The sequence below is a fragment of the Hyperolius riggenbachi genome, chromosome 1, assembly GCF_040937935.1.
Source record: "Hyperolius riggenbachi isolate aHypRig1 chromosome 1, aHypRig1.pri, whole genome shotgun sequence".
Classification (NCBI taxonomy): Eukaryota; Metazoa; Chordata; class Amphibia; order Anura; family Hyperoliidae; genus Hyperolius; species Hyperolius riggenbachi.
The window spans coordinates 521,627,540-522,780,826 of NC_090646.1; the positions used below are offsets into that span (position 1 = coordinate 521,627,540).

Here is a 1,153,287-nt window from a genome sequence, read left to right on the forward strand (position 1 = left end):
CTCCTACATGATATTATTGTCACTTCTTATCAATAAAATGCCTTTAAAAACGCCATCAAGCAAGAAAATACCTTTGTACCTACTTTTGGTACTTTTTCAATTGAAGAGTGGCGAAAAGTTATTTAAAAAAAAAAGAAAGAAGAAAATTACCTCCTAGGGGAAAAAAAAAATTCACGTTTTTTCCCCAGCTATTTAAAATGCACAGCATTCTGCTTATTTCTCCAAGTCTCTTAATAAAATACACTGCGCCGCCACCTGAAAAATTGTGGTCGTTTGTGGAAAATTGCATGTGGGAAACGCGCTTGGAAACAAAACCACTGTAAACATTCACAAAATTGCGCCAAGTGTGGTCCCAGCTTTTTGGTTCACTAAACCAAGTTATTGCTTTGCCTTTTATTAGCATGCATGGTAATAAACACTGTAATATTAATTTGCTTAAAGCAAAACTTGCTTATTTATTTCACAAGAAAGTCTTCATATTACATAATTAGCGTTGGCAAAGTCATCTGGCACAAATATGAACATGTTTACAAATAACTATACCATATTGTGATGAGAGCTCAGAGTCGTTTTTAAGAGTATGCAATAATTAGTTAATGTATGATATTTTTTCATTATATTGCTAAAATTGTCTATACATTTACAGATTTCCACCCAATGTTCCAAAATGATCTAAAAAAAAATTCTGAAAAAAATAAATTCAGAAGGAATCGATTCTTACCACGCACACCACATTCATTTCCAATAAATTCCATCAGGATATCAATCTATTGATAATGGATCAAACCACAGCATTGTGCTGTTTGATGCAGTGCAAAGCTATGGGCCAACCATAGATTGGTCTCACATTTTAGGCAATCAATTCCCAGCAGATGAGTTGAATCTGCAGAGAATCAAATGGGAAAATCGATCAGTGTATGGGCATCTTTATACATACTGTATCTGGAAGCTATACAGGTACAAGGACAAAACATTGTGACTTATCTACGTAAATATTAGATTCTTTTGAACAAATAGAGCAACCCAAAGACCAGGTAAGACTGTGGCGAGCTATGGAACAATTCAAATAATGCAGATTATATAGGTAGAAAAAAAAACAACGTTTTGTAAGAAATAATACCTTTTAATGGCTAACTAATAGAGTTAAATGATGCAAGCTTTTCTGGGATCTAGTCCCCTTCTTCAGGCATATTTCCAGATGTAAGCTGAAGTAACTATTACAAGTTATAAGTTAAGTTATTATATAAGTTATTACTTCAGCTTACATCTGGAAATATGCCTGAAGAAGGGGACTAGATCCCAGAAAGCTTGCATCATTTAACTCTATTAGTTAGCCATTAAAAGGTATTATTTCTTACAAAACGTTGTTTTTTTTCTACCTATATAATTTGTTTGGCTGTCACGGTACATAAACTTTTTTGCTACTAAATAATGCAGATAAAACACTAGGATAACGGTACAGCAACCATCAATATTTAGTTAGTTCATAAATAATGCGATATAACATGATTCAAATGTTGAAATTTGAACAACCTTTATTTTGTGTTACAACTTGATTACAATTCCTTTATAGTTGCCTTACAAATAGCTGTTTTTTACATCTGCTAAAAAATGCTTGTAAGCAAACTAAAAAAAATAATGAAATCTAATTTTTGTAAGTGTACTCCATAGCTTTAAAGGACAACTGTAATGAGAGGGATATGGAGGCTGCCATATTAATTTCCTGAAAGCATTTGAGACAGAGCATCAAAAGGACAGCCAGGCAACATGCATTGTTTAAAGGGAATACATATGGCAGCCTCCACATCCCTTTCACTTCAGTTGTCTTTTTAAAAGTAGGAGGGGATAAAGAACTTCACCTAGATAATGGGGTCTGGAAGAAGGCTAAATCTTGGGGGAGGGGGGTTGGGGTAATAACTTTATTACTACTTATGACTCCCAAGTAGTTAAAGTGTAAGTGAGGTGACTTGTAACATAATGAGATAACTGTGTGTGTACAAATCCCAGTTGTACTTAGGGTGCATACACTTTGAGTGACCAATGACTAGCCAGTTTTAACAACTCTGTGTAGTACAGGGACAGCTACAAAAAAGGTCCAAAAGGGTAAAGCCCTAAACGTACATATAAAACACCATTATTTTTATTAGTTAAAATGATGTACAGACGGATCATGGTGTGAGCTGTGGCCCCAAAAAAAGCACAGTGGATGTGCGTTCAAATCAATCAATCAATCAATCAATCAATCAATCAATCAGTATTTTCAGGGAAGTGACAAAAGGTGGGGGCACTTGTTGATCCCCACCACACCTTTTAGTGATATCGGTGTGGGGTGTAACTATCGCCCTATGTCTCCCGGATATAAGACTGTCCGACCTCTAGCACTGACTCCTCACATACAGTATAAAGGTCTGGTAAATGTCACTAGCCTGGAGAAAAGGCTGCAACTTCTATCTAAGAGGTGCTATATACATATATATACAGTGACAATACACCCACAAACTCTACATGTTTTGTCCCGAGGGCCATCGTCAGGAATGAAATAAATAGGAGCAGTGCTATTTACAACGTATAGTACAATCATCCCCCCCCCACCAATATACATCAATTCCCCAGAATAAAGTAGCCCAAGACAGATCTGTCTACTGCCCAGACATCCGACTCCCCACTAGGCTTTGTCACTTTAATGCGCTATTAGCGAGACTTAAGGTCCGTACACACGCCGGACTGCAGGCAACGACGGGTCTGTCGTCACCTCCCACTGGGCGGGTTTTCAGCAGACAGTCTGGCGTGTGTACAGTCTGTTGGCGGACTGACACGGCTGTTTCTGAGCGATCCGCCGGACCCGTATCAGTCTGCAGACAGACTGTGCACACGCCGGACTGTCGCTGGAACGCCCATCCAGCGGGAGGTGACGACGGACCCGTCGTTGCCTGAAGTCCGGCGTGTGTACAGTCCTATAGGGGGATAGTTACACCCCACACCGATATCACGAAAAGGTGTGGTGGACGGGATCAACAAGAACCCCCCCTCCTTTTATCATTTCCCCCAAATACTGATTGATTACACACACATCCAATTGTTTTTTAGTGCCACGGCTCACACCATGAGACCTGTCTGTACATTATTTTTACTAATAAAACTTACAGTGTTTTATATGTACGTTTAGAGCTTTGCCCTTTAGGACCTTTTTTTGTTAGACTGAATTAGGAAAGATGAAGTTCATTAAGTAGAACACATTTCTTAATTTCTCAGTCCTTCCTAAACACTGGCAGGGATATGAACCTTTAGGACTGGAGTCCGACACAGATGTGGTGTAGTTTGAGTGTTTACCTACACCATCTGTTCATTGTATTCAAAATCTGTTGGCCTTCATACTAAAATTGGCCAGTCATTGGCGAATCAAAATTAGATGCATGTACTCACCCTCAGAACTAGCCTGGGTTACTTTTTTTTCTTACTGTAAAGATTAGGAAACCAAGGCGCTAAATGGCTGCAGCAAATGCAAATGACTGCAAATTCAAGTAAAAAAAAGTCTAATAGTTTAAGATTTGTCTGTGCTCCTGTAATTTTTTTCCCTTTTAAATTGAAAGAGAAAAGAATGACAAAAAGGATATTTTCACGATTTTAACTCTGGTGAAGAGAGAATTTCTAGAGCACTGTCTGACCAAGTCAGTTGGGAGGAAAACATTTTAGCAGCTTGTAAAGTCCTGCTGTTTTTTCCCGTTATTAAGCCAGTGATGGCATATTCCATGCATGGTTCTGCTCTCAATAGAAGGGACAGGGCACTTGACTGAGCTGAGCATGTGTGATTTTAATTCTCTTCAATCTAGCAAGCAGAGCACTCCACCTACTGGACACTTCTGCAAATATCCTGATTTGGAAGAGGCTAGACTCAGCATATGATTCAGTTTCATTACAGGCTCAGGTGTTGGTAAAGCAAATTGCAAATAGCGTTTCACAGAAACTTTGCCATTCCCCAAAGGAATTACAGTCCATGGGCAGGAGACTCTGCTTCTGAGCATTATCAATCCACATGAGGGTGGAAGGACTTTTCTTTTTTTTTTAACATAATTTTTAAGGAAGGACTTTTCTGCACCTCCGGTGGCAGAAGTGATCATGGGCGTCTGCAGAACATTTTCCAGGAGGAAGCAAAAAAAGGGGGTGGGGGGCAAGCCATGCGCACTGAAAAAGAAGATGCGCGCCACACCGAAGAAAGGGCATGGCCATGGACCAGGAGGTGGTCACGGGTGGAGACAAATTTACATAAATTTAGCAATGGTGGGACATCAGACTAGGACTATGGTATGGATTAGAATGTGAATGCCTCTGACACAGTTGCCCCCCAGTTTAGATAGTGACAGGGACCTCCCATGTGTAGTGACAGGGACCCCCCAGCTTAGGTAATGACAGTTTAGGGTAGTGACAGAGACCTCAGTTTGGGTGGTGACAGGTGAACTACCGGATTAGTTAGTGACAGGTGCCCCCCAGTTTAGGTAGTGACAGGTGCACCTCCCCCATGTTTAGTGACAGGGACCCCACTCACCATCAAATGTCCCAGCAGCCAGCGTCAGACCTCAGAATCATCCGACGACCAGTGAGGGCGGGCACACAGTACCCCCGCGTGGACATCGCGCTGCAGTGGATTACAAGATTTACATCAACTCTAATTCAGAGTTTATTCAGCTTTAACAACAAAGTGCACTTAAACAGAGTCCTATTATAGTGGGAAGGTGTTGATGGTATAGAGGGGTACATCGGTCACTTTATATTTTATTTATCTTTATTTTAGTTTAACCCTTTTTGATTATTTGTTTTATCTTTTATTTTGTTTGTTGTTTTGGGGAGCCCAATCTAGAGGGGAGGTATTCTGAGGAGAATGTATTGAGTGCTACAATTACAACCTAAAGAGTATATAAGATCTTGGAGCAAGGTGAATATCCTGATTGGACCAACCAAAGAACTGTGAACTACTCAGTACCCTATTGCGAACTGTCCCGAGTTTCCCCCAAGGTTTTGCTGAGCAATAGAACTTTAACTTAGTTGCGAGAGACTGAAAACTGATCCGATACTGGACTGAATTGCTCAGTAGACCAGTCCTATCCCCAGCCCACGCCCAACATCGGTACTGTGAATTGTATATGCTGTAAAGTGGTTGATTGTTGTACGAGAAGACCTATTGTAGCTCACTATAATTTCTGTGTAACTAACTGTTTCCTTCTGCAGCTTTTACCGGTGCACCGGCAGTGAAGACCAGAAGATTGTGTTATTTGACCTCTGATGTGCAAGTAAAGTGTATTTTGATAATTGATTGATTCCTTTCTACAGTGACCACTGTTCGGTCACAAATAAATCTTTGATTATTTCATCTGAATCAGTGTCTGGTGGATTCCACTTAGCCGAGTGCCTGGTGCTCACGGATCAAGCGGGTTACACCTATATATGCAAGGCAGCATGGAATAACAAGGTGAGAAATTGATGTGCAAATCAGTACTTTGCAGAACTTTTACATACAACTTTACAGTTACAAAATCTGTATTAATAATAAAGTATGATAATAATTCCGTAAACACAGACAATTCTCACTTTCTATTCTATATTTGTATCTGCATAGACAATAAATAATATCGAAGTGGTAATCAACTGCAGGTGATTATGTTAAAGAGGAACTTCAGCCTAAACAAACATGCTGTCATTAAGTTACATTAGTTATGTTAATTAAAATAGATCGGTAATATAATCTCTTACCCACCCTGTTTTAAAAGAACAGGCAAATGTTTGATTTCATAAGGGCAGCCATCTTTTTGGTTGAAAGGAGGTGACAGGGAGCATGAGACACAGTTCCAACTGTCCTGTGTGCTGATCAACCCTCCCAGTTGCTAGGCAACGTGAATAACAACATGCTTTGCACAGCATCAGGGATAAAAAGCCCGGGCAGTTTTCTTTGATGGGGCGGAGCTTTGCTAAAAATGCAGCTAAAAATGATGCTTTGGTAAGAAAAACAAAGTTCTGAGGCCGTGAAACTGTTAAAGAAACACCAAGCCTTTTCAGTTCTGCTGAGTAGATTTATAGTCCTGAGGTTCACTTTAACAATCACAGGTAGTATCTAATCTATATAAGTGAACTCAGAGCCATAACTACAAGTCAAGAGACTTGTGAAGAAATTATTTCATGAGCCTCTTGCCCCTGTAGCAGCCACAATTGTAGTTGTGGCTATTATTGTTGTTCCCCAAGTACTACCGCTCTACAGTGTTAGAGAAACTCCGACGAAGAATTGAACGTTATCCCAATCAGTAGCTGATACCCCCTTTTAAATGAGAAGTCTATTGCTTTTCACAAACAGACCATCAGGGGGTGCTGTATGGCTGATAGTGTGGTGAAACCCATCCCACAAAGAAATTCTGAGTACGTACTCTTGGCAGTTTCCTGTCTGTGAACCATGTTGCATTGTGGGAAATAGCTGTTTACAGCTGTTTCCAACTGCCAAAACAGCAAGCAGCAGCTACATCACTTGCCAGCAGTAAAAATGTCACCATGTGATAAATGTCAGAATATAAATCAGAGATTTAAAATATTTTACAATGGGCAAACACTGACTAAATCATTTATACATAATTATTGTAAAAATTAAGCACCTTTGTATTACATTATTTTCACTGGAGTTCCACTTTAAGCTTGCAGTGGAAAAAATGCATCCTTGCCAATAACTTGCACTTACTTTTTTAATTCAAGTCTTGAAAATAATCTGGGAAAAATACAGGATTAAGTTGTAGACAGTCAGCAGGAGCTTAATAATATAATCAGAGAGAGGAATGTAACCCTTTCACTGCTGTAGCCCTGATGACATCAGCTACCACAGGTACCAGTAAAACATGCAGTACAAACAGAGTCATGCAAAAACAGCTCTGGAAATGTGGACACATCAGGCACCGCGTAATGGGTATTAGGGCTATAGTGGCGCTCAGGCATTTCCTCAAAACAAAAATTCAATATAATTAAAAAATAGCATCCATCATTTTCACATCCTGCAAAATATCTACACACTCACTGAAGCCACAATTTTTATGCAAACTACATAATACCGTATAGAGGTTGAAAGAAACACAATATACACAGCAGAATTTTCTCAGTAAGACATGTCAGCAGTTTTCTATGCAGCTTTATTCAGCAGCTTTCTGTACTTTGCTATTGGATGGCTATAGTTTTGAGAATTATCATTGTGACTGATATATATCTCATGGCATATAGTCTTCCAGTTTCATACAAGGATGTATTTACACAGGGGTCTAGTCCTGAGATAAGAGGTGAGTGGGCCCACCTCAAAAAGCCTTGCACCACGCCGAAAAATGGGCGTGGCCACGCAGCAGCATGTGGGCGTGGTCATGGGTGGGGCCAAATATACATGACCTTGGCAGTGGTGTAAAAGGTCTTCCGGGGAAGTTTGAGCTCTGCCGCAGGGTATCCCCCAAAAATAGATGTAATCTGACAGCATTTCACCAAAAAGACACGTAATCTGGCAGAGGTTCCTCCAAAATACAGATAATATGGCAGTGGTTCCCCCAAAATAGACATAATCTGGCAGCAGCAGTTCCCCCAACATACACATAATCTGGAAGCAGCTCCCCAAAATACGCGTAACCTGGCAGCGGATCACCCAAAATACATGTATCACCCAAAATACATGTAATCTGGCAGCAGTGGTCCCCCAACATACACATTCCGGCAGCAGGTCCCCAAAATACATATAATTTGGCAGCAGCGGTTCCCCAAAAATACAGATCTGACAGCAGTTCCCCCAAAATAGGTACCCCCAGTATAGCTAGCCAGGTCTATAGGTGTCCCCAGTATAAGTAGCCATGTGTATAATTGTCCCCAGAATAGGTATCCAGGTGTATAGTTGTCCCCAGTATTGGTAGCCAGGTCTATAGGTGTCCCCAGTATAAGTAGCTATGTGTATCGTTTTCCCCAGAATAGGTAGCCAGTTGTATAGATGTCGCCACAATAGGTAGCCAGATGTATAGGTGTCCCCAGTATGCCAGGTGTATAGGTGTCCCCAGCATAGCCAGGTGTATAGGTGTCCCAGTATAGCCAGGTGTATAGGTGTCCCCAGCATAGCCAGGTCTATAAGTGTCCCCTGTATAGCCAGGTCTATAGGCATCCCCAGAATAGGTAGCCAGGTGTCCCCCAGCAGGAGGGGAGCAGCACAGAGAAGAGGGAGCGATCATGGGCACAGCGGTGGGGAATGGGGGGACGTCTCTCTCGCTCTCCCCTACAGAACTAAGTCTTGTGTGGCGGCTGGCAGCGGGCAGGACTTACCTCCGTCTCGTTGCAGACGCAGCATGGTCTATCTGCATTTGCCGCTAGTCTGGTCTGGTCTAGACCAGAGCAGCAGCACCAGAACTTCCGGCGCTTGGAACGAGACTGAGGTAAGTTCCGCCCGCTGCCAACCGCCGCACAAGACTTAGTTCTGGAGGGGAGAGCGAGGGAGGAGGAGCCCCAAGATGAGGGAAGCCCCACCGCTGTGCCCAACGTTCCCCCTTCACTGTGCTCTCTCACTCCACATATGCCAGGGTGGACGACGTCCACTCTCTGAAAAAAGTAGGTGGACGTCGTCCACCCGCGTTCACGCCTACTCGACCCCTGTATTTACATTGCACTGGACTTACCACCAAAAAAGACTGGAGGTGTTATATTGATCTTTTTGGTCAGCTTTTTCATTCTCAGTTGATAAAGTGAAATACAGTACCCGTGCGCCCAAACCCACAAGGGGAATTGCTGACAATATAGTTCTTAGGAGCCTTAGTGAATGAGAGATCATAATGCATGTACTCTGAAGTATCTTTAAAATAAAATGTATTTTGGGGGGTAAGTGAGAATGTTGTCCTGGGTATCGAATGCAGAACATAAATATATCAGGAATTAGAAGAGCTGGAGTTGACTTTTCATCCAACCAAACTTTTCCAGTATAGAGATGGTGGTGTTGAAGAATTAGAAGACAAATTAAAGGGACTCCGAGCACCTCTCATGGGTATGCCTAGAGACTCCGACCAGTACTGCAAAGTAGCTTCTGTAGATTGTGCTCCCCCCTTACATTTGATGCCTGAATCGCCGTTCTACACCAATAGTTTTCGTTCGATTTCAATTTAAAATCGCGGCTGCCATCTTGGCTATGTTATAACTTCTGGGTCACCCCTGTCTTATCTGTTAGAGAAGTGCATCACTGAATGAAGCAGGAAGAGGAAGTGACACGCATGGCCATTGCAAGAGGCTCCTCCAGAGGGGTCATAGCACAACTTTGTTGGAAGTCGTCTGGCTTAAGAAGAATCCTTTTATTTTATAAGTATTCCTTCATTTCCACAGGGCTGAGGAGTCGGAATCGAGGAGTCTGAGCAATTCTGGGTACCTGGAGTTGGAGTCGGTGGTTTCATAAACTGAGGAGTCAGAGTCAGATGATTTTTGAATCAATTCCACAGTCCTGGTATTAGACTAAGGAGTCGGAGTGTCGAGGATTCAGAGCCATTTTGGGTACCTAGAGTCGGAGTTGGAGGTTTCTTAAACTCAGGAGTCGGAGTCGGAGTTCGAGTCGGATGATTTTTGTACCAACTCTACAGCCCTGCATTTCCACCAGTCTGGTCATGTAACTCCTTATGGTTAACATCTTGACTTCCCCTAAAGGGGGTTGTAACAACCAAAAATAAAAACAAAGTTGCCTAAAAAAAGTTTGTGCCCCAAATATATACAGTATGTAAACGCTTTTTTTTTTCCTAAAATAAGTCAATATGTGTTTCCTTTTTTTTATACCTAGTCTGTGAGTCTTTGCTGAACTGTGCCAAGCTGTGCAGTGCCAACAGGGTTGTGAGAAGACTTTTTCTTTATCTACAGTAACTTAACTAATCTCAAAATCCAAATAAAAGAAACTTGCCATTTCAGATAAGATAAGCATACTATAACCAGAAGGCAATTAAATCCCCCATCCCTTTGAGGGCCCTTTTCCACTAGCAATCGCTAGCGTTCACGCTGAACGCTAGCGATTGCTGAATCGCAATTAGCGGCGATTCCCCGACGTTCGCAGCCGCGATTTTGCTATGCTATGCACTGCATAGCAAAATCGCGGCAAATATCGCTCCGCCGCGCGTTCGCGTTCCCGACAAAAACGAATCGCGGTAGTGGAAATGACCTACCGCGATTCCTATCTTAAAAAGCAAACCGTAGCGATTGTAAAATCGCTAGCGGTTTGCGTTTTTGCGATTCAGCGCTGGTGGAAAAGGGCCCTGAGGAGTTTATACAGTGATGTAAGCCTGTTATTTAGGTGATGAATGCTGTGTGAGGGACAGTAATCTGTAAAATTTGTAATAAAGTAACACTGAGCTGGGTTAAAAAAAAAGGTCAGGCGTTCTCTCTGTTTATGGTATCCATAGCCACCCTTCCCTCATCATAGGCAAGTATGTAACCTGAAGCGAGTTTCCTCACTTCTGGTTCACTTTAAGCGCCGCTTTTCATTAGAGTGAAACTCACAGCATCCCAACCCCTGCGAATCAGACAAGGAAACACTGCTCATTGAATTAGCTTTCCATCAGAATCGCATGTGGGGACGATTTGGATGGCATGCTGCAGTTTACCACAGCATGCATCTGAATCCCTATAGCCATGCATGGCACAGCTTTATCAATTAATTTGCAGCTTTGCAGAAGCACGGGTGCTGCGTCCCATTCAGAAACAGACACGGCACCCCAGAGGAAACAGGCTCTAAGGTGAAATGCTGAGGAAAAATAAATACCAGGATAGGGTAGTATTCTGCTGAAAGAATGATGTAAGTACTGTTTTAGGGCTCTCCCTGTAATTCTTGATAGTGGTAGAAAAAAATAAAGTGGTCAAAAAATAAATTTGTGAAATTATTGCCACATAAAAAAGTATTTTTATTGCAACTTCCCTTAATTATATTATCCAGAGCAGCACTGTAGAGATACTGGCGCATGAGCAGGCATGTCACAATAGATATGCACTATTCACAGAGCTGAAGCAGTAGTAATGTTTGAAAAGTGATATGGGAGATGGCATTTGAGCTCGCTCATGTTCTCCTTTTGCAATGTGACAGGCAGAAACTGGCTGCTGGCAGGTCACTGAGGGAATATGTATGAGGTAAATCTTTCTCTCTTTCTATGTACTTGTATCTAATCTCTCTGGGCCTTGCTAAGGTATCTCCTGAGAGCTAAAAGCACCTCCAACAAGATAGATCTTAAAGAAAACCTGAACTGAAAATTAAAAGTCAAAATAAGTATACACAAGTCATACTTACCTTCCATGTAGTCTACTCCTCAGTGTCTTTCTCCTGTCCCGCGCCCTGTTTGTTCACTGTGATCAAGGGAATTTTCTGTCCTCCATTTTGAAAATGGCCATTACCCATAACAGCTTTCTGGTCAGCACAGTTAAACTGTAACATCGCCCACTTGAGCCATAGGGAAACATAAACATTACCTGGTACATTAATTTTCCTCTCAGCTATAACTGACAGCAGCAACTGATATTTTACTGACGGCAACTGATATATTTCAGATCTGACAAAATATTGTCAGAACTCGAAGGGATTATTGTCAGAAGAAAATGGTAAGCTTCTGAGAGGAACTGATGGCAAGGTAACTATGTAATGTTCATTTGAAGTTACCTTATGTGTTTATTTTAAATATTTTTACTCAGTACAGGTTCTCTTTAAAGCAGACCTGAACTCAGAATGTCCTCTGCACTAAAAGACACACAACAGCAAAATAACCTTTAAACGAAAACACATTTATTTGTTACAGCTGATACAAATCCTAAAATAAATCTTGTAAAAACAAAACAGAGGACACCAAGAGCCCAATAGTGCAATATTGTCTGGTAAGCTCAATTTATAATGTAATGTCAAAGGTTCTTATACTCACAAAGGTGGGTTACCATCAGGCAACCACTTGACAGGCAGGTGGGGAGTATTAGTACCTGACCCCACTCAGGTATAAAAGTCGCTCTCTGTAGATAGGAAAATGGGGAAAGAACCCCTCCACCAGGGGTGGACTTAATCGTGCTGTAATATGTATGAACAGAGGCGCCAAGCAGAGTAAAACAATGTTCTAAAAATGATAAAAAGAGGGAAGTCGAGGTGGACTTACCTCCCTCTGGTAGTGGACATATACTCAAATGCAGAGTCAAAAATATACAATTTATTCACAGCTCCATAAAATCGCAACGCGTTTCGCGGTCAACAGTCCCGCTTCATCAGGCAGTACAGGAGCATATAAAACTGGTTCAGGTCCATAAAGCGTGTGAGGCGCTTTTTAGAACATTGTTTTACTCTCTTGGCGCCTCTGTTCATACATATTACAATAAAATAAATCTGCACTGTTTCTACTTCCTGCTTTCATGGAAACAGACATATTGTTAAAGGGAACCTGAGACGGTGCCCCCGGAATAAAATATACAAACCTAGGGCTTCCTCCAGCCCCCTCTGGCCTGTTCACTCCCACGGCGTCCACTTCTCCATCTCCGTTTGACCACAATTGGCCCCAGACAGTCCTCCGGTCTGGGGCCAACTGCGCCGCGTTCATGCCGCCTGGAGCATTCTGTGCCTGGGAAGTACTACTGGGTAGGCGCAGAACGCTTTTGGCGATGAGAGTGAGATACGGGAGAGCATCTGGCTCAACTGACAGATTTTCCGGGGCCAGTAGCGGGCACATAGAAGAGGATGGCGTGGTAGCGATCAGGCCAGAGAAAGCCCAAGGTATCTATATTTTATTGCGGGGCTTCCGTCTCAGGTACACTTTAACCTCCTATGCTTTCAAATGAGCTTATCTGTCATCTCTGCCATGGCAGTCAGGTGACACAGGGGCGAGATCAAATTACAACTTATGATTAAACACAAATGAGGAACAATTAAAACAGGCTAAACTCTCTAAATACATAAAGGGTGCATTTCTCTTTGTTTTCCTTCTGTCTTGTGCAAGAGTTCTGGTTCGCTGTAAGTGACCCAGCAAACCTGGACTGAATTTTTACAATTTGTCTGTTATATAGTAAATGTTTCCTGTCCTCACCTGGATACATTGACGTGTCGGTCTGAGACCCATTACAAAGCGTAATCCCTAGCGATTATTGGTTGCGCGTTGCAAGCGATTTTGGGAGCGATTTCCCTGCTTCGTAATTGCAGGACATGGAGCATTTCCATTCTAATGAGTTGTATAAACTCATTAGAATGGAAATGCTCCATGTCCTGCAATTACGATTTGGCTAATCGCAATCGCTACTGTGGAATTTGTCACATCCATTTACATTGGCAGAGTGTTTAGGGAAATCGCTAGTGTTAAAAAAATGAAATCCCTATATGCTCAAAAAAGTGCTCTAGTGGGTTCCAGCCCTTAGTGGAAGTTGCCCGAAAAGTTATAAATTAGCAATTGTGAAGTTCAAGTCTTATGTAAGCACCTCCAGAAGAATTCTGCAATACTTTCTCACTGGCCCGATTTGTTTTTTTAGCTTAACTTTTTAAATTGAACCCAAGCCGAAACCTCGGGTCAAAAAGGAAATACTTACCCTAAGAAGAGAAAGGCCTCTGGATCCTGCAGAGTTCCCCAACCCTGTCCTCAAGGCCCACCAACAGTACTTGTTTTGCAGAAAACCACAAAGATTCACAGGAGAGGTAATTAGTTTCTCAGCAGAGCTGATGAGCTACCTCTGTGGACTTCCAAAAACATGCACTGTTGGTGGGCCTTGAGGACAGGGTTGGGGATAGAGGCTTCCCAGGTCCTCCTAGCTTCCTGTTGTCCCTTTCTGGGATCCTCCAGGATATCCAGGCTGCACCCCTCTTCTAGCACAAGCATGCCTGAGCTGCACCGCGCCAGCACGGCCGCACCTGCATAGTAGCATGGAGCCACAGCTCCGCCTTTGCAGGCACGGCTACCCTTATGCTTGAAGAGGAGCATGGCACTGATCAGATTTCCAAAAATCCCTTGTTGAATATATTTGGGGAGTCTGCAAGTGGCAACTGGAGGCTGCTGTGAGAAGCCTAAACAGGTTCCAGAGGCTTCCCTCTTTTTAGGTTTTTTCTTTTTAGGTTTTTTCTTTTTGACCCGGGCTTCGGCTCGTGTATACTTTGAGTTCAGGGCTATCTCAGCTGGTAATATGGTGTATATGAAGGTGTTCTCCAAATTTACTTAAAGGGTCACTTAAAGATAACCAAAGACAATAAGATAACATATTTATACATACCTGGGGCTTCCTCCAGCCCCATCAGCCTGGATCGCTCTCCGCTGCCTCTGTCCGCTGGTACCGGGTCCCGTCATTTCGGCCAGTCGACGCAAGCGCAGTGCGCTCCCTCCATACTGTGCAGGCGTATGCGTACAGAGCCGGAGGAAGCCCCTGGGCATGCGGAAGACTGGCTGCGTCCGGCGGAAGTGACGGGACCTGGTACCGGCGATAGAGGCAGCGGAGGATGGCGGCGTGGGAGCGATACAAGCTTATGGGGCTGGGGGAAGCCCCAGGTATATATAACATCTTTCTTTCATTTTTAAAATACGTTTGTCTCTGGTTCCCTTTAAGTCTCTTTAAGAAAATTAGTTTTACTCACCTAGGGCTTCCAGCAGCCCCCTGCAGCTGTATCATGCCCACGCCGACTCCATCAGATGCTCCTGGCCCTGCCGGCAGCCACTTCCGGTTTCGGCGACAGCAGCCGACAGGCCGGGAACGCAAATGATTCTTCGCGTTCCCGGCCACAATTGCGCCCTCTATGCTGCTATATGGTATATGCTATATGCTATATCAGCTTAGAGGGCACTATTGTCGCCGGTAACACGAAGAATCACTTGAGTTACCGACCTGTCTGCTCCTGTCGCCGAAACTGGAAGTGGCTGCCGGCGGGGCCAGGAGCATCTGATGAAGCCGGCTTGGGCACGATACAGCTGCAAAGGGCTGCTGGAAGCCCCAGGTGAGTAAAACTCATTTTTTTAAAGAGACTTAAGTGTCCCTTTAAAGGTCTGGCACACCTGCATAGCCAAATGCATTTTCCTCTCTGTTCCACACCTGCCAGAAGCTGTTCTGTGAAGTGTCATGCTGTCCTCCCTCCTCCACTCCTCATAGCAATAGTACAGGTTGCCCGCACATGGACAAGAGAAGAGTCTGTATGAGCTTGTGGCCACAATGGTCACCCTAGGGATCAAGTCCCAATCCCTATGTGCAATGGTTTAGTGCGTATGTATGCATCTATACTGTGGATACTGCATGCCACTGTAATCACACAGCCATTAATTCATCATCCAATCAGCTATGCCCCGACCCAGATGAATGAGGCAAATCCTAACCACCTAATCCAATTCCAAATTCAAAGACACTCAACGCGTCAATGCTAGTGGCAGTCAAATTTTATAAAGCAAATGATGGGATATGTGGGGTGAAAGACAGAAATGTACATACATTTTATTTATTTTCTCCTGGTTGAGCTTGATGGATGGATGCCTTCTTTCAACCAGACTATGTTATGGCTGGTTTACGCTGGTGAATTTAAAAGCTCTTGCTAATGTTATTATTTAAAATAAACACGAGATAGCTGAAAATGAATATTATATACTTACCTCACCGTCAGTTCCTCTCAGAAGCTCACCATTATTTTATTACAGTGATCCCTTCCAGTTATGACAATATTTTGTCAGAAATGAAATATACCAGTTGCCATATCAGCAGCTGTCAGTTACAACTGAATATGCAAGGTAATGTCCATGTATCTTGTAGGGGCGAAAAATGACACAGAGACACCGGGAGCCCAATGTCGTGTGATATCGTCGGATCTATTTGGTAATATATAGAACAAACTATATATACTCACAAAGGAAGGTTGCAAGCGAGGCAACCACTCATGCTGGCATGTGAGGAAGTACTGTCCTCACTCGGACTTTGTCGAAGGATGGTTTGTTGGTCGCAGCTCCAAAACAAAAAAGTGGATCTTTGCACCTCCAAATGAGGTCTAGAACCTATACAATCCTCTAGGAGAGTGTATGTATATAGATTTAGGGAGGGTAGGAGGTGCCCAAGGTGTGATTATTTGCATAAGAAAAATATATAAATAAATATATGTATAGGAAGGAGGTTTTATCTTAGTAATGCCAATTTTTTTATTATAAACATACTTTTTATTGTGCACATCAGACTTGTCTGATGTGCACAATAAAAAGTATGTTTATAATGAAAATCTTGCATCCTTGAAATTGGCATTACTAAGGTAAGACCAACATACCTATATATCTTACACAAATAATCACACCTTGGACGCCTCCTACCCTCCCCAAAGGTAATGTCCATGTTTCCCTATGGCTCAAGTGGGTGATATTACAGTTGTGCTGACCAGGAAGCTGTTATGGGGTAATGGCCATTTTTAAAATGTAGGATGGAGAATTCCATTGATCGCAGTGGACAAATGGGACACAGGAGTGAAGAAAGAGATTGATAAGTAGACTACATGGGAGGTAAGTATGACCTGTGTATGGTTATTTTGATTTTTTATTTTCTGTTCAGGTTCTTTAAAAATATCTGGCAGTGTGTGAACCAGCCCATAACTATGTACATTCCACAGCAGGTGAGGGAGTAAAGTTCCCCATAGAAGCTGCAGTCTACATACCAGCTTTACTAGTGAACACATGAATGTTGCTGAGTGCTGATTTCTGTCAGTTGTAGGCTAGGGACATGCAGCATCAGCCAAGCACTACGATACAGCTCGGAGTTTCCCTCCCATAGGAGCGCTGTGTGCATGCAGGGCTGAGACACGCAGGCACACTCCAGGCTGCAGGGCGGGGTGACACACAGCTGTGGGTGGGAGGGACAATGTGGACGAGATCCATTTCCTGTGTGGGGTCGGGGTGGTGGAAATGTGCGGCCAGGAGATGCAGGGACAATAGGAAGTGCTGGGCTGGCAGGAGGGGCTGCTCAGCTGAGATGCGGCGGGGCAGTCAGAACATGCGCGACACACCTGAGCCCACCTGGCATCTCATACAGCGGGCACTACAGGGTGGGCACCAATGACCTCAGTGTGGGTATGTAACCTGACATTTATAACCCAGTTACTATAATTACCAGAGGCTTATCATAGATGGTATAAATGGAGCCCCAGCTGGTAGGACGGGCACTGCTGAGGATAAACAAGTACTACATGTATTTGTAGCTGAGCAGATTGCACAATTCTTCCCCGTGTGCAGAGAGAGCCCATATGACTGTATGTGAGTGGAAGGGAGCCGTGTACAGTATATTGACTTACCAACTTGCCTTGTTTCCAGGATATACCTTGTTCCTGGAAAGTATATGTGTAATGTTGGCAGTCTGTCTCCTCTGTGTACATTATGCTATAGGAGGTAACAATATGGGTGTGTTTATGTGAGAAGCGTGGTGTTGGATATACAGGGTCAGATCTAATCATCTGTAATTCAGAACTGGTTGTACACCAAGGTATGTAAGATGATGCACAGAATGATGGGTTTGACTTTACATTTACTATTATTGTAGTGGTTACTTTACAATGCTGACTTTAGTGTTGTTCTTCTGTTGTGAATTCTGGAATGTTGGGTCTTTTGTGATAACTTGTCTGTACTCAAAATGTTTAGTTCTGTATATGAATCACTGGTTACTTTTAAATACCTGATTACTACACCCTGCCTATAATGCTTATAATGGAGTTTATTAAATCATTCAGCAACACCATAACGCGTACGTTAAAAAGGGGCGCTGGGAAAAAAGGGCGCGGGGTTTTAAACGATAAGCATGGATAACGTTTAAAAATGTATTGTACTGTATTTCGTTTAAAATTAATGTTTTATAAAGTTATAAATCATTAAATAATGTGCATTAAATCGGCAATTGTAAAAACGTTAATCTTTCGTTTAAATAGTGAAACGTATAATAACGTTTAAAAAAAAAAATTACTAAGTAACCCTCCCTGCACCTACCCCTAACCCCTAGACCCCCCTGTTAGTGCCTAAACCTAAGACCCCCCTGTTGGTGCCTAAACCTAAGACCCCCCCTGTTGGTGCCTAAACCTAAGACCCCCCCTGTTGGTGCCTAAACCTAAGACCCCCCCTGTTGGTGCCTAAACCTAAGACCCCCCCTGTTGGTGCCTAAACCTAAGACCCCCCCCTGTTGGTGCCTAAACCTAAGACCCCCCCTGTTGGTGCCTAAACCTAAGACCCCCCCGTTGGTGCCTAAACCTAAGACCCCCCCTGTTGGTGCCTAAACCTAAGACCCCCCCTGTTGGTGCCTAAACCTAAGACCCCCCCTGTTGGTGCCTAAACCTAAGACCCCCCCTGTTGGTGCCTAAACCTAAGACCCCCCCTGTTGGTGCCTAAACCTAAGACCCCCCCTGTTGGTGCCTAAACCTAAGACCCCCCCTGTTGGTGCCTAAACCTAAGATCCCCCTGTGATAAGCATTAATAACGTTTCAAAAACATATTGTGCGTTTTTTTTCGTTTAAAAATAATGTAAAAAAAAAATTGTACTATTTTTCGTTTAAAAATAATGTTTGAAAAAAAATATTGTACTGTTTTTCGTTTAAAAATAATATTAAAAAATGTATAAATCATTAAATAATGTGTAATCATGAGAAGCAGTAATAAAACATTGAGGCTAGATTCACAGTGGGACGTTGCGTTTTGATGCCACGTTAAAGTCGCACCGCAAGCTTACAACGCAACGCGCCCAAAAAGTGGCAACGCAGCGTTACCGTCGCATACAGCAGATACAGTAAAAAATACAGGCAATGAAAAGTATGCTTCCAAGTCATTACTGAGCATGTGCAAACAGTCCAACGCAGCTAATAACGTGTATAACGCACTGCATGCAGTACTTTTATTTAACGTGCAGCGTTAGACACCAACGCAACGTGTGCACTGTGAACAGGGCATTGATTTTTCATTGCAGTGAGTTATTCTGCGTTAAATGCTGTTTTAACGCGCGACTTTAACGTCCCACTGTGAACTTAGCCTAAGTCTCCGGGCGCCGCTTTTAAAACGTTGTTATTTTTCTCCGGCGCCCTTTTTTCCTATCGGGCGCCCATTAAACGATATTTATTATGGGAGTGAATGGCGGCGCCCGATTTGTCCACTAGCCTCCTGCGCCCTTTTTTACTGTTACCCACCATAACAGTGTGTACAGTATTACCTTATGAAAGTAATCCATATCTCAAGTGCTTCTTGACACATGAACAAGTGAATTGTGTATATGCTGATCTTCTAATGATTGGAGATTCATTTGTAAAACAGATCCTGTATAAAGCTGGGTACACATGGTACAATTTTCCATTAGATCATTTCATCATTATGATCATTGTATACCGATCGATTTTGGGTACTTAATACAAAATTAATTGGAAACAATATGTACGTCTACACACAATGCAATTTCTTATCAGTTCACTGGTCGATCTGGTGGAAAATTGTACTGTGTGTACGAGGCTTTGAGCATAGGATCCATTTACACTTGACACTTAAAGCAAATCTGTTGTAATAAAAAAAAAAGCCTGATACTTATGGGAGAGGGAAGGCTCTGGATCCTATTGAGCCTTCCCTATCCCCTTTCTGTGTTCTTGTTCCGCCACTGTACACCAATGAATTTGCACCGCCTCCGAGATTCCTCGAAAGGCTTTGGGAGCACTTATGTCCCTGAGTGCTCCCGAAGGTTTATTCGACCAGTTGGTCGAATATTTACAACGAGAGTGACAGCACTCGAACGAGGGGACAGGGAAAGCTCAATAGGATCCAGAGCCTTGCCTCTCCATAGGTATAAGTATCAGACCTTTTTTCTTCACTTCAGCTTTACTTTGAAACAGATTGGAGTGTGAGCAGAATGCAAAGTCCTCTTGCGTTTTGTGTCACCTAGTGTGTACTTTATAATTGACTTCTTGAATGGAAGTGTTTATCGGCCCTATTGTGTGTTAGCAAGAAAATGTCCTCTTAATCAATCTCTTCAGGGCCTATCCCCTCTAACGCCTACCATTTGTCAACAAATCTCGAACAAGTTTCCAGTCTGAAGTCTTCCAAAAGTTTGTACATGGCTGAGACTGTATGTTGGACCTATTCTCCCAATGGACACATCTCCTCAAAGTCTGACAAAGCTCTAGTCATACAAGGCCAATTTTTCAATAATTGATTTGCAGATGCTGCCAAGCCAGTATTTGTGGAGTTTGGGGCTTGTCCTTCATTCTACCATTGGCAGTGAACTGGCATACCTTCAGCTCAAGGTTTAGAGAGTCAACTATTAAAAATGCTCTAGTCCGGGACCAAAAATCAGATTATGATTTAAACTAGTCAAGGGGCCATGCACTGTGGATATGTTGTATGTCTTATATGCCTGCTGAAAAAGTGTTTGAGCCCCCCCCCCCCCTCCCCATTTAAAGTGTGCTTGAGCAGGCCCGTGCAGTGTTGGTAGCGGAATGCACATGCTGTGGGGCCACAAGGTACAGGCGCCTGACAGGGATGGATACAGGGCACAGGAGGGCTCCAGTGGACAGGTGCTGCAACATTCTGGCTGCACATGTTTGGGGGGGAGGGGGGTGTTGATCATCCCCAAATACAATAACTATGATCGTTAGATCATAATGATAGAATCTTCCAGGGGGAAATCGACAAATGTATGGGTAGCTTTACAAGGCATAAATATGTTGCAAACATCTTGGTGGCGGACACCACAGGACACTTTCAGGGCTCGGTCACATCTGTGGCATTTTTGGCCTTTTTTCAAGCGCAGACAATTTTCTAAATTGCCCACAAAATGCTTGTGCAATGATTTTCTATGAGATGGTAAAGCGATTTTTGTGAGCGTTTAGCACTCTTCGTATACCTTCCATTAGAGCAAAAATCTCCCCAAAAATGGTCCATGCAGCGCTTTGCGGAGCGCAATACGGACAGCATTGCGCTCCGCAAAGCGCTGCATGGACCATTTTTGGGGAGATTTTTGCTCTAATGGAAGGTATACGAAGAGTGCTAAACGTTCACAAAATCGCTTTATGAATTTTTGAGAATAAATACATTGTGTATATTCTTTTCCGGGTAAGAGTTTACTTCCTGACTGACGGGGAGAAGGGAAGAACGCCCCAAAAAATAAAAAATCGCTGCCATCAGTGATTTCGATTTTAGAAGTGAACAAAGCCTCAGGCCTCTAATAACGTGTATAACGCACAGCATGCAGCACTTCCTAATAACGCTACACATTATACACAAACGCAACGCGTGCACTGTGAATGTTACACAGACTTACTATTGCTGTGCGTTAGTGTGCGTTGAAACATTTTCTAACGTGCGACTTTAACGTCACACTGTGAAATAGGCCTCAATGTTGTACCTAAACGTACTTACTTTCCAAATGTTCTTTATCTTTTCTAGTAGCAGTAGGGTATTGTACCGTGTTAGCCATCAGTAAAAGCAAGACGTTTTAATAAATGGTATCATCCTGATTTAAAACTTCTTGGTTTTATCTTTTCTAATGAGTGAACAGGAAGACTGTGTGCCTCTGCATTTGCCTTCCTCGGTGTATGTGAGAATAGATGTGAGTTCCTGTAAACCATTTCTCTGCTTCCAGCTTAATTTTTTCAGTGCTGATTTGCAACTGAAATATGACTGATGGGATTTTGGAAATGAGCACAAATGTTTCTCACATGAGACCCTGCAGTTTTCTCACCCACGAGGAAAGCTGTTTTGGGCTAATTGAGGTATAATCCTGTCATCAGTATCCCATGACTGAAGAGAATGATAGCTGGCCAATGGGAGCAGAATAGTGAAGCAGAAAGGTGGGGGTGTTATGATTTACTTGCATTCATCAGTGAAAAGCCAATTGAGAGCAAGCAAAAAATACTGTCAGGCATGAAGCGATCATAAGATGGTGAAAAGTGTGATGTTTTCACACGTCTGCTTTGCTTTACAGGAACTGTAACTCTCAATAGAATGCTAATAAATCAGTTGATGCAAATATATGGAGCCAGGAAATGGACTATTGGGACACTTCCAAGTTGCATATATTTACATAAAATTAGCATTACATTTGTAACAACTGGGAATTATTACTATCTCGTGGACTGTCCCTATTTGACACTGATGATCAGTAACAGGGTAGAAGTGATGCCCTGATTGTTTGCAGATGCAGTCAGAACAATGCCTTCTTCACAGGAAGTGCACTCTCTGCTCTGTGCAACGCTAGATGAGTCCCCTGCTGATCAGGCGGGATTATTTGGTCCTAGCTTATAGATACCCAGTTTATCAAAATAAATACTTTGTGCATTATTCTGAAATGTATCTGCTTGAACTGGAAACATAACATGGCTTCACAATGCCGGGCTTGGGATATTATTTCCCAGAGTAGTCATAAGATTGTATTTTTTTTTTTATCCATTTTTATTTGGTTGAACATCATACAAAAATATAAAATGTTAGTGCTTTATTGGTTGTCCAGGGGACAAACTTGGCAAGTGGCTTTTATGATTGCTTTAGACATATTTTGACCTGTAAAATGAAACGGGTTCCTATGTTGTGGTGAAGGTGCACTTGATATCCTGAGGGCTATGTTCTGCTGTGAAGTATTGCTGCCACACCTAACTAAACTTGACCAACTGGCTACAAGTGACATGCAGCCAGCCAGTGATCTCACTGCTGCGATTGCTGCTGATCGCCGGCGATTCGCAATTAGCGTCAATCGCAAAACACTATTTTCCGCGACTCTAGAGCGATCGCGATTAGAATGCTAAAAATCGTGAAAGTGTTCCAGGAATTTTACCACCATAATTACGGTAAAATCACAAGCGCTAGCACTGCGATTACAAGTGAAAACAGACCCATAATGTTATATACCTTAATCTATGTATACATTGTACTTTTTTTCCTTCCTGATCGTTTCAGCTGGAATAAAGTGTGTACAGATGTCACTGGCCACCTCTTTAGCGATCTACTATGCTGGGACCCACTCACTCTTTGTTTCTGCTCCACTCAGAGAACTAGAGTTTGTCAGTGAGATGCTCATAATGTTGGCTTCATGCAAATATGTTAATTTACTGCAAATTTATGCAGCTTGGAATTGGACCAATCAAAATTAGTTACTGCATTTGATTGGTCCAATTCCAAATGGCATAAATTTGCATAAAATTAATATCAGCATTAACTTCAAATTATTAGCATCTAATTGAAGATCTGCGAGCAGAGTGCAGAGTTCATCCAGCAGCCACTAGCAGTGTGTAGAGTGATCATCATGGAACTCAGCTCAGAATAATCCTAGAAAAAGAAGTTTAAAGGGAAACTGAAGTGAGAGGGATATGGAAGCTGCCATCTTTACTTCCTCTTAAACAATACCAGTTGCCTGGCAGCCCTGCTGGTCTATTTGGCTGCTGTAGTGTCTGAATAACACCAGAAACAAGCATGCAGCTTATCTTATCAGATCTGACAATAATGTCAAACACCTGATCTGCTGCATGCTTGTTCACGGTCTATGGCTAAAATAATTAGAGGCAGAGTATCAACAGGACTGCCAGGCAACTGGTATTGCTTATAAGGAAATAAATATGGCAGCCTCCATATCCCTCTAACTTCAGTTGTCCTTTAAAGAAAATCTGAGATGAAACAGGGAAAAAAAATGATACGTACCTGGGGCTCCAGCCCCCTTCGGCCTGATCGCTCCCCCGCCCTCCTCTTCTGCCTCCTGGATCCTCCGTAAGGGCTCCCGGTAACTTTGGGAGTTGGGGCTAACTGCACTTGCGCCGTCTGGCCCCAACTGGCCGAAGTTAGTGGGAGGATTGAGGATGCCGAAGAGGAGTGCAGGGGAGTGATCAGGCTGAAGGGGGCTGGAGGAAGCCCCAGGTATGTATGAATTTTTTTGTTTTTCTATTTCATCATATTAGTGGCTGAATAATGTAATGTTAAGGGCTCTGCCTCTGACACAGTAGACCAGGGTTCAAGTCCTGGCTCTTCCTGTTCAGTAAGCTGCACCTATTCAGTAAGGAAATGTTTGGGCAAGACTCCCTAACACTGCTAAAGCCTACTGAGTGTGCTCTAGTGGCTGCCTCGCAAGCACTTTGAGTCCGACAGGAGAAAATGAAAAAACTGGAACTAGAATCTCGGGAACACATGTAGACAGCCTGGTGTGGGTCACCCCGAGCTGCTTGGTTACTCTGTTGTACTGTCCAAGCCCTATCCCATACAACCATATCAAACCCTGCCATGTACTGATGAGGACTAAAAGTCTGAAACAGGCTGTCTACATGTGGGGTTGATGCGGCTGTGTAAAATGTAAAGCTATAGGCTTGCTATACACCAGCGGCTCTGGATGCTTGCCTGGGTTACAGGGGCCAAAAGAGATAATTTGCTTATTCAGCAGTGGTGTAACCATAAGGCTGGTTTCCAGGGCTGTGGAGTCGGTCCAAAAATCCACCGACTCCGACTCCTCAGTTTAGGATTCCACCGACTCCGACTCCTCTAATTTGCATATTACAATTTTGTTGATTAAAAGTATGTAACATGAAATTCGTCTCTTAACTGCCAACGCTTAGGAATTTTACAAGACAACTGAAGTGAGAAGGATATGTAGACTACTATATTTATTCCCTTTAGACTAAAACTAGTCCTTGGTAAGAGTACTTGTAAAAGGTACAAACCGGAACAAAGAACATCTATCAGGCCCTAGGCAATGTAAGTGTGGGTACATGTAAGAATGATGTGCAGGTACTCTGCAGGGGAATGAGAAGATTCTTCCTCTATTACACATTCTTCATGCACAATCTGAACAAGGTTTATGGGTGACAGACAACACCTCTGTGTTCAATGTGCACAGCATTCTCAGTGGATTCCCTGCAGCTCTGTGGGGAGTGCATATGTACAGTATAGTACTACTGTGTAACAAAGTAAACCTGAGACAGATGAAATTAAAGTTTTATACATACCTGGGGCTTCCTCCAGCCGCCTTCAGGATAATCAGTCCCTCGTTGTCCTCCTCCACCACCTGGATCTTCTGCTATGAGTCCAGGTTCTTGAGCCAGTCGGGCGTAGTGCGCATGCACACACTCCGCCGCCAGGAGCATACTACACCTGTGCAGCACTATTGCGCAGATGCAGAATGTTCCTGGCTGTGGGAGCGGCATGCGGCCGGACAGCGCTGACTGGCTGAATTACCAGGACTCATATCAGAAGATCCGGGTGGTGGAGGACAGCGAGGGACTGATTAGCCTGAAGGGGGCTGGAGGAAGCCCCAGGTATGTATGAAACTTTACTTTTCATCCGTCTCAGGTACCCTTTAATTTGTAGTCACCAAACCAAATTTTAACATATCAAATTATTTGATTTCATCAGCAAAGCAAAATTTCACCAGATTTCATTTACATTTGCATAAATCAGCATCAGTGCAGAATTATTTCCATCTCATTGACCATCTCTATTAGTGACATGGCTACACATCAGGCTTTATTCTTACAGCATAGCTGTTATTTGGTATATATAAGAGATTCCTGTGTACACATCATATATACAGTCACAATCAGATATGTATATCTGACCTTAAAAATACGGGTACTGCTTTATTGAAGCAGCACAAGTAACTAATTTTGATTGGTTTATTTCATTTTTGTGGACTAAGCACAGCTATTACTTTATATATACATTATTTTTAATGACTATTATCTGAGAAATAGAACATTTTATCATATTTTCTATTTTAATTACAGTTACAAATTCATTAGGAGTCGGAGTCAGTGCATTTTTTCCCGACTCCGACTCCAGGCACTCAAAATTGCCCGACTCCACGGCTCCGACTCCACGACTCCGACGCCACAGCCCTGCTGGTTTCACAGTGGGACGTTACAGGCGCACGTTAGAGCAGCCTGTAACGCAGCCCACCGCACAGTAATGAAAAATCAATGGGGCTGTTCACAGTGCGGACGTTGCGTTACATTGTAACGCTGCGTCACAAGACAACGTACTGCATGCAGTACTTTGGACGTTAGACTGCTTGCACATGCTCAGTAATGTTGGGGAGGAGCGGAGAGTGGCCAGGCACATGGCTAATTAATATGCACTGCACGTTATGACGTGCAGTGTTTACTTCCTGGAGCAGCCGCTCTGTGCGGCGATTGGCCGGCGGGACCACGTGATCCCGCATGCGCACAAGAGTGCGCATCACGGCATCACTGACGCCAGAGTGAGCTGCACAACGCGGCTTACTCTGACGTCCAGATCCAGCACCACCAGGCGTTGAGTTAGGGGGACGTTATGCGACCTTAACGCCCCCTCTAACGCAACGTCCTGGTGTGAAATTAGCCTAAATGTTCACTAAGGCCTGGTGCACACCAGAGGAGTTTTTCTGAGCATTTTGAGTTTTTAAATCTGCTGCTAATGTTATCCTATGTGTCTGTGCACACTGGAGCAATGAGGTTTTGTAAAAAAAACCTATAGCATTACATTTGGAAGAGCTTTTGAAACCTCTAAACGCTCTTCCCAATGTAATGCTATGGGGTTTTTTACAAAACCTCATTGCTCCAGTGTGCACAGACACATAGGATAACATTAGCAGCAGATTTAAAAACTCAAAACGCTCAGAAAAACTCCTCTGGTGTGCACCAGGCCTATAATGCTAGCAGATTTTGAAACGCTTTTTCTTCTTTCTGCAGCGTTTCAGCTAGCATTTTGCGGTTTTGTGAAGCGTTTTTGGTGTAGTAGATTTCATGTATTGTTACAGTAAAGCTGTTACTGAACAGCTACTGTAACAAAAACCGCCTGGCAAACCGCTCTGAAGTGCCGTTTTTCAGAGCGGTTTGCGTTTTTCCTATACTTAATATTGAGGCAGAAACGCATCCGCAATCCAAAATCTGCAGCAGCCCGGGAGTATGCGTTTCTGCAAAACGCCTCCCGCTCTGGTGTGCACCAGCCCATTGAAATACATTACCCTAGCGGATCCGCACCCGCAAGCGGATCGCAAAACGCAGCCGAACCGCTCTGGTGTGCACTAGGCATATGAGCTGGTGCACACCAAAAACCGCTAGCAGATCTGCAAAATGCTAGCAGATATTGAAACGCTTTTTCTTCTTTTACTGTAGTGTTTTGCGGTTTTGTGTAGCGGTTTTGGTGTAGTAGATGTCATATATTGTTACAGTAAAGCTGTTAATGAACAGCTTCTGTAACAAAAACGCTGGCAAACCGCTCTGAACAGGCGGTTTGCGGTTTTCCTATACTTAACATTGAGGCAGAACCGCATCCACAATCCAAAAAATGCCTCACCCCGGGAGTATGCGTTTCTGCAAAACGCCTCCCGCTCTGGTGTGAACCACCCCATTCAAATACATTACCCAAGCGTATCCGCAGCCGCAGGCGGATCGCAAAATGCAGCCGAACCGCTCTGGTGTGCACTAGGCCTTATAGCTGAATTATTGCAAGTTTCCTTCTGTTTTAAGAAGGCAAATTACACACAGCTATATACATGCAGCATCAAAAGGGGATACACAGATTGTGGTTTCATAAACTGAGGAGTCGGATGACTAGCAGCCACATACCTCTGATATTGGTACATCTCCAGCGCAGTTATTAGTAATGTTATCTAGTTGAGTTGCTACAAGCTACAGTGCAACTTTACCAGATAACAAAAAAATCTTCAGGGCCTTTTCCACTAGCGCAAAAGGTGGATCAGCGCAACACTAGGCCGCCTCCGAATGGCCTCCAATCAGAGGTGCGCTGAGCCCCCCCAGAAACTACAAACGCACCTTGAACCCAAACAGAAGCTCTGCATATACACCACTAGCAATCGTAATCACAAACGCCAGCGATTGCGATTTTTCATTTATTTTGTTATGTGATTCAGATTTTTCATTTCAATCGTATCACTATAGTGGAAAATACTTCTCATGATTTCCATGATAAAGTAACAACCATAGCGATTTAAAAATCACTAGTGATTTGCGATTCAGCTGTGTAGTGAAAAAAAAAAAGTCAGAAGGCAGCAAATACTTTTTCATTACACTCTATGGCCTCAATTCACTAAACTTATCTCCTGTCTTTAATAACTCTTCTAGAGTTATCACCATGGTGATAAGGCATGTCGTATTCAGGAAACATTTTACCTCAGGCAAACCTAAAGTTAACTCTTCTGTCTTTAAGTTAACTCTTCAATCCTTAAAATAACTCCAGAGTTAAAGACAGGCTGTTTATTAACTGCGTGTGAAAATAACTACAGAGGAGGTAAATTAACTACAGATGAGGTAACTTAAAGAGAATCTGTATTGTTAAAATCGCTCAAAAGTAAACATACCAGTGCGTTAGGGGACATCTCCTATTACCCTCTGTCACAATCTCGCCGCTCCTCGCCGCATTAAAAGTGGTTAAAAACAGTTTTAAAAAGTTTGTTTGTAAACAAACAAAATGGTCACCAAAACAGGAAGTAGGTTGATGTACAGTATGTCCACACATAGAAAATACATCCATACATAAGCAGGCTGTATACAGCATTCCTTTTGAATCTCAAGAGATCATTTGTGTGTTTCTTTCCCCCATGCACTGAAGTTTCAGGCTGCTCTTTTCTTCTTGCATACAGCTTTGCCCTTGTTTGTAATTCCTCAGTATGTGAAAGCCCAGCCAGCTCAGAGGATGATTTATCCAGCTGATTAGAGCAGCTTCTCTCTTATCTAAATAACACACAGGCAGTGTGCATAGAGGGGCCAGAAAGGGTGAGTTCATAGCAGAACCACAACACTGAAGAACTTGGCAGCCTTCCAGACACAGGCCGACAAGTCTGACAGGGGAAAGATACATTGATTTATTACAGAGACTGTCATAGTAGAAAGTGCTGCAGTTAGCCAGAACACATTAGAATAGCTTTTGGAACATACAGGATGCAATTTTTGTTACGGAGTCTCTTTAAGGAATGAAGAGATAAAATAACTCACTGTGTGGAGGTAAGTTATCTCTTGCCTTATTATCTCCAGCATGATCTTAGTGAATTGAGGCCTATGTCTGTCATACCAACAGCAACCTGAAGTGCTGTAGTGTTGTTTTGTAGTTGCAACAGTCTGCTGTACATCTATAGAGCTTGTAGTGTAGTTATTACAGCAGTATACAAAAAAGAAGTTGTGCATGTTGCATTTCTGACTGTTTACTATTGTGTTACCTTTCCCCCACTGGCAGGCCTCAGGCTTTGGTTGACAATCATTTTGATTAATAAAAACATTAAAACATGTCTATGAGTAGCTTTACTGGTGGTTTTTCTTTCCTGTGTATACTCTACGCACAGCCCTATAGTCTCTGATGTTGTGTCATACACACTAAAGGCAGATTCGACCAAGTGACAAATCTCTCTCAAATTGAAGAGAAAGATCTGTCAGCTGCCCATACACCACAGGCCGATTCCCGATCAATTTCATGCTGAAATCGATCAGGAATCGGCCTTGTGACACCGCATCTGGCTGCCTCGATGACCTGGTGCCCAGTGCCTGCTATTCGTTACCTGTCCGCGGCCTCTGCTTGCTCTGGGCTTCCTACAAATGTCCATACCGGCGCGCCCCACATGGTTGCCTAGTAAGGGCTGACCTCACACACGCGCCCATGTTACTAGGCAACCACGAGGCATGTGTGTATGGAGAGCGGAGGGATGGGGGCGTGTGGCAGTGTCGGAGGTTTTGTCGCTCGTCCCAATATCGCTCACAGTTACCTCCGAGCACCCGATCGAGCAAGTCGGCCCTACATCTTGCAGCATATCCGATCAATTAATGTGACCTGGTTCGGCCCAAAATTGGTTGCCTTTTCGGTCAGGCATGCACTTAGCGGGACCGATTTCCATCCGATTACCATTATAATAATCATATCGAACGGTCGATCGGCCTCCAATTCGCCTGATGTATGGTTATCTTTATCGTTTAAATAAGCCAGCAGATCACATTTATGTTATGCTTTCCACTATACAGTGGAGCCACTATAATGGCTGCTATGCTAAAGCATAATCTGAGATCTCTTGTATCAATGGACTTTCTGTAGCTCATTGAAGGGACAAGCAGACTTTAAAGATGGAACAACAGTTTTGTTAACTGGTAATCAGTGTTTTCCATTTTATATATTCTGAAAAGCTAAGTGTAAGCTTTCTGTGTGTAGACTGGAGAAGCACAAATGAACACTGGTGGATACTGACATGGATATGAGGCTGAGCTGACTGTGATGGGAATGAAGCCGCACAGCTGACTGCAGGGCTAGCAGGTGAGTGCCTCTGGTGAGCATGCTGCTGAGTAATGGTGCGAGGGGAACACTCAGGTTATGCTGCACTGCTTGTCCAATGTTTAAGCTGGCTCAAGTAATAAATAATGAGTTTGGCATTCATTAAAATGTATATGTATTCAAGTCATTGAACCTGCAGTCCTTTATTTCCGAAGACATGAAAGAAGAACTTCTTTATTCAGCGATGACATTTGTCATGCAGAAGTGAGCTCAAGATGGATTTCCACCAAGGATGAATATAAAGAAAAGTATTTACCATGGTGCTAGGCTTCAGAAAAGATGTTACAGGTCTAGTACATTTATTATGAGGGTGCCATATACTGTTTTTTTTTTTTTTTTGGGGGGGGGGGGGGGGTATTATTCATCATGTATAGAGTTTAATCCGGCTTTAAAGGACAACTGAAGCGAGAGGGATATGGAGGCTGCCATATTTATTTCCTTTTAACCTCCTGAGCGATAATCCCGAGCTGAGCTCGGGGTATATCGCGCAGGAGGATTTCTCAGGCCCTGGTGGGCCGATTTGCATAATTTTTTTTTTGTTACACGCAGCTAGCACTTTGCTAGCTGCGTGTAACTTCCGCTCGCCGCCGATCCGCCGCCACTCGCCGTGCAGTCCCCCCCCCCCCCCCCGACCCCTTGCGCAGCCTGGCCAATCAGTGCCAGGCAGCGCTGAGGGGTGGATCTGGACTCCCTCCGACGTCACAACGTCCATGACGTCGGTGACGTCATCCCGCCCCGTCGCCATGGCGACCGGGGAAGCCCAGCAGGAAATCCCGTTCTGAACGGGATTTCCTGCTTACTCTGATCGCCGAAGGCGATCGGAGTGGGTGGGGGGATGCCGCTGCGCTGCGGCTATCATGTAGCGAGCCCTGGGCTCGCTACAGGATTTAAATAATAAAAAATTTAAAAAAATAGTGCTGCGCCACCTCCTGGGCGATATAATTGTATCGCCCAGAGGGTTAAGCAATACCGATTGCTTGGCTGTCCTGCTGATCATTTTAGCCACAGACCCTGAACAAGCACGCAGCAGATCAGGTTTTTCTGACATTATTGTCAGATCTGAAAAGACTACCTGCATGCTTGTTTCTGGTGTGATTTAGACACAACTACAGCTAAATAGATCAGCAGGACTGCCAGGAAAATTGTATTGTTTAAAAGTAAATAAATGTGGCAGCCACCATATTCTTCCCACAGAACAGTTGTCCTTTAAGATTGTAGTCACCATATTTCATATGTTTTCAATCTCCAGCAAGCATTTGAAGGGGAATAATCTGTAGATCTGCATAACCCACACATGCCCATGGTCAAACAATATTTAATTTTGTAAGATGTCTTTAGATTTCCTTCTGTTGCATTTGAGGAGCATGAAGCTAAGCAGGGCTGTGGAGTCGGTCCAAAAATCCACCGACTCCGACTCCTCAGTTTAGGATTCCACTGACTCCTCGACTCCGACTCCTCTAATTTGCATATTACAATTTTGTTGATTAACAGTATGTAACGTGAAATTCGTCTCTTAACTGCCAACGCTTAGGAATTTTACAAGAAAACTGAAGTGAGAAGGATATGTAGACTACTATATTTATTCCCTTTAGACTAAAACTAGTCCTTGGTAAGAGTACTTGTAAAAGGTACAGACCGGAACAAAGAACATCTATCAGGCCCTAGGCAATGTAACTCTGGGTACATGTAAGAATGGTGTGCAGGTACTCTGCAGGGAATGAGGAGATTCTTCCTCTATTACACATTCTTCATGCGCAATCTGAACAAGGTTTATGGGTGATAGACAACACCTGTGTTCAATGTGCACAACATTCTCGGTGGATTCCCTGCAGCTCTGTGGGGAGTGCATATGTAGAGTATAGTACGGCTGTGTAACAAAGTAAACCTGAGACAGATGAAATTAAAGTTTTATACATACCTGGGGCTTCCTCCAGCCCCCTTCAGGCTAATCAGTCCCTCGCTGTCCTCCTCCGCCACCTGGATCTTCTGCTATGAGTCCAGGTACTTGAGCCAGTCTGGTGTAGTGCGCATGCGCACACTCCGCCGCCGGGAGCGTACTATACCTGCGCAGCACTATTGTGCAGGTGCAGAACGCTCCTGGCTGTGGAAGCGGCACGTAGCCAGACTGCTCTGACTGGCTGAATTACCTGGACTCATAGCAGAAGATCCAGGTGGCGGAGGAGGACAGCAAGGGACCGAATGGCCTGAAGGGTGCTGGAGGAAGCCCCAGGTATGTATAAAGCTTTTCTTTTAATTCGCCTCAGGTACCCTTTAATTCATATTCACCAAACCAAATTTTAACAACATGTCAATTTATTTGATTTCATGAGCAAAGAGACATTTGCATAAACCAGCATCAATGCAGAATTATTTCTATCTCATTGACCATCTCTATTAGTGACACGACTACACATCAGGCTTTATACTTATACAGCATAGATGTTATTTCGTATATATAAGAGATTCCTGTGTACACATCATGTATACTGTACAGTCACAATCAGATTTGTATATCTATCTGACTTTAAAAATATGGGGACTGCTTTATTGAAGCAGCACAAGTAACTCATTTTTATTGGTTTATTTCATTATTGTGGACTGAACACAGCTATTACTGTATATATACTGTATATATACATTATTTTAATGACTATTATCTGAGAAATAGAACATTTTATCATATTTTCTATTTTAATTACAGTTACAAATTCATTAGGAGTCGGAGTCGGTGCATTTTTTCACGACTCCGACTCCAGGCACCCACAATTACTCAGACTCCACGACTCCGGCTCCACAGCCCTGAAGCTAAGTACACACGTGATTACTGTTGCCTGTGTTTGGTATCAGGAATGTTTCCCTTGGGCCCCAATGCTGTTCTGTTACTATGGAGGGCGGAGGAGGGACTGAGGGGTAGGGAGGGAGAACAATAGACTCCGGCGGCGTTTGACGGGAATGCTCTCCTGTCCCCATCACTGAATCCCAGGTCCCTGGTCTGGTAACTGTACCGGCGGTTCACTTCATTTCCTCCATTGTGCCGCCGTGCACGACTCCATATTGTCATTCGCATACATTGTTTGTTGGTTGTTCATGTTAAGCAGCATCCTTATTCTCCCCTTACCATTTATGGAGCTCTCACAGTGAGTGTTGTCACTAATACAATTGGGTAGACGTGGTGTTGCTGCTCATCATGATCCTTTATTTCCAGCACTCTGGTGGAATAACCGATCCATTCACAGTTCAGGACCAGTTCTCCTCTGAATACAAGCGTGTTGATCAGAGGACTTCATTGTTTAACAACAGGGAGAGTCTTGTGTTGCTGCCTCCACCTTTGGTGATATGCAGACACTGTTTTTATGTTCATGTTTTTACATATTGTACCAGTCCTGATATAATAAAGTATTGGATTTTATTATTCCTATCGGCAGTGCAGCCTCTCTTCAGTATTTCCTGTTCTCTTGCTGCACCCTTGTAGTTGTAGAGCATTGGAATAATGTATGAATGTGCACAGTATATGTCTCTCAGGCAGCTCCTTCTCCATGTATTGTTTATTTTCCTTCACAGTACTTGGAGACTCCCCACTGCTTCCACACATCATAATATGTGATCTCTTTTACCTCTTCACTTAGCAAAGGAAGTCTTTTTTTGTGTTAATCACTTGGCCTTTAGTACAGCAGGGTATATTAGTACAGCAGAGTAGCCTTTAGTACAGCAGGGTATATTAGTACAGCAGAGTAGCCATTAGTACAGCAGGGTATATTAGTACAGCAGAGTAGCCTTTAGTACAGCAGGGTATATTAGTACAGCAGGGTATATTAGTACAGCAGGGTATATTAGTACAGCAGAGTAGCCTTTAGTACAGCAGGGTATATTAGTACAGCAGGGTATATTAGTACAGCAGGGTATATTAGTACAGCAGGGTATATTAGTACAGCAGGGTATATTAGAACAGCAGAGTAGTCTGTAGTACAGCAGGGTATATTAGTACAGCAGAGTAGTCTGTAGTACAGCAGGGTATATTAGTACAGCAGAGTAGTCTGTAGTACAGCAGGGTATATTAGTACAGCAGGGTGGCCTGTAGTACAGCAGGGTGGCCTGTAGTACAGCAGGGTGGCCTGTAGTACAGCAGGGTGGCCTGTAGTACAGCAGGGTGGCCTGTAGTACAGCAGAGTGGCCTGTAGTACAGCAGAGTGGCCTGTAGTACAGCAGAGTGCAAACAAAAACAAGGTACGGGATATCACCCTAATTGGCTTAGTCTCACCCAGAATATATGCATAATAGTAGAAACAAGGTTAGGGGAGCCCTGAGCTGGTGAAAAAAGTATAATTTATTGCAATATCAAAAATTCAATAGGCTACATGACAAACACTGACATACAAACATGTACCCTCCCCATAAAAACACTGAAGGAGATGGCAGGCATCTGGGATACTGGCAAGTGAAATGGAGTGCACTCCTGTGTAGTCACTATGCATGCAAATAGGATTTTTCTTCAGGCCCAGGCAAAGCAACCAGCTCCAAGCAAACAACAGCGGAAGGAAATCAACTGAAAGATGTCAGCCCGTATATGTGAACAGCATTAGCACGCCTCTGCAATAAAGCTTACGCTCTCATTACAGACACAGATTGTGTCTAACCTCAACCCCAAGCACATTGTTTCCAATTTTTGATTGGCACTCACGTGACCTATTCGGGTGGTAAGTGATGGCTCATGGCGGGCGTCTCCCGCTCTGAATGGGCCCGACAAGGCTCTGCTTGGCTTCCGAGTGGCATAAAGACTGTGTGCAGGGGGAGGAAGAGAAGCGGAGGCTCGGGCAAGGATCCCAGGACGAACTTCCGTGTTCAGCAGCGTCTCACGTGACGCGTTTCATCACGACCCACGTGATTTCATCAGACGTGACGTAGTGAGGGTAACGTGGGTTCTTATAAGCAAGGCAACGCCCACCTCTCAGGCTGATCTCAATAGCATAAAACACCATTTAAAAAGGCAGTGTCCATCTTGTGGCCAAAGTTCAGTACTACAGGGACAGCATTAGATTGCCTTAGAGGAATGATTTTAGATTCAAATCTTTGTTAAGTCCCTTCGGATGTAGGCTCTCACACTTATAAATCCACATGGACTCTTTTCTTAAAAGTTGTTTATCATAGTCCCCTCGACGTGGGCTAATATTCAATTTATAGATGCCCATAAATCTCAAGCCAGAAACATCAGAATTGTGGACAGATTTGAAATGTAAAGCCAGAGGATTTAACCTTTTTTTGTCTATAGTGGTACTCCTAATATTGTTTATATGCTCACCTATGCGTACATTTAAGGGTCTATAAGTTTTCCCAATATATACAAGATCACAAGGACATCTGATCTGATACACTACCCGGGTAGTAGTACAGGTAATATGATCATTAATAAAAAACGATTTTGATCTGTCATGATTAAAAAATTGGTTACCTTTTTGTGCATATCTGCACACATCACAATCCAAACATTTTTGCATACCTTTTTTGATCGTATGCCCATGATGGCTGCTCCACCCAAACTCACTTCTGACCAAAAGGTCATTTAAATTGGTGCCTCTTTTTGCGGCCATATGTGGGTACTCCCCCACTATCTTGGCCATAATAGGATCCCTACGTAGCAAATGCCAATGCCTTTGCAGGATCTGTTTAATTTCCATAAAGTGAGCATTGTATGGGGTCACCACCCGTGGGACATTATCACAATATTTGTCTTTTCTAGTCTTACCTATTAAAAGGTCCTTTCTATTTCTCGCTAATGCTCTTTTGTATGCAGTAATAATAATTCTATTGGGGTACCCCCTTGCCCGCAATCTAGACCTCAAATCTCCCGCCTCTCTATTAAAGTCAGCAATGTTGCTGCAGTTCCTGCGTAATCGCAGGAACTGTCCAGTGGGAACAGCCCACTTTTGTGCTGGGAGATGAGAGCTTTCTGCGGACAGGAGGGTATTCCCAGCTGTAGGTTTTCTATATGTACTGGTAACCAACCCAGTACCCTCCTTTTTGATGGTCAGGTCCAAGAAGGAGATTTCTTTTTGATCACACGTGTATGTAAGGAAAATATTTCTATTGTTGGTATTCAATTCGGCGACAAAGGACTTAAGTTCCTGGTTTGTAGTGACTACACAGGAGTGCACTCCATTTCACTTGCCAGTATCCCAGATGCCTGCCATCTCCTTCAGTGTTTTTATGGGGAGGGTACATGTTTGTATGTCAGTGTTTGTCATGTAGCCTATTGAATTTTTGATATTGCAATAAATTATACTTTTTTCACCAGCTCAGGGCTCCCCTAACCTTGTTTCTACTATTATGCATATATTCTGGGTGAGACTAAGCCAATTAGGGTGATATCCCGTACCTTGTTTTTGTTTGCAAATTATCCTTTGTTACGGTTTGATATCCCTGGTGATTATTATTACTGATTGTTTTTCAATTGTTTTTGGTTAGCAATATGGCGTACATACCTAAGTTTGATACATCAGAGGACACAGATGATGCCTTTGAGGGAATAGAAGATGAAGTAGCAAGTGAGGATAAATTATTGTTGGTGCGTTTATTTCGCCAACATAAACGTATTTCCATCAAGTTCATTAAGAAAAAACTGGAGATCATAAGCATGGATAGATACATTGAAAAGAATATTATCCCTAGGGGAATTAGAGAAAGAGTGGCCCCAGCCGAACATCTGCAAACTCTACGCATGCTCCCAGAGTGGGAGAAAGAGTGTAAACAACATGGATTGAAAGTTATGAAAATTTTTGTAAAAGAGGAGAAAATACAATTTACAGATGTTGAGAAGGATTTAGAGATCAGTGCCTTAAAATTGAATGAATATAAAGATAAAGACTCATTCGATGAGTTAAATGAGAGATTGAAAAAGGATATGGAAAAAGAACAGGCAAGAATAAGAGAGATAAAAGATAAGAAATTTGCACGAGATGTAGAGGATTATAAAAATGGAGATATTTTCAACCTAGGTGGTAGAAAGTATGGAAGCAGGCGTGGACAGGGCAGAAGAGTCGGCTGGGGCAGTAACTCAGAGGAATCAGGGGCTGACACCTCAGGACGTGAGGAAGGTTCAGGCTCAGGTAACCCCAGGGGTAAAGGGAAAAATAATAGAAAGCGAAGGAATAATAGTCAAAAGAATAAGGATAGACGCAATGACCCCCGTTTTTTAGGAAAAGGAAAAGGAGGAGAGGAAGAAGAGGTAGAGGAAGAGGATATAGGTATGCAGACGAGACAGAGGCAGAACAAGGGGATGTCCCGTTAGGTGCAGATGAAGGACCCCCTGGGGAGTCTTTGGATGTAGTTAACTTAACCGATGAAGTCCTTTCTGATACCCAAATATCTCTGCTTAAGAGAGGGCTTAGTTTTTGTCCAAAGCGGAGTGGATGTGAATTTGAGGCCTTTAAGGACGTTCAACTTTTCTTACGCAGGGTCCTCTTAAAGCGCATGTACTCCCCTGATGCCCCCAGCACGTCTTCGGCTCGTGGGATTTCCCCTTCCCCTGCAGATGTGGATGACTACGATCTTGATCTCCTCTTTGGGGAGGTTGATCTTATGTCTAATCCAAGTGATTTACATGTAAAGCTGTTCCCCAAATCGAACTTCATGCCCCCCCTTGGCTCAAATAGACATGCATCCATGTTCATGGATTTAGTAGCTGAGGACCTAAAAGGAATTGACTGGGAGAAGAAAGGTAGGGATAATCTCTCCAAAATGGAGAGAGAGGCCCTGAAATCACTGCAGTCAAACCAAAAAATTGTTATTAAAAAGAGTGACAAGGGGGGGAATGTTGTGCTGATGACCAGGGACAGCTATGAAAAAGAAGCTAGACGATTATTAAATGACAAATCCACCTATGAAAGAGTAAATACTAGCCCTTTTAAGGAATTGATGGAGAAAATTAATTTAAAAATGCAGTGGGGTTTTTTGGAGGGGGTTCTGACTGAAAAAGAGCTGAAGTTTTTGTTGGTTTCTGAATATACTATCCCCACTTTTTATTTTTTGCCAAAGACACATAAAAGTTTAACTAGTCCCCCAGGTCGCCCGATAGTTTCGGGTAATAATGGCCCTTTGGAAAAGTTGGCAACGTATGTAGATCTAAAAGTCAAGAATATTGTCACTAATTTACCTTCTTTTGTCATGGATACTGGAGATGTGCTGGCTGGCATCGAGGGGGTGCATGTCGAGGAGGACTGGCTGTTGGTGGGACTCGATGTTGAGTCCCTTTTTACTTCTATCCCCAATGCTAAAGGGCTGGAAGCTTTCGAATACTATTTGAACTGTCATTATAAGGACCACGTGAGTCATGTCGATTTTGTTTTGGACGCTATGAAATTGATCCTAAATAATAATTTTTTTGAGTTCGGTGGCTCCATCTATAGACAGAAAAGGGGGGTGACCATGGGGGCGGCGTGCTCCCCATCCTACGCGTGCCTTCACCTTGGTTACTGGGAGCAGGAGGTGGTGAGGTGCACTCGTGGGTATGCGGAGCACGTCGCCCTCTGGATTCGTTATGTGGATGACATTCTTGTTTTGTGGAAAGGGACAAACCAGGAACTTAAGTCCTTTGTCGCCGAATTGAATACCAACAATAGAAATATTTTCCTTACATACACGTGTGATCAAAAAGAAATCTCCTTCTTGGACCTGACCATCAAAAAGGAGGGTACTGGGTTGGTTACCAGTACATATAGAAAACCTACAGCTGGGAATACCCTCCTGTCCGCAGAAAGCTCTCATCTCCCAGCACAAAAGTGGGCTGTTCCCACTGGACAGTTCCTGCGATTACGCAGGAACTGCAGCAACATTGCTGACTTTAATAGAGAGGCGGGAGATTTGAGGTCTAGATTGCGGGCAAGGGGGTACCCCAATAGAATTATTATTACTGCATACAAAAGAGCATTAGCGAGAAATAGAAAGGACCTTTTAATAGGTAAGACTAGAAAAGACAAATATTGTGATAATGTCCCACGGGTGGTGACCCCATACAATGCTCACTTTATGGAAATTAAACAGATCCTGCAAAGGCATTGGCATTTGCTACGTAGGGATCCTATTATGGCCAAGATAGTGGGGGAGTACCCACATATGGCCGCAAAAAGAGGCACCAATTTAAATGACCTTTTGGTCAGAAGTGAGTTTGGGTGGAGCAGCCATCATGGGCATACGATCAAAAAAGGTATGCAAAAATGTTTGGATTGTGATGTGTGCAGATATGCACAAAAAGGTAACCAATTTTTTAATCATGACAGATCAAAATCGTTTTTTATTAATGATCATATTACCTGTACTACTACCCGGGTAGTGTATCAGATCAGATGTCCTTGTGATCTTGTATATATTGGGAAAACTTATAGACCCTTAAATGTACGCATAGGTGAGCATATAAACAATATTAGGAGTACCACTATAGACAAAAAAAGGTTAAATCCTCTGGCTTTACATTTCAAATCTGTCCACAATTCTGATGTTTCTGGCTTGAGATTTATGGGCATCTATAAATTGAATATTAGCCCACGTCGAGGGGACTATGATAAACAACTTTTAAGAAAAGAGTCCATGTGGATTTATAAGTGTGAGAGCCTACATCCGAAGGGACTTAACAAAGATTTGAATCTAAAATCATTCCTCTAAGGCAATCTAATGCTGTCCCTGTAGTACTGAACTTTGGCCACAAGATGGACACTGCCTTTTTAAATGGTGTTTTATGCTATTGAGATCAGCCTGAGAGGTGGGCGTTGCCTTGCTTATAAGAACCCACGTTACCCTCACTACGTCACGTCTGATGAAATCACGTGGGTCGTGATGAAACGCGTCACGTGAGACGCTGCTGAACACGGAAGTTCGTCCTGGGATCCTTGCCCGAGCCTCCGCTTCTCTTCCTCCCCCTGCACACAGTCTTTATGCCACTCGGAAGCCAAGCAGAGCCTTGTCGGGCCCATTCAGAGCGGGAGACGCCCGCCATGAGCCATCACTTACCACCCGAATAGGTCACGTGAGTGCCAATCAAAAATTGGAAACAATGTGCTTGGGGTTGAGGTTAGACACAATCTGTGTCTGTAATGAGAGCGTAAGCTTTATTGCAGAGGCGTGCTAATGCTGTTCACATATACGGGCTGACATCTTTCAGTTGATCTCCTTCCGCTGTTGTTTGCTTGGAGCTGGTTGCTTTGCCTGGGCCTGAAGAAAAATCCTATTTGCATGCATAGTGACTACACAGGAGTGCACTCCATTTCACTTGCCAGTATCCCAGATGCCTGCCATCTCCTTCAGTGTTTTTATGGGGAGGGTACATGTTTGTATGTCAGTGTTTGTCATGTAGCCTATTGAATTTTTGATATTGCAATAAATTATACTTTTTTCACCAGCTCAGGGCTCCCCTAACCTTGTTTCTACTAGTACAGCAGAGTGGCCTGTAGTACAGCAGCTCCTTCTACTTGTATTGTTTATTTTCCTTCACAGTACTTGGAGACTCCCCACTGCTTCCACACATCATAATATGTGATCTCTTTTACCACTTCACTTAGCAAAGGAAGTCTTTTTTTGTGTTAATCACTTGACCTTTAGTACAGCAGGGTATATTAGTACAGCAGAGTAGCCTTTAGTACAGCAGGGTATATTAGTACAGCAGCGTTTATTAGTACAGCAGGGTATATTAATACAGCAGGGTATATTAGTACAGCAGGGTAGCCTTTAGTACAGCTGGGTATATTAGTACAGCTGGGTATATTAGTACAGCTGGGTATATTAGTACAGCAGGGTATATTAGTACAGCAGGGTAGCCTTTAGTACAGCAGGGTATATTAGTACAGCAGAGTTGACTTTAGTACAGCAGGGTATATTAGTACAGCAGAGTTGACTTTAGTACAGCAGGGTATATTAGTACAGCAGAGTTGACTTTAGTACAGCAGGGTATATTAGTACAGCAGAGTTGACTTTAGTACAGCAGGGTATATTAGTACAGCAGAGTAGCCTTTAGTACAGCAGGGTATATTAGTACAGCAGAGTAGCCTTTAGTACAGCAGGGTATATTAGTACAGCAGAGTAGCCTTTAGTACAGCAGGGTATATTAGTACAGCAGAGTAGCCTTTAGTACAGCAGGGTATATTAGTACAGCAGGGTATATTAGTACAGCAGGGTATATTAGTACAGCAGGGTAGCCTTTAGTACAGCTGGGTATATTAGTACAGCAGAGTAGCCTTTAGTACAGCAGGGTATATTAATACAGCAGAGTAGACAAGACAAATAACATTTATATCACCCTTTTCTCCTGGCAGACTCAAAGCGCCTGTAGTACAGCAGAGTAGCCTGTAGTACAGCAGAGTAGCCTGTAGTACAGCAGAGTAGCCTGTAGTACAGCAGAGTAGCCTGTAGTACAGCAGAGTAGCCTGTAGTACAGCAGAGTAGCCTGTAGTACAGCAGGGTAGCCTGTAGTACAGCAGGGTAGCCTGTAGTACAGCAGGGTAGCCTGTAGTACAGCAGGGTAGCCTGTAGTACAGCAGAGTAGCCTGTAGTACAGCAGAGTAGCCTGTAGTACAGCAGAGTAGCCTGTAGTACAGCAGAGTAGCCTGTAGTACAGCAGAGTAGCCTGTAGTACAGCAGAGTAGCCTGTAGTACAGCAGAGTAGCCTGTAGTACAGCAGAGTAGCCTGTAGTACAGCAGAGTAGACTGTAGTACAGCAGGGTATATTAGTACAGCAGAGTAGTCTGTAGTACAGCAAGGTATATTAGTACAGCAGGGTGGCCTGTAGTACAGCAGGGTGGCCTGTAGTACAGCAGGGTGGCCTGTAGTACAGCAGGGTGGCCTGTAGTACAGCAGCTCCTTCTACTTGTATTGTTTATTTTCCTTCACAGTACTTGGAGACTCCCCACTGCTTCCACACATCATAATATGTGATCTCTTTTACCACTTCACTTAGCAAAGGAAGTCTTTTTTTGTGTTAATCACTTGGCCTTTAGTACAGCAGGGTATATTAGTACAGCAGAGTAGCCTTTAGTACAGCAGGGTATATTAGTACAGCAGGGTATATTAATACAGCAGGGTATATTAATACAGCAGGGTATATTAGTACAGCAGGGTAGCCTTTAGTACAGCTGGGTATATTAGTACAGCTGGGTATATTAGTACAGCAGGGTATATTAGTACAGCAGGGTAGCCTTTAGTACAGCAGGGTATATTAGTACAGCAGGGTAGCCTTTAGTACAGCAGGGTATATTAGTACAGCAGAGTTGACTTTAGTACAGCAGGGTATATTAGTACAGCAGAGTTGACTTTAGTACAGCAGGGTATATTAGTACAGCAGAGTAGCCTTTAGTACAGCAGGGTATATTAGTACAGCAGAGTAGCCTTTAGTACAGCAGGGTATATTAGTACAGCAGAGTAGCCTTTAGTACAGCAGGGTATATTAGTACAGCAGGGTATATTAGTACAGCAGGGTATATTAGTACAGCAGGGTATATTAGTACAGCAGAGTAGCCTTTAGTACAGCAGGGTATATTAGTACAGCAGGGTATATTAGTACAGCAGGGTATATTAGTACAGCAGAGTAGTCTGTAGTACAGCAGGGTATATTAGTACAGCAGAGTAGTCTGTAGTACAGCAGGGTATATTAGTACAGCAGGGTGGCCTGTAGTACAGCAGGGTGGCCTGTAGTACAGCAGGGTGGCCTGTAGTACAGCAGAGTGGCCTGTAGTACAGCAGAGTGGCCTGTAGTACAGCAGAGTGGCCTGTAGTACAGCAGAGTGGCCTGTAGTACAGCAGAGTGGCCTGTAGTACAGCAGAGTGGCCTGTAGTACAGCAGCTCCTTCTACTTGTATTGTTTATTTTCCTTCACAGTACTTGGAGACTCCCCACTGCTTCCACACATCATAATATGTGATCTCTTTTACCACTTCACTTAGCAAAGGAAGTCTTTTTTTGTGTTAATCACTTGACCTTTAGTACAACAGGGTATATTAGTACAGCAGAGTAGCCTTTAGTACAGCAGGGTATATTAGTACAGCAGAGTAGCCTTTAGTACAGCAGGGTATATTAGTACAGCAGCGTTTATTAGTACAGCAGGGTATATTAATACAGCAGGGTATATTAGTACAGCAGGGTAGCCTTTAGTACAGCTGGGTATATTAGTACAGCTGGGTATATTAGTACAGCAGGGTATATTAGTACAGCAGGGTATATTAGTACAGCAGGGTAGCCTTTAGTACAGCAGGGTATATTAGTACAGCAGGGTAGCCTTTAGTACAGCAGGGTATATTAGTACAGCAGAGTTGACTTTAGTACAGCAGGGTATATTAGTACAGCAGAGTTGACTTTAGTACAGCAGGGTATATTAGTACAGCAGAGTTGACTTTAGTACAGCAGGGTATATTAGTACAGCAGAGTAGCCTTTAGTACAGCAGGGTATATTAGTACAGCAGAGTAGCCTTTAGTACAGCAGGGTATATTAGTACAGCAGAGTAGCCTTTAGTACAGCAGAGTAGCCTTTAGTACAGCAGGGTATATTAGTACAGCAGGGTATATTAGTACAGCAGGGTATATTAATACAGCAGGGTATATTAATACAGCAGGGTATATTAGTACAGCAGGGTAGCCTTTAGTACAGCTGGGTATATTAGTACAGCTGGGTATATTAGTACAGCAGGGTAGCCTTTAGTACAGCAGGGTATATTAGTACAGCAGGGTAGCCTTTAGTACAGCAGGGTATATTAGTACAGCAGAGTTGACTTTAGTACAGCAGGGTATATTAGTACAGCAGAGTTGACTTTAGTACAGCAGGGTATATTAGTACAGCAGAGTAGCCTTTAGTACAGCAGGGTATATTAGTACAGCAGAGTAGCCTTTAGTACAGCAGGGTATATTAGTACAGCAGAGTAGCCTTTAGTACAGCAGGGTATATTAGTACAGCAGAGTAGCCTTTAGTACAGCAGGGTATATTAGTACAGCAGGGTATATTAGTACAGCAGGGTATATTAGTACAGCAGGGTATATTAGTACAGCAGAGTAGCCTTTAGTACAGCAGGGTATATTAGTACAGCAGGGTATATTAGTACAGCAGGGTATATTAGTACAGCAGGGTATATTAGTACAGCAGGGTATATTAGTACAGCAGAGTAGTCTGTAGTACAGCAGGGTATATTAGTACAGCAGGGTGGCCTGTAGTACAGCAGGGTGGCCTGTAGTACAGCAGGGTGGCCTGTAGTACAGCAGGGTGGCCTGTAGTACAGCAGGGTGGCCTGTAGTACAGCAGAGTGGCCTGTAGTACAGCAGAGTGGCCTGTAGTACAGCAGAGTGGCCTGTAGTACAGCAGCTCCTTCTACTTGTATTGTTTATTTTCCTTCACAGTACTTGGAGACTCCCCACTGCTTCCACACATCATAATATGTGATCTCTTTTACCACTTCACTTAGCAAAGGAAGTCTTTTTTTGTGTTAATCACTTGACCTTTAGTACAGCAGGGTATATTAGTACAGCAGAGTAGCCTTTAGTACAGCAGGGTATATTAGTACAGCAGAGTAGCCTTTAGTACAGCAGGGTATATTAGTACAGCAGCGTTTATTAGTACAGCAGGGTATATTAATACAGCAGGGTATATTAGTACAGCAGGGTAGCCTTTAGTACAGCTGGGTATATTAGTACAGCTGGGTATATTAGTACAGCAGGGTATATTAGTACAGCAGGGTAGCCTTTAGTACAGCAGGGTATATTAGTACAGCAGGGTAGCCTTTAGTACAGCAGGGTATATTAGTACAGCAGAGTTGACTTTAGTACAGCAGGGTATATTAGTACAGCAGAGTAGCCTTTAGTACAGCAGGGTATATTAGTACAGCAGAGTAGCCTTTAGTACAGCAGGGTATATTAGTACAGCAGAGTAGCCTTTAGTACAGCAGGGTATATTAGTACAGCAGAGTAGCCTTTAGTACAGCAGGGTATATTAGTACAGCAGGGTAGCCTTTAGTACAGCTGGGTATATTAGTACAGCAGAGTAGCCTTTAGTACAGCAGGGTATATTAATACAGCAGAGTAGACAAGACAAATAACATTTATATCACCCTTTTCTCCTGGCAGACTCAAAGCGCCTGTAGTACAGCAGAGTAGCCTGTAGTACAGCAGAGTAGCCTGTAGTACAGCAGAGTAGCCTGTAGTACAGCAGAGTAGCCTGTAGTACAGCAGAGTAGCCTGTAGTACAGCAGAGTAGCCTGTAGTACAGCAGAGTAGCCTGTAGTACAGCAGAGTAGCCTGTAGTACAGCAGGGTAGCCTGTAGTACAGCAGAGTAGACTGTAGTACAGCAGAGTAGACTGTAGTACAGCAGAGTAGACTGTAGTACAGCAGGGTATATTAGTACAGCAGAGTAGACTGTAGTACAGCAGAGTAGACTGTAGTACAGCAGAGTAGACTGTAGTACAGCAGGGTATATTAGTACAGCAGAGTAGTCTGTAGTACAGCAAGGTATATTAGTACAGCAGGGTGGCCTGTAGTACAGCAGGGTGGCCTGTAGTACAGCAGGGTGGCCTGTAGTACAGCAGGGTGGCCTGTAGTACAGCAGGGTGACCTGTAGTACATCAGAGTGGCCTGTAGTACATTAGAGTGGCCTGTAGTACAGCAGGGTATAGTAGTACAGCAGAGTAGCCAGTAGTACTGCAGGGTATAGTAGTACAGCAGAGTAGCCAGTAGTACTGCAGGGTATAGTAGTACAGCAGAGTGGCCAGTAGTACTGCAGGGTATAGTAGTACAGCAGAGTGGCCTGTAGTACAGCAGAGTGGCCTGTAGTACAGCAGCTCCTTCTACTTGTATTGTTTATTTTCCTTCACAGTACTTGGAGACTCCCCACTGCTTCCACACATCATAATATGTGATCTCTTTTACCACTTCACTTAGCAAAGGAAGTCTTTTTTTGTGTTAATCACTTGGCCTTTAGTACAGCAGGGTATATTAGTACAGCAGAGTAGCCTTTAGTACAGCAGGGTATATTAGTACAGCAGAGTAGCCTTTAGTACAGCAGGGTATATTAATACAGCAGGGTATATTAATACAGCAGGGTATATTAGTACAGCAGGGTAGCCTTTAGTACAGCTGGGTATATTAGTACAGCAGGGTAGCCTTTAGTACAGCAGGGTATATTAGTACAGCAGGGTAGCCTTTAGTACAGCAGGGTATATTAGTACAGCAGAGTTGACTTTAGTACAGCAGGGTATATTAGTACAGCAGAGTTGACTTTAGTACAGCAGGGTATATTAGTACAGCAGAGTAGCCTTTAGTACAGCAGGGTATATTAGTACAGCAGAGTAGCCTTTAGTACAGCAGGGTATATTAGTACAGCAGAGTAGCCTTTAGTACAGCAGGGTATATTAGTACAGCAGGGTATATTAGTACAGCAGGGTAGCCTTTAGTACAGCTGGGTATATTAGTACAGCAGAGTAGCCTTTAGTACAGCAGGGTATATTAATACAGCAGAGTAGACAAGACAAATAACATTTATATCACCCTTTTCTCCTGGCAGACTCAAAGCGCCTGTAGTACAGCAGAGTAGCCTGTAGTACAGCAGAGTAGCCTGTAGTACAGCAGAGTAGCCTGTAGTACAGCAGAGTAGCCTGTAGTACAGCAGAGTAGCCTGTAGTACAGCAGAGTAGCCTGTAGTACAGCAGGGTAGCCTGTAGTACAGCAGGGTAGCCTGTAGTACAGCAGGGTAGCCTGTAGTACAGCAGGGTAGCCTTTAGTACAGCAGAGTAGACTGTAGTACAGCAGAGTAGACTGTAGTACAGCAGGGTATATTAGTACAGCAGAGTAGACTGTAGTACAGCAGAGTAGACTGTAGTACAGCAGGGTATATTAGTACAGCAGAGTAGTCTGTAGTACAGCAAGGTATATTAGTACAGCAGGGTGGCCTGTAGTACAGCAGGGTGGCCTGTAGTACAGCAGGGTGGCCTGTAGTACAGCAGGGTGACCTGTAGTACATCAGAGTAGCCTGTAGTACATCAGAGTGGCCTGTAGTACATCAGAGTGGCCTGTAGTACATCAGAGTGGCCTGTAGTACATCAGAGTGGCCTGTAGTACATCAGAGTGGCCTGTAGTACATCAGAGTGGCCTGTAGTACATCAGAGTGGCCTGTAGTACATCAGAGTGGCCTGTAGTACAGCAGGGTATAGTAGTACAGCATGTAGCCAGTAGTACTGCAGGGTATAGTAGTACAGCAGAGTAGCCAGTAGTACTGCAGGGTATAGTAGTACTGCAGAGTGGCCAGTAGTACTGCAGGGTATAGTAGTACAGCAGAGTGGCCTGTAGTACTGCAGGGTATAGTAGTACAGCAGAGTAGCCTGTAGGACAGCAGAGTAGCCTGTAGTACAGCAGGGTATAGTAGGACAGCAGAGTAGCCTGTAGTACAGCAGGGTATAGTAGGACAGCAGAGTAGCCTGTAGTACAGCAGGGTATAGTAGGACAGCAGAGTAGCCTGTAGTACAGCAGAGTAGCCTGTAGTACTGCAGGGTATAGTAGTACAGCAGAGTAGCCTGTAGTACTGCAGGGTATAGTAGTACAGCAGAGTAGCCTGTAGTACTGCAGGGTATAGTAGTACAGCAGAGTAGCCTGTAGTACTGCAGGGTATAGTAGTACAGCAGAGTAGCCTGTAGTACTGCAGGGTATAGTAGTACAGCAGAGTAGCCTGTAGTACTGCAGGGTATAGTAGGACAGCAGAGTAGCCTGTAGTACAGCAGGGTATTGTAGGACAGCAGAGTAGCCTGTAGTACAGCAGGGTATAGTAGGACAGCAGAGTAGCCTGTAGTACAGCAGGGTATAGTAGGACAGCAGAGTAGCCTGTAGTACAGCAGGGTATAGTAGGACAGCAGAGTAGCCTGTAGTACAGCAGGGTATAGTAGGACAGCAGAGTAGCCTGTAGTACAGCAGGGTATAGTAGGACAGCAGAGTAGCCTGTAGGACAGCAGGGTATAGTAGGACAGCAGAGTAGCCTGTAGTAAAGCAGAGTAGCCTGTAGTACAGCAGGGTATAGTAGGATAGCAGAGTAGCCTGTAGTACAGCAGGGTATATTAGACTGTGTTGTTTCAAAATGGAACATCAGAAGAAAGTTCACTATGAGAAACGACATTGCTATACATTAATTAAAATGCAAGCATACTTAAAACAAACTAAACAACCTCAATGTATTTCCTGTGCTGACTAGAGGTGTAGCGAACGGTTCCAGGCGAACTTCGGGGGTTCGCGTTCGCCTGCACCAGGCGAACTTTTGCGGAAGTTCGATTCGCCCCATAATGCACTATGAGGGTTAACTTTGACCCTCTGCATCACAGTCAGCAGGCACATTGTAGCCATTCAGGCTACACTAAGCCCTGGAGCCCCACCCCCCTTATATAAGGCAGCCTCCAGCAGCCATTACAGTCACTCGTCTGCCTGCTATTAGACAGACTAGGGAGAGCTGCTGCAGACCTGTTCTTCTAGGGACAGATTAGTTAGGTTCTTGGCTGCTTAGCTTGCTCCTGGCTGATTGTTATTGCTTTTATAGCACCCAGCAACAGCTCTTGTCAGAGCTCATCCTGTACTTTTTTTTTTTTTTTTTTTTTTTCTGTGTGTCAAACTGACACTTTTGTTGCATGCACAGCATTGCTAATTGATAGTGTGTGTGCCACTGCCAGCAGCCCAGTACATTCAGTGACTACTTGTGTGTGTGTGTGACAGGGAGCTGCACATTGTACTACCCAGTACTGCATATACCCCAGTACCTGTTGTGTATACTTAACCCACCTCATCACTGCATATACCTAGCGTTGTGTTGAGTGAACCCAGCTCACTGCATCTAAATACCTGTTGTGTTGGGTGAGAACCCACCTGGCCACCTCACTGCATCTAACTACCGGTTGTGTTGAGTGAGAACCCACCTCACTGCATATAGCTAGCATCCCCCCGAGATGGACAAAATGGACAAACCAGGTAGAGGAAGAGGCAGGCCCAGAGGAATGCCACCAGGCACCGGCAGGTCTGTGCGAGGTGGTGTTTCTCTGATTTCGTGCGGACCTGCCCCAAAATACAGTGCTCAGAAGAAAGCACGTGCTATCACTTCCCAAAATCGTGAGGAGGTGATTGAGTTTTTAACACAGAACACCTCATCTCCCGCAGCCACCAGCGCTACAACAAGCACCACATCCGCTGCATTTGACACTTCGCAGGAGTTATTTGGTGCATTTGACACTTCGCAGGAGTTATTTGGTGGTGGTGGTGAAATCACAGATTCCCAGCCACTACTGCCACAACAACAAGAAGGCGCAGGTACACCACCACATACGTCTGAGTTAGGTGGCGATAATATGGACATAACGTGTGTGGATGGGGATTATGGTGGACCACCTGAAGTTGGTGCACTTGAGGAGGTGTCTGAAGAAAGCACAGCTGGCCAGGAGGATTATGATGACTATTATACGGATACCACATATGTTCCCGGTAGAGGAGATGACCAGGGGGACAGTTCAGAGGAGGAGTCAGAGAGGAGTAGGAGGAGACGGCTCCATGATAGAAGCAGAGGGAGCTCGTCCTCAGAAACAGCTGGGGGCAGTGTCCGGCGCCATGTATCGCCAGCTATGGCCAGCCAGCACACATGCCCTTCAACGTCAGCTGCTGATGCCACCGTAGCGCCATCAGCCCAGGGGGGCTCAGCGGTTTGGAAATGTTTTCACGTGTGTGTCTCAGATCGGAGCAAAGCCATCTGTTGTCTCTGCCAGCAAAAATTGAGCCGTGGGAAGGCCAACTCTCACGTAGGGACAAGTGCCTTACGAAGGCACCTGGAGAGAAGGCACAAACAGCTATGGCAAGAACACCTGAGGAAAAGCAGCACCCCTCAAAAGACAAGCCACCCTCCTTCTCCTCTTCCTCCTTCAGGTGCATCGTCTTCATCCACTTTCTCCCTTGCACCTTCACAGCCACCCTCCTCCACACCGCCTCTTCCCTTGAGCGGTTCCTTCTCCTCTGCCCACAGCAGTACCCAGCTGTCCGTGAAGGAAGTATTTGAGCGGAAGAAGCAAAGGTCTGCCAGTCACCCTCTTGCCCGGCGTCTGACAGCTGGCGTGGCGGAACTATTAGCTCGCCAGCTATTACCCTACAAGCTGGTGGAGTCGGAGGCTTTCCGTAAGTTTGTGGCCATTGGTACACCGCAGTGGAAGATACCAGGCCGCAATTATTTTTCACAAAAGGCCATACCCAAACTGTACCAAGCAGTTGAGAGGCAAGTGGTGTCATCTCTGGCACACAGCGTTGGGTCAAGGGTCCACCTGACCACGGATGCCTGGTCTGCCAAGCACGGGCAGGGCCACTACATTACATACACAGCCCATTGGGTCAACCTGGTGACCGATGGCAGCAAGCAGGGAGTACGTGGCTGCGCAGCAGACCGACTTGTCACACCTCCACGGCTTGCAGGCAGGCCTCCAGCCACCTCCTCTCCACCTGCTACCACCGCTACGCTGTCGTCATCCTCCTCCTCTTTGGCTGGTGCCACGATCTCCTCTCCAGCTACACAGCCCCAGCACCCCAGGGCCTATGCTGCATGCCAGGTACGACAGTGTCCGGCAGTGTTAGACATGTCTTGCCTGAAAGCGGAGAGTCACACTGGAGCAGCTCTCCTGGCTGCTCTTAACAAACAGGTGGAGCAATGGCTGACCCCGCACAAGCTTGAGATCGGCAACGTGGTGTGTGACAACGGCAGCAATCTGATTGCTGCGTTGAATTTGGGAAAGCTGACACGCATACCCTGCATGGCACATGTGCTGAATCTGGTCGTGCAAAGATTTGTGTCCAAGTACCCAGGCTTAGAGGACGTCCTGAAGCAGGCCAGGAAGTTGTGTGGGCATTCCAGGCGCTCTTACAAGGCCATGGCACGCTTTGCGGAGATTCAGCGTAGAAACAACTTGCCGGTGAGACGCCTGATTTGCGATAGCCCGACTCGCTGGAATTCCACCCTGCTGATGTTCTCTCGCCTGCTAGACCAGGAGAAAGCAGTCACCCACTACCTGTATCATTACAGTACAAGGACACAATCTGGGAGGATGGGGATGTTGTGGCCCAACAACTGGACACTGATGCGAAATGCATGCAGGGTCATGGAGCCCTTTGAGGAGGTGACCAAACTGGTGAGTCGCGATGAGGGCACCATCAGCGACTTGATCCCCCTACGCCTACTTCCTGGAGCGTGCTGTGCGTAGAGTGGTGGATACAGCTGTGGAGGAGCGTGAACGAGAAGAGTTACGGCAGCAGGAGTCGTGGGAGCCATTTACACACGAACCCGATGTTCCCACAATACCTGCGGCAGCACAGAGGGGGGAGGAGGAGGAGGAGGAAGAAGAGGAGTCGTGTGGGGAAGTAGAGGAGTCAGACTCTGATGATGGTGATGATGAGGAAGGTGTTTCTGTGGAGGAGGAAGAGGCGGCGGAAGAAGAACAACCGCGGCAGCCGTCACAGGGGGCTTCTGCTGCTCCACGTTCCCGTGGTATTGTTCGTGGCTGGGGGGAGGAAGAGGAGTTGCGTCCCGTCACTGAGGAAGAGCAAGAGGAGATGGAGAGTACGTCTGCATCCAGCTTTGTGCAGATGTCCTCTTTCATGTTGTCCAGCCTGTTGAGGGACCCCCGTATCAAAAAACTGAAGACGAATGACCTGTACTGGGTGGCCATGCTACTAGACCCTCGGTACAGGCACAAAGTGGCGGACCTCTTAGCAACTCAACAAAAGGCGGAAAGGATGCAGCACTTGCAGAACAAGCTGTCGATGATGCTTTACAATGCATTTAAGGGTGATGTGGCTGCACAACGCAATCAAGGTACCACTGGCAGTAACCCTCCTCCTCCCAAGTCCACGCAGGCAAGAACAGGACGCTCCAGCGATCTCAGGGTGATGTCGGACATGCGGACGTTCTTTAGTCCAACTCCTCGCCATAGTCCTTCCGGATCCACCCTCCACCAACGCCTGGACCGGCAGGTAGCCGACTACCTGGCCTTGAGTGTGGATGTAGACTCTGCGAAAAGCGACGATGAACCCTTGGACTACTGGTTGCGCAGGCTTGACCTGTGGCCAGAGCTGTCCCAATTTGCCATACAACTTCTCTCTTGCCCTGCCGCAAGCGTCCTGTCAGAAAGGACCTTCAGTGCAGCTGGAGGCATAGTTACTGAGAAGAGAAGTCGCCTAAGTCACGACCGTGTTCAGTACCTGACCTTTATCAAGATGAATGAGGAATGGATCCCAGAGGGCTACTGCACGACCGAAGACTAAGTCAGTCCCCACACACAGCATCTCTGCCTGCAGGCCGCTTGACTGTCTTCTCCGCCACCACCAACAGGGTCCAGGACTCTAGGCGGATTCCCTCAATTCTTAAGGCTGCTGCTAGCAGCGGCCGCTACACTAATTTTTCTGGTGCGTGTACATGCCTGCCTAATTTTTCTGGCTGCACTGCGGGCGGCTGCAACAACAAAACAAAAGGCATGTACATGTGCCCATCCCCCTTCATGATCATTACCTTGCCGCGGTGAAGCGGCTTGCGCATCACAATGAAGCAATGACCGCCGGCTATTTGAGTGTCTCGGGTGGGGGTGGCACACAAAAGATAATAGGGTCGTTGCTTCATTGTGGTCAGACCAAATTTGATTAGCTGGACAGTCACTGTTGTTCTATCATTGAGCTACCACAGCCCGGCGACCATATGGGCTTGAAAAACGCCACGGCCTACACTCTGGCCACGGTGCACACCAGTCCAGTACGGCCGTCACTACGCAAACAGCTGTTTGCGCTGCGTTACACAGTGAGTTTGGTGTGTCAGTGTGTAGCAGAACTCTAATTACACTCCCCGATTGATGTATACCCATGCAAGACGTTTTAAAGCACTTTAGGCCTGCAATTTAGCATTAAATGTGATTTCTGCCCTTAAAATGCTGCTTTGCGTCAAATCCAGATTTGTCCCCGGGACTTTGGGCATGTATCCCACTCCGCTATGCCCCCTTCCAGGTGTTAGACCCCTTGAAACCTCTTTTCCATCACTTTTGTGGCCAGCATAATTTTTTCTATTTTTGAAAGTTCGCATCCCCATTGAAGTCTTGCGGTTCGCGAACTTTTTCGCAAACCGAAAATCGGAGGTTCGCAACATCTAGTGCTGACCTGACATGCATCCTGTTTTCTGGTCATAACTGAGAGCTAATGGGTAACTTTGCTCTTTTAATTATTCACTTTCAGATTACAACTATTGCTCTTAGGGCTGGGTTAGACGGACGTTTGTGCAGCGTTTACCGCCAGCGTTTGGAGCTTGGCGTTAAACGCTCCCTTTCAAGTGAATGGGAGCATTTGTACCAAGCTTTTACGCACATTTACACGAACGCGGCGTTCGGGTCCCGGTTTTCCCTGGCGTTCAAGGAGCCCCTGGAAGCTACATGTTAACCGCGACAGGTAATGTTCCTCTACGGGAAGAAAAAACGCGACCACATCCGAACGCAATGCGAACGCTGCTGAAAGCCCGAACGCATTGCCGCCGCTACGCAAACGAACGCGACGCCTCCAAACGTCCGTCTGAACCAGCCCTTATGCATTTTAATAAATACTTTGTCTGAAAGTGCAGGAATTACCCAAACCTGAGAGGTCATGCAGAGTTCCCCTGCTAGAAGGAACATTCCTTTTATGTACAATCACAATGAGCTGCTCCTCCACCTTTGCAGTAAAAACTGAACCCATGAAAAGTTAAATAATGACTGGTATCCTTAGAAAAACTTGTTAGAGTGATCAGCAATTGAGACTGAAGTAACATTCACATGTAACACGCCCACCCCAACTTGTCTAATTATTTTTTAAATGTTGTGGGTGACATCGCTGACCAGAGGTCAGATAGCTTTCATTTAGAATTTAGTAGCTTGTATTGCTTGGGGATTGCAGTTTTGGCATATACCCGTATATACTCGGATACAAGTCGACCCCGTGTATAAGTCGACCCCCAAAATTTGACCCTCACAAGGTGGATTTTTCCAATTATTCAAGTATAAGTCTATAGGTAAGCCAGCCAGGTATCTGCCTCCAGTATAGGTAGCCAGCATAGGTAGGCAGCCAGGTATAGTTGCCCCAGTATAGGAAGGTAGCCAGTATAGTTGCCAGTAGCATAGGTAGGTAGCCAGTATAGTTGCCAGTAGCATAGGTAGGTAGCCAGTATAGTTGCCAGTAGCATAGGTAGGTAGCCAGTATAGTTGCCAGTAGCATCGGTAGGTAGCCAGTATAGTTGCCAGTAGCATAGGTAGGTAGCCAGTATAGTTGCCAGTAGCATAGGTAGGTAGCCAGTATAGTTGCCAGTAGCATAGGTAGGTAGCCAGTATAGTTGCCAGTAGCATCGGTAGGTAGCCAGTATAGTTGCCCCCATGTATAGGCTGCAGCGGTGGGGAGAGCGGGCATGGAGGCAAACATCTCACCTTCTATCCTCCATCTACTTCCTCTCCCAGGCATCCCATGCGTTGATACCAGCGTTTCCTGTGATGACATCATCACAGGAGACGCTGGTATCAGCACAAGGGGATGCGTGGTAAAGGAAAGTAGATGGAGGATAGAGGCTGTGGAAGGTGGGATGTTTGTCTCCATGCCTGCTCTCCCCGCCGCTGCAGCAGTCTCCTCTCACCATCCACCGCTGGGCGCAGTCTCCTCTCTTCTGCCCGCTTCTCCTCCACTCGCGCGGTAACTTCCGCTCCCGACGTCATGTGACATCGGGAGCCGGACCATCTCTTAAGGGGGTAGACGCGCGAGTGAGGGAGAAAAGAGGAAAAGAGAGGACACTGCGCCCAGCGATGGATGGTGAGTACCCCTCCACACACACACCCCACATCCATAACACACACCCTCACCCCACTCAGGCTGTAAGTCGCAAAATTTAGGACTATGCGACTATAAGTCGACCCCCCCCCCCACTTTTGTACTTTGAATCAGTCCTAAATTTTGCGACTTATACCCGAGTATATACGGTAGTTTCCCGTTAAAGTTAGCTAAACTAATAGTTCACTAGCTGTGGTTGTGGTGATTGCAGTTGACTTCCTGGCAGAAAGTGAGTGGAGGTTATGCATGGATTTGGCATAGTTGGTTTTGGTGAAGAGTATCGTCAAAGTAATTGCTAATACTCAGGTGGTTTGGCTATGAAATGCATTGCATGACACCTCTCCTCCTCTTCTGCCAACCCTGCCTCTGCCAAATGATGCCTAACCATAACTGACATCTTTCTTCCTGTTTAGCGCCAAATGCTTTTATTGGGGTCCAAATTCTTCAAAGCTGGTTCATCAGCTATAAGATAGCTGAATACTGGCCAGGATCACCCACCACAACCAAAATCCCTTTGATTATTGGAATTAGGTTGTAGCTAAGCATTGGCACCCAAACCATCTGCACATAACAAACCAATTTCATGATTGACTGCGTTTAGACTAAAATGTACATTTTCCCAGCATTCTCATAATTGTGTATAATGACCTGTGGCATGAGTGAGTCACTGCAGTATATACGGTACGTTTAGGGAATAATGTGTTTTGAACACAAGCCTACGAAATATAGGAACTGAAATTAAAACATGAAATTTAACATCTTCAAGAGGCCTATTTTTATGAAATTATCATACCTTCAATAATTAAGGTGAAGACCCTATGTAGTTAATGCAATGAGTTTGATTGCGGTGTGTTCACATATTGAAAAAGAAATGCAATGCATAAGCGGGAATGCTAACAAAGCCTTCTGTGGAAAAAAGCATGGGTCCTTGCAAAGTGCAGAATGTATGCATTTTCCTAAATGTTACAAATCTGCACAGTGGGGACAGCCCTCCTTACCATGTGTGATGTTGTCATTTGTAGGTGGCTAACTGCATGCATTCTCTGTTCTGGAGCTGTGGATTCAATGTGTAGGCCAAGTGTCCTCTAGTGGCCATGCGCGATAATACATTCTCATTAAGTTACTACACACAGCAAAAGCTTTTCTAGAATTTAACACATTCACTTCAAATCCAGTACTACTTAATTCAGTGCTATCATGTTATAGAAAATATTAAACAAACAAGATGGATTATTGTTATTGGTATGTTTATGATTACAGATAAACTTATCCTGAATAATAATCCTGAATCTGTTTTACATTTTCTTTTTGTAATAAATTGTCCCCTAGCAGTCACATATATTGCAGTCAGAATGTATGAAATGCCTTTCACTTTTGTGTTGCAGCCTGATGCTGAATTCATTTCAGTTCATTTTCCCCCTCATAATGACAGAATAGAAATGTTTAAATTAAAATAAAATGTGGCAGGGGCATAGGATTTGGTGTGGAGGATTTGGTGTGGGGGATTCAGTGCAAGGGCTTGTGGATGGGGGCCTGATTTTTTTTTTGTTTTGTTCTGTTCATTATATTTGCCAACTAATAGGAAAAAAATTGCAAAAATGTCCTGTTCAGATCAGAAATTCTTTATCATCTTTGTGCACGACAGGTTGGGGTTGAGACAATTAGAGCAGAGGATGTGACTGTTAAAGAGAATCTGTACTGTAAAATTTTTACAGCAAAAAGCATACCATTCTATTCATTATGTTCTCCTGGTCTCCTCTGTGCTGTTTCTGCTTCTCCCTGCTGCAATCCTGGCTTGTAATTGCCAGTTTTATGCAGTGTTTACAAACAAAAGACATAGCAAGTGATACGCTGAGAGTAGCTCAGTGTGTGAGTCATACAGAGTGTGCAGGGGGCCTGGAGAGGGTGTGTATAGCTTCTATCCAATCACAATCGGCACAGCACATTCCAGCCTGACTGCCTCAGCCTGACAGAGCCAACAGAGGAGAAAAGATTAGATCATATAACAGAGATAACACAGCCACTGTGCAAGTAGGAAAACCTGCAGTAAGACAGAGCACATTAGAACAGCTATAGAAACATATAGGATAGAAGAAATAAGGCTCAAAATTTTCTTACGGAGTCTCTTTAAGCTGGTCACATGACACCAAAGATGGGCACAGTGTTAGGTTAGATTGGGGGAAATCAGAAATCGCACGTCGCAATCTACGTTACTCCCGCCCTGTGACATGCAACGTGGGATGCATCAGATCAGACGGCTGCATGGGTATGTTAACCCCACCCTCTCCTGTGGTCACAGCTGTCTAATTTTAATTTTGATTCCGAGTAGCTACTGGTATGTGGCTACTTGGTAAAATAAACATTACTACCAACATGGTACAAAGGTAGTGTCAGATCCTGACAATGTATGCATGCACCAATATTATAAGGTCTCCTTAAATCTGATTTGTGGATTTTGGGTGACGAGTCTACTGTCTGTATGTAGCATTAGTATCTCACACAAAGAAGAGTACATGAAATTCCCCTTTAGTATATTGATATATATTGATATTTCAAGTTTACCAAAAAAATGTTAATACATAAAATAACATGTTGATGAAGACTTTGATTTCTTATTTCATGTATGCTTAGGGGCCAAGTCAAGACATGAAGCTCAATGAGAAGAACCTGGTCCATTATGCCACATGCAAATCACCAGTGGATAAGTGCGGGTTCTTGTATAAGAAGGGTGAACGCAATGCTTCTTATCACAAGCGCTGGTTTGTGCTGAAGGGTAATATGCTCTTTTATTATGACAATGAGGAGAGTAAAGAGCCTCTGGGTGTCATCATACTGGAAGGAAGCAGAGTGGAGTTGTGCGAGTCTACTGAGGAATTTGCTTTCGCAATAAAGTTTGACTATGCCAAATCCCGTGCCTATATTCTTGCTGCTGAAAGCCATAATACCATGGAATCCTGGGTAAAGGTTCTTTCCAGGGCAAATTTTGAGTACATAAGACTCGTAGTGAAGGAACTGGAGGAGCAACTCTCAGAAATGCAGAAAAGTCAAAGATGTTCTGGTGGGACCTCAGGCTCCACAAAAGCGAATTCCAGTTTCCACAGTGACTGCACCATTGTGCCTGACCTACAGCATAGGCCTTCTCTAAAAGACAATGGCAGTGTGCCATGGAATAGCACACCTGATAATGTGTCTAATGGCATCATTCCTGTAAATGGACCAAAACATAGCTACACCAAAGGGCATTTAAGACATAATTGTGAGGAAGGCACCCAGGTTCTCACCATGGTATCAGAGCAGGTTATGCAGACTGGTGCTGGTGCAGCTGAAGCATGTGCCACAGGTGAAACAGATGAAGACCTTGTCAGCTTCTCTACACTTCATGATTTATTTGGTGCAGAAATTTTGGAACTGAGAGCACAGTGGGCTGAAAAGTCTTTTGAACAGTCATGAAAAATGTACTGCAGCAATCCTTGTTAAGGAACAGTCCACCTAAAGCTGCTATTTTAGTTTTCGGTGAGTGCTGCTGGGTTGCACCACATAGTGGCTCCTTTTACAGCATTCTATGAAGAGGTCTGCAGCCCCCACTCCATATGCCTCCAGCTATAGGTCCTCGGAAGGTAATCTAGTTATCCCTGTTTGGCCTTTCATATTTTTTTTTACATGCATGTGGATGGTAGCTGGAGCTTTGACATCCCTCTAGCTACAGTAGGATGAGGGAGATTGCTGGAGGCCAAAGCTGGGCATTCTGTCACTGAGATCTCATTGATGGAGTTACTATAAAATAGCACCTATTGAGAGATGCAGGTCATCAGTATCTGTTCCTAGAATAATAATAATTTTGGGTGGTACTGGCCCTCTTGCTGGCTAAAACCGTTACATGTAGCACTAGTATACAACACTGCCACAACTGGCAAGCCACGATTTTAGCCTTTTGTTTTTACTGTAGAATGTTACCGCTCAGTTAATGGTATGAGCACAACACTTGCACTGACACAGCACAGCTGATGAGTAAGTGAGTTTTTATACATGTATAGATTTTTAGCAATATTGTAATATGATAGTCTGAATCCACAAAACTGCATCACGTGTAATGTCAGTTATGGCACTGTCAATGTATACTGACACACTTCTATAATATGCAATATTTTACAAATATAAGTGTAATCCTGGAATTTATGTGAACAATCGCACCTCCCCAATCAATTGTATTTATTTGCACAATTATAACTTTAGGGGTTCTCGGTAGTGACATCTAGGTGTATGTTCTGATCTTGTTTTTTTAAAACACTATTTGTTCTGTGTAATGTTATTTGCTTCTAATTATACCCCCCCCCCCCCCCCCATCCCCCACTCCCTAAAGTCAGATGCTATGGACAGGGAAGGCTTTGGATCCTATAGAGCCTTCCCTGTCTTCTCTTGCTTCCACGTTTCAGCGTTGTCACGTTGTGTGTATTCCACTAACTGGCCAAATACACGTCCGTGAGCTCTTGGGAGACATCTGAAGCACTCAGTATTTCCAAAGTCAGGAAGCTCCCCCACAGTTTCAAGGGGGCCATAGGCCTTTACAACTTTTTTAATATTAAAGCGGAATATAACCCTGCATTTCAACTTTGCTCTAAAACATTATTTACAGTATATTATATGCAACCAGCATTTTTTTTTTTTTTTTTACTAGACCAGCATTGGAAGGGTTACACAGTGCTTTAAAGTTCCTGGAGATTTCTGCAGACGCATCGGAAGCTGACATAGATACATTTTGTTTACATAAATGTATCTAAGTGTTGAATGTGACTCACTCTCTCTGACTGAGAAGGAGCTGGAGGACAGCCAAAGAGTGTGTAACATTTCTCAATAGATACATTTAACTAAATAGAATGTAACAATCTGAACTTCTGCATATCTCTCCACGGAACTTTAAACCTCTGTGTTTAACCCTTCCAATGCTGGTCTAGTATAAAAAAAATGCTTTTTGCATATAATATGCTGTAAATAATGTTTTAGAGCAAAGTTGAAATGCAGAGTTATATTCCGCTTTAAGAATTGTTGTAATCCGTTCCTAGAGTCATGTACTTTACATTCAAGTAGATTCAGTGGTGTCCATCCATGGCTTTCAGATCTTGTGGAATTTGGCTGTACATCCTCTGGCTTACATTTACTGTTAGGTGGCCATACACACATTGATTTTCCTATTCGAATTTGCTGCAGATTTGCTCTAATCAAATTGGATGAGAATCAATTCTTTTGACACTGAAGCGAAAAAAATAAATTATATAATGAATTGTAAGTGTAGTACAGATAATTAATAGAACATTATTTGCAAAGAAAATTCTCATTTTTATAGGTTTTTTTTGTTTTTATAACGATGCATCATTCTGTTATATTTGCAGTTTACAAACAACACTCTGTATTTTAAAGGGAACCTAAACTGAGAAGGATATGGATTTTTCCTTTTTAAAATAATACCAGTTGCCTGACTCTCCTGCTGATCCTGTGTCTCTAATACTTTCAGCCACAGCCCCTGAACAAGCGTGCAGATCAGGTGCTCTGACTGAAGTCAGACTGGATTAGCTGCATGCTTGTTTCAGGTGCATGATCAGTCACTGCTGCAGCCAAAGAGATTAGCAGGGCTGCCAGGCAACTGGTATTGTTTAAAAGGAAACATCCATATCCCTCTGTTTAGGTTCCCTTTAAACTATGGAGCAGAGCTAATGACCCTTTGAACTCCCTGGCAGTAAAATCTTGTCTGAAGCTGTTTTACGGTTTCTTTAATTTTGAAGTGCTTCAAAAAAATAGGATTGTCTCCGACCCAGGTTTGGTCAGAGAGCTCAGAAAACCTCTTTGCATAGATAACTGATGTTTCTTAACTCTTTCTGTACTGGAAACAATGCGACTCTTTCCTCTGCTACTAATATTCTGTTTATTAGCTGTACTACACATACATTTCATTATATTGTAAGTTTATTTTCACTTCAGAATCCCTTTAAATATTTGATTGATTTTGACCAGAAGTATCGATCAGACAGGATGGAAAATCTAGGTTGACTGGGGAAGCTGTTAACAATTGATAGGCCATAGCATTGCCATTGAGCAGTGCAATACTGAGCTTTGATTGATTTTTCAATAGATTCCCTACTGGAATCTATTACAAATCCATGTGCTCAGCTGTGTTTGTGGTAGGAATATTTTTTTTGTATGAATCCAATTCCTTTTTTTTTTTTTTTTTTATGGAAACGATTGTTTTGGAACATTGGGGGGAAATCCCATACATGTATGGCCAGTTTTAGTAAATGTACTTGGTGAGAAAAGGAAATTGATAGCATTATATTGCGACAGTCTTGGTCCAGTTTATGAAAGCGTCTCCAGGGATTCTGAGGACTGCCAGTGGAGAGACTGTGTAATCCAGGGTGGGTTTGTTTTTTCTCAGGCTGTTCACTATTAGGTAATATAAGATAATAATGACACTATTCATTATTAGGTGATATAAGATTGTATTGATCACCAGAGTGGCATAGAGAGGTAGTACGTGTATGGTGCATTACATGCTGCAGATGAGAACATTTTAATGAACCAAAACTGTTTGATATATAAAAAAAAAATCCCTTGTTGTGGATGCTGCATACAATTGCAGTCACATGACTGTTAATTCACATACCATTTAACAAATTATGGGGGTGGCAGATGGTGATTATTATCAGCCCAGGTTTGTTAGAGCATTTATCCCCTCCGATGATCCTCAGTAATCATTGTTGATGTCATATTAAATTGGGCCCATTCTTCTTATGAAAAGCCATGTGAACTGAGCATGTGGTCACAGGACAGTAGCAGTACAGTGACTGTGTAGAGAAAAGGTCCAGCTCATAAATTCAGTTTTCTTCCACTTCTGCATATTGCCAATAGATAACTCCATACACCTTAAAATCAAATCTGACTATACCACCACCCTACAGCAAACAAACTCACCGAGTTGTATTGACCACTGTTAGACTGGTCACCTGCTCTTTTCCGTACAAAAACACTCAAAGGGCTGGTGCACACAAAGAGCACTTCTGAGCACTTTTAAAAACACCATGACTTATTGACAAGCGCTTGGCTAATGTATTTGTATGGGATGGATCACACCAAAGCAATGAGCTTTTTTCCCAAATGCTAACGTCGGTTCTGCAGCATTTTTGCTGATATTCGGCCTCAATGCTAAGTATAGGAAAATGGAAAATCGTTCTGAAAAGCTCTAGATTAGAGCGATTTTCCAAGCGTTTTTGTTACAGTAGCTGTTCAGTTTCAGATGTACTGTAACAAAAAAAAAAAAAAAAACGCACGCTCCAAAAATTGCTAGGCATGCTTAGAAAATTGCTAGGCACATGCCTAGAACTGTTTAGGAAAATCACTTCAAAAAGTTTGCGATTACGGTAGCATTTTTAGGTTTGCACGGGCCCAGAGTTTTACAATGGGCTCTCCCCCATTGCCCCAGCTGGGCTGCGATACCTCTGCTATGGTAGACACTTTGTTCCAGGTCGCTCCTCTCCTCTGAACGCCACTGTCACTCATTTCCTGGTACACCTAGTCTCTGCCCAACATGTTTTGTCACTGTCTCGTGACTCATCAGGAGCACATGGTGGTATCGTCAGATTTGATTTTAAAGTGTATGGCGTAATCTATTGGTAATCTGTAGAAGTGGAAGAAAACTGAATTTATGAGCTGCATATACTACATTTACTGAACTTCTAGAAAGCCATACATTGCTGTATGATGTTGTGTTACATCCTGTAGTAGAACTGATTTGGTCATCTTCTGTAATTTGTTGCAGAGTTAGTACCGTAATTGTAAACCAGTGCAAGTGTTTCACACATGCTGCTCTCTGGCCACCTGCAGCTTGTCCAACCTCTCAAAAAGGCACAACTGGTTCTTATGATGGGTGCCAAAGTCTCACAGATGGTCCCTTCAGCCAATTCAGTGCACACAGGTAAGAGAGGGAATGAACACCTCACACAGGGCAGGTCTGAACTCCATGGCCTGCCTTGTGCTCATTGTTCTCTGGTTTTACTGGAGCGGATAAACTGTAATGTGAGCTGTTCCGTAGTAGGAATGATCAATTAGATACTCATTTTCCAAGGTGTTGCTGATTTTTTTTTTAAACTGCCTGCAATTTTGGAATAAAATTTGCATCAACTCAGAGGATTAGTGTCACATTATAATCCCAATAATTTGTACTGAAGGGACATCATGTCAGTTCTCGAGCGAGAGTATGTAGGCTGTTCATATCACTATGGCTTTAGTTTGTCATTCTTTTGACAACTGTATGATCTCAAACGCCCTGTGCACTGTATCCTTGGAAATACTTAAAATGTTTCATCCTCTGCTGAATAAAACATGTTTTTTTCTTTTTTCTTTTATTAAACATTTTAAAAATAAGTTGAGTATGGTTTTCCAAATCGTGGTTTCTAAATGTTCGCAAGTACAGATGTATTAAGGGAAGTGCTTACATTATTGCAGTAAATGTTGATGTCATTCCTGTTAAACACAATCTCACTCCATGTTAATGAAGACTGCGCCAGTGACCAGGATGGGGCAGATTTTTTTTTTCTCTTTAGATACTTTGTTTTTAAAGTTTGGGAACAAATAGTTGTCTAAAGGGAATCTTAAATTCAGATCTAAAATCAGAAGCTGTAATCCACCAACATACAGTATCTCACAAAAGTAAGTACACTTCTCACATTTTTGGAAATATTTCATTATATCTTTTCATGGGACAATGATGAATATGATATTTGATACAATGTTAAAGGGGCACTATGGCGAAAATTTGTAAAATTTAAAATTGTGCAAACACATACAAATAAGAAGTACATTTCTTTCCAGCGTAAAATGAGCCATAAATTATTTTTCTCCTATGTTGCTGTCACTTACAGTAAGTAGTGGAAATCTGACAGAAGCGACAGGTTTTGGACTGGTCCATCTCTTCATAGGAGATTCTCAGCAAGGCTTTTATTCTTTATAAAGATATTCCCTGAAAAGGGATTTAAGCAAAGATGCTCGCCAGCTTCCCTGCTCACTATACAGTGTTTTGGCAACTGGACAGAGCAACTTCCATTCACTAAGTGCTTTTGAAAATAAAAAAAAATCCCTGAGAATCCCCTACGAAGAGATGGACTAGTCCAAAACCTGTCACTTCTGTCAGATTTCTACTACCTACTGTAAGTGACCGCAACATAGGAGAAAAGTAATTTATGTCTCATTTTACTCTGGAAAAAATGTAATTCTTTATCTATGTTTGCACATATTTTAAATTTTACAATTTTTGCCATAGTGCCCCTTTAAGTAGTCAGTGTAAATTTGCTGTCCCATCAAAATTACTCAACATGCAGCAATTAATGTCTAAACCGTTGGGTACAAAAGTAAAGAATGTCTAAATTATTCCCAATGTGTCAGTGTTTTGTGTGCCCACCATTATTTTCCAGCACTGCCTCTGTAACTCTCTCACACTATCTCTCTTGGGCAGTGTTCACTAGAAGTTCACAGGCTGCCACTGGAATTATTCTTCCACACCTCAGTGATGAAGCTGGTAGATGTTGGTGACCTTGTGCTCCTCCACTTGCTGTTTGAGGACCCCCCCCCCCAGATGCTCAATAGGGTTCGTGTGGAGACATTCTTGGCCAGTCCAGCACCTTTACCCCCCTTTTCTTTAGTAAGGCAGTAGTCATCTTGGAGGTGTGTTTGGAGTCATTTTATGTTGGAATACTGCCCTGTGGGACAGTTACGAAAGGGAGATGTATTATGCTGTGCTTCAATATGTCACAGTATATGTTGGCATGGTTTCCTGTATGAACTGTGTAGTTCCCCAGGACTGGCAGCACTCATGTAGCCCCAAACCATGAAACTCCCACCACCATTGTAGTCAGAGGGTGAAAAGTTGGCACCAAATGCACTCGCAGTGAAACACTGGTAGCTGTAACAGTGGATTGCTCTTTGTGTTCCAGCAGTAGATGGGTCAAAAAAGGAAGAGAAGCAAAGCACCAATCCACCAACTCAGCAATGTAATGTAACCTGTGACAGCACTTCATCCAAACAGTGAGGAGTTAAACAGGCTCCTGACAGCTGTTTTGCAGTCTCAAATGCTGCTTCTGAGACCACAAATAGTAACTAAGTTTAAGGGCGCGTTTCCACTTGAGCGGAAACAGCCATGAATCCGCAGAGTTTCCCCGCAGACGAATAGTGTGCGGAAACTCTGCCATAGGGTGCAATGGTAACGCCGGCCGAATCGCTACCGCTAGCGATTCGGCCGGCTTTTCCATCCGAATCGGCGCGGGAGGCTGCGGATCCCATGGCCGTGCATGGCACTGCTGATGGGATTTGTCTGCTTTCCCCGCAGACCCAGAAGAGCCGGCTCGCGTCTTGCAGACGTGCGCCGCTCAAGTGGAATCGCGCCCTTAGGCTCCTGTTACACTGCTTCAGGTGCGATTGTTATATGATCGCTCTGCAGTGGCCATGACAAATTGGACGCACAATACAGCTCTTGTGCAACCAAATCTGTGAGGCATACTTTCCATTGAAAGTATGTCTCGCTTCCGGGGTTGCCGTGCACAACACACTGCAGCTCTTGAGGTGCCACAACGGGCCCCGCAATAACACGCCACACCATGCTTAATATGTTAGCCCTATAGAGCTATCATTACTTCTGCGACAGGATGTGGATTTTGAGCCCCTGGGGGGATATGGGGCTGCAAACTATGCTAGAAGCTACATGCATCATCTTGGAAAGTTTAATCGGCCCTGGTGCTTGTGCAATCAAAAATAAACTTAAAGAGACTCAGAGATGAGTCTTCCTACTGTTTTTTTTTCTTACCCGGGGCTTCCTTCCAGCCCCATAAGCATGGATGTGTCCCTTGCCATCCTCCCACAGTACTCCATACAGCCGCAATCAACTCCCAGTACGCGGCTCAGTTAGACTCAGTCTGAGTGATGTCAGCCGGGGCTTTCTGCAATTGAGCAGAAGGTCTGTGCATGCACAGAAGGTCCGCCACTGACATCACTGAGCCACTTACCGGGGAAGATTGCGGCTGGACAGAGGAAACCCTGGGTAAGTAAAAAAACAGCAGGAAGACTCGGCTTTGAGTCTCTTTAACCTTAGCGGTATGGACGAGCTCAGCTCGTCCATTACCGCCAGAGGGTGCCGCTCAGGCCCTGCTGGGCCGATTTTTATCAAATAAAAAGCAGCACACGCAGCCGGCACTTTGCCAGCCGCGTGTGCTGCCTGATCGCCGCCGCGAGCAGCGGCGAAAGAGGGTCCCCCCCAGCCGCCTGAGCCCTGCGCAGCCGGAACAAATAGTTCCGACCAGCGCTAAGGGCTGGATCGGAGGCGGCTGACGTCAGGATGTCGGCTGACGTCCATGACGTCACTCCGCTCGTCGCCATGGCGACGAAGTAAGCAAAACACGGAAGGCCGCTCATTGCGGCCTTCCGTGTTACTTCTGGCCGCCGGAGGCGATCGGAAGGATGCCTCCGGAGCGCCCTCTAGTGGGCTTTCATGCAGCCAACTGAAAGTTGGCTGCATGAAATAGTTTTTTTTTTATTAAAAAAAAACCCTCCCGCAGCCGCCCTGGCGATCTTAATAGAACGCCAGGGTGGTTAAACACTGCCATTCATCTCAATGCGGAATGCAGTGCGTCATTTCCGTAAACAGCATTCACGTACACCGGCAGTAGCCCGTTTAAACCCACCTTAGTTTTGTGCCTGTGCAGCCTCTGAAGATGATCTTGTTGTAGCCACATTACAGGGGAGCTTACAAAATGTATACCTCAAAGCTAGGTATAGGGGCAACGCAAAGTATGGGGTACATTACAGTGTATAATGCTGGGTACACACTATTCAATTTCCAGTTTGATCAACAGGTAAATTGACAGGGACTTGTATTGTGTACATATTGAAACCGCTCCCAATCAATAAATGGATTGATTTTCCCCATAAGTTTGGAAAAAATAGATCCCAATTGAATGGGAGGAGATTGGACATCGGAAATGATTGATTCCCATTAATTGGAAGGGAAATTGCACATTGTATATTTACCATTGTGGACTGGAAGCATGGCAGAAGGGGTAGTATGATTCGCAGTGCCCTTTATCTTTGCACAGGAGTTGACAAAATAAGGTCCGTCTCTGGCAGTTTGAAGTGGGAGAGATTAAGAGTTCACATTAGTCCATATTATTCTGCATGTAATGGAATGTGTGCCTCTTTATCCACAGATATACAGATTCGGACTGACACTTGCATTACGTGCTCACTACAGGTTTCCATAGCGCTACATCCACAATACAGCTCACTTCCTTTCTCCTTCCTTTTATGGCATGACCGTTAATTCCTATATTCCTTTTGCTCATTTAAGTTTAAACATTTACATTCCTCAGTAACTCTGACAAATGGAGATGTATACATTCCACATTCCTTCTGTAAACCAAAATGATTTTAAATGACAAAATTACATCCCTGAGTCAACAGATTTCATTTCAACATAATATTGATACAATACTGTTTTATTAGACTTTTTTTTTTAGCTATATTTTGTTACAATACATTCACGTAATCTGTGCCCCCAGTTTTGGCACAACACAATTACGGTATGTGTGCAGTTTGCACAGCAGCTGCACAATGTGTGGTAGTAGCATAGTCCTATTCCTGTGCCAGCCATGATTGCAGTGTTCCAATGCCCTGTACTCCAGGCAACATCATTTACTGAGTAATCCCAGAGTCCCAACCTGATGAAGTGTTCCATTTATCTTTGCAATGTACACATCCAAACAGTTCAGTCAATGTTTGCATGTCTGCACTATGCATGTTACAGGGCCAGAGTTAGGACACCTAAGTTTATCTGGGTACTTCTGCACAGTGTAGGTGACTAAGCAAAATAATGCATTCTTCTGTGAACTAAGACCCCGGCTTTTAACTTAGCTGTAGGGATAACAGTGGTGCACCAATCTTCAATCAAACACGCTCTTTATTGAGCCATATGTTTCCCCAAGAGTTTAGCTGACAATTGTTTCGGGGGCCTCGCAGCGTCCCCCTTTATCGAGGCGTGTGGTTACAACATGTACAGTTAACTAATGCTATGTACTCTCAATCACAAATGCCCCACTCAAAATGTGATGAAACGATGAGGTCCTATCCACTGTCTACAATAGCAGTTATGCATGATATCACTATAAATACACGATCAATAATTTTGATCCACTCATGGTTCCTAACAGTGCCTCCAGCGCTACTGTATGCATAGTTACCTCATTGTCCCAGCGTCCTCCTGTCCCGCTCGTGTCTCTATTGTGGCTAATTGATTCTGCCAATTCAAATCTATACAACCATCCAGCCATTGCTGTCATGAACTGACACACAGCTCCTTTGCTGTATCTCCGTGCATTCTGCAGCGCCCCGTCTCGCTGGGCTCCACCCCCTCCGTCTCAATTGGTAAGCGGAGGATTCGTTCCGTCCTGCCTGATCGTGTATTTATAGTGCATAATTGCTATTGTAAACAGTGGAGATGACATTAGCGTTACATACGGTAGCAAAGTAGAGGGAAGCCTTAGTCCAGAGGCTTCCTGTGTCCTCCTTGCCCCCACTGTTGCTGCACACTGACCCTCTAAACATATCGACAAGAACTTGTCAGATATGTTTGTGGCTGCACCCCCCTCCGTGCACCAGTGCCGCCGTACTTTGCCTGTGCTGCTATGCCTGCGCAGGGAGCTGAAGCCATACTTGTACAGGTGCATTGTGGTTGCGCTGGTGCACAAAGAGGAATGTGGCCATAAACTTTCAGGGTAGGAACACACTAGACAGAAACACTAGCATTGCAGAAAACACAGCAAAAACGCACATAATGCAAACCAATGGGCCACATGAAAAAACACGTTTGCATTCTGCAATGTGCTTTAACCTCTTGAGGACCAACCCTTTACCCCCCCCCCCCCCTTAAGGACCAGCGCTGTTTTAGCTGATCTGTGCTGGGTGGGCTCTACAGCCCCCAGCACAGATCAGGGTGCAGGCAGAGCGACCAGATCGCCCCCTTTTTTCCCCACTAGGGGGATGATGTGCTGGGGGGGTCTGATCGCTCCTGCCTGATGGGTGTTGCGGGGGGGAGGGCACCTCAAAGCCCCCCTCCGCGGTGAGATTCCCCCCCTCCCTCTCCTCCCTGTTCCCCCTGGTGATCTGGGCTGCACAGGACGCTATCCGTCCTGTGCAGCCAGTGACAGGCTGTTCCCTGTCACATGGCGGCGATTACCAGCCGCTGATTGGCCGGGGATCGCCGATCTGCCTTACGGCGCTGCTGCGTAGCAGCGCCGTACAATGTAAACAAAGCGGATTATTTCCGCTTCTGTTTACATTTAGCCTACGAGCCGCGATCGGCGCCCCGCAGGCTATTCACGGAGCCCCCCGCCGCGAATTGACAGGAAGCAGCCGCTTGCGCGAGCTTTCTGATTAATTAGCCTGCAGCCGGCGACGCAGAACTGTGTCGCTGGTCCTGCAGCTGCCACTTTGCCGACGCGCGGTATGAGTGCGCGGTCGGCAAGTGGTTAAAACGCTGGTCTTGCTGCATATTTTTCAAAAACGCACATAAGTCAATTGCGTTTTAGTGCATTTTTAAATGATTTGATGATGTATTTCCGCTACCTGTTGACTTCCTAGTGATTTGCATAAAAAAAAACATACAAAACGCAGATGCAATTTGTATATGCTAACCGCAATCGCATTAAAATGCACGCAAAATGCAAGAAAAACTGAACAAAAATGCAAACGCACAGAAAACGCACAAACGCATTTGCAACAAAACACTACATTGCCCGCACTGCCTAGTGGGTTTTTGCCCTCAGAGGGTCCCAGGCAGTGGCGGTGGTCTTGAGGAGGACGTCAGAAGCCTTTGGGAGGATTCAGATGATTCCCTCTTCTTATGTAAGTATCTTTTTTGCCTTACTGTGGCAGCCTTGAGTTTACTGTAAATAACTGACATTTTAACATCTCCCCACTATGAAATTTCCGCTGACCCAGAAACTGGAAGTTGTGCTAGCAAATAAAAGCCACTCACTGAAACTCATTCAGCCTGCAGCTGTGTTAATAAATCACCTGCTAGGTAACTGCTCCCTGGCTAGTGACTTTTCTTTGATAGCAGAGCTTCCACTTCCCAGGTGAGCAGAGATTTGCATATTAGGGCCTAGTTAGTGATGTTAGTAATCCAGATTGCTGCTGACTCTAGACAGTTGTTTATTTGGGAAGTTTGAAGATCCAATGAGAGCCACTTACACATCCTCTTCTCTCCCATCTCCATAGAACAGCACATGCTGCTTGGCTGTCTATTCAAATATTATTGTGAAAATGCAGCCTAGAACTATCCCTAATGATCGATTTAGGTGACAAAAATACACAGTGCATTTGTGGGATAAATTTCTCACTAACTTAAGATGCCGGGAGCCCTCTTATCCTCCATACCAATAGCACATCAGATTCTTTCAAGCTGAAATGAATGGAAGACAAATATTGTTTGTCAGAAGATTGTAATTAGATTCAACACTAGATCTGCCATGTTGTGGAGTATCTCCAGGCTAGTGAATTTAAATTTATCAGAACTTTGCTTTGCCAATCAAACTTATGTGAGATGTCAGTAGGGTTGGTGAATGTGATGCAAATAATTCTGAGTTGATTGCAGGATTGTGCAATTTTTTTATGCAAATACAATTTAGAAATGGAACATTTTCGAGCTGCATACATTTGCATAAAATTATTCAAATCCTGCACCAGCTCAGAATTATTTGTATATCACTGACTCCCTAGATGTCAGACAGCAAGGTTGGGGAGCCCTTATGGAAGATGGGGAGAGGAGACCAGGACAGCGCATAGGCCAGGGGAGCTACACCACATGGAGGGAGGGGGTGAAGACTGGGAGACCCAGCAGGCAGACAAGCACACATTTTTAAAGATTTCATGCTGAAATCTATTGACAATGTGTGTGGAGGAATTAAAGCAGATAATGATTGGAGGGGGATATAGCTGTTGTCCATATTGACCAGTGTAGGTGCATCTATAGTGGCCTGGCCCATCTATACCCAAAAAGATGAAAGTGTATTCCACTACAGGTCTAGCAGCTTTATGGGTTGCATTTGCAAAAGCATTAGCGGGAACAAGTTGCAAGCCAGCATGCTGGTTCTGCTACATTTCCTACCTGAGGTACTGCAGCATCGACTCATCTCCACTCACTACTGCTGATTCTGGCAAAACCCACTATTTGCAATGGTGTTAAACCTAATCATTTGTTTTACTTCTTTACTCTTAGCATACTTTCCCACTTAATTGCTAATTTTATCTCAGTAGCATGGTGCCATGCATGCACCAGGAAAACAGAAATTGTTTGCTTACCTGACATGAATATTTTCCTTGATGCGTCTCCATGGTGTCATACATGGATTCCAAGATGGACTCAGAGCTCATCCAGTGCTCTCATTTATCAGTGATTAGGAATGAAGCGGTAGGAAGGAGAGGGTATATATTGTGAAAGCAAGAACTTGCTAGGTAACCTAGCAAGTTACATTCAACAGTGGCAAGAATATGGCCTGAAGTTAGAAACCCATTTTCCCCCAAACTGCTACAAATGTGTATAAGTGTTCCACAAGACTTTTTGTAATTCAATATTAAAAAGTATCCTTGTGCAATATACTATTTGAAGTGATAAGTAGCTTGCAGATGCAAGCTACGTCTCACCTTGCCTTTGCATGAGGATTACTAGCAAGTGGTAAATCCTATTGCCAGTTTCCTTCCCGCGATGGCTGATTGTTAGAGAGCGTTACTCAGATGAAAGCCTGAGCAATGCTCCCTTTTACTGAGTGATAGAGAGCGAGGCGTTACACTGTGGTGCTGGCCTTCAGCACCACGGCCTGCTTCCCGGAGATACGCGCACACCCGCCGAACATCGCCGCCATCTTCTGCCGCTGCATCTGGGGGTCTCCTTTTAATAAGAAGACCCCCAAAGCTCCCTGTCAGGCTGCCACAGATAACTGAAGCCCCCCACATAGCTGCGCCGTCACCCATGGCAATTTACATACCGCTGATGAACACCTGCCGCCTCTCGCCTCAAATCCTGTCGTGTAATTACAGTGTATGTGTCATTGTCATTACTGTGAATCGGAGCCCCAGCAAAGCATCTTTGAAGCTCCCACCAGGGCTCCCCATTGGTGTACTGCATGGACCATTTTCATTGGTTCAGGCAGTGGACCTATGGGGAGCCCTGCCGGGATTTTCCAAGGGGCTTTGCCAGGGCTCCAATTCACAGTAATTACAGTGACACATACACTGTAATTACATGAGGGGACTTGTGGCGGGTGTTCAGCGGCTGTATGTAAATTGTTAGGGGTGATGGAGCAGCTGTGTGAGGGAGCTTTGGTTATCTGCAACGACCCAATGGAGAGCTCTGGGGGTCTCCTTATTAGAGGTGACCCCCAAATGCAGTGGCGACGATGTGCGTAAGGGCTCAAACCCACTAGCAGCCTTTTCTAAGCACTAGTGATTTGAAAAAAGCTCTTGCTAATGCAATGCTATGGGGGATTTTTATATATGGGGGATTTGTATAAAGTCACATTGCTCAAGAGGGATCACACCCAGAGCATTAGCAAGAGCTTTTCAAATCACAAAGTGCCCAGAAAAGCGCTCCTAGTGGGTTTCAGGCCTCAGTTTGTTTAGACCTGCTCTTTGCAGGTCTAAGCTAACGCTGAAGTGTGAGACATGGAAAGGGCAATTGGATTGAGTGTAAAGAGCTGGGTGACCAAACGAGTTCTTTTCCAGTGGGGAGAGGGTTAAATTGATTAGGTGATGCTCCCCTTGCTTAAATTAAAAACTCACCAGCGCTTAGCCCCTTGTGTTTAAATTTACAGCCCATAATAGATTTCCATAACTGGCTGAAGCTGAAATTGCTCTTCTTCACAAGCTTGGAATCCATACTCTGTGAGTATGGAGAGCAGAAAAACTGCCCATCTTGCTGTATAAATAATCAGCTGCATAGATTGTTTTGCACAGCTGCTCTAATCCACTGAAAGGCAGCAAACATGCCTGCATTTGTATAACCGTGTCAATATTGAACCCCATTGGTTTACTATTACATGTAAGAAAATTGAAATAAGGATTGTCATTAATGTAATGTCATTATTGCTATGTGTAGAGTTGATGCTGAGGAATTACCCTGTTCTCAATTAGGGCCCATTCACACTTGAGCGAGTTGCCGGCGATTTCTGCAAGTGTAATTAAACTCTATGAGCCCGTTCTTACTTGGGCGATTTGCGCTAACCGCCGCAAATCGGCAAAAATCGCGAAACGCAAAAGCGTCGCCTGCACCATTTTCAGGCGATTTCCCGGCGGTGGCGTTTCAATGCTATAGAAGCGCTAAATGCGATCGCGGAAAAATCGCTGCAGTGTTCAGTGATTTTTCCGCAGAAAAATCACGCAAAACTTTTTGCGTTTCTAAGTGTGAATGGGCCCTAACAGTGGATTCTTTAATGAGTTTTGGTTCTTAAGGGTTGTTTTTGACTAGTCCGAGCATACTTGTCCAAAATAGCTGCAAGATTTACCTTTCAGTGGTTTGTGATTATCAAGTCAAAATGTGATCATTCTGGAGGTTTGCATTTATTTATGTTCAGTAAAGTTGATTTGTAAATAAAATACTATTTTATCATAAAGAACAGACAGGACACAAGACCAGTATCAAGTTCTATATTTAGTGTCTTTTACATTATTTTTGCATTTTTGTTTTTAAACAAAGTACTTTTTAGTTTATTATTATACAAACTGGATACAGTACACGAGCCTATGGTAATTACATGTCCACTTCTTTTAGTCCAGCAGGATCCCTGTAATCATACTATACTAAGTGCTTTATTCCATCCTGTTACATGAACATCCAAAAGTACACACTAAACACTAGAATGTGATGAAAGATTAAAGCTGCAAGTAAAGTGAACCTGTCACCCACTGACAGGGGAGGTCACAGCAATGGCTAAACCGAACTCTGGTGACAGCAGTCTGTCAGAAGATGCCAGCTTCAGTACTGCACCAGACTGCAATCTAGCTGCTTTGAATGTGTCCAGTAAATGACAAGAGATGCTGTGCAGGTAAAAGTAGCACTATACAGACCTCCGTGTGTAAAGTCAGAGTAATAAATACTGAATCTTGTGATCACTGATCACTACAACTGGAAACATAAACCAACGGCACACTTGGGAAACATTCCAAGGAAATGGAAATAAAATGACTAAATGTCTCCAAATGAAATCAAACTGTATGAATACAGCATAACAATAGGAAATTAATGGACACATATGTATGCTGACTACTGTGTCAGCTGTAAAAGAAGCGCAGCAAAGATGAATGCCGACAGGTGAGGACGGGGCCTGAGTAGCTTGTCTATACAGCAACAGATATTTAAAGGGAACCTGAAGTGAGATGGATATGGAGGCTGCCATATTTATTTCCTTTTAAGCAATACCAGTTGCCTGGCTGTCCTGCTGGTCCTCTGCCTCTAAGGCCCAGTGCACACCAAAACCGCTAGCAGATCCACAAAAGGCCCAGTGCACACCGAGCGGATTTGGATGCGATCCGCCGGCTGCATACACCTGTAAATCCGCTTGGCTATTGTATTTCAATGGGCTGGTGCACACCGGCGGTTTGAGGTTTGTAGCAAACAGCAAACGTGCCTCCTGCTGCACGTTTGTGGTTTGCTGCAAACCTCAAACCGCCGGCGGATCGCATCCAAATCCGCTCGGTGTACACTGGGCCTAATACTTTAAGCCATAGACCATGAACAAGCATGCAGATCAGGTGTTTCTGACATTATTTATCAGATCTGACAAGATTAGCTGCATGCTTGTTTCAGGTGTGTGACTCAGACTCTACTGACACGGGACTGTCTGGCAATTAGTATTGTTCAAAAGGAAACAAATATGACCGCTTCATTATACCTCTTGCTTAAGGTTTCCTGTAAGGGCTCATTTTCACTAGGGGCCGGTGGTCTGGATGTGATGCAATGTTCCAAATAATGCTCATGTATGTGTCTGTGATACATGTGTGTCATTTGGCTGCACCATGTTCCTCTATGGAGGTACACATTCATCATTTGGAAAGAAACACACAATTTCCCTAGGTAGGTGGAAACAGCCGAATCATTTTCAATGAGCTGTCACCTGTAATGTGGATTTGACACGGGTTCAGTGTCTAGAAATCAGACACAGTGGAAATGGGGTGTAACAGAACTGCTCATTGTTTCCAGAATTCTCACACCATGGCACAGTGTGGCTCAAAGTACCTTTTGTTACGCTCCAAAGTCTTTCATGTATGTCATGAGAACCCCCGAATCTTGGGCCAGCACAGAAATGGAATCATTTCACAGATTGGGAAGTATTTTGTGAAATATGACATTCTAACAGCTTTTCTTCTGTTGAACTGCTTCAAATTTAAACAAACATATCAAATGCCTCCAATATTCCTAACTACATCCTAATCTTTTCATAAACAGCCGGTCGGTAATTTATCTCCACCTCTGTGCTGGAAATACGGTACAATAACTGCCACTACAAGCTCTCTTTTTTTGTTAACACAATTCCAAGATGGTGGAGATGGAGAAAATGTGATTTGGTGATCCTGTCTACAAAGCAGTGACAGCGCAGGGGGGAGGGGACAGAGCTCAGCAGCAGAGAAAGCAGCACCTGAAGCTTCCTGGGCACACAAGAAAAGATTTGAGGTAAAACAAAGGTTCTTGCAGGCACTTTGTATTTACCCTTGAAGTCAGTGTTAGTTTTTAGTGTCATACTTAAGTGTGTCTAAAATTCATTAAAATGAGGCCATGATCAGTAATACAGTATGCTTTAATTATTTTGCTGTATTGCTAATTTACAAACATACTGTATATACTCGAGTATAAGTCTAGAACTTAAGGTCTGATTCACTTCATAGAAGTATAGGGGTCAACTTATACACGAGTCACGGGCAACACTGAGCACACTGAGTATTGTGTGTACTAATTTACCCAGTGGTAAGTTATACTTTAAGGAAAGGAAATGCCAAGAAAACACAGGTGTGAAAGTCCTGGGCACAACAATTAACAAGAAGGGAAATATTGGGCTGCAGGAAGGGGAGTGAATAATTGCAGCACTTGGGGGCCTGGAGGAGGTACTGGCTGCACTCAAGAGACAGGAGGGTTTAATGGCTGCAATACTGTATGCAGTGCAGTCATTAACCCCTCCTGGGCCCCAAGTGCAGCTATTAACTTTGCTGGGTAGACTTATACTTGAGTCAATACAAAATTCCAGCTTAAAGGAGTTTTCAGGCAATTATAAGGAAAATGAGTGCTACTTACACGGGGCTTCGTCCAGCCCCAAGCTCCCAGCATGTCCCTCGCTGTAGCTTTGCAGTGAGCCGTTCGCCTGTGAAGCTTCCCAGTCCCCGTCGATGATGTCAAGCCGACCTGGAGCCTACGCAGTACGCTCCGGTCCACGTGGTGGTGATTGACAGCACCTCTCGCGCAGGCGCAGTACAGACCGACCTTCAGGTCGGCCTGACGTCATCGCCGGGGACCGGGAAGCTTCACAGGGGAACGGCTCACCGCGGAGCTACAGCGAGGGACATGCTGGGAGCTTGGGGCTGGACGAAGTCCCGGGTAAGTAGCACTTATTTTCCTTATAATGGCCTGATGATTCCTTTAAGAGGGTTGAATATTGGAGTCGACTTGTACACGAGGTCGACGTATTCAAGTATATACAGTATTAATTCCAAGCTGTTAAGACTTAAGTTTCTACTGATAGTAAATAAGCTGCAGTGTGTCTTGATCTCTTATTTAATAATGTGCTTTGAAGCTATCCTCACTGATTTTATAGTTGTAAATTGACTCTCTAAACTCACTAGTAAATCTTTGCTGCTGCTGCCAATAACATTTGCAAAAATGGCATATGTGGATACAGGCTGGAACAAGTTCATTTCTGAATCTAAACACTGGCAGGGATATGCTTGTGCTGTAAAACAGAAGCTACGTTTGTTACAATGTGTACAAGCACATAGCATTACTAAGTCTAATTTTAAGTTATTTTAAGCACATTTAAGCATAACCCTTTAAAGCCCCACAGCAGGCACACATGTTGCTGGATCTGTCAGGCACTCGGCTGCAGAGCTTGCTTATGGTTGTGGACAAGCTCCTTCATTAGTTGTGAAATCAATTACTTTTAAAGGACCATTATCACAAAATATTGTAAAATTTAAGATACATACATATAAATTGTGCATTTCTCCCACAGTAAAATGCACTATACATCACTTTTTCTTATGTTGCTGTCACTTACGGTAGTTAGTAAAACGCTGACAGATATGACAGTCTAGTCCATCTCCTCATGGAGTATTCTCAGAATTACCTTTATTCTTTACCAAAGCATTCCCTGCAAAGGCAAAGATGTCTGCCAGCTTCCCATCTCGTTTGCAACTATTTTGGAAGTTGGACTGATCAACTACAGTTCAGCAAGTGTTTTTGTAATAAATGACTGACAATCCCCTATGAGGATATGGACTAGTCCAAAGCCTGTCAGATTTTCACTACCTATGATAAGTGGTGGCAAGACAGTGTAAAAAAAAGTACCGTATATACTCGCAAGCAAGCCGAATTTTTGACCCCCCAAAAGTGGGCCAAAAGTTGGGGGGTCGGCTTGCTTGCGAGTCATGGGTGGATAGGTGCTGTCCCTCCCCGCTCCCGGCTCCCCCCGCGGCCGCCGCCGCCGCCGCTGCTATTACCTTAGGCGGCGCCGCTTCCTCTATCCCCGTCCTCCTCCGGTAAGTAACTCATTCACAGCAGCGCGCCCCCCGCTGTGATGACGCAGGAAACCATAGAGAGCGGTTCCCATAGTAACGGCATCGCCGCTACAGGAAGCCGCTCTCTATGGTTTCCTCGTCATCACAGCAGCGAGAGGCGCGCTGCTGTGAATGAGTTACCGGAGGAGGACGGGGATAGAGGAAGCGGCGCCGCCTAAGGTAATAGCAGCGGCAGCCGCGGGGGAGCGGGGAGGGACAGCACCTACCCACCCATACTGGGGCACTATGCTAGCTATATGGGGCACTATGCTAGCTATATGGGGCACTATGCTAGCTATATGGGGCACTATACAAGCTATACTGGGGCACTATACAAGCTATAATGGGGCACTATACAAGCTATAATGGGGCACTTCACTAGCTAAACTGGGGCACTTCACTAGCTATACTGAGCACTATACTAGCTATACTGAGCACTATACTGGCTATACTGAGCACTATACTGAGCACTATACTGAGCACTATACTGGCTATACTGAGCACTATACTGGCTATACTGAGCACTATACTGGCTATACTGAGCACTATACTGGCTATACTGAGCACTATACTGAGCACTATACTAGCTATAATGAGCACTATACTAGCTATACTGAGCACTATACTAGCTATACTGAGCACTATACTAGCTATACTGAGCACTATACTAGCTATACTGGGGCATTTTACTAGCTATACTGAGCACTACCTACCTATACTGGGCACTATACTAGCTATACTGGGACATACTGGGGGGATCACGCGGCCAGCGTTTCCTACCCCCGGCTTACATGAGGGTCAATCATTTTTTCCTGTTTTTTGGGGTAAAAGTGGGGGGGTCGGCTTGCATGCGGGTCGGCTTGCTTGCAAGTATATACGGTAATTTATAGTGCACTGTACTCTGGGAGAAATGTACATTTGTATGTATCTTATAATGTTTTGCAATAGTTGTCCTTTAATGTACCTGGTCACGTGCTCACATACCTGCCACTTGCTGCACCACAGACTCTCATAGTTACATACTGCAGTCTCCTCAGAGGAATTCAGTCTGGACTGCAAGATGATGCAGTTCTATGAGTGGCCGCAGCCTAAAACTCCCTCCTTTGTTTCTGGTCATGAAATAAAAATGTTAAAACTTGATTTTTAACTGAAATGACCTCATTCAACAAAAAAAGTAACACTTGAGCACTCAGATTATTAAGCTAGACAATATATTTAGAGCTGTATCTGAAGATGGGCTTTAACTACTTTAAAGTGTACCTTAAGTGTCCCAAAAAATTTTACTCACCTGGGGCTTACCTCAGCCCCCTGCAGCTGATCGGTGCCCACGACGAGTCGCTCTGATGCTCCGGGTCCCGCTGGCGGCCACTTCCGGTTTCGCCGTCAGGACCCGTCAGGCTGGGGAACGCGGCTGATACTACGCGTTCCCAGCCAAAATAGCACCCCTATGCGGCCATATGTCCGCATACGGGTGCCTATGCGGACATATGGCTGCATAGGGGTGCTATTTTGGCTGGGAACGCGTAGTATCAGCCACGTTCCCCAGCCTGACGGGTCCTGACGGCGAAACCGGAAGTGGCTGCCAGCGGGACCCGGAGCATCAGAGCGACTCGTCGTGGGCACCGATCAGCTGCAGGCGGCTGAGGTAAGCCCCAGGTGAGTAAAACTCAATTTTTTTGGGACACTTAAGGTACACTTTAAGACCGCCTCACGCCAATGGGTGTCAAGTCCTGGGGCTGCAGTTTCTCAGGGAACGGCCGCGCGCATGCGCGATCGTTCCCTGCCACTTAATGGAACGGAGTTTTCAGAGTTTCTTGTGGGAGGGGTTTCACCACAATATCAGCCATACAGCGCCCTCTGATGGTCTGTTTGTGAAAAGGAATAGATTTCTCATCTAAAAGGGGGTATCAGCTACTGATTGGGATAAAGTTCAATTCTTGGTCAGAGTTTCTCTTTAACCGCAAATTACCGAATAAGATAATAAAAATAAAAGATGCTGCATTATTCTGCATGGAATTACGTTAACTGGTAAGGGGCAACAGCCAGAGATGGTGAGGCCTCCTTACTTCAGGGGAACTGAACCAGCTGATATTTATGGAACCCCTATTGTGTGCTAGTGGCCTGAATGGCAATAAATGAGAAATGCCTGCAAAGACAACGCTTCAGTTACAGACACAGCTTCTGGTGTTTATGCACTTTTGCTGCTATTGTGTAATATTTTCCCCTGGATGCAGCAGAAATTATACTTAAAATTATTTAGCATTGCAATCTGAGTAATAAAATAGAGGTAAAATACTACTCTAAGTTTTTGGCAAACAGCAACGGGAAGAAACCTCATCATTTGCTGAATCGTGAGAGCACACATGGCATAAAGAGAATATAATCTGGAGTTTTCTGACACTATGGCCCCAATTCACTAAGCAGTTTAGACTAGTCTACTGATGGTTTTAGCCTACTGATGGTTTGGTGTAAATCAGTTGCATCAAAAGGGAATTCACTAATAATTATTAATACTTACCAAATGTTTTAGAACTGTTTTTAGACCTGGTCTAAAACATTCAGTAATTACACAATTCACAAAGGCAAACAAGGAGTAACCACACCCACTTTTTCTGACAGAGATTAGACCAGCTGATTTCTGTCGGTAAAGTACTTCTGTGAGGTATTTTAGACGTGAGGATGGAGCTTTTCGAATTCATTATGCAGGAGTTTAATTGTAGCTTATTAGAGGGGAAGGATGTTAGTTATAGCTACTTGTATTGTAGTGCAAAGAGGTGGCGCCACTAAGGATCAGCTGTACACCTCAATGTCCTTCTCCCAGTTAGAACAGGTAATGTGGGCTTGACACCAGTCTCTCAATATACTGATAGCTTATAACATATCCTATATCAGTCCATTCAGGCTATAAATGGAAATAAAAACAGTTTCTTAAAGTGACTTGATCGCCTATCTTCAGAATCCTTCAATTTTCTCCTCGATGGCAATAGGTATCCTCCACCACACCCTTTGTGCCAAACTCACCGTCCACCTAGACCCTTAGACAGGTCTAGTCACGCCTTGGGACCATTACCAGGTTGTCCCCCACCTCTCTGGCACGGATAATGATGAATCACCCTTGTCCCTCTCTTCACCGATCAGCGTCTTCTTAATATATATTACTGGACTCCCAAAACCTCAATAGAAAGGACCTCTCATAGCGTTATACTGTATAGCATTTATTACTTTAAAACATAGATTGCACTCACGTTTGCACTCACGTTTTCCGCGGAGCCTAACCACGCAAGCAGGAAGCGATTATCGAGCGGCAGGCGTCTCACGTGGAGTGTAGCCGGAGGGGAGCGCGCACCAACGGTGTAGCACACGGAGGGACTACAGCAACCAGCCTGCCTGCGGCCAACAATAGCGGGGGAGAGCCCGCCTCAAGAAAAACTCTGTGCTTTGATTTTAACTTGGAAAACGTGAGTGCAATCTATGTTTTAAAGTAATAAATGCTATACAGTATTACGCTATGAGAGGTCCTTTCTATTGAGGTTTTGGGAGTCCAGTAATATATATTAAGAAGACGCTGATCGGTGAAGAGAGGGACAAGGGTGATTCATCATTATCCGTGCCAGAGAGGTGGGGGACAACCTGGTAATGGTCCCAAGGCGTGACTAGACCTGTCTGAGGGTCTAGGTGGACGGTGAGTTTGGCACAAAGGGTGTGGTGGAGGATACCTATTGCCATCGAGGAGAAAATTAAAGGATTCTGAAGATAGGCGATCAAGTCACTTTAAGAAACTGTTTTTATTTCCATTTATAGCCTGAATAGACTGATATAGGATATGTTATAAGCTATCAGTATATTGAGAGACTGGTGTCAAGCCCACATTACCTGTTCTAACTGGGAGAAGGACATTGAGGTGTACAGCTGATCCTTAGTGGCGCCACCTCTTTGCACTACAATTTTTGTTTGATAAGGGAGGAGGCGAACAGGGGGAGGCTGTGCCAAATAAGGATACAGAGTGGTTAATATTGGTACTGTTCAATCTGCAGGGCACATCTAGTGCCAGCGCGCGTGTTTTGGTATATATAGCTACTTGTATCTTTACGGTAATTAGACCTAATTACTGAATGTTTTAGACCAGGTCTAAAAACAGGTCTAAAACATTCGGTAATTATTAGTGAATTCCCTTTTGATGCGACTGATTGCTGGTTTACACCAAACCATCAGTAGACTAAAACCATCAGTAGACTAGTCTAAACTGCTTAGTGAATTGAGGCCATATATTGGCCACCATAAAGCTCCAAAGATGACATTTCTGGAGTCTATAATTTACCAGGTCTTATTGGGGGTCTCTGTCTTGCTTGTTCCTTCCTCTACCCATTATACTGTGCACACATAACAAAAGGTTATATGCAGAGTGTCTGAAAAAGCACCGAGTTAGCTGGAGAAACAACTGGAAAGTGATCTAAGAGTACATTTATTGAATCTGATCAGTTCTACCTCAGGTCCTCACACTGCCCACATGCTCACCAGTAGCACAGCAATGATATAGCAGCAGTAGCATCTGCCACTGGGAGCATGACCTGAGTGGAAAGGATAAGCAGTGTCACTGACTCAACCATCATTACCCCCTACAACCTAACTGCATAACTGGAATGTCATTATGATAACCTGTGCTCTAATTTGTGATATCATAGAAGTGCCCTGCATTTCTTTAGTTATTTACTTGAGGCCACCTCAGTGATGTATCACACATTCAAGGTGCTACTGTAGTTATTGTTGCTTAGAATAAAACTGATCCCCTCCTGTTATTGTAAACAATATGGCACTTTTTTTCTTTTCACTTTCAAACTGCATTATGCTCTCTAAGCCTAATTATTTCCACAGAATACCATTACTGGCAGCAAAAGCCCAAACATGTATTATAAACCTTTGTAATATCATAAAAATATTTGCGATAAATGTATTTAGTTCCTGTAAAGCATTGGGGGCAAAATGTAGAGCAGATGTCACCATGCCATTCTATACTTAAGTGACCTTAATGTCCTGTTTACCAACTGCAGTACTTTTATTTAAAACTCCACCTTCCTTCCCAAAGAAAAACAAAACAATGATGCTGAGTTAGATATAATTTATAAAAAATCAAATTTAACCAAACATATCTTAACATCTAGCTTTTAGACAATAAATGCTCTGAATCAGTTATTCTATAAGAAAATGTTATTGGTGGAAATGGCACTGCTTAAAGCCCAACTCTGGTAATAACCATAAAGGTCTTCCACTCCCTAATGCCCCTACTCAGAGCAGCTTCAGTACTGGATAGCTAGAGTACGAGGTAGCTTCCCTACATGGAAGCCCAAAGCAGCAATCACAAACACTCACCTACAGCATGTATTTGACCAGGAAACTAAGTACTACATTTAATGCTGAGTATTGTGAGGGTGTCAGTAGAGAGGGACCTGCACAGCACAGTACTGTGGGTGTTGGCGGAACTCAGCTAATCAGTCCCATGATCACTACAATGAGTACTGCATATACATTTAATATTTGACATCAGATGTCTTAATATTTGGGGTTCTTAATTTTTTTCTACGTTAAAATAATCTTACTTGTGTCATTTATTTCTGATTTTTAGTACTAAGAGCAATGCAGAGCTTATCTTCTGTCTAGTGTGGACCAAATCAGAAAGGACACAATGGGCAGATTCTGTTACTTCATTCATAATGTGCTTATAGAGTGTAGATGGTGCAAGCATGCCTCGGAAACCCTAGTGAATATTGTAGGCCATTTCAGACATGGGGCTGAGGTAAGGAGAAAGCAAAGACGAACAACTGACACTGATGGCCATAAACTTATGTAGCCAAAGAGAGCTGGATCAAGTAACTTGCTTCCTTTTCTCTATGTAGCTTTGCAGTTAGGACATTAGTGTCCTAGCCACTGAAAACACCCCCATTTCCCCTGGGGACTGCAGCGAGTATAATCCTGCATTTGTGTATTATGTCCTGAAGAAGTTATATTGACTGAGGACAGCGTAATGGTGTGAGCTACTATAGTAGCCTGCTATGTTCCATCCAAGTGAAACCAATCTGGCCAAGCATGGTGGAACAATGAAGCTGATGTATTGGAGCAACCAAGGTAGCACCTTAAAGCAACTTGTACAACCATGTTGTAGGGCTTCATTTCAGAATATATTAAGGATATAGCAAATTTTGTTGCATTCATAAAACAAATATCAGCCACAAAGACATAGAGAAACATATTCTTCTCTGGCAGGTGATAGAATTGCTGGATAGAGCCTGAATCTCCATCACACATTGACCTCTAACCCTAGAATACAAGCTGGTATACTGACAACAGTAACATTCACAGAAACAGATGCAGAGTTTCAAGATCTTCCTAGTCTGACGTACACCTGAATTAGGGTTTTCATATGTACACACACTGCAAAACTTACTGCACAGGCTGAATTTCCCATTTCCCCCTGACAAGCCTACAATAGCTTATCCATAAACACAGCCTGGGCAGGATTTGTGTGATCTGTAATCTGGCCCATCTCAGGGTGAACACATAATACATACGGAAAGCAGGGGTGTACAGCAGGTACCGAGGGGTTTCTCAGTTTTGGGGGGAAGTGCCCAAAACTCCTTGCGCTTTTCGGATGGTGATGTTACAAATGCTCTGGCATGAAAATTACATTGATTGTATCTTAGTATGTCTGGATATTAAGCACAATATAACAGTAACATGTAAATAAATATGTATTCATACACTTGTGTACCATGACACTCAGCACTGTTCCTCCTGGTCAGACTCATCAGGCATGCGCCTCTCTCAAACACAAGTCAGGGTGACAAGATTCTATTAAGAGGGGACATTTCTATTCCTACGTTCTGCTCTACAACAATCACAGCTAGTTGGAATTGTATGTCACAATACTTTTTTTAAAGTGGACTGTCTGATCTACACACATTTCATGGCAATTCACATTCAATTTAGAGTCTTACAGACTGTATCCGTCTCCTCAGAGGGTAGGAATCACCACTGTCTTGTAGACAGCTGAAGAAACCAAAGCAGCTTCTCATCTGGTCAGCCTCCTAGTGCTTCGTGATGGCTTTAAACAACAGTCTTTAATCTCATCCAGTGGCAAGCTACGGGACGTCACTGTAATCGCGGGTACAACTCTGTGGTTTTAGGTCAATCTCTTTTATCAAAGCAGCTTAGGGTGTTAATAAATTCCAAATATTTAATAAAATATCTAAAATGTTTATAAATATTTTTTTCTAAAAGAGTCACTTTTTTTTATTTAACAGTGAAAATTAAGTTTTTTGTTTTTTAAGTTTTTTTTCTTTTAATTTCAACCTCTGTTATAACTGTCTACTCCACGTAGCAAAAACAAAATATATAGAAAATATCCATTACTGCTTCTCTGCAGTGGCTTTGCTCTCTAAGGTGGAACCACAGAGATTGGTAGAAACGGGACAGTCTTTGTTTTTAAGGTTGTACAGAAAAGTATTTTCAAAATTCCCATTCTAGAGTTTCCTCTTTATTTGCAGCTCTTTCGAGCCTGTGGATAATATTATTGAGGTTTGCCATCTTTTCATTCCTCTTCTGGTTACTGGGACTATGCTTTGCAGAGGGATGTAATGGGGTGGTGTCACTGTTTGGGCTTGAAGAGTGACTCTTAATGGGCATGCTGTTAGAAAAGGATGGAGACATAGGGGCTGAACATGAAGGGACAGGAGAGACAGACATCATGAGGCCTGGTGATGAGGCAGCTGATGGGGAGTTCAGAGAAACTTCCAAGCTACAGCGGGAAGATTCTGCTGTGGACTTAAAGCTGATGGGGTCAGATTGTGGCTGTTCTGTGGTTGCGACCTCTTTATGGGAAAGCACAGACGCACAGTCACGAGTTGTGGGCTGATGAGAGTCCTCATGTGCAGAAGTTCCATTCTGTAAATAGTGTAGTCTCTGAGCACCATCACAATGAGGGGAGGTTGAATGCTTTTCTCTAAGTTCTCTAGAAGATTCAGATTCACAACATACTTCCGATGTTCTTTCTGAGTCACAATTCTCACAAGGATTGGAGGAGTCATCATAACCATCTTCTTCCTCTGTGTTCTCAGTTTTAATGTTCACAGTAGCGCTCTCTTCCTCCTTAGGGTAGTAGTTATTGTGCAGCAGCTCTTTGAGTTCAGTGATTTCTGGTTTCTGGTCTCCTGCATCAGAACCTGGGCTATGAACCATGACTTCTTGGTGTGACGTCATTGCCGACGTGAAGCTATCACAGCTGTTTGGTTCTTGGTCGGTGTCATTATCACGCTGCCCTTCCAGCAATACCTCTCTGCGCATACGAGATCTGCAAATTCATAAAAAAAAAAAAAGTTATGTGTTCTGCTAAACTGTCAGTGATATAAATGGAAGCTACAGAACAGAATAACTCTTAAGATAAATGATGCGCATCCTCCTAGAGTCTGGAAGGACATTACTATGACTATGTAATGTAATTTGCATACAAATAGTTTTTATCAAGTACAAGCACATCTAAAGATGCCCATACTTTTGTGTCTTGGTAACCATTATACATTTTATTCACCATGTTAATTTTATCAATGTCATTACCAATTCGATATTGTATTTTGTATCATTCTTTGTATTTTGTCACTAATTATGTATCTTGTATTTTGGTGTACACCATTGTCTGTATTATTATGTACCCCATGTTTGTTTCTTACTTTGTACAGCGCCACGGAATATGTTGGCGCTTTATAAATCAATAATAATAATAATAATAATAATACACCAGTAGATATTGCAGCCCGATTGTGCTTCTGAATTGATAGTTTTATTGAATCAGAAGAGAATCAGTGCCACAACATAGCTGCTCTATTGATCTTTCTATCAATTTCTATCGAAGGACAAAAGGATTGATCGGACATGCTGTAAAATGTGGGTTGCAAGTGCTCGATCAGGTGCATGGTGGTAACATCGTTTGATATTGCGGTGACCAGTGAAGCCCCGACCAGTGTCCTCCAAATGTTAGTGTCCCCCCTATGCCTGTGTATACTCTCACCTTTCCATGTGGCACCAGGTGCATGTATGACATCACTACACATGACTGGAGCCATACGGAACTGGCCCTTGGACTGGAGCCAAACACCAGAGAAGGTTAGGAGTTGCGCAAGTGGACGGGTAACACTTTACTGAGCACGGGCACAGGGGGAACACCTTGACACTTGGTGGGGCAATGAGGCAGGGAACTGAGACAGTGGCGCTAGGTGTATTTCTGATAGATTTCATGCTGAAATCTAGCGGAAATCTGTCTGCGGTGTATGGGCAGGCAACATATTCTGATCAGAGAGGGATCTGTCTTATGGTCAATCTGCCCATGCATCGATTGATGGCTACCTTAAGATTGGTCCCAATATCAGTAATACTCCATTCAGAAAGAAGGTATTGCTGTAGTTATCATAATACACAAATTTGGATTAAAGGAGACATTTTTTCGGGCAAACTGAGGTTGAGCAGGTAGCTGTAAATTCTGAGGAAATGGGGTTCTACAAATCAGTGCAGTAGGTATTTACCTTCTTTTATTTAAAATAAATCTGAGCAATATAAATTAAAAATATGCTGATAAACTACCTGATCTTAGATTTATTTGGGTAAGAATGTCTGGAGGAAATTCCTCATCTTTGGCCTTTCAAGTCTCCATGTGGGGGTTTATTAAAAAGAGATGGAGTTTATTTATTCATGCAAATGCCAATTAACTGCATCAAAGCCATGTACTATTGTGCTCATAGGTGCTCCTACAGCATTCACTGTCCTTTCCAATGCAACCCTACTAAAGCAGTTTAGCAGATAAACCACAGACAAACAATACATGCACCATTCAAGAATTGCTGTCAATGATAATGGTTAACAAACGACTGTTGAACCATCGATCCAATTATATTTTTGGTAGCTTTCATCAGAACGCATGGGGTGACAGTGGATGGATGGTTTGTACAGTCAGGGAACCACACTGCACAATAACCGTAAACCCACATGAGCAGGACGGTTTCTCAAAAGAGGCCATCAATTAGCACTAACAACAGTTCAATATTTTAGTTCCTTATAAGAGAGGAAGAAGAAAAAAGAAAAGATCTAGCTGTTATCACAGCTGTGTGATCACATTTTTTTTTCTTTTGTTTTTTCAAATTGCCAAATGCATTTTTTTCTTTCACAATCAAGCTTGGAATAGTTTGTAAAAAACAGCTTTCAAATTAAGAACAAAATCCTTTTCTTAATAACATAAAAATCAATTCTAAGTGCTAGCTGCCTTAAAAGTTGGAAAAATTCAAAGGTCTAAGATACACTGATGCCTAATTGACGTGATCCATAAAATGCTTTACTGAGCAGCCTGATGACTGGGACATCCCAAGAGATCTGTCAACCAAAGTCAGACACAGCCTGAAGCTGCCAGACACTTGAAGAATTCAAAAGGTAGACATATCAGGAGAAACGAGGTACATGTGGGATATGGAAATGATGCAAAGTCTTCAAGGCTTAGTATTCGTGCTAACCTATATACAAATCTCCACATATATTTTTCTGAGATCTGCGGAAATTAAGAGCAATGTAATCCGAATAATAATCCGATAATAATCTGAACAATTGTATAGCGCTTTTCTCTTGTTGGACTCAAAGCGCTCAAGAGCTGCAGCCACTGGGACGCGTTCAAGAGGCCACCCTGCAGTGTTAGGGAGTCTTGCCTTGAACTCCTTACTGAATAGGTACTGACCCTAGCCAGAACTCGAACCCTGGTCTCCCATGTCAAAGGCGGTGCCCTTAACCAGGCAAGGTAAGATGTATTATTTATACACTTCTCAAATGACTCAGAAGCAGACTGATGCAGGATGGTTTACCTGTAGTTATGAAACCAGTTTATGACAGTGTTTGTCTTGAGGTTCAGCTGATAAGAAAGCAACTCGATGGTCTGCTGGGATGGGTATGGTTCCACTTCATAGGCCTTTTTTAGGGCTTCCTTCTCTTCTGTTGCCAAGACCACCCTTGGTTTCTTCATCTGTATGATGTTATAGTCTTGGGCCTGGAGATTTGGGCTCATACACTCTGTTCTGGTATTGGATTCACTGTCTGAACCAGCATTTATAAGTCCGTAACGTCGTTTAAGATATGCTAAACAAAAAAACACAATTTTGTTACATTGCTACATCATTATGAAAGTGCAACTTTCTCTGTGCACATCATTAACAGGCAATAACTGTCTGAACTCAGAAAAATAGTAATAGACAAAGGGCAGTACCGCACATAATCTATTCAGAGTCCATGTTAGGGCTTTCCACTTCGCGAATCCGCATGCGTCCAACGCATGCGGATTCGCACATGTAATGCAAGTGGATGGGCCTGTTTCCACTGTAGCGTTGTTGAGGTGCGTTTTTTTCAGCAGTGAAAAAACGCACAAAAGAGCCGTAGAATTCGCCTGCAAGTGGAATGCATGCGAATCGCCGCTAATGTATTTAATAGGGAAATCGCCTGCAGCTTTGGTATGCGAATTTTCATGCGAATTCGCATGGAAATCAATAGAAAAGTACACCGGCACTGCCATGGTTAAATTCGCATACAGCGTCATTCATGCGAATTTTCATGTGAATTCGCACAAAAATTCGCATACCACCGCATGCGAAATTCGCATCCGCATGCAAATTTTTACCGCGGCAATTCGCACCGCACAAGTGGAAACGGGCCCTAAAACAAATCAATACAACAACATTTTTTGTTGTTGCTGTGAGTTACTGCATTTTTATAGTTCATTGGCACAATATGAAATCCTGTTGTCTTTTATAAATTGTACTTCTATCTTCACTGCTCAATCCAGGTGCCTGGCTGAGTCCAAAAGTTGAGATATCATTAAAGTACAATAATTAATTCTTCGTCTTATTTGCATCTCTACATACAAATAAAGTTAAGCCTATGGGTTTGTAGTTTATTCTTAACCTCCTGAGCGATAATCCCGAGCTGAGCTCGGGGTATGTCGTGCAGGAGGAGTTCTCAGGCCCTGGTGGGCCGATCTGCATAATTTTTTTTTTGTTATACGCAGCTAGCACTTTGCTAGCTGCGTGTAACTTCCGATCGCCGCCGATCCCCGCCGTGCCGTGCAGCCCCCCCCCCCCTCCCCGACCCCTTGCGCAGCCTGGCCAATCAGTGCCAGGCAGCGCTGAGGGGTGGATCGGAACTCCCTCTGACGTCACGACGTCCATGACGTCGGCGACGTCATCCCGCCCCGTCGCCATGGCGACCGGGGAAGCCCAGCAGGAAATCCCGTTCTGAACGGGATTTCCTTCTTACTCTGATCGCCGAAGGCGATCGGAGTGGGTGGGAGGATGCCGCTGCGCTGCGGCTATCATGTAGCAAGCCCTGGGCTCGCTACATGATTTAAAAAATAAAAAAAATTTCAAAATAGTGCTGCGCCACCTCCTGGGCGATATAATTGTATCGCCCAGAGGGTTAAATAAGGGGAAAACATCAGCTGTATGTCAGTCATGTGGAACTGGCCCACTTGAAAGGATTAGGAAACATGATAAGGTAACGATTGAGCTGAACACCCTTAAAACCTGTGGATGGATGACATCTGAGCTGGGTATTCTTTTCCTCTCCAGTCCTCCTTCCATGTTGCTTGGGAACCTCCATCCCACAGCAGAGTAGTTCATTTCAGCGTCGATCGCAGAAGCTGGGCGCCGTCATAGAAGTAATGCTATGCTGCACATCCTGTGTAACGGTAATTTGGGGCTCCGGCTGGTGCCAGACCCTGAATTACATCTCCCTCCAAGTTGCGACAACTCGGAGGGGGAATAGTATTTAACGCCGCCGGGGAGTTTACCAGGAGCAGGGAGAGCTGTCATTCGGCTCACCCTCCGCCAAACTGCACCGCGACGGTATCAGATGTACTCATCCCACAATCCATACTTGCTCCATACAGCTGCAACCTTGACCCCTGCACTGGCATGATTGAATTCCCTGCCATGCCTTCCCATTGGTCCATTCATCGGGAAATTCAACTCAGCGAAAATCTTAAAATTTAAAACGCATACAAAAAAAAAGTACATTTCTTCCAGACTAAAATGAGCCATAAATTACTTTTCTCCTATGTTGCTATTACTTACAGTAAGTATTAGAAATCTGAGATTACCGACAGATTTTGGGCTAGTCCATCTCTCTATAGAGGATTCTCAGCATGGCCTTTATTCTTTATAAAGACATTCCCTGATAAAGATTTATACAAAGATGCTGGCCAGCCTCCCTTCTCGCTGCACACTTTTTTTGGCAGTTGGACGGAGCAACTGCCATTCACTAAGTGCTTTTAAAAATAAAGAAAATTCTGAGAACCCCCCTATGAGAAGATGGGCTAGTCCGAAATCTGTCGGTAATGTCTGATTTCTACTACTTACTGTAAGTGACAGCAACCTAGGAGATAAGTAATTTATGGCTCATTTTACTCTGGACGAAACATATTTTTTATTTGCATATGTTTATATATATTTAAAATTTTAGGATTTTCATGACAGAGGTCCTTTAATGCAGTTTATAAGAATTTCCTCAGAGTTCACATTGCTTTGCTGTGCAGTGAGTACAGAAGGTAAGGAAGTGGTCTCCAAGCAAAACAGACAGAAAAAAATATATTTTTTTTACAAACACGGATTATGGTGGTGCATTTTAGACAAATTTTAAGCCCCCTCCCTGCCACCTCAGAAATGCAAAATCAATTTTGTGTGAAGAAACTAAATCACCCATCATAAGTAGTATAGAAAGCATGCATTGGGGCAGCATTTCAATGCTATCATAATACGTGGATATGCTAATCAAGAGCTGCTTATGCTCGGTTTACACGGTAAGATTTTCCATGCAATTTTGCCTCCCGATCTTTTTTTCCGCACAATTCTGCACTAGATTTTCTTATCTTCATTCATTTTTCTTATCTTTTTCCATTCACTGCTATGAGAAATCGAGCGTGGAAACGATCGGGAGCAATATCGGACATGACGGATTTTATCAATCAGATCCATCTATCGCACGGAAAATCGTACCGTGTGTATTAGGTATTACACAGACATATAGGAACAGAACACACAACATATATTATGCACTGAACTTATCAGTTTGCTGCCCTAGCTAAGAATATTTAACTACTAAAAAGGCAAACATTAGGACGTTTCTGGTAAAAGGCTTTTTTCCATGCAAATCAGACTTCCTCTTATAAAGAGGAACCTTCTTTACCCAAACGCTATTAAAAGAAACATTTAAGAAAAATGCTGAGTAAGACATATATATACACACACACAGTAAAGTTTCTTTAAAGCTAGTTATACACCAGGACGTTGCGTTTAGGGGACGTTATAGGGCACATAACGTGCCCCTAACGCAACGCCTGGTGCTCTCTGGTGTGGACGTCGGAGTGAGCCGCGTTGTGCAGCTCACTCTGGCGTCCGTGATGCCGTGATGCGTACTATTGGACGCATGCGGCATCACATGGTCCCACCCGGCCAATCGCCGCACAGAGCGGCCGCTCCAGGAAGTAAACACTGCACGTCACTGAGTGCAGTGAATATTAATTAGCCATGTGCCCGGCCGCTCTCCCCTCCTCCCCAACATGACTGAGCATGTGCAAACAGTCTAACGCGGCTTAGCCGCGGAGAACACACAGCATGCAGCACTTTGCTGCGTTACAATGTAACGCAACGTGGGCAGTGTGAACAGCCCACTTGTGTTACATTGCTGTGCGTTGGGGGAGCGTTACAGACTGCACTAACGTGCGCCTGTAACGTCCCTGTGTGCAAGAAGCCTGAAGCCACCTCTGAGCTGAAGCAATATTCACAGTGAGACTTAGAATCATATCACTGAAGGCCAGATGACTTTGCTTCCCCTGATATTCTCACTCAGCCTACCTAAGAAACCAACGCTGTGCAGATTACAGCTTAACCCTTAGACTGCCAGCTATTTTTTTTACAAAAGCTTGTGAGGTAGTGGTTAGCACTCTTACTTTGCAGCACTGGGTCCCCGCGGTTTTGGATCCCATGGGTGGGATAGGGTGGAGGGTTTAAAGGAGGAAAATTTGGACCCCATTTAGAGGTTATATTGCTATGTACTATGGGCAGCCAAATTGCAAATGGTTTGCTAGATGCTCTAATGCTACCTTGTTGCTTGTTATTATTGCAATGTGGATGTATGGCAGGGCCGTTTCTAGGGCCGTGTGGCCCGTGCCGCTGCCCTGGGCGCAGAGGAAGGGGGGCGCTGTGATAGCGTGGGGAGCCAGAGCCGCAGTGAGGGCAGCCCGACCTCTCCCTCCCTCTCCCCGGGCCACCCTCCATGCTCCCCCCTCGGACTGCAGGCAGCAGAGTTAGCGCGCAGGGAAGCGCTGCTGTACACAGTTGTTACTCACCTCCCTGGATCCGATCGCCGCTCCCGCCCTGCTGGTCTCCTCTCTGCCTAGCCGCTGATACACACGCGGCTGCTTCCTGTGTAAACAGGACGCAGCGACAGCGTGTGTATCAGCGGCTACATTGCAGAGAGGAGACCAGCAGGGCGGGAGCGGCGATCGGATCCAGGGAGGTGAGTAACAACTGTGTACAGCAGCGCTTCCCTGCGCGCTAACTCTGCTGCCTGCAGTCCGAGGGGGGAGCATGGAGGGCGGCCCGGGGAGAGGTCGGGCTGCCCTCCCCGCGGCTCCGGCTCCCCCCTCCGCCATTATGAGGGGGCACCTACCTACTTGACCTATACTGGGCAAGCTACCTATCTATCCTATACTGGGGGGCACCTACCTAATCTAACCTGTACTCGGGGGCAGCTACCTATCTAACCTATACTGGGGGCAGCTACCTATCTATCCTATACTGGGGGGCACCTACCTAATCTAACCTGTACTCGGGGGCAGCTACCTATCGAACCTATACTGGGGGCAGCAACCTATCTATCCTATACTGGGGGGCACCTACCTAATCTAACCTGTATTGGGGGGCAGCTACCTATCTAACCTATACTGGGGGGCATCTACCTATCTAACCTATGCTGGGGGGCAGCTACCTGTCTAACCTATCCTGGGGGGCAGCTACCTGTCTATTCTATGCTAGCTATACCTAGCTAGCCTATACAGGTGGCAACTATACTGGCTACCTATACTGGGGGCACCTACCTAACTAACCTATACTGGGGGTACCTACCTATCTAACCTATGCTGGGGGCAACTATACTGGCTACCTATATTGGAGGCACCTACCTAGCTAACCTGTACTGGGGGCACCTACTTATCTAACTTATACCGGGGGGGGGGGGTGCCTGCCTATCTAACATTTACTGGGGGCAACTATACTGGCTACCTATACTGGAGGCAACTACCTGGCTAACCTATACTGGGGGCAACTTTACTGGCTTGCCTATGCCTGGCCACCTATACTCGGGGGGGGGGGGACCTATAGCTGGCTACCTATACCGGGAGGGGGGGGGGCGCAATTTTTACACCCTCGCCCTGGGTGCATTTTAGCCTAGAAACTGCACTGATGTATGGTACTCTATGTAAGCTGTATGCATCTGTGTTATATATGCAATGTTCTCAACTGTATTGTTCACCTCTTTGATGGACTTCCTCCAATAAAATGTAATTGAAATAAAAAAAAACAAAACAAAAAAAAAACATGTAAACACATACAACTAAGATGTATGTTTCTTCCAGAGTAAAATGAGCTATAAATTACTTTTCTCCTATGTTGCTGTCGCTGACAGTAGATAGTAGAAATCTGACAAAACCGACAGGTTTTTGACTAGTCCATCCCTTTGTGGGGGATTCTCAGTGTTTCATTTATTCTTTACAAAATCACTTCTTAGAAACGATAATACGATACAATAACATTTGTAAAGCGCATTTGTCCCATAGGACTCAAAGCGCATAGATATGTCTCAGATCAATACAGGGTTCCAGGCTGGACTGTGTTACAGAGGAAATAGTCAGGTGTTCAAGATCTATAGAAAGATGCAGGGCACCCCCCATACCTATTTGCACACTATTCCGGTGGTTGAACTGAGCAACTGTCATTCACTAAGTGCGGTTTGAAAGTAAAGAAAACCCTGAGAAGCTCCCATGAGAAGGGCTAGTCCAAAACCTGTCAGTTCTGTCCTATTTCTACTACCTACTGTAAGTGACAGCAACATAGGAGAAAAGTAATATATAGCACATTTTACTCTGGGAGATTTTTTTTTTAATGTGTTCTCATGTATTTTAAATCTCACTATTTTTCATGATAGTGGTCCTTTAATGTTATAAGATTTGAACCTGGAACTCTAGTACTACACCAATATGCTGCTATGCAGGCTGCTATGATTTTTTATTAGAAAATGGCAGCTACGCAGGGCCGGGCAAAGGCACAGACGAGAGAGGCTCCTGCCTCAGGGCGCAGTGTAGGAGGGGGCGCACAACTCACTCGGCTATCATACCCCTATTATGCTTGAAGCATAGAGAAATAAGAAAATGGGATACATGGCAGTGACTGCCAGATACCTAGAGATTAAGGTGTTTGGAGGGGGAGCGGTTGGGGAGCCCTGGGGAGCCTCTTAGTCTAATAGCAATAACAGTGTGACAGCTGCGGTAGGAAGGATGGAGGGTTGTACTTTGGTGTCTCAGCCTTGGGTGCTGGAGGACCTTGTCCCGGCTCTGCAGCTACGTAGCTGTCATGCTGTTTTTTTGGGCTGCAACAGATCCTGAAACAAGTATACAAGCACTGTAGTCACAACTGAACTGCACGCTAGCATGGGATCAATAGAACCACGCAAGCAGCGTCATTTAAACGGAGTTAGCAGGAGCTTTTTCAATATTTCTCTTAGTTCAGACATTTTAAATGAATGTATCTTCCCCTGAAACTTACCCTTCTTCTCCATCTTCTTCATGTCTCTGAGTTTTTCAATGTTGTGTGGATCACTTAGCCAGAGCTGCATGCGGACGAATGGTTCTCTGCCCTTCAGACTGAGCTTATGCCATGGCTTCGGCCTGGACAGGAGGTCTGATACAGATCCCTGAGTCAGACCCAAGATGCTTTCTCCAAACAACCTCTGACCTTTAAAATGAAAACAAAGAATATGCCACTCTGATGTACTTTACTCCTCATTTTGGTAATTAGGGGGAAACTATGCATAAACCAAAATTTCAGTTAAAAGTATGTTGCTTTAAAGGATTTGCATTGCTATAGGTGTTTTTTTTTTACCTCACAGACTGGGGCAATGTAGACATTTCATCTATGTTCTTATTAATCCTTATTACCTTTACCACTACTTATGACACCAGCAAGGAAAAAGTATTAAAATTAGGTTGTCCCAAATTTACATACGTTGGAAATTACTTTTCTTACCTACTTTTTAGTACTCTTTCACTTGCGAGGTGCTGAAAACGTATTGTGTTGACAAGATGAGAAATCATCTGTGAGAAAGCTCAGGAGAAAAGTTAATTGAATCAGAGCCAGTGTCTCTCACAGTGGTTCAGTAGGTTTCTATGGTGACTGCTTCACTCTCTTGGAAATCATTAAGGTAGCCACACACTATACAATTTTTTTAAATATTTTCGTTCAATTTGAGAATTACAATCATTTTTTTTAGATTGGTGGTAACATTTGAAAAATGTATCACATGAATGTGTTCAACTTTTCCCCAATTATGAAAAAAAATATTGAAAACTCAGAAAAAATTACTTGGGTCTATAAAGAAAAAGAATTGATTGAAAATCAAGAAATTTCTGAAAAATGGTCAGAAATATCCACCATTCCCAATTGATTTATATTAATAAAATGATGGGGGTTCCAAGGGTTTGGTTCAGCTTGGGGTCAATTCCTAACGGGTACCCAGATAGCTTTGGATGGTCTCCCCCACAGTATCACCTGGTACTGGCCCTCGTATAGTTGCTCTATTTTTGACAAACAATGTTATTGATGTTCTTGATGTATTATGTTATTATTTCATGTTTGATTGTGTTTGCTGTGTAATTTTTTTGCACCACTTTAAAACTTTTCTTCAACAGATGTATAGAAAAATTAGATTTCTCAGTTGAATAAAAAAAATTATAGTTTTTATCAAAAAATGAGAAAATGTATTTATTGTATCATTTGCAGTCACCTTTATATAGTCAATATTTTGATTTAACATTGCTTGCTGAAATCCAGCCTGGCTTGTCTCAATCAGTTGAATCTAATTCTCAATACACTACCTATGTGGGTGGTTAATGTTTCAGATGTGTGATTAACAACTTCAGGACCGCAGGCTTACACCCCCCCCCCCCCCCCCAGTGACCAGGCCATTTTTCACAAATCAGTGCTGTGCAGCTTTGACAGCTTGCTGCACAACCATACAACTTAAGGACAACAAAGGAGGTGAGACTCATTTGTGTGCTAACAGGACATGCCTACCAGGCATAGGACTGTGGCAGGGATTAGATTGTGCGGCCATCTGAGGGACAAAGATGTGACAAGGCTGTCACCTGTACAGCGCTGCGGGAGATCCGCAGCACTGTTTACTTTGTATCCCCCCCCCCCCCGTAGCTCTGATCGGAAAACCTGCCAGCCACAATTGCGGGCTGGCAGGCTGCTTACCGCTGCGGCCCCCTCTCTCCCCCTGCAGGGTACGGCACTTGAGCAAGTGCTCGTTCCCTGCAAATCTCGCGCATCGCAAGATGACGCAATCCTGCGTTAGGCGATCCTGGGGGAACCACTCTGTGGCTGATATTCTGAGTGAGGCGGTCGCAGAGTGGTTAAAAAAACTTTGTAGGGGCTGGTTCACTCGGGTTTCTACTGGCCGTTTACTGCCGAAATCGACCAACGCCCACACTGGGATTAATGGAAGAGTTCTTCTCAATGTGATTACCGTAGTTTGTGTGAATGTTGCGGTCAATCGAAATTTCTGGAATGCTGCATGTAGCATCCTGCTGTGGTTGGGTTTAACGGTTCTGTGTCCCCTATTTAGGCTCAAAATGTGATGTAACAACACGGACTGATGCCAAGCACCTTTCTGCTCGGTTGCAGAAAAGCGTTTAGCATTGGCTAAATGCGCTGCCTTTATAAGCCCATTATAAGCCCACCTGAACCCAAACCTAAAACTACCAGATCCTACTGTAATATTAGGCAGAGAAGGGGAAGAATGCACTATGAGTTATGCATTGCTTGCTACATTACACTGCTGTCAATCTAACACTGGAAGCTTCATTACAGGAGGGGAGAGCAGAATCATCACTCAGTATGTCACTGCCTCCCACTCCCCAATCAGCTGGATGGAGGGGTGACTTTGCTTAGGCTATGCTGCCCAACAAAAGAGTGGATAAAGGTGTACATTCAGAGATGCTCATGCTGGCAGTGCTAAATGTCAAGGCTAGCAGGTGCAACTTGATATAAATCAAGTAACAGCTTGAAAGTGTTTTTTTCAGGTTCCCTTTTTGTTCAATAGCAAGCTTAATTAAAGATCATGAAACAATTCTGTGTGGAAAATATGTAATAATATTGGAAATCAGGAAGTGTTGTGGGATTCACCATTACTGTTTATGAGATCAGCAATGTACAACAACACGTGATGACCATGTACAACTTGTTCCATGAAGTTCTAAGCTGTGGAAAATTTCAAAGGGAAACGGTTAATGGAACATATACCGGTATATGAAATTGGTGTCATATGGGTTTAAGATCTCAAGTGATTAAATTGGTATTATGCAGTAAACCAGGACTACTCAAAAAGGAAAATTTAAGGTGAAATAACACCAGGTCCATGTATGTTATCCGCAAGTGACATATGTGCGCACATTTACCTAAATTATTGTCTGTTAGCACTTCCTTCACTTTCTTAGTGATGGAGTAGGTGTCCAGCTCTGGTGACATGGCCACTATCTCCTGGATCCCTGCTGTAGCAGCATGGTGGGGGCCTGGCACGGTTCTGCTGTTTACAGAGGACGTGGATCGGATTTCTGGCTGCTGATTTTCTTTAATGCTTTCCAGGCATAATATAAGAGGCTCAGAGGAACTTTTTTCTTGATCTGAAGGACTTGGAGATGGAGATGGTGATGGCTGAGTTTCCAAAGGACTCGCTGTGCCTTCAAAAGAAACACACATTTTATTATTTTTTAAGTTTAAACATGACATGTTTCAAATAAGCCCTTCTACAAAGTCACTGGTAACATAAATGTCCTTGTGCTCTGATAGCTGGGAAGTGCACCTTGCACACAATCTGGTAGGGAAGGGCAGGAATATTTTATAGTCTCACCAGCCAGTCTACCACAATCTGCCTCTACAACTACAATTACCTTGCTTGCCAAAGCTTCACAATACTCTGCAAGCATTGTGTTCAAATCTGTCGTAGGCAAAAAATATAAAAAGTAGATATAAAATGTTTATGAGGGTGCTTCTTAGAAAACTATTATGAGTTTCAGCAATTAAAGGCCCTAGTGGTCCCAGGGATCTAAAGCTTACCGTGTACACCATTGTCTGTATTATTATGTACCCCATGTTCATTTCTTACTTTGTACAGCACCACAGAATATGTTGGAACTTTATAAATCAATAATAATATTGATATTGCAGTATATCATAACATAAGCGGGGGCCGAGCTGGCCGGGAGTGTGCGCGCAGCGGGGGCCGAGCTGGCCGGGAGTGTGCGCGCAGCGGGGGCCGAGCTGGCCGGGAGTGTGCGCGCAGCGGGGGCCGAGCTGGCCGGGAGTGTGCGCGCAGCGGGGGCCGAGCTGGCCGGGAGTGTGCGCGCTGCGGGGGCCGAGCTGGCCGGGAGTGTGCGCGCAGCGGGGGCCGAGCTGGCCGGGAGTGTGCGCGCAGCGGGGGCCGAGCTGGCCGGGAGTGTGCGCGCTGCGGGGGCCGAGCTGGCCGGGAGTGTGCGCGCAGCGGGGGCCGAGCTGGCCGGGAGTGTGCGCGCAGCGGGGGCCGAGCTGGCCGGGAGTGTGCGCGCAGCGGGGGCCGAGCTGGCCGGGAGTGTGCGCGCAGCGGGGGCCGAGCTGGCCGGGAGTGTGCGCGCAGCGGGGGCCGAGCTGGCCGGGAGTGTGCGCGCATCGGGGGCCGAGCTGGCCGGGAGTGTGCACGCTGCGGGGGCCGAGCTGGCCGGGAGTGTGCGCGCTGCGGGGGCCGAGCTGGCCGGGAGTGTGCATGCAGCGGGGGCCGAGCTGGCCGGGAGTGTGCGCGCAGCGGGGGCCGAGCTGGCCGGGAGTGTGCGCGCAGCGGGGGCTGAGCTGGCCGGGAGTGTGCACGCAGCGGGGCCGAGCTGGCCGGGAGTGTGCGCGCAGCGGGGGCACGCACACGTGCGCTGACAGGTGGCGGCAGTGACAGACCTAGAGCCCGGTATTCAATGGGCTAGGATCCCTAGTTAGTTACAATAAGTTATTGTTTAAATAGTTAAAGTAGCTAAGTAGTTAAATAGCTAAAGTGCCCCCAGTCCTTTAATATTTATGGTGGCTGAGGAATGTACCATTTCTGCACCCTTGTAAATAGGCCTCTGCAATTATTGTTCAGATCATATTTAAATCAAGCATCGATTGGGAATTGTTTTGCTTAAAGTAAATGAATATTATTTATTTTACCAACTCACTCTCTTGATGTAGCGTGTAATCACGCTACATGTGATAGGAGATGCTGGGCACTAGGGGGAGCGGTGAGTGGACAGGAGGAAGCACCATACTGGACTCCAAAGGAGAGGTGAGAGCACAGCTCCTGCTGCACCATACTCTGCAATTACACATCTTTTACAATTACACAATTTTTTTTTGGGGGGGGTGGGGGGGGGGGGGAGGGGGGTTGACACAGAACATCTTGTCTGGAGTGCTCAGGCTGAGAGAGAGTGAGCGCACATAGCCTTCTTTCACACAGAGACCTGGAAGTTTAAAGCTAAGTAGTGCATACTAATTGTTGTAAAGTTTTTGCTTTTATGTTTTTTGCTCACTAAAAACCTAGAAGCAGCCAAGCTAGTAGCATGCTCTCCTTGTCAGCCTGAGCAACAGAGATGAGAACATGGTCTCTGCAAGTTTAAATATAAGTAGTGGTGCATACTACTAAAACTTTTTTCCCTGTATCTTTTTGGTGTTTGTAATTGTTCACTTTTAAATACTTCTGTTTGGTGTATTTGTATGCAACAAATACTATATATATATATATATATATATATATATATATTTTTTTTTTTTTTTGGGGGGGGGGGGTGGGGGGGTTAACTAGTATGCTTTTCCTTAGCATTCATAGCAAATAAATAATATTAATTTGCTCAAATCAAAACAGGAATGCATTCGTTTACATTAGATTCACTTCATTAGACTTTATTAGATCCAATGTTTTTGTTAAAATGGCTGACTGAAAATCAAAGTACAGTGTATTGTGCAGGCAAAAGTGAACTCCACCTAAGCTGATAACTGTAATAACAAAGTTTTACAAGCTGTTAAGTCACTTTCCTTCATAACATAGGCATAAAAGGCTAATTTATATTCACAAATAGTGATCTATCGTGTCATTCTGTATACTTGGAGTTGTGCCCAGCTTCTCCACTGAATTGCATAGGCAAGTTGTGCATGTGCATGCACTTTTCCTATTCAAAATTAGCCTTCACACTGCTGATATGGTGGCCCACCTACACATTTATTAAATAAATGTGGAATGACTGTGCAGTGAGATCTCTAGCCATGATATTTCTAACAGCAGTGTGCGTGCGTGTGTGTGTGTGTGTGTGTGTGTGTGTGTGTGTGTGTGTGTGTGTGTGGAAGCAGGGGGGGGGGGGGAGCTTTATAATATTTTGCTAACTGCAGGATGATATTCCTCAGGGAATTTGGTGCTTATGAGCTTGGGGCTCCACCACCTGGGCGAAACCAGACCACTTGGTCTATGAGTAGGAGTACGTCACTCACCGCAAATCATCATCATGCACTATTGCTTAAATGATCAGGAGTGATATATTTGAACTTCCTTCCAGGGTTTCTAGATTCCATAATATCACCATGATTTCTGAGTGAATAAATGCTAGGCTTGCTGATAGAAATGAAGTTTTTGCTAAGAGGTGGGATTCCTGGATTTCTTTTAGGGAACCTGTAGCGACAGGGGTTGGACAATAAAGCCTGCCATTTCCATATGCTTTAATGTGTAGTGGGTGTCACATATTTATTTATTTATTTATTTATTTGTTGTATTTATAAAGCGCCAACATATTACGCAGCGCTGGACATTAATTTAGGTTACAGACAATATTTAGGGGTGACAAACAGCAATATGACAATACAGGAATACAAGAAAACCAGATCACACAGCACAGTATGAGTACAAGGTAATGCTTAGTCAGTCACTGGATGGGAGCATGGAGTTAGGCAAGTTAGGTTCACTCAAATGCATAGCATGGGTGCACAGTAATAGAGGTGCATGATCAGGTAGGACACAAAAGGAGTGAGGACCCTGCCCAAAGGCTTACAATCTAGAGGGAGAGGTAGGGACACGAGAGGTAGGGGACCAGAGTTCGGCTGTGGGTTTAGAGCAATTGTGAGGGGTGGTAGGCAAGAGTGAAAAGGTGAGTTTTGAGGGCCTTCTTGAAGGTGTTAAAGGAGGGGGCTGCCCTAATGGGTGGAGGTAGGGAGTTCCATAGTGTCGGAGCGGCTCTTGAGAAATCTTGGAGGCGTGCATGGGACTGGGTGATGCGGGGGACGGTCAGGCGAAGTTCATTGGAGGAGCGGAGTGAGCGGCTTGGTGTGTATCTCTGAGTAAGATCAGAAATGTAGGTTGGACAGGTTTTGTGGATGGATTTGTAGGTCAGACACAATATCTTGAATCTGATTCTGGACTGGATAGGAAGCCAGTGGAGGGATTCACGGAGGGGAGCCGCCCTGGTGGAGCGATGGGAGGAGTGGATAATTCTGGCAGCCGCATTCATGATGGACTGCAGCAGTGGGGCTATTCGGGTCTTAGGGAGTCCAGACAGAAGGGCATTGCAGTAGTCGAGGCGGGAAATTATGAGGGCATGGATGAGGAGTTTGGTGGTGGCAGGGGTCAGGAAAGGGCGAATCTTACAGATGTTACGAAGGTGGAAGTTGCAGGACTTTGTGAGGTTTTGGATGTGGGGAGTGAAGGAGAGTGCGGAGTCCAGGGTGACACCCATACAGCGGGCTTGAGAGGTAGGGTGAATAGTAGTGTGGTTAACAGTGACCTGCACATCTGGGGGATCCAGGGATGACCGGGGTGGGAAGATCATAAATTCCGTTTTGTCTAGATTTAGTTTTAGGAACCTAGCGGACATCCAGGAGGAGATGGCAGATAGGCAGGAGGAGACCTTGTCCATGGTAGTGGTGGATATGTCAGGGGTGTGGAGATAGATTTGGGTGTCATCTGCATACAGATGATAGTTAAAACCCATGGAGGAGATAACCTTGCCAATGGAGGATGTGTATAGGGAAAACAGTAGGGGGCCAAGGACCGAGCCTTGGGGGACTCCCACTGAGAGGTGGTTGGGGGTGGACAAGGAGGTCGTGAAGGAGCGGTTGGAGAGGTAGGATGAAAGCCAGGTCAGGGCGAGATCGTGAATGCCCATGGATTGGAGGGACTGGAGGAGTAGGGGATGATCTACTGTATCAAAAGCTGCTGAAAGGTCAAGGAGGAGGAGATTGGTGTATTTACCTTCAGCTTTAGCTAAGGCAAGGTCATTGACCACTTTGGTGAGAGCCGTTTCGGTTGAGTGGGCAGGCCGAAATCCAGATTGCAGTGGGTCTAGTAGTGAGTTGGCATTGAGGTACTGGGTCAGGCGTTTGTGAACCAGACGCTCAAGGAGTTTTGAGGCGAAGGGGAGGAGGGAGATCGGGCGGTAGTTGGAGGGTAGCGAGGGGTCGAGGGAGGGTTTCTTGAGCAGAGGCAGTACAGTGGCCTGCTTGAAGTCTGAGGGGAAGGTGCCTGTGGATAGGGAGAGGTTAAACATGGTAGTGAGGACTGGGGCCAGATCCGTGAAGTGAGGCTGAAGTAGATCAGAAGGGATAGGGTCAAGGGGGGAGGTAGTGGTATGGGAAGTCTGCAGTAGGTGGTTGACCTCCTCAGTGGTAGTAGGAGTGAAGGAGGTGAGGGGAGGATAGGGTGGAGAAGGAGTAGGTTGTGAGCAGGTGGGAGGTGAAGATTGAAGATTGGATATTTCCTGACGGATATTGCAATATAATACGTGTTCTGTATATAGTATAGAGACCTTTTAAGTGCCTTAATGATGATAACTGCTGACTTATAATTTTTACAGTTCTTGCAATAAGTTGTACAATCTCTGATACAGTATTTGTATATTAGCCCATGTTTGTGCTCTAAGTGCAAATTTTCAATTGTCAATCTTTATTTCTCTGTATCGGCAATGCTGATTTGTTTGTCACTATGCCATGTAAGGAGCGTGACTTCCCTTAGCTACGGACACTGCTTCCATAGCAACACGTGAAACTTTAATACGGGTGGTCCTGTGAAGTATCACTACCACAATACTTCAATAGCAGCTGGTACTATAACAATTAATGTCATAGTAGCGGTGAGCACTACTATGATAACTGGCGGTGTAGCAATAGCTGAAATGCATGTAGTAAATTTTCAAACAGCCATGGGAGTTGTACAGATGCATGGTGTACAGATGTTTTTTTGGTTAGTAAATGCATGACCAATTTTTCCTCATCAACCATTGACTCCTCTTTAATCCTGGAATATTGCTACATACAAACACTAGACTCCGTCACCCAATACAATCAATTGTAATGGGTTTGAAAGAAAGTTCAGCACAGGTGACCCTTGACAACTGACAAGGTAACCCTGGACAAGATTACCCAATTCAGACCCTACTTGGCCAACTGCTATTGCACAGTCCTAGTTGCAGAAGGCAGTAGGACACCTCACTTCATATTCCCATTCCCATATGGAGAAATGGTCTGATTGGCAGAGATCCCAGCATCTTGTGTGCACTGATCAGAAAAACAAAGCCACTCAGAGTGACCAAGAAAGATAGTTTTGGGAATATTGGTCACCTGTCTTATGTAGTTTTACAGTGAACAATGATTTGTCTAACTTCCTTCACAAAGACTATTGTTTTATACGATGAAGTTTATCTACTGTGCACTTATTTTGGTTCTGTGTTCTCTATGCTTTCTCTATCAAATCATTTGAATGAACATAATTGGTGATAAATGCACCTTGTCCACATTTCTGGATCTGTATAAAGGTTTACCTTGTGACATAGCAGGATACTGTGACATTCCATGCCCGAGCTGATCTGTCAGCCAGAGCTGCATGCGGATGAATGGCTCTCTGCCTTTCTGGGTTAATTTACTCCATGGTTTGGGCCTGGACAGCATGTCACTCACGCTTCCTTGAGATAATCCAAGAACCTGAGGGGCAACAATATACTGTAGTACTTAATTACAAAGGCGATGACTGAAAATCAATAATGATGGAAGACACTGTATTTCTTTAATGTTCAAAAAGTCAATAAGACTACCATATTGATAAAGAATGGTTAATATGACAAAGTTAACAGTTACAGCTGCAATTAGCTTTAGTCTCTTAAATAGTGTTGGTGTTTGAATTCGGCATAGCCGATTCAAAACATCTGAATACTCCTGTCTGCAGCTTTTTAGCACAGAACAAGCAGGCAGGGTCCAGAGGAGTTCACTGGCTTGTGAGTCAAGCTTCACTTCACATGACTCGGACACTTCCTCCTTCCAAACCAGGGGGAGTCAGTACAAGAGTCATGTGAAGCACGATCTGACACACAAGCAAGTGAACTCCTCCGGACCCTGTCTGCCTTTTGGTGCTAAACAGCAGCAGACGGGAGTATTCGGGTGTTTCAAACTGGCTATGCCAAATTCTAACACCTACACTATTCTTAAATACTTAAAAATTTCAGTTGTGTTCATGACCGTGGTCACCACACATACAGTGGGGTGCGAAAGTTTGGGCAACCTCATTAATCATCATGATTTTCCTGTATAAATCGTTGGTTGTTACGATAAAATGTCAGTTAAATATATCATATAGGAGACACACACAGTGATATTTGAGAAGTGAAATGAAGTTTATTAGATTTACAGAAAATGTGCAATAATTGCTTAAATAAAATTAGGCAGGTGCATAAAATGTGTCATTTTATTGATTCCAAAACCTTTAGAACTAATTATTGGAACTCAAATTGGCTTGGTAAGCTCAGTGACCCCTGACCTATATACACAGGTGAATCCAATTATGAGAAAGAGTATTTAAGGGGGTCAATTGTAAGTATTCCCTCCTCTTTTAATTTTGTCTGAAGAATAGCAACAAAGAGGGCCTCAAAACAACTCTCAAATGACCTGAAGACAAAGATTGTTCACCATCATGGTTTAGGGGAAGGATACAGAAAACTGTCTCAGAGATTTCAGCTGTCTGTTTCCACAGTTAGGAGCATATTGAGGAAATGGAAGACCACAGGCTAAGTTCAAGTTAAGGCTCGAAGTGGCAGACCAAGAAAAATCTCGGGTAGACAGAAGCGACGAATGGTGAGAACAGTTAGAATCAACCCACAGACCAGCACCAAAGACCTACAACAATATCTTGCAGCAGATATAGTCACTGTGCATCGTTCAACCATTCGACACACTTTACACAAGGAGATGCTGTATGTGAGAGTGATGCAGAGAAAGCCTATTCTCCGCCCACAGCACAAACAGAGCCGCTTGAGGTATGCTAAAGCACATGTGGACTAGCCAGCTTCATTTTGGAATAAGGTGCTGTGGACTGATGAAACTAAAATTGAGTTATTTGGGCATAACAAGGGGCATTACGCATGGAGGAAAAAGAACACAGCATTCCAAGAAAAACACCTGCTACCTACAGTAAAATATGGTGGTGGTTTCATCATGCTGTGGGGCTGTACAGCCAGTGCATGGATCTTGTCTAAGTTGAGGGGCACAAGGACTCCACTCAGTATCAGCAGTTTCTGGAGAGCAATGTCCAAGAATCAGTGACAAAGCTGAAGCTGCGCTGGGACTGGATCTTTCAACAAGACAACAGCCCTAAACACTGCTCAAAATCCACTAAGGCATTCATGCAGAGGAACAAGTACAAGGTTCTGGAATGGCCATCTCAGTCCCCAGACCTGAATATAATTGAAAATCTGTGCTGTGAGTTAAAGAGAGCTGTCCATGCTCGGAAGCCATCAAACCTGAATGAACTACAGATGTTTTGTAAAGAGGAATGGTCCAAAATACCTTCAACCAGAATCCAGACTCTCATTGGAACCTACAGGAAGCGTTTAGAGGCTCTCATTTCTGCAAAAGGAGGATCTACTAAATATTGATTTCATTTCTTTTTTTGTGGTGCCCACATTTTTGCACCTGCCTAATTTTGTTTAAACAATTATTGCACACTTTCTGTAAATCCAATAAACTTAATTTTACTTCTCAAATATCACTGTGGGTGTCTCCTTATATGATATATTTAAAGAGACACTGAAGCGAAAGAAACATTATGATATAATGAATTGGTTGTGTAGTACAGCTAAGAAATAAAGCATTAGGAGCAGAGACATAATATTTGTTTCCAGTACAGGAAGAGTTAAGTAACTCCAGTTGTTATCTATGCAAATAGCCATTGAGCTCTGCAACTTTGAAAGTCATGGAGAGCTCTGACATCTGATTAGGTTATCTCCACTGTATTGTGTTTTTCTTTTGCAGAGAACAGTTCAGGACAGGTCAAAAGTTCACTGCCTGTTCTGCAAAAACTTTTAGAATGCTTAGTAATGGGTAAACTGCAAATATTAGAAAATGATGCAATGTTATAAAAAAAAAGCTTTATAACTGAAAATAAAAATATGAGAATATTTTTTTTTGCTACCAATGTTCTAGTAATTACCCCTACTACACAACCAATTCATGATATCATATTTTTTTTCGCTTCAGTAACTGACATTTTTTATCGTAACAACCAACGATTCAGGCTTCTTGCACACTGCAAGCGATTCCGATTCAGATTCCGCTTTTTAATCAGTTTTTACATCTGATTCAGATTCCGATTTGCAGTGTGCAGGGAGCAAACTGCAAATCTGAATCGGAATCGGAAGTAAAAACAGATTAAAAAGCGGAATCTGAATCGCTTGCAGTGTGCAAGAGGACTCATACAGGAAAATCATCACGATTAACAAGGTTGCCCAAACTTTTGCATCCCACTGTACGTTAGGGGTCAAAATTCATATCTGCAAAACAAAAAGATCCCTTAACTTTATAATTCTGAATCTTTCCAAGCACAAAGTTATACAATGATGAAAATGACTCACTAACTTCAAAAGATGCACGTGTACAGTATATTGATGAGATGATATTCTGCAAGTAAAAAAATATGCAAACAAGCAACGTCTGAGGACTATACATGGGCGATCCAGAGGTACAGTATATTGCAAGACACTACATCATATAAATGTTGTAAGGCCTGCACAATCAAAAGTGATGCTTATTACTTCTTTTTGGGCCACCATTGGTGAGACCTTCTCACCATAGTGCCCAGCTGTGTTACATAGTTATTTTGGTTGAAAAAGGACATACGTCCATCGAGTTCAACCAGAGAACAAAGTACAACACCAGCCTGCTCCCTCACATATCCCTGTTGATCCAGAGGAAGGCGAAAAAACCCTTACAAGGCATGGTCCAATTAGCCCCAAAAGGGAAAAAATTCCTTCCCGACTCCAGATGGCAATCAGATAAAATCCCTGGATCAACATCATTGGGCATTACCTAGTAATTGTAGCCATGGATGTCTTTCAACGCAAGGAAAGCATCTAAGCCCCCTTTAAATGTAGGTATAGAGTTTGCCATAACGACTGTTGCCATACATCATTGAGTTTTCTCTTGATACAACACCACTTCTCAGCCTTCCTATTCAAATCTACATTATGAAAGCTCATCTCATACTAGTTACATAAAGTGTGTAAATCTGGGAATCTGATGTGTGAGTAGAGATCTTTCGCCTGACTTCTTGAAAGATAAAATGGTGACCAATAATTCTGTGGAATAAGGCAACATCACAGATGGCAATACAAATACCTTTTCTCCAAAAATTCTCTGGCAGATTCCATTTTTTGCTAGTTTTTCCTTGACCTGTCTTGTTAGATCAAGGGTGTCCACCTCCCTGTACATGTACAGCTCATATTGCTCAGGCGTGAGAGGGGGGACAGTAGGCTTGAGGTTTCTGGGAACGTAGGCAGGGTAGTATGAAAGCTGGCTAATGTTCTGATTGTCTAGACTTCCCACTTCTGTCTTGACTTCAATGATCTTATGTGCTTCTTCTCCAGTTGATATATCTTCCTCATTGTGTACATTTTCCCCATTATCTCCTCTCTTCCAACCCTGTCCATTCACCATACTGGAATAACTTGAAGATGATGAAGAGAGTGAAGGAGACACAGAGGTGTATGGGCGGCTCAATGTGTTCTTGTCAGCTGCCCAGTGCTGCTCAAAGTATGAGCCAGCATCGCCTATCTCTGACTTCACTTTACGTATGATGTTTTGTACAAAAGCTGCTGGAGACAGTACACTAAGCGGAGGTTGAGTGGAGCTGGTGCTGGTAGGAAGGGTCCCCTCCTCCTGTTTAATATAGATGTGAGGAGATTTGCGTGTTGTTGGAGTAAGTACTGGCCGCTCAGTTGGTGGTGTTGGAATGGACCTATGATTAGTTCCAGAATCTATGTCCAGCAGTGCCCGCTGCTGTGCCTGCATCTCCCTCCTCGCCTGCTCCAAGATACTCTTTATTGCATCCTCTGAACCGCTGCTGTTGGTACTGTAGGTTGGCGGTAAAGGAACATGTAAACCTTTTGATTCACCTGTAGAAGAAAAAAATGATTAGCTTGAGGAATCATTTCTAGTTCTCAGGCAATTCTCATAAAAGTGTAATAGACAATGTATGCATTTGTAAAAGTATAAGCCAAAGCTTACAGTTTTATAAATGGGATTTGCCCTTACAAGACTCCTTATTCATTTTCATATGAGATTCTGAGAAAGCAGTTTTTCATTTTCCCCTCCATGAATGTTCAAGCAGTTACATCTTATTCATAAATAATGATCCATCCATTACAAGGTAGTAGAAGTGTCACATCTTAATAATGAGCCGGTGGTTTTATAATAGGAAGCTGCAGAGTGTAAACGGGAGTTATTAACTGATGTGATACCTCTGTAAAAAGCCCCAGTATTTTTTTTAAAGGAAACAATACCTTTGCTGTACATTAAAGGTAATGCAATTAGCTTCCATCATGCCTGCACTCAGTACACCTGGGTCAGTGCATAAATGTTACATTTATTACAACACGGGATGTATTACTTACTTAAGGATTTGTCAGCTTATAAGTAGACAGAGATGTTGGCCCTGGCAGTGATCCCTTTGTGGTGCACGTGTCACATGTACAGTATCAGTACAGTGTCCATATTAGGATTTCATCATCATACACCAAAATCATGATGACATCACGCACTAACAGGGGAGGACTGGGACCTTTTGGCCTGGGGGGACAACACAAACTAGAGGCCCATTTCACGGCATCCCCAGCCCAAAGCCATATCTATCTTGTGTGCAAATCTTCAAACTGTGAACGCACACGCACGCGCACGCGCACGCACACGCACACACACACACACACACACACACTTCTCCGCACAATCTACCTGTCTGGTGCCTAACCTTAAAGGAGTTATCAGGCTTTTTTTTTCTATGAAAATAAGTGCTACTTACCCAGGGCTTGTCCATGCCCCTTGCTCCCAGCATGTCCCTCTCCGCAGCTCTGCAGTCAGCTGTTCGCTGCCGCTGCCTCCCAGCCCCCGGCGATGACGTCAGGCCGACTGCGCCTGTGCGAGTGGCGCTGTCAATCACCGCCACATGGACCAGAGCGTACTGTGCAGACGCAGAACTACTGCGCCTGCGCAGTACACTCCGGCCCACGTGGCGGTGATTGACAGTGCTGCTCGCACAGGCGCAGTACAGGCCGACATCCAGGTCGGACTGGTGCCATCGCCGGGGACTGGGAGGCAATGGCAGCGACTGGCTGACTGCAGAGCTGCGGCGAGGGACATGCTGGGAGCGTGGGGCTGGAGGAAGCCCCGGGTAAGTAGCACTTATTTCATTAAAAATGCCTGATAACTCCTTTAAACAACCCCCCCCTCCCCACACACACACACACACACAAACCTACCTACCTGGTGATGCCTAACCCCACTCCTGCCCACCCACCATACAAACTACTTTTCTGACACCTACCCCCCCCCCCCTCCAACTACCTGTTTGACAGTGCCTAGTTGCCTGCCTCCCCCCTCCCCTGCCGCCAATCACACCACAAGAAGAAAAAACGTTCCCCCTCAGGCCAGGGTCAGACTGGGGATGATTATCACACAAAAAAAACTCTGAGGGCACTGGCCTGGGCAGAGAATTGAATTTGACAGCAGTAGCAGGCAGGCAGCAAAGTGTGAGTAACTCAGTGACAAGAAGGGAGAAGAAGTACGGAAACAAAATTTATAAAAACCACCTTCTCCTCTGGCGACCTGGACCCGACCTCCTCTATCCTCCTGTCTCCTCAGTCCTACACCTCCTCCACAGTAGCAAGCAGCTATAGGTGGCATATCCGGCTCTCAGCCCCCCGAGTGTCCGACTCCTCCAGCCAGGCCAACCAGCCACTCGTAGCCACAGCTCCAGGCCCCCAGCCCCCCCAGCACAGAAAGCTGAAGAGTGAGACAGCTCACTCCGATGACACCTCAGGCACAGCAGCACAGGGGAGGACTGTGTCCGACTCCTCCAGCCAGGCCAGCAAGCCACTCGTAGCCACAGCTCCAGGCCCCCAGCCCCCCCAGCACAGAAAGCTGAAGAGTGAGACAGCTCACTCCGATGACACCGCAGGCACAGAAGCACATTGCGGGCAGCAATGGCTCCAGACGGGGTGCGGAGTCAAGCAGGGTCAACCCACCAGGCCGGAGAGGACCTAAGCTATTTGTGTCCTTGTGGCGCTCACATCCACCGCAGGCGCAGCCATGCACAAGGGCACACCACGGCCGGCCGCCTGCCTCAGCCCCTTCTCTGATTGGATACTTCAACTTGCCGGGAAATATCGCGCAAGGTTACGATCCCCTCTGCGAACCTGTCACCTGTGGTATGTCTGCGGCCACTGCATATAGCAGTGGCTGGCCCTAATTACTTAAGATTCGGGCAGCCCGGGGGGCAATTGCCCCCCGTCCCCCTGGGCCAGTCCTCCCCTGCGCACTAAACATCCAGCATCCTACAAAACCTACTCCTACATGCCCCAAAACTTCATCATATATAGAGAGACCTCATCATTCCCGTGACAAAACAAAACATCTTTGTACATGCTTACATATTCAGAACATCATCATTTTTGTGGCTTGCAGGAAAAGATGTTGTAGGATGATGGATGTTTAACCACTTGAGGACCACAGGCTTATACCCACCTAATGACCAGGCTATTTTTACAATTCTGCACACGGCAACTTTAACAGTTTACTGCTCAGCCATACAACTTAGCAACCAAATGAATCATACCTCCTTTTCTGACCACCAACAGAGCTTTCTGTCGGTGGGCTCTGATCGCTGCATTTCCCACCAATCGGCGTTAGGCAGTCCTGTAGCCGCCACCCTCCCACCGCCAATCGGGGTTAGGCGGTCGGGAGGGGGTTAATATGTTGTGTATAATGCTGTTGTAAATGCTATTTATGTTTCATGCTGATGTATGATGATGTTCTAAGATTATTCTATGTGTGATTGTATGAGTGATACTTTGTTTTTATTTAAAAGTCTTCTAAAGTAAAAAAAAAAAAAAAAAACAGCACTAAATGATATAGTGTAAGAATGGATAAAGCCTATTACCCAAACCAGCACAACTGTGGTAAATCTGTAGACAAACATCCAATGTAAGGGCTGGTTCACACGGGCGTCTGCCCCACGTTTACCGCCAGTGTTTGGGACTTGGCGTTAAACGCTCCCCTTCAAGTGAATGGGAGCGTTTGTATCAGGCTTTTACTGGCGTTTACACGAAAACGGCGTTCGGATCCCGATTTTCCCTGGCATTCAAGGCGACCCTAGAGGCTACATGTAGCGTCCTGGGGCGGTTAACCGCCACGGGTAATGTTCCCCTTTGGGAAAGAAAACCACTGACCACATCTGAAAGCCAAGGAAGGCCGCTGAAAGCCCGAACACATTGCCACCGCAACGCCACCAAACACGACGCTGCAGAAATCCTGGCAGGCGCCCATGTGAACCAGCCCTTTAAGCGGGAGTATCGCCATAAAAATCAAATTTCAACAGCAACTGGTCTGAGTGTATTAAGTGATAAAGATGCTAATCCTACATTCAAAACTTTTTCTGTTGTTATGATTTGGAGTTATCACATACTTAAGGAGCACTGGCCCTTTAGTAGTCAGTGCCAAACAGTTGCATGATGGGGGTTCTTTTTATCTATAATACATTCCTCCTCTTTCCTTTATTTCCCTTCCTAGCTGCTTATCTGAAACCTGATCCTATGCTCACTTGTGCTTACAAGCAAGGCTGAGGTGACTCAGTGATTGGAGGAGAAAATAAAAAAAAGTCAAGGGAAGAATGACATCAGTATTTAGCCTCAGCTGTGGGCAAAAGACATGGCCCCCACCAAGAACAGAATTCTCTTCATTTACTATATAAAATTCACTGAAATCAAAATGTGGACAGTACAATACATGTGTTATGCAAGTAGATCAAGTATTTATCTACTTACATATGTGTTTTTTTCCCTGGCATAGTATGGCTAATCCTACTGCTGTAAAGAGTAACTGCAACAATATTAAAGAAACCCAACAACTGAACTGGGTGTAAACAATTAAGTCCACTTCAAGCAGTTGGAAGGAAGACAAATTCCTGTGACAGGTGCTTGGAAGCCAGAGACGCTGCAGTGAGAGTGGTGCAGGTGTGCGTTGAGGATAGTACTATCCAGTGCTGGATTTTATGTTTTTGAATTTAATAGGACTTTAAACCAGTGGGAAAATCTGACACAGGAGCCAATTGCTGCTGGAACTATCCTATCTATTTCTGTTTACAATATCTATAAATATAAACGTGAGTTACCTCATAATATCTCAATGACCTACATATTGTAGGTGTCATTCTAAAAAAAGAAGGCTGTATTTCTCCCCCCCCCCCCCCCCCCCCCCAAGGAAAAAAAATATAATAATCTAAATCTACAGTACTTTCCACTAGGAGAAGAGTGTGAACATGGAAGAGAGCACCAGAGGGCAGTGTCACACTTTCTTGTGCAAAATTCAGAACCTGGGAAAAGACTATAAAACTGAGATGTCTTATTGATAAAAAAGAAAGTATTGAAGGACGTAAGCCGCTTTTGTGGACTTAGATAGGTAGACAGATAGATAGGTAGATAGATAGATAGATAGATAGATAGATATCGCTACCCTTTTCTTAGCATGTCTAAAACACCCCAATAGCATCAACCCCCAAAGCTCGTTGCCTAGGGGTAACTCTGGACTCTGAGCTCTCCTTTAAACCACATATTAACACTTTAACTACCTCCTGCTACTTCCATCTCAAAAACATTTCCAGAATCCGTCCCTTCCTTTCACAAGAAGCAACTAAAATGCTTGTGCATGCCCTAATCATCTCCCGTCTTGACTACTGCAACACCCTACTCTGTGGTCTACCAAAAAGCAGACTGGCACCTCTCCAATCCCTACTAAACTCTGCGGCCCGTCTCATCCACCTCTCTTCTAGATCCTCTGAGGCAGCCCCTCTCTGCCAATTCCTCCACTGGTTACCAGTTGCCCAAAGGATCCAGTTTAAACTTCTCACACTTGCATACAAAGCTCTACACAAGCTGTCGCCTCCATACATTTCCTCTTTAATCTCCAGATACCTCCCCGCTCGGACCCTCCGTTCCTCACAGGAGACCCTTTTGTCCTCCAGCCTAGTCACCTCCTCTCACTCTCGCATCCAAGACTTCTCACGGGCGGTCCCTCTCCTTTGGAACTCTCTCCCTCAGCCGGTTCGTCATGCCACGAGTCTGGAAACCTTCAAACGTACTCTGAAAACACACCTGTTCAGAAAAGCCTATAATTTGCTATAGGCAGCACTGAAGGCACACTGGCTCACCCACTAATCCTGGTGTTTCCTTCCCCTTTGTTTCCTCCCCACTACCCTCTAGATTGTAAGCTCGCAAGGGCAGGGACCTCCTCCTAGTGTTTCTCATACTGCTGTAATTTTAACATATGCATATGTACCAACTACATATCAACTATGTATGTATCTGTATTTATTCTATTCAATGTCATGACTGTACAGTGTCTTGTATTTCTTATGTATATTTGTTCCCCATTATTTGTTTGTACTATGTACAGCGCTACGGAAGATGTTGGCGCTATATAAATAAAAAATAATAATAATAATAATAATAATAATCAGCATAATGCTGTGAAATCATCTGGATGAATTATATTATTGAAAAGCAAGGGCCACTTCCTATGGTGCCAATCCAAATAAAATATAATTTCCTCAAATGAACTACATATTTTTTTTTTTATGTATTTTTAGAGAACAGTTGCACACATGATTTTTCCTCTGGAAGATAAACCTAGTAAGCCATCATGGCAGGTACCATTAGTTATTTTAGCTGTAGGTGCTTGCTGGCCTAACTTTTGCAGATTAAAGCTCCAAGTCTGTTGCAACGTCAGTTAGTCTCCCTCCAGTATGAAAATGCTGGATATCTCTTTCAGCATTTGTAAGAAGAATTGTTCTCAAAATGTTATGGTCTATGGGCAACTAGAACAAGTGACACCCATGCTAATCTAGAAATAAAAAACACATATATAAGTAGATACTAGTTGTTCTTACATAACAGATGTAAGATGTATTGTCCATGTTATAATTCCTGTGAATTTTATAAAGGAAAATCAGAGAATCCTATTCTAGACAGGTTCCATCTTGGCTACATATGAATGAAGCTAATCCTGACATCATTTCCTCCCTCACTCTTTTTTTCTTGCTAATTGTGTATTTGTTACGTGCCCTCCTCCCAGAGTCTTCAGATACTCCCACTGAGATCTACAGTATACTAGGAAGTGCACTGTCTTATGTCATTAGAAGGAGGCAGAAATAAAGGGAAGAGGAGTATTATATTATAGATAAAAAGATCCCCCAGTATGCAACTGTTTGGCAATGGCAATTAAAGGGCCAGTGCTCCTAAGGTATGTGATAACTCCAAACCATAACAGCAGAAAAAGTTTTGAAAGTTTTGAATGCAGGATTAGCATCTTTATCACTTAATACACTCAGACCAGTTGCTGTTGAAATTTGATTTGTATGGTGACAATCACACTTTGTTTATAAACAAAGTTACAAATACCAGAAAAAATCTTCTTCCACTTTATATCCCACATAAAACATCACATTAATGTGCAACTACCCTTGTCTTCTGGAATATTGAGAGGGCAACAGTCTAAGACTAACATGGTACACTTGCTCAGGTATGGGAAATCCACCACATGACTTTATGAGTATCAAAGCACAGGTTCACAATTAACAACAGTGAAACTAATGTTACTTTAATGGCACCTTTCTGCAGCAAAGGACATAGCATGAGTGCCCTATAGGCTACTGTACTTGAAATCACAGTAGAAGTTAGAAGTTATATGAGAAACAAAATTCATACAGCGGTTCAAAACCGCAGACCAGGTGTGAATATAGATTGCAATTGTTTATGCTTGCATGATTTTAATTGAATGAATACATTTCTCTCCCCCTTAAAGAAAATTGTATCTGTTCTGTTTAAACAACCTTGAATCCTGGATTTACAACCCTTTCACGGCAGGTGAGACTATCCAAGGATGTGAGAACTCTGTAAGAGGTTTTATCAGGCTGTCATATATAACTACATAAAATCTCAATGACATTGATCTGTATAAATGAAACAATCTCTGTGCTGCCTTCTGAGGTGCAGTTGTATATTAAGCCTACTACACACAATGCAATTTTTTGTCAGATCGATACCATTTTCCGATCAGATTCCGATTGATGACCCGATCGATTTTGGGGAGTTATCAAAAAGAAAAAAATCCAATCATCGATCGGGAGTAATTTGGACGTCTACACATAATGCAACTTCCTATCAGATCGATCTGACCGATCATGACTTGCATCATGTGTACTTGGATCAAGTTCTGCTTTCAGGATAAGGAGCCATTATATGATGGGTGTCTGAAGAAAACTTTATACCAAAAGCTTGATTCTAAATGTTCTAATTGATAGATAGCAATACAATACTTTGCTCAAGAAAGATTCTGTTTTATATATTACATGTATTCTTTGAATCTACTAACCCCTGGAATGTAATCTGTTTTTGGCAGACTCACCACCCCCTCTTTGAGACTGAATTTCTTTTTTTGCTTGCTCCAAAATATTTTTGATAGCATCATCTGAACCGGTTTCTGGAGTCCGTATCCTCGGTGTAATGCTCCCTGAAGAATAACAAAGTACAATAAGGACAATAATCAAGTATAATCAATTGTGCAACTTCTTCTCTACTTTTTTTTTTTTACCAGACTTCATTCAAATAATTTGAATGCTGACATAATGGGAAATAGGTCATCTACATAGTTCATGGACTGAGAACCCAGCTTGGGGCTCATAGAGGGGGTAAAGCCCAAAAGCCCATCATGGTTAGTCACCAGAACTACAAAAGTGACAGGAGTCCTAAGATGTTGCCCACGTAGTATATAAGTATAAAGCATGGCTCCTGTAAAGATGTTTAAGAGAAACAATATATATTACTTTTAGGTAGGCATTAGAATTAGCCTCCCTGAAGGACAGTTAAGTGACAAGACTATATAACATGTAAAGTGCTGCGGAAGATGTTGGCACTTTATAAATAGTAATATTCAATTTCCCCATGTTTGAGCCTAGAAAATGTTCATCACTATAGCCATACAGGTGGTAAAGTTGTAGTAATTATGGATCTCACATTTGCACAATTTCTCAGAATGATGTGTTGCTGGAAATATGTAAATTGGAGTAGGCCCTAAAATTTTAATAAGGAGTTATTTTGACACATATTTGCTTTACCACCACAGAGCAGGTTAGAGGTGTCACAGCATATATAACTAGTTCTTTCAGACAGCACTCACCTCTTTGCCGCACCTGAATAGTTCTGAGGGCGAGGACATTCTGCTCATCAGACAGAAACTGCTTCATTTTGATAAAAGGCTCTTTCCCCTTCACAGTAAGTTTTCTCCAAGGTTTAGGACGAGCCAGAATCTCACTTACTGATCCCTGGGACAGTCCTAAGACATAGTGACCAAATACACGCTGCCCAATGTTATGTTTCAGCAGTTGTTCCTTAACTTGGATAGCAATTTCAGATGTATCTAGATGCTCATCATCCACTGTGCTGGAACTGGTCCCTTCAGAGTGATCGCTGACTGGGCTAGCATTATGATTTCTGGTTGAATGGTGATTGCTGGAGTATGTATGGGCCTTTATTGGATAATAAGATGATGGGTAGCCAGAGGTGGTGGTGTTTTCAGTCTTGACTAATGGTGAAACAACCTGATTCTTGAGCAATATCTCTGTTGATAGTGGTTCACTGTTGCTGGAGTAAGCAGAGGATGAGCTACAGTTCTTTTGAACTGTATTCGGCTGTGATGTTTCCAACATGGACTGAGCAGGACTGAGTGTTGAGTCCTCATTCCCGATCAGAGGGGAAACTGAGTACAGTCCCTCAACAAGTACAGGATCTTTTGTGTTATCTTCAAGATGGTCTTCTTCTAGAAAACGGCAAAATAACAAAAGACCATTAAGAATGTTATTTGGTGAAAGGACTATTTTAAGGCGATACTGAACCGAATGGGCTAAGTATTGCATACACTTCCCTTGCTAGGATTCTGGCAATCAAAATATACAGTATGCTGAGATTGCTAAATAGCAGCTGCCAAAGCTACCTCACCGTGCTCTATACAGCGGGACAGGTAGTTTTGATGCGCGCTCACAGCCATGTAGCGCCTGCTTTGAGCACTGCCATAGGCATAATGTTATTATTGGATTTTCAATGTAATTCGGGTGTTGGCAATAGCCTAGCCCTGAAATATGTGTCCCTCCGAGTTGACTCAGAGGGCGAATAAGATTTAACGTCATCTGGAATTTCAGCGGCAGCAGGGCGAGCCTCATTCGGCTTACCCTGCACCCAACTGACCAGGCAACAGAATAATACTTCCTCCAATAACTCCTTCTGCAGTGCATTGTCACTTCCTCTAGTCCCAGGAATGGCTGCTTGCCATTTCAATCAGAATACAAATCAATCTTGCATGTAAAGTCATGCATTATAAGGGATAATGTGATTGCAGCAGTACTTTGGCAGTGGTTGTTACCAGGCCCACATAAATTCAAATAATTCATTTAGGGTCCTAGTGAAAATATTATAGAAAACCAGGCTAACTGTATACAGGGTCCTGGAGGAACTTTTGCGCTGCCATTTAGAGGTTACAGTAAAGTAAACTGTAAATTGTACATTTTGAACAAAGCACCTTGGTAGGCTATCTACAGGTATGTATGTACTTCAGAATCACAATGAAAGTCCAAAGAGGTCACAAATAGTTATTGGATTAAAAAAACAACTACTCACTAAGCTGCACATTTCAAATACAGCAACTAATTACAAATCTGAAATCTTTTTTCATTTAGATGAAAGCTGGAAGGTAGGAAGAGCAGCATTTCACAAATATTTTAGTATTGCTTCAGTTATTAACCATTTGTAAAGATATATTGAAAGGACAGCTGAAGTGAGACGGATGTGGAGGCCGTCATATGTATTTCCTTTTAAACAAAGCACGTTGTGGCTGATCTGCTGATCCTCTGCCTCTAATACTTTTAGACATAGGCCCTGAAGAAGCATGCAGCACATCAGATGTGTAACTTAAGTTTGGCTGCATTTGCCACAGGCTTGTTTCTGGTGTGCGATTCAGAAACTACTGCAGCCTAAGTGATCAGCAGGATAGCCTGGCAACTGGTATTGGTTAACAGCAAATAAATAGGCAGCATCCATGTCCCTCTTACTTCAGTTGTCCTTTATCAGTTATCCCTTCCCGCCACACCTCTTCCTCCTGATGGGTCCGCCTTGCAATCCTAAAGGTGGCCATACACTTATAGATTTGGAGTAGATTCGACCATCAGATAGATTTCTGTCAGATGCTTGTCAGGTCAAATCTGACAGGAATCTATCTGATGTGCGCCACACACTAGGAACAGATTTCCAATAGTTTTCAGAATGAAATCTATTGGACATCTATTGGAAATCAATCTAAGTGCATTATTGAACCATTAGATCTAATGCAACTCTATGGGCCATCGATCTGCTGCCTGCAGCAGATTGACCTAGATTTTCCATCCTATCAGATAGATCAAATCGGTCGAAATCGATCAAAATCGGCCACAAACTGATCGATTAATAGAATTGATTTCTATAGAATCAATCGATCAATCAGTGGCTGAAATCGAGTACGGGCCCGTTTAGCATCCTCTTATCAGTACTGCTACTTATACTACTGGTGCAATCAAGGAATTCTTACCTAAATATTCCAAAACTGCTTATCAGTCAGAGTGACAATTGCCTCATTCTGTTACAGGCTTTAATAAAAAATACTGATCACGGAGACATAGGTGTAGAAAATCATATAGAATCATAGCAAGGCTTTGCATGTGTGCTTCTTTTCCAAGCTAGATTGGAACATTGAAAGGAGTCAGTTAGAACAACATTTATTGGGGGGGGGGGAATCAGCAGGGCAAATTTTCTTTGTCTCAATCATCTCTTGAGTCTCAGAGAGAATGTAGCAACCAGGCGTTTAGATGACTGCTGCTATCTACTGGGGTGTCTCAGTTGCTACATTCACGTTTGTATGTGTTTCATATTAAATTCCTGTTTGTTCGTTTTTGTTTTTGTTTTGGTTTTTTTAAGTTAATATCATACAAATAGTTTTTAATTTTAAAAGCATGTTTAGTGCCAATGGAACATTTTACGTCCCTGCCTGAGAAGTACTCTGCATTTGTAATAGGGCTGTGTACAGATGGCGTTCAATTAAAAATAAAGGTTCTTTTCATATGTAAATGCCAGATCTTTCCGATTACATACCTAAGCTGGGCACACCTGTTTTTTCTAACAGGTAGTTCGGAGATGGGTAATATTCTTCTTTTTTAATTTGCAAGTTATCTTCTGTCTTGGAGGACTCCTTAAATGTAAACAACACATACCGTATATAAGTCTTAGTATATTTAGCCTGTTAATACTTAGATTGTAAGCTCGCAAGGGCAGGGCTCTCGTCCCCTTTTGTGCCTTGGAAATCATTATACATTTTATTCATCATGTTACTTTTATCACTGTCATTACCAATTCTATATTTTGTATCATTTTTTGAATTTTGTCACTAATGATGTATCTTGTATATTGGTGTACACCATTGTCTGTATTATTATGTACCCCTTGTTTGATGCTTACTTTGTACAGCGCCACGGAATATGTTGGCGCTTTATAAATCAATAATAATAATAATACTGTATTCGTGTAATGTAATGCAAAGTACTAACCAATGCAAGACCACAACTGGCAGAGGCAGACTTCATAGCTTTCAGTATGCTGTAAAAAAGAAACGTAAAATAAACATTGAAACACATACATTTATGTGCAGGGCTGGATTTACCATAAGGCATTATAGTCTCATGCCTACAGGCGACTGCTGATTGTAAGGTGGCTCACTCCCCTCCCCAAGCGCATCCCTCCCCCCTAAGCAGAGTCCTGATGAGAATGTAAATGAGAGGTTACTCACCCTGCTCTTGGCATTCCACTGCTGAGATCTCCCTTTAGTCAGGGGCACCTCTAGCTGCTTAATAATGAGGTTCCTCTAGCTACCTAATACTTGGGGACATCTCTAGCTACTTAATATAGAGGGTACTTCTGGCTACCTAATAGTAAGGGGCACCTGCAAAGCTATCTACGGGCAAGGGACGTATGGGAGAAGTGACAGCTGGGCCAGCCAGCACACTTGCAGTGCAGTTTGTTGGGGGTTTGTAGGTTCATGGAGGGCGAAGTCTAAGGTGCCAGGACATCTGTACCTATAGACTCCTGTGAGGTGAATCTGGGCCTGTTTATGTGGAAAATTCGGTTTATTCCATTGCACATTTGATAACCTCAGTTTATTCTGTAAAATGCAGGGTCTGTTTTGGGCTGTGATAGTCACTGTGAAGTGGATAATCTAATTCATCATCAAAATTACATTTGTCCGACCTACAGGGTAACTCTACAGTGTCTGTCTCCTGAGCCTGCTGTAAGGTCCCTCAAGACTCCAGACATAATCCAACATGTGTCTAGGCTGACTGTCAAATGCACTGCCCTGTAACCTCCTATGAGTGTGATCTGGAGCCCTGCACTGATTCCAAAAATCCTGTGGGTTCCTTGTAGTTAATAGTCTATGATCAGAGTTTGCCTTGAAATCAATCATACTCTCTTATGGCTCTTAAACCATTTCTATATAGAGTAATAAAGAATATCAGATGACTGCCACACTGTTTGATGGTAAATGCCTGGGAGCCCTATGTGATATTTAAAATAAAGAGCTTAAGAATGATATTTACTTCTCTCACACACATGTAGATACAGCACTGAATATTTTATGTGTATAAAATGTTTGCAGTTATTTCCATTAACTGTGTTGTCATTTTGTTGCAGCCCTGCATTTGTTTTTTTATTCTAATCCAATAAAACTATGGCTTCTGCAGAATGACTAGAAATGGTGCGTATTTTCACTGGTTGTTAGTTAAATGCACAGGAGATTTATATATGGTATTATAAAATAAAAAATGGATATGTATTTTGTTTTTGACACAAGAGTAAATATATAAAGCATTGTAATAGGTATAAACAACCCGTGGTGACACTACAGTGTTATTTACTGCATTATAAAGCTGGGAGCGAGGAGTATTCCCCATGGCACATTATTAATCAGACTGATAGAAAGCCCACTTGCTGGGGACGGGTGAATCTTACCTTAGCTCTGTTTTAATTTCTTCGTAATCTGACTGGCTTTGTAACTTTTCTTCAAGTTTCTGTAAACAAAACAAAGATTTTTCATACATTTGAAAGTTCAGCAGGTGACATTATTATACTATGTTCAGGTCATACATACAATATATGTCTTTTGTCTAAGTCTACTTAAATGTAAAAAGTGGTCATTCTGAGTTTAAACAGCTATGGCTGCTGACACCTAGCATCAACTGCAAGGCAGACAGCTTTGTCACACAGACGACTGAGATGCGGTAACTAGCAGCTGCACTTGTGTATGTAATGATGAAACTGATTGAGGGTTGGATCAGATGGACATCTGAACCAGCCGCCCGCAACATCCTGGCGTCTCGTTGCAAATGCTTTTCTGCAAGCAGGCTTTTTGGTGGTGCTTCCTTGTGTGCAGGGTTTTTTTTGTTCCTGCAAGGGCACACATAAGCGTGGTGGTAAATGATCCTGGAAATAACCAGAATCGGCTAAGCACTGAGCAGACTATGGCAAAAATGGGGATCAATGCGCGGTGTTTGCGCAAACGATGGTAACGTAGCAATCGTACTGACTGCTGTCCATATATCTGAATGAACAACGTTAAACGATGAGCGCATTGGCCGTTGTTTACCATAACAGAATGTATGCATGAACTGAGCATTAATCTTCTTCTTTAACCACTTATGTGGTCAGCAACGGTATATCTACGTCCTGCAGGACCTCAGTTCCTGCCCAGGGGCAAAGATATTTATCAATGGCTATGGATGGCAGCCACTTGCTCCCACACGTGCACCCGCGCAGGAACTCGTCACCACCCGTTAGTGGGGAAATAAATGAATGGAAACACAGTTCCCATTCATTAATCTAAGTCCCCATATCAATGATCCCCGGCATCAATGAGATGCCTGCGTCGTGTGAGGATCCGCGTGGCTGCCTGCGCACGCAGGCAGCCTTTTGACCACTGTTCAGGTCTTCATTCTGCAGGTCTCTGGAAGAGAGACCTTTTGTCAGTTGTGCAGCTTGCTGCTGAGGAATTTGCATATGTTTGTCATGCAGATTGCCTAGCCACATCCCCTGTGGGCTTGCTTTATAAAGAGCTATGTTTCCCACAGGAAGTTGCTGGTCATAAGGATTCTTCCTGTGAAACACTCTGGAGAGTGTCAGCCTTGCTCATTGTTTGAAAGTTTAGCTTAAGAGTAATTGCTGGGACTGTACTCGGCAGGTTCCCTAGTGCAGTTAGGATTGCATATCTGTTTTGTCTGTCTGTGGCGATTGTCCTGTCCCTGCGGTGGTCGACAGGAGGTCGTTCTGATCTTTGTTCTTGGAGTATAGCTGGAGCAGCGGTTGCTACCAGCTATCTCCTCTATCTGTCTTGCCTGGATCGCACTCGCCTAGCGCTAGTGCTGTGGATCCATCTGATCTCCATCTCTCTGTCTCCCTGGATCGCACTGGCCTCTTTTCGCTAGTGCTGTGGATCCTATCTCTCGCTTGTCCCTGTTTTCGTGTGTCTGTCTTGTCAGCTACGAACGTTTGCTGGAGGCTCGGTGAGGTAACCGTTAAGCAAGCGCTCGCGTCCTCTGTTTCATGTTTGTCTGTCAGTGGTTAGTTAGGCGTGCTTGTCTCTATTGTGCTTATCACGTGGAGACCGCGCATGAACGCGTGCACTGTTGCGAATGAGTGCGGGGTTCGCGTTCAGTTAGCGTTTGTTATTTTCCTTATCTCCTCATTGTATGATTTGCTGTGCCTTTGCTACTCCTGTGCTCCGCCTTGCTGTAGCCTTGTGTCACGTCTGGCGATCGCACCTCTCGCGTTCGCGTTCCTACTTCATATCTGCTGTGGGGTGTGCACCGTCGCGGGTTGGCGACTAGTTTGGTGCACACACATACAATCTGTCTCTGTGCTCATTCTCAATCGCCTCTCTTGCTAATGCGTTTCTTCCCTTCGTACAATTCCTGTCTGGCGTGTGTGGTAGGGCAGAGGAGCTGTTCCTCTGCACTCCACAGCTCCACCTGCCGACAGGAATTTCCCTCTACAGGTGCATTTCACCTTCTGCTGGGTTCCCGCAAATTATACGCTTGTGGAGTATTTCTGCAGTGTCAGCGCACATCCTGTGCGCTGATCACGGAGAGAATTCCACAATCGTTACACGTCGTATCTTTTTGAGTAACACGTGAACGCATTACTTCCTGTTTAGCATACTTATAGTACGCTAATAGGAAATAATGCATGAGGACATCTTGTGGCCAAATAGTAAAATTACACCTATATTCATTTTTTTTTTTTTTTTTTATAAAAAGACCCACTATTACATCTAAAATCAACCCCTTACTTTCCATCCTCTCCCATAGTTACCTAAATAAATAATATGCATATTTAAAAAAAAAAAAAACACCTTGGCTGCGAAAGGGTTAAACGAGGATTTTTTGGTTAAGTGCTTCTTATAAATCCTTGTTAATATGAAGGTCCCTTGTGCCAACCGGAGAAAAAATTTACCACACTTACATCCTCTGCCCCAATCCATGCCCCTTGTTGACCCTATTTCTATATTCTCCCTCCTCATCAATTTCCTCAACAATCTTTGTCTATAAACATGAATCATGTCCATTAACCATCCACCCAGATGCCATCTGGTATGGAGACTGCCACCCCTGTCACACTCCCCCCCCCCCCCCCCCAACCTAAACATGTTTCACAACAGCCACAGAGGTCATCCAGCCTTTAATACCCCTCTCCGATTTGTAAATGTTATGACTTTGCATGCCTGATATTTGATATTGCTATACGCAGGCACATAGATGTTTTGTTTATCCATCATCCTGCATTCATTGGTAGTTTACAATCAAGCATGACATATCGCTGTTTTGTCCCCTTTAGGAGGTAGAACATATCTAGTGCTGTCTAATAATGAGGACCTTGTTAGCTCATAGATATTCAGGAAGTATTCACTATAGTCTGCACTGATCTATGTAACAACAGTGCTGGATCAGCGATATAGGCATCCAGTCTATGATTTACATATTGGCAGCGCTTTGATCAGCGCAAGGTTGCCCCCTGTCAGTGTCACAATGGGAATAATCAGTGAAAAGCGCTTCTCCCTGCAGCGCTGTAAACAATAGATATAATCAGAACGGCTGGTTGCTATGGACGCATAGAAACCAGAGGGGAAGTGATGTCACAAGATGTGACATCACGAGAACCAGAACGAGGCTTGAACATCGGCAGTGTAATTGAGAGGATGAGTTTCCTCATACAGGAGACGGGGCCAGTTGGCGTGAGCTGTGTATGAGATCGGGATTTGAACCCTTATAGTGAACATGCATTGGTGACTGGAGGGAGGCATTACCCAAATGTAATACAGCTGAGGGGAGGTCTCGCATGACCTATATATACCAGGTTAGCATATAGCCAACCAGCTCTGACTTGGGCTGATGCTGGGGGAATTTCTGTTGGTTGGTGGGAGGATTTTGTATACCGTATTTTGATTTGTGCAACTCTCTTCTCCTGACGACGCCCCGATAAGGGGTGAAACAGTTGTTGAGCAGCACTCACTGTATATACCTTATGCATCCTCATACTTTCTTTCCTTCATACCCCAGCTATACCTTCTGTGAAGGCTCATACCTGACTGTTTAGCCCCTATGGGGTCATACGCTATTTTTGCAATAGCTAGCACTACTTGCACCTCAGTATTTTCAAATGTCTACAAGTGTAAACTGTGGGAGCTATCTTTATCACACCTATGCAGGTTCCTTTTTGACCTATATGCAAGCTACGAACGGAGTGGAGTGTGGTGGGAGAAGATAGCTACACCCCATTTACCGACCAGTGGGGGGGATCAGCAAAGACCCTCGTCCCCCACAGTCTCACACTACTGTTCAAACAATCATGTGGTAGCATGCACAATGTCATAATATATGAGCCTTCTGTACTGGTCTAGGACATGTGTTCTTAAAAGTGGGGGGAGCAGATCCTAAGCACCCTATCACAAATGAACTTTTAAGTTACATTTGCAACCAGTCTTTTCTTGTACATTGTTGGCCTAAGCCCTTGGGGCAAAGTGTGATATACGTTTATGAAAACCCAAAAATCTAAATCTCAGAAAGTTAGAATGTTGTGCAAAGGTTCAATATTCTAGGCTCAAATCATCAGACTCTAACCAGCTAAATAATCCAAAACACCTGCAAAAGGTTCCTGAGCCTTTAAATGATCTCTCAGTCTGGTTCAGAATTACTGACATAAATTAACTGTTGCATGATATTCTAATTTTTTCGAGTTTCACCTGTACGTTTGATAATACTTTTTTACCTACATTTTAGTACTTTTCCACTGGTTATAGCTGAAAAGTTATTTTTTGATCAGATGAAAAATGATCTCCCGTGAGAAAACTCAGGAGAAAAAGTAATTGGAAAACGGCCTATGGGCCCCGTCCACCTCATCGCCTAAGTTTTCTCCTAAGTGATAGTTTAACATCTTATAAATAAAATGCTTTTTGAGCCACCAGCAAGCAAGAAAGTACAATCAATTTGATAGTACTTTTTAACCTACTATTTTGTATTTTTCAATTGCAGAATGCTGAAAAGTTATTTTAAACAGAAGATGAAAAATGATCTCGTAGGAGAGAACTTAGGAGAAAAAGAGAATTGGATCAGGCCCAATGTGTGAACAAGTCCTAAGGCAAGCCCAAGCATCCCCATAATGTCCCTACATCCCTGGTGTACTCATGCCTACCAGTCTGCACCCCAATGATTTCCCTGGCTTCTTCCCTGAGAAACTGGTAATATGTCATGCCATTATTTCTCCTGTATAACAACTGCAGCCATTGTGTCCCACCTATAATAACAGCTGCTACTATGCCCTCCTTAACACCCCACCCCCATAACAAAAACAGCCATCATGTTACTTCATATAACAAGCATGCCCTAGACATAGCAAATTCAGCCATGCCCCTCCCTGTCCCCCTCCACACACACGAGAACTGCCATTATGTCTCCTCAATAAGAAGGAGAAGCATAACGTTACTCAAGAAGCATAGCCATAACCTCTTTCAATACAGGAAGGAGGTGGGTGGGGCAAGGTGATTTGAAGCAGCAACAACTTTGTGCAGTAAGGAGCTGGAGGATCAAGCCAGGAACCAGCCAGTCAGGTATTTTAGTGATACATTATCTATTGCAAAGGGTAAGTATTGAAAAAATGGGAGACTGAATTAGGGCTTTAAATAAAATTTACAATAGTCAAATGTGTGACACTGAATTACTGATTTATAATACAAAAAGTCCTTTTTGACCCTTGACATATATCTGTAGAGAGCGGCTTTGATTAATGAACATCTGAGTTGCTGTACCCAGCAGCTTCATACCTGAAGGCCAATGCTATTTGTCATGCAACAGTAAATAAAGCACCTGTAAACATAAGACTTTACCGCAATGGCCTCTGTCTTGATAAGGAGTTGCTGCTCTAGCTCAGCTATCTGATTGGATGACGACTCTTCCAACTCTTGTATAGAGTTCTGCAAATGCTGAATGTCTTTCAGGAGTCTTAAAATTTCCCTGTCCTTAACAGCTAAAGCTGCTTCCAGATGTGACTCTGAGCACAGAGAGAAGCCAGTTTTATCCTATAGAAAAAAGAAAACAATGAAAAGCTTGTTACCATGGTTTTGAATAATATAGACAATTAACAGAAACTTCCAGTGTTGTTAGGTACATTAATAATCCAGTTAACTTCCCTGAGGAAATAAAAAGGCACTAAATGCCGGAATTAGCCTACTTTCCTAACTCTGAACATTAGGAGTAATGACATTTTCAGAACACAGAAACACTGAACCAGACAGCAAAATAAAAGAGTATGTCCTATCTAGCACTAGTCTCACACAGTAACTGCGCCCAGACTTCCTAGTTTAGACTTAATATAAATAGCTACATTGAGGACTTTTAGAAGAGTATGGATTAAACTGCCATTAAATTTACACAATGGGTAAAAACAACTTGACATTTCATATTTTAAAGCAATGAGGTGTCATTGGATTGGGTAATAACAATAAAATGTGTAGTTTATAGTTCTTTTTGTAAACTAAATAAAAAAAATCCTATTAAAGGTGCATACACACAGGCCTGAAAGCTGTACTGAAACAGTCGAGAGGCAAGTTCTGGGAGGAGGGACAAGGGCACCAGGGACAAAGGAGTGGCTTCTGTCTACAGGGTAAGTAGGGAAATAATGGATTAATCCACCAATACAGAGAGCAGTCTGGCATTAGTTAGGTTAAAGCCTAGTACACACATACTGTAGCCTTGCAGGAATCAGGACTCCATCCCTTTGGTGCCATCATCCATTCAGACCCCTATTATCTAATCGAGAAAAGGTAACAATTTCTTGTGGGAAAGGGGATATCAGCTACTGATTGGAATGAGGTTCAATCCTTGGTTAAAGTTCCTCCTTAACCACTTAAGCCTATCCGGACGAGTATTCGTCTAGACTGTCACACTGGATGAGTATTCTCGTCCAGTTTGCAAGCAGTGGTGCACACGGGGCCGCAGCCCTGCGCACCCAGGCATTTTTTCATTTCGATGATTGGGGAAGGGAAGCAAAGCTTCCTGGAACCAATTGCAGTGCCTGTAATGAATGGACACGACCCCGATCAGGGGCCATGCCCATTCATAATAAAGTCTGTGAATGAACTACAAAAAAAAAGAAACACGAAACACTTCCTGGTAAGCAAGGGAGTGTTTCTAGCTAGTGGGGAAAAGTTAAATTACACACCAGAGATTTTTTTCATTAAAAGAAATATGATTAACCCCTTCCAAAGCCCCTCCTAACCCTCATCCCTGTTACCAATCAAACAAATAAAGAAAAAAAACTGTAAAAAAAACACCAAAACATAAAAAGTCAGCTTTTTTTTTTAAATGTATGTCACGGGGGTATATTACTGTTATTTTAGTACATAAGGGCTTACAATAGATGAGACCAAAAAAAAAAAAAAAAACAGAAAAAAATACACCTTTATTTCCACATAATATATCGCCATACATTGTACTAGGAGCATAATTTAAATGTTGTGATAGCCGGGACTAATGGGCAAATAAAATGGGTGGGTTTCATTTATAGTAGCATTGCTTATTTTAAAAATATAAGGGATGGAATCAGAGAACGTGTATTTTTTCCTTTTTTTGTGTGTATTTGCCTTTAAAAATGCATAGAAAATAAAGTAATTATGGAAAATAAGTATCACCCACAAAAAGCTTAATTTGTGGCAAAAAAAAACAAGATACAGATGATTTACATGTGATGAGTAGTGATAAAGTTATTGGTGAATGAATGGGAGGAGTGCTAAAAGGGGAAAATTATTTCCGTCCTGATGGAGGTGGTTAAGCTACCAGCCTCAAACAGTTTTAAGATGTCTTCTTGCCAGTTGGTCAACTCACCTATCTAAACGGGGGCTAGCAACGCATTTGTACAGAATCAGGTCTGGAACTGTTGCCTGAGGGATCGATCCTGATCCATTCTGGGCTTTTGGAGTCTATCCATTAAGAGAAGTGGAGAGTGATATGGAGTGTTCATCTAATGCTCCTTTCACACAAAATTTGTAGTGGTGCACATCCACAGAAATAGGATTGTACCGCAATGTACAGTGCAACATACCATACACAGACTTATGTTTGCACAGCACCCTGCACTGCACTTCTTGAATAGAGATGGCAAGAACCTCCAATTTTCAGTTCGTGAATGCAAACTTCCGCAAAAGTTTGATTTGCGCGAACTTCCGCGAACCGCAATAGACTTTAATGGGGGGGCGAACTTTGAAAACTAGAAACATTTATGATGGCCACAAAAGTGATGGAAAAGATGTTTCAAGGAGTCTAACATCTGAGTTTTTGCATGGATGAGTGGGATAGACGCCAAAAGTCCCCGAGAAAAAATCTGGATTTGATGCAAAGGAGCGTTTTAAGGGCAGAAATCCCATTGCATGCTAAATTGGAGGCCTAAAGTGCTTTAAAACATCTTACATGTGTATACATCAATCAGGGAGTGTAATTAGTGTACTGCTTCACACTGACAGACCAAACTCACTGTGTAACGCACCGCAAACAGCTGTTTGTGTAGTGATGGCCGTGCTGGACTGGTGCGCACCATGGCGAGAGTGCAGGCCGTGGCAGTTTTCAAGCCCATATGGTTGGGCTGAGGTAGCTGAATGACAGAACAACAGTGACTGCGTGTCCAGCTGATCGAATTTGGTCTATCCACACTGGAGCAACGACCTTATTATCTTGGGTGTGCCCCCCCCCCCCAAGACACTCATATAGCCGGCGGTCATTGTTTCATTGTGATACGCAAGCCACTTCACCGCGGCAAGGTAATGATCACGAAGGGGAATTGACACATGCACATGCCTTTTGTGTTGTTGTTGCAGCTGCAGTGCAGCCAGAAAAATTAGGCAGGCATGTACACGCACCAGAAAAAATATTATAGCGGCCGCTGCTAGCAGCGGCCTTAAAAATTCAGGAATCCACCTGGAGTCCTGGACCCTGTTGGTGGTGGCGGAGAAGGCAGTCAAGCGGCCTGCAGGCAGAGATGCTGTGTGGGGAGTGACTTAGTCATGGGACAGGCAGTCACACGGCGTGCAGGCAGAGATGCTGTGTGTGGGGACTGACTTGGTCTTCGGGCAGGCAGTAGCCCTCCGGGATCCATGCCTCATTCATTTTGATAAAGGTGAGGTACTGAACACTTTTGTGACTTAGGTGACTTCTCTTTTGAGTGACAATGCCTCCAGCTGCGCTGAAGGTCTTTTCTGACAGGACGCTTGAGGCAGGGCAAGAAAGAAGTTGGATGGCAAATTGTGACAGTTCTGGCCACAGGTCAAGTCTGCGCACCCAGTAGTCCAAGGGTTCATCAAGGCTCACAGTGTCTACATCCACACTTAAGGCCAGGTAGTCGGCTACCTGCCGGTCCAGGCGTTGGTGGAGGGTGGATCCGGAAGGGCTAAGGTGAGGCTTTGGACTAAAGAATGTCCGCATGTCCGACATCACCATGAGATCGCTGGAGCGTCCTGTCCTTGCCTGCGTGGACATGGGAGGAGGATTACTGGCAGTGGTACCTTTATTCCGTTGTGCTGTGACATCACCCTTAAACGCACTGTAAAGCATAGTTGCCAGCTTGTTCTGCATGTGCTGCATCCTTTCTGCCTTAAGGGGAGTTGGTAACATTTCCGCCACTTTGTGCCTATAGCAAGGGTCTAGTAGCGTGGCCACCCAGTACAGCTTATTCCCCTTGAGTTTTTTTATACAGGGGTCCCTTAACAGGCTGGACAGCATGATGCCATCTGCACAAATTTGGTTCCAGACGTACTATCCATCTCCTCTTGCTCTTCCTCAGTTAGGTCAATTAGGCATATGATTTTATTTTAATTATATTAATAAAAGTTATATTTTATAATGTACACACCATAGATAGGAATTATCCTTGTGTTTTCTAAATATTAATCAGGTTATGTGAATTGTCTTCCTCAGTGACGTCAGGTAAGTTCTCCTTCCCGCAGCCACGAACAATACCACGGTAAAGTTGAGCAGCACAAGCCCCCTGCGACGCCTGCTGCGGTTGTTCCTCTGCCGCCTCCTCCTCCAAAAAAAAACAAAAAAACCACCTTCCTCATCATCTGAGTCTGACTCCTCTTCCCCACACACCTCTTCCTCCTCCTCTCCGCTCTGTGCTGCCGCAGGTGTTGAGGAAACATCTGGTTCGGCTGAGAATTGATCCCACAACTCTTCCTCCTGTTCCTGTTCCTCTTCACGCTCCTCCACAGCTTGATCCACCACTCTAGGCACGGCATGCTCCAGGAAAAAAGCATAGGGGATCAAGTCGCTGATGGCGCCTTCACTGTGACTCACCATGTTTGTCACCTCCTCAAATGGTCACATGAGCCTGCAGGCATTTCGCATGAGTGTCCAGTTCTTGGGCCAGAACATCCCCATCTCCCCAGACTGTGTCCTTCTACTGTAGTTGTAGAGATACTGGGTGACGGCTTTCTTCTGTTGTAGCAGGTGGTCAAACATGACCAGGGTCGAATTCCAGCGTGTCGGGCTATCACAAATCAAGCGTCTCACCGGCAAGTTGTTTCTCCGCTGAATGTCCACAAAGCGTGCCATGGCCGTGTAAGACCACCTGAAATGCCCACACAACTTCCTGTCCTGCTTCAGGATGTCCTGTAAGCCTGGGTACTTAGACAAAAATCTCTGAATGATGAAATTCAGCACATGTGCCATGCAGGGAACATGTGTCAACTTTCCCAAATTCAAAGCTGAAATGAGATTGCTGCCATTGTCACACACCACGTTGCAGATGTCCAGTTGGTGTGGGGCCAGCCACTGATCCACCTGTTTGTTAAGAGCAGCCAGGAGAGCTGCTCCAGTGTGACTCTCCGCTTTGAGGCAAGACATATCTAATATGGCGTGACACCGTCCTACCTGGCATGCAGCATAGGCCCTGGGGAGCTGGGGCTGTGTAGCTGGAGAGGAGATCGCAGCACCAGTACAGTCAAACTGCCACTCAGCCAAGGAGGAGGAGGAGGAGGACGACAACAAAGAGGATGTAGCAGGAGGAAAAGGAGGAGAAGGAGAGAAGGTGGCAGCAGGCCTGCCTGCAAGCCGTGGAGGTGTCACTAGGTCCGCTGCACAGCCATGTACTCCCTGTTTGCCAGCGGTCACCAGGTTGACCCAATGGCCTGTGTAAGTAATGTACCTGCCCTGACTGTGCTTGGCAGACCAGGCATCCGTGGTCAGATGGACCCTTGACCCAACGCTGTGTGCCAGAGATGACACCACTTGCCTATCAACTTCATGGTACTGTTTGGGTATCGCCTTTTTTGAGAAATAATTGTGGCCTGGTATCTTCCACTGTGGTGTCCCAATGGCCACACATTTTCGGAAGGCCTCAGAGTCCACCAGCTGGTATGGTAACAGCTGGCGAGCTAACAGTTCCGCCAAGCCAGCTGTCAAATGCCAAGCAAGGGGGTGACTGGCACACATTGGCTTCTTCCGCTCAAAGATTTCCCTCACGGACACCTGGCTGCTGCTGTGGGCAGAGGAGCAGGAACCGCTAAAGGTGAGAGGCGGAGTGGAGGAGGGTGGCTGTGATTGTGAAGGTGCAAGGGAGAAAGCGGCTGAAGATGATTGATGCACCTGAAGGAGGAAGAGGAGAAGGAGGGTGGCTTTTCTTTTGTGTGCTGCTTTTCCTCAGGTGGTCTTCCCATTGCAGTTTGTGCCTTTTCAGCCTTCATAAGGCAGTTGTCCCTACGTGGGTGTTGGACTTTCCACGGCTCAATTTTTGGAGGCAGAGAGAACAGATGGCATTGCTCTGATCTACGGCAGACACACTAAAAAATTTCCAAACTGCTGAGCCCCCCTGGGGTGTGGGCACTATTGTGGCATCAGCAGCTGACGTGGAAGGGCATGTTGGCTGGCTGTCCATAGGTGACGATACATGGCGTCGGACACTGCAACCAGCTGTTTCTGGCGACGAGCTCCCCCTGCTTCTTTCAGCAACTCGTCTCCTCCTACTCTTTGACTCCCCCTCTGAACTGTCCCCCTGTTCAACTCCTCTATTGGGAACCCACGTGGCATCCGTATCATCATAATCATCCTCCCCAGCTTCGCTTGCCTCAGACACCTCATAAACTGCACCAACAGCAGGTACTTCATCATCCTCCTCCTCACACGTTACGTCCAATGTGTCGCCTAACTCAGACATATGAGGTGGTGTAACTTGCTTAGCGCCTTCATCTTGTGGTAACAAGAATGGCTGTGCTTCAGTGATTTCCCCACCAAATAACTCCTGCAAAGTGTCAAATGCAGTGGATGTGGTGCTAGTAGTAGTGCTGGTGGCTGCGGAAGATGCGGTGTTCTGTGTTAAATAGTCAACCACGTCCTGACAATCTTGGGAGTTGATAGGACGTGCCTTCTTTTGAGTACTGTACTTTGGGCCAGGGCCGCACGAAATCATGTCAGCACAACCTCAAACAGACCTGCCAGGTGGCCTGCCTCTGGGTCTGCCCCTGCCTCCGCCTCTACCTGTTTTGTCCATATCGGGGGGATAAAGTTAAAGGTATGCACTGACTTGACTGATACAATGTGCAGTCACACAGGTGCAGTGAAAGGTATGCAGTGACTGGTATTACAATACAATGTGCAGCTGTCACACACAGACAGGTACCGGAGAGGCACAGTGACACTGTGTGCGCTCACGTAGGTAGGTGGGTGCACTGAAGTGAAAAACAGGTAGGAATATGCAGTGATGGGTATTACAATGTGCACCTGTCACACAAAGAAAGGTACCGGACAGGCACAGTGGCACTGCGTGCGCTCACGTAGGTAGGTGGGTGCACTGAACAACAGGTAGGTATATGCAGTGGTGGGTATTACAAAATGTGCACCTGTCACACACAGACAGGTACCGGACAGGCACAGTGACACTGCATGCGCTCACTTAGGTAGGTGGGTGCACTGAAGTGAACAACAAGTAGTAGGTATATGCAGTGATGGGTATTACAATGTGCACCTGTCACACACAGACAAGTACCAGACAGGCACAGTGACACTGTGTGTGCTCACGTAGGTAGGTGGGTGCACTGAAGTGAACAACAGGTAGGAATATGCAGTGATGGGTATTACAATGTGCACCTGACACACACAGACAGGTATCGGACAGGCACAGTGACACTGCATGCGCTCACGTAGGTAGGTGGGTGCACTGAAGTGAACAACAGGTAGGTATATGCAGTGATGGATGGGTATTACAATGTGCACCTGTCACACACAGACAGGTTCCGGACAGGCACAGTGACACTGCGTGCGCTCACGTAGGTGGGTGGGTGCACTGAAGTGAACAACAGGTAGGTATATGCAGTGATGGGTATCACAAATCTGCACTTGGCACAGTAGTAATTACCACCAAGGGGCCAAAGGCCAGCTGCGACTGACTGACAGGGCTGTATATAATGCAAGTGGGCCACACAAAAAAAAAAATAGATCACAAGAACAAGATTAGCTCTCAAAAGAGATGTTGAGGGGTGCTTTTTTAGCAATAAGAATCAGCAAGGAGCAAGCTAACAAGCCTACAAAAGCCTAACTAAGCTTTCCCTATAGATCTCTGCACAGCAGCTCTCCCTTCTCTAATTAATGCAGGCACACGAGAGACTGTAGCCTGATTGGCTACAATGTGCCTGCGGACTGTGATGTAGAGGGTCAAAGTTGACCCTCATGATGCACTATTGGGGCGTATCGAACTTCCGGTAAAGTTCTCGGTTCTCCGCGATCGCGAACCACGGAAGTTCGCCGGTTCCCGTTTGCCGGCGAACCGTTCGGGCCATCTCTATTCTTGAAAAGACTGCAAAGGGGCAGGGACTTAGAGGGGATGGCAACCAGGTCCCTGGAACCCACAAGGCCCTAGGCACTCGCTTAGGTTGCATTGTTGGTGATTTGGCTCTGCTGCCAGGTGAAAGGGCTAGTAACTTTCGACATTATGTACAGTAAGTCTAATTCCAAGCAGTCATTATTCTGTCCCAAAGCACCTTACCCAGGACTGTTTTGACTTTTGCTTCACACAGACACTAAGCATAATTATCACTGTACCACATTGTTACTGTCAGTAAAAATACAAATTTACATTTTCAAAGCAGACAGGAGGATGTATATTTTTTATTGATCGGCAGACAGGAAGACATGGATTCTGTCTTGCTTGTGTTAAACCCACAGATAATTTGGTCAGACACTATACAACTTTCCACCACTGACACAGACTGATACTCTGAACTGCAGCAGGGCCACTTTTTTTGTACTGCAGATCAAAGCCAGTGATCCCTGCTGAATCGATCGATTTGCTGCTGCTCTCATTTGGCTTTGTGACTGATTTGTTGCTCAGAATCAATTGAAAATTATCAATACATTTCAAGGAAATTATTGATTATGAAGGAAATCAATTCAAAAGGATTGTATTGTGTGTGTACACCAAGTCAATATTCAGACTATTGATTCAGAATATCAATAGGTAAGAGTATGCATGTTTCTAGTGTAAAATGTCTCCACCTCAGATGGAACAAAGACTTACGGAAGGACTCAGTGCACTGGCTCCTTGTGGGGAATAACAGGTCAGACCAATGGAATTATTTACAGATGATAATTGCTCCCTGAGACTCTCAACCTCTCTCTGAGCAGCTTCTGCTCTCTGCAAAACAAAATAATCATCAGTACAAGGCAGACACTGCTGGAATAAATCATAGGAAGCATGGCCTGAGTAATGTGCTTTACATATTCCACTGCACAACATGGCCTGAGTAATGTGCTGTACATATTACACTCTGGAACACGGCCTGAGTAATGTGCTTTACATATTCCACTGCACAACATGGCCTGAGTAATGTGCTGTAAATATTACACTACGCAACATGGCCTGAGTAATGTGCTGTACATATTACACTGCAGAACATGGCCTGAGAAATGTGCTATACATATTACACTGCGCAACACGGCCTGAGTAATGTGCTGTACATATTACACTGTGGAACATGGCCTGAGTAATGTGCTGTACATATTACACTGCGTAACACGGCCTGAGTAATGTGCTGTACATAATACACTGCGGAACATGGCCTGAGTAATGTGCTGTACATATTACACTGCGGGACATGGCCTGAGTAATGTGCTGTACATATTACACTGCGGAACACGGCCTGAGTAATGTGCTGTACATATTACACTGCGGAACACGGCCTGTGGAACATGGCCTGAGTAATGTGCTGTACATATTACACTGTGCAACATGGCCTGAGTAATGTGCTGTACATATTACACTGTGAAACATGGCCTGAGTAATGTGCTGTAAATATTACACTGCGTAACACGGCCTGAGTAATGTGCTGTAGTGTACATATTACACTGTGGAATATGGCCTGAGTAATGTGCTGTACATATTACACTGCGGAACATGGCCTGAGTAATGTGCTGTACATATTACACTGTGGAACATGGCCTGAGTAATGTGCTGTACATATCACACTGCGGAACATGGCCTGAGTAATGTGCTGTACATATTACACTGTGGAACATGGCCTGAGTAATGTGCTGTACATATTACACTGCGGAACATGGCCTGAGTAATGTGCTGTAGTGTACAGTACATATTACACTGCGGAATATGGCCTGAGTAATGTGCTGTACATATTACACTGCGGAACATGGCCTGAGTATTGTGCTGTACATATTACACTGTGGAACATGGCCTGAGTAATGTGCTGTACATATCACACTGCGGAACATGGCCTGAGTAATGTGCTGTACATATTACACTGTGGAACATGGCCTGAGTAATGTGCTGTACATATTACACTGCGGAACATGGCCTGAGTAATGTGCTGTAGTGTACATATTACACTGCGGAATATGGCCTGAGTAATGTGTTGTACATATTACACTGGGGAACACGGCCTGAGTAATGTGCTGTACATATTACACTGCGGAACACAGCCTGAGTAATGTGCTGTACATATTACACTGCGGAACACTGCCTGAGTAATGTATTATACATATTACACTGCGAAACACGGCCTGTGGAACATGGCCTGAGTAATGTGAAGTACATATTACACTGCACAACATGGCCTGAGTAATGTGCTGTACATATTACACTGTGGAACATGGCCTGAGTAATGTGCTGTACATATTACACTGCGGAACACGGCCTGAGTAATGTGCTGTACATATTACACTGCGGAACATGGCCTGAGTAATGTGCTGTAGTGTACATATTACACTGCAGAACATGGCCTGAGTAATGTGTTGTACATATTACACTGTGGAACACGGCCTGAGAATTGCGCTTTACATATTACACTGCGGAACGCAGCCTGAGTAATGTGTTGTACATATTACACTGCGGAACACGGCCTGAGTAATGTGATGTACATATTACACTGCGGAACACGGCCGGAGTAATGTGCTATACATATTACACTGCGGAACACGGCCTGTGGAACATGGCCTGAGTAATGTGCTGTACATATTACACTGCGGAACACGTCCTGAGTAATGTGTTGTACATATTACACTGAGGAACATGGCCTGAGTAATGTGCTGTACATACTACACTGCACAACATTGCCTGAGAAATGTGCTGTACATATTACACTGCGTAACACGGCCCGAGTAATGTGCTGTACATATTACACTGTGGAACACGGCCTGAGTAATGTGTTGTACATATTACACTGAGGAACATGGCCTGAGTAATGTGCTGTACATACTACACTGCACAACATTGCCTGAGAAATGTGCTGTACATATTACACTGCGTAACACGGCCCGAGTAATGTGCTGTACATATTACACTGTGGAACACGGCCCGAGTAATGTGCTGTACATATTACACTGCGGAACACGTCCTGAGTAATGTGTTGTACATATTACACTGAGGAACATGGCCTGAGTAATGTGCTGTACATACTACACTGCACAACATTGCCTGAGAAATGTGCTGTACATATTACACTGCGTAACACGGCCCGAGTAATGTGCTGTACATATTACACTGTGGAACACGGCCTGAGTAATGTGTTGTACATATTACACTGAGGAACATGGCCTGAGTAATGTGCTGTACATACTACACTGCACAACATTGCCTGAGAAATGTGCTGTACATATTACACTGCGTAACACGGCCCGAGTAATGTGCTGTACATATTACACTGTGGAACACGGCCCGAGTAATGTGCTGTACATATTACACTGCGGAACACGTCCTGAGTAATGTGTTGTACATATTACACTGAGGAACATGGCCTGAGTAATGTGCTGTACATACTACACTGCACAACATTGCCTGAGAAATGTGCTGTACATATTACACTGCGTAACACGGCCCGAGTAATGTGCTGTACATATTACACTGTGGAACACGGCCTGAGTAATGTGCTGTACATATTACACTGCAGAACATGGCCTGAGTAATGTGCTGTACATATTACACTGCGGAACACGGCCTGAGTAATGTGCTGTACATATTACACTGTGGAACACGGCCTGAGTAATGTGCTGTACATATTACACTGTGGAACAAGGCCTGAGTTATGTGCTGTACATATTACACTGCGGAACACGGCCTGAGTAATGTGCTGTACATATTACACTGTGGAACACGGCCTGAGTTATGTGCTGTACATATTACACTGTGGAACATGGCCTGAGTAATGTGCTGTACATATTACATTGCGGAACACGGCCTGAGTAATGTGCTGTACATATTACACTGTGGAACACGGCCTGAGTAATGTGCTGTACATATTACACTGTGGAACATGGCCTGAGTAATGTGCTGTACATATTACACTGTGGAACACGGCCTGAGTTATGTGCTGTACATATTACACTGTGGAACATGGCCTGAGTAATGTGCTGTACATACGATATTACATATTAAGTATTATTACAATAAAGAACTTTGTACTTTGACTTCATATTGTTTGTGGTTTGGTGCTTTCACAGGGCAACTTTGTCTTTTCTTTTTCTATGTCCACAGTATCAACAATGTTTTGGGTTGTCTTCAATGTGCTTTAAACCACTTTACAGTTTCTACAATACTGTAAAAAATGCAAACAAAACAAAAACAGTACAGTATATTTTGTGCATGAGGAGTCTGAGGACAACCTGTTTGCATGTTTGAGACATCTGTAACTCAAGTTGTAGGCAAATAACGGACTATTGTTTCTAAGTTAGTTGTGAGCCCTTGTTTCCATGTCTATACTGGGGACAAAGCAGGTGGCTGTCGCGATGCATGATGGGGTTGTGATCCCATTAATCTGCAGTGAATACAATTGCACTGCGAATGTGCAGAAATGCATGTAACCATGCATTGTGATTGTGTGGTGAATCGTGACCCATGGATGGGGACATAAGACAGTGCACTCTGCACTTCTGATGTCCCTGCAGGACACATCACTGCTTGTTGCTGAAATCGCACAAGTAAAAATGAGGCCTAAAACCTTGACAAAGTCCCACAGATGACTTGGAATTGCCATAAACCAAGTTCGCATTTACAGTCCTGGAGGCCTCAGAACATAATAATGACGCTAGATTTCTGGGCCACGCTCCGATTATAGTCATTACAGCTGCAGTAATATATGTGGACATGAATAAAAGACATAAAATGTAGTTGTAGTTGTCTTTGGATATTTGGATTTGCGATTATCCTATGGAACATAACAGCAATGCCATTGTGTTTACTTAAAGCAAGGTACAATTATTCACAGAGCCTCCATGCACAAAATTATCAAATGATGGTTAAATATAATGTGTTGGTGTCCCCCACTTCAAAGTCAGTGCGTTTTATACAGTTACAGTCACCCTTTCCCCTTAGTGAAAGTTATGCAAGTACCGCTCTCCATGTGTGTCAATGGCTTGAGGATGTACATGAAGACTTGGCATCCATGTAATCGTACAAAATGAAAAGGCAATAGTGTGCTATGGTACATCCATATAGAAAAAAAACTATGTCAGACTGAAGTATGCACCAGGTTTACAAACCACAAAGGGATCAAAATCAAATATCCCACACATGTTTCATTAAAGCATAAGGACACTTTTAATACAAGTAAGCCAAATTAACCCCTGAGCAGAGAGAGGCCGGACATGCAAGGGAGGCTGAGACTGTGCAGATACCTGAACAAGCAAAAAGGGCACTGGGGAAATTTGGGCACCGGAAATAGCTGCTAGTAAAATATTAGTAAAATAACTAACATTCTACTATTATGCGGTGGTAATTCTGAAAGTAAAATATTCGTAATTTTACCAATATTTTACTAACGCTAATTCTTACCCTATTCTCACGCGAGCCCTCCATTTATTGATGCCTAACCCCAACCGACCCCTGTACCGATGCCTAACACTAACTGACCCCACATCCATGTCTAACCCATTATGCTGGTACGCACCATACAATTTCCGTTCAGATAGATCGGTCGAATTGATTACTTGTAACATGCCCGATCTGATTTCCCATCATTCTTCTGATCAGTTTTCCAATCACTTTCTTACAAAATCGAGCCGAAAAACGATCGAAAATCAAATTGGACTTGACAGAAATAATCTATTTAAGCTGTCTATCTGACGGGAAATTACATGGTGTGTACCAGGCATAACTGCCCCCCTGCCACAAACCTGGCAATATCTGCCCGCCAGAAGGATAAAATATGCTAAAATTGTTAAAAGGAGAGGAGGCAGTGGTGGACTTACCGCCTCCAAGCACGAATCTTGTGTATATTCAAACAACAAAAGATTTATTTATATACTCCAGAAAGTGCAAGTCCAACACGTTTTGCTGGCATCTCTCGCTTCATCAGGCAATACAAAAGGAGCATAAAACTCAAACAGGTCTGGTACAAAGCTCAGTGCCTTTGTGCATATATATATTTGTTGGTGCAGTTTATATAGCGGGTGACCCTGGCACCCACTGCCAAACTTCCCTTTATACCTGCAATTAACATGGGGGCCTATGGGGTGCCTAAACTTCCACAGCACTTCAGGTGCCCAAATGTCCGGTTACCACCTGGTACTCCTGTATAAACTGATAGAGGCCTTGCAGATATGTTATTGAGTTGCCCTGTATAAATAGTTGTGAATAACCTTGTTAGACATAGACCTGAGAAGCAGTGAGGTATTTTCTATGAGAAAGCTGTCAGACCAGCGAACAGACCCACAGAAGTACTGACCTACACATTTTATAATGCCAGACAGAGTACAATACAAATGCAGCATGGAACAGACTACGGTGGGCACTGTACATACACCACATCCGGCATTAGAGCAATCTATATATTATGAACAGCATTTTATTATCAATATTACAGCTAATTATGGTGTTGCATGAGTGTTTTTCTCTCATTGCCCATATTGTGTTTGGCCTTGTTCCCAGTGGTGAGCATAACAGCCAATTTGTGACATGGCTTGCCGCACTGCAATGCACCACCAATAGCGATGTTCTCACAGTGGCGGGTGTGTTGCGGTACAATGGCATGTGGTATGGTTATGCACTGCATGCAGTGCGTTACCGTAAAACATGCACGTTAACAGTTATAGTGAAGCATACTTGTCACTGAATGTATGCTTCACTGTATGCGACGCAGGCGTAACGTGCATTGCATTGTGTTCCTGTTATACAGGGGACACAACTTCCCACTGTGAACATGGCCTTAGCCATAAGACCTTAAAAACTCCTCCTATATTCAAAGAAAATAAATGATAAAAAAAAAAAATATAGAAAGCTACATTGATGAAGAGGTTATAAGCTGAACGCAGTACTTACCCGATGAGCTTTCTCAAGGTTGGTCATGATCATACCCACTTCATCCGCCCTACAGGAAAACAAAAACACAAAGCTATAATGTTCCTGACAAGACTTTCATTTAAATGCTATCTTAGCTGGATAAGCACAGAGTAAGAATGGGTGAAATTACACTTTTAACAGCAGCTTTTATACCTAGATCCATCTTTCAGACGTATTGACAGAATCAATCACATAATCAGTCAGTCAGCCAGCGGGCCGAGGCAAATAATCAATCAAATCACACCATCAATCTACCGAATGAATCAACCAATCAGTTAAATCAATGAAGCAATCTATTTTAATCAGACAGAAAAACAGATCAATATTTTCCATTAGGAAGCAAATCAATCTGTCTGTTTAATACTAAAACTTTGTTCTGAAACTTGATCAGTTCTCAATATTTACCATAGGGAAGCTGAGCAATATTTCCAAAAAATAGCCTAAAGGTCCACTATTGTGAACTGTAAGAATTAAAAAAAAAACATACATTTAAGGGGTACATTTGTCTGTCCCAGAGTAAAATGCACTAAAAACTACTTTTTCCCCTATATCACTGGCACTTACAATGGATAGTAAAAACGTAACAAATCTGACTGGTTTTGGACTAAATCATCTTCTCATGGGGGATTCTCAGGGATTGCTTTATTGTTAAAGGGTAACATGTAGTGAAACCACATCCACTCATAAAACCAACAAAATAATGCAGTGAAAAACAATTCTCATGTTAGTATGAGCCTATTTCCACTAGGAGTGAATTGCACTCAATTGAGATCAATAGGCTGCATCCAAAATACTTCTGAGGGGAAAAAAATTGATGCATGGTGCAGTTTTCCACAGCATGCATCCAAATCCCTATAGCAATGCATGGCACAGCATAGCGATATGTGAATTCCCATCAGCACAGGTGCCGCATCTGATGCCAATTCACTCCCCAGTGGAAATGCAGCCTAATGCCACGGTCACACTTAGCAGAATCCCCATAGCACACAGTGGAGAACACATGCGATTCTGCTGAGTGTGAACCTGGCCTAACTGAACTCAGCACTCCAGGCCACGAGCCCTGTAGCTGTTGCTACACGTGCTATCACAAGCCATTGGTCACAGGCTGCCTCATTAGTCAGGCTTGGAGTCTGATCATTTATTATTAATTAGTATTTATATAGCTCCAACATCTTCAGCAGCGCTGTGCAGAGTATTGTGTCTTGTCACTTAACTGTCCCGCAGAGGGGCACACAATCGAATCCCTACTATATTAATGTGTCTGTGTATGTATAGTGTAGTGTGTGTATTGTAGCAATTTAGGGGTAAGCTAGTTAGCTTATCTGTATGTTTTTGGATGTGGGAGGAAATCGGAGTGCCCGGGGGAATCCACATAGACACGAGGAGAACACACAAACTCCTTGCAGATGACTGGGATTCAAACCAGAGACCCAGCACTGCAAGGCACTATGCCACCGATCCTGATTGAGGCCTACAAAAAAACTATGAAAGTAAAACTGCTTTTCTGGTGGCTTTTCTTACGAAGCAGCGGAACTGCTATTTTCTGTAGCAGCTGACAATCTACTCTAGACTCATATAGCACAAAAATTTCTAGAAATCTCCTTCAAAGACATTATTTACTCCACATCTAGGTAGGAAGAGCCTATTAAATTATCAGTGAACATCTGCTCGGTGTAATAAGATTAAGTGTTCTCTCCATGTTGCGTAATGCAAGGAGGAAATGTATTTCCGTGTGTTCGTTAGACTGGCAAACCACACCAACAGCTGTGAGATTTGGCAGACAGTATTACTGGAGAGATCCAAAGGGGTGCAGGAGCTGTTCCAAACTCATAAAAATGGATGGCACCACACCAATTAAAACAACAACCAGCAAATGTACATTTAATGAAGTCAAGACGCTGTTTTAATACAACCCCCCCAAAGAAACAGCTGTGCTTGCATGATAGAGGCATACTAGGGCACTGTCTCACCTGCACTGCACAGCTGTTACAGGCATGGAAGGTGCCCAAGAAATGGGTCTAATTTCATGCTGATTGGGCCTACAACTGTGACACTCTGAGCCAATAGTCATATAGCAAGCATTTCTGTCTGCAGTTACAGTACTGAGGGAAGGGCTAACATTCATGTACCTCTATCCCACAGGCAGTGCAACCCTATTTACAGAGACAGAGTTTCTACTATACCCATCTGCACATATACTCGATTGTATTACAATTATATGAAAAAGTGCTGCCCCCTTCTAGGGGAATTAATGACCCATTGTTTCCAGCAGGGGGTCTGTTCTATACCCCCTAGCAGGATTTTTAGATGTACACCTGCAACCTATTGTGGCCTCATTTCCACACTGTTTGAAGGATACCAACGATTTGTTATTGAGGCTTGAAGTTATGAATGATATTCCTGATGACTTAATCTTTTGCAGCCTTGATGTACAGAGCCTCTTCACTGCTATACCTCAGGATGAGGCAATAACGGTGATTGAGGACAGATTGCTAGAAACAAACCTCCCAAATGGGATGGTGTATTTTTTGCTGGATATTTTGGAAGTGGTACTGAAGTGGAATTATTTCAAATTTCATGATCATTTTTATATACAACGACAAGGGGCAAGCATGGGTTCACCGGCTGCCCCATCGATAGCCAATGTGTTTGTGGAATCACTGGAAAGGTCTATGTTCCTGAATAATCCCAAATATATGCCACACATCTACCATTATTCCCGGTTTGTTGATGACATATTGCTTTTGTGGAGGGGCCCAGAGGAACTGCTGCTTGAGATGGTCAGTGAAGCTAATCGAACCCACCCGACCATAAAGTTTTCTCTTGAAACATCCAGAGAGAGCATCAGTTTCCTTGATGTATCTCTGAGTGTTGTTGATGGCAGGTTTGTGACGAAGTTATATCGCAAACCGACGGATCGCAACAACTTGTTGCGCCCGGATAGCCATCACCATAGTCATGTCGTGAGTGCCATCCCCAAGGGGCAGTTCCTCAGGGCGAGACGAATATGCACTAGAAAAGAGGATTTTGTAATGGCGAGCAGTGAGTTGACACATAAGTTTGCACAGAAGGGCTACAATTTACAAAAAATTGAAGCAGTTAATAAGGAGGTTTCGGCAATTGATAGGTCCACTTTATTTAATAAGCAAGCGAGGAGTAGGGCCCCCAATAAGATCCCGTTCGTCATGAATTTGGGCAAAAATACACAATTGATTCAGAACACTGTACGTAGGTTCTGGCCGTTATTATGTAACGACAAAGAACTTGGATCCTTTTTCCAGGAGGAACCTATCTTCTCGATCAGAAGGGGTACAACAATCTATGATAGAGTGAGACATACAGATGTATCTTCTGATAAGGGCAATGTTGTCACAGGGAGGGCTGGTACATACCCCTGTTTGAATTGCAACGTATGTAGTGGTATTATTAGGGGTGATAGAATTTGCCACCCTCATACAGGTGAGCGTATCGCCATTAAAGGTAGACATTACTGTTCCACGACATGGGTGGTATACGGGCTAAAGTGCCCGTGTGGGCTCATGTATGTGGGTGAAACCACTAGATCAGTGAGGACCCGAATACAGGAGCACAAACGTGCTATCACGAAATATGCAGAAGGAGAGCGCAAATGTTACGATACCTCTGTGGCAAGACATTTTTTCGAAGGAGGGCACAATGCCGCACAATTACGCTGGTGCGTCTTGGAAGCTGTGACCTTGCCTAATAGGGGGGGTGATGTGGAGAAGAAATTGAAGCAAAAGGAAGCAAAGTGGATTTACTCATTAGATGTTGTGACCCCTAGAGGGATGAATGAGAGGCTGCCACTTAAATGTTTTTTATAACAAATGCTTCCTTCATTACAAATGTTGTTTGTAGCAAATGTGCAATGTGACCAGCGTGTATCTTTTTATTGCAGCATATTATAATATTACGTGTTTTTCTACAGGTGGTCTTATGGTAGTCCGTTCTCGGAAGTACCTGGATTACGGTCAGTCATCAAAGTTTGTTTATTGGTAGCCGTGAAGGAGTGCCATATGACCGATTTTATTAGAGACTTGGGACTTAAGAGTTAACGGCTCCTAGGGTGGAGCCTTGATGGGCGGGGTGTTTGCTTGTTGGATGTATTTATACATGTCTGTACCTGTCATTGCTGTTTAACACCTGATGAAGGATCGTTGGATCCGTAACATGTAGTGTTTGTCCACCCAATACAGCAAAGTTTGCAGCCAGAAGTCCAGCAGTCTGGAGTCAATGAATATCAGCCAATTATGTTAAATAGGGTGCTAAATATTACGGTGCAACACATCAAAGACACTGTGTACAGACAAAATGCAATCATGTTGATGACAAATGTCCTGGCTACTATTTAACAGTGAGGTGTCCAGAGTCCAGCAGGCTGGAGTTAATGAGCTCAGGCTAATTATGTTAAATAAGGTGTCATCAAGCTAGCCACACACTTTAAACCTACTGTCACTATGTTGAAAATATTCATACATTTTTCTCCATTGTTCAGTTTTGTATCTGGCATTCTGTGGCCTGGTTCACAGAAGGGCTACCCCACTGAAGTGTCCTTCTTACTGATTCATTCTTGCGCTCAGTATGCTGTGCACAGTATTAGGTGATGTGCAGAAGATCTGGATCTGGCATGTGACGGTATTGCTGTAGATTTGGTATTTGCATTTGACCTGAGCACAAAATATACGGGCAGGTCTCTTGCAGAAAAAAGTGCATATAATTCCTGGTTTAAAGATTGCACGTCTAATAATCATAATCTGTTTGGCCATCTGAACAAAAGACATGATAGTGATTCCATGACATCAGTCTTCAAGAAATATTGTCCTTAGGGCTTGTTCACACTATGGGCTTGATTCACTAAAGTGTGATAACTGCTATCACAGCATTTATCACGCGATCTGCCGTGCGCAAAGGTCTAAGCGCAAACAGCATTACTTCGCGTGATAAGCGATGGTTTGCGTGCGATCACGTGTGCTTTTCACGTGAAAAGCGCACAAGCCTTCGTTTATCATGCAAAGTAACGTTGTTCGCGTGCAAACCTTTGCGTGCGGCATCTCGCGTGATAACTGCTTGGATAGCAGTTATTACACTTTAGTGAATCAAGCCCCTATGTACGGTGCTGACAGTTATTGTGCGCGAACTACATGATACCATGGAAGTCCACTGACTTTCATGTTACCATTCACAGTACAGGAGTGTATTACTGCAGGTTGCAACGTAACACGCACAGGAACATTTTATCGTACGACACACAATTTCTCATCGGGTAGTATAGCATTGCAGTCGCCGATGTCCGCAATATAATGTACATTGCCATATGTTGGAAAAAGCGTGTTTGCAATATTATCTGCATTCTTCTAAGTGAACAGTATGTTGGATCAGATAGTATACATTTCAGCATGGCCTGTTCTATGGATAGGTGAGGAGGGAGGACAATGACTGCAGGGTAAGTGAGAGGCACTGAAAAATAGAAGTCATTCATGTCAGTTGTTTAGTGATCTGGCATGGCCGATAGCTAAACGATATTGTGGCATACGTGCTGAGGTTAGATTTTCACTTAAAACAGTCATGAACGATCAAGTGATTAAAATCTAACTTTACTTGGTTCCTATATATTAGGCCGACGACCAGTGTCGGCTCTGTATTTCCCCTGCACAGAAAAGTCTAGTGTGAGGTACAAGGCCGGATTTGTACTCTTTACCACCCAAGGCCACTGTCAGCAGCCACCCTCCAATATAGATAGCCAGATGACCCCTCCCTCCAGTATAAGTATCCCAATGACCCTCCCCCCCAATATAGATAGCCAGATGATCCCCCCCCCCCCCCCCTCCAGTTTGGATAGCCTGATGATGTCCCCTTCCCTCCAGTATGGGTATTCTGATGATGTTCCCTTCTATATAGATAGCCTGATGACCAACCACCCTCAACTATAGGTAGCCAGGTGACTCTTCCCTTTCCCCTAGTATAGCCTGCCACCCAGCCGCCCTTGATCCTATGGTACCATAGGCCATGGCCTATGTGGCCTTGGCTTAAATCCGGTCCTGGTGAGGTAGGATAGCAGCTGATTTGCAACAAAATGAACCACATGGATGGCAGCTCAGTGCTGCCTGAGGGTACGGAGACTCAGCGGGAAACACTAGCCGTACCACCAACCAAATAGGTTTAGTAAAGTTGCCTGAGCAGAGGTGGTAGCCTAGGGACTGAATGCCGCAGGCTAGGGTCCTGGTGTAAAGGCAGCCATCTAGCTATTCTGATTCAATCGACAAAGTGTTATTTAGCAATCAACATCAGTATGGTTGATCGAAAGTCAATCTACTAGTAGCCCACAAGCTACAAACGATATCCTTCGCGATTCACCTTCACTAATCGATCTGACTGATGTTGTGTCTCCATGCTCTGAATGCAAAAATCGATTCAGAGTCGATCGAATGGCGTGAACAGTAGCCGATTCCTGTGCAATCGACCAATATCTAGCATCCTGCTCGATCGACTAAGCTGGTCGATTCAACGTGAAATCAGCCACTTTTCATTGATTGGGATTTCTGGAATACACTCGATTCTCTCTCGATTCTATAAAATGATCGAATGAATAGTCGATCGTACAGCCAAATTGCTAGATATATGGCTACCCTTACTGTTTATCTAGAGCACTAAGCTGCTGTGAATAGTTCAGCTGTTTGTTTTGACATGAATCAGCTGCTATCCTATCTGATAGTGGACCTTTCTGTAGGGAAAATACAGAGCAGTCCTTGGTTAACAACCTAATACGTAAGTATCCTTGGCTCCATCCTGTTACTCTCTGTTGATACCATTTTATCTAGTCTCTTTCTTAAGATGGCCATACATCTAGCGATTTTGCTGTATGATCGACTATTTGATTCGATCCTTTTAAAAAATCGAGAGCAAATCGAGTGTGTTACAGAATTCCCAATCGATGAAAAGTGGCTGGTTTCATGTCGAATCGACCAGCTTAGTCAACCAAGTAGGATGCAAGATATCGGTCGATCGCACAGGAATCGGCTACTGTTCACATGCCATTCAATCTACTTTGAATTGATTTTTTAATTCAGAGCATGGAGACACAACATTGGTCAAATCAAATGTGAACGTGAATTGCATAGGATATCTTTTGTAGTGTGCGGGTCACTAGTCGATTGACTTTGGATCAACCACACTGAAGTCGGTTCCCTAATAAAGTCGATTGCATTGTCAATTGAATCAGAATCGCTAGATGTATGGCTACCTTTAGTTTGAATATTTTTTGGGATGTTTTGTGACCTCATGGTTGTTACATCATTTTCTCATTGAAGCTCTCAGCACCCTAAACTCCCTTACATTGTACATATAGAGTTGTGAATGTGAGGCTAATAATACTGGCTTGTTTGCAAACTGTACGCAACTGGAATTAGTACCAAACTCAATATAATTGCCATTATGCCCCATCTACACAATACAATTTTTTGTCCGATTCGATTTGATTCATTGATTTGATTTGATTCAATCTGACATGTTCGATTGGGACTTGATTCAATTTGCCATTGCAACACAATGGCAAATTGAATCGAATCGAATCCTGATCGGACATGTTGGATTGTAACTAATCGAATCGGAAAAAAATTTGTATGGTGTAGATGGAGCTTTAGATCTGTATGTCACTATTACTGACATATTATTTCTACTTGTTGACGCACTGATCTGAGGTTTACATTCAATATAACTAGCTGCAATCAAGCCTAGTTGTGACCAGTCAGCTGACCCAAATCATGAGTTACAATTTGGTCAATCGTTTCTGAGCAAGTAAGGGAGCACATACCTTTTCATACAAGTGGCATGGCTGCTGGGTAACTTTGCTCCTTCAAGGCAATATACAGTGTCCTTATGTTTAGCACTAAAAATACAAATAATAAAGTACATGTTCACTTACGTGTCTGTTTGTCCACTTATACATATTACACAATAGCCAAGTGCCAACAAAGAAACACCTGGTGCCCAAAGTGGGGTACAGCCACTAATTTGCATAAGTTGAATAATGATCCCCAATCAACAGATGCGTTATTCACAGGCTTTGTGTTTTGCTGATCACCCATAAACCATAACCTGACTGTATAATCTACATAAACCTCTAAAGCCTCATACACAGGCTAGATGGATCTAGCCAAGGTTGGAACTGTCTCTACTGAGGGTCCAGCATGTGTACAATGGACCTAATGCTTTGCCAAGAGATTCAATATGCTGGATCATCTCAGCTGATCGTCTCAGCTCAGAGGGGTTGAATCCCACAGACATAATAACAGTAAGCTCAGTTGTGAAATTATTTGAGTTGTAGATGTTCTTAAAAAAACATATTTCTATTCTCTACTGGAGCCTGGAGTTTGCCATTATTCTTCCAAATGTCCTCCACCTTGTGAACCATAGGTCCCCAAATTAGGGAATAACCTCTCCCTTAGGGCCCTTTTACGCTATGTCTGCTGCGTTCCATCGCAACGGGTAATATCATCTCATCAAAATGTGATGCAATGATGTTCCTCTGGGGCTTTCACAATGAGTGTGGTGCGATGCAATGAAAAATGAAAAGAAAAAAACCCATGCATAATAATAAAGAAAGTAATCATTTAAATGTTGTGTTATGAGCCTTTTCGGGGTCAGTGTCCAAATTTACATTTACAGTAGTTTACATATCAGGAATCATTCAGTGTGAAAGGGGCAAATACAATTTTCTAACATCCAAATTCTGATATATAGCATTTAACTGCAATTCAGAAATATAGTAAAATACATTATAAAAGGAGGAAAATTATTCTCTGGTTTTAATGGACCCGTTTCCTCAGTTTATAAAGCAACCTATTGATAATTCATCAATTTTTAGGAAGAATGTACATTTTCCTTTGACATTGGTGGAATTTTTCAGACAAAACAAGAGGAGAAAAAGGGAAAAAAAAAATCTTTTTTTTTTAAATTTGGTACAAAAAGTTGGTTTACCTTATCACTAGAACAGAAAAAGTTGAGCTTCAGCTAATTCCAGCTGTGCCATTAAAAGCACATGACACCAGACAATTTAGGCCCAGACAACTTAGGGTAGATTCACTGTGGTGCAATGCGTTGCAGTGAAATGGCCGCATCGTTACACGGCTTGCTGCACTCCAATGCACCATCTATGGGGCGTTAATGGTGCAGTGGGTGCATTGCGTTATAGTGGCGTGCAGCAATGCACTGCATGAAGTACGTTACAACATACTTTTCATTGACTATGCTTTACTGTATGCAACATGTGAATAACATGCGGCACCACTTTCCTGATCCATTGCCTTCCTGCTGTCACAGGGAACGCAGTGCAACTCCCACTGTGAACCTTGCCTTATGCTTGGAATACACGGGTCGATCCTGGCGCTCGATTCTGCACCCAATCATTTTGCCCGCTCTAACCATCTTATTAGCTCAGAATCGAGCCATGTATTCCCAGCATTACACTTTTTAAAGAGGAGCTGTTAGGTATAAGGTCTCAGAGAAAATAAACACATATATCAGTAGCTAAAGATTGGCTGTACTTACATTACATATGCATTTCACTGTCCACGTTTGGATTTCACAGAATTTGTATATAGTATATGCAGAGATAGATGCTCCTGACAGCTCATGGCAGGCTCCATGTTTTTCTGTCAAATGTGTCGTCATGTCCTGCCTGCTTCCTGATCACAGATAAGCTCCTACTTGAACAACACAGTGTGCAGTGAATATTAATGAGCCATGTGGCTAGGAACAATAGCTGACTCCTGCAGTGTACTCTGCCCGGATATTTATCAGTGCTACGCGCTGGACTGATTAGAAGCTCCTGTACCGTCTCATTAGCAGCCAAGGGGAGGGCCCCAGAATGCTTTGCAGTTTAGTATGCGGCTTGCGTCCTTATGGTTCTATAACAGCCTTTCTGATAAGCACACATCAAAGGTAACTGAGATTTTTATCTTCACTAATTGCTTTATGGCTTCCTTCTAAACTGTTTAACACAGGAGAATAGAGGGTTAAATTAGCTTCTGCAGCCTGACAGTTACTCTTTAAAGCTTTATTAGCCTGATTATCCCCCGAATATTAGTGATTTGCAACACAAGATTATGTAAGAATGTCCTCTCTTCAGGTGTTTGCATTATGTAATTCAGGCATCCTACACGCATTGACAAAAGGCAGTAATATTCTTAATGACATACAACCTCACTCCTGATAACTCTAAGAAATCTTATGCTAAGGGATGTCACCAGAGTACTAGCTGTACCAGGAAAAATTAATAAGTTCTATTTTGGACCCCACCTGCTTTTTCTACACACAAACTTATTTATAAAAACTGAAGTAGGCCACTTAAAATAAGTTGCACCTAGAACTAGGCCAGCCACTTTCATTGTAACAGGATGAGTGTGGCAGGTCTTGCATCAATGGAAACAGTGACATTTTACAGCCCTGAAAACTAGGACCATGGTTCTGTTTTTCTACTTTTAGCATTTAGTAGAGAATGGATTTTTCCCATATTCTTGGAGTAGCACCCTTCAGGTAAGCTAGCTCCCTCAGGTCAACTTGCATGCTTGTTTACTTGTTCCAAAAATTGGCTAATTAGAGAGAGAGAGGTTAGGAGGAGATGTGAGCAGTAGCATAGCTTAGGAGCTCTGGGCCACAGTGTGAGTTGTATGTTGGGCCCCTTTAAGCGCTCTATACCTATTAATTTATATGGCGCACCAAACCCTGCCAAGACCAGCTGCAGTATCAGAGAGGTGTAGGCTGGGGAGGAGAACTGTCTATTAATGGTTACAAGTAATCAAAGCACACATAGACGTGATAATTACCAGCATAGCATCAATAAAGAGCTAATAAAGTGGTTGAAGGAGGGCCTCTGCTGGGCCCCTCTGATCCAGGGGCTCCGGTGCGGTTGTCACTTCTGCATCCATCCCCTATTGCTACGCCACTGGATTTGCGAAAACCTGCATGTGGTGCCCCTGCCGACACGTATTGCAATGTGGAACAAATGACTCTTTTGCAGATATTGAAGAGACAGAATAGTTGATTTTCAGCTACTGGCTAAATGCAGATGTCTCCTGGTTTCAGAGCGCTGACTGTTTCCCTCTCCATGCAATGCTCTATTGTGTCTTTCTTGGAATGTAGCTGCAGGTGGTGTTCTCAGACTGTGGGAGTATTTAGGATGCTGCATGAGCTCATGGCCGGCAGCCAGGAGGCAAAAGTGCACAACAAGTGCACAGTTCAGCCTCTTTTGTGAAGGAGGCCTAAAGCTAGTTACATACTTTAGACATTTGTCACCTAAAGCAACCTTTACAGATTTTATGTGGCAGATTTGGAAGAATCATTGTAAAACAATTAGTGTTGGTGTTCGAATTTAGCATTACGAACTTGGAACACCCGAATACTGCCGAACACCGCTCTTCAGTACCAATTCAGTACTGAACAGAATCAGGAGGAGTTCACTACTTGCCCTTGCAAGGCAGGAGGGAGGAAGTATCAGAGTCATGTGAAGCGCACCATGAAGCGCAAATAGTGAACTCCTTCTGAACCTGCCCGCTTGTTCGGTACTGAAGTGGTACTAAAGTGTGGTGTTTAGTCAATATTCGGTGTTCTGAATTTGTTATGCTGAATTTGAACACCAATACTAACTAGAATGTGGTTTGGCTCCTGGCTGCGCTGTGTGCTCTGCTCCATGAAGAGAGGCAAAGAGAGTACAAGCAGGTGCAAAATACTGGCACTCAGTGGTAAATAACAATTATTCCAGCATGTCCAATTACTAACAAATTCACGGCGGACATTGATACCTGAAAAGCCAACATGAATCATTTGGTAATACTGAACGAGATTATTTACTTTCAGATTGTGCATATGTGCTGATTTAAATAATGATGTTAAATAATGCAAAACTTTTCTCGTGACTTAAAATTGCTTTGAATCATGAGATAAAGTGAAGTAAGAAAACCCACAAGAGAAGCTATTTGCACCAACTCCAACGTGTGATGGTGTTAAAAGCTTACTTGCTTGTCAAAAGCAAGGTACCCAGTCATTTGTAGTCAGCCAAAACCAACAAAAAAGCTCTCCACAGAATGCAGTACAAATAAATCACTGCATATTTAAAACAGCAGGTATTTCCATGCCATTACTTTTAGCATGTCCAAAAACAAGGAATGAATGTCTCATTTCAGGGAAAATCATTCCTCTATAACCCTGTGGCTACCCACTCTGACCGCATTAAAAGGTATCATATGCCAAATTCAACAACAAAGATAGAACAGGGTGTCTGCCTCCCCTAAATCTTTTGCTCATCTCAGATACTTAAAAAAAAACTACAATAAATGACTGAGAGGTCTGGGTCTGCATCTCCTATCAGATATATGAAGCAAAGCAGGCTTGCATTTAAAGGGAACCTTAAGCAAGAATTATACGGAGGCCGCCATATTTATTTCCTTTTAAATCTGGTCTATTTGGCTGCAGTAGTGTCTGAATGACACCAGAAACAAGCATGCAGCTAATCTTCTCAGATCTGACAAGGTCAGAAACACCTGATCTGCTCCATGCTTGTTCAGGGTCTATGGCTAAAAGTAATAGAGGCAAAGCATCAACAGGATAGCCAGGCAACTGGTATTGCTTAAAAGGAAATAAATATGTCAGCCTCCATTCTCTCTCACTTCACGTGTCCTTTAAAGGGACTTGAAGGAAAAAAAACATGCATCTATAGTATGATATACAGGAATAAAATGCTTGTGGTACCTACTTCTGTATCTTATAGTCATGGTCAACATAGTGACAGAGTGATTAGTATGCATGCTTACAGCTCTGGGTTCAAACCCCTCCATGTATCTGTATGGAATTTGTTTGTTATCCTCATATTTCGATCAGTTTCCTCCAGTGCTCCAGTTTACACACCAAACACATACTGGTAAGCTAACTTTCTCCTCTCCAAATTGGCCTTAAAATGTTTTAGGACCATCAAATTGTCAGCCCTTTTGAGGGACAGTGGGTCAGGTTTACCAAAACCAGTTCAAGGAAAACTGGAGCAGAACTGGTACAAAAGAAGAGCAGATGTCCACATCAAGGATTCTGATTAGTTGTCTGCATCTTTTCTGCACCAGATTTGCTCTAATTCTCTCTGCAATGGTCGTCACTATCCCAACACTGAGAATAATAGTAATGGAAAGCTGACACTATTAAGAGTCTTTACTTTCTGGATAAATACACCATCTCTCCTACCTTTTCAGTATAGAACACTGTAGTAGCATTTATTACTGTTTCAGCATCAGTTCTGGGAGCAGTGAGAGTCATGCTGCGTGTAACTGCTGAGGGGACAATCTATCAAACATTATTAGATCTAATGTGGATACATCTGACCCTGGGTCTGGCTCCTTCGGACGGTAAGACAGACTGAATCATTCGCCATGTCACAGAATCCCTTTCAGACAGAAACGGCTGCCAGGTTCCTAAACACAGACACTGGGAGACGTGCCAGCACCACATCACAGCTTGATCTTATAGGATTCCCTGCTTCACAGTCTAATCAACCTAGGGATTGTTTTTGGAAGCAAGTACTCTCCACTTATCTTTTTACACTTGAAACTGAGAGTGTGATTAACATCACTGGGGTTTACTCATCTATTAATATCCAAAGCACAGAAGAGATGAAAGGCTTTGGAAAGGTTTTAAAGGAACATGCAGAACATAGTAAAGGACGGCATGCTTAGAATCATAGTTATGTAGGAGATCCCTTAAAACAAACTAATTAGTCATATTTTCCCCACGACAACAGATTAGCCATACGATTCTAAGAGCAGATTCTTTTTTTTTTTTAAAGAGTTAATAGATTTAGTTTCATTTTCTTCTGCAGCACACATTGAGTTTACCCAGCAGATTCAGTCACTGTGATCGAATTTGCCGGAGATCGATGCCGCAATATGGCTATGTGAATGTAATTTTGATAGATTCCTCTATTACTGCTTCCTGTGTCCTCTCTCCATCCTCACCAGGGTGCCTGTACCCCATGAACAAGCGGCATGTACATTACATGCACTACATACATGCTGCAAGTTCACCGGGGACTATGTGGCCAGCTGGGATGGAGACAGGACACAGGAGGAGCGCCCCGGCGGAGAGGTGAGAGCGCACTCTGCTGCCAACACTCTGCACTGGCCCAGGGCTCACATTTTAGATGGGGAGAGACCTGGGGGCCCTGCACTGCGGCCATGTCTCCAAAGATTTTTCATAGATTTCAAGGTGAAATCTATTAAAAATATATTTGCAGTGTGTGGCAGTAATACGTCCCTCTCTAATCAGATCTTGTTCAAATGTCAAAATTGCATCTCATTGGAAGCTACATCTCCTGGAATGCATCACATGTCCCCAGGCATGCATTGCACGACCGGGAACATAGGGATAGCCAGCGTGAACCTGTTTCTGTGCAGCAGGGGTCAGAGAAGATGGAGGCATCCAAATAGCCCCACTAGGTAAGTAAATGTCTGCTTTATCCAAACAATTCACAAACCTGTTGAAGGAGGTTCGCTTGACAATTTCTGTAAAAATACTGCTAAGATCCCTTACAGATTTTTACACAGACAACAATAAATTTGGTTTTAAAGCAGAATAGATAACTATTACAATCAATTAGGACTAGAGACTGGTTTTAACTATAGAATATACTGTAATCCCATGCTGTAATTACAATTTAAAATAGGTGTCTTCTGTACCAGTACATTTAGCAAATGCATTTGCAAATCTCTTGCAAAGATCTGTATGGCAACATGTTAGTGCTATCTTACCAAGTGAAACAAATACTTTGGTCTAAAGATCCATTTGGCCAGCCACCGGAGACAATTTTCTGTGCAAATGATTACTATTATATATTTACAGGTATATAGCGCTGACATCTTCCCCAGCACTTTATAGTGTGCACAGTCATGTTGCCAATTCTCCCTCACAATCTCATCCCTAAAGGTCAATTTGTTTTCTGTTCTTTTTTTTTCTGTGGGGACCAACTAACTTACCATTATGTTTTGAGAGGAATTTGAAGTGGTCTGAGGCCTAGGAAACCCATGATCAGAGCATATAAACTCCATGCCAATAGTGTCCTGGTTGAGATTCAAACTTTGGGCTCTAGCGCTGTGAGGCGAGTACTCTCCTTAAAGTGGACCTGAACTCTTGCACAGGACAGGAGAACGTAGAGAAATGCACCCTATATCGGTATTTAGAGAGTTTAGCGTGTCTTATTCCCTCTCATGTGTGTCTAATCACTAGCTGTAATTTGATCTCGCCCCTGTGTCACATGACTGCGAAGGCAGATAAGCTCATTTGAAACACAGGTTGTTAACAATATGTCTGCTTCCATGAATCAGGAAGTAGAAACAGTGCAGATTTATTTTAGGATTTGTATCAGCTGTAATAAAAAATATGTTTTTTTGTTTAAAGGATATTATGCTCTTGTGTATCTTTTAGAGCAGAGAGGACGTTCTGAGTTCAGGTCCACTTTATTGGCATAGTGCTATCCATACTGCCCAGTCAATAACTTGTCTCTGCACTCAGCAATCTTCTGTTTCAAACAATTCTTGCTGCACACTGTGCACCAAGCTCAGTGCTCCACTGTGTTTGAGGGCCACGTAATATCAGCCTATGTTTCTTGAGTGACATTTGTAAGAGTTTGCGATCATCTCTCTCAGTGCCGATTCATTTTTATGCACTTCCAGGTAGATAGTACTTAAAGGATACTTGAGGTGTCATGTGACATGATGAGATAGACATGGGTATGTACAGTTCCTAGCACACAAATAACTATGCTGTATTCCTTTTTTTCTTTCTCTGCCTGAAAGAGTTAAATATCAGGTATGTAAGTGGTTGACTCAGTCCTGACTCAGACAGCAGGTGACTACAGTGTGACCCTCACTGATAAGAAATTTCAACTATAAAACACTTTCCTAGCAGAAAGTGGCTTCTGAGAGCAGGAAATAAATAGAGATAAAAAGGGTCAATAGGTCATAGATTTTAGCTCTGGCATACTTCAATGAATGTGTCATTGAGCAAAAAAAAAAAAATAAGTTAAAACTTAAAAAGTAGATTTAAGCATAAAATAAAACTGGAATATCTTAAAAAAGCATTTTTAGGAGAAGGAAGATAGATACAATTGTTTATTTAATTCGTTTATTTTCACCTTGGGTGTCCTTTAACCTCTTGAGGACCAAGGGCTTAAACCCCCCTAAAGACCAGGCTATTTTTGTCAAAAAAGGCCACTGCAGCTTTAAGTCCAAGCTGCAGGGCCGCAAAACACAGCACACAAGTTATTTCCCCCCCCCCCCCTTTTCTCCCCACCAACAGAACTCTCTGTTGGTGGGGTCTGATCGCTCCCCCGTGTTTATTTTATTTTTTTATAATAAATATCACTATATTTGTTTTATTTTCCTTCCCCCACTGCCTGCAGCCGGCCAATCATGGCGATTGGCTGTCATAGGCAGCCAATCGCTCCGCCCACTAACAGGAGATGCACGCGCAACCTGCACGCGATCTCCTGCACTGGAAGCCCCAAGGACCTTACGCCGATCGGTGTTAGGCGGGGCCAGCAAGCAGTTAAAAAGCCTCCAAATGGCCCTTATAATAATGTGCATTAAAATCTGCATTTCGTTTAACTTGTAAAGTAGATCACTGGGCCACAGGATTGCATTGTTTTCATGCAGTGATGTAAGTCAGGCACCTTACTACAATTTCCTGCTGTCTCGGAATATCACCATTATCCTAATTCTGCACTGTTTTCTCTCATTACAAGACCAAGTACATTCTGAGATTTAGTCATTTGCTAGAACCTACCTGAAAGCTTCTCTTTTCCCTCTCCCCAAATTGGTCAACATAAAAAGGACCTTTAGTTATCGTATATACTGGCATACAAGGCGAATTTTTGACCCGCAAAAAGTGGGCCAAAAGTTGGGAGGTCGGCTTGTATGCGAGTCATGTAAAGCGTCGCCGCTCACCTAACCCCCCCCCCCCCATGGCCGCCGCTGCTATTACCTTAGCCAGCATCGTTTCCTCTATTCCCCTCTCCTGCTCGTAGCTAATTCACACAGCAGCTCGCCCCGTGGGGGGGGGGGGATGGGGGGGCGGGGGGCGGAACTACCTACCCATACTGGGGCACTATACTGGGTACTACCTACCTATACTGGGCACTATACTAGCTATACTGGGGCACTATACTGGCTATACTGGTCACTACTTACCCATACTGGGCACTATACTAGCTATACTGGGGCACTACCTACCCATACTGGGCACTATACTAGCTATACTGGGCAATTTACTAGCTATACTGGGGCACTACCTACCCATACTGGGCACTTTACTAGTTATACTGGGCACTATACTAGCTATACTGGGGCACTATACTGGGCACTATACTTGCTATACTGGGACGCTACCTACCCATACTGGGCACTATACTAGCTATACTGGGCACTTTACTAGCTATACTGGGGCACTACCTACCCATACTGGGCACTTTACTAGCTATACTGGGCACTATCCTAGCTATACTGGGCGCACTATCCTAGCTATACTGGGCACTATACTAGCTATACTGGGGTATAAAATGTCATTCCTACCCCTGGCTTACATGGGGGTCAATCATTTTTTCCTGTTTTTTTTTTTTTTCAGGTAAAAGATGAGGGGTCGGCTTATATGCGAGTATATATGGTATCTCATTGAGTCATTTCCGAAAGTTGGTACACTGCTAACTTCATTGGCTGATCCTCCTCTCATCAACATAACTACTTGTATAAGAATTGGACGGGAGCACTTGTGACCTTTCAGCAGAACAGATCCATACCGTATAATGGAGTAAGGTCATTTTAATCACTTATCTACCTCCCTCTCCCTGTCAAATACAGCTCTTTGTGCGAGAGGTGCTGCCTGTTATGCCTCTCGTGAGAGTAAACAGCAGTTAGAAAAACAAAGAAATAGAACACAATACAAAACTTACTTAGATGATGTTTCTTTATCATACTGACACCGCAAATCCAGCAGCTCCCTCTGTGTTGTTTTTAGTGCTGTGCAACAGAAAAAGGCAACGGCTTAAGTGGCTTTTCATCATTTCAAGAAGAATAATACTTATAGAAATCACAAAATGTCATGTCAAAAGCCATTGGATTAAATATAACCAAGTTTATTATTAAAACGCCGCTAGAATAATTTAAAGTACTAAAATGGAAAAATCAGTGATATGAAAACAAATTATTTAAACAACAGTGATATGAAAACAAATATACAATTTAAAATGCAAGTGGTCATTACTGTGTCAGTTTCAGTATAAAATAGTCAACACTGCTCCCATGTAACTGTAGCCTTATAAAGGATCTGTGGTGCAAAGAAAACAGACCAAAGAAGTGTTACCGCCACCCAATGGATAAACCTTTATTCCTTTATAACATAGATAACATGTTTTGGAATGCAACTTGGCCCTTCATCATAACTTAGTACAAATGTGCAAAAACATTCAATTACGTTTAAACAGGGAGGGGGCAACGAAAACAAGCAAGGGAGAAAAAAAAAAAAGGATGTGGATCAAAAACAATTAAAGGGGAGTATCACACATAAAAATAAATATTACACATAAAAATAAAACCTAAATGTAGCCAGAATACCAAAAGGGAAAGGGAAAAAAGGAAATGGGTAAGGAATAACGAAGTTAGGCTACTTGCACACCAAGACGTTGCGTTAGGTGCTACGTTAAGGTCGCATAACGTGCACCTAACGCAAGGCCTGGTGCTCTTCGATGTGGACGTCAGAGTGAGCCGCGTTGTGCAGCTCACTCTGGCGTCCGTGATGCCGTGATGCATACTCTTGGACGCATGCGGCATCACGTGGTCCCGCCGGCCAATCGCCGCACAGAGCGGCCGCACCAGGAAGTAAACATTGCACGTCACAACGTGCAGTGAATATTAATTAGCCATGTGCCTGGCCGCTCTCCGCTCCTCCCCAACAAGACTGAGCATGTGCAAACAGTCTAACGCGGCTTAAGCCGCTGTAACGCCGTACCATGCTGCACTTTCGAAAGAACGTGCAGCGTTACATGTAACGCAACGTGGGCAGTGTGAACAGCCCACTTGTGTTACATTGCTGTGCGTTGGAGGAGCGTTACAGGCTGCACTAACGTGCGCCTGTGACGTCTTAGTGTGTAAGCAGCCTAAGGGAGAAAGGAAAGGAGAAGGAAAGGAAATATTATTAAAAACCACTTGACCTGAGGCAGGTAAGCACAGAGGTATGTTTGAGAATCCACATACCTCTGTACGTTGCTCTCTTCGTTCTCCCTGGTATCCATAATCACTCATTGAAAATGTTGACTTTTGCCTAAAGTCAACTTTTCAGACAGAAATAAGCAGTCTTCCTATGATGTTTCCATCTGTCATCCTCCAAATCCCCTCCTTTTTCCCCTCCCATTCATTCCCCTTAAGAAGAGGGAATAGGAGGGGGATAGGAGGGAACATCGCTGCAAGCCAGCCTCTTCCTGTCTAAAAATGTGACTATAGCCAAAAGCCACATTTTTTTAAATAATAATTAAATGGACTGGGAGGAATGAGGAGAGGAACGGACAAAGCACAGAGGTATCTGGATGCAGCATGAACATACCTCTGTGCTTACCTCAGGTTTTAATGCTCAGTTCACACTGAGCCAGCTGCCAGATCACAAACAGTCCGTTTTAGATCAGACAGTTCAAGGTTTGCTCCAATGGTGCTTTGTGTCTAGCTGGAGTCCGGAGCAGATGTGTTTCTGCCACAGGTTTCTGTAAGAAACTGATCCACAGTCCACAAAAATCGTGCAGGTCAGATATTTGCATTGTGTTTACAAGAACGGATTAATGGATGCATTCTGTACTGACAGTGTGAACAGTTCCTGTTAATAATTTAGGGTTCTGTCGACTCTAAACTTTAATCAGAACCTCTAAATTAATCGCTTATTTTATGTCTTTTACTCATAAATTATTCATGGGTGTGTGTAAGGGGCGTATCCACAGGTGTCCCTCTTCTGTATCTCAGAACGTTGGGAGGTATGGGTAACATGGCTGGATATGTACTGGTTAAGGGCTTTGACATGGGAGACCAGGGTTTGAATCCTGGTACCTATTCATTTAAAAGTCCTTGGGCAATACTTCCCAACACTGCAGAGTGTCCCTTGAGCACATCGCAGTGGCTGCAGCTCTTGAGCGCTTTGAGTCAAACAGGAGAAAAGCGCTATACAAATGTATTAAGATCATTAACATAAATCAATGAACTTTCAGGTTACTATGTAGATCACACATATGCAGTGCTCCATAACTGACAGCACCGCACATAGGGCTTGGCTCACTAAACCGTGATAACTCATATCACGGCAGCGCTAGCGGTTTTTTTTTTCAATCGCCGTTTAGTGAATCAAGCCCATAGTGTGAAAGAACCCTTAACTCAGTGACTATAGCTTGTTCTGTTTTTCAACACACACACACACACACACACACACACACACACACACACACACACACACACACACACACACACACACACACACACACACACACACACACACACACACACACACACACACACCTAACTATAAATCTTTTTTTATTTGTCCTGAACAATCAGGAGAGTATTTTGGCACACAAGAATGTTATCAGCTCTAAATAGCTATCAGGGAGAGATCTCTCCTCAACCGGACTGCAGAGAAACTGTTTAGAGCCCTGATTCTTAACCTGTAGAGTGAGATAAAAAGACCCCGGCCTAGTTCTAAGGCTATTTACCCCACCATAATACATGTCACTTCAGTTACCCTTTAATGCTTGCTTAGCATGGGCTTCTTGCAGTCTCATGCAGGTGTTAAGACTTACAGGTTTACACAAACCTTATATATTAAAACAGCAAGAAAGGCTGAAGCAGTCTACAATAAAATGAAGCCCCAATCACATATTATCCTTCCACTGGGACCTAATAATTTAGTAAAACACAGATAAGCTCACGTGTGGACTCATTTATTTTTATACATTTGGACAAAAAAATGTTCTTGCATAAAATGAATCCCATGTTCTGTTGAAGTGGTTGACATGTTGGAGATTCTCGCGCTACCAACATGGTCACTAGCGGGGAATGGCACTTGAATACAGGTTACATTTGCCAGGATATTACTTCTAACAACAGAGCAACGCACTGCTCGGATGCTAGTGGCTGAATGTCAATAGCATCTTGGCTAATGACAGAGAAACACATCACTCTCTTGGGAGTGAACCTATTCACACAAATGTAAAGTACAATTGGGCAATTACCTGCTAGCAATTGTCTCATTAGCATGAGAATCACCAGGTGTTATAGACCTTACTGCACACAGGAAGGGGATGTGCACTGATTTCCATACTGATGGCTGCTCATTACAAAGAAAACAAAAACTATTTAAAAGTTAAGGGTACAAGTGTCATTTTGTCTAGCACCACTGTGGGATCTGTGTCATAAATTTTAATGTTTATACTTCGGGAATAAGTGGGGAATTTCATCAGAAAGGCCTGAGATGGAAACACTGGTTCTGTATAAAATATATAGATATTGTACTAAGATAATGAGTTATTATTGATCAACAAAAGTTTATTACAGGCCTTGAATTCAGTGTGCTTCTAAAGCCGTAAAAATCTGCTGACACTTGTCAAAAGAATCTATTGTTATGTGTCTGGCAATGGAGCACAAGGAAAATGTATTATCACAAAGTTGGGCAGACACTGATGATGAGGTATATATATATATACACTGTATATATGAGTCTCAGTTGTCCGGCACCATCCGAACATTTGAGCAATTTTATTAATCTGATCAGATTGGTAAAGAGATTTTTGTCCGCTAGTTGTTCCCAAACAATAATTTCCAATCGTTCTTATGAATAATCATTCGTAAATGATAATTCGGCAAATTGTATCATCAGTGGCCACTTTTAGGGTTGAGTGAAGGCCTGGCTTAGGGGTGACAGTTAGGTTTGCAGATGGATGAATTAATGAATGGATTAAGATAAGAAGCAAGAATAAAGCTGTCTGGGAGTAGTGGTCAGACATGGGAGGGGATGCTGTAACTTTGGATAGGCATAAAAAAAGATGATTGAGTTAGGGTTAGGATAAATTGAGGATTTTAAGGCCTCACTTCCTTTAATCATTCTACCTTTGCAGAATGATATCTGGCATTTACTCAACTGACTAATCGGTATGTTTTCTGAAATGTGGGAGAAAGACCCACACAAGCATGGTGGAACATACAAACTCCATGCAGATAGTGTCCAGGCCCAGATTTAAACCTGGGATGCTGGTGCTGCAAGGTAAGAGTGCTATCCACCGTAGCATGTTAATATAGACCAGCAACAACTACAGGTTGAGGTGTCTGAAGAGGATGAATTTATTCTTCATGGGGTAACTATACAGGTATTGCCACTGGATGAGGAGCTCCTGAAGCCACGGGGCCTCTAGGTCACAGGGGACCCATAAACCTCCCAGTGATAGGGTATTGTTGTAGCCACACTTGTTGTAGGTGAGAGGCTACACAGTTTTTGTTCTGTGACTTCTGGCAGATAGGGGTCACTGTGTGTGTGCTGGGGGGTGGGAGGGAGGCAGGGTTAAGGAAGTGTAAACATGAGGGGTATCTGCAATCAGAGTTTTTCTTCGGGCCTCTTAACTTCCCTGGCGGTAACCCTGAGCTACGCTCGGGCTAGCCGCTGGGAGCTCAGTGCAGAGCAATGGAGCGCAGAGGGCGTTTTTACTCACCTCCCGGGGGATAAAGACGCAGGCAGCCATTCTACTTTCTCTCCACAGAGGCTCTGAATCACTCTGGTGAGATTGCCATCAGTGATCTCCGTTCAGAGGACGGAGGGCAAATTGCAGCACTGGAGCCCAGGGAGGTGAGTGAGTGCTGGGGCTGCTATTGGCTTTCTGGCAGCATGATTTTTTCCTGGTTTTAGAGTCTGAAACATTCAGAAAAGATCCTAAAATCAGGAAATAATCATACTGCCAGGGAGGTTTAATTTGTAGCTATGTCGCTTGGTAACTCTTAATCATTTATTCTTCATGTTATAACTATACTACCGGTAATGAGCCCCTAAAATAAGGCCTACAGTTCATGTTAGAAATTCAGAGGCTATAAGTACGAGCCCTGCTATCACCTTATTATTAAATAACAGGTTTGAAGAATATATTAAGTACAGTATGTGCTTCATCAGCTGTGAAGTGTCCGTATATGATCTTACAAAAGTATAATCTTTGATACTATCTCTTTACTAAGTGTAGAAAATTGATTAATGTAATGGTGATTAATTGGCCTCAATTCTGGTGGGGTTATCAAACAAATTACCTCATGAGGTAGTGACATTTAGCAATTCTGGTAGGTTTTAGTCATGTTTTACCTCATGAGGTAAATTTTGAGGTAATAATCACTATTCTCATGGAAATTAGGGGGCATGTTAGCACATAATTTACCGATCAGTTTAAGACCCGCCTGTACCTGGAGGTAAAGTCAATTTGTATGCATTTTGCAGTTTTTAGTGGAGTTCCTTTTGCTGTTTTAGTGTCATACCTATTCAGGCTGTGTAATAGAAAAGAATAGTAGAAATAAAACTCCAAATATACCTTTCATAGGTTGCTACATCATCAAATACACCTTCCCCCTCAAAAAAAACATCTTCCAAAGACTATCCTAACTTATGGAAGAAAGTTAAAGTCTGCTATCTTTTATTTACTGCATGCTTACTGCTGAAACACCTCATGATTTACCTCACTGTATGCATTTACCTCATGTTTTACCTGGAATGGAGAAAAATCTTTCAGAATTGCTAAAAAAAAAGAGGCAAATACCTCATGAGGTATTTTACCTACAAAAAAATATTTACCTCACATAGCTACCAGAATTGAGGCCAATGGCCAGTGGAAGAGTAAAGTCACAAGCAGGTAGTGAACAGCACTACAGTGCTAGGTAACCTCATGCTAGTCACAAGGCCAGTAGACCAGCTCATCAGTATAACACTGTATATAAGGTAATGGCTGAAACTAGCTATCCTATGCAAAATAGTCAGATTCTGTGAACTGTGTAAACCATGGTTTTACTGGTTCCATTGTAAGTAATAATAAGTTAAAACCCTCCTGTACTGAAATCCTAGCAATGAGTGGTAACCACACATTGGCAAGAGTTTGTGAAACAAACATGGCAACAATTTCTGCTGTACTACTTAGTAAAAGACAAGTTCTGACAAAAAAAAAAAAAAAAAACCTGATCATGTGTACATTATAAGGGCAGAATGAGTACATTTGGCATAACACACTATGCTTTTGTGTTGGCTACTAGATAACCAGTGTATTTTCGAATGGAGTAAGATGACACTGGAGCTATGGCAAATGCTGAACACAACAGTAATGACACTTTATGCATGTGGGCATTGGCTGGGACATCCCTGATGACATGTTTGAGAGAGCTTTGCAGTGTGTAGTGTAATATAATGCCAGCTTGCCTGTAGTGAAACATCAGTAACTAATGATGAGCAACTATGTATCCAATGTACATCTCTCCCTGGTGGTTACTTAAAGGGAAGGTTCGGGGAGGGCTGTAAAAAAATAAAAATCAAAATCCACTTACCTGGGGCTTCCTCCAGCCCGTGGCAGGCAGGAGGTGCCCTCGCCGCCGCTCCGCAGGCTCCCGGTGGCCTCCGGTGGCCGACCCGACCTGGCCAGGCCGGCTGCCAGGTCGGGCTCTTTTGCGCTCCAAATGCCGGCACTTCTGCGTCCCACGCGGACGCGCTGACGTCATCGGACGTCCGCCGGGCTGTACTGCGCAGGCGCAGAACTACTGCGCCTGCGCAGTAGAGCCCGGAGGACGTCCGATGACGTCAGCGCGTCCGCGTGGGACGCAGAAGTGCCGGCATTTGGAGCGCAGAAGAGCCCGACCTGGCAGCCGGCCTGGCCAGGTCGGGTCGGCCACCGGGAGCCTGCGGAGCGGCGGCGAGGGCACCTCCTGCCTGCCACGGGCTGGAGGAAGCCCCAGGTAAGTGGATTTTTATTTTTATTTTTTTACAGCCCTCCCCGAACCTTCCCTTTAAAGCGGAATATAACCCTGCATTTCAACTTTGCTCTAAAACATTATTTACAGCATATTATATGCAACCAGCATTTTTTTTACTAGACCAGCATTGGAAGGGTTACACACAGAGCTTTAAAGTTTCGTGGAGAGAACTGCTCCCCGCAGCCGAAGTTTAGATAGATACATTTAAGTAAACAAAATGTAACAAGTGAGGAATGTTACACACTCTTTGGCTGTCCTCTAGCTTCTGCACAGTCAGAGAGAGTGAGTCACATTCCACAGTTGTTACATTTTGTTTTGCTTAAATGTATCTATCTAAACTTCAGCTGCGGGGAGCAGTTCTCTCCAGGAACTTTAAAGCTCTGTGTGTAACCTTTCCAATGCTGGTCTAGTAAAAAAAAATGCTGGTTGCATATAATATGCTGTAAATAATGTTTTAGAGCAAAGTTGAAATGCAGGGTTATATTCCGCTTTAACCAGCTAGCTCTCAGCTGCTGGTTTTGATAGGCTTAATTTCTTTCATGTCTTGGGTCAGTGCAGTTTTGCATGTGAGGAGAATGTTTTCCCTTGTCACTAATAGATACAATGGCCCTTATGCAATTACATTTTTCTCCCAAGTTTTCTCCTAGGTAATATTTTTACATCTTGTCAATGAAATACCTTTTAACCACTTAAGGACCGCGGTGTTAAACCCCCCAACTGACCAGGCCATTTTTTACAAAATAGACCACTGCAGCTTTAAGGGCTCGTAGCAGGGCCGTACAACCCAGCACACAAGTGATTCCCCCTCCCTTTTCTGCCAATCAACAGAGCTTTCTGTTGGTGGGGTTTGATTTATCCCCAGATGTTTGGGTTTTATTTTACAAATATTTACTTTATTAAAATAACAATAAAGTTCTTATTTTTTTATTATTTAATTATCCCTCCCTCCCCCTGCCAGCCAATCAGTGCAATCGGCTGTTATAGGCTTCAGCCTATGATAGCAGATCGCTTCCTTGCATCCCAGGGGGACAGCCGTGTCACACGGCTGTCCTCAGTACAGCGCTGCCATAGATCGCAGCACTGTACAGACTAATTAGATGGTGATTTTGCTGTCTAACAGTCTCCTAGCGGCGATCACCACTGGGAGACTGATGGCGGAGCAGAGCTCCGTCATTCCAGCGGGGATGCACGCACCCCTGCAATCTCTGCTTCTAGCCATTCATGCCAATTGCCATGGAGTGGTCCTGGGGCCGCCGCGCTGCTCACTCCATTCGGCGTGGAGCAGTCGCTAAGAGGTTAAACCCAAAGCAAGCAAGAAAATGCTCAAAATAATTTCGATACCACATTTCACCTAATTATTGGTACTTATTTAACTACAAAGTGCTGACAAATTATTTTAAAGAAAAGATGGGAAATTATATTCTAGGTGAAAACTCAGGAGAAAAAGTTACCGTATATACTCGCATATAAGCAGACCCGTGTATAAGTCGAGGTACCCTCTTTTCCCTAAGAAAACAGGAAAAAGTGATTGACTCACGTATAAGTCCCCTCCCCGATATAGCCCCTTTCTCAGAAGCCAGATGTACCCCCAGTACAAGTCAGCTCCCCTCCCTATAACCAGATGTGCCCCAAGGATCATACAGTGGTGTCTCTAGACGCCACACAGGAAGAATTCTGGTACAGCTGAAAGGTTGCTAACATGCTCTGCTCCACATGTCGGGAGACACAGGTAGTTTTGAACAGCTCACTCTGCATGCCATGTTGCAGGGGATGGGAGGCATGGACACAGCAGGGAGCCAGATGGCAAGAGCAGGATTACTAGTGCACGATCCTTACCCTCCAATGCCAGTAACAAAACCTGCTCCACCATCCATTCTGCTCCACTGACTCGCGTATAAGCCGAGGGGGGTAACTTTTCAGCAATTTTTTGTGCTGAAAAATTAGGCTTATACGTAAATATATACATTAATTGCATATGGGCCCATGTGTTCACAGACAAAATATGCAAATAGCTCAACACATAGATAAAATAAAAGATTTTTTTTTAAAAAGGTTACCCTTTTCAGAACTCCCTACACATGTATGCCAACACCTAAGTTCAGTGTTGGATGCTCACATGAGCTGTCTGTAAAGTGTTGGATTCTCACATGAGCTGTCTGTGAAGTATAAAGAAATGTGCTTTTTACTGACCTGCATGAAGAACTTTGATCTTCTCCTCAGCTTCACTAAGCCTGACAGCCAAAGTGATCTGTGCTTCCTGTAACCCTCTGTGGAAATAGAAGACACATGAGTTATCGCAGAGACAATTCGAGGAAATGAGCAAGATCATTAAAACCACAACTGAACCTGAATGCCACAGTTAAATTGCAAACATCCCAAACAAGTTGCTGTGACTGCCTTTCTCCTAGGACACTGACAACATTTACTGCAACATCTTCTGGGCAGCTAACTATTGTGTGCCATTCCCTTACACTCATATTATCCCGTGCCCTTCCATTGTAAAATAGAGCTTAATCAGAGGAGTAGTTCAATATTTTTATTATATCTAATATACTCATAAATAGTTCCAAGATATGTTGTGTGGTACTGCATTGTTTTGAATAAACTTTTATAAAATCAACACTCCGGTAAAGACAATGAAATACCGGTGGATGGAAAAAAAAATTCAAGTTGAACCCTGTACTTAGAATTTCTGTATGTCTAGGCATTGTGAGCAAATACTGCCCAAGGTACTAAACCACAAATTATTCCAGTCTCATGCTCTTTTGCCCTAGACTCAGTATCCCAGGGTTTAGAAAGAACGTAGATCAGTAGAGAAAATTATTTTTTTTTACTTGTGTTACAACAGATTCGTTCTGAGAAATCCTTGACCAGTAGGATGCATTTCCCCTCTTGCAGCCATTTGTATTGGCCTGAACTTCGTTATGTAACCTTCCTGTCATTTTCCGTAGGCCATGGCCATGGGCCCTAGTACCAAAACTGCAATGCCTCCTTCCAAATACTGCCCTCCAAGATGTCTAACCACTCCCAAGTACTACTGCTAAAAAGTGTTATCAGTAGGCAATGACAGACACCCATGTCACTAGCAGTGTAATCAGCAGCTAATGGGGGCTGGCAGCAGGTTTTGGGACACTCAGCCTGAACCACACAAATGGAAGGTGAGTATCAGAGTTAGGGCCTTTCTCCACTGGCTGCAAAACGATTTAAAAAGAATATCGCAGCTGTTTTTCTAATTGCTAGAGCATCGTGATAACATGTAAATCGCGGTGCTCTTTTTCCACTACAGTGCTTCGATCGTGATTCGTTTTTTGCCGAAACGCGAACGCCGTCCTGCGCGATTCTTGTCGCAATCGCGTTACATTCCCGGCGGCGGTACAGCAGAAGGCCGACAGTGGAAAAAGGAGCCTGCGTGATCGCAAGCGCAGGTGATTTGTGCTTGCAATCGCGCTTGCTAGTGGAAAAGGGCCCTTAGCTGCATTGGTGATACAGCATGGCAGAACGAGAGGTAAGCATTTTGTTAGGGTTAGGCACCAGGAAGGGGTTATTGTCAAAGCGAAGTTAGGGTTAGGCATCAGGAAGGTTTTACATTGGGGGAAGGTTAAGGATCAGGAAGAGGAATGACAATTAGTGGGAGGTATCAGTAATTGTATTGCTGGTCCTAAAGCCAATGTCACAGAAGAAGCAAGACACTTTAAACTGCTGCTACAAATCACATGTTCCATAGGGAGTAACATGGCAAGGTAATTCAGCTTCAAATAACTAGTAACAGAACAATGTGTAGCTGACTCTTATACCCTACAGATAATTTACAACTGTAAATCCTATAGTTCATAGCAGCCATTTATTGCAGGCAGTCTCTTGCTCATATGACAAAGGTGTAAATAAAATACACTTATCTTGCCTATGTCATATCAGCAACAAGCTTGGGCAACCATTTCCAGGACTTGCTCCTGAAAATGTTTTCTGTAGGGAGTAACAGGGAGTATCAATTCCTTTTACTAACAGTGATTTGTAGCTAAATCACCTGGTGACTGTCACTCACTAAAAAAAAGAAGCAAGGAGTTTTGAATCAGGATGATACCATTTATTGGCTAACTAATGCTGGGGATACACGGTACGTTTCTGTACCGTGTATCGGCCAGCTGATCCGGCCAGCTGATAAGATTCAGCTGGCCCGATCAAGCCGCTCGACCTCCGCCCGCTCGATTCCCGCCAGCGGACAATGGCAGGGAATCGAGCACTGATAAGGAAGCGGGGGTGGGGGCAAGCGGTAACCGATCCGTGCGGACGAGCGGGGACGCGGCTGGGGTCGGTCCGGCGGCTAATCGAGCCGCCGGTCGACCTGTGTATGCCCGGCATTAGAGATGAAAAAACAGCGAGCTTTCAGCTTATAAAAAGCTTTCGTCGGACTGGTTCCTGACAAAAACTGAAAAACACAGCTTATATACACTGACATACAGAGGAGAAACATTCTTTAGCAAACATAAATGTAATTAGATGCCTCAAATGTTACTGAGGAGGCTTTCCCAGGCATCCTGGCTAAATTGATAAGATCAACAGTTCCCTCAACATAACATAAAGTAGACTCTGGTGATGGGGAGACATCGTAAATTCAGAGTTCAAATTGTAACTGGGCTGGTTACATGCACCATTAATTCTAAGCTAAAGAGAATTGTGGCATTTAAAACCAGCACATGAAAGCAATTAAAATGAATAGTGACAGTAAACACCATCTAACACAGCATATGGCACAAATATGAATGAAAAGATAGAAAAATTAAAAGAATTGTGGCATTTAAAACCCATCATAGCTGCACAAGAAGTTAGAGTCCTTGTTTAAACCATCTTACCACAATTCTCTTTGACAGACACATAGCTAACCATATACCAGTCCCTACATAGAGAATATAAAATAGCCCCATACCTGGAAAAGTTACACCAGTTAATACCAGTTACAATTTGAACTCTGAATTTACGATGTCTCCCCATCACCAGAGTCTACTTTATGTTATGTTGAGGGAACTGTTGATCTTATAAATTTCGTCAGGATGCCCGGGAAAGCCTCCTGAGTAACAGTTAAGGCATCTAATTACATTTATGTCTGCTAAAGAATGTTTCTCCTCTGTATGACAGTGTATATAAGCTGTGTTTTTTAGTTTTTGTCAGGAACCAGTCCGACGAAGGCTTTTTATAAGCCGAAAGCTCACTGTTTTTTTATCTCTAAGTTAGCCAATAAATGGTATCATCCTGATTCAAAACTCCTTGCTTTTACTGATGGCTAACACTGTACAACACTCTACTGCTTCTGCTAAAAAAAAGGAAAACATTTACAGACACAAATTACTGGAAGTAGCCAATTTTAGCAGTGTATTGCGGACATTGTGATGTTCATGTGACACAGGCCCAATTGGCACCATTGCTTCTATGGCCGTGCCAGCTTCTATTCTGAAGCTTTTGAGACTGTACTACTGCTTAAGGGATGGTTATGTTTACAACCTTGTGTCCCCAAAACCTAAGATTAGGAGGTTTCATGAAAATCAGATCAATAGTCATATAAGTCATAAATGATGAAAGTTGGAAAGAAGCCTGACTTGGGAGTGGTCACAATGTAATGAATGCATGAAAAGCCAGGAAAAAGGCAAGCAGAGTAAACACATTATTGTGTCTGTCAATTATCCACACCTGGCAGGACCCATTCCCAAATATTGATGTGCTTCCAAGAAATAAATCAGGTATGCCTGAACTATTGCATTATAGTGACACTTAACCTTCGCAATTGTACAAGGAACCAGGAAATAATTAAAAATGTTCTAATAAATGGTATAATTATCATAATAGCTCACAAGTGATAATATTTTAATACTGTGTGCCAGTTACAGAGTGGAGGAATTGCATTACTTGCCAAAAACAGCTGCATACCACAGCCTACTCTCTGAAAACTCCATAGTTTATATCTGACTAGCAGCAGCAGTAAAGCCCCTGTCCATAGCACAAGCCATGCAATGTCACTGGCTGCACAAGCTGTTTCCCAGCTCCGAGGACCGGCACCGCAATGCATACAGATCTTCCACAGCTCACTTCTGGGAGTCCTCAGTGTTAATTTACATGCATCTTTGTGGAAAACTAGAAAACATTTTACGTTATTAATATATATACAGTACTTTTGCAGAATGTAATTTGTAATGTAACTCTATAAATTTACATGCTCGGTGTACCATACTTCTAAGATTTTATTTCATTTATAGATTTACAGCTATTCCCTCTTTTGCCATATGATACAATGAGCAATCTTGCTGAACAACTAGTAAGATAAAAGCTATTAGAACACAGAGAATTTTGTGCCCAATAAATCGTTATGGGTAAGACTTGAACAGGTGGAAAAAGAAAAGTTTCTATACAGCTAGGTACACAGACTAGATTGGAGACTTAACACTTGGTTGAGGCAGGACATTGAGAGGGATATGGAGACTTCCATGTTCATTTCCTATTAAACAATACCAGTTGCCTGGTTGTCCTACTAATCCTCTGCCTCTAATACTTTTAGCCATAGACCCTGAACAAGCGTGCAGCAGAACAGGTGTTTCTGACATTATTGTCAAATCTGACAAGATTAGCTGCATGCTTGTTTATAGTGTGATTCAGACACTACTGCAGCCAAATAGATCAGCAGGACTGCCAGGCAACTGGTATTGTTTAGAAGGAAATAAATATGGCAGCCTCCATATACCTCTCACTCCAGTCAAGGAACGTCTTAGGCAAGAATCTAGGGTGTGTGAAGGAGCCCACCAACATCACCTAAAAATTCTCACACGCTGCATTTTTAGTGACAATGACACCTTACTGACCTGCAAACACATTGTTCTGCTCCACATCCTACTCCCTAGGAAGCTGCTCTGTTGTGCACCACCTACCCCCTATATAGCAACAGACACAACAGTAGCCTCTAAGCTACCACCGTGTCTGTACAGAACTGAGTCCCGAACTGTCACCCAAGAGATCGAGTCCTGATCCCTGCAGGCAATAGTAATAGAGTGTGAGTTCCTACCTTTAGGCCTCATTCACACCAAAAATCAAAATTGCAAATGAAAGCATTTTGCGTTTTTGTAAGCTTTTTCCCCCCTCCCGGCGCTCCACTGCGCGCTGTGTTTTTGGTAAAAATGCTTTTCTAAGCCCTTTTCCAGAGCGATTTTGTAATTCACTCCCTGGCACAAGTCAGGAAGTGAACTCTTTGACTCGGAAAAGAATAAATCCAATGTATTTATTCTTAAAAACGGGAATGCAATTGCTGCACTAAGCGATTTTGTGAGCATTTTGCGCTTTTCTTATACCTTCCAAAATGGTACAGGCACCGCTTTTACTGACTGCAAAGTGGGTGCAACTCGCTGATATGAACCTTCTCATAGAGATTCATTGCACAAGCGTTTTATGGGCGATTTTGAAAATTGCCTGCGCTTGAAAGAAGGGCAAAAACGCCCTTAGTGTGAACGAGCCCTTATACAATACTTTTATCTTTCCATGGGTAATTGAGAGCTGTTGGGCACAATGGTCCGGAATGGACAACTATCCAAGTGCTTGCAATGAAGTCTAGAGTTGAGCAGTTTCACATACTGATTTAGTTTGTAAAACAATACCATGCACAAAGAAGGAAGTGGTCTTCAGCTACAGCTTAATTATTATTATTATTATTTATTAGATTTATATAGCGCCAACATATTACGCACCACTGATAATCCAGCTAACTGTTCCATTTCACTAAAAAATCAAGGCTCTGGCCAACATGCTCAGAGAGCCACCACACATATCTGCTCTCCTTAAAGGGACACTGTAGGGGGGTCGGGGGAAAATGAGTTGAACTTACCCCGGGCTTCTAACAGTCCCCCGCAGACATCCTGTGTTGGCGCAGCCACTCACCGATGCTCCGGCCCCGCCTCCGGTTCACTTCTGGAATTTCAGACTTTGAAGTCTGAAAACCACTGCGCCTGCGTTGCCGTGTCCTCGATCCCGCTGATGTCACCAAGAGAGCACAGCGCAGGCCCAGTATGGTCTGTGTCTGCCCAGTACACACCTGGTGACATCAGCGGGAGTGAGGACATGGCAACGCAGGCGCAGTGGTTTTCTGACTTTAAAGTCAGAAATTCCAGAAGTGAACTGGAGGCGGGGCCGGAGCATCGGTGAGTGGCTGCGCCAACACAGGATGTCTGCGGGGGACCATTAGAAGCCCTGGGTACCCCGACCCCCCTACAGTATCCCTTTAAGAATACTGGCTAAATAGGCATGCTATTCTTTCAGCAATTGTACACTTGCTATATAAGGATGTGTGCACTTGTTTACTACTTTTCCCCATTAATTTAAATAATCTGGGAGAGACAGCTAAGGACAGCACCACCAGTATCTGCAGCTAGACTTAAATATAGTTTAACTATAACTATAAAGTCATCAGTGACAGAAACTGCAATAATCACGAGCACTAACAACAGAGGCTAGTGACTGTAATCAGCAACTAATTGTGGTGTAGGGCAGTGCTTCTCAACATTTTATTGGTATGTACCCCTTTTAAAACCCTGAACTCACCAGGTACCCCCTTGCATTGTAAACATTAGCACAAGTACCCCATCACAAATATATATTTAATCGTAATGCATGATAATTGGTTCTAAACCATTTCCAAGAATTTACTATTGCTTTTAATTAGCTAAAATACTAATTTGGTGTTGTTTAAATAAGATTTATCACGTCCTGAAACTCTAAATTTGTTATTCTTGGTTAAGTATATCAAGCCCAAGTACCCCCTGGAACCATCAGAAGTACCCCGTGGGGTACACTTAGCACACGTTGAGAACCTGGGGTTTAGGGAAAGGGGTTTAGAAAATGCATCTGCAACCCTTTCCAGAACAAAATATTTCTACAGATTTTTTTTCTTGTCTATCCCGTGGCTTCTTTTGATAGTAGCAGCGCATTCTTGCAGAAGCATTGTGGTAATGGTCAAAGTAAGGTGTGCATGGGATCAAGCCTGGCTGTGTTTAATCAGGTGAATCTAATTATTAATTCAAGCTGATCAATAGTCGAATAACAAAAATGTTCAATAACAGTGGATCCAGGAAATGTAGGTATATTTAATGCTATTGAAAATCCCCTCTGTCGGTCTGAAGAGCAAGTAAACCAGTCTGAAGCTGAAGATCAACAATAAGTACAGGAAGTGACAGAATAAGCCTAGTGCTAGGTACACATCATACACTTTTCTGGCAGATTTACTTGCCAGATTGATTATTTCCAAAATGTCCAATCTGAATTTTGATCGATTTTAGGATTTTCCAAGCATTTCTTAATCTTTTTTTTATCGATTTTCATAGAACTAAACAAAAATCAGTTGGAAAAAACTATTAAAAAAGTATCAGAAAATTGAAAAAACGATCAAAATTCAGATCGGACATGTTGGAAATAATTGATCTGGCAGCTAAATCTGCCAGAAAATTGTATGGTGTGTACCTAGCATAATGCTGGCCATACACTAGGCCGATTAAAGGCCGATCAACAGCAGATTCGATCACTGGGATCAAATCTGCTGTCAAATCGTTCACGCTAAACGCTACATTTCGATCGATTTCGTCCCAAAATAGATCGGTCCCGTCGATCGCTCCGTGCGGGAAATTACCGTCGATCGCTCGCGGGTAGGGAGCGCATTGCTAGCGGCGTACGATCGGCGCAGGTATACATTCCCCGAAGCTGGCTCCCGGCATCTTCTCCGCATCACCTCCTGGCTCCCGGCTGGCATCTTCTCCGCATCACCTCCCGGCTCCCGGCTGGCATCTTCTCCGCATCACCTTCCGCATCACGGCATCCGTGCATAACTTCCTATGCCACTGCAGCGACAGTGGAAGTACAAATAGAGGGCGCTCTATTTGAACTTCCTGTGCCACTGGAGTAACAGAAAGTTATACGCGGATGCCGTGATGCGGAGAAGATGCCCGGGACCAGGCTTCAGGTAATGTATGTGTGGGGGGGGGGGGTTGGTGACAGTGGCAGCTCAGCAGATGGTGAATCGGTTTCAGGTTGAAATCGATTCACAATCTGTTTGCAGTAAAGGCAGCCATACGATCCCTCTCTGATCAGATTCGATCAGAGAGGGATCTATCTGTTCGTCGAATCTGATGGCAAATCGACCAGTGTATGGCTACCTTAAAGAGAACCCGAGGTGGGTTTGAAGAATATTATCTGCATACAGAGGCTGGATCTGCCTATACAGCCCAGCCTCTGTTGCTATCCCAAACCCCCCTAGAGTCCCCCTGCACTCTGCAATCCCTCATAAATAACAGCCACGCTGCTGACAAACAGCTTGTCAGAGCTGGCTGTGTTTATCTCTATAGTGTCAGTCTGCTGCTCTCCCCGCCTCCTGCAGAACTTCAGTCCCCGCCTGCATCCCTTCCCTCCCTGCTGATTGGAGGGAAGGGACGGAGGCAGGGACCGGAGCTATGCAGGAGGCGGGGGAGCAGCTGAGACTGAAACTACAGATGTAAACACAGCCTCACAGCACGGCTGTGATTTATGAGGCATTGCAGAGTGCAGGAGGACCTTAGGGGGGGTTGGGATAGCAACAGAGGCTGGGCTGTATGGGCAGATCCAGCCTCTGTATGCAGATAACATTCTTTAAACACACCTCGAGTTCTCTTTAAGAGTTTAAAGGGTAGGATACCATGCAAAAAGTCCAAGAACATCCCACATTAATTGCCGCAACATCAGGCTAGACACACAAAATAATCCTATTACCTAGGTCCAAGTTCCAAGTCAAGGCAAGAATATCAGGCCAGACAACCTACGAGATCAGGCTGTTTTACTTAGTCAACTCTTGCTAAACGAGTTCCTCATTTTTAATAAACTCCTATCCTATTAGGTTGCAATCCTGCCTGTCCCCCCACCCATCTCCAAACACACACTTCCTGGTTATTCCTCATTAATCATCCTCAGGTATTTAATTTAAACTGTGTTTGCACTTCTCTTTTAACACACAAACTAACATATAGCAGTTATTCGTTATTCACATGTTAAGAAGCGATTTATTAAACAAGCGTCAGCAAAGATTTGGGGAAATAGTATAAATTGTTTTTATGCAAAAAAATAAAAAAAGCATTTGATTAGCATCTTCCATGAAAGACCACCTGTCAGATTTCTGTTATAGCCACACTGAAACCCTGTCTTCTATATTATTTTTAGTTAACTATGATGATTCAAATAAGCCTGATATGTATGCATTTCAAGAATTAGTGTCAGTTATATGCTAGCTAGAGTTATTCCTTTAACAAGTGCAAATAGCAAAATCTTCATAATATATTTGAAATTAGGCTAAGGGAAATTGTTTTTACTTTTATGGAGGGTTAGATAAAAGTTCAAGACAGTCCAAGGTTGCCATGCCTTTCTTTGTTTTGATAACAATATCTTATTTTGAAATTAGTGACGACAGAAAACATCATGTTATGGTTATGGTAGTTCATTGTGACTTTTATAAAATGTCAGATAGATAAAGCATTTTTAATCATAAGCTTAATACATAATATTACACTGCCATCTGGCGTTTTTTTGTAATCTTTTATAAGTTTATAAAATTAATGATTTCTTCATAAGAAAATTATAGAATGAAATTATTTAGATAGCTGATCAGTATACACAATATTTGATTACTCTTTAAGGATAGTATAGTGTTTAAATAAGTATTAATTTACTGTAAGTCTGAGTACTGTTGGCTACAGGACTATGTATTTTGGTGGGTCAAGATGGCCGACAGCATTTCAGAAAGAAATGGGCATACCTCAGGCCAATTAAGACACAGATGTCATAATAAGCAAACACATCATGGAACATAGATATGGGAGATGTTTTTAATTCTGGAGACCCAGTGTCTCATGACATTTCTCTTATCGAGAGGTCATGATGTAGTCAAGATGTCTACCTGCGTGTGTACCCAATTCATTACGATATCGCCCTCATTAACTAAATGTCAGACTTTGTAAATAAGATACGTTGAATGACGCACAAAACATTCCAAGATATGGAAAATACGTCAGTGGGAAATTCCGATTTTTCAGTCATTTTGAAATTTGGGTATAAAAAGGGAGGTAGAATGGGCAGGTTTTACACATCTCGACAACAGCTACCTTGGGGTGAGACCTTCTACATAATTGAGGAGATGTATGCCTTATTGATATTATATTCTGGTGATTCTTAGCATTCTTAGCATTCAATATTTATCTTAGCCTATTAAGCATTGAAAGTTAGCATTTTTTATTAGTATTATTTTTGAACATTTTTTTCTCAGCAACTACTAGAGATACTCAGAAATAGGCAACATTAACCAACTTTAGATCTACAATTCAATATCTGCAAGATAAAGTTTATTTCATGGAACTGTGAACTTTGAACATCTTGAAGAATTATATTTTTCTGCTGTAAATATATTGATTTTTGAAAAATACAAATTTATATAAAAATCCAAACTGAGTGCTTTGAGATTATTGCAAGAGAAACCATCATCTATAACTTTTACTGTTGTAGAGGGAAGGAACTCCACTATACCCCATATTTTTGATCGCAACGCTGTAAAACGCTGTTATACCTTTTTACTGTTAGTGATTACCAGAGGTAGATACCGTAAGGTTTTCCAACACACCAACCTGAATGTAGGTAAAATATGTGCTGTAAATTAATGGCCAATAAAGATAAAATATTTGTTTATATACAATGTGCATTAAATGGTAAATTAGCACATAAAGTATCTAGTATTTCATTTTCCATGCCCACTGCTGTGATAGCCAGGACACCACCCATTTGCGGTCATGTTAGTTCCAGATATAATGTAAGGCCTGAACGATAGCATTGAGTGAGGGCCTCTTGGGACTTTGTGGCCATACAAAATATATGTATTCAGTTCAGCTTATTCTAGTCATGTATTTGGTCTATGTTTGTGTTTCTGTGGTACTGGTTTTCCCTCCCTTTTCTTTCAGGGTCCTGGGATGTTACTGAGGCTGTCATCTCTGGGCAGAAGTTTGACAGTTAACTGTCCTGATTGGCAGCTGTCAGAGGGAGTGGGGAATCGGCAGCCAATGAGCAGTGACTTTCTCTCATAGCCTGAGTGATGCTGTCAATTTCTCATCACTTTCAGTCAGGACAAGCTGTGATCCAGACGTGCTGACAGTGCTCTCTGTGCCTCAGTTTTCACAGAACCCTAATTTTCATCATTTAATTTATTTATTTTTGTTTCTCTTATTTTATTTCTTTTCTTTGCTATTTATTTAAATTTACCGGGGTTTTCCTGACTAATCCTGAGGATTCTACAATGGATCAAATCTTCACAAGGCTGGCTGCTGTGGCTAGGTCCGAGGGGGGAGAGAAGTAGCTCCGCAGGATGCTGGATTCTTTTTTTCCCAATATCACCCCCTTCAGTTTCCACTGACCTGCCTTTTACTTCGGATGCTTCCAGCCGTCAACTCTCCCCTGGTGCTGTGGACGTGACACCCATGGTCCTTTCGGCCTCTTCTCCATTGGATCAGCCCCCCATTCCATCTGCTGGCAGCTCCAGGAAGGATAGTCATCTGGACCAGCTCTCTGGATCTGCTAGAGCGGGCTCAGGCTGTTTAGAAGCGCCGCCTGCGAAGAGGAGCAAGAAGCCTAGGCGGTCCTATTCCCCTGATATGCAGGGATTGAAATCTAAGTGCACTGCCCACACAGGAAGCGGCCGCTCTGCTAAGGGCGGAAGTGGGCGTGGTCACGTGACTGGCGGGGGCCATCTTGCCAGGGATCCTAGGACTGCCTGCGCTCCAGGATCTGTCTCTGCTGGCACTGCCCGGAACCTGCCTCCTCAGCATCTACCAATGGATTGCCTGCGTCCCTCTGCTCCTGCTACCTGCTCCCCCCTCCTCTTTTCCAGCATCACTAACCCGGCGCTCCCATCCACCTTTGCGGGTACTCCTCCTGGGGCTCCCATCTTCAATCCTCCTCTCATCTCTTCTCCTGCTGTGCTAGATTCTAGCGCTGCCACTGCTGCTGAACCTAGGGCTCCGGATGCAGAATACTCCTTCCACCTTCTATTGCAACAGCTTCAGGGACTTTCTTCTGGGGATCCTCCACGGGCTGCCTGCTTACCATGAGCCCCTTGTTAGGTCCTGGTTAGGTTTCTCTTCAGTCCCTGTTGACCCTCCCACGAAGGAAGAGACGTTACCCAGTAGTGGAGTCTAGGTGACCACGGGTCTTCACCCACACCCCCTTGAGGGGAGTGCAGGACCACAACCCCAGGAGGGGGAAGTGGAACTTAGCTGCCTAGTGCCCTACCAGGTCACTACTGGGATAGCCTCAGCGAGTGGTCAGGAGAACAGGTGACACTAATTGTGGAGTATGCTGGGTCAAACGATGATTGTAAATCCAGGCCAGGCAGAGTGCAGCAGAGGTCGAGGTCACAAGCCAAAGGTCAGGGCAGGCGGGTATCAGCGGTATCGGGTACACAGGCCAAAGGTCGGGGCAGGCGGCAGACAGCGGGAATCCAGGAACAAGCCAGAGGTCAGGGCAGGCAGAGATCAGCGGAAGTCGGGGTCACAGGCCAAGGTCACAACAGGGAATCAAATCAGAATCAGAAATACAGGAACACGGTTCACCAAACAGGCTAGCCAAACTGTCAGAACGAGCAGCACTGCAGTAAAGGGCAGTGCTGCTTATATAGTTGAAATTGGCGCCGAAATTAACGCCCTGCGCATGCGCGGGACGTGCGCAGAGCTCTGCGCATGCGCACGCGTACACGCGCGCAGCGGCACACGCGCATGCGCGCGCAGCGCGCAATACTTTGCGCGCATGCGCACTGCGCGCCGCGCCGCGCGCCGCAGCTGAAGTGAACACAGGACAGCGAATGAGCCCCTGCGCGTGCGCACCAGGGAAGGCATCCCCGAATGTCGTGACCGGCCGCCATGGTGAGTGTGACATTGCCCCCCCCCCCAGGGGCAACCTCCGGGTGCCCCTAGGACCTGGCCTATCAGGGAATCTTAAATGGTACCTTCTCACCAGTCCAGGAGCATGTACATTGTTTGCAGGTTCCCAGGAATTCTCCTCCATTCCATACCCTTTCCATTTAATGAGATATTGAAGGGAATTTCTCACTCTCCTGCTGTCCAGAATCTTTTCTATCTCGAATTCTTCTGAGCCATCAACTAGAACTGGCGGAGGAGGAAGAGAAGACCGGCCCGGAAAGCTATTAGGTACCACCTTCTTCAGGCAGGAAACGTGAAAGACCGGGTGAATTCGTAAGGATGCGGGAAGAGATATCTTGAATGCCACCGGATTAATTTGCTGCAGGATAGGAAACGGACCGATGAATTTTGGTGCTAACTTTTTAGAAGGGCAGTGAAGTTTGAGATTGATAGTCGATAACCAGACTAGATCCCCCGGGAAAAGAGCTGGATTTTCTCTTCTGCGTCTGTCAGCAAATCTTTTTCCGCTCTCTTGTGCTGCTTTCAGAGCTTGGTGAACAATATCAAAGTTCTTTTGGAGCGATGAGAGCCTCTCCTGTACCCCAGGACAGGGTGAGGAAATATCCAACCCAGGCAAGAACGAAGGATGGAAGCCATAGTTGATAAAGAATGGAGACTTATGCGTGGATGCATGTGCGGAATTATTAAAGGCAAATTCAGCCGACGCCAACAGCGGAAACCAATCGTCTTGGGAGGCGGAGGTAAAGCACCTGATGTATTGCTCCAAGGTCTGGTTCGTCCGCTCCGTTTGCCCATTGGACTGAGGATGATACCCAGATGAGAGGGAAAGATTAATTCCCAGGCCCTTGCAGAGTTCTTGCCAAAACTTAGAGGTGAACTGCGACCCACGATCGGAAACAATATCTGACGGCAATCCGTGGAGACGGACAATTTCTCGGATGAACACCTGAGCAGTCTCTGCGGCAGAGGGAATCTGTTTGAAGGGTAAGAAATGGGCCATCTTTGAGAACCGGTCTACGACCACCAGGATAGTGGTAAACCCTTCAGAAGGAGGCAATTCCACCACAAAATCCAAGGCAATGTCCTTCCATGGTCGAGTTGGAACAGGCAAGGGATTCAAAAGGCCCCAGGGTCGAGTACGGGTGCTCTTGGAACGGGCACAGATCTCACATGAAGAAACAAAGGAGTTGCAATCCTTGGAAAGTTCCGGCCACCAGAAATTTCTCTGGAGAAGTTCTCGAGTCCGAGTGACCCCAAAGTGTCCGGCTAGACGGTTGTCGTGACAGGATTGAAGAACAGCCAAACGAGCGTCAGCGGGCACATAGATCTTGTCCTGGAAGTAGTAAAGACCCTCCTTTAGCGGTAACTCTGGAACCGTGCTGAGACAGAAGGAGACTTGTCTGAGATGATCCAGCAAGCTAGACTGCAGGAGAAGAAAATGTTGAGAGGACAAGATGTTCTCAGGAGTGGGATCAGCAGTAGCTTCTGGTTGGTACATTCTGGACAGGGCATCAGGTTTAGAGTTCTTAGCCCCAGGACGATAAGTCAGATGAAAGTTAAATCTGGAGAAGAAGAGGGACCACCGGGCTTGTCGGGGTCTCAACCTCTTCGCAGTCCGGAGATACTCCAGGTTCTTGTGATTGGTGAGTATCAGAATAGGTTGCTCCGCACCCTCCAGGAGATAACGCCATTCCTCGAGAGCTGCTTTAATCGCCAAGAGTTCCCGGTCAGCCACATCATAGTTCTTTTCAGCTGTGCTCAACTTCCTAGAAAAGAAAGCTACTGGATGAAGAACAGCCTTCGGGCCGAAACGCTGGGACAGGATAGCACCCACGGCCACTTCAGAGGCGTCCACCTCCAACACAAAGGCTTTGGAGGGATCAGGGTGTTTCAGTATGGGTGCGGAGGTAAAGCGGGCTTTCAGCTTCTCAAACGCGGATTGAGCTTCAGGAGTCCACCGAAAGGTCTGACGAGTACTGGTCAGCTGAGTGATAGGAGCTACTATCCGTGAGAAGTTCTGGATGAATTTTCTGTAGAAATTGGCAAAGCCAATAAAACGCTGTACAGACCTTCGATCCACGGGGACAGGCCAATCGAGGATAGCTGAGACCTTCTGAGGGTCCATCTCCACTCCTCCCGGGGATATCTTGAGGCCTAGAAACTGAATATTCTCCCTATTAAATTCGCACTTTTCAGGCTTGGCATAGAGTCCGTGCGTGCGAAGACGACTTAAAACTTTCCTCACATGCTTCTGGTGTTCTTCTTGGGATGGAGAAAAGATCAGGATGTCGTCTAAATAGACTACCATGAAATTATCGATATAGTCTCTGAAAATATCGTTCACAAAGTGTTGGAAAGTTGCCGGGGCGTTGCACAGCCCAAAGGGCATCACCAAGTACTCAAAATGCCCAAACCGGGACCGGAAGGCAGTTTTCCACTCATCTCCCTCGCGGATTCGGATCAAGTTGTAGGCTCCTCGCAAGTCCAACTTAGAGAAGATGCAAGCGGAACGGAGTCTCTGAAACAAGTCAGGCATGAGAGGTAGAGGGTACCGGTTCTTGATGGTAATCTTGTTGAGTTCCCGGTAATCTATACACGGTCGAAGGGAGCCATCTTTTTTCTCAACAAAGAAGATTCCAGCCCCAGCAGGAGAAGTAGATGGCCGAATGAATCCCTTCCTAAGATTCTCTTCAATATAGTCTTTAAGTACCAGAGTCTCAGGTTCCGAGAGTGGATATGTTCTTCCGTAAGGAATGGGAGCTCCCGGTTGGAGTTCGACAGGACAATCGTACGGACGATGAGGAGGAAGAGTGTCTGCTTTAGATTTGTCAAAGACATCCAAGAAATCATGGTATGCTGCGGGGATGATGTCTTTCTTAGGAGAGTTCAAACAGAACAGAGTTCCCGCTCGTGGAAAGCAAGAGCGTCGGCAGTAGTCAGAGGGAAAGGATACCTCGTGAGAAACCCAATCGATGGTAGGATTATGGGTCTTTAACCAGGGCATGCCTAGGATCGCAGGAAACAAAGGAGAGGGCAGCAGATCAAAGCTTAGATATTCCTGATGCTCCCCTTGGATGGTGACCAGAAGTGGCAAAGTTTCCATAGTGATAGGGCCGGAGCCGATAGCTGATCCATCTGCCAGCTGGATGGCTAGAGGTAGGCGTTTCCGGCAAGTGGGAAGCATAAGTTGTTGAGCCACTTGACAGTCCAGAAAACAAGAACAGGCTCCTGAGTCCACGATGGCCTTAATCGTAACGGTTCTTCCTTGCGGGCCCTGTAACGAGAGGGTGAGTGGTATATGAGAGGAAATAAGCGGAGGAGAAGGAACACCACTAGCACATATTAGAATCTCAGGCTCACCAGTGGGTCTGACCGGGCAGTTGATGCGGAAGTGACCGGACGCCCCGCAGTATAAGCATAGATTGGACGACCTCCGGCGTTGTCTTTCTTCCTGTGAAATGGCCGGGCGAGCCAGGCCTATCTGCATTGGTTCAGGTTCGTCTTGGACTGTAGGAGTAAAAGGCACAGGGGCAGAAGATACTTTAGGAGCAGGCAGGCTCCAGGCTGGTCTGACAGCTCCTGATCTCTCGGCCCTTCTCTCCCTTAGACGCCTGTCTATCTGGATAGATAACTGGATCAGATCCTTTAACGATTCAGGAACTCCGACCCTGGCAAGCTCATCCTTGAGTGTATCTGAGAGGCCTTGGCGAAACTGGAATCGGAGCGCGGAGTCGTTCCAGGTGGTGTCTGCTTCCCAGCGGCGGAAATCCATAACATACTCTTCCACCGGTCTCCTGCCTTGCTTCAGAGCTTGAAGAGCAGTCTCAGCCGAAGCTGCCCTCCCAGGGTCGTCATAAATCTCCGCCATGGTTTCAAAAAAGGTATTGAGACTGCTGAGAGAAGGATGACGTTGCTCCACCAACCGAAGGGCCCAAGCTTGGGGTTCCAATTGGAGAAGTGAAATGACAGCTCCAACTTTTATCTCCTCATTCGCGTAGGTACGAGGCATCAGTGAGAAGTGGAGACGACAGGCGTTCTGAAACCACCTGAACTTGGAGCGATCTCCCGAGAACCGCTCAGGTAAAGGTAGTCTGGGTTCGGGCAGAAGGACAGCAGCCCCCTCTACTGGGGCTGTCCCATCACCGGCTGGAGGAAGCATCGCAGGAGCAGGGACAGGGGCCGAGGCAGGAGCCGACGCTCCGTCAGCAGCGGGAAGAGTGCCGCGAAGTTGGTCCCGGATCTCCTGATAACCCTTCTGGACTTCATCGATGGAGACACGCAGTTGCGTGACCAGTTCATACAAAATCTCCACAGGAGAACGAGCTCCACTAGTGTCCATCCTAGCTGCTCGTTACTGTTAGGTCCTGGTTAGGTTTCTCTTCAGTCCCTGTTGACCCTCCCACGAAGGAAGAGGCGTTACCCAGTAGTGGAGTCTAGGTGACCACGGGTCTTCACCCACACCCCCTTGAGGGGAGTGCAGGACCACAACCCCAGGAGGGGGAAGTGGAACTTAGCTGCCTAGTGCCCTACCAGGTCACTACTGGGATAGCCTCAGCGAGTGGTCAGGAGAACAGGTGACACTAATTGTGGAGTATGCTGGGTCAAACGATGATTGTAAATCCAGGCCAGGCAGAGTGCAGCAGAGGTCGAGGTCACAAGCCAAAGGTCAGGGCAGGCGGGTATCAGCGGTATCGGGTACACAGGCCAAAGGTCGGGGCAGGCGGCAGACAGCGGGAATCCAGGAACAAGCCAGAGGTCAGGGCAGGCAGAGATCAGCGGAAGTCGGGGTCACAGGCCAAGGTCACAACAGGGAATCAAATCAGAATCAGAAATACAGGAACACGGTTCACCAAACAGGCTAGCCAAACTGTCAGAACGAGCAGCACTGCAGTAAAGGGCAGTGCTGCTTATATAGTTGAAATTGGCGCCGAAATTAACGCCCTGCGCATGCGCGGGACGTGCGCAGAGCTCTGCGCATGCGCATGCGCACGCGTACACGCGCGCAGCGGCACACGCGCATGCGCGCGCAACTTTATGCGCGCGCATGCGCACTGCGCGCCGCGCCGCGCGCCGCAGCTGAAGTGAACACAGGACAGCGAATGAGCCCCTGCGCGTGCGCACCAGGGAAGGCATCCCCGAATGTCGTGACCGGCCGCCATGGTGAGTGTGACACCCCTACTGCCACATACAGCTTGGATCCTGGATTGCTCCAAGGGCCAGCAGCTACACCTGCTGCAGGCAACCAGGACGGACGTCAGCCTGCTTCCACAGCGAATGCCATTGCTGGTGACAGGGATTCCAGGTCCTCTAATGGGGAAGCCGATGCTCCAGTCCAGACTACTTGACACGGTGAGAGCAGGGGTGAAAGCGGGGGTTTGAATGAGAGGTTTAATGTTCTAGTTGATTGTTTGAAGCAGGTGGTTGAAAGACTGCCTGCTTCTGGTTATTCTGCTTCACCTGCTGCAGTCTGGGTTCCTCCAGGCAATCAATGTTCTAATGCGTTTGCTTCTCCTCCTGTCTCTGCACCTTCATTGCAGGTGTTTCCCCCCCAGTTCTTAGATCCGGGTTTCTGAACTATTATATAAAGAGTATTTTCCTTATGTTCTGTCCCCTTTGGGTTTTCATTTGCCCCGGGCTGTGAAGGAGAAGATCTTTTGTCGTTATTGCCTTTTAACAAGGATTACCTTTTGAAAGATAAGAAGGAGGAAGAAGACAGGCGCAGGCCGGTTACAAGATCATTTAATAACTGGTTGCAAGAATTTTTAATTCTTGCTAGTGTTATTGTTGAAAGGTAGCCTGATTTGGCTGCTGGGTTGTTTAAGCATTTGGATGCAATATTCGAGGCCCAACGCCAATTCAGAGGGATGGCTTGGTTTCAGTATGATGACATTTCATCAAAAGCTATCAATCTATCCCTCCATGCGTTGGGGCTCGAAGGATGTCACACTCTGGTTAAGCCTCATGCTACCTCAGCGCTCGCAATCTTCTAAATCGGCTCCTTCGAGCAGTAGTTTGGGTACTGTTACTTTTAAAAAAGGTTTTTGTCATGCGTTTAATGACTCACAATGCAAATTTGCGGCTAATTGCCGCTACAAACATGAATGCGTTAACTGCGGCGGCCTGCTTCCGGTGGCTCGTTGTTACAAAAAAGTCTCTGTGGTTGTTCAGGGCTCCACTAAGGAGTCCTTTCTCAGGAGCTCGGACTCCAGTGAGGGTTCTCGAGCTAATGCCGTGACTAGACCGCTTCCCAAATCTGGAGATCAGTCCATTTCTGGCTAACGGTTTTTCGTCCAGTTTTTATATCCCTCCTTTTATTGGCTCAGGTTGTTCCTGGGTCAACAACCTGAAATCAATTAATTCTTTGTCTCATATTGTTCAAGAAAAGATAGACAAATAGATTGGAGCTGGCAGGGTAGCAGGCCCTTTTGTATCACCGCCATTTCCTGACTTTAGATTGTCACCCTTGGGAATTGTACCAAAAATGGACCCAGGCGAATGGCGCCTAATTCATCAATTATCCTTTCCCAAGGGTGACTCTCTAAATGACTCGATTGATGCTCATCTAAGATCGGTCTCTTATTTGTCTTTCGACCAGGGTGTATCCGTGATCAGAGGTTTTGGTAGAGGTGCTTTGCTTGCGAAAGCTGATATTTAATCAGCTTTTTGTTTGCTTCCGATCTGGCCAGGGGGTTATAACTCCCTTGGTTTTCAATTCAATGGATTATTTTACTATGATATGTGTCTCCCCATGGGCTGTGCTCTCTCGTGCTGCTACTTTGAAATTTTTGCTTCCTTTTTGGAGTAGGTAGTACAACAAGAATGTCGTCTCGGTTCGGCATTGCACTACCTAGATGATTTCCTTTTCATCAGAGCCCCTCGTACGGATGAGGCGTATCAACTGTTCATCACTTTTCGCTGAATTGCTGACAGATTTGGTGTTCCACTGGCTGAAGAAAAATCGGTCTTACCGACGACTAAATTGGTATTCTTGGGGACATTGACACTGTGTCAATGGAGTTCCGTTTGCCTCCAGAAAAAAAAATCTTTGCTCAAATCTTTGCTTAATCGGTTATTAAGCAAATCAAAAGCGACGGTCAAAGAGTTACAAGAGCTCCTTGGCCGTTTGGCTTTTGCGAGTCGGGTTATGGCCATGGGGAGGGTCTCTTCTCGGCGGACAGTTCGTTTATTATCTGGCTTAAAGAATCCATTGTGGGCCTGACCAGGGAGGTGAAAGAAGACTTACTGGTCTGGTATAGTTTCTTGATTAACTATAATGGCAAGTCCATGTGGCAAGAGGACTTTGTCAAGGATGAGCATATGGAACTGTTCCCGGATGCAGCTGGGTCGATTGGTTATGGTGCATATTGGAGTGGTCATTGGAGTGGTCATTGGAATGCTGAGAGATGGCCACTATCTTGGTTTGAGCACGCACTAGATAAGAACATTTTTCAGCTTTAACTGTTTCCTGTATTAGTGGCATTTTCTATTTGGGGAGAGGCATTCGCTAATAAAAGCATCCTGCTTCAATCGGACAATAAGGGCGTTGTCTATGCAGTGAATTGCCTCTCTTCCAAGTCTCTTCCAGTTTTGCAGATCCTTCGTCAGTTAGTCCTGCTATGTCTCAAATTTAATGTGTGGTTGAAGGCCACACATTTACCGGGTAAGTCCAACCTTATTGCTGACGCTTTGTCTCGGCAGAACTTGTCTGTTTTCAAGGTTTTGGCTCCAGCGGCAGACGAAGAGGGGATACCATGCCCGGCCCACTTATGGACATCAATTGGGACTTGGTAACAGCTTCTGTGCGTAGCTCACTCTCTGCTAAAACATTGGCTGATTACTCAGCTGCATGGCAGGAGTGGTGCAATCATTCATGCAGAGTTGTTCCGCAGGTCTCCCTTTGCTGATGAGGTTGAACTGATTGTGTCTTTTATTTGTGCAAAAGTTTCTTTAGGGGTCTCAATCCAATGCTTGCAGAAGAAACTATGTGGTATTTCCTTTTTCAGGAAGCTGCATCATTCGCCTCCTTGCCCTGACTATTGCTTAGTGATGCAAATGATGAAAGGCTTCCGCTCGGGCCTTTCAGTTTCGGATGGCCGTAGACCGATTTTCTTTGAATTATTAGCGGATCTGTTGCAAATACTTCCCTAAATATGCACTTCAGATTATGAAATTCGGCTTTTTCTTGCTGTGTTTTCGTTGGCCTTTTTTGGCGCAATGCAAATCTCAGAAATAATACAATACAATACAATAACATTTATATAGCGCTTTTCTCCCATAGGACTCAAAGCGCTTAGGCTCTCTCAGATTCAGTAATTAGTAGGATGAAGTATTCACACAACAAAAGTTATATTTCTGCAAATGCCAAACTAAACAGGTGGGTTTTCAGTCTGGATTTAAACATGTCCAGGGATGGAGCTGTCCTGATCTGTTGAGGTAAGGAGTTCCAAAACGTAGGGGCAGCATGACAGAAGGCTCTGGGACCAAAAGTTTCCAAGTGGACTCTGGGTATGACTAGATTATTAGAACCTGTTGATCTGAGAATGCGGGGATTGCTACGCAGCTGCAACATATCTTTCATGTATCCAGGGCCTAAATTATTCAGGGATTTAAATGTCAGTAGGCCGATCTTGAATAGGACCCTCCATTCTATAGGTAGCCAGTGAAGGGAGTGCAGGACTGGCGTTATGTGGCAGTGACGGGGTTGGTTGGTTAGCAGTCTGGCAGCAGTATTCTGTATCAGCTGTAGTCGGTACAAGTCCTTTTTTGGAAGGCCAGTGTAGAGAGCATTGCAGTAGTCCAGTCGGGATGTGATGAAGGCGTGGACTAAGGTTGGCAGATCTTCTGGGGGAATGAGGTGCTTGATTTTTGCAATGTTCTTCAGGTGAAAATAGGATGATTTCACCACAGCAGAGATTTGAGTTCTGAAGTTTAAATCCCAATCAATTAGAACTCCCAGGCTACGCACATGATCAGAGCTGCGCAGATCCGTGCCTCCTATTCCCAGTGGTGAAGACTGCAAGTTAACCTCCCTGGCGGTAAGCCCGAGCTGAGCTCGGGCTATGCCGCCGGGAGGCACCGCTCAGGCCCCGCTGGGCCGATTTGCATAATTTTTTTTTTGTTACACGCAGCTAGCACTTTGCTAGCTGCGTGTAACCTCCGATCGCCGCCGCTGCCCGCCGATCCGCCGCTATACCCGTCGCTAAAGCCGCCCCCCCCCCAGACCCCGTGCGCTGCCTGGCCAATCAGTGCCAGGCAGCGCTGTGGGGTGGATCGGATTCCCCTTTGACGTCACGACGTCAATGACGTCGGTGACGTCATCCCGCCCCGTCGCCATGGCGACGGGGGAAGCCCTCCAAGAGATCCCGTTCTTTGAACGGGATCTCTTGATCTCCGTTCGCCGGCGGCGATCGGAGGGGCTGGGGGGATGCCGCTCAGCAGCGGCTATCATGTAGCGAGACATTGTCTCGCTACATGAAAAAAAAAAAAAAAAATTTAAAAAAAGGTATTTGCTGCCCCCTGGCGGATTTTAACAAACCGCCAGGGAGGTTAAGTTGTTTTGTTATCATGCTCTGCCCTCCTATCAGAAGGACTTCAGTTTTGTCTGCATTTAGTTTCAGCCAGTTGTCATTCATCCATTGCTGTATTTCACGTAAGCAGAAATGGTATCGTCTTCTAAATCGAAGCATTCTGGTCTGCGATTTCTAGACGTATCTTGGTCTGAGAAGTCGGTCCAGGTTTATATAAAAAAATTAAAATGGATCAGTTGGGTCGCGGGGTGTGGATTTCTTTGTTTCGTTTAGACGGTTCACTTTCATGTCCGGTTCGCTTGGTTAGCGCATTTTCCGCTGTTTGTTCGGCGTCTCCTCTTTTGTCACATGATGGATCAGCTCTTTCTATTTTTCAGTTCAGAGCTGTTCTCAGCAAATGCATGCATACTTTGGGTTTGCAAAGTTTCAAGTTTTCCAGCCATTCCTTTAGGATTGGAGCTGCGGCCGAGGCTGCTAGGTTAGGTTTATCTGAGTCTGTTATTAGGAAAATAGGTCGCTGGGAGTCCAAAAGGTATCTGCTTTATTTTCCGCCTGCATTGGTTATTTAACTTACCTTATTTCTTTCCTAGGTTTGAAACGAGTGGTGTGGATCATCGGCCACTCCTTCGTCTTTTGGGCTCGGAGGAGGGCTAAGATGAGACCTTATAAAGACAATTTGGACCTGAACCTTGATAGTTTTCAAACCTATTGGAAAGGATGTAGGGGTATGAGGTGGGATGCTCTGATGTCTAAATTAGCTTGTCTTTTGGAGGAATGGCCAGTTCCTGATATTTTAATAGTTCACCTAGGAGGCAATGATTTGGGAAAGGTTAAGATTTTAACTCTCCTGGCCAGGATGCGCAGGGATTTTACCCAGCTGCACGAATCTTTTCCAGATACTATTTTGTTTTTTTCAGAAATAGTCCCTCGTTTCATCTGGTTTGTTTCCCCAAAAAAACGCTTTATTGAGAAAATTAGGAAGCGTGTCAATTGGGCTGTGTGCAAATTTTTACCCGGAGTGGGTGGTTTTTACTTTAGGCACACAGAGTTGGAGGGTGGAGTCCGTGGGTTGTACCGAGGGGATATAGTCTACCTGTCCCCGATTGGCCTGGACATTTTCAATATGGAGCTCCAGGGTATGGTTGAGAAGGCCGTGGGCTGGGGACGACCTTTAAGTTTTATGATGACTTATAATTGATTATTTAATTGATGATATTTTGTTAATAAAGTTTCATTAACATTATTCTGGTTTATTTATGTGAATAATATAAATATTAATTTTATTAAAACCGCAATAAATAACGCCTCCGGCCAATTTTATTCCAAATATGGTTTGTGCGTTTGTTCTTTCAGTTTTGCATTTATTTTGTATATGTGCCACTTAAAGTCCCAAGTTTGCTTTGTAGAGTATATTGCACGTCCTGGCATTCCTCAGTATGATGCCCATACCTCCTTTTGCAGGGAGACTCACCACTACATATGCATAGGCTTTTTTCATACTGGGTGTTGCATTACACATCCTTAAAAAAACAGGACCGCAGCATAATGAAGGTTGCATTGTGCGTTATTCGCATGATGCGACGTATACAGTGAAACATACAGTACATAAAAAGTATGCTTCACTGCAACTAGTACTGTAAACGTGCACATTGTCCGGTACTGTACAGCATTCCTCCTTTTATTCCTAGGGATTCAGCTGCACTGCACTGCTAATGCGTCGATGTGAACCTTCCATTATAATATAAGCGTTTACGAGATGATTATATTGTCCAATGTAACGCAACATAGACCTGCCTATCCTAAGCAAACACAGGAATGCTCTGAAAATGTTGCACAGCAGCACTTGCGTAGCAACAAGGTAAAGAATACAGTAATGTGGCTCACATAAAGGTAATCATACACATGCCAGTACCTGGATCAGGGTAAAGTACAACAACTCAGCACTTTGTTTAAGCTGGACTACTAAGTTACTACACCCTCTGCAGAGGGCCTACAGGATGCATCCTGTGCAGGACAGGTCTGTCTTCACTTGAGTCAGAAAATCTTTATCCTTTGTAAATGGCTATTTGAGCAAACTGCTGGCATATTGAAGGACTTCTTATAGCAGTTGTCCTTCTGTCCACTGGCTGTACCACCCTGTATCTCAATTCCACTTTTAAACATATTTCTGTAGTTAATATGCTATGCGGAGGAGAACTTGTGGGCTTCTAAGTAGAGATGGGCCGAACCTCCGATTTTAGGTTCGCGAACCGGGTTCGCGAACTTCCGCGGAAGGTTCGGTTCGCGTTAAAGTTCGCGAACCGCAATAGACTTCAATAGGGATGCGAACTTTGAAAAAAAAAATAATTATGCTGGCCACAAAAGTGATGGAAAAGATGTTTCAAGGGGTCTAACACCTGGAGGGGGGCATGTCGGAGTGGGATACACGCCAAAAGTCCCCAGGAAAAATCTGGATTTGACGCAAAGCAGCGTTTTAAGGGCAGAAATCATATTGAATGCTAAATGACAGGTCTAAAGTGCTTTAAAACATCTTGCATGTGTATACATCAATCAGGTAGTGTAATTAAGGTACTGCTTCACACTGACACACCAAACTGTTCACTGAACAGAACAGGTATGCAGTGGCGGGTTCACTAAACAGGTATACAGTGGCGGGTCCACTGAACAGAACAGGTATGCAGTGGCGGGTCCACTGAACAGAACAGGTATGCAGTGGTGGGTTCACAGAACAGGTATGCAGTGGTGGGTTCACAGAACAGGTATGCAGTGGCAGGATCACTGAACAGGTATGCAGTGGTGGGTGGGTTCACAGAACAGGTATGCAGTGGTGGGTTCACAGAACAGGTATGCAGTGGCAGGATCACTGAACAGGTATGCAGTGGTGGGTGGGTTCACAGAACAGGTATGCAGTGGCAGGATCACTGAACAGGTATGCAGTGGTGGGTGGGTTCACAGAACAGGTATGCAGTGGCAGGATCACTGAACAGGTATGCAGTGGTGGGTGGGTTCACAGAACAGGTATGCAGTGGCAGGATCGGATCACTGAACAGGTATGCAGTGGTGGGTGGGTTCACAGAACAGGTATGCAGTGGCAGGATCACTGAACAGGTATGCAGCCAGGAAAAGCTAAGCCTAACTTATCTTTCCCTATGAGAGACAGACAGCAGCTCGCCCTACTCTCTCTAATGCAGGCACACGAGTGGCCGTAATGGCCGCCGCTGCCTGCCTTATATAAGGGGGGTGGGGCTCCAGGGGCTAGTGTAGCCTAATTGGCTACACTGGGCCTGCTGACTGTGATGTAGAGGGTCAAAGTTGACCCTCATAGTGCATTGTGGGGCGAACCGAACTTCCGGAAACGTTCGCCTGCGGGAGGCGAACGCGAACCACCGAAGTTCGCCGGGAACCGTTCGCCGGCGAACCGTTCGGCCCATCTCTACTTCTAAGTGACTACCTTGGAAATTAGCGATTTATCCTTCAGACCTAATGGAAGGTGTCTATTTCAAGTGACTAATCAGTTAAACATCACAAGGAAACTGACTGCAGCCTTGATTTTCCACTGGGCTAAAGCTGATATTGTTCAGTGGGCTGTTATCCACCAAAATAATTGATTGTCACAACTGTTGTGCTCTACCATCACCACCTCTATAAAACCCAGGTCTTTATATGAGTTTCCTAAACATCTGATCAGCACAATGTGCAGATGCGCAATCAGCTGAGAGGTGTCCTGTACAGGCCTGTGCTGGACTCCGGTCAGGCAGTGGATGCTAGAATCCTTTCGGCTCATAGAATAGAATTTTCCAGCTGAAGGGAAACAAGGCATCTTAAATGAATGTACGTTTTGAGTGACTACTATGTAGTTTTCCTGAAATATTTGTTAAAGAGGAGCTGTAGATAAATACTTGCTCTACTTACATAACATATGTATTGCACTGTCCACGTTTTGATTTAGTGATTTTTCTAAAGTAAAAAAAGAGAAAATCCTTCTGAGGATTCTCCATTTTAACCACTTGCCGACCGCACGCTTATACCGTGCGTCGGCAAAGTGGCAGCTGCAGGACCAGCGACGCAGTACTGCGTCGCCAGCTGCAGGCTGATTAATCAGGAAGCAGCCGCTCGCGTGAGCGGCTGCTTCCTGTCAATTCACGGCGGGGGGCTCCGTGAATAGCCTGCGGGCCGCCGATGGCGGCTCGCAGGCTAAATGTAAACACAAGCGGAAATAATCCGCTTTGTTTACATTGTACGGCGCTGCTGCGCAGCAGCGCCGTAAGGCAGATCGGCGATCCCCGGCCAATCAGCGGCCGGGGATCGCCGCCATGTGACAGGGGACGTCCTGTCACTGGCTGCACAGGACGGATAGCGTCCTGTGCAGCCCCGATCACCGGGGGGACAGGTAGGAGAGGGAGGGGGGTGAATGTCGCCGCGGAGGGGGGCTTTGAGGTGCCCCCCCCGCAACTAGCCTGCCCACCAGAGCGATCAGACCCCCCCCCTGCACACCATCCCCATAGGGGGGAAAAAGGGGGGCGATCTGATCGCTCTGCATGAAACCTGATCTGTGCTGGGGGCTGCAGAGCCCACCCAGCACAGATCACAAAAAATAACGCTGGTCCTTAAGGGGGGGTAAAGGGTGGGTCCTCAAGTGGTTAACTGTGTTTGTCTTGAAGCCTACCCTGATGTCATTTCCTCCCTTACTCTCCTCTGCCTGATTGTGTATGCATTGCCCGCTCTCCTCCCAGTCTTCAGGCACTCCCACCCAGTTCTGCAATAGAATGTGCATTGTCTCAGCATGGAAAATATTGGCCAATCAGAGAGGAACAAATGTGCGGGAGGGGAAAAAAGGAGGGAAAGGTTCTTCAGCCAATCAGGCTGCATTAGTTAAGTCTGAGGGGAAAGTAAAGAAGCAAAAAAATACAACCCAGCATGTCCTGCAACTTCCTTTGTGCGGCAATGTACCAAATAAAAGTCAGGTAAACTGGGGAATGATCATTTATTATTTAAGTAATAGTGATTTTTAACTTTTGTATTGTCTGGTTAGCATCCTTATTACTTGTTTACCAGATAATAATAAAGAATTGATTTTTGATTTTATGCCCGACAGTTACACTTTAATATGGATTTTACTTTGTTAGTTGCATGTTGTTCCAGTTATTGATGACAACAGTTCTTCAGATGTGTAGGTTATACTCTATTACTCTATAATGACAAATATGCTTATACTCATGTAGCGTACATACATACTATAAAACTATTATACAACTATAAAACTATTATAATAATAGTGTTATTACTATTATAAAACTATTATTAACTAGTAGCCAACTTCAAAATTGACACAGATAAACTACACATACAATTACATGACACAAACTAACGTTATACAGCATACAGTAGGAGGGCATACACTGAAAAAGTGCATGTGGTAATTTGAGTAATTTACAAAAATCTACCCCTTGCATTAACGCTTTCTCCTACCTCCTAACATTAACCTACCCCTACCTATGGCAAACAATTACCCCACCCCCCACCTCACCTACCGCTAACACTATTAGTGCTAAGTGGAGTTTGGCTACAAAATAGCCAAGCCCTGTTCACCCATCACTTACCCATGCCACCACTATCAGTGCCACTGATCTCCTTTCTTTCTGCAGCAATATGTGCTTCTGCTGCTATCTGCGGCATTATTGTTTTTGCTTCACTGCTTCAGTAGAAGCATGTATGAAGTTATGAATGCACATGTCACCTGTCCCCTTATTTGGGTCATTATTTACAAAAAAGGCAGATGTTTCACAAAAACATCTTGACTGTACCTGATGTGATCTTCTCTGTGATTACTAACTTTTGTGGCAGTAGTAGATATGTGACATGTCTTTTGGTCAGATTATATATTTGCCTGAATAAGTTAGTTAGTTTTAATGTTGCATCAAATGGACTGTGTAGCTGTGTTCCAGGGGAAAGCAAAAGATTGTATAAAGTTTTGAATGCACGTGTCAAGAGGAAATGATTAACACGGTCTACAGAAATTCATTTCCTGGGTGGTGATTATGTTCTGGGTACTTTGTGAAGGTTGGCTTAACAATGTATGAAGGGGCTGCATTTTAGAAAGCTTTCAAGGACCATTCCAGTGAAAAAATTAAGCAGAACCAACAGGTTTTGGAGTAGTCCATCTCCTCATGGGGGATTCTCAGTGTTTTCTGTGTTTTCATAAGCATTTCCTGAATGGCAGTTGCTAAGTCTAACTGACAAAATAGTGTGTAAGGGAGTAGGGAGGCTGGCTTGTGATGTACTATTTTGGAAGTTAAACTGCCTTTCAGGAAACCCTGAGACTCCCCCATGAGGAGATGAACTGGTCCAGAACCTGTCGGTTCTTTCAGATTTTAACTGATTTCTGTTTTCCTGATAGTGGTCCTTTAAGTTGAACTAAACTGTGTGATAGGCAGCCAGTGAAAAGAATGAAAGAGGGAAGAGAAGGATGAGGAGCAAGATGAAATGTAGAGGAGTCAAGCAACAGAGATCAAGATGGACTGAAGTGGGGCAGCTGGTTGCATTAAGATGGGCATACACACATAATTTGTGACATCCCTCAGGATTCAAGCTTGAGCAATGTGTACTGTTGCAATGAGGAGGATAGACAATGGTGTGGCGTATGGTGGAGTGGCTTCTGGAAGACTGGGGATCAGAGGGAACAATGTTCTTGGCACGCCAGATCTTCAAGCGATCTTGAGGGACATCTATACTCATACTAGATTCCCTAGATACTTAGCCAAGACGGCCTCAAAAAGCCACCACGGCTGAGTTCCATCTAGCATGAGTACATAGCATTAGTGTTATGCTAGGAATACACGGTACGTTTTGTACCACTGAATCGAGCCGCTGGATCGATTCTGGCGCGTCCCCGAGGGCGCCTGGATCGATTCCCGCTTGTCCCCGCGGGCGCTTCTTATCTTCTGCTCGTTTTCTTCCATTGTCCTGCCCGCGGTATCGAGCGCGGAATCGATCCGGCGGGTGATCGGGCATGTCGGATTCTATCAACCGAGCCATCAGCGGCTCGATTCAGCGGTACAAAACGTACCATGTATTTCTAGTATTATAGTAAACTTTATCTGAAATGATAAGGGAAAGGTTGTAATTATAAAGACATGTACCCTGTAAATAGTTGTGCTTGAGATCAACTTCAAACACACTTAATCATCAAATTACAATGTGATTTTTCTATATTTCATAGATAAACCTCCCCAATACGATGTTGAGCACAGTGGGAATGAAGATAAAGGTTTATTAATATTTTCACCACAATTCTAAGCCTTTACATGCTGCTTATTTTCCAAATTGGGAATATAATAAAACGCCAACCTTTAATCCACCCCGCTGAACTGCTATCCCTAAAAAACTTTCTTCAAAATAAAATGCACCCACAAGCAGTGTAATTGCTCTGCCCAAGGCAATTTAAGCATGTACTGCATTTTTTTAAATCTTTAATTAAATACAGACTTGATATTATTAAACCTTATTGTTATTTGAATAACTAAGATATTTGTTGGAAAGGAATATTGCTAGAGGCTTGAAGACTGTACTGTATGGGTTAGCCTTCAGTGTGTATCACAGAAACAATTACAAAGAATTATCTGCAGAGCTCAGCTATGTTTCTGTTACCACATTTGGTACTTATTTATTAATCTGCCTAGTCCCTTTCCAATCCTATTTCCCAATAACCCACGCCCAACCCCCTCCCCCCCAGCACTGGATGTAGGTGATTGGGATGTGCAGCGACAGGGAACTGGAGGGTCTGTACCTCCTCGCCCTAGAGCGAGTAGGTGACCCGGCATCAGTGGCAGGTGGTAGGGCCAGACCCAGTTCATGTGCTGTAGCTCTGCCCCATTGAACGCGCCAGAGTAATGCTGTTATTTCGGGTGACTGCACTGTGCTGGAGAGGATCAAAGCGTCAGACTTTGTCCGACACTTTGATCCACATAAGGTGAAACTGTTTCGGACTATATTCCTAGTGATCAGCCAAATGTCACAAAGAGAGGAAGGATTTGTGTGGTACTCTATGTTAAAGTGAACCCGAGGTGAGAGTTATATGGAGGCTGCCATTTTTTATTTCCTTTTAAGCAATACCAGTTGCCTGGCTCTCCTGCTGATCCTCTGCCTCTAATACTTTTAGCCATAGACCATGAACAAGCATGTAGAAGATCATGTGTTTCTGACATTATTGTCAGATAGGGTAGCTGCATGATTGTTTCTGGTGTTATTCAAACACTACTGCAGCCAAACAGATCAGCAGGGCTGCCAGGAAACTGGTATTGTTTAAAAGGGAACAAATATGGCAGCCTCCATATCACTCTCTCCTCGGGTTCACTTTAATACACTAATGGTGCATGTCGTCAGCCCAGTCACATTTGAACTTGGGATTTACGATGTCTCCCCATCACCAGAGTCTGTTGTATGTTTTGTTTTAGGAAACTGTTGATCTTATCTATTTAGCCAGGATGCCTGTGAAAGCCTCCAGCAGTGACAATTAAGGCATCTAATTACATTTATTTATGTTTCTCCTCTGTATGTCAGTATATATAAGCTGTGTTTTTTTACATTTTGTCAGTATATATAAGCTGTGTTTTTTTACATTTTGTCAGTATATGCAGGAACCAAGTCCGATGAAGACTTATTATTAGCCGAAAGCTTACTTTTTATTTATCTCTAAGTTAGCCAATAAATGGTATCATCCTGATTCAAAACGTATTATACAATGAAAAAGTAGACTGGTCTCACTATGCTCTGTAGCTTGCTTCAAAATTGCAGAGGAAAAAGGACCAGATATGCGGTCAACCAGAAGGAAGAGGCAGGCACCAACCGTCACTGCAACTGGTGGTTGGCATAAAGGGATATACACAGGTGCACAATGAAAGCACCTATGTTTAAAGGAACGTATCCTGGTAAAGAATGACCTGCATTGATGAGGCAAAAAAACCCCCATCATCATTAACTCTCAAAAAAGAGCTGGCTGTGTTTATCTCTATATTGTCAGTCTGCTGCTCTCCCCGCCTCCTGCAGAACTCCAGTCCCCACCTGCATCCCTTCCCTCCCTGCTGATTGGAGGGAAGGGACGGGGGCAGGGACCGGAGCTATGCAGGAGGCGGGGGAGCAGCTGAGACTGACACTACAGATGTAAACACAGCCTCACAGCACGGCTGTGATTTATGAGGGATTGCAGAGTGCAGGGGGACCTTAGTGGGGTTTGGGATAGCAACAGAGGCTAGGCTGTATAGGCAGATCCAGCCTCTGTATGCAGATAACATTCTTTAAACACACCTCGGGTTCTCTTTAAATCTTTTGTACATTTTTTATTTTCAAGCCAACTTACATGGAGACCTTCCAAAAAGTTGTACTCCGTGTTCATTAATGGTCGCTGCTGATTGAAAAAGACATTATTGCTCTGTAAGGAAGTGTGGAGGGTTTCCATCTCATACTATATGCCAGGGTAAATCTCACTTAATTCCACTCTGTTATTGATGAGAAGGCAAACAGTAATACCAACACTGGTTCTGCAATAAATGTGGCAAAGGGAAGAGAAGTGAACAGAAACTTGAGTTTGTGGTGAGGAGAGTGCTGCTCTGTGCTCATGTTCCTCAGTGTCCCATGTTTACCACGCTTGGCCATTTTTTTTTAATAAAATTGTCCTTATGGTGCCCATACATAATACAATTTTTTTCATCCAATCCTTACCATTTCTATGTAATATAAGGGAACTGCCTACATTATCCCTTCAGTATATTTACTTAATTTACCCTTATACTACATAGAAATGGCAAGATTGGATGAAAAAAATGGTACCATGTATGGGCACCATAAGTCTGATCCTTTTCCTCTCTCCACTTATTTGGGTCATTATTTATAAGAAAGACAGATGTTTCACAGAGCCATTTTCCTGTACCTGCATCTCTTGTAGCACTACGATTATCACCTTACTTCTCTCCTTACAGAGGGAAAAGGGAGGATTATCATACATATTGCTGAAAAACTGCATACATAACATAAAGGAAACCGCACAGTATGAAATGCATCTGACAGTTTTTACCCTTCCAGGAAAACTTCATTCAGTGCAATAATAGGCTGTTCAGAAAATTGATGTTAATAAGCGCTCATAGGCTAAGATAAAGTTCAGTCTCACAAATCACCACTCCAGAAGTCTTCAAAAACCCGCTGTAAAGTAGATCATATATAGATCCAGGACACAAGACCACCTCCGCAGTATCCAGCCAACACGTCATATGAAAAAAGAGATACAGGACATAGCGTAATCCAGTAGTACATTAAATGCCCGTCACCTCTAAAGTGCACACTAACCCAGCACCTGGTGCAGTAACACACTCCCCCTGTGTGTCCGCACTCACCCAGATAGCCTCCAATCGATCCGGAGGTATGGATATACAGGCAATGCGGGGATCAATGAGCCACGTTGTAAATCTAAAACTCAAAGAAGGCTCCAATAGTGTAAAACCATTTAATAAAAAAGTTTAAAATTTCAAGGATACACTCACAAGGATCCGTAGGTTAGGCGCATATAGCAGGTAGCTTGAAGCGGTCCCGGATAGCCGCTGCTGCGTATGCCGCCTTGCCTCCTTGCGTCTCCTCACTACTGCCGGTCACGTGATGCGTAGCTCCGCCCTACGCGTTTCGTCATAGGAATGACTCATCAGGGGCTGACGCATCATTCACATGCCGGCTGCTATATCCCACACCACCTCCCTCCCCTCTTACAACAAGCCCGCCTACTTTTTTTAAACAAAAAAGGATACTCGGCTGCAATACACGTCAGCGCTCATCGCTGGGGGTTATAAAGTGCATATACATCCTCATAAGCCTAAACCTAATTAAAAGTTTTAATTAGGTTTAGGCTTATGAGGATGTATATGCACTTTATAACCCCCAGCGATGAGCGCTGACGTGTTCCTTGTGAGTGTATCCTTGAAATTTTAAACTTTTTTATTAAATGGTTTTACACTATTGGAGCCTTCTTTGAGTTTTAGATTTACAACGTGGCTCATTGATCCCCGCATTGCCTGTATATCCATACCTCCGGATCGATTGGAGGCTATCTGGGTGAGTGCGGACACACAGGGGGAGTGTGTTACGGCACCAGGTGCTGGGTTAGTGTGCACTTTAGAGGTGACGGGCATTTAATGTACTACTGGATTACGCTATGTCCTGTATCTCTTTTTTCATATGACGTGTTGGCTGGATACTGCGGAGGTGGTCTTGTGTCCTGGATCTATATATGATCTACTTTACAGCGGGTTTTTGAAGACTTCTGGAGTGGTGATTTGTGAGACTGAACTTTATCTTAGCCTATGAGCGCTTATTAACATCAATTTTCTGGACAATTTGTGTATATGACAGTACAATAGTTAAAGCGCACCACGTTATTTGAATTGTGTTTTTTTTTCCTTAGCGCAGACTTATTTTTCTTCTTTAATAATAGGCTGTTATTCAATTCACTTTTCTCCAAAGTTTTTTCCTAGGAAATCATTTTTCTTCTTCTGTGTAAAAAAACTCTTAAGGTAGCCATACACTGGTCGATTTGCCATCAGATTCGACCAACTGACAGATCCCTATCTGATCGAATCTGATCAGAGAGGGATCGTATGGCTACCTTTACTGCAAACAGATTGTGAACCGATTTCAGCCTGAAACCGTTCACAATCTTTTGTGGTGGTGGTGGTGCTGCCGCCGCTCCCCCCGCCCGCATGCCTGCATACATTACCTGCTCCGCCGGCGCGACTCCAGTCCCCAGGTCACCGCTGCTCCGTCTCCGCTCTGGTCTCCGGCCCCGGCATGCTTTACTTCTTCCTGCCCGGCAGGAAGTTTAAACAGTAGAGCGCCCTCTACTGTTTAAGCTTCCTGCCGGGCAGGAGGAACTGAAGCATGCCGGAGACCAGCGCGGACACGGAGCAGCGGTGACCGGGGGTAGTCGTGCCGGCGGAGCAGGTAATGTATGCGGCTCTATTGCGTCGGTCGTCGGGTACTCGAACGCCGCTAGGGACACGCTCCCTACCCGCCGGCGATCGATGCTAATTTTCCGCACGGAGCGATCGACGGTATCGGACAAAAAGGATCGAAATTCGGCGTGTAGCGTGAACGATTGGCAGCAGATTCGATCCCAGTGATCGAATCTGCTGTCGAAACGGCGGCGAATCGGGCCAGTGTATGGCCAGCTTTAAGCATGACGCAATTGAAAAGTACCCAAAAGACGGTGAAAAAGTACTGCCATAATTACTCTAATCTAACTGAATAAGGGCCCTAGTATTGAAAAGACACCTGAAGTGAGCGGGATATGAAGGTTGCCATATTTATTCCCTTTTAAAAACAATACCAGTTGCCTGGCTGTCCTGCTGATCCTCTGCCTCTGATACCTTCAGCCATAAACTCTGAACAAGCATATACTGACAAAAATGTCAAGATTAGCTGCATGCTTGTTTCAGGTGTGTGAATCAGACACTAATCCAGCCAAATAGATCAGCAGGACAGCCAGGCAATTGGTATTGTTTAAAAGGAAATAAATATGGCAGCAGCTATATCTCTCTCACTTCAGGTTCCCTTGAAGTAGAACGTATAACTGATCCATGTGGGACCACATCCTAAAGTTTAACTTTACTCTTCATAATTTACTTTACTTTTCAGTTTGCCTCCTGCCTGTATCTTAAATTTCTGCTCAGATACCTAGCACGTTATACTACCTATATTGTTTAAGAGTAAAAGTCGATATTCGGAATAATTTTTAATGTTTTGCTATGAGCCGTTACAGTCCTCTTTAAGTAATTTGACATCTAAGTTATGGTGCCCATTAATGATTCAATTCTCAGGACAATTGATCATCCGATTCAATTGTAATATTGTTCCGAAATGATCGTTCAGGCCTGCTAAAAGAAGGAAAGCTGCTATGCAATTCAAACAGATTAATGGAATCGATCCATTTTTGGTAATCTTTGTCGTAGCAGCAGCACAGTCTTGATCTCTCTTATAAGATTGCAGCCTATAGGACATACAGTCAGGTGCAGTGTCTGGACTTCTGACCAGGTACTTTACAAGTTATTGTAAAGCAAACACTTTTTGAAGTGATTTTTCTAGGTGATTCTAGGCATGTGCCTAGCAATTTTCTAAGCATGCCTAGCGATTATTGGAGCGTTTTGGTGTAGTGCTTTTATATTTTTGTTACAGTACAGCTGTAACTGAACAGCTTCTGTAACAAAAACGCTTGGAAAATCGCTTTCACCTAGTGCTTTTCTGAGCGATTTTCCATTTTCCTATACTTAACATTGAGGCTGAATTGCCTCAGAATTCAGCAAAAATGCTGCAGGACCCAACGTTTGCGTTTCGGAAAAAAGCTAATCGCTCTGGTGTGCTTCATCCCATTGAAATACATTAGCCAAGCGATTTTCAAAGCGCTGGTGTTTTTAAAAGAAAGCGCACAGAAGCGCTCTTGGTGTGCACCAGCCCTTAAAGTTTATGTCCAGTCTCCATTGCAGTTCACACTCATTATAACACCTGTGTTATGCATCTGACCACTGTGAATCCAGCCTGATTCTGAAGCAAGTCTTTACTGCTTGTTTTGTACTCCTACAGACTGGCAGCTGCATCCCTCTCAGGGCGCCGGCTTCCAAGGGGGCACCTAGAGCTGGCTATCGAATGGAGGGAGGGCACTTACTCCTGGCTACAAATACTGAGGGTACCAACACCTGGCTACCTATACTGGAGGAACTGACGCCTGGCTAACTATGAGGGGAGACCTACACCTGACTTCCTATACTGAGGGCACCTATGCTTGGCTACCTATATTTAGGGCATCTACACATGAGATCCTATACTGGCGGCACCTATACCTGGCCACCTACCTATACTGAGTCTGAGGGCGTTTTTTTTTTTTTTTTTAGAGGGGGGGAGGCGCACTGCGGCTATAACACATGGTTAAAAATTGTCGGTGCTGTGCTATCAATTCAAATTTGGGGGGGGGGGGGGGGGGGGCACGTCTGACTGTCCTACTGATTTTATTAATATTCCTGAAAGTTTCTAGCCTTAGTTTTTAAGTGTATTCAGAATAATGCACTCTTTGTATCCATTTTGTGGTTATTAGTATTTTTCTATTATACATATGCGATGTGTCACAGAGATCTGAGCATTTGGTGTGATGTACGACTTCAAAAAGGTTTGGAAACCACTGTCCTAGGAGGTAACTCGGGAGAGAAGGTGAATTGCGTGTGTGTGTGTGTGTGTGTGTGTGTGGGTGTGTGGGTGTGGTGTGCGTGTGTGGTGTGCGTGTGTGTGTGCGTGCATGTATGTATGCGTGCATGTATGTATGCGTGCATGCATGCATGCGTGCGTGTGTGTGTGTGTGTGGTGTGTGGTGTGTGTGTGGTGTGTGGTGTGTGTGTGGTGTGTGGTGTGTGGTGTGTGTGTGTGTGTGCGTGTGCGTGTGTGTGTGTGCGTGTGATGAAGGAGGGGCACCAAAATCAGGTTTTGCTCAGGGTGCTGTGAAACCTAGGGCCGGCCCCGATCGTATGAGAGGTTCTCTACATTATAATAGAGACAATTTCAATGAGCATCCTGACTGGATGTTTCCAGGATTACAGTGTGGAGACCTCCTCATTGGAATTGTCCATATGGATTGCATGTTTTCCCGCACCTGAAAGTATAGAGTAGCGCAATTATACAATCCACTGTCTACATTATAATAGAACTTGCTACAAAATCATTACAGCAAAGATGTCTGCTCTAGGTTTATCTACTTTAACATGCAGGGTGATTTACCAAGGCAGATGTGCAGCGATGAAAAGCAAATTTTCACTGCTACTTTTTCTTTTTTTCTTTTTAAGCTCCGACTCCTAAACTTTACCTTCCTCCCTGCATTTCTCCTCTAATAAATGATGCCATATGGAATATGATGCCTTGCAGCTCCAAAATGCTCGTTAAAGTCAACATCTATCATTGTATTTCATAAAAATCTCCCACAGTCCTTCTTACCTGCTGCTGCACTCTCCACTAATCTGCATATCCCTGACATGGCTTGTCAGCCCAGCTCCATGTGCTGTAAATGGTGACATCAGTGTGGCGTCCAGCAGAGCCTCTGGGAACACTTAACCTTCTCAGAGAGGTTAAATGGGTAGTAACCAGATCAAAGGGCAGTATTCAGATAATGATTAATATTGATAATATGTACTGTAAGCCTTTCAGCAGAGACAGAGATCCCTATAAAACCAATTCAAAACTTTTACATTCCTAAAGACAACAGTTTTCCCTGCACTAAGAAAGTAGGGGAGTGGCTCAAAACACACTAGTTTATGGATTTATATTATTATTATTATTATTGATTTATATAGCACTGATATTTCCATAGCACTTTGTAGAGGGCATGTATATCACTAACTTTCCTTTAGCCAGGGTCACTATATTTTTTTGGAATGTGTGGGGAAAGCAGAGTACTTTAAAGGGAACCCGAGATTAGCATAATATGGAGGCTGCCATAATTATTTCCTTTTAAACAATAACATTTGCCTGGAAGTCCTCCTGGTCCTAAGTATCTAATACTTTTAGCCATAGACCCTGAACAAGCATATGGAGTTCAGGTACTGTGACCAAACTGACTCAGGTTTTAATGGATTAGCCATATGCTTGTTCTAGGGTTGTGACTCAGACACTTTGTAAGCCAGAAGATCAGCAGGGCTGCCAGGCAACTGGCATTGATACAAGGAAATAAATATGCCAGCCTCCATATCACTCTCACCTTGGGTTCCCTTAAAAGAAATACAGGTAAACAAAGGGGAGCATTGTCCTGGAAGGGGGTCTAGCAATGCAAGAAGACAATACTAGCTAGTTTGACACCATGCTGCCCATGGTACAAAGCAATTGGATGCGAGCAATCAGATTATTACGATCTGACTAATGCCCACTTTAAGTAAAGGCAATACTTACACACATGGTGGTATGGGGGTGGTTTAAAGAGAACCTGAACTGAAAATAAAAAGTCAAAATAAACATACACAGGTCATACTTACCTACCATGTAGCCTGCTCATCAATCTCTTTCTCCTCTCCTGCATCCTGATTGTCCAATGTGATCTATGGAATTCTCTGTCCTCCATTTGAAAATGGCCATTACCCCATAACCGCTTCCTGGTCAGCACGCTGTTAAACTGTAATATCACCCACTTGAGCCATAGGGAAACATGGACTTGCACATTCAGTTGTAACTGACATCAGCTGATATATAACTGACAGCAGCTGGTATATTTCAGTTCTGACAAAATCTTGTCAGAACTGGAAGGGATCACTGTAAGAAGAAAATGGTGAGCTTCTGAGAGGAACTGATGGCGAGGTAAGTATTTAAAATTCAGTTGCAGCAACATCATGTGTTTAGTTTAAATAATTTTACTCAGTTCAGGTTCCCTTTAAGTTTAATCCTACTATGCCATGTGGAGCATTTTCTTTTAAAGGGTCAGCACTACATAAGAATAACGGCAAAATGAAGTACAGAGGAACTACAAACACTACACTGGTTGAGCGCTGAAGTGTTTGAACTTTACATAAAAAAACTATAGGAGTGCAAAAAAAATAAAAAATAAATAAATAATGCAGAGCAACCAATTAAATTTCACCCATGAGCTCTCTGCAAAAGTCAGAACAATTAAAGATGGCTGCTGAATGTTTACTGCTACACTTTGCGTTATATACAGAGAGTAGAGCACTGTGCCCAAACTTAGTTGTGCTCAGGTACATCATTTATTCTTTTATTATTTACATTACATAGTATATTGCTTGAGCTGTAACGAGTATATATAGAAGCTATCCCTACCCTCACCCTTATACACACTTTCAGGCCATGGTGCTCAGATGCCAGTACCCCACACCAGTATGTTTTATGCATTGTTGGAGGTGGGTGCAGCAGCCAGCGGAAAGCAATGTGAACATAGCGAGACTTTAGCAAATTCATGCAGACAGAGCCACAAACCTGCAACTGCCCAAGTGCTACTTTGATCAAATAATAAAATGAGTAATAGAGGAAGTGCAAGGGGGAATTCATGGCAACCAGATTTTACTTTATGCTCTGTAGCAAGATTAGTAAATGAAGAATTTGGATTGATGGATTAGAATCATCAAATCCTGCCCTTAGCTATTAATTGAGGCAGATAGTTGTGATGCTCAGCACAAGTGTAATCATTTGTTGCCGCAGATGCCCCAACATTCCTAAAGAGCATCATGCTGAACGTTGCAGGCAGTGCATAATGTTTTACAGAGTGCTACTAATGATTCTGAGTGCAGCCAGGTACAGATGCCAACTCAGTCAATCTTTTCCAGCATTAATATCCAAAATCCATTTAAAGCTCTCTCCGAGAGACGAACAGATATTTACACCTGCAAATAAAAATCACTGGATGAAAACCGGTTACTACTCACGTACTTTTCGCTATCTGCTTCGTTTTTCTGCTGATAGGTGTCCGCCGAGAATAGTTTGCTGCTAATGCTGCTGTGCCAAGCTTCCTCCCTCTGCTGCAGGATCCCAGCTGGAGCAGTTCCCTCTTTCCTCTCTGTGGGTGTAAAAATTCACAGAAGCAGCATGAAAGTCCTGCAAAGAGCAAGTGCCTCTCCTAACAACCTACTACAGTGCCAGGCATGGGTGTAAAACCTTCGATTAGCTTCTAAGGCGTAAGCTAGAGAGTTAATTCAGTCAGCGGGGGAGCCGCAGGTCAATGGTGTTTGAGCGTCACAGCTGGATGTGAAATAGTGAGTTTAGCCTGAAGCCTGTGAAAGTAGCAGCTTCCTGCTTGCATTACAGTTGCTACCAAGCTCCAGCTGAATCATGCCTGGCTCCTAGTGGCTGGAATGCCTGAGAACTGGCTCAGGGACTCCAGTGAACAGGAGGACAATGCACTTTCAACCCTAACTAGCATTCATTAAGTCTGCAATAAACTGTGATCTGCTGACATTTTTGACAGTGATTTTATTAAAGTGACTCTACCTATGATAAAACAAATTACACAGCATTCAGCTAAGTGAGAAGTGGGGAACTGCAAACGAGAAACAACTACTTAGAGAAAATAGTTTTGTACTGTGTTACTTGAGGAGAATACGTAAGTAAAAAATGTTTGAAAAAAATCATACTCTTAAAATAGTTCCATAATGCAAGCTTTCATCGGACATTTGTACACATTATCATAATAAAAATTATTGGATTTGTAGAGCACCAATATTTATGCAGCACTGAATACACAGGGATACACTGGGGGGAGAACGCTGCCACAGACTTACTATTTAAAGGGAGGGGGTTAGGGACACATTAGGTAGGGGCTGTCCTGAAAGTGCTCGGCAGAGAGAGTTAGGGCATCAGTGTGAGGGTAGGCCACAGTAAAGAGGGCTTGTCTGATGAAAGAGGTTATAGAATACAAAGGTACTACTACTAGGGAGCAGTCAGGGTTATGGAACCCAACCGCTAACCATCTAAAAAAATAGCATATCATGCAAAAGTCAATTTATTTCAGAAATTCAACTTAAAGGGTGATACTAATATATGAAGAACTCTTTGCAGGCGTTTTGAATTAATTAGCTGACTAGAGTCTGATACTTTGAGCCTAGAATATTGAACATCACCTCACAATGATCTAATGGTCTGAGAATCATCACAATTATAATAAATAAAGGCATAGAATATCTCGCTTTGCATGTAATGGGTCTATTTCATATATTAGTTTCACCTTTTAAGTTGAATTACTGAAATAAATAGACTTGCATGATATTCTAATTTTTCGAGTTTCACTTGTGTTGGTAGCTCACACACTTGTGTTGGTAGCTCACAGGTCAGGTAAGCAGCACATTGGGTATGTCTAAGAGTTCCAATATTTAGCTTTTGTTTTTTATATATAAATATATCATCTCATTAGGTTAGAGATTATGAGCTGCACTTCATCTTGCCACTTTTTTACAGAGTTATAAAGCATCTAAGAAAAACAGTATTGAACTCGTTACAATGGTAGTATGTTGCTATTGTGGCAACGGCAGTTATAACATAGAAAGAAGAAGTTATGGTAGTTAACAATTATACAAGTTTGCAACAGGAAGTTAATAACAGCAGTATAACCAGTTAAACAGAGTAAGTGCTACAAATGAGGACTTGGTTTACACTATAAAGTATCTTATTTTTAGGTTTAACTGGAAAGAGTTAAGGAGAAGAAATCCCACACTAGTCGTCCTATTATCTTGGCCTCACAGGGCTGGATGGAGAGAGAGGTTTCGGCCACCAGCCAGTACCTGCCTCAAAAAGGTAATGCTTTTAAATCAGGGTTTTAAACCCTGTAGGATATAAAGAGATGTGTTGGAAGTATTACTGGGAGTAAAACATGCCAGTAGGACTCATATTTTGGTGGGCAAGTCAACTTGCAAGTGTCCTAATTAAAGAGTGAGGAATGTGGAGTTACTGAATTTACAAAGTATGTTTGAAGAAATGGGAACCAGACTTTTTTTTTTTTTTAAATACGGTATTGTACTCTTAACTTGTCCCTAAGTTTCTCAAAGAACATTTTGCCACTTTATGATTGCTTTCTCCCCATTAACTATAGGGGAACTTTAATCGGCATGGGCAGAACAGCAGCTTCTATCATGTTTAATCTAATTCATAAAGGCAGTACATTTTTCCTAAGGTTCTGGTTCATCCCATGCTGGTTCCATTTCTTGTGGAGCAAACACTTCATGTAAAGTAAAAATTTAAGCTCATGCCCGTATTTATTATTTCTCTAAGCTTCTCATACATTTTTACTTCTGTTAGTGTTTGGGCTACTACATAGTCTTTAACACTTGAGTGAACAAAAGCACAATGATGGCCCCCCTCTGTGCACTCCCGTCCACTGCAGAGTAAGCGCAGCAAGCCTGGTAGAAACAACTCACCTCCTTCCGGGCATCATGCGACGATCACTTGATGTCGGCTTCTCTGTCTGCAGCTGCTTACTCTGACTACTTTCTGCAAGCTTCTTGCTGCGTTTACTCTGCAGTGGAGGGGGAAGCACGGAGGGGGCCCCCCGAGGAGAGGGAGAGAGAAGTCAGGCCCCCCTCCCTGTGGCTGAGTCCCAGTGTGGCCGTGGCTCCTCCCTCCATCACCTATACTGGAATCACCTATGTCTGGCTACCTATACTGGGGGCACCTATGCTTGGCTACCTATACTGGGGGCACCTATGCCTGGCTACCTATACTGGGGGCACCTATGCCTGGCTATCTATACTGGGGGCCTCTATGCCTGGCTACCAATACTGAGGGCACCTATGCCTAGCTATCTATATTGAGAGCACCTATACTTAGCTACCTATACTGGTGCCACCTATGCCTGGCTACCTATACTGAGGGCACCTATACTTAGCTATTTATACTGGGGCAGTATATACTGGCCGTGGCTCTCCCCTCCATCACCTATATTGGGGGCACCTATGCCTGGCTACCTATACTGGGGGCACCTATATGTAGCTACCTATACTAGGGGCACCTATACTTAGCTACCTATACTGGGGCAGTATATACTGGCCGTGGCTCCCCCCTCCATCACCTATATTGGGGGCACCTATGCCTGGCTACCTATACTGAGGGCACCTATACTTAGCTACCTATACTGGGGCAGTATATACTGGCCGTGGCTCCCCCTCCATCACCTATATTGGGGCACCTATGCCTGGCTACCTATACTGGGGGAACCTATGCCTAGCCACCTATACAGGGGACACCTATGCTGGGCTACCTATACAGGGGGCACCTATACCTGGCTACCTATACTGGGGACACCTATATCTGCACAGTCCTCAAGCTGAACTCCAGGCCCCCCTCCCCCTGCAGATCCACCTTCCTTTTGGAGGGTCAGCACAAATCGACTCCCAGGTAATAGAGAGAGAGAGAGAGAGAGACAAACACTTATATTGCGCTTTTCTCCTGGAGGACTCAAAGCGCCAGGGCTGCAGCCACTAGGACGCGCTCCATAGGCAGTTGCAGTGTTAAGGAGACTTGCCTAAGATCTCCTACTGAATAGGTGCTGGATTACTGAACAAGCAGAGCCAAGATTCGTACCCTGGTCTCCTGCGTCAGAGGCAGAGCCCTTGACCATTACACTATCCGGCCACTGTAAATGCCCACCCTGCACTTCGACAGCATATTTGCCAACTATGAACTCCAAGCAACCCTGTGCAGTCCTGGCCCCACAGCGTTAGCTGTCTTAGGGTCCCATTGCTTGTCCCCTATGGCCTGTACTTTGTTGCTCAGGTCTGTATCAATGTATTTTTTCCATGTACCTATGTCTGTCTCATGTACTACTGCCACTGCCATGTGAACCACAAACAATTCCGGGTACGTCCATTGGCGTACTTGGCGAATAAAGAGGATGCTGATTCTGGTACTAGGGACCACATCATTTGTTAATTGAGTGGCAGCTCTTCAGTCAAACAAGGACACAGATTAAAAAAAAATAGCACAGAGATAAATAATCTGAAAAACAGACATGGATGTGATTTACATGTATCACACGTATCTATGCCAAGGGGCATACAAGAAAACTCATTGTATTTTTCATTACAATATTTCTAGTTCAGTGTTGAACCCTTTGTGTAAATAATTAAAGTTTACCTAAACTCACCCTGCTTACTTGCCTTTGGTAACAAGTAGGAAGGATGTTTATAGGTAAAGAAATATGAACCTTGGAAAGCAATCCATCATACATGACGAATAAAAGCCTGATGTTATCACATGTCTACCTTGCAGGTAAAGTAATATTCATATACAATATGCTTCTCTGCTATACCTAAGAGTTGGGGAAATGCAAAATCTGCTCTAGCCAGGCCCATAACATGTCCAGGGGAAGGTAATGATGCAGGGCTAAAGCCTAGCACACATCTTCAGTATTTGTCCCCCAATACTTGGATGCTTTCATAAAGTTGTCTTGGATGCTTTCCATACCTTAAAGTAAACCCACAGCTTTACAGATCATTTTTGGTGGTGGTTTAGTAACAATAACTATACAGAAATGCTTCCCAGCGCCTGGCCGAGGAGTATGTGCTACTCTATGGAGATGGGAGGAAGGTACGTGTGAGCAGCTCCATGCTGCAGGAACTTCCGTTGAACAACTTGCAGAATAGCAGGTGCTGGGCAAGAGAGAGCTGCCCTGGCCATTTTCTTAAAGGAAACCTAAACTGAGAGGGATATGGATATTTCCTTTTAAACAATACCAGTTGCCTGACTCTCCTGCTGATCAATTTGCTGCAGTAGTATCTGGATCTCACACATGAAACAGGCATGCAGCTAATCCAGTCTGACTTCAGTCAAAGCACCTGATCTGCATGCTTGTTGAGGGGCTGTGGCTAAAAGTATTAGAGACACATGATCAGCAGGAGAGTCAGGCAACTGGTATTAATTTTAATAGGAAAAATCCATATCCTTCTCAGTTTAGGTTCCCTTTAAGCCAGTGACATCTGAAGACTCCTAGCAACAATTTAGAGTTCTAGCCAAAAAAATCAGTAGCCAAGGAAAATCTATAGGATCCAGAGACTTAGGTGAGGTTTTTTTTAGGTGGCTACAGGTATCCTTTAATGGCATCACTGATAGAAACCTGATGCATGTATGGATATATGTTAAAGATTACTGCCTGTACAGGATTTAAAGATAGAAGCTGGAAGAAGTGTTGTCTCTGTGAGAAACAACTAAATAGGCTCAAACTGCGTGTTAGGATATGGAGGCTGCCATATTTATTCCCTTTTAAACAATACCAGTTGTTTGGTAGTGCTGCAAATCTTTCTGGCTTCAGTTGTGTCTGAATCACTCACCTAAAGCATGTGGCTAATCTTGTCATATTTCAGTCAGAACAACTGATCTGCATGCTTGTTCAGGGTTAAAAAATGTCTTAGAGGCAGTAGATCAGCAGGATAGCCGAGAACTTTGCATTGTTTTAAATGCAATAAATATGTCATTCTTCACAACCCTCTCCCTTCAGGTTCCCTAAAGGTGGCCATACATGGTAAAATTTTAAACATTTTTTCGATTAGATAATTTAGTTTAATTATTCCATTAGATCGAATATAAAGATTTTTCCAGCATGACCGATCTGATTTTTCTCAAAAAAACGTGATAATCGTTCGAATTTCTTGATCGAAAAAAAAAAATATTTTCAACTTTCATTCGATTCGATCATTTAGATTGAATAAACAGGATAATCGAACGCTTTTTATTGTACCATGTATGGCCACCATTAGGCCCACTTAGAACCTGTACTGAGTAAAAATATTTAAAATAAACACATGAGGTAACTTCAAATGAGCATTCCATAGTTACCTTGCCATCAGTTCCTCTCAGAAGCTTACCATTTTCTTCTGACAATAATCCCTTCCAGTTCTGACAACATTTTGTCAGATCTGAAATATATCAATTGCTGTCATTAAAATATCAGTTGCTGCTGTCAGTTATAGCTGAGAGGAAAACCGATGTACCAGGTAATGTCCATGTTTCCCTATGGCTCAAGTGGGCGATGTTACAGTTTAACTGTGTGCTGACCAGAAAGCTGTTATGGGTAATGGCCATTTTCAAAATGGAGGACGGAAAATTCCCTTGACCACAGTGAACAAACAGGGCGCGGGACAGGAGAAAGACACTGAGGAGTAGACTATATGGTGTAACGATCGGTGAAGCACAGAGAGGATCTGATTACCGGTGATCTGCAGTATCACTGGGAATACAGATGTATACCAGATTATAAGTGATCTGCAGTATCACCGATAATCTGATATACTAGCTAACCTCTGTTCACCTGAGTAGAGTGTAGTGTTTGGTGTGACAGTAACACTTTGAGGACTAGGCCTCAGTGCAGCAAGGAGTACTGCACAGATTCCGGAGCTAGTCTACTTTAGGGGACCCACCGTAAATCCCCATAGAGAATTGGAGCTGTGCTGAAAACGGAACAAATTTTCCGCTTTCAGCTCTTTTAAACTCCCACAAGTTATACATGTATGGAAAGCTCAGAGTCTGCTCTAACGAATGATGCCACTTTCGGTGAGAAGAAACTGAAAGTCACCGTGAACGAGGCGCCGAAAGGCCGCAATCGCGGCTCCGTCAGCCATCTTACATCTGTGCTGGCTCATATTGTTCTCCCTCCTCATTGGAGGGATTGTTAGCTGGGGGCGTGCCAGAGGGGAAAAAAAAAACCGTCAGTAGCTAGTTCTGCGTTTGTCTTGTCCGGGGAGAAGGGAGAGCAGTTTCTGACACGCCCCCAGCTAACAATCCCTCCAATGAGATGGGAGAAAAATGAGCAGCACAGAAGTAAGATGGCCGACAGAGCCGCGATCGCGGCCGTTCCGGCGCTTCCTACATGGTGAGTTGCACCTTTTGCTCACCGAAAGTAGCATCATCCGTTAGAGCAGATTCTAACCTTTCCAAAGATCTATAGCTTGTGGGGATTTAAAAGAGCTGAAAGCGGAAAATTTGTTCCGTTTTCAGCACAGCTCCAATTCTCTATGGGGATTTACGGTGGGTCCCCTAAAGTAGACTAGCTCCCAGATTCCATCCGCAGACCTGAGCTATCCAAGACGGGAGGAGTCAGACTGACAGTAGGAAGGAAGTCTGAAAGTGACCCTCAGAAGGAAGGGTCGCTAACAGAGCGAGGAACTGCCTCTAACGGTAAGGTCGGTTCTCGAGGTCGGACAAGCCAGGTCGTACACACACAGACAGATACAGTACAGGATCAGAAGACAAAGGCGGAGTCAAAGTACAGGCAGGGTTCGGCAACGGGGTATCAGATATATCGAGGTACAGAATCAGGAGGCTGAGGCGGAGTCTAGGAACGGGCCAAGGTTCGGCAACAGAGTATCAGAAATATTGAGGTACAAGATCAGAGTTCAGGAGGGTAGTCGAGGCAGGCAAAGGTCATAACAGATAATCACAATCAAACTAGTACTTTAGCTGTCAACAGAATCTAGCTAAGTGTAGGATTACAGCTCCAGCTGGTCCCGGCACACTTGCGGATCTGACTACGGATCTGGGTGCTCCCACATATGTGATCGCAACGCCAGACAAAGAGCAAGTAAACAGCCAGCAGTATATATACACAAGGACCTTTCCAGGACCTCCCTGATTGCTGGACCAATGAGAGCAGTGGAAATTGTCAGCTGACCTAGCTGGTCAGCTGACTCCCTTCTGACTGTTATTTAAACTCTGCTTCTGTGCGCGCGCGCGTGTAACTCTGAATCCAGGTGGACTATGAGTCCCAGCCACACCAGTACTGTTTAGCAAAGTCTCGAGTGAAGGAGCCGTCTCCGATGCGGATTCCGCTTTTACCAATGCGGATTCCGCCGTTACCAATGCGGATTCCGCCGCACTGCCTATGCGGCAAGCAGCGTTTTTTCCGCGTTGTGACGCCATGCTGGACGCGGAAACAGCCGCCTCACCTTGAGAGGTAGCGGCTTTTCCGCGTTTCATTACAGTACCCCCCCCCCCCCCCCCCCCGAGGAGTGGACTCCGGACAACTCCTTCCGGGCTTTTCTGGATGTAAAGCATGAAACTCCCTCACCAATTCGTCCACATGCATGCGGCTCCCAGGTACCCATTGTCTCTCTTCAATGCCGTACCCTCTCCAATGTACCAAGTACTGTATAGAATTTTGTACCACCCGGGAATCTAAAATCTTCTCGACTTCATATTCTGGTTGATCATCTATTATTACAGGCGGAGGAGGAGTGGGACCCACATGAACTGCAGGTTTAAGTAAGGATACATGGAAGGACCTCACGCCACGCATGCTAGCAGGAAGATCAACGACATATGTGACATTGTTGATTTTTCTAGCTACCCGGAATGGACCCACAAATCTGGGTCCCAATTTGGCTGAAAGCTGTCTCAAGTTCAAGTGGCGGGTAGACACCCAAACCAAGTCTCCTGGTTGAAATCTCCACTCTAAAGAGCGTCTCTTGTCCGCTTGACCTTTCTGACTCTGAAATGCTTTCACCAGATTATCTTTAATGGTCCACCACATGTCCTTAAATGATCTTTGCCAAGCCTCCAAGGCTGGAAATGGAGTGGACGCAATCGGCAACGGAGAGAATTTGGGTAGCTTCCCGGTTACTATCTGAAATGGACAGAAACCCGAGGAAGAACTCTTTAAGTTGTTGTGCGCAAATTCTGCGTAAGGTAAAAACCTAACCCAATCACTCTGTGCTTCAGCGACGTAACATCTTAAAAATTGCTCTAATGCTTGATTGACCCTCTCAGTCTGGCCAATTGTCTGTGGGTGGTAGCCCGATGAAAATGACAGTCTCATGCCCATTTGGTGACAGAATGCCCTCCAAAATTTAGAAACAAACTGGACTCCCCGATCGGATACTATGTCTTCTGGAATGCCATGCAGTCGGAAGATATGGGTGATAAATAAATCGGCCAGTTCCTGGGACGAGGGGAGTCCCTTCAGGGGCACGAAATGGGCCATTTTACTGAAACGGTCGACTACCACCCAGATGACCGACATACCCTCAGCCTTGGAAGCTCACCCACAAAATCCATGGACAGGTGGGTCCATGGTTCGCTCGGGGTGGGCAAAGGCTGCAGTGTACCTACAGATGCTAGCCGGGAGGGCTTGCTTTTTGCGCACACCGCACATTCCCTGACAAACTCTTTGCAGTCAGCTGCCAGTGAGGGCCACCATGCACACCTAGCCACGAGATCCTGCGTTCTAGAGACTCCGGGATGACCCGCGTTCTTATGAGAGTGGACCATCTCCAAGATCTGGAGATGGAATGGTAACGGGATAAACAAAACCCCCTCTGGTTTCCCTTCCGGGACATCCTGCTGGAAAGGACTCAAAGTCTCTTTCCAGTCCTCCCAAGTCTCGGTAGCGGCTAACACCAATTTTCGTGGAACAATGGTCTCGGGAACAGAGGTCTGTGCTGTCTCCGGCTCGAAACACCTCGAGAGTGCATCCGCCTTCGTATTCTTACTACCTGGAGTATACGTAATCAGGAATGTAAACCTCGAAAAAAATAGAGACCATCGAGCCTGCCGAGGGCTTAACCTTTTAGCCCCCTCGATGTATTCCAGATTCTTGTGGTCAGTATAAACCGTGATAGTGTGCTCTGCTCCTTCTAGCCAATGACGCCATTCTTCGAAGGCCAACTTGATGGCTAGGAGCTCCCTGTTGCCTATATAGTAGTTTCTCTCTGCTGGAGAGAACCTCCGGGAAAAATAGTCACACGGGTGCAATCTACCCTGAAGACCTGAACGCTGAGACAGCACAGCCCCCACCCCGACCTCCGAGGCGTCCACCTCCACAATAAACGGGAAAGAAGTGTCCACGTGTCTCAGTATGGGCGCTGAGCAGAACAACCCCTTTAAGGTAGAAAATGCCTGTAAGGCCTCAGGAGGCCAATGAGCGGTGTCTGCCCCTTTCCTAGTAAGGCTGGTGAGGGGTGCAACCACTGTGGAGTACCCCTTTATAAACCTTCTATAATAGTTCGCAAAACCCAAGAACCGTTGTAGAGATTTTAACCCCAACGGCAGCGGCCACTCCAGGATCGCGGAGACCTTGGCAGGGTCCATAGACAGGCCTGAGGTGGAGACTATATATCCTAGAAAGGCAACCGACGTAACCTCAAAAATACACTTCTCAAGTTTGGCGTATAACATATTCTGCCTCAGTTTGTCTAATACCGATCTGACATGGGTTCTGTGTTCAGAGAGGTTGTTAGAAAAGATAAGAATGTCGTCTAGGTAGACTAAGATGAACTTCCCTAACACCTCCCTAAAGACCTCATTAATAAGTTCCTGGAAGACGGCCGGAGCATTACATAACCCAAAGGGCATCACCCGGTACTCGTAATGCCCGTCCGGTGTATTGAAGGCCGTCTTCCATTCGTCGCCCTTTCTTATACGCACCAGATTGTATGCCCCCCGTAAATCTAGTTTTGAAAATATCCTAGCATCTGTGACCTGTGTGAATAAATCGTCTATCAGTGGCAACGGGTAGCGATTCTTCACGGTGATCTTGTTAAGGCCCCGGTAATCGATACAAGGCCTTAAACCTCCGTCTTTTTTCTTAACAAAAAAGAAGCCTGCCCCAGCGGGTGACCGGGACGGTCGAATGAAGCCCTTGGCCAGGTTTTCACGGATATATTCCTGCATGGCTAGTTTTTCGGGGCCAGATAAATTATACAGATGGCCTCGAGGAGGCATACAACCGGAACGGAGGTCAATGGGGCAGTCAAACGGGCGATGCGGGGGCAATTTATCCGCAGCCTTAGGACAGAACACATCCGCATAGTCCGAGTACTGTTCAGGTACACCTTCCACCTGTACCCTGGTTTGACCTAGCGTCAGCCTCCCTAAACACTGCTGGAAACAATGAGATGACCATGCTGTTAATTGCCCTGTAGCCCAGTCTATCTGCGGTGAATGGATGTGTAGCCAGGGCATGCCTAAGATGATAGTAGAGGTGGACATGTGAAATACAAAAAACTGCAATAGTTCCTCATGCAGTACCCCAATGGTAACCCTCATTACTGGAGTCTGTGACAGAGAATGATTCTGTTGCAAGGGGGAATCGTCCACTGCTGTGACTTGGATGGGAGGTTTCACTGGGGTAAGAGGGATACCCATACTTTTAGCGAATTCAGTACTCATAAAATTAGCCGCTGAACCGGAATCCACAAAAGCTTCAGTGGCTATAGACTTGTTCTCCCATGTAATTGTACAGGGAAGAAGTAATTTTTTCTCCTTAAGGGGTGAAAATTGTGTGCCTAGGGTGTCACCCCCCACTACTCCTAGGCAAACTCGTTTCCTGACTTGTTAGGGCAGTTTTGCACCCTATGCCCTGCTTCTGCACAGTATAGGCACAGTTGTTCCATCATTCTCCGCCTTCGCTCCACCTGGGTCAGTTTTGATCGACCAATCTGCATTGGCTCGGGTGGAGGCAAGGTCGGAGAAGGTGAGACAGATGGAGATGGAGTTACTAGGGGTGCAGCGGAAGGTGCCGCATAAGATGTCACCCTGACACGGTGACTACCCCGAGTCTGCCTCTGATGGCGTAACCGACGGTCGACTCGAATGGCCGATGTGATGGCCTCATCGACTGTCTTGGGCTCGGGTAAGGTCAACATTAGGTCGGAGACCTCCTCCGACAACCCAGACAGAAAGTAATCCATCAGAGCGTAGGTGTCAAATCTGGCGGTAACTGACCACCTACGAAACTCTGCCGCATAATCCTCGACTGAGCCTCTGCCTTGTCGCAACAGTTTGAGCTTCCGCTCAGAGGTTGCCGCCAGGTCAGGGTCATCGTATATCACTGCCATGGCCTTAAAAAAGTCCTCTACCGAGGTCAGAGCTGTATCTGTGGGAGGCAGATTGTATGCCCAGGACTGGGAATCACCAGTTAACAGGGTTTTAATAAAAATGACCCGTTGGGTCTCAGTCCCCGAGGAACGGGGTCTCAACTCGAAGTATGACAGCACTCTACTCTTAAAATTCCGGAAGTCAGACTTGTGGCCGGAACATTTGTCTGGTACGGGCATCCGTATGTCATCACTAGGAGGGGATCGCACCGAATCAACTGACGTCTGAAGGGTTTGCACAGAGCCTTTTAGGGCATCAATTAAAGCTTTGTGCTGGCCCAGTGCTTGATGGATAGTATCCACCGAAGTGGCAAGCACAGTCAGAGGGTCAGCGCGTGCGTCCATCAGTTTATTGGTCTGGCGTTCTGTAACGATCGGTGAAGCACAGAGAGGATCTGATTACCGGTGATCTGCAGTATCACTGGGAATACAGATGTATACCAGATTATAAGTGATCTGCAGTATCACCGATAATCTGATATACTAGCTAACCTCTGTTCACCTGAGTAAAGTGTAGTGTTTGGTGTGACAGTAACACTTTGAGGACTAGGCCTCAGTGCAGCAAGGAGTACTGCACAGATTCCTTCCGCAGACCTGAGCTCTCCAAGACGGGAGGAGTCAGACTGACAGTAGGAAGGAAGTCTGAAAGTGACCCTCAGAAGGAAGGGTCGCTAACAGAGCGAGGAACCGCCTCTAACGGTAAGGTCGGTTCTCGAGGTCGGACAAGCCAGGTCGTACACACACAGACAGATACAGTACAGGATCAGAAGACAAAGGCGGAGTCAAAGTACAGGCAGGGTTCGGCAACGGGGTATCAGATATATCGAGGTGCAGAATCAGGAGGCTGAGGCGGAGTCTAGGAATGAGCCAGGGTTCGGCAACAGAGTATCAGAAATATCGAGGTACAAGATCAGAGTTCAGGAGGGTAGTCGAGGCAGGCAAAGGTCATAACAGATAATCACAATCAAACTAGTACTTTAGCTATCAACAGAATCTAGCTAAGTGTAGGATTACAGCTCCAGCTGGTCCCAGCACACTTGCGGATCTGACTATGGATCTGGGTGCTCCCACATATGTGATCGCAACGCCAGACAAAGAGCAAGTGAACAGCCATTAGTATATATACACAAGGACCTTTCCAGGACCTCCCTGATTGCTGGACCAATGAGAGCAGTGGAAATTGTCAGCTGACCCAGCTGGTCAGCTGACTCCCTTCTGACTGTTATTTAAACTCTGCTTCTGTGCGCGCGCGCGTGTAACTCTGAATCCAGGTGGACTATGAGTCCCAGCCACACCAGTACTGTTTAGCAAAGTCTCGAGTGAAGGAGCCGTCTCCGATGCGGATTCCGCTGTTACCAATGCGGATTCCGCCGTTACCAATGCGGATTCCGCCGCACTACCTATGCGGCAAGCGGCGTTTTTTTCCGCGTTGTGACGCCATGCTGGACGCGGAAACAGCCGCCTCACCTTGAGAGGTAGCGGCTTTTCCGCGTTTCATTACACATGGAAGGTAAGTATGACTTGTGTATGCTTATTTTGACTTTTAATTTTCAGTTCAGGTTTTCTTTAACGCGTTTTAACTGAAATCTTTTTTACAATGCACTGCTATGGAGAAGAACGAATAAAAACGCGTACCAACTGATTAAGTGTAAATGGGGCCTTATGGAGTTTTTGTCAGTGTTTTATTTTATTATACAAGTCATCTGGTATAGGTGTATTTAATATTTTTACAGTACAGGTAAATGGGAAATGGAGATAAGACACTTTTTTATACAATATGTTTAAAACAAAACAAAAAATTCATAAATGCTGTACATGCAATGCAGATTAAGTGCATGGTCAGCAAATTGGCAAGCGCAAACCACAGCATCATATTATAAGCAATGCAGGCATTTTTACTGCGGCTGGTTGCACTTAAAGTGGACCTGAACTCTTTCACAGGACAGAAGGAAAACAGAGAGAAATGCACCCTGTATGTATTTAGAGAGTTTAGCCTGTCTAATTCCCCCTCATTTTTTTTTTATTTTTTTTTAAAGCCTCCGAATAACTCTGGTATTCCCAGTTCCCTTTGCTGTCTTCTGCACGCCACAAAAAAAAAAGCCACTACATAACTCACCCTACTCGAACAGGAGCAGGTGAGTTATGCAGTGGCCTTTTTTTACAGGTTAGGCAATGTACGGCATTGCAAGGGCGTGGTCAGGGGTATTCCTAGCAAGGATAACTGCCATATCTGCCACAAGACAGAGCTGACAGGACTCAAAAACCCTCTCAGTTCAGGGGTACTTTAAGTGATGTGATTCACTTCAACAGAAGTGTTAATTCGCCACACACCCTCTGCAAAGTCATAGTGCATTAATGCATGATCCATGCCTACCGCATGCACTATGCAGTAATGAAAATCTGTGGCAACGCAGTAAGTGTAAATGACTGAGCATGATGCGGCATGCATGCGTGGACTGACAGGAATCTCAATTACATACTTCCTGTCCAGCAATGGGGGGGGGGGGGGGGGCTATGCATATGACCCTGTCAGTGCACTCTGTTGCAGGATCATATGAACTATGGATTTAGCGGTGCGGTGATCCAATGGCAGGCTGGCAAGTCATGAGTAGAGATGGCCCGAACCTCCGATTTTCGGCTTACAAACTTTCGCGAACCGCAATAGACTTCAATGGGGAGGCGAAAACTAGAAACGCTTATGCTGGCCAGAAAAGTGATGGAAAAGATGTTTTAAGGGGTCTAACACTGGAGGGAGGCATGGCAGAGTGGGATAGACACCAAAAGTCCCGGGGGAAAATCTGGATTTGACGCAAAGCAACTTTTTAAGGGCAGAAATCACATTGAATGCTAAATTGCAGGCCTAAAGTGCTTTAAAACATCTTGCATGTGTATACATCAATCGGGGAGTGTAATTAGAGTACTGCTTCGCACTGACACACCAAACTCACTGTGCAACGCACCGCAAACAGCTGTTTGTGTAGTGACGGCTTTGCTGGACTGGTGCGCACCATGGCCAGAGTGCAGGCCGTGGCGGTTTTCAAGCCAAGTGCTTTAAAACATCTTGCACGTGTATACATCAATCAGGGAGTGTAATTAGAGTACTGCTTCACACTGACACACCAAACTCACTGTGTAATGCACCGCAAACAGCTGTTTGTGTAGTGACAGCCGTGCTGGACTTGTGCGCACAATGGCCAGAGGGCAGGCCGTGGCGGTTTTCAAGCCCATATGGTCGTCGGGCTGTGGTAGCTCAATGATAGAACAACAGTGACTGTCCAGCTGATCAAATTTGGTCTGTCCACAATGAAGAAACAACCTTATTATTGTGGGTGAGACAATAATATATAGCCACTTAATAACATATAGCCACGAGACACTTATATAGCCGGCGGTAATTGCTTCATTGTGATACGCAAGCCCCTTCACCGCTGCAAGGTAATGAACACGAAGTGGAATTGGCACATGTATATGCCTTTTGTTTTCTTTTTACAGCTGCAGTGCAGCCAGAAAAATTAGGCAGGCATGTACACGCACCAGAAAAAGTAGCATAGCTAGCAGAGGCCTTAAAAATTCAGGAATCCGCCTGGAGTCCTGGATCCTGTTGGTGGTGGCGGAGAAGGTAGTCAAGCAGCCTGCAGGCAGAGATGCTGTGTGGGGAGCGACTTAGTCATGGGGCAGGCAGTCACACGGCGAGCAGGCAGAGATGCTGTGTGCGGGGACTGACTTAGTCTTCAGGCGGGCAGTAGCCCTCTGGGATCCATGCCTCGTTCATTTTGATAAAGGTGAGGTACTGAATACTTTTGTGACTTAGGCGACTTCTCTTCTCAGGACAATGCCTCCTGCTGCGCTGAAGGTCCTTTCTGACAGGACGCTTGAGGCAGGGCAAGACAGAAGTTGGATGGCAAATTGGGACAGCTCTGGCCACAGGTCAAGCCTGTGCACCCAGTAGTCCAAGGGTGGACTACTCACAGTGCTACATCCACACTTAAGGCCAGGTAGTCGGCTACCTGCCGATCCAGGCGTTGGTGGAGGGTGGATCCGGAAGGGCTATGGCGAGGCATTTGACTAAAGAATGTCTGCATGTCCGACATCACCATGAGATCACTGGAGCGTCCTGTCCTTGCCTGCGTAGACATGGGAGAAGATGAGTTGGTAACATGTCCTCCACTTTGTGCCTATACCGAGGGTCTAGTAGCATGGCCCCCCAGTACAGGTCATTCCCCTTGAGTTTTTTTTATATACGGGGGTCCCTCAACAGGCTGGACAGCATGAAAGACGCCATCTGCACAAAGTTGGATCCAGACGTACTATCCATCTCCTCTTGCTCTTCCTCAGTGACGTCAGGTAAGTTCTCCTCCCCCCCCAGCCACGAACAATACCACGGGAACGTTAAGCGGCACAAGCCCTCTGTGACGCCTGCTGCGGTTGTTCTTCTGCTGCCGCCTACTCCTCCAAAGAAACAGCTTCCTCATCATCCGAGTCTGACTCCTCTTCCACACACAAATCTTCCTCCTCCCCCCCCTCTGTGCTGCTGCAGGTGTTGAGGAAACATCTGGTTCTGATGAGAATTGATCCCACAATGCTTCCTCCCGTAACTGTTCCTGTACACGCTCCTCCACAGCTTGATCCACCACTCTACGCACGGCACACTCCAGGAAGTAAGCGTACGGGATCAAGCCGCTGATGGTGCCTTCACTGCTACTTACCAGGTTGGTCACCTCCAGTTGTTGGGCCAGAACATCCCCATCTCCCCAGACTGTGTCCTTCTACTGTAGTTGTAGAGGTACAGGGTGACGGCTTTCTAATGTTCTAGCAGGCGAGAGAACATAAGGAGGGTCGAATTCCAGTGAGTCGGGCTATCGCAAATCAGGGGTCTCAACGGCAACTTGTTTCTCCGCTGAATGTCTGCAAAGCGTGCCATGGCTGTGTAAGACCACCTGAAATGCCCACACAACTTCCTGCCCTGCTTCAGGACGTCCTCTAAGCCTGGGTACTTTGACACAAATCTTTGAATGACTAGATTCAGCACAGGTGCCATGCAGGGTACATGTGTCAGCTTTCCCAAATTCAAAGCAGAATGGAGATTGCTGCCATTGTCACACACCACATTGCCGATCTCCAGCTGGTGCAGGGTCAGCCACTGATCCACCTGTTTGTTAAGAGCAGCCAGAAGAGCTGCTCCAGTGTGACTCTCCGCTTTGAGGCAAGAGATGTCTAAGATGGCGTGACACCATCGTACCTGGCATGCAGCATAGGCCCTGGGGATCTGGGGCTGTGTAGCTGGAGAGGAGATCGCAGCACCAGTAGAGTTGAACTGCCACTCAGCCAAGGAGGAGGAGGACGACGACAGCGAAGAGGATGTAGCAGGAGGAGAGGAGGTGGCTGGAGGCCTGCCTGTAAGCCGTGGAGGTGTCACAAGTTCGTCCGCTGCACAGCCACATACTCCCTGCTTGACATCGGTCACCAGGTTGACCCAATGGGCTGTGTAAGTAATGTACCTGCCCTGACTGTGCTTGGCAGACCAGGCATCCGTGGTCAGGTGGACCCTTGACGGAACACTGTGTGTCAGAGATGACATCACTTGCCTCTCAACTTCACGGTACAGTTTGGGTATCGCCTTTTTAGAGAAATAATTGCAGCCTGGCATCTTCCACTGCGGTGTCTCAATGGGCACAAATTTATGGAAGGCCTCAGAGTCCACCAGCTGGTATGGTAACAGCTGGTGAGCTAACATTTCCACCAAGCCAGCTGTCAGACACCAGGCAAGGGGGTGACTGGCAGAAATTGGCTTCTTCCGCTCAAAGATTTCCTTCACAGACACCTGGCTGCTGTGGGCAGAGGAGCAGGAACCGCTCAAGGTCAGAGGCGAAGTGGAGGAGGGTGGCTGTGAAGGTGCAAGGGAGAAAGCGCCTGAAGATGCTGCACCTGAAGGAGGAAGAGGAGGAGGGTGGCTTTTCTTTTGTGTGCTGCTTTTCCTCAGATGGTCTTGCCATTGCAGTTTGTGCCTTTTCTACATGTGCCTTCGTAAGGCAGTTGTCCCTACATGGGTGTTGGCCTTTCCACGGCTCAATTTTTGGAGGCAGAGAGAACAGATGGCATTGCTCTGATCTACGGCAGACACACTAAAACATTTCCAAACCGCTGAGCCACCCTGGGGTGTGGGCACCATGGTGGCATCAGCAGCTGACGTTGAAGGGCATGTTGGCTGGCTTGTCCATAGGTGGCGATATATGGTGCCGGACACTGCAACCAGCTGTTTCTGAAGACGAGCTCCCCCTGCTTCTTTCAGGAACTCGTCTCCTCCTACTCCTCTCTGACTCCCCCTCTGAACTGTCCCCCTGTTCATCTCCTCTATTGGGAATATACGTGACATCCGTATCATCGTCATCATCATAATCATCCTGCCCAGCTTTGTTTGCCTCAGACACCTCCAAAACTGCACCAACAGCAGGTACTTCATCCTCCTCCTCCTCACACGTTACATCCATAGTGTCGCCTAACTCAGACATACGAGGTGGTGTAACTTGCTTAGCTTCATCTGCTTTATCTGGTTGTAACAATAATGGCAGTGCATCAGTGATTTCCCCACCAGATAACTTCTGCGAACTGTCAAATGCAGTGGATGTGGTGCTTGTAGTAGCGCTGGTGGCTGCGGAAGATGAGGTGTTCTGTGTTAAATAGTCAACCATGTCCTGACAATCTTGGGAGATGATGGGACGTGCCTGCTTCTGAGCCCTGTACTTTGGTCCAGGGCCGCACGAAATCACATCAGCATGACCTCGCACAGACCTGCCGAGTGGCCTTTCTCTGGGTCTGCCTCTACCTCTGCCTCTACCTGTTTTGTCCATATTGGGGGGGGGGGATGAAGTGGAAGGTATGCACTGACTTGACTAATACAATGTGCAGTCACACAGGTGCAGTTAACAGGTTTGCACGGAGTGGTATATCACACTGCGTGCACTCACGTAGGTAGGTGGGTGCACTGAACACAACAGGTAGGTATATGCAGTCATGGGTATTACAAATGTGCACCTGTCACACAAACATACCATGAACAGGTACAGTGACTGGTGGTATTACATATCACAATGCGTGCGCTCACGTAGGTAGGTGGGTGCACTGTGAACAACAGGTAGGTATATGCATTAATGGGTATAACAATGTGCACCTGTCACACACAGACCGGTACCGGACAGGCACAGTGACACTGCGTGCGCTCACATAGGTAGGTGGGTGCACTGAGAACAACAGGTAGGTATATGCAGTGATGGGTAGAACAATGTGCACCTGTCACACAAAGACAGGTACCGGACAGGCACAGTGACACTGCGTGTGCTCACGTAGGTAGGTGGGTGCACTGTGAACAACAGGTAGGTATATGCACTGATGGATGGGTATTACAATGTGCACCTGTCACACACAGACAGGCACAGTGACACTGGCTGACAGGGCTGTATATAATGCAAGTGGGCCACTCACAAAAAAAATAGATCACAAGAACAAGATTAGCTCTCAAAAGAGCTGTTGAGGGGTGCTTTTTTAGCAATAAGAATCAGCCAGGAGCAAGCTAACAAACCTACAAGAGCCTAACTAAGCTTTCCCTATGAGAGTCTGCAGCAGCTATCCCTTCTGTAATTACTGCAGGCACACAAGTGAGTCCAATGCCTGGCACTACCTGCCTTATATAAGGGGGGGTGGGGCTCCAGGAGGGAGTGTAGCCTAATTGGCTACAATGTGCCTGCTGACTGTGATGTAGAGGGTCAAAGTTGACCCTCATGATGCACTATGGGGGCGAACCGAACTTCCGGGAAAAGTTTGCGGTTCTCCGCTTTCGCGAACCATGGAAGTTCGCCTGGAACCATTCGCGGTCGAACCGTTTAGGCCATGTAACGATTGCACCTGTCACACACAGACAGGCACAGTGACACTGGCTGACAGGGCTGTATATAATGCAAGTGGGCCACTCACAAAAAAAAATAGATCACAAGAACAAGATTAGCTCTCAAAAGAGCTGTTGAGGGGTGCTTTTTTAGCAATAAGAATCAGCCAGGAGCAAGCTAACAAACCTACAAGAGCCTAACTAAGCTTTCCCTATGAGAGTCTGCAGCAGCTATCCCTTCTGTAATTACTGCAGGCACACAAGTGAGTCCAATGCCTGGCGCTGCCTGCCTTATATAAGGGGGGGGGGGAGGTGGGGCTCCAGGAGGGAGTGTAGCCTAATTGGCTACAATGTGCCTGCTGACTGTGATGTAGAGGGTCAAAGTTGACCCTCATGATGCACTATGGGGGCGAACCGAACTTCCGGGAAAAGTTTGCGGTTCTCCGCTTTCGCGAACCATGGAAGTTCGCCTGGAACCATTCGCGGTCGAACCGTTTAGGCCATGTAACGATTGCGGAATCGTCTCCGTGGTCAGCGCACCAGACGTGCGCTGACGCGGGGGATTTCCTCCACAAGCGTATAATTGAGGACACCCAGGCTAGGTGCTATGCACCTGCAGAGGGAAATTCCTGTCGGCAGGTGGAGCTGTGGAGTGTAGAGGAACAGCTCCTCTGCCCTACCACACACGCCAGACAGGAATTGTACGAAGGGAAGAAACGCAATCGCAAGAGAAGCGATTGAAAGTGAGCACAGAGACAGATTGTGTATGTGTGCATAAAACTAGTCGCCAACCCGCGACTGTGCACACACCACAGCAGATAAGAAGCAGGAATGCGATCGCGAGAGGTGCGATCGCCAGACGTGACACAAGGTTACAGCAAGGCGGAGCACGAGAGTAGCAAAGGTACAGCAAATCATACAAAGAGAAGATGCGGAAAATAACAAACGCTAGTTAACCGCGAACACCGCACTCATTCGCAACAGTGCACGCGGTTATGCGCGGTCTCCACGTGATAAGCACAATAGAGACAAGCACGCCTAACTAACCATCGACAGACAAACATTAAACAGGGGACGCGAACGCTTGCTTAACGGTTACCTCACCGAGCCTCCAGCAAGCGGTCGTAGCAGACAAGACAGACACACGAAGACAGGGACAAGCGAGAGATAGGATCCACAGCACTAGCGAAAAGTGGCTAGCGCGATCCAGGTACAGAGTAGCAGAACAGAAGGATCCCCAGCGCTAGCGAAAAGTGGCTAGCGCGATCCCAGAAGACAGAACAGAAGGATCCCCAGCGCTAGCGAAAAGTAGCTAGCGCGATCCCAGAAGACAGAACAGAAGGATCCCCAGCGCTAGCGAAAAGTAGCTAGCGTGATCCCAGGAGACAGAACAGAAGAGATAGCTGGTAGCAACCGCTGCACCAGCTATACTCGAAGAACAGAGATCAGAACCATTTCCTGTCGACCACCGTTGGGACTGGACAATGGCAACAGGCAAGACAAGACAGAACAGGCAATACAGATAATACAACCTGACTGGGCTAGAAGGGGAGCCTAAAGCAACCCCCAGGAATGAACTATACTAGATAGCAATGGCTGACACTCCAGCAGTGTCCATCAGGAACAGACCATGGAAGGGAAATGTCCAGCAAAGCATTCTGGGAGCAGAATGCTTTTATAGTGCCAGTCATCAAAAAAAGGCAGGTAACGGATTTGCATGACTAATGTATGCAAATCCCTCAGCAACACAAGCTGCACAACTGACAGAAGGTCTCCTTTCCAGAGTCCTGCAGCAAGCAAACCTAAACAATGGTCAAAAGGCTGCCTGCCCGCGCAGGCAGCTGAGCGGATTCTCACAGGCCATCTCTGATTGGCAGCAGATATCCCCCCCCCCAAAATGCAATAAGATTGGTTGCAGATTTCCCTACAAAATGCATTCAGATTGGCGGCAGATTTCCCCACAAAATACAATCAGATTGGCGGCAGATACCCCCACAAAATGCAATCATATTGGCAGCAGATAGCCCCACAAAATGCAATCAGATTGGCGGCAGATTTCCCCACAAAATGCAATCAGATTGGCGGCAGATATCCCCACAAAATGCAATCAGATTGGCAGCAGATATCCCCACTAAATGCAATCAGATTGGCAGCAGCCGGCAGATTTCCCAGTTTAAGTAGGCAGGTATTTAGGTGTCCCACTCCCCAGTATAGATATAGCCAGGTCTAGGTGTCCCCAGTTTAGGTAGGCAGGTTACCAGTTAGTGGGGGCCCCCATGCTGGAAGGAGGGAGCAGTGTGCACAGAGCGGTGGGGAGGGGGGGAAGCCTCCCCCTCCCTCACCTGGAGCGCCCCCCCCCCCCCAGTTTAGGTAGGCAGGTCACAGGTGTCCCCAGTTAGGTAGGCAGAGAGCCAGGTCTAAGTTCCTCCCAGCTTGAAAGGGGGGGGGGCAGCGGGCACAGAGCGGCGTGGAGGGGGGGAAGCCTCCCCCCCTCACCTAGGGGCCCCCCCTTCCACGCTCCCCCCCTCCAAAATTGCAGCCAGCAGTGGCAGCGAGCAGGAATCACTTACCGAGAGAAGAGCTCTGCGTGCCGCTGCTGGTCTGGTCTCCTGCACTGCACTGTCCAATCACACTCTTAACGGAAGTACTGCGAGAGCATAATTGAACAGTGTCAGTGCAGAAGACCAGACCAGCGGCACGCAGAGCTATTGCTCTCGGCAAGCCGTTCTGCTGGCTGGCTGCAATTCTGGAGGGGGGTGGGGGGGGGGGAACGCGGAGGGGGGGCCCTAGGTGAGGGAGGGGGGAGGCTTCCCCCCTCTCCGCCACTCTGTGCCCACCTTCCCCCCTTCCTGCGCTGTGCCCCCTCCTTTTCAGCACTGGGGCCCCCAGGAGGTAGGGCGGCCAGGGCCCCCTGATGAAAACATCGGCACTTCGGCGGCTCAGTACGAGCCTGGCTAAGTCTCTTATGTTCACAGGTGTTCTCCAATATTAGTAAGTCAACCTTGATGTCATATAACTGAATGGAAGTTATTACTCTTAAGAGCATTAACCTTATTCCCATTACTGGAAGAACGGTGGCATAGTGGTTAGCGCTCTCGCCTTGCAACGCTGGGTCCCCGGTTCGAATCCCAGCTAGGTCAACATCTGCAAGGAGTTTGTATGTTCTCCCCGTGTCTGCGTGGGTTTCCTCCGGGCACTCCGGTTTCCTCCCAAATGCCAAAAACATACAGATAGGTTAATTGGCTTCCCTCTAAATTGGCCCTAGACTATGATGCATGCACTACATGATACATACATAGACATATGACTATGGTAGGGACTAGATTGTGAGCCCCTCTGAGGGACAGTTAGTGACAAGACAGTATACTCTGTACAGCGCTGCGTAATATGTCGGCGCTATATAAATACTTAAATAAATAAATTACTAAGGAGAAACTTCCATAGATATAACCTTAGGAGCTGAATGCTGGAAAAGCATTTTCATGTAGGTGGAAAAAAAAATTAAAATCCCTCAATAAAGGTTAAGCATTAATTTTCAAAGTTGTAAAATGTATCTGCTTTCTAGTGCACTTGAGATGACATAGCTAAACATAAGCCTAGCGCATTGTGCTTGCTTTTACAATGATAAAATGGATGATAGGGTTACACCACTCACTCACTCTGAGCTGTTAGATGTCAGAAACACAACAGCTTATTGTATCTCTTACTGTGATAAGATCTCTAGGTAGCCCGCTGGAAAGTGAGTGTGAAAAAGTACACTGTACCCAAATAGGTATAAAATATGTATAAAATGTAATAGAGATATTGTTGTACATTTGCTTGTCTGTCTTCTCTAATATTATCCTGCAGAATCTGCATAAAAAAATAAATATAGTCGCACTTCCTGTTTCAGGTCGACAACGGTTACTGTGCATTTACTCCCTCCATGGTATTTTTTAAGCTTTTATAACATTTGTAAATCTAAGGCAGACATTCAAAGGCAAACGACACATCTGATTGGCAATCTCATTAACAGCTGCAGGATGCCCTAACCAACAAAGAGCTTTGCTGTGAATGTGAAGGCCAGTCAGCAGCTTTGTTTATCACCGAGGTTAATGGCAAGGTTTAAAAGTGTATAAAAGAAGCCCAACATGGCAGCTGGATGAAGGGCCTGATGCTGACCTTCCTGATCTTAGTGATCTTCTATGGGAGTTCTGTACTTCACTGAGCGATCACGTCTGAAACAATTGGGGGTCTAGAAGGCTAGGATGGGAACAAGCTTGTACAAAACGCTTACCCACCTAAATTCTAACCTTAGGCTTTGCCACCTGGCAACTAGGCTAAGGGGTTAGAATTTATCTAACTAAGTGTGGAGGTGTGGCTCAGAGTTTCTGAACAGTATCAACAGGGTGGATACCTAAAGGAACAAGGAGAGAGTTTTTCCAGTACAAAATTATTTGAAGGAAAGAATACCATCATGTTTATTTGTTCTCACCTTTCCCTGTAGCAAAGAAATCAGAGTATTTCTTCCAGTGCCGGCTGATTTCCTTAACTGTTTTATTATCAGGATCTACATGCTGAAGCTGCTGCAACCTGTCTTCCAAGCCACGTATTGCCTCCAACAACGGTGCAGGATCTGTAAGGAAGCCAAGAGATACAAATTTAAGACATGAAATGCCTTTGGGGCAGATTTATCAAAATAGATACCCAGAAAACTGGACCAAAAGTGGACAAGTTGGACCAGAGAAGAAGCCAATCAGTTTTCAATTGTGAAAGAAAATAAGGATTCTGGCAAGTTCTTCTGAGCAGCTACTCAACTCTTGATCATGAATGTGTTATTTACCGCAGTGCAATCTTGTGTTCACTCTTAATTCCCTGACAGTTCAATTGAATATATTATAATTCAATAGTAAATAGAAAATACAAATTAATAGTAAATAGAAAAAATAATTGCCAGCAATAATTTGAGTCAGTGAATAATTATTATTTAAAGAATCCTCCGGTCTGATCATGCCATATTAAGTATTGAGATTATTGTCATTGTTAAATTAAAAAAAATTTAGATGCATTTTCCATTCATATTACAGACAAAGTTAAATAATATGTAAAGTATATCTGCCACTTCTTTCATCAAATTAAATACATATTTAGCTGTAATCTGTTGTGTCATTTGTTTAAAGAGTATTAACCAATTACCTTCTGCCTTTAGAAGTAAAGCTTCTGCTCCACCTGTGTCTTAAGTGTTAGCTCCGCTAAGCATGTAATTGGCTTCACAGCTACAGCAATCAACCAATTTTCTTTGCAACAAAGTTTGTGTGAGGTTAGTCTTATGCATACATTGTGGAAGCAGCTAGTGCCCTGTAAGTGGATGAGATGCTATATGTTCATTCATGCTTGTGTTAGAACCATACGGTCTGAAGACAGTCTAAAGACTGAACCGCACATACGCAGGGCACTTAAGGCGACCGGCGTAATGATTTGCTGGGTGTGCACATGGCCTGCGCATGTGCGACTTCAGCCGAAGTCGCCGGATTACTGGAGCTGCCAGCGGGACCTCGGAAGGGGCCCAGAGGACGCTGGCAGACCTCATGGGATACGGGGGTGGGGGTTGGAGCTGGAGGAAGCCCCAGGTAAGTCCAGATTTTAATTTTATGCCACTGCTCAGGGTCCCTTTAATAATCAACTTTTGATCATTTAGCATTTTCATAGAACTGCATTTTCCACTGTAACTTTCACCCCCATTTTCCATCTCTGTAAATCTATCAATATCTCATGTTATCATCATTTGCTGTTTAGAATTACAATTACCACTGAAAACCACATTACTACATACAACTGCATTTACCACACTTTATTGTACTATACTCAATGATTTCTGTACAATACAATTACATATTATGATAATTGTACAGAAAAAAAACAACACAATTCCATAAATATTATTTTCACACTACTTATCATTCATAACACTAACACTAATGAACTTCGCCTGACCGTCCCCCGCATCACCCAGTCCCATGCACGCCTCCAAGACTTCTCAAGAGCCGCTCCGACACTATGGAACTCCCTACCTCCACCCATTAGGGCAGCCCCCTCCTTCAACACCTTCAAGAAGGCCCTCAAAACTCACCTTTTCACTCTTGCCTACCACCCCCACAATTGCTCTAAACCCACAGCCGAACTCTGGTCCCCTACCTCTCATGTCCCTACCTCTCCCTCTAGATTGTAAGCCTTTGGGCAGGGTCCTCACTCCTTGATCATGCACCTCCATTACTGTGCACCCATGTTATGCATTTGAGTGAACCTAACTTGCCTAACTCCATGCTCCCATCCAGTGACTGACTAAGCATTACCTTGTACTCATACTGTGCTGTGTGATCTGGTTTTCTTGTATTCCTGTATTGTCATATTGCTGTTTGTCACCCCTAAATATTGTCTGTAACCTAAATTAATGTCCAGCGCTGCGTAATATGTTGGCGCTTTATAAATACAACAAATAAATAAAATAAATAAATAAATAACACACACACACACATACACGTTCATAATTCCATCCTTTTTGATCTTTATACAAACAATAACATTTGGTATGTACTGAATAGATATATACAAATTATTCTGGTTGGATACAATTTCACATTCTTTCACACTCCATACAATTCTTGGTAAAGTTGGTCTGAATTTTCCAAAACATCCAATCTCAAAAAATCAAAGAAAATGTGAAATTCATTCAGATTTCTCAATCGAAAACCCCAAAAAACTTTATATTTTTTGGTACAACCAATTGTTTTAACAGTAGGGTAAAAAAATTGTAACGTGTCACCATCTTAAGAATGTTTGGGACATTAGACTATGACTATGATTAAGTTGTAAGCTTCTCCAAGGTACAGTTACTGACGTGACTGCATACTCTTTAAAGTGCTGCTGCAGAGGATGCCATCTCTCTCTCTCTCTCTCTCTACGGTATATACAGTGCATATATATATGTATATACAGTGTATATATATATATATATATATATATATATATATATATATATATATATCAGTATACAGTATATACATGTGTGTGCATTCCCAAGAATTAAGTGGTTAAACCGCTGTGACCCAAGTGAGATTTATTTACTGTTAGAACCTCTGATGATTTGAGGACACTTTTCTTAATATGATACCTATAATATTCATTATGGGGGTAGGGTGGCGCTGCATATTTATACCCCACAAGGCTTAGAAATAGTTCAGAACCGATGGTTCATAAGGATAATATAGTACTTCTGTAATATGTGTGCACTGAGCACATAATGTCCATCTCATGAGTATGGCAACCGACTGAGGCTGTTACTGCCATTGTGCTTCTTTTACCCTTTGTTATATACCTAATATATGTTCTAAAATGGACATACGTGAATGCGAGTGTATTTATTGGCTAGTGATCTTTAATGGCAAAGATGTGTGCATGTGTATTAGTAAACATATCACGTGTAGATAGGCTATTGGGCTGCTGGGGACTAATTTACCTTACAGGCATTACAATCTCCGGGGATGTGCTGTACTCTGCTTTTATAAACTGAAATCTAGTATTTGCAGACAGAATGTGACCCCATAGTGTACAGTGCAGACAACATCATTCTGCTCAGTGATTACTTCTGCTCCCCTGTAACAAGGTTACACTTTGAAAGGACAAGAAAAATAAGCAATAACAGGGCAGACAATATGACTCATTTGAGCAGTTTGATAACTACTCCAGGAGCAGCTGACCCTCTTTTTGTCCAAAGAAATGATTTATTAGGGTCTAAATACAAGCAGCAGCATTGGAATGATCTTTACCAAACTCTACATGATTGCTGGACGTAGACATTTACCTCTAATTACAAGTAAATGGTGGTCAGATGGCTGGATGGTCATAAAATCAACCCCTGTAGGGCCAGTTCTGCCCATCCGGCAACAATTAACACCCCTTTTCTGAAAGAGCCGGTTATCCCTGGACCTCACTGCAGATTCATCATCAAGTTAGATTAATGTGGCGCATGCAAACTAGGAGTGAGCAAATGAGCAAGCTGCACTAAAAAGCAAAACACATTCAAGCAGCAATAAACATTATCCTTTATTGTTTGTACAAGTGGAACGCATAATCTCCAGGAATTCTATAATCGTTCATCATATGTTTTACAGCAGGCCTTTTTATTTCTTTTATATCTGGATAGTATATTTTACAGCCTACAACAAAAGTAAATTGTACTATAGACAAAAATATGGTTATATAAAACACAAGGAACAAGTATTTTCTAAATCCTGTTTAACAAAATGTTATTTTGACATTTAAAAACTATTTCCTTCTCTACTGCTATAAACGCCTATGAGGGCTTTAGCATCACATGTAACTACTTCTTAAAAATAGGGACCCTGTGTGCTATGTACCGAGCTCCTGGCTATGTAACTAGATTGCGGCTGGTGACCGGCTTTGACCAGCAGTAACCTTGTGGTGACTGATTGCAATCAAAAACTTCTGATTGGCTGCTGTGCATGCGGCTAGCAATCAGAAATATTTAATTGCTGACAATCACCGCAAAGTTACTGCTGGTCAAAGATTATTATTAGTTGTAACGTCAAAACAGGGAATTCTGAAAAGAGCACACGGAAATTCCCATGTAGCCATATATAAAAAAGTTGTTTACATTTCAAAAAGACAAAACATGTTTTGTAAAGAAGAATGTGGCCTTGCATACTCTGTTTTACCTGAAAATAGTTAATTGAATTTTGCTATAGGTGAGAAAAGATAACATTCCCACTTTAAAGCGACTACACAGCCTGAAAATTTCATTTAAAGTGGTCTGAAACTCTGAAATAAAATTCAATAAAAATATGTTTTCCTACTTTTTATTACTCATGCAGTTATATTTGCTTTTGTGCACACGTAATATTGTCTGTTTACAAAAACAAGTGTAGTTTTTCTTACCCTGAAAGCTGGCATTTCATTTTATTTTCTTATATAACCACTTTTATTATATATTAAAATCTTCTAATGAGCTATTCTGAACACTGTGTGTGCCTGACGCAGAGACAGTTTCTCAGAGTGTTTGTTTACATTCCAGTGTTGATGCATTTGTGTTTAACAAGTAAAAAAGATACTGTTATCTCCAGTTTGGATGCAGATTTGAAACAGAATAGCAGGAGAAAGTGCTTTGTTTAACCATTTCAGTGGTGTCCTGCTAGAATTTTTTTCTGGAATAGTAGTTCAAGTTGTGAGGAATCTGTTAGGGCAAAGTAGAAATGCTGGCTTTCAGACCACTTTAATGTTGTGATCGTAATGCCATTTAACCCCCCCTGCTGGAAAAATGCCAAGGTGTTTTCTCTACTCCAGATAGGAAACACCATGGCATTTTCCAGCAGAGGGCGGGGTTATGTACCAGAAGCTGGCAGCCACGTGGTTCCGGGAGGTTTTGGAAGGAATTCAGCCGGCAGGTAATTATAACTTTCAAATGACACGAAGATCAGACTATTAAATGTAATTTCAGGCTGTATACAGTAGTTGCTTCAATACAATAAAAGGATTGGTGACTTCAGTGCACCAACATCAGGATGGAAAGTTGTATTGGATGCTTGGGCCTATTTAGTAGTCTTTTAATGGACCAAACATATATATAGGTGATAATGCCCCACCTGCAGTTTTTTTTCCCTTTAGGAGATTATAAGAAGTAAAGAGTTCCATGACAACATTGAAGGATAAGACTGAAAAAAGAAAAAAAAAAGGAAAAAGAAAAATCTACTTTCATAAATGACGCAGTAAAGTGTTGTACCGTGTTAGCCATGCCATATGACATATATGACAAATGGTTTATGACAGGCATCCTCACTGACTTTCCTTCAAACTGCAGTATCCTTTACCTCTTGTTTTTCAGACACCTATGTTTTGGTACTCTCTATAGAGGAGCTGCGCCATGAATCTAATATGGGTTCATCTAGTCTACTCTTTTTTCCACCTTAAAGTGAACCTCCAGACTAAAAATCTACTCAGCAGCACTGAAAAGGCTTGGTATTTCTTTAACAGTTTCACAGCATCAGAACTTTGTTTTTCTTACCCAAGCCTCATTTTTAGCTGCACAGAAGAAAACTGCCCGGGCATTTTTTCCCTGATGCTGTGCAAAGCATGATGGGATTTCTGATGTTGTTGTTCTCCTTCTGCTGTTTTGGCACAAATTTGTTTGTTTAAATTTTGAATCTGAGATTTGAAGCCTAGCGCGTGCAGCTAAGAGGGGTGATCAGGTCACAGGACAGTTGGAAGTGTGTCTCATGCTCCCTGCCACCTCCTTTCAACCAAAAAGATGGCTGCCCCCATGAAATCACAAACATTTGCCTGTTTTTTTAAAACAGGGTGGGTAAGAGATTATATTACCTTTCTATTTTAATTAACATAACTAATGTAACTGAATGACAGTGTGTTTTTTTAGGCTGAAGTTCCCCTTTAAATGGTCCACTATTAGCTCCCTAGTTATACAGGAAATGAGGTAGAGTGTGACAGACGGACACAGATACAGGGGTGTAACTGTAAACCCTGCAGGCCTTGCCAGGGCAGGGCTCTCAGGGGTCCATCGGACGGACTGGTGGTGTGGGTAGAGCTGCTTCCTCTCAGTGCCATCAAAATCCGCAGTGCCGCAGGCACCTCCACTCACTTCTTAGCTTCGCCTACAGCAGCCCATACCAGTGTCCTGTGCCTCAGCCTGTACCGTCGTGTTCAGGCTATACAGAGTGCAGAGTATTGGGCAAAAGAGTTCCTTGCTGCTCCTCTAGGCTCCCGTCCTCCTCCCCCTCCTCCTCCTGGACACTGCTTTCCAGGACAGGGCTCTTCATCTGACCTCCTTCGGTAAGCTGACACCTTTGCACAAGGGCTACAAAAAGCTGCACGAGACTCTGTTTTCACTTTCCAGTTCGTAGCGTTCTTTTACACATGGTTTGCTCCTCCTTCTCCCCTCACAACCCTTCTCATCTTTTCATCCCCATGCATGTGGTGTTCTCGTTATGAGGTGACTGGGTTCAGGTTTTTCAAACCATGTCACTTTGGTTTCTGTTTTGTTTCTGCATCAGCACTTGCAGGTTTTTTTTTGTTTTCGTATTTCTGCTATAAAGCACAATTGCACTTTTTGTAAACAACTCTTAAACTCTGATGTACTTTCTAATTTGTTGCTTTAGGATGTCTTGCAAAGCACATGGCACTTTATATAGAATACAGCTGCCTTTGTGCATGGTATAGTATTGTCATTAGTTATGTATGATTCTATTTGGGTACATTAATAAGTTTGGTAATGGCTACTAGTGATGTATTAATAGATTTCACTGGCTCACCTTGGTGCTCGCATGTATAGTTTTATGGTGACAGACCACAGCCCTTTATATTGATTATTTATCTTCTTTGCTGTGATTATTCCTCTCTGTCACACATGACTACACTTTCAATACCCAATTGCATTTTCTATTGGTATTTAGTGCTCATGAATTATAACAAGAGCATTAAATACTTTATACTCTTTATACTATTTGTGGCATCTACAGAGGTAAATGTGTGTGTCAGAAGTGTTAGTTTGCATGTGTACATGTCAGAGGTGTGTGCATAAGAGTGTGTTTATGTGTCAGAGGTGTGTGCATGTCTATGTATTAGCGGTGTTTGTGTCGGCTGCAGCAGAGGGGTGATATAGTGTCAGGGCCGTATTTAAGCCAAGGCCAAATAGGCCATGGCCTAGGGCATCACAAGATCAAAGGCGGGTGGGCAGCTGGCTATACTGGGGTGGGGGGGGGGGAAGGGTCACCTGGCTATACTGGAGGGAGGGTAGTCATCAGGCTATCTATATGGAAGGGGGAGGGTCATCTGGCTTCTTATATGACAGGGAAGTGGGGAAAGGTCACAAACTACCTATACTGGAGGGAAGGGGGGGGGGGGGTCACCAGGCTATCTAAACTGGAGGCAAGAAGGGTTATCAGGCTACCTATACTGGAGGGAAGGGTCATCTGGCTACCTATACCGTAGGTGGGTGCTGCTAACAGTGACCTTGGGCGGTAAAGAGTACAAATCCCGTGCAGGCTGCAGCAGAGGGTGGGGGTGCAGGCTGCAGCAGAAGGGTGATATAGTAAAATAATGTGTGGGGGTATATATCAAAGATACTTAGCAAAAATTCCTTGAGTGTCTGGTGCACAATCGCCTGACCCAGTACCTCAATGCCAACTCCCTGCTAGACCCACTGCAATCTGGATTTCGGCCTTCCCACTCAACCGAAACGGCTCTCACCAAAGTGGTCAATGACCTTTCCTTAGTTAAAGCTGAAGGCAATTGCTCCATTCTCCTCCTCCTTGACCTTTCAGCAGCTATTGACACAGTGGACCAAGCCCTACTCCTCCAGTCCCTCCAGTCCATGGGCATTCATGACCTTGCCCTGGCCTGGCTCTCATCCTACCTCTCCAACCGCTTCTTCATGACCTCCGGAAATGAGTCCTCATTCACCCCCAAACCACCTCTCGATGGGTGTCCCCCAAGGCTCGGTCCTTGACCCCCTACTGTTCTCCCTATACACATCCTCCGTTGGCAAGGTTATCTCCTCCATGGGTTTTAACTATCATCTGTATGCAGATGACACCCAGATCTACCTCCACACCCATGACCTATCCAGCACTACCGTGGACAAGGTTTCCTCCTGCCTATCAGCCATCTCCTCCTGGATGTCCGCTAGGTTCCTGAAACTAAATCTGGACAAAATTAAAATTTTGATCTTCCCACCCCGGACATCCCTGAACCTCCCAGATGCAGGGCTGTGGAGTACAAAAATCCACCGACTCCGACTCCTCAGTTTAGGATTCCAACGACTCAGACTTCGCGACTCCGACTCCTCTAATTTGCATATTAAAATCTTGTTGATTGAAAGTATGTAACATGAAATTTGTCTCTTAACTGCCAACGCTTAGGAATTTTAAAAGACAACTGAAGTGAGAAGGATATGGAGACTGCCATATTTATTCCCTTTAGTCATAGACTAAAACTAGCCCTTGGTAAGAGTACTTGTAAAAGGTACAGACCGGAACAAAGAACATCTATCAGGCCCTAGGCAATGTAACTGTGGGTACATGTAAGAGTGATGTGCAGGTACTCTGCAGGGGAATAAGGAGATTCTTCCTCTATTACACATTCTTCATGACCAATCTGAACCAGGTTTATGGGTGATAGACAACACCTCTATGTTCAATGTGCACAACATTCTCAGTGGATTCCCTGCAGCTCTGTGGAGAGTGCATATGTAGAGTATAGTACTACTGTGTAACAAAGTAAACCTGAGACAGATGAAATTAAAGTTTTATACATACCTGGGGCTTCCTCCAGCCCCCATCAGGCTAATCAGTCCCTCGCTGTCCTCCTCCGTCACCTGGATCTTCTGCTGAGTCCAGGTACTTGAGCCAGTCTGGCGTAGTGCGCATGCACACACTCCGCCGCCGGGAGCGTACTACACCTGCGCAGCACTATTGCGCAGGTGCAGAACGCTCCTGGCTGTGGAAGCGGCAGGCGGCCGGACTGCGCTGACTGGCATAATTACCAGGACTCATAGCAGAAGATCCAGGTGGTGGAGGTGGACAGCGAGGGACTGATTAGCCTGAAGGGGGCTGGAAGACGCCCCAGGTATGAATAAAACTTTTCTTTTTATCCTTCTCAGGTACCATTTAATTCGTAGTCACCAAACCAAGTTTTCACAACATATCAAATTATTTGATTTCATTAGCAATCAAATCAACTGTACTGCCGCAGTTGATTTATGTACATTTGCATAAATCAGAATCAACGCAGAATTATTTCCATCTCATTGACCATCTCTATTAGTGACACAGCTACACATCAGGCTTTATACTTACAGCATAGACGTTATTTAGTATATATAAGTGATTCCTGTGTACACATCATATATACAGTCACAATCAGATGTGTATATCTGACTTTAAAAATACGGGGACTGCTTTATTGAAGCAGCACAAGTAACTAATTTTGATTGGTTTATTCCATTTTTGTGGACTAAGCACAGCTATTACTGTATGTATAAATTATTTATAATGACTATTATCTGAGAAATAGAACATTTTATCATATTTTCTATTTTAATTACAGTTTAAATTCATTAGGAGCCGAAGTCGGTGCATTTTTTTCCCGACTCCAACTCCGGGCACCCAAAATTGCCCCGACTCCACGACTCCGACTCCACAGCCCTGCCCAGATGTGCATGACACTGTTAACCACACTACCATTCGCCCTACCTCTCAATGCAAGCTGTCTGGGTGTCACCCTGGACTCCGCACTCTCCTTTACCCCCCATATCCAAAACCTCACAAAGTCCTGAAACTTCCACCTCCGTAACATCTGCAAGATCCGCCCTTTCCTGACCTCTGCGACCACCAAACTCCTCATCCATGCCCTCATAATTTCCCGCCTTAACTACTGCAATGCCCTTCTGTCTGGTCTCCCTATAACCCAAATAGCCCCGCTGCAGTCCATCATGAATGCAGCAGCCAGAATTATCCACTCCTCCCATTGTTCCACCATAGCGGCTCCCCTCTGTGAATTCCTCCACTGGCTTCCTATCCAGTCCAGGATCAGATTCAAGATACTGTGACTGACCGACAAATATGTCTACAAAACCTGTCCAACCTACATTTCCGATCTTACTCAGAGGTACACACCTAGCTGCTCACTCCACTCCTCCAATGAACTTCAACTGACCGCCCCCCCACCCCCCACCCCTCTGCATCACCCAGTCCCATGCACGCCTCCAGGACTTCTCAAGAGCTGCTCCAACATTATGGAACTTCCTACCTCCACCCATTAGGGCAGCCCCCTCCAACATCCTCAAGAAGGCCCTCAAAACTCACCTTTTCACTCTGGCCTACCCACCCTCACCGGTGCTCTAAACCTGCAGCTGAACTCTGGTCCCCTACCTTCCGTGTCCCTACCTCTCCCTTTAGATTGTAAGCCTCCTTCTTCTGTGTCCTACCTGATCATTCACCTCCATTACTGTGCACCCATGCTATGCATTTGAGTGGACTCAACTTGCCTAATCCCCATGCTCCCATCCATTGACTGACTAAGCATTACCTTGTACTCATACTGTGCTGCGTGATCTGGTCTTTCTTGTATTCCTGTATTGTATTATTGCTGTATGTCACCCCTAAATATTGTCTGCAACTTTAACTAATGTCCAGTGCTGCGTAATATGTTGACGCTTTATGAATAAATGAATAAAAATAAACTGCAGCCAATAGACAAAGCATGCAGAAAAGCATTTAGATGGGATGCCCATCTGAACCAGGTCTAAAGCATCTATTGTTTGGTAAAACAAACAGTCTCGCCTACTACAAGCCAAGAAGTCTGCTCCCTGGAGAATTGAGTCCAACAATGAGGGCTGGTTCACACTACAAGAGCTTTTTTAAGCCACTTTGCGTCCCTGGTCATTTTCACAGTTCAGCTCAGTTCTGATTACTTTGGCAATAACTTTATCAATAACTATCACAACTAATTGATCTATATAGTTTTTTTTTTCAGGACAAATTAGGCTTTTTGTGGCTTATAGTTGTTGCAGTAATGAACTTATTTTCTATGCATTTTAAAATGAAAATTGGGAAAAAAATACTTTCCTGTTTACTTTCCTGTTTATTTAACCACTTTAGGATCCTTGGTACGCATATCCACGCCCCTTTAAACTTCACGATCGGATCAGGGGCGTAGATATGCGTACTGCTGCCTTACCATCGCATTCACGATCCCTGCGCTGTTTTCCGCCGATCCACCGTCACAGCCCCCTCCATCTGTGATCAGGATGTGAGAATCTTTTGATTCTCAATCCCGATCACTGTTCCGGTGTCTTCGCAGAGCTCGTTAACGTCGCATAAGCTGAGACCCGACACTTCCGTGTTCGGCTGTGTTCTATTAATAGAAACACGGTCTCAATAGCACCATCTTGTGGCCAAAAAGTAAAATACACCTATTTATGCCACTATACTGTTTTCCATAGCAAGTTTATTATTATTTTTATTTTATTTTATTACTTTTAACCCCTTCCATCCCTGCCCCACAGTTACAGAAATAAAACACTTGTTAAAAAAAAAATTAAAAAAATTACATCATCTAATTTTTTTTTACAGAAATTTGTAATACGGATGTCATGCGTATATTTTTTCAAAAAAAGTTTTTGTAATAAGTGAAAAAGTATTAAAAATCCCTAAATGGAAAAATGCTTCTTCATTTCCATTTAAAATATTTTCACCATACATTGTACTAGGGACACAATTTAAACGTTGTAATAAACCGGACAAATGGGCAAATAAGATGTGTGGGTTTTATGTACCAAAGCACGTTTTATTTTAAAACTATAATGGCTGAAAACTGAGAAATAATAATTTTTTTTCTTTTTTCCTTATCATTCCCTTTACAATGCATATAAAATAAAATAATTCAGAGCAAAAACTACCACCCAAAGAAAGCATAATTTGTGGTGAAAAAACAATATATAGATCATTTCAGTGTGATAAGTAACAATAAAGTTATCGCTGAATGAATGGGAGGAGCGCTGAAATGTGAAAGTTGTTTTGGTTTTTAAGGGGAAAAACCTGTTATCCTGAAGTGGTTAAACAGTTCTTTTGTTTTGATAATGTAGTAGTAACATATTGTATACACTACCTAATTGTTACATTTGTCTGTTCCTAAAATGTTTAATTTTTCACTTGTTAATTCATTAGGCTTGCCATTGAATTCCCTAGAGGAAGGAGAGTGCTTTGCTTTCATTCTGTTACAACTGTATAGCGTTTTTTTTCAGCTCAGAGATAACTAAACAGTGTTATCTAGGATTTTGTAGGGTACAGAGACTTATTTTAATGCCACGAAGCTTCAACTGGTTAAAAGCTCTTGCTAATGTTATCCTATGTGAGTGTTCACACTTGAGTGATGTGATTTTGTAAAAAATCCCCCATAGCATTGCATTAGCAAGAGCTTTTTAAATCACTGGCGCTTAAAAAGCTCTTGTAGTGTGAACCAGCCCCGTGGTGTCGAATTGATGTCATTGCCCCTCTGGGAGAATATATCAGACACTGTTTTAGGGTTGTCACCCTGAATGGTAGACGCGGGCCGCACTGTCCGAATGGGGATAGAGGGGTTGCTGGAGAGTGGAGGGGGCCCCATAAAAGGTTTTGCAGGGGGGCCAAGCGACTTCTTATGCTCCTGCACAGATATTGATAGATACAAATTGTTATTAGTGAACAGTGATAATTACAGAGCAATACATTCCAGTTCTCTGCTGTATGATGATTCATGACTAGCTTGTAATTTCAGACCACTGTTTTTTTTAGCAAAAGGATAATTAAAAGTAAGAGGGTTCAAAGTAGGTGGAGCTCACAACAGCGACAGTAGGAAATTAATGCACTGGATCTCTTATTCTTCTAAAAACTGCAATTTACATTTCATAGTGTCAATTGGCCCCTCATACACAAGGCATACCACATATATAATAGTAAGGACAACATCAATAATCTACTGCTGTGTATACTACAAACCAAAAAGTCTTAATAAACATTAGTGACAGTCATCCTCATAGCTTGAACAGACATGTAGTGTGTTTGCAGCACGGCCACTGTCCATGGTACTGATAAATAGACATATGTACCAGGTAATCTATTGACTTGAGTGAAATTTATTGTGCTTAACTCTTATTAACCTCCCTGGCATTATGATTATTTCCAGATTTACCAAAAGCCGTGAAATTTTTTCACAAGCTTTTAGACCAGGGGTCTCAAACTCGCGGCCCGCGGGCCATTTGCGACCCTCAATACAATATTTTGTGGCCCTCGACGGCAAAAGCTTACTTATAGTTCACTTCAGTGCTCCCAAGTAATCCACCGCATCCCCGCCGCTAAACGAGGGCTGCAGAGCCCCCAAGTCGCCCGGGGGGCAATCCGCCGGAATTTCCTGGAAGGGGCAGAGCTTTCAGCTTCAGCTCTGCCCCTCCTGACGTTAATCGCGGCGCATCGCCGACTCTGCCCGCCCCTCTCTGTGAAGGAAGAATGAGAGGGGCGGGCAGCCCTCGTTTTGCGGCGGGGACGCGGCGGATTAATTGTAATGGGAGCACTGAAGCAAACTATAAGTTAAAAAAGGCAAAATAGTTCGCTTCAGTGTGAATTTGATTTTGAAATAAAAATCAATGCACGGGACGGGAGGGGGTGAGTGTTGCGCGGGAGCTGCTGATTGATTGATTCCCTTATGCGGCCCAGTCTCATCCTGACTTTGCCTCCTGCGGCCCCCAGGTAAATTGAGTTTGAGACCCCTGTTTTAGACCTTAAAACCAACAAAAACAAAACATAGCACAGAGATCTGCAGCAGTTCCTGCATATAACTCACTCAGGCACGGGATTATAGCTCTGAGCTGCGGATTTCCATTCCGAGCCTGAATTGGGATTACCGCTAAGGGGGTTAAGGAGATCTTCTCAATGAACGTTAGAATTAAATTATAAAGTGATTCCTGACAGGATCGCTTCTTCTCCACTATACAGTCTCTGACCTGTTCTGAGTGTAATAAATATTTGTTGGTTGCTATGGGCAACAACACTACACCTTCGTTCGGCACCATATCACAGGAAGTGTGATAACTCGACTCTCATCACAGCAGCAGCATAGGAGATAGAACTTGTTAGACGTCGTCAAAGTTTCAGGAGTTTATTCATTAAACAGATATCCAGATGCTTATCTCTACATGTTCGGTACACCTCAGCAAAGCAATTAGTCTGTAGTAAGTCTTCTTTGCGTCACAGGCTCTTGGTCCATTCCTATTGAATGGCAACCAGGCTTTCTCTTATGTTACATCTATACTACGTTGCACTTAGGCCTATATACAGCATACAGTTAGATAAAATGACAAGACAAGTGGAAGTCATCAGCCAGAAGTCAGAAGCAGCCCCCCCCCCCCCCCCCCCGCCGGGAGCTCGTTAGCTCTTCTTATACTAAACTCTAAAGAGGTAAATGCGACATCATCTGAGCAGGGACGGATCACTAACTCATCGCCTGCCATTGGCTGATAAGGAGCCCTGATATCATGACAAGCACAGTCTTTACTGCGCATGGCCTGGAAAATTCCATGTTCCAGGGACCTGACTCTTAATCTAAAAAGAACATTGTTTACCTTTAGGAAATATGAAAACACTCAATGTTTACAGAACAAGACTGCCTCTCTGACACCCGGACACCGGGAGCCCGCTCTGGTGTGATATCGCCTGAGTGGTTTCTCTCAATAGAATATTCTAATCAATATATACTCACAAAAATGGGTTGCTTCAAGGAGGCAACCACTCTTGTCTGCAGGTGAAGAAATACCGTCTCCACTCGGCCTTTTCTTTGGAGGTCTTGGTCGCAACTCCTAGATGAAAATATATTTGATGCGCCTAATCATGAGGCGTCGAACACCCTATGAGATAGGGTATATTAAGTAAATTTGGAAGGTAGGAGGCGCCCGATTGGTAAGGGTAAAGATACTAGATAAATATTTGGGTAACCAAATCAGATAATAAATATCAAATGTCAAAGATTTGAAATATAATTTCATTTATTGGTAGCAAAAGCACAGAGCACATGGCAAAAGCTCTTACTATTTCAGGACTAAATGGTGGAATTATCCGCACTCATTTGACCTGAGGAAGCGGCTTACGCCGAGAAACGCGTTGTCATTTACTGTGCTTTTGCTACCAATAAATGAAATTATATTTCAAATCTTTGACATTTGATATTTATTATCTGATTTGGTTACCCAAATATTTATCTAGTATCTTTACCCTTACCAATCGGGCGCCTCCTACCTTCCAAATTTGCCTCTCTGTCTGTACATCATAGCCTTGTGCAATCCGAATCACACTGTTCTTCAGTGCTTCTAGAAATGCTCCTTAAAGGGAAGGTTCAGGGAAACCTGTAAAAAAATAAAAATCCCTATCCACTTACCTGGGGCTTCCTCCAGCCCGTGGCAGGCAGGAGGTGCCCTCGCCGCCGCTCCAGAGGCTTCCGGTCGTCTTCGGTGGCCGACCCGACCTGGCCAGGCCGGCTGCCAGGTCGGGCTCTTCTGCGCTCCAAGGACGGGCTCTTCTGCGTCCCAAGCGGGCGCGCTGACGTCATCGGACGTCCTCCGGGCTGTACTGCGCAGGCGCAGTAGTTCTGCGCATGCGCAGTACAGCCCGGAGGACGTCCAATGATGTCAGCGCGCCCGCGTGGGACGCAGAAGAGCCCGTCCTTGGAGCGCAGAAGAGCCAGACCTGGCAGCCGGCCTGGCCAGGTCGGGTCGGCCACCGAAGACGACCGGAAGCCTCTGGAGCGGCGGCGAGGGCACCTCCTGCCTGCCACGGGCTGCAGGAAGCCCCAGATAAGTGGATAGGGATTTTTATTTTTTTACAGGTTTCCCTGAACCTTCCCTTTAAATATATACTCTGCAAATCAAGTCTTTTAACTAAACTCAGTTAAAGTAACTGAGGCCTACAAATTCATATAATACTTAAATTCTAACACTGTTTGGCTTTCATGTTGCTGGCTTTGTGGTCTTATAGACTCAACAGCCTTTCAGAATAGGTCTATTATGTGACTCTTTAATTGCACACAGGTGGACCCTAATCAACTACCTGACATATGAACTTTATTAATTGGACCAGATCTTATGCAAGGGCATGAATACACACATTCTCACAATTTCCATTTTTCCTTTTTTACTTACCTTATTATGTATATATAGAAGTTATTTTGTTATTCAGGCTACTGTATATTATTAAGTCCATTACATAAAACCAAATTAAAATCAAATTAAAATCAATTGAATTCCTGGCTTTCTAAGCTATGAGTATCACCTACATATAGCCAAATCTGTGTAATATCGTGCAAGGATTTATTTGCCAGTGTGAGTGTGGAGCTAAGCTCTGTTTAATCTGGTAAATATGTTTGTCTACACAATGACTGTGTATATTTCACACATACTCTCCACCACACTGTCTACTTTGCTCTGGAATACCTCAAACGCTGTGTGCTGCGACAGATTTTGCTCTCCTCTCTTATACCCACTTTCTGGCCTTTTCCATACTCTACAGACAGCAGATTGCTATATATTTATACAAAGAGAGAAAGGGAGTTTTATTCAAAAAAAGCTTTCATAACAGAAATTCCATAACAAACCAGGGTTACTAAAGTAGTTTTCTCATGCTTTGTTTGTTAAAATACTGTACTTTTACTGTCTGTACAATGCATTAAATCATTCTATGCAGAGCACATTACTGATCTTAATGGAGCATTCTTTGACATTTGTCTGCAGTTCAGCTGTAATGGACACATTTGCAATATGCTTACTACTAGCAGCAGATAGACAAGTACACCTAAAAAGTGTATACCCTGGTCAGGGAAGGATATACAAGTTGATGAAATGGATGGATACAGGAGATATCTCTGCCTGCACACTAAAGCCGGTAGAAGCTGCCATGTGAATATGTTTACACACTCTATGGCATTAGAATGAGGGTAGTCAGATTATCCAAGTATATCTAACTGTCATCTAAAATCCTTGGAAACTTTAAAGCGGATCTCCGGCGTAAAAATATGACCCATGCTATCAGCACAGGCAGCATAAGTTATAACAGTGTAGCAGGAAAATATGTCTAAAAACTGATCACTTGTCCCATAAAGTCCAGGTTTTGTTGGTTAGCTACACCCCATTTCTGGAAAACTGCCATGGCAGTGTTCTGCCTTAGTAAAGACTGCAGAGAAACTGAGTAATTTGTGGGTGGGAAGTGCCTCAAAGTGTGGTATTAGGGATACTCTGCTTCTACCTGTGTTGAGTTGTGCATCAACCAACATGATCACAAATGATCATTTCAGATGCTGAACATTAGTGTCTGTATGGAGCTTTGGCCAAACATCCTAGCTGTGAAGACAAGAAAAATAACATTTATATTGCGCTTTTCCCCTGGCGGACTCAAAGCTCTTGAGCTGCAGCCACTAGGACGATACACTATCCAGTCACTGAAGGGAGGATAGAAACAGCTATACAGTGACTGTATTTCAAGAAAAAAAATCATCCCATGATAAATGCACTTTCTGTATCTATTCTCAGTATCTACACAGATAGGAGCTTACCATGTCAGATGTTTTTATAATTCAAATAAGACCACTGTTCAATGTAATCATTCCAGTAATCAGTCAGTGTAGGGATGCCATTAAATTATGAGCTAACTCTACAGAACCCAAGCCCTGCCAGTCCAATTAGCACATAAAATGAGTTTCAGACGCTGCGCTGTTATCTCTTCTTCTCCCAGGCATTCCAAGCATGTCTCAGGCTTACTCTGTGTCAGACTTTAATCTGTTTAAAACAAATATCACAAAGTAATTGTTGTTCACGTTTTTCTGATATTTATTTGTGCTTCACAGCTGAGTAATAAATGTCAATGAAAAGCATTAACATATTAAACTGGTAAGCTACAGATCCATCTGCACAGATGGATGGAATATTTATGGTTGCGCTTTCCAGCTAATCTGAGTGTGACGCTGCTAAACTACTGGCAAGGGCCCTACATCAAAATACAAAGATGCTTTCAAGTTCAGTGTATTGCAAAAGATTATGCCATTCAGATATCTGTGCAGGACCAGATGGAAGGGAATGGACTGAATGCTCCCTCTAGACAAAACTTGAACCCAAGCAAATAAATTACCTTCTTGTACTGCAAACAGTCTAAACTGCTATATCTGGACCTGACTCACAACTACTATGCTGAAAATGTTTTTATTTTATTTTCATGTGTTTATACAATGCCTGAGTCAAATAACTATTTCATTGTTATACAGTAGTAGTACAGCTTAAGTTGTAATACATCTCTTTATATAATATCCCTATGTATCTACGTCCGCTACGTCCCTGCGTCAGTGCTTTTTTGCACTGTGCATGTGCAGGGAGGGACGCAAAGACACTGAGGAGAGCTGAGGGAGGACGGGGCCAGAAGGGGCGGGCGTGCATGATGGGCGTGCGCGTGTGGCGGGCATGCACGCGGCGGAGTGGTGACAGACCTAGCCCATTTTTAAACTGGCTAAGGTCACTAGTTACTTCCAATAGTAAAAAGGAGAGAAACCACAGGCACCTTAGAGGTGTTACCTGGGTTAAGGCTGGTGTACAAGGAATGTTTTCTGTCTCAAAGCACTACTAGAATTTCACCATCCTCAAAACTGTAGAACAAAAGGGGCAATAGTTACCACAATAGCTCTCCCCCAACAAGCAAATACATGTTTTGGCTGTGTCACTGCATGTGAACTCACTGGCCTCAATTCACTAAGCTTTATCGAACACTTTATCGAACGTTTCATAATTTACCTCTTAAAGAGAATCTGTATTGTTAAAATCGCACAAAAGTAAACATACCAGTGTGTTAGGGGACATCTCCTATTACCCTCTGTCACAATTTCGCCGCTCCCCGCCGCATTAAAGTAGTCAAAAACAGTTTTAAAAAGTTTGTTTATACAAAAACAAAATGGCCACCAAAACAGGAAGTAGATTGATGTACAATATGTCCACACATAGAAAATACATCCATACACAAGCAGGCTGTATACAGCTTTCCTTTTGAATCTCAAAAGATCATTTGTGTGTTTACCTTCTGCCCCCCTCTTCTCTCATGCACTGAGCATTACAGGCTTCCTGCAGACAGCTCTGCCTGTGCCTGTGTTTGTAATCCCTCAGTATGTGTCAGCCAGCTACTTTCACAGCCTAACAGAGGAGGGTTTTTATCCAGCTCTCTTCTATCACTGATAAGATAGCAGAGAAGCTGCTGGCTTATGTAAATAAAACACACACTGGAGTGTGCATAGAGGAACAGACCAGCACGGAAGAGTTGGCAGCCTTCCAGACACAGGCCGACAAGTCTGACAGGGGAAAGATACATTGATTTATTACAGAGACCTTGATAGTACAAAGTGCTGCAGTGAGCCAGAACAGATTAGAATAGGTTTAGGAACTTGTAGGATGGTAGAAAAAAACGTTGTAATTTTTGTTACAGAGTCACTTTAAGCAAAATCTAATTTTGAATTCACTAAAGTGCTATAGAAGAATTGAATGTTTTATCCACAAAACGTTCAATAAAGCTATAACACATTAGCAGCGGTTCCCAAACTTTTTTGGGTAAGGGCACCCTTGATGGCTTTGAAATTTTTTCAAGGCACCCGCTCGGCAAAAACAACTACCGAAATGCCGTTATGACCCTTGTTAGGTGACACCCCACTCCAAGTAGCTAGTGATGCTTATTAGGCACCCTGATTCCTCTGATGTTCAACTTCAACCATGGTTGCAGGGACTAAAGGTTAACCAGCAGGTAAGGCAGCCACATTATATATGTGCATTACCTGATAGTATTGCACTAAGGATGGGGATGCATGCCGCGGCACCCAGTTTTAGAACCCTTGCATTAGTGAATTTAAAATTAGATTTTACTTATGAGGTAAATTATCAAATGTTTGATAAAGTGTTTGATAAAACTTAGTGAATTGAGGCCACTGTGTGTTTCTGGATTGTAATGATCTGCTCAGCTGCCTGTGCAGGCAGGCAGCTTTTTGACCATTGTTTAGGTTTGCATGCTGGAGAGCTTCTGTCAGTTTTGCAGCTTGTGCTTGCTGAGGAATTTGCATACGTTGTCATGCAAATTGCCTGGCCACATTCATTGGAGACGTGTACTATAAGTACTATGTGTTTCCCGCAATGCTTGGCTGGTCATAAGGATTTAGTCCTGTGTAACACTCCTGGAGGAGTGTCAGCCTTGCTCTTTGTTTGAAGATCAGCTTAGAGTAATCCCTGGAAACTGCACTAGGCATGTTTCCTTAGTGCAGTTAGGATTGCTTATCTGTTTTGTTTGTATGTTGCGAATGTCCTGTCCCAGCGGTGGTCGACAGGAAATCGTTCTGTGTGTCTGGGTGCTAACCGGAACAGCGGTTGTTACTGGTAGCCCTTTCTGATCTGTACCTGGATCGCACTAGCATCCTGCGCTAGTGCTGTGGATCCTTCTGTTCTGTCTCCTTGGATCGCGCTAGCCCCTTTTCGCTAGTGCTGTGGATCCTTCTGTTCTGCCTTCCTGGATCGCACTCGCCTTGCGCTAGTGCTGTGGATCCTTCTGGTCTGCTACTCTGTTCTGTCTGCCTGGATCGCACTCGCTTCACGCTAGTGCTGTGGATCCTTCTGTTCTGTCTACCTGGATCGCACTGGCATCCTGCGCTAGTGCTGTGGATCCTTCTGTTCTGTCTTCCTGGATCGCGCTAGCCACTTTCGCTAGTGCTGTGGATCCAATCTCTCGCTTGTCCCTGTTTTCGTGTGTCTGTCTTGTCTGCTACGAACGCTTGCTGGAGGCTCGGTGAGGTAACCGTTAAGCAAGCGTTCGCGTCCTCTGTTTCATGTTTGTCTGTCGATGGTTAGTTAGGCGTGCTTGTCTCTATTGTGCTTATCACGTGGAGACCGCGCATAACCGCGTGCACTGTTGCGAATGAGTGCGGTGTTCGCGGTTAGCTAGCGTTTGTTATTTTCCGTATCTCCTCATTGTATGATTTGCTGTGCCTTTGCTACTCTCGTGCTCCGCCTTGCTGAAGCCTTGTGTCACGTCTGGCGATCGCACCTCTCGCGATCGCGTTCCTACTTCTTATCTGCTGTGGTGTGTGCACCGTCGCGGGTTGACGACTAGTTTGGTGCACACACATACAACCTGTCCCTTTGCTCGTTCTCATTCGCAATCGCTTCTCTTGCGATTGCGTTCTGCGCTTCGTACAATTCCTGTCTGGCATTTGTGGAGGTATAGAGGATTGGTTCCTCTGCACTCCACAACGCCATCTGCCGACAGGAATTTCCCTCTACGGGTGCGCAGCACCTTTTGCTGGGTTCCTGCAATTATATGCTTGTGGAGGATTTCCGCCGTATCAGCGCACGCGTTGTGCGCTGATCACGGAGGAAGTTCCACAATCGTTACATGGATAAGGTGGAATAAATCACATATTCTGATACACAGGTTTATGCTATGAAAATATTGTGTGTGTTCTACCACGCACAGCATGCATTACATTATGTGCAAATGTTACATAACATACATATGCCCATATGCAATTCACTTTTTTACCTGAATTTTTTACTAGGTGATAATTTCACAACTCGTAAATAAAATGCCTTTCAAACTACCAGTAAGCAAGAAAATACTCAAAATAAATTTAACAGTACTTTTTTACCTACTCATTGGTACTTTTTCCACTGCAACAGACTAAAAAATTATTTTAAATGGTAGATGAAAAATGATCTCCTAGGAGAAAACTCAGGAGAAAAAGCGAATTGTATATGGCCCATAGTATGAACTTAGCTTTAAACAAAACCAGGGATTTCAAAGGAGACTTGGTGCTATGTAAGGCCATGTTCACAGTGTTGCGTTGCGATGTGGTGTAACGGCCACTTTGAAAAGCGGAATACGGCACTGAAATGCATCACCTTTGTGATGTTCACAGTGCAGTGGGTGCACTGCAGTATAATGGGTTGCGGCATGGTAATGCTGTAAACACTCGCGTTACCAGTAGCAGTAAAGCATACTTTTTATTGACTGTATATTTTACTGTACCCAACACAACATGCCCGTAATGTGCTGTACTACTTTTTTGTTCTGTTATTATACAGAGATTGCAACCCAATGGCCCCCTGTGAATGTGGGCTCAAATATAACATTCGTGCAGTATCTGTAATTTTCCTGCAATAAGATGACAAATATTTTGTGCGGTGTTCTTGAATTACACTGTGGTATTAGGCCTTGAAAAATCTGTTGGCATATGGCTGGGATTGCAGCACGGTGAAAGTCAGCCTCCATTGCAAGTGCCTTGATATAAGGGTCATATGTGTATATAGGTGTTGTTCGAAAAATAGGAGTAGTATTTTAGATATTTAAAAAAAATATATATATTTTTATATCGTACCCAGCATCTATCATTTAATTCTTACAGGTGCGTGTAAGCAACCCTAGTTCCATCAGACCCTTATATGGTCTGTGATAACATATTCTCAAAGATCTAAAGCAGCCTTTTTCAACCTTTTTACCTTGGAGGAACCCTGTAAATAACTTTTGGATCTCAAGGAACCCCTGCAAACAATTTTTTGGTCTCAAGGAACCCCTACATTTATTTTTCAGGAGGCATGGTCTTTAAAGGGAACCAGAGAGGAACTTGCCCCATACGCATGGATCGCTCCCACGCCGCCGTCCTCCGCTTCCTGTATCGGCGGTACCGGGTCCCATCACTTCCGGCGAACGCGGCCAGTTGTCCGCATGAGCAGGGGCTCCCTCCATACCCTTACGCGTGCGGCTGCTCAGTATGCAGCTGCACGCGTAAGTGTACGCCGGGAGCCCCTGTGATGCGGACAATTGGCCGTGTCCTGCCGCCGACTGGCCAAAACTACGGGACCCGGTACCGCCGGATACAGGAAGCTGAGGAAGGCGGCGTGGGGCGATCCGTGCGTATGGGGCTGGAGGAAGCCACAAGGTATGTATAAAACCTTTTTTCTGGGGCCTCTGGTTCCCTTTAACCTTCCTGGCGGTAAGCCCGAGCTGAGCTCGGGCTATGCCGCCGGAAGGCACCGCTCAGGCCCCGCTGGGCCGATTTGCATAATTTTTTTTTTGCTGCACGCAGCTAGCACTTTGCTAGCTGCGTGCAGTGCCCGATCGCCGCCGCTACCCGCCGATCCGCCGCTATTTGTCGCGCCGCAGCCGCCCCCCCCTCAGACCCCGTGCGCTGCCTGGCCAATCAGTGCCAGGCAGCTCTATGGGGTGGATAGGAATCCCCTTTGACGTCACGACGTCGATGACGTCGGTGACGTCATCCCGCCCCGTCGCCATGGCGATGGGGGAAGCCCTCCAGGAGATCCCGTTCTTTGAACGGGATCTCCTGATCGCCGATCGCTGGCGGCGATCGGAGGGGCTGGGGGGATGCCGCTGAGCAGCGGCTATCATGTAGCGAGACTTTGTCTCGCTACATGAAAAAAAAAAAAATTTAAAAAAAAAGATTTGCTGCCCCCTGGCGATTTTTTAGCAAACCGCCAGGAGGGTTAAGTAGGTTAGGCTGCTAATTTCACTATTTCCTATTACACTGCCACTTATTATACTGTCTCCTGACCCCCCAATTTAGACAATTTAGTGCTTCTTGTTACAGTACCACCTATTATAGTGTGCTCTATTATACTTCCTCCACGATGGGGTAAAATGCCAAGGAACTCCTGCAGAGTCCTCAAGGAACCCTGGGGTTCCAGGGAACCCTGGTTGAGAAAGCCTGATCTAAAGAATGCTTTGTATATACCATCCCTACCTCTACTATTGTACACTTAATAGCAGTTCTCAGTGAGCTTTAATACACTGCCCAAGCCAGGATCAATGTTCTTGTTTACAGACTAATGCATGCTGCACAGAAGCTAGGCTGCATGTCATTTTGCCAAGCACTTCTGGTATTTCTGAAGCCTTCTATTTTACCTTTTGTAGGAATGGAAACCTGTATAGAATGAACTCCCATGACATTAGTCATTCACATCTTGCAATAAAATCCTATGTATTTTTCTGGAGCGATTATATGAATTGCTATGAAAAAAATAAAATTAAAAATAAAAACATTTCCCTGTGCTGCCCATGTTGTAGCTTTAGAGCTGCCTCACACAAGCCCATAATTAGTGCTGGTATTTGAATTTGGAACATAGTTCTGCATTCACTCAAACACCGCTCTCCAGCACCATTCAGCACTGAACCTGCGGACAGGGTCAGGGAGTTCACTTATTTGTGCCCCTGGCGTGTTTCATGTGACTTTATACTTCCTCCTTCCAAAGGTGAATTATCGGAGTCATGTAAAATGCACCGTGAAATGTAAGCAAGTGAACTCCCCCAACCCTATCTGCAGGTTCAGTGCTGAATAGTGCTGAAGTGGTGGTTCAGTGAATTTGAAATTGCGTTCCGCATTTGAACACCAACACTACTCAAAATCACTCCTTACTGATTATTATTATTTTGGATTTACTGATGTGCAAGGAACTGCCCATGTTTCCCTATGGCTCAGTTCACATTATATGCGTTTTAACGGAAAGCTTTTTCACCATTAACTGCTAAGGAAGGTTAAAATGCTTCAGTTTTCCAGCGTTTTTTTTTTTTAACCAAAATGAGTTTATTTGAAAAAGCAGTAGAAAAGTGTACACAGGCACTACATTGAGCAAAACAGCATGAATAGGATAACATGTCAGGGTTTACAAAGCAACTGTACAGTGCAATAAATAGCTAAGTAAACATATTAATCTTTGTAAGTAAATATGAGAGACATTTAACATTAGTGTCAGAGATCCTTCACATAATATACAGGAGTAAATATTGGTGGGGTATTTAACACAAATATAGAGTGTGCCTCCATTATTAATTACGTGGTCTGGTATTCAACAATTAAGAATATTAAGAAGGGGGCACAGAAGTATAGAGAGACCAGTGCAGAACGCACCAAAGAACAGTGCGCTCAGCAACCGGCACATTATCGATCAATCCATTTATCCCACACTAAATGGAATTGTTGTAACCGTTCCCTGTGAGTGTAGATAAGTTTCTTAAAGGCGATACCATTGTCAAGGCGTTTGATCCAGCAAGCAAGTTGGGGTGAGTTTGGCGATAGCCAGTGCAGGGCAATTTCCTGCCTGGCAGCAAATAACGTCTCTCTAATAAAGGTTTTGGTGGCAGCTCTTAAATCCTCATCTCGTATTACTCCAAGTACACATAGTACTGGGTCAGAGGTTACAGGACAACCCATTTTGTCATGGAGGAAACTGATGACTTGCTTCCAAAAGGAATCAACCTGTGGACAGCTCCAAATAAGGTGAAGAAAGGAGGGGGAGGGTATAGCACATTTAGGGCATACATCTTGAGCAGTTTTCCAGCGTTTAGTGTTAAAGAGGCCTAGCAGATGAACCCCAACTGAACAGGTCAGCAATAAATAATACAGGTGGAAAATATGTAACACTTTACACAGCAGTAACAACACATAAGAGGAAAGACTCTTAAATGATTAAAATGACTAGATTATTTGCTTACCAGAAGTGATTTCTCTTACAGACCGATTGGGAATCACTGATAAATGATAGTTTTATTGGTCATTCAGCAATCAGATGTGCTCTGTACATGTGTAAATGACCAGCTGATGTTTTTTCGGAACCTGTGGATGATTGCTTGTTGCAAAGAAACAGCCCGAAGAGCCATCACCCATGTATGTTGGGGCCCTTTTACATTTAATGTGTTGGTATGCATTGTGTTGGTATGCATTGCGTGTTTTTTTTCTTCACATCAGTGCACTGTGAAAAAGCTTTCATTTTCAGCGTAAAGTGTGAAAGAGGCCATTGGGAAACATGAACAGTGGACTGCACATAAGTTGTCCTTTCAGTTACAACTGACAGCAACTGATTAAAGAAAACCTGAACTGAAAATTAAAAGTCAAAATAAGCATACACAAGTCATACTTACCTTAAATGTAGTCTACTCCTCAGTGTCTTTCTCCTGTCCCGCGCCCTGTTTGTTCACTGTGATCAAGGGAATTTTCCGTTCTCCATTTTGAAAATGGCCATTACCCATAACAGCTTAACATCAGCACACAGTTAAACTGTAACATCGCCCACTTGAGCCATAGGGAAACATGGACATTACCTGGTACATCGGTTTACTCTCAGCTATAACTGACAGCAACTGATATTTTACTGACAGCAACTGATATATTTCAGATCTGACAAAATATTGTCAGAACTGGAAGGGCTTATTGTCAGAAGAAAATGGTGAGCTTCTGAGAGGAACTGATGGCAAGGTAACTATGTAATGTTCATTTGAAGTTACCTCATGTGTTTATATTAAATATTTTTAATCAGTACAGGTTCTCTTTAAGTGTAAACGGACCCTAAAAGGGCTAGTGCACACCAAGAGAAGTTCTAAGCGTAATGTTACCCTATGAGGGTGTTCCCACAGCAGCGTTGTGATATTTTCAAAATCGCAAACGCGATGCACGTAGCATTTTTTGGAGCGATTCAGCTTGACTTAATGAGCAAAAACGCTCATTCATTCAAAAATCACTCTCTGAAAATCGCTTTGCAAAATTACAAATCATTAAGCACTAGCGATTGCTATTGCGATTTTGGTGTGCACTAGCCTTAAGCTGTTTTCTCACCTCAGGCTGATTTTTTAGAACAGGAAATAATCAGTTACCCAAAAAGTTGCCTGCAAGTCATCCCATGTTTACCAGCCGATTACTTCACTGCTCTTTTACCTGGACATTACAAGTTCAGCCAGGGATACAAGTGATAGAAAGAACAGCTATTCCTTTTAAACCTAAAGACATGACATTTAATGATTTTTATCACCTAATGATTTTATAAAAATTGGGTTTAAGCATTGCCTATCTTGAAAGTGCTATGCCTGGTGCCATCTCTTCATTACATTACTATAAAATAAAGGGCTAGAATAATAAAACCGCAGGAGGGAGGCGCTCAGGGCTGCTCACATACATCTGGCACCTCTCTAATGCCTAAACTACAGTATTTGTATACACCAGTTTTGAGTAATGTCTGTGTATTTAAGCAAAAGAGGAAATGCGGGCACAAGCAGTTTGTGCCGAGGTAAGCAGGTGCATGCAGAACAGTATGTCTTCTCCCTGTCAGCATTACACCATCATTAGCTAGTGTCTGCTCAGCAGGGTGTGTCATTATGTCTCCCAGGGCTGGTGTAATTATACATTGACATAATTAACCCAGCGAGCCCATTAGGCAGCCCGGCAAAAAATTCATCTATAATTATTTGTTGTGTGCATGCTAATGAGTCCATCTGTACCGCCATTGTACAACATGAACAAATTAATTTACAAGTCTGGATTTTTTAATAAGTTCACTAGAAGTATTTGCTATTTTGGCAAGTTATAAAAATATACATTGTGAGTGGATGGCCAGGTAATGGCTGAGAGGAAGTCAGGACATAGCCGAGCTTTCAGCAATGTGGAGACAGCTGCTCATCTGCATGAGACTCCAGTAACAGCCATTGATTAGAAGTTAATGTTCTTTAAGAAAAGACATCAGATACACATTGAATGAAATGCCAGGTTGGAACGGAAGCCTTTTGGGTCACTCTTCTGATGGCAGGAAGCTTTATGAAGCTATACACTAAAAAAAGATAAATACTGATGATGGAAGCCAACAACATTAACACTGCAGATATTTCTTACTGTTCATAAAGCATTTTGTGTACAGATTTACAAAGTTCCAGTCGTGCATATGAAACACTTATCTTCAGAAGTAGAGGAATAGGCTCCTCCCATACAGAATCAACCTTAGAAGCTGCCAGTCAGATTACTTCAAGATCTGTATGTAATACACTATACAGTAATAATAGGTACCTGAATTTATGTCTGGCTTGATAAGATAAACATGTGTATGTTCAGTCAGAATTGTAGCCCAAAGGATTGTTTCCTGATCCAGGATAGGCGACAAATATTATATGTATGTGCTTAGCTTTAGAACTAGATGGATTCTTTTCTTCTTTTAACTGTAAGGGTTAAGAATCTGGGTTATTACAGGGGCACTATGGCAAAAAAAAAAAAAAAATTAAAATATGTGCAAACATACAAATAAGAAGTATGTTTTTTCCAGAGTAAAATGAGCCATACATTACTTTTCTCCTATGTTGCTTTCACTTACAGTAGGCAGTAGAAATCTGACAGAAATGACAGTTTTTGGACTAGTCCATCTCTTCATGGGGGATGCTCAGGGATATATTTTCAAAAGCACTTGGTGAATGGCAGCTGCCAAAAAACTGTGTAGCGAGCAGGGAAGCTGGCCAGCATCATTGTTTAAAGAGAAACATTCGACCAAGAATTGAACTTTATCCCAATTAGTAGCTGATACCCTCTTTTACATGATAAATCTATTCCTTTTCACAAACAGACCATCAGGGGGCGCTGTATGACTGATATTGTGGTGAAACCCCTCCCACAAGAAACTCTGAGTACGTACTCCTGGCAGTTTCCTGTCTGTGAATCTTGCTGCATTGTGGGAAATAGCTGTTTACAGCTGTTTCCAACTGCCCAAAAAGCATGCAGCAGCTACATCACCTGCCAACAGTAAAAATGTCACCGTGTAATAAATGTCAGAATGTAAATCAGGGATTTAAAAGATTTTACAATGGGCAAACACTGACTAAATCATTTATACATAATTATTGTAAAAATGAAGCACTTTTTTATTACATTATTTTCACTGGAGTTCCTCTTTAAATCCTTTTTAGGGAATAACTTTATAAAGAATAAAAGCCTCGCTGAGAATCCCCTATGAAGAGATGGACCAGTCCAAAACCTGTCGCTTCTGTCAGATTTCTACTACCTACTATAAGTGACAGCAACATAGGAGAAAAGTAATGTATGGCTCATTTTACTCTGGAAAAAACATACTTCTTATTTGTATATGTTTGCACATATTTTACATTTTACAATTTTTTGCCATAGTGCCCCTTTAATGACAGTTTATTTGCAGTGAGACTGAAATCGAACAACTACGTAACTCTAAGTGATAACTAATAAAGGTTGTAGAACTCTGTGTGGCTGAATCTGTTTAACCACTTGCCGACCGCACGCTTATACCGTGCGTCGGCAAAGTGGCAGCTGCAGGACCAGCGACGCAGTACTGCGTCGCCAGCTGCAGGCTGATTAATCAGGAAGCAGCCGCTCGCGCGAGCGGCTGCTTCCTGCCAAATCACGGCGGGGGGCTCCGTGAATAGCCTGCGGGCCGCCGATGGCGGCTCGCAGGCTAAATGTAAACACAAGCGGAAATAATCCGCTTTGTTTACATTGTACGGCGCTGCTGCGCAGCAGCGCCGTAAGGCAGATCGGCGATCCCCGGCCAATCAGCGGCCGGGGATCGCCGCCATGTGACAGGGGACGTCCTGTCACAGGCTGCACAGGACGGATAGCGTCCTGTGCAGCCCCGATCACCGGGGGGACAGGTAGGAGAGGGAGGGGGGTGAATGTCGCCGCGGAGGGGGGCTTTGAGGTGCCCCCCCCGCCAGCCACACGCAGGCAGGAGAGATCGGACCCCCCCAGCACATCATCCCCCTAGTGGGGAAAAAGGGGGGGGGGGTGATCTGATCTCTCTGCCTGCACCCTGATCTGTGCTGGGGGCTGTAGAGCCCACCCAGCACAGATCACATAATACAATGCTGGTCCTTAAGGGGGGGTAAAGGGTGGGTCCTCAAGTGGTTAAGGGCTGAGAATCACACTTACTTACATTTCTACCACACGGAGAAATGATGAGCTATTGATGTTGAGATATTTATAGTTTGTTTTACCAGATATTTTAGATTAGATATAAATATGTCCATGTAGATAGTAGATATACATATACATTTCTTTAAAAAAAACTCTGAGCAGAAGCAAATTCCTTTAGGAAAGAACTACGAGTGGAAAGGGTTAAAGGAGTTATCAGGGAAAAAAAAATTTGAGTTTCACTTACCTGGAGCTTCTACCAGCCCCATGCAGCCATCCTGTGTCCTCGTAGTCACTAACTGCTGCTCTGGTCCCCCTCCGTCAGCTAGTTTAATTTTTGCCGACCTCGCGGTCGGCGGGCCGCATTGCGTACATTTTTATGCATTCCCGCTGGTGCAGGAACATTAACACATACATATTTACGCGTTAGTGGTACAAGGTTAAAAAAGTACTAGCAAATTTATTTTGAGTATTTTCTTGCTTGCTGGTGGTCTAAAAGGCATTTTATACATACGTTTGAAAATATCAACTTGGAGAAAACTTAGGTGAAAAAGTGAATTGCATATGGGCTTCTATCTCAGTAGTTTGGTAGATGAGAGAACATTGTAATGATGCAGCAACTGGTTCCATGTAGAGTACAGGAAGATGCAGTACACCAGCCCACGGTTGCATGATTATTCAACTCACAAGTAACTGTTACTTCAACCTTATATACACATGGAAACAGCTATTTATTAGGTTTGGGGATGGATTATAAAACCAACTTTTATAAATTCTTATATCTTAGTTTAATTTTAGTAGATATAAAAGAAATATAAAATAAAATATTTTCAACCCACTAAAAACAATGAAGCAAATTTACAGAGATCCTATATAACTAAATAAATGTGACATTATTGCCGTGGATACAGTTGGGTATACTAAAACTGTGAATGTTAAATTATAACCTTTTCCTAATTAGCTTGATTAGCTTGCAATTATCTGTGGGACACTTATGCGCATACCCTTCACTGTCAGCATAGCTTTAATTTAAAAATGAATACATTAGCCCTCTAAGTGTTTCCAGCGTCACAATAAAACACTTGTGCGTTTAACACACAATACATAATGGCCATGATTTGTTTTTAAAAAAACAAAGTTTGTTTTTTATGTGCTTTAGCTTAGGAGAGATGTTTTCTGCCAAGCCTGGTTTTCTTACGGCTTTGCTCACTGTAGCCTGACCAGGAGCTAGAAGGGACCACTCAAATAGCTGCCTTGACAGGTCTCTGAACAGAGCTGCAAGTTGACAGTTTGAAAGTGAACCTTTAGTGTCAAATGATGACAGCTGCCATTACAGATTGCATGCTAATGGCCCATACACACACCTGACTTAAAGAGCAACTGTCGGGAATAAAATAAAAAATCAATTCTTTATTTTTATCTGGTAAACAAGTAATAAGGATGCTAATCAGGCAATCCAAAAGTTAAAATCACTATTACTTTTCTTGTTGATAAATTATCATTCCCCAGTTTACATGACTCTTATTTAGTACACAGAACATTTAGTACACAAAAGAGAAGTTGCAAGGCATGCTGGGTTGTCTTTTTTTCTTCTCTACTTCCCCTCAGACTTAACTAATGCAGCCTGATTGGCTAAAGCCTCCTTCCCTCCTGTTTTAGCCTCCCACACCTCTGTTCCTCTCTGATTGGCCATTTTCTCATGCTGAGACAATGCACTTTCTATAGTGAAGGGCGGGCAAATCAGGCAGAGACTAAGGGCGGATATTACATCACGACTGGCTTCAAAATATCCACAGTAAATATGGAAACTGTCTAGAATAGGATTCGCTACTTTTCCTTTATAAAATTCACAGGAATCATAACGTGGACAGTGCAATACATATGTTATGTAAGTAGAGCAAGCATTTATCTACTTAGATATTTGTTTTTTTTTCCTGAGATAGTATAGCTGACAGCTCCACTTTAAGTCAGCTGAGGCAGCCGATAACTATCACCTTGCTGATAATCAGGCATGAGTGCGCCAGGCCCCCAGTGACAGTGGGACTATAGGGATTTCTGAGATCTTTTATTATTGTTTTTAATAGCAAGTATTTTTGCATTGTTTGAATCAATAACATTGAATATTTTTTGTATATTTGGACATGCAGTTTGCTGATATCTTTTCACTTTTCTCTTTTTCTTGTATCACACAGAAAAAACAAACGCACCCAAAAATAATCTTCTTGGATTAGGTCATGGCAGGAACAAAAAACACTGACATGCATCAGGCACAACTACCCTTTAGTCATAGTCTGATATAGAATGGACAAACAAAGATAAATATACCCTTAACTCCACCAAGAATTCATGAACAGAGGATAGGGGGGAAGGAAAACTGGAAAAAATAAATAGAAATTGAAAATGCAAAATAGGTTTTCTCCTAAGAGATCTTCTCTATACAATAACTTTTCAGCACTTTGCAATTGAAAAATATTCTAAAAAGTACTAATATTTTCTTACTTGCTCATGTTTAAAAGGCAATTTATTAATCCGTTCTGAAAATATTACCTGGGGAAAACGCAGGAGAAAAAGATAATTGCATATGGGCATTTTTCTCATGAGTTTTCTCCTAGGGGATATTTTCAGAATGTATCACTAAAACACCTTTTAAACCATGAGCAAAAAAGAAGATATTCAAAATAACTTTGATAGTACTTGTTCAATTACGTTTTAGCACTTTATCAATTGCAAAGCTATTTTAAAGAGGAGAGGTAAAATTAAGAAACAAGTACATTTAATAAGGGCCTATGCTCTACAATATGAGTCTTAAGGCGACGAGTAGTGCACCCAACATCAAGTAGTTTGAAAATGTTGTAGATGACCACATGAAACAAAAGTGCCCACCCCCACACACACAATTCCCTGGTGTAAGTATAAGCAATGCTTTAGTTTGTTGTTGTTGTACTAGTAATTTGTTTTAACTACTTTAAACAGTTTATATGCCATATCCCCACACATAAGCCCTACCTCGAAAATAAGCCCTAGCTGTAATTTCGAATATTTTTGGAGCAACAATTAATAAAAGATACTGTCTTATTTTGGGGGAAACATAGTACTACTGTAACATGAAGCAACTAAAAAAATGTAATTACAAAAACAAAGTATATTTTGTTCATGAAGACAACTTTATTTGTATATATGAAACATTGTAACTTAAGTTGCTTGTAAATAGGGGACTGTCTGTACATCAATAAGTTTTACATAAGGGCAAAGGATGCTTAGCAGATGAGAACCCCTTTTTGTAAGGAGTTGCTAACTACATTCTGGAGAAAGCATAGCTTGTGCCGTTTCCGGTTTTGTTTACAGTGATGATTAATAGTCTGACACAAATGTACATTGATTTGCTGTTCTGTCAAAATATAACTACAGTTGGAAACTACTATTATGTAAACAATCTGTTAATTCATAAATTAAGCTCATGAATGCTGTGCTACAGTTCCCATATAGAGTAATTTTTTCAAATAACACAGCCATGTGCAAAGTGGTTTAATACAAAACATTGCAAGTATGTCAAGTAAACAAGATGCACAAGATAAGTTTAGGTATTCTTTTTCTAACAAATGCTGCAGAGAGCCAAGAAACCTGTCCTGTCCTGGAGAAGAGAAGGGAGAGGATGAACAAGAGGCATCCGGCTGCAAGCTGACTGACAACAGCAGTCAGCCAATGTTTATCCATTTTGATGAATAATGGAAAAGGAACAACAACAGGGAACAAGTGTAGGAAAGCTATGTCACATGAGACAATTGTGTTTGTTTTTTGGCAATGAAAATTGAGCGAGTTTATACAGCTTTATTAAACTACCTTCCATCTAAAGGTACATATGGTACATACAACAGATTTTAGTGTCATCTACGATCATTGCAGATAACAGTCTGACAATGTAAAAAGTGTTCATTTTCTGGTGAGAAATTAGATCAAATCCAAAACCTTAAATAAAACCTGTAGAAATGTGCATAATTTTATCTATAATGTGTTTCAAACATACATCTTATAACCATAAAGGACAGAGTGCTAAAACCAACATAAATGCATATGGGTATGCCTTCAAAGATCCCAAGTTGCTAAGTTCCCTATGGTGTAACACAGGCATGTAAGAAACAGCAAGAACTCACTGACTGACACTACACAAATATTGTTAGTAGTTTCCTGAGCTCAGCTATTTCTCTGTATAAATACAAAATGGCTAAAGCATAGCTCTAATAAGCTACTACTCAGTTTGTTGTATCCCATTGTTAGATGTATCTGACCTGTGCAATCAGTGTTAAAAAAAGGAAAAAAAAACACATACAAGTAGCACCAAGGACTCTTAACAACTGAGATGGTACATTAAAGAAGCTATGATTAAGGAGCCATTTTATGCTCCGATACGCGTGAGCTTTTTATTGCTACACTGATGATGGATTAACAGATCAAATAAAGGATTTTCTATTTCACCCAACCAACTGGTGCAGCGGGATTTTTCTGGTTGCTCGTGGACTTTGGCATTTGATTTCCCTGCTCCCTTTTGGCTATACACGTGAGTGCAGCGGTCTCTCCCTTCTTTTCCCTAGTACATTAAAGAACTATCAAATAAACCATTTTCTGTTAACCCCACATTCCTATAGAGATTTTGGCCAGCAACACTAGTAAACTTTTCAGAGGTCTCTCGGTACAGCCTGTGTGAAAAAATGCCTTGTTTACCAGCTGTTTGTAACAATTTGTGTTGGTGTTCATGCTAGAGATATACCATGTACAGTAGATAGATTCCACTTCTCTGTCACTATTCACAGAGGAATGATTTGCTGTTTGTTTCTGCCCTGCCCACACACACACTGCTTTTTCACAGATCATAAGAGAACAGGTGAGCGATTTTTCAGCTACAGAGAAAGGATCTGAAGAGAAAGACCTGTATTTGCATGTTCCCCCTCCCCCATTCACAATGAGCTGTTCCTGGCTGTAAACAGTGTTTACTTTAGACTGTGTGAGCAGAAGGCGAGAGAGAGAGAGAGAGAGAGAGAGAGAGAGAGAGAGAGAGAGAGAGAGAGAGAGAGAGAGAGAGAGAGAGGCACACAGCTGCAGCTGATGAGTTATTTCCACAATATTTGAAGGTATATTTCTGATTCCTATTATACTTAACACATTTTACTAACAGTATTACTGCTGTTGAGGACTGTTTCTGTATGCTGGATGTCCTAGACACAGCCCTCAATATTAATGCTCACAATGAGAACTCTTCTCTGTTATTTGTATTGCTATTTGCTAGTAATTACTGGAAATATGTGTGGCATTTAGATGTGTGTGTGGTATGTGGAGGCTGCCATATTTATTTCCTTCTAAACAATACCAGTTGCCTGGCTGTCCTGCTGATCCTCTGCCTCTAATACTTTTAGCCACAGCCCCTGAACAAGCATGCAGCAGATCAGATGTTTCTGACAGATGTTTTTTTGTAGAATATAATCATAGAAAAGTACATTGGAGGTAGACCAGGCACTGCCTCTTTAACTTGCTTTTAATTCCGTTTTTAGCCAAAGAAAGTACAAGCACATTTTCAGTGTCATTACAGATAAAAGACAAACCTTATGTCAGTTGCGATGCAGGACTGGGTGGGGGGAGGGTGACCAGGGGATGGATGGACAGCACGACAGCCGTTTCACGCTAGTCCAGCGCTTGTTCACGTGTAATGTCTAGGGTCATTACACGTGAACAAGCGCTGGACTAGTGTGAAACGGCTGTCGTGCCATCCCCTGGTCACCCTACCCGCACCCAGTCAATACAGATAAAGGGCAACTGACATAAGGTTTGCCTTTTATCTGTATTGACACTGAAAATGTGTTTGTACTTACTTTGGCTAAAAACGGAATTTAAAGCAAGTTAAAGAGACAGTGCCTGGTCTACCTCCAATGTACTTTTCTAAAATCTAATCTGTGACTATCTAAAGTCTGTTTTAAACCTGATACACATATTGGACTTGCAGGTATGAAGCGGTACTTCTAGACATTTGCTTGTGGACAGTTCACATTGTTAGTGCCAATATTAAACATTTCAAAATGAACAAAAGGAAGATGAGCAATGGGCCTGATATGCTCCAGCACTGATGGCCATCAGAAAGCACTGACAATATTGCAGACTTGTTTATAGCACCTATTTTTCTCACTCGGGGTATAAGGTTCGGGTGTAATGTCTAAATTGGTTTAGCGTCCATTCAGCAACAATTCTGAAATAGTTTTTTCCTACAAAAAACATTCTATTCAAACTGTCTGCTTTAAGTTTATAAGAGATTGCAGCCCTGGCCTGGGTCATATTAGATCATAAAAAACTTTAGCTCCACCAGCACATTCTGTACTCCGTTATAAACATTAAGGCCTCTTTCACAGTGCAACGTTAAAGTCGCACATTAGAAAATGTTTCAACGCAGACTAACGCACAACAACACTAAGTCTGTGCGACATTCACAGTGCACATGTTGCGTTTGTGTGTAACGTGTAGCGTTATTAGAAAGTGATATAAGAGTGAACAGAGGCGCCAGCAGGATAAAAGGTACCAAAAAGTTTAAAATTCCTCAGGAGGTGGTGGTGGACTCGCCTCCTTGAAGTAGACAAGATACTGTCAGCTTTTTAACAACAACAGGTTTATTTATATACTCCAGACAATCATGCAACGCGTTTCGCAGGTATATTCCTGCTTCCTCAGGCAACAACAAATAGGAGTACGCGCAGTACAGTCTGAAGGTCACGATAAGCGCCTTATCGTGACCAGAGACGCTTATCGTGACCTTGAGACTGTACTGCGTGTACTCCTATTTGTTATTGCCTGAGGAAGCAGGAATATACCTGTGAAACGCGTTGTATGGTTGTCTGGAGTATATAAATAAACCTGTTAAAAATTTGACAGTATCTTGTCTACTTCAAGGAGGCGAGTCCACCACCACCTCCTGAGGAATTTTAAACTTTTTAGTACCTTTCACCCTGCTGGCGCCTCTGTTCACTCTTATATTACCAATATCTACCCCTGGTGGAAGGGTCGATCCCCATCTCTTTTTTCCTGATCTACAGAGAGCGACTTTTAATCCTGAGTGAGGACAGGTCTAATCTCCTCACCTGCCTGTACAGTGGTTACCTAGGAGGTAACCCACTTTTGTGAGTATATACACTATATACTTTTCAATTCCAACCTATTGTTTTGCTTACTACACTATATTGGGCTCTCGGTGTCCCCACTTTCATTTATCGTTATTAGAAAGTGCTGCAGGCTGTACGTTTAGCAATAAATCTGCTCCATTATTTGTGTTGCACATGCTCAGTAATGTTTAAAAAAAAAATTAACGCATGCGCCGTTTTCGTTCAGCACTGTGCGACAAAAACAGCGCACCAAGAGACGCATAAAGAAAACATCCAGGATAAAGTCTATATGCGTTGCATTAGGGCCGCGTTGTGCGACCTTAACGTCACACTGAAACGCAACGTCCTACTGTGAAAGAGGCCTTAATCAGCAAACAGCCATATTATTCCAGACCAAACTAATGGGTGTGACAGCTCCACAATGTTTTGGTTCGGTTGATCTTTGTCAAGCAAGATGTGGTGATCAGCAATGGTGTAATCTTTTGTTGATCTTCCATGTTATACTTTTGAAGTTAATGTTAGATCATAGCAAACATTGCTGAGAGGTTAGTGACTTATCTGTTCAGTGGAAGTCATGTGCAAAAACCCAGTTTTTAAAAAAATATATAAATCCAATTAATTTCAAAAAATTCCAAAATTATACCATTAACCATTAATTCTCTTAGCTTACAGCAGTCTGTACTATAGTACGTTATAACCCAGATAAGAGTTTTTTTTTCATAAATTCAGGCCAAGTTAGCAGGATCATCTGCCCTACATGTCTTTAGAATATCAAAACTGAGGTATTCAAAAATGAATGCCAACACGCAAATTACACGCCTAATATACTTTAAATTTTATTTTATGAACTTTGCATTTAGCTCAGAATTCACCTTTCAGGGTGCAAAAGCTTATAATTGTATGCAGAAAATTAGTGCCTATTAGTGGATATTATCCATATTGACCAATAATTCGGATCTTTCATATTTAATCTACTTTAATAGATTATATATGCAGGCTTTCCCTCCTGTTGTATTGTGTTATAGCTATTTATTTTTGTCGCTGTACAACTATATGTACTTTTCACAGGCACATTCATCTTTATCTGTAGTATCGCTATTACTCACCCATATAGTATTTGCTTCTTACTTTGTACAGCACTAATCTTACTTCGTACAGCACAATAGGAGATTAAGATGACAATGATAATTATAAATAATAATAATCTTCTTCAGAGATTCAACATAAAAAGATGCTGTTTCCCCAACAGCCACTAGCTGATGCTGTTGTACACACTGTGATGTTATCTTTACAGTTTTCCCTGATAAACAACCTTAACGTTGCATTACACTCCTGCTAGCTTTACTTTATTCACTATGATAGTCATATGTATAATAACACTCAATAGTCACATAAGCAATATTCACCTATCCTGTTAGGTTAAATGTATACTTAAAATGTACATACTTTGTTGTTTAATCTGTTATTTTATAAATTGTAAATTATATATGTGCATAATATATTACAAAAGGCAGTAGACAATGACATATAATATTTTCTATCCAGCTCTACTATAATTTTGAATCCTTAGGTTTTCGTGTTCATTTTTTCCACTGCTAATATTTAGTTATGCTATTATCTACTTACAGAGAAGAGGACAAATGTGTTGGTACTACAAATCATTGAAGAATTGCTTATGCCTCCTGTAAAGTGGTGAAATAAAATGCAACTGTCCCGTGTATACCTGCAAGCTGATAATCTGTCAGTGAGTGAAGCAAAGTTGGCAGGAAAAGGGATAAAAATACAGTATTGTGTACTCTACAAAGGTGTTGTAGAAAAAAACCCAGACACTCTTGTTGGTACCTCAGAGATGATGTCAACATTAATGTGATTTTTTTTTTAAACTTGCCGACCACTCCACACCGATTGCCGTGAACACCGCATTCACGGCAATCGGCGTGGAGTGGTCGGCAAGTGGTTAACACGCCCCCCAGGACTTCACGCCAATTGGCGTTGAGCGGTCCTGGGGGGTTGCCGCGACCCCCAGGACTGCCCAACGCCAATTGGCGTGAAGTCCTGGGGGGTGTGTTTTCGTAGGAGATCGCGCGTACATCTCCGCTTGAATGACGGAGCTCGGCTCCGTCATCAGTCTCCCTGCGGCGATAGCCACTAGGAGACTGTTAGACACCATCTATTTACATTATACAGCACTGCGATCTACAGCAGCGCTGTACTGGGGACAGCAGTGTGACACGCCTGTCCCCTGGGAGGCTAAAGAGCGATCGGCTGTCATAGGCTGATGTCTATGACAGCCGATCACTGTCATTGGCTGCCGAAGGGAGGGAGGGAGGGTGGGGAAAACAAACCAACAAATAAATAGTCACATTTATTAAAAAAAAAGCATATAAACAAATAAACAAACAAACAAACAAACATTGCAGGAGAGAGCAGAGCCCACCAACAGAAAGCACTGTTGGTGGGCAGAAGAGAGGGGGGGGGTCACTTGTGTGCTGAGTTGTACGGCCCTGCAGCGAGGCCTTAAAGCTACAGTGGCCTGAAGAGTAAAAAATAGCCTGGTCACTAGGGGGGTATAAAGCCTACAGTCCTGAACTGGTTAAACATGGAAAAACAATGATGGGCACTAATTACTTTAGTAACCCATCAGCTAAATAAATTAAAATACTAAAATTACTGAAATGCACTTGAAAGTAATATGACAATTACAGAAAGTATATGAATATATTAATGGATGAATTATGAACAGCACATTTTCAAAAAACTTTGAGCAAACCAGAACTCCAATGTTTTCTAAAATACATTTTTCCATCAGGTATAAAATACAACTGCTTCTAAACTTGTCTCTTTTTGATTAAATCCATCTTGCCCTTTCAATGTACACTTCAGAAGGGATTAACAATCAGTTAAATAGTAATGTTAGGGCAATTTTAATCAGAAAGGTAAGGAGAAGCGTGAAGTCTGTAATTTGTACCATTTCAAGAGGTAATACACTTAGAACAGAATGCATTGTCTCAGTTATTCCAACAGACGTCTGAAGCTGACAACTTTTCATATTTTTCACAATAACAAAAAGATGAACTATCGGTAATATCTAATACATTCTTGGAATGCAGATACTGGGTCTATAGAGTGATGGAAAGCTGGGCGTATGTAATCTGCTGTAGAGTTAGGAGACTTCATTCATGGCTAACTCAATCTACAATGTAGATTGTAGAGTAGTGTACCGTGTTAGCGTGTCACTGCCCAGAAGGGTGGCTTCAAATCATCCAAAGAAAGATAAATAGCAGAGCCAAAATTTATAAATGGGTTCAAAGCTGGTGGACAAAGGCTTGCATAAGGACAAAAAGTCTCTCGCTGCCTCTCTCTGTGAAGGAAGATCGAGAGGGGCGGGGAAAGTCGGAGATCCGCTGCGATTGACATCAGTAGAGGCAGAGCTACTGCAGAAAGCTCTGTCTCTTTCAGGAAGCGCTGCCCGGATTGTCCCCCGGGGATTTGGGGGGGGTCTAAAATGTATGCATGCAAATAAAAGAAACTATGTATCCCCTTTTGATATTGCATGTATGTTCTAACAGCTTGTAAGCACACAGGATTGAAGTCTAACGAAGGCTGCACAACTGAAAGCTTACTCTTATTCTTTTAAGTTCCCACAGGGGTCTGTACTGGGTCCAGTGCTCTTCAATTTATTTATTAATGACCTAGTGGATGCAGTAGTGAGCAATGTTGCTATTTTTGCAGATGATACAAAATTGTGCAGAATCATCAACTCTCAGGAAGATAGTGTCATATTGCAACAGGATCTGGATAGGATGGCTATATGGGCACATAAATGGCAGATGAAATTCAATGTTGAAAAATGTAAAGTCATGCATTTTGGTCGTACCAATGGTCTAGCACCATACAAAATAAATGGGAGACAGTTGGGGACATCAAACTTGGAGAAGGACTTAGGAGTACTCATCGACAACAAGTTAAATAATCGTACTCAATGCCAAGCCGCTGCAGCTAAAGCTAACAAAATTTTGGGATGCATTAAAAGGGAAATAAAAACTCGAGATGCGAGCATAATCTTGCCCCTGTTTAACTCTCTAGTAAGGCCACATCTGGAATATGGAATTCAGTTCTGGGCACCACATTACAAAAAAGATATTGCAGTTTTAGAGCAGGTGCAGAGACGAGCAACAAAATTGATACGTGGGATGGAAGGTCTCACTTACCAAGAAAGGTTAGATAAACTGGGTTTATTTAGTCTAGAGAAAAGACGCCTTAGAGGAGATCTAATTAGCATGTATAAATACATCAGAGGGCAATATAATAGCTTGGCGGATGAGCTTTTTGTCCCTAGGCCTTCTCAAAGGACTAGAGGACATGATCTGCGCATGGAGGAAAAACGTTTTAGCCACTTATTTAGGAAAGGGTTCTTTACAGTAAGAGTGATTAAGATGTGGAATGCATTGCCACAGGAAGTCGTTATGGCAAACTCTATACCTGCATTTAAAGGGGGCTTAGATGCTTTCCTTGGGTTGAATGACATCCATGGCTACAATTACTAGGTAAGGCCTAATGATGTTGATCCAGGGATTTTATCTGATTGCCATCTGGAGTCGGGAAGGAATTTTTCCCTTTTGGGGCCAATTGGACCATGCCTTGTAAGGGTTTTTTCGCCTTCCTCTGGATCAACAGGGATATGTGAGGGAGCAGGCTGGAGTTGTACTTTGTACTGGTTGAACTCGATGGACGTATGTCTTTTTTTCAACCAAAATAACTATGTAACTAAGTTAGCCAATAAATAGTATAATCCTGATTCAAAACGTCTTGCTTTCAATCTACTATGGCGAAACAGCACTGCCTAATAAGTTAGTGCTTCCTCTATTATCCTATTCAGTAAAGAATCCTTGGGCAAGACTCCCTAACAATCCAGGGTGGCCTACTGATTGCGCCCTTAGTGGCTACAGCTCTCAAGCTTTCTAACAGTCCGACAGGAGAAAAGCACTATACAAGAATATGTTAAAATTATTATTATAAAGTTTAATGGCTTCTTTTATGTTTTAGATTCTATATTGGTCTTTACTTAATATCTATGTGTGTATACCTAAAAAAAACAAACCATAGGACTGAATTTAGCAAATTCCTATACTGGTACTGTCTGTCTGTATTCTTTAGCAGCTTCCTACCTGGATTCCGTCAGGGTACTTGCTGACAGCAGAGCTAACAAATGCCAAAGGGTTCTTCTCTGTCAGCTGTGATTATACTAAATGCCAAGGATTGCCTGGTGAAACTTGCGGGCAGAATCACAATTTCAATTTGTAGTAACATCATATTCTTTGATAATTCCGGTTAGATTATATCTTAGGAAGAGGTAGAACTAAAACTTCATGGTAAGCAGTAGTTGACTCTTTTACAAACTTGAACGCAGTTTACGATCATTTCGGCTTCCGTGATTTTAAGGTGTAATATTAATAGGAATGAGAAAGCTGCAAAGATCTTAAAATGAGTATCACTTTCTATAAATCCTCTGCAATCCACCGCAATTGACGATGAAGTCACAACCAGTCAATCAACTTGTCTCTAAGAGATGTAAGCACCATTAGGGAACATTGTGTTTCCAGTAAGCACCATAATCTCCTAAAACACTAAATGGTTTTGACAAAGCAGATGTGGGACTGCTAATCAAAAGCAATGTGCTTCAAATATAAAGAAGCTTTAAGCGCTTCAGCCCACATTTCTCGGCATACGCCACAACTTGGCAAATACAGCAAAGGCTGTTAGTCTTTTTCAGTCAACCATCTGTACAGTGAAACTTGTCAGATGTTATTGCTGTTTAAAGTTAGTCATTTTGCTTTTTAAAGATATATATCATATACATAACAACTGACCTCAGTTATATAGTTTCTACACAACAATGAACTTGTTACAATATACAGTAGCAAGAAAAAGTATGTGAACCCTTTGGAATTATATGGATTTCTGTACAAATTGGTCATGAAATGTGATCTGATCTTCATCTAAGTCACAATAGACAATCACAATCTGCTTAAACTAATACCACACAAATAATTAAATGTTACCATGTTTTTATTGACACACATTTTTTGGACACACGCACGTGAACAAGCGCCAGTCGGCGTGAAACGGCTGTAGTGCCGTCCACATATCCCCTGGTCACCTCTTCCCCTCTCACCCCGGCACCCTCATCGATCCAGGTTTGACAATTCTGTTTTTCCATGTCATATATGCTGGCTGTTGGCTGAAAGATGGAATAAAAACATGCAGGAGGAAGGTGCACAGCGTCCTTTCTGTGTGCTACATGTCAAAGTTTGTGCTCTGCACTGTCAAAAAGCTTGCTGCACTTCTCTCTGCTTGGACTGTGAGCCAACTATTAGGTGCTAATATATGGGTGAAGCTTTCCGCAGATTTATTGGAGCTAGCTCTACCCCCTGTTTAATCAGCTGTGTGCCAAGTGATTGTTTTCTACTAAAGTGTACTACAGAAGAAAATATGCCTTCTAGATTGGCCCAGTCAGAGTCCTAACCTCCACCTAAATTGAGATGCTGTGGCATGACCTCAAGAAAGGGATTTACACCAGACATCCCAGGAATATTGCTGAACTGAAACAGTTCTGTAAAGAGGAATGGTTAAGAATTACTCTTCACCGTTGTGCACGTCTGGTCTGCAACTACAGGAACCGTTTGGTTTAAGTTATTGCTGCCAAAGGAGGTTCAACCAGCTATTAAATCCAAGGGTTCACATACTTTTTTCACCTACACTGTGTTCGTTTACATGGAGTGTTCAATAAAAACATGGAAACATTTAATTATTTGTGTGGTATTAGTTAAGCAGACTGTGATTGGCTATTGTTGTGACTTGGATAAAGATCAGATCACATTTTATAACCAATTTGTGCAGAAATCCATATAAATTCAAAGGGTTTACATACTTTTTCTTGCTACTGTAGCTATAACCATAATATCCCTGTGATTCATGAGATAAACATGGTGGGTCATGCAGCCCCTAGATGTTTAACACCAAGAGTGCTTTTGAAGACCTTTTTTGATTGCACGTTCCAGTGTTTTTTAATGCATGTGGACAATGAAATCCAATGGGTTATTTCACACCAAAACGCTATAAAATCCCCCAAAACGCTAGCATTTTTTTGGTGTGAAACAGCCCTAAATCTTTACCCCAACCCACTAATTTCACTTTGATTGTTGTTTACTGTATATTTACCATGAGCGCAAGGTCTGAGATTCAAAGTTTGTTAGCTAGCTACCTGGCTGACCTAATTGTCCAATCGCTGGATGAGGGCATTGTTCTTTTACTTACCATCACTTATTTAAGCACCAATCTACTGATTCTGTAATTAAGAAAAAATCTAAAAAAAAACACAAAAAAACTCTACTTATTAAAACAGGGCATGTACGCAACCTGCAGTGGCATATTGGTAATTCATCAGTTGAGCATCGGAGCTCGAAAAGGCTGGATCGTGCTGGCAGTGTCCCTTCAATCAACACAGAAGCGCCAGCTGCAATCAACAGGACAAAATTCTTCAAGGTTAATAAGGATTTTTTTTTGTTAATTAAGAGCAACAAAATATTAATGCCATACTTATTTAAACTTGCAGGGTTGTTGTATAAACATTATGTTAGAGAACATTTTTATAATACATTTCTGTATATTTTAGCATGTCAAAATTACAGCTTCACTAGCGTTAAGCTAATAATAAATGCAGCCACTGCCAGAATCATGAAAAAGCCCGGAATCACATAGTAAACTTCCCCTCCATTGCTTTCATATTTTTACAGGCAACGCAATGCAGCTTCTACTGTGAACATAGCCTAAAAATATTTTTTCACAATTGTAGACTTAGAAAATCATGCTAAGGCCTAGTTCAAACAATACTTAAGATTGCAGTACCAACTGCTAAACAGTGCTACAAAAATCACCAATGAAAATATTTTAATGTGCAAAAAAGCAAATACACACCTCAGATGAAACTGACAGCTACTTCAAGCTGTGAAATATCAGCGGTGATTGATACTTATGAGTGAACCATTAGGTCTAGATGCCAATATCCTTCAATTCACTAATTTCAATGCAGCATTCAAAAAGTCCCAAATTGGTTACCAACCATGCTACACTCTTAGAACGAGTTTAAGGCCTAGCTCAAACTACAAATCACAAGTGCAATCGCAAGCACTTTTGTGAGCAATTTTTTAAGTGATTCCTGGCATTTTTAAAGTGTTTTTTTCCAAGCGATTTTGTATGCAATTTTGTTCCACAATTTTTGCAATTTTTTTCGTGTCAGACAAACAGGAAGTGCACTCTGACCCGGAACTGATTGTATTTTAACCATTTCAGCCCGCGGGTTCTTTTCCCCTTAAAGGGAACCTTAACTGAGAGTGATATGGATGTTTCCTGTTAAACAATACCAGTTGCCTGGCAGTCCAGCAGATCTCTGTGGCTGCAATAGTGGCTGAATCACACCCTGAAACAAGCATGCAGCTAATCCAGTCTGACTTCAGTCAGAGCACCTAATCTGCATGCTTGTTCAGGGGCTGTGGCTAAAAGTATTAGAAACACAGGATCAGCAGGCGATTCAGGCAACTGGTATTATTTTAAAAGGAAAAATCCATATCTTTCTCAGTTTAGGTTCCCTTTAAGGACATGAGGAATTTTTACATTTCAGCGCTTCTCCCATTCATTCCCCGATATTTTTATCACTACTTATCCCAACAAAATGATCTATATCTTGTTTTTTTCACCACCAATTAGGCTTTCTTTGAGTGGTACATTATGCTAGGTATTTTATTTTAAATGCATTTTAATGGGAATAATAAGAAAAAAAATTGAAAAAATGTATTATTTCTCAGTTTGCAGCCATTATAGTTTTAAAATAAAATGTAAAACTGTGGATAAAAGCCACATATTATATTTGCTCATTTACCCTGGTTATTGCAACATTTAAATTATATCCCAAGTACGATGTACGGTGACAATATTTTATTTGGAAATAAAGGTGCATTTTTTCAGTTTTACATCCATCACTAATTACAAGCCCATAATTTAATTATAATATACCCTTCTTGACATATTAAAAAAATGTTTAGTCCCTAAAGTCTGTAGGGGTAATTTTACTATTTGGCCACAGGATGTCTTCGCACATTATTCTGTATTGCATACAATAAGTACACTAAATAGGAAGTAATGCATGCCTGTGTTACTTCGGAAGTGATGCAGGCATCTCATTGATGCCGGCGAATCGGCGATCACATGGACCTAGAAGGGAGATTAATGAATGGGAACTTTGTTCCCATTCATACATCTAACAATCAGCGACGGGAGCGACGGAAACGAGCAAGCAGAAGGGAGCGTGGCGGCACCATTTGAGAATGAACACTGTTTTTGAACAAAAACAGTAATCATTCTCGCCAAGTACGGATGGGCTCAGGGGACTTCTGTCCCCTGCCACCAGTCCCCCTGTCACCAGAACCATTGCAATTGCGCGCACAGCCCCGCAGACTGCATGGACGATAGTCTCATGTCCATGCAGCTACAGCAGCGCCAGCCGCAGACATGAGACTCACGTCTGTGTGGCAGTAATGGTTAAAGCAAATTTGTTTGAAAAATGCTAACAAAATCACTGCTCAACCCACTTTTACAGCAATTTGCAATTTTTCCTATGCTTTGCATTGAAGTGCAATCGCCCAGAAGATGGTGCAGGACCCACGATTGGAAAAAACACTCACACAGGATTTCATTACACAAGTGCTTTTACAGCACTTTTAGAAGTGCTAGCGATTACAAAGAACAAACTCAAAACACTCATTGTGAGAACCAGCCCTAATATGTTAATTGGGGTTTGATGAGATTGTGGTGCCTAAGTGAGCAATGGCTTTAGAATTCCACTATTGTTGGAAGACCCGAGACATGCAGATTTTAATGCTTTGAGGGAGAGAGGTGTAATGAAGTTTAATGCCTTGCACTTAAAGAGGAACCAAACTTAAAAAAAAACCAAAAAAAAACTTTTCTCCCACAACATTCACATATTGTTTCTAGCATTTTTTCAAGCAAATTTGCTTTAACCATCACTGCCGCACGGGCGTGAGTCTCACATCTGCAGCTGATGCATCCGACCTTTTCTCACTCAGGACACTACTACATGTTAGTACATGCTCTCATTATATCTCATTGTTTACATTCCATTTACATATATCTTTGTTTACATTCATTCCAGTGTTAATACATTAGTGTGTAACAAGTAAAAAACACTCTGAGAAGCTGTCTCTGCTTCAGGCACACACACAGTTCAGAACAGCTCATTAGAAGATTTTAATATATAATAAAAAGCAGTTGGAATAAAATGCAATGGCAGCTTTCAGGACAAAATAAACTACACTTCAGAAACCTGTAATTTGTAGACAGACAATATTACTGATGCACAAAAGCAAATATGATAACTGTATGAGTAATAATAAGTAAGTAGGAAAACACATTTTTATTGAATGCTATGTCAAAGTTTCAGACCACTTTAAAGGTTCTTCCCTTTAACTTAAAGCCTCCTAAATCTTAATGTTCTTCTATCTTCCAGATATTATATCACTGATCGCAATATGACTAGGACAACTAGTGCACTAAAGAGGCAACAAGCCTGGCAACATTTGTTTTTCTTCCTCATAAGAGAGTTTCTTATAGCCCCAATGCCTAGGCCTTCCAACATTTGCAGCATCACCACTACATAGATGGGCGCCTACTCCAGCTATTAACTGTAGCAGTCATATACAGAGCTGCCAATTTTGTGCTGGTCACACTAAAGTCTTTCCATAACTTCGCCAATTTGTTCTGGGTGAACATGGAATTGTCATTTTCTATCAGTTTTGTGTTCCTCCCTTCTAGATCTCTAACATGAGCTTCCAGAAAGAACAACATGCTCATTTCTGCCCCAGAGTTTTTCATCCTGAAGCTCTCACTCAAATTATGCATACATGAGAGATTGCACATTTTCAACTTTGTTTCTACTCATCACCATTTACAGCTAGTCAAATTTAGGATGCAGTTTGCTTAGATTAGATATTGTGATCACTCCTGTTTCAAAATTCCTCATCTTTTTCACTCCTGATTTTTTTAATTCCACACAAATCACATCCACTTGAATTCACCAAGCTGCAGAATGAGCCTAGCACAATGAATGAGCCCGCTACTCAAATTTATACCATACAAAAACACTCTCCCCACTGATTAGCAGTGTAGAGAACACAGAGGAAAATGTATTTTTAAACATGACAGAATAAAACGTGGTTAAGGAAAATCTTTTTTTTTTTTTTTTTAAATACAGTGGAGAGGAATCCAAACAGTAAAAATATAAAACTAAAACATGAAAAAATACACAGCCGTCCCATACTAAAAAAATAGGTTGAACACAATCAACTGATTTCACTAAGTCACTTGCTGAACCAATGTCACATGGTTCCTATGCAACCCTCTGTACCTTTGAGGCACTCAAAAATATTAGATGACAGTCACCTGATAGTGTTGTTTCAGCAAGATGCGGCAGCAATTTAAAGTCTCGGGGTGCAGCCGATGACTGGTGTCATCTCTCAAAGGGAGTGCCCAGGATCACATATTGAATATTCTGTCCGCACTGCTGCTGTCCTCTACTTTGTACACGAAAACATTCATTGCCCATCCACTGCTCCTCTAATTCCCTACAGGGCTGTGGAGTTGGTACAAAAATCATTTGACTTTAACTCCTCAGTTTACGAAACCAATAACTCTGACTGCTGGTACCCAAAATTGCTCCAACTTCGACTCATCGACTCCACAGCCCTGCTACCTATTCTGTTTCCATAGGGGCAAATAGTCAATGGAGCCGAGGGTACATGTTTTTGAGGGTGCCCATTGGACAAAATATTCTGAAGGTGTTTGGACTGAAGCGGTTATAAACCACTGTGATTGGCAGCAAATTGAAGAGAAAAAGTGAATTTCCCATGACTATTACTGATTTACAGGTTTTTGCTGGTACATTATCTGTCAAGACAGATATAAATAATTTGTACATTTTAAGCATACAGTTAAACAAAAAGACAGACTGTGGCATCAAAAGCACAGATTTGCAAGAAAATTTAAATGAAACCATCTACTATAACACTGACATTAATTACACATTTTAACACATTCTGTGGCCCTTTTTTTCCATCCCCTTCACATCACATCTGTGTGAACAATATCAAAAAGATTTACAGTTTTCTCTCTCGTCTAATTGCAGGCGTTGTAAGGAGGCAGATCAACATTCTCGCTGAGCAATCACACTAGCCAGGCTTGATCTACAAAAGCTTTGTGTAGGCAAACTTGTGGAAATCCAAAAGGGACAGAAAAGCCCGTGTATGGGAAAAGAATAGTAACATTTTAATATGTAACTGTTGTCTTATGAAAAAATAAAATACATTGCTATTGTCATTAGAATATACATTTCCCGGTACATTATCATTGTGTGTCAGTTTATTTAGGTATACTGGGGAAAAAATACCAAATGAAAAAAAAGCCACGCAAAGATGATATAAAGTTATAAAAATGGATAAAACATTGGTAAGTGCTAGCTTACCTCTAAATACAATCAAAAAAAATGTATTATATAAATAATATATGCCCATGCCTGTAAAAGATGTGGCATTTACAATGTGCTAGCAGGCAGTGGGCTAAGTGCTCCTTTTCACCTAAAGCATGGAACAACGTGCACCCTGCAACTTACACCTGACAGGTACCTTTGTTTGTTGTTGTCTGGCACTGAGGTACATGATTTGACCTCACACTACAGATTGTTAGACAAATACTTCACTATACATTTTATTTGACCATTGAAATATGTCAGGCAATAGACAAGAGTTTGCCTGCAATTCTGTTTTATACTGAATGAATGTGCATTGTATTGGATCACAAGTAATATGCTAGGCATTCTGTATTTCCCTGTATTGCTTGATTAATAGGTATTTCATTTTAGCTGATTGTTATACCTCTACTTGGAGAACTGCAGATACAGCAAAAAAGCCCTACATCTTTTCTGTTTTGTGGGCATACTATGTTGGATGCTGATGGCAGTATTTGTGGGGGCACTGAAATACTACTTATCATCATATGTATTGTGTAAATTGAGATTCATAATTACATTTATATACACGACAACATTTATCTGCTTGCTGCCAGACAACTTCCAAATATTAAAAGGAACTCTTGCCTACAATGTTCCCACACCAACACTTTTGCCACTGACACCTAGTACGCTGCACTGTTTGTATGAAAGGCTACATTACCCCATATGGAAACAGACCGTGGGGTGAGGCTCTCAAGATCGTGGCTCAACATAACAGTGACACACTTTATATATGTAAGAGCAGTTATGCTTTACTGTGATACATTTACAAAACTTTCCTATGAAAATGTTATATTGCAAATAATACATTTCAGGGCTCATCTATGATACTAAGTTTGAAGCAGATTCTAATATAAGAATCCAGCAATACCTGCTTATCTTGAAGGGCACCATTTTCAGAATATAAGACACGCTTTTTCTTCCCTAAAACTTTTTTTTCACCAAAACAATTTTTGGGGGGAAAAATTGAGTGTGTCTTATATTCCAAATGTACAGTAAAAAGTCATGCAGAGCGCGCAGGGAAGCACTTGCGCATCCAGCCGCCGCTTCACCATGTGCATTGGGGCCACCCCTCCTCCATTAAGTCCGTCTCCCTCTTGATGCCGCTCATTGGCCATCTGCCCAGCCCTTGTCCTGCATCAAGTCTGTCTCCCTCTTGATGCCGCTCATTGGCCATCTGCCCCGGGCGTCTCCTCTTGGATAAAGTCCGTCTCCATCTTGCCGCGCTTCCCGCCGGCATGCTTCAGTGTCACTCAGTGACAGAGAGCATGGCCCAATTGCAGTGGCTGCCATATACAGGAAGTGATGTCACTAACATATACTGTTATTTCCTGTATACTGTGGCCGCCGCAATTGGGCCATGCTCGCTGTCACTGCGCGTCACTGAAGCATGCCGCCGGGAAGCGCGGTGAGTTGGAGATGGACTTTATCCAAGAGGGAATGCCCAGCGACAATGGTAAACGAGCGGCAGCTCGGGAGCGAGGGGGGTTTAACTATGGGGAGGCAAAGGCTACCTATGACGGGGGGGGGGGGGGAGCAAAGGCTACCTGTGGTGGAGGAAAGCAAAGGCTACCTATCCTAGCGGCTACCTATGCTATGCACAGGCTATCTATGCTGGGGCAAAGGCTACCTATATTAGGGGCAAAGGCTTCCTATGCTGGGGCAAAGGCTACCTATACAGTACCGTACCTTTAGTGATTCTGGCCGGCTTAGGTAGCTTGTGTGAGAGGTGTGTGAGAACAGGATGGTCTGAGTGTATACAGTGGCCACTGTACTCTGATATAGCAGCCATTATTCTATTGACAGCTATGATAGGCTGAGGCTTTTTAATAATATTTTATTGTATTTTTGTACTTTTTGCATGCTAAGAAACTACCTTTATCTCATCAATTTTTCCAATTAATAAAGTGATTGATTATCCACAGTGCTTTAAACCAGTTAATTTCCTTTTCTCTACAATTATGCTCTAGTACGGTTGCACTGTCCCCTAATTTAAGGGCTTTAGCTTGGTCAATTCTTAACTAGAATTGGAGGAATTTGGAGGTTTGTTTAATTTTTTTGTCCTTGTATACAGTGGGGGGGGCAAAGGCTACCTATATTAGGGACAAAGGCTTCCTATGCTAGGGGCAAAGGCTACCTATACAGTGGGGGGTAAGCAAAAGCTACCTATAAAGAGGAAATGCTACCTATACTGGGGCTAATGCTACCTATACTAGAGGAGGGGCAAAAGCTACCTTAGTGTAGTGTAACTGCGGGCAGTATGAATTAATGTAGTGTACCTTTTAGACAGGGGAAAAGGTTCATAAGACGCTCCTGGACCATGGACACAACAGGTTTTAGCTTTTTGTTTTTTCCCCTGATTTTTGTCCGTCTTATATTCCAAACAATATGGTATACAGTACATCAGAGAAAAAGATACAGTATAGAAAAACCAGAAATGTACACGTAGGTTACTTTGTTAGAAGATAAGAAAGTGCGGTACTTTTCCGTTAGCCAGGCGCAATTGTAATAGGGTGAAGTAATGTGTTCCGTGAGCCACTGGCTTCGGCTCTGCCTCCTCTCCTCCCCCTTGCCTCTCTCCTATAAAACACTGGCAGCCGGGGGACCCACGTGTCCCCGAGAGTAGTTTGTCGCAAGAAACAAGCATAGCGGGGAGGCTGCAGACATTGCTTCTGCCAGCACCAGCTCTGCAAGAACGAACGGCAGGATTCCCTGCCATGACGAACGACTCGGTGGGACACGCGTGTCCCCGGGCTGCCAGTGTTCTATAGGAGAGAGGCAGGGAAAGGAGAGAGAGCCGAAGCCGGCGGCTTCATCTGTTACATTGCCCTATTAAAGTTGCGGGTGGCTAATGGGCTCACAGAACACATTACACTTGCGCCCGGATAACTGAAAAGTACCGAAAGTGCTGTGGTTAGTGCCAGTGTAAGTTTGAAGTGAATGTAACCCGATTTCCCTCCACTTCTAGGTTATCATTCAAACAGCTGCTGTTGCACGAGCTTATTAAAGCTGTTAATCTAACCTGGAGCTCTCCAGCTACTGACTATAAGTGCTATATTGTATCACTAAGCATAACAAAATAAAAAAAGATCATAAAAAGTACCTCCCACCAACAAATATACACATACACATACACACACACACACACACACACACATCACCTGGTGCTTCAATTAGTTGCTTGTACACGCTCAGGAAGGCTGACTCTGCTTCTTTGCTTCTTTTACTAAGTGCAACAACCTAAGGGACAACAGACACAGATGTTATCACAGAAAACAAGTACACATTAAAAGTTATTGCAATGAATAAGCTGTTATTGATGTTATATGTTAGGCGTTGTTCAGGTCCATCATGATTGCTTGAAAAATGAACAACAAATCCGGACAGAAGCACCACCACACAATATACATGTGTTGCATCAGGTATAGTGAAGCATACAACCAATGAAAAGCATGCCTTACTTTTACTGGTAATGTATGTGTCCGATATACCAAACGCACCCGCCGCACTGTGAATGTCACATAGGAGGTGCATTGCAGTGCGGTAAGCTGCCTTATGCCGCAAAACAACACACCACTGTGGACAGGGCCTAATGGGGAACTCCAGCAAAGATAGACTTTTAGCACTGCAAAATAAGTTTTGTCTGCTTTTAATGTGATTATGCCTTGAGAAAATATTGTCTTCTTAATTTCACTACTGCCTTAAATGCAGCTGCCAAAACATAGCTGATTATTGTGTGCAAAACGCAAGTATAAAGGCTGATTTACATATGTGTATTCCACTGTGTCTCTAGCACTGCCCACCACTGGATATGTGCCATTCATTACTTCCACTGTCATGGCAAATGTGCACTGCTGTGTTGTGGTGCAGTGGAGACATTTGCAATGGACATATGAATGGTGCTATGTGAAAGTGTAGATTCGCTGTACTGCTCATTGAGTTTCTGCTGCAGTACAAATCAGCTGTCATATTTACCCATTCATGCTCCTGACCTGGCATGATCTGATAGCTGCCTCTCCTGACCTCGGCTTGTGACCTTGACTACATCTGCCTTCTTTGCCCATGGCCTTTGACTACAACTACATAGCAAAGAAATGAACAGCGCTACTTAAGAACAGATAAGTGCCTACCTGCAAGAGAGTGCAAGCCCCACTTGTGGGATAAAATACACACCTAGCATACACATAACCTGTCTACCACTGGAGGATGTTGGTTTCCTGTAACAGCTTGCATGCAACTTGTTAAGTACTCGTCCCTCCCACTGCGGAGAAGTCATCCCCCTATGGGAGGGGACCTAACACTAACTAAATCTTAACCTATGCATATGCACAGCCTGGGTGCGCTACCAAGTAAAATTGAAAATTGAAAACTGCACTGATCCACCTTTTGCGCACTTTGACTACAACTGCCTTCTCTGTCCTTGGCCTGTAACTTTGACTACATTTGCCTGCTCTGATCTTGGCCTGTGACTTTGACTACATACAGTGGAGGAAATAATTATTTGACCCCTCACTGATTTTGTAAGTTTGTCCAATGACAAAGATATGAAAAGTCTCAGAACAGTATCATTTCAATGGTAGGTTTATTTTAACAGTGGCAGATAGCACATCAAAAGGAAAATCGAAAAAATAACCTTAAATAAAAGATAGCAACTGAAGTTTTTGAACCCTCTAACAATAAAAGACTTAATACTTAGTGGAAAAACCCTTGTTTGCAAGCACAGAGGTCAAATGTTTCTTGTAATTGATGACCAAGTTTGCACACATTTTAGGAGCAATGTTGGTCCACTCCTCTTTGCAGATCATCTCTAAATCCCTAAGGTTTCGAGGCAGTCTTTGTGCAACTCTGAGCTTGAGCTCCCTCCATAGGTTTTCTATTGGATTAAGGTCCGGAGACTGACTAGGCCACTCCATGACCTTAATGTGCTTCTTCTTGAGCCACTCCTTTGTTGCCTTTGCTGTATGTTTTGGGTCATTGTCGTGCTGGAACACCCATCCACAACCCATTTTCAGTTTCCTGGCAGAGGGAAGGAGGTTGTCGTTCAGGATTTCGCGATACATGGCTCCGTCCATTTTCCCGTTAATGCGATTAAGTTGTCCTGTGCCCTTAGCAGAAAAAAAACCCCAAAGCAAAATGTTTCCACCCCCATGCTTGACGGTGGGGACGGTGTTTTGGGGGTCATAGGCAGCATTTTTCTTCCTCCAAACACAGCGAGTTGAGTTAATGCCAAAGAGCTCTATTTTGGTCTCATCAGACCACAGCACCTTCTCCCAGTCACTCACAGAATCATTCAGGTGTTCATTGGCAAACTTCAGACGGGCCTGCACATGTGCCTTCTTGAGCAGGGGGACCTTGCGAGCCCTGCAGGATTTTAATCCATTGCGGTGTAATGTGTTTCCAATGGTTTTCTTGGTGACTGTGGTCCCTGCTAATTTGAGGTCATTCACTAACTCCTCCCGTGTAGTTCTAGGATGCTTTTTTACCTTTCTCAGAACCATTGACACCCCACGAGGTGAGATCTTGCGTGGAGCCCCAGAGCAAGGTCGATTGATGGTCATTTTGTGCTCCTTCCATTTTCGAACAATCGCACCAACAGTTGTCACCTTCTCTCCCAGCTTCTTGCTAATGGTTTTGTAGCCCATTCCAGCCTTGTGCAGGTCTACAATTTTGTCTCTGACATCCTTGGACAGTTCTTTGGTCTTTCCCATGTTGGAGAGTTTGGAGTCTGCTTGATTGATTGATTCTGTGGACAGGTGTCTTTTATACAGGTGACTAGTTAAGACAGGTGTCCTTAATGAGGGTGACTAATTGAGTAGAAGTGTCTAACCACTCTGTGGGAGCCAGAACTCTTAATGGTTAGTAGGGGTTCAAAAACCTATTTCACTCAATGAAATGCAAATCAGTTGCTATCTCTTATTTAAGGTTATTTTTTCGATTTTCCTTTTGATGTGCTATCTGCCACTGTTAAAATAAACCTACCATTGAAATGATACTGTTCTGAGACTTTTCATTTCTTTGTCATTGGACAAACTTACAAAATCAGTGAGGGGTCAAATAATTATTTCCTCCACTGTATGCATGCTCTGCCCATCTGCCTGCTCTGCCCTTGGTCTGTGACCTTGACTATATCTGTTTGCTCTGCCCTTGGCCTGTGGCCTTGATTATGACTTTCTGCTTCCTGCCCTGACTTTGACTTATATAGCATAGGTTAATATGTAGACTGGTAGAAAAATCATGTGTTTTTCTGCTAAAAGCACTGATCCCCGCTGTAATAAAAACAGATTGCCTGTTTATAAAAATGGTGATGTTAAAGAGGCGATCTGATTTTTCAAACAAACAAATAAAGGTGGCAATCTGTTAGGAGGAGATCACCACTTCTCTATAAACAGGCCCCTAAGACAACTGATAAAACAGTACATCTGAAACACAAACTTAGAAGTATAATTAACTGATCACAAATGTATTTTTTTTTCCTTTTTCTTATCTTTTTTTTCATCTTTACATATTGTAAATCTTTGGGAAAACCTGCGCAGGATGATATGGCTATAAAGGGCTTCGGTGCTGCAGTTAAATGGACCTGAACTCAGAACATCCTGTCTGCTTTATAAGATAAACAAACGAATAATAACCTATAAACAAAAAACATTTCTTTGTTACAGCTGATACAAATCCTAAAATTAATCTGCAACGTTTCTACTTCCCGCTTTCACGGAAGCAGACATATTGTTAACATCCAGTGGTTTTAAATGAGCTTATCTGCCGAGCATTGTGTACTCCTCCATGTAGCAGGGATGAGGGATGTAATGCATGATGGAGGTTTCCAGCAAGATTAGGAAAAAGGGGAAAATTGTGTTCTGTTGCTGTCATTTCGGTGTGCCCAATTTTAAACAATGGGAGGCAGCTGTATACATGCTAGATTTCTCAGGCGAGACAGCAACGAACCATTGCCTTAGCCAAGTTCCCTCTAGTGTGTGTAAAGGTGGCCACTAATGGTCCAATTTCTAGCAAAAAATCGTTTGAGCGATCAGAAATTCTTATCGGAAGAAAAATCGTCCACTACATTATCAACGAACCAATCTTTGCTTCCTATCACAACCAATCAAGAAAATCCAAATTTTCGTTTGACAAAAATCCAATCGGACGATTATTTTTATAATTGTTTATAATGGATTGTGCCCATCAACTGAGATTATTTTCAACCAATCCGATCAGAATTTCTGATCGCTTGAACGATTTTTTGCTAGAAATTGGACAGTTAGTGGCCACCTTAAGAGGCTTAAGAGGTGATCTAATAAATGCACATTAATGTACACAGAATGGTATAAAAATTACATTTGTCAGGTCTTAAGGACAGTGCAAAAGAAAAGTTGCCCTTATCTGGAGTTGCATACAGTTTTACCATTGGTAATAAGAATGATTTCATGTCTTGCTGTAAAAGGTGATAGATAACAAAAGCTAAATTACAGAATGAAAACACATTTTGATAACAACTAATAATATGCATTGCGCAAAAGGTGGATCAGCGCATCACCAGGCCGCCTCCGAATGGCCTACAATCAGATTCGGAGGCGGCCTGGTGATGCGCTGATCCACCTTTTGCGCAATTTTCAATTTTCGATTTTACTTGGTAGCGCACCCAGGCTATGCATATGCATAGGTTAGGATTTAGTTAGTGTTAGGTCCCCTCCGATAGGGGGATGACTTCTCCGCAGTGGGAGGAATGAGTACTTAACAAGTTGCATGCAAGCTGTTACAGGAAACCAACATCCTCCAGTGGTAGACAGGTTATGTGTATGCTAGGTGTGTATTTTATCCCACAAGTGGGGCTTGCACTCTCTTGCAGGTAGGCACTTATCTGTTTTTAAGTAGCGCTGTTCATTTCTTTGCTATGTAATAATATGCATTGTTATAAATTATGAAAGGACTGTATGGAAGCACTTGGGTAAAAAAGCTGGGGCTTTCATGAAACGGTGGTTAATAGATACGTGACCTTTTTCTTAAGCTGTGTAAAGAAAAGAAAAACATGCGCAGACAAAGGGCTTGATTCATCAAGCATCGCTGCTAAAGCAGTGTGGCTTAATGAGCCGTAGTGCACCCTATGCAAACCTTACATAGCAGTGCGCGCTGCCATGTAAGGAATTTGCCTTCCTTAGTTACGCGCATTGCAATGCGTGAAGCAATGTGCGTAACATTACCTGCGGGTGGCCCTGCTTCTGTGACGTGTTGCTACCGCGGCCTGCGGCCACTACTGTATTAATTTACATAGCAAGGGAAATTAATACAGAAGAGGCCGCGAGTGAAGTATCGCGATACTTCACAGAAGCAGGGCCACCCGCAGTTAATGTTACACGCATTGTTTTGTGCATTAGAATGCACGGAACTAAGGAAGGCACACTCCTTACATGGAGCGCGCACTGCTATGTAAGGTGTGCATAGGGAGCACTACGGGTGCTTGATGAATCAAGCCCATAGAGTGCAAACTGGTTACTAGAGGTCATTATAAGAGTCTCAATGTCTCGGAAGGCAAGCAGAAGATTTTGGAGCCGAAGGCTCACTCCTTACAGCTGCTTGCATAGCCGACAGCCCTGGCATCTGCTATTTTAATGGGTGGCACCCCAATTTCCTGCAGTAGCCGATATTACTATGGACGTCTATGGTGACACCCAGACTTCTGTAGTGACTGATATTATTCGTTTTTTGCAGGGGGCAGGTGGGTGAAGTTATGGTTAGGCATTGAAGGGTTTTTTTTAAGCTTAGGTGTTGCTGGGTTTTGAGGTCTTTTAAGGTTAGGTATTAGTTGGGGATGGCTTAGGCATCGAAGAGTAGGGTGGATAGGACTAGGCATCTGTGTGGGAGTGGGGGTGATTAGGGTTAGGCATCAGTAGAGGGAGGGTTCTGTGTGAAAATATGGTTAGGTTTAGCTGCAGTGAGATATCAGTATCATTTACCGATAGTTTACTATCAGAATTTGCACAGCAAGATCGGACGCGTACGTTAAAAAGGGGCGCTGGGAAAAAAAAGGGCGCGGGGTTTTAAACGATAAGCATGGATACCGTTTAAAAATGAATTGTACTGTATTTCGTTTAAAATTAATGTTTTATAAAGTTATAAATCATTAAATAATGTGCATGAAATCGGCAATTGTAAAAACGTCAATCTTCCGTTTAAATAGTGAAACGTATAATAACGTTTAAAAAAAAATTACTAAGTAACCCTCCCTGTACCTACACCTAACCCCTAGACCCCCCTGTTGGTGCCTAAACCTAAGACCCTCCTGTTGGTGCCTAAACCTAAGACCCCCCTGTTGGTGCCTAAACCTAAGACCCCCCTGTCGGTGCCTAAACCTAAGACCCCCCCTGTTGGTTCCTAAACCTAAGACCCCCCCTGTTGGTTCCTAAACCTAAGACCCCCCTGTTGGTGCCTAAACCTAAGACCCCCCTGTTGGTGCCTAAACCTAAGACCCCCCTGTTGGTCCCTAAACCTAAGACCCCCCCTGTTGGTGCCTAAACCTAAGACCCTCCCTGTTGGTGCCTAAACCTAAGACCCCCCTGATGGTGCCTAAACCTAAGACCCCCCCTGTTGGTGCCTAAACCTAAGACCCTCCTTAGAGATCACTGTATTGTGTGTAGAATAATGTTTTAAAAACAGTAAGGGATAATATATAGTACAATTTACGTTACGTACTGATCGCTTTGTTTCGTGAATAATAATGTTTTACAAACACTAAGGGATAACTTTTAAAATAATGTTTTATAGAAATAGGAAACGTAAATCATCACAAGCAGTTATAAAACATGAAAAATCTTCGGGCGCCGTTGGTAAACGTTATTATTCTCGGGCGCCCTTTTTTCCTGTTCGGCGCCCAGTAAACGATAATTATTATGGAAGTGAATGGCGGCGCCCGATTTGTCCACTAGCCACCTGCGCCCTTTTTTACTGTTTCCAGATCGAATATTGGTACATTTGGTACATTTCTTCCTAAATTCTTTTTACAAGTACACCTCAGAAGAAACGATGGTGCAATATATTGTATGTACTATAAACACTGCATTCATTACTCCCAATCCTGAGAAGTTTATTTGGATTACAATAATCACAGTATACTTCTAACTGGCTGAAAATTACATAGACTAAAACTCACAACTTATGTCGCCCTAATAGTCATTTCATAAATTGACTTTAATATGCTCATAACAAGCAGACAATGCTCAGTTATTTGTGTCTGTGTGGGAAGAGAACATATATCCATTATACTTAGGCTAAGTGTATTAGGTTAATTTGAAATGATTTCTAGCAGAAAGATTTTTCATGGGGAATATAAACACAGCACTTATGATCAGCTTTCCTGTTTTCTTAAGTCTTAAAATGATGGCTGACTTCAGCACTATTGATTGTATAGCATGTTGATAAGCAGTCTGCCCCGACTCCCGTGCTAATCTACCCACTCCCCCTGTCTATTTATGCTCTGAGGCAGAGCTTCCATCTGGGAGGAAAAGCAGCCCATATAATCATAAAGAATTTAATTAATCTGTTAGTGTACAGATCTGGCATAGGATTTCCAAGAAAGAGGAGATGTGTGGAGAGGCACCCTCACTACTGAAAACAGCCAGAGTGGGAGGTTAGATCGCTGGAGGATCAGACTAATAGACGCCATAGACAGGGAGGAAAGGTCCCTGAAGCTAGAAGGAAATAAAGGAGTTCTGACTGCAAATTTGATAATGTAACCATTTTCTCACAAATATTTCTTCCAAAATTCCACTGCAATGTTTGTCATATTAGTACATGGATTAAGAAAAAAAACAAAAAAAACAAAACAATCACGTAATTAGATACAATGAATGTATGATGGCACATATGTAGGACTTTTGTAAAAGTATGTTTAGGGGGGAATGGAGATGCTGATAACATTTTTGAAATTTGTAACATAAAATATCGCAGTAACGTCCACTGTAAAGATCCAGGAAAGTCACCTACTAGACTCAGATCTCTATCTACAGCTAACGCTATCTATAGTTAACGCTATTAATCAGCTCCACGGAAATGACCATAAGACCGCATTGTGATCCAGAGCCCATCTTTCCAAATCATCAGGATAAAGGCAAATCAATCATCTAACAGCACTTTGCTATTTAGTTCAAGGTAGGCAGAAAAGTTATTAATGACGTGTAATTAGACCCTCGCTTACTCCTAGGATACCTAGGATACAGTGCTAACACGGAAATTAATGGTGTTTGCCAAATCCTCCATATTCGCGCCCATTACTGCTGAAACTTGTAGTCTCATTTACTAGTGGCCAACAGGAGGGCAGCATATGCATTTTAATGATCATATTCCTAATATGTATTTATTGGGTGTGTTATAATGAGTATTTCTATTACATATACAATATTAACCTCCCTGGCGTTATGATTATTTCCAGATTCAGGGTGTAAAAGCTGTGCAATTTTTTCACAAACTTTTAGACCCGAAAAACAAGGGAAAAAACATACCACAGTGAGATCTGCAGCATCTCCTGAATTACTTACTCAGGCACGCGATTACTGCTCTGAGCTGTGGATTTCAGTCCCGAGCCTGACTCAGGATTATCGCTAAGGAGGTTAATACATTACCATAGGTCTAGCAATTGTGAACGAGTAATAAGTAAGTAATGCAGGATAAAATGCCCTACAAAAAGTTTCAAACTACAAAACTTTCAAAAGCGCTGAGCCTAGATACAAGGCTACAAAATGCAAATGCTTACCCCTGCACTTTCAGCTGACCTATGAACAATACCACCATGGTGAGTGTGTTGTCTCGGTTGTGTTATGCAAAAGTGCCCTCACATTAACAGGTCTTTGGATGCAGCATCCACTAAATTTCACTGATTTTGCCATATGTCACATTCCAGTATCACCTCATCTTAGAATGGACTGATGGCCCAATACCACATCCATGGCTTATATGACAAGTCCACAGTGTCATCATGGACCAATGCAAATGAAAGAAAAAATGTGTAAAAAAAAAAAAATCACATGGATTTTACTCTTTTCAGCTACGGTATTTAAGAAAATAGATTTTTTTCTGGCATTTATTGTATATAGTTTATTACCACAGAAAGAAAATAATGTTGATTGGGGAAGCACAAAAGTTAATCCTAAAACCTCCACATCCTAAAAGTATTTTCATAGGATTTAACCCCTGTCGACATTCTGCCAGGGCACAAGTTCTAAATTCACTGGTCTTCTCGCAGGGGTAAATAGGCCGCTACCCCTGGTGGGCAACAGTCTAACTTGATGCTGGTTAATACCAGGTCGTGACCCCTGTGATTGCTCTACCAACACCAAGTAATGTACTCTGAAGCTACAGGAATCACAGCATTATCCTGCTGCAAGGAGGTGCTTTTTATATATTCTGATGAATGTTCCTGCACACTGCCCACATGCCTGCAGATCGAAGTGCATGCTAAAATGCCAAGCATGCCCCACGTAATGGTTAAAAGGCCTAAAGGGCAGTGTCACACATACATACATTTTAGCAACCTTGCCCAAAAATTCTCTTTGATGTGTGTATTGTGGGTCTGAGGAAACAGCAATGGAATAGTGTGTAAGGATAAGAATTTGTTTCAAACATCTATCCATTTAAATGCAACAGCACATTGTAACAATTAACAAAAAGTGTTTCATACCAAGAATTTGAAGAGTTCTGTCCCACAACAACAGTCGGAGGGGAGCGAGCCAGTCTATAAACACTGCTTATTATATGCTTTTTAAATTTTTCACAGAAATAGCCTATTCTGTTAGCAATTCCCATATCATCACAGCTCACAGGTATGTATGCATGTCAGTATCCACTAGGCTTGAGTGAAGTGATTGTTTATCAGCCCCCTTCAATAATAATACCAACATGGATACCCTTCAGTTAAAGATATCTACCAAGACACTGAAAAAAGTTACCATGCTCTTCAGTATCACTATTGTCCTAATTGCCATATGTATTGCCAGACTAAGTGAATAAAGAAATGCGGATACCATCCATCTATACATACGGTACATCATGCCATTGCTAAAAAAACAGACATGGCAAAGGGCAATACTGATTATTCGGTCCAGATGTGCAGCAATACCAGATTAAGGAACATTCTTGTAAACTTGCCCGGAAACCTTTTGAACTAAGACCGCATGGACCGACAGAGAGAACTTTAATGCAGTGAAAGGGACATGGTGGCTGCCATATTTATTTCCTTTTAAACAATACCAGTTGCCTGGCATCCTGCTGATCTTTCTGACATCAGTAGTGTCTAAATCACACGCCTGAAACATGCATGCAGCAAATCCAGTCAGACTTCAGTCAGAAATATCTGATCAGCATGCTTGTTCAGGGTCTATGGCTAAAAGTATTAGAGGCAGAGGACCAGCAGGACAGCCAGGCAATGTGCACTGTATAAAAGGAAATAAATATGGCAACCTCCATATACCTCAGGTGTGCTTTAAGGTTCCTTACCAGAGCAGAAGAGGGTTTAAAAAAATACAACACAGGTCTAGCAAATCCTAAAACCCTAAACTATTAACAACACAGTCAGTGCCAAAATAATCCCATTCCCTGGAACAAGAAGTTTTCTTTATAATCTATGCTTCTCTGTATCTGAGAAAAGGAACTAACTGCCTAATACAAGATAGCAAAAAAGAGCATATGCCAGTCATTGACATATAGACATTTTCTGTTTTCTTAAAATGTACATAGTACAGACTGGTGTAAGGAAATGGTGTCGTTTAATTATGACTGATTATTCAGCAAATATCAGTGAATTATCAGTGAATAAAATGCTTTAGAATCCTTTGAAATATCTACTACAGCAATACATAAACATTTCAAAAGCTGTAAAAAAAAAGCACACTGCTATATAGGAGATTAAACAGCAACATAAAATGTGAAAAGAGAAGGCATTAAAAAGCATTAAGAAACACAAAACGAGCTCTAGCGCAGCATTGTGCAATTTATAGATGAATGATTAGGGTATAAAATACACTGTCAGCATTCATGTAGAAAATTCCAAGGATTTTAATGATGAAGAAATGCGTGAGTTTTAATACACTCATTTCCTATTGCTCAGAGATGTATCCGTTGTGCCAGTCTAGATGTGACAGATATTCTGCTGAGGATTTCAGTGTCATCCTGGCCTTACCCTTCTGGCTGATACATTGTGCCCATTATGATCTTTTAATACTGGAGTAAGCAAGAAATGATTGCTTCAGTAAAGTGGGTGCAAGGAAATGATCTCTGTAATGCAGATTTTTAGACACGTAATAATAGATTGCCTCTGCACAGTGGGGTATTAAGGAAGACCTTGCCCCTTTGCCAGGAATATCTAAATGAAATACTTTTAAACCACAAGAGATATGCAAAAACATAGACTATATTATAGATTATAGATAGTCAGCACCATCAGCTACAGTTAATTGGGTCCTTATTCCTCAACTTCTGAAGAACACTGACCCTGGCTTTGAAAATGTATTCTTAGACAGATGGAGTACTATAGCTTTAGGTTATATTAAAAAGAGTGTTAAATCGCATAGAGAGATAAGGGCAAAAATGGTACATTGATGATTCTAGTAGAGTCTACCATCTGCAGACTTAAAGAGAACCCGAGGTGGGTTTGACGAATATTATCTGCATACAGAGGCTGGATCTGCCTATACAGCCCAGCCTTGTTGCTATCCCAAACCCCCCTAAAGTCCCCCTGCACTCTGCAATCCCTCATAAATCACAGCCACGCTGCTGACAAACAGCTTGTCAGAGCTGGCTGTGTTTATCTCTATAGTGTCAGTCTGCTGCTCTCCCCGCCTCCTGCAGAACTCCAGTCCCCGCCTGCATCCCTTCCCTCCCTGCTGATTGGAGGGAAGGGACGGGGGCAGGGACCGGAGCTATGCAGGAGGCGGGGGAGCAGCTGAGACTGACACTACAGATGTAAACACAGCCTCACAGCATTTATGAGGGATTGCAGAGTGCAGGGGGACCTTAGTGGGGTTTGGGATAGCAACAGAGGCTGGGCTGTATAGGCAGATCCAGCCTCTGTATGGAGATAACATTCTTTAAACACACCTCGGGTTCTCTTTAAGCTGCAAGTTTATGGCTGCCATTAGGCTAAGTTTATTAAAAAAGTAGTAAACGTAAGTGACCATATCTGAGGACAGATTGGAGTTAATGATGGATTACGAGTTAGGCTAGGGTTAAGCCCCATTTTCAGGGTGGAGTTTAAGGTTAGCAGTAGGGGAAGGGAGGCATGAGACAATTCAGCATTAGGCACAGCCAGTGGATGGAGGGGAAGGTGGTGATTTGGTTATGCCATGGGTGGCGGAAGTAAGCTAGGCTAGAGGTCTCACTGAACTCCATCAATCAGATAACCAAGCAGACTACACAAAACTGACACAAAACCATCATGCATGCTAAGAGTTCAGCTCAATTGCTCCCTATATTGCCTAAAGAAGCGGGCTAATTGCCTGCAAAACGTCTTACATTAAATTGTGGAGTTTTCAATAATATCGTTGCCTGAATCAAGAGAATTTGTTTCTTAAACGGGGTGGTAAGTTCACCACTATCACCTATTTTAAAACAGTTTTCAGTGTATTTTATGCTTTTTGGCACCTCTGTTTGCTCTACTTTTATACATTGAGACTACTCCACATCCACAATTTGGGTGCTGGGGCTTTTGCTCCAACCACTTCATAGTAACTGCCCTTACCAAAGTTGATTATGATTTCCTAACATCTGGCTAGAAAGTGAAACACGTAGATTCAGCACAAATATTTAGTACTGGACTCACAAATATACTGACTATGGGTGCCTACTTATCAGGAGGTGTTTACATCATTGCTAAGTGCTTGTCGAGGAATATTCTCATGTAAGTAGGACATTTTTAATCAGTTTATCAGGTTCACTGCCTTATGCTGGGAATACACAGTTTGTTTCTGCCCCAGATAGATGGCTCGATAGATAATTTCAGACATGTCCGATCTCCCGTTCGATCATTTCACCGCTCGATTTCTCATAGAAGTGAATAGAAAAAGATAAGAAAAATGAGCGGAAGATAAGAGAATCGACTGCAGAATCAAGTGGCAAAAACGATCGAGCGCAGAATCGAGCGGCAGAAACGAACTGTGTATTCCCAGCATTATACACTAATCCCTGTGTCTCCTTCCCTAATGTCTCCAAACCACTACCCTCTTGATTGTAAGCTCACAAGGTCCTTCTCCTAGTATTGCTTATTCTGCTGTAAATTAGGATATACTCGTGTACCAGTATTGGTGATGATGTCTCAAACCACACATCAACTATGTATGTACTTGTACTGCTGGATGTTCTGATTGTATTGAGTTTTGAACTTCTCATGTATCTATGCTTCACAGTATATGTTTTGTACTATGTACAGCACTATGGAAGACGTTGGTGCTATATAAATAAAAATAATAATAAGAAAATTGAATGCATTTGCTATCTTTAAAGGGATACTGTAGGGGGGTCGGGGGAAAATGAGTTGAACTTACCCGGGGCTTCTAATGGTCCCCCGCAGACATCCTGTGTTGGCGCAGCCACTCACCGATGCTCCGGCCCCACCTCCGGTTCACTTCTGGAATTTCTGACTTTAAAGTCTGAAGACCACTGCGCCTGCGTTGCCGTGTCCTCGCTCCCGCTGATGTCACCAGGAGTGTACTGCGCAGACACAGACCATACTGGGCCTGCGCTGTGCGCTCTTGATGACATCAGCGAGATCGAGGACACGGCAACGCAGGCGCAGTGGTTTTCAGACTTTAAAGTTTGAAATTCCAGAAGTGAACCGGAGGTGGGGCCGGAGCATCGGTGAGTGGCTGCGCCAACACAGGATGTCTGCGGGGGACCGTTAGAAGCCCCGGGTAAGTTCAACTCATTTTCCCCTGACCCCCCTATAGTATCCCTTTAAAGAAAAGAGATTTCTCCCACTCATTATTATAAATGTATAGATCAGTATCAGCAAGTCCACACTCAGTAAGGAGTATGGGATAGCTGTAAGACATAGCTGTAAACAATGAGAATGATGTGCCAACAGTGCCCTAGCGAAGGACCTTTGGGCCATAGTGCAAGTTTTATATTGGGCCCCCAACCACTCTATACATAATTCATAAGGTGCACCGAAACCTGTCGAGGTCATCCATAGTATTGGAGGTACAAGCAAGAGATGGGGAAACGTTTGTTAATGATTACCAATTTAAAAGTATCTGTAAAAGGGATCATTACAAGCACAGGACCAATAAAGAGCTAATACTGCTATTGGGGAAGGGCCCCTCAGGCCCAAGGGCCCCAGTGTGGTTGCAACCTTTGCATCTTACGTTTTTATCATTTTTTACATGTATGATTATCATTCCTCTCCTTATTTACTGTTTCTTATATTGCATACAGATAGACCACCTCCAGGTAAAAACACCCTTGTTCTGCCTGCAAATGTGAGCAACTTTCTTCCATCTTTCCCTATGTGATTTCCTCTTATCCCTAGATACACAAAGAAAGGTGATATTTGGGAGCAACTCAGGTCAAGAAAAGTACTTTTTAAAATCAAAATAAAATTGTGCTGCATTTGATCTTACTAATTCATGTGTAGAGTGATGTTAATGATAGTTGTGCTCTAAAACCTCCTGCATATTTATAACGTTCTGGGGCAAACGAACTAAGGGCCATGAACTATCACTAAACTTAAAATGAAGTTTCATAGTAAACAGCAGGTATCTGATCTCTCAAAATTTAAGGCCGATTTACAAGGGAAATTTTTTACCTCTTCAGAAGTTCAGCACAGCTGCCAGATACTGTATCATGAATATTTACTCAGCAGCCATAGCTACTTTGATGTACAGCCAGCTATGTTCCTTTGGATAAATAACCAGTAACGTTCTTGTAACCCTCTATAAAGGCTAATCTCTTCAAGAGGTTGTGGGAAACAGGCTGATTCACATATATTTGCAAGGCAGCCTCAAATGCACTAAGAATTAGAAAAATATAGACATTTAATTTAATAACATACTGCAATTAGCAACACAATATTGTGTAAGCCACTGCAAGCCTTGTAATGAACCCTTCCCGGGTTTCATGAAGAGCACAATAGAGACATTCAGAATAACACTTAATAATAAGACATTACAGAGTGCAGGTACGTGCAGTGCTGTTTATTATCCGCAAGTGCTAAGATCAGAGTGATTGGTTTTTTTGCTAATGCAACTTAATAATGCCTTAAAATAAGCTTGTCTTAATTCCCCAGAATCACTGATATGACTGTACATGGAAGGATATCCCAGGAATTTCTAACTCTTTAAAGCAATGTTCCTCAACCCTGTCCTCAAGGCCCACCAACGCCGCATGTTTTGTGGAAAACCACAGAGGTGGTTAATCAGCACTGCTAAAGCATTTACCTCACCTGTGCATGTTTGTGGTTTCCTGCAAAACATGTACTGTTGGTGGGCTTTGAGGTACAGGGTTGGGGGAATTCTGCTTTAAAGGACAACTGTTATGAGAGGGATATGGAGGCTGCCATATTCATTTCCTTTTAAACAATACCAGTTGCCTGGCAGCCCTGCTGATCTATTCTGCTGCAGTTGTGTTTGAATCACACCAGAAACAAGCATGCAGCTAATGTCAGATCTAACAATAATGTCAGAAACACCTGATCTGCATATGCTTGTTCAGGGTCTATGGCTAAACGTATTACAGGCAGGGGATCATCAGGAAAACCATGCAACTGGTATTTTTTAAAAGGAAATAAATATGGCAGTAAAAAAAGGTAGGGGAGCCATGGCCTATATCCAAAATTAGAATGAAATCCCTCTCACTACAGGTGGCTTTTAAGGCACTGGTATATGGCAAAACTGGACATGCTTCTCCATACAAGTTAGCCCTATCCCTTCCTTTGTTCACCTCTCTCTAATCCTTCCTTCAAGTCCTCCAAGTCCAAATGGTGATCTCGCCCGAGGGATCGAGAGCCTCCAAGGACCGGAAGATGGTGGGCAGCGAACGTCCAGATCTGGGGGGAGGGGGGGGGGGGTTAGCTATACATGCCACTCAGCTGCATGCTCTGCATATAGCTCTCGGCGGTTACTTTGACCCATGCTCTGAATTTCCACTACCAGCATCTTTTCTTCACCCCGAGCCTGGGTCGGGAGTACCACCAAGGAACTTTAAAAAGGAACTTTAATGCAAAATTGAACGTCATCACAATCAGTAGTCGATACCCTATCTCTTAGGAGAAATCTCTACCTTTTCTTGAATCAGGGATGTCTGTGTGACTGATAGTGAGGTGAAACCACTCCCACAGTGTGATGTCATTGCCATGGCCACGACAGTTTCTTCTCTGTGAACCTTGTTGCTTTAGGTGTAGTGATTCCTGCGCTGCTGAGCACTAAATGGAGGAAGATGATGCTCCCAGGTGCTGCTCCAAACGCTGGGTGGTGCCAGCAATCTGTGCAATAAGAGAGAAGAAACAGGAGGGCCTCTCTGGTGCATTAACGTTTTTAATAAAAATTCAAGCGCATTAGACGAAGGTCCTGACGAAGGCGTGGTCAACGCCGAAACGCGTCGTGACGTCAGACGGCAACAGCGTAGCGAGGCCCCGCCCACCAGACCCTGTTCCGCATCGCAAACATCGCGCTTCTCGCTCTGGCCAAGCGAGAGAGCCAGGAGGGGAACGGACGGCAGGCTTTGAAACACGCTTGATTCCACCTTACACATTGTAAGTGTAATTTTAATGCGCTTGAATTTTTATTAAAAACGTTAATGCACCAGAGAGGCGCTCCTGTTTCTTCTCTCTCAACCTTGTTGCTTTGTGGGAGATAATGGCTGTTGCCAACTGCCAAGCAAGCAGTATCTCTCTCTGTGCATTCACTCTTGCCTTGCAGCGCTGGGATCCTAGTTTGAATTCTGGCCAGGGCAGTATTTGCAAGCAGTTTGTATGTTCTCTCTGTGTTTGTGTAGGTTTCCTCCGGCACTCCAGTTTCCTCCCACGTTTTCTTCCTCAGTGACAAGACTATACTCTGTAAAGCATTGCAGAAGATGTTGGCATTAAATAAATCCTATATAATAATCTGCCTGTGTCCCTGCTTCCTCCCGTATCCCTGTGTTTGTGCGTTAAGGCCAGCACGCATGTGCGGCACGTGGGCGGACTTTAGACAGTACAGGAGGATGGGTGCATTGTGGCATGTGTGCGCATCGCGGCCCTAGTGTGGGCGTGTATGTGTAGCAGCCATGTACGCGTAGCGGCCATGCGCATGCACGCTGACCGTGCGAGCGATGTTGCTGCAACGTTGGCAGAGGCAACGGGGGGGGAGGGGGTTGTGAGGGGCATAGTGACCAAGGCCTAGCGCCCATTATTGTAATGGGCCTAAGGTCTAAATAATAATATAACAATCCTTTAGCCTATAACATTGTAAGTGGGTGTGTTTATAGATAAAGGCTGATGGTGCTATCTGTTGTTTTCCCCATGCCTGCTAGAAGTAAAAATGGTGACTTGCAGGATCACAGAGGATTGAGCAACATGAACGAATTACATGGTGAGTATGAATCATTTCTTGATCGATCTTCACTTTTTTTACTTCTCACTTGCCCATAAGGTCCATGACTCTACAAAACAGGGAAGCAATCATTTCCTCCTTCTTGCAAAACACTCTTTTCCATATTAAGTACAACCACCAGTGCCTAGGAGGAGATGAGGGTAAGTACTGGTCTACTGTGTTGGGCAGCTTCACCACTGAATTATGAGGTCCAGGAGGCAAGAAAGGAAGAAGTCAACTCATGTAGACACAGTCTTGGAATTGTGGTGAATTCTGTGTTCATGCATCTCTAGGTGATACAAGGCTTACTTTAAATCATATAAGTAGTGGATACACAATGCAAAAATATAAACAAGGGTGATTTTGTTTTTAGGAAAAATCAATTCCAGATAATAGATCACACTTTTGACTGAAACAGCAAAATCTACTGTATTTGGTAACCTCAGTTTAAACATTTTTTTAAGCTTTTCAAAAAACTCAGTTCTCTTCATTAGCCAGAATTATTAACAAGGAAACAAACAAGAGCCCCGATTGGCCAGAGGTCCTGGCCAATTATAAAATCACAAAATGTAGTTTATTTATCACAAGATACAGTTTAACCAACCAAAAAGGTTCTTTATTTTGAAAAAGCTCCTTCGCAATAAGTTACTAAAGTACATTAAACTGCATTCAGCAACCTCAACTTCTAAGTACAGAATGGCTAGAGAGATAGTATGGCCCCTTCAGAGACATGATATCAATATAATAGCATCTGTCTGGGGTTACCTAGACCAGGGCTGTCAAACTCAATCATGTAAGGGGCCAAAATCTAAAAATATAGTCTAAGTCGTGGGCCAAGTTGTTTATTAACATCTAACATTTATTGATCAGTTTGAATACTTAGTTACCGTGGGGTGCCTGCTCCTCCCCCTTCTGCAGAGTAGCACAGTGGAGCAGTTTAATATTTTCTTGCTCCAGTGCTGCTTTGGGTCTCCGTTGATCTTACTGACAGCCACATGCTCTATGCTGCATACCTACAGGTTCCTGAGGCATGTCACGTGATCAGGAGAAGGAAGTATGGAAGCATACAGTGTGCGGCTGCTGGGAAGAAAAGAAGAGACATTACACATCGCTGCTGCAGGTAAATATTACACTGCTCTGCAAGCTACTCTGCTATGTGGGAGGGACGTTCTCCTCTAAATGGAAAGGTAGTGCAATGTTGTTCTTTTATTGCTTACGTTTGAAGCTCTAAGGGGCCACATTAAATGGCATGGAGGGCCGTATTTGGCCCACGGTCATTAAGTTTGACACCTGTGACCTAGACAAAGAGAAGCAAGTGACACAGCATAAATCCATAGGTTAGTTCCAACTGCATTTTTTACCTAAGTGTGAACATTAGCCTCAGGACAGGGCTGCTTTCTGCCCCTCTGTTCTGTTTTGGTGATCGTTCATTTCCAATTAGTAATCTACGTCCATATAATTAAATGTAGTGCGCTATACATATAATGATCATAATAACATAATAAACAATAAGGTGAATTCAATGCGTCAAAATGTACTAAAAATTTTTTTTTTTTTTATTTCAAATGTATTTTGTAAATATCCGGTACTTGCACATCCGGTGAATGAGTACAGCATCATACAGACACAACAGACAGTACTTATCCTGTCCCAGAACATTTATGCTGAGATTTCACACATTGATTATTACTCAGAGATATGGGAATCCCATGCCCCAGAGAGACAGGATAGTTTCCCAGGACATTCGTAGTTTAGCTTCACCTATAAAAGCATTCCATAAATAAAAACTGCAGTGTACACAGGAGAGACATCTTGCCATCCTCAGGTAGAAACAACAGCTTGCTATTAATAATCCACATCCTACTATGGATGCATAGACCATTGCTTACACAATCAGTGTTGAACTTGGAACAGAATTAAAAGCATCTAAGGATGTCTCCAGGATCCATACAACACAACAGAACAAAAAAGCAATTCTCTGGCAGAATATCCTTTTGAAGTCTGCTGAGGGCTGAATTTAAATTGCATGTCACTCAAACCAAATGCAATATAGGCCTTGGTAATTCTCAGGTCTCCTGAGCAGAGCGGATTCTTCTCCCCTCTCTCAATAGGCGATGGAGCATATCCATTTTATTTTTACCTTAATATTGTTAAATAATCACATTTTTGGGGCTTTAACTCTTTTAAAGATGCATTATAGCCGCAATATCTACAATTATTTATATATTTTAAGTGAGACACTACATTTAAATGATAATTTATGCTACTCCTCTTAAAAGCATTTTATTGTAAGATTCCACAGCACAGCTGATTAGGAGATATTACAATCACATTTTCCCTACTGGCTGGTGGAATGTTTCAGGAAAGGAGGAAGAAGGATGAGGTTAACACACAGCTTGGGAAATAGTGCAGAAGACCATTATGCCTTAAAAAGTTAGGCTCCGATTCATTAAGGCAAGGAATTGCATATTGAAGTCCCTTGCCTGTCTGCTGCTGCAATTGCTAAAGCTGTAGGTAAGCAGCAGTAGAAGCTGAATAGAGAGCAAGTCATGACCAGCAGCTACTGCAGCCACACACGGCTCCACTGAGAGGAAACACTGCTCACGCACACACATTCTCCTATACATTACTGGCCAGATAGCAACCAGCTTGCACATTTATCAATTAAATGTGAGATGGCTTAACATTGCACTGGCTAGTGATGTCACGTTTTCACTTTAGACAGACCTGTGCGCATGTATATCTGCAAGCATGTGCAGTATGTAAATAGTGAGAGTCGGAAAAAGTATATATATATATTTTCTTCTAAATGAAATGAAAGTAAAAAGCATGCCCCTCCCCCAATATTGCAGAGCCCCATTATCCACCTCTCTCTCATACTCACTGGTATTCCTCAATGAATTCATCCCCTGAGCACTTAGTACACGACATGGCACAATGCACAACAGAGGGGTGACAAAACTTCCCCCACCTCCATTTCAGGGTACCGTTATCCAGGGTTATGGACAAGATTCTCATCTCCATTTCATTACCCCATGCTAAAGGAGGTAAGCATAACTTCCCCCACAAGCCCAATTTGTAGCCATGGCCAATGAAATGCTATTGATTCTAAAAATGTGTGCAGCTTGGAAATACACTAATAAAATTCAGCAGCTGCTACATTAGATGCCCGGATTTGCAAAATAGTAGCGTAATGTCATGATTGGTGTCAGCACGCAGAGAGAATCTGATTATTGGCGATCTGCAGTATCACCAAGAATGCAGATATATACCCGATTATTGATGATCTGCATTGTCACCGATAATCCGATATATCGCTAACCTCTGGACACCAGCAAAAAAACACAATAAAGACAGTAAAATATCAGATGGTGTGGAAATGTCCACCACACAGTAATTCCTCAGAGCTGTGGTTACCTCTGAATGGAAACCCCGTGAGTGAGATCCTCTAACCAGGCTGAGTGAGGAATCTCGACCCCCAGCAGTAATCGTCTGCTTGGGGCAGGCGTCTCGGAGAGGCAAGCCTCAGAGATAACCCTCCAGTGGGAGACGTTCCACTGAAGGGAGAAAGGTCAGACAGGCAAGGGTTCGGCAACAGAGATGACGGCGGCAGTACAGGAGCGGAAGGCAGAAGAGTAATCGTTAGACAGGCAGAGGTCGGCAACAAGGATCACACAGGCAAAGGTACAAGATCAGCAAGAGATAGAGTAGTCAGGGATAGCCAGAGTCAAAAACACAGATCAATATACAAATAATTCCTAAGCTAAGGTGTGAAATCCTTAGTATCAACACCAGGCACTGTAGTAAGGTCTGAGCGCTAGCACATCAAGTGTATTCACAACAGCAGACAAGGAGCAACTGATAGAGAGCTCCTTTTATGCTGGGGAACGCTCTAGCAGTGTCCCCCAGCCGCCCAGCCAATCCCTGGCCCTGCTGGAGTCAGCTGACCAGCCTGGTCAGCTGATTCCTCTTTGGGAACGATAAAGTTCCTGTCTCCTCGTGCGCGCGTCAAGCGCTGGGTGAGTGCCGGCGACGGAGACCCCCTGGGAGGCAGCTGCGCGGCGGAGTCCACCGAGCATACGGACTCCGCCGACCGCACCGCCCCGCCCGGCGGCACGCCGGCGGTGGAAGTCTGGGAAGCGGAGCCCGCTGCCTCATGCCTGCTGGCAGCGGGTCCGCTATCCCTCACACAAAGTTTGAATCAGCTCAGAAGTATTAATTGCAAAAAGTTGAATTGGGCAACAACCATCTGATGCTCCCATTTATCCTGTAATTTGATGAGGTGCACGGTGACCACTTCTGAAGTTAAAACTTCTCTTCCTGTAATTTGATGAGGTGCACGGTGACCACTTCTGAAGTTAAAACTTCTCTCTAGCCAACAATCATATGACCCAAACTTTACATGGATTTTAAGGTACTTGCTATGATATACTGTACATTGCTTAAACACATTCTCAGGAAATACTTTTATCCAATCCACATTATACAGTCATCCAGAAAACAGCTAAAATATAATATGTATCAATGACTGTAGTTCTCAAGCACCAGAAAATTAAGCAAGATATGCAGTATTCAGTGTAACGCTTGGTACACATGATGCAATTTCCTGTCAGATCGACGGGTAATCTGGCAGGAAGCTGCCTTGTGTATATATGTGCAAACCACACAGGTATTGATAACAGGATCGAACAGCAATAGCTGCGCGCTCCTCACTATAACTATCACTAAAAGGGTATTAAAATTTCTAAAATTATAAAAAACCTAAAAAATTATATTTAAATGTTCCACCAGATGGATCACCGTCTGTTATATCCTGTGTGTGCTTCACAGTGAATTAATCTTAAATAGAAAAAACATATACGGCGCTCAACATCCTCACTAATGCAAGAGGTATATCGTGGCTGCGGTTGTGGCACACCTTACCCCAAAGTGTGGGTGCATAGCCTAGATGATGCTAAGCCCAAGCATCACAAAGGTCAATGGTTCAATCAAGTTCAGGCTAGCACACCTACTTCAAAGTGCAATAGTTCTCCTTTTTATTGCTCCATCAACACAATGATGAGAATTGTTTCGGAGCCACGGCGGGTCTCCTTCCTCAGAATGTGCAGACAAAAGCAAGAGGTAAATACTTGGTTGAATACTATAGTGTGAACCGAGTACTTACGTCTTGCATTAGTGAGGATGTTGAGCGCCGTATATGTTTTTTCTATCTACGATAATAGGATTGATTTTCTGATTATAACTTCCCCAAACCGATCCCGTTATTCAGTGTTCTCCAACCGTGTCCTCAAGGCCCACCAACATTGCATGTTTTGTATAAATCCACAGAGGCAGTTAATCAGCTCTGCTGCAACACTAATTTCTCCACCTGTGCATGTTTGTGGTTTCCTGCAAAACATGTACTGTTGGTGGGCCTTGAGGACAGGGTTGGGGAACTATGCCGTTATTGATCAGGAGCCAATCGAACATGTCGCAATTAATCAGTGCGATCCAGTCAACTGCACAGAGAGTTGCATCGGGTGTACCTAGCTATATATATATATATATATATATATATATATATATATATATATATATATATATATATAAAACATTATACTATATATATATATTATATATATGCCCCTCTCAAAGGGCTTTCATCATTGTACAGTTTTGAATTTGCATTGTGACTACATATAATGAGGTACTAATTAATTTTCTATGATAAAAAACAACAACAACAACCACACAGTGCAGTTTCCCACATAGGCCAGTGTCTGTAGCTTGCTTTCCCATGGCCATTATAGCCCTAGTTGTAGTGTCATTGTCAGTTCTCTGTCTCTATCTCTGCACCTCCTCAATGCCTGCAGGCAGGTTCATACAGGAGGGAATGTCTGTGGCAGCATAAATGCTTCTGGGTGTTGTACAGCTCACCTTGCTTTGAGTGTCACCCTAAAGGCTGTATCATCATTTACCATAACATAATGCATTAGGATCTGAGTCAGGGACTCCATCTTGCAGAAATGGTAATTCACACACTTTGTTCTAAGTGGTCTCCAATCACATGACCCCTGCGATCACATTTTGGCTTGTATAACACATTTCCAGTTGCCATTTACATTTCCATGCACACGCAGCAGGAATGGGTTAAACAAGAGGAAGGAATACCGCCAGCTGGCTTAGAGTTGCAGGTCATTCGACCATGTTTAATTGTGCATCTAATTGTATTTACTTATAGAAAGATCAGTACTTCTATTCTGCAACTAATTTTTGTTAAGAACAGTAATGATCATTTCAAGTAGTGCCATGAATGTGAGCACACTTTCATTACCATTTGTTACTGGAACCTTAACTGTAATGACTTCAGTCCCCTTCTACGTCCCAAGAGGCAATGCCCTATCTGCTTTACTTGCTTTTACTTGCTGTTTAACCAATACTGCTTAATGTACTCTTGCCTGTCTTTTATTACATTGTATACTTCCCTGTTAACAAATCAAAATAAATACGCCAAAGTGAGAATTCACTTTTCTTGAAATAAAGGCAAAGCTTTTCGGGCAAGTCTTAAACATTGGAAGGATTTTAGTAAACAAGTTTCTTTCCTATACTGACATGATATGCACATAATAAAGTAGGTTACAGCACGTTGTTCCTAATAGGAAATGCTAAATATTATTGCCACTCCCCTTGAATCAATTGTGCAGTTCCGGGTTTATGACAAAGAGAGACAACGTCCTGCTGTGGACAGCTCATTAATCATGGTGGACATGAGAATCAGGGGAGCCTCTCTAGGCATAGGCAGTACAGGCCATTGCATGGAGTGCCATTGGTCAAGGGGGCGCCATGTTGCTAGATTAAGACACACACCCTGGATGAAGCCACGCCCCCTGGATGAAGCCCCACCCCACGGGTGTTCTATTACTTGCTTCTAATGCATTTGCTTAGCGTAAGTTGCAGTCAGCTGCCACTGTGTCCCTCTGTGCCTTGTACATCCTCCCCCCCCTTTGTGCCTCATTCAGTTCCCCTGTGCCACCTCTGCCTCCTTCTGTCCCCCTGTGCTTTCTTAAGTCCCCCTGTGCCTTTCTTTGTCCCCTGTGCTACCTCTGGCCCCTCCTTCAGTCCCACTCTGCCTCCTTCTGTCCTCATGTGCCTCCTTCTGTCTCCCTTTGTGCCTCATTCTGTCTCCATGTGCCTCTTCAGTCCCCATGTGCCACCTCTGTCCCCTGCGCCTTCCTCTGTACCTCATTCTGTGCCCCCTTGTGTCTTCTGTCTCCCTATGGCTCTGTCTGTCCCCCCCCCCCCCCTGCCTCCTGTCTCCCTGTGCCTCCTTACATCCCCCTTTGCCTTCTTCTGTCACCTGCATTGTGTATTTTCTGGTGAAACGCTGCTGTATTGTGTTTTCTGGTGAAACGCTGCTGTATTGTGTTTTCTGGTGAAATGCTGTCTGCATTGTGTATTTTCTGGTGAAACGCTGCTGCATTGTGTATTTTCTGGTGAAACGCTGCCAGCATTGTGTATTTTCTGGTGACACGCTGCCACAATGAGTGTAATTTCTGGTGAAACGCTGCCGCATCACGATTATTTTCATGGGGGGGGGACCACAGGTTTTCTCGCCTAGAGTGACAAAATGGCTAGAGGCGCCCCTGATGAGAATTCATAAGCATTCTGCACACCAAATGGAGCTGTACAGTGCGCTGTTGCTGTGATTGCCACAAAAGAAGATTTTAACTTCCTGGTCATTTTAATTGTCCAGTATTGCAAAAAATGGTAAAAAGTTAAAATACATGTGTACACTTACAGTGAAGAAAGAAGTATTTGATTCCCTGCTGATTTTGCCTTCAAAGCAATAAATGATTAGTCTACATTTATAATGGTAGGTTCACTGTAGCTGCAAGAAATAGACTAACAACAAAAGAACCCTCAAAAATCCAGTGTCCCAAAGTCAGAGCGTAATGTGCATTGTAATGAATGAAATAAGTATTTGATCCACTATCAACCAGCAAGATTTCAGGGTCCCAGGTAAGCTGGCACTATAGAGACAAGAAAACAATTGGTAACACACATTGCTGTGAAGGATTTAAATCTTGCAGAGCTCACAAGGTCCCCCTGCTCAAGACAGTACATGTGCAGGCCTGTCTGCAATTTGCAAATGCACCTCGGAATGATCCAGATGAGAACTGGGTGTAAGTGTTGTGTCAAATGAGACCAAAGGTTCACTCTTTGGCATCACCTCAACTCGTCATGTAATGATGCTAATGACCCCAACAACACTATCCTCGCTGTCAAACATGAAGGTGGACACATTATGCTTTGGGGGTGTTTTTTTGCTAACAAGACTTCACCGCATCAAAGAAACAATGTACTGGGCCATGTCCCATTAAACCTTGGGCAAGCACCTCCTTCCCTCAGCCAGAGCATTGACAATGGATCGTAGATGGGTATTCCAGCATGACAATCACCCAAAACGCACGGCTACAAAGGAGTGGCCTAGCTAGTCTCCTGACCTTAATCCAGTAGAAAATCTGTTGAGGGATCTAAAGGTTCAAGTTGCAAAAAAATAGCCTTAAAAATGTATTGATTTGGAGAGGATCTGCAAAGAGAAGTTGTCCAAGATCCCTCTTGAAATGTGTCTAAACCTACACCACCTGCAAGAAACGTCTGACCTGCCAGGGTAATTGCCACCTAGTACTTTTGATAGAGGATCCAGTACTTATTTCACTAATTATAATGCACATGCACATCAAGCTCTGATTTGAACACAAAGTTTTTGAGAATTCTTTTGTTCTTTTCTGTCTTTCACCACTATAATAAACCAACCATTACAATTATAGACTGGCCATTTCTTGGGCAGTGAGCAAATGAGCTAAAATGAGCTAAAATGTCCCTCACTGTACATATCAGTACAACCTTGGATTGCAAGTAACTTGGTTTTCAAGCACTTTGCAAAATGAGCAAACTTTTGTATTACTATTATTAATTTATAAAGCGCCAACATATTCCGTGGCGCTGACATATTCCGTGGCAAGCACAGTATGTATATGCCTGTCAAGTCATCACAACTGGGCCAATAGTTTTTCTCTCTTTGACACTGCGGGATTGTAATCTGTGCGTAGGGACTGTACAATGTCACACTTCTGTGAAATCCTGTAAAGTAGGCAAAACCGACTGACATTAATTAAGTTCTTTGTTAAAGATGCATAAAAAGGAAAAGATTAGGGTGAGCCAGCAGATAGTAATGATTCTGGCAGTTATAATGAAAGTTTCTTTTATTTTGAAAAACACTCCCTAGACAGCAGTAGCACAGTCCAGTTGCCAGAAGAGTGCAGCAAGATGACAGGCTTGTCGCATTCTTTGTATATGTCCTTTCCAGGGAGTATTTTTCTTTTTTTCATGAGGAGATCTGCTACTCTAAAGCCTTTTCTCTTAAACAGCCTTTCCATTGTGTTGTAATAGTGCTATATTTGTGTCTGAAATGTGTTTGGTTCCACCACCCACTGAATCCAATTCAATGAGCAAAGCACTTCATACACAGCTAAAAGACAGGTTATTGTAATTAAGCATTATTAACTCAACTAAAACCCCAGCTGTACACTGCTGGGTGGGGCTACTTCTGGCTACCTAGGTGGGGGGAGGGGGTTCATCTTTGGCTACCTGTACTGGGGGCTACCTATACAGGAGGGTGGTACTTCTGGCTACCCATAACGATGGGGGAGCCTCTGGCTACCTACTGTATACTGGGAACTACCTGGGAATATCTCATACTGAGGAGTACCTATGGCTACTATTACTGGAGGGATATTGCGCTTAGTATTGGGAAGGATGGGATGACAACTGCACTTGTTAAAATGGGGTTAAGGAACAGATTTGATGGCATGATTTGCATAGTTGGGAGTAAGATGAAAGTTACCTGGGGGGCCTAATCAAGTATTGCACATGTGTGGAAGAACACAAAAGTAACATGAACAGTAAGTGGTTTTGGAGAAAACAGAGTTATCAGATTGTAAGCTCGCAAGGGCAGGGACCTCCTACTATTGTATTTTGTTGTAATTTATCATAGGAGTACCAATTCTAGTGAGATCTCAATCCACACATTAACTATGTATGTATGTGTACTTGTATTGCTGGATTGTCATGATCGTACAGTGGCTTGTACTTCTCATATATACGTGTTCCCCAATATTTGTTCTGCACTATGAACAGCACTACAGAAGAGGTTGACACTTTATAAATAATAAAAAAAAAAAAAAAAAACTTCTAGGCCTCATAGCAGCTGCTATGGTAATTGTTGCACTCCTGCCAATAATTTCGAAATAAAGTATGATAGTTCATTTTTTTTTAAAGGAAACCTGTACTGAAAGGGAAGCTGCTATATTTACTTTCTTGTAAAATACTACTGGCTGGTTGTCCTCCTAACACTCTGCCTATAATGCTTTGAGTCACTAGCTTTAAGTGAACATGACGTGAGAGGAATACATAGGCTGCCATCTTTATTCCTTAATAAACAATACCGGTTGCCTGGCTGTCATGCTGAGCTTTTGGCTTTAGTTGTTTCTGAGTCACTCACCTGCAACAAGCATGCAGCCAGGGGAGTCACAGCATCTGATGTGCATGCTCCTTCTGGGCCAGTGACTGATAGTATCAGAAGGAGAGCATCAGCACAGAGCTTAGGCAACTGCCATTGTTTAAAAGGGAGTGAAGTTGGCAGCCTCCATATTACTCCCTCTCCAGGTTCCCTTTAAAATCAGCATTTAGAACGTGTACTCTGACTAAAGTCTGACTTCATTGGCTGCTTAATTGTCCCAGCTGTATGACAGTATGACTCTAGTGAACCTTTGCTGAAGTCAATAGATCAGCAAAGCAGCTAGGGAATATGGCAGGCATTTCAAAACAGTGTAAAGATGGCTCCATCCGCATTCCAGTTTCATCAGGTTTACTTTAAAGAGAAACCGTAACCAAGCATTGAACTTCATCCCAGTCAGTAGCTGATATCCCCTTTCCCACGAGAAATCTTTTCATTTTCTCAAAAGGATCATCATGGAGCCCTGTATGGCTAATATTGTGGTGAAACCCCTCCCATAGTGTGATGTCAGCACCAGGGTGCTGACATCACACTGTGGGAGCCTTGTTATATTGTGGGAAGTAACAGTTGTTTCCAACTGCCAAAAAAAGCAGCATCTCCTCTCACAGACATCATCTGCCAGAAGTAAAGATGGCGCCATGTGATAAATGTCAGAATGTAAATCAAGGAGGCGAGGAAAGATTTTACAATGGGCAAACATTGACTAAATAATTTATAAATTACTAGTGACCTTAGCCCGAGGTGACAGGGAGCATGAGACACAGTTTCAACTGTCCTATGTCCCGATCACCCCTCCCAGCTGCGCGTGCTAGGCTTCAAATCTCAAATTCAAAATAAAAAAAAAACAAATTTGCACCAAAACAGCAGCAATCTCATCATGCATTGCACAACATCAGGGGAAAAATGCCCTCAGCAGATTTTATGGGGCGGTGCTTAGCTTCTGTGCGGCTAAAAATGAGGCTTGGGTAAGAAAAACAAAGTTCTGATGCTGTGAAACTGTTAAAGAAACACCAAGCCTTTTCAGTACTGCTGAGCAGATTTTTAGTCTGGAGATTCACTTTTATGCTGCTTTTTTTAATCTAGGTAACCAGTGAGAAAATACCTGGAAGGCAATATTCCAGAATAAACTGCAACATTGTTAAAATACGATAGACTTTACTGTGTTAATGGCTCCCTGTGACCCTACGCATGTCATAATAGCACGAGATCCTGATGACTCCTGCCTGTACAGCACTCATATTCCCTGAATGATTCACTGCTTCATGTGGCATAAAGCTGAAGAATATCCTTATACTATATTATTTTACAAGGGCTCAATTTTAAAAAGCATGTTTAATTGTTTACTTCTTAAGAGGAAACACTTGCTCTAATTACAGCCATCTCTTCTTAGAGATATTCTCTCAGTGTGATTAAAGTGAGTATCGCCTAGCAATTTTACTGGTCAACTGGGATAATACTTCACAAAGAAATGGTTGAAAAGCAAGCTTTACAAGAAGGTATGATCATTGCAGAGAGGCTGTCCTGACAATAGTAATTAATTAGGCTATTATGCATTCAGCTGTGATAATTGCTTTGCTGGAAATTCACCAGCCATGAAAAAGATCCGGCACATAAATGTAATTTATCAATCTGAATTGCTAAGGCTAAGTTGCATTTTCTCACCTTGAGTCTATGAACAGTATTGTGTGAACGATGAAAAATAAAAAGGAAATGATCCATGCATCTTATAAATATATAATTTGCAATTCTCTATCATGCACATCTCATCGCTAAGCCACTTTTTCATAGTCTCATTATTCCGGAATAAAAATCTTTCAGACAACTTTCCAGGAAATTTGTTGGATGTTGGAAGATTTTTATCTTTGTTCTTGAAAATGCAAATATCATGAGTTAGTCGTGTGTTTTCCATTAATGTTTTCTTTCCCGATAAATATTATATTAAATTCAGTGTATATCTACCGAAAGAGTTTAGGTTTCAAGCTTTCATTAAAGTGAGGTAAAAATAAACTGCTGAGATAAACAATTTTATTTACGCTCCTACTCCTAAAAAGGACTTTTTTTTTAGGTATCCCATGGTTTTATTTTATATTTAAACATTTACATACTAGATTGAATGTTTTGTTGCATCTGCTCAGTGCCAGCCTAATAAGTGTCCCAGAGTTAGAAAAAGGTCAATAGTTGTCAATGTATTTTATTTCTCTCTGCTCTAAGAAGTTGTATTCTGCCAGGAAAACTTGTATGGCTGTAATTTGCTTATCAGTGATGAGTACTATATTACCGACAAGGTACTGACAACACAGAAACGTTCGCCTCGAAGCCTAGAAATTAACTCTTTCAGGCAGCAAAATAAACAAGTAGAACAGCCTGGTTATTAATATGTTTTGCACTCTACATATACATGTTTATCTCATCATGTCACATGTTGCCTCGGGTACACTTTAATGAGTCTGGAAGTCCCCAGGTTATCTTCTACCCCTAACCTCACCACAGCCCAGAAGACAGGGGTCTCTGCACATTATTTGGGTTTGATGCTGATCGTGATTACTGGGATCATGATGCCAGGCGACATGTTCGGAAGAAAATAAGCAGTAATAGTGAAGGAAGTGGATCTGTTACCTAGAAATACTTGAAATACTGTAAGAGTAAATGTGCATAAGCTTCTGATCGGGGGGGGGGGGGGGGGACTTGTAATACATAGCTTTAACATTCTCCCTACTTTAAAAAACAACGGCCCATATGCAATTCACTTTTTCTTCTGACTTTTCACCTAGGTGATATTTTTACAACTTGTCATAAAATGCCTTTTAAGCAACCAGTAAGCAAGAAAATACTCGAAATAAATTTGATAGTACTTTTTCACCAACTTTTGGGACTTCTTCAAACGTAACATGCTGAAAATTTAGTTTACAGAGAACAGCAAAATTAACTTCTAGGAGATAATGCATGTGAAAAAATGAATTGCATATGTGTCAACATATCTGCACTAGGATACAGTGATTTGCTGAACTTCAAGGTAAGAAAGTCTGGCTCTCCCACCACTGGCACCAGCCCCTACCCAACCTGCATTGGTACAGAGGCAAGTGCACCATGGGGAGGGGAGATAATAAATAATAGTAAAGCAGACTGTGGACCAAACTAAAAACAAGATAGCCTGCACTTGCACCAATCACACAAGGTATCAGCTAAAGAGCTAGGTGCTGCATAAAAACAAGTACTCTGCATAAAATCAGGGAATTGGGAAATGGTGTGATCACGTTATTTTGACTTCAGTTTGTATCTTGCAGGTGGATGACCAGGCCTGAGCTAGCAGCGCTACACTAACCTTTCAACATACACTATAGTGAAATTAATAGTTCTCTCTGAGCATGGCAAATTGGACAAATGTGTAGGCACTTTTCCAGCCAGGGTAGGACTCTCAGAAAAGGGATTATGTTGTCCAAGCCGGTGACTTTATGCAGTTACTTCAGTAAATGTGACTAACAATTGCTGGTTTTGAACAGAGGTGTTTAGGCAGTCCCTGTTTCTCTATTGTCCCTGTTATTATGCCAAGCCTAGCCCTTCTACCAATAAATTTTGTTTTTGAGCAGAGGAGTCAGACGTTTAGTCCCTATTTTGAAGCAGAGCCAGATGTCAGCTAAAACATATCCATTTAACCCATATCCAAATTCTGCTTCTTGTACGCAAATCATACACTTAAAGGAGAACTGTAGTGAGAGGGATATGAAGGCTGCCATATTTATTTCCTTTTAAGCAATACCAGTTGCCTGGCAGCCCTGATGGTCTATTTGCCTAAAGAAGTGTCTGAATCACACCAGAAACAAGCATGCAGCTAATCTTGTCATATATGTCTAAATTTGTCAGAAACACCTGATCTGCTGCATGCTTGTTCAGGGCCTATGGCTGAAAGTATTAGAGGCAGAGGATTAGCTGAATAGCCAGGCAACTGGTATTGCTTAAAAGGAAATAAATATGGCAGCCTCCATATACCTCTCACTACAGTTCTCCTTTAAGACAGCCCATTCTTACTTTGTGTCTTTGACCACATTGGCAGTGTGAGACTTGCTTATGTGCTAGTCCAGGCCCTAACACAACTGTACCAGTAATTGCCTCTGAGCACAATTAGCTTGCTCTCAGGTGTCGCCTCTGTGGGTGACCAATTAAGGAAATATAAAGGAAGGATTAGCATTTGGAACATTTTGCAGCACACAGGTTTTATTTTTTAGGAAAGATGTGTAATTGTTTAAAACAAGGTGAACATTTTAAAAATAGAGGTCGTAAACATGCTTCAATGAAATTATTATTTCCCTGCCTTCAGAGTTATACCTGATTATTTTGTAAAAGGTTTTAGGATCTGTTGTATTATATATAGCGCAGTTAAGTAAAAGGGGTTGAAATCCATAAACCAGCGTTTAATAACATATCATTTCTAACATTGTGACCGAAAAGGAGGGTTTTGATATGTGTTTTAAAATCACTTGCCAAAAATCACTCCAAAATCACTAATCGCAAAATACTTGTGAAACATCCCTAATGAGGACAGACATAAAAAGGGTAAAAAAGCATTACACACAAATGTAGCTAAAACCAGTCATATTTAGTATAGAAGTAAAAACTCCATATAAGAGTTTTCAACCATTACCACCCGCTTGGGGTTATGACTGAAACCCTCATTTTAAAGGGCTGTTTCTAATAGGGGCTGGTGAGGCCAAATGTGGTTTGGCGTTCTGGACGACATTTGCATATTTCTCTGAGATACACGTGTGTGGTGGGGGGTGGAACTATGTTTGTCTAATCAGAATCATCCAGAAAAAATCTGCAGGCAGCACATTTTTTTTTCAAGGACACTAACACATTTCAAAACTCGCATCTAGTACCAACAGTTTACTGATTTTCAGCGGGCTGTCAGATGCGGATTTTATGTGCTTTAAGGCCCGTACCCTCTATGCAAATTTTTAAACGATTTTTCTGATGACCAATACATTTTTGAGCGATAAGCAATCATTTCAACAATCTTGCGACGTGGGTAGAGGTGGGCAATTAGGTAAACGACGTTTGGTGATGCGCGGCACCTGTGACAACAGCCCTTACATCGGATCTTTAAGATCCTCCGTGCAAAGTACCGCGATCGTTTGAACACTCATTTGCACCCGTCATTTGCCATTGCATGACATCACATGTACCCGCCGGCAGGAAGAAGGATCAGGGAACGTTGCTGTGATCCATCTTCTTGAATCGTTAGGTGAGTATTCAGCTTTAGTGTCTGAAATTTGGAAACAGGGCCTAAAAGTCAGTATTACTTTCACATATAAACTATATACATATAATTATACATAGAAGCAGGGACGTAGCATTCAGTATAGCAACCATAGCGTTGCTATGGGGCCCGTGGTAGCCCTACGCCACAGGGGGCCCGGGGCCCCTGCCAGATTCAGAGTACATTTTTTTTAAATTATATAATACAATGAGTACATTTTTTTTAAATTATATAATACAATGAGGATGATGCCGGTCCGGGCCTCCCGCCCCCCCCCTTCATAATTTTAGAAGAGCGGGCCCTCCCCCAGCCCCCCTCCTCTGATAAAGTGGCTGGTGAGGGGGGGGACTACGTGGCGGCGCATTGATCCTCCCTGGTGGCCGGGCCCGACACTTACTCTATAGTTCCGGCTTCCAGGCCGGCCAGCCAGGGAGGAGGAAGGAGGACGCAGTCTCGGAGAGGGGTGACGACCGACGTGCAGCAACCAGGAGGGAGCGGACCGGCTGCACAGTCACAGTGCCTCACTGCCTATCCTCAGCTCAGCCGCAGTGTGCTGTGCAGGAGTGCGATCGTCTGGACGGAGTGGAGGAGGCGGAGCTTCCCTGGAGGCTGGAGCGTCACTCGAGGATGAGGAGGAGAGCGGAGCACCGACCTGACCCGACCCCACGAAAGCTGCAGGCAGCATTGTAAGTATGTTGTGCCTCAGTGCCTGGTGCGGGAGGGTGGAAATTGGGGCCAGCTTTCTGGCTGCTGCCGACCACCACCCATACCTGGCCAGCGGCCATGATGCGCCCTGGTGCTGGGTACTGGCTGCTGGGGGAGGGGGTCTGTCAGCGCACATAACGATTATTGTCTGGTGAATGCTCCCAATAACGATAATTGTCTGGTGAATGCTCCCCATAACTATTATTGTCTGGTGAATGCTCCCCATAACGATTATTTTCTAGTGAATGCTCCCCATAACGATTATTGTCTGGTGAATGCTCCCCATAACGATTATTGTCTGGTGAATGCTCCCTATAATGATTATTGTCTGGTGAATGCTCCCCATAGCGATTATTGTCTGGTGAATGCTCCCCATAACGATTATTGTCTGGTGAATGCTCCCATATAACGATTATTGTCTGGTGAATGCTCCCCATAACGATTATTGTCTGGTGAATGCTCCCACATAACGATTATTGTCTGGTGAATGCTCCCACATAACGATTATTGTCTGGTGAATGCTCCCACATAACGATTGTCTGGTGAATGCTCCCCGTAACGATTATTGTCTGGTGAATGCTCCCCGTAACGATTATTGTCTGGTGAATGCTCCCCATAACGATTATTGTCTGGTGAATGCTCCCACATAACGATTATTGTCTGGTGAATGCTCCCACATACCCACATAACGATTGTCTGGTGAATGCTCCCACATAACGATTGTCTGGTGAATGCTCCCCATAATGATTATTGTCTGGTGAATGCTCCCCATAACGATTATTGTCTGGTGAATGCTCCCCCCACATAACGATTATTGTCTGGTGAATGCTCCCCCCACATAACGATTATTGTCTGGTGAATGCTCCCCCCACATAACGATTATTGTCTGGTGAATGCTCCCCCCACATAACGATTATTGTCTGGTGAATGCTCCCCCCACATAACGATTATTATCTGGTGAATGCTCTCCCCACATAACGATTATTGTCTGGTGAATGCTTTCCCCACATAACGATTATTGTCTGGTGAATGCTCCCCCCACATAACGATTATTGTCTGGTGAACGCTCCCCCCACATAATGATTATTGTCTGGTGAATTCTCCCCCCACATAACGATTATTGTCTGGTGAATGCTCCCCCCCCACATAATGATTATTGTCAGGTGAATTCTCCCCCACACATAACGATTATTGTCTGGTGAATGCTCCCCCCCCCACATAACGATTATTGTCTGGTGAATGCTCCCCCCACATAATGATTATTGTCAGGTGAATGCTCCCCCCACATAACGATTATTGTCTGGTGAATTCTCCCCATAACGATTGTCTAGTGAATGCTCCCCATAACGATTATTGTCTGGTGAATGCTCCCCATAACGATTATTGTCTGGTGAATGCTCCCCATAACGATTATTGTCTGGTGAATGCTCCCACATAACGATTATTGTCTGGTGAATGCTCCCACATAACAATTATTATCTGGTGAATGCTCCCCATAACGATTATTGTCTGGTGAATGCTCCCCATAACGATTATTGTCTGGTGAATGCTCCCACATAACGATTATTGTCTGGTGAATGCTCCCACATAACGATTATTGTCTGGAGTATGCTCCCACATAACGATTGTCTGGTGAATGCTCCCACATAACGATTGTCTGGTGAATGCTCCCACATAACGATTGTCTGGTGAATGCTCCCCATAACGATTATTGTCTGGTGAATGCTCCCATAACGATTATTGTCTGGTGAATGCTCCTCCCACATAACGATTATTGTCTGGTGAATGCTCCCCCCACATAATGATTATTGTCTGGTGAATGCTCCCCCCACATAACGATTATTGTCTGGTGAATGCTCCCCCACATAACGATTATTGTCTGGTGAATGCTCCCACATAACGATTGTCTGGTGAATGCTCCCACATAACAATTGTCTGGTGAATGCTCCCCATAACGATTATTGTCTGGTGAATGCTCCCCATAACGATTATTGTCTGGTGAATGCTCTCCATAACGATTATTGTCTGGTGAATGCTCCCACATAACGATTGTCTGGTGAATGCTCCCCATAATGATTATTGTCTGGTGAATGCTCCCCATAACGATTATTGTCTGGTGAATGCTCCCCCCACATAACGATTATTGTCTGGTGAATGCTCCCCCCACATAACGATTATTGTCTGGTGAATGCTCCCCCCACATAACGATTATTGTCTGGTGAATGCTCCCCCCACATAACGATTATTGTCTGGTGAATGCTCCCCCCACATAACGATTATTATCTGGTGAATGCTCTCCCCACATAACGATTATTGTCTGGTGAATGCTTTCCCCACATAACGATTATTGTCTGGTGAATGCTCCCCCCACATAACGATTATTGTCTGGTGAACGCTCCCCCCACATAATGATTATTGTCTGGTGAATTCTCCCCCCACATAACGATTATTGTCTGGTGAATGCTCCCCCCCCACATAATGATTATTGTCAGGTGAATTCTCCCCCACACATAACGATTATTGTCTGGTGAATGCTCCCCCCCCCACATAACGATTATTGTCTGGTGAATGCTCCCCCCACATAATGATTATTGTCAGGTGAATGCTCCCCCCACATAACGATTATTGTCTGGTGAATTCTCCCCATAACGATTGTCTAGTGAATGCTCCCCATAACGATTATTGTCTGGTGAATGCTCCCCATAACGATTATTGTCTGGTGAATGCTCCCCATAACGATTATTGTCTGGTGAATGCTCCCACATAACGATTATTGTCTGGTGAATGCTCCCACATAACAATTATTATCTGGTGAATGCTCCCCATAACGATTATTGTCTGGTGAATGCTCCCCATAACGATTATTGTCTGGTGAATGCTCCCACATAACGATTATTGTCTGGTGAATGCTCCCACATAACGATTATTGTCTGGAGTATGCTCCCACATAACGATTGTCTGGTGAATGCTCCCACATAACGATTGTCTGGTGAATGCTCCCACATAACGATTGTCTGGTGAATGCTCCCCATAACGATTATTGTCTGGTGAATGCTCCCATAACGATTATTGTCTGGTGAATGCTCCTCCCACATAACGATTATTGTCTGGTGAATGCTCCCCCCACATAATGATTATTGTCTGGTGAATGCTCCCCCCACATAACGATTATTGTCTGGTGAATGCTCCCCCACATAACGATTATTGTCTGGTGAATGCTCCCCCCACATAACGATTTTTGTCTGGTGAATGCTCTCCCCACATAACGATTATTGTCTGGTGAATGCTCTCCCCACATAACGATTATTGTCTGGTGAATGCTCCCCCCACATAACGATTATTGTCTGGTGAATGCTCCCCCCACATAACGATTATTGTCTGGTGAATTCTCCCCCACATAACGATTATTGTCTGGTGAATGCTCCCCATAACGATTATTGTCTGGTGAATGCTCCCCCCTCCCCCCACATAATGATTATTGTCTGGTGAATGCTCCCCCCCCACATAACGATAATTGTCTGGTGAATTCTCCCCCCACATAACGATTATTGTCTGGTGAATGCTCCCCATAACGATTATTGTCTGGTGAATGCTCCCCCACATAACGATAATTGTCTGGTGAATGCTCCCCATAACGATTATTGTCTGGTGAATGCTCCCACATAACGATTATTGTCTGGTGAATGCTCCCACATAACGATTATTGTCTGGTGAATTCTCCCCATAACGATTGTCTGGTAAATGCTACCCATAACGATTATTGTCTGGTGAATGCTCCACCCACATAATGATTATTGTCTGGTGAATGCTCCCCCCACATAACGATTATTGTCTGGTGAATGCTCCCCCCACATAACTATTATTTTCTGGTAAATGCTGCGAACAATCTGCTGCCAATAAGATTGCATTTGTGGGGAAATCTGTTGCCAATCTGAATCCATTTGTGGGGAAATCTGTTGCCAATCTCATTGCATTTAGTGGGTAAATCTTATGATCTTCTGCAAATCTGATTGCATTTTGTGGTCGGTCGGCCGGCCCTCCACCATGTGGTGTGGAAAAAGAAAACGGCCCTCCATGCCCGCGAAGTTGGACTGCACACTGCTAAGGTCCTGTATATTTGGCCCCACCCATGACCACGCCCACATGCTGTTGTGATTGTCCTTTTTTGGAAATCAAAATATGGTCACCCTAGCCAACCACCACCCATACCTGGTCCTGGGGGGGGACATTACAAAAAATGTTCTATGGGGCCCAGTCATTTCTAGCTACGCCCCTGCATAGAAGTATCAAATAAAAGTGTATTCAGTCAATTTACCCTCCTTTTATATTTAGTAAGATTGTTAAATCAAGGTTGTGTTGTCCATGGACACATTTAGTCAATTAGGTTAAAAAACATTACATTGCAATGTTGAAATGTATCGTAATTCTTACATTTAAACTTTGTATAATTGTTCCCAGTATTTCAATAGTATAATTCCATCATCTTAAAGTGGAATTTAACAATTACTAGCATTGTTACTAACATATTGAAGCTAACTACTATTTAAAAACTTTAGTTTCATTTCCCTAAGCACTTTAATTTGTTCTTCCTTTTTGAATAAAACTTCACTATAGGGACAAAAACATTCATCACAGAATTGCAGTCAGTAAGTAAATTAATCATTGCTGTGTCTACCTATTTTTAATGTTTTTGTGTTTTATTCTAGTTCCTCTGCAGACCAGCAGGCATATAACCAGCAGCAGTATTTTTTCTGTCTTCGATCATGCGAGCACTGCAGGTACCGACAGGCTTGACTGTGAAAAATTGCTTCAGATCCTTCAGCCACCAGAGCTTGCACTTTTGCTGACCGATTGACTGTCTAATTTAGAAAAAATGAAGAAATAGTTGCAACCCTATTTCCAAACTGTTGTGATGTAGTGTAGATAGAAATAAACGCAGAATGCAAGGATTTCTAAATCAAGTAAACCCTATATTTAATTGCAAATGGTGCAACCAAAACAAATGTTGAAACTGAGAAAAGTAGTTTTATGTAAAGCACAGTATATGCTCAATTTAAATTTGATTCCAGCAACATGTTTGAAAAAGATGAATGGGGGTAAGTATCGTACATTGCAGACTGCTCTGTAAATATCTGGGAACTAAGGAGACTAACTGCTATAGTTTTGAAAGTGAGATGGCGTCTCATTCTTCCCTGATATGGGATTTAAGTTGCTACACAGCTTGGGGAATACTTTGTTGAAGACTCTGGTAGAGAACAGATTGTGAGCTCCTCTGAGGGACATTTATTGACATGCCTTTAAACTTTGTGTGCTATAGAAGATGTCACCACTATATAAAAAAATGAAACTATTATAATGATAATAACCTCAGGCAGAAGGTGTACAGTATAGTGCATCTTATGGACCTGCTGGTCTTTTATGAGGAGAAGGACAATTGTTAAGGCCACAGGGAAGTTTTTCATTTAAAGACAGGCTCAAACAGGCCCACCGGGAGCTTGGTAATTTTCCAGATGGGCCTCTTGCCCCCGGGGGCCCCAGTGCTGAAAAGGATGGGGGCACAGCGTAGGAAGGGGGAAGTGGGCACAGAGCAGCGGGGAGGGGGGAAGCCCCCCCTTCCCTTTTCTAGGGCCCCCCCTTCCGCACTCCCCCGTCCAGAATTGCAGCCAGCCAGCGGGAACGAATGGCTTACCGAGAGCGATAGCTCTGCGTGCTGCTGGTTTTCTACACTGACACTGTCCAATCACGCTTTCACAGTACTTCCTGTGAGAGCGTGATTGGACAGTGCAGTGCAGAAGACCAGACCAGCAGCAGCACGCCGAGCTCTCTGACTCTTGGTAAGTGATTCCCGCTCGCTGCCACTGCTGGCTGCAATTTTGGAGAGGGGAGCATGGAAGGGGAGGTTCCAGGTGAGGGAGGGGTGAAGCCTCCCCCCCACTCCCCACCGCTCTGTGCCCACTGCCCCCCCCCCCCTTCCAGGCTGGGGGAACTTCTAGACCTGCCTACCTAAACTAGGGACACATATACCTGCCTACCTATACTGGGGACACCTATAGACCTGGCTACCTAAACTGGGGACACCTATAGACCTGCCTACCTAACTTGGGACACCTATAGACCTAGGGCTATCTATACTGGGGACACCTATAGACCTGCCTACCTAAACTGAGGACACCTATAGACCTGCCTACCTAACTGGGGACACCTATACACCTGGCTACCTATGCTGGGGACACATATAGACCTGCCTACCTAAACTGGGGACACCTACAGACCTGCCTACCTAAACTAGGGACACCTATAGAATTGGCTACCTTTACTGGGGAGGGACACCTATAGACCTGGCTACCTATGCTGGGGGCACCAATAGACCTGGCTACCTATACTAAGGGCACCTATAGAACTGGCTTCCTATACTGGGGACACCTTTAGTTAACTACCTATACTGGGAACATCTATAACTTGCTGTCTATACCGGGGACACAGAGTTGACTACCTATACTAGGGACATCTATAACTTGCTATTTATACTAGAGACACCTATAACTTGCTACCTATACTGGGGGTGCCTATAGCTAACTACCTATAATGGGGACACCTATAACATTTTGTGGGGAATCTGCTGCCAATCTGATTGCATTTTGTGGGGAAATCTGCTGCCAATCTGATTGCATTTTGTGGTGAAATCAGGCCAAAGCTTTCCTGGTGGGCCCTTAGTGTCCCTGTCTGACCCTGTTTAGAGAGATTATAAAGTCAAAACTAAAGATGTTATTGCATGCTGTTCTTCTAAAAAGTTATACTAACTTCAGCGGTGTATGAAGTGTGCCACAGAATGCCGCAGCACTTGGTTGCAAGGGGGCGGGACTAAGCGCCGGAAGTGGCCGCACAGGGGACTGGGCCAGTCAGCGCAGGTGCTGTCTGCCCGCGCATGCACCCCCATCTTGCTCCCAAGGCTGGAAGCATTCTGCACCAATAGTACACTTCCTTAACCACTTAAGGACCAGTGGTCTCTGGGCACTTAAGGACCAGAGACCTCTGGTCCAATCCCGGCAGAATCCCGACGAATCGTCGCACATACCCGCCGCAACCGCCGTCATTGCCACTCGCCGGGACCCCCAGGACATAGACTCTGCCGTCTCAATGACGGCAGAGTCATGGGAGCCAGTCAGGAGCCGCTTTCATTGGCTCCTGACCCTGTTTTTCAATGTAAGCCAATGGGAAACGGCTTGCATTGAAAGACAGGGCCAGGAGCTAATGAAATCGGCTCCTGACCGGCTCACATGACTCTGCCGTCATAGAGACAGGCAGAGCCTGTGAGATGCGGCGAGAATCGTCGGGTTTGAGTGGCGCGATCGGCGGGGAGTGGCGGATGCGTGCTGCGGACAGTGATTGAGATCTACGCCCTGCCAGCCAGGAGCCCACCAAAACAGGGCGCAGATCTCAATCACTGCGCTCCTTAATGAGTTAAATGTTCAGTAGCGCCTATTCAATTAACTTGTTGTCTGACTTTTTGACCAGAAGATAATTTTTTATCTCATTTACAAAATAACCTTTCAACATCTAACAATTGAAAAGAACGAAAAAGCTTTAAATATTAAATATTTAAAATTAAGCAAGAACTCCAAGCTCAGCCTAAAGTGCGATGTACATTGAACATGTATGCTTATTTCGTGGTGATTATGGACGATGGTATGACCTGACATGTTGACTGAGCCAATTCCAATGGACGTACTATTATTTGAAAATTGATCATTTGTGATAACATTTTTGTTCATGCTTTCTAAAAATATGGAGGTGGGTGCTTTGGATTACATTTAGACAAGACACACAACATTTATATTGCACTTTTCTCCTGACAGACTCAAAGTGCTTGACCTTTGAGCCTATTGCGCTCTGTAGGCACTAGCAGTGTTAGGGAGTCTTACCCAAGGAATCCTTACTTAATAGGTGCTGGCTTACTGAACAGGAAGACTGAGATTGAGCCCTGGTTTCTTGTGTCAGAGGCAGAGCCCTTAACCAGTACACTATCCAGCTACTGCTGGACACTGTTAAATAAAATGTATGGACTATACCTGCTATTTCAATAGGGGTGATTTTTAGTGAGTTTTGACCTAACTCTTAATTAAATACCATTTGCATTCAGAGTGTAAAGGGTAATGAGTTCTGCCCAATGCTCACTGCTTTGATTCCTTTTCCACCTCACTGGTTTAGAAAACGGAACCAAAGAGCCAAATAACAGGCCAAAGTGAATGGGCACAGGTGAATGAGCACATCATTCACTACTTGCCTATACTCACCCATATGCTATAGATTTATGCAACATCACAAATTATCAGAAAAATAACCAAACAAACATCAGGGTTCTATTCCAAAGAGATAGATCGGAGTATGACTTTACACTTGTCAGGCATAGACTGGCACTTGGAATTTAAAGAGGAGCTGTTAGGTATAGGGTCTCAGAGAAAAAAAACACATATCAGTAGCTAAAGATTGGCTGTACTTACATTACATATGCATTTCACTGTCCACGTTTGGATTTCACAGAATTTTTATATAGGATTTGCAGAGAATGATGCTCCTGACAGCTCATGGCAGGTTCAATGTTTGTCTGTCTCCTATGAAGCCAAATGTGTCGTCATGTCCTCCCTGCTTCCTGATGATTCCACTCAGAAAAAAGACAACACTACTGTGCAGTGAATATTAATTAGCCATGTGGCTAGGAACAATAGCGGACTCATGCAGAATACTGTGCCCTGAGATTTTTCAGTGCTTTGAGTTACACGCTGTTGTAACATGAGCCTGTAACTTCTCACTAGCAGCCGAGGGGAGGACCCAAGGTGGGGAGAAGCAGCCCCAGAATGCTTTGCAGTGTGGTATGTGGCCTCTCGTCCTTTTAAGAGCTTGGGTCTAACAGCCTTGCTGTTCAGCACACATCAAAAGTAAGAGAGATTTTTAACTTCAGTATTGCCTTTTTGGCATCCTTCTAAACTGTTTAACACAGGAGAATAGAGCTTTAAATTAGCTTTTGCAGCCTGACAGTTACTCTTTAGCCATTTTGTTTTACAAGAACTTTCAGATTGAAAAATGCGCGAAATGTTTTCCTTAGCAACAGTAAACAAACATTGAAACTTGGCAATCAATGCCTTTATTGCCAGAATACTATACATTTTAATAAGCAATGTGATCACAACAAGGAAATGAAAGATTCTGCCTTTTGTTTGCCTGAGATCCTATATACTATATATTGAAAGTCAGGTAGTTAAAATACTCTTATCATCCATGATACAAGTATGAAACTGAAGCTAAACTAAAGGCAAAGATCATTATATAAATATATGACTGGTCTGTGCTTGGTTTGAGTGCTGCTTGGATAGGTAATAGTCAAGCACCGGCTATAAGAATGCAGGTTCCTATTAATATACTACAACCAATAGCCGGTGATCACTGGAATGTGATTATCAGTTAGGGTTAGAGGGATGAGTTAGGCATTATTTTAAAAGAGATATGGTTAAAGAATTAAATAGGATGAACTTAGATATAACATTTAAAGGCTTGGAGTTTAGAGTTGGGTATTTTGAAAACTCTAGGTTAGGAGTTAGGCATCAAGAAGAGGTTTACACTGGGGTAGGGGGAGAAACAGAACAGGGTTAGGCATTATGAAGGTATCAACATTAAGGGGAGGTTAGGCATTGGGAAGAAGAATGAGAATTTAGGGATAGCTGGTTGTTGGAGAACATTTCTGAAAACACTAACTGAAATACAGTTGCAAAGTTTGTAGTAGAAAAATGTACTTCGTAACAGTACATTGCTGATATTCTAAATGACAAATTACCTCATACAAATCAAAAGTATGTCCCATCCATGCCTTCAATGTACTTGGTCAAGCTCCACAGTCCATCCGGCTATACGCATCAGAATATGCTCATAATCCATTGGCTATGCCTGCACCACTACACACAAACCACCCAGTTTGTTCATCTTAAAAATGGACTAATTGAATGCCACCGTGTTTGGTCCATTTTAAGCTGCATACATTTGTGTGAAAATTTTACATAATCCTGCATCAACTCAGAATTATTTGCATCTCATTGACCATCCCTACTCATGATCCCTCCCCCTTATCACTTTTTGTAAGCCTCCACAATGTCCCATGACCTACTCAGCTATTGATGGATAACACTAGCTGCCCAGACTGGCTGCCTTGACTGCCCACTGCTCCTCCTCCCCCCACCTTTGACCTGGCTAACTCCACCTATAATACTACATGGCTGCTTGTGGTCATGAGAAATGTAGCTCTACAGAGGTCATTACTTAACGTGTATTGGCTTCAAAGTGTACCTGAAACTAAAAAAAAGGAAATCATTTATATGTACCTGGGGCTCCCTCGCTGTTTTCTCAGGCCACTTCTATCCTCCGCTGGCCATCCTAGTAAATCCTCCAGTAACCCTCAGTTGGTGTGTGCTGCGTATTTGTGGCCCGGCTGTATGTGCCCCCTTTGTGCTACTGGTACTGGGAGTGTTCTGCACGTGCTTCAGAAGGGGTATGGAGAAAGCCCCAAGTACGTATTAATGCTTTCCTTTTATTAGTCTAAGGTTTCCTTTAAGTCACCCATATAATTATTTAAAACTAGGCCATTCATTACCGCATTGTAGATGTACACAAATGTTCATTTGACATAGGTGACCTCCATGTTTTTAAATACATAAATAGCACAGTATGTTAAGTGAACAGCAGTGTGCAGAGGGTAAAAGTCAATGGAGCCAAGTATCCCAAGACACTGACGATATTAAAAATGTGCTTCAATTTTTTAATTGAGGAGTACGAAAGGCTCCAAAGGTGAAGTCAAACAAGCACATTTTATTTTTAAAGTAATTAAACATTTTATTTCCAGGAGGAGATGGAAAAATGCATATTACACTAAGCCCATGAGTTCTGGGGATGTCTCAGCTTCAGTTGGCAGACTTCCAATTGCCGTTCCACAAATTTATTTTTAATTTTCAATATCTCATCACATTCGTTTAACAATAAGCCTCTATCAATGCTGTCAGTGCTTTCAAACACCGTAAAACAATTCTTACAGTGCAGTATTAAGCTACGTTACCACTACAATGGATGCACAACAATGAGTTCACGGAGTGTCCTGAGCAGATAGTGATCAGTAACTCATTCTTTGGGTTTCAGGAGAGTGCCAATGCTCAGGTTTTACCCTCATGGTTGTCCTGAGAAAAAAAATCTGAACAGACCCGCTTTATATTTTTAGCCCAAATCAATGATAATCAAGCAACTTGGAAGATGAAAGTTATATTAGATCATGTCACTTCCATTATTAAATCAGAATTTCCAAATACAGTACAAATGTATTTCCATCATATGTGTGGCTTTGTATCCCTGGCTCGGTTTCATCTGCAGCATTTTGCAGACACAGATGGGAATATTCTGTGCAACTGTGTTGGGAATCTGTGACAATGGACCTAGGTGATATTTTCACACCTTGTCAATAGAATGCATCTTAAAGCACCAGCAAGTGAGAAAATACTAAGTATAATTTTGATGGTACGTTTTCACCTACTTTTTATTACTTTTTCAATTGCAAATTGCTAAAAGTTACTTTAAAAAGAAGTTGAAACATTTCCTCCTAGGAGAAAACTCAGGAGAAGTCAACTGCAATGAGCCCATGAGTCAGAATGATAAAAGTATTTGTTGCTGCTGTAATTGAGGCGCAGTGCATTAAAGAAAACGCCTTTTGTTTACTGCCGTCTGAGACAGAACATTTCGTCCCCTTTCCGATCGCAGCAGGTATGTCAAGGTAGCAGGGGTAAATTATTAAAACAGAAGAGAATACTGATCAGAAATTACTTTTGAAATCTCTTTTTGTATGTACAGTTCCTCAAAGGCAGTATGTTGACTGAGAATATATTGTAATTTATTCTACTGCCTGTAATATGCCACAAACTGATACTATTTACAAGTGCCAAGCTAGTATTTCCGAGAATGTATTGAATGATTTAATTGGACATGGGCCTCTGTGTCTGCAAACCTAACAGCCTCATATGCAAGTCAGGATTTCCCATGACATGGGTAAATATATAAGATGAAAATGTATCTTAGCTTAGAGGTCCATCCCATTCAACAACAAGGGGAAGGGATAAAGAATATGAGAGATTCATGTGTTAGCTGTCCTTTTTTGTGGAACAGACCATGTATAGGGGGGCTCTCTATTTCCAAGTAGTTCTACTAACATATGAGGATCTGTAAGGTGTTGATAAGTTGTTAGGCTTATTTTCCTGAACAGAAAGCTGACAAACTGCCAGGAACTATTAAGAGATTAGAGACTTTAGGTAATGGTCATGCAGTCCAATATGATATTATGGTTTCAAAATGCCTTTCTGGGAGGGGGGAACAATGTGCTGAATGTATATGCTATGGGGGGAGTAGCCTAAAGAAGTGGTGACACCCTTCCAAATGATAAGTTGAGGGTATCTGATAGTTGACTGGTATCATCTGTATAAATGATCCTGACAGCATCTTTCATACTAAGACAACATTTATACCCGCATAACATTTTTTATGGCTCAGTGTGGTGGTAAAATACAAGCCGGTAAAGACAATTCAGCTACTACTGGCTCTTCACTAGTAACATATATAATCAGGAACATGCCACAAGCAGTTAAATGGAAATATGCCTCGGCTTGCGCTCAATTCAAAGTACCAGATTTTACAGAGTCTGTCTTGCCTGAGGGAAGCGGGATGGAGATATGACGAGGTGCTGATAGCAATGGTCAGGCTTTCTTCACCAGAAAATCCTCATGTCAGAAAAATGGAATATTTAATCTTGAAGCAGGCAACAAAATCAGTGGTTTCCGACTCCCAGGAAGATTCACTTGGCAGTCACAAGTTAATCGGACATCTATGGCAAAAAAACTAGTAACTGAAGTTGACTTTCTGAGCTTAATAGTATAAATATCTTCCAGTGCCAAAATGCATTGCGAATATCAGAGGTCAGGTAGAGTCAACCTCAGATTTATCGAGTAGCTGCGATAAGCCTTAACTGGGATTTAAAGTGAACCTGTCAGCATACAGACTTTATTTATGGTCCATGGAAAACATCATATTCGTGATGTCTGACTTTTATAAGAACCCTTTTCCACTGGTAGCATTTTATAGTCCAATTCCAATCACTTGAAAAATCACAAAATGCTAGCTACTTAAAAGCCAATGGAATCGTGGTAGAAAGAAGCAATTGCAATAGCGCTTCTTAGTGGAAAAGACCAGTCATTAGTGTGTAACTGCTGAAAGTTTTTCCTAAGCCCACTGCCCATTTTCAAACACAGTTTGAAATATACACAACTAATAGCTTAGTTAGCATAGTGCCCTAATGTTATTTTGTGGACAAGGGAGACATTCTTGTTTGGAGTTGGGTTTTGTTGTCTTGCTGTAGTTATCTTCATAAAGTATAACAGATTGAGTAGTAGCCTAATACAAAAATATCTGCAACATAACTATATGGGACTAAATTGGCAAAATGAGCAAAAACAAACATCTCCACAGACCCTGAGACATAATTCAATTCAAATCACTCAAAGCCTGTAGATGGTGCCTAATTAACCAGCTGACAGCAGGTTGCATGTTAGGAAAAATGTTTGTAATCGAAGCTTAGCTCTGAAAAATGTAATGCATGACAGGAAAAGAGGAGGTATTTCTCAGAAATGCTAAATTTGTGTATACAATCAATGTATGGATTTCCATTTACTAGAAATAGGTTAAAGTGTAACTCTGCATAGGCCTTGCGGTCTGTGACAGTTAGGATTTAGTTAGTGTTAGGCCCCTCCCATGGAGGATTGACTTCTTCGCAGTGGGAGGGACGAGTACTTAATAGGTTGCATGCAAGCTGTTACAGGAAACCAACATCTTCCAGTGGTAGACAGGTCATGTGTATGCTCGGTGTGTATTTGACCCCACAAGTGGGGCTTGCACTCTTTTGCAGGTAGGCACTAGTCTGTTTTTAAGTAGCGCTGCTCATTTCCTTGCTATGTACTAATTTAATTCATTTTTGGTCAGCTGCTCCCACTAAACAGCCATGCTTTTGGTGTATATGCAGAGCTTCTGTTTGGGTTCAAGGTGCGTTTGTAGTTCCTGGGGGGGCTCAGCACATCTCTGATTGGAGGCCATTCGGAGGTGGCCTGGTGTTGCGCTGATCCGCCGTTTGCGCAATTTTCGATTTTTCAATTTTACTTGGTAGCGCACCCAGGCTATGCATATACATAGGTTAGGATTTAGTTAGTGTTAGGCCCCTCCCATGGAGGATTGACTTCTTCGCAGTGGGAGGGACGAGTACTTAATAGGTTGTATGCAAGCTGTTACAGGAAACCAACATTATCTAGTGGTAGACAGGTCATGTGTATGCTCGGTGTGTATTCGACCCCACAAGTGGGGCTTGCACTCTTTTGCAGGTAGGCACTAGTCTGTTTTTAAGTAGCACTGCTCATTTCCTTGCTATGTACTAATTTAATTCATTTTTGGTCAGCTGCTCCCACTTAACAGCCATGCTTTTGGTGTATATGCAGAGCTTCTGTTTGGGTTCAAGGTGCATTTGTAGTTCCTGGGGGGGCTCAGCGCATCTCTGATTGGAGGCCATTCGGAGGCGGCCTGGTGTTGCGGTGATCCACCTTTTGCGCATACATAAAATGATGTAGAAGTCTTTGCAGGCCAGACAGTGAAGCATTTCAATGGTTACCTTGGATTTCAGTCAAGCCACCTGGATAAGGCAGCACTAGCCGGTGCACTTCTCACTGCAGGTACACCACTCCTGCTGACTAACAATCTTCAATCATGTAGAAAAAGGCACTCCACAGGCTTCAAACTTCCGTTTGTTTAATGAGCATGGACACATACATGTTACGGGTCACCTGACCCTTCCTCATGTAGAAAAAGGAAGGGTCAGGTGACCCGTAACATGTATGTGTCCATGCTCATTAAACAAACGGAAGTTTGAAGCCTGTGGAGTGCCTTTTTCTACATGATTGCAGACAGTGAAGCATTCCCAGGTGACAACCTGCAGTCCAATTGGACAACAGTGTCCTGATGTCGAATTTGATTGTAAGCCAGGGATTTACTGCTTTCTGGCTTCATTCTATATGCGGACCACCAATATTTAAAGATGTAGCTGACAGCATCTATAATACATTTTGTGTGTGGGAGACTGGTAAAAAAAGCCTCAGGGGGCCACATTTGGCCTGCGGGCCTTAGTTTGAGGACCACTATGCTAGACTGTCAATCAAAATGATCACAAACATTTGTATCAGGTGATGAAAATCTAGCTTATGAATATAGCTTTGGGCTCTTTCACACTACAATGTGCATGTGTCTTCACACATTTGGTGTGCATCCATGTTTACGTTTTTACCTTCTATCAGTAACATTAAAATACATTCCATTAAAACATGAAGCATGATAGATCGGTAAAAATGTAATGCAACAAGAAAAGTGCAAGTCTGAAAGCTACTTTAGTTTTTCTATGTGTGTGTGCAAAACTGTGTGCAAACGCAAATAGTGTGAAAGGGTCCTTAAAGAAATGTAGGCAATTCCCCTGGACTCCTCAGGACCCCGTAACATTATATGTAATTTACAGTGGGATGCGAAAGTTTGGGCAACCTTGTTAATCGCCATGATTTTCTTGTATAAATCGTTGGTTGTTATGACAAAAAATGTCAGTTAAATATATAATATAGGAGACACACACAGTGATATTTGAGAAGTGAAATGAAGTTTATTGGATTTGCAGAAAGTGTGCAATAATTGTTTAACCATCTTAGCGGTATGGACGAGCTCAGCTCGTCCATCACCGCCGATGGCTGCCGCTCAGGCCCTGCTGGGCCGATTTTGCTCAAATAAAGAGCAGCACACGCAGCCGGCACTTTGCCAGCCGCGTGTGCTGCCCGATCGCCGCCGCTCTGCGGCGATCCGCCGCGAGCAGCGGCGAAAGAGGGTCCCCCCAGCCGCCTGAGCCCTGCGCAGCCGGAACAAATAGTTCCGGCCAGCGCTAAGGGCTGGATCGGAGGCGGCTGACGTCAGGACGTCGGCTGACGTCCATGACGTCACTCCGCTCGTCGCCATGGCGACAGGAGAAGCCAAACACGGAAGGCTGCTCATTGCGGCCTTCCGTGTTACGGCTGCCGGAAGCGATCGGGAGAACGCCTCCGGAGCGCCATCTAGTGGGCTTTCATGCAGCCAACTTTCAGTTGGCTGCATGAAATAGTTTTTTTTTTATTTAAAAAAAACCCTCCCGCAGCCGCCCTGGCGATCTTAATAGAACGCCAGGGTGGTTAAACAAAATTAGGCAGGTGCATAAATTTGGGCACCACAAAAAATACATGAAATCAATATTTAGTAGATCCTCCATTTGCAGAAATTACAGCCTCTAAATGCTTCCTGTAGGTTCCAATGAGAGTCTGGATTCTGGTTGAAGGTATTTTGGACCATTTCTCTTTACAAAACATCCCTAGTTCATTCAGGTTTGATGGCTTCTGAGCATTAACTTACACCACAGATTTTCAATTATATTCAGGTCTGGGGACTGAGATGGTCATTCCAGAAGGTTGTACTTGTTCCACTGCATTAGTGCCTTAGTGGATTTTAAGCAGTGTTTAGGGCCATTGTCTTGTTGAAAGATCCAGCCCATTGGTGCAGCTTCAGCTTTGTCACTGATTCCTGGACATTGGTCTCCAGAATCTGCTGATACTGAGTGGAATCCATGCGTTTCTCAACTTTGACAAGATTCCCAGTCCCTGCACTGGCCACACAGCCCCACAGCTTGATGGAACCACCACCATATTTTACTGTAGATAGCAGGGGTTTTCTTGGAATGCCATGTTCTTTTTCCTCCATGCATAACACCTCTTGTTATGCCCAAATAATTCAATTTTAGTTTCATCAGTCCACAGCACCTTATTCCAAAATGAAGCTGACTTGTCCAAATGTGTTTTAGAATACCTCAATACCCTGTTTGTGCTGTGGGCGGAGAAAAGGCTTCCTCTGCATCACTCTTGCATACAGCATCTCCTTGTGTAAAGTGCGCCGAATGGTTGAACGATGCACAGTGACTCCATCTGCAGCAAGATGATGTTGTAGGTCTTTGGTGCTGGTCTGTGGGTTGACTCTGACTGTTCTCACCACTCGTCATTTCAGTTTATCCGAGATTTTTCTTGGTCTGCCACTTTGAGCCTTACTTGAACTGAGCCTATGGTCTTCCATTTCCTCAATATGTTCCTAACTGTGGAAACAGACAGCTGAAATCTCTTAGACAGCTTTCTATATCCCTTCCCTACACCATGCTGGTGAACTATCTTTGTCTACAGGTCATTTGAGAGTTTTTTTGAGACCCCCATGTTGCTAAATTAAAAGAGGAGGGAAACTTACAATTGACCCCCTTAAATACTCTTTCCCATAATTGGATTCGCCTGTGTATGTAGGTCAGGGGTCACTGAGCTTACCAAGTCAATTTGAGTTCCAATAATTAGTTCTAAAGGTTTTTGAATCAATAAAATGACAACAGTGTCCAAATTTATGCACCTGCCTAATTTTATTTAAACAATTATTGCGCACTTTCTGTAAATCCAATAAACTTAATTTCACTTCTCAAATATCACTGCGTGTGTCTCCTATACGATATATTTAACTGACATTTTTTATCGTAACAACCAACAATTTATACAGGAAAATCATGATGATTAACAAGGTTGCCCAAACTTTCACATCCCACTGTACATCTATGGAGAGCTCAGAGGCTGATTGATGGAGGATGGAGGAGGAAACTGTCACACAAAAAACAATAAAATAAGCTGCAAAGGTCATATAACAGACCTCCTGCTATGATTATGGCTCCTGCTCAGACTTTAAATCAAGCTTTGGTCAATCAATTAATTCCTACAACTGCCTAAAGGTGACTTCACAGATAGTAATGCAGGAGCCAGCTGAATTGCCAGGAGTTCTTCTTCAAAAGCCCAGAACATATGCTTAAAGCAGACCTGAACTCAGAACTTCCTCTCTGCTCGAAAAGATAAGCAACAGCATAATAACTTTTAAAGAAAACATTTATTTGTTACAGCTGATACTTCCTGTTTTCGTGAAAGCAGACATATTGTTAACAGCCTGTGCTTTCAAATTAGCTTATCTACTTATTTGCCGTAGCAGTCATGTGACAGGGGAGAGATCAAATTACTATTGTGATTACTATTTGTGATTAGACACAGATGAGGGTGAATTAGATAGGCTAAACTCTGTAAATACATACAGGGTGCGTTTCTCTCTGTTTTCCTTCTGTCCTGTGCAAGAGTTCAGGTCCACTTTAAAGAGGAACTTTACCAAAAGATATTAGTAGGTGGAAAAATAAATCAATACATTGTAAAATGAATTATTAAAAAATATAAGATAGACTAAGAAATTATTGTAATTCATATATGTTGTTTGATCCACAATGAGCCTTCACGTCATTATCTTTACTACTAGCAGACAAGAAAAGAAAAACAAACAGCACCAACTGCCATTATCTATAAACACACCAACTAACAATGTGATAGGCTACATTTTTTTTAAATATATGTATGTATGCACAGTGCGAGGTACTGCTTGCTTAACAGTTGGAAAAAGGCATTATTTCCCACAATGCAACAAGGATTACAGACAGGAAACTGTCAGGACCATGGTCAAGAGACATCATGCTGTGGGAGGGGTTTACCACATCAGCCGCACAGACCCCCCTTGATGATCTATTTGAGAAAAGGTACAGATTTCTCATGGGAAAGGGGGTATTAGCTACTGATTAAGGTGAAATTCAATCCAAGGATAAAATTCCTCTTTAAATAGGTGCAGTTCTTTAGAGCGGGTGGTGTCTTTCCTCCAGTCACACTCATGGTTCTGTTATGGGGGCAGTTTACAAGCAATGACTGCTTAGCTGCTGTTTTAAACAATGAACATTTTGCTACTATGCCTTTAAATTAAAAACCCTCACTTGCAAGTGAAAACTGTTGGTTTAAAAAAAAAAAAAGTGAAAATCAAAACACTAAATACAGTCATATCAATTCCTTGGTACTTGTGGCAAAGGTTCTCAGTTAACCAACTCCTGTTTCTAAAATATGTTTCTTTATTTGTGTTACAGCCCGGAAGACATTTTATCAGTTTTACTACCAGAAGCTTTTTCAGTTCATCTGAGGGATATTTATCTCTATTGATGGCAGGCAAGAAAGACTCCAAACTAATAGAGACTCATTATGCAGATGTTACTTGTGCATGTTATACAGCAAGGTGTGAACACAGCATTGTGTGCTTATGTTCAGTTCGCCTCATATGAACTAAGGAGTCAACTGAAGTAAAAAAAATGCCTTGTACACATGACAGAAAAAAAATGATCGAAGGCTTGGACCACAGTTGTACCCACCCACGACAATGGATGATTTTGTTTGGTAGGTGGTGCCACGTGCCTTTTTGCTAATGCTCTCTGTGTCTTTTATACTTTCTCTCTCTTTCTCTCTTTCTTGCTCCCTCCCCCTGCCATTTTGCATGCTCCCTCTCTCCACCACGTTTCCTGTTCCCTTCTGAAGACAAACTGCTTAGAATTGCCTGGACCAGAGGTGTATTTCTGACTCAGGAAAAGCAGTAAAGTGTTGTACCGTGTTAGCCATGAGTAAAAGCAAGAAGTTTTGAATCAGGATGATACCATTTATTGGCTAACTTAGAGATGGATAAACAGTGAGCTTTCGACTTATAAAAAGCCTTCGTCGGACTGGTTCCTGACCAAAACTGAAAAACACAGCTTATATACACTGACATACAGGGGAGAAACATTCTTTAGCAAACATAAATGTAATTAGATGCCTTAAAGGGAAGGTTCAGGGAGGGGATTCAAAAAATAAAAATAAATTTCCACTTACCTGGGGCTTCCTCCAGCCCGTGGCAGGCAGGAGGTGCCCTCGCCGCCGCTCCGCAGGCTCCCGGTGGTCTCCGGTGCCCGACCCGACCTGGCCAGGCCGGCTGCCAGGTCGGGCTCCTCTGCGCTCCATTTCCTGGGACTTCTGCGTCCCACGACGGCGCGATGACGTCATCGGACGTCCGCCGGGCTGTACTGCGCATGCGCAGTAGTTCTGCGCATGCGCAGTACAGCCCGGCGACTGCAGGTGGAAAAGGGCCCTTACTGAGGAGGCTTTCCCAGGCATCCTATCTAAATTGATAAGATCAATAGGATCCTCAACATGACATAAAGCAGACTCTAGTGATGAAGAGACATCGTAAATTCCGAATTCAAATGGTAACTGGCCTGGTTACATGCACCAGTAATTCTAAGCTTAAGAGAATTGTGGCATTTAAAGCCAGCACCTGAAAGCAAATAAAATGAATAGTGACAGTGAATTCCATCTTACACCGCATATGGCACAAAAATGAATGAAAAGATAGAAAAATTTAAATTAAAAGAATTGTGGCATTTAAAACCCATCGTACCAACACAAGAAGTTAGAGTCCTTGTTTAAACCATCTTCTACAGTTTTGAACCAATGTATAAACTTAGTTTCTTGTGTTAGTCTCATGTTTCCCGATTTGAAGCCACCCATTAATACAGTGACGCGAAAATCGCTTAAACTGTGTCCAGGTAATCTGCTTGTACTCCAGGAGCTGAGTCCTAGGGATGTTGTTAGCTTTCTTGATTTGGGTCTCAGCCATTAGAGGATTGTATCCCTGTTTTATGAAATTCTTCTTCAGGTAATCCAGGTGTTTGTCTTTGTCATCCTTGTCAGAACAGATCCGATTGCATCTTACTCAGGAAAACAAAGATAATGTTTAAATCTCCATTAGTGAAAAAGCAGATTTTCTGATGGCCAAGCTACAGGTAAACACAAATTATAACATGACACAAAGTGGCCATACATGGATACAAGTTTCGTGGACATTTGTTTACTTTGACAAAATCTGGCAGCAGTTTATTGATCTCTGCCTAGTACATACCTGTAAGGCTTGGTGGTGTATTCTCCACAGTCAGCATGCAACGCATGAGCTGACGTAAAGGAGGTACACACACTAGCACAAGGAAACAGGCTATCCCTAGTATAGTGGAGGGGAGGACTGACTCCAATAGGAGATTGTGGCGCACAGAGCCGGTGCAGATCCGACAGCCACAAACAATACTTTCGCTATAACGTCTCAGCGCAAAGTAGCGCTGAGCGCATAAACCAGAACTGAGGAGATCAGGACAGGTAGACAGAATGAACGCTTGCTAGCTAGCTGCTACTTAGTGACAGCAAGCGTCCACAACAAGACAGACTGGAATGAGGCAGCCAATGCGTTGCAGTGATGGCGTGCCTCACAAATACAGGACAGGATAGTCAGGAAATAGCAGGATCAAGATAGATGAACGTAACACAGACAAATATACAATAAGTATGTTTTCCTAGCGTATTACAATTACAGCTATCAATGAAACTATTTGTAACGTCTGACTAACATATGTATATATCGGCAATGAACCGATATATGACAAAAGCAGGAACACTGACTAGGACTGGAGCAATACAGGGAACAGGACTCAGAAGGATTCGCTATCTCTTCGCAGAGATGAACGCAATCCACAAACGGAAACAGAACAGGATTCAGAAGGATTCGTTATATCTTCGCAGAGATGAACGCAATCCACAAACGGTAACAGAACAGGGTTCAGAAGGATTCGTTATCTCTTCGCAGAGATGAACGCAATCCACAAACAGAACCAGGAGCAGGAAAACTAACTCAGCACGGGTGATCACGATACGCGCAACCTACCAAAACGTGCTGGAAAGCTGACTAACTGAACACAGGATATAAACAGTTCGTGTACGTATACATCAGCGACACTGATGTATCAACGTAACATGAATACAAGGAAAATAATAAACGTGCTGGTATGCATATATATTGGCAATTAACCAATATATGATGCAAGACCAGCAAAGTATCTTTAGAACAAGAAACACGCTCTGGGGCTGAAGCAACAGCAAGACAAGCTTAAACTGAAGCTATGATAACCCGAGGAGTCCTGCAGGAAGCAGATCTTTATACTGAGGTCATCCAATGGGAGCAGACATGCAGATTCCCACACAGGTGAATGATAATCAGTCACAAGCTGACAGCAGGGAAAGGCAGACAAAGCTATGCAGCTTGCATGGAAAGAGATCAGAACTGCCTGAGCTGCAGCACTACTACTTCCAGCAATACCTGCTGCAGCAGCGATCATGACAGTACCCCCGCCCTTAAAGGCGGATACCAGACGCCTCTTAAAACTGACATTCCCAAGGAGACAACCTAACTGATAATTCATGATGACCGGGACAGCCCGGCAAGACCAAATTCCAGAATCACTCATCACAAGACTGGACCCATCAGAACCAGAACCTACAGAACCATGCCCATCAGTATTACAAGTCTCAGTGTGACACCCATCAGAACCATGATTTCCAGAAGAAAGCCCCCCGAAGCTCTCTGAGCGATACCCACTGCCTTCCAGGGACCGTCCAAAAAAGCCAAAGCCTTTGCAATGCCCACCGGAACTGTCTTTACCAACACAAAACCCACTGTTGAACCAGTCCAAGGTACCAGGACAAGCTTCCTCAGAGATCTCCCAGAACACTTTAAAGCTCCAAAGAGATCCCAAAAGGTCAGAACGCCCTTTAGGCTCACATGGAGAACTATCAAGAACCCCCATGGAACCTATGGCAATTCCCGAGTCAGGGTTACAAGGACCAACATCAAGATCAGGGCTTTCAGGGACCAGAACCATCTCTGGGCATGCAGGCAGACTGGCAACATCAGAACATGTCTCCCCTAAGGAAGCATCCGAGTATGCTAACACCTTAGACACACTTGGGCATTCTGGCACACAAAGCACATCTGGGCACACTGGCACAAGATAAACCTCTGGGCATGTCAAGGAACTGTGAGCCTCAGGGTCAGCCAAGATAGGACCAAAACCAGGACTGGCCAAAAAAAATCCATCATGACTAGACTTCGCAACTACTGGACTCTCACAAAAGAATGCAGGATCAGACTTAGATGTCGCTGATTCCAGCAAGGTTATTAACAAATCAGGTTCAGGGGCACTAATAAGACAGGACAACTCTTCTGATGTACGCACTGAACTAGATAGGGACTCCACAACTTCCTCTGGACTGGACAGAGACTCATCTAATACACTGGATTGGAGCTCATGAGGAGCTGCAGAACAAGTCAGTATTGCAGAAACCCCCACTGGACTAGGCAAATCTGAGGAATTCCCTGGACAGGAAGGGAACTCCGGAATCTCTGCCACACCGGCCAGAGAATCAGAATTTTCCAAGATACCAGGCGGGTTTTCAGGAACACTTACTAAATCAGACTGAAATTCTGAGACTTCTGTTATTTTGACCAGAGAATCAGAATTATCCATGTTACAGGGCAAGACTTCTGAAACATTCAGAGGACAGGGATGGAGTTCCTCGGCTGTTACAACACTGGAGAGGGACTCAACAACATTGGTTAAATCAGACTGTGTACAGGGCAAGGTATCTAAAACACTTGCTGACGAGGACAATATTTCAATGACTTCTGCTTCATTAGACAAAGATTCATCAAGTTTATTTAGAGTGGACTTTAATTCTAAGACAGCTGCTAAACAAGTGAATATTGCTGCAACACCCACTGAGGTAAGCAGTGCCTCAGAGTCTTCTGCTAGAGGGTTTGAAGTATCCAAAGTACTGGGTGAAGCATAGGACTCTGCGACTCCAGCTTCACTGGACAGGATCACTGAACAGTCCATATTGCAGGGCAAAACCATGGAAGCACCTGCTGGACAGCATAAGGATTCTGTGACCTGAGCTTCATAGGAGAGATCTACTGCACAATTCATGGTACAGGGCAAATTTACTGGAACATTTTCTGAACAAGGTACTAATTCTGCGATTTCAGGTTCACATAGCAGATGCTCTGAGCTATTAACGATACAGGGCAAATTTACTGGAACATTTTCTGAACAAGGTAATAATTCTGCGATTTCAGGTTCACATAGCAGATGCTCTGAGCTATTCACGAAACTAGAGCGAGGTGTAGAAACAGGAAGATCAAGACACAATGTCTGCGCATCTGAATCACCACTCAATTGTAAAATTGAAAAATTCAGATGCTGGGGTTCTGAGGTTTCTAGACAGGATTGCTGGGACTCGGAAACTGATGTAGTGCATCTATTGGCATCTGTTGGATCAGACAGGAGTTGAACTTTATTAACACAGGTAATTTCTGCAGAAGTGTTTGCAGAGGCAGGCAAGATTTTTCTGGTGTCTGTTTCACTGAGCAAAGACTCATGGGTACTGGCTAGGCTGGACTCAGAAGTCAGCAGGACCTCTGGATTCTCTGCTGAAAAATTTGTGCAGGGCAAGGTTAGGAAAGTATCAGTGGCTTCTGTTTTACTGGGAAGTAACACTGAGTTATCCATGGTACAGGGTGGAATTGCAGGAACTTCAATTTCACACAAAAAGAGCTCCGAATCACCTGCTGAATCAGCCAAAGGTGCTGAAGCAGGTGGGTCAGAACTCCAAATTTGCGAATTCGGAGTCACATAAAAATCATCCAAAATCAGTTCCCACACATCAATCAATGGAGCCACAAAGTCATACCTACACACACCAATCTCTATTAGGTTATAGGCCGACTTAATACATGCATTCAATACGAATTCACTTTTTGCACTGTAAAATTGACAAAATGAACTTGAATCATTCTTCCATTCACAGACCAGGGCTTCCATCTCTCCCTTCTCGAATGGGGGATCCCATGCATACTTAGCTGAACATTCAGGCTGATCACAGTTTGCAGATATGATTGTGGCAGGGACATGTATTGGGTTAATTAGCAGGTGATTGGCAGATTCCTTATTCTTAAGAATCTCCAATACCTGTAGCAAGCAGAGTCGGGACAAGGTCCTCCAGCACCCAAGGCTGAGACACCAAAGTGCGCCCCTCCATCCCTCCCACCCCAGCTGTCACACACTGATTGCTATTAGACTAAGAGGGCCACAGGGCCCACAACCTCCCCAACACCTTAATATCTAGTTATCTGGCTTGCAGTCACTGCTATGTATCCCCTTTTCTTATTTCTTTCTGCTTCATACACAATTAGGAATGACAGCTGAATGAATTGTGCGCCCCCTCCTACACTGCGCCCTGAGGCTGGAGCCTCTCCAGCCTATGCCTCGGCCCGGCCCTGATAGCAAGTGTTGAACTGTAGTGTATGCAAACTTCCCTTGCTTCACAAATAGGTTGATTTGTTCAATACTCTGTAATATCTCCTCATAATCATACTCAGATAATTCTTTTAAACAAAAATCTTTATTTTCCCTAGCCAGTGATGAAAGTTCATTAGTAGTTTCATAAGTCCATTTAACTCCCCTGAAAGACAATTGCATTTCATTATCTGTTAATGGCAGAATCTCATTATAGGTCTCAGTCGCTAAGGATAACGACTCTGCAGATCGGACACGTTTCTTAGAACGTTTGCGTTTTGCCTTAGACCCTGCTGCCTTTGGTGATTTATTCAAAGCTGCAGGAAAATTATCAGGAACACTCTCTGCTCGCTGATCATTTTTGCAAGCAATTGAAGGAGCAGCTGATTGGCCTGCTGCCAGGAGTTCATTAAAAGGGTAAGGCAAATTAGTTTTGCGCAGCCAGTTATGGATCACAAACGCTAGAAATTCCAGCGGTCTCTCTTTCAAATTGGTATGATCGAGGACATCAAATGCCCACTGAAACAATTCCCCTTTAAACAAAATATAACGTAGCTGGAGTGCCCAGGTTGAAACAGGAGTCGCTTGGAGTTCGGGATTGGCCAGGAACCTGGCACATTCAGAGAAAAACTCATTTTCTGTTTCAGAGTTAAGTTCTTCAAATTTCTTAAAGGAACAGGAACCATAATTAACAGTGTCATACTTTCTGGGAATCCCCCGCCCCCCCCCCCCCCAATGGGGATTGGTAATGGAGTTATCATAATGTAAGGCTTGGTGGTGTATTCTCCACAGTCAGCATGCAACGCATGAGCTGACGTGAAGGAGGTACACACACTAGCACAAGGAAAAAGGCTATCCCTAGTATAGTGGAGGGGAGGACTGACTCCAATAGGAGATTGTGGCGCACAGAGCCGGTGCAGATCCGACAGCCACAAACAATACTTAAGCTATAACGTCTCAGCGCAAAGTAGCGCTGAGCGCATAAACCAGAACTGAGGAGATCAGGACAGGTAGACAGAATGAACGCTTGCTAGCTAGCCGCTACTTAGTGACAGCAAGCGTCCACAACAAGACAGACTGGAATGAGGCAGCCAATGCGTTGCAGCGATGGCGTGCCTCACAAATACAGGACAGGATAGTCAGGAAATAGCAGGATCAAGATAGATGAACGTAACAAATATACAATAAGTATGTTTTCCTAGCGTATTACAATTACAGCTATCAATGAAACTATTTGTAACGTCTGACTAACATATGTATATATCAGCAATGAACCGATATATGACATAAGCAGGAACACTGACTAGGACTGGAGCAATACAGGGAACAGGACTCAGAAGGATTCGCTATCTCTTCGCAGAGATGAACGCAATCCACAAACGGTAACAGAACAGGGTTCAGAAGGATTCGTTATCTCTTCGCAGAGATGAACGCAATCCACAAACAGAACCAGGAGCAGGAAAACTAACTCAGCACGGGTGATCACGATACGCGCAACCTACCAAAACGTGCTGGAAAGCTGACTAACTGAACACAGGATATAAACAGTTCGTGTACGTATACATCAGCGACACTGATGTATCAACGTAACACGAATACAAGGAAAATAATAAACGTGCTGGTATGCATATATATTGGCAATGAACCAATATATGATGCAAGACCAGCAAAGTATCTTTAGAACAAGAAACACGCTCTGGGGCTGAAGCAACAGCAAGACAAGCTTAAACTGAAGCTATGATAACCCGAGGAGTCCTGCAGGAAGCAGATCTTTATACTGAGGTCATCCAATGGGAGCAGACATGCAGATTCCCACACAGGTGAATGATAATCAGTCACAAGCTGACAGCAGGGAAAGGCAGACAAAGCTATGCAGCTTGCATGGAAAGAGATCAGAACTGCCTGAGCTGCAGCACTACTACTTCCAGCAATACCTGCTGCAGCAGCGATCATGACAATACCATACCATTTTCTGTTACATTTTTCTGTTAGATTATTTTCTGTAAAGTACTGGTAGAGACTGGTCATTCTCTCTGGTGCATTGTCTTCTGGTTAACTCCTGCTGAGTAGAACAATGCCTAATTGCTAGGCAGATAGATGGTTAGATAGATCATTTCCAACAGGTTGGAAATGATCTATCTGGCAGGTAAATCTAATGCTAGGTACACACCATACAATTTTCTGTTAGATTTACCTGCCAGATAGATCATTTCCAACATGTTGGAAATGATCTATCTAACCATCTATCTGCCTAGCAATTAGGCATTGTTCTACTCAGCAGGAGATAGCCAGAAGACAATACAACAGAGATAATGACCAGACTCTACCAGTACTTTACAGAAAATAATCTAATGCTGGGGATACACGGTACGACCTGGCGGCTCGATTAGCCGCCGGATCGACTCCCGCCGCGTCCCCGCGGGTGCTTCCTTATCTTCCGCTTGACTCCCCGCTATTGTCCGCCCACGGGGATCGAGCAGGTGGGGATCGAGCGGGGTCATTGGACCTGTCGGAAATTATCAATCGAGCCATCAGCGGTTCAAATGATAAGGGGGAAAATGTACCGAGTATCCCCAGCATAATGCAGGGCATACACGAGTCGACCCAGCGGCTCAATTAGCCACCGGATCGACTCCCGCCGCGTCCCCGCCGCCGTCCGGATCGATTCCTGCTCATCCCCGCGGGCACTCCTTATCTTCTGCTCGATTCCCCGCTATTGCCCGCCCGAGGGGATCCATCCTGCGGGTCATCGGACCTGTCGGAAATTATCAATCGAGCCATCAGCAGCTCGATTGATAAGAAAGAATCCTACCGTGTATGCCCAGCATAACAGAAAATGTAAAAGAAAATCTAATGCTGGGAATACACGTTACGTTTTTTGTGAAGAATCATTCCGATAGATGCCTTCGATGATAAATTCCGGCACGTCCGATTTTCCGCACGATTCTGACCGCTCGATTTCTCATACAAGTAAATGGACAAAAGGTAAGAAAAACGAGTGGAAGATAAGAGAATCGAGTGGAAGATAAGAGAATCGAGCAGAAAATCGAATGGCTAATAGTTCGCGCGCAGAATTGAACGCGAAAAACAATGTGTATTCCCAGCATAACAGAAAAATCTAACAGAAAATTGTATGGTGTGTCCTAGGCATAATGCTGGGAATACCCGGCTCGATTTTCCGCTCGATTCTCCCGCTCGATCGTTTCACCGTTCGATTTCCGCAGGCGATTCTCTTATCTTCCGCTCCTTTTTCTTATCTTTTTCCATTTTCTTCTATGTGCAATTGAGCGGCAAAATGATCGGGCCGGAGATCAGACATGTCGGAAATTATCAATCGAGTCATCTTAATGGCTCAAAATTGAGCCGTGTATTCCCAGCATTATAGAAAATTTAACAGAAAATTGTATGGTGTGTACCTAGCATAAGCCTGTTTGGTTACAGCCAGTTTATTGATTGAATGCATCATGAGACATATTAGTAATTTTCACTGAGTGGGCAAGGGAATCAGTAGAAGGGGATCGGATGCTACATAGCTTTGGATGGCATCGAGCAGAACAAAACTACAGGGCAATGATTTAGGCATGTCAGAATAAGCTTTTTTTCTGAAATCTGTGTGAGATTGAGTGCCACAGGGCGGTAAATCGATCGCTACTTCCTGACTGATTTCAAAGCAGACAGTAGTTGACTGCTTACCAGACTTGGCCATTATTGACTCATGTATAGATAGCTTTATTTAAACTGCAGCCTACAGACAAGGCTTCCTGGAGTTTTGTTATGAGAAAATACCCAAAAGCTCATATCAGTATCACACAACACGCCCTGAGTGTATCTCTAAGGCTTTATTTCCAAATAAAGGCAACAAATATATCCACCTGAGTCTTCACCCTTGAAATGTGGAAGTCACAGTTATAACTTACGTCTATAATTTACGTGGCAATGGAAACTTTCATAATTTATAACTGCCGTCCTCCAGGTGCAACCAAGCTCTACAGACACCAGGCTGGAATTATTTTCACAAGGACAGAAAGCAATACACATCAACCAAATCAATATTATTAAAATAAAGGACGTGAGCTCTAGTTAAAATGAAATGCAATATAAGTATGCCTTCCACGTTCATTATTTGATGATGTATAAGAAAAAAAAAATCAATAGATTTTTTTAGATCGAGTTATTTCAAATAAATACAACAGCAGCGGTGCAAATATGAAATGAACAGAGAGAAACACATTCATAATTCATTGCATACATACAAAATTGTGTATATGAAAACCAAATCCTAAAATTCCAACTTGAATAAATACTTCTACCCACACAGCAAAATAATACACTGCTAAAAGAATTGCAGATAGCCAATGGGATGCGTGCTACCAATTTACATGCCAAATCAAAGCAATGTGCACAATTTTGCATGAGGTTTATTATGAACAATAATAGTAGTCGTTAAAATGTAATGATCTTAACCCATCTTTTTGAAGCCTATTCATAAAGGAAACAATGGCATTTCTCAGAAAGGTATATTTTTTAAAATGGCAATCATGAAAAGATCACCACTTTTCAGCCTGATCGCCACGTTTATAGGATTGCCACGCTACCATTATTTGGTGATATTTTAGTGTCAATAACTGTATTTATAAAGTGTCAATTAGCAGTGTTTTCAAACACCCTGCCTGCCACTTTTGGCAAATGTCACCAGTTTACGAAGCATGCTCGTTTTACTTCACAACTAAGGGCTTTTTCCCTTATGGACCATAGCAATTTTCACATTTCAGTGCTCTTCCCATTCATTTGCCAATAACTTTATCACTACTTTTCACAACCAAATCATCTATACATTGTTGTTGTTTTTCACCGCTAATTTGCCTTTTTTTGGGTTGTACTTTTTGCTAAGAATAACATATCTTAGAAAGTCTGACTTGGCATGAAAAGGAATGTAAATTGAAGTTTAAGTTGATACAACATTACTTAAGGGGAAGAGACGTGCTAATTAAGTTCTACCTAGTGGCTGGCTGGAAAGTGTACTGGTTAAGGGCTCTGCCTCTGACACAAGAGAGTAGGGTTCAAATCCTGGCTCTTCCTGTTCAGTAAGCCAGCAATTATACAGTGAGGAAACCGTGGTCAAGACTTACTGGTTGTCTATATAGTGCGCCCTAGTGGCTGCAGCTCTGGCGCTTTGATTCTGCCAGGAGAAAAGCACAATGTAAATGATCTGCATCTTGTCTATCAAACTCAAACAAGCATAAACAATTGTGATTTTTATTTAATACCTCAACTTCTGTTTTGCACCTCTGGATATATTTTTTTTCTCACCACCCCCAGTTTCTCTCTATAATTTGAATGCGTAGGTCACTCAAACTATGCCCCTAGACGCATGTGCTGCTACAGGAACATTAGTTTGCTTCTTGTTAATAGTAAACCCTTTACATGTACCTACAGTGATACAGTGTATGCCGTTTTCCCAACATGAAGTCCTGTGTGGTATTTTGCACACATGCTCAGATATAGATGTTAATTGATCCATAGGAAAAGGTGCTTTGCATGTGGTACTCATGAGGTAAGCTAAGTATTGCTATCTTCTCAGTGGATGAAGATTGGAGAAAGGATGGTGAAGCTTAATCAAAGTTTTGAGTTACAAAATAAATGGTATAACCCTGTTTCTAAACTTTCTGTCTTAACTGATGACTAATACCATACAGTACTCTACTAAATCTAAGAAAGCCAGTGAGCACGTAAAATGCTTGCAAAGGCAGATGAAATGCCTTAGATTATAATCTCCTACTAAAACCCTCTGAAACTTTTACATGTGCCATAAGCAAGCAAGTACTTGTGTTTAATGTGTCTTGTAGTTTAAGCAGTTAATCCTTTTTGAAAGCCCATTTATATATATATTGAGGTTTTAGGTACCGAGACAGATCAATCACTCACTTGATCTCATAGATTAAGCTTCCAGAGTCTGATATACTGAGCAACATTAATTTGACACAAATTAGAAAGGAATATGCATTTCTTGACTTGTGACAATGTTGCTTCAGCATATAAGCAAAAGCAGTGCACTTTGGAACCAGTTTCCTCTGACTATTAAATGTATTAAGTAGAGTAGCTCTCTAATGGAAATGCACTCTCCCAGCGCCATTACTCACTCTTACTTCCAATAAACAAGAAGGGTCTGAGGGAAAACAAACAGCTGTCAGTCAATCAATAAGGTTTCGTTTGCAACAGAAATCTTATACAGACATACACACTTTTCACCAAGTTATCTCGTTTCATCATAAGCGCTCTACTGAATATAGGTCACATTAAAAAAAAATACTACAGTTTGTTGTTCACATGTCAAGCCAAAATTATTAGCCCCACAGGAATTATGGAACATCCTAAACTTCTTCCCAATTGATGAAACTTGATATAATTAAACATTCTCCAGTGCTATTTAGTAGCTTTTGGTACATTTGTAACATAAAATAAGTTTTTAGTCTTACTTTATATCAAATATAGTAAAAATGGGGTGGTAAAAAACATTAGCCCTGTGCAAATGTTTGATTTCATAACACCTACAGTAATTAACCAATCAGCTTTGAAACCACACCTGTGCAGTCATTGGCTTCCCAACAACATTCAATCAGCATAAAAAGACTCCAAGAAACTGGGCACTTGAACACATTAGAGGGAGGCTACACTGCCATTTCCAAGCAATTCACAGTGTCTAGAACTGTTGCACATTGCATCATTGCCAAGTACGAGGGGACAAATTCTGTTTGAAACAAACCTGGCCATGGCCGTAAGCACAGAATTTCTGGAACTCTGGAGAGGAAAATAGAGATGTCAACAAGGAGCCCCGGACATCTGCCAAGATGATTGTGGCTGACCTGGCCATTTCTGGAGTTGATGTTTCAAGGAACACAGTTGTGAGGACTGTTCATCATGGTGGGCTTATGTCGTAGAAGAAACCCTTTATTCAAAGAGTGGCACCATCGCAGCCCAACTGAGGTTTGCCCGTGAACATTTGAAAGGTAAACACGAGTTTTGAAAGTCTGTGCTTTGGTCTGATGAGATTACACTGGAATTGTTTGGCCACATGGATGTTGCTTATGTTTGTCAAAGAAAGGGAGATGTCTTCAACTGTAGGAACAGAGTTTCCACAATTAAACATGGATTGGAACCCCGTGTTCAACGCGGAACTTGGCTGCTCTCGAAAGTGTGCTCCAGTCCAGAGCCCCCCTGCATTATCAGATATTGCAAGGCCTAAAATAGAGTGCTCCAGCATGTATAATCGCTCCTTTACAAAGAGAACAAGTTTCAGAGTTGGTCGCAGGCAGAGCCTCCCGATAAATTCAAAACGACAGTAAGTGTAGGGATCTTTACATCATCAGATACAGCGAAGCCCAGAACCAAGTATCACATGCTCAGCATGCATGACTGCTAAGTAGCCATTGCTAAAACAAAGAGCTAAATTCAAAGAGTGGCACCATCGCAGCCCAACTGAGGTTTGCCCTTGAACATTTGAAAGGTAAACACGAGCTTTGAAAGTCTGTGCTTTGGTCTGATGAGGTTAAACTGGAATTGTTTGGCCACATGGATGTTGCTTATGTTTGTCAAAGAAAGGGAGATGTCTTCAACTGTAGGAACAGAGTTTCCACAATTAAACATGGAGATGGGAGCATCATTCTGTAGAAATGTTTGCAGCCCAGGCACAGGGAGCCTTGTTCGAGTGCATGGCGTCATAAAAAGAAAAAAAATTATGCTGACATTTTGACGGGGGAATATGCAGAAATCAGCTTGTAGTCTAGGATTAGGTCATCGCTGGGTCTTCCAACAAGACAATGACCAAAAGCATACATTAAGTCCAACGGTTCCTCAAGGCTACCAAAACAAAGATCCTGGAGTGTCCCACACAGAGCCTGGACCTCAATCGTTTTTGAGAATCTGTGGCAGGTGCTCAAAGTGAATGTCCATGCTTGAAAACCATACAATTTGGACCAGCTAGAACAGTTTGCAATAAAAGAATGGGCCAAAATCCCTCAGGAGACTTGTGCTAATCTATTAAAGAACTACTCTAAAGGCCCATACACACGCCGAATTTCCGCGAACGACGGGTCGTTTGGACGTCCAAACGACCGGTCGTTCTGACGTCAAATCAGGCGTGTGTACAGTCTGTCGCTCGGCTGATAAGAGCGGACTTCCGCTTCGTCCGCTCTTATTAGCCGAACGACAGACTGTACACACGCCTGATTTGACATCCAAACGACCCGTCGTTCAATGAAATATGGAGTGTGTATGGGCCTGGTTCAGAAAAGGTACACTATAGACTATTATTGGCCAGGGGGTTAAAAATTTTGGATGTCACATTTTTGCCCTTTCTTGTTTCAACTCGGTGTATCAATAAAATATCCTAATTAAACTTAGTGGACATTTTTTTTATAGTGTATAGTGTCCAAAATAACAAATACTTGTTATTAATGGTCATTTTCATGGACATATCAAGAGTGTTGTCAGGGTTCTTGCAAACCTTTGGGGTTCTCTTGATCCCATCACTGCAGCCCCATGGCCTGGGGTCTAAGCAGGCACGGGTCTTATCCAGCGCACCCTGCATGGGATGATGGGCCATCACCCCAAGTGGGTGGCGGACTACTTTGTTGCCTGGTGCTATCCAGGTAACGACCCTCAGGACTACAGCACCAGTGACGGGAAGAACAGAGGGTACCTGATGGAATAGGAGGGGGCTTCGAGCTGAGTAGACCATTGAGCAATTGGGCCAGGACAGGCTAGCAGGGCAGGAAGGCCTAACCCATTGGGATCCACGGTAGGATACGGACAGGAGGAGTTCCCAGGAGGGGAAAGGACAGAAAGGATAATCCTGGGAAGGGAGCTGACTGAGGGGCACCCATGAGGACAGCGGGAATCCTGGATAAGTAGGGGGAATCCCGGATAAGGAGCTAAAAGCTAGGATCCCAGGATGGGTACTGACTGGCAGGGTAAGTCCCGGAGAAGCTGATAGTCAAGGGAAACCCTGATAAGAGACAGACAGACAGACTAGAAACCCGGGAGGGGAACGGAAGGGCTGGAGGAATCCCCAGGTCTCTGCAGATGACTGGAGAGTTCCCGGAGGGGAAATGGCAGCATGAAGGAAACCCCGGGATGCTGCTGGCTGACAGGAGGAGTTTGCGGAGAGGAACTGGAAGGCACATGCGTGTCTAGCATCAGAGGACACCAGAACCCGGAAACACGTTGGGCCTGTGTCCTCCACCATGCGGACAAAGAGGAGCGAGAAGCTGCATGGAACGTGGTTGACTAGGTAAAATTAGTAAATAATAACCATGAATATTGCAAACTATCATTTGATAGTGAAAGCTTTCTTGTGATGAGGTCTTATTTGGGGTCCCTGGACAGAGTCTTTGTTTATATCAATATCCAGTGGAACAACCAGTTATTTGCAGTGATTGACAGCTGAAAGTTTTTAACGTAAACATGCATGCAACCAGTTCTGAAGCTCCTCATTGTCCAAACACGAGATGCCATAGCTTAATTAAGAAAGGGTCTCTTGATGCTGTAAAAAAAAAAAATCTGAAGCGAGAGGTATATGGAGGCTGCCATATTTCCTTTTAACAATACCAGTTGCCCGGCAATCCTGCTGGTCATTCAGCACCAGTGGTGTCTAAATTGCACACCTGAAACAAGCTTGCAGCTAATCTTGAAATTTTTGTCAGAAACATCTGATCTGCATACTTGTTCAGGGTCTATGGCTCAAGGTATGAGAGGCAATAGATCAGCAGGACAGCCAGGCAACTGGTATTGTTTGAAAGTGAATAAATATGGCAGCCTTCATATCCCTCATGTCAGGTGTACTATAACATATCTAGTGGCTGGATAGTGTAATGGTTAAGGGCTCTGCCTCTGACACAGGAGACCTGGGTTTGAATCTCGGCTCTGCCTGTTCAGTAAGCTGCACCTATTCAGTAAGTAGTGGCTGCCTCGCGAGCGCTTTGAGTCCAACAGGAGAAAAGCGCTATACAAAAAAAGGAATTATTATTATTATTATTATAACTTGGGTTTCTAAAAAAAAATGTTGTTCTTCTAAAGTTAGAGTTGGCAATTTGTACGTTGATTGGTCATGATTATGTGACCATATCTACCTGTTGGTTTCTGTGTAGACTGTGGCCAGAATTATGTCAACTATGTAATAAATTGATCCGTAAATTCTCCTTGCAGAATAAATTTTCTTAGTAAAACTGATTATCTCTATACCTCACCTGCTAATATTAAAGCCTAAGTAACCCAAATTTGAAGATGGTAAATTCTGAAAGTACACAATGTCTAGGGTGAATAAGTATTAGGGTTGACACTGTATTTTCTAATTTAGAAAACGGTATTATAATGTTACTAGTCTGCAGCTCTACACTTGTTCAGACAGTTCCAGACCTCACCACTTGGCCTCCTTCTCTAGTGCATAAAATTCCTGCTCAGGGTTGGATTTTTGGGCATGCAAAATGTGGGGCTGGACAAAGGTCTGGGGTGTGCATAAGTAACATAGTAGCCCCCAGTTCCCGATATATTTAGACACTATTTGCTCAAGTGGCTGCAGGGATGGCATTGGGAGAAATAGGTGTTCGAATATACAGTAGGCACTTTCATTCCATGCCATGGGGCCTTGAGCTCCAGCAAACCTCCACTTGACCTGAGGCCCTATTCTACACACTTCTTTCCCGAAGCTCATTATGTCCGTGGCCGGGGAGGCTACCGTTTTTGCTCCCAGACTGGCCTATATGTCTTGCAATCATTTGTCCTAGTGTTGATGCAATCTCCCCTGGTTGACAGTATCCATCTTTTGTGATGCATGGCATCTCCTGGTCTCCACCCCCCATCATCAGTGATTGGGCAACAGTGAAAGCAGCATCACAGGGACACGTCAATGTAGCAACCTCCCACCTCAAGCCCTCAGCCATGAAGACAGTGAGCTGGGGGTGAAGAAGCATGTAGCTTATGTAAGCCCCAAGCTGAGTGGTTAACTAATCAAAATATAAGCATCAATAGGTGTCTAGCACAGTTTATCACGTAAGAACTCAACTTCAATCATATGTGGGGATCACAAGTAGATCCTAATAGTATCCATGTCTATACAAACAAACTCTCAATAAGACAAAGAGACATGCTTGTCATTTAGGGCACATGCTGCCTAATTATGTTAGTCATGAGCTCTTTAATGCAGCATGGCTAATGTGTATTTTTATACCAGCTGATTTTTATACATTTCCTACATGTTGCCACTGACCAGTCTGAACTTTATCCTTTCAAAACCATTCCTTAGCGCCAATCAAGATCTTATATTCAGCATACAGTGATTTAATTGAAACTTGGATTTACTTAAAGCTATTAAAAGAGCAGATTTAATGGCATTATGCAATTACACAGTGAATAAAAAGCAACGCATTCATGCTGTGAAAACTGCCCTTTTTATATTATGTCTGGGCATTTTTCTGCAAGTTTCTTCTGTGAATTAACATAACAAAACCTATAATTCTGATGTTTTCAATCATGAATTGAGCATAAAAAAAATTATGTTTAAAATAATGATTATAATAAATAGAGGTAATTAATTGTACTTTTTTTCCTTTTACAGTCTAGTCAGCCTAATTTTACCTTTTCAGCTAATAATGAGAAAATAATTTTTGTGCTCTGGGGGTTAATGATATGTAACTGCTAGAGCCACTAATTGCATGTTGCAAACCATTCATCAAAATTCCCATCTGTGCTACTTGATTATGTTTGCTAAATTATTGCTTTGAATTATCTTTTGTAAAGCAACTTTTGTAATTAGCCAGGCTCGCGTCTTTCTCTGGTTTTTCTGTGGAAGGATATTCAAAGTTTGTCCATTTTCAAGCAGCCTTCATTTATGCTGTCAATTATACAGTCACAGAGTGTTCCTTTCTTCGATGCCAGAAAAATACACCCTTGTCATTTATTGTGGCAACTGGCAAAGTGAGACTTGGTGTGCCTGTATGTTAGCCCAAACACTGGTTTCTGTGTGTTAATGGCCCTAGAGATCCAAAGACTCTTATTAGCACCACGCTGAGAATCCAGCATTTGCTACTTAGCGTCCTTCAGTCAAACTAATGTTATTTGACTTGCTGGCTGGTTAGATTCTAATAAATCCTTAGTAACAAAAAGTATTTCAAAAGTTATATTGGCAATGCAGTGCCAATGAATGCTATGAAAGCCCAATGTCCATAAAAAATGTACACACTGAGATTATAAAAAGTAGTCACCCCCCCCCCCCCCCCTTGAATTTTTCATATTGTATTCTATTACAACATTGACATTAAGTTAAGTTTTCCTTTTTCCCCCTTTAACTGATTAAAAGAAATATATAAAATGAAAACTGAGCTCTACCAAGATTTAAATTAATGATAAGGAAAAACATAAAATAACTGACTGCTTAAAGTGGATCCGAGATGAACTTTTACTCATTGCATAATTGTGTCCCTTTCCTATTGTATATAGGGCATTCCTCAAGCCAAATACTTTTTTGTTTTTGTTTCAATACTTTAATTCCCTATAAACTAAACAAGCCTCGCCCACAGCCCTCAGAGTGCCAAGGCACTTTCAGACAATAGCAAGGGCTTACAGGAGCTCAGTCTGGGCAGGAGGAAGGGGAGGTGTTACTAGCCATTGATTTCAAAGGCAGAGGGGAGGAGGGAGGAGGAGAGGGGGCTGAATTTACACACAAGATAGCTGATACCATCTCCAGCTCTTAGCCTGTGACAATATGACAAAGAGAACATGGCTGCCCCCATTGTATCACAGGAATGAATAATCATACACTTTTTAAACTTTTGCAGCTAGATATGCTGTGTAAACTATCTAAACTTTAGATAAGATATATAGACAAGTTACTTGTTATAATTAGTGTTTCATCTCGGATCCGCTTTAAGTATCCACCTACTTTAAGTCAGTACTGAGAAGCTGCTTCTTTGGAAGCAATTACAGCCTTGAGTCTCTGTGAAAAGGTCTCTAACAACTTTGCACATTGGGATGACACCAGTTTTTACCCATTCTTCTTTGAAAAACTGTTCAAGCTCCATTAGATAACACAGGGATTGTGAGTGAACAGCTTACTTGACATGTAGTTTCTCCACGACAATAAAGTTGTTTTACGTGATTGCTAATTGCTTTAGCTATGTACTTGGTTGCATTGTCTTAATGCTTTATCTAAAGGCTTAGGTTTCTTGCACACACTGCGTCAGGTATTCTTCCAAGAGCTCCCTGTATTTTGTTGCAGTCATACATAAAAAGCACCTCACCTCCAACACTGATTCGCCTTTAGATTCATAATGCCTCCAAGGCCTGCTTTAGAGAAACAGGTCAGTGGCATGATGCCCCATCACCATGCTCCATGGTTAGGATGGTGCATTCTGTGATATGCAGTACTTGACTAATGCCAAACAGTGTATTTAATCTGATGGGCAAAATGCTCGATTTTGAATAGCAATATTTTTTTTCTAGTTCAAGTTAATTGGTTATTTGTATAATGACAAATCACCAGAAACAATCCACATCTGAGAACATGTATTTTAGCTGTGTTGTTTAAAAGTCTACATAGTTTTATTTTTCCTACCTGGGAAAGAACCAGGTCAAAATTTAACATAGTCTCTCGAAAGAGTCACTACGGTCTGTAACTTACTCAGAGTTGTCACAGTTGAAAGCCTTCTACACAAGCCTTCTTATTGCTCACTAACCTTTTGTTCCTAGCCTGTTATTGACAGAATTATGGCTGTTCCACATGCTTTCTGGTTCTTAATATTTTTATAGCCATCCCCTGACTTTGTGTCTTTCAATCATGTTTTTAAAGCAAGAGGATTAGCCATACTATGCCAGGGGAAAAAAAACTGGATCAGTTCATTTCGGTGCGCAGCTCTGAGAGCCGAGCGCCGAAGCTGGGCACCGTCATAGCAGCAATGATATGATGCGCCCCCTGTGTAGCAGTAATTCGGGGCTCTGGCGGCTGCCAGACCCTGAATTACATCTCCCTCCGAGTTGTGACAACTCGGAGTGGGAATAGTATTTAACGCCGCCTGTGAATTTAACAGCAGCAGAGAGAGCCGTCATTCGTCTCTCCCCGTGCCGAACTGAGTGGCTCCAAAGTAATATGTACTCAAAAAAACACATCTAAGTTGATAAATACTTGATCTACTTACATAACACATGTATTGTACTGTCCACGTTTTGATTTCAGTGAATATTATATAGTAAATTAAGAGAATTGTGTTCCTGGTGGGAACCATGTGTTTTACCCACAGTTTGAGGCTAAATACTGATGTCATTTCTTCCCTTAACTTTTTTTTATCTTTTCTCCTCCAATCGCTGAGTCACCTCAGCCTTGCTTGTAAACACAAGTGATCATGTTTCAGCTAGGAAGCTAGGCAGGGAAATAAAGGGAAGAGGAGGAATATATTATAGATGAAAAGAACCCCCAGCGTGCAACTGAATGGCAATGGCTATTAAAGTGCCAGTGCTCCTAAGGTATGTGATAACTCCAAACCATAACAGTAGAAAAAGTTTTGGATGCATGATTAGCATCTTTATCACTTAATACACTCAGACCAGTTGATTTTTATGGTGACAATCCTGCTTTAAATAGTTGCTTAGAGTGTTCTGTTATCTTCATGTTGAAGGTTCAGGCACTTCTGAAGTTAGACCTTTGAGATATTCATAGTACAATGATAGTGGTACTGATGATTGCTTAGCTGGGGGGATGGTTTCTTTATAATAAAGTGAAATTATTCAGCAAAAATCTGTTTAACTTCAACTCGAGAGAGCCTATTTCTATTGTTTTCAGGGTTAACAAAAACTGATTAATTCCATGTTTTAGACATACATAGATACTGTGATTTTAGCATGCTATTTTATGGGGATTTGTGCACTGACTTCCATTGCAACACAGAAAAAAAAATGCAGCAAAGCAAGCATTTGACTTAAAGGGGCACTTAAGTCAAACAAAAAAAATGAGTTTTACTCACCTAGGGCTTCCAATAGCCCCCTGCAGCTGTCCGGTGCCCTCGCCGTCTCCCTCCGATCCTCCTGGCCCCGCCGGCAGCCACTTCCTGTTTCGGTGACAGGAGCTGACAGGCTGGGGACGCGAGTGATTCTTCGCGTTCCTGGCCACAATAGCGCCATCTATGCTACTATAGCATATATCATATACCATATAGCAGCATAGAGGGTGCTAATGTGTCTGGGAGCGCGAAGAATCACTCGCGTCCGCAGCCTGTCAGCTCCTGTCACCGAAACAGGAAGTGGCTGCCGGCGGGGCCAGGAGGATCGGAGGGAGACGGCGAAGGGCACCGGACAGCTGCAGGGGGCTATTGGAAGCCCTAGGTGAGTAAAACTCATTTTTTTTTGTTTGACTTAAGTGTCCCTTTAATGGACAATTATGTACATATTCAGTGTGAACACGTCTGTGATTTCCATTAAAAAGGTTCTAACCTTGCAATCGTCAAAAAGTCAGCATTCCAGCAAACCACATCGGTCCGTGAGCATGGAGGTGTATTGTATGCTGTGCTAACTTACAGCTGCTTTGCTTTGCACTCCACACTGCTGAATCCTCTGCTTGAATAACCCTGGCTATGCTTATAGCTCCTTGTGTTGCAGCTATTTGGAACTTTGGTTCCCTTGATGTTGCAGTGCGGAACTATTCTTGAAACTTTATGCGGCTCAGACTAAGCTGTACTATCTCTAGGAGAGTACCATTACCCCAAGTGGCACAGAGCTCTGTTAGTAACTATGGGCCCACATGCTTTATTGATTGGCTGACATATGTATTGGCAGATGAGTGAGATGGTGTGGAGGATTCAACAGCATTGTTCGTTTAATTGTAGCTTGACCTATGCATGCAATGGTTTTACCTTTTGCTAATTTCTGCAAAGCATATTTCACTGACCAATAAAAAAACCTTTTGCTACACTGGAGGCTGGTGAAACATTTTTGTTGAATGTTTAGAGACAAAGGTGTGCTAGCAGGGCCAAGGTGCATAGCCTTGCCCTTTATACAAAAACATTAGCACAACTAAAGCAGTTACTAAATGATGACTTACAGTACTGCTTCCAACAATGGAAAATTCATGTTCTGACGCCGTATAGCTAGAGGAGGATGTATGTTGAAGGATATAACAATCAAGCTGTACAATCATAATTTTAAACCACATATGTGTAACCAGTCTCACTATTTAATAGTCAGCCCTCATATATACAAATTAAATAATCACTTTTACATCATACATGTGATCATATATAATTAACTATAAATAGCAGCATTCAGCAGTTTCAGGATAGATGAAATCCGCACACCCGCAGGTAAAGTCCAAGGGTTTTTATTGAATCCAACTCACAAAGGCAGTAAAGTGGCTGACATGTTTCGGATCATATCCTTACTCATAGCCTAAACATACTGACATCTTGTTGGACCATATATACTCCCCCAGCCCTGCCCCTAAGGGTGTACACTCCTGGGACCAAAAGAGCTTAAAGGTGCAGGACTGAAAACCTGCAGGGGTGTATATATAGAGAACCACCATCACAATATTTCTATGTACAAAATAATACAGAATACAATAGCTAAAATGCAAAAATACAAAGATACAAAAATACAAAACTACAAAATGCAAAGTTATCAAAAATTAAGACGATATCAATATATAAAATTAATATCCCACCTAGCATTTAGACCATTTGGTTCCCTGGTGCCCATCTGTAAAATCCAATATGCCTCCCTTGTTCGTAATTTCTTGTATAGGTCACCCCGTCTAAAAGAAGCAGTGACCCTCTCAATCCCCTGGAATGAAAAACCCCCCATGTCCCCGCCGTGTTTCTCCCTGTAGTGTCTTGCCACATTGCTAATATTTTCTGTCTTCCAGAAGGCCCCATTAAAATGCTCAGAGATCCTTTGTCTCAAGCAACGTGTAGTGCAGCCCACATATTGTAGGCGGCAGATTGTACAAGTGACCACATAGATGACAGATTTTGTATTACAATTAATGAATTGTCGTATAGAGAAGGGTTTTTGATTAGCAACCGAGGAGACACTGCGTGAGGAGTGATGGTGGACGCAATAGTTACAGGAGGAAAATCCACATCTATGCGACCCCACAAAGGACAACCATGTAGAACGCTGGGGTGCAGTAGTGGACTGGAACAAACTGAGAGAGAGAGTAGATGACAAGGATGGAGCCCTTTTATAGGCAAATCTACATCCCGGCTCAAGTACTTGTTGTAACTTGTCATCTGCATACAACACAGGGATATATTTCTTGACCACCCCTATAACCTGATTATATTGTTGGCTATAGGTGGTTATAAAATGTAAGGGGGCAGCATTGGACTTCTGTATCAATGCAGTGTCAGGGCTATTTTTTAAAAGCTTATCCCTGTCCCTGGAAATAGCGATTCTCTGGGCCCTATCCAAATCAGAGTCCGAATAGCCTCTAGACCTAAAACGTGATCTGAGGACAGAAAATTCCTGTGATGTAGATTCGTCCGTGGAACAGTTCCTCCTAGCCCTAATATACTCTCCAACGGGGACCCCTCTAAGAGTGTGTCTCAGGTGGCAGCTGGTAGCTTGCAATAAGGAGTTCCCAGCACAAGGCTTCCTATAGGTCCTAGTCTCTATCCTACCGAATTCCCCAGAACCAAGAAGGGTGATATCAAGGAAATCTATTTGCGTATCATTGGACGTGCATGTAAAAGAAGGATTGAAGTTATTGGAATTGAGATATGACAAAAACTGTCGCAAAGTTTCCTCCGTACCTTGCCATATTAACAAAAGGTCGTCAATAAAACGACCATACCAAATAATAGAGTCCAAAAAGGGGTTCGACTCTCCAAAAATGCGGAGCTCCTCCCACCACCCCATGTAGAGGTTTGCGAGGGAGGGCGAGAATTTCGCCCCCATAGAAGCTCTGTACTTCTGGAGGTAGAACCCCCCATCAAAAGAAAAATAATTATGTGAAAGAAGAAACTCCGTCACTACCAAAATGTAGGCCTGGAGTGAGGCTGGAAAAGAACTATATCTGGACAGATGGAACTCTAGGGCCACACCTGCTAAATCATGTGGAATAGAGGAGTACAAAGCCCTTACATCAAGGGTCACCCATTTATATTGTGATCTCCATTGCACATCCTCTAAACTAGCCAGGACATGTTTAGTATCTTTAATGAGGCCAGGTAGTCTCAAAACCAATGGCTGTAGGTGGGAATCAAGCCATTCCCCCAATCTCTCCCCAAGGGACCCAATCCCAGAAACAATGGGCCTACCCTCCGGTGGGGTGGCGGGCTTGTGCACCTTGGGGAGGTGGTGAAAGATGGGGACGACAGGACTCCGAACCCTGAGGAACTCAGCCATGTTCTTTTTTAGTAACCCTATGGATTTAACCATAGAAAATTTCTACTGGTGAGGATCTACAGTAAACTGGGTAGTAGTCACGGTTGAGAGGGACTGGTAACGTTACGTCTTCTATATTAATGAGACCAACATTCTCCGATGCTAACTGTTGTGCCGTAGCAAAAGTGCATGTATCTTGGAACAAAGATATAGGGGGTAATGGGACAGGAGTGCGATGGGGCAGTGCATTAGAAGTGGTTTGTGTGAGAAAGTACTGCTTCCAACAATGGAAAATTCATGTTCTGACGGCGTATAGCTAGAGGAGGATGTATGTTGAAGGATATAACAATCAAGCTGTACAATCATAATTTTAAACCACATATGTGTAACCAGTCTCACTATTTAATAGTCAGCCCTCATATATACAAATTAAATAATCACTTTTACATCATACATGTGATCATATATAATTAACTATAAATAGCAGCATTCAGCAGTTTCAGCAGTAGAATGATTAATTGTAGAGTAATCGGAAGAATGATAAAGTATTACTATGGCAGCCATTAATGGGGTTGGTTAAATATCTTCATCTCTTTAATGATAAATTGCTGGCTGCTTCATTTAGTTTTTACTTTATTCCAGATGTTAGGTTCTCTACACACAGTGTAGCCAAGGTGCCAGTGGCATAGCAATCGGGGATGCAGAGGTTGTGACCGCACAGGGGCCCCTGGCCCAGGTGGGCCCTCCTTTATTCATCTTATTAGCTTTGCATTGGTGCTATGCTGGTAATAAAAAACTCTATATATGCATATATAGATTACACCTCTCTGGCAGTGCAGCTGTCCTTGGAAGTTGTTGTGGCTCCATATCAATACAGTGCTTGGGGCCCCATGTAAAACTCGCACTAGAGCCCCAAGCTCCTTAGTTATGCCACTGCCAGGTCCTGCTTCTGTTTAGTTCTCGGGTGTTTAACCACTTCGGTACCAGCCGCCTCTGCCCCCTTAACCACTTTACCCCCATGCGTACGAATTTCTCCGTCCCTTTTTCCATCCTTTCACCCCCAGGGACGGAGAAATCCGTACTTTCCGCGCTCCCGCCGCTGCCCGTGCTCCCGCTCGCTCTAGCGCGCACTCCCACTCGTAAACACGCCGCCCGCTGCTCGCCCGGAGATCAATGAACAGGAAAATCCATTCCCGTTCGTTGATCTAAGCTCCGCAATGATCCGCTGCTTCTCCGCTAAGCAGCGCGATCATTGTGAGAAAAAAAAACCTTTCTCAGCCTCCTAGTACTTCCTGCAAGCGTCCAGAAGGACGCTTGCAGGTTGCATTAAAGGAGAACTGTAGTGAGAGGGATATGGAGGCTGCCATATTTATTTCCTTTTAAGCAATACCAGTTGCCTGGCAGCCCTGATGGTCTATTTGCCTAAAGAAGTGTCTGAATCACACCAGAAACAAGCATGCAGCTAATCTTGTCATATCTGTCTAAATTTGTCAGAAACACCTGATCTGCTGCATGCTTGTTCAGGGCCTATGGCTGAAAGTATTAGAGGCAGAGGATTAGCTGAATAGCCAGGCAACTGGTATTGCTTAAAAGGAAGTAAATATGGCAGCCTCCATATACCTCTCACTACAGTTCTCCTTTAAGCAAAAAGTTACTGTTGCCATCTTGTGGCCAAATTGTAAAACTACACCCTAAAGCATTTTTTACATACAAATAAATTAGTTTTACACAAAAAATTAACTTCTTACCTCCCACACTCCTCAATTTTTATTTTTTTTTGTAATTAAAAAAAAAAAAATTACAATAAAAAAAAATACATAAATAGTTACCTTAGGGACTGAACTTTTTTAAAAATTTATGTCAAGAGGATATAACACTGTTACTTTATAATCTATGGGCTTGTAATTAGTGATGGATGCAAAACTGAAAAAAAAATTGCACCTTTATTTCCGATTACAATATTGGCTCCAAACATTGTGATAGGGACATAATTTAAACGGTTTTATAACCGGGAGAAATGGGCAAATACATTTCATGGGTTTTAATTACAGTAGCATGCATTATTTGAAAACTATAAAGGCCGAACGCTAAAAAATAATACATTTTTTCCCACATTTTTTCCTATTTTCCCATTAAAACACATTTAGAATAAAATAATTCTTGGCATAATGTCCCACCTAAAGAAAGCCTAATTGGTGGTGAAAAAAACAAGATATAGTTCATTTCATTTTGATAAGTAATGATAAAGTTATAGACGAATGAATGGAAGGAGCGCTGAAAGGTGAAAATTGCTCTGGTGGTCAAGGGGTAAAACCCCTCAGTTGGGAAGTGGTTAAGGACCAGAGCCTGCTGGTACAGTAAGACGCTGCAAAAATCCGAATCGCCACAAAAATCCGCCGCTCCTACCGTTCCCGCCATTCTGTCTCCGCCGCAGGCTGCTCTCTCTGCCGTCTCTATGATGGCAGAGCGCTGTGCGCCAGTCAGGAGCCGCTTTCATTGGCTCCAGACCCTGTCAATGAATGTAAGCCAATGGGATTGGCGTACAGTGATGACAGGGCCAGGAGCCAATAAAAATGGCTCCTGACCGGCTCACAGTACTCTGCCATCATAGAGATGGCAGGGCGAGCGAATTGTGGCGGGGTTAAAGCGTCGAGATCGGCGGTAACGGCAGCGACGCGTGATTAACGGGACGTTGAATTTACGGCCAGTCAGGGCCACAGCGCCACCTGCTGGATGTAGATTCAACCTACGTCACTCCGGAATCGGTTAAAGCTGGCGATATATTGTAGCAAGTTTTAAAACAAAACAAATGAGAAATAATATATAAGGTAACCTAAATAAGTAACGTTAGCATTGATACATAAGCTATGTGGTACTTCTAAGAAATATATTGTATATGTGCCAAGGGGTACTTGAGGTTATGCTGCTCATAGCAGGCATAGTACTTTTAACAAATATATAATGTTTCATGGGGTATTTGAGATTGTTATTCACAGCACGGACCATAGGTAAAAGCTGTCTTCCATAAAGGGATACTGTAGTGTTATATCGCTTGCTTTTTGTGGTGTTGATTTCTGTGTGTCACTGGGTGACAACTGACACAATTTGAACACGGTTTTGAAACCATGTTATTTTCATGTAATCTTTGAATGTCCCTCATTACTTTGTGACATAAAGTCATGTCATATGTGCTGCTGGTAGATCTGGCTGAGTAGCAGAGGAGAAGGATAAACCAGTTTAGTCAGTGAAAGGCACAGTGATTTTCAAAGATATGTATTGTTTACTGATTGCTTATTGCTTATTCTTTAGCATAATTCTGTACATTTTATTTGTTTAGTAAACCTACCTAGCTTTTAAACCAAGTGTTTTTTTTTCTCCATTAACAATTACTGTATACATTTTTATTATTTTTCAAAGCTGAACAGATACTTGCTGCAATAATGTTGAGAACAACTGTTCTAGATTAACAGAATTAAACTGAGTTTAAATGATAATGACCTTTATGAACATTATTTTGCCTTCACGTATAAATATACAATAACCTGCATTATTAACTAGAGGTTTCTTTCCCTGACTACTATTCTGACATAAATTCAATTTATGGGAAGGAAAAACTCAACACTAGACAGACTTCATCACATAAGTATGTACTGATCCACCTCAAATTATACTAGTAAAGAGTTTTTCAAAATGTAATGGAGTGAATGGGATACTTTTCCAGAGATCTTAGCTTGATGATGGGTCATCAAATATATATACCACTGAAGCAGCAGAATTGTCCAACTGTTAACTTTTGTGTTGCCAGTAAGGCCAATGGGTTGTATTGCTCATCTATTTTCCACGGGCTGCCTCTCTGCTACAGTACATAAATTAGGCACTGGGATATGGAAATCCAAATGCTGTTACAACAGCCATTACCTGAGCCTAGTTGATGTACAATGGCTGATAAGCAATGTTTGGCTATACTTTATTATACATAATTATATCGAAATTACAGATGACCACAAAGATAACTCAGAGTGAGTATTGTTTATGGTTGGACACTAATTTAGTGTCGCAATTAACTTTTTCTCCTAGTAGATAATTTTTCAACTTCTTTTAAAAATAACTTTTCAGCACTTTGCAATTAAAAAAGTACCAAAAGAAGGTGAAAAAGTACTATGAAAATCCAAACTCGGGATAAAAAGTGAATTGTATATGGGCCTTAGTGTTAAGCTACAGGGTAGGGAAGATTAAAGGGACACTTAAGCCAGGAATAAAAAAATCTGATTTACTTTTCTGGCGTGTCTACCAGCCCCCTCTAGCCATCCCGTGTCCTCGCAGTCACTCACGGAGCCTCCAGTCCCTCGCTGTCATCTAGTTTCATTTTCCCTGACAAGCCTGACCACGCATATTTTTGGCGTGGCCAGGCCTGTGCAGGCGCAGAAAGTCCACCGACTCCCTGTCAGGGCCTGTCATTGAAAACAAAACTAGCTGGCGGTGGCTCCATGAGTGACTGCAAGGGTACAGGACGGCTGCAGGAGGCTGGTAGAAGCCCCAGGCAAGTAAAACTGATTTTTTGTATTCCTGCTTTAAGTGTCCCTTTAAATTTAACAACAGGAGTTAGATGGTTAAGGTTAGGTGGCCATAATGACTTTGTGTGAGTAGGGAGGGGACAGGCATCAGGAAGGAGTTTAGGATGAAGAGGAAGTTAGGGCTCAGTATCAGGAATGACAAAAGAGGGGGTTATGCATCCGGAAGGGTTTACTTTGGAAGTGAGGTTAGGGTTAGGTGTTAGGCTTAGTGCTAGATATTAACCTCTTGAGGACCACAGGTTTATACCCCCCTAGTGACCAGGCAATGTTTTTACAATTCAGCACTGCACAGCTTTAACGATTTTTTTGCTCAGCCATACAACTTACCACCAAAATAAATTTTACCTCCTTTTCTTGCCACTATTTGAGGAATTTTTTGGCAGTCTCTGATTGCTGCTGCAATTTTTAAAAAAAAAATCATTTTCAAAGCTATTTTTTTTTTAAACAAAAAATATTTTTTTCCACTCTCCCTCCCTCCCCCCTAAGTTGGCCCTAGACTGTGCTCCGTAAACTGAATCCCCCTCTCATAGACATCTGCCAATCAGAGGGACACTAAGTGACAGGGCTGTCCCATGTACAGCGCTGCACTAGATCGCAGTGCTGTACAAGTTTTTATTTGCTTTTTTTTTTACATTGCAGCCTGCCAGCTCCAATAGTGGCTGACAGGCTTCTAACGGATCCTAGCTCTGTTTACTTGCAGGATACGGACGCGCATGCTCATTCCCTGCTAATCCCCGGCCCACCGCTCTTGACGCCAATAGTTGATTAACCACTTGAGGACCACAGTCTTTTCGCCCCTTAAGGACCAGAGCCTTTTTCTCCAATCAGACCACTGCAGCTTTCATGGTTTATTGCTCGGTCATACAACCTACCACCTAAATTAATTTTCTCTCCTTCTCTTGTCAGTAATACAGCTTGATTCTGGTGCTATTTGATTGCTGCTGCGAGTTTTAGTTTTTATTATATTCATCAAAAAAGACATGAATTTTGACAAAAAAATGACTTTTTTAACTTTCTGTGCTGACATTTTTCAAATAAAGTAAAATTTCCTATACATTTAAGCACGAAAGTTATTCTGCTACATGTCTTTGATAAAAAAAAACATTCAGTGTATATTTATTGGATTGGGTAAAAGTTATAGCGTTTACAAACTATGGTGCCAAAAGTGAATTTTCCCATTTTGAAGCATCTCTGATTTTTCTGAACACCTGTCATATTCCATGAGGTGCTAAAATTCCAGGATAGTATAACCACTTGAGGACCCCCCTTTACCCCCCCTTAAGGACCAGCGTTGTTTTAGCGGATCTGTGTTGGGTGAGCTGTGCAGCCCCCAGCACAGATCAGGGTGCAGGCAGAGCGACCAGATCGCCCCCCTTTTTTCCCCACTAGGGGGATGATGTGCTGGGGGGGGGGGGTCTGATCGCTCCTGCCTGCCTGGGTGTTGCGGGGGGGGGCACCTCAAAGCCCCCCTCCGCGGCGAAATTCCCCCCTCCCTGTCATCCCTGTCCCCCCTGGCAATCTGGGCTGCACAGGACGCTATCCGTCCTGTGCAGCCAGTGACAGGCTGTCCCATGTCACATGGCGGCGATCCCGGCTGCTGATTGGCCGGGGATCGCCGATCTGCCTTACGGCGCTGCTGCGCAGCAGTGCCGTACAATGTAAACAAAGCGGATTATTTCCGCTTGTGTTTACATTTAGCCTGCGAGCCGCGATCGGCGGCCCGCAGGCTATTCACGGAGCCCCCCACCGGTCCTGCAGCTGCCACTTTGCCGACGCGCGGTATGAGTGCGCGGTCGGCAAGTGGATAAATACCCCCCAAATGACCCCATTTTGGAAAGAAGACATCCCAAAGTATTCAGTGAGAGGCATGGTGAGTTCATAGAAAATTTTATTTTTTGTCACAAGTTAGCGGAAAATGACACTTTGTGACAAAAAAAAAAGTTTCCATTGTTCTAACTTGCGCCAAAAAAAAATGAAATCTGCCACGGACTCACTATGCTTCTCTCTGAATACCTTGAAGTGTCTACTTTCCAAAATGGGGTCATTTGTGGGGTGTGTTCACTGTCCTGGCATTTTGGGGGGTGCCTAATTGTAAGCACCCCTGTAAAGCCTAAAGATGCTCATTGGACTTTGGGCCCCTTAGCGCAGTTAGGCTGCAAAAAAGTGCCACACATGTGGTATTGCCGTACTCAGGAGAAGTAGTATAATGTGTTTTGGGGTGTATTTTTACACATACCCATGCTGGGTGGTAGAAATATCTCCGTAAATGACAATTTTTTTTTTTACACACAATTGTCTATTTACAGAGATATTTCTCCCACTCAGCATGGGTATGTGTAAAAATACACCCCAAAACACATTATACTACTTCTCCTGAGTACGGCGATACCACATGTGTGGCACTTTTTTGCACCCTAACTGCGCTAAGGGGCCCAAAGTCCAATGAGTGTACCTTCAGGATTTCACAGGTCATTTTGCGACATTTGGTTTCAAGACTACTCCTCACGGTTTAGGGCCCCTAAAATACCAGGGCAGTATAGGAACCCCACAAATGACCCCATTTTAGAAAGAAGACACCCCAAGGTATTCCGTTAGGAGTGTGGTGAGTTCATAGAAGATTTTTTTTTGGTCACAAGTTAGCGGAAATTGATTTTAATTGTTTTTTTTTTTCACAAAGTGTCATTTTCCGCTAACTTGTGACAAAAATAAAATCTTCTATGAACTCACCATACTCCTAACGGAATACCTTTGGGTGTCTTCTTTCTAAAATGGGGTCATTTGTGGGGTTCCTATACTGCCCTGGCATTTTAGGGGCCCTAAACCGTAAGGAGTAGTCTTGTAACCAAATGTCGCAAAATGGAGTTTGAGGCCCTTAGCGCACTTAGGGTGCAAAAAAGTGCCACACATGTAGTACCGCCGTACTCAGGAGAAGTAGTATAATGTGTTTTGGGGTGTATTTTTACACATACCCATGCTGGGTGGGAGAAATATCTCTGTAAATGACAATTGTTTGATTTTTTTTTACACACAATTGTCCATTTACAGAGAGATTTCTCCCACCCAGCATGGGTATGTGTAAAAATACACCCCAAAACACATTATACTACTTCTTCTGAGTACGGCGATACCACATGTGTGACACTTTTTTGCAACCTAGGTGCGCTAAGGGGCCTAACGTCCTATTCACAGGTCATTTTGAGGCATTTGGATTCTAGACTACTCATCACGGTTTAGGGCCCCTAAAATTCCAGGGCAGTATAGGAACCCCACAAGTGATCCCATTTTAGAAAGAAGACACCCCAAGGTATTCTGTTAGGGGTATGGTGAGTTCATAGAAGATTTTTTTTTTGTCACAAGTTAGCGGAAAATGACACTTTGTGAAAAAAAACCCCAATACAAATCAATTTCCGCTAACTTGTGACAAAAAAAAAAAATCTTCTATGAACTCATCATACACCTAACAGAATACCTTGGGGTGTCTTCTTTCTAAAATGGGGTCACTTGTGGGGTTCCTATACTGCCCTGGAATTTTAGGGGCCCTAAACCGTGAGGCGTAGTCTTGAACCCAAATGTCTCAAAATGACCTGTGAAATCCTAAAGTTACTGATTGGACTTTGGGCCCTTTAGCACAGTTAGGCTGCAAAAAAGTGTCACACATGTGGTATCGCCGTACTCAGGAGTAGTATAATGTGTTTTGTGGTGTATTTTTACATATAACCATGCTGGGTGGGAGAAATATCTCTGAAAATGACACATTTTTGCACAATTGTCCATTTACAGAGAGATTTCTCCCACCCAGCATGGGTATGTGTAAAAATACACCCCAAAACACATTATACTACTTCTCCTGAGTACGGCGATACCACATGTGTGACACTTTTTTACAGCCTAGGTGCGCTAAGGGGCCCAACGTCCTATTCACAGGTCATTTTAAGGCATTTGTTTTCTAGACTACGCCTCACGGTTTAGGGCCCCTAAAATGCCAGGGCAGTATAGGAACCCCACAAGTGACCCCATTTTAGAAAGAAGCAACCCCAAGGTATTCCGTAAGGTGTATGGTGAGTTCATAGAAGATTTTATTTTTTGTCACAAGTTAGTGGAAAATGACACTTTATGAAAAAAAAATAATAATCAATTTCCGCTAACTTTTGACAAAAAATAAAATCTTCTATGAACTCGTCATACACCTAACAGAATACCTTGGAGTGTCTTTTTTCTAAAATGAGGTCACTTGTGGGGTTCCTATACTGCCCTGGCATTTTACGGGCCCAAAACCGTGAGTAGTCTGGAAACCAAATTTCTCAAAATGACTGTTCAGGGGTATAAGCATCTCCAAATTTTGATGACAGGTGGTCTATGAGGGGGCAAAGTTTGTGGAACCGGTCATAAGCAGGGTGGCCTCTTAGATGAAAGGTTGTATTGGGCCTGATCTGATGGATAGGAGTGCTAGGGGGGTGACAGGAGGTGATTGATGGGTGTCTCAGGGGGTGGTTAGAGGGGAAAATAGATGCAATCAATGTACGGGGAGGTGATCGGAAGGGGGTCTGAGGGTTTGGCCGAGTGATCAGGAGCCTACACGGGGCAAATTATGGCCTGATCTGATGGGTAGGTGTGCTAGGGGGTGACAGGTGGTGACAGGAGGTGATTGATGGGTGTCTCAAGGTGTGATTAGAGGGGGGAAATAGATGCAAGCAATGCACTGGCGAGGTGATCAGGGCTGGGGTCTGAGGGCGTTCTGAGGGTGTGGGCGGGTGATTGGGTGCCCTAGGGGCAGATAGGGGTCTAATCTGATGGGTATCAGTGACAGGGGCTGATTGATGGGTGATTGATGGGTGATCTGTGGGTGATTAGATGGCAGAACAGATGTAAACAATGCACTTTGGAGGTGATCTGAGGGTAGGTCTGGGGCAATCTGATGGTGTGGGTGGGTGATCAGATTGCCCGCAAGGGGAAGGTTAGGGGCTGATTGATGGGTGGCAGTGACAGGGGGTGATTGATGGGTGATTGCTAGGTGATTGAAAGGTGATCAGTGGGTTATTACAGGGAAGAACAGATGTAAATAATGCACTGGTGAATTGATAAGGGGGGATCTGAGGGCAATCTGAGTGTGTGGGTGGGTGATTGGGTGCCCGCAAGGGGCAGATTAGGGTCTAATCTGATGGGTAACAGTGACAGGTGGTGATAGGGGGTGATTGATGGGTAATTAGTGGGTGCTTAGAGGAGAGAACAGATGTAAACACTGCACTTGGGAGGTGATCTGATGTCGGATCTGCGGGCGATCTATTAGTGTGGGTGGGTGATCAGATTGCCCGCAAGGGGCCGGTTAGGGTCTAATCTGATGGGTAACAGTGACAGGTGGTGATAGGGGGTGATTGATGGGTAATTAGTGGGTGTTTAGAGGAGAGAACAGATGTAAACACTGCACTTGGGAGGTGATCTGATGTCGGATCTGCGGGCGATCTATTGGTGTGGGTGGGTGATCAGATTGCCCGCAAGGGGCAGGTTAGGGGCTGATTGATGGGTGGCAGTGACAGGGGGTGATTGATGGGTGATTGACAGGTGATCAGTGGGTTATTACAGGGGGGATAGAGGCATACAGTACACGGGGGGGGGGGGGTCTGGAGAGAATCTGAGGGGTGGGGGGTAATCAGGAGGGAGCAGGGGGCAGTTTAGGGTTAAAAAAATAGCGTTGACAGATAGTGACAGGGAGTGATTGATGGGTGATTAGGGGGGTGATTGAGTGTAAACAGTGCTCTGGGGGGTGGGCAGGGGGTCTGAGGGGTGCTGTGGGCGATCAGGGGGGAGGGAGATTAGTGTGCTTGGGTGCGACATAGGGTGGCTGCAGCCTGCCCTGGTGGTCCCTCGGACACTGGGACCACCAGGGCAGGAGGCAGCCTGTATAATAGGCTTTGTATACATTAGGGCTGCACGGTTTTTCGGTTTAAAACCGAAACCGCGGTTCGTGGCAAGACGATCTGCTGATCGTCAGTACCATCGTTTTTTTCGGTCTTTTGTTTAATACTTTGCTTCTGGCCCCGCTGTGCGCGGATTGGCCAGAAGCAGTGAATATGTATGAGTGTTAATGAGCGGGGGGCGGATCCACTAGAGCGAGCGGCCAGGCACATCATACAGCATTACCTATCACTGGCTAGCGATGGAATGACGGCAGTGGTAGGCGGAGCTGTACAGAGCATACAGCTCCGCCTACCGCTGCCGTCATTTAATCGCTAGCCAGTGATTGGTAATGCTGCATGTGCCCGGCCGCTTGCTGGAGTGGATCCGCCCCCCCTTCCCCGCTCATTAACTCTCATACATATTCACTGCTTCTGGCCAATCCGCGCACAGCGGGGCTAGAAGCAAAGTATTGCGGACAGGACCGGGCAGTGCGGACCAACCTCTTCCCCCCCCCCCCCCCCCCCAGCATTTGAAAAAAAAAATCGGGGAAAAATCGAAATTGCAATTTCTGAGAGAAAAATCGCAATTTCGATTTTTCCCTAAAATCGTGCAGCCCTAGTATACATTACAAAGCCTAATATACATAATACATGCGGCGATCCGGGTGCTATTAACACGCCGGCGCTTCTGAACGGCCGGCGGGTTACAGCGCGAGGGGGGCGGAGCCTGTCGCCAGCGGCTGATCGCGTCACGAATGACGCGATCGACGCATAACCACGCCCGCCTGCCGCCACCGCCAATGGGCGTATTGCCATCGTTTGGGCCCAGCCCTTGCTGCCGCCCATCGGCTTAAGGCGGTCGGCAAGTGGTTAATGGAGATAAGTGCCAAAAACTGATGAAAGCACCACCACAGTTCTGAAGGCAGAAAATCAGTAACCAACTTTATCAATATTCTATCAACCTCATCTGGCACTGCATAAAAACCTAATGAACCCCTCTGAAATCGTATAAACCTGTAATTGTAGCCAATATACCATTCATACATATTAAAGAGCATATGACGGTAGGCTGTAAGCACAGCACAGTGCAAAATATCCAGTGTGAAAATAGAAAGATGAACAGGATTACCAAAATGACCAAAGACTTGTATGAACTGGACTCCTCATAGTCTAACAATGTCTATGTACACTACTTTATTTTGTTTTATTATAAGCTATACCGTAACATATTATTGGTCGTTTAGTAGGTTTAAGCCCCCATGATTATCCCATTACGACTCAGCATTGAAGAGTGGAGCAATGCAGGCTACATTTTATAACAGCGATTTGGCTGTAACTTTGATGAGCTTTGGTGCTGGAGAAGAGTTAATTTCTAAAACAGTACTGGCAAAAGCTGAATCCTGAGCACCTAGAAATGTTGTCAACATCTTTTAAAACTTTATCTATCCATGTATAGCTTTATATTTTTAATTTGACTGGACTGGTGGGATTGTCTGACAGGACTGGTGGGACGGGCGTTTGCTGGGAATTAGTTTTACTGAACTAATTGTGTTTTGCCTTGCCAAGGTCAAGTTGGGATGCAGTGAATAGCGCACTGGGTGCTGCCTTTAATGTTGGATTCAAGCCTTTGACCAGGGTTTGAACCCCAGCTCGAGCCAGTAAGTAAAACTGTAAGGCATCTTTGGAAAAAGCACCCTTATGCCTGTGGAGCATTTGGGTCAGCCAAGTGAAGTGGTTTAAGTCCACCATGAGAAAAGCGTGATTAAAATATTACGATATATATATCTTGTCTTTACAGGTCTAAGGTGTTCTACTGTACCATACAATCTCACACATTAAGAATAACATGAAAATTATTGATTACAGTCAATGAACAGATGAATAGAGACATACATGCTGGAGACTACAAACTGTTCTGGCTTAAAGGACAAACTTGAGTTTGAAGAAGGAAAGGCCGTGTGTCGTATGTGCTTATTAAAACAAACGCAAGTTTAAAGCCTTTGTTGTGCCTTCTTATACCTTATTGCTATAAAGTGCATCATCCTCTCCATTTTCAATTTTTTGAGCAATTATGTCAAAAGTAAATAAATTCTTACCTCTGCTTGAAAGCTTTTTAAAACTGGAGCCACAACTTCTCTGACTTCCTAAAAATTAGATGAAGACATTACTCAGACACTGATCTGTTGAAAACTTTCTGTAAGACAAACTGGTATTACATACTATAAAGTCAACAATAGTATAACCATAAACCAACATGCATGACTACACCAAATGTGCTTATATTGTGAAAACTTGGCAAATGTCTTACTTATAACACATAAATGGCTTATTACAATATTTTATCATGATGTGTAATGACTGCTTTAGCTTTACTTTGACTTTTCTTGTACCAATGAAGGTACTTAGCAAAATTATTATAACCAGTATTATTGTGAATCCATAAAATAAAATTTCACTTAAGAGTTAAGGTAATTTGGTCCCAATGTAAGTATAATGCAGAAATGCAGGGAACAGTGACAGAGGCAGGCCTTCTGCGTAAACAGCCCACATGGATAGACCCAGTCTACATACAAGTAGCGAATGGCAATGACCCCAAGGTGCCCTAAATAGTTTATTTGAGAACCAATCCCATTAACAGTCCCTATTAACCAGTCCCAGGGATGACCAAATACATATCAGATCCTTAGATAAACTGCCATAGGTTAACATAAGTAGCTTTGGGGATGCAAGCACAGCAAGCATATGTAATAAGTAAGTATAGCATCAATACGGTGACAGCAGCCAAACCAATTAGTTTATTATTTATGAGCTGAGGTTCAGGGTAAAGGTCACCATAAACCTCTCCAAGTAGATAAGATAAGGATATACTGTAATGTGATTCACTATAGCACAGGTGTCGAACTCCAGTCCTCAAGGGCCAGATCCATGCCATTCTTTAGGACGGATAGAAAAAAGTGTTCTGCTTGAGGAACCACACCTTTCCTGATTTAGTCCCCTTAATGAATTTGAGCTGAGCCAAAAATGTGTGAGAACCTCGGACTTTGAGGACTGGAGTTTGACATCCATACACTATAGTATAGGTTCCAATGGTAGATCCTGAACTGATTATTCCATAGATTCATCTACTTTCAAGCCTTTTCTAATTATAATTAATTTGATTGTAATTAGTCAGAAAAACATAATAACAAAGCAGATAATATTAAATAAAACCATTCAGGAGCAACACAGAGCAATAAAATAAATGTTGTATGTAAAATAAGCATCTGCACAAGTATTTTAAATAATACATTTGGTCAGATGTTTAAAGCAATAACAGTTGATTCTGACAAAAACCAATCCAAAGAATGCAAGGTGGCATTACTGGTTTGGCCATGCAATTTTAAACTGTTTTGAGGTCGCAGAAAGTCTGGTTGAAGAATAATGACCCCTGCTGGTCATAAGGGAAACAAGCAGAAGGGGTACCAATTTGTTTGGGTGAAGCGTAAAATCCATTTATGTTGAGGGCTGTGTTCTCCCAGCCCTTTTTTGCAGGTTTCTTTACCTGGCTGGTTTCTCTGGTCACCCGGCTGTCACAATGTAGAATCCCAATATGTCAGCATTTACAGGTGATCGTAAGGCCTGAACCCACCTTGTGATTTTTCTGATGAGTTTCCAGAAGAGTGACGAGCGATTGTTTCCGCGATCTTGCAATGTGAGTATAAGGGCACAATCACATGAACGACGTTTAGTAATGCATGGTGATATCGACCATCACAGCGGATCGGAGATCCCTGAAGACTCCGCACAAAGAACTTGGATCGCTTGACTTCCCGTTTACGCTTGTTGTGTAACGTTGCACATACCCGCAGGCCACAAGATGGATCGCGGGACACTCGTCATCACGGAGATGTTGCTGGATCCACCTTCCTCTGTTGAGTGGTAAGTATTTAGCTCACTAGTCACCACAACTAGTTTTTGACCACCCAGCTAAGTCATCACCCCAGCCAGCTAAAATACATTTCTGCAAAGAGCACTGGAATGCTTAGAATTTCAACATATTAGGGTAATTCTTTTAAATGTTTATTTTGAAACATAAACCTACACTACTTTACATAACAAGAACCACAACAGGCCCAATATTAATGTCATATTTGTGACTGCATTTCCCTATCCCACCCTTCACCAGCTGTGAACTGGCTTACAAACGCAAGTATCTCTAATGAGAAGTGACTCTCGATGCATTATCCCACATGAACAACAATTTACCTTCTCTTATTATTCCTGTATAAAGGCAACATAAAACACTAACAGTACAACAGGTTTGGAAACATAACTGTAGCATAAGGAGGCAACCTCCCAGCCTTAATTTTAATTGTGTCTTAAATTTTAGTGCTACAAGATAAAAGGTCTTAAATGTTTTCTACCTGAAAACAAATTGAATCAGCGATCAGCAGGTTAAGCAGGACTTGTAGTGTAATATACTGTACCTCGGGGACATTCTTCTTGAACTCCCGGCTGAGTTCAATAAGACGCTTGTGGGAATGTTCGCTCTCTTCCTGCCGCGCAGCCAGCTCCGATGCGAGAGAGTTCAGCTCTTTCTGCAACAAGAAAGGGAAGGGGGGTGTTGATTTTTAATATCATACATAACCCATCTCATGTCCAAGTTTGCAAACTTCCAATTCTGAGAGCAAGCCGCAGTATCGACTACAAGCATGAATTATTTAGGGAAGAAAAGTATGTATTCAATGCAAAATCAGGGCAGCTTTTAGATAATGAGAAGCTGCTATAATCAATATCCCTCAGTGAAGTTTCTTTCAAAGGGTTTTCACTGGCCTTAGTTCACTGGTAACTTTTCTGAAGCATTGCGGGATGCAATAACCGTCTTCTTAGGGATTTAATGTAAAGAAAGCTTGGCTGCCAGCTGACATATATCAACGGGGAGGGAATGGATCCAGACTAGACTTACTTACCCTTAAGTGTTCATAAATAAGACTTTTAAACATACATATGGCTTTTTAATTTAAGTACAATATGAGAAAATGAATGTGCCCACATACAGCCGACTGACCTCTGAGCCCTGCAGATTTATTCATAAGCAGTTCATTGGAAGTGCAGGCTCCATGATATCAGGATATTTTCATCTACTCTGTCTTTCTCATATTAATCAGGCCAAACTTAAATAGTGGGATTTGGAAGGACTGTAATAAGTACCTTTTTATCATAAAGTAACGCTATGGTCTGTTTAATGTTTGTAGACAGATTTGTAAAAACATTCAGCTTAACATAAATAATCTAAGGAAAAGCATGTTGATATTAAAAATAAAATGTTCCTAGGTATGGCATGGAATCCGTTGTGTTTATAGGGGTAGCTACAATGCTCATTACATACAATGCAATCAAAGACTGACCCTGAATCAGACCCCAGTTCAGGTCAATCAGAGTGTGGATTTTACAGTCAGCTATTTAATATAAATATTTGCTCTATGCAATAGACACCAAGAAATCTAAAAAAACCTCTCTGCATACTAGCCATGCTTCACCACGCAGAATCCAGCACTACTTCTATAAGACGCCCATTTTATTAAATATCTTTAAAACTGGATCTTAATTAGACAGAGCATAGCTACGGTGTAGCTACGGCCCATTGTTTCGGGACCTCTCCCTTGTTCACGCCAAGCAGCCTGGATATTTCATAAAGTGGACGTTTTATAGAAGTATTGCTGGATTCTGCTTGGTGGAGATTTCGAGGACTTGAGGATAGCTATCCTTTGCACACTTCAACCCAGTTATTTGAGTGTGACTTCAACCTGATTTGGTACCTACTAGCCAAGCTAGCTTTTATTGTGTGTGTGATCCCCTTCATTATTCTACAACACTGAATAGACCTATGGCAAAAAATAATGAACGCTGCCACTGATGTCCCAAAGTGCTACTTACCTAGCTGTTATGTCAATCCTCTGCCAATGGCTGACTTTATAATCTCTCACAATAGGTCTACCTCTAAGCAGACGTTAAAGGGCCAATTATCCTCTATTCTACACTTTTTAAAACGGATTGTTTCTGATTACACAGAAAAAAAGAGGAGAAACCTATTAGGTGGGACTTTAAAGAGGCGAATGTCAAACTTTTGAGTATAACATATGTGAACGCATGCAAAGAAACCCAACAGAAAACATACATTTACCAATCTTTATTGATTACACTAAAGACAATAACAAACTTCTAAATGTCATAATCAACAAAAAGATGACACTATGTATAATGCAAAGTATACCACTATTCAAACATATCTCCAAAGGAACCAAATACAGGGCGACAGGGCTTCCAAATGGGTCCTCAAATCCATATCCCACTTAGGGCAATATAGCTCCTTTATGTTACAAGTGCTAATCCTCAGCTTATTTCATACACTAAATCCACTTCCTCCAGACAATGCATTCTCCAGTAACTTGAAATGCAAATATAACACTTATCAATTCATGAGTTAAGAGACTTCTAAATAATAGATCATCTCCAATTCACAAAATGAGTAATATTCTTATGATCAATCTAAAATAACAGGGGCCACATGCAATTCACTTTTTCCCCTGAGTTTTCTCCTAGGTGATATTTTTACATTTTTCAATAAAATGCCTTTTAAGCCACCAGCAAGCAAAAAAATACTTAAAATAATTTTGATTGTACTTTTGCACTTACTTCTCAGTACTTTTTTAGTTGAAAAGTGCTGGAAAATTATTTAAAACCGAAGATGAAAAATGATCTCCTAGGAGAAAAGGTAGGAGAAAACTGGGATTGCATATGGGCCCAGGTTTCATCTTTATCAAAGCTCAAAATAAAGGTTAAAGAGAAATCCCTCATATAAACAAGACATTTTTAAACAAAGTCAGTCTGTTAGGGCATCTATGAGGGTATCCACAAGCTTAGCAGAGACACAAAAAAGGAAAAGGTATATGGCTTTTGTAGGTGTCCAGTGCCCACAAACTATAAGACATATACACAAACAGTAGCACACATATACAGCTAGAAACTGTATTTATTTGTCAATTACTAGTTAAAGCCTCAAGTCTGAAATTCTGTTCTAGTTTACAGATCGGACCTCTGTAAACTAGAACAGAATTTCAGACTTGAGGCTTTAACTAGTAATTGACAAATAAATACAGTTTCTAGCTGTATATGTGTGTTACTGTTTGTGTATATGTCTTAAGCCCCGTCTACACGGGGAGATGTTGGGGAGATGTTGTGGCGATCGGCGGCCTCTTGCGCGTCCCCGCGCGTGCCCGCCGCGTCCCCGCTCGCCGCGCGTGCGCCGCATTCGATTCCCCGCTCGTCCCCGCCGGCGCCGCTTATCTCCCGCACGATTCCCTGCCATTGTCCCCTCGCGGGAATCGAGCAGGGAATCGGCGGTGTGGAGATCCGTCCTGTCGGATCTTATCAATCGAGCCGCATCAGCGGCTCGAATGATAAGGAGCATCGCGGCCGCATCTACTCGCGTAGATGCGGCTTTATAGTTTGTGGGCACTGGACACCTACAGAAGCCATATACCTTTTCCTTTTTTGTGTCTCTAAGCTATATTCCTTTGCTACAAGTCTGGGCAGAAGACAGACAAAAGCACAAATACGTAAGGGCATCAAGTCCCCAGTACAGTACTTATTGTATAAAGCTGGTGATTTTATCAGTTTCTCATAAAAAATAAAAAATCTGCAGTTATAGTCTACAAAGCTGTAAGCACAAAACACACACAACTTACAGTCTGAGTTGCTGACATCCTAAATGCAACGCAGCCACGTTATCACTAACTACAGAGGTACTGGCAATGCACTATTGAACCTGTAACCACATCAGTGAGAACAACATCTACATCTCCCAGCATGCATCATGTAGTTGCGCGGCTGGGGACATACAGTATAAGAAGATCCAGCAGTAACCTTCAGCTTCAGCGAGAGAAGAGAAGAGGCATATATATATATATATATATATATATATATATATATATATATATATATATAGGAACGGGGGGCTACGGCACAGCCCTCCTAGGTAAGTAAATCAGCAAAAACTCGGTATACAGAGGCGCCAGAGTAGAGTAAAACGTTTTAAAAACCGCTTAAAAGGAGAGGGGGATGTTAAGGTGGGCTCACCTCCCTCTTACAAAAAAAGAAAACTCACTTGAGTCTCAATAAAACAGAATTGTCACAGAGGCGCTCAAACCTATTGCTTGACTCACTGAGTTGTGCTCCCATTTTTGCCTGAGGAAGCGGGGTCACGCCCGCGAAACGCGTTGCATTTGTGGAGTTGAATAAATTATTTGACAATTCTGTTTTATCGAGACTCAAGTGAGTTTTCTTTTTTTGTAAGAGGGAGGTGAGTCCACCTTAACATCCCCCTCTCCTTTTAAGCGGTTTTTAAAACGTTTTACTCTACTCTGGCGCCTCTGTATACCGAGCTTTGGCTGATCTTCTAGTCCACCCTGGGTGGAGGGGTGCATCCCCATCTACTATCTACAGAGAGCGACTTCTTAACCTGTGTGGGGTCAGGTCCTAATGCTCCCCACCTGCATTTAAAGTGGTTGCCTATGGGTAACCCGTGTTTGTGAGTATATATATATATATATATATATATATATATATATATATATATATATACATAAAATTGTATTGAACTCTTCATTTTACCTGACAATACTGCACCATATTGGGCTCTCGATTCTCTTCTTGTTTTTAAGCATAAGTAAGTAAATGCTTGTTTTTTTCCCACCACAGCATGCACAGTTTACAAATCTCCCTTAGGAGGAAATTTCCGTAGGAGGAAAAGCATTTACCATATTTTTCAGAATAGAAGACCAACTTTTTCTTCCCCAAAACTGTGTGTGTCTGTGTGTGTGGGGGGGGAGGGGGGGAGTGGCTGCATCTTATATTCAGAAGATACAGTAAAAAGAAGTGCAGAGTGTGCTCCTTTTCCCCTCGCTCCGGTCCTGTGGATGCCGATACGCTCCTCTTCTCATGGTAGGCATCTGCTGTCTCTCAATATATTGCCTGGTCCAGGATGAGAGGAGGAGCGCATCGGTATCCACAGGACCGAAGCGAGTGGGAGAGGAATGCGGCCAGCAGGATCAGGTGCAGTATGATAGTGTAAGTGTTAGTGCAGTGCAGTGTAGTGTTATTACAATACAGTGTTGTGTTAGTGTAGTGTAGTATGTAGTTTAGAGCAGCTTAGCTGGTAGGGCAGCAGGGATTAGAGTAGTTTAGATTGTCAGTGTAGCTTAGATTGAGTAGCTTAGAGACATTGTTTGTTTGGGGGGGGGGGGAGGGGTTGATGGGGCAAAAGGTCCATAAGATGCCACTGTACTATAGACGCACATAGGTTTAGTATTTTTCTTTTTTTTTCCCTCTGATTTTTGCCCTCTAAGCCTAGGTGCATATTTTAGCCGTATGGTACCTGCTGCAGTAAATAACATCCTCATCTCCTCACTACCAACACTAATACCACCTTACAGACTGACAATCTAGTTCCCCTGATGTAGACTGCATGACTGCAGCTGAGGTCCCTCACAGGAGGCAGAAGAATATTCTATTTAATAAGATTAGTAATAAATGCATTAATAAAGGAAAGAGAACAAGCTGAGGCCTGCAAGGAAGTGGAAATTAGTAACATGTATTCAGAAAACGAAGACCTAACATACCAGATACTGTATATCTATGTGCTTCTGTAAGGTAGGTTGTTCATTTAAAGGACATCCAAGGTGAAAATAAACTGATAAGAAAAACAATTGTATTCATCCTCTTTCTCCTAAAAATGACCTTTTTAGATATCCCACAGTTTTATCCTATATTTCTAGTTTTTAAGTGTTTACTGTGTCATTGTCTCTGCTCAATGACACCTTCACTGAAGCTTGCTAGAGCTCAAATCTATGAATTATTGACCCTTTTTATCTCTTTCCTACTCTCCAACGCCATTTACTGAGAGGAAAGTGTCTTATGATTGTAATTACTTATCAGTGAGAGCTTTGCTTTAGTCTGACCCAGTCCGACTTGGACAGAAACTGCCACTTGCATGCTTGATTTTTAACGCTTTCAGAAAGAAAAAAAAAAGAACACAGCCTAGTTATTTGTGTGCTCGGCACTGTACATACACATGTCTATCTTATCATGTCACATGTCACCTCGGTTGTCCTTTAAAGTCTAGCAGTTTTGTTTGCCATCACCTGCATACAGAAGTTAAAAAGCATCAAACAACAAAAGAAACCTAACAGCACACAAGAAATATACAAACTGTTACTGAGCTACCATAGTTATAAGAAGAACGCACCAGAAAAAGCCGTGCTGCCATACAAAGCCCAGATTACAGAAAGCATTTTAAGGAGGCATCTGGGCAGTTCCGGTGATTTCTTGAGTAAAACAGCAGAGACGCTGGTTTATTATGACCGACCATTAGCCTGCTCACCACGGCCTGCACACATCTGTCTGCTGTTTAATGTAACCTAATTGGGACATTAGCAATTAGTGGTGAAGATCAAAGCAAATCACGTGCATACACTTTGTATCACTCTTAGGATTATGATGCCTGTTGTAAGAAGGCTCAAACAAGAACCAATATTCCAGATATAATTGGTTGCATTAGACTACTGATGTAAGATGACCCCGGGGAGGGAATGGAGAGACAAGTCGGCAGCCTTTCATACCAAATAAATGGAAGGAGTAGAAGGAGAGAGAAAATGCTGCCCAACAACTCCACACACAATTATCAGCGTTCATTAATAACTCGCTCTCCAGAGGCACTATCGCCTAATTGACACGTATGAAACACAAGTAAATGAGATCATACATGCATTGACCATGCAGCACGGCTGCAGGGAGAGGCTGGAGATGTCTGGAAAGGGTCAGACGGTCTTCCTTGAAGTGGATGGATCTTATAAGGCAATCCCACAGAGGACTTTCACTAGAATGATGCTAAATATAAGCCAAGTGTAAACCAGTACAAGCACCTGACAATGTAAAAGACACACTTCAGACATATCTGGATAAAAATATTGTTACAATACTGGACAGAGGACCAGTGGATGAACATAGTTTGAAGCAAACAATGAGACTATTGTGCAATAATATTTTTTTAGCAAGCACTCTATATAACATGCATGCAAAGAAACCAAATACAATGAGAATTTTGGGTGCACACAAAATCCCAGTGAACCTAACTAACTAATCAAACAAACATATACACAGCTAATATACACAAATGTACAACCAGGTGCAGTACAGAAAGCAGCAGGCAAGGAGCAAGGTTAACCACTTCAGGTTCTGGGCTTTTTACCCCATAAGACTACTTACAATTTTGGCATTTCTGTTGTGTTGCTATTGACAGAGCAATAACTTTTATAATATGTATGCCATCAACGTGATATGTATATTATATTTTTTTCTGGGGATAGCATAGGCTTTGAATAATATATTTTTTTTCCAAGCATTGTTAAATTTCATAGTCATTCTACACCTAATGCAGAAAATACACCGTTCTATGCCACAGTTATAAAACAGCTCAAAATAGATTCTACACCTAAGGAGGCAATTGCTATCCCGCACAATTTTGGGACCCCAGAGCTGTACAGGTGCATCACTGGGCAACAGCACAGTGCTCCATCTATACAGCGTTGGGTCCTGAACTGTCTCCCTAGTGATTGCATCCAATCGGTATGGGTGGCAGTCACTTCAGGCGTCAAAAGATTTTAAGGCCAAGTATAAGTGTTACAAAGGGTTAATTGGCTGAGTGGGGGTTAAAACTTCAATACAGAAAAATAATGTTTTTTAATATGGCACGGTCACTTAAATAAACTTAAAAATAAAAACCTTTTAAAACTTGACTGTGTGAATGTGTGCACTGGCACGTGCACAAGTGCGTGCGACGGAGGTGGCAATTAGTGCACAGATGTGAGTTTGATGTCCAAGAAGCTACAGGTGCATTAAACTGGATGTGAAAACTCGCGTTCAAAAACCACAAATGGTTAAAGAGAGAATGCAAGGTTCAGCAACAAGAGCTACAGTGAACAGATCAGGAGCAGGACCAGAGATGTCCAAGGCATTTTGAGGCCACACCTGCTGCATGATTATACCCAAGAGTCACTGCAGTACACCATCTGCAGATAGGCCAGGAAAATACAAGGCCATCTCCAGAAAGGTTAAAGCCACCTGCTGGTGGACAGTGGAGTCAATGCTGCCATCAGCAGGCAGATAAGTGGTTGGACATGGTTCCTAACAAATATGAAAATTACAAATATTCAGTATAAAAGCACAAAGAGAAAGTGGAAGTATTATGCACTTTGGAAGGAGAACAATATACTTAAATTGTACTTGAAATCATACTAAAATCAAGTGGTGGGAAGGCTGCATTCTATGGAACCTTCCTACCCCAAGCAAGAAAACTATAAAAATAATTTTGATAGTACTTTTTCAACTACTTTTTGGTACTTTTTCAATCACAAAGTGCTGAGAAGTTATTTTAAATAGGAAATTAACAATTATCTTCTAGATCAGTGTTTCTCAAACCTGTCCTTGTGACTCCCCAACGGTGCATGTTTTGCAGGCAACCTCACCAATGCACATGTGAGATAATTAGTGTCTCAGCTAGGTGGATTCCATGTAGCTGAGACACTACTTACTCCACCTGTGCATAAGTGAGGTTACCTGCAAAACATGCACTGTTGGCGAGCCACAACGACAGGTATGAGAAACACTGTCCTAGGAGAAAACTCAGGAGAAAAAGTGAACTGCACATGGGCCAAAGGATCCAAATATCACATTGCAGCACAAACAGGGCATCCTAACTTATAGTACAAGGTCTGAATATAGTAACCTAAGGATGTGAAGGCCCCAGTCACCCATATGCCAACCATTCCTCCTAGATAGCATAAAACTGATCCATATTTTCAATGCAGGAATAGTATGTAGTTGGAAAAAACAAAGCTTTGTAAAAGGAATACCTTTTAATACTGGCATAGAAAAACCAATCAGCCATCTTCAAACCCAGTCTATTCTTAACCAGTTGAAAATCAAGGCCAGCAGTTTTCAACTTAAAAGCAATATACCAGTGAGCCAATACCAATGTATAATTATACATAGTACGAAAGTCACCCAGCATAGAGTCATTAGAGAGGTACAGGGCCTGGGAAGCAGTGAGATAGACTGGCACCTTTACAATTGTAAAATAAGGCACACCATTCTGTCCAGAAGGCAGCGGGAACAGGGCAATTCAAAACGTATGGGCTAAGGAGCCTAAGGCATCCAGCCTCTACAAGAATTTATGTAATCTAACTGGAGTATAATGCTAGTGGAATAGCAATTTAATAGGGAAATCTTTAAGAATGTTAGATTTAACTACCAAAGAGACGGCCTTCCAGCAGGAACTCCACAGCCGTGTGGTAGGTGTTGCATTTTTATTCGTTATGAATCTATTGCATAGTGCTGTATGATATGTTGGGCTGGTGCTTAATAAATAAAGGATAGTATTGCAATAACTCCATGCTAAGTAATGAGTCACTAAAGACAAGACGTTATGGTCTAAGAAATACTACAGATGCTGGAACATTTCTGCATGATCAATTTACAAAGCACAGCTTTCAGGAGGAGACCTATTCAAATACAGAATATAGTGCTTCTGGGATCATAAAAAGCAAGAGCTCCCACATCAGTCCTCAGAACTGATAAATGATCTGTCATTGTATGGTCAGCTTACAAAGAAAGCACAGACAGATAGCTCAGTTATAAAAGCAAGAACTGATGAAATGTATAAATGATTTATCAATTATAATACGGAAATTTGCATTTCATTAAATACTACACATTACTGTATTTAACCAGAAAAAAAGACCCTTAAAATCTTATTGGCTGGTAAAGTGTCTCAGTCGCCTTTCTTTTGACTCCCATACATCAGACTTCATCTTCATCAACATCCACAATTCATAGATCTGCCGTGAAAACAGTTACTTACGCATACAAAAATAAGAGGGACATCCAGAAAGTAGCTACCATTTGTCTTTATCTGCCATGCAAGGTGATCATTCTGTGTAATGTAACTTGCAACTGTCAGGTTACTATTTTCTTACCCTGCACTGCCTGCTACATGACTGCAGAATGCCAGTTACTATTTGTTCAGCAGCATTCACATGAAGCTCCCTCTTCCCAAATTCATCCACCCTTAGGCGAGGAGTGTGATTGAAAATCTTGTAAAAAAAATAAAGATATGACAATTGCTTAAATAAAGTTGATCATGTGGAAAAATAAACAGATGATGCCGTGTGTCCACCAAAAATTGTTACCTTAATTAATTGAATGAAAACTAATGTTATTTTCCAGGTAACCCTCTGACTCCATCAATATTTCAACAACTTTGATGTATTAAACTCATTAAAAAATCCTTTGCTAAGAAGGAGCCTATTAACAATACAATCTTGATTGTACAATCTAACCATTTCTATTTAATTATTATTATTTTGTATTAATATAGCACTGACATCTTCCCCAGCACCTTTTACAATCTAATCCCTACCACCGTCACATGTCCATCATAGTCCAGGGTCAATTTAAGGGGGAAGCTAATTAACTTATCTGTATGTTTTTGGGATGTAATATGGGACCACCTAAAGAATCCACTTAAAGTATATTCACTCAGTTTACCCTTCTACTACATAGATTGGGTAAGATTGTACCATTGATGGGCACCTTAAAGCTTGTTACAGACATAACAGGGCAGTCAGATCTGCAAGAACAAACCAACCACCCTTGAAGGGCTGAAGCCAGGAATTCATCCATGGATCAGGACAATGAGCTCAATAAGCTATACCAGTTCAATGCAATAAAAGAAGTAAGGGAGAAAGAAGCAGGGATGCCCAGGTTGGCATAAAAATCCATCACTTTTTTCCCCAAGTGCAGTCAGATCTTGGGAAGAGCCTTAATAGACTGATTTCAGATAGCTGTGCAATCTGAGGAGACATGAAAAGGGTTGGGCAAGTGTAGATTAAAGGGGCACTATAGCAAAATGCAAGTCAGCCATCTGCAGGTCAAGTTTCTGCAGAGCTTTGAGTCCTCCAGGAGAAAAGTGTGCACGTAGCTTGAAGGGAACCCAAAGTGAGAGACATATGGAGGCTAACATTTATTTTTAAACAATGCACATTGCCTGGCTGTCCTGCTGATTTTCTACCTCTATAACTGTAAAGGCCTGACTGATGTCACCTGTCTGGAATTGAGACCGGATTCCTCGGGTGACATCGCTGGGCCAACACTGACAGACTCGAGGTCAGCTGTGTAACTGACGACACGTACTGTTGCTATGCGGAGGGGAAGAGGGATGAATCCACTAGATTGTAAGCTCGCAAGGGCAGGGTCCTCCTCCTAATGTTTACTGTTTTTGTCACAATATTTGTGCTGCTTGGAACTCTGTTTTACAATTTGTTAGTATATCTATGTTCCCCTTGACATCTTATTGTGCTTTGTAAAGCGCTGCGGAATATGTTGGCGCTATATAAATTAAAAAAATAATAATAATAATAATGAGTGGCGCCGTACACGACTTGACACGGTGGGCGGGGGAGCATGAGGACAATGGAGTTGGCCGCCACTCAAGCAAGTTAATCCGCAGGGGGATAGCTTACGGAGCGTCGCTCAGGGGTGCTGTACACAAGCATGACTATCGGCTGATGTGGTCGTTATCAGCCGCATCAAATTACTTTGATCATGCGTGTGTACGAGCCTTTAGCCATAGTTTCTGACTAAATATGTCAGCCTTCATATCCAAACTATTTTGAACAGTGGTGATCATTTAAACCCTGTTCCTTATCCTCTTTGCTCTGACAAAAACTGATTTTAGTGGACTGTATATGAGTATTATACATATAGCGCCTGAGGGGGCCCAGTGTAAAATTTGCCCATGGCACTCTAGCTATGCGACTGCGCACAAAATGAAATGGGTAGTTTTAATAAAAACAAGGAACACCAAGAGCCCCAATAGTGTAATATGTACTGGTAAATGGTTACTAGATAGAGTAAATATTAATACTCACAAACCAGGGTTACCATTAGGCAACCACTGTAAAGGCAGGTGGGGAGATTTTCCTGACCCCACTCAGGAATAAGAAGTCGCTCTCTGTAGATGAGAAAAAGGGGTTCAACCCTCCACCCAGGGTGGACTCAATATTATGCAGGAGAACAGAGGTGCCAAAAGGATAAAAGGAAGCTAAATGAGCTTAAAAACCAAATTCTTGGTAAATAGAGGAGGTAGTGGTGGACTTACCTCCTCCAAGTAGACACACAACGACTGTAGTAAACACAGTCAATATATTTTATTTATGAACTCCAAATATGCAACGCGTTTCGCAGGTTTGATCCCGCTTCATCAGGCAATAACAACGGAGCAATAGCATATGTGGTCAGTAGAAGAGCCAGAGGTGCCTGGCTTTTCTACTGACCACATATGCTATTGCTCCGTTGTTATTGCCTGATGAAGCGGGATCAAACCTGCGAAACGCGTTGCATATTTGGAGTTCATAAATAAAATATATTGACTGTGTTTACTACAGTCGTTGTGTGTCTACTTGGAGGAGGTAAGTCCACCACTACCTCCTCTATTTACCAAGAATTTGGTTTTTAAGCTCATTTAGCTTCCTTTTATCCTTTTGGCGCCTCTGTTCTCCTGCATAATATTGGGTAGTTTTAATGTTCTGGCTGATCAGTGTATGTTCACTTTACACTGGTGTATCTAATAAGTGTGTGTTTGGACTTATTTGATAAAAAAAAAAAAAAAGTCTGTTTTACCCAAAAGCCTGTGGGGAATAAAGCTCACCAGTAAATAAATCAGTGTTTACATACAGGACTGTGCTGTAAGTACACATCTACTAGGAAGTACATGTGAATTACTATCAGACTAGCGGCTAGCCCATATTCCATTTACCAACATTTCATAAAGCCCTGTACATTTGTTTGTGTTTATGGAGAATAACAAAACATTCAATTACAGTAAAAACCTGTAGCAAACGCTCAATAGTCAGAACATCGTTCCCTATAAAACATACATCCTGTTAATAACAATTATGTGAACGCAAAATAGAGCCAGGAGTGATTGATTCAGTGTCACTACATAAAACACTCTGTAGATGCAGAAGCTGCTACTAGATGCTCAGAGAAAAGCAGCAAGATGTGTTTTTAAAAAGGTTTAAAATAATAGTATGGATGCAGATGGTTTTATATTTTTTGTTTTGCATCTAATTGCAATCAACAGCAGACATCTGACACATTGACAGCATCAGCAAAATTGCTGCTGAGAGCACAGAATCTTTGTCTAAAAATAATCAGCCATTCTGTGCGCCACTGTTTGTTATAATGGTAATCGATGCTGGAGGCTTTGAATTCCATCAATGTATAGATCTGTTCTGTTCTGCCTGGTGATTGTGTTCAGCACACACATACTCTCCCCGCTGAAGACAGAGCAGACGCACTGTGTGATTAAGATAAGCTCAGATTCTTTTCATACATTCCTTATCGGTTCTAATTCTCCACCAGCCAGAGATGTTTCACAGCGGTTAAAGATTAGTTCAGCTTCTCAGACGCCAAATCTGAGGGGTATTGATCAATAAATCAAATCAGGGGCAATCAATGGTCCAATAAGGAGAGTCTAGCCAATGCATTATTAGTGGCGCCCACAGAACAGGAGCTTTCATCAAAACATTGCTTTCCTGGCTCCTTTCCAGAGGCTGGTCTGGCTAATAGACTCCCACAGCAGTGGAGCTTCATCCCAGCAGAAGAGCAATAAATTTCTCATCAAACAGCCGATAGAGAAACAAGATGAACATCTGTTTTGCTGCAATGAAACCCTGTGCTCTCCAGAATAAAATGCTACCTGCAAACCAAGTCTGACAGACCACCCCAAAGGCAGATTCCATTTGCGCTGAGTGTGGCTCTTTTCGCAAGCCGGTTATTTCAATCCGTTAATTTAAGGTGACTTTGTATTCTTCACAGCTGCCCGTACGGCTTTATCAAAACATATTCCGACTAGGTCGATATTAAGAACCATCCAGGGAACCTGCACTATGAAGGCAATTTTATGATACCCATTATGTGGCAATGCAACTTCATTAAAAGCTGTTTATTCCCTCTAAGTATTGTATCGTACTATCCCTCAGCCATGAAGGATAGTCCTCCCGAAGACCTGAGACTGAGAGAGACTTTTTTTTTTAAGAGAATTTCTTTGCAATATGTCTTGTGCTGCACGACATGAAATCGCTGTGCTTTATTTAACAAGTAAGCGCCGGGCGATTTTTACAGTCATCAGACGGATGGTTATGGCTCTAGTCTCAGTAACCTTTAAAGCACCACAAATCTGTGTCTTTTGTTCGACACCTCAGAATTAGGAGGAGATGACAGATAAAGAATATAAATCTGCTGCACGGCACAATGAAGAACCAAGCTATAAAAGGGTCATGTAATTTGATTAATATGGTTAATTGTAGCGTTCAATTTGAAAAGCAGCGAGCTGAGCAGTCTGGCTGGCCTAAGTGTAAGCATTGCATTTCAAGCACAGCAGTAAACCCAACTAAAAATAATTGGCTAGTAGTAACATGTGCAGAAACATAACTATGCAATACCCTCTCAGCAGCTATTTTAACCACTTAAAGGGACTCCGAGCAGTACAGAAACTATGGAAAGATGCATATCATTTTAAAGCTCTCTTTCTTCTCTTTCCAATGAAATATAAATCACCGCCCTACGCCTTTTAGTTTTCGCTATTTTCGCGATTGAAATTGCCGCGGCCACAATTTCAATCGCGAAAAAAAAGAAAACTAAAAGGCATAGAGCGACGATTTAGGTGTCGCCAGAAAGAGGAGAAAGAGAGCTTTAAAATGATATCCATATTTCCATAGTTACTTGTATTACACAGGACGACACTTTCCCCAGTGTCAGCAGCTCCATTCAGCAGAAAAAGTCGCCCTGTGTAATACAATGCAACTATGGAAAGATGGATATCATTTTAAAGCTCTCTTTCTCCTCTTTCTGGCGACACCTAAATGCCCTACGCCTTTTAGTTTTCTTTATTTTCGCGATTGAAATCGCGGCCGCGGCAATTTCAATCGCAAAAATAGCGAAAACTAAAAGGCGTAGGGCAGCGGTTTATATATCATCGGAAAGAGGAGAAAGAGAGCTTTAAAATGATATGCATCTTTCCATAGTTTCTGCACTGCTCGGAGTCCCTTTAAGCCCTCAGTCGTTTTCACTTTATGCATCTAAGCAATGTTCACCTCCCATTCATTAGTCTATAACTTTATCACTACTTATCACAATGAACTGATCTATATCTTGTTTTTTCCACCACCAATTAGGCTTTCTTTGGGTGGTACATTTTGCTAAGAGCTACCTTACTGTAAATGCATTTTCACAGTAAGAATAAGAAAAAAAACTGAAAACATTCATTATTTCTCAGTTTTCGGCCATTATAGTTTTAAAATAATACATGCCTCCATAACTAAAACCCATGTATTGTATTTGCCCATTTGTCCCGGTTATTTCACCGTTTAAATTATGTCCCTATCACGATGTATGGCGACAATATTTTATTTGGAAATAAGAGCATTTTTTCTGTTTTGCATCCATCACTATATACAAGCTTATAAAAAAATAGAAATATTTCATCTTTACATAGATATTTAAAAAGTTTAGACCCTTAGGTAAGTATTTATGTGTGTTTTTTTTATTGTAATTTTTTTATTATTAAACATTTTATGTGGGTATTTTTGGGAGGGTGGGATGTAAATAGTATTTGCATGCAAACCATATTGGAAGCTAAAGTTCCTCCTAGTTTAACTACTTTGGCCTCCTGTACGTACTAGCTATGCCCAGGAGGCCATGTGCGCGTCCGCGTGCTCCCGCGGCCGATCGCGTGCGTGCACACGCTCTCCCGGCCGCGGTTCATTAGCCTGGCAATCAGTGAATCGGGCTATGGTGCCCGATCACTGATTCCTCTCCCCCGCTGAAAAAGCGACAGCTTCTCTCGGAAGCTTCGCTTTTTCTGGCTTTTACCCCATGCGTCGCTCTAAGCGTGTGTTACGCTTAGAGTGACGTCATGTAAACAAACTCATGGCCGCCATCTTGTGGCCAAAAAGCAAAACTACAACTGAAGGTAAAAAAAATAAAACTCAAGACACATTTACATTATAAAACTATGGTTTACATCCCACCCTCCCAAAAATACCCAAATAAAATGTTTAATACAAAAAAAACAAAAAACATAAAAAAAAAACCATGTAAATATTTACCTAAGGGTCTAAACTTTTTAAATATCAATGTAAAGATGAAATATTTCTATTTTTTTTTTTATTTTAAACTTGTAAATAGTGATAGATGCAAAACGGAAAAAATGCACCTTTATTTCCAAATAAAATATTGTCGCCATACATTGTGATAGGGACATAATTTTAACGGTGTAATAACCGGGACATATGGGCAAATACAATACGTGAGTTTTAATTATGGAGGAATGTAGTATTTTAAAACTATAATGGCTGAAAACTGAGAAATAATGATTTTTTTCTTATTCTTCCTGTTAAAATGCATTTACAGTAAAGTGGCTCTTAGCAAAATGTACCCCCCCAAAGAAAGCCTAATTGGTGGCGGAAAAAACAAGATATAGATCAGTTCATTGTGATAAGTAGTGATAAAGTTATAGGCTAATGAATGGGAGGTGAAAATTGCTCAGATGCATAAAGTGAAAACGACTGAAGGCTGAAGTGGTTAATAAATGTCAGCACTTGTCTTGGATGCAGGGCATGCATTTTTCAGTCTGGCAGAGGCGGTGTATGCCTGTGCGATTAACCAGTCAATTGCAACATGTGTTTAGGGATGCGCAGCCTTTCCCCCCACCTTTCCTTAACTTTGTAACTATGTAGCTGTCAGGTTAGCTGCTCCCAGCCCCTCCTCCTGAGTTTCCTGTTTGCATGATAAGTAGTAGCAGATTTGCATATGATTTGCATCTGAATTGAATGCGAAGTGTGCAGAAAATCTATTTAGATGCTGCACACTGAGCTGGTGGTCATTTCAGATGCAGCCTTCGTGGTATGTGCTGGCGTTCTCCTCGCTGTTCAACCAAATGTAAGTTACACTTTTTTTTTTGCTTAGCTGCTCCCAAGGTTTTAAATTTAGGTTAGGTCACTTGCCCGGAGGTTTGCCTCACCGTGGCGCAAGTGTCTAGTATAATATATTTTGCATGCAAACCATATTGGAAGCTAAAGTTCCTCCTAGTTTAATAAATGTTAGCACTTGTCTTAGATGCAGGGCATGCATTTTTCAGTCTGGCAGAGGCGGTGTATGCCTGTGCGATTAACCATTCAATTGCAACATGTGTTTAGGGATGCGCATCCTTTCCCCCACCTTTCCTCAACCTTGAGTTTGTTTACATGACGTCACTCTAAGCGTAACATGTACGCTTAAAGGGACATAGGAGGCAGAAAAAGCAAAGCTTCCGAGAGATGCTGTTGCTTTTTCTGCGGGGGAGAGGAATCAGTGATCGGGCACCATGGCCCGATTCATTGATTCCTGGGCTAATGATCTGCGGCCGGGAGCACGCGTGCACGTAGAACTACGTCAAGGAGGACAACGTGGTTAAAGGATACCCGAGGTGACGTGACATGATGAGATAGACATGTGTATATACAGGGCCTGTAGTTAGTGTATTTGGGAGAAGCAAAACATACAAAAAAAATCCCTGCAGGTGCACCACAAACACCAAGCTCAAAGTCTAAATAATTAATCAGGGATATACCAAAGACACGGAAGATCAAAAATTGAAAAATACTTTTTCTTTTTTATTTGCAAAAAGGTGCAGAAATATGTACACAAAATCTTTAATCACGTAAAAAGTGCTTATAATTGATTGAAAAAAGGCAACAACATCGATTTGTTGCGGGTTAGTAACCCTTCTTCAGGCCTTTAAATATAGTGAACATCTACAAAATATAAAAACGCCACAATTAAAACTGTAATACAATCAAAAGAACTGTAGTACAATCTAAAAGGACAATTCCCCTTAAGAGTAAGAGAAAGGGGGACACTTCCCCTTTAAGAACAGGTGTGAAAAATAGAGTAACTCATAGTAGCATACAGCGGACAAAAGAACACCAATGATATTGTTATCTTTCTTTCTTCCAGCTTTTTTCTGGCTCTTTTCTGGCTTTTTTCTAGCTTTTTTCTAGCTTTTTTCTGGCTTTTTTCTGGCTTTTCTCTGGCTTTTTTTTTTTTAGCTTCCTCTCTGGCTTTTTTTCTAGCTTTTTTCTAGCTTTTTCTCTGGCCTTTTTTCTAGCTTTTTCTCTGGCTTTTTTTCTAGCTTTTTCTCTGGCTTTTCTCTGGCTTTTTTCTAGCTTTTCTCTGGCTTTTTCTAGCTTTTCTCTGGCTTTTTCTCTGGCTTTTTTTTAACTTTTCTTCTAGCTTCTCTAGCTAATTGGTGTGAAAGTTTTTCTATCACCTTTTGGTAAGGAGTACTGGAGATGGGTGTTCTACTTTTTTACCTGATATTTTTTCATAACATTATTGGCAGTTACTATGCGCATACTATTTCTGCGTTAGATGTGGACGTTATTATTTATGTCCCTTTAGTATCCCTATATAGCCTTCTGTATTGGGTATAGAGGTTACGGATTTCTGTCAGGATTAGGTCAGACGTATGTTAATAGATACTTTCCGCGCTGTTGCAGAGTTTTAACTGTTTTGTTGTTTTTGCTCAATGACACATTCATTGAAGTATGCCAGAGTTAAAATCTATGAACTATTGGCCCTTTTTATCTCTTTCCTGCTCTCAGAAGCCATTTTCTGCTAGGAAAGTGTTTTATAGTTTGAATTTCTTATCAGTGAGGGTCACACTGTAGTCACTTCCTGTCTGAGTCAGGACTGAGTCAACCACTTACATACCTGATATTTAACTCTTTCAGGCAGAGAAAGAAAAAAAGGAACACAGCATAGTTATTTGTGTGCTAGGCCCTGTATATAAATAATTAATCAGGGATATACCAAAGACACGGAAGATCAAAAATTGAAAAATACTTTTTCTTTTTTATTTGCAAAAAGGTGCAGAAATATGTACACAAAATGTTTAATCACGTAAAAAGTGCTTATAATTGATTGAAAAAAAGGCAACAACATCAATTTGTTTCGGGTTAGTAATTCTTCTTCAGGCCTTTAAATATAGTGAACATCTACAAAATATAAAAACACCACAATTAAAAACTGTAATACAATCAAAAGAACTGTAGTACAATCTAAAAGGACAATTCCCCTTAAGAGTAAGAGAAAGGGGGACACTTCCCCTTTAAGAACAAGTGTGAAAAATAGAGTAACTCATAGTAGCATACAGTGGACAAAAGAACACCAATGATATTGTTATCTTTCTTTCTTCCAGCTTTTTTCTGGCTCTTTTCTGGCTCTTTTCTAGCTTTTTTCTGGCTTTTCTCTGGCTTTTTTTTTTAGCTTTTTCTCTGGCTTTTTTTCTAGCTTTTTTCTAGCTTTTTCTCTGGCTTTTTTTTCTAGCTTTTTCTCTGGCTTTTTTTTCTAGCTTTTTCTCTGGCTTTTTTTCTAGCTTTTTTCTAGCTTTTTCTCTGGCTTTTTCTCTGGCTTTTTTCTAGCTTTTCTCTGGCTTTTTTCTAGCTTTTCTCTGGCTTTTTTAACGTTTCTTCTAGCTTCTCTAGCTAATTGGTGTGAAAGTTTTTCTATCACCTTTTGGTAAGGAGTACTGGAGATGGGTGTTCTACTTTTTTACCTGATATTTTTTCATAACATTATTGGCAGTTACTATGCGCATACTATTTCTGCGTTAGATGTGGACGTTATTATTTATGTCCCTTTAGTATCCCTATATAGCCTTCTGTATTGGGTATAGAGGTTACGGATTTCTGTCAGTATTAGGTCAGACGTATGTTAATAGATACTTTCCGCGCTGTTGCAGAGTTTACGCATGTCCAATGATGCATGTGTTGCAGCATTGACCTGTTTCTATAATACATGCTCATTGGATGGTGTGTTAGTTACATCATGTCCCCTTCTCTGCATTAGTTCAGATTAAGTTCAGGTGTGCTCTCTATGGAGCATGCCCAGTTCCAGCTTTGCAGGTATTTAAGCCCCATTCATTTGTTGAATAGTCACCACCCTGTTTGGATGTCTGGTCTCCATGCGGTTCTTTGTTTGATCGTGTGGTAATTATCAAATATCTATTTACTGGTGTCTTTTAAGGAGATAAATTGACTTTGACTGCTTAGGTTATTTAGTTAGCGTTTCGTTGTTAATGGATTTATTTTTGCTTATTTGGATCCTGCCCTGGCTTTATATTTGACCAGATGAGTTTCTACCTTGTATTCCAACTGTACAGGTATAGGTTATTTCTTGTAATATTGTATTGTTCTTTACTTCATCTTCTTAAACAATTTTTTCTTGAAGTGCACTTTCATCTTCATCATGTTTCACTCCCTCACTTTTTCACGTCAATTGGTGTTCTTTTGTCCGCTGTATGCTACTATGAGTTACTCTATTTTTCACACTTGTTCTTAAAGGGGAAGTGTCCCCCTTTCTCTTACTCTTAAGGGGAATTGTCCTTTTAGATTGTACTACAGTTCTTTTGATTGTATTACAGTTTTTAATTGTGGTGTTTTTATATTTTGTAGATGTTCACTATATTTAAAGGCCTGAAGAATGGTTACTAACCCGAAACAAATCGATGTTGTTGCCTTTTTTTCAATCAATTATAAGCACTTTTTACGTGATTAAACATTTTGTGTACATATTTCTGCACCTTTTTGCAAATAAAAAAGAAAAAGTATTTTTTAATTTTTGATCTTCCGTGTCTTTGGTATATCCCTGATTAATTATTTATATACAGGGCCTAGCACACAAATAACTATGCGGTGTTCCTTTTTTTCTTTCTCTGCCTGAAAGAGTTAAATATCAGGTATGTAAGTGGTTGACTCAGACAGGAAGTGACTACAGTGTGACCCTCACTGATAAGAAATTCAAACTATAAAGCAGGCCATACACTGGCCCAATTTGCGCCCGTTTCGACAGCAGATTCAATCACTGGGATCGAATCTGCTGCCAATCGTTCACGCTACATGCCGAATTTCGATCCATTTCGTCCGATCCCGTCGATCGTGCCGTGCGGAAAATAACCGTCGATCGCCCGCGGGTAAAGAGCGCATCGCTAGCGGCGTTCGAGTGCCCGACGACCGACGCAATAGAGCCCGCATACATTACCTGCTCTGCCGGCGCGACTGCAGTCTCCCGGTCACCGCTGCTCTGTCTGTGCTCTAGTCTCCGGCCCCGGCATGCCTCACTTCTTCTCGCCCGGCAGGAAGTTTAAACAGTAGAGCGCCCTCTACTGTTTAAACTTCCTGCCGGGCTAGAAGAAGTGCCGGGGCCGGAGACCAGAGCGCAGACAGAGCAGCGGTGACCGGGAGACTGCAGTCGCGCCGGCGGAGCAGGTAATGTATCGGGCGGGCGGGGGCAGCAGCAGCAGTACCACCACAACAGATTGTGAACGGTTTCAGGCTGAAATCGGTTCACAATCTGTTTGCTGTAAAGGTAGCCATACGATCCCTCTCTGATCAGATTCGATCAGAGAGGGATCTATCTGTTGGTCGAATCTGATGGCAAATCGACCAGTGTATGGCCACCTTAAAACACTTTCCTAGCAGAAAATGGCTTCTGAGAGCAGGAAAGAGATAAAAAGGGCCAATAGTTCATAGATTTTAACTCTGGCATACTTCAATGAATGTGTCATTGAGCAAAAACAACAAAACAGTTAAAACTTTAAAAGTACATTTTAACATAAAATAAAACTGGAGTATCTTAAAAAGTCATTTTTAGGAGAATGAAGATAGATACAATAGTTAATTTCATTAGTTTATTTTCGCCTCGGGTGTCCTTTAACCACTTGATGACCCACCCTTTACCCCCCCTTAAGGACCAGCGTGGTTTTTAGTGATCTGTGCTGGGTGGGCTCTACAGCCCCCAGCACAGATCAGGGTGCAGGCAGAGAGATAAGATTGCCCCCCTTTTTCCCCCCCCTATGGGGATGATGTGCTGGGGGGGTCTGATCTCTTCTGCCTGCGTGTGGCTGGCGGGGGGGGGGCACCTCAAAGCCCCCCTCCGCGGTGAAATTCCCCCCTCCCTCTCCTACCTGTTCCCCCCCCCCCCCCCCCCCCCCCCAGTGATCGAGGCTGCACAGGACGCTATCCGTCCTGTGCAGCCAGTGACAGGACGTCCCCTGTCACATGGCGGCGATCCCCGGCCGCTGATTGGCCGGGGATCGCCGATCTGCCTTACGGCAGCAGCGCCGTACAAATGTAAACAAAGCGGATTATTTCCGCTTATGTTTACATTTAGCCTGCGAGCTGCCATCGGCGGCCCACAGGCTATTCACGGAGCCCCCCGCCGTGTTTTGACAGGCTCGCGCGGCTGCTTCCTGATTAATCAGCCTGCAGCTGGCGACGCAGTACTGCGTCGCTGGTCCTGCAGCTGCCACTTTGCCGACGCACGGTATAAGCGTGCAGTCGGCAAGTGGTTAAAGGGTTTTAGTTTCTGTTTGTTACAGCTTTTTTTTTTTTTTTTTTTTTTGTATTCATAACCTAAGAGAGGTGGTAAGATATTCTATGACAATGTAGTCATTTATAAAGTGGTACAGTTGTGTTCACCTTCCAGTTTGACAATTAAGATGTAAAAAAATAAATAACAATGGATCCATTTTATTGTGCTCAAAGAGAACCCGAACCAGGGTCTCAGAAACACATAGTTACCTAATGCTGAATACACATGGTGCGTTCGCGCCCTCGATTTCCCGCTCGATTCGCTTATTTCCAACATGTCCGATTTGGATTTCGATGGATCGTTAGGTTGATTAGCATGCAAAGTATGCCAAATCCACTTAACGATCCATCGAAATCCAAATCGGACATGTTGGAAATAAATGAATCGAGCGTGCGAACGCACCGTGTGTATCCAGCATTAGGAGAAGAAAGCCTCTGGATCCTAATGAGGCTTCCCTCTCTGTCCTCTATTCCCCCGTTGCTGCTCCCCCATGTTACTCTTCTAGCACAGGTGCAGAGGTGTGAGCTAGAGATGTAGCGAACGGTTCCAGGCGAGCTTTGGGAGTTCGCGTTCGCCTGGACCAAGCGAACTTTTGCGGAAGTTCGATTCGCCCCATAATGCACTATGAAAGTCAACTTTGACCCTCTGCATCACAGTCAGCAGGCACATTGTAGCCATTCAGGCTACACTAAGCCCTGGAGCCCCACCCCCCCCCTTATATAAGGCAGGTTTGCCAGCCATTACACTCACTCATGTGCCTGCTAGAGACAGACTAGGGACAGCTGCTGCAGACTTGTTCTCCTAGGGAAAGATTAGTTAGGCTCTTGGCTTGCTCCTGGCTGATTGTTATTGCTAAAATAGCGCTAAAATAGCACCCCTCAACAGCTCTTTTGAGAGATAATGGGCTTGATTCACAAAGCGGTGCTAACCTACTTAGCACGTCTAAAGTCTTTAGACGTGCTAACCAGGGTGCTAAGTAGGTTAGCACCGGATTTCTCAATTGAGAAAACCGGTGCTAACCTACTTAGCACCCTGGTTAGCGCGCCTTAAAGGATACCCCAACTGAAATGTGACATAATGAGATAGACATGTGTATGTACAGTGCCTAGCACACTGATAACTATGTTGTGTTCCTTTTTTTCTGAAAGAGTTAAATATCAGGTATGTAAGTGGCTGACTCAGTCCTGACTCAGACAGGAAGTGACTACAGCGTGACCCTCACTGATAAGAAATTCCCTTTTTTTTAACCTCTTTCTTGCTCTCAGAAGCCATTTTCTGCTAGGAAAGTGTTTTATAGTTGGAATTTCTTATCAGTGAGGGTCACACTGTAGTCACTTCCTGTCTGAGTCAGGACTGAGTCAGCCACTTGCATACCTTATATTTAACTCTTTCAGGCAGAAAAATAAAAAAAGGAATGCAGCATAGTTATCTGTGTGCTAGGCACTGTACATACACATGTCTATCTCATTATGTCACATTTCAGTTGGGGTATCCTTTAAGACTTTAGACGTGCTAAGTAGGTTAGCACCGCTTTGTGAATCAAGCCCAATGTTTTCCTGATGTGTTTTTTTTTTTTGTGTGTGTGTGTTGCTCACTGACATTATACAGCCCTATCTGTTGCAGCTGGACCTTGGTAATTGTTATTACTGTGCCAGCCAGGCCCTGCTTAACTATCTATACTGGGACACCTACCTAACTACTGGGGCACCTACTTACCTATACGGGGACATCTACCTACCTATACTAGGGTACCTACCTATGCCTACTTACCTATACTGGGTCTCCTACCTATGCCTAGCTAACTACTGGGTCTCCTACCTATGTCTAGCTAACTACTGAGGCACCTACCTATGCCTACCTTCCTATACTGGGACTCCTACCTATGCCTACCTACCTATACTGGGACTCCTACCTATGCCTAGCTAACTACTGGGACACCTACCTATGCCTACCTACCTATACTGGGACTCCTACCTATGCCTAGCTAACTACTGGGACACCTACCTATGCCTACCTACCTATACTGGGACTCCTACCTATGCCTACCTACCTATATTGGGACTCCTACCTATGCCTAGCTAACTACTGGGACACCTACCTATGCCTACCTTACAAGAAGATAATAAGGTCGTTGCTTCATTGTGGACAGACCAAATTTGATCAGCGGGACAGTCACTTTTGTTCTGTCATTGAGCTACCACAGCCCGGCGACCATATGAGCTTGAAAACCGCCACGGCCTACACTCTGGCCATGGTGCGCACCAGTCCAGCACGGCCGTCACTACGCAAACAGCTGTTTGCGGTGCGTTACACAGTGAGTTTGTTGCGTCAGTGTGAAACAGAACTCTAATTACACTCCCTGATTGATGTATACACATGCAAGATGTTTGAAAGCACTTTAGGCCTGCAATTTAGCATTCAATGTCATTTCTGCCCTTAAAACACTGCTTTGCGTCACATCCAGATTTTTCCCCGGGTCTTTGGGCATGTATCCCACTCCGCCATGCCCCCCTCCAGGTGTTAGACCCCTTGAAACATCTTTTCCATCACTTTTGTGGCCAGTATAAATGTTTCTATTTTTCAAAGTTCGCATCCCCATTGAAGTCTATTGCAGTTCGCGAACTTTTCCGCGAACTGAACCTTCCGCGAAGGTTCGCGAACCGAAAATTGGAGCTTCGCGACATCACTAGTGTGAGCATGGTCGCGTCTGCACAGCAGCACGGTGCAGCTCTTCCACGAGCAGCTACAGCTTTGTGCTCGTGTAAGCCCCGATCAGATTGCCGACAAGCCCTTGTCAGTAATCTTCAGAGGGTCCGGGTACAACAACTGAGGTGAGGGGGTACAACAACTGAGAGGGAAGACTCAGGCTTCCCTCTTCTTAGGTAAGTATGTGATTTTGTACCTGAGCTTTGGCTAGGGTACACTTTAACCAGTTCCCTGAACTTCCCTTCAGGATTAGGGTCATATGTATGCACACTTCCTTGCTTTCCTGCACCCCCCCATCGCTATCCTGACTAGCACTCACTGGTGTATGGGAACATGTGTTCCCAAAGCGGGGCATGAAAATTGCTCTGGTTTTTAAGGGGAAATGACCTGTGGTAGGTTATTGGTTAAGCAACGCTGGGCAAAACACGGCCTTCAGCCAGGTGGCCGGATTCCTCTCCTCCCTCCCTGCAGAGTCATGAGCGAAATGAAAACTGAGTAATAACACTCATCTAATTGCCGCTTTCTGCATAGGATCTCCATGTCCACCGGGCATCCCGTGACACACCATCATGACATGACAGCACTGGCACATCCTGGCAGCGTGTCACGTCACACCCTGTGGCCATGGAGGCCCATCGCGATTAGGTGAGTGTTAACCCTCTGTTTCCTTCCGCTCGTGACTCTGCAGGGAGAGATTGAGTAGGGAAGGTATTTTAGGAATGCGACCTTAAGTCTGCAGCATGCGGCTTGGGCCGTGCAAAGTCTGCACAGGCCTTAGTTAAAGCATCTCGTTAATGTTAGCTTGACCAAGTGATATAAGGAGAAGCAAAGTGTTTGGTCACCTTTTAGCATCTCTGCCTTGGGTGCTGGAGGACCTTGTCCCAGCCCTGGCTTTGATGGTGCTTTTTTAGGTGCCCATATAACCTGATTTTTTTATTTGTATAAATGTATTTAACTGTTGTAAAATAAATCACTTGGTGAACCATTTGGTGAGGTTTTTACTGATCAGCAGCCTGTTCCTTCTTCACACTACAGAAGTGTAGGGAGAAATCTTCAACAACATCTGTTCTTCTCCTGCATGCATGATGCCTATGATGCTTAAGAACTTACTGGACAGCGCTTCACAGTGCAGATGGACAATGACCCAAAGCATACAGCAAGAGCAACCAAAGACATTTTGAAGGGAAAGAAGTGGAATGCAGGGGCATAGCAATAGGGGGTGCAGAGGTTTCAACTGCATCGGGGCACTTGGGCCAGAGGGGCCCCTCCGGGCCCTGCCTCAACTGCAATATTAGTTCTCTATTGGTCCTGTGCACATAATAATCACTTCTATAGATACTTTGAACAGTGATAATCATTAGCAAACTGTTCCTTATCCCCTTCTTGCACCTCTGACACTGTAGTTGCCATTTGCAGGTTTTGGTGCGCCATATCAATTGTTATGCATAGAGTGCTTGGGGGGCCCCTATGTAAAACTTGGGGGGGGGGGGGGCACAGCTCCTTAGCTACACCATTGGTGGAATGGTATGCAATGGCCAAGTCAATCACCTGACTGAGCATGCATTTCACTTGCTGAAGACAAAACTGAAGGGAAAATGCCGCAAGAACAAGCTGGAACTGAAGACAGTTGCAGTAGAGGCCTGGCAGAGCATCACCAGGGATGAAACCCAGCATCTGATGATGTCTATGTGTTCCACACTTCCGGCTGTTAGTGACTGCAAAGGATTAAAAAGTGAAAGTTTTATTTATGAATATTCTGTCCTATTACTTCTGCTCCCTTAACAAGTGGGAGGCACATATGCAACTGTTGTAATTTCTACACTGTTGAACTGATTTGGATGTAAATATCCTCAAATTAAAGTTGACAATCTGCTGTTAAAGCACACTGTGTTTAATTTCAAATCCATTGTGGTTGTGAATAGAGCAAAAATGTTAGAATTGTGTTGATGTCCCAATATTTATGGACCTGACTGTATGCACAGTTTTAATACAGGACTGTGGAAGATAGCAAACATTCACCATATTACAATTGTGCATAGTAGCAATGGAGTTAAAGTTTCATAGGTACTGCGCCTGATCAGAATAACACTTATGCTGTGAGAAAGACAGGACACACACAGAAATAGTAGCTCACACAACACGGGGTGGTTCGTAGGACTTCTTCTGCTTAGCAGACCTCAGCTAATCATTCTAAGTTGAGAAGTTAATGGGATGGCTTGGATATTCTGATACCCCAAAATAGAGCTGCTGACGGGGGATGTTTGCTAGATGCACAGAAAAGTAAAATGTGAATAGAATAGGTTTCTGGCATACTAATCAGTATCATCTAGCCCACTCATTTCCAAATTCTCTTTTTGTCAGGCACGCTGTCATACAAACATCTGTTATTTGCGTGGCAACATTCTTGAACAAGAAAACTTTGGATCTTAATTACAAAAGAGCAATAAAAGAATCTCTTAATGCAAAATTCTTGCCACTGCTAATTTATACTTTAGAATGGCAAACTTAAAGGACAACTGAAGTGAGAGAAATATGAAGGCTCCTATATTTATTTCCTTTTAAACAATGCCAAATGCCAGGCAGCCCCGCTGGTCTATTTGGAGGCAGTAGCGTCTAAATAGCACCAGAAACAAGCGTGCAGCTAATCTTGTCCGACCTGACAATAATGTCACAAACACCTGATCTGCTGCATGATTGTTCAGGGTCTATGGCTAAAAGTATGGAGGCAGAGGATCAGCAGGACAGCCAGGCAACTGGTATTGTTTAAAAGGAAATAAATATGGGCAGCCTCCATATCCCTCTCCCTACAGTTGTCCTTTAAAGCAGCCCATTTATAGAGTATGATATCTGAATTCAGATTGCTACTTCTTTGTTCTCCAATTTAAAAATATGATCATCACTTTTATAATGCCATGTTTATAGATGAGTGATCATATTTGAATAACTGGTGATAAGTGCTTGTTCACCCGTGCTGTGAGGCTAGGGCCCAACTAAAGCAATTTTCTAGGAATCTAGAAAGCTCTTTGCTACTGAAAGGATATGGCAGTGAGCCTAGAGCGGGGTTGGAATCATGGGCCAATCACAAAACTGCCGTACTGCAGCATCTTTGTGATAGATCTGGAGCGCTTGCATTAAGACCAATAAGGGCCAAAAATACAATCTTCTATGAACTCATCATACACCTAACGGAATACCTTGGGGTGTCTTCTTTCTAAAATGGGGTCACTTGTGGGGTTCCTATACCGCCCTGGCATTTTAGGGGCCCCAAACCGTGAGGAGCAGTCTGGAAACCAAATGCCTCAAAATGACTGTTCAGGGGTATAAGCATCTGCAAATTTTGATGACAGGTGGTCTATGAGGGGCCGAATTTTGTGGAACCGGTCATAAGCAGGGTGGCCTCTTAGATGACAGGTTGTATTGGCACTGAAGTGCAGGAAGCGCAGGATGTTCTAAAATCGTGACCTGGACACGGCAGCAGAGAACATGGGCATGTGATGTATTGGATGCGTAGACCAATAAGACCGCAATACATTATTTTTGACTAGACCCATGTTAAGGAGAAGGCCCAAAAAATGTTAAGTTTGGAAACTTGGAGTGGTTGCCACCGAAAAGGCTGGGCATGGTAGCTTCTCGGATTGGTGGTTGCGCATTGTGTGGCATAACGGTTGGTCTCAGCCACAATTAAGTTGTAGAGATCCACGGTGCAGAACAGATGAAAATAGTCTAGGGCCAATCCTAGATTATCTGTCTCCTCCTGGACTCCAGACTGGGCGGTAAAAGGGGGCAGTACAGGTGCGGCGGAACCATGGGATTGCCAATTGGGATTTGCCAGCACATCTGGGAGACTATGGGTAATACGGGCCCGTTTTGCTGGTGGCTGCGACTCGGGTCTTAATGCACACGCCACCGAACCAGTTTCTACTACCATGCTGGTGCTCGCCACTTCACCAGGGTCTACGGTAGTACTGGTGCTAGGTCCAGGAGATGCTACGCTGCTGGTGCATGCCTCACCAAGAAAACTCGGATCAGCGCTAGCACCACTCTGCTGCTCTTGAGTCTGATCCTGCGGTCCAGTGACATGGGGTGTGGTACGCCTGGCTCTAGCCGGGACCTCAACCTCATCATTGCTATCGGTCAGAGAGCCACTGCTGTTCACCGGTTTATATTCTGACACCGATGATTCGTCGAATGAGGCTTCCCAATCGCACTCACCCCACTGGGCCAGAATCTCGGCAGCTTCTTCAGCAGAATACCCCTTTTTTGCCATGGTGGACTGCTAAATTTAGGGGGTATTCCTCTGAGACTACCCAGGAAAAAGAGCACCTACCTAGCAAAAGGGAGTACTTGTGAAGTAGAAAGCTGTGGTCACTGAGTTTTGATAAAAAAAAAACCAACTGATCTTTACAGTTATTGTACAGTGTTTTTTGCAGTGATCAGAAAAAAAAAATTCTGTCACTGCGGTGGGGCGGGTGAGGGTTTGGCCGGGTGATCAGAAGCCCGCAGGGAGCAGATTAGGGCCTGATCTGATGGGTATGGGTGCTAGGGGGTGACAGGAGGTGATTGATGGGTGTCTCAGGGGGTGATTAGAGGGGGGAATAGATGCAAGCAATGCACTGGGGAGGTGATCGTAAGGGGGTCTGAGGGGGATCTGAGGGTTTGGCCGAGTGATCAGGAGCCCACACGGGGCAAATTAGGGCCTGATCTGATGGGTAGGTGTGCTAGGGGGTGACAGGTAGTGACAGGAGATGATTGATGGGTGTCTCAGGGTGTGATTAGAGGGGGGAATAGATGCAAGCAATGCACTGGGGAGGTGATCAGGGGGGGTCTGAGGGCCCTCTGAGGGTGTGGGCGGGTAATTGGGTGCCCGCAAGGGGCAGATTAGGGTCTGATCTGATGGGTAGCAGTGACAGGTGGTGATTGATGGGTGATCAGTGGGTGGTTAGAGGTGAGAACAGATGTAAGTAATGCACTGGGGAGGTGATCAGGGGGAGTCTGAGGGCGATCTGAGGGTGTGGGCGGGTGTTTGGGTGCCTGTAAGGGGCAGATGAGGGTCTGATCTGATGGGTAGCAGTGACAGGTGGTGACAGGGGGTGATTGATGGGTGAGTAGAGGGGAGAACAGATGTAAATAATGCACTGGGGAGGTGATAAGGGGGGGTCTGAGGGCGATCTGAGGGTGTGGGCCGGTGTTTGGGTGCCTGCAAGGGGCAGATTAGGGTCTGATCTGATGGGTAGCAGTGACAGGTGGTGACAGGGAGTGATTGATAGGTGATCAGGGTGTGATTAGAGGGGAGAATAGATGCAAGCAATGCACTGGCGAGTTGATCAGGGGGGGTCTGAGGGCGATCTGAGGGTGTGGGCGGGTAATTGGGTGCCTGCAAGGGGCAGATTAGGATCTGATCTGATGGGTAGCAGTGACAGGTGGTGACAGGGGGTGATTGATGGGTGATCAGCGGGTGATTAGAGGGGAGAACAGATGTAAACAATGCACTTGGGAGGTGATCTGAGGGCGGGTCTGCGGGTGATTTGAGGGTGTGGGCGGGTGATCAGGTACCCGCAAGGGGCTGGTTAGGGTCTGATCTGATAGGTGGCAGTGACAGGTGGTGATTGATGGGTGACTGACAGATGATTGACAGGTGATCAGTGGGTGATTAAAGGGGAGAATAGATGTATACAGTACACAGTGTGTGTGGGGGGGGTGTCTGGGGAGGATCTGAGGGTGTGGGGGGGGGGTGATCAGGAGCCCCCAGGGGCAGTTTAGGACCTAATCTAAAATATAGCATTGACAGATAGTGACGGGGTGATTAGGGGGGTGATTGGGTGCAAACAGTGGTCTGAGGGGGTGATCAGGGAGGGGTCTGAGGGGTGTTGTGGGCGATCAGGGGGCAGGGGGGGGCAGGATCAGTGTGCTTGGGTGTTAACATGCACAGCTGCCTCCTCCCCTGGTGGTCCCTCGATCAATGGGACCATCAGGGTAGGAGGCAGCCTGTATAATACCCTTTGTATACATTACAAAGTGTATTATACACTTTGTATGAGGCAGATAAGGGGTTAACAACCCACCAGCCCCTTCTAATTGGCCGCCGAGTTGACGTCGCGAGTGGGCAGAGCCTAATTCCAGCGGATGCACGCGCATCTATGCGCGCTATCCCCGGCTGATCAGTCCCCCAGGTGCCGCCGCCGATAGGCGTTACGCGGCCCTGGGGGTGCCACTTTGCCGCCGCCTATTGGTAGTGGGCAGTCGGCAAGTGGTTAAAGAGTTTAGCATGTGTCATTCCCCCTCATTTGTGTCTAATCACTAGTTGTAATTTGATCCCTCCCCTGTGTCACATGACTGCCTATGGCAGATAAGCCCATTTGAAAGCACAGTCTGTAAACAATATGTCTGCTTCCATGAATCAGGAAGTAGAAACTGTGAAGATTTATTTTAGGATTTGTATCAGCTGCAACAAAGAAATGTTTTTAGGTTGCTATGTTGTTGTTTATCTTTTAGAGCAGATAGGAGTTCTGAGTTCAGGTCCACTTTAAAGATTCTATAGAATTACATTACATAATGGTAAAGTACGGTAAGAAAAGTCTGTTAAATAAACTGAATTCAAAGTCTTTGTGTAATAATTTTAAGACCCTGGAAATCTGTGGATCTCTACCATTGCACAAACCCACAAGCTTTCATCATTCCTTAGATGTCTAGTCCCCTTGCTTTAAGAGCAAGTGCTAATTATCAATATTGACAGCGACTTGTGACTGCAGCTGGAGCTTCAAATGGGACTCTGCAAATCCCTGCTGCTTGTGACGCCCCATGGTTTGCCAGTGTGTGAATCATCTGTTAAATAAAAGCCCAGCTCACATGTATTTTACGCCATCACAGGCAGACCACATGCAGAGCTATTACACTGAAGAAGGCACAGATCTTCCAATGAATTACCTTCTGAATTTCTTTAGGAACAGAATATTGTCTTATTTCACTTACATTGTTTATTTTTCCTCTTTTTGGAAAATTCCAATAAAGAGAATATGGACAAGGTGTGGGGGTGGGGGCCGGTAAGGATACTGCTGGTCACTGGAATTCTCCTTTGTACTATGAAAAAAAAGGTAGTATTATAACTGCATAGACAGGCTTTAGGTCCATTTGGAAGAGTATTTATGGATTCAGCACTGGCTCCTGTTTTTTGGGTTTTGTAGTGGCATTTTACATGGTGTTCCTGTACAACTACCCCATCTGTCACCTAACCCTGATTCTCCTAATGCCTAACCCTAATCTCCCTCCAACATTAGCCACTTCCTGATGCCTAACCCTAAACTTCCCATCTGATGATAACCTTTTTCCAGGCACCTAACCCTTCCTCCACTATGTGAACTCATTCCTGATACCTAATGCTAACCTCCTAGTCAATAAACTAACCTTCCCCTACCAATAACTGTACAGTGAATTATTTCACCCCATAATGATATATTTGGCCATATAGCATCTAAGGTTATGGGGATTGTATGCCAAGTCCACTTGCTTCTTATTCTCAGAACTGGTTGACAGGGTATTCCTGCTGTTCAAAGACCCCTCCCACCTCTACCAAGCCATTATCTATGCAAATTAGATGGTTTGTATTGCAGTGCGTCCCTTTCAATATACAGAACCTTGATATCCAGATCCTTTTTTTATGCATCATATTTCTCTCAGTATGAAAACGAGCATTAATTAAAGGGAGGCACTGAACAGAGACTGGGAGGATGCAGTGTGCACCACACCACTTTATGTGTCAATGGTCCCCAACAGCAAAGGTTCCCATCTTTTACAATGTCCATGTATATTAGCATCTGAACCAGAACTTAAGTGGAGTAAACAAAGTGGATCAGTATACAGTAAAGTTGCAGTGATATTTGCAGGAACACAGGGGGAGTTGAGTGAGGGATTCTCATCATGATTTACCCCTGCAGTTAACTACATACCACAAGGTTTGTTACCACTGGGTCATTGGGTAATGCCAGGTCAGTTCATGCTTGATGCTGGCTCTGGAGATTGCTTCATATCAATAGTTATGTAGAACCAACAACATCAGGTTTATTAGAGGTGGTTATGTATGTCTGCTAGCTTCATGTAAGGTTAGCTGGGTTCATTTATCTTTTGTAGTGTGAATGATTGCCTTACCCTGAGAGCTACTCCAGTGTAGATTATTAGCTTGATTGAGTGAAGCATCATTTTGTTTATTTTCTGTTGAACTGGCGTATGCAGGGACACAGGAGATATGCATGGTGGTTCTCTTCACTGTGCTAATTGCTATATGTGTATCTGATCACCTTCTATAAGCTGAACTGGGGAGGTTTACTAGTTTTCTGGGATGAAAAGTCTTTAAGGCTCACCATGCATCTAGCGATATTGAGATATTGAGTCCCAATCGACCATCCGATTATTTTAGTAAATTGGATGAAAATCAGTACCGTAACAAGCATGCCCTTTCAACGATTTGACTGATTTTGGGCCGAAATTGTCAAATGGAACAATCACACAAGCTGGAAAATCTCGGTCTGACATGGCCGATAGAATGAGTGGTGGTAGCTGCATATGATATTGCAATGACTGACGAATATGATGGGCACCAGCAGCTGTATCCCCAAATGTCAATGTGCTCCCCCCCCAGTAACCATGCATTGTAAATCTCACCTGCTCCAATTGAAGCGATTCCTGGTCTTATCCGCTGTCTCCCCCAAGCACAGTGACCACATGACAACTCTGTGTAACAGCGGCGTTAAGGGAAGAAAGCAGAGGAGTCCAAGAGTCACCGCAGCTGGGGTAGATGAGATTACAATGCATGGGCACTCGGGGGGGCATTAACATTTGAGGGAACTGCGGTGGAGGCGACCAGATGGCAAATGCAGCATCACAAGGCCAATTCCCGAGATATTTCATGCTTAAATCGATTGGGAATTGGTCTGTGGTGTATGAGGAGCCAACAGATCTCTCTCCGATCAGAGAGGGATCTGTCTCTTAGTCGATCTGCCCATTCATCACTAGATGTATGGACACCTTTATCTTTGAAAATAACTTAATGCAGTAGATTTTGTCCATTAGTGTTGAGGGACATGCAGTCACTGTACAAGCACTGAATGACTTTTCTTTGCTGTGGCAAACCACCAGCCTTAAACCACCCCTTCCCTATTCCATTACAGGTTTCATTTACAAGTGCTCAACATGTAAGGGGGTCCCATGTAAAGAATTTCTGCTACAAATTCTTGATTGGAATGTTTTTCCACAGAATGTCTGAGCAGAGCATTAACTTTCTGAACTTAATTTGTAAAGTTCATTTCTGCTTTAAATGCAGCTCTAGGAAATGGAACAGTTACATACAATAATAATATACAATAACATTTCTATAGCGCTTTTCTCCCATAGGACTCAAAGCGCTTAGGCTCTCTCAGATTCAGTAATTAGTAGGATGAAGTATTCACACAACAAAAGTTACATTTCTGCAAATGCCAGACTGAACAGGTGGGTTTTCAGTCTGGATTTAAACACGTCCAGGGATGGGGCTGTCCTGATCTGTTGAGGTAAAGAGTTCCAAAACGTAGGGGCAGCATGGCAGAAGGCTCTGGGACCAAAAGTTTCTAAGTGGACTCTGGGTATGACTAGATTATTAGAACCTGTGGATCTGAGAATGCGGGGATTGCTACGCAGCTGTAACATATCTTTCATGTATCCAGGGCCTAGATTATTCAGGGATTTAAAGGTCAGTAGTCTGATCTTGAATAGGACCCTCCATTCTATAGGTAGCCAGTGAAGGGAATGCAGGACTGGCGTTATGTGGCAGTGACGGGGTTGGTTGGTTAGCAGTCTGGCAGCAGTATTCTGTATCAGCTGTAGGCGGTACAAGGCCTTTTTTGGAAGGCCAGTGTAGAGAGCATTGCAGTAGTCCAGTCGGGATGTGATGAAGGCGTGGACTAAGGTTGGCAGATCTTCTGGGGGGATGAGGTGCTTGATTTTTGCAATGTTCTTCAGGTGAAAATAGGATGATTTCACCACAGCAGAGATTTGAGTTCTGAAGTTTAAATCCCCATGAATTAGAACTCCCAGGCTACGCACATGATCAGAGCTGCGTAGATCCGTGCCTCCTAATCCCAGTGGTGAAGACTGCAAGTTAAGTTGTTTTGTTATCATGCTCTGCCCTCCAATCAGAAGGACTTCAGTTTTGTCTGCATTTAGTTTCAGCCAGTTGTCATTCATCCATTGCTGTAGTTCACGTAAGCAGGTGTTTATAGTTAGAGTTGGGTCTGTCACACCAGGCTTGAAGGAAATGCATATACATTGTCCATGAAGCAAGAGTAAAGTGCAGTGCTCTACTTTCTTCAACAATCCAGCATACAATTAGAATTAGAAAAGCAAAAGTGAAAAGTGCAGGGACCCATTTGGATAGAAATTGATTTACAATAAAAAGCCAGTGACAAATGAAATTTGTTTCATTGACTTTATACTCATTATCTTAATTTGCGGAAATAGCTTGCAACACTACACTTGCAGACTGTAATTTACAGAGATCCTTATATTTAGCAGACTCCCCTAAAGAACAGGGCTGTTAGCCTAAGTAGTTTTTTTTAAAGGAAAATAAAGCACTTTTAATATTTTTCATTTATGAACTTTAGAACTAAAAATAGATATTTTTTATATGTTTATAGTTTTAAATAGGGTAATTATGAACTGTTATGCAGGAATATTTCATACTTATCATGGGATGTGAATGAAAAAACCCTTCTGTTCTGGAATTAGAATATACAGGCTGATGAGTGACTAGCCCAGATCTTTCGTAGGTACAATAAACATAATTTAAAATATGTCCACCCACCCAAATTTTTGTATATACCAGATTGAGCCAGCTCTTATTGCCAGGAAGGAGGAAGTTGCTGAGCAGGCTGAAGTTCTCAGCCCCTCCTCCTCCCTGGTAATGACCATGGAGATGCATCACTAGGAGGCCAGGCAGAAAACGTATGCCTGTATATACTCAAGCACAAGTGCGCTGACACTTGGACGTGATATGATCTTAATACACCACCCTGGTTCGCCTCCTCTCTCCATAACAACACTACAGTACACAGACATAGCGCCACTCAAGGACAGAACAGTTCTCAAAATTCCAAATATTATGAAAAGTCCACATCTATTCATAAGATTGACACAGTCTTTCATCAAAGTATGGACAGTCTCCCAGTGCAATATTCACTGATATCTTCATTGTGCAAGACAGTTGTCTTTCTTCAAACAGAACAGCCTCCACCACACCCTTTGTCCTATTTATTTTGTAAAATAAATTTGTCTATTTTATTATTTTTTTCCCAGCCCTCCCTCCCTCCTCTGCCAACCAATGACAGCGATCGGCTGCCATAGGCATCATCCTATGAGAGCCGATTGCTCTTGTGCCTCTTCAGGAGACAGCTGAATAACATGGCTGTCCCCAGTACAGCGCTGCCTTAGATCACAGTGCTGTACAGTGTAAATAGATGGCGGTTTCGGCATCTAACAGTCTCCAAGCACGCGTGATCCCCTGCAATCTCCACCCCCAGGACTTTACGCAAATCGGCGTTAGGCGGTCCTGAGGGAGGCAACAGGTTAAATTGCGTAGGTACCAGTAAAATTGTCATGCACATAGCGATTTCACCATTAGTTAGCAAATATGCCCCACAGAAAAAGCAAAGAACTGCTCCAGTAAAGCTACCTAAAATCTTTGCATTGTTTTAGATTGTCCTAAAGGATTCCATGCAACACAAAAGTAGAGTTACATTTTAAGCAGAAAGGAGCCAGCTAACACTTTCATAACAATTTGGTTTGCTTCCATTTGTGCTTGTTAATTTGCAGAGTTGGAAGTCAAATTCACAACATTTTCAAGTCCTAAGTGCTAATTGTATGCATTTTCCTCTATGCAAAGAATGCAGTTCAAACTTTTAGCTTTTATCTACAAAGCTTTCCCCAGCCTGGCTCCTCCGCACACCTGCACTCTGCTAATGATCATTTCTCATCCGCCAGAGTCATCTCTTCCTGCTCCGGCATACACAATCTCTCATTAACCTTTCTCTCTTTCTGGAACTCCCCCCAAAAAGCTGATCAGCGGTCACCAACCCTAGAAAGCTTAAAGATACTCCGTAACAAAAATTGCATCCTGTTTTTTATCATCCTACATGTTCCAAAAGCTATTCTAATGTATTCTGGCTAACTGCAGCACTTTCTACTATGACAGTCTCTGTAATAAATCAATGTATCTTTCCCCTGTCAGACTTGTCGGCCTGTGTCTGGAAGGCTGCCAAGTTCTTCAGTGTTGTGGTTCTGCTATGAACTCACCCTTTCTAGCCCCTCTATGCACACTGCCTGTGTGTTATTTAGATAAGAGAGAAGAGAGAAGCTGCTCTAATCAGCTGGATAAATCGTCCTCTGAGCTGGCTGGGCTTTCACATACTGAGGAATTACAAACAAGGGCAAAGCTGTTTGCAAGAAGAAAAGAGCAGCCTGAAACTTCAGTGCATGGGGGAAAGAAACACACAAATGATCTCTTGAGATTCAAAAGGAATGCTGTATACAGCCTGCTTATGTATGTATTTTCTATGTGTGGACATACTGTACATCAACCTACTTCCTGTTTTGGTGGCCATTTTGTTTGTTTACAAACAAACTTTTTAAAACTGTTTTTAACCACTTTTAATGCGGCTAGGAGCGGCGAAATTGTGACAGAGGGTAATAGGAGATGTCCCCTAACGCACTGGTATGTTTACTTTTGAGCGATTTTAACAATACAGATTCTCTTTAAAGTGAACCTCCAGACTAAAAATCTACTCAGCAGCACTGAGAAGGCTTGGTGTTTCTTTAAAAGTTTCACAACATCAGTATTTTGCTTTCCTTAACCAAGCCTCATTTTTAGCTGCGCAGAAGAAAACTGCATTTTCCCCCTGATGCTGTGAAAAGCATGATGGGATTTCGGATGTTGTTGTTCACGTTTTGCCGCAAACGTACTTTTTTAAATTTTGAATTTGAGAGTTGAAACCTAGCACACGCAGCTGGGAGGGGTGATCAGGACACAGGGCAGTTGGAACTGTGTCTCTTGCTCCTTGTCACCTCCTTTCAACCAAAAAGATGGCTGCCCCCATGAAAAAGATGGCTGCCCCCATGAAGTCACAAACATTTGCCTGTTCTTTAAAAACAGGGTGGGTAAGAGATTATATTACCTATCGGTTGCAAGGCCGAAAGCTTGTTCATTCTTATTCATTTGTAGTTAGCCAATAAATGGTATCATCCTGATTTAAAACTTCTTGCTATCTATTTAATTAATATAACTAATGTAACTTAATGACAGTATGTTTGTTTAGGCTGAAGTTCCTCTTTGACATGTCATGTAAAAATTCCACTCCCCAAGCAAGTATGCAATCATAGGGGCCTAGTAAATAGCACTTTCGTCTGCCAATGCTAAGGTTACAGGCTCAATATCTGCATGGAGTTTGTATGTTCTCCCTTGTTAATTGGTTCCCCACAAAACATTGGCTTTAGACTATGAGAAGAACATGTGACTAGGAAAGAGATTAGATTGTGAGCTCCTCTGACAGTTATTGACATGACTACAGACTCTGTAAAGCACTGCGGAAGATGTCACCGCTATATAAATTCACAATTCAAATAATAATCTGGCCTTGAACATTTTAGCCCATTACTGACTCACTATTGCTTCCTCCTAAATGATGCAGTAAAGCACACATTTCCAGTTACACTTCTAACCTCCAACCATTATCCCATTAGATGCACATTTGTATGTGCAGGGCTCTGGTTCCCATTGGAAACGCTGGATCAATTTTGTTGCCTCATCTATATGTATATTACACAAGGTATGCTGTATGACCCTTGTCTGTACAAGCAAATTGTTTGTACTTCATATTACGAGGACGGTACAGAAAGTAATGTGTCTTTACTGTTTCTCAGAAACTAATAACCCAAATGGAATGTTTTTACAACAACCGATAATGTAATTCTGCACAACACAACTTCTGTATTACTAGATGTGCCAGAACCATGAGCAGAAACAAAGTGCGGTGACCAGATTCTTGACCAAAAATTGCTGTTTTGGTTTTCTCTGTGACAGCTGTCAGTGAGCTTCCACTGTGCAGTTTCATCTCCTTTAACGCTTCATAGAGAATATAGTGATTGCTGACCAATCAGTCCGGATGGAAAGTTCCTGCTTGAAAGGGCGCATGGGCACGTGGTATGTAATTGCCTGGGAGGCACTATAGCTTGGTCTCCTACCAGCTATAGAGCTCCCCTGGGGGCCCCTGCAAAGTATTAGTGGCAGTGGCCGATGCACTCCCTCCAATATGTGTGCCTTCATCTCCCTAATGCCTCTTCACTGTAATGGAAAATAGACATCAGAGAAATGAAGGCGGAGGGTAGCAAGAGAGAGAGCGACAACTGGACAGGTGAGTGGTGAACATACCACGCTCAACTGCTGCTAATACTTTGCAGATGCACTGGGGGGGTCCTATAGCTTGGGGAGACCTGAGTGGACCATCACTAGCTCTGGGGCCCCCAGGGCAGAAGCAGTGGGAGCAGCTGTCCTATAGGTTTTTCATTGATTTCATGCTAAAATCTGTTTGTTGTGTTTGGTGGTATTTCAGATTTTGATCAGAGAGGGATTTATCTTTTGGCTAAATCAAGTGGCTATCAAGTAATGTATGACCCCCTTAACTGTCCCTCAGAGGGGTTCAAAATTGAATCGCTACCATAGTTATATGTCAATCATAGTCTACAGCCAATTTAGGGGGAAGCCAGTAAACTTTTCTGTATGTTTTTGGAATGTGGGATAAAACCAGAGTGCCCAAAAGAAATCCATGCAGAGACTGGGAGAACTCCATGATCAAGCGCTGCAAGGTGAGAGTACTCGACACTTCACCACCATGCTGCCTACTGTAAGCAGTACATGTTTCTTTGGTCAAGAACACAGTGACTTCTGTTTGTTGTTGCTTCATATTCATGGTTCAACAAAACCTATAAATACATAAATGATGTCACTCATGTGAGAGGCTCTATATCTGATGGAGTAAAAGAATGTAACTTGATTAACAGTTTAAAAGAAAATGACAAACAGGCATTACTTTTTGTACACTACCATAAAAGATGTTTGTGGAATATAAATCAATAATAATAATAAAGACACAATGGAAATCAGTCATGGTTGCCTCAAGAAATACATACTATCAAATACATAATTTACTAAATAAGTGTAAATACGTGTGTGTGCGCATCCAACAAAAATTAAATTGTGAAAATCCATGTGATACAATCGAGCAGCACCAGTAACATCAATATTGCAGAATCCATTCAAAAAGACATGATGGGCAACTCCCCTACATTTTAATTGGATCATATTGACCATAGTATCCTTGCATCCACACACATAGTTTTATTCTATGCATACTTGCTACACTCTCACAGCTTAATTATGTATTCTAATGATCCACCAATGAACGCCTCCCTGTATACTCCCATCCATAACTGGTGTAATTAAGAACATTCAGATCTGAACAACATTCATTACACTAATACAAATACAATCCTACAATAAGGGTCTCTAAAATGATGTACACTCTTCAAGCCACAGAAGAGCAGAGAGGCACATCATTCCATTTGTTGAGAAAATCTTAATACTTCTAGTTCAGCTCTATAAATTATCGGGTTTAATGACAATTTCTGCTTACTTACTTTGTTTTTTTTAAGTGTAAAAATAACAAGGTCATTCCATAGTGCTTCTTACATAAACTGGTAGACAGGAGAGTCAAATGCCACCACCAGTCACTAGATTAGTGCAGGTGTTGAAAATAAGTAACAAAGTCACTGCAGCGTAATGTTAATTACTAATATGGAAATGTGAGGATTTCTAAATGATTGTTTAGGAGCAGTACTCTTAAGGTGGCCATACACTGGTCGATTTGCCATCAGATCGACCAACAGATAGATCCCTCTTTGATCGAATCTGATCAAAGAGGGATCGTATGGCTGCCTTTACTGCAAACAGATTGTGAATCGATTTTAGCATGAAACCGATCACAATCTGTGGAGCTGCCACCGCCGCCTGCCTGCCAGCTATACATTACCTGTTCCGGCCGTCGCGACTCCCCCGGTATCTGCCGACTTCTTCTCTGCGCTGGGTTCCGGACCAGCTGGCTTCACTGAACTTCCTGTCCAGGGGAAGTTTAAACAGTAGAGGGCGCTCTACTGTTTAAACTTCCTGCCGGGACAGGAAGTTCAGTGAAGCTGCAGCCCTGGAGCCCGGAGCGGAAAAGACGGCAGCGGATACCGGGGGAGTCGCGCCGGCAGGAACAGGTAATGTACTGCCGCTGTATTGCGTCGGTTGCCGGGCATTAGAACGCCGCTATCGACGCACTTCTGACCCGTCGGCGATCGCGAAAAATCTTCCGCACAGACGGAACGACGGGAATCGACGGAAACGATTGATTTCAGACGGAAATCGACCGTTCTTTCAACGTTTGCGTGACGATTTCAAAGCAGATTCGATCACAGTGATTTAATCTGCTGTATATCGGTGGGAAAATCGTTAGGTGTATGGGCCCCTTTATATTAGTAATTTGAGCTTTTTGTCATATAATAGTCCTTCAAAACTCATCCATCCCGGATCAATCTGCTGGCCGATTGGACGCAGCCCAACTTACCTATATCTTTTACTAACAAAGACATTTCTATCATCTTCTTGGACTTTCCAAATGGACATGACAATTCCATAGACTTCTCAGATTTTATTCAGATTTTCTATATTCATTTACAATAATTTACTATATCAAATCTCATTCTATTCTTAGATCATTTTTGACAATTTTCTGTATTCATTTTTATCTACTTTTTTGTATAAAATATCCGATTAAAAATAATGTATCTAAGGGCTTGCTCTAAATATCCTCTGAAAAGAATCCTGCCTTTTAGAGAGAATGTTACTATAACTGTTTTATTAATATATATTGTTATATCTAGTGAGGTCAAAATAACCCTTTTTCCTACAGGACTAGCTAGAAAGTTAGCATAGCATCTTCTCACTCTCAAATGGGGAGTGGTGGCAGTTTACCTGATCTCTGAATGAGATTGCAGATTGTATAGATTGTACATACACTCAAAATTGTATTGTGTGGACTCACAAACCAAACCAAATGATAACTTTGGCCCCAGTGTTGAATCCATTCAGTAAACCCTCAGTGTCTGAGGGCTGAATGGTAATGTGTGACAAAGGGAACAGGAATTGGACGGAGATGCCATGGAATATGTTGGCACTTTATAAATCAATAATAATAATAAGTTTGGGGACATTTTAGTTGTCTGCAGACTAAGATGGAAATAGTATTTTTAATCATTCACAACTTAAAGAGACACTGAAGCGAGACTAAATCTCGCTTCAGGTCTTATATATAGCAGGGGCACGTGTGCCCCTGCTAAAACGCCGCTATCCCGCGGCTTAACGGGGGTCCCTTCACCCCCAACCCACCCCCCGCAAACCTGGGTCGGAAAAAGGTCGCTGGAGCTGATCTTCCTGGAGGCAGGGCTAACGGCTGCAGCCCTGCCTCCAGTCGCGTCTATCAGACGCGCATCGCCGCCTCTCCCCCGCCCCTCTCAGTGAAGGAAGACTGAGAGGGGCGGGGGAGAGGCGGAGGTACGCGTCTGACAGACGCGCATGGGGCAGGGCTGCGGCGGTTAGCCCTGCCCCAACCAGGAAGCGCTCCCCTGCTGCTCGGAGGGGGTTTGGGGGGACAGGGACCCCCGTTAAGCCGCGCTATAGCGGCGTTTTAGCAGGGGCACGCATGCCCCTGCTAGCTATGAGGTCTGAAGCGAGATCTATTCTCGCTTCAGACTCTCTTTAAACAGAGCCCATCTATCCATTATTGTTTTACAACTATATATATTTTTTTGTTCTTCCTTAACTGAAGGACCGCCAATCCACCATCTGCTCTTGCTAAATCTCTGCTGCCAACTGACCACAAGCCTTAGCATCAGCATATTTGAATTACGCACCAATACTTCCCATTTGCTCAAATGAATGGAGCAATAGATGTGCGCAATGTGACTGTGAAGTGTGCCTGTAATTAGTATTTGAACACACTTTGTATACATTTGACATCCCCGTTGCTGCTCAGATTTGTTATGCTACGAATGTGATCCTGACTTTGACTTGTGTTGCTAACAATGAAACCCTATTTTGGGTAATGGTAGGTACAATTTTATCCAGATGTACCAAATGGCAGACCACTGCGTAATACAAAAAGGGGGGGGGAGGGGTTAAAGAATGATTTGCACATTCATTCATTGCCTTAACTTGATCTATTATAAGGATAACTTCTTACTCATTTAAAGCGGAATACTTTGAAATAATTTCTGCTTTAAGAAGGCAAAATTGTTCTTGGTATAGTTTTTCCATTAGATTAACTCTTTGGTACTTTTTTTTGGCACGACTATAAAAAGATTAGTGGTTTTAGCTCTCCATGACTTAAATGGATAAAACTGCTACTTTGCAAGTGCTATAATTCAGTGTTTTTGAATGTATATTCAACCCTTCAGGTATTGCAGGATCCAGGGCACTCCTCTAAACCTATAGCAAAACAAAATGAATTTCAACTCCTTCTCAAAGCCTACCTTGGAGGGACTGTGATTAGTAGATCCTTTCCATTGAGAAGAGCCAAATGCTCATTTTATGTGGTGGTTTATGCACTACTGCTCATTTCAAGGAATGGGAAATGACCCTTTAAGCCATACCATGCATATACATTTTCCTATGTTCAGGACCTCGATTTATGTACTAGCAGGCTAAGAACAGTGTCATGAGCAGTGTTTTACATTTAACTCCTTTTCTAGATTTGTGTCAGCATCTGCCATGCTCCTGGCAGAATTACACTTTGTTCTGCAGGTTGGTGGCCTCTGAGCTTTATCATACTGCTGCATTGCCACATTATTTGACCTGAAGAAGAGGGTTTTGGCCATACAAAGCATAGTCCTTTGTGCTGTTACTTGACTGAGAAAATACATTTATGAAAATGATCAGTTTATCTACTTGAAGGTAAGCCAACACTTGTCTTCTTTTAAAACAGCTTTTAAATATTTTGTACAGTTTTTTGGGGCACCTCAGTTTGATGTTCTTCTTATGCATACTCACCTCTGTTGGGGAGGAGGTTACATTTTATGCTGTTCTCATAAAGTTCAGTTGTTGGGAGTCACAATCACATCTTCAACATCAAAGCAAAGTGGGGACAGCTCTTTCCCACATGCTTTATTGGTGGTTGCTTAAGCATCCCGGATTTGTAAGTATTCACTTATCCATAATTAGTCCCCCGTTTATACCAACATACTGCAACAGATTGGACACCCAGTGTTCCTGTTCTTTTGTTTTCTTTGCCTAGACATGCTGTCCTGGCTGTCTTACCTCTCTGAACATTTATTTTCCATTGTGCAGTTGAATGTGGCCTTCTCCTCTCTTGGCAGGTTCCACTACTCAGACTGCAACTGATAGAGGTGCATCTGCAAGAACGCTAAAATCACATAGATTTGCCAGAATTCAGCTGTGGAGCACTTATTCTTTGCCTCAGCTATATACAGGAACAGGCACTTCCTGTCCCGTACTTTTTCAAGCAAGATAAGGAAAAGTTAAGCCTTTGTTTATTTACCTATCTTGCAATTTAACAAAGCTAAATATGAGAATCTTGTGGACAGGTCTGCTTTATAGCATCCTGCTCTGAAGTCAGTAGTGATACTAGATTTGCTTTTCAATTGTGTTATGTATAACATTTCTAGACACAGACTTACAGTGAATACCGGCAATGCATGGGCACTTGGCAAACTGTAAGGAGATGTCTAATGATGAGTAAATGTGACAGTTTTACATGAGCAAATGAGTCTTTATTGAGGATTTTACTGACTCTCCTTGGAGGAAACTAAGTGCACATTTGCCTTCTGGGGTTTCCTGAGGAATAAAAATAAAATGCGATTTGAGACAACTACAACAAATAAAAGCTGTGCCATAAAGATACGTTAAGGCAATGCTGCCGTCTCATAAGGGATGAGCAAAATTCTCATATCTGAGATGTGCTGCAGCCTCCAGCTACCACTCTGTCTGTCTGAGATACAAAAGCTCCTTGTAGCAAAAAGCTCTCGTGTTTTACTGAAAACAAGATTCTTAAGTAGAAATATACTTTGCATGTAAAAGAAAGCCTTTCAACTATAATGTACACACAGAGATGCATGCAATTATTTACAAGTCGATCAACATATTGAAAGATAAACTATAGGCGATGAGAACACAGCTCAAATGTATACATCTTTTCATTTACTTGGTAAAATATTTGTAATGCCATTTCTACAGGTTTTCACATTCACCCATCCTTGCCATACTGCATAACCAGATTGGTTACTATACCATTTTGTAGATATTGAGCTTTCTAGTAATTTTGGTGCACCAACTGTAGGAAATATTGGGAGAGCTACTTTCTCTCCCTAAATACCACCACCTCCAGCTTTCAGTAGTTGCAAGCTTGATAGGTTGACAGCACTTTGCAATGAAACCCAGATTGGCTGTCCCAATGCACCCACTCTATGCCTTCGCCAATCTTTTCCTATAAATGGATTGCCCCTGCTTACATCTCAAAACTGTTGTTGCAGTGCTTTCTGTTGTGGACTTACTATAATAGAGATGTTGGGCCTGATTACAAGCCATAGGTGTCTTAACCCCCTGGGGACCACCAAGCGTAAATCTTGCGCCACACTTGTGGCTGCCTAAACCTGATGCGGCACAGGATTTACTCCACCTGCTTTTAGCGGTCCCACATGAGATTGCACACACCTGAAAAGGGGAGATTAAGTTTACTACAGGGAACGAGCGCTCGAGCTAGCGCTCGTTCCCTGCAAATCCCACTCCTCGCAAGATCACGCAATATGGCGTGATCGAGGAATGAGAGAGCCACTCTGCGGCTGCCATCCTGCGTTAGGAGGTCGCAAAGAGGTTAACCACACCATCGAGTTTTTTCCCCCAAGAGGAGGTCATTTTATCTTGACTGCCTTTATTTTTAAACTGTTTTTAATCATTTTATTTTACTTTGGTGCCTCTGAACCACGTACGTTCCCTGTGGGAGGTGTACTTGGTAATGAGGTCTAGGCTAGTGCAATCATTTTTTTCCGGCACAACTTAGGTAAGGAGGTCCTTAGTGTTCAAGGAGCGATGATTCAAATTGCACTTTAGTTTAAATGCACACTTACCTTTACATCCAATGTAAGCACACTTATACTTTTTAATGTACATTTTTATTAGTATATAACTGGACATAAAATACTTTTCTATATTGACATGGAGTATTTTACTTATATTCCTGTGACGTCTTTAATTATTAGACTGAAATCTTTCTTTATGTTTGCCTTCAGCTATACTTTAATAAAGCTGTAACCTGAAATAAATGAAATGCCATCTCTGAACTGTCCAAACTCATCCACTCTTGGGCCAACTTTGCCAGCCAGTCATCCCTTCTTGCTTGATAATGCATAACCTGTAGCTCACAGATTACATTGCTTACAATGATAATTCAAGCCTACTACAAAAAATAAAAGCTACCTTCTCTTCACATTCGTATGACATTAGCATGCAAATGTCCCTTTTTTTTCAATGCCATACAGAATTTATAAATCTATGTATGAAAGCTCTGCCATTAGCAAAGTCATTGCTGTAATGCTGGAGAAAAGCCTCTGCTCCGATCACTGCAAGCACAAACTGAGATATAATTGCACTGTTGCTGCATCATCTGTAATCGATAGCATCCGGGCCTGCCACCTCTCGTAGCGTCCACATTGGATTCTGAGCCAGGAAACAGCAGGTTGTTAAAAAGTCCAATAGCTCTTTCTCGCTAATGGGTGGCCTGTTCCCTCGACCCCGCTGTTTTTTTAAATAAACCTAAATTCCAATAATTGTTTAATGTTTATTTCTGTTTTGTTCTGGTTCAAATCACTTGCCTCTGTATGACAGAAATTGATATTTTGCGAAGGTTGTAAATCAGGAAATGGTTTATTTTATCTCAAAGCAGTTGGAATATGTTTATTATCAAGTCATTTATAACACAAAATCTACTGAACGCCATGAGGTTCACCTTTAATCCTAGCTTAAATTGCACAGTGGGAGTCGACTTTATGGAGTTTATTTAAAGTATAAATACCTTATCAAACACTAATCCACCAGGAAACTGGTTAACAAATCTACATTTGCCACTTTGCCTCAGAATCATTCTTGTGAAGTCAGACAGAAATTATAATAAAGCTGACACAAGCAGACATATGAAGTTTGACTTATGGACAATTCCCTTTTATTTAAAGTGAAGGTGTGGCATTTTGTACAACACAATATACAATACAATATCATTTGTAAAGCGCTTTTCTCCCATAGGACTTAAAGCACATAGATATGTCCATAATCAATACAAGGTTAAGAAGAAGCAGCATTGCCATCATGTCTGTCCAAGGAAAGGGCGGGAAGGGACTCGAGAAAGGAAATGCCAAACGGCACAGGAAGGTGCTCCGGCATAACATCCAGGGCATCACTAAGCCCACCATCCACTGCTTGGCCCATAGAAGGGGTATCAAACGCATCTCCTGCCTCATCTGCAGTTTTCCCAGAGAATATCATCTGGGACGCCGTCACCTACACCAAGCACGCCTAGAGGAAGGTGGTCAACGCCATGAATGTGGTGTACGCCCTCAAGTGCCTGGGAGGTACCCTCTATGGCTTTGGTGGATAAACCAGTCATTTCCCTTCTTAAATCTACAGTGTTGACCATAATTATTCATACCCTGGCAAATTTTGACTTAAAGTTACCTTTATTCAACCAGTAAGTTATTTTTTGCCGGGAAATGACAAAGGTGTCTCCCAAAAGATAATAAGACGATGTACAAGAGGCATTATTGTGAAAAAAAGAATTCTCAGCTTTTATTTAAATGTGCGCAAAAAGTGTGCAGTCCAAAATGATGCATACCCTATTCAATAATCAATAGAAAAGCCTTTATTGGCTATTACAGCAATCAAACGCTTCCTATAATTGCAGACCAGCTTTTTGCATGTCTCCACGGGTATTTTTGCCCATTCATCTTTAGCAATGAGCTCCAAATCTTTCAGGTTGGAGGGTCTTTTTGCCAGCTCCCTTCACAGATTCTCAATTGGATTCAAGTTAGGACTCTGGCTGGGACACTACAAAACGTTAATGTTGTCTGCTAAGCATTTCTTTACCACTTTTGCTTTGTGTTTTGGGCCATTGTCATGCTGAAATGTCCACTGGTGCCCAAGGTCAAGTTTCTCTGCAGACTGCCTGATTTTGTTGTTGAGAATCATGTATTGCTCTTATTTCATGGTGCTGTTTACTGTGATTAGGTTCCCTGGTCCATTGGCTGAAAAACACCTCCAAAGCATTAGGTTCCCACCACCGTGTTTGACAGTGGGGATGGTGTTCTTTGGTTTTACTCCTAATGAAGGAAACATCATTGTGACCAAACAATTCAAGTTTTGTTTCATCTGACCATAACACAGAAGACCATAAGTCTTCTTCTTTGTCCAGATAAGCATTTGCAAAGGCCAAGTGAGCTTTTATGTGCCTTATCTAGAGAAGTAGCGTCTTCCTTGGTCTGCATCCGTGGAACCCAGCAGTGTGCAGTGCCCGTTGGATTGTCTGCCTTTAGACATTGCCACAAACAGAGCCCAGATTCACCAGCCTTGGTGGTGATCCTTGGATTCTATTTCACCTCTCTCTCTATCCTCCTGGCCAACAGAGGTGTCACTTTTGGATTCCGACCACATCCTCTGAGATTTTACACAGTGCGGAACATCTTGTGTTTTTTAATAATACTGTGCACTGTAGCCACTGGAACGTGAAAACATTTAGGAATGGCCTTGTAGTCCTTTCCTGACTTGTGAGCAGCCACAATGCGCAGCTGCAGGTAGTGACTGAGCTCCTTTGTCTTAGCCATGACTGTCCACAAACCAACTGCAGAGAACTGCTGTCTGTCACCTGTTGATTTGATTAAAACAGCTGTTCCCAATTAATCAGGATAATTAGGATGCTTTAGAACAGCTTGGACTATTTGTAATAGTATAGAAGTTTGGATTTTCCCACAGACTATGACAGTTTGTGAAGGGTATGAATAATTTTGGACTGGACACTTTTTGCTCAAATGTAAATAAAAGCTGAGAAATGTTTGTTCGTTTTTCTTCCCCCACAATAATGCCCCTTGTACATCATCTTCTCTTTTGGGAGACACCTGTCATTTCCCGTCAAAAAATTACTGTACTTGCTGGTTGAATAAAAGTAACTTTGAGTCAAAATTTTCCAGGGGTATGAATAATTATGGGCAGCACTGTACGAGTCAGGCATCCAATTGGGCACACACTCACAGCCCTAAACACACACTCAAAAGAAAATAAACTGCACACAAAAAGAACAACACTGCTCTGGTTAAATAAATACTGTACATCACTGTGTTTGCCCAGTACATAAAAAGACACCTACAAACAGCATTTGGAAAAAAAAAAACTCTGAGGAGACAGAAAATGCGTGGAAAGAATCCAAACTGAAAGCAACATTGGCAGGACAGTCTAGCATAACTACAACATAAAGCACATCAATATACATGCAGGCAGTAATACAAAGACAAAAAAAGAAACTACAGAATACCATTTCACTGCAGCAGCATTGTGTAAATGCCAGTATGTATGTAATGTAATGTAATGTAATGTAATGTAATGTATGTATGTATGTATGTATGTATGTATGTATGTATGTATGTATGTATGTATGTATATATATATATATATATATATATATATATATATATATATATATATATTTATATATATTTAACTGAAAGACCCTAATAAGCCTATCTAAGGTGATGATTCAGGGCTTTTTTTCCCTTGACTTTCCTCTTCAGATTGTATGACATTTGTAAAAACTGTCTTGAGCTTTCTTTCAAGCATTACTCCAACATCTATAGACATGATACTTTGACATGTGCTATTCAAAATGTCTCAATGAACACTGATGTTGATTCAAAAATCGTTATAAACGATAACCATGGAATATGTTGTCTTCATTTGATATCTAAATTCAAAAAGATTTAACAATAAGCAAACATTTTACCTATGTGCATAAATTAACACATATGCATAATTTGGATTACTGGGTAAATTGTAAACAATATCACGTGTTGCTTAACTGGTTCCGGACCGTCACAGTTTGAATCTACGTCAAGCAGGTGGTGCTGCCGCTCTGACTGGATGTAGATTCAACATCCCTGCCGTTACCGCCGGTCTCGAAGCTCTGAACCCACCACAATTCGCCCGCTCTGCTGTCTATAAGATGGTAGAGCTCTGTAAGTAAGTCAGGAGCCGCTTTCATTGGCTCCTGACTGCGTGATCATGAAGAGCCAACCGTATTGGCTCCCATTGATAGACAGCGTCAGGGGCCAATGAAAGTGGCACCTGACCGGCTGTCAGTACTCTGCCTTCATAGAGATGGCAGAGAGAGGAGCCTGCGGCGATGGGACAGCGTTGTGACCGGTGAGAGAGGCGGGTATGTGCGGCGATTCTTTGGGAAACGGCATTTAACCGTACCAGCAATCTTTGGTTCATAAGGGGGCAGAGACTGCTGGTAAGGAAGTGGTTAATTATTTCATGTTAAGGTGTTTACTGAACTGCACAGCACTGATTTAGGTGTCTATACATACATTGATTTTTCCCATTGAATTGGATGGGAATAGATTCCCTTAAAATTACCGATCAACCAAATTTTGGAATATTTGACCAAATATCAATCAAAAGTATCAATCGGACATATTGGAAAATCTATGCCAATTGGGGGTGGGGCACTAGTGGTGGTAGACCAATGGCCCATAGTATGGCATTGCATTGAACAATTCAACTCTGTGGTTTGAGCAATTTTCCCTGCTAGATTAATCAATAGTTTTGGGACATTGGGTCAAACTAACTCTATATGTGTATAGGGGCCCATACACTCAGCCGATTTCTGGCCGATCGACCGATCAAAATTGATTGATCGATTGCAAATAGATTGAACAATCGACCGATTTGCGGCATATTTCGATCGATTTCAATCGATCTGGCAGGCTGGAAAATCTAGGTCAATCTGTTGGGATTGCTTATCATTTTGCATTGGCCCTAATGGAAATCTGATGACAAAAAAATGCCATCAGATCGATTTTCAATAGATTTCAAACTGAAATCTATTGGAAATCTGTTCCTAGTAAAAAAATGTTCCTAAACACATCAGATAGATCAGAAATCTATCTGATGATCTATCTGCTGCTAATCTAACCAGTGTATGGCCACCTTTAGGCAAGCTTTATACTAATGTTTATGTTGAAAAGTCGACTCATCTGCCATTCTGAACTGAATTCTAGTCACTACTCACTGCCACACCTTCAGTCATAGTCAGGCCTCAGCAGACACAGGATCAATAGGTCGGTTTCGGAAGACAATGCCTTGTTTATGCAGAAAATGTGTAGGTGTAGGCTGGCCTATCATCTGCAGACTAAAGTGTCAAATCAAGCTTTGTCTTATCACCACTTAGCCAAGTCGGGAGATAAGACACTCACTCCGATGTGCCTCTGCTCACAGGAATAATAAAACAAATGAAGAACTTCCGAGGTGGCTTTTAATCCTGGTGCAAACATTGCACTTCTAATGATAGAAAACATTTGAGATGAAGGAAAATATGGTGATGCCATTCCCAGCCTACAAGGTTATCTTTTTTTTCAGAACCACTCAAGCTCACATATCAGGAAAATCATATATAATCCATATCTATAAACAAGGCCCCTTCCAGTAGCTCTCTCAAACATAACACTGCAGAGAAATTAGAACCTAGGAAGTGAAGAAATATTTGTATAAATCAATCACTAGTCAACTTTGAACCCTAGCAATAAAAGTTTCTGACTAATGATTCAATGGAAGACTACGTTTTATCATTCTAGCATTTCTTACATATGTATAAAAATAAGTACCTATAAACATTTGCTATGTGACAGAACACACCATGCTGTCACCTCTGGTGCACTAGCTACATCATACACAGTATATATCAAACATGGCCTCTGACACCATTGTCTAGCGTACTCTACATTTGTCACTGCCTCCCATACCTGCATTCTGGACTTCTCATGAGATTTTCTTCTCTTGTGTACCTATCTTCCAGAATTCATTTAGCACTCCCTGTTCCTCAAAAATTTAGCTGTAACCTTAAAACTCCCCTCTATGGAGCAAAAATACAATCTGACCATGGACAGATTACCTAGTTGCTGATCCAACCCAGTCTAATTTTGTACATCACTTAGCACAGTGTTTCCCAACCCGTGTGTCGCAAAACATTCATGTGTCACGCCAGCCTCGGGTATGTGTCACCTCCCTGCTCTCTCCCTCCACCACTCTCTGCCTCCGCTGGGTGTAATTAGAGCAGGGCTACAAGAAAATGACCACTGATGTGCACAAATGCGGCCGTCGGTGGCCATTTTGTTGTAGCCCTGCTCTAATTATACACGGAGTGGAGACAGAGCGGGGCACTGAAGAGACGTCATAGCTGGAATCCTCGGGGCTGGATGGGTGAGCCGTGGCTGACACCTGCTCATGCTACTTTGGGGGGCACCGGGCAACTATGCTTGGCTACCTACACCTGACTTCCTAAACTGGGGGCGTCTATGCTTGGCTACCTATGGCATCTTACATACCTATACTGAGGGCACCTACATACCTATACTGTGGGCACCTACATACCTATACTGAGGGCACCTACATCAGACTTCCTATACTGGGGTCACCTATGCTTGGCTACCTATATTGAGGGCACCTACACCTGACTTCCTTTACTGGGGGCACCTATACTTGGCTAACTAACTACTTATACTGAGTCTGAAGGATTTTTTTTTTTGGGGGGGGGGGGCACACCATGGCTAAAAATGCTCAGTGCAAATTGTCGGCGCTGTGCAAACATTCCAAATCGGTTGGGGGTGATGTGTCATGGAGATCTGAGCATTTGGTTCAAAAAGGTCTTAGCCCCACAGCATACTGACTCCCCTACTGACTCCCCGCACCTCATGTTTTATCCCCATGATCTTAGAATGAAAGCTAGATTGACTAGTGTTATCTCTCCAAATGGACCTCACTGTTCCTGTATATTGCCTTTCAGTTTCTACTATGTACTTGCCATCTAGGCTGTGCAGTATGTGTTTTAGCCATTTGCATCGTGTAACTGCATATACACTCACCTAAAGGAATATTAGGAACACCTCTTCAACTTCTCATTAATGCTGTTATCTAATCAACCAATCACATGGCAGTTGCTTTAATGCATTTAAGGGTGTGGTCCTGGTCAAGACAATCTCCTGAACTCCAAACTGAATGTCAGAATGGGAAAGAAAGGTGATTTAAGCACTTTTGAGCGTGGCATGGTTGTTGGTGCCAGACGGGCCGGTATGAGTATTTCACAATCTGCTCAGTTACTGGAATTTTCACACACAACCATTTCTAGGGTTTACAAATAATGGTGTGAAAAGGGGAAAGTATCCAGTATGCGGAAGTCCTGTGGGCGAAAATGCCTTGTTGATGCTAGAGGTCAGCGGAGAATGGGCCGACTGATTCAAGCTGATAGAAGAGCAACGCTGACTGAAATAACCACTCATTACAACCAAGGTATGCAGTAAAGCATGTGTGAAGCCACAACATGCACAACCTTGAGGCGGATGGGCTGCAACAGCAAAAGACCCCATCGGGTACCTCCACTACAAATAGGAAAAAAAGGCACCAAAATTGGACAGTTGAAGACTGGAAAAATTTTGCCTGTTCTGAATCTCGATAGAGTCAGAGTTTGGCATAAACAGAATGAGAACATAGGTCCATCATGCCTTGTTACCACTGTGCAGGCTGGTGGTGGTGGTGTGTAATGGTGTGGGGGATGTTTTCTTGGCACACTTTAGGCCCCTTAGTGCCAATTGGGCATCGTTTAAATGCCACGGGCTACCTGAGCATTGTTTCTGACCATGTCCATCCCTTCACGACCACCACGTACCCATCCTCTGATGGCTACTTCCAGCAGGATAATAAACCATGTCACAAAGCTCCAATAATTTCAAATTGGTTTCTTGAACATGACAATGAGTTCACTGTACTAAAATGGCCCCCACAGTCACCAGATCTCAACCCAATAGAGCATCTTTGGGATGTGATGGAACAGGAGCTTCATGCCCTGGATGTGTGTCATAGGGTCCCTAGTGGCCGGATCGCACAATGCCTTCTAATCGGTTTCAGCACACAGACCATGCAATCTGTAGTCGCAATCGGTGCGCAGAAACTGCTGGGATTTTGGCAGCAGACCGACTAGAAGGGAGCCTGTGAGTTACGGTAATACAAATTACACACTATTCCAGGGCATAATTGCCACCACCTCTGTTCCCATGGGACAGAGGAACCCACTGACTGGCTGACTCTAGACCTGCAAATAGAAAAAACGGTTAAACACACTCTATTTTATCTAGCTATCAACAATAGTAGCAACTCTTCAGAAACCAGGGTTCAGTTGTGTGTTGTTGAATAATAGGTGTAGCCGAACAAATAAATGACGTTAGCGTCGTTTATTAAAAATGCAACATAAATAATTAATATATACAGAAAATCGTTAAAATCAACAATTATAGAGACAAATAATAGCACAGTATGAAATAAAAATGGAAGGAAGTACGGATAGTTAAGTTCGTGGAAATATGTCCTTTCTGGGAAAATCTGAACACATGGAAAATGTCCTTTGTTTCAGTTCAGGAAAATGGCCGCCAGCCACATGATCCTCTTGCTGGCTTGATCAGGTGATGGTACACAGGGGAGGACTGAGGTCCGCCTGCTGGCAATGTGCTTTTGATGAAGCTGGTTTGGGGTGTGGCAACGCCTGCCCCCTCTGAATTACAAACCAATCACAGTTCATTCCCTCTGAGAGAGATTTAGGTTTAAACTTGTAAAATGCTGTAATTCAAAACCGATAAATGCCACATTTGTGCTGATAACAGATTAATACACAGTGGGTTCGGGGAATCATACAGAGACCAAGAATCCTGAGTCTAACCCAAGTGGTTGCACCAAAATTAATAACTCTGCTTAGGAATGGGCTACAAACTCCCACAACCTCTTAAAACGTGCACAATTTCAACTGCGTCTAAATGTGTTATTTCAGTAGGGATGGTCAGTGGCATTCTGCTACAATCTTACCAAAAAATGACTGGCTATATTTTCACTTTGGGCTGTCCATATGACAATATCCTGCTGTGTTGTTGCCATTCTGTCTGTGGGACTGCAGTTTTTGAATAGGCCCCCTGCTTCGGCTTTTCCTGACTATTCCTGTGTATGCTGTCATTCACAGGTAACAGTCATGAGGTTAATTACCTGGTCAAAGTTGTGACAGGTACGTGTGAACTGTCTTCTCTTGATCAAGTTAATTTATACCAACATGTCTTCGCTGGTCAGCAAACAGACTTCAGGAAAAGAAAAAATGTCATTCTGATCCCTGCAATGACTGCGCAAATCTAACCGGGAAGCGATCAGAAAATGGACTGCGCGAATATTCCCGATTCGCCGGCGTTTCTCACGGCTGTTCCGTGACAATGTGCATTCCACAAATCTCCATCAACTGCAAGATGCTATCCTATCAATATGGGCCAACATTTCTAAAGAATGCTTTCAGCACCTTGTTGAATTAATGTCATGTAGAATTAAGGCAGTCCTGAAGGCAAAAGGCGGTCAAACACTGTATTAGTATGGTGTTCCTAATAATCCTTTAGGTGAGTGTATAGTTTGTCTGTGAAACTTTAATTGTAAAATGCAACAAAATGCTTGTGCTATATATCTATATTAACAGTAGTAATTACAATATATCTATATTAGCAGTAGTAATTACAATTGCAGTTTTTGGTACAGTGTCTTCCATCAATCTATACTTATATATTTAAATATCCATCAGTCTATAGACAGTGTATATTTCACCTTGCTTAACTCTTTGCAGACTGCAGGGCTCTGGCCCCTTTATGACCAGAGCCTTTTTTTTCCTGCAGCCATTCAGTGATCACCATGATTGGCTTACAGTGATCACCAGGTAAGGAGCCAATGAAACTGATTCTTACCCATAGGAGGAAGCCCGGCTGTCTTTCAAAAGCCAAGTATGCGGCCATAGCGATCAGTGATTGGCTCGGGACTGTGGAGGGCCGGGGGAGAGAATTTACGCCGCATCAGAGATAGAGAGCAGCAGATAGGGTCTCACTTCCACGATCCCAAGCTTGTTAAGAAAATAATAAACACTCACTTTAGATCCTTTTGCTAATTGCTATTGTGCTCCCCAATCATGGGAGACGTCTTTTTGTCTTTCTCTCACGGTCACCTCTCCGTAGTTAATAATGGGAGCGTATTTGTGTCTTTCTCTTCCCTCTCCGTAGTTCAGTACATGGAGTTCATTATTGCTGAGCAGGCATGTCTATACTAGGATCACTGTGCAGAATGAAGTCAGATCCTGCCCAGCTATTATCGCATGTCTGCAGACAGCTTTATGCCAGCTAAACAGCGGGGGTTTGATGCTCATTTCTGACAGGTGTAATTAAAGTACTGAATTTAAATAACTCACAAATTTCAGGCCTTCAGCAGTTGTACTTATTGGTTGCATAGCAGACAAACTGAATCATTTACCTGTGGCCAATCACTGTAAAGTTAGTGCCAGCCAATGCCAGGTACTGGCCACGTCTTAGACAAGTAGTCCAATGCTCTGTACATAGATTACAAGATTCCACATTTTTGAGATGCAACTATATGAACAGATAAATATCTCACAGCAATTGCTATAGCTGAGAAAGATTCCAGCTCCAGAATCCGTCCCTTCCTTTCACAAGAAGCAACTAAAATGCTTGTGCATGCCCTAATCATCTCCCGTCTTGACTACTGCAACACCCTACTCTGTGGCCTATCAAAAAGCAGACTGGCACCTCTCCAATCCCTACTAAACTCTGCGGCCCGTCTCATCCACCTTTCTTCTAGATCCTCTGAGGCAGCCCCTCTCTGCCAATCCCTCCATTGGCTACCAGTTGCCCAAAGGATCCACTTTAAACTTCTCACACTTGCATACAAAGCTCTACACAAGCTATCGCCTCCATACATTTCCTCTTTAATCTCCAGATACCTCCCCGCCCGGACCCTCCGTTCCTCACAGGAGACCCCTTTGTCCTCCAGCCTAGTCACATCCTCTCACTCTCGCATCCAAGACTTCTCACGGGCTGTCCCTCTCCTTTGGAACTCCCTCCCTCAGCCGGTTCGTCATGCCACGAGTCTGGAAACCTTCAAACGTACTCTGAAAACACACTTGTTCAGACAAGCCTATAATTTGCTATAGGCAGCACTGAAGGCACACTGGCTCACCCACTAATCCTTGTGTTTCCTTCCCTTTTGTTTCCTCCCCACTACCCTCTAGATTGTAAGCCCGCAAGGGCAGGGACCTCCTCCTAGTGTTTCTCATACTGCTGTTATTTTAACATATGTACATGTACCAACTACATATCAACTATGTATGTATCTATATTTATTCTATTCAATGTCATGACTGTACAGTGTCTTGTATTTCTTATGTATATTTGTTCCCCATTATTTGTTTGTATTATGTACAGCGCTACGGAAGATGCTGGCGCTATATAAATTAAAAAAAATAAATAATAATAATAATAATAATAGCACCAGTCCAATGCATTGGGCTATTTCAAACCATTTGTTTTCTAAAGATGTTTGCAGTGTAGAGCAACTAAAACTACAAAGCTGTGGGAAACAGAGTACAGAGTTATAGCAGAGAGTTCATTGTAAGTCTATGGCCCCTATTCACTTACAGTATCTTTTCTTCTAAATTTTCTCACAGGAGATGTTTTTACATCTCATTGATAAAACATCATTTCAGCCTCCAGCAAGCAAGAAAATACTGCAAATACGTTTGGCATTACTTATTTACCTACTTCTTAGTACTTTTTCAATTGCCAGGTGCTGAAAAATTATTTTTTCAGATAAGACAAACAGTTCTAATTGCATTTTTAGAATATTATCCTGACTGTGACCTTTACAAATTCCATGTATTGATCATTTGGAGTCTATATTGGTCCACACACATTTACATACTTATCTATTTATTCCCCGTTACATTAGAGTTTAGCATTAGAGTTAAAAGCCACTAAATCAACAAACGTAGGAAAGGCCCTTTCTCTATATACTATATACTTACTAATACACGAGTTTCTTCTTTTTTTATATGTATATTTTTATGTGCTAATGTGCTAATAACTCAGCTCCCCATTTTTATGTTATAATCTGAACTTTTATAGACTATATATTGGTTGTTTTATTACTACACTTTCATTTTCTAAGATGTACATGATATTTATTTTATTAGTTTAGCAATAAGGATAGCACTTGTGACATTAGACGAATGTACGTAATTTCTATTTATTTATGTGGAGTGTCAGTCCCATACCTACACAGTGCAAGTGCTTTATTTATTTATTCATATACTGATTTTACGCCATATATTTAACTGTTCTAATATAATGTCTGGGATCTGAGTAATATCCCTTTAACCCTCCTTTTTTGATGAAATGTGATACCCATGCCCAATAGCCCATATGAGTATATGAATTTTAATGTATTTAGTCCTGCATGGCAGTATATCCATATGGACTTCTATGCCTTATTTTACATGTCTGTGTATTTGTATTCTTAATGTTATACAGTATATATTTTAATTATGCATTGATTACCGTATTTTGCGGAATATAAGACGCTCCGGCATATAAGACGCACCTAGATTTAGAAGGCAAAAATCAGGAACAAAAAAAAAAACTAAACCTAGGTGCGTCTATGTTGCAGGGGTGTCTTATGGACCTTTAAACCCCCCAAAACTGTCTCTATCTAAGCTGAACTGCTCATCTACACTAAATCCTGCTACACTACACTTCACTTACCCCTGCTGCCCCCACCAACTACACTACACTACACTACACTACACGAACTAACCCCTGCAGCCAACCCAAACTACACTACACTTCACTAAGTAACCCCTGTAGAAACCCAAACTACACTACACTACTACACTACACTTCACTAACTAACCCCTGCAGCCAACCCAAACTACACTACACTACACTAACTAAATCCTGCACCCAACACAAACTACACTACACTTTGCCCCTGCAGCATCTCACCTGATCCTGCTGCCGCGATCCTGTCCTCCTCCGCCTAACTGCCGACTTCCAAGGGTCATCTGAGGGTCCCAACTGTGGTCATCTGAGGGTCCCAGCCATCCCATCCAGAATCCCGGCTCTTCAGTGTCCCAGTCGCCAGATCGTCTTCACTGCAGACAGCAGCCATGCGGTAATCTGCTGCTGCCTCGCCGACATCCTCCATGGTAACGGCGTCCTCTTCCTAGTTACGGTGCCCCCTTCTGTGTGACGAGCAGCGCATGTGCGCCTGACGTCATGCATGACCCCGGCGCACGTGCGCCTGAAGTCATGCGTGACCCGGCGCACATGCGCCGCTCGTCACACAGAAGGGGGCACCGTAACTAGGAAGAGGACGCCGTTACCATGGAGGATGTCGGCGAGGCAGCAGCGCGTGATTACCGCATGACTGCTGTCTGCAGTGAAGACGATCTGGCGACTGGGACACTGAAGAGCCGGGATTCTGGATGGGATGGGATGACCCTTGGATGGCGGCAGTCAGACGGAGGAGGACAGGATCGCGGCTGCAGGAACCGGTAAGTATGTTTTGGGGCCCAAATACCGTACCTTTAGAATATAAGACGCACCCACTTTTTCCCCCTAGTTTTGGGGAAGAAAAAGTGCGTCTTATATTCCGAAAAATACGGTAATTAGAGTGCACTTTGTTTCAGACCAGATGAAGCAGGTTAATCCTGTGAAATGCATAGTCCTGTGTATCTGAATAAACATTTACAATACTTGCTTGTGAACCTTCGAGAAGGGAAGTGACCACCCTGCTCCATTTGAAACAGTTTTTAAGTGGTTTATACTTCATATATTCATACTTACACCTTTGCTGGATGTGGCCCATTGGGGTTCAGGATCTGATCCCCTTGCGTGACATCACTGGGCCGGGCTGCACAGACACGAGTCAGCTGTGTAGCTGACGATGCACTGTGTTGGTATGTGCGGGGGGGGGAAGATGTGTGTTCATGTGTTCATGATGTCACGTGGTGGGTGGAGGAGTGGCGTGAACAATAGGATCGGCCATTGTGGGGGTGGGGGTGAGTTGATCCGCTGGGTGGATTGCTTGTTGGTTGGGAGTAACGAGCCTGATTAAAGCCTGATGCAGTTATTATCACACGCCTAAGTTGACATTAGTCAAGTGTGTGTAGAAGCCTTTAGACTGACTACACAAGAGGCTTTTGGTTTCTCCTTTTTGTCTTTGAGCTAACTTAGAGATTTAGAGACAAAAAGGACAGATAGCAGGTTGGAAATGCACTGCACAGTGGTTTTATTATTATTATTATTAAAATGACACAGCCACCTGCAGCCAAGGCACTGCAATACTCTGCGATAAATAGAAATATGTGCAGGTAAATGTTCTCTGCTGGCAAGAAGAGTTACTGTGGAATGATTGGTTGTTGTGTGTTCCAAAGTAAGCAGAATCAACAGCTGGTCTTCTGGAGTGCAGTGGAAGGAGGAATCTGGATAACTAAAGAGCCTAAGCGAAACATCACTGAGAGGGCCGGGTTACATACCAATATTTCCGTAGCAGTAATGTTATACTGCGCGGGGCGTGTAAGGGTAGTTCGGGGTTCTGGCAATCGCCAGAGCCGAATTACATCCGCCGGGGTTTGAGCGGCAGCAGGGTAAGCCATCGTTCGGCTCACCCTGCGCCCAGCTAACCGGCTGTGTACATAATACACATATGCATACATACATATAGAAAATATTTCTGATGCTGAAGCCAGGATAATACATGTAAAATTGGGTATCCTGAATACTGTATTACATTTTGCTTTAATGTTGTTGCTGTGCCTTTATTAAATAGTCACACCACGGCATTAGTTCCTCAGCAGTGTACACCAATGGAGGCACAGCAAGCAGCAATTTTGTTTCAGAACGTACTGAACGGCCTAAAAGCTTTAGATCACTTTTTATGACAAACAGGGATCTTAGTCTTTGATATGAATCAGAATTTATATTAATATCTTAATAAATATTATTATAGTTTAAGAAACAAAACAATTTACATGGTATGCTATAAGGATATGTTTGCTGAATGTGCCAGGAAGCTTCTACTATAGCTGCATCCAGTTACAAAACAAAAAAAACCACTTATGTGATTTTGAATACCGACATAAAATGTTTTTTCCAAACCCACTCATATCCATCACATTAGATTAGTAAGTGCTGCGGCATACAGTACATTTGCCATAACATCCTATTATTACTTGTTTTCACTAATACAAAGTTACAACCATTCCCAATGAGTAACTTTCTCATTGCATTACTGCAAATGTAAAAGCATTAGACTAGTGACAAGCCATGATAACGAATTGTTAATGTGACAGGGTGAGGAGAATGCAGTTTTTCTGCCAGTTGAGGATCAGTGTAAATCCCTGCAAACACTATCTAGCGACAGGGGACAATAAAAACTCAGCGCAATTTGTTTTAGGGGAAATATGCCCGATTAGCGATAAACTTCTTCAGCTTGTCACCAGGAAAGCATCAGGGAACATTATTTTTGCATTTGGAATCTCTCTAACTGCACAAAGACATTTAAGCAATGAGCCCTCCGGGGAGGCATATGTAACAATTTTGTTAAATGAGAGTCTGTGTTTTATGCATAAAAGCAAGAATAAAGACCAATGATTCCTTCCAAACTGAACTCCAGGGGAAAAAGCCAAATGTGAAGTACAGTGCATGTACAGGCCTTGCATCGCAAAAGATTTGTAATTGTGTCCAGCCAGTCCTATGAGTTAAATGGGTCTAGGCAGCCTACACAGATAGCACAAGCAGCTCCCTCTGACATTTCTGCTGGGCCGGCTTCTTCAGCAATTGTGACCGGCTCGGGTGATTTGCCAATTCCCAACGTTTTGTGATTTTTTTTTTACAAATTTTGCTTAAATATAAATTTCTGCACAAATGTATTAAAGTAAATAGGAAAGATTCATTTTCAGTGAACTAAAGTGATTTAAAGGACTAGATTGTTAGGGAAGCTTCAATGAATGTTCTTTAACCTGTACATTTTCTTAACCTCAGTTCCCCTAGCCCAAATTTTGCTCACCCCAGCTCTAATTCTCCTATGGTTTCTTTCACATAGGAGGGTAAAGGCAGCGAATTCACCACCTGTCATCCGCTGCCGTGCATCGGTCGGACGCTTGCCAGCGCTCGGTTCCATCGGTGAAGAGGCGGCCTCCCAATGGAGTCACATCTCAGCATGGTTTATGTATATTATTATTTATTGTATTCATAAAGCACCAACATATTACACAGTTCTGGACAAAATATACAATGGTGCAAATGATGGCAGATGTAAAGTAACAAGGTTATACAATAGGACAAAGTTATACAAGGCAAACAGGGTACAAGATGCATGATCATGCGATTTGGGGCTGGTTAGGTAGGCCAATTAATTCAAGTATGAGGTGGTCATAGGAAAGGAGCACAATGAGGGGGCACATGATCATGTACAATACACCGTGGAAGGGAGGACAATGCCAAAGGCTTTCAATCTAAGGAGAGGGGGGACATGTATTTGTCAATCTGTTAGCTTCAGTCACTCGCTGGCCCAATAGTTTTCATCTGATTTTTGTTTGGGAGTACATATCTTCTAGCATATACACAGCCTAATTTTCTCAACCCTAATTCTTATAACCGGAACCCTCCTGTCCCTAATTCTCATATCCCAGTCCCTAATTCTAATTCTGCTACTAACTCTGTTGGCTCTTACCGCAATTTTCATATCCCCAATTCTACTAGTCTTAGTTTTCCTATTGAAGAAAATGAAGGTAAAGTTCAAACAGCAATAAGGTCAGACGAGATCCTGTTGTACATGTTTCTGCATTGAAGGATGTAATAAAACATAAAAATCTTGTTATACACAATTTTAGGGAACTTTTACTGGTCCATTACAAACCTACTGTGATTAGGCACTAACTGAAACTTGCATGTCTATTCTTGGTGATTATTCTAACATCTAGAATTAAGGAGCAGTGACTAGATGCAGCTTCTAGCAACTAGATGTCTGTATGACATGGCCGTAACACATTGTTAATTGCATCTCCCTGTTTTTGCCACCTTCAGGATATTTGTCAGGAGGAGGTTCATAAACGTGACAGAGGCTGAAGGCAGGCATACATATATGTTTAATAGGACAGATGTTAGAACCATATCAACATTAAAAACAATTTAAATTATTAAAAAGAGAACATCTTGATTCAGCAGTTATGAATAAAGGTGTGCCTATCGTCTTAGCATCAAGTTACTGAACTCTACCTCCTGTCTGGAAGGCCATATGCTGCAAGAGTCCCTTTTTATAAAGAGTAGTCATCTGAAAACCAATGCCCACATTTTATTTTCTACTTTTTTAATCTTCTTTAATCTTACCACCACTTTACTAATGCTGACTTTATAATAGGTCAATCAGATTTTCCTCCCTGGCAATCAGTGTTTTGTTTGCCATATCATAATTAATCTAAAGTGACAATGCACAGACCATTAATTCACACCAGAAATAGAAACACTACGTGGGCCTCTGATTTGCTCTGCAGCTGTTTACTGCTAATTTTCAATGTGGCATAGTAACCTATGCAATGCAAAGACAAGGCCCGCAACCACCTAAAGGACACATGCAAAAGTGAACCCTCCCCTATTTAAATAGGCAGTTGGCTACATATGCTGTACAATCACAGTATTGACACACATAAACATGCGCACTATATGCACACTAGAGAGGGACATATACAGACACAACCACACAGTACACAGTACAGGCACACACATTTCAGCTTTAAAGCACCCTTGTTACAAAACTTGGGCATCGACCATACGTATAGTAAACAGAGTGACTCACTATTATCTTATGCATCAATGCTGTTCTAAAATGTGGTTGTAAGATCTGCTGAAGCCCAGCGGAAGGAGATAAGAGCAGTTTCTGTTTGTGAGACTGCTGCTTGATCATGTTGCCATTCATGCTACATGGGGTTAGTATTAATTGTACAATCTTACCACTTCTATGTAATATGATGACTAACCTAAAGTATCCATTCAAGGTGTAGTCATTCAGTTTTCCCTTGCACTACATAGCTTTGGTAAAATTGTACAAATCAAGATTGTATCATTAATTGGCATCTTTAAAGAAAACCTGTAACGAGAAAAAGTCCCCCTGGGGGGTACTCCCCTCAGGTGGGGGAAGCCTCTGGAGCCTATTGAGGCTTCCTCCGTCCTCCTGTGTCCCACGGCGGTCTCGCTGTGCTCTTCCAAACAGCGGGGATCTAAATATTTACCTTCCCAACTCCAGAGCAGGCGCAGTATCAGCTCTCCGCTTGGAGATAGCCGTTCGCTGTCGGGTCGCTCAACTTCACAGGCGCAAGTCTCCTGCTCCTGCGTAGTGGAGTGGACCCGACAGAGAGGCTATCCGTCTATTACCGTGCTGAGAGCCGCAACTGCGCCACCCGCTGGAGCCAGGGAAGGTAAATAAATCTAGCTTGTCAGGCTTGTCAAGCCAGTATTGCGGGAGACTTCGGGGGGTAGCCAGCGCTGGACTGCCTGCAGCTACAGGGGAGGGGGAAGCCTCATTGAGACCCTAAGGCTTCCCCCTCCCGAGGTAAGTACCCCCAGGGGATGTTTTCAGTACAGACTCTCTTTAAGTTGGCCACATACCATATCATTTTTCAATATATTTTTTCAATCTAAGTATTACGATCGATTTTTCTGTTTGATTGTAAGTTTTGAAACATCTGAACAATATATCAAACATGAATTAGATTTTTCCCCAATTATGTTAAAAATAATTGGAAACCCTGAAAAAAAATTGTTTAGGTCTGTAAATCAAGAAATTGACAATATATCCCACACCATTCAACTTTCTGAACATTTGATCAGAATTTTCCACCACTCCTGATCTATTGGACAGCCACGTAATTTATTTCTTTTGAATGTTTATTTGCATTTTTAACATCTGCGACAATAGCTTTAATGCTCTACTAAATGTCTTTCTAATAAATGTTATGACTACTTCTAAAGAAAATAACCAGGTCTTAAATTATTGGTTAACACCTTTGGACAAAACGGAATGGACGGCATTTATAACAATAACAATAACAATAATATTTATATAGCGCTTTTCTCCCTGGGGACTCAAAGCGCTGTGACCCTGCATTATGCAGTCTCAAAGGCTAGGGAAAAGAGGTGAGTTTTTAGCCTTTTTTTAAAGCTGTCCAGAGAAGGAGCCTCTCGTACTGATTGTGGAAGTGAGTTCCATAGAGTAGGGGCTGCATAGGAAAAGGCCCGAGCACCAAATGTTAAGTGTATCCTGGGAATAACCAGCTTCATCTTGTTGGCAGAGCGGAGGGTGCGTGGAGGGGCATAAAGTTCCAATAGATCCGCTATGTATTTGGGTCCCATGTGGTGTAGAGCCTTGAATGTCAGCAGGCAGATCTTAAAATTGATTCTCCATTTTACTGGCAACCAGTGAAGAGTTTGCAGTACTGGGGTGATGTGTGAGCTGCGGGGGGCATTGGCTAGGAGTCTGGCTGCAGCATTCTGTACTAGCTGTAAGGGGCGCAGAACCTTATCTGTAGATCCGATTAACAGGGCGTTGCAGTAGTCTAGGCGGGAGGATACAAATGCGTGAACCAGGGCAGGTAGGTCTTCAGCTGGGATAAGGTGTTTTATTTTCGCTATATTTCTTAGATGGAAGAAGGAAGACTTGACGACAGCTGATACCTGCTGTCTGAGTTTTAGATTTCCATCGCTGGAAGCTTCAGTCCCTAAAATATCCACATTGTGCATGGAAGAAGGTCTTTATAATTGCAGAGAAGGAGTAAACATGGCCATACATAGTTCTGTGGAACTGGACTCTTTTAAGCAGTAGAATAGCACAGCCTGGTTCTCAGACAAGTAAATTATGATTCATTCACACATACCAAAAATATATTTTTTTTAAGGATATGACATACTGGGCTTGATTCCCTAACCGGCGCTAAGTGTTAGCGCCAGTGTTAAAAGCCCTTTTTTGCCGCTAGTGCGCACAAAGCTACTTTGCGCGCAGTCCCGCTCACTGCGCGCGCAGTGCGGGTGCGACTATATTAGTGGATCACGTCGCACCCGCTGCCTCTTAAACGTTGCATCTGATGCGACGATAACGGCACATCGGGTGCCCCTGAAACGGCGCACCCACGCTGTGCGTGCAGTGAGCGGGACTTAGTGCCGTAGTTTGCGCCCACTAAGTGATAAGGCTTAGCGCCGGTTAGTGAATCAAGCCCACTGTAATTTAAAGGCTGTACATTACAAATTGTTTTCAATGTCCAATTTAAATACATTTCATATAATTCCTCCTAAGACTCACTGACAAAATTTATGTTGATCTCATTTGCATGTGTATTTGAAGTTGGCCACGTAGAATGTTATTTTTCTAATGATCGATTCAAAGATTCAATTCGAAACTCTAAAAGTTTAATTCTTCTTGGTGACATATGTGATCTGAAACAAAATGTCATTCTATTCAACAGAACAGAAAAATACCCACCACTGGCATGAACGTGCGCTAGATGTACTGTATGTGCTGCACGCTACATACTTCATTCTATTGTACTCACTTGTTCCTATACTATTTTTTTGTAAAGAAAACTAATCAACGAAAAGTTTGTAGTTATTGATACAAATATTTGAATTGTATGTTAAGCTAATTTACTATTGCCAAATTCTACTAGACAGCTAGACTGCATTTTGTCTACCACTTTTAAAGGGAAGGTCCAAGCAAAATAAAAAAATGAGTTTCACTTACCTGGGGCTTCTACCAGCCCCATGCAGCCATCCTGTGCCCTCGTAGTCACTCACTGCTGCTCCAGTCCCCCGCTGGCAGCTTGCCGACCTCGGAGGTCGGCGGGACGCATTGCGTACGTTTTTACGCATTCCCGCTAGTGCAAGAACATTAACACATACATTTTTACGCGTTACTGGTTCAATGCGTACATTTTTACGCATACTGGGGTAGTTCAGTGCCACATAACTGATCAATACGCACTAAATTGTTACAGGCAGACCATCCAGATGTGGGCTCATCAGTCCTGTTTGAATTATGGTAATGACAGTGGAGCAGGAAAGTATAGCCTAATTCAAAAAGATAAACAGTTGAAGCAAACTTGTTTTCATGACAAAGATTTATTATATTGTATTTGTAAAGAGATCAAGAATTTGTAGAGATTTCAAATGAGTAGCTTTAAACCATCGCGCATGGTGCAAAGTCTCAACAGAGACCACTTTGTTTTTGATTAAAGAGGAATATATTTTGAGTTTCAGTCAGCCCTTAGGCTGCTAACTTGACAAACAAACTCAGGAAGCACATAAAATTCAGTAGTAAATATGCAAGCTGAAAACTTGTTCATCTGTGTTTCAATTCAGTTAAGCATTTGTACGGTGAATAATGCTTTAGAAGTGGTGGACCCGCAGCAGCACAACATCCTGTTGCTGAAGGCTTCATATAATTGAGGCCATCATGCACAATGCACTGGGGCATGTAAAAGGAGAAATGTCATAGGTGACAAGCAAATCCAACAGATCTCCCCTTAATATAGAAACACTAGTCTAAAGCCCAGAGTTCCCCTTTAGATGAATTTAGAAAAAAGAAACAATTTTCAGTCATAAGAACAGAAGTAATCCATTGCCATAAATAACAGAGATCCGTGAGCATCAAAGACTTCCTATAAGTGTTTGAATGAACTATGCATCTTGGCAAGCCTGTATTTAGGAAGTGAATGTAAAAACACAGTGAATCCAGCGCAGGAGACTTGGGCGCACAGGGAGTAACTTCAGCGCTGTCAGAGGACGGAGCTGAAGTTACTTTTAAAACACAATAATTCAGCTTCCAGCAAGTGCTGGAAGCTGAGTTATTTCATTCCCCACCATCCATGGCGGCCTGGAGGGGGAATAGTATTTAATACGGCCGGGACTTGTGAAGCAGCAGGATCAGCCATATACGGCTGTATACTGTGCCCAAGTCTCCTGCACCGATTCCTCTCATACGCATGAAGGTAATCTCTGCAAAACTTCTTTAGCAATGAGCTAAAAAATAAATAAAACATATCTGTCATAACTTCACAACTGGAAGGTATCTGAATGCACAGTTGTTCTACATGAATCTCTTTTGACATCTTGAGTTCTCTATGGTATTGTATATCTGAAAACTTCAAGATAATTTTCTTAGGAATGCCACATACCAAACTAATCATGTATACTATTTCCATTGATGGTTCAATTAGTAGAGTGTAATGGTGCCTTTCATTTGCCAGTATTAGTCACCCGAAGAAACATGATGCAAAATGTACTTAGGAAATAACTTCCTCAACAACAGCAGATTGCCCTCACTCCAGCATATTGGTTGTTGCAGCAACTATAACTGTAATTCTAAGGACTGGATCAATAGAAATAGGAACTTTACTGATCATAACTTCATTAATAACATTTATTTCACACAGTGTTTATTTATAAATTCAGTTTGCCCCTTATCAAAGCTTACCTCACCCCGATTTACATTCTTAAATTTATCAGCGGTGCCGGCATCTTGCCTAGGCTAAACATCACTGAGAGATTCAGCTACATACCAATATACAGCAATATGTAGTTATAAGAAGCATTTATGATGCTGAAACCAGGATAATTAACATAAAAATGAATATCGGTATGTTCTGCTATGAGTCATTACAGGTGCTCTTTAACCTCCCTGGCGGTATATTATAAACCGCCAGGGGGCAGCGCTGCCGTTTTTTTGCTATATTTTTTTTTTTAAATCATGTAGCGAGCCGAGGGCTCGCTACATGATAGCCGCTGCTCAGCGGCATCCCCCAGCCCCTCCGATCGCCTCCGGCGATCAGGAAATCCCGTTCAAAGAACGGGATTTCCTAAGGGGGTTCCCCCGTCACCATGGCGACGGGGCGGGATGACGTCACCGACGTCATGACGTCTAAGGGAGTCCCGATCCACCCCTTAGCGCTGCCTGGCGCTGATAGGCCAGGCAGCGCAGGGGTCTAGGGAGGGGGGGGGGCTGTACGGCGGCGCGGATAGCGGCGATCGAGCGCGGGGCGGCGGCGATCGGTGTGCTGGTGCAGCTAGCAAAGTGCTAGCTGCGTCCAGCAAATAAAAAATTACGCAAATCGGCCCAGCAGGGCCTGAGTAAACCTCCTGCGCGGCTTACCCCGAACTACGTTCGGGGTTACCGCCAAGGAGGTTAAAGTAAACCAGAGATGAATCGAGATCAGTTTGGGTCTATTGTGCATGCGCGGACCTCCCGCACATGCGCAGTAGACCTGGACTGATGCGACTGAGACTATTACCGGGGCTGATCGCGGCTAAACGGCAGACCACGGGAGGACAGCATGGGACTTAGCTTAGCTTATGGGGTTGGAGGAAGCCCCGGGTAAGAATCAAATCTTTACAGTTTAACATCTCTGGTTTACTTTATGTACTCTTTTCTTCATTAATTATTTTTAATTTACTGTGGGCTATATTGTTTGCCAGTGCTTATTTTCTTCCTGTGATGATTAGATTCATGTTTCATTTCTTTACCAAATGGTATGAAATAATTTAGGCTATCCCTGTGCTCTGAGTATTTTCAATATTCTGAAATAAGCGATATGACTTATCACCTGGGTAAAGCTCAGCTTATCCTCATTTTTCCCAGGACGTACAGCTTCCCTACATCAGACACCTCAAATTGCATAGGGAGAAAAGAACATGTGGGGAGAAAAAAATCATCCAAAAGAATTATTTTCCACACTGCCGAGCAAGCAATATTCACCTGGCAGCGCTCTAACAACTGAATCAGGCTATTTGAAAACCACCGGATATCACCACCAGTATTTAATGCAGGCAAGCTCGGTAACTGCACAGGCCCTTCAGAGGAAAATTGGTTATATTGGAGCAGGGACATGGCCCAGTGGCCTAGAGTGAAAGGTACAATTAAGCAATGCACAGGTCAGTGTGGGCATTATTAGTATAAGAAAAAGATAAGAGGTTGGAGGCTGTGCAGAATGTAAAAATCTTTATGTGGCACTAAAGTCAAGATGTTCCCTCTGCTCAAAAAGAACACACATTTCCAAGAATAAACTCTTTTTTTAAAAAATGTCTGACAGGACGTTACATAAGCGATTCCTAGATGACCTGTTGTACAAGTAACATAAGCATTGCATGTATAACGCAAGTTACGCTATTTGTGTAACCCGCTACATAGGTTGCATACAGCCCAGTTCTACACATGTAAATTTGTCTGAGGTTTTGTGACAACACCTCTAGATTTATTTTTACAGTTGTGCTAATATATAATGAATTTACTGTATGATAATGAATGGATGTATTAAAAAAATGTTTTCTTTTTTTTTATTGTATGACAACTTTATTGATGGGTCACAACTTACATTACATTTTATTATATCACATTACACTACTTTAAATTATATATGATTAAAACAACATCTTATATCTGTGACACTGTTATCCACTTTATTTTGAGAAGAATTGTTGTATTACTACAGCTGTGTACACAGTCAGCATCATCTAATTGGTGGTAATCTTCATTGTTTTTGAAGTTTTTATTCTCTAACCGATTCCAGACGACAGTGATTGAAATCTATGCCCTGTTTGGGAGCTGTAATTCCTGCCAAGGCATAAATTTCTGTCACTCCCACCGTGCAGTGCGCTCGCTCCCGCTGCTCTGCCATCGCTGCACCCATCTGCTCTCCTATCACGCACACAGCAAAACTTCTTATCTTGGTCAGGACCCCGTGGTCACTGTTAGCCAATCACAGAGATCACAACTCATATTTTGAAAAAAAATCTCTGATCCTAAGGGGCCAGAGATGCAAGGTAAGGAAGTGGTTAAAGTAGTATTCCACATTAATAAACATTGCCAGTTTATTGCTAATATCAATCGATGTATCTGCTGCAGCTTTCTTTGGGATAAACTTTGTGCTTATTTATGGATTAGCAGTTTGTATATCTTGCTATCAACAGATAAAGTAGTGCAGATAACATAGAATACTAGATGCATAGAATAAGATATGCATATGATCCTGCTAGTCCTCTCTTCCCACACTTTATCTGCTGCCTCCTATGCTGAACCCTTGACTTCAAACTTTTAACTCTAACCTACAAAGCTCTCCACAATACTTCTCTTCTTTACATCTCCTCACTAGTCTTCAAGTAACATCCTAACCATTCTGTGTATGACCTTCTGCCCTCCTACTCTGTAATCACCTCCTCCCACTCATGTATGCAGGACTTCTCACAAGCCTATCCCTGCCTCTGGAATTCACTTCCAAAACACATCTGTCTCTTTCCAAACCTCTCAACCTTCAAGCTGACCCTTAAACACACCTTTTCAGACTAGCATACACTCTAACCTAGGAGATTCCACGTTCACCCTCTGAACGAGTAAAGCTCCCTCTGAATAAAGTTTACAGAAACAGCGATCCTGTGAGTAACCCTTCTGTATTTCCCCATCTCTTGTTTCCTCCATATTCCTTTAGATTGTAAGCTCACAATGGCAGGGTTCTCTCCAGTTTGTGTTTTGTAAAATGATGTCTGTTTCGTTATCACCATACAATTGTCACTGTAACTTACATCTACACGCACCTAAAGGATTATTAAGAACACCTACTAATACGTTGTTTGACCCCCTTTCGCCTTCAGAACTGCCTTAATTCTACTTGGCATTGATTCAACAAGGTGCTGAAAGCATTCTTTAGAAATGTTGGCCCATATTGATAGGATAGCATCTTGCATTTGATGACGATTTGTGGGATGCACATCAAGGGCATGAAGCTCCTGTTCCATCACATTCCAAAGATGCTCTATTGGGTTGAGATCTGGTGAGTGTGGGGGCCATTTGAGTACAGTGTCATGTTTAAGAAACCAATTTGAAATTATTCGAGCTTTGTGACATAGTGCATTATCCTGCTGGAAGTAGCCATTAGAGGATGGGCACATGGTGGTCATGAAGGGATGGACATGGTCAGAAACAATGCTCAGGTAGCCAGTGGCATTTAAACGATGCCCAATTGGCACTAAGGGGCCTAAAGTGTGCCAAGAAAACATTCCCCACACCATTACACCACCACCACCAGCCTGCACAGTGGTAACAAGGCATGATGGATCCATGTTCTCATTCTGTTTAAGCCAAATTCTGACTCTAGCGAGACTCCTCAGACTGAGCAGATTGTGAAATACTCGGACCGGCTCGTCTGGCACCAACAACCATGACACGCTCAGAATTGCGTAAATCACCTTTCTTTCCCATTCTGACATTCATTTTGGAGTTCAGGAGATTGTCTTGACCAGGACCACACCCCTAAATGCATTGATGCAACTGCCATGTGATTGGTTGATTAGATAATTGCATTAATGAGATATTGAACAGGTGTTCCTAATAATCTTTTAGGTGAGTGTATGTTACGCACCAATGTCTGTATTGTCATGTATACCAATGTTTAAATATTATAAACCCATGTTTGTTTCTTCCATTGTACAGCACCACTGAAGCTAATAGCACTGCATAAATCAGTAATAATACCGGTAATAATAATACAAATCCTGGCTCAGTGGAGAAACATTATGGTTCACTTTAGGCTCACATTCGCTGTGCAGGCAGAGAAGGAAATTAAAATCTAAACAAGAAGGAAAGCATACACAGATCCTAACTTCTTTTGTGCTGCATTTATTCAAAAGAGTATTGGAAGGTTTACTGCATAAATGCAAATCTGGAGTTGGTGGTCACATGACCGCCTAGATACATCCTTTCTGATTCCCATACGTGTATTGCAGGTATTTACCAGTTATTTCTATGAGAAAGAAAAAGCTGAAATTTCCCCAAATCAGGCTACAAAGAAGAGGTCATGTGACAACCCAGATCCCTCCTCCGCTGTAAGCTGCCTTGCCCTGCACTGTGCTGAGCATATAGCTGTACTGTGTCATTAACACATGAGGCAGTGCCAGGCCGAAGGCAGAAGGAAGGTAACTGATTGTGGGCCCAGGAGTGCAGAGCATATTTTATTTACGTCTTGGTGCATCTTTTAGCCTATCACAAATAATACGCTGTGTGTTTTTTTTTTTTTTTTTTTTTTTTTTTTTTTTTTTACAGCACTTCAGCTGGGTTTGATGAAATGCGTTAGGTTAAATATTTTTTTCTCTTGAGGAGAATTTTGTCATATTGGAACCTCAGGAAGCTTAAATGTATTAATTACAAGCACCATTATTAGATGGAACTGTGCCCTGCTAATCCATGAGCAAATAGACATTTCCTCCTAGAATAAACCATGCTCTGCACACATTCAGAATATAAGGATATAGTACTGTGGAGCAGTACTTGGGACATCCACTATTCAGACATGCTGCAAGAGTATCCTGCCAATTTCCTCCTGGCAAGCACCGCCACTGCCTGTCCAATGCTACCAAATGTTTTGCAACAGAAGAGTGATTTGGCGGGAAACCTGCATTCTCAGGCTCCCTATAGCAAGCCCAAATTATTGAGCTGCTGTTTACCAAATTATAGTTAATCATAAAGATTTGCAAACCAGTGAACAGCAAATGGGTGATGTGAAACAATTTTGTCCAGTCAGCCTGAGCACAGCTCCGTTTTGGCACTCATACAGGAGTTCATTGCATTGCAAATATTAGTTGAGAGAAAAACACCAAACTGTCATTAGGGGGAAAACAACATATGTAAACACAAAAGCAGAAAAACTGTCATAATTGTAGCATGGGACCTTAAATGATAAAACAAAAATTGAATGCATCAGTAGTATATCAACCAACTAAGGAATCACAAAGAATGGCTGTTTGAGGTAGCTCGATCTTGCTCGCTGCTCAGGTCCCACTGCTTCTATAATACAGGAATTAGTAAGTGACACCTGGCCACTTATCAGGTCGCAGAGAAATAATGTTTATACACGTAAAAGCAAGGGCAGTTTGTTGATTGAAATTGTGCCACTATCCCTACACTTTTCTTAGCATTACTAGCAAGAGACAAATAGTAGGTCAAAGCTTATAGAAGTTTGAAACTGAGGACTAGGGTTGGGAGGAATAAAGAGTAACTGCACAACATACAACATTATAGACTACAACCCCACTTCCAAAAAAGGTGGGGCGCTGTGTAATGTATAAATAAAAAACTGTGATACATTTTAAATCATATAACCCTATATTTCAATAAAATAGTACAAAGACAATATAGCAAATGTTGTCAGAAATATGTTTTTAAAGTCAGAAATATGTTATGGGTTTTTTTTTTTTTTTGTAAAATATAGGCTGATTTTGAATTTATTTCAAAAATATTGGGTACCGAACATAGTTACTACTGTGTTGCATCACCTCTTCTTTACACACCAAATATTTGGGAACTGAGGAGATCAAACGTTTTTAAAGTGCTCTACCATTCTTGTCTGATAAAGGACTTCAGTTGCTCAATGGATTGGGGTTGTGCCCAGCTAAAGTAAACCTGAGGCAGTTTAAAAAAAAAAATTTAGATACTTACCTAGGTAGAGGAAAGCCTTTGGATAGTCCAGAGGCCTCCCGTGTCCTTGTTGCCCTACTGTTGCCACACATGGACCCTCTGAACATGTCCAATAAAAGCTTAACTGCACTCCCCACCATGTATAAGTCCACCATGTACAAATCCACAAGTGACCTCGTACTACTGCGCAGGCACGGCCGTATTCATGCAGGCACAGTATGGCTGTGCTCATGGCATGAAGAGGAGTGTGCCCGCAAACCATCAGAGGGTGTTGAGGTTTGTCTCAAGAAGGATCCTCTTCTTAAGTTAGTGCTCAACTTTTTATTGTAAAACCACCTTGGGTTAGCTTTAAGGGTATTATGTACTGCAAATAAGAAAATCTCCATTTTCTTTGCAATTTTATGCAGAGAAATGTTATACTTATACTTTAGCACTACTGGTCTAACAAAGTTTCATAGCGTGTTGTACTGCTTCCCCATCTTTTCTTGTGATAGACTCTGTAGAAAAGGCGTTTTGAATCTCAGATAGGGTTGGTGTCCCTTTAGCCTCTGCAAAGCTGGAGTAAGGCCGGCGCCCCAAACCTCCACAGCACTGCAATCTTACAGCTTCAGTATATAAAAAGGTTGTGTCAGTTTTGATTAAGTGTTACATTAAAAACCTCTCATCTTCAAACCAAGGGTCATCTTTGTATCTGAGAACATTAGATGTGAGTTCTTTTGTGGTGGCTATTTAAAGAACTACCTAAATAGATGATCAATCTGAATAATCAATTAAAAATCGAACTGGCACAAATCAAATGAAGCAGAATGGCAATTTTGATTTAAAATTATTGATTTGAAGCATCCGAACAATCTTTTTATTGATCGCCACGGCAGAAAGATGATATTGAATCTGTGGTGATCAATGGATAGGCCTGCTGCTATTACTTCGATCTGTGCTGATTAACTCTATTTTCTACAGAATTCATTAAGTGTTACATGAAAACTTTTCATATTGAAAACAAGGGGCATCTTCGTATTTTAGAACAGTAGATGTGAGTTATTTTACTGCTTTACAGCCCAGGTTCAATTATTTGCCAGTCTTCTGTTGGCCTGGGAATTGGACTACAGGAATCCAACAATACAGTTCCTTTAAATTACTAATATGTAATTAGGATTAAAGACTGAGAAAGATATTCCCTGAACCTCCCCTCCTGGCATATCGACTGGCAACCAATTTAAAACAGATGATTGTCAGGAGTCCTTTGAATAGGCCACAACAGAACATCGCCCTTCCAACAAAAAAAAAAAAGTGTGAGACCTGCAGACACATCTACTCCACTGACAGGTTAACAATACCAGGTACACAACAGTACAGAGTACAAGGCACATTTTTCTGTGATGCCCTTAATCTGGTATATCTAATCATGTGTGCAAAATGCCCCAAAGGAACTTAAATGGGAGACACTGGACAAACTATGCATAAACGTATGAACAGACACAGGTACACTATTAACAATACCAAATCTTAACTCCCAGTCTCCATACACTTTTGGTCCCATGGGCACAGCTTAAATGATCTTTGTGTTACTGCCTGGAAGATGGCTTTACATTACAAAACAAGAGACTAATAGCAGAGACAACATTTATACATTGGTTCAAATATGTAGATAAAATATTGAATGAGGATACCAATTTCTTAAATTGGTATGATGTTCATGATGGTATTAAATGTCATAATTATTTTTCAGCCTAAACTAACTGCATCCATTCTGCTTGCAGCTAACTCTTGAACTTAGAATGTGTTAGGCCTGTGAGCCAAGCAAAGTCTCAGTTATGTAAGATTGAGTAAACAAAGGGTCTTATCTGTTTGTCATAAATCAGCTTAAATCCTCTCAAGACCATATTTGGATGTTTTGTTTCAATTAAAGCATTGTAATAACACGTATTTATGTTTCCACAAAAATCCATGTATCCCCTTCTGATGTTGCATGTATAAAGCTGTCTATTCTAATATCTTATAAGCATACAGGAGTCAGCCGGATAAAGCCACAATAGCCAAAGGGTTACTCTTGTATTTTTTAAGTTAGCCAATAAATGGTATCATTTTGATTCAAAACTTCTTGCTAATATGGATTTGTAATGGATGAGACATCCAAAGGACCTCCCTGCCAATTAAAAAAGGCAGGAGTGGAAACATGACAGCCTCCTGTCTTTACATTACCTATCCATCTCTATGGGGACCGGTACAAGAAGAAGCACCTTGCACCACCTGGCTTTGTGCATGGGAGCTATGTTACATTTCCAATGTGCATTTGTGACCAAAAATATATTCTTCTCCAAACACCTGCATATTTGTGTGCATTGTTTGTGCGATATTGTGGTTAAATGTAGCCATTTGCAACTCTGCATAGTGGGAAAGAGCCCTTAGTTGGCTGATAAGGACTCCCTCTACTTTGCTTTCCTCCAAATTTTTACATGAAACTGCATTTTATAGCCATGCAAATGGTGTGTGCATTAAATACAGCCACTAGTCAAGCACCAGGCTCTCTTACAAGTCATCTTAAGTGAGAGCATATTGCAAATGCATGTTCTAATATGATACAAAAGTCATTTATACATTTAGCTCTCTTTTCACAGCATATTCTAGGGATTGAATACTAATCTAATATAAGTCACTAATTTACAGGAACAGCAGCAAAATAGGAATACGTACATATCTTGCTTATACACATAGTTGTACTGTTACAATGTGAAAAAGAGTGGCTATTTATTCTGGTGTGCTCAGAAAGTTTAATGCAAGTGGAAGTAAAAAAATCTTAAGTAATGGTGGCTATATACAGAACTACCTAAATGAATGATCAATCTAAATGATCAGTTAACAATCAAACTGGCACAAATCAAATGAAGCAGCATGGCAATTTGGACTTAAAATGATTGATTTGAAGCATCTGAACGATCTTTTTATTGATCGTCATGCCAGAAAGATTATATTGAATCTGTGGTGATCAATGGGAGAGGACTGCCGCTATTACTTCAATCTGTGCTGATTCAATCTATTTTCTACAGCATTCATTTAGGTTGTGCTGTGCATGACCAATATAAGAGTGTGAACCTATCAGCAGGCGTTCCTACTTACTTGTCCTGGCTACAGAGCATTGTGTTCAGCATGTCATTCTTACTCTGCTAGAAACCCTTTCCTCCCAGCACAATCTGTGAATGATGTTAACTTAAGGGTCCCTTACACCTAACGATTTTCCCACCGATATACAGCTGATTCGATCACTGTGATCAAATCGGCTGTAAGATCGTCGCGCACACGCTGACTGAACAATCGATTTCAATCTGAAATCGATCGTTCCCGACTATTCCCGTAGATCCGTCCATGCAGAAGATTTTCCTCGATTGCCGGTGGGTCGGGAGTGCGTCGATAGCGGCGTTCGAATGCCCGACGACCGACGCTAGTGGCAATACATTACCTGCTCCGGCCGGCGCGAGTCCCCGCTCTCTCCGCTGTCACTTCTCCGTACTCGGCTCCTCCAGCTTCACTGAACTTCCTGTCCCGGCAGGAAGTTTCAACAGTAGAGCGTCCTCTACTGTTTAAACTTCCCCGGCAGAAAGTTCAGTGAAGCTGCAGCCCTGGAGTGGAGAAGAAGAGAGCGGAGACCGGGGGACTTGCGCCGGCCGGAGCAGGTAATGTATGCAGGGGTGGGGGGGGGGGGGGGGGCGGCGGCGGCAGCAGTAGCTCCACAGATTGTGATCGGTTTCATGCTGAAATCGATTCACAATCTGTTTGCAGGAAAGGCAGCCATACGATCCCTCTCTGATCAGATTCGATCAGAGAGGGATCTATCTGTTGGTCGATCTGATGGCAAATCGACCAGTGTATGGCTACCTTTAGGCTAATTTGGATTGCATACTCATACTGAGTTTCATTTATCAAAGTGTCTTTGAGGATAACAGCACTTTTATAAAAATCTACAGTCCTGAAACAGTTTCAGCCAACAGTGGCAACATATAAATATTGACCCAGGGAAGGTGATTTACTAAATAAATGTAAAAGTATGATCACCAAAAACTGGTGATTGCACATTTGCAAAGCAAAAAATAGACAGCATGCCTGCAACAAGGCCAATGACTACTGGCAATGGGGCTGCCTTTGACATTTTTTCAGTTTGCATGGATATATTTTTAACACTTGTTTAAAAAAAAAAAAAAAACACAGGACAATATGTACAAACAGGAATGCTCAGCAGTAAATTGAAAACTGAATTCTCCATAAGGGACTTATCAAGATAGGTTGAAGGGACACTTAAGTCTGGATGCAATAGCAGTATAGAGGGCGCGATTGCAGCCAGGAACACAAAGAATCACTCACATTCCCAGGCCTGTCGGGCCTGTCACCATAAACGGAAGTAGCTGCCGGCCAGTGGCGTAACTAAGGAACTATGGGCCCCAGTGCAAGTTTAGCATTGGGCCCCCCAAGCACTCTATACATAACAATTGATACGGCGCACCAAAACCTGCCAAGGACAACCACAATGTCAGAGTTGCAAGAAGGGGATGGGGAACAGTGTGTTAAGGATTACTACTATTCAAAGCATCTATAGAAGTGATTATTACCAGCACAGGACCAATAGAGAGCTAATACTGTAAAAGAGGGTGGACCCTTCGGGGCCCCTCTGGCCCAAGGGCCCCGATGCGGTCGCTACCTCTGCACCCCCTATTGCTACGCCCCTGCTGCCGGCGGGGCCAGGAGGATCCGAGAGAGACTGCGTGGGCACGGACAGCTGCAGGGGGCTGTTAGAAGCCCCAGGTGAGTAAAATCATTTTTTTATAGCCTTAAGTGTCCCTTTAAACTAAGGGGTTATATTAAAGTAAACAATGTATTGGGGTAACAATAGGAGTGAGTACCTGTAATTCTACTCCTTTCTAGTCACACTAGCAGAACTACAAACGGACTTAAAGGGAACCTGAAGCAAGAAGTATATGGAGGCTTTCATATTTATTTCCCTTTAACAAATACCAGTACCTAACAGCCTGACTGATCTATTTGGCTGCACTGCAGTAGTGTCTGAATCACACACCTGAATCAAGTATGCTGCTAATCTTGTCAGATTTAACAGGAATGTCAGAAACACCTGATCTGCTGCATGCTTGTTCAGGGTCTATGGCTAAAAGTATTAGAGGCAGAGGATGAGCAAGACAGCCAGGCAACTGGTATTGTGTAAAAGTAAATACATATGGCTGCCTCCACATCCCTCTCACTTCAGGTTCCCTTTAAGGCAGGGATCCCACTTGAGTCCACAGAAAATGGCAGCAATTTCCTCATATAATAGTTTGCGTTTTCCGCACTCTTCAGCCGACAGCCAGATGAAAGCTGCTAGGAATCACACGCGGTGTATGGAAAAATCAACAAAGACGGTACAGTGGAACCTTGGTTTGTGAACAGAATTAGTTACGGAAACATGCTTGTAATCTAAAGCACTCTTATATCAAAGTTTTCCGATAAGGATTACAATTTCTCCATAAGGATTCATGGAAACCCAGTTGATTCGGTCCACAATCCAAAAACAGTTATAGTAAAATAGTATTAAATAAAAATGTAAACAAGACTTTCACTATACCAGAATCATTGCCATCTGCTCACGCTAACAGTGTGTGTGTGCGTGCGTGTGTGCATGCGGCTTTAACAAGGAACTTCTCCAATGGCAGCTGCTTTTGAGGATTTCATGGAAATGTGACTTTGCACAGTCTTTACACTCAGATTTAGTACAATCCTGCTGCACCAAAGGGAGAAGAACTATCAGCTCACTTGTGAAGACGTGACACATGTATACTTTTTTTGTTTGTATATCAAGACGTTGCTTATATATCAAGTCAAAATTTCACAAAACTGTTTATTTGTATTGCAAAGCGCTCTTAAAACAAATTACTCTCAATCCAAGGTTTTACTGTATTTATTACTTGCACGAGGAATAACGCACATTGTAACAGTTGACCACAAATGTCCAAAGGAAAGCATTATGCGCATTTTCACATGCGATTCCACCTCTCTGCAAAATGCATGCGTTTCCCCCACGTGTGATCCCTGCGTAAGCCATTGGTAATCAGCATTGCCAGCTGAGAGTTACCAACTAACAGTCACTGCTAGGAGTCATACCAAGTGTTCAGCTATAACCTACTCCAGGCAGTATCAACATCTCTCTAATGCTTGGACAGTGAACTGAAGATAAAATACTGATGATAGCAGGATATCCACAGCTATGGTATTTAACGATTTAAAGGTTTCTACATTATTTTGCATGTTTAAAGTCAATCTAATCAGAGGAGGGTAAGGGTGCATACACACCTGATTTGATGCCCAATTGTCCTTTAAACAGGATGTTTGAACGACTTGTCATTCAAACAAAAAATCGTTCAGACTCCTTGTACACACAGACGGCAAAACATTTGAAATGCTAATTACAGCTAATTTACATGTGGTTTGATTGGTCAATGGACTTGATAGAACAATGGACTAGTTTAAATGACTGGTCAAATGACTTGTTGTTTGAAAGTCTATTAGTATGAAACTAGTTGTTTGTACACTTGTACAGACTTAACTGTAGTTTGAACGACAATTAGTCCACGGATCCGCCAAGCGGATCAGTCAAAACTACTTCTATCAGTCTAACGACTGTTCGTACAAATGCCAAACTGTCGTTCAAACACCCAGTTTGAACGACAAGTCATTCAGAAATATCAGATGTGTGTACGCACCTTAAGGGATGTGTATAAGAGATTTTTTTAATTGCACTTTGATGTGTTCCCAATACATAATAATCAGGTTTTAAATGCAAGTTTTTCAGTGCAACACAGGACTGAAAATTAAAGGAAGCATCTCATTGTTTTCCTATCACTGGCGTAACAATAGGCACTGCAGCCCCTGCTCCCGTGGGGGGCCCGGGCTCCCCCCTGGGGCCCGCTCGTGGCCGTTTTGTGGGGGCTGGAGGGGTGGCAGCATGAGGGGAAAGCCTTGGCCACAGTCGGCAGGGAGAGGGGAAGTCCCCCCCCCCCCTCTCCCTCACCTCGGGGCTCTCCCCTCTGCGCTCCCCTCCAGCTAGTTACAGTGTGGACAGCGGTGGGCAGATACATACCTTCCATGCGTTCCACCGCATACTCCTCGCTCTAGCGGCTGACGTCACTTCAGGAAGTGACGTCAGCCGCTGGAGCGAGGAGTATGCGGTGGAACGCACGGAAGAAGGTTTGTATCTGCCCGCCGCTGCCCACACTACAACTAGCTGGAGGGGAGAGCCCCGAGGTAAGGGAGAGGGGGACGGGACTTCCCCTCTCCCCGCTGTTTGTGGCCAAGGCTTTCCCCTCATGCTGCCACCCCTCCAGCCCCCACAAAACGGCCACGAGCGGGCCCGGGGGGGCTCTGAAATTCTGCAGGGGGCCCGGTGGGGCCTAGTTACGCCCCTGTTTCCTATACTGTATTATAGAACTCTTAACAATCTGTGTTTTGAGATACTGGTATACTTCGGTATGAACACCTATAACACACATACTGATATGAATAGAGGCAGTCCTAAAACATCCCCTTTGTCTTCATATTTTTAGGGTTAGGATGTAAATGACTGGATATTCTCTGGTCAATGCCTGTTTTTGGTCCAAGTCTCTCTATAATTTCTGTCATGCCCCCAAAAATATAGTAGTTATTGTGAATGTTTTAGTGACATGAACCAGCAACATTTATATTGGTATTTCATGAATAAGTAAAACTGTGATAAAATCAGAGACTTAAAATGTAACAAAACAAAATGGATAAAGTGAGAGCAGAGACCAGATACAAACATTCAGGAAACTAACAATGCATAAGGTAAGGGAAGAATGTTTGATGAACGTTGGCTGCTCTTTATGTGTGAGGCTGCTGTCTGCTCAATCACCTACCTGCTCTCATCATTCTATTCACTCCCTGTCTGACAAGGACATGGCAGCACAAGCGATGTGAATATAATGGCTCTGGCTGCCAAATGCTCCCAGCCTCTATGAGAAGTTGAATAAAGCTGTACTTGTAACAAGCAGTAGCAAAATGAAATGATCATCCTTGAGTATGAGGATTTGAGTTGTTGAAAATCTAATGAAACCTGCCGCTTGATATTTCCCTTTGTAGTACAAAATCATCTACATCCTCAACTACTTAATAAACAAAAGCTTCCAATCACAATTCTGCCCTCAAAATTGACAAAAAAAAATCTCAAAGATGTAAGTAAACCAAAATCAGATTTTATTTCCCCAGTTCAGATCAGAACGGGATACAGATTAGACAGGGCCCCAGGGAAAGTGACCAATGTAGGCCGCCAATGCATATATGCACATTTTGTTGGTGTATTGGGTTATATAGTAAAAGTAAGAACAGACATCAATTTCCCGTCATCCAAAACAGTCTCATCATAGCGTTGGCTAATTACATTGTGCTAGTAAAACCTAGATATGCTTGATTGTCTCTGTGCTAAACAGCATGCACTACATAGAGAAAGAAAAGATGCTTGGGAGTTTCTCCTGTGGCTTCTACCTGAAAGCACACACTAATAACCCTGTTAGGACGAGGTAAATTTGCTTAACCACTTGAGGACCTAGGGCTTTCTACCCCTTAAGGACCGGCCACTTTTTTTCCATTCAGACCACTGCAGCTTTCACGGTTTATTGCTCGCTCATACAACCTACCACCTAAATGAATTTTGGCTCCTTTTCTTGTCACTAATAAAGCTTTCTTTTGGTGCTATTTGATTGCTCCTGCGATTTTTACTTTTTATTATATTCAGCAAAAAAGACATGAATTTTGGCAAAAAAATGATTTTTTTAACTTTCTGTGCTGACAGTTTTTTAAATAAAGTAAAATTTCTGTATACATGCAGCGCGAAAAATGTGGACAAACATGTTTTTGATAAAAAAAAAACCCATTCAGCGTATATTTATTGGTTTCGGTAAAAGTTATAGCGTTTACAAACTATGGTGCAAAAAGTGAATTTTCCCATTTTCAAGCATCTATGACTTTTCTGACCCCCTGTCATGTTTCATGAGGGGCTAGAATTCCAGGATAGTATAAATACCCCCCAAATGACCCCATTTTGGTAAGAAGACATCCCAAAGTATTCACTGAGAGGCATAGTGAGTTCATAGAAGATATTATTTTTTGTCACAAGTAAGCGGAAAATGACACTTTGTAACAAAAAAAAAACAAAACAAAAAAAAAGTTTCCATTTCTTCTAACTTGCGACAAAAAAAAATGAAATCTGCCACGGACTCACCATACCCCTCTCTGAATACCTTGAAGGGTCTACTTTCCAAAATGGGGTCATTTGTGGGGTGTGTTTACTGTCCTGACATTTTGGGGGGTGCTAAATTGTAAGCACCCCTGTAAAGCCTAAAGGTGCTCATTGGACTTTGGACCCCTTACCACAGTTAGGCTGCAAAAAAGTGCCACACATGTGGTATTGCCGTACTCAGGAGAAGTAGTATAATGTGTTTTGGGGTGTATTTTTACACATACCCATGCTGGGTGGGAGAAATATCTCTGTAAATGACAATTTTTTAATTATTTTTACACACAATTGTCCATTTACAGCGTTATTTCTCCCACCCAGCATGGGTATGTGTAAAAATACACCCCAAAACACATTATACTACTTCTCCCGAGTACGGCGATACCACATGTGTGGCACTTTTTTGCACCCTAACTGCGCTAAAGGGCCCAAAGTCCAATGAGTACCTTTAGGATTTCACAGGTCATTTTGCGGAATTTGATTTCCAGACTACTCCTCGCTGTTTAGGGCCCCTAAAATGCCAGGGCAGTATAGGAACCCCACAAATGACCCCATTTTAGAAAGAAGACACCCCAAGGTATTTCGTTAGGAGTATGGTGAGTTCATAGAAGATTTTATTTTTTGTCAAAAGTTAGCGGAAAATTGTTTTTTATTGTTTTTTTCACAAAGTGTCATTTTCCACTAACTTGTGACAAAAAATAAAATCTTCTATGAACTCACCATACTCCTAACGGAATACCTTGGGGTGTCTTCTTTCTAAAATGGGGTCATTTGTGGGGTTCCTATACTGCCCTGGCATTTTAGGGGCCCTAAACCGTGAGGAGTAGTCTGGAAATCAAATTCCGCAAAATGACCTGTGAAATCCTAAAGGTACTCATTGGACTTTGGGCCCTTTAGCGCAGTTAGGGTGCAAAAAAGTGCCACACATGTGGTATTGCCGTACTCGGGAGAAGTAGTACAATGTGTTTTGGGGTGTATTTTTACACATACCCATGCTGGGTGGGAGAAATACCTCTGTAAATGACAATCTTTTGATTTTTTTTACACACAATTGTCCATTTACAGAGTTATTTCTCCCACCCAGCATGGGTATGTGTAAAAATACACCCCAAAACACATTGTACTACTTCTCTAGAGTACGGCGATACCACATGTGTGGCACTTGTTTGCACCCTAACTGCGCTAAAGGGCCCAAAGTCCAATGAGTACCTTTAGGATTTCACAGGTCATTTTGCGGAATTTGATTTCCAGACTACTCCTCACGGTTTAGGGCCCCTAAAATGCCAGGGCAGTATAGGAACCCCACAAATGACCCCATTTTAGAAAGAAGACACCCCAAGGTATTCCGTTAGGAGTATGGTGAGTTCATAGAAGATTTTATTTTTTGTCACAAGTTAGTGGAAAATGACACTTTGTGAAAAAAACAATAAAAATCAATTTTCCGCTAACTTTTGACAAAAAAAATCTTCTATGAACTTACCATACTCCTAACGAAATACCTTGAGGTGTCTTCTTTCTAAAATGGGGTCATTTGTGGGGTTCTTATACTGCCCTGGCATTTTAGGGGCCCTAAACTGCGAGGAGTAGTCTGGAAATCAAATTCCGCAAAATGACCTGTGAAATCCTAAAGGTACTCATTGGACTTTGGGCCCTTTAGCGCAGTTAGGGTGCAAAAAAGTGCCACACATGTGGTATCGCCGTACTCGGGAGAAGTAGTACAATGTGTTTTGGGGTGTATTTTTACACATACCCATGCTGGGTGGGAGAAATAACTCTGTAAATGGACAATTGTGTGTAAAAAAATCAAAAGATTGTCATTTACAGAGGTATTTCTCCCACCCAGCATGGGTATGTGTAAAAATACACCCCAAAACACATTATACTGCTTCTCCCGAGTACGGCGATACCACATGTGTGGCACTTTTTTGCACCCTAACTGCGCTAAGGGGCCCAGAGTCCAATGAGTACCTTTAGGCTTTACAGGGGTGCTCACAATTTAGCACCCCGCCCACTTGCCAGGACAGTTAACAAACCCCACAAATTACCCCATTTTGGAAAGAATACACAACAAGGTATTCCATGAGGGTAATGGTGAGGTCATTGAAAATTTTATTTTTTGACACAAGTAAACGGAAAATGACACTTTGTTAAAAAAAAAAAAATAAAAAAAAAAATGTCTGCTAACTTGTGACAAAAACTAAAATCTTTTATGAACTCACCGTGCACCTCACATAATACTTTAGGGTGTCCTCTTTCCAAAATGGGGTCATTTGTGGAGTCTGTCCTGGCATTTTAGGGTCTCTGCAATCATTACATGTATGGCCAGTATTAGGAGTTTCTGCTATACTCCTTATATTGGGTATACAAGTAATGCACTCTGGGCTGAAAGGAAAAATGAACGGCAAACATACCTTGCTCCACATCAATGGCAGATCTTCCTCCACATCAATGGCAGTGATAACCTTAGGAGAGAGACACCCCGTGCCACCCTGCACTCAGGGTGAGCCACCAACTTATGTGACTGGGCCTCAGAACTTTAGTATACACAGGGCCGGATTTGTACTTTTTACCGCCCAAGGCCAACTATACTGTCTGTATGGTTGTTATCTCTGTGTGCCCCAATGAGCATTTTACTTACTTTCCATCATTGGATGTCACAGACAATAAGTATTTTAGTAATATGCGTATATATTATAAGTTGTGTTTTCCTTAAAGCGGAATATAACCCTGCATTTCAACTTTGCTCTAAAACATTATTTACAGCATATTATATGCAAAAAGCATTTTTTTTTTACTAGACCAGCATTGGAAGGGTTAAACACAGAGGTTTTAAGTTCCGTGCAGACATTCAGATGGTTACATTCTATTTAGTTAGTGTGTATCTGTTTATCAATAGATACATCTCTTTGGCTGTCCTCCAAGCTCCTTCTCAGTGAGAGAGATGAGTCATAATAAACACATATTTGTAAACAAAAAGTATCTAACTCAAGTTCGGATTCGGTTGCAGAAATCTCTAGGGACTTTAAAGCCCTGTGTAACCCTTCCAATGCTGATCTAGTAAAAAAAAAAAATGCTGGTTGCATATAATATACTGTAAATAATGTTTTAGAGCAAAGTTGAAATGCAGGGTTATATTCCGCTTTAAGAACGCGCAAAATATGGGAAAAGGGCAGCCACACAAAAAAGCCAAACCTATAAATGAATACCATGGGATATAAAAAGTTGCTACACAATGTTTCATGCATGCACCATGCCAACAAAATACTAAATATGGGTACACAAGGAAAACGATTGGCCCTTGGGTGCATGCAAAAAACTACAAATTTTATTATTATTGCTTATTAATCAAGAGACATTTACAAAAAATCAAATACAAAAAACCACACCCATTAAAAGAATCTATCTAGCTCTTAACCCCCCCTACCAGCAGCCTCCATAGGGTGTACGGGGGCTTTTTTAGGGGGGGTTTCAGAGCTAGATAGATTCTTTTAATGGGTGTGTTTTTTTGTATTTGATATTTGTAGTATTTGTATAACACATATGTGTATTTTTTGTAAATGTCTCTTGATTAATAAGCAATAATAATAAAATTTGTAGTTTTTTGCGTGCACCCAAGAGCCAATCGTTTTCCTTATGTACCCATATTTTCCTTAAGAACTTTATGTTATGTTTGCCATTTTGTTAATGATGGACCCACTGTGTCACCATGAGAATTAGGCTGATGTGTACCTGCAGGGATAGAGCTTACAGGTCTTGCAGGGACGACGCAAGTACAGGACACAGAGTACGAAGGGTTAAAGCTGTCCTTGTAGATAGGGATGGCTGCACAGAACAGCTTTACTGCCCCTCACTGAGCCGCCCCTAAATTTCTGGTGCCCTAGGCCATGGCCTATGTGGCCTTGCCAGAAATCCGGCCCTGAGTATACAGCATTATGCCTGTAGGATACAGCAATATGCCTGCCAATAGAGATGACTCTGTGTGGCATTAAAGCATCATCATAGGCCCAAATCACATATAAACCGGGGGTGTCCACACTCAAGGGAAATTCAAACATGCCGTCTTATATCGCCAACCCAGGACAGATCAGCAATATCAAGCATGGAAACCGATCCTTCTTCCCACTTTTATGCTTACCCGTTTTTTTGGTTTTCAAGCTCACCTCTCCTCCACGTGGGACAATGTGCGAAAGACCACTGAGTGTGTGCCTACTCCTATGTCTGGAGTTCCCTAGGTTCTAATAGTGTACCTGCTCGTGGTACCTCTCAAAACACTCCCCTATGCATAGGCCAGGCTGGTCAGGACAGCGGGGACAATAAAAAGTGGTGTCATTCCTTCTCCCAGTCCTGCTGCAGACACGACAATGTTTTCTTCGGATGCGTTGACCTGGGGTACCTGGAATCTGATAGGTGTAATGCCTACCATGCAGTCGGCTAGTTGCATCTGGGGGGGGGGGGGGGGGCCCTGGCACCTCCTGGATACAGGATGTCCAGAATGATCTGTTCCTGAAATTGGAGGAAAGATCCAGTTCTCCCAGCCTTACTGTAGAGAACAAAGCTGTTGTAAACTGCCAATTGAATCAGATAAAAAGACACTTTCTTATACCAGCGTCTTGTTTTCCGGGTAATTAAATAGGGCGCTAACCTCTGGTCATTGAAGTCCACCCCTCCCATGTTGACATTATATTCGTGGACGACAAGGGGCTTTTCAATGACCTTAGTTGCCCGTTGAATTTGGACTGTCGTGTCTGTGTGAATGGTGGACAGAAAGTAAACGTCCCTCTTGTCCTTCCATTTCACCGCGAGCAGGTCTTCAGTACGCAAGGCGGCCCTCTGCCCCCGTTGAAGTCTGGTGGTAACGAGCCGTTGGGGGAAGCCCTGGCGACTAGGCCGCGCAGTGCCACAGCATCGGATTCCTTCTAACTTTAAGTGCTGAAAGAGGGCCACACTTGTGTAATAATTGTCCACAAAAAGATGGTACCCCTTCTGGAACAAGGGTGACACCAAGTCCCACACAACCTTTCCACTGCTCCCCAAGTAGTCAGGGCATCCGACCGGCTCCAATTTTGAGTCTTTTCCCTCATAGACCCTAAAACGACATGTATAGCTTGTGGCCCTTTCACAGAGCTTATACAGTTTCACCCCATACCGGGCGCGCTTGCTTGGGATGTACTGTTTGATGCCAAGGCGCCCGGTAAAGCGTAAGAGGGACTCATCTACGCAGATGTTCTGTTCAGGGATATAAGCATCTGCAAATGTTGAGGACAGGTGGTCTATGAGGGGCCGAATTTTGTGGAGCCGGTCATAAGCAGGGTCTCCCCTTTCATGACAGGTTTTGTCGTCGTTGAAGTGCAGGAAGCGCAGGATGGACTCAAATCGTGTCCTGGACATGGCAGCAGGGTACAAGGGAACATGATGTACTGGGTTCGTAGACCAATACGCCCGCAATACATTTTGTTTCATTAGTCCCAAGTGAAGGATAAGGGCCAAAAAGATTTTAATGTCGGAAACTTGGACTGGTTTCCACCCGAAAGGCTGGGCATACATGCTCTCCGGGTGCTCGGTGATGAATTGTGTGGCTTTACGGTTGGTCTCAACCACAATTAAGTCCAAGAGAACCTGGGTGATGAACAGCTGCAAAAAGTCTAGGGCCGTGCCTAGATGAGCTGTCGCCACCTGGACTCCAGACTGGGCGGTGAAAGGGGGCACTACGGGTGCGGCGGAATCAGGGGATTGCCAATCTGGTTGTGCCAGCACCTCTGGGAGTCTATGGGTACTACGGGCCCGTCTTCTTCTTGGTGGCTGCGACGGGGGTACTACTGCACTTGCCACCGTACCAGTTTCAACTTCCATGCTGACGCTCACCACTTCGCCAGGGTCTACAGAAGTACTGGTACCAAGTCCAGGAGATGCTGCGCTGCTGGTGCCTGCCTCACCAAGAAAACTATCAACAGCGCTAGCACCACCCTGCTGCCCTTGAGGCGGATCCTGCACCACCTGCGGTCTAACGACTTGGGGTCTGGTACGCCTGGCTCTAGCCGGGACCATAGCCTCGTCATCACTTTCGGTCAGAGAACCACTGCTTTCTACAGGTTCAAATTCGGACCCGGAAGATTCGACGGATGATTCTTCCCAAAAGAACTCATCCGACTGGTCCATGTACCTGTATACTTCGTCATCGGAAAGCCCCCTTCTTGCCATTTTGGATTGCTAAATTTATGGGGTTTTCCTCCGAGACTACCCAGAAAAAAGAGCACCTACCTAGCAAAAAGGGAGTATTTGAGAGGTATTGGGGTTGGTGGGAAGTGGGGTCTCAGAGGCAATCAAACAATCACGGGACAATCAAATACAATTACAGCACAATCGACTCCAATCACAGCACAATCAAATCTGATGCACTCGGAAGGTGATGGGGGGGAGGGTGGGATTGGGTGTGGCGGGAAGTGGGGTCTCAGGCAATCAAACAATCACGGGGCAATCGAAGCCGAACACGGGACAATCAAATACAATTACAGCACAATCGAATCCAATCACAGCCCAATCAAATCTGATGCACTCGGAAGGTGATGGGGGGAGGGTGGGATTGGGTGTGGCGGGAAGTGGGGTCTCAGGCAATCAAACAATCACGGGGCAATCGAAGTCGATCACGGGACAATCAAATACAATTACAGCACAAGCAAATCTGATGCACTCGGAAGGTGGTGGTTGGAGGTGGTGGGGGGGGAGGGTGGGGTTGGGTGTGGTGGGGGGGGGGCGGGGAGGGTGGGGTTGGGTGTGGTGGGAAGTGGGGTCTCAGGCAATCAAACAATCACGGGACAATCGAAGCAGATCACGGGACAATCAAATACAATCGCAGCACAATCAAATACAAGCGCAGCACAATCGAATACAAGCGCAGCACAGTCAAATACAATGCACTTGGACGGTGATTAGGGGGGGGTCTGAGGGCGATTTGAGGGGGTGGGGGGTTGATCAGGAGCCTGCACGGGGCAGACTGAGTCCTGATCTGATGAGAGGCAGACACAGGGGGTTACTGATCAAAGATCAGTTAGTGATTGCTGGGGAGGACAGATGTAAACAAAGAGCAGGGGATGTAATCAGAAGGGGGGTATGAGGGCAATCGAGGGCCTGGGCAGGTGATAGGTTACCCCCGCGGGGCAGTTAGGGTCTGCTCTGATGGGTGGGGGTGCTGAGGGGTGATGGACAGGTGATAGACAGGTGATCAGAGGGGGATCAGAGGGGGATCAGGGGGTAAGGTAGCTGTATACAGATGTATACAGTATACAGGGGGGTAGTCTGGGATGGGGTCTGGGGGTGATCTAAAGGTAGGAGGGGGGGGATCAGGGGTGACTAGGAGGCAGTTAGGGACCTAAACTAAGGGGCAGCGTCGCTAGTTAGTGGCAGGTGGGGGGGGGGGGGTTTGCAGGGGTGCAAGGGTGCTAGGCAGGGGTCTGCTGGGGTGATCAGGGGGGGTATGAGGCCTGGGGTGGGTGATCAGGGGGGCTGTTAGGCAAAAAAACGCTGTGTGTGCTCTACTTACAAAGTGGTTCCTCCTCGCTGGTGGTCTCTGCAACAATGAGACCACGAGGCGAGGAGGAAGCACGTATAAGGCACTTTGTTTACCTAACAAAGTGCCTTATACATCCTGATTGGCTGATCAGGAGGATTCCTCCGCTCGCCGGCTCTGCTAAGTGGCCGGCGAGCAGAGGCAAAATGCCGGGCTTCCGACTCCCGGCGGAGGATCGCGTCACGGATGACGCGATCGCTCCGCCCATGCCCCTACAAGGACCGCCGCCATTTGTCAATACGGCGGTCCTTGCGGGGTCCACTTCCCGGCCGCCAATTGTATATACGGCGGTCGGGAAGTGGTTAAAGAGAATCTGTACTCTAATATTCTTACAATAAAAAGCATACCATTCTATTCATTATTTTCTCCTGTGCCCCTCTGTGCTGTTTCTGCCACTCTCTGCTGCAATCCTGGCTTGTAATTAACAGTTTTAGGCAGTGTTTACAAACAAACTAACCAGCTTCTAATAGGCTCAGCTAAGCATAGTGTGTGAGGCATTCAGAGTGTGCAGGGGGCCTGCAGAGGGTGTGTATCGCTTCTACCAATCACAAGCAGCCCTGCACATTCCACACAATCAAGCTTTAGCCCGACAAACAGGACAGAGGAAAGATACATTGATTTATTACAGAGACAGTGCAGTTAGGAAAGACTGCAGTAAGCCAGAGCAGATTAGAACAGGCATAGGAACTTATAGGATAGAAGAACTAAGGCTGAAAAATTTGTTACAGAGTCTCTTTAAACAGAACTGATATTTGGTGTCTTAAAGTGTACCAGAGACAACTAATAATAATAATAATGTATGCGCAGTGCACCCCGAATTGCCAAACTTACGGGGGCTGATAATGGGAGGAGAAGGTGGAGAAAGATGGTGTGGGAGTGATTGGTGCAGAGGCGACTGGAGGAAGCCCCAGATGTGTATAAATCTTTTATTATTAGTCGTCTCAGGGTCACTTTAAACAGCAGTGGGTAGGAGGTTTTTTTTTTTGAGAGAGTAAATCCAACTTAAAACAGAGAAAACGCCTAACCGCACACTGCTGTAAGTAAAGATTGCAGCCACTCCACACAACCCTACATGTTTTACCCCCTCAGAATGGGGGGCTTCCCCAGGGGAACATAGTGCCCAGTGCAAGAGCGCTGCTGCTAACGTGCAAAGATTACATCACATATAAATTTCAATAACATTATATACTCACAGTCTATCTGCTCTGTTAATGTATATCTAATAATATTTAAATGTATATGTGATGTAACTTTTGTACTTCGCAAACCTCTTTCCTTGACACCTAACCTTAATTGCCCTCCTTCCTGGCGCAAGCCCCCTTCCTAACGCCTAACCTTAACCAACAAAACACACCACAAAAAAAAGGTAAATATGGGAAGCCGTTATAGACAATCATGGAAATAAATAGTGAAATAAAGAAGTGCCCAATAAATAGCTTGATGGACACTGCTGCTACAAGTAGCAGGTTTCCATCTTTCACTAATATTTCTATGGGAACCTATGGCTCCCTGGCACCCACATTTCATGTTGGCGTGCATAATACCTGGCCTGCTTCTGCAATATCTGTTCCTTCCTCTCTGTCAGGTGTTTCTTGCCATTACCATCCTCTATGCTTATGTGTGTCCTTCCCAGTGGCAGTCTGAAAACTGATGTGAGCAGACTGTCGATTTGTATTTGTACATTTAAACCCACACCTGAACAAGGTCAGATTCCTGGAAAATGCTTGACCAACAGAACGCCGATTTCTTATGGAAATAGAAAATATCTTTAAGAAACTGTCAGGTTTTGACCAGCACTTGCATTACTCATACCTCCTTTTTGTCCGATTTTGCTGCACATTACCTACAGGATATTGATATTTCCAGCTATTCACCTCTACAAGCTGTATCATTTAAATATGTTATAGTTAATTAATATTACATATAGCTCAACTTAAAAGTATGATTTTGAAGAGCTATTCCAAAGTTAATTGAGCTTTTTGTATAATGCATTTCCGTTTATAATTTAATGCAATAGTCTCCAAAATTCCATTAGTTTTTAAATGACCATCAAATATCCTTTAAAATAATCGCATACTGAGGTACTCTGGGCCAAGTGGCATTATGAATTTTCCTGAAATGATGATCTGTAGGAATTATCATCCACTTCAGTAATACTGTCTTTAGGGCACTAAAACAAAGCTTAACCAATGTACAGCTCTATCAGGTTACAATGCTCCCAAAAGGTCAAAAATATGTTTTCATACATTATAAGTGTGGCTGCATGCTCAGACTACCTGAAGTTTGCGTTAGAAAAGCCAAAGACACAACCAGCAACAACTACTTTCTCTTTCTTATGGCTGTCACTTACGGATACGGCTATTTAGCCGCACAATAAAATGGACGCGTGTGTTGTCTAACGGCAAACCTCAATGTTTCATAGCCGGTTGATAGCCGTATATTTTACTTTTTAATATATGGCTATCAACCGGCTATGAAACTTTGAAGGTTGCCGTTAGACATGAGATTTGCGGGCGGCAACACACGCGTCCTCTATCATCTGTTACAATGTTTCCTCTCTGGCTCCGGTCTCTCCCCCTCCTCTGATGTGAGATGTTTCCCCTGAGCCGATACATAACAGCTTGTGCTGTGTAAGCTGCAGCACTGGCGTCACTAGCGGGGGTGCGATCCGCACCCCACTTGACTCTATGAAAGGGCCGGAGGGGTGACACTTGCCAATGCCAACCTGTACATGCCTTGTAGCTCTATGTCTCTATGCCGCAGTTGCAACTTTCAACAGCGCACAGCTTGTTACAGGCAGAGGATCTCCGACGCTGGCTCCTGCAGAAGTTAACATTTCCCCTTCTCTCCCGCCCTCCAATCAGTAAAGTCCTTTACTATGCTGGTGCCTCTCTCCAACCAATGAAACAGAGGCAGCCAGCTGAGAGCCCGCCCACACAATCCCTGGCCAGACCAGCAGCAGCGTGAGTGTGAGAGAAGCGATCCTCCTCAGATTCTTGTGTTCCTTTTCCTGCAGCCAGGTTCATATAAGCTGTCCTGTCCAGGCATAATCTGCGTCCTGTTGTGATCTTATCTTCATTATTCACTCTCTGCACTTTCTGGACGCTGTTTGCCTCCTCCCCTTTTTGTTTAGCTCAGGCATGCTGTCTTTCTCAATGGGACAGCTTATTTTAATTTAAACAGCAATTGATTATATTTGGAAATACTGTATTATTAATAGTGCATGAATTATTTTTTATTTCATGTATTGTTTGTCAAATAACTGCAATAGATTAACTCTTAAATAGAACCAGAGATGATCTAAAAAAGATTTTATACATACCTGGGGCTTCCTCCAGCCCCATCCGCACGGATCGCTCCCACGCCGCCGTCCTCCGTTGCCCGCAACTACGATAACCGGCTCCCCACTCTGTCGTCAGTCGGAGCCGGGCTACGCAGGAGAAGTGCGCTCTTTGCGTATCTCTGCAGCAGCCGCTGGAGAGATACGTAGAGGGCGCACTTCTCCTGCATAGCCCGGCTCCGATGACGTCAATGACGGGAGCCTGTTCTCGTAGTTGCGGGCAGCGGAGGAGGACGGCGGCGTGGGAGCGATCCGTGCGGATGGGGCTGGAGGAAGCCCCAGGTATGTATAAAATCTTTTCTTTAGATGATCTCTGGTTCCCTTTAAGGTGGCCATACATCAGGCGACTTGGCAACTGATTGACCATCTAATTATTATAATCGAAAGTGGATGAAAATTGGTGCCGCCAAGTGCATGCGCGACTGACAATGCAACCAATTTCAGGACGAAATTGGTTGCATTAGGCAATCGGACATGCTGCAAGATGTAAGGCCAACCTGCTTGATAGGGTAACAGCAAACGATATGGGGAGGTGCAACGAAACCCCCGGTACTGTTCCCGCAATATGTGTGTGTAATGTGTAAATGTGCTGTAATGTGCGTTTATACATTACCTGTCCTGTGTCTCGGTGGCTGCCTGTCTTCCACCTCTCTTCAATTACCCGCATACATGCTGCTGGCGCATAGCATGCCGGTGCGTAACAGCAAACGATATGGGGAGGTGCAACGAAACCCCCGGTACTGTTCCCGCAATATGTGTGTGTAATGTGTAAATGTGCTGTAATGTGCGTTTATACATTACCTGTCCTGTGTCTCGGTGGCTGCCTGTCTTCCACCTCTCTTCAATTACCCGCATACATGCTGCTGGCGCATAGCATGCCGGTGCGTGATGTCACACATGCGCCACACCGGCAGCGTGTATGCAGATAATTGAAGAGAGGCGGAAGACGGACGGCCAACGCAACACAGGACAGGTAATGTGTAAATGCACATTACAGCACATATACATTACACACATATATACATACATACACAGCGGCCAGGCAGAGGATGTGCTGTCCGATTCCCAAGAGATTTCAGCATGAAATTGATTGGGAATTGGACTGTGGTGTATGGGCAGCTGAAAGATCACTCTCCTATCAGATTCGATCACAGAGAGATTTGTCTCATGGTCGAATCTGCCCATCAGAAGTGTATGGCTATCTCAAGGTGCCCATATATCTAGTGATGTACGGGCAGATCCACCAAGAAACAAATCTCTCTCTGGCCGAATCTGATTAGATAGAGATCTGTTGGTTGCCCATACACAGCAGGCCTATTCCCAATCAATTTCAGCTTGAAAGCGCTCGGGAATCGGCCGCCTCCGTCGCTGCCCCCTAATGTATATGTGCCCCCCGGCCTGTGCATTTATACTGTCCACTGTTGCCTGCCACAGTGCCAGTCCCTCTTCTGCATTTCCACCCTATGTGGCTACTGTCATATAGTGCTAGGGGCCGTGTGTGTGATGTCATGTGCTATACGCCGGCAACGAGTGAGATACGGAAATGGATGGGCACCACAACAGGCAACAGCAGACAGGTGAAGCATAACTGCACGGGGGCACATTTGCATTAGGGGGGACAGAATGAGGGGTTCCGTCTTGCTTGTCACGATATCCCATGCCATTACTGCCATGGACCCAATTTACTACGACAGTCCGGGATTTCCCAGCATGTCCGATTGATACATTCAACCAATTTGTTGAATCGTTAAACGGGCATGCTTAGTGTGGCACCAATTTGCATCAGATTTGATCATTATTGAATCGGATGGTTGCTGGGCCGCTGAGTCGTCTCATGTATGGCCACCTTTAATTTTCCCTAGTATTGACTTTATTTAGTATTAATATAGCGCCAACATCTTACGCAGCACTGTACAGAGTATTATCTTGTCACTGTCCCTCAGAGGAGCTCACAATCTAATCCCTCTCATAGTCATGTGTCTATGTATGTATCGTGTAGTGTATGTATCGCTGTCTTGGGCCATTTTAGGGAGACGCCAATTCACTTATCTGTATGTTTTTGGGATGTAAGAGGAAACTGGAGTGTCTGGAGGAAACCCACACAGACACTGGGAAAACATACAAACTCTGCGTAAAAAGTGCCCTGACTGTGATGTGAAACGAGGACTCAGTGCTGCAAGTCGAGCGTGCTAACCACTATGCCACCATTAGGAGAATTGATATTTTGCACTGGCCACTTTGAGTTACACTGCTACATTACAGTTGGCTCAGCACACACTCTGCCACAGCTATTTTCGTTGTGGTGTGCCCCGCGCGTTGTACTCATCCCTTTTTTTCCAAACTTCAGCCGCAACACAGCATGCCACCCCCCCATGGCACACACACACCACATAAAAAAATTGACAGAGGGCGGGGGGGGGGGGGGGGGGGGGCGGGGTTGTCTATGAATAGTCCGCACCAGGTGTCAAACACCCTAGCTACGCCACTGCAGCCACCCCACATCCTCTATACAGAGCTGTAGTGTCGCACCCATCTACTCGCTGCAGGGAGACCAGAGGAACTGTAGCTGGAGTTGTCCCATGCCTAGTATAAGCATATAGAACGTGTGCAGGGCTGGTTCTCTCATGAAGCAAGGTGAAACATTTGCTTCAGTTGCAGCATTTTTGTACTGTGTACCTTCCTGGGATGGAGTGGCTGACGGAGAGCAGTTTGTTTGTGACAGACTTATGCTATTGAGCTGCAGCACGCCATGTGAGAACATTGCATGAAGCAAATTGGATGTGTGCGATCTTTCCAAAGTGTGTGTGTGGGGTCTCTGTATTCAGCAGTTGAGAGTGGCGGGATGGCGGCACAGCTGTGCAAAGAGCTGCATGCTACATCCTAGTTGCACTCTGTTCCCCCAGCTCCGGCCTACTCAGCAGCGCTTCCCTGACACCGTCACTAATTATCTCGGGGCTCCGGTGTATATGTTCTTCTCTCAACTAATACATTTTAATGATCTTTCTGAATGTAGCTGCTGCCTGTTATAAGGATGATAGAGAAACGTGCATTTCCGGGGACATGGAGAGCTGAGTGCAATTAATAACCCCCGAGATGCTAGAAATGAGCAGTTGCCAGGTCCCCCGACTCCACATCTACATGGGTGGGCATCTGCATACAGAAAGGGAACCAGATCACCTGCTGGGGTCTGTACTCTGACATTCTCTATCCAGGGACAAACTAGCAGCCCTTCAGAGAAAGGTGGGTAGCTCCGAATAGTCACTGTGTTGGGGATGGGTCGACAGCTCCAGCTATACTCGGGTACCTCGGGTATACTCGGGTACCTCTAATTGCCGGAAGCTATTTATAGGACTATTATACTCTGAAGATCAGAACCAGCACGAGTCCACTGTACGGTTCCTGTATGGGTACTAAGCATCACCTAAATGTATGTAGAGGCCAGTGCTCTGTCATGCGTTTCTATATGCCGTGCACCCTCATCTATTCTACATTAGAGCTTATTCCTCTTTCATGATGTGTATATTTTGTATTGTACAGATGTAGTCTTGTCACTTAACTCCCTCAGAGTGGCCACAATCTAATCCTTACCATAGCCATGTCTATGTATGTATGTGAAGTGTATGTATCCTGGTCTAGAGCCAATTAAGGGGGATGCCAACTAACTTATATGTATGCTTTCCGGATGTGGGAGGACAACAGAATGCCCGGAGGAAACCCACAGAAACGGGAAAAACATACATACATACATACACCGAGCCGGGGGTCCCAGCGCTGCTAACCTACCCACGCCATCCTGATCGTGCTGCCCCCAACGTAGGTTAAATATCTTCGTTATTCATAAGTGGGCTTCCTGAAACACTAGTGAGAAAGAATAATAAATCATTTCATTGTGCGGCTAAATAGCCGTATCCGCCCACCTATGAATAACGAAGATATTTAACCTACGTTGGGGGCAGCACGATCAGGATGGCGTGGGTAGGTTAGCAGCGCTGGGACCCCCGGCTCGGTGTATGTATGTATGTATGTTTTTCCCGTTTCTGTGGGTTTCCTCCGGGCATTCTGTTGTCCTCCCACATCCGGAAAGCATACATATAAGTTAGTTGGCATCCCCCTTAATTGGCTCTAGACCAGGATACATACACTTCACATACATACATAGACATGGCTATGGTAAGGATTAGATTGTGGCCACTCTGAGGGAGTTAAAGTGAACCTCCAGACTAAAAATTGACTCAGCAGCACTGAAAAGGCTTGGTGTTTCTTTAACAGTTTCACAGCATCAGAACTTTGTTTCTCTTATACAAGCCTCATTTTTAGCTGCACAGAAGAAAACTGCCCGGGCATTTTTCCCCTGATGCTGTGCAAAGCATGATGGGAATTCTGATGTTGTTGTTCTCGTTCTGCTGTTTTGGTGCAATTTTTTTTTTTACATTTTGAATTTGACATTTGAAGCCAAGAACGTGCAGCTGGGAGGGGTTATCAGGACACAGGACAGTTGGAACTGTGCCTTATGCTCCCTGTCACCTCCTTTCAACCAAAAAGATGGCTGCTTCCATGACAAAGATGGCAGCCCCCATGAATCACAAACATTTGCCTGTTCTTTTAAAACGGTGGGTAAAAAAATTATATTACCTATCTATTCTAATTAACATAACTAATGTAACTTAATTACAGTATGTTTGTTTAGGCTGAAGTTCCCCTTTAAGTGACAAGACTACATCTGTACAATACAAAATATACACATCATGAAAGAGGAATAAGCTCTAATGTAGAATAGATGAGGGTGCACGGCATATAGAAACGCATGACAGAGCACTGGCCTCTACATACATTTAGGTGATGCTTAGTACCCATACAGGAACCGTACAGTGGACTCGTGCTGGTTCTGATCTTCAGAGTATAATAGTCCTATAAATAGCTTCCGGCAATTAGAGGTACCCGAGTATACCCGAGGTACCCGAGTATAGCTGGAGCTGTCGACCCATCCCCAACACAGTGACTATTCGGAGCTACCCACCTTTCTCTGAAGGGCTGCTAGTTTGTCCCTGGATAGAGAATGTCAGAGTACAGACCCCAGCAGGTGATCTGGTTCCCTTTCTGTATGCAGATGCCCACCCATGTAGATGTGGAGTCGGGGGACCTGGCAACTGCTCATTTCTAGCATCTCGGGGGTTATTAATTGCACTCAGCTCTCCATGTCCCCGGAAATGCACGTTTCTCTATCATCCTTATAACAGGCAGCAGCTACATTCAGAAAGATCATTAAAATGTATTAGTTGAGAGAAGAACATATACACCGGAGCCCCGAGATAATTAGTGATGGTGTCAGGGAAGCGCTGCTGAGTAGGCCAGAGCTGGGGGAACAGAGTGCAACTAGGATGTAGCATGCAGCTCTTTGCACAGCTGTGCCGCCATCCCGCCACTCTCAACTGCTGAATACAGAGACCCCACACACACACTTTGGAAAGATCGCACACATCCAATTTGCTTCATGCAATGTTCTCACATGGCGTGCTGCAGCTCAATAGCATAAGTCTGTCACAAACAAACTGCTCTCCGTCAGCCACTCCATCCCAGGAAGGTACACAGTACAAAAATGCTGCAACTGAAGCAAATGTTTCACCTTGCTTCATGAGAGAACCAGCCCTGCACACGTTCTATATGCTTATACTAGGCATGGGACAACTCCAGCTACAGTTCCTCTGGTCTCCCTGCAGCGAGTAGATGGGTGCGACACTACAGCTCTGTATAGAGGATGTGGGGTGGCTGCAGTGGCGTAGCTAGGGTGTTTGACACCTGGTGCGGACTATTCATAGACAACCCCGCCCCCCCCCCCCCCGCCCTCTGTCAATTTTTTTATGTGGTGTGTGTGTGCCATGGGGGGGTGGCATGCTGTGTTGCGGCTGAAGTTTGGAAAAAAAGGGATGAGTACAACGCGCGGGGCACACCACAACGAAAATAGCTGTGGCAGAGTGTGTGCTGAGCCAACTGTAATGTAGCAGTGTAACTCAAAGTGGCCAGTGCAAAATATCAATTCTCCTAATGGTGGCATAGTGGTTAGCACGCTCGACTTGCAGCACTGAGTCCTCGTTTCACATCACAGTCAGGGCACTTTTTACGCAGAGTTTGTATGTTTTCCCAGTGTCTGTGTGGGTTTCCTCCAGACACTCCAGTTTCCTCTTACATCCCAAAAACATACAGATAAGTGAATTGGCGTCTCCCTAAAATGGCCCAAGACAGCGATACATACACTACACGATACATACATAGACACATGACTATGAGAGGGATTAGATTGTGAGCTCCTCTGAGGGACAGTGACAAGATAATACTCTGTACAGTGCTGCGTAAGATGTTGGCGCTATATTAATACTAAATAAAGTCAATACTAGGAAAAATTAAAGGTGGCCATACATGAGACGACTCAGCGGCCCAGCAACCATCCGATTCAATAATGATCAAATCTGATGCAAATTGGTGCCACACTAAGCATGCCCGTTTAACGATTCAACAAATTGGTTGAATGTATCAATCGGACATGCTGGGAAATCCCGGACTGTCGTAGTAAATTGGGTCCATGGCAGTAATGGCATGGGATATCGTGACAAGCAAGACGGAACCCCTCATTCTGTCCCCCCTAATGCAAATGTGCCCCCGTGCAGTTATGCTTCACCTGTCTGCTGTTGCCTGTTGTGGTGCCCATCCATTTCCGTATCTCACTCGTTGCCGGCGTATAGCACATGACATCACACACACGGCCCCTAGCACTATATGACAGTAGCCACATAGGGTGGAAATGCAGAAGAGGGACTGGCACTGTGGCAGGCAACAGTGGACAGTATAAATGCACAGGCCGGGGGGCACATATACATTAGGGGGCAGCGACGGAGGCGGCCGATTCCCGAGCGCTTTCAAGCTGAAATTGATTGGGAATAGGCCTGCTGTGTATGGGCAACCAACAGATCTCTATCTAATCAGATTCGGCCAGAGAGAGATTTGTTTCTTGGTGGATCTGCCCGTACATCACTAGATATATGGGCACCTTGAGATAGCCATACACTTCTGATGGGCAGATTCGACCATGAGACAAATCTCTCTGTGATCGAATCTGATAGGAGAGTGATCTTTCAGCTGCCCATACACCACAGTCCAATTCCCAATCAATTTCATGCTGAAATCTCTTGGGAATCGGACAGCACATCCTCTGCCTGGCCGCTGTGTATGTATGTATATATGTGTGTAATGTATATGTGCTGTAATGTGCATTTACACATTACCTGTCCTGTGTTGCGTTGGCCGTCCGTCTTCCGCCTCTCTTCAATTATCTGCATACACGCTGCCGGTGTGGCGCATGTGTGACATCACGCACCGGCATGCTATGCGCCAGCAGCATGTATGCGGGTAATTGAAGAGAGGTGGAAGACAGGCAGCCACCGAGACACAGGACAGGTAATGTATAAACGCACATTACAGCACATTTACACATTACACACACATATTGCGGGAACAGTACCGGGGGTTTCGTTGCACCTCCCCATATCGTTTGCTGTTACCCTATCAAGCAGGTTGGCCTTACATCTTGCAGCATGTCCGATTGCCTAATGCAACCAATTTCGTCCTGAAATTGGTTGCATTGTCAGTCGCGCATGCACTTGGCGGCACCAATTTTCATCCACTTTCGATTATAATAATTAGATGGTCAATCAGTTGCCAAGTCGCCTGATGTATGGCCACCTTAAAGGGAACCAGAGATCATCTAAAGAAAAGATTTTATACATACCTGGGGCTTCCTCCAGCCCCATCCGCACGGATCGCTCCCACGCCGCCGTCCTCCTCCGCTGCCCGCAACTACGAGAACAGGCTCCCGTCATTGACGTCATCGGAGCCGGGCTATGCAGGAGAAGTGCGCCCTCTACGTATCTCTCCAGCGGCTGCTGCAGAGATACGCAAAGAGCGCACTTCTCCTGCGTAGCCCGGCTCCGACTGACGACAGAGTGGGGAGCCGGTTATCGTAGTTGCGGGCAACGGAGGACGGCGGCGTGGGAGCGATCCGTGCGGATGGGGCTGGAGGAAGCCCCAGGTATGTATAAAATCTTTTTTAGATCATCTCTGGTTCTATTTAAGAGTTAATCTATTGCAGTTATTTGACAAACAATACATGAAATAAAAAATAATTCATGCACTATTAATAATACAGTATTTCCAAATATAATCAATTGCTGTTTAAATTAAAATAAGCTGTCCCATTGAGAAAGACAGCATGCCTGAGCTAAACAAAAAGGGGAGGAGGCAAACAGCGTCCAGAAAGTGCAGAGAGTGAATAATGAAGATAAGATCACAACAGGACGCAGATTATGCCTGGACAGGACAGCTTATATGAACCTGGCTGCAGGAAAAGGAACACAAGAATCTGAGGAGGATCGCTTCTCTCACACTCACGCTGCTGCTGGTCTGGCCAGGGATTGTGTGGGCGGGCTCTCAGCTGGCTGCCTCTGTTTCATTGGTTGGAGAGAGGCACCAGCATAGTAAAGGACTTTACTGATTGGAGGGCGGGAGAGAAGGGGAAATGTTAACTTCTGCAGGAGCCAGCGTCGGAGATCCTCTGCCTGTAACAAGCTGTGCGCTGTTGAAAGTTGCAACTGCGGCATAGAGACATAGAGCTACAAGGCATGTACAGGTTGGCATTGGCAAGTGTCACCCCTCCGGCCCTTTCATAGAGTCAAGTGGGGTGCGGATCGCACCCCCGCTAGTGACGCCAGTGCTGCAGCTTACACAGCACAAGCTGTTATGTATCGGCTCAGGGGAAACATCTCACATCAGAGGAGGGGGAGAGACCGGAGCCAGAGAGGAAACATTGTAACAGATGATAGAGGACGCGTGTGTTGCCGCCCGCAAATCTCATGTCTAACGGCAACCTTCAAAGTTTCATAGCCGGTTGATAGCCGTATATTAAAAAGTAAAATATACGGCTATCAACCGGCTATGAAACATTGAAGTTTGCCGATAGACATGAGCTTTGCGGCAACACACGCGTCCATTTCTAATCGCGGCCAATATTCTCGTACCGGTCACTTATGGGTTGATTTAGAAACCATCCCTCAAACAATTAGAAATGAGTGCTTTCAATTCAAGTCCTATAAAAAACGCAGTACAAATATCATCAGATTTGTATGCTGATCTGATCAGAATTTATCAAATAGTGTATGCAACCTTGCATCCTTTTCTAATACTCAATCACTTCCGTGGAATATAGCATGGCCACCTTTAACCACTTAACGACCGCCTAACGCCAATAGGCATCGGCAGGTCGAAGTGGTGTTACCATGGAAACGTTCCATGTCAGTTCACGGAGGATGTCTCCGTGAACAGCCTGCGAGCCTCAGATCGTGGCTCGCAGGCTAAATGTAAACATGCGGGGAAGAAATCCCAGCTGTTTACATCATATGGCGCTGCTGCGGAGAAAAGGAAAAGGAGATTGGCGATCCTCGGCCTCTGATTGGCCGGGGATCGCCGGCATCTGATAGGCTGAAGCCTATCAGAGGCGGCGCAGGACAGATCGCCGTCCTGTGCCGCCCATAGGAAGGAGGGGAGGGAGGAAAGGGGAAGGAGGCGGAAACACGCGGAGGGGGGCTTTGAGGAGCCCCCTCCCCCCGCTGAACAAAAATAGCCGGCGGCGATCAGACCCCCCCAGCAGGACATCCCCCTAGTGGGGAAAAAAAGGGGGGGGGGGGGGGGGGAGTCTGGTCGCTCTGGCTGCCTGCTGATCTGTGCTGTGGGCTGGAGAGCCCACGCAGCACAGATCTGCGCAAACAAGCCCGGTCCTTAAGTGGTTAATGTTGGCCTTTCCTGCTTAAAGCGGACCTGAACTCAGAACTTCCTCTCTGCTCTAAAAGATACGCAACAGCATAATAACCTCTAAAGGAAAACATTTCTTGGTTACAGTTGATACAAATCCCGAAATAAATCTGCACTGTTACATCACTGTTACTTCCTGCTTTCATGGAAGCAGACATATTGTTTACATCCTGTGCTTTCTAATCAGCTTATCTGCCTTATTTGCCATGGCAGTCTGGTGAAAAGGGGAGAGAGCAAATTACAATTTGTCATTAGACACAGATGAGGGGGAATTAGGCAGACTAAACTCTCTAGATACATACAGGATGCATTTCTCTCTGTTTTCCTTCTGTCCTGTGCAAGACTTCAGATCCACCTTAACCCCCTTGCCGGTCTAATTCCTGCCGGCAAGGGGACAGCACAGCACTTTTTTTTACTTTTTTTTTTTTTTAATCATGTAGCGAGCCCAGGGCCTTCGGGCCCCAGAGCCTTCGGCGATCAGAGTAAGCAGGAAATCCCGTTAAGAACTGGATTTCCTGCTGGGCTTCCCCGCCTCCATGGCGACGGGGCGGGATGACGTCACCGACGTCATGGACGTCAGAGCGTATCCCGATCCACCCCTCAGCGCTGCCTGGCACTGATTGGCCAGGCTGCGCAAGGGGTCTGGAGGGGGGGGGGGGGGGCGGCGCGGCGGATAGCGGCGGATCGGCAGCAGCGATCGGATGTTACAAGCAGCTAGCAATGTGCTAGCTGCATGTAACAAAAAACAATTATGCAAATCAGCCCAGCGGGGCCTGAGAAATCCTCCTGCGCAGGTTACCCCAAGCTGAGCTCGGGATAACCGGCAAGGAGGTTAAAGCAGACCCAAACTCTTGCGCAGTGTACAATAAAAACACATATAGTTGCTAGGAAATTCACTGTGTGTATGTTTAGACAGACCGGTCTGTCTAAAAGGCGCGTACACACGCCATACTGTAGCCAACGACGAGTCCATCAGACCCTCCCACTGGGCGGAATTTCTGACGACACTAGCACGTGTGTGCACGCTGTCGGCAGACTGATAAGACTGTTTCTGACAGATCCGCTCAGAGGATGTTGGCAGAACGCCCGCCCAGCGGGAGGGTCTGACGGACCCGTCGTTAGCTACAGTATGACGTGTGTACGCACCTTAATGAGCCCTCATCAGCAATTTACTAACAAGTGTAAATAAGGACTGTGAGCTGTGCATTGCTTCATGTTCATGATGTCATCACACCTTCTAAACTAGGCCGAAAAATAGAAGCCATACACTTGGCAGAGATGTGGGGTCACCAACTCGTAATCAGGAAATCCAACCATTTTTAAAATAATTTCAAAATGTAGAACTACTTTGCAGAAAGAAGATAATTGTATACCTGCATATAGGTTCAAATGGACAATATATGTTTACAGCATTTTAAGGACAGTTTTAAGTCCTACAAAAATAAAAAATAAAAAGCTAATGTTGTCTAATTTAGCACTTTCCTGCGGTTCCCAATTTTGTTAATGTTCCCCACTATTGTGCCATTCACTGACTGTAACTGTGATTGGTATGACCACTGTGCCCTGCCCATTCCTGTTTAGATTTTTTTTTATTTTTTTTTTTTTGTACAGAAGGATTAGAATATATGTAAGATTTACTGCTACCCAAGTTCTGTCTAGCAAGATATATCCTTACTTTCAAAGGAAGCAATAAAAACCATGGCTGATTGTAACTGTTTCCATAATAAGGCCTCTATTTTCACATATATGCTAACAAAATCCCCTTTCAAGTAAGATAAAAACCAAAGCAATAGCATATATTTTCAGTCCACTTACATATGATTTTCAGAGCATACATTTGCTCATAAGCTTATATGTGAAATGAGCATATATGGCAGAATAAGAACAATCACAGACAAGACATTGCCTGGTGGGAGGTGAAAGGAGTAAAGGAGGCAGACAACTGGAAGTCATCTAGACAAACTAATCAGTGGTAAAATGTAACTAATCAATTAACTGTCTCTTGGGGCTGGAGCATAATGTAAACAAACCTGTAACTGAAGTGTGGTAAAGAAAACAGCTTTAAATGTCTATTAAGACAAGAAACAATCAGCAAACAACAGTTATGGCTCATACACACGGGTTACAACTGTCGCCGCAACCACGTGGCACGAGCGTGTTGTGGCGACAGGTCCCCCGTGTGTATTAACACGCGCGCCACGAACCGTCGCCAGTCAGAGCTGTCGCCAAGCGATTGACGTGGCCAATTGGCGGCAACAGCTGTCGCTGCAACTTCGCTGCAACTGTCGCTAGTCCGCCACGTGTACTGCGTGTGTATGCGGACTAGCGACAGCAGCCCATAGACGATGGACGAGCTTCCGGTAGGCGGGGGGGGGGAACCTTCGGCGACAGCTTCCGCCGCATCTCTATCCCTCTGTGTGCCGTGTGTACAGCTGCTGCATAGAGGGACCTGGAAACAAGCTGTCGCCAAACTGTCGCGCACACGTCCCCGGTGTGCTGGCGACAAGTTACAGCGGTACCCCGTATGTACCCAGCATTAGGGCCTGTTTCCACTACACGCAGAATGGATGCAGAAAAACGGACTCCAATGAATGCCTATGGGCCTGTTTCCACTAAACGCGATTTTTCTGATGCAGATTTTCCCATAGGCATTCATTGGAGTCAGGTTTTCTGCATCCATTCTGCATCTAATCTGCGTGTAGTGGAAACAGGCCCTAACTTATGCTGGGAAACGCCAAGAGTTTTTTTGGGCAGACAGACTGCTCGATAGATAATTTCTGACAGTTCCGATCTGATTTCGATTGTTTTTCTGATCGATTGTCTCATAGAAGTTAATGGAAATCAATCAGAAAATCGATCAGAAAATAAATCGATTGGCCAGTAGATCTGCCCCCCAAAAAACTCATCATATATTCCCAACATTACAGAAGGTAACCGGAATTTATAGCCCACCTGTCTGTCTTCATCCTAGAATCTAAATACATCTATTGACTTGGTGGTCATTCAACCATCCAATTTGATAGTTTTCATCGAATCGGGTGAAAGTTGGTGCTGCCAAGTGCATTCCCGATCAACGATGCAACCAATTTCGGGCCGAATATATTGATCGGACATGCTGCAGGCTGCCATTGTGGTTGATTGGGTGTTGTCTCCCCTAATGTCCAATGTGCCCCTGTGCTCAGTGCGGTATACATTACCTGTCCATGTCCGCTGCTGGCTCAGGGCTTTGTCCTCTGTCCATACACGCGCCCCACGTGGAGCGGGCTCATACACATTAGTCAGTGAGTTGAAATGCATGAAAATGCATGAATAAAAATGCATGAATGGGTTTGTGAATTGTTGAGCATTTTCATGAGTTTTAAAGGGGCACTACAGCGAAAAACTGTAAAAATGTAAAATATGTGCAAATAGACAAATAAGAAGTACATTTTTTTCCAGAGTAAAATGAGCCATAAATTACTTTACTCCTATGTTGCTGTCACTTACAGTAAGTAGTAGAAATCTGACAGAAGCGACAGGTTTTGGACTAGTCCATCTCTTCATAGGGGATTCTCAGCAAGGCTTTTATTCTTTATAAAGATATTCCCTAAATAGGATTTAAACAATGATGCTGGCCAGCTTCCCTGCTCCCTACACAGTTTTTTTGGCAGTTGAACAGAGCAACTGCCATTCACTGAGTGCTTTTGAAAATAAATATATCCCTGAGAATCCCATATAAAGAGATGGATTAGTCCAAAACCTGTCGCTTCTGTCATATTTCTACTACCTACCGTAAGTGACAGCAACATAGGAGAAAAGTAATCTATGGCTCATTTTACTCTGGAAAAAATGTACTTCTTATTTGTATATGTTTGCACATATTTTAAATTTTACAATTTTTGCTGTAGTGCCCCTTTAACTCTGGACGAGTTGAAATGCACTGCACAGCAACTCACTGTTGTAGTTTGAAGTAAAAAAAATAAAGTCTATGGACTTTCATGTTCCCTGTGTGAATGAGCCCTAAATGTTATCACAGTGAAACCTCAATACCCTGCACTGTACCTACATGTATGTTTATTGGAGAGATAGCTGCCAATGTACAGTAGCATATACCTGTTGCAGACCAGCCAAATTTAATGCAAATCCCAGTCTAGGCAAACTGATCAACACTCCTTAGGACGGTCTGTGCAATAATAATATGTAAAAATGTTTCTCCAAATGTCCTGAGCATGTGGAAAAACCAACCTTGTACTTCCCAAACATCCCATATTTTAAGTGCAATTTCCAAGCATCCTCAACCCTCCTGCTCTTTAATGCTACCCAAAAACCCATTAGTTTTGTATTACGGGAAGTCAGCTCTTGTTTATTAATAAAACTGTTCTTTACAACCTTCCTTCGTGGGTCAATGATTAATTACGCATCCAGCTCATGGCAGTGTTTAATAAGAATATGCAGAGTGTCTGCAATCTGGATTTGCTTTTCTTCTGCTCTGAACTTGCAGGTCTTGTTGGGTATACCATATATTAATCCTAAATGAAATGTAGCATATGGTTTATTTCCAATAATTCTGAGGCAGGAGGAAAATTGTGGATTATTGCTTGCAGCATAAATATTAATACATGTAGATTGTAGAAGTGTTTGTGATGGTATATGTGCTGCTACAACTGCCCCGGCTTTATGACTTGTGAGGCAGTGCTGGGCCGAAATTACGCATTAGCGTAATTACGCATCGTAATTCACTACAAATGCACCGTAAGCGTTACGTGTAAGGTTACGGTATTACGCGTAATTAATTACGCGTAGACCGTGGGTTACGTTTTACGCGTAACAAATTACGCGTAAGACAGTAAACTCCCATTGAAATTACACAGTCTGCCGTAATCGCGTAATATTACGCTCCCGTATAATATAAAAAGCCGCCGACTTTAAGGGTTAATAGCAAAGCCCCCTTAAGTGCTAAGAGCCTCAAATTTGGAGAATATATTAAGGAGATCAGAAGGAATAAGAGGAAAAAAAATTTTTTCAAAAAGACTTTATAGTTTTTGAGAAAATCGATGTTAAAGTTTCAAAGGAAAAATAGATACATTTAAAAACCCGCCGACTTTAACGGTTAATAGCAAAGCCTGCTTAAAATTTTAGAAACCAGATGCCACCATGAACCTCCCCCCCAGGAAATCGCGGCCTCCACCTCCACCGCCCATCGGAGGTGGAGAAGAGCCCCTTGTCCTTGGATTGGACAAGGGCTCGGAGGGGGAGGGGAAAGCTTGGCTGCCCCTCCCCTTCCGAGACCCCCCAATCCATGGACCATGCGGGCTGGTATAGTCAGGGTGCGGAGCCCCACGCGGCCGGTGCTCCGCATTCTGGCTATCCCAGTCTGCATGGGGGACAAGGGGTTAAAGAGGTCTGGGAGGGGGGACCCCACGTCGTTTTTTTTTTAATATTTCCCACACTCAGAACGAAGTAAGTAAAACTCTTCCCACTTGGGGGAATCTATGAAAATAAAACACTATTGTTACCTGTGCAAAAAAAACTGACATTTAAAAGACATTTTTGCCCTTGAAACTTAAAAATCGATTTTCTCAAAAACTATAAGGTCTTTTTGAAAAAAATTTTTTTCCTCTTATTCCCACTGATCCCCTTAATATACCCTGTAAATTTGGTGTTTCTAAATTTTAAGCAGGCTTTGCTATTAACCGTTAAAGTCGGCGGGTTTTTAAATGTATCTATTTTTCCTTTGAAACTTTAACATCGATTTTCTCAAAAACTATAAGGTCTTTTTGAAAAAAAATGTTTCCCTCTTATTCCTTCTGATCTCCTTAATATATTCTCCAAATTTGAGGCTCTTAGCACTTAAGGGGGCTTTGCTATTAACCCTTAAAGTCGGCGGCTACCTAACATTGATCCATGCGTCAACTTTTCCGCTTGGCAGCATGACCTTACGCATTAATTGCTAGTAGGAATTTACGCGTAAGCCTATAACGTAACAACTTGAATTACGGTATTCTTACGCGTAATTGCGTAAGGGCAATGCGTAATTACAGACATGTACCGAAATTGAATGTCTATGCCGTAAGCGTAATTTCGTAATACGTAATAGCGTAAAATTACGCGTAATGATCCGTAAGCGTAGCTTTTTCCATTACGATCAGCACTGTTGTGAGGAAAATTTGGAAATAAAAGATAAACAGGCTGGCTGAAAACACAAAGTAAGAATTTTGGACAGTTTTACAATACTCATTTATAAATTATTTAGGTGAATCTTATAGATATAAGCGAGATAAACAGAGGAACACCAAGAGCCCCAATAGTATAGTATGTATTGACAAAGGGGATAATGACAAAGAGTAATAGTTGTTATACTCACAAGCATGGGTCACCAATAGGCAACCACTGTAAAGGCAGGTGGGGAGATTATCCTGACCCCACTCAGGAATAAGAAGTTGCTCTCTGTAGATAGTAGAAAAGGGTCGTAACCCTCCACCCAGGGTGGATACAATATTATATAGGAGAGAACAGAGGCGCCAAAAGGATAAAAGGGGTTTTAAATGAGCTTAAAAGCCAAAAATTTGGTAATTAGAGGAGGCAGTGGTGGACTTACCTCCTCCATGCAGACACAACACGACTGTACATTCAGTCTATTTATTAACGAACTCCAGATAAAACAAAGCAACGCGTTTCACGGGTCAGTGCCCGCTTCCTCAGGCAATAGAAAAAGGAGTTACAGCATCTAGCAAAACAAACAACACTCGGCACCTCTGTTAAGGGGTGATGGGGGCCGCTGTAAACACTCTAGATTCTCGGCAGAGGTCTACTTACAAAAATACAGAATCTTTGAAGTTGGGGCACAGACTTCAGACTCGCTTTAAGATTAATACGTAAGTAGATGTTTATCTGAGTAATTGGTAGGCACTGGTAGAGGATTTGGGTTATTGCTTAGGTATTTAGTGAGGGTGTGGATTACTGTCAGGCATTGGGTGATGGTTTAGGCTATTGTTGAACATTTACTTAAGGTATGGATTATTGTTAAACATTTAGGCCTCTTTCACAGTGCAATGTTGAAGTCGCAGGTTATAAAATATTATAACACAGACTAACGCACAGTAATGCAAAGTCTGTGTGACATTAACAGTGCACATGTTGCGTTTGTGTGTAATGTGTAGCGTTATTACAAGGTGCTGCATGCTGTGCATTATACACGTTATTAGCTGCGTTAGACTGTTTGCACATGCTCAGTAATGACTTGGAGACATACATTTCATTGCCTGTATTTTCTACTGTATATACTGTATGCGTTGGTAACGCTGCGTTGTGACTTGTTGGCCGCATTGCGTTGTTAATTTGCGGTGCGACTTTAACGTCGCATCAAACTGCAACGTCCCACTGTGAAAGTAGCCTTAGTGAGAGTTTAGGGAATCATTAGGCACTTGGTAAAGGTTTGGGTAATTGTTAGGCATTGGGTTAGGGTAAATGTCAGGCATTGGTGATTGTAAGAGTGATTGTAAGGGTGTCAGGTTGAATCTGACAGGAATCTATCTGATGTGTGCCACACACTAGGAACAGATTTCCAATAGATTTCAGAATGAATCGATCAGACGATCGATCACGCTTCCTGCTGCATCGATTTCTAGCAGTCAATCGATGGCTGAAATCGACCAGTGTATGGGCCCCTTTTTTATGCGCCTTACTTACATAGCAACGTGCATAACTTTAAACCGTGATAATTCACTAGCGGCCGGTACAATGTCAATTAACATGTTGATTAACATAGTAGCAGCCGCTAGTAAAGTATCGCAATAGTGATACTTCACAGGATTTCCCGCCTTTAAAGTTATGCGCGGTGCTATGTAAGCAAGGTGAGTAACTGAGGTAGGCATGCTCCTTATATAACAGCGAGCGCTGCTATGTAGAGCATGCATTAGCGGTGCTCCTTAACATTAAGCTCCGCTTTTTTAGCAGGACAGCTTAATGAATCAAGCCAATGAATCTTAAAAAACATGAGTATACTGCACAGAACATCAGCATGATGATAAACACACTGTGCTAAGGAAAAAAAGTTAAAGGGGACCTGAAGCAAGAGGTATATGGAGGCTGCCACCATATGTGGTGTTCATACTTCTGGCTTGTAGATAGCACTGTATGCCTGTTTAATGCATAGGATTATCTAGACTGTGATTGTTGGGTCCTGTTTTCTGCTGGCTGGAGACATGAAGTGAAGATGCTGCTTATGTAGAGAATTGGTGAATCCTGTAAATAAACTTAGTTTCAGTTACCCTGCCTCCGTGACTACTGAACACAACACCATACTTATTTTTCTTTTGAAAAATACCAGTTGCATCATTCTGGCATCAGCAGTGTCTGAATCCCAAACTTTAAACAAGCATGCAGCTAATCTTGTCAGATTTTTGGCAGAAACTTCTAATCTGAATGCTTGCTCAGGGTCTATTATTATTATTATTGATTTATAAAGCACCAACATATTCCGTGGCGCTGTACAAAGTAAGAAACAAACATGGGGTACATAATACAGACAATGGTGTACACCAATATACAAGATACAGTACATAATTAGTGACAAAATACAAAAAATAATACGAAATACACAATACAAAATACAGAAGTGGTAATGACAGTGATAAAAGTAACATGATGAATAAAATGTATAATGATTTCCAAGACACAAAAGGGGGAGAGAGCCCTGCCCTTGCAAGCTTACAATCTAAAGGGAATGGGGGGAAACAAGAGGAGGGGTAGTATATGATAAAATATATAGAGGCAGTGTGTTTTAGGATACCTAGTAGGAGTGCAATTTGGACAAAGGGAAGTGGCCTAGGGTAGCGCATATGCTTGTCGGAACAAATTAGTTTATGGCTAAATGTATTAGAGGCAGAGGATCAGCAGGACTGCCAGGCAACTGGTATTGTATAAAAGGAAATAAATATGGCAGCCTCCCTATCACTCTCGTTTCAGGTTCCCTTTAACCCTAACAATATGGTGGTACATATAGGAAAGCTGGGTTGCTAGACTATAGCATAATCAGCTCATAAAGCACAGTAAAGTAACTGATCCCCAAACATGTATACACATACACAGCAAATGTGTAGGTGGATGGAGATTTCCACAGTCACATTAGACATTAAGATAACATCAGTCTGTGGAAAGAGGTTACCTTACCCCTGGAGGATTGTCTGCATAAAGCAGCGTGTATTCACAGACCTAATGCCTAAAATATCTCCTGTATTTATAGCACAGCGTGCGCCGGTTTAGCCATGCTGAGCCGCTGACAATTTGCCCTGTGCTGCTAAGTAATAATTTTGCTGAACCGACTGAATAGAAAATAAAGCTTCCTCTTTATTGCTAACAAACTTGTAAAGTCAAAGGGAAAAAAAAGCATTTATGTGCTTACACATTACAGAGTGCCTTTAATTTAAATTAAGAAGAAATAGAGGATGTAAAATATTAAAACAGACAACTATGTTCCTGCTGTTCATTGCCGTCTCCAGCAAGGATAATGATCCCACATGAGGATGTGAATTATTTTAACTCCTTCAGGCTGCAGTGGCCCCCGGCGGGGCCTGGAAGGGTTAATGTGAGGCGGCTCAGACTGACAATTGCACATTTGCATTGTCAGTGCTGTATATCACTGTGAGCTATAGACCATATTAGCAAAAAGAACTGAATTATATTGCATTCATGATGCAATTAAACACTTCACTAGGAATCAATGTAAAACTGATGAGGCCTGAAAGTAGTGCATATGGCTCAGAACATTATAAAACATTACCTTCACTCAAATCCTTTTCAGTAGCAATTTAAATCTTCATACAGTTACTGCTGCCAATGGTAAACCATCTCCTGATTCATAACAATGCCGGCTAACAAATGGCCTTTTTTTTGTTAACTTAAATGTATTCAACTACTAAATTACCCATGAAACTGGAATAGCTGACAAGAGTAATCGGAATTATTATTAGCTCGGCAAGTATTCTGCATTAGCCAATTTAAAAAGCACGGCTCACAGGCAGAGACCAGTTAGGAGAAGGCAGGGTGTTAAATGACTGCAATAGTTCTTCATTTTACTGCTGCTCAAGTTAAAGGTCGAGAGATAGAAATTACATATGACTGCAAACACAGGGAAGATATTTGTCTTTCCCTGCAAATCAGGTCAGCCGTAAGCATGAAAACATTTGGAATTCAATCTGATGGTATGTCATATCACAATGGATAGTATTTACGCCGCCCTGCTCCCTGCACAATGCCAACCTTTCCTTTCATTTATATTGTGTGCATTTGTCTTTTGCGCCTAGTGTCTTGCTGCGGTTTTCCATTTTTATTTTTTGGGGTTTTTTTTGCTGCAGTAATTTTATTTTTATGTTTGTTTGTTTTTTTACAGTATGATCTACACAATATATTTGAAAATAGAGTATGTGCAAATATTTCTTTTTGGCGAGTTAAAAGTACACAATTGCCTGTTAATGCTAACAGGTACCATCAGTATATTCCATTAATTTAATGGCAACTGGCTGAAAATGAATACTCAATGCTTATATGTGACCATTGACACAAGGGGCCTGATTCACAAAGTGGTGCTAACTGTTAGCACGCTGGTGAAAAGCCCTTTATCACGCCTAAACTCAGTTTAGGCATGATAAGTTTAGGTGTGATAAGTTTAGGTCTGATAAGTTTAGACATGATAAGTTTAGGTGTGATAAGTTTAGGCATGATAAGTTTAGGTGTGATAAGTTTAGACATGATAAGTTTAGGTGTGATAAGTTTAGGCATGATACGTTTAAGCGCCAACTGGGTTAGCACCGCAGTGCACAGCTGATCAAAAGTTTTGCGCTAGCAAAGTCTGGTGCACTTCGCATCGAGTTTAATGGCGCTGCTTTGCGTGCGGGACTTTGCGCGCGATCTAAACTTATCATGCCTAAACTTATCATGCCTAAACTTATCACGCCTAAACTTATCACGCCTAAACTTATCACGCCTAAACTTGCTTTTCACCAGTGTGGTGCAATGGTTATCATGCCTAAAGTCTCTAACTGGGTTAGCACTTCTTTTTGTGAATCGAGCCCTAGGACTTCCAGATTCAAAGATGTTCTTACTCCAATTGGCAGATATAATTCATTCATCACTTTCTACATCTATTTTTGTTGCCTTTTTCAGGATTATATGATTTAAACATCTTATGTAAAGCATCTCAATAAGCTTCAATAAAAGCCTAACTGACTGCATGTGGCAGAGCCTCAAGAAGGCAGAGCTATACCAGAACTTCTCATCCTATCATGTACTGTAGACCCAACAACCCTGCCGAGGATGTTGACTTCTCCCACTTGCAGTCAATCTTCATAGGCTACTTCCCGTTTCTTACAGAAGTTTATGTAAATACCATTACAGAGTTTGCACAGTGATGACAGCTGCCACCATACAGAGCCGGATTAAAGGAAAGGCAACACAGGCACTTGCCTGGGGCCCTGGTGAGAAACAGGGCCCTACAAAAAAGACTAGTAGAGGGCTCTAATGACTTGCTAAATGGAAAGGAGAGCAGGACCAGGGTGTTAAGAAGTATGCAGCCGATTACATAAGAGCTTTAGCTCTCATGCAGATTCTTCAAATGTAATGGAACATACCTGCACTCTGCTGCCCAGACAGAGCTTCAGAGCACACCAGCGATGAAGCATCAGAGAATAGCTAATCAAAGTTCAGGAAGTGATTTTCTGCAGGAGGATGCTGATGGGATACACTGGTGTCCCCACAGCTCTCTAGTTCTGGACATTGGAAGCTAACTGAGATCTGTCTGTCAGGGCAGATGTGCAGCAGCCTGGGGACTGCAGTTTGTAATCTAATGTAAACATAGAGTGAAGATGGTAAACTTGTGACACCTGTACCAGATCTTATTTCACTGTCCTGTCCTGGTCTCTGCTGGTAATGACAGCTTTAGATGCTAAGGTGATATGCTGTGTCAGCTGCCTGAAGAAGGGGAATGTACATCCCCTTGTGTTTGAATGCAGCAGCTTCAAGGCCAAAATCTGATGACAGGGAACAAGCTAGAATCAAACACCAAAAAAAAAAACAAGCAAGCATAATTTCGCAAACAGTGTTGCTTCTAAGAAAATTGTATATCAGGGGGAGTAGGTCATCGACCAAATTCAAACACTAGCACACAATTTCTGGTGTTTTTGTATAGCACATCCCTGATTGTATATTGTATTCAATTATTTGCACTAATATATATATATATATATATATATATATATATATATATATATATATATATATATATATATATATATATATATATATATATATATATGTTATGGCCAGAACCCGAAGTCTGGCCACTACGGGTTCTGGCCGGTCAAATCTAGAAGTGGCCGGCTGATGTGCTAATGTACAAAATACACTTTTCCTGCAGACTTTGGCCGGCCAGAACACGTTCTGGCTAAGTGTGGCCGGCCAAGTCCCGAAGTGTCGCTCACCTCTCCTCCACCGCTGCCGCTAGTCAGACCTCACATCAGGGCGGCACAAACCGGAGAGACAGAAGCAGAGCAGCGCACACACGACCCCCAGGATGCATACACTTCCATGCTGAAGTGACGTCATTTTTCACTTCGGCATGTGAAGTATCTGGGTCCGGGCGGGTAGCGGGTGTGCTGCTCTGCTTCTCTCCGCCGCTCTGATCACTCTGATCTAAGGTCTGCAAATAGCGCAGGCTGCCCCCCAGCCACGCAGAGCGCACAGCAAATCCCCCCAGACATGCAAAGCACCCAGAAAAGCCTCCCCCCCCCCAGCCATTAAAAGCGCCTAGCAAAACTACCCCAGCCAAGCAAAGTGCCCAGCAAAGCCCCCCAGACATGCAAAGTGCCCAGTATATCCCCCACAGCCATGCAAAGTGCACAGCAAATTCCCCCAGCCATGCAAAGCACCCAGAAAAGCGCCCCCCCCCCCCCCCCCCCAGCCATGCAAAGCGCCCAGCGAAAACTACCCCAGTAGTGCAAAGTGACTAGCAAAGTCCCTCAGACATGCAAAGCACCCAGCATACCCCCCCCCCCCCCCCAGCCATGCAAAGCGTCCAGCACATCCCCCCTCCAGCCATGCAAAGCATCCAGCACGTCCCCCCTCCAGCCATGCAAAGCACCCAGCAAATCCCCCCCCAGCCATGCAAAACGCCCAGCAAATCCCCCCGCCCAGCAAAGCACACCCCAGCCATGCATCCCCCCTCATCTGCGACTAATCACCACTGTAATTTGATCTCTCCCCTGTGTCACCTGACTGCCACGGCAGAGCAGCTCATTTTAAAGCACAGGATGTTAATAAATAGGTCTGCTTCTATGAAATCAGGAAGTAGACACTGCTGATTTGTTGCAGGATTTGTATTAGCTGTAACAAAGAGTTTTTTCTGTAAACGTTATTATGCTGTTGTGTATCTTTCAGAGCAGAGAGGAAGTTCCGAGTGCCATTCGCGGTGCTTGACAGGATACGCAATGTCTTGGGATTTGTGCATTTTGGACTTTGGCCGACTGACTTTGGCCATTTTGCAAACTGGCAGGCCAATGACAGAAATCCCCAGCATTTCGGCCGGCCAATTCTGGTTTTGGCCATAATATTATATATATATATATATATATATATATATATATATATATATATATAGCAAAAGTATTCGGCCCCCTTGAAGTTTTCCACATTTTGTCATATTACTGCCACAAGCATGAATCAATTTTATTGGAATTCCACGTGAAAGACCAATACAAAGTGGTGTACATGTGAGAAGTGGAACGAAAATCATACATGATTCCAAACATTTTTTACAAATCAATAACTGCAAAGTGGGGTGTGCGTAACTATTCAGCCCCCTTTGGTCTGAGTGCAGTCAGTTGCCCATAGACATTGCCTGATGAGTGCTAATGACTAAATAGAGTGCACCTGTGTGTAATCTAATGTCAGTACAAATACAGCTGCTCTGTGACGGCCTCAGAGGTTGTCTAAGAGAATATTGGGAGCAACAACACCATGAAGTCCAAAGAACACACCAGACAGGTCAGGAATAAAGTTATTGAGAAAATTAAAGCAGGCTTGGGCTACAAAAAGATTTTCAAAGCCTTGAACATCCCACGGAGCACTGTTCAAGTGATCATTTAGAAATGGAAGGAGTATGGCACAACTGTAAACCTACCAAGACAAGGCTGTCCACATAAACTCACAGGCAGAACAAGTAGAGCACTGATCAGAAATGCAGCCAAGAGACAGATGGTGACTCTGGAGGAGCTGCAGAGATCTACAGCTCAGGCGGGGTTTTCTGTCCATAGGACAACTATTAGTCATGCACTGCACAAAGTTGGCCTTTATGGAAGAGTGGCAAGAAGAAAGCCATTGTTAACAGAAAAGCATAAAAAGTCCCGTTTGCAGTTTGCCACAAGCCATGTGGGGGACACAGCAACCATGTTGAAGAAGGTGCTCTGGTCAGATGAGACCAAAGTGGAACTTTTTGGCCAAAATGCATAACGCTATGTGTGGCGGAAAACTAACACTGCGCATCACTCTGAACACACCAGCCCCACTGTCAAATATGGTGGTGGCAGCATCATGCTTTGGGGGTGCATCTCTTCAGCAGGGACAGGGAAGCTGGTCAGAGTTGATGGGAAGATGGATGGAGCCAAATACAGGGCAAACTTGGAAGAAAACCTCTTGGGAGTCTGCAAAATACTTGAGACTGGGCGGAGGTTCACCTTCCAGCAGGACAATGACCCTAAACATAAAGCCAGGGCGACAATGGAAAGGTTTAAAACAAAACATATTCATGTGTTAGAATGGCCCAGTAAAAGTACAGATCTAAATCCAATCAAGAATATGTGGCAAGATCTGAAAACTGCTGTTCACAAACGCTGTCCATCTAATCTGACTGAGCTGGCGCTCTTTTGCAAAGAATAATGGGCAAGGATTTCAGTCTCTAGATGTGCAAAGCTGGTAAAGACATACCCTAAAAGACTGGCAGCTGTAATTGCAGCAAAAGGTGGTTCTACCAAATATCGACTCAGGGGGCCGAATAATTACGCACACCCCACTTTGCAGTTATTGATTTGTAAAAAATGTTTGGAATCATGTATGATTTTCGTTCCACTTCTCACGTGTACACCACTTTGTATTGGTCTTTCACGTGGAATTCCAACTTCCAATAAAATTGATTCATGTTTGTGGCAGTAATATGACAAAATGTGGAAAACTTCAAGGGGGAAGAATACTTTTGCAAGCCACTGTATGTATGTGTGTGTGTATATATATATATATTTTGCATCTGTGAATCTTCAAATTGAAGAGCCTTTTTGGCACTAGCACTTTACATGTAGTGGCTTCGTGTTTTGGGCTGAATCATATAAATATCCTTGTTTTTAGACGTATATGCATATATATGCTTCTCTCGGATTGTTTGTGGCTCAGCGTCAATATATTAGAATTTGTTATTTATCTATGCTGTGACACTGTTGACATTTCCACAACTCCCTGAGTGAACTTTATATAATATTTTTGACTACAGTGGATATTATTATTGTATGTATTATTCTGTGATATAATATATTTTTTCGCTGCTCTCACCTAGCTATTGTTTGTTACCAGGGGCCCTTGTAGGCTTGTCTACGGCTTACTTTGTTTTAATTGCTTTTAACCTCTTGTTAGTTGGCTACAAATAAACTTCTATACAAGACCTCATTTATGGCCTTTGCCTCAACTTATTGCTCCTTTACATGCATTTATATAGGGGTTGTTCTTTTTCTCTTTATTGTGTGCTAAGGAACAAGCTAGAATTCCAGGAAACTGAAATGTACAGCAGCCAGACTGTTTGCTTTAAGGTATAGTGGGCATTGTTGGGGGTTTGTTTCAATAAGTGCTGTCAATTTTACACAGTGGCACGATTACAAATCATGGAGGGGTGTGGGATTTCCATTTCATTCTTCCCTGTCTCACCCTATGGTGACTCCAACAGCTAAAGAACACCACTGTCAAAGGTTCTATAATCAGTGCATACATTTGTAAAATGAGCGCAAGATGTTCCTGATAGCAGAATATTCTTTCCACTATTCATCTACTGATAATAGGCAGGAATGTCCTAGAAAGACATTAAAAAGCCACTCATAGTGCTCAGTACTGTCTACAAACAGTCACAGATTACGCCAGATACAGCACTCCAGCGGGATGTGCTAGCATCATATAGGGAAGCCAAATGGTAATGGTCCCCCCTCGTGAGTACACTCACCACCTAACTGCTTGTATGTAGGGTTGCAATGGTGTGAAATTCCACGGTATGATAACCATCAAAAAAATACCACGGTATTACGATTACGGTATACAGTATTAAACAATTATTTGGACCTGGCCCCCCCCCCCCCTTACATTAAATAATACGTCGCTCCGCTCCCCAGTAGCCATGCCCCCGAAAACCGGTAAAACGAGAATGTGCATGGTATGATTACCATGTACAATCAAACCACGGTATATCGTCATACCGGTATACTGTGGCAACCCTACTTGTATGATGGCGTATAATAAAGCTCCTGAAGTCCTCGTTATGTTGAAAGTTGATTTTAATCCAAACACTATTAACCAATCACTTAGTCCGGCTACCGGGCCACGGATACAGGGCGGCACGTCTCCAGTGGTTGACCAATCAATATTCCACTATCCACCTCTGTAACCTAAACCTCACACTATCACACCCCTACCTATGCCTAACACTGACCTCCCCCCTATCTGCACCAAACACTAACCTCCCCCCACTTATATGCAATACTAACCTCCCCCACCTATGCCTTATACTAACCTCCCCCCATCTAAGCCCAACATTCACCTCTCACTATCTACCCCTAACGCTAACCTTCCCTCTACTTACCCCTATGACTTACCTTCCATGTACACCTAACACTAAGTACTACTCCCCCCCAAACTCTCCCCACCGACAATCTGAATGCAAGCAAAGGATAAGCAAGATAGGTGGGAAAAGACTGGCTATAGCGTGTCCAAATACAGGTTAACATGTATGAGTCCACTTCAGCATCTTGATGCCTGCCATTATCTGCTGTAGCTGTCAATAACCGATTACATGCCATAAGTGTTTTTTCAGCCAATCATCTGTGGATAAAAACGTACACTTATGTCTTAACATGGGAGTATGTTTTTGATGGGGGGGTTCAAAGCTGCTATATTGCCTAGGGCACCATTTGGCCTTAATATGGCACTATCACTGCAATTTCCTTTTATCAGATTAATCAAAAAATGCCAAAATGCTAAAACAACAGTGACTGGGTATGACCAGTGAACTTGATCGGTTATATCACTGTAAGTTCAAGGTAGTACTGTGTGAATGGGATTTTTCTTCAACTTCCTATAGCACAATGAATGTATGAGAACGGACTGAAAGTGTAGTAGTCTGTAGGTATGTAAACATCTTATTACATTTAAATATGTCAACTATTAGTATGATAAATCAAGAGTCAGGAATGCAAATTTGCATTATTTCCCCACAGCTATTAATCAGCTCTTATCTCACAGGAAAGTTATGAGAATGTAGAATATAACACTATTTCAGAATTCCAACGCTTTGATAAATCATGCTCTATTTGTCATTGATCTATAAAGTACAGGTCAGACCGCCACAGACCTACATGATTTAACTGTATTTTACTTTAAACTCTGCATGTCTGAATAGTGTAACATCTAAGAACTGCAAGATATCTGCTTAGAGCAATCTCGTGGGTGTTCACTAGTCTAGTTTGTGGGTAACAGCTAAGCCTGATATACTGGCACCTAAGGAGAGAAAAAGAAGCAACTAGGCTTTTAATCAGATTCTGCACTTAAAAAGGCACTACATATCCAGCTTCAGAGAGCAGCTTCTAAATAAAAAGAAATTCAGCTATGAAATTTTGATTATTAATTTTCCAGAAGCTGAGCTAAAATATAGATGAATCAGAAAAAGTGCATCTTTGATAATACAAGGTTTCAAAAATAAAAACCCTCCACAAACATAAGTGCTTGAAGAGAAATATCTACAAATCAAGACCTGAGATTGGTCATAATGGGAACTTTACAAAAAACATTTATGGTGCCATTAATGGCTGTTTTTAGTCCTATTTTGCTACATTTACTTTAGCCTTGCTGCCTTTACTATAAGCATATATTTGGATTAGACAACCATAAGCTATATTTGCATTAATTTAATGTCTAGTTTTGTTCATTAATGAATGGTTTTGTGTAATCTGCACACAGTTGGGGTTACCCTACATAGTGACAAATGATAACTTGGATAATGTAAATTTAAATAGAAATTTTAGCAGCCATAAGTACGTACACACATTCCTGAGAAACAAGACGTTTGATACATCATGTCACAGTCATAGAAAATCACAATGATTCTAACAAACCTTACGCAGCCCTGACTTAAAGAGAATCTGTATTGTTAAAATCGCTCAAAAGTAAACATACCAGTGCGTTAGGGGACATCTATTACCCTCTGTCACAATTTCGCCGCTCCTCGCCGCATTAAAAGTGGTTAAAACCAGTTTTTAAAAGTTTGTTTGTAAACAAACAAAATGGCCACCAAAACAGGAAGTAGGTTGATGTACAGTATGTCCACACATAGAAAATACATCCATACACAAGCAGGCTGTATACAGCCTTCCTTTTGAATCTCAAGAGATCATTTGTGTGTTTCTTTCCCCCATGCACTGAAGTTTCACGCTGCTCTTTTCTTCCTGCAAACAGCTTTGCCCTTGTTTGTAATTCCTCAGTATGTGAAAGCCCAGCCAGCTCAGAGGAGGATTTATCCAGCTTGTAAAAGATAAGAGAGAGAAGAGAGAAGCTGCTCTAATCCTAAATAACACACAGGCAGTGTGCATAAAGGGGAGTTCATAGCAGAACCACAACACTGAAGAACTTGGCAGTCTTCCAGACACAGGCCGACAAGTCTGACAGGGGAAAGATACATTGATTTATTACAGAGACGGTGTTAGTAGAAAGTGCTGCAGTTAGCCAGAACACATTAGAATAGCTTTTGGAACTTGTAGGATGATAAAAAACAGGATGCAATTTTTGTTACGGAGTCTCTTTAAGGGCAGAAGAAAGAATAAAAGGTAGAAGAAGAGTTTGCTGAGCCTAATACCTATTCAACTCCCCCTGTACCTGTGCACCTTGGGTATAATGGATTGCTGCACTAACAATTTGTTGCTAAGTGATGCGTATGTTGTATCATTTTAACCGTGGTGAGCTGTAGGATACATGTTGGTGTGTTTTAAATCTTGGACTAATATCACAAAAAACATAGGTAGGGACAAATTCAATTCAACATAAAAAAAATTCATTTTCAAAGTCGTGGTCAAATTTCAGCAAAACCGCATATTGCCAAACAAAATAGCAATATCTGAGTAGGCCTGGGTCACTAGTTTTCAGAATGTTGACATTCATGACTTTTAATGAATGTTCTGATGCTCCAGGGGTTTTCATAAGAAAGAATGACAATTAAATTTGGTTAAAAAAAATGGTCTTGAAAAAGCCATTGGTGCTACTCGTGGTTAACAGTCTGCTGTGTGCCCAAAAAGCTATCTGAGTATGTATATGGAGTATCATTTTAACCATGACAAGTGAACAGAATTTGGGGTCACAGACTTAATCAAAAGCAATAAAATTGTCACTTTCCTGTACTCTGTACCAAAATTAAAAAAAAAAAAACAACAAAAGTGACAGAATTAAAAAAGAATACATAAATTGATACCTTAGGGACTCATCTTTTTAAATATGTATGCCATGAGGGTACTACAGTTATTTTTGGAAATAAGGACTTGTAATCATTGATAGGGTACAAGGAGAAAACGAAGAACAAAAGATGCACCTTTATTTTCAAAATAATATATTGTCGCCACACATTGTACTAGGCACATCATTTAAATGTTGTGATAGCCAGAACAAATAAGCAGATAAAATGTGTGGGTTTTATCTACAATACCATTGTTTATTTAAAAAATATAGTGAATGGTGTTGGAGAAATACTGTAGTGTATTTTTTTCATCTCTGGTACACTTTAATACTTTATCCATTGATTCAGAATAAGAATGCAGATCACATGCTCTGACTTAAGTTTCACCACACCATCTGCATGATGTTCAAGGTTTGTGACACTACTGAAGCCAATAATGTCAACAACCAGTATATTGGCATGTTGAAAACGAAATACATAGGTCATTATAGGGTCTCTTTAAAGAGGAACTGTAACCAAAGATTGAACTTCACCCCAATCAGTAGCTGATACCCTTTTTCCCACAAGAAATCTTTACCTTTTCTCGAATAGATCATAAGTGGGTCTGTGTGGCTGATATTGTGGTGAAACCCCTCCCACAGTGTGATGTCAGGACCTAGGTCCTGACAGTTTCCTGTCTGTGAGCCTTGTTGCATTGTGGGAAATAACTATTTTTTTTGCATTGTTGTATTGTGGGAAATAACTTTGTTTCATGTCTGCCAGTAGTAAAGATGATTACATTCATGCTGATTGTGGATCAAACAATATGAACAAATTACATGGCAAATATCAATCATTTATTGATATCTCTTCAATTTTTTAACGTCTCAGTTTGCAATGTATTGAATTATCTTTTTTCCCCTTTTTTGGTAAACGTTAATCTTGAAGACCAATTTACTTCATCTTTTTTTACAACATAAATACACCAACAGCAGCAGTATAGGTGTGGTGGTCACAACCCTTTAACTGCTACAGAACAAATGCAACAATAAACAGTGAAAGCCATGATTCCATGGAGGAACTGCATATTCTGACATCTACCACAAGAGTTATCTAACTGAAGATAGCATTACGTAAAAAAGCAAGAATATAATAAAAAAGGAGACAGCTGCTCCTGAATATTCTGTCCTGAGCTTTGGTCTCCGTGGCGTTCTTACAAATCTAGGCCTACAAATACACAAATCAGGCCACGGTATCCATTGCCATACTACCTGTCATGTTTGTGGGCACCACTGTTCAGATCTAAGTCCTGTAAAGGTGTTTGCTAAACCTATTTAGAATTGTGTCAAACAGGAAGGTAAAAAAAATGATGCTATGTAACATCCTCTGGCAGAGGAAAATAAACAACACTCCTTTAGTATGCAATAGTACATCATCTTTTCCTTTCCTATTTTCAGTTTTATTAGCAAAGCAGTGCAATGTTTATACTAGTGGGTATAACATTTGCCAGAACAATTACAGTATGACAAATGGAACATCAGTGTAATCCATCAATTTAGCCAAGACAGGAATCCTTTACACAGGACGGCCATTAATTCCAGGCTCCAATCTCTGGGGCCCCAATGCCTTAGTATCCATGACAACATGGAAGACGCCTCGCAAGAATGCCATCTCTCTGTGAAAGATGTGCACGTTTATTCATAGCTTTGCAGGTCACCTTTGACATTTGCATATTATTCTTGTTTAAAGGGAAATCAAAGGTTGGCTTGTACATACAATATCCAGCTAACAGTTGGCTTCCCTTAATGTGCTACAAGACCTGATATCAATGTGAAAATGTAGATTGAAGTGAATGACCTTGAAATACTGTAACAGTTTTCTGCCAGACCCACTAATGTGCCAGTATGTCTAGTCTCCTTAAAGATGGAACAATGTCCAATCTATACATACTTCTTTATACTCCTCAAAAGGATTGCTTACTTTTGGAAAATAGATATCAAGGATTGTCTTTGGTCATCTGACACTATGAAAGAGATTATAGTACAGGTATAGGTGTAAAGACTTCTGAGTGTCATGGCAAAGCCTGCAGTAACACTTAAAGGCCAGTTCACTTTATTGAGTTTGGGACACCATTACTTAATGCTTACAAGTTACACTGCTTAGATTGGAACAGCTGCTATGGTGAACATGGAAAGGCATTCGACATGCAGTATTAGTAGGCCCTTCATGGAGATACACAATGACTGCAGCACCTGACTAAATAGCTGCATATCTTCATGGGTCAAATACAGGCCAGGATATTAGGAAGAGACATGACAATTGTGCTTACCAAACAAATCCTTACTTAATAAGTTTTAATGAAAACTATTGGACAATAGCACTGAAGAACGATGTGTGACATTCTGGATTTAAACTACCCTTGCCCAGTGAAAAATTAATCATAAAGATGCAGTAAATAGAAGTTTTTAGAATTTCAGTATACAGGTGTTTTGTTTTGTGTACAATTGTATGAGTGGGCTGATATTTGTTATGAAACCAATATGTATTTCTACTACCCTGCTGTTAGCCACGATAAGTCTCTAATAACCCCAACTCCTAAAGCCCCGTATCTAGGTGCTGATATTTCAGCTTTAAGCTTTACATTACATTGTTAACTACTTCCTGCTACTTCATTCTCAAACATACAACCAAATATGCCCCTACCTCACAGCATTATTACTAAAATGCATGTTTGTGCCCCAATCATATTCTTTCTCTGCAACTGCAGCAACATGTCTGTGTTCCATGTGGTATCCAGGAAAAGGCCTGCAAGATGGGTCTTTCTGTTCCGCTACCACAATGGACATGTTCAAAATGTGTATATGAAGTCTGTAGAAAGCCTCATTAGGATTCAGAAGCTTCCCCCTCCCAAAGTAAGTAACCCCTAGGGGAAGTTTTCAGACTGTTCATCCTACAGTGTTGAAAATTGTATGCATCCGAGCAACGTTCACCTCCCATTCATTCGCCAATAACTTTATCGCTACTTATCATAATTAATTGATCCATATCTTGTTTTTTCCACCACTAATTAGGCTTTCTTTGGGTAGTACATTTTGCTAAGAATTATTTTTTTCTAAATCCATTTTAACAGGAAGATTAAGAAAGAAATGGAAAAAAAATCATTATTTCTCAGTTTTTGGCCATTATAGTTTAAAATTAATACATGCTACTGTAATTAAAACTCATGTATTTTATTTGCCCATTTGTCCCGGTTATTACACCATTTAAATTATTTCCCTATCACAATTTATGGCGCCAATATTTTATTTAGAAATAAAGGTGCATTTTTCAATTTGCGTCCATCACTATTTACAAGCTTATAATTTTAAAAAATATAATAAGATGCTCTCTTGACATGTATATTTCAAAAATTCAGACCCTTAGGTACAGTGGCTTGCAAAAGTATTCTGCCCCCTTGAAGTTTTCCACATTTTGTCGTATTACTGCCACAAACATGAATCAATTTTATTGGTTTTCCACGTGAAAGACCAATACAAAGTGGTGTACACATGAGAAGTGGAACCAAAATCATACATGATTCCAAACATTTTTTACAAATAAATAACTGCAAAGTGGGGTGTGCATAATTATTCAGCCCCCTTTGGTCTAAGTGTAGTCAGTTGCACATAGACATTGCCTGATGAGTGCTAATGACTAAATAGAGTGCACCTGTGTGTAATCTGATCAGGGCCGGCCTTAGGTTTCACAGCGCCCTGAGCGAAACCTGATTTTTGTGCCCCCCTTCATCCTCTTCACGCATGCGCGCACACACAGGCCCATATGCAATTCACCTCTTCTCCTGAGATATCTCCTAGGAGTCGGACAGTGGTTCCCAACCTTTTTGACGTTGTGACACATCACGCCAAATGCTCAGAATTCTGTGACACGTCACATATGTATAATAGGAAAAATACTATTAATAACCACGAATGGATGGAAAGAGTGCATTATCCTGAATACACTTAAAAATGAAGGCTAGAACCTATCAGGAATATTAATAAAAACAATCAGTGGGACAGTTAACCCCCCCATTTAGAATGATAGCACAGCACCGACAATTTGCACCACGCGTTATAGCCGCAGTGCGCCCCCCCCCCCCCCACAAAAATGCCCCCCAATCTCATGTGTAGGTGCCCTCAATATACTGTAAGTTGCCAAGCATAGGTGCCCCCAGTATAGGAAGTCAGTTGAAGGTCTCCATCGCCCCCATAGGTAGCCAGGCGTAGATGCCTCCAGTATAGGTACCCATGTGTTGGTGCCCTCAGTAAAGGTAGCCAGCTATAGTTGCCCCCAGTATAGAAAATCAGGTGTAGGTGCCCTCAGCATAGGTAACCAGGTATTAGGCGCCCCCTTGGAAGCCGGCGCCCTGAGCGACCGCTCTGGTCGCACAGGTCAAAGGCCGGCTATGAATCTGATGTCAGTACAAATACAGCTGCTCTGTGACGGCCTCAGAGGTTGTCTAAGAAAATATTGGGAGCAACAACACCATGAAGTCCAAAGAACACACCAGAGAGGTCAGGGACAAAGCCTTGAACATCCCACGGAGCACTGTTCAAGTGATCATTCAGAAATGGAAGGAGTATGGCACAACTGTAAACCTACCAAGACAAGGCTGTCCACATAAACTCACAGGCCGAACAAGGAGAGCACTGATCAGAAATGCAGTCAAGAGGCCCATGGTGACTCTGGACGAGCTGCAGAGATCTACAGCTCAGGTGGGGGAATCTGTCCATAGGACAACTATTAGTCGTGCACTGCACAAAGTTGGCCTTTATGGAAGAGTGGGAAGAAGAAAGCCATTGTTAACAGAAAAGCATAAGAAGTCCAGTTTGCAGTTTGCCACAAGCCATGTGGGGGACACAGCAAACATGTGGAACAAGGTGCTCTGATCAGATGAGCCCAAAATGGAACTTTTTGGTCAAAATGCATAACGCTATGTGTGGCGGAAAACTAACACTGCACATCACTCGGGGATGGTTCCCCACTGTCAAATATTGTGGTGGCAGCATCATGCTCTGGGGGTGCTTCTTCTCAGCAGGGACAAGGAAGCTGGTCAGAGTTGATGGGAAGATGGATGGAGCCAAATACAGGGAAATCTTGGAAGAAAACCTCTTATAGTCTGCAAAAGACTTGAGACTGGGGCGGAGGTTTACCTTCCAGCAGGGCAATGACCCTAAACATAAAGCCAGGGCAACAATGGAATGGTTTAAAAAAAATATATCCATGTGTTAGAATGGCCCAGTCAAAGTCCAGATCTAAATCCAATCGAGAATCTGTGGCAAGATCTGAAAACTGCTGTTCACAAACGCTGTCCATCTAATCTGACTGAGCTGGAGCTGTTTTGCAAAGAAGAATGGGCAAGGATTTCAGTCTCTAGATGTACAAAGCTGGTAGAGAAATACCCTAAAAGACTGGCAGCTGTAATTGCAGCAAAAAGTGGTTCTACAAAGTATTGACTCGGGGCTGAATAATTACGCACACCCCACTTTGCAGTTATTTGTTTGTAAAAAAATGTTTGGAATCATGTATGATTTTTGTTCCACTTCTCACATGTACACCATTTTGTATTGGTCTTTCACGTGGAATTCCAATAAAATTGATTCAGGTTTGTGGCAGTAATGTGACAAAATGTGGAAAACTTCAAGGGGGCTGAATACTTTTGCAAGCCACTAACTTTTTATTTATTTTTTATTTTAATTTATTTATTTTTTTTATTAAAAAATGTATTTGGGTAATTTTTGGTGTGGAAGGGAAACAGATCATTTTAAATGTAAAATAATGAATAATGTAATGTAATGTAAAAAATGTATGTGGGTGTAGTTTACTATTTGGCCACAAGATAGCCACAGTCAAAAAAGTCCTGGCGCGTATAATCACGCTACCAAGAACTACAAGGAGGCTGTGAAACTTTTTTTTTGCAGAAAGACTGTGGTCTCTGATTAGGGAGCGTCGGCTTTTCTGCGGGGGACTTAGATCGGTGAATGGGAATTATATTCCCATTCAATGATCGGGGGTGGGTAACGGCAGGCAGCGGTAGCGCGCGCGATCGAGCACCTCAGGCAGCGGAAGCTGCACAGTCTATCTGGACGAATATATCCGTCCAGATAGACTTCAGTGGTTAATACCAATGGTATTTGTGATAATTTAGCTTCAAGCGAGCAACTATGGTTGTCCATGTTGCACCACCCCTGAATATGCAAACTGGAAGCAAGGTTGTACATCCTGAACTGCTGGTGTATATCCAGGAGTGATGCATCATGGCAAACCCCAGTTGATCGCTTAAAGGGGAATGATTGCAAATACCTTGTGTTTTAAGAAGACACAATTACATATAATTGACCTAAGTCAGACATATGTAACTTAAACCAAGGTGCCATGTGGTAAAAAGTAGACGCTGGTCGGAGTCTCACGTGACCAACAGATGCATCTTTGGCCTAAGAAACATTTTTCATCTCTTATGAAAGCATGTTGCCTTGGTCTTAAAACACATTATTGATATGATGGCATAAATTATCTTTAACTTTTTACAGCAGGAAATAAACAGCCATGATGTATCTGCTATTACGCAGAGTGACATATCAATGTCAGTTTACTGACTGCAGCCTGTAAACTATGACCACATAGCAAACAGGCACAGTCAACATAAAAACATCAGCAACAAAACAAGATAGAAGCCAGCAGAAAGAAGTAATTATAGAAGAAAGAGAAATAGGATATATTTCCAGCAAACTAAGTATGATTTCACAGAAGCACATATAAGAGAAGAAGCCTACTTCCATTTTATCCACAACACATCTGGCCAGGCTATGCAAAATTCTCCAGTTGCCAATACAGTGGTATTTTTAAACACAAGATTCTGTTACTCTGTAATTAAAATAATATATCCACTTAAAGAAAACCTATACTGAAAATTAAAAGTCAAAATAAACATACACAAGTCATATTTACCTCCTGTGTAGTCTACTCCTCAATCTATTTTTCCTCTCCTGCGTCCTGTTTGTCCACTGTGATCAATAGAATTCTCCATCCTCCATTTTGAAAATGGCTATTACCCCATAACAGCTTCCTGGTCAGCACACTGTTAAACTGTAACATCGCCCACTTGAGCCATAGGGAAACATGGACATATCAGTTATCCTCTCAGCTGTAACTGACAGCAACTGATATATCACTGGCAGCAACTGATATATTTCAGTTCTGACAAAATGTTGTCAGAACTGGAAGGGATCACTGTAAGAAGAAAATAGTGGGCTTTTGAGAGGAACTGATGGCAAGGTAACTATGTAATGTTCATTTGAAGTTACCTCATGTGTTTATTTTAAATAATTTTACTCAGTACAGGTTCTCTTTAAGGACCAGGGCTTTCTGCAGTGATCGGTGCTGCGTGGGCTCTCCAGTCCGCAGCACCGATCAGGATTGAGCCTTGGCGATCAGACTTCCCCCCCTTTTTTCCCCACTAGGGGGATGTCCTGCTGGGGGGGTCTGATCGCCGCCGGCTGTTTGTGATCTGCGGGGGGGCTCTTCAAAGCCTCTCTCCGCAGCATTTTCTGCGCTCCCTGCCTTCCCGTCCCTCCCTCTCCCTCCATGGGCTGCGCAGGACGGATATCATTGAAGGATAGGCTTTAGCCTATCATATGCCGGCGATCCCCGGCCAATCAGAGGCCGGGGATCGCCGATCTACGTCACGGCGCTGCCGTGCAGCAGCGCCGTATGATGTAAACAACGGGGATTTCTTCCCCGCGTGTTTACATTTTGCCGTCGAGCCGCGATCGGCGGCTCTCCGGCTGTTCGAGCCGCGATCGGCGGCTCTCCGGCTGTTCACGGAGACACCCTCCGTGAACTGACATGGATGGTAACCCACTTAAGACCTGCTGACGCCTATGGGCGTTAGCTGGTCCTTAAGGGGTTTCCAACAGGACCACTAATAATATATATGCCCATAACTGACAACTTAGACATAAGATATCCACCACCCTACAGCACTACCACTGAGATTAGGAATCTGGAACTGTGGTTAAATGACAACTGGATGATTTCCAGTTATATCAACAGTGCTAACATGGTATTAGGGTAACAAAATACAAACAAGATTGGGACAGAAACTCAATAACTAGAACTTTATATCTAAGATCTCCATCAATTTCAAGCCAAGAGAATAAAGACATCATTGCCATCAATACTAAAACCACTGCGCTTCCGCACCTCCACTTGCAATCCAAGTAAAAGTCACCCTGAATAAATATCAAAAGTCGCATATAGTGATTAATACTGTACAAGCTGGTTCACGTATAGCACCTCGTGCTGCACTCCTGCGGGTAGTGCCACCACCTTGGAAGGGATAGATAAGTGTCCCCCCGCCCCCCTCAGTGATTCCACTCACCAAAAGCGCGTCTTACGTTATAGCATGTAGTAAGGTAGTCAGCCAAGAAGGTCCTCACTCCAGCAGCAATCTTCTAAAAGACCTTATTAAAACAACAGGTGACCGACAAGCCCGGCATACACACTGGTCGATTGACCGAGTTCAGCACGTCCGCTTCATCTCACCTTCCTGTGACGTCAGTGCGCACCTCTGGCTCCGCCCTATGCGTTTTGTCACGCTCGTGACTCATTCAGGGGCACAGGAAGGGAGAGCAGAAGCTTTTAGAAGATTGCTGCTGGAGTGAGGACCTTCTTTGCTGACTACCTTACTACATGCTATAACGTAAGACACGCTTTTGGTGAGTGGAATCACGGAGGGGGATGGGGACATTTATCTATCCCTTCCAAGGTGGTGGCACTACCCGCAGGAGTGCAGCACGAGGTGCTATACGTGAAACAGGTTGTACAGTACTTATCACTATGTGTGACTTTTAATAATTTTTCAGGGTGACTTTTACTTGGATTGCAAGTGAAGGTGCGGAAGCGCAGTGGTTTTATTGTTGTCTGTGTCCCAGGGTGAAGTGGCCCGTTTATTACTGCGATCCCCTGATTAACTATACTGATCAATACCATTGGAGGCACAGTATTTGATCACTAATTGGTAAGATTGCCACCAATACTGCTCTTGGCTTACTGCCATACTCCAAACAGACCTTACCGTGGATGGTTACCCTGACTTACTCCTCCCCAATGCTCTCTTCCTTAAAAGTGAACCTTTGTGCAATGGCTTATGGCCTGAGACTGAAGCCTAAATTGTAAACTGTGCTTGCCCATTTCTGCTTCACTAAGCTGCCCCTACTAGCTAACTGTCACTATCTCTAGTTATGTCATATTGGTGAAAGGATCTGTGAGCACTGTTCTACTAACAGTTAGCCAATGAAGCAGCATATTGAGGGAGAAAGTGGCAGGCACAATTTACAACTCAGGCCTGACTCTCTCTACTTTAACAGCTGGAACCTGCTTGATTTTAAAACAATGCTTTCTACACCAAGCAATAGGGATGCCTATTAATCACTGGACTGTGTGTATAAATGCACTGCTATTTTGGGTTTGCAAAGAAATTTCATTGCATCTAGCCCACTGATTGCCTTATCTTGACCAATCTGAAAATATGAAATCTCCCGCCCGTATGCCCAACCCTAAACTTTACACCCCAGCATTAACTCCTTCCTGATGCCTAACCATAGCCTCACTCCCCTCAAAAGGCCTTCCTTAGACCCAAGCCAAACCACTCTCTTACTGTTAAACCCTCCGACACCTACGCCTAATCTTTTTAACTCTAGTAACAAATGCTATCCTCCCCCTAACGCTAACCGTTCTAATCCCCACTAATGCTCACTTTCCATTGCCTGCTTTGGCTTCGGCATCCTCAGTTTCTGAATGTCTCAGAAACTAGTTTCCATGACACAGGCACCTGCTGATAACTTAGTTATCTGTTGCCCAAATCTAGCACTGGATACTGATAACTGTGGGTGCAAAATAACCATATTTATTTGGTGGATGTGCCAAATTGACCTGTTTCACCACACCTTGACTGCTGAAATGTTTTACATACAGAGTACATATCATGTATATGGTATACACATAAATCATACCAACAATGGCAGCCATGTGAAATTGTGGCAAACGATCTGCATACACCATTATAAACTGTAGTTCATATTGCAAAATATATATATTTAAAAAGCCGAAATAAAAACATTTTAATGGATGAAATCATTTATGTGCAACAATACAAGCACATGTCTCTGTGACAAATCAATTTAACCCTGCTTCAAGGATTCAGGCAGAGAGAATGAGATACCTTACTTGTTTTATTACAAGATTCATTGTTTTCCCATTTATTATGTTCAATGCGCTGTCTGTAGGTTTTTCTAAACTATAAACTATATATACATTGGATAGAAAGGATGCAGACATTACAATTGCTTGACATGTTTTAATAATGCTGCTAAATAAATATAAATGCCTCACTTGGGTGTACAGTGTGGATTCATCCAGAGACAACATCCCAAACTAAGCAACCAAAGGGGCAGAATCACTAACCATACTGTCCGCAGAGTAAAGTTACTGGAATTTAGTATGTAATGGGTGTTACACAAATAGTACACCTTTATGTACTGTATGTAACATACATGATACTTGCATATCTGCATTTTTAGACTTCTATTTTATATTGGTAAAACACCTATCCAGTATGTACAGTATATGCTGTGATTATGTGCCTACAAGGAGAGTCAACTAGCTAAAACGTTTGCTGATCAGTTAGAAAAAAAAAATGTCAACTTCAAACTCAAAAAGGTTTCACTAGCTTGTGAAGTGTTATTCTTCACAAGACAGAATGAAGCGTTCCACCGCTCGCCACGTCACTTCCTGCAATGTCGCCCTCTGTACTTCAGTGGGTAGCATTGCAGGAAGTCACGCGGCGAGCAGTGGACAAGGAAGTGAGTGAGTTCCCCGCTCACTATAGGCTTGATTTTAAGGAAACTAGATGGAGAGGGAGCACGGAAGGGGGGACCCAGGTGAGGGAGAAGGGGTCCGACCCCCCTCCCCGCTGCTGTGCCTGCTGCCCCCCTTCTTGGCTGCTACCCCCTCCAGCATGGAGGCCCTCTCCCCACCCACGGCAGATACGTTTTTAAAAATGTAAACAGACTAGAAACGTGCTGCAAAAGGGCAGCACAGATCCGTTTTTGATCCGTTTACGTGCCTTTCTTTGAAAACTGGAGCCCGGACTGCGGATTGCATTCTGCAACCGCACTAGTGTGCACCGAGCCGTACTCCTAATGATTATTTTCAAACAAAACAAGAATTTGAAACCTTCACATGGGTGGTGGAACGAGGACTTGCAGAGTAATCAGTCAATCTGAATGTACAATATAAAGGGAAATACCACCTATTCACAAAATGATGTTTACATTATTTATTACAGTGTAAGCTTAGCTAAGGGTTCTTTTCCTTATTGTTTCTTGTAATTGTTGTATGTTTTGTTGTTTTTAAATTTTGATACCACCACTATTCTACACTTATAGGTATACCTCACTGGGTAGAACATCACAGAAGACAGTGATAATACTACTAGAATAGTAATATTATTATTAATGCAATATCTGTTCAGAAGTGCAATAGTATGCAGGAGAACAGAGGCGCCAAAAGGATAAAAGGAAGCTAAATGAGCTTAAAAACCAAATTCTTGGTAAATAGAGGAGGCAGTGGTGGACTTACCTCCTCCAAGCAGACACACAACGACTGTAGTAAACACAGTCAATATATTTTATTTATGAACTCCAAATATGCAACGCGTTTCGCAGGTTTGATCCCGCTTCATCAGGCAATAACAACGGAGCAATAGCATATGTGGTCAGTAGAAAAGCCAGGCACCTCTTGTTTTTATCTCGTTGCAAGAAGTGCAATAGTATATGACTACACACTGGTGTCAGCTTCAGTTTGAGAAAAACAAGTTTAGCATTGCTGCTATTTTAATCTGTACACTTCTCTCCACACTTGATGAAGGGTTAAACAAGACAACTACTTGTTCATCTTTCACGTTCCCAGGAGCCAACAAGAGGTCAGATGGAGTTGACACGTCTGTAAGAACTTCCTTGTCACATACAGTGAATAAAATTTGATACACGATTTCTGTGGGCTAGAAAAACAAGCAGAGTAATCCTTCACTGTTCTGTAGTCATGCAGCAGCTTCAAGGATATAAAGCAGTGAATCACCTGCTGTATTTAATATCCTTACATACTGTAAACAGAAATTACAGCCTTCATTTAAAGATAGAAAAGGGATTTCCTTGTCAGGCAGATCAAAAGAGAGCTCTGTGGGATTTCTGGTAGTTCTTTTTTTAATCCAATGACCCACTGCCACCAACCAGATAGCTTTATTATGGCTACATTCACATGGGTGGTTAAAAGAGACCCTTAGTGTGCGTTTTGTGTGCGTTTCTGCTGCTCACTGACTGCCCTGTGCTAAACAGTGTACTAAGTGGAATTGTTCAGTTACACAGTTTTGGTGGTTAACTAGTGACATGGCATGGATGCAGCCTTTGGGCGGTGGCTACACTGCTGCTACTGTAGTGTACAATACAGGGCTCCTTCTGCCAGAACATCATCAGCTGCCATGAAAGTTGTGCACCCATTGCTAATGAGAATGGGTCCTTGGAGTCTACAGATTCACAACACATCACTGTAAGCATAGCAAGGCTCATGTACAGAGACAAGTGCAAACAAAGCTAAAGCAAAGCACTTTTTCAAAGCAACCAATCAGGGTTAACCTGCTAAAGCTAGACATACACCTATTCAGGGATGTAGGACTGCAGTTCTCAAGAGCCGTGGGGCACGTTTTGGTACAGCTCAAATTAATTGATGTGACCAAATCAGGAAAGGTGTGGGTCATCAAGTAGAACACATTTCTCTATTTTTCAGTCCATCCTAAACACCGGCATGGATATGGCCCTCGAGGACTGGAGTTTGACATCCCTGCACTAGATAGATGTTGTAAATAATATCTACCCAACACTGACTGTTTATCACCTTACCCCATTAGACATTACATCAGATCTCAGCAATCAAATATCCTGTTCCACATCACAGTCATGAGATTTGTACTACTTGCTGCAGTACAAAGCTATGCAGGCTCACATTCATGCTGCTCCTATTAACAGCCCTCCATGCACCATGTTTGTTGTATTTCCTGACAAACAGCCTTTACTGATCAATGCTCATACTACAAAATGGTCAAGTATCAATTGAGGGAGCCCAGTCTAGAGAAAACGTTTGAGGGTGCCTCCTGTTTTAATAGATTTTCATCCTCAATTCAATGTCAGCATTGAATTAAACTGTAACCAAAATAACATAATACATAAAAATGTCATTTTTTTAAAAAATATTCAATTAAAAACGATTTAGTCAGTATTTGCCTATTTTTCCTCTCCCTGATTTACTTACTGAAATAAATCACAGGTGGCAATATCTTTAGTACTGTCAGATGATCTCTGCGGAATGTTCTAAAACCAGCCTAGCATAAGCCGCAGTGGGAGGGCAGGGCTACCCACCAATATACAGAAATACATAACTATAGGAAGTGTTTCTGATGCTGAAACTAGGATATTTAACGTAAATGTGGGTAATCTGAATAATTTACTGCATTCTACTATATGTTGTTGGAGTTCCTCTTTAAAGAATCCTAGCAGATATAGGTTGTGTTGTAACTGACAATTTAAATAGGTCAGTGGCTACAAATCCTCCTTTATAATTATGAAAGAACTCTTCTGTTTTGCAGCTGTTTCTGTCTAAAAAGAATTTGTTGCCACCTGACACCTTCACACAGTATTGGAGACTGGCAAAGTAACATTGGATTAAACAACGTTTTATCTGCGATATTTGTGGCTCTTTTGAATTAGCTATTCCTCAATGGACAACGCTTTTGATTTTCCTGACTATTTTCTTTTATGAGTGATCCAGTCTGAGGGGCTAGCCTGAGAGACGCCAATGGAAAAGTCTTCTTTCAACAACATTAATTATCTCTAGCTTTCCATAACACAAAATCTTGACCCTCATGCCTGCCAATATTTAAGAAGTTTGCAAATGAAGCTCTTTTATCTCTGTATCACATAGCAGATCAGTGTTTGATCTGCATTTTTTAAGATCCTCTAGTTTATAGACAGATTAATTCTTCCCATGAACTTTTTACAAAGTGCTGTGATTTCAGCTGACTTCCTTGTAAGAGGAAAAGCCTTCAGAAGAAACTGAAACAGCGGCATCGTATCTCTAGCCTTCCTTTAATAATAAAAGGACTGCAAGTGGAAACGATTTCTTCGTTTTTATATTAAAAGTTGAGGATTAAAGGCTTTTTATGGTTATTGTAGACAGTTTTCTAAATCCTGAGTGATCAGTGAATAATCTTCATGTAAGAGGCTAACTTTGAACCAAGAGTCTGTCTGACCTCTGACATCAATACTTTTCTTAATACTGTAATTTTTATAGAAGCAGCACAGGAAATGTATAAAACATGCTGCTTATGTGATGGCAGCCCAGTTTCCAGCATAGCTACTGTATTTAATCAGTCCTGTTTTTTATGAGGATGAGTGGGAACAGTGGCATAGTTCCCTAAATGCTAAAATAGATTATTGTAATCAAATAAAAGATCCTTTCATGAGCATGCACACTGGGATCAGTATGCCTACTGTAAGGAGACAACTCCAGCTCTGTGTATCCAGGCCAAAAGCAAAACAGTCAGTAGGCAGAATCCAATCCAGCTAAAGCAGGGGTACCCAAACTTTTTCGGTCAAGGGCCGGGTCAACATACTTCAGACTGCTGGGGGGCTGGAGTATACATGAAATGTAGAAAACATTACATTGAGCTTAGATAGTGTAAACTATTACCTGTTAACCACTTAATGACCGCCTAACTGTCGGCAGGTCGAAGTGGTGTTTCCATGGAGCGGCCGTTCCAAGTCAGTTCACGGAGGGTGTCTCCGTGAAAAGCCTGCGAGCCTCCGATCGCAGCTCGCAGGCTAATTGCAAACACGCGGTGAAGAAATCCCCTGTGTTTACATCATACGGCGCTGCTGTTGCAGCAGCGCCGTAAAGGAGATCAGCGATCCCCGGCCTCTGATTGGCCGGGGATCGCCGCCGTCTGATAGGCTAAAGCCTATTAGAGGCGTTACAGGACGGATCGCTGTCCTGTACTGCCCAGAGCCAGAGCGAGAGGGAGGGAAGGAGAGGGAGGGAGGAATATCGCTGCGGAGGGGGGCCTTGAGGAGCCCCCCCCCCACTTGGCCACATAGAGCGGCGGCGATCAGACCCCCCCCAGCAGGACATCCCTCTAGTGGGGAAAAAAAGGGGGGGGGGGGGAGTCTGATCGCCCTGCAGCAATCACGATCTGTGCTGCAGGCTGGAGAGCCCACGCAGCACAGATCAGACAGAAATCCCCTGGCCCTTAAGTGGTTAACATGTGCAGCCCTTATGGCTCCCATTTAACCAAATCCGTTAGTATGCCCCTCCCCTCCAACACAGCACGTGCAGATAGTATGTCCTGCAACATAGAGGAGAACTCCTCCGGAGGAGGAGAAGCAGCCATTCATGTGGCGCCCGAAGAACCTCTTTGCTGCAGACAGTGAAGCATGCCCAGGTGACAACCTGCAGTCCAATTGGACCCATCTGGATGGGTGGTGCCAGCACTGCTATTCTATATGTGGGTCTCATATTTAAAGATGAAGTGGACCGCATCTATAAGTAATAGATTTTGAGAGTGTGTGTGTGGGGGGGGGGGGGGGCAGTGAAAAAGCCTCAGGGGGCCTGCATTCGGCCTGCGGGCCTTAGTTTGAGGATCACTGAGCTAAAGGATTCTACCCGTTCCTGTAAATAACAGGGGAACCATGATTAGCATTGTAATCGCGGTGCACCTTTTCCAACGTGGCGATTCAGTGCGTTGTGATTCCTACCAAAGTACAATTGCACTGCCTGCTACTGGGAGCATCCAAAAATCACATAGTGTGATACTATGCGATTTATGTGCAATTCTCTATGCCGCACCCCCATGTCTACCAAAAATCGCAATAGCGCCGCACACAACTCCAATTGTGTGAAAAGTTGCAATGCAATACACAGGAAATCCCTTTATCAAGCAAATTGTGATCAGAATAGAGTTCACGATCGCAACTGGCATTGGAAAAGGGCTCTCTGCATGACCAATCACAATTCCTATATGTGGACATTCCCTACTTTTACAATAGCTTGTTCCAGTTTTCCTGCTTTGGATTTGATAAATTCATCCCACTGCTTTTTCAGAAAGATTTGGAAACCATTTTGCAATAACTGAGCAGCCTGATGTGCAAAATAAGTCATTTTGATCTCACTGACGGTTGCCTATACCAACCGAATCAAACTTTCCGTTTTCATTTCAAGGTACAACATGGGACTGTCAAAAACAACCTAAATATTGGTAGTAAATAATAAAAAAAACTTCATAATTAGCATCTACAGTAAAACCTAATTTTGACCAACTGGAAAATTGCAATCAGTGTTCATTACTGATTTTTTTCTCCTAAAAGACATATAAAAGCAGAACTCAAGATACTACAGACTGTCTTCTCCTCATCTCCATCTACTTGTCATAACACTATACTAATCCTATGATCACAGTGGGGAGTTGCGTTACATTCCCTGTAAAAACAGAAATGCAAAGCAATGCAGGGCAAAGGTCATGGTATGCCTGTGGTGTGATGCATAGAGTGAAGCATACAGTACATAGAATAGTTACTGCAAGATGAAATATAGTAGCTGGATGCCTTTTAATAACATACAGTTATAAAATTGCTTATGTCTAGAAGGCATATTTATTGTTTGTAGCAGTGGGGACCCTGATGAGTCAGACCTCTGACAAAACGCGCAGGGCGGAGCTACGCTAGACGCTGTCGGCAAACATGGAATCGTCTACGCGATTTGAGACGCGGAGATTTGAGGCGGCTATTGGCAGAGTGGTCACCCGGGGACCTAACATTGTTACAGCGCTTTTTCCAAGTCAACAAATTGTGAGTGAAATCCGTTTTTTAAACTTTTTACAATAAATGGTTTTACACTATTGAGAATTTTTCAGTCCCGCAGTTCTTTAACTGGAAGGTGAACATTGGATTCTGTCTACTAATCCCCCATATACTATTAATCCTGCCTCCAGAGACTAAAGGAGGATTGTTGGGTGAGTGCAGACATGGTGGGGGTGTGTCGAGGTGCTTACTCGTGATGTGATAGAATTTAAAGAGCTCACATTTGTTCTGCTAAGGGAGAAGGTGGTGGTGAATATTAATTCCCATAACGGAGTTACACTTATCTTTCTTTTTTGATATGACGTGTTGACCTCGAGTGCAGTCTTAACAAGAGTAAATCTGGAGATCCATTGTGGTGTAAACATAAGGACTCAGACGTTTTCTATGTGGACATTTATCAGGTTTGACTCCTAGCTAGACAGGTCTGGAGCGCTGCTTTGGTTGGCAATATTACCTTGTGACTATCTTATATCAGACGGTATTAAGCACACACCATGCATATAGATAGTGTATGATCTTTTTGTATAATTCCATAAGCGCAATTGTTTTGATTGTTCTATCAAGTGGTCTTTCTTGGAAGCTTCAGTAGAAAAAAACAGATCCAAAGGATGTGACACATGCTGGCCATATAGAAAAGTAACATGAGAACTTGAAGTTGTCCGTAAACCTCTTGCCTGACTGGTCCTTGAGTCAGGGTCAATTTCAGTGACCTGTAGAGTGACCAATCCTTGCTTTAATTTTAGCCTGTACAACCATGTGAGAGACTTATTGATCTGTTTAGTAGTAATGAGTAGTTACGGTAAATCAATGAAAGCTGTGGGTGTTGTGTCTCATTATTCCTAATCTCAATTAGCTTAGGAATGCACATCTAAATAGAAATCGTCACAAATAAAAAATACAGACCCCAACACAGGCTTCCCTGCACACCGGGTCATCAGGTACAAAGCTGTGCATCCTAAGAATTGTTATGTTTATGCTGACTCCTCTATGGCACTCTGCAATGTCCTGAGACATTGTTCATTTTTATGTATACTTAACCACTTAAGGACCAGGGGATCTGTGGATGATCGGTGCTGCGCGGGCTCTCCAGCCCACAGCACCGATCGTGTGCAAGGAAGGGCGATCAGACTTCCCCCCCTTTTTTCCCCACTAGGGGGATGACCTGCTGGGGGGGTCTGATCACCGCCGCTTCGTGTGGCCGAGCGGGGGGCTCCTCCAAGCCCCCCTCCGCAGCGTTTTCTGCGCTCCCTTCCTCTCCCGCCTTCTCCCTTTCCCTATGGGCTGCGCAGGACGGTAATCTTCAGCCTATCAAATGACGGCGATCCCCGGCCAATCAGAGGCCGGTGATCGCCGATCTTTCCCTTACAGCGCTGCTGCACAGCAGCGTCATATTGATGTAAACAGCGGGGATTTCTTCCCCGCGTGTGTACAATTAGCCTGCGAGCCGCGATCGGCGGCTCGCAGACTGTTCACGGAGGCACCCACCCGTGAACACCACTTCGACCTGCCGACGCCTATCGGCGTTAGGCGGTCATTAAGTGGTTAAAGAGTATAACAATAAGCTATACTGCACAATATTTAACTATATGTGTATTGGTAACATATGAAAAATGAAAATGAGTGCTACAGTATAGTAGGGCATTTTGGTATCTACATCAGAGTTCTCCAACCCTGTTTTCAAGGCCCACCAACAGTACATGTTTTGCAGAAAACAACACAAAATTACAGGTGGAGTTATTAGTGTTGTAGCAGAGCTGATTAACTACCTTTGTGGATTTATACAAAACATGCAGTGTTGGTAGGCCTTGAGGACAGGGCTGGGGAACACTGATCTACATGATGTATAATTAAAGAAGCAAATTATAAGATTTTTTTTTTTTCATGCAGGAATATACAGTGTGACTGCTGCATGCATAATGTTACAGAATGAGCCAATGTCTGCACAGACAGTATTTAAGTAAAGACATTTTACAAGGACTTTCTCATAGTTGTATAGCATGCTGTGTGTCATGGAATGGCGTGGACCCACTGTGCCTCTAATGCTAGGCCTGGTTTCCACAAGGCATGTGGTTTATCTAGCATCAGAGGTCTTTATGGGAGGGTCTGAATTTCTCTGTGTGACTGTTTAAAGTTACAGCTCTTAGATTTGTGCCACTTACAGCAGATGATGAACTGACATGATCACAAAGCAAAGAACTGAAATTTCAGACTAGAGTTTATTCTTTACAGATGAGCTCAATGTGTAATAATACCTATAACTCCCTACCTCCCTATTCATTTGGATGCCCAATCCTTGAAATAATTTGAGATATTAGCAAGTGCAATGCTGAGAAATCTTGATAGCCTGGGTAATTAGCTTAGTGTCTGAGTCAGTTAGGGTGGCCATACTGAGATGGGAAAGAACCATACAATGAAAGAGATTAAGCATTGGCTAAGCAATGGGAAATAGGGATATTCTTAGGTTCCTCATTCAGCTCTAGCACAACGGTGCTGTCATAAAGCTTCACAGCTTTCAACAGAAGGCCAGCCTTCCATTTCCATTTGATGTTGTCCATCTCTTACAACCACAGCATGCTGGAGGTGTAGTATGATGACCCAGTACAGGTCAACTGAAAACCCCTGTCTTGTCTGCTTTCTCCCAGTTAAATAGCTGCAAGTTTGCATAAGCGATAAACAGGCTACCTCTACTTTCTACATAACCCCCCTAAGCATTCTGGGAGACCAGGAACATTTTTATACTGGCTTCAGAGCCCTCAGTAAATTAACATTTTGCAGAGATTATCTGACAATAACAAAGATGTCACCAACTGTGATACATTTCAGAATGTAAATCAGGGAGAGGAGATTTTACAATGGGCAAACACTGACTAAATCATTCATAAATGCATATTTTAACAAAATAAGCAATTTTATTCATTACGTTATTTTCACTACAGTTCCTTTTTAATCTCTATTTTCAGTAGAAAAATGCTGCAATGTGTGTCAGAATCTTTCCTCTTATTCGTTGCTCATAAAATAAAGCACAGCCATTTGCACATGTGTATTTATTATCTTTCTACAATGAAAAGAACATGAGGAAGCATGCCTAAATCTTAATGTTAACCTATCCGGGGTTAATATATGGATAGCACTTGAGCCCAGGACAGGCTATTTCAAGTCTGCAATTATCAAAGGCCAAGTGAAAGAGCAGGGCAGAATGAATAGTTATGAAGAATTAATAACCTCCTTTCCATGATATAAATCAGCTGGAGAATAACCATTTACCTACCATTCAGGTGCAAGCAGTCAATGCCAGCAGCTCAGGTCTATTCAACATGACAATCAAAATACTATATGCAAATCTGGATTCATTCTCAGCCAACTGATACAATCTAATAATAATAGCTCTAGAAGATACATTAATTGAAAATGAACTTGAAATTTAAATTGAAACCCTTCAGCAGGCAGCCAAAACCACAAGTTTCTGGTACTGACTTACACCACTTATTCTGCATATTCCCATCATAGTGTGAACAACTTTATAGTGGGGTAAGGGGTTCACAGAGTGAGTCACTAAAACCCATATAAAATACATACTGCAAAAGACTGCTTCTTGAAGTGCCCTAACCTAACTGTAACCCCCTACACCTAGCCTAACCCTTAACACAGCCTTTTGGCTATGGCTCGTCCTAATCTCAAACTCTAAATTGCTGTAACCTCCCACTAGCCCACTAACTGCTGCCCCGCCCCCTCAACAGCCTTATCTCCAACTTTTTACCTATCTATAATCCTTACACTATTAAATGAATGACAATAACCCCAAATTTTACCTAGAGTCTTGTACACACGCTAGATGTTTCTCAGCTAAGGCAGCCAGTTGGGGCCCTAACTGCAAAGAATCTTGCCTGGTAAGGGAAGCTTTAATGTGTTGCTGAAAGAGAATGACAATAGTCTCAGCAAAATCCAGGTGGAACCCATTGTTCCCCTACTCATCCCACCCACTCAAAGCTGCTTCATTATGCCTCCTCCCCATCTATAACAAGCTGTAGGCTTGTATGTTAAATTAGCATCTATGCTCATCAAACACCATCCGATAATTGCAGCTAAGATAATTTTTACTTGCCACTACTTAGGTATTACTTAGCATGTCTGGTATCCTGTCCTTTTCAAATGTTACTGGATGAAAGCCATCCAAGTGGTAGTCTACTTGCTTTTGCATTGCTTCTAATACCATCATTCCATTACGCCCACTTGTATGCAATTAAAAAATGTCTACACTTGGTAAAGGTGACCAAATACTACTTGGATGCGTATAAGGAAGACTCATACATTTTGGATTATGAAAGTTTTGACAACTATAGTATTGCAAAAAAAAATTACTTGACCAAAACGTCATCCTTCACCACACTACCAGTATAAGGTAAGAGAGGCTAGGTTATTTCTGGCCTTACTGAAGTTCTCAGATGCTTTTCATCCACTGTCTCCTCTAAACGATAATGCATGTAAATAAAAATATTTAGAGGTAATAAATAATAAATGACACATGATATTTGGGGTAATGTCAGTGTTATAGCAGCTTCCAGAGTAAAGGCCAGGATCATTTCCTATACATCACACAATCTCTGCACATTCTTCATTTTCCTATTAATTTTTCAGCGCGCTTCACCTCCCTCATCCACCTTGTCAGGCTTCTTCACTCTGCTGTGCCCATCTGACCTCACCATGTTTTTCACAATATACTGTTTAGAGTGAAGAACAGATAAGTAATGCCAGCCTCCTGAGACTGCCAATTATAACTGAAATGACATTATACTTTGTCCATTTAGATATGACTGGTGTATTATTTATTTAAAGGACAACTATCGTTAAATATGTCAAAGACACACTAAAAAAAGATAACAGACAAAGCAGCAAAATACATGCAAATATACGGCTTCTACAGCTGCTTTTCTTTTGTTTCCTGTGCCAGTCACTACTGCTGCTTCTTGAAGCATTGGAATGCACCACTGTATGTTCCCCTCTCTCCCACCTCTTGGTGTGGCTCCTTCCTCATATAATGCAGCAAACACACCACTCCCCTAAGCTAGCTAGACATCCATGTCATTGGTATTAATTCACAATAATGCTAGCTAGACATACATGTCACAGTAAATTATGTACTATACTTATTACTCCTTAATTATTAACTCACAATTTATCACTCCTTATCTGTCTTATCTCCATTTAAAAATAAGAAGTTAACAGTTACATTAATTAAAAACAAATAAACAACTGCATCTACCCACTGTTACATTTCATTTTTATTTTGAACAGCCCAATACTTATTTGAAGGCACTTCAGTTTGATAGAGCCATACTGTATATGCAGTTGTCAGAGGAGAGCTCCTTCATAATACTTTCCTGACTGCAGTTCTTCTGCTCACCACTAGAGAAGTACAGTCTGTACCATTAGTTCTTCTAGAGAACGATTTGTACAGTAAACATGGCATTGCATGGCCTATTAATCCCACTAAGCGTGTGTGTGTGTGTGTGTGTGTGTGTGTGTGTGTGTGTGTGTGTGTGTGTGTGTGTGTGTGTGTGTGTGTGTAAGATGTAACAGGGAGGAGGAGCCAAGCTGGGAGGGGAGAGAAGTGAAATTTGAGATGGTACAGTCACACTCTGTCAGTATGCTTGAGAACCTGACTGGCACAAGATAAAAAGGGCACTTAATATAAAATACGGTAGCAGTAAGAGTGTGTGTTACTATGGAGGTGGGTAGAGGGACTACGCTTGATGCATGATGGTGTGGCCTCCTGTGAGCATTGTGATTGGGATTGAATAGAGAGGAATGCCACATCTTTCAGTGATGTTGGGTGGCTGCTGTATACACTCTGGAAGAATGTTAGACGTTTGACCAAGACCCAGACGAGTTTCATCTAGCATGTGTACATAGCTTGAGACTCTTGTCTCATTTTGGCAGTGATGTTTCATTTCATGTAATTTGTAAGTGACACAAATATTTCTCCTTCAATATGTGAATGGTTGGATCAACTAAACAATGTAAATGATGTCAGTGCATTAGCACTGCTCCACTCCACAAAAACTGAAAAGTGATAGTGATACAAGTTGAGATTTTATATTTTTGAATACACAAACCACTAAAGTTATGTGTTAATGAGATAATTCCCTGCACCAAACATGATGATCTTATCAATATACGTGAAGAATCTGCACCATTTCCATGCAGGCCAGAGCTTTAACTTTCACTCCCTACTAGAAGCAGCTTGCCAGGTCCAACAATGACAGAAGGGAGAGCGAGGGAATGAGAGCGCAGGGGAGAGAGAACCAACTTCTAGCTTTTCAACAGAGGTTAATAAGTACTGACAGTATTAAGTCTATTCTGATTAAGTATGCTGAAAGATATTATTGCTGTTTGTAACATAGAATCATTATTAGGTTAAGCGCAGCGTAGAAAATGAAAAGTGAGTTTTAAGCTGAGAGTTTCGGGTAGATTGCTTTGGTTAAAACATCTCAAGTAAAACAAGAATTCCTGTATTTGCTTACTGGTATAATATAGTACACAGCTGTCATTACATAAACATGTTAAAAAAAAATAAAAAAAAATATTCTTACACATTTAGATGAATTTTGTAAGCCAAGTATTTGTAACCAGTATTTAACCACTTTACCACTAAGAGTTTTCCCATTAAACACCACTTTATCACTTCTTATCACACTGAAATAATCTATATATTTTTTGCCACAAATTAGGCTTTCTCTGGGTGGTACTTTTTTGCTAAGAATTATTTTCTATGCATTTTAAACTGAATGTAAATTTAAAAAAAAATTATTATTTCTCAGTTTTCAGCTAATATAATTTTAACATAAAACATGCTCAATTAAATAAAACCCCACAATTTTTATTTGCCCATTTGTCCCGGTTATTACACCATTACAATTATGTCCTTAGTACAAAGTATGGTGACAATATTCTTTTTGGAAATAAGGTGTATTTTTTCCATTATGTGATTTTGGGTATTTTAACAATAATGTAAGCCCTTATTTGCAAAAAAACAAACAAAAAAACAACAACAACACAGTAATACACCCTCATAGCATACATATTTTAAAAGGTAAGTCACTAACGTAACAATTTATGTACTGTCTTTTAAATGCCGTCACTTTTTTTTACAAGTGTGTTATATGGGGACAGGAGGGAGCATAATTAATTAATGAGCTTGTTATTGGCATAGGAAATGTATATTTAATTTTTTTTTTATTGTAATATTACACATTTTTTCTCTCGGGGTAGAGTACAGCTTAAGCTGCATTCCAGCCAACAGTAAATTACATTAGGTTTAGGAACATATGTTCCTATTCCTCAATTTGTGCAGTACCACTGAGGGTGGAGGATGATGGTGTTGGGGGGAGGGGGGTCATGCACACGCGTGAAGGGTACACACAGAGAGGGATGAGGATCTATGTCCCTGGGAACTCCAGTGAGATTTTCAAGGATGTAGATACTTGTCCCCCAGGAGGGGAAGTGGTTAAATTAATAACATAATAAAACATTTGAAGTCTAGATTGGGGTGAATTACTCTTAAAGTCTATAATACGGTTTCCCACAGCTGCAGTAGCCCCAATTAGAAGAAGCCTATCATATTACAAGCTAACACTGCTTCATATAGATTAGCACACACTAACCGAGAGGTTATACCAGGGAATAGAACAGCAAACACTTAGTCCCTAAGGACAGGCCCTATAGGTACATATAAATACAGGTGTATAACCTGCACACAATATTAATACTTTTATTTATTTAAAAACAGGCACATGGGTACACGATACTTGTAGTAGGGTGTTGGCAAATACAACAATGACCGCTAATAATGTGGAGGTCCTCGCTTATCCCCCACAAACTGAATGTCTATCTAGAATGTGGTGTAGCTATTCCACACAGCGGTCACATAAGTACCCTACCAGCTGAGCAGGCCATGCTAAGACGCGTACCAATGAGGATAAATAAACCTCGTTTGGAGCTGTGGGGGATAAGCGAGGACCTCCACATTATTAGTGGTCATTGTTGTATTTGCCAACACCCTACTACAAGTATCGTCTACCCATGTGCCTGTTTTTAAATAAATAAAAGTATTAATATTGTGTGCAGGTTATACACCTGTATTTATGTGTACCTATAGGGCCTGTCCTTAGGGACTAAGTGTTTGTTGCTCATATAGATTAGCAACAGTCTGCATTAATGAACATTTCACAAGTATGTTATTGCACCCAATAGCCTCTTCATCTTCAGCTTTAGAACTCCTGGCTAACCTCCAAGTATAGCCACCATTTGAGCTCTGTAATTTACACCACTACATATTAACCAATTCTCCCAGTTTACATGGTAACTGAAATAGTTTTACAAGTTTATGTACCTTTTATGTAACAGAAAACCAGAAGAATATATCATAGTAAATGAATCCCCCCAACAACAAAAAAAATAGGCTTGTAAATGGCCATTTCTTTCTATATCTAACATAACAATAGACAAAACTTGGCCGATATGGCTGTTGTCTCAGCAGAAAATCTAGCATGTGTATAGATTACACCCCCCCCTCCCCCCCCCCAGATATTATTTAAGGAGCTGACACAGGAACTGTCTTTTTGAACAACTGCAATAAATAGGCACATTATTCCCCTCCTTTCCCCAATCATCAAAAGCCCCTATATTGTGTCCCAATACCATCAGTCTTCTCCACTCTCCGTTGTCAGTCAGTATGACGGTTTGCTCATTTTTGTTTATATTTACGCTTTTATTGATTTTTAGCCTGTGCAATTAGAGCATTGTGCCTTGACAAAGAGACTCGGTGTGGTCTTGAAACATTGTTTTCTGGTTTATTGTTTGAAATACAAATAGGATATAAGATAAGTGCCAATCCTTATTTGAGTTGTATAATGCTGGTGCCTGAAACTGTCCTAGCTATCCTAGCTATCAGAAGTGTATATCCAACTTGAAGATTTATGTTTAAACTTAAGGTAACCATACACTGGTCGATTTGCCATCAGATTCGACCAACAGACAGATCCCTATCTGATCGAATCTGATCAGAGAGGGATCGTATGGCTACCTTTACTGCAAACAGATTGTGAACCGATTTCAGCCTGAAACCGTTCACAATCTGTGGTGGTGGTGGTGCTGCCGCCGCTTCCCCCCAACCCGCATACATTACCTGCTCCGCCGCCGTGACTCCCGGGTCTCCGCTCTTCTTCTCCGCTCTGGTCTGGTCTCCGGCATGCATCCCTTCTTCCTGTCTGGGGGAAGTTTAAACAGTAGAGCGCCCTCTACTGTTTAAACTTCCTGCCGGGACAGGAAAAAGGGAAGCATGCCGGAGACCAGACCAGAGCGGAGAAAAAGAGCGGAGACCCGGGAGTCGCGCCGGCGGAGCAGGTAATGTATTGCGGCTTTATTGCGTCGGTCGTCGGGCACTCGAACGCCGCTAGCGATGCGCTCTTTACCCGCGGGCGATCAACGGTTATTTTCCTCAAGGCGCGATCAACGGGATTGGACGGAATGGATCGAAATTCGGCCTGTAGCACGAACGATTGGCAGCAGATTCGATCCCAGTGATCGAATCTGCTGTCGAAACGGCGGCAAATCAGGCCAGTGTATGGCCAGCTTTACTGTAATTATGATAGGAAACCAACATAGAAGACTTTTGTTTTGACACTGAGGGTAGCTCTGCACACAAGAGGACTTTGGTGCATACTAAACTGACAGGTTAATGTGTTCCACATACATATTTCTCAGAAACGACCTTGTTATTTTCCTAATCCTTTAACAACACAGCTTATGGCAGGCAAAGCAGGGAACAGAATGGTTGGTAGTAATTGTGCACACATACTTCTTCCTGTAGAGATCAAGGAGATTCTCTGCACAATAAGGCAATCCAAAATTTTGCACTTTGAATAGTGAAAATGATAATGTTTAAATCGCCCCCCCCCCCCCCCCCCCCCAAATCTACATTTCAAGGCCACAGGACTTTTTTGTCAAGGCAGTGAATAAACTGATAACATGCACTTTAGGGAACAATACATGTTAAAAACTTTCCTCAATCACCTATTTTTTTTTTTTACTTTTAAAGGCGTACGGTAACTTTAAGAAAAAAAATGGAGTTCAACTTACCTGTGGCTTCTACTGCCCCCCCTCGCAGATGTCCTACGCCCACGCCGGTACTCTACGATCCTCTGGTGCCCGCCACAGTGCGCTTCCGTTTTTTACGACTTTAATGTCGCAAACAATTGTGCCTTCATAGCCCAGGGCCCATAGGGCACATACATTATGGCCATATGGAGTAAATTAGTTGAGCCTGTTTTAGTACTTACTGGAATTTTTCAAATTTCATGGCTAAACATTTATGAGACTAGCTAAAGCTTTGCAAGGATGGATAAAGATTCACTTTTACAGGGGAAAAAATGTATTCAAGTTGGGAAGTTTTAAAATGTCAATATGCATGAAAGCAGTGTTAAACACTAACACATGCAGATATGCCTCGTTAAAATGTTGTTTGTTTAACAAAAAATAATAGTAAAATGTTCCACTTGTTTAATTACTTTTCAGACTATTTTAGCAAGTAAATACTAATAAGCAACTTCACAATTGAATGCAGACATAAAGTGCTACCTTTCTGAGAGATCCAGTTTTAGGCTGCTTTCACAGTGAGACGTTACAAGCGCATGTTAGTGCAGCCTGTAACGCAGCCCACCGCACAGTAATTAAAAATCAATGGGCTGTTCACAGTGCTCACGTTGCATTACATTGTAACGCAGCACGTACGTTGAATGTGCTGCATGCTACAGCGTTATGCACGGCTAAGCCGCGTTAGATTGTGCGCACATGCTCAGTTGTGTTGGAGAAGGAGGTCTTCCCTCCTCCTCCTCGGCCAGCCACATGGCTAATTAATATTCACTGCATGGTGTGACGTGCAGTGTTTACTTCCTGGAGCGCCGCTCTGTGCGGCGATTGGCTGGCGGGACCACGTGATGCCGCATGCGTCCAAGAGTACGCATTGCGGCATCACGGACGCCAGAGTGAGCTGCACAACATGGCTCACTCTGACGTCCACATCTAAGAGCACCAGGCGTTGCGTTAGGCGCACGTTATGCGACCATAACGTCCCCTAAAACGCAACGTCTTGGTGTGTAAGTAGCCTTAGTCTTCCCAACTATCAGCATGGGTGTGGCTCACTTAGCAAACTAGATAGCAGTAAAGTGAACTTTTCTTCTTTTTAATTTGTTAAAAAAAACTGTGTAAAGTTTGTTTTTTGCATAAAAGTGGACCGCTAAGGTCTATAATACCACTGCAAGGGTCCACCTACAATACAGCCTGTAACAGCGGAAACACCATGTAAAAAAAAAAGAAAAAAACTTAAAGTGTAACTGTCGGGCATAAAATCAAAAATCAATTCTTTATTTTTATCTGGTAAACAAGTAGTAAGGATACTTACCAGGCAATCCAAAAGTTAACATTTCTATTACTTTTCTTGTTTATAAATGATCATTCCCCAGTTTACCTGACTCTTATTTGGTACGTTGCCGCAAAAAGGAAGTTGCAGGGCATGCTGGGTTGTCTTTTTTGCTTCTTTATTTCCCCTCAGACTTAACTAATGTACAGGGACAAAAAAGGACAACCCAGCATGCCCTGAAACCTCCTTTGTGCGGCAACGTACCAAATAGGAGTCAGGTAAACTGGGGAATGATCATTTATAAACAAGAAAAGTAAAAGAGATTTTAACTTTTGGATTGCCTGGCTAGCATCCTTATTACTTGTTTACCAGATAAAAATGAAGAATTGATTTTTGATTGTATGCCCGACAGTTACACTTTAAGGGCTGGGACCCACTAGAGCCTTTTTTTTTTTAGGGATCACTTTCAATCGCTAGCGATCTACCTAAATGCTCTGCCAATATAAATGGATGGGACAGATTCCACTAGAGCTATTAGGAAAATCGCAATCGCAGGACATGCAGCATTTTGGGAGCGTTTCCATTCTAATGTATTGTATAGGAGCAGGGAAATTGCTGCTAAAATCGCTTGCAAAGCGCTACTACAAATCGGTAGTGATTGTGATAGCGCTTTGTAGTGGGTCCCAGGTCTAAGAGGCCTGGAACCAATACTTATGCATAACTGTGCAGAATGAATGCACTAATTCCCATCTTTTCCAGTGTAAAAAACTGCACATGTCATTGATAGTCAAACTATCTTCTAATATAATGTAATTAAAATTACCTTTCAACAAGTTTCTTTTGTTACAGTGTCTTTTTATCTTTAAATACAAAGGGCCATATGCAATTCACTTTTTTCCTAAGTTTTCTCCTAGGTGATATTTTCACACCTTATTAATAAAATGCATTTTAAGCCCCCAGCGAGCAAGAAAATAAAAGTTATTTTAAAGAGAATATAAAAATGATCTCCTAGGCCATAACTCAGGAGAAAAAGTTATTTGCGTATGGACCAAAATGTTCTATCACATTAGTTTTACTTAGTTCAGCTATAAAATTAGGAATATTTAATGAATTGTTCTCAATTACTTATGTAGAATACATGATGCTACATTAATTCAGTATAAATGTACAGGTAGACCCTGACTTACGCATGACCCACGGGTATAAAAGGCCCAAAAATTGGAACAAGTCAAAAACATTTTCAAAAAGATCTAGTAGATTGAGAAAATGGATTTTAAAAAATTCAAATAAAAAAATATTTTTAAAGTTGGTAAAATGAAATTTTACTGAGGTACATTATACAATATAGCGAGTTCCGAGTTCTGCATACACAATTTATAGCAAAACTGTGATTCAGCGCTGGGTCCCTTTGGAAGTTTGCATGGATTATGTGAAATTCATTCAATTTCAAAATCATAAATTGCATATAATAGTAATTGCAAACTTACTTGAAATTTTGAGCAAGCAAATTTAGCACATTTATGATCATCGCTAGGACAGAAGGAAGCAAAAAGGGGGACTGAAGGAGGCACAAAGAGGGACAGTGGGGGCAGAGGTGGTACAAAGGGACACAATGGAGGCACAGGTGGCATAGAGGAGGACACTGAGGGCACAGAGGACAGAGAGGGCACAGTAGGGGGAGCGGAGATGGCACAGAGGGGGACACTAAAGGCACAGAGAAACAGAGGTGGCACAGAGGGGGACATTGGAGACACAGAGGGCAGATATAGTATTCCGACTCTGAACAGATTCAGGTTAAAAATCTCATTTGTTAACCGGGGACTACCTGTATATATTTACAATAGATTGTTTTGATTTCGTATTACTTAATAAAATCTAATAAAAAAAAATACCTTACAACTGCATGCAGCAGTAAGAAATGGAAGTAACAGATCCCTATCTTCTTTTTTTGTATCCTCGGTTCCTTCTGTGATTGTTCCATTCATGCAGGTAGGACTAGTCATATAGTCATATCTACAGCCCATTTTGACATTAGCCAGCTCATTACATATCCATTTTAATGGAGAACTGTAGTGAGAGGTATATGGAGGCTGCCATATTGATTTCCTTTTAAGCAATACCAGTTGCCTGGCAGCCCTGCTGAACGATTAGCCTGCAGTAGTGTGAATCACACCAGAAATGGGCATGCAGCTAATCTTGTCAGATCTGACAAAAAATGTCAGAAACCCCTGATTGGCTGCATGCTTGTGCAGGGTCTATGGCTAATACTATTAGAGACAGAGGATCAGCAGAACAGCCAGACAACTGGTATTGCTTAAAAGGAAATAAATATGGCTGCCATCATATCCCTCTCACTACAGTATCCTTTAAAAATGGTCTACAAAGCATTGTTTTTCAACTTTACAAAGATCTATTTTTTGTATTGTCTAATGGACAGAATAGTTACTTAGTTCTTATAAAATAATGATTTGTACAAATATAATATACACTCTTCTGAGAAAACAAAGACAATAATTCCAGCATATTTTGCAGCATTCTTGCATTAGGCAATGACGTCTATGTTGCTGGTGCATTTCTACAGTCAATGGGGATTACTGGAGAAGAGGAGCCATTTCTGCATTAGGCTCAAGCATGGTGTAGCTCCTCTCCCTCAGCTGAAATCCAATGTTACAGATTTACAGTTAACATCTTTCATTTTAGATATGTTTTGTATTGATTCTTCAGATCTGCTCCTTCGACAAGTACACAGAGCAGTCCTAAGTATAATAACAATTATGATTCTAATGGATTTATCTCTCTGGAGAAAACTGCATTCCCCCCATCTCTGACCAATAAAAGCACTTTTCAGAAGACTATTCGGTCTGTAGCACAAAGGAGCAACTTTCTAACATATTAAATTAACCATTTGATTGTAAAAAAAGAAGAATGAAGCTATTTTCTTGAGAAGTATTGATTAATTAATGGCTCACATCGTAGGGTGTTAGAATACGGTAAACTGGGATTCTGAGCTTACAAGAGCCACAGCTGAATTTCATAGTAATTCATTGCTTTAAAGAGAACCTGCCTTGAAAATGGGAACTGATCAGAGTCTCTAAAAGCAAGAACAACTAGGTTGATGAGTATACCTTAGTCCTAATGAAAACTTCTGTCTGCCCCAACATCCCTCAAACACAGCCTGCACAGCACACACTTATATTTATGGATCATCTGCCCAAGGTACACCTGAATGATAATAGGACTACGCCACACAGTAAGGCACAAGGACTGCCCCATAACCTGCGGACACAGTGTAAGGCTGATAGCATGCACGTTATAACTGAAAGGGTTAATAGATAAAGGATATTGGAAATAAGAAAATCAGGAAAACAGAGGGTTAAAAGTGCCATCAGGATAAAGAGCAGCATGAGGGCAAAAAGAGAATAATTTACAGCATAATTTTCATTTTTTTTTATAAAGTGTAATCCAGCAGACCCCCAGTAAATAGTTACATACATAGTACATACCATAGTATATGTTTGTGACTTGCATTACCAATCATAAAAAATAGATGACAACACTTTGTGTATTTCTGCTTTGCAGTCTTGTAAGCCTGCCCATCATAAGACAACCACTGTGTGTTAGCATGGAAAAGAAATATTGTGTATAGAGCTCGCATGGCACAAATGGAAAGTACACAGCTGCATTCAGAAATTGTGCACTACATATACCAGACTATGTTGTGTGGCAAAGTTATGGGAATCACAAGGCTAATCAGAAGATATATGGAAAACTGTTCAAATACACATATTTCAATAGCATAACTAGTCTGAGGTTTTGAGAAGACAGAGGAACACTACTGACTACATATGTATTGTACACCACAGCAGCAGAGCAGCCTTCAGACGACGTCTTGTAGAGATGGCACAGACCCATCCCTCCAGAACTGGACGATGGCCATGGATTTCTGAAAGTAAAGGTCAACAAACTGTCCACTCATTCTGGCAGGCCGGAACAAGACACAGCTTTAAAGTAATGTGGAAAACCGCAGACTCATTTACCACAGTTATCAATGTGGTTATCAATCACATCCAAACATTAAACTATCTATTGTGGGCATAGTAAATCAGGTTACTGTAATTGGCTATTTCCTATCACAGCTCCAAGAGAAATTTACAAATCATAGGGAAGAAGCCTTTCAGCTTGGATGTTGCCCAGAATATATTTTTTTTTTCCTTACTTGAAATTGCAAGGCTTTGAAACTGTATAAATAATGCACTATGCTCAGACGATTACTCTGTGTATGCAGGTAAAGAAGAGTCATTACTTTCCATGTTAGTGAGGTATTATCCTACATAGAAGACTAATGAAAGGATGATAATGATTGATAATGACTATAAATAAAAACATGAACCGTAGGATGGTAAAAACTTGAGTAGTGTATGGTTATTTTATCAATTTGAACACTTTTTTTTCCTGCAAAACCTTCTCTAGGCCAAAGTTTAAATCTTAGGGCATTCCATTTATTTGCTGTTAATGCAAAGCAGGGGAAAAGCAAGGGCAATGCTTACTGGGTGAGAAACAGCAGCAGCAGCAGCAGTGAGAAAAACCTTTCTGACATGACTACCCCTGGCAGCAAAAGGGCAGCCATATTTACATTGTACCAACAAGTACAGGTAAAGGTGTCACAAGATCAAGTGCAAAAAAGCTAAATTGTACAACTGTTATATGATGTTTATGGAGACCTTAACCACTTCAGGATCACAGGTTTTTCCCCTTAAAAACCAAAACAACTTTCACATTTCAGCGCTCCTCCCATTTATTCAGCGATAATTTTTTTGTTACTTATCACACTGAAATGATCTATATATTTTTTTTTCGCCACAAATTATGCTTTCTTTGGGTGGTAGTTTTGCTCTGAATTATTTTATTTTATATGCATTGTAAAGGGAATAATAAGGAAAAAAAGAAAAAAAAATATTATTTCTCAGTTTTCAGCCATTATAGTTTTAAAATAAAATGTGCTTTGGTACATAAAACCCACACCTCTTATTTGCCCATTTGTCCGGTTTGTTACAACGTTTAAATTGTGTCCCTAGTACAATGTATGGTGATAATATTTTAACTGGAAATGAAGGAGCATTTTTCCTTTTAGGGATTTTTAATACTTTTTCACTTATTACAAGAACTTTTTTTGAAAAAATATACTCTCATGACATCCGTATTACAAAAGTCCCTAAGGTAACTATTTATGTAAAAAAAAATAACTAATTTTTTTTTTTTTAACAAGTGTTTTATTTCTGTAACTGTGGGGCAGGGATGGAAGGGGTTAAAAGTAATAATAAAAAAATAATAATAAACTTTCTATGGAAAATAGTAGTGGCATAAATAGGTGTATTTTACTTTTTGGCCACAAGATGGTGCTATTGAGACCGTGTTTCTATTAATAGAACACAGCCGAAAACGGAAGTGTCGGGTCTGAGAGCTTATGGGACGTTATTAAGCTCTCTGAAGACACTGAACCGGTGATCGGGATTGAGAATCAAAAGATTCTCACATCCTGATCACAGACGGAGGGGGCTGCGACGGTGGATGGGCGGAAAACAGCGCGGGGATCGTGAACGCGACGGTAAGGCAGCAGTACGCATATCTACACCCCTGATCCGCACGTGAAGTTTAAAGGGGCGTAGATATGCGTACCAAGGATCCTAAAGTGGTTAAATTGATGCTGTAACGTTCAACAAATGATGAAGTGAGTTTACATTTCAAAAACAATGTAGTTTTCAGTTTTACTGCTGATCCAATGTCAAAACACTCTCTTATTGTTTAGATAGAGACATGCTAGCTGCATTTATTTATTGCACATCAGCTTTCCTATTATGATTAATATGAAAATTCTGGCAGGGGTTTGGACTGATCCTACCCATCATGAGTATTCTCAGGAATTTATTTTCAAAAGCAATCCCTGGATGGCAGTGGCACGGTCCAACAGCTTGAATAGTGCGCAAGAGAGCAGACAAGTTGGCCTGCATATTTGCATAGGTCCTGTTAAAGGAGGACTTGTAAAAGGAATAAAGGAAACTTTGATAACACCCCATGAGGAGATGGGCTGGTCCATAACTTGTCTGAATTGTCAGATTAATAATACATACTGTAAGTGACAGCAACATAAGGAAAAAGTAATTTATAGTGCATATTACTCGGGGACAAATGTAAATCATATACGTACGTATGTATTGTAAATAGGCCTGAACGATTTTAGGAAAATATTGAATTGCACGATTTCTGACAGAAATTGCGATTTCGATTCAATTCCCGATTTGCAATATACAAGGATGGATCAGAACATCGATGGTGAGTATGAGTTCTCCCAGTATAGTTAGCCATGTATAGGTGCCCCCAGTATAGTTTAGGCAGCTATAGGTGCCCCAGTAAAGGTAAGCCAGCTATAGGTGTTGCAGTACAGGCAAGCCTGTTTAGGTACCGCAGTACAGGTTAGCCAGTGTATAGGTGCCGCAGTATAGGTTAGCCAGTGTATAGGTGCCGCAGTACAGGTTAGCTAGTGTATAGTTGCCGCAGTACAGGTTAGCTAGTGTATAGGTGCCGCAGTACAGGTTAGCTAGTGTATAGGTGCCGCAGTACAGCTTAGCTAGTGTATAGGTGCCGCAGTAAAGGTTAGCCAGTGTATAGGTGCCTCAGTACAGGTTAGCCAGTGTATAGGTGCCGCAGTATAGGTTAGCTAGTGTATAGGTGCCGCAGTATAGGTTAGCTAGTGTATAGGTGCCGCAGTACAGGTTAGCTAGTGTATAGGTGCCGCAGTACAGGTTAGCTAGTGTATAGGTGCCGCAGTACAGGTTATCCAGTGTATACGTGCCGCAGTACAGGTTAGCCATCCTGATCCCCTTTAGTGTATTTAACCAGACCCCCCCCCACACACACACACACACACCTTTAGTGTATATAGGCAGATCCCCCTTTAGTGTATATTGCCAGATAACCACATTAGTGTATATAGACAGTCCCCCCCCCCTTAGTGTATATAGTCAGATTCCTCCCCCTCCCTTTAGTGTATATAACCAGATCCCCCCTTTAGTGTATATAGGCAGTCTCCCCCCTTAATGTATATAGCCAGATCCCCCCCCCTCTTTAGTATAGCCAGATCCCCCCTTTAGTATAGGCAGATACACTTCCTCCCCTTCCATTTAGTGTATATTGGCAGATCCCCCTCACAGATGGTATTTGCTCCTCTCCCGGCCCCCTCCTCCTCTCATAGCCCCCCAGCCATTAGATTGCTACGCGGTGAGCCGCAATGAACAGGCAACGAGTGTTGTCTGGTAACGGTGGCCCAGCAGAAACCGAAGCGTAGATTAACATTTCAAAGTACAGTACATCCTTTAAAGAGAAAAAATATGTAAGAGTAGAGAGAAGGAGGAGTACACTCCAATCAAACAATTACTTTGTTATATTATAAAAATATAAATTTTATTGATATACTCCATTTCATAAAAGGTGTACACCCATGAGGTAGTCGGACGACCCTACACTATACAGCACCCTCATCACTCATACACACACACATACAGAAACAAAGTTCATTTGTGGCGATTGCCAATCCGTCCATAATGCATAAACGGATATAACAGCACTGTTTATCATATAATGGACTGTACACAGCAGAATGTTAATTCAAGCAGGAACACAGTATGCACTAGAAAGAAGCACTTGCAGTATGCCGAAGCCAGTTCACAAGTTGCAAGCCATAGAAGCAGCACAAACAGCATAGAGCACATCAGCACATTGGTCAAAATTCTGTCTGCATACTCTACCAACTTCACGAAGGTGCAAGGTTCCAGATGTCCTGTTACAGGGTAGCTGTGTACGTCACAGATGGAACGGTGTAGTTCCCATCATTTGTAATCCACAAGGAAAGTTTCACAGCTAGTGTATTGATTCCACAAGGTGTTGGTAGCCGTGAGAGAACGCTTGAGTCCATCTAGCAAGGAGCAGGAACTGGAGCAGAGTGCACACTGTGAAAGGCATTGGTATCCAGGCAGGCAGACTGGGGGTGGTGGAGGGTGGGCACACTCCACGTGGGTCACACAAACACTCTGTGTGTACCCGACATGTTTCGCCGGCTCACTTCCGACTTTCTCGAAACATACGTCACCATGCACTTACTTCCTATAAATGTATATTCTCGGCCAATGAGCGGCAAATCATCCACACTCGCCTCCACGTCACTGGAACGCAAACCGCAGCCAGAGACAGGAATGGGGAGGAGGCGAGAGCGCATAGCGGTCATTAATCAAGATTAGACACTTTATTTAATTTCTCATAATGTTGTGGATACGTGGCATGCAAAATCCAAATATTGGTTACTAGTGAAAATAGAAAGGCTACAGGACTAGAAAAGTTCAGGCCATATAAGTGGGACCTCCCACGTAATATCGAAGTCTTATTAGAAGACAAAAAGCCACATGATGCATAGCCAGGCTGCAATGCCCAACCGGGACCAGAACTCACGGCCACACAGGTCCAGAGGAAAATGTCCAATGGCAGCACCCAAATTGATAGGTGCTCCAAAAGACACATGACGCCAGGGAGTGAACAGGCTACAGAGGTAGGATGGAGGCATAGCTCTGAGAATCATTAAGACCCGGGGGAGCAGTAGCTTTTAATTCATAAATCCAGTGTGCCTCTCGTTGGAGAGCCAATCTATCAAAATTGCCACCGCAGATGTTGGTGTGAATGTGGTCAAGACCAATGACCCTCAGATTTTTTAACTCCCCCCATGGGCAATTTTAAAGTGGCGAACCACCGGTGACAGAACTTCTGGATTATTGTTCTTTATCTTAGTTATGTGTTCATTAGTCTACTAAGCTCTCTCTTGGTCTTCCCCACGCAGAAAGCCCCACACGGGCAGACCAAAAGGTAAATCACCAAAACAGTGCCACAGTTGACAAAGTGAGCAAGGGTCCAGGTTCTGCCATCCGGCAACTCAACCACTCTTCCCACCTGCATAAACCGTCAGACCGTACACCCGCCACACCTGTAGATTCCAGTGACCTTACAGTGTCTGGGGGTGTAAGCTGTCCCCGGGAAACGACTATTTACTAACAGATCTCTTAACGAAGGTGCTCTGCTAAAAGAGACATTTGGGGACTCTGGAACAATAGCACAAAGTTTAGGATTGTTCCGTAAAATGTACCAGTGGTGTTTAAAGGGAAGGTTCAAGAAAAATAAAAAAATGAGTTTCACTTACCTGGGGTTTCTACCAGCCCCATGCAGCCATCCTGTGCCCTCGTAGTCACTCACTGCTGCTCCAGTCCCTCGCTGGTAAAAATTTATTAAAAATGTACGCATTGAACCAGTAATGCATAAAAATGTATGTGTTAATGTTTCTGCACTAGCGGAAATGCATAAAAATGTACGCAATGCGGCCCGCCGACCTCCGAGGTCGGCAAGCTGCCAGTGAGGGACTGGAGCAGCAGTGAGTGACTACGAGGGCACAGGATGGCTGCATGGGGCTGGCAGAAGCCCCAGGTAAGTGAAACTCATTTTTTTATTTTGCTTGAAGCTTCCCTTTAAGGACATCCATAATCAAGCCATGCTGGACACAGAATCTCGTGCAAAAAAGCACATCATTTTGTGTGTGTGCGGAGTGATGCTGCACCCCTATTAGCGCTTTGCAGTTGGCATGTGTCGCACGTTGATATGCACGTCTAAGGTGGACATCACGGTAGCCCCTCTCTCTAAACCTGTTACCTCTTTCTAAACCTTTAAAGAGAACCTGAACTGAAAATTAAAAGTCAAAATAACCAAACACAGGTCATACTTACCTCCTGTGTAGTCTACTACTCAATCCCTTTCTCCTCTACTGTGTCCCATTTGTCCACTGTGATCAATGGAATTCTCCGTCCTCTATTTTAAAAATGGCCATTACCCCCTAACAGCTTCCTGGTCAGCACACTTTTAAACTGTAATATCCCCCACTTGAGCCATGGGGAAACATGGACATTACCTTGCACATTCAGTTGTAACTGACAGCTGCTGATATATAACTGACAGCAACTGGTATATTTCAGTTCTGACAAAATATTGTCAGAACTGAAAGGGTTCACTGTAAGAAGAAAATGGTTAGCTTATGAGAGGAACTGACGGTGAGGTTAGTATTTTATATTCATTTGCAGCTACATCATGTGTTTATTTTAAATAATTTTACTCACTTCTGGTTCCCTTTTAAGAGAAACTCCAGTGAAAATAATGTAATAAAAAAAGTGCTTCATTTTTACAATAAATAATGTATAAATGATTTAGCAGTGTTTGCCCAGTGTAAAATATTTTAAATCCCTGATTTATATTCTGACATTTATCACATGGTGACATTTGTACTGCTGGCAAGTGATGTAGATGCTGCTTGCTGTTTTGGCAGTTGGAAACAGCTGTAAACAGCTATTTCCCACAATGCAACAGGGTTCACAGACAGGAAACTGCCAAGAGTACGTACTCAAAATTTCTTTGTGGGAGTGGTTTCACCACAATATCAGTCCTACAGCAACCCCTGATGGTCTGTTTGTGAAAAGGAATATAATTCTCATGTAAAATGGGGTATCAGCTACAGATTGGGATAAAGTTCAATTCTTGGTCGGAGTTTCTCTTTAAACATTTATTGTGGATTTTGAAAACTGATGATTAATGGGAAGGTCAGTCACTTAAATGGTCCCTGGTTAATTTACGCAGTTAATATCTAATTTATCAGTAGCTAGTGTCTTTCATGTGCAAACTCTGTTTTCACTTCCTGTGTGAGTGGAGATTCTTTGTTTAGCACTGTACATGAAAAGATTAAGCCTGTTAGTAGGCCATTGATTTTCCTTCTCAGTGGCTTGCCAGTGCCTTTATGTGAATGACTTCTAAGATGATAGTTAACAGAACTACTGAAAATAGCAGTGCTTTCTCTTGATCATGATGACTCTAAAAAAAAAATAGTATTATAAATGATCATGTCCCCCATCACCCGCAGGAAAACATATAATACCTGTGTCTGCCAAGTCTTCAATCTCCAATCCTTATGTTGTGTCCTTCCTGGTCTTATTGATTCTGGACGTGTAACTGCTCATATTATTTTGTCTTGTCTCAAATACCCAGCAATCATGCACTTGTCAACTATAAGGTTATGAACCAATCTCCAAAACACAGGGAAAAGGGATTAAGTCTACTTACAGGTAATAATATATAAGTTGCAGTCACGCTGCTCCTTGTCCATGAACCTCTACTATTAGACACTTATTTATAAGCCCTCATGGCTCCCAGGGAAAGTGCACATTGGTATTTTGTTTCTTCTGATGAGTGCTGTTATAGATAAACATCGGCATGGTCCTCCTTGAAAAAAACGGAGCCCTAGTAATAAAATAAAGGCTACATTTTATAGCAGGGTTTCCTGAGCCTGAAATGTAGGCTGTATATCAATATCCTCCAGTCTGTGCCTCTCTTCACGTCGAGGAATGTTATACTGATTTTCGGTACAAAAGGTGGCTGTAATGGCTAAAACCATTATTGAAAACCGCTGCTGAGACCACCTCAGGGGAAGGCTCAATAATTGTTTCAAGCAGACGGTGTTTTTCTTCCTTTAACTGTAACAGCAGCGGAACAGACAGTACGTAATGGAATGGCTGGGAAGGAATCTCTCATTGACAATAATGCAGGTGGTATATAATATGGATGCTTCTTCCCTTTAGTGCTCCACAGTCCACACACATACACTGATACATACACTGCCGAGAAATCCAACTGCAAAGCTATGCTTGTGCTGAATACATTAGAAAACGCATGCACAACCCCCTAAGGCCATAGAAGAGCACATCAGTAGCGGACTAGTTTATATATATATATATATATATATATATATATATATATATATATATATATATATATATATATATATATATATATATATATATATATATATATATATAAATAAGACTAGCATACGGTCAATGCATATTATCTACAATTTATGATTCCTCCATACACAGAGGAACATTTGTGTGTCGGTGCTGTTTTTGCATAGCCACGTTTTGGATATCGGCTACAATAGCCAAAACATTACAGCTTGCAACAAAGATAAAAGGAAGACGGTATTGGCTAGTGTTAGGTGTTAAAGAGAACCTTAACTGTAAAAAAAAAAAAAAAGAGTTTTACTTACCTGGGTCATCTACCAGCCCCCTGCAGCCATCCTGTGCCCTCGCAGTCACTCATGGCTCCTCTGGTCCCCCGCTGCCAGCTAGTTTCGTTTTTGCCGACTGGGAGTCGGCCGGCCGCCACGCGTACGTTTTTTACGCATTCCTGCTGATGCAGCAAGCTATTGCAGACATCAACAAGTACATTTTTACGAGTTACGGGTGTAATGCATAAAATGTTACGCGTAAAAATGTACCCGGTGTCTGCAATAGCTTGCTGCATCACCAGGAATGCGTAAAAATGTACGCATGGCGGCCGGCCGACTCCCAGTCGGCAAAAACGAAACTAGCTGGCAGCGGGGGACCAGAGGAGACATGAATGACTGCAAGGGCACAGGATGGCTGCAGGGGGCTGGTAGATGCCCCAGGTAAGTAAAACTCATTTTTTTTTTTACAGTTAAGGTTCCCTTTAAGATTATTACTAAAACATTGAGATTCCACTGGTTAAAGGATAAAAAGGTTTGTATTAAACTTCCTATTAATGCCATTAACTGCTCAATGGGGAATTAAAAATACATTGTTAACAGTGTTCTCCCTAGAATTTTTTTCCAGTCAGGTGGCATAAAAAAGTAGCCGGATGAGGTGCGATGGAGGAATGCAGGGCCGGTGCAACTGAGGAGGAGATCCAATGACAGCCGGGTGCTCACCAATAATAGTTGGATGGAGCATCTGGCTAAAAGAGCCTGGAAGAACACTGAACAATACTAGTATATTTCCATAATATTGTGTTGGTGCTGCAGGTAATTGATGCTTATATTATCTAGTTTCAGCTTCCTTTTTCAGCACTGTTGCTGCTTTGGAAGCAGGATGTCCCACCATCTCCTCTCCTGTGGGGACTGGATTGGTGGAGAGGATGTTACAGTAGTGTTGGGACACCTTGATATAACTGACAGTGGAGTTGGGATGTGTAAGACAAGGAAGGGACCAGGAGTGCAACCAGTAGGTGACAGCGGATCACTTTTTCTCCTCCCAGTGTGTGATCCGCTGATCCGCCATGTCATACGGCTGTCCCCGGTACAGTGCTGCCTTAGATCACAGCACTGTACAATGTTAATAGACGCCGTCTAACAGTCCCCAGCGGCTCCGCTCCGTCATTCAAGCGGGGATGCGCGTGCATCAGCGCGTGATTCCCTGAAATCTCCGCCCGCAGCCATTCACGCCAATCGACGTGGATTGGTCCTGGGGCTGCAGCGCTGCTCACGCCAATCGACATGGAGCAGTCGCATAGAGGTTAAACAGTGATAAGGAAATGTAAAATATTGTGTGTGTGGTTTGTTGAATAAGGTTGTCTTTATTATCATTACTGAGACATCAGAAAGCTTCATAACCAATAGTCTGTAAAAATCATATGTCCAAAAGTTTTCTGAATTATAGTAAGGCTATAAATTAATAAATTCAGAAGCATTCTTCATGTTCTGTAATGGTCCTGGGAACAGGGTTTGCTTCAATAACAATTCTTTCAGTGTTACACTTTGTGAACTCTTCCTCATCAATACTATGTCATAAATTCACTGCATAAAATATTTAGATCAGCAGACAAACAAACCACTTGCAGACACTAACTTTACTTTTACTGGTAACTGTAAAGTCTGAGACCAAGAACATTAGTGCGGGAAAAGCAAGTACAATTACACTGAAGCTACAAAATCACATGCACATTTTACCATCTTCCAGACGTGAACAAATCGCATTTCAATCACTGGGTTTTCTCTCTCATTTCATTTTGTGACTCATAGAAGTATAACACACAGTACTTAGCTGTAGTTGGCCTCTTAAAGAGACTCTGTAACAACAAAAACCTCCCCTGGGGGGTACTCACCTCGGGTGGGGGAAGCCTCCGGATCCTAATGAGGCTTCCCACGCCGTCCTCTGTCCCACGGGGGTCTCGCCGCAGCCCTCCGAACAGCCGGCGACTGTGCCGACTGTCAGTTCAATATTTACCTTTGCTGGCTCCAGCGGGGGCGCTGTGGCGACTTTCTGCACGGAAATAGACGGAAATACCCGATCTCCGTCGGCTCCGCTCTACTGCGCAGGCGCCGGAAACTTGCGCCTGCGCAGTAGAGCAGACCCGACGGCGATCGGGTATTTCCGCCTACTTCGGCGCCGAGAGGCATCAGAGCGCCTGCGCAGGAGCCAGGAAGGTAAATATTGCGTCACGGCTGTACGGAGGGCTACAGCGAGACCCCCGAGGGACGCAGGACGGCGTGGGAAGCCTCATTAGGATCCTGAGGCTTCCCCCACCCGAGGTGAGTACCCCCCAGGGGCCGTTTTGTCGTTACATTTCCTCTTTAAAGCAATTCTGTAGTAAACTACTCGATCCTTAAAGGGAACTTGAAGTGAGTAACATTATTTAAAATAAACACGTAATGTACCTGCAAATGAATATCACATACTAACCTCACCGTCAGTTCCTCTCAGAAGCTCACCATTTTCTTCTTACAGTGACCCCTCCCAGTTCTGACAATATTTTGTCAGAACTGAAATATACCAGTTGCTGTCAGTTATATATCAGCAGCTGTCAGTTACAACTGAATGTGCAAGGTAATGTCCCTGTTTCCCTATGGCTCAAGTGGGTGATATTACAGTTTACAGTTTTACAAATAAGTGTACTTCGATTGTAAGCTATGTAGCAGGCATGGCTTGTAGTGTTGTGTAATATGATGGGTGTAGTGTAAGTGTAACATGTTTTGAGCCTTTAGGCTTTTAAAATATGAATCCAGCCTTGAGTTAGGCTGCAATATACACAACTATCACTCCTCAGCAGCACTTCTCTTAACAGGGCTGTACAGAGCATTGGCAGGTCCCAAATTCTAATTAAAATTTGACTTCACGCCATTCTACTTGGCCCTTACCCCCACCCAATGAGACCATTGGCTAACCTATGCATCTGGTAAATGGCAAACTGTGACGTGGAAGGAGAGAGACAGGCTGGTGTATAGGAGAAGCAGGAGGGACAGGACAGGGTGTAGCATGGCTTTGGAGGGAGCATTGTTGGAATTTAGGGGTTGCTGAGGTTTAGAGCAGCCATGTTTAGTGGTTGAAGGCAATGCTTACTGTTCAGAAATGTTATACAGGATCACTTTAAAAAGTGAACCAAGCTCCATTTGTAGCACCCAGGGCATCTCAATAGCACAGTAAAAATGAATGCCAACAATGTGTCTCATTGTTTAAAAGTTTAGCACAGGTTTTATTATCCTTCATCAGCCGGCCTGCCCGACCGCAGAGGTTTAAGGCTGCAAAGGACTAATTTAATTGTTTTATTGAACACATTAGCAAGAAGTAAACAACATCTTTCATCAACAGAGGGGTAATAAGGACAACTGCTTCAAAGAGTTTATCCAGAGGGAAGGTGTGAAGATAGCATCTGTGACTTCTATAAATAAATTCAGATAGAAGGGGAGGGGGGGGGGGGGGAATATGGCAGCTCCTGAAGCTATTAGAAAGCAGGATAAATTCCAGGGGGAAAAATGGTGTTTGGTCCCCTTTAAGCGAACCCTTATTTTTTACTCTGGTAAAAGTCTGTGGCAGAAACACACATTGCAAAAAAAATAAATAAATACAAAAAGTCCCTTTAAGCCTGACTTCAGCAAACTATTATGCTCCCACCTTGGCACCAACAAGGGGATGAAGTCAGAAGAATGGCAGTGTCCCATCACTGCTCATTTACATTTTCAGAAACGTTATTTGTAATCATCTATTTTCTCAGAAAAGGTATTTGCAATTCTTTTTGCCAAACCGCATTATAACAACTCAGTTCTCAGCCTCGGGAACCCAGCGAGTAACGTTTACACCACGCACAGGGTGAATAGAGTTTCCAAAGAAGGTGGGGTGGTGATAGCTGGGCTTTTAATGTTTTCTCCACACAAAGCTTTGCGTGTAGCTCCTGATCAATAATGCTAATGATGCAAATATACAGCACTATGGATTTTCCTCATACTATTGATTTGGTCCTATATTGCAATATTGATTTTGCTCCTATATTACATTATTGATCCTGCACCTCTTATTGATTCTGTTCCTATATTGTACCATTGATTTTGCATTCTGCTTACACTGAACCACATCTGCACTGAATGTCTGTAGCCTCAGCAATTACGTAGGTTCGTCAGAAAGTATCTTTAGCCAGCCTGCAATTGTCAGACATTTGTTTGCTTAAACAGTGCTTGGTAGCCTTGTTTTATCAGAGCATATTCAGGTAGAGTAGGTGAGACTGATGCTGTGAATAAATAAACTGTATTTAGTATCCATACATACAAATAATAGCTCAATGAGCATGCACAAAATCCAACCTAAAGGATACGGTTTTAGGCAAACAGTGATCATTATCAGCTACTACGGCAATCATGTAGGCTGCAGAGGGATATGGTCGATTAGAGTCTTATGCCTATGGACACTTTTACTCTGCATGCTAGTTGTGATCACTTCTAGAGACAGTCTGATGTCTGTAATATGTAAAATATTGTTTAATGGGGTAATTTTAGAATCAATAGTTTATTAAAACAATATTATTATTATTATTATTGATTTATAAAGCTCTAACATATTCCTTACAGCTGTACAGAGTAAGAAACAATATGGGGTACATAATATAAACAATAGCAAACACAAAATATCAACATTAGTACATAATACAGTACATACTACATAATTAGTAACATAGTAATAACAGTGACAAATGTAACGTGATAACCCAAATGGATAGCAAATTCCAAGACACCAAAGGGCTAGAGAGCCCTGCCTTTGCAAGCTTACAATGTAATGGGAGGTGGGTAGGGATGCTTCTGAGTGCTCAATCCAAGTTTCAACTGAAATGGATACTGTAAACCTGTGGGCCGTGGCAGGGGGTTTAACTCACCCTTGATGCCGCCTCTGGCTGTTCCATTGTGTTACTCTGCTAGTTCCTCCTTCAAAGCAGGAAGGAGGAAGCATTGGTGTGATGTGCAATGCAACAGCCAGAGCATACCCAACCTGGCTACCATTTGTAGCTTGAAGTATCTTTTTAAGCTTCTATTTAGGTATGGGTAGTGACCCCCACTAGGCTAAGTGTAAATAGGAGGTGCTGACACCATAGCTCCTATTATCCTGTGTCCACATGGCAAGGGGTAGCATCCTACAAAAACAATATTGCAAGTGGAACTTAAAAACATTAGTGACATAAATTCTACAAGTACAGTTTAGAAACATTTGTGAACACCTAAATGATATATGCGTATATGCTGTACATATGGTCTAGCATGCGTTCTGTGACACAAGAGGGTATATTCATTAATGATCGGTAAGGTTTATGTGCACAGACAGCGTTGTGTCAGTCATTGCTGTAATGCTTTATGACCCAAGTTTGCAATAGAAAGGGAATATATTCCTATTTTGGTCGAAGCTGGGTGCATTTTTGTGGTCTGTTCATGTACCGTTGGGGGTGGGATGGATAGTTCTATGACATCTGGAGGATCCCACTGAAATCTTATTAAGATACTGTTGTGAGCCTGCAGACATTTGTATATACTGTCAGGATGATGGACACTGTCATCTAAAATAATAGTAAAATAATAAATAAAAATTAATTTTGACCAGTAAAGATGTAAAAACATCTCCAGGTGTGTGAGCGCTTTTACACACAATTTTGTAGGAGGAACGTGAGGCGTGACTGTGGATCACCAAGTTAGGTTCTGTGTGTGCTTGCACAGAATCTAAGAAAGAGGTGCATGTGCAAATATTTGCACGCCCCGTTGCCTCACTCCTGCCTATTTCAGACCCCTTTTTAAGTTGTCAGCTCTGATCAGCTGCAGACTTTTGCTTTGCAATAAGTACTGACACAGTTATCTTCCTGATCTTCCTATCTTTCCTATTGCCAGCTAAAGGTCCATACCCATGGCGCCACTTTTGCAACTTTTTTTACACGACAGATGATTTTTGTTGCAACATTATTCTTTTACCGACTTCGCAATCATGGGTACGTTTTCGTGATTATGCAATCATATTTAGTGACACTCAGTTGTTTGGATCCCTATAATTATCGTGATTGTGGAAACAAATGTTGCCTCGATCATTCATTCTATAGCCACAAACGAGGCCCTAACATCAGACCAGATGGATCAGGGAATGATTATTTTGTTGGTGGAGATCCCCCGATCCATCTGCCCATGGATTTAGTCTGTGCTTTGTCGATGGCTTTTGAAAGCTTCCTGCTTCAGGTTCTGCCTGAATGATTGACTTCTTTTGTTTGCCATCAGCCCTCATCTGTTTACCTTCACACCAATTATGTCTGTCAGCAGCCTGACCAGACTCCTGGGCCTTCTCCAACTTCATCTTCTAAGCTACAAACTTTGACTCCCGTCCCATCTGCCTTCAATCCCATCCCTCAAGAACTTCTCTGTACTCGCCAAGTCTGGTGGGGCAATTACAGGTTGGGTAATACATATATACATACTTCTATAGTACAATTTCTCCTTTTTTTCTAACAGATAATGATAAGGAAAATAAATACCTACATGGTTCCCACTCAGTACAATTAGAACATCCAGCAGCACAAATACAAAGTACATACTGTATATAATTTCTGCATGGCATGAAACCTCCTTGCAGTAAAGGTACAGTACTTCTTGACAGAATAAGCAATGCAATACAAAGGAACACTGAAAGGGATTGTGGCTTTGCAAACTTACAATGTAGAAGATACATATACAGTATCTCACAAAAGTGAGTACACCTCTTACATTTTAATAAAAATGTATTATTAAAGTAAACCTGAGGCGAGAGTGATATGGGGCTGCCACATTTATTTCCTCTTAAACAATATCAGTTACCCGGCAGCCCTGCTGATCAATGTGGCTGCAGTAGTGGCTGACTAACACCAGAAATAAGCAGCTATAGAGGAAGAGGATCTACAGGACAGCCAGGCCACTGGTATCGCTTCAAATGAAATATATATGGTAGCCCCCATATCACGCTCACCACGGGTTCACTTTAAATATTTTCATGGGACAATATTGAAGATATGACACTTTGATACAATGTGAAGTACTCAGTTTACAGCTTGTATCTGTGCAAATTTGCTGTCCCATCAAACAAACTGCAGCAAAAGTGAGTACACCCTTAAAGTGGACCCAAATTAAAAATTCAAGATTTCAGAAATAAAATCCATTTTCTAACTTATAATAAATAGCAGCCTTTTTTTCAGCTGCATGATGACAAATATAAAATATTTTACATTTATTGGAGAAACCCCTCCCTTCTTTTCATATTGCTGGGACAAAATCCGGCAGACTGGTGGAGGAGATAAAAAACAAAAACAAAACACAGGCTGCTACTGATGACGTCACAGTGGAGGTGATCTGAGCTTGTGTGAGATTTCACATAGCTGATGCCCCTGTGAGGGAGGGTAGCTGATGACAAACACACCCATGATCTAAAACCTCCTACTAAGCTCAGAAGTAATGGCTGCTACCTGTATAACCCTAGTTATGAAAAGAGAAGGGTGAAAAGCATGCACTTTAAAGCTCATAGGATTGAATGAGTGTTTACTTATCTTTGTATGTGTCAGAGTGGTGCAACTAAATATTTTGAATTAAAAAATGTTTGGTTTGGGTCCACTTAGAGGGAAGAATGTTAAAATTGTCCCTAAAGTGTCAATATTTTGTGTGCCCACCATTAATTTCCAGAACTGCCTTAACTCTCTTGGGCAGAGTTCACTAGAGGTTCACAGGTTGCCACTGGAATCCTCCCAGTTTTCTCCCCAGGCTGTTTTAGCCGGGTGCTCCACCTGGCTAGTTTTGGCGAGCACCCGGCTGTCATGGGCTTACCGTCTCCTATGCTATAAGCATAGTTGGTCACAGAAGCACTGGTCCTGCATTCTCTCATCTCGCCCCACCCGGCTACTTTTTCATGCCACCTGGCTACTATTTCATGCTACCCGGCTGGAAAAAAATTACTGACGAGAACACTGCCTCCCCAACTCCTCCATGACAACATCACAAAGCTGTTGGAGACATTGTGCTCCTTGACCTTGCATATGAGGAAGGATGCCCCATAGATGCTCAATAGGGTTTAGGTCTGGATACATGACTGGCCAGTCCAACACCTTTACCCCAGTATTTTCAGCAAGGCAATGGTCACCTTGTAGGTGTGTTTGGGGTTGTTATGAAGTTGGAATACTGCCATGCAGCTCAGTTTCTGAAGGGAAAGATTTATGCTCTGCTTCAGTACATCCCAGTACATATTATCAGTCATGATTCCCTCAATGAACTGTAGCTCCGGGTGCTGGCAGCACTCACGCAGCCCCAAACCATGACACTCCGGCCACCGTGCTTGACTGTAGGCAAGACACACTGGTCTTTGTACTCTTTACCTTACTGCCGCCACACACGCTTGGTCTCATCGGACAACAGGTCATGGTTACAGTAATCCATGTTCTTAAATATTGACACTTTGGACACAATTTTAGACATTATTGGCTGTGTGTTGAGTTACTTTGATGGGACAGCAAATTTACACTGTTACACAATCTGTACACTGGCTACATTGCATTGTGCCAAATAGATTGATTCACTAACCATAATGCACTTGAACAGCGTGAGTTACATCCCCTTGCGTGCGCTAATAAACTAGCACGACTTAATGACACCACTGTGCACGCTACGCGCGCTAGTGGCAGCATAGCATGTGTAACTAAACTACGGCTGATGGTTACAATGGCCACGCAGTTGTGATGTATCGCTACCGCAATACTTCACTATCACGGCCACTGCTATGTTAGTTAGCATAGTAGCGGCTGCGCTACTTTGAAACATTGCGCTAGCCATACTTCACTGCTGCGCAGTTATTGTAAACATCCGCCGTAGCTTCGTTACACATGCTACGCTGCCACTAGCACACCTTGAGTGCACAGTAATTTTGCGCCAATTTACTAGTGCGCCCAAGGGGATATAACTCGGGCTGTTCCAGTGCATTAAGGTTAGTGAATTAACCCCAAAGTGTCATATCTTCAGTGTGGTCCAATGAAAAGATATAATAAATGAATTACAAAAATGTAAGCAGTATACTCACTTCTGTGAGATACTGTAACTGCACACAACCAGTGTCCTAATATGGCACACACAAATGTAAGCGGTATACTCACTTCTGTGAGATACTGTCACTGCACACAACCTGTGTCCTAATATGGCACACACAAATTTAAGCGGTATACTCACTTCTGTGAGATACTGTAACTGCACACAACCTGTGTCCCAATATGGCACACACAAATGTAAGCGGTATACTCACTTCTTTGAGATACTGTAACTGCACACAACCCGTGTCCCAATATGGCACACACAAATGTAAGCGGTACACTCACTTCTGTGAGATACTGTAACTGCACACAACCAGTGTCCTAATATGGCACACACAAATGTAAGCGGTATACTCACTTCTGTGAGATACTGTACCTGCACACAACCAGTGTCCTAATATGGCACACACAAATGTAAGCGGTATACTCACTTCTGTGAGATACTGTAACTGCACACAACCAGTGTCCTAATATGGCACACACAAATGTAAGCTGTATACTCACTTCTGTGAGATACTATAACTGCACACAACTAGTGTCCTAATATGGCACACACAAATGTAAGCGGTATACTCACTTCTGTGAAATACTGTAACTGCACACAACCAGTGTCCTAATATGTCACACACAAATGTAAGCGATATACTCACTTCTGTGAAATACTGTAACTGCACACAACCAGTGTCCTAATATGGCACACACAAATGTAAGCAGTATACTCACTTCTGTGAGATACTGTAACTGCACACAACCTGTGTCCTAATACGGCACGCATGAAATTGCTAAAAAATAAATAAATAAAAACATTCTTTGTGCTACAGACTGGCTCAATATTTTCCATGTCCTTCCTTGCGAAATGTGAAGCCTACCCAGACTGGAAATTATTTCTCCTTTAAGTGAATAAATAAAATGGCCATGGTCATTTTTTTCCATCATTATAATAAACTTAATTTAAAAGTCATGAACTGATGACATACATTAATTTCCAGACAATAAAATGTCCAAATTGAAAGAAAATTGATGATTCACCTTACCGCGGTAGTAAAATGAACCCTGTCAGGCTCACAATATATACATGGTTCAGAGGCAGAGCTTGGTAATGCCGGCTATAAGTGCTTATTAGCCTCAGCAAAGATATGCCCTCATTAAATAAATGCTTGGTTTATACAGCCTTAGGTTGATATTTCTCCTTGTGACCATGCAGCAGCTAAAGTCTATCAAAAATGCATTGTGAATTCACTGCTCTGCTAACGAAGTTTGATTCATTTTACGGCCTCTATTCAGAGAGGATATATAACCTTTATGTACTCCGAATATACACGATAAGTGCACCCGTCCTCTAAAATATATGGCTTTGTCTATGCACCTGCCATACACTATTAATGTCCTCCTCCTCCACAGCTGAATTATCATGTACAGTACAGTGCATCAATGAATAGACTTGCCAGGCCTCCAAAGTAAGCAATTTCTTACTACAACATCCCCTGCCTATTTCTAGCTCTGCACACCCCAGCTGAAGAAAGTGCAAGGCTGACTGTCCCACTACAAGTGCAAATATTTTCCTAGCTTTATTCAGAGGCACTTAGCGACAAACAGAGATTGGGGTTTTTGTGTGTGTATAGGCTCCTTGAAGTCAAATAAATCATAAAAACATGATCAGGAGCCCAAACAGTGACGACTTCCTGCACCAAAGACTGTGATGGTTATAGGTTGCAATATTCTCAGAGAGATGCAGCCTGCGCCTTTCCCCTTTAGTGTGAAAAGCATCATGATGTAATAAAAGTGGAAACAGCCTCACTCACAGTGTTTGAGACACACAGCTGCTTCTGGTCATTCCAATTTTGAGACAGGCTTTTTAGTTGCGGAAACCTCAGATCTTACAAAAGGGTACAATTTTTTGCTCTTTGTTGATTAAACTATTGGAATGTGTTTTTAAATCTGTACACAGAAATGGGCAAAGCGAGAATATTAAAAAATGTGTAAAAGCATCCTGTGGCAAGATATTAGCAGCAGATCCATTAATTCCTTTAAAGGCAACCAGAGGTGAGAGTAATATGGTGGCTGCCATATTTATTTCCTTGCAAAAAATGCCAGTTGACTGGAAGTCCTGTTGATCTTCTAGCATAAGTAGTGTCTTAGTCAAAACCCTGGAGCAAGCATATGGCTAATCCACTAAAACCTGAGTCAGCTGAGTCAGAGTACATGATCTGCATACGGTTGTTCAGGGTCTGTGGCTAAAAGTATTAGAGACACGGGATCAAGAGGACTGCCAGGCAACTGGTATTGTTTAAAAATAAATAAAGAAAGAAATATGGCAGCCTCCATATCACTTTCACCTCGGGTGTTTTTAAAGTTGGGAGGTGAGACCCCCATGACTTGTTTTTCCAGCATACAGATACTTGATTGGATTGAGATCTGATGAATTTTGAAGAAAATGTGACTTATTCAACCAGGCCACCTTCTTCCATTGTTTCATGGACCAGTTTTGCCACTCATGTGCATGCTTATGCTTTATGCTTATGCCTTATGCTTTGTTCATATCTAAAATCGAAATCGCTGACGGCAGCAATTTTCGATTTTGTGGGCGATTTTTTACAACCTCCCGGCACTCGGGTGGGCGCTGTGGATTTTTTAAAGCCCTTTTTTAAGCGCTTTTGCACAGCGATCCGGCTTTTTCCACTTCCTGACGCAAGTCAGGAAGTGAACTCTGATCTGGAAATGAATAAATACTATGTATTTATTCATCAAAGAGCTGGGAAAATGGCTATACAAAGCGCTTTTTTAAGCGCTTTACGATTTCCCTATACCTTCTATTGAGCAAAAATGCTCAGAAAATGGTATAGGAAGCGCTTTGTTGTGTGGATCGGAAGCAAACTGCTCAGATGTGAACACTCTCATAGAGAATCATTGCACAAGCTTTTTAGGGCAATTTTAAAAATTGCCGGCGCTTGAAAAAAGGGCAAAAACGCCCTAGGTGTGAACAAACACTAAGGGTACTTCAAAAGAAAAAGGGTGAGGGGAGAAGATGGTATTGGTAAATTTAAATCATATGGTATTATAAATGGAGTGATTACCGTATTTTTCAGACTATAAGACGCTCCTGGCCATAAGATGCACCTAGGTTTAGAGGACAAACACCAGGGGACAAAATATATACTACTATATACCTGGTGCATCCATGGTGAAGGGGCTTCTTGTGGATTATGCCCCCTTTGTACCTCATGCCCCCTTGTACCTCGTGTCTCCCTGTGTCCTCCTCTGTCCCCCTTGCGTCCTCCTGTGTCCCTTTGTGTCCTCCTTGTGTCGTCTTTTATGCCCCTTTGTGTCCCCGTGTCCTCCTCTGCATGGGCACAGTACAGGGAGTCCCTGACAATGCGGTGGGTTTAAGGTTCGTATTGGCAGACGTTCACAAGTCAGGAACTCCCTACATTTGGACTATAAGACGCAGTGACTTTTTCCCCCCACTTTTAGGGGAGAAAAAGTGAGTCTTATAGTCCAAAAAATACAGAGTTTAGGCCTCTTTCACAGTGGGACGTTGCGTTTCATGTGATGTTAAAGTCGCACAGCGCGCCCCTAACACACCGCATGTAGGTTATGTAATTGGACGTTATTTTGCACTGCGTTGTGTCTCTTGGTGCGCTGTTTTCGTTGCATACTGATGGAACAAAAATGGCTCATGCATTACATTAAAAAAAAAACCTTACTGAGCATGTGCAACACACATAACGCAGCAAATGTATTGCTAAATGCACAGCATGCAGCACCTTCTAAATATTGCTACACGTTACACACAACGCAACGTGTGCACTGTGAATGTTGCACAGACTTTGTATTGCTGTGCGTTAGTCTGCGTTATAATTTTTTATAACGTGCGACTTTAACGTCCCACTGTGAAAGAGGTCTAAAGGTTGAAATAACAGTGCTATTAGAGTAATAATAATATTCTAAAGGGGTGCAGCAAACTCTAGATCAAAGAAGGAAAGTATAGTTTGTAAAGGTTTCAGAGTGAAATCCAGATTGTTGACATTTCTGCATGTGTGTGGACTTGCATTTTTCAGGACAAGTAGAAAGGGATGAAATGAGGTTGAAGTAGCTACTTTCTCATCTCACGTTCTGTTTATATGACCCGGGATTGCTGCAGGGTAGCTTTTAGTATTTTTAGACTCCGGGCTCATATACACAGGCACTGAAAAGGCAGGGAACATCTTCCAAATTCCAGGCATTTGGGATGGAAATAGAAAAACAGCTCCATTCACTTCTGAACCATTTTTGGTTATTCAGTTCAGACCAACCCAGCAAAAGCATTGCATTACTATCTATAATCATTAGGGCTGGTTCACACGCATTCAAGTGAATGGGCAGCAATTGTACTGCAGATTACCGCCGTTTCCATGAATACCACATTCCGATACCGATTTTCCCTGTCGTTTCAGCCAACCCTGGATGCAACATGCTGCTTCCAGGGTTACCGCCACTACTCCATGTTCTCCTGCAGGGATGAAAACTGCCAGAAGCTGTCGAAAGCTTCCAAAAGACGTCAAATGCTTTTCTGCACGCTTGCAGAAAAGCATTTGACTGAAAATCCGCCAGACCGCCCATGTGAACCAGCCCTTACTTAGCTCTCAGGTGGAAAAAATATACACTAGGCAAGATAAAAAGTTGTGCATACAAACTAAAGCATATGTTGTCCTCGTAGGAATCTGCTGGGTAGAAAACTTACTGCAGGTCAAAGAGAAAGACTTTTGTATCTGAGAGCTCACTAATTAAGTCCCTTTTTAAATCAAAAACGGCTGTTAAAACAAAAATTGCATCTGTAGTATAAATATGTAAATAGACTATGTAATGCAGACCTTAGTTTACTTTCATAAAAAATAATGGTAGGCTTGCTGTAAGTAACAAGCACATGTTTTATACATAAACTAACTCCACCGTATGTAAATCTAGCAATGAAAAACCACCTACCAGCAATAAACTGCACACAACATGTTCTGATTAGATAGGTTTACAAGACAATTACATGTAATAAATTATTATGATATAATAATTACACAGCTTAAGGGCATAAATAGTGATACAGAAAAACTGTTAAAAAGCTACAGAATAATTAATTGTTCATTAGACTGACAGGTAATCCAGGAAGTGGTTAATCATTACAGAAGTATTAACATGGAAAAGCATTTCATATTTCTTAACAACTGGTCTCTCTTAATTCTAAACTTGGTGCGCCTCTCCTAACTAGCCACCATGTGTAAGTTATGGTTAGATATATATTTAAACAAATTATTAAATGTGCATTGCGTTTTCAAAGGGCACCTACCATTTCTCTCATCTTAGGCTAGAAACCCACTAGGAGAGCTTTTCTGAGCGCTTTGTGATTTGAAAAGCTCTAGCTAATGAAATGCTATGGGTGTGATCCCACTTGAGTGATGTGATTTTATAAAAATCCCCCATAGCATTGCATTAGCAAGAGCTTTTTCAAATCACTCACGCTTACAAAGCGCTCCCAGTGGGTTTCTGGCCTTAGACTCTATTTACCATTTTTGTTTATGTAGATGCTTGTTCCATTTTTTCAAATATTTGAGATATAGGCCATGGTAAGAGGGCTAAATTGGTATGTAGGCGAAAAACAACCAAAGTCATTAAAGAAGTAATGTAACAGTTCCTCTTTCACGGAGTACTGTAACGCCCAAAAGAAAAAAAAAAAAAACAGAGTAACTTACTTGGGGCTTCTACAGGCCACCCGCAAGCATCCTGTGCCTGCGCCGGTACAAGACGATGCTACGGTCCCCCGCCGCAGTTCACTTCTGGTATTTGCGACTTTAATGCTGCAAGCCACTGCGGGAGCCTGGTCGTGCACATCCTCGCTCCCGCTGACAGGACGTCTGCTGGGGAGGTGGGGGGGTTTGCAGTAGAAGCCACAGGTATGTTAAACTGTTTATTTTCTTTTGGGCATTACAGTACTCCTTTAACCTTCTTGCCGGTCTAAGGTTTTTTTTGCATTTTTTTTTTATCATGTAGCTAGCCTAGCGCTAGCTACATGATGCCCCCCTCCCTGCGGCGTCCCTTCCACCCCTCCGATCGCCACCGGCGCACTCGCCCATAAGGAAATCCCATTCTGAACGATCGCGATGACGTCACAGACGTAGTGACATCAGCGGGAGTCCCAATCCACCCCTCTGCGCTGCCTGGCACTGATTAGCCAGGCTGCGCACGGGGTCTCGGCGGGGGGCCCTCTAACGCGGTGGGTAGCGGCGAATCAGCAGTGATCGCAGGTAACACGCAGCAAGCAAAGTGCTTGCTGCGTGATTTTAAAAAAAATTTATGTAAATCGGAGCATCCTCCGCGGCGGGTTACCCCGAGCTCAGCTCGGGATAACCGGCAAGGAGGTTAAAGAGGAACTGTAGTGAAAAAAATGTAATTAATAAATTTGCTTATTTTGCTTATTTTTTTACAATATTAATTTATAAATGATTTACTCAGTGTTTGCCCTCTGCAAAATCTTTCCTCTCCCCGTTTTACATTCTGAAATATATCACTGTTGGTGACACTTTAGTTCTGCCAGGTGATCTGTATGGAATGTTCGTTACTGAGTGTTCTATGCACAGAGGGAAATTCTGCTTGCTTGGCCATTGGGAGCCGCTGTTATTTCCCACAATGTAGCAAGATTTACAGACAGGACACCGGTTTCACCCACAATCACAGAACACCTTTTAAACTCCTTATAATTACTGAACCACATCTCTGAAGGTGTGTGCACACAGTTTCAGGATTCGATCCCTCTGGCAACAGTTTGGGGCCGAGTTTTGTACGGATGTGTCGCTAGCCTACAGGCTAGCAAGGAATTTGGCTGCTAAGGAGAGGGGGTGCAATGACATCATGCAGTGTGCGACAGAACAGCATATAGCGGAAAAAGTGAGACATGGGATCCACAGACTCAGCCAGCGCTCAGATGATATGGTTCAAAAATTGTTGCGAACGCATATGCCCAGGCTCAGAGCAATCACATGGCCTATGACAGCTAATGGTCTTTTTAGCTATCACTATTTGTGACCTGCATATTATTACAGCACTGAAAGAAGTGACTACAGACCACAAAAACCTGCTTAGTCAAATCAATCAGAAAGTATGTTTTGCAGCTATCCACTTTACCAATAATTAGAAAGAACTCTAGCTTAATTTTCTTTTATTTAACATTACATTTGTCATTTCAGTTGATATTAATGCACATTAGTGAATAAGATCATTAGCATTTAGTTTGCATCTCATTATCCAGAAGGTCTGTTTATATTAACGCCACATAATGTTATTTTAACACATTTTTGCATAATATTAGAGGAGCTGCGTGAAGCATTGGCATAAAGATGAGGTTAATAGATGCTGGCGACTACTTTGCATGAATCACTGTTAGCAATTTGAAGGAAAAGCTAGATGAAGTGACATGACAGATCAGTCCTGTTACACTGTCACACTGTTTGGACAGTGAATGCTCTCTTGCTGGGGAATACAAAGGCCTATGTGCACACCATGTGACCAACTCATGGTTCATGGTCATTAACACATTAGATGATATGCAAATGCTGAATGGAAAATGACAACCAATAAGTCCTTGGAGAGCTGCCAAAATCACTGCCCGTGAAGGCAAGGCGACCATGCCATAGATCTTTCATTCAGTCACAAAAACCTGAAATGTTTTCATTATTTGGCGGACTATACACCTATAGTAAAATAAAGCACTACTCTTTGCTGTTGTGTATAATAGTTTGTGTACAACAATTATAAGTTTGCAGATACATTCTGTAACACTATGAGGGTGATAGACATCTAGCATTGCCTAGGTGGTAATATGGGCACTGCTGGTGCCCTATAATTAGAGGGATTAGGTGGCCAGCACCCAATAAATGGTGGCAAAGATTACAAGGGGGGGTCGGTTAGTGTTTGGCATCAGTAAAGGGAGGGTTAGTGTGAGAAGAGTGTTAGGTTAAGTGTTAGTAAAATATCAGTAAAAATTACCAATATTTTACTATTGGAATTAGCAACTGGCGATAGCAAAATATCAGTCATTTTACCTGTATTTTACTAGCGAGTTGTGCTATTTGAGCAATGTACATTAGGTACTTTGCATAATGACCAGGAAAGCTTAAGGTATGTAGACACGCAGGAGCAAAGTTGTCTGAGGCGCCCGATAACCGCCTCAACCGATAATCATGCGTGTGAATCCGATCCCCGACTGCCGCTCCACAAGCGATCTGCCGGCAGATCAACTTGGCCAAGTGATGGCCAACTCCACTGTTTGCATTGCTCCGTTGTTCCTCTGCCTCCATGCATAGCAATGGAACGTGTCGTCAGCTGTACAGCTGACTTCGCATCTGTTCAGCCCAACGCAGCAATGTCGCTTAAAGGATCAGGCACTGATCCTCAATGGGTGACATCAGTCAAAAGAGTGTGTACACTCTTTTGACTGATGTCACCCATTGAGGATCACTGCCTGATCCTTTAAGCGACATTGCTGTGTGACAAAACGGGTGTGGTAAAGCAAGAGAGGTAAAGCAAGTTAAAGGTAAGAGGGCTATGGAGGCTGCCATATGTATTTCCTTTTAAACAATACTAGTTGCCTGCTGTCTTGATGATCTTTTTTGGCGTCAGTAGCGTCTGAATCACACACCTGAAACAAGCATATGGCAAATGCAGTCAAACTTCTGATCTGCATGATTGTTCGGGGTCTATGACTAAAATTATTAGAGGCTGAGTATTAGCAGGACAGCCAGGCAATTTGTATTGTTTAACCTCCTGAGCGGTATGGACGAGCTGAGCTCGTTCATTACCGCCGGAGGGTGCCGCTCAGGCCCTGCTGGGCCGATTTTCGCAAAATAAAAAGCAGCACACGCAGCCCAGTGTTCTCCCCAGAGCCTATTACCCGGGCGCAGCGCCCGGCTGGTCTCAGCTTCCCGCCCACCTGTGGTTACAGCGTGCATCAGATTTTCTTCCTCCACATTCAATGCAGTGAGCAGCGGCTGTGTTATTGGAGCCAGACGCTGTCACTTACACTATCTCCGCCCTCCTCTCAGCTCCTGCATAGCCGTGATGTAGAGGGGCGGGGAGAGTCTGGTAACTGAAGTTACACAGGCAGCGCGGGAACTTCAAAGGAGCTGTTGCTAGTGAATCCCGATCTGCGTGACTAGTGCAGACCACAGGCTCTCCTCCTCCAGCCAGTCTTCATTGAAGCAAAGTTCCCAGCATGTGTTCCAGCCTCACAGGTCAGAAGTCAGAGCACAGGGAAGTGTGGAGCAGCGCTCGCTCATGCCGGGAGACAGCATTGCAGGGCAGATGGTTATCTGTTAATCCCTGGTAAGGTGGTGACTGATGGCCATTAGCTGCCTCTGCGTGCTGTGCCTGGTGTAGCGTCACCTCTATGGCATGCCCCCCTTTCAGATGCACTTTGCTGGGAGGAGAGGAGACAGACATTTTTACAACTACTATATTGCTGTCCTTCCCCCAACTGTTCTGCTCCGAGATGTTACATTGATGTAAACCTGTCTGCAGACTTCCTGCAGTGTGCTGCATTCTTACTTGTATTACATTCATATTTAGATGGTAGTGCTGCAATCCTCTCCTCTCTGACCCACACATTGTTTTTTTTTGTTATTGCCCCCCCCCCCCCCCTTCCTTTTCCACACTGGTATACATATTTTTTCTTCTACCTTTAGTCTGACTCTCCCTCTCACACATTTCCTTTTGTCTCTCGCACACTTTCCTCCTTGTTTTTTCTTTCCCAGTCCTTTGTCCCCCCCCCTCTGTAGTACATGCTGTTTAGCACATAGACAAGCAACAAGCTTGTGTGCATGCAAAATCATCCAGTGTAACTCCCCATCAGTAGTTCCCAGTGTGATTCCTCCTTACCCACTTCCTCATTCGAAAGCACCCAGCATGATCCACCTACACTCGTCCCTATCAAGTAGCACCCAACACGATCCACCCTGCCCCTCCCTACCTAGTAGCGGCACCCAGCATCACCCTCCAACTCCACCCAACGTGACCTTACTTCCCCACCCGGCTACTTTTTCATGCCACCCGGCTGGTTAGAAATTCTGGGGAGGACACTGCAGCCGGCACTTTGCCAGCCTCGTGTGCTACCTGATCGCCGCCGCTCCGCAGCAATCTGCCGCGAGCGGCGGCGAAAGAGGGTCCCCCCAGCCGCCCGAGCCCTGCGCAGCCGGACCAATCAGTTCCGGCCAGCGCTAAGGGCTGGATCGGAGGCGGCTGACGTCAGGACGCCGGCTGACGTCCATGACGTCACTCCGCTCGTCGCCATGGCGACGAGAAAAGCAAAACAAGGAGGGCCGCTCATCGCGGCCCTTCTTGCTACTTCTGATCGCCGGAGGCGATCAGAAATATGCGGCAGGAGCGCCCTCCAGTGGGCTTTCATGCAGCCAACTTTCAGTTGGCTGCATGAAATAGATTTTTTTTTATAAAAAAAAACCCTCCCGCAGCCACCCTGGCGATCTCAATAGAACGCCGGGGAGGTTAAAAGGAAATAAATATGGCAGCCTTTACATCCCTGTTACTTCTGGTGTCCTCTACAACAGAGCTCCTCAACCCTGTCCTCAAGGCCCACCAACAGTACATGTTTTGCAGGAAACCACAAACATGCACAGTTGGGGTAATTAGTGTCTCAGCGGAGCTGATTAACTGCCTCTGTGAATTTCCACAAAACATGCACTGTTGGAGGGCCTTGAGGACAGGGTTGCGGAACACTGCTTACAACATCGTTCACTTATTCCCAACATTTCCATTACTGGCTAGCAAATTGGGGCCCTACCTATTCCCCAGGCCCTCAAAAGGACATATCTATGATCAATGAGGAGTTCTTGACTGTTCATCTTGTTGTTTATTATTACAGCAGAATCATCTCAGAGAGCCATAAACTCTATACAACAAAGCTGGATTTTAATACCAGGTAACTGGGAGTGTTGAAATGTTTGGATCAAGGTGTAAGAAATCTACATATTTTCCTCATTTAATCTTTTTTACATTATACTGTGGACTATTCTGATTCCTTGTTAAGGTTTTATTTTTGTTCCATAAATATTCCTTTTTGTATATATGTTAATACGTTATTTAAAAATGCATTCAGGCAATGACCTTTAAGTCCAGAGACTTTTTGCATCTTTTTACACCCCTGTCTTCCAGCACAGAGTTCCTCTTCATCTTCTTGCCACATTACCTTCCGTTAAGGAGCAGATCCTGACTTACGCATATCCAGTCAGGATATGCTCATCCATGGCCAGAAGATGAGAAGGCACTCTGCGCTGAAACCGTGGTGGTGGTGTAAAGGTCTGTACCTATGATGCACTTTTTACATCAATTTTTCCAACAACCCGTGATATTTTGAGTGATGTGCGATTGTTTTTGCAATCTCGCAAGGTGGGTACATGAGTATGATTGCCCAAATGACTTTTGCTTCGCGTGGTGATAAGATCCCCCACGCAAAGTACCGTAATTGCTTGATCTTCCATTTTTGCCCGGCGTTTGCCATCGGGTGTTCTAGTGGGTAGGAAGATGGATTAGGGAACCTCGTTCACCATGAGGTGTCGCTATGAGGTTACCCGATCCATGTTCAGGTGAGTACTCAGCTTTAGAAGATGCGAGAAGCCTCTGGACTATCCAGAGGTTTCCTACTGCTTTCCTATTTAACTTTTTTTTATTATAGAACACTTCAGGTGTGCTTTGAAGACTGAACTTCATCTGCATGTAAAGAAATAAAAACAACAATGTCTGGAAGTTTTCTTCTTCCTAAACCTTTGTTGACTAGTTTTGAGTCACATGAATATTTAAACACCTTCTCACCTAGCTAACTAATGGCAAAACAGGAGAATATTCATCCCCGTCACCTTTGATTACATTTTGTAACATATCTCCTTACCTGCCCCCAATCCCAGTTATCTGCTTCCACTATATGGCATGGTATTTGGGGGTCATACACAATATAGTTTTCTAGAGAGTATTTCCACAGCTATATTACCCTACTATGTGTAGGTAGCAAATGTAGATCACTTTGTTTTAATCCCTCAAGTGAAAGCAACTTCTGTGGACTACTAGAGGAATATCAGTCTTTTATTTAGTGAATGTATTCTAGTTATCTCTACCAACAGGGCTGGATTTACCCTAAGGCACTGTAGACACATGCCTACAGGTGCCTGATGATGGAAAGGCGGCTCACTCTCCTCCATGAGTGCCTCCCTCCGTTCCTATGCAGAGTCCCAAACTGAGTGTAAATAAGACATTACCCACCCAGCTGTCGACATTCCACTGACGATATCTGCCTTCAGTTAAGGGTACCTCTAGTTACTTAAAGGTACAGACTAACCAGCAAGCTCATGGTGACCCGGAACTCATTGGAGTGTGTAAGGGACTACAATGGTCCTAAAAGCCCCCTTACTAAGATGTTAAGAAAAACAAAAGTTTGCTTTCTTAAAACAGAAAGAATTTGCGATAATTCAGGTTGGAGTGAGCTTGAGATGTCTCCCAGTGCATCACTGCTGAATATATGCAAATGAACAACATTGCATTCCAGCAGTTCTGGAGGTGTGTTTAGCTTCTAAGGGTACAATGATTAATTTGTATATATTCAGCAGTGATGCACTGGGAGACATCTCAAGCTCACTCCGACCTGAATTATCGCAAATTCTTTCTGTTTTAAGAAAACAAACTTTTTTTTCCCCTAACATCTTAGTAAGGGGGCTTTTAGGACCATTGTAGTCCCTTACACACTCCAATGAGTTCTGGGTCACCATAAGCTTGCTGGGTAGCATGTCCCTCTCGGTGTTACAAGCCCTACTGCATAGAGCCAAATTAATCCATGCCATGCACTGATGAGGATCAAACAATCCGAAACAGTCTGTATGCATGTTGGATTATTATGGCTCTGTACAAATTAACAAACTGACACGTCATTGCATTCCAGCAGTTCTGGAGGTGCGTTTAGCTTCTTAGGGTACAATGGTTAATTTGCATATATTCAGCAGTGATGCACTGGCAGACATCTCAAGCTCACTCCAACCTGAATTTTTGCAAATTCTTTCTGTTTTAACCTCCTGGGGGATACAATTATATCGCCCAGGAAGTGGCGTAGCACTATTTTTTACATTTTTTTATTTTTTAAATCATGTAGCGAGCCCAGGGCTCGCTACATGATAGCCGCTGTGCAGCGGCATCCCCCCACCCCCTCCGATCGCCTCCAGCAATCAAAGCAAACAGGAAATCCCGTTCAGAACGGGATTTCCTGTTTGGCTTCCCCCGTCGCCATGGCAACGATCGGGATGACGTCAACGGCGTCGTGACGTCAGAGGGAGTCCCGATCCACCCCTCAGCGCTGCCTGGCACTGATTGGCCAGGCTGCGCACGGGGTCTTGAGGGGGGGGGAGCGGCGCGGCACGGCGAATCAGCGTGGAGCGGCGGCGATCGGTATATACACGCAGCTAGCAAAGTGCTAGCTGCGTGCAACAACAAAAAAATTATGCAAATCGGCCCAACAGGGCCTGAGAAATCCTCTGTGGCAGCTTACCCCGAGCTCAGCTCGGGATTATCCCCCAGAGGGTTAAGAAAGCAAACTTTTGTTTTTCTAGTTACTTAATACTGAGTGTACTTGACTACCTAATACTAAGGGATACCTGTAGCTACCTGAGGGGCAAGGGAAGTAAGGGAGTAGAGACAGCTGGGCCAGCCTGCACACTTGCAATGCGGTTTGGCAGGGGTTGGGGGGTTTGTGGAGGGCAAAGTCCAGGGTGCCAGGACATCCGAGCCTATGGGCTCCTGTTATATATAACAGGACATCCGAGCCTGCCTCTCAATCTAAACATATACTGTACATCCTTAAATGCCTTTTGTTCAGTTTTAAAGTGTACTGGAGGCTGAAACTCGGGTCAAAAGTTAAATACTTGCCTAAGGAGAGGGAAGCCTCTGGATCCTTTAGAGGCTTCTTACTCTGTCCTCCAGTCCACCGTTACCAAGCATGGACCCCCCAAGGGAATCAGAGAAGCTCTTCAAGCACAATCGTGGCCTTACTTGGACTGTGGAACCTGATTGGCTACTGTTTGAAACATATTTTCTATAGGTAAACAAGGTCTAGAAGTTGCTGAATGACCAGTAACCTGGCATCTATAAATACAGCATGCTAGAGAACAAGTGTATGTATAAAAATAGTACTATAAACATGCTAATCAACCCATATTGCTCATGAGTAGCAGTAGAGTATTACAGGATTCGAGTCTGATGAAGGTGGAATAGCCAAAAGCTTTCTCTTATAGTATAGTATAGTATAGTATAGTATAGTATAGTATAGTATAGTATAGTATAGTTTAGGGATAGTTAAGTGACACTTCATGATTTGATGTGTCTGCAGTAGTATGAAGAGAAAAAGCAGAGCCAATAAGAAAACAATGCATGCTCTATTCCACTTTAAGCACAAAGGGAATCAGGACAGAATCTGTTTGAAGAAGCAGAAAACTAAAGCTAGCAGACAGCATTATTAGAAAGCCAATATGCAGAGAAATATGATCAGCAATTAAAATTCAGAACCATGGATGATCTTCTTTTCACAAGACATGAACAACAGCTGATCAGTTCAGAACATTTCTCCTAAATATTAGACAATGACTGATAATGTTAGATTGTCTCTAGTCACGTATGAATTATCATCAGTGATTAACTCAGTATCAGGGACAAAAAAAAAATCGATATCAGAGAAAAAAATCCAACAATGTAGTCCCCTGCTGTCCACCAATGTAATCATTTGTGGTCCATGCACAAAGAGATCATCGCATTAAAATGTTCATATTATGCAAATCTTTAGTGTAATGCAAGGCTGGCTTTGCTATCAATGTGCTGTTTTCAGTGCAGAGTACTGGACTATTGTGCAGCTCTGTCTTGGTGAACATACTGAGGGGACGGATCAACCCTCCCCCTGTAATTCATCCCCAAGGCAATGGCTACAGATATATACTGCAGCCCCAGACGAGGTCAAGGAGGTGTCACATAATCCATCATGTGCTGACATTCTATGGTTTTCCACCCCCTCCTCAAGCCTACATCATGACGTCAAATCAGATACAAAACACACTCACATACTACAAAAAAATACACACTTTCATATAATGTAGACAATATAAAAGGAACACAAATGACCTGCATTCTCCTGTGGTATTTGGCTTAATAGTCATTGCTGCGCAGTGACATTCTCTGCTTAACGCAAGTATGGTATAAGCTCTAGTGTAAGTGGTGAACATTGTATTTAATAGTGGTGCTTCTTTTAGATATACAGTAGATATCCACATGAGTATAGCTTGACCTGCAATGAATGGGAAAGCAGCTAGCAGATAAAAGTGACCACAAGAGATGAGCTGACATTTCGCGCAAAATCAATTTTACAGCGAAACGCTGTTTCGACAGGAGCAAGGTAAAAACGAAATGTTGCCAATTTTGCTTTGATTTTGCTTCAGTCTGTATACATGCTTTAAGACCCCTTTCCTAACATATAGAGGCACTCCAGTTACCCAGAGGCAAGATCATGCACAAAACAAAGTGAGATATTGACATCACCAGACGTGCTCTTGCTAAGGGAAGAGGCTGCGGTGTTGCTGCTTTATACATCAGGACACACAGTTTAGCATGAAGCTGGGACTCAGTTGTGAAGTCTTCTGGTTCAAAAAAAACTGGAGGTTGTGGGTCACTAATGAGATCTCAATCCCTTTAGCAGCTCACTGTTTTACGTTGTATGGCATAATAAAATTCCCCCCTTTTGTGTGAAAAAAAAATGTAATTTGTTTTTGCTTACCGCTAGTAACCAATCATGACTACATGTCAAACCATAGTAAAATTATATATACAGTAGGCAGCGTAGAGTTTTTAGGTGCAGGCTGTAGAACCAGAATTTTGCCTGCAATAATTAGGGACATATAATATAACAAGACACAAGCGTCATATCACTCATCACGACAGAAAAAAACATTCTCAACGGTCCGTCATTTTGGTGAGAGCCCTAATATCCATAAACAAACTAAGGCCTGGTGCACACCAGAGGAGTTTTTCTGAGCATTTTGAGTTTTTAAATCTGCTGCTAATGTTATCCTATGTGTCTGTGCACACTGGAGCAATGAGGTTTTGTAAAAAAAAAACCATAGCATTACATTGGGAGGAGCTTTCAGAGGTTTCAAAAGCTCTTCCCAATGTAATGCTATGGGTTTTTTTTTACAAAACCTCATTGTTCCACTGTGCACAGACACATAGGATAACATTAGCAGCAGATTTAAAAACTCAAAACGCTCAGAAAAACTCCTCTGGTGTGCACCAGGCCTTATAGAACTTAATGCAATCTTCTTAACCACTTTACCGCCAGCGGTACGAATTTCTCCAGGGACGGAGAAATCCGTACCTTCCGCGCTACCGCCGCTGTCCGCGCTCCCGCCGCTCGTGCGCACGCACCCGCCGCTCGTGCACGCCGCCGCCCGCTCGCCCGGAGATCAATGAACGGGAAAATCCATTCCCGTTCGTTGATCTAGCCCCCGCAATGATCTGCTGCTTCTTTCAGAAACAGCAAGATCATTGTGAGTCTCACAGCCTCCTACTGCTTCCTGTAAGCGTCCGGTCGCATGTAAACAAACACTCTGTGGCCATCTTGTGGCCAAATAGTAAACTACACCCTAAAAGCATTTTACATATACAAAGATTACATTTGCACAATAAATTAACTCATTACCTCCCACACTCCCCAATTTTTATTTTTTTTTTGTAATTAAAAAAAAAAAAAATACAATAATAAAAAAAAAAATAGTTACCTTAGGGACTGAACTTTTTAAATATTTATGTCAAGAGGGTATAACACTGTTACTTTATAAACTGCGGGCTTGTAATTAGGGATGGATGCAAAACTGAAAAAAATGCACCTTTATTTCCAAATAAAATATTGTCGCCAAACATTGTGATAGGGACATAATTTAAATGGTTTTATAACCGGGACAAATGGGTTAATACATTTCATGGGTTTTAATTACAGTAGCATGCTTTATTTAAAAAACTATAATGGCCGAAAACTGAAAAATTATAATTTTTTCCCACATTTTTTCCTATTTCCCCATTAAAACACATTTAGAATAAAATAATTCTTGGCATAATGTCCCACCTAAAGAAAGCCTAATTGGTGGCGAAAAAAACAAGATATAGTTCATTTCATTGGGATAAGTAATAATAAAGTTATAGACGAATGAATGGAAGGAGCGCTGAAAGGTGAAAATTGCTCTGGTGGTCAGGGGGTAAAACCCCTCAGTGGTGAAGTGGTTAAATCTCAAACTATCAATGCAAAGCAAAAAGTAAAAACAATGTAAAAAGATTGTCTCAATGCTTTAAAATCGGTCAATTTGATTAAATGCAATCAAACATTTTCAGCTCTCCTGTTCAATAAAATGCTTCAATTTGGCTGAAAACCATTGCAATTAACTGATCACTCTTAATTGTCAGTTTGATTTTACAGAGATGCAATCAATTTATTTAATCAAAAGTTATATTGAAGGATCTCAATTGATACGTGTATAGTTAGCCTAAGACTTACAGAGGAACTTTAGTGAAAAGGGAAAAAAATAAAATCAATACATTGTAAAGTGATACAAGTGATCAAGAAATGATTGATATTTGCCATGTAATTTGTTTATGTTGTTTGATCCACAATCAGCCTGCACATCATCATCTTTACTACCGGCAGACATGAAAAAAAAAACAGACAGCACCAACTGCCATTAACCATAACCACACCCCCTTGGCAGTTGGAAACCGCTGTTATTTCCCACAATGCAACAAGGCTCACAGACAGGAAACTGGCAGAACCTAGGTCCTGACATCACACTGTGGGTAGGGTTTCACCACAATATCAGCCATACAGATCCTCCTGATGATCTATTCAATGAAATGTAAAGATTTCTCACGGGAAAAGGGGATTCAGCTACTGATTGGGATGAAGTTCAAACCTTTGTTATAGTTCCTCTTTAAAGTGAACCTCCAGACTAAAAATCGACTCAACAGCACTGAAAAGGCTTGGTGTTTCTTTAACAGTTTCACAGCATCAGAACTTTGTTTCTCTTATACAAGCCTCATTTTTAGCTGCACAGAAGAAAACTGCCTGGGCATTTTTCCCCTGATGCTGTGCAAAGCATGATGGGATTTCTGATGTTGTTGTTCTTTTTCTGCTGTTTTGGTGCAATTTGTTTTTTTTTTACATTTTTAATTTGCCATTTGAAACCTAGCGCATGCAGCTGGGAGGGGTTACCAGGACACAGGACAGTTGGAACTGTGTCTTATGCTCCCTGTCACCTCCTTTCAACCAAAACGATGGCTGCCCCCATGACAAAGATGGCAGCCCCCATGAATCACAAACATTTGACTGTTCTTTTAAAACAGGGTGGGTAAAAAATTATATTACCTATCTATTCTAATTAACATAACTAATGTAACTTAATGACAGTATGTTTGTTTAGGCTGAAGTTCCCCTTTAAGCAGCCGATACATTTCTACTATTCAGCAATACGCCATAGAGAATGCATTGCATTTACCAAATAATGTCAAAATGTATTGCATACTACAAAGGTTTGAACCAACTAGAGTTGAAATGATCTGAAAGTGCAGAAGCCTATGCATCACAGCTGTGTGACTACTAATAACAAGAAATGTTTCATATTACTGGATGCTTCCAAAAAAAAGATGTATATACCGTTACTTAGCCAGCAAATGCAATTTTAACAAATCTATTTGGAACAAGTTTTAAGACATAATAAACTTTTTATAAGGAAGAAATCCAGGCATTGGATGCAGTGTGATAGGGTTAGGCCCCGTTTACACTTAATCAGTTGCTCTTAGTTATAACTGAAAGGTCAACTGATTTTCAAAATAAGTCCCATGTTTTCCTATGGCACCTTTCACACTTAACGCGTTTTAAATGAAATCTTTTTCACAATGCACTGCTATGGAGAAGAAAAAAAACGCGTACCAACTGATTAAGTGTAATCGGGGCCTTAGACAATAGTGAAACCCACGCAGATTTTCTGTGTCCTCCACTCTTCCTGTGGCGTTTCCAGTAGAAAGAAGAGAAAGAACATCTTTAGCTCTTTTGGGTGCTCCAAGTTTTATACAAAAAACAAAAATAGCTCCTTTATAAATTCCCTAAATTCCTAGGGTCAAATTTAGCAGACTATCATTGGGAGCAATAGAAAAACAGTTAGGTTGGCTAACTGACCGAACTGAAGATTCATACTCTCCTAAGTAGTCCAAAACTATGCATTGCAGTAGGTACATTTGATTCTAATTGCATTTCTACAAAATAAAAAAAAATATATTGAGCAGAATCAAGTGTAGAGTGCTGTGAATCAAGGGCTACTCCCTAATCTATATTTCCCCTGGGGAGTATTGATTAAGAATAGGGTCAGGCTAACATCATCACATTTGTGGCAGGCTTAAGGTTCCATTATAAACATCAGCTCCTGGGCTGCCTCAGTTATATGCGGCTTTTAGAAGCACAAGCAAATACCCCTAGCACTGGCTCAGAGAAGGTCACAGTGACTGAGAAAGGGTTTCCAACATGTCCAATTACTTACTGGTCATGCCTGCAGCTACTCACAGACACAAAACAGTAACTGGATCTTGTATCAGCCATCTGTCATATAACATTCATGGGTGCTTGAAGAAGAAGCCTCTTTACCTGCATGTCCAACTGATATTTGTTAGCTGATCACTCTAACCACAGTAACATAACACATAAAAATCAAAAGACATGCACAGCATAAGACACCTATGAGATATTAGTCTTAAAGAGTGTATCTCCTCCTCCTCACTCATGAATAATAATCCTGCATTCTAAAATGGAAAATACCCACTGTGATGTTAATACATACAATGGTCTTTTTAGAAAAGCCTTGACACATGTCATTTCATTTGACCATGGTTTTGACTGTCAATCAGAAAACAAAAGAAATGTAGGAGGATTAGGCACTCACATTTTGCATTAGGGACAGAAAGCGGAAGGGTCATTTGTATATTACAATAGACAAACAACCTGCTAAATAAACCTTGACTCGTTCCCCACAATGCTCATCTCATTGAGCGAGTCAGATGTTCTGCTGATTAAAAATTGATCCATTTCAAAATCTAATCAACGGGATAGTATTCTTTCATATGTTATCAAGTCAGCTGCTGACATCAGAAACTAAAACCTTTTATTAACCTATGAACCCCTGTGACCTGCACCAGACTGGTCTCTCCCAAATGTAAATTATTCAGAAGCCTAAGAGCAATATCGTAAGTCTGATGAATTTACACACTGGCTGCGGTGTGTGTAGGTTAAAGCCAATAACACTAGCCCATTGGACCCCAGGGATTGAGGTTCACAACAAGCCTGTTTGCCATGACTGTGAATACATTAGCAGTATCTGTGAAATCCTTCCTTTCCCACGTCTATCCTGATTGCAAAATGCTCAGAGAACAGGGATTATTCAAAAGCATCAGAACAGCAATGACACGCATGCATTCTGCCAGTGAAAAGAAGGACAAGCACTGATTTCACGAGACAGTGGGATCTTATTCCTGCTGCAAACACAAGCCTACTTCATAAAAAAATACACAAGAGCCACAATTGGTTGCCTTACGTGTGCCATGTTGTCTTTTGTTTATCATTTTTTCATATAGAAATGCTTATGAGTATAAAAAACAAACATAAATAGATACAAGCAATGTGCATTATCCCAATATCAGGTATTAACCTTAGCTAGGTAATTAAGTATTGATTGCATTACGAATAATTGATATGCCAATTGATTAACTTCTGACCTTCAATTTTCTCTTAATTAGGGTCAAGTTCAGGCTTATTTTGAAGGATAATACTTCTAGGTGCTTTTCTACCCAGACCATATCCAAGCCCAAAATAGAACAATGATGGCACAGTAACACATGTTTAAGCTGAACATCTGAAGCTCTACAACACAGGGGACATGCTGGATCCTGATGGCATTAACACACGTCATTTAATCTTTTTTTTCCGAATTTACTATAGGCTAAAATCCCCCAAACTCACCTTTAAATTAGATTTCAAACAAGTGATAGACTACTGCACAGACTGTAAGTTACAGACTGTGCAACCTAAAACCAAAGCTGCTGACATGGATTCTTTTAAACAGCAGCTTTACATTTGCATTAGGAGGGATCATTTTACAAGCAATATTTTAAACATATATTTGCATTTGGCTTCAGTTTTCCAACACTGATTTATTGAGGTGTTAGCTGAGGATGCCCCATAGGTTAATTCCTGCTGGTCCTCTGTGACTTCTGCCCCACCCTTCCTCTCTTCTGCCTAACAGTAACTGTAAGCCTGCAATTCAACATTTTTGGATATGGGGTTGTACTAAGGTTTTAAAGGCTACCTGAGGTGTGTAAATAAAAGTCACTTTCTCTTTTTCCCCCATCCACTTCAGGGTGTTTTGAGTTTTGGGAGGTTCATGCAAACATACATGCAGATAGCGTCCTAGGAACTGGATCTCTAGCCCTGCAAAGCAGGAATGATAACCATGACGCATTTTTCACAACTATTTTTCAGTGCCTGGACTTCTGTCCACCATGTACTATAAACAATAGTTGGAGGGGCCTTGTCATTTCAGTAAGGTTGGGTATTGATGAGGGAACTCTGTATAACTATAGAGAGATTTCAGATATTTTGTTCTTCTCAGAAAAGTGCCTTCTATGCAAGACCAAATGCATATGCTAATCATTTATTCAAACACACAGAGACACTAACAATATTAAAGTCAACTCAAAAAGGTTAATTATTTTCAGGGCATGAAATTAGAATCGGGAAAATTGTTTCTTTTTCGATAAAACACAGCTTTTTCCCCTATAAAATTGGAGCTTTAACTTTTACTCTCTTCATTATAGTGAGTACAGCAGCATATATTATGACAAATGATGTTGAATTGCCAAATCTAATACCAGCTACTGTCAAAGCGCATTAGCTGGAATGAGATGCATAAACAGCCATTATATGATTTTTCTCAATATTCCTCTAGCAGATAGATTTGTTTCATATTGCTAAGAGAACCAATAAAAAAAAGCCAAACAGTTTTCTGGAACACAAATATCACAGTTATGAGAAGCAAGAAATGGTAAGGGAGCTCAACAATCAGACATTTTTTTTTTAAGATGAAGAGCGTTAAACTATTCCCTACAGAGATCACTAATCTAACATCCAAATCCTTCATAACCAGCCAATCCCTATAGAGCAATTAAATTCTTCTCCCTTTAAAGCACTTGGTTCTCTGTCAGGGGACCAAACCGGAAAAAAGGGAAAAAAAAAATCAAAATTCATTTGATAAATTAAACAGGGGCGAGAGAGAATCAAGCTTTGTTCTAGGTTTTTTTTAATTACGGAATGCACAATAGCTGCATAATGTTTAATAAGCGCTATGAAAATTCCTAACAGTATTACAGCAGAACACAAAAGAAATAACCTGGTTACCATGAAAAATTGCATATTTAATTAAGAACAGAGACTCCGAAACCACCTAGAGGATTTCAAAGTGCGCTAGCCTAAGGGTCTGAATTACACGCTTAGAGGACTGCTAACGGAGTGACTGCTCACAGCCATTACTTTTGCCTTCCCATTAAGTGACATGCCCACATGACATCAGGATTCATCCTTGAAGGAGCCTGGCAACACAGGCAGCCGCTTGGGTAGTTAAAAAGAGCCCACTTCTATCCTGCTGCTACAAATCATCTCCCACATTGCTAAAACTAATAATTAAAGAATATTGCTAATTAGCTGCTTTTATCTGAAGAGAAGTAGCTGGAGATTTTCCAAGTCCTACTTCAATACCTTTTTGGTTCTAAGCTACGTGACTACATCTTAGATTAAAAGCCTTCCTTTGAGTTTCTCATCTTTATTAGTAGACATGCCGGGCTGCTGCATTTAGAGCTGTATTTACACTTTACAAAGGTGAAAGTCAACTGAAGGTGTTGATTAAATGTGTATACATTAGGATGAGATTATGTGTTCTTGTGCAAAAACAATCACTGGACACTCTTTATCCACAAACTGGAACATACACAGAGGTTTATAGGGTATGACTCCGCACATACCTGCACTTAGCAGCCAGCTTTATCTTATGCCTGGTACACACTATGAGATTTTTAGGCAGATTTCCTCTCAGATCGATTATTTCCAACATGTCCTATCTGATTTCCGATCAAATTTCCGATCGATTTTCCATAGAAGTGAATGGAAAATTTATTAGAAATTGATCGGAAATGTTGGAAATAATTGATCTGGCAGGAAATCTGCCAGAAAATCTCATGGTGGGTACCTAGCATTAGGGTAGTAGTAATAATCTATTACTATCACAGCTCCAACCCAGAACCTACCATAGACACTAGATTTTCATTGTTAGAGGTGGCTTGTATGCTATCTTCTTTGCGTGAAAATCTAGCATTATTATGATCAATAAATATGCCAAATAAAATGAGCCCCATTGTTTGGTATCCCCTGTCACCCCTTGCCAATTGTACCCTCTCACCTCTTTATAGAACGGAACAAGCTGCTTGTCTACAGCTGAGTGTGTCTGTATTGCATGCACTTTAAAAACTGTCATCCTCAAAATCACGTGAACAGCCTGCGAGCCTCCGATCGCGGATCGCAGGCTAAATGTAAACAGCTGCGCCGTAAACTGTAACAGCAGCGCCGTAAAGGAGATCGGCGACCCCCGGCCTCTGATTGGCCGGGGATCACCGTCCTGTACCACTCATAGTGAGGAGGAGAGGGAGGGAAGGAGAGGGAGGGCGGAATATCGCTGCGGAGGGGGGCTTTGAGGAGCCCCCCCACAAGGCACAAGGCAGCGGTGGCAATCAGACCCCCCCCCCCAGCAGGACATCCCCTGGTGGGGAAAAAAAGGGGGGGGGGGGGGAAGTCTGATCACCCTGCCTAAAACCTGATCTGTGCTGCGGGCTGAAGAGCCCACGCAGCACAGATCAATCAAAAAGGGGCCGGTGCTTAAAGAGAACTTGTACTGAGTAAAAATATTTAAAATAAACGCATGAGGTAACTTCAAATGAACATTGCATAGTTACCTTGCCATCCGTTCCTCTCAGAAGCTCACCATTTTCTTCTGACAATAATCCCTTCCAGTTCTGACAACATTTTGTCAGATCTGAAATATATCAGTTGCTGTCAGTAAACTATCAGTTGCTGTCAGTTATAGCTGAGAGGAAAACTGATGTACCAGGTAATGTCCATGTTTCCCTATGGCTCAAGTGGGCGACGTTACAGTTTAACTGTGTGCTGACCAGAAAGTTGTTATGAGTAATGGCCATTTTCAAAATGGAGGACGGAAAATTCCCTTGATCACAGTGAACAAACAGGACGCGGGACAGGAGAAAGACACTGAGGAGTAGACTACATGGAAGGTAAGTATGACTTGTGTATGCTTATTTTGACTTTGATTTTCAGTTTAGGTTTTCTTTAAGTGGTTAAGACCTGTCCCCACTCAGGATTAAGATATCGCTATCTGTAGATCGCAAGATATAGGGTATAGCACCCTATAGTATAGTAACAGAGGCGCCTAGAGTTACCACGCGACTATACTGTATACTATTCCTCCCTGTTATTGCCTGAGGAAGCAGGATTATACCTGCGAAACGCATTGCATTGTATTCTGGAGTATGTGAATAAATTTGTATGTATTTGAAAATCGACAGTTTTATGTCTGCTTCAGGGAAGTCCACCACTACCTCCCTAGAAATTTTAAAGTTTTTAACATTTTTTATCCTGTTGGCGCCTTTGTTTACCTTATCTACGATTCTTGTATAGATTCTTCATCAGCCTAAAGGTAAGTGACGCATTGTTTCTATAAAAGGGGCTGGCGGACTGGCACGGAGCAGGTGGGGTGAGTTGCATGCTTGCTAACCATCCCAGTTTTACCAGGACTGTCCCACTTTATAAAGCTTTCTCCTTTATCCTAACCACACAAAAAGCTACATAATTATTGTGTGGGGGATATTTTTGCTTAAATGTAATCTAAGAAGCATTTTTTTTGTGGGAAATAGCTATCTGGTAATATCTGTTTGTATGGTATAGGACCAGAGGGGGCACGCCACTGGTAAATGTATGTACATCTGGCAGGAGGTGTGGCAGGGGCATGTGTAAGGGCTCGTTTCAAATACAGGCGATTCATAGCAATTCTTCACATTCAAATCCGGACAGAAAATCATAGCCTATTGAAATATATAGGCTGCTTTTGAATATGCGTGCAGAGAACAAAAAACGGTTGATCGGTGGCATTTTTTAGCATCACATATGTGAACCCCCATAGCATGGCTGGAGAGATTCGTATACAAACTCGCACCGGCGCAAGTGGAAACGGATGCTTAGTATCTCGCTTTCCTGACTACAAAAGTTGTGAAGGCATGGAGTAGGAGAACAATACCTTTGGCCTGTGGTGATCCAAAGGGTTGACCGCTCACCTATGCATCAAAGGGGATGGGGGCCACCATACACAAGCTAGATTCTCAGCAGAGGAGGCGATCTCAGCCCAGAACCATCTAGCATGTGTACAATGCTTACCTGAACAGTGATCAGCAGAAGTGACAAATTTTCCCTACAAAAATATCACAGCACATGTTCCTGATAATAAGACATACTGTATAGCTATAGTAAGTACTAAGTATACACTGTGCAGCATTCACCTATATTTATTTTGTTGAAGGAAGTGACAGGTGTACTTAAAGCTACAAAAAAGAACGTAATAGAATTTAGAAGCAGAGCATTAGAAAGAAATCTAGCGACATTTGCACAGTCCACAGTCAGACAGACAATGTCTTTTGTGTGCAATACATGTAGAAGAGAACAGACTATCATTTCAGGTAATGATGTATCATTATGACAAATCCAGAAATTCAGACTTCTGCAGAGAAGCTCCAGCTAGTTGAACTGATGGCTTATTTACTGCTGTCATCTACATAAAGAGAAATTTTGACATACTGCTAAATGATAACACATTTAGATAAGTCAAGCTGTCATATCATTTAATGGATGCTGCCGCGGTTACATCGCAGATTTGTAAAATGTATTCAATTCAAAGCATTGCAAGGTTATATTTTAATCACGCCGCAGAGATTTCATAGGCCATAACACAAAATACTATTTGCCAAGACAAGGAGAGAGAAACAGGTCATTATTCAGCTAAAAGCCACAAAAAAATCATGCAGTTATCAATGATAAAAAAACCTTCAGAAGTGTCATGGTGGCACTCAGTAGGGCCGTATGCTAGGCAAGCAACTAGTGACTTGTTGAGTACTATGCAGTGTATGTTTTAGAACTAATAGTTCAGACACATTTTTTTCAGAATTCCATAGCAGCAACTGAAAATGCTTATATCATATATTAGTGAATGCTTGTGAAGTTATACACAAGCACATAAAATAAATTACAATATTTAGATAAATATACTGTTCATATATGCCGCATATACTTGCAGAAAGGCTGACGTGCATATGCCCACCCCCCACATTTGGCCTAAAAAATGGTCTAAATCCAGTGACTCACCGAAAACTCAACCCCCCAATGAGTGGTCTCAGCCCCATGCAAATGCGCATTGGAAAGGACACTACCTATATGGAGTTTGTATGCGTTCACCTTGTTTGTGTGGGTTTCCTCTAGGCACTTGTTTATTGCCATATCTGAAAACATAGTGGGCGTGTCCACCCCACCTCCCAAAGCTGGCCTTAAATTATGTTAGGGACATCAAACTGAGGCTATGCTAAGAATCATATCACGTGCTCCTCTGGGCGATATTACGCCTTGTGTGTATGGCAGCCCCCAATCGCACCCAATACATCGACGAGAGATTTGTACTACTGGATCACCTTGTCTGAATGCCAGTCAAGTCTACATTTGTTCCTCTGTACCACTATACAGCAACACAATACGTGGCTAGACTGCCTACTTGGATCATGGGGCTATGAAGGCTTCAAAGCAGTGAAGGAGAAAGAGAAGCTGCCCCTAGGTGTTTCATTGAGGTGTATGCAATAAACTGCATGTAGCAGAATTAAATGCGTTAAGTCTTACTGCACAATGACTAGAGCTTAATGCATTGCATGTAATGTATTACAGTCTGCTCTACTCATGTGGTAAGACTTTACACACATAATTCTGCTTCACGCAGTTTATTCCTTACACCCCATTGTTCCTGCTTGCATGATTTTCCTAAGTTAACATAGACTGAAATCATGCCTTTATTAACATAGACTGAAATCCACCAATGAAATATTTAAAATACAGTATTTAGTATATATAGTAAGATCAACAGTTATTCCAGAACAGTAAGCTGAAGACTATCCTGGCTGAGAGTTTTGTGTGTTGGCTTCCATCATCAAACCAAGTGTGTGACTCAAGTAGGGTGGCAGACAACTCTGGGCTGATCTCAACTCCACAACATCTGTACATCAATTCTAATGCAAAACCCCCCATAAGCAAGCTAGAGGGTTCTCAGTAGAGGTGGCCAGTTGGGGATATCTCTGTCGACAATCTAGAATGTGTACAGCCATTCTGATGCAATGCTGAGATGTTCAGAGTACTGGATCATTTTGGGCCAAGCTCATTGTTCTCAAGATCACCCTCTGAGTAGTTACATAGTTATTGGATTTGAAAAATGCATACGTCCATCAGGGTAACTTTTGCTGTCAAAGTTAATTCATTATTACCATCTTTAAGTTATAGAAAAATCATAATTCATACATAATACAAACTTAGTAAGTATACGTAGATATTGGAAAGCTTCAGGAAATGTTTGTACAATGTATGTGTCAAGAAGTATAATGTAATCCACACCTAGTGGTACCTCACTTTTAGAAAGAGGTATACATTTTAGTTGTGAAACTTTACAATGCATTCATAAAACACAATCCAAACAAATCAGAATAAAAAAATACAACATTTTTAAAACTGCAGTGCACAAACACAGCTCAAGTGTGGTTAAAGTGGACCTCAACTCTTGCACAGGACAGAAGGAAAACGTAGAGAAATCCACCCTAAATGTGTTTAGAGAGTTTAGCCTGTTTAATTTCCCCTCATTTGTGTATAATCACAAGATGTAATCTGATCTCACTTCTGTGTCACATGGCTGCCTATGGCAGATAAGCAGATAAACCCATTTGAAAACACAGGCTGCTTCCATGAATCAGGAACTAGAAACTGTGCAAATTTATTTTAGGATTTGTATCAGCTGTAACAAAATTTTTTTTTGTTTAAAGGTTATTATGCTGTTGTGTATCTTTTAGAGCGAGGAGGTCTGAGTTCAGGTCCACTTTAAACTTCCCTGTACACAAGTACTAAGTTTGTATTCTTCGATTTCAAGTGCCCTTTAAAATCAAGGGTATCAAACTCAATCATGTAAGGTGCCAAAATCTAAAACAGTCTAAATTGCGGGCCAATTTGTTTATTAATATTTAAAATGTATTAAACAGTCTCAACTAAAGTGGTGGAACTATAAAGACCGTTGGGGGAGGGCATGGATCCCCACTTCTCCTCCTTCGGCAGAGTAATGCAGTGGAGCAGTTTAACATTTATCTGCTCCATTGCTGCTTCAGGTCTCTTCTGTGTCAGGTCATATGATCAGAAGCTGGAGGTATGAAGTATAGAGCGGGAAGGCGCCGGCAAAAAGAAACGCGATGCAGCACTAGAGTAGGTAAATATTACACTGCTCCACTACTCAGCAATGTGAGGAGAGGGTACCGGGGGGAAAGATGTGTAGGTGTGTGTTTTATCTGCCACACGGGGGGGGGGGGGGGGGGGGGGGGATTTGGAACTAAGGAGGGGGCCCCATGCTAATTTCACAGGAGGGTCCTGAAGTTTCCTGCTTCACCCAGGCTCAAAATGACAATGTTTCAACCAGAAACACTGTCATCCTCTGAATGGGAATGCATCATTACATTACATTACAATGATGCACATTTGAAGCAGTTGAGGGCCATATAACATGGCAAAAAGGGCCACATTCGGCCTGCAGGCCCTGAGTTTGACACCTTTGCTTTAAATCATGCTCACATTAGCATATCAGCTAACAGAATACTAAGAAGTACAGCTAAAATTATTAACATGTGCAGTAAAAATACACAAATGGATTTTCCTTTAAGGTTTCGACACTTAAACATAAATATTTGTGCTGGTTACCAGCAGATTGGTTTATATTTATTAGCTTTTCAAATGTTTTATATGGTGCACCTCAAGGATCAATATGCATTTTTAGGATACTAATTGTCAAGGACACCTGAATTTGTGGTTCTGTGTTTGTAATCAAAACAATTACTGGGGTACTTTCACTCTGAATTCCAGAACACCTAGAAGACCACTTATCCGAATTTATGGAGACATTACTGGACACTGGTAAATGCTTTTTCCACTCAAAATGCTGTTTCAGGGGTGTATATAGAAATCATGGGACCCCATTGCAAGATTTTTGTTGTTGCCCCCATAAAATATGTTTTTTTTTTTTTTGGGGGGGGGGGGGGGGTTGCTCACCCAGGCAAGTAAAACCTTTTATTTGTCCATTAAAGAGACACTGAAGCGAAAAAAAAATATGATATAGTGAATTGGTTGTGTACTATGAATAATTACTAGTAATGGTATAAAGAGGAGGCACACCTTCTTGATAAGCTGTGTGACGTGCCACGGCAATCCGGTGACCATCCGGAATAGTCAGTAGAGAAGAGAAGCCGGCACCGACGGTGCCGGCTTCTCTTCTCTAATGAATAATTACTAGAAGATTAGCAGCAAAGAAAATATTCTCATACTTTTATTTTCAGGTATATAGTGTTTTTTCTAACATTGCATCATTCTATAATATGTGCAGATTACACAACACTCAGCATTCAAAATGATTCTTTCAGAGCAGTCTGTGAAGTAATGACCTCTCCTCTAGCAGAGGAAAAGTAAATAGTCCAGGAACAGTTGAGATAATAAAAGTCAGATAACAGCCCTCTCCACAACTAACTTAGTCGGAGAGCTTAATGGCTTGTTTGCATAGAGATAACAACTGGAGTTTCTCAACTCTTCAGGCCCATACACACGTCGGATTTTTCTGAACGACGGGTCGTTTGAACGTTCCGTCGTTCAGTCGTTCGCACGTCAAATCCGACGTGTGTACAGACTATCGTTCGGGTGATAAGACTGGTTGGAAACCAGTCTTATCACGCGAACGATAGTCCGTACACACGTCTGATTCCGCGTGCGAACGACTGAACGACGGGACGTTCAAACGACCCGTCGTTCAGAAAAATCTGACGTGTGTATGGGCCTTTCCTGTACTGGAAACAATTACACTGATGTATCTGATCTTAATGTTTTATTTCTTAGCTGTGCTACACATACAAATCATATCATCATTTTTTTTCGCTTCAGTGTCTCTTTAAGCATTCTTATATCCATTCTATGTTTCAATGTAGTATTCAGTACAAGAATAAAAATGACTATCAGGTTCATTTCTCAGAGAGAAAATATAAAATGCATACCTTACTTCATCTTCAAAGTTCTGGCTATTTTATTGCGCTTAGTATGCCCAGCAAAGCATGAGAATTAAGAGCTTATTGTATCGTTGTTGTGCAATAAATATGGTAATCCAGATTCTTCGGGAATTAAGATGCATCATGTTTTATTCCATCTATGCTGGTATCACTCGGTGATCATTCATTATTACCAGTAAGACACAGGATGCACGCGTGACCTATCAGAACTAGGCATGAAAACCTTTATTTGCTTTTCAGTTTCTACAATAAATTTTCCAGGTAAAACAAGGCATCGCTGTAAACCACTAAAACTTGGGCTTCCATATATGATCAGCAAGGGCCCAATCACACCTATACTTAAAAAATTAATATGTGAATGGTTTATTGTCAATAAATGTTACTGCTGTAGATTTGCATGGTTGTATTTGTTTCTTCTTCAAAGAAAAAATGTTGGGAACAAAAATGAAGACGCAACTTGGGTGAATCTTACTTGCATTTTAGACACATTTTTTATGTACTTCAGATGTGCTTTACGTCGAAAACAATAATTAGTTAGATATTATGTACAATTTGTTACAGAGAATACGTCTAGAAAGTACCGGTAAAGCTTGGAAGCATGATTGACCTGTTATTCTGTAAATTTATCTATCCTCAGCCACCATACAGGCCAGATGGTGGCCCACCTGCATGTTTATCAAATAAATGGCATCATCCTGACAGTGCAATGGCCAATGATGCCACTTCTGACACCACTGTGCAGATGCCAGTTTCTGAGCATGCATAGTGTGTCCAAAGTGGGACTAAAAGAAAAAAGTTATGTTTTTATTTTGTAATTAAAATACATTTAAAAGGGCAAAAAAGAAACAAAAATGTGTGGTCTCTTTCCCAAGCTCCACTAACCCCAAACCAGCCCACATGGGAGGCCACTCTGGTAAAGGAGGGGGGGGGGGGCAAGAAGGCCTCTCCCACTCGCCTTTACAGAGTCTCCTTGTTTAATGTTATTGAGTAGACAAGTGACTCATCTCTATTCTATGCACAAGAAGGTGGTAGTAACTACCAGCAAATGTGGGGTAAATCCTGGGAGGGACTTACTGTGGGATTTGGATGTCCTGTTTAATAATAAGAGGATCTTAAAATGTCCATCCCCTTCCTATATAAAGGGTTACATTTCAGTTATTTTAATTAACGGTATACAAGAAAAACAAAACAAATATTCTGTTAATGTAAAGAAAAAAAAAAGTTTCCTCTTTTTTATCTGACTCTTATTTTCTCCTGTGTCCTTTCTTGACATCTATAGCCATCTCTTTTCTGTAAACCTCTTTCTGATGCCATTTTTTCTGTACCTGTCATCCTAGCAAGTTAACAGAGTAACAGAAGAACAAAGATAAACACACATGTATACAGACTAACACATTAGTAAAGAAAAGTATACACGAGAAGAAAGTAGAATACAGAAGTGAATATCAAAGTATACTGATAAAGAAAGGATTTTCTAAAATATTTTTTTAATACTTATTTGGGTCTTATTTCAAATAAATCTGAAACTTAAACCTTTGGTTATAAACAGGGATAAAAATTACACCTGTTCAGGGAGCAGCGTATAAGTAATACAAGGGGCTGTGATGAGGATTATTTTAATTTTTTCGCCACTGCTCATACCTGAAACTATTTTGTTATATAGTGAATTCCTGTATTGCCATTATGGGGTGTGGCGGTCGTTCTTCAGAAAATATATAATTTTTTTGGCAGACCTCCGTATATTCTGGCATATAAGATGACCGGGCGTTTAAGACGACCCCCAACTTTTCCAGTTAAAATATAGAGTTTGGGATATACTCGCCGTATAAGACTACCCCTCTTCCAACACACACCAAATAAAAATGTAAAACAATCGTATTCTGGTGCTATGTATAAACAGATACTGGTGTTGTTCTGTATGTGGTACCCAACCTGGATTGACTGGTTGGATTGGTCAACTCTCCCTCTCCCTAAGCGGATTGGTCAGCACTCCCTGTCTACCTGTTTATCAGAGCGGTATGGAAGAATAGATCCCGCTGTGCCCATAAAACATGCCTCTTTCACCCTTCTGGCCCGCCCTTGTATATTATTTACCTCCTTCTCTGCCTCTCAGATCTCGCACATGTGCGCCTGCGCCGCTTCACTACAGTGCTCAGCAGCGAGATCTGAGAGCCGGTAACAGGATAGGGCTCATCACCCAGCATCAATGACACCCGGGGTATACGGCGACCCCTGACTTTTCCGAAGATTTTCACGGGTTGAAAAGTAGTCTTATAATATATAATCAGAATATACAGTATTCTAAAGCCATGTTCTCTATTCAGATGTAGATAATTCCAAAGCAGTTCTTTAAAATGCACCTGTAGAGATTCTTTTCCGGTTCAGATAAATGGCTGGCGGTATATATAGCCGATGCTAAACGCTTTTCTGCTACTGGGCAGAAAAGCGTTTGGCATCAGTTCCCATTGTTCCATCATTGCACCGCATATTGAGCCCTTAGGGGGACAAGATGAGACGATGGGATCTACCGTGGCATTTACATTACCCCCCCCCCCAGCTGCTGTCACTGACATTTAAAAATGCTTCCATTCATTTGAATGCAATAATGGTAGATCCTGCTAAATAACACTTGTAGCATTTACTGCCCGTGTGAACCAGCACTTGATCTTAAAGGTGCCACAATCCACTTACAGAACACAAAAATCATTAGGTGCTGCTGGCGACGACAGGTACTCACCCTCTCCACTCCCAACAACCCATTTCTCAGTCCCAATCAAACTCCTGAAAGCTAAGGGGTTGAGGCTTGAGGACCTTCTTTCTCTCTCCAAATGATTGGGACCAGAAAAACCCAAGATTTGGATGTGAGTAGTGATCACAGCTGACACCAGGGTAGGAGCAATTTACACATTTCTCATCAGGTTTACTTTACAAAAAGTGCAATCGTACTTTATGAGCTGTTGCTGCACTGATCAGTGTTGTGAGGGTTAAACAATCCAGAGAGTAGAATTACATTGAAACTTGACTTTTCCAGCATGCACATTTTTTGAACAGTGAGTGCTCCTTGGCCCTTACAGGTCATTATCACAGCCCAATAATCTTTTGTTATTTCAGACACAGTTATTGTAAACAGAGTCTTGCCTGAAGTGCAGTTTGACTAAAAAGAATCTCAGCTGTGAGATAAGAAGCTAGTAGAGAAGGATGGATAGGGGCTCTGCCCTTTTACCTTTCCAGGAGGGTTCCTCCATGTAAAGAACGTTGATATTTACAGATTGCACAAAGACATGGCTAGAAGAAATACTTACGTGAAAAAAGGTACAGAAAGTGGTCAAAATATAAAAAAAACTAAACAAAAACCTAACACTGCATATAAGATGCCTATGCACTCACAAAGGAAATATGTCCAGGGTAGTAGTACTAGCAGAAAATGTTTTTCTTTATCTAACGAAATTCACAAAGGCTCTGGGGGGACTTCACTGCTGCGCAGCCCATATGTGAGAACACCAGACAGTGCAGTCTATGCATTTCTGATGTCCTTTTTTATTACACACTATACGCATTGCTAGAATGCTCACAGCAATGTGTATGTGTATAGTATTAACGAGGCCTTACGCTGTGCCTATACTGGCAATAGACTAGGTACATCGTAATCTGCTTGAAATCTGGGCCTCTAAACTTTTCCTTCCTGTTTGTAGTTTTCAGTCCCCACTACTTATTCTTCTGTGGCTCTTATCAATACTTCAGCACACACCTAGTCTGGAAGAGTGGGACTAAAGGTGCGCCATGTTCTGTACAAATGAGTTACTAATGTACAGGTAGATATTCAAAGCTAGACTGAGATAACATTACTATTTTGTTATGCAAACTGTGGAAAACAGTAGACTTTGCACAAACAAAAATAACTGAGGCAATGAGTCAAAAAGACTGAAAAAGTGAGGTTCCCATGGTGCAGCATGTCTGGCAGGCCTTTACTGCATGTTGATGTGATGGTATCATCAGGGCCGGATTTCTGGAAAGGCCAGAAAGGCCACGGCCTAGGGCGATAAAATTAGATAAGATAAGAAGGGCGGCATGACTTGGAGAGAGAAGAGGTCATATGTCAAAGTAAATCATCTCTTCTGGTCCCGCAGCGCAGCCATCCAGCGCCCTGCTCTGCACTAATAGCTGAATTCCAGAGTTCCCCAATCCCTGCATCTCTCTCTCACTTCCTGATGTGTTAAAACAATCAGGATCAATCATAACTGTCACCTGATAATCCATTCCTTTCTTTGTATGATAGACTTACAGATCGATGTGATAAATACCAGAGATTTACATTACAAAGCAGATAGAACTTATGGCCCATACTCACGGGCAACTTTTTTGGCCTGTCGCCAGCACACGTGAGCGTGCGCGCGACAGGCCGACGACAGCTCGTCGCCAGGTCCCTCCGCATACAAACGGCGGAAGGACCTGGCAACTGATGCGGCGGAAGCTGTCGCTGTTGCTCCTCCCCCCGCCGGAAGCCCAATGTATTCCTTTCTTGTTGCTATCGCTAGTCCGCGTACTCACGCGGACTAGCGACAGTTGCGGCGGAGTGGCGATTGAGCGGTTCAATCGCCTGGCGACATCAGCGACGTGCGACAGTTCGGGGTGCGCGCCCGTGCAACGCCGCATACTCACGGGCGACCTGTCGCCGCAACACGCGCACGCCGCGTGTTGCAGCGACAATCGTAGCCTGTGAGTATGGGCCATAAGCTCCGCTGAGTTTTAATGCAGGCATTCCCAAACATCAGAGAGCTCTGCAGTTTCTTCACCTCTTTTACAGCTTTGACACTGACCCCAGCAGTTGTTAATTTATCCCATCCTAATTTATGACGGTCTTTGTTTTTTTTTCCTAGTAACAGTGGTCGCTTCTCTTCCTTAGTTAACTCTTTCCTGACTCATTTTCTGTCCTCCAGCTCCTACCATCAATGAGACTGCAGGATAAAAAATGCTGTTTTCTTCCCTTTCGTTGCTAAACTGTCATTTTAAATACACCTGCGCAGTGGTGCTCATCCAATATTTGGGTATCCGAACTACCCAGATAATCTGAACTTTTTCCACTATCCGAACTTTGAATAGCAATTCGGATATTTTTTAAAATCTGAATATCACTATCCGAGCAAACTCGGATTTCCCATCTGAGAGAGAGAGAGAGAGGGATTTTAAGTCCCCACATCATTAAAAAAAACATGATGCTACATGCCTCATTTACCCTAAAAAAATGTTTTAAAGGCAATTTAAATCAGCCTTCTTCAGACTTTGTTCCCGTATACTGCCAATATGTTAGAGCACACCACCATATGTACATTCAGCATTCAAAAGAGATGCATAGATTTTTCAGCAAATATAAACAAATGTCATTCAGATGCTTTAAAGTGGAGCTGAACTCTTGCACAGGACAGAAGGATAACAGAGATATGTACCCTGTATGTATTTAGACAGCCTGTCTAATTCCCTCTCCTCTGTGTCACAAGTTGTAATTTGATCTCTACACTGTGTCACCCGACTGCCACAACAGCTAAGCTCATTTGAAAGCACAGGATGTTAAAAATATGTCTGCTTCCATAAAAGCAGGAAGTAGACACACTGCAGATTTATTGCAGGATTTGTATCAGCTGTAACAAAAATGTTTTTATTGAAAGGTTATGTTGTTGCGTATCTTTTAGAGCAGAGAGAAAGTTCTGAGTTCAGGTCCACTGTAATTACAACAGAACATCCAAAGTGGGTCTTGACAGGATGTTTGCTACTTACCTGTTCTCTGTTTTGGATGGGCTTCTCTCCATTGCACTGCCCTGCCAGTTGCCACCTGTTTGTGGCTCCGACTGCAGACAGTCGCACAGAGGACAAAGAAGCAGCGCATGCTCTGGCCACTCGCGCTCCCTGTAATTTCTCGCTCCTGCCCAGATGTGCACAGTCACACTATCGGCTGCTGTGCACATTCGGGCAGGAGCGCAAATTACAGGAATTATTTGTTGAATGGGAGGCAGAGCAGCACAACTGAGATGAGCCCATTCAAACCAATGATCGCTAGTCAGGGTGTTGGACAATTTCTTTGTGTGTGTGTGTGTGTGTGTGTGTGTGTGTGGGGGGGGGGGGGGCGCTTGGTGACAGCAGGCCTAGGGCACTGGAAAGTACAAATCCGGCCCTGGGTATCATGACTTGTCCTATTTCAATACACCTAAACCTGTTGAGAGGGAACACCACTTATAAAGGATTTCTACACTAAACCTTGCACTCCATTGCGCTAAATGGCAGCGACCATGAGTCATGTTACATAACACAGGATACATTTGTAGAATACAGGAGCTGGCCACATTTGAAATTTAAAAAAAAAATAGCATTTAGTCATTGGCCTTTTAGACCAGAGGAATAAGTTACTATTTTTTTATATTTGCTGGAAAGCTCGCCTTCAGCAAAGCCACAGATGGATCAATTGAAAGCTATAATTTGTGGTATTATAATTATTATATTACTGTATTATAAATGTATTTATTACTATGACTAAGGTATCCATGGAAACAAATAAAAAAAAAAGCAAGAGTAAACACAAAGCAAAGCATTCAGTTCTCAGTTTTTGTGTCAAAGTTCTGTTGGTTCCTTTATTATGATTTGCTGAAACCACTCTAAAATAACATCCCACTATAGGCACCTATATACATGAGATGATGATCGTACAATAATGCAAATTATTATTGATTTATAAAGCGCCAACATATTCAGTGGCACTGTACAAAGTAAGAAACGAATGGGTATATAATCTGGGTTTCAGCTGAGTGCTGCACTGCTACCTGGGGAATATCAACCAAGCAGATTGAAAAAACCTGTCCAATAGCTGATGGCATTAAACTAGTTGGGGATACCTATGAGCTGCCTAGGGCCCGGTTCACATTAGCGTTCGCTGTCCTGATTCGCCGGGCCGGATCTGGACTGTATACTGTACAAATGGAATGGATGTTCGGCATAGCAATGTAAAGTCTATGCAACCGTACACACGCGTCCGTTCCGTACGGACCGGAGCCGAACCGAATCCGGACCAGACACTTTTCCAACATGCGCTATTTTTTAAGGTCCGGATCATCCGGCCGACGCACCCGGACCGGAGCCTGACTGCACCGTCCAGCAATAGAAACCAATGGGAAACGGAAAGCACAGAACACACTGGCTATAAAAAACGGACGTTCTACCCCACTTCCTATGCGTTTTCTAGCGACAATTTTGGATGGGGACACATGGGCACAGCATTTCTGGAGTGGAGCAGCAGTGACTTTGTGCTGGAGCTGTTTGGCAGTATGTCGGAGGTGGAGGTGAGGCCCTACCTCCCAGACCCCAGGAATTTATATAGTGTGTTATCTCTTAAAAAAAACAGATCCGGATCGCAGCCGTATTCATACCTGATTGAAAACGTATGCAAACGGACCGGATCCGGATAGGAACCGTACGGGTCCGGTACGGTCTGGACATCCGGTCCGTTTTTCCCAAAAACGCAAGTGTGAACGGGGCCTTAGATGGCATTTAATATGTAATCATCTAATTAGAAGGATTCTGACCTCTTTCCTACACAAAGGATGGGGCTGTAAGTTCAGAGATGTGGGCAGTGTTTCATTATTTTATGATAATCAGATAGTAACTTCCATCGCTATTGAAATCTATTAGGTGTTTCCAATAAGTGGTCTAATGCATAAAGAACAGACATGATGGACACATTTTAGCAACTAGGGCTCAACAATTGTGTGAGCTTTCTGCAAAGTGAATGATGGAAATTGTCCATTACAGAGAGAGGATCAGCATTTCTGAAGTTAGCTATAACAAGCAAATTTGAGTTTTTAACATAAGTATCGAGGGTCTCTAAGATGTGTATACTGCCTTTAGAGACGATAAGAGAGATCAGGAGCCCAATGGTGCAGTACCGTTAGGAACAGGAGTATGGTGCAATGCATAGCAATATAGTCACAAAGGTAGGTTGCAATCCTTACAACCACCGTATGCACTTGCGGAAGAAATAACTGTCCTAGTTTGGTTGTTACAGGATGGTCGCTCTCCTGGAAAACTTTATAGTGGAAGGGCTATAAAGTAAAAACACCTCCTCCGGAGATCTAAGACTACTGTGGTGGAGGCGCCCAGTGTATAAAGTGGACTGAGACCTATTACAGGCATATACAGCATGTAGCTCTAGGTCCACTTTAAACAATGGGCGCCTCCACCACAGTTTGTGTAAATTTGAGTTTTTGTTTGATATCTAACCAACAAAATGATAAAGAACTACTGTTTAGTCATTTTAGTACATACACAACAACCTTATCATAGTGATTTCATGTTTAAAAACTTGTTTCTAAGTATAATTTGTAGTTAAACCTGTGCGTATACAAGTGTACTTATACAACAGAGTCTACTTCCCAGCTGTTATCTGTTTGACAACAGTGTTCTTGCCTTTTAAAGCTTCCTCCATGACCTTATGTTCATGCATGCAGAAAAAGAAGACACTTAGGGGGAACATTTTTACTTTACTTTATGCCCCTTCACGCACCCTCCGCTCTGCCAACAAGATGAAGCTGATTATACCCAGGATACACTTAACATTTGGTGCTCGGGCCTTTTCCTACGCAGCCCCTACTCTATGGAACTCACTTCCACAATCAGTACGAGAGGCTCCTTCTCTGGACAGCTTTAAAAAAAGGCTAAAAACTCACCTCTTTTCCCGAGCCTTTGAGACTGCATAATGCAGGGTCACAGCGCTTTGAGTCCCCAGGGAGAAAAGCGCTATATAAATATTATTGTTATTGTTATTGTTACTGGTGACAAGAAAGGTATACGTGATGATGACATACCTCCCACTGATTCACAAGGGCAGCAGACATGTTCTGAATACTCTCACTGCAAGCTAGCAGTCAGCTGAGCCATGAATAAGCATGCTTGGTTTGCCTGATGAAGCATATCTATTAGTATGGGAGGAAAGGGTCAGAAGCAGTCCCGGGCAGGGCGATATTATCACTGTAAAGCATCAATGATCCACTGAGAATATCTAACCTGGTCAATAAATTTTCCAAAGGACAATCAGCACAGGAATGCAGGGGATGACAACAGAACATTGTCTAATCTAAGTGAAACTGCACTGGAAAATGGGCAACAGTTTTCCATTGCCAGAATATAATTGAATTAAAAATATGGAGTTAAATCTTAAGTTGGCCAGCTAATACCCAGCTATCTATCTCTCACATGTCTATTGCAGAGCCAACTCACTACTTTCAGGCATCTAGCTAGCAGCCAGGACATAGAAGGAACCTTAACCACTTGAGGACCACAGTCTTTCTACCCCTTAACCTTCTTGGCGGTAACCCCGAACGTAGTTCGGGGTAAGCCGCCGGAGGGTGCCGCTCAGGCCCTGCTGGGCCGATTTGTTTAATTTTTTTTTTGCTGGACGCAGCTAGCACTTTGCTAGCTGCGCCAGCACCCCGATCGCCGCCGCCGCGCGCCCGATCGCCGCTATACGGTGCGGCGCGCGGCCCCCCCCCCCAGACCCCGTGCGCTGCCTGGCCAATTAGTGCCAGGCAGCGCCGAGGGGTGGCCCGGGACTCCCAATGACGACCCGACGTCAGTGACGTCATCCCACCCGTCGCCATGGCGACGGGGGAAGCCCTCCAGGAAATCCCGTTCTTTGAACGGGATTTCCTGATCGAAGAGGGCGGGGGGATGCCGCTGAGCAGCGGCTATCATGTAGCGAGCCCTGGGCTCGCTACATGATATAGAAAAAAAAATTTAAAAAAAAAAACTGCCGCGCTGCCTCCTGGCGTATTTTTTTATACCGCCAGGAGGGTTAAGGACCAGCCACTTTTTTTCCATTCAGACCACTGCAGCTTTCACGGTTTATTGCTCGCTCATACAACCTACCACCTAAATGAATTTTGGCTCCTTTTCTTGTCACTAATAAAGCTTTCTTTTGGTGCTATTTGATTGCTCCTGCGATTTTTACTTTTTATTATATTCATCAAAAAAGACATGAATTTTGGCAAAAAAATGATTTTTTTAACTTTCTGTGCTGACAATTTTCAAATAAAGTAAAATTTCTGTATACATGCAGCGCGAAAAATGTGGACAAACATGTTTTTGATAAAAAAAAAAAACATTCAGTGTATATTTATTGGTTTGGGTAAAAGTTATAGCGTTTACAAACTATGGTGCAAAAAGTGAATTTTGCCATTTTCAACCATCTATGACTTTTCTGACCCCCTGTCATGTTTCATGAGGGGCTAGAATTCCAGGATAGTATAAATACCCCCCAAATGACCCCATTTTGGAAAGAAGACATCCCAAAGTATTCACTGAGAGGCATAGTGAGTTCATAGAAGATATTATTTTTTGTCACAAGTAAGCGGAAAATGACACTTTGTGACAAAAAAAAAGAAAAAAAAAAAGAATCCATTTCTTCTAACTTGCGACAAAAAAAAAATGAAATCTGCCACGGACTCACCATGACCCTCTCTGAATACCTTGAAGTGTCTACTTTCCAAAATGGGGTCATTTGTGGGGTGTGTTTACTGTCCTCGCATTTTGGGGGGTGCTAATTTGTAAGCACCCCTGTAAAGCCTAAAGGTGCTCATTGGACTTTGGGCCCCTTAGCGCAGTTAGGCTGCAAAAAAGTGCCACACATGTGGTATTGCCGTACTCAAGAGAAGTAGTAGAATGTGTTTTGGGGTGTATTTTTACACATACCCATGCTGGGTGGGAGAAATATCTCTGTAAATGACAATTTTTTCATTTTTTTTTTTACACACAATTGTCCATTTACAGAGTTATTTCTCCCACCCAGCATGGGTATGTGTAAAAATACACCCCAAAACACATTGTACTACTTCTCCCGAGTATGGCAATACCACATGTGTGGCACTTTTTTGCACCCTAACTGCGCTAAAGGGCCCAAAGTCCAATGAGCACCTTTAGGATTTCACAGGTCATTTTGCGAAATGTGATTTCCAGACTACTCCTCACGGTTTAGGGCCCCTAAAATGCCAGTTCAGTATAGGAACCCCACAAATGACCCCATTTTAGAAAGAAGACACCCCAAGGTATTCCGTTAGGAGTATGGTGAGTTCATAGAAGATTTTATTTTTTGTCACAAGTTAGTGGAAAATGACACTTTGTGAAAAAAACAATAAAAATCAATTTTCCGCTAACTTTTGACAAAAAATAAAATCTTCTATGAACTCACCATACTCCTAACGGAATACCTTTGGGTGTCTTCTTTCTAAAATGGGGTCATTTGTGGGGTTACTATACTGCCCTGGCATTTTAGGGGCCCTAAACCGTGAGGAGTAGTCTTGAAACCAAATGTCGCAAAATGACCTGTGAAATCCTAAAGGTACTCATTGGACTTTGGGTTCCTTAGCGTACTTAGGGTGTAAAAAAGTGCCACACATGTGGTACCGCCGTACTCAGGAGAAGTAGTATAATGTGTTTTGGGGTGTATTTTTACACATACCCATGCTAAGTGGGAGAAATATCTCTGTAAATGACAATTGTTTGATTTGTTTTACACACAATTGACCATTTACATAGAAATTTCTCCCACCCAGCATGGGTATGTGTAAAAATACACCCCAAAACACATTATACTACTTTTCCTGAGTACGGCGGTACCACATGTGTGACACTTTTTTGCAGCCTAGGTGCGCTAAGGGGCCCAACGTCCTATTCACGGGTCATTTTGAGGCATTTGTTTTCTAGACTACTCCTCGCGGTTTAGGGCCCCTAAAATGCCAGGGCAGTATAGGAACCCCACAAGTGACCCCATTTTAGAAAGAAGACACCCCAAGGTATTCCGTTAGGTGTATGGCGAGTTCATAGAAGATTTTATTTTTTGTCACAAGTTAGTGAAAAATGACACTTTGTGAAAAAAAACCAATAAAAATCAATTTCCGCTAACTTTTGACAAAAAATAAAATCTTCTATGAACTCGTCATACACCTAACAGAATACCTTGGGGTGTCTTTTTTTCTAAAATGGGGTCACTTGTGGGGTTCCTATACCGCCCTGGCATTTTACGGGCCCAAAACCGTGAGTAGTCTGGAAACCAAATGTCTCAAAATGACTGTTCAGGGGTATAAGCATCTGCAAATTTTGATGACAGGTGGTCTATGAGGGGGCGAATTTTGTGGAACCGGTCATAAGCAGGGTTGCCTTTTAGATGACAGGTTGTATTGGGCCTGATCTGATGGATAGGAGTGCTAGGGGGGTGACAGGAGGTGATTGATGGGTGTCTCAGGGGGTGGTTAGAGGGGAAAATAGATGCAATCAATGCACTGGGGAGGTGATCGGAAGGGGGTCTGAGGGGGATCTGAGGGTTTGGCCGAGTGATCAGGAGCCCACACGGGGCAAATTAGGGCCTGATCTGATGGGTAGGTGTGCTAGGGGGTGACAGGAGGTGATTGATGGGTGTCTCAAGGTGTGATTAGAGGGGGGAATAGATGCAAGCAATGCACTGGCGAGGTGATCAGGGCTGGGGTCTGAGGGCATTCTGAGGGTGTGGGCGGGTGATTGAGTGCCCTAGGGGCAGATAGGGGTCTAATCTGATAGGTAGCAGTGACAGGGGGTGATTGATGGGTAATTAGTGGGTGTTTAGGGTAGAGAACAGATGTGAACACTGCACTTGGGAGGTGATCGGACGTCGGATCTGCGGGCGATCTATTGGTGTGGGTGGGTGATCAGATTGCCCGCAAGGGGCAGGTTAGGGGCTGATTGATGGGTGGCAGTGACAGCGGGTGATTGATGGGTGGCAGTGACAGGGGGTGATTGATAGGTGATTGACAGGTGATCAGTGGGTTATTACAGGGAAGGACAGATGTAAATAATGCCCTGGCGAATTGATAAGGGGGGTCTGAGGGCAATCTGAGCGTGTAGGCGGGTGATTGGGTGCCCGCAAGGGGCAGATTAGGGTCTGATCTGATGGGTAACAGTGACAGGTGGTGATAGGGGGTGATTGATGGGTAATTAGTGGGTGTTTAGAGGAGAGAATAGATGGAAACACTGCGCTTGGGTGGTGATCTGATGTCGGATCTGCGGGCGATCTATTGGTGTGGGTGGGTGATCAGTTTGCCCGCAAGGGGCAGGTTAGGGGCTGATTGATGGGTGGCAGTGACAGGGGTGATTGATGGGTGGCAGGGACAGGGGGTGATTGATGGGTGATTGACAGGTGATTGACAGGTGATCAGTGGGTTATTACAGGGAAGGACAGATGTAAATAATGCCCTGGCGAATTGATAAGGGGGGGTCTGAGGGCAATCTGAGCGTGTAGGCGGGTGATTGGGTGCCCGCAAGGGGCAGATTAAGGTCTGATCTGATGGGTAACAGTGACAGGTGGTGATAGGGGGTGATTGATGGGTGATTGATGGGTAATTAGTGAGTGTTTAGAGGAGAGAATAGATGGAAACACTGCGCTTGGGTGGTGATCTGATGTCGGATCTGCGGGCGATCTATTGGTGTGGGTGGGTGATCAGTTTGCCCGCAAGGGGCAGGTTAGGGGCTGATTGTTGGGTGGCAGTGACAGGGGGTGATTGATGGGTGATAGGTGATTGGCAGGTGATTGACAGGTGATCAGTGGGTTATTACAGGGAAGGACAGATGTAATTAATGCACTGGTGAATTGATAAGGGGGGGGTCTGAGGGCAATCTGAGCGTGTGGGCGGGTGATTGGGTGCCCGCAAGGGGCAGCTTAGGGTCTGATCTGATAGGTAACAGTGACAGGTGGTGATAGGGGGTGATTGATGGGTGATTGATGGGTAATTAGTGGGTGTTTAGAGAAGATAACAGATGTAAACAATACATTTGGGAGGTAATCTGACGGCGGGTTTGCGGGCGATCTAATGGTGTGGGTGGGTGATCAGATTGCCCGCAAGGGGCAGGTTAGGGGCTGATTGATGGGTGGCAGTGACAGGGGGTGACGGGGTGATTGATGGGTGATAGGTGATTGGCAGGTGATTGACAGGTGATCAGTGGGTTATTACAGGGAAGAACAGATGTAATTAATGCACTGGCGAATTGATAAGGGGGGGTCAGAGGGCAATCTGAGCGTGTTGGCAGGTGATTGGGTGCCCGCAAGGGGCAGATTAGGGTCTGATCTGATAGGTAAAAGTGACAGGTGGTGATAGGGGGTGATTGATGGGTGATTGATGGGTAATTAGTGGGTGTTTAGAGGAGAGAATAGATGTAAACAATGGATTTGGGAGGTGATCTGATGTCGGATCTGTGGGCGATCTATTGGTGTGGGTGGGTGATCAGATTGCCCGCAAGGGGCAGGTTAGGGGCTGATTGTTGGGTGGCAGTGACAGGGGGTGATTGATGGGTGATTGATGGGTGATTGACGGGTGATTGACAGGTTATCAGGGAAGATAGATGCATTCAGTACACAGGGGGGGTGGGGTCTGGGGGGGAATCTGGGGAGAATCTGAGGGGTGGGGGGGTGATCAGGAGGGGGCAGGGGGGGGGAATAAAAAAAAAAATAGCGTTGACAGATAGTGACAGGGAGTGATTGATGGGTTATTAGGGGGGTGATTGGGTGCAAACAGGGGTCTGGGGGGTGGGCAGGGGGGGGTCTGAGGGGTGCTGTGGGCGATCAGTGGGCGGGGGGGGGGCAGATCAGTGTGTTTGGGTGCAGACTAGGGTGGCTGCAGCCTGCCCTGGTGGTCCCTCGGACACTGGGACCACCAGGGCAGGAGGCAGCCTGTATAATACACTTTGTATACATTACAAAGTGTATTATACACTTTGTAGCGGCGATCGCGGGGTTAACATCCCGCCGGCGCTTCCGTATGGCCGGCGGGATGTTACGGCGGGTGGGCGGAGCCAGTTGCCGGGGGAAGCGCGCGTCATCAATGACGCGATCGCTCCCCCGGCATGCCTAAAGGACGCGCCGCCTGAAGGCGTATTGCGGTCCTTTAGGCATCCACTTTGCCGCCGCCCATGGGCTGTGGGCGGTCGGCAAGTGGTTAAGTGAGAGGGATGTGGAGGCTGCCATATTTATTTCCTTTTAAAACAATACCAGCTTCCTGGCCTGGCCGTCCTGCTGATCTCTTTTGCTGCAGTAGTGTCTGAATCACACACCTCAAACAAGCATGCAGCTAATCCAGCCAGACCACCTGATCTACATGCTTGTTCAGAGTCTATGACTAAAAGTATTAGAGGCAGAGGATCAGCAGGACAGCCAGGCAATTTGCATTGTTTGAAAGGAAAAAGTATGTCAGCCTCCATAGTCCTCTCACTTTGGGTGTGCTTTAAATGGGATACAATAGCTAAGTTATTTAAAGCCATATTGCTCATAAAGACACAGGCAACAATGGGGAAGATTTTACAAAATCCGTGGAATAAAAATTGGAGCAGGACCAGAACAGTTGCTCATCTGTTTATCCCTACATTTACTCTGCATCAGTTGTACTGCAATTTTCTTTGGACTGATCTTGGCAAACCTTCCCTATTTTTCCATAGGATCTCTCCTACTTTATGGGACCTAAATACAAAAGGGGAGACTAAAATCTTGTCAGAATGTTCCTTTCTTTTTTATAGTTTAAAAATTATTTAAACTCTACTTGGGCAGCATGGTGGCGTAGTGGTTAGCGCTTTCGCCTTGCAGTGCTGGGTCCCCGGTTCAAATCCCAGCCAGGGCACTATTTGCATGGAGTTTGTATATTTTCCCCATGTATGAGTGGGTTTCCTCCGGGTATTGTTTTCCTCCCACATCCAAAAAACATACAGATAAGTTAACTTGCTTTCCCCTAAATTGGCCCTAGACTACCATACATACACCACATGATACATACATAGACATATGACTACGGCAGGGATTAGATTATGAGCCCCTCTGAGGTACATTTAAGTGACAATATACTCTGTATAGTGCTGCGGAAGATGTCGGCACTATAAATAATAATAATACTGCTATTTATTTATATTCTTTCACACAACATGTTTATACGTAGGTGAGAAAGTTTCACCTGCTTCCTTATTTCATAATGCTTTTAATCAGGTGTTCTCCATTGTTCTCAATGGATGTAAGCACTGCTTTTGCTGAAAGGAATGAAAAAAAAAATGAGGTGGCTCTCTGCCAAGAAATTCCATCCTGCCTGTGAGAGACTGGGCCTTCCTCCATGCTGAGTATACCAGTCTGTATGCCCTTCAACAATGGGCAAGTACTTCACGAGGTGGGCCCCACACTCAAAACAACTGCTTGGTTCTGGCAGACACTTGGCTCTCTTGTTCTTCCATAAGGAGGTGTGCACTTTGAGGGAGGTTTTGTGCACATGGGGGGGGGGGGGGGGGGATTAGGAAAATTATATTAAGGAGAACTATTACTGTAAATCTAAGAATAACAGTGATGAACTTGACCTAGAATAAGCCTGCTGACAAACTTGGCCTATGCTAGGTGACAATAAACGAACATTTGAACACAAAGCTTCAGTTTTACAGCATGTCATTTTGCTGCTTTAAACGCATGTAAAAATGACTGGCAATATGCAACAAATGACTAATGATGATCAACAAACCAAAAAGCAGTAATGTTTCCAGATCTCATAAGTACCGTAGGCCCTTTATTCTATATTTACATCTTTCAGTAAAGATCCAAGGCAATCATCACTAACGTTTCTTCTTCTTCACATTGTTTACTCACTGGTTTTACTGCCCATCACCCCCAGAATATTATCTTTTACACCACAGAAATGAACACTTAGAAATTGAAATGCACTGGAAACATCCAAATCATGAAAATGAGAGGATTACTGAGAGTAGTAAAATAATACTGCATTAGTAATATAGGATGTAAAGCAATCCAGCACGTTCAGGAAAGAGGCTACATAATAATATTTACCTATTTGCATAATAATCAGCCAGGCAATGTATCCTTCAGGTATGAATTCATGCAATAATGGAAAGGAAAGCTGTTTCATATTTAGCAATTATTGCTATACCTCTACACGAAGAAACTGACCACACAGAAGTAAACAAACATTTTACAGAAAAATACCGTTGCTCCTTTCCTACTGCCTAAACTCCAGATTTCATACTCTGGTCAGATTGTCAAACATTTGCCTCACATTCACTATCTATTCTGCCCAATAAATGATAATTTTCAACTGAGAACTCAATCCACTAGATTTTGGTGTGCAAGCAGCAGGTTAGCATTTCATATATAGGGTATCTCCAACCTGTGCTGATTCACAATTTAACTGCTGAATGCTCACTTTGTCTGCTGAAATGGTTCCACTGAGTCCAGCATCTGTACACATTAGTCTGAAACATTTCCTTTGCAATTGGCAGGCCAGACGAAGGTGCGGCGCTAGGCTGTCATCGGCAGACGTACAGCATCCACTACTAGGGTAGGTTCATTTGTGCCAATAATGTAAAAACTTGAAGCCTGATTCCTGGAAAATGATTAGTTTACTTTTGGAAAGTGTGGTAAGGGGAAGTCTATTTTGTATTCTTATTGCTGTCCCGTGTCTCCAATTGAAAGAATGTAAATCACTTCTCAAACAGGACAGGAGAAAATCTTTTCAAGAAAGACAGAGATAGCAACATATAAAACATGTCTGTGGAGTGGGGAAGATGGGATCCCAAACTATTTTTTCTTTTGATTGCTAGCTTTCATGTCTTGCGTCTGAGGCTAACAGTTTCATATTTAAGGCACTAACTTCCCAAAAAATCCTAGAATGAATCACGAATCAAAGCAATAAAAAAAAGCTACTATCTCCTGTCCACACTATTTGGAACTAGCAAAGTTGAAAAAAAAAATATTTCCATGGAATTGAGATTCAAAAATATTTTCTACTTTCATTGATAACTGAAATATTCTTAATAGGCGAGTACATTTCTACAAGCTGTAAGAAATGTCCCTCTCAAGTCATTGTCAGTCTTTTCAGAATAGTGTGGGGTTTAAGCTGCTTTGGCCTGACTAGTTCTTTGACAAGCTAGGAGTTACTTCCCATTCTGGCCAGCTAGTGTTTTATTTTTGTAGCATCAATAAGGCACAAGTCATATGGGATACTGCGCTGCTGCAAGTAGTCCTCCCATTTAATATACCTGTATATCCTTTATAGATGTGCGTGCTTCTGCCATCCCTTTATGGTTAGTAGTGCCATTGGGGAAACACAATGATGGTGACCCTAGAAGCCTTCATGAAACCCCATGCCACTATTTGGACTTAATGTGCTCATGTAGGTGCTGCAACCACATGTTAAAAAGAAGCGGGGAAAGAGGTCACTGTGTGTGTGGCATAAGGTACCACTGATAAAAAGGCAGTGCTTTTATGGTAAGGCTGCCTACTGCAGATCAGCATAAAATGGAACAACTAAGAGGATAAGTTAGTCAAGGGGGGGGGGGGGGGGCAACATAAAGGCATTAAGGAATTAAAGGAATTATCTGTAATTCCTTCAATTTATTTGTTTAACATATGTACATTTTCTTTTTTCAGTGAACAGGTAACTGAAGGCGTCAATGTTTATGAGGAGCAACAGTCTCACTGGTGACAATAAGTCCTAAAGCAAATTTGTTACTATCTGGCTGCTAATCACAGTGTTTAGAGGCTGACCTATCTCTGACAAAGCCCAAACTACCCTTATTTGATCATAATGGTTCAGGTTTTTTTCCCACTGAAAAGTCTCATTTTACAGTTTGCGCTATTTAGGCAGCCTAGCTCGAATGAATGGGGAGCTAGGATCACTGCAAAAAAACACTATCCTAGAAAAGAGGGAAGATGGTCACTTGGAAATGGGGAGGGGGGAACTTACTTGCTTTTATTTTAAGACATTAGTTAGGCTTTAACTCCAAAGTGTTGAACTCCAGTTCTCAAGGGCTGATGTCCTCACACATTTTTGGCACAGCTCACATTAATTGGTGTAAATATGAAGGAGGCACTCAATTGGCTTCAAACTTGCATTTTACCAAATCCCAGTAATAGTGTATTACTGGGTTTTGATAAAACACAAGTTTGAAGCCAATTGAGTGCCTCCTTCATATTTACTTCATTGAGTGGTGGAGTGGTGACCCACAGAGGGATTGTGCACCGGCTACATAGACCTAACTAGTTCTATTCCACAGGGACTCGCTGCAGTTTGCTTGTTGCACATTAATTAGTGTGACTGAATCAGGAAAGGTGTGGTACATCAAGTAGAACACATTTCTTTATTTCTCAGTCCATCTTAAACACTGACATGGATATGGTCCTCGAGGACTGGAGTTTGACACCTGTGCTTTAACTGGTCGATACATGATGTCTGAGACAGTTTTTCCTGCCACTAATTGTGTGTGTCTAAATAAAATACTGATCCAATTCAGGCACATTTTTTTTGGTTCCCAAATACTGTATTTTCCAGCGTATAAGATGTCTGTGCGTATACGACGACCCCCCAACATTTCCAGTTAAAATACAGAGTTTGGGATATACTCGCCGTATAAGACTACCCCTCTTCCAACGCACAACAAATACAAATAAAAAAAAACATATACTGGTGCCATGTATGAACAGATACTGGTGCTGCACTGTGGTACCCAGTATATAACAGTATACAGGTGATTGACTGGTTGAATTGGTCACTTTTCCCTCTTTCTGAGCGGATTGGTCAGTTCTCTGTTTCCCTGTTTATCAGAGCGGTGTGGTTAGCTCCCCCCAGCATATGCAGCGACGCTGAATCTCCAGCACCGGTAATTAAACATCAGCATTTTGCGCATCACATATCAGCATCGCGTAAACATCAGCATGTCGCGTATGCGCATCACGTATCACTCGGTATCAATGACTACCGGCGTATAAGATGACCCCCTAACTTTACAGAAGAATTTCAAGGGTTAAAAAGTAGCCTTATACGCCAGAATATACAGTAATGTACATTGTTCAAGTGATCTGGACTGATACTTAACATTAGTTGGCTGTGATCCACCATGGTAGGTTGTGTCCAAAACTGTTTGCCCTTCACTGCCTAAATTGCAGTAATTTATGTTGCAGTTCAGTAGAATTTAATCAAAACTGAAGGGGGAAAGAGGTGCCCAAAAATGGATAAAACTGTATTAAAAACAGCTAAAATAGAAAAAGGTGAGGTGGCTTACCTCAATGACAAAAACATTTGTATATGAAATAATTTCTCTGTACATAATACTGGGCCCTGGATACCTTGTTGGACTTGTTGCAACTGCATCACCCCCCCCCCCACCCCCAATCCAATCTTAGATCAGAAGGATCTAATAACTTGGTCACCCCCAGAGTCCACTTCAAAACCTTTGGAGACAGAACCTTCTGTCATGCTGCCTCTACACTTTGGAACTCCCTGCCACACCCAATCAGGACATCTCCATCCCTGTAAGCATTTAAGTCCAAAATGAAAAGCCAGCTGTTTAGCATGGGAGTTATGAAAACCGGACTATTTTCTCTGTAACACAGTGCAGCCGGCAACCCTGTATTGATCTGAAACATATCTATGCGCTTTAAGTCCTACAAGAGAAAAGAGCTGTACAAATGTTATTGTATTGTATTATTAGGTAGTTGGACCCCTGGTGTGGCTATAGCTGCACATTCTATGGCCATCTAACTTGCATGGGTAGGGTAAAGTGACCAGCTGTATGCAGTAAACATAGGTAGAAGCTACCTTAGAATAGAGAGTGTAGTGTGTGGCTATGCACACAACCAAAATGATTTATTTACCTGTTTTCCATAAAAAGTAGGTGTATGCAAAACATCATTTTCATAAAATAAGCAATACTGTAGAGTGTGTAAATAATAACTACAAGCAATAAGGCAGTGCACAGAACTGGAATAAAGTGAAAGGAGATTTCTGTTTACTTACACTGCTGCAGGATGAATTCTGATTGGTTAATGTTGATTACAGCCTGCTGCCACAGGAAACCATATGGCAGATGTTTAGCAAGTCAGGATGAGCCTACCAATATAAATGTCTGGAGCCAGTCATGCCAATTTAGGAATCAGTAGGCAGTAATGCCAGAAATAATGAATCAGCAGCACCTTTAAATGATTTAATTGGCCATGGTCAGTGAAATTATGCATGGAAGCTATAGATAGACAGAAGTCTCTTTAAATATCTGCCCGTTTCCCGTCTATGATCCACATACAATTTTAAAATCAGCTCAAGTCGAGACCCTAAAACGATCATCATTCAAAAGTGGTGATTTGTGCTTTTTATGGCTTAGTAAAAACACAATCCTTTTCTAATAAACAGCCAAGCAGCCAGCACATCAGCCATCAGCAGAACGTTATCCATTTGTACTCATGAACCTCAGCAGTTTTGTGTTGGGATATTAAAAAAAAAAAAAAGTCATTTTCCTAAAAGCCTTAAAGTGTTATTGCTGGATATAGAACACTCTTTGTTCAATAAAAGGAACTTATGTGTGTTTTGTCCCTCTCCGACGCATTTGTATGTTGTGATTTCCTTGAGGGATAAGCTTGTTTAATATCCATGTAAATGAGCCGCTACACAGCAGTTTGAGATTAAACAATGCAAGTCATTTTCCCTCTAGTATATGTGCAGAGCCACCAGAAAACAATAAGGGGTGATGGTATACTATATGCATTACGCAAATACACACCAAGGCTTTGCCATCAGGTCAGCTCTTTTTATACATTAGAACAAAAGCCTTATTGGTAATTTCACAGACCAATACCGCTACAGCTGCATTCAGAATTAGGTGACCCAAAGAGGACTGAAAGGGGTCATTTTAATCTAATAAAATGTATAGCTCCAGCAAGCTTAAAAACAGAGGCAGCCAATCGCGGCACTAAAAGCCTGCAGAGTAAAGGTTAGAGCACTGAATATTAGTTGCTTAATGAAAATGTTGTTAACTGACATTCAGGGATGAATGAATCCAAATACCAGGGCAAGTTGAAATCCTCCAGACCTGAATAACAATAGGAGGATCGCAGCCAGCCCAGAGCACATCTGAACCTGCTCCTGCTTTCTCACATATCTGCTTGCCATGCTCTTGTCATTCCTCATGTTACAGAACATCAATCATATATAAAGAGACCCTGCCCTGAGAATGCCCAGGTCTGATTTACAAACATTAGCAGGGAATACAGCTACTGTTTCCCATATCTGCCAGCAAGTGCAAAGCAGACATTCATAAACAAGAGCCTCCTCTGCAAGTATTACATTTCACCTATAGGTTATACACACACACACACACACACACACACACACACACACACACACACACACACACACACACACACACACACACACACACACACACACACACACACACACACACACACACACACACACACACACACACGTACACACACACACACACACACACACACACACACACACACACACACACACACACACACACACACCTTTCCAATTAAGTTGCTTCAGCTAGTTCTCTGCTCACAGATGAATTAAAGTGGAGTAATATTATACACATCAGACTGTATATATATTAATGTACAACATAGAGAGTTGTATGGCTAATTGGCTATGCATAACTTTATTAAAAGCATTGCCTACACAGCTGTCATCAGAAATACTGGTTTCCTGTGTGGTTTATGTTTCTTTTAAGTAAAGCTAAACGGGTTAATTAGATCCATAGGACAAATTATATATTGTATGGTTCTTATGACTGTTAAACAGTTTGTAACTAGATGGCAGATGCAACATCAAACATAGAGCAGTATAAAGTGCAGCAAGCAAAGCATATTAAGTTAATGCAAGCTGAAAAGCAGAGTAGTCCAAGAGATATAGCTCTGTAGTGAACATCAATCATCCGGCTCACTCTCCCATCAATACATGAACTTCAGCATTCCTAGGTAACACAACTTCTTCAGCAGCGCATGGCAAAAGGCTGTGGACAGCCAGGCAAGGAAAGAGTTAAAGCCATGTTCCTCTGACATGAAAACAAGCCTGAGTTCAGGACCTGGGATAAGAGTAGTGATACCCATTCACATGCTAAGATGTTTGCAGCTGGAAACAAAAGGGCAGATTTAACCAATTCAAGTACAGGAGTAAAAAGTGGTGCAAGTCAGGAGGAAAAGTGAAGTAGCTGTTCAGAATGATCGCTCAGAATTCTTGCTCTGAGCATCTGCTCCACTTTTGCTCCAGTTTTTCTCCAATCTTCCTTTGACTGGTCTCAATGTCTGCCCCAATGGGCGGTAAACTTACAGTCTTGTACCGGATGATATGTTGAGGTTTTTGAAGAACAGTGTTTTCACGTGATGTGTATTTTTGGCAATAAATTATAGCAAGGCTTCTGCAACTTTAAAGAGATCACATGTGCAATATTAGATGGATGGCAGTGAATGATTAACCTGCAGCTCCACATTTAGCCAAATGTAATGCTACAGATCCTTCTTTCAAAATCTAGGCTTTTACTCAGCCAAATACTTAGGGTCTGTCATAAATTCAAGTTTTATCATAGACACTAAGGCAAGTATCATAACAAAATATCCCACAATTCTTCTCTTCAGAGTGACTGTGTACCATCTGCATGAAACACACTGAAGTGTAGGATGCCCAGAACTGTATTTTAAAATTAAATCAGAATATGCCTCAGAGAAACGATTCCCACTCACATGATCCCAGAAACATAAGTGTCCTCCTGTATCTTGGTTAAGTTACAACATGAGCTAGCAGAATTAAGAGACAATGAGGGTCAAGGAGCTCTTTAAAATTGAGTCTGCAGCTCCAGACACAGCTGTAGTTCACTAGAGCATCTGTCACCGGTGTACCAGGCAGGCACAGGAAAAGCACTCCTTAAGACTGGGCATGCCAAACCCTCATGTACTGAATCACCACTTCATTGCCAAGGGGTCTGTGAAACTCTTGTGCTTCCCAGTATCTGCTATTTGGCTGCCCAGCTCAGTCAGACACACACACAGCTCCATGGCTGCACACTGTTCTCTACAGCTGCTGCTGAATCAATGACTGAACTGAACAAAGGCAAAGAGAAGATCAATTCCTAATACGTTATCAATCCACCAGTTTCCCTCCTCCCACTCCACCACCGCCCCTGCAACCCGGTCCCCTACGTCTATGTACCCCACAACCCCAAAGACAGCATCCCCTGCACCTACCTGCAGCCGTCGCAGATCAAACCTCTTCCAATATTGGAACATTGATCCCACATTAGTAGCCATCTTGGGGGATATTGAAGCGATATTGTCTGTGTAGGGTTTTTTTTTCCTCTCCCACCTCACACAGGCTGGACTCAATCTCCGGGGTGGACCAGTCTCTCCTCTCCCCCTCGTCACTTAATCCTGTTTCGCTGATTCAAAGCCACCCATTCAGAAGAGTGCATTGTTTGTAATCCCCAAAGTGCAGCAGCCTTTTCCTCAAGTCTCCGGGTCACCCCGGGACTGATTTGCAAGAACTTGATTTTTTTTTCCGCAAAACTTATCAATAGTGACGTCACGTGTGGATCGATTCAGCCTAGGAGAGAGGGAGGGAATGTGCAATTCAATTAACATGTGTGGTTTGAGATGCTGTGGGATAATAAATTCTCCCCTCCCTCCTCAGCTGTCTGCTGGTATAGGCTGCATATACTGAGGGCAGGGCAGTCTGTGCAGGGGGTGTGCACAGTCCCTCGCTGTCTTGTGATATACCATGCATATATTGAGAAGGGCAGCCTGTGCAAAGGGGTGTGCACAGTTACTGGCTGTCTGGTGGTATATGCTGCATATATTAAGAGTGGCAGCCTGTGCAGGGGGGTTGTACACTCAGCCTGCCTCTCTGCTGCTATATACTGCATATACTGAGCAGAACAGCTTGTGCTGGGCTGTACAATGGCCCTTGCTGCCTGGAGTATTTACTAAATAATATACCGGTACTAATTCCTGCTCTGCCTGGGCCAGTTTCTAGAAAGGATATTTTGACAAATAAAACAAAGATATACAAAATAATTACTGATGACTGATTAAGTTAAACAAGAATCAAAACCTTTCTATGACTTATTGGAATATTTTTTTGCAAAACGACATTCTAGGGCCCTTATTTGCTTGTAGAAATATGCAATTGTAAACATTTAAATAACAAATATTCATCGTTTACACTGAAGCAGTATGGCTAAACTGTATCTGAAAACAGCATATTTATTATTCTGGAGCCCATTCATCATATCTATGTGTTACCAGTGTATTTTCAGTATATATATATATATATATATATATATATATATATATATATATATATATATGCTATTTAGTATTTAGGTTCAGTTCCCTAAATGCCTTGAAAGACACACACAGCGCTTGTGTTTCAGTTACTTATGCAAGTGTTTTTTTGTGTTTAACATTAGCATCAGAAGCATGCAGCAAATATTCTCAGAATATACTCAGTAGGCACTGCTGATGTTTTTGAACATTTGCATCCAATTCGCACATTTGTATTTAAACTCATTTGTGTTTAAACCAGGTGCAAATGCTGCAGGTCAAAACACCATATTCACAAGATTCACAAAAGCCACATACAGATGTATGGCAGTTCTGCTTGAAGAGGAACTGCAGTGAAAAAAGTAATGAAAAAGTGCTTAATTTTTACAACAATTATTTCTAAATTATTTAGTCCATGTTTGCCCATTCTAAAATCTTTCCTCTCCCCGATTTACATTTTGACATTTATCACATTGGTGAGTGGAAAACAGCTGTTATTTCCCACAATGCAACAAGGCTCCCACAGTGTGATGTCAGCACAGTGTGATGTCAGTACCTAGGTGCTGACATTACACTGTGGGAGGGGTTTCACCACAATATCAGCCATACAGAGCCCCCTGGTGATCCATTTAAGAAAAGGTAAAGATATATTTTGGGAAAAGGGGTATCAGTTACTGATTGGGATGACGTTCAATTCTTGGTTGCAGTTCCTCTTTAAAGCAGAACTGTAGATTCAAATTAAACACATTGTTTCACTTACCTGGGGCTTCTGCAAGCCCCCAGCAGCTGTCCTGTCCCACGCCGAGTCTCCGTTCCCCCGCCGCCGCTCCGTTCTGTACCTCGACTTGTAAGTCGATGCCAGCACAGCCCTGCCAAGCGTATCCTTTCTTCGCGTTCCCCTCTGCAATAGCAGGGAACGCGAAGAAAGGATGCGCGTGGCCAGAGCCACGCAGTCGCAGTGGCCCGGCGGCGAAACTGAAAGTAGCTGGCGGCGGGAGAACGGAGGCTTGTCGAGGAGCGGCGCGGGACAGGACGGCTGCTGGGGGCTTGGGGAAGCTCCAGGTAAGTGAAACAATGTGTTTAATAGGAATCTACAGTTCCGCTTTAAAGAGAGCCTGAAGTGGGCTCATGAAATGAAAAAAAAAAAAAATAGGCTACCTGATCCGGGGGGCTGAGCGGATCAGGTAGCCTCCAAAACCACCGCTCCTGTGGGCCGCAATGGCCCACTTTCACTTTCGTGACCTCTGGGTCGTGACGCTGGAATGAGAGATTCATTCTATTATTCACAGTGTGCAGGGAGGTGGTGGAGTGGCAGGGGGTGCGGTCACGGAGAGCTGCCCAATGGCAGCTCTGGAAACCCTGCAGGAATGCCCCTGGTCGGTGTTTTGAACAGGGAATCTCCCACGTTTACCTCCGAGATAGCAACAAATATTGTTGCTAATCTCCGGGGGCTATAGCGCGGCAGTGGGGGGGCAGAGAGTGGCAGTGTGGAGACCCAGAGGCATGTCATGAGGCAGAGAACATCTGCTTTCCATAAAACCACCTCGGGTTCTCTTTAACCACTTAAGGGTCCTAGGCCTTAAACCCCCCTAAACACCAGGCCCTTTTTGCTGCACTGGGCTGTGCAGGCTTTTCAGCCTCCTGCACAGCCCAGCTTGGGAGCCCAGCGATCGGACTCACCTCTTATTTTTGTCCCTAAGGGGACATGCCGCCAGAGGTGTCCGATCGCTGCTGCACTTTTTTTTTGGGGGGGGGGGGCTCATAGAGGCTCTCTCTTGCTCTGTCCCCCTCCCTCTCCTTCCTCCCTTTCCTCCGCCTGCAGGATTGAACAGGACGGCCATCCGTCCTGATCTCCGCCTCTCATAGGCATCAGCCTATGAGAGGGTAGGGGGGAGACAGAGAGCGCTCCGATGGTGCATTAACCAAGTATTACTTTGCACACTTTAAAATAATTAGACTTACAATGTCTTAGTAGCTGTATGGCGTTTCTCGCTCAAATCGTCCGGTGGTTGTTCTCAGCCTAATCCAGCCTGGCCAGGGCTGGCGGTGTAGATGGTAACACTAGGGAACGACCGTCCGGGGAGAGCAGCGCCTAGCTTCTGCCACCTTACGTCACTACCGGTTTCGGCGAAAAACCACGCCTTCCTCAGGTGACCTTTGCAGCAGGCGGCTGGGTCTATATAGACGCGCCCTCATGGCAACTGTTGCCAGTGGGCGGCAATTAAAATTCAACCAACTTTATTATAACAACTTTAAAAAGCATTTTTACGTGAACCATTACTAACTTAAAAACTGACAGCTCCTAGATATTAAAGGAACAACATCCAAATATAAACATCCTATAGCTAGATGGCACTCTGCATCCCTGCCAACTGTCACAGGACTATACATATATATATATACACATACATATCTTTGGGGTACTTCTTATCACTATGCACATTCATCGCTATCTCGTCGCCACAGCAATGTCTTTTCAGACCTTACTGAGGACTAGAAAAAAAGGAAACTCATAAAAATATATAAAAAATATATATATAAAAAATGTGTAAAAAAATATATGTAGAAACATGTATTTGTGCGAGGTTCAAGGTGATCACACAGGTCATTCACGTGCTTTCTATTCCTTGATTTACACTGATTTGCAGGTACAGGGAGAGGTTTTAACCCTTTTTTGCAAGAGAACCCCCACCAGATACATCTAGGTATATTAAAATATTTCTGCTCAATAAAAAACTTAAAAAGTACATAAGAACAGGTCCTGCATTAGGGCTCAGACAATATTTAAACACTACCCTGGACCGTATAATAAATCCTAAATAATATTGTTAATCCTTGATTCTTCAATTCTCGGAAGGAAAGGTTAAGACCTTACTGCAGGTAATATTCTATATATTCAGCAATCACCTTCCAACCCAATCTACCTTCAACATTTAGCTGATCCCAACAGGACTGGACACTAAAAAACTTAACTCTAGAAAACTATCAACCAGCAGACAACACTTGCTACTGGTATATCGTACATGGATGGAAAACATTGCGGATTATCATAAGCTATCAGGTATATTCCACTATTAATAATCGGTATACTAATGTATTTAGGTGATCACACATGGTACAAGGCTATTGTATTGTGAATAAAGCACTAACTCCAGCATTCATATCAGACTCTACTGCGGTCAAAAATGGTCATATGTGCTCCATCAGGAGGAATTGTAGTCAGGACACAGACTATGAAAAACAGTCAAACATCTTAAAAACCAAATTTAAAGAGAAAGGCTATAAGGAGGACTCTATCCATGCAGCCATCTCGGAATATCACAGCACTAATGACGATAAAAAAGAAGAAGAATCTGACCTAACCAATGTTTTCCATCCATGTACGATATACCAGTAGCAAGTGTTGTCTGCTGGTTGATAGTTTTCTAGAGTTAAGTTTTTTAGTGTCCAGTCCTGTTGGGATCAGCTAAATGTTGAAGGTAGATTGGGTTGGAAGGTGATTGCTGAATATATAGAATATTACCTGCAGTAAGGTCTTAACCTTTCCTTCCGAGAATTGAAGAATCAGGGATTAACAATATTATTTAGGATTTATTATACGGTCCAGGGTAGTGTTTAAATATTGTCTGAGCCCTAATGCAGGACCTGTTCTTATGTACTTTTTAAGTTTTTTATTGAGCAGAAATATTTTAATATACCTAGATGTATCTGGTGGGGGTTCTCTTGCAAAAAAGGGTTAAAACCTCTCCCTGTACCTGCAAATCAGTGTAAATCAAGGAATAGAAAGCACGTGAATGACCTGTGTGATCACCTTGAACCTCGCACAAATACATGTTTCTACATATATTTTTTTACACATTTTTTATATATATATTTTTTATATATTTTTATGAGTTTCCTTTTTTTCTAGTCCTCAGTAAGGTCTGAAAAGACATTGCTGTGGCGACGAGATAGCGATGAATGTGCATAGTGATAAGAAGTACCCCAAAGATATGTATGTGTATATATATATGTATAGTCCTGTGACAGTTGGCAGGGATGCAGAGTGCCATCTAGCTATAGGATGTTTATATTTGGATGTTGTTCCTTTAATATCTAGGAGCTGTCAGTTTTTAAGTTAGTAATGGTTCACGTAAAAATGCTTTTTAAAGTTGTTATAATAAAGTTGGTTGAATTTTAATTGCCGCCCACTGGCAACAGTTGCCATGAGGGCGCGTCTATATAGACCCAGCCGCCTGCTGCAAAGGTCACCTGAGGAAGGCGTGGTTTTTCGCCGAAACCGGTAGTGACGTAAGGTGGCAGAAGCTAGGCGCTGCTCTCCCCGGACGGTCGTTCCCTAGTGTTACCATCTACACCGCCAGCCCTGGCCAGGCTGGATTAGGCTGAGAACAACCACCGGACGATTTGAGCGAGAAACGCCATACAGCTACTAAGACATTGTAAGTCTAATTATTTTAAAGTGTGCAAAGTAATACTTGGTTAATGCACCATCGGAGCGCTCTCTGTCTCCCCCCTACCCTCTTGTTTCTACAGTAACTGGCTCCATCCAGTACAAGAGAGCCGCACCGGGTGCATTAAAAAGGGCCATAACTGATCTGTTGAGCGCAAGTAATAACACTGTTTTTTATCAGCCTATGAGAGGATGGGGAACCCCGGCCAATCAGAGGCCGGGGATCGCCTATCTCGTACAGCGCTGCTGGAGACCGCAGTGCTGTACGGATGTAAACAAAGGGGATTTCTTTCCCCTTTAGTTTACAAACAGCCTGTTAGCCGTGATTGGCGGCCAGCAGGCTGATCACGGAGTGGAGCTCCGTGAAACCTGGAGGGAACGATCGCACATGCGCGCGACCGTTCCCTGGGATACCACACCTCCAGGACTTAACAACAATTGGCGTTTGAGCTGCCGCCGCGGTCATGCCCATTGGCGTGACGCGGTCATTAGGTAAAGAGAATCTGTAAGAAAAAAAGTGCCCCTATAAGGTACTTAGGGGAAAGCCTCTGGATCCTAATGAAGCTTCCCCTAACGTCCTAAGTCCCTTCGTTTCAGCGCTGTCAGCCACAGAAAAGCTTGTCAGCGGTGCTGGGCTTCAGGATCACAACAATCTAGTGTGAGCCTCCCGTGCAGGCGCAGTAGTGGTTTTCCTTCTGCTCTGGCAGAAATAGTCCATCCTGATCGGATCCACTCTATTGCGCAGGCGTGCGGTGTTTGTGCATGCGCAGTAAAGCGCATCTGTTCGGACTGAGCTATTTCCGCCTGAGCCTGAAAGAAAACCGCTACTGCACCTGCGCGGGAGGCTCACACAAGATTGTTATGATCCTGGAACCCCAGCAGATCTTCGGCGGCCGGCAGCACTGGAACGGAGGAGGACGGGGGAAGCCTCATTAGGATCCAGAGGCCTACCCCTCCTGAAGTAAGTACCCCATAGGGCAATTTTGTTTCTAACAAATTCTCTTTAAGGGCTGGTTCACACTGGCATTGAAACGGCACAAATCGTTAATTCAAATGAATGAACAGCTCTTTTTAAATGCTGGTACTGGCTTTTCCCATCGTCCCTGCAAAACGGCATGCTCCACCCCATCATTTCGTTTGGCCTGATCTAATCAGCACTTCTGTGTTCCCCTGTAGGGGTCAAAACGTGATGCGCTTACTGAATAATAGGAACTGATACCTGATGTTTGCAGGGAAACATTTAGTGAAATGCGCTGCCACTGAAAGCCTGTGTGAACCAGGCCTGAGATTACTGATGTGCAAACATGTTTACAAAAGCAAAGACAGACCCTTACTGTATGTGTGCTTCTAAAGTAGCTGAAATTTATTAAAAGGAAATAATGTGCATTTTTAACTATTTGAAAGCATGTTTAGGAAACTAGCGTTTCTTATAGAAAATGTGAGCATGTGTGCACAGTTTGGGCTGTATGAATGCAAGTAAAACACGTGTACTGATGTAAATACATGGATGTGAGAGGCCCAAAGAAATATTTTACCAGCACAATCATTTTTAGAGTACAGTGTGTTTACTATCTATAACATACATATCTGTTCTTGTTACTTTACACAAAAATGTCGCAAATTAGTCAAAATTAGTCACCTAAAATTCCAGGAGTGTCACAAATATTGAAAGAGGTCTATTCTTATTTATGTTCAAATAATTATAAAAAGGTGTCTGCTCAAACTTCCAAATAAATAGCCTGTGTATAGCCAGCCATAAGGCTACAGGCTATGCAAGGCCTAGTACCCACTGTTGGAGCCTTGCGACAGATTGCAAAGCACCAGCAATATACAAAATCATGCAATTTTACAGCTATAGCCAGAGTGATCACAAATTTGGCCCTGCAGAACGCTCTGGAATCGCTCCAAAAATGCTGCAGCTCAATCGCCAAACACAAGCGTTGCAGTGGAACCAACCTCGTAGGGTTCCACTGCCATAGCGCTTTGCCCATTGTCGGTGATCAGCAAACGCTTCTAAAGAACTGCTAGGGGGCCCCAGGCCATATATCGCTTCTGTCCATATGGTGCTACAGCATATATTACTTATATAGTGCAGGGCAGCCTACAAATGGGGAATGTTGACTACTGCTGTCTACATACATATAAGAGTAGCATCAGCAGAGGGTGCACCCAAATCCCAGTTGTGAGGTGCAGCATATACTGAGAATCCAGGAAGTCAGCACTGTCCATGAGTGCTTCTAGCAGGTTATTTTAAAGAGGAACTTTAACCCAGGATTGAACTTCACCCCAATCAGTAGCTGATACCCCCTTTCCCAGGAGAAATCTTTTCCTTTTCTAGAACAGATTGTCAGGGACATCTGTATGGCTGACATTGTGGTGAACCCCCTCCCACAGTATACATATAAAAAACAACATCCAAGCTTATCACATGGTTAGTAGGTGTGTTTATAGATAATGGCAGTTGGTGCTGTCATGTTTTTCATGTCTGTCCGTAGTAAGGAAAATGACCCACAGCCTTTTGGTGGATCAATACACAGAATATATCAATCTTTTCTTGATCTATTTTCTAATTTCTAATTTTGCAATGTATTGATTTGCTCCTAACCAGACATAATTCAGCTGCCAGCTATTGCTGCCAGTGGAATTACGCTGTTTTTAAAGTAATTTGGGCTCTATCTTTTGAAGGCACCCAAATTACTGTCTGAGTGCCACTATAGTCATAATTCACATTACGACCTTTGGCAGCGCATGGTGCGCCCAAATTTCCTTGCGCCATTTTGAGCTGTTCAATCTTATGAACCTCTTCTTGATGCACAAACATTTCTCAAAATGGTAACTTCATCCCTAAGCATAGCTGCTGATCATTAAAGAGAAACCATAACCAAGAACTGAACTTCACCCGATCAGTAGCTGATACCCCCTTTCCCATGAGAAATCTATTGCTTTTCTCAAATGGATCATCAGGGGGCTCTGTATGGCTGATTTTGGGGTGAAACCCCTCCCACAGTGTGATGTCAGCACCTCACAGCTCTGAGATCCTGACATCACACTGTGGGAGCCTTGTTGCATTGTAGGAAATAGCTGTTTCTGACAGCATCTCCTTTCAGTGACATCACCTGCCAGCAGTAAAAATGTCACCATGTGATAAATGTCTGAATGTAAATCAGAGTGATGAAAGATTTTACAACGAGCAATCACTGACTAAACCATTTATACATAGTTATTGTAAAAATTAAGCACTTTATTACATTATTTTCACTGGAGTTCCTCTTTAAATCAGTGTCTATGTTATCTTGGTAGACTCCAGCATTTAAACCAGAGGAGCCCGCACTTTTTCAGCTTATGAGCTGCTTCGAAAATTATGAATTGAAAATGATCTACCTGGTAGAATCTACCTACATATACCGCATATTAACAAGGTGTAAAAATATAACCTAGGAGAAAACTCAGGAAAAAATGTTAATTACATATGGGCCAATGTTTCTAAATGTATTACTCCCTTCCTTGCAACATCATAATCCTCTACACTGCTGTGGAACACCTCAGGACAGCATATCGTGCTAACCTCATCCAAGTCAGAGAGAGCATGACCTGTATGTCACTCAGATGGGCAGTGTGGAATCTACCCGAAACTCCTTTGTGATCTACCAGTAAATCACGATCTACCTAATGGGAACCCCTAATTTAAACCCTATTTATATTTCATAGTGTGCCACTGGTCATTCTGTACTGTCCACACCAAAGTAAACCGTGATGATGAGAGAGTTGTGGCAGCTGAGAGACAGTATAGCAAGGGAATGGTGGTACATAGAGAACGTTGGTCAATAGAGAGTGGTCAGTGAGGGAGGGGCCGGGGACAGAGAGCAGGGTCCAACAAACAGTAGGAGAGAGCATTGGTGGACAGACAGTTTGTGAAAGTGGATGGTTATCAGAGAGGGATAGAGCAGTTGTCTTGTCTTACAGGCTCTGCTGATCCAGTGTTTGAAGGCTACTCCTAAGGGTGTAACTAGATATCCAGCAGTCCTACTGTAAACTTTACATTATGCCACCCCTCCCCAACCTCACAACGCTTGCCCAGGCCACAAGCCCCTTCTTCCAGTGTTAGCCCCCATGCTAATCTCTTACCATCACCTCTACTCCCCTCTCACAACTCAGTATTGCCTCGATGCCACCGTCATTCACTACAGCATAGCCTCTTTCCACTACATTACACAAAAGACCTTAAGATGTCATTGATGTTAAAGGGGGCAATACATAGTATTAAGAACTTGGGTATGTAAACTTTTTATCAGGGTCATTTGGGCAGTTTGTGTAGTGATTATGATTTAAAAAGAGTAAACACATTTCTTTGACAATAAATGGCAATTAATGCACTGTAAATTCATATGAACTTTTTCTTTCCTCCACTAAGAACCACCACAACACCTCTAGTGATCGAGGTTACAAGCTGTGAGTAACTGAACGGAACAGAGACACTGAAGGGAATGGAGCAGCTGATTTGTGATGTATCAGCTTCTCAAGGAACACATTACACTTTTTTACAGTATGTTTAACCTTCCCAGCGTTCAATTTCCCCAGGATTTCTGTGCAAACAGTGATAAAATTTATTTTTAAAACTTTTTTTTCCCTGTAACTTGCCAAAATGTGTCAAACAAGGGTCTAGTATACAGTGCAGGAGAGTATTGATGTGTATGCATGTTTATACTGTTCACAGCATGTTTTTTTGAACGGACATTTCTGTCCATACCGCTAGGGAGGTTAAAGTACCCCTGAACCATTTTTTAAATTATACTTTAATGCTGCTTTAGTTGTGGTGCTGGGACAATATGTCACAACACCATCCTCCCTCTCAAGCACCCCCCCCCCCCCCCGTGTTTCCTGCTCTGCTAGCCGTGGATAATGGGTAGGGAGGAAATGTCAGTTCTTCCTCCTCTCTACCCGTCTTTAGTCCCACCCCCTCCACTCACCACTATTTGTTCCTGTGTTCTATTACTGCACACAGCATGGAGAAGATGCGCTGTGTGTGGTCTTGTGGTAATTAAGGTCAGAACGATGTACTAATACAGCTACTAGTACACTATCGTTCTGACCTTAATTACCACAAGACCACACTCAGCGCAGCTCCCCAGCACACTTTGTACTGCAACACAACATAGTAACCATTAGCAGCAAGTGGAGGGGGCAGGACTAAGGACAGGCAGACAGGAGGAAGTACTGACACTTCCTCTCCGCCCATCATTGACGTTTTGCTCAAGTTGAATATTTCATCTGAGCAGAGTGCGGGGGGGGGGGGGGGGTGTTGGGTGTTTGGAGGGCACAGGGGGTGCTGGAGCGGGAGGAATATGCTGTGCATATGTCACAGCATCACAAGTGAAAGAAGCATTAAGTATGTAGTTTAATAAACGGTTCAGGGGTACTTTAACAGCCAAGCCGTTCTGCTGGATGACTTAATACGTAAGTACCTTAAATGCATACAGTGGGCATGATTCACTAAGACAAATAGCTTGCCATATCCGAGTTAACACGCCTTATCAGAGATAACACGACTTATCCAAGTTAACACTCCTTATCAGAGATAACACTCCTTATCAAAGTTAACATGCCTTATCAGAGTAGCACAGCTACCGCTACAAACCTGCAGGGGCTCAGGGCAGGACGAGTGGAGATCTCATCATTGCCAATTAGCAGGCATAAGTTTGCAGTGCTTGCTATGCTACTCTGATAAGGCATGTTAACTTTGATAAGGAGTGTTATATCTGATAAAAGAGTGTTAATTTGGGTAAGGCGTGTTATCTCTGATAAGGTGTGTTAACTGGGATAAGGCATGCTATTTGTCTTAGTGAATCAAGCCCAATGTGAGCTGAGTCATAGGAAAGTCTGAACATTAAAGAGGAACTCCAGTCTAAACAAACATACTGCCATTAAGTTACATTAGTTATGTTAATTAAAACAGATAGGTAATATAATCTCTTACCCACACTGTTTTAAAAGAACAGGCAAATGTTTGATTTCATGATAGCAGCCATCTTTTTGGTTGAAAGGAGGTGACAGGGAGCATGAGTCACAGTTCCAACTGTCCTGTGTCCTGAGCACCTCTCCCAGTTCCTAGGCAACGTGAATAACAACATAGAAAATCCCATCATGCTCTGCACAGCATCAGGGGAAAAAAGCCTGGGCTTTTTTTCTTTGATGGGTGGAGCTTAGCTAAAAATGCAGCTAAAATGATGCTTTGGTAAGAAAAACAAAGTTCTGATGCTGTGAAACTGTTAAGGAAACACCAAGCCCTTTCAGTTCTGCTGAGTAGATTTTTAGTCCGGAGGTTCACTTTAACTTCAACTGAGCTGCACACCATTTGTCCTTTCAGTTATAACTGAAAGCAATGAACTTAGGGTAAAAGAAGCCTCAAGGTCCTTTGAGGGCCCGTTTCCACTCTCGCGGAAACGGCCGCGAATCCGCAGAGTTTCCCCGCAGGCAAATCGCGCGGGGAAACTCTGCCATAGGGGACAACGGCGCTGCCGGCCGAATCGCTTGCAGTAGCGATTCGGCCGGAAACCCCCACAGAATTCGCGGCGGAGGCTGCGATTCCCATAGCCGTGCATGGCACGGCTGATGGGAATCGCCTGCGATCCCGCCCACCCGCTCAGTGCCGGCGTGCGTCTACGAGACGCACGCCGCACTAGTGGAAACGAGCCCTTACACTGAATCAGTTGCTTTCAGTTATAACTCTTTCACACTGTACATTGAAAAACTGAAGCTTTTTCCAAATGCACTGATATGGATCAGTTAAAACACATCAGGTTTGTTTTTTTTCAGCCTACAGTTTAAAAGAGGCCTTAACTACTTGAGGACCACATCACGTCGATGGGTGTGATCACGGCGACAGCCCCAGGACCACCTAACGCAGATCGGTGTGCAATCCTGGGGGCGTTTTGCAGGAGATCGCACACCGATGCGCGCGCATCTCTGCTTGGATGACCGAGCTCCGCTCCACCATCAGTCTCCAAGCGGCGATCGCCGATAGGAGTCTGTTAGACTGCCGTTTATTTAGTCTGTACAGCGCTGCAATCTACGGCAATGCTGTACTGTCATAAGCTGACGCCTATCACAGCCGATCGCACTGATTGGCTGGCGGGGGCTGGGAGGGATAAAAAAATAAAGCAAAAATAGGTATATTTATTAGAAAATTAAAGAAATAAATATTAATAAAAAAGTAAATAAATAAAAATCCTGGGAGCGATCCTCGCCCACCAACAGAAAGCTCTGTTGCTGGGCAGAAAAAGGGGGGGGGGGGGAATCACATGTGTGCTGAGTTGTACAGCCCTGCAACGAGGCCTTAAAGCTGCAGTGGTCTGATAAGTAAAAAATGGCCTGGTCACTAGGGGGGTTTAAAGAGAACCAGAGATGAACTTTTCACACAATATAAACATATTAGTCAATAGCTTGTAAAGAATAAATGCTCTACCTCATAATTTCGCCACTCTGGTGTGCCCTTTTTGAGTGTTTTTTATCCATTATCGCTCCAGGAAAAATCCAATATGGCCACCGGCTCATATCCCTTCTGCTTCCGGGTTATGAGTTTTTCTGGATGTGCTGTCTAGGCTCTATGAAACTATAGACAAGTAGGGCTGCTGCTGCAGCCTTTCATCTGTGTGCTTTTAACTTTATTATTCTGGTATGTTGTGTGGCTGTCTGTAGGAAGTGTTTCTCATAGGAATGAAACTGCACAGATAATAATGATGACTGCACAGTGCACACAGATCACACAGCAGCCACACTTGTCTGTTATTCAGAGCTTCTTTCTCAGCAGAGCAGCCCCTCCTATGTCATCAGAGCTCTGAGTATGCAAAGCAGGAAAGCTGAGCCAGGAGGGGCGGGCTTGAAAAGACTTCACAGAAGACTGACTCAGCTATAATGATTCCAGGTCAAACCTAGACTGAATGCTCAGTCGAGGATTCTTATTAAAGCTGATAACAGGCAGATTGAGCAGAGAAGGATAAAACTAAAAGCAGGGTAAGTGTTTACTGCCATGTCTCACTGATAAATGTACAGTAGTAAAATACATGAGGGTGCTTCGTCTCTGTTTTTTTTTAAGTCTGTGGTCCTTAACCCTCCTGGCGGTCAATTAAAACCGCCAGGGGGCAGCGCAGCACTATTTTTTTTTTATCATGTAGCTAGCCTAGCGCTAGCTACATGACAGCCGCTGAGCTGCGGCATCCCCCCACCTCTCCGATCGCCTCCAGCGATCAGGCCCATCAGGAAATCCCGATTTCCATTAGGGCTTCCCCGTCGCCATGGCGACGGGGCAGGATGACGTCATCTACGTCGTGACGTCAAAGGGAGTCCCGATCCACCCCTCAGCGCTGCCTGGCACTGATTGGCCAGGCTGCGCATGGGGTCTGGGGGGCGGCATTGCGCGGCGGGTAGCGGCAAATCGGCGCGGAGTGGCGGCGATCGGGCACTGCACGCAGCTAGCAGAGTGCTAGCTGCGTGTAATAAAAAAAAATTGTGCAAATCGGCCCAGCAGGGCCTGAAAAACCATCTTGCGCGGCATAGCCCGAGCTGAGCTCGGCCTTATCACCTGGAGGGTTAAGTGGTTAAAGGACCACTATCGCGAAAATTGTTAAAATACATGTAAACATATACAAATAAGTACATTTCTTCCAGAGTAACCTCTCTCTCCTATGTTGCTGTCATTTACAGCAGGTAGTAGGAATCTGACAGAACCGACAGGTTTTGAACTAGTCCATCTCTTCATGGGGGATTCTCAAAGTGGCCTTTATCCTATCTAATAAAGTACAAGTGTCCCTGCATCCCATGTCCGTATGTCAGTGCTTTTGCGCTACTGCGCATGTCCTGCACTGAAAAAAGTCGTTGGGACAGGAAGCAGGGGCCAGGAGGCCGAGTGGGTGGGCGTGAGTGCGCGTGTGGGGGCACGCGTGCGTGCAGAGGGCAGGTGCACGCACGCGCGGCGACAGACCTGGAGCCGTTTTTAAACGGGCTTAGGTCACTATGAAAATGATTTATACAATGATGCTGGCCAGCCTCTGTTCTCGCTGCACACTTTTTTTGGCAGTTGGACAGAGCAACCGCCATTCCCAAAGTGCTTTTGAAACTAAATAAAACCATGCCAATCCCCATGAGGAGATGGGGTAGTCCAAAACCTGTCGGTTCTGTCAGATTTCTACTACCTGCTGTAAGTGACAGCAACATGGGAGAAAAGTAATTTATGGCTCATTTTACTCTGGAAGAAATGTACTTCATATTTGCATGGGTTTAACTATTTTCGCCTTTTGGGTTTGACTTTTCCACGCACGATCGTGCATGCGCTGGCGCGCTCCCGTGCAGTCCCCGGTAGAAAATCTGACGGCTTCTTTTCAGAGGCCGCAGTCTTTCTGAAAAAAAAAAACAACAAATTACATCCTCCTTGTAGTTCCTGTGAGCGAGCGTGCTCGCTCACAGGATAGAAAAACAAAAACTCACTGTTGCCATCTTGTGGCCAAATAATAAAACTTCATGCACATACATTTTTAATACAAAAACACACAATAAATTACATTTAAAATTAACTGTTTACCTCTCACCCCCAAAAAATGCCCAAATAAATTTGTTAACTAAAAAATAGATAAAAAAATTACAATTTAAAAAATATATATTTATAAATAGTTACCTAAGGGTCTAAACTTTTTTAATATGCATGTGAGGATACACAACATTTTTTTTTTAAATTATAAGTTTGTAAATAGTGATGGATGCAAAACTAAAAAAATGCACCTTTATTTCCAAATAAAATATTGGCGCCATATATTGTGATAGAGACATAATTTAAATGGTGTAATAACCGGGACAAATGGGCAAATAAAATACGTGGGTTTTAATTATGGTAGCATGTATTATTTTAAAGCTATAATGTCAGAAAACTGAGAAAAATATTTTTTTCTCCATTTTTTTCTTAATATTCCTGTTAAAATGCATTTACAAAAAAATAATTCTTAGCAAATGTACCACCCAAAGAAAGCCTAATTGGTGGCGGAAAAAACAAGATATAGATCAATTCATTGTGATAAGTAGTGATAAAGTTATTGGCAAATGAATAGGAGGTGAAAATTGCTCGGCTGCATAAGTAGAAAAACGACTGAGGGCTGAAGTGGTTAAATGCATTTTAAATATTACAATTTTCATGATAGTGGTCCTTTAAAAATAAAAAATGACAGGCAACAGTATTAACCCATTCAGGTTCCGTCGTTTTCACGTGAGAAATGTTCACCTCCCATTCATTAGCCTATAACTTTATCACAACTTATCACAATGCACTGATCTATATCTTGTTTTTTCCCCCACCAATTAGGCTTTCTTTGGGGGGTACATTTTGCTAAGAGCCACTTTACTGTAAATGCATTTTAACAGGAAGAATAAGAAAAAAATGGAAAAATTCATTATTTCTCAGTTTTCAGCCATTATAGTTTTAAAATAATACATGCCTCCATAATTAAAACTCGCGTATTGTATTTGTCCATATGTCCCGGTTATTACACCGTTAAAATTATGTCCCTATCACAATGTATGGCGACAATATTTTATTTGGAAATAAAGGTGCATTTTTTCCATTTTGCATCTATCACTATTTACAAGTTTAAAATAAAAAAAATATAGAAATATTTCATCTTTACATTGATATTTAAAAAGTTTAGACCCTTAGGTAAATATTTACATGTTTTTTTTATTGTAATGGTTTTTTTTTTTTAATAGTAAACATTTTATTTGGGTAGTTTTGGGAGGGTGGGAGGTAAACAATAGATTTATAATGTAAATGTGTGTTAATTTTAATTTTTTTTTTTTACAGGTGTAGTATTACTTTTTGGCCACAAGATGGCGGCCATGAGTTTGTTTACATGACGTCACTCTAAGCGTAGCACACGCTTAGAGTGACGCATCGGGAAGGAGACGGCCAGAAAAAGCTCAGCTTCCTAGAGAAGCTGTCGCTTTTTCAGCGGGGGAGAGGAATCAATGATCGGGCTCCATAGCCCGATACATTGATTCCTTGACTACCGAATCCGTGGCCGGGAGTGCGCGTGCACGATCGGCCGCGGGGGCGCGTGGTAGCGCGCATGGTTTCTGGACGTAGAAACTAAGTCCAGGAACCAAAATAGGTTAAGCTTAAATATTAGTTTCATTATCATGAGAAGAAAGCCAGCATTCTAGCACAATGCAAAAGCATATTTTCTTCAGTCTTAGCTGCATTTAAATGGACAGTTAGACACAATGGGCTTGATTCATCAAGCTGTGCTTCTTTAGTGACAGGCAGTCTATTGGACCAATCAAAGCACTGGCATCACGTTCTAGAAATCCACTGGACCCGCCGAGGCTCATGACGGAATGAGTGGAGTGGCCGTTAGTTACAAGGAGCGTGCGTAAGTTATCAGCACACGGTACGCTGCACTACCGCAGCATAGTGTGCGATGAGCTTGCGCTCCTCTCAATAAACTGCGCTGCTTTAGCATGGATTAAGCCTACTGATCCCTTTTGATGTATGCTTCAGGGGATGTCAGTATGCAGAGTTCTGTTGTACATGTATTGTACCTGTATTGTAGTATACACACAGTGGCTTAGTGGATAGAATCCTCACCTCATGGTACTAGAGCCCTCAGTTCAATATTCAGGATGGATACTGTCTGCATAAATTCTGCATGTCATCCATGTGTAGTTTCCTATATTACACACACACACAAAAAAAATGATATATTAACTGGGTTCCACTAAACATCGTACAAACTAACCCTAGGCCATAGTATGAGTAGGAGATTATGATTGGAACTAGGGACGAGCTTCAGAATTCTGTGGATTTTAACTCGGAAATCGGCTTTCCGCAACGGAAATCAGTATGTGGAAATCCACAGAATTTTGCAGCAGAAATCAGATTACCGTGGAAATTTTACACCAATCAGAAGACTCAGAAGTATTAAGCCAATCAGAGACTGCAGAAGTTTACCACGGTTGCCGATAGGGAATGCATTTTCGGATTATTTCTGGTTTCCAAAAATTGCCATTCTGTGGAAATCAAAAATTCCAATTTTGGCTAAATTCTGTTGAAATTTCAGAAATATGTCGGAATTGGAAATCAGCATTTACAACCATCCCCAATTGGAACACACATTCCCAGTATGCTATAACCAGGGTAGCTATAACCAGGGTCGTCTACTAAGCACACTGTAGGTAGTGGATGCTGCTCTTCTTAGCTGCCCTTGTGTTTTGAACCTTACAAAAGAAAAGCGCTTTAATGCAAATGTTAGCTCATAGCTGTGAAAAGGCTATTCTGTGGGCATATATGCCATTTTTTACAGGGGGATTACTGCTCCCTTTGTAATATTCCCATCAGTATTACATTCAAAGCCAGGAAAGCCATGACAAAGTGGCTTGTAAATCAAGGTAGACAATGGTAAATCCCATGCAACCTTATAACAGAAACCTTTACTTCAGCATTTCTTTTCTTCTATATTGGATCTGCAAATAGGGACAACCAATGGCATCTGTGTTCTTGCTTATATTATATAGACCACCAAACCCCAAGTAACTTTATTATAATGAAACCCAGACATAAAGAACTTAATCATTTGTTGCCAGAAATTAAACAGTATTTCCGGTTTTCTCAAAAAGGCTGTAAATCTAGCTTGTCCCACCTATAGCCTGTGATACATGGCATGGCACCAACCAATCCCTGTGTGGTTCTCCCCGTCTCGCTTGGATTAGCAGCAGAAACGATCATTTCTGCATCGTCTTCTCCTTGATAAAGGGATGTATAATTGTCTCAAAATACAACATATGGAATAACACTTCCCTGGGGTAGGTCTTGCTGTTACACATTATTGAAGTCCTGTAGTCCTGAAATGTGTTCTGAGTGTACACCGAATGCTTCAACAGAAAAGCAACTGAACTGTTTACATATATGCAAAAACTTTTCAGTCTGTAACCTAAACTTACCTCAGCATACACCTACACTTACACCTGTGCCCTGTCACACCTTCTGCCTCATATACTGTATGCTAATTATGAAAATTGCGTGTTCCAGAATTAACATATATACCGTCCGCTTTTCCACAGAGTAACCAAAACTGTACCCAGTACTTGGTCCATCATTGTTCTGGGGGCCAGAAGGCAACAGCTGTGACAATGGTGGGGGATATTAAGATATACTGCAGTTTTTGGTGCTAGTCTAGTTGAGGGCACCCAGCAAATTGGCTGTGTCCACTAATTTGTAAGAAATATGTGACCCAGGGGAAACACCAATGTTAAAATTGTACACCAGGTACCTCAACTGTGTCATTCACCCCTAATTCACCCAAACCTAATTTGGTTGGTGGAGTGGATAGCGTTCCCTGGTGTGCCCCCTATATCTACAAATGAGTGCTCATGACCATGTTGCCGCAAGCAGGAAACGGCCATAGGTCCCCTCCACTAGACCAATTACTGGCCTGTGGAAAAGTTAGCATACAGGCATGCTTAACATAAGGGGTGTCAGACTCATATGCAAAGTGGGCTGATATTTAACACTGGGACCAAGTTGCAGGCCAACCTGAATATCTAGTGGCCTCCTCCCTCCCTTATAAATTTCCCTAGTGTCTACTAGTCCCCCTCCCTGATGGTGTCTAATGGACCCCTCCCTCCCCTATACATATTCATGGTGTCTAGTGTCCCGCCTCCCTCCCCTATACAGTTCCCTGGTGCCTCGAGCCCCTCCTCCCTCCCCTATACAGTTTCCTAATGTCTAGTAGCCCCTCTATGCAGTTTCCTGGAGTCTTGTGGCCCTCCTCCACTCCCCTATATAGTTCCCTGGTATCTAGTGGCCCTCCTTCCTCCGCTATACAGTTCTGCGGTGTCTAGTGCCTCCTTGCTCCCCTATCCCTGGTGTTTAGTGCCCCCTCCCTACTCTATACAGTTATTTGGTGTCTAATGCCTCCTTCCTCCCCTATACAGTTCCCTGGTACTTAGTGGTCCTCCTTCCTTCCATACATAGTTCCTTGGTGCTAGTGGCCCTCCTCTATATTGGCTTCAATTCACTAAGCTTTATCGAACACTTTATCGAACGTTTGATAATTTACCTCATGAGTAAAATCTAACTTTGAATTCACTAAGGTGTTATAGATTTATCAAATGTTTTATCGATATAATGTTCAATAAATCTATAAAACCTTAGTGAATTCAAAATTAAATGTTACCCATGAGGTAAATTATCAAACGTTTAATAGTGTTTAATAAAGCTTAGTGAATTAAGGGCCATTGTGTTTTGGTGTCTAAAGCCTCCTCCTTCACCTATCGAGTTCCCTGATCATAGCTCCCAACTGTCCCTCTTTTGGAGGGACAGTCCCTTTTTGGGAGCCCTGTCCCTCTTCCCTCTTCATTTGTCCCTCTTTCAGGACTTTGTCCCTCTTTCTATGTCAATATATATTTCTCTACTAAAAAATGTGTTTGACTGACTCTAAACTTTATTCCCATCCTTTAAATTAATACGGTGTTTCCCCGAATTTAAGACATCCCCTTAAAATAAGCCCTAGCCCATATTCCGAGTATACTCGAAATATAAGACATCGTCCTAAAATAAGCCCTAGTTACAGTTGGCGCTAGAGTCCTGCTCCGTCCAGCACCCCCCCCCCCGCCCATAGTCGCCCGTCCGCCTGCCTTACCTCTTCTGCTCCTGTCCCCCTCCGGATCCCCCTGCGGTTAATGCTGGGCATAATTCAAACTGTATCAGCGGTGACGTCAGCTCATGTAGCCCAGTTACAGCGCTGCCCTGTACAGGAAGTAAACAGAGATCACTTCCTCTATACGGCAGCGCTTACTGGACTACATTAGCTGCCTTCGCCGCTAATCTGCAGTTTGCATTATGCTTGGCATAAACCGCAAGGGGATCCAACTTTCTTAAGGAGGGGGACAGGAGCCGGCACAAAGGAGGTAAAGCAAGCTGGAGGGGGGGGGGGGGGATCTGCCTATATACACTTAGTGGAATCTGCCTTGGGGGAATCTGCCTATATACACTTGGGGGAATCTGCCTATATACACAGGGGGAATCTGCCTATATACACAAGGGGGAATCTGCCTATATACACAAGGGGGAATCTGCCTATATACTCAGGGTGGATATGCCTATATACACGGGGGGATCTGCCTATATACACAGGGTGGATATGCCTATATACATAGGGTGGATATGCCTATATACATAGGGTGGATATGCCTATATACATAGGGTGGATATGCCTATATACATAGGGTGGATATGCCTATATACATAGGGTGGATATGCCTATATACATAGGGTGGATATGCCTATATACATAGGGTGGATATGCCTATATACATAGGGTGGATATGCCTATATACACAGGGGGGATCTGCCTATATACACAGGGTGGATATGCCTATATACATAGGGTGGATATGCCTATATACATAGGGTGGATATGCCTATATACACAGGGGGGATCTGCCTATATACACAGGGTGGATATGCCTATATACACGGAGATCTGCCGATATACACAGGGGGAATCTGGCTAAATACTAAAGGGGGATCTGGCTAACCCCACAAAATATAAGACATCCCTGAAAACAAGCCCTAGTACATATTTTGGAAGGAAAATTAATATAAGCCAGTGTCTTATTTTCAAGGAAACACAGTATTACTAGTTTTAAAATGTTAATCTGAAGGAAAATGAATCAGGATAGAAAGGACCAGTGTGGTTTGAATTATAAAACAACATATTTTTCTTATGAAATCCTTGTGGTAGGCGTGAGCAGGGGTGTGGCTTAAGTGTTCCTCTTTCTCATCTCAAAAATTTGGGAGGTATGCCTGATGTCTAGTGGTCCTCCCTCCCCTATAAAGTTCCCTGGCGTCTAGAAGACCCCTCCCCGCTCATATGGCTTCCATACTTCCATGGTGATTTAGACCTTCACCTCCAATATAGCTTCCCTGGTGGTCTATAAAGGGCCAAAAATAATGCAAAGTGGGGAAACCATTTGGAGGCCAAATCCCGCCAGCCGGAGTTTGACATATACACGGCCGGCCGGCCTTTGACCTGAGCGACCAGAGCGGTCGCTCAGGGCGCCAGCTTCCAGGGGGGCGCTCCTGCCGTTCTGGGGAATATGTACTTGTCTGCGGGCTCTGGCAGGGCCATCTTCCGTGGTAGCTCCGCCCAAGTTCGTACTCAGTGTTAGTCAATACTGAGCTACTATTTAGCAGTAGGACCAGTGCCCCGCCTACCCCTCCTCCTGCTTCCTCCCCCCTTGATGTATCTTCAGCTGCGTGATGCGTGTCAGCGTTCAGCAGCTACTGTGGCGCGAAATTTGAGGAGCAGTGGAGGGAGACGAGCACTGGGAGCTGTACCAGGATGAGAGAGGAAGATCAGAGACTCAGGCAGACCCAGCCAGCAGCTGTACACGGAGGGGAGATCGGAGACAGATAACAACTAGATACTAGCCTGCAAGCCGTACATGGAGGTGGGAGCAGAGACACAGCCAAACTGAGGGACACTCAGCCAGGGAGGAGGAGGTGATATATTCTGGCTTCTTATTTCTGCCATTTGATCTCTAGTCTTGTGTCCATCTCTGTCTCTATCCTGTGTTCACCCTCTCTCCCTGTGCATCTCTCTGTGTGACTACTCTCCTGGCATCCTACTGTGCCCACCTTCCTTGCATGCTGCGCTGTGCTCACCTTCCTTACGCCTCCTGTGCCCACCTTCCTTGCATGCTGTGCTCACCTTCTCCATGCAGCCCCCCAGTGCCCACCTTCCATGCATCCCCCCTGTGCCCACCTTCCATGCATCCCCCCTGTGCCCACCTTCCATGCATCCCCCCCTGTGCCCACCTTCCATGTATTCCCCCTGTGCCCACCTTCCATGCAGCCCCCCTGTGCCCACCTTCCTTGCATGCTGTGCTGTGCCCACCTTCCTTGCATGCTGTGCTGTGCCCACCTTCTCCATGCATCCCCTGTGCCCACCTTCTCATGCATCCCCTGTGCCCACCTTCTCCATGCAGCCCCCCTGTGCCCACCTTCCCTGCAGCCCCCCTGTGCCCACCTTCCATGCAGCCCCCCTGTGCCCACCTTCCATGCGTCCCCTGTGCCCACCTTCCATGTATTCCCCCTGTGCCCACCTTCCATGCAGCCCCCCTGTGCCCACCTTCCATGCATCCCCCCTGTGCCCACCTTCTCATGCATCCCCTGTGCCCACCTTCCATGCAGCCCCCCTGTGCCCACCTTCCATGCAGCCCCCCTGTGCCCACCTTCCATGCAGCCCCCTGTGCCCACCTTCCATGTATTCCCCCTGTGCCCACCTTCCATGCGTTCCCCCCCCCCGTGCCCACCTTCCATGCGTCCCCCCTGTGCCCACCTTCCATGCTCCCCCCCCCCCCCCCATCCACCTTCTTTGCCTAAGTCTATGTGCATCCCTATAATGTCCTACCATATTATTATAATTATCATTAATTTATATAACACTGACATGATCTTCTGCAGCACTTTACAGAGTACATAGTCATGTCACTGACTGTCCTCTGAGGAGCTCACAGTCTAATCCTACCATAGTCATAGTCTAATGTCCTCCCATATTATTATGATGTATTTATATAGCACTGACATCTTCTGCAGCACTTTATAGAGTACATAGTCATGTCACGGACTGTCTTCAGAGGAGCCCACAGTCTAATCCTACCATTTTTTTTATTATAAATTTTATTTAGTGCTGACATTTTCGGCAGCACTGTACAGAGTACATAGTCTTGTCACTAACTCCCTCAGAGGAGCTCACAATCTAATCCCTACCATACTCCGACTATGTCTATGTATGTATCAGTGTAGTGTATGTATTCCTGTCTATGGCCAATTAAGGGGAAAGCTAATTAACTTATCTGTATGTTTTTTGGGATGCAGGAGGAATCCAGAGTGCCCAGAGGAAACCCACGCAGACGGGGGGGCATACAAACTCCATGCAGATGTTGGCCTGACTGGGATTTGAATCAGGGACCCAGCGCTGCAAGGCGAGAGTGCTAACCACTACGCGGCCGTGCTGTTCTAACATAGTCATAGCCCAATGTGCTACCATTTATCATTTATTTACACAGCACTGGCATCTTCTGCAGCACTTTACAGAGTACATAGTCATGTCACTGTCCTCAGAGGAGCTCACATTCTAATCCTACCATAGTCATAGTCTACTGTCCTACCATATTATTATTATGTATTTCTATAGCACTGACCTCTCCTGCAGCACTTTACATAGTACATAGTCATGTCACTGACTGTCCTCAGAGGAGCTCACAATCTAATCCCCACCATGGTCATAGTCTAATGTCCTACCATATTGTTATTATGCATTTATATAGCACTGACCTCTTCTGCAGCACATTACAGAGTACATAGTCATGTCACTGACTGTCCTCAGCGAAACTCACAAGCTAATCCTACCATAGTCATAGTCTTGGATCTGCCTGTATAAAGGGGGGAACCTGCCTTTATATAATAAAGGGGGGGATCTGCCTACGTGTGTGTGCGCGCGTGAAGAGAATGAATGGGGGGGCACCAAAATCAGGTTTCGCTCAGGGCGCTGTGAAACCTAAGGCCGGCCCTGGACATATATACTTTACATGCTGCCCTGACCTTGTAGCATTGTCTTTGCAGAGCATTTGTGTGTTTTGTTACTTTGTTGCTGAACTCTTGAACCTAACTACAAACAAATACATTACGAAACAAAGTTGCACAAAACATAACTACAGCGACACAAGAACACCAAACATCACATAGGGATCCTACAGATACTAATATCACTCCTATCACACAGCCATGAAGACGCCTGTTACCGCTAGCAGAGACATCAGTAATACAGACCACTCACTCATAGGTCACACCACTGCCAGGTTAGCCCGTGAGGAGAGCAGGCAGGGAAGAGAGAGGATAGGAAAGCGCTGCGACACACCCAGAGAACGTGACGGTGGGCGGGGCTAGCTGCAGCGTGGATGTAGAGCTTCCTGATCGTGTGATCCGGGCACTACTTCAGCCGCCCGCTAGTCACTGCAGGCTGCGGGCTGACAGACGTCCGTGGAGGCAAATGAGGGCTCAGGACCTCCCATAATTTAATGACCTGCTACCCTTCTCTCCAGAGGAAGCCCCGCCCCCGCTTGGAATACACTGAAGTCCGCAGTGACTGGACACAGGAATCTTGCCTGAATAAGAGAGGCGTGGCTTGCTCAGGAAAGCCCCGCCCAATGTCCACAGGAAGGCCCGCCCCCGTTTGGTCCTCCCACGTAGAGACTAAAGAGAAAAAGGTAGTTGCTGATGGATACCTGGAGATTGAAGTGTGGCTGGCCTCAGGATTTGTGCCATGCCTGGAAAAAGCCTGGAAGCCAGTAAGATAATTTTTTATGGTGCCTACTCACTCCCCTCAGCATCACCTACAGTGACCTCTACCCATCCACACAGTGACCTAACCCTCATCCCAGTGACAATACCCCCCCATCTCCCACAATGACCTCTAACCATCTAGCAACACCAATAGTGACTTCCCTCATAAAACCATCAACCCCCATCAAGACCAAGAGCGATTTCTCCCACCCATCCCCCCTCAAGCACAGGCACAGACTGGCGGTGGGGAGGGGGAGGTTTCCTCATCACCAGCTTAGTCCCATCTCCCTTGGTGTGGCCTCTTAGGTAAGCTTTGGCTCTTTGCCTACCACCTAGTACCAATGTTGCTACAGGTCAATTATGCAGCAGAGAGGCATAAAGATGCAGGAGTAGGTGGCTCTTTCCACCCCCCCCCCCCCCCCCCAAAATAAATAAATAAATCATACTGCTGTTGGTTGAGAGAGGAGAGGCAGGAAGGTGGACAATGGAAGAGATCCTGCCCCCCACTGCTCTCCTTTGCCACTAGGCACCAGATACTTTGATCCACTAGCACCAGGGAAATTAGGAGACACCCAGCATTCCTCACAGTTCTACCCACACGCACTCTGTAACATCTTTATACTTGCATCTATATGGCACCCAGTACCACCAGTAGACCCACCCAAAGCCTGCATCCAGCAAGCACCCACAAGGAAACCAGCACACACATAACCTCACCCAGCACCACATGGTACAAACATAGCCCACACCCATTTCCCACATGAAAGCCTGTGCTCTCATAGGCTTTACCCAGCACTCACATATCCCACACCCAGCACTCAGTACCCCCCTAATTTACACCCAGCACCCAAATGGCACCCTGCACCTACATTGCCCACACCCAGCAGCCACAGGACACCCAGCATCCATATAGCTCACATTCATCACCCACATGGTACCCAGTACACCCCACACCCTTCACTTTCCACCCAAATGGCATCCAGAAACTTCATGGCCCACACCCAGCAACCCAGCAACCACATGGTACCCAGTACCTGCAAAAGACTGCACCCATATTTATTCTAGTGACCACATACCAAGCCCCACATGGCACCCATTACCCTCATAGCCTTTACCCACATGGCACCCAGCACTGTTTAGCCTTGCCTGCAACTTGGCAACCAAAGCTACTTAGCACTCAGTACTACTTAGCACCCACTGCGACTTGCCACAAACTGGACGTTGACACCTTAATACCCACTGGACCTTAGCATCCACCACTGTACCTTAACACTCACTGCATTTTAGCACCCATTCTAGCTTACCATAATCAGGAGGAGCGTGGCACCTTAGAACTGCCTGGACTGTTGTGTAACTGTGGTACTGTAGGACACATACTACAGAAATGTTATTTGGGTGGTGTGCTGCTTAATTGCATTATCCAGGATTTAGATATCAGTGTTAAATTAGAGATACACAATAATAAGTATTATGTTTATGTCTGATTGTATGGTAGTTAGGACCTTTTCTTGTGTCTTTTTCTCATTTACCACCCCCTTCCCTCCCAAGGGAAGGAGTCCCATCTAAGGCTTTGTTTGGGGACCCACTGATTCTTAGCTACTCCCTGGCAAGGATGTGGCCACCATTTTACTCCACCTACAATCTGTTGTGACAATGAAGTATATTACTTAAACAGCGCTGCTGCTATGCGCCGTCTTGCTTGTTTATATAGTAACGAATGCTCCTTTAACTACCGGTTGTTGTGAAATATCACGACTGCAATACTTCACTAACGTGCCTGCTACTATGGTAATTAACCCTACTCTCACACAGAACCCTCCCCCACCCAATGCCTAACCCTAAGTAGGGTGGTGTCTAACCTTAAGACCCCCCTGGTGGTACTTAACCCTAAGGGCTTAGCCCCCCCCCTCTGTGGTGCCTAGCCCTAAGACCCCCATCCCTGGTTGATACCTAACCCTAAACACCCTCCGGTGGTGCCTAAATTTAACCCCGCACCCGCTATGCAATGCTGCAGTGTAATTATCCACAAGCCATTTTTTTCCGCATGCCTGTGCTTGCCCTCTTGACGCTAATCGGGTGCCTTCAGGCGCTTACATTTACGTACATAGCCGCATATCCCGGCTTGGCGGAAGCCGTGATTTGCGGTAAAATTTTTTAAAATTGGGCACCCTGAGGTAAACACTGACGGGCACCGGCAAGCGCCCAGGTTTCCCCCTAATGCCGCTAAATGCAGCTTTTATCATAGGCGTCTATGTCGGCACCGTTTTTTTCTGTTTTTTCTAAGTACATTCTACTAACGAAAATGTGCTACAGACATTGAAAGTCTGCTCTTTTGCTGGCAGGCTCTGTATGTTATGGTTGGTAAAGGATGCTAGATGTTTTTTTCTATTGGTAAAGTATATCTAGCCTGGCTGGCTCACAGAACACAGGTTTTCAAACAGAGGTGTGCATGGGGATGACTGTAAAACCATGGTTTATAGTTGAAATAATTAGTGTTGGAGTCACTCTGGTCTATGCTACTGAGGTAGCAGTTGAAGATGGTAGGAGGGGCTAGGGATTACACTGTGAACCGCTCTATTGATGTCATCACTATATACTTGGTAATGTACTGTATAAATACACAGTAATAATAGTGAAAAAAGACTATATACTCTGTAAAGTGCCGCGGAAGATGCAGAGGCCTTAACCAGTATCCAACTGCGTAATAAAACATTTAACCCTTCCACTTCTGCCCCGGTGTGTTTATAACAGCCTTGTGTACCTCTTTTTACCATTTTTTGCCTGGAATAAGAAGCCATATTCCATGTTTAACTTTTGTTATAATTGATTTGGGGAGAATGTGGGAAGGGTAAAAGCTTTCTGATCTGGAAGTAACTAGATGGGAATTGATAACAAGCTTGAAGGAGACAAAAGGAAACCCGAGAGCCCAATATAGTGTAGTATCTCAGTGACAATTAGTCAGGTGTACAGCAAAGTATTGGTTATACTCCCAAGCGTGGGTCGCCACAAAGGCAACCACTGGATAAGCGGGCGGGGAGAATTATAACATTACCCCGCTCTCTGTAGACAGGAAGGAATCGGGATACATCCCTCCACCAAGGGTGGACTAGACAATTTGTAAAGCAGTAACACATAGGTGCCGCCGCCAAGTAGAGTAAAATCGATTAAAAACTGTTTAAAAGGGGGAAGTTGGTGGACTCACCTCCCTCGTAGAAAGAAAGACCGAATAATGGGACGTTACTCACAGTATAAAGTAACTTTTTATTAAAAGCTCTAAAGTTGCAACGCGTTTCACGGGTCATAGTCCCGCTTCATCAGGCAAAAATTTTTGGAGGGTACAAAATCGGGTCAATGGCCTGGCTGAGCGCCTCTGCCACTGACCCGATTTTGTACCCTCCAAACATTTTTGCCTGATGAAGCGGGATTGTGACCCGTGAAATGCGTTGCAACTTTAGAGCTTTTAATAAATTGTTACTTTATACTGTAAGTAACATCCCATTATCCGGTCTTTCTTTCTACGAGGGAGGTGAGTCCACCAACTTCCCCTTTTAAACAGTTTTTAATCGATTTTACTCTACTTGGCGGCGGCGCCTCTGTGTTACTGCTTTACAAATTGTCTAGTCAATGCCTGTTCTGAATGGAACATGTGTTATATGGTCTTGCCTACTTTGCTGCAGCTTATTTTCAAGTGTGTTGGCAATCTTCTTATAGGCCATGTTTATGAATAGCAACAATTATTTTGTTAAATCCTCAGGGAGATCTCTGCCATGAGGTGCCATGTTGAACTTCCATTGACCAGTATGAGAGAGTGTAACACCAAATTTAACACACCTGCTTCCTATTCACACAGATCTTGTAACACTAACGAGTCACATGACTCCAGGGAGGGAAAATGTCTAATTGGGCAGAATGTTGACATTTTTTACTCAGAGGTGTATTCAATTTTGTTGTCAGCGGGTTTAGACATTAACCACTTGAGGACTGCAGTGCTAAACCCCCCTAAAGACCAGGTCATTTTTTATAATTCAGACCACTGCAGCTATAACGGTTTATTGCTCGGTCATACAACTTACCACCCAAATGAATTTTACCTCATTTTCTTCTCACTAACACAGCTTTCTTTTGGTGCTATTTGATTGCTGCTGCAATTTTTAGTTTTTATTATATTCATAAAAAAGTCAGGAATTTTGTCAAAAAAATGATATTTTCAACTTTCTGTGGTAAAATTTTTCAAATAAAGTAACATTTATATACAAGTTTTTGTCCAAATGTATTGTGCTACATGTCTTTGATAAGAAAAAATCCAATAAGTGCATATTTATTGGTTTGGGTGAAAGTTATAGCGTTTACAAACTATGGTACAAAAAAGTGAATTTGCACAGTTTGAAGCAGCTCTGGCTTTTCTGAGCATCTGTCATGTTTCTTGAGATGCTAGAATGCTAGGATAGTATAAATACACCCCCCCAAATGACCCAATTTCGGAAAGAAGACACACCAATGTATTTGCTGAGGGGCATGGTGAGTTCATAACAGATTTTATTTTTTGTCACAAGAAGTGTTTCCATTTCTGCTAACTTGTGACAAAAAAAGTAAAATCTGCCACGGACTCACCATGCCCCTCAGTGAATACCTTGGGGTGTCTACTTTCCAAAATTGTGTCGCTTGTGGGGTACTTGTACTGCCCTGGCATTTTGTGGAGGGCTAAATTGTGAGCACCCCTGTAAAGCCTAAAGGTGCTCATTAGACTTTGGACCCCTTTGCACAGCTAGGCAGAAAGAAAGTCACATGTGGTATTGCCGTTGCAGAAGTAGTGTAATGTGTTTTGGGGTGTCTTTTCACACATACCTATACTGAGTGGGAAAAATATCTCTGTAAAGGACAACTTTTTCCATTTTTTTACACTAAACTGTACATTTACAGAGATATTTCTCCCACCCAGCATGGGTATGTGCGAAAAGACACCCAAAACACATTAAACTACTTCTCCTGAGTACGGCACTTTTTAGCAGCCTAGCTGTGCAAAGGGGCCCAAAGTCCAATGAGTACCTCTAGGATTTCACAGGTCAATTTTACTCATTTGTTTTCCAGACTACTCCTTGCGGTTTAGGGCCCCTAAAATGCCAGGGAAGTATAGGAACCCCACAAGTGACCCCATTTTGGAAAGAAGACACCCCAAGGTATTCCGTGAGGGGTATGGTGAGTTCATAGAAGATTTAATTTTTTGCCACAAGTTAGTGGAAATGGATTTTTTTAGTTTTTTCTCACAAAGTGTCATTTTCCACTAACTTGTGACAAAAAAAAAAAAATCTTCTATGAACTCACCATACCCCTTACAGAATACCTTTGGGTGTCGTCTTTCCAAAATGGGGTCACTTGTGGGGTTCCCACAACCGCGAGGAGTAGTCTGAAAAGCAAATGTGTAAAAATTACCTGTCAAATCCTAAAAGGTACACATTAGACTTTGGGCCCCTTTGCACAGCTAGGCTGAAAAAAGTGTCACACATGTGGTATCTCTTTACCCAGGGGAAGTAGTACAATGTGTTTTGGGGTGTATTTTTACACATACCCATGCTGGGTGGGAGAAATATATCTGTAAAGGACAATTTTTTTACACTAAATTGTCCATTTACAGAGATATTTCTCCCACCCAGCATGGGTATGTGTAAAAATACACCCCAAAACACATTGTACTACTTCTCCCGAGTACGGCGATACCACATGTGTGACCCTTTTTTGCAGCCTAACTGCGCTAAGGGGCCCAAAGTCCAACGAGTACCTTTAGGATTTCACAGGTCAATTTTACTCACTTGCTTTCCAGACTACTCCTCACGATTTAGGGCCCCTAAAATGCCAGGGCAGTATAGGAACTCCACACGTGACCCCATTTTGGAAAGTAGACACCCCAAGGTATTCCGTATTCTACGTTAGTACATGTTATTCCCTGTCTAGCATTCGGCCAAGTAATCTTTGCGTCGCCGTCCGGACGACGCATATTGCCGCAGGAGCCGCACAGTAGCGTTAAGTCACACGCTTCCGGGCGTAGTGGGGACCGCAAAGTGGGACTTTCGCAAGGCAATTTGCCGCAACGCATCGCGCCAGTGTGAATGAGCCTTGAGAGACCTTTGTGTGCCTACTCTGTGTCTTGCGTTCCCTACTCTAATAGCGTACCTGCTGATGGTAGTTCTTGAAACACTCCCCTACACATAGGGCAGGCTGGTCAGGACAGTAGGGACAATAAAAAGTGATGTCACACCTCATTCCAGCCCTGCTGCAGACACGACAGTGTTTTCTTGGGGAATGGTGAGATGTGGTACTTGGAAAGACATACGGGTGGTGTCTTTCATGTAGCTGGCTAACTTCCTTTTGGGGTTGGGCCATGGCTCCTCCTGGATACAGGAGTCCCGAAACGATCTCTTCCTGAAATTGAAGGAAGGGTCCTTTAGTTCTTCCAGCCTTACTGTAGAGAACACAACTGTTGTAAATTGCCATCTGAATCAAATAAACAGACACTTTCTTATACCAGCGTCTGGTTCTGCGGGAAACCAAATAGGGTGCCAACATCTGGTCGTTGAAGTCCACCCCTCCCATGTTAAGGTTATATTTGTGGACGGTGAGGGGTTTTTCAACAACCTCAGTTGCTCGTTGAATTTGGACTGTCGTGTCTGCGTCAGTGGTGGACAGAAGGTAAACGTCCCTCTTGTCTTTCCATTTCACCGCGAGCAGGTTTTCATTACACAAGGCAACCCTCTTCCCCCATGCAAGTCGGAGGATATTAGTGAGTCATTGGAGGAAGCCCAGGTGACTAGGCCGCACAGTTCCACAGCAGTGAATTCTGAGTAGCTGTAAATGCTGATAGAGGGCCACGCTTGTGTAGTAATTGTCCACATAAAGATGGTACCCCTTCTGGAACAAGGGTGACACCAAATCCCAAACAATCTTGCCACTGCTCCCAAGGTAGTCAGGGCATCCGACCGGCTCCAATCTTGTGTCTTTTCCCTCATAGACCCTAAAACGATATGTATAGCCTGTGGCCCTGTCACAGAGCTTATGCAGCTTGAACCCATACCGGGTGTGCTTGCTTGGGATGTACTGCTTAATGCCTAGGTGCCCGATAAAATGTACGAGGGACTCGTCTATGCAGATGTTCTGTTCAGGGGTGTAAGCATCTGGAAATTTGGATGACAGGTGGTCTATGAGGGGCCGAATTTGTGGAGCCGGTCATAGTCAGGGTGGTCTTTTTTATGACAGGTTGTATTGTCATTGAAGTGCAGGAAGTGCAGGATGTCTTTAAAACGTGCCCTGTTCATGGCAGCAGAGTACATGGGCATGTGATGTATTGGGTGCGTAGACCAATAGGACCGCAATACATTTTTTTTAAGTTAGACGCATGTTGAGGAGAAGGCCCAAAAAGATTTTAAATTTGGAAACTGAAACCTTTTTCCACCGAAAAGGCTGGGCATGGAAGCTGTTCGGATTGGCGGTAATAAATTGTGTAGCGTTATGGTTGGTCTCTGTTACAACTAAGTCTTAGAGATCCTCGGTGAAGATCAGATGAAAATCGTCTAGGGCCGATCCTAGATGATCTGTCTCCACCTGGACTCCAGACTGGGTGGTGAAAGGGGGCACTATGGGTGCGGCGGAAGCAGGGGGTTGCCAATCCGCCCGGCGGATCGTTTTGAAACAGCCTTATCAGTCTGCGGACAGTGCGTACACACGCGCTACTGTCGCCTGAAAGTCCGCCCAGCAGTAGGGTCTGACGGAAGGCACGCTCCTATCTAAGGAAGGCAAGCACCTAAGGAAGGCATGCTACTTACATAGCTGGGAGCGCTGCTATGTAAGGCATGCATTAGCAGCTGCTCCTTCACATTAAGGTACCCTGCTTTAGCACTGCAGCCTAAAGAGAACCTGAACTGAAAATAAAAATTCAAAATAACCATACACAGGCCATACTTACCTCCTATGTAGTCTACTCCTCAACCCAGCTCTCCACTCCTATGTCCCATTTGTCCTCTGTGATCAATGGAATTATCCGTCCTCCATTTTAAAAATGGCCATTACCCCATAACAGCTTCCTGGTCAGCACATTGTTAAACTGTAACATCACCCACTTGAGCCATAGGCAAACATGGACATTACCTTGCACATTCAGTTGTAACTGGCAGCTGCTGATATATAACTGATGGCAACTGGTATATATTAGTTCTGACAAAATATTGTCAGAACTGGAAGATATCACTGTAAGAAGAAAATGGAGACCTTCAGAGAGGAACTGACGGTGAGGTAAGTATGTAATATTCATTTGCAGCTACGTCATGTGTTTATTTTAAATAATTTTACCCGCTTCAGGTTCCCTTTATTGAATTAAGCCCATTGTTATTCAAGCTGTACACTGGCTACTTTACATTGTATCACAGTGTCATATCACAAATGTTTGCCTTCTCAAAACAGAAGGTATTTGCAATAATTCAGGTTGGAGTGAGCATATGGTGTCTCCCACAATGCATCACTGCTGAATACGGTGTCATATCTTCAGTTAGAGTACAGAATATCCTTCACTGAGTAAGGACTGTGAGTTGAATCCCAGGTTGTATGAATCATGACTCTCATCATTAATTCCCATCATTACTACAATCGAATAGATGGCGCCTTAGTAGGGAGCCACATCAAACAGGGCTCCGGTCCTTTTGACTTTTTTTTCCTCTCTCGCCTTCTTCCATCCATCCATAGAGAGAGGAGATTTTCCCCCGCCCTGTGGACCTGAGGCATACCTGTGCTCCATCCACCAGAGCTTCTAACGTTGGGAAGGCATCACTGGCCGGGTCATCTGCAACTTTCACTCGGGAAGGGACCTCAGCCACAAGTGTCTGGAACTCCATCCCCAGCGAGGGAACTCCATCGCCAAAGAGTAATGCCCACCTCCTCATGCTACCATCCACTGGGCTGGAGGATTCGGGGCTCAGGAATCAGCTGTGGCCACCAACCACATGGTCCAGACCTACAGCTATGCACCACCAAGGGATTTGCCACCTCCCCCTGCCGCCGCTTATCGCCCTCCACACAGGCAAGTTTACTGCCGCTAGCCTGGGTAGGCACAGTGCCGGTGTAACGCTGGCTATGATACAAACTAACCAATTACACAGAAAATACGAAAAATCGAGGTCAGATATTTAACTGAAGTTATACACGTGAAGTTTGAGATTTGCGGTACAAAGGGGCTAAGACAGACCAATGTCAATTACAGGCTAGGATTTTACACATAAATCAGATGTCTGAGGTACAGTTAAGGATGAGACAGAGACGAGGTCGATAGGCTAGCCGAGGTCAATATCAGGTATTAGATGACTGTAGTACAGAGGGATAAGACTTTAATCAATAGTGGAGGGCTTGCCGGGTCATACACAGAAAAACAAATACAATATACAATACCAACTAAGGATAGATATATATCGCAAACACTGCATATATATCCATCTCAGCAGAACTCTAACTAGATTCAGAAGCAGAGCAAAGTCCAGCGCTCAGTAATCTGATTGCTTAATGGACAGCGTGGAACTGAGAGAGCAAGACTTAAATACACAGGGAAAGTGCAGTACACCCCTGAACTGCCAGCCAATCAGAATCCTGCTCCAAGTCAGCTGACTGCTGTGTCAGCTGACCGGCCTCACACCCGTCTTCTCAGCCTATAAAGGCTGCCACGGGTTGTGCGCGTTCGCCCAGGGTCTTGGGAGGATGCGTGGTGACGGCTCACGTCTACAGGGGAGCCAGGGATGCCAACATGCTGACTCGCGTCTACAGGGGAGCCGGGGTTGCGACCGACCAAAGAGGAAGCTCTCTCCATCAGAGCAGCCTGCAGAGACCACACCAGGTACGTTTGTTACAGCCGGACTACCTTGAGAGAGTCGCAGGTCCCTTAGGCTGCCCGCAGCCAAAGGGAGCCACGCAACCCATGCTCCCCATCTCACACAGCTGACTGCTATCCCTGACACATGGGTTCAGACTTTCATGCCGACCACCTGCACCAGACCATGTTTCAAACCTCCATGCCGCCACCTGTACCTGACCATGCAGCAAGCTTGGAGCTAGATTGTTGCTGGCATGGCCACAGGGGCATAATGCATGGTAAGGACTGCAGTTTCCACCACCTGCACTGGACAAGGCCATAAACCTGGAGCTAAATTGTTGCTAGCACTACCACGGGGTATGAATGCTCAGCCAGGACTGTTGATTTCCACCATCTGTACTGGGCTAGGCTGAAAGCCCGGAGCTAAATTTTTGAAAGCATGGCCACTGGGGTATGACGCATGGCTAGGACTGCCGTCTTTCCACTAATGGGTTCAGTCGGACTCTCTGTCTCTCTCCTGTCACTCCTTCTTTTTCTCTCATTCTTTGAAGTCCCTTTCTGGTTTCCTGTGCAGTAAGTTTTAAAAAACGAGTTCTGTTTCCTATGCAAGTCAAACAGAAAGTTGAATTTAGCCATGCGCTGTCGGCGCCCTCTCCCGCAGCGTCAAATGTTTGACATTTTTTTGTGGTGTGATATGGCAGGAACATCACACCCCTACCGCAACACAACAAAATAGGTATAAAACTGTCCTAAGTGCTGAACAGTTCAAAGGGTCATTACTTCTGTTTGTTTTGCAGCTGAATTAAGCATATTTTACATTGGACATGACTGTCATGTTTGTGGTTTAGAATCCATTCTTAAAAATGAAGCCCTTGAAGGGAGTCTGAAGTGAAAATAAAAATAAAAAACAGATACTTGCCCAAGGAGAGGGAAGGCTCTGGGTCCTATAGAGCCTTCCTGGTCTCCTCACAGTCCCCGAATTCCGCCGTTAGCAGTCTATGACTGATTGGTTGTAGACTTCTCTTTTCCATGTTGGGTGAAGTTCGGTAGTCTTCGGTAGCACTCGGGCTTCTGAAGACAAGTCGCTCTATACGCGTGCGCCAGCGCCCTCTCTCCGGCACTCACACGTGCACAGTACAGAGCCACCCGTGGTGCTCTTGGTGTCTCCCGCAGCGGGGGATTTGAATGGAGAAGCCTGCCTGGGAACAAGGGGACCAGGAGGAGACCAGAAGGCTCATTAGGACCCAGAGCCTTCCCTCTCCTTAGGTAACTATCTGTTTTTTATATTTATTTGCACGACAAATTCATTTTAAACTGGTAATCAATTATTACCTCTTTTTTATGTTACCAGTGTTCTGTTTACGATTAGTACTACACAATACAATTAATTATCTGTCAAGGTCTGCTGTAAGTCAAGCTTATCCCTTATTTCAATATGTTTGCCTTTTTTTCTTGTTTTAAAAAATATATTTTTTTCTTTATAAATATTAGCATTTTTTCCCCGTTAAAAAGAACATACAGCTTTCATTCTGTTTTCATCCTGCTGACTTCTGATCTTCTGCATTGCTGACAATGGGAAGCAAACAGAAAAGGCACAGTCTGTTTTCATTCTGTTTTGAATGTGTTCTCAGACTGTCTTTTCTAGTTCTGTACACTGAGCAGAAAAAAGAGCCGCTAGAAAATGAAGCACTAACAACAGATGAACACTGAATAAGACTGCAAGTTGTTTAACGGAAGGATTAAAAACTGTCTAAAGACTGAGCAAAGAAGAGTAAAAAATATCAGAAAAATAACCAGTGTTTACTTTAGAAAGGTCATGCAAATATTGCCAACACACAAATGTAAAGGGAAAGGATTTTTTTTTCAGTAAGTAGGGAACAGAATCAGCAGTGTAAGCTGCTTTTTATTGCATAGGTTTTGTAAGGTTTATATTTGCCATGGGGTGTCTCATATGTGCTTTGGCAGGCAGGGGTGCTCTTACAAGTCCTAGCCCCATTTCCCTCCAGCAGGCTGGCATAACCCAGGGAATGTGTGTGGACCTGTAGGAATGCTGTGTTGTAAATACTAACTAAATACTAAATATTATGTTTGCTTTAGTGAGTCAGTCCTAAATTTCTTGCGTTATGGCCTAGGATATATGGTAAGTTCATGTTGGAATGGCAGAATAGATTGAATAGACACATCTCAGAGGCTGAGTGGACTAAATGTCTTCTTTTGCACACAAATGTTCAATTTCTGTAAGGGCTCAGGAAAATGTGCATAAGGTTATGGCACATATGTAACTTTTTCTCCTGAGTTATCTCCTAGGAGATAATTTTCATCTTTTGTTTAAAATAACTTCACCATTTTACAATTGAAAATGGACCAAAAAGTCAGTGAAAAAGTACTGTCAAGTTTATTTTGAGTATCGTTTTACTTACTGGTGTTTTAAAAGGCATTTTATGACAAGGTGTGAAAATATCACCAAGGAGAAAACTCAGGGGAAAAAGTGAATTGCATATGGCCCTATATCTTATTGGTATAGAACTCCAGAGAGGCTCCATAGATTCAGTCCTTCTATTTCAAATCTCTGTTGGCCTTGCCACATGGAGGTAGTTGATATGTTGCACATTTGGCATTGCTGCTCCAAAATCAAGCCCTTCTGTGATGCAATTTGCTAAAATTATCGATGCCTTGAGCAATATTAACATTTCTAATGATCCTCTTCCCCCTCCTTTTTCTTCTTCTTTGGCTTAAAATAGATTGTCCCATCAAAACATACAAAAAAAAATCACTGGTGCACCATATCCTCACTGCTGCAAAGCTAACCATACCCAGGTTCTGGCCATGTAGTCAAGCGCCAACAATCCAAGACTGTCTGAAAGAGCAACACTCACTACAACAAGTTATCCACATGGCCTACCATAGGTAGGAGAAGTTTGACCAGACATGAATGCGATGGGAGGTTTTTACTCTTTCTAATGAGGGGATAACTCTTGTTGCCTTAGCTTTATTTGTGCTCCTGGTTAGTCACACACTTAAATGGATATTCTGTGGGGTTCAGGGCGTGAAGGATGGGGGGGAGGGGAGATAGACCACTGGTTGGATCTAGTGGCCCTCATCTTTTCTTTCTTCCTTTTTCTTTTTTGGTTCACCTTCTTTTCTTTTTTTCTTCAACATTTTGTATCATTTCTAAGGTACAATGAAAGTAATTTCAGCCTAGACCGTCTAGCCTTCACAGTCTGTCACCTAACTGGGATTGTTACCTCTGACCCTTCTAAAACAATGGCTTATAGAGTCCTTGTTGTTGTATGTCTATTTCTACTCTTGATATTTTGGACTGCTGTTAAGGTTGTCTTTGAAAATTGCTGATAAACATGTAAAATATATTAAAAAAAATGTGTGATTGAGTAAGATGGCATAATCCCTTCTTGAGCTTTACTAACAATTAAAAATCCATCAAGGTGAGCTAGGGCTTTAAGATTAAGCACATGTACATAACTAAACATTTCTACCCGATGAGTTACCCAAAAATCCATCAAGGTGAGCTAGGGGCTTTAAGATCAAGCAAGTGTACATAATTAAACATTTCTACCTGATGAGTTACCCTCCAAAAATAATAAAAATGGTATAGTCCAAAGTTGTATGTGCTGTTTTTATGTGCTGAAAGATTAACATGTATCCGGTTGCCATGGTGATTGTAGTGTTCATTCACTATAAGGGGTTGTGCAAGCAGTTTGGGACCAGGAAAGAAACCGTGGCCCATATGCAATTCACCTTTTCTCTTAAAGGGATACTTAAGTCTGGGCAAAAAAATGAGTTTAACTCACCTGGGGCGTCCCTCAGCCCCCTGCAGCTGATCGGTGCCCTCGCAGCTCTGCTCCGATGCTCCTGGACCCGCCGGCGACGACTTCCGGTTTCGCCGTCACCGGCCGACAGCGACGGCGACATTGTTCGCGTTCCCAGCCACAATAGCACCCCCTATGCGACTATTGCGGCCTTCTTGCCTTGCCTTCTTGCCGCAATAGTCGCATAGGGGGTGCTATTGTGGCTGGGAACGCGAACAATCACTCGCGTTCCCATGCCTGTCGGCCGGTGACGGCGAAGCCGGAAGTCGTCGCCGGCGGGTCCAGGAGCATCGGAGGGGAGCTGCGAGGGCACCGATCAGCTGCAGGGGGCTGAGGGACGCCCCAGGTGAGTTAAACTCATTTTTTTGCCCAGACTTAAGTATCCCTTTAAGTTTTCTCCTAGGTGATTCAGCATTTTGCAATGAAAAAAGCACTGGAAAGTACATGAAAAGGTACTACCAAAATTATATTGAGCATTTTCTTGCTTGCTGGTAGTTTAAACAGTGTCTTACTGATAAGGTAAGAAAATATCACCTAGGCGAAAACTTTGGAAGAAAAGTCAATTACATATGGTTCCAGGTTTTCTGCATAGGTACTTTTTACCACAATAAAGTTTTTAGACTGTATACAGCAATCTGTCTATATACCATGTGCCTAAGGTAAATTATTTACATGCTACATTTCCAGAAAGGGATGCACTTTCTTTTATCTTTCTTCTATCCTCAGTACACACAGACTTCATAATACTTCTTTTATTTCATCTTTTACTTGAATTTTATGTCTACAAATGGAACATTGGCTATTAATCTTGCCCTATCTCTATAAATGATGATATGGAAATTGATATGAAAGTAATAATTAAATAAGGTAATCTCAAAGGAATCTTTGGCTTAGTATACATCTTTTTCTCTGCACATACCCCTCTATAAATTACCTTTCCTGGAATATGTGGATTTAGTGTGTGAAGTACATACAGATAATACTATACATAGTAAGTACCCTGTGAAAACAAAAAAATTAATTAACCCTTAGGCTTCTGCAGACATATAGGTGTTCTGTGTTTTCACATCCATACATCACGGACGTGTAAAGGCATTTTAGTACAAAACTGCTTCTGCCTAAAGCGGACGTCTATAGGCGGTAATTTTTCCCCATATTTATTTGCCCACTAATGTCTAAAAGGAATTTGTGTATAGTTTTGGCTCAGTGTCAACTTTCTACTCTAATTGAAATATGCAAATATTTCTAAGATTATGCAGAATTATGCAAATGTTCCTGCAAATCTATGTAGCTTGAAAATTAACAAATCAAGTGCTTTCACTGCAAAATTTGATTAGTCCATTTTACAATAGATATTCATAGTAATTAGAATACATATGTATAATAATAATTACTGTATATTCCTGCGTATAAGACTACCTTTTAACCCTTGAAAATCTTCTGAAAAGTTGGGGGTCGTCTTATACGCCGGGTGTCATTGTTTCCGAGTGATACGCCCTATCCCGTTACCGCCTCTTGGATCTCCCTGCTGAGGGAGCGCAATCTATTCTTTCGTACCGCTCTGATAAACAGGTAGACAAGGAGAGCTGACCAGTATACTTAAGGAGAGTTGACCAATGTAACAAGTCAATTGACTATATACTGTTATATACTGGGTAACACATACAGTACAGCACCAGTATCTGTTCATACACAGCACCAGTACATGATTTTTTATTTTTATTTGGTGTGCATTGGAAGAGGGGTAGTCTTATACTGCGAGTATATCCCAAACTCTATATTTTAACTGGAAAAGTTGGGGGGTCGTCTTATACGCCCAGTCTTCTTATAGGCCGGAATATATGGTAGCATAATTCTTAATCATATCAAATTTATTTGCACCTTAAGTGTTCTTGCCAAGCCCTTTTAGGTTGGTGCTCGGTTTAATTCTGGTGACTGCCCAACTGTCAGGGCTCCCCTATAGGCAGCACAAACAGAGGAGGCAGGGCCAGCCGGCAGAGCAGTGAATACTAATGAAGAGGGGTGGGACACTCACTTGCAGCTCTCCAGTCCTGTGAGTCAGCATCAGTGTGAAAAGGTTTGTCTGCTTTTCCACTGTACAGCATTTCTGCCCCCTAGAGTTTACTGCTTGAATTACTTGATTCAGGTTTTTGTCATAGAAATTCAGGCAGCAAACTCTAGAGGGCAGCAGCGATGTACACTGGAAAAGCAGATAATCTTTCTCACACTCTCCCTCTTTTGCTGCCTCTGCTGCTGGATGGGAGAGCTGCAAGTGTGTGTCCCGCCCCCTTCATTAGCATTCACTGCACACTTGGCTGTCTCTGCCAGTCCTGACACTGGTATATGACAGGAGAAGATCCAGCACCTTACCTCAGCTGCTGGATCTTCTCCTGTCATACACCAGTGTCATGGATGGTGATCAGGGCGCAGTAGGGGTCCTGGGGTTTGCGGGAATTCATGCTTCAGCTATTCGACAGCTTGAAGTGTCTCTGGGATGGTGAGAGAGGATCCAAGGAGGCTTCAGTAATTCTCCAAAAGTTTCATCAGCAGGAGCTGAGCAGGGAGGGGGAGATGGGTGGTTGGGAGGGATAGGGAGAAGGAGGTTCTCTGACTGGCTGCATTCAAGGAGACGCCGCACTGTGAGAGCGCCATAGGCTTGCTGCAGTCCACAATTGCTCAGTAGGGCCGAGCTGGTCCCTGAAACATGTCCCAGCAACATGTCCGACTAGTTCAGGGCAACTAAACTGCCACTGCCATGACCGAACCAGTCAAGAGATCATCAGAGAGTGTCCTTACTGCACCCTGGGCTGAAGAGTTTACATTCCATCTGCTCCCTCCAGGGATGCCCAGGCACCGCAATTGGGGGGAGACTTGGGGGCCTGACAGCTGGCCTAGAGGCCTGGGTTTGCCCAGTTTGTCTCTTTGGAAGTGCTTTCCCTGTATTCCCTTGTTCCACCCCACCCGGCTAATTTTTCATGCTACCCAGTTGGGAAAAAATTCTGGGGAGAACACTAGCCTTAATGACATCCTTATTGATTACTATGGACTACTAAGACCTGTGGATTTGAGCAAGACATTTAATAAACATGATTCAAACATAGCTGGCCCTGGCGTGTAGCTTTCTAAACAAAAAAAAAGCTGGCAGTCTAAGGGTTAATATTTAGCAGTCATCAACGAACTTAGGGAATAGTAAGGCCCGGTTTACATCTGCGTTTTTTTCCACAGCCGGCCGTACGGATCCGGCCATCTGAATCCGTGAAAACGGTCTGTTTTTACAGCCAGTGTGCTGTGAAACGTCAGTTTTCCATAGGATCCTATTGTGCTGCAAAACCTTCCGTTTCTATTCCACTGAGCAAAACGGTCCGGAAAATTGGGTCCTGCTGCATTTTTTTGTCCATTCAGTGGAACGGACCACGGAACCGTACAGCCAGTTGCATTGGCAAATGCTAATGTACACCAAGCCTAATTTCACTGTTAATACCCCTGTCTGTCTGTGGCAGATGTAACAGATCACTATTTTTAAGTTCAAACAATGTCTTCTCAGAGGCATCATGGACTGTAAGGATTTTCTTCCAGATGATTTTAATGTATACTAGGGATGAGTGTATGTAGCGAAACCAGATTACTCATCTTCGTGAAGTTTCACAAATCTATAGGTGAATGCATGGCAGCTGGCAGATTTCTTCATGAAAATAAATGCATGTGAAACATTTTATTTATAATTTTGACTAATGCAAAACTACATAGAAATGTGAACACTAGTAAACTTTATAATAAGAGGAATAATGCACAATCATGTTGAAATGTGCACAATAATAACATTTACTATAAGTGCAATAACACACAAAGGGAAATGTGAACAATATTACATTTTACTGTAACTGGATTAATGCATAGTCAAGTGGAAATGTGCACAGTATTACATGTTACTGTAACTGGAATAATGTACAGTCAAGTGTTAATGTGCACAATATTACATGTTACTGTAGCTGGAATAATGTCACATGGAAATGTGCACAATACTACATTTTACTGTAACAACGCATAATTACCTGGAAATAGGTACAGTATTAAATTTTATGGTAAGTGGAATACTGCACAATCATGTTGAAATGTGCACAATATGAAATTCTGCATTACCTGGAACAACACAGACATGGAAATGTGTACAATATAAAATTTTACTAAAACTGAAATAACGCACGGTCATGTGGAAATGTGCACTATATACAATTTTTCTGTAACTGGAATAATGCAGTCATGTGAAAATGTACACACTATTACATTTTACTGTAACTGGAATAATACACAGTCACGTGGAAAAGTGCACAATATCACCTTTTAACCACTTCAGTACCTTTGCTACACATATCTATGCCCCTGTATACTTCACTTGTGGCTCAGGGGCGTAGATATGCGTATTGTTTACTTACCGTCGCCATTCGCGATTGTCACGTCACTCCCGTTCCCCTTAGCCACAATGATTTAATTCCGTGATCGGGGTATTATTATTGATTTATAAAGCGCCAACGTATTCCGTGGCGCTGTACAAAGTAAGAAACAAACATGGGGTACATAATACAGACAATGGTGTACACTAATATACAAGATACATAATTAGTGACAAAATACAAAGAATGATACAAAATACAAATTATCGAATTGGTAATGACAGTGATAAAATTAACATGATGAATAAAATGTATAATGGTTACCAAGACACAAAAGGGGGAGAGAGCCCTGCCCTTGCGAGCTTACAATCTAAAGGGAATGGGGGTGGGGGGGGGGGAACAGGAGGAGGGGTAGCATGCAGCAAATATATAGAGGCTTTGTGTTTTAGGATACCTAGTAGGAGTGCAATTTGGTCTTAGTACAAAGTGAAGTGGCCTAAGGTAGAGCATATGCTTGTCGGAACAAGTGTGTTTTTAGAGAGCGTTTAAAGGTAACAAAGGTTGGCGAGTGATGGATGTGTTGTGGGAGGGCATTCCAGAGGAGGGGTGAAGCGCGTGTGAAGTCTTGTAAACGTGAATGTGAGTTGATTCTAGAGGAGGACAACAGAAGATCATGTGCCGATCTGAGATTGCGATTGGGTTTGTATCTGGAGATTAGTGAGGATATGTACCGGGGAGAGAGATTGTGGAGAGCTTTGTAGGTTAGGGTTAGGAGTTTGAACTGAATCCTCTGGTTAATTTGCAGCCAGTGAAGAGCTTGACAAAGAGGGTCGGCAGAGAAAGATCGAGAAGAAAGATGAATGAGACGAGAAGCTGAGTTCAGTACCGACTGGAGCGGGGCCAGTTTGTTAGACGGTAGTCCACAAAGTAGTACGTTGCAGTAGTCCAGACGAGAAATTATGAGAGCATGTATTAACATGGACGGATGCGAGATATGTTTTTGAGTTGGAGATGGCAGGAGCTGGTTATGGAGTGAACATGAGGAGTAAAAGAGAGAGATGAGTCGAATATCACCCCCAAGCACCGAGCTTTGGGAACTGAAGTTATGGGAGTGTTATTAACATTTATTGTAACTTCAGGCAGGGAGGTGGACAGAGACGGTGGAAAAATTATTAGTTCTGTTTTACTCATATTAAGTTTTAGGAAGCGAGAGGACATGAAGGAGGATATAGCAGACAAGCAGTCAGGAACACGTTTAAGGAGGGAGTTGAGGTCTGGGGCAGAGAGGTACAGTTGTGTATCGTCTGCATAGAGGTGGTATTAAAACCCGAATGAGTTGATTAAATCGCCAAGACCATGCATGTAGATGGAAAAGAGGAGGGAACCAAGGACAGAGCCTTGGGGAACCCCGACAGACAAAGCATGAAGAGAAGAGATCTGATCTGAGTAAGAGACTGTGAAGGACCTTCCAGAAAGGTAGGAAGATAACCATGTGAGAGCAAGGCTCTTTATTCCGACATTTGAAAGTATTTGTAGGAGTAAGGTGTGGTCGACAGTATCAAATGCTGATGACAGGTCAAGAAGGATGAGTATGGAAAATTGACCTTTGGATTTGGCTGTAAGAAGGTTATTGGCCACTTTGGTAAGGGCTGTTTCCGTGGAGTGGTTAGAGCGAAAGCCAGACTGGAACTGATCAAGTAGGGAGTTAGCAGATAAATAATGGCTTAATTCTGCATGTATATATCAAGTAGTTTGGATGTAAATGGGAGAAGTGACACTGTATGGGAAACAGCTATTCCCCCCAAAAAATGGTATCGTAAATAGTATGTATCATCTAAGTCAAATGTTTTTGGTTGTAAATAATGACGAAACAATGCAATACTAGAGGCCTTGTTCCAAAACTAGCATGAGAAAATGAAAAAAGTTCAAAAACCTGTAATTGCAAAAGTATAAATCCATTTATTACTAAATAATCTATAAAAGACTATGCGGTGTATGTCTTTTTATGGGGGGGTTGCACTTTGGGGCATACACCACATTGTCTTTTATAGATTATTTAGTAATAAATGGATTTATACTTTTGCAATTACGGGTTTTTGAACTTTTTTCATTAGTGTTATAGTGTGCCTAGCACACAATTGTATGTGAATTTTTGATAGCATGAGAAAATGTTTGTGCAAAATCTGCCTTGTGCCAGAAAATGAGTGGCAGCCCAGAACAATAAGTGGCAGCACAGCTACTCCCCCATCCCCCCCCCACACACACACACACACTCACTCACTCACTCACTCACTCACTCACTCACACTCACTCACTCACTCATACACTACTAGAAGGCAAATGGATTGATGAAATATCCCTGATCATGAGGGGCAGGAGATGAACCTTGCTGCAGTGTGAGCGATCAGCACATAAGTTTATAAGTTTAACATAAGTTTATAATCGCAATTGGTTTCCTAAGTATGATTACTTTGTGGAAAAATCATTATATAATCAGATCTTTTATCCCATGGTTACCAATGCAGTTATTCCGTGCCTGTCACTGCAAACAAATGCAGTTTTCCTTTTCTTACTGGGTGGAAATAATAAGGCTCCCATTCTGCCCTCACTAACAATGAAGATTGGCAGGCTGAAAAAATAAAACCCCAAATACCTGGAAGGAACTTATCTGTTGATGGTGAAAGTTGCTCCAAAGCCCGGCTGAGAATGCTACTTCCTGGTCTCGGTGCTTGTTCCCCGCTGATGACACGCAGGCTGGGACACAGGCCGCACTTCCTGATAGTTCTCAGTATGCCCTCCACAAAGGTAAACAGAGGTCAGCTGACTGACTTTACAGCTGACACTTAGGCAGGATTTACTGCTGTCTGATTGGATGTGCGGAGTGTGGCCGGCCACTGATTGGATGAGAGTTGTATTTAAATGTACTGAGTGCTCCCAGTCATTGCCCGTGATAGCATAGCAGTGGCTAGTTGCTGGGTGCACACTTACTAATGTTGTTATCTGGAATTGACCCTTGGCTTGTTTTTGACCATTCTTGTCGGCTTCCTAAACCAACCTTTGCTTCTTACCTGTATACTCTAGCCTTCTGCCTGGACCAACCTTGCTTGTTAACTGCATACTCTTGCCTGCTGCCTGGACCGACCTTTGCTTGTTACCTGGACACTCTTGTTTACTACCTGGACCCACCATTGCCTGTCACTTGGATCCACTGACTGCCTGTCACCATTGTGGGCCTCATCATCAAGGTATTATTACAGTTTGACACTTGTGAACTCTTGAACTCTGTTGATACTTGCTTCAGTGGGGCTCTGTGGGGTTATTGTCCACTCTACTTCAGTCTATATGCCTTGCACATTAAGACCTGGGGGTAACCGTAGTCAGGAGACAAATAAAAGTGTCCTGTTCATGCGGGGGCTTGTCTATAGGTGAAGACCATGGGCCGGGCTCAGAGTCACAGCACTAGATTGGGGCATAGAGACTGATTGTGGACATAACCTGTCAAGCCTTACAATACCTTTACTTTAGCCCCTGATGAAACTATGTTAGTGAAACCGGTCTGACGTGGCTGACATTTGGCTGGACGGCGTCCTGGTTTATTGATCACGCTTGTTATCTTTCTGGGTCCCTGTCACAAGGGCCCTTATGTAAGTGCCTTTCATCAAGTGTTTTTAAGCTTGTTAGCTATTAAAGTTGCAAACAGATACGCTTAGATGTGCTTTTATTATTATTTTTTTGTATACACTGCGAGTTTTTGGTGGCTACGACTGTCCTAATATGAGTGAACACCAGCGTTTAAAACGAAGGCCGGCAGGGAAGACACCAGCCGCTGGTCTTATAATGCGTCAATTTAGACCCTGTAATTAAGGTCTAAACATCTTCTGGTAAGCGCATCTCATTTATGGGTGTTACTGGTGATGGAATTTAGAAAATAGTGTTGAAGATTTTATTGTTGTGCTTTGGAAGACGCTTCACTGGAGTGTTGGACTTTAGCAGCTTATTTCATTTGGGACTTTTCACTGAATTTATTTTATGGTTGCTCTGATATAATATATTAATAATACCTTTATGTACTGTATTCCTTGAGAAAACGGGCTATTTGGTCCATTTGGATGGCTTTTCACTGTGGTTGTCATTTAGCAGGGATCATGTTTGCCATTGTCAAAGCCGCACTATCTATGTCTGCATCACTTTACTTGAATGCAGTGCTGCAATGCAGGCTCCTCCTAGGCCTGAGCAGGAAATTCTGCTAACATGCAAATAAAAGAAATCCACACAATTAAAACAGATGATAGCTGGCAGCTAAATAATCAGCAACTAAAGGCTTTGGTTGGCCAATTTCTTTCCCTTCTTGGGTCAGTGAAGAATTACACATTAGCAGAATTTTCTTTTCAATGCCGGTCCCTGCTTACCTGGAAGAGGCATGAAGAATGAAGATGAGACAAGACAGGTGAGTTTTTTTCCCTCTTTATGCAGCCTGTCACTCTGCAATAGAGAGCAATCAAGGGCCTGCAGTTGTTTTTTTCTGTCTCCCCATACTTTATTACACTTAAGTGTAACGCCGATGTGTTATGTGGACTAAGCCTGTGATACAGAAATGTAGGTTACATTCCATTCAAAATGCATAGAATTAGCACAGTATACTTAATAGAGCTATAAATAATCTGTATAACTTATGGCTCTTCCTTATTTATAGTGAAATATAGAAACCATTGCTTAATTTTAGTTCTCACATTCTAGGGTTGTATATTAAAAGAAAAGTGACTGCTTTACTACTGTCTATAAGTTCCGAGTTTCGTGGTTTTATTGCGATTACTGTACATAATTTATGTAGAGTTGAAACATTAATCTTGTCTTAAAAATGTTAATTTTTCTTTCAAAGTACATTCTACATTGAAGTTGGTATTTTATCTGTTGTTCTTGAGCTTAGGAACCTGCAGGCAATGCTCGAGGCTCTTTGTGCCTTTGGGCCATAGTTGCAGTAGTCATTGGGTGGAGAGAATTATCCAATCAGACTATCACTAACCACCTGCAGAATACGCAGTGATGGGTCTTGATTCCCAGGGTTGTTAAGACTGGCTTGATTCATTTCCTTTCTGTGATTAATTTTCTCACCTCTCTTGAGAAATTGATTACATAGAAAGGTTAAATATCCATTAACATTTTGACCTTTGGATTATCGTTAAAAATAAATTGGACTTTTGGCACAAGTCAAATTTTCAGACAGGAAAAGGCAGGCTTGATGACCATTTCCTTCTCTTAGTGGGAGTGAATGGGGCGGGGAAGAGGATGGAATGAGAGGGTGATAGGAGGGAAAATTGCATCAAATCTGCCTCTTCCTGTATAAAAATTTGACTTTAGCCAAAAGTCTAATTTTTCAACAAGTGATTATGGGGATGAGTAGAAATTAGGATATGAATAGAAAACACACGGAGGTATGTAGATCCAGCATGAACATACTTCTGCGTGTACCCTAAGTAACTTTTCCTCAGGTCAGGTGTGCATTAAGGAATGCACAATCAAAGCACATCTACTATGAGACTTCTCTCAAAATAACACAATCATTAAAGCAAACCTGTGAGGAGAAAAAAGATAAAGTTATTACCAGAGGCTTCCTATGTCTTCCCTGGCCCTGCTGATGCTGTCCGGTATTCCTTTTTTTTGCAGCCATCCATGTATTAACATGGCCGTACTGTGCATGCATGAGTACGATTCACACGTGCTTAGTACCATGAGAAGCTTTGTGCTTTTGGGCAGGCATGGACCACACTCAAGCATGTGCAGTATGCCGGGAAATGCTTGGCAGATATGATTAGCAGGTTCCAGCACTGGATTGGTGGGCACAAGGAGGATGGAAGAAGTCTCTGGACTATCCAGAGAGGCTTCCCTCTACTTAGGTGAGTATCTAACTTTTACTTTTTTCCCCACTTCAGGTTCAGTTTAAAGAACACATAACAAGTAAATACTGAGATGGTTCCTGTTGAAAAGTTTACATACTGTTAGTTGGCAACAAGCCTCCAGTTCCTGTAAATCATTGAATCGTTATCATGGTGGAGACTCCCAAGTGCATCCCATGGGCAGCCTCCGGGCTGATGAGTACAAATTGTCTTCCAGTATTCTCTGATAGCATGCTGCATTCATCTTGCCATTAACTCTGACCAAATTCCCTTTGCCACTGTAACTCACACCCTACCAAAAATTAGAGATCTGCCTCCATGCTTCACAGTAGTACGCATTGTTCGAACATAGCATCTATGGTTGTGACCATAAAGTTTAATTTTGGTCTCAACAGGTGACTTTCCAGAAGTTACTTGTCTAGGTGCTGGTTTACATACTTTTCTGTAAAGAAAGCAAGAGTTCAGCACCACAGAATATGTTAGCGCTTTATAAACTAATAATAATGTCAGTTGAAGTTATTTGTGGCTTTTTCTTTTCATGACAATTCTCCTGACAGTTCTGACTGAAATGTTTTTTGCCAATCTGACCGTGGCTCTGTGTCAACAGAACTCCTCAATTTCCACTTCTTCAGTAAGGGATCTTTGAACACTGCTGATGGTCATTCTTAAGGCTCCGTTTCCACTATCGCGATTACGCATAGTTTCCCCGCACATGAATCGCACGGGGAAACTCTGCCATAGGGGAGAATGGCGCCGCTGGCCGAATCACTTGCGGTAGCGATTCGGACGGAACCCCCCACAGAATTCGCGGCGGAGGCTGCGATTCCCATAGCCGTGCTCATGGGATTCGCCTGCGATCCCGCCCACCCGCTCAGTGTCGGCGTGCGTCTCGTAGACGCACTCCGCACAAGTGGAAATGAGGCCTAACTCTTTGGATATCTTTGTACTTCCTTTTTCTGTTTTATAAAGTTGCACAACCTCCTCTCTTAGGTCTTTTGACAGTTCTTTTTCTCTCCGCATGGCTGAAATGTGCAAGTAACTGTCAAGAGCCCAGAATCTCAGATTTTTTTATACACAGACCAATGTAATTACAAGCACACAAGTCACAGGTATAGACAATTACCCTTATTTCAAGGGTAGGTAAACTTTTGATCAAGGCCATTTAGGTGCTTATACTTGTCATTATTGTAAAAAATGTGTGATAATAAATAGCTTCACCCAATGAATAACTATGAATGAAAGAGAACATTTTGGGTGTGGCCAATCATATTTTCTGTTTAAAATTCTGCCAGGGTATGTAAACTTATGAGCACAACTGTACTCTCAAAACATATCCCCACTTCCTATTGAGAATACCTCCTCTCCTTACTGACTTAGGGTCACTGATGATGCTGTTAGTGCTGTTCCCATGTATTCAAAGGAACATAAACTTTTTGACAGTTTGATTATGTTTTGATTGTCTGAAAACTCAAACAGAATATGTACTTTCAGCATGCGTTGTAAAGCAAATATTGACATTGGGTAGTGTATACAATCTTATAGAATGAAATATTGGTGTGAAATGCTCTGCAGCTGTTATGTATTACATTGATTGTTTCTTGTCCACTTTGACTGTGATGGAACATCTGATGTGAAGGTGGTTGAAGGTTGGTGGAATCATTCATTTTTGGTACGTTTTTTTTTTGCTAGAATTATTTTCATATTAGCCCATCTAATATATCGTGAGGTGTGTCACCACTACAAACGGTGACTTTGTGACAGCAGAATTGCTTGATAGTGAAGAATCATTTATGCTGTTATATCATCGCTGGGCAACTCACTGCAGTGTGATGCCTTGAAGTAGCTTTTGTTGTATGCCTCTCTGTTAGAATCCCTTCAGGTGTTCGTCCCCATCTTGTGTGGATGATTTTGGGGGGACTAAGAAAAGGAGAGCCAATTCACATCTTCTTTCTGCTGGAAGAAATTCCTGCATTCTGCATTTTTGGCACATTGCCAGCATCTTCTCACTCTGTGACTTCAATGCAAAAACGTGAATGTGTTTTTCAATATATATCTCTACAGGGGGGTGTTGACTGGATGGCATGAGATCAGCCCAATTCAGCTGTAATCACAGTCAATGGTAGTTTAAATGCTTCTCCAGTAACACATGCCAATTGTAACGGTCGGTGTCAGCACACAGAGAGAATCTGATTATTGTTGATCTGCAGTATCACCAAGAATACAGATGTATACCTGATTATTGATGATCTGCAGAATCACCAATAATACAAGTATAACTAACCTCTGGACACCTAGTAATGTGTAAGTGTTTTGGTGCAACAGTAGGCTATCTCCCGAGGGGCGGGAGACGCAGAAACTATGAGCATGGACCACCTGAGGAGCAGGTGGCCTATGGCTGTGTGTGAACTATCTCCTAGGATAGGGGATAGAGATAACCCGGGAGCCAATGATTCCCTGCTATACTGGGAATCAGACTATACTGCAGCCAGAGGACTCCTAAGGGGTAGAGCCCTTGGAAGTACTGCATAGAGGACTCTCTGAGGAGCGGAAGTCCTGGTTGCAGCCGACACCTGGTGGAATGGTGTTACTGCTAGTACAGTTAGACTGAGCACTCAGGGAGAGTGACAGCTAGAGTGGTCGGGCAGGCCAGGTCGGCAACACACGAGCAGATCAGGTACAGAGAGAGAGAGAGAGACTGATTCGGTAACCGGGTACAGGCAGGGTCTGGCAACAGGTAGGCAGATATGCAGAGCTACCGAATCAGAAAGCAAGAGAAAGGTCGACAGAGCAAATGGTCATAACATATAAGTAAACAAAGTCCTAGACTGGGGTGTGAGTTCCTTGGTCTCGACACCCTGGAACTAGTCTAGAGTATAACACAGCAATGACACAGTATCCCTAAGCTTGAGCGTGTGGTCCTTGGTCACAACGTTTTGGAACTGGTCTAAAGTATAACACAGCAATGACACAGTATCCCTAAGCTTGGGTGTGAGGTCCGTGGTCACAACACCCTGGAACTTGTCTAACATATAACACAAACGCAATCTGGCTAAGTGTGAATTCCCATGTCCTCCTGGTTCTAACACACTGTGGGATCTGACTGGTCTGAGTGCTCACACGTTAGTATTCGCAACGGCAGACAACCAGCAACTGACAGGCAAGAAGTATATATAGTGCAGCGCTCCTCAGCGCCGCCCAGTCCCACTCAGCCAATCACCCACTGCGCTGGGATCAGCTGATCGTCCTGATCAGCTGATCCCTCTCCTATTGGCATAAAGTTCCTGCCTCCTAGCGCGTAGCTCTCCATCTGTGTGCACTACTAGGCTCAGACAAACCAGACGCATGCTGCTGTGCGGACACCGCCGGTCTGAACGCGGAAACTGCCGCCACGCTGTCAGACCGCGCGGCGGTGTTTCCGCAATCCATTACAGCACCCCCCCTGAGGAGTGGACTCTGGACACTTCACACCAGGCTTCCCAGGATGTGAGTCATGAAATTCTTTCTTTAATTCCTCCGCATGCATACGACAATCTGGCACTCAAGATCTTTCCTTCACACCATATCCTTTCCAGTGGACCAGATACTGTACGGAATTCTGCACCGAGCGAGAGTCCAGGATCTTTTCAAACTCATACTCTGGTTGGTCATCAACCAACACAGGGGGGGGGGGGAGGAATCCACGTGCACTGCTGGCTTCAATAGAGACACATGGAATGATCTCACACCTCTCATACTGGCTGGGAGATCAATCGCGTAAGTGACATTATTAATTTTCTTAGACACTGGGAATGGTCCTATAAATCTAGGACCCAGTTTGGGTGACAGCTGCTTCAAGGCCAAATGCCGAGTGGATACCCACACCAAATCTCCTGGGGAGAACTTCCACTCTACGGACCGCCTTTTATCTGCCTGTCTTTTCTGGGTTTGGAAAGCTTTCCTCAGGTTCCTCTTAACTATTCCCCAAATCTCCTTTAAAGCCCTCTGCCAATCCTCCAGAGCCGGGAATGGTGTAGATGCCACCGGCAATGGAGCAAACTTAGGTGATCTTCCCGAGACTACCTGGAATGGGGAAAATCCTGAAGAGGAGCTTTTCAGGTTGTTGTGCGCAAATTCTGCGAACGGCAAAAATTTTACCCAATCGGATTGCGCGTCTGCAACATAACATCTCAGAAACTGTTCTAGGGATTGGTTAACTCTCTCTGTCTGGCCATTGGTCTGTGGGTGGTAGCCTGATGAGAATGCAAGGTCCATATCCAGCTGATGGCAAAAGGCTCTCCAAAACTTAGAAACAAATTGGACTCCCCGATCTGACACTACATTTTCCGGAATACCATGCAGCCGGAAAATGTGCTGGATGAAGAGATCAGCCAATTCCTGGGCCGAGGGGAGTCCTTTCAAAGGAACAAAATGAGCCATCTTACTGAATCTGTCCTCTACCACCCAAATGACCGTCTTGCCCTCAGACCTGGGGAGTTCGCCCACAAAATCCATGGACACATGGGTCCATGGTTCACTTGGGACTGGCAAGGGTTGTAAGGTACCAACAGGGGCCTGACGAGAGGGTTTACTCCTAGCACATACTGCACACTCTCTTACAAACTCCTTACAATCTGTTGCCAATGTAGGCCACCAAGCAAATCTGGCCAGTAAATCCTGAGTTCTGGTGGCCCCGGGATGACCAGCATTCTTGTTCTTGTGGGAATGAAACAGTTGCAAGAGTTGTAGACGGAAAGGCAGTGGCACAAACATGACCCCATCAGGCTTCCCCTCTGGAACATCCTGTTGGTAAGGACTCAGAGTGACTGTCCAATCCTTCCAGGTCTCAGTGGCTGCCAGAACTACCTTCTGAGGTAGAATGGTCTCGGGCTGAGGGCTGTACTGTCTCAGGTTCGAAACACCTGGACAAGGCGTCGGCCTTGATGTTTCTACTACCAGGGGTATACGTGATTACAAATCTGAATCTTGCAAAGAACAGGGACCACCGGGCCTGATGGGGGCTGAGTCTCTTGGCACCCTCTATGTACTCCAGATTCTTATGATCTGTATAAACTGTGATAGTGTGTTCTGCACCTTCTAGCCAGTGTCGCCATTCCTCAAAAGCTAATTTGATGGCCAAAAGCTCCCGGTTGCCTATGTCGTAGTTTTTCTCTGTGGGTGAAAACCTTCAAGAAAAGTAGGCACATGGATGGAGTTTGCCCTGCAAGCCTGATCTCTGAGACAATACAGCTCCCACTCCCACCTCTGAAGCATCAACCTCCACGATAAAGGGGAAGGTGACATCAACATGTCTCAATATAGGAACAGAACAGTTTTTTCAATGTAGAAAAGGCAGCATGAGCCTCTGCTGACCAGTGGTGAGTATCAGCCCCTTTCTTGGTGAGACTGGTGAGGGGCGAGACTATTGTAGAGTACCCCTTTATAAACCTCCTGTAGTAGTTGGCAAAGCCCAGAAATCTCTGGAGTGCCTTCAGTCCTACAGGCTGAGGCCACTCCAGGACAGCAGAAACCTTCCCTGGATCCATTGAGAGGCCAGATGTAGAGATAATGTACCCCAAGAAGGCAACCGAGGTCACTTCGAAGAGGCATTTCTCCAGTTTGGCATAAAGCAGATTCTGTCTTAACTTCTCCAGAACCAACTTAACATGCTTGCGGTGTTCCGAGAGATTGGACGAAAAGATCAGTATATCGTCCAGATAGACCAGGACGAACTTCCCCAACACCTCCCTGAATACCCCATTAATCAATTCCTGGAAGACGGCCCGCGCGTTACACAACCTGAAGGGCATCACCAGATACTCGTAATGCCCATCGGGGCGTGTTAAAGACCGTCTTCCATTCGTTACCATCCCTAATGCGAACTAGGTTGTATGCACCTCTCAGATCTAGCTTCGAGAAAATCTTGGCGTTGGTAACCTGAGTGAACAAATCGTCAATCAAGGGTAAAGGATAACGATTTTTCACTGTTATCTTGTTTAAGCCTCGATAATCAATGCAAGGATGAAGGCCTAGGACGAAGGCCTCCATCCTTTTTTTTTTACAAAAAAGAATCCTGCCCCTGCTGGTGAACGGGAGGGACGGATAAACCCCTTAGCCAAGTTTTCCCCGATGTACTCCTGCATAGCTAGTTTCTCAGGCCCAGACAGATTATAGAGGTGACCCCTAGGAGGCATACAACCAGATCTCAAATCGATGGGACAGTCGAAGGTACGGTGAGGGGGAAGTTTATCTGCTGTTTTGGGACAGAACACGTCAGCAAATTCTGCGTATTGTTTTGGCACACCTTTAATCTGAATCTTGGTGTTACCCACGGTTACTTTCGCTAAACAATGATGATAACAATGGGTAGTCCAGCTCGTTAGCTGACCTGAAACCCAATCTATCTGAGGGGAGTGAAGTTGTAACCACGGCATGCCAAGAATGACGGTGGAGGTTGCCATACGCAGAACCAGAAATTGCAGATTCTCCTTATGTAGCACCCCAACACTGAACCTCAAGTTCAGAGTTCAGAGGATGTCTACTTTGCAGAGGAGAGTCATCTACAGCAGTGACAAAAACCTGTTGGTCTAATGGGAGTATAGGAATCCCCAAATTTTTTGCAAACTCGTAATCTATAAAGTTAGCCGCTGAACCAGAGTCTACGAAAGCTTCAGAGGTAACAGTCTGGCCCTCCCATGTGACAGAACAGGGAAGGAGCAAACGATTGTTGTTTAGAGGTAAAGACTGCGCGCCTAGGGTATTACCTCTGACTACACCTAGGCGGCAGCGTTTCCCGACTTTTTGGGACAATTCTGCACTTTATGAACCTCCTCTGCACAGTATAAACAGAGCTGTTCTGTTTTCCTGCGATTCCTCTCCACCCGTGTCAATTTGGACTGTCCAATTTGCATTGGCTCTGGTGGAGGTGAGACGGGTGGAGGAGAGGCGTAGGAGACATATCTTATAGTGTTCTTACCACGGGTTTGTTTCTGATACCTTAAACGGCGAACAACCCGTACTGCTAAAGCGATTGCCTCATCGATAGTTTTTGGTTCAGGGTGTCCCAACATCAAATCCGAGACTGTGTCTGACAACCCTGATAAAAAACAGTCTAACAGTGCAAATGACCCCCACCTAGCTGACACAGACCACTTCCTGAATTCAGCTGCATAGACTTCTACCGGATCCTTGCCTTGACGCAAGGTCTTAAGCTTCCGCTCAGCAGTGGAGGCAATGTCCGGATCATTATAAATTATGGCCATGGCCTTAAAAAAATTCCTCGACTGACCTCAAAGCCTCATGCCCTACCTAAAAGCTATATGCCCATGTTTGAGAATTCCCTGACAGCAGGGTCTTAATAAATGTAATTCTCTGTGCCTCAGTTCCTGACAAGTTGGGTCTCAACTCAAAATACGACATTACTCGATTTTTAAAATTCTGAAAGTCAGATCTATGACCAGAAAACCTTTCGGGTACAGACATACGTAAGTCTGTAACTGGAGGGGATCGCACTGAATTCACAGCCTTCTGAAGTACCTGTATGGACCCAGACAAGACAGTGATCTGGGTCTGATAACCATCCAGCACTCTGATGAAATTCTCCACCGAAGTGGTGAGTGCATCAAGACGGCTGTGGAGTGCGTCCATTTTGTTTTTCAGGTCTGCCGTTCTGTAACGATCGGTGTCAGCACACAGAGAGAATCTGATTATTGGTGATCTGCAGTATCACCAAGAATACAGATGTATACCTGGTTATTGATGATCTGTAGAATCACCAATAATACAAGTATGACTAACCTCTGGACACCTAGTAATGTGTAAGTGTTTTGGTGCAACAGTAGGCTATCTCCCAAGGGGCAGGAGATGCAGAAACAAAGTTGGCTGTGTGCGCAGGTGCATTGTCCTGCAAACAAAGGATCCCTCTGGTCAACTGTCTACAGCAATTTGTCTTAATTGCCTTCTTCAGCTGGTTCAGGAGGGTATCATAATTCTGTCCAGAATACTAAAACCCTGAGGTAGGAAGTCCCCCAATCGAATACTGTCTTTGTCCCAGAAAATGGATGCCATTCTATGGCAGCCGGGACCCACTGTGGCGCCATTCTTTTGACTGTTCCTTGTCCTTGGTTTCAGGATTATACAGTACATATGGAGCCAGGATTCATGCTCAGTCACTAATCTTGCCAAAAAGCTTTGTGCTGCTTCAAAATAGGCCAAAATGGCTTTGGATGCTTCAACTTCTTTCTTCTTCTGATCACTGTTCAAACATTTCGGCACCTACTTCACTGATGGCTTGTCTAAGATAATGGTGATAATAAACCCAACATACTCCAGTGAGATATCCAGCTATCTTTTTTGCAGATATTCATCAGTCTTTAATAATAAGCTCATGGACAGCATCACATGTTGCCAGGTCAGTTGAGGTTGGGGGGTACCCACTGCGGGGATCATCTTCATCGGGCGATATACAGGTTTTGACAGTGATGTAGAAAGGACACTTCTCCCCCAGTGTTTGTGACATCTCAGTGTGCATATCCTTTACTGACTTTCCCTGGAGAAAAAAAAACTTAATGAAGGCCAACAACATGAAACTTGCCTCTGCCATCACAGCTTCTCACTAAATGAATACAGTTTTAACCACTTCACCACTGAGTGGTTTTACCCCCTGAGCACCAGAGCAATTTTCACCTTTCAGCGCTCCTTCCATTCATTCGTCTATAACTTTATCATTACTTATCACAATGAAATGAACTATATCTTGTTTTTTCCGCCACCAATTAGGCTTTCTTTAGGTGGGACATTATGTCAAGAATTATTTTTTTCTAAATGTGTTTTAATGGGAAAATAGGAAAAATGTGGGGGAAAAAATATTTTTTTTTCAGTTTTCGGCCATTATAGTTTTTAAATAATGCATGCTACTGTAATTAAAACCCATGAAATTTATTTGCCCTTTTGTCCCGGTTATAAAACCATTTAAATTATGTCCCTATCACAATGTTTGGCGCCAATATTTTATTTGGAAATAAAGGTGCATTTTTTTCAGTTTTGCGTCCATCCCTAATTACAAGCCCATAGTTTATAAAGTAACAGTGTTATACCCTCTTGACATAAATATTTAAAAAGTTCAGTCCCTAAGGTAACTATTTATGTATTTTTTTTTATTGTAAATTTTTGAATTTTTTTTAATTACAAAAAAAAAAAAAAAATGGGGAGTGTGGGAGGTAATGAGTTAATTTTTTGTGTAAAAATCATTTATTTGTATGTGAAAAATTGTGTAGGGTGTAGTTTACTATTTGGCCACAAGATGGCCACAGTAACTTTTTGTTTTAATGCGACCTCCAAGCTTCCTTCCGGAAGCTTGGAGGAAGTATAAGCAGGCTGGACACGTGAGTTTTTTCTCACAATGATCGCGCTGCCCATAGGAGAGCAGCGGATCATTGTGGGGCTTAGATCAACGAACGGGAATGGATTTTCCCGTTCATTGATCTCCGGGCGAGCGGGCGACGGCGTGTTTACTAGCGGCGGGCGGCGTGTTTACGAGCGGGAGCGCGGACAGCGTCGGGAACGCGGAAAGTACGGATTTCTCCGTCCCTGGGGGTTAAAGGATGGAAAAAGGGACGGAGAAATTCGTACGGGCGGGGGTAAAGTGGTTAATAAACACAAACACATGATATTTGCATTGTTACATACTAAGATATTAGGCTGCCATATGCCCCCACACTTGTTTTTCTATTTCAACTGGAAGAGGGCAAAGCCAGGAACCTCATCAGCAACCCCTCGTGCACTCCTTACTTTTTCCTTTGCACATTTTAAATCGATATATGTTTGTGATGAAAACCAGTCTCACAATCACAATCGTTACTTATGATAATTAGCAAATCTCTTGAAATAGTCTTCAGTTTGGTTGGGCAAAATGACATTTCTACACATGACATTCAATCAAAGTTTAATGACATATTGGGCAATAAATTATTAATACAAAATATAAATATGAGCTAATGTAAACACTGGGGGATAGACAACATTCATTTCTAGCCTTGACTTGTGATTATAAAATAATGCTAAGAGCATCATTAGGAAAATACATATTTTATTAATGTATATTTGATTTTCTTTCACGGAGGGAGGGAGGTCTCTGGAGTAGTTAATGGTTATGATTATGATAATTCTCTGGTTCAGTCATTGTCAGGCACAATCACTGTTCAAGCCTGAATAAACAAATCAGTCATATTAACCATTTGAAAAAAATGCACCCACACATGCACACGCAACACGCCACTGACAATCTCTCTTCTCCTTTAGTTTAAGAACGTTCATTTTTTTCAAAACTTTTAAGTATAGTGGAGCTGGCTTCAAGGTCCATTTGATCTCCTGCATACACTTAGCAATCACTAAGATGGCAATTATGAAAGTTAATGGCTGCAGTGTTAAATGTATCCGGAGGCCATATTCTTAGTGATAACACTATGTGCTTGGATAGCAGTCCTATTTACCTTCAGGGCTAGGTTCACGCTACAGGGAAAATTGGACTGGTTTCCACAATGGCCGAACAGACATGTCTACAGATCCTATGTTATCTATAGGATCCGTTCACACATATCCGTTATGTCCATTGTGGTAGGGGAACGCAAAATCCCATCTTGCACGTCTTTTCTGAATACTGCATGGAACATGGACATGTCATAGCATAGTATTTATCTTTTCTTCCATGCAAACAGCAGCAGCTGTCATAGCTTAGTACCAACTGAGAAAACTAGCTTTATCAGCCCGCTCTTAGCATTGGGAAGCAGTGTGCATCATGGTTTGCATCTCTACCACCCCATAACCTTCATAACATAAGTGTTCTCAGAGCTAAAGAGAGACGCATACAGGTGAACCTTAAAAAAATTAGAATATCATGCAAAAGTCAATTTATTCCAGTAATTCAACTTAAAGGGACCCTAAAGTGAGGTTTCCATATTTATTTCCTTTTAAGCAAAGCAAGTTACCTGGCTATCCTGCTGATCTCTTTGGCTGCAATAGTGTCTGAATCACACGCCTGAAACAAGCATGCAGCTAATCCAGTCAGATTTCACCACCATCAGAAATACATTACCATTCCATAATAGTAAGTATTATATGATCATTTATTATGTGTTCTTCTTATTATGTTCTTAAAGAGGAGCTGTTAGGTATAGAGTCTCAGAGAAAAAAAAACACATATATCAGTAGCTAAATATTGGCTGTACTTACATTACATATGCATTTCACTGTCCACGTTTGGATTTCACAGAATTTTTATATAGTATTTGCAGAGATTGATGCTCCTGACAGCTCATGGCAGGTTCCATGTTTGTCTGTCTTGTATGAAGCTAATTGTGATGTCATATCCTCCCTTACCTTGCTTCCTGATGATTCGACTCACAAAAAAAGATCAGGATCAAAGATCCTAATGGTTCATGATCCGGACAACATTACAGTTCAGTGAATATTAATTGGCCATGTGGCTAGGAACAAATACGAACCTGTGCAGTATACTCTAACGGAACATGTGCCCTGTGAACAGCACATTGATTTTTCAGTCTTGTGAGCTGAGCTGCTGTTACAAGCTGCTGTAACATGAGCCTGTTACTTCTCACCGTGAAAGCAGCCTTAGGGCGGGATAGGGAAATGAAGGGGAGGACCAAGGGAGTGCAGTGGGGAGAAGAACCAGCCCCAGAATGCTTTGCAGTATCTGTTATGCAGCCTGCCGGCCTCCTTAGGAGCTTGGAAATATAGAGGCTTGCTGTTCAGCAAACATCAAAGTAAGAGAGATTAACTTCAGTATTGCCTTTTTGGCTTCCTTCTAAACGCTTTAACACAGGAGAATAGAGGTTTAAATTAGCTTTTGCAGCCAGACAGTTACTCTTTAAGCAAATTCAAGCCAATTTAATGAAACAGGACATCAGGACCTGGTTTGTGCTGTAGTTTCGTTATTGAGCAGCATGATACATGGTGATAACATTTTGCTTTCATTTTTAGAAAGAAGAAAAAATATATAGCACTGTGCAAATATCATATGCACATGTAACAAAATGTTATTAGGCGATTTTAAATATTATTTGCTAAAATGCTTGGCTGTTATACCTAACCAGGTTACTGAGCATCTTTATCTCTATTTTATTGGTTTTATGTGTACGGTATCTCCTTGTACTATTCTTCATTTACTTTCATTATTGTACGTTTATTGCTGTCTTACTGACTAATATTGGTATGTTTTATTAGTATAGCCCCTGCATGGGTTATTTCTTTGGAATGTTGGCCATTTTGTGCTAAAATACACAAATAAAACCTAAATATAATGCATGTATAGTTTTCTTAATTAAGAGAAGACTATGCAAATAAATAATCAGTATTTGGTGTGACCAGTTTTTAGCTTTAACACAGCAGCAGTTCCCTTTGTTAAACTCGCATGGAGGTTCTGAAGGTACTTGCATGGTAGGTTGGTTGTTTCAAGCATTTTTAAAACTTTTCACAGTTCCACAGCAGAGTTTAGGGCCCTGATTCATTAACCTTTTCCCTTGAGATTTCTCACAGGAGATGTTTTCACACTTGTTGAAAAGAGATGCTTATGTTGGCAAGATAGATCTGCAAGACTCTGACTTGCTGTGATCAATTCTGGCTTTAGCACATGATCTTGTCCAACCTGACAAATATGTCACCTGATAACATGCTTCATAAGTTCTTATAGACATGAGCACCACCACTGTTCAATAAAATACCTTTTGGGACTCCAGCAAGCAAAAAAGTTGCTACAGTGGGTTGCAAAAGTATTCGGCCCCCTTGAAGTTTTCCACATTTTGTCACATTACTGCCACAAACATGCATCAATTTTATTGGAATTCCACGTGAAAGACCAATACAAAGTGGTGTACACGTGAGAAGTGGAACAAAAATCATACATGATTCCAAACATTTTTTACAAATAAATAACTGCAAAGTGGGGTGTGCGTAATTATTCAGCCCCCTGAGTCAATATTTTGTAGAACCACCTTTTGCTGCAATTACAGCTGCCAGTCTTTTAGGGTATGTCTCTACCAGCTTTGCACATCTGGAGACTGAAATCCTTGCCCATTCTTCTTTGCAAAACAGCTCCAGCTCAGTCAGATTAGATGGACAGTGTTTGTGAACAGCAGTTTTCAGATCTTGCCACAGATTCTCAATTGGATTTAGATCTAGACTTTGACTGGGCCATTCTAACACATAGATATGTTTTGTTTTAAACATTACATTGTTGCCTTGGCTTTATGTTTATGGTCATTGTCCTGCTGGAAGGTGAACCTCCACCCCAGTCTCAAGTCTTTTGCAGTCTCCAAGAGGTTTTCTTCCAAGTTTGCCCTGTATTTGGCTCCATCCATCTTCCCATCAACTCTGACCAGCTTCCCTGTCCCTGCTGAAGAGATGCACCCCCCGAGCATGATGCTGCCACCACCATATTTGACAGTGGGGATGGTGTATTCAGAGTGATGTGCAGTGTTAATTTTCTGCCACACATAGCGTTTTACATTTTGGCCAAAAAGTTCCATTTTGGTCTCATCTGAACAGAGCACCTTCTTCCACATGGTTGCGGTGTACCCCACATGGCTTGTGGCAAACTGCAAACAAGACTTCTTATGCTTTCTGTTAACAATGCTTTTCTTCTTGCCACTCTTCCATAAAGGCCAACTTTGTACAGTGCATGACTAATAGTTGTCCTATGGACACAGTCTCCCACCAGAGCTGTAGATTTCTGCAGCTCGTCCAGAGTCACCATGGGCCTCTTTGATTGCATTTCTGATCAGTGCTCTCCTTGTTCGGCCTGTGAGTTTAGGTGGATGGCCTTGTCTTGGTAGGTTTACAGTTGTGCCATACTCCTTCCATTTCTGAATGATCGCTTGAACAGTGCTCCGTGGGATGTTCAAGGCTTTGGAAATCTTTTTGTAGCCTAAGCCTGCTTTAAATTTCTCAATAACTTGATCCCTGACCTGTCTTGTGTGTTCTTTGGACTTCACGGTGTTGTTGCACCCAATATTCTCTTAGACAACCTCTGAGGCCTTCACAGAGCAGCTGTATTTGTACTGACATTAGATTGCACACAGGTGCACTGTATTTAGTCATTAGCACTCATCAGGCAACGTCTATAGCCAACTGACTGCACTCAGATCAAAGGGGGCTGAATAATTATGCACACACCACTTTGCAGTTATTTATTTGTAAAAAATGTTTGAAATCATGTATGATTTTCTTTCCACTTCTCATGTGTACACCACTTTGTATTGGTCTTTCATGTGGAATTCCAATAAAATTGATTCATGTTTGTGGCAGTAATATGACAAAATGTGGAAAACTTCAAGGGGGCCGAATACTTTTGCAACCCACTGTAAGTGCTGAAAATGTACCGTACTTTGTGGATGTTATGTTCATTATCAATCAGCACAAGATGAGGGCTTGCCCAGGACGTGGGTCTTCACCAGCACACTACACAAGTAATGATGGAATGATGGGCTGCAACTCCTAATAAGTCTAAGAACAGAACAAAAGAGCTCAAGAAGCAAGTTACCAGGGGAAGCAGTAGTTGGCAACTTGGCAGGATCAAGGCCGGTATCAATCAGTAAGGACTATAGTTAATGCTGAATTGAAGGCAGACAGTGATCAGGCAAGGTCAACGTACAGGAAAAGGTGAGGAACAGGGTTAGTAGGAGTAAACAAAGTCAAGCAATCTGTGTCTGCAACAATAAACATTGGTACATCCCCATTCCATAATAATGGTGATAATGAAAATAGGGAAGAATGTAATGGAGTGGAAAACCATAAAATAGTGGAATAAATTGCAAATGGTCAAACAAAACATTACTTCAGTACAAAGTCAAGGCAGATTCCAAAATTTTATATATAGACACTGCTCATTAAGGAGGAGCAGATATGCCAACATCAAACCAACAAATGTTGATTCGAGTAATATCTTTAATAACTAACTGTACTTGGTTTATTGTAAGCTTTTTAAAGTTGCTTCTTCAGGCGTTATTTAGAACTGGATCAGGACTGTACCGTAACGTTTCAAAAGCTTTCAATAAACCATGTACAGTTAAGGTAGCAATACATCTAGCGATGATGGGCAGATTCGACCAAGAGACTAATCTGTCTCTAATCGAATTTGATCTGCTGGCTGCCCATACACCGCAGGCCGATTCCCGATTAATTTCATAGTAAAATTCATCAGAAATTGGCATGGTAATGCCACATCCAACCGCCTCGGCACCCAAACCTACCCCCCTAATGTTAAATGTGCCTGCCCCCCCCCCCCCCCCGATGCCCATAGCAAGTTATACACCTGTCTGTGGCCTCCGCTTGTCCCCGCTGGCTCCGGGTGCACTCTGTTCTTCATTCACGCACGCCATGTGGTTGCCTAGTAACGTGGCTGCATGTATGACAACTGACGTCATATGCGTTCCCTTACTAGGCAACCACATAGGGTGTGCGTGTATGGAGAGCGGAGTGCACCAGGAACCAGCAGAGGACAAATGGAGGTCGTAGACAGGTAATGTGGAACTTGCACTGGGCACCGGGGGGGGGGGGGGGGGGCGACATTTAACATTGGGGGACATAGCTGGGGGTTTTGTCATGTTTGTTAATCGGCCCAAAATTGCACGCTGTTGCCGCCACGCACCGAATCGAGCAAGTCAGCTCAACACATCTTGCAACATGTTTGATCAAATTATGCAACCAATTTCATCCTGAAATAGGTCGCATTGTCGGCCGGGCATGTACTTGGCGTCACCGATTTCCCTCCGATTCAATTGTATTAATTGAATCGGATGGTTGATCGGCTGCCAAGTTGCCTGATGTATGGCCACATCTAGTCATTAAAGGTGTTACTTGAATCAAAGTTTGTTAGTTTGATGTCAGCATATCTTTATCCAGATCAAAGTGTCTAATTAGTTCTTATCAGCAGCTGTGAACATACAAAAGTAAACACTGAGGCTTAGTGAGAGATATATGGAGGCTGCCATATTTATTTCCTTTTAAATAATACCAGTTGCCTGTCAGCCCTGCTGATCTGTTTGGCTGCAGTAGTGTTTGAATAACACCAGAAACAAGTTCCACTTTAATGTGGCCTTTCTTGAGAAGTGTTTTTTTCCTTGCTAACCTCTTATATAAGCCATATTTCTGGACCACTTGTGATATTGTCATATGCATACAATCTTTACCATAAATTCCTGTAACTGCTTCAAAGCTGCCATAGGCCTCTTGATAAACCTTCTAACTAGCCACTCTTCTATCCAGTTTGGAGGGATGGCCTGATCCAGAAAGGATAGTACTAGTGGCAAAAACCTTCCACTTATTTATAGATTTTACTGTCCTCCTAAGGATTGGTAAAACATTTCATTTGTTTTGAATCCATCTCCTGACTTGTGCCTCTCCACAACTTTATTGTCTGAGACCTTGAGACAGTTTCCTGCTACCCAGTGTTGTCTGTGTTCATCACAGATCTACCAAGGACTGGAATGCTTCAGGAAAGATAAACTAATGAAATTAGTACAAATGATCACTGGCTGAAGTTAGTTATGCTGGGAATACACGATGCGTTTTTGCGTTCGTTTTTGCCGTCGTTTTCGCTTTCGATCGATTCTACTCTCGATTCACTGCTCGATTCCCCTCTCGATTCCTTATCTTTTCTTATCAATTACATTCACTTGAATGAGGAGAATCGAAACGAAAGTAGAATCGACCAGATCCAACAGGTTGGAATTTATCTATCGAACCCATCTATCTAAAGTAAAAACTTAACGTGTATTCCCAGCATAAGTTTGGTGTGCAATGGAGAAGGAAATTAGTTACACCTGACTGGGCTTACAAGTATATTGTTTAGCAGGGGTTGATCGTCTATCCTGAGAAATTTAGATTTTTTAATTATTTTTTTCTGAACTCTTGCTATTTTATCTTTCTTTTGGCTGTTGCATTGAGTAAATACAGCTGGAAATATTATTTTTATGTGTGCCATTTCAGGCTGCTAATCAACAAAATGTGAATCATTCTTTTCTATAGCTGCTGTATATTCAGTTAAATGTTTAATTCTTCCTGAGCAATTATAGATCTGGATTTATGTGTATACAGAACATAAGTCTTAAATGTTCTTGTTGTTAACAAGAATAACATATTGTTATTTAAAAACTACAATTATCAATCGGCAAAATGCACTGCACAGACCTAAACAAACTCAAACTTCACAAAACAAGCCATTCTATAATGGTAAATATACTAGTTGTGTTGTCGGGGTCCCTAATACTAAATACTGTCAAGGGTATAGACAAGTGTTGCCACAGTCAATAAAAACAAATCTAAAATAATTTCAAGCTAATTTGTAGATTAGCAGCAAATGCCAGTATATTGTGATAAGCAAGATTGCTCCTGGTGGCGTTAAAGGGACTCTGAGCACCTCTCATGGGCATGCCTTTAAGACTCCGACCAGTACTGCAAAGTACTTAAAGATGCATACCTTTCTGTAGCTTGTGCTCTCCTCTTTCATTTGATGCCTGAATCGCCATTCTACACCAAATAGTTTTTGTTCGATTTCAATTTAAAAATCACGGCTGCCATCTTGGCTATGTTATAACTGCCGGGTCACCCCTGTCTTCTCAGTTAGAGAAGTGCATCACTGAATGAAGCAGGAAGAGGAAGTGACATGCATGGCCATTGCAAGAGGCTCCTCCAGAGGGGTCTTAGCACGACTTTGTTGGAAGTCGTCTGTCTTAAAGGAATGCCCATGAGAGGTGCTCGGAGTCCCTTTAACCACTTTATGAAAAGTTGCCTTATTAAAACATCCTGTTTGAACTTGTTAACGGCTCAAGGACATTTTAATAAGTCGCTCACTCCCGCCACCTCTCTGCACTCGCCCCCCTCCTCCCGCCTCTGTTAACCGTCAGGACACCGCGACCTGTGATTGGGTCCTCTACCCAAACGCAATGCCTGGAATGAATGGACGTGACCCCGATCAGTGGCCATGTCTCTATTAATAAAACAGGAAACAAAACAGGAGAGTGTTCAGCCATCTAGTGGCCAAAAAGTAAAATTACACATACAGGCACATACATACAGATACACTTATTAAATATTAATAACAGAGGCGTAACAATAGACCCTGCAAGGGATGCATCCGCAAGGGGGCCCAGAAGCCACAGGGGGCCCCATCCTGAGAGACTGACAAGTGAGGGAAAGGAGAGAAAAAAATGTCTGCTCTTTGCACAATTGTTCTAATGACTGCATCTGCTCAGCCACTGTTAATTAATCATACAAAGTTTTGTAGACAAAGATTTGTAGCCAGTCCCTATTCAGTGTGCAGGGGGGGGGGGGGGGGCATCCAAAGTTTTGCAGGGGGGCCCAGTGATTTTTAGTTACGCCCCTGATTAATAAAATCAATATCTTACACTTCCAACGCCCCCTCCCTCCCCCCCCCCCCCCCAAAAAAAAAACACTTGTAAATAAAAATCAGTTAAAAAAACAACAAATAGTTGCCTTAGGGGCTGAGATTTTTAAATCTATATTTTATGAGGTTATATTACTATTACTTTAATACATAGGGGCTTGTAATTATTGACCGGACTAAAAAAAAAAAAAAAAAAAAATGAAAAATAACACCTAGATTTCCAAATACAATATTGTCACCATACATTGTGATAGGGACATACAGTGGAGGAAATAATTATTTGACCCCTCACTGATTTTGTAAGTTTGTCCAATGACAAAGAAATGAAAAGTCTCAGAACAGTATCATTTCAATGGTAGGTTTATTTTAACAGTGGCAGATAGCACATCAAAAGGAAAATCGAAAAAATAACCTTAAATAAAAGATAGCAACTGATTTGCATTTCATTGAGTGAAATAAGTTTTTGAACCCTCTAACAATAAAAGACTTAATACTTAGTGGAAAAACCCTTGTTTGCAAGCACAGAGGTCAAACGTTTCTTGTAATTGATGACCAAGTTTGCACACATTTTAGGAGGAATGTTGGTCCACTCCTCTTTGCAGATCATCTCTAAATCCCTAAGGTTTTGAGGCTGTCTCTGTGCAACTCTGAGCTTGAGCTCCCTCCATAGGTTTTCTATTGGATTAAGGTCCGGAGACTGACTCCACTCCATGACCTTAATGTGCTTCTTCTTGAGCCACTCCTTTGTTGCCTTTGCTGTATGTTTTGGGTCATTGTCGTGCTGGAACACCCATCCACGACCCATTTTCAGTTTCCTGGCAGAGGGAAGGAGGTTGTCGTTCAGGATTTCACGATACATGGCTACGTCCATTTTCCCGTTAATGCGATTGAGTTGTCCTGTGCCCTTAGCAGAACACCCCCAAAGCAAAATGTTTCCACCCCCATGTTTGACGGTGGGGACGGTGTTTTGGGGGTCATAGGCAGCATTTTTCTTCCTCTAAACACAGCGAGTTGAGTTAATGCCAAAGAGCTCTATTTTGGTCTCATCAGACCACAGCACCTTCTCCCAGTCACTCACAGAATCATTCAGGTGTTCATTGGCAAACTTCAGACGGGCCTGCACATGTGCCTTCTTGAGCAGGGGGACCTTGTGAGGCCTGCAGGATTTTAATCCATTGCGGTGTAATGTCTTTCCAATGGTTTTCTTGGTCACTGTGGTCCCTGCTAATTTGAGGTCATTCACTAACTCCTCCCGTGTAGTTCTAGGATGCTTTTTCACCTTTCTCAGAACCATTGACACCCCACGAGGTGAGATCTTGCGTGGAGCCCCAGAGCGAGGTCGATTGATGGTCATTTTGTGCTCCTTCCATTTTCGAACAATCACACCAACAGTTGTCACCTTCTCTCCCAGCTTCTTGCTAATGGTTTTGTAGCCCATTCCAGCCTTGTGCAGGTCTACAATTTTGTCTCTGACATCCTTGGACAGCTCTTTGGTCTTTCCCATGTTGGAGAGTTTGGAGTCTGCTTGATTGATTGATTCTGTGGACAGGTGTCTTTTATACAGGTGACTAGTTAAGACAGGTGTCCTTAATGAGGGTGACTAATTGAGTAGAAGTGTCTAACCACTCTGTGGGAGCCAGAACTCTTAATGGTTGGTAGGGGTTCAAAAACTTATCTCACTCAATGAAATGCAAATCAGTTGCTATGTTTTATTTAAGGTTATTTTTTCGATTTTCCTTTTGATGTGCTATCTGCCACTGTTAAAATAAACCTACCATTGAAATGATACTGTTCTGAGACTTTTCATTTCTTTGTCATTGGACAAACTTACAAAATCAGTGAGGGGTCAAATAATTATTTCCTCCACTGTAATTTAAATGGTTTAATAATCGGGACAACTGGGCAAATAAAATGTGTGAGTTTTATCCACAGGGGAATGTTTTATTTTAAAACTATAATGGCTGAAGGCTGAGAAACTGATTTTTTTCCCCATTTTTTTCTTATTTTTTACGTTAAAATGCATTTAGAATAAGAAAAATTCTTAGCAAAATGTAATACCCACAGAAATCCTAATTGGTGGTGAAAAAAATAAGGTATAGATCATTTTGTTGTGATAAGTAGTAATAAAGTTATTGGTGAATAAAAGGGAGGGGCAGTGACAGGAGAAAATTGCTCTTGTCCATTAGGGTAAAAAACCCCTATGGGGTGAAGTGGTTAAACTACCATTCGATTTCTCACTTTCTGTAACTACCGATTTATTAGAATGGTTCAGTGGTGCTCCCTTTAGTAGTTGGCACCCTAGAGTGGTTCAGTGATGTTTCTTTTAGCTGTTGACACCCTAGGCACTGGCATAGCTTGCCTCTACCTACAAATTAGTCCTGGGCCTGTCTATATTAGCATTAAGTTAGATAAGGTTAGTATAGGTGTTTCTCTTCTCTGACAAATCATGTCTTTAGCACATGCTTAAAGGAGGACGGCATGGGACATTACTGCTACATGGGGCAGATAGGAGCCCCAGGTAAGTGGCGTTTTTATCCTCAGCTTCCCCAACAGAACACCTTTAAAAGTGTCCCTGAGATGGGGCATCAGCAAAAAATATACATACCTGGGGCTTCCTCCAGCCCCCTCCAGCCTGATCGCTCCCACGCCGTCCACTTCTGACTCCCCATACTAGCAACTAGCCCCGGAAAGTCCTCCAGTCTGGGGTTCACTGCGTGGCCAGGCCACGTGCGCGCTCCTGCCATGTTCACGTTGTTGGGAGCACTCTGTGCCTGCGCAGGACTACTGCAGTGGGAGCAAGACGGGGATTGTGCATGGCTGGACTGCGCCTGCGCTGACTGGTCCCTACTGGAGGATTTTCCGGGGCCAGTTGTGGGGAACCGGGAGTCAGAGGAGGAAGTTGTGGGAGCAATCAGGCTGGAGGAAGCCCCAGGTATGTATATTTTTTTGCTGTGACCCCATCTCAGGTACACTTTAAAGAGGATCTTTGTCAAAAGATATCAGTAGAAGAAACTACCATTCTATTTCTCACTTTATGTAACTACCGATTAGTTAGAATGGTTCAGTGGTGGTCCCTTTAGCAGTTGGCACCCTAGGCACTGGCTTGCCTCTACCTACAATCAGGGCTATGGAGTCGGAGTCGTGGAGTCGGAGTCGTGGAGTCGGGCAATTTTGAGTGCCTGGAGTCGGAGTCGGGGAAAAATGCACCGACTCCGACTCCTAATGAATTTGTAACGGTAATTAAAACAGAAAATATGATAAAATTTTCTATTTCTCAGATAATAGTCATTAAAAATAATGTATATATACAGTATATATACAGTAATAGCTGTGCTTAGTCCACAAAAATGAAATAAACCAATCAAAATTAGTTACTTGTGCTGCTTCAATAAAGCAGTCCCCGTATTTTTAAGGTCAGATATACATATCTGATTGTGACTGTATATATGGTGTGTACACAGGAATCTCTTATATATACTAAATAACATCTATGCTGTAAGAATAAAGCCTGATGTGTAGCTGTGTCACTAATAGAGATGGTCAACGAGATGGAAATAATTCTGCATTGATGCTGATTTATGCAAATGTATGCACTCCCTTTGCTGATGAAATCAAATAATTTGATATGTTGTTAAAATTTGGTTTGGTGACTACAAATTAAAGGGTAACTGAGATGGATGAAAAGTAAAGTTTTATACATACCTGGGGCTTCCTCCAGCCCCCTTCAGGCTAATCAGTCCCTCGCTGTCCTCCACCACCCGGATCTTCTGCTATGAGTCCTGGTAATTCACCTAGTCAGCGCTGTCTGGCCGCATGCCGCTCCCACAGACAGGAACATTCTGCACCTGCGCAACAGTGCTGCACAGGTGTAGTATGCTCCTGGCGGCGGAGTGTGTGCATGCGCACTACGCCCGACTGGCTCAAGTACCTGGACTCATAGCAGAAGATACAGGTGGTGGAGGAGGACAACGAGGGACTAATTATCCTGAAGGCGGCTGGAGGAAGCCCCAGGTATGTATAAAACTTTAATTTCATCTGTCTCAGGTTTACTTTGTTACACAGTAGTACTATACTCTACATATGCACTCCCCACAGAGCTGCAGGGAATCCACTGAGAATGCTGTGCACATTGAATACAGAGGTGTTGTCTGTTTACAATCTCCTCATTCCCCTGCAGAGTACCTGCACATCATTCTTACATGTACTCACACTTACATTGCCTAGGGCCTGATAGATGTTCTTTGTTCCGGTTTGTACCTTTTACAAGTACTCTTACCAAGGACTAGTTTTAGTCTAAAGGGAATAAATATAAAAATCTACATATCCTTCTCACTTCAGTTGTCTTGTAAAATTCCTAAGCGTTGGCAGTTAAGAGACGAATTTCATGTTACATACTTTTAATCAACAAAATTGTAATATGCAAATTAGAGGAGTCGGAGTCGAGGAGTCGGAGTCGGTGGAATCCTAAACTGAGGAGTCGGAGTCGGTGGATTTTTGGACCGACTCCACAGCCCTGCCTACAATACAAATTAGTCCTGGGCCTGTCTTTAAGGTGGCCACACACGTTACAATAAAATGATCCGATTTTACGGCAATTCGCTAAAAACTATAGGATCACCCAAAAAAATCTAAAGCTTTTTTTTTCATTCGACTGAAAAATCCGATCGGATTTCCCGTTTTCTTCGATTTTTATCGATCCGGAATGCCAGATATTTTTCTTTCATCTTTCTAAAGACTGTATGGTGTGTGTTAGATTGTCAATTTATTAATATACACACCCTAGCAATTTTGTCAGAGTTTCCAATCATTTTTATCATAATTGGGGAAAAATTTAACATATGCCTGTGGTACATTGGTCATATTTTTGAAATGTTACAATCAGTCAGAAAAATTGATTGAAATTCTTAATTGAACAGATATTTAAAAAAATGTATGGTGTGTGGCCACCTTTAGTGCCAACTTAGTTGAAGTGAGCATAGGAGTGTCTCTTCTCTGAAAGGTCATGTCTTTAGCACAGAGATCTGCTTTAACCACCCTGGCGTTCTGATTAAATCGCCAGGGTGGCTGCGGGAGGGTTTTTTTTAAATAAAAAAAAAACTATTTCATGCAGCCAACTGAAAGTTGGCTGCATGAAAGCCCACTAGAGGGCGCTCCGGAGGCGATCTTCCGATCGCCTCCGGCGCCCAGAATAAACAAGGAAGGCCGCAATGAGCGGCCTTCCTTGTTTTGCTTATATCGTCGCCATAGCGACGAGCGGAGTGACGTCATCGACGTCAGCCGACGTCCTGACGTCAGCCGCCTCCGATCCAGCCCTTAGCGCTGGCCGGAACTTTTTGTTCCGGCTACGCTGGGCTCAGGCGGCTGGGGGGACCCTCTTTCGCCGCTGCTCGCGGCGGATCGCCGCAGAGCGGCGGCGATCAGGCAGCACACGCGGCTGGCAAAGTGCCGGCTGCGTGTGCTGCTTTTTATTTGATGAAAATCGGCCCAGCAGGGCCTGAGCGGCGACCTCCGGCGGTGTTGGACGAGCTGAGCTCGTCCAGACCGCTCAGGTGGTTAAAGAGGATCTTTGCCAAAAGATAGCAGTAGGGGAAACAATTGTTTTTGTTTATATTGTTTAATTCTCTGTAGACAAACTGTCAAGGCCATGACAATGACATCACACTGTGGGAGGCGTTTCACCTCAATATCAGTCACAGACGTCCCTGATTATTCTATTTAAGAAAAGGTAAAGATTTCTCGTAGGAAAGGAGGTATCAACTACGGATTGGGATGAAGTTCAATTTTGCATTGAAGTTCCTCTTTAAATTCTCATCTTTCAGACATCTGCATTAAACCTGGGCTGTGAGTAGGGGTGCTAAAAAGACAACAGGCAAAGCAGAGTTAAAAACATATCTGGTTTTATTTCTAGTACCAAAAGGTACAACGTATATTTTCTACCATTTTGTTTGTAGAGCTTTGATTACAAGGGGTCATTTCATTACTATATAATGATAAAAGGGTTACATGCCCTCCACATATTATACAGGATCTATTAATTTTAAGTGCTTCTGCTTCAACTTGTTCAAATTTAAAATAAAAAGGTCATTTTATAATGATTAGTGGGTATTCAGGTGTTGTATTATGTTCAAGGGCAAAGCAATAGACCACAAGCTATCAGTAGTCACCAGAGATTCCTGTTATTATGACTATCCAAGAGGCAGCTCCTTTCTGACAGGGAATACTTGTGATGATGCTGTTCCTGTATCATAGCACCACCTAGTGGAGATGGCATAATATGCACCAGTAACAATTTCAGAGAAACAAACATGAACTAGAATAATAAGATGTTTCCAAAACTTGTGCAGATAGAAAACAAGACAGTTCATTGCTTCATTAAAATACACACATTTGCATAAGTAAAATACACAAGTTACTTGCCTCACAACCATAAGAGCTAATTCTAGCAGATGGCTGAAAGGGTCTTTCCTGCTACTCACAGAGTGCCCCCTAACTTGAGAAATGATCCTGGGTGCAGGAGAACAAAAAAGACAAAGGAACGATGAAAGCCCAAACTAGTGTAGTATGATCAGTTGATATTGGCTGAAGATATAAACTCAATAGATTGTATACTCAAAAGTCTGGGTTGCTGTACCTAGCAACCGCTGCTCAGTACCACTACCATGCCCACCCGGCCTTGTGAGTTATAGGTGGTCGCTGTTCCAAAACAAATATTATGATAAACCATAAGGGTAACTAAAACTCAGATGAAAGGATACTGGAGGCACCCAAAGTATATAAAATAATTATAAATAGTCTAAAAATGAATACAAGTATAGGCGTACCTCCATGAGCCTTTGTCGCAAATGCACTCCGAGATCCATTCATCTGCTTTGTAGGAACTATATTGACCCGAAGAATCGCCTCCAGGCCACAAAGTGCATTGTCCTATGTGCTTGTCCTACATGCTTGAATCAGCACTATTGAAATCAGTGAAGAGTTGAAGTTCAAAAGATATACTTGCCTTCATTTTTATATATACTTGGGCACATCCAGTGTCCTTTCATCCGAGTGTAGAAATGATTGAACAGAATGGCTCCATGCATACTCCACCATCTGATGCTGATGGGCTATATGGCCTCTCTGACCATCACAGGTTAGGTTCAGACAGTGGCTAGACTTTAACCTTCATTGTCTCTCACCTTAAACTTTGAACTCATAGGTCTTCCACAGACCTTACGTTATTGTGTATACATATATGTAGAGTTTGAAAAAGGCTTATTTGGCTTAATCCTTTTCAAGTTAAGTTAACCAATAAATGGTATCATCCTGATTCCACAGTTATCCTTAGAGTTGCCCTACTTACAATCACCTGTCTCTGTACAACTAACAATGAATGCAGCCATCTTGCATGTTTCTTTAATATCCAACTCCACCAAAGAGCTGTACAAGAGGACAAATGACAGAATGCTGCGTACAGTCAGTGTACATGTCAAACTGAATTTTTTTTGCTTCCCAGTTTTTGAAGAAAACGATTATCTTCTTGCCTTGGGGGTTAATATCCTGGCAGCTAGGCGAGCTGAAGGAGCAACTTCTGCTTGGCATAATAAGGCTTCAGAGTAAATTCAAGTATTCTTATTAACACTTTCAAGTATACAAGAAGTATATAAGGGTGGCCTACAGATGCAAAACAAGAGGCATACAAACATTGCTGGGGAGAACTTAGCTTAATCACTTGAGGACCAGAGGTTTATACCCCCTAGTGACCAGGCCATTTTATACAATTCAGCACAATTTTAATGGTTTATAGCTCGGTCATACAACGTACCACCCAAACTAATTGTACCCCTGTTTCTTCTTAGAATAGAGCTTTCTTTTGGTGCTATTTGATTGCTGCTGTGATTTCTAGTTTTTTATATTACAAAGTGCCTAAATTTTAAATTACAGTTTGCTTTAAACCTAATAAGTTGCCAAGATATATATAATCACATATGATAAAGTGCGATTTACTCACCCACAGAGTCTGCATTCCACATATAGGGCCATATCCTATTCAAGGTGATAAGTAGCTTGCAGATGCGAGCTACTTATCACCTTGCCATCGCGCGAGGATTACCGGCAAATCCTATTGCCCATATCCTTCGCGCGATGGCCGATTGTTAGGGAGCATTACTCGGGCGAAAGCCTGAGCGATGCTCCCTGTTACCGAGCGATGGGGAGTGAGGTTTACGCTGTGGTGCTGTCCATCAGCACCACGGCCTCACTCCCCACACATGCGCACTCGTCCGCCGAACATCGCCGACATCTTCCGCCGCAGCATCTGGGGGTCTCCTTTAATAAGGAGACCCCCAGAGCTCCCCGTCGGGTCGCCGCACAGTTTAGAAGCCAGCGCGCAGCTCTGCCAGGCTCCTCTGTCATACGTACCGCCGCCGATCACCCGCCGCCTCTCGCCGCAAAATCCGTCACGTAATTACAGTGTATCTAACACTGTAATTACTGTGCGCATAGAAGGAGCCCGGGCAAAGCATCTTTGAATCTGCAGCCGGGCTCCCCATTGGTCTGCTGTGTGAGCCATTTTATTGGTTCAGACAGCAGACCAATGGGGAGCCCGGCTGCAGATTCAAAGATGCTTTGCCCGGGCTCCTTCTATGCGCACAGTAATTACAGTGTTAGATACACTGTAATTACGTGACGGATTTTGCGGCGAGAGGCGGCGGGTGATCGGCGGCGGTACGTATGACAGAGGAGCCCGGCAGAGCTGCGCGCTGGCTTCTAAACTGTGCGACGACCCGACGGGGAGCTCTGGGGGTCTCCTTATTAAAGGAGACCCCCAGATGCTGCGGCGACGACGTGCGTTAGCTAGTTTAGACCTGCTTTTTGCAGGTCTAAGCTAACGCTCATGTCTGCCAGGAAGCATCGCTTCCCGGAGACATGATAAGGGTAATTGGATTCCGTGTTAAGAACTCGCTGGGCGATTATATCGCCCAAGCGAGTTCTTTTCCGCCTGGGGGGGGTCTAAAGTTTAATTAGATTAGGCGATGCCCCCATCGCCTAAGTTAAGAACTCGCCAGTGCTTAGCGCTGGCGAGTTCAGCAATAGAATATGGCCCATAGTCTTAAAGAGACTCTGTAACAAAAATTTCATCCTGTTTTCTACCATCCTACAAGTTCCTAAACCTATTCTAATGTGCTCTGGCTTACTGCAGCACTTTCTACTATCACCGTCTCTGTAATAAATCAATGTATCTTTCCCCTGTCAGACTTGTCTCCCTGTGTCTGGAAGGCTGCCAACTCTTCAGTGTTGATCTGCTATGCACACCCCTCTCCAGGCCCCTCTATGCACACTCCCGTGTGTGTGTGTGTGTGTTATTTACATTAGCCAGCTTTTCTCTGCTCTCTTATCTTTTACAAGCTGGATAAATCCTCTGTTGTGAAAGGAGTCACATGCTGAGGAATTACAGACAGGAGCAGAGCTGTCTGCAGGAAGAAACAATCAACCTGTAACTCTTCAGTGGGTGAGAGTTGCAGGGGGAAAGAAACACACAAATGATCTCTTGAGATTCAAAAGGAAAGCTGTATACAGCCTGCTTGAGTATGGATGTATTGTCTATGTGTGGACATCAACCTACTTCCTGTTTTGTTGGCCATTTTGTTTGTTTATAAACAAACTTTTTAAAACTGTTTTGACTACTTTTAATGCGGTGGGGAGCGGAGAAATTGTGACAGAGGGGAATAGGAGATGTCCCCTAACGCACTGGTATGTCTACTTTTGTGCGATTTTAACAATACAGATTATCTTTAAAATCCCTGCCCCCAGTGTGAAATTGAGCTCTGTCATTTTTTTTTCTTTACGAACCATAGGTGCAAAGGATGCTGGGGGGATAGATGTCATAACTCCACCCCTCAAGTCCATGTGATCTAATCTAGGCAGACAGACAGACATCTTAAATAAGAATTATAGCAAAACAGACATGCTAAGATGGATGCAGCAGTTCTCCTGTGTCTCCTCTCTATTACACACTGTGAAAAGAGAAGTAATTTGATTCAGGCAGGCATAGAGCATGGGAGGGAGGGGCAGGGGAGTTAACCAGTCTGGAGGGGAGGGCACAAAGCTTCAGCATTAGGATAAATAAGGAAGTGCTGCTACAGATATAAATGTGAGTCTGTTCTATCCACTATGATGTACCAGATGTAAACTTTATATGTTCATCTAACTCTACACAGTGCATAGACTACATATATGTATTGCCATTCAGACCTTTTTTTGGCTGGAGGTGATCTTTAATAAAAAAAAAAGAGCAACATTTTATTTTAAAAATCCACATATCGGTAAGTTAATTGGCTTCGCCTTTCATTGTCTCTAGACTAAGATGCATACATTACACTACACATACAAAGCCATGTGACTATGGCAGGGATTCGATTGTGAGCCCCTCCAAGGGACAGTTAAGTGACTACACTGTGTACAGCGCTGCGTATGATGGTGGCACTATGTACAGAATTGCAAAAAAACACAGCCTGCCAGCACTGATCAGCTGCTGGCAGGCCGATCGCTGGGGCCGGCTGTTTACAGTGACGAGAGCTTGCCTTCGTGCGAGCGCGAGCTCCTGTCTAATTTCGCTCCTTGCAAGATGAGGAACAATGGAGCCACTCTGCGGCCGACAATCTGCGTTAGGCAGTCGCAGAGAGTTACCTGAACTGTGAATATGACATGATGAGATAAACATGGGTACATGTAGTAACAAGTCTTCTAACTTGCATTTTGTTTTTGCATTGATGGTGTTAATAGAGCAGTGTTATCTGTATGTAAACAAAGCAGTCTAACAGCAAGTTCAATGCAGTTGTGGCTGTCCTTAAGAGTAAACAGAAGCAAATAAGTTTTATTTGGGTGAACAAACACTGCTGATAATAAAAGAGCTGAAAAGTTTAAATGATCATTACTTTTCTTTTGTTGACAGCTGAATGGACCAGATGATATGCCACGATGAAATGGCTGCTGGCTCCTTAACTGGCTCGGGACCACCGGTAGTTCTAACCTATGCCAGTGTTTTCCGAGTACGGGACATAATAGTGCGTCCCCGCCGCCATGGATCTCCACTGTCTAAAGAAAGTGGAGTAGCGTGCATTGGCTGGTAGCCATTTTCATTGGCTCCTGACTGTCTGATCACTGTGAGCCAATCAAAGTGATCAGAAATTGAAAAAAGAAAAAAAAAAACACTAGTTTTAAAAGGGACCAGAGGCTTTGGTCTGAAAGAGGTTAAATTGAAAATAGGAATATAAAACTGCCGGGAGGCACAATATACTTTTGTGTCTACACATACAATTAATGATCTCATAAGTTTATTTAAAGTGGTATGAAACTCAGCATTTCCTCTTTGATCGAAAATATTATTTACAGTATAAAATCTATTACCACAACATTTTTCTATAGTAGAACGGCATTCAAACAGTTAAGCACAGCACTTTGTTGTTCAGTGGAAAGATCCTTGCTTCAGTGGGCAGCTTCTAGCCGCATTGGAAGAGGTGATAACATTATCTTTTGTTCACTAAATGTAAATGTGTCTGACAAAGGAATGCAATCATTAGCTAACTGCTGATAGCTGTACTGAGCTGAGAAGTAGAAAGAACTGAGAAGTGATCACTAGATAGAATTTAAAATGTAAATACAGCAACTATGCAATAAAATGCAATGGCAGCTTTCAGAACAGATAAACTGTACTTTGGAAATTTGTAGACATATAATATTACTTGTGCACAAAAGCAAATATGATAACTGTATGAGTAATAAAAAGTAGGAAAACACATTTTTATTGAGTGCTATTTCAGAGTTTTATCCCACTTTAAGTCTAGGTTTGCTTTAAAGGGACTCCGAGCAGTGCAAAAACTATGGAAAGATACATATCATTTTAAAGCTCTCTTTCTCCTCTTTCCAATGATATATAAATCACTGCCCTATGCCTTTTAGTTTTCGCTATTTTCGCGATTGAAATTGCCGCGGCTGCGATTTCGATCGCGAAAATAGAGAAAACTAAAAGGCATAGGGCAGTGATTTATATATCATTGGAAAGAGGAGAAAGAAAGCTTTAAAATGATATCCATCTTTCCATAGTTACATTGTATTACACAGGACGACACTTTCCTCAGTGTCAGCAGCTCCATTCAGCAGAATGTAGCTGCTGACTTTGAGAAAAAGTCGCCCTGTGTAATACAATGTAACTATGGAAAGATGGATATCATTTTAAAGCTCTCTTTCTCCTCTTTCTGACGACCCCTAAATCGTCGCCCTACGCTTTTTAGTTTTCTCTATTTTCGCGATCGAAATCGCAGCCGCGGAAATTTCAATCGTGAAAATAGCGAAAACTAAAAGGCGTAGGGCAGCGATTTATATATCATTGGAAAGAGGAGAAAGAGAACTTTAAAATGATATGCATATTTCCATAGTTTTTGCACTGCTCGGAGTCCCTTTAATGTGAAGCAATAGGTGGTATTAAATACTGTATGTGTCTGGTGGCAGAATACAAACCCTAACACCTAATAATCAGCAACAGCTAAACAAATAGTATTTTCATAAAAGAGACATAGCCTAGCTCCTCCCATATTCTTTTCACTTCAGGATACCTTCAAATAAAAAGTTCACAATATGTTTAAAAATTAATGTTCAAATAAAGTTGTCTTCGCTTATTTTGTAACCTGCACGTTTGTACAACTCTTTTTTTCACAGCATTAGACAGCGGCTATCCATAGCAATATCCATGAATATTAGATATGTTTACATATTTTAGTTCTTCAGGGAGCACAAATAGTAGGGACTGGTCTAGCAATTTACACAGGGCTACTCAGATTCAGGAGCTAGTGATTAAGTAACTGACTGCTTGAATAAAGCTGTTTTATATGCATATTACTAAAGATTACATATGTCAGTGATGAGGTCTTCTCCCCTTTGAGCTGTAGTGGAACTTTCCATATATATTGATCAGGAACCCACACATACATATTTGCCTCTCCCTCCCAAGCATGTCACCAGTGGTCTGAGAAAAGGAGACACTCCAATGTCCACACTTCCCACACTGCTGTTCTGTAGCTCCGCCCTTAAATTTTAGTACAAGTGTCCAGCAGCCCAAAGGAGAGGGGACAGAAACATGAAAAGGATAGATAATAAGTTATGGATAAACTGGGCCCTGCTGCCACTATGCCCCATAGTAGCCGATACCTCTGACATAGTTATAGTTACATCCTGCTAATAGGGTATGTGCTGGGAAGAAATCACACTCTCCATCTCTCCAGGATAAATGTATCTTTAATTGTGCACTCTCTGTTGCCTAGCAACACATCTCTCTCCTGATCAATAATAATCAAATCAAATCTATGTCTCCTCATTGTCATTCTCTAGCTCACATCTGGGTTTTTTTTCTGTTCCAATACATGTCAGTAAAATGGACTCCATTTTTTAACATTTATCACAATCCAGATGCAGATTTCTATCTCGTGGAGTAGTACTTACAATTTCATTGCCAAACATTTCATTACAGAACAGCCTACATATTTGATTTGAAATAGGCAAAACCAGGAAAATATCAAAATAGGATAAAACACAGCAAAAAGATGTAACAGCCTTGTGCATGAACAAGCCAGGTCTTTTATACATAAGGTACATTCATTATTTTACTATAGCAGGTTATTGCACACACCAATACATTTATAAAGTGTCTTTTGGAGGTTTACAAGTCAGTAGTTCTGTGCGCCTTCCATCTTCTGGAATGGGAAGTAAAGTTTATGTGTACACAAACTGTCATCAGCCTCCTTCATGGTTCTCCTTCCTCCTCAACAAGGGTGAAGACACGCCCAGGATGGGATAAAACTTATTTAAAAGAGAATTAAAAAAAACAGTGGAGGTGGCTTACCTCTCAAGACAACACAATCAATTGAAAAAAGGTAAATTTTACTTGCACAGGCAACATGTTTCATAGGGTCAAGCCCACTTCATCAGGCCAATAACAGTGCCGCATTTTATAAAGCCGTAAAGCTTGAAGCACCTATCTTTGAGGCAGGGAACACACTTGACAGTTTTCGTATTCGTTTTCTGCACAGAACAACTCATGTTAATCAGTGGGCTAGTTCACACTTAATGTGTTTTTCGTGTGCAGAAAAAAAAATGACATTCTGCATCATGATTCTGCACATTTTGTCAGTTTTCTGTATCAATTATTTTAGCTGCTGTGAAAAAAACGCGCGTGTTTCTGCATAGAAACACACTTGGTGTGCAGAAAACGTACGCAGAAAATGCATGCAGAAAACTGAAAGAAAAGTGTGTTCCCTGCCTCAGTCAGGCTCTTCGAGCTTTGAGGCTTTATAAACTGCGGCACGGTTATTGGCCTGATGAAGTGGATGTGTACCCACAAAATGTGTTGCCTGTGCAAATAAAATGTACTTTTTTCAATTGATTGTGTCGTCTTGAGAGGGCAGCCACCTACACCTTTTTCTATTTTATTTGCTTTAACTAAGTTTTATCCTATCCTGGGCTGCTCTTCACACTTGTTGTGCTAGTTCCACCTCCCCTTCCTTCTAGAAAGGGGAGGGAGTTAAAGTCTACTATGGCTTCGCCACTGACAGTACTACTTCCTCTTTTCAGGAGTGCAACCACACTGCATCCAGCCATTCCTGGAGGTTTCCTCCTTAGCGCTTCCTCTCTCCTCTCAACCCTGTCATATTAAAGCTGTGATGGGCTCATCCCCAGGTCAAATATGCAGGAGGTGATGTATGAATTGTCACTCATGCAGGTGTGACTATTCTATCCTTGGTCACGGGTGCACAAAGACAGAAGTTACACATTTAAAATGTGTGCCCTTAGCGCTTAGTTTAGATATGTTCTCAGTAATGGACTATTTAAATAGACTCTGTAACAAAATGTTCAGCCTTATTTCTTCTATCCTATAAGTTCCTATACCTGTTCTAATGTGGTCTGGCTTACTGCAGCCTTTTCTAGTTGCACGGTCTCTGTAGTATATCTAATCGTCTTTTCTTTGTCAAGCTTTGTCGACCCAGGGAGGAATGGGCTGCCTCTGTTGTAATTGGGACAACTTATGCATGCCCCCTGCACGCCCCCTCCAGGCTCTGCATGCATTGTTTATTTTTCACAGCCAGCTTCCCTGCTCTCAGTTTCAGCTTGTGAGGCTGAGGGGGGAGGGAGATGCCTGTCACATGCTGAGAAACTGTGACTAATCCCAGGCTGGAGTGCAGAAACTTGTAGTATACTGTAATATGATATATATATATATATATATATATATATATACATATATATATATATATATATATATATATATATTTACACATACATCACTTCCTGGTTAGTTGCCATGTTTTTTGTTTGTAAACACTGCCTAAAACTGGCGATTAAAAGCCAGGATCGCGGCAGGGGGCGGTGGAAATGGCACAGAGGGACCCAGGAGATCACAGTGACTCAATTGGTATGTTTTTTATTGTATAAATCGGACAGTACAGATTCTCTTTAACCTCCTTGGCGGTAACCCCGTAGCCGCCGCGGAGGATCACATGGCCCCATGACGATTTTTTTTTCTTTAAATGGTGCCATACGCTTTAGCTAGCAGGTCGCTAGCTAAGCATATACTCAAAGTTGCTCCGGTCCCCCGCGATTGCCCGCAATAGCTTCCGGTATACGTACCCTCCAGCGTTCCCATGCCGGCACAGCTGCCCAATCGGCTCCAGGCTTCACGATGACGGCGATCGGGATTGCGGATGATGTCAAGACGTCCTCTCCGATCGTCGCCATAGCAACGCCGGAAGCTGATCGGGAAACTGCGCTTTTCGTGGGATCGTGGCGAGGTACGTATAGCCAGTGGCGACCGCCGGGCATGGGGGGATCGGAGCAACTTTGGACATACGCTTAGCTAGTGAAAAGAGGTCAAAAAACCCTTTTATGAAAAAGCAACGCTGAATATAATTTAGCCGGCAAAAAACAGACGGTATTTGCGATAATTCAGCTGTAAGTGACTGTGGTTTGTAAGTGACTGACTGTGGTTGATGTATATAGGGCCCCAGTGTCCACAGTACACAAAAGTATATTCTCAGGGGATTTTCCTTTGCATGTAATTTAGATAGAAAATCGTTGGTGTCCTTTAGGTAGGCTGGTAATTCCCTAACCTGGGGTTGAGGGATATAGTCAATAAGCTGTGCCGGTGGTTGTGTTACAGACTCAGTTCCTGATACAATTGGCCAGAACCTGAGAGGATTAGTGCCCTTGTGCACTTCTGAAAGCCCGTAAATAACAGGACTCTGGCCGTACTCAATGTCCATGTGTTTTCTGTAATCCATCCATTGTTTAACCACAATTTTAATAGTTCACTGAACCCATCCTAATGCTGTTTGTAGGATCCCTGGCTATGGGTCTATAGGTGAAGGAATTTCCCAACATGCTGAGCATCCCCTCACAGTATTTATTTAAGTATTTTATATAGTGCTGACATATTACACAGTCGTATGTCTATGTATCATATATATCGTGTAGTGCATGTATCATAGTCTAGGGCCAATTTAGGAGGAAACCAATTAACTTCTCTATATGTTTTTGGGATGTGGGAGGAAACTGGAGTGTCCGGAAGAAACCCACACAGACATGGGGAGAAAATACAAACTCCTTGCAGATGTTGACATGGGTGGGATTCGAACCGGGGACCCAGCACTGCAAGGCGAGAGAGCTAACCACTACGCCACTGTGTTGCCCAGTATTAGGGGTACCCCATGATAACAATTGTACCCCCATTATCTGCCACTTTTATAATTATACTATTACCCTCTCTCAAGTTTTTAATAGCTTCTTTTTCTGCCAAACTGACCGGCCAACAGTATAATATGTGCTGCTTAAACCATCTCTTTTTTAAGGTGAACACAATCATGTGAAAAAGCACTTTGTCCATCAATATTGGGACAAAATAAGGGGGCAGTGTGCGTATTTGATTCAGAGCCGGCCTGAGAATACGCAGGGCCTGGGGCAAGTGTCAGATGCGGGGCCTAGAGGCATAAGTGAAGGCCATGTACCGTACCACCACAGTCACGGGCTTGTCCACCTCTAAAACAGTATGCCTTATTATTGTTTAAAAACTTGTTAACCCCCTTGGCGGTATGAAAAATACCGCCAGGGGGCAGCGCAGCAGTTTTTTTTAATTTTTTTTTTTTTTGAATCATGTAGCGAGCCCAGGGCTCGCTACATGATAGCCGCTGCTCAGCGGCATCCCCCCAGCCCCGCCGATCGCCTCCGGCGATAGGCGATCAGGAAATCCCGTTCAAAGAACGGGATTTCCTGGAGGGCTTCCCCCGTCGCCATGGCGACGGGGCGGGATGACGTCATTGGGAGACCCGATCCACCCCTTGGCGCTGCCTGGCACTGATTGGCCAGGCAGCGCAGGGGTTTGGGGGGGGGCGCGCGCCGCACCAGATAGCGGCGATCGGGCACGCGGCGGCGGCGATCGGGGTGCTGGCGCAGCTAGCAAAGTGCTAGCTGCGTCCAGTAAAAAAAAAATTATTTAAATCGGCCCAGCAGGGCCTTTGCGGCACCCTCCGGCGGCTTACCCCGTGTCACACACGGGGTTACCGCTAAGGAGGTTAAAGGCCCCTAAGCCAACCAATACAGGGACAATTACAATACGTAAAGTAATCAAACTGTACCTATCCCTAGCTCCCCAGCCAGCCTCTACCTATCCCTAGCTCCCCATGAAACCTAGCACCAATCCCCAGCCAGTCTAGAAGCTCCAGCCTGAGCCCCCTCTAGCTCCAGTCCATGCTTGACTGACTTAAATGCCCCTGGGGCCCTCAGACTGATGCTCTTTTACGTTACCTTAATCTGACATTTGGCAAGCTTCATGTCAGTGCAGAAATTCATTTCAAAAATGCAAATGGCATAGTACAGTAAAGCATGTTGAAGACGAAAACCTAAGCAATAAAAGGGGGGGGGGGGGTGCAAAATATAAGGTGTGTAAAACAAAATAGGAAAATCTGAGTATTTGTAAATGACACACTGCTCAGAACACTAACAGCTAGACTTCTGTAGACCTGTCCTTCACCACCACCAAAATGAGCATGGTATGGCGGGCATGACATGCGGGGCCCTCTTCATGTGCGGGGCCTGGGGCGATCGCCCCACTTGCCACCCCCAAAGGCCGCCTCTGATTTGATTTTACGGAGCTTGCACCATGTGGGGTTTTTTGGGTAGGGCCTACACAATTTCTAGCTTCTCCTCTTGGCCATCTAACCAGCTTAGCCAGATAAAGGGCATATAACTATTTTGGGGCTACTTTTTCCACCATGTGCCAGCACACATCTGAAAAGAAAATTGTTTGTCAGACATGGTGCTGCTTTGCTGTAGCACATTTGTAAAATGGAAAACATGGACTGGAAGGCTGCTGAAGATGCAGCTTATTGCTCAGTGATGAATAGGGAAATGTGAACACGTGCACAAATCTCTCTTCAACCACTGGAGCCAATCAAGACTCCTGATATCCAGAGAGCCTAGTTGCAAATCAAGCACAGTGACTTTAAATTTTTTTTCTGATACAAGGTTAAAGTGTACCTGAAACAGATTTAATACTTACCCAGGGTTTCCTCTAGCATCGCTGCTCATGGGGCTGGAGGAAGCCCCAGACACGTATCAAATCTTGCACTTCTCAAGTTTTCTTTAAACAAGTTGGCAGCTCCTGTATTTTTGTCTGCAACCACTAGGTGTCACTGTGATATCACAATTTCTTGGCATGTTCACTGACCAAAATATATCTTTTCATGAGCATGGGGCAGACTGCCACTCCAAGTGGCACACTGACAAAGGTGCACTGTTGACATTGGAATCAGAGAGCAGGTGCTGTTAGTAACTTTGACAAAGAGCTGTAAGCGGCAAAACAGCTATAAGGGCCCATTCACACTAGAAATCGCTAAATGCAAGCGCTGAACTATTTTCTGGCGTTATTTCCTAGTGATTTCCCAGCGATTTTTCACTGTATAGAAAGTGTTTTTCCATCGTTTTTTCAGCAATTAGCGTTTTGCAATTTCTAGTTCAATAATAAGCCTGCAGAATCGCTCCAGAATCGCTCCGAAAATGCTGCAGGCAACGAGTTTGCGTTTCAGCAAATCGCAAATCACTTAGATGAGAATACTTCCATATATTTTCATTGTACAAGCGTTTTTCAAACTGCTAGCGATTTTCAGCGATGCTGAAATCGTTCTGAAAACGCACAAGTGTGAATGGACCCTCATGCTAGACCCTTCATTCATTGCACTTTTCCTCAAATGCTGGCTACACTAGATATGTTTGTATAAAGCTCAGTAAAATTATTCAAAAGTATCCAATGACAATAACAACACCTTCATTATGGGCTAGCTTTAAAAGGTTTGAAGTGTATGCTTTTGGGCTAGTGGCCTTCCTTATGCTGGGCATACATGGCTCGATTTTGATGCTCGATTCTCCCGCTCGATTGATTCCGCGCTCGATTCCGCCGGCGATTCTCTTATCTTCCGCTCGTTTTTTTCTTATCTTTTTCCATTGTGTTCTATAAGGAATCGAGCGGCGAAACGATCGGGTGGGAGATCGGACATGTCGGAAATTATCTATCGAGCCATCTAAATGACTCAGAATCGAGCCATGTATTCCCAGCATTAGACAATGTACATCCTTATGCAGGGCCGGTTCAAGTTAAATTAGCCTAGGGGCCCCCCAACAGACACCCCCGACCAAAAAGCGCTATCAGAGGCCCTTTGTTGCAGCCAGATTTCCCTCCTGGGCCCCTGAGCTGGCTGCTGACCCTCCCCAATCACTTTTCAACTTAACAAACTCTGCAGAGTCCCTGGGGAGCAACAGTTAAGATGGGGGAGGGATATCTTGGGAGCCCCTACAGGTTCTGGGGCCCTGGGGCAATTGCCCATTTTTTCCTATGGTAGCTCCGGCCCTGTCCTTATGTTGTGGTATTTGTGGGGCGTACGAGAGATAACGGCGCTGGAGACTTGGGCGCAGGACACAGCCGGTATATGGCTGATCCTGCTGCCGCACAAGTCCGGGCCGTGTTAATTACTATTCCTTCTCCAGGCCGCCATGGATAGTGGGGAATGAAATATTTCGGCTTCCAGCTATTGCTAGAAGCCGAATTATTGTTTTAAAAGCAACTTCAGCTCCGTCTTCTGACGGCGCTGAAGTTACTCCCTGTGCCTGCTATGGCTGTAGTTCCTATTACGGCCTATGGTGGCGTCGGCTGCGCCCAAGTCTCCTGCGCTGCTGCTCCCAAGTCTCCAGCGCTGGATTCGCTATGTTCGTTTGTGGGACTTCACTGCTGTTGCATTTGAATTTGAGTGACGTCTATACTGAGTATTGAACTGGGCCTGTGATATAGTGTTTATAATTGTAGTGCCCACAATTATAGTGCACCGTTTTGTAGTGCTCCACTGCACTGGTCTCCCGATACTACTACTCCCTGTTAAAGTGGCCCTCCTTATACTGTCTCCCTATTCTACTGCTTATTAATGCTATGCTCCTTATTGTATTGACTCCCAGTTTATTGCTTCTTTTTATACCACCTTATTAACCTCTTGAGTACCACAGGCTTACACCCACCAGTGACCGGGCCATTTTTACAGTATAGGCCACTGCAGCTTTAAGGCCTCGCTGCAGGGCAGTACAACTCAGCCCACAAGTGACCCCAGCCCCCTTTTCTGCCCACCAACAGCAACAAAATCTGTTGGTGGTCTGTGATCGTTACCAGGATGTTTGTTTATTTTTTTCAAAATATGTATTTGTTTTATTTTTTTATACATTTCTGATTTTCTTTGTTATTTTTACTACCCTCCCTCCCTCCACCTGCCAGGCAATTAGCTGTCATAGCCATCAGCCTATGACAGATGAATAAATTCCAGGTAACCCCTGCAGAGTCCCTACCAATCCTTGGGGTTCTATAAAACCCTGGCTGAGAAAGTCTATGCTAGCAGACCGCTTCAGCATTAGTTGCCCATTCATGCCAGTGTGAGCAAAGCAGGCAAAGAAGCATTACTGGCACTGGAACAAGTGCCGGCATGTGATTTGGAGATGCATGACACAAGTGGAAACGTAGCCATAATGTTGGACCTGCTTATATTTTACAGCAATGCTATAGGGCCACAGTGTTTTGATCTTCTGCAGCAAATAAAGCTGTGAAATGAAGACTTGCACCCCTGCCACACTCAGCTTTCACTCATCACACATTCAAACGAATCCCTTTGTCTCCTAATTTACAACCTCTGTCTATTTAAATCTTGAAAAGTATTGCCAAAATATCCTAAATATTCTCACTTGCTCTAGTGACAGATGTAAAAGGCATTCTAATCTTCTAATCTCACTTGTGTCTCCAAGGCCAACTGAGCCTGCCAGCTATGTTTGCCTTTCATTCCTAATGCCCGTCTTGCTGTTCTAGTTAAAAAAAAAAAAAAAAGCTCTGAACTGCTACAGAGCACTCCGCATTTTCATAATTCAGCATGTCATGCTGTTGCATGACTAAAGCATTTCATAGGCAGTAGGGTTGAAGTCTGGTTTATCCATTTAGTTTGCGTAGTGGTATGCTATTGTCGTGGCTATGATGCATGACCTTATCGACATTAAAAGGAACCTGAGGTGAGAGACAGATGGAGGCTGCCATATTTATTTCATTTTAAACAATACCAGCTGCCTGACAGTCCTGCTTTTCTTTCTGGTTAGTAGTGTCTGACTCACACACTTGAAACAAGCATGTAACTAATCCAGTCAGACTTCAGTTATAGCACCTGATCTGCATGTATGTTCAGGGTCTATGGCTAAAAGTAATAGAAGCAGAGGACCAGCAAAACACATACATGCAAAATAGGCGCTGGGAAAATGTGAGTACTAGAAATAGCTGCAATGTAGAATGTCTGTAAAGTTATTGATATGCTACTATTGTACAGTGGTAATTCCGATAGTAAAATACCCGTACATTTTAACAATATTTTACTATTGCTAAACCTAACCATATTCTCACACAGAGCCCTTCATGTACCAATGCCTAATCCTACCTGATCCCCACCCCCACGATGCCTAACCATAATGAATCCCCCCACTTATGTCCAACCCTAACCAACTCCTCTAATCCGCCCCCCACCATCCCTAACTGATCTATTTACCGATGCCTATATCTAACCTACCCCTCTCACTAACCACCCCCTCCCGCCACCTTTGTCGCTGTACTTGAAAAGTAGTGGGTGCAGCAGAAGTTAACATGTTAGTATTTGGTATGCAGGAGAACAGAGGCGCCAAAAGGATAAAAGGAAGCTAAATGAGCTTAAAGAGAACCCGGGGTGGGGTTCTGACAATGCTAGCTGCACACAGAGGCTGGGTCTGCCTATACAGCCCAGCCTCTGTTTCTATCCCAAACCCCCCTAAGCCCCCCTGCGCTCTGCTATCCCCCATAAATCACAGCTGCGCTGTCCACACGCAGCATGTCACAGCGGGCTGTGTTTACCTCTATAGTGTCAGTCTGCTGCTCCCTCCGCCTCCTACATAGCTCCGGTACCCACCCGCGACTGACAGTACAAATGTAAACACAGCCCGCACAGCGCGGCTGTGATTTATGGAGGATAGCAGAGCGCAGGGGGAGCTTAGGAGGGATCTGGACAGCAACAGAGGCTGGGTTGTATAGGCAGACCCAGCCTCTGTGTGTAGATAGCATTGTCGGAACCCCACCTCGGGTTCTCTTTATAAACCAAATTCTTGGTAAATAGAGGAGGCAGTGGTGGACTTACCTCCTCCTAGTAGACACACAACAACTGTAGTAAAGACAGTCAATATATTTTATTTATGAACTCCAAATATGCAACGCGTTTTGCAGGTTTGATCCCGCTTCATCAGGCAATAACAAAGGAGCAATAGCATATGTGGTCAGTAGAAGAGCCAGGCTCCTCTGTGTGATTGAGGGAAGTTTGGGTTAGTATTGGTGATTGAGGGAAGTTTGGGTTCCCACAATTTGTAGCCCTAGTTTGCATAGCGGGCGACCCCGGTACTTGCTATCTTATCAGGCACCTTGGGCGGCTATATATTTCCCTCATTCATCGATATTAACATTGGCACCTATGGGGCTCGCAAACTTCTGAAGCGCCTCCGGCACCTAAAATTCCTGTCAAGCAGATATAGGCATCAGCAGGACAGCCAGGCAATGTGAATTTTAAAAGGAAATAAATATACATAGTTACATAGTTAGTTTGGCTGAAAAAAGACAACCGTCCATCAAGTCCAATCAGAAAATAAATAAACAAAAATAAATTAACAAACAATCACCATCCTGAACCTGCACGGATCCCAGTTGATCTAGGGGAAGGCAAAAAACATTACAAAGCCTCAGCCAACTAGCCTTAAAAGGGAAAAGTTCCTTCCTGACTCCAGATGGCACTCAGCTAAATCCCTGGATCAACTCTCCCGGAAATTACCTAATAGTTATAGTCGTGAATGCCCTTCAATGCAAGGAAAGCATCCAAGCCCTCTTTAAATGCAAATATAGCGTTTACCATAACTACTTCCTGAGGTAAGATATTCCATATTTTAACCATTCTCACTGTAAAGGACCCCTTCCTAAATAGATGGCAAAACCTTTTTCCTCCATACGCAGATCAGCCACCATATGTCTCTCACCTTTGGGTCCCTTTAAATTCCATCTGCCAAATGCCTGCCCATATAACAATGCTGTCAAGATCTTTCTGTGTTATTTTTCTATGCTGAACGTCACCCAAGGAACAAAAGTAATCCCCACACTCATAAGTGATCACTGGGTGTAAATCACTAGTTGGATATTGCTTCACAATTCAATCGTGTCTGCATGTTCAAGAGGAAACCAGATCAATAATCTTCCACATCGGCAAAACAACACATGGGCACTGTGTTGTAGCAAAAGGATTTAATCCACTTGTGATAAAAGAATTCCAGTAGCAGCAATACAGTTCACATAGAAAAACATGTGATACTTCACCAGTCTGATAGCCCACGGATGATCCAACAACTGTTTCACACCTCACTGGTGCTTGTTCAAGGATACTGTGGCTTTCATGGCGTGAAAATATGCACACATTGTGCCCTCCTCTTTCATTGGTCCAAGCGTTGGAAGGGGCGCCCCTCCTTCCCAGTGACGCGGTGCGCTGCCTCAGCGCACACAGCGTCACTACGGAAAGTTGCTGAAACCCGGAAGCCCTAAAGTGGAGTAAACTCCGCTTGCAGCGTTGCCTAGGTAATGGGCAAAAACTGCAGATTTAGTGTGGATGCCGCACCCCTGCCACAATGTGCATCAGGATGTAATACCCCACACCATCCATAGGAGCAAACAGCCTCCTCCCGCAGCAAGACCAATGAACAAACGGGCCAAACGAACCATACTCAAGGTACTTAAAGAGACACTGAAGCGGAAAAAAAATATGATATAATGAATTGGTTGTGTACTATGAATAATTACTAGAAGTTTAGCAGCAAAGAAAATATTCTCATATTTTTATTTTCAGGTATATAGTGTTTTTTCTAACATTGCATCATTCTATAATATGTGCAGATTACACAACACTCAGCATTCAAAATGATTCAGAGCAGTCTGTGAACTAATGACCTCTCTCTCTAGCAGAGAGAAAGACATTTGTTTACTTACAGTTGAGATAATAAAAGTCAGATAACAGCCCTCTCCACGACTTTGAAAGTCATAGAGCTTAAATTGCTTTTTTGCATAGAGATAACAACTGGAGTTTCTTAACTCTTCCTGTACTGGAAACAATTAGACTGATGTATCTGATCTTAATGTTTTATTTCTTAGCTGTACTACACATACAAATCATAATATCATAATTTTTTTTCCACTTCAGTGTCTCTTTAAAGGGCTAAGCATCTTAAATACATACAGAAGTATATGATATGTCAAGGCAAAAGCAATGAAATACCTGATCCAGACTACTTAACCTTACAGTGATTATAATCACCCTGTGATTAACCCCAAACCCACCCCACTAAGAATTTATCTCTCACATACTTTATTTCTCCAAAAATACACTTAACTCATTTTTGTCATTAAACTCAAAAGGACCTGTTGCCTCAGGTCTCGATATCCAGTAAGACTCCCTCTGGGACAGGAGTTTGTCCCAGTCACCTTCCCTCCTGGGGGTCACTACAGCAATCAGGCCCACCATTTTCAGATGGGACAGATTGCTGCCATGACTTTCCCAAAAATATCGAACCAATCTGGGGACACCTCCCTCCCCTTTACTGATTGCTCTGACATGTTCCACTAAATGTTCCCCCATGGGGCGGGTGGTTTTTCCAATGTAAAAATATGCACAGGGACACAGGAGAGCATAGACCACAAACTCGGTCCTACACGTGATAAAGTTTTTAATTTGAAATTGGACTGATCCTAACCTCACACTGTTAGTTCGTATCACGTGAATAGATGTTGGACAGTGTCCACATTGAAAACAACCATTAGGTTTCCAACCATCCAGACATGTCTGGGAATGCATTCCCATGAACTCACTTCTAGTTAGCATGGAACCCAAGGTATTTACTCAGCGAAAAAACATGATGGGGGACTGTAGCACCCTCGGACCTAATCTTTCATCTTGTTCCAATAGGTACCAGTTCTTACGAATAATTTCACGGATCTTGCCTGACATTGGGGAGAAATCTGTAATGATCTGCTCAGCTGCCTGTGCAGGCAGGCAGCTTTTTGACCATTGTTTAGGTTTGCATGCTGCAGGACTCTGGAAAGGAGAGCTTCTGTCAGTTTTGCAGCTTGTGCTTGCTGAGGAATTTGCATACGTTGTCATGCAAATTGCCTGGCCACATTTATTGGAGGCGTGTACTATAAGTACTATGTGTTTCCCACAATGCTGGGCTGGTCATAAGGATTCCTTCCTGTGAAACACTCCTGGAGGAGTGTCAGCCTTACTCTCTGTTTGAAGATCAGCTTAGAGTAATTTCTGAAACTGCACTAGGCAGGTTCCCCTAGTGCAGTTAGGATTGCTTATCTGTTTTGTTTGTTCTGTTGCGATTGTCCTGTCCCAGCGGTGGTCGACAGGAAATCGTTCTGATCTCTGTTCTTGGAGTATAGCTGGTGCAGCGGTTGCTACCAGCTATCTCTTCTGATCTGTCTCACTTGGATCGCACTAGCATCTTGCGCTAGCGCTGTGGATCCTTCTGTTCTGTCTCCTTGGATCGCGCTAGCCACTTTCCGCTAGTGCTGTGGATCCTTCTGTTCTGCCTTCCTGGATCGCAATAGCATCCTGCGCTAGTGCTGTGGATCCTTCTGTTCTGCTACTCTGTCTGCCTGGATCGCACTCGCCTAGCGCTAGTGCTGTGGATCCTTCTGTTCTGCTACTCTGTACCTGGATCGCACTAGCATCCTGCGCTAGTACTGTGGATCCTTCTGTTCTGTCTTCCTGGATCGCGCTAGCCACTTTCGCTAGTGCTGTGGATCCTATCTCTCGCTTGTCCCTGTTTTCGTGTGTCTGTCTTGTCTGCTACGAACGCTTGCTGGAGGCTCGGTGAGGTAACCGTTAAGCAAGCGCTCGCGTCCTCTGTTACATGTTTGTCTGTCGATGGTTAGTTAGGTGTGCTTGTCTCTATTGTGCTTATCACGTGGAGACCGCGCATGAATGCGTGCACTGTTGCGAATGAGTGCGGTGTTCGTGTTCAGTTAGCGTTTGTTATTTTCCGTATCTCCTCATTGTATGATTTGCTGTGCCTTTGCTATCCTCGTATTCTGTTCTGATCTGCCTTGTGTCACTTTTGGCAATCGCCTTTCTTGCGGTTGCGTTTCTGTTTCGTATCTGCTGTTGTGTGTGCGCTGTCGCGGGGTGGCGACTAGATTGGCGCACACACATACAACCTGTCCCTTTGCTCGTTCTCATTCGCAATCGCTTCTCTTGCGATTGCGTTCTGTGCTTCGTACAATTCCTGTCTGGCATTTGTGGAGGTACAGAGGATTGGTTCCTCTGCACTCCTCAGCGCCATCTGCCGACAGGAATTTTCCTCTACGGGTGCGTAGTACCTTTTGCTGGGTTCCTGCAATTATACGCTTGTGGAGGATTTCCGCCGTATCAGCGCACGCGTTGTGCGCTGATCACGGAGAAAGTTCCACAATCGTTACAAAATCAAAGACAAATGTAAAATTGTCATCCCGCTGTCTCTGACTACCCTTTAGGATCTCAGTTCTACTAGTACCCCAAACTTTCTCCAATGCCTGATCTAACTCCAAAGCATTGAATCCCCTCTCTAGGAAGCGGCCATACATCTCACCTGCCTGAATTTCAAAGTCATCCCCTCTGGAATTGTTCCTTTTTAACCTAAGAAACTGACTGTATGGGACAGAGGTTTTAACGTGATCTGGATGATAACTGGAACAATGCAGAACTGAATTTGTGGCCGTGCTCTTCCTATGTCCCTTAGTAATTAGGATACCCCCGAACCTCAATGCTTAAGTCGAGAAAAACAACCTGTTAGCCACCGCATTTACCTGTAAATTATCATCAGTGCCCATGTGTTGTTTTGCTCATGTGGAAGATTTTTCTATGCTGCTGGGTGTTGATAATTCAACATAATTTTGTATTACCTAAAATGGTGGGAACATTACTTTGCATTCCACCTACTAGAATGTTAAATGGCATATCATAGAATATAGTACATTATTCAGGACATCCAATTTACATGAACTATCCTGGTTTCAGCATTAGAAACACTCCTAATATGTATATATTACTGTATATTGCTATGTAACCCGGCCCTCCAGGGCATGTCAGTACCCCATAATCTGTAAAACACGATAGAGGCAGTGTGATGACTTGGGCATGCATGGCTGCCACTAGTTTTTATTGATAATGTGACACAGGACAGAAGCAACCAAATAAATTCTGAGGTGTTCAGAGACATACTGTCTGCTCAAATCCAGCTAAATGCAGTCAAATTGAGTGGGCAGCGTTTCATGATACAGATGGAAAATTACCAAAAACCTACAGCCAAAGCAACCCAGGAGTTTATTAAAGCAAAGAAGTGAAACATTCTTCAATGGCCAGGTCAGTCACCGGATCTTAACCCAGTTGGGCATGCATTTTACTTGTTGAAGACTAAACATCGGGCAGAAAGGTCCACAAACAAATAGCAACTGAAAGTAGCCACAGTAAAGACCTGGCAGAGCATTGAAAAGGATTAAAAAGGAAGAAATTCAGCATCTGCTGCTGTCCATGAGTTCAAGACTTCAGGCTGTCAATGTCAGCAAAGGGTTTTCAACCAAAAAATACAAATGAACATTATATTTTCAATTATTTAATTAATCCAATTACTTTTGAGCCCCTGAAATGAAGGTATTGGGCTTGATTCACAAAGCGGTGCTAACAGTTAGCATGCTGGTGAAAAGCCCTTTATCACTTATCACGCCTAAACTCAGTTTAGGTGTGATAAGTTTAGGCGTGATAAGTTTAGGCATGATAACTATAGCACCAACTGGGTTAGCACCGCAGTGCACAGCTGATCAAAAGTTTTGTGCTAGCAAAGTCTGGTGCACTTTGCATGGAGTTTAATGGCGCTGCTTTGTGTGCGGGACTTTGCGCGCGATCTAAACCTATCTAAACTTATCACGTCTAAACTTATCACGCCTAAACTGGCTTTTCACCAGCATGGTGCAATGGTTATCACGCCATGTTTTTTTTTTTTTTTGAACATCAGTGGTAACAAAAACAGCCACTAAATGGCATCACCACTTGTAAAGATTAAAAAGCTCTATACACAAGCCTTTCTCACATTTCCTATGTATAGGAAAAGGAAAAAATAGGCCTGAACAGACTACAGGTACCTGAGGATTGGGAGTGCCAAAGATCAAATACAATCTAGCATATTTAGCAAGACATGTAAGAGACTGGGGGCCATAAGCAATTAACTTTTTCTCCTGAGTTTTCTCCTAGGAGATAATTTTTCATCTCATATTTAAAATAACTTTTCAGCACTTTGTAATTGAAAATCTACCAAAAAGTAGGTGAAACGGTACTATCAATATTATTTTGAGAATGTTCTTGCTGACTGGTGGTTTAAAACACATTTTATTGACAAGTTTGAAAATATCACCTAGGAGAAAAGTCAGGAGAAAAAGGGAATTACATATGGGCCTGCCTGAGTGTCTGACACTAACCATTTCTCAAATGTAGCCCTGGAGAAGGCGGTGGTAGAACCCTGGTCCCTGAGAGGAATTTTGCACACCCCATAGGCCTTACAACCATTGAGAATACACCAAAGTCAACTGATTAGGGATACAGTGATTGCATAGAAAGAGCTGAGGACACTATTTTATTTACCATGGAGAGTGTCAAAGTATGCCCTTCTGGGGTCTCCCAGGGTTTGTCCCTGGATGATGTACCTGCAGTAGGAGAGATGTACCTGCAGTAGGAGGGAAAGGGTGTAGATAAGCTCAGCAATATGATGGATCTTCATGAGCATAAATGAGCTTTTATTTAAAATCGATCAGAAAAACTATTGGAAGTCAGATCGGATGTGTCGGAAATAATCTATCTGATGGGAAATTGCATGGTGTGTATCAGGCGTAGATGTTCACTTGGTGAGCATTCAAAATCTGTGAGAAGATATGGCTTCCACTTGTCCTGATCTATTGTTATGTTTCTAAGAAGGTCAGAGCTTTATTTAGTTTGTAACACTGAAACCAAAGAACAGGTTCAGCTATAACAATACCCTGACAGGCAACCACAAGAACAGCTGTTGTGAATGTTTCCATTCAGAAAGAACAGACTGCTGAAACAGCGGAGATTATTGGCATTGTTACAGCATGATTGTACTCTGCTGGATCTTTGTATACCAATCTTTTTTTGTGCACAAAATAAATGAAAGGCATAAAGAAATAATATATTTTATAAGAATGCTTGCTACAAAAATTTTTACTAATTATCAAGGACCAATTTATGAGTTCATATGGGGCACAGTTTGTAACACAAATTACTCAGTGTACTCTCTAGAGTGGAAAATATCAACACTATGTCAATGCTTAAAACTGATATTTATAATAAAGTGTACCAAACAGATTATTATTAGTAAGAAATATTTTAGCAAATCCCAGCTGAGTAAAATTAAAATCAAATAGCGAGGAATATTAAATCTAACCCAAAGAAGTTTTACAAGTACATCAACACTAAAAAAAGAAAGGTTGACTGAATTGGACTCCTAAAGGATGAGGGTGGGAACTCAATGGTGGATGACCAAGGTTAAGGCAGAGTTATTAACCTCCCTGGCGGTAAGCCCGAGCTGAGCTCGGGCTATGCCGCCGGGAGGCACCTCTCAGGCCCCGCTGGGCCGATTTGCATAATTTTTTTTTCGTTACACGCAGCTAGCACTTTGCTAGCTGCGTGTAACCTCCGATCGCCGCCGCTACCCGCCGATCCGCCGCTATACCCGTCGCCGCAGCCGCCCACCCAGACCCCGTGCGCTGCCTGGCCAATCAGTGCCAGGCAGCGCTGTGGGGTGGATCGGATTCCCCTTTGACGTCACGACGTCGGTGAAGTCATCCCGCCCCGTCGCCATGGCGACGGGGGAAGCCCTCCAAGAGATCCTGTTCTTTGAACGGGATCTCTTGATCTCCGTTTGCCGAAGGCGATCGGAGGGGCTGGGGGGATGCCGCTCAGCAGCGGCTATCATGTAGCGAGACATTGTCTCGCTACATGAAAAAAAAAAAAAGGTATTTGCTGCCCCCTGGCGGATTTTAACAAACCGCCAGGGAGGTTAAATGCTTTCTTTGCTTCTGTCTTCACAAGGGAAACATCACTGTTGCAAATTACAGATGCAGAAGAGTCTCAATCTTCCAACTGTAATATTAAATACAATACAATAACATTTGTAAAGCGCTTTTCTCCCATAGGACTCAAAGTGCATTGCTGTGTCTCAGATTAATACAGGGTTGCAGGTAGGGATGGTCGGAATGCCAATTTCCGATTCCGCTGTAAATCCGCATTCCACCATGGCCAATTACCGATTCCGCTTTCCGCTACCAATTTCCGCATTCCAAATACTTAACGCAGGAAGAAGTGAAAGCAAGACTAAATAAATTAAAAATAGACAAGGCACCTGGCCCGGATGGCATGCATCCTCGGGTCCTAAGAGAATTAAGTTCAGTTATAGATAAACCCCTTTATCTTATCTTTTGTGACTCTCTTTCAACTGGCAGAGTCCCAGTGGATTGGCGTACAGCCCACGTTTTTCCATTATTTAAGAAGGGCAAAAAATCCGATCCAGGAAATTATAGACATGTAAGCTTAACATCAGTTGTATGCAAACTATTTGAGGGGTTACTAAGAGATACTATATAAGACTTCATAGTAGAAAATAATCTTATTTCTCAGCATCAACATGGGTTTACTAAAGACAGGTCCTGTTTGACTAACATGCTCAGCTTTTATGAGGTAGTGAACGCTAATGTGGATATTGGGAATGCTGTAGATGTGATACACTTGGACTTTGCAAAGGCATTCGGCACTGTTCCCCACAAAAGTCTGGTGCAAAAGTTGAGGATACAAGGACTGGGGAAGAGTCTGTGTGCATGGATAGGGAACTGGCTAATGGACAGAAAACAAAGAGTTGTGGTCAATGGATCATACTCAAAATATGTGACTGTTAGCAGTGGGGTCCCACATTGGTCAGTACTGGGTCCAGTGCTCTTCAATTTATTTATTAATGACCTAGTAGATGCAGTACAAAGCAATGTTGCTATTTTTGCAGATGATACAAAATTGTGCAGAATCATCAACTCTCAGGAAGGTAGGGACATATTGCAACAGGATCTGGATGGCTATATGGGCACATAGAGAGTTTTAGGATAGAAATGGGTCCAAAGCGCTGCATACAGTTCACATATAATTGATCGAACTTAAATTGTCCATATCAGGTGCTAAAGCTGAGAGAGGGGTAATTGCCTGGGACACAGAATCACTTTCATGTAATCACAGCTAGGGATTAGATTCCCTCCTTCATGTCCCCACTCACCTTATGTAGCGGCTGGATTGGGCCCATTATTGCGTTTGAGGTATTGGCCACCTCACAGCCTCTCGACCAGGTTACCGTCACTCTTCAATCAGCAGGTTCAGTCACCAGCAGTCGTTAGCAGTATCCGCCCGAAAAATACAAAACGCTCACATCGCGTAAAAATATCTAGTTTATTGGTTAAAAATACACCGCATGCCACGCGTTATGCAATATGCATAAAATAGAAGTAAAAAATTAATTAACGTACGGTGGTTATTTAAATACGTCCAATGCTGGGCTAGAAGCGGACATAAGCGCTGATAGTACCACAGACACTGCCCTATATATAGTACCGGGCTTACGCTACCACCGCCAGCCACACCGCTGTGAAAAAAAACACTCCAATGTTCAAAGGATCGCGTATGAGAGACGTACCGTGTCCGGTGTCGTCACACGCTACCACGTTGCTCCGTAGCTCCGCCCAACGCGTTTCTTGCTAAGCAACTCATCAGGGGCCATACATGGGTACATAAATGGCAGATGAAATTCAATGTTGAAAAATGTAAAGTCAAGCATTTTGGTCGTACCAATGGTCTAACACAGGGGTAGGGAACCTATGGCTCAGGAGCCAGATATGGCTCTTTTGATGGCTACATCTGGCTCACAAACAAATAAGTAGGGGTTGATTCACTAAGCTACACTGCTCAAGCAGTGCAGATTACTGTGGCAGCGCAAGTAACATTTTCAAAGTAGGCACACTACTGCTGTAGCGTGCACTACTAACTTACTCGCGCTACCCCAAAACTAACAGCTGCTTCAATTGTCCCACTCTGGACCCTGTCAGGTCTGGTGACTTTGTAGAACGAGATCCCCACACTGATTGGCCCAATAGGCTGCCTGCCACTTGACAGGCAGCCTATTGGGCTAAAGTGCGGGGATCTCAACCCCAAAGTCCGCTAGCTAATTGTACAAGCTGTTAGGCTTTGTTCACATATAAAATCTAAATCGCTGACGGACACATTTTGCAATTTCGTGAGTGATTTTTTTCCCCCTCCCGGCGCTTACCTTCACACACGATTTTGTGTAAAGCGCTTTTCAAAGCGCTTTTGCAGAGCATTTTTTTTTTACCCAGAAAATAATAAATACAATGTATGTATTCTTAAAAGCGTGAAAGCAATCACCGCACAAAGCGATTTTGTGAGCGTTTTGTGTTTTTTTCCTATACCTTCCATTGTAGCAAAATCGCCCTAAAAATGGTGCAGCGTTATGCTGAGCGGAAAGCAGACGAAACGCGCTGATAAGAATTATCCCATAAGGATTTATTGCACGAGATTTTAGGGCATTTTTTTAAATCGCCGGCGCTCAAAAAAAAATGCAAAATGCCCTAGGTGTGAACGAGCCCTTAGTCTGTATTTCTACTGTCTGGCTCTTGGGGAAATTGCTGATTCAGTTGCTGAAACCCAAGAGAAGCTGAAGACGTGTTTGACATGTACGCTGCATGGTGGATCAACTGTATACACATCACCATGGCAACAGGAACGTGAGCCCTCTGCTGCACATGCGCACTGTCCCAGTTTGAAACATATTGTATGATTCTCAGGGAAATACATTTTAAAATATGTGGCGTTTATGGCTCTTTCAGCCAAAAAGGTTCCAGACCCCTGGTCTAGCACCATACAAAATAAACGGGATACAGTTGGGGACATCAAACTTGGAGGAGTAGTCATCGACAACAAGTTAAATAATCATACTCAATGCCAACCCGCTGCAGCTAAAGCTAATAAAATTTTGGGATGCATTAAAAGGGAAATAAAAACTCAAGACACTAGCATAATATTGCCCCTGTTTAACTCTCTAGTAAGGCCACATCTAGAATATGGAATTCAGTTCTGGGCACCACATTACAGGAAAGATACAGCAGTTTTAGAGCAGGTGCAGAGATGGGCAACAAAATTGATATGAGGGATGGAAGGTCTCACCTACCAAGAATGGTTAGATAAACTGGGTTTATTTAGTCTAGAGAAAAGAGACCTTAATGGAGATCTAATTAACATATGTAAATACATCAGAGGGCAATATAATAGCTTGGCGGATGAGCTTTTTGTCCCTAGGCCTTCACAAAGGACTAGAGGGCATGATCTGCGCATGGAGGAAAAACGTTTTAGCCATTTATTTAGGAAAGGGTTCTTTACAGTAAGAGTGATTAAGATGTGGAATGCATTGTCACAGGAAGTAGTTATGGCAAATTCTATATCTGCATTTAAAGGAGACTTAGATGCTTTCCTTGTGATAAAAGACATCCATGGCTATAATTACTAGGTAATGCACAGTGGTGTTGATCCAGGGATTTTATCTGATTGCCATCTGGAGTCGGGAATTAATTTTTTCCCTTTTGGGGCTTATTGGACCATGCCTTGTTAAGGTTTTTTGCCTTCCTCTGGGTCACCAGGGATATGTGAGGGAGCAGGCTGGTGTTGTACTTTGTTTTCTGGTTGAACTCGATGGACGTATGTCTTATTTCAATCAAAATAACTATGTAACTATGTAAAGCAAGGATAGCCTCAGCTCTCAGCCCGCATAACTTTGGTTATCCTAAATAACAGTGACTTATGCCTGGTACATATGATGAATTTTTTTCTCGCAGATTTACTGCCAGATCGATTATTTCCAACATGTCTGATCAGATTTCCCATCGATTTTCCATAAAAAGTTTTAGAAAATTGATCGGAAAATTGATTGGAAATAAGATTGGACATCGGACATGTTGGAAATAATCGATCTGGCAGTAAATCTGCCAAAAAATCTCATTGTGTGTACAAGACATAAGAAGGGATGAATGAAATTGATTGTTTCCACCTTGCAAAAAGTTTTCACATTTCCAACTAACTCTGCCTAATTCATCTTTGGAACACACTGAAGGCTCTATTTACGCGGGAGACAGCTGTGCACACTAGAGATCTAAAGTGTGCTAACAAACAGCAGCTCATCCCTACTATTGTCTACATTTTTAGGGTGCACATTAATTCGGCGCCGCTCAGTTCGGTGCAGCGAGAGCCGAATGACGGCTCTCACCGCTGCCGCTAAACTCCGAGGTGGCGTTGAATACTATTCTCCCTCCGAGTTTTTGCCACTTGGAGGGAAATGTAATTCGGGGTCAGGCAGCCGCCAGAGACCCGAATTACCGATACGCGCCCCGCGCAGCTTAGCATTGCTGCTATGGGGCGTCCAGCTTCCGCGCTCGGCTCTCAGAGCCGCGTGCCGAAATCAGCTGATTCGACATTTTTATAACCTCCCCTACACCGCATACACCATAAGCTCTTTGAAACACCCCGCTTGCAAATTTATAATGTGGCAAGGCTGTGCTTTTTAGAGAGATCCTTAAAGGAAACCAGAGACGGCTCCATGAGCACGGATGCGTCCCTCACGGTCCTCCAGTTAGCAGCAATTAGCCCCGGTATCTGGCTCAGACGCGTCAATCGAACTAGCACAACTGAGCCAGATAACCGGGACCTATTGCCACTAAACAGAGGACTGCAGAAGGATGGCGAGGGATGCTTCCATGCTTATGAGGCTGGAGGATGCCCCTGGTAAGTAAAACATCTGTGTGAGGGTACACTTTAAAGTACCATAATTACAAACATAAAGAAAACCTACTTACATAAGTAGGGGGAAGCCTCTGGATGCTCCAGAGGCTTTCCTGGCCCTCCATGATCCCTCCGCTGCTAGGCAGGACCCTCTTTATCTTTGCAACCACGCTCCCCTACATGTATGAGCACGGTTTGCGCAGTGGCATGGAGCTGCTTGTGCACAAGCAGTTCCATGCTACTGAGCAGGCGTGAGCCATACTTTGCACCTGTGCAGTGCTGCCACACTCATACATGGAGGGGAGTGTGGCTACAATCTTTCACTTCAGTGTTTAGGTTGTTGGAGGGGTTCTGGTGCAGAGCAAGAGGGGCATAGGGAGATCGAGGAAGTCCCTGGACCATCCAGAGGCTTGCCCCTCCTTCAGTGGGATATGCAAATATACTACAGAGGTTTCTAGTAATTTGTGGCAAAGATTACTATTAGAGGTGACCACCCCCTACCCTACTACTTAACCCTAGCCTTTCTAAATCACACCTAACCTTATTCACTAGACAGATACTTATTCCAGTCTCTGAAAGACCCCATACGGCCCTGCTGTGACAGAGACCCAGGACTGGATTTCTGGAAAGGCCACAAAGACCCAGGCCTTGGGCGGCGGCAACCCAGCTGCAAGGGGCATCTGGAGGTATATTACATATGAAAAGGGAGGCTGAAAATAAGGAGGAACACATGAAAAAGGGAAACTGATGCTCAAGGGAGCTGTTAATAAAAGAAAGGAAGTGATGCACATGGATGTTAGGCCTAGAATTATTATTAGTATTTACATAGCGAGAACATCTTCTGCAGCGCTGTACAGAGTATATTGTCTTGTCACTAACTGTCCCTCAGAGGGGCTCATAATCTAGTCCCTACTATAGTCCTATGTCTATGTTTGTATTGTGTAGTGTATGTATAGTAGTCTAGGGCCAATTTATGGGGAAGCCAATTAACTTATCTGTACGTTTTGGGGATGTGGGAGGAAACTGGAGTACCCGGAGGAATCCCACACAGACACAGGGAGAACATATAAACTCCTAGCAGATGTTGACCTGGCTGGGATTCAAACTGAGGACCCAGCATTGCAAAGTGAGAGCACTAACCACTACGCCACCGTGCTGCCCCTACGCCACCGTGCTGCTAGGACCCACTAGCAGCACTTTTCTAAGCACTTGTAATTTGTAAAGTGCTTGCTAATGTAATGCTATGGGAGATTGTTTAAAAATCACATTGCTCAAGTGGGATCAAACGAATAGCATTACAATAGCAAGAGTTTTTCAAATCTCAAGCACTTACAAGGCTTACAAAAGCGCTGCTAGAGGGCCCCAGGGCTTACACGTAGAAGAGGCGGCTGCACATAGAATGGCATGGGCAATGCTGCACAAGAAAGAGCAACCACAACCTACTTGGCCTTGGGGCACAAAAAGTATAAATCTGGCCTTGCAGGGTCCTGAACCTCTTAACATCTATGAGATATTTAATTTGTCTGAAATTGAGGGTTTTTTGAAAATGTACTTACAAGCTGGGCTATATTATGAAAAGAGTCTCAAAATCAAAGGATAGCTACCGTCAGTGTTGATCAGATACCTCATTATCCTATTCGAGTTTGGTCGAATTCGGATAGTAAACTACCCGAATTCACTCGAAGTTCGATATTCGAGTTAATCGAATATTCGATTCGACCTCGGATATCCTACGTCACTATCCGAGTCTGTATTCGAGTAAAATATTCGAGCTGGCCTTAAATAGCTTTTAAAACTTGTATTGGAGGTCAATGATGCATGAAACCACCTTTTTTATGAAGAAAAACATCAAGTGATTATGTGGTGATGTAGTAGTTATAAAAAAGGTATCAAAAATAGTACATTAACTTCATGAAAAGTGTTTGCATGAGAAGGTGTATCCAAAATGGTTGTAAGTTGGAAGTCTTCATTTACGTCGTCTTCATCTTCTTCTTCTATATCTTCTTCTTCTATATCTTCTTCTTTTTCTTCTTCTTCTATATCTTCTTCTACTCGAATCTTCTTCATCTTCTACTTCTTGTATCTTCTTCAATTATCTTTTTCTTCTTCTATATCTTCTTCTTCTTCTATATCTTCTTCTTCTTCTATATCTTCTTCTTCTTCTGTATCTTCTTCTTCTTCTATATCTTTTTCTTCTTCTTCTTCTTCTTCTATATCTTCTTCTTCTTCTTCTTCTTCTTCTATATCTTCTTCTTCTATATCTTCTTCTTCTTCTATATCTTCTTCATCTTCTTCTTCTATATCTTCTTCTTCTATATCTTCTTCATTATCTTCTTCTATATCTTCTTCATCTTCTATATCTTCTTCTTCTATATCTTCTTCTTCTTCTACATCTTCTATATCTTCTTCTTCTATATCTTCTTCTTCCTCTTCTTCCTCTTCTTCTCTATCATTATATTATGTGTCTTGGTTTTCCTTTCTTTTGTAATATTTTTTGTTACTTCATTTGTGGAAATATTTTATTTTAATAACACCATAGTTATATTTGTGTTGATGGCATAATAGGTAGTGGCACATTGCAAGCCACAGTGCCTTTTTCTGTGTACCCTGGCGGTGGTAAAACACAGACATCACCACAATGGGGAAATTAGAATGCTCTACCAGGTAAAGAATGGCTGAAATAGAGTATCCGATGAAAAGGGGGTTTTGAAAACACAGGAAAAAGAGGGAATGATACAGAAGGATAAACAGCCCATCACAGAAGGGGTGTCCGTCACTGCCTATCCACAAATGTTAATAGGGGAAATGTTGGGGAGGGAAAGGGGGGGGGGGGGGGGGGAAGGAAATAAAAAAGGGAAAAAGAAGGATGGTTTAAGAACACTAAGTGCCAATTGTTAAATTTCAGGAAGAAAGTAAGCGCTGTTTTGAAAATTTGAAATGTGGAATAATATGTAAAAATGATGTTTCCTTCTTGGCATAGTAAGATGAAGCTTTCATTGTAATGTTGTTATCCTTTAATAAAAGTTGGTTTAAAAAAAAAAAAACACAGACATCATCAGGAGGAGGAAGTAGTTGCAGCTATTTTAGTGTGGTAATAGCTGGTAGGAGAGTGGGTGGCAGCAGAAAATAGTTCTTCTTCTGTTCTCCCTGGCAGTGGTAGCAGCACACAGACAGCAGAAGCTCAATGCAGCTACAGGATGAGGATTAGTGTGTGTCAGGCAGTGTGATGTGACTGACATAATAGGCCCTGGGTCCTAGCGGTGGTACCAGGGCCGTAAATAAACACCATGAGGTTCCAGACAGCGGTCGTGAAGCCCACATTGTGTCCAATACACAATTGGGACAGCACAGTTTTCAACCTGGACACCTCTAAAATAATAAAAAAAAAAATCAAAAAAATGCAGCTATTTTTGAGCATAAATAGCTGGTGGCGCATGGGCAGCAGCACCTTGTAATGTGTTCCCTGGCAGTGGAGACACAGACAGCTAGAGGAAATACAACAGCAGGCAGCGTGAGGATGAGTGTGTGGCAGACTGGCAGCAGGCAGCAGGAGGGCAGGCAGCGAGACATAATAGGCCCTGGTTCCTAGCGGTGGTACCAGGGCCGTAAATGAACACCATGAGGTTCCAGACAGCGGTCGTGAAGCCCACATTGTGTCCAATACACAATTGGGACAGCGCAGTTTTCAACCCGGACACCTCTAAAATAATTTAATTTTTTTTTTCAAAATAATGCAGCTATTTTTGAGCGTAAATAGCTGGTGGCGCATGGGCAGCAGCACCTTGTAATGTGTTCCCTGGCAGTGGAGACACAAACAGCAGGAGTAAATACAACAGCAGGCAGCGTGAGGAGGATGAGTGTGTGGCAGACTGGCAGTGGCAGCAGGCAGGCAGCGAGACATAGCTGGTGGCACATGGGCAGCAGCACTAGTGTTGGGCGAACAGTGTTCGCCACTGTTCGGGTTCTGCAGAACATCACCCTGTTCGGGTGATGTTCGAGTTCGGCCGAACATCTGATGGTCCCCGAACGTTCGGCTAGCGCTGTGATTGGCCGAACGGGTCACGTGTAGTGTTGGGCGACACATCTAGATGTTCGGGTTCGGGCCGAACATGGTCGCGATGTTCGGGTGTTCGAGCCGAACTCCGAACATAATGGAAGTCAATGGGGACCCGAACTTTCGTGCTTTGTAAAGCCTCCTTACATGCTACATACCCCAAATTTACAGGGTATGTGCACCTTGGGAGTGGGTACAAGAGGGGGAAAAAATTTAGCAAAAAGAGCTTATAGTTTTTGAGAAAATCGATTTTAAAGTTTCAAAGGGAAAACTGTCTTTTAAATGCGGGAAATGTCTGTTTTCTTTGCACAGGTAACATGCTTTTTGTCGGCGTGCAGTCATAAATGTAATACAGATAAGAGGTTCCAGGAAAAGGGACCGGTAACGCTAACCCAGCAGCAGCACACGTGATGGAACAGGAGACGGGCGGCGCAGGAGGAGAAGGCCACGCTTTGAGACACAACAACCCAGGCCTTGCATGAGGACAAGAAGCGTGCGGATAGCAATTTGCATTTTGTCGCCATGCAGTCATAAATGTAATACAGATGAGAGGTTCAATAAACAATAAACAGTAATTGGTGTTGTCCAGAATGCGCACAATGTGTGGGTCGCGTTCAATGCAGTCCTAGGCCGAAGAGGTCATAGCCTAGGGTCACAAAAACCTGTTTATTTGGGCAATTTCAATGGTGGCGAGTCTGACGTACATAAATCGCAGCAATGGCCGTTAGCAACGTCTGAATCTCACGAAATGTCTCATGCAGGTAGAAGACATATTGTTAGACTTGGGCTCCAAAGATGGGTTCCCTACATCTCTGCAAACTAGAGTTACAGGACTCCAAATTTGGTAAAATCCCCCATAGGCTTTTATTGGGCCTCCTATTTACAGTTCCAAAATCTCACATCTTTTCAAAGGGCAATTGCTCAGCAGTGGCAAATTTTCTAGCATTGTAGGGACCCTTAGGGGGAACATGACTGGTGAGTTTCGGGCCCCTAGGCCAAAGAGGTCATAGCCTAGGGTCACAAAAACCTGTTTATTTGGGCTATTTCAATGGTAGTGATGCTGACGTACATAAATCTCAGCCATGGCCGTTAGCAACGTCTGAATTTCACGAAATGTCTCATGCAGGTAGAAGACATATTGTTAGACTTGGATTCCAAAGATGGGGTCCCTACATCTCTGCAAACCAGAGTTACAGGGGTCCAAAATTGGTAAAATCCCCCATAGGCTTTCATTGCCTCCCTATTTCACTTTCCAAAATCTCACATCTTTTCAAAGGGCAATTGCTCAGCAGTGGCAAATTTTCTAGCATTGTAGGGACCCTTAGGGGGAACATGACTGGTGAGTTTCGGGCCCCTAGGCCAAAGAGGTCATAACCTAGGGTCACAAAAACCTGTTTATTTGGGCTATTTCAATGGTAGTGATGCTGACGTACATAAATCTCAGCCATGGCCGTTAGCAACGTCTGAATTTCAGGAAATGTCTCATGCAGGTAGAAGACATATTGTTAGACTTGGATTCCAAAGATGGGGTCCCTACATCTCTGCAAACCAGAGTTACAGGGGTGCAAAATTGGTAAAATCCCCCATAGGCTTTCATTGCCTCCCTATTTCACTTTCCAAAATCTCACATCTTTTCAAAGGGCAATGGCTCAGCAGTACCAAATTTTCTAGCATTGTAGGGACTCTTAGGGGGATCATGACTGGTGAGTTTTGCCACTGCTGAGCCATTGCCCTTTGAAATGGTGTGAGATTTTGGAACGGTAAATAGTAGGCCCAATGAAAGCCTATGGGGGATTTTACCAATTTTGGAGCCCTGTAACTCTGGTTTGCAGAGATGTAGAGACCCCATCTTTGGAATCCAAGTCTAACAATATGTCTTCTACCTGCATGAGACATTTCGTGAGATTCAGACGTTGCTAATGGCCATTGCTGCGATTTATGTACGTCAGACTCGCCACCATTGAAATAGCCCAAATAAACAGGTTTTTGTGACACTAGGCTATGACCTCTTTGGCCTAGGGGCCCGAAACTCACCAGTCATGTTCCCCCTAAGGGTCCCTACAATGCTAGAAAATTTGCCACTGCTGAGCAATTGCCCTTTGAAAAGATGTGAGATTTTGGAAAGTGAAATAGGGAGGCAATGAAAGCCTATGGGGGATTTTACCAATTTTGGACCCCTGTAACTCTGGTTTGCAGAGATGTAGGGACCCCATCTTTGGAATCCAAGTCTAACAATATGTCTTCTACCTGCATGAGACATTTCGTGAAATTCAGACGTTGCTAACGGCCATGGCTGAGATTTATGTACGTCAGCATCACTACCATTGAAATAGCCTAAATAAACAGGTTTTTGTGACACTAGGCTATGACCTCTTTGGCCTAGGGGCCCGAAACTCACCAGTCATGTTCCCCCTAAGGGTCCCTACAATGCTAGAAAATTTGCCACTGCTGAGCAATTGCCCTTTGAAAAGATGTGAGATTTTGGAAAGTGAAATAGGGAGGCAATGAAAGCCTATGGGGGATTTTACCAATTTTGGACCCCTGTAACTCTGGTTTGCAGAGATGTAGGGACCCCATCTTTGGAATCCAAGTCTAACAATATGTCTTCTACCTGCATGAGACATTTCGTGAAATTCAGACGTTGCTAACGGCCATGGCTGAGATTTATGTACGTCAGCATCACTACCATTGAAATAGCCCAAATAAACAGGTTTTTGTGACCCTAGGCTATGACCTCTTTGGCCTAGGGGCCTGAAACTCACCAGTCATGTTCCCCCTAAGGGTCCCTACAATGCTAGAAAATTTGCCACTGCTGAGCAATTGCCCTTTGAAAAGATGTGAGATTTTGGAACTGTAAATAGGAGGCCCAATGAAAGCCTATGGGGGATTTTACCAAATTTGGAGCCCTGTAACTCTGGTTTGCAGAGATGTAGGGAACCCATCTTTGGAGCCCAAGTCTAACAATATGTCTTCTACCTGCATGAGACATTTCGTGAGATTCAGACGTTGCTAACGGCCATTGCTGCGATTTATGTACGTCAGACTCGCCACCATTGAAATTGCCCAAATAAACAGGTTTTTGTGACCCTAGGCTATGACCTCTTCGGCCTAGGACTGCATTGAACGCGACCCACGCATTGTGCGCATTCTGGACAACACCAATTACTGTTTATTGTTTATTGAACCTCTCATCTGTATTACATTTATGACTGCATGGCGACAAAATGCAAATTGCTATCCGCACGCTTCTTGTCCTCATGCAAGGCCTGGGTTGTTGTGTCTCAAAGCGTGGCCTTCTCCTCCTGCGCCGCCCTCCTCCTGTTCCATCACGTGTGCTGCTGCTGGGTTAGCGTTACCGGTCCCTTTTCCTGGAACCTCTTATCTGTATTACATTTATGACTGCATGCTGACAAAAAGCATGTTACCTGTGCAAAGAAAACAGACATTTCCCGCATTTAAAAGACAGTTTTCCCTTTGAAACTTTAAAATCGATTTTCTCAAAAACTATAAGCTCTTTTTGCTAAAAAAAATTTTCCTCTTGTACCCACTCCCAAGGTGCACATACCCTGTAAATTTGGGGTATGTAGCATGTAAGGAGGCTTTACAAAGCACGAAAGTTCGGGTCCCCATTGACTTCCATTATGTTCGGAGTTCGGCTCGAACACCCGAACATCGCGGCCATGTTCGGCCTGTTCGGCCCGAACATCTAGATGTTCGCCCAACACTAAGCAGCACCTTGTAATGTGTTCCCTGGCAGTGGAGACACAGACAGCAGGAGTATATACAACAGCAGGCAGCGTGAGGAGGATGAGTGTGTGGCAGACTGGCAGTGGCAGCAGGCAGCGAGACATAGCTGGTGGCACATGGGCAGCAGCACCTTGTAATGTGTTCCCTGGCAGTGGAGACACAGACAGCAGGAGGAAATACAACAACAGGCAGCGTGAGGAGGATGAGTGTGTGGCAGACTGGCAGCAGGAGGGCAGGCAGCCAGACATAATAGGCCCTGGTTCCTAGCGGTGGTACCAGGGCCGTAAATGAACAACATGAGGTTCCAGACAGCGGTCGTGAAGCCCACATTGTGTCCAATACACAATTGGGACAGCACAGTTTTCAACCCAGACAACTCTAAAATAATTAAAAAATTATTTTTTTTTTCAAAAAAATGCAGCTATTTTTGAGCGTAAATAGCTGGTGGCGCATGGGCAGCAGCACCTTGTAATGTGTTCCCTGGCAGTGGAGACACAGACAGCAAGAGTAAATACAACAGCAGGCACCGTGAGGAGGATGAGTGTGTGGCAGACTGGCAGCAGGAGGGCAGGCAGCCAGACATAATAGGCCCTGGTTCCTAGCGGTGGTACCAGGGCCATAAATGAACACCATGAGGTTCCAGACAGCGGTCGTGAAGCCCACATTGTGTCCAATACACAATTGGGACAGCACAGTTTTCAACCCGGACACTTCTAAAATAATAACACAAAAATGTTACATTTTTTTTAGAAATGCAGCTATTTTTGAGCGTAAATAGCTGGTGGCGCATGGGCAGCAGCACCTTGTAATGTGTTCCCTGGCAGTGGAAACATACAGACAGCAGGAGGAAATACAGCAGCAGGCAGCGTGAGGAGGATGAGTGTGTGGCACAGTGGCAGCAGGCAGGAGGGCAGGCAGCGAGACATAATAGGCCCTGGTTCCTAGCGGTGGTACCAGGGCCGTATATACACCATGAGGTTCCAGACAGCGGTCGTGAAGCCCACATTGTGTCCAATACACAATTGGGACAGCACAGTTTTCAACCCAGACACCTCTAAAATAATAACACAAAATTATTACTTTTTTTTTCAGAAATGCAGCTATTTTTGAGCGTAAATAGCTGGTGGCGCATGGGCAGCAGCACCTTTTAATGTGTTCCCTGGCAGTGGAGACACAGACAGCAGGAAGAAATACAGCAGCAGCAGGTGTAATGTGTGTGTGCCACTTCATGTCCCCCTCTCGCCGACAACAGGGGCCAGGAATTCGCCTTCCACCCAAGCCTGGTTCATTTTGAGAAACGTCAGTATGTCCACAGACTTGTGAGACAGACGAGATCGCTTCTCAGTGATGACTCCACCGGCTGCACTGACAGTACGCTGGAAGGGGGGCAGGAGAGCACTTCCAGGGCGTACTGCGCAAGCTCGCTCCAGATCGGCAGGTGCTTGACCCAATACTCCATGGAATCAACAGGGGCCACACTGTCAAGCCCGCTGAAGGACCCCATGTAGTCAGCCACCATGCGGGTCAAGCGCTGTCTGTGACTGGAGAAGGATGCTGCTGCAGGCACCTCCTCTCTAGTCCCTGGCAGCTCTACACTCATGTAGAGCTCGTTGGTCAGAGACAGCAGGTCTGTGGTGCGCGTGCGCTTGCTGCTGGTGGATGCAGGCACCTGCTGCTGCCTCTGTGCTGGCTGGACAGTGGGGGTGGATGTCTGAGGGAAGGCTTCCTCCAAGCGCTCAACAAGGGACAGCTGCAAATCCCTCATTTGTTCCGCACGGTCTCCTCCTGCAGGCTGGAACTGGCTGAGCTTCCCCTTCAGATGTGGGTCCAGCATCATGCAGATCCAGATGTCCTCCCTCTGCTTCATCTGGATGACCCTTGGGTCCTTGCGCAGGCACCTCAGCATGTGCGCTGCCATTGGGAAGAGTCTGGCCACGTCTGCTGGCACATCATCGGCAGCCCCACAGCCGACAGTGCTGTCCTCCTCCTCTGCCTCCTCCACCTCATCCTCTCTCCACCCCCGCACCAGTCCAGCTGCGCTCTGCTGCTCCCCCTCATCAGCAGCAAGGTCAGGGACCTCCACCAACTCCAAGCCCTCCTCCTCAGAGGTGGCCTGTGAACTGCTGCCTGCAGCTCCTGGTGGTCCAAGGCTGCCGCTCCCTCTTCCAGCAGTGCATACAGGGCCCTGTCCAGCACACACACCATGGGGACCCACTCGCACACCATTGCATGGTCCCTGCTTACCATGGTGGCCTGCAGGAAGGGTGCCAGCACTGAGCACACCTGCTGCATGTTCCCCCAGTCCTCCGTGAAGATGATAGATGGGAGGTTGGTGGCGGCACGCCCAGTTGCAGTGATGGCGGCAACTGTTGCTCGTGCAACGTACTGGCTGACAGCCTGCCTCTGTTCAACCAGACGCTCCAACATCGCCAGGGTGGAGTTCCAGCGAGTTGGAACATCGATCATGAGCCGGTGCTGTGGCAGGTGCAGCTCCTTCTGCACCTCTTCCAGGCTCACTACGGCTGCAGGCGAGTGCCAGAAATGACGCACAACCTTCCTTGCCACCTCAAGGAGTCGGTTCATCCCCTGGTAGGTCCGCAGGAACTTTTGGACTACCAGGTTCAGGACGTGCGCCAGGCAGGGGATGTGGGTCAGGTCTCCCCTGCTGATTGCAGCAACCAGGTTTTCCCCATTGTCGGACACCACCTCTCCGACTCTGAGGCCTCTGGGGGTCAGCCAATTCCTCTCCTGCTCTCGGAGTTTGGCCAGGACATGGTTCGCCGTCAGTTTTGTCTTCCCCAGGCTGACCAATTCCAGCAGCGCTTGGCAGTGGCGGGCCTTTACGCTGCTGCTGAGGCGGGGGGTTTGGGCTGGTGTGCCGGAGGATAGAAGCGGATCAGAGGAACCTGCTGCAATTCTGCTGACCCTGCATGGTGGCACCACCCACTGCGTTGTTGCTGCTGCTGATGCTCTGACAGTGCCCGATGCTGCTCCCCCCTCCTCACCCCCTTCCACCAAGCTGACCCAATGCGCGGTAAAGGACAGATAGCGGCCTGTCCCAAACCGGCTGCTCCACGAGTCCATGGTGACGTGGACCCGTTGACCCACCGTGTGATCCAGCCCTCTCCTGACATTGGCCATCACAGATCGGTGAAGTGCCGGGATGGCCATGCGTGCGAAAAAATGTCGGCTGGGGATTGGCCAATCGGGGGCTGCACACATCAGGAGCGCACGCATGTTGCTCCCCTCCTGTACAAGGGAATAAGGCAGGAGTTGGGAGCACATGGCCCGTGCCAGCAAGCCGTTCAGCTGACGCACGCAACGGCTGCTGGGAGGCAGAACCCTGACCACCCCCTGGAAGGTGTCGCTGAGCAGGGTCTGGCGACGCCTTTTGCTGGCACGGGAATCACTGGAGGGAGCAGAGGAGGCCACTGAGGACTGGCTGCCAGAACAGGCCTCAGTGTCGGCGGCAGGAGCTGCAGAGGGAGGAGGAGCAGTGCGTTTCTGATGCACTCCTGCTGGTGCTGCTGGAGGAGGTGGAGGAGGGCGGGTGGCTGCTGCCGACGGCTTCGCAGTGGTGGCGGGTCTGCCACTGCCAGCTTCTTTCAACTTCATGAACTCCTCATGCTCATGGAAGTGTTTCCCTGCCAGATGGTTCACCAGAGAGGTGGTGCCGTATGCAGAGGGCTCCTTCCCTCTGCTGAGCTGCTGGCGGCACTGGTTGCAGGTGGCATACTTGCACTTCACATATGGCAGGGTGAAAAAACTCCAAATTGGGGAGGTGAAGTTGCCCCTTCGGCTGGAAGGTGCTGCTGCCGCTGGTCTCCCTGTGGTGGTTGGGGGGGGGGGGGGTCTTGGTGCGGCTGGTGGCACTGGCAGAACTCTCCGCCTCCGGATCAGCACCCTGTGTGGCCTGCATACCACGCCCACTTCTGATCCTGCCTATGCCTGCGATGCTGATCCTTCTAGCAAGGCCCACAGACGCACCCTCCTCCTCAGAGCTGATGACATCCCCAGGATCTGCCACCCAGTCTCTGTCCTTCACCCTGTCATCATCATCCTCCCCCTCCGCAAACATGTCCTGCTGGAATGACCCCACAAACTCCCCTTCTGCATGCATGGGCTGAGGGACAGTCACCATTGTCTGACTGTCCAAAGCATCATCCCCCAAAGTGCCCATCAGCATTTCTTCCTCTTCCAATTCTGCCGCAACAGCTCTCCATAGCCCCGCTGTGCTTGGGGATAAGAAGAAGGTGCTGCTGAGTGACAGGGTGCTGGTGTTGCCCGCTGGGGCTGGAGAACTGCACTCCTCCTCCTCCTCCCCAGGCAGTGCTGGGCGGCTGCTGCTGCTGCTCTTGCAAACAGGAGTGGTGGCAGGGGTGGAGGACTCGGTTCCAGAGCTAATGGTGCCCTGCTCATCCACCATCAGTTCCACCACAGAGTCTGCGTCCTTCTCCTCAATAGGACGGCTACGACCTAGCGGTCTCTGCAGCGTGACTCCCAGCTGTTGGGCGGCCAAGGCGTCCACGGCCAGTGGCTAATGGCGGAATAGCCACTGGTGCAGACGCAGAACTGCGCATGGTGGTGGTGGTGGCTGGGCTGCCACGACCTCCTCTCTTGCCGATGCCCTTGCTTCCCCTGCCCAAACCGCGGCTGCCAGTGCCAGACATCGTATATTTTTTATTATACAAATGAAAAAAAAAAAAAAGTTAGGTATGTAAAGGCGGGTGGGACAAGTGGGGTACTTTAATGGGGTGGGACTGGTGGTGGTGGGTGTGTGAGGTGACGGACAGTTGTACTCTACAGCAGAGATCAGTGTAGCGCTAACGAGAGAGTGCGCAGTGCGCACACAAAGACCCTAGCTGACGCTGACTGACGGTGTCCCTATACACAGACTACAGTACAGTACAATTCAGCGAATACACAATACAAGTAATATAAGCAATAGGACGGGTGTAGCACTAACGAGAGGGTGCAGACAGCGCAGACGTGCACTGCGCACACAAAGACCCTAGGTAACGGATGGTCCCTATACACAGACTAAAGTACACTACAGTACTAACTAAACAATAGAAGAATCTAGCTAAACAATAGAACAGGTGTGACTAGATTACAGAGAGCAGATACAGGACAGGTATAGCAGTAAAGCTGGGCCTTGCTAACTACAAAATAGTACAATAATCTATCTAACACAGAAGTAGTACAGAAGAGTAGGACAGCTGAGAGCACAGGTAACTAGAGACTAGAGCACAGAGCAGGGCAGGCTGCCTTGCCTAGGCACAGGGTCTAGGTGCTGCAGCTGCAGCAGCACCAGTGACAGTCTCCCTCCCTAGTCCATAATCACACAAACTAAACTGCCTAAAATACAATCTATCTACAATACAAAGCAATACAGGTGAATATCAAGTGTTGGAGTGTAAAAACGCTAGGTGTATTGAACAATAAATGCACTTGCACAGACAAAAAGCACTGGAGCAATCTCTCAGTACAGTCAGTCAGTAAGTCGCAAGCAGGACGAGTGAGGCAACATGGCGCCCGCTATTTATAGAGGGGGGCTTGGCCAGGCTCCCCCTCTGTGATTGGCTGCAGTCAGAGGGCTGGGAGCCCTCTGATTCGCTTGTGAGGACTCGAGGTGACGACGTGACGCTATCCGAGCGGATGACGCTATCTGAGCTCGGATAGCTAGGATATCTCCGGATAGCTGATTGCTATACGAGTGCGCTCGGATAGCACAGCCTCGGATAGCACAGCCCGGATAGCTAATACTATTCGAGCTTGGTAGCCTAGCTCGGATGAGCATCACTGGCTACCGTATATACTCGCAAGCAAGCCGAATTTTTGACCCCCAAAAAGTGGGTCAAACCAACCCCCCCCCGCGGCCACTGCTGCTATTACCTTAGCTCGGCGCCGCTTCTATTCCCCTGTCCTGCTCGTAATCCACAGCAGTGCACCCCACGGCGGCTGCTTTGATGAGGGAGGGAGACGTAGAGAGAGAGCGGTTCCCATAGTAACAGCGATACACATCGCAGCTACAGGAAGCTGCTTTCTCTACGGCTTCCTCCCTCATCACAGCAGCCGCCGTGGGGTGCGTTGCTGTGGTTTATACGAGCAGGACATGGGAATAGAAGCGGCGCCGAGCTAAGGTAATAGCAGCGGCGGCCGTGGGGGGAGCGGGGGTGCACTATACTACCTACACTGAGCACTATACTAGCTATACTGGGCACTATACTAGCTATACTGGGGCACTACCTACCCATACTGGGCACTATACTGGGCACAATACTAGCTATACTGGGCACTATACTAGCCCATACTGGGCACTATACTAGCTATACTGGCCACTTTACTAGCTATACTGAGGCACCACCTACCCATACTGGGCACTATACTAGCTATATCGGGACACACTGGGGGGAATCACACGGACAGCATTTCCTACCCCCGGCTTATATGAGGGTCAATCATTTTTTCCTGGTTTTTCAGGTAAAAGTTGGGGGGTTGGCTTATATGCGGGTCGGCTTGCTTGCGAGTATATACGGTATCTTAAACAGTGATAAAGCTCAGTAATCTTTCCACCGTGACAGAGCAATACGTGTGCCTGTCAGCAGTCATATGGATATTCTTTGTGAATGCAAATTGATTCAGGAAGCAGGTGCAAATACCAAATCTAATCCAAGAGCATGCATGAATTAACCTGAGTTAAGGATAACGGAAATGTCTTCGGTGGTATGGCAGTATGGATAGCCGCATGGCATTAATTCTTCTGTCCACACTGTTTGCACACAGTCTAAGAGGTTAGAGATGAGGGTTTCAGGGTATTTCAACCTTTCCTGTATCAGGCTGTTGGAAAACAGAAAAGGCAAGCTATAACGGAAAGCTGGAAATGGAGGCCAAGCTAAGATACTTGAAGATGTATATTGTTATATGTCTTAAATAAATCAGTAATTCCTTATTGCTTCATTTCTTCATTCTTACTTATATAAGAAAAAAGCAGGATAATATAAAGTAACAAGGAACAGTTTGCTTTACCACTGAACTGTTTCTGCCCTATGATGTCTCCTCATGCGTTAGCTGGTCCGTCAGGAAAACAGTCACCTGTGCTGCCTTTGTTTCTCACTGAAGAAATCAGTTCTATAAATAAATGATATAGCAAACTCCCCATTATCTGGAACTTAGGCAACCAGAAGTTTCAACTTACCGGCATTCCTAAAGGTGGCCACACACCATACAATAAAATGATCCGATTTTACAGTAATTCGATAAAAATGATCGTATCTCTCGAAAAAATCAAAAGCTTTTTTTTCATTCAACTGTCTTTTTCTTCGAAATTGATCCGGAATGCCAGATATTTCTCTTCAATTTCTACTAAATATTGTATGGTGTGTGTTGGATTGTTAATTTATTAATATACACACCCTAGCAATTTTCTCTGAGTTTCCAATCATTTTTACCATAATTGAGGAAAAAATTGAACATAGGTGTGTGGTACATTGCTCATATTTTTGAAATGTTGCAATCAGTCAGAAAAATTGATTGCAATTCTTAAATTGAACAGATATTTAAAAAAATGTATGGTGTGTGGCCACCTTTAGGGGATACTGGGGACTGTTTTTTGGGTGGTCTTGGAGGGGGGATAAAATGCTCACCAAGCCTCTCACAAGGTCCTGTAGCTCCTAGCAAATCCCGGTGTCAGTTCATGGCTTCCGGAGTGTCATGTGACCCAACGAAGGTCAGGTGACATACCAGGAGCCATGCATAGAGGACGTTGGAATGCCGCCAGGAGCCGCTATGAGCTATAGGGCTTTGCTTGAGGCTCAGTGAGTATTCTATTCTGCACGTTAAAGTAAACCTCCGGACTAAAAATCGACTCAGCAGCACTGAAAAGGTTTTGTGTTTCTTTAACAGTTTCACAGCATCAGAACTTTGTTTCTCTTATATAAGCCTCATTTTTAGCTGCACAGAAGAAAACTGCCCGGGCTTTTTTCCCCTGATGCTGTGCAAAGCATGATGGCATTTCTGATGTTGTTGCTCTCGTTCTGCTGTTTTGGTGCAATTTTTTTTTTTTTACATTTTGAATTTGACATTTGAAGCCTAGCGTGTGCAGCTGGGAGGTGTGATCAGGACACAGGACAGTTGGAACTGTCTCATGCTCCTTGTTACCTCCTTTCAACCAAAAAGATGGCTGCCCCCATGACAAAGATGGCAGCCCCCATGAATCACAAACATTGGCCTGTTCTTTTAAAACAGGGTGAGTAAAAAATTATATTACCCATCTATTCTAATTAACATAACTAATGTAACTTAATGACAGTATGTTTGTTTAGGCTGAAGTTCCCCTTTAAGCACATGTATCCAGCATCAGGTGAACCCCGTCGATGCCAGATACTAAGGGCTGTCATTTGTCAGTGTGATATCTCTGTGATCTTGGCAATTCTTACTTCGATGAGTAGTAGCATTGTCAGCATCTGCATGTTTACTACACTTACCTTCTGCTTTGCATTAATGCATGTTTAATGTGACATAAATTGTATGCTTGTGATGTTATGGTAGTTGAACCAGTGAAATTTATATAATTAGCTCAATGGATCAGTTAACAGGAGGTTAGAAAATGAAGGATGCCTGTCCCAGCATGCTCACATTAAAATACCTGAGATGCTATGCACTTGATACAGAGAGTAGGCCGCTCTCCCAAGTAATATTCCTGCTTCCCATCTCCGCTGTGAACTTGAGCACTCTATGTGAGCCTGTGAATGTCAGACAGGAATACAACAATGGTCAGCACACCGTTATCATATCATTTATTCTAATTTATGTGATTCTAAAGCGTGACGTTTTTATTTAGGGTACATCATTGAAGTGAGGTAGTGGCCAAAACGTTTTCCTTTTTTTCTTTAGTTTCTGTTAATGTGGCGAAATGTTAGATTGTTCTCAGGACATTGGAGTAAATCTGCTCCACTGATGACTATCACCTGTATCAAAAATGGAAAGGATTAGAAAGGACACTAGTCCATCAAGTTGTCCCAATTCATAGCTTAGCAAACTCAAGGTAAATGTCTGTAGATAGCTTGACATTGAATCTAAAGCAAAAAACAAAAACCCACAAAACAGTTTAACTTACCTGAGTCTTCTACCTGCAGCTGTGCTGTGCCCACGCCATCACTGTGCAATGCTCCAGTCCCCTGCAAAAGGGAAGCAGGAGATTTGGGCGCATGAGACAAGTGGACAAAAAGGGCGCCCCATTCACTCCCATTATAAATATCGTTTAATGGGCACCGAACAGGGAAAAAAGGGCTCCGGAGATTATTAACGTTTTACAAACGGCGCCTGGAGATTTTTAATGTTTTATAACTGTGCTTGTGATGATTTACGTTTACAAAATGAGCCCGTGACGAATAACGTTTATAAAAATACTAAACATATTTATCCTATTTAATTAAAACATTATTTAACATTTTAACCCTTACTGTTTGTAAAACATTATTATTCACAAAATAAAGCGATCAGTACCTAACGTAAATTGCAATATATTTTTTACAATCACTATTTGTAAAACATTTCTAAAACATTATTATCCACCCAAAAAAATGATTTACATTTTTTTAGTTACATTTTTTATTTATTAATGTTTGTAAAACATTATTATCCATAGGGGGTCTTAGGTTTAGGCACCACCAGGGGGGTCTTAGGTTTAGGCACCCCCTGAGGGGTCTTAGGTTTAGGCACCCCCAGGGGGGTCTTAGGTTTAGGCACCACCAGGGGGGTCTTAGGTTTAGGCACCCCCAGGGGGGTCTTAGGTTTAGGCACCACCAGGGGGGTCTTAGGTTTAGGCACCACCAGGGGGGTCTTAGGTTTAGGCACCACCAGGGGGTCTAGGGGTTAGGGATAGGTATAGGGAGGGTACTGTGTGAGAGTAGGGTTAGGTATAGTTTTAGTACAATTTTAATAATACTAATCAACAGTTATTATGAATGTACTTATATTAATATCATTGTTATAAACGATATTTTCACATTTTATTATAATAATAAACGATAAATCAAGATTATTCATAACCATATATAATTATAATGTTTAAACTAATATTACTGTTTTTTTAACAAACGTAATTATAAGTTTCAGTTTAGAAACAGGGAAGATTAACGTTTTAAGAATTGCCAATTTCATAAACATTATTTAATGATTTAAAAATTGTTAAAACACTATTTATAAACGAAATTCTACACAATATTTTTATAAACGATAATACTGCTTATCGTTTACACCACGCGCCCTTTTTTCCTGATGCCCTTTTTTGATGTACGCCTGCAAAAGCCCTCTTTATGCTGGGAGAGTCGATGGCCACTGTGCAGCTCCGGCTGTGTGCATCCTCACTCGCGTTCCCTTTTGGCAAAAGCACTCTGCGCATGTGCAGTAGAGCCTTACTGCCTTCCCTTACTGCGCATGTCCACAGAAGCGTGATCAGGAGCCGTGCCGACAGGGCCGTGCATCCAGTTGAAAGAGGGGCGCTGCGGGTTATAGGAACATCGCAAAGTGATGATGGGGGCACAGGACGGCTGCGAGAGGTTGATAGAAGCCCCAGGAAAGTGAAACTGTTTTTTTTTGGGTTTTTTTTGCTTCAGGCTTTCTTTAACCGGTTCAGCACCACAGTGTCGAAAACCTCATGCATCCGAGCAACGTTTACCTCCCATTCATTTGCCAATAACTTTATTGCTACTTATCACAATTAATTGATCTGTATCTTGTTTTTTTCCACCACTAATTAGGCTTTCTTTGGGTAGTACATTTTGTAATTCCTGCTAGGTATGGTACAGCAGGCAAAGGGTGTATGACAGTGCACCTGCTTGGCTGACTAGCGTCTGCTGGCCAGATAGAGGCAGGATATTGCTCTGACTGGAAGTTAGCAATTGTGTTTGTTGCAGTTGGCATTCAGTTTAGAGGTGGTGGGGTGAGTTCCCTGGAGGTGAGAGGTCCAGGGCTTGCCCGCACTTCCCTCTAGGTGTCGCATGGTGGTTTGGGGGCCCCAGTGAGTGAGAGAGACCTGGGGCCCCTGGGCTGTCATGTGGACCAGTGTTTGTGGTAGTACACTTTGCTAAGAATTATTTTTTTCTAAATCCATTTTAAAAGGAAGATTAAGAAAGAAATGAAAAAAATTAATTATTTCTCAGTTTTTGGCGATTATAGTTTGAAATTAATATAGGCTACCGTAATTAAAACTCATGTATTTTATTTGCCCATCTGTCCTGGTTATTGCACCATTTAAATCAGGGGTCTCAAACTCGCGGCCCGCGGGCCATTTGCGGCCCTCGATACAATATTTTGTGGACCCAGGGCCCCAGAGCTTGTAGGGGCCTCCAGTGGCTACAAGAGGAAAAAAAAATTTCAAATCGGCCTTACAGTTTTTGAGAAAATCGATTTTAAAGTTGCAAAGGAAAAAAATACACATTTAAAAACCCGCCGACTTTAATGGTCAATAGCAAATCCACCTTAAATGCTAGAAACCCTAAATTTGCAGGATATGTTAAGGAGATCATTAGGAATAAGAGGAAAAAACAATTTTTCAAAAAGACCTTATAGTTTTTGAGAAAATCGATTTTAAAGTTTCGAAGGAAAATAGTATACTTTTAAATGCGGTAAATGTCAATTTTAGTAGCAAGCCTAACGGTAGTGTAATTTTACATGTATCAAAAGAAAGAGCAATACATTTCCTGACGGGGTTTCCAGGGGGTCCATACGCAGCCGCAGCGCTTTGGCCAGGGATCGCTATACAGCCGCAATATGGCTGTATGAAGATTCCTGGCATTTTTTCCTATTTTGCCAATTTTTTTTTTATGTTTAGAGTGTGGGAATTTTTTTTTCTTAAATTATGTGGGGTCCCCCCTCCTGAAACTTTTTAACCCCTTGTCCCCCATGCAGGCTGGGGTAGCCAGAATGTGGAGCTCCGACCGATTGGGGCTTCACACCCTGACAATACCAGCTGCAAAAAAGGTCCCTTAATGCCGATTTTTGTTCCAGGGTATCTGTTGGGGGGGGGGGGGGGGGGGGAGGCAGGTTTATTTTGCTCTGGGGCCCTATTGTTGCTTAAACCGGCCCTGCCTGCCGGCAAAAGCAAAGGAGACATGGAAGCGAACTATATTTGCCCATTTTACCTTATAGTTCGCTTCAGTGCTCCCAAGTAATCCGCCGCATCCCGCCGCTAAACAAGGGCTGCAGATCCCCAAATCCCCCGCGCAAACATCCATGACTGCGCTGAGGGGCAGAGCTTCCAGCTGTAGCTCTGCCCCTCCTGACGTCAATCGCCGAATGGATCGCCGCCTCTCCCCCGCCCCTCTCTGTGAAGGAAGAGTGAGAGGGGCGGGCAGAGGCGGCGATCCGCCGCGATTGACGTCAGGAGGGGCAGAGCTGATGCTGAAAGCTCTGCCCCTTCCAGGAAATGCCGGCGGATTGCCCCCTGGGGCGATTTTGCGCCCGGGACACGTGAACTCCCTTATGCGGCCCAGCCTCATCCTGACTTTGCCTCCTGCGGCCCCCGGGTAAATTGAGTTTGCGACCCCTGATTTAAATGATGTCCCTATCACAATTTATGGCGCCGATATTTTATTTAGAAGTAAAGGTGCATTTTTTCAATTTGCATCCATCACTATTTATAAGCTTGTAATTTAAAATAATATAATATACTCTCTTGACATGCATATTTAAAAATTTCAGACCCTTGGGTAACTATTTATGTTTTTGTTTTTTTTAATTGTATTTTTTTTTTTAAATAAAAAAATGTATTTGGGTAATTTTTGGTGTGGGAGGGAAACAGCTAATTTTACATGTTAAATAATATAATTGTTTCATAAAAAATGTATGTAGGTGCAGTTTACTATTTGGCCACAAGATGGCCACAGTCAAAAAAGTCCTGGATACGAACGATCTCGCATCCAGGAACTAAAAAGAAGAAGGTGACGTTTCCTGGGGGCAGAAATACCGCGCTCTCTGAATAGAAAGCGTCGGTATTTCTTCGGGGGCAGCAGCAGAGCCTATCTGGACGAGTAAGTTCGTCCAGATAGGCCGAACAGGTTAAATAGGAATTTTAAATCCAAGATTGAACGTCAAGATAAGCAGTAGTCGATACCCCCTTTCCCATGAGAAATCTTTATCTTTTCTCGAATACAATATCAGGGACATCTATATGTCTGAATCAAAGGTGAAACCCCTCCTACAGAGGGATGTCAGGGCACAGTCTTGCATTGTGGGAAATAATGTCTGTTTCCAACTGACAAGGGGCTTGATTCACAAACCCGTGCTAATTGTTAGCATGGGCATGCTAAACAGTTAGCACGTGAAGTGCCGCCCGCATATTTGCGCACGATAACGCAAACTCTTGTGCGTAGTGGGCGGGGGGCGCAAAAGTCCACGAGCGGCACTTCACGTGCTAACTGTTTGTGCTAGCAGTTAGCACAGGTTTGAGAATCAAGCCCAAGCAAATAGCATCTCCCTCTGTGCACAGAATTCTTAGTTAACAAACATTCCGCAAAGTACAACTCACAGGACTAAACATGTGGCTATCTGTGATAAATTTCATAATATAAATCGGGGTGAGGAAAGTTTTTCAATGGACTATTGTAAAATATAAGAAATTTTATACATGACGTTATTTTTCCTACAGTTCAAAGGACCTCTGTTGCGGAAATCTTAAAATTTAAAATATATGTAAACATATACAATTAACCACTTGAGGACCGCAGTCTTAAACCCCCTAGTGACCTGGCTATTTCTTACAATTAAGGCCACTGCAACTTTAAGGTCTTGCTGCAGGGCTGCACAACTCAGCACTCAAGTGATCCCCCCCTCCCCCCTTTCTGCCCACCAACAGAGATATCTGTTGGTGGGCTATGATTGCTCCCAGGATGTTTATTTTTTTATATAAATATTTATTTCTTTACTTTTATAATAAATTTGCATTTTTTTTCTTTTTATCCCTCCCTCCCCTCGCCAGCCAATCAGCGTGATCGGCTGTCATAGGCTTCACTTCAGCCTATGACAGCGGATCACTTCCCTGCCGCTCAGGTTTACTTGGAGGTCTGGCCTGTGTTCAGGGATGGAGTTTAGGGCACCAGAATGCCTGTGCCTACAAGCCTTTGATTTGTAAATCCAGCCCTGGTAGGTAGTAGAAAACTGACAGAACCGACAGGTTTTGGACTAGCCTATCTCCTCATGGGGGGTTCAAAGGGATTTCTTTATTTTCAAAATGCATTCACTAAATGGCAGTTGCTCCGTCCAACTGCCAAAAAAGTGTACTGTGAGCAGGGAGGCTGGTCAGCATCTTTGTATAAATCTTTTTCAGATAGTATCTTTATAAAGAATAAAGGCCATTATTCGGAAGCCCGAGTGCTTCCACAGACTGCCAAAGGCAGCCCAACCCGGAACAGAACAGTCTACAACCAATGGGTCAAGCGGGGGAGCCTGCAGGGGATGCAGGTGCTGGGAGGAGAACGGGAGGTCTCTATAGGACCCAGAGCCTTCCCTCTCCTTAGGTGAGTATCTGTTTTTTTTATTTTAAAGAGAATCTGTATTGTTAAAATTGCACAAAAGTAAACATGCCAGTGCGTTAGGGGACATCTCCTATTACCCTCTGTCACAATTTTGCCGCTCCTCGCCGCATTAAAAGTGGTTAAAAACTGTTTTAAAAAGTTTGTTTATAAACAAACAAAATGGCCACCAAAACAGGAAGTAGGTTGATGTACAGTATGTCCACACTTAGAAAATACATCCATACACAAGCAGGCTGTATACAGCCTTCCTTTTGAATCTCAAGAGATCATTTGTGTGTTTCTTTCCCCCTGCAGTTCTCATGCACTGAAGTTTCAGGCTGCTCTTTTCTTCCTGCAAACAGCTTTGCCCTTGCCTGTAATTCCTCAGTATGTGAAAGCCCAGCCAGCTCAGAGGACGATTTATCCAGCTTGTAAAAGATAAGAGAGAAGAGAGAAGCTGCTCTAATCTAAATAATACACAGGCAGTGTGCATAGAGGGGCCTGGAAGGGGGAGTTCATAGCAGAACCACAACACTGAAGAACTTGGCAGCCTTCCAGACACAGGCTGACAAGTCTGACAGGGGAAAGATACATTGATTTATTACAGAGACTGTGATAGTAGAAAGTGCTGCAGTAAGCCAGAACACATTAGAATAGCTTTTGGAACTTGTAGGATGATAAAAAACAGGATGCAATTTTTGTTACGGAGTCTCTTTAAATGTCACTTCAGACTCTTTTTAAACAATAACATTTCTAAGTTTCAACATCTAATGTTATCTTTGTACTATTTTCCTACTTTCACTTAAATAGATCAGGTTTAAATGATTATCAGATCATCACAATCTTTTTTTTATTTACATTTTACACAACTCCCCACTGTTTTTATAAACAGGGTTGTACAAGTAAATATATGTTCCAAAACTAAGTGTTGACTTTCTGCCACTGCTACAACCGCAGTAGCTATTGCCATGAGGATCACTGTCAGCTGCAGATGGCGGAGAGCATTGTTTCTTTAAATAAGATCACATGTGGGACAGAGCTGTGGAAGCATTGGGTTTCTATAACCTTCAGATCCTCTTTTGTCTATATAACATCAGACTGTGTAACAATGTGTCAAGACAGGAGACAAGCAAAAGGATTGTCTGAGGATGGGGCTAACTTACTCCACACTGCCTAAACTGGTCATGAGTTTATTTATAACTAGTTTGAGGGGATATTTATTGTCTCACTGAAAAGGGTCCGGAGATCTGGCCTTGGAAATTTACAAGCAGCAGCACCTGAGAAAGCTCAACAATGGTGAGTAAAAGTTACAGATGTACAATAAAGCTATCCATAGATAATAATGGGCTGATATTAAGTCAAGGGCAAGCAAAAGTGGAAAGAATTAAGGTGACCATACACTTAAGGTGTCGAATACACTGGTCGATTTTTTACTTTCGATCCTTTATTATAACCGATAAATGAATCGAATGGATCAAAAACTGAGTTGTCATTTTGATGTAGAATCGATTCTTATCGACCGTTATTCAATCGAATTCTTAAAATGAATCGATAGAGTATGTTGGGTTATTTAAATCGATGGAACAAGAAGCGAGAGCTTTTCATTATGTTTTTGATCGACCTTTACTTATTCTGATTCATCAGGGTGCTGATTTTGTGATCGAAAATAGTCTTCGATCGATTAGGTGGAAAAATGGAACAAAAATTGACCCTACTTTATGGGCAAAAAAACGATTAATGTTCGATCGATTCATTTATTTTGAATCGATTGTAAGTATCGATAGGTCAGTGGATTGTCCTTTAATCGATAGGTGTATGGAGAGCATTATTGATTTTCTCATTTGATTCCTTGAAGATTTTGTTTCATATGCTAGGAATCGATTCCCTTGATTTTTGATCGATTTTGACAAAAAATTGATTGAATGTTTTGATCTGATGGAATGGAAAATTTAAACAATCGTGTGGGGCAAGAGCATTGGCAGATTGATGGCCTATAGCTTTGCACTGCACCGAATAGTGTAGCACTGCAGTTCGATTGATTTTCAATAGTTTCTGTGCTGGAGTCTATTGGAAATTGATGTGCCGAGTATTATAGGAGTAGATCTTTTCAGAAAGGAATCAATCATTTTGGAACATTGGGTGGAAATCTATAAGTATATGGCCAGCTTTAGCCAATAAAGTTACAGTTGTTGATTGAATGAAGGTGTATAAAAGTGGCCATACAGCAGGCAACTTGGCAGCCGATCGACCCTCTAATTACGATTATTATAACAGGATCCGTAGAAAATCGGTGCCGCCAAGTGTGTGCCCGATCGACAATGCGACCAATTTCGGTCTAAAATTGGTCGCATTAATTGGTCAGACATGCTGCAAAATGTCGGTCCAATACAAGATTTTCGATCTACTATTTAATTTGTTTAATTTCCAGGGCTAAAGTGACAATGAAGCAAAAAAAAGAAAAAAGAAAAAAATGATATAATGAATTGTATGTGTAGTACAGATAATTAATAGTAAAATCGTATCTGAAGTTGTCTTTCACTGTTTCTTTGATGTAAAAGTGCTTTAGGAAATTACATTGCTCTCTGACTAAATTAGTCGGAGAGCTCAGAGAAGCTCATTTGCATAGATAACAAGTGAAGTTTCTTAACTCTTCCTGTACTGGAAACAATATGAGACTCATATCTGGGCTACTAATGTTCTATTTCTTAGCTGTACTACACATACAAATCATTATATCATAAGTTTATTTTTACTTCAGATTCCCTTTAATGATAACACTGTTGTTTCATTAAACAACCAACCAAACAACCTGTTTCCCTTCTTACCTCTGAAGGTGTCTATCAATGATACATTTTAATTCTACAATTTCACCAAATCAATTCAGTAGAAGGGTAGCCATAATAAATATAGCTTGAATTAATACTTTGGGTAGTCCTTCATTTTACATAGATGTGATAAGATTGTACAGTCAAGACTGTACAATCTGTCATTTGGGTACAGAAAGAGTATAAGGTATGTTCAAGCTTTTGCAGCTGATAACTTTTGAAAGGCAAAAATTGTAAACGTTATACATTAAAAATAGTATTCCTATTAATTGCTTAATTTAATGGCATTTCATGGACTTCTACCTTATGCACACTTATAGCTACCATGTTATAATGCATAATGATTTGCTTGTGTAACTTTCTCGGCTACATGCTATAGCGTTGTGTACAATTATATGTTTGAATTGTTTTTATCAGCTTATTGAATTTAGTCAATTTCCTGAAAAGTAAATAAATGCCAAAGAAATGAGAGATAGCTTCTGATCAGGTTTTAGTGCTGGAAAGTTCAAAGGGCTCTGTTTGTTTTTCTATTCAGCAAGGCAGATTTGTCACAACTGCTGTTTAGAATAAAGTTTTAAAATGGAGCTCTGAACTGAATATAAACTTCGAGACTCAGTTCTATATTTTATTGTCCTTTAGTAAAGTACATACAATTAATCATCTCATAAGATTATTTTCACTTAAGTTTTGCTTTAAAAAATAAGAGAAAGTGTCCATTTCAAATTTAAATATGTTATAATGTATGGTATTAACTCTGTTAATCTGTAGTTAACTGAACTAAGGAAAGGATAGATTCAGATGTATTTAGTAATCCATTACAAAGATCAAGATATATCCTGTCATTTTAAAAACTGATAAATCAAGAATTTATAGCCTAAACGCCAGCCAAACTTTCATTTTACGTTTGTATCTATTGCCATTGCGGATGCGTATCTTTTGCGGATGCGTTTGTATCTATTGCCATTGCGGATGCGTAAAAGCTGTTGTATTAAATAATCACCTATTCTACTGGGGTTTTTTTTGGTCCACTTCTTATCACTAGTAGGATTATATAATCAACTTTTTGCCATGATTTATCTCAACAGGTCTGTAACAACCTACAAATGAAAATAAAAAATCTCAAGCAATTTCTATTGTTAAAAAAATACAAATATATTTTAGAAAATAGTTTTGTTTATAAAAAAACAATATTTATATATACTGTATATGATACATTAATAAAAATGATAATTTAAAAATAAATGTGAATAATCAAATACTTGTAAAATTATCTATTATGGCATTAGGCATTAAATTTACAGTTACTATGTAAATTTATAGCTAAACGCATAATCAGTTGCGTAACCGCAACACACACACACAATAAAACACGTCTTGCATTAAAGCCACAGGAATCAGGCATTAAAATTGGTGTAGAAATCTGTGTGTAAATTCAAAAATTACAGCATAACGCTGGTTACTGCATCAACCTCATTATCTGCTATTTGGTGTCAAAGATCTGCAACCTTTGTCTGGGTTATAACAGACCATAATGTGGCTTTTTAAAACTCTGGTGAGATAGCAGTGATGAAATTGCTGCCACATGCAAACACTTGAAGTTAGAACAAATTCATACATTTCTCGTGCAAGTGTGTGCACATGACCACAATTTCATGACCAATATTCCACTGTTCATTTAGCAGTACTCCCTGTGGTATACTGAGACCCAAGCAAGAGTGGCAAATTTTAATATATACTAGCTGACCCTTTTTTTAAAGGGAACCTTAGGGGATATAAATATGAAGGCTGACATATGTATTTCCTTTTAAACAATATCAGTTGCCTGGCAATCCTTCTGATCACTTTAGATGCAGTAGTGCCTGAATCACACACCTGAAACGACCATGCAGCTAATGTAGTCAGACTTCAGTCAGAAAATTTGAACTACATGCTTGTTCAGGGTCTATGGTTAAAAGTATAAGGGCCCTTTTTCATTAGGGCTATTTTTGCCTGATTTCAGGCACACAAATGCGGATCCAGAATCTCAGTCTATTGAAATCAATAGGCTGCTTTCAAATTTGTGCATGTGAAAATATTGTAAAGAACTGCTTCAGAATTCTGGACAACATGTCCAAACCCCCATAGCAGTGCAATAGCTACAGGTATTCGGATGCTTAATCTGCATGCACAAGTGTCGGCGTCCGTCTCAAAGAAGCCCCGAAATCAATGAATGGGAATATAGTTCCCATTATTATTATTATTATTTGTTGTATTTATAAAGCGCCAACATATTACGCAGCGCTGGACATTAATTTAGGTTACAGACAATATTTAGGGGTGACAAACAGCAATATGACAATACAGGAATACAAGAAAACCAGATCACACAGCACAGTATGAGTACAAGGTAATGCTTAGTCAGTCACTGGATGGGAGCATGGAGTTAGGCAAGTTAGGTTCACTCAAATGCATAGCATGGGTGCACAGTAATAGAGGTGCATGATCAGGTAGGACACAAAAGGAGTGAGGACCCTGCCCAAAGGCTTACAATCTAGAGGGAGAGGTAGGGACACGAGAGGTAGGGGACCAGAGTTCGGCTGTGGGTTTAGAGCAATTGTGAGGGGTGGTAGGCAAGAGTGAAAAGGTGAGTTTTGAGGGCCTTCTTGAAGGTGTTGAAGGAGGGGGCTGCCCTAATGGGTGGAGGTAGGGAGTTCCATAGTGTCGGAGCGGCTCTTGAGAAGTCTTGGAGGCGTGCATGGGACTGGGTGATGCGGGGGACGGTCAGGCGAAGTTCATTGGAGGAGCGGAGTGAGCGGCTTGGTGTGTATCTTTGAGTAAGATCAGAAATGTAGGTTGGACAGGTTTTGTGGATGGATTTGTAGGTCAGACACAATATCTTGAATATGATTCTAGACTGGATAGGAAGCCAGTGGAGGGATTCACGGAGGGGAGCCGCCCTGGTGGAGCGATGGGAGGAGTGGATAATTCTGGCAGCCGCATTCATGATGGACTGCAGTGGGGCTATTCGGGTCTTAGGGAGTCCAGACAGAAGGGCATTGCAGTAGTCGAGGCGGGAAATTATGAGGGCATGGATGAGGAGTTTGGTGGTGGCAGGGGTCAGGAAAGGGCGAATCTTACAGATGTTACGAAGGTGGAAGTTGCAGGACTTTGTGAGGTTTTGGATGTGGGGAGTGAAGGAGAGTGCGGAGTCCAGGGTGACACCCAGACAGCGGGCTTGAGAGGTAGGGTGAATAGTAGTGTGGTTAACAGTGACCTGCACATCTGGGAGGTCCAGGGATGACCGGGGTGGGAAGATCATAAATTCCGTTTTGTCTAGATTTAGTTTTAGGAACCTAGCGGACATCCAGGAGGAGATGGCAGATAGGCAGGAGGAGACCTTGTCCATGGTAGTGGTGGATATGTCAGGGGTGTGGAGATAGATTTGGGTGTCATCTGCATACAGATGATAGTTAAAACCCATGGAGGAGATAACCTTGCCAATGGAGGATGTGTATAGGGAGAACAGTAGGGGGCCAAGGACCGAGCCTTGGGGGACTCCCACTGAGAGGTGGTTGGGGGTGGACGAGGACTCATTGAAGGAGGTCGTGAAGGAGCAGTTGGAGAGGTAGGATGAAAGCCAGGTCAGGGCGAGATCGTGAATGCCCATGGATTGGAGGGACTGGAGGAGTAGGGGATGATCTACTGTATCAAAAGCTGCTGAAAGGTCAAGGAGGAGGAGAATGGTGTATTTACCTTCAGCTTTAGCTAAGGCAAGGTCATTGACCACTTTGGTGAGAGCCGTTTCGGTTGAGTGGGCAGGCCGAAATCCAGATTGCAGTGGGTCTAGTAGTGAGTTGGCATTGAGGTACTGGGTCAGGCGTTTGTGAACTAGACGCTCAAGGAGTTTTGAGGCGAAGGGGAGGAGGGAGATCGGGCGGTAGTTGGAAGGTAGCGAGGGGTCGAGGGAGGGTTTCTTGAGCAGAGGCAGTACAGTGGCCTGCTTGAAGTCTGAGGGGAAGGTGCCTGTGGATAGGATGAGGTTAAACATGGTAGTGAGGACTGGGGCCAGATCCGTGAAGTGAGGCTGAAGTAGATCAGAAGGGATAGGGTCAAGGGGGGAGGTAGTGGTATGGGAAGTCTGCAGTAGGTGGTTGACCTCCTCAGTGGTAGTAGGAGTGAAGGAGGTGAGGGGAGGATAGGGTGGAGAAGGAGTAGGTTGTGAGCAGGTGGGAGGTGAAGATTGAAGATTGGATATTTCCTGACGGATGGAGACTATTTTGTTGGTGAAGTGGGTGGCTAAATCTGTGGCAGAGAGGGAGGAAACAGAAGGTGGGGGGGTGGGTTTAAGCAGGGAGTTGAAGGTGCTAAAAAGACGCCGGGAATTGGAAGCTTGTGCTCCGATGAGCTTGGTAAAGTATTCCTGCTTCGCATGAGCAAGGGCAGTGTGGAACTGCTGCAGGTTAGTCTTGTACTGTAGGAAATCCTGGTTTAGTTGAGTTTTCCGCCATTTTCGTTCAGTGGCGCGTGTTTCCCTCTGGAGGTTGCGAGTATGGGTAGTGCGCCAGGGCTGGGGGTTAGGGGGTCCCATACATTGATCTATGTCCCCGGCAGAAAAACCGACAACCTCTTATCAGAGGCCGCAGTCTTTCTGCAGAAGAAAACGTTTCCCGTCCTCCTAATGCTTCCTGGAAGCGAGATCGATCGCTTCCAGGACTTTTTGACTGTGGCCATCTTGTGACCAAATAGTAAAACTACACCCACATACATTTTTTTTATAAATAAATGCATTATATTACATTTAAAGTTAACTGTTTACCTCCCACACCAAAAATTACCCAAATTAAATTTTTAATAAAAAAAATAAATTAAAAAATTACAATGTAAAAAACACCAACATAAATAGTTACCTAAGGGTCTGAACTTTTTGAATATGCATGTCAAGAGAGTATATTACTATATTTTTTTAAATTATAAGCTTGTAAATAGTGATGGATGCAAATTGAAAAAATGCACCTTTATTTCCAAATAAAATATCGGCGCCATAAATTGTCATAGGGACATCATTTAAATGGTGTAAAAACCAGGACAAATGGGCAAATAAAATACATGGGTTTTAATTACTGTAGCATGTATTAATTTCAAACTATAATGGACAAAAAATTAGAAATAATGATTTTTTTCCATTTCTTTCTTAATCTTCCTGTTAAAATTAATTTAGGATAAAATAATTCTTAGTAAAATGTACCAGCCAAAGAAAGCCTAAATGGTGGTGGAAAAAATAAGATATAGATCATTTCAGTGTGATAAGTAGTGATAAAGTTATTGGCAAATGAATAGGAGGTGAAAGTTGCTCGGATGCATAAGGTGAACAACACTGTAGCCTGCAGGGGTTAAAAGGAAGGGAAATGTCAGTTAATCCTCTCACTTCAGGTTTCCTTTAACAAATGCAAGACAGCTTAGAAGTATCATGGAGGTTTATCAGTGCTTTTTAGACCTGCAAAGCTGTGACTATAAAGCTGCCCTTGAACAGAGGTGTTACAAGACTGCGCCTACAATGAACCACTCTTCCTTTTCGATTAGTCCTTGTAAGTATCACATTTAGCTAATATACAACTTAAAACAGTTAATTTTGAATAATTTGCCAAGTGCTGGTGTTATCTGTTAATATAAGGAAAATGTGAGCAGGCATTAAACTGTCCATCTGTAGAGAAGTGTGTGTCTGTTCTGCACATTTTGTTTTTACATTTTTACCTTACTGTTTTAAGTCTCCCAAGAAAGCAAAGAAGAGAGCTGAAGGAGCAAACTCCAATGTATTCTCCATGTTTGAACAAACACAGATTCAGGAATTTAAGGAGGTACGTAACACAGTCACGTATGCTGTGATAAACAAAAGAACAGACTGATTTCATTTACTAATCTTTTAAAATGAAACACTTTTTAAGAGGTGCCAAGAGAGTATAGTGCACTCCATGAACACCACAGTCCTGGACATCAGTTAGCGCCTCGGATGATGCTGATTAAATAATCAACATCTATATATACCTGGCAGTGGGCATTTAAGGGGGCACAAAGTCACCTGTTGGCCAGTGTGTATGTAAATAGAGGATGCTGCCAATTTACAGATCCCCATTAATCCATCTTGCAGACAGATTACCACTGCTCCAGTTTCCCCTTGAGTTTCGTTTTTAGCATTAAAAAAACAACGTCCGTGACCCTGGGGTCAAGACACTGCAGATCAGCTCTGTACTCCCCTTTGGGAGCACAGAACACTGAGCAGATGGAAAGGGGGTGGGGGGGAGTCAGTTAGATGGTTTGAGAAGTGAGGAAGGGGCATTACACAGAAGTTCCTCTCCTGCTAAGGACATCCCAACTGACAACCGTAGCCAATAAAGAGGATTGGGAGGGAGAAGAAGGGTGAGCAGTATAAGTAGTAGTGTGGGAAGGTCCCACAGTAACCAGGAAGCCGCCACCAAAGGAAATGAAAAGTGTGACTAGAAAAAGTACAGAGCAGAGCAATGCCGCTGAAGTGTAGGAGAGACAGTGGAGCTCTGATACTCATTCTGGTCACACTTTCTATTCCCCTTGTGCACTCCATTGCATAGTTCTTGGTTTAAATGTTTTAGTGATTTTCTTTACTCAATAAAATAGCTTTTATTATCATTTTATGGCCAGGTCTTTTTCCTTGTTATTGGTCTGCACGGTTACTGGTGGCTTCTGCACATCCCATAATACTACTCGGCTACTATATTTATTTATTCATTTAAAGGGACAGTGCTTGTCCACATGTTTGTGTGATGTATGGCTACCTAGTGGAACAAGATTACCTGACCACTTACGAGGAGCTATTTAGTGGAATCTTACAAGAACCCTCCATGAGGCTATCATAAATTTATAGGGGTTCAGAAAATGTTTTCTAAGAGAACCCCTGACAAATGGATGTAAAACAAAATAACAACTATTTTACTTGATATCATTTATGACAATACAGATATTAAAATTCTCTGAACCAGAACTGGCTAATATTACTGTGTTCTTTTGTACATGAAGGCGTTCACCATCATGGATCAGAACAGAGATGGCTTCATTGACAAGGAAGACCTTAGAGACACCTTTGCTGCTTTAGGTATGAGTCCGAATTCCTTGAAGTAAAGCAAATCTGATAAAACTTTACAGCATTCCATATTATGACTGCCTTTTTCATGTTTGTTTAAAGTGAGAATTGGGCCCATGTTATATATTGTACCTGCCCCTTTCTGCCTCCCATTGGCCAGTATTTACTATGTCTAGTCATGTGACATCACTAATGAGATGTCACCGGTCTTCAATTAACAGCATAGTGCTTGTTGTCCATAGCACTCATATTTCATGTTTCATTTGCAAACCCACACTGTAAAATGACAGATGAAACCGGTACAAAGGGAACCAACAATTGTTGTCACATACAATGAGGCAGGAAAACCTATGACATAACATATATCAGAAACTTAATGGACCTCAAATATGAAAACAAGTATCTAGCAATTCCTATTATCACGCATTAGATCTGTACTTGTATTCAATTTATAAAGCACATTTTTGACAGTGATTTTTTTTAATATAAGGTTGACTAAGAAGAAAAAAAAACCTCTGCATGACAGGATCACTAAACACAGGACTTGTCAAACCTATAAACATTATAATGGCCATGATACAGTGACTAAGCGACATGCACTATTACCTTGCAGCGGTAGAATCCCAGGTTTGAATTTCATCCTGAGTGCTACTTACATGACAGTTTTTGTTCCATCCCCAAAACATACAAATAAGTGAATTGCATTTCCTCCTCCCCTGCACCATCCTACACCCTTAACCAGTTCACCACTAAGGGTTTTTTTCCCCCCTTATGGACTAGAGCAATTTTCACACTCCAGCGCTCCTCCCTTTTATTTGCCAATAATATATCTATATCTTGTTTTTTTTCGCCACCAATTAGGCTTTCTTTGGTACATTTTGCCAATTATTTTATTCTAAATGCATTTTAACAGAAATAATAAGAAAATGGAAAAAAATCATTATTTCTCAGTTTTCGGCCATTATGGTTTTAAAATAAAACATGCTGCTATGGATAAAAGCTACAGATTTTATTATTGTATTTGCAAATTTGTCCCGGTTATTACATCGTTTAAAATATGTCTCTGGTACAATGTATGGTGACAATATTTTATCTGGAAATAAAGGTATATTTTTTCAGTTTTTATCCGGCACTAATTGCAATCACTTATGTGCAAAAATAATAGTAATATGCCATTATATACATATTAAAAACGTTAAGTAAGTTAGTTTTTTTAATATAATACAAATATTTTATTTTGGTAACTATGGAAGAGTGGGGGGAGTAAGTGGTTAATTTTGATTACACACACACACACACACTAACACACACACCACACACACTATACACACACACACACGCGCACACACACTATACACACACACACGCGCACACACACTATACACACACACGCGCACACACACTATACACACACACACGCGTACACACACTATACACACACACACAGTACACACATACTATACACGCGCACACACACCACACAACACACACTATACACACACACACAGTACACACATACACTATAGACACGCACAGTACACACGCACACACACTATACACACGCACACACTATACACGCACACTACACACTACACTATACACACACTCTATACACACGCACACCATACACAGCACACTATACACAGCACACAGTAGACATACACTATACACACACGCACACACACTATGCTGCTACCAGGGGAGGACTGGGACCTTTTGGCCTGGGGGGAAACACAGACTAGAGGCCCGTTATCATGGCAGCCTCAGCCCAAATTATGTCACACATTCACCCCATGTCGTATATGCCAGTAATCACGTGAAGTGCCAATGCGGAAATACAGCAAAGACACTCTGTGAACAGTGTGACAGGTAAAGTACAGGCATCAGGGGGGCACAATACATTTTGAGGGACAACTGCCGGGGTTTCCGTCTTGTCTATAATTCGTGGTTATCGCACGCCATGATTATCGCACCTGACAACCACATTGGCCTGAGATTTCCCAACATCTCAGATTGATACATTCAACCAATTTCCACCCAAAATTTTGTATCCGATTCGCTAATATCAAAAAGGTTGGTCGATCGGCTGTCAAATCAACAGAAGTATGGCCACTGTAATTCCCTCAAGGCCAATCCCCCCCCCCCCACACACACACATACACACCTACCTATGTCCTCCCCTTCACCACCATCTATACTAATCCCTGTTTTCACTACCTTATAGTGTGTCTGAGCCCTTATGCAGAGAAACAATGAGGAGAGAAAAGCTGAAAGAGAGGGAAGAAGATATTTGCCTCACCAGGATTGCACTTTTATTTAGCTTTCCTGTAGGACAAGAAGACACAAACACCCAGCACTAGGGAAAGAGGGAAACAAAGGTGAATGAAGGAGGCTGGTGCACACCAAGAGTGCTTCTGAGCGCTTTTCAAATTTACAGCGATTTGAAAAGCGCTGGGCTAATGTTACCCTATGATGGTGTTCCCACAGCAGCATTGTGATTTTTTCAAAATCGCAAACATGCTGCAGGTAGCATTTATTGGAGCGATTCTTTCAAAAATCGCTTCACAAAGTCGCATTCGCAAATTTCTAGCGATTGCTATTGCGATTTTGTCGTGCACCAGCCCAGAGAGAGGAGGAGTGGAGTGAGACTGAGACTAGCCGGAGATGGAGCAGAGAGCTAATCTGTATTGCAGTCCCACATTACACAGAGGCTAGTTGCCGGTAATAGGACTGTTGTCCCTGCCAGTCTCTCACACAAGTCAGAAAGCAGCCTCCTGTAGTCTAGGGACTGTCAAAACTTTTCATCCTGTTTAACACCTTATCTGCACATGCAGTCATTTTAACAATGGGTGAGACCAGACAGATTTTTTCCCACGGACCCTCCTCTGCATCATGCTGTGTATATTTACCAGCTTGCCTGCCCTCTAATTGCACTTTTATCAGCTAGCCTAGCTTTTCACATTGCCTTACAACAACAAACCTGAATACACCAGACACAGGTCCAGCCCTAAATCACTGAATAAAAGGCGGCCTGGGGAGCAGTCTATGCCTGGCTGCTACACTCAGTCTCTACATCCACGCAGTTACCAGTAGCAGAGAGAGAGGAACTGAATGAATCAGTGAATCAGTTAAGAGTGAAGAGTCAGGACTCAGGAGCTGATGCTGTACTCGGATGGATCCCTGAGTGAGCTGGAACTGAGTGAGCTAGGAGGAGTGACTTCTCTCACTGACTCATTTATTACTGTGGTTCTTTGAATCATTGAGCTGAAGGAACTGAATGAATCAGTGAATCAGTTATGAGTCCAGTCAGCCGCTGCTGCTGTAAGCTTATACCTGAGTGAGCTGAGAGGCATTTCTTCTCTCACTACTCAGTGCAGCAGCGCCCTTCCCTCCTCCTGCCGCTCTAGGCAAGAATCTGTACCTGCCTGGTGGTTGAGACGGCTGTGATTTACCTACTTCAGCGCACAGGTCTCTTCCATGCATCACAGCCGCATACTCTCTGCTGCCATTCTCTGGCTCCTGATCACATGAACAATGCAGGTCACATGATCGGGGGGCCAGTGAATGGTAGCAGAGTGTGTGGGACTGTGACACATGAAAGATACCTGCAGAGCTGGAGCAGGTAAATATTACTCCGCTCCCTGTACTCCTCTGTAATGGTGTCTGCCAAAGTGTGTGCGTAGTGAAGATCCAATACGGTGAGGAGGAGTTTGGAACCTAGGGGGCCCCATGAAAGTTTCGCAGGAGGGCTCCTGGGTTGTTATTACACCCCTGATGCACTTTGAAGCACTGCTATAAACAGTATTAAGCTTAATTTGTTCATTTGTTCTCATTAGATACTTGAAATGTCTTTATTTAGAGCAGGGGTGTCAAACTCAAATACAAAGTGGGCCAAAATTGAGCTCTGGGACCAAGTCACGGGCCAACCTCAATTGCTAGTGGCCCCTTCCCTCCTTTGTAAAGTTCCCTGTGTTTAGTGGTGCTCCCTCCCCTATACAGTTCCCTGATGTTTTGTGGTCCTTCCTCCTCTATAGAGTTTCCTGGTGTCTAGTGATCCCCTCCTTCCCCTATACAGTTCCCTGGTGTCTAGTGCCCCCCCCCCCTCCGTCTACTATAGAGTGGGCAAAACATAATGCAAAGTGGGGAAACCACCTAAGGGCCAAATCTGATGTCTCCGAGGGCCATATTTGGCCCACGGGCTGGAGTTTGACATGTATGATCTAGAGGGAGCAGCATTTGTTCTGTCATTGGACAATAACTAACATTCCCAAAAATGATGAGCAAAATAGTATTGATATACATTTTCTTTTATTCCACTAGGTCGACTGAATGTAAAAAATGAAGAACTAGATGAGATGTTACAAGAAGCTTCAGGACCAATTAACTTTACCGTCTTTTTAACAATGTTTGGCGAGAAGCTGAAAGGTGTGTATCTGCCTATGAAGAGCTGTGGCAACCTTCCAGCATCCAAGCATTTAGGTTTTATTGTATTTACATAGGAAAACAGGGGTCAAACCAGCTCTCCCATGGGCTGTCTTATAGGTGACCATACACGTTTAACCCCTTTGATTGACTCTGCAAGAAAAGTACTCAGTGCCTGATTTATACGCTTCTTCTGACTGATTTCAGACAGTCTATTGACTGGTTGTAGAAATATAACTGCTGATTGGCAGGTGCATGGTTTCGTACTGCACTGAGGACCACAAGGCTAGCAAGCAGTGATATGACTGAATCTTGATCAGATTTCAAATACTGCACGGTGGTGCATTGATCTCTTCTTCCAAATTTATGTTCAGTCGAGAAATAATCAATCATTTGTATAATCAAGCTGCCATCAACCTGTATATGGCCACCCTAAATGCACCTATCAAGCTGTCTGGTCATGACCAATTCTACAGAAAGGTTACTTACTTGGTTTGGAGGCTAATACAATACCCGGTGTCTGTAAGAAATTAAAGGAAGACTATACTGTAGTTAAAACATAGATAAAGTGTACTTGAAGTGATATGTAACATGATGAGATAAACATGTCTATGCACAGTCCTAAAGATAACTAGACTGTGTTCATTTTTCTTACTGTAATAGTTAAACGGGAACTGTATATATGAATACAATTGCATATTTGTTTATATATTACTTTATAAATTATTTAGACTGTGTTTGCCCATTGTAAAATATTTCCTCACGCTAATTTACATTCTGACATTTATCACAAGTGGCTATATCTTTAGTCCTGTCAGGTGCATCTCTGCTGAATGTTTGTTTACTGAGAGTTCTGAATCCATTACAAATAATACCTGGTCTCCGAGAATGGCGAATGAATTGAGGCCATTATGTGAAAGGGTTACCAATATTATATTCAACTAAACATGACCTCCCAAAGTCTGTAGCTGAAATGTTTTTCACCCCTAGGGCCCGTTCAGACTGCACGTGTTTCAAGGCCGCGTTTTGGAAACGTGTGCAGGAGGCCGACACGCACGACATCAGACAGTGCATAGAGTGCACTGTCTGATGTTCACACTGCATGCGTTCCAGACCTGTGAGGTCCGGGAACGCATGCTGCACGCAGATTTTGTAAAAACGCACTGCTGTCCCATTCACTTTTCAGTGATGGGATCAGCCATGCAACGCACACAAACGCGGATGGCGTGCGTTCGTACGCGTTGCGTTCCGCACGCATGGCCATCCGCATTTGTGATCTGAACGGGGCCTTACTGTGTTTTTTTTTTGTTGTTTGTAAAAACTCCCCAAAACTGTTCATATTACTTCATTAGCCATGTCATTACAGTTAGAATGTCACCCACCCAGATCCGCAAGCTGTAAAGCAGGTCTCTGGATGTTATTTCCAGATTGCCCCCCATCTCATAGTGTCCCCTCCCTCCACATGCAAGCTATGAATGCAGACAATTCTGTTTCATAGCCAACAGTCTATGATTGGTTGACTGCAGTACTGCTCTACATTGGCCACACACACAGAACAGGTCCCAACCAATTACAGGCTGATTTCATACATTTTGAATCTGCCTGAACTCTAGTGCTTCTTCCCAAAACTGATGATGTTTTGTTGTTGCACTGATCACCTCAGAACCATACCTACTGGAGAGCAAGTTCTGCTGAAATCTGGCTAGAACTAGACACCCTTACTCTGTGATGACTAATGAAAAGTAGTTGTGCAAAGATTCAGCCTGTGATCTGGCTGTGCAAAGCCAGTTTGAGTTTTACATTTTGGAGGATAGAGAGATTTATGTCTGGAATTAGGTCAGATGTTTAAACTATCCTGGCCTGTATCACTTAACATACCTAAATACTGCAGGGCTCACATTCAAGTCCTGTCATAAGTCTCTTGGGAAGTCCTTAGCTAAGATCCTGGAGTTAGGGGGGGTGATAGTTGGTTTGAATGGAGTAAGGTAGGATGAGGCAAGTGTGCTAACATGAATTAATTTTATGCTGCTGACGCATAGTGCACCAGTCTATTCTATGCCAACATCTATTCCCCTCTGCCAGATTTTTCAGCTGTCTCATCACACTCCCTGGCCGGAGTTTCACATTGACGGCTTATCACAACATTTTGTTACCTTACTTCTCCAATGATCTAGGCTGATTCCCAAGCTTTCTCAGCTTCCTGGAACCTGGACTTTCAAAGCTTACAGTAAATGCAAGTTCATAAATAAAGAAGGCATTACATGCTTGATGTATATTTGTTTTTATCTTCCAGGGGCTGACCCTGAAGAAACTATTTTAAGTGCATTCAAAGTATTTGATCCCGAGGGCAGTGGACTTCTAAAATCAGATTAGTAAGTTCACAAGCTTGTGCTATTGATGCAGTGGATCCTTCTTTCTGGGAGCCGTTTGATCTAATTTTTGTGTTTTTATTTATTAGCATTCGAGAAATGCTGATGACCCAGGCTGAGAGGTTCACAAGTGAAGAGGTACAGTACATGAAAGAATGCCAAACGACTTAGGTGGCTACTTCTGATGTTATGTGTTTCACAACAAAACTGTGGATAAACACATTTAAAATCAAGTAACTGGTAGTTTGGAATACCAACCCAGATGGTTGTCAACACTGGGGAAAATGTTTCTACAATGGGGTGGGGGGAGGGATACCTGCACTGTTTACATCAACTCACCCTTAGTGTCAGAAAAAATAGCTTTCCCTATGGATCCCATTATGGAATGTCATTTTTTACACTATTTTTACAGTTGTACATAAACTCTGCAGATTCATGGAGACCACTGTTCAGATAATCCTTGGTCTGACCTGAGCAGAGTTGTGGGTGCCAGACTGAAGACTGTGTACAGACCACAATACACTAAGTATAGAATAAAAGAATCTGCACACCAATCTTCCACACACCGATCTTCTATGTGTTTTAGTTGCAGCACAGGATGGTTATGGACATGCCTGTCTCTCAACATGTTTCTTTCCTTTTAGCACTTATGCATGGGAAGCTAATTGAAGATCATTATGCCAACTTTTTTTCTTTACTTTGTTCTTTTCTTCTGAGCTGTTAAATGAGCATGTCAAAGAAACATCTCCCTGGTGTTATCTTATTTAATTGTGGGTAAGCAAAATCCCCATGTGATCAAGGATGAGCTTGTTTCACCTCCCGACTTTATCAGCAGCCTCCACATGAATTCACTAGCACAGTAACAGGGGAAAATGTTTACATCAATGATGAGAGGTTAGTGGAGAGTTGAGGTGGAGAAGAGTCTCATCCTGCAGTGTCACTGTGTGTACAAGCACATACTTCCTAGAACTTAAGACTGGTTGAGAAAACTTGAGGGCAGGTTATGTGACAACTATCTGAGGGTTTAAGAACAAAAAAAAATATAGAGGCAAATTTTATAGTATTGACCATGTTAGGGGAAGGGGAACAGATGTACTGAATAAATGTGAGCATTATCTGTATATATTAAGTTTATTGATCATAGTGGTGGTTAAATAATATCACATTCAGGGTGCTAGTCCTGGGTGACATGGGGCATAGTGTATAGCACTCTCTTTTTGCAGAGAGGGACAGAGGAAGAGAGAGTCCCTGGGTCAAAATCTGGGCCTGAACATTATATGCATGGAATTTGTATGTTCTCCCCCGGTTTGTGTGGGTTGTCACCTACATCCTAAAAAACATACAGATAAGTTAATTGGTGTTTTCTCAAAAATTGGCCTTAGACTATCATAGGAACATTAGACAATGACTGACTTTGGTAGAGATTTAATTGTGAGCACCTCTGAGGCACAGCTAGTGACATGACGATATACACTAAGGAAAGCTCCTTGCAAGATGTCAGCGATATATACATATATACAGTATATTACTAGTTCATTACCACTTTGTTTCTTTCATGTAGGTTGATCAGATGTTCACCGCTTTCCCACCTGATGTCACTGGAAATCTAAACTACAAGACTCTTGTCCACATAATTACACATGGTGAAGAAAAAGAGGAATAAAACAGAATGGACCTTTGCTCTTCAGTGTCAGTCGGATGTTTCTATCCAGTTAGTTGTTGGCTCAGGCGTTTGTATTGGTTAGGTTACCCCATACAACAAATGAAAAGCAAATGACATATACTGGTTTTGTTTGGTAAGCCTGTGACATGCTTCTTAAAAGACATTTTACTCATTTACCTTTTCAAACCATTAATGATAACATCTGCATATGTCATAATAAAGTATATTTCTGTATCAGAAAACTATTTTATGGTTCCTGCATTCTACTGGAAATAGTCAAACTTGGTATTAAAAAAAATGTTCATTATGCAGCATTTTGGAGCAATATCCAGAACTGGTCTTATACTAGCTTGCTTATAACCAGTACTTAAAGTCACACCCAGGAAAGGTAAAGTCACACCCAGGAAAGGTAAAGTCACACCCATAAAAGGATACTACTCGTCATATACACGAAAAAAAGGTAAATCCCACCAGGCCTCAAAAGCACGTCTCCAGTAATCATTTTGTCATGCTCAAAATATGACTGTACATTTTTCTTTGGTCTCTGCAGCTCACCACAAGGCAGGGCTTGTGTAATGTCTGAAGGTGAATAGCAGCTTCCTAATAAGAATCTGTGATCTTGTTTTGGGATGCTAAAACCATGGGCTACACAGCTGATTTGATATAACTCACATGGCTTATCATGCATTTGCCAACAGTAATTCTGCTTGATACCAGTGACTGCTTTTAACAAGAAATTATGTATTAATTATCCTCAGGCAGCTTCTTTTGCTTGGTGATAGTATTTAGTCCAGCCAGAGGAAGTAGTGTAACAAGATGACAATTATAGATCATCAGGGCCGTTTGTATGGCTGATATTGTGGTGAAACCACACCCCCCACACACAATTAAGTGGTACTGTCTGATGATGACCCGTAGGCTCACAGTGGCGCAAAAAACATGAACAAATCACAGGGTTTATATTAATCCTTTCTTGATCTATTTTCCAGTTTTTAACTTCTCACTTTGCAATGTATCGATTTAGTTTTTCCCCTTAAAATCTTTCCATAAAGTTTATCTTAAGAGTCAGGATGAATGCCTGTCAAGATCTCTACAACTGAATAAGCCATGTACATAAACAGGTTTAACTAGTTAATGTTTTTGGGCATCGATTCTCCTCCCAAAAAAGTCCCCTGCTGTGTTTCTGGACATAGAATCTACGTCCACTGATTAAAGGGACTCCGAGCAGTGCAGAAACTATGGAAAGATGCATATCATTTTAAAGCTCTCTTTCTCCTCTTTCCAATGATATATAAACCGCCACCCTACGCCTTTTAGTTTTCGCTATTTTCGCGATTGAAATTGCCGCGGCCGCGATTTCGATCGCGAAAATAGAGAAAACTAAAAGGTGTAGGGCAACGATTTAGGTGTCGTCAGAAAGAGGAGAAAGAGAGCTTTAAAATGATATCCATCAAGCCATAGTTATATTGTATTACACAGGGCGACTTTTTGTCAAAGTCAGCAGCTGCATTCAGCAGAATGGAGCTGCTGACACTGGAGAAAGTGTCGTCCTGTGTAATACAATATAACTATGGCTTGATGGATATCATTTTAAAGCTCTCTTTCTCCTCTTTCTGACGACACCTAAATCGTTGCCCTACGCCTTTTAGTTTTCTATATTTTCGCGATCGAAATCGCGGTCGCGGCAATTTCAATCGCGAAAATAGCGAAATCTAAAAGACATAGGGTGGTGGTTTATATATCATTGGAAAGAGGAGAAAGAGAGCTTTAAAATGATATGCATCTTTCCATAGTTTCTGCACTGCTCGGAGTCCCTTTAACCTCCTTGCCGGTTTTCCCGACCTGAGCTCGGGGTAGAAAAAAGCAGCTGCTATCGGTGATCCCGAGCTCAGGTCGGGGTAGGCATTGCAGAGCTTTACTTGAATTTGTGGAGTCCCGCGCACGATCTCGCTGCGCAGCGGGACTCCAGCCTCTCTCCCCGGCAGTGTGGGGTCTTTCCCTGGCCGCCGGGATCCCCCATGTCCCCGCTATTCTTCCGGGGACCCGGCAGCCAGTTGGAGCAGCGCAGCCGTGGTGGTGGCAGCAGAGCGGTAGTGACAGCGTGACGTCATCGGGGGCGGGGCTAACATTGAAAACGAACTTCTCTATATTAGAGAAATATAGAGAAGTTCGTTTATATGTATATTAGCGCCATCTTGTGGGCAAAGAGAAAACTGCAGCCCAGGAGCCCAGGAAGGTAATTTTTTTTTTTATTTTGCTGCAGATCTCCCTGCCAGAATGATTTTTTTTCAGGTTTTAGGGTCTGAAAGAGTGAAAAAAAATTGCACCGCTTTTAGACCCTAAAATCTGGAAAGAATCAGACCGCCAAGGAGGTTGTGAATTATAGATGCCATTGCAAACAGCAGCATTTATTCAATAAAGTTAATGAATTTACATAACACTCTCTGTGATGTAGCGAATATCAGTCATGTGGTACAGAGGTTTTATGGAGGTGGATGATGCCACCTTGCCTTGTTGAACTAATAAGCAAATAAATAACCGACACTCTCTTTAAAGAGAACCTGTAAGAAAAAAGTGGCCCTATGGGGTACTTAAAGTGAACCTCCAGACTAAAAATCGACTCAGCAGCACTGAAAAGGCCTGGTGTTTCTTTAACAGTTTCACAGCATCAGAACTTTGTTTCTCTTATACAAGCCTCATTTTTAGCTGCACAGAAGAAAACTGCCCGGGCAGTTTTCTCCTTATGCTGTGCAAAGCATTATGGGATTTCTGATTTTGTTGTTCTCGTTCTGCTGTTTTGGTGCAATTTTTTTTTTTTTACATTTTGAATTTGACATTTGAAGCCTAGTGTGTGCAGCTAGGAGGGGTTATCAGGACACAGGACAGTTGGAACTGTGTCTCATGCTCCCTGTCACCTCCTTTCAACCAAAAAGATGGCTGCCCCCATGACAAAGATGGCAGCCCCCATGAATCACAAACATTTGCCTGTTCTTTTAAAACAGGGTGGGTAAAAGTTTATATTACCCATCTATTCTAATTAACATAACTAATGTAACTTAATGACAGTATGTTTGTTTAGGCTGAAGTTCCCCTTTAACTTAGGAGGGGGAAGCCTCTGGATCCTAATGAGGCTTCCCCGTCCTCCTGTGTAGTCCCGAAAATCTGCAGACAAGCTTGTCGGCAAATGCGCACAGGTGCAATTGGGCCCGCTTGAAAATGTTCTAAAAAAATTTAACAATTTTAGTCTTACAATAAACCAATTTATTTTTGTACATATTTTGTGTCAGGTGAAATGTAAATTTGGATGTAAAAATTACTTGGAAAAAATTGGAGCTCATTCCTATTTGTTATCACTAAAATTGCTATTTTATGATCCCACTGAAACCCAGCACAACTGTGAATGTTCCAGTTCTCTATAGCGGTTTATAAAGGTTTGTCAAACCTTATTTATACTGTGGAATTATCAGACACAGGTGATTAGAAGTCAAGAAAACAGTTTAGACTAGAGATAACACTCAGATGTAAATCTAGAAATTTCTTGCAATAACTTCCTGTACATGAAACATAAAATTAGGGCCAGGCAAGCCTTTTCTTACGGTAACAGTTATTGGCCTCAATTCACTAAGCTTATCTCCTGTCTTTAATAATATTTCTAGAGTTATCACCATGGTGATGAGGCATGTCGTATTCAGTAAACATTTTACCTCAGGCAAACCTAAAGTTAACTCTTCTGTCTTTAAGTTAACTCTTCAATCCTTAAAATAACGTCAGAGTTAAAGACAGGCTGTTTCTTAACTGTGTGTGAAAATAACTACAGAGGTGGTAAATTAACTACAGAGGAGGTAGATTAACTACAGATAAGGTAAATTAAGAAATGAAGAGATAACTCTCTCACTGTGTGGAGGTAAGTTTACTCTTGCCTTATTATCTCCAGCATGATCTTAGTGAATTGAGGCCAATGTCTACCTCTATTTTTTTCTTAGATAAAAATGCTTACATTAGAAGGTGATGGGGCAGAGTTCATGTTCAGACGCTTATCTACTTCTATTAATACGTCAACAGGCACGAAATGAAAATATCTGAAGAAATGGTATTCACAGAGACCTAGTAAAGACATATAGCCAATCATGTTTCAGGACAGGAGCACACAAGGTTGTGCAACAAACCAAGCATTTTCTGCAGTTTGCACTTCTACATTTTTCATGCGTTATTGGTGCATTTACATGTCGCACATTTTCAATAGTTTCCCTATTTCAATGAAGTAAAATATAATATCAGATTTTCTAATAAAAAAAATGCATCAAAAACGTATGTAAAAATGCAGTCCTCTGTCTCGAATGAGATACATTATGTGCATTTTAGAGAGTTATGCATTTTGAAAAATGCACATTGTAAAATGCAGATATTTCGGGGGTTTTTATGCAACTTTCATTAGGGCTCTTCCACAGTTATAGGGTGGGATACGCAAGCTAATATGAAAGTATAAAGTGTTCCTGCGCGTTACAATGTAATGCTTCCAGGAACATTTCATCACACGATGCAAGCAATTTTCCCTCTATTTAGAACTAGCGCCGCTGATTCCTGCTGATACGCATCTCCCTGCCGTCATGCGTGAATGAAAATGGGTTTGTGCATGCGTTAGCTAGTAAGAAAGGGCTCTTATGGGCAAAAATGCATGCAGATGTGACAAGGCTTGCTTTAGCACCAGCACCAAATACTGGCAGAGCAATTGCTAATACTCAGGTAGTTTGGGTATGTGGTGCATTTTCTGCAGACTTATTATTTTTTCTCTCCTGTTGGTGAACTACATGGCAATCTACTACCTAATTCCTAACCCTAGACTCCACCTAATGATAACCTCTTCTAACACCTACCCCTAACCTCATTTTAACCCCTGCCAGTTGTTTAAAACACACACACACACACGCACGCACGCACGCACGCACGCACGCACGCACACACACACACACACACACACACACACACAGAGGCATCATTATGAGAAAAAAACTTTCAGCAACATTCTTTGATATATTTTAAAATCCTGAACTGAGTGTTTGGATAGCTTACAAACTCACACACACTGTACACAAGCAATGTACTAAATCAATATAGACAATTACATAAGTAATATATCTGCCTTTAAAGATATTAGTAACCATTTATCATTACTGGCCATTTTTCCCTGAAGCTGGCTAGTGTAATCAGTGCTGAGAATTGTTATCAAGAGTTCCGATCATTTCTAGTAAGTGATCCTAAAATGTTGAGGTCAGGCAGCTGTGTGCACTGATACAATAAGAATAATTATTATCAACTAGTAAAAGGCCTGTCCATTAAAAATGGGTGATAGGCCACAGTCGCGCCGCCCCCCTCCCCCCAAGGAGTGCATGGTTGTTGAAAAAAAACAAAACACAAATATATGCAGAGTATGACATCATACAACCGAGGAACTGTGGTGGAGTAAGCACATGCTGTTAGTTAAATATTTTTGTAATAAAAACATCTCTTAAAAACATGTAAGATCTGCAAACTTTTTGTACAGCTCTAAAGAGGAACTGTCGCGAAAATCTTAAAATTTAAAACACATACACATAAGAAGTACATTTCTCCCAGAGTAAAATGAGCCATAAATTACTTCTCTCCTATGTTGCTGTCAGTTATAGTAGGTAGTAGAAATCTGACATTATGGACAGGTTTTGGGCTAGTCCATCTCTCCATAGGGGATTCTCAGCATGGCCTTTATTCTTTATAAAGACATTCCCTGAAAAAGATTTATACAAAGATGCTGGCCAGCCTCCCTGCTTGCTGTACCCCTGAGAACCCCCCTATCAGAAGATGGGCTAGTCCAAAATCTGTCGGTAATTACAGATTTCTACTTCTTACTGTAAGTGACAGGAACATAGGAGAAAAGTAATTTATGGCTCATTTTACTCTGGGAGAAATGTACTTCTTATTTGTATGTGTTTTAAATTTTAAGATTTTCGCGACAGTTCCTCTTAAACAAGACACCTTTACATTTTTGTTGTTTATATACCAAAACTGTAGTTACACATTAAAGCAGGATGGGATTATATCAATATATTTAAGTTTCTGTTTTTGCTCTCTCTCTTATTTTTGAAGTTCACATTGGCAACAATGAAATGAGATAGAACACCACTTTTATATGTACTAAATTATTGGAGTACATTTACGGTATTTATTTTATTTTGAATAAAAATTTAAAACAAAAAGGCAGCTATCATCCCCAACAACAAGAGCGCAGTGATGAAGCCTGTTTGTTTGACTTATGCTGATTGTTTGCTGGAAAAAAAAATAATTTGCTAGGAAGTACATTTAATATACTTAAAACAAAAACAAACAAAAAAAACGTTTTTACATTTGGAAGAATAGAAAACTGTTAGACTTGGGTTAGACAGGCAGTCTTTATTTTGACCACTGGGTGGCACTACCCTATTTGTAACTCTGATGCTACTTCCAATACTGCAGATGTAGGGGCACTGCAACGCCTTGGAACAAAATAACAAATGCAAACATAGCAAAACATGACTGTATTAAGGCAGCCATACATCTAGCGATTCTGATTCAATCGACAAAGCGATCAACTTTATTAAAGAATCGACTTCAGTATGGTTGATTGAAAGTTGATCGACTAGTGACCCACACACTAAAAAAGATATTCTATGCGATTCACATTCGATCTGACCGATGTTGTGTCTCCATGCTTTGAATGCAAAAATCCATTCAGAGTTGATCGAATGATAAGTAAACAGTAGCAGATTCCTGTGCGATCGGCCAATATCTAGCATCCTGCTCGATCGAGTACGCTGGTCGATTCGATGTGAAATCAGCCACTTTTCCTCGATTGGGAAATCTGAAACACACTGGATTCTCTCTTAATTCTATAAAATGATTGAATCCAATAGTTGATCGTACAGCCAAATCCCTTGATGTATGGCTACCTTTACAGTTTATGTGACAACCTACAGTATATTTGAATCAACAAACCATACAGGGCACTAATAATTACAATGGATGCATGACCAAGTTAGTCAGGTTTCATCTTTCATTTGGAAAAGGAAACAAAGCGTGTGATTACTATGGTAAAGATCTCAACTTTTTTTTTTTTTTAAACAAAAAATGATTTTATTGAAGCACTTTTAAAGCACATACCTCTCCATAAAAAGCAGTAGATAACAACGCTATGTAGAAACAATGAAGTAGAAATTATTAACACAATATTGCATACAGTAAATGCATCAAGAACAACATTTAGGATGGTCGTGATTATTTAGGATCTGCTTACAAAGAAGACGAAAATAGACATGTCATCTGTAGTACTGTTATCAGAGGGAAAACACAGTGCATGATGTAATAAGCCTCACTCTGGGGCTAATGCTGGGTGCCAGCTATTGTTACACATATATGGCTTAACCTATATGCATCTGTCTCAGTGAACTAATATTTGCAACAAGATACCTTGCTTAGTTCACACCTAAATTAATCTGTCATGCTACTTATCCCACACTCTATGGAATTTAGTGGGTGCCCTCCAGTGAGCATATACCAATTTCTTGTAGGGTAGGCCTCTGTCAACCCTTTTAATCCACTCCGCTTTTGATGGCACATCTGAACTAAGCCACTTCAATGCAATTTCCTGTCTTGCTGCAAATAAAGTTTCCGTAAGCAATTTTTTGGTCTCTGCCTGAATACTCTCATCAGCGAACACACCAAGAATGCATTGAGTAATGTCAACAGATGCTGGGCAACCCATCTTATCATGAAGGAATTTAGCAACCTGCCGCCAACATTCGCTAATGGGCAGGATTTCCCATAACAGGTGGATAAATGAGGGGGTCAAGGCTTGGCTTTTTTCGGCATGAATCAGGTAGAGTTTTGTTAAATTTATGAACTTTGGAGGGGGTGAGGTACGTCTGATGCAAAATATACAATTGTGTTAATCGTTAGCGTAGATTTGTAGAAACATATTTCGGTATTGAAAGAGCCTGTCACGGAACAGCCGTGAGAAACGAGAACGCAATCGGTTTATTGCGCCGATTGCCCGTGAGTGTAGTCGGGCCAGCAATTAGAGACTGACATTCCTGTTTTTTTAAATAGGCAGTTTTTTTTCATCTGTTAGCAGCTGGCAGGAAGACTGGCCCTGTGACTTGCTGATTAAGCCAGAGGGGTAACATTTAGATGTTAATTAGCCAGCAAAGAGCTCACTCTGACCTTTTGGGAAAAGACAGGATGAGCTCACAGCAGGTGGCTATTCAAAAATCTGCTCTGCCCAGACCGGCCGGAGCCATATAAGACACAATAAGAAAGCATGGAGTTTAGGATTTTGAGCATGTTTAAGCAATACCGTTCAGGTGAGAAATGTGAAACTTATATCATTCTGTTGGTCCGGATCTTGTGAGTATTTTGATATTAAATTTGGGCCACTGGCATAACCAGAACTCTGGGAATTCCACCGTTTTTTAACCCGGCATGCAAACATGCCCAAGTTTGATATCATATTAATCGGTAGGTTCTAGGGATCGAGAATATGGAATTATTATTTGTGTGCCGGCCGCGTAGGTCTGTCTAGAGAAGTGTCAGGGTTATGAGGTTGCTGAAGCCCCTGCCCCAGATGTGATTACCATAGTCCGGCCCGGGGGCCGACTCTGGAAGCCCGCCTCTGAACTCAGCTCCATTAAAAGTGAATGAGCTGCCTGGGCAAAGGATTCCTCCATTTTAACATCTTCATGAACACACGGCCACTGTGAGGAACAAGTGGTGGCCATCTTGCCGGAGCTGAAACAAAGGACATCCTCCATTTTGTTTGGATTTTAAACCTTGCTGAACTTTGAATCTATCTCTGGAACAAAGAACTTTAAGAACTTGAAACCGTTTGCTTGGACTTGATGATTTTCCCACAAAAGGACATATTTCCACAAACCCTAAGTATTTTCTCCCTTTTTATTTCATACTGGCTATTACTGTTTTAATAATTGTTGATTTTAATAATTGTCTGTATATATTAATTATTTATATTGCTGTGAATAAAAGACTTCCTCCAAGTCATTCACTGTTCCGCTACCCTGCTTTTCAGCCGTACACAGGAACTGATCCCAAGTCTCTGGAGAGACGCTACTATTGGTTGTTTTTGGCTAGACAGAATACAGCGTGTTTTAACCGTTTTTATTCGCAGGATCAGTCAGGCAGTCGGGTCCAGGGGCCCCTACCCGTGGTGGTGGCAGTTATACCCTGAATCGTGTGTGAGTTGTAATTAGCCATATCTCACAGGCTCCCTTCTGGTTTGTCTGCGGTTTGTCCCAACGGTTCCTGCGCATTGACTGCGACCAGAGTTCGCACGATCCGTGCGCTGGCACCGTTTGGAGGGCCATTTGTGGTCTGACCACCAGGGCTCCTGTGACAGAGCCTCTTCCCAATCTTCGTCGTCCAGGTCAGCAATCAGCGCCATTTCAACTTGGACTGAGTAGTGCGATCAAGTGCGGTATGCTCAGCCAATACTTTGTATATATATCTCCAATAAGGTGTTTAGGTGGGCCATTTTGTATGAGTTCAAGTGCAGGTGATGTACAGAGAACAACTGGGGGCACCACCGAACTGGGCTCGAAGAGCATGCAGGAGCTGCAGGTATCTGAACCTCTGGGTAGGTGGAATTTCAAACCAAGCGAATAAGTCTTCTGGAGGAAGCAATTTGCCTGCTTGTATAATATGCCCAAGAAAGATTTCAACTTTAATTCCACTCCTATTCATGCCCTCTGGTGTTTAGCTGAACAGATACCCATAACTGATGCCTAGCCCTAAGATCTCCCCTCGCTGATTCCTTTCAGTAAGGACCCCCCACCACTGGTACCTAACCTACCTTCTACCAATGCCTGAACCCTGCGCTGATGCCTAATCCTATCTTCCAATAATTTGGGCGTCGTCACTGTAAGGGCCTATATTAATAGCAGCACCCAAATTACCTGCTATGGGGAAAAAAAACATTGGTCTTGGGGGTTGTCTGTATATGTACATCAAATACTGTTTTGTTTTGGGGGTTTTATGTTCTCCTCTGTTAGTGTGGAGTTTTGCTGACTGCTCCAGCTTCCTTTCACATCCATATTTGTAGGTTAATTGATTTTTCCACCCAAAAAATGGGCTATACTGTTCTGGTCTTGAATTTCAGCTATTTTTGACAGAAAAGTGGGATGGAAGAAAGACAATAGAATATGGCCATACGTTTTACATTGCCAACATGTCCAGTCCCTACTAGGGGTCCGATAGATTCAATTCCAACTATTTCTCACATTAAAGGTGGGCATACACGATTCCATTTTTTATTTCTTTTCTTTTCTGTCAGAAAAATCAGATCCATTATTCCGCTTAATCAAATACAGTGGTGTGAAAAACTATTTGCCCCCTTCCTGATTTCTTATTCTTTTGCATGTTTGTCACACTTAAATGTTTCTGCTCATCAAAAACCATTAACTATTAGTCAAAGATAACATAATTGAACACAAAATGCAGTTTTAAATGATGTTTTTTATTATTTAGTGAGAAAAAAACCTCCACACCTACATGGCCCTGTGTGAAAAAGAAATTGCCCCCTGAACTTAATAACTGGTTAGGCCACCCTTAGCAGCAATAACTGCAATCAAGCATTTGCGATAACTTGCAACGAGTCTTTTACAGCGCTCTGGAGGAATTTTGGCCCATTCATCTTTGCAGAATTGTTGTAATTCAGCTTTATTTGAGGGTTTTCTAGCATGAACAGCCTTTTTAAGGTCATGCCACAACATCTCAATAGGATTCAGGTCAGGACTTTGACTAGACCTCTCAAAAGTCTTCATTTTGTTTTTCTTCAGCCATTCAGAGGTGAATTTGCTGGTGTGTTTTGGGTCATTGTCCTGCTGCAGCACCCAAGATCGCTTCAGCTTGAGTTGACGAACAGATGGCCGGACATTCTCCTTCAGGATTTTTTGGCAGACAGTAGAATTCATGGTTCCATCTATCACAGCATGCCTTCCAGGTCCTGAAGCAGCAAAACAACCCCAGACCATCACACTACCACCACCATATTTTACTGTTGGTATGATGTTCTTCTGCTGAAATGCTGTGTTACTTCTACACCAGATGTAACGGGACACGCACCTTCCAAAAAGTTCAACTTTTGTCTCGTCGGTCCACAAGGTATCTTCCCAAAAGTCTTGGCAATCATTGAGATGTTTTTTTCAGCAAAATTGAGACGAGCCTTAACCACCCTGGCGTTCTGATTAAATCGCCAGGGTGGCTGCGGGAGGGTTTTTTTTAGATAAAAAAAAAACTATTTCATGCAGCCAACTGAAAGTTGGCTGCATGAAAGCCCACTAGAGGGCGCTCCGGAGGCGATCTTCCGATCGCCTCCGGCGGCAAGAGATAACACGGAAGGCCGCAATGAGCGGCCCTCCGTGTTTCGCTTCCCTCGTCGCCATGGCGACGAGCGGAGTGACGTCATTGACGTCAGCCGACGTCTTGACGTCAGCCGCCTCCGATCCAGCCCTTAGCGCTGGCCGGAACTGTTTGTTCCGGCTACGCTGGGCTCGGGCGGCTGGGGGGACCCTCTTTCGCCGCTCGATCAGGCAGCACACGCGGCTGGCAAAGTGCCGGCTGCGTGTGCTGCTTTTTATTTGGTGCAAATCGGCCCAGCAGGGCCTGAGCTGCAGCCTCTGGCGGTGTTGGACGAGCTGAGCTCGTCCAGACCGCTCAGCTGGTTAATGTTATTTTTGCTTAAAAGTGGTTTGCGCCTTGGATATCTTCCATGCAGGCCGTTTTTGCCCAGTCTCTTTCTTATGGTGGAGTCGTGAACACTGACCTTAATTGAGGCAAGTGAGGCCTGCAGTTCTTTAGATGTTGTCATGGGGTCTTTTGTGGCCTCTCGGATGAGTTTTCTCTGCGCTCTTGGGGTAATTTTGGTCGGCCGGCCACTCCTGGGAAGGTTCATCACTGTTCCATGTGTTTACCATTTGTGGATAATGGCTCTCACTGTGGTTTGCTGGAGTCCCAAAGCTTTAGAAATGGCTTTATAACCTTTACCAGACTGATAGATTTCAAATTACAGTACTTTTGTTCTCATTTGTTCCTGAATTTCTTTGGATCTTGGCATGATGTCTAGCTTTTGAGGTGCTTTTAGTCTACTTCTCTGTGTCAGATAGCTCCTATTTAAGCGATTTCTTGATTGAAACAGGTGTGGCAGTAATCAGGCCTGGGGCTGACTACAGAAATTGAACTCAGGTGTAATAAACCACCTTTAAGTTATTTTTTAACAAGGGGGGGCAATCACTTTTTCACACAGGGCCATGTAGATATGGAGTTTTTTTTTCTCACTAAATAATAAAAATCGTCATTTAAAACTGCATTTTGTGTTCAATTATGTTATCTTTGACTAATAGTTAACGGTTTTTGATGAGCAGAAACATTTAAGTGTGAAAAACATGCAAAAGAATAAGAAATCAGGAAGGGGGCAAATAGTTTTTCACACCACTGTAAATCTAAAAATCGGGCCAAGATACTACACGCAAAAGATCTTTTTTTCTGAAAATCTATAAAAAAAATTCTACAGTAACACGTTTTACAGTAGCAATGCTCGCATTACTCAAGTACCGTGGGTCGCACAAATAGCGTAACTCACGATACATTGCTGTGCTAGTACCAGTAATTTTGCTATGCATGGCAATATTACTGCTAGTTAGGCCTGAGACACACTGTGGGTGATTTCTGAGCACTTTTCTGACCATCAGTGCTGTCTGCCGGTTTTTAAAAAACCACTCCTAATCACGGCAAAATCGCAGCACAACAAATTTTCAAAAAATCATAACGGTTTTACCGTAATTTTAATGCAGTCAATGGGAGTGGATTTTTTCAAAATGCTCAGACAACGCTTATGGTCAGAAAAGTGCTCACAGTGTCTCAGGCCTTAGTGCATAACATCTGCTGCAAAGTTTTACAGAGTACATAGTCATGTCACTAACTGCCCTTCCAAGAAGTTCACAATCCACTCCTACCATAGTAATTGTCTAATATCTATAGCACAGTTTAAGGTCAATTTAAGGGAAGCCAATTAAAGCGGACCCAAACCAAACATTTTTTTAATTCAAAATATTTAGTTGCACCACTCTGACACATACAAAGATAAATAAACACTCCTTCAAACCTATGAGCATTTCAGTGCATGCTTTTCACCCTTCTCTTTTCAAAACTAGGGTTATACAGGTGGCAGCCATTAGCAATTCCTCCTTTGCTGGACACCACCTACTCCACCTGTCTGACGGATTCTGTCCCGGCAATATGAAAGGAAGGGAGGGGTTCCTCCAATAAATGTAAAATATTTTATATTTGTCATCATGCAGCTGAAAAAAAGGCTGCTATTTATTATTATAATTTAGAAAATAGATTTTATTTCTGAAATCTTGTATTTTTAATTTGGGTCCACTTTAACTTATCATGCTTTAGGATGTATGAGGAAAGCATAGTAGCTAAAGAAAACGCACATAAATACAGGGGAAACATACAAACGCCACTCAGTGCCCATGCTAAGCATGTGCTTGCCTGAAGACCATTTAAATTGAATTTCCACACTAGCACTTGCATCACAATGGACACTTTTTGCACTGTAGCACAGTGCAATTCAAGGTCTATGAACAGTTCACACCCTATCAGTTCAGTGGAAGTGCTAATCAACAATTGTTAAAATGCAGAAGATGCAGTGCATGTGAAGTGCACACTGTTAGTCAGTGGAGGTGCACACTGACCAGTTCCTTCTTTGCGTGCATTGCATGCCACCACAAATGTTTTTGATTGTGGAATCTGTTGGTATAATAGTGGACCAATCCATGGACTGTATAGAAAAGACTCAAGGCTGCTACCACTTATTTTTCAGGTTTGAACTTCTATTTCTATTGCAGGTTTGAACACCAGGTAGCCCCTGAAAGGTACTCATTGCTCTCTGCCCCAACCCCCCCCCCCCCCGCACCTCCAATGGGAATGATCCAAGCCCGCCCCCTCTGGCAGTGTACGAGGTTGATGTTCTGCGCCACTTGTCAATGCTGAATGTTAGGAAAGCTTCGGGCTCACACAGTGTGGGCAGCCTGCCTGAAAACCTGCTCATGGCAGCTGGCTTCTGTCCTCTCCTCCATCTACACCAAGTCCCTATGTGAAGGCAAGGACCCCACATGCTTCAAGAAGTTCACCATCATCCCTGTCCCTAAAAAGCAAGAAGTCTTCAACCTCAACAATTTCAGGCCCGTAGCCCTTACATCTGTCATCATGAAGACCTTAGAAAGGGTCCTGTCTTTTCTCAAGCACTCTACATCAGCTCTACTGGACCCATGTCATTTCACGTATAGAGCAAACAGGTCCACTGACAACACCATCAACATTTGCCTGGAGCTCATCACCGATCACCTGGATTAATGTGACTCATACAATAGGATTCTCCTTGTAGACTTTATCACAGCTTTCAATACCAGCTCTCCCTGCATACTACACAACAACCTTACGGACACGGCCGGCCTTTGACCTGAGCGACCTGAGCGATCGCTCAGGGCGCCGGGCCGCCGGCTTCCAGGGGGGCGCCGCGCTCCTGCCGCATATTCTTAATTTGTGCTTACTGCTGCGGTGCCGGCGGCTGCGGGCTCCGGCTTGGTTGCATGGTCTGAGTCTGGTAGCCAAGTGGGGGTCTGCCTAGATATATATATATATATATATATACACACTAAAGGGGGGATCTGCATACAAGACTAGTAGCCTATATACACTAAGGGGGGGGGGTCTGCCTATAATAGGCACATTCCCCCTTTAGTGTATATAGGCTACTAGTCTTGTATATGTAGGCAGATCTCCCTTTAGTGTATATATAGGCAGACCCCCCCTTAGTGTATATATTATATATATACTAAGGGGGGGATCTGCCTAATATATATACACTAAAGGGGGGATCTGTCTACAAGACTAGTAGCCTATATACACTAAGGGGGGGGGGGATCTGCCTATAATAATAGGCAGCTCCCCCCCCCCTTAGTGTATATAGGCTTGGTTAAAACACCCGTCAAACAATTAAATTGCAATAATTTAGTGTATACAGTAGTCGCCCGCCCAGTACTTATTGCACAGTATTCTGTATGCTTTATAGATCTTCCATTTTTGGGGAACTAATCTCCTCCTCTACTGATTTTTCTTCTGTCCTTGTCAGAAAATTTAGACTAAGAAAAAAGAATATACGGTCCTGTTAAAGGTAACCTAAAGTGAGGCTTCCATGTTTATTTCCTTTTAAGCAATACCAGTTGCATGGCAGTCCTGCTCTCTTTGGCTGCAATAATATCTGAATCACACACCTGAAACAAGCATGCAGCTATGCAGCTATTCCAGGCACACTTTAGTCAGAGCGCCTGACCTGCATGCTTGTTCAGGGTCTACAGCTAAAAGTATTAAATGCAGAGGATTAGCAGGACAGCCAGGCAATGTGCATGGTTTGAAAGGAAATACATATGGCAGCCTCTATGTCTCTCTTGCTTTAGGTTACCTTTAAGCTTAGCCCAATATATTACTGTGTGTGTCAACTATTGTGGCAAGTGCAATTTGCCTTCTTAAAATAGAAGGTATTTGCAATAATTCATCTTAAAGTGAGCAACTGTAGTTTCCCTCGATGCATCACTACTGAATATGCAAATTATCTCTTTATGCCTCTGAAGCCAGGCTTACATCCAGAATGGCTGGTGTATAGCAAGCTCATAGCTTATACATGTTACAGAGCCACATCAACCCAACATGCAGAGTAAATGGCCTGGTCTCTTTTAGTGCACTACTGTATACTTTCTTAGTGGTTCTGCGTCACCCCGAACTGCTTTGGTACTCTATTGTGGCCAGAAACTCAATGCCAACACTTGAAGATGGAAGATCTATTAGTCTGGACATGATTACTCAACCATATATTATACTGCTAATGGGGCTTCACTTTGCTTTATTTGTTTTAGGGAGCAATATACAGTAGAGCAACATGGGCCATACAAGTTATCTGGTGCTCAAAACAGAAAGCAAAAAGCTCTTTTAGATGAAGACAAAAAGTATGCAGGGACTTTGAAAAGATTTTTAGAGAATCCATCTGAGTGTAGCATCCAGATGCCAAATAATGCACCAGAAAACAATGAGTCGTCAAAATTAGGGCACTCATTGCAGGAATGCTGCTCTGAATATGTTGAGGACGCAGAGATAGCTAAAAAGTCAGATGAATATCCAACATCATGTATTCCTACACAGTCTACAACAACAGCAGAAGGCACTGATTACAATGACTTTTCAGTGCAGCTTCCAGTCTACTGAATCCATCACCAGAGAAAAATGGCAGCACTAATTTTCAAGTTGTAGTAACAAGTAAAAACAATTGTGTACCAACTACTATTGAATCAGATCCTGCTCTGTGGCCTAAGTTAACATCAGCAACTATAGATTTGATTTTATCAGCAGGACCTGTACAGTCAAAAAATATAAATTTCAAGAAAGATGAAAAAATAGACATTTTTCAGAAGAATTTTACATTAGATCTTTGGATAATGGGGAAAAGCAAGACAGAAGGTGGTTGGTGTATTCTAAAACTGTGAATAAAGTTTTCTGTTTTCGCTGTAAACTTTTTGATAATAACCCCCGAACATCCTTGGCCCTGGAAGGATCACAAGACTGGACTCACATGTCTGTGATTTTAAAATCACATGAAACTTCTGCTAGTCATTTCATTGCTGTAAAAAAATGGATGGAGGCTCAGCTTCGATTGACCACTAAAACCACTATTGACCAGCATATGCAGAACTCTTTAACCCAGGAAAGAAGGCATTGGAGAGATGTCTTAGAAAGACTTCTACGGATTGCGCAACTGTAGGCTGAGCGCAATTTGGCTTTTAGAGGATCCTCAGATCGACTATTTACACCCAACAATGGCAATTTCCTTGCTAATGTTGAACTCTTGGGGCGATATGATGTAGTCCTGTCAGAGCACCTTCGTCGTGTAGTGTCTAAAGAAACCTCTGACCACTATTGTGGGAAAACAATACACAATGAAATTCTTAATTTGATGGCCAAACAAGTTCTCAATAAAATAACCAAGCAATGTAAAAATGCTAGGTATTACTAATACTTGACTGTACTACAGACATAAGTCATTGCGAGCAAATGCCATTCACCCTTCGTTTTCTTGAGAAAACGTTAGGTAACTACCTAGTAAAAGAGCATTTCCTTGGCTTCAAGAATGTATATGACACAACAGGGAAAGGATTGACGGAAGTCATTCTTGCTTTTGTGGCAGAAAAAGACATATTGATGACTGTCGTGGACAAGGGTATGACAATGGTGCCAATATGGCAGGGAAAAAAATGGTGTTCAAGCAAATGTACTGCAAGAAAATTCCAGAGCTGTTTTTGTACCTTGTGGATGTCATAGCCTCAACCTAATTGTGGCAAATGCAGCAGGTTCAAACCAACAGTCCAAAGATGTGTTTGGAATTATTCAGTGTATTTACAATGTATTTTCCAGTTCAGCTAAAGGATGGAAGATTCTGTCTGATCATGTATCGGGCTTCACAGTAAAACCTCTATGTACCACTAGATGGGAATGTCGTATAAACTGTCTTAAGCCTCTTACACATAACATGGGAGAAATCCAAGAAGCTTTATTTGCTCTTTCTGAAGTTCTAGGAACAGACCCAAAGATCAGTCATGAAGCTCTTACACTCTCACAGCAAATTGTAGAATTTAAGTTTATTATGTCAGTGACCGTGTAGTATGACATTTTATACCAAATTAATATTGTCAGCAAGGCTACGCAAAAAGAAAGCTCTGACCTTTTTATAGCTACTGATTTGATTAACAAAACACGTACATTTTTAAAAACTTTCAGAGAAACAGGTTTTGAGAGCTCTTTTGAGACGGCAAAGAAGCTGGCAGAGGACATAGGTGTGGAGCCTGTTTTCAAGAGCATGTCCCGTGTTCGAATCAAAAAGTCCTTCTTTAATTATGGAGGAAATGACCAGCCTATAACAGACCCAACACAAGAATTCAAGGCCAACTTCTTCTATGTTGTTGTGGACACAGCTATTATCTCTTTAGAGGAACGTTTTGGTCAGCTGGAACATCACAATCAAATTTGGGGATTTCTATACAATATAAAAAACCTTCCACCAAGAAATGAGCTGGAAGAATGCTGCTTACAGTTGCAAAGATCTTTGACATGTGGGAGCAAATCTGACATAAATGGTGCTGAACTATCTGATGAACTCAGGCACATTCAAACTGTCCTTAGTGAAGAAACAAAAACACCAAAGCAGGTTCTCAATTTTGTTGCCGGCAATCACCTCACGCACATGTTTTCAAACACATGGATAGCCCTGCAAATCCTGCTAACCATTCCCATTTCAGTAGTTCTGGAGACTGCAGCTTTTCTAAGCTAAAACTGATTAAGTCCTACTTGCAGTCCACAATGTCTCAGGAAAGATTGTCTTCACTTGCAGTTTTATCCATTGAAAATGATATATTACATTCATTGGATTTCAATAATGCAATTGATGAATTTGCAAGCATAAAAGCACGAAAAGTTTTGTTTTAATTAAACCTAATTTAGCACACTTTGTTGACTTTTAAGGCATTTCTCACAAAGTGTATTGTTTTTGTAAAGCAGACCTCAGTCCTGTGTTTATTATTATCAGTAGTCATCTTTTCTGCAGATCTTGTGCTGTTTTTTGAAAAATAACCATTTCATGTAGAAATTCTATCATTTTCAAATTCCAATTCCAAGTTTTGTAAACTGTTACAATGATGTTAGAGCATGTTTCCATAAACATGTAAGACTGTTTTTTGGTTGTTGCTGTTACTCTTTATTTGTGCTAAAACAAAAGTTAGTGGCCCCGATGCAATTCACTTTTTCTCCTGAGTTTTCTCGTAGGTGATATTTTTACACCTTGTCATAAAATGCATTTTAAACCACAAGTATGCAAGAAAATACAATAATTTTGATAGCACTTTTTCAACAACTTTTAAGTACTTTTTCAAACGTAAAATACCTAAAAAGTTATTTTAAAGTGAAGATGAAAATTATCTCGTACAAGATAACTCAGGATAAAAGGTGAATTGCATATGGGCCTGTGTGTGTGTGTGTGCGCGTGCGAAGAGGATGAATAGGGGGGGGCACCAAAGTCTGGTTACGCTCGGGGCGCTGTGAAACCTAAGGCTGGCCCTGCTTACAGAACTCTTAAAACAGAAGGTATTTGCGGTTATTCAGGTCGGAGTGAGCTCGGAGGTGTCCCACAGTGCATCACTACTAAACAACAAAGAGATGATTTGCATATTCAGCAGTGATGCACTGTGGGACACCTCAGAGCTCACTCACAACCTGAATAAGTGCAAATACCTTATGTTCTAAGAAGGCATGTTTCTGTTTTGCATACCATTTTAGTAAGAGGGTTTTTTTGGTCTCTTTCAGTCCCTTACACACTCCTAGGAGTTCTGGTTCACCAAAAGCTTGCTGGGCAATCTGTAACTGGGTGTTTCAAGTCCTACCTCATAGAGCCATATTAATCCTTGCCATGCACTGAGGATGAACCAATCCAAAACAGCATGTTCTGCCTTTTGGCTAAGATCAAGTAGTAGTATCTGTTTTTATCAGTTTCAGGGGCGGGACGGGCCCGAAGTAAGCTCCGACAACCTTAAAGGATACCACAGCCCAAAGGCTGTGGTAAAATCAAAGTTGCAATGTGGAGGGAAAGAAAGATACATACTTACCGCTTCCCTCGTTCCCTGCCGACGGGTCCCGCTCATCTGTTACAGCTCCCGGTACCGACCCGACTCTCCTGACCCTTCACCCGGACATACTGTGCTGCGCATGCGCAGTATGTCACTATACTCTTCGCTTCTGCCGTCGCATCGTGACGGCAGAAGTACGGACACTCCCCCGCCTCCTCCTCTCCCAGCGTGTGCGCTCCAATCTAAAGCTAGCGTGACATGCTGGCTGGAGTTCGCACTGGGATAATCGATGTGGAGAGAGCGGAGGGGGAGTAAGTTAAAAAAAAAGACACTGCCGGCTGGAGGGAGGGAGCGAGTGAGTGGGCGGGCGAGTGGGCGGGCAGGCAGCGAGTGGGCGGCGAGCAGGCAGCGGCAGTACAGCCCAACCATTCTGTACATAGATGCAATGACATCTATGGTACAGCGAGAAAATTATCCCCACATTTATCTCTGCATATGTGTGTACATGTATATATACACATGTATATACATGCACATATGCAGAGATAAATGTGGGGACAATTTTCTCGCTGTACCATAGATGTCATTGCATCTATGTACAGAATGGTTGGGCTGTACTGCCGCTGCCTGCTCGCCGCCCACTCGCTGCCTGCCCGCCCACTCGCCCGCCCACTCACTCGCTCCCTCCCTCCAGCAGGCAGTGTCTTTTTTTTAACTTACTCCCCCTCCGCTCTCTCCACATCGATTATCCCAGTGCGAACTCCAGCCAGCATGTCACGCTAGCTTTAGATTGGAGCGCACACGCTGGGAGAGGAGGAGGCGGGGGAGTGTCCGTACTTCTGCCGTCACGATGCGACGGCAGAAGCGAAGAGTATAGTGACATACTGCGCATGCGCAGCACAGTATGTCCGGGTGAAGGGTCAGGAGAGTCGGGTCGGTACCGGGAGCTGTAACAGATGAGCGGGACCCGTCGGCAGGGAACGAGGGAAGCGGTAAGTATGTATCTTTCTTTCCCTCCACATTGCAACTTTGATTTTACCACAGCCTTTGGGCTGTGGTATCCTTTAAAAGGGGGGGGGGGGGGTTAGGGGCACCTCAAACGAGTAAGGAGGGGGAGGGACGCCCCCAAATCCTCTAGTACGGGTGTCCACTGTTGCTCTTACGTTCCCTTGATCCTGTCTGCACGAACGGATCTACCATGGTCGAGGCAAAGGCTTTGCTTAGGTGTACTGCCCCTGGAAGTGGCGATCCAGGAGTGCCTGAAAAACCCAGAGCCTGGGAAACCCCGTGGCAGAGTAAGGCACTATGGTCTGTACTACCTGTATGCTTAGCCAACTAATGCAGCTCCTCGGCCTTTTGGCAAGTGAGAGAGCGGAATAATAATAAAACGCGTGCACAAGCACGCACCCGCCGCACACGTGCACAAGCACGCACTCGCTGCCTGACACTGCGCATGCGCGCACCCGCCGCACACGTGCACAAGCACGCACCCGCTACCTGACACTGCGCATGCACGCACCCGCCACACACGTGCACAAGCACGCACCCGCTGCCTGACACTGCGCATGCACGCACCCGCCGCACACGTGCACAAGCACGCACCCGCCGCACACGTGCACAAGCACGCACCCGCTGCCTGACACTGCGCATGCGCGCACCCGCCGCACACGTGCACAAGCACGCACCCGACGCACACGTGCACAAGCACGCACCCGCTGCCTGACACTGCGCATGCGCGCACCCGCCGCACACGTGCACAAGCACACACCCGCCGCACACGTGCACAAGCACACACCCCCCGCAAGGTCGGGGCCAGCTTGCTGGCACTGGGGACTCCGGTCCCCGACTTGAGGCTACCTCTCGGGGGAGCCGACCCTGGCCAGTGGGAAACCACGTGGCACATTGGGGTCCTCCAATCCTTCGGGTGTCGGAGGACCCCAAAGCCCCCTGCGCTGAAGGCAAAGGGGGAGGTTCCCCTCCGGGGGAACACCGGAAAGGATTTTGTATTAATTTGGTTCTATATTAATAGCAAGCTGACTAATGATTCCATTCCAGAGGTTCGGAAGGTGTGTTTAGCTATCAGGGACACCAGAGATGGTTTGCATATTCAGCAGTGATGCACTGTGGGACACCTCAGAGCTCACTCCAACCTGAATAATTGCAAATACTTTGTTTTAAGAAGGCAAAATGTTGTTTTTTTATATATGCTGTTTGTATATTCCCTGTTTGTGCCAAAACCGATCCCTGGTACTAACCAATCATGCTTAGCGAATAAAGCTGATTCTGAATGTTACAATGAGCACATGTACAGATGCAGTGAAGCATATCTTTCATGAACTGTATGCTTTACTGTATGCGTTGCATTGCCCGCCTAACAAACAAACGCAACTCCCCAGTGCAAACCTAACTTTAGAGAAGGAATTCCAAAGAAAGAAGAATGTATTAGCAGAAATAGGTGACTAGGGTGAATAAGAGATCATTAACAGAACAAAGGTTGTGTTTTGGACAGGTATCTTGGTTTCTGGATATACATAGTGATGCTTATATTTAGGAGAACTTAGGTGATTTGATTGAGCAGCTGATAGATTTGTAAAGCTCTGATTTGCTGTGATCACATCCTGCTTTAGCACATAATGATCCAGCAAATAAAAGACTTACATATTTATCACCTGACCGAACTGTTCATTATAATTTACCGTTGCAGAACTGTACACCTTAACCAAGCCGAAGATGTAGGTTTATAACAACTAGAGGCTTCTTAGAAGCATTTGTTTTACATTCTATAATTCAGGGATTGGCAGCAGACAATGATACTCCCATTTTAAAGGGACCCGAGCAGTAAAAATAAACAAAATTGGTACTTACCTGGGGCTTTCTCCAGCCCACCGTAGATCGGGAGGTCCTCCGGCGTCCTCCTGGCTCCTTTTCCGGTCCCTCCACCACATACCGCACCGGTGACACCTGAGCCGGGTGTCGGGCTCCCACTTCCTTAACAGTGACGCTCTTCGTCATCACGGCGGCCGGCGTGCCAGTACTGCGCATGCGCGATTAAACCCCACATGCGCAGTACTGTCACGCCGGCTGCCGTGATGACGAAGAGCGTCTCTGTTAAGGAAGTGGGAGCCCGACACCCGACCCGGGTGTTGCCGGTGCGGTATGCGGTGGTGGGACCGGGAGAGGAGCCAGGAGGACGCCGGGGGACCTCCCGACCTACGGTGGGCTAGGGAAAGCTCCAGGTAAGTACCAATTTCATTTCTTTTTACTGCTCGGGGTCCCTTTAAGATACACAATACACGCACAAAAAAAATAAGGGGAGAAATGTAAACTAATGGAGACAATAATTGTCACTTTCATAGTTATGTAAAAATGTTCACCTTTACTGTATATGGTTCCTGTATTATATTATAAAATGTTTACGTTTACATTGTCTGCATTATTGTTTCATATTTTTGTACACCTGATTAAGCCAGGAGTCGTGAGAAATTATTCATGTTTTTTTTAAATAAACATGCTTTATATACCTATCTTTGATCGGCGATCTACGACTAAATGAAGCATACTCCCTCTTTTATGAATAAACATTCCTTACTTTTTATATTTTAGTTCTAACTTTATAACACTGGCATTCTGAAATAAGCAAGAAGTTTTATATCAGGATGATACTATTTATTGGCTAACTAAAAGGAATAAGAATAAGCAAGCTTTTGGCTTTGCAGCCTTTGTCGGGCTTAAATCCTGTTTCTGCTGCTTTTACTGATGGCTAACACAGTACAATACCCTCCTGCTACTAATTTCTGAAATAACGTTCTCATTTTTCCTTGCAGGGTACAGAAATGAATGGAATTTTCCTGTTAAAACCATGATAGCAGTACGCATTAGAATTCCACAAAGCTATCCCTTTTGCTAATTGCTTGAGAAAATGACATCTTTCTTTCTAATCCAGCAGCCAAACATTCGTCTACTTCCTCATAAGTGTGCGTCCTTTAGCAAAGGAGGACCCTTAAAACCTCCCCTCACTATGGAGCTAAGAAGCTGGCCTTCCTCATATGTGGCGCGCAAAGGCATCTAAGCAAAATGCCTTTCTACTTTTATCTCCTAATCGGCGAGTAACATACAAGCGGACTCGCTTTCAGGTTTACTACATGGCGTAGTACGCGACTTGGAGCTGCGAACTCTGCAGTCTGGCGAGAGTTACAGCATTGTATATGTGAAAACGACACCGGCATTGCTATGGTCGCGCAGATAGGGAGGTGAAGTGGTAAGAGGAGGCCTTTTTGCAGCTCCGGTGTCTTCTCCGGTTCCTCCGCCTCCTGTCCCCTCCCCCTCACTGCAGTGACGTATGGGGGACCCAAACGTCGGCCTCATGTATTGTTCCAGGCTGTGAGGAGATCTTTTCCTTTGTCCCCCCCAGGTGATGTCGCAGCGTCACACAATGGACAGAACAATAAAGGTAGGTAAGGGACGGTGCCACGGGGCTTTGTGTTGCTGTATGGCGAGCTGACTGGCTTCGCCTGTACTAGTCACAGGGTGAGCTGCCTCTCTACATATTATACACAAGAACCTCCTGCCAGCTCGTGGCAGGAGGTTCTTGTGTATAATATGTATAGAGGCAGTGTCAGGACAGGTGACAGCAGCTCTCCATATATCTGTACATACTGTGACATTGCTATACATTGCAGGGGCAGGATTTGGAGCGCCCCCTACGCTGTGCTTAGAGAGGGGGGGGGGGGGATCTCGCACAGTAACTGCCTGGACAGAGAGGCAATAAAAATAGTGCATCTGCTAATAATTTGTGTATTGCCTGCTGTGTTCATGAGAAAGGGTGGTGGACAGAAAAGTGGTGATTTCTTGTCCCTTTCTTTGTCATATGAGTTATAATTGAGAGAATACAGGAATACTTACTTTTTAATCTGACTTGCTATAAATGAACTCATGCTGATGAATAGACGAGAGTTGTTTGTTTCATGAAGCGGTGCAGATTCTGAGGTTCACAGTATCCAATGTTTCTGAATATTATTATTTACTATCTATTTGGTGCTGACATTTTCTGCAGCATTTTTACAGAACATATATTTATGCCACTAACTGTCCCTCAGAGGGTCTTGTTCATAGAGAACAACAAGCATTCTAACTGGCTGAACAGTTGGCTCATTATTACTACAACCCACTTGAAAGCCAGAGCGTGCTGTCCACCCCTGATGGTAGAAGTATTTCCCTGTGGACTTTCTTGCTGGTTCACCTAAACCATCTCCATCATATGTACATCATAGTCGTACCTTTTAATGGTCCTCATAAAAAGTACACTGAGTGAAACTTCAGTAAATGATTGTTTGAGTCTTTCCCTTATTTGTTAGCTCTAGGGTGGATAACAAGCATTTATAGTCATCGTTCATTGTTGGCCAGAAGAATCTTAACTAGTTTGAACATTTTTGCTATTGTCTGTTACTGTGTCTGTTGTCTGTTGTCATTAAACATTTGCCATTGTCTGTTATCTATGCATGTTTGGCTTATTGTTGTCCACGTACAGTGTTTAGCTGTCTCAAGGTGTGTGCACACCTGGTACATGCCATGCAATTTCTCGCCAGATAGATGGTCCAATAGCTAAGGCCCGATCGACAGGTCCGATCTGATTTCCGATTGCTTTTCTGATCGCTTTTGTATAAGAGTGATCGGAAAATTGATTAGAGAAGTGATCAGAAATCAGATCGGACCTGTCAGAAATTTGGACCATCTATCTGGTGAGAAAATGTATGGTGTGTACCAGGCATTACAACTGATGTCACCTTTGCCTTCCGGGTGGTGAGTGATGTCATGCGGCGGGCGTGGGAGCGGAGTCTTCAAAGAAGTTGGCCACCGCTCGGCCAAGTTGATCTGCTGGGCGGATCACATGATGAGCGGCCATCACTGGTCGGGGTCCTCTGTGCACATGCCTGACTACTGGCTGAGGGGTATGTATGAGGCTTTAAAGCTACCTGAAAATATTGATACTCAAAATGATTGTTGAGGAGTGTTCAGTGCAATACTTTAGGAATAAACACTGTACAGACACGCTGCTCCTCTCCTGGCCGAGCAGCATGTTCTGTTCCATGGAGTAGCTTAGAGTGGGATGTGACGGACCAAGCCTCATACACAGGCTAGACTGGTCAGGGCCATCTTGGCTGAGAATCTAGCATGCATACAGGAGTCTGCTTAGGTAGCTTAAGGTGGCCACTAAAGGTCCAATTTCTAGCGAAAAATCATTTGAGCGATCAGAAATTCTGATCGCACTGGTTGTAAATAATCTCCATTGATGGGCACAATCGATTACGAATAGTCGTCCGATTGGATTTGGATTTTCTTTTAGGTTGTGATAGATAAGAAACAAAGATTGGTTCATTAATGTTGTAGTGAACGATTTCACTTCCAATCAGAATTAACTGATTGCTCAAATGATTTTTGGCTAGAAATTGGATCGCTAGTGGCCACCTTTAATTATCCAGCATGCAGGAACTTTAGGCAGTAATCAGCAGACGATCCCCTCCATATCTCTCCCAGTCGAAGATACTCCGTGCACCGCACGTTGTCCCTCCTCATAGCAACAGATATGATGCTTTGCTAAAGCAGAGTGAGGTGTTTGTACAGCACTCGGCTCTCAACAATCGGATCAGGATTTCAAGAAAGACTGGAAACTGTTTATAACAATACACCGCTGGATTTTAGTTTCTGACCAATTTTGACGTTCACAGATACAATTTAACCACTTTACCCCCGCGCGTACGTATTTCTCCGCCCCTTTTTCCATCCTTTAAAAACCAGGGACGGAGAAACACGTACTTTCCGCGTTCCCGACGCTGTCCGCGCTCCCGCTCGTAAACACGCCGCCCGCCGCTAGTAAAACCGCCGCCGCCCGCTCGCCCGGAGATCAATGAACGGGAAAATCCATTCCCGTTCGTTGATCTAAGCCCCACAATGACCCGCTGCTCTCCTATGGGCAGCGCGATCATTGTGAGAAGAAACTCACGTGTCCAGCCTCCTTATTCTTCCTCCAAGCTTCCGGAAGGAGGCTTGGAGGTCGCAATAAAGCAAAAAGTTACTGTGGCCATCTTGTGGCCAAATAGTAAACTACACCCTACACATTTTTCACATACAAATAAATGACTTTTACACACAAAATTAACTCATTACCTCCCACACTCCCCATTTTTTTTTTTTTTGTAATTAAAAAAAAATTCAAAAATTTACAATTAAAAAAAATACATAATTAGTTACCTTAGGGACTGAACTTTTTAAATATTTAAGTCAAGAGGGTATAACACTGTTACTTTATAAACTATGGGCTTGTAATTAGGGATGGACGCAAAACTGAAAAAAATGCACCTTTATTTCCAAATGAAATATTGGCGCCAAACATTGTGATAGGGACATAATTTAAACGGTTTTATAACCGGGACAAAAGGGCACATAAATTTCATGGGTTTTAATTACAGTAGCATGCATTATTTAAAAACTATAATGGCCGAAAACTGAAAAATAATTTTTTTTTCCCCACATTTTTCCTATTTTCCCATTAAAACACATTTAGAAAAAAATAATTCTTGGCATAATGTCCCACCTAAAGAAAGCCTAATTGGTGGCGGAAAAAACAAGATATAGTTCATTTCATTGCGATAAGTAATGATAAAGTTATAGACGAATGAATGGAAGGAGCGCTGAAAGGTGAAAATTGCTCTGGTGGTCAGGGGGTAAAACCCCTCAGTGGTGAAGTGGTTAAACCTCATCTTTGATTATATAACTTTTGTAATATTTAATGATTGTACATGGGTTGCCATGTGTTCTATGCAGCTAACATTGCCGAGGATTATAGTAAAGGGCAACATCATAGATGGGCAAATTAATAAGGAAATCAGAAACTAGTAAGAAATAATTGTAATCTTCATTTATAACTTAAAACGGAATATAACCCAGAATTTCAACTTTGCTCTAAAGCATTATTTACAGCATATTATATGCAACCAGCATTTTTTTTTTTTTTACTAGACCAGCATTGGAAGGGTTACACACAGAGCTTTAAAGTTAACCTCTGGACTAAAAATAGACTCAGCAGCACTGAAAAGGCCTGGTGTTTCTTTAACAGTTTCACAGCATCAGAACTTTGTTTATCTTATACAAGCCTCATTTTTAGCTGCACAGAAGAAAACTGCCTGGGCTTTTTTCCCCTGATGCTGTGCAAAGCATGATGGGATTTCTGATTTTGTTGTTCTCGTTCTGCTGTTTTGGTGCATTTTTTTTTTTTTCTTACAATTTGAGCTGGGAGGGGTAATCAGGACACAGGACAGTTGGAACTGTGTCTCCTTCTCCTTGTCACCTCCTTTCAACCAAAAAGATGGCTGCCCCCATGACAAAGATGGCAGCCCCCATGAATAACAAACATTTGCCTGTTCTTTTAAAACAGGTTGGGTAAGAGATTATATTACCTATCCTAATTAACATAACTAATGTAACTTGATGACAGTATGTTTGTGTAGGCTGAAGTTCCCCTTTAAAGTTCTGTGGAGAGAAATGCAGATGCATCCGAAGTTTAGATAGATACATTTAAGTAAACACAATGTAACAAGTGTGGAATGTGACTCACTCTCTGGCTGTCCTCCAGCTCCTGCACAGTCAGAGTGTGTTTCACATTCCACACTTGTTACATTGTGTTTACTTAAATGTATCTATATAAACTTCGGATGCGTCTGCATTTCTCTCCACAGAACTTTAAAGCTCTGTGTGTAACCCTTCCAATGCTGGTCTAGTAAAAAAAAATTGCTGGTTGCATATAATATGCTGTAAATAATGTTTTAGCGCAAAGTTGAAATGCTGGGTTATATTCCGCTTTAAGGAGAAAAAAAAATCACACGTTGAGAAACAGCTGCAGATTTTAATGAGCCTTTGCTGCCTTTCTTCTGGTATTTCTCCAACCCTGTGCTACATATGTATTCTTTTTTTTTTCGTTTGTTCCAGGGCTGTGGAGTCGGTCCAAAAATCCACCGACTCCGACTCCTCAGTTTAGGATTCCACCGACTCAGACTCCTCTAATTTGCATATTACAATTTTGTTGATTAAAAGTATGTAACATGAAATTCGTCACTTAACTGCCAACGCTTAGGAATTTTACAAGACAACTGAAGTGAGAAGGATATGTAGACTACTATATTTATTCCATTTAGACTAAAACTAGTCCTTGGTAAGAGTACTTGTAAAAGGTACAAACCGGAACAAAGAACATCTATCAGGCCCTAGGCAATGTAAGTGTGGGTACATGTAAGAATGATGTGCAGGTACTCTGCAGGGGAATGAGGAGATTCTTCCTCTATTACACATTCTTCATGCACAATCTGAACAAGGTTTATGGGTGACAGACAACACCTCTGTGTTCAATGTGCACAGCATTCTCAGTGGATTCCCTGCAGCTCTGTGGGGAGTGCAAATGTAGAGTATAGTACTACTGTGTAACAAAGTAAACCTGAGACAGATGAAATTAAAGTTTTATACATACCTGGGGCTTCCTCCAGCTGCCTTCAGGATAATCAGTCCCTTGCTGTCCTCCTCCACCACCTGGATCTTCTGCTATAAGTCCAGGTACTTGAGCCAGTCGGGCGTAGTGCGCATGCACACACTCCGCCGCCAGGAGCATACTACACCTGTGCAGCACTATTGCGCAGGTGCAGAATGTTCCTGGCTGTGGGAGCGGCATGCGGCCGGACATCGCTGACTGGCTGAATTACCAGGACTCGTAGCAGAAGATCCAGGTGGTGGAGGACAGCGAGGGACTGATTAGCCTGAAGGGGGCTGGAGGAAGCCCCAGGTATGTATAAAACTTTACTTTTCATCCGTCTCAGGTACCCTTTAATTTGTAGTCCCCAAACCAAATTTTAACAACATTTCAAATTATTTGATTTCATCAGCAAAGGGAGTGCATACATTTGCATAAATCAGCATCAGTGCAGAATTATTTCCATCTCATTGACCATCTCTATTAGTGACACAGCTACACATCAGGCTTTATTCTTACAGCATAGATGTTATTTAGTGTATATATAAGAGATTCCTGTGTACACATCATATATACAGTCACAATCAGATATGTACCTTAAAAATACGGTGACTGCTTTATTGAAGCAGCACAAGTAACTAATTTTGATTGGTTTATTTCATTTTTGTGGACTAAGCACAGCTATTACTGTATATATACATTATTTTTAATGACTATTATCTGAGAAATAGAACATTTTATCATATTTTCTATTTTAATTACAGTAACAAATTCATTAGGAGTCGGAGTCGGTGCATTTTTTCCCGACTCCAACTCCAGGCACCCAAAATTGCCCGACTCCGACTCCACAAGCTGGTTTGTTCGTTAGTATTGTATCTTCCTGCCACCTGAGCTGTACTCCTATTTCCACTTAATAAAACACTTTATGCTGCTTGCATGTCTTCATGGGGATTGTTGGGTACTCTCTTCTCTCCTGGGGCCATATGCAATTCTCTTTTTCACCTGAGTTTTCTCCTAGGTGATATTTTTACAATTTGTTATAAAATGCCTTTTAAGTCGCTAGCAAGCAAGAAAATACTCAAAATAAATGTGATAGTACATTTTCAGCAACGTTTGGGTACATTTTCAAATGTAAACTGTTGGAAATTTAGTGTACAGAAAAGATGAAAATTGTCTCCTAGGAGATAACTCAGGTGAAAAAATCAATTGCATATGGGCCCTGGTGTCACTTCAAACATGACTGCAGAACCCTCGTAAGGGCAGGTTCACACTGCAAGAGCTTTTTCTGAGCACTTGTGATTTGAAAAACTCTTGCTAATGTTATCCTATGTGTGTGTTCTCACTGGAGTGATGTGATTTTATAAAAATCCCCCATAGCAATGCATTAGAGCTTTTCAAATTGCTAGTGCTCAAAAAGCTCCTGCAGTGTGAACCAGACCTGTTTGTTCAGCAGCATTAACATGAAGTCCCCATCCCCAATTCCTACCGATGCTGCTACAACAAAGGGATGAGATGATTGAAAACCTTTTAAAAAAACAAAAATATGATAAATGCTTAAATAAAGGGTGATTATGTGGAGAAATAATCAAAAGGTAGTGTCTAAAATAAAATAAAAATATTTATTGATTACATGAAAATGGCTGTTACTGGATGACCACCATAAACATTTTCCTGAGTTTCTATATTGCTTTAGCAACTGCTGCTTAGTTTCAGCAAGGCTTAAGCCCCATCTACACCATATACATTTTTGTTCGATTCATTGATTCGATTCAATCAGACATGTCCGATCGGGATTCGATTCAGTTTGCCATTGTGATTGGACATGTCGGATTGAATCAAATCAATGAATGGAATCGAATCGGACAAAAACATTGTATGGTGTAGATGGGGCTTAAGAGGATCTTAACTTAAGGCCCATAAACACGTCTTTTTTTTTTTGCGAACGACAGGTCGTTTGAACGACCCGTCGTTCGCCCGCTAAATCGGGCGTGTGTACAGACTGTCGTTCGCGTGATAAGAGTGAGTTTGCGTCTGAGCGATCCGCCCGATTTAGCGGGCGAACAACTGAACGACGGGTCGTTTAAACGACCCGTCGTTCGCAAAAAAACGGACGTGTGTATGGGCTATGGGCCTTAACCACCCTGGCGTTCTATTAAGATCGCCAGGGCGGCTGCGGGAGGGTTTTTATTTTAATTAAAAAAAAAACTATTTCATGCAGCCAACTGAAAGTTGGCTGCATAAAGGCCCACTAGAGGGCGCTCCGGAGGCGTTCTTCTGATCGCCTCCGGCGGCCAGAAGTAACACGGAAGGCCGCAATGAGCGGCCTTCCGTGTTTCGCTTACCTCGTTGCCATGGCGACGAGCGGAGTGACGTCATGGACGTCAGCCGACGTCCTGACGTCAGCCGCCTCCGATCCAGCCCTTAGCGCTGGCCGGAACTTTTTGTTCCGGCTACGCTGGGCTCAGGCGGCTGGGGGGACCCTCTTTCGCCGCTGCACGCGGCGGATCGCCGCGCTGCGGCGGCGATCAGGCAGCACACGCGGCTGGCAAAGTGCCGGCTGCGTGTGCTGCTTTTTATTTGATGAAAATCGGCCCAGCAGGGCCTGAGCGGCAGCCTCCGGCGGTGATGGAGGAGCTGAGCTCGTCCATACCGCCCGGCTGGTTAATGCATAGGAATTAAGATAAACACAGAAAAACTAACCCTGTTTGTATTTGGAGATAACAGGCTGTCTAATTCTCTCTTATCTGGAAGTAATAAATCACTGTAATATGAGCTGACACCTCTCTGTGATCTGTGCCACACTGCCCAGTTCAGAGGCTATATGTAACCACAGGAGGTAATCCTGTATGTGCTCCCTGCAAACCAGGGAGTAAAGGTGCCCATACATCAGGTGATTTTGGGCAGCCAATCAACCAACCAATTCGATTATTATCGATTTGGTTGAAAATCGATGGAACCAAGTGCAGGACCATTCGACGGTACAACTCATTTTGGGCTGAAATTGGTCGTGTTAGTTGATTACGCCTGGTGCAAGATGATGGGCTGAAGTTGGTTATTCGGTGGTACGGCGGCCGATTTCAGAACAAACGACGAAACCCCCTATTGCGTGGACGGGGGCAGAGAGCGGCGGTTGGGGGACACAGAGGCATGCCATTAGGCAGAGAACATGGCTCTGTCCCATCTGCCCCCTGAAGATCCACATCGGGTTCTCTTTAAGATTTCATGCTGAAATCTGATGGGAAACAGCTTGCAGTACAGTGGCTTGCAAAAGTATTCGGCCCCCTTAAAGTTTTCCACATTTTGTCACATTACTGCCACAAACAGTCCAGATCTAAATCCAATCGAGAATCTGTGGCAAGATCTGAAAGCTGCTGTTAAACACTGTCCATCTAATCTGACTGAGCTGAAGCTGTTTTGCAAAGAAGAATGGGCAAGGATTTCAGTCTCTAGATGTGCAAAGCTGCTAGAGACATACCCCAAAAGACTGGCAGCTGTAATTGCAGCAAAAGGGGGTTCTACAAAGTATTGGCTCGGGGGGCCAAATAATTATGCACACCCCACTTTGCAGTTATTTATTTGTAAAAAAAAAAAATGTTTGGAATCATCATGTATGATTTTCGTTCTACTTCTCACATGTACACCACTTTGTGTTGGTCTTTCACGTGGAATTCCAATAAAATTGATTCAAGTTTGTGGCTGTAATGTGACAAAATACGGAAAACTTAAAGGGGGCCGAATACTTTTGCAAGCCACTGTATATGGGCAGCTTCGACGAACAGACAAATTTATCTCTAATCAGATTCGATTAGAGATAAATTTGTCTCTTTGCCGAATTTGCCCATAATCTCCTGATGTATGGGCACCTTAACCGTTCTGCACCATCTCTGACGATATCTGTAAACCGTAACAAAGAAATGTTTTTTGTTTGTAAAGGTTTTTATGCTGTTGCTTTTCTTTTAGAGTAGAGATTAAGTCCTGGGTTTAGGTCCACTTTAACCAAAATTAATATACAGTAGTTAGAATGGCAAGATCAGTATACTAGATCAGTAATGGGATTCTGCTTACGAACCTGCAGGGTTTCTTCACTTGCGAGCTGCAGGGGAAACGCTGCACATCTCTTCTGGAGGCTTGCCATCCAGATCAGACTTCGGTGCAAATCTGGATGGCATGCTGCAGATTTCTGCGGCACACAGCCAAATCTTAGCAATTCAGGCTGTGGCTATACAATAAAACAGGAGCCAAGGCCAAACCAGAAATGGCAGTGGATCCCAGTATAAATAAACCCCAAAGGACAACTATCAGTATAGGGGAAATAAAAAAATACTATGCTTCTAAATTATGTAGACATTCATGTGTTCATTTGTCACATTTTGTTTCCATCGCACCCTCTCATATCAATGGCCTCAATTCACTAAGATCATGCTGGAGATAATAAGGCAAGAGAAAACTTGCCACGGCACAGTGAGAGAGTTATCTTATCTCCTCATTACTTAAGTTACCTCCTCTAGTTATTTTCACACGCAGTTAATTAACAGCCTGTTAGAATTCTGGAGTTATTTTAAAGGGAACCTTAACTGAATGGGGGGGTAAAGAGTTTCACTTACCTGGGGCTATTAACAGCCCCCTGCAGCAGTCCTGTGCCCTCGGAGCCGCTCTGGAATCCTCCGGCCCCCTGCTGTCACTTAGTTTCGTTTTTGACAACTCACCAGTCGGCCGTCCGCCATGCGTATTATTGGACACATTCCCTACTGCAATTAGCGCTGTTGCGGACCGCAACGCGTACAAAAATACAAAATCTACACGTGCGGAATGCGGCAACACGTATTTTTGTACGTGTTGCGGTCCGCAACAGCGCTAATTGCAGTAGGGAATGCGCCCAATAATACGCATGGCAGACGGCCGACTGGTGAGTCGTCAAAAACAAAACTAAGTGACAGCAGGGGGCCGGAGGATTCCAAAGCGGCTCTGAGGGCACAGGACTGCTGCAGGGGGCTGGTAATAGCCCCAGGTAAGTGAAACTCTTTACCCCCCATTCAGTTAAGGTTCCCTTTAAGGTTTGAAGAATTGACTTTATGCTAGGCATACACGGTGAGATTATGCGCCGGTATCGAGCCAGCACGTCATCGCTCGTCTGCGCGCGAATCGATTCCCGCTCGTCCCTGCGGGCATTCTTTATCAGTCGCTCGATTCCCCGCTATTGTCCGCCTGCGGGGATCGAGAGGGGAATCTATCCGGCAGGTCATCGGACCTGTCGGATATTATCAATCAAGCCATCAGCGGCTCGATTGATAAGCAAGAAACGCTATGTTTTGTCGCTTGTCTGTTAGTATGTTACCTGTGACATTTCTCTGACTCCTGTTTGCGTGAAGACGCATGGGCAGCATTTAAAGCCATACTGTGTAATTACTACAAGTTGTAAATATCTGTGCTGCGCTGTCACTTCACTGCATTGTTTTATTTGTATATCTGAGTGACAGCAGTAGCACAGCTGCTTACAACTAGTGGTTTATCTTGTCAGTCAGGAGCTCCCAACAGTGTTCCCGCTTCTTCAGCATGTTCACCCTGTTATAGAACCCCTTTTGGTATATAGTGTCCCCAGTTCACATCCTGTACATTACAACACCTTGTAATGTCTTTCATTGTTAAGCCTTCTCCATATCCTAGTGTGATCCATATTATAGTGCCCCTGAGGGTGCTCTTATAGCACCTTTGTTATTGTAGTGCTCTTCATAGTGCTTCTATCAGCACTACCCTTGCTGCAGTTTACCTACAATCCTTACTTTTAAGAGTAGTGCTTGTAGGGTGCCAGATGGTTGTACCCAACATGTCCATGCAATCTCATAGCAGTTTACCAGCTGTGTGCCATACTGTACCCTTGTAGTTGTGTTACAGTGCACTAGAGTACTGTTCCAGTTAGTTTGAGATCCAGTGGATTATGCCATTGTGCCCTTCACCAGTAAAATAAGGGCTAGTATTGCCATAGTGCAAAGCCCAACTCCACCTGAAGTTTTTATCTGCAGTTTGAATACAACAACTAAGGCTAAAGGCCTGTACTAACACTCAATCAATGTCGCCTGATGAGGATCTGGAGCAGATCCCTCGGGCGACATTGCTGGGCAGAGGCTGTGCTGAGACATTGCTTGCTTGAAGGGTGACCAATGTGTTCTGTTCTTTGCAGAGCGGTACAGGAAAACCGTTGCACAGCCAGCGGGGTAACTGTGGAGAACCATGTTATCTGCTGTCGCTTGGCCGAAGTGATCCACCAGGGCGGATCACTGGCCAAGAGGTTAGGGAGCATCGCGGGCTGCCATATACATGCTGGATTTTCATCAGAAACGGTTATCTGCCACCATGGCCAAGTTTCATCTGGCGTCTGTACAGGCAACTGAAGCGAGAAGGATATGGAGACTGCCATATGTATTTATTTTTTAAGCTTTGCCAGTTGACTGGATGTCCTGCTGATCCTCTGCCTCTGTTACTTTTAGCCATACACCCTAAACAAGCACATGCATATTAGGTATTTCTCACATTATTGTTAAATCTGACAAGATTAGCTGTATGCTTGTTTCTGGTGGTATTCAGACACTACTGCAGTCAAACAGATCAGCAGGGCTGCTAGGCAACTGGTATTATTTAAAAGGAAATAAGTATGGTAGTCTCCATATTCTTCTCACTACAGTTGTTCTGCTGCCTGAGCCTTAATTGGGAGAATTTCAGTCATGTTTTTTTTTATGCCTTAAAAAAAAATGTCCTTCAAAAGTTATTACTCTACCTATTTCAGTGTGTCATAAGATAAAGCAGAGAAACAGATTATTTTCATTACAGCTTCAAGGACAATGTTACCTATAGGCGCTTTACTGTGACCAGCAGAAGGTGCTTATTGTTGATACAGTAGGGCATGTTTTAAAAGGCTTCTGAAGGTATGTTTAAACACACTTTATGATATACTAAGTTTTTGAAGGACACTTGAAGTGAGAGGGTCATGGATGCTGCCATATATGCTATACCGGTATTTATTTTTAAACAAAACCAGTTGCCTGACATCCTGCTGCTCTTTCAGGTATCAGTTCTGTTTGAATCGCATGCCTCAAACAAGCATGCGGATAATCAGACTTCAATCAAAAACATATAATCTTCATGCTTGTTCAGGGTCTATTGCTAACTGTATTGGAGGCAGATGATCAGTAGGACAGCCAGGCAATGTGCATTGTTTAAATGGTAATTATAGCAGCTTCCATATTCCTCTCTCTTCAGGCGTGTTTTAATGTGAACCTGAACTCTGGGTATCTTCTATCTATGTTCTTAGCTGAACTAGGGTTTTAGAACTATCATGCTTGTAATGTTCAGTCCTGAGATATCCTTCCTTCACGTCACGAGTTGACGCCATATAGCGGCACGGAGGAACAACAGAACCTCTCTGCCACCACCTATCTGCGTTAGGTGGTAGGCAAGAGTTTAAGCAATACCAGTTTCCTGGCTATCCTGCTGATCCTCTGCCTCTAATACTTTTAGCCATAGACACAGAACAAGCATATGCCGATCAGGTGTTTCTGACATTGTCAGATCTGACAAGATTAGCTGCATGCTTGTTTCTGGTGTTATTTAGACACTACTGCAGCCAAGTAGATTGGCAAGGACTGCCAGGCAACTGGTATTGTTTAAAAGCAAATAAATCTGATAGCCTCCATATTCTTCTTACTTCAGTTGTCCGTTAACCTCCCTGGCGGTATTGATGGTTATACACGTCATTACAAAACATGCAGTGAACAGTATTGATGTCCATACATGTTGATACTCCCATGCACTGTATACTAGACCCTTGCAATTTGGAAAGTTATACAAAAAAAAAGTTATGAAAATGAATTGGATCACTTTTTGCACAAAAATCCTGGGGAAATTGAACGCCAGGGAGGTTAAAAGGTATCCAAGGTAAGATAAAGTTAAGCTTTAATTACCTGGTGCTTCTTCCAGCCCCTAGAAGTTTATCCAGTCCAGTGCTGAAGTTCTGCTGTCCTCCAGGCTGCTGTTGTCCCCGTCGTAAGATCGCCAACCCCAGCTGACTGTTGGGCTTCTGCACATGTGTGCTCCCATGGCCAGGAGCATTCTACACTTCCTGATAACGAGAGCATGATTGTGAGAGGCATGCACAGAAGCAAACAACCCATTCGGGGTCGGCAATCATACGGAGGGGACAGCGGCAGCCTGGAGGACAGCCAAACTTCAGCACTGAATCCGATAAACTTCTAGGGGATGGAAGAAGCCCCCAGGTAAGTAAAGCTTCTGTTCATTATTTTACCTCGAATAACCTTTAAACCAGTTGGGTTGGAATTGTTGGGAAAATAAATCATGTTTATGCAGAAATATACTAAAGTCAAAAGTGTCAACACACTTGATGCATCATTTTACCTGGGGATTTGATTCACCTTCTTCTGTTTGCATGGGAAGACATGACTTCACATCTTACAGTAGTGATGTACAAAGGGTCAATGGGTTGACCATCACCTGCTATTTGCAGCCTTGTCCTATGCCTCGCATGCATATAAAGAGTATTATGTAAGCTAGTGGTTGAACGGTAATACAGTAGAATCTTGTTATAGTAATCTTCCTGTAGTAGTTCACTATATCAGAAATTTACTATATCAGTATGACCAATTCTGATATAATAAACTACTTGACTGTGTCCTCTGGAGTTTACTAGTTTACTATAAAGGGATTCTACTGCAGTGTTCTCCTCAGAATTTTTTTCCTGCTGGGTGGCATGAAAAAGTAGTCGGGTGGGGCGCGACAAGAGAATGCAGGGTCAGTGCAACTCTACTTAAAGAATAGTGAGGAGGTGAGCTGATGACAGCCGGGTGCTCACAAAAATTAGCCAGGAGGAGCACCCGGCTAAAAGAGCCTGGGTAGAACGCTGCTCCTGCATACGAAGACATGGTGCATTTCTGGAGAAATTATGCACTGCGAAATAAACTTTGTTTTCATTGATCAAATGATTGTAGCATTGCTGGTTTATTTTTTTTCTTAGGAAGTACTCTGACTCAAATGTACCGGTTTTCCCTCAAATTGACATCCAGCCATATGACTAAAATCTGTCTTTTGTATAGCTATGTACAAATGTACATTTCTTAATTTGCATTTGAATGTTAGCAGACTATAAGTATGAATACAAACAGAACAGTTTTGGATCATTCACACTGCATGTCATAAAATACTGTCAGTCTGTTATGATTTATGTCCCAGATGGCTATGTCATTTCCTCCTTTCTGAGCAGTATTGCTAATTTCCTTTTAGAAATGCAGGATGGAGTAGTATTTAACTGATGTATTAAGTCAGTGTATCCAACCACGCCTTATTTTTAGCAGTTTATTAATGGATTCACTATTATTTTTTCCATTGCCTGAGTTACCTTGTCCAAGAGTTGGCCTGAGCAGCAGGCCCAGGACTCATGTCATTTTTATGCAGTACTCCCTCTTCCTTGTTCAGTCTTTCCACTCCCAATACTGCTTGTAATTTCAGCACACACGGAACCTCTGCTATTGTTATGTACTACCTGTGATTCCGGGCTGTCATGCTTACAGGGACTCCTAGGTTCAATGTGGAGACCGATCCCAGCCAGAGGGAACTACAGATTGCCAGTAGGCTGGCTCTCCTCATTCACACAGCTAAATCTCACCAATGCCTGAAGGATCCTTAGCTGTGTTGCTAGGCCAGCAATGGGATAAAAAAGAAAAGGCTAATAGGAGCTTGTTTTTTGTGCAAAAGTGTTATAAGTAGCTAGTATAATTACGTGTTCCTATTCCATCTGCTACTGTCTATTTAATAAAATGTCAAGAGATGCAGTTTTATTCAATCTAGTCTTAGGGCCGGTTCATACTTTTTGTAAAAACGTATCCGTGAATCCTTTTTTTTTTTGGGGGGGGGGGGGGGGGCCTGTACAAAAGCTGGGAACACTGATACCAATGTTAAAAATAGCAGCTGTCTTCACCCAATTAAAAAAACGGATCCGGGGGATCTGTTTTGAAAAACTGAACGTAGAGTCCGTACTTGTCAGGACATCACGGACCCCGGATGAGATTTCACGTAGCACGGCTACACGGAGGGGTAGTGAAAGGCTACACAAAAACGGATCTCCCTACACAGAGAACTTTTGCACACAAAACGGAGGCAACAAGGGCTTGCCTACTGCCTGCTCCTCCCCTCAACATAATCTCTTATCCAATAGAAACACACATGAAGAAAGGACATACGTTTTAAACGGACTGGAAACGTATACAAAAGGAGAACATTTTATAAAACTGATCAGTTTTGCATCAGTTTTTAGAAAATCTGATCCATTTGAAATGGATCCGATCTGCAACTGGACAAGTATAGACCGAGCCTTAATTTAGCTTACTGTCGGTTGCTTACCTGCCCCAAAGGCCACTGTACTTTATTAGAAGTCTTAATAGATCAGGTAAACTAGTGATGTATTATAGGTATCTATCATTTACCTGCATGTCGTTATGTACTCATTATTACATCATATGTCAATTGACTTCTGGTGGAGGATGGGTCTGGCCACTTCCATTGCTAGCTTTATGCTGCTTAGTCAGTACAAGCTATGGGAAGAAACAGTTGGGCTCTAATTCCACCAGTAGCCCACCAATGTCGATCTTAAAAAGCAATTCCTAAACAGTGTTTGATCGATTGTTTAAAACACACAAAAAAACTCAAACAAGGGCCTGATTCATCACTGGATTTTTGTAAATAGTGAACTCCTGCACAGCCTATAGTCAGTACTTGTTAACTATTTAAAATATTACTAGGTACCTGATGTCAGGATAGCAGTTGCCACAAACTGCTGGTCCATGATGCAGTGAGTCAAAGTTAGGGAAGGGGGAAGTTTATTGCTAATATTGTGTTGAAATCCCCCCCCCCCCCTCCTTTCCTTGTACTGCACCTCCGCCTCAGGAGAGCATCAAGAGCCACACTTCAAGTTTAAAGAATAGAGGGAGGAATTACCGTAACCAGATTGTTATCTGATGTGCCCCAGCGTTCACAAAAAATGGAACCAGGGATCAGTTGACTTGTGCCATAAGATGCATAATAATATAGTTACAAGGAAGTCTAACTTGGATTTTCTGCAGTCATCACATGGGACAGCTGAATAGGAGAGTCAAGCAAGTGATAATGGAGATCTCCTATAGGTAGACCACTGCCTGGATTAACTTCTTGCTAAATGCCTTCTTGCTGGCAGAAGAAGTCCACCCAGTAGTATATTGTAAACCTGAGTGGGCTTATCCATTTACTTGCATGACCTATCTAATGTACATATGCTATGGCTCTCTCTCCCCAGGAGGTAGATGAGAATCTAGTAGAAGGGGTTCTGGCCATCTTTCCATGTCCAAAATGTCTTGTCCATACTCCTTATTCACAGAAAGGGTGTGCCAATGAGGCCCCCTTAGTATGAGAGACAAATCCTGTAAAGGAAGAATCTTACAATGATTTAGAGGGTTACCCAAAAATATGTCTAGAGCAGAACACTGAAAGAATTCAAGGACTAAGGGAAATAATTCATTTGACTAATTGGTACTCTGGCACTAGGATGTGTAAATCGTCCATACCATCCCATTAATCTTGTGAAACAGGTTGACATTTTAGGATGGTACTTATGACTCTCTGTAAACATTCCTTAGCTCTTAATATCTCCCACTCAGGATCCAGGCACTCAGGTAAAAGAAAGTTTAAATGAACTAGAGGAAGATGTTGTCTCCAAGATTCCTGCTGTGGTAACTAAAGGAGTACAGTGAACCAGGCCCTCCTCTTTTGCCACTAAGAGGCTAAGATCTCCCCGTGCACCTTTCTCAACACAAAGGATAATAGTCTAAACACACATGCTAGTCTAAATTCATCCTGCCGGGTCTTTCAAAAGTTGCAAAAAATGGAAAATGGTCATTTGTTGTATTTTCAGAATTACGAAGTCATATTTACTGGAATCAAAAGCTACTTAAATTTAAAAAAAAATTACACATTACCATAGCACCCCTTATTTATAGCACATTCACAATTCTTGCGGCCATTGAGCTTGTCCTTTTTTAGAAGAGTTTCTGCTTGAATTTCTTTACATGAATGGATGTCAGAATTGCTGCTGTTTGGATGTAAACTACCGTTAGATCATCGGGGGCAAATGGGCCCCACCAAATTTATGAATTCTGGAAGTAGCAGAGACTTTTATCGACCATTCTTCCATTCTTGGACATAGGCTTCTCCCTAGTTCTTGCTGTGCCAGCCCCACTTATGCCATTTCTTGGAACAAGGTGCCAGCGAGGGATCAAAAACAGAGACTGGACCACAGAGACCACTGTAGTGGGGATCGTCCACACCAAACTAGTCTTGTCCTATTGTAGTAACCTGAGGGGGGGGCTGAATCTTGGCCGAATAACCAACTGCAAAATCAAAAAAGCAAAGATGAAGCAAAAACACCGGCCCATGTCTTCAGAAAGCAAAGACAGATAAAATGGCAGGGAGCAGTGTGGGCACAAATTTGTTTGCCCATGTCCTGAGGGTGTAAAAAGAGCAGTTGCCAGTACTTATTTGTGTGCTACCATGTGTAATTCAGGAAATTGCATTACTTCTGACAGAGGATCCTGTCATCATTCCATAGGCTCCACATCTAACACTGCTGTGCTGCTCAATTTTAAGTGCAGGTTGCTGGCTGCTACAGGGAGCAGGATGGAGTCAAACTTAGGCCCCACTGTGGTCCCAGGACCCAAACTGCTATGGTTACTATAAAACACAACTCAAGAGGTAGCGCTCACGGTTTGGAATAAAATATATATAGGATAAAAATGATGTACCAGCAATATATCCACTCTATACTAGAGGTGCATAAGCAATAAGATACAAATTAAAAGTCCCCTATCATAGTCCATAAAATATGATTCATTTCAATCCAATATGGCTTCTGCTCCTGCTGGGGTCATTAGAGGCCTACAGCTCTTCACACAGGGATGGACCACCACCAACACCCTTTGTGTGCCGCTCACTGCAATCAATGACCAATCAATGGTCTTTATGAGCCTTGGGACCGTTCCTGGGTCGTCCCCCACCTCTCAGGCCAAACCAGTATCAAGATTCTTCCTCCAAGAGCCTCTTCTACTTCTGCTATATTTTTATCACCGTACCTCAATAAAAAAAACTCCATATAGTATAATACCGCTAAAAAAGTTTATTGATGAAACCCAATTGCACTCACATGTGGGTTTCATAAGCGCATATAGTAATTTCTACGATGGGCTCTCCCCCGTAATGGTGGCCAGGCTGGCAGGCTCCAATTCCGGTGTTGGCTCAACTACACCTCTGCCGCGCGCTCGATGGTGATGGATGCCGTCTCGTGCCTTGCCTCACCGCCGCCACTCCGCTCAGTACGCTAGTCCCGCTTCCGCATCAGCCTGATGCGGAAGCGGGACTAGCGTACTGAGCGGAGGGGTGGCAGCTACTGTCAGGTGGCACATGCAGCAGCTGATGGGCATGAACCTGGTGTGTATGTGTGTTTAATGCCACCTTAAATAGGAACTTTGCCGAAAATTATTAGTAAGTCCTAAAATATATCAATACATTGCAAATTGAGACGTTAAAACATAGAAGAGAGATCAAGAAATAATTGATATTTGCCATGGAATTTATTAATGTTTGATCAACAATGAGCCTACACGTAATCCTCTTTACTACTACAATAAAAGAAACCAGACAGCACCAACTGCCATTATCTATAACCACACCCACTAATAGTGCGGTAGGCAAAAAGGTGTTTTTTTTTTTTTTGTTTTTTTTTTTTATCGATCTACCGTATTTTTTGGACCATACGACGCACCTAGATTTAGAGAACAAAAAAAACAGGGAAAAAAAATATACTAAACCTGGTGAATCCATGATGCAGGGGCATCTTGTGGATCTTCTCACCCCAATTTTTATGTCCCCTTGTACCTCATGTCCCCCTAGTACCTTTTGTGTCCCCCGTGTACTGCTCTGTATCCTCCTCTGTCCCTCTGTGTCTCATTCTGTCCCTCTGTCCTTTTTATGTCCCTGTGTGTCCTCCTCCATTCCTTTGTGTCCACAGACATGCAGAAGTCGCATACCTGTAAAGGTCTTCTGCCACCAGTCACTGCTATTGTGATTTGGTAGCTTACCAGGCATTGGACAGGCTGCAGATTGGCGGGAGCTGACCAGGCTGCGGGGAATCGGACAGACCTTGGAGTTAATCTACGTGCTGCATAAATCTGCAGCATGCCATCCAGACTACGCTCCGCAGTCACTTGTTAGGCAGTGTTTCCCAGCAGCCCCCACTCATATGCGGGGAAACGCTGCAGATTTGACCTGGACTCAGGTGTACTGGAAATAGGCCCTTAAAGAGACACTGAAGCGAAAAAAAAAAGATGATTTTTATGTCTAGTACAGCTAAGAAATAAAACATTAGGAGCAAAGACATAAGTCTAATGATGGGTACACACGGTAAGATTTTCCGTGCAATTTTTCCGACCCGATCGTTTTTTCCACACGATTCTGCGCTCGATTCTCTTTTGTATCTTCATTCGTTTTTCTTATCTTTTTTTACGTTCACTGCTATGAGAAATCGAGCACCGAAACGATCAGGAGCAATATCGGATATGACTGATTTTATCAATCGGATCAATCTGTCACACAGAAAATTGTACCGTGTGTATTAGGCATAATACAATACATTTCCCACAATGCAACAAGGTTCACAGACTGGAAACTGCCAAGTGTACGTACTCAGAATTTCTTTGTGGGAGGGGTTTCACCACAATATCAGCCATATAGCGCCCCCTGATGATTCGTTTGGGAAAAGGAATAGATTTCTCATGTAAAAGGGGGTATCAGCTACTGATTGGGATAAAGTTCAATTCTTGGTCAGAGTTTCTCTTTAAGAAACTCCATTTGTTATATATGCAAAAGATGTAATCTTTAGGTGCCATGCACTCCACTGTGCGCTTCTCCAAAATAGAAGAACCTATAAGAACAACCTCACATAGCGTAATACTGATAAGTTAATCATACATCACACTCCACAACACAGGTGTGGGTGATCAACTGTGCTCACACGTGATGCCCACCACCCTAAGGCTCAAAAAAGGCTCACCAGATGTACACCACCATGATACAGGTGGCAATCTCGCATAAGCATATATGTATCACTCAGAACATCAGTGATCATATCCAATTCAGATCATAAAATGGCCTTTAATAAAAAGATAAAAATTCATCGCGCAATATGTCAGCTCCAAATAAAACAAACTGCGCCTCTCGCGCACTCCAGCAACTTACAAGATCCCACCGGGATGAATTAGCGTGTCAGCGGCAAGTCTCACGGGTCCACATGCGCTGGGTCTCCAACAGCCGTTCGCGGTGTCCCTCTCTCCCAGCTCCCGCACTTCCCCGACTTCCACATACCGATCACGTGACCTGCGTCAGGCGTACTGGCTCCGCCCTACGCGTTTCATCACCAGGACTCATCAGGGGCTAGCGTTGCCAGTAGGCTAGCGACACACATATACCCTCTCCTTCCGCTCAGTCCCCGCCTATTAATACCAGTTCCGCCCTCAGCCTTGCCATTATCACTCGCCTTACAATGTGACATTATAGCAGGTATTACTGCCCATATAAATTACATATCATCCTATATTAAACCAATGTGAACATCCTTATCTTATATTGCACATAATAAATCTACTTATCACCACGTTGCATTAGGGCAGTAACTACACCTACACTAGTGCCATCTTGTGGCCAAATACCTAACTTCTATTCCTACATGTCTCATTTTCAATAATTTACATTAAAACACTTTAGATCAAATTCAATCTTCAATCCAGTAGGTGCAAAAGACCCCAAATTATAAATCCATCTACCCTCGGCCCTCGAGATATTCCTGTTTACTTGAACCACTCCATTTAGGTACCGATTTTTAATACCCATAAACTTTAATAAAGACGGGTTGCATCCATGAAATTTTTTTTGAAGTGATTAGATACACTGTGATTCAAAACCCCTAGAAATGTTGTACAAGTGCTCACCAATCCTCTTGTGTAAAGCCCTAGTGGTGCGGCCCACATATTCCAGGCCACACGGGCACCAGAGAATGTAGACCACACCAGAGGACGAACATGTAATGCATTGCCTCAGCCTATACACATAACCTGAGTTCCTTCCCACAAATTGATCACCCCTAACTGGGCAGGCCTCACAGCATCCCCTGCATTTCCTGCAGGGAAAGAAACCCTTTTGACCTAGTAAATCAGTCCCTGATGGTCTTGGTGGCGGATCTGTATAGCTTGTAACCACCTAGGACCTCAGATTGGGGGCTTTTCTATAAATGAAGGTTTGTTTGGCAGATACTTACCTAGTACTCCATCTAATTTGACTATGTTCGAGTGCTTGACTATGTTCGAGTGCTTATTAACTACCCGCTCCACCTGCCTATACTGCTGATTGAACCCCAATTGAAGGGCATACTCATGTTGGTTAGATACGGGCCTCTGGGTCTCCTTAATCAAAGCACCCCTTCAAACCCCCCACCTCAGTGGCCACCTGTTCCACCATCCCCCTGTTATAACTTTTTTCCACAATAGTATTTCAATTGTGACAGCACCATAGGAACTTGATGTGCAGTGATCAACCCTGGAGTGCACAGGGTACTTTATCAAATAGGATGTTAGGATCCGCATCATCTAAAATCAGAAAATGTATTCAAATTTCTTAAAATCCATAACAGGCATTAGCAAGTGTGAGCCGGGTCACCATGACGCACGGCGTTTCTGAGTATAGCTCTTTCTTCAGATGGTAAAGGCAACACACAACAGTGTTTACCATCTGAAGAAAGAGCTATACTCAGGCTCACACTTGCTAATGCCTGTTATGGATTTTAAGAAATTTGAATACATTTTCTGATTTTAGATGGTGCGGATCCTAACATCCTACTTAATAAAATAACCCTTTTCCACAAACCGTTCGACTAGGATTTTACTCTGACTGTCCTAATCTTGTTGGAAAGTACAGTTCCTTTTTAACCGGGTAAATTGCCCTTTAGGGATATTTTTCAACCACCTAGTATGATGACAACTGGACATTGGGATATACCCATTCCTATCAGTGGGTTTGAAATTGGTTTTAGTAACCAATCTCCCATCCCCTTTCCATAATTCTAAATTAATACAAAAATTGCAACTTATTTTGACTAACTGTGAAAGTAAGCTCTATTTCTTCCCAAAGTAGGTTTATCTCACCACAGAACATGTCCAATTCCTCTCTGGGACCCCTCCAGATAAATATCAAGTCATCTAAAAAATGGGACCAATGTATTATTCTTTGTTGTGAATCCCTCACCAGGACTATCTCTTCCCACTGCCCCATATATAAATTTGCTACGCTGGGGGCAAATTTAGCCCCCATAGCACAGCCTTACTTTTGCACAAAGTATTCCCCATCGTAATGCCGTAATGCAACGTGGTGATAGGTAGATTTATTATGTGCAATATAAGATAAGAATGTTCACATTGGTTTAATATAGGATGATATGTAATTATATGGGCAGTTATACCTGTTATAATGTCACATTGTAAGGCGAGTGATAATGGCAAGGCTGAGGGCGGAACTGGTATTAATAGGCGGGGACTGAGCGGAAGGAGAGCGTATATGTGTGGCTGGTGTACTGGCAACGCTAGCCCCTGAGTCCTGGTGATGAAACTCGTAGGGAGCTCAGTGATCATATCCAATTCAGATCATAAAATGGCCTTTAATAAAAAGATTAAAATTCATCGCGCAATATGTCAGCTCCAAATAAAAACAAACTGCGTCTCTCGCGCACTCCAGCAACTTACAAGATCACACTGGCATACTGGCTCCCAGTTGTTGTGGCCGCAATAGCAGCATAGGGGGCGATATACAGGCTGGGAACGCGAAGAATCACTCGCGTTCCCATGCCTGTCGGCCGGTGACGGCCAAACCGGAAGTGTTCGCCGGCGGGTCCTGGACCATTGGAGCGGAGCTGCGAGGGCACCGATCGGCTGCAGGGGGCTGAGGGAAGCCCCAAGTGAGTAAATCTCATTTTTTTCACTTGACTTTAGGTTCACTTTAAACAAGGTGTGTATGAGATCTGCAGATATTATAGATTATGAATGCATTTTACAGGAACGGATCTTTTGCAGATACTGATCTGTTGCATGTGTACAGCATCCTTGTTTTCAGCATCTTGCAAAGATTTCTATCTGATGGGGAGTTCAGCTCAATAGAATAGACTGTGTAGGTATGGCTCTCATACTACATGAATGGGGGTAAAATTGGTCTGTGATCTTTCATTTTCCAAAGACTTTTATCTAATGTGTGTACGCACCTTAAGTGTTTGCTTGTTTTTCCCCTGGTACAACCTTCTCGGTTAGTGTTTGCCCTAGTGCGTAAACTGCAAATATTAGAGAATGATACGTTTATAACGTTTTCTGCTTCAGTGTCTCTTTAACCCTTTCTGGACCAGCACCCTCTGCCCCCTTAAGGACCAGAGGGTGCTGGTCCCGTAAATCGCCGCTTCCCGACGAATCGCCGCAATGATCCGCCGCTCCCGACGAACACGCCGCTCTGTCCCCGCCGCAGGCTGCTCTCTCTGCCGTCGCTATGACGGCAGAGCGCTGTGCGCCGGTCAGGAGCCGCTTTCATTGGCTCCTGACCCTGTCACTCCATGTAAGCCAATGAGAGCGGCTTACATGAATGACAGGGCCAGGAGCCAATGAAAACGGCTCCTGCCCGGCTCACAGTGCTCTGCTGTCATAGAGGCGGCAGGGCAGCAACGAGCGGCGGGGGCAGAGCGGACCGAGCGGCGGAGATGGGCGGGGGCGTGCGGTCAATGGGACGTAGAGTTTACGTCCTGTCAGGACCGCAGCGCCCCCTGCCCGACGTAGATTCGCACTCGCTCGGTCCGAAAGTAGTTAAAGAGGAACTGTAGTAAAAATAACATTGAATAAAATTGCTTATTTTTTTAAAAAAATTATTAAATTATAGATTAGTAGCGTTTGTTCATTGCAAAATCTTTCCTCTCCCTGATTTACATTCTGAAATTTTTTACAAGTGTTGATATCTTTAGTTTCTGCCTGGTGATCTGTACGGAATGTTTGTTTCTGATAGTTCTATGCATAGAGGGAGCTATTGCTTTCTTGGCAGTTGGAAAAATCTGTTATTTCCCACAATGCAACAAGGTTCACAGACAGCAAACAGATGCCCCTGATAATCTATTTGAGAAAAGGTAAAGATTTCCTGTGGGAAAGGGGGTATCAGCCACTGATTGGAATGAAGTTCAATCCTGGGTTACAGTTCCTCTTTAAAGGGGCAGTATTGCGAAAATAGTCCTTTTTACTTCATTACATATAAGTTATGTACAAGTGGAGTAATACTTTAAACATGTTTAGTGGCTGAACAAATGTAATTAGTACACTGGCATTACCTATTTGAAGCAAGGGAGCCACGTCAGAAGAAACATTTACTGACGCCGATTTTAGACAATACCATTATGCTGTAAGAGGCAGCTAAATCAGCTGTTTGGGGTGGCATTATATTTCCCCCTTGAGACGTTAGAAATAGGATCCTCCACCTTGTAACTGCACTCTCGTGCAGTTCCCCCAGCTCATGTGAGCCGCGTGACGTCACCGCACTTCACAGATCCTAATGCTGCCTGCCGAGGCCCCTTCACCGCTGCTGGCAAGGACACGGACACCTATTGCTGTCCGTTGCTGTGGTTACCAGCTTTCAGCTCTGCGCAGCATTATGGCAGCAGCACGGAGCAGACAGGAGTTGTAGCTGTGTCCTACTAGCATCTAACATTACAATTAAAGTTGTTGTTCTATTCACTAGGCAAGCATTCTTAGAAGGAAAGCAGTAAAAATGTAACTCTTTCCTTCTAAGAATGCTTGCCTCGTGAATAAAACAACAACTTTAATCGTAATGTTAAATGCTAGCAGGACACAGCTACAACTCCTGGCTGCTCCGTGCTGCTGCCACAATGCTGCGCAGAGCTGAAAGCTGGTAACCACAGCAATGGACTGCAATAGGTGTCCGTGTCCTTGCCCGCATCGGTGAACGGGCCTCGGCAGGCAGCATTAGGATCTGTGAAGTGCGGTGACGTCACGCGGCTCACATGAGCTGGGGGAACTGCACGAGAGTGGAGGATCCTATTTCTAACGTCTCAAGGGGGAAATATAATGCCACCCCAAACAGCTGACTTAGCTGCCTCCTACAGCATAATGGTATTGTCTAAATCGGCGTCAGTAAATGTTTCTTCTGACGTGGCTCCCTTGCTTCAAATAGGTAATGCCAGTGTACTAATTAAATTTGTTCAGCCACTAAACGTGTTTAAAGTATTACTCCACTTGTACATAACTTATATGTAATGAAGTAAAAAGGACTATTTTTGCAATACTGCCCCTTTAAGTGTATGTATTCATGTATGTATGTTTGTATGTATGTACAGTATGTATATAATACTTTGGTTGCCATGGCATGGTTGTTCTTGTCAATGGTTTCTAGTGACTGGTACAGACATGATGGGTACTTAAAAGGGTTCTCTTGGGGGGGTTTTCAAAATAAAATCTGACACTTACCTGGGCCTTCTATCAGCCACCTGTAGCTGTCGTGTCCCGCGCCGTCCTCCTCCGATCACCTGTTCCCTGCCGCCGGCACCGGGCAAATATTCGTCTAAAATGACAAATAATGCACGCTCCCGTTCGCGTCATCGGGAGCTTACTGCGCAGTACGAAGTTTTCTTGTAGTGCATCTGCGCAGTAAGCTTCCAATGACGTGCACGGGAGCGTGCACACGCATGGCCACAGTTGAATGGGATGCCGCGTTAGACCAGGTGCCGGCGGCAGGAACGGCGGATCGTTGGAGGACGGCGTGGGACATTACAGCTACAGGGGGTTGATAGAAGCCCCAGGTAAGTGTCTGTTTTTATTCAAACTCCCCCCCCCCCCCCGAGAACCCTTTCAAGTACACATCATGGCTGTATCCGTCCATGCTAGTCAAAGACTTAATGGTAAAGTATATTCATGAGACACTAATGTCATTACGATCCAGTGATTGGAAGGTATCTTTCACTGAAGCACAGTAAATTTGTTGCTGCCAGTACAGTACACACTGTAATTAACAAAAGAGGGACACCGAGAGCCCAATATAGTGTAGTATGCACTGGTAAATGAAGGTGTGTGGAAAGAGTATGTGCAGTATACTCACTAGTCAGGGTTACCACATAAGCAACCACTGTAAAAGCAGGTGGGGAGATTAGACCTGTCCCCTTTCAGGATTAAGAAGTCACTCTCTGTAGATCAAGGAAACAAGGGGTAACACCTTACACCTAGGGTGGATATGTATAATGTAGTATGGATACAGGCGCCAGAAGGATAAAAAGATCTAAAACGTTTAAAGTGAGGAGGTAGTGGTGGACTTACCTCCTCCGGGCAGACAAAGAAAATGCAGATCAATTTTCAGCAAAATTTTACATACTCCAGTAAAATACAACAGGTTTTGTGGGAGTGGCAATAAGATGGAGCGTGTACAAAAGCAGGTCTGGTACTATGCCAAAGAACAGAGGCGCTTGGCATAGTACCAGACCTGTTTTTGTATATGCTCCATCTTATTGCCCGAGGAAGCGGGTCACTACTGTAAAACGCGTTGTATTTTACTGATGTATGTAAATTGTTTTGCTGAAAATTGATCCACATTTTCTTGTCTGCCAGGAGGCGGTAAGTCCACCACTACCTCCTCATTTTAAACGTTTTAGATCTTTTTATCCTCCTGGCGCCACTGTATCCATACTACACTACTCTCTGTGATTAGTTACTGTGAGCAGTACAGTTAACTGAGCTGCTTTACAAGATGATAGAGGCTGTGGAATAACAGTTACTAATGTAAGTAAGGTACCGTATTTTATATATGTTACGACCAGAACCCGAAGTGTGGCCACTTCGGATTCTGGACGGCCAATGAGCGAAGTGGCCGCAGCGCATCGGCAAATGTTAGAAATGTAATGATTACGCTAAACTCAATGTATTTTACGTCCGTCTCGCTGCGGCCAAATGTATTACAACTTGGTTAATTTAATTAAATATAGCCGGGGGCAATGTAATAGATGCCTCCTATCCTCCTCCCCCCCCTGCCTCACTCCTCTCCCTGCCTTCTATACAATACGGAGCAGCCGAGGAAATGCGTGTCACCGAGAGTCACTCGTCGCGGCGGGGGAATCCTGCCGTTCCTGCAGAGGGGGTGCTGGCAGAAGCAATGTCTGCATCCTCCCTGTTCTGCTTCCCCCGCCGCGACGAACGACTCTCGCTGACACGCGTGTCCCCGGCTGCTCCGTATTGTATAGAAGGCAGGGAGAGGAGAGAGGTGGGAGGAGGAGGAGGCAGTGCGAAAGCTGGCGGCTTCATCTATTACATTGCTGCCGGCTATATTTAATTAAATTAACCAAGTTGTAATACATTTGGCCGCAGCGAGATGGCCGTAAAATACAATGAAGTTAGTGTAATCATTACATTTCTAACATTGGCCGCTGCGCTGTGGCCACTTCGCACATTGGCTGGACAGAACCCGAAGTGGCTGGCCAGAATGCGAAGTGGCCGTAACATATACAATAAACTGTCTGTTGGCACATGGCCTAATTAGATCCTGTTGACTGTAGTGCTGCGAGGTTTACCACCATATGTCAGCCTCCGTGTGTCTCTCACCTCCACTTCCCTTTAAGCATATAGGGCTAATAATGTCAAGTGGTGTATCTAATCCTGTCAGGTTTTTGTCATCTGATCTGCATACTTGTTTGGGGTCTATGGCTAAAAGTATTAGAGGCAATTAGCATTGTTTACAAGGAAATAAACATGGCAGCCTCCATATACCTCTTACTTCCCGTGTGCTTTAAATATCAAATCTACTAAAAATCTGTTAACTTTGGCTTTTATAATAAATATCGCAGTTGAAATATCAGCCAAATGTTAAATGGATGTGCTTGTTCGATGGCACCAGGATAGTGTGTGGGGGGGGGGGGGGGGGGGGGAATGTGGGTGGCAATGCACAATTGAGTTTCACATAACTGTGTACTGCATTGGACAATGAAAGGCTAGCAGACCCTGCACTGAAATAAATATATGAAATCCTGTTTGGCATCTACTCGTGCAAAGTGGGAGACTAGGTAAAAAATCAATTCAGTATGTGAAAGACATTGATCATTTACCTGGCCTACCACAAATTGTATAATGTATGCCTAACATTAGCCAGATCTTTGCGGTTAATTGATTTGAATCTCACGTGGAACAAGCATGTAGCCAGTAGGTTCACGCTCTTGTTAAAACAGCTAATCTGTATACTCATTCCATATCAATTACTCAATCTGAGGCACAGGATCATTACAACAGTCTGGCATATAGCATTTTTTTAATAGAAACACAATTGGCAGCTAAGTTACTGTTAGTGCATTCAGATTTTGTTCTGTAATGCCTTTTAACCTTTTGTCTTTATGTTTACATGTAGGAAACCTCAATACTGGAAGAATACAACATCAACTGGACACAGAAACTTGGTGCTGGAATAAGTGGCCCAGTAAGGTACGGTCACCTTTATATTCTTGTAGTGGCTGATTGTTGCATGCCATAATCTTCAGTATGTCCTGTAACATCATAGTGTATTAAGCATGAAGGCGTAGGAAAAGCTGTAAATATTTGCCAGAATAGCATTCTATAGCATTATAAAAAAGAAAACTATACTTTGTTTTTTTTTTTAAAGAGAACCCGAGGTGGGTTTGAAGAATATTATCTGCATACAGAGGCTGGATCTGCCTATACAGCCCAGCCTCTGTTGCTATCCCAAACCCCCCTAAGCTCCCCCTGCACTCTGCAATCCCTCATAAATCACAGCCACGCTGCTGACAAACAGCTTGTCAGAGCTGGCTGTGTTTATCTCTATAGTGTCAGTCTGCTGCTCTCCCCCGCCTCCTGCAGAACTCCAGTCCCCGCCTGCATCCCTTCCCTCCCTGCTGATTGGAGGGAAGGGACAGGGGCAGGGACCGGAGCTATGCAGGAGGCGGGGGAGCAGCTGAGACTGACACTACAGATGTAAACACAGCCTCACAGCACGGCTGTGATTTATGAGGGATTGCAGAGTGCAGGGGGACCTTAGTGGGGTTTGGGATAGCAACAGAGGCTGGGCTATATAGGCAGATCCAGCCTCTGTATGCAGATAACATTCTTTAAACACACCTCGGGTTCTCTTTAAGGCTTTATTTTTAATTTTTAAATCTTGTGCCGAGTGTGTTTAATACTTGAAAGTGGCTGCTGTGATATTATTAACTGTACCTGCAGCAAAAAAGTACCCCCTAGGGCATACATGACAAACTCCAGACCCGCGGTCCAAATCTGGCCCTCTGAGTCATCAAATTTGGCCCTCAAGTGGTTTCCCCATTTATTCCCCGTTATTTGAATTATGTTTCTCTCTAGACCACCAGGGAAGCTATATTGAAGATGAAGCCCTAGATCATCAGGGAAGCCATATGGGAGAGAAAGGGTGAAAGCACTAGACCTCAGGCAACTGTATAGGGGAGGGAGGGAGATTGTAGACAACAGGGAGCTGCATAGGGGAGTAGAGGAGGGCCACTAGACACCAGGGAATTGTATAGGGGAGTGAGGGGGCTATTAGACACCAGAGAAATTTATAAGGGAGGCGGGAGGCCATTAGACATCTTTTTCATGAAAGGTAAATAGAAGCCAAATGTGTTATCTGCCTGAGAAAAGGCTTGTGAGGAGGTTTTAAAGAGAACCTGAGGTGGAATATTTAAATCTTAATGGGACCCTGAGGCATGTCATGTGCACAATGACATGCCTCTCTGTCTCTCTTTTGCTGCTGCTAGTCCAAAACATTTTAAATAGTATTTTTTTTTTTTACGTAGAAAAGGGGAGCAGACTCATTTGGCTGCTATGTAGTATGGCCAGGCAGCATACTGTTGCTATGTAGTATGGCCAGGCAGCATACGGTTAAAGCTGCTGTGTGTTGAATTGTAAAAAATAGCCTGGTCACTAGGGGGTGTAAACCTGTGTTCCTTAAAGAGAAACTGTGACCAAGAATTGAACTTCATCCCAATCAGTAGCTGATACCCCCTTTTACATGAGAAAACTATTCCTTTTCACAAACTGATCTTCAGTGGGCACCTGGCAGTTTCCGGTCTGTGAACCTTGTTGCATTGTGGGAAATAGCTGTTTCCAACTGCCAAAACAGCATGCAGCAGCTACATCACCTGCCAACAGTAAAAATGTCACCATGTAATACATGTCAGAATGTAAATCAGGGATTTAAAAGATTTTACAATGGGCAAACACTGACAAAATCATTTATACATAATTATTGTAAAAATGAAGCACTTTTTTTTTTTTTTTACATTATTTTCACTGGAGTTCCTCTTTGAGGCCTAGTGCACACCAGAGCGGTTTGGCTGCGGTTTGCGATCTGCTTGCGAGTGCGGATCCGCTAGGGTAATGTATTTCAATGGGCTGGTGCACACCAGAGGGGGAGGCGTTTTGCAGAAACGCATACTACCGGGCTGCTGCAGATTTCGGATTGCGGATGCGTTTCTGCCTCAATGTTAAGTATAGGAAAAACGCAAACCGCTCTTAAAACCGGCACTTCAGAGCGGTTTGCCAGGCGTTTTTTGTTACAGTAGCTGTTCAGTAACAGCTTACACTGTAACAATATATGAAATCTACTACACCAAAAACGCTTTCCAAAACCGCAAAATGCTAGCTGAAACACTACAGAAAAATAAGAAAAAGCGTTTCAAAATCTGCTAGCATTTTGCGGATCTGCTAGCGGTTTTTGCTGTGCACCAGGCCTAAGTGCTTAAAGGATACCAGAGCTCAAAAAGTTTGGAGAAACGGGGGAAGCAGGCATATACTACCACCTGTCCTTATGCTCACCGCACCCCCCCCCCCCCCCACTCTCCTCTTTGCCCAGCCCCCCTCCCCCCCCCCCCCCCGTAGCTCACCTAAAAGCCCCCCCGGGATCCTCTTCCGGTTGGCCGAGTCAGGCCTTACTGCTCAGGCTCTGGCCGGGCTACCACACGTCCTACAGCGCACACCTGTGGCCGGGAGCACATGGAATGACATCACTGCTTCATGCGCATGATGTCATACGTATGCGCAAAAATCCCTGAGTACATACAACGTTGGGCTGGATTGGGCAATGGTCCTGTGTGCAAGTGAGAGGCCCATTGTCCAATCCAGAGCTGCCAGTATGCTAGTACCGTGCTGCTATTGGGGCCGAAGATGGTTCAAAGCCCCTACATTGTATGCGCAACGTGACAGGCAGCATTTTGGGCCAATAAAAATACATTAAAGGTACTTCACATCACACGCTTGAAGGATCGGACAGTACTTTGAAGGGAGCGCACATAACGTAGGAGTGCATGCTACGCCGCACTACCGCACGTAGGGTGCGCTCGGGGATTTTTAACTTGCGCTGCTCATTTGCTCAAAATGGCGCTGTTAATTGGCACCCTTTAACACCTACAAATGTTTGAGGCGAAGCCTGATAAAAACTGACAATTATAATCCACTAGTAATTTGTGTTATGAGGTCCGTGCGCAGTTTTATTAAATAGTGCTTTTGTTGTACATTTCTTTCCACTCCATATACGATAAAATGTTACTAGCAATAACATTATAAAAAGAACATGGTTTATCTGCGGTTATCCGTACTACCAGCTTACCGTAATTTTGCTAAATGACAGAAATGATTATATTTTTGATATTAAATGGCTATCCATGTAGTTTCATATAGTGTGCAGTTACACATACAGCAACAGTAATGTGGCCTTCATCTATTTATACCAGGGGACAGAATTGCTTCCTTTTCAGGCCAGTCCTGCCATCTGACACATGTATCAGTCTGCTTAGGCAGTGAAACCCTTTCTAATGCATGTTGACCATGCATACCAGCTCTGCAATTGTTTCATAGCTATGTGTCCCAGTGAACGTCACATATCTGTCATTCTAGTGCCAAGTGTCTTGTGATTCTTCCTCCATTTGTTTATGAATTGCTACTGATATCACTCTTTAGCTTTGCTTTTTAAAGAGAATGCACCTGAAAATATGTAATATTTGGCTACTATGGCTTCACAGCACAAAACTGGTTTTCATCAGGCCCTGTTCAACTGTAATCAGTTGCTCTCAGTTATAACTGAAAGAACTGATTTTTCAAAGTAATGCTCATGTTTTCCTATGCACCTTTCACACTTTAAGGGAACCTGAAGTCAGGAATATTATTTAAAATAAACACATTACGTAGCTGCAAATGGATATTACATACTTACCTCACCGTCCGTTCCTCTCAGAAGCTCATCATTTTCTTCTTACAGTGATCTCATCCAGTTCTGACAATATTTTGGCAGAACTGAAATATACCAGTTGCTGTCAGTTATATATCAGCAGCTAAAAACAAGGAACACCAAGAGCCCCAATAGTGTAATATGTACTGGTAAATGGTTACTAGATAGAGTAAATATTAATACTCACAAACCAGGGTTACCATTAGGCAACCACTGTAAAGGCAGGTGGGGAGATTTTCCTGACCCCACTCAAGAATAAGAAGTCGCTCTCTGTAGATGAGAAAAAGGGGTTCAACCCTCCACCCAGGGTGGACTCAATATTATGCAGGAGAACAGAGGCGCCAAAAGGATAAAAGGAAGCTAAATGAGCTTAAAAACCAAATTCTTGGTAAATAGAGGAGGTAGTGGTGGACTTACCTCCTCCAAGTAGACACACAACGACTGTAGTAAACACAGTCAATATATTTTATTTATGAACTCCAAATATGCAACGCGTTTTGCAGGTTTGATCCCGCTTCATCAGGCAATAACAACGGAGCAATAGCATATGTGGTCAGTAGAAGAGCCAGGCAGTAGAAGAGCTCTGTTGCCTGGCTCTTCTACTGACCACATATGCTATTGCTCCGTTGTTATTGCCTGATGAAGCGGGATCAAACCTGCGAAACGCGTTGCATATTTGGAGTTCATAAATAAAATATATTGACTGTGTTTACTACAGTCGTTGTGTGTCTACTTGGAGGAGGTAAGTCCACCACTACCTCCTCTATTTACCAAGAATTTGGTTTTTAAGCTCATTTAGCTTCCTTTTATCCTTTTGGCGCCTCTGTTCTCCTGCATAATATATCAGCAGCTGTCAGTTACAACGGAATGTGCAAGGTAATGTCCATGTTTCCCTATGGCTCAAGTGGGGTATATTACAGTTAAACAGTGCGCTGACCAGGAAGCTGTTATGGGGTAATGGCCATTTTCAAAATGGAAGACCTAGAAATCCATTGATCACACTGAACAAACAGGATGCAGGAGAGGAGAAAGAGATTGAGTAGTAGACTACATGGGAGGTAAGTATGACCTGTGTATGGTTATTTTGACTTTTTTTCAGTTCAGGTTCTCTTTAACACGTTTAAACTGAAATCCTTTTTACAATGCACTGCTATGGAGAAGAAAACAAAAGCGTACCAACTGATTAAGGGCCCGTTTCCACTAGGAGCGGTGCGATGTGGCTACATAGCCGCATCGCACCGCAGGTGCCCTGAAACACATGCACAGCAATGGAAGAGTTTCCACCGCGTGCATGTTGTGTGGAGCAGTGCAGAGCGATCCGTGAATCTGCAGCATGCTGCAGATTCTCGCACGGCCGCAGCTGCGTCCCATCTACACCATTGCAGTGTTCTCCCCAGGATCAATCAGCCGGGCGGAGCGCCCGGGTAAGTTTAATTTCCGCCCGGCTGGTGATTTGCGTGCCCAAGTAAAATAAATTACTGCCCGCGGCTGATGACGCTGTGTCCCTGTCACCGCGAGCCACTCTCGTCGCTGACAAGTGCCCGCCCGGCAGTCAGGATGCGCTGCTTCTCCGCACACGAGATCTCGCGCTTTCCGGCGAGCTCGTGCTTTGATTGGCTCAGCGAATAAGAGGCGTGACCATCAGCGCTGGCCGCCGACTGCAAAGCAGTGTTTCTGAGCTGTGTGTGCAGAGTAGACAGAGACGTCTATTGAGACAGAGGTATGCGCATAGTTCATTCACTGACGGCTGAAGCTGACTCAGTTTCTATATGCAGGCTGTGATTATATATGTATATAGAAGAACATCACAGCCTGCAGATTTTGCGTGCGTAAATCATATCCATGGTCAGCCAGTGAACATCAAAGCCTGCAGATTGTGTGTACAATAATAATAATGTATAATATAGTCTCTCTCTCAATGTTCACTGGCTGACCATGGATATGATTTGATGTGCACGATATCGCGAGGGGGTGGGGGGTGCTGGGGGGGGGGGTAAATGGGGGTGTTGTGTAATATTACAGATAGTGTGGAAGGGCCAAGTATGCAGATTATATTATATTAAAGGAAATGTCCTAGGAGTTAAAGAAACAAAGGTTTACTTCCTCCAGTCGCTGGCAGCCCTCCTGTGCCCTCGCCAGAGCTCTGGTGTCCCAGGCCCCTCCGTTGGCGATGCCGACCTCGCCGGGTCGGCATCTACTGCGCCCTGGTGTCTGCGCTCACACGGTCTGGAGCGTTCTGCGCAAGCGCAGTACTGCCAGACAGGCGAGGTCGCCATCTGAAACGGAGGAAATCCCGGGATACCGGAGCTGCGGCAAGAGCATAGAACGGCTGCCAGGGCCTGGAGAAAGCCCCCGGTAAGTAGATCTTTGTTTTTTAACTCCTTGGACATTTCTTTTAATAAATGATTGTATGTGGCCCCTGCACACTATCTTCAATACCCCACGACCAATGCAACAGGAAACTAAACAGTAAAAGTGGACAGCAATAGAGAGACGAGCACACGCTATGCTGCGGTAGGGCAGCATAGCGTTCTCAGTTAACTTGCGCAGGCCACTAAATTTCCCCGTGCCGACCCACCCGGCTACTTTTTCATACCACCCGGCTGGAAAAAAATTCTGGGGAGAACACTGCATTGACTTCCACATCGTGAGATGCGGAAGTGATGCAGCTAGGTAGCCACATTCACATCATTTAGTAGTGGAAACCGGCCCTAAGTGTAAATGGGAACTTAGCATTTTAAACATTTTACAGTTAGCCTGTGGAAAACTTGACAGTAAACAAGTTTTTTTTCTTAAGCATGGGCTACAGTATTTTACCTGTTTTTTTTGTTGTGTTTGTAGAAAGTAGAACCCTGTAGCATACATATGTGTTTGCATCATTTTTAAAGGGTAATAGAAGGCTGAAAAAAAAGCTGAAGACTTTCATCATACTTAAAGAGAACCTGAGGTGGGTTCTAAGAATCCAGTTAGCACACAGAGACTGGGTCTGCATATAATGCCCAGCCTCTTTTTCTATACTGTTTCCCCCCCCACCAGTCTCCCCCCTGCGCTTTGCTGTGCCCCCATAAATCAAACGCCAAGCTAGCGACACACAGCGTGATTGGAGGGAAGGGACGCAGGCGGGGAGCGGCACTATGGAGGAGGCGGGGGAGCAGCGAGAGTGTCACTTCAGAGGTAAACAGCCTGCTGCTGACACGCTGCATGTCGCTAGCAAGGCGTTTGATTTATGGGGGCACAGCAGAGCGCAGGGGGGAGACTGGGGGGAAACAGTAGAGCAACAGAGGCTGGGTATTATATGCAGACCCAGTCTCTGTGTGCTAATTGGTTTCTTAGAATCCACCTCGGGTTTTCTTTAAGGCGCGCACTTTTGCAAACAACTGGTCCGTCAGAAGAAAAAACAGGTAGGAAGGAAAGGAAACGGTGAATGGTACACACCAATGAATAGAATTACTCAAAAATCTTTTTTATAAAAAGCATATAAATCTTTATTGTATCAAAAATAAAAACTGGTCCGTCAGACCCTCCCATGGGGCAGTCGTTCTGCCGACAGTTGCACGTGAGTACAAGCTGTCGGCAGACTAATAAGACTGCTTTTGACTGATCCGCTCGGCAGGTGGATTGGCAAAGCATTCTTCGTCAGGTAGACGTCACTGGATTCATCTTCCTGCATGGCAAGGTGAGTCCTTGGCTTAATCAAATCTGATTAGAGAGAGATCTGCTGGCTGCCTATACCCCGCAGGCCAATTCCCAATTGATTTCATGTCAAAATTGATCAGGAATATACATTGTGACACTGCATCCGCTGTCCGGACACTGACCCTCTAATATCACATTTTTCCCATGACTTAGGGGTACATTAACAGACGAGAACTGAAATACTCGCCCTTTTCATTGAATGATCATTGATTTTATAGTGCAAAATGATTTTTATCCGCTATGAAATGTACTGCATAATGGTTGTTTAACACCATATTTCTTAGTATTTCTTTAACTTCACCCCAAGAAGCAACATTGCCTGTCTAGACTAAGTGATTCTACATTTTATTGTCTCAGGGTATGTGTGAAAAAATCAACTCAAGAGCGTTTTGCGCTGAAGATTCTTATAGATCGTCCAAAAGCAAGAAATGAGGTGAGTTTTAGTGTGTCTGGGATTTGGAAAGCCTATAAGTGTTTCTCTTCTGCCTCACAAAATTGCTGTTAAAGGAACACTGCAGGTGGTCGGGGGAAAAAAGAGTTGAACTTACCCGGGGCTTCTAATGGTCCCCCGCAGACATGCTGTGCCCGCGCAGCCACTCACCGATGCTCCGGCCCCGCCTCCGGTTCACTTCCGGAATTTCAGACTTTAAAACCACTGCGCCCGCATTGCCGTGTCCTCGCTCCCGCTGATGTCACCAGGAGCATACTGCGCAAGCCCAGTATGGTCTGTGCATGTACGCGCACTGGTGACATCAGCGGGAGCGAGGACACAGCCACGCAGGTGCAGTGGTTTTCAGACTTCAAAGTCTAAAATTCCAGAAGTGAACCGGAGGCGGGGCCAGAGCATCGGTAAGTGGCTGCGCAGGCACAGGATGTCTGCCGGGGACCATTAGAAGCCCAGGGTAAGTTCAACTCCTTTTCCCCCGACCCCTCCACTACAGTGTTCCTTTAATGCTTTGGGAACTAGGTGTAGGATGCATGCAGTATGGGGATTGGAGAACGTTACATTTCTGTGTTCATACACTTTATGCACTGCACTTTTATAGAAGTATACCTTTCCGTGTTCACTCCATCCATAAGGGAGGTCCCTGACACACCAAACAGCATTTTGCGGGTTGTTTTCATTCTTTAAAAAACGCCCCCATTGACTTACATTAAAATCACAGTAAAATCATGGGTTTTACAGCGATCTTTAAAAAAAATTCGTCCGTGGCAAAATCGCTGCAGTTTTACAGCGATTTTAAAGCGGGTACAAGATGAAAAACTAACTACAACAAGTAACTTATCTATATATCTTATCTAAAGTTTAGATAGTTTACACAGCATATCTAGCTGCAAACAGTTTGGTTATTTATTCCTGTGATACAATGAGGGCAGCCATGTCGTGATTGTCACAGGCTAAGAGCTGGAGATCAGCTTGCCTGTGTGTAAATTCAGTCCCCTCTCCTCCTCCTCCCCTCTGCCTCTGAAATCAATGGCTAGTAACACCTCCCCCTCCTCCTGCCCAGACTGATCTCCTGTAAGCCCTTGCTACTGTCTGAAAATGCCAAGGCACCGTGAAAAGCTGTGGGTGAGGCTTGTTTAGTTTATAGGGAATTAGAGTATTAAAACATAACAAAAAAAAGTATTTAGCTTGAGGAATGCCCTATAAACTATATGAAAGGAACACAATTATGCAATGAGTAAAAGTTTATCTCTGATCCACTTTAATTTAAGTCAATGGAGGCAGTTTAAAAAAAAAAAAATGAAAACGACCAGCAAAACGCTGTTTGGTGTGTCAGGGCCTGGAGAGAAGCAGTGGGAATCATCCCTTAGGTGTTCCTAGGCCTTAATGTTCCATCAAAATTTTGCTATCATGCTCTGTTATTTGCTGACCCTGCAGACCTGACCTAAATTTATAACACTAGTGATTATTTGTTAAAGAAAAGTGATTGCAGTTAGGTGGTAAGAGTTTGTATAACTTGCCTGGGTTGTACCAGACCACAGCTAGTACCGCTAGAAAGTGAGTAAAATTATTGTAGCATGTATTCACCTGTAGAGAAAACTTTTTGTAATAAAATTTAGGACTAACTATATTTATTAGGGAACATAAGATGCAGTGGCGTAGCAATAGGGGTTGCAGAGATGGCAACCTCATCGGGCCCTTGGATCAGAGAGGTTCCCGGGAGTAATCTCTCAAGCACAGTGTTGGTTCTCTATTGGCCCTGTGTTGGTAATAATCACTTCGATAGATGCTTTAAATAGTAGTAATCATTAACAAACTGTTTCCCATCCCCTACTTGCACCTCTGACACTGTTGTTGTCCTTTGCAGGTTGTGGTGCGCCATATCAATTGTTGTGTATAGAGTGCTTGAGAGGTCCCAATTAAACTTACACTGGGGCCCATAGCTCCTTAGCTACGCCACTGATGAGACTGGATTTTTGGCAAGAATTGTGCACTGCAGGTCTTACACAGGTCTGTAATTATAAAGCTGATGATTTGTTAACCTCTCAGCAATCCTTACTTTAGTCTGCAATGACCCAGACAAGGGTTGCAGCCATTTGCCACCTAATGACAAACTATTATTAATAAATCTAGACCATGTTTTAGGCAGGAAGCATACTTATTTGAATTGCAGGTGTCACCTTTAAAGGGAAGGTTCGCGCATAATAGAAAAAACAAACTGCACTTACCTGGGGCTTCTTCCAGCTCCTGGTAGTCGATCGGTGCCCTCGCCGCAGCTCCTCTCCCTCCCGGCGTCCAGCGGTGAAGAAGCCGACCTCGCCAGGTCGGCTTCGGGGTCGGCTTCCATGCGCTCCATGGCAGGGGGTCACGTGGTGTAGGGATGTCATCGGATCTCTACTGCGCTGGCGCAGAACTACTGCGCCTGCGCAGTAGAGACCTGATGACGTCACTTACACCACATGACCCGCGCCGTGGAGTGCACATGACGCCGACCTGGCGAGGTCAGCTTCTTCACCGCTGGACGCCGCGAGGGAGAGGAGCTGCGGCGAGGGCTCTGATCGATTACCAGGAGCTGGAAGAAGCCCCAGGTAATTGCAGTTTGTTTTTTCTATTATGGGCGGATCTTCCCTTTAACCATGGAACCTTTTATCTCTGAAGTACACTTCTATAGATGTAAAGCCTTCTACACACTCTTGACTGCAATCACCCATAATGAACAAGGAAGGATAGGTTGGCAGAGTATTCTGGGGAAAAAAATTATGATTCAAAATGACTCAAAAAGACAATTATCATCATCCATGTAGACCGATCCATCTTGGTGGATCCGTTCGGACAATAATCAGTGTTAATTGTTTGAAAATTGTTTGTATCGGATGGTGATTAACGATTACTTAATTTAAAAACCTTGCATGTGGCTAGTAGCATACCTCCAGGCAGGGGCGTAGCAATACTTGATGTGTGCACAATTAACTTTTGTTTCTCCACCTCTCACTTTGTCTCAGTGGTCTTGAACATATACACAGTGTTCATTGCATGGAAATGGAAATTGCCCAGTCAACTTATATCCATAGGGTAGGTCGGGGGCCATTGTTCAAGAATTTCTAGATCTGCTTCCAGGTCCTTAATTCTGAGCTTCTGTTAACAATCAGTTTGGTAGAGCATCGTTGTGCCGTTGCTGTCGGACGTCATTTGTCACATTTGCCAGGGATCTTCTTTTTTTTTTTTTTTTTTTTTTTTTGTCAAGATTGGTCAGATTGTGGTCAAGTATGTGTATGAAGCCTGAGGTTTAGTTTGTGGTTCTTAATAGAACATAGGATGTAGGACGGGTTTGATGCTGAATAGAGTACTGGTTAAGGGCACTGCCTTTGACAGTGGAGACCAGGGTTCGAACCCTGGCTAGGGTCAGTACCTATTCAGTAAGGAGTTCAAGGCAAGACTCCCTAACACTGTAGGGTGGCCTCCGGAGCGCGTCCCAGTGGCTGCAGCTCTTGAGCGCTTTGAGTCCGACAGGAGAAAAGCGCTATATAAATGTTCGGATTATTATTATTAATCACCCGACCACATTAAGAAATTAGTACAAAAGCACAAACTGCATTATCCTAGGATGAAGTGAGGGTCCGCTGTTGTTCTGAAGGGCACATTATAATCCAGATCATTCCTTGGTCTAAACAAGTGCCTGAAATGGGTATCTGTCATGTTTATGATTAGCTTTAAAAGGTTACAATTTTCCTCTGCATATTATTATAATTTAATATTTATCCTATCCATTTCAACACCATCCATTTTCACGTAAAAAAAAAAATCCCTTTTCTTTGTAGACCATATTAATTTGTATCAAATGTATCAAATCTTGTACTTAAAACAGACCTGAGCCCTGTATGTATATTTTCTTTTACTTAGGAAATAATTAAAGTGGATCCGAGATAAACTTTTACACATTGCATAATTGTGTTCCTTTCCTATAGTTTATAGGGCATTCCTCAAGCCAAATACTTTTTTTTTGTTTTGTTATAATACTCTAATTCCCTATAAACTTAACAAGCCTCGCCCACAGCTTTTCAGAGAGCCTTGGCACTCAGTCCCAGGTAGCAAGGGCTTATGGGAGCTCAGTCTGGGCAGGAGGAGCAGAGGCAGAGGGGAGGAGGGAGGAGTGAAATTTTCCACAGGCTTAGGGCTGGAGATGCTACCAACTTGCCTCAGTGTTGTGTGGCAAACTGAACATGGCTGCCCTCATTGTATCACAGCAATAAATGATCATAAACTTTTGAAGCATTTTTGCAGCTAGATTTGCTGTGTAAACTATCTAAACTTTAGATAAGATATATAGACAAGTTACTTGTTCTAGTTACTTGTTCATCTCGGATCCGCTTTAATTCTAAAATGTCTGCCATTCCCTCCTCTGCTGTGGCCAAAAAGCATCACTTTCTCATATCTATATGGATGGAGCCACATTTTCCTCCACAGGTTCTCTGGGTAGCTGCAGATGTGTAATCTTCAATAAGAGAGACTGGAAACCCTAGCACCTGGCAGCTAATGTTGCGTTAATTTAGTCATGGCTTTAGTCGCACGCGGGGTGGTGAGGACCTGTCTCGAGCTGCATGTTTGTAAACCTTAATCAAAAACTACTTTTTATTTTGGCACAACTGAATTGTTACATACATTTTATTTGAAGCCGCGGAAAAATATTTCTTCTACTCCTCTAGTAACTTGTGCACATCCAGTAAAAGGAGTATGCAGATATGCTGTCCCTATAACATGGAATAAAGCATCCTTATGCTTCAGAGTTAAACTGTCTTATGCCAGTTCCAAAAGACAAGTTTACAAGGTATGGCTGGATTCACAGTGGTCAGTTGCATAACACATGCTTTATGAGTGTGAACTCAGGACATAGACGTTAATCGCCGGTGTTCAGCGAGTTAGAATAATGCGATCAGTTACATTACAGAAATGTGAACAGGCCCATAGAATTGTATAGACATTGGGTTGGCATGCAGAATTATTCTGCAATGCAACTGATCACTGTGAACTAGCCCTTAAGGACCACTTTTGTGAAAAAATGCAAAGTTTAAAATACACGTGCATACATAAAAAAATGTACCGTACTTTTGTCCCTGTGTAAATTGCTCTATCAATTACTTTTTCCTATGTCACTATTACTTACAATTTGTTGTAAAAATCTGGTTTTGGACTAGTCTATCTCCTTAGCGAAGGTCCTCCGTATCCTTCTACAAAACCACTCAATGGATCTATATGAAGAAGCTAGCACATACATGTCAAACATGGCAACATGGTGTTGAGAGTGCACTGCTCAGGACTACCAGTGTGTCCTGGCTTGTGGAGCGGAGCGTTCAAGCAGCGTGTCAGGGGTGCAATGATCTGAGTGTTCTTTCTGTGTGGCAATCACTGTCTGTCTGACACCATCTAGTGACATCTTGAGACACACCTGCACCATCCTTGGGGCCCATCTGACTAAGTGGAGGTGGGCTGACTTGTACTGGGGGAACATCTGGCTACTGTGGAGAGAACTATGCTAGGGAGGGGGCTTATACGTGAGTCAATCACTTTTTCTTGGTTACTGGGGGAAAAGTGGGTACCTACTGTGACAGCAATCTAGAAAAAGTAATGTATAGTGTGTACTTTACTTATTGTAACACAAATGTACGTTTGATATATATGTATGTATGTATACACATGTATGTTGTTTTTTCTTTTTTGTTTGTGATAGGGGTCCTTAAAGTGGTCTGAACACGTAATATTGCTGTTTACAAATTACAAGTTTCCAAAGTGTATATTTTCTTACTCTGAAAGCCAGCATTGCATTTTATTATTTTTCTATTATAACGATCTTAACTTTTAACCACTTTACCACCAGGGGCTTAGAAACACGTACCGCCCCTGGTGGTACTGCCGCTGTCCGCGCTCCTGCACGCTCATGCACGCCGCCGCCCGCTCGCTTGGAGATCAATGAAAGGGAAAAAACATTCCCGTTCATTGATCTCAGCCCCCCAGCAATGATCGGCTGCTTCTATGAGAAGCAAGCGCGATCATTGTGCTTTTCCCAGCCTTATTGTGCTTCCTGTAAGCGTACTTCCGGGTGCTTCCTGTAAGCGTACTTCCGGACGCTTACAGGTCGCATGAACAAACAATTACTGTGGCCATCTTGTGGCCAAATAGTAAAACTACGTCTAAAAACATTTTTCATAAATACCTAGTTCTATATTATAAATTAACTCATTACCTCCCAAAAATACATAAATTGTTACCTTAGGGACTGAACTCTTTAAGTATTTATGTTAAGAGGGTATAACACTGTTACTTTATAAACTATGGGCTTGTAATTAGGGATGGACGCAAAACTGAAAAAAAATGCACCTTTATTTCCAAATAAAATATTGACGCCAAACATTGTTACATAGTTACATAGTTATTTTGGTTGAAAAAAGACATACGTCCATCGAGTTCAACCAGTACAAAGTACAACTCCAGGGACAGGGTGATAGGGACATAATTTAAACAGTGTAATAACCGGGACAAATGGGCAAATACAATACGTGGGTTTTAATTATGGAGGCATGTATTATTTTGAAACTATAATGGCAGAAAACGGAGACATTTTTTCTGTTTTTTTTCTTATTCTTCCTGTTAAAATGCATTTACGGTAAAGTAGCTCTTAGCAAAATGTACTAAACACTTGACCACCATGCGGGATATCACCATAGAATCAGGTCCTGTCTCACCTATATATAATATTTAAACACCCAAAAATTCATAGGGAGCCTGGACTACCAATATATAAACTTTTATTTACCAATTTTACAAAAGACCACGGAAAATTCCCTAATTTTCCGTGGTCTTTTGTATAATTGGTAAATAAAAGTTTATATATTGGTAGTCCAGGCTCCCTATGAATTTTTTGGTCTTAGCAAAATGTACCACCCAAAGAAAGCCTAATTGGTGGCAGAAAAAACAAAATATAGATCAGTTCATTGTGATAAAGTTATAGACACATGAATGGAAGGAGCGCTGAAAGGTGCAAATTGCTCTGGTGGTTAAGGAGCTATTCTGAGCTCTGTGTGTGCCTGAAGCAGAGACAGTTTCTCAGAGAGTGTTTGTTTACGTTCCAGTGTTTTTACATTTGTGTTTAACAAGTAAAAAAGACAATGTTATCTACAGTTTGGATGCAGATTTGAAGCTGAAAAGCAGGAGAAAATGCTTTGTTTAACCATTTCAGTGATTTTTTTTCTGGGATAGTAGCTTTCAAGCTGTGAGGAATCTTTTATAACAAAGTAGAAATGCTGGCTTTCAGACCACTTTAACCACCCTGGCGTTCTGATAAGATCGCCAGGGAGGCTGCGGGAGGATTTTTAAAAAAAAAAAAAAAAAACTATTCCATGCAGCCAACTGAAAGTTGGCTGCATGAAAGCCCACTAGAGGGCGCTCCGGAGGCGTTCTTCGGATCGCCTCCGGCGCCCAGAATAAACAAGGAAGGCCGCAATGAGCGGCCTTCCTTGTTTTGCTTAGATCGTCGCCATAGCGACGAGCGGAGTGACGTCATCGACGTCAGCCGACGTCCTGACGTCAGCCGCCTCCGATCCAGCCCTTAGCGCTGGCTGGAACTTTTTGTTCCGGCTACGCTGGGCTCAGGCGGCTGGTGGGACCCTCTTTCGCCGCTGCTCGCGGCGGATCGCCGCAGAGCGGCGGCGATCGGGCAGCACACGCGGCTGGCAAAGTGCCGGCTGCGTGTGCTGCACTTTATTTGAAGAAAATCGGCCCAGCAGGGCCTGAGCGGCAGCCTCCGGCGGTGATGGACGAGCTGAGCTCGTCCATACCGCCCGGCTGGTTAAATACGACTGCTACATTCATAGTTTACAAATTTTCAAACTTGAAAGGATTCTGGTATATTAGCAGGATAACTAATTGATGCAAGTTTTGACATGAAATAATAAATTAAGTTGCCATCCCATAATACAAAAGCACTAGTGCTGATTTATAAAATCCTTTTTTTTTTTTTAAACAAATTGTTAAAAACAGAACATCTTTCAGAAGTGCTGTAATGTGATGAGGCTATAGTTGAAACTTGAATTTGACCAATAACATTAATGTTTTTGTTTTTTCTCAAAGGTACGACTACATATGCTGTGTGCTGCACATTCAAACATTGTACAAATCAGCGACGTTTATGCAAACAGCGTCCAGTTTCCCCATGAATCTAGTCCCAGGTAAGACCAGACAGGTTCACATTGGTGGCAGTCATTTCAGCCACTGTGACTTTTGTGTATGTGATTCCTTCTTTTTGATTATGTTTACTTTTATTCTTTTGCAGAAGGGTGAGAACCAATTATTTATCCTGTAGCTGAATGTAAGATAATGTTAGTAGGATGACCTAGTTAACAATTCATTATCCTTCTATTCTATTGTATTTCTGTATTACATGACATTGCATATTGCTACAATTCTTCCTTTTTTTTCTTTAAATCTAAATGGCATTTTGAAATCCACTTGTGTTTGCCTCTCAGATAAGGTTAAGTAAAGTCTATTTCCCTTTGCTGGACAAGTACTTCTGGTGTTTGATGCTAGCAATACCTTCTCATACAACCATTATTATGAAAGAAACCATTATCTTACTTGGCACTATACAGAACAAGATTTAAATAGAAAAGTGACCACTGATACATGCACAGTACATACATAATACAGATGACTACATGAATAAATGGCAAATGCGTACTTTGAGGCAGAACATGTAAAACTGTGACAACAAACAGAGGCGCCCTGCCCTAATGCGCTAGCAATCTAGCATGTTACGGATTATGTAAAAAATATATATTTTTAAAATCTTAAGCTAGCCTTGGACATCAGATAGCAGTTGGATGCCCAAGCTTGCTCTTATTGTTGTAAGTTCTTTCTTATGAATGATATTTACATGAGCTTAAACACAGCTTGTAAACTGGGATTGCCTTGGGATATTGATATTTCCTTTTAAAATAATACCAGTTGTCTGACTCCCCTGCTGATCCTGTGTCTCCATTACTTTTAGCCACAGCCCCTCAACAAGCATGCAGATCAGGTGCTCTGACTGAAGTCAAACTGGATTAGCTGCATGCTTGTTTCAGGTGTGTGACTCAGCCAAAGAGATCAGCAGCGCTGACAAGCAGCTGGTATTGTTTAAAAGAAAACATCCATATCCCTCTCAGTTAAAGAGAAACTCCGACCAAGAATTGAACTTTATCCCAATCAGTAGCTGATACCCACTTTTACATGAAAAATATAATGATTTTCACAAACAGACCATCAGGGGGCGCTGTATGACTGATTTTGTGCTGAAACCCCTCCCACAAGAGGCTCTGGTACCGTACGGTACTCTGGGCAAACTGCCACAATGTAACAATGACACACACAGGAAATGGCTGTTTATAGCTGTCTGTTAAAGCCAGAACAGCTACATAATCTGCCCACAGTAACAATGTCACCATGTAATACATGTCAGAATGTGAATCTGGGAGAGGAAAGATTTTACAATGAGCAAACTCTGACTAAATCATGTATACATAATTATTGTAAAAATTAAGCACCTTTTTATATTAAATTATTTTCACTGGAGTTCCTCTTTAAGGTTCCCTTTAAAGGGACTCCGAGCAGTGCAGAAACTATGGAAAGATGCATATCATTTTAAAGCTCTCTTTCTCCTCTTTCCAATGATATATAAACCACCGCCCTACGCCTTTTAGTTTTCACTATTTTCGCGATTGAAATTGCCGCGGCCGCGATTTCAATCACGAAAATAGAGAAAACTAAAAGGCGTAGGGCGATGATTTAGGTGTCGCCAGAAAGAGGAGAAAGAGAGCTTTAAAATGATATGCATCTTTCCATAGTTTCTGCACTGCTCGGAGTCCCTTTAAGGTTACAAAGGTGTGTCATACAGCAAATGTCTGGTGAATTAAAAAAAAAAAAATCTTAAGCCCCGTACACATGCTCGATTAAAGTCGTCTTAGGCGGCCGATAATGACCGCCTCTGCCAGGCGGATCACCTTAGCTGAGCGACGACTGGTACCTTTTTTGTCACCGTTTGCCCTGCCCACCATGTGACATCATATCAACGCCACTCTGTTGGCCCTCCGCTCCTCACATAGCAACGGAACGCTTAGTCAGCTGTACAGCTGACACCGCATCTCTACAGCTCAGGCCTAGCGATTGATGCCCAAGGGATCGGGCGACATGAATCAAGAGTGTGTACGGGCCTTTAGGCTCCTTTCACACTATAAATATTACGTTGCGATGCAATTGTATTTTAGTCCGATTGCAACATACCCGAAAAGTCGCATTGCACATTAACAGCGGTTCCATCCAGTGAGGTGTACAGTACAACGAAGGTATGCCTCACTGCCACTGTAAACGCGCATATTACCCTGTAAACACACAGCATGAAGTGCGGGCTCGCCACATTGCGTTGTTTTGATAGCCCCATATTGGGATGCAATGATATTTTCTGTTGCGACGGGCTGCAACATAGTGTGAAAGAAATCTGAGTTACGAATGTTCACAGTGTGGTCATAAGTGGCCTTTTAGAAAAACCAGTAGCTTTTCTATTCTGGGCACCGTACTAAACATAAATCCTTAACATCTAGACCTTGCCTATGCTTTTAATGACTGTCTCTTTATAGAATCTCTTTCCAAATATCCTAACATAGTTTCCAATTGAGCGAGGTGAAAATGCAGCTGCTATGGACCACTTCTGCCTTTGCAGAGGAGTACCAATCTGCTAACCTCTTCAGAGCTAGAGAAGCTATTTTCTATCTCCAGTTTGGAACTGTTATATAATAAGGTATTGAGATTGAAGGGAATGCCAGTAACAGGCGTCCTACTTTTTACCCTAAATTAAGTCATGTACGGTAAATATTTTGCCGCGTGACTGTCATTTTAAGCATGGCTTAAGCATGGCTGGGGAGGTTTTTAATCTTCTTGTTTTCTGATGTGTATGGAGCTGTGTTTTATAAGATATTTTAGCTGACCAGTGAGGAGAGGAAAAAGCAGGGGTTGTTTCCTGGACATACTAAGGAGGAGCTGTGCGCTAGTTGGTTGCTCAGCCCTTTACACAGTAGATGGGAACTTACAAATCAATGTGTGAAGTAAAGTGGAAAACATTGCCACGGGTACCTCAAATGTCATTAGGAATTAACCTGTCCATTACTTTCCTATGTTCAGTGTTTCTTTTTAATTTTGACTGAACAAGGATGATTCTCAAATTCATTTTCAGAATAGTCGCCTTTCAACGAGAAAATCCTCTGGAGCTTTAAAATCCACTGGGGATTTTTCTATATTAAAATAAACCTGAGATTGAGAAAAGAAGTTGACTTTTACTTACCTGGGGCTTTTTTCCAGCACCCTGTAATCTTTGAGTCACCTAGGTAGTTATTTATTTATTTTTTGTATGTTAAATACCTATGTTTATTATAAATATCGCAGTAGCCCCCTAGTATTCAAATCTAGAAACGTGAAAGGGGGTATTGTTGTGTTTTCGTTTTTGTTTTTTTTATTGTCAGTATGATATATTCAGCCTCACAGTTTTTTCAACTCCTCAGCAAAAAGGGAAAAAAAATCAAAAATGAAATCTCAGTATATTCTAAAAGGTGACTTATTCAGTATTGTCAGGTGAGGGTTTATGCAGTTTTAGTGTAGAACCTACAACATAATGGAGGTGGCCATTTTTACCTGGAATTAACAGGTTGTTAATTCATAAATGGACTTGTGATATTTCTGAGCCATAAAAGTGTTGTCTATGTCCCTGCTAAATCACCAACAATGCATAGAACATCCGTTTATTGCCCTAAAATCTTTTTGCGCAGATCATTCGAGTGTAATCGTCGTTGGAGCCCTTCTCCTTTGTTCCAAATACCTTTAGTCACGACTTTACAAATGGTTGCCTCCAATGTTTGTAGATTGCCACGTGTAACCAGCAGTACCAGCCTGCTTTCACACACACTGCATTGAACACAATTAGAATGTAAGACATTTTAAGGAGGGTTGATTCTAGTACTGCTGGAAGAGAAGTGCCAGTGCTGTCAATCTGGGGTGCAACCTTTACCAAAACCAATTATCCACGCAATAAATGGGGATGGCAATAAGGCAAGGTTGCGCCTACCGTTGACCAGCATCAGCATTGACTGCATACTCACTGATAATTGACCCACTCTTTAAATTAACACTTTTGAACAGGGCACGGCTCCTAATTGTTATGGAGATGATGGAGGGGGGCGAGCTGTTTCACAGAATCAGCCAGCACCGGCACTTCACTGAGAAGCAAGCCAGCCAAGTAACAAAGCAGGCAAGTTCCAGAAGCTTCCACCAGCGGTCTTGCAACAAACAACTAAGATTTAAAGGCTTAATAGGGGGACCTATGATCTTACTTGACCTTATTGCCTGCTTTGTTATGAGAATATGCAATGCACGCTACCACTTGGCATAACTGTTTTGTTTCAGGCATAACATTGACTTGTACTCTGCTTTAAGGGCATGCAATGGATTGCAGGCCATGTGGACAGATAAAGGCGGGCATTTATGAATTTGTACTCTCTTGACTTGCAGCTGCTGATATGCACGTGTTCATTTTATAGGTGAAAAAAATGGAATATTCTATTGCATTCAGTGCAGAGTACAGCCCATCATGCTTCTTCAGTGCATATGTACAGTATTAGGGTTAATGAGTTCCTACGTGTTCTTAAATTGGCTTCTGCATGAAGTCTTACCATATGTCAATAGTTCTTTATTCATCATAGATCTGGGATAAAATCATGCATTGGTGTCTCCTGCTTTGGTGATTTTATTGGCCCATAGAGCCAAAGGGTTGTGTGGGACTTCTATTTCTGTGCAGTGTATATTAAAGGGAATCCATAATATTTCAGACATATGTTTTGAAAGTAAGAATCTTGATATATTGTAATAGTTTCCCTTTAATGAACAAAGTGCAGGCAGTCCATCGAGTATTAAATTATGTTTCTGATAGAAACCCTTATACACTCTACTTCTCTTGCAAAACCTGTAGGGAGAAATTGCTCCACGTCCTGACTTGATTTTTCTTTTTACAGATTGCTTTGGCCCTACAGCATTGTCACTCATTAAACATTGCACACAGAGATCTGAAACCCGAGAATTTACTCTTTAAGGATAACTCTTTGGTAAGACTGTTATAATCCTTTCTTGTCTAATGGATGGTTTGCTTGCACTTATCAGAGATAAAAATTTGTTTGAAGATTGTTTGTTTGTAAACAGGCTCTGGAAGTACTCTTGAACTCCTGCCCGTGCTGCCAGCCTGCTTTCTAATGCTCTTATGTTTTGGTAACTTTACTAATCTTGACTGGTAAGGTACTAAGTGCCCGCTGTACTCTCTCCATGGTCTTTCACATTTTTTGTTTCAGGAGGCGCCAGTCAAACTGTGTGATTTTGGGTTCGCAAAAGTGGACCAAGGAGACCTAATGACTCCACAGTTTACCCCTTACTACGTAGCACCTCAGGTAATTTTAATATATGTTTAGATACATGGAATGTTAACATGAGTTATTATAAATCCTATTACAAAATGCAAACCCTCATATATAATGTGTGAGTGTGATTATGCTTTGTACTGGGTGGTTCACGGTATTTAATTTATCTGTTTTTTTATGGTATTATTGACTGAAACAAAGGTTGTCATACTCTAGAGTAACCAGAGAAGGATATCCTGCTACACCAGATGGTTAGGAAAACGCTTTTACTTGTGTACCAAGATGTCGGAATAAAGATTTTGCAGTTTCCTAACCATCTGCTGTAGCGGAATATCCTTCTCTGGTTACTACTTGGACTTGCATTTGACTTTCCAGCTCCCATATGGCAACAGAACATGTGTAGCAGCCCCCTTCTGTTTCCTGTCCTAATCTATATTTCAAAGTTAGGATTTATACACCATCATTTATACTTTATCCTACTACCAACTACTGAATCTGAGAGAGCCTAAGCGCTTTGAGTCCTATGGGAGAAAAGCACTATAGAAATGTTCTTGTCATACACATTGGGCCTGATCCAATTCATTCTTTTCTCCCAAATTTTCTCCTAGGTGATATTCCACATTTTATCAATAAAATGCTTTTTAAACCTCCAGCAAACAAGAAAATACTCAATCATTTTGCCAGTATTTTTCACCTACAATTTGGTACTTTTTCAATTGCAGAGTGCTGAACGGTTATTTTTAAGTGAACCCAAGGTGAGCAGGATATGAAGGCTGCCATATATTTATTTTTTTCTTCCCAATACTAGCTGCCTGGCATTCCTGCTGGTCTATTTGGCTGCAGTAGTGTTCGAAGTACGCCAAAAACAAGCATGCAGTTAATATTGTCAGTTCTGACAATAATGTCAGAAACCCCTAAACTACATGCTTATTCAGGTTCTATGGCTAAAAGTATTAGAGGCAGAGGATCAGCAGGACATCCAGGCAACTGGTATTGTTTAGTAGGAAATAAATATGGCAGCTTCCATATAACTCACTTTATAGGGTTCACTTTAAAGGGACTCAGAGGAGTTCCCAAATTGAAAAGAATACACTTCCCTGGGGCTTCTTCCAGCTCACCGTAGGTGGCCAGATCCCGCGGCGTCCTCCTGGGTCTCCTCGTTCAGCCTCCGCCGGCCCCCAGTTATCCGCGTCAGCCGGGGCGACACCTCCAGTTATGCGCGTCAGCTGGCGACACCTGGGTCTGGTGTCGGCTGGCTCTCCCTGGTTGACGCAATGCGGCATCACGCCGGCCGCCTCGCGTCATCAAGCCGACCGGCGTGACAGGTCTGCGCATGTGCGGAAAATCCGCGCATGCGCAAGCCTGTCACGCCGGCCACTGTTATGACACGAGGCGGCCCGCGTGATGACGCATTGCGTCAATAACCAGGAAGAGCCGGCCGATACCAGTTCCAGGTGTCGCCGGCTGACTCGGATAACCGGGGGCCGGCGGAGGCTGAAGGAGAAGACCCAGGAGGACGCCGCGGGACCTCGCCGCCTACGGTGAGCTGGAAGAAGCCCCAAGTAAGTGTATTCTTTTAAACTCTGGTACTTCTCGGAGTCCCTTTAAACAGCAGATAAAAATTATTTCCTGGTAGAATACTTAGGAGAAAAGATTAATGATTTCAGCTGCCCGGATGTGATCCTCACATCCAGGAGGCTGCTCTGCTGCAGAGGTGTGCACGATCGCAGGCGTGTCCCCGTACTGTCCCCCGGTAGCCCTGGAATCCGTGAACGGGAACATGGTTCCCGTTCACAGATCTAAGTTGTTAGCAGAAAAACCAATCAGAGACCGCAGTTTTTCTTAAAAAAAAAAATTCCCCGTCCCCCTTGTGCTTCCGGTAAGCGAGAAGCACAAGGAAAAAAAAAGCTCAAGGTGGCCAAATAGTAAAACTACATCTACATACATTTTTCATGCCAATTTACACATATTATAACATTAATAATTAACGGTTTATTTCCCAACACCAAAAAAACTACCCAAATTTTTTTATGAAAAACAAATTACAATAATAAAACATAAATAGTTACCTAAGGGTCTGAAATTTTTAAATATGCATGTGAAGGGGGTATACTACGAACATTTTTTAAATTATAAGCTTGGATGCAAAACTGAAAAAATGCACCTTTTTATTTCCAAATAAAATATTGGCACCATACATTGTGATAGGGACAAAATTTAAATGGTGTAATAACCGAGACAAACGGGCAAATAAAATTACATAGGTTTTAATTATGGTAGCATGTATTATTTTAAAGCTATAATGGCTGAAAACTGAGAAATTATTTTTTCCCCCATTTTTTTCTTAATATTCCTGTTAAAATGCATTTATAAAGAAATAATTCTTAGCAAAATGTACCACCCAAAGAAAGCCTAATTAGTGGCGGAAAAAACAAGATATAGATCAATAAATTGTGATAAGTAGTAATAGGGCCCGTTTCCACTCTCGCGGAAACGGCCGCGAATCCGCAGAGTTTCCCCGCAGGCAAATCGCGCGGGGAAACTCTGCCATAGGGGACAACGGCGCCGCCGGCCGAATCGCTTGCAGTAGCGATTCGGCCGGAAACCCCCACAGAATTCGCGGCGGAGGCTGCGATTCCCATAGCCGTGCATGGCACGGCTGATGGGAATCGCCTGCGATCCCGCCCACCCGCTCAGTGCCGGCGTGCGTCTACGAGACGCACGCCGCACTAGTGGAAACGAGCCCATAAAGTTATTAGCGAATGAATGGGAGGTGAAAATTGCTTTGATGCATAAGGTGAAAAATCCCCGCAGGCTGAAATGGTTAATTGGATCGGCCCCTTGACTGGCATTCTGTTAACCTCCCCAGCGGTATGGACAGAAATGTCCATCCATAAAAACATGATGTGAACAGTATAAAAAACGTGCATACACATCAATACTCTCCTGCACTGTATACTAGACCCTTGCTTGACACATTTTGGCAAGTTACAGGAAAAAAAAAGTTTTAAAAATAAATTGTATCACTTTTTGCAAAGAAATCCTGGGAAAATTGAACGCCGGGGAGGTTAATAAAGCTCAAGTAGCCTACAAGCAATGCCAGCGTGTTTCCTGGTGCCAAGGAATAAGTGCACTGAAATGTAAAATTACATATGAAGGTATTTACATTGATTTCCTTTTAAAAATGAATGCTTACTAGCTGTATTGCTTATTTTCGGTTACTGTGATTTCAGAGTGGTTCAGGGCATGTTGAATGCAAAGGACCAACACAATAACCAGGCAATTTACATTTTTAAAAGGGAGTCTGCAGTACTCCTTCTGTATTCCTCTCAGTTCACGTTTCCATTGCTGTGATTCCGGGGCGATTCCCCGCCCACAAATTCGGATGGATTTTAGCAGCCTATAGAAGTCTATGTAAAGCATCCGAATTCGCGGCCGAGGAAAAATCTGAGGCCCTGCAGCATAATTCTGTGCGTGACTGTCCGAATCCCATAGCCGTGCATAGCGCGGCTAGAGGGATTCGGCTGCGAGAGACGAGCAGCTGTGCCGGCATTGCGTCTCGCATGCCGCGCACAAGTGGAAACGAGCCCTAAATCTGTGTCTTCAAGAGCAGTGAGAATTGCAAGCTACTGTCATATTCACGTCATTTAGGGGCTTGTTTGTAAAGTGTATGGAAGAGGCAGATGGTATATTTTGCATGTTGTACATGACCCAAAATGTACAGTGGACACTGAAACACAATGATACATCTAAATGTACGTTTTTTTTTAAAGACTTTCAAGGATTATGTCAATTTACAGTTTTATACTGTCTTTGGTACATTTTTATGTTTTGAAAGATGATACAACGTTTTGGCTGCTTGTGAAATTGTTCCTTTTTTTACATCATCATGCGGTGTGAGAGAATAAAGAAAACAAAATGTAACTTTGTCTTTGTCATTTAGACATCTGAAGTAATCAGAAGTAAAGTTGCCATAGGTGATGTAATCGGGGCTTTTGTTCTTACAAAACAATGAAGGCAGTGAATGTAAAGAAATTGCAACTCGTATAATTAATTTCAGGGATCAAATGCAGCTAAAGCTGACCCAACATGCCAAACTGATCGATCCCTATCTGACTGGAATTACATTGCATATTGATTTCCTTCCCCACACTGCATGCTCTGTCTCAGTAGATATCAGCAGAATTCTTTCTTGAATCAATGGATCCCGTAACCATCTCGCACAGAAATGTTCCAACGTCTCATAAGACTTTCAATCGATCAACTGCAGATTAAAAGGAAACCAATTTGATATTTTAGGGTAAAAGCTGACTGGCATATTTGATCAAAGTGATCAAATCAGACAGGCTTCTAATGGAAAAAATCAATATATGTAGATAGTCTTTATTATTCAATGACAGCTGTAGCAACCTTCTAGGCTCTCCATTCCACAGATAAAGAAAAGATGAGCATGAGTTCTGATGAATGAGCGGTCAGTCTGGAGGTACTATGGGGAAATCTACCTGATGGAAGACTAAGGCCCCGTTCACACTTGCGTTTTGCCATGCAAACGGACCGGATCCTGATCGGATCCGGTCCGTTTGCATCAGGCATGTATCAGGCTGCCATCCGGATCCGTGGGCAAAAAATAGCGAAATTAAAGAAAAAAATGTTGGGGTTAGCAGAAGGTGCACCTGTAGAATCAGGTTCCTCCGCTGTAGGCCTCACCTCCACCTCCGACATTCTGCCAAACAGCTCCAGCACGTCTGTCACTGCTGCTCCACTCCAGACATGCTTGGCCCATGTGTCCCCATCCGAAATGGCCGCTTGGATACGCATAGGAAGTGGAGTAGAACGTCCGGTATTTGTAGGCAGTGTGTTCTGTGCCTTCCGTTTCCCATTGGTTTCTGTGTTCCGGATGGTGCTGTCAGGCTCAGGTCCGGGTGCGTGGGCCAGAGATCCGGACCCAAAAAATAGCGCATGTTGGAAAAGTGTCCGGAGACCGGATCCGGTCCGGCTTCGTACTGTACGGAACGTACGTATGTGAACGTCCGCATAGCCTTTGCATTGCTATGCGGAACGTACGTTCCGTTTGTACAGTATACGGTCCGGATCCGATCAGGCGGATCCGGACAGGGAACGCTAATGTGAACCGGGCCTAAGCCTTGCACCTCTTTACCGAAATCCTGAAAATCCGTTTTGGATAAAGTGCATCCAATGTCTACTGTCTGCTTTTATCACACATCACATTGATTGCATATCATCAAAATGAAAATATAACTAAGCCTCTCTTACAGGCTCATTAATAAATGGCATCTTTGTTAAAATCATGAAGGAATATATTTAGGACCTAAGACCGCTGGTACGGAAAACAGGTTCCAACGATGTCACGATACACTGATTTGCCGCTACCGCCAATCTCCCAATGAAATTTGCTCCTGACTGGTTTGTGGAGATCTGCCGGCTTACCGACACTAGGGCGAGTGAGCTGTAGCAGCGGGAGTGTGCGGAAGGGATGTCAAAATCTACATCATAGCAGGGAAAACTGCTCACAAGCAGGGAGTACATTTCAACTAGCATGGTCCGGAAGTGGTTAAAAGATAGAACTGCTAAATGATTTGCATGACATAGTGAAAGAAAGAACAAGGAATTTTACATGTCATATAGCTTCCCATAGAACCCTGATCTCAGCATAGTCGTCATTGTTCTCACCTTATGTGATGTGGTCTACTTGACCTTGGATCTTGGTCTTCTTGATTACCATAACCTATTTGCACTAGATTCAGATACCATGACCAATAAAAGGCAGCCTCTTCGTAGAGATTTCAAGACTGCTTCTCATACAGCCCTTATATCTATCCTTTATCATTTATGACAGGTTCTAGAGGCACAAAGAAGACACCAGAAAGAGAAATCTGGGATTATTCCTACCTCACCAACACCATACACCTATAACAAAGTAAGTATACATGTCTATGCTTTAAACTGTGCCAGAGGTGACATTATGACATATATGTGTGTGTATATACAGTGCCAAGCATGCACATAACTGGGCTGTGTTTCTTTTTCTGCCTGAAAGGGTTAACCATTCTGGTGTGCAAGTGACAGTTTTTCTCCAGTCGGGACCTAGTCAGACTATAGCATAACCCTCACTGATGAGGAATTACGTCCATGAAGCTATTGCCTAGAAGAGAACAGCTTCTGAGTGCAGGGGATAGATAAAAAAAGTAAATAGTTCATATTGTTTAGCTCTTGGACACATGAAAGACTGTATCATTCATATGAAACAAAACATTAAATCTACAGTACTTTTAGCTTTTAAAAATAAAACTAAGTGTTTGGTAGGAATTTCCTTACAAATATATGTTTGCTGTCCAATGGTTCTCAAACTTAGTAGCATATTTTGATGGACACCCAGGCCCTGAGTCAATACATCTTTCTTCTGAGTTTTCTCATGGAAGATACTTTCGCAGCTCCTCAAAAGATCTTTTTTTTAAAAAAAACGTTAACTTGATATTTTTTGCTTACTTTTTCAGATTTTTTTCACTTACAATATGCTGTAAACTTGTGTTGTAGATAATATGAAAAAATACTTCCTGTCTGAAAACTACAGTACATTGAGTTGGGATTGTCATAGTATGTAAGAGCAACCAGCGTTTTTTTACAAACCCCTGCTGTCTATATACCTGTAGAAGTCCTTGGAACTGCAAATAGTGTTAATCATACACCAGAACCTCTTCAAGTAACTGGTTTACTTACCACAGCTTTCAGGGCACTAAGTGACATTACTACTACGAAAACCTAATGTAAAAATATTAAAATGAATTAGAGTCTTACCTCCATGTAAATGTGAAAGATCTGCCTTAGTCCCTGGATCGATTCAACAATAAAAGCATTTTACATTTCCAAAGAGGCAAGACTATGTGATTACAAATCATATATAATATTTTGTAAGCTTGCAAAAGAAAAAGTGTGTAAGCAAAGGGAGATGTGCACCTATGCAAAAAAAAAAAAAAAATTGTCCCAAGACCCAACTGTCCTTATGTACCTTTCGGGCAGTAGGCCAGTAAGTAGAAAGTTAGGTCGGCACCTCGATGTAATAGACTTGATTTACTCTTTAGTAAAACCTAGATCTTTATTTAAAGGGACTCCGAGCAGTGCCTGTGGGTATCCCTTTAAGCATACCCACAACTAATTAATTATATCCTCACACCTACCGGCATGATGTTTGTAATTATATCCCCCTGGGTTACTTGTATTTAACTGCATTGCACTGAATGGAGCTGCCAACACTGGGGAAAGTGTCGTCCTGCATAGTACAATGCTGAATAAGGAATCCAAGATGGCGGCCGCAAAAACTAAAAGGCGTAGGGTGGCGGTTTATATATCATTGGAAAGAGGAGAAAGAGAGCTTCAAAATGGTATGCATCTTTCCATAGTTACTGCACTGCTCGGAGTCCCTTTAAACATCTTAAAAATGGGTTTAAGAAGACAGAAGGGGCTGTGTTTCAGCCTTTCCTCCATTCTTAAGATGTTTAAATGAAGAGCTGGAGGTGCCGACCGAACTCTCTACTTCCTGCAAGAAATCTATGTACAGTTAGTGCTGGTTCACCTGGGCGGTAAACTGAACGTTTTTGGCAATCTACCGCTGTTCTGCTCAAGTGAGTGGCATCAAGTGAAGCAGTTTTTAAACTATGGTGACAGCCGTTGGTTTCGTTCATGTAAACGCCATAGTAAATCCTCTCATCTCATCTTGGGCACTACGTCCAAGAAGGCTGCATTCGCACGGTTCCATGTCCCCTTGGGGCTCAAAACACGACTAGGAAATGACAGGAACCAATGCTGGGTACAGAAAAGCACTCAGCATCAGCAAAACGACCCGTGCCAGCCACCCATGTGAACCAGCCCTTAGTCATCTAAAAGGTCAACTTTTGTTGATTTGATGTCGGCAGATAAGCATCTGCGAGAGATATAAACCTCTTTAGTGTTTTTGTGGTGTTGTGGATAAACTTCTACCAAAGATATGCCTTGTGTACATACGGGGACCTTGTCACTGTTATGTAAATGTGTTTACTCTGTGGTTGTCTTTGTCTCTCCTAGAGCTGTGACTTGTGGTCCTTAGGTGTTATAATCTATGTGATGCTGTGCGGCTACCCTCCCTTTTACTCCAAGCACCATAGTCGGACAATCCCTAAGGATATGAGGAAGAAAATCATGACAGGGAGCTTTGAGTTCCCAGAGGAAGAATGGAGTCAGATCTCCGAAATGGCAAAAGACATAGTTAGAAAGTAAGTTATCTTACTTGAATTGTTTTGGTATTTAATCAGGCTTTGTGTAATTTCAGTTTACCTGCACAAACAAGCCATGAGAAGTTGTACTTTTAACCCCTCTAGGAATGACTTCCTGACAGTTTTGTATTGTGGCACATTAATGTATGTTGTATTGATGCAAATGACCATAGGAGGCAGGTTTCAAAGATGGCTGTTTACCCACAGTCTTAAGATGACCATAAATCTAGCGATTTAGCTGTATGATTGACCATTCGATTCAATATATTTATAGAATCGAGAGAGAATCGAGTGTGTTCCAGAATTCCCAATCAATGAAAAGTTGCTGATTTCATGTCGAATCGACCAGCTTAGTCGATCGAGCAGGATGCAAGATATTAGTCGATCGCACAGGAATTGGCTACTGTTCACGTCATTCGATCTACTCTGAATCTATTTTTGCATTCAGAGCATGGAGACACAATTTCGGTAAGATCGAATGTGAAGGTAATTCGCATAGGATATAGTTTATAGTGTGTGGGTCACTAGTCTATAGACTTTCGATCAACCACAGTCGATCACTTTGTTGATTGAATCAGAATCTCTAGATGTATGGCTACCTTTAAGCTGTCCATACACTGGCCCGATTTGCCGCCGATTCGACAGCAGATTCGATCACTGGGATCGAATCTGCTGCCAATCGTTCGCGCTAAACTAACCCGCCGATCCGATTTCCTCCCGAAATCGGATCGGTCCGTCGATCGCGCCGTGCGGGTTACTTCCGTCGATCGCCCGCGGGTAGGGAGCGCGTCGCTAGCTGCGGCCGATCCGATACAGTTATACATTACCTGACGCTGGCTCCCGGGCATCTTCTCTGCATCTTTTCCACGCTGCACCGCTCTTGCTTCCATCCCAGCGTACATTAACTTCCTGTGTCACACCAGTGACCAGGAAGTTCAAATAGAGGGCGCTCTATTTGAACTTTCTGGTCACGGAGTGACACAGTGTATGCTGGGATGCGGTGCAGTGCAGCGCGGAGAAGAGGACCCGGAGCCAGCTTCAGGTAATGTATGCAAGGGGGGGGGGGGAAAAGGCGGCAGCGGCGGCTCCACAGATTGTGATCGGTTTCAGGCTGAAATCGATTCACAATCTGTTTGCAGTAAAGGCAGCCATACGATCCCTCTCTGATCAGATTCGATCAGATAGGGATCTGTCAGCTGGTCGATCTAATGGCAAATCGACCAGTGTATGGCTACCTTTTAGATTTTGTATGCAAAGCTCAATTAAACTGTACTGCTCTTGTTTATCTGCCTTGCTTCTTGAAGGTCACATCTATTTTTCACATTGCATTACCATGCAATTCTATCTCTTCTCCAGGCTGCTGAAGGTTAAACCAGAGGAACGGCTCACTATTGAAGGTGTATTGGACCACCCTTGGCTCAACTCCACTGAAGCTCTGGATAACATTTTGCCATCTGCACAGATGATGATGGATAAGGTTGCAATGAGATTTTTCTCCCTACATTACTCACGCAACTGATTATTTCTTTCTTCCTTGTAAATTAAAGTGGATTGATATTGTTGGCATTCCTACTTGCATAGCACAATAATCATACTTTTTTATCCTGGTGGGGACAAATTAAGAGAAATGTGGGGTAGTAGTATTCATCTTGATCAGTTTTGTTTTTGTTTTTTATTGGCTACTGTACTTTACGAAAAACCTGCATTTTTGGAGAGGAAAAAAATAATAGAAACTTAACATATGTGCTCCATTCATTCTCTAAAGGATGCATTCAGGCAGTAAAAAAACAAAACAAAATCCACTTACCTGGGGCTTCTCCCAGCCCTTGGCAGCTGTCCCGTGCCCTCGCTGCAGCTCCACTCTCAGCCGGTCTTCTCCGCTGCAGAAGCCGACCTCGCCAGGTCGGCTTCCAGTCCGGCTTCTTGTGCGATCCACCGCGCGGTTCACATGGTCTGGCCGACGTCATCAGAACGTAACTGCGCAGGCGCAGAACTACTGCGCCTGCGCAGTACAGACCCGATGACGTCGGGCAGACCACGTGACCCGCGCGGTGGAATGCACAGGAAGCCGACCTGGCGAGGTCGGCTTTTGCAGCGGAGGACAGCGAGAGCCACCGGAGCTGCAGCAAGGGCACAGGGCGGCTGTAAGTGGATTTTGTTTTGTTTTTCTGGTAAGTGGATTTTGTTTTGTTTTTTTTCTGCCTGGACCTTCCCTTTAAAGGTCCAGTGTATGTCTGATTTGGTGATAATAAGGCCATGAAAACTATTTGGTTTCATTTCAGTGCGCTGGAAACTACTTCTGACTTTGAGAACGCTGCGCGTATGGGCATTAGTATACTGGGATATGGTAATGTCCAAGTGCAAGAGTGAATATAGTATAGGGTGTAATAGTCTTTTATACCTGAGATGACAGATCTTTTAGGTTTGTTTAATTGACTTTCTACAAATCTAGACATTTCCATTTGTACGAAATACAGTATAAGATTTACTCATCAGGCCATTTTCAGATTGCTCAATTGTGGATGAAGCTTTTGGGCATTGCCCACCATGTGGTGCAACTTGGATTCACAGTGTTTGGCATTTTGTGTTTCACAAGATCACCAAAGAGCGCTTTCTGTTGTATGCGCAGCTTTCTCCTATTTATAAAGGTTTGATCAACAGAAGAACATTTTATTGATACTCCCGTTATTTGTAAAGTTTAACCTATAGTAGCCTATAGTCCTCCTCCTTTGTTGCCTTGCTACCCTAAAGTTAGCCATACACTGGTTGATGTGTCTGATAAATCCCTCTCAAATCATTATCTGATCACAGATGGAGCTATCTGATCAAATCTGTCTACACACAGATTTTCAATAGATTTCAGCATTTTGTTTCAAAGCCAGCAGTAATAATACCTGGTCTCCCAGAATGCTCCGGGAGAATTTCACATCTTTAAACAGCCTAGGCTAAATATGACTAGGAGGGTGGGACTTGCATACTAATACACAGCAATATATATGTATATATGGCAGATCTAGTGTTTCTGATGCTAAAACCATGATGGCCAGAATGTAAATCAAGGTTAGGAAAGGAAGAGAAAAATGTGTTTACAATGGGCAAACCCTGACTTAATAATTTATACATGAATATTGTAAAAAAAAAAAAAAAAAAATGATTCATTGTTTTTATTCAGTCTTCTTTGAATTGCACTGGAACTAATTAGATTGTGTACCATTTTCCATTTCAGGCAGTGGTTGCTGGGATACAACAAGCCCATGCTGAGCAACTCGCCAACATGAGAATACAAGATCTCAAAGTCAACTTGAAACCTTTAAATATTGTCAATAATCCTATCCTGCGGAAGAGAAAGCTGCTGGGGTAACTGTTAAAATGGCCACTTTTTTTTTTTTTTTGCAATATGATAAAGCATGTAACAAGACCTGTATCCATTACAATTACTTGTTTGATACTACAGTTTTTTGTTACGTTTTGTTTTTTTCCTTTTTGCTTTAGTTTCCTTACCCAGCCTTGATAAATCATAGTTACATAGTTATTTTGGTTGAAAAAAGACATACATCCATCGAGTTCAACCAGTACAAAGTACAACACCTGCCTGCTCCCTCACATATCCCTGTTCATCCAGAGGAAGGCGAAAAAATCCTTACAAGGCATGGTCCAATTAGCCCCAAAAGGGAAAAATTCCTTCCCGACTCCAGATGGCAATCAGATAACATCCCTGGATCAACATCATTAGGCATTATCTAGTAATTGTAGCCATGGAAGTCTTTCAACACAAGGAAAGCATCTAAGCCCCCTTTCAATGCAGGTATAGAGTTTGCCATAACTACTTCCTGTGGCAATGCATTCCACATCTTAATTACTCTTACTGTAAAGAACCCTTTCCTAAATAAATGGCTAAATTTATTTAGGAAAGGGTGGCACGGTGGCGTAGTGGTTAGCTCTCTCGCCTTGCAGCGCTGGGTCCCTGGTTCGAATCCCAGCCAGGGCACTATCTGCAAAGAGTTTGTATGTTCTCTCCGTGTCTGCGTGGGTTTCCTCCGGGCACTCCGGTTTCCTCCCACATTCCAAAAACATACGGATAAGTTAATTGGTTCCCCCTAAAAAAATTGGCCCTAGACTACAGTACTTACACTACATAATATAGACATATGGCAATGGTAGGGATTAGATTGTGAGCTCCTTTGAGGGACAGTTAGTGACAAGATATATATATATATATATATATATATATACACTGTACAGCGCTGCGTAATATGTCGGCGCTATATAAATACATAATAATAATAATAAAACGTTTTTCCTCCATGCGCAGATCATGTCCTCTAGTCCTTTGAGAAGGCCGAGGGACAAAAAGCTCATCCGCCAAGCTATTATATTTCCCTCTGATGTATTTATACATGTTAATTCGATCCCCTCCAAGGTGTCTTTTCTCTAGACTAAATAAACCCAGTTTATCTAACCTTTCTTGGTAAGTGAGAACTTCCATCCCACGTATCAATTTTGTTGCTCGTCTCTGCACCTGCTCTAAAACTGCAATATCTTTTTTGTAATGTGGTGCCCAGAACTGAATTCCAGATGTGACCTTACTAGAGAGTTAAACGGGCAATATTATGCTAGCATCTCGAGTTTTTATTTCCCTTTTAATGCATCCCAAAATTTTGTTAGCTTTAGCTGCAGCGGCTTGGCATTGAGTACAATTATTTAACTTGTTGTCGATGAGTACTCCTAAGTCCTTCAAGTTTGATGTCCCCAACTGTATCCCGTTTATTTTGTATGGTGCTAGACCATTGGTACGACCAAAATGCATGACTTTACATTTTTCAACATTGAATTTCATCTGCCATGTATGTGCCCATATAGCCATCCTATCCAGATCCTGTTGCAATATGACATTATCTTCCTGAGAGTTGATGATTCTGCACAATTTTGTATCATCTGCTGTGATGATTCATTTATTATGTTTTTGCTTGCAGGACAAAGCCGAAGGAACATGTTTATATCCAAGATTCAGAGAATGGAATTGAAGATTCTAATGTTGCTTTGGAAAAGCTTAGGGATATAATTGCACAATGTATCTTACCACAAGAAGGTAAATTTACATTTGCTTACCAGTAGAAGCTAAACAACAAAAACCTAAACTGTGCAAATGCATTTAGCATAGCATTTTATATATTTTCATTGTCAGAGAGATTCTTCATTATGCCATACATACTATTTGTAGATTTCTTGTATGGAACCTTACATTTTTATAGACGCTAACTGATCCTCTTTTAACCTAGAGTACGTTAAAGGGAAGATGATAGCATGGATGTACTCACCGTACATTTTATATTCATGATCTATTCTAAGCCGTACATTTTATATTCATGACCGAAAGTAAGCTGAGGCAGATGTAACCACGCACAAGTGAAAACCTGCTGATCAGAGTCCAGGGCGCCCAAACTCTTAACAAGCAACTTTGATTCTCTTATGTTGCCACTGGAAGAGTACATCACCTTCATTCTGGAAGTTAGGGGAAGAGTGACTCCTGGCGACAAAAGTACTGTCAGAAGACCATTTACAAATATGCTCATGCAGAGCCATGCCCTTTTCCTGCTGTGCATCACACCTTGTGCTAAGTATGTTGGAGCTGGTGCTGAAAACCTCAGCACCAGTTCACACCTCTAATACGTATATTGTAAGAATGGTGGATCAGCATGAGCAACATTTCATGCATGTCCCAGGAAGTATATGCTTGTTCCTTTACTCAAGGTCAGTAAAGTACATAGTACAGAATCACAAACTGATATTTTAGATTTGCTAATATATCCATGTTATATTACAGTCTAATTTCTTGTACAATATATCTCCAAAACTCTTGATGGCCCCAAGTTTCCAGGTCCTCTTGCCATTCGCCAATCACTGAATTTCCCTGTGGATTTGTTTTACATCCCAGATAATATCAAAGGACATGTTGGGCATCTTCAGATGCATCCAGCTTATATGAAGGTGGGATCAATACACTCAAGTAGAAATGTCTTCATGCTGGAGTGCTTGAGGGAAATGAAGACCCCCAGCTTATTTCCAACCTGAATTGTATGATTTATGTGGCCTGACTCTTTCATTTTTTCTTTGAAGAAAACTCCCTTGGTTTCTTTATGAAAACCACATAGCACAGTTCAAAGCAGGGTGAAAGCATCTGTCGGGAAACACAAGAAGACAACCTGCTTTCCACCCGTCTTGCAGAAGTTTACTTCCCATAAACTATCATCAAGATGAATATATATCCTTACAACTAGAAATGGGAGCTGAACCACTGCAATCCAGGCGTAAACGTCTGCTCTTAGTTTAGAGATCCTGCTGTCTTTCCTGCCAATCGGCCAGCCACTTCCACCCTGCTATGAACTGTTAGCAGGCAGGACCTGCATAAAATAGGCATCCAGGTTGGAAAAAAGGCATGCAACCATCAACCTATTTGGCCTCACTGCACCTCAATCCAGAGGAAAAGAAAGCCATAAGGGCAGAAATCTCCCTGACTGTGTCAAGGTATTCCTGTCGCTCACCTAGCAATCAATTTGCCTAAATAACCAAAACTGCTGGGGGGAAAGAATACATTCAGATTTAATAGTTCACACCATGCTTTCCTAGCCTAATAAGTGGCAATTAATAATGTGAATATAGACACATGTCTCTTATTGTTAATTTCTTATTGACAGGAGAAAATGAGGATGAAAAATTAAATGAAGTTGTACAAGAAGCCTGGGAATACAACAGAGACTGTAAACTGTTGAGAGACACCTTGCAAAGTTTCAGTTGGAATGGTAAAGGCAGAGCAAGTTAACTAAGCTTTGTATTGAAGTGATTCTCTCTCTTGAAAAAGTGGACAGCCCAAGCACCTTCTGGGTCCCATGAGCCTGTGCCTTGGTTGGTCCCTACAAGGCGTTAGCCTTAGAAATTTGTGGAGTAATATCGAAAACTAGAAAAGAGTACAGGCCACTGGTCCAGGAAATTACCCAATCAGCTTGGTCAGATTGTGGAATAGAGAATTGCAGACTCAGCTTCAGTTCACTTTATGTATTACAATGGACTTCATAGGGAGAAACACAGATAAACTGGGTTAAATAGCCAAATTGCATATTTGTAAACCTGATCTGCTGAGTGCAGCTTGACACATGCTTTAACAGTTTGTTATAATAAACACTGGAAGAGCTTTGCTTGTTGTCTGCTAGCCCTCATAAAGTAAACCTTTGCTAAATCCCTAGTCCACCCTGCTGGATTTTTTCATCTTTTGTAAGTGTGATTAGGGGGCTGTCATTATTACATTTTCCACAGCGCTGTACAGAATATAGTCATATCATGAACTGTCCTCAGAGGAGCTCACAATCTAATCGTTACCATAGTCTAATGTCCCTACCATAATCTAAGGGGAGGGTGGGGTACAATTAAATTGTGTTTTTATGTATCGTGACAGGTCCCTACACTATTGCAACACATTTTTTTTTTTTTAGCTAGCAACATGCTTTACAATGTAATAACAGCAAGTCTGACTTTTTTAAACAAATTCTGCAACTATTAGTTGCTGATTTGTGGAGCCTAGGACCAGATAAAAGTTAACACACTGACAAAAAAAACACTTATTGTTGACAACATTTCATATTTTAAATTTCGTTCCTACCTAGACTTGGGGTCAAAACGATATGGTCAAGAAAAACTGTCTGGACTCCACATGGACTGATCATAAACTATAGAAAAGCTCTCTCCATCCCATGATATACTTTATATTTTTGTCACAAATTTTGCACAGGTAATACTGCTGGCAATTTTCACAAATGCAGCTCTCAAATCCAGGACGGTAAAAGTCTTTACAGGTAGTTCCCGGTTAAACGACATAGGGACTGTAGGTTCATTCTTAACCTGAATCTGCTGTTCTCAAGTCAGAACACTTTGCCATCTCTGTCCCCTGTACCTTTTCTGTGCCCCCTGTGCCACCAGTATCCCCCTATGTGTCACCTCTGCCCTCTGTACATGCTTATACAAGTTTAAAGGCCATTTTTTCTTAGAATGTTTATAAATCCATTTTCTCAAAACTACAAGTCCAGTTTGAAAATTTTTTTTTTACTTGTTCCCATGGAAACACAGAATCCATGCCGTTCGCATCGGCGGGTTGTTCGTAAGTCGGGGACTATCTGTACCTCTCTTTTCTGTGAATATCTTAGAGGAATTACTATTTGTCCCCTTTCCTTTCATAAAGCAAAAAAGTTTATCATTACTACTTTGTGCTTCTTAACCCCTTCCCAACCGCCTAGCGCCGGTAGGCATTGGGAAGGTGGCAGCCCCAGGACCGCCTAACGCTGAAAGGCGTCCAGTCCTGGGGCGGGGTTTTGCAGGTGATCGCATGCGTTTTGCAGGTGATCGCGCATCTGTTGTCAGTCTACCAGTCTAAATTGTAAAATGTGTTTTTCTTAGAATTAAGAATATGGTACTGTTTAAGAGGCGTTGTTCACATTTTAAATTGTGCATATATGGTCACAGTAAGGTGGGTCAGGTGTCGTCAGGATAGAAATAAACAATATTTTTCCTACTTGTGATTAGAGATGTGGCGAACGGTTCCCGAACCGTTCGCCGGCGAACATCTCCAAATCCCTGGGGCTCTTACTACTTCCGGGTCGCACTGACCCGGAGTAGTACGCCTGCGCTGCCCGGCGGAGCGCGTTCTAGATCGCGCTCCTGTTGCCGGGCACTTTCTGCGCGTGTGCGTGACGTCATGAATGACGTCACGCTCATGCGCAGAGAGTGCCCGGCAACAGGAGCGCGATCTAGGACGCGCTCAGCTGGGCAGCGCAGGCGTACTACTCCGGGTCAGTGCGACCCGGAAGTAGTAAGAGCTCCAGAGATGTTCGCCACATCTCTACTTGTGATACAGGCACACATAAAATGACACTTATAGCTTGGAAAGGTTAGAATCTTCCAGTTTTTTGCCATGTATTCGTGGAAAGAATAATTCCACCTCCCTGACTGTATTTACTGCTACAGACACCCTCCCTTTGTGCATATAAAATGTTTTTTTATTAACCACTTCACCCCCAAGGGTTTTTACCCTAACGGACCAGAGCAATTTTCACCTGTCAATGCTATTCCCTTTCATTTTCCAATAACTTTTTCAATACGTATCACAACAAAATGATCTATACGTTGTTTTTTTCCCCACATATTAGGCTTTTTGGGGGTGATATGTGTGTTCTGTAATTACTTTACTTTTTATGCATTTTAACCACTTGCCGACCAGTGGATTTTGGTCTGATCTGTGCTGCGTAGGCTCTACAGCCCGCAGCACAAATCAGGTTTTAGCCAGGGCGATCAGACTTACCCCCTTTTTTCCCCACTAGGGGGATGTCCTGCTGGGGGGGTCTGATCGCCGCCGGCTCTCTGCGCTTTGCGGGGGGGGGGGGGGCTCTTCAAAGCCCCCCTCCGCAGTGTTTTCGGCGCTCCGTCCCCCTCCCTCCCTCTCTGAGCTGCGCAGGACGGATTTCCGTCCTGCGCATTGTAGGATAGGCTTCAGCCTATCAAATGACGGCGATCCCCGGCCAATCAGAGGCCGGGGATCGCCGATCTGCCTTACGGCGCTGCTGCGCAGCAGCGCCGTATGATGTAAACAGCGGGGATTTCTTCCCCGCGTGTTTACATTTTGCCAGCGAGCCGCAATCGGCGGCCCTCCGGCTGTTCATGGAGACAGCCTCCGTGAACGGACATGGAAAGGCCGCTCGAACGAGCGGCCGTTTCCATGGAAACCCGCAGACGACCAGTTTACGCCAATCGGCGTTAGCTGGTCCTCAAGAGGTTAAAGGGAAAAACAAGGGGAAAAAATGAAAAAAATAATACATTTCTCCAATTCCATCCCCTATAGTTTTAAAATCAACAATGCTACCATACATAAAACCCACACATTTTATCTGCCTATGTTAAGTAGAACATTGGGAACAAGGTGCAAATTTTTTTTTTCAAAAAGACCTTATAGTTTTTGAGAAAATCGATTTTAAGTTTCAAATGAAAAAAGTATTCATGTTTTTAAAAAAACCGTCAAAACCCATCGACTTTAGAGTTTAATAACATATCCTGAAAATTTGGGGTTTATATCATGTAAGGTGGCTTTGCTAAGTAGAATATTGAGAACAAGGTGCAAACATTTTTTCAAAAAGACCTTACAGTTTTTGAGGAAATCTATTTTAAAAACTGGACTTTTAAAACGTCCAATGGTCCATTAACAGGGATAAATTGGACGTTTTAATACTACTGGTGGTCTTGAAGTGGTTAAAAGAGCAATTATGGTATAATTGTTTTTTTTATTGCAGACAGTGCAGAGTGCTGAGAAAGCAATATACAGTGAGTACACCTCTTACATTTTTGTAAATATCTTTTCATGGGACAACACTAAAGGTACAACAATTTGTTACAATGTAAAGTCGCCAGTGTACACCTTGTATAACAGTGAAAATTTGCCATCCCATCAAAATAATTCAACACAGCTATGAATATCTAAACCGCTGGCAACAGGGAGTGCACTCCTATGTGAAGAATGTCAAAAGTATGGCCAAAGTGTCAGTATTTTGTGTGCCCACCACTATTTTTCAGCACTGCCTTAACTCTCTTGGGCATGGAGTTCACTCAAGCTTTGAAGGTTGCCACTAAAGTCCGCTTCCACTCATGACAAAGCTGGTGGATAATTGAGATCTTGCGCTGCTCCACCTTCCGTTTGAAGATGTCATATGTTCAGTGATGTCCCATGAAAGGATATAAAATACAAAAATGTGAGAAGTGTACTTGCTTTTATGAGATAGTGTACATGACTTTTAATCTGGATAGTAAGATTTGGTTAAAGAGTACTGAAATTATAAATTAGTTTGCTTTAAACCTAATAAGTTGCCAAGATATATAAAATCGCACATAATAAAGTGTGATTTTCTCACCCCCAGGGTCCGTATTCCACGTGTGGTCTTGAAATCCCCACCCTCAGTGTGAAATTGGGCCCTGGGCCTTTTTGTTTTCTCGGCGCAAAGGATACTAAAGGAATTGATGTTATAACTCCACCCCTTATGTCCATGGTGTGGCTGGATAGTGTAATGGTTAAAGGCTCTGCCTCTGACATGGGAGACCTGGGTTCGAATCTCGGCTCTGCCTGTTCAGTAAGCCAGCACCTATTCAGTAGGAGACCTTAGGCAAGTCTCCCTAACACTGCAACTGCCTATAGAGCGTGCCCTAGTGGCTGCAGCTCTGGCGCTTTGAGTCCGCCAGGAGAAAAGCGCTATATAAGTGTTTGTCTTTGTCTTTTTGTCTTTTTGATCTAATCTAGGCAGAAAAACAGACGTCTGTACTACAGTTTGTGAAAAGAGAAGTAATTTGATCTTGGCAGGCAGACAGCAGGGAAGGAAGGGGCAGGGGAGTTAACCAGGCTTAAGAGGTGGGCACAAAGCTTTATGCTGGGCATACACGCTTCGTTTTTGCGCCGGTATCGAGCCGCGGATTGATTCCCGCTCGTCCCCGCGGGCGCTTCTTATCAGCGCTTAGTTTCTTTCTATTGTCCGCCCGTGGGGATCGAGTGTGGTATTGATCCGCCGCGTTGATCGGACAGGTTGGATCTTATGAATCGAGCCATCAGCGGCTCAATTGATGAGAACTATCTAACCGTGTATGCCCAGCATCAGAAAGGCTTCAGGAGGAATAAGGAAGTGCTACTTACAGATATAAATGTGTGTCCTATGCAATATGATGTTCCAGATGTAAGCTTCATATGTTCATCTAACTGTACACCGTGCCTATACTACATATATGTATTGCCATTCAGACTTTTTTTGGGCTGGAGGTGGTCTTTAAGCTTTAACTGGTCACACAGAGCCATTCTTTCTGCAACAAAGGTAGGTGAACAGGATCAGTTGTCTCTGTGTTGGCTAGTAAGTTGTATTCATATGTGGGTGTATGAAGAACTGCTGCCTCTTGCCCAGACACATGCATGCAGATATAAACACAAGTTTCTAAACTCTATCTCACATCATGCCTACGAATAAACCACCTACCAGCCAGATAGACACGCCCACCTAAGACATCACTAAGCTTGGGAAGCAAAACTTCTGACAGCTGCCTGTTTTCTAAAGGGATCTCTAAAAAAAAAAAAAAAACTGTGAGTAACTGAAAAGTTAGAGTTGCATAACATGATGTGCTTTTTTTTTCTAGGGTTTTGCATTCTTACCATTCCAGTAGTTATAAGAAGTTATACTCGAGTATTTTTTCACTCCTACACAGCAGCATAGTATCAGTATATGTTGAGTGGCACAGTGACACAGCGAATAGCACTGTTGCAGTGCAGTGCTAGAGTCCCAGATTGAAATCTTGGCTTAGGCACTCTCTCCATAGAATTTATATGTTCTGTCAGTGTGTTTTTTGGTTTCACTGGGCACTCCAGTATCTTCCCATATTCTGAAAATGTTTGTCTTACCTGTCTTTACCTTAAACTGGATCTGGCCAAATACCAAGAAAATTATAGAATTTGAAAAATGTAATTTTAAACTGCAGCAGTGTTTCATAAAATGTTCCCTTGCAAAAAGCCATGTTGCCAAACAGCAGTGTTACTTGCTGGAGTTATGCACAACCATCTCCTGCTGCATAAAGGTCTGTAGCTATGATCAGGCATTATTTTCTTTCAAAAATACTGACTATGGGGGGGGGGGGGGGGGGGGGGGGTGTTTTAGGTCATTGCTGCCCAGCTTAAACACAGTGAAGCACACTTCGCCTCTTTCACACTGGAGACTGAACTACGTATTTGGCTTTCAGTTCAGCCAGTAAGCAATGTCCGGCTGCATTGCAATGCAGCCAAATGGCAGCATTTGAAAGCTCGCAACCTTGTGTGTGTCAGCATATAACACACATGTAATTTCCAGGCAGCAAAGAACCATCTGCTATAGCGTGAAAGTACAGTTGGGAATGCGCTCATGTGTGCCTCCATTTCCACCTCTTCATTGCTTGTGAAGTGCTGGCTTGTGCACAGTAGCAGCAGGCAGGCAGTGAATGCACTGCCTGTGTGAAGGAGGCCTTACATATAATTCACCATCTGGGAGTCTGGTGTGAGCAGCTTAGCTTATTATGTTACTGTATTGTAATTTTGGAACATTCTGTAGTCGCCATACCTTTCTTTGGCTATGAACCATCAGTTATGGTATGGCAGGGTCTTTCTCACTCTACCTTTTCTCAGTACAAATCTGTGATTAATGCAACATGCATGTTTTTATGATCACTTTCTTTATAATAATCTATACTTTTTTGTTTTCTTTCAGGCCAAGGATTTACAGACAAAGTTGATCGTCTCAAACTTGCAGAAATTGTAAAGCAAATTATTGAAGAACAAACAAACTCTCAAGAAGATTCTCCATAGCTAAAGTGTTTTTATTTTTATTTTATTTTTTTATTTTTTTTATTTTTATGGAAAAATACTTGCGTCTTACGTAACTGTAAAATAGTTTTATGTAAATGATATCACTGAATTTCCACACTGCTTGAACATACGGTATAAATGTAGATAGAGGTATAAAGAAAAACTGATCATTGGTACTGTAATTTGTTTAGGAAAAAAATGATTTAAATATTATTTTCACACTACTGTACTGTTAATAGGTACAAGACTAGCAGGGAATCCATCACCGTTTATGGATTTGTAGTGCTATGTAAAGGTATGAGCCCTTTCCATTTTTACCCTAGATAGTCAGCAGGCTGCTATGTGTACAAGCTGCTTTATTCCCAATAGAGATGGCCAGTGAAATGCTAATTTCTCAATCTTGCATGCACATTTTATGCAATAGTGCTTGGAATTGGAACACTCAAATTCAAAGCTGCATATAATTTTCATGCAAGTCAGAAAACGTAGCATTTCCTTGAGTATCTTTCTAAAGAGATGATCATTAATAATATAGTAATTTTGAGTTGAAGAAAGTTTTGCATAAAACGTACCTTGGGTAAAAAAAAATACATACTTGCCTAAGAAGAGAAAAGCCACTGGATCCTGTAGAAGCTTCCCACACTGTTCTCTGATCCCACGTCAGTGAGTGTGGACCCCCCTGAAGTATTCTTACAAGGGTTTGTTGAAAAGTTGATTGTGGCTGTGCTCCACTTCAGGCACGAGCAGCTCCGTGCTACTGTGCAGGTGTGGCTATGCTCGCACGGGTACAGCGCAGCTCCCTTTCAGGCACAAGCCGCTCCGTGCTACTGTGCAGGTGTGGCTATGCTCGCACGGGTACAGCGCAGCTCCCCTTCAGGCACAAGCAGCTCCGTGCTACTGTGCAGGCGTGGCCATGCTCGAGCGGGTGCAGCACAGCTGCCCTTCAGGCACGAGCGGCTCTGCTACTGCGCAGGCGTGGCCATGCTCGAGCGGGTGCAGCACAGCTGCCCTTCAGGCATGAGCGGCTCTGCTACTGCGCAGGCGTTGCTATGCTCGTGCGGGTACAGTACAGCTCCCCTTCAGGCACAAGCGGCTCTGTGCTACTGCGCAGGCGTGGCCATGCTCGTGCGGGTACAGCACAGTTCCCCTTCAGGCACAAGCGGCTCCGTGCTACTGCGCAGGCGTGGCCATGCTCGCACGGGTACAGCACAGCTCCCCTTCAGGCACGAGCGGCTCTGTGCTACTGCGCAGGCATGGCTATGCTCGTGCGGGTGCAGCACAGCTCCCCTTCAGGCACGAGCGGCTCTGTGCTACTGAGCAGGCATGGAATATGCTTGTGCGGTTACAGCACAGCTCCCCTTCAGGCACGAGCGGCTCCGTGCTACTGTGCAGGCGTGGCCATGCTCGCGCAGGTGCAGCAAAGCTGCCCTTCAGGCAGAACCGGCTCCGTGCTACTGTGCAGGAGTTGCCATGCTCGCGTAGGTGCAGTACAGCTCCCCTTCAGGCACGAGCAGCTCTTTGCTACTGCGCAGGCGTGGCTGTGCGGGTGCAGCACAGCTCCCCTTCAGGCACGAGCGGCTCTGTGCTACTGCGCAGGCGTGGCTGTGCGGGTGCAGCACAGCTCCCCTTCAGGCACGAGCAGCTCCATGCTACTGTGCAGGCGTGGCCATGCTCACGCGGGTGCAGCAAAGCTGCCCTTCAGGCACGAACGGTTCCGTGCTACTATGCAGGCGTTGCCATGCTCGTGTGGGTGCAGCACAGACCCCCTTCAGGCACAAGTGGCTCTGTGCTACTGCGCAGGCATTGCCATGCTCGCATGGGTGCAGCACAGCTACTCTTCAGGCAAGAGTGACTCCGTGCTACTGCTCAGGCGTTGCCATGCTTGCACGGGTGCAGCACAGCTTCTCTTCAGGCATGAGCGGCTCTGTGCTGCTTCTCAGGCATTGCCATGCTCGGTCGGGTGCAGCACATCTCTTCAGGCACGACCGGCTCCATGCTACTGTTTAGGCGTTGTCATGTTCGCGCGGGTGCAGCACAGCTCCTCTTCGGGCATGCGCGGCTCCATGCTACTGCACAGGCGTTGCTATGCTTGTGCCGGTACAGCACAGCTCCCCTTCAGGCAGGAGGAGCTCCGTGCTACTGCGCAGGCGTGGCCATTCTGTCGCGGGTGCAGCACATCCTCTCTTCAGGCACGAACGGCTCCATGCTACTGCACAGGCGTGGCCATGCTCGAGCGGGTGCAGCACAGCTGCCCTTTAGGCACGAGCGGCTCTGCTACTGCGCAGGCGTGGCCATGCTCGAGCGGGTGCAGCACAGCTGCCCTTCAGGCATGAGCGGCTCTGCTACTGCGCAGGCGTGGCTATGCTCGTGCGGGTACAGCACAGCTCCCCTTCAGGCACAAGCGGCTCTGTGCTACTGCGCAGGCGTGGCTATGCTCGTGCGGGTACAGCACAGTTCCCCTTCAGGCACGAGCGGCTCCGTGCTACTGCGCAGGCGTGGCCATGCTCGCACGGGTACAGCACAGCTCCCCTTCAGGCACGAGCGGCTCTGTGCTACTTCTCAGGCATTGCCATGCTCGGTCGGGTGCAGCACATCTCTTCAGGCACGACCGGCTCCATGCTACTGTTTAGGCGTTGTCATGTTCGAGCGGGTGCAGCACAGCTCCTCTTCGGGCATGCGCGGCTCCGTGCTACTGCACAGGCGTTGCTATGCTTGTGCCGGTACAGCACAGCTCCCCTTCAGGCACGAGGAGCTCCGTGCTACTGCGCAGGCGTGGCCATTCTGTTGCGGGTGCAGCACATCCTCTCTTCAGGCACGAGCGGCTCCATGCTACTGCACAGGCGTGGCCATGCTCGAGCGGGTGCAGCACAGCTGCCCTTCAGGCACGAGCGGCTCTGCTACTGCGCAGGCGTGGCCATGCTGGTGGGTGCAGCACAGCTCTTCAGGCTCGAGTGTGGCTTGGATCTTCTGGACAGTACAGTGAGCAGTGGCAATGGAGAGAATGACAGGAAGCCTCTACAGCATCCAGAGGCTTCCCTTTGGAAAGTATTTTTTTTTTTTTTTTACCTTGGGTTCCCTTTCACACCATGCACATTTAGGCCGTTTGAAATTGGACCACTAAAGCATACTAGCTGATTATTTTTATTTTATTTATTTTTTTGGTCTGATTCAAGCAGTATACATTTGCATAAAACTAGTAACCGCTCAAACTTTTCAGCATCTTATTGACCATCTCTGTCCCTGGCCTATCAGAGGAGCCGTGATCCTGCTCTGAGCAATGTGTTTCAGCTGCTAGGCAACATACTTGAAAATGGCTGTATGTGGAATATAACTGGCTTGTTACACTGGCTAGCAGTATCCTCAGGAATAATTGGATAGAGCACACGCCTTTTGAACTGTTCACCAGCTGCTCTGTATATGTGCCAGTAAATTCAGAAAGGAGCAAAACTTTCAGTCACTATTTGTGCTCTAGATAATCTCTGTAAAGTTAACAGAATGCTCATACAAAATTTCCAGAAGTAAGCATTTTGTTGTGAGCAAGTTTTCGCACTAGGCGGTGCTGTTGCATATCTCTAGCAAGACACCTACCACATTTGTATTGCAGCCTTGTTAGAAAAACAAAAAACAAACTGTGTGTGTATATATATATATATATATATATATATATATATATATATATATATATATATTGTTCTGTGGGGTGCACAGTTGTTGTTTTTTTCCCCCCTTTTTAATGCACAGTTCTGAGCTTTAATAGAATTCTTTTTAAATAACCTAGTTTTCTATTTAAACTTTTTTTCTTTTAATATGAAATATGCATATGTGGCATAAACGTGGCGTGCCTGAACATGCAGTGTACGAGCTGCAAACTAAAGTGCCAATTGCGGAGCTTTGTAGAAACAAAATGTACTTATCAGTGACGGCACTGGCATGTTGCTATTCAATCTCTCTGGCCCGGCACTCTCTGCCAAAGTGTATACTACCAGCTCCACCCTAGCAGAGAACCCGGCTGAATGTACACTTGCGTGAACTTTCAAATTTCTTCTGTAAATTATAAGTGTTGACTGCTTTTAGGTTTGTGTGTGTGTTTTAATGGATTGTTACTGTGTCGACACAGCCTCTTGTTTTCTGTCTGTGGTGGCAGAAGTCCATTATATGGTGCAAATAGCTCCATTATATGGTGTAGACAACTACGGTTTGATGACTTCCAGAGATCCCCATAGCCACTCTATGGCTGCATGTGTAACTGCAGTGTGGCTTTCTGATAGTGATAGCTCATGTTTAAACTTTTTATACTATTCCAGGTGTGGCATCTGAATTTTCTAAAATGTTTGCATGAACGATAGCTTTTTGGTGAGTGTGTGAGACAGTTTTTATGTATTTTTACTTTCATGATTACTGTTTTTCTTATACATTTTTGTCCCTGACATCTGGAGTCAGCCTAAGTAGGGAAAAAACATTTGTGGTTTCTCTTAGCTTAGAAACAAATGCTTATAAGAACCTTTGCGATCACATCTATTAGAACAGCTCAGAGAGATGAAATGAAAAATGCTTTAACATATATCAGCCAATCACATTTCAGTGATGGAACTTTCCACCTAGGATTTTTTTTCTAGTCTTGTATATTCAAGTGACAGTGTATTTAAACTTGAATGTTTCTAATGTCTTCAAATGAGGCTCTGATCATTAATGCAATACACTTAGTACTTTTATTGCAGATTTTAGTTCTACTTTAAATACTGGCATGCGACTTCTCTAAGCTTGTCAGAGCTGTGTGTGCTGAAGTGTTGAAAAGGGCTGCACAGAGGTGATGACCAGTGCAGGCAAACACAATTGATAGGAAGACTTTAGAAGCTATAGGACATTTCTGTGGGATTAGCAAAAATTCGAACTAGTGTTTATTTGTATAGACACAAGGTAAGAGCTTGCACTGTACATACCGAAGGTGACCTACCAGAATTATACAATGGTGATTGTATAAAAAGGTCCACTGTCGCAAAAAATTGCAAAATTTAAAAATGCATATGTATAAAATGTACATTTCTTCCAGGGTTAAAAGCACTATACATTACTTTTTTCCTATGTTTGCCATCAATTACAGTAGTAAGACTTTGGACTAATCCATGTCCTCGTGGGAGAATCTCAGTATTACCTTTTGTTTACAAAAGTACAGAACAAGAGAAAGGATGTAACATACAAATTAAAAAAAAACAACTGGAATTTCCCCCATGAGGAGATAGACTAGTCCAAAACCTGACAGATCTGTCTGAGTTTTATCACCTGCAGTGTCAGTGATATAGGAAAAAAAAATAATTTATAGTGCACTTTGCTCTGGGAGAAATGTACATTTTTTTTTTAATGTATGCATTTAAAATTTTAATTTTTTTTGCAATACTTGTCCTTTAAAAATAAAATGTTATTGCATAAAATAAGTTTATTGAACAGGGCTCATTTTAAGACATTTCAAGCACACTAAAGTATAATTAACCATAATACTCAAACCTGTAGGGCTTTCCTTTGAAACCTGGGATAAGCTGGTGCTTTCTTGGTTGTCCATTTAATTTCTTACAGCTGGTCTCTATATACCTATAAACTATTTTTTACATTTTTGACGCATTTGTTATAAAAATGCCAGCCAAAACATTGTTGTTTTTGGATAGGGAATGCAGGCTTAGATGTCAGGTTGTTACAGTTATAGCCTCACTGAGAAGAGAGAGGTTGGTAGAACGTCACACACTTGGCAGTGTGAGCTAAGGGGTAGGTGGCACTGCCCAGTATGTTCCAAGTATAAAGTTCTAGCCAGCAGTCCAAATAAATTAAGCATACTTTATTTCTGTACATCCAACATTTTGTAGTCCTGTGAATATTTTTCTCACTATATGAGTATATATATAGGAATGTAGAAGAACATAGACAACCGATGCTATTAAACATTCAGCCAAAACGCCAGGGAAGTCCTTATGTGATGATCTGGTGAATATATTGTACTTTAGAGTCCTGATGATAGACATCATATGATAGAATAGACAGCGTTGTGTTTTCTCCTAGCAAATTCTGTTTCTTTGCTAGTATTACTCACATTAGAGCCCTTGGCTAGTGTTTTGGTGACTTTTGTCTATGTTCTTACATGTGATGGGAACAGAGAACCTTCCAGAACATTACAAAAACAAAATATTGAGCCATTTGTAGTTTCGTGTTTTGGCATTCCCATCCGATTGTCAACCAAGAAATCATTTGGAATGATCAATTGACCAAAAGGTTGGCCAGAGATCTGCACGTGTATATCAACCTTTCCTAGATCATCCACAAGGTACAGAGGTTTGATTTTGTATAAATTAGGAAAATTCTTCAGACAGGCTGCAAAAATATATAGTTACTAAATGTTACTTTTTTTCTGCTCCATTCAACACTTAGGCGCAGGGTTCACACTTGTCAGTGCAAAAACTGCAAACGGTTTTTCACATGCGAATCTACTGGTAACCATGCACATTTTTTCATGCGTGTTTTTGCTGAGTAGCTACTGAAAGTCAGTTAGAATTTGCATGCGGTGTGCAAAATTATGCTGCTAGATGTAAGGTTTTTCTTTTTCACGCAAACAAAACTTGCAAATGCAATTTCACAATTTTCAAACAGAACTGCAAATTTCCATTGAACTTATGGTATATGTGGCAAACTTGTATTTGCAACCGATTTTTGGTAAGTGTGAATCTTGCCTGAGAAAAACATTTTGGTCGGAGGAAGGCTTTAAATGTTTTAGGTAGGGACAGTCTAAGCAGTTAGGCTGTTGTTCCACTTATCCCACATAAAATGTAAATCCAGTAGAGTCAGAGGCCAAGTCCTGTATGCTGTTTGCCTTTGCTTTGTGGGCTTACTTGTAGGGAAAAGGAAGGAAATTCACTACTTATGTTGGGCATAATGGTGCTCCTTCATTGCCCAGTTATCTTGTATGATAAGGCATAACTATGCTTTATTGCTGAAGGCTGTGGGAAAAAGGCCCTGATTTTTGCAAACATATATAATACACACACACCCACATGCTACTAGGGTATTCCCAGTATCCTAAATTTCACTGTAGTGCCCCTTTAAATGGTCTTGTTTTGGAGTGATTTGTATATGTTCAATTAAAGATGAGTTACTCTTTAAGGTCTTCTATTACAGCTCAGTTTTTCTCACAAATCAAGTGAAAACTTGATTGAGTGCAGTAGCATCTTATTGTTTCTGTAGGTTTCTAATGTTTTGCAGTGGATACTGTAGTTATTGAGACATTTCTTCACCACACGTTTGCAGCATGTTCTGATTCCATAAGAGTACAGTGAGCACCACACAATCTATAGAAGAATTTCGGCAATCTCTGTAGCTTGCTAGAAATATTGTCCTGGATTTTGGTACTGCTAATCTCATGGCATCCAGTAGAGCATTCCAGTTCATGTTTAGGAGTCATGATGCACATTACAGGTAACTGCTCCTTTATAACACTAAGCTGTGTGCATGTTTCATACTGTGACCTCAGAGTTTTTAGTGTTCATCACATGACCTCAGATCAGTTTACACAGGAGCGATCAGTTAACGCCATAGATACTTTCTTGCTTTGCTTTGGTGATGATCCAGGAAGTAGTTTGTGCCATTTCATCACTATCACAGATGTGCATTAACATTCTTTCATATCCATTGTTCTGAAGCAATCGACAACAGTGCTATATAATTTATTGATGGATGTATGAGTTTGTGCCTGTTTTCTATATCTTATTGCAAGTATGAAGATTATTCATTTACATCCCAGAATTGTTAAATGTTGCACAAGTTTAAATACTTTATAATTTGAATGATACTCAAGCGGTAATATAGGATTGGAATTGCATTTCAGACTTGTGTAAATTTGTAGGTTCCTTTTCATTTGTAAATGCTGCATTTGATCTGTTAACGACCTTAAAAATGATAATGTGATGGTAAAGCTGCATACTTTGCACCATTACCACCTTGCCTTCTCCTTTTACTTTGTAAGGCCCCGTTCACACTTGCGGTTGTCAGCCAAACGGACCGGATGGCCTGACCGGATCCGGACCGGATCCGGATCGGAACCGTACGGTTCTGATCCGGATCCGATCCGGATCCGGTCAGGTTGCATCAGGTGTTCATCCGGATGCGATCCGGATCCGTTTGGCAAAAGTATCGTAAAAAAAAAAAAAAATGTTGGGGTCTGGGAGGTCAGCAGAAGGGGGACCTGTGGAATCAGGCCCTCTGCTGTTTAGCACTCACCTCCACCTCCAACATGCTGCCAACATCTCCAGCTCGTGCTGCTCCACTCCAAAATGCTTGCTCATGTGTCCCCGATCCAATATCGCCGCAACAATCCTCATAGGAAGTGGGGTAGAACATCCGGATTTTTTGCCAGTGTGTTGTGCGCTCTCCGGTTCTCATTGGTTTCCATTGGCCGGATGGTGCAGTCCGGCTCCGCCCCGGATACGGCTGCCGGAGGAGCCGGACCCAAAAATAGCGCATGTTGGAACGGACACCGGAGTCCGGATCCGGTCCGGCTCCGGTCCGGACGAAACGGACGCATGTGAACCGTGGCATAGACTTACATTGCTATGCCGTGCGTCCGTTTCGTCCGGCCAGCATGCGGTGCGGCTCCGGCACGGCTATTCCGGATAGCCACCGCTAATGTGAACCGGGCCTTAAATGGGACTCTTGAGGCCCCAAACTTTGCTGGAACCTTATTTAGAGCTGACTGCTGTCCTGCTCTATCCCCAAATATTTCCAGCTTTTGAAATGGTAGATGCTGATGTAGGACACGCTGTTGGAGTACCTGGTCTTCCTTACTTAAAAGCCCAGGCCAACTTGGGATCTGCATGTGCTCAATAGCACCTCATTGCACTACAGATGTGTTTTAAAGGAAACATCAGGCAATGTAACAATAATGAGATCTACTTACCTGGGGCTTTCTCCAGCCCCTGGAAGGCTATGTCCCTCACCGCAGCTCTTCTCCAGGCTGGTCTCCCAGGGTCCCCTCCATAGGAGCAGCTGACCTGGCGAGGTTGGCGGCCTCTGCACATGCACAAGCTCACGTAGCTGGGAGCATTCTGTGCAGGTGCAGAAGTACTGCATCTGGGCACAAAGCTTCTGGACATATGTGATCGGCGCAGCTGTACGGTCTTGCATTCACAGAGGCCAGCTGCTATGGAGTGGACCATGGGAGACCCACCTGGAGCGGAGCTGTGACAAGGGACACCTAACCTCCCAAGGGCCGGAGGAAGCACCAGGTAAGTAGATCTCATTTTTGTTACATTGCCTGATGTTTCCTTTTTAACATTGGTAAAACATACTCCACAGACATTGAATCGAGCTTCCTTTCAAGTCATCTAATGACTGCAGTTTATTCTCCCTTATTTTGATCATTTTTTTAAAAAAATTGTTGTCTTGTAGTTTGTGGAATATAGATTAAACTGGATTCATGCAGTGAAGTTTTAACTGTAGGATCTTCTCACTGGGATAGACCAACCTAAGAAGCATAGTGGAACGATTTTATTTTAAATCTGCCTTAACAAATTCATGGTTTGAGAGGGATGTTATCTGCATCTGAGCCAAAACTTGTATTTATTTCCAATGTTTGTTTTTGAAACAAGTATTTGATTGAACTTCCTGAAATATTCCTAATATACGGAACAGCAAGTATTATCAGTATTAATAATATTATTCCAATAAAATGGGATTCCAGCCAAAAAAATGTATCCAAGTCTGAACTGTGCACAACATCATTTCAAATGTTCACTGGTTATATCATTCACCATCTGTTTCCCAATCACTCGGTAACCAAATTGGCAACACTTTGCTATTGTTGTGATGAGCCTACATGACAAAATGACTTCAGCAGATCCAACTACAGTTAGCAATGCAGTGTATTGTCAGCAGAAGCCTACACACATAAAATACTGTTCACTCTCCTTTACGATAAACTCCCATAATATAAAATAATAATTCCCATTCCATGTGCCTGTTAATTCTCTATTTGCTTTACATAACCCCCCTCCCCATATCAAAATGTGTTTCCTCGTCTATGCCCTACCAGTTACCCCCATAACTATTCCACACCCAATAAAAAGTCCACCTCTGTCTTGGCTTTAATCTTTTTCCCAGCACCTACTGATAAGTTTCCCAGGCATAAAAATAATTCAGTCCAGTGGTGAAATGTGCACCCCTGAGAATAGATTGACTGCAGTGTGAGTTTTGCACTTGCAGCTTCGGGGGGAGTAGGGAGGTTCATTGCTGGCACTTTGGTAAGGTAGGTTAGGTATGGCTGTCTTTGTCACAACCAGATTCTACTGCCAGGTTACCCACCTTTTTTCATCGCTGTACAAAAAAATGCTGCACTCACCATGGTGTCTAACTTACAGAACAGTAAGAGGTGTGACCAAAATGTGGTTACCTCCACTTAGATAATGTAGATCCTTACACTCAAGTTGTCATCCAGAGTCGATTTAGTCACCATTCATATGCTGGTGATTAGGTTGTTGCCATATTGCTGGCAAATAATTTCATTGTGGAGTACAGCATCCATGTGTGCGAACCTAGATTTATTAACGCATCACTGTACATTTGGCCACCTCTCTGCTGTCCATGCTGAGCGCTAGCAGGCACCTGGCAAGTGCACCGGAGCAGCTGTCACAACTGAATGCATCACCGGCAGCTACTCTAGTGAAAAGGGCCTTAGTGTGATCGCTTGTTTCCAAAATATGCAGATCCCTCTGTATATGACAAGCTTTAACTCTTTAACCATCAGTTCTGTGTGACCAGCAGTCCACAGAAAATGATGCTGTGCATGATGCAGATTTATCATTTAACACACATATTTCCTCTTTCCTATGCATCTGGATTCTTTCCCGGGTTGAAGTTTAGTCTAGGACGTTTTGTTGGGACATGAAAGTTTTATTATGAGGCTTTGTAAAGTTGATACATGTGTACAGTGTATATGTTTAGTCTTGTGAATGTTTAGATTGTTCCTGTTCCAATGGAAGAACACCCGGTCATGCTTAGAGGAAAAGTCCAATTCATTCTTTACACTTTTATGGATAAATATTTATTTTGACCTTTTAAGTGGAAGCGTAGTCACTGTTTAAAATGGTCCCTGAGCTGCTGTGTTCACTCATTTTGTCTACATTTTAAGAATGCTTCTTCACAGGTGCCCTAATCTAAATGACTAGTTTTGAATGGAAATACTTCTGTTAATGTATATCTACAGCTGGCTTACAGCCAAATAATTCTTTGCATTACATTCTGCCAGAGAACAATGTTGGCAGACTGTATGTAACAACAAATCACTAGGATGGAGTGGGTACATGTGACCTAGCTTCCAGGAGTCCCCTCCCCAAGTACCATGGTAGCAGCATGAAGAGGTGCACTGGAGCTTTTGTCACTGGCTATCTGCAGTTCATTTCACATACATGCACAAAGTTTAGTCCACAGAGATTGCTCCTTATTTCTCTGGACCAGAACTGCTTGATGTAAGCATATTCTTCCTGCCCTGACATTGGCCTGGTTTAGAAAAGTTTAATCCCTGAATCTTATGATGGTAACACTCTGTATGTTCTTAATGGTATGGACATTTCAAGTCCCCTTGCAGGGAATTAAAGTCTACATTTGTTATACTCTTTCCATGCGGTCTCTTCTTTAAAGCAAGCTCTTATGCTGAGGAATGTGGTTAGAGGATGGTCTCCATGGGCTAGATAGATTGTCAGACCACATGCATGCTGTAGGACAAAATCAGGAGAGAATTGCACCATGTTAGGAACATGAATTTTTGCACCTTGGTAAATTCATCATTCATCATTCCTTTTAGGAATGAGCCAGTTGGGTTGTAAATTCCTTTTAGTGGATCCGTTTCATCTGCAGGTTCAGCAGTAACAAATTGTACTGCTGTAACAGCGTTGCACAATTTGTTCTAAATAGTTAATTTGTATGCTTGAGGGGGACATTTGTAGCATGAAAACCATAGCATTTTTATTTTTTTCAGATACAAAAATGTTAAAAGCATCTAAAAAAAATAAAAAAATGAAGGTATCCCATTCAAAATCTAATTTGAAAAGTAACCAGTCACCCACCAATATTTGTTTGAACGATGCCAGTGGGAGCATGGGGTACTCATGGGGGCTGAAGGTGGGAGCAGTATGCGATCAACATCTGCATTGCTTTGTACTGCTCTGAGAAGTTTAACTTTACATAGCAAGAAATATTGGGCAAGACTAATGCTGACAGCTTGCAAATATCAATTGAATACCTGAACTACCGCTAATCTAATAGTGTGTGCCTAGCGATCATCTTTTACACCATTATGGCATGTAAGTGTCCCGGTGCTGAGACCTGAAATGTCCTGATTCAGTATGCTACTTCTGAACTTTCTATTCCATATGAAGTTTACTGGCTGGAAACATTTCAGATGCCAAGGTGCCTAAAATATTGCCAGTGGACCTAACTGAACTCTTTTGTCTTCTCAATTTTATGTGTTTTAATTTCAAAACTCAATATCATTTGGATAAATATAACTTGTATGTGAATGTTTCATAAGTACCAAGTATAGCCAGCTGGGGGAGTCTTCCCTGCCAAATCAACCTTTATGGTTTGCTGTGTTTACAACAGGCATAAGGGCTGGTTTACACTGAGGGTGATTGGCAATCACCAGAGATTGGCAGAGAGTTAGTGCAGTGTCACCCTATGAGGGTGTTCTCACAGCAGCGTTTTCATTTTTAGAAAACTGAAATCTTGCTGCTTGTACAATTTTTCAGAGCAATTTAGCTTTTCAGAATGTGCTTAAAAAGCACATTCCTTTGAAAGTCGCATTGCAAAATTGCAATCACTATGCGCTTAGTGGTTGCGTTTTGCAGTGTTACCTAAGCCAGTGGATTGGCTACTTAACTGGACTAAGAAAGAAGGAAAGTGGAGAGTCATTAGTGTAAGAGTATTAATCCTATTACCTTATACTGATAATTCTTTAGGGCTTTTAATCCATATTTCAGTGTGGATTTTTTGGAACTCTCTCTCTGCTGGATAAATCTGGTGCATATGAAATATGAAAGCATGTTTTGTACCTTCCTATCAAAATATTTTACTGCTGCATATTCCAAATTGTTTGAACACATCATACATTCCCTTATAAGTGGCTATTGGCTACACTAGAAATGACTAACTGATACATATTATCACATTTATTTATCCACCACAGGCCTTGAGGATTCCACATACTGTGGGGTCTTTTGACAGCGATCTCTTATATGGCCAACTTACATGCACTATTATGTGATGAATAGTGACTCTGAAGCATAAGCACTTTACCGGTATGCAATAGATTTTTTTCATTTTACGAGAAAAACTCTACAACTGATCTATTAAGTAACAATACAGTTTTTATTTGAATAATCTCAGACAAGCCATATCACCCAGTCCTATTCAAAACTACACTGGAAAATGAGATCAGGCATATCAGTTTGTATCTGGTCGCTATTATTTGCCTGAGACTATTGTTCCTTCAGACACTGAACATATCTAAGCTTTCAACACCACCAATTTTGCAAGCTTTTCTGTCTGTTGACATTGTCTTTAATGATATTGCTATTGGCAGAAGTTGGAATTCTATAAACAAACACTATGGCATCCACAAAATAGAACCAATACTTTACTTTTCTGATGTTTTCTAGAAGAACAAGCAGTGAAACATCATGGCCACCTTTTGCATGTCATGATTAACAAGCAACATTAACTTTAGTTGCCTTGATTGCGTTCATTGCAGAAAATGAAATCTCCATTTGCTCAACTCTGATTATTTTTTGTTTCATCTTAATGAACGTAATGGATATAGTGCATTTCTGTCAAATTCAAGAATTGGGGAGGGGGCATAAAATGTATGAATATCTGATCTTTGTCTGAACTGTTTGTTTTTCACCATTCTTAATCAGTCTTGTATTAGTCATATTTAATTTATCTTGAAATGTTTATTGTATAATGTCATGGCAGATTTTTCAGACCAGTATTAAAATGTAAATATGTGTTTAATGTATATAAAATAATTTTACTGAAACACATCTATGTCTTGGGTTTTTTTTTTTTTTTGTTTGTTTGTTTTTAATTATTATTTGTAGACATTATTTAGAATCTTCAGTGAAAATGTAGACTTGTATGTAGATTACACATTAGCAATAACTGTCATTCTAAGGACTTTGTAACATAATGGACAGTAATAACCTGAGAACATTTCTAACTCCTTTCCAGTGAAACACTGCCACTCAGGAGATTGCCCACTCAGCAATAGGATCACCATTGGGTTGTCACCTGAAAGTGGACCTGAACTCTTGAGTCTTGCACAGGAGGGAAGGAAAACAGAAAGAAATGCACCTTGTATATATTTAGAGAGTGTAGCCTGTCTAATTCCCCCTCATTTGTGTCTAATCACAAGTTGTAATTTGATCTCTCCTCTGTGTCAGCTGACTGCCACGACAGATAAGCTCATTTGAAAGCACAGGATGTTAACAATATGTCTGCTTTCATGAAAACAGGAAGTAGAAACACTGCAAATGTATTGTAGGATTTGTATCAGCTGTAACAATGAAATGTTTTTCTTTAAAGGTTATTATGCTGTTGCATCTCTTTTAGAGCAGAGAGGAAGTTCTAAATTCAGGTCCGCTTCAGGTCCACAGTGCCACCAACAATGGAATGATAGGCTGCTCCATCAATACTATGTTAAGGGTTCCAAGACTAACCTCAGATTACATCATGTGGTGTAAAACAACCAGTAGGGTAAACGGCTGTGTCGCTTTCAGCATGCAGCGCTTAGAATATATATATATATATATATATATATATATATATATATATATATATATATATATATATATATATATACAGTAAATAAATATATTTTCTAAGACACTCCTTTTTACAAGAAATATATTGAAAGTCCCTGCCTGGAAGCATCCAGTAGTAAATTATTGCTACCAGAATGGGAATTCACTCCCCAGTGCACAGCAGACCACATGACCCATACCGCCTCCTCCCACTGCATCACTTCAGCTCTGCAGTTCCTCCCTGTCCAGTGTATACGGTAACATGTACAGTAACTCTTCTCTCAAACCTCCCAGTGTGTTTATCTCTCATCGCCCTGCCTGCAATACACCTGAAACAAACATGCAACTAATCCAGTCAGAAACATCCGATCTCGATCTGCATGCTTGTTCAGGGTCTATGGCTAAAAGTATTAGAGGCAGATGATCAGCCGGACAGTCGGGCAATGGGCATTGTTTAAAAGGAAATGTCAACCTCCATAATCCTCTCACTTTAGTTAACTACCTGAAGACTGCTCCACGCCCATGGGCGTGGCAGCCCCAGGACCACCTAACGCCGATTGGCATCAGGTCCTTGAGCCGGCTACTGAAGGAGATCGCGCGCATGTCCTCGGGGGGCAGAGCTCCGCCCCGGCTATTGCCGCTCGGGAGACTGTTATTTACATAGTACAGCGCTGCGATCAGCAGCAGCGCTGTACTGGGGACAGCCGGTCACACGGCTGTCCTCCTGGGGGACAAGAGAGCGATCAGTTCTCATAGGCAGAAGCCTATGACAGCCGATCGAGTGTTTGGCTGGCTGGGGGCAGGGAGGGGATTTCTTTAAAAACCCAACACACAAAATTAGTAAAAAAAAAAAAAAAAAAATGAACATAAATATTTATTTAAAAAAAATAAATAAACACAAGGGGGGCGATCAGACCCCACCAACAGAGAGCTCTGTTGGTGGGGAGAAAAGGGGGGGGGGGCACTCGTGTGCTGTGTTGTGTGGCCCTGCAGCTTGGCCTTAAAGCTGCAGTGGCCAATTATGAAAACAGCAGCCTGGTCTTTAGGGGGGTTTACCACTGTGGGCCTCAAGTGGTTAAGTAAAGTGGCATTTTAGGGATGTCAACAGAGGGGTTTTTTTTTTTCAAATTCTCTTTTTAATTTATCTATCTCTATAGTTTTTTTTTTAACAATTAATTTTATTGAGTTTTAAGAAAACACGCACAACAAGTACACGCAGGTACCCAAAAGGACAGTAATTAGATGAGCTACAGTTGTATACATTATGAAATTACATGGGAAGTAAAACATAAAGGAAAGAAAGCTGTGAGCATCTTATGCAGTATATACATATATTTAATACAGTATGAACAAAACCGGATTACATATTAGGGTCTTTGAGACATATGCAAGGATATCCAGCATTATTACATCTCCTGAGTTGGTCAGAGTTGCTTAAGCTATGCCAACTGTAGAGAAAGTGAGAGGAATTAGGGAGAGAAAGAGGAGAAAAAGAGGGGGGGGGGGGGGGGGGGAAGAATTAAGACAGAAAGTGAAGATAGTAGCAGACTTAAGTTTTAAGTTTCCAGTGCTTGCCTCTGTAACCAGGACTAGTAGACACTAAGTTCGACCCAGTTCCCTAATTTGAACAAGAAGAATGCTAATTTGCTAGTGAGGTCATTCCTCTGGGCCAGAGGGGAGGGCTTCCACATTATTGTACCAGGGGGCCCAGATTTTGTCAAATCTACCGGAGCAGTTGCGGCTTTTATACGTTAAACGATATAAAGGCAGGGCCTTCATGATAGTACATTTCCAGTAGTTGAAGGAGGGAGGTTTATCAGATTTCCAGGTGCGGAGAATTTCCCTACGACCATAGAAACATAGGATTCTAATTAAGTATTGGGGGTGTTTACCCGGTGGGGTATCGTCTAACAGTCCCAGCAGAAATGCCCGGGGAGAGAGTATTAGTTGTGTTTGCAGAATTTCATTAATTAGGTCATTAATTTTAGACCAAAATGAATATATATGAGGGCAGTCCCAAAACATATGGAAGAAAGTTCCAGGATCGACGTTGCACCTAGGACAATTGGGAGTATTGGAAGTAGAGATTTTGTGCATACGTACAGGAGTAAGATAAGTGCGATGGAGAAATTTAAATTGTATTAATCTGTCTCTAGCAGATATCGGTACTTTGACAAAGTTTTCTAAGATTTCCTCCCAGTCCTTGTCATCCAATCCCGGAACTTCCTCGTTCCATCTGGACTGACATCTTGAAAGACTATGAGTATTATTATTCATAAGACCAAAATATATTACCGAAAGAGGTTTGTCCAGGTCCTCTACCATTAGTGTTTGCTCTATATCGCAGGAGACCAAAAGTGGCCCACTGTCCTTAAATTGAGTATTATAAGCGTGGCGAAGTTGTAGGTATCTGAAGAACATTTTATTAGGTAGATCAAAGGCACTTTTAAGGGAATTAAAAGGTAAAAGTCCGTCATTCCCCATTATATGTTGAATGGCTTTTATACCCTGGCGGGCCCACAAACCTGGATCTGGTATTTGTGAAAAATGAAGCAGAGAGGGGTTGTCCCAGAGTGGTGTGTGGGGAGAGAGTTTACCCGCGTTACCTGTATAGGCGAGCATGTCTTTCCATATTTTGGTTGTGGTGGACATAGGAATCGTGCATCTTGGATCTCCCCTGGTGCCCCTGAACGCCAGCAGGGTTAGCCTCTCGTAAGAGCCCAACCTTGCTGCCTCCACCGCAACTGCGGCGTTGTATTTGTCTTGAGAAAACCACCATCTTATGGTGACCAAAACAGCAGCACAATAATAGAGGTACATATTTGGAAGTGCTAGACCTCCCTGATCTGCTGGTAGCTGCAGAGTGGCAAGACCAATCCTCGGCACACAGCCTCCCCAGATAAAACTTGAAATCAGTGAATGTAATTTCTTAAAAAATGCCTTAGGTATAAGTATTGGCGTTTGGCGAAAAATATAAAGAAATTTAGGCAAAAATATCATTTTAAATATATTAATTTTACCAATTAGAGAAAGGGGGAGAGTCTTCCATATTAAGGCTTTTTGTTGAAATTTATCAACTGTTGGCTGTATATTTAGTTTGTGAAAGTCAGATAATTGCGTAGTTACTTGGATCCCCAGGTATTTGAATTGTTTGACCCATTGTAACGGGCTAGGATAGCAATTGGTATCAAAGTTGTCTAATGGCATCAAAACTGATTTTCCCCAGTTGACTCTGAGGCCCGAGAACCTCCCAAAACAGTCAATAATATGAAGTGCTGTTTGTAGAGAAGCTTCCGGGTCTCCCAAGTATAACAAAGTGTCGTCTGCATACAAGGAGACTTTCTCATTAAGGGAGCCAACCTGTATGCCCTCAACCTCGGCTGATTCCCTCAACAAAATTGCCAGTGGTTCAATGGCTAACGCAAAAAGATAGGGCGACAGTGGGCATCCCTGACGCGTACCCCGAGACAGTGGAAAAGGAGGAGAGATGGTGCTGCCGGTTTTTATCCTAGCTATTGGAGAGTGATATAGGGCTTTAACCCATGATATAAAATTAGTTCCAATCCCGTATAAGTTTAGTAATTGCCATAGGTATGACCATTCTACGGAGTCAAAAGCTTTTTCTGTATCCAAGGAGGCAACAGTGCGTCTACCTTTGTCCTGTACTGGCATGGAAATATTAGTGAAAAGTCTACGTATGTTAATGTCAGTGCTGCGCCCTGGCATAAAACCAGTCTGGTCGCAGTGTATCACATCACTGATGACCTTTTTTAATCTATTAGCTAAAATTTTTGCAAGTATTTTTGCGTCTGAGTTAAGTAATGATATAGGTCTATAAGAACCGCACTGGTTAGGATCCTTGTTGGGTTTTAAAAGTACTATAATGATTGCTTCGTTAAATGTATTTGGCAAAGTACTACCTTCCAGAACCTCATTAAATATTGTACATAGCTTCTCTACTAGTAGAGTGGAATGGGATTGATAAAATTCAGCGGGGAGTCCGTCGGGGCCCGGGGACTTGTTTGGTTTTAGTTCAAAAATAGCCTGTTGGATCTCTTCTACAGAAATAGCCTTATCTAGCTCAGCGGTAGTCTCCTCTGAGAAATTTGGAATATTAATATTGTGTAAATAATCAAGAAGATCATTACTAGAGTAGGTAGCTTTAGAGGCATATAGTTGTGTATAAAAGGAGACAAATGTTTGGTTGATTGTCACGGGGTCCACTAGTAATTCCCCAGAGTCATTCATTATAGATGCTATAGCTGGAGAGCCGTTGCCTTCCTTAGATAACCAAGCCAGTAATTTACTATTTTTCTCTCCAAATTCAAAAATTCTTTGCGATTGGTGGAGTAATGTGTTTTTAGTCTCATCCACCAGAGCCAATTTCCACTGTCTAAGGGCCGCCTGCCATGAGCGCCATGTTTCTATTGTGCGAGTTTGGTTAAAAATATGTTCAGTCTCTATAGTTTTTTGTTCCAAATCAGCAATGTGTTTACGAAGACTGGCCTTACACTCCTTGACAGCTGACATATAGCATCCCCTGACGACTGCCTTGCCCGCATCCCATACTATACTAGACGAAGAGGAATTTAGATTTAACTCCCAGTAATCTATAATGTGACTTGTTATTTTAGCATGAATTTGAGGTTCCTGTATATAGAACCTAGAGATGCGCCACAATCGATCCTTTGGAGCTAGATGAGCCGTAAGTGTCAGAAGTATAGGTGCATGATCGGAAATACCCAAGGGGAGTGTCTCCACATTCTGTATCATTGGGAGTAGCGCTGGGGACCCAAAGGCCATATCAATTCTAGACATTGATTTATGAGCCGCTGAGTAGCATGTGAAACTAGTAACCGCCTGATACTTCCATCGCCATAAGTCCTGTAGTTGGTAGCAGTCAGCCCAAATAGCAAGATCCCTACCCTCTCTGGTAGAAGTATTGGTTCGGTCCACCAGTGGATTCATTGTCATGTTAAAGTCGCCCATTAGGATTAGTTTGTCACATTGCCATTGGGCTAATTTGTTAAGAATTTGATAGAGTATTTGCTTGTCAGCAGGGGGGGGAAGGTATAGGCCCGCCAGGGCATAATCAGTGCCATATAGCTGGAAATGAAGTAGTACATACCTGCCCCTGTCGTCACAAAAATTGTGCAAAATTGTGATTGGGAGGGACTTATGGATGAGGACTGAGACACCTCTGGAGTATGTAGAGAATGTAGCATGGAAGTGATGAGCTACCCAAGGGCGTTTTAATGCCATAACCTTGTTCCCAGTTAAGTGAGTTTCTAGTAAAACGCAAATATGTGGGGTGTGTTTTTTAAGATAATTGAATACCAATGTTCTTTTAATTTTAGACCCTAGACCCCTCACATTCCAAGAGATGCATTTAAGTGTCGACATAAGTAAGGTAGCAATAATATTTACCAAATGAGGTCCGTATAGCTTTTGGCTGGAGGCAAGCACTGGAAGAGAGGTTTGTAAAGAAGGAATAAAAGAGAGAAGAGAACAGAAGACAGAGAGAGAAGGTATATTGATCCGGCATTAGAGGGTCCTGCAGGAGCTGTGGAGTACCTGTAAAAGAAAAGTTAACCACCAACGAGAAAAAAACAAACATCCCAACCCCCCACCCTACACCATACATCATGAGGATGCTTAAGGTGTCTGCACCCTAACAATCTAAGAAACAGAGACCCCAAACAACAAACTGAATTAACTGTTGTCTCTGTAAGGGACGTACGCCAGGAGCTTAGCCCGCTACCCGGCTGCACCCATCAAGATGGGGGTAAGTACCATCTTAATAAACGTTACTAAAAGTTTGAAACCTGTGATGTACAAAACAATAGTAATGATAGTGGAGCTGAACATAAACTAACTCTGATTGATCACAGGGGCATATAGCCCATAGAACCCTTGTTGCAGTGTGCTTCCCCTGAATTTATTATTATAGAATGACTGTCAGGAAGGTAAAGAGATAGGGAAAATCAGGGGGTGGGAAGGGGGAAAGATTAAGGGGGGGGGGGTAAAGGAGAGTATGTGAGCCACCAACATCCCTCCAGTATCACGACTAAAGAAGATATCCGCTAAAGAATTTGACCCAGCCTCGTGGACGAATAATTAAAATAGGATAGTGTATGAGTGAACAGTACACCGCCCAATATGGGGTAATAGGAATAAATATACATAGTATATGATGTATAGGGGTGGGAAATCTTAATGGCGCGGGAGGCTTGATTGGTATCTCCAGACTCGACTCAGAACCGACTGGTATGTGATTAGTACACATCCAACTATGGGATCATGTTAATAAAGGCTTTGACTACATACACCTGTGAAAAGACAAAATTGCTAAGTTGTGTCCCAAAACTCTATAAACAGGCTTAAAGTATGGACAAGATTTAGTAAATGACTATATTGCATGCATTAATCGGGGAAGACCTACAGCATTATATAGATTTAACCTGCTATGGACTGGATAAGCATTGCAATTGTATTTAACTGTATTCTAATTAGTAGCTATAGAAGACCATGAATGGATCCCTGCTGGTGGTCTATTACATTTGAACTACAGGATTAATGCCCTTATCAGGCGGGATAATACATGTAGACAATGCAAAACAGTATTCCATTAACTTATACTAGGGCTTACCCTTGTCCCTCTGTTCTAGTCACCCCTCAGCCAAACAAGGTGTATTGCAGGATCTTATACATTGTATATATAAATATATATGATACATTTCAATATGAAACAAAAATCAGTCAGGAGGAATAGTCATCTTCATATCCACCATTTCTCGTACTACACACCCAGATTATGATCATCTCATACTAATGACTGCCAGAGTTGTTTGTAAGTAATCTGCCAACCTGCTTGCCTGCAGTGTCCATGTTGATCGTTTGTTAGGGGCTAGCGCCATCTGGTGGGTGTATCCCACATGCATTCTCATCACACACTTGAACGGAGTTACAGAAGTACATTTATAGTGGCAGAGAAATGCGGGCTAAGCCCTGCTGTTTGGTCAGAGATTTGTGAGGGAGAGAACATCATTTAGCAAATAATGTGCAGTAACACTGCAAGATTCCAGCATTACGGTATCCATGGACTGATTCAGGCACATACCCATCTTATAGCATACTATTGTGATATGCTCAGTGAGAGCGGGTTTACATCGCTGTATGATTATATCATAGCTTAGTGGAAGCTGGCTGTGTTTAATAACTATAGCAGAGCGCTAGTAGGCGCACAGACATAGGTGATAGCCAATTGACTATAAAATTGTCGTAACTAGATGGGCATTACACTGAAAGAGACCATAGAAATGCTCCGTTAGTATATCGTTAGTGGCCCCAGATCTAACCCATCGCACCACTACAACGTGGCTAAGCAAGATATATTATATAACTTATACACAGTATATAGGATGTGATATGATTGAAAATGAAAATAGGTCAGGGGATATAAGGAGAGTGCTCTCCACTCCCCAGACCGCGCTCCCCCATTTATGCAGTGCAGTGCTGACGTAGCAATACAGAATAGAGCCCCATGCAGAAGTGACCGCATGTTGCAGAATTACTTGTAGGAACACCACTAATAGAGCCCAAATGCATGTTTAGAATAAAATCTGCTTGGGAGCAACGCGGTCCGGTGGGCGGGAGCACCCATGCCGTATCTATCTCTATAGTTGAGGGGCTTATCTAAGAAAGTGGCGTAAAAATCTGGATGCGGTCATGGAAATAACAGGAAAAAAAATCTCAGTGATGGATCCGATGCTTAAATATGCTGAACATCCAAAGTTGACACAGGAACCAGCGCTCTACTACTCAGGATTATTCCATTTATGGTCAGGGCTGGTTCTAGACTTTTTGCCGCCTGAGACAAACTTGTGAGGATGCTGCCCCCCCAATAGATAGGGAGCAGCCGGCGCAGCGGTGGGGAGGGGGGTCAGACCTACCTCCCTCACCTGGGGCTCCCCCTCCAGCTATTTGCGCAGCATTTAATTTGTCAAGCAGTAGGAGAAGCAATGACTCGCCTACCTCCGTGATTCAGCGCTGGGTTCCACCGTTCGCGTCACTTCCTGCAATGCCACCCACTGTACTGCGGAAGTATAGTAGGCGGCATTGCAGGAAGTGACGTGAGGGGTGAAATGAAAGTAGGTGAATCATTGCTTCCCCTTGCCTGACAGAAATTAAATGTGCAAATAGCTGGAGGAAGAGGGCGGATGGGGGAGCCCCAGATGAGGTAGGGGGGGTCTTTCCCCCTCTCCACTGCTGTGCCCCCTTCCTGGCCGCTACCCCCTCCAGCGTGATCAAGGACAGGCGCAGTGGCCGGCAACTGGCTCTGTCACCGAAATCGATACATAGACACTGCGGGGGACCGGAGAATCGTTCCGTGATGGTGCAGACACGGTGGCTGCAGGGGGCTGGTAGAAGCCTCCAGCTAAGTGAAACCTTTTTTTTTTTTTTTTTTTTTGGTTCACTTTCCCTTTAAGTTCTTTCTAGCAGCAGATAGAAAGCTGATGGCTAAAAATTGGAAATCAACCTTTATTCCTAGAATATACGACTTGGTCACCACCCTAAACAAATTTATAAGGTTGAAAGAACATATATTAACCGCACAAGATATAATAGAAAAATGTAATCAACATTGGCCGATTAGTTTGGTTCACAAAGAGAGCGGAAGCAAGATTGAAGCTTGTAATAAATGTTAGCATTGGTTTGGATGCAGAGCATGCATTTTTCAGTCTAATAGAGGCAGTGTATGCCTATGCAATTAACCATTCAATTGCGACATGTGTTTAGAGATGTGCAGCCTTCCCCCCACTTTTTTCTTAACTCCTAAAGTATATAACTATCAGGTTAGCTGCTCCCAGCCCCTCCTCCTGAGTTTCCTGTTTGCATGATAAGTAGTAGCAGATTTGCATATGATTTGCATCTGAATTGAATGTGAAGTGTGCAGAAAGCCTATTTAGGTGCTGCACACAGGAGCTGGTTGTCATTTCAGATGCAGCCTAGTGGTATGCGCTGGCGTTCTCCTCGCTGTCCAAAAAAATGTAAGTTACACTTTTTTTTTTTTTTTTTTGCTTGGCTGCTCCCAAGGTTTTAAATTTAGGTTAGGTCACTTGCCCGGAGGTTTGCCTCACCGTGGTGCAAGTGTCTAGTACTTTATACTTTGCATGCAAACCATATTGGAAGCTAAAGTTCCTCGAAGTGTAATAAATGTTAGCATAGTTTTGGATTCAGGGCATGCATTTTTCAGTCTAATAGAGGCAGTTTATGCCTATGCGATTAACCATTCAATTGCAACATGTGTTTAGGGATGCGCAGCCTTCCCCCCACTTTTTTTTAACCACTTGCCGACCGCGCACTCATACTGCGCGTCGGCAAAGTGGCAGCTGCAGGACCAGCGACGCAGTATTGTCGCCAGCTGCAGGCTGATTAATCAGGAAGCAGCCGCTCGCGCGAGCGGCTGCTTCCTGTCAATTCACGGCAGGGGGCTCCGTGAATAGCCTGCGGCTCGCAGGCTAAATGTAAACACAAGCGGAAATAATCCGCTTTGTTTACATTGTACGGCGCTACGCAGCAGCGCCGTAAGGCAGATCGGCGATCCCCGGCCAATCAGCGGCCGGGGATCGCCGCCATGTGACAGGGGACAGCCTGTCACTGGCTGCACAGGACGGATAGCGTCCTGTGCAGCCCCGATCACAGGGGATGAGCAGATAGGAGAGGGAGGGGGGAATTTCGCCGCGGAGGGGGGCTTTGAGGTGCCCCCCCCTGCAACATGCCAGACAGGAGGAGCGATCAGACCCCCCCCCAGCACATCATCCCCATAGGGGAGAAAAAAGGGGGGCGATCTGATCGCTCTGTGTGCCAGCTGATCTGTGCTGGGGGCTGCAGAGCCTACCCAGCACAGATCACAAAAAATAACGCTGGTCCTTAAGGGGGGGGGGGGTAAAGGGTGGGTCCTCAAGTGGTTAAGATTGAAGCTTAGACGATTCATTACTGGAGGTCTTGCCACTAAGAATTAGCTACTGGACTGGAAAAAGAGGGGGGAAGGATTTAAAGTTAAATGGGCTAACAAGTGTTTAATATTTGTGAAGGTTCCTTCTCGACAAGTATACAGTGTATTAATTGTTTGTATACTGAATGTTCTAACATTAGATGATGTTGATCATAACAGTTTATTATATAATTTGTTATAACCTCTTGACGACCAGCTAACGCCGATTGGCGTAAACTGGTCGTCTGCGGGTTACCATGGAAATGGCCGCTCGATCGAGCGGCCTTTCCATGTCAGTTCACGGAGGGTGTCTCCGTGAACAGCCGGAGAGCCGCCGATCGCAGCTCTCCGGCAAAATGTAAACAGGCGGGGAAGAAATCCCCGCTGTTTACATCATACAGCGCTGCTGCGCAGCAGCGCCGTCAGGCAGATCGGCGATCCCCGGCCTCTGATTGGCCGGGGATCGCCGGCATATGATAGGCTGAAGCCTATCCTTAAAATGCGCAGGACGGAACTCCGTCCTGCGCATTACGGAGAGAGGGAGGGAGGGAGGTAAGGAGCGGGAGGGCAGAAATGGCTGCGGAGGGGGGCTTTGAGAAGCCCCCCCCGCAAAACGCAGATGGCCGGCGGCGATCAGACCCCCCCAGCAGGACATCCCCCTAGTGGGGAAAAAAGGGGGGTAGTCTGATCGCCCTGCTGGACTCCTGATCGGTGCTGCGGGCTGTAGAGCCCACGCAGCACCGATCAGTGTAAAATCCACTGGTCGGCAAGTGGTTAAAGAGACTCTGTAACGAAAAAAAATCCCCTGAGGAGTACCTCACCTTGGGAGGGGGAAGCCTTAGGGTCCCAATGAGAATTCCACCTCCCCTGTAGCCTGACAAGCTCTGATTTATTTACCTTCCCTGGCTCCAGCGAGGACGCTGTTGTGGCTCTTAGCATGGAGATAGGCGGAAATAGCCGATCTCCATCGGGTCCGCTCTACTAAGCAGGCACAGGAGACTTGCGCCTGCGCAGTAGAGCGGACCGACAGTGAACGGCTATCTCCGCCTATCTCCGAGCGGAGAGCCAATGCTGCGCCTGTGCTGGGGCTGGGAAGGTAAATATTTACATATCACTGCACAGAGAATTAAATGTGTGCTTTAAACACCAAGTGAACACCTGACATAACTGGCTGAGCAAATTTGGCCTGATTGGCTATTCATGAGGCAATGCAGTGTGTGAGCCAGCCCTGAGCTCCAAAGCTCGGTGCGACCCATGCCTCATTCCTTTTCAAATGTGTTGCACCCAAGCTATGCTCAGCAGCAGAACGCAATGGCGTTAAGGTAGGTGCCTGTTTTTAAATATTGGGAGGTGAAAGGTGCGGATGGCTCTCCCCGGCGCTGGCCACCTTTGGGGGGGTCGCCTGCGCCGCCCGGCCTCCCCCTCCGGGGTGCTGCTGTGGTTCCCAGGCAGTGAGAGTGCCTGGGACCCCGCGGTCCCTCGGCTGTATCGGGGCATTGGGAAGCCTCCTCGTGGCGCTCCTGGATAGTGCTATTGAAGCATGAACTAATTCCCGCAGGGCAACCGCTTTGCGGCATTGGTTCAATGGACCCTGCATTAGTTGGCATGCGAAAGCAAATGCATATTTGCATGAGCATTGCCTCATGAATAGCCAATCAGGCCAAATTTGCTCAGCCAGTTATGTCAGGTGTTCACTTGGTGTTTAATGCACACATTTAATTCTCTGTGCAGTGATTTGTAAATATTTACATCCCCGCTATTCAGAGGGGCACAGCGAGACCGCCGTGGATCATAGGAGGATGGGGGAAGCCTCGATCGGATCCGGAGGCTTCCCCCACCCAAGGGGAGTACCATACTTATGATGATTAGACACAGTCATTGTTTATATATTTTTACAGTCAATAAAAACTTTTGATTAACCACTTGCAGACCGCGCACTCATACCGCGCGTCGGCAAAGTGGCAGCTGCAGGACCAGCGACGCAGTTCTGCGTCACCGGCTGCAGGCTAATTAATCAGAATCCTGTCAATTCACGGCGGGGGGCTCCGTGAATAGCCTGCGGGCCGCCGATCGTGGCTCGCAGGCTAAATGTAAACACAAGCGGAAATAATCCGCTTTGTTTACATTGTACGGCGCAGCAGCGCCGTAAGGCAGATCGGCGATCCCTGGCCAATCAGCAGCCGGGGATTGCCGCCATGTGACAGGAGACGTCCTGTCACTGGCTGCACAGGACGGATAGCGTCCTGTGCAGCCCGGATCACCGGGGGGGCCAGGTAGGAGAGGGAGGGGGGGGAATTTTGCCGCGGAGGGGGGCTTTGAGGTGCCCCCCCCTGCAACACCCAGGCAGGCAGGAGCGATCAGACCCCCCTTGCACATCATCCCCCTAGTGGGGAAAAAAGGGGGGTGATCTGGTCGCTCTGCCTGCACCCTGATCTGTGCTGGGGGCTGCACAGCCCACCCAGCACAGATCAGCTAAAACAGCGCTGGTCCTTAAGGGGGGGTAAAGGGTGGGTCCTCAAGTGGTTAAAGTGTACTTGAGATGAACGGGACAAAAGTATTTTTACTTACTTGTGTCTTCTTCCATCCCCCTTTAGCCTGTCCACTCCCTCGATATGTCTTCAGTCTCCTCTGTTGTACTGCTGTCAGCTCTGGTAAAGTCAACGACCCTCCCAATTGCACACTCGCACCGTCCATTGACCGTGTAATAACACTTGGCCATAACGCTTCTGGCCACAGGGGGGCAGCATGGCTGGGATTGCACATGCGCAGAAATGTAAAACAAAATAACATACATGAGGCTCTAATCAACAATTACTATTTTTATTGTTGGTCTTTATATGAGCACCCATGTATTTATTTTCCGAGATGATTGTATGATCACATCTCTTGTTGAGATGTAGACCTAAGGAAGAAATGCTCATTTTGGACAAAGTTTGGTTGATATCACATTTATATTTAAGCTCTAGATAATTTGCATATTCAGCAGAGGTGCATTGTGGGTAACCACATTTACATAGTTACAGCTGATTTATTGCAAATACCTTCTGTTTTAAGTAGGCAAACAACACTAAGCATTGCTTTTTATTAGTAGGGGTTTTCAGTCTCTTTTAGTCCCCCTATATTTTCCTAGTGGTTTTGGGTCACTTCAAACTGCTTAGGTACATCATAAGTCTCAAGACCGGGAGAATATTTGATCCTGGTAGGACCAGTAATGCAAAAACCAACAACCACCAGGAAAGCTAACAAAGCTGATGTTCTCGTTGTACGTAAGATAACCAAATACCTCATCATGTTGGGCACTTTAGACTGGAGCAGAGTGAAACTGATCCCTCTTTTGGATCAATAAGAAGTGCCTGCTGCTGTAATTCAAAGCAATGTAGCAAGTATTTACACACCTTCTGATGCAGGAATGATGCACTAGAAGCTGGAGTGGCTTGTGGTTAAAGTACTCCAGGCAGGTATGAATGGTGCTTGTGTTTATTCTGTGTACTGAATAAGAAGTGGCTCAGAACATCGTCATCCTCAACGTCACATCCCACCATTTGCCACTTGTAATCACTTGGATCATGCAAGTGCTAAAAAGAACAGCCAGGCATCTACACAATTACATCCCTGAGATGGAAGCTGGCTATGTAGACATGATGGAAACATGGACTGATCATCTCACTCTCAAAAAGTTTTCGATTGGTGCGTTGTTGTTTTGTCATACTATGCAGGCTCATGCAGTGTTTCTGCCAGTCTTAGGAGAAAAGTCCTAGTTTAGCCTTCAGTTTCTTATAATGTATATTATAATCACAAAGTTGTGTGCATTGCACATCTGTGCCTTTGTTAAATATGTCATGGAAGTACTTGGCTGGCTGAGTCTTGTAGCTCCTTTTACTGTTGACAAAAAAAAAGTGTAGTATAACTAGGAAAAGCTGCAAACAGTTCTTAACACTATAAATCTTTTATTCAGATTACAATAAATTACACAGGAATAATAAATATGTAAGAAAATCATTCTAGAGTGCCAATGGTATGTGATATGCATATAGTCCTAATAACCAAAATGCGCAGAGTGCATACAGACATTGACATTTTAAACCACTAGATTACTGCTGAGGGCATAACACCAATAAAATGGTGGGTACTGGCAAACATTACAGGTGTGGGACCTCACATAAAATTAATTATTGGAGCAAATGAGGGTAAATATCACCCAGTCTATAGTTGTCATATATTTCTTAAGAGGATCCAGTTCCTAGATACCAGAATATGCCCTTGCCCCAAATGTTCTGTAGCCTTGCTGATACCTCCACAGGGGCTGTCTGGAGAGATTCACAAAGAGCTCAATTCTCAGCAGCAGAGGGGAGTGGGGGGTGGAGTCAAATGAGGGCTTTGTATTGGAGAATTCTATTCACTAGCTGAGAAATGCCCCCTTTTCTGGCAGCTGCATTTTTCCGAATGGAATTTCTTATTTACAGCTGCACCAATTATGAAGATTGTGTAGTAGCATAGTCCCCTATTCATCTTAACCATTACAAATCTGAGAGCGTGGACTAGGGCTTGAGAATCGTGCAGGAATATCCAACCAAGTCTCTGAAACCACCTTCCTTCGCCTATCCCAACAAACCATGTTCTTGGTTTGTCCTCTGTGATTTTAAGATCTCTACATGGTCAGAACCTATATTTTCCTGGATAGACTTTTATCCATTATTATGTTTACTTGGAAGCACATGAATTAGCTTGTGTTATGATCTTTTCAATGCCAAAACCTCTGTCTTTCTCATTCATCATTTAAATACTGTAAACTGAATAGCACATATGTTCATATAACTCTACACAACCATCACTATGATCTGATATCACCCGGGTGAGGGTCATAATGGTTGCCAAGTAATAACAAAAAATCTTGACAACTTTTCGAAACCTCAATGAATGTAACATCATCATGTTTAATCGAGCAGAAATCAGGAGCAATAGAAACAAAACACCAAGAGTTCTGTGCGCACTCAATGCAAGGAACTTAGACACAAGCAATTTTGAAACCCCCCGGAAAGAAACATTATCCATCTGTCTAACCCCTTGTCCCCTCTCCTGACCCTCACCTATTCATATCTTACCTACTCTACCTCCCTAAACCACTGTGTCCAAGTCCAACCCAATGTCACCTTGCCTGACCCTAGCCTTCCCACCCCCCATCTAATGTATAATCTGAGCCACTGTGTCCAACCCCATATCACCTCTCCTGACCTTCACCTATTCATACCTCACATACTCTACATCCCTAAGCCACTGTGTCAAACCCAATGTCCCCTCTCCTGACCCTCACCTATTCATATCTAGCCTACTCTACATCCCTAAGCCACTGTGTCCAACCCAATGTCACCTCTCCTGACGCTCACCTATTCATACCTCACCTACTCTACATCTCTAAGCCACTGTGTCCAACCCAATGTCCCCTCTCCTGACCCTCACCTATTCATATCTCACCTACTCTACCTCCCTAAGCCACTGTGTCCAACCCAATGTCACCTCGCCTGACGCTCACCTACTCTACATCCCTAAGCCACTGTGTCCAACCCAATGTCCCCTCTCCTGACCCTCACCTATTCATATCTCACCTACTCTACATCCCTAAGCCACTGTGTCCAACCCAATGTCACCTCTCCTGACCCTCACTTATTTATATCTCACCTACTCTACATCCCTAAGCCACTGTGTCCAACCCCATATCACCTCTCCTGATCTTCACCTATTCATACCTCACCTACTCTACATCCCTAAGCCACTGTGTCCAACCCAATGTCACCTCTCCTGACCCTCACCTATTCATATCTAGCCTACTCTACATCCCTAAGCCACTGTGTCCAACCCCATATCACCTCTCCTGACCCTCACCTATTCATATCTCACCTACTCTACATCCCTAAGCCACTGTGTCCAACCCAATGTCCCCTCTCCTGACCCTCACCTATTCATATCTCACCTACTCTACATCCCTAAGCCACTGTGTCCAACCCAATGTCCCCTCTCCTGACCCTCACCTATTCATATCTTACCTACTCTACATCCCTAAGCCACTGTGTCCAACCCAATGTCACCTCTCCTGACCCTCACCTATTCACTTCTCACCTACTGTATATCCCTGAGTATATCCCTGATCTGATATAGCCACTAAAACACTTAAATACTATTTCCCTGTAGCAGCTTGGAGGGAGCACGGACTACAGCATTCCTGCTATAGCTGGGCCGGCATGTGGCGCTAAGCAGTCAGCGTTTTGCACCCAGATTACTTGCTTCAATAAAGATAGCTTGTTCCTTTTTCTTCATTTCATATAAACTACGCCCATCCGTATTGCACATCTGTCGGTATACTGTAATTACACCATCATAATGTTTCTTTAGGCCGGTTTCAGACTACCGGCTGGCTTTACCGGTGCGGCGCAGTTCGGGGACCACACCACATAGCAAAAACATGCCTTCGGGGTTTAACGCATTAGTACGCGGTAATCCCCTTCTGGCTCACAACCAAACAGGAAGTGATGCACGCTTGCACTCACTTCCTGTTTGGGAAATATGTGCACAGAAGTGTATTGTAAAAATACTGTACACTTCCACACATACGCACCGCAAGGCCACTGCGTGAACTCTTGAAACTCCCTGCATAGGCATAGACTTACATAACTTTCGTTCGCAGCAGGTCATTGCAGAGGTCGCGCGGCAACGCAGGTATGCATTCACGGTAGATCGGCGACTTTCAGCGCACCGCATGCTGTATGAAAGCACCCATAGGCTTTCATTGTCATAGCGGAAAAGTGCGGTAAAATGACTGACTGCACCGCACCAGTGTGAAATGCCCCTAACGGTGTTAATTAGGTCAGAGAGGTTCGTGCCAAAATGAATGAAATCCTGCAGGGAGGGGGTATAAACGTAAGGGGGAAAAAAACTGCACATAGTATGATGCAATTTTATTTATCGTGTTGGGAAAGTTGCCATTATATTGTCGCATCCAAGCGGCATGGTTATGTGCACATCCACATCGCAATGTTAATGTGCAAAAAAAACAACAGCAGCCCCTGCAAACCATCTAGTGCGTGAATAAGTCTGTAGGCTACATTCACAGTGCGGCATTGCAGTGTGATGTAATCGAGGCAATTTAATGTACAGTAATGCACTGCAATTGTAAGTCTATGCGATGTTTAGAGTGCATCCAGTGCACTTCTATTCAATGCACTCTGTTATCCCAAAGCAGTGCTTTACCACATAACGTGAGTGTTAACAGTGCCAGTGACACATACTTTTCATAAACTGTATGTTTCACTGTATGCAATATAATGCTCACATGATGTGCAATTAGACTTTTCACACCCCACTGTGAACTTAAGCCTGGTACACACTTTTAATTGTGGTTGGCCAATCACTGACTAATTTTACCACCTCCCTGTAGTTTGAGGGTCAACAGATTTTGAATACTATGAGCAGATTGTGTTGGCAAACCCTCATATCAAGAGCTGCTCCAACACTATGGAACTCCCTACCTCCACCCATTAGGGCAGCCCCCTCCTTCAACATCTTCAAGAAGGCCCTCAAAACTCACCTTTTCACTCTGGCCTACTACCCCTCACAAGCAGGGCTGGATTTGTAGGCAGGCCGAATAGGCACGGGACTAGGGCGGAGCTTGAGCTGGGGCGGTGTTGCAGCTGACAGGAGATCAGTTGTTCCATAATCACCTTGTGCAGGGAGTCTCTCCAATGCACGCTGTGTGCGCTGACCCATCCCGCCCCTCCCCTCTGACACTGGGTGGAGAAGCAGAGTGCCGAGCAGCAGAGCGGGAGTTTTGATGATCAGGGCCGGATCCCGACAAGCTCAGACACTCAGCCATTGCCCCCCAGCTGCCTGCTGCTCTCTGTCACCTCAGAGATAATCCTTCTCCCCACCTCAGAAAACGACGAGTCACTACGCAGATAGACCTGGTAGTGTAGTGTTGCCTGGCTGGCTGCAGCTTAGCTCACAATCTCCTGACATGCCCCGCCCACCTCCTCTACTTCCCGACTGTTTCCATGATGTTTTCTGACTGCAGTGCCTGGAGATTTTAAGCTGGCCATACACTGGCCCGTTCGCGCTAAACGCACCCGCCGATCCGATTTCCTCCCGAAATCGGATCGGCCCGTTGATCGCGCCGTGCGGGAAATTACAGTCGATCGCCCGTGGGTAGGGAGCGCATCGCTAGCGGCGGCCGATCCGATACAGGTATACATTACCTGACGCTGGCTCCCGGGCATCTTCTCCGCGCTGCACCGCTCTGTTCCTGCTCCATCCCAGCGTACATTAACTTCCTGTGTCACTCCAGTGACCAGGAAGTTCAAATTTCAAATAGAGGGCGCTCTATTTGAACTTCCTGGTCACGGAGTGACACAGTGTACGCTGGGATGCGGTGCGGTGCGGAGAAGAGGACCCGGAGCCATGTTCCCTGTCTTTCCTCTCTCCCATCCCATGTTCCCTGTCTTTCCTCTCTCCCATCCCATGTTCCCTGTCTTTCCTCTCTCCCATCCCATGTTCCCTGTCTTTCCTCTCTCCCATCCCATGTTTCCTGTCTTTCCTCTCTCCCATCCCATGTTCCCTGTCTTTCCTCTCTCCCATCCCATGTTCCCTGTCTTTCCTCTCTCCCATCCCATGTTCCCTGTCTTTTCCACTTCCCCCTCTCCTATCCTGTGTTCCCTGTTTTTTCCTCTTTCCCCTCCCGTGTTCCCTGTCTTTCCTCTCTCCCTTCCCATGTTCCCTGTCTTTCCTCTCTCCCTTCCCATGTTCCCTGTCTTTTCCTCTCTCCCATCCCATGTTCCCTGTCTTTTCCTCTCTCCCATCCCATGTTCCCTGTCTTTTCCACTTCCCCCTCTCCTATCCTGTGTTCCCTGTTTTTTCCTCTTTCCCTTCCCGTGTTTCCTGTCTTTCCTCTCTCCCTTCCCATGTTCCCTGTCTTTCCTCTCTCTCTTCCCATGTTCCCTGTCTTTTCCTCTCTCCCATCCCATGTTCCCTCTCTTTTCCTCTCTGTCTCCCTTGTTCCTTGTCTTTTCCACTTCCCCCTCTCATATCCTGTATTCCATGTATTTTCCTCACCCCCACTCCCATTCCGTGCCCCCTGTATTTTCTTCTATAAATACAATAAATAAATAAATAATGTAATGCTGGCTATCATATGTACACAGTTTTTTTTAATCTTAATAAGTCCACTGCTCAGGAAATCCAACTCCATTCTGTACAAGTCTAAGGGCCCTTTTCCATGAGCAGTTGATAGGCAGTGAAAAGACTCTTGAACTCTCACAACCGCTTGCTGCTGCCTGGTAACTGCTCACTGCTGCCTAGTAACTGCTCACTGCTGCCTGGCAACTTCTTTCTGCTGCCTAGTAACTGTTCGCTGCTGCCTGGTAACTGCTCGCTGCTTCTTGGTAACTACTCTCTGAGTGCACAGTTCAACTGCTCGTAGAAAAGGGCCCTTCTTGTTTTCACTGAAGGCAGATGCACAGCAGAATAATGTTAACAATAAGAACAGACCACTGAGGACTTTATACTGTGTATAATCAGGAAGGATTTTTTTTTACTACCGTAATACAAGACACTAGGATATTAAAATAAATAAAAAATATAAAATTTTATTCCTTTTCCATTAACATGTACACAATCATTAGTACTAACTCCTAACATAAAAAATGGCAATAGTGTTTCCTGGTATCACATTCATATTGCAGTACATTTCTTGCAAAAGCTCTCTTACTAGCAGGCTATATTTCAGGAGTACACAATATAAGTTTCAATAAATAATTACTTGTGTCAATCTGCTTGCATGTCTGTGAGTTTATGCCATTGAGGAGAATGTCAGATTGACACTTGTTGATGCTGCCTCAATGCATTATGAATTAAATACGTCAGAGAAGGCATAGTAGTGCAGATACACAGAGAAGCACCCGTAAAAGCTAGGCCTAGTGTACTGAACCAAAGAAAGAGGAGTATAGGTAGGTGCACAGAAGATATTAGTTGCCAGTATCTGACAACCACTGGTAGTGTTTCGAGGGAATAGAACCATTCCGATCACTCCCCCCCCCCCTCCCACACATGGTACGATCCATGTAGAACTTGACACTCTCAGGAGGATCCCTATGTAGAGCACATAAACTGCTCCTCTAGTGAGAGGGTAGTGAGGGGGATAAAGAACTTGAAAACCCCTTGGTATGGTAATTTTACAGAAGGGAAACCAGAGCTGGAGGCATAGAAGGAAATAAAAGACACAGATTGGCTACCTCCTTACAAATGACATATAAATCTCTAGTGAAAACCTAGGTTGACTAGGTAGACCTTTATCCACAGCTCGTTTCGCTGGTTACAGCCGCCTTCATTAGGTTTAAAAAGTCAATATATGTCTACCTATCTTTGCACTAGAGACGTTGTCACCTGTAAGGAGAAAAGCCTACCTTCATTTTCCACTTTTAATTATTTTATTCTCTTGGGTGCCACGCGTACGTTAAAAAGGGGCGCTGGGAAAAAAGGGCGCCGGGTTTTTAACGATAAGCATGGATAACGCTTAAAAATGTATTGTACTGTATTTCGTTTAAAATTAATGTTAAGACCCCCCCTGTTGGTGCCTAAGTAACCCTCCCTGTACCTACCCCTAACCCCTAGACCCCCCTGTTAGTGCCTAAACCTAAGACCCCCCTGTTGGTGCCTAAACCTAAAAAAAAAAAAAAATGTACTGTTTTTCGTTTAAAAATAATGTTTGAAAAAAATATTGTACTGTTTTTCGTTTAAAAATAATATTTAAAAATGTATAAATCATTAAATAATGTGTAATCATGAGAAGCAGTAATAAAACATTAAGTCTCCGGGCGCCGCTTTTAAAACGTTATTTTTCTCCGGCGCCCTTTTTTCCTATCGGGCGCCCATTAAACGATATTTATTATAGGAGTGAATGGCGGCGCCCGATTTGTCCACTAGCCTCAGGCGCCCGAATTTACTGTTACCGGGTGCCACTTGCGCTTTTTCCCCTCCTACAATAGAACAGAATTGCTTTACGTCACTTCCTGATCCTTGGCGGACATTTATAATACATTATAATAAGTGCAAGAGCAATAATCATCATGGCAGCCCAAATAAGTAAACGGCAGCAGACCACAGTCCTGCAATAGACACTGCTCTGAAGCATGAAATATGACTTATCCTCTGCCATCCTCAGGGCAATCTCTCTGCTGGCTAAACAGAACAGAAGATACTGCTGGTAAAACTTATTTTGGAGAAAACAATAGTATGCAGGTATGGTACCCTGACAAGCTGTTGTTTGCTTTCCCCTTCCCTGACAAGCTGATCACAAAGACAGTGACTATCACTTAATGTCTGTGGGTAGCAGAGCTATGATATTCAGAAGCTTCAACATCTGTTCAATTGTCCATTTTTTTTGTAAACCCCACAAAGCAGACAAACAAATGCTGACATTTGATTGGTTGGTTATGGCACCAGTGCCACCTGAACCACAGAGTGTTCACCTCATCCAGTTCATCTATCTTACGCCCTTCCATTTTCCAACTTAGTCCATGTCCAAGAAGCACCAATTAGCTAGCATTAAATAAAGGCCAATGTATTGTCCCAAGTAATTATTACCCATAGATTGTCTAAGTCTTCCATGGTATCATACCAATGAAGAAAGTTCACAATGTGTTATAAACAGTCTATTCAATGACTTGATGGTAAGCTCTCATTGTAGCCCATAGTAATGTGCATATCGGCAATTCGTGGGTCCTTTGTAACTTATATCTAAGTCTCTATTTTAGTGCCTGAAATGCCAGCGACAGAAAGCTATAGACTTGATGTGATCTTTCTTGGCACCTCAGAGACTCCCCTTATTATGCGTCATCACCACCTACAAGTTCCAGACCAGTCCTCATAATGCAGAAGCTCCTTGTGGCCAAAGGTTGCAGGTAGAGACCTGCGTGCTGGCATACTGCTTCTTCTGTGAGCGTAGGAGAGGGGTTTGTGTGTCTACATCCCGCCAACCTCTTTGTTTCAACCGATTAAGCATCTGTTGTGTCCATCCATATGCCAAACAGTTGATGAATCCCTGTGAAACGGCTGTAAAGGCCTTAAAAAAAAAGCAAAACTTTAACACTAGGAAACAATTACTTTAATAATATCAAGAAATGTCCTCGCATGAAACGGCGTAAGAGAACAATTGTTGGCAAAACAGCCACAAGTAACTGCCAAGTATTTGCTAACTGTGCAAAGCTCCTCTGACAAGAAGTGGAAAGAAATGAATAGAAGAGAAAAGAAAAGCAAGATATTGACCACTTATATTCCGTGAAATATTAATATAGACAAAAAGTATCGGAGTATAGTATTGTCCCTGTATAAAATGTAATCTCCCATAGTAAATACTGGGCATTTGATATGGCTTTAGGCACCAGTCACAACAATAACACAGGGGACAGGAAACTCAGAACTCATAAAAAGTAGGATGGGATGTTTTTCTTACAGATAAAATGTAGGCACAACTGGGCACTAGTTTTTACATGAGAAGACTTGAAGGCATTTTCATTTATTTGTACTAATGTATATACAATATCTATGATTAGTTATCCCAAGGACAGTATAAAGGGCATGGGGACACCAGATGTGTATATCAGATATGGAAGATGGGGTCACTAATATAGGATGCCCTACTGTATTGTGTCCTATGCAGGAATTGGCTAAAGTCATTTTTTATGTATTTTTACAGCTAAATTAACTGTTGCTAATCCTAAATTTGAGAGCCCTACGGAAGACTTTCATAAATCACCAACAACAAACAAACTGACCATGAATCTGATTGTGCTGGTCAACATCAGTGAGAAGCTTATTTCAGGTGTCCAGTTTTTTACAGCGATGATCTGATCAGCTCCAGGTTTGCTAGGGGGTCCTTCAGACCCCTTCATCAGTGTTTCAAAAATATTTGATATTTTACTGCATTAATCGGTATATGGGTTTTTAACCACTTCACCACTGAGGGGTTTTACCCCCTGAGCACCAGAGCAATTTTCACCTTTCAGCGCTCCTTCCATTCATTCGTCTATAACTTTATCATTACTTATCGCAATGAAATGAACTATATCTTGTTTTTTCCGCCACCAATTAGGCTTTCTTTAGGTGGGACATTATGCCAAGAATTATTTTTTTCTAAATGTGTTTTAATGGGAAAATAGGAAAAATGTGGGGAAAAAAATAATTATTTTTCAGTTTTCGGCCATTATAGTTTTTAAATAATGCATGCTACTGTAATTAAAACCCATGAAACGTATTTGCCCTTTTGTCCCGGTTATAAAACCATTTAAATTATGTCCCTATCACAATGTTTGGCGCCAATATTTTATTTGGAAATAAAGGTGCATTTTTTTCATTTTTGCGTCCATCCCTAATTACAAGCCCATAGTTTATAAAGTAACAGTGTTATACCCTCTTGACATAAATATTTAATAAGTTCAGTCCCTAAGGTAACTATTTATGTATTTTTTTTAATTGTAAATTTTTAAAAAAAAATTTAATTACAAAAAAAAAAAAATGGGGAGTGTGGGAGGTAATGAGTTAATTTTATGTGTAAAAGTCATTTATTTGTATGTGAAAAATGTGTAGGGTGTAGTTTACTATTTTTTTTTTTTTTTTTTAAAGAGATTTTTTATTGAAAAATTTTCATAATTATACACAGCATACAATTTTCCCTTTCCTCCCAACCCCCCATCCCCTATATAACATAAGAATTACAATATTCATATACCTTTAAAGCATGTCCCTCTTTTGCTACATCCACCTCATTACATAATAGACAACTTATATATGGAATGCTATACATCTTAGAAAAGTCCAGTTATATTTACCTCATTATAACGCATGTCCCTGTGGGATGTTAGAAGGTAACGCATTTACTATAAATATGTATCTGATACACTGGTTGTAATATCAAGATTAGGAATTACTGTGGTGCTATCATCTACCCATCTGCCCCATACTTTTTCAAATTTCTCTGGATGACCTCTCGCCTGGTACGTAAGACTATATAGAGGCAAATTTTGATTAATAAGTGTTTTCATATCTGCAATTGTTGGAGGTTGAGACAGTTTCCACTTTAATAACACATTTTTCCGTGCATAGAAGAATACCAGTCTAAGAAATAATTTATGGTATTTATTGCAAGTGGTATTGTCTATAATGCCCAAAAGGGACCCCTTATAAGAAAGAGTAATAGGTCTGTCCATCATTTTTTCCAAAAGCCTTATGACGGACGTCCAATAGCGTTGAAGTTCCACGCACTCCCAAACACAATGCATGAAATCTGCTTTTGGCGACCCACATTTAAAACAATTAGAACCAATGCCCTTCCCCATTTTGGCCAGCTTATCCGGAGTGTAATAGACCTGGTAGAGCCATTTTGTCTGTATTAGCTTGTCCGCTGAACTAATCACTGAAGTCATATAAGAAGATTCAAATTCATCCCATTCTGTTGCAGAAATTTCACATTGATTCGTTTGCCATTTTGTTTTAATTTTCTCATATCTATAATATCCCTTCCTATCGGAAATCAGTGAGTAGAGGCGAGAAATCAGTTTAGTTTTGTCTTGACTTAACAATATATTTTCTAGCTCTGAGAAGGCCAACAAGACTCCCGATAGGCCTATTTGGGCTTTAATTGCATCTCTGATTTGAAAGTACCGGAATAGGGAGTAGCGTGGAAGTCCAAATTCATCTTTAAGGATATTGAACGTTTTAAATTTGCCATCGCAAAATAATTGGTTTATATATTTTATTCCAAACCTTACCCAGAATTGAGAGTCTTCCATCTTAAGAAGTTCTGGAAATTTTGGATTTACCCATAAAGGAGTATTTGGAGAAATAGAGCCCGGTGGCCCAGAGATCAGTTTGGAGGCAGCTGCAAAGACTTTAATTGAGGTATAAATGAGGGAAGTTCCCTCTTTTCGAGGAGGGATACTCCTATATATAGAACTAGCCAAGGCTTCGTATGAGGAAGCGATATCGGCCTCCAGAGTCAGTGAGGCATCAAATCTATCCCGATTCATCCAGCCATGAGTATGCGTCAGTTGTGCCGCTAAATAATAGATATAAAAATTGGGAACCCCTAGCCCCCCATATTTCGTCGGTAGTTTTAAAGTATCCAATGCCAAACGATGTGTAGAATTACCCCAGATAAAGTTAGCAACCATAGAGTCTATTACTTTAAAGGTACGTTTAGGTATCTGTACTGGAGCCATTTGAAAAATATATAAAAATTTGGGAGCTATAACCATTTTAATGGCAGTAGCTTTACCAGGTATATTCAGGGGCAATTTACTCCATAATTTAAACCTATTATTAAGGCCATCAATTAGAGGGGTTAAGTTAACCTGAATATACTCCTTAATATTTCTGGTAATGGTAACTCCTAGATATTTAAAAGAGTCAGTCACAACTAATTTAGAAGATGGATGAATATATTTGACAGCTTCAGAGTCAAGAGGAAACAGAATGGACTTAGACCAATTTACCTGGAGCCCAGAAACCTCCTGAAAGGAGTCATAAATTTGAAATACCTTAACTAAAGAAGGGCCTGGATTTGCTAAGTACAAAAGCACGTCGTCCGCGTATAATGATATACGTTCCTCCAACTTATGGACTTTAAGTCCCTGAATATCTGGAGATGTCCTAATTAGCTCCGCTAATGGTTCCATTGCTAATGCGAATAGTAAAGGAGATAGGGGACATCCTTGTCTGGTGCCCCTGTAGATATAAATCGGATCTGATATATATGAATTTACCCTGATTCTTGCACGTGGTTTGGCATATAGAATATTAAACCATTTCCTAAATATTTCTCCAAAACCCATTTTCTTTAACACTGCCCCCATATAAATCCACTCTATTGAATCAAAGGCTTTGTGCGTATCAAGCGATAGTATAACCCTGGAGCCTGCATTTTCATGAGGAAACTGTATATTTGAATACAACCTTCGAATATTCAGTTTGGTGGATCTACCAGGCATGAAGCCTGTTTGGTCTTCATGAACAAGGGTGGTAATAAATTGATTCAGTCTATTAGCCAAAACTTTAGCCAATATTTTGGCATCTGTATTAATTAAAGAGATAGGTCGGTAAGACTCACATAAATCCAGATTTTTATTAGGTTTAGGAAGGAGTACTATATATGCTTCGTATAATGTATCTGGAAGAATGCCTTTTGTCAAAGATTCTGCAAACATTTGCGAAAGTCTAGGGGTATTAATGGCGGAGCTTTTTAAATACCATTCTATTGGCAGACCGTCAGGTCCGGGGGTTTTTCCTTTTTTAAAAGAAGCAAGAGCTTTAACGATTTCAGCTTCTGTAATAGGGGCATCTAAAACAGCTTTTGCCTCGTCACTTAATTGCGGGAGATCAATAGAATCCAGAAATTTCACCAAACTGGTGCTATCTGATTTAGCCTTACTAGTATATAGTTCCGTGTAGAAATCAAAAAACTCCTTGGCAATATCTGCCGAGGTAGTACTATATGTCCCAGAACCATTCAGAATCCTAGGAATAGCCGTAGGTTCTCTACATGACCTCAGCAGGTATGCCAAAATTGTGCCACTCTTATTTCCAAATTCAAAGTTTTTTTGTTGGAAAATTATCTCTTTACGCTTAGCTCTAGTATATAACGCCAGTTCATGAATTCTTCTAGCTGCGGCCCAATTATTATATGAGCAGGTATCATTGCTCAGCATTAATGACCTGTACGTTTCCTTAACTTTATTTTCTGTGTACTCATGCATAGCTTTATCATTTGCTCTGATAGTTGATAAGGACGCCCTAAATGCCCCACGTAGCACCGCCTTGCTTGCATCCCAACAAACATTTCCTTCTGCAGTCCCCTGATTTTCTATCCAAAATTGTTTAGCTGCCTCCAAACATGAAATACTGACCGTTTGGTCCTCGAGCCACCACGGCCCCATTCTCCACATATTACCTTGTTGTTTCTGCATATACCGCACATCACATACTAAGGGGGAATGGTCAGATATACCATGTGGAAGATATTTAACGGTTTCAATAAACTGCAAAATATCTTGTGTACCCAAGCACATATCTATACGTGACATAGAATGATGGTGATCTGAATAACATGAGAAGTCCATTTGATCTGGATTTCTCCATCTCCATATGTCTGTCAAGCCTAGCCTACTCATCCATGTGAGCAAATAGGGGTAAGATCTTTGACTTTTATTTTGTAATTTATCCTTCTGCGGATCTAACACCGCATTAAAGTCGCCACTAATAATTATTGGGTGTTGCAGACAACTGCTTAGTTTGGCGGTCAGCGCGTCCAGGACCGTACCAGTAAAAGGTGGGGGAACATATAGTGACACGATAGTAAGGGGTTTCCCTTCTATGTTGATTGTAACAATCACAAATCGGCATGCAGTATCTACCTTTACTCCCATTACAGTTCCAGTGAAGGACTTGGATATTAACACTGCTGTTCCCCTTGAATAAGAGGAGAAGTGAGAAACGTGATAGGTTGCTATCCACGGTTTCTTAAGAGTTAAAACTTTACTACCCGTTAAATGAGTCTCCTGTAAGCATATTATGTGTGGTGTCAATTTTTTTAAATGGTCAAACACCAGCCTTCGTTTTATGTGGTTATTCAGACCTCGAACATTCCACGTGACAATTCTTAAATCAGCCATTATCCTTTGTATAGAACCAAAAGACAGCTATCCATTCTTTTCTTGCTTCTGAGGGGATATACATACATTCAAGAATAAAAAGATTAAAGACATACTTATCTATTAACCCATGTGTGCCCATACAACTCCCTAACCCACCCCACTCCCTGCTGACAACCACAGGAAGTTTCATACCCAAACTTACTGTTTGTGGGGGAAAAGACAAACTTCGGCCGCTACTTCCGGCCTGGCTATAAACATTACACCCGTTACCCCATTTAGCTCAGCTCTGCAACCCCTTAATATTTTCCCTGCTTTTCCTATTGTTATACCATTTTAGCCTATTTTCCCATATATACTTAACTTTAGAGCTTAAAGTCCCCCTTTTTATAATTCACACATGTTAAATAACAGAGCAAATTGTGTTCTCTATAGGATTACTTATTCAAAGGCATTTTTCATACTACATACAGTGTGTTAACATAGGGATATATATATTTTGTGCATTCCTCATAACTACCACCAGAGAGCACCAAACCCCTTCTTATTCTTCTTACCATTAACTTTTAGTGGTAAAGAAAGTGTCCTTAAATACTATAGCCTGTTCTCATCCTATCCTACCCCCCAAGGATATTCCAACATATCTATTCATTAATTTTTTAGAGCGAAAGTACTCTAATGCAAATATATAATAGTTTTAACATTTTGGGAATATATTCATATATTTGGAGTAAGACTCTATAAACATAATAACCGAACTTTCTTATCTGAGGACACTGTCTCTTCATAGGACATATGACACGGAGCGTATAGGATTCACAAATATAGAGAAATATAACAAGCTAAATTCTTATAAGGGCCCAACATAAGCACTGTTTACATCCGCTACGAAAGCCTCATTTCTTTTTCTTAGGTGGAATATTAGGAATAGGCAAGCCTTTGCTTTCCATCCATGTCACAGCTTCCTCAGGTGACGTAAAAAAGATAGTTTTATCCTGGTATTGAATGCGAAGTTTCGCTGGAAACATCATACTGTACTCTATTTGTTGAATCTTGAGACCTGCTTTAACAGCATAATATGATGCACGTTGTCTTTGAACCTCCGCTGAAAAGTCTTGGTATAATGATACTTTGGACCCATTATATTCCAAACTCGATGTTAGTCTGGCCTTGCGCATAATCTCCACTCTGTCACGATAGTTTAATAATTTCGCCACCATAGGCCTTGGTAAATTGCCAGGTTTTGGCGGACCTCCTGGCACCCTATGTGCCCTTTCAATAGAGAAGGCTGCAGATAGATGTAACTCAGGGATGGATTTCTTAAGCCATTCCTCAAGAAAAGTTTCAGGATGGATGCCTTCGACCTTTTCAGGGAGGCCGATAATACGTATATTGGACCTCCGCGATCTGTTTTCTAACTCGTCCAGTTTCAAGGCCTGAGAGTGGGCAGCTTTAGTATTTTCTGCTTGACTGCTCCTTATGGGCCGCAAATCGTCCTCAATACAGCTAATGCGCGTTTCCATTTCTACTGCTTTTTCACGCATTTTCCTTAAGTCATCCTTCACTAGTGTAAGATCAGACTGAATATATTCAAATTTTGTGTTAATGTTAAGCTGCAGGGCTCTAATCGCTTCTAACAGCTCTGCTCGAGTGGGTTCTCCGTCTCCCTCTTCATCCCCTGTATTTTCCTCCCCTGAGGCCTGTGAGTTGGATCGGGGCCTCTTTTCCTTCCTACCCCCGGAGCTATCACGCGGCTGTTTAGGCTCTCCGTCCCTACTTACTGCTTCCGCGGGGACTTGAGTTTCTTGCGCCGTCTCCATGTGCTCTGACGGTGGGGAGACATGATCTGCCGGCGCTGCTGAAGAATCCGGAGAGCGGGCGGCGCCATCTTGGGTCGCATCATGCGCGTACTTGGCGAGTTTCGCCGCCGCATCAGTGCCCTTCCCTTTCGCCGACATTTGGGATCCAGGCAGGAGCTTCTCCTAAGTGTGACTAGGCGAGGTCGCAGTGCTGGAGTCACTGGGGAACAAGGATTCTGCAGGATTCTATGCCCGGTCAGAGGAGCTGTGGAAAACACGTCCTCACGCTCCCATAGCTGGCCACGCCCCCCGTAGTTTACTATTTGGCCACAAGATGGCCACAGTAACTTTTTGTTTTAATGCGACCTCCAAGCTTCTTTCCGGAAGCTTGGAGGAAGTATAAGGAGGCTGGACACGTGAGTTTTTTCTCACAATGATCGCGCTGCCCATAGGAGAGCAGCTGATCATTGCGGGGCTTAGATCAACGAACGGGAATGGATTTTCCCGTTCATTGATCTCTGGGCGAGCGGGCGGCGGCGTGTTTACTAGCGGCGGGCGGCGTGTTTACGAGCAGGAGCGCGGGCAGCGTCGGGAACGCGGAAAGTACGTGTTTCTCCGTCCCTGGCAATAGAAAGTGAAGTCCGCACGATGTCGGTATGGTCAAACCGGCTTTATTGTATCAAACACATGGGCTAAAAACAACACCAAATGCTAGCATTTGGTGTTGTTTTTAGCCCATGTGTTTGATACAATAAAGCCGGTTTGACCATACCGACATCGTGCGGACTTCACTTTCTATTGCCTTGGATTTTGGGTCGGAGCGGCCTGTTGCCCTGCACTGTCGGTGGTTGGAGGTTTGAGCGGAGTTCCACAACCTTCATTTCTCCGTCCCTGGTTGTTAAAGGATGGAAAAAGGGGCGGAGAAATACGTACGCGCGGGGGTAAAGTGGTTAAGATCCTTTACTAAAATGGCAGTAATGTTCTGCCCTTTCCTGTATTTGCTGAAGCCAGTGATCAATTCTATCAGTGGCATTTACTTATATAGAAATATATGTTCTAATCATTTTTCATACACTAGCACCACATAATTGTGATAGAAAGTGGAATGGCTTAGATTGCCAAACACTTATTTGTATATGTTACGTCCAGAACCCGAAGTTTGGCCACTTCTAGTTCTGGCAGGCCACTTCGGGTTCTGGCCGGCCAATGTGCGAAGTGGCCGCTGCGCTGCGGCCAATGTGAGGAATGGAATGATTCATGTAAAATGAATGTATCTTCCGGCCGCAGCGCAGCGGCTAAATGTATCGCAACCTAGTTAATTTAATGACATTAAGCCGGCGGCAATGAAACAGATGAAGCCGCCGGCTTTTGCTCTGCCTCTCTCTCCTCCCCCCCGCCTCTCTCTCCTTCTCTTATGGCCAGCCGGCGGGGACACGCATGTCCGAGAGTCGTTCGTCGCGCCAGGGAAAGCAGAGCGGAGAGGCTGCAGACATTGCTTCTGCCAGCACCCGCTCTGCAAGAACGGCAGGCTTCCCTGCCGCGACGAACGACTCCAGAGGGGACACGCGTGTCCCCAACCGGCTGCCAATAGTAAGAGAAGGAGAGAGAGGCAGAGCAAAAGCCGGCGGCTTCATCTGTTTCATTGCCGCCGGCTTAATGTCATTAAATTAACTAGGTTGCGATACATTTGGCCGCTGCGCTGCGGCCAGAAGATACATTCATGTTACATGAATCATTCCATTCCTCACATTGGCCGCAGCGCAGCGGCCACTTCGCACATTGGCCGGCCAGAACCCGAAGTGGCCGGCCAGAACTAGAAGTGGCCAAACTTCGGGTTCTGGTCGTAACATATACAAGAAACTTTAAATGGAGGAAAGCACACAGTACCAGTTCACACAGAATATCAGGGCATTGCTGTATCGCTCACATAGTAGTCCATATAGTAAAAAAGTAAAATTAGTAAAAAAAAGTAAAATATATATATATATATATATATATATATATATATATATATATATATATATATATATATATATAGATATATATAAATGAGCAGAGCTCAGAGTTAAGTCAGTAACTATAAGAAGTTGAGGTGTTTTTAATTTCCTTTTCCCCATTTAGTTGACCCTAGGGTTTTTGGCATAGTTCCCACTAGAACGCTAATAAAAACTAGCATTTTTGCCTCGTTAGAGTAGGACTCACCAGATTGGGGACACTTTGGCGCAGTTGGTGAGCTTAAACGCTTTAAAGCGTAACCAAGAGCCCCTGTCACTGCTATCCTGTTGTGTGCTACAGCCCCTCTGTATTTATATATTTTTTATAGAGACTGGGGATCTCCAGTGCTGCGTGCATGCTTTGCATAGTATTGCATATAATTTGTTTTGTGCTGCTCATCCCTTGGCTTATATTATTTTTCCCTGTGAGCGTACATAACCATGCCCACCTCTAGCACAGTTAAAGGGAACCAGAGATGAAGCTACAAAAAAAATAAATAGGAAAAGATTCCCCTAGCCCCATAAGCCTGGATCGCTCCCACGCCGCCGTCCTCCGCTGCCTGCCTCCATCACCTGTACCGGGTCCCGTCACTTCAAATTGTACACAAGCGCAGGGACTCCATCCGTATCTTTACACATGCGCCTACGCAGTACGGAGGGAGCGCACTGCGCTTGCGTCGACTGGCCGAAATGACGGGACCTGGTACCGGCAGATAGAGGCAGCGGAGGATGGCAGCGTGGAAGTAATCCAGGCTGATGGGGCTGGAGGAAGCCCCAGGTATGTATAAAACTGTTAGTTCGTCTCTGGGTCTCTTTAAAGAGACTCTGAAGCGAGAATAAATCTCGCTTCAGAGCTCATAGTTAGCAGGGGCATGTGTGCCCCTGCTAAACCGCCGCTAAACGGGAGTCCCTTCACCCCCAAACCCCCCACTGCAACACTTGGTCGCAGACTTGGTCGCTCCTGGAATCAGGGCTAACGGCTGCAGCCCTGCCTCCAGTCGCGTCTATCAGCGGCGCATCGCCGCCGCTCCCCCGCCCCTCTCAGTGAAGGAAGACTGAGAGGGGCGGGGGAGAGGCGGAGATACGCGCTGACAGACGCGCGTGGGGCAGGGCTGCGGCAGGAACCAACCAGGAAGCGGTCCTCCGCTGCACGGAGGAGGATTTGGGGGTGAAGGGACTCCCGTTTAGCGGCGGGATAGTGGCGGTTTAGCAGGGGCACACATGCCCCTGCTATCTATGAGGTCTGAAGCGAGATTTATTCTCGCTTCAGACTCTCTTTAAGCATATAAATGAGCGGAGCTCATAGTTCAGTTAGTAGCTAGTAGAAGGTGAGGTGTTTTTATTTCCTTTTTCCCATTTAGTAGACCCTTAGGCTTTTGGCATGGTTCCCACTAGAACGCTAATAAAACCTAGCATTTTTGCCTAGTTAGAGTAGGACTCACCAGACTAGGGACACTTTGGCGCAGTTGGTGAGCTTAAACGCATTAAAGCGTAACCAAGAGCCCCTGTCACTGCTTTCCTGTTGTGTGCTGCAGCCCCTCTGTATATATATAGATAGATAGATAGATAGATAGATAGATAGATAGATATAGTATATATATTACACAGAGGCCTAGAAGTCAAAGCCAGCAGATCAGGCGTTTGAGCTGCAGCTGTGTTCCTTCCCTTGACAGGTTTTAGAATTATAATGTGAACTCAGACGCTCTCTGGGTCTGTGAAGCAATCATTCTGTAGTGCATGATAGAAGTCTCACCACAACAGGCGGGGCATGACTCACTTGCTCCATCATGGTAATGAAATGAACATTTAACAGAAAACATCTTTCTTTGGCATCAGGAATATAACATTCTGTTTTGCTTTTAGGCTTAGAGTTTGTTGGGGTTTTGTTTTTGAAAATTCGCCAGAAACCAGTTAAAGACATGATGGAAAAAATGCTTCTAGATGCTTCTAGATGTGGAAAATAGCAGTTTGTGTACACATAATTCTCATTCCTTAAATCCACTGAAATAATGTTTACCTTGGTAAGTAAAATAAAAGACAATTCACTCTAAATATATTATTTGGCAACTTACAGTTGTGGTGTTTCTTCACTGGTGTGGTGCAGACAAATGCTTGTATACCCGTCTTTCCCCGAAAATAAGACAGTGTCTTATATTAATTTTTGCTCTAAAAGATGTGCTAGGGCTTATTTTCAGGGGATGTCTTATATTTCTATTAGGAAGTGTCTCTCAGCAGAACATTTCCTGTTCCTTTGTACTGTGATGTTCATGGATTTGAAAGTATGCTACTGTACTGATCAGGCACCTGCCCTGTCTTCCCTGCACACAGCTGATAACCTTGCTGTGTGCTGGGATGACAGGATCAGTACACTACGCCACTGTGTCCCAACTTACTGGATGCCTCTTCATCCTCTTTAACCACTTGAGGACCGCCACCAGCCGATGGGCGGCGGCAAAGTCCGGGCCCAAACGACCGCAATACGCCCATCGGCGGGGGCGGCTACGGGAGTGGCTATGCGGCGATCGCGTCATTCGTGACGCGATCAGCCGCCGGGGACTGGCTCCGCCCACCGCTCGTAGTAACCCGCCGGCCGTTCGGAAGCGCCGGCGGGTTACTAGCACCAGGATCGCCGCTGCACATATGTATAATAGGCTTCGTAATGTATACAAAGCCTATTATACTGGCTGCCTCCTGCCCTGGTGGTCCCAGTGTCCGAGGGACCACCAGGGCAGGCTGCAGCCACCCTAGTCTGCACCCAAGCACACTGATTTCCCCCCCCCTGCCCCCTGATCGCCCACAGCACCCCTCAGACCCCCCCCTGCCCACCCCCCAGACCACTGTTTGCACCCAGTCACCCCCCTAATCACCCATCAATCACTCCCTGTCACTATCTGTCAACGCTATTTTTTTTGTATCCCCCCCCCTGCCCACTGCCCCCTCCTGATCACCCCCCACCCCTCAGATTCTCCCCAGACCCCCCCCCCAGACCCCCCCCCCCCGTGTACTATATGCATCTATCCCCCCTGATCACCTGTCAATCACCTGTCAATCACCTGTCAATCACCCGTCAATCACCCGTCAATCACCCCCTGTCACTGCCACCCATCAATCAGCCCCTAACCTGCCCCTTGCGGGCAATCTGATCACCCCCCCACACCAATAGATCGCCCGCAGATCCGACATCAGATCACCTCCCAAATCCATTGTTTACATCTATTCTCTCCTCTAAACACCCACTAATTACCCATCAATCACCCATCAATCACCCCCTATCACCACCTGTCACTGTTACCCATCAGATTAGACCTTAATCTACCCCTTGCGGGCACCCAATCACCCGCCCACACGCTCAGATTGCCCTCAGACCCCCCCTTATCAATTCGCCAGTGCAATATTTACATCTGTTATTCCCTGTAATAACCCACTGATCACCTGTCAATCACCTATCAATCACCCCCTGTCACTGCCACCCATCAATCACCCCCTGTCACTGCCACCCATCAATCAGCCCCTAACCTGCCCCTTGCGGGCAATCTGATCACCCACCCACACCAATAGATCGCCCGCAGATCCGACATCAGATCACCTCCCAAGTGCAGTGTATACATCTCTTCTCTCCTCTAAACACCCACTAATTACCCATCAATCACCCCCTATCACCACCTGTCACTGTTACCCATCAGATTAGACCCTAATCTGCCCCTTGCGGGCACCCAATCACCCGCCCACACGCTCAGATTGCCCTCAGACCCCCCCCCCCTTATCAATTCGCCAGTGCAATATTTACATCTGTTATTCCCTGTAATAACCCACTGATCACCTGTCAATCACCTATCAATCACCCCCTGTCACTGCCACCCATCAATCACCCCCTGTCACTGCCACCCATCAATCACCCCCTGTCACTGCCACCCATCAATCAGCCCCTAACCTGCCCCTTGCGGGCAATCTGATCACCCACCCACACCAATAGATCGCCCGCAGATCCGACATCAGATCACCTCCCAAGTGCAGTGTTTACCTCTCTTCTCTCCTCTAAACACCCACTAATTACCCATCAATCACCCCCTATCACCACCTGTCACTGTTACCCATCAGATTAGACCCTAATCTGCCCCTTGCGGGCACCCAATCACCCGCCCACACGCTCAGATTGCCCTCAGACCCCCCCTTATCAATTCGCCAGTGCAATATTTACATCTGTTATTCCCTGTAATAACCCACTGATCACCTGTCAATCACCTATCAATCACCCCCTGTCACTGCCACCCATCAATCACCCCCTGTCACTGCCACCCATCAATCACCCCCTGTCACTGCCACCCATCAATCAGCCCCTAACCTGCCCCTTGCGGGCAATCTGATCACCCACCCACACCAATAGATCGCCCGCAGATCCGACATCAGATCACCTCCCAAGTGCAGTGTTTACATCTCTTCTCTCCTCTAAACACCCACTAATTACCCATCAATCACCCCCTATCACCACCTGTCACGGTTACCCATCAGATTAGACCCTAATCTGCCCCTTGCGGGCACCCAATCACCCGCCCACACCTCAGAACGTCCTCAGACCCCAGCCCTGATCACCTCGCTAGTGCATTGCTTGCATCTATTTCCCCCCTCTAATCACACCTTGAGACACCCATCAATCACCTCCTGTCACCCCCTAGCACACTTACCCATCAGATCAGGCCCTAATTTGCCCTGTGTGGGCTCCTGATCACTCGGCCAAACCCTCAGATCCCCCTCAGACCCCCTTCCGATCACCTCCCCAGTGCATTGATTGCATCTATTTTCCCCTCTAACCGCCCCCTGAGACACCCATCAATCACCTCCTGTCACCCCCCTAGCACTCCTATCCATCAGATCAGGCCCAAAACATCCTGTCATCTAAGAGGCCACCCTGCTTATGAAAGGTTCCACAAAATTTGCCCCCTCATAGACCACCTGTCATCAAAATTTGCAGATGCTTATACCCCTGAACAGTCATTTTGAGAAATTTGGTTTCCAGACTACTCACAGTTTTGGGCCCGTAAAATGCCAGGGCAGTATAGGAACCCCACAAGTGACCCCATTTTAGAAAGAAGACACCCCAAGGTATTCTGTTAGGTGTATGATGAGTTCATAGAAGATTTTATTTTTTGTCAAAAGTTAGCGGAAATTGGATTTTTATTGTTTTTTTCACAAAGTGTCATTTTTCACTAACTTGTGACAAAAAATAAAATCTTCTATGAACTCACCATACCCCTAACGGAATACCTTGGGGTGTCTTCTTTCTAAAATGGGGTCACTTGTGGGGTTCCTATACTGCCCTGGCATTTTAGGGGCCCTAAACCGTGAGGAGTAGTCTAGAAAACAAATGCCTCAAAATGACCTGTGAATAGGACGTTGGGCCCCTTAGCGCACCTAGGCTGCAAAAAAGTGTCACACATGTGATATCGCCATACTCAGGAGAAGTAGTATAATGTGTTTTGTGGTGTATTTTTACACATACCCATGCTGGGTGGGAGAAATCTCTCTGTAAATGGACAATTGTGTGTAAAAAAAATCAAAAATGTGTCATTTACAGAGATATTTCTCCCACCCAGCATGGTTATATGTAAAAATACACCACAAAACACATTATACTACTTCTTCTGAGTACGGCGATACCACATGTGTGACACTTTTTTGCAGCCTAACTGTGCTAAGGGGCCCAAAGTCCAATGAGTACCTTTAGGATTTCACAGGTCATTTTGAGACATTTGGGTTCAAGACTACTCCTCACGGTTTAGGGCCCCTAAAATGCCAGGGCAGTATAGGAACCCCACAAGTGACCCCATTTTAGAAAGAAGACACCCAAGGTATTCTGTTAGGTGTATGATGAGTTCATAGAAGATTTTATTTTTTGTCACAAGTTAGCGGAAATTGATATGTATTGTTTTTTTTTTCACAAAGTGTCATTTTCCGCTAACTTGTGACAAAAAAAAAAATCTTCTATGAACTCACCATACTCCTAACAGAATACCTTGGGGTGTCTTCTTTCTAAAATGGGGTCACTTGTGGGGTTCCTATACTGCCCTGGCATTTTAGGGGCCCTAAACCGTGAGCAGTAGTCTAGAATCCAAATGCCTCAAAATGACCTGTGAATAGGACGTTAGGCCCCTTAGCGCACCTAGGTTGCAAACAAGTGTCACACATGTGGTATCGCCGTACTCAGAAGAAGTAGTATATTGTGTTTTGGGGTGTATTTTTACACATACCCATGCTGGGTGGGAGAAATCTCTCTGTAAATGGACAATTGTGTGTAAAAAAAATCAAACAATTGTCATTTACAGAGATATTTCTCCCACCCAGCATGGGTATGTGTAAAAATACACCCCAAAACACATTATACTACTTCTCCTGAGTACGGCGGTACCACATGTGTGGCACTTTTTTGCACCCTAAGTGCGCTAAGAGGCCCAAAGTCCAATGAGTACCTTTAGGATTTCACAGGTCATTTTGCGACATTTGGTTTCAAGACTACTCCTCACGGTTTAGGGCCCCTAAAATGCCAGGGCAGTATAGGAACCCCACAAATGACCCCATTTTAGAAAGAAGACACCCCAAGGTATTCCGTTAGGAGTATGGTGAGTTCATAGAAGATTTTATTTTTTGTCACAAGTCAGCGGAAAATGACACTTTGTGAAAAAAAACAATTAAAATCAATTTCCGCTAACTTGTGACAAAAAAAAAAAAATCTTCTATGAACTCACCATCCTCCTAACGGAATACCTTGGGGTGTCTTCTTTCTAAAATGGGGTAATTTGTGGGGTTCCTATACTGTCCTGGCATTTTAGGGGCCCTAAACCGTGAGGAGTAGTCTTGAAACGAAATTTCTCAAAATGACCTGTGAAATCCTAAAGGTACTCATTGAACTTTGGGCCCCTTAGTGCAGTTAGGGTGCAAAAAAGTGCCACACATGTGGTATCGCCGTACTCAGGAGAAGTAGTATAATGTGTTTTGGGGTGTATTTTTACACATACCCATGCTGAGTGGGAGAAATATCTCTATAAATAGACAATTGTGTGTAAAAAAAATTAAACAATTGTCATTTACGGAGATATTTCTCCCACCCAGCATGGGTATGTGTAAAAATACACCCCAAAACACATTATACTACTTCTCCTGAGTACGGCAATACCACATGTGTGGCACTTTTTTGCAGCCTAACTGCGCTAAGGGGCCAAAAGTCCAATGAGCATCTTTAGGCTTTACAGGGGTGCTTACAATTAGGCACCCCCCAAAATGCCAGGACAGTGAACACACCCCACAAATGACCCCATTTTGGAAAGTAGACACTTCAAGGTATTCAGAGAGGAGCATAGTGAGTCTGTGGCAGATTTCATTTTTTTTTGTCGCAAGTTAGAAGAAATGGAAACTACTTTTTTTTTTTCTTTTTTTTGTCAGAAAGTGTCATTTTCCGCTAACTTGTGACAAAAAAAATAAAATCTTCTATGAACTCACCATGCCTCTCACTGAATACTTTGGGATGTCTTCTTTCCAAAATGGGGTCATTTGGGGGGTATTTGTACTATCCTGGAATTTTAGCCCCTCATGAAACCTGACAGGTGCGCAGAAAAGTCAGAGATGCTTGAAAATGGGAAAATTCACTTTTGGCACCATAGTTTGTAAACGCTATAACTTTTACCCAATCCAATAAATATACACTGAATGGTTTTTTTTTTTATCAAAGACATGTAGCAGAATAACTTTCGCGCTCAAATGTATAGGAAATTTTACTTTATTTGAAAAATGTCAGCACAGCAAGTTAAAAAAGTCATTTTTTTGCCAAAATTCATGTCTTTTTTGATGAATATAATAAAAACTAAAACTCGCAGCAGCAATCAAATAGCAGCAAAAGAAAGCTGTATTAGTGACAAGAAAAGGAGGTAAAATTCATTTAGGTGGTAGGTTGTATGACCGAGCAATAAACCGTGAAAGCTGCAGTGGTCTGAATGGAGAAAAAGGCTCTGGTCCTTAAGGGGCGAAAAGACTGTGGTCCTGAAGTGGTTAACTTCCGCTAGGGCTTATTTTTGGGGTAGGGCTTATATTTCAAGCATGCTTAAAATTCCAGCTAGGGCTTATTTTCAGGGTAGGTCTTATTTTCAGGGAAAGAGGGTATGTGTTCTGTGCTCATAGTGCAGATCTTGTCCTGCTAAGAGTGCTGACCTCTGTGCTGCCCATACCCTGGAGGCCCATATCCTCACAGAAGGAATGATGGGAATTTGCACTGTAATTTGGTATGCATTTAATCCAATCCTATATAAAACTGAATGACTGCCAAGCACTGGTAAAGCTGCATACCATAGAGTTTTGCCACCTCAGCAGCACAGACTGCTATTACTTACTAGGCTCTATTAACATCAACGAGTCCTGAAGTTTGGTTGGACTTCCTGGTTTGCTCCAGCCCTTCTCCCTTACAATCACACCACACCCCCTCTCACTCCATGCCGTGCCGCTGCCTGCACCTCCCATGCTCCTCCTGTTCTACCTGGTGATGTCATAACCTGACCTCAGTACCTATTTCTAGACCAGGAAGTGGTTCATACATTTAAAATGGCTACGGACAAATTTTGGCACAGGGTGAAGCCGAAAGACGGCTCACCCTGCGCCTGCTGAAAGTCTGAAGTGGTGTTAATGCTATTCCACCTCCAAGTTCTTGCAACTCGGGGAGGTGGTGGGAGGGGACATGTAACTCGGGCACCGGCTGTTGCCTGTGGTTGAATCACCTCTTTTTGTTTAAATTTGAGCTCCGGCAATCACCGGTGCCCAAATTAGTCCTTGAGAACCACTATAGCTGTGATTCTTATTACAGCCTTTGGTGGTGCCCAAATCATTGGCGCAGCTCTGCCCCGAAATTAGCTGTCTCAGAAGCTGTCCAGTTGGGAAACGTGTAGAGCATTAGTAGACAAATTAACAGTTGGCTTCTCATCTGACTTTGGGCACCCATTTGTGCTCAGTAGGGCCCTGTTGACAGTAACCAGGGCAATAAGGCTTTTGACTCAGAAGTTATGAGTATGCAGCTTTAATGCTAGATAGGTAAACAATGACATTGATTCTCCCCAGGGTTACCTTGAAGACTTGACATTAATTTTATACAGACATAGCTACTAAGTGGAGGCTGTGTCTTTTTTAATGTCTTACTCTCTGTGTATTTATACTAGTATTCTAGACATTAGCTTGCTTGAAATAAGAAGAGTGGTCACGTCTAACACAACTAAAGACTACCATTGACCTCACCCACGCTTCATGCAGCACAAGCAAGTAAGCAAAAGATGGAAAGATGCAGAGGCAGAAAAACCAAGAAGTTTTGAATCAGGATGATACCATGTATTGTCTAAGTTAAAAGGAAAAGAGTAAGCTTTCAGCTAATCAGCCTTCTTCAGACTTGAATCCTGTATGGTGACAAGATGTTAGAACAGACAGCTATATACAGTACATGCAACATCAAAAGGAGATACACAGAATGTCTTGCAGACATAAATAAATGCAGTTGACTTAATTACAACAGAACATCCAAATTGGGTAAAGGGATGTTAGCTAATTTATGACAAAGAGATAAGACCCCCTTTGTTTACTCGATCCCAGTAGCGTAGCAATAGGGTATTCAGAGGTTGTGACCGCCCCAAGGCCAACCATAGGGCCAACCACAATATTGGCTCTCTACTGTGCTGGTAATGATCACTTCTATAGATGCTTTGAATAGTAGTAATCATTAACAAACTGTTCCCCATCCCCTCCTTGCCTCTCTCATACTGTGGCGGTCCTTGGCAGGTTTTGGTGCGCCATATAAATTGTTATGTATAGAGAGCTGGTGGTTAAGGGAGGGGGGCAGTGTAAAACTTGCACTGGGGCCCACAGCTCCTTAGCTACGCCCTGGTACAGAGGGATCACAAATTCCCAGTTCAAAAGTTACTTTACAAGTAGAATGGAAGCAGTGGCATAGCTAAGGAGCTATGGACCCTGGTGAAAGTGTTACATGGGACCCCCCCAAGCACTCTATACATAACAATTACGGCGCACCAAAACCTGCCAAGGATTTCAACAGTGTCAGAGGTGCAAGAAGGGGATGGGGAACAGCTTGTTAATGATTACAATTATTTAAAGCATTTATAGAAGTGATTGTTACCAGCACAGGACCAACAGAGAGCTAATATTGTGTTTGAGGGAGGGCCCCCGGGGCCCCTCTGGCCCAAGGGCCCCGATGCAGTTGCAAAATCTGCACCCCCTATTGCTACGCCACTGAATGGATGGAATATTTGCCTAGGGTGAAAAGAAATGTGTCATTAAATACCATCAACCTAAAACCAGTATAAGAATTTGATATCCTTTTTCAAACCTCAGTTTGTGATCTAACATCCCTTCAAGACCCTGCGGTATGTCCATTCTGCTCCCCTGTGGCCGCGTCAAATGATGTCACAGAACGGAAGCTCGCTCCCTCCACATCTCCAATCTGCGCTCACACTGGGACGCAGGAGAGAGCGCACTGCTGTCCTGTGAGGTCACTACACTGCCACAGGAGAGCATAGCGGACATACTGCGCCGTGCATTGGAGTCACGGAAGTCGTCCAGGACAACGGGACAGACCAGAGCAGAGCAGCAGGGGACGGAGGGGAACGGGAGGAGCGGTGAGTATTTGATTATGCCCCCCTACCCAGTACAGCTTCAGTTTATACCAGATGCTTTCGCATCTGGTATCCTTTAATGCATCTTATTAATTTATGTTTGCAAATCTGTGTATCTCCTGTTGCTGTAGCATGTATATAGCTGTCTGTTCTAACAACTTGTCAGCATACAGGAACAGAGTCTGAAGAAGGCTGATTAGCTGACAGCTTACTCTTTTTCTTTTAAGTAAGCCAATTGTATCCATCTGAAAATGGCGCCTGCGAATAATGGCGCACGGTGTTGCCGCTAATCTGTTTGCCGCTTATCGCTATTTAACGTTAAAGCCTTATTGTTCTTTAACCACTTGCCGACCGCACGCTTATACCGTGCGTCGGCAAAGTGGCAGCTGCAGGACCAGCGACGCAGTACTGCGTCTCCAGCTGCAGGCTGATTAATCAAGAAGCAGCCGCTCGCGCGAGCGGCTGCTTCCTGTCAAATCACGGCGGGGGGCTCCGTGAATAGTCTGCGGGCCGCCGATGGCGGCTCGCAGGCTAAATGTAAACACAAGCGGAAATAATCCGCTTCGTTTACATGTTACGGCGCTGCTGCGCAGCAGCGCCGTAACGCAGATCGGCGATCCCCGGCCAATCAGCGGCCGGGGATCGCCGCCATGTGACAGGGGACGTCCTGTCACAGGCTGCACAGGACGGATAGCGTCCTGTGCAGCCCCGATCACCAGGGGGCAAGGTAGGAGAGGGGGGAAGCGGAATTTCGCCGCGGAGGGGGGCTTTGAGGTGCCGCCAGCCACACGCAGGCAGGAGAGATCGGACCCCCCCAGCACATCATCCCCCTAGTGGGGAAAAAAGGGGGGTGATCTGATCTCTCTGCCTGGTGTTTGATCTGTGCTGGGGGCTGTAGAGCCCACCCAGCACAGATCACATAATTCAATGCTGGTCCTTAAGGGGGGGTAAAGGGTGGGTCCTCAAGTGGTTAACGTTAAAGCCTTATTGTTATTTAGCGTTAACACACAGAAGCCTCTCTGTACCTATCCCTAACCGCCCCCCCCCCCCCCCCACGGTGGTGCCTAACCCTAACCACCCCCCTGGTGGTGCCTAACCCTAACCACCACCCTGGTGGTGCTTAACCCTAAGACCCCCCTGGTGGTGCCTAATCCTAAGACCCCCCTGGTGGTGCCTAACCCTAACCACCCCCCTGGTGGTGCCTAACCCTAACCACCCCCCTGGTGGTGCCTAACCCTAAGACTCCCCCCCCCCCCCCCCAGTGGTGCCTAACCCCAACCTTGACAGTGTTACATTAAATCCATTCACCGTTTTGCTGTTAAATAACTTCTGCAGTTTGGCTTATGTAGGGCGCTATTGATAAATAACGTTACTGTGGGCAAAAACGTCTGCTGTTTGGCAAATAACGGCACTATTGATAAATAACGTTAGTGTGTGCCGTTTTTCTTCTTTTTTCCCTGTGCGCCATTATTATGCAGTACTAACGATAAATAGCGATAAGCGTATCTTTTTAATGCGGCGCCATTTGTATGCATAGGCACTGTGCGCCATTATTCACTGATCCGAAGCCAATTAGTGAAATCATCCAACACTTCTTGCTTTTACTGGTGTCTAACCTAGTACAATACTCTACTGCTACTTCTAGGCAGGAAAACAGCAATGAAAAGAATAAGGCCAGTCAACAGGCAAACTTGTCTGAGAGGTGTTTGGTGTGCCTGTCACAGTGATGGACCCAGACCAAAAATGGACTAAAAACAGTATTCACTTGCAGAGAAAGCTGAAGGATAGCCTTAACTCACCTGGGGCATCTACCAGCCCCCTGCAGCCATCCTGTGCCCTCGCAGTCACTCATGGCTCCTCCGGTCCCCCTCCGCCAGATAGTTTCGTTTTTGCCGACTCAAAGTTGGCAAAAACGCATTCCCGCTGGTGCAGGAAGCTATCGCTAACATTAACATGTACTTTTTGCGTGCAAAGGAATGCGGGAATGCATGCAAAGGTACGTGTGGTGGCCAGCCCATTCCAAGTCGGAAAAAACTAAACTAGTTGGCGGTGGGGGACCGGAGGAGCCGTGAGTGACTGCGAGGGCACAGGATGACTGCTGGTAGATGCCCCAGGTAAGTGAAACTACTTTTTTTTTAGAGTTAGGGTTCCCTTGAAGGCAGCACCATATAGCTTTCAACCTTCCACCAACAGTTTCTTAGTAAGTCATTCATTTTAGCTTTTTTAGCTTACATAGGACTGACAGCAAGTGCTCTCAAGCAAGAGGGAATGCAAGCATGACATAAAGCATGGCAGAAATACTGTGGACTTAAATTCTCACAACTTACTTGAATGTAATAAAAACATCTGTAGAAGTTACTTGTCCCTTTATTACCACTGAGTTTTAAAACCGTCAGGATGACAGCTATTAGAAAAAAAAAAGAGAGAGAAGGTTAAATATACGTACACAGGTGTCACAATAATTACAAAGTATATAAGCCAACCAGTACATAGATAGATGCTCAGCAGGAAATCTGTCACTCATTTCAAGGGTCTGTCCATTTAGCTTTTTATTCATGAAAAATGGGAGTGGCTCATGGGGCCATATGCAATTAACTTTTTCTCCTGAGTTTTCTACTAGGTGGTATTTTAAAACTTGCCAATAAAATGCCTGTTAACCTCCCTGGCGGTTAATTTTTTTTGCCAAATTGGCAAAAATCCTTTTTTTAAAAAATTTTTTTTTTTCATGTAAAGCTACCAGAGTGGTAGCTACATGAAACACCACTAGAGGGCGCATGTGTCCCTCTAGTGCGATTGTCGCCGGCACTAATAGCAAACAGGGGAGCGCGTATATAACGCGTTCCCCTGTTTGGCTTCTCCTGTCGCCATGGCGACGATCGGGATGACGTCATGGACGTCAGCCGACGTCCTGACGTCAGGCGCACCCGATCCAGCCCATAGCGCTGCCCGGAACTCATTGGTCCGGGCAGCGCAGGGCTCTGGCGGGGGGGGGGGCCCTCTTTCGCCGCCGCGTGCGGCCGAATGCCGCAGAGCGGCGGCGATCAAGCTGTGCGCGCGGCTAGCAAAGTGCTGGCTGCGCGCACAGCACTTTGAATGGGGCGAATCACCCCAGTAGAGCCGGAGAAATCCTCCTGCGCGGCATAGCCCGAGCTCAGCTCGGGCTTTCCGCCAGGGAGGTTAAGCCACCAGCAAGCAAGAAATTACTCAAAATAATCTTATTAGTACTTTTTCACCTACTTTTTGGTACTTTTTTTTATTACAAAATGCTGAAAATCTATTTTAAAAAGACTTGGAAAAATTATCTCCTAGGAGAAAACTCAGGTGAAAAAGTGAATTGCATATGGGACATGGTATTTCTCAGGGCCATCTACAGGGTAATCCCTGCATGTGAGGCACACATGAATTATACAAGTCATGTAACTAGTTAGATGCACTTTAGGCACTGATTATGTGTAAGTTCCAGAACCCGCATAAATTAGATGTGTTAGTATTTAAACGGTTGATTTGGCATCCCTGTTGTAGAGATGGCAGCAAGAAGAGAGTCCATGGGTGAACACAAAGCCTGGTTCTCAGCAGGGAAATGCTGGTGACCTTAAAGTGATTCTGAAGCGAGAATGAAAATAAAAAACAGATACTCACCTAAGGAGAGGGAAGGCTCTGGGTCCTATAGAGCTCTGCGTTTCCTTGCAGGTCGTAGACTGCTCTCTTCGGGGTTGGGCTGACTTCAGCAGTCTTCAGAGGCACTCGGGCTCCCGAAGAAGGGCTGCTCCTTACTGCACACGTGCAAGCATCCTCTCACGCAGTACAGAGCCGCCAGTCTTCAGGAGCCTGAGTGCTTCCGAAGACTTCCGAAGTCTCCTGCGGCGGGAGATTCAAACGGAGGAGCTTGCGTGGGTACGAGGACACCGGGAGAAGAACAGGAAGGCTCTATAGGACCCAGAACCTTTCCTCTCCTTAGGTATCTGTTTTTTATTTTAATTATCACTTCAGACCTGCTTTAACCCCCCTGGCGGTATAAAAAATTCCACCAGGATGGAGCGCAGCAGTTTTTTTTTTTTTCTCATATCATGTAGCGAGCCCAGGGCTCGCTACATGATAGCCGCTGCTCAGCAGCATCCCCCCGCCCGCTTCGATCGCCTTCGGCGATCTCCGATCAGGAAATCCCGTTCAAAGAATTGGGAGTCCAGAACCAGTCCTCAGCACTGCCTGGCACTGATTGGCCAGGCAGCGCACGGGGCCTGGGGGGGGGGGGGGGCGCGCGGTGCAACGGATAGCGGCGATCGAGCGCGGGGCGGCGGCGATCGGTGTGCTGACGCAGCTAGCAAAGTGCTGGCTGCGTGCAGCAAAAAAAATTAAACAAATCGGCCCAGCAGGGCCGGAGAAAACCTCCTGCGCGGCTTACCGCCAAGGAGGTTAAAGGTGGCCACACACCATACAATATTTTACATTTCTTTTCAATTCAAAAATGTTACAATGAACCAAAGGTGTGTTAAATTTTTCCCCAATTAGGGGAAAAAAAAAGACTGAAAACTCTAAAAAAATTGTTTGCGTCTCTACATTACAAAATTGTCAATAGACTACCAGACACCATACAATCTTGCAAAAATTGATCAGAAATCTCCGCCTCCGCAATAGAGAAAAATAAAAATAAAAAAACGGGAAATCAGGCATTTTCACTAGAATAAAAAAAAAAAACTTTCGATTTTTCTGTAGAAACAATCATTTTTATCGAATTGCTTTCAAATTAGATCATTTTATTGTATCGTGTGTGGTAACATTTAGAGGTCTAAGAACCTGGTTTATTCATCCAGACTTCACCTAATCATCTATAACAGAAATATTAAGCACGTTTCATACAAATATTTCTCAAATTTACAACTACTGGCAGGGCCGGATTTAGGCCAAGGCCCCCTAGGCCATGGCCTAGGGCACCACAGGAGCTAGGGCACCAAAGCAGCAGGCTAAACTGTTGCAGCATTGGCAAGCTTGCAAATGCTGCAATGCAGGGAGATCAGACGAGCTCCTGACCGTGGTACTCTACTGCCAGCCGCCTGTGCAGCAGCCACCTTGCTCTCTGTGCTCGTTTGCATTGTGGCCGGTGGCTGTGGACTTGGGCAGCATTGGAGACAGAGGGGAAGAGGAAATTTCTGCACTGGAGATGAGTGGAGAAATGAGTGACACTGATGGCTGCTGTGGTGTGATAGCAGGCTGGCTACCTATACCGAAAGAGGGGGAGTCATCAGGCTACCTGTACTAGAGGGAAGGGGGGAGGGGTCATCTGACTACCTATAATGGTGGGAGAGGTCATCTGGCTATCAGGGGCATAACTAGAAGTCCCCAGACCCCCTGCAAGAATTTGATCGCCCCCCCCCCCCCAGGGGGGGGGGGCAGGAGGGGTGCAACATGTGAAGAGCTTTGCACATCAGCGGGGAGGGGGGACAGTCCATCACCTCCCTCACCTCGGACTCTCCCCTCTGCGCTCCCCCACCTGCATCTAGGTGTCAGGAGCGGCAGCAGCAGCTATAAATTCCTCCATTCACCACCGGAGGTCTCAGATCTGCAAGGGCTTCAGCGATTTGCAAGGGCTTCACATTACTTCCTGTTAAAACAGGAAGTAATGTGAAGCCCTTGCAGATCGGAGACCTCCGGTGGTGAATGGAGGTATTTATAGCTGCTGCTGCCGCCGCTGCTGACACTTCGATGCATCGATGATACTTCCTGTTTTAACTTGAAGTAATGCAAAGCCTTTGTAGATCGGAGAAGCCCTTGCAGATCGGAGACCCCCGTGGTGAATGGAGGTAATTATAGCTGCCTCCGCTGCTGACGCTTAGATAGATGCAGGAAGGGGAGCGCAGAGGGGAGAGCCCGAGGTGAGGGAGGGGGAGACTGTCCCCCCTCTCCGCTGATGTGCAAAGCTCTCCCCTCATGTTGCATCCCTCCTGCCCCCCCCCAAAACTACCATGAGCGGGCCCCAGAGGGGGCAGGGGCTGCTTCCCCTATTGTTACGCCAGTGCTGGCTACCTATACTGGAGGGAAGAGCGGAGGGGTTAACTCGCTACCTATAATGAAGGGGGGCAGCTAGTGACCTTGGGAGGTAAAGAGTACAAATCCGTCCCTGACTACTGGTATAGCCAAAAAGTCATAACTTGCATTAGCTCAGCATAAAAACAAACATATTGTTTTTGCAAAATTAGTTGTTAAAGGTCCGGGTTTTTTTTTTTTTACTTATAATAAACAAAAAAATTCATAACTATACAGTACAATAAATAATTTATAGTTTGGCTCATATTTTTCTACTCTGGGTTTTAATCCTCCAAATATGTTTAGGCCAATTAAGTTAACGTTGGAAACTGGATAGGGTGCTGGTTAAGGGCTCTGCCTTTAATATGGGAGACCAGGGTTTGAATCCTGGCTAGGGTCAGTGTCTATTCAGTAAGGAGTTCAAGGCAAGACTCCCTAACACTGCAGAATGGCCCCTTGAGCGCGCTGGCTGCAGCTCTTGAGTGCTTTGAGAAATGCACTAAACAAATGTTAGGATTATTATTAGAAAGAAAATTAAATACAGAATGCAGTTCTAAACACGTGTGGAAACTAAGCTGGAGTCTTATTTAAGTCAGCTTAAATCAGAACTGTAGATACAGTTTAAACACACTGTTTCACTTACCTGGGGCTTCTGTAAGCCCCCAGCAGCCATCCTGTCCCGCGCCGGTCCTCCACAAGCCTCCATTCCCCCGCCGCCAACTACTTTCGGTTTCGCCGCTGGGCCACTGCGCTCTGGTCACACGTAACCTTTCTTCACGTTCTAGTCTGCAATAGCGCTATTGCAGTGGGAAACGCAAAGAAAAGATGCACGTGGCAGGGCTGTGCTGGCCTCAAGTCACGGAACGGAACGGTGGCGAGGGAACGGAGGCTCGTGGAGGACCGGCGCGGGACAGGACGGCTGCTGGGGGCTTACAGAAGCTCCAGGTAAGTAAAACAGTGTGTTCAAACTGTATCTACATTTCTGCTTTAAATTAGTATTATCATCATGCCTCAGTATAGTGCTGACACATTTTCCACAGCCTTTTTGTTCATCGCTCAATTCATTTCACAAATCAAGGCTCACAATCTAATGTCCCGACCAAAGATTAGGTTCAGTTTTTCGGGGGGAAGCCAATTAGCCAGTCAATATGTTTTTGGTATGTGGCAGGAAACTGTATCACCCAGAATCCCACTCAAACACAGAGAAAACATATAAACGCCATGCACATAGTAGCCAGGCCAAGATTAAAACCTTGGGGTCCACAAGATAAAGGTAACCATAATCTAGCGATTTTGCGTCAATCGACTAAGCGATCGATTTTATTTGCCGATCGATTTCAGTGTGGTTGATGGAGAGTTGATCAACTAGTGGCCCCCACACTACAAGCGATATCTTATTTGATTGTCATTCACTAACTGATTGTGCCTCCATGCTCAATGGAAAGATCATTTCAGTGTCGATCGAATGATATTCTAACAGTAGCTAATTCCTGTGCGATCAACTGATATCTTCCATCCACCTGCTTGATCGACGAAGTTGGTCAATTCAACATGATATTGGCCACTTTTCAACGATCGGGGCACACTGGAATACACTAAATTCTATCTTGATTCAATAAAATGGTCGATAGTCCAGCCAAGTTGCTAGATGTATAGCCACCTTTAGAGCCCTAGCAATGTCCACCATTTTCAACAATGTGAGTTACACTGAGTCGAAGGAAATGCCTAAAGCAATTAATAAATACATTCATCCCAACATTAGGAAACCGCTCTATTACAACTTAACTAGCTATAAAAAAAGAAGTTGTAGGCTTGCCACCTTACCTGGCAAACTGCAGCAGAAGAAGATCAAGGGGAAGATGGTCAGGCTCCAGCTAGTTAGTTTGATTAAAGCCCACTGCTGGTCTTGGAGTAGCCCTGATGTCCTTAGATGATTTTGTAGAAAACTCTTTGAATGACCCATTATGACCTACAAATAGAAAATAAAATAAATATAAAAAAAGGAATCAGGAAAGGAATTTTAGAAAAAAAAACAATGGAATGAGAATGGATAATTGCCTATCCAAATTAAAAGAAAGAACAGTAAAAGCCAGTAACCTATTACAAACCTGGGTCCAATAAAAAAGCAGCCTTTGGCTTTATATTGTACTAGTTAAGGGCACCGCCTCTAACATAGGAGACCAGTGTTCAAATCTCAGCACTTCCTAGCCAGCACCTATTCAGTAAGTAGTCCTTAGGCAAGATTTCCTAGCACTGCAGGGTGGCCTACTCAGCGTGCAGCTGTCTCACACACACAGGTACCGTGAACAGGTAGTCACTGAATGTGCTGGGCCTGGCAGTGGCACAGTAGGAATTACCAAGGGGCCAAAGACCAGCTGCGACTGGCTGACAGGGCTGTATATGCAACAAGTGTCTGTGGGACACACACACACACACACAAAAAATAGATCACAAAAACAACATTAGCTCTCAAAAGCTGTTGAGGGGTGGTTTTTAGCAATAAGTATCAGCAAGGAGCAAGCTAAGAAGCCTAACAAGAGGCTAACTAAGCTTTCCCTATGTCTCTCTGCAGCAAGCCCTCCCTTCTCTAATTACTGCAGCCACACGAGTGAGTGAAATGGCCGACGCTGCCTGCCTTTTATAAGGGGGAGGGGGGGCTCCAGTAGGGAGTGTAGCCTGATTGGCTACCATGTGTCTGCTGACTGTGATGTAGAGGGTTAAAGAGAACCCGAGGTGGGTTTTAAGAATATTATCTGCATACAGAGGCTGGATCTGCCTATACAGCCCAGCCTCTGTTGCTATCCCAAACCCCCCTAAGGTCCCCCTGCACTCTGCAATCCCTCATAAATCACAGCCACGCTGCTGACAAACAGCTTGTCAGAGCTGGCTGTGTTTATCTCTATAGTGTCAGTCTGCTGCTCTCCCCGCCTCCTGCAGACCTCCAGTCCCCGCCTGCATCCCTTCCCTCTCTGCTGATTGGAGGGAAGGGATGGGGGCAGGGACCGGAGCTATGCAGGAGGCGGGGGAGCAGCTGAGACTGACACTACAGATGTAAACACAGCCTCACAGCACGGCTGTGATTTATGAGGGATTGCAGAGTGCAGGGGGACCTTAGTGGGGTTTGGGATAGCAACAGAGGCTTGGCTGTATAGGCAGATCCAGCCTCTGTATGCAGATAACATTCTTTAAACACACCTCGGGTTCTCTTTAAAGTTGAGCCTAATGATGTAGTATAGGGGGCAGGTCGAACTCATACAGTATATAGTTCACGGTTCACCGCGAACAACCGAAGTTCGTGCAAATCGATTCGCCGGCGAACCGTTCGGGCCATCTCTATTCTGAACCTGAGTGAGGTCAGGTCTAATCTCCCCACCTGCCTACAAAGTGGTTGCCTAATTGGTAACCCTGCTTTAGAAGTATATTTCATTTGTTTTCACATAACCCCCCATTTAACATCTCAACATACCACACTATATAGGCTCTCGGTGTCCCCTTTTGTGATTCTTGATAAATTATCCTTCTTAATTCTAATTGTAGTTCAAAGACAGCAAAGGCATTCCATGCATGGAATCAGCAGTATAGATCACATAAGTAAATCATCCTTCCCAATGTGTTCGCACATGAGCTGTGACTGACACTAGAATAACTGTCTGCCACTCAATGAGAAATGGTTATTTCAAACTGGATTACAAATGACAGCTAGTGCTTATCTATAGCTTGACTTGGTATAACATACCAGAATGGGAATGGCTGTGAGGCAGAATGTAGCCAGGAGAATAACTGTGCGATAGATGTGCAAACCTGTGCATACGCCACTGAAAGATCTGCTCGGGTCTGTTGTTATTTCTGATCCAACATTCAACACCAGGCAGCTGTAACAGCAACACAGCAAGTCAGTGGCAGAGCATATATTTATCCTTAATTGCTTTTATTTACACACACACTACACTAAACAATGAGAGAGAAGATCTAGTGACCTAGACAAGCAGAAAGGTGAATTTACAATACTTAAAATGAGGCCCAGTGCACACCAAAAACCTCTAGCAGATCTGCAAAACGCTAAAGGTTTTTGAAGCAGATTTCAGAGCGATTCTAGGCATGTTTTCTAAACATGCCCAGCATTTTTTTGAGCGTTTTTGTGTAGCACATTTCAAATATTGTTACAGTAAAGTTGTTACTGAACAGCTCCTGTAACAAAAACGTCTGGAAAACTGCTCTGATCTAGAGTTTTTCAGAGCGGTTTTCCACTTTCCTATACTTTAACATTGAGGCAGAAATGCCTCAGAAATCTCAAAAATGCTGCAGCCCCCAAGTTTGCGTTTGTGGAAAAAACGACCCGCTCTGGTGTGCACCATCCCATTTACTTTCTTTAGCAAAGCGGTTTTCCCCCTGCAAGCGTTTTAAAAAACGCTCCAGAACCGCTCTGGTGTGCACCAGCCCTCACTATATATATTCAAGTCAAGTGCATGTCACAGGCTCACAGGATCTCCCATCTATGGCTCCCTCTAGTGGCATCTCTCATTACATGCGTCACTAGAGGGAGACAAGAGAAGATGATGAGATCCTGTGACTTGGCTGAAGATTCACGCACAACGAGGAGAGTAGCACTTCTACATCTCCGCTCTCAACTCTGTATGTTAGGGGGATGCCTAATACTGGGGGGTACATCTAGCCGTATATTCCGGCGAATAAGACGACTGGGCGTATAAGACGACCCCCCAAATTTTCCAGTTATAATATAGAGATTGGGATATACTCGCCGTATAAGACTACCCCTCTTTCAACGCACACAAAATTAAAATAAAATTTTTTAAAAAATCATATACTGGTGCTGTGTATGAACAGATATTGGTGCTGTACTGTATGTGGTACCCAGTATATAACAGTATATAGTCAATTGACTTGTTGCATTGGTCAACTCTTCTTAAAGGGGAACTTCAGCCTAAACAAACATACTGTTATTAAGTTACATTAGTTATGTTAATTAGAATAGATAGGTAATATAATCTTTTACCCACCCTATTTTAAAATAACAGGCAAATGTTTGTGATTCATGGGGGCTGCCATCTTTGTCATGGGGGCAGCCATCTTTTTGGTTGAAAGGAGGTGACAGGGAGCATGAGACACAGTTCCAACTGTCCTGTGTCCTGATAACCCCTCCCAGCTGCACACACTAGGCTTCAAATGTCAAATTCAAAATGTAAAAAAAATAAAACTGCACCAAAACAGCAGAACGAGAACAACAACATCAGAAATCCCATCATGCTTTGCACAGCATAAGGGGAAAACTGCCCGGGCAGTTTTCTTCTGTGCAGCTAAAAATGAGGCTTGTATAAGAGAAATAAAGTTTTGATGCTGTGAAACTGTTAAAGAAACACCAGGCCTTGTCAGTGCTGCTGAGTCGATTTTTAGTCTGGAGGTTCACTTTAAGTAGACTGGTCAGCTCTCCTTGACTACCTGTTTATCAGAGTGGTATGGAAGAATATTTTGCTCTCCCTCAGCAGGGAGATCTGAGAGGCGGTAACAGGATAGGGCGTATCACCCCACATCAATGACACCCGGCGTATAAGACGACCCCCAACTTTTCAGAAGGTTTTCAAGGGTTAAAAAGTAGTCTTATACGCAGGAATATACAGTACCTAACTTAAGAAGGGGGGCTGTCTAATACTGGGGGTTCATCTGGCTATCTATCCTGGAGAGAAAGGCTGCCTAATACTGGGGGTACATCTACCTATCTAACTTGGGGAGGTAGGATGCCTAATACTGGGGGTACATCTAGCTATCTAACTTGGGAAGGTAGGATGCCTAATGCTGGGGGTACATCTAGCTATCTAACTTGGGGAGAGGGGCTGCATAATACTTGGGGTTTATCTGGCTACCTACACTGGAAGGGTACCTATCTAATACTGGGGAGCACATCTTCCTACCTACACTAGGAGGGTACCTACCTAATACTGGGGAGCACATCTGGCTACCTACACTAGGAGGGTACCTATCTAATACTGGGGGTTAATCTGGATACCTATACTGGGTGGAAGTCTGCCTAACATTGGGGGGTTCATCTGGCTAGCTACCTTGGGGAGGGGGCTTCCTAATACTGGGGGCACATCTGGCTACTTACAGTGGGAGAGTACCTACTTAATACTGGGGCACATCTGGCTACCTTTACTGTGGGGCCACCAACTTCATATTAGGGCCACATCTGTTACTTATACTGTGGTGGGCACAATCCCGGGGGGAGGGGGGGATGTGCGCTTTGGAATCTCTGCCTCTAGTGCTGGAGAACCTTGTCCCAACCCCAAGTATAGCCAAAATCCCTTAATTAATATAGCAATTTCTTTACCCCAACAAGTATAGCCCTGTTTTCCTATAACAAGTAAAGCCATACTATACTCAATCTCACAATCACAGCCATTACCTCTTCATAAAAAGTATAGTCCCGTCCCTCCCCTAAGTATAGCAATACCCCTTCTATAACAAGTATAGATAGTAATAATATTAAAGCAAAGGCAAACCGGTGTTGAAACCTCCAATATAAAAGGATAAATGTGGTATAAGCAGACTTATAAATGAAAAACCATAACTGCCACCAATGAATTAGTCACAGTTTTCTGCACTAACACATACGCTATACTTACCTATGAGTGCTGTTTTCATAGCATTTCTTAGCGTTCCCAATAGACAGGACGGGAATGGTGAATAAAACCGGTAAAACACTGCAATACACAATATATTATTATAAAAAATTAAGCCCAGATAAAATATATCAAAATATCCTTGATTAGGTTTTGTTTTGTTGTCATAACTTTCCACACAACAAGAAATGTCAACAATGTACAGACGAAAAGGCAGAATATGTAATAAATGAATAAATCAAGTCAAGAGGAATGAGAAAGTAAGTGTCACACTTGATTTAGGCAAAAGCCATGTGCTGGCTTCATTTATAAACCAATAAAAGCCCACATAGGTTTTACATCACATGAAACTCTCTTTATCATTAAATATGGATGGAAATCCCTCTCATTATACATGAGCTGTCACTTATAGTGATCTCCACTTGCGACTCAAGATCACTTGTGTTTTGAGGCAGCACTTTGCCAGATGCCTGAAGAGCAGAGCAGTTTATTATTATTATTATTATTATTATTGCTTTATAAAGCGCTGATATATTCTGTGGCGCTATACAAAGAAAGAAACAAATATGGGGTTCAAAGCAATACTAACAATGATGTATACCAATATACAAAATACAGAATTTGTACAAAATACAGAATTGATAATTACAGCGACAAAAGTAACAAGAAGATTAAAATTATGCAGGAGAACAGAGGCGCCAAAAGGATAAAAGGAAGTTAAATGAGATTAAAAACCAAATTCTTGGTAAATAGAGGAGGTAGTGGTGGACTTACCTCCTCCAAGTAGACACACAATGACTGTAGTAAAGACAGTTAATATATTTTATTTATGAACTCCAAATATGCAACGCGTTTCGCAGGTTTGATCCCGCTTCATCAGGCAATAACAATGGAGCAATAGCATATGTGGTCAGTAGAAGAGCCAGAGGTGCCTGCCTTAGCAAGCTTACAATCTTAAGGAATGGGGGGAGGGGGGACAAGACACATCAGGCAAAAACGGCATTGGAAATTTAACGGCTATTGCGGCACTCAGTCAATATGATAAAAACATCGTAATTCGGACGTCAGCAGTAGCTGAAAGCCAAATTACGTTCAATATCCATGCAGTGTGTTTGTAGGTTATCTAGTAAGGAGGAGTACAACTTGGCAAAGTTTTACGGAAAAAAAGGTAATGGCCTAAGTTAGAGCATATGCTTTTCGGAAAAACTGACTTTTGAGGGAGCGTTTAAAGATTTCAAAGGTTGGAGAGTGATGGATGTGTTGTGGCAGGGGATTCCAGAGGAGGGGTGAAGCAAGTGAGAAATCTTGTATACATAAATGCAAGGAGGTGATTGTAGAGGAGGACAAAAGAAGGCCATTTATTGATATTGCCTGATATTGCGGATGGGTTGGTATCTTGAAACTAGTGAAGAGGTTTACAGGGGAGAGAGATTGTGGAGAGCTTTGTAGGTTAGGGTTAAGAGTTTGAAATGTATCCTGTTGTTAATTGGCAGCCAATGAAGAGCTTGGCAGAGAGGAGCAGCAGAGGAATAGTAAAAAAGAAAAATGAATGACTCGTGCAGCTAAGTTCAGTACAGATTGAAGATCCAACAGATACACAAAGCAGTATGTTACAATAGTAATGTACTAACATTTTAGTAGTGCCCTAAGTGAGAAAAGGTTAGATGTCAGATAGCAGCTGCTATGGGACCCTGGAGAAGAGGCGGTAGTTGATGTATTCACTATTAACCACTTGCCGACCAGGGGTGATTTGCCTGATCTGTGCTGCGTGGGCTCTCCAGCCCGCAGCACAGATCAGTATTATGCCAGGGCGATCAGACTTCCCCCCTTTTTTCCCCACTAGGGGGATGTCCTGCCGGGGTCTGATCGCCGCTGGCCATCTGCGTTTTGCGGGGGGGGGGGCTCCTCAAAGCCCCCCTCCGCAGCCATTTCCGCCCTCTGCCTCCTTACCTCCCTCCCTTCCTCTCTCCGTAATGCGCAGGACGGAGTTCCGTCCTGCGCATTGAAGGATAGGCTTCCGCCTATCAGATGCCGGCGATCCCCGGCCAATCAGAGGCCGGGGATCGCCGATCTGCCCTACGGCGCTGCTTCCCCACGTGTTTACATTTTGCCGGCGAGCCGCGATCGGCAACTCTCCGGCTGTTCACGGAGACACCCTCCGTGAACTGACATGGAAAGGCCGCTTCCATGGTAACCCGCAGACGACCAGTTTACGCCGATCGGCGTTAGCTGGTCGTCAAGAGGTTAACTTTCTTGTGTTCCTCCACCCTCTGACTTTGTCTCAGTTCCCATGAACTGTATGCAGTGTAGATTGTATGAGAATGTAAATTTCTATGTTAACTCTTATCCGTAGGGTAGGGGCAGGTGGCATTGCTCAACAGTGCCTACTTCTGATGGTCCTATGAATGTTTTGTTAATGGGCCTCATAATCTCTAGCTACGTCACTGGGAGTTATTGTGAAGAACAACAGAGAGAGGGGAGTCAAATATTACCACTAAGCACCGTGCTTAGGCTTAGGGTTGAAGGGTTGGGAAGCTGCAAATTTGTGGGGATTTTTGAGGAAAAGGAGCCATCAGGATGTGGACGGAGCTAACCGTTATAATACTCTGTACTTTATACAGTGCTGCAGAAGATGTCAGTGCTATATAAATACACAATAATAATATGGTAGGACATTAAACTATGACAATGGTATGATTAGATTGTGAGCTCCTCTGAGAACAGTCAGAAAAGGGGAATATACGAAAGGGAAATGCATAGGAGGAGGGGGGGAGATAAAGAGGTAGAGGCACAAGACAGAGAGCCTGGTGCGAGAGGAGAAATGTCAGGAAGACCTCTCACCAGGACTGCAGATATCACCAGTGCTGTTAGGCAGGAACATACTGTTTAAAGAAGCCACTAAAATCCGAAAAGAGGAAAGGGTCATAGGGGAAGACAACAGGGTGGGAGGGAGAGCTGGGAAAATAGATAAGATTACCTGCAGTCAAGCTCATCTAAATTGCCTGGAGCTTGCTTCTCTGCTCACTGCAGTATCAGCTGTCAGAACCTGTATCACTGGCTTCTGCAACAGCAGACTGCCATGCATTAATAACTCTGATCAGGATAAATAATAGTCTAGGGCACTCTGGTATTACAACAGCCAGTGCACATGGCTACTAATAACAGGCAACTTCTTAAAGGGGCACAATGGCGAAAAATTTTAACATTTAAATTATGTGCAAACATAGACAAATAAGAAGTATGTTTTTTTCCAAAGTAAAATGAGCCATAAATTACTTTTCTCCTATGTTACTGTCACGTACAGTAGGTAGTAGAAATCTGACATAAGCGACAGGTTTTGGACTAGTCCATCTCTCCATAGGGGATTCTCAGCAAGGCTTTTATTCTTTATAAAGATATTGACTGAAAAGGATTTAAACAATGATGTAAAAGGATATAAAAGGATTTAAACAGCTTAACTGCTCGCTACACAGTTTTTTAGCAGTTGGACAAAGCAACTGCCATTCACTAAGTGCTCTTGAAAATGAATAAATCTCTGAGAATCCCCTGTGAAGAGATGGACTAGTCCAAAACCTGTCGCTTCTGTCATATTTCTACTACCTACAGTAAGTGACAGCAACATAGAAGAAAAGTAATTTATGGCTCAATTTACTCTGAAAAAAATTTACTTATTTGTTTATGTTTGCACATATTTTAAATTTAAAAAATGTTCGCCATAGTGACCCTTTAAGCACTAAACACATCCTGCCACCTCTCCCTGCTAATATCCCAGCTGCAGCACAGCAATCATTCTCTCCACTCAGCCTGCTGTTCTGCATATTCACTCACTGCAGGCTGTGTGTACAGAGCAAGGAGACACGTTGCCCACGGGACAGGAAGAGGAGGGATGCTACATCTAGTGCAGGAAGTAGTACAGTCCCCTGCGCTGCCTGCTGCTATTTCCCCGAATGTTGCCTAAACTATGAAAAAAGGTCCCAGGTGGAAGAACACAATGGCTGAGCACCACAGCGGCACCCCTAGCCATGGTACGCCACTGTCTCAAACAATACCAGTTGCTGGGCTGTCTTGTTGATCTTTTTGGCTTAAAGAGGAGCTGTTAGGTATAGGGTCTCAGAGAAAAAAAACACATATATCAGTAGCTAAATATTGGCTCTACTTACACTACATATGCATTTCTCTGTCCATGTTTGGATTTCACAGAATTTTTATATAGTATTTGCAGAGAATGATGCTCCTGACAGCTCATGGCAGGTTCCATGTTTGTCTGCCTCCTATGAAGCCAATTGTGATGTCATATCCTCCCTGCTTCCTGATGATTCCACTCACAAAAAAGATCGTATTGGAAACACTACTGTGCAGTGAATATTAATTAGCCATGTGGCTAGGAACAATAGCGGACTCATGCACTATACTCTAACAGAACATATGCCCTGTGATTTTTCAGTGCTGTCTGCTGTTACAAGCTGCTGTAACATGAGCCTGTAACGTCTCACTGAGAAAGCAGCCTAGGCGTGATAGGGAAATGAAGGGGGATGACCCAAGGTACTGCAGTGGGGAGAAGAGGCAGCCCCAGAATGCTTTGCAGTATCTGTTATTCGCCCTGCGTCCTCCTTAGGAGCTTGGGAATAAAGTGCCTTGCTGTTCAGCACACATCATAGTAAGAGAGATTTTTAACTTCAGTATTGCCTTTTTGGCTTCCTTCTAAAATGTTTAACACAGGAGAATAGAGGTTTAAATTATCTTTTGCAGCCTGACAGTTACTCTTTAAAACAAGCATGCATCTGGCATAGTCAAAACTAAGTCAAAGCACCTAATGCATACTTGCTCTGTGTCATATCCCTTGTCTATCAGATTTCTTTCACAACACCTGGCATCTCTGCTACAGTACACATCTAATAGGATTTATTTATCTCATTTACAATTACTATATTCATTAAAAAAGTATTTTTTTTTTCATCTTACCTGGATAGTACTGTTGCTAGTCTTCCAATTTGGCACTGTGTGTGTGAAATCTAAAAGGGACAAAACAAAAAGGGTTGTTTTTTTAGAAGTTTGCAACTACATGGCACTGAGAGTTGGCAGCAGTGTTGCCAATCGTCAGTAAACTTACTGACAGTCAGTAAAAAAAGTCAACAAATCTGGGCTGTCAGTGAAGTCCATGAAAAACTTTGTGGTGTCAGTAAAAAAACCTCTCTCTTTCCCAGAAGATCACAGCACTTACTGCTTATCAGTTCACGTATCACTGTGGAATGTACACTGGTGGCCATACATCTGGAGACTTGGCGGCCGATCGACCATCAGATAAGACAATTATTATTGATATTATAAAAAATCGGTGCCACAAAGAACATGCCTTATTGACAATCAAACCAATTTCGAGTCGAAGTTGGTTGCATGTATCGATCGCATGTATCAATCGGACTTGCTGGAAAATCTCCCATTGGAATGCTCAATTGGGTGTGCAGCGGCAAGGGCTGCGAAAATCGAGAACAAACGTGACGGAAACTACCTGGTTGGATACCCCAAATATAAATGTATCAAAGTGTCGTCTCCCCCAGATGCCATGCATTAATACTACACCTGTCCGGTATCCGCCACTGCACTCTTCTTCCTCATTCACACCCCACGTGGTTGCCCAGTGTATTGCACGTGGGGCGCATGTGTGATATCTTTCATTTAATTTCAGTAATATTAGATGTCAGTAAAAAAAAGTGTTCTGTCACTACATTTTTTTGTGCTTTGTAAGTAAAAATGTATTTCCGAGGTTGGCAACACTGGTTGGCAAGTAGGTGGTATGACTAGTCAGTCTTTCATTGGTTTATATGTCAAGACTATAAATCCTTGCTCTAACCATGACAGCTGCAGATGGTCTCCAAGCAGCTCACACTATCTGGAATCCAGGCAGGGGCGTAGAAATCACTATAGCAACCATAGCGGTTGCTATGGGGCCCGGGACAGCCCTACGTCACAGGGGGCCTGTAGCTCAGAGGACTTTTTTTTTTAAATTATTATAATGCTGCCCCCCAATAATTATAAAAGAGCGCCCCCCCCCCATCTCTTAAAGTGGCTGGTGACTAACTGGTGTGAGGAGGGGGACTACTTCCGGCTGGCGCGCATTGATACTCCCTGGCAGCGGGCCTGACGTTTACTCTATAGTTCCGGGCTTCCGGCCAGCCAGGGAGGAAGAAGGAGGAGTGACGTCGCGACGGAGAGGGTGCGGACCGCGGATTGGCTGCCTCAGACTGTTCTGCGAGTGTGACTGGAGCCGGAGTGGAGGAGTGTGCCCTGGAGCCAAAGGCCTGGATTGGACCCATCACCCGTGCGTCACCCGAGGAGGAGTGGAGCGACCCGACCCGTCACCCGACCCCACGCCAGGCAAGCTGCAGGACTGTGTAAGTATGGCTTCTGTCTGTGGACGGAGGTGCGAGGGGGTCAATGGGGGGGGGGGGGGGATGGAGGGAAATCTGCTGCCAATAAGATTGCATTTTGTGGGGAAATCTGCTGCCAATAAGATTGCATTTTGTGGGGGAATCTGCTGCCAATAAGATTGCATTTTTGGGGGAAATCTGCTGCCAATAAGATTGCATTTTGTGGTCAGCCGGCCCTCCACCATGTGGTCTGGAAAAAAAAAACGGCCCTCCATGCCCGCGAAGTTGGACAGCACACTGCTAAGGTTTTGGATATTTGGCCCCACCCATGACCACGCCCACATGCTGTTGTGATCGTCCTCTTTTTTGGAAATCAAAATATGGTCACCCTAGGCTAACCTATATGCTGGGGGGCAGTGGCACCCATACCCATGTCTGGCTAACCTATATGCTGGGGGAGGGGCAGTGGCACCCATGTCTGGCTAACCTATATGCTTCATGGGGTTGGAAGGTCAGTCGGGGGGGGGGGGGCATAAAAATGTTTTGCTATGGGGCCCAGTCATTTCTAGCTACGCCCCTGATCCAGGTCACCAACAAATGCTTTGTATCAGTTGTTATTCATTTAGGGTAAACAAGACTGTGATCTATTGTGAGCTTTGACTTGTCACCTGCACTACAATTAGTGTCAACAATGAAGCAGAGTCAATACCTCCAGGGGAAATGTCACATGACAAGGCAGTTATGTAACGGCAGACAGAACAGTGAGAGATTACAGTGGCTGAAACTGAGAAGTATATTTTCAGTTTGATTTTCTACCCCACCCAACATTAGTGCTGTAGGTCAAGTGCAATTCTCAATAAGTACAGATAAGTATTGTTACATGGCAAACAGAGCGGCTCATCTCTAGTTAAAGCTTCCTGGAAAATGTGTCATTGTTTACATCTCGGATTTGGTCATGAGATCGTACCCTTGTAACCATTTACACCATATAACTTCAATGTTTAGTTATTTCCAGTTAAATTTTCACCTTCTCATTGCAGTAAAAATGTATAGAGCGAATGCATTTGGCGCTGCACACACTTTAAATGCCTCTCTTAAGGTTTATGCCAACTAGAAGATTTTCATTTTTTCAACATCAAGCAAGATTGTTTAATGACAATGAATTAAACGATGTTTAATGATGTCCAATTACCCACAACAAACATTCGTTCTGCATGACCACCATGATGGATTGTATCGCAGATGATCATTAAGATTCAACAGACAGGCAAAAATGTAAATGATTGTTTGGATCCCGTCGTTCGCATTCCGTAATTTGTCGGCGCAGATTCCCTGATCGATCTTTCAGTGGGTACTTAGCTTTATGCTGGGTACACACGATGCTTTTCTTCCGTCTGATTGACGAGGATTGGATGATTATTTCCGTCATGTCCGATCTGCTCCTGTTTGATAATGGGATCGTTTTTCCGAAGTTATCACGGGAAAATCAACCACTTTATCGATCGGGAGCAGTTTGGACATGTACACACGATGCAACTTCCTGTCAGATTACCTGTAGATCGGACGGGAAATTGCATCGTGTGTACCCAGCATTAGAAAGCCCTGGGAGCCCTCAATATGTCCTCTTCAGAACATCACTACTGATCAGTTCACTCATTGACATAGTGGGGCAATGTGTAGGCTGAGATTGACCCAATCTTACTTTAATTCCAGAATAATCAGAGCTACATATTAAAGTACACCGGAAATGAGAGGGATATGGAGGCTGCCATATGTATTTCCTTTCAAACAATACCAGTTGACTGGCAGTCCTGCTGATCCCTTTCGCTGCAGCAGTGTCTGAATCACACACCTGAAACATGCATGCAGCTAATCCAGTCAGACTTCAGTCATAAAACATCTGATCTACATGCTTGTTCAGGGTCTGTGGGCAAAAGTATCATAGGAAGGGGATCAGTAGGGCAGCCAGGTAATGTGCATTGTTTAAAAGGAAAGAAATACGGCAGCCTTCAGATCTCCCTCAGTTCAGATGTGCTGTAAATAGGAGTCATGCAGGGGTAAGAGTCAATGAGAGCACCACCAGCATTTGCAGGTACCGCTAAGTACCTCTAGGAGGCAGCACTTCTTTCAGCATTACAATGAAAGGTGATGAGTTAATTGTAACATTCAGCAAAAAAAGAGTTGTATGGAGGCCTGAAATACCAGCCATCTGCACAATGTCTGCACATTCCTCATTTATCATCTCTTTAACACTTTTTAGTACAAACAGCTCTAGACATAAGTGCTGACTGAGGTATGCTGTCATAGAAGCCATGACCTATAAGCAAGTTATCAACCAAATTACAGTATTAAAACACAAGGTCACGTACAAGTTTCATTTTTATTTTTAGTAATTAGTCTTTTATGTATAATGAATGTGCACTGCCTGAAGAGGGGCTCATGACAGACATTTCCTAGTTAACTGTCAATGGTATAAACCTCCAGCCTGTACATCATGCAATCAGTTATGCAAACCTGCACTCCATTGTGATGGTCAGGTGATCAGCTGTTGCTGAAGCAACTATGAATTATTGTTTTTCAATAGCGGCATTGTGGACCACAGAATGTCTATTGATCCTTCAAGGAGGTTTCTCACTTAGAACGTGCAGGAATTCTGAAAGTAATTTTCCTGCATGCACTGCCCACTTATCTGTGTTAAAACGCATGCGGTTAAACATCCTGAGGGCTCAAACCCGCTAGAGCGATTTCTGAGCGTTTAGGGAGCGATTCAAACCGCTAGCGATTTCCCTAAACGCTCAGCTGATGTTAATGAATGGGCTAAATTCCACTGGAGCAATTGCGATTACCAAATCGCAAAACACAGGACATGCAGCATTTTTTGCGTTTAGCGTTAGCAATTAGTGTTAGTGTTTCTGCAATGTAAAGTATATAAATGCTGGAATAATCGCTCATCAAAAAAAGCGATTTTGGTAGCGTTTTGAAGTTACTGCACACTGAAACACAATAGAAATTAATTGAAAGGACCAATTAGAATTAAAACTGCTAATCGCTAATCGCTACACAACCGCTGGCAAATTGAATACACTGAAAACGCTTGCAAACCAAACCGCTCATACAAAACGCTAGCGATTACGATTAGCGATAGCGTTTTGTTGTGGGTTCCAGGCCTCAGACATGATTGTCAAGGAGAAATGCGTGTGGTGTGTGGCAAAGTGGTGTGTGTGTACATTACACATGGGGGAATCCTGGCCGGGGTCCATTGGTCATCGGGAAAAGCATCCCAGTGCACCCAACTCTTACTACAAACCTGGCCTTGATGCATTAAAAAGGGGACTAAAGTGTGCAAAGCTGTCCTGGCTGACAGCTGGAAAGCCAGCAAACGTCAGTGCCTGTATAACTGGAGTTCTGTGTAACCTGCTGCATCAAGAATGTTCTATAAACAATGCTAAGGCAAGACACAGAAATTGCTGCCATATAATAGAGGAGATTTTTTTTATTATAAACTCAAAGCAATTTTTTCCAGCTCACCCATATGAGCACAACATTGCTGCTCTCTGTATAGTGTTTCTCTATGTATGTATCCTTTAATTAGTAACTGACCTGATGTAATTCTGGTTTCAGTCTCCTCTTCAAGCTGTTGGAGGTCTGCCAAGTGTAGTTCAATGTGTACAAAAATGTGGAAATATAAAACATCTGAAAGGAAAAAGAGAGGAACATTAATATAAACAGGATTCCATTTTTGCATCAAGACTGATATATAAGATATCTATCTATCTATCTATCTATCTATCTATCTATCTATCTATCTATCTATCTATGTGGATAGATGTTAACAAATACCTATTATGTAGATAGATATTAGCAAAGACCAGTAACTTATTTTGACCCAAGTGGTTCTAATATTGAGATTTGTACACTAGACGTTGCATGTTTTACTGCTTACCAATATCTATCACTCTCAAGGTCTGCTTTACTGTGCCAAATAATATCAAAGTGCAACCCTTTGGCTTATTACACGGTGGCAAACAACATCAACAGGTGGGACTTGGTCGAGTCCTGCCCAGTTTGTGATGCCATTTGTAATGTTAAGGTGTACCTGAGGGGTCATGTAACATGATGAGATAAACATGTGTATGTACTGTGCCAAACAGGTTAATAACTAGACTGTTTCTTTTTTTTCCTTTGCTGCCTGAAAGTGTTAACTTTCAGGCATGCAACTGACAGCGCCTCTCTTTCAATACCTTGTCGATTACAAGATAGTAGCGTAACCCTCACCGATAAGGAATTACAGCCATAAAAAAATGTCAATAGATTGTTTATTTTAACTTTAGGACACATAATAGACAACCATTGAGCAGAGACAATAAAACATTAAGGGTACGTTTCCACTAGAGGCATAAAAATCTGTGTCAGAAAATGCGTACATGAATTGGCATCCGTACGTGAATTTGCATGTGTATACGCCCATTTTCTTGCAAATTTGTTTTTCAATTTTTGTTTTCTGCTACCATTGATATTAATAGAAAACACACCCGAAAATGTGCAAAAAAATGCACACTTACAACACACATGAATTTACAAGTACATTCCATTTGTGTTACCCTGCATGCAGTGGGCTAAAACTGACAATACAGCTGTGTAGATTTTTTTCTGCATACAGAGTCTGGATACAATGGAAATAATACTGTGGTTGAGGGTGGGCCCCTCTGACCCAAGGGTCCCGGTCACAACCTCTGCACCCCCTATAGCTATGCCACTGGCCATTAACACTTTATCCAACCACGCATGTTTGGTGGTCAGAAAGGAGGTTCTACTAAGCAGGGTTATAGTACTGTGTAATCTGTTGTCAGTAGTTGAAAACAAACAATGTCAAGATCTAGAGCCTGTACTTTGAACCGGAAGTATTAGCGGAGACTCGGGAGTTGGGAGATCGAGATCTGTCCGTACACACTGGCGTAACCGTTATATCAAGAGGACCTGGAAGTCACACCGGAGCGGTTTTCTCACAAATCGATCCTTGGCAGTGGAAGCGGTATTAGTGAGTAGGCATTTGGTTGCCCATATTGTTGAAGTAACCGGCTGCTGTACCGGTGATTTGTAGTATTGTTGTGTACTGAGACCTCCCTATATATATAGTTAACAAGCTACACTGGAGCCATAATAACTGTTGTTTAAAGCGGACCCAAACCAAACATTTTTTTTAATTAAAAATATTTAGTTGCACCACTCTGACACATACAAAGATAAATAAACACTCCTTCAAACCTATGAGCATGTCAGTGCATGCTTTTCAAACTTCTCTTTTAATAACTAGGGTTATACTGGGGGCAGCTATTAGCAATTCCTCCATTGCTGGACACCACCTACTCCACCAGTTTGCCGGATTTTGCCCCGGCAATTTGAAAGGAAGGGAGGGGTTCAGCCAATAAATGTAAAATATTTTATATTTGTCATCATGCAGCTGAAAAAAAGGCTGCTATTTATTATTATAATTTAGAAAATAGATTTTATTTCTGAAATCTTGTATTTTTAATTTGGGTCCCCTCTTGACGACCAGCTAACGCCGATTGGCGTAAACTGGTCGTCTGCGGGTTACCATGGAAACGGCCGCTCGATCGAGCGGTCTTTCCATGTCAGTTCACGGAGGGTGTCTCCGTGAACAGCCGGAGAGCCGCCGATAGCGGCTCGCCGGCAAAATGTAAACAGGCGGGGAAGAAATCCCCGCTGTTTACATCATACGGCGCTGCTGCGCAGCAGCGCCGTAAGTCAGATCGGCGATCCCCGGCCTCTGATTGGCCGGGGATCGCCGCCATATGATAGGCTGAAGCCTATCCCACAATGCGCAGGACGGTTATCCGTCCTGCGCAGCCCAGCAAGGGAGAGGGAGGTAAGGGGAGGGAGCGCACAAAACGCTGCGGAGGGGGGCTTTGAGGAGCCCCCCCCCCGCTACCCACTAATGGCCGGCGGCGATCAGACCCCCCAGCAGGACATCCCCCTAGTGGGGAAAAATGGGGGGTAGTCTGATCGCCCTGCTGCACTGCTGATCGGTGCTGCGGGCTGTAGAGCCCACGCAGCACCGATCAGTGAAAATTCCCCTGGTCGGCAAGTGGTTAAGATCAACAACCGGACATATTAGGGGGGCTTACACACGATACGAAAATCCGTGGTAAGGACAATCAGAGACTTATCAAGTCCCTCCATATAGGAGGTAATCCTAAGGAACTGTGGATACAGCCATAGAATATATTATTTTTTTATATTTTTTAATATCTTTATTCTTAGAAATAACCCTATTACAATGTTTATGTACTTCTTTTTCAATTTTTAATTTTTATAACTGAAAGCTCATCAGCATACTCTTAGTGTGGATGCAGAAGGATGCCGGGTAACAGTGTGTATGTAAGTGTTATATAGAATGCTGAATATACTAATTTGTTAATACAATTGTCAATTTATCAATAAAAGGTGGTTCTTTTAATGGTAACCTCTGGTGCTTTTCACACATTTTTTTATGCAAGATCCAGAGTTCTCCAAAAGTCACTTATCCTTCATCCACATTTCACTGACTCAACTAACAAACAAATTCAACTTACAAACAACCTCCTGGAATGGAACCTGTTTGTAAGGGATCACCTGTATTTAAAAAAATGAATCTGTCTTAAATGAGGTGTATGACCCTTTTTATATGCCGACTGTATACCAGTTCCAGAAAGTAACATAGCAAAGAAAACATCCCTCATTACTTGGTAATAAGCACCATTTCCCAGGATGACCGGCTCTTATCTGACCTGTTCACACCCCACTGTGCTGTGCTTATCTTTATTACTGTCTGTGCAAGTGTGGCTTTATGAGTGAAGGAGTGTTCAGTATACTCTATAACCTGTGCATGTTTTCTATGAGGCATGTGTCTTATTTTTCTTCATGCATTTCATTTTATCGTTGCCATATTAAAAATGTTCATTTATATTGTATTATATGACTTTTGACTTCACAATATTTCTGATAGAAAATTGAGGCAGTCATCCAGCTTTAGTCTCACTGGATTTTTTCCTTGATAATAACTCATTCCACATTGGAATGTTATAGTTTCGGATACAGGATTCTCATGTGTCTATGTACTTTTTGGTGAGTGTAAGTTGAAAAGCCAGGAACTGTGCCAGATAATAAATGGACTTCATGATTTCCACATCTCCAGGCAGGATAAAACTCCACAGATGAATGTTAACACATTATAGCAAGCTTTCTCAACCAGGGTTCCCTGGAATTCCAGGGTTCCTTGGGTACTCTACAGGGGTTCCTTGGCATTATTCCCCATCATGGCAGTGGGGAGACATATGATAGTGAGCACACTATAATAGGGGGTACTGTAAAAAAAGAAGCACTAAATTGGGGGTCAGAAAAATAATTAGCACATTAATAAAAAGGACTAGGGTAAGGAGACATTATGAGGGTCACTGTAATAGGGGGTAATAAAATAACAGCCACACCAACTTTTAAAGACAATGCCTCCTGCAAAATAAATTCATGGGTTCCTTGAGATCCAAAAAGTATTTGCAGGGTTCCTCCAGGGTAAAAAGGTTGAGAAAGGCTGCATTGTAGCCTCTATTCAATTCCCCTTTTCTCTTAAAGGACTTCCAAGGTCGCACAATAAATGTAGTTTTACTTACCTGGGGCTTCTTCAAGCCCCTAGAAGTCATTTGGGTCCCTCAGCGCAGCGCCAGTCCTCTCCGGGGTCCCGCTGAACAATACCAAAAGAAAGGACACAGCACTCAGAAGGCTGTATAAAGCAACAAGCTGTATTGGAGCTAAGTAGCCACACACTACATATTTCAGGCGGAGCCCTTCCTTGCTGACCCCCCATCAGCTGCCAGTGGGACTCTGGAGAGGACTGGAGCTGCGGTGAGGAACCATTACGTGAGGAACCATTACGTGGAAGAAGCCTCAGGTAAGTTTTAGGTGATGTTAAGTTTAGGTGATATGTTTACACCTTATGAATAAAATAATAAAATAATTTTGAAATTGTTTTCACCAATTTTTTGGGTACTTTTTCAGTTGTAGAGTGCTGATAAAGTTATTTTAAAGAGAAGGTGAAAATGTTTAGGTGACATCTTAGCAATGTGTTGTAGTAATGTATGTAATGTATGTCAATTCATGTTGGAAACATGCCATACTCCAACACTCCCAACACATGGATATGGGACAGCACTAGGGGCAACCAACTGTCTGTTTTAAGACTGGACCTGGATCTTACAGGTTTGTGGTTAGGGAATAATAGGTGTAGATAATTACAGATATGTAGATAGTTCTCAAACCTCTATTCAGGCCTTAGCAGCTATATCTGTTATACAGATGTCTCATTTAATTCAATCAGTGACTGTCTTGCCGGGAGAAATTCTGAAAATATGGTGCTTTAAGCTCAAATGTTAGAGAAACACTGCCCTAGACAAAACATATGTTTTTAATTTTAGTGCAGCAGAGATTTTAAATTGTTACTCCACATACCCTGGCAAACAAACAATTCTCACCCATACCTCCCAACTTTTTGAAATAAGAAAAAGGAATACTTTTAAGACACACCCCCGTGACACCTCTTATCATGTCCCCATCACACCCCTGGCAATGCTTACCACAAAAAAATTATAAGCAAAAGGCATAGACTTATAATTCAAACCACACTGTGCAATTCCATCATGATTCGTTTCCTTCAAATTAACATTTAAAAATAAGATAACAAATCAATTTAAAGGATGGGAATAAGATTTAGAATCAATTAAACGTATTTTTCAGTAGAAAAAAAAAAAACCTCATCGGCTTTCGGTTGCAAAGCGACTGGATTGTTAAAGTGATGCTGAAGATTTAAAGAGCCAGTGGAGTTATTAAAAAACATGCTAGATCCACCTGAATCTGAGGTGGCCATCATCTGCTGAGCGTATTACCTACAGGAAAACACTTGTGGTGTTGGCTGGCGCAGCCTGGTGTTTGATCAATAGCCAGACAGTATGCTGGTTAAAGACACCACTTTTGACACAGGAGACCAGAGTTCAAATTCTGGCTGCAGCCAATAGCCAATCAGTAAGGAGTTCTTTGGCAAGACTTCTTAGCGCTTTAGGGTGGCCTACTGAGTGAGCACGCCCTTAGCGGCTGCAGCTCTCTAGTGCTATACAAATGCTAACATTATTATTACTACTACAGGCTAATGAACTTATGAAACACAGGGATTCTACATCTAATATCCACCCACCACAAATCAGTAAGATGCCAATGTTCATACCTCTGCCATGTGCATACCATTGTCCAGGGTCAGTGTGATGGAAATTAATTTGCCTGCCAGTAGGTTTTTGTGGAGTTAACCCAATTTAAAAATAGACTGTGTATCAGGTCTTGCACTCTGCCTATTTAAAAATGTGCTTGCCTCCACACTGACGCATGGCGTAGCACTGATCAAACACTACTAGAATACTTCAATGGCTCTTTGGTCAAGTATGACAGCTTTTAATCTGGTGGGTAATGAAAATAATTTGTTGTGAATTCTCCATTATGGGAAGGCTCTGGCTGTGAGCAAAATCAGCTCTTATTCACTAAGCAAATACTGAAGCACATTCCTTTATCCTCCCAAACACTTGTCCAATCCAACACTTCATAGTAGACTTTATGTGAATAGCACATTTATAATTCTATTTATTTTAACTCCATTGTGTTCATTTCCTGCACCTCCATGTGAAGCTTCCCCTCCTATTATGGTAATGTGAGCACACAAGATGTTCAGTGTTTTCATATACCGGTACACATTTCTAGGGATAAAAAAGCTAAATATCACATTGCTTTGTGCATTCTTATTTCTGCTTTTATAATGGCATCTCCTGAAGAGAAATCACTATGTTCTGTAATGTCTTCTGCAGCTAACAACCTGTTAACCACTTGCATACCAGCAGTCTCTGGCCCCTTAAAGACCAGAGACTGCTTTTACCAAAAAGCGGGAGCTTACCGACGACTCGCCGCACAGACCTGGCCCTACCGCTGATCGCGCCGTTTTCACTCGCTCCGACAGCAGAGCTCTGTGTGCCGGACAGAAGCCGATTTCATTGGCTCCTGACTGGCTCATGGAGCTCTGCTGATATAGCGACGGAACAGCAAGTGGCCTGCAGCGTCATGAGAACGGCATGATCAGTGTAGCAGCTGGAGAATGTGGTGGGCTAATTGAAATCTAGGCCCTGACAGAAATAACAGGTGCCAAACAGGGCGTAGATTTCAATTATTGCAGTCCGGAAGCAGTTAAGCTCTGTAGATGCTAGAAGAAAACTCGGCTGATAACAACGGCTTCTGCCAAGAATCCAGCATGTGTACAGCAGCCCCCAACCCCTCTCAACCGCTTGGCCAGCGACAGCCGAGAATATTGTTTTCCCAACTTACACCACCGTCGCATGGCGTCTCTCCCACACTGCTCCGCCCCCAGCCCCCTTGCATTGCAACAGAACAGCCTACGTCTGTCAGCCTAGCCCTGCAATATTTTGCTGGGGACATGCATCTGGCTTGTGTAGGGTCCTATACTCTCATTGTATTGCCTATCACTGTCACTCTTTTAAATGTAGAACAGCTTAAGCAGTAACCAACAACAAAACTACACAGTAACGTGACATGCAGCAACTAAGAACAAAAAGAAATCATCTTCAAAGGAAGGCTCAATGACAATTGAATAAAGTGGAATAGTATGAATTCTTAAATTACTACCTCACTACCTAGGTGATCATAGGGCTTTAAAATGAATAAGAGGATTCCTTGTTTTAAGTCCGGTAGACTATAGTCACTACTCTGCCCTTTTAGCTCAAACTATCTGTCAACCTTCCACAGTCCCAAGACCCTGGCTGTCTGAGCCACTCCCCCTCCTATAGGACTTTACGTAAGGGGGAGAAGCGTGGCAGTATCAGCCACAATACCTCCTAGGCTCCCATAAACCACCTCATCTTCATCAACAAATGTGAGCTTGTTTCCTGGAAAGTGGTCAAAGAACTAACTAGACCAGGCATGGGCAAACTTGGCCCTCCAGCTGTTGAGGAACTACAAGTCCCGCAATGCATTGCAGGAGTCTGACAGCCACAGTCATGACTCATAAAGGCAAATGCATTGTGGGATTTGTAGTTCCTTAACAGCTGGAGGGCCAAGTTTGCCATGCCTGGACTAGACAAACAACTTCTCCCTTTTCAGTCATCTAGTCAAGTCTGACTTTTTCGTGACCTCCTGCATTTTAACATGACAGGCCTGTCTATCACAACTTAAACAGGCAGATGCACAGCTTCATGAATGCTGTCTCTTCATCTTAAGCTTTTACAGTTTCTCCCGAAGTTATGGTTTTCATCAGTAAATTTAGGTTTGTCCTAGTGGCCTATGTAAAATTGTGGTTTTGGGTTACCACAACTAATCAGGGTTGGCATCAGAATCCTTATATAAAATAGTCTGTCTATACAAGTTATTCATCACAGCACTTCTTGCCCCCCCCCCCCTCCCTCCCCATACAAAGTAACATTTTGGAAATGCTACCTCAGTACCACACAGCAGGAGTACCGGTTGTCCCTGGTCAACTAACGAGATAGGGACAGTAGGTTTATTCTTAACCTCGATCCTTAAGTCAGAACACTGTGCCATCTCTGTTACCTGTAGCTTCTCTATGCCCCCCTGTGCCTTCAGTGCCCCCCTCTGTGTCATCTCTGTTCACTGTTCCCTTCTCTGTGCCTCCAGTGTCCCCCTGTGTCACCTCTGTTCCCCTGTGCCTTCAGTGCCCCCCTCTGTGTCATCTCTGTTCCCTGTACTTTCTCTGTGCCTCCATTGTCCCCCTGTGTCACCTCTGATCCCCTGTACCTTCTCTGTGCCTCCAGTGTCCCCCTGTGTCACCTCTGATCCCCTGTGCCTTCTCTGTGCCTCCAGTGTCCCCCTGTGTCACCTCTGTTCCCCTGTGCCTTCAGTGTTTCCCTCTGTGTCACCACTGCCTCCCTGTTCCCTCATCAGCCCCTCTGTGCCACCTCTGTCCACCTTTGTGCCGACTTCTCTCCCCCTTTATGCCCCCTCCTTTCCTAGTGATGACCGTAATAATGTGCTAATTTTGCTTACGATAAAATATATGTACATAATTACAATTTTGAAATCGAATTTATTTCACGTAATCCACACAAACTTCCAGAGGGTCCCAGCGCTGCTGCATCACAGGTGTACTTTAAAATGTGTATGCAGAACTCACTATAATATACACTATAGTATCGTGTACCACAGCAAAATGTCATTATAAAATGGGTCATGTGATTCCACATATGTCACTTCCCTCCATGCTTCCCTATTACGCTCCATTAATTTACTTCACTTCTCATTTTCTTTATATCTGCTATGTAGGTCTCATTGTCGCTGTTCTGCTTCTGGTGATATGCAACATTCTGGTGATGCCTTTGTTTGTTATGTTTTTTTTTCAAACTGGTAAAGCAACATGGAAAGCTCACACCTCACTGTTACCAGTGCAGAAAATGTTTGAAAAGACATGGAAATCTTGGACTACTTTCCTCTCTTTATAGAGCCCTTAACAGTGGGATCCTTGGGTGGGTGTGGCATGTTTAAGGGGGTGGGCCAGTAGGAGACCTTATTTCTTGTTTTTTTTTCTTCCTTCCAGTCTTTGCCTATGTGGAGAGGGTAAACCAGCTGGGAAATTTTAGCGTTATCCAGACCGGTCAGGTTTATTGAACCATTGTTGTTTATGCCACACTGCACTTTATCTAATGGGGTTTACTCCTTCTTTTTCTTGGTACAGTACAGAATTGTCTGTTAATCTGTGTTGTTATTCTGGGCACAGTAACAAGAGTATTGTAAAACTGCTGATAAATGATGATCATATTGTCCTGTAATCTTACACATTTTCTCTAATAAAATCTTTGAAATATAAAGCCACTATGGAAATGTCAATAAAATCTCCCTGAAATATCTCTATAAATACTGTACATATGTTTCTGGTCAGCACGGGTTTAACACTCATTTACCCAGAAAAATGCAGTTCACCCCATCTACAGTGGAGACCACATCATTGCCTGGCCCTGAAGCATGGCTTTCATCGTTCTACAGCACTCGAGGGTTCTGCTGCATTTAAGCACAGTGACAGCTTATATTATATGACTACAGTATAGCTAAGTGCAGAAACCGGATTGCCTAGATCCTTGACAGAAAACAGAATCCACAAACACATCAGCCTGAGTAACCTGTGACAGCTCACAGCCAGCAGGGCACTATAGCCACACACTAGATCAGTGAAGAGCTCAGGCAGCATACAGATTCATAAATGACACAATAGTCACTTGTACTCTGCAACCAAAATGGACCAAGGTAATAGATTTGGAGCCTCCTTGTAATCCTTTTGATAATCTGAATTGGAGAGAGGTCAAAGAAGGTGGCAGGTGCGCCCCTTGACACCCACTAGGCCCCAAGCACTTGCCTAGTTTGCCTAGTGGATGATCCTGCTCTGCCTGCAACTATACACAAACAAGTATGTTTCTGTACCTGTCATGTACAGATTTATAGAGAAGCGGCTAAACATTTCACTATTAATAAATGAGTTCAATTTTTGTGATATTCAAAATAGAATTTTTCTGCACTGCACAAAGGAAAAATTCTGAAGGTGGCCACACACCATACAATTTTTAAAATATATTTTCTATTCAAGAATTGCAATCAATTTTTCTGCCTGATTGTAACATTTAAAAAATCTGACCAATGTACCACACACATGTCAATTTTTACCCGATTATGAAAAAAATGATTGAAAACTCTGAGAAAATTGGAAGTATATATAAGGAAATTTACAATCTACCACACACCATTCAATTTTCATAAAAATTGATCAGAAAAATCCAGCACTCCTGATAGACTTTTATCGAATAAAAAGGGGAAATCCGATCAGATTTCTTGCTCTAATAAAAAAAAGCTTCCAATTTTTCGGAAAATATGATCATTTATATCGAATTGGCGTAAAATCTGATCATTTTATTGTATCGTGTGTGGCCACCTTTAATCTGACAAACAAACAAGTAGGCACAAATTTACAGCACAATTCCAGCAATGTCTCCTTCCTGGATCATGGTCAGTGTTCTCCCCAGAATTTTTTTCCAGCCGGGTGGCATGAAATAGTAGCCGGGTGGGGCGAGATGAGAGAATGCTGGACCGGTACTTCTCTGCACAATTCTGCTTAAGGCATGGGATTAGGTGAGCCGATGACAGCCGGGTGCTCACCAAAACTAGCCTGGTGGAGCACCCGACTAAAAGAGCCTGGGGAGAACACTGATGGTAATGACTGCATTGATGTAAATTACCCATAATTCTATGCCTCCAGACTAGAGGTCTTCAGCTTTACATTTCTATCTTGGCACAATACCCGGCACTTACTCAAAAACTACTTGTCTACAGACTATAGGGATGTGAAGCTGAAGACCTTTGGATTTGGGCAGGTAGGTGTCATTACAGTCACTTCTGATCCAAAGACTGTTCCTAAACCATCCTGTAGTTCTCCATAACAAATGATGTAATGGGTGAGCTAAAGTTCCATTTGACTTTTACCAATATACAACTGAGCTCTGAGACTTCTTCAGCACTAGTACATAAGCTGACTGGCAAGCCTCCCTGCAGCAGAACAGTTGCAAGAGGAATGACGGTAGTGCAGCTAAAGGTATCATCATCAGCTTGCCCATGGCAACATGAAAACTCCCAAAACCAGGAAAAGGTTCATGAGACCCAACAATGAAGTATGAGTAGGCCTACCAAACCCAGTAACCCTCACAACAGGAAGGAAAGCACAAGCACACATAGCAGCTATTGTCAGTGGAGGTCTAGAGCATCTTTATTGGCAATGAGAGCAATGGCATGTGCCAATTAACAGCATTTCCTGAAGAATTTCTATGGATGCTACTGAGAGTAAATGAGACTGTAGCAAAGATATCACCATAAGTGTGAGGTTGAGTGTTGCCTCCAGTGTGCACCTGTCTGTGAAACTGAAGGAGCAGTCAATAACATACGCCTATGATCAGTGGTGACTACTCTGGTCTCCAGTGATCCTCCACCCAGGGCAATGAGTCCTTTTTGGGCTGTCCTTGGAAAATTGCCTGGGATGCGGTTTTGTTTAACCCAAAATGATTGCAGGTACCAATACCAGTACAATGGCTGGAACAGGTGTGGCAGGTCGGCAGTTATCTCGGGGCTTCAGATTAGACAAAGAATAGTAGTGAAGCTGAAGTTTACTACAAACACCATCAATGTGAACTGTTGTTTTAACCCAGCCTGTAATCTAAACTGGAAATATACTGTTTTGCAGTGTTCATTCTGTAAATAGTAGACACAATCAAAATGCTTTCTTGATCTTTGTACCTTAAGGGTTCTTTTACACTTGGTGTGGTGTGATTTCGAACAATCGCACACCAATGGAACTGAAAAGTCTCACCGCACCTTATTGCCACAGTGCGACACGAAAAAGAAAATTTAAAAATAACACGGCACTTCTGGGATTATCACGGAAGTTGCACGGTAGCACACTACAGCTTCTGCATTACCCTGAGCTCTTCCCACACAATGCAGGCAATAAGTCTTGTTCCATTGACTGTAATGGCCATTGTGGAGAGAAAAGCATAACAACGTGGTAAGTGTAAAAGGGCCCAAGGTGGGAGAGTCTCTTACATAGTTACATAGTTATTTGGGTTGAAAAAAGACATATGTCCATTGAGTTCAACCAGAGAACAAAGTACACCGCGTCTAGTTAAAAATGGCGCCGGCCAAAAAATGGCGCCCCCTTCTGCCCGATATATGTTTAAAACGATATTTATCGTTTTAAAGGTTAAAATAGTGCAGACCTTTTGAACGAAATTTATCGTTTTAAAACTTTTTTTTTTTTTGTCCTGCCTGAACGATATTTATCGTTTTAACCCCTGCTTTGCTGCCGTTTGGAAAATATCTGCCCGCCGGCTTTAATGTTTAATAGCAAAGCCCCCTTAAAAGCTAAAAACACCAAATTTGCAGGGAATGTTAAGAAGAAAATTGTGAACAAGAGGAAAAAAAATCTTTCAAAAAGACCTTATAGTTTTTGAGAAAATCGATTTTGAATATTCTTCTTCTGACCGTGGGAAAATTAAACGCCCGCCGACTTTAGCGGTTATTAGCAAAGCCCCTTTAAATGCCATAAACACCAAATGTGTAGGGAATGTTAAGAAAAATAGTGGGAACACGAAGAAAAAAAAATTGTTCAAAAAGACCTTATAGTTTTTGAGAAAATCGATTTTAAATCTTCAAAGGAAATGTATCTATTTAAATCGCGTACTGACATTTCCGTGGAAACTTTTTCCGCCGACTTTAGCAGTTAATAGCAAAGTCCCCTTAAATCCTAGCAACACCAAATTTGCAGGATATGTTAAAAAGATACTGGGAAACAATATTTTAAAAAAAAAATTGAAAAATTTTATTAATTTTTTTTTTTAATTAATTTTTTTGGGTTATGTTCAGAGTGTGGGAAAAGTTTTGAAAAAAATGACGTGGGGTCCCCCCTCCCGAGCCTCTGTAACCCCTTGTCTCCCATGCAGGCTGGGATAGCCAGAATGCGGAGCCCCGGCCGACTGGGGCTTCGCACCCTGAGCTATACCAACCCGCATGGTCCATGGTATGGGGGGGCTTCGGGGGGAGGGGTGGCCAAGCCTTCCCCTCCCCCCCGGAGCCCTTGTCCAATCAATGGACAAGGGGCTCTTCCCCACCTCCGGTGCCCCAGGAGGAGGTGGGGGCGACGACTCCCTGGGGGGGGGGGGGTTCATGGTGGCATCTGGGAGTCCCCTTTAAGAAGGGGAACCCAGATGCCTGCCCCCCTCCCAGGAGAAATGAGTATAGGGGTGCAGGAGTACCCCTTACCCATTTCCATAAAGGGTTAAATGAAATAAAAACACAACCACAAGAAAAGTCCTTTAATGTTCTAAATTAACCAGAAATACTTACCTGTACCTTTAAGAAAAAAATCCCACGTCAATTAGGTCCCACGACAGTATCCTCTATCTTGCGACCTTCAGTTACATGTTGATTGAAGATCTCCGCCGCCCCGACGCCACACACGCCGCCTCCGCCGCACTGCTCTTAGCTATACTTAGTATAGCTAAGAGCAAAAAGCATCTTTAAATTTTAGCTCCAATGGTCCCCATTGGTTCCTTAACAGACCAATGGGGATCAGGAGGATCCCCATTGGTCGATAAGGAACCAATGGGGAGCCTTGGAGCCAAAATTTAAAGATGCTTTTTGTTCTCAGCTATACTTAGTATAGCTGAGAGTTGCGTCTATGCATCTATATAGACGCATTAGCGCTAGCTGCCGCTGCCCTCATGGGTGCATTGGGTGCCAGCATGGGTGAGGGTGACAGGTGGGGGGAGGCAGGGAGGGCAGCGGCAGCTAGCGCTAATGCGTCTATATAGACGCATAGACGCAACTCTCAGCTATAGCTCAGGGTGCGAAGCAACTCTAGTATAGCTGAGAGCAGTGCGGCGGAGGCGGCGTGTGTGGCGTCGGGGCGGCGCAGATCTTCAATCAACATGTAACTGAAGATCGCAAGATAGAGGATACTGTCGTGGGACCTGATTGGCGTGGGATTTTTTTCTTAAAGGTACAGGTAAGTATTTCTGGTTAATTTAGAACATTAAAGGACTTTTCTCGTGGTTGTGTTTTTATTTCATTTAACCCTTTATGGAAATGGGTAAGGGGTACTCCTGCACCCCTATACTCATTTCCCCTGGGAGGGGGGTGGGCATCTGGGGGTCCCCTTCTTAAAGGGGACTCCCAGATGCCACCATGAACCCCCCCCCCCCCCAGGGAGTCGTCACCCCGCCTCCACCTGGGGCAAGGGCTATCCCAGCCTGCATGGGGGACAAGGGGCTACAGAGGCTCGGGAGGGGGTCCCCACGTCATTTTTTTTTTGAATTTGCTATCAGTTTTTTTTTTTTTAATGTTCAGAGTGGGGGAAATAAATTTTAAAAAAAAACGACATGGGGTCCCCCCTCCCGAGCCTCTGTAACCCCTTGTCTCCCATGCAGGCTGGGATAGCCAGAATGCGGAGCCCCGGCCGACTGGGGCTTCGCACCCTGAGCTATACCAACCCGCATGGTCCATGGTATGGGGGGGCTTCGGGGGGGAGGGGCGGCCAAGCCTTCCCCTCCCCCCCCGGAGCCTTTGTCCAATCTATGGACAAGGGGCTCTTCTCCACCTCCGATGGGCGGTGGAGGTGGAGGCCGCGATTTCCTGGGGGGGGGGGGGGGGGTTCATGGTGGCATCTGGGAGTCCCCTTTAAAAAGGGGTCCCCCAGATGCCCACCCCCCCCTCCCAGGAGAAATGAGTATAGGGGTACTTGTACCCCTTACCCATTTCCTTTAAGAGTTAAAAGTAAATAAACACACAAACACTTAGAAAAAGTATTTTAATTGAACAAAAAACATAACCACGAAAAAAGTCCTTTAATATTCCTAATTAACCATTAATACTTACCTGTCCCTTTAAATAAATGATCCCTCGCAATAGCCTCGGAAATGTTCTATCAGTTACAATGTAACAAAGTTATTACAATGTAACAACTTTGTTACATTGTAACTATGCCGCACCCGACGTCACTCGCCGCCTCCGCCGCCGCATACCCGTCTGCGCTGCACGGACCCGACAGAGCTCTGAGCTATATAGCTCAGAGCTCTCTAAGCATCTTTGTATTTGGGCTCCAAGGAGCCCCATTGGTCCTTAGCAGAGCAATGGGGTTCCTTTAAATCAGAAGGAACCCCATTGGTCTGCTAAGGACCAATGGGGCTCCTTGAAGCCCAAATTCAAAGATGCTTAGAGAGCTCTGAGCTATATAGCTCAGAGCTCTGTCGGGTCCGTGCAGCGCAGACGGGTATGCGGCGGCGGAGGCGGCGAGTGACGTCGGGTGCGGCATAGTTACAATGTAACAAAGTTGTTACATTGTAATAACTTTGTTACATTGTAACTGATAGAACATTTCCGAGGCTATTGCGAGGGATCATTTATTTAAAGGGACAGGTAAGTATTAATGGTTAATTAAGATTATTAAAGGACTTTTTTCGTGGTTATGTTTTTTGTTCAATTAAAATACTTTTTCTAAGTGTTTGTGTGTTTATTTACTTTTAACTCTTAAAGGAAATGGGTAAGGGGTACAAGTACCCCTATACTCATTTCTCCTGGGAGGGGGGGTGAGCATCTGGGGGACCCCTTTTTAAAGGGGACTCCCAGATGCCACCATGAACCCCCCACCCAGGAAATCGCGGCCTCCACCTCCACCGCCCATCGGAGGTGGAGAAGAGCCCCTTGTCCATGGATTGGACAAGGGCTCCAGGGGGGGGGAGGGGAAGGCTTGGCGGCCCCTCCCCCCGAAGCCCCCCCATACCATGGACCATGCGGGTTGGTATAGCTCAGGGTGCGAAGCCCCAGTCGGCCGGGGCTCCGCATTCTGGCTATCCCAGCCTGCATGGGAGACAAGGGGTTACAGAGGCTCGGGAGGGGGGACCCCACGTCGTTTTTTTTTAAATTTATTTCCCTTACTCTGAACATTAAAAAAAAAATTGATAGCAAATTCAAAAAAAAATGACGTGGGGTCCCCCCTCCCGAGCCTCTGTAGCCCCTTGTCCCCCATGCAGGCTGGGATAGCCAGAATGCGGAGCCCCGACGGACTGGGGCTTCGCACCCTGAGCTATACCAGCCCGCATGGTCCATGGTATGGGGGGCTCCGGGGGGGAGGGGCGGCCAAGCCTCCCCCTCCCCCCCGGAGCCCCTTGTCTAATCCATGGACAAGGGGCTCTTCCCCGCCTCCCTTGCCCCAGGTGGAGGCGGGGGCGACGACTCCCGGGGGGGGGGGTTCATGGTGGCATCTGGGAGTCCCCTTTAAGAAGGGGACCCCCAGATGCCCACCCCCCTCCCAGGAGAAATGAGTATAGGGGTGCAGGAGTACCCCTTACCCATTTCCATAAAGGGTTAAATGAAATAAAAACACAACCACGAGAAAAGTCCTTTAATGTTCTAAATTAACCAGAAATACTTACCTGTACCTTTAAGAAAAAAATCCCACGCCAATCAGGTCCCACGACAGTATCCTCTATCTTGCGATCTTCTGATACATGTTGATTGAAGAACTCCGCCGCCCCGACGCCACACACGCCGCCTCCGCCGCACTGCTCTCAGCTATACTAAGTATAGCTGAGAGTTGCGTCTATGCGTCTATATAGACGCATTAGCGCTAGCTGCCGCTGCCCTCCCTGCCTCCCCCCACCTGTTACCCTCACCCATGCTGGCACCCAATGCACCCATGGGTGCCAGCATGGGTGAGGGTGACAGGTGGGGGGAGGCAGGGAGGGCAGCGGCAGCTAGCGCTAATGCGTCTATATAGGTGCATAGACGCAACTCTCAGCTATACTAAGTATAGCTGAGAACAAAAAGCATGTTTAAATTTTGGCTCCAAGGCTCCCCATTGGTTCCTTATCGACCAATGGGGATCCTCCTGATCCCCATTGGTCTGTTAAGGCAGTGTTTCTCAACATTATATTGGTATGTACCCCTTTTGAAATCCTGTACTCACTAAGTACCCCCTGGCATAGTAACCATTATAACAAGTACCCCTTGATAAATTTATATTAATCGTAGCACAAGATAATTGGTTCTAAACAATTTCCAAGCTTTTACTATTACTTTTAAATAGCCAATATACTAATTTGGGATTGTTTAAATAAGATTTATCATTTTCTTAAACGCTAAATTTGTTATTCTTGGTTAAGTATATCAAGCCCGAGTACCCCCTCGAACCATCAGAAGTACCCCCTGGGGTACGCGTACCACATGTTGAGAACCTAGGTGTTAAGGAACCAATGGGGACCATTGGAGCTAAAATTTAAAGATGCTTTTTGCTCTTAGCTATACTAAGTATAGCTAAGAGCAGTGCGGCGGAGGCGGCGTGTGTGGCGTCGGGGCGGCGGAGATCTTCAATCAAGATGTAACAGAAGGTCGCAAGATAGAGGATACTGTCGTGGGATCTAATTGACGTGGGATTTTTTTCTTAAAGGTACAGGTAAGTATTTCTGGTTAATTTAGAACATTAAAGGACTTTTCTTGTGGTTGTGTTTTTATTTCATTTAACCCTTTATGGAAATGGGTAAGGGGTACTCCTGCACCCCTATACTCATTTCTCCTGGGAGGGGGGCAGGCATCTGGGTTCCCCTTCTTAAAGGGGACTCCCAGATGCCACCATGAACCCCCCCCCCAGGGAGTCGTCGCCCCCACCTCCTCCTGGGGCACCGGAGGTGGGGAAGAGCCCCTTGTCCATGGATTGGACAAGGGCTCCGGGGGGGAGGGGAAGGCTTGGCCGCCCCTCCCCCCCCGAAGCCCCCCCATACCATGGACCATGCGGGCTGGTATAGCTCAGGGTGCGAAGCCCCAGTCGGCCGGGGCTCCGCATTCTGGCTATCCCAGCCTGCATGGGAGACAAGGGGTTGCAGAGGCTCGGGAGGGGGAACCCCACGTCATTTTTTTCAAAACTTTTCCCACACTCTGAACATAACCCAAAAAATTTAATTTAAAAAAAAAATAAATACAATTTTTCAATTTTTTTAAAAAATATTGTTTCCCAGTATCTTTTTAACATATCCTGCAAATTTGGTGTTGCTAGGATTTAAGGGGACTTTGCTATTAACTGCTAAAGTCGGCGGAAAAAGTTTCCACGGAAATGTCAGTACGCGATTTAAATAGATACATTTCCTTTGAAGATTTAAAATCGATTTTCTCAAAAACTATAAGGTCTTTTTGAACAATTTTTTTTCTTCGTGTTCCCACTGTTTTCCTTAACATTCCCTACACATTTGGTGTTTATGGCATTTAAAGGGGCTTTGCTATTAACCGCTAAAGTCGGCGGGCGTTTAATTTTCCCACGGTCAGAAGAAGAATATTCAAAATCGATTTTCTCAAAAACTATAAGGTCTTTTTGAAAGATTTTTTTTTCCTCTTGTTCACAATTTTCTTCTTAACATTCCCTGCAAATTTGGTGTTTTTAGCTTTTAAGGGGGCTTTGCTATTAAACATTAAAGCCGGCGGGCAGATATTTTCCAAACGGCAACAAAGCAGGGGTTAAAACGATAAATATCGTTTGGGAGCAATACAAATATAAATATAAACGATAAATATCGTTTTTAAAGCTGGCGCCATTTTTTAGCTGTCAAAAACGAAAAATAACTAGTGATAATGGTTCTCTATGGGGCGCCGTTTTTTAACTACGATAACTGGCGCCATTTTTAACGGACCCCAAGTACACCAGCCTGCTCCCTCACATATCCCTGTTGATCCAGAGGAAGGTAAAAAACTCTTACAAGGCATGGTCCAATTAGCCCCAAAAGGGAAAAAAATCCTTCCCGACTCCAGATGGCAATCAAATAAAATCCTTGGATCAATATCACTGGGCATTACCTAGTAATTGTAGCCATGGATGTCTTTCAATGCAAGGACATCCATGGCTACAATCTCTAATACTTTGAACCCTGCACGTTGAACAAGCTTGCAGATCAGATGCTCTGACTGAAGTCTGACTACATTAGCCACATGCTTGTTTCAGGGCTGTGACTCGGATACTACTGATGTCAGAAGATCAACAGGACTGCCAGGTGACTGGTATTGTTTAAAAGGAAATAAACATGACAGTCTCCATATCCCTCTCACCTCGAGTTCACTTACCTATAGTTTCCAACAGTGATACTTTCACTGCCTTCAATCAGGTGGTCTATCTGTTAACTTATTTGTAAGAGGTCAAAACAGCAGACAGAAGCTTCGACTTGCACCACTTTCACCGCATTACTGTAATAATGAGGCTCAGCACTCCTTTTTAGTGCTATTATGTACAGGACCTTAGGATGAAGCTATGTCAAGTGTATTGCCAGCAGAATTTATGTCCCATGACCTGTGGCTGCCTCAGGCTGTATCTTTCTGTGATAATCTGTTAGTTTGACTTTCATAAACAGGGCTATTTCTTTAATTTTTTTAAGTAAAAGTATGAATATCTCCTTGTTTTAAACTCTGGAGAGGATACATTTCCCCTCCAAAATGATGGCAGTGCTCCCATTGGTTGCCCCGCAGCCTACAGGGAGGCCATATAATGGCAGCTCTCCTGGGCACTAACCAGCTAGAAAGAATGCCTGTGCGGCCTGTCTTAAGAGGAGCCTGTACAGTCCAGTGTCTATTTTCTTGGAGTGCTATGCCTACACTATGTTATTTATGAAAACAATCATTGATATACATCACATTTAAAAGTAAACCTTCCTCATCGTGACTCATGGCGTGCATATTTTTTTAAACAATGGAGTTCCTGTCAGAAGCCTTAAGATAAGCTCCAGACGTATGCTTTTCTTCCTGTATTATCCAGAGACACTTCAAATACCATTTCCAGGTCATCCTAGTTAAACTGGGGACAGGGTTCTTTAAGGTGAAACAGGAGGCATCAATTTATCTCACTTTTACCTTAATCCTTACTGCAATTAACTGTTTCAGGATGTACTGCAAACTTCCTGACAGCAGCTTTTCCCAGACTCAGTACAACACGATCCATAGACTTCCATGAAGCACATGATGCTGGTTTGGCACACAGCTGCTGCCGCAATGTTTACAATACATCCCGAAACAGCTGATAGTAGCCATAAGTCAAGGGGATGATTTAAGCCTCTTCTTTTATTCTAAAGAGCTCTGTCACTAGTTCAACTAGGTTAAACTGCTAACAAGGTGACTTAAAGGACCACTATTGTGAAAAATTATAACATTTAAAATCTATATACAGTATATGCATACAGTGGTGTGAAAAACTATTTGCCCCCTTCCTGATTTCTTATTCTTTTGCATGTTTGTCACACTTAAATCTTTCTGCTCATCAAAAACCGTTAACTATTAGTCAAAGATAACATAATTGAACACAAAATGCAGTTTTAAATGATGGTTTTTATGATTTAGTGAGAAAATTAAACTCCAAATCTACATGGCCCTGTGTGAAAAAGTGATTGCCCCCCTTGTTAAAAAAATAACTTAACTGTGGTTTATCACACCTGAGTTCAATTTCTGTAGTCACCCCCAGGCCTGATTACTGCCATGCCTGTTTAAATCAAGAAATCACTTAAATAGGAGCTATCTGACACAGAGAAGTAGACCAAAAGCATCTCAAAAGCTAGACATCATGCCAAGATCCAAAGAAATTCAGGAACAAATGAGAACAAAGTACTGTAATTGAGATCTATCAGTCTGGTAAAGGTTCTAAAGCCATGTCTAAAGCTTTGGGACTCCAGCGAACCACAGTGAGAGCCATTATCCACAAATGCCAAAAACATGGAACAGTGATGAACCTTCCCAGGAGTGGCTGGCCAACCAAAATTACCCCAAGAGCGCAGAGAAAACTCATCCGAGAGGCCACAAAAGACCTCAAGACAACATCTAAAGAACTGCAGGCCTCACTTGCCTCAATTAAGGTCATTGTTCATGACTCCACCATAAGAAAGAGACTGGGCAAAAATGGTCTGCATGGCAGATATCCAAGGCGCAAACCACTTTTAAGCAAAAAGAACATTAAGGCTCGTCTCAATTTTGCTAAAAAAACATCTCAATGATTGGCAAGACTTTTGGGAAAATACCTTGTGGACCGACAAGACAAAAGTTGAACTTTTTGGAAGGTGCGTGTCCCGTTACATCTGGCGTAGAAGTAACACAGCATTTCAGCAAAAGAACATCATACCAACAGTAAAATATGGTGGTGGTGGTGTAGTGTGATGGTCTGGGGTTGTTTTGCTGCTTCAGGACCTGGAAGGCTTGCTGTGATAGATGGAACCATGAATTCTACTGTCTACCAAAAAATCCTGAAGGAGAATGTCCGACCATCTGTTTGTCAACTCAAGCTGAAGCGATCTTGGGTGCTGCAGCAGGACAATGACCCAAAACACACCAGCAAATCCACCTCTGAATGGCTGAAGAAAAACAAAATGAAGACTTTGGAGTGGCCTAGTCCAAGTCCTGACCTGAATCCTATTGAGATGTTGTGGCATGACCTTAAAAAGGCGGTTCATGCTAGAAAACCCTCAAATAAAGCTGAATTACAACAATTCTGCAAAGATGAGTGGGCCAAAATTCCTCCAGAGCGCTGTAAAAGACTCGTTGCAAGTTATCGCAAACGCTTGATTGCAGTTTGTGCTGCTAAGGGTGGCCCAACCAGTTATTAGGTTCAGGGGGCAATTTCTTTTTCACACAGGGCCATGTAGGTTTTGAGTTATTTTTCTCACTAAATAATAAAAACCATCATTTAAAACTGCATTTTGTGTTCAATTATGTTATCTTTGACTAATAGTTAACGTTTTTTGATGAGCAGAAACATTTAAGTGTCACAAACATGCAAAAGAATAAGAAATCAGGAAGGGGGCAAATAGTTTTTCACACCACTGTATGTAGGGGGTAACTAGACTTTATAGCCCCCCTCCCCCGCAAACATGATAGCCCACGTGGTCCCCAAAAACCATGAGGTTCAAGTGTATGGGAGTCTGTGAATGGCAGCAGAGAGTGTTTTGCTGTGAAGCAGCGTCTGGAAGCAGGAAACAATTACAGACGCTCCCGTTACTCTGCAGGAGGTGGCAGGGACAGTTTCTGTGAGCGAACATGGAGTTTTTTGCTAATTGGCTGCACTTGCGTTTGGGGAGAGGAAGGAGAAGGAGCCCTCAAAGCCTCTGGGCCCCCCTGCGATGGTAGGGGTCGCAGGGGTGATTGCTACGCCCATGTGCATACATATAAAATTTACATTTGTTCCACAGACAATTGCACTATCAATTACTTTTTTCCTATCTCGCTGTCACTTACAGTAGGCATTAACAGGTTTTGGTCTAGGCCAACTCCACATGGGGCAGTTGCTCAGTCCAAATGCCAAAATAGCGTACAAGCAAAGGAGACTGACTGGCATCCTTCTATAGATCCTTTCCTTTGTAAAGCAAACAATGAAAATCCCAGTGAGGGGATGGAGTAGTCCAAAACCTGCCAGATCTGACAGATTTGTACTGGCTAGTGAAAGTAACAGTAACATAGGAGAAAGAGAATTTATAGCGCATTTTACTCTGAGGAAAAATGTACTTCTTATAGATGTGTATTTTTAAATTGTACAATTTTATCGCAATAGTGGTCTTTTAAGACCTTCATATATAGCAGTATACAGTATGTTACATGTAAACAATATGGCACGAGTGAGATACACGGAAAATACCGTAATACTGATTAGCATGGTTGCTATTCTAAATTGTTTTGTCTTACTATTACATATTTCCAATTGCAAACCAGTAAAGTTATGGGAAAATGGACTTCACAAATGGTAGATACACAATAGTATTCCACACCAAAACCATAAAATACACAGCTCTATAAATCAAAATAATCACCCTGCACATGTGAAAAATAAACACAAGTCAGTCGCCTCAAGTAATGATTAATCCATTCTGTAACACACAATAGCCTAAGGCATAATATTTGAGTAAACATTAATTCCCAGTAACATAGATTATATCATTTTTGCATGAGACAGAAGGAATACTATATTGATTCACATGAACTAACACAGAGCAGTTGCTAATAGCAACTGTTTGTCGTTCTAATTCCTGTTGCTCTGGGCAATTGCACCCCTTTTGCTCCTACTTTCTTTGTACCTGTTCTGATCATTTTCTCCAAGTATTTGAAGTTTGGAGACGGAAACCTACTAATTATTTTTATTAGTTTGGCAATTTTTTCATAGTCAACCAATACAGTCCTGTACTTGTTGCAACCTCTAGCAGCTCCCTTATGCATGAGATTATTATTTTTTTATCTTTGAATAATACACTTTTTAGGATTTGCCACACTGAAGCAGAAGACCTAACACTTTTGAGCGGACATTGCATCAGGGAGAGAATATGGAATGGGAGGAATGCAAAGAGTATGGAAATTAAGCAGCTACACCATAAAAGAGGTCTCCAGCTCTCCTTCTACCATGTCAGCAAGTGTATTTGTGATAGTGACTAAAACAATGATGTGAGCTGTACTTATCTCTGCAATTACATTTTTTGAAAGCCTACCATCAGCATTTTGCTGTAACTCACAGTCCTACTTTAACAGTGCCGTACCAGATTAGGACATACCTTATATACTCGCGTATAAGCCTAATTTTTGAGAACGAAAAATACACTGAAAATGTACCCCCTCGGCTTATATGCGAGTCAGTGGAGCAGAACAGATGATGGAGCAGGTTTTGTTACTGTGAGAGGAGTATAAGGATCGTGCACTAGTGATCCTGCTTATGCCAGCTGGCTCCCTGCTGTGTCTGTGCACCCCAACCCCTGCAACATGGTGTGCAGAGTGCGCTGCTCAAGACTACCTGTGTCCCCTGGCTTGTGGAGCGGAGCATGCAGCTGCACATCAGCTCTGCAATGATCAGGGATTCTTCCTGTGTGGCAATTGCTGTGCCTCATATCTATGACGCCATCTGGTGGTGTCTTGAAACACAGCTGTATCATCCTTGAGGCACATCTGACTTTGAGGAGAAAGAATAACTTGTACCGAGTCTACATCTGGCTACAGTGGAGAAGGCTATACTGGAGAGGGGGCTTATACGCGAGTCAATCACTTTTCCCTGGTTTCTGAGGGAAAAGTGGGACCCCACCTCAGATTATACACGGGTGGGCTTATATGCGAGTATATACGGTATATAATAATATGAAGAAATAGATGAGCTGAGAACTGACTGACTTGGAGACTACTTTATACCAATCACTCTGAGCAGCAGTAACATTGGAATACTGGGACTCTATTTCCACTCACTGAAGGCAGAGCTGGATTGCTGCAATTGCCACATTAGTTCTAGCTTAGAGTTGAGACATTAAGAGTAGGAAAGATGAAACAGACTAGGAAAGTTGTACATGGTGTGAAATTAACATGGCAGATGGGACTATACAAATATTCGACGAGGAGCTGCTGCACATGGAATATTAAAGTGAACCAGAGACAAAGCACCCTCATGTATTTTACCATATATATCAGTGGGAACATTAGAGAAAACACCTACCCTGCTCTCTGCTTCATCCTTCACTGCACCGCCTGCTTATTATCAGCCCTGATAAAATCCTCGACTGAGCATTCAGACTGGCTTTGCTCAGAAATCATTTATAGCCAAGTCTGTCTTCTCTGATGTCTTTTAAGCCCAAGCCTGCCCCCTTCTGGCTCTGCTATAATGACTCAGCTATAATGATTCCTGAGCAAAGCCAGACTGAATGCTCAGCAGTGAAGGATAAAACAGAGAGCAGGGTAGGTGTTTTCTCTAATGTTCCCACTGATATATATGGTAAAATACATGAGAGTGCTTCGTCTCTGGATCACTTAAAGCATGGACTGTGGGCATTGTTAATTGTTGTATCATTTATATTGTATTGTTATACCATGTATTCTGCTGTACGGCGCCACATAAGATGCTATATAAGTCAATAATAATAATAATTTCAGCATATGGTGGGCTTTAGATGGAAGAAGGCGGTTACTGTTGGTTGAAAAGTGAGCTGCTATACTTGGAAGTTGTGCATTGAATGGTTGGGTCAAGACCAATAAAACGTTACTCAGTTACCACATTTTTCCACACCTGTGTTTTGCAACTAGTTTATTATGGCGTATATGTGTATGATACTAAGAAAAACTGCTACAAATCTTGGTTTCTCAGTATTCAGCAGTTGTTATACTGCCACACTAGACCGTGATTCTGTATTTTACCACCCAAGTTAGCCACTCACCCATTTTAGTGACACACACCACAGACCACAGTTACACATTGTTGGCAGTTAACTTTTATTTCTAAGAATCGGGGAATATTGCTTTGTGCTTTTCTCCTGTGAAATAGGGCAAGTTCCTCTTCTGCTGTACATTTATTTATTTTTATGTACAGCTCTTGTCTTAAAGGACAAATATCCTTAAACACATACTATAAAATGCACATTTCTCCCATAGTAAAATGCACTATTTAATTACCTTTTTGCTATATTGCTGTCACTTACAGTAGGTAGTAAAAAGCTGGAAAGATTAGGCCAAATACTCATAGGATATTCTTAATATTGCCTTTATTCTTTACAAAAGCACTGCCTAAAAAGGATCTATACTAAGATGCAGATTTGCACACTATTGAGGCAGCTGGACTAAGCATAGGCCGTTCAATAAGTGCTTTTGTAAATAAAGGAAAAGCTGAGAATTCCCCCACAAGGAGATGGACTACTCCAAAACCTGTCAGATTTACACTACCTACTTTAAGTAACAGCTTTATAGGGAAAAAAAGTAATTCATACTTTCATAGCATATTTTAGTCTGGAAGAAACTTACATTTTATATGTATGCTTTTTACATTTTTAAAATTGTTGTAATAGCTGTCCTTTAATTGTAATAGACACAGTGGTGCATCGTGCAGAGCATTAAGCTCAGTTTCCGCTAGGGAACTCTACATGTACATGAATAATGTATGTTGCGTTGATATCTGCATATGGTTTCTCAGTCAGTAATGTTTTGTGTACAATGGAAAAACAAAACTAGTACTAATACTGTGTCTGTCTTCTGTTTTTAGTATTTGTGACTGTGACAAAGACATTCACCTATAATTTCCTCTGGGGCAAAAAAACGCAGGGACTTTCAATATCCACAATAAAATGCTCAATGTCTCCTTTAATAGTTCTTCATAAACACTTCAATTTGTGCAGCAAATAGCTAATAAAATCCATACTTTAAAATAATAAAAATAGCGTTTAAGAAAACTGAATACTAATATGAGAAACAGACGATGTTTTACCACTGAGCATAGTTTATAAACTCCTTCCATATTCCTAAGTGCCCAACAATATTGTGCTTGGGATATATTTGCCATAGGTATTTATTCATTGCAGCTTTATTTTATTGGATAGAAGGCTAGATGCTTTCACTGTCACTAAAGCCAGATGTTGCTCTTTTATGTCCTAGCCTGTCCTTAATACCAGCCTTGGGCAGAAATGAATGGCCGGTGATGCCTTCAGAAACCCAGCTGACAAAACACCATGCTTGCTAGAGGGACCGATGCAAAAGTGATGAGAGTTCACGAAGGAACATCTAAACAGTATAAAAATCCAGCCTAGCAAGCCTAGCAAATCAAGCCTAGCTTATCCGTCAATTAAGTCTTGTCAGTGTCATCAGACCTGCATAAATATCTGACAATTGTGCAAGAACCAAGGTGATTATCAACTCGAAAATAAGTCATGAAATGTCTGTGTGCAGATTCACTGCAGGCAATACATGAAAAGATCAGTGAAATCTATTGGTGCAATCCACAAATATGGGGTATGCCCAAAAGGAGACACATATTCATTTTATTTCTGCTGTACATTTATTTATTTTTATGTACAGCTGTTGTCTTAAAGGACAATTATCATTAAACACATACTATACAATGCTCATTTCTCCCATAGTAAAATGCACTATTTAATTCCTTTTTTTACTATATTGTTGTCACTTACAGTACAGTTAAAAAGCGGACAGATTTTAGACTAAGCCAACCACTCATAGGATATTCTTAGTATTGCCTTTATTCTTTACAAACACACTGCCTGAAAAGGATCTATACAAAGATGCAGATGTGCACACTATTGTGGCAGCTGGACTAAGCATAGGCCGTTCAATACAGTAAGTACTGTCATGTGTACCAGTCTTTAATGTGGCTTATTTGTGGTTTGTATAGAACAGCAGATGCTGAAGCTCCACAGAGGGTGTCCAATACAAACAAGGCTCCAAATACAAACAAAGTGGACAGACAGCCTACTGCTGAAGTACAATCATAGCTGCAAAATCAGGAGTATTAACCAGGGGTTACTTTTCAACATTAAAAAGAAAGTTTTACATATTTACTTATTCTTTAAATATTCCAACATAAGTAAACAATTTTGTGCTGGGAAAAATAGTTATAGGCAACATTTTTAACAAATGTTATTTCCTGAAACAAAAAAAAAGGAGATTAAGGCTTCAACTCATCAAGCATCACCGCATTCGGTAATGCTGAAAACAGCTGATTTTTCGGAGCATTTAGGAAAGTGTCAATTCATCAAGGCTGTTACCGCATGAAAAGCTGACATTCCCGAGCAGTGAGGTAAATTACCGACTTGTGCAGTAAATACCTCAACACATATCAGTAAATCTCAATTCATCTAGATTACAACATGCAATAAAGCCAAGTAACCTACTCGATAATTACCGGCAGCTCTCCTCTGTCGGAAACAGTGTGGAGGAGCCATGCGCACACAAGCAGGGAGGGATAAGCTATGATTGACAGGGGCCCCTGTCTCCTGCAAGTCCCGCTGATCTGACATTGTTAAGTTGCGAAGGCTTCTAGGGAGGGTCCAGCTTTTCTAACCCCTGCCTCCCTTCAGACATTTAACGTTTTTAGGTTCCTGTTTGAAGATGCAGAGGAGCTAGCAGGGCTGTGGAGTCGGTACAAAAATCCACCGACTCCGACTCCTCAGTTTAGGATTCCACCGACTCCGACTCCTCGACTCCGATTCCTCTAATTTGCATATTACAATCTTGTTGATTGAAAGTATGTAACGTGAAATTCGTCTCTTAACTGCCAACGCTTAGGAATTTTAAAAGACAACTGAAGTTAGAGGGATATGGAGACTGCCATATTTATTCCCTTTAGTCATAGACTAAAACTAGTCTTTGGTAAGAGTGCTTGTAAAAGGTATAGACCGGAACAAAGAACACCTATCAGGCCCTAGGCAATGTGACTGTGGGTACATGTAAGAGTGATGTGCAGGTACTCTGCAGGAAAATGAGGGGATTCTTCCTCTATTACACATTCTTCATGCACAATCTGAACCAGGTTTGTGGGTGATAGCCAACACCTCTGTGTTCAATGTGCACAACATTCTCAGCGGATTCCCTGCAGCTCTGTGGGGAGTGCAGATGTATAGTACTATTGTGTAACAAAGTAAACCTGAGACAGATGAAATTAAAGTTTTATACATACCTGGGGCTTCCTCCAGCCCCCTTCAGGCTAATCAGTGCCTCGCTGTCCTCCTCTGCCAACTGGATCTTCTGTTATGAGTCTAGGTACTTAAGCCAGTCTGGCGTAGTGCGCATGCACACACTCTGCTGCCGGGAGCTTATTACATCTGCGCAGCACTATTGCGCAGGTGCAGAATGCTCCTGGCTGTAGGAGCGGCACGTGGACGTGGCTGAATTACCGGGACTCATGGCAGAAGATCCAGACGGTGGTGGAGGACAGCGAGGGACTGATTGGCCTGAAGGGGGCTGGAGAAAGCCCCTGGCAGGGGCGCCTTTACTTACTGACCACCCAGGCAGCGGCTTGGAGCGGCTTTGATGGGGAAGGCGCAATAAATTACTGTCAGTCCAAGGGGAAATAAAAATTCCTGTCCTGAAAGACCGTTGTAAGAGACTGGAGAGAAAAAGATTTCCTTCTGTTTTAAGAAGGCAAATTACACCAAGCTTTGCTTTTTTAGTAGGAGGGCATTTGGTTCCTTTTATCCCCCTATACATTCCTAGTAGCTTGGGTCACCCTGAGCTGCTTGGTTACTCTGCTCTTTTCACAAATAGCCTTCTGCTAAGTCACTAAAGAATCATTCAGAGTTCAGAATTATAGATACTCCCTAAGAAGAAGGTGTCTGGCTTATAGCTGTTCTCTGCCCCGCCACAGAGGAGACAGCGACAGCGCCCTACCCCCAAATGTTACTGAGTCTGCAGAGGGAGTGAGACAAACAAACAGTAAACTAGAATGTCTGCATGTCTAGATGTCAGGAGGATCGCCATGACTAGCTATGCACTTCTCCATGAATTCAACAGGACAGTGTTTGAAGTGTGTAATGGACACAGTGGGGGTTGCAGGTTTTGTCTTTCATTGTGAGAGAGTGAATAGGAGGGCAGCATCTAAAGCTCAAACAATGATAATGGACATGTAAGCAATGTGTGTAATTACATCCATCACTACTTATAATTGAAGATGGCATAATAATGTATTTCCATTAATGCTGTCTGTTTGCCCTCTCTCTAATGCTATGTACCACCTCACGATTTTTCCAACGATTTTCCCGATGTTCATCAATTTTTTTTTTGAGCGACAAGTAGTCATTTACACGATGTCATGACATCGCTTAGCGTTGTGTGGTGAAAAGTGACCGTCACTGAGGATCAAGTAAAGTACTGAGGTCGCTTGACTTCTCGTTCGCGCCCGTCCTGTAATGTCACGTGACATCTCACATACCCGCTGGCAGGAAGATGAATCGCTGGACGCTTGTCATGAGGGACACCTCGCTGGATCCATCTTCCTGTGTTGTTGCAGTCACTGTGGTGAGTGTGGAGCTTAACTTTGCTTGCCCTCACCCTCTGCTCATGCTCCCTCTCCCACTGTCTCCCTGACCAAACAACTGCTACTTGGGGAACAATGTGCACAACTATGTACACTAGTCTGAGCACTCTTCAGGGGAGCCAGTAGCATTTGGAACTATTATTGTGTATTTATGTAGCACTGACATCTTCAGCACTTTACAGAGTACATAGTCATGTCACTGACTGCTCACTGGAGCTTACAATTTCATCCCTATCATAGTCAAACTGTAATGTCCGACCATATTATTATCATGTATTTATATAGCACTGACATCTTCTGCAGCACTTTACAGAGTACATAGTCATGTCACTGACTGTCCTCAGAGGAGCTCACAATCTAATCCTACCATAGTCATAGTCTAATGTCCTACCATATTATTATTATGTATTTATACAGCACTGACATCTTCTGCAGCACTTTACAGAGTACATAGTCATGTCACTGACTGTCCCCAGAGGAGCTCACAATCTAATCCTACCATAGTCATAGTCTAATGTCCTACCATATTATTATGTATTTATATAGCACTGACATCTTCTGCAGCACTGTAGAGAGTACATAGTGATGTCACTGACTGTCCTCAGAGGAGCTCACAATCTAACCCTACCATAGTCATAGTCTAATGTCCTACCATATTATTATTATTTATTTATTTAGCACTGACATCTCCTGAAGCACTTTACAGAGTACATAGTCATGTCACTGACTGTCCTCAGAGGAGCTCACAATCTAACCCTACCATAGTCATAGTATAATGTCCTACCATATTATTATTGTTTATTTATATAGCACTGACATCTCCTGAAGCACTTTACAGAGTACATAGTCATGTCACTGACTGTCCTCAGAGGAGCTCACAGTCTAATCCCTACCATAGTTATAGTCTAATATTTTCAATATAGGATTGTTTTGGGGTAAACCAGTTGACTTATTAGTATGTTTTTTAGGATGCAGGAAATGTCTGAAGTGTCTGAAGACAGAAACTCCATGCAGATTTTGCCCTGGCCAATGTTCAAGCCTAGGACTCAGCACTAAAATGCAGTAGTGGTACCCACTGAGCCTCTATTCTACTCATAGATATCTGCTCATCCATGTCATCAATTCTGACCCTCTACTACCCTTCCTCCCTCCATTCTACTTCTCTTCTCTTGTATCACTTACACTACATCTCCAGAATGGATTATGAATCAAACTGTTAGGCCCAGTGAACACCAAAACCGCTAGCAGATCCTCAAAACGCTAGCGGTTTTTGGAGCAGATTTCAGAGCGATTCTAGGCATGTTTAGAGACATTTTCTAAACATGCCGAGCGTTTTTGTGAAGCAGATTACAAATACTGTTACAGTAAAAGCTGTTACTGAACAGCTTCTATAACAAATACGCCTGGAAAACTGCTCTGATCTAGCGTTTTTCAGAGCGGTTTGCATTTTTCCTATACTTTACATTGAGGCAGAATCGCTTCTGCAAACCGCAAATGTGCAGCAGGAGGCACATTTGCAGTTTGCTAAAAACCTCAAACCGCTGGTGTGCACCATCCCATGGAAATACATTAGCCAAGCGTTTTCACAGACAAATGCGGTTGGCGGATCGCTGCTAAAACCGCTCGGTGTGCACTGGGCCTTAAACGACCTTACCATATCAGCCCTTCAATGTCATGATATACCCACTCTAGTCCTACCCTAACAGGTGGTAACATATTTGCATATCTCATAATGTTTGTGAAAAATTATTTTGAAAGTAAGAATGTCTTGCTTGATAATCCAATCTTGCAATGTGACTGCCATTGGAACTTGTAGTGTGGATGCTGTATTTGAGGTGCATACTGGCAGCATGTGCTGTATGGCATACAATGCTGATCATCCACAAGGCAAACTTAGGCAGCTGCCTAGGGTCTAGAGAGAGTTTAGGGGCCTGGTGGTTGCTAGCCCCCACCAAATCTAACTAAATAAGCCAGGTGACCATCAGTGGAGGGCAAAGTGTTATCTTGCCTAGGGCCCCGTTTCATAGTTATCCTTCTCTGATGGCTTATATCATGTGTGAAGTGTTCTATAATGTATATGATTTTTGTTTTATTTTTTATGGGGGGGGGGGGGGGGGGGGGCGCCACAGGATTTCTTGCCTGGAGTGACAAGAAGGCTAGAGGCGCCCCTGGCCCCTGGTATGTATAAAACTTTTCTTTTCATCCGACTAAGGTACCCTTTAATTCGTAGTCACCAAACCAAATTTTAACAACATATCAAATTTGATTTCATGAGCAAAGGGAGTGCATACATTTGCATAAATCAGCATCAACGCAGAATTATTTTATCTCATTGACCATCTCTATTAGTGACACGGCTACACATCAGGCTTTATTCTTACAGCATAGATGTTATTTAGTATATATAAGAGGTTTCTGTGTACAGATCATACACTGTACAGCCACAATCAGATATGTATATCTGACTTTAAAAATACGGGGACTGCATTATTGAAGCAGCACAAGTAACTAATTTTGATTGGTTTATTTCAATTTGTGGACTAACCACAGCTAGTACTGTATATATAAATTATTTATGGTGACTATTATTTGAGAAATAGAACATTTGATCATATTTTCTATTTTAATTACAGTTTAAATTCATTAGGAGTCGGTGCATTTTTTCCCGACTCCGACTTCAGCCACCTAAAATTGCCCCGACTCCACAGCCCTGGGAGCTAGTGGGGAAATAACCTAAGCATGGCATGTGTAAAGTCTCCTGGACGTTCAGCTAAGCTGTGGCAATTAAATAAGATGTTAAGAAAGACTAATGGACAGATTCAGAGCAAGCAGAGACGGTATAACAAAACATGTACATTCTAAAGGGATGTGGGGATGCCTCTTACTATTGTAATGCCTTCACTGCAAGGAAAAGCTTGTAACAACACAGGGACACTCCACACTGCTCTTCTGTTACCAAACAGGTTTTTGTGAATTGAAGCATAGCATTTTGGTAAATTACTGAACTTCTACCTGTGAAAATGATGAATGCGAAAAAAAAATTTATTTTATCTAACAGCCTTTGATGAATCGAAGCATAAGTGTGCATTCAAAACCCCAGCACAATGTGCTCCATAGACTATACTGTACTTGCAAGACATCCTCAATCCTTGTAATGAGGCTATACACACTGTTTCAAATCAGTTTTCTCAAAAACGACAGTCTTTTTTTTTTTTAATTGACTTGTTCCCACTATTCTGATTAACATACCAGGCAAATTTGATCCCGATAGGCAGGACTTTACAATTAGCCGCTAAAGTCGGCAGTATTGACTTCAATGTAAATTACAAACTTCCGCATTCCGCTATTGATTCAGAGTGCTGAATTCCGATGCAAAACTCAAAAGTCGGAATTCCAAGGAACTCGATTGCTCATCCCAACTATTGTTATAGTCATAGACATGGGTCAGAAAAGATGGATAACATTCTTCTACCTTCTTTAATGTATATGCTTAAATGATTGACAACAATTCAGAACCATGAGATAAAATCTTAAACGAGTATTTCTTGCTATATCACTATGGACAGAAATCAAAGCAACATTGCTAGGAAGCTTGCACATTCCCAAAAAGGCCTTACTTTCGACTGGGGAGGGATAATGACAAGGGTACTCTAATACTGTATATAAAAAAAAAAAAAGTTACCCTGTTTTTGCATTTAGTATGTATATAGTGACAGAATATATGTGAGCATCAAGCAACAATGAGCAATACTAACGAGCAATAATAACGAGCAATAACGAGAGTCACAGCACTCACCTGGCCCATTGCTTGGAGGCTGTAGCAGGAAAGAGAATGAGGACATGACTTCGTATGCAAGATGGCTCCTATAAGCCAACAGAGAGCCAGAAACAAGTCAGAAACGCTGAGGTAGAAAAGAGGCCGGACCTAAGAGTGACATTAACAACACATTATTGCCTGCAGTATGTCTCAGGGAGTCTGCAGAACTGAAGTAGACAATACAAAAGGAAAATGTGAATATGGTATTCAATATATAACAATAGAAGTTTAAAAAAAAAAAAAAAAACACCTGACAGTCTGACGCAACCCTGGCAACTACAACTATGTGCCGCCATGACACGTGGCTCTGCAACCAAGATGATGGAAAATGTCAAACAAGCCCAGAAGACTAGAGTGTGCTACTCTTCAAGCAAGCTAACAGGATTCTGTGGGTTCTGGGAAAAGACACCCAGAAGAATACAGTTACAAAACATTCAGTGTAGGGTGGGTGGATGCCCTTATGGCATCCTAAAAGAGCCAACGAATATCCAAAAGGCATCCAAAGGAGGGCTGGAGGAATATCCAAATGTTCTGTGCCCATCGGCAATGTGAGGTAGTTGGCGTTCTCAGAGGCATTCCCCTCCAATACTGACAGGCACAGATTACATTAAGAAAGTAGATCTCCACACACTCTAGGCCTCTTTCTGCTTATTACTAACCCCCTTGATCAATTTAAATAGTGCCCAGGCAGTTACGGTATACATGTAAAAAACGAAAAAAGTACATGTATACCGTAGCCAGAACCTAAACAGTAATAAAAAAACTGTACAGTTCTAACCCTACATATCAGGTGTCAAACTCAAGGCCCGCGGGCAAAATCTGGCACTTCTCACCATTTTATGTGGTCCTCGAGATCTTTAAATGTGCATCCTTGTAAGCAGTAAAACAATGACCACACACAGCCTTCCCATCCAAAGGAGCACACCGGTGACAGTGTTTCTGGTTGAAACATTGTCAGGTTGAGCTGAGGCGGGACCCTCCAGTAAAATTAGCATGGTGCCCCCTTCTTGGATCCACCCCCCCCCACCCACCGCCTGTGCAGCTGGGTAAACTCACACACACCTTTGCCCCCCAGCACCCTCTCCCCACATGCATAGTAGTGCCAGATGCAGTGTAACATTTAATTGCTCCAGTGCTGCATTAAGTCTCTTCAGTTCTTCCTGGCAGCTGCACTCTTTGTGCTGCACACCTCCAGCTCCTGATCACTAGACATGTGCTGCATACTGTACCTCCAGCTCCAGATCCTGTGACATGAATTCAGAGCCAGAGGTATACTGCATAGAGCATGTGTCTGTCAGGAAGAACAGACTCCTGAAGCAGCACTGGAGCAGGTATATATTAAACTGCTCCACTGCGATACTCTGTAGAATTTGGGAAAAGTAGGCCCCCATATCCCCTAAGGCCACCTTATGGTCATTATAGTTACGCCACTTAGTTGAAAACTGTACAATAAATGTAAAATCTTAATAAACAATTTGGCCCATGATTTAGATTATGTTTTAGATTTTGGCCCCTAATGTGATTGAGTTTGACAACCCTGCCCAAAATTATAAAACAGGTTTTGGCTTAATTAAGATTTAGCTGTAAAAAATTGATTTATATTTAAGAAACAATTCTTACCTCTGGTGACTTCACTACATTTTGAAAAACCGCATAGCCAATGATTAAGCAAGAACCTACAATACTACAAAGAAAAAGTGTCAGTTTATTCAATTTCCTCAAAATTAGACACATTTCTGTGTAAGTTAAGTAAGATTTACATCACGAGAACCTGTAGGCACATGACCTATGCTGCACTGAGATTGACTATTGTCTAGCCTTGTCCAAGGTTACCAATCCCATTAGCTGACTCAGTTACCTAGTTTAATGCAAGCTTTAGATAAAATATTTCAAAGGGAAAATGGATAATAAAGTGTTGTGTCCAATTGATCTATAAGAACTGTGAAGGAAATACATTAGTAGGCAAGCATTATTTCAGTCCATCAGCTAAGTGGCAGGTTGCATCCAGATGGGTTTTTTTTTGCCTATTGTTTCTATCTGTGGCCAGCCGGAACACTTCCCTGTATGCCTGAATGGGCTTAGAATACTGTAGCAACAGTGCTATGAACACACAAGCTCAGTACAGCCGAGTGTGTACGATAAGAGCTAAGAACAAGACAGGAGGAGGAAAGGAAAAAAGGCAATTTCAGATTAAATCAAAATAGCACTGAAGCCAGCCATGGAGTAATCATAAGACAGCAACCAGTACATGCAATTTGCAGCCGACAGCTTCAAAGCTTAGTACTGTGTGTGGCAGCGGGGTGACCAGATTCCTACTAGAATCCAATCCAATATCACATGGTGCAAATTGGTTAGCAGGTAAATGATTGATCCAAGGGGGGCGTGGCCAGCACGAGCATGTGAGAGGGCGTGTTCCACTTCAGCTCCGCTCTCTGGCTTCAATTATCCTGTTTCATCCTGCCTTCTACGCCCACTTAACCTGCACTAAACAAGCTGCCGCGTGCTCTGGACCGTACTGACTGCTATCATGGGTCCCAAAGCTCAAAGGGACAAAGATAAAGACAAGGAGAAGGTCCAAGATGGCGTCTCCTCAGAGCCTAACACACCGCCCTCTCCAGATCCTGAAGCTCTAAAAAGAAGCTACGAAATCGCGGCCTACAATATGCTATGATATTTCCCGCCCGCCTGTGAATTGTGACAGAGGAGAAAACACATTTTTTTTACCACTGCTTTGGGGGCCACATCTTGGCTAGAAAAGCTACCAGCAGCCTCACAGCGGCAAGCTACCTGAATAACTTGATTCAACCTGGGCCTTGCAAGTATTTCTTCAATGACTATATTGTTTTTTATTATAGTGCGCCGTCTTACTAATCCACTTCGAATTCTGATGGCTTTTCAAGCCTGGATAACATGTTAATAACTTATTAAGATCAGCTTCCTCACAAAACGTGCCCTATATAAATGTTTACATGTATGGTTTGATTATGCAAGTTTCTAGGTCTACTTTCAATATCATGTTGGTATATTAGGCCCATAGTTAATTACTACTAAGACAGGATGTTCCATCTATTCTGCTTTATTCAGCCGGATTGAGCCAGCATGTTCCTTGCTGATTGTGCTGTGCTAATATATAACCCCCCCTGGGACAGATGGCACCCTACTATATAAAGAGCAGAGCTTTTCACAGGATTCTTTTACCTGAGATACTGCCGTGGAACTGCTGTCCCAGCGAATGTTTAACATTGGGTTTAATGCTCCGGCCTTGTTCTACTGGCAAGGAGCTGGGTTTTTGTTTTATTTTTAGTTTTGTCTTTATTCTGCCCACTGCACTAATAAGCCTCGATCTGCTTTTGTTCCCTATATTTCTATGATTCATCTACTTATAGATTGTATATGGCTACCAAGGCTACCAATGGCTACCTCCGTTCCAATATGACATAATTAAACGAGCATTGTCCTTTGTATCAAGCTATCCACACTTACCTTCAATTTGGCTTGGAGATCTGAACTATGTCCTTTTTCCAGCACTAGACAAATATCCTAATCTGAGCAACACCTCTACTTCTACAAAACTACTGCAAATGCTTCAGATAGTCTCAATATCTGATTCCTGGCATGCTAAATACCCTGCTACTCCAATGTATTCCTGCCATTCCGCTACCCATCATACTAGATCACGCCTTGACTATGTACTAGTCCAGGCATGGGCAAACTTGGCCCTCCAGTTGTTACGGAACTACAAGTCTAGTCAGTGACTCCTTACTACCTAATTGCACTGCAGTGGAATAGTTACCAGCAGTTCTTTTCAGATCATTCCCCCTGCAAGGCTATTTTCTCTTGGTCTTTTCCGTCAAGATTCGATTTATGGAAACTTAACCCTTTCTGGTTAACCAAACTATCACCAACTATTCAATTGGAACCTAAGTTGCAGGAGTACATTGAGAGCCAGGGTACTGATATTTCCTTTACTTCAATTTGGAGTGTTACTAAAACCTATATTACGTCCCTCTTTTGTAAAGAGATACATTTATGTAAGAAAACCTCTGCCTGCCAGGAACAAGCAGCTAAAACTGCATTATCTGAGGCTGAGAAAGCATTTACTATCTCTCCCAATACTCTGACTGAGCAAGAATATAAGCATAAATTAGCACTATATGAGCAACTGCTGGCAGATAAAGCACAGCATAAACTGTTGTTTCTAAACAAGACTGGTATGCGTTTGGGGATCAATGTGGTGCCCTGCTTCCTAAAATTTCCAGGCAGAGAGAATCACCCCAGGTAATTACCTGTGTAAATGATGCGAATGGCAACCTGCTAACTAGTCCAGATACGATGCTTGACAGGTTTGAGGCCTATTACAAAACACTATATACCAAATAGACCTCTAAATAGCCTTCTGAAATTCATGACTACTTAGAATCATTTTCACTGCCCACTCTTACTATTGACCAGGCGCAGAAACTAGAAAGGCCTATTACCATTGCTGAAATCTGCGATGCTATAGCTGATCTCCCCTCTTCCAAATCCCCTGATTCAGACGGTCTACCAGCCGAATGGTATATACTCGCATATAAGCCGACCCGCATATAAGCCGACCCCCCAACTTTTCCCTGAAAAACCAGGGAAAAATGATTGACCCCCATATAAGCCGGGGGTAGGAAATGCTGGCCGCCTTATTCCCCGAGTGTGTCCCAGTATAGCTATTAAAGTGTCCAGTATGGGTAGGTAGTGCCCCAGTATAGCTAGTATAGTGCCCAGTATAGCTAGTATAGTGCTCAGTATAGCTAGTATAGTGCTCAGTATAGCTAGTATAGTACTCAGTATAGCTAGTAAAGTGCCCCAGTTTAGCTAGTATAGTGCCCAGTACAGCTTGTATAGTGCTCAGTATAGCTAGTAAAGTGCCCCAGTTTAGCTAGTATAGTGCTCAGTATAGTGCTCAGTATAGCTAGTATAGTGCTCAGTATAGCTAGTATAGTGCTCAGTATAGCTAGTATAGTGCTCAGTATAGCTAGTATAGTGCCCCAGTTTAGCTAGTATAGTGCTCAGTATAGTGCTCAGTATAGCTAGTATAGTGCTCAGTATAGCTAGTATAGTGCCCCAGTTTAGCTAGTATAGTGCTCAGTATAGCTAGTATAGTGCTCAGTATAGCTAGTAAAGTGCCCCAGTATAGCTAGTATAGTGCTCAGTATAGCTAGTATAGTGCCCCAGTTTAGCTAGTATAGTGCTCAGTATAGTGCTCAGTATAGCTAGTATAGTGCTCAGTATAGCTAGTATAGTGCCCCAGTTTAGCTAGTATAGTGCTCAGTATAGCTAGTATAGTGCTCAGCATAGCTAGTAAAGTGCCCCAGTATAGCTAGTATAGTGCTCAGTATAGCTAGTATAGTGCCCCAGTATAGCTAGTATAGTGCTCAGTATAGCTAGTATAGTGCCCCAGTTTAGCTAGTATAGTGCTCAGTATAGCTAGTATAGTGCTCAGTATAGCTAGTATAGTGCTCAGTATAGCTAGTATAGTGCCCCAGTTTAGCTAGTATAGTGCTCAGTATAGCTAGGATAGAGCCCCAGTTTAGCTAGTATAGTGCTCAGTATAGCTAGTATAGTGCCCCAGTTTAGCTAGTATAGTGCTCAGTATAGCTAGTAAAGTGCCCCAGTTTAGCTAGTATAGTGCTCAGTATAGCTAGTATAGTGCTCAGTATAGCTAGTATAGTGCCCCAGTTTAGCTAGTATAGTGCCCCAGTTTAGCTAGTATAGTGCTCAGTATAGCGCTCAGTATAGCTAGTATAGCGCCCCAGTTTAGCTAGTATAGCGCTCAGTAAAGCTAGTAGAGTCAGTTTAGCCAGTACAGTCCCCGCTCCCCCCATGGCCGCCGCCGCTATTACCTGTCCGCATCTTCTATTTCAGTCTCCGTGCTTGTAAACATTCAGAGCAGCGCGCCCGGCGCTGCTACTGTGACGAGCGGCGAGCCAAGAGCGGTTCCCATAGTAACAGGAAGCCGCGCTCTTTCCTGCCTCGTCACAGTAGCAGCGCCGGGCGCGCCGCTCTGAATGTATACAAGCACGCAGACTGAAATAGAAGATGCGGACAGGTAATAGCAGCGGCGGCGGCCATGGGGGGAGCGGGGGACCAGCGGAGGGGGGGACCCGCGGACCAGCGGAGGGGGGGACCCGCGGACCACCATGACTCGCATACAAGCCGAACCCCCAACTTTTGGCCCCCTTTTTGGGGTTCAAAAATTCGGCTTGTATGCGAGTATATACGGTATATAAAAGATATACCCCTCTTTTTGCACCCTTACTTCTCAAACTATTCACTGCTGCCAATGAACAAGGGATACTACCCCATTCCATGCGCGAAGCAATCATTACTCTTATCTTAAAAACAGGAAAAAATCCACAAGAGTGTAGTGCCTATCGCCCAATCTCCTTACTGCAAACTGATATTAAAATATTAGCTAAAATGTTTTCTAACAGACTAAATTTGATCATATCTACCCTGGTACACAGAGATCAAACTGAGTTTATTCCCAATAGATCTACAGCTCTGAATCTACGACGCTTTTTTATTAACCTACAAGCTAAACACTCTAATATCGGTACTCGTGTCCTTATTTCACTAGATGCTGAAAAAAATTTGACACGGTAGAGTGGGATGTTCTACTTGCTGTGCTTTCTAAGTTTGGATTTGGCGATAGGTTCTCCTCATGGGTAAAACTGCTTTATAATAGCCCAATAGCAAGAGTAAAACTTAAAGAGACTCTGAAGCGATAATAAATCTCGCTTTAGAGCTCAAAGTATCAACCGCCGCTATCGCGCCGCTAAACGGGGGTCCCTTCACCCCCAAATCCCCCCCGCACGACTTGGTCGTACATTTGGTCGCTTCTGGAGGCAGGGCTAACCGCCGCAGCCCTGCCTCCAGTCGCGTCTATCAGCGGCGCATTGCCGCCTCTCCCCCGCCCCTCTCAGTGAAGGAAGACTGAGAGGGGCGGGGGAGAGGCGGAGATACGCGCTGACAGACGCGCGTGGGGCAGGGCTGCGGCGGTTAGCCCTGCCCCAACCAGGAAGCGCTTCCCCGCTGCACCGAGGGGATTTGGGGGATCAGGGACCCCCGTTAAGCCGCGGGATAGTGGCGTTTTAGCAGGGGCACACATGCCCCTGCTATTTATGAGGTCTTCAGACTCTCTTTAATGGTTGGCTTTCTTCTCCCTTTATGCTTCAACGTGGCACCCGACAGGGCTGTGCCCTATCCCCACTCCTATTTGATTTAGCGCTGAAACCTCTGGCAGAACAGATACGAAATACTATTTCTATTTGGTATTGGGAAATGGGGGGTATATCTGAAAAAATAAGTCTCTATGCAGATGAAATGCTTCTGTATCTGGCTGAACCAGATGAATCCCTGCAAACTGCCCTATCAACTATTGAAACTTCTGGCTTATTCTCTGGCTTGCGCATAAACTGTTCTAAGTCCTATATCCTACCAGTAGATCATTTTGCTCCCTCCCCTGATCAACTTACAACACCTCTTAAATGGGTTAGTGAATTTAGTTAAAACAATCAAAAAAAGGAGGAGCGCGCCATAGCGCATTAATCATAAAAGATGGTTTATTAAAATAGAAAGTTTATACTCACAAACATATGAGTGTACGCGCTTGTCAGCGGGCAGCCAACCGCTTCAACAGGGGAGGATGTCGCGCCGTGGCCAGCAGCGCGAGTCCCGATCGTCTGGGCTCCGTCCAGCTGTGAGGTGGGTATGGCTGAATCAGCGGGCGTGTGACGTCATGACGCGTTTCGGCGCTCTGCGCCTTCGTCAGATGGCGTCACACGCATACAGGCATTCACTTATAGTGTTGCGCTGTGTTGTTGCCATAGTGATAGACATTCACAAAACTTTATTGAACTCACCAATATGTGCCACCCAAACGGACGCGGAAGTTGCATGCGTCCCAGGCGGCATATTGGTAAACAAAGTTACGGAAGCATGGAAGAGAAGCTGTGTTATACAACCTCCCACCCTCTGTATCAAACTTAAAAAATATATGAATTAAAATCATTTTTATTCCGTTAGTGAATGGATTTTGAACCAATCGGCTTATAAAAATTAAAAGTGATATAAATTTGGATGGTGGGAAATGCAACAGGGGGGGGGAGGGGGGGCATAGGGCAGTTCGCGTCATGGAGCTAGAAAAACCATGATACGCAATTTTTGTGCTAGACCGCTCAACGCGTCATCCTCCACCTTTGAAACTACAAACATAAGTAATGCAAACTTATACATATGTCTCAACTGATGGTTGCTAATAAATAAATAAAAACCATAAGTGACATTTATCACTCTACACACTCTATACTTCAGGTTATACACACTCCTAAAAGCTTCCTTCCTTATATATATATATATCTCTTTTCAGGAAGGGGCATTTCCCATTGTTAAAAGACAGCAGACATGGGAAACACATATACATTGTGGATTATAAATCACTGGGCGTTTTGGTTGTTAAAACCAACTGACATGGGGGATGAATGATGGTTAATTAGATCAATATTGCTGGCATCAGACTAATAATTGCCCATATGAAAAACTGTAGGGTGTGGATCACTGGGGAAAATGGGGAAAAGGGGAAGGGAAGGGGAAGGGGAAGGGGGGGAAAAAGAAAAAAAGGGGGGGGGGAAAGGGGGGAAAGGGAACTCAGGGATTTGGGCTTCTACGTAGGGGGCAGGGCAACGACCTACTATGGACAGGACCTATTATGGAGCATACTCCCTGCCCTCATCTAGTGTTAAGAACTGCTACTAGGGGGATGCTGGAGGGAAAAGAAGAAAAGGAGAATCAAATCAATAGCTCGAACCTCATATTTGGCATAACTTAAACCTCTACACAACAATCAACAGGTCACAAATATGTGGATATCTCTAGTCCTTCATTGAGGCCCTTCGGACTCAGGGCATCCAATTTAAATATCCAAAAGGTCTCCCTTTCACATAGTCTCCTGATTCTCTGTCCCTGCAGTAGATTTTTTGGGATCATTTCAAGGCCCACAATTTGAAGAGAGTCCACACTGCTATTATGAAATTCTTTAAAGTGGCGAGGAACACTGTGTTTTTCCACCCCATCTAATATGTTTCTCTTGTGTTCTCCTAGTCTTTGTCTCAATGGTCTAGTGGTTCTGCCCACATAGAATTTTGGACACTCGCAGGTCAACAGATATACAACATAATCACTACCACAGTTTATAAAGTCCTTTAGTTCATGGGTTTGATGATTCATATCGGTTACCTCCCTGGCTCTATGTTTAATAAAAGGACAGCAACCACATCTTTTTATGTTACACCTATAGGTGCCTTTCAGTGAAGGAAACATAGTGCCTGATCCTACTTTTTTCTTTTTAACATTACTCGGGGCTATGGTGTTCTTGATAGACCTGGCCTTCTTAAAGATGATGGATGGGCGCTCTGGGATAATGTCCTTTAGAAGCGGGTCCTGTTTCAAAATGGGCCAGTTCTGGATTATTATATTTCTAATAGAATTAGAGGCTTCAGTGTAGGTGGTTATGAAGGGAAGGTCAGTATGGGATCTTTCATTGGTTTCAGCTTTTTCTTTAGGCTTAGGCCCTATTTTATATTCATTTAGTGTCTTTTTTATATAATCGGGCTTATAACCTTTCTCCATAAATTTATTGGACAATATTTCCCCCTGTTCCAAGTAGTCATTGTCTGAGGTGCAGTTTCGTCTCAACCGACAGAATTGACTTCTAGGGATATTTTGTATCCACCTTCGGTTGTGACAACTGGAAGCATGTAAGTAGGAGTTTCCTGCCGTTGGTTTAAAATGGGTTCTAGAACATATCTGACCCCCATTGTCAGCAAACAGTTCCAGATCCAGAAACACTAGGCTCTCATTTGAAATCACATGGGTAAAGGACAGACCTAAGGAGTTATTGTTACAATAGATCAAAAATTCACCAAAAGTTCTGGCATCCCCATCCCATATTAACAAGATATCATCAATGTACCTAGTGTAGAACACCAGGTGCTTGCTGAAGGGGTTACACGACCAAATATGTTGATTTTCCCAATATGCCATGTACAAATTGGCAAAGCTGGGAGCAAATCCCGCCCCCATCGAAGTGCCACAGGTTTGTAGATAAAGTTTATCCATAAAGGTAAAGTAATTGTGTGATAAAGCAAATTTAAGAAGATCCATAATGAACTGACTCTGTAACATGGGGAGGGAACCATCTAAAGTAAGAAAATATTGCACTGCCTCTAGGCCTTTTTCATGAGGGATACTAGTATAAAGGGATGAAACGTCCAGAGAGGCCCAAAGAAACCCTTTATCCCACCTATATTTCTGTAACATTTCCATTACGTGTAGGGAGTCTCTTGTATAAGCTTGGGAATCAAGAACCAAGGGCTGTAGAAAATAATCCACGTAAGAAGAAATGTTTGCCACTAATCCCTCCATCCCTGCTACTATGGGTCTACCCGGAGGGTTTGTGGGATTCTTGTGAATTTTAGGGATGTGGTAAAAATAAGGGATGGTTGGGTGACTAGGAACTAAAAATCTCTTCTCATGATCATTGACAATCTTATGAAAGTGCGCATCATTCACTAAGCTTTGCAATTCTTCTTTAAAAGCGACGGTGGGATCTATACTTAGCAATTGATAAGTGCATGTGTCAGACAATAATCTCAGACCTTCATTCGCGTAGTCATCAAAATTCATCACCACAATACCTCCTCCTTTGTCTGCCTGTCTAATTACGATCTCTTTGTTTTCTGCAAGCTCTTTCAATGCTTTCTTTTCTACTGGATTCAGATTGTGGTGTCGATCAGATGCTTTTTCTTTGCAAACCTTTTTAAACTGGTCTAACACTACCTGATAATAGGTATTGACAAACTGACCTTTGGACTGAGTGGGATAAAACACCGATTTTGGTCTGAACTGGGTATGCTGGATATTCGTGTCTGGCACATATTGTAGGACTAGAGATATCCACATATTTGTGACCTGTTGATTGTTGTGTAGAGGTTTAAGTTATGCCAAATATGAGGTTCGAGCTATTGATTTGATTCTCCTTTTCTTCTTTTCCCTCCAGCATCCCCCTAGTAGCAGTTCTTAACACTAGATGAGGGCGGTGAGTATGCTCCATAATAGGTCCTGTCCATAGTAGGTCGTTGCCCTGCCCCTACGTAGAAGCCCAAATCCCTGAGCTCCCTTTCCCCCCTTTCCCCCCCCCTTTTTTTCTTTTTCCCCCCCTTCCCCTTCCCCTTCCCTTCCCCTTTTTTCCCATTTTCCCCAGTGATCCACACCCTACAGTTTTTCATATGGGCAATTATTAGTCTGATGCCAGCAATATTGATCTAATTAACCATCATTCATCCCCCATGTCAGTTGGTTTTAACAACCAAAACGCCCAGTGATTTATTATCCACAATGTATATGTGTTTCCCATGTCTGCTGTCTTTTAACAATGGGAAATGCCCCTTCCTGAAAAGAGATATATATATATATATATAAGGAAGGAAGCTTTTAGGAGTGTGTATAACCTGAAGTATAGAGTGTGTAGAGTGATAAATGTCACTTATGGTTTTTATTTATTTATTAGCAACCATCAGTTGAGACATATGTATAAGTTTGCATTACTTATGTTTGTAGTTTCAAAGGTGGAGGATGACGCGTTGAGCGGTCTAGCACAAAAATTGCGTATCATGGTTTTTCTAGCTCCATGACGCGAACTGCCCTATGCCCCCCCCTCCCCCCCCCCCCCCCGTTGCATTTCCCACCATCCAAATTTATATCACTTTTAATTTTTATAAGCCGATTGGTTCAAAATCCATTCACTAACGGAATAAAAATGATTTTAATCCATATATTTTTTAAGTTTGATACGGAGGGTGGGAGGTTGTATAACACAGCTTCTCTTCCATGCTTCCGTAACTTTGTTTACCAATATGCCGCCTGGGACACATGCAACTTCCGCGTCCGTTTGGGTGGCACATATTGGTGAGTTCAATAAAGTTTTGTGAATGTCTATCACTATGGCAACAACACAGCGCAACACTATAAGTGAATGCCTGTATGCGTGTGACGCCATCTGACGAAGGCGCAGAGCGCCGAAACGCGTCATGACGTCACACGCCCGCTGATTCAGCCATACCCACCTCACAGCCGGACGGAGCCCAGACGATCGGGACTCGCGCTGCTGGCCACGGCGCGACATCCTCCCCTGTTGAAGCGGTTGGCTGCCCGCTGACAAGCGCGTACACTCATATGTTTGTGAGTATAAACTTTCTATTTTAATAAACCATCTTTTATGATTAATGCGCTATGGCGCGCTCCTCCTTTTTTTGATTGTTTTGCTCAAGTTACCCTGCCACGGAGCGTCGCAGCGCATGACATCTTAAGAGGAACACATCTCTAAAGTGGTCACCGAGGAACAGGAGCGCAAGAGTCCTCTTTTTGTGTTAGTGAATTTAGTTACCTAGGCATCAATATCTCTCGCCTCTTGGATAATTTAATCCCTTTGAATCTCACCCCTCTGTTGCATTCCATGATTGCTAAACTTCGTGCATGAGAAAAATTACCACTAACTACGCTAGACCGTGCAAATATGTTTAAAATGATTATTCTCCCTAAGATCTTGTATATAGTATGGCACTCACCAGTATATCTTCCACCTATTACTTTTTCTAAGCTAAATGCACATCTGACGCAATTTATCTGGTCCCACCAAAGACATAGGCTGTCCCTCTCTGTTCTACAACACCCTAAGGATTTAGGGGGTATTGCACTGCCGGATTGTTATTCCTATTACCTGGCTGCACATCTATCACTTCTTTACGCTGGGTTTAGGGAGGACAGGCAGGCATTGCAAATCCTCTTATTTGATGAGCTGTCCGTTAATTATACTGATCCTGTATATAATGTCCTAAAAGATAAACAATGTATAACTAATTTCCAATCTTTGACACCAACCCTAAAACAAAAACTGACTGTATGGGACAAAGCACATGCAAAACTACTTCATAATTATGTAATACGACATCTCTGAAACCTTACCGTCCGAACTTAAGGACTCATGTATCTTGAATGTGATCAATGTTCTTACCCCCAAGCAATTCATCTCTGCCTTGTACGATGCAATTATCTCTCCTACTGCTAGTGTACGTGCTAGTTCTCGTAAAGTTATTTGGGAAATGGATCTGGGACCACTGGAAGAACAAGATTGGAAGGATACCCTTGACAGAGTGCTTCTAGTATCTCATGCCCCTGATCGTTTGATTTATTTGTATATAGTGCATAGAGCTTTTTTAACACCTGTAAGACTTTCCAAATTTAAAGCTGATATTTCACCTAACTGTCCCAAATGTATAACAGACAGGGGAACCTTTTTCCACATGATCTGGGCTTGCCCTGATGTAAACCTCTACTGGGCTCAAGTTATTAAATTCTTAAACGATTATATGGGCTGCCCGATCACCTGTGACCCTGAAATATGTCTCTTATACATTTTTCCTGATTCTCTCACAGATAAATACACCTGCCAATTTATAATTGAAGTGTTACATATTGCCCGAAAACTTCTTACTAGATATTGGATACAGGCTAAAGTCCCTACTCATAGAGAATAGATAACCTCGGTGAATGGTATTCTTCCTTTACGAAAAGCAATATATAAAAAAAGAGGTGCATTACATACATTTAATAGAATCTGGAAGAACTGGTTAGATTCACATCATACTAAGTCTTAGGCCTCTTAGTGGTCCTATATAATCCCTCAATAACCCTGGTGGCTGTAGTGTAATATATCTTCTAGTGTTACTTATATTTAGGGAACTGGAAGTATCTCTGGTCTCCTTATTTTTTTCCTTGTTTTAGTGCAGTGGGCAGCACAGCAGTACTTTTGATTTCTCTTTCTGGGTTCTGTTTTGTTACGTGTGTTATTTTAAAACAGTTGTTAGATGGTTATCTGAAAACACTTCAAGTGGAATTCCTATTTCTGATTGCTTAAAGGAGTTATCCGGGCATTATAAAGAAAATAAAGGCTACTTACCGGGGGCTTCCTTCAGCCCCAAGCTCCCAGGACCTCCCTCGCGCGCAGCCGTTCACCGGAGCTCCGTCCCGGTCCCCGACGATGACGTCAGAGCGACCTCCAGGAACTACTGCGCCTGCGCAGTCTGCTCCGGCCCACGTGGCCTGGAGGTCGCTCTGACGTCATTGCCGGGGACCGGGACGGAGCTCCGGCGAACAGCTGCGCGCAGAGGTGCGGCGAGGGAGGTCCTGGGAGCTTGGGGCTGGAGGAAGCCACCGGTAAGTAGCCTTTATTTTCTTTTTCCCTGGTGCTTCCATGGCAGCATACTATACTATGGGTTCCGGCCCCGCCCCCTAACCCCATTGGACACCATAACTATAAGTTTTTCATTAGAACATGTACCCACCATTCTTTTTCCTTTGTCCTCCCCTCCTCTTGGACACTATTTTTTGCTATCCCTTTTTTCCTTTTTAAATTCCTGCAGGGTTTATCCCTTTCCCTGCAGAAGTCTCAAATAGGTGCTAAATGCCCCTCGTGAGATCCCGGTTAATAGTCCCGGTGGTTTTGTTAGCCTGTTAAATACAGGGTTTTTTTTTGTATGCTGCATCTGCCTTACTTACTGTCTTCCTCCTCTAAAAACTGTATCTTTATACCTTTAACAGCATAGCGACTTGCGCTATGCTGTAGTTGCAGGGAGGTTTGAGATGGTCCGGGGTTGCCCTGGCTCCCTGGGGCGGCATGGCGTCTCGGCTGGCGGTGCACGCTGTGGCGAGAGGGAAGCAATGGCTTGCCTGATCGGCCGGGTCCTTGTTCTCGCGCGGCCACGCGAGACTAGGTGTGTTTTTCTTTCCTTCCGGGGATCCGCCTTCGCTCTGCCCCTGTTCCGCCCTCAGAATCAGCGGCGGCCATCTTGGTTTGGGGCAAATGCGTCCTGAGCATGCCCACACTCTCCCACAGTTATTTAAACAGCGCTTCCAGAGCGAGAGGCTGCTTTTCACCAAGCTCTGCAGCCTGGAAAGCCTGGAAGCGCTGAAGTAGTCATTACCTTCTGTCGGAAGGTATGTTTTAAAAAAAAAAAAAAACACTGTTTATTAGAAACAATTCTTTTATATATATATATATATATATATATATATATATATAAAAAAATATTTATATATATATATATATATATATATATATATATATATATATATATATATATATATATATATATATTAAAAAAAAAAAAGTTTTAGGGGACTGTATGTGGGGGTATATGTATGTATATACATATACATGGGTATGTATGTATATACATATATATATATATATATATATATATATATATATATATGTATACATATTTCAAAATAGTTTTTCTATCTTAACCACTTGCCGACCAGGGGAATTTTCACTGATCGTTGCTGCGTGGGCTCTACAGCCCGCAGCACCGATCAGCAGTGCAGCAGGGCGATCAGACTACCCCCTTTTTTTCCCCACTATGGGGATGTCCTGCTGGGGGGGTCTGATCGCCGCCGGCCATTAGTGGGTAGCGGGGGGGGCTCCTCAAAGCCCCCCTCCGCAGCGTTTTGTGCGCTCCCTCCCTCCCCTTACCTCCCTCTCCCTTCCTGGGCTGCGCAGGACGGATATCCGTCCTGCGCATTGTGGGATAGGCTTCAGCCTATCATATGCCGGCGATCCCCGGCCAATCAGAGGCCGGGGATCGCCGATCTGACTTACGGCGCTGCTGCGCAGCAGCGCCGTATCATGTAAACAGCGGGGATTTCTTCCCCGCCTGTTTACATTTTGCCGGTGAGCCGCTATCGGCGGCTCTCCGGCTGTTCACGGAGACACCCTCCGTGAACTGACATGGAAAGGCCGCTCGATCAAGCGGCCGTTTCCATGGTAACCCGCAGACGACCAGTTTACGCCAATCGGCGTTAGCTGGTCGTCAAGAGGTTAATTCTATCTTTCTGCTTGCAGCTCGACTATTCTTCTATTATGGGTCGTAATTCAGGCCAAGCGAAAGCTCGCAGGTAAAGTGTGAGCATTTAAAAAAAAAAAAAAAAAAGGAGGGTCTTGTGGCTTTGTGGATACTAATTAGTATTCCCCTTTAGCCCTTCTAGACCTAAACACAAGGAAGATTGGCGATCTTCACAGCACCGTTCGTCAAGAAAGAGTAGAAGTAAATCAAGAAGACGGGATGAAAGATCACCATCATACAGATCCTACTACAGATCTAGATCTCGATCAAGAAGAAGTCCTTCTCCTCGCTATCGAAATCCTTCACCACCAGGACCTAAGAACGGATATTGCTGGATGTGTGGAAGGAAATCCCTGCCAAATAAAATCGTTTGTGAACGATGTTTTGAAGAGAAATCATCATCCAAAGCTGAAGACTCTTCTAAAGTCTTGGATCTAATTAAACAAGCCGTAAGAGAAGAGCTAGCCTCACAACTTCCTGTTGTACCTTCTTCTTCTAATCAAGATGATACACTCCGTCCTGTGGAGCATGTGCTGGAGGATTCTTCTGTTCAGCAAAATCCTTCGGGGGATTCAGCCTCTGATTCTGAGGAACCAATTAATTTTCAGTTTTCATTAGTAGAGCCCTTGGTAACTGCAATTAAGGAAGCCTTGCAATGGTCAGATCCCGAAGAATCCATTAAGGAAGTGGGAAAGTATTATCCTCATCTTACAAAATCGGGTCCCTCTTTTCCATTAATGAAAGAAATTAAAGGAATTATTGATGAAGAGTGGAATAAAACTGAAAACAAGTCTTCCTTCACCAATAGATGGGCAAAGCTCTATCCGTTTAAAGAAGCTGATTCAGAATCCCTTCAGACAGCTCCCTTAGTTGATGCCTCTATAGCCAGTTTAGCAAAGCACGTTACACTCCCTATGGAAAACTCAGTGTCATTCCAGGATGTTCTGGACCGTAAAATGGAAAGCGAATTGAAGAAGACGTATTTATTCTCGGGAGCAGCATGCAAAACGTCAATTGCATTAACTTCTCTTTCAAGGGCAATGAGAATTTGGACAAACAATATAGTAGAGGCAGTAAAATCAGGAGCAGAAATAGATCAAGTGGTTTCCGCTTTAGAAGATCTGAAAATAGCTTCGGATTTCGTTGGCGAGGCAGCCATCGATGGAGTCAGGGCATCATCAAGAGCCATGTTGTCCTCTATTACTACCAGAAGAGCTCTCTGGTTGAAACCTTGGAAGGCCGATAATTTATCAAAACAAAATTGGGTAAAAATTCCTTTTAATGGGAAATTTCTTTTTGGAGAAAAACTTGATAATGCTATTTCCAAAACGACAGGAGGAAAATCTGGTCAGATTCCTCAGGACAGACAGTTTAGGAAACAAAGATATGCCCAAAAACCGCAGATGCAGTTTCAGAAGTTTAAAGGGGTACGCTCTTATAAACCTGGTAAAGAATACCAAAGGAAGTGGCAATCAGCTCAGGCAGGCTTAGCCAAAACGGTCAAAACCGCTTCTGCTGCTCGTCCGGCTCAGGGTAAGTCCTTTTGAGCCCCTGTCCACCCACACTCTTTCGGTTGAAGCAAGGCTTACGGCCTTCGCTCGAGTGTGGGCGGACAGGGTTTCAAATCCTTGGGTCGTGGCGACCATCAGCAAGGGACATCGATGGAGATTCAAGACTCCTCCAGGAAATATATATCTACCTACTCGTCTTCCATCTGCAAAACAAAAAAGAAAGTGTTTAATAGACTACATAAAACTACTAGTCTGCCAGAATGCAGTACAGGAAGTACCTCTCTCTCAAAAAGGCAAAGGTGTCTACTCGCCTCTCTTTTTAGTAGCCAAGAAAACGGCCGATTGGCGACCAGTAATAGATCTGAAGAAATTGAACAAGCACATTCTGCTTCCGAGATTCAAAATGGAGTCCCTGCAGTCCATCATTCTGTCTGTGCAGCCGAACGATTATATGACGTCAATCGACTTGAAAGACGCCTACTTCCACATTCCCATACATCCCCGCTATCAGGCTTACCTCAGGTTTGTTCTTCAAGATATACATCTGCGATTCAGAGCTCTTCCATTCGGGCTTTCAACTTCACCCAGAACATTTTCCAAAGTTCTTCAAGCGACCATAGCAATACTCAGAGAAAAGGAAATCAGAATTTTTTATTATCTGGACGACATATTAATCCTGTCGAACTCTTCTCGGACCCTATCTCAACAAACCCAAACTGCCTTACAAATATTGGAAGAAATGGGTTGGATTATCAATCATCAGAAGAGCCAATTAGTTCCGTGCAGACAGATGGTGTATCTAGGAGCATACTTCAACACACTGAACACACTGAACAAGTTGCTTACAACTTCTAGGTACATTGGCAGCGACAATTCCGATGATCAGGTGGGCGCATTGCCACATGAGGGGTTTCCAATTACCATTCCTACTCCAATGGAACAAACAAGACTTGCAGCAGAGAATTGTAATATCCCGATCGATGAAGGAGTCTCTACTCTGGTGGTCGGAAGAAAGACATCTTCTGACAGGTTTCTCCTTACTTCCAATACAGTGGGAATTCGTGACAACAGATGCCAGCCTTTTCGGTTGGGGCGCATGGTACCAAAATCAAGTGGTACAAGCCCGTTGGCCATCTCAGCCTGCCTCAAAGAGTTCCAATCTCTTAGAATTACGAGCAGTCCGACTAGCCTTGCAAGCCTTCGCTCATTTTCTGAAGGGGAAAGCCGTGTGTGTGAAGTCGGACAACACGACGACAGTGGCTTATATTCAGAACCAGGGAGGAACGCACAGCAGGATTCTAGCCCAAGAAGTAGTGTCTCTTCTTGCCTGGACGGAGGAGAATCTTTTATATCTCAGAGCAGTCTATGTGCCGGGGCATCTCAACGTGAAGGCAGATTATCTATCAAGAAATACACTAAACACCAACGAGTGGTCTTTGAACCAGAAAGTCTTCCTTCAATTGACACGCAAGTTGGGGAATCCAACATTGGACTTGTTTGCCTCAACTCAGAATCACAAGCTCCCTCTCTTCTTCTCACGGAACCCATGTCCTACAGCGTTGGCAGTAGATGCTCTTCTCCAGCCGTGGCCGTCTCATCTCCTGTATGCTTTTCCTCCAGTCCCGTTGATTTTCCGGTTTCTGCGCAGATTGATGGGAGAGAGGGCTACAGTATTGGCAGTACTCCCTTATTGGCCGAACAGGGTTTGGTTTCCCCTGCTGTTACAACTGGCACAGACAAAACCAATATTTCTTCAGAGTTCATCAACCCTCTTGTCTCAGGGAACAATTTTCCATCCTGCTCCGCACAAGTTACACTTGGCTGCGTGGATATTGAAGGGGAAAGGCTCTCGAGACTAGGGTGTTCAAATGCTGTGGTACAGACTCTACTTAAGTCAAGAAAAACATCTACAAACACTGCATATAAGAAAGTGTGGTTAAAGTTTACGGACTTTGCTACAAAATGCATGTTTGATCCTTTGACACCTTCAGTAACCAATATACTGGACTTTCTCCAAGCAGGTTTGGATAGGGGATTATCCTATAACACGCTTAAAGGTCATGTGACGGCCCTGTCATCTTTGTCAGGACAAAAATGGGCGTTTAATCCTTTGATACAACAGTTTCTGAAGGCCACCTTGAAAATTAATCCACCAAAAAAGAATATTTATCCTAAGTGGGACTTGCCGATAGTATTGGAATACCTAAGTGCTTCCCCTTTTTGCCCTTTAGACTCTTGTTCAACTACTAACCTAACTTACAAGTTGGATTTTCTGTTAGCCATAACGTCAGCAAGAAGGGTGTCAGAACTTCATGCTCTGGGGTACAAAGATCCTTACCTTGTGTTCTATCAAGATCGAGTAACATTAAGACCTATAGCCAAATTTTTGCCCAAAGTTGTAACGGTTTTTCACCTTGACAATGAGTGGACTCTTCCTGCCTTTCTAGACAAAGACAATCCTGCAAGTGAACATCCTCTGGATTTAGTGTCTTTGTTAAAGAAGTATATCTCTATTTCAGAAACCTTTAGAAAGTCAGAGCATTTACTACTTGTTCCTTCAGGCGGCAGGAAGGGTAAAGAAGCCTCAGCAAGGACCATTGCTTCATGGATCCGGACTGTAATTTCCAAAGCATATAAGGCAAAAGGACTCACTCTGCCCGCTCAACCTTCTGCCCACTCTACCAGAAGCATGGCTTCTTCATGGGCATCTTATGCTGGAGTATCGATGTCAACCATTTGCAAAGCTGCAGGATGGTCTTCATCTAATACCTTCATTGAGCATTATAGAATTGATCCATCCTTGCTTACTTCTTCTGTTGTTGGTCGTTCTATTATTAATGCTGCTTCTACTGTTTAAATAAATAGTGTTATGCATTCCCTCCCTGCCTTGTTCTTGTCTAGTTAAATCCCATAGTATAGTATGCTGCCATGGAAGCACCAGGGAAATAGGAAAATTAATACTTACCTATCGGAAATTTTCCTTTCCTGGTGCAATTCCATGGCAGCATACGGTCCCACCCAGTTGTCGGGGAGGACTATAGTTATTAGAATGGTGGGTACATGTTCTAACGAAAAACTTACAGTTATGGTGTCCAATGGGGTTAGGGGGCGGGCCGGAACCCATAGTATAGTATGCTGCCATGGAATTGCACCAGGAAAGGAAAATTTCCTATATAATGCCCGGATAACTCCTTTAAGAGTTGGATAATGTATACTATACCTATTGGGGATAGTGGGGATTGTCAGTGATTCACCAGATCTACAGTGTATGGCCACCATTAGGTCCCAGATGAACAGTTAAGTTATTTTTCTTTCTTTTCCCCTTCCCCTACTTTTCCCCTTTTTGCCTAATTAAAGAGCACACAAAGTAAGGGCAGTTCCTACCTAAATTGTGGTGACATCTGTAAGATGTACTCCAACATTCTCACTTGTATTGTGCAGATCCCTGTCAAACTCTGCAGCCATATGCCCCATTGAAAAAAGTTCCTTGCCTCTTTTTCAGCTGAGCTCATAAGCAGTTGCAGGAGAGGTAATGTTACCACCACTCCTCCTACAGCCTAGGTGCATCAATCAGATCCTGCAGCCATTATAGGGAGTGGTTTTTACATGACATACCTGCTCAGATACAATGACCATACGTCCCGCTTTACCCGGGACAGGTCCCGGATTCGGGGTCCCCTGTCCCAGGCTGCGCTAGGTCCCAGGAAACGTCCCGCTTTTAGCCTCGGGCCGACTCTGGCCACCGTACGATTGCATGAACTGGCGGCAGCGTCTAATAGACGCCGCGGCCAGTTCATAGCCCGCAGTCCCGCTCCAGCCTGCATAGTCTTCCGGCAGGCAGAGCAGGGCTACGGGAAGATGGCATCCAAAGCCCTGTACTGGAGACTATTTGTGTGTGCTTCGGGCGCCATCTTCCCGTAGACCTGCTATTCAATTCAGCGCAGGAGACTGCAGGAGGAAGATGGTCCAGGGAGCTGACCGCCAAAGGCTGGCCGGGAGAGGAGACTTCTGTCAGGTGAGTAAATTCCTTTTTTTGCAGGTGAAATGTTGCCCACATTGCGTTATTTTCTGCTGAAATGTTGCCCACTGCGTTATTTTCTGCTGAAATGCTGCCCACACTGCGTTATTTTGTGCTGAAATGCTGCCCACATTGCGTTATTTTCTGTTTAAATGCTGCCCACATTGCGTTTATTTTCTGGTGAAATGTTGCCCAAATTGCATTTGTTTTCTGCTGAAATTGTGCCCACATTGCGTTATTTTCTGCGAAATGTTGCCCACATTGCGTTTGTTTTCTGCTGGAATGTTGCCCAAATTGCATTTATTTTCTGCTGAAATGTTGCCCACATTGCATTTATTTTCTGGTGTCTGGGGTAACTGTTGCTGCATTTATTATTTAATGGTCATAGTTGGTTTTATTTGCTGCTTTGGGGTTACGGTTACGCTCTGCCCATACAATGTCACATCCACGCCCATTTTTCGGCGAGGCGCGCTAAGCTATGGTAGGACATCATGCTGGGTACACATAATGCAATTTCCTGTCCGACTGACAGGATCTGACAATTATTTCCTAAATGTCCGATCTGCTACCGATCGACAATAGAACAAATTTGGATACAGATAATACTGAGGACAGCCAACATTGCTAATGAAGGGGAAAGTGAAGCATTCACACAGCACGGCACAGGGCTGTGCTCATACCTGACTCTGTTAAGTTCCCCAGAAGTGCTCCATGCTCTGTACACACACTGCTGCTCCATGCTCTGTGCACACTCTGCTGCTCCATGCTCTGTACACACACTGCTGCTCCATGCTCTGTACACACACTGCTGCTCCATGCTCTGTACACACACTGCTGCTGCATCCAAAGTCAACTGTAGCCGGGAAAGAAAGGGGGCGGGGCTGTGAGCTGCAGGATGCCTGCAAATATTCTGGCGTCTCAACTTGTGCCTGTCCCCAGACAATGCACCAGCCCCAGTCTGAGGGGGGATTCTGGGCAGCTGTAATCCCCCCCCCCCCCTGCTGCGTTTGCCTATTAGCGCTGTGTAATATGTTGGCGCTTTATAAATACAATAAATAAATAAATGAGATAGGTTTATTTTACACTGTTATTAAAAATGATCATTACTGTTTACAGGTATAGTAGGTACAATTAAAGCAAATAACCCAAGGTAATATTTAAGGTCCTTTTGTATGGACCCTTTTTTTAGTCTTAATTGTACTGTTCCTAAGCTGGAACTCAGCTGCCTGTGTGACGTCACCCTTAGCCATACATTAGATGATAATTTTTATTAAAAAATAATGTAACAAAATTACGGTATATAAAGAAAAGGTCCATTCATATTGGAGTATATTAATCAAGGTCCATTCATTTTTCAATTGAAAATTCATTGGGAAAATGTGTGCTTATCATAGTCACAGCAGGAGTGTTTGATTTATGGCTGCATAGCATAGCACTTTGTCCTGTCAGATTGCTAAACAAGCATCCACCAATAAATGATATTATTCAGCATCCCACTGACCACTTGACTATCGCTCCTCAATTCCTCCTGTCTGCATAGCACAGAACAGGCTATAATACAGAACAGGTCGCTCGGCTGTAGCAAAAGTGTCACCCTTAAGGTGGCCACACACCATACAATTGTTTTTATTTTGATTCAATTCCAGCATTCCAATCCGATTGATTGAAAGTTTCGATCAGAATCTTCAAGGCAATACACACTTATTTTCAAGATTGCCGCAATTTAGGGATAAAAAATCACAAACTGACACAAAAATTGGTTGATTAGTAAAATATAGAGAAACCGAGAGCCCAATATAGTGTAGTATGTTAAGCATAAATGAAGTAAAGGTTATCGTGAGAAAATTATACTCACAAACATGAGTTACCACACAGGCAACCACTGTATAGGCAGGTGAGGAGATTAGACCTGCCCTCACTCAGGGATAAGAAGTCGCTCTCTGTAGATGCGAAAGGGGGTAGATCACCCTCCACCAGGGGTGGACACGGTATAGCAGTAGGAGAACAGAGGCGCCAGCAGGATAAAAGTGGATAAAAACTTTAAAATTTGCTGGGAGGAAGCGGTGGACTTACCTCCATAAAGCAGACACGAAAGACTGTCTGAATAGTAGTCACATTTATTACTTAGTACCCCAAAACAGTGCAACGCGTTTTGCAGGCCCAGCCCGCTTCATCAGGCAATAAAAATGGGGACAAGACAGAATTTCAGCAATCGCAGGTGTAGCGCCTCAGGCACTGTTTTGGGGTACTAAGTAATAAATGTGACTACTATTCAGACAGTCTTTCGTGTCTGCTTTATGGAGGTAAGTCCACCGCTTCCTCCCAGCAAATTTTAAAGTTTTTATCCACTTTTATCCTGCTGGCGCCTCTGTTCTCCTACTGGTTGATTAGTAAAATCGAAATAAAAATGTACTGAATAGTTATATAAAAAAAATTCTGGTCGAATACAATTTCACAATCCATCACACACCAATTCTTGATAAAATTGATCAGAAAAATAAAATAAAAATGGGAAATTCGATCAGAATTCTTGAACAAATGAAAAAAAAAAGCTTTTCGATTTTTTGTGACAACCGATCGTAATTATCAAATTGGTGTAAAATTGGATATTTTAATTGTATGGGGTGTGGCCACCTTAATGTTCACTGAACAGTTCCTTCAGGGGGCAAAAAATTGTATAGAGTAGCTTAATGGCAATGCTCAAATACTGTAGATGTGAAGTTACCTAAAGACGGACCTGTTTATGAGAAATAGTGTAATCACATGATCCAGTATCACTTTTAATGGTGCTATATTTAGAAGTCACAGAAAGTATTTAGGAATCATGTGGTCTGACATTTTCTGTATTTTCCCCCGCCCTGCTGTCATATGACCTATAAGTGGATTCATGCAAGTCATGCAGAATGACAAGCAAACATAAGCAAGCAGTGCATTAGTTGACAAGAGTGAACAGAATACACACAGTGACTGATCAGTCTTTTGGCTGATAATTCCCAATCTCAGTAAACTGAGTTAGGAGTACCTGACCCTGATTCAATAAGCTTTTCTCATGTATTTTCTCTCAATAGATATTTTCTCATCTTATCTATTTTCAGCAGCTAACAAGCACATGAAAACTGCAGAATGCCTAAAAAAACTCATTTTGAACTTCAGATAACCTGGAACAACTTATTTTGAGTACATTTCTTTATGCTGGGGCACAAAACATCAAGTGAAAAAAATCAGGTTAGTAATGGTGAGAGTGACATGTCTGTTGGTTCCATAATTCATGGGTTCTACTAGTCTGCAAGAGGGACAAGGGGTTAAACGGGCTTTGTGGAAAAGTGCAATGCACTTTTTTGCGGTTTTTTTTGTTGTTTGTTTGGTATTTAAAAAAATGCAGGCAACATACAGTGCATTTTTTATAAGCAAATAATGGCAGCCTTTTGCCAAGCCTAAGGTCAATATGATCTCTTATAATTACTAATACACACAGCAATCTGACTTAAAAATATTAATATTTATGCTATTATACCAATATCTATGTAGTAATGAGGGCTTTTTCACTTATTCTCTTCAAATCAGATAAAAATTAGCTGGATTCACCAATACACAAAGCCCTATAAACACGTCAGACTGTTCTCAGATGAGGTAGCTGGCTGCAGGGCTGGCGCTACCATAGAGGCAAAGGGGTCAATTGCCCTATGGCCCCAGAGCCTGTAGGGGACCCCCAAAGTGTCTGCCCCCTTCTTTCCAGCTCTGGTGAACAGCTGCAGGGAACGAGGAAGAAAGGCACTGGTGGGGAAAAGAAGTCCAAAGCTGCCTTCTGCGTCCTTAATTATGTAAGACTCCACTGTGGGTACACTCTGCATCTGTAAGGTAAAGGAGGAGGGGAATAATGAGGATCCCCAACAATGCAATGGGGACATATGATGGACACCAATAATATTGTGACTGTGGGTGGGGGGGGGGGGGAGAAATGGGGTCTGGCAGCCGATTTGCGGGCCCTGGATGGTAAATGTTCTGCCGGGGTGGTGCTGGGGGGGGGGGGGGGGTCTCAGGTTACTTTTGCCCCAGGGCCCCATTGTAGCTAGAACCGTCCCTGGCCGGCTGGTGTCATGTTGGCTGAGAATCTAAAATGAGGCTCGCTCAAGTTAAAGCTACTGGTTTGTGTTGGGTGCATGGACCAGCTGAAAGGAACTCCAGGAGATCAAGTCCATTAATGAGAAGTAAAGTATGAAGGTCCATACACAACTACGAATTAGGTCACCTAAAACAGTCCAATTTTTAAAGTGTTTATAAGTGGGCCCTAATGTCCGCCAACAGTTCAGTAGTGACTAAGGAAGCTTGAAAACCTTGTCCTATTCACTACTGCTGTAGGCGCCGGCCCCAGCTTGTCTTCATTCCCTAATACTGGAACGGATGGTAGGTATTGCAGCACTTTTATGTGAACAATACTGGTTTAGGGATTTATGCTGGACACAAATATGCAAGAAAGTTCTGGTATGCAGGCGTGATTCAGACATCTTTTAGGTATTCTGGAAAATGACAGCTCCACAAAAAGGGACACTCAACATGCCTGAGATATGCCTGTTTATTCTGTGGAGGAGGATGGGGAAATTGCAAAAAAAGAAAATGCTGTCGCCAGAAAAAAAGAACCAAACATCTGACAGGATTTTCCAACCCACCTGCTCACTTTCCACGTGGCATCACTATACCAACAGAGTCCACCTGGGAGCCCTCATAAATGAGGCTACCGTCTGATCTCAGCACCTTACTAATCCGCCTTTAAGGCATATGGTAATGGTTCTTAGAAAGATGCATATGAGTAAATGTTTAACCAATACCCTCTTTGTAGCTGAAAACAGAAAAAAGTCTTCTAATATTTAAAAGAAAATTAACAAGATCATCTGTACAGCCCATGACTGTAATTCCTAAGCTGACTGGAGATCATCAGGATTGGACTTGTACCCTTTGCTCTAGTATGTCAAAAGCTTTAAACTGTTCACTCCTTTCTACAGAAGAATAATTCAATATGGTTTACGTTGAACATAGTAGAAACCACTGCACAACTAAGGACCAAACAGACCAAAGACAGTTCCACTGACCACATACTATGGGGTGGCCCAAGAGTTCTAGGACTCAGTGATTAGACTAAAACTCAAAGTGATATTCATATTCCTACATGCCTAATAATCAATGTTATGACACAGGGTAAGCCACAAACACAAAGATTGGTAAACAACTACTTTAGGACTGCTAGGTGCAGCCAGAAACTGGAACTTGATGTCTTCAATAAAGTCTGGTCCTCAACTGAATTAACAGGAATGGTTAGAACTTACTGAAGTAGAAGAAACTGGTACTCCTTTAATCTGAGTATTGAAGTACAGCGATCTGAATTAAGTTTCTGGGGAAACACCTGTCAAGGGTGAATGATCATTTTCTCTTTTCCTGTCATCTGACAATTTTTAAGTCATGTGACAATTATGCTTTAATGCTAGCCACGTGTGCAAATCCCAATACTAAGACAAACACGAAAGACCAACAAGACATTTTTATATATAAAACATCATCTATGGAAAACAACTATAGTGTTACTTAAACTTTCATTGCTTTTCTTTGGAGAGGAATCTCTTGAAATGTCAGCCGACTGTGTAATAGATGTGTCCCTAGCACAGAGTGACGTGTGCCTACAGGGTTCAGTGATGACAATCTACAGTATAAAGAAGAAGTTTGTCTTGTACCTTAGTATGGCTGTAATCACTTGTATCCATCTGACACCAATGAACACCTGAGAAAAAAACAAACTCACAATCATAACAGGGACCTTTTAATAATAATAATAAAGAAAATAATTCAAACGCATCCTACATTTACAATACTACTGGGTACATATTAATATGTCTTAGTTTATAAATGTGATACATTTTTATAAAACATAGAAGGAAAAGAGATCATCCCTGTGAGATTCTGTATTATGTTGTAACATATGGATTTACACAAGTTATTTTGTCAGTTAATGTTCATACATGTAGGTAAAGGTGCTTACATTTAAAGGGATACTGTAGGGGGGTCGGGGGAAAATGAGCTGAACTTACCCGGGGCTTCTAATGGTCCCCCGAAGACATCCTGTGTTGGCGCAGCCACTCCCCAATGCTCCGGCCCCGCCTCCGGTTCACTTCTGGAATTTCTGACTTTAAAGTCAGAAAACCACTGCGCCTGCGTTGCCATGTCCTCGCTCCCGCTGATGTCACCAGGAGTGTACTGCGCAGACACAGACCATACTGGGCCTGCGCTGTGCGCTCTTGATGACATCAGCGGGATTGAGGACACGGCAACGCAGGCGCAGTGGTTTTCTGACTTTAAAGTCAGAAATTCCAGCAGTGAACCGGAGGCGGGGCCGGAGCATTGGTGAGCGGCTGCGCGGGCACAGGATGTCTGCGGGGGACCATTAGAAGCCCCGGGTAAGTTCCGCTCATTTTCCCCCGACCCCCCTACAGTATCCCTTTAAAAAGAATGCTGCAGTAATCTGGGTGCCGGTGAAAGCGGCTTGTGGAATATCGGTAAAAGGGAACCTGAAGTGAGCAGTATATGAAGGCTGCCATATTTATTTCCTTTTAAGCAATACCAGTTGCCTGGCAGCCCTGTTGGTCTATTTGGCTGCAGTTGTGTCTACCAGAAACAAGCATGCAGCTAATCTTGTCAGATCTGACAATAATGTCAGAAACATCTGATCTGTATGCTTGTTCAGGGTCTATGGCTAAAAGTATTAGAGGCAGAGGGTCAGCAGGGCTGCCAGGCAACTGATATTACTTATAAGGAAATAAATATGGCAGCCTCCATATCACTCTCACCTCAGGTTCACTTTAAAACCACTTAACGACCGCCTAACGCCGATAGGCGTCGGCGGGTCATTAGTGGTATAGCATGGAAACGGCCGCTCGATCGAGCGGCCTTTCCATGCTAGTTCACGAAGACTGTCTCCGTGAACAGTGTGCGAGCCGCCGATCGCGGCTCGCACGCATAATGTAAACATCCGGGGAAGAAATCCCCGCTGTTTACATCACACGGCGCTGCTGCGCAGCAGCGCCGTGACGTAGATCGGCGATCCCCGGCCTCTGATTGGCCGGGGATCGCCGTCATCTGATAGGCAGAAGCCTATCCTATCAGGCGCAGGACGGAATTCCGTCCTGCGCCGCTCAGAAAAAAAAGGTAGAGGGAGGGAAAGCCGGGGAGCCCAGAAAACGCTGCGGAGGGGGGCTTTGAGGAGCCCCCCCCGCAAATCAGTAGACCCCCCCTGCAGGACATCCCCCTAGTGGGGAAAAAAGGGGGGATGTCTGATCGCCCTGCCACATTCCTGATCGGTGCTGCGGGCTGTAGAGCCCACGCAGCACCGATCAGTGCAAAATCCCCTGGTCCTTAATGCATTGTCCTTCCTTCTTCAGGGTGTACCCCTTTCTCTCTCCACAGAACAGGACAAGCTGCTCAACTGTAGCCCAGCAGTATGTCTGTACAGAGCTGTTTGTACTTTTCTAGCCAAAATGTTTATTTAACAATCATTTCAGAATGACTGCGAGCGAATACGAGGCTTAATTTTGTGTCCTACTCAGCATTTATGTTCTACTCTGCAACAACTGTGTTATGTTGGGAATACACGGTTAGATTTTGAGCCATTTAGATGGCTAAATAGATCATTTCCGACATGTCCGATCTCGCGCCTGATCGTTTCCGCGCTCGATTTTGCATGGGGAACAATGGGAAAAGATAAGAAAAATGAATGGAAGATAAGAGAATCAGGCTCGCAATCGAGCGGGAAATCAAGCCTCGAAAACGTACCGTGTATTCCCAGCATTAGTGTATAAGGTAAACAGGGCCAAGCAGGCTGGGCAATCACAACTAGCTGTGTGTTACAAACTATACGTTGATTATTGTTAGGTCAGTCAGGTATGTCTTTACTGTTAATACTTTAACAAACCTCTACTTATACATCCTCTAAACATGTAAAAACCAGTTAGACCAGTGTTGTCAAGCTGCTCACTGTTAAAATTGATGTATGTTTTTCTCAAGAGTACAAAGTGCAAAGCAGATCATAACTTGTGCCCCATCCTGTATGACTTGGAGACTGTAGCTGTAATACAGAGCCAATACTGTGGGACACCTGCCTAAAATATCAGGTTCATTGGTTTTCTGACTAGAAGTGTGAAAAAATTACATAGGTTCTTTATACAGCAAAGTCCCAATTATCCGGAACTCAGTCAACCGGAAGTCTCAACTAACCGGGATGCCTGAGGGAAAACAGGGACTTTGTTTTGGGTGGGTTTTGAGGCTTTTAAAATACTTACCGAGCCTCCAGCGACATCTAGCAGCCTTTCTGCAGCATTTAGCGGGCTCCTAGCGGTGAAGCCGCTTGGAGCCCGCTAGGTGATGCAGGAAGGCTGCTGGACATCGCTGGAGGCTCGGAAAGTATTTAGGGGTGGAGATTTGTGCTTTTTAGGCTGGTTGCTCAAGCAACTGGCAAGCACATGCATCTGGCATCAGGTGATCCCCCAGCGCTGGATACCAAGGACTCTGCTGTATAAGGTCTGGTGGGAGGTCTTTCCCCCAATTTGGGCAGTCAGTAAGTTATGAGCCTGTCATGGTACAAGATACCATACTGAATCAGAGCCCTTGTCTGTGTATTCTCATGTAGCCAGTGGTGACCAGCCTGGCTCCATGCATGTAGCATAGAGAGCTAGATGGTGGGCTGGATGGAACTGCTGATCCTGCTCTCTCTGCTCCCTCAGTGGTAGCATGAGCAGTTGGCTGATGGTGTAATGGTTAAGGGCTCTGCCTCTGACACAGGAGACCAGGGTTCGAATCTCGGCTCTGCCTGTTCAGTAAGCCAGCACTAATTCAGTAGGAGACCTTTGGCAAGTCTCCCTTACACTGCTACTGCCAATAGAGCGCACCCTAGTGGCTGCTGCTCTGCTCTGGCACTTTGAGTCCGCAAGGAGAAAAGCGCAATATAAATGTTATTTGTCTTGTCTTGTCTTGGTAACCAGCCCAACTCCGTGCATGTAGCATAGAGAGCTAGATGGTGGGCTGGATTGGACTTCTCATCCAGCTCTCTGTGCTCTTTTAGTGGGGGACCAGCCCGGCTCCGCGCATGTAGCATAGAGAGCTAGATGGATGGGCTGTATGGGACTTCTCATCCTGCTCTATATGCTCCCCCCAGTGGGTGACCAGCCCAGCTCCATGCATGTAGCATAGAGAGCTAGATGGATGGGCTGTATGGGACTTTTTATCCTGCTCTCTATGCTCCCCCCAGTGGTGACCAGCCCGGCTCCGTGCATGTAGCATACAGAGCTAGATGGATGGGCTGGATGGGACTGCTCATCCTGCTCTCTATGCTCTCCCAGTGGTGACCAGCCCAGTGTAGTGTCAGAATGGGCAGCCAAGCAGATTGGGCAGCCCCGCATGCGCAGTAGGAGCCTGTGTCCCATTAAATTACGCAGCCACGTAAAACGTCCTAAATATCTCCGCTTTCACACCATGTACACTCCCGAAATTTTCAGGGGAGGGAGGGGACCCCCAGATCTAGCTCTGTGCCGAATTGCAGCCCCCGAGCCCCGCTGGTTCCCGAGACTGATTGCAGCAAACCTATCTCGGGAACTAGCAGGGCTCGGGGGCTGCAATTCGGCACAGAGCTAGATCTGGGGGTCCCCTCCCTACCCTGAAAATTTCGAGAGTGTACGTGGTGCGGAAGCGGAGATATTTCAGGTAAATAATGTCTAACTTCCCACTGAGCATGCGCGATACTCAGTGAGGAAGGCTGCTTCTGGGCTGCCCATTCTGACATTACCCCGGCTCCGTGCATGTAGCATAGAGAGCTAGATGGGTGGGCTGGATGGGACTGCTCATCCTGCTCTCTATGCTCCCCCTAGTGGTGACCAGCCCAGCTCCGTGCATGAAGCATAGAGAGCTAGATGGATGGGCTGTATGGGACTTCTCATCCTGCTCTCTATGCTCCCCTCAGTGGTGACCAGCGTTGCTCCATGCATGTAGCATAGAGAGCTAGATGGTGGGCTGGATGGGACTGCTTATCCTGCTCTCTATGCTCCCCCCCAGTGGTGACCAGCGAGGCTCCGTGCATGTAGCATAGAGAGCTAGATGGTGGGCTGGATGGGACTGCTTATCCTGCTCTCTATGCTCTCCCAGTGGTGACCAGCCCGGCTCCATGCATGTAGCATAGAGATCTAGATGGTGGGCTGGTTGAGACTGCTCTCTATGCTCTCCCAGTGGTGACCAGCCTGGTTCCGTACATGTAGCATAGAGAGCTAGATGGTGGGCTGGATGGGACTGCTCATCCTGCTCTCTATGCTCCCCAGTGGTGACCAGCCTTGCTCCATGCCTGTGTAGCATAGAGAGCTAGATGGGTGAATGGGTCTGCTCATCCTGCTCTGTATACTCCAGGTGCATTGTTTTCCTGCTCTGTTGTGCACTGTGCATCATCCATGTTCCCCTCGTCATAGCAACAGGTGTGTTGCTAACTTTTAGCCTAGTAACTCACCTGTACAATACTCGGCCCCAAACAGTTTAATTTGTAAACAGAGCTCTTCAAACAGGCAAACAATCAATGGGATGCTGGAGGAAGGGGGCCCGCGCGCATGCTGACAGGTGGCAGCGGTGACAGACCTAGAGCCCATTATTAAACAGGCTAAGGTTCCTAGTCTGTAATATATTTATTTTGATAAGTGCTAACGTACAATTCAGAACACAATGTGCCCCAAAAAATGGGAGGCTGAACTTGGGTCTTTGATTCCATGTGCCTGTTCATAGCAGGGTAGCAGGGCTAGAAGAGGGAAGCACAGCACTATGCTTGGTGAATAGGCTGTACTGCACAGCATGGCAGGTGAGACATGTGGCAATGCAAGGTGAGCAGAGTGTACAAGTGACTGATGAAACTAATAGTCTCATCTACAGCAACTAACTAAACTCTGACATTCTTTCTTCCATATAATAAAAGAAGCCAGAATCTGAAGCTTGACATTGGTATGGCTTCTATGGGCAAATTAAAGTGGACCTGAACTCTTGCATAAGACAAAAGGAAAATAGTTTAGCCATTTTAATTCCCCCTCATTTGTGTCTAATCACAAGTAGTAATTTGATCTCTCCCCTGTGTCACATGACTGTCATGGCAGAGGTGGCAGATACGCTCATTTGAAAGCACAGAATGTTAACAATACAGTATGTCTGCTTGCATGAACCAGGAAGTAGAAATAGTGCAGATTTATATTAATTTTTATCAGCTGTAACAAAAATGTTTTGTTTAAAGGTTATTATGCTGTTGTGTATCTTTTAGAGCAGAGAGGACGTTCTGAGTTCAGGTTCTTTTCCCTTGCATGCATTAAACAAGGTGTTAGTCACTGTTATTAGTTACGGTGACACCTGCATGACCTGCAAGGGACTTGCTCAAAGAAAAAACTATCCTGAGGCTACTAAAAAAAATGTAATGCTTTGTAAGGATTAGTAGTTTGCCATCAGACAGGTAACTGGAAACAGGGAGGCCTGACTTTATCCTGACTTTTCTCCTAGGAGATCATTTGTTTGTTCTCTTTAAAATAACTTTTTAGCATTTTGCTATTGAAAAATAACCAAAAAGCAGGTAAAAAGGGCTATCAACATTAGTATAAGGGCCGTTTCTACTTGTGCGGCGCGAACTAGTCGCGGAAAAAGCAAAAACGAATTTGCACGTGGATGCGAATTTTACCGCGATTTCGTGGGCGTTTTCGCATATGTTAATGAGTATGCAAATTCAACCGTGTCAGTGCCTGTGTGCTTTTACATTGATTTGATGCGAAAACGCTGGCAAATTTGCGGTAAGGTTTGCATGAGAATTTTCTATTAAATACATTGTATGCGAATCTGAGGGCTCTGCCTTGCAGATTGTTTCTGCACAGAAAAACACTCAGAAATCCTGACAAGTGGAAACAGTCCCATCCACTTGTATTGTCTATGCGAATCTGCATGCAGATTCGCTCTAGTAGAAACGGGCCCTAAGTATTTTCTTGCCTACTCATGGTGCAAAGGGCCTTTTATTGACAAGGGGCCATTTGCAATTCACTTTTTCTCCTGTGTTTTCTCCTAAGTGATGTTTTTAAATTTGTCTATAAAATGCATTTTAAGCCACCAGAAAGCAAGAAAATACTCAAAACTATTTTGATAGTACTTTTTTGTTTACTTTTGGTAGTTTTTCTGATTTGAAAAGTGCTGAAACGTTATTTTAAATAGAAGATGAAAAAAAAATTATCTGCTAGGAGAAAAGTCAGGAGAAAAAGTGAATTGCATATGGCCCAAGGTGTGAAAATATTACCTTGGAGTAAAGTCAGGCGAAAAAGTGAATTGCATATGGTCCAGGGAATATAAGGGCAAAGGCAGCAATACAGGCCATTTGGAGCTCAGCCACACCAAACACACTTGCCTACTTACTGCAAATATGTGCTTTTACCAGATTCATGCCACATACAGTTTTCCCCAGGGAACACGATGCTCTCATCGCCTAATTTAAGAACTCGCCAGCGCTTATTGTTGTTGAGTTTGTTAATTGGATATGAGCCATAGTGTGCAAGCAGCTTACAGAATGCAGAGAGACACACTACGCATGGTTTTGATCAACCACCTGCAATGGCTCATTAGTCTTTGCTGGTCAGCAACCACAACCCATGGAAGACAGACTAGTTCCCCATCACGTCACTTTAGACTTCCGATTGACTTACTTGAAAATAATATAGATATAGAACTTCCTCCACCATTATCTTCTGCCCAGTTTTGGCAGACCTGAATGTGGAAGACTGGCCATAACAATTGCTCTTTACCAAGATAATGTGCGTCTGCAAAGTGACTTTGCAGTATCCAGTATGTTCTATATCTAATGTACGTTTTTTCTTGCACGTTGTATTGTGTAATGGTGGGGAAAATACATTCTAATAAGGCAGGGATTAGATTTCCTTTCCTATTTATTGCTATCTTGGCACTGATCTCAAAGGGGTCTCTGATAAGCAAAGCTAAATAACTGATTCTGCACACCTCATGTACTGTATGTTCATACTGACTGCTGTCACAGGCTCTTTCTATAGGAACTGCCTGCTTCCTCCTTCTACTTCCGCTCTTGGCACACTATCTCGGGTACACATGCTTATGCAAAGCCTGGCTACAATACGTCAATCTGAAACAGATTTCTCAGGTAACACATTAATTAAAGCACAATTTAAAGTATATCTGAATTCAGGAACTTTGTTGCATAAAAAAGCTACCGGTATATCTTAGCTGAGCGCTGTTAAAGAGAACCAGAGAGGAACATAAGAAAAAAAAAAAGAAAAAGCTTTTATACATACCTGGGGTTTCTTCCAGCACCATAAGCCTGGATCGCTCTCACGCCGCCATCCTCCGCTTCCTGGATCGGCGGTACCGGGACCAGTCACTTCCGGCGGACGCGGCCAATTGTTCGCATCACAGGGGCTCCCTCCATACCCGTACGCATGTGGCTGCGCAGTAAGCAGCCTCACGCGTACGTCTATGGAGGGAGCCCCGTGTGATGCGGACAATTGGCTGCGTCTGCCAGCCGACTGGCGGCCATGACGGGACTCTGTACTGGCGGATCCAGGCAGTAAAGGACGGCGGCGTGGGAGCGATCCAGACGTATGGGGCTGGAGGAAGCCCCAGGTATGTATAGAATATTTTACCTGGGGCCTCTGGTTCCCTTTAAAACAGAATACAAAAAAACACATCTGAATTGGAAATCAAAACATTCAAAAATACCCTAATAGAAAAGTATTAAAATTTAACTTTTAATCAAATTTGCATTAAAAACGATCACGTTTGCTGACCATTTGGTAGAAATGCGATAAGTGAGACTGGAGGAGGGAGTCAGAGCTCAATAGACCAACCTCCAAGTTCACACTAAGAATTATTAAACCCTACACCAATAACTCAACATGTTTCATTTCCTCAATTGGAAACTTCGTCAGGAGTGATTATTAACTAGTGATAAGGTGGCTAAGTGATCAACATAATAAATACATTCATAGATCACATATTTACAAAAGGTAGCAAAAAAGACTAGCAGAGTAACGGCGACTGCAGGGCAGCCTGCTCCTGCAGTGGCCGTTACTCTGATAGTTAATAATCACTCCTGACGAAGTTTCCAATTGAGGAAATGAAACATGTTGAGTTATTGGTGTAGGGTTTAATAATTCTTAGTGTGAACTTGGAGGTTGGTCTATTGACCTCTGACTCTCTCCTCCAGTCTCACTTATCGCATTTCTACCAAATGGTCAGCAAACGTGATCATTTTTAATGCAAATTTGATTAAAAGTTACATTTTAATACTTTTCTATTAGGGTATTTTTGAATGTTCCCTTTGAAACAGTGCAGGAGATTTGGGCGCAGCAGGCGCCACTATAGGCCATAATAGGAATTACGGCTATAGCTGCGCTCACTAAGTAACTTGGGCGCCATCAAAAAGACGGAGCTCAAGTTGCTTTTTAAATACTGTTTTTTGTCCGCCAGATGGAAGCCGTATTACATCATTCCCCACTATCCATGGCGGCCTGGAGGGGGAACAGTAATGAACGCTTCCGGGACTTGTGCAGGATCAGCCATATACCGGTTTTATTGTGTGCCCAAATCTCATGGCGGCAGATGCATAGGTATGCATCTTAGCACTTCTCACAAACCTAGTTCCAAACTAGATATTCATCTATTTCTCTCTGTCAGCTTCTCCCTGAGCTTCTGTGAAGTTAAGACGTCCCTGCATGAAAGTTTGACATTGATGATTTCAGAGTGTACACATTGAACATTTTTAATCAAAATAATTTGAGCGAGTCACTAGTTTTCTTAGGCAATTATTGCTTCAATTAGTGCTTCCAATAGTGACACCTGCAAACAAGAGCCTACAACAGTGCAGCACCTCCAGGCAAGAGCCTACAATAGTGACACCTCTAGGCAAGAGCCTCCAATAGTGACACCTCCAGGCAAGAGCCTCCAATAGTGACACCTCCATGCAAGAGCCTCCAATAGTGACACCTCCAGGCAAGAGCCTCCAATAGTGACACCTCCATGCAAGAACCTCTAATAGTGACACCTCCATGCAAGAGCCTCCAATAGTGACACCTCCAGGCAAGAGTCTCCAATAGTGAAACCTCCAGGCAATAGCCTCCAATAGTGACACCTCCATGCAAGAGCCTCCAATAGTGACACCTCCATGCAAGAGCCTCCAATAGTGACACCTCCATGCAAGAGCCTCCAATAGTGACACCTCCATGCAAGAGCCTCCAATAGTGACACCTCCAGGCAATAGCCTCCAATAGTGACACCTCCATGCAAGAGCCTCCAATAGTGACACCTCCAGGCAATAGCCTCCAATAGTGACACCTCCAGGCAAGAGCCTCCAATAGTGACACCTCCAGGCAAGAGCCTCCAATAGTGACACCTCCAGGCAAGAGCCTCCAATAGTGACACCTCCAGGCAAGAGCCTCCAATAGTGACACCTCCAGGCAAGAGCCTCCAATAGTGACACCTCCATGCAAAAGCCTCCAATAGTGACACCTCCATGCAAGAACCTCTAATAGTGACACCTCCATGCAAGAGCCTCCAATAGTGACACCTTCAGGCGAGAGCCTCCAATAGTGACACCTCCATGCAAAAGCCTCCAATAGTGACACCTCCAGGCAAGAGCCTCCAATAGTGACACCTCCAGGCAAGAGCCTCCAATAGTGACACCTCCATGCAAAAGCCTCCAATAGTGACACCTCCAGGCAAGAGCCTCCAATAGTGACACCTCCATGCAAGAGCCTCCAATAGTGACACCTCCAGGCAAGAGCCTCCAATAGTGACACCTCCAGGCAAGAGCCTCCAATAGTGACACCTCCATGCAAGAACCTCTAATAGTGACACCTCCATGCAAGAGCCTCCAATAGTGACACCTCCAGGCAAGATCCTCCAATAGTGACACCTCCATGCAAGAGCCCCCAATAGTGACACCTCCAGGCAAGAGCCTCCAATAGTGACACCTCCAGGCAAGAGCCTCCAATAGTGACACCTCCAGGCAATAGCCTCCAATAGTGACACCTCCAGGCAAGAGCCTCCAATAGTGACACCTCCATGCAAGAACCTCCAATAGTGACACCTCCATGCAAGAGCCCCCAATAGTGACACCTCCATGCAAGAACCTCCAATAGTGACACCTCCATGCAAGAGCCCCCAATAGTGACACCTCCAGGCAAGAGCCTCCAATAGTGACACCTCCAGGTAATAGCCTCCAATAGTGACACCTCCAGGCAATAGCCTCCAATAGTGACACCTCCAGGCAAGAGCCTCCAATAGTGACACCTCCAGGAAAGAGCTTCCAATAGTGACACCTCCAGGCAAGAGCCCCCAATAGTGACACCTCCAGGCAAGAGCCTCCAATAGTGACACCTCCAGGCAAGAGCCCCCAATAGTGACACCTCCAGGCAAGAGCCTCCAATAGTGACACCTCCAGGCAAGAGCCTCCAATAGTGACACCTCCATGCAAAAGCCTCCAATAGTGACACCTCCATGCAAGAACCTCTAATAGTGACACCTCCATGCAAGAGCCTCCAATAGTGACACCTCCAGGCAAGAGCCTCCAATAGTGACACCTCCATGCAAAAGCCTCCAATAGTGACACCTCCAGGCAAGAGCCTCCAATAGTGACACCTCCATGCAAGAGCCTCCAATAGTGACACCTCCAGGCAAGAGCCTCCAATAGTGACACCTCCAGGCAAGAGCCTCCAATAGTGACACCTCCAGGCAAGAACCTCCAATAGTGACACCTCCAGGCAATAGCCTCCAATAGTGACACCTCCATGCAAGAACCTCCAATAGTGACACATCCATGCAAGAGCCTCCAATAGTGACACCTCCAGGCAAGAGCCTCCAATAGTGACACCTCCATGCAAGAGCCTCCAATAGTGACACCTCCATGCAAGAGCCTCCAATAGTGACACCTCCATGCAAGAGCCTCCAATAGTGACACCTCCAGGCAAGAACCTCCAATAGTGACACCTCCAGGCAAGAGCTTGCAATAGTGACACCTCCAGGCAAGAGCCTCCAATAGTGACCAGCTGGTCACTGAAAAAAAAGTTAAAGAATGAATTGCAAATAAATCACATTTTGTTAGCTTAAAGGGAACACATGTAGTGTTCCCTTTAAGCTAACAAAATGTGATTTATTTGCAACTGCTTTTCAATCACATTTTCAAATGAGAGAGCTTGATAATTGCAGTAAGATTGTCCTGTATTGATTGTTTCATTGTTTGCAACACAGACAAATTCATTCTTTAACTTTTTTTCGCAACATTTTAAAGGAAATATCCAGGGACTATGGGGCCAAAATAAAAAATCCAAATCCACTTACTTGGGGCTTCCTCCAGCCCGTGGCAGGCAGGAGGTGCCCTCGCCGCCGCTCCGCAGGCTCCCGGTCTCCTCCGGTGGCCGACCCGACCTGGCCCGGCCGGCTTCCTGATCGGGCCTCTTCTGCGCTTCAATGACATCTCCTCTGCACTCCACGCGGGCATGCTGACGTCATCCGGGCTGTACTGTGCAGACGCAGAACTACTGCGCCTGCGCAGTAAAGCCCGGAGGACGTCCGATGACGTCAGCGCGCCCGCGTGGAGTGCACAAGAAACCATTAGTGAAGAGCAGAAGAGCCCGACCTGGCAGCCGACCTGGCCAGGTCGGGTCGGCCACCGGAGAAGAGCGGCGGCGAGGGCACTTCCTGCCTGCCACGGGCTGGAGGAAGCCCCAGGAAAGTGGATTTGGATTTTTTATTTTGCCTGAACCTTCCCTTTAAGACCTTGTAAAATGCCTAGAAAAGTGCACACATTGTTTGCAGGAGTCTGTCCAGGCATTTTCATACACTTATTTATTTAACCTGCTGGGCGGTCTGGACGAGCTCAGCTCGTCCAGTACCGCCGGAGCCTGCCGCTCAGTCCCTGCTGGGCTGATTTGGCTCAAATAAAAAGCAGCACACGCAGCCGGCACTTTGCCAGCCGCGTGTGCTGCCTGATCGCCGCCGCTCTTCGGCGATCCGCCGCGAGCAGCGGCGAAAGAGGGTCCCCCCAGCCGCCTGAGCCCAGCGTAGCCGGAACAAAATGTTCCGGCCAGCGCTAAGGGCTGGATCGGAGGCGGCTGACGTCAGGACGTCGGCTGACGTCGATGACGTCACTCCGCTCGTCGCTATGGCGACGATGTAAGCAAAACAAGGAAGGCCGCTCATTGCGGCCTTCCTTGTTTATTCTGGGCGCCGGAGGCGATCGGAAGAACGCCTCCGGAGCGCCCTCTAGTGGGCTTTCATGCAGCCAACTTTCAGTTGGCTGCATGAAATAGTTTTTTTTTTATTAAAAAAAACCCCTCCCGCAGCCTGCCTGGCGATCTTAATAGAACGCCAGGCAGGTTAAGTATTTATATGGCGCCGACATATTAGGCAGCGCTCTACAGAGTATATTGTCTTGTCACTAATTGTCCTTTAGAGGGGCTCACAATCTAGTCCCTACCATAGTCATAGGTCTATGTATGTATCATGTAGTGCATGTATCATAGTCTCGGGCCAATTTAGAGTTAAGCCAATTAACTTCAATGTGTGTTTTGGGGATGTGGGAGAAAACCAAAGTACCCGGTGGGTGGAGGAAACCCACTCATACATGGGGAGAACATACAAACTCCTTGCAGATGTTGACCTGGGTAGGATTTGAACCGGGGAACCAGCGCTGCAAGGCGAGAGCGCTAACCACTACGCCACCGTGCTGCATGGTGCCACTTGTGATATGAAATTTACAGGCATCTAACACAGGCATTTTAAATCTAAAATGTAAAATGATCTGTATAAAATCTATACATTTATGATCAGCATGAGACATTGATTTCCAATGGCATCCCTGGGTGTGGTAAATAGAGAAAGCCACATAAATTGGCCATAAACACCATATCATCCTCCTTCAATGTAAATCTTTATTGCACAATCTACACCAAGTCACAGGTATACTCCTTTAAGTAACCAAAACACAGATAGTATTAAAAAAAAACGTTTCTGCGCAGAACCCAGTATAAAATGTAAAAACCAAGGAGCCATCCCCCATACCCCGTGAACTATCAATCTAGGCTTGTGTGCATGGAGTCTGTCAAAAGGACTCTCATGCTCCATGCATGCAAGCCCAGTCCGCCTAGCTGTCACACATCAGCATACAGCCATATGCACAGCAGCTGCCTCCCCCTAATGGGGATAAGTCCTCTGTTGTTATAACAAAAAGCTGCAACAGCAATCGCTGGCTGGCTTTACACTGACACAGTTCTACACTTCTAGACTTTCCAGGGAGGGCCTTGCCTTTGCCCAAAACATCATCCCTTCTTTTGTCATGCAATAGTTCAATAAATCAGTATACTTGCGTTTGGCCCATTAGTACAGCATTCTCTGGCATCAGACTGTGTGCACTTTCACCGCCGCGTGTCCCACTCAGCATGTTTTGTCCCCAGCAGTACTCTCCACTCCTCCCACTGTTACTTAGCTGGTGTTCGGCTACACTCGGTGTACATGCACGTCTTGTGACCTCACAGGTGTCCGCTCACCAGGGGGGGGCACCTTGGCTGGCATCAGTCACGCCTTGCCTGTTACTAACAGCAGGCAGTCAGCAAGTGTTTGCACTATGCCGGCTAGCTGGGTCGGCTTCAGGCAGCGGGGTCGGCTGGGTAGCGTGATGCGACGATAGGCTCCTCCCACCTACGCGTTTCGCGTCACCCAGGGTGTGGTATGATGAGAGATTTGGATAGAAAAGCAGGTTTGTCTGACTTTTTATTGTGATCACCACAAACCTCTAATCTGCTGCAATAGACATGATTGGTGCCCTTAATTCATACAAAACTGCATGTCATGCTGCATTAAGAGACACTTCAGCTGCCACCTCAGACAGGAGAGTAGAAGGCACACCCTGGATGCTTATCTCTGTGCAACGGCCAACAGACGGTAAATATTTGTGACATGAGTTGCTGTGCCGAGAAAAACATGTTTTCTTAAAACAGTGGATAAAAAAAGCTCAAGTAAGTGAAACTGAAAGAACTCTATTATTAGTTCTGATATGCCAACTACATATGGCCCCTTTCAGACGGGTGGCTGAACTGCGTACACCAGCGCCATTTGGGTGCAATTAAAATGCAAGGTGAATGGCAGTGTTTGTAACACCACACATGTCATGGTGGTGGTATTACATGGCAGAGGACCGCGACATGTCGTGCCTGAGCAGGGCTGTGGCAGCGCTAAGATGGGATTCCATGTGGGGGCTGCCTGTCCACTAGGGATGATCAATGAGTTCTGAGTTCATGGATTATGTACATTTTTATGAAAATATATGCAGCATGAAAATAGCCCAATCAATTTAAAAACCCGGGTGGGACTTGTTTTGTCCATTTTCAAGCTGCATATATTTGCATAAAATGTACATAACCCTGCATGAACTCGGAAATACTTGCATCTCATTGATCATCCCTGCTGTCCACCACTGGCACCGAGTGCTAACAAGCACCTGGCTGGTGCCTTCAGCCGCTCATATGAAAGAGGCCTAAATGTATTCCAATCATTATACTATTGTTTTGGAGCTATAGTGCATCTTTTCTTGGATGCACCTAAGGGTGTGCTTAGGACTGAGGCCTCTATAGTTGTGTGTACGGTTTATAATACACTTATAAACTTTTATTACCTATGACCCATGATGCCTACAGGTGCCTAATGTGGGAGAGGCGGCCCCTATCCTCAGATCACTGACCTTAGGAGTTTACATGCTAATCCTTGTCTCATGTCACTAAGGATAACTTGAGCCAGTGATTAGAGTGTAAGATTCTAAGGACAGTTAGTGACATAAGGCAGGAATTAGAGTTTGGAATATTTTTATATGGGGAAGTGGTCTGTGTTCAGGGGCGGAGCTTAGGCCGCCAGAACACCTGTGCCTACAGGCCTCTGAGTTATAAATCTGACCCTGTCTGTCTTTGCAATGCTGGTATGTGAAAACAAACTTAGGCCTGAAACACACCAGAGGAGTTTTACTGAGCGTTTTGAGTTTTTAAATCTGCTGCTAAGGTTATCCTATGTGTCTGTGCACAGTGGAGCGATGAGGTTTTGTAAAAAAAACCCCATAGCATTACATTGGGAAGAGGTTTTGAAACCTCTAAAAGCTCTTCCCAATGTAATGCTATGGGGTTTTTTACAAAACCTCATTGCTCCAGTGTGCACAGACACATAGGATAACATTAGCAGCAGATTTAAAAACTCAAAACGCTCAGTAAAACTCCTCTGGTGTGTTTCAGGCCAAACAATGAAATGCAAACCATGGGCATGTTTCCTATACCTGTGCAGGTAGTCTATGTATAAATGTTTTGATTTTCTGAACTTCTGAATGTTGCAGTCTTCTAAGACTCCATTCATATTTGAGTTTCTCTTTTTTGTCTGTGTGTGTGTTTTGCGGGTTTTTTTTTTTTGCTTTTTTTGTGTGTACATTTTTGTTTTTGTTTCTGTTTTGTTTTTGGGCATTTTGTATATCTCCTCACCAATTTCCAGATACCAATCCAATCGCAATCTCAGATCTGCACATGATCTTCTGTTGTCCTCTGTATTTTGTATTCTGTATTTTGTATCGTTTTTGTATTTTGTCACTAATTATGTATCTTGTATATTGGTGTACAGCATTGTCTGTTGTATTATGTACCCCATGTTTGTTTCTTACTTTGTACAGCGCCACGGAATATGTTGGCGCTTTATAAATCAATAATGATAATAAAATAATAATTTTTACTCTGTAGTGTTGCTTTTTTTGTGTTTCTGTGTGCGATGTGCAATTTGCATTTTATGCAAGTCAATGGAAATGCAAAAAGCTCCCATTTGTTTTACAAAAATTGCATTTCATTTTGAAGTTGATTACAAACATGCATGAAAAAAAATCAAAGCACAAAACACACCCACAAAAAAATTTGCAAAATGCAGAATCACACATAAGGAAAAAGGCGGAGAAACGCACGCAAAATTTGCATGAATAAGTGTGAACTCTGCCTAATGGTACATACACACTTGCCATAACAATCGTTTACAAGGAACGATAGTTACCAGACGAACAATATTGGAACGATTGGAATGCAACGATGGGATGCAGCAATCATCATACACATTTTAACAATCGTTCTCGCAGAAAAGAACGATCAGAGGGAAATGTTGCGTACTTATTTATATAAAATAAAAAAAAACAATCAAACATGGGGTTACAATAGATACAAATATATGATAGTTAACTTGCAAACAAAGTTTATTTGAAATGTATAATGTAACAATCGTTACAGGCCGCACTACACAGGAAGTATGGAAGCTGGCCAAAATCCAACGCAGGCACATTGGCCCTTGTAACGATCGTGCTCGGCAGATAACTGTACACACTATAGTTTTGTAAGATTGTCGTTCAGTATGATCCGTCCTGTTGGATTTTCTCATTGTGCCGATATCGTTCGTTCGTCGTTGTACTTAATGATCGTTTGGTAAAAGTTCTTTACCCGATTGTCGGCAGACTAATCGTTAAGCTGCTGTTTCAAACGACCATCGCAAGTGTGTACATACCATTAAGCACCTTTCACCCATAACAAAATATGCAAGCGATTTGCATTTTTGCAAATTTACATTTGCCTGGCATCAAATTTTCTGCAGAGAAAAAGGCCTTTTATGCACTGAACATGCGATTCCCATACAATGGGAATGTAAAGTTAATTACATACAATTTCAAGTAAATTAACTGTATTGGTATGCACAGAAAAATCGCAATGGGAAAAATTCACATAAAAACACAGACACAAAAACGAAGATTCGGAAACTAAAAAATGCAAAATGTAGACTCACACATGCAAAAAAAAAAAAAAAGGGAAAACGCAGCCAGAAAGCAGGGATAACTGTGAAAGCTGCATTAGACAGCTCTGGGTGGGACCACCCCTTCTCCTGCTTGCAGAATGATGTCAGCCATGAAGCAGAAATAAAACTCCCCACAGAGCCTGCTGTGAGCTCTATCAGCTGTGCTGCTTCGTCACACACAAACATTTGTTTTATAAACAGAAGTTCAATTTGGCAGAACAAAAAAAACAATTTATCTGGACACTGCTTGCCAAGCTGTCAGACTGTTTATCTAGAGCTGTGTCTGGGGTTAAGCTTTATTGAAAATGAAAAGAAACACTGATGTCAGGAAAAGCCCTGTAATTACCATTTTGGTTAGTTTACGGTTCTGGCACATATCAAATGTATCGATCCAATGAGATTAAGTTTAAAGGAGTAACTATTAATTACATGAACCACAGAAGAGAAAATCACAAACTCAACAAAAGTGACCTTATAATAAATAGCTAAATAAAGATAAAACAATGTAAACAAGACTGCTACTGAGCAACAAGGAAGCATTACTGGATAGAGTGTAAAAAGGTATTCAGAAACTAGCTGTAAACATTAAACACAATGTTAGTAACATATAACGTCTTGAAAGCTGACACAAACACACCTCAACTAACAAGATCTAATAATAGGGGTAGTCTGTGAAAGTGAGATAAGGAGAAAGGCCAAGTTCACAGTGGTGCGTTGTGATGTGAGGTAATAGGCGCTTTTTTTGTTGTTGTTGTTTGTTTAAACAAAAATAACTTTATTTAAACACAGCACTGGTACATTTACAGTAAGATACGCATAAAAGAAGTTTCCATTCATAGTGCCTCTAGTTTAAAACAAATGTGCAGTCATAAAAATGAGCTTTTTATAGGGAAGCTAAGTATGTGTATTATCCCTTTATCACGTGAAGGTGTGCTATAGGCAAGCCATTTTAGGGCAATTTAGGGCAAATAACGTTTCAGTTGTGAACGCTTTAGCTCCTTTCACATTGGCCCATTTTCTTTGTGGCGTGTTACCCTTTTTTACCACAGGCAGGGGCGTAGCAATAGGGGTTGCAGAGGTAGCGACCGTATCGGGGCCCATGGGGCCCTTCCTCAACCAAAGTATTAGCTCTTTATTGGTCCTGTGCTGGTAATAATCACTTCTATAGATGCTTTGAATAGTCGTAATCATTAGCCAACTGTTCCCCATCCCCTTCTTGCACCTCTGACACTGTAGATGACCTTGGCAGGTTTTGTTGCGCCATATCAAGTGTTAAATATAGAGTGCTTGAGGGGGGCCCCATGCAAAACTCCCACCGGGGCCCATAGCTCCATAGCTACGCCACTGACCACAGGGTAACGCTATGGCAATGAAAACCTATGAGGCCTTTCATACCTACTGCGGTGCAAAGTGGTGCACCGGAAGTATCACATTTCACGTGACGACAGCGCTTTATCAGTGAACACCCAAGGCGATGTCATGTAAGTCTATGGAGATGCAGAAATTTTAAAATGTTTGGCGTTCACATTGCGGTGCGCACTACAATACACTTCTGCGCAATTCTAATTTCAGTCACAGAAAGTGAATGCCAGAGCTTCACTTCCTCCTTGGCTTGCAGCCAGAAAGGAGATTACTGCGCATTAACATTGCGGTGCAATGCAATCACCGCACTGCAGCCCACCTATAACGCCGGTTATGTGTGAAACCGGCCTGAGGGTAGGAACATACTAGGCAGAAACACTAGCATTGCGGAAAACACACATAATACAAAGCAATGGGCCGCATATGTTTGTGTTCTGCAAAGTGCATTTTTTAAAACGCAGGACTTGCAGCATATTTTTCCAAAACTCATCTAAAACGCACATAATAAATGCCAATCGTGAGCCAGAGGTATTGCTTTTTAATGCATTTTTTGCAGGGCTGTGGAGTCAGAGTCAAGGAGTCGGAGTCGGGGCAATTTTTGGGTGCCTGGAGTCAGAGTCAGGAGAAAATACACAGACTCCGACTCCTAATGAATTTAAACTGTAATTAAAATAGAAAATATGATAAAATGTTCTATTTCTCAGATAACAGTCATCATAAATAATTTATATATACAGTAAAGTCATCATAAATAATTTATACATACAGTAATAGCTGTGCTTAGGCCACAAAAATTAAACAAACCAATCAAAAATTAGTTACTTGTGCTGCTTCAATAAAGCATTCCCCGTATTTTTAAAGTCAGATAATATATCAGATTGTGACTGTACAGTATATATGATGTGTACACAGGAATCTCTTATATATACTAAATAACATCTATGCTGTAAGAATAAAGCCTGATGTGTAGCCGTGTCACTAATAGAGATGGTCAATGAGATGGAAATAATTCTGCATTGATGCTGATTTATGCAAATGTACGCACTCTCTTTGCTGATGAAATCAAATAATTTGATTTGTTGTTAAAATTTGGTTTGGTGACTACGAATTAAAGGGTACCTGAGACGGATGAAAAGAAACGTTTTATACATACCTAGGGCTTCCTCCAGCCCCCTTCAGGCTAATCAGTCCCTTGCTGTCCTCCTCCGCCACCTGGATCTTCTGCTATGAGTCCTGGTAATTCAGCCAGTCAGCGCAGTCCGGCCACGTGACGCTCTCACAGCCAGGAGCGTTCTGCACCTGTGCAATAGTGCTGCGCAGGTGTAGTATGCTCCCGGCGGTGGAGTGTGTGCATGCTCACTACGCCCCACTGGCTCAAGTACTTGGCTCAAGTCCACCCGGAGGACGAAGGGAGAACTGCAGCGCTGGATCCCAGGAAGGTGAGTGAGTGAGTGCTGGGGCTGCTGCAGATCTCTGTGTGATTTTTTTTTTCCAGGCTTTAGGGTCTAAAAAGCATGCTAAACATTTTTTACCGCTTTTAGACCCTAAAATCCAGAAAAAATTATTTACATACCATTCTCTACGAGTCGCTATTTATATTTACTTTCAATATTTAAATAGTGCTGATGCATTCTATGCAGTGGTGGATAGAGAACAGCGATTGCATTATATCTGAAGTAACATTTGACATTAGATTAACGTGTGTGTGTGTGTGTGTGTGTGTGTGTGTGTGTGTGTGTGTGTGTGTGTGTGTGTGTGTGTGTGTGTGTGTGTGTGTGTGTGTGTGTGTGTGTGTGTGTGTGTGTGTGTGTGTGTGTGTGTGTGTGTGTGTGTGTGTGTGTGTGTGTGTGTGTACAGTCACAATCCTGCTTGCAGTATATACAGACTCAATCCTACTTAGAACTTGCCCATGTTCCCTTTTTTCTTCTTCTTATTATTATTATTATTGATTTATATAGTGCCAGCATCTTCCGCTGCGCTGCACAATAGCATACAGGGTATAACAAAACAAAGTATACAATACAGACAGTTGATACAAGACAAGAGGGTATAACAGCTAAAGCAGTGAACAAATTAACAACATATTTTACACAGAGGTGGGAGGTATGTACACCCATTACACAGCATTGTGAGACGAAAGGGAAGAGGGCCCTGGCCAAAAGGCCTTACAGTCTAAACATTTAAGGTATAGGACAGTAGGTAAAGGGAGGCTGTGTATGGGGTGGTAGAAATGGTGGTTAGTGGGCAGTGTCCTAGGTAGGACAGTATGCTTGCCTGAAGAGGTGAGTTTTCAGATTGCGCCTAAAAATAGTAAGTGTGGGTGAGTGGCGGATGTGTTGAGGGAGAGTGTTCCAGAGGAGGGGAGAGGATCGAGAGAAGTCTTGCAAGCGAGAGTGAGAAGAGGTGATCAGGGAAGAAGACAGAAGGATATCGTTCGCAGAGCGGAGATTGCGTGTAGGATGGTATCTGGAAATAAGTTGATTAAGATAGGAAGGAGCTATGTTGTGGAGAGCCTTGTAGGCAAGAGTAAGGATTTTAAATTGTATCCTTTGTGTAACTGGCAGCCAGTGAAGGGACTGACAGAGGGAGCTTGGGCTTGAGAAGCGTGAGGAGAGGTCATGCAGCAGAGTTCATAACAGACTCTAGCGGGGCTAAACGGTTGGCAGGGAGACCGCAGAGCAGAGAGTTGCAATAGTCTAGTCGGGAAAGGATAAGGGCATGCACAGAAGTTTGGTAGTGTCTTGTGTTAGAAAAGGGAGGATGCGGGAGATGTTTTTTAGGTGGAGGCGACAAGAGGAGGAGAGTTTGTCAATGTGTGGTTTGAATGTGAGACTTGAGTCCAAAATTACACCTAGACAGATAAGAAGGTTAAGTTCACACTATATACATTGCGTAATGCCTGTGCTACAACGCAGGACACACAGTACACATTTATTTACAATATCATGAAAAATGCAGCATGTGCATTTTCACACATCACACACTGTAGAAAATGTGCCTGCATAATGAGGTATTTTTCAAGATGGGAACATGCTCATACAATTCTATGGGCAGCCCGTTTATATTGGGCAATGCAGGGCGAAGCACCACAGTTGATTCACTATTCTACGGTAAAAATGTTACTGGCACTAACACCCCTAGAGTGGCACGCATTGCACAATCAGCACTATATGGACAATGTTCACAATGCTATGGTAACACGCGTTATATTACTTGCGTAACATGGATTGCCATAGCAACTCAAATGATAACCATGTACCGTGGGTTGCGCTAACTGCGCAACACGTACTACTCTTGTGGCATTACTTTTAGTAACATTGCAGTTCACTATCTGTACATGGCAGTTTCAAGGAAGGATAGAGAACCAACTCCATAGTGTGAACTCCACGCCTAAGTTTTAAGACTCTAGGCCCTAAATGACAGTTCCTCTGCATTCAGACTGCAGTCAAACTGTAAATTCTTGCTGATAACTAACCAGAGTTGTGAAACTGCTTGGCTGAGCAAAAAGCTAATCTAAGTGCAGGGAACAGATAACAAGTTCAGTAGTTCCGATAGAATAGACAGACAAGTTTAGATTTTAGCCTTCAAATACAAAACAAGACTATGAGATTCCAGAAAAGCCCTATTTAGGAGTAGAACTATCTATACCATTGTGTATCTCATCAGTTCATTTTCACTTTGGGTTTACTGGAAGCTGGGTGCAGTCACTAGATTTTCCTCAGCAGGGACAACCAGTTATGACCATCTTTGCTGAAAATCTAGTGTCAGTACAGGTGTCCCACAATGTTGTTTATTGATCCACCACAGAGCAGAATTAATCGCCAGGCACCTAGGCAGGTGTTTAGGACGTGATGGCTGTCAAGGGGCCCACCTGTCACCTTCTTCGACTTCTCTCCACTACAGCTTACCAGAAGGACCACAAGGGGCCCCACATCTACTACCTTGCCTAGGACTCCATTACATCGTAATCCATCTCTCGCCTGCCATGCCAGATCACTACAGACAAATGATGAATGAGGAGTATGGTTCATCTCAGCCCACTCATTGGCCGTGATCATCCTCACTTCTCCATTTCACTGTGGAAACACTGTGGCTGGTCAATACACAATTTAGGAATCCCAGTATTGCTTTTTACGGGTTTTCTTTCCAACAGGGAAGTCCTCATGAGATTGTGCTTCCAAAGACGGAGACTCCGTACTGAGCATGCACACTGCTCATGCACTCGCGCATGCGCAATACGAAGTCACCCATCTTCGGAAGCACTTGGGGACAAAAGTGCTTCCGAAGTCCCTAGGCGGTAAATTAAATGGGGTTGATGGCACTGAAACGAGGGGTACAAGAGAGGACAGGGAAAACTCTATAGGATCCAGAGCCTTCCCTGTCCATAGGTAAGTATCTAACTTTATTATTTTTTTTCACATTTACATTTATAGCTGGGTGCAGTCACTAGATTTTCCTCAGCAGGGACAACCAGTTATGACCATCTTTGCTGAAAATCTAGTGTCAGTACAGGTGTCCCACAATGTTGTTTATTGATCCACCACAGAGCAGAATTAATCGCCAGGCACCTAGGCAGGTGTTTAGGACGTGATGGCTGTCAAGGGGCCCACCTGCCACCTTCTTCGACTTCTCTCCACTACAGCTTACCAGAAGGACCACAAGGGGCCCCACATCTACTACCTTGCCTAGGACTCCATTACATCGTAATCCATCTCTCGCCTGCCATGCCAGATCACTACAGACAAATGATGAATGAGGAGTATGGTTCATCTCAGCCCACTCATTGGCCGTGATCATCCTCACTTCTCCATTTCACTGTGGAAACACTGTGGCTGGTCAATACACAATTTAGGAATCCCAGTATTGCTTTTTACGGGTTTTCTTTCCAACAGGGAAGTCCTCATGAGATTGTGCTTCCAAAGACGGAGACTCCGTACTGAGCATGCACACTGCTCATGCACTCGCGCATGCGCAATACGAAGTCACCCATCTTCGGAAGCACTTGGGGACAAAAGTGCTTCCGAAGTCCCTAGGCGGTAAATTAAATGGGGTTGATGGCACTGAAACGAGGGGTACAAGAGAGGACAGGGAAAACTCTATAGGATCCAGAGCCTTCCCTGTCCATAGGTAAGTATCTAACTTTATTATTTTTTTTCACATTTACATTTACTTTAAGGGCTGGGACTCCCTATTGCATCAGTGGCTACAGTAGCCAAATCCTGATTGCTCTGGGAAATCATGGCACTTCTGAGATTTGCTAATTCAAAGTGCTTTGCTATTGCCACAAATGCGGGATCGCTCCAAAACTGCTAGAGGCAGCATCACGCTAATGGGACCACCCCCACAGGTGATACACTGGAGTATCGCTTTGCCAGTCGCAAAAGTGCTTCTAGTGGATGCCAACTCTAGTCTTGATAAATCGGCTTAGCACCCCCTAAAGCATTGAATGTAGTCATTTTTATTCAACTAAACATTTGATTCAATCAAAAATATTAAGTTGAATGATACTGGGTGAAAAACTTGAGACTCTACTTCAATCAAATATTGATCTAATGTTAATCAGAAAGGGCTGCTCTTTTTGTTGACCACATGGGGGCAGGCATGGCGGGTCCACATAGCTTGTAGTGCATCAATGTGTACAAGACTAGCGGTGGCAACACTCCAAACAGTTTTCATACAGATGGCTGAGATATCGGTTCTAAATCAAATGAGGCAGGGTGTTAAAGAGGATTGATACTTTTTGATTAATTTCTAATCTGGGAAATACCAACTGTAGAGATTACTGGGTGACCTGAAACTGCATACACACAGCCAGACACAATTGTGTGAACCAACTGACGATGAACGATCATTCCACAATCAATAACAGCAAATATTAAACAATGTGTTGTCACAGACAGCAAAAGTTCACACACAAAATGTAAAACGACTGTCAACCAATAGAATAGTTAAACGTTGCAGAATATAGGCAAAGTGCTACAGACTTTGCGGACACATGGTTTAATAATCGTTCCTAGTTCTGTACACACTAATTATGAACGATTATCTGCTGATCGTTTGAAGCCCAATCACTGTTGCAGATTGTTCGTTTAGGCAGTCATCTTTAAATATCAGATGATTTCTGACCGATTGGTCGTTCATTGTTTATTTTCAACAATTCTTTCTCCCTGTGTGTACTATCCTTAAAGAGAACCTGTACTAAGTAAAATTATTTAAAATACACACATGAGGTAACTTAAAATGAACATTACGGGCTTGATTCACAAAGCGGTGCTAACCTACTTAGCATGTCTAAAGTCTTTAGACGCGCTAACCAGGGTGCTAAGTAGGTTAGCACCGGATTTCTCAATCAGATCGCGCGGTAACTTTGCGCGAGCAAAGTTTTACGCGCGCAAAGTTTTATGCGCGCTAAGTCCCATAGGCTTTAATGGGCACTTCGCGCGGTGCGCCCTGCGCTCTGTGCAGTATGCGCGTAAAGTTTTACGCGCATAAAGTTTTGCGCGCGTAAAGTTTTATGCGCGAAAAGCTTGTTTAGACGTGCTAAGGGGGTTTTCACAGGCGTGCTAACAGTTAGCACCGCTTTGTAAATCAAGCCCTACATAGTTACCTTGCCATCAGTTCCTCTCAGAAGCTTACGATTTTCTTCTTAAGCTGGCCACTAACGGTTGAATTTCTAGCGAAAAATTGTTCGAGCGATCAGAAATTCTGATCAGATTGGTTGTAAATAATCTCCATTGCTGGACACAATCGATTATGGACGAGCGAAAGAAATGTCGCCCGAATGAATTTTCGTCGAACGAAAATTTGGATTTTCTTGGTGGTCGTGATCGATAGGAAGCAAAGATTGGTTAGTTGATGGTGTAGTGAACGATTTTTCGTCCGATCAGAATTTCTGATTGCTCAAACGATTTTTCGCTAGAAATTGGACAGTTAGTGGCCACCTTTACAGTGTTCCCTTCCAGTTCTGACAACATTTTGTCAGAACTGAAATATATCAGTTGCTGTCAGTTATAGATCAGTTGCTGTCAGTTACAGCTGAGAGGATAACTGATCTGTCCATGTTTCCCTATGGCTCAAGTGGGTGATGTTACAGTTTAACAGTGTGCTGACCAGGAAGCGGTTATAGGATAATGGCCATTTTCAAAATGGAGGACGGTGAATTCCATTCATCACAGTGGACAAACAGGACGCAGGAGAGGAAAAATAGATTGAAGAGTAGACTACACAGGAGGTAAGTATGACTTGTGTATGTTTATTTTGAGTTTTAATTTTCAGCTCAGGTTTTCTTTAAAGAGAAACTGTAGTGAAAATAACATAATGAATATAATTGCTTCTTTTTTACAATATTAATTTATAGATTATTTAGGCAGTGTTTGCCCATTGTAAAATCTTTCCTCTTCCCAATTTACATTCTAAAATGTATTACTGGTGTTGTTGACATCTTTAGTTCTGCCAGGTGATCTGCACAGAATGTTTGTTACTGAGAGTTCTATGCACAGAGGGAGATACTGCTTGCTTGGCAATTGGAAAGGGCTGTTATTTCCCACAATGCAACAAGGTTCACAGACAGCCAACTGTTTCACCACAATATCAGCCATACAGATGTCCCTGATGATCTATTCAAGAAAAGGTAAAGATTTCTCATGGGGATGGGGGTATCAGCTACTGATTGCGATGTTCAATCCTTAGTTAAAGTTCCTCTAGAGATACTTTAGTATAAATCAGGCTTATTCTGCCAGTAGTACTTGAGACACAGAGGACCTGGCAGTAACACATTTGTCTAGTACGGTAGTAAAGCTGTCTTCATAATGTGAATATTGTCCTGAGTCTCTTTGTCTCTTTATATAGATCATTGTAATAACAGCCATGGCAAGAAATACCTCCTGAATACAGCGTCATGCTCCAGATACAAGCATCAGGGCTACTCAAAACATGGGCACTGGAGTAACCAGAATACTAACATCTTCCATGTCCCTGAGACACCTTTCGCTATAAAAAGTTACAGACTTAAGCCTCATCTACACGGTACAATTTTCCCGTCAGATCGGATCTATTAGATAATTTCCAACCAGTCCATTTGGATTGTGTTAGATTTTGCAATAGATTTTGGGTACTTATCAAAGCAAAATGTATCGCAAAATTGATCTGAAACAATTGGGACATCTACACACGATGCAATTTCTTATTAGATCTATCTAATAGATCTGTCAATCTGATGAAAAATTGTACCGTGTAGATGAGGCAACAAGTGATTTTAATGGGAAAAAACAGTACACAGTAAATGCATTGTTCATTTATACCAGTTCAGTTATAAAAAAGCAAATGTTTTATTATTACTGTATCAAATGACAATACCTGATATTGGTTATTACTAAAATAATTGACAGATTTTAGTTTTTCAACATTATTTTACATCTGAAGCTCAGTCCACACTAGGGCAAGATCGGAAACGGGCAACCAGAGCGGACATAGCAAGATCCACTTCAGTGGTCCATTAGGATATGTTCAGGGTCTGCAGCAGATGCGTTTCCACCATAGGCTTCTATAGGAAATCCATCCGCTTATCTGGAAATATCGCACAGGTCGGGACTTTGCCTTGTGGTAAGCGGATCAGAACAGACGGATCCAAAGTAATCGAATGTAAAGGGTTCCTATTATTAAACCCCCTCTACACCATTCAATTCCAGGCGCGATTGATCAAATTTGATTGGATCGAATTCTATTAGATCAATTATTTCCAACATGTCCGATCGGGATTCAATTGATCGTGTGATCGATTTTGGCTAGTTTTTAATGCAAATCGATCACACGATTAATCGAATCCTGATCGGACGTGTTGGATTTAATCAATCAAAATTGATTGTTCGCGCCTGGAATTGAATGGTGTAGAGAGGGCTTTACATAAGATCCATTTACACCTCCTTCCTCCACTGATCTAATCCGAAAGCGCTGCGTTCTGCGTGTGGACCAAGCCTACATAAAGCACTACAGGGATATAACTTTTTTTTAGGCAGAATCGCATATGCGTTTTCCACTATGTGCTATGGAAAACGCAATAGCGATTAATGTTTATCAGAGATGAGTGATGGAGTGAGACACAAGCACTGCTAGCAGACAAATAACTGAGATCTGATCATGTATGTACTCACCCCATGTAAATCCTCTGCTATAGTAGTATTGGACGGCATATAATATTCTAGCCTCATACTGCAATCTATCAGTGCACTCTGATGCAGAATCTTCATACAAATGAAATAATGCTCTCAATAGTCCCTTCTGCTTGTGGGGATCTTTCCTCTGTACATGCGATGCTGAGAGTGTAGTGTTAGTCCACGCCTGAAGAGCTGGCAGCAAGTACTGCTGAAAGATGAAGCCGCAGCAGCTTTTGTTGTGATGTGATGGGAGTGGCTGAGGGATGGGGAAAGCTGGTGACTCAGGTCACTGAGGGAAGAAAAAGTTTGTAGTTGTCTGAGAGAAGTGACAGGTCTTTCAGGAATAAGGATACGGACAGAATAAGGCACGTGCTGCTTCTTCTCGTCACCTATAAAGCTCTGCCTTGACCCTGACCTGACAGTGAACTAGGGGATGCCTTGTGTCTCCATTCCCTGTTCAGTGCAATGCTTCAATTACTGACTGACTTATTGTTCAGACTACCGACTTACTTTTGTAGGGCACTTTCTAGAGGAAAAGCACATATTTCTACTTTCTTAAGGGGCCCATACACCTAAAGATTTTCCCGCCAGTATACAGCAGATTCGATCACTGTGATCTAATCTGCTGTGAAATCGTTGCGTAAATGCAAACGATTGATTTCTGTCTGGAATCAATCGATCCCGTCGAGCAGTCCGTGTGGATGATTTTGCTTGATCGCCGGTGGGTCGCGAGTGCGTCGATAGCGGCGTTTGAATGCCCGACGACCCACGCAATACAGCGGCAATACAATCCGCTGGATTCCGGGTTCCGGCTGGCTACTTCCTGTCCCGGCAGGAGGTTTAAACAGCAGAGCGCCCCCTACTGTTTAAACTTCCCCGGACAGAAAGAAGTAAAGCCAGCCGGTCCGGAACCCAGCGGAGAAGAAGACAGTGGGGACTCGCGCCGGCCGAAGCAGGTAATGTATGCGGGGGTGGCGGGGGGCAGCCGCAGCACTACCACAAATTGTGATCGGTTTCATGCTGAAATCGATTCACAATCTGTTTGCAGAAAAGGCAGCCATACGATCCCTCTCTGATCAGATTCGATCAGAGAGGGATCTATCTGTTGGTCGAATTTGAGGGCAAATCGACCAGTGTATGGCCACCTTTAGAACACATCCATGCATACACCCTGGCGACCAGAGAAATTATTAAGACAAATTAAAAATGGTTCTGGGTGGGACGTTGTGACGCAACGTTAAAGTCACAGCACAGCATTACAACGCAAAAAAAGGCGGTAACGCCGATTAATGCTGCATTATCGTTGCATACAGTGGGTAGAGTAAGGCCTCTTTCACAGTGCGACGTTAAAGTCGCACGTTAAAAAAATGTTTTAACGTGGACTAACGCACAGCAATACTAAAGTCTGTGCAACATTCACAGTGCACACATTGCGTTTGTGTGTAACGTGTAGCGTTATTAGAAGGTGCTGCATGCTGTGCGTTATACACGTTATTAAAGAGTAACTGTCAGGCTGCAGAAGCTAATTTAAACCTCTATTCTCCTGTGTTAAACAGTTTAGAAGGAAGCCCAAAAGCAATTAGTGAAGATAAAAATCTCAGTTACCTTTGATGTGTGCTTATCAGCAAGTCTGTTATTCTTAAGAAGACGCAAGCCGCATATTACTGCAAAGCATTCTGGGGCTCTCCCCTCGGCTGCTAATGAGACCTTACAGCAGCTTGTAATCGCGTAGCACTGATAAATCTCGGGGCAGAGTACTCTGCAGGAGTCAGCTATTGTTCCTAGCCACATGGCTCATTAATATTCACTGCACACTGTGTTATTTAGTACAAGCTTATCTGTGATCAGGAAGCAGGCAGGACATGACGACACATTTGACAGAAAAACATGGAGCCTGCCATGAGCTGTCAGGAGCATCTATCTCTGCATATACTATATACAAATTCTGTGAAATCCAAACGTGGACAGTGAAATGCATATGTAATGTAAGTACAGCCAATCTTTAGCTACTGATATATGTGTTTATTTTCTCTGAGACCTTATACCTAACAGCTCCTCTTTAACCTCCTGGGCAATAATCCCGAGCTGAGCTCGGGGTATGTCGCGCAGGAGTGGTTCTCAGGCCCTGGTGGGCCGATTTGCATAATTTTTTTTTTGTTACACGCAGCTAGTACTTTGCTAGCTGCGTGTAACTTCCGATCGCCGCCGATCCCCGCCGTGCCGCGCAGCCCCCCCCCCCCTCCCCGACCCCTTGCGCAGCCTGGCCAATCAGTTCCAGGCAGCGCTGAGGGGTGGATCGGAACTCCCTCTGACGTCACAGGAAATCCCGTTCTGAACGGGATTTCCTGCTTACTCTGATCGCCGAAGGCGATCGGAGTGGGTGGGGGGATTCCGCTGCGCTGCGGCTATCATGTAGCGAGCCCAGGGCTTGCTACATGATTTAAAAAATAAAAAATTAAAAAAAATAGTGCTGCGCCCCCTCCTGGGCGATATAATTGTATCGCCCAGAGGGTTAACTGCGTTGGACTGTTTGCACATGCTCAGTAATGACCTGGAAGCATACTTTTCATTACCTGTATGCCTACTATATGTGACGATAGCAGGGCATAGAGTTGCGTTGTGACAGTTTTGGAACGCTGCGTTGTTAGTTTGCGTTGTGACTTTAACGTTGCATCAAAACGCAACGTCCCCATGTGAAAGTAGCCTAAAGCCCACAGGCATCCAAATGGTGCACTGCTGGTGTATATAGCTATTCAGCTATGAAGCTTTATGCTCTTTATAGCTCTATTGTTTTTGTGTATTGCTGTTGGCAAAAACTGAACACTGTTTGTTTTAAGATATTGACACATGGGTGTCAATTCACCAAATGCTGTTCAATAAGAAAAAAAATAGTCGTGAAAATACCACATTAGGTATTTTAGACTTTTGTGTGCTAATTCACCAATATTTTCTCTGGTGTGGTAGAAGTTCAGTAATATACCGAAGCCCAGTTGTCGGTATCTGTGTTGTTACATGCTGTTCTGTGCAGAGACAGCATTACAATAATAAGAGGCATCCTAACATCACTTTAGATGTACATGTTTTGTTATACTGCCTCCGCTTGCTCAGAATCTAGTCTCCAGTAGTCTTTCTTAACATTTTATTTATTTGCCACAGCTTAGATGAACTCCAAGAAACTTTACACATGCCCTTCTTTATTTCCCCACTACCTCCTTATTTCACCCACTAGCTCCTCTGAATTTTCAAACAGGAACTTAAGAGGTTAAAGGAATACTATCAATACCCAAGTGTTCTAAAATGACAATGTGCAAATAATGTCTAAGAAGCTGTGTAAACATTTTCCTACTTTTTATGTTAAATATCAGAGGCAAAAGCTGTAATTTATTGAGGGTAAGATTTAGCTATTTTGGGACAAATCAATTGCAGAAGGGGTGTCTGCTTCAATGCACAGCCAGAGTTGCATATCAGACTACAGAAAGCAAATATCAAACATATAAAACTCTGAAAGCAAAAACAGTATGAAAAGCTGTGACAATTAGTTACATTTCCTCTGCTCTCTTCAGACACTTCAGTCAGAAACACAGGGCACAGAAGCTGCAGCTGTTGGGAGCTTTCTCTCTGTCACACACAGAGTTACACATAGGGCTTGATTCACAAAGCGGTGCTAACTGTTAGCATGCCTGTGAAAACCCCCTTAGCACGTCTAAACAAGCTTTTCGCGCATTAAACTTTATGCGCGCAAAACTTTATGCGCGTAAAACTTTACACGCACACTGCACAGAGCGCAGGGCGCACCGCGCGAAGTGCCCATTAAAGCCAATGGGACTTAGCGCGCGATCTGATTGAGAAATCCGGTGCTAACCTACTTAGCACCCTGGTTAGCGCGTCTAAAGACTTTAGACGTGCTAAGTAGGTTAGCACCGCTTTGTGAATCAAGCCCATAGAGTTAACTGATCAAGTGTGAGGGGAATTTCCCCTCATGGCTCAATCTGCCATCAGTTTTGGCGTCAGTAAAGTTTGAAATTTTGATAACAGTAAACAAAGAAGTTGCTACTAAAATGTATACACCAGTACTTAGCAGCACTTACCAAACAATTCCTGTGTCAAATGAAAAAAATATGTAAATCGATAGTATTCTTTGGCAGGGGAAGCTTTTTTATGGTCCGTAATCTCTCTGCTGGCTGCTCTGCTTCTGTGAGTTCTGTGAGTCTCGCACTGATACTGACAGAAGAGAACTGTCAGTAATGTAACTGTGTTTTACCACATGCTGTAACCTTGGTGAATTGATACAGTGGGATGCGAAAGTTTGGGCAACCACGTTAAGCGTTGTGATTTTCCTGTATAAATCGTTGTTTGTTACAATAAAAAATGTCAGTTAAATATATCATATAGGAGACACACACAGTGGTATTTGAGAAGTGAAATGAAGTTTATTGAATGTACAGAAAGTGTGCAATAATTGTTTAAACAAAATTAGGCAGGTGTCATTTTATTGATTTCAAAACCTTTAGAACTAATTATTGGAACTCAAATTGGCTTGGTAAGCTCAGTGACCCCTAACCTATATACATAGGTGAATCCAATTATGAGAAAGAGTATGTAAGGGGGTCAATTGTAAGTTTCCCTCCTCTTTTAATTTTCTTTGAAGAGTAGCAACATGGGGGTCTAAAAACAACTCGCAAGTAACCTGAAGACAAAGATTTTTCGCCATCATGGTTTAGGGGAAGGATACAGAAAGCTGTCTCAGAGATTTCAGCTGTCTGTTTCCACAGCTAGGAACATATTGAGGAAATGGAAGACCACAGGCTTAGTTCAAGTTAAAGCTTGAAGTGGCAGACCAAGAAAAATCTCGGATAGACAGAAGCGACGAATGGTGAGAACAGTCAGAGTCAACCCACAGACTAGCACCAAAGACTTACAACATCATCTGGCTGCAGATGGAGTCACAGTGCATCCTTCAACCATTTGGTGCACTTAAAGGGGAACTGAAGTAAGAGGTATACGGAGGCTGCCATATTTATTTCCTTTTAATCAGTTGCCTGGCAGCCCTGCTGGTCTATTTCTCTGCAGTAGTATCTGAATAACACTAGAAACAAGCATGCAGCTAGTCTTGTCAGCTCTGACTTTAAAGTCTGAAACACCTGATCTGCTGCATGCTTGTTCAGGGGCTATGGCTAATAGTATTAGAGGCAGAGGATCAGCAGGGCTGCCAGGCAACTGGTATTGCTTAAAAGGAAATAAACATGGCAGCCTCCATATACCTCTCTCTTCAGTTCCCCCGTTAACACAAGGAAATGCTGTATGTGAGAGTGATGCAGAGGAAGCCCAAAGCACAAACAGAGCCACTTGAGGTATGCTAAAGCACATTTGGACAAGCCAGCTTAATTTTGGAATAAGGTGCTGTAGACTGATGAGTTATTTGGGCATAACAAGGGGCGCTATGCATGGAGGAAAAACAACACAGCATTCCAAGAAAAATACCTGCTACCTACAGTAAAATATGGTGGTGTTTCCATTAATGCTGTGGGGCTGTGTGGCCAGTGCAGGGACTGGGAATATTGTCAATGTTGAGGGACGCATGGTTTCCACTCAGTATCAGCAGATTCTGGAGACCAATGCCAGGAATTAGTGACAAAGCTTAAGCTGTGCCAGGCCTGGATCTTTCAACAAGACAATGACCCTAAATACTGCTTAAAATTCACTAAGGCATTCATGTAGAGGAACAAGTACAACATTCTGGAATGGCCATGTCAGTCCCCAGACCTGAATATAATTAAAAATCTGTGGTGTGAGTTAAAGGGAAGGTTCAGGGAAACCTTTAAAAAAATAAAAATCCATATCCACTTACCTGGGGCTTCCTCCAGCCCGTGGCAGGCAGGAGGTGCCCTCGCCGCCGCTCCAGAGGCTTCCGGTCGTCTTCGGTGGCCGACCCGACCTGGCCAGGCCGGCTGCCAGGTCGGGCTCTTCTGCGCTCCAAGAACGGGCTCTTCTGCGTCCCACGCGGGCGCGCTGACCTGCGCAGTACAGCCCAGGGGACGTCCGATGACATCAGCGCGCCCACGTGGGACGCAGAAGAGCCCGTCCTTGGAGCGCAGAAGAGCCCGACCTGGCAGCCGGCCTGGCCAGGTCGGGTCGGCCACCGAAGACGACTGGAAGCCTCTGTAGCGGCGGCGAGGGCACCTCCTGCCTGCCACGGGCTGGAGGAAGCCCCAGGTAAGTGGATATGGATTTTTATTTTTTTAAAGGTTTTCCTGAACCTTCCCTTTAAAGAGATGCTCAAGCCATCAAACCTGAATGAACTAGAGATGTTTTGTAAAGAGGAATGGTCCAAAATACCTTCAACCAGAATCCAGACTCTCATTGGAACCTACAGGAAGCGTTTAGAGGCTGTAATTTCTGCAAAAAGAGGATCTACTAAATATTGATTTCATTTCTTTTTTGTGGTGCCCACATTTTTGCACCTGCCTAATTTTGTTTAAACAATTATTGCACACTTTCTGTAAATCATATAAACTTCATTTAACTTCTTAGATATCACTGTGTGTGTCTCCTATATGATATATTTAACTGACATTTATTATTGTAACAACTAACGATTTATACAGGAAAATCACGACGATTAACAAGGTTGCCCAAACTTTCGCATCCCACTGTATTTACTGACATGCGCAGTAGTTCTGCGCCTGCGCAGTAGAGCCCGGAGGACGTCCGATGACGTCAGAGCGCCGGCGTGGGACGCAGAAGTTCCGGGCCTTGGAGCGCAGAAGAGCCCGACCTGGCAGCCGGCCTGGCCAGGTCGGGTCGGCCACCGGAGACCACCGGGAGCCTGCGGAGCGGCGGCGAGGGCACCTCCTGCCTGCCACGGGCTGGAGGAAGCCCCAGGTAAGTGGAAATTGATTTTTATTTTTTACCCACCCTCCCTGAACCTTCCCTTTAACAAACTGCTCCCCATCTACTTGCACCTCTGACACTGTAGTTGCCATTGGCAGGTTTTGGTGCGCCGTATCCATTGTTATGTATAGAGTGCTTGGGGACCCCAGTGTAAAACTTGCATCGGGGCCCACAGCTCCTTAGCTACGCCACTCGCCGCCTCTTCCTGCACGCAACATACACGACGTTACACGATGGGCTTGAATGGGAAGTCAAGCGATTGCGATACTTTGTGCGGAGTAATCTGGGATCTTAAAGATCAGATCTACTGTGTCGGTCATTATTGCCGTGCGACGCTAAGTGACGTTTGCGTGATCGCGTGCCTGTACCCACATCGCGATGTCACGTAAATAACCACTCGTTGCTCTAAAAAAAAATCGCTGGTCGTTGGCAAAATTGTCGGGAAAAACAAGATCTACTTACCTGTTGCTTCCTCCAGTCCCTGGCAGCCTATTTGTCCCTCGCCGCAGCTCTGTCCCAGAGCCATCGATCGATCAGAAATCGATGGCCGATCAATCGGCCAATCGATCAATTTGCAGCCGATTTCGAACGATATTGATCGATTTGATCAATCTGACAGGATGGAAAATCTAGGTCGATCTGCTGCTGCCAGCAGATCGATGGCCCATAGAGTTGCATTGGATGGAATGGTGCAATAATGCATTTAAATCGATTTTCAATAGAAATCTATTGGAAATCTGTTCCCCGTGTGTGGCACACAGCAAATAGATTCCTGTCAGATTCGATCTGACAGGCATCTGACAGAAATACTGTATATTTGATGGTCGAATCTGCTGCAAATCTATCAGTGTATGGCCACCTTAAAAGTAGTTTATATGTTTCAGATTGAACTTACAGGAAGCATATCTGTCTTGGTGTACCTGGATATACAACACCATAATATAATGGATGCTGAGTTATTGATTTGTGCACATATTATAGTTATCACAGAGCAATAAGCACGCACATCAATCAGAAGTTGTTTACACAGTTCAGCGCATTCTCACACAAAAGAACTGTGTTATGAATTAGAGCAGAAGCAATGTCCACATATGATTCTCAGTGAGACAGAGGGGCAGGCAGCCAAAACCTGTTAATTATCAATTCAGATACGTCTTATCGTCCAGAGGTGTTTTTACTGTGAAATGTGCCTCCAATCCAAGCAGGAAATAGACTGGGTTCAAAGAGTGTAACTTGGCATTAGGAAGGTAAGTACAGCAGGACACATTATTTGTCACCCACATTGATACTTTGTGACAATATACCCCCATTGCTGCATACATGTTGAGCAGCTTGTTCTGTCCTATGGAGAGGGGAGGATAAGCTGGAGGGGGGTTGTTGCAAGCCATAATGTGGAAACATAACTGCATTCAGACAAGGATATTCCAACTCAATAGGTTGCTGATGACAAGACTTCTGACCAGGGGCGTAGCTAGAAATGACTGGGCCCCATAGCAAAATATTTTATGGGCCCCCACCCCCTTCCAACCCCACGGACCTCCCACCCAAACATTCCTCCAGGACCCTCCACCCCAACATTCCCACACCCCTCTAAGTACAGTATAAGTAGCCAGGTCTATAGGCGTCCCCAGTTTAGGTAGTAGTCAGGGGCTTAACTAGAAATCACTGGGCCCCCTTGTGGCAACAGCAATTTAAACTAAATGCTGTACAAACGTTTTAACTCATACATGAACATTATGGAAAATCCAAGTTGAAAATAAACTGTGAAGATAAACAATTTCATCCATCCTACTCCTGAAAAATAAATTCATTTTTTTTAGAACCTCCCAGTTTTATTTTCTGTTTTAAAAACCTAAAAAAGTAGGTTTAATGCTATTGTCTCATATGATGATGATTTAGCTTTTCCCATAGTCTTGCAGTTAGCAATCATGTGACCCCCAACAAGACAAATTCAGCAATCATGAGGCCCCGAACAAGACAAATTCAGCAATCATGAGGCCCCAAACAAGACAAATTCAGCAATCATGAGGCCCCCAACAAATCATGAGGCCCCAAACAAGACAAATTCAGCAATCATGAGGCCCCAAACAAGACAAATTCAGCAGTCATGAGGCTCATAAATAGACAGCATTTCACATAAATAGGCAGAATGCCCCCTTAATATGGTAGACACCTCTCACCTGGCTTCTGAATTCTCATGTACTGGCTGCTGTGCCTGGCAATACTGTTTTTGGCTGGATTGGGGATGATGTGTGGGCTGAAAGGCCTGGCAGTGATGCTGTGGCCGGGTTGGCTGGCGGTGATGCTGTGGCCGATGCTGTGGCTGGGTTGGTGGTGATGCTGTGGCTGGGTTGGCTGGCGGTGATGCTTTGGCCGGGCTGGCTGGCGGTGATGCTGTGCTGTGCTTGGCTGGTTGAAGTAAATGCTGGCCTGAATGGTGGTGATGCTGTGGCCTTTTGACAGTGATTCTGGGCTGGTTGGCTGATGGTGATGCTGGGCTGGCTGGCCTGGATATTTTAGGTAGTGACAGGTGCCCCCTAGTTAAGGTAGCGCCAGGAGTCCCCCAGTTTAGGTAGTGAGTGTGACAGGAGCCCCCCAGTTCAGGTAGTGACAGGAGCCCCCCAGTTCAGGCAGTGACAGGAGCCCTCCAGTTCAGTGAGCGACAGCCGACCGCCAGGTTAGGTAGTGAGTGACAGGCGCCCCCCAGGTTAGGTTGTGAGTGACAGGCACCCCCCAAGTTAGGTTATGAGTGACAGGGACCCCCAGTTAGGTAGTGAGTGACAGGGACCCCCAGGTTAAGTAGTGATGACAGGGACCCCCAGTTAGGTAGTGAGTGACATGGACCCTCCCTCACCTCGGGCTCTCCCCTCTGCGCTCCCCTCCAGCATTGACTAGAGCGCATATGCAGCGGGGGCAGATACATACCTTCCGTGCGCTCCACGGATGCTTCTCTCTCTAGCTTCTGACGAAGTCGCGTCAGACACTAGCGGGAGAACCATCCACGCTGGAGCGCACGGAAGGTATGTATCTGCCGCTGCCAGCCGCCTGCATATGCGCTCTGTTCAATGCTGGAGGGGAGCGCAGAGAGGAGAGCCCGAGATGAGGGAGGGGAGGCCTGTCCCCCCTCCCCACCGACGTGCCACCAAGCTCTCCCATCATGCTGCGACCCCTCCAGCTCCTAGCGGGCATCCTGCTGCGGGCCCCCTGTGACAGTAGGGCTCGGGCGGGCCCCATAGCAACACTATGGTTGCTATGGGGATTGCTACGCCCCTGCTTCTGACATTAGGGGCACTTCTACACACTGCAAACTGTCACCAGAAATGATCAGGAAATAAATTACTATTTCAGGTGACAAACATCTACGATGTGTATATAGCTTTAGAGACCTGTTTAAAAAAAGTTGATAGAGGTGGAAAATACTTAATGGTTCCGTGTGGTATCAATGAAATTGGTAAGACACAACTGGCACTTTCCAACAAATTGCGGTAACATGTTAGCCATCTGACACAGTGGTTTATTTTTGATTAACATGAGCCACTATGTAGGAGCTTGCTTGCAACTTCAACCTGACATCTATACACTCTGTTACTTGGAACATGTGATACAAGTTATTATTATTATTGATGTGTGCATCACCAATATCATCTATAATCCTGTACAAATGAATATCATATAATACAAAGAAATTAGGTGGACAAAGAGGAGCAATACAGATAATACACAGTTGTATAACACACACTGTACAATGTGCATAGAGATGGGACAGCCATGTAGATGCTGCAATACCAAGATACAGTAGGAGAGAGAACCCTGCCCAAACAGCTTACAGACTAAAGCAGCAGTAAGGTCAATAATAGTAATGTGTTAAAAGAAAAAACAAACACAGAAAAAGCCAATGAAACTGTATAAATGAACCCCAGCTTTTCAAGGATACACCTGATAAGCAGCGTTCCTCCTCCTCCTAACTAAAGCCTCTCACCAGATCTTGTTGCTAACCCAGTACAGATCAGCAAAACAGCGCTTGTCATAAATGTCACGTCCACTTCTTCCAGTTGCCCAGTTCCTATGACTCAAACACGCTTAACATAGTGTGAATCCGTCTTTATTAAAAAAGTTTTTAAAAAATTACAAATTTTCAAATTCTATGCGCATATAGGTAAAATCTCTCCCAGGCTCAACGCAATGAAGGCATCAATAAAAACACTCTACAAAAAAAAGTTAGATTTTTTTTATTGTTTTCTGTCACTCATGCAGACAATCTGCTATTTCCTGCCTGCAAAGGATGTGAGATACATTCTCAAAGATGTGGATACAGGCCAGGAGAATATACCATAAAGGTGGCCATACATCACTTAAATTATGGTACATTTTTTTCTTTACATCTTTTATCATCAGCTTTCTTGGTTGATTGTATTGTTTAAAAAAAGAAATCAAACCAATCCACCATACACTAGATATCCATAAAATGGATAAGAATTTCCAGAAGAGGCGAAGGGCCAATAGATCAAATAATCAAAGTTTGGGAAATGCAATAGTCTTGATTAAAAAAAAAGAAATTTTGATCTGTCTACACAGACAACCATTTTTATTGGAAAATGGTAAGTTTGAACATTTTACTTTACTATTCAAAATTACAATATTTTTTCTCAGCAGTTTGGCTTCACAGAAAAGTAAATTCTGTTTTTGTGTAAACTATGTAATGGTAAAGTTAGGGCTATTGGGGAAGGTGATCACTGATGAGTACTTGATGTCAGCCAAGTGCTTATGGCCAAATCCCTGGAGGCTGTAGGAAAAAGTAATTAATCATGTTAAACTTTTGGTCCCAGAGCCTTCTGTCATGCTGCCCCTACGTTTTGGAACTCCTTACCTCAACAGATCAGGACAGCTCCATCCCTGGACGTGTTTTAATCCAGACTGAAAAACCCACCTGTTCAGTTTGGCATTTGCATAAATATAACTTTTGTTGTGTGTGAATACTTCATCCTACTACCAATTACTGAATCTGAGAGAGCCTAAGCGCTTTGAGTCCTACGGGAGAAAAGCGCTATAGAAATGTTATTGTATTGTATTGTTAAATTTTCTCTACAGTTTGCTATTGTTCTGTCTGATAATGCCTTGTACCAGGTACCCCTGCCTGCCTCTGGCAATAGTAACAAATATGCAGATTCACCTTAGTCAATTTTGTTAGTGGTAGATGTGTAGTTAGTTACTTTCATGAGCAAAAATAAAATATGTCACATGGTTTAACTCTTTGGGCTTGATTCACAAAAGAGTGCTAACTGTTAGCACGGCTGTTTTCGCGCGAATTTTTGCATTGCGCGCGATCGTGAATTTTCGCGCAAAACGATAACGTTTTCGTGCGCAGACGCAAATTTTACCGCGAAATCGATATCGTTTTCACGCGAAAATTCGCGTTTGCGCGTGAAAACGTTATCGTTTAGCGTGAAAATTCGCGCGAAAACGGCCGTGCTAACAGTTAGCACTCTTTTGTGAATCAAGCCCTTTATATGTTATATGTTATCATCATTTGTTTATGTGATATTTTGCCCTCTGTACAAATATATATCATAATTTTGATACTTTTCTGGTAACTGTGTTACAGTAAAGAAATGTTCACACTTGTCCATGTGAATACCGCATGTTTTTCCATACATGTTTTTCTGGAGATTATAGATTTGTATGCATTTTAATTTACGTGCATTCCTTCCTTCAGAGTAGCATAATAAAAGTCAATGAGAATTTGCATGCGATGTGCAAACATATGCTGCAAGAAGTAAGCTTTTTTTGCGCATGCGAAAACACAAATGCAAATTCGCAATTTTTAAACCCAAGTGTGATTCTCCATTGACTTTCATGGTATGTGCAGCATTTTTGCACACAATTTGTAATAAGGACAAAAGAAATACCGAGAGCCCAATATAGTGTAGTATGCAAAACAAGGGGTTGGAAATGAAAAGTATAATGTATATACTTACAAACGTGGGTTACCGCCTAAGCAACCACTGTATAGGCAGGTGAGGAGATTATACCTGTCCTCACTCAGGATTAAAAGTCGCTCTCTGTAGATAAGGAAATACGGGGCAACACCCCTCCACCAGGGGTGCATATTGATAATGTAAGAGTGAACAGAGGCGCCAGCAGGATAAAAGGTTCTAAAAGGTTTAAATTCCCTCAGGAGGTGGTGGCGGACTCGCCTCCCCGAAGCAGACAAGATACCATCAGTTTTATGACAACAGGTTTATTAAGATACTCCAAAACAACGCGTGCAACGCGTTTCACGGGTATGTTCCCGCTTCCTCAGGCAATTAACAGATATGAGTACACTGTAAAGAGAGACAGATAGCGTGTCCTTAGATCAATGTATATGTGTGCTGATGATTTTTGGTGTATAGTTATGTTAACGTGAATAAAGGGTAAACAATGCTGTGGTTAGAGGTATATTGGGAGAGGGGGTGAGGGGCTGTACAGGGATTGTTATAAGAGTAAAATCGTAGTGGAGGGGGGGGGGGGGGGATGAGAATGGGGCGGGGAAATGGGGGGAGGGGACTATAAGGGGGGGGTTAAGGAGAAAATAATGGTGGCAAAACACAATGCAATCAAATGTAGTAAAATGCAGTAAAACAGGCTCACCAGTATAGTCTCAAAGTCACGAATAGCGCCTCTGTATCGGTGAATCTGGAGATCAAGGTTCCAGGTCGCTCTGACGTCATCGCCGGGGACCGGGTCGGAGCTCCGGCGAACGGCTGCGGGCAGAGCTGCGGCGAGGGAGGTCCTGGGAGCTTGGGGCTGGAGGAAGCCCCCGGTAAGTACCACTCATTTTACTATATTTGCCCTGATGACTCCTTTAAGTGAATAGTTTCTACTCTGCCAAAGTCCTCCTAGTGTTCAGAACTTGCCTTGCCCTCTCCATGGTGCAGTACATGCAACTGAGCCTCCATGTCTGATTTGAGATCACTGGGCAGCCTAAAGATTGCACCCAACTAATATCAAAAGTCTAAACACAGCCTAAGGGCCCTTTTCCACGCGACTGCGACTTTTCATTAATTTTGTTATGCAATTGCAAAATCAGGCACAATTGCACCATGTCACGTCCAATCAATCATTTCCTTGCCAATGATCAGCCAGCAGTCACCTACTACATCCACAGGTACCAACTAATCCACTGATCTAAAACCGGAGCGCGAGGCATAGGCTATAGAGGGGGGATATCTGGCTTCCTATACTGAGGCAATGGACATCAGGCATCTATTCTGAGGAGGAAGGGGGTCATCAGGCTACCTATATGGGGGGAGGAGTGGATTTGGCTGCCTATACTGAGGGGGAAGGAGGACATCAGGCTACCTATACTAAGGGAGGGGTCTGGCTACCTATACTGTGTGTGGGGGGACGAGTGGAGGACATCAGGAAACCTATACTGAAGGGGGATCTGGCTGCCTATACTGAGGCGATGGACAACAGGCGATGGACAACAGGCTATGGACAACAGGCTATGGACAACAGGCTATGGACAACAGGCAGCACAGTGGCGTAGTGGTTAGCGCTCTCGCCTTGCAGCGCTGGGTCCCTGGTTCGAATCCCAGCCTGGTCAACATCTGCAAGGAGTTTGTATGTTCTCCCCGTGTCTGTGTGGGTTTCCTCCAGGCACTTCGGTTTTCTACCACATACCAAAAACATACAGGTAAGTTAATTGGCTTCCCCCTAAATTGGCCCTAGACTACAATACATACAGACATAGGACTATGGTAGGGATTAGATTGTGAGCTCCTCTGAGGGACAGTTAGTGACAAGACAATATATACTCTGTACCGCGCTGCGGAAGATGTCGGCGCTATATAAATACTAAATAATAATAATAATAATAATAATCTATACTGAGGGGGAAAGGGGTAATGATTCTACCTATACTGGGGTGGGGGGATCTAGATGCCTATATTGAGGGAGGGGGGCATTGATATTTGCCTGCAGACAACCCCTTCCTTGAACACACATAGCTCTCTTGTCCCAGCTGTCTGGGTGGTGACAAAGAGAGTTTACAACACAATGCTCTATAATACATGGTGTACAAATACAGTAATAACACAATCTCCTTTGTATGAGATAGGAGAGTGCGTTTCCTGCTAGCCCAACAAAAAAAAGGTTTTCTCAGATAACCCCACCTGACTGGTGCAAATAGTTGCTTTCCTGGCTAGTGGATGAGGAAATACAGGTAAAATGTATTCTACTTATTTTATTTAAAACACATTTCCTGCTAGCTGGAAACTCCAAACAGAAATAATATTTCATACTTATTGTTAGTCTGCCGTACAGGTAGTTGCCAACTGGCTCGTGATCACTCACAGAAGACATGAATGTGTTCTGAAGTCATGTGGTTTACTGTAACCAGTGTTACATGCCCTGCAGGCACACGTACCATGTATAGCACTCTATGACGTCTCAGTACAGCGGCACAACTAAATGCAAATCCAACCAAACCCAGATTTGAGAAGGTAAATCTTAATAGGAGTCAGATTAAAGTGGACCTGAACTCTTTCACAGGACAGAAGGAAAACAGAGAGAGATGCACCCTGTTTGTATTTAGATAGCTTCGCCTGTCTAATTCCCCCTCATCTGTGTCTAATCACAGTCAATTAGATCTCTCCCTGTGTCACCTGACTGCCATGGCAGGTAAGCTCATTTGAAAGCACAGGATGTTAACAATATGTCTGTTTCCCTGAAAGCAGGAAGTAGAAACACTGCAGATTTATTGCAGAATTTGTATCATCTGTAACAAAGAAATGTTTTCCTTTAAAGGTTATTATGCTGTTGCGTATATTTTAGAGCAGAGAGGAAGTTCTGAGTTCAGTTCTGCTTTAAGAGCTCTTTTACACTACACACAATTTTGCTGTGATTTCATTGCAATGCGATTTTAAAAAGCTCTGCACGCTGTGTTTTCTCCTTGTCTTTCGAGCATTGTGATTTGCAGTGTAAAACAAGCCTAAAAACTGAGTGTACAGAAGCAGCATGGCGGACAGAATGCCTGTTCCATGGAGCAGACTGAGGCTGTTTTCAGTTCCCCTCTGGCACACTCCTGTGTGGGCAGATGAGTCAGGTGCATCCGACCACTTAACATCCAAAACAGGAAGAACGATTTGGAAACTTTTGTCAGCTAACCTACTTTTCTTTTCTGCCCAGACAACAGAAGTAAGACATAAAGGTGGGTACACACATCAGATAAAAGTCTTTGGAAAATGAAAGATCACAGACCAATTTTACCCCCTTCCATGTAGTATGAGAGCCATACCTATACAGACAGTTTATTCTATTGAGCTGAACTCCACATCAGATAAAAATCTTTGCAAGATGCTGCACACAAAGATGCTGCACACATGCAACAGATCAGTATCTGCAAAAGATCACTTCCTGCAAAATACATTCATAGTCTATGATATCTGCAGATCTCATACACACCTTGTTTAGGACAATCATCTGCAGATCAGATCCACTAGGATGGATCTTCGGATCTGCAGAGGATTGTCTGATCTGCAGATAAATGTCCTTTAAATAAGGTGTGTATGAGGATCTGCAGATATCATAGACTAGGAATGCATTTTGAAGAAACTGATTTGTTGCAGGAACTGATCTTTTGCAGATTCTGATCTGTTGCATGTGTACAGCATCTTTGTGTGCAGCATCTTGCCAAGATTTTTAGCTGACGGGGAGTTCAGCTCCATAGAATAGACTGTGCAGAGTATGCTTTCACACTACATATGGGGGTAAAATTGGTCTGTGATCTTTCATTTTCCAAAGACTTTTATCTGATGTGTTACCCACCTTATGACTGTGGATACTGATATAAGTTCCATTTGCAAGCAAGTAGGATTGGCGTCTTCATCTTTGTGTGAATTTCAAGCAGAAAATTATGCTGAAATAATTTTTTGATGATAAAGCACTACTGTATGGCTGTGTCCTGCTTTACAGTCTAACAAAGCTGAGTGAATCGTGTACAAATTACCTCACTAGCATTTTATAGTGACGTAGCTAAGGAGCTGTGGGCCCTGATGCAAGTTTTACAATGGGGCCCCCCAAGCACTCTATACATAACAATGGATACGGCGCACCAAAACCTGCCAATGGCAACTACAGTGTCAGAGCTGCAAGAAGGGGATGGGGAACAGTGTGTTAATGATTATCACTATTCAAAGCATCTATAGAAGTGATTATTATGAGCACAGGACCAATAGAGAGGTAATACTGTAGTTGAGGGAGGGCCGCCCCTCTGGCCCGAGGGCCCCGATGCGGTCGCAACCTCTGCAACCCCTATTGCTACGCCTAGGGGTCTAGTCCTGGGAAAAGAAGTGAGTGGACTCACCTCGAAAAACACTGCGCCGCGCGTAGCGCCCAAAAATGGGCATGACCAAGCATAATGTGGGCGTGGTCACGGGTGGGGCCAAATATACATGACCTTAGCAGCGATGTAAAAGGTCTGCCGGGGAAGTTTGAGCTCTGCCGTAGTGTATCCCCCCAAAATAAATGCAATCTGACAGCATTTCACCAAAAAGACACATAATCTGGTAGAAGTTCCTCCAAAATACAGATAATATGGCAGTGGTTCCCCCAAAATAGACAATGTGGCAGCAGCAGTTCCCCCAACATACACATAATTTGGAAGCAGTTCCCCAAAATAAGCGAAACCTGGCAGCGGATCACCCAAAATACACGTAACACCCAACATACATATAATCTGGCAGCAGTGGTCCCCCAAACATACACAATCTGGCAGCAGTTCCCCCAAAATACGCGTAATCTGGCAGCAGACGTTCCCCTAACATACACATAATCTGGCAGCTGTTCCCCCCAATACATAACAGCGGTTCCGCAAAAATGCAGATAATCTGACAGCAGTTCCCACAAAATAGGTACCCCCAGCATAGGTAGCCAGGTCTATAGGTGTCCCCAGTATAAGTAGCCATGAGTATAGTAGTCCCAGTATATGTAGCCAGAAGTATATGTGCCTAGTATATGTAGCCAGAGGTATATGCCCCCTACATAGCCAGAGGTATACGTGCTCAGTATATGTAGCCAGGGGTATATGTGCCAGTATATGTAGTCAGGGGTATATGTGCCCAGTATATGTAGCCAGGGGTATGTGTCCCCAGTATATGTAGCCAGGGATGTATGTGTCCCCAGTATATGTAACCAGGGGTGTATGTGCCCCAGTATATGTAGCCAGGGGTATATGTGCCCCAGTATATGTAGGCAGGTGTATATGTGCCCAGTATATGTTGTCAGGGGGTATATGTGCCCAGTATATGTAGTCAGGGGTATATGTGCCCAGTATATGTAGTCAGGGGTATATTTGCCCAGTATATGTAGGCAGGGAAGGTGTATATGTCCCCAGTATATGTAGGCAGGGGTATATGTGCCCAGTATATGTAGTCAGGGGTATATGTGCCCAGTATATGTAGTCAGGGGTATATGTGCCCAGTATATGTAGTCAGGGGTATATGTGCCCAGTATATGTAGCCAGGGGTATATGTGCCCAGTATATGTAGTCAGGGGGTATATGTGCCCAGTATATGTAGCCAGGGGGTATATGTGCCCAGTATATGTAGCCAGGGGGTATATGTGCCCAGTATATGTAGCCAGGGGGTATATGTGCCCAGTATATGTAGCCAGGGGGTATATGTGCCCAGTATATGTAGCCAGGGGGTATATGTGCCCAGTATTTGTAGTCAGGCGGTATATGTGCCCAGTATATGTAGTCAGGGGGTATATGTGCCCAGTATATGTAGCCAGGGGTATATGTGCCCAGTATATGTAGCCAGGGAGTATATGTGCCCAGTATATGTAGAAAACACAAAAATAATTCCTATCTGGAGTGTGTACATTATAAAATATAACTTTTATTAATATAATTAAAATGAGTTAATATGCCTAATTGACCTAACTGAGGTAGGTTACAAAATCAATGACCAGATATTAATCATTTGTAAACATACATCTGATCAACCTATTCCTCACTAAGATTGCTAAAGTGCTATAAAGAAACCCCCCACCACCAATCCGACATGTTTCAGCTCCCCATTTGGAGCCGTCGTCAGGGAATAAAGTGCTAAGGTGCAAGGTGCATATCTTATAAATTAACAATCACAACATATAGAAAACAATAAATGAGAGCTGTGCTCTCTAGCTCAGTCAGGCATCAAGTGAGCTCCAGCTGAAGGCTGTCTTATATACTCTCCCCTGTGGGAGTGTCATGCAAATTTAATCCTTCCCCACAGAGGTTAGCCACAATTGGCCCAAACGTCCATCAATCATTATACTCTGTAAATGATTGGCTGTCATATCCAATTCAATGATATCAAAAAACATCACTTACAGGTAAATATAACCTTCCAAACTCGCTGTATGGGGTATATATAAATCCCTCAGTTCAAACCACTTTGATTTACATCTCTATATCCTCTGAAAATAGCAAAAAACCAGAGATCATTTTCTCCACCATAGAGATGCATTGGGCGAATCCCATTGGTGGCTTGTATCTTTCCCCACCTACTTTCCTCCAATCCTCAGTGCTCATTCGTGAGAGGCAGTATTCACCTCTCATTGGAACATATCTGTTCCAATAGCCAATCAGCACTCATCTCCATCGAGTGCTGTGCTGTCAATTCGTGCTTAGGTGCAGGGCGGATCAGAGTCCCCTTTTCTAACCAATAATATGATCATATGTTAGGACAGGGCGGGAGTGGGGCGGCGAGTTCTTGCTGTTCAGCCAATCTGCGTGTATCAGCAGCCGGGTAAACGTTCCGTTGCTATGGAAACCCTTTCTGTTTACTGTCATTTTTAGCAGAGGCAGCTTTTATTCGTACAGATATCCGCATACTATTAAAAACCTATCTACGTATATCCATCCCGTTACTATGGAGACCCTTTCTGTTTACTGTCAGTCTTGGCAGAGGCAGTTTTATTCATACAAATATCCACATACTATCAAAGCGCGGATTATGTATTATCAGTTAGCCAGAGGTATATGTCCCCAGTATATGTAGTCAGGGGGTATATGTGCCCAGTATATGTAGCCAGGGGTATATGTGCCCAGTATATGTAGTCAGGGGTATATGTGCCCAGCATATGTAGCCAGAGGTATATGTGCCCAGTATATGTAGCCAGGGGGTATATGTGCCCAGTATATGTAGGCAGGGGTATATGTGCCCAGTATATGTAGTCAGGGGGTATATGTGCCCAGTATATCTATCTAGCCAGGGGGTATATGTGCCCAGTATATGTAGTCAGGGGGTATATGTGCCCAGTATATGTAGTCAGGGGTATATGTCCCCAGAATAAGTAGTCATGTGTCCCCCCAGCATGAGGTCAGCAGCGGAGAGGAAGGAGAGCTGTGAGCAGCGGTGGAGGAGGCCGTCCACCCTCGGGAAATAGTAAGTGGACGCCGCCCCCCCGCGTCCACGCCCCACCCGACCCCTGGCTACGCCCCAGCTAGCATTCATTTCCCCATCCCTGTCCTCAAGGCCCACCATGTTTTGCAGGAAACCACAAACATGCACAGGTGGTGTAATTAGTGTTGCAGCAGAGCTGATTAACTACCTGTGTGGATTTCCACAAAACATGCACTGTTGGTGGACCTTGAGGACAGGGTTGGGGAACAAATAACTAAATGCATCAGTCAACCCAATAGGCTAGCTGCGGGTACATCTAAAAATGGCACGTATGAAAAATGGCGCACGGTGATGCCACTAATTTTTTGGCCGATTATCGTTATTTAACAATTAGCTATAAAACGTTAAATACCATTTTGATATCCTTTTATATCTTCACTTTACAGTTATTTTCATTTGCCATACTAAATCTGATTTGTAATGTCTGATGGAATGTTCACTACTTTTTAGTTTTTTAAATGTTTTATTTCTTTAACTATGATTTATGCTACTTAATTATGTTACACTGTTTGACTATACCCCTGTAAAACTTTAAATACAGTTTTTATCGAAATTAATAAATCTACCGAGATTTACTTAATAATGTAGGGCTAGAAGAGGTAAAAAGCACAGGGACACCGGGAGCCCAATATCGTGTATTACCGTCGTGTGAGTTGAACAGTTAAAAGATAACAATTATACTCACAATTCTGGGTTGCTGTTTAGGCAACCACCATCCGAACATGTGGAGAAGTACCGTCTCCACTCGGCCTTGCTTGGTCGCTGCTCCCAAAAAAACTACTATAATAAATTACAGTAGATAAGCCCCCACGTAGTGGGGTATTGAGGTATCAAAACACTGTAGGAGGCGCCCTTGTATCTTGTTATAACATACAATCAATAAATCAATAAGCGTAGTGTGTCTCACCTGTTATGAAGGTAGGTACACACGTGAATCATAAAATTGGGTTTATTATAGCACAATGGACTGGACAACGCGTTTCGCGACCGCAAGTCGCTTCCTCAGGTCAAATACAGTGCTTAAAAAGAAAGAACAATGATGGCGCTCAGACTAACATACTTCACTTCATAATTAAAACAACAAAAATACTGATATATATAAAAAAGATTCTTTAACATATGCACACATATATAAAATAATTCCTTCCTCCTACATCCTTTCCTACAATTAGACACATATAAATAAAATAATTAATCCTCCTACAACATTTCCAATAGCTAAAAGCCATAGGTGGATAATAATACAAAAATCTATCCATAAAATCTATCCACAAATTCCCAAAATACGCTCTATTCTATCCTGACAGTGATTCATATCCCCATATATTAGATAGAGGCTTCCTAATGGGACGTCAAATTTAGATACCAAGGGCGGTGCAGTGCACATTTGTAACAACATAGCAGAATGCTAATTGCCAATTGCTTTTTGAATAGAGCGTATTTTGGGAATTTGTAGATAGATTTTATGGATAGATTTTTGTATTATTATCCACCTATGGCTTTTAGCTATTGGAAATGTTGTAGGAGGATTAATTATTTTATTTATATGTGTCTAATTGTAGGAAAGGATGTAGGAGGAAGGAATTATTTTATATATGTGTGCATATGTTAAAGAATCTTTTTTATATATATCAGTATTTTTGTTGTTTTAATTATGAAGTGAAGTATGTTAGTCTGAGCGCCATCATTGTTCTTTCTTTTTAAGCACTGTATTTGACCTGAGGAAGCGACTTGCGGTCGCGAAACGCGTTGTCCAGTCCATTGTGCTATAATAAACCCAATTTTATGATTCACGTGTGTACGTACCTTCATAACAGGTGAGACACACTACGCTTATCGATTTATTGATTGTATGTTATAACAAGATACAAGGGCGCCTCCTACAGTGTTTTGATACTTAATAATGTGCTCAAAGTTATTTTTAGTTTCTGTACTATTTGTAATGCTTGATGTAGAGGCCAGCAGCGGGTCGGGTACCCGCAGGTACCGACGGGCTACCCGAAATGCGGGTCGGTGCGGGTACCCGAATTGCAGGTACAGCGGGTGCTGGTCAGGTCGCAGGTAGAAAGTTGCGGTTGCGGGTCGGGTGCGGGTCTGGTCACGCGTAGTCAAAACAAGCATAAAATAATTCTGTATCTTTTGCCTTCCCAAAATCTGTGATGAATGCTGACACCAGACAGGGACGGATCTAGGGGGGGGGGGGGGGGGGGGGGCGAGCGGGTATCTTGCCCCAGGCGCAGTTTGTTGAACTCTTAAAAAGGCGGCAAAATGAATGGCAGTTTAGGCGCCAAAACCTGACCTTTAGGCGCCAAAACCTGACCTTGCCCCAAGCGCAACTTGGTCTTGCTCCGTCCCTGACACCAGAATACTTTCTTGCTGACTTTTTTTTACTGCTTCTCATCTTTAATGCCGGCAGACTCCTTCCTGCTCTCAAGTTGAGACCTCCCCTCCCCCCATAATAGTGCATATAACTGGGAACATGCCAGTGTGAGATTGAAGATGTGTTTTTCATTGATGGCCAGAAATCACTGGGCATGCTCTGTTAGAGGAAAAGGTGTGATAGGAAAGCTCTGCCTGTTAGTGACTGGGGATGTTTGAAAGGACAGGAGCTAGAGAATGTTCTGGCATGTTCTCTAAAGCTGGAGGGAGGAGGCAGAGAAGCACATGGCAGGTAGAGAAGCACATGCCTCATGTGACAAGTTCTACAGACAGTGTAGCTGCATCCACAGCCATCTAACACACACAGGTATGTTTTTGCTGTAAATGACAAGAATAATGAAATACAGGATTGTATCAGACAGATACAAGACAATGAGGCAGATTTATCAAAACAAGTGGCATGCAAAATGGAGGGAAATCTATTGCAAAAGTGAAACAATTGATGTGTGCTGGTTTTTATTTTCTTTTGGTTGTGATAAATCTGCTCCAGTTAACTTTGATTCTGATTGGTAAGTCCTGAGTAGGTGCACATATATATTATATTTGTTCTTCCTGCTTAAAAGCCTTGTTGTACTCTTATGCAATCCTGATTTTCTTAATGAATTACCGTTTATTTTACTGTTGAGCTACTGTAATAAAGAAATGATAATTTAGGGTGTATATACACAGGGTCGAACTGGGACACTAAGGGCCCACCAAGGAAGTTTCAGCCTGGGGCCGACCAGATACATTTTAGATAAAATAATCAAGTAGTTACATGCCTCATGATAATTCATAAAGTAGTCAAATGGCAGCAGATTTTTCGACAAAATGCAATCAGATTGGCGGCAGATTCCCCTCAAAATGCAAATAGATTGGCGGCAGATATCCCCACAAAATGCAATTAAATTGGCAGCAGATTTCCCAACAAAATACAATCAGATTGGTGGCAGATATCCCCACAAAATGCAATTAGATTGGCAGCAGATATCCCCACAAAATACAATTAGATTGGCGGCAGATATCCCCACAAAGGCAGGTCCCCAGTTAGTGGGGTCCCCCATTCTGGAAGGGGGTGCAGTGGGCACAGAGCGGCGGGGAGGGGGGAAGGCTCCCCCCTCCCTCACCTGGAGCCCCCCCCAGTTTAGGTAGGCAGGTCACAGGTGTCCCCAGTTAGGTAGGCAGCCAGGTCTAAGTCCCCCCCAGCTTGGTAGGGGGGGCAGTGGGCACACAGAGCGGCGGGGAGGGGGGGATGCTTCCCCCCCTCCCTCACCTAGGGGCCCCCCCTTCCGCACTCCCCCTCCCTCCAAAATTGCAGCTAGCGGCAGCCAGCGGGGAATAGCTTACCGGCATGATGACATCAGAGGAGATCCATAGCTCTGCGTGCCCCTGGCTGGTCTCCGTCTCCTGCAATGCACTGACCAATCACGCTCTCGCAGTACTTCCTGTGAGAGCGTGATTGGTCATTGCCGGTGAAGCTATTCCCCGCTCGCTGCCGCTGGCTGCAATTTTGGAGGGAGGGGGAGTGCGGAAGGGGGAGCGCAGAAGGGGGGGCCCCTAGGTGAGGGAGGGGGGAAGCTTCCCCCCCTCCCCGCCACTCTGTGTGCCCAATTTCCCCCCTTCCTGCGCTGTGCCCGCTCTGGGGCCCCCAGGAGGCGGGGCCCACCGATGTTTCCATCGGCAGTTCGGTGGGTCAGTATGAGCCTGTATATACACATTTAATTTGGATTGGCCAATTGTCCTTTAATTTTACATCTCCCATGTAGTATGAGAGATTAACTACTCAATTTGCTCATAGTCGTTACAGCCGCACGACGCAAAGCAAACACACATACTCATATCCACGTTGACAAGTTAATTTTGGCACATGACAATATTTCTTCGCAAGCCTACACGTTTTTGCACAGGTAGATCTGCCAAGCACCTTCATTCAGCAGTAGCTCATCATTAACAAATAACGTTTCTAACAGAAGTAATTGCACTTTGGGTGCACATACACACACACAATTTTGATTGGCCCTCATACTACATGAAAGATCAAGATTGTGTGTGTATATGCACTCTTAAATCTGAAAATTATTTATATGAACCTGGACTCAGTGTCTATTCCTTGCAACTCATAGCTGCAGTGGTGAAAGTGTCACCCTGGCCACCGGATGCGTGTCGGGTGCGGGTATTAAATTCAGCTATAATCGGCTTGCGGGTCGCGTGCGGGTATCGGTTCTGCGGGTTGGTTGCGGGTATGAAAAATTGTACCCACGCAGGCCTCTAGCTTGATGGATCATAACTGTCCTGTTCCTTATTAAAGTTATTTTACCTTAACTATAAGTAATACTATTTTAATTATGCTGTCTCATATATTTTTCTTATTTACATATCATTTGATTTCTTCAATTATCCAACTGTTTGTGTCATGCAGGGTAAAAGTTTATTTAATGTTAATGGCATGTATGTCGCATAACAGTCACAGTGTTTTAAGTTTTAGGGTTAATTAGAGTTTACAGCGCTGTGTATTAGTTAGGGATAATTTACATTAAGGAATCCGATACCCTCTGCGACATTATTTAACCTTTCAATTACTTTTTCTTCCATGCGCCCTAATTAAACATTGATAACGTTAAATAACGTTAAGGCTATGTTTTCTACCCCAGAAGTTGCACAGTAAGGCACTGAAGCTTTCGCATTACCCGGACGCATCGCACAGCAAGCAGTGTATCATGTTCCATGTTGCCTGTAATGGCCACTGCAAGGAGCTGTAGCAGGGAAGAGAATATATTATTATAGAAAAGACCACTAGTTTGAATTATGAAAGTATGTCTCTTGCACATGAATTATTTATTGTATTTGTGAATGTGATTAGGGATGTCACATGGACATGTCACAAGGACGTGTTACAGAGGCGTGAGTGCGTTGTGGCAGTGTCCCTCTTTCCCATCTGAAAAAGTAGGAAGGTATGCACATGTGGGAATGTGAAAGTAAATAGCGACAGTGACTGTTTTTGTTTCAATCACAATTTGTTGTTTGTAATGGCTAAAACTGAGAAATAATGATTTTTAGCAATGTTTTTCTTTGTCTTCCCTTTAAAATGCATATAAAATAACACAATTTCTTAGCAAAAAGTGTCACCAAAAGAAAGCCTAATTTTTTGCGGGAAAAAAAAATATAGATCATTTTGGTGTGATAAGTAGCAATAAAGATATTGGTGAATGAAAGGGAGGACAGTTGCTGTGGTTTTTAAGGGGAAATAACCTGTGGTAGGGAAGTGGTTAAACAATGTATGAAAATCTTCTAGTGTATTTAATCAGAACAACAATAATTAATCCACAACAAATTGCTGTTATAATCTGAGGGCGAAGTCTGATCTCAGGTTACTGTGGATTAACACACCTTGCACATTATTGTTTTGCAATCTAAATATTGGATGTTTGTAAAAGAGCCAGACACTTTAGTTACTGTGGAAGTAGAAGAAATGTTTTCAAATTTGCATGTGGCGAAAGATCCTGCTTTAGACCAAACCGCACCCCTTCCAAGTGTTCATTTATTGATTTATGTTTATTGACTTACTATTGTAAAACATTCATAGTTGCAAAATTATACTGGAAATTCCCTAGTTAATACAGACGGTTTAGCAGACTTGTGTTCGGACAGCATAATTCTAGAATGTCTTGTATGACCAGTGGCGTAGCTAAGGAACTGTGGGCCCCGGTGCACGTTTTACAATGGGGCCCCCCAAGCATTCTATACATTACAATTGGTACGGCGCACCAAAACCTGCCAATGGCAACTACAGTGTCAGAGGTGCAAGTAGGGGATGGGGAGTAGCTTGTTAATGATTTCCACTATTCAAAGTATCTATAGAAGTGATTATTATGAGCACAGGACCAATAGAGAGCTAATACTGTAGTTAAGGGAGGGCCCTCCGGGGCCCCTCTGGCCCAAGGGCCCCGATGCGGTCGCAACCTCTGCAACCCCTATTGCTACGCCCCTGTGTATGACCACAGTTCATGCTGGCAAGAATGGTTTAAAGCAGTGTTCCCCAACTCTGTCCTCAAGGCCCACCAACAGTGCATGTTTTGTAGAAATCCACAGAGGTAGTTAATAAGCTCTGCTGAGACACTAATTACCCCAGCTGTGAATGTTTGTGGTTTCCTGCAAAACATGTACTGTTGGTGGGCCTTGAGGACAGGGTTGGGGAACTCTGGACTTAAAGGACACCTGAACTGAGAGGGATATGTAGGCTACCATATTGATTTTTCTTTTAACAGTACCAGTCGCCTGACTGTCCTGCTGATCCTCTGCCTTTAGTAATAGAACCTGAACAAGCATACAGATCAGATGTTTTTGACTGAAGTCAGACTTAATCTAGTCAGACTTCAGTTGCAAGCGGCATGCTTGTTTCAGGTGTGTGATCCAGATACTATTACAGCCAAGGAGATCAGCAGTGCTGCTGGGCAACTGGTATGGTTTAAAAGAAAAGAAAATTGCAGCCTCCATATCCCTCTCAGTTTAGGTGTCCTTGAAGTTGTAATGTGGTCCTGAACAAAGATAACCATGGAGCCCTCTACATGATACTCGCTGATAACATGGTGGCCTTTGTGCTCCTCCCCATTCCCCAGATAGAAGGATTAAGTGACCTTTATGCGTCCTCCATACTGAGGTAACAGGTGACCTTTATCCCCCCCAGTGTTAGATGGCCTTTGCCCCTGCCCCACCAATAATACAGAGCAAGCACTGCGGAGTGTAATATCTCACTTTCCTGTGTCCCCTTCTTCCTTTCTCACTGCACTCTGGCCTCTAGTATCTCCCCACTAGTGCCTCATTTCTGTTCCCTACAGCTGTGGTAACATCTCAATGTGTCATGGTCAGGGGAGCCTCTAGGCATAGGCAGTACAGGCCATTGCCTGGAGTGCCATTGGTCTAGTGGGCACCTTGTTGCTGGTTTAAGCCATGCCCCTGGACTAAGACATGCCCCTGACTAAGCCCCGCCCCCACGGGTGTTCTATTACTTGCTTCTAATGCATCTGCTTAGTGTAAGTTGCAGGCAGCTGCCCCTGTGTCCATCTGTGCCTCGTACATCCTCCCCCCTCTTCTTTGTGCCTCCTTCTGTCCCTTTTGTGCCTACTTCTGTCTCCTTCTGCCTCCTTCAGTCCCTTGTGCCATGTCTGACCCCCTTTGTCATTCTGTCTCCCTTTATGCCTCCTGTCTCCCTTTGTGCCTCCTTCTGTCTCCATGTGCCTCCTTAAGTCCCCCTGTGCCAACTCTTCCTCCATCTGTCCCCCTGTGCCTCCTTATATCCTCTTGTGCCTTTCTTTGTCCCCCTGTGCTACCTCTGCCCCCCTATTCCTCCTTTAGTCCCACTCTGCCTCCTTCTGTCCTCAAGTGCCTCCTTCTGTCTCCCTTTGTGCCTCACTCTGTCTCCATGTGCTTCTTCAGTCCCCATGTGCCACCTCTGTCCCCTGCGCCTTCCTCTGTCCCCCTGTGCCTCCTTCTGTGTCCTTTGTGCCTTCTTCTGTCTCCCTGTGGCTCTGTCTGCCTCCTTCTGTCTCCCTGTGCCTCCTTACATCCCCCTCTGCCTTCTTCCGCCACCCTTTTGTGGCTCCTTCTGTCCCCCTTTGTGCATCCTTCTGTTCCCCTCTGTGCCTCCTACTGCCCCTTTGTGCTTTTTTCTGTCCCCCACCGTGCCTCCTCCTGCCCCCTTTGTGCCTCCTCCTGTCCCCTGTGTGCCTCCTTCAGTCCCCTTATGCCTCCTTCTTTCCTACTGTGCCTCAATCTGCCCCACTTTGTGCCTCCTTCAGTCCCCCTGTGTGCCTCCTTCAGTCCACCTGTGTCACTGTCATTTATTGCAGGGCTGTGGAGTCAGTACAAAAATCCACCGACTCCGACTCCCAACTCCTCAGTTTAGGATTCCACACCGACTCCAACTCCGACTCCTCGACTTGTTGATTGATAGTATGTAACATAAAATGCATATCTTAACTGCCAACGTTCAGGAATTTTAAATAAGGACTGAAGTGAGAGGGATATGGAGGCTGCCATATTTATTCCCTTTTAAACAACACCAGTTTCCTGGCTATTTGGCTGATCTTCTGCCTCTAATACTTTTAGTCATAGACTAAAACTAGTCCTTGGTAAGAATACTTGTAGAAGGTACAGACCGGAACAAAGAACATCTATCAGGCCCTAGGCAATGTAACTGTGGGTACATGTAAGAGTGATGTGCAGGTACTCTGCAGGTGAATGAGGGGATTTTTCCTATATTACACATTCTTCAGATATAATCTGAACCAGGTGATAGACAACACCTCTGTGTTCAATGTGCACAACATTCTCAGTGGATTCCCTGCAGCTCTGTGGGGAGTGCATATGTAGAGTATAGCACTACTGTTTAACTTAAAGTAGACCTAAGAGCTGAGACAGATGAAAGCTTTATACATACCTGGGGCTTCCTCCAGCCCCCTTCAGGCTAATCAGTTCCTCGCTGTCCTCCTCGACCACCTGGATCTTCTGCTATGAGTTCAGGTACTTGAGTCAGTCTGGCGTAGTGCGCATGCACACACTCCGCCACCGGGAGCGTACTACACCTACGCAGCACTATTGCGCAGGTGCAGAATGCTCCTGGCTGTGGAAGCGGCACGTGGCCAGACTGCGCTGACTGGCTGAATTACCAGGACTCATAGCAGAAGATCCAGGTGGTGGAGGACAGCGAGGGACTGATTAGCCTGAAGGGGGCTGTAGGAAGCCCCAGGTATGTATAAAACTTTTCTTTTAGGCCGTCTCAGGTACCTTTAATTCGTGGTGACCAAACCAAATTTTAACAACATATCAAATTATTTGATTTCGTGAGCAAAGAGAGTGCATACATTTGCATAAACCAGCATCAATGCAGAATTATTTCCATCTCATTGACCATCTCTATTAGTGACACAGCTACACATCAGGCTTTATTCTTACAGCATAGATGTTATTTAGTATATATGTTACGGCCAGAACCCGAAGTTTGGCCACTTCTAGTTCTGGCCGGCCACTTCGGGTTCTGGCCGGCCAATGCGCGAAGTGGCCGCTGCGCTGCGGCCAATGTTAGAAATGGAATGATTCCTCTGACATTAATGTATCTTCTGGCCGCAGCGCAGCGGCCAAACGTAGAACAACTTAGTTCATTTAATGCAATTCAGCCGGCGGCAATGTAACAATTCAAGCCGCCGGCTTTTTCTCTGCCTCTCTCTCCTCCTCTTATGGGCAGCAGGCGGGGGACACGCGTGTCCCCGGGAGTCGTTCGTCGCACCAGGAAAGCAGAGCGGGGAGGCTGCAGACATCGCTTCTGCCAGCACCCGCTCTGCAAGAAAGGCAGGATTCCCCTGCCGCGACGAACGACTCCGGGGGGACACTCGTGTCCCCGCCCGGCTGCCCATAGGAGAGAGCGAGAGAGCCGGGGGGGGGGGGGGGGGGGGGAGAGAAGGAGAGAGAGAGGCAAAGGAGGAGAGAGAGGCAGAGAAAGAGGCGGCTTGAATTGTTACATTGCCGCCGGCTGAATTGCATTAAATGAACTAAGTTGTTCTACGTTTGCCCGCTGCGCTGCGGCCAGAAGATACATTAATGTCACAGGAATCATTCCATTTCTAACATTGGCCGCAGCGCAGCGGCCACTTCGCGCATTGGCCGGCCAGAACCCGAAGTGGCTGGCCAGAACTAGAAGTGGCCAAACTTCGGGTTCTGGCCGTAACATATATAAGAGATTCCTGTGTACACATCATATACTGTACAGTCACAATCAGATATGTATGTCTGACTTTAAAAATACGGGGACTGCTTTATTGAAGCAACACAAGTAACTAATTTTGATTGGTTTATTCATTCATTTTTGTGGACTAAGCACAGCTATTACTGTATAGATAAAGGATTTATGATGACTGTTATCTGAGAAATAAAACATTTTATCATATTGTCTATTTTAATTACAGTTTAAATTCATTAGGAGTCGGTGCATTTTTTCCCGACTCCGACTCCAGGTGCCCAAAATTGCTCCGACTCCACGACTCCGACTTCACAGCCCTGCTTTTTTGTGCCTTCTTCTGTCTCCCAAAAAACTGTATCACTCAGTCTCATATAAACACATTTAATTTATTTAATGTCTGCATACAAAGTCCCCCATTACCCCCATAAAACCGAGCCTTTGAGTGTATTTAAACCTGGCATACATAGCCGGCCATGTCACTCACACTGCACTCAATCATCCCACACACTCAGAAGGTACACTCCCGGGAGTTGTTTCAATTGCAACTGCAATGTTCATTAGATGTGTGTGGGCTGTAGTTTCAGATCCAACTTGCGTGGTTAATGCTATAAGGCAATTAGTGAATAGTCCCCGTTTCCTCCAGGTTGATGATTCACACTTTCCAACATAAAGAAGCCCTCAAATAGCAATTGAGTTCCAAGGACGAGCTCAGGGGGAGTGGAGTTAGGCATGCAGTAAGGTTAATCCATGCATAGGGGGCCCCCCAGGTGTTAGTCCGTTAATGTTTCCCACAGCAAGCAAAAGCCTATGTGATTGTACAGGGCAGCGTTCAACATACTTTGCAAACTCTTCAGCCCAGATCTCATACACATTTGATCACATTGCCCGGAGGGCTCTCACCACCTCCTTGGGACAGTCATGTATTCCTGTGGACTCCTCAGGATTCCTCCGGTCACTGCTCGCCACTCCTCTCAACCCCTTCTCACAAGAGCTCCCCATCCACGCTACTCCGGATCCATGCGCTAACAAGACGCGCAGCGGGTGACGTCACTCCTGGCTCGTTTCCGTGACTAGTATCGCCCGCCCATCGGGCTTCCTCAGACGGTCATGTGATCGGCACCGTCATGTTACTTTTAAAAGGCAGTCTTCCCTGTCGCATCTACATATCCCCGCCTCCACTCTCTATCCATTGGTTAAGCCTCCTCTCCAAAACAAATAATCGAGCAGTTCTTTCAATAGCTTGAAACTCGTAATGTCAGTTATTGCTCCGAAAGTATTGGGCACATATCAGGATTGGCAAGCTCCACACTTTACTCACAGCGTCCAATACTAACAACAAGAGACATACATCCTTTTATCTTGGACGCTAAATTAAGGGGAACTCCAACAATATGAGTATCAATAAAGAATCCCACAACTCAGTGTCAGCTCATCAATCACACGCACACAAAACAAAAATGGAGCAAAAAAACCGATATTGAAGAGAAATCAACCACCAAGGGAAGCCAAATCCCAACAGAAGGCACAGTAGGGGGCGATGAGGGTGCGACTCAAGAGTCTGTTGCTGTGCACGACAGTTTGAATATTGTGAACCTCTCGTCTTACGAGATTAAGGATTCACATAAATCTTTATTAAATCGAGGTCTTTCTTTTTGCCTGATACGCCATGGCGATCATTTCGAGGTATACAAAGATATAAGGTTGTTTTTAAGGAGAGTCCTGTTTAAAGTCATGTGGGCTGGAAAGAATACAAGCAGTAATGATTGGGCAGAGTCTGAACAATCTGAAACCGAAATGACCTTAGCAGATAGGAGATCTTTGATAATGCTGGAATCGCTCTCAGACCTTAATATAACTGATGCTGATGAGATGAATAATGGAACCCTATCCTTTACAAATTTGAGACCAAGATCTAAATACTTCCCTCCTCTATCATTAAATCCGCATTTGAAAACATTTGCTGAGGCTGTAGAACGTGACCTCAAATATCTAAATTGGCGACCGGTAAGGAAAGATAATTTGTCACCTGATGAACATGAGGCACTGCAGGAATTGAAGTCCTCTGAAGAAGTCATTGTGAGATCTAGTGACAAGGGGAGTAACGTAGTGCTTTGGGGAAAGGAATTATATCTTGAAGAAGTCAAGAGACAATTAGGAGATAGTGAGGTATACAAGAAATTGTCCTCTGATCCGTTCCCTGATATTGTAAAAAAGTTAAACAATCGACTAGATCAAGCCCTTTCAGAGAATGTCATTAGTAGTGATGAGTGGCGCTTTATGAAAGTAGATAAATATCGCACGCCCGTGTTGTACCTATTGCCGAAGTTGCATAAAAATGCTGAGAAACCACCGGGCCGTCCGATAGTTTCGGTGGTCCTTTTGAGAAGGTGTCCACATTTTTGGATACGAACCTAAAAGGTTTTGTTGAACATTTACCGTCATATGCACGGGATACAAGTCATGTATTGTATCTTTTGGATGACCTTCGGATACAAACAGATGATCTTCTTGTCGGCATTGATGTTGAGGGATTATACACGTCCATCCCACATGAGGTGGGTATGGGCGCGGTGGAATTTTTCTTGAAAAACGTTGGTGGGGTACAACTAGGGCGATGCCAGCTCATCATGGATCTACTACAGATGGTACTTACCCTTAACTGTTTTAGGTTTGATAGGACCTTTTACCGCCAGATCAGGGGGACTTCGATGGGCGCGGCGTGCGCCCCGGCCTACGCGTGCCTCCATCTCGGTCTGTGGGAGCGACAGGAGGTTTACGCGAGTTTGGAGTTTGGGGTGCACGTCGCGGCCTGGATTCGTTTTATCGACGACGTCCTCTTGGTCTGGCGTGGTACTATGGAAGAACTGGGTGTTTTCCTAGATCATCTAAATATGAATAATAGAAATATCGTACTGACTCATGTCATTGACAGACATGAGATCAGTTTTCTAGATTTGCGTATCAGTAAAGATGGTGACAAAATTAGAACTGAAACTTATCGAAAACCGACCGCTGGTAATACACTCCTGCATGCCTCCAGTTTCCATCCTCCTTCCCTGCTGCAAGGTATTCCTGTGGGACAATTGTTACGTGTCCGCAGGAATTGCAGTAGGGATGAAGAATATGAGAGAGAGGCGGAGGAGATGTGTGGTCGATTTAAACGTCGTGGTTACAATAGAGAAGTATTAGAGAGGGCTAGGTCACGTAGCAATGAGACACGAAGGGAAACACTCCTGATGCAAGATAAGAGGAAGAAAGAACCAAAGGGTGAAGTAATACGGTTAGTTACACAGTATGGAACCCATTGGAATCAGTTGCGAAGATTACTGGCCAAGCATTGGCACTTATTGCAACTTGATCCCAAAATTATTCAGGTGGTTGGCGATTATCCACATATGGCGGCGAAAAGGGCACCCAACCTGCGTGATATGTTGGTGAGATCTGAGTTTAGGTCCACCACAGTGCATTCATCACGCATGTGGTTGGGCCCCTCAACACGTCCCCAGGGTATGTTCTCATGTGGAAAATGCTCGGTGTGCCATTTGGTTGACCGTATAAGTACTTTTTCAGACTCTCAATCAAGGAAAACCTATGATATACGGTCTTTTATAAATTGCGAGAGCAAATTTGTTGTGTACATGATTGAATGTCCTTGTGGACTTAAGTACATTGGAAAAACGACACGTATGTTAAAACAACGCATACAGCAACATGTGGGGAACATTAAAGAAGGGGATGAGACTAGCCCTTTGGGGTTACATTTCAGATTATTCCATCATATGGATCCTGATTCCCTAAGATTCAAGGGAATCATTAAGATGCCCATTCCATCAAGGGGGGGGAATCTTGACAGACAGCTATGTCAGATAGAGTCAACTTGGATCTTTAGATTAGCTACTGTGATCCCTAGAGGGCTGAATTCCGAACTCCCTCTAGCTCCCTTTTTACCCATTTAATTATGTGAGTGAGATTGGATAGATGAGGGGTGTCTGTGAATGTGTGGACATTTGCCCCCTTCCCCCTTTTTTGCTCCATTTTTGTTTTGTGTGCGTGTGATTGATGAGCTGACACTGAGTTGTGGGATTCTTTATTGATACTCATATTGTTGGAGTTCCCCTTAATTTAGCGTCCAAGATAAAAGGATGTATGTCTCTTGTTGTTAGTATTGGACGCTGTGAGTAAAGTGTGGAGCTTGCCAATCCTGATATGTGCCCAATACTTTCGGAGCAATAACTGACATTACGAGTTTCAAGCTATTGAAAGAACTGCTCGATTATTTGTTTTGGAGAGGAGGCTTAACCAATGGATAGAGAGTGGAGGCGGGGATATGTAGATGCGACAGGGAAGACTGCCTTTTAAAAGTAACATGACGGTGCCGATCACATGACCGTCTGAGGAAGCCCGATGGGCGGGCGATACTAGTCACGGAAACGAGCCAGGAGTGACGTCACCCGCTGCGCGTCTTGTTAGCGCATGGATCCGGAGTAGCGTGGATGGGGAGCTCTTGTGAGAAGGGGTTGAGAGGAGTGGCGAGCAGTGACCGGAGGAATCCTGAGGAGTCCACAGGAATACATGACTGTCCCAAGGAGGTGGTGAGAGCCCTCCGGGCAATGTGATCAAATGTGTATGAGATCTGGGCTGAAGAGTTTGCAAAGTATGTTGAACGCTGCCCTGTACAATCACATAGGCTTTTGCTTGCTGTGGGAAACATTAACGGACTAACACCTGGGGGGCCCCCTATGCATGGATTAACCTTACTGCATGCCTAACTCCACTCCCCCTGAGCTCGTCCTTGGAACTCAATTGCTATTTGAGGGCTTCTTTATGTTGGAAAGTGTGAATCATCAACCTGGAGGAAACGGGGACTATTCACTAATTGCCTTATAGCATTAACCACGCAAGTTGGATCTGAAACTACAGCCCACACACATCTAATGAACATTGCAGTTGCAATTGAAACAACTCCCGGGAGTGTACCTTCTGAGTGTGTGGGATGATTGAGTGCAGTGTGAGTGACATGGCCGGCTATGTATGCCAGGTTTAAATACACTCAAAGGCTCGGTTTTATGGGGGTAATGGGGGACTTTGTATGCAGACATTAAATAAATTAAATGTGTTTATATGAGACTGAGTGATACAGTTTTTTGGTTCTAGACATTTAATCACTCACTAGGCTCCCCCAATTGGGGTTTAACACTAACTATATACAGTGAGCGCTGGATAATATTGTTGTTGCTATTCTTCTGTCTCCCAGTACCGCCCACTGCCCCTCTGTGGACCTCCTTCTGTCCTCCCGTGCCTCCTTATGTCCTCCTTTGTGTCTCATTCTGTCCCCCATTGTGCCTCCTTGTGTCCCCCTGTGTGCCTCCTTGTGTCTCCCTGTGTGCCTCCTTCTGTCCTCCTTTGTGTCTCATTCTGATTATTTCCGGGGGGGGGACGCCGCAGGTTTTCTCGCCTGGAGTGATAAAATGGCTAGAGGCGCCCGTGGTCATGGTGGCAGAGATGCTGCTGCAGTGAGCCATGTAAACTGGAAGACCAGCTGAGGAAGGGAGGAGGAGGAGCATGCCTGCCAGACAGGTGAGATATTAAGCTATGCCACACTAAAGGTAGCCATACACTGGTCGATTTGCCATCAGATTCGACCAACAGATAGATCCCTCTCTGATCGAATCTGATCAGAGAGGGATCGTATGGCTACCTTTACTGCAAACAGATTGTGAACCGATTTCAGCCTGAAACCGTTCACAATCTGTGGTGGTGGTGCTGCCGCCGCTCCCGCCCGCCCGCATACATTACCTGCTCCGCCGGCGCGAGTCCTCCTGGTCACCGCTGCTTCGTCTCCGCTCTGGTCTGGTCTCCGGCATGCTTCACTTATTCCTGGTGTGTACACACCATTACTCTGTATTAACCCCTGGAGGCGACACCCATTGTGGAAGCCAGTTCAGGAATGAAGCTAGGCTTTTTGTTAACTAGGGCAGAGGCCCAGCTTTGCATCCTCCGTTACCTTCCATGTTTGGAAACACTTTGGCCTAGTGCACACCAGAGCGGTTCGGCAGCGTTTTTCGATCCGTTTGCGGATGTGGAAACGCTTGGGTAATGTATTTCAATGGGCTGGTGCACACCAGAGCGGGAGGCGTTTTGCAGAAACGCATACTCCCGGGCTGCTGCAGATTTTGGATTGCGGAGGCGTTTCTGCCTCCAATGTTAAGTATAGAAAAAACGCAAACTGCTCTGAAAAACTGCAGTTCAGAGCGGTTTTGCAGGCGTTTTTGTTACAGAAGCTGTTCAGTAACAGCTTTACTGTAACAATATATGAAATCTACTACACCAAAAACGCTTCCCGAAACCGCAAAATGCTAGCTGAAACGCTACAGAAAAATAAGAAAAAGCGTTTCAAAATTTGCTAGCATTTTGCGGATCTGCTAGCGGTTTTTGGTGTGCACCAGGACTATGTGAGGGAAGGAAATACTACTAGGGAAGAGGAGCATGAAGCATTACTGTGATAAACAGTGTATGGGGGAGCACTACTGGAGGATTACAACATGGGAGAACTTACTTATGGTTTTTTTTGGCGGAGGCTAGCCTTGCCTTCTTAATTATGTTACTTAGAGAACTTGCTAGTTTAAGTTATCTGGGAAGCCATCTTGCCTAAGTACATTATTTGGGGTCATGCCTGCTTAATTATGTTATTTGGGGACACACATAAATAATTTGTTATTTGGAGTGTATTTCCTTCAGAGTTGCGACAATTGTATTTAATAGTAAAGGGAATAGTATTTAATGGTGCTGGGGAGTTTAGCGGCAGCAGGGAGAACCGTCATTCTGCTCTCCCGGCACCCAACTCTCCAGCAACACGTACATACATACACAAATGGATAACCAAATATGTTTTTTTTTTACCTACCACTACCTGCCTGTCACTACCTATTGTCCATACCTCCCATTACTAGCTGCCTATTTTTGTTGATAAGATGTTGATAACTTCTGTCTATCATTTTTGTCTTTGCTGATATCTGCATGTCATTGATATCTGGCTGTGGCTAGTAATATCTGCACATCATTGGAGTTTGCCTGTCATGCTTGCTAAGTAAATTGTGACTTTTCTGTGTTTGTTTAAGTTCTTCACCTTTTTATTTAGGGATCATTCACACACTATACATGTGTGCTCTATTATAAAATCCAAATTTCAGGGATCTGTCTATGTCCATACACTTGCATGTTACGCTCATACACTTGCATGCTAACGTTCACAATACAGTGTGCATTCCCTTGTGTTGCAATGTAACGGACAACAAACGCGATCCTTATTGAATTGCATTGTTTTGAGGCCACGTTATAGCATAAACCACCGTGCATAGCGATCGCGCAGTGTGAATGATGCCTAAATCTGAATTCAACACTAAGCTAAAGCTGAAAATCTCTAAATGTAGCTGAGGCAGGAAAGAGGTTGTAACCCTTTACCATATTATCCAGTATTAAAACGTAGAGTTCCTATAACAGCTCTGTAGTAGGACACCTTTTGAATTCTGTCAAAATAGTTATAGTGCGAAACTGGGTAACACCTGGTTTAAGAGACCTGTTTTATGAGCTGGATCATGTACAAGAATGGGAAAATGTGGTATTGTCTATGCAGGGTCCTTCTGAAAAATTCTAAAAAATTTGGATAATTAGGACCATGCATAGAGAATCTGTTGATTTTAAGAGGTTGTGGAACAATAGTACTAATCCCCTAGTAAACAAATATCCTTAGTATTGATGTATTCATAGAACAGCAAATGTCTATAATGTGTAAAAGGCACAATCTCTCCAGCCCCAATAATTGTTTTGATTATTGTTTGGTTTGTGTTTACTGTCTGTATCTGCTACGGTGTAAGGTTGAGGTGTCCATGATAACTAACATATATGGGTCTATAGACCACTATTTTAAAAGGAACTGTAACCAAGGACTGAACGTCATTCCAATCAGTAGCTGAAACCTCCTTGTCCATGACAAATTGTTATCTTTTCTCAAATAGATCATCGTAGGGGTCTGTCTTGCTGATATTGTGGTGAAACCCCTCCCACAGCGTGTTGTCATGACCAAGGTCCTGACGGTTTGCTGTCTGTGAACCTCGTTGCATTGTGGGAAATAACGGCTTTTTCCAACTGCCAAACAACTAGTATCTCCCTCTGTGCATAGAACTCCCAGTAACAAATATTCTGTACAGATCACCTGGCAGAAATAAAGGTGCAACCACCAGTGATACATTTCAGAATGTAAATCAGGGGGAGGAAAGATTTTACAATGAACAAAACACTGACTAAATAATCTATAAATGCAGAATATTGTAATAAATATGTAATTATGTTTTTTCACTACAGTTCCTCTTTAAGGCCTGTAATGTCTGTTGTTTGCATTATAGTATGAGATATAACCAGTTGTGGGCCTGTATTTCATTTTGCATAATTTACCATTTCATTATGTCTCATGTTACTTTGCTGACAAGAATTACCAAAAGCTAGTACTTAAAGAGAGCCCGAGGTGGGCTCATAAAATTAAAAAAAATGTAGGCTACCTGATCCGAGGGACTGAGTGGATCAGGTATCCGGCACTCCCCACCGCTCCTGTGGGCCACAATGGCCTACTTTCACTTTATGACCTCTGGGTCATGATGTTGAATGAGTGTCTCTCATTCACAGCGTGCAGGGAGGCAGGGGAGCGGCAGGGGGCGCGGCCGGGGAGAGAAAGGTGCCCAATGGCAGCTCAGGAAACCCTGCAGGGACGTCCCTGGCAGGCAATTTAAACAGGGAATCCCTTTTTCCTATGTTTACAAATATTGTCGCTAATTTTGGGGAGGTCATAGCACGGCAGTGGGGAGGGGGGGGGGGGCAGAGAGCAGCAGTGTGGGGCAGGGCTGGGCCGAGGCATAGGCTGGAGAGGCTCCAGCCTCAGGGCGCAGTGTAGGAGGGGGCACACAATTCATTCAGCTGTCATTCTTAATTGTGTTTGAAGCAGAGAGAAATAAGAAAAGGAGATACATGGAAGTGACTGAAAGGCAGATAACTAGAGATTAAGGTGTTGGGGGCCCTGGGGTGCCTCTTAGTCTAATAGCAATCAGTGTGTGACAGCTGGGGTGGCAGGGATGGAGGGGCGCACTTTGGTGTCTCAGCCTTGGGTGCTGGAGGACCTTGTCCCGGCTCTGGTGTGGGGACACAGAGGCATTTCATGAGGCAGAGAACATGCCTCTGTGTCCCATCTGCTCCCTTCGTGGAAACACCTTGGGTTCTATTTAATTCATGGATGTTGTATGATGACATTTTATTAATGCTTTATTTGTATTTGCATTGTTCAAAAAAAACATTTTCAATAAAAAAGTACCAGTATATGAAAAAAAAAAGATATAGTCATGCTGAACAATTACTGGCTAACATTAGGTATTTGCGATAATTCAGCTTTAACAGAGCAACTGTGGCTCTGAGTGTTGCTTTTTAGTAGGAGGGCTTTTTAGTCTCTTTTAGTTCCCTATACTTTCCCTGTGGTTCTGGGTCACTCTGAGCTTCTTGGGTACATGTACGGCGCTACGCTGGGGAATGCTGGGGAATGCTGGGGAATGCTGGGGACCCCCCCCCCCCTTTCCTGCTTAGTAACATACAGTCAGGGCCGGGCCGAGGCATAGGCTGGAGAGGCTCCAGCCTCAGGGCGCAGTGTAGGAGGGGGCGCACAATTCATTCAGCTGTCATTCCTAATTGTGTATGAAGCAGAAAGAAATAAGAAAAGGGGATACATAGCAGTGACTGCAAGCCAGATAACTAGATATTAAGGTGTTGGGGAGGTTGTGGGCCCTGTGGCCCTTTTAGTCTAATAGCAATCAGTGTGTGATGGCTGGGGTGGGAGGGATGGAGGGGCGCACTTTGGTGTTTCAGCCTTGGGTGCTGGAGGACCTTGTCCCTGCTCTGCATACAGTTAACAGTTCACAGGCTCCAACAGCATGCACTGAACAGGATAAAGTCTGCAAAAAACTCTCTGTGTCAGCCCGAGTCTAAGTAGGCGTTAAATAAACGAAGGATCCTATTTGCCATAAATACCTCACAATCCTTGCAAGATCCCTTGTAATTAATGTATTTGGATCAAACTTATATTTGCAAAATAAATCTCTCTACCTCCTTCTGATTGTATGTTCTAACATTAGACAACAGGAATAGAGTCTAAAGAAGGCTTACAAGCTGAAAGCTTATGGTTTTTCTTTTAAATTAGCCAATATACTAGAGCTTAGTCTCCTGCAAATCTTAGCTACTAACATAAGTAATTACACACAGAGTGTTTCCCTCCCTCCTGCCTCTTCCCCCTACCCTTGCTTGCAGAGTTGTGAAACAAAGGCCAGGGGCTGGAATGATTTGTCTGTGATCTGTCCACATAGGAGCAGGTTGCTAGCAAGTAAAGATTAAAACATGCCAGCAATAGCTAGCCAAGTAGCCAATTTTATCACCGGAGTTAGGCAAAAAAAATATAGAAAGGAAACCAGAGATCTTAAAAAAATAAAGAATCAATACTTACCCGAGGCTTCCTCCAGCCCCATAAGCTCGTCTGAGTCCCACGCCGTCCTCCCGCAGTCTGATGTTCAGCCGCGATCAGTCCCGGTAATTGCTTCAGTCGCGTCAGTCTGGGTCTTATGCACATGCGCGGGAGGTCCATGCATGCGCAGAAGACCCAGACTGAACCGGATTGAAGCAATTACCTGGGCTGATCGTGGCTGAATGGTAGAGCGCAGGAGGACGGCGAGGGACTCACACGCGTTTGTGGGGTGGGAGGAAGCCCCGGGTAAGTATTGATTCTTTGTGTTTTAAGATCTCTGGTACACTCTAAAGCTCGCCATACAAACATCGATTTTGCCCCCCAAAAAATTCAAAGTGGAGCAGCCTCTGCTTGGGAATTCTGTTGTTCTGGCTAACATTAGGTATATGTAAATATGTAATGTGCTACTATTCATGCTACAGTGTATACTGTTTGTTTGACCCCTGGCTCTCTATACTCTTTAATTTACTATTTGCTCATAATCTTAATGTTGTTTAATGACACATAAATGTGAACAGAAATGCATCAAAAACTGTCGCTTTCAAATGTAAGGACTTGTATTCTGTGACTTTGCTGTATTCTACGTAAGCACGCTGCACATAAAAAAAGTCTCTGATTGCCACACCAGTGTGGACTTTCCATCACATATCCACATTTCATAAATTCTGGATTGTATTTAAAGCAGTCATTATATGAGCCCAGCCCTACATAAAAAGTACAGTGGCGGTTTCACTGGTGGCTAACTGCACTGTCTTCTGACTGAGTGTTGAGGAATGCAACATACAAGGTCTTGGGCATTTCCAGCGACAATACATCATATTATAAATGGCAAAATTCTGTCGCACATTATTTTGTTGCTATAAGCCCTAGGGCTGGATTACACTGAAAGTGCATCAAAATGTGATACATGTGATCAGTTGTTCTGAGCTTTCGCTTTCATTTGCTTTGCATTTCATGAGCTTTTGTATTTCAGTCCACAACTTACAATAAAATGCATGTAGCAGTGTGCTAAAACGCATAGATATATGCTTGGAGAGCATTAGACAATGATTATTTATTTCACTCATGGACAGCAAATACCTTCTATATATTCATATATATATATACTGTATATATTCCAACTCTCACAACAAGCTTAGATCAGTTACTAAAGCTATGTACATAGCTGCCCCCAGCACTGCTGACCTCTTCTCCAGTGAGACAGATAAGTCTTGCCTAACCACTTTTGTTCTTCCTCGAACTCCTTTTGAAGTTGCTGTAGCAAGGTGCTGTTAGTTCATCCTACCATCCTGACTCCATCAGGTAGAACACATTACTTTGCAGAGGGCCAAGGAGTACATCTGTAGAGCGCCGGTTCCAAACTTCCTAAATCATGAGGAACAATTCTTTTAGGTTTCAATTCTCTAAAGCATTGGTCCCCAAACTACAGCCCACTGGTCTTGCAAGGCTTTTGAAGTAGCCCACTGAAGCTCTGTAAACAAGCAATTGGATATAGCCTGCAGGCCGTTGCTTCATTGGTGTATGCAGCTCCTCAGTTGGGGTGATGTGCCCATTGTATAAATATGTTCCTGGGCGCTTCACTTAATGGCCAATTAAAGCAGTGAGCCATGTCAGAGGACTGATATAGCCTGGTGCATTGATATGTTCCTCACCCCATCACCCTGGTCTTCAGAGTCTGATGAGGCACGCAATGTGGAACATGGTCTGCTCCTACTGTAGAGTATGGCTCCTTTTTTCTGCACAACTGAACTCGAATGTTTGGGTGGAGGGCTGGGGTCATTGTGCTTAATCATAGGTTGGTATTGTTAAGTCTGACCAGCTCAACAATTCTGGCAATGCAAGCCGCAATGTGGGACAAGGAGTTAAAATGGGTCATGGGTGGGTGACAGTGCAATATTACTGGTATTAAAGCCAGCAGAATTCCACGCATTGTGCAATTAGCACAGCCCATGGTACATGGATAACGTAAGAAGTGCTATGGTAATATAATGCACATTATCATAGCAATGTTCATGTTTCCCAGTTATCGTTGTTTGCACTAATTGCGCAACATGTGGTACTCTGCTGGTGTCAGTACTAGTAACTGCTGTGCACAGCCAACCTGTGTACATGGGTAACATGAGCAATGCTATGTTTTGTGAAAGTAATGCAACATGGTACTCTGCTGGTGTTAGTACTGGTAATATTACCGTGTGCTAACTGCGTGCAGCAGCTAAATGAATCAGGCCCAAAGCCTCTTGCTGTCTGCAACTAATTACCCTGGCTGCAGATTAAAATGGAAAAATACGTTTTAAGGGACCATCTTAATTGAGGATCTAGCGTGTGTACACAAGCCTCCCGCCATTGTCTAAAAATACAGCATACCAGATCTTTGGCAACACTGATGTCCAACCTACCCCTGAGTACACTGTTTTCCTCCTCACCCTGGCCAATGGAGGCCATTTTGTCATGCATCACACATAGTACTTCTGGTGACCATACTCGTAATGTGTGTATGGTGCTTCAGCTTACTTATCTCTCCTCCATGGCATGTGATGTCTTTCTGAAGCTGGATGTCACAGACAAATCCATTGTGCTGTCACTATTGTTTAGAGATTTGATTGTGAAAATACCGGGAGCTGCATCTAGGAGAGGAGAGATCCTATGGCCTGTTTCATTGTGAAGTCACTAGGATATTTCACTTTTGACATACTTTTCTTCTTAGCATGTGCCAGTGTTTTCATACATGTGAATCTATCATAAATATACGATACCACAAGCTTCTTGTGTTTGGTCAAAGAGATTGTATATAAGCTATGGACAAATGCCTGTCATTTTTCTGTAAATAACTTACCATGCAATGCTGTCTGTGCTGTTGAGCATCTCTGGAGAATATTCCAGTAGTTAGTTAAACATCTGTAGCGAGACAGACTGGATCGCTAATGAATGTAACAGGGCCTCTTAGTGGATACCGCCTCCAGTGGCACCCTGCCTCCTAGAATCATGCAGACACCAGTATCAATGCAATATATTTATTCCCCACAGACCAACGTGATCTAATGGGGTGAAGTAAGCAATAGAAAATATAGCACTAATCAAACACTTGTTAACTCAGCAAGATCATAACAGTAACAGTAATACGCTTCACACATTCAAAGTGCATAGAAAGTGTATGTCCAAAGTAGCCACCTCATGCGCCCCTTCAGTGTCACTCTATACAAGTGTACACTAGACTGGCGCAGAACGCACCGCAGCAAAGGGACACGCTTAATAAACTGCAATCAGCACACGGTAATAACCTCTTGCGCCCCTCCAGTGTCACTTTTAAGAAGTGCACACTACACTGGCGAAAGACGCACAACCATAGCAAAGAAACAAACTTAAGACAATGCAATCAGTAACACAATCTTATTTAATGCCCGACTGGCCAGTGGGCTATAATGCAGTTACACTCGGGGTACCCCTTTAAGGAATGTTATGTGCACAGTTGGGCGCCTTGTGAAGAAGCTGCAGCAGCAAGAAGACTTCTGATGCACTCAGCAACAACAGCAGAGATGCCAGTGATGGGAGAGGGGACAGGTTAGCCATGCTACAGTTCAGAATGGCAGGCTATGGCAAACAGTCCTGACATACACTGTCCACAGTTTGTTGTAAGAGGAGTGGTATGACTCCCAAACCTCTCAGCCAGGTTAATGCCCGTCTATCACTGCAAAGATAGTTCCTACCATGAGGTGCAGGGCCAGTCCCTGATAATGGTCACTCAGCAGGTGCAGAACTCTCAGGCAGAAGTTTTGAGGAGACAGATTCACAAACTTTGTAATCCAGCTAAAATGGTTCCTTCTGAAGTCCACACGGCTCGTACAATCCAGACTCCACCAACCTCACAGGTTCACACAGTTCTGGTCTGGCAGCTGTATCCTTCCAGCAGCAAGATTCAGCACAGGGTGCAGCAATCTGTGACACAGGATCCCTTCTTCACACTCAGAAAACAAATGGAAGCCAGTCTGATGGATTTAGGCCTGAAGATCCAGTCCCAGTCACTCCAGACCTCACTCCCAGGCTTTAGGCACACCAGCCACACCTCAGCTCCCAGCAGCCTCTGCTCACTCCAGCCTCTCTTCCAGAATTTTCTGCAGTCTTAAAGGAACTATGCCCTCCAAAGGCAGCAGTATATAACATCACAATAACAGCACATTATATGGTGTTACATTCTCCCCCCACTTGAAAAGCTTGGGTCCTCCCAAGTACGGAAAGTTACACAACTTTTCTTTAATTCACAGACATAGACATACCTAAACGGTCTGAATATACTGGCCAAAACTAAAGGGAACCCACCAACTAGCACTAGGTATTTTAGCTCCACAGGGAGACAGGGTGCCACCTGAAAGACCTGAGTTCATGGTTTTGGGAACATGGGCGTTGATCTCTCGGTGTGAAGCACATACTCTCTCTTCACTGCAGTTCCCCAAAGAGTCATAAGTTAATCTTTTAGGAGCTCTAATTTGTCGAGACTCCCTACTTTCCAATGGACTTTCTTGGAAATTTTCTTCCTGAACTTCTTGTTCTATTATTGTATGACTTTCTGGTTCTTTATCCTTCAAAATATCTACTGGTTGCAATTCTTCTTCAACTTTGTCTGAAAGAGGAGTACCATCTGTATCACTTTCAGTCACCAGGTCCTCTAGATTGCATGAAGCATTTTGCTCCAGACTGCTCGACGGGACTAGTGTTGGGCGAACATCTAGATGTTCGGGTTCGGGCCGAACAGGCCGAACATGGCCGCGATGTTCGGGTGTTCGACCCGAACTCCGAACATAATGGAAGTCAATGGGGACCCGAACTTTTGTGCTTTGTAAAGCCTCCTTACATGCTACATACCCCAAATTTACAGGGTATGTGCACCTTGGGAGTGGGTACAAGAGGAAAAAAAAAATTTAGCAAAAAGAGCTTATAGTTTTTGAGAAAATTGATTGTAAAGTTTCAAAGGAAAAATTGTCTTTTAAATGCTGAAAATGTCATGTTTCTTTGCACAGGTAACATGGTTTTTACCGCCAGGCAGTCATAAATGTAATAAAGATAAGAGGTTCAATAAACAGGGACCGGTAACGCTAACCCAGCAGCAGCAGCAGCAGCACACGTGATGGAACAGGAGGAGGCGCAGGAGGAGAAGGCCACGCTTTTTGAGACACAACAACCCAGGCCTTGCATGAGGACAAGAAGCGTGCGGATAGCATGCTTTTTACCGCCATGCAGTCATAAATGTAATAAAGATAAGAGGTTCAATAAACAGGGACCGGTAACGCTAACCCAGCAGCAGCAGCAGCACACGTGATGGAACAGGAGGAGGCGCAGGAGGAGAAGGCCACGCTTTTTGAGACACAACAACCCAGGCCTTGCATGAGGACAAGAAGCGTGCGGATATAGCAGCAATGCTTTTTACCGCCATGCAGTCATAAATGTAATAAAGAGAAGAGGTTCCATAAACAGGGACCGGTAACGCTAACCCAGCAGCAGCACAGAGCACACGTGATGGAACAGGAGGAGGCGCAGGAGGAGAAGGCCACGCTTTGAGACACAACAACCCAGGCCTTGCATGAGGACAAAAAGCGTGCGGATATAGCAATGCTTTTTGCCGCCATGCAGTCATAAATGTAATACAGATGAGAGGTTCAATAAACAGAGACTGGAAACGCTAACCCAGCAGCAGCACACATGATGGAACAGGAGGAGGCGCAGGAGGAGAAGGCCACGCTTTTTGAGACGCAACCCAGGCCTTGCATGAGGACAAAAAGCGTGCGGATATAGCAATGCTTTTTGCCGCCATGCAGTCATAAGTGTAATACAGATGAGAGGTTCAATAAACAGGGACCGGAAACGCTAAACCATCCCAGATGTTCATTGGTCATGTTACTTGGTTGGGGTCCTGGAGTGTTGCGTAGTCGTTTCCAATCCAGGATTGATTCATTTTAATTTGAGTCAGACGGTCTGCATTTTCTGTGGAGAATGCTGTATAGTGTGGCTGAACGAGCGGTGTACTACTGTTCCCAGCAGACACAGAACAGTACACAGAATGCTATATAGTGTGGCTGAACGAGCGGTGTACTACTGTTCCCAGCAGACACAGAACAGTACACAGAATGCTATATAGTGTGGCTGAACGAGAGTTGTACCACTATTCCCAGCAGACACAGAACAGTACACAGAATGCTATATAGTGTGGCTGAACGAGCGGTGTACTACTGTTCCCAGCAGACACAGAACAGTACACAGAATGCTATATAGTGTGGCTGAACGAGCGGTGTACTACTGTTCCCAGCAGACACAGAACAGTACACAGAATGCTATATAGTGTGGCTGAACGAGCGGTGTACCACTATTCCCAGCAGACACAGAACAGTACACAGAATGCTATATAGTGTGGCTGAACGAGCGGTGTACTACTGTTCCCAGCAGACACAGAACAGTACACAGAATGCTATATAGTGTGGCTGAACGAGCGGTGTACTACTGTTCCCAGCAGACACAGAACAGTACACAGAATGCTATATAGTGTGGCTGAACGAGCGGTGTACCACTATTCCCAGCAGACACAGAACAGTACACAGAATGCTATATAGTGTGGCTGAACGAGCGGTGTACTACTGTTCCCAGCAGACACAGAACAGTACACAGAATGCTATATAGTGTGGCTGAACGAGCGGTGTACCACTATTCCCAGCAGACACAGAACAGTACACAGAATGCTATATAGTGTGGCTGAACGAGCGGTGTACTACTGTTCCCAGCTGTGACACACAATGACTGGGGGGGACCCTGGCTAGCGTGGCTGGAGCGCGAACTACCCTGCCTGCCTACCCAAAGCTAAACCCACAGACAAATGGCGGAGATATGACGTGGTTCGGGTATTTATTTACCCGAACCACGTGACCGTTCGGCCAATCAGAGCGCGTTCGGGTCCGAACCACGTGACCCGTTCGGCCAATCACAGCGCTAGCCGAACGTTCGGGGAACGTTCGGCCATGCGCTCTTAGTTCGGCCATGTGGCCGAACGGTTTGGCCGAGCACCGTCAGGTGTTCGGCCGAACTCGAACATCACCCGAACAGGGTGATGTTCTGCAGAACCCGAACAGTGGCGAACACTGTTCGCCCAACACTAGACGGGACAAACTCCGGAGCTTCTACTCTGAGTTGGCTCTCCTCAGCATCTCTCTCCACTACGTCTGGGCTAGTCTGTGGCACACTCACATCTTCGGGCCTCAGATCTAGGCCATTCTCACGAGGACCCCAAACAAATCTTCCTACTGGGGGTGTGTCCCATCCCCATTCTTCATCATATTCTTCAGTGTTGTGGTCACACTCAGGTGATACTATGATGCTTTTCTTCTGTGTGGCTAACCGCTGTGACCTCCTCAACTGACGGCCTTGATCATGCTCATCTGCCACAGGAGCAGGCATTCTCACTGCTTGTCCCAGTGGTAACAGGTTATTTCGGTGCCATGACTTCACAGGCCCACTTTGACCTTCAGGCCGAATCCGATATACAGGAATACCTGACAGTTGAGAACACACCTCATACACCTGCGAACTCCAGCGATCAGCAAGCTTGTGTTTCCCAGGGATCCCCAGATTTCTTAACAACACACGATCACCTGGCTTTAAATTATGGATCCGGATTCTCTGGTCGTACCTTGCCTTATTCTGCTGCCCCCGCCTTTCTGCGGCCTCTTGAGCTTTTTCATAAGCAGTCTTCAGGCTCTTTTTGAGGCGTTCCACATACCCCTGGTAAGAGACAGTTGTTGTATCATCACAAGAAGTCCCAAAAACAGTGTCAACTGGCAACCGGGCCTCCCGCCCAAACATAAGAAAGTATGGAGAGAATCCAGTGGCATCATTTTCAGTACTATTGTAGGCGTGGACAACAGCAGCAATATGTTTGCTCCATTGAGCCTTCTTCTCACTGGGTAAGGTCCCCAACATATTTAACAATGTTCTGTTGAATCTCTCTGGTTGTGGATCTCCCTGAGGATGATAAGGTGTAGTTCTGGTCTTCTTTACGCCCAACAAACTCAGCAACTCACTTATCAACTTGCTTTCAAAATCTCGACCCTGATCCGAGTGAATGCGTTGTGGGAGGCCATAATGTACAAAGTATCTCTCCACCAGTACCTTCGCTTCTGTTATAGCCTTCTGGTCCCTAGTAGGGAAGGCCTGGGCATACCTGGTATAATGGTCGGTGACCACCAAGACATTGGCAAACCCACCCTCATCAGGCTCTACACATAAGAAGTCAATGCACACTAAGTCCATTGGTCCTTGGCTTTGTAGATGTCCCAATGGTGCAGCTCGCACTGGCTGTGTCTTCCGTTGTATGCACCTGGAGCAAGACCAGCAGTAATTTTCCACATCCTGTCTCATGCCTGGCCAGTAAAAGCGATCTTGCAACAACTTCAGGGTGCGATCAATACCCAAATGCCCATGATCATCATGAAGGGAGGAACAGACCATGTCCCTGTATTTTTCAGGTAGCAGTAACTGCCATTTCTCTGTGTTTTCAGCAGCTGGTGCTAACCGGTACACCAAACCATTCTTCATTTTCAGATGACTCCACTCTCTAAGCAATAATCCAGCCAGTGGATGGTTGATATCTTTTAGGTGGTTTTGGTTATTCTCATGTAGAGCCTTTTTGACACCCCGGCACAGTGTATCTTCAGCTTGATCGTGACGCAGATCTGACAAACTCAGTGCAGGTAATGAAGTGCTTTTCAATGTCACCATATTGCAGTACCTCTGAGGAATTGCTTCATGTGGTAGTCCTAGCTTTTCAGCAGCACAGATCGTCCGAATCTCACATTGTAGACCTTGGCACATGGCTCTCACACCTGGGGCTGGAACCTCTAGCCACTCATCTTCAGGCTGCAACACATCATGAGGTCTTCTAGAAAGCCCATCTGCATCCCGATTGGCCATGCCTGGACGGTACTTAAGACTAAATCTGTAATTAGCAAGGGCCGCCAACCATCGATGTCCTGTAGCATCTAATTTAGCTGTGGTCAACACATAGGTGAGAGGGTTGTTATCAGTCTGTACTTCAAACTCAGCTCCATATAGATACTCATGAAGCTTATCTACCACAGTCCACTTCAGTGCCAGGAACTCAAGCTTGTGTGCTGGGTAATTCCGCTCTGTTGGTGACAGACTCCTGCTCACAAAGGCTATCGGCTTCAGTCTACTCTCCTGCTCCTGGTACAAAACACCCCCTAGTCCATCTCTGCTGGCATCAATGTGTAAGACATACGGCTTCTGAGGGTCTGCATAAGCTAAAACAGGTGTGCTGGTTAGACAACTTTTAAGCTTCTCAAAGGCAGAGTCACACTCCTCTGTCCATTGCTCAATGACAGACTCTTTTCCTGCACGTTGCAGAACGTTATTCTTCTGATCTTGTTTAGACCCTGGAGCCTGCACCTTTTCCTTCACTTGGAGCAAATCATTGAGGGGTCTTGCGATCTGTGCAAAGCCTTTGACAAACCTTCGATAGTAAGAACAGAAACCCAAGTATGAACGGAGCTCAGAAACTGTTTTAGGTTTTGGCCAAGTTGTTAGTGCTTCAACCTTTGAAGGATCCGTTGCCACACCATCAGCTGACACTACATGTCCCAGGTAAGTTACAGATGGAAGGCAGAATTGGCACTTTTCCAGCGACAACTTTAACCCTTCCTTCCTCAACCGGTCCAGCACCTTGATTAGCCGAGTCTCATGCTCTTCCAGGTCTCTTCCAAACACAATGACATCATCCAAATACACAAGCACCTCCAGCAGGTTCATATCTCCCACTGTATTTTCCATTCACCTCTGAAAGGTGGCTGGGGCACCCATGAGTCCTGGGGGCATCCTGTTGAATTCGAAGAATCCTAAAGGACAAATGAAGGCAGTTCGCTCCTTGTCTTCAGGATGCATTGGAATCTGATGATATCCACTTTTAAGATCCAGCACACTAAACCACTTAGCTCCAGCCAAGCATTGCAATACATCTTCCACTCGTGGTGTGGTATACTGATCTGGAATAGTACGTTGATTCAAAGTTCTATAGTCCACACACATTCGAATAATACCATTCTTCTTCCGCACCACTACAATTGGTGAAGCATAGGGACTTCGAGACTCTCTAATGATTCCAGTTCTTTTGAGTTCTTCCAGCTGTTTCCGTAAATCTTCAATGTCTCCAATGACTAGCCGCCTTGACCTTTCCCGGAATGGCCTGTCATCTTAAAGGCGAATACGGTGCTGTGTACTTTTTGCACATCCGACATCATATTCGTGTTGTGCAAAGATTTCACTTCCTCCTCGCAGAATATTGAGCAATCGTTGTCTCCACTCTGAAGGCAAAAGGGAGTTTTGAGAAACTGAGGTCTCCAATTTCTTCTCCAGCTCTTCTGGCTCTCCCCCCACTTGAAAAGGGGTCGTCACTCGGCTTGCTACAAACACCGTTCCCAGTTTTGCCCGAGGTCTTAACATGACTGGTTGTGGTAAGGTGTTTCTGATTCCTACCAGCACTCTGCCATTCTTGCGTTGCAAATCCTCTGCAGAGATAGTCTCAGGGATAATTTCCACCCCTAGCGGCAATCCAGATCCTTCCTCCCCTTCGATCAACAGCAACGGGACTGACTCCTTCCATGTCGTTCTCACTTCAGCTTTCAGACATACCACTTGTCCAGGCATCAACTGACAGTCTTCTCGCTTAGATAACCACACACTTCCTACCCCATGGGATGGGGCCTCTCGCTCCACCAACAACTGTTCCCATGCGGCTTGCAGCAAAGGGTGTAATGGACTAGGTGGCTGCCCATAACGGTCCATGATGGGCTCCAATACTCGTCTAATCAGGTGAGTATTAGTTCCAAGGATCACTGAGTACCGTGAGGACCCTGGCGGTCGGGGGCAGACTACTGCTAGTGTATCCAGGACTTCTTGAGTTCCTGCCACCTTATATCCCAGCTGAATCTGAAGGTTCACATATCCATCATATGGTAGCTGTTTCTCGCTGATTCCCCAGATCTCCAGCTTATCCAGTGCCTGTAAAGGACAATGAGCTAAATGCTTTTCATAAAAGTCTCTGTACAACAATGTCACTTGAGCGCCTGTGTCCAGTAATGCATGAGTAAATACTCCTTCTATCTGTACTGGCACCACTGGTGATGGTCCCAAAAGATCTTTAGGTAACATGGTAGCTCCGGCTGCTTCAGAAGCAGATTTGGCCAAAGCTTGTGGCCTCTTCTCTCGTTTCCTCATTTGTTGGCATTGGGTATATGTAAAGCCTGATGAGAGGGCAGCCCCCAATGACTCTTTTGGCATTACTTTCTCTTCATTGTTGGCACAGTTCTTGGAGCTTATATTTTCAGACAGGCGCCCAGGTCGCTCCCCCACTGAGGCCTCTAATAGTTTTCCGCTGGCTCACTGTTCTTCTGCTTCCCTCTCATCCTGCTAGCATTTGGTTGCCATCTACACTCCCGTCTTAAATGACCCGGTTCACCACAACGGTAACAGATCCTTTCTGATGGTCCTCCCCTCGGCTGCACTACTGCTTTTAAAAGGGGTCTGGATGGGCCATCAGAGAACTCACTGGTATTCTGTGCTGTCAGAGCCTGTAAAACTTGTAACTGTGTCTTCTGCATTTCACTTTGTGTCTGTACTACTTGGGTCAACACCTTCCACAGACTCGGCAATGAACCCTCCTCAGTTGAAACACCCTGAGACACTTGTCCTGCCTCCACTGTGCAGACTTGAGATGGCTTCCCTGGCTTTGTACTAGTATAGCCAGACTTGATATCCTGTAATGCCTCCTCTTCTCGAATTCTCTTGATCAACTGAGGATAAGTGGGCACTTCCTCTTGGTCCCCCAAATGCAGCTTTAACACAACAGGGTCCAGAGCCTGTGAGCCTTCTTGGATTTGATGAATTCGGGCCTGATCTACCTTCTTTGGGTCCATTCCTTTACTCAGTACCAACTGAGGTAGGTATGTTCAAATTGGTATAGTAAATCAGTAGGTTTCTCCATTCTCCCAAACACACTGTACAAAGCATCAAGATAATCCTGTGCAGTGCAATCAGATTGGCTCATCTTCAAGTTTCGAACAGTGTCAGCTGCTGGACCTCTCAAGCTTTCTATAATCCTCTGCTTCTTACTCATTTCTGGAACATCCCATTCTTCCAGTACCTGAGTGGCTTGGTCCATCCATGCCTCAAAGTCCTCTTCACCAGGGGGGGTGGGTACTTTACCAGAGAACAACCGCAACTTCCTGTACCCCCAGCTTGCTTGCAAATTATCTGGAGATTTACACTTTGTCAGTAAGTTTCCTAACGCTTTAAGGACTTCTGGCCCAATACTGTTCTTCCCTTGATCATTGGCAGGCTCAGATAATGGCCCCATAACTTCTGCTGCACCTTTTGGAATGGTTACTTGAACTAACTGACCCCCTGGAGTTGTGAGGGTCGTAGGCATCTTGTCATGGGGGACATGGGTCTTCCACTCCAGCAGGGCAAATTGAGTTGGTCCACTTGAGTCTGTTGTACTATCTAACAGGAACCCCCGACCAGATATTGGTAGTTTCTCAGCCACTTCCCTGATCTGTGCATCAGTCCAGTCAGACCCTGGTAACTCTAGGACCAGACAGTGTCCTACAGCAGCTTGGTGGTTCTCACACCATCTTCCTGCAGCTCTTGACTCCATACTGTTTCTGATTTCAATGGATAAGGGGTGTAGACGTCACTGGGCGGAGCCAAAGAGAGCCCCACGTTGGGCGCCAAATGTAGCGAGACAGACTGGATCGCTAATGAATGTAACAGGGCCTCTTAGTGGATACCACCTCCAGTGGCACCCTGCCTCCTAGAATCATGCAGACACCAGTATCAATGCAATATATTTATTCCCCACAGACCAACGTGATCTAATGGGGTGAAGTAAGCAATAGAAAATATAGCACTAATCAAACACTTGTTAACTCAGCAAGATCATAACAGTAACAGTAATACGCTTCACACATTCAAAGTGCATAGAAAGTGTATGTCCAAAGTAGCCACCTCCTGCGCCCCTCCAGTGTCACTCTATACAAGTGTACACTAGACTGGCGCAGAACGCACCGCAGCAAAGGGACACGCTTAATAAACTGCAATCAGCACACGGTAATAACCTCTTGCGCCCCCCCAGTGTCACTTTAAAGAAGTGCACACTACACTGGCGGAAGACGCACAACCATAGCAAAGAAACAAACGTAAGACAATGCAATCAGTAACACAATCTTATTTAATGCCCGACTGGCCAGTGGGCTATAATGCAGTTACACTCGGGGTACCCCTTTAAGGAATGTTATATGCACAGTTGGGCGCCTTGTGAAGAAGCTGCAGCAGCAAGAAGACTCCTGATGCACTCAGCAACAACAGCAGAGATGCCAGTGATGGGAGAGGGGACAGGTTAGCCAGGCTACAGTTCAGAATGGCAGGCTATGGCAAACAGTCCTGACATACACTGTCCACAGTTTGTTGTAAGAGGAGTGGTATGACTCCCAGACCTCTCAGCCAGGTTAATGCCCGTCTATCACTGCAAAGATAGTTCCTACCATGAGGTGCAGGGCCAGTCCCTGATAATGGTCACTCAACAGGTGCAGAACTCTCAGGCAGAAGTTTTGAGGAGACAGATTCACAAACTTTGTAATCCAGCTAAAATGGTTCCTTCTGAAGTCCACACGGCTTGTACAATCCAGACTCCACCAACCTCACAGGTTCACACAGTTCTGGTCTGGCAGCTGTATCCTTCCAGCAGCAAGATTCAGCACAGGGTGCAGCAATCTGTGACACAGGATCCCTTCTTCACACTCAGAAAACAAATGGAAGCCAGTCTGATGGATTTAGGCCTGAAGATCCAGTCCCAATCACTCCAGACCTCACTCCCAGGCTTTAGGCACACCAGCCACACCTAGGGTTGCCAGGTGTCCGGTTTTAGACCGGACAGTCCGGTTTTTGGCCGCTGTGTCCGGTGCAAAAAGGCATGCTAAACCGGACAATTAAGATGTCCGGTTTTATGCCTTTTCCGGCGGCTGTCAGTATTGACAGCCGCCTGTAGCAGGAGGAGAGCAGCGCAGTGGAGGGAAAGCGGTGGGCAGCGGCGGAGAAGGGGGCCATCTCCCCCCCTTCTCTCACCTTAGATGCTTTCCGTCCCTCGCTGTCTCCTCCGATCTGTGTGTGGCTGACTGGCGGTGGCGCTTGGCAGCGGGTGGGACTTACCTTCCGTGTCGCTCCATGCGCCGGCCGGAAGTTCTGGTGCCGCAGCCGCTGCTCTGGTCTGCATCAGACCAGAGTAGTGGCAACTCATCCCGCGCGGCGCCTGCGACGAGACCAGTCACCAGACGGAGGAGACACGGAAGGTAAGTTCCGCCCCTCTGCCAGCCACCGCACACACCGATCGGAGGAGACAGCGAGGGAGGGAGAGGACCCTAAGGTGAGCGAAGGGGGGGAGATGGCACCCTTCTTTACCGCTCTCCCTCTTCTCTGCGCTGACTGCTTCCCTCCTGGGGGGGGGGGACACACACCTGCCTACATATACTGGGCCCATATACACCCTGGCTACATATACTGGGCCCATATACACCCTGGCTACATATACTGGGCCCATATACACCCTGGCTACATATACTGGGCCCATATACACCCTAGCTACATATACTGGGCCCATATACACCCTGGCTACATATACTGGGCCCATATACACCCTGGCTAAATATACTGGGCCCATATACACCCTGGCTACATATACTGGGCCCATATACACCCTGGCTACATATAATGGGCATATATACCCCCTGACTACATATACTGGGCCCATATACACCCTGGCTACATATACTGGGCCCATATACACCCTGGCTACATATACTGGGCCCATATACACCCTGGCTAAATATACTGGGCCCATATACACCCTGGCTACATATACTGGGCCCATATACACCCTGGCTACATATACTGGGCCCATATACACCCTGGCTACATATACTGAGCCCATATACCGCTGGCTATATATACTGGGGACATATTCCCCTGCCTACATATACTGGGGACATATACCTCTGGCTACATATACTGGGCACATATATCCCTGGCTACATATACTGGGGACAACTGGCTGTTTGTCATTATGTGCAGTTACTGGTGAAAAGCTGTCTCTTATTATGTGCATTTACTGGTGAAAAGCTGTCTCTTATGTGCATTTACTGGTGAAAAGCTGTCTCTTATGTGCATTTACTGGTGAAAAGCTGTCTCTTATGTGCATTTACTGGTGAAAAGCTGTCTCTTATGTGCATTTAGTGGTGAAAAGATGTCTCTTATGTGCATTTAGTGGTGAAAAGATGTCTCTTATGTGCATTTAGTGGTGAAAAGATGTCTCTTATGTGCATTTAGTGGTGAAAAGATGTCTCTTATGTGCATTTAGTGGTGAAAAGCTGTCTCTTATGTGCATTTACTGGTGAAAAGCTGTCTCTTATGTGCATTTACTGGTGAAAAGCGGTCTCTTATTATGTGCATTTACTGGTGAAAAGTGGTCTCTTATGTGCATGTACTGGTGAGGACAGTTAGTGACATGGCTATGTACTCTGTAATGTGCTGCAGAAGATGTCAGTGCGATATAAATACTGTAAAAAACATTTTTTAAAAAGCCCATTGCTTAGCCCCACTCTACATAAAAGTGCGCTTCTGACTCCGCCCCTAACTCCACCCCCTGTCCGGTTTTCTCCATCAGCCGACCTGGCAACCCTAGCCACACCTCAGCTCCCAGCAGCCTCTGCTCACTCCAGCCTCTCTTCCAGAATTTTCTGCAGTCTTAAAGGAACTATGCCCTCCAAAGGCAGCAGTATATAACATCACAATAACAGCACATTATATGGTGTTACACATCTATATAAAACACTGATTTACTTATACTGCATAAAGTAGATATCATTTAAGCCCTCCTGAAGCTAGCTGAAAACAGCAGGCATTGGGGGAGACCCTTGAAGCAACAGGACATAAGCCAGACTGCAATCAATAAAGAAAAGAAAAGCTTGCAATCAACAAGAAAGGAAGCAGGCTGCAATCAATGCAGTGTGTAAAGTCTCACAGAAAAACCCCAAAGACTTCTGGCAAGTTACAGATAATAAAATGCTACCACAAACCGTGTACATTTACACACTTCTGGACCAATGCATAAGGGGTCGCAGAAAACTATTGTACTCATTAAACAGAACAGGAGTACTGATCTGATTGCTCCAGTTTTAGGATGATTTAATAGAACCATTAGGTGTGCTCCTATTACTGGTCCCCCCACTTGACCAAGAGGGTTCACAAAGAGCTCCCATGATCCCCAGCAGTGAGTGCAGTGTTTGGGGGGAAAGCAGCTTTGTCACCTTTTCTTCCCCTCACCCTCGATGTTGACAGTTGTGGAGTGTTGGTTTATAAAATGAGAGAACTCCCATACATTGTGCGATTTGTCACTGGTTATCATTCTAACATTCTTTTAGCTTTCTGCAGAAATGAACATATCCAGTACCTTGAAAAGCTGCAGTAACTAAGCACATATGCCCAGTAAATAATGAGCGGTAATCCACATGCTGTTTTGTTGATTTAGGCATGCAGAAAGCAGGACCTACAGCTACTGAATCAACCCCAATATCCGATCCTCCCATGCCTATTTGGGAATAGTTTGTACTGCACATAATCCTGTTCCAGTCAATGGTCAGGTCCTGCTCAGTAGGCAGTTATTGCAGGTTAATTTTCCCAGATAGCCTCAAGATAAATTGACAATAGACTTGGTGTTGCGTGCCTGGCAGCTGGACAAAACTTGACCCGCTTTAGTCAGTTCATTCAAACTGTCATTCTTTGTTACGGTGAGTGCACATTTACAGCTTACTAGCTCTTGTGACTAATTGTTTTTGACATGTCATTTATTTGCCTTTGTTTTCCTGTCACATCTGCAAAATCTAAAGACTGAGCAATGCAACTGTACCAGTGTGAAAAAAACACATACAATAAATAGTGAGCTTTATGCTCACAGCTATTCACACGTATATGCTGAACAGTCAGTCATAGGTTTTCAGAGGTTTTAATAAATAGAATGGGGTTTAAATTAGCTTCAGTCAAGAATGTATGAATTATTGGAAGTGTTTTATAACCAGTAACCAATGGAACATTTTAAACCTTTTATACTGTATTAACAAGCGCATTTAATTTAAGGCTGGTTTCACACTGCAAACCAGTGTTGGCGATGCAGTGCGTCCCGCCCGACACACCGCATTGCGCTGTCAAAAAACAGGACTTCAGGGAACACCATGCTATTGCGCGGTGTTTCCTGTCCGGCCCCCGGCCAAGCAGGAAGTTATGCGCATTTTCTGTCACTTCCTGCTTCGGGGATGCGGAAGCGTATTGTTAAAATATGATTCTGCTATGTTGAGTTGGTTATTTTTTTCTAATTCCTGCATCGCCATAAACTAACATGAGTTCTGACACATCGCCGCAGCATTAACGTAGCTTTGGACCTGCTTTGGGGATGCGGCAGAAACGTCATTTCCGTTGCGTCGCGCCATACCACGGAAGTATAAAAGCCTCCATAGACTTTCATAGCCCGGTGGTGGAGTGCGGTAAAAATACCGCACTGCACCGCCCCGGTGTGAAACGGCCCTAAAGGAAAGCTGAAATGAAGGCAATGTACCCTGCCTGGCATTTGTAGTGATTACCTGCATTTACCATGCTCTAACCTGCTACCTGTCTATGGAGAAAACAACTTTTTATGAACTAACTTGAAACTTAGACCTCTTTCAGAAGGATGACTGAACTGTGCGCTTGCCAAGCAGTTCATCATCCGTCTGTGCAATTAGGGTGCAATTTAAATGCAGGCAAATTGCTGCAGTAACAATACCACCATAATTGCTGACACGTGGCGGTGTTACCCAGCAGCAGATGCGACTCTATGTGGGGATGCCTGTCTAGCGTTAGTACCGAGTGCTAACAAGCGCCTAGCCAGTGCAGGACAGCAGCTGACAGGACTAACTAAAATACCTGGCTCACATGGTTGGTTGTTCCGTGTGGAAGAAATATCAGATTTTGGCTTGGTGTTGATTCAACAGAATATTTCAAATAATAACACAAAGATGGCACAGACAAGAGTGAAGCTTATCTCACTACTGTATTTCATTACACAATCTTTAAAAGCGATCAGTGCAAACATATTATTCCTGTAAGCTCCCAAATTTATGTCACAAAACTTTGTATTACTAGAATTAGCTCTCCTTATCTGTATTTTACCTAATCTATATAAAAACGTTTTAGGCACCAATGATAATACAGCAGGTAATTAAAGTGGACCTGAACTCTTGCACAAGACAGAAGGAAAACAGAGAAATTAACCCTGTATGCATTTAGAGAGTTTAGCCTGTCTAATTCCCCCTCATTTGTAATTAATCACAACTGTAACTTGATCTTTCAGCTGTGCCAGCTGTAACAAAAAATGTTTTTCTTTAAAAGTTATTATGCTGTTCCTTATCTTTTAGAGCAGAGAGGAAGCTCTAAATGATTAAGAATGTAGCAGTTAAAGGACAACTGTAACGAGAGGAATATGGAGGCTGCCATATTTCCTTTTAAACAATACCAGTTGCCTGGCTGTCCTGCTGATCCTCTGCTTCTAATACGTTCAGCCACAGACCCTGAACAAGCTACAGCAGATCAGGTGTTTCTGACATTATTGTCAGATCTGAAAAGATTACCTGCATGCTCGTTTCTGGTGTGATTCAGACATTACTGCAGCCCAATAGATCAGGAAGGCTGCCAGGCAGCTAGTATTGTTTAAAAGGAAGTAAATATGGCAGCCTCCATGTTCATCTCACATCAGTTGTCTTTTAAATTAACCCTAGTTCTACCTACTTACAACTACTAAATCTACCTATGACTGCCAATAAGGTACATATCTGATCTCTGCTGCACTAAAACAAATTACTTTGCCCAAAGAGTACAAGTTATACATTTTTTTTCCCAAAGCGTAAAGTCTATCTATAACTCATTGAAACATTCAACCCAATAGTTAGGGCTAGTTTACAGTGCTCAGTTGTATTGCAAAATAATTCTGCATGTCAACTCAATGCCCATACATTTCTATGGGCCTGTTCACATCTCTGCGTTGAAACAAATCGCACGCTGGCTCTGAATTAATATCTATGTCCAGTCTCTATTGGAGTTCACACACATTTTATGACATTTCTGACTCTTAGGCCTCTTTCACAGTGGGACGTTGCGTTTTGATGCAACGTTAAAGTCTCAACGCAAACTTACAACGCAACGCTCCAAAAAAAGGCGCACCGCAACTTAATGCCCCGTTATCGTCGCATACAGTAGAGCATTCAGGCAATGAAAAGTATGCTTCCTTGACATATTAATGGAATTCTCAGCTCTTTCAGGATTAAAGATAAACAAAGATAAAAGCGAGCTAATGCCCCTTTCAAAACAGGCAGACACCAGACAATGGCCTACTCTAGGTCTGAAAGTAATACACTCCCACATAAAATATCTGGGAATAAAAATCCCAAGAGATCCAACACAGCTATATTCATTAAACTACACTCCCCTGTTCCACCAACTTAAAAATCAGCTGGAAAGATGGGACAAATTGCCACTGGGTATAGCAGGAAGAGCAGCCCTTATAAAAATGACAACAATGGGAAGGCTGCTGTACCCCATGCAGACAATCCCACTCCTTATCCAACACAGGGACAAACAGACACTGGAAGCTGCCTTCAATAAGTTTCTGTGGAAAGGTAAAAAAACCCGTATAGCTCTTAAAAAGCTCCAAATGAGCAAACAATTAGGGGGGATAAATCTTCCAAATATAAGACGATACAACCTAGCAGCACTTCTTAGACATGTCCAGGACTGGATTAAAGAAACAAGTAAATACTCAAACTTAGCTCTAGAAGCAGAAATCGCGAAACCCTGGTCGCTCCTTGGCCTCCTGCATTCTAAACTAACAGAACTCCCAGTAAGACTTAGGCAAAATGTCATTTTCAGAGATACGGTGATGACCTGGAGAGCAGTCAGGAAACTTTTAGGTGTGCATTGCCTGGTATCCAAATATATGCCCATATGGGAGAACCCCCACTTTCCAATAAGTATCACTCAGAAATTCTTCTCTGGGTGGAACCAGACAGGAATTACAAAATTGGGAAACCTTCTACACTTAGACACTGGCACGTGGTTGTCCTTCGCTGACCTACGTAATAAGTACTCGATAACGGCAGCAGATTTTTTTACCTATCTCCAGATACAATCTTTTGTAAAATCGCATGTGGCAAATGTGTCATCCATAGCGCTTCCCAACACCTTTGATAAACTGATAAACCCGGGTCCCATAAAATCTCTATCGGAGCTAGTAGCCTGCTTGGTAGAAATAGAAAAACCAAAACTGACACAGGGGAGTTTTAAAGCGTGGAATAAAGATTTCCAAACTGAAAATATGGGAGAATGTATTATCCAGGGATTAACTACATATAGATCTTATATAGTGAATGAGCAGCATAGAACGTCCCACTTACTTTTTCTGCATAGAGCTAAATATGCATTCAATATCAAGTATATACACCCACCACCACACTATAAACCAGAATGCCCAAAATGTTTAGCACTAAACGCAAATTTAAAACATTGTATATGGGAATGTCAAGAGATAGAACACTTTTGGGAAAAGGTAATCGAATATGCAAACAAGTTATGTAAGAAAAAAGTCTTATTTATTATGTTTATTTCATCATCATGCAATACAAAGTGAGAACAACTATGAAAATTCATCTGAACTCTTCCATATTATAGTAGCGACAGCTAAGCGTGTCATCTTTCAAGTTTGGATTCAACCATCCTCGCCCACGCTGAAAAGGTTCCAAAAGGAACTTCTATCACTCTTCAGCTTGGAAAAATTGCAGGTTTCTCAAAGCCTAGAAAAGAGGTCAAAGAAGTTCTTCAAAGTGTGGAAAAATTACATCATAGACACTTTCACGGCTTCAGAGATAAATATGTTTATGAAAGACTTTGTACTAACTACCTGGTACTGTATTGAAGACCTAGGTGACTCTTTAGGAGCACTTAAGTATCATCCTACCATTGAATGACTAAAAAAGAATCGCACTAAGGTGATATCTATAATATAGTTGATTGCATACATTCCACAAATTTTGCTGAGAGACAGGGAAGGGGGGAAAGGGGAGGAATAGGGACACTTTTCTGGACCAAGATTTCCTTCTACATACATAATTTTATGGTTTTTAGCTATAACTGTCAATTGCACATGTCAGACTATACTGTAATCTTGATCCATGATGTGGTTGAAAACGAAAATGCCAATAAAACATGTTTAAAAAAAAAAAAAAAAAGTATGCTTCCAAGTCATTACTGAGCATGTGCAAACAGTGAAACGCAGCTAATAACGTGTATAACGCACAGCATGCAGCACTTTCTAATAACACTACACGTTGCACACAAACGCAACGTGTGCACTGTGAATGTCGTACAGACTTAGTATTGCTGTGAGTTAGTCTGCGTTTAAACATTTTATAACGTGCGACTTTAACGTTGCACTGTGAAAGAGGCCTAAAAGGGTATCTTAAGTGAAAAACTTTGCACAGTTTAAAGGGAACTGGAGACAAATAACTATACAAGATTTATACAGTACATACCTGGGGCTTCCTCCAACCCCATCGGCACGGATCGCTCCCACGCTACTGTCCTCAGCCTTCCCCGTCTTCTGTACCAGGTCCCGAAACTTCTGTAGGACCATGGCGCTGACATCACACTGTGGGAGCCTTATTGCATTAAGGATTTCAAAGGTGGGAGAGTGGCGGATGTGCTGTGGAAGGGCATTCCAGAGGATAAAATGCAGTAAACATGTAAAATGCGGCAAATGGTACCTCTGACACATGTGAGATGCATATACATTTCCCCACATATATGAAATGTAGCAAATGTTACCTCAGACGTAAATGCATCAGTGACACTAGATCGGGAGGGTGACATTGAGTGGGCAGGAAGGTGCCACTGGGTGGGGAAGAGGGTCACACTGGGTGGCGACTGTATTGCCTCCCTCCTGTGTCTGTTTGCAGTGCTGGTGAGTAATATGAGGATGCAGGGAGGGGGGCTGACATTATTCCTTTCTTCCTCTCCATGGGCCCCCCCTCCTGTGTCCCCTTGCAGGGTACTGGTGCAGCAGTGCTTTTATCTCTCACCTGCTCCATGCATTCCAGGGTACTGGCGCAGTGGTGTGTTTATCTCTCACCTGCTCCTCTCTACTTCTACTACTGCTGCCCCAATACTGTGCAAGGGGACACAGCAGGGGGCCAATGGAGAGGGAGGGAGGAATAATGTCGGCCCGCCTCTCTGCATCCCCAGAACACTCACCAGCCGCATTAGCGCAGGTCTCACCTGTGATCCAAAAACGTCAGAACAGGTAATCACCCCCCCCCCCAATCCTGACTTTAATTCTTTCCTCAGGTACTCTTTAATTATATACAACTTCACGTCAATTAACTTCATTGGTATGCACAAAAAAACGAATTCCAAAAATGTTCATGAAAGACACACACACACACACACACACACTCACACTCACACACTCACACACTCACACACACACACAAGGATGATTTGCAACCAAAAAAAGCAGAATTGCAAATAAGTAAAATGTGGAAAAATGCAGCCAAAGATCGCTGGGATAAGGCCTCATTCACATTGGATGCGTTGAGAAACGTGTAAAAGTGCATGATAAAAACTGCATGCGTTTGTGCGCGTTTTAGTTGGCATTTCAGTGCATTGCGGTGCGCTTTTTTTAAGCATGTTTTGCTTATTGTAGCAGTAGCAGTTGTCAAAGCATTGTTTTCATATGAAAATGTATTCTTTTTTTCAATTGGGGTAAAAAAAAATGCATGCGCTTCTATGGGCGCCTTACAGCTCAACGCACGGATATCCGTCCTGCGCAGCTCACAGGGGGAGGGAGAAGGAGGGAGAGGGACGGAGCGCCGAAAACGCTGCGGAGGGGGGCTTTGAAGAGCCTCCGCAAAGCGCAGCAAGCCGGCGGCGATCAGACCCCCCCAGAAGGACATCCCCCTGGTGGGGAAAAAAGGGGGTAAGTCTGATCGTCCTGGCTATTTCCTGATCGGTGCTGCGGGCTGAAGAGTCCACGCAGCACCGATCAGAAGAAAATCCCCTGGTCCTTAAGTCATTCTAGGCAGTGTACTCATGTTAACATTTGCAAACAATTTTAAAAATAAGTATTTATACTTACACCCGGTCTCCGTATGTGGCCTGAGAAACTCCATAATATCTGTGAATTTGTACTTTCGTCGGTTGTTGGCACCGGCACCACTTCGTGACTCATTTTTTTGCTTCTCAAGTTCTTTGTTGTAATTATCACACTGATTTCCATCTTCTTTTCAGTTGTTCAGCTGCAAAAAAACAATACATAAAAGATGTTTTGTGGTTTTTTTTTCAGATTTCTGGCAACAGGACAAACATAAGCTGCTTTGCATTTTGAATTCCGCCTGGGCAAGTCAACTATTCATAAAATTGTCCTGGATACCTGTTGTAGCATCTGGAGTGAGCTTCAGCAGGAATATATTCCATGTGCTGATTAAGCTAAATGGGAAAGAAACATTTCCTTATTTTGGGAACTTCACAATTTCCCAAATTGCCTTGGTGCTGTGGACGGGAAGCATGTGAGGATGGTGATGCCTGCCTTTTCGGGAACACAGTACTTTAACTATAGAAAGTTCAAGTTTGACTACATTGATGTGGGGGCCTACGGCATCAGTAGTGACTCTGCTGTGTTTAGGCACAGTTGCTTTGGAATGAGACTGCAGCTGGGCCAACTAAACATTCCTGGACCACGGCCATGGCTCAACACTACCTCACTGCCTTATCCCTGCACCTTCATTGGTGATGAGGCCTTTGCCCTTTCACCAGGGCCGGATTTAGGGAAAGGCCACCTAGGCCATGGCCTAGGACACCACAGGAGCAAGGGCACCAAAGCATCAGATAAACTGGTGCAAGCTTACAAATGCTGCAATGCAGGGACATCAGGCGAGCGCCTGACCGTGGTACTCTGCTTCCTGCGGCCTGTGCAGCAGCCACCTTGCTCTCTGTGCACGTTTGCATTGTGGCCAGTGTCTATGGACTTGGGCAGCATTGGAGACGGAAAGGAAGAGGAAGCTTCTGCACTGGAGACGGGGAGAGAAATGAGTGACACTGATTGCTGCTGTGGTGTGAAGGCGAGCTGGCTACCTATACTGAAGGGGGATGGGAAAAGGAGGGATTAAGGGAGTTATCTGGCTACCTATAGTGGGGGAGGGGGTCATCTCGCTACCTATACCGAAGGGGGGGCGGGCTGGTGACAGTGGCCTTGGGCGGTAAGGAGTACAAATCCGGCCCTGCCTTTAACCACATGTTATGAGGACTTTCTCAAGACGAAGCACTGTACGAGAGAGGAAAGTGCAGCCAGGAAGGTTGTGGAGTGTGCCTTCGGCATTCTAGCCAATAAGTGATGCATATACCACACAGCAATGCAAATGCTGCCAGGAAATGCAGTCACGGTAGTGAAGGCCACATGCATACTTCACAATTATGTGAGAAGCCTGGAAGGACATATTGTGGAGGATGATGTAATCCCACCCACTTTTCAATCTTTGCCAGGGTGTATGCTGAGGGGCACAAACACTGCTCTGACCATGAGAGAACAAATGGCTCTTTACTTCATGAGGCCAGAGGGTACTAACTAACTCTGCATTTATATTGAATGTTCTGTACATGCTCTGCTATGTTCTTTTGCTTTAACTTTCAAAAATAAATTGTTTTTGTAAATACTAAATACCTTTATCTTTACACTGTTTAAAAAAAAAAAAAAAAAAAAAAAAAAAAAAAGCATAATATTCAGATAGCATTGCTAAGATATTCACATTGCATTGCTAACACCTGCTATCTCAACGTATAGATATACACAACACACCAATGCATTCTAAACAGTGTACTGTCAGCATTACATGCTACTTACAATTCTCAGCCTTTGCTCCGTCAGATTAAGGTGGCCATACACTTATAGATTTGCAGCAGATTCGACCATCAGATAGATTTCTGGCAGATGCCTGTCAAGTCTAATCTGACAGGAATCTATCTGATGTGTGCCACACACTAGGAACAGATTTCCAATAGATTTCAGAATTAAATCTATTGGAAATCGATCTAAATGCATTATTGGACCATTAGATCCAATGCAACTCTATGGGCCATCGATCTGCTGCCAGCAGACGATCGACCTAGATCTTCCATCCTGTCAGATAAATCAAATTGATCAAAATCGATAAAAAACGGCCACAAATCGATCGAATGGGAAATTTGATAGAATCGATTTCCGATCGATTGATTCTATGGCTGAAATCGACCAGTGTATGGGCCCCTTTAAGGTGCCCATACACTCGTCAGATTGGCAGCAGATAGATAAGAAATGCATCTGATGGTCTATCTGATGCGTTTTTAGAACATTTTTTACCAGGATAGAATTCCAACAGATTTCAGTTTGAAATCTATTGAAATTCGATCTGATGGCATTTTTTTGCCATCAGATTTCCATTAAGGCCAATGCAAACTGATAAGCAATCTCTTCAGATCGACCTAAATTTTCCACCCTGCAAGTTCGATGGAAATCCATCGAAATCGATCGAAATCGGCCATCGATCGGTCGATTGGCCAACCGATTTGCAATCGATCAATCGATCGATCGATCGGGATCGATCGGTCGGCCAGAAAATCGGCTGAGTGTATGGGCTGCTTATGTCATTCCAAACTTAACCCGCAAACTCTTCTGCAATGCCAGCCCCCAACAAATCAGTTTTGCTGGTCTCTTTGTAGCCAGGATACCTCTTGTCATAGAATTCTCGGTGCTCCTGCACCTTGATGATGAGGTCTTCAGTGCTGAACCACTTTGCCCTGGACATGCTGCTGGTTTTATGTTGCATTAGCTACTCAAACAAACAGGAAGCAGCATCTAACCCGGAAACATTTCAAATTTAAATAGTCTAGAAAAAAAAAGGAGCATAAAAACACGGAGAAAGGCTTTTCAAAGCGTTTTGCGCGTTTCCTATACCTCCCATTGTACCAAAATGCCCCGAAAATGGCTCAGGCACCGCTTTTCTGACCTGAACGCGGACGGAACGCTCCAATCTGAACTACACCATAGAGAAGCATGGTGTAGCCGCTTTCAAGGTGTTTTCGAAAAAACATCCGCGCTTAAATTTAGCCAAACACGCCTCTATTGTGAACGAGCCCTGAGGGAGGCACCTGTCTCATGCAGGCACATCTGAGCGCAGCAGCCGCTGAACTCCGACAATGAGACAGTACTTTGCTGCCATATAACCAGTTGCATAGCTTAGGAGCTATGGGCCCCAGTGCGAGTTTTACATTGGGCCCTATCAAACACTCCATACAGGTCAACTGAAATGAAGCACTTACACCTGCTAAGGACAGCTGCAATGACCTGAGAGGTCTAAGCTAGGGAGGAGAACAGTCTACTAATGGTTACAGCTAATCAAAGCACACATAGGTGAGGTGATCATTACCACCATAGAACAAAAAAAATAATAATAAAGAGTTAAAAGGAAGGCCGCCAGTGGGTCCAGGGACCCCGGTACAGTCCTTACATCTGCATCAACTATTGCTACACCACTGCATATAACACGTATATACATGTGGGAAAACAGGAGCTAGTATGGTTGAGGTGAGCCAACGTAAAAATCCATATGGAACAGTTCTCCAATCAGAGCAACATCTACAGCTTGAAGCATGGGACTGTAGTCAACACTGTTGGATAAAACATGTTAATCAATAACATAAATAAATAAATAAATAAATAAATAAATACACTCCAGATTGCGGTTTAAAGGCCGTGGCCATCTTTATTGGTAAAGATTTAAAAATATTTAAAAATATTGAGGTCCCAACTTTATTAACCAATAACTTTTATTCAAATTATTAACCATATTAAAAACAGACTTAACTCAGGTTATTAGATCCACCAATACGGTTCGGACCCAAATCATTATAACAACTCCGTTAGGACCCCACATGTGACTTGAATTCTTTCATATCTTCTACCAATAAAGGCTTGACCACGACGATTCATCTATTCCAAAGAGAGAGGGACCGGGTGGGTGGGGAGCTTGTCTCAGCTGCGCAGGAATGAAGGCAGATAAACAACGGACCGGGGCTCCTTATATATGTTATGGCCAGAACCCGAAGTGTGGCCACTTCTAGTTCTGGCCGGCCACTTCGGGTTCTGGCCGGCCACTTCGGGTTCTGGCCGGCCAATGCGCGAAGTGGCCGCAGCGCAGCGGCCAATGTTAGAAATGGAATGTTTCCTTTTAATATGAATGTAGTTTTCCTGGCCGTCTCTGGCCAAACTGTAGCAAAAAAAAAAAACAGTTCGTTCATTGAATGAAATGAAGCCGCCCGGCTTCTGCTCCGCCTCCTCTCCTCCGCCCCTGCCTCTCTCTCTCTCTCTTTCTCTCTCTCTCTATCTTCTTCGGGCAGCCGGCGGGGACACGCGTGTCCCCGAGAGTCGTTCGTGGTGCCAGGAAAGCAGAGCGGGGACATTGCTTCTGCCAGCCCCCGCTCTGCAGGGACGAACGACAGGATTGCCTGCCGCGACGAACGACTCTGGAGGGGACACGCATGTCCCCCGCTGCCAGTGTTGGGGAGAAGAGAGAGAGAGAGAGAGGCAGGGGCGGAGGGGAGGAGGCGGAGCAGAAGCCGGGCGGCTTCATCTCATTCAATGAACGAACTGTTTTTTTTTTTGCTACATTTGGCCAGAGACGGCCAGGAAAACTACATTCATATTAAAAGGAAACATTCCATTTCTAACATTGGCCGCGGCGCTGCGGCCACTTCACGCATTGGCCGGCCAGAACCCGAAGTGGCCGGCCAGAACTAGAAGTGGCCACACTTCGGGTTCTGGCCGTAACATATACACCTATCTTGCCCCTGATTCGTCCCTGCAACAATGTTGTACCCCAGCAACACCTGGCAGAAAAGGCACAGGTACCTGTGCCGACCAATCATTAACCTGCCTACACTATTTTACCTTGCTACAGCGTCTGAAGCAGCCAGCCAATTAGATACTTTGCTACCTCACACATAAGCTCCACAGGTTTTACACAGCCCCATGTTGGGCCACATTTATGCCAATATGTCCCTTCTCATTCTAATTGGCTGAATAGTGTGGGCAAGCATATTATTACCACAGTCTATCTGAAACCTAGTAGTTCAAGAGGGTGCTCTCCACCTAATCACATTCATGGAATTTCCCTATGACTTTCACGCTGGCTCACCACAAGGATAATAGAGCCAGAAAACAAATGTTCCAAGAAATTGTAGCTGGAAGACTGAACTGCATGCTCATCCGCCCCTGTGAGGGCCCTTTTCCACAAGCAGTTGATGGGCAGTGAAAAGACTGTCAAACTCTCAGGGCTGGAATCCACTAGAATTTAGGAATTGCTTTCAATCGCTAGCGATTTCTCTAAACAGTCTGGCAATGTAAATGGATGGGACAGATTCCACTAGAGAGATTGCGATTAGGCAAATCGCAATTGCAGGACATGCAACATTTTGGGAGCGTTTCCATTCTAATGTATTGTATAGGAGCAGGGAAATCGCTCCCAAAATTGCTTGCAAAGCGCTACCACAAGTTGCTAGCGATTGATAGCGCTTTGCAGTGGGTCCCAGGCCTCACAACTGCTTGCTGCTTCTTGCTAACTGCTCACTGAGTGCACAGTTCAGCCACCTGTGCAAAAGTACACTGACCACGTAGGGGGACACAGGAACAGCCAATTATTACACTGAGCACATAGAGGAACACAGGCAGGCGACATGGGAACAGCCAATCATTACACTGACCACATAGGGGGACACAGGAACAGCCAATGGCTATTCCTCTGTCCTGCTATGTGGTCAGTGTAGCAAAAGGGCCCTGAAAAAGCCCTAATGTCTCTATTAGGGCTTGTTCATATAGAGGGCTTTTTCTGCCTTTTTTCAAGCGCAGGAGATTTTGAAAATCGCCCTCAAAACGTTTGTGCAATGATTCCCTATGAGAGAGTTCACATCTGAGCGGTTCATTTCCAATCTGCTCAGCAAAGTGCTGCCTGTACCATTTTTGAGGCTTTTTGCCTCAATGGAAGGTATAGGGAAATCGCATAACACTTGAAAAAGCGCTTTGCATAGCGATTTCCCAGGCGCTTTTAAGGATAAATACATTGTATTTATTCTTTTCCGGTTCAAAGAGTTCACTTCCTGACTGACGTCACTCACGAAGGGAAAAAAACGCAATCATTCTGGAAAAGCGCTTATAAAAGCGCTTTACAAAAACCACAGCACCCACCCGAGCATCGGGAGGAGAGAAAAATAAATCGCCCACAAAATCGTAAATCCCTGGTGTCGGCTACTGTATTTCGATTTTAGATGTAAACCAGTGCAGTCTCCCCCCCCCCGGAGCAAGGTATGGGCGCCCGCAGTATAGGTTAGCCAGGTCTAGTTGCACTCGGTATAGGTCCCCCCAGTATAGGTAGCCAAGAATAGGTAATCCAGTATAAGTAGCCAGCTATAGGCCCCCAGTATAGGTAGCCAGGCATAGGTGAGCCAGTATAGTTGCCCCCGGTATAGGTTAGCCAGGTAGGTGCCTCCAGTATAGGTAGCCAGTATAGTTGCCCCCAGTATAGGTTAGATAGGCATGCGCCCCCGGTATAAGTTAGATAGGTAAGTGCCCCACTGCAGGTTAGCTAGGTGGGTGCCTCCAATATAGGTAGCCAGAATAGTTGCCCCCAGCATAGGTTAGATAGTTAGATGCCCCCCAGTATAGGTTAGATTAGGTAGGTGCACCCCAGTATAGGTTAGATTAGGTAGCTGCCCCCCAGTATAGGTTAGATAGGTAGGTGCCCCCCTGTATAGGTTAGATAGGTAGCTGGCCCCCAGTATAGGTTAGATTAGGTAGGTGCCCCCCAGTATAGGTTAGATAGGTAGAAGCCCCCCAGTATAGGCTAGATAGGTAGCTGCCCCCCAGTATAGGTTAGATTAGGTAGGTTCCCCCCAGTAAAGGTTAGATAGGTAGGTGCCCCCCACTATAGATTAGATAGGTTGCTGCCCCCCAGTATAGGTTAGATAGGTAGGTGCCCCCCCAGTATAGGTTAGATTAGGTAGGTGCCCCCCAGTATAGGTTAGATTAGGTAGGTGCCCCCCAGTATAGGTTAGGTTAGGTGGGTGCCCCCCAGTATAGGTTAGATTAGGTAGGTGCCCCCCAGTATAGGTTAGATTAGGTAGGTGCCCCCAAGTATAGGTTAGATTAGGTAGCTGCCCCCCAGTATAGGTTAGGTAGGTCCACCCCCCATAATGGAGGGGGGAGCCGGAGCCGCGGAGAGGGCAGCCCGACCTCTCCCCGGGCCGCCCTCCGTGCTCCCCCTTCAAATGCAGAGTAATTACGCAGCAGGAAGCTCTGTACATAACTACTCACCTTCCTGCTTTCCACTCGCAGCTGTTCTCCTCTCTGCATACACGCTGATACACACGCTGCTTCCTGTTTAGCCGGAAGCAGCGTGTGTATCAGCGTGTATGCCGAGAGGAGATCAGCGGCGAGTGGAACGCAGGGAGGTGAGTAGTTATGTACAGAGCTTCCTGCTGCGTAATTACTCTGCATTTGAGGGGGGAGCACGGAGGGCGGCCCGGGGAGAGGTCGGGCTGCCCTCTCCGCGGCTCCGGCTCCCCCCTCCATTATGGGGGGGTGGACCTACCTAACCTATACTGGGGGGAGCCGGAGCCGCGGAGAGGGCAGCCCGACCTCTCCCCGGGCCGCCCTCCGTGCTCCCCCCTCAAATGCAGAGTAATTACGCAGCAGGAAGCTCTGTACATAACTACTCACCTCCCTGCGTTCCACTCGCCGCTGATCTCCTCTCGGCATACACGCTGATACACACGCTGCTTCCGGCTAAACAGGAAGCAGCGTGTGTATCAGCGTGTATGCAGAGAGGAGATCAGCTGCGAGTGGAACGCAGGAAGGTGAGTAGTTATGTACAGAGCTTCCTGCTGCGTAATTACTCTGCATTTGAGGGAGGAGCACGGAGGGCAGCCTGGGGAGAGGTCGGGCTGCCCTCCCCGCGGCTCCGGCTCCCCCCGCCTTTACAGCGCCCCCTTCACAACAGCGCCCAGGGTGCCCGCACGGGCCGCACGGCCCTAAAAACGGGCATGATGTAAACATAGCCTTATAGTTATGTCTCCTTACCATAGCCTACAGCTAATTTGGAGGAAGTCAGTTGAACTATCGGTAAGAGCAGACCCAGAGAAAATTCAAATAAACTCCAATCAGACTGCAACCTGGTTGGGAACTAGGAATGGTCAATTATATGCAAATCATTCCCAGTTCATGCAAATTTTATGCAGCTTTGAAATGAACCAATGAAATACAGCAGATGCTAAATTCTATTGGTCCATTAGTGCTGCCCCCCATGCTCACACCCCTTCCCTTGCTTCCCCTTGGTGCCCTTCATGGCCTTGAGGCCAATCTCAAAAGGGTCATAAAACAAGTGTGGCCATCATGATCTTCGCAGCCATAACAAGTGTAGCCGCAAGCACACCTGATCTACCCACCACAGCTGTGCCCCCCTGCGAACTAGAGGGCTGCTCCCCTCTAGTTACGCCCCTGTATGAGCTGCTTTCCTGCACCAGCCAGGTGTTTGCTAGCTCTCAGTTCCGGCGTTAGACAGGTGCCCCACATAGAATCACATCTAAACGTGGCTGCAGCCTTGCTCAGACATGACATGTCATGGTCCTCTGCCACTGGGCAACACCACCGCGTGTCAGTGCATGACACGCAGCGTGGTGTTACAACCGCTGCCTGAACGCTGCACTTAAAGGCACCCTGAGCAGTACCGTATAATCAAAAATTTAACTTTCCTGGGGCTTCCTCCAGCACACCGTAGGCTGCGAGGTCCCCCGGCATCCTCCTGGCTCCTGTCCGTGTCCCTCCGGCGGATCCGTTACTGGCGACAACCGGGCCGGCTCTTTCTGGTTCCTGATGCTCCGCATCATCACACCGCATTATAAACCGCGCATGCGCAGGACTGTCACGCCGGCCGCCGCGATGACGCTTAGCGGCCGGCGTGAGTTGGGCCGAACCTCCGATTTTCGGTTCGCGAACAGGGTTCGCGAACTTTCGCGAAAGGTTCGGTTCGCGTTAAAGTTCGCGAACCGCAATAGACTTCAATGGGGATGCGAACTTTGAAAAAAAATAATAATTATGCTGGCCACAAAAGTGATGGAAAAGATGTTTCAAGGGGTCTAACACCTGGAGGGGGGGATGGCGGAGTGGGATACATGCCAAAAGTCCCCGGGAAAAATCTGGATTTGACGCAAAGCAGCGTTTTAAGGGCAGAAATCACATTGAATGCTAAATGACAGGCCTAAAGTGCTTTCAAACATCTTGCATGTGTATACATCAATCAGGTAGTGTAATTAAGGTACTGCTTCACACTGACACACCAAACTCATCGTGTAACGCACCGCAAACAGCTGTTTGTGTAGTGACGGCCGTGCTTTACTGGTGCGCACCATGGCGAGAGTGCAGGTTTTGGTGGCTTTACAGCCCATATGGTCACCTGGCTGATGTAGCTGAATGACAGAACAGTGACTGTCCAGCTGATCAAATTTGGTCTGACCACAATGAGGCAACGACCTTATTATCGTGGGTGTGCCCCCCGAGACACTCATCTAGGCGCCGGTCATTGCTCCATTGTGATACGCAAGCCCCTTCACCACGGCAAGGTAATGATCACGAAGGGGAATGGGCGCATGTACATGCCTTTTCTTTTGTTGTTGCAGCTGCCCGCAGTGCAGCCAGAAAAATTAGGCAGTCATGTACACGCACCCGAAAAATTATTACAGCGGCCGCTGCTAGCAGCGGCCTAAAAAATTCAGCAATCCGCCTGGAGTCCCGGACCCTGTTGGTGGTGGCGGAGAAGGTAGTGAAGCGGCCTGCAGGCAGACATGCTGTGTGGAGGGACTGGGAGCGACTTAGTCTTCTTGGGGCAGGCCAGGCAGCCAGTCACACGGCGTGCAGGCAGAGATGCTGTATGTGCGGGGACTGACTTAGTCTTGGGGCGGGCAGCAGCCCTCCGGGATCCATGCCTCATTCATTTTGATAAAGGTGAGGTACTTAACACTTTTGTGACTTAGGCGACTTCTCTTCTCTGTGACAATGCCTCCAGCTGCGCTGAAGGTCCTTTCTGAGAGGACGCTTGCGGCAGGGCAGGAGAGAAGTTGGATGGCAAATTGGGACAGCTCTGGCCACAGGTCAAGCCTGCGCACCCAGTAGTTCAAGGGTTCCTCATCGCTGTTCACAGCAGTGTCTACATCCACACTTAAGGCCAGGTAGTCGGCTACCTGCCGTTCCAGGCGTTGGTGGAGGGTGGATCCGGAAGGGCTACGGCGAGGCGTTGGACTAAAGAACGTCCGCATGTCCGACATCACCATGAGATCGCTGGAGCGTCCTGTCTTTGACTGCGTGGACACGGGAGGAGGATTAGTGGCAGTGGTACCTTGCTGGCGTTGTGCCGTCACATCACCCTTAAAGGCATTGTAAAGCATAGTTGACAGCTGGTTCTGCATGTGCTGCATCCTTTCCACCTTCCGGTGAGTTGGTAACAGGTCCGCCACTTTGTGCCTGTACCGAGGGTCTAGTAGTGTGGCCACCCAGTACAGCTCATTCCCCTTGAGGTTTTTTATACGGGGGTCCCTCAACAGGCAGGACAGCATAAAAGACGACATCTGCACAAAGTCAGATCCAGTACCCTCCATCTCCTCTTGCTCTTCCTCAGTGACGTCAGGTAAGTCAACCTCCTTCCCCCAGCCGCGAACAATACCACGGGAAGGTTGAGCAGCACAAGCCCCTTGCGATGCCTGCTGAGGTTGTTCTCCTGCCGCTGTCCCCTCCTCCTCCTCCCCCAAAGAAACACCTTGCTCATCATCCTCTGAGTCTGATTCGTCTTCTGCACACGACTTCTCTTCTTCCTCCTCCTCCCCCCTCTGTGCTGCCGCAGGTGTTGAGGAAACAGCTGGGTCTGATGAAAATTGGTCCCATGCCTGTTCCTGCCGTAACGGTTCCTGGTCACGCTCATTCACAGCTTCATCCGCCACTCTACGCACAGCACGCTCCAAGAAGTAAGCGTAGGGAATTAAGTCGCTGATGGTGCCCTCACTGCGGCTCACCAGGTTGGTCACCTCCTCAAACGGCCGCATGAGCCTGCATGCATTCTCCATCAGTGTCCAGTTGTCGGGCCAGAACATCCCCATCTTCCCAGACTGTTTCATTCTACTGTAGTTGTAGAGGTAGTGGGTCACGGCTTTCTTCTGTTCTAGCAGGCGGGAGAACATGAGCAGGGTCGAGTTCCAGCGAGTCGGGCTATCGCAAATGAGGCGTCTCACCGGCATGTTGTTTTTGCGCTGAATTTCCGCAAAGCGTGCCATGGCTGTGTAAGACCGCCTCAAATGCCCACAGAACTTCCTGGCCTGCTTCAGGACATTCGCTAAGCCAGGGTACTTTGCCACAAATCTTTGAACCACTAGATTCATGACATGTGCCATGCAGGGTATGTGTGTCAGCTTCCCCATATGCAAAGCGGCAAGCAGATTGCTGCCGTTGTCGCACACCACGTTGCCTATCTCCAGGTGGTGCGGGGTCAGCCACTCATCCACCTGTTTCTTAAGAGCAGCCAGGAGAGCTGCTCCAGTGTGACTCTCCGCTTTGAGACAAGCCATGTCTAAGATGGCGTGACACCGTCGTACCTGGCATGCAGCATAGGCCCTGCGGAGCTGGGGCTGTGTAGCTGGAGAGGAGAACTGCCACTCAGCCAAGGAGGAGGAGGACAGCGAAGAGCATGTAGCAGGAGGAGAGGAGGTGGCAGGAGGCCTGCCTGCAAGCCGTGGAGGTGTCACAATTTGGTCCGCTGCGCCCTGCTTGCCATCGTTCACCACCAGGTTCACCCAATGGGCTGTGTAGGTAATGTAGCGGCCCTGCCCGTGCTTGGCAGACCAGGCATCCGTGGTCAGGTGTACCCTTGACCCAACGCTCTTCGCAAGAGATGACACCACTTGCCTCTCAACTTCACGGTGCAGTTGGGGTATGGCCTTTCTCGAAAAATAAGTGCGGCCTGGCATCTTCCACTGCGGTGTTCCGATGGCCACAAATTTACGGAAGGCCTCAGAGTCCACCAGCCGGTATGGTAACAGCTGCCGAGCTAACAGTTCCGCCACGCCAGCTGTCAGACGCCGGGCAAGGGGGTGACTGGCCGAAATTGGCTTCTTCCGCTCAAACATTTCCTTCACGGACACCTGACTGCTGCTGTGGGCAGAGGAGCAGGAAGCGCTCAAGGGCAGAGGCGGAGTGGAGGAGGGTGCCTGTGAAGGTGGAAGGGAGAAAGTGGCAGAAGCAGATAATGCACCTGATGGAGGAGGAAGAGGAGAAGGAGGGTGGCTTTGCTTTTGTGTGCTGCTGCTGCTTTTGCTCAGGTGGCCATCCCATTGCTGTTTGTGCCTTTTCTCCAGGTGCCTTCGTAAGGCACTTGTCCCTACGTGAGTGTTGGCCTTTCCACGGCTCAATTTTTGTTGGCAGAGCGAACAGACGGCTTTGGTCCGATCTGAGGCACACACATTAAAAAATTTCCACACCGCTGAGCCACCCTGGGATGTGGGCACTATGGGGACCTCAGCAGCTGATGCTGAAGGGCAAGTTGGCTGGCTGTACATAGGTGGCGATACATGGTGCCGGACACTGCCACCAGCTGTTTCTGACGAAGAGCTGCCCCAGCTTCTTTCAGCAACTTCTCTCCTCCTCCTACTCTCTGACTCCCCCTCTGAACTGTCCCCCTCTTCATCTCCTCTATTGGGTACATACAGAGGATCCCTATCATCGTCATCATCGTAATCATCCTGCCCAGCTTCGCTTGCCTCAGACAAATCCAAACATGCACCAACATCAGTAGGTCCTTCATCCTCCTTACACGTTACATCCATAATGTTGCCGCGTAACTCAGACATATGAGCTGGTGAAAATTCATCTGGCTGTAACAACAATGGCTGTGCATCAGTGATTTCACCACTAAATAATTCTTGCGAAGTGTCAAATGCAGCGGAAGTGGTGCTAGTAGTAGCACTGGTGGCTGAGCAAGATGAGGTGTTCTGTGTCGCTAAATACTCAACCACGTCCTGACAATCTTGGGAGGTGATGGGACGTGCCTTCTTCCGAGCACTGTACTGTGGGCCAGGTCCACACGAAATTACATTTACACGACCTCGCGCAGACCTGCCGGGTGGCCTTCCTCTGGCTCTGCCACTACCTCTTCCTCTACCTGTTTTGTCCATATCGGGTATGCACGGAGTGGTATATCACACTGCGTACACTCACGTAGGTAGGTGGGTTCACTTAACTGCACAGGTATGCGCACTGATGCGGTGGGTTCACTGAACAGAACAGGTATACAGTGGCGGGTTCACAGAACAGGTATGCAGTGGCGGGTCCACTGAACAGAACAGGTATGCAGTGGCGGGTTCACTAAACAGAACAGGTATACAGTGTCGGTTCACTAAACAGAACAGGTATGCAGTGGCGGGTCCACTGAACAGAACAGGTATGCAGTGGCGGGTTCACTAAACAGAACAGGTATGCAGTGGCGGGTCCACTGAACAGAACAGGTATGCAGTGGCGGGTTCACTAAACAGAACAGGTATACAGTGGCGGTTCACTAAACAGAACAGGTATGCAGTGGCGGGTCCACTGAACAGAACAGGTATGCAGTGGCGGGTTCACTTAACTGCACAGGTATGCGCACTGATGCGGTGGGTTCACTGAACAGAACAGGTATGCAGTGGCGGGTTCACTAAACAGAACAGGTATACAGTGGCGGTTCACTAAACAGAACAGGTATGCAGTGGCGGGTCCACTGAACAGAACAGGTATGCAGTGGCGGGTTCACTTAACTGCACAGGTATGCGCACTGATGCGGTGGGTTCACTGAACAGAACAGGTATGCAGTGGCGGGTTCACTAAACAGAACAGGTATACAGTGGCGGTTCACTAAACAGAACAGGTATGCAGTAGCGGGTCCACTGAACAGAACAGGTATGCAGTGGCGGGTTCACTAAACAGAACAGGTATACAGTGGCGGTTCACTGAACAGAACAGGTATGCAGTGGCGGGTTCACTTAACTGCACAGGTATGCGCACTGATGCGGTGGGTTCACTGAACAGAACAGGTATGCAGTGGCGGGTTCACTAAACAGAACAGGTATGCAGTGGCGGGTCCACTGAACAGAACAGGTATGCAGTGGCGGGTTCACTTAACTGCACAGGTATGCGCACTGATGCGGTGGGTTCACTGAACAGAACAGGTATGCAGTGGCGGGTTCACTAAACAGAACAGGTATACAGTGGCGGTTCACTAAACAGAACAGGTATGCAGTGGCGGGTCCACTGAACAGAACAGGTATGCAGTGGCGGGTTCACTAAACAGAACAGGTATACAGTGGCGGGTTCACTAAACAGAACAGGTATGCAGTGGCGGGTCCACTGAACAGAACAGGTATGCAGTGGCGGGTTCACTAAACAGAACAGGTATACAGTGGAGGTTCACTAAACAGAACAGGTATGCAGTGGCGGGTCCACTGAACAGAACAGGTATGCAGTGGTGGGTTCACAGCACAGGTATGCAGTGGTGGGTTCACAGCACAGGTATGCAGTGGTGGGTTCACAGCACAGGTATGCAGTGGTGGGTTCACAGCACAGGTATGCAGTGGTGGGTTCAATGAACAGGTATACAGTGGCGGGTCCACTGAACAGAAAAGGTATGCAGTGGTGGGTTCACAGCACAGGTATGCAGTGGTGGGTTCACAGCACAGGTATGCAGTGGTGGGTTCACAGAACAGGTATGCAGCCAGACAGGAACAAGCTAAGCCTAACTAATCTTTCCCTGAGAGACAGTCTGCAGCAGCTCGCCCTACTCTGACTAATGCAGGCACACGAGTGGCCGTAATGGCCGCCGCTGCCTGCCTTATATAAGGGGGGGTGGGGCTCCAGGGGCTAGTGTAGCCTAATTGGCTACACTGGGCCTGCTGACTGTGATGTAGAGGGTCAAAGTTGACCCTCCATGTGCATTATGGGGCGAACCGAACTTCCGCAAAGGTTCGCCTGCGGGACGCGAACGCGAACCACTGAAGTTCGCATGGAACCGTTCGCAGGCGAACCGTTCGGCCCAACTCTATGACATGGAGTGTCAGGAACTAGGAAGAGACGGCCCGACACCCTCCCTGGGTGTCGCCGGTAAAGGATCTGCCGGAGAGACATGGACAGGAGCCAGGAGGACGCCGGGGGACCTCGCAGCCTATGGTGGGCTGAAGGAAGCCCCAGGTAAGTGAAATTTTTGATTATACGGAACTGCTCAGGGTGCCTTTAACCATTTCAGCCCGCAGGGATTTTTCACCTTATGCAACAGTGCAATTTTCACCTCATTCATTCGCCAGTAACTCCTTATCACAGTGAATTGAACTATATCTTGTTTTTTTCCACCACCAATTAGGCTTTCTTTGGGTGGTACATTTTGCTAAGAATAATTTTTTTCTAAATGCATTTTCACAGGAATATTAAGGAAAAAAATCATTATTTCTCAGTTTTCGGCCAATATAGCTCTAAAATAATACATGCTACCATAATTAAAACCTATGTATTTTATTTGCCCATTTGTCTCGGTTATTACACCATTTAAATTTTGTCCCTATCACAATGTTTTTTTCAGTTTCGCATCCATCACTATTTACAAGCTTGTAATTAAAAAAATGTTCGTAATATAACGTCTTGCAGATGCATATTTAAATAGTTAAGACCCTTAGGTAACTATTTTTTTTTTTTTTAACAAATCATTTTATTGATGTTTTTATACGAACAATGCCAACACAGAGTAAAACATAGACAGACATAAGCTTGTATACACTCATGAAGTTAACAACCTTCTTAGTACGCAGCATATTCTATGTAACATGTGGACATTTCTTTCAATCATCTTAGGTAACTAGGTAATGTAGATGTAGTTTTACTATTTGGTCACAAGATCGCCACAGTGAGGGTACGTTTCCACTTGTGCAGCGCGATTTGCTTGCGGAAAACGTGTCAAACGAATCCGCATACGGTTGCGGATTCATTGACGTTTCCATGCGGATTTTCACAAGGAATCGTTCGTGATTTTAACAACGCGAATTTAACCATGTCAATGCCGGCAAGCATTGACATGGGTTTTTAAACGAAATCGCATGCGGAAACGCCGGGAAAAGCGCAAGACTCAAGTGCTTGCGGTTTTCCTATTTAGTTACATGACGATTCGCGCGCGGGTGTGCGGCGTGCGAATTCTGACCGCTCTGCTGTGCAGATTTTTTCTGCATAGCGAGCCGCACAGAATTCCTGACAAGTGGAAACGGCGCCATCCACTTGTATTGGTTGAGCGAATCTGCATGCAGGAAACGCATGCAGATTCGCTCTAGTGGAAACGAGCCCTGAGATATTTATTTATTTATTTTTTAGTCAAGAAGCACTAGGAGGACGGGAAACTTTTTTTCATTTCAGAAAGACGGCTGCCTCTGATAAGAAGCCGTTGGTTTTTCTGTCGTGGACTAAGATCAATGAATGGGAACTATATTTCCATTCATTGATCTCCGGGCTAACGGGTAGCGGCACGGGGGTTGCGCGAGAGCGTGCAGCAGCCCAGCAGCTGCCACCTGGATGTGACAATCACGTCCAGGCGGCAGGAATGGTTAAATTGCACCCGAATAGCACTGCCGTTTAGGCGGCAGACGTCATGCTGTATGCAAGCACACAGTTCAGTCTTCCGTTTAAAAGAGGCCTTACAGGTTTGTGGAGTGTTTAAAGAGAACCCGCGGTGGGTTTGTGAAATCATATTAGGACACAGAGGCACGTTCTGTATACAATGCCCAGCCTCTGTGTCCTTACAGTGTGCCCCCAGGCTCCCCCGGGCTCTGCTGTCCCCCATTTAAAAAAAGTGCCAGGCTAGCGACACTCTGTCCCTTCCCTCCCCGCCTCCATAAGGTTAGGAGGAAGCTTACAGTGGCGGGGAGGGAAGGGACACAGGCGGGGAGCCGCGCTATACAGGAGGCTGGGGAGCAGCGATGACTGACAGTCAAAGGTAAATAACAGGCTAGCGACAATCTGCATGTCGCTAGCCTGGCGATTTTTTAAATCGGGGACAGCAGAGCCTGGGGGGAGCTGGAGGCACACTGAAAGGACACAGAGGCTGGTGATTGTATACAGAACGTGCCTCTGTGTGCTAACATGATTTCACAAACCCACCTCGGGTTCTCTTTAAGTTGTGAAAACTGCTCCACAAACGTGCAGACTCAGAAGCCTAGCCTAGGACTGATTACAGCTACCACACATGAGGTAGTCATCCAGCTTTGCTGAAAATGTTATCATCATTTAAACAGTATTTTTATTCATATGAAGCCATACCTTCCAACTTTTTAGGATGAGAAAGAGGGACACCTTTGCCCCTGCCACACCTTTAGACACTCCCATCACACCACTAGTCCGGCATACCACAAAGAATTCCTCAGCAGGTGTCCTTTAACAATTCAAATCACACTGATGTATTCTGTCATCTCTAGTAGGGATGAGACAATTGCGAGTTGTTTTAAGATTATGCAAATTTGTATGCAGATTGAAGTTAGGAACACACTTAGCAGAAACGCTAGCGTTGCAGAAAACGCTGTGTTTTTGCCGCTAATGGAAGTGTATGGGCCGCAGGAAAAAAACGCATTTAAAAAAACGCATATGCATTTTGTATGTGTGTGTTTTTAAAAACGCTGGTTTTGTTGCATAGTAATCAAAAACGCACATAATGAAAGTCAATGGGAACACAATGGTATGCGTTTTTCATGCGTTTTTATATGTGATTTTTTAAAAAATTGTTTGTAATGTATTTCCACTTCCTGTTGTCTTCCTAGTGATTAGCGTAAGACGCAATTGAAAAATGCATAAAAAGCGCATATGCGTTTTGTATATGCGAAACGCAAACGCTAAATGCACGCAAACCGCATCTGCGGAAAAAACGCTAACACAAATGCAGTAAAAATGCACATGACAGAAAACGCAACCTTTTACGCTCTGTTATGTGTGCACCCAGCCTTATGCAGCTAAATGGCTCTATAGGTTTGCATAGTCTGCAGCACCCTGCACCAACTCAGAATTATTTGCATCTCATCACTCCATAATATAAACCTTTGAAAATCAGAAATCTTTAATTTTAAAGGAAGAAAATCTGGATGGAGTTTGACAAACATATTGTTGTACATCAGTCCCAGAAAGAAGGGCAAATCAAGAGGGTCGGGGGATTTAAATCTTAAAGAGGGACTGTCTTAAAACAGGGCAGCTAGGAGCTATGGCACAGCATACACTGTTGTGTTGTATATTAGTAATCTGACGGTAGCACTCTTGCTGTCACTGGCCAGACCCCAGGGAACAGAGTCCATGGACAGCTCTAGATCTGACCTTTGACAAGCCAGACAGGAAGTGTGATAGCTAACACACCACGTGATTCCCTTCTCTGATCATCTTCTTTCATCTGTCCCCAAAATCATGGCGAGAGGATGCAGTGTTGTCCCGGCTGTAAGTGCAGCGCTGCTATTGCTGCTCTCTGGTGTTCTGCGGCTCTGCTGTGCTCTGCACACCAAAGGCTCCGTGTCTCTGGACCAAATCACCTTCTATAAGGTAATAATGATCATTCATGTCACACATCTCATGCCAGCTCCCCTGCCTGCACACATCATGTCCCCATTATGCCAGCTCATCTGCCTGCAACAATCACCCCCATCATTCCACCAGCCCCTCTGCCTGCACACATCACCCCCATCATCCCACCAGCTCCCCTGCCTGCACACATCACACCCATCATGCCCTCTGCTTGCACACATCACACCCATCATCCCACCAGCTCCTCTGCCTGCAGCAATCACACCCATTATCTCACCAGCTCCCCTGCCTGCACACATCACACCCATCATCCCACCAGCTCCCCTGCCTGCACACATCACACCCATCATCCCACCAGCTCCCCTGCCTGCACACATCACACCCATCATCCCACCAGCTCCCCTGCCTGCACACATCACACCCATCATCCCACCAGCTCCCCTGCCTGCACACATCACACCCATCATCCCCTCTGCCTGCACACATCACCCCCATCATCCCACCAGCTCCCCTGCCTGCACACATCACACCCATCATGCCCTCTGCTTGCACACATCACACCCATCATCCCACCAGCTCCTCTGCCTGCAGCAATCACACCCATTATCCCACCAGCTCCCCTGCCTGCACACATCACACCCATCATCCCACCAGCTCCCCTGCCTGCACACATCACACCCATCATCCCCTCTGCCTGCACACATCACACCCATCATCCCACCAGCTCCTCTGCCTGCAGCAATCACACCCATTATCCCACCAGCTCCCCTGCCTGCACACATCACCCCCATCATCCCACCAGCTCCCCTGCCTGCACACATCACACCCATCATCCCACCAGCTCCCCTGCCTGCACACATCACACCCATCATCCCACCAGCTCCCCTGCCTGCACACATCACCCCCATCATCCCACCAGCTCCCCTGCCTGCACACATCACACCCATCATCCCTTCTGCCTGCACACATCACACCCATCATCCCACCAGCTCCTCTGCCTGCAGCAATCACACCCATTATCCCACCAGCTCCCCTGCCTGCACACATCACACCCATCATCCCACCAGCTCCCCTGCCTGCACACATCACACTCATCATCCCAGCTCCCCAGCCTGCACACATCACACCCATCATCCCACCAGCTCCCCTGCCTGCACACATCACCCCCATCATCCCACCAGCTCCCCTGCCTGCACACATCACACCCATCATCCCACCAGCTCCCCTGCCTGCACACATCACACCCATCATCCCACCAGCTCCCCTGCCTGCACACATCACCCCCATCATCCCACCAGCTCCCCTGCCTGCACACATCACACTCATCATCCCAGCTCCCCTGCCTGCACACATCACACCCATCATCCCACCAGCTCCCCTGCCTGCACACATCACACCCATCATCCCACCAGCTCCCCTGCCTGCACACATCACACCCATCATCCCACCAGCTCCCCTGCCTGCACACATCACACCCATCATCCCACCAGCTCCCCTGCCTGCACACATCACACCCATCATCCCACCAGCTCCCCTGCCTGCACACATCACCCCCATCATCCTACCAGCTCCCCTGCCTGCACACATCACACCCATCATCCCACCAGCTCCCCTGCTTGCACGCATCACACCCATCATCCCCTCTGCCTGCACACATCACACCCATCATCCCACCAGCTCCCCTGCCTGCACACATCACACCCATCATCCCACCAGCTCCCCTGCCTGCACACATCACCCCCATCATCCCACCAGCTCCCCTGCCTGCACACATCACACCCATCATCCCACCAGCTCCCCTGCCTGCACACATCACACCCATCATCCCACCAGCTCCCCTGCCTGCACACATCACCCCCATCATCCTACCAGCTCCCCTGCCTGCACACATCACACCCATCATCCCACCAGCTCCCCTGCTTGCACGCATCACACCCATCATCCCCTCTGCCTGCACACATCACACCCATCATCCCACCAGCTCCCCTGCTTGCACGCATCACACCCATCATCCCCCCTGCCTGCACACATCACCCCCATCATCCTACCAGCTCCCCTGCCTGCACACATCACACCCATCATCCCACCAGCTCCCCTGCTTGCACGCATCACACCCATCATCCCCTCTGCCTGCACACATCACACCCATCATCCCACCAGCTCCCCTGCCTGCACACATCACACCCATCATCCCACCAGCTCCCCTGCCTGCACACATCACCCCCATCATCCCACCAGCTCCCCTGCCTGCACACATCACACCCATCATCCCACCAGCTCCCCTGCCTGCACACATCACACCCATCATCCCACCAGCTCCCCTGCCTGCACACATCACCCCCATCATCCTACCAGCTCCCCTGCCTGCACACATCACACCCATCATCCCACCAGCTCCCCTGCTTGCACGCATCACACCCATCATCCCCTCTGCCTGCACACATCACACCCATCATCCCACCAGCTCCCCTGCCTGCACACATCACACCCATCATCCCACCAGCTCCCCTGCCTGCACACATCACCCCCATCATCACACCAGCTCCCCTGCCTGCACACATCACCCCCATCATCCCACCAGCTCCCCTGCCTGCACACATCACACCCATCATCCCACCAGCTCCCCTGCCTGCACACATCACACCCATCATCCCAGGCTGCTGCTATCTTGTCATGCAGTATGAGTTTCTGCTCCTTGTACGCACTTTATATTACTTTAGCTATGTTTATATCACCATTTCTTCACAATACATTGTGTGCTTTAAAATTTTCCCTGCTTCCAGCAGAAATAATGCCATTTTGTTCTACTATAATAAGCTATTCAAGGTGGATGTAGAGTTACTGCAGCTCGATTGTAAAGTACAACTATCCAACATTTTATTGCTGTCAGATAATTGTGTGATGCTCGGCAGAGCCGGGACAAGGTCCTCCAGCACCCAAGGCTGAGACACCAAAGTGCGCCCCTCCATCCCTCCCACCCCAGCTGTCACACACTGATTGCTATTAGACTAAGAGGCGCCACAGGGCCCACAACCTCCCCAACACCTTAATCTCCAGTTATCTGGCTTGCAGTCACTGTCATGTATCCCCTTTTATTATTTCTTTCTGCTTCAAACACAATTAGGAATGACAGCTGAATGAATTCTGCGCCCTCTCCTACACTGCGCCCTGAGGCTGGAGCCTCTCCAGCCTATGCCTCGGCCCGGCCCTGATGCTCGGACAGAAAGAAAGATCAGCCTAACCACCATGTGTTTGTTATTGTACGACTCCTCGTTGACATGACATGCAGCACACAGCTTTCCCATAGCTAGGCAGCAGCCAATAGGAGAGGTTTGGTTCAGCCCTGCCTCTAGTGTCTAGCCAATCACGTGAGCTAACGTGTCAGCTTTCTCTGTCATGACTTGTGATGTGAAGTGTGAGGATCTAGCATTTTCTGCACTTTGCGGCGTGCTCTATCCCTGCAGAAAGTGGGAAAACTCAAATACTGATGTGAATCACTATTGTCACTCTTATGTGCATTACATTATTGTATTAGTAATTATTATTGTGTATTAGAACAAACCTGAAGTGAGGAACAAGTGTCATTATTATTTTGTATTTTATTTAGCGCCAACGTCTTCCGCAGCGCTGAAGTGAGGAACAGAGGTCATTATTATTTAGTATTTTATATAGCGCCAACATCTTCCACAGGGCTGTACAGAGTATATTGTTATGTCACTTAACTGTCCCTCTGAGAGGCTCACAAATCTAATCCCTACCATAAAGATATATCTATGTATGTATTGTAAACTAGGGCACATTTTTTTTTTAGGGGGAAGTCAATTAACTTATCAGTTTTTTTGGGATGTGGGAGTTAACTGGAGTACCCGGAGGAAACTCACATAGACACGTCACATAGGCACATAGACATAGTCACATAGGCACTCCGTGCTGCAAGAGTGCTTACCACTACACCACCATGCTGTCATGTGATAAAAGTTGTAGAGTTTGCTAAGGCCCTAACCCACAATCCTTGGAACTTGTCTCTATCAGACACCACTCCGCACACAAGCAGACAATTTAACATCATACATTGAAGGGAACCAAAACTTATTTCAGGTTTGGTACTTACCTAAGTAGAGAGAAGGCTGTGGACACCATAGTGCCTTTCCGGTCCTTGCTCTGTCCCGTTGTTACTGTCCCACGATTGAAGTTATTCAACCTGCTAGGTCTTTGGGCAGCCTGGTCTGGCGTTTGTGCGGTACACATGCGCTCGTTTTCAGAAATGCATGGGGATGTGAGTAGTTCCGAAGGCTGCCTAAGGGCCCGTTTCCATTTGCGAATGGGAGCCGATGCGGCTATGCATCACTTCTGCTCCCATTCGCGTCACCTCCGCATAGTGTGAGTTGGGTGCTGTCTAAAGGCCCATACACACACCTGATCAAAGGCAACGACGGGTCCGTTGTCACCTCCCGCTGGGCGGGGTTTCAGCAGACAGTCCGGCGTGTGTACAGTCTGTCGGCGGACTGATAAGGCTGTTTCTGAACGATCCGCCGGGCGGATTGCTCAGACACAGCCTTATCAGTCTGCAGACAGACTGTACACACGCCGGACTGTCGCTGGAACGCCCGCTTAACTTGCCAAATGTTATTTTCTGTGGGTCCTTTGACATGATAGCAGTCTTTTGTTCACAGCTGGTGGTCACCTGGCTGTTTAGTAAGATTTGGTGGGGTCCAGCATGCAATAGGCTCCTAGACCTTCTCCAGGCAACAGGCAACTGCCTAGGTTCTTGTATTCATATATGTCTCTGTAACCTAAACTAATGTTCAGCGCTGCGTAATATGTTGGCGCTTTATAAATACAAAAAATAAATAAATAGGTTTTCCTTGTGGATGATCTGGCTCTGCTCCTAAGCAGCTAGCTCCCTTCAGTGTTGGACTGGGAAGTGGGATGGCTGAGGAAATCCACTTGCTGGCCAAGCAGCAGTAATCAGGTGTTGCTGCTCACAGTGAAGACTTGCTGCAGGCTTAAAGGACTTACGAGGCGAACACACGAAAAAAAGTTAATTACCTTATGGCCATTGCAGTGGTCATAGCAGACTATCAGCGCCTGGCCTGTCACTGTGTGGCCCTCTGTTAGCATTATCCAAGCTGTAGTTCAGGCCCCGACCCTGCCCAGGGTCGCCCTATCAATTTGCGATCAAAATCGCCGTTTTAAAAAAATCCTACGTCTGCGCAGTTCTTAGCCGCTCCCTTCACTCAGCTCCGTACGTCATGTGGGCGTGCCCGCACGGCCGCCCACATGACTGATTGATGGACAAGTCACGTCTCCCCACGCTCAGCGCTGCTTGTCTCGGCTGAGGGGGCGTGGCTGACTTGTCCCTCAATCAGTCATGTGGGCGGCCGTGCGGGCACGCCCACATGACGTACAGAGCTGAGTGAAGGGAGCGAGGACGGGCCGGGGACAGGCCAGAGAACCTGCGCAGCCGCACTAGCGGCTAAGAACTGCGCAGACGTAGGATTTTTTTAAAGCAGCAATTTTGATCGCAAATTGATAGGGCGACCCTGGGCAGGGTCGGGGCCTGAACTACAGCTTGGATAATGCTAACAGAGGGCCACACAGTGACAGGCCAGGCGCTGATAGTCTGCTATGACCACTGCAATGGCCATAAGGTAATTAACTTTTTTCGTGTGTTCGCCTCGTAAGTCCTTTAAGGCTGGGTGCACACATAACATAACATGAAAGGCTGCGTTTTATATCATGTTTTCATTTCATGTTTAGTTTTTTCCTCTTTTTTTACAGCGTTTTTGGTGAGTTTGCGTTTTTTTTACCGCAGATGCCTTTTTCAAGCTTTTGCGTGCATTTTAATGTGTTTGCGGTTTGCGTATACAAAACGCATATGCATTTTGTATACATTTTTCTCATGCGTTTTTATATTTCCATTTATGTAAATCACTAGGAAGACAACAGGAAGCGGAAATACATCACAAAACAATTTTTTAGGGTAAAAAAAAGCATGGCAAACGCATGAAAAATGCATACCATTGCGTTCCCATTGACTTTCATTATGTGCGTTTTTGATGCGTTTTTGAATATTACGTTTTTGAATATTGCGCAACAAAACCTGCATTTTCAAAGATGCATGCATACAAAACGTATATGCATTTTTTATATGCGTTTTTTCCTGCTGCCCATAGACTTCCATTAGCGGCAAAAACACAGCGTTTTCCACAACGCTAACGTTTCTTCTATGTGTCCACCTAGCCTCTATTGGGAGTAATAACACGTGGATTGCTTGGTCAGTAGGTGGGTTTCCTCCATTTTTCCACCTCCCAGTCCAACACTGGCTCCCTTCCCTGGTGCCTGTCATTGTGCTGAGACTATGCTGCCGACACTTATATCCAGTGATCCTACAGAGATTCTATCTCCCGTAGACTAAGCTAGATACACACATGCAATAAAACTTGCTGTGTATGAACGGTTTCTGATGAACAAACATCTGCCAACGATTAGACTCATATACACATTTTATACATAACACAATGACACAGGCATTTATGAATAGAAGCTGCACATGCATACTAACATCAATGTTCATTCATGATGTAATGTACTTTACATTATCAGTCCGCTACGCATGGACTTGTACAAACATTGTTTGTGACCTAACAACTTTTGTACACTTAGGCCCTGTTCACAGTGGTCAGTTGAGTTGCAGAATAATTCTGCATGTCCGCTCACTGCCCATACAGTTCTGCGGACCTGTACACATCTCTGAGTTGTACCTGGTTGTGTTATTCTAACTCACTGCATGCAGGTATTGTATTAAAGTCTTGGTCCAGTCTCCACTGCAGTTCACACTCTTAACGTGTACGTTATGCAACTGACCCCTGTGAACCTAGCTTCAGTCTCTTGTAAATGATAATTGCCCAAATTAATCTGGCAGGTTGGATTGCTCAAAGTGCATGAGAAACAAAGTGCATTGCTTGTTGTTTTAAACAAGGTTTGGCACCTATTTAAATCGGCAATCGCCCAATCTGTCGGAAATTGTGTTTGTTTTGTTTTTTTATGATTTAATTATGTGTGTATACAGCTTAACATTTGGTCTGCTGTGTGCATGTGTGTGCACCTCCTTTTTGTTAACCTGGTACACACTTTCAATTTTGATTCGCCAATTTTACCTCATACTACATGCAAGTAGTAAAATTGGACAATCAAAATTGGATGTGTGTACGCACCCTAGAGCCTGGTACACACATCGCATTTTGATTGGCCAATTTTACCACCTTTATGTACCATGAGGGCCGATACTACAGATTGTGTAGGTAAGCTCTCATATTACATGGAAGCCTTACATCTAATGAAAGTCGATGGAGAATTGCACTTCTGCTAAAGTTTATGAAATTGCATTTGTGTTTTCATATGCGTGGAAAAAAACATACATCTTGCAACATGAATGCGCACATGATATGCAAATTTCCATAGACTTCTATTAGTTGCAGTAAAAAAATTAGCGCACAAATTTGCATACAAACACAAAATTAATGGGACAAAAATAACATTCAGTTAAATTTAAACTGGAAGTTAACTTGAAGGCATCAAGCTAGTGAGAGAGGCAGAATGGCAGTACCGTGGCTGGTTCAGCATTTTGAAGAAGCTATGATGAAATCACATGGTACTTCATTTTGTTTGTGTTAATAAAATAGTTGAGGAATTGAATCATACATATGATTTGTATATGAGTACTCCTGTCTAGGGACTCATGGCAGCAGACTGAATAAAGTGAACATCTCTCTAGTAAGATATGCATGTTTAAAGAGAGCCCGAGGTGGGCTCATCAAGTAAAAAAAAAAGTAGGCTAGCTTATCCGGGGGGCTGAATTGTTCAGGTAGCTGCAAAAACCGCCGCTCCTGTGGGCCGCACTGGCCCACTTTCACTTTCGTGACCTCTGGGTCACGACGCTGGAATGAGGGATTGATTATCTCATCTAGCGTGCAGGGAGGCGGGGGAGCGGCAGTGGGTGTGGCCAGGGAGAGAGCGAGCTGCTCAATGGCAGCTCTGGAAACCCTGCAGGAACGCCCCTGGTGGCGTTTTGAACACGGAATCCCTCTTCCACAGGTTTACCTCCAAGATAGCGACAAATATTGTCGCTAATCTCAGAGGGCTATAGCACGGCAGTGGGGGGGGGGGGGGGGGGGGCAGAGAGCGTCGGTAGTGGGAAACAAAGGCATGTCATGAGGCAGAGAACATGCTTCTGTGTCCCATCTGACACCCCCCCCCACGAACTGCATCGGGTTCTTTTTAATGCCTTTGAGTTCAGGATCTATTTTATCTTTGCTAATCCATCTGTCAGACAGGAAGCTGAACTGCATGCTTGTGCCCTGTCTGCTGTCCGCGAACACCATTTTGGGTGTCAACTGCTGGTACCGAGCGCTAACACGCACCTGCCAGATACAAGAGAGCAGCTGACAGGTAGTAAATTCACTGCTTTCAGCTGCCCATTAGTAAGAGCCCTAAGGAACAGACAAAGGTGAGGACAAGGTGTACAAAGAAGTATCATGGATACACTTGTGGAATGTGACACCAATTGGTTTTTAGCTATTTTCAGGTCTTTAGTTCTTATTTGGAACATTCTATTCTTACCCAGAAGAACAGAAATATAGATGAGTAATATGAACGCAAGTACAGCTGAACACGAGATGGTGTTACTTCAACTCAATTTATAATAATAATAATTATTTTTCGCTATTGTGAAGGTTTTCACGAGGTATAATACTACTGGATGCTAGTACAGTATCCCTCTTCTATTTATGTTCATCTGGTTGACCTATGTATGTAAATGTATCCGACCCACTGAAAGGGTTGTTACTTTCTGCTACATTTTATGTCCAGGTTGTAAAGAATTGCCTTGCGCCTGGATAGGAAGCCACGGCCACAGGGGCTCTGGCTGTAACTTCTTTTTCTCCTCTACCTTCGGGCCCCTCCTGGCCATGGCACACTGCATGGGCTCCTTCCAGTTCCCTCACTTCATCTGTGCAGTCTGCGGGGAGCTCACTCCTCATGCTTCGGCTCCCCAGGGCTCACAATGAGGATCGGCCTGCCACGTGGGAGACCCCAGCTGATTGCCTCACGTGATGCTGGCCCGCACGTGGATCCAGGCTACATTCCAGTTGTGTCGGCAGGCTCAGCTCTCCAGGACCCAGAAAAGACCAGCGTCATCCCTCTGCACCACTGAGGTATACACTGGCACTCTGCATCACTGCACCACCAAGGCAGAAACACGGAACAGGCAGCTCGTCTGCCTGGGCGACACACTGGTCTTATGCACAGCACAGCCAGGCTTGGCTCCACTCACGGGATAGCCTGGGATAAGGCGGGCCCCCCTCCACTGGGGTCGGAGCTTGTCTGCGGTGTTCCCTAGCCCCTGCTCCATCGGCTGCCAACTGTTTCACTCTGAGACTCCAGCTCATGTTGCATGGAACTCTTGCTGCCTGCCACCACTTTTGGAACCCCATACATCACTGCTGTTGCTAGATAAAGCGCTTTTCCACCAGCCAGCATGTCAGCAGCATCACGGTATAGGTAGCCACTTGCCGTCCCGACAGTCTACCTCAACGTAGTTCTGGCCCACCCAAGTAGGCTCACAAATGTCTCCATCTCCACCAAGCCAGAACTAGGCCTTAGCTGGGGCCAAACCGAGGTGAAGTGATGCCCTGGTTCCATCCACCCTCAGCCATCCACTCGACTTCTGACCATCTGATCTGGACTAGGCCATATCCAGGGGCATATTTGTGCAAGCATTGCCTCAGCCAGGACTGTTTCCACCAATGGGACCTATAGGAATCTCTGCCTCTCTCTATCTCTCCTCTTTCTCTTCACCTTCGCTTTCCAGAGCTTACATGGGGTGTCTGTAAATTGCTGCAGAGCCATTGAGCGCCACACGAATTGTGGCTGCTCCGCTCAACATAGCACTCAGACAGAACCTTCAGGTCCTTCTCCTCTGTATCCTAGGTAACGTGTAATGTAAATGATGATGATGTCAACTACTCTGTGTATCTTTACTATATGTTGTTACTGTACCATCGCCGACCCTGTATGTGCCAAAAATAATTCCGGGCACAACCCCCATTGTACTTGGCAAAATAAATAAATGATTCTGATCTTCCAATGTTCAGGCTGGCAGCACACTTGTCTGCGCAGAAAACCATGCGTTTCCTGCCATATGCGTTTCTGCATTTTTTTTCCTGTGTTTGCGGTTTTCCGCACAGAACTGTCATTCTCAGCATGGAAAAAATAGCATAGAATTTTTTTATTTTTAATTTGAACAGCTTTCTTGATTGTACTGTTTGAAAACTCAAAGCAAATGCCATACACTATTTAATGTTTCCCTAAAAATTGATTTTAACCACAGCCACAGATGATTATTAAAAAGTTTAAGAAACAGGATTTTTTTTAAATGGGTGCTTATGAATTATACTATCTATGGAATTTGACCGCTTTCCATTTAAATTATATTTACTCCCCTTTGGAAATCTACATATTGTTGGAAAGCCAAGAATCTTGGTTTTTATTTGCACGATGCTCAGCGTCGGTATGATACACCATTCCTGAGTTCGTGGTTGTTGAACTAGGAGAAACCACTCCTTTTCTCGCTGGAATGTGGGCTCGATCCTTGCTTGGCTCAGATATCTTTTTATTCTAACTATATCTACTTGGATAGTAGAGTAGGCATTGCACACCAGGCCCCTTACATGCCCGCTCACTGGGCTTTGAGCTGGAAATTCGGGTTGCCAGGTAAGGGCTGCTGGCAGCCAGGTGCAGTGGAGTGAAGGCCAAGATGCTCGGCTTTCCAACGATGTGCAGATTTCCAAAGGGAGTAATTATCATTTAAACAGGAGACAGTCAAAATTGGTAGATGGTATAATACTTAAGTACCAAAAAATGTACATTTGATTTTCCCAATGGATTGTTTTTATTTAAAAAAGCGCAAGCGCAGGACATACCTGCACAGTAGCAAGGGGCCGCTACTTGGGCTCGGCAGAAAAAGTGGAAAGCCTTTTATTCTAGTGTGCAGGTGCCAACAAATCGCAATCTGAAGTATATCTGCCCGCCTCTGGGATAAGCCAATTATATCGGGGAGTCCTGTCAGGGCTAGAGGTCCATCACTCCTCTTAGACAATCCAAACTGCAAACGACAGTCCCAGACTGACTCGACCCTTCACGGATGTATATCCAATCTTTATTGCATCATAATATATTAGCAGTGGTACAAGAGCATCACAACAGCATGCATGACGTTTCGGGTGGAGGCCCTTTCTCAAATGCTAACGTTTCTCCTTCTGTGGCAAATATAGTAATGTCTGATTTTGAGAACATCTATTTTTTAGGACGGGGCACATCCGAGGGTACTGCAGGTTTATTGATGATTTGTTCTTTTGTTGGAGTGGGAGTGAGGAGGAGCTGCGCCTGTTCTTTGATAGTCTTAATCAGAGACATGAGACTCTAAAATTTAAGATGGAGTATGATGCCCAGAGGTTACATTTTTTGGATGTGGAGATCATGAAGAAGGAGGGGGAGGTGGAGACTAATTTATATAGAAAGGAGACTGACAAGAATTATTTTTTGTCAGCAGAAAGCTGCCACCCGCGTCCTCTTATTCATGGTCTCCCCAAGAGCCAATTCATTAGGGCAAGGAGGATTACCTCCACTGACGAATTGTTTCTCGAACAGGCGCAGCTCCTCACTCAGGATTTTGTCGCGAGAGGTTACAGTGAGACAAGATGTGAGGAAATCGTGTCAGAGGTGTTGGGAATGGACAGAAAGGCACTGAGAGGTGATAGAGCTGAGATTGATAATGCATCTAGCGAGGTGAATTTTATTACATTTTGTAGGGAATCAGCGGTGCTGAGAGATGTGGTTCATAAATTCTGGCCGGTGATTGAGAGCGACCCCCAGCTTGTCCATATATGTAAGACCCCGCCGAGGTTCGTATAAAGACGGGGTAAGTCTTTGAAGGACCACTTGGTGCGAGCGGATGTTGGTCGCACAAAGGGTAAAACACAGATGTTTTTAGGCCCCGGGAAAGTTGGGACATACCCGTGTTTGAATTGTCAACATTGCAATAGCATTAATAAAGGACCTGAAGTACGTCATCCTAGTTCAGGGGTCTCCATTCCACTTGGGCACTATGCCACATGTGATACCAGGGGGGTGATTTACCTTATCAAATGCCCGTGTGGCCTGGCCTATGTAGGCCAGACCACACGGGATATAAAAACAAGGCTCAATGAACATAAAAGTAGTATACAAAATCCACCAAAAGTGAGAGAAGGTGAGGTACAGACGAAAAGAGAGTCCCCCCTGGCACGACATTTCATCGAATTAAGACATAGAGTGACACAGATCAGGTGGCAGGTGTTAGAGGTGGTACAGTGTGTAGAAGGGAGGGATCATAGGAATACCCTTTTGAGGCGTGAGGCGTTCTGGATGGACAGGCTGGGGACTCAGTCGCCGGGCGGGTTAAATGAGGATTTCAGCCTTAGGTGCTTTTTATGACCTTATTGCAGCTCTTTCTCCCCTAGTAAGGGTTAAGTTAGTTTAAGGTTTGTACCCGCCCCTTAAGATGGGGGCGTGTTGTTATATTGTCTTTATATGTAGGAGGTAGGGAAGGAAACTTCCGCATTTGAGAAAGGGCCTCCGCCCGAAACGTCATGCATGCTGTTGTGATGCTCTTGTACCACTGCTAATATATTATGATGCAATAAAGATTGGATATACATCCGTGAAGGGTCGAGTCAGTCTGGGAATGTCGTTTGCAGGTGCCAACAAACCCCTGTCAACAGGATTAGGGAGGTCCCAACACTGGAACAGCAAGGTGGAGGGGGATGGTGGAAGCCTCTAGAGGGTGCAAAAGCTTTACTCTACCTAGGTAAGTACTAATTTGGGGCACTTTTTTTTTTTACTACAGGTACACTTTAAAGAGAACCTGAGATGGCCAAAAATAAAAAAAATAACTATACATACCTGGGGCTTCCACCAGCCCCCTTCAGACTGATCGGTCCCTCGCTATCCTCCTCTGCCTCCTGGATCTCCTGCTAGGCAGCCCGGTAAGTCTGCCAGTCGGTGCAGGTATGTTCTGGGAGTGTTATGCGCCAACTGGCGGACTTACCGGCCCCCTACCGGGAGATCCAGGAGGCAGAGGAGGAGGGTGAGGGACCGATTAGCCTGAAGGGGGTTGGAGGAAGCCCCAGGTATGTATAGTCTTTTTTTTTATTTTCAGCTCCTCAAGTACCCTTTAAGCCCTCTTTTACTCAGGCAGTTGACAGCAGTAGTAGTGTGTCCATTGCCTGTCAATCACTCCCATGCATCTGCCAGGTGCTTGCAAGCAGTGGGTTGGCCCTATCTCATGCATGTCGTACGTCTGGGCTGGAGGAAGCCACCAGCAGAACGCCACATGCCTCGGTTCCTTCCTGAGCAGCAACAAGACTTTTGTGTCAACTGCTAGCACATGTGGTTACAAACTCAACCATTGGTATGCATCATTCACAACTGGATGAAGTCAGTTTCTGGGCTGATCATCGTCTGAATCGTGCAATTCAGCTGTCTATGTGAATGGTGCTTTATGCTTTTTACCTATGGACGGAATCTTATGCATGATTTTAAATAATTGGTCTTCAAAAATGAAAGCATGTCATTTGCTGCCTCATTTATTTCTAAAGATAACGTTCCTGTCTTGTTTTTTTCCCCCCTACAGATTATACCCAGGTGCAAATTTGTGCTGGTGAAGTTTGACACTCAGTATCCTTACGGAGAAAAGCATGATGAGTTCAAACAGTTAGCGGAAAGCTCATCTTCCAGTAATCAGCTTGTGGTGGCGGATGTGGGGATTTCAGGTAAATCTTCCAATGATTGTGCCTCATAAGGAAGCGATTAATGCAGTATTCAAATATCAGTATGTTTATGCAGAAATATTACATTGCCTTTTAAAGAGGTAAAGCCGTATACAAAATAAAGAGCTGTCCAGCTTGTGACTGCTGATTTATCTATTCTATACTGATACAAAGGTTTGCTGCCTGAGTTCTCGCTGGGTGTCTGAGGTATTATCCCAACCTGTTTACACACAGAGGCAGGTCTGTGATATGTAAATGATGAATACTAATAACACTGTGACAGCAAGATAAATCCAGAGTCACAGATGCTTCCAAGGGCTGCCCACTTCCTCCTTCTCACCGCCAGTCAGACAATGGGCTTCCGCCTAGGTACTTCAAGGGAAATTCCACTTTTGTTGAGAAAAACTGTGTTTGGCTCTATAATTTGCAAAGATAAATGGCAAACATTCCTTCAGCTTTATTACTTAGTTTGTATGTGCATATCAATTATAAGCAGTCCACAATGTTTCTAAGGCCCCTGTTGACAATGGAGCGTTGCGGTGCGACTTTACAGAAGCATCTTACCACAGTAAGTCGTACTGCAAGAGTACGTTTATGCAACGTTCAGAGTGTATCTGGTGCAATGTAACAGCACAGGTGTCAGGCTGGGAACACACTTAGGAGAAACGCTAGCGTTGGAGAAAACGCAACATTTTTGCCTGCAAAGTTAGTCAATAGGCCGCATCAAGAAACGCATATAAAAAACGCATATGCGTGTTTGTATGCGTTTTCTAACATGCGTTTTTAAAAACACTATTTTTGTTGCATATTTTTCCAAACGCATCAAAAACACACATAATGAAAGTCAATGGTAACGCAATGTAATGCATTTTGTATGCATTTTTCATATGCGTTTTTTTTGTTTAAATGTTTTCTGATGTATTTCCTCTTCCTGTTGTCCTCCTAGTGATTTGCATAAAACGCAACAGAAAAAAGCATGGAAAATGCATACAAAACACATATGCATTTTGTATATGCAAACTGCAAACGCGTTAAAATACACGCAAAAAAAGCATATGCTGAAAAACCACAAACGCACTAAAAACGCACTACAAACGCAAAAACGCACATGACAGAAAACGCTACTTTTCACTCACTGACAAGTGTGCACCCAGCCTCAAACTCAAGGCCCACATGATGAAATGCAGCCCTCCATGCCATTTTATGTGGCCCCCAAGAGCTCTAAATAGAAGTAATTAAAGAACAGCACAATGCCTTCACATCTAGAGGAGAATACCAGGGACGGTGTTTCTAGTTGTTTGAGTGAAATTAGCTCCTCAGATTCTGTGACTAGTAGACCACACATACCTACCCCCCCCCCCCCTTCCCCATCATCTCCCACCATAGCAGAGTAGTGCAGTGGAGCAATGTAATATTTCCCTGCTCCAGCGATACTTCGTGTCTCTGTTCTTCCTGGCGGTCATACGCTCTGTGCTTCCATACCTTCTCCCGATCAGGAGCTTGAGGTATGCAGCATAGAGTGTGTGGCTGTGAGGAAGATCAGAAGAGGCCTTGAGCATGTAAATATTCTTCCTCACATACATAAATTAGAATACGGTATGTATCTTCATGTGCCATGCAGAGTAAATAAAAGGAGTACATAATATTGTGGATAAGGTATCTGGACTTTCCTTGACTGGACATATGCTATACATTTTTATTTTCCAGATTATGGAGATAAACTAAACTTGGATTTGGGTGAACGGTACAAGCTGGATAAAGAGAACTACCCTTACTTCTTCTTATTTGTGGATGGAGACATCAACAATCCTATACCCTATACAGGAGTGGTGAAGACAAGTGCCATTCAGCATTGGTTGAAGACCCATGGGGTATATTTAGGGATGCCGGGATGCCTGGAGGAATATGATAGACTAGCTGGAGTATTTCTTAGGTCCACCAATAACAAAGAGAGAAGTGAACTGTTGAAAATGGGTCAGAATATGCTGGCCCATGTGGATGAGTTGGAAAAAAAATCTGCTGAGCAATATATCAAGATCATGAGCAAAATCCTGGACCAAGGGGAGGACTTCGCCACCAGTGAGTTTGAGCGTATTACAAAACTGATCGAAAAGAACAAGATGAGTGAATCCAAGAAAGAGGATCTGCAGAAGAGACTGAACATCATCAGCAGTTTCCAAAACAAAGATCGAGACAAGGAAGAGCTCTGATAACACTCATTGTGGCCGATATCAGTCCATTTTTGTCTCAAATGTTGTGTGTTGGATCAACAAAAATTACCAGCAAGTATAGCAGGCCATCTGGTAGATGTAATGGCTTGCTTAGGTAGCCTGACAAACGTGATTATTGAAACATACTACATACTTACTGATAAATACTGATGATCACACAGCTCATATCTACAAAATGTGATAGAATATGTCTAGGTCTACTCAACATGCTTCTGTCCGAACAGTATTCCTGTCACATGACCTTGTATTGTAGAAATTGCCCAAACTGTCCTGACGATACTGCCAACATGGTCTAATGGAGGCTGTAAATGCTTCTGTCTCAGAACTTATCTTTACTGTATTGTTATATCAGTGTTCATCTATAACTCGGCCTATATTTTTGTATTTGGTATTGGCAACCAGAGTGCCATTGTTCTGGAATTTCAAGTGTCTACCTTTGTTCTACATCCAGGAGAACTGTTTTCTAATAGTGTATTGCATACTATGGAACCCAGATGCTAAAATATATAATTGGAATCTCAGTTTATAAGGTATGCATTTTTATCTATAGTGCACAGAAACTCCTAATGGAATTCATTTACAGTGATAGAATATTAGGCCCCTTTTACCTTGCAAGGGTACGTTAATTTACCCTGCTTTACCACAAGGTAACGCAACAGCGATGCAAGGCAATGGGGCCTAGCAAACTGACCGTGTTGCCTTACGCCGGAGGAGCCCAATCAGCCGCCAAGCTGCTGCATGGTTAACAGCTTATTACCATTGGACTTCTGCGGTGACAGCAGAAGTAATGAAAGTCAATGTGCAATGCAGACATTTTTAAAATGTTGGGGCCGCGAACATGTGCAGAACAATGTGAATACGATGGGGAGACCCGGGACTCTACATAACTACATCACTCGCCGGAGGGGGGGAGGGGAAAGTTGTAGCGCTTTGCATATGACCCTGTCCGTGCTCTCTGCCGTAGTTTCATATGAATGAAGTTTTCTGCAGTGCAATGTGGAGGAGCATCCCACCGCAAACATAATGGCAAACTGTATAACCGGCCTCATCGCCCACAATTCTGAGCACAATTTTGGCATACTTCTCTTTATTGAGAGGTTTTCTCCAAATCAGTATTCTAAATCTGAAAGGATTTCATCTTGTCAGAATACCATACTGAAAGTGGACCTGAACTCTTGCACAGGACAGAAGGAAAATGTAGAGAAATGCACCCTGAAGGTATTTAGAGAGTTTAGCCTGTTTAATTCCCCCTCATTTGTGTCTAATCAAAATTAAATAAAGTTGTAATTTCATCCTCCCCTGTGTCACATGACTGCCTATGGCAGATTAGCTCATTTGAAAGCACAGGCCATAAACAATATGTCTGCTTCCATGAATCAGGAAGTAGAAACTGTGCAAATTTATTTTAGAATTTGTATCATCTGTAACAAATACATGTTTTTGCTTGAAAGTTATCATGCTGTTGTGTATCTTTTAGAGCAGAGAGGAGTTCTGAGTTCAGGTCCACTTGAAGCCGTTGGTTTAACAGCATTTTACTGAACAGGAGTGTAGTGGCAGGCACAGAATGACTGCTTGAAATTAACCTGAAGCCTATGTAAGGCAGCCTGCGAATACCTTTGCTCAGCTAAGCTTCCTATTGAAAGAATCACTTTTTACAAAGTCACGTCCACGATTAAAATATTTTAAAGAGCATCTCGAAACTGAAAGCAGGTCTCTTGCAGTGCACTACGATTCACCTGCAAGGAGATACCAGATACCTTCACAGGAAGTCTCATGATGGTCCCTGTTTCTTTCTTTCTTTTTTTTTCTTCTTCAGATTTCTTCTCGTCTTACTATGCTTTAAGATATATGGAAAATAATATTTACTGTGTTTTCAGGGGAAGCCCACTCCACCTCTTCTGGTCACTGGAAATATGTGAAAGACAACTTAGTAGCAATCCTGTCAATCTAAGCTACTTCTTCCCTTCCCATAGTACATTTTACGGAAGAGGGTTGGACATGGTTGCCATACGGGCTGAGAATCTTCACTTCTGTCACAGCAGTGTAGGCCAATAAGACTCCTAAAGAGTTTAAAAGAATACAACCAGTGACCATTGTGAGCCTTCCTGAGAGAGCTAAATGGTTTTCTCCCTAGAGATGAATTTTAGTGTACTGCCACTTACAGTACGCAACCAACTTTGAATGCAGACATGGCAACATTCCACTGTTTGGCAAATTTTTATTTCCAATTTTAAATTTCCAATTTATAAAGTACCATGAATATGCAGCTAACTAATTGACATCTCACAAATCTCAAAGAGTAGGGATATAATTTGCAATGTCATAAGTGCCATCACTAAGCTTACATCCAATAATGCCTAGCATGACCTCTGATCTGACCTCAGCTGGCCACTTGCGTCCACAAACCTGTGCGTCCTGTTGGTAATGTGGGTTCACAGACATGGTTGTCAAGATGAACTCCATCCCTATTGGCCAGCTGACTTCAGGTTAGAGGTGATGCAGGGCATTATGGGATGGAAGTTCTCCTATGGTGAACCCATGCTACAAAGCAAGTTTCATTCCTATAAGCCCCATGCAAAGTTCAGATTCTGTTGATGCAAATTTTGATCCTAGTCAACCTTGAATTTTGCTAATCACTACCCATTTTCTTATGCAGTGGATGTTTCATTCTTGTTGCAGCATCCAGAAGGGTATCAGAAGTCCAAAGGTACATTCACAGCAGACATGCTAAATGAGATGCTAACCATTTTGAGTTGATACAAATTTTATGTTACTTTTATGCAAAATTATGTGATTTAGAAGAGTACCAATTAAAGTTTAAATTACAGCTCTTGCTGGTCTTAAAGAGGAACCGTCACCAAGAATTTAACTCCATCCCAATCAGTAGCTGATACCCCTTTTCCCATGAAAAATATTTTCCTTTTCTCAAACGGATCATCAGGGGGCTCTGTATGGCTGATATTGTGTTGAAACCCCTCCCACAGTGTGATGTCAGGACCATGGTCCTGACATCACACTGTGGGAGCCTTGTTGCATTGTGGGAAATAACAGCTGTTTACAGCTGTTTCTCACTGCCAAAAAATCAAGTAGCATCACCTTCCACTGACATCACCTGCCAGCAGTAAAAATGTCACCATGTGATAAATGTCAGAATGTAAATCAGGGAGAGGAAAGATTTTACAATGGGCAAACAGTGGCTAAATCATTTATACATAATTATTGTAAAAATGAAGAACTTTTTTTATTAAATTATTTTCCACTTGAGTTCCTCTTCAAGTCTCATACACACCTAACAACAATCTGTACCACTATCTTCCAAACTTGTCTGTTGGAAGATAGTTGGACGTGTGTACAGCTGGCAAACAACCAGATGGCCAACTGATAACAGGATGTTTGTCAGATCCAACTGGAGGATCAATATGCCCAACTATCAGGCAGGTTGGAATGTGTTTACATTTCTTTTAAACAGCTTTATTGTTTTTGAATGCAGACATGTTGTGCAGTTTGTCATTTAGCTTGCACGCATAGTAATTAAGAGAGTTGGTTGTTTAGTTGGTTGGTGTGTGTGTGTGTACTTGTCAGGTAAACAACTTCTTGTTTGGTTGGTCATGATGTGCGGTTGGTTGTGCATTAACCTCCTTGGCGGTAACCCCGTGTGTGACACGGGGTAAGCCGCCGGAGGGTGCCGCTCAGGCCCTGCTGGGCCGATTTACATAATTTTTTTTTGCCGGACACAGCTAGCACTTTGCTAGCTGCGCCGGCACCCCGATCGCCGCCGTTGCGCGCCCGATCGCCGCTATCCGGTGCGGCGCGCGCGGCCCCCCCCCAGACCCCGAGCGCTGCCTGGCCAATCAGTGCCAGGCAGCGCCGAGGGGTGGATCGGGTCTCCCAATGACGTCCCGACGTCGCTGACGTCGGTGACGTCATCCCGCCCCGTCGCCATGTCGACGGGGGAAGCCCTCCAGGAAATCCCGTTCTTTGAACGGGATTTCCTGATCGGTGATCGCCGAAGGCGATCGAAGCGGGCGGGGGGATGCCGCTGAGCAGCGGCTATCATGTAGCGAGCCCTCGGCTCGCTACATGATTAAAAACATTTTTTTTTTAAAAAAACTGCTGCGCTTCCCCCTGGCGGTATTTTTCATACCGCCAAGGGGGTTAAGGGCCTGTTTCCACTACACAAGGATTCTGGATGCAGAAAAACTGACTCCAATGAATGCCTATGGGCCTGTTTCCACTAAACGCAATTTTTCTGATGCAGATTTCTGAATTGTGCATCTGTTTTCCCATACAATGAAAACGTTAGTGGAAACAGGCCCATAGACATTCATTGGAGTCAGTTTTTCTGCATTCAGAATCTAATACAGAAATCTGCATCATGCTATCCATAATTTTTCTGCATCAGAAAAATTGCGTTTAGTGGAAACAGGCCCATAGGCATTCAATGGAGTCCGTTTTTCTGCGTCCAGAATCCGCGTGTAGGGCCGTTTCCATTGTAAGCAGTGCAATGCGACTACATAGCCTCATCACACCGCGGCTGCACTGTAACCAATGCACGGCAGTGGAACAGTTTCTATTGCATGTTGGTTGTGCGGACCGATGCAGAGCAATCCTAGAATCTGCAGCATGCGGCAGATTTTCTCACAGCCGCATCCGCCCGCCGTCTCCTCCAATACACTTCTGCATTGGGAGATGCGGAAGAGATGCGTAGCTGCATCCCATCCGCAAATGGAAACGGGCCCTAAGTTTTACGTGTGTATGAGTCCTTATATGACAGTGCCTGGTTGTTATAAAGATTAGTATCACTGAGCTGATGGTTTTCATCCTCACAATAAATGTACTGTACCTGTAATATCTTTTCCTCGGTCCGAAGCTTGGCATTATGGTAAATACTTTTCCTATCTTTCTTTTCATCCTGGGTGAGCTCCAAAATCGTAATCACACGAAAATCACATTCAAATTGCAATTGCACCAAAAATGCATTAAAATTGGCGTTGCTGAAAAAAATTTACTTCCTTCTCAACTTTGAAAATGACAGAGCTGGCAGATCAACAAGGTGTCAACTGGGAGTCTTTCTGTGAAGAATATTATGGACAGAAAAAAAAAAAGATTGGCAGCACATCTTAAAGAGGGCCCAAGATGGGCTCAAAAAATTGAACAAAAAATAGGCTACCTGATCCGGGGGAAACTGCGTTTCAGCGCTGCTAGATTTGGGCGCAGCCGGCGCCACCATAGACCATAAAAGGAATCACAACTGAGCAGCGCTCAGTGAGTAACGTCGGCGCCGTCAGAAGATGGAGCCGAGGTTGCTTAGAAAAAACAATAATTTGGTCTCCAGCAATCGCTGGAAGCCAAATTACATCATTCTCCACTATCCACGGCAACCTGGAGGGGGAATAGTAATTAATACGGCTGGGACTTGTGCAGCAGCAGGATCAGCCATATACCGGCTGAATCCTGCGCCCAAGTCTCCTGGCGCCGATTTCAAATGTATGCACCTGATCCGCGAGGCTGAGCGGATCAGGTAGCTGCAAAAACTGCCACTCCCCACTGCTCCCTGGGCTGCAATGGCCCACTTTCACTTTCGTGACCTCTGGGTCAGGATGCTGCGCCGAGAGACTGTGTGTCTCTCATAACATGCGGGGGAGCGGCAGGAGGTGTGTTTTGAACAGGGAATTCCTCTACCCTATGTTTACCTCTGAGTTAGTGACAAATATTGTCACTAAACTCGGGGGGTGAGGGGTATAGCACGGCGGTGGGGGGGCAGAGAGCGGCTTTGGGGGACACAGAGCCATGTCATTAGGCAGAGAACATGCCTTTGTGTCCCATCTGCCCCCCGAAGATCCACCTCAGGTTCTCTTTAAGTCGGTGTACAGTAGACCCGACTACGGCCCCACAATCGATCCGTGTGGCCGATCAACTTGGCCAAGCAGCAGCCAACTTCATTGTGCATGCTGCTCCCTCATCCACTGTATGCTCCCTCGTCCTTACGCCCCCCCCCCCCGCATATCAACACCATACAGCTGTGCGTCTGTACAGCCCAACGATGTTAGGAAATTAAAAGTTGTTTCACATTCTTAAATAAAGACCAGCTAAACTATTAAATTAATAGTCATGATTTTTGGATGTTGCCAATTGGTTTGTTTTTTTGGATGTTGCCATCCAGTAGCCGCCTCCTTTCTTCCGGTCCTTTCATCCTGTAACATAGCATGTCGGCCCTGCATGTTTTCTCTTAACAACTTTTTTAATCCTGGATGATCCTTCCCAGTCAAAATGATTTTGAATTCCGTTTATTTATGTGCAGTAACAATCTGTAGAATTGATTAAAGCAATCTTCAGGCATGCTTAGAATACCTCTCAATTGAAATCCCAGGAATGCTAAAGTTGTGCAAAGATCAATCAGCAGGGTAGCTATAACAGTTCTGTAACAAAACAGGTACATACAGTATATTCAAAATCTACAATAAATCTGTCCTTAAAAAGAGAATATAAATATGTGAAAAAAATTGTGTGCTTTTCTGTTAACTCGCTAATGACCACAGACAGAGGATTGTATGTCCAGGTTATTTGAAAGTATAGGTAGAAAATACTTAGATCTCTTTTGTCAACGTTATTCTGCTTTACTCCCCTGACTCCTAGTAAGCATGTTAGTACTCAACATGTGGCCACAAGCGCTACTAATCCTGACTAGCAGCTTCTAAAGGCAGAACCAAGAGCGTGTCATTCTGATGTTACCATAATTACAAAACTCTGCCTTCTACCCGCTTAACAGCAGAGAAAGATTAACAACTTACAACATTCTGTGGGAAACAAAAAAGTTACAAAAAAGATCAACTGAAAGGAAGTTAACTCCTTCCTTACTGAGGCTATTTCTCAAACAAGCAATGGCCTCTCTCAGCTCTTCTGAAGTGTATTTTTATACATCCATTTATCCCAGGTCTTATTTTCTTGGTATCAAGTAAGATTTAGGGATAGCTTCTGATTGATGTCTGTCTTTATAATACGCTCATTCTACTTAGACACCTGCACTATTTTGGGAAACAGAAAGGTTCCTTCCACACTCGCATGTCCATTGCGGTGCAATTTCTTTGCAACCGCACAGCAAAGGTGCTTACTTGGGGTTAACTGCATGACGCAGTGGGAAAGTCAGGAGCTCAGTTTTGCAAACCATACTCACTTCCAGGTTAACTGCGCACAATGCAGCAGTTACTCTTGCATTGTTATGACGGGACCTGCCGCACTGTGTACAATGTGATAGCCCTGTGGGGCTATTACTGTCTCTGCAATGGTATGCAGCGTTTTTGTGTGACGCAAAAGACCACAGGAAGTGTGAAAGTGCTCTAATCTAAAACATACAGGTAATAGAAACAGTATGCCATATTTAGTTTTCTCTTTTCGTATGTTTATATATACTGTGTGTGTGTATATATATATCTATCTATCGGGAAATGACATAGGTGTCTCCCAAAAGATAATAAGACGATGTACAAGAGGCATTATTGTGTGGGGGGGGGGGGGGGGTGAAACATTTCTCAGCTTTTATTTATATTTGAGCAAAAAGTGTCCAGTCCAAAATTATTCATACCCTTCTCAATAATCTATAAAAAGATCATTATTGGCTATTACAGCAATCAAAAGCTTTTGGAATTTTTGCCCATTCATCTGTAGCAATGAGCTCCAAATCTTTCAGGTTGGAGGGTCTTCTTGTCATCACCCTGATCTTTAGCTCCCTCCACAGATTCTCAATTGGATTCAAGTCAGAATTCTGGCTGAGCTACTCCAACACGTTAATGTTGTTGTCTGCTATCCATTTCTTTACCACTTTTGCTGTGTGTTTTATTTCATTGTCATGCTGATATGTCCACTGGTACCCAAGGCCAAGTTTCTCTGCAGACTGCCTGACGTTGTCCTTGAAAATCCTCATGTATTGCTTTTTCCATGGTGCCATTTATCTTAAACCCCAGCCAAATCCTCTTCGTATTCAATACGGGACTTGTTGTAACTTTTTATTTTGGGAGAGCCCCAAGTTTTCAAATCCCCCCCCCCCCCCTCCTACCCCCGAGCTAGCCTGATGCAGACACCTGGCAAAAGTGCTGGACAGCTTTCCTCAATAGAATCCAGCCTTTGGCAGCAATTTGGGATAATTGAGAAGTATTCCAAACTTTGCACTTTTTCATGGTATTTCCTGAAATTCCATCCCTGAGCCCAATGGAATCCTAGTGAGAATCTCCCATGGGGGAAATTGAGTAAAGGATTCCAAACTTATATTGACAAATAACTACAAGAACACAAAATGACCCCAGATATCCCCATATATACTCAGGCTGGGGGATGAGGATATATTAGTGGAATTGATTACATCACTTGTTTTTGTTTTTTAAAAGCCAGGTTTCTTTTTTTATGCATATTGTAAAATGTATCATGATTGGCAGTATATAACATTTTGTGCATTGTACACAAATGTCTTATTACCTGGCTTGCTGTGCTTGCAAAATCAACTTGCTAGGTGAATATCAGTTTCAGCACCTCTGATAGATTGAACAGCAATCTGCAAACTGTCTATACTCCTCCCTCTATGCCTCCAACACTTACATAAGGTTGTCAATGAGGAGATAGGAGGGGAGGCCAGCCAGTTATTCACTGTGAACACAGAGCTGACCCTGCCCACCCTTTGTGGCCAGAACTGTATGCAGCTGTATAGAGTCTCACCTTCAATTTGTTTCTTTTTTTTTCTTAATGCTACCTAATAAAACTCTGGGGTTCTGAGTCAATGGTCTGTGTCCATATCAGCACAGTGTGCATATGCAGGGGCGTGGATGTGCACAGGGAGGGGTGTCATGCGCGCATGCACATGCACGCTGGCGCCCATTAAAGGGACACTTAAGTCAGAAAAAAAAATGAGTTTTACTCACCTGGGGCTTCCAATAGCCCCCTGCAGCTGTCCGGTGCCCTCGACATCTCCCTCCGATACTCCTGGCAGCCACTTCCTGTTTCGGTGACAGGAGCTGACAGGCTGGGGACGCGAGTGATTCTTTGCGTTCCTGGCCACAATAGCGCCATCTATGCTGCTATAGCATATATCATATACCGTATAGCAGCATAGAGGGTGCTAATGTGTCTGGGAACGCAAAAAATCACTCGCGTCCCCAGCCTGTCAGCTCCTGTCACCGAAACAGGAAGTGGCTGCCGGTGGGGCCAGGAGGATCGGAGGGAGACGGCGAGGGCACCGGACAGCTGCAGGGGGCTATTGGAAGCCCTAGGTGAGTAAAACTCATTTTTTTTGTTTGACTTAAGTGTCCCTTTAAGTAACGGGCCAAATTACTAGTGTATGTAATAAAGCATTTATCATTCCCAACCTTCCACCAATAAGTGTATTAATTAAATAGAAGAAAGAGCAGTGGGATTTTTTTTTCATTCCAAATTGAGCAAGGTTAAACTGCATAGAAAGTGGGATGGGTCAGGTGATCTGCTGTGTGATGGGGAGGGGTCTCTCACTGTCCTGGTAAGGAGCTACTGGATGCTGTCAGGAAGGAACTATCTATACATTTATTGGAAACATTACAGATGTGCACAAAACAATTCATAGCACGGCCGCGCTAGCATTTTAGTGCGTGTTTTTGTGTGCAATTGCAAACTAAAAATGTGCAATTGCGTGTGAAAATTCGCAATTACGTGTGAAAACGGGCGCATGAATTAGCACGGTTCAGTGAATCAAGCCCCTATATACGTAAACATAGCATACTGTACGTTATTGTATAATGCACATGCTAACAGTTTGAAGGTGCAAGTACACATCTATGGAGGGTATGTTCCACTGTAGCCTTGCACTAACATATGATGCATTTTTTCAATACCATTGTATTGTGATCTTATTTTTCAGGATGCACAACACAGGGTGTATAGTGTGAAAGTACCCTGACTAAGGCTACTTGCACACCAAGACGTTGTGTTAGGTGCTACGTTAAGGTCGCATAACGTGCACCTAACACAACGTATGGTGCTGCAAGAGCCGACGGTAGAGTGAGCCGCGTTAGGCGGCTCTATTCCTATAATGTCTCCCAGAGTGGCGCTGATTGGCCAGCGGGACCACGTGATGTGGAACGAGACACTCCGCATCACGTGGTCCCGCCGGCCAATCAGCTGCCGCCAGTGCAGTGAATATTAAGTAGCCATGTGCGCGGCTACTGTAGCTGGCTCTCCCCGCCTCCTCTCCGCCCCCCACTGCGCATGTGCAAACAGTCTAACGCGGCTATAGCCGCTCCAACGCCGTAGCATGCTGCACTTTGCGCAGAACGTGCAGCGTTACATGTAACGCAACGTGGGCTGTGTGAACAGCCCACTTGTGTTACATTGCTGTGCGTTGGGGGAGCGTTACAGGCGCACTAACGTGCGCCTGTAACGTCCCTGTGTGTAAGCAGCCTTAATGTTTGACCATTTTCAGTTCATAAATATTGACAAATCTAAATCTTGAGAAGGGGCTATTTTTCTGGAGTTTGAAGACACACAAAAAAACCTTTGTCTACTTAAAATTACTAAAAGCTTGAAAATTGACAGTTCTCCCCCCCCCCCCCCCCCCCCAAAAAAAAAAAATTTTGTTATTAAAAGCCCATTTCATATCAATTGTAGATGGCCACACTGTGAACTGCAGGCCATATGCTAGAGAGGTGAAACTCTGCTGTCTACGTCATCATTTCATGAATTTCCCTACAGATATTTCAACTAGTTACATAAATCTATGGCTCTAAAATAAACCTGCCAAACAAGACTGCCTTCTTGCAAACAATCTCCTATTATGGTAAGCACATCTACTCACGAATAGTCCAGTCCAGTTTCATGTTCCTGTAATGCAGTCATTTGTGCCCAACATGAGGTAAAACGTTGTGCCTTATGTGAAAGTTTTGTGGTCTTTCCAGAGATACAAATGCCAGAAAGAGAAATCTGCTCAAAACAATTATGTATATCACGCCAGTACAGACAGTTTTGTGACAGTGGAAATTCCATTTTTTATTGAAAAACTCAGCGCTACCAGTGGCGTAGCTAAGGAGCTATGGGCCCTGGTGCAAGTTTTACATTGGACCCCCCCCCCCCGCAGGGATGTAACTAGACTTAATAGGGCCCCCCTGCAAAATGATAGCATGCGGCCCCTTGGTGCCCCAACACCATGAGGGTCACAGGGAGCCGGCGAATGGCAGCAGAGAGTGTTCAGCTGTGAAGCAGCGTATAGAAGCAGGAAAAAAATGACAGCAGCTCCCACTACTCGCTACTCTGCATGGCATGAGGAGGTGGCAGGGATTATTTTTGTGAGTGAACAGGATGTTTTTTGCTAATTGGCTGCACTTGCGGTTGGGGAGAGGGAGGAGGAGGGGCCCCCAAAGTTTCCAGGGCCCCCCTGCAATGGCAGAGGTTGCAGGAGTGATTGCTATGCCCATCTACCCCAGCACTCTATACATAACAAGTGATACGGTGCACCAAAACCTGCCAATGACAACCACCATGTCAAGAGTGCAAGAAGGGGATGGGGAACAGTTTGTTAATGATTACCACTATCCAAAGTATTTATAGAAAGTGATTATTACCAGCACAGGACCAATAAAGAACTAATACTGTGGTTGAGGGAGGACCCCTCTACAACCCTTATTGCTACGCCACTGAGTGCTACACGTCTTTTGGGGAATAAATGCTATTAAAAATTGTCTTTTTATTTCAACTTGCAGCCAGTTATGAATTTACAAAACGTGACACTTCAGTGAGTACATTTTTGCAATAGTGGCCAGACTAGTCTGCTAGGAGTACTGACTGACCAGAAATGTCTATCTCTCTGCATGCGTAATTAGCTGCACAGGGCAGAATATAAACAACAAGGAGTAATCAGGTGATCTGCAGACTGTAGCACACATCTGGCAAATTCTACTGGGGAATAGTTGTGTTCAGCGTGAATTTAAAACAGGGTGAGTCCGCTGAAATATTGATAGTCATTAACCCTTGCAATGTATTATAAGGGATTATTTTCTTTTCTGGATAAAAGTAGAATTTCATTTTTATGTACATCAGTCACTACCTAGTGGCTTCAATTCACCAAGCATTACCGAATGAGTTAAAGCTAAGAAAAAAAATAATTTTATCAAACATTGAGTTAAATGTAAATTCACAAAGGCCGCTACTGCATGTAAGACTAAGATTACTGACTTTTAAGGTAAATGAACGAATGGTGAGTTTAACGCCTCATAAATGTTAATTCACAATGAATATCACATGCGGTAAAACAAGTGAGATGTTCGGGATTTTACCTCCACCCTGGAGCTGTTGGTAACGATCAAACAGCGAGAATGGGAGGAATCCTGCACAATTAAAGCATGTAAAAAAAAAGTCATGTATCTAATAAACTTATTAGAGTTAAAGAGAACCTCAGATAGGAATGTAAAGAAAAAATATACATACCTGAAGCTTCCTCCAGCCCCCAGGCTTATCACTACCTCGCTGCCATCCTCCACCTCCTTGGTTCTTCTGCAATTGGCCCAGGAAGTCCTCCAGTCCGGGGCCAACTGCGCAAGCGTGTCCAGGCTGCACGCACTCCCGTCGCAGAACGCTCTCAGCAATGGCAGATGCAGACTGGCCCAGATTGGAGGATTTTCCAGGGCCAGTTGTGGACGAACCAGGCAGCAGAAAAGGATTGCGAGGGAGCGATAAGCCTGGAAGAGGCCAATGGAAGCCCTAGGTATGTATATTTTTTCTTTACTTTCCCATCTCAGGTACACTTTAAGGTACTTCACAGAGTATATTCACCGGCTAGGATTAGCAAGTTTAAAGGGGAGATCTCTAATGCACGTAACAGATGTGGCCAGCCAGATGCAGGTTTTTTCCCAAGTAATATGGGAATTTCCTCAGCTAACTGGGTTCTGGACGCAGGTCCACACATGGATACAGAAGGCTTTTCCAAAGCATGTCATCCCACTAGATCCAGGACACATGCTTCTAGAATCATAAATTACATTATTAAAGGGGAACCCAAAAGTCTCTTATATAGAAACCTAGTAGTAGCAGTAGGGTATTGTACCATGTTAGCCATCAGTAAAAGCAAGAAGTTTTAAATCAGGAAGATGATACCATTTATTGGCTAACTAAAAAGAATAAGAATAAGCAAGCTTTCGGCCTTGCAGCCTTCGTCGGGCTTATAGTATTTTATGCTATCATTGTACTGCAATGGAATCATAACACCTTTCCCTTGACATTTGATTGGTTGGCTAATATAAGACAGGAATTGCCAATACTGAAAGGATAAAAATAATACATCTCGACTAAATTAATTACAGATATATTACAGAGAAAAGGTGAAAACTACCATATTTTTCAGACCATAAGATGCAAAAGTGGGGAGAAAAAGTCTTATGGTCCGAATGTGCCAAGTGCAGAGTGTAGCGGAAACACGTCTTCCTTATTCAGCTGGTGGGCTCTGAGTCCTCCTGTCACCAGCCGCTGCATTGACCGAAGATTTTGTTGCTCTATATGCTCTGAGTACTCCATCCTTTCCAGTTTATTGGTGCCCTCTCACTGCATGAACCCGGCGCACATGCACTGTCAGGTCACACAGTGAAAGAGTGCCAGAAAACCAGGAAGGAAAAAGGGCTCAATTCTGGTAGCGTTTAGTAAGTAATAACCTCATGGAATTGGGTTTACCTCATGAGGGAAATCAACTTTTGAATTCTGGTAGTTTAAGTAAAGTTTTACCTCATGTAATTTCATGAGGTAATTCATGTGGTAATTTTCAGCTAAAAATGTGTGGTATTTAGTAGTGAAATACCTCACACTTTAATTCTGAAGTGAAATAAGGTGCGTGTTTGCATGTCTTTTACCTCACATAATTAGACCTACCTCTACCACATGATAAATGCAGTGCTGTGACAGAATTGTGATATCTGTCACATAACATGGAGCCTTTTCAGCTTGTTCTGTGTTCAGGGCCCCCATAGTTTGCTGAAATAAGTAAGAGTGATCTGACAAACGAATCCCCCCCCCCTCCCCCCCAGCTTCCATTTTGTTTTAAAAAAGAAAAAGTGCTCCAAACCCTGTACAATCCTTCATGGTTTATTATTTTTTTATATATATATAATGGATGCCTATAAATTGACTTTTCATAGGTTGCTACATAATCAAATACACCTTCCCCCCTCAAAAAAAAAAAAGACATCTTCCAAAGACTATCCTAACTTATGGGAGAGAATTAAAGGGGAACTGAAGAGAGAGGCATATGGAGGCTGTCATGTTTATTTCCTTTTATACAATACCAGTTCCTGGCAGCCCTGCTGGTCTATTTCTCTGCAGTAGTATCTGATTAAAACCAGAAACAAGCATGCAGCTAGTCTTGTCAGATCAGACTTATAAGTCTGAACCACTGAAACACCTGATCTGCTGCATGCTTGTTCAGGGGCTATGGCTAATAGTATTAGAGGCAGAGGATCAGCAGGGCTGCCAGGCAACTGGTATTGTCTAAAAGGAAATAAACATGACAGCCTCCATATACATCTCTCTTCAGTTCCCCTTTAAAGACTATGGCCTCGATTCATAAAGCATTCCCGCATGCGGAAATGCTGAAAACAGCTGACTTTACCGACCACATAGCAAAATCTGTATTCATAAAGGCTTTTTCCGCATGAAAAGCTGACATTCGCGAGCAGAGTGATAAATCACCGCCTTGCCCGGTGATTATCTTAACAAATGTAACAAAATGTCAATTCATAAAGATTAGAGGAAGCGGTATGCAGACGGAGATTACCGCTACCTCTGATGTGGCGAGAAGCGTGCGGAATACATTGCAGTGAATAGGACAAACCTCCCAAGCAGCAGCAGAGAGAATACCGCACGGAGGGATTCGCCCAGCTTCTCCTGTTTCCGCATACCTACCGACAGCCTAACGCCAGCCTACAGCGGGATATCTCCGCACTCCTATCACAGCTAGAAACATTTTTATGAATGACCACCCAGAAGGCTGAAATACCGACAGCGGTGTTTCCCCGCACGGATTTACCTTACCGACAGCCCTTTTATGAATCGAGGTCAATTACTTATTTGCTGCAGGCTTACCACTGGAATACCTCATGTTTTACCTCACTCTATGCATTTACCTCATGTTTTACCTCATGTTTGGAAATGAAGAAAAATCTTTCCAAATTGATAAAAGAAGAGGAAAATACCTCATGAGGTATTTTACCTACAAAAAAATATTTACCTCACAGAGCTACCAGAATTGAGCCCATTGGCTTTGCAGGACTCAGAGCATGTAGAGCAGTAGAATATGTCACTACAGCGTCTGGAGATGGACGATTTGGAGCGCACCAGCTGGAGAGGTAATGGCTTTTGCTGCACTTGTAGTTGTTAGTGTGGTGGTGGAGGCAGCGGGGGTTAGTGTAGCTGGGAGTGTAGTGAGTGTAGCTAATGGAGCAGCAGGGGTTAGTGTAGCCAGGCAATGTAGCTTAGATAGAGACAGCTTGGGGGGAGAAACTCCACAAGATGCCCCTGCACTATAGACACACCAGGTTAAGTATATTTTTTCCCCTGGTTTTTGCCCTCTAAACCTAGGTGCATCTTATGGGCCAAAAAAATATGGTAATTAAATGAGTTAAGTAAATAAAAAAGTTAATGAAAACATATTTTTTCTAATTGAACATGTATTGTATAATACAAATCCACAATATAAGTGTGTACAATAGTAATTACAAATAGTTAATAAGAGGCTAATGGCGTTGAGTCGATATAAATTTTATGTTAATTTAATGCAGCCTGGACTTGCACTTTACTTGTCAGGATAACAAAAAAAAATGCTGTCTGTATCACATCTGGCTTCCATGTTCCATGCTCTGCAATGATCCACCAAACACTGAATGAAATATCACATGAATCCATAAAATATTGAGTGAAATACTGCTTGAGGTAAAATATATTTGTGAATTGTCATACAGGTTTTTGGTAAATGACTGAACTACAGTATTCCTACATGTTTGAAAATCTTAAAGTACCATATACAGGCCAGGATTTACATCACAGAAGCCTATAGGTGCAGATGTTCTGGCACCTTAGACCACCCTTCATGGATCTACAAACCTCCACCAAACATTAGGCAGCCAGAGGTCCTCTCAGTATTAAGTAGCTAGTGGTGCCCCCGACTGAAGGGAGATCTCGTCAGTGGAATGCCAAGAGCCAGGTGAGTAACCTCTCATTTACACTTTGCTCAGGACTCTGTAGAGGTAAGGAGGGAGGGAGCCTCTCAGTAGAGGAGTCTTTTCGTCATTAGGCGTCTGCAGGCACATGCCTACAGTGCCTTATGGTAAATATGGCTCTGACCGTATACCTGAGCATGGGTACAATATCCCATATTACCTAAGAAGAGGGAAGCCTCTGGATCCTAATGAGGTTTCCATTGCCCCTTGCGGACGCTCCAAAGATCACGACAAGGGCTTGTTAGTAATCTGACTGCACTCCTCTTTAAGCACGAGCGAGGCCATAGTGCACCTGCATGAGTACGGCCATGCGTCTGCAGTAAGCCGTGTGTAGTCACTTGTACCAGAAGAGGACCATCTTATGGTCCTGCTGTTCTCAGTGCTGGTCGTTGCAGGCATCAGCAGGGAACTACGCTTGGAAATCCGCATCAGCAATACTGTTCTTGGTTGGACTCCTTCCCGGTTCCTCCCCTAGCCGTGAGCTCCGGCAGTGGGTTGAGGGACCCTGAGCACAAGCAGCATTCTTGGAACACCGTCGCCCGGAGTGGGTACAGTATACGGTTTTTACATGCAACCAATAGAGTTGTGAACTGTTCTGATGTGTGACTTATATGCGGATTCGCTGCTACAATCTGCCTTGCTTGCTTAGGCTTCTATCCATCCCTGGACCTGAACTCTATGCCTGGTCATCTGTTGGATCTTTTTTGCTGGCAATTAACACTCTGCATCTGTTGCTTCTATGGCATTACTACAACTTTGCTTATGCTAACCCTCTTTGAGCAGAACATCAATCATCTGCCATATTGATGTGGCAATTTGAAACCTTTATGGGATCCCTAACCACACTAGGTGGTTCAAGTTAGGAGTGGTGGTTAGTGGTTATGCAAGAGAGTTGCGGTGTGGCATGTTTCTGGCGGGCGGTATATGTGTGGGTTGTTTTATTGTTAATTCTATGGTCTTCTGATAATAATTAATAAAGGTTTTTGTATTTTTATAATTCTTGTGTTTACAGTGAACTTATTACACATGCCTCCCAACCCCCCTTTTCCCTTGATCTTTACGCTATTACCAGAAGAGGAGCACAGCCTCAATCAGCTGGAGGGTCCTGGGCCGGGGCAGAAGACCAGAGACCAGTGTGGGAAGCCTTTGAAGGATCCAGAGGCTTCTCTCTCCTTAGGTAAGTATGTACTTTAATTATGCCTCGAATTCTCGAACACGTGTTAATTGAAACCAATGTTCTTCCAAAGCATTTTGGCAACAGTAAAATTATTAGTGGCATTCAGAACAATGACTGCCATGCCTGCCACTGAGCCTCTTCTGTCTGAGATCCCTGCCCACACTGCATCATCCCTCGCTTTGTCTATGATAAAGATAATACGGTGCTAAAACCTTGAAAGGTTGTCCCCTGTGTCTTTAATCCTATCAGTTCCACTGTGACTTTTGACCTTGCAATTAGAAATGCTCATGTAATACAAGGACTAACATAACATCCAGTGAAGCATATCAGTTGTTATAAACACTAGAGATCCTGTTAGGCATTATGGTGTGTCTTCTGTTCTGACTGAAAATATTGCAGACGTTGTGCCTCTCTTTCTATAAAAAGAAAAATGAAAAAAAAAAAGGACAAGTCAACAAGTAAAATCAATAAACATATCTAAGGGCTGGTTCACACTACCAGCACTTAAAGCCAGTGATTTGAAAACCTAGTGTAATGTAATGCATTTAAAAAACAAAACAAAAACACAGCTCTCAAGGGTGAACACACACACATAGCATTACATTAGCAAGAAATCACTGGCACTTAGAAAAGCGCTTGCAGTGTGCACCAGCCCTTAAGATTCTGACTCCATACTTCCATGGAGCTATGTTTAGTGTAAATTAGGCTGTAAAAAAACAAACAAACAAAAAACACCACAGATTTAAGATGCGACCACTTAGACCTCTTCTAAAGTGAGATGCGTGCAAGTAAAATTAATACGGCACTCACAAAGTTAAAAAAATAAATACATAAATAACACACTTTATTAAAACAACAAACACTTTCTCTAACCACAACTCTAAAGCCCGGCACATGCTGTCAATCTTGATTGGCCAATCACCGACCAGTTTTACACCCTTGTTTTTTTTTCACGATGACTTACATTTCCCTTCAAAATTAAATTCAAGCTACTCTGCTTTGCCTTTAGAACTCTCCTTCTGTTGTCCTACTTATATTTCTGACCCCTAAAACATCCCAACTGCATTCACTAGTTCTCCAATGGCCTACTAATGACTTTGTCACTCATATCCTCTTCCCAGGGACGGATCTAGGGGGGGCAAGCGGGTATCTTGCCCCAGGCGCAGTTTGTTGAATTCTTAAAAAGGCGGCAAAATGAATGGCAGTTTAGGCGCCAAAATCTGACCTTTAGGCGCCAAAACCTGACCTTGCCCCAGGCGCAACTTGGTCTTGATCCGTCCCAGCCTCTTCCCAACTTCCCATGTATATCTGAAAGACTTTTCTAGGGATGGCTAACTCTCTGGAATTCCGTTTCATCAGATTTGCTTCTTTACCACATTTAAACAAGGGCTCAAATCCCCACCTCTTCAGACTCACCTACTTGTCTTCCTCCGCCTCTTAGACCTTTGGCTAAATAATGATCAAGGGTTGTTTCCCCAAAATATTGTATATTCCCATCTCTATTATCTAATATTATATTCCCATCTCTATCTCTAATATTGTTTTCCCATCTCTTAGGCCTGTTCACACAGCCAACAGTCCTGAGCAGTGTACAAAGCTCGGCTCCACTGCTGACCACAGAGGAGTACGGAGAGACCTAGTCCCATTCAATATGAATATAAGTGAATAGGGCTGCTAATCTCCACCACTCGAACAAGCAACCAAATACACTTCCAACATGTTACTGCATCTAACTGCAAACATTGTAAACAGCGCCACATAACTCAATGGAGAGCCTGAGTAGTGGCAGTAAGGAGGCGGTACAAGAGCAGGATCATCAACCAGGTAACCTAGGCAGGTGTTTGGGGCCTAGTGGGTGTGAGGGGGCCCACCTGTGACCTTCTCTGACCTCTCTCTTGCCTTCAGCAAGTGACAAAATGACCACAAGGGGGTGGCAACAATACTACCTTGCCAAGGGGCCCAATACATTCTATTCCATCTCTGGGCGGTGCAGATCGGTGAGCACCTCCTATTATTTATCATACAGCCCTGCATTATGTTTTGGCACAATTAAAAAAATATACTATTAATAATTCAGCCCATTCATGGAGGAAGGATCCACATGTCAATCAAATTCCTGGTCACGCATTTTACATAACATCTTACATACTATAACCACATATAACCCACTAATACTGTCTTCAGCCTGACTGTGTTGAACATCAACAACCTTAATAACTCAGCTAAGAGCACACAACTGTCAGTGAGGTAAAACAGGGTAAGATCCTTATCAGCGACCTTAAAGCACTCAAAGAAAAAAGACAGCAGTGCACAGAAGGTATTCTGCTGAAGTAATAATTCTGAGCCAACTACCTGAGGCGAACGCTTAAATCTTCCCATCTCATCATTCCACTACACAAAACCTGACATGCAATCTGAAATGATGTGACTACTGAAGATATTTCCCTTTAGCAAATATTGTACAAATAACAGAACTGTGAGAAAATAAAATAATTGGCAAGGTGATGGAACATCGTGTAGGAATATAGGTGAAAAGGGGTCTGAAGCCCATGGCAATCTCCTCCTGTCTTTCAGGAAAGTTCTCATCGCTGAAAGATAGGATTAATGCTTGAGGCATATATTCATAATCATTGAAGTGTGGCCACAAACTCAAACACCGACAGGTTTACTTTCTGAGACCATATTTATTATTAACCCCCTAATGACAACTGTGTCAACTCCCCTCTAGGGGGGACAAAAGGAGGCACAATGCGGGGCAGAATGAGAAACAAAGGACCGAAGGAGGCACAGGAGGGCAGAAGGAGGTCCACATAGGGGCAGCAGGAGGTAAAGGGGGACAAAAGAAGGCATAAGGGCTAGAAGGAGGCACAAAAGAGGACAGAAGGAGGGACAGGGGGACAGAAGGAGGCACACAGGTGGACAGAAGGAAGCACAAAGTGGGGCAAGAGGCGGCACAATGGGGACAGATTGAGGTACAAAGGGGAACAAAAGGAGGCACAGGAGGAAAGAAGGAAGCACAGTAGGAAATAAGGGGGCACAGGGGGGCTGAAGGAGACACACAGGGGGCAGAAGGAGGCACACAGGAGACAGAAGGAGGAACAATGGGGGACAGAAAAAAAGCACAAAGGGGCAAAAGGAAGCACTGGGAGACAGTAGGGGGCATAAAGGGGGACAGAGGTATGCACAAAGGGGGACAAAAGAAGGCACAAAATGGGGACAGAAGACAGCAGGAGGGGTTGTAAGGAGGCACAGGGAGTCAGAAGGAGGCAGAGGGGGACAGGGAGACAGAAGAAGGCACAAAGGGGCACAGAGGAAGGTGCAGGGGACAGAGGTGGCACATGGGGACTGAAGAGGCACATAGAGACAGAAGGAGGTACAGGAGGACAGAAGGAGGCAGCGTGGGACTGAAGGAGGAACAGGGGGCAGAGGTAGCACAAGGGGACAAATAAAGGCAAAGGGACATAAGGAGGCACGGGGGATAGAAGCAGGCACAAAGGGGCACAGAAGGAGGCAGAGGTGGCACAGGGGGGCAGAAGGAGGCACAAGGAGACAGAAGGAGGCACAAAGGGAGACAGAAGGACAAACTGGGGGTCAGACATGGCACAAGGGACTGAAGGAGGCACAAGGAGACAAAATAAGGCACAAAAGGGACAGAAGGAGGCACAAAGGGGGGAAGAAGGATGCACAAGGCAGAGAGGTGGCAGCTGCCTGCAACTTATGCTAAGTAGATGCTAAGTAGATGCAGCAGAAGCAAGTAATAGAACAACCACAGGGCGGGGCTTAGTCCTGGGGTGGAGCTTAATTTGGCGGTGGGGCTTAATCCAGCAACATGGCGCCCCCCAGGGCCAATGGCACTCCAGGCAATGGCCTGTACTGCCTATGCCTAGAGGCTTCCTTGCCTTAGAGAATATCAGGGCCCATGTGCAATTCACTTTTTCTCCTGAGTTTTCACCCAGATGATATTTTCACACCTTGTCAATATACTGCCTTTTAAACCAACAGCAAGCAAGAAGCTACTCAAAATAATGTCGATAGTACTTTTTCACTTACTTTTTGAAACTGTTTCAGCTGCAAATGCTGAAAAGTTATTTTAAAAAGAAGATAAAAATTATGAAAACTCAGGAGGAAAATTGAATTGCATGTGGGCCCAGAAGTGAAAATAAAAAATGTTCTGTTATTTACCTGGGGCTTCTTCCAGCCCACGTAGGCCTGTATTTCCCTTGTCATCCTCCCCGTCCTCCTCCTTGCTCAGCTGTTCGTTCCACTCCTGCACCCAAGTCTGCCCATGCATTGGCCAAGTGGCGTATTCTTACTAACGCTCCTGTAGCCAGAAGCATTCTACACATGCGCAGCTATGAGGTCACGGGAGCCCGATCAAGGACGCACACTGCAGGGCCAAATCATGCGCAGGTCAAACAGCTGAGCAAAAAGGAGGATGACCGGGAGGATGTCGAAAGTCATACAAGCCTATGGGGGCTTGTACCCCAGGTAAGTAAAAAAAACAATTTTTAATTTCACTTCTGATACTCTTAAATGGAAGGTGCTGTAGTGTGGGGCCTATATAAGGCTGTAACCAGCGCTGCGCTCTTGTCTTCTGTAAAGCCTTGCAAGATGCTGCAATAGAGAAGATAGCACATACTGTTTTTTTGTTTCAGTCCAGTGGCCTTTTTTATTGTACGGACAAGACCATATTTAGCCAACTACTACATTTACGTAGTCAAGAACACTTCAAAATTGGTCAGACTGTAGCTTTGGTGCTGGAGCACAAGTAGAGTGGTTACCCAGAGCAACTAATCAGGTTAGAGCTGTTACATACAACAGGGGAGTTAGGTTGTTTTATCAAGCAAGGTGCCCAGAAAACTCGAGAAAAAGTATTCTAGTTGTCAGTGCAAATAATCAGGTTTCAGCTGTTAAAATAAAGTATTCTGATTCTGATCTGACAAAAATTATGCAAGGAAAAGTACCCCATTCCTTCTCAACTTGGATCATCTGTGTCTTCTGGATTTTCCGCAATCTCTCCTAACCATTTCATATTGGTCTTTTAGATCTGGAGGAACTATATTGTCAAAAACATGTCAAATCAAGACAGGACTGCCCCGATGGGTTATTTTAGATTTACATCTTGGCATCTTATGGACATTTTGAGAGGGAAAACAAATTAAAGGATGCTGAGCAAGCTGAAATTTAGAAGGGGTGGACTTTCACAAAGTAAATTGGGGTTAAAACAGTCAGAAAATAAGCCCAAATAGATAAAAAAGAAAAGATGAAAGAAAATATTTGATGCAAATCAACAATTTCTTGTCTAATGATGTTTAAGAAATGACTGGGCTTATCTTGCAAAATACTGTATGTGAACAGAATAAGCCAATGTCGGACACCATCCATAGCAAATAGTTGCTTCAATTGTACCAAACACAAGATCACATCTGATTGTACAGACACTTCTGAAAGAGGAACGCCAGTGAAAATAATGTAATAAAAAAGGTGCTTCATTTTTACAATAATTATGTATAAATGATTTAGTCAGTGTTTGCCCATTACACAGTTACATAGTTATTTTGGTTGAAAAAAGACATACGTCAATCGAGTTCAACCAGAGAGCAAAGTACAACACCAGCCTGCTCCCTCGCATACCCTGTTGATCCAGAGGAAGGCGAAAAAACCCTTACAAGGCATGGTCCAATTAGCCCCAAAAGGGAAAAAAATTCCTTCCCGACTCCAGATGGCAATCAGATAACATCCCTGGATCAACCTCATTGGGCATTACCTATTAATTGTAGCCATGGATGTCTTTCAACGCAAGGAAAGCATCTAAGCCCCCTTTAAATGCCGGTATAGAGTTGTCCATAACGACTTTCTGTGGCAATGCATTCCACATCTTAATCACTCTTACTGTAAAGAACCCTTTCCTAAATAAATGGCTAAAACGTTTTTCCTCCATGCGCAGATCATGTCCTCTAGTACTCTGAGAAGGCCTAGGGACAAAAAGCTCATCCGCCAAGCTATTATATTGCCCTCTGATGTATTTATACATGTTAATTAGATCCCTTCTAAGGTGTCTTTTCTCTAAACGAAATAAACCCAGTTTATCTAACCTTTCTTGGTAAGTGAGACCTTCCATCCCACGTATCAATTTTGTTGCTCATCTCTGCACCTGCTCTAAAACTGCAATATCTTTTTTGTAATGTGGTGCCCAGAACTGAATTCCATATTCCAGATGTGGCCTTACTAGAGAGTTAAACAGGGGCAACATTATGCTAGCATCTCAAGTTTTTATTTCCCTTTTAATGCATCCCAAAATTTTGTTAGCTTTAGCTGCAGCGGCTTGGCATTGAGTACAATTATTTAACTTGTTGTCTATGAGTACTAAGTCCTTCTCCAAGTTTGATGTCCCCAACTGTATCCCAATTATTGTGTATGGTGCTAGACCATTGGTACAACTAAAATGCATGACTTTACATTTTTCAACATTGAATTTCATCTGCCGTGTATGTGCCCATATAGCCATCCTATCCAGATCCTTTTGCAATATGACACTATCTTCCTGAGAGTTGATGATTCTGCCCAATTTTGTATCATCTGCAAAAATAGCAACATTGCTCACTACTGCATCTACTAGGTCATTAATAAATCAATTGAGGAGCAGTGGACCCAGTACAGACCCCTGTGGGACCCCACTGCTAACAGTCTCCCATTTTAAGTATGATCTGTTGACCACAACTCTTTGTTTTCTGTCCATTAGCCAATTCCCTATCCATGAACACAGACTCTTCCCCAGTCCTTGCATCCTCAACTTTTGCACCAGACTTTTGTGTGGCACAGTGTCGAAGGCCTTTGCAAAGTCCAAGTATATCACATCTACAGCATTCCCAATATCCATATTAGCATTCACTACCTCATAAAAGCTGAGCATGTTAGTCAAACAGGACCTGTCTTTAGTAAACCCATGTTGATGCTGAGAAATAAGATTATTTTCTACTATGAAGTCATTATTATTATTATTATTATTATTATTTAGTATTTATATAGCGCCGACATATTACGCAGCGCTGTACAGTGTATATATATATATATATCTTGTCACTAACTGTCCCTCAAAGGAGCTCACAATCTAATCCCTACCATTGCCATATGTCTATATTATTTAGTGTAAGTACTGTAGTCTAGGGCCAATTTTAGGGGGAGCCAATTAACTTAGCCGTATATTTTTTGGGAATGTGGGAGGAAACCGGAGTGCCCGGAGGAAACCCACGCAGACACGGAGAGAACATACAAACTCTTTGCAGATAGTGCCCTGGCTGGGATTCGAACCAGGGACCCAGCGCTGCAAGGCGAGAGAGCTAACCACTACGCCACCGTGCTGCCCACAGTCATGTATAGTATCTCTTAGTAACCCCTCAAATAGTTTGCATACAACTGATGTTAAGTAGAGATGTGGCGAACAGTTCCCAAACTGTTCGCCGGCGAACATCTCTGGATCCCTGGGGGTTTGACTACTTCCGGGTCGCTCTGACCCGGAGTAGTACGCCTGCGCTGCCCGGCGGAGCGCATCCTCGATCGCGCTCCTGTTGCCGGGCACTTTCTACGCATGTGCGTGACGTCATGAACGACGTCACGCTCATGCGCAGAGAGTGCCCGGCAACAGGAGCGCGATCTAGGACGCGCTCCGCCGGGCAGCGCAGGCGTACTACTCCGGGTCAGAGCGACCCGGAAGTAGTCAAACCCCCAGAGATGTTCGCCGGGCGAACAGTTCGCCACATCTCTAATGTTAAGCTTACAGGCCTATAGTTACATAGTTATTTTGGTTGAAAAAAAGACATACGTTCATCGAGTTCAACCAGAAAACAAAGTACAACTCCAGCCTGCTCCCTCACATATCCCTGTTGATCCAGAGGAAGGCGAAAAAACCCTTACAAGGCATGGTCCAATTAGCCCCAAAAGGAAAAAATTCCTTCCCGACTCCAGATGGCAATCAGATAAAATCCCTGGATCAACATCATTAGGCATTACCTAGTAATTGTAGCCATGGATGTCTTTCAACGCAAGGAAAGCATCTAAGCCCCCTTTAAATGCAGGTATAGAGTTTGCCATAACGACTTCCTGTGGCAATGCATTCCACATCTTAATCACTCTTACTGTAAAGAACCCTTTCCTAAATAAATGGCTAAACGTTTTTCCTCCATGCGCAGATCATGTCCTCTAGTCCTTTGAGAAGGCCTAGGGACAAAAAGCTCATCTGCCAAGCTATTATATTGCCCTCTGGTGTATTTATACATGTTAATTAGATCTCCTCTAAGGCGTCTTTTCTCTAGACTAAACAAACCCAGTTTATCTAACCTTTCTTGGTAAGCGAGATTTTCCATCCCACGTATCAATTTTGTTGTTCGTCTCTGCACCTGCTCTAAAACTGCAATATCTTTTTTGTAATGTGGTGCCCAGAACTGAATTCCATATTCCAGATGTGGCCTTACTAGAGAGTTAAACGGGAAATATTATGCTAGCATCTCGAGTTTTTATTTCCCTTTTAATGCATCCCAAAATTTTGTTAGCTTTAGCTGCAGCGGCTTGGCATTGAGTACGATTATTTAACTTGATGTCGATGAGTACTCCTAAGTCCTTTTCCAAGTTTGATGTCCCCAACTGTATCCCATTTATTTTGTATGGTGCTAGACCATTGGTACGACCAAAATGCATGACTTTACATTTTTCAACATTGAATTTCATCTGCCATTTATGTGCCCATATAGCCATCCTATCCAGATCCTTTTGCAATATGACACTATCTTCCTGAGAGTTGATGATTCTGCCCAATTTTCTATCATCTGCAAAAAAAGCAACATTGCTCACTACTGCATCTACTAGGTCATTAATAAATCAATTGAAGAGCAGTGGACCCAGTACAGACCCCTGTGGGACCCCACTGCTAAAAGTCTCCCATTTTGAGTATGATCTATTGACCACAACTCTTTGTTTTCTGTCCATTAGCCAGTTCCCTATCCATGCACACAGACTCTTCCCCAGTCCTTGCATCCTAAACTTTTGCACCAGACTTTTGTGTGGCACAGTGTCGAAGGCCTTTGCAAACTCCAAGTATATCACATCTACAGCATTCCCAATATCCACATTAGCGTTCACTACCTCATAAAAGCTGAGCATGTTAGTCAAACAGGACCTGTCTGTAGTAAACCCATGTTGATGCTGAGAAATAAGATTATTTTCTACTATGAAGTCATGTATAGTATCTCTTAGTAACCCCTCAAATAGTTTGCATACAACTGATGTTAAGCTTACAGGTCTATCATTTCCTGGATCTGATTTTTTGCCCTTCTTAAATAATGGGAAAACGTGGGCTGTACGCCAATCCACTGGGACTCTGCCAGTTGAAAGAGAGTCACAAAAGATAAGATAAAGGGGTTTATCTATAACTGAACTTAATTCCCTTAGGACCCGAGGATAGTGTTGGGCGAACAGTGTTCGCCACTGTTCGGGTTCTGCAGAACATCACCCTGTTCGGGTGATGTTCGAGTTCGGCCGAACACCTGGTGGTGTTCGGCCAAACTGTTCGGGTTCGCCCGAACTGCTGAATGCCCGGCCGAACAGGGCCCTGTTCGGCCGAATACGGCCCCCCTATGGGGTCGCAGGCATAAGGGGGGATCATGCCCCGATCGCGGGGGGGGGGGGGGGGTTGGAAATTCCCCCCACCCCCTCCGCTAGCGCTCCCCCCTCTGCCCGCTTCCCCATACAAAAGTTTGACGAAAGTAAAATAGTACCGGTGGTGGTGGCTGGCTGCTGCAGTGGCTGGCTGGCACTATGAAGTGACTGAGGAGGAGGAGTCGGAGTAGGACGCGTTGAGGGAGGCCGGGCAGCGGGCGGTTCAGCGCTAGTACCCTTGTGGTACTTCCGCCCTTTCTCTGACCTCACGTCCTCTGCGTGATGACGCGTACCCTCGTATGCAGAGGACGTGAGGTCAGAGAAAGGGCGGTAGGAAAACCAGGAGCTTCTTGCCCTTCCCAGCATGCTCTGGGGAGGAAATAGTGCTGGCGTCTTTGGGATATGCGTGACAGAATGCACACCCCTGACTGGCGGAAGTGAGTGACATCCTCAGTTGCTGCCAAGAGCCTTCATCTACTTTCTGGTATCCCAGCCTGCTTCAGACAAGACTTTCTTCAGGAACCACAATCAGTCAAGCAGCCATAGAAAAGGGTAAGGAGGGTACACACATCAGATAAAAGTCTTTGGAAAATGAAAGATCACAGACCAATTTTACCCCCTTCCATGTAGTATGAGAGCCATACTCTACACAGTCTATTCTATTGAGCTGACCTCCCCATCAGATAAAAATCTTTGCAAGATGCTGCACACAAAGATGCTGTACACATTCAGCAGATCAGTATCTGCAAAAGATCAGTTCCTGCAAAATGCATTCATAGTCTATAATATCTGCTAGAGTTGGGCGAACTGTTAGCGCAACTGCAGCCGAACTGTTCGGCTGCCCAACCTGTCATGTGGCTGTGGCTCTTACTACTTCCGGGTCGCAATGACCCGGAGTAGTACGTCTGCGCTGGCCCGGCGGAGCGCGTCCTAGATCGCGCTCCCGTTGCCGGGCACTCTCTGCGCATGTGTGTGACGTCATGAGTGACGTCACACACATGCGCAGAGAGTGCCCGGCAACGGGAGCGCGATCTAGGACGCGCTCCGCCGGGCCAGCGCAGACGTACTACTCCGGGTCATTGCGACCCGGAAGTAGTAAGAGCTACAGCCACATGACAGGTTGGGCAGCCGAACAGTTCGGCTGCAGTTGCGCTAACAGTTCGCCCAACTCTAATATCTGCAGATCTCATACACACCTTGTTCAACAGACATTCATCTGCAGATCAGACAATTATCTGAAGATCCATCCTGGTGGATCTGATCTGCAGATGAATGTCCGTTAACCTTTTGCCGATGGGCGTGACCGCGGCGGCAGCCCCAGGACCGCCTAACGCCAATTGGCGTAAAGTCCTGGGGCCAGCTAATGCAGGAGATCGCGCGCATCTCCTGCTTGAGGGGCGGAGCTCCGCCCCGCCTTCAGTCTCCGAGCGGCTATTGCAGCTCGGGAGACTGTTAGACGGCGAGATCGCCGTCTATTTCTGTGTACAGCGCTGCAATCGGCCTGGGGGACAAAAGAGCGATCGGCTCTCATAGGCAGAAGCCTATGACAGCCGATCACCGTAATTGGCTGGCTGCGGGGAGGGAGGGAGGGAACTTAAACAAACAGTGATTTTTAAATAAAAATCACCAACAATAATATGTATATAAAAAAAAAAATAAACATGTGGGGGGCGATCAGATCCCACCAACAGAGAGCTCTGTTGGTGGGGAGAAAAGGGGGGGGATCACTTGTGTGCTGTGTTGTGCGGCCCTGCAGTTTGGTCTTAAAGCTGCAGTGGCCATTTCATCAAAAAAAGGCCTGGTCTTTTGGGGGGTTAACACTGCAGTCTTCAAGAGGTTAAACAAGGTGTGTATGAGATCTGCAGATATCATAGATTATAAATGCATTTTGCAGGAACGGATCTTTTCCACACCCAGTTTGCATAGAGACCCATGGTCTGCTTTACTCCACTTCCCCATCGTTCCTCTCACAAAAATTCAGCAGACTCTTGCCCACTTCATTTTTGTTGCAGCTAAACAGACTATTGCTAGGGCATGGAGGAAACAATTTGTTGATGAGGTGAAAAAGAGTCTCGAACTTTATGATTCAGGAACAACTAGCAGGTATCCTTCTGGATAAACAAGAGAAGGTGGATAAAATTTGGAAGCCCTGGAAAACTTACCTAGCAATTAAGGCTACTTTCCCACCAAGACGTTGCGTTTTAGGGGATGTTATGGTCGCATAACGTGCCCCTAACGCAACGCATGGTGGTGTTGAAGTTGGACGTCAGATTGAGCTGCGTTATGCGGCTCTCAAAGCAGCCACTCCAGGTTAGTGATAGGAAGTCCAGATCTTTTTAAGGATTCGGATCATTTGAATCGGATCATTGAAAAGATCCGGATCTTTGAACCAAATCATTTGAATCATTTTACTAGGGAAGCAGACTGGTTGAAATGATTAGCAGGACAGGACTTTCCCTGCACTGTACATTCTGTATGTTGCTGTTTCTTCCAGACAGACATCCACTGTGAACCGAATCTTTCATTGTGATGATCCGGATGATTCGACTCACAAAAAAGATCCGGATCAAATGAACGATTCGTTCATGATCCGGACAACACTAAGAGTCTCACCACAAGTCACCACAGTGCAGTGAATATTAATTAGCATGTGGCTGGCAGTGGCCAAGGAGGGGAGACCTCCTCCTCCAACATTACTGAGCATGTGCAAGCAGTCTAACGCTGCTTAGCCAAGTATAATGTACAGCATGCAGCACTTTGTTTAAATGTGCTGTGTTACAATGTAACGCAACGTGGGCACTGTGAACAGGTTGATTGATTTTACAGTGCTGTGAGTTAGGCTGCGTTACTGGCTGCTGTAACGTGGGACTTTAACGTCCCACTGTGAAACCAGCCTAAAGGTAGCGGATAACTCTTCCTGCTAAACATTCTTTAGAAGTCTGGTAGCATTATGTTCCATGGTAGGGTTCTCAACTCTTCCCCACTCCGTCCCCTTTATTGTATTTTCTTCTTTCTTCTCTTCTTCCTTCTTGTTTTTCTATTTGTTTTTTTGGGGGGGGTTTAAAGGTCCTCTTATGAGGAGTTCAAGGTTGGGCCTATGGGAATGTGGGACTGACGTCCCTGTACTGGGCTCTCCAGCCATCCAGGGTTGTTGAGCCCAGCTAGTTTTACTAGGAGGATTGAACCTCCCCAGTTGTACACATCCAGTGGTCCGTCATGACTTCAGTATTTGCATTGTGTCGTGGTTTCCATGCGAAGCTAATGTTACCTTACAGTTGTGATGTATTGCTACAGGGGACATGCGATTCCACACATTCTGTTTTGTTATATTCTTGTATTGTAAACCTCAATACAATGTTTGAAACAGAAACATTTCTGAATTAAGCATAAACACTGCAAGTCAAAGCCATGCGCATCTCTTTGAGCCCTCAATTCTGCCCTTTCCAATAAGTCCAGACCCTCCATTACATAGGCATAACTTTGAACTCTAATTAGGTCTCGCTATTCTCAGCTAATTATGCCCCCCTACTAAAATCACTATCATCTCTAATGGATAAATGGTCAACAGCTCCATTTAATGAAGTTAGTTTTGCCCTGGAGGGGCAAAATGAACTCCATTAAGATGTCTTTCCTACCCAAACTCTTGTACTACTTCCAAGTCCTACCAAAGTACCCAATCATTATCTTCGTATCTTTCAAAGCAAGAGAATGTCATTCACCTGGGGCCGTAAATACCCTAGGATCCAAAAATCAACCATGTTTTCTCACAAATTTGATGGAGGCCTAGGTGTCCCCACAAGTTTTCTCATACTGTCGAGTGACAATAGCCCCTTTGAGTCAACTTTTTCAGACACAGAACACCTGCTATGGGTCTACCTTAAAATACTGGATTGTGAACCCTCTTTTCCTAGCACCCTCCTTTGGCTCCCCCAAAACTGAGGCCTACCACAATCAGATCTCTCATGCTACACAGTCTCCACATTTGGGATTTGGCACGATACTCAGCCAGTCTGCAATCCCCTACTTGCCCCTTTTTAACAACCCACTTTTCCACCCAGGTAGAGACAACCCAGAGGGTCTCTCTTGGTGGTGTAACAAAGGTCTATCCAAGGTAACGCATTTTGCTACTCCCAGAGGCATCTGTACATGGTCTTACCTACAAGAAAAATTCAGGCCCCACAGGGTGAATTTCACTATTTACAAATAGTGGTCTTCCCCTTGGAGTCTACTATATGAAGTCATCTGCCTCTGTCGCCACAATACTCTAGGTCTGATCTCAATAGTCTACTCACCAATGTGTCCAGGCTATCCACCCCTATATGCATACCCCTCCAGATGGGGAGTCTGACCTACTGGGGTCTAAACAGAGATGACTGGATACAGTATATGGTGCAGGATCTTCAGATTCTTGCAACATTCACATTGTGGAGGTGGCCTAGAAAGTTTTGACTCACTAATACCTAGTCCCGGCTAGGGAAGCCAAAGTTTTCCCTACCGCCAACCCCTTTTGTTTTAGGGGTTGTAGAGTAATAGGTGACATGTTGCACATTTGATGGTCCTGTCCTCGTCTCATCACATTCTAGAGCCAGGTCCACAAATTAAAGAGTATGTCAATGCCACAGTGCTAGGTGATCAGATTCCTAGGCACACGCTAGATCCATTTCACCTGCAGAGATCACACTTGTGAGCTTTAAACCTGTATGTGCAAACTCAGTGCACAAAAAGATAAAGAGGGATGCTTTTAGTGGATTAAATCAAACGTCATCTTTATTGTATTAAAACAGCAGCCATTGAACAGCAAGTAACACTCACATTTGAAGGGTCCTAAACCAAATAGGACCCTCTTCGGATAAAAATGCTTCCCACCCTTGTGGTACTATGTTTAATACTTGCGACCACTGCTCGGCTTTGCCCGATCTCATCCGGGTTGAGAGTGGGCAAAGCCAGGCAGTGGTTGCAAATATCAAATATAACAATATAACAAATATAACATACAAGGGTGGAAAGCTTTTTTGGACATACAATATGATGAAACGTATTTCCATGCAACCAAGGCACCAGTTCCCAGGGCTGTGGAGTCAGAGTCGTGGAGTCGGGGCAATTTTGGGTGCCTGGAGTCGGAGTCAGGAAAAATGCACCGACTCCGAATGAATTTAAACTACGGTAATTAAAATAGAAAATATGATAAAATGTTCTATTTCTCAGATAATAGTCATCATAAATAATTTATACACACAGTAATAGCTGTACTTAGTCCACAAAAATGAAGTAAACCAGTCAAAATTAATGACTTGTGCTGCTTCAATAAAGCAGTCCCCGTATTTTTAAAGTCAGATATACACATCTGATTGTGACTGTATATATGATGTGTACACAGGAATCTCTTATATATACTAAATAACGTCTATGCTGTAAGTATAAAGCCTGATGTGTAGCCATGTCACTAAGAGAGATGGTCAATGAGATGGAAATAATTCTGCGTTGATTCTGATTTATGCAAATGTATGCACTCTCTTTGCTCATGAAATCAAATAATTTGATATGTTGTTAAAATTTGGTTTGGTGACCACAAATTAAATGGTACCTAAGAAGGCTGAAAGGAAAAGTTTTATACATACCTGGGGCTTCTTCCAGCCCCCTTCAGGCTAATCAGTCCCTCACTGTCCACCTCCACCACCTGGATCATCTGCTGAGCCCAGGTAATTCAGCCAGTCAGTGCAGTCCGGCTGCATGCTGCTTCCACAGCCAGGAGAGTTCTGCACCTGCGCAATAGTGCTGCGCAGGTGTAGTACGTTTCCGGCGGCGGAGTGTGTGAATGTGCACTATGCCAGACTGGCTCAAGTACCTGACTCATAGCAGAAGATCCAGGTGGCGGAGGAGGACAGCGAGGGACCGATTAGCCTGAAGGGGGCTGGAGGAAGCCCCAGGTATGTATAAAACTTTAATTTTATCTGTCTCAGGTTTACTTTGTTACACAGTCGTACTATACTCTACATATGCACTCTCCACAGAGCTGCAGGGAATCCACTGAGAATGTTGTGCACATTGAACACAGAGGTGTTATCTGTCACCCATAAACCTTGTTCAGATTGTGCATGAAGAATGTGTAATAGAGGAAGAATCTCCTTATTCCCCTGCAGAGTACCTACACATCACTCTTACATGTACCACAGTTACATTGCCTAGCGCCTGATAGATGTTCTTTGTTCCGGTCTGTACCTTTTACAAGTACTCTTACCAAGGACTAGTTTTAGTCTATGGCTAAAGGGAATAAATATGGCAGTCTCCATATCCTTCTCACTTCAGTTGTCTTTTAAAATTCCTAAGCGTTGACAGTTAAGATACGAATTTCATGTTACATACTTTCAATCAACAAGATTGTAATATGCAAATTAGAGGAGTCGGAGTCGAGGAGTCTGAAGAATCCTAAACTGAGGAGTCGGAGTCGATGGATTTTTGTACCAACTCCACAGCCCTGCCAGTTCCCCAAGTGACTGATAAAATATCTTCAGTTTTCTCGCTCTGGTTCTGTGACTAGCTCAGGAGTGAGTGATCTTTTGCATCCTCAAACTCAGTTCTTTGTTTCCTGCAGTCGGGGAATGGATTATGGATAAGGAATTCTAATGTTAAACTTCTGCTTTTCATCTATGAGCTGTTTCTATGTAGACACTTTCAATTAACACTTCCTGGTACCAGCTGGACCGCAGTGACTCATTACTTAATCTTATGTTGGGCATACATGGGTCGATTCCCTGCCATTGTTCGCTGGCAGGAATCGAGCGGGCGCGGGTCGAGCGGCTTGATCGGGCCAGCTGAATATTATCAGTTGGCCGATACACGGTACAGAAACGTACCGAGTATCTCCAGCATTAGACAGACGGCAACAGAAAAGAGTGATATTCTGCAGTAAAGCCCTTGCAATGTGTATAGCTGTCCTTAAAGGAGTTTTATTTTTGCACAAAGGAAGTTATGATTTAAATAATAACTACTAACCTCATCCAGTTTTACTTGGAAATGAACCACAATCCTCTGTCCACCAAGAAGAAAAACAGTATAATAAATAATACAGAAGTACTCTCAATATTATGCATTTGTATAGTGCTGGCTTTTTCAGCAGAGCTTAAACATTTTGCCATGGCCAAGCTTTGAACCTGTGCTTCTGCAACGTCAGAGTGCTAGCTATGTAGCCAGTCTGCAGGCATTCCAATGCATTTCCTCTGTACAAACCTATTCTACCAGCTTTATTATTCAGGTGTTCATTGGCATTAAGAAATGCAAACTGTAGGCACTGCTAGGGTAACAAACGGAAATTGCTGTAAAACCCAACTCCACCCAAAACCTATTTTAGTTCTAGATAGAATGTAATTGCCATTATTACTGCTGTCAGTGTTCCTATAGGGGTGGGAATATCTCTTGACCAGAGTTCAAGGAAGGACTTAACCACTTCACCCCAAAGTGTTTTTAACCTAACAGACCAGAGCCATTTTCACCTATCAGCGTTCCTCTCTTTCATTCACCAATAACTTTATCACAACTTATCACACCAAAATGATCCATACCTTGTTTTTTTCCGCCACAAATTGAGCTTTTTAAGGGTGATATTTGTTTTCAGTAATTACTTTATTTTCAACTAAATGTGAAAACTTGGAGATATTGTATTTTTTTTTCATTTTTCCCCAGTTCCACCCTCCATATATAAAATAAAAGTGTTTTATTTTGGTAACTATGGTAGGGGGCAAGGGGGGGGGGGGGGGGGGGGTAAGGATGTATTAACTACTTGAGGACCGTAGGCTTTACCCCCCCCCCCCCCCCCCTTAAGGACCAGACCCTTTTTTCCCATTCAGACCACTGCAGCTTTCACGGTTTATTGCTCGCTCATACAACCTACCACCTAAATGAATTTTGGCTCCTTTTCTTGTCACTAATAAAGCTTTCTTTTGGTGCTATTTGATTGCTGCTGCGATTTTTACTTTTTATTATATTCATCAAAAAAGACATGCATTTTGTAAAAAAAAAATGATTTTTTTAACTCTGTGCTGACATTTTTCAAATAAAGTAACATTTCTGTATACATGCAGCACGAAAAATGTGGACAAACATGTTTTTAATTAAAAAAAAAAAACATTCAGCCTATATTGATTGGTTTGTGTAAAAGTTATAACGTTTACAAACTATGGTGCAAAAAGTGAATTTTCCCATTTTGAAGCATCTGACTTTTCTGACCACCTGTCATGTTTCATGAGGGGCTAGAATTCCAGGATAGTATAAATACCCCCCAAATGACCCCATTTTGGAAAGAAGACATCTCAAAGTATTCACTGAGAGGCATGGTGAGTTCATAGAACATTTTATTTTTTGTCACAAGTTAGCGGAAAATGACACTTTGTGACAAAAAAGAGAAAAAAAAGGTTTCCATTTCTGCTAACTTGCGAAAAAAAAAAATGAAATCTGCCACGGACTCACTATGCTTTTCTCTGAATACCTTGAAGTGTCTACTTTCCAAAATGGGGTCATTTGTGGGGTGTGTTTGCTGTCCTGGCATTTTGGGGGGTGCCTAATTGTAAGCACCCCTGTAAAGCCTAAAGGTGCTCATTGGACTTTGGGCCCCTTAGCGCAGTTAGGCTGCAAAAAAGTGCCACACATGTGGTATTGCCGTACTCAGGAGAAGTAGTATAATGTGTATTTTTACACATACCCATGCTGGGTGGGAGAAATATCTCTGTAAATGACAATTGTTTGATTTTATTATTTTTTTTTTTACACACAATTGTCCATTTACAGAGATATTTCTCCCACTCAGCATGGGTATGTGTAAAAATACACCCCAACACACATTATACTACTTCTCCTGAGTACGGCGATACCACATGTGACACACTTTTTTGCAGCCTAGGTGCGCTAAGGGGCCCAACGTCCTATTCACGGGTCATTTTGAGGCATTTGTTTTCTAGACTACTCCTCACGGTTTAGGGCCCCTAAAACGCCAGTGCAGTATAGGAACCCCACAAGTGACCCCATTTTAGAAAGAAGACACCCCAGGGTATTCCGTTAGGTGTATGGCGAGTTCATAGAAGATTTTATTTTTTGTCACAAGTTAGTGAAAAATGACACTTTGTGAAAAAAAACCAATAAAAATCAATTTCCGCTAACTTGACAAAAAATAAAATCTATGAACTCGTCATACACCTAACAGAGTCACTTGTGGGGTTCCTATACCACCCTGGCATTTTACGGGCCCAAAACCGTGAGTAGTCTGGAAACCAAATGTCTCAAAATGACTGTTCAGGTGTATAAGCATCTGCAAATTTTGATGACAGGTGGTCTATGAGGGGGCGAATTTTGTGGAACCGGTCATAAGCAGGGTGGCCTTTTAGATGACAGGTTGTATTGGGCCTGATCTGATGGATAGAAGTGCTAGGGGGGTGACAGGAGGTGATTGATGGGTGTCTCAGGGGGTGGTTAGAGGGGAAAATAGATGCAATCAATGCACTGGGGAGATGATCGGAAGGGGGTCTGAGGGTTTAGCTGAGTGATCAGGAGCCCACCCGGGGAAAATTAGAGCCTGATCTGATGGGTAGGTGTGCTAGGGGGTGACAGGAGGTGATTGATGGGTGTCTCAAGGTGTGATTAGAGGGGGGAATAGATGCAAGCAATGCACTGGCGAGGTGATCAGGGCTGGGGTCTGAGGGCGTGGGCGGGTGATTGAGTGCCCTAGGGGCAGATAGGGGTCTAATCTGATGGGTAGCAGTGACAGGGGGTGATTGATGTGTAATTAGTGGGTGTTTAGGGTAAAGAACAGATGTAAACAATGCACTTGGGAGGTGATCTGACGTCGGATCTGCAGGCGATCTATTGGTGTGGGTGGGTGATCAGATTGCCCGCAAGGGGCAGGTTAGGGGCTGATTGATGGGTGGCAGTGACAGGAGGCGATTGATAGGTGATCAGTGGGTTATTACAGGGAAGAACAGATGTAAATAATGCACTGGCGAATTGATAAGGGGGGGGGTCTGAGGGCAATCTGATCTGATGGGTAACAGTGACAGGTGGTGATAGGGGGTGATTGATGAGTAATTAGTGGGTGTTTAGGGGAGAGAACCGATGTAAACAATGCACTTGGGAGGTGATCTGACGTCGGATCTGCGGGCGATCTATTGGTGTGGGTGGGTGATCAGATTGCCCGCAAGGGGCAGGTTAGGGGCTGATTGATGGGTGGCAGTAACAGGGGGTGATTGATGGGTGATTGACAGGTGATCAGTGGGTTATTACAGGGGGGATAGAAGCATACAGTACACAGGGGGGGGGGGGGTCTGGGGAGAATCTGAGGGGTGGGGGGTGATCAGGAGGGAGCACGGGGCAGTTTAGGGCATAAAAAAAAAGGAATAGCGTTTACAGATAGTGACAGGGAGTGATTGATGGGTGATTAGGGGGGTGATTGGGTGCAAACAGTGTTCTGGGGGGTGGGCAGGGGGGGGTCTGAAGGCTGGGGTGGGAGATCAGGGGGGCTGTGGGCAAAAAAAAAAAAAAATGTGTGGTGTATACTTACTACTGCTTCCTCCTCGCTGGTGGTCTCTGGAACAATGAGACAACGAGGCGAGGAGGAAGCGTGTATAAAGCACTTTGTTTACCTAGCAAAGTGCTTTATACACTTAACTTAACTGGATTGAGGATTTCCTCCGCCCGCCGGCGCTGCTAATTGGCTGGGGACTGGAGTCTAAGTCCCCGGCCATCAATCCCCGGCGGAGGATCGAGTCACGGATGAAGCGATCGCTCCGCCCATGCCCGTACAAGGACCGCCGCCTCTGTGCATGCGGCGGTCCTTACGGGATCCACTTTCCGGCCGCCCTTGTGCAGTGGGCTGTCGTTAAGTGGTTAGTTTTCTTTTTATTCCCACCAAGATGTGTAAAATGTAGTGTAAAATGTGTTTATGTATTTTTTTTTTTACCACTAGATGTCCTCACACATTGTTTGTGTTCTTTGAACAAACAACACAGACAGTGTTACAGAAAAGATCATTGGCTTCTCATTGAAGTCATGATCTTTCCTTTACTGGCACTTTGATTGGTTCAGGGAATACTTCTTCCCTTTCACAAATCCCGACTCTCCAAGTTCAGACGGTTGTGCATGGCAGCGGAGGACGTTTTAAAATGTCTGTTGAGAGACCAACAGGATGTTTTAAGACTATGTGCAATCCAGTAGTG

At 43.6% G+C, this 1,153,287-nt stretch overlaps 7 protein-coding genes across 17 annotated transcripts; 4 read left to right on the top strand and 3 right to left on the bottom strand.

Annotated features, from left to right (window-relative positions):
• Window positions 1–15,746: 15,746 nt before the first annotated feature.
• On the top strand, window positions 15,747–59,353 carry PHETA1 (PH domain containing endocytic trafficking adaptor 1). 3 transcript variants are annotated; one of them, XM_068271626.1, is made up of 3 exons: window positions 15,747–15,804; window positions 30,087–30,188; window positions 57,673–59,353. In XM_068271626.1, exon 3 carries the CDS (start codon window positions 57,688–57,690, stop codon window positions 58,489–58,491), a length of 804 nt encoding a protein of 267 aa, XP_068127727.1. In that variant the 5' UTR covers window positions 15,747–15,804; window positions 30,087–30,188; window positions 57,673–57,687; the 3' UTR covers window positions 58,492–59,353. The 3 variants fall into 3 exon arrangements, with proteins under 3 accessions (XP_068127727.1, XP_068127726.1, XP_068127725.1); XM_068271625.1 differs by lacking the exon at window positions 15,747–15,804 and adding an exon at window positions 16,859–17,036; XM_068271624.1 differs by lacking the exons at window positions 15,747–15,804; window positions 30,087–30,188 and adding an exon at window positions 30,370–30,494.
• A 23,708-nt stretch (window positions 59,354–83,061) lies between these two features.
• Window positions 83,062–632,922, bottom strand: CUX2 (cut like homeobox 2). Of its 5 annotated transcripts, none has more exons than XM_068245653.1 (25): window positions 632,861–632,922; window positions 625,606–625,687; window positions 608,459–608,813; window positions 379,762–379,872; window positions 377,392–377,439; window positions 287,305–287,383; window positions 234,549–234,689; window positions 210,275–210,401; window positions 170,533–170,609; window positions 161,280–161,346; window positions 151,113–151,187; window positions 143,264–143,312; window positions 137,018–137,134; window positions 128,349–128,540; window positions 122,927–122,985; window positions 121,471–121,519; window positions 121,019–121,115; window positions 118,023–118,661; window positions 117,252–117,356; window positions 108,918–109,693; window positions 105,077–105,236; window positions 98,681–98,962; window positions 95,769–95,957; window positions 88,767–89,037; window positions 83,062–86,221 (listed from the first exon to the last, which is right to left on the bottom strand). In XM_068245653.1, exons 3-25 carry the CDS (start codon window positions 608,519–608,521, stop codon window positions 85,381–85,383), a joined length of 4,614 nt encoding a protein of 1,537 aa, XP_068101754.1. In that variant the 5' UTR covers window positions 608,522–608,813; window positions 625,606–625,687; window positions 632,861–632,922; the 3' UTR covers window positions 83,062–85,380. The 5 variants fall into 5 exon arrangements, with proteins under 5 accessions (XP_068101754.1, XP_068101745.1, XP_068101777.1 ...); XM_068245644.1 differs by having other exon boundaries at window positions 117,219–117,356; XM_068245676.1 differs by lacking the exon at window positions 151,113–151,187.
• A 230-nt stretch (window positions 632,923–633,152) lies between these two features.
• On the top strand, window positions 633,153–752,211 carry MYL2 (myosin light chain 2). 4 transcript variants are annotated; one of them, XM_068245755.1, is made up of 7 exons: window positions 668,380–668,399; window positions 742,170–742,259; window positions 743,452–743,527; window positions 747,836–747,940; window positions 750,231–750,309; window positions 750,396–750,444; window positions 751,868–752,211. In XM_068245755.1, exons 2-7 carry the CDS (start codon window positions 742,224–742,226, stop codon window positions 751,967–751,969), a joined length of 447 nt encoding a protein of 148 aa, XP_068101856.1. In that variant the 5' UTR covers window positions 668,380–668,399; window positions 742,170–742,223; the 3' UTR covers window positions 751,970–752,211. The 4 variants fall into 4 exon arrangements, with proteins under 4 accessions (XP_068101828.1, XP_068101856.1, XP_068101839.1 ...); XM_068245738.1 differs by lacking the exon at window positions 668,380–668,399 and adding an exon at window positions 734,732–734,896; XM_068245748.1 differs by lacking the exon at window positions 668,380–668,399 and adding an exon at window positions 741,892–741,989.
• Window positions 752,212–775,944: 23,733 nt separating this feature from the next.
• Window positions 775,945–851,539, top strand: MAPKAPK5 (MAPK activated protein kinase 5). 2 transcript variants are annotated; one of them, XM_068245691.1, is made up of 14 exons: window positions 775,945–776,167; window positions 804,782–804,855; window positions 812,675–812,750; window positions 820,884–820,981; window positions 824,976–825,084; window positions 825,845–825,934; window positions 826,175–826,270; window positions 832,098–832,178; window positions 834,320–834,507; window positions 835,864–835,984; window positions 837,734–837,864; window positions 839,481–839,596; window positions 841,203–841,307; window positions 847,809–851,539. In XM_068245691.1, the coding sequence occupies exons 1-14, from the start codon at window positions 776,132–776,134 to the stop codon at window positions 847,904–847,906; spliced, it is 1,419 nt and encodes a 472-aa protein (XP_068101792.1). In that variant the 5' UTR covers window positions 775,945–776,131; the 3' UTR covers window positions 847,907–851,539. The 2 variants fall into 2 exon arrangements, with proteins under 2 accessions (XP_068101792.1, XP_068101803.1); XM_068245702.1 differs by lacking the exon at window positions 841,203–841,307.
• Window positions 851,540–883,405: 31,866 nt separating this feature from the next.
• Window positions 883,406–1,016,263, bottom strand: TMEM116 (transmembrane protein 116). Its single transcript, XM_068245715.1, has 11 exons — window positions 1,016,072–1,016,263; window positions 988,376–988,422; window positions 962,749–962,812; window positions 961,108–961,236; window positions 927,485–927,577; window positions 922,479–922,528; window positions 917,520–917,597; window positions 914,618–914,753; window positions 912,706–912,850; window positions 907,188–907,264; window positions 883,406–884,834 (listed from the first exon to the last, which is right to left on the bottom strand). The coding sequence occupies exons 1-11, from the start codon at window positions 1,016,165–1,016,167 to the stop codon at window positions 884,637–884,639; spliced, it is 1,113 nt and encodes a 370-aa protein (XP_068101816.1). The 5' UTR covers window positions 1,016,168–1,016,263; the 3' UTR covers window positions 883,406–884,636.
• A 52,808-nt stretch (window positions 1,016,264–1,069,071) lies between these two features.
• On the bottom strand, window positions 1,069,072–1,069,803 carry LOC137534208 (paraneoplastic antigen Ma1 homolog). The gene has a single exon (XM_068255645.1). It carries the CDS (start codon window positions 1,069,801–1,069,803, stop codon window positions 1,069,072–1,069,074), a length of 732 nt encoding a protein of 243 aa, XP_068111746.1.
• A 28,992-nt stretch (window positions 1,069,804–1,098,795) lies between these two features.
• ERP29 (endoplasmic reticulum protein 29) lies at window positions 1,098,796–1,116,507 on the top strand. Its single transcript, XM_068245765.1, has 3 exons — window positions 1,098,796–1,098,972; window positions 1,112,687–1,112,825; window positions 1,114,530–1,116,507. The coding sequence occupies exons 1-3, from the start codon at window positions 1,098,841–1,098,843 to the stop codon at window positions 1,115,030–1,115,032; spliced, it is 774 nt and encodes a 257-aa protein (XP_068101866.1). The 5' UTR covers window positions 1,098,796–1,098,840; the 3' UTR covers window positions 1,115,033–1,116,507.
• The last annotated feature ends 36,780 nt before the right edge of the window (window positions 1,116,508–1,153,287 follow it).

Excerpts from the sequence above, each read along its gene's own strand:
- CUX2 (XM_068245644.1), bottom strand. The coding sequence starts at position 608,521 with ATGGCTACTAATGTGGGATCAATGTTCCAATATTGGAAGAGGTTTGAT. Across the intron at positions 137,135-143,263 it reads ACCTTGAGAAAGCTCATCGG|AGAGCAGAAGCTGCTCAGAG; the intron begins GTAAGTACTGCG and ends TTTGTTTTGCAG. Across the intron at positions 86,222-88,766 it reads AACTGGTTTCATAACTACAG|ATCTCGTATGCGCAGAGAGG; the intron begins GTAAACCATCCT and ends ATGAATTTGCAG.
- MYL2 (XM_068245738.1), top strand. Across the intron at positions 743,528-747,835 it reads AGACACCTTTGCTGCTTTAG|GTCGACTGAATGTAAAAAAT; the intron begins GTATGAGTCCGA and ends TTATTCCACTAG. Across the intron at positions 750,310-750,395 it reads GGACTTCTAAAATCAGATTA|CATTCGAGAAATGCTGATGA; the intron begins GTAAGTTCACAA and ends TTTATTTATTAG.
- MAPKAPK5 (XM_068245691.1), top strand. The coding sequence starts at position 776,132 with ATGTCGCAGCGTCACACAATGGACAGAACAATAAAG. Across the intron at positions 825,085-825,844 it reads CCAGCCAAGTAACAAAGCAG|ATTGCTTTGGCCCTACAGCA; the intron begins GCAAGTTCCAGA and ends TTCTTTTTACAG. Across the intron at positions 834,508-835,863 it reads GCAAAAGACATAGTTAGAAA|GCTGCTGAAGGTTAAACCAG; the intron begins GTAAGTTATCTT and ends TCTCTTCTCCAG.
- TMEM116 (XM_068245715.1), bottom strand. The coding sequence starts at position 1,016,167 with ATGAAGATTCTGCATCAGAGTGCACTGATAGATTGCAGTATGAGGCTA. Across the intron at positions 914,754-917,519 it reads TATGAAAACAGCACTCATAG|CTGCCTGGTGTTGAATGTTG; the intron begins GTAAGTATAGCG and ends TTGCTGTTACAG. Across the intron at positions 907,265-912,705 it reads CTTCTGCTGCAGTTTGCCAG|CTGTCATCCTGACGGTTTTA; the intron begins GTAAGGTGGCAA and ends TTTTTCTAATAG.
- LOC137534208 (XM_068255645.1), bottom strand. The coding sequence starts at position 1,069,803 with ATGGAGTCAAGAGCTGCAGGAAGATGGTGTGAGAACCACCAAGCTGCT.
- ERP29 (XM_068245765.1), top strand. The coding sequence starts at position 1,098,841 with ATGGCGAGAGGATGCAGTGTTGTCCCGGCTGTAAGTGCAGCGCTGCTA. Across the intron at positions 1,098,973-1,112,686 it reads ACCAAATCACCTTCTATAAG|ATTATACCCAGGTGCAAATT; the intron begins GTAATAATGATC and ends TCCCCCCTACAG. Across the intron at positions 1,112,826-1,114,529 it reads GGCGGATGTGGGGATTTCAG|ATTATGGAGATAAACTAAAC; the intron begins GTAAATCTTCCA and ends TTTATTTTCCAG.